This window comes from Rhipicephalus microplus, chromosome X (genome assembly GCF_043290135.1).
Source record: "Rhipicephalus microplus isolate Deutch F79 chromosome X, USDA_Rmic, whole genome shotgun sequence".
Lineage (NCBI taxonomy): Eukaryota > Metazoa > Arthropoda > Arachnida > Ixodida > Ixodidae > Rhipicephalus > Rhipicephalus microplus.
Window position 1 is genome coordinate 181,863,047 of NC_134710.1, and position 1,137,662 is coordinate 183,000,708.

A 1,137,662-nucleotide genomic window follows, 5' to 3' on the forward strand; every position below is an offset into this window, starting at 1 on the left:
TAAAGAGCATTGACACCATGTTCCAAAAAGTGAAATAGAGGCTACTAGACCTATGAGTCGGCTCACTCGGACTCACTCACGCTCAGACCGAGCTGTGAGTCTGAGCCGGAGATAGTCGGGGCGAGTAATATTTTGGTGAGTTTGTGTGTCCGGTAAAGTGGTGAGTTTGTGTGTCCGGTAAAGTGGTGAGTTTGTTTTGGTAATGTGTTGGTGAGTTCGAATGAGAGTGTGAATCTGAGTGAGTCCAAAGCGCAAAATATATTTTATGAGTGAGTATGCGTGAGCTTCACATGTTTTGCCGACGTATGGGAGAAAACATCTTCTGTTCGAGAAAGTTGAATTGGCGCAGTAGCAACTTAGTACATAACTTCTTCCAGGCGTAGGCGATTGACCCATAAGGTGGCATCTTTTTTCTTATATTAACTGTCTTTCGGTTTCACCGGTCAGACTATCACGGGGTACTTAGCCGGTCGGATCAGATTTTCAGTGGTCGTCTTTAGTAGGTAAGTAGCATATGGCATGACACACATCGTTAAATGGGTCGGTACGAAGTATTAACAGGTTAGTGCTCGCAAAAAATGCATTGCCTAGCTGTTTTTAATGTGACACGTGTGGATCTAAGTACATAACTTACATTAGGTAGGGATCTTCCAGACGCCAATAACATTGTTACTACACGCTTTCCTAAATCTTCACGGCTGTTTTTAGGCATCTCATTTTTCCTAATATATCTACAGCTTGAAGTTCCCTTTATGCTTCAATTTTTCCACTCTTGTCCGAAGCTCACAAATTTCTGAATGTTTGCTTGGTATTTCAGCAAATGTGTACACGAGCAACAAGAATAGCGGCGCACGTTTCAAACACACTAGACTTAATACTAACAAACAGTTCGAATATAATTTCACCCATAACGTACCTTCCAGGCCTTAGCGACATTGTTATTTAATATTTTGACATTATATTAGCCCCTCTTAGAACAAACAAAAAGAGTAAGTAATGCGTTACTACAACACCGGTAACTGTAGTGATGAACAGTGAATTTACTAACTTCACTGATTTTTCTCTTGTTGGTTTCGACGATCGGAGTGTCGAAAGAAACTGGAACACGGTTTCAGATTATATTACGCAGCTTACTGACCAACATTCCACAGCGTATCGTAACCAGTAGCTCAAGTGCTCCCTGATACGCCAGTCATATAACACGTTTTATCAAACCGAAAACAGCCTTTCTTTCGTGCTGCAAAGCTTTCGCCTACTAGTGATCACTGGGATTTTTACGCAACAGCATCTGCGTTGCACATCCAAGCCCTTCGAAATGCAAAAAATAACATTTTCATTCACATGTACTGCTCTTTATGTTGCACACTAACGTTAAAATGTTCTGGCGAACTATTAATTCCTCCACCAATGACGTTATACTGGTCACCGACTTGTCTGGTAACCCCATTTCATCGGATCTTTGTGCCACAGTTTTTAACTGTACATTTGCTGAGAACTTTTCAGCCATCTTTGTTGTTCATACGTCGAAACCAGCCAGCCATTTTTTCGAAGCCACGCCACCTATACTACTCAGTCTATTCTGTCTTCTTAAGCTCATTGATGAACTTGGCCTTCATTCAGCACTCGGATGTGACAATATTTGTGCGAAACTTTTGACAAAGGCTTCTGAATATGCTGAGTTAATCCTGTGTAAACTATTTCAGCGATCACTTGACTATTCCGTTAGTCCAAAAGTGTGGGAAATTGGGAAGGTTATTGAAATTCACAATGAAGGCAGCAAAACAACTCCTCTTAACCACCCCAGTTCTTGATCCAGCACATGTTGTAAAACGTTGGAGCATAATACATTCAATAACCTTGTCAGCTTCCTTGAATCAACCTCTTTCTCTCTTCAGCACAACATAGTTTTAGAAAACATTATTCATGTGAAACTCAGCTGATATTCTTTACGCGTGCTCTACATTAAGCTCTAGACCAATCATCAATAACAGATTGCATATTTTTATACTTTTGTAAAAAATTTGACAAGGTATATCATCAAGTATTGTTTCTTAAATTAAACACTCTTAATATTAAAAATGATTTATTGAAATGAATTGAGTGTTTTCTACTAAACCACTCACAATTTCTTTCCTTCAATGGCTGCAACTCTGCATTTACAGACGTTTATTCAGGCTTTACTCAAGGCTGAGTCCTTGGGCCTTTATTAGTTTTGATCAAGAATAATGAACTACCTTCCACTGCAAACTAACATTCTTCTATTCGCAGGCAACTGTTTCATTTTTAGAGAGATAAAGAATGATAATTAGGTCATCTTCATGGACATTTCTATTGTGCTCCTCATTCCATGAAACTCCTGCTATATAAAACACCAATCTGACTGAAACTGGAGCCTGCTATTTCGGTCGGAGATCCTACCCAAGCTAACTTAGTTTCTGCTCTAGAAATGGTTCAGAACTACTCCACACGTTTAAATCACTCCACTTACGGTCGCACGGACAGTATAACATCAATCAAGTTAAACCTTTACTCCCCGCCGGTATCGTCGCTTAGAAATGTGTCGCGCATTGCCATGTTTCACAAAACGTATCATCAAGCTGCACTACTCAATCGCCTCATTCCGTTGCCATGTTTTGTATCCCATCGCACAGACCGTCATCGTAAGGCCGGATTTGCTTGATGTATAACTGCGCACTGTTATCGTTAATTTCTACCATGAACATCTCGGGATTAGTATTAAATATTGTGTGAACAACAAAGAGCGCCACTATCATCGTTAGGATTACAGCAGTGTTAGGAATAAAGAAGAGAGGGATGATTGGGCTTCGCTATGGGCACGGCGGCTCGTTCTTTCCTCAAAATTTTGATTTCTGCCCGTCCTCTTTGTCCCGTACACAATTTCCAACAATTAGAATGGCCTTCCCGCGAATCTTACGAACATTATTCATGATGAACAGTTCCGTCATTCCATATGGAACGTTGTATACTCAGGGTTTTTCAAAACTCACTGTACGTTCACAATGGGCTCTAGTGTTTCATATCAGGTATGTTTTAGCATGTTTTTGTGGTTTTGTTCTATTTTGTTCCTTCTTTCTTCTTTTTGTCAAAGTTTTGTTACAACTCCCCCTCTTTAACTCCTCTGGCTCTGAGGTACACAATAAAATGAAAAAAAATGAAATGAAATGAAACTTCGTCAAGACACAAACAACTGACCCATGAAGTCAATATTTTCTTCTTCTGATAATGGTCTTTCGCCTACGCCGGCAAGACCAGCGTGAGGTGCTATGTCAATAGGATTAGATTTTCAGTCAACCTATAAGGAAGGTGAGGCGTGCACATTGTGATGTACATACATAGCTAAAGCGTCGGTACGACATGTCACAGGTTTCGCAACGCACGCCCCAAGAACTGCGTTGCCTATCCTTGCTGACAGCGCGTGCCTGAGCCTGCAGTGCGTGATTATATCCAACCCATGTAACTCGCTCCACATCAGCTTACACGGTGTTATCACGCGAAAATTGTTATGCCACCGTCAACAACGCACCCCCAAGGAAGCGCCATATTTGTAAACAAAAAAGTCACTGCTTTGCCGCAAAGGCGAAGCAATGAACGCTATAATAACCAATCGGAAAGTCACACGCAGAATGGCTAACAGATCGAAACGTTCCCCGCGTTTCTCGCGCACAAATGAAGCACAAAACTCACTCTGAGGTACAGATAAACACGAGTAAGCGTGTCAGTTGTTACTTCGCCGTGTCTGAAAAGCACACTCTTTTCAAAAACGTAGACTTCGCAGCAATTGCAGTGACCTTTGTGCACCAGGTAATTAAAACAGAATCGTTCCGGGTAAAGGCCGAACTCTAGCCAAGACGTACGATCCTCCCTACCACGAGATAAGGGCACGCGAGTGAGCATCGACCAACTGCTCTTTGTGGGGCAAAGTGCGCGTTGGAGATGAGAGCGCGGCCGCCACGTCGTGACGATATTGCCATGCGCACTCATTGCGCCATCTTGATGGTAATGCTTAAAGCATAATAGCCCTCTTCCCCACAAGATATGCGCCTGCAGCGGTAAGTGGTGGTAGATACAGAAAGCTTAATTGTCCTTGGAACGAGAAGGGACGTGCTCCTCAGTGGTTAATGCCTCGCACTCATAATTCAGAGGACCCATTTTCAATCCTGCACGCTAGTCTTTTTCTGGATTTTGTTCTTTCTTGCATTTTCATATGTGTAGATACGCATACATATACGGTGATTGACGGTGACGCCCACGCCAGCGGCAAAATCCAGCCGAGAGTGTCCATATATTTGCTATCACAATAAAACATTGCCGTCCATGAGGTACAGTGGTTACGGTGCTCGGCTTCTTAACCAATAGTGCGTTGGATTATGGCCGCGGTGGTCGCATATCGATGAAGGCTGTACTCTGGGCACTTGCAACTACGGCGAAGTTTGATAATGGACCACAGCTTGTCAGAATTTGTGGAGCCTTCCACTACAGCACAACTCGCAATCATATCGTGGGTTTGGCTCAAGAAACTGCATGCATTATCAGCCCTACTATTAAACAAGAACAAGCAAAAACAGAGCGGTCAATGCTCATGTCCGTTGGACTGAAACAAGCAGACAAATGGACATGTAATATTTATGTTCTGCCAACTTCAACACATTGCACTTCTGTTCATTACTTTACCTTTCTTGATTTTATGGAACGTGTATAAGCATCTGAAGCTGAATAAAGTACATACCGGCTTCATCGCACGTATTGCCATTAGCATTGACACTAATTTTTGCAACGCAAGTGCCATGGAACGAGTGTATGAGATGCCTTCGCGTCACGAACCATCTTTAGTGGGCGTTACGGCGCGGCAGTGATGGATGTATCCAATACTTTTGCTTTTTGGAGATGTAGGCAGACAGCTGTCACTATGTTTTCGGAAAAAAAATAATCACTATGGGTTTGCGGTACTGCCGAGATTAAGTCGTTTCCATATTGTTTGCTACGGAGATAGTTATACACAAAAGGGAAATGCTCGTATTATAATTTTCAGGTTTGTAACATGGTGCTACAAAGAAGTGCATGGGAACTTCCTATTCGAAAGTGAAGCCCACATTAGGAATTGCTATGGGAAATAGAAGCTACATTTTGGAGATATCTGTTCAAATTTTCTGAAGATTTGTGTGAAAAGGAGTGGAGGACACATTGTTACTTTAATGAAAGCTTCATGTCAAATAGGTAACCTTACACGTCTATAAATTTTTCGTACACGTTATGGGGATGCTGACACCCTTTGTAAAGTTGTTTGCGCCGCGTGGCGCATGTGTCTCGCGCTGAAGCCGTTTTTCAGCGTCACAACTACTTAGCGTTATGCGGCGTTGTGTTCGCGAGCGTTGATCACCACTATCATCATCATGGTTAAATGGATGGTTGGATATGGCTGTACCCTATAGATCGGGTGGTAGCTAGCGCCACCAAGCCGTAATAATTAATGAGCCAAAAACTGGATTTATTTTTTCCCTTAAGTAAAGAGGTTGAGGGTTCGTACTTTGCAGTGAAGGGTTTAATTTTCACTCGTCCCTGGACTTTAGCCACCAATCAGATAACCTCCTTCTAGTTAATTCTACCCGCTTAAAGCCTATTTTGCCCTGACTGTCCCCAAACCCCAGTGCTTTCAAAAACTCTGCGCCTTCATTCTGAACTATAGGATGAAGCTCTTTACAGAACATTATCAAGTGTTCTGCAGTTTCTTCTTCCTCTCGACACGCACGGCATACCGTGTCTAACCCTTCGTATTTGACCCAATATGTCTTGGTTCGCAATACTCCCGTCCTGGCCTCAAACAGTAGAGAACTACCCCGAGTATTATCATAGATCCTTTCCTTGCAATTTTCTGCTTAAAAGTTTGATAGATCTCTAGTGCGGACTTCTTAATCATGCCAATTCTCCACATATCGGTCTCAGCTTCCTTCACCTTCTTCTTAACCGATAATTCTTTTTGGTTTGGCCCCTGCTGTTTTCCAATTATTTACAAGTCAATTTTCAGGTTCGCTTCCGCCATTTTGTATCGACATTCTTCATGTAGAAGTAGCTGAATAGCTTCCTAGCCAAATCAGTAGCACTGGCGGTGACTCCTGGTGGAAAGTTTTGGTGGCGGCACCAGAGAGTTGAGTGACGTTCTTTGGCTGGTGGCGTTCGGCGCGAATGGTTGTCTCTCGCAATGGGACCACAGTGCACTGCAGCCCTACCGCGGTGGTCTCGTGGATAAGGTACACGGCTGCAGACCCGTAGGTCGTGAGATCGAACCGGAGCTGCGGCGGCTGCGTTTCTGATGGAGGTGGAAATCTTGTAGACCCGTGTGCTCAGATTTGTGTGCATGTTAAAGAACCCAAGGTGGTCAAAATTTCCAGAGTCCTCCACTATGGCGTCTCATAAATGTACGGTGGTTTTAGGACGTTAAACCCCAAATATCATTAAACTCAACCAATGCACGGCACCGCGTGCTCTCGCCGGTCTTGGGGGCCTTTGTGCTGAGTCAGGCGTTATCGGCACCTCCTTATTTGTCATATTGTTTAGTGTTGTGTAATACTGTGTAAAGTTGCTTAGCGTGTGGGTCACAATTGCTGTTATAATAATTCGGCTTACGATATCGTCATTCTAAAAGTAGGTAAATAAATGTGTGTTGTTTGACTCGTTCCGACCACGTCTGCTGTGTCTCTTCACTCCAAGAGCTTGGTCCCCTGCACCTTGAGATCCAATACTGGCTAACCAACTCCAAGAGCCCAAAGGGGCTCCAAGAGCCCAAAGTTAGTTAGCCAGTGTGGGATCTCTTCCCTGGCTCAAACTTTTGTTTGAGCATAGGAAGAGTAGGCCTCGGGTGCCTAGAAGAACCTCCATTGCTAGTGTCGGCAGTGTGCTCTGTTGAAAGTGAGGAGACCGGTTTTTGTAACGTGTTTGAACTTGACGTTGATTATTTTTTTCTGCTAGCAAGTGTTTTTTTTTTCGTTGTTGTGGTCGGTTTTAAAGAACGTTGTTCAACTGGGATGAGAGTCATGTGGTCTGCATCCGGGGGTAAGGAAAGCTTAGAGCACGTCGATTGTAGGCCAGGCCCGAAGCGAGTGGGTACGGTAGCCCCGTAGGTAGTTTGATTTTCTGTAAATAGCTTCTATCATTTTCGGGTTCAGGGAGCCGAGAGTTGTTACTGTCTTGTCTTCCGGCTTCACGCCACGGCGTCGCGACATCACCAGGGATGGTGGGCGCAGGTTGCTCGGTAAGCTGTTGTGGGCGGCGAGCAAATTGGGCCAACTTACAGAGTGGACGTATTCTTGCGGCTGCCTCTTCTGCATCTAGGCTCGTAGCTAGGCTCAGTGCTGGGATTTTAGCTGGGCGTCTCGGCTGCCGCTGATGTATTTGCTAGCAAGGCCAGGAGCCCGAAGCTCCCTTCCCGTTTGGCCTACTGCATTGTTCTTTCTAGAGTATTGAATGTACGCAGCGGGAGTAATGTTCTCTGCAGCTGGCTGTCTTGTGGACATAGTCTTCGCCGTTGGCCAGGAATGTGGTCGTGAGGTCGGGAGATGGCCATGCTGGGACCTGCGCAACTGCCAGCAGTCTAGCGCCCTCGTGAATGCTGGTCGCAACTGGAAGAGTGTCGGAGCGAGTGACGGTTCATCAGGCCGACGGCAACGTTGCTGTTGCGGGACCGGTACTGAGGTGAAGTCATCGAGTCGGACAGCGCAGCAGTGTCGACCGGCGGCGGTGTCATGGTGCAAGGACATTATGTAGGGACATTAGTTGTAATTTTCTGTTACAGCTTGTGTAGCTTATTTTTTTCTTGTTTTTCTTTTCGGAATATGGTATGAAATAAGGTTGGGGAGATGGGAGAGGGGGGTTCCTGACTGCCACTGTAAAGTTGTTTGCGCCACGTGGCGAACATGTCTCGCACAGAAGCCGTATTTCGAGGACACAACTATTGAGCTGTATGTGGCGTTGTGTTCGCGAGCGTTGATCACCACTATAACCATCATGGTAAGATCAGTAGCGCCGGCAGTGACCTCTGGCGGCAAGCCTTGGTAGCCACACGAGAGTTGAGCGAGGCTCTTTGATGGTGGCGTTTGGCGCGAACGGTTGTCTCTCGCAGTGGAACCCCCGTGCACAGCAGCCCGATGCTAGATCTTAGCATATGGGTAACTGGCCGTTGCACGTATCGGTGTCACTTCTCGGTGCTGCGTGAGCGGTCAGCGTTGTTACGCCCGAGAGTCCAGACCGAACGTCATTGCCTCTGCAGAGGCAATCTGTGTCAAGGCCAGTGAGCGAGCCTGTCTGACGTCATCATCTCAACGACGTCATCTAACCCGATGGCACCGGTTTGTCTTACGCAACGCAAGACGAGCTCCCTCAACCCACGGGCCCGACAGCAGCCCGATAATGCAATCGGCGCCATCCAGTCTGGCGAGTCTTACGCAATGCGTGGCAACATCACTCGTTCATGGGTGCAACCCAGCGGCGGTACCTGACTGCAGGATTCTGATGTCACGGCCAGCGGCGGTTTTCATTGGACGTTGCTGACGTAAGGATCACCCGGGCCTGTGAAAAAAAGCCAAGCGGTGCTTAGCCAAGCAGCCGACGTATGCGTCAGAGAGAAAACAGTGTTAGAGTGTCCAAAGACACCTCGGCTCTTCGAGTTCCTAAGCTGTCGGCCCCAGTGCCGAATATGTAGCGCCTCTATTTCTATGCTGTACATAAACCTTGCGTTCACTCACAATCGTCCTGTCCGCTCATCTATCAGCTCACCGCGGGCCGTCTTCTGGGGTGAGCCAGGTGTTAGTGACCCCACGTTACTTGTCAAGTTGAGCGTTGTGTAATAGTGTGTAAGGTTGTTTAGCGTTTGGATTACAATTGATGTTACAATAATACGGTTGACGATATCATCTTTCTAAAGATAGTTAAGTAAATGTGTGTTGTTTTGTTTGTTGCGACCACGTCGACTGTGTCAGTTCACTCCAAGAGTATCGTGCTCTCCACCTCGAGATCTTACAACATCTACACAACTACCCTACTTTTGCCATGAACAGGAGGTCCTGATAGAATCTTCGACTTTCGGACATCCTTATGGATACTAACACATGTAATATTATTGTAATGACATCAATAGAAAAATTCCGAAATTTCTGAAACAATTGTCCTTTTTAGTCGTGGGCCACACGTGTTACTTCATTCCCTTAACATAAGGGATAATACCAGAGTGCGTTTCCAATCTCAACTATGGTTGCATAAGAACGCTGAGGCCAATGCACTAAACACGACCTTTAAGGGTCTCTATTGACTGGCCGCCTTCATCCCGTGAAATACAACATAGTATGTTGTTTTTAGACTTGCTGATTCTATTTTAGCCATCTCTTGACCAGCTTGACATGCGTGACAAACGCCAGGTGCTGGTAACGTTGTGTATTGAGTCTAGTTCAATTTTTATGATTCTGACATACGTATTCTATTTGATCCTTGCTGCTTCAGTGAACTTTACGGTGTTATATTGCTACAGTATAAGGAAGTTCAAAGCTTATTCGGTTGCCAGTTTCAGCGAGAACAGAAGTGAATGCTCAGTTGATTAATTACGAGTGGTCGTAGTGAGCTATGGTTGCTTGAACTCAGTATTTGAAGCCATATAAGAATGCACTATGAGCACATGTTAAAGGGGCACTGGCACAAAATTTCGCGGCCTAGATATCCTGTGCGGTCTATTTCCTGGAACATTCCTATATCATCTGCAAAATATCGTTCCCGAATATAGTTTGGAAGGTATTTTAAATTAATCTTCTAGTTCGCGTGAGCCCTCGACTCCAACGTGCCATTGACACCCTCGAAGGGGAACTTTTGGGGGCGCCCTACTTCCTTCTCATCCCCATGGAGCTGTAAAAAAAGCATGTTATGGTTACGTCATAGGTGGCCATTTTTTTTGCCGCGTTTGTTTCCGCAGTCCCTATATTTCGGTGGCTGGTTGGGAAAACATGGCCATATCACACGCTTAGAAAGTTGTTTTTGGAGACATTGTCATCCCGTTTTCTATTCGAACTTCATTCTTCATGTGGTCTGTGCGAAAGTGTGTCACAGCTCTATGTGCACCCATGATTAAGCGCTGAACACGCTACGGTGTTGTAGAGAGGAAGAAGATTATGTGCCGCAGTGGCTCACGCCTTTAGCGAGAGGAGCCAAACGCGAGAGTTTGCCCCGAGTGCTGTGATTCCTGGGTCTGTTGCTGCCGCCCGCTTTCCGCATCAATAGACCGGCTGTGCAAGTACTACTTGCGCCAATAAACCCCGTTGCAGTGTGATTATTGCACCCAACTTTCGGAGCTTTCTGAAACCGAAACTAAAACTGATAGATAATGAGGGGCATGTGACTAATTATCAATCACATGCTGCCGCAAACGATTTGTTGTGTAATGGCTAACATGCCCCTAAGGAACACATAGCAGCAGAAAAATGCGAAGCCAAATTGTTTGTGTCAGTACTCATTTACTATACTGATTCACATTTGCGTTACAACGTTAAGACTATTCATTTGTTGTTTTATGGAGAGGTACAGTGAACCATAAAAGAATGGCTTGCTTCTCAACGCATTCTTGCAGCCTATTTTCAAAGAATACGACTTTCACAAGATTCAATATTTTCAATCCCATAAACAAATCCTGCATCCTGCCTCTAGCAGCTTGCTCAAACGGTTCTGTCCTTGCTGCCCTTGTGTGAAACTTCAGTAGCAACTCCGTAAAACAATATATATATATATATATATATATATATATATATATATATATATATATATATATATATATATATATATATATATATATATATATATGTGTTGTTATTGCATATATGATTTGGGTATGAGCCTCTGGGTAGCGGTTAATAGAATAGAGAAGAGGACATTGGGCTAGCGAGGTAGGCCTCCGGTGCACGACACCTTGAAGTCTAACGACGATACGCCACAACGCAGTAAACACAATTTTTCTAAATGTAACAGAGTGGTGGAGGTGCTGGGTACAGCTCGTCGACGAACCACGGAGCCACAGCTGTTGAAAATTCGCTGGAGCCGTCGTCTTGCCGGTCTGCCATCGACAACAACCGTCATGGCCGAGAGCGAAGGTCACGGCTTCTCAATCACGCAAAGGTAAGAGCCGGCTACGCCTCAGTATCAATATATGGAACCCCATCCGTTCGCAGGAAGAGCAAGAGAAGATGTGGATACGTGGCTGACACATTACAAAACGGTGAGTCGGTACAACTGCTGGGATCCCACCGACCAACTGAGAAATGTCGCGCTATTTCTCACGGAAACCACCCTGATTTGGCACGAAAACCACGAAGATTCCTTAACAAAGTGGGATTGTTTCGCTGAAAAACTCAAGAAATCTTTCGCTGACTCTCATTCGGAAAAGAAAAGCGCGGAATGCACGTTGACTCAAAGAGCTCAGACTCCTGGAGAAGTGTGTACAACCTACATAGAGGAGGTTCTGATGCACTGCACGATCTTAGACCTGTATAATTCTGAAGAGTACATGGTCTGACACCTTCTGAAGGGTATAGCAGAGGACGTCTACAATTTTTATTAGACCAGGAAGACCTCACTTCCGTCTACGCCAACCAACGTCACTGCCGTACTTTCGAGAAGCTGAAGACACGTCGTATTGCCCTGAAATTTGATAGGCTTGCAAATGCAACAAAGGTCGCCAGCGTCGACGTGAGTCCACCTGATGACCTTGCCACTACTATTAGGGCAATAGTGCGCGAAGAGCTACAGCGACAAGACATACTGACCGACGACACCATCCATCATCCGCCTACCTGTTCATCCTACTATCCAGCGCCCTTCGCTCCTCTGCCACCATCGGCATGTGTGACGAACGTTAGCGAAGCTGGAACTTCCTGGCCACGCCAAGACTCATTCGCGCCTGACCAGCGGTATGACTGACACCTTCGTCCCGGCCCCGCTCCACAGAGGCGGGCAGTTCCAGTTCAGCAAGCTGCTCCATTTGGTTCGGGTAGGTGACCTTACAAAACTGAGCACCCTCGGCAGTGGTTCGGTGAGTGACCCCTACCCGTCTGCTACAAATGTGGCGTACCGGTAGACTTGAAGGTGTTGTGCACCGGAGGCCTATATAGCTAGCCGAACGTCCTCTTCTCTTATCTGCCTGTTCTCTGCTACCCAGAGGCTCATACCCAAATCACATATGCAGTAACGTTTCCCTTGCGCAAACGAAGCCCACAGGTCGAGTTAAAGAGTCTCACTGGGAATTTAGCGCTCAAAACGTGCTATATGCACAAGCTCAGTCTTTGCACACCATCGGCCATATGAATGAAGACGTGCTATGCGGTAAGTGAAATTAATTATACGGTTTAGAACAACATAAGGTGCCACATAGTGCGCCAGAATTTCTTCACACAATCAACGTTTCCTATTTGACACCCACAGCAACACGAGGTCTCCGCGATTATACATCACGTATCGACGTCGGCGGTCAAAACGTGCCTTCGAGCGATCTTGCGAAGCGACGGTGCGCAGGTAAACAAGACGTCGGGCTTCTTCTGCATGGCAGACGATCTCGGATATACCAGAATTATGGTGGTCCAAAACGGGAAGACGGTCTCCAGGGTATGACGAGGCGGCCGAACGTACAGAAGAAAGAACGGACTGTAGCTGGTAGTTTTATGCTGTGCGGTGTTAAATTCGTAAGTGATGAAAGGTTGCACGTCGTCCCAGTTCTTGTGATCTGCTGCGACATACATAGACAGCATGTTCGTGAGAGTCCTGTTAGTTCACTTCATCAGGCCGTCTGTTTGGGAATGATATGGCGTAGAGTGCCGAAAACTTGAAGCGCATAGACGAAGCATCTCTTTTACCACGTCGGCAGAGAATTGTCGCCCACGATCACTGAAAACGATTTTAGGAGATCCATGTCGAACCATAAAACGCAGCATGAATAAACATACGTCAGCTTCAGTTGCCGATGCTATAGCAGCTGTCTCGCAGTACCGTGTTAAGTGATCGGTACATACTACTATCCACCGATTGCCATTAGAAGACTTCGGAAGGGGCCAATCCTTAGGTCAATCCCAACTTACTCGAATGGAGCTCTGATGGTGGAATAGATCTGGTCGCCCTGGAGGAGCACTGGTAAGGCGCTTGCAGCGTTGGCACTCGTTGCAACTAAGGACGTACTGTTCCGTCGTCTGGCGCATTTACGGCCAGCAAAATCTTTATTGAAGCCGGCACAGAGTTTTCGCTGTACCTAGATGGCCGGACGTTGGGTCATCAAGAATAGCCTGCAATACGGACATGCGAAGACTCTTCGGAACAACGAGCTCATATCGTAAGCCGGTCGTAGCATAGTTCTTTTTGTACACAATCCCGTCGCACATGCAGAAGCGAGTCGCCGATGATCTTGACTCGGTAGGAAAGAGCTCCTGTATGATGCGGTCCCTTTGCTGCTAAATTCGAATTGATATATTTATATGTGGGGTTTAAGTTCCCAAAATCACCATATGATTATAAGAGACGCCCTAGTGGAGGGCTCTGAAAATTTCGACCACCTGGGGTTCTTTAACGTGCATGAAATCTGAGCACATGGGCCTAAAACATTTCCGCCTCCATCGGAAATGCAGCCACTGCAGCCCGGGATTTGATCCCGTGACCAGCAGCTCAGCAGCCGAGTACCTTAGGCACTAGACCACCGCGGCGAGGCTGCTCAGTCTTAAAGGCATTGGTATCAGAAAATTACAGGTCCAATGGTGCGATGTAGGTGTCGTGTTTGCCCGCGTCACAATCCGTCGATGAAAGCTGTAGTCGCAAAAGACAATCTGCATCATCGTGACGACGACCACTTTTATAGGAAACCGTAAAGCCGTATTTCTGCAGACGGAGTGCCCAACGTGCTAATCGACCAGATGCGTCACGCAGATTGAGCAACCAGTAGGGCGAATCATGATCTGCCACGATGTTAAAGGGGTGTCCATACAGGTAGGACCAGAAGCGCTGCATTGCGAAGACTACTGCGAAGCATTCTTGCTCTTTGACGGTGTAGTTACGCTCGTACTTGCTTAGCGAGCGACCTGCATGCGCAAGTATATGTTCTTTGGTATCCAAGCGTTGAACCAACACGGCGCTTACACCGAAACCGCTAGCGTCTGTGTGAAACTCTGTGGGAGCAAGAGTATAGAACTGTCAAAGAATCTGATGGGATGTCAAAAGGAACTTCAACTCAGAAATAGCTGACGCACGTTCCGGAGTCCAGTCAAATGGCACGCTTTTCTAAAGCAGGCACGTGAGTGGGTGCGCGATATTGGCAAATCCAGGAATGAATCGACGGAAGTATGAGCAGAGGCCCAAAAAGCCGCGTAGTTCCTTCGCTGAGTGAGGTTGCTTGATTGCCTCTACTGCAGCCGTCTTCGCGAGATCTGGCCGTATGCCTTCTTTGTTCACCAAGCGTTCCAGGACGAGTGTTTGGCACTCTTAGAAACGACATTTCTTTGAGTTGAGCACCAAGCGTGCTTTCCTTACGCACTTCAGCATGAGGTCTAGGCGTGTGTGTTACTCAGAGAAAGTGCACCTAAAAATCCCAACATCGTCTAGATAACGCATGCATGCTTCCCACTTCAAACCACACAGAATGTTGTCTATGAAGCGCTCAAGGCTAAGGCCATATTACCAGGTACTGCAACTACCGGCAGCCGCCGAGGTACGAGCGATCACCGAGATCCCACCTGTCTGGCTTTGCCAAGTTTGCCAAGCACCAACGTTCCCTGGAAGCGCATCTCCTGAGATACCAAGGCGGTTGCGAAACCGTTCTGCAGCCTCTCACCGCAGTCTGACAACCCTACTAGCTTCTCGCTCCAATCGGTCGCCGTGTCCTAGGCGCTGCTACCTTCGCCACCTCCAAGAAACTAGTCGGCGCGACAGTTCTAGGTGAGGTCACTGGACAGTCTTCAATATCCTCAGAAATGCCTCCTTTAATTTACGTGTTTAGAAACGAAGTTCATGTGCTAATCGACGGTGCCTCAACAATGGCCTTAGTGGAAAGAGATGCAACCATATCAGGGATGAGTCTAGCATTCAAATTTCTTCTTGAACGAAAGGTTATGTTTCGTTGGGACCATGCTGATACGTTTCGTTGAGTGAGCGGGGATGTTTTACAACCTGTTGGTATCTGCACTGTGACTGTTACTTTGGCGGGCCAGAATTTTATTTCTGATTTTGCTGTTCTTTTTCATTCAACGCATGATGTAATTCTAGGACTCAATTTCCTGAGTCTTTGTGGTGCCATTGTCGATTGCCGCAGAGAAGAGATTACACTTGATTCAAATGTTCCAGTAGCGTTTAAATAAGGCTGCTCTGTATGGAAAGCAACCTTTTGCGTGCCCATGGACAAAACTGTACCACCCTTGTCTACAAAGTGTGTTTCTATCGTCAGTTCCCCTGCAACGGAGATGACATTTGATGCCGCCGTAGTGCCTATTCAACTCAGCTGCATAAAGAAAAGTGTTTTTATACCCTAATAACGTTGTCGGTTGTGCAAGGGATACTGGCTTGTGGAAGATCAACGACTCCAATGAACCTTCGGTACTGCCAGATGGTCTTTAACTTGCTAAGATCCGTCCCGTCAACATCAAGTGTTCCCCGCTATCCAGAGGCTCATACCTAAATCACATATGCAGTAACAATATATAGGACGTAGGAAGGCAGCTGTGACTGATGGTAGAGGCTGATGAAGAAGTAGTCACAATAGAATAAACATGGTGTATGAGCCAGGCCACGTCTCCCACACCTAGCGTCACGCGAGTCGACAGGATAAAAACCTGGCCGCCGCTCATCAGCCTGATACATTTCATGAAACTACCGGCAATACACCTCAACTAAATATCGACCACCGAAGAGGTGATTTCAGGCACATGCAGTTACCGGCATCATGACAGAACCATCGACTGACCTTCCTATTTCCAAGTACACCGGAGCAGCGGATGATGAACCTGTACAGAAATGGTTCAATCTGTTCGAGCTCCACGCTCCCGCTACTTCGTGGCCGGAACGGGAGATGGTTACAAACTTCAGTGACTACGGGACTAGTGGGGCATTCAAATGTTACCTTACCCATATCTTCGAGAACGACAAATCATGGCAAAAGATCAAAGAAGAGATTATCGCCCGTTTTAACGACTATGACAAGGACTTCCTTATTACCAATCATCTGGAGACAATGCCACTCAGCCGCCGCATTTCCCGCTCTTTACTTAAGAGACATAGCTTCCCATCAGGTTTCTCGTCTGCACGAAAGTCGGCCTTTTCAAAATTGTCGCTCCAACATGTGACACGATACATCGCTCCCTCTAGTGCTGCTCTGCATGCTTCGTCTCGCAAACATGGTGACCCACCTGGTTTTCTATCACGGAGCACTTCAAAGGCTCCTAACGGTCGCTATTCGTGTCATAAGGACGCCTTGTTCACAGTAGACCAGCTGACGCACGGGAAAATACCAAAGAACGTCATGACGACTCGAAAGTTAAAATCAGTCTTCACGCATTGGAGCAGCTTACTCCCCATCTCGCACACTTGATCCACCTCCTGGTTTAACATTACTTTGCTTTTTCGTCGCTCACACGCCCACTACGATTGGGATAGAGCTGCGGAACTCCGAAGATACTCTGCCAAGCCTAGGGCCTACCGTCCATATTCATACATCAAAACAGCTGATCTACAAAGTTGCAGATACAGAGGAACAATCGCAAGCAAAATCTGACCAAATGAAGCCTTTGTCGGTGCCGCCGTCGAGTTCGCCGCCACCTGAAAGTCCAACCAACACAGAAGGCTTAGAAGGATAAACTCTCAAGGACCACCCTGTGCCAGAGGCATTCACTTAGAAAAGCGTTGCAAGAGCCTACAAAGAGCTTCCTGTCATTTCTACTGCACCACAGATTTGCCCAAATTTTCAGTTCAAACCTGGGGATGTCACGTTACCTGTGGTACCCTCATGCAGTGCTCACCAATTCAAGACTCGAACTGATTCAGAAGTACATCATACATTAAACCTCATACGCAGTTGTCTTTCAGAAGCGTCCGTAATGAACAATGCCACTGAAGCTTCTGGAGAGCATGCTAGCAATGATGGCACACCACCAAGTATGCTCGGTTAGCAATGCACCAGCTCACAATGCACCAGCTGTCTAGAGGACACGTCAACAGGCGAAAAAAATGAATGCCCAATTCTGGAAGTGGCTCCACTAGACCCATCTTCTGAGCAGCATCAGCAAAGCAAGCAAAGCCAAGTCCACAAACACATGCAACCACGAGAGAGACTGCAACAAAGGCATCGACGAACGCGAAATTCAACGAAAGCGCTTTCACCATTCGAAGAACATCGAAAAATAAGATCTCAAAATCAAAGACTATTTCAAAACGTCAAACACTTTCGCACAAACAAAAGTCGCCAGAGACGCTCCCTGCACCTGCTATTACACCGACTACAACACCACAGAAAACGCCGAAAAAGACGCGGAAGCACAGCTTGCAAACCACAAGCACTCAGGCACTGTCACAGTCTGTCGAGAAGCACGCTAGCAAGAAGCATAAGGATTGGGCTATTCACGGCAAAAAATACAAACCTGACGACATCCAAGGTGCCAATGCGACAAGGCGTTCCAACCTTGCTCAGCCCGAACAAGAGTTCTAGCAGTATTGCCAGTATCCACGTGTTGCCTGCTCTGTCCGGAAAGCAACAGTCAGCCTCGTCCACCAGAGTTGTCATAGAATTCACCGGACTTGCTCTATCGGTCTTGAAGATTTAGTCATACTGTGCAACTTCGCCAGGACGTGAAACTGGGAATTAGGGCATTATTTTGTTTATTCGCTTCTTCATTTTGTTGTAGTTTGTAACCAGTGCCATCTTTTGGGGGGAGGTGGAATCCTGTGACGTAGGAACGCAGCAGTGACTGATGGTAGAGGCTGATGAAGAAGTAGTGACAATAGAATAAACATGGTGTATGAGCCAGGCCACGTCTCCCACAACTAGCGTCACATACATACACACACAATATATATATATATATATATATATATATATATATATATATATATATATATATATATATATATATTGTTATCACAGTTGTAATTCAGGTATGTGCACCTGTGTAGCGGGGAACATGGTGGTAGCAGAAGAAGAGGACGTCCGGTCGGTGGCAAGAGCTCGCTGCTGCGCGTTCACTGCGGTATACCGTCGAGTCGACCGTTACGTCTGCTTCGAATAAACCCCTCGTAGACGTAACAGAGTGGTGGAGGTGCGGGGTACGACACGTCAACGTACCACAGAGCCACAGCTGTTCTGAGTTCGCCGGAGCCGTCGTATTGCCGGTCTGCCGCCGACAACAGTCGTCAGGGCCCAGAGCGAAGGTCAGGAATCAACCGCCTCCACTTCGCGCCAATCTACACTGGCAACACCTAGGCATCACTACATGGAACCCCGCCCCTTCGCGGGAATGGCAGGAGAAGATGTGGACGCGTGGCTAACGCACTACAAAAGAATGAGCCGGTACAACCACTGGAACTCTATCGATCAGCTGAAAAACGTCGCGCTGTTTCCCACGGACACTGCCCTGATGTGGTATGAAAACCACGAAGAGTCCTTGACAACATGGGCTGTTTTTGCTCAAGAACTCAAGAAGTGTTTTGGTGACTCCGACTCAAAAAAGAAAAGTACGGAGCGGACTCTTGCTGGAAGAGCCCAGACTCCTGGAGAAACCTGCACTGCTTATTTAGAGGACGTTCTTAAGCTTTGCAAGATTATAAACCCGCAGATGTCTGAAGAAGAAAGGGTCGGACACCCATTGAAAGGCATAGCGGAAGACGTTTACAATTTTCTGATAGGCAGGGATGACCTCACCTCTGCCTCCGACGTCCAACATCACTGCCGCACGTTTGAAAAATTTAACACTCGTCGCATCGCCCTGAAATTCGGTAGGCTGGCAAATGTGACAACGGTTGCCAGCGTCGACGTGGGCCCGCCCACCGACCTTGCCGCTACTATTCGGGCAATTGTGCGTGAAGAGCTGCAGCGACAAGGTAGTAGGGTTGACGAAACCATTCCTGATCCATCTACCACCCTACTACACAGCGGCATCATCAGCTCCTTTGTCCCAATCGGTATGTGTGGCAGACGTCAGCGAAAATGGAAATCCGCGACCACGTCGTGACTCATTTGCGGCCGACCAGCGATATGGCCAACGCCTTCGGCACGGCCCCGCCACACAGAGGTGGGCTGCCCCCGCTCAGCAAGCTCGTCACCGACCCTTCACAGCTGAGCGGTCTCAGCATTGGTTCGGCGAGCGTCCTCTACCAGTCTGCTACAACTGTGGCTTCGAAGGACATATTGCCAGGTATTGCAACTACCGGCAGCCGCCAAGATACGACCGATCACCGAGATTTAACCGTTCTGGCGTTACCCGAGCACCGACATTCCCGGGAAGCGCGTCTTACGAGATCCCAGGACCGCTATGAAACCAATCTCCGGCCTCTGACCGCAGTGTGACACCACCACCTGCCCCTCGCGCCAACCGATCACCGTCTCCTCGGCGCCGCCACGCCTCGCCTCCTACGGAAAACTAGCCGGCGCGGCCGTTGGAGGTGAGGTCGCCGCACAGTCTTTGATTTCAACAGATATACCTCCGTTAGCTTCCATGCTTAGAAATAAGGTTTGAGTGCTTATCGATGGTGTACCAACGATGGCGTTGGTGGACACAGGTGCAACCGTGTCAGTGATGAGTTTAGTTTTCACCCGCCTTCTTGGACGAAAGGTTATGTCTCGTTATGACCGTCCTGATACGTTTTGTGGAGTGAGCGGAGAGGTGTTACAACCTGTTGGTGTCTGCACTGTGACTGTTAGTTTGGCGTGCCAGAACTTTGTCGCAGAGTTTGCTGTTCTCCCTCATACTACGCATGACGTCATTCTGGAACTCGATTTCTTGAAGCTATGTGGTGCTACTGTTGATTGCTGCACAGGACAAATTGCAGTAGATTCTGATATCCCAGTTTCGTTTATGGAAAACTCGCCCTCTCAAGAAAGTGCTCTTTGCGTGTCTGTGGACACAACTGTGCCGCCGTTGTCTGCAAAATGTGTCCCTGTTGTCTGTTCCCCTGCAAGCGAGAAAACATTTGACGCAACTGTGAAGCCCGTGCATCTCAGTTGCATAAAGAAGACAGTTTTAATACCCTACTGTACACTATCGGTTGCGCAAGGGCATACTAGTTTATGGGTGATTAACTGTCTAATGAACCTACAGTGCTGCCGAAGGGTCTGAAACTTGCAGAGATTCGTGAACACCAAGTATTCTCGCTTGCCATCCTCGCAGAAAGCAATGATTCCCCGGATAAGACTCGTTGCGATAATCTGCACGCCAGGGACACCACCATTATGGCTATGATTGATAAGTCACTCAGCACCAACGAACGTAAAGAACTGGCGAGTATTCTGCGCAAAAATGCCGGTATTTTTGATTTCGCTCAGCATGATTCACTGTCATTCCCTGCTTCTCGTATAGAGCACCGAATCGACACGACATCTCACAGACCTCTCCGACAGAAACCATATCGTGTATCGCCTTCGGAACGCGCAGTGATCAATGAACAGGTTTGCGAGATGCTCAAGCAAAATGTAATTCAAGAATCATGCAGTCCGTGGGCCGCTCCAGTAATTCTAGTGAAGAAGAAGGATGGGACATGGCGATTTTGTGTTGACTACCGCCGTCTCAACGCCATCACTAAAAAAGACGTATACCCACTCCCGCGGATTGATGATGCTATCGACTGTCTATCATCGGCCTCTTATTTTTCGTATGTGGATCTGAGGTCAGGCTACTGGCAGATTCTAATGCACGAGGAAGACAAGGAAAAAACGGCATTTGTTACAACAGATGGACTATTTGAATTCAATATGATGCCGTTCGGACTCTGCAACGCGCCCGCAACCTTTGAGCGATTTATGGACAACATTCTGCGTGGATTGAAGGGGAAGTATGTATGTGTTACTTGGACGACGTTGTAATTTTTGGGCGCACCTTTTGTGAGCACAACACACGCCTTGGCCTCGTACTGGACTGCCTAAGCAAAGCATGCTTGGTGCTCAACTCAAAGAAATGTCATTTTGGAGAGCTCCAAACACTCGTCCTTGGACATTTAGTAAACAAAGAAAGCATACAACCGGATCCCGCCAAGACGGCAGCAGTGGAGGCATTTAAGCAGCCAAACTCGGTGAAAGAACTGCGCAGCTTTTTGGGGCTTTGTTCATACTTTCGCTGATTCATTCCTGGCTTTGCCAATATCGCATACCCGCTCACGTGTCTGCTTCAGAAAGGTGCGCAGTTTGACTGAACCCCGGAATGCGAGTCTGCTTTTTCGGAGTTGAAGTTTCTTTGGACGTCCCATCCGATTCTTCGGCGCCAGCGGTATTGGTGTAGGTGCTGTCCTGGTTCAACGCTTGGATAATTAATAAAACGTCGTAGCGTATGCATGTCGCTCGCTCAGCAAGTCCGAGCGTAACTACACTGTCACAGAGCAAGAATGCCTTGCAGTAGTCTTCGCAGTGCAGCTCTTCCGGTCCTACTTGTACGGACGCCCTTTTCGGTCGTGACAGACCATCATTCTCTCTGCTGGTTGGTCAATCTGCGTGACCCATCTGGTCGGCTGGCGCGCTGGGCACTTCGTCTACAAGAATATGACTTCACGGTTTCCTATAAAAGCGGCCGACGTCACGCTGACGCAGATTGTCTTTCGCGACTACCGCTTCCAACGATGCAATGTGACGCGGACACCTTCGATACCTACATTGCATCACTCGACCAACCATTTCCCAATAACAAGACCTTTAAAGACGAGCAACAAAGGGACAGCACCATACAACAGCTTCTTGCTACCAAACCAAAATCTTCGCCTACGCGCTTCTCCATCCGAGACGGGCTAGTTTACAAAAAGAACTACACCAACACCGGCTCACGATATCTTCTGGTGGTTCCGAAAAGTCTTCGCGTTTATGTCTTGCAGACTATGCATGATGACCCAACATCCGGTCATCTAGGCACAGCAAAAACTCTTTGCCGTCTTCAACAAAGATTCTACTGGCCCAAAATGCGCCAGACGACGGAACAATACGTGTCTAGCTGTAACGAGTGTCAACGTCATAAGGGCCCAACAAGTGCTCCTTTAGGGATATTACATCCGGTGCCGCCCTGTAGAACTCCATTTGAGCAAGTCGGGATTGACCTCCTTGGACCCTTTCCCCGGTCTTCTGATGGAAATCGCTGGATGGTCGTTTGCACCGACCATTTAACACGGTACTGCGAGACAGCTGCCATACCATCGGCAACTGCAGCCGATGTGTCTTCCTTCATGCTAAGTTTTGTAATTCTTCGACATGGACCTCCCAAAATTGTAATCAGCGACCGTGGCCGACAATTCACAGCAGACGTGATGGAAGAGATGCTTCGTGTCTGTGCTTCAAGGTTTCGGCACTCTACGCCATACCATCCACAAACGAACGGTCTAACTGAACGAACGAACAGAACTCTCTCGAACATGCTGTCTATGTAGGTTGCATCCGATCACAAGCACTGGGACAGTCTTCTACCCTTTATCACATATGCCTTCAACACCGCTCAGCATGAAACTACCGGCTACAGTCCTTTCTTTCTTCTATATGCTCGACCACCTCCTCATACCCTGAGTACCATCTTCCCGTGTTTGGACCACCATGATCCTTGCATATCCGAGATCATCTGTCGGGTAGAAGAAGCTAGACGCCTTGCTTATTTGCGCACTCTTGCTTGGCAAGACCGCTCGAAGGCACATTTTGACTGCCGACGCCGACACGTGACGTACAATCACGGCGACCTAGTGTTGCTGTGGGCACCAACTAAAAAACGCGGTTTGAGCGAGAAACTGCTAGCGCACTATGCGGGACCTTATCTTGCTGTAGACCGTATCAGTGATTTAGTTTACCGCATAGCGCGTCTCCATTCAAACGGCCGACGGTCTGCAAAAACTGAACTGGTCTATGTTGCACGTTTGAAGCGTTTTATTCCTCGAGAGACTGTTTGACTTGCCCAGTGGGCTTCGTCTGCGCGGAGGGAAATGTTACCACATGTGTAATTTAGGTATGTGCACCTGTGTAGCGGGGAACATGGTGGTAGCCGAAGAAGAGGACCTTCGGTTGGTGGCAAGAGCTCGCTGCTGCGCGTTCACTGCGGTATACCGTCGAGTCGACCGTCACGTCTGCTTCGAATAAACGTTTCGTAGACGTAACAATATATATATATATATATATATATATATATATATATATATATATAGAGTCACACGCGAAAAGAGGTACTTCGGGCAAGAAATACCACGTAGTCACAGAAATTCAGGTCAGTGACACGACAGAATAAAAAAAAAAACTGAGCGAGAAAGCGCGCTGTCCCGAACGACTTTTTTTTCTGTATGCGGGCTTGTGCTTGCAGCGGTTCATGGCCAGGTGGCATGATTTCCCCACTGAAAAACAAAAGCATCGCCCCGATGCTCGCGCAAAAGGTAGTGCATAAGCGGTAATGCGTAAGCGCGCAAATGGTAGTGCACGAGCACATTGTGGGCACATTGAAGAAGAAAAAAACAACAACAAAGTAATATGGCTGCAGCATGGTCGCACTGACGCGTAAAGTATGGCATGAGCCGTACAACGCGAACAATCTCTAGGTAGTGCTTTCGATGCTAGGGCGACATTATTCTGGCAGGGACAGCCTTAGAGTTCCTGTCACCCACGTGAAACACCACTTTTTAGGGTCCAAAATAGCCACTCAGGAGCTTTTCAGGTATTCCCTGGAGACAACCACGAGTACATACCTAAACCAGATCTCCTGGGTGGTATTCGACATGTCGATGGCGAAGATTGTGGCTGCGTGCTTCTGCAGTTTCTTATTGCGTGATGTGCAGGCGTGCCATCTGTCGAGCTTCTCCGGCATACTGAGTAAGCTGCTCAGCATCAGGTGTGAGCGAATCATCGTAATCGTGTGGCAACATAGCGCCTAGCATGGTCTTGGCCTCACGTCTCTATACAAGACAGAATGGTGGTAATCTAGTCGTTTCTTGGATGACAAAGTTGTATGCGAATGTTATATATAGTAGGACCTGATCCCACGTGTTGGCTTGACGTCTACATACATGGATAACATATCAGCAATGGTCTGGTTCAGTCCCTCCGTCAAGTTGTTAGTATGCGGGTGATACGCCGTCGTCTTGCGATCACTTGTGAAGCTTAGTTTAAACACATAGTCAAAGAGATGAGCCGTGAAAGCTGTTCTTTGATCAGTGATCGTGATAGACGGGGCGCCATGGCGAAGAATGATCTGGTCGACGAAAAATTAGGCAGCAAAGGAAGCTGTAGCTCGTTTAAGGGCTCTCGTCTTGGCGTATCTTGTTAGATGATCTGTCGCTATGACTATTGCCTTGTTACTGGCAGATGACAGAGGAAAAGGCCCCGGTAAATCGATTTCTAATTGAGTAAACGGTGCCTTGGTTGTGTGATTGGTTGCAGCTGGCCAGCGGGCTTCAGGATCGGAAACTTGTGGCGTTGACATTCACGACAGCTTTTCCCTTATTGCTTGACGTGTGTACGAAGTTTAGGCCAGTAGTACGCCTCTATATCTTTGGTGAGAGTTTGTGAAGAACCTACATGACCGGATAAGAGCTCATCATGCCAGGTAAGAAGAATGTCGTCTCGCACGTCAGAAGAGACCACTAGCAGGAAGGCTTGCCTATTGCCGTTTGAGTTTGTTTTGTACAAGGCACCATTTCGTTGGCAGAAGAAAAATTGCGAGAAAGGTGTTGAAATATGGGTGCGTTGTGTCGTTCTAGATTGTCAATGAATGCGCAATCTCGACGCTATTGTGTTGTGTGATCAAGTAAGTTACAGTGAGGGCTCCAAGGAAGCTGGTGTCATCATCATTGTCGAGATTGTAAACATCAGTAGGTGCACGGGACAATGAGTCAGCATCTTCGTGCTTGCGGCCTGATTTACAGACAATTGTGAGGTCAAGTTCTTGCAAACGAAAACTCCATCGTGCCAGACGCCCATACAGGTATCGCCTATTGGCTAACCAGCACAATGAATGATCATCGGTCACTACTTTGAAGTTACGAGCGTAAACGTAAGAGACAGTGAGGTAAGATCTGAATTTTAGGTGGCGCGCCCTACTGTAAGTAGAGGTAAGATCTGAATTTTAGGTGGCGCGCCCTACTGCGAGGTACTCCTCTGAGGTGGAATAGTTCATCTTGGCAGGAGACAATGTACAGCTGTCGTAAGCTGTTACTCACCCGGAACCTTCTTGATGTTCGGGACAAGCACGGCACCGAGGCCTACAGTGCTCGTGTCAGTATAAACTTCGGTGGCAGAATCCTCATCAAAGTGAGCAAGAACTGGTGGTGCCTGCATACGCTCGCGTAGATCAATAAAAGCCGTGCTCGGTTGTTCAATCGAGATGAATGGTACGTCGTCATAGAAGAGACGAATCAGAGCTCAGGCAATTCTAGAAAAATTGGCGATGAAGCGACGATATCAGGTGCGAAGGCCGAGGAAGCGAAGTACTGCTTTCTTGTCATGGCAAACTGGAAAGGAGGCTACGGCAATTGTCTTGTCGGGGTTAGGTCGAACAACGTCTGTGCTCACAACATGGCCCACTTGTTTAGTTTATTATAGCCGAGGTGGCACATTTCAGGCATCATCGTGAGGTTCGTAGAGCGGGGCGCTTCTAGAACAGCCTGCAGACGCTTCAATCGTTCCTCGAAGGTGACCTAAAACATGACGGCATCAGAGATAAACTGGGTAAGTGTTCCACTTTAGATTGAAAAGAACAGTGTCCATCATTGTTTGAAATGTTGCTGGTTTGAAACACAGGCAGTAGGGGAGCACCTTGAATTCATATAGACCATTCGGTGTAAAAATGCACTTTTTTCTCAGTCCCTTTCATTAAGCTGAATGTGGCATATCCGCTTTTCAAGTGTATGAATGAAAAATACCTTGGCCACCGTAGTCCACCTAGTAAATCATCGATGCGTACCAGAAGATACACGTCTTTTCACGCCATTCAGCACTCTGTAATCAACGCAGAAACGCAAATTGCCATTCTTTTTCTTTACAAGATTGATTTCCGATGAGCAGTGACTATAATGGACGGCTGTATAACATCATCTTCGAGCATTTCTTCAACTTGAGCATTGATAGCGTCAAAGTCTTTGGCCAAATCTCAGTAAGGTCGTTGCTTTGTGGATGAGGCAGTGGTGTGTTTAATATTCCGGTGTTTTGTAAGGGGAGTTTGACGCACCTTCGAGGAAGAAGCGAAGCACTCTCGAAATTTAAGCAACGGGTTCTGTAGCGCTGTGTGTTCTTGCTCCGTGAGGCTCGAATTGATGCCCACCTTTGGAAAGGCCTTAGAAGGGCCTGTCCACGTCTTTTGTAGCACGCTGTTTATTGATGTAGTGGCGGAACATTCAGCAACGTCTTCGATGGTGTAGGCGAAAGCGAAAGCGGTGCGACGAGAATGGTGCCGCTTCTCATTGCTAAAAATTTTCAAAAGCAGCGTGGCACGTCTGTCGTTGCAGGCAACGAAGACACCTATGCTGAACAAAAAGGCGAAGTTGCCTGCGGCGACTTCCTCACCGTCACATAGCACGTCACACCCCGCTTCAACTAGGACGCTTGAACGCGGCGACAACGTAGTGATGTCGAGCGAAACGCGAAAGGTTGTGCGGTTGTTATCAGGTTTTTCTGCTGTTCTGTCTATCGAGAACGTCACGGTGCGCCCTCGGAGGTCAATTATAGCACTGTATTCACGTAAAAAAGTCGCTGCCTAGGATGAAGCCTTGGGAGCATTCGGGAAGTATAAGGCAGCTGCAGAGAAGCTTTCGTCCTCGAATGCCAGCTCTAGTCGTGCACATAACAAGAGGGGTGACGACGTGCCCGCCCGCTGTACAAATATGTGTTCCACACCTCGGCGTAGCAACTTTCTCCGGATGCGTCGCCAGTTCTCTGCTCATGATGGCTTCTGTGTTTAAAAAAGCACTAGCATCGTGGCGGCCGCAGATGTCCAGGGAATGTCGGCTTTTTAATTCGGGAGCGGTTGTCATTGAAACACTGCTGGTGTGTATGTAGTCGCGTCAATGGGGCTTTTGCTTGCGTCGTTTATCAGCAGCCTCGCCCCCGAAGGTCGCTGTTGTTAGTTTTCCTGCCTAGGGCTGAGTGACCGCGCTAGCGTTGCTTCAGGGTAGTTCAGGACACTTGAAGGAGACCTTGAAGATGCTGATCGTGACTGTCGCCGCCGAGGCAGTGGCATGCACTGCTGAGACAGGTATTAATTGATCGCTCTTGGTGTTTCGCCAAATCTTAATCTTGGTGGGTTGACGGCAAACCCTGAAGTACGAGATTGTGCTAATAGAAGTCGCGGCATCCATGTGCGGCTTCGCCACAGTGGTCGCCTGTCTGGTGTGTGCCATACGTCCGATTTCCTCGGGAGCCACTGCCGATTATCGAAATGATGAATTGGTTAAACTGATGGAAGTGCATCGTGGGGCGCATGGTAGGCGAAGTGGTGTGGAGGAGCGTAGCAGCTCACAGCTTCGGCATATAGTGCACGCCGGGGCTCCATCGGTACAAGCAGGGAAGCATCGCTGGAAAGCGGGATATGTAAAGCCTGTTTTACTTCGCTCCTGATGAGGCTGGAGATAAACATTGCATAAGGTGGAGGCGGGCAGTAAATCATTTGCCGCACGTCGCATACCACTGATCTGATGAGGTCGCAGAGAGCTTTGAGACTGACGTTACTCCCCGCAACTGCAATCTCACCCACCGGCAAAGCAGCATTCACATGGCGATTGTACACAGCCGATCGCTGCTGCAGCATGTTTTCCATGGTCGTGGTTTTAGTTGAAAACTCCACCGCAGTCTTCGAGGGGCTTCGCACGGACCTAGTGAATAGCTGCTCCTTAAGTCTTCCCATTAGGTGCCGCATTAGGTTCACTCGTTCACGGCGATCACGGTAGGCGTAACTTGCCAGCAGCTGACGACAGAAAACCGTCTACGACGAAAAAGGTTCGCGGTTCTCGTACAAAGTACGAGCGCCATCCTCAAGGCTGAAATATACATTTCACAGCTTGTGGGCGTTGATATACTTGTTGAAAGCAGCAACGCGTTCAAAGTGTGCCAAGCAGTTCACGACATCCTCTAAAATGAAACCACGGAACACCCTCGGCACTTCTGCCTTCTGCGGCGTGTAATTAGTCGTCAGAGTTTTTTCTGTGCCGCTCTGGGGTGGCGCAGTTGATGTCAACTCCCGGGGAGCAATCCTCGAATTTTTCGGCTGGCCAAGTGGTCAGGTGTAGTGACAGCAGATACAGAAGCCGTTTGGAGCATTGGCTGGGAATACCCAGCAACTCCACCAGTTGTCACGCGCAAAACAGAGAGGCGGTGGTCGAGGAATACCATGTAGTCACAGAGACGCAAGTCATGACGCGACACATCCAAAAAGTCGCAGCTTTACCGCAAAAGCGAAGCAATGAACGCGATAGCAACAAGTTCAGAGGTCGCGCGCACAATGGAAAGCGGATCGAAACGTGCTCCATTTTTCTCGCGAACAAATTACGCACGAAACGTACTCATAGGTACGAATGCATGCGGATAAGCATCACATTTTTCTTACTGCACTGAGTCTGATAAGCGCGCGATTTTCGCGAGTGGAGACTGCAATGAGCGCAGTGACCTTTGTGTACCCGGTAACTACAGCAGAATTGTTCAACGTAAAACCCGTGCCCCGCCACGGTGGTCTTGTGGCTAAGGTAGTCGGTTGCTGACCCGCAGGTCGCGGGATCAAATCCCGGCTGTGGCGGCTGCATTTCCGATGGGGGTGGAAGTATTGTAGGCCCGTGTACTTAGATTTGGGTGCACGTTAATGAACCCCAGGTGGTCGAAATTTCCGGAGCCCTCCACTACGGCGTCTCTCAGAATGATATGGTAGTTTTGGGACGTTAAACCCCACAAATCAATCAATCAACGTAAAACCTGAGGCCAGCTAAAGCGTACCATTCTCTCCTCCTCGCCACCGCGAGATAAGAGCACGCGAGCGAGCGTCGCTCCCCTTCTCAACGCCAGGCAAAGTACGCGTAGCAGATTAGAGCAGGTGCCGCCGCGCGATGTGGTGACGTGCGCTCATCGAGCCATCTTACTGGTAATGCCGAAAACACACCATCGGTAAGTGGAAGATATAACTAGCTTGCCGTTTGTTCGATAAAGAATATTCTCCGGGGTGGCTCAGTGACTAGCGCCTCACTTTCACGACGCAGAGGTTCCATGCTCGATTCCGCGCCGAAGTGGTTTTTTGTGTTTTTTTCTTTCTTGCGTTTTCATATATATAGATTCGTATAAATATACGGTGCATGACATTGCCATCGACGTCGACGCTGAAGCCGGCGGCAAAATCCAGTCGAGAGTGTCCGTATATTTGCTATCGCAATAAAATACTAAGCGAGAGAGCGCGCTGCACCAAACGACTTCGTCTGTTTCTCCTGAATGTGGACTCATGCTCACCGCAGATCATGGCCACCTGGCTATGCACTTTTCATTGATTTTTCGCATTGTGTACCGCCGTTCAGATAACCTACACAAATCTTCCACCTTAAAGAATAATCTTGAGATTCAGCACTGGTGCGACAACTCCATTGTTGTTTCACAATATTAACGAAACATCCGGTTTATGTTTCCAAAGTTATACAAATATCGCATTGCACATGACTAATATACTCCCTTTCTGCTGCCGTGTAATATCTGCCAAAAAGCTGAGTTAACTAGGTAAATATACTTTGATGAATCATATTCGCAGCGAGTGATAGGTACTACAAATTCTTCATAGCATGTGCTAGGTCCAGTGTGGAATCTATTATCCAAAAAAATACTAAATACGTTACTAGCTCCTCAAACAAAACAGTAACGCTTTCCCGCCCTACGTCACCTACAAAAAAGATAACACTATACCCTTACCAAAAAGTAACAGACGTTACATCTTCCGTTAATACACAATCATGAACTTTGTGTTTGTAACAGGAACTCACAAAAAATTATTCCTATCTCAAATTCATGTTTCACGCAAAACTTCTAAATCAAACATGAATTGTCATCATTATGCTCAAATAATGAGTATTCTTCGTTGGAACCTAGGGAATGTTAGAGTGGCTTAAAGCTGCCTGTTACTTGTGATGGCGTATGACTGTCACACATGATGAAGCCACTTTTTTCAGTGCGATATCACATACAATATTAGGTTCAATAATCCATGCTAGCCGCAAAGATATCATCACTGAACTCTCCAGAAATTTTCAGCAATCGTCTTTTTCTGAGTCTGAACAGCCCCTATAGGGATCAAAATCGCAGCTGGTGGTCTCTGAAATTGCCCGCCATGCTCCATTAGGCAATTGGGGATGCGTGCCTTGGCACTTTGGGGGGGGGGGATTCACACTTCGTGACACCAAATGTACCTTGGTCCACTCTTGTAGCTTCGTTTGGCACCCAATATGACACGTGCCTCATCGATGTCGGCGTGCATGCGCGGAAGACCTACAGAGAAAACGGCTATTCTCAGACACCCTGAAAAAGGGCTGTATAACTTAGTCCCGGAAAAGAAATGTTTGTACATGAACATATTTCGTTCAATTCAGCCTGGATAATTACCGCGGAAATTTGGGGGCGTTTATATGAACGTGTCGAATAACAGCCTCGCTGGCGCAGGAGTTCAAAATGTAAAAACGTTACTGGCAATGCAGGAAGAAAGAAGTAAAACTTTTTTAAATATGAACTTGATAGGTCTGTACCGACTATTTTGTATAAAGTATAATAGTTTAATAAACACGTATATATATATATATATATATAAATATTCCGAAATATTGGCATATCCCACGTACAGTGAGAATCAATGATGTGCGAAGCACGAATGAGGAAGGCTGACATGTCACCTTAAAATCAGCACAAAATTACAGGGTGGACGTAAATGATGCCGTACAAGATTTCCATGTCATGATTATGTTTGAACGCGTCATTTACCTTTGTCGTCTATTAACTGTTACATGATACCACATTTGGTATATGTGGAGCCAGCTAAACGGCCGCGAGCGGGCTATGAGCGTAGCAAGTAGTCATGTTTCACATGACACATATGTCATGACTATCATATTTGGACGTGTAATTTACCTTTACCGTATATTCACTTCAAGTATTGCCAAATTTCGTATATGTTCAGCTGGTGAAACGGCTGCGAGCACGCTAAAAGCATAGTATCTAGTCATGTTTTACATCACCAGCATATTATGATTATCATATTTGCACGTGTCATTTACCTTTGTGGACCATTTACGTCACGTCATACCAAATTTGGTGTACGTGAAAATAGTGAACGACCATGACCACGCTACGAGTGTAGCATGTAGTTATGTTTTAGATGACACGCATATCATGATTATCACGTTTGGACGTGCCTTTCACATCAAATGATTCAAGATTTGGTATAGGTGGAACTAGCGAAACGGCCGCGAGTGCACTATAGGCTGTGGAAATCGAGGCTAAGCCGCCGCCTTTGCGCGGGCTTCGCTACATATTGTTACGTGATTTCATCTGACTGAAAGAGGGCATAGTGGGGCATACCCAAGTAAGGTGCCTCAGACTGAGAGTAAACAAGTGGACGTTGTCAGTGAGCTGCGTTGTGGCTAGGAACCGACAACTGTTATTTTCCACGTAACATTTTGGTGGAAGTGCTGGGTGCTCTTCTGACAACGGAGCTACGCAGCGGACGCCTCCTTAAGTCTGCTACCATGGCTCCGGGTGAGGATACGGCTTCGCCACCTACCTCAGCAACGACAGCAACCCGGTACGTCGCCCTAACGCAACCCCGTGATCCCGGTACCTTTACTGGAGAGGACAACGTGAATGTGGACAAGTGGCTTAGCATGTACGAGCGCATCAGCAAGCAATATGGCTGGGACCCAACCGTTATGCTTGCGAATGTCATTTTCTATCTTGACAAGACCCCTCGCACCTTGTTTGAGACCCACGAGCACGAAATCACAAGCTGGGAAATGTTTAAACAACAGCTCCGCGACCTTTTTGGCAACCCGTTTGGTCAACAACTTGATGCCCGAAAGCAATTGGCTGTCCGTACACAGACGTCCACTGAGCCCTACTTGACTTATATTCAAGACGTCTTAGCGTTGTGTCAAAGGGCCGATCCCAACATGACTGAGGCCGACAAGATTTCGCACGTGTGAAAAGGAATCGCCGACGAAGCGTTCAGCCTGCCTGTATTCACCAACGTAACGACCATGGACGCCGTGATCAAAGAGTGCCGCCGTCTCGAGCAGGCGAAGAGTCGACGCATTTTGCAGCAGTTTCAGCGCCTACCCAACACCGCGGCAACGTCGTCTTGCGAAGCCACTCCTTGTCATCCGTCTACAACCGAAGACGTGACGCGCATCGTCCGACGTGAACTCGAAGCCGCTTACCCGGCTGCCAACAAACTGCCGACTTTGCCCGACGCCTCAACGCCAGCTGTCGCCTTGATCCAGGCTGTTGTCCGCCAGGAATTCGCTAACCTTGGTATCCTGTCTACTGCATTCACACTGGATAATACTGGTCCCTCAATAGCTTCTGTGGACATGAGACGTCGCCGTCCATACTCTATTCGAACCAGGAACCCGTTTGAATGGCGAACAGCTGACGATAAGCCAATCTGCTTCCGCTGTGGTCGCGCAGGACACATCGCTCGTTACTGCCGCAGTCAATGGCCATCTATGTCTTCTGGCTCGTACCCCGCTTACAGTAACTCATTCCGTCCACCAAACCACCGTTATCCGACCCGCACTCAGTCTACAGCATTTACTGCCCCTGAGGACTACGGCCACCCTGCCCCGTCGTCGCCACCGCCTCAAAGCCGCCCTTCTCGTTCAAACACGCGTCGCCGCTCTCCCTCGCCATCGTTCAACCGCCGCGCGTCCCCGGAAAACTAGGCTGCGCAGCTTCTGGAGGTGAAGCTGCCCTGTCGACCTTACCTAAAAATCCTCTGTTGCCCTTACGTTTGAACCGGAACACCCTAGAAGTATATGTTGATGGTACACCTGTTGAAGCTTTGATAGATACGGGCGCTCACGTCTGTATTATGAGTTCGCGTTTTCGTCGTCGCATGAAGAAGGTCCTCACGCCCCCCTTGACCAGTGTCGTCAAAGTTGCAGGTGGTGCAAAAGTCCCTGTCGTCGGTATGTGCACAGCTCAACTTACCGTAGCCGGTCATCAAGTGGTCGTCCTTTTTACCGTGCTTGAAACATGTCCCCACGACCTCATACTAGGCCTCGATTTTCTTGCCGCCAATTCTGCTCTGATTGATTGCTCCGCTGGAGTGCTCCGCTTTGAACTGCCACAAATCAGTGCCGCCCCGTACCAACCTACATGCCGATTACAATGCAGCGATTTTGTTCGCCTGCCCTCGAAAACTGTGACGTACGTCGATTTTCTGTGCTCATCAGCTGTGCCCGACGGTGACTATTACGCTACGCCTCTCACCGACGTACTCCTTGCGCACAATGTTGCAGTGCCCTATGCGGTGCTCAGCATCACGGATAACAAAACTTGTCTACCTCTTGTCAATTTCGGCTACATGAATCATGTGCTTCCACAAGGCATTTCTGTGGCCCACCTGTGTCCATTGCTCGATTCACAAATTGAAGTGCTTGCCTTAGACACACTTGCTTCACCGCAGCGCACATCACTCGCAACACATTCGGGCAGCCGTCAAATTGTAGACATGATCGCCACTGATCTTCCGCCTCCACAAGTTGAAGCCCTACAACATCTTCTCGAGGCCTACCAGGATATTTTCGATTTTGGTGAACGACCTCTTGGGCAGACGTCCTTTGTCCAGCATCGCATACACACAGGTGATGCCAACCCTGTTCACCGCCGTCCCTACAGAGTGTCTGGTTTTGAGCGGAGCATAATTCAGAAGGAGGTGAACAAGATGCTAGCGAAGGACATTATTGAACCATCCTCCAGTCCCTGGGCACCCCCGGTGGTTTTAGTTAAAAAGAAGGACGGATCGTGGCGATTTTGTGTGGACTATCGCCACCTTAACAACATCACCAAGAAAGACGCATACCCACTGCCCCGCATTGATGACGCCCTTGATTGCCTCCATGGTACCACCTACTTTTCTTCCATCGATCTTCGTTCTGGTTATTGGCAGATTGCCGTGGACCCCATGGACCGAGAGAAGACGGCTTTTGTAACACCCGATGGCCTCTACCAATTCAAAGTCATGCCTTTCGGCTTATGTAATGCCCCCGCCACCTTTGAACGAATGATGGACTCCCTGCTCCATGGATTCAAGTGGTCTACGTGTCTTTGTTATCTGGATGACGTGATTGTGTTTGCTCCCATTTTTGAAGCGCACCTTGAGAGACTGTCAAAAATTCTTGATGTATTCCGTCTCGCCAGCCTTCAGCTGAATTCATCTAAGTGCCGGTTTGGTCGCCGTCGCATTACAATACTTGGACATATTGTTCACGCTTACGGTGTACAGACTGACCCAGAAAAAGTTCGAGCTGTGAAGGACTTTCCTGTGCCGAAAACCGCCAAAGATGTCCGCAGCTTTGTGGGGCTCTGCTCCTATTTTCGGCGTTCATCAAGAACTTCGCGGAAATCGCTCGGCCCCTAACAGATTTACTCAAACCGGATGAGACGTTTACCTGGGGTCCCCCGCAAGCAGCAGCATTTTCCGACCTGACCACTTGGCTCACTTCTTCTCCTGTGCTGGCTCACTTCGACCCTACGGCACCGACGGAGGTGCGCACCGATGCCAGCGGTTACGGAATAGGCGCTGTGTTGGCTCAGCGACAACGTGGGCAGCATCGCGTGATAGCTTATGCGAGCAGGCTGCTGTCCACCTCGGAGCGTAATTATTCCATCACAGAGCGCGAATGCCTAGCGCTGGTGTGGGCAGTCGCGAAATTTCGCCCTTACTTATACGGCCGACCATTTATAGTTCTTATGGCTCGCCTCCCTCAAAGATCCCACAGGTCGTCTCGCCCGCTGGGCACTCCGCCTCCAGGAGTATTCTTACACCGTAGTGTACAAATCAGGAAAACTGCACAAAGATGTGGATTGTCTGTCACGCTACCCTGTGGCCGACTGCGATCCTACGAGCACTGATTCTGTGGGCTGCGTCCTTTCCATCTCCCAGCTGCTTCATCTCGGGGATGAGCAGCGTCGCGATCCGGATATCAGCCGCCTAATACAACAGCTCGAATCTTCACCGCAAGACACTTCCGTTCGCATGTTTACCTTAAAGGACCACACCTTATATCGGCGTAATTTATCACCCCATCGTCACGACCTACTTCTGGTCATACCAAAGCACCTGCGTTCTACAGTCCTACGCGAGCTCCATGACGCGCCAACCGCGGGTCACCTTGGTGTCTCTCGCACATATGACCGTGTGCGCCGCCGCTTCTACTGGCCTGGCCTTTCACGTTCTGTATGTCGCTATGTCAACGCTTGTGAAATTTGCCAGCGTCGCAAAATGCCGTCGAGACTACCTTCCGGATATCTTCAGCCCATCGACATCCCATCAGAGCCATTCTTCCGTGTTGGTTTAGACCTTCTCGGTCCCTTCCCCACATCCGCCTCCGGAAACAAGTGGGTCGCGGTGGCTACGGATTACGCGACCCGTTATGCAGCTACGCGAGCCATGCCAACAAGCTGCGCTACAGACGTCGCTGATTTTCTACTACGCGATCTCATTTTAGTGTATGGAGCCCCTCGTCAACTGCTGACAGACCGAGGCCGTACGTTCCTTTCGAAAGTGGTTGACGATATCCTGCGTTCCTGCTCTACCCAACATAAGCTCACGACATCGTACCACCCCCAGACAAACGGGCTTACAGAACGTTTAAACCGCACCTTGACAGACATGCTATCGAAATACGTCTCGGCCGACCATCGTGACTGGGACCTTGCACTACCCTACGTGACGTTCGCATACAATTCCTCCCGGCATGACACTGCCGGGTAATCGCCATTTTACCTTCTGTTTGGACGCGAACCAACATTGCCGTTGGATACCTTCCTGCCAGCCGCTGCGCAGTATACTTCTGAATATGCACGCGACGCTATTACCCGAGCTGACCATGCTCGTAAGCTTGCCCGCAGCAGATTAATGGCGTCCCAAGACTCGCAGAAGCATCGTTACGACGAGCGGCATCGCGACGAACACTTTCCAAAAGGCTCCCTCGTTCTTCTTTGGTCCCCTACGCGACATGCAGGCCTGTCAGAAAAACTTCTCTCTCGTTTCACGGGCCCATACCGCGTGCTTAGACGAGTGACTGACACTACATATGAAATTGTCCCTCATAATCCATCAACCTCTTCCGCTCTGCTGTCAAGGGACATCGTCCACGTATCAAGGCTCAAGCGTTACCACACTGCTCCTGCTGTGGCCCCGTAAACTCGCCGGGTCGGCACTTTTGCCGCCGGGGGTCGTGTTACGTGATTTCGTCTGACTGAAAGAGGGCATAGTGGGGCATACCCAAGTAAGGTGCCTCAGACTGAGAGTAAAGAAGTGGACGTTGTCAGTGAGCTGCGTTGTGGCTGCGGACCGACAACTGTTATTTTCCACGTAACAATATTCCTGTCGTTCTCATGTCCCCACATGACTTTCCCCTCCTCCGTGGTCTGCCGTGATGGGGAGCGGGGAGTGACGATTAATTCCTCTCACTCGGTTGCTGATGCCGACTGTGGCGCCGTCGTGGTGTCTCTCGGGACGTTTCGCGTGAGCGAGCGTCGGGAGCGAGTCAGATCTCTCCAAGACAGCTGAGGGTGAGCACGCATTTCTTTTCCGTCCTTCAACTCCTACTGTATGGGGCTCGTGGGACTTCGCCAACAGTGCCCGCGGTGAACGCTCACCTTTTGTTGCGCCTTTGCGAACTCTACGACGAAGAGTGGTGCGGTGTCCTTGTGCGTCGCCAGACAACGCCGACCCGTATCTCTCCGAAGCCAACGTGAGCACATCTTTTTTCCCTTGCTCGAGCAACCGGGCCCTTGGTCCCGGTGTTACTGTGAATCTCTTCTGCCCACGGAGACATGCTCGAGGCACCCCTGTGTTGTACTTCTCGCCCGTGGTGTGGCTAAGCACATTTGCTTTCCCGCCGAGCCTTTTGCAATGGGCTCTGTACTGCGTTTTGGGGTTGCCGCAGAGAATAAAGTGTTGCGACCTTGAGCAGTACCGTGTTCTCGCCACGGCGATAGTTAACGCGTACCCTGCGGTTCGTGAAGACCGGACCCACGCTAGTGGTCGTAATCCTTCAAGATATGTGTACATTACAGTGCGTAGCAAGTAGTCATGTTTTACGTGGCATGCGCGCCAAGATTATGACCTTTGGGCATGTCACTTGCATTCGTCGTCTATTGACGTCACGAAATAGCAATATTGGTATATGTGAAGCTGGCAAACAGCTGCGAGCGCATCATGAGCGTGGTACGTCGTCATGTTCTTTAAGACACGCGTGTCATGATGTCATGTTTGCACCAGTCATACATCTTAATCATCTGTTCAGCTAACGTGACACCAAAATTGGTTTATGTCAAGCTAGCGAAACGACCGCGAGTACACAATGAGCGTAGCATGTAGTCTTGTTTTCCCTGACATGCATGTCATAATTATCATGTTTGGACGTGTCATTTATTTTCATCTATTCACGTCCTGTAATACCAAAATTAATACATATTAAGCTAGCGAAACGGCAGCAAGCGCATCATGAGTGTGGCATGCAGTCATGTTCCTGCGTGACACGCATCTCGTGATTATTATGTTTGCAACAAGCACATACCTTCGCCATCCATTCACGTCCCGTAATAAAATCTGGTACATGTGAAACTAGCGAAACAGCCACCAGCGCATCAAGAGCAAGGCATATAGTCATGTTGTTACATGACACGCATATCTGGATTTTGATGTTTCTACGAGTCATTTGCCTTCGCCGTCCGTTCGCGTCACGTAATACCAAATTTGGTAAATGTGAAGTTAGCGAAACAGAACATAGTATGTAGTCATGTTACATGACAGGTATGTCATGATTTTCGTGTTAGACTATCGCTTGTGTTCGCCATGCAGTCATGTCACACATTATCAGTTCTGCAACATGTGCCGTGAACGAAACCACCACAAGAGCAGAAAGACCATGAAACGAAAATCATGACTTTCATGACATAGGTGTTATAATTTTTTGTGTTATGACTAGTCCATTTTGCTCATATTACAGTCATGTTATGTCATACCAATTTAATTATCGATACCATTATCGGGAAGCCAGAAGAGCTAAAAGTCGTAGGTGGATAGATAGATAGATAGATAGATAAATGATTAGATAGATACGTTCAAAAACACTGCTGTTTGATAAAAAATGCTTCGCATTGAAAAAAGTAGTTTTCCTCGCTCTACAACTTCAAACAATGTTTTTTTTCACTCTTCATTGTGAACATATTGCAAAAACAATATGTTTTCTTTGTAACGGTGATATTTGTAAGTTACATCATTTTGAACTACCGAGAACGACTGGTGATAAGCTTAATCCCTCCGTATTGAAAATAAGTTAGTTTATTTTTGGGGGGTACTGGGTGCTATATGCATAAAAGATGGAATACTCAATGAAATCTTGAATATCATTTTTCGGATTGGTGTCAATCTCGTGGTATTACCTGTTTGCGAAAGTGGCGTAGCCAGGGGGTGGCACATCGGCCCCATGTCCCCTCCCCCCTTTAAAATATTTTGTCGCCTTGGCATACTTGTCTGCGAGCCCCCCTCTCCCCTTTTCAGCTCAAAAAAATAAGAGCCCCGCCCTCCCGCCCCCCCTAGAAAAAACTGCCTAAGGCTCTGCTTTGTGAAAATCCCGATTAGGAGACTAACCTTGGTTAAGTCTTCCGTGTAGCTGCCTGTAACTGCTGCTAGCCGTAGTGTCACCTGACATCTGTATTCATGGGCTTTAGTTGAAACTTGGGGTGGCGAGAAACCAATTGAGCCAACCTAGGTAGCGAGAAGAAAGAGCTTTTTTCTTTCCTTCATAAAAAACTTTGACGTCTTGTGTCTGCCTTCCATTTTATTCCTGCCATGGGGTCACGCCTACTGTGCAGAATTCCATTTAGGCAGTCTCTAACGGTAGTACAAATGTAGACCAGTCTTCTGAATTGGCCAGGATTCCAGAAAAAGCCGCTTATAAATTGGGCTTTAAGTTTATGATGCCGAACTTGGCCAATTTGACGCGGTGATTGTTCACCACACTGTACTCAGCGACCGTATTCCATTGTCGCTCGAACTTGCAGACGCCGGTTTTATGCGTTCGCAGGCTCTTAAAGGAGTTGTTTGCTTTCCCCACGTACGAAGCGTGACAATAAGCACCTGATAGGAATTAAACCAGTCCATGCGCTTTCTCTTCGGGCAGCCTGTGTTTTGGCCGTGGAAAAGTGCATGGGCCAGCAATCCACCTGCTACAATCCCATTCCATGAAAAGAGTGTTCCTACAGTTTGCCATGGCAGGTTCCGCAGCTTCCTTCCAGCTTTGTGTGAGGATGACCCAAAACCCCCCAAAATGAAGTTGGGGCGTTACAAAAATTTTTATTCGCAATATGTAGAAAAAAACACAGTATATTCACGGAGTGATTGATGACGAGTGGGGCAGAGCGTCTGTACGTCCATCCCTGTTTCTCTTCGTCCATGCATCCGTGCTTCCTTCCGTCCATCCATGCGTCCTTTCGTGCCGTTCGTTTGTCCGTCCGTCCATCCGTGCGCGCGTCTGGCCGTCTGTCTGTCCATCTCTCTGTGCACCTGTTTGTCTGTGCGCCCGTCTGTACGTGCACCTGTTTGTCTGTGCGCCCGTCTGTACGTCCACCTATACGTCCGTCTGTGCGTCTGTTCGTACGTGTGTATGGCCGTCTATCCGTCCGTGCGTGCATGGGTCTGTCCTTTCATCCATCTGTCCATGTGTCCGTCCGTCCGTGCGTGCGTCGATGCATTCGATCGCGTTCGTTCGAAAATGCAGGCGCGTGCACGTAACACCGACGACACGCTAACCAAGGAAGCCGAGCGCAAGCGCCTTAAACGTGCCCGCTGCTCTGCTTCGTCGGTGACCCACAAATGATTCGTCACGTATGGCGACTATCCAGGAGACTGAGGGAGGCACTCCTTTCTTGCGCACCCACACCCAACCAGTGCAGCAGCCAACCGCTGAGTAGCGGTACAGCGCCATATAGAATATTCTCACTCAGCTGCAGTTTGAATGTACTTCTATGAGAGAGCACCATTTAATGCTCGAGAGATACTGCCTTCCTCTTTTTCTCGTCTCTTTTTTTTCTCGGTTACGCCATGAGAAGGACAAGGTCAGACTAAGATGAGCTTAACTCCTGAAAAAATTTTCGCCCTCGCTGTTTTGTCGAAACCTGAAGGCAGACAGCTGTCCGACGCTCCGACAAAAGAATTCATCGGGGTGAGCTCTGGGTAAATAGCCCGTACGAGATGAAAAAGTAACGAATAACGTAACACCACATGCTAGCGAAAAATTATTACCTAAGTACGTTACCTCTTACATTTCTAAAATATTAACAATTACATGACTAAGTTACTGGAAAAACTGACGCGTTACCGGTAACGGCGTTACTTGTAAATCGTTATCGCCAAAATGGGCTAGGTAATATTTTTTCCCCAACTTATCTTTGTAAGTATATCATTTAGTTATGGTTTTTACGTAGATGAACTACAATAGGTTAATGAGCCATGGCGTATTGGTGGGCTGCGAGAGTGACGTACAACGCATATTTTTGACCTGAGAGTGTGAGAGCAAAAGAAAAGTTAAGAAAAGACAGGAAGTTTAACCAGAAGAAAGCTCTACAAACACAGGTTTCTGCCCCACTGAAATTCGATCACTCTTCAGGGTCTCTCGTCTATTCAATCTTGGAATTTTATAAACTGCTTGAGCTATCTAGAGTACACACGCTAATACATAGTCCTATGCTAATGAAGCTATAACCCAACCAATATCATAAAGTGTATTCATAATAATATTACAATATATTACATTACTGACATAACTATAGCAACTTATGCACTAATTGTAAGAAAGAAAAAAATTACTTAGAGAAACGTAAGCACCGGGAGTTTGGTGGGAAAGATGGTTACAGAGCCAACAAAAGCAAAAAATACACAAAAAACAAAGCTTGGAAAGGTTTATTGGATTAAATGTCTTTGAGTAACTTGAGCTATATGAGAGACACCGTAGTGGAGGGCTATAGACGATTTTAACCTCCCGGGGTTTTCGAACACGCACTGACACCACACGGTACACGAGCCGTGAAAATTTCCTCGGCGGCTGCTATTGAATCCGCATCTTTTGGGTAAGCAGCCCAGCACTGAATCCCCTAAGCAACCTCAGCAGTAAAGCAAGGGATTCTAAACATGGAGATTGTAACTGGCGTATGGGTGGAAAAAATGAAAGCGCCGTAAAGACTGGCATATTAATGACAAGCAATGACAAATTCCAACTAAATTACAGCTGTAACTTGGTAAAAAAATAATTAAAAGCCATCCGCTGCAGCATCCCTCTCAATGTGATGTGAAGTTCAGCCCCAGATTGAGCATGAAGTCACAGACATTTCAAATCTGCCTAATTTAAATACCATTATTCAGAATACCTGCGAGAATTTTCTTTTCATGTACAGTACAGAATATTTCAACAATGTTTCCGTGAGTTTCACATTCATAAGTATACTCACTGACAAGTTTTACCCGATATCGAGAATATGCGTTAAGAAGATTCCGCTTCCATCAGGCCTGGTCATTTTACGCTTTTATATATAACTTCTCGTCTGTGCTAGTGAGTAGCAACAAATTACTAAATATGTTAAATAAGTAAGATACCAAAGTATTACATGCACTGATATATATAGCGTATACATATGAGTGTCATTAGTGTCCGTACGCTTTTCAACTACGCTTCTTATACGGGATACGAAGCGTGTAATTTTCGTATAGTCTCGTCCATAAGAGAATTCTTTAATTTCTTTTTATCTTCTGTTGTGATTTTTTTTCGATTCTCAGCAGAAAACTACGTAATATAAACGTGAGAAGACTATAAAAAAGTGATTTCCTGAGGAAGCACTAAAGATCACCAGCAGCATCGGAGTTCAAGAAGGAACAGAAAATACTATTGTGGCGAAATATAAGGGAGGCAACACTTCATTTAGCGGAACGAGAACAGATAATACTTACGTCTTTTTAGTCACCACGACTAATTTATTTGTACAGTATATGTACAGAAATCTCGTAGAAAGAGAAACGAGAAGAAAATAGAAACATACCGAGAACCACGAGGATAGTCAAAAGGGTTTTCTCTGAACCCCACACGTGCAAACATTCTGAATAACCGAGGTAGTTATACTGCCCCTGGGTTGAGTGTTGGTACCTGCGGCTTTCAGTGTTTCTTCTCAGGGTGGTCTTGTAGGTCGTAAATGCGACAACGTTGACGATGCTATCCACTCTTCCCGTATGGCCTACCATCTGGACCACTCTTTGTCGCCTTTGAATAGAGGGCCACTGCTGTTGCAAGCCGAATATGCCCCCTCCCCTTCTTCCTGCTTTTCGATGCGGGTCCTCCAATTAACGCTCCTCCAGGCACCAGTTGCTCGCCAATATGCAACAGGTCCAACAGACACGCCTATTGAACAACAGACATGGGAGCAGTGTTGGTTGGAAATACAACTAGCGAAAATCATTAGGAAAGCCATCTTAACTATTTGCTGTCTTCGCCTGTGGAGGTCTATTTGCCCCGCCGCGGTGGTCTAGTGGCTAAGGTACTCGGCTGCTGACCTGCAAGTCGCGGGTTTGAATCCCGGCTGTGGCGGCGGCTGCATTTTTGATGGAGGCGGAAATGTTGTAGGCCCGTTTGCTCAGATTCGGGTGCACGTTAAAGAACCCCAGGTGGTCGAAATCATATGGTGGTTTTGAGATGTTAAACCCCACATATCAATTAATCAATCAATCAATCAATCAATCGCCTGCCAATTATACCCTGCCGATGAAAGGTCACTAAGTTTTGGCAGTTGTGAATTTAGAGCGAGTATCTCAATGACATTTTATTTTAACAGTGGCACAACTAATAACGCTCTTTGTAACCACTTCCATTTAGAGGACACCTTTATACAGCAAATCCTACTTGAGTTTCCTTGCTCTAATGATAAGAGAAGGTCTCTCTGAATAGTTGCTGCTCCTTGGTTCCTTGTTCTAGGTTGTCTTGACCACGTAGGAGCATCATTAAAGACCATTGAGAAATGACCTATAAATTACTGCAGCTGAATGTGATCGGGGCATTGTCGGAATTTTTGAACTCAACAGATTGCACAGCCGGCTCTAAACCAATGGTGACAATGCATAACGCACAATACTGTGACGTTAGGTTAGGTTAATTTGGTTTTTATGGCACAAAAGCAGCTAAGGGTATGCTGCGCCAGACACAAGACTTTCAAGAATGGACACTGGAAAGATGAGATTTGAAAGCTTGTTTAACAGATTACATTCTTTCAGAAAGTTTAGCAAGTCAGGCAGAGGTACTAGAGGGTCATCTCCTAGGAACAAAGCAGGGTGTAAAGGTACGTGTTGTTTGTATAGCTTCCTGAAATGTTTTTGTCTCTGTGTTTCAATGTCAGGACATGTGATTAGGATGTGAATAAGTGTTAACGCTTCTTGGCATTTTTCACGCGTTGGTTGTTCTTCCTTTGCGAGTAAGAAGTTGTGTGTCAAGTGTGTGTGTCCAATGCGAAGTCGGCATAATACAACTTCAACAAACCGTTGCTGGTGACGGCAGGTCTTCCATTCCCCGAGTGTGGGTTTCACCAGGTGGAGCTTATTGTTCGTGTAGGTGCTGGATCAGTTCGGGCCATCACGGTAAATGGACGTGTTTTTCGAGCGCTCCGGATTGACTGCGCAGATAAGTGTTTTTGCATGTTTTAAACTTGTATTTATACTTATAAGGCAGCGGTTGAAACCTTCGTAGCACTTACTTTATGGTATGGCTTTTTCGGGGGCCAGTCACCAGGTATTTATTAGTTAGTGCGGGTGTGTGTGTTTGAATTTTTTGTTGTTTTTTTTCTTTTGCCACCCCGTGGGGGAGGTGCGCGTACATTGAACACGCAAATTTTTGTAGTAGAGCTTAGACTTTCTTTTTTTGTAATGCAGGGCTCGAGTTTAGTAATTATCAAGTGAGAGACAATTGGTGTCAGAAAGACATGGTTAAAAAGACTGTAGAGTGTTCAGGATGTGGAGTGGGTTTGAAAGTGGACCCAAGCGTAGAAGCAGATGGAGAAGAGGCTGACGCGAAGTGTAGGCAATGTGAGGTCGAGCAAAAATGGAGAAAATGATGGTTGCCCAGAGTGAACTGCTGATGAGAATCGCCGAGCTCGAGACTGCATTGGCGACAGAGCAAGAGAAAATGAGGGCAATGGGAGAAAGACTGAAGTCCGCCGAGGAAGCACTAGTGAAGCTGAACAAAGAAGCGACCTACGGAGAGAACAGTAGAGAACCGGCAACCAGAACGATGGAGAAAGAAGAGCAAGCAAGTTTGGAAAAAACAAGTTTAGCCGGTTCAATTGTCGCAAGGCCCAGCTTCAGCGAGGTAGTGGTGGGGCTGGGAGGGGACAAAGCAGCCGGCGTCACAGGTGCAAGTAGCCCCCAGGTGCAAGACGTTTCAGCTGAAAAGTCACAGCATGTGATAATTGCAGGGGACTCGAATTCAAATCGATGCATAGAAGCCATCAAAGAGAGGGTAAGAGGTGACAAGAGGGTTGCAGTAGGGGCGTTCCCAGGACGCTAGCTTGAAGCATTTATGATGCAAGCAAGCGCAAAACTAAAAACTTTAGCTAATTTAGCTGATAGACGAAACCTCGTGATAATTTCAGGCGGTTTAAACGATGTCTTAAATGAAGATACACCAGGACTAGCAACCACACTGGCGAAAGGCGTCGATGACATGCGCGCCACTTCTTCTAAGGTACAGGTAGTTATATGCACGATACCGGAGGCACCGGTGAGTGATAGCAACCTGCAAAAAGCGGTTGTCAACGCAAACCAAGAGATATGGTGGATGAGTTCAGAAAAAGGCTTTGAGGTGGTGAAAATAAACAGAGAGGTGCATAGGTGGGGTGGATTTCAATGAGACAGAATTCACTTCGATGGGCGGCTAGGTCATAAGGTGGGTTGGCGACTTGCAGGACGCGCAGTAGCTTTTTTGGGGGGCACGCGAGCCCTTCGGGGTGCAGGATAGCTAGTAACAAGGAAAACAACCAGGGAGATTCTTCGACAGGCGGTATGGACAGATACAATTCCAAAGTGACACCAATATCTAAGATAGGTAGGGTACGGGGCATAAATAGACGTAGCCACGAGCGCCGAGCCAATTCAGACATAGGGTATACTAACATGCAGGGTGGTAGGAACAGGCTGATGTGGGAAGAGATAGAAGAACAGCTAAGGGAAGAGAGGCCGATGGTATACGGTTTTGTAGAAACACATCTCAGGGACATGGAACAACCTCCGAACAATCCGGACAGCGCGTGGGAATATTGTAAAAAAACAGAAGGCAGCAGAAAGGGGGCTGGTATTGGGGCATTCATTCATAAAAGTACAGACTGGCAAAGGGTCGAGCAGGAGTGCAAGGAACATTTATGGCTAAAAGGGAAAGTGGCAGGTGAAATGACACTCCTTGGTTTTGTGTACTTGTGGACGGGAGCAAAGGCCAGAGAGGAGAACCAGGCAATGGTAGAGTGTATATCAAAGGGCATTCAGGGGTTACGAAGAGAGTGCGAGATAATTATAATAGGAAACATGAATGCGCACATAGAAGATATAGATGAGTATACCGACCCGACAAGCAAAATGATCATGGATATGTGTGAAAGGCTTGATTTGGTCATTTGCAACAGTACCGAGAAGTGTGAAGGGCGCCTAAGATGGGAGGTAGGAAGGCTGTAGTCGACGATAGATTATGCACTGATGTCCCATAGGATGTATGATAAGCTCAGGGGAATGCACATAGATGAAGGTGGCTCCAGAAGTCTGGGTAGTGATCACAAACGTATCAAGCTAAGTTTTGGAAGAACAGTGAAAGTGGGAAGGAGACAAGATGAGCAACTACAGGAAAATTTTTATCCAGAAAGGCAAGTTCAAATAGCCACTAAACAAATTGAGAAAGTAATCACGGAGGATAATAAGACAGTGTGGACATACGCGAATCTAATTAGACTCCTTGAGCTAGAGCTTGCTAAGACGCGTGACAAGTCCCCCTGGAAAAGAAGACACAAACCCAAAAGTTGGTGGGATGAGGAAGTTAAGAGAGCCATAGCAAAACGTAAGGAAACCTCTAGGGAACACAGACATGCTAAGCAGCGGGGTGAACCGACAGATGATGTTGAAAGAAAATGGGAAACCTTTCTAAGCTGTAGAAAGGATGCATCCCTTCTGATCAATGAAAAGATTACAAGAAAGGGAGCTCAGTGGCTGGCAGAAGTACATAAAAAACATAGAAAGGCAGCTTCGAAATTTTGGAACCATCTGAACTCCCTAAGAAATGAGACGAGCCTTGATCAGAGTTTTATAACTACAGCCCAAGGTGCTAGGCTAGAAGGGGACGAAGCTATTGAATATATAAGAACAAGGGTCACAAAAAAATTTCAACAAAGAAGTGCTTTATGCACCACAATACACAAGGACGAGTCAAGTGGTGCAATGGCTGCATTTTCACAACGAGAGAGGGAAAGGGCTGAGAAAAGGGTCCCTAGTAGTACATCAACAGGCACAGATGGCATTCCAATTATGCTGATAAAGACATTAGGTCCGAAGTCTAAGCAGGCTTTGAGAGAGGCAGTGAGCAAAATAATAATCGATGGTGAAGTTCCCGATGGATGGAAACTTAGCGGGATGAGGATGATCTATAAAGGAAAGGGGGACAAAGCTGACATAAACAACTACCGTCCTATAATAGTGACATCAGTGGTCTACAGCCTGGCGATGCAGATTATAAAGGAAAGACTGCAGGCATAGATAGAGGATGAGGGGGTGCTGGGGGAACTGCAGAATGGGTTTCGGAAACACGGGAGGTTTATTTATTTATTTATTAGAATACCCTCAGGGCCCGTAGGGCATTACAGAGGGGGTGGGTACAACATATATAACACACAAGAAAAAAAGACAAAATAAAGAAACAAGTATCCGATGCGCAAATCAGGAAGGCAACAGAAGTCAACTAAAAATGTATAAGAATTCAAGCACATACAAGACAAAGATAGATAATGGAAACTGCGTATAGTTACAAGCATTGCTGAGAAATTGCAGTCTTGAATAACAAAGGGTCTGTTATTGATACAACGGAAGAGGGAAGGTGGTTCCAGTCGGCGGCTGTTTTCGGTAAGAAGGCTGCTGAAAAGAATTTGGTTGTAAGACAATCTGTTCTCACTGACGCAGTGCATCTAAATAGCAGAAAAGGAACACAGGCCCCTGTGGCTATCATTTTTGGATTTCAAGGGAGCGTACGATAGCGTGGTTCAAGAGGAATTGTGGGGAATACTGGACACACTAGGCGTGGAACATGTTGTCTCTAATCTTTTAAAGGGTATCTATAAAGATAACAAGGTAGTTATAAAGTGGGAAAACAGGTATTCAAGCCTGCAGAGGTAAAACGGGGGCTTAGGCAGGGGTGTCCCCTGTCACCCTTATTATTCATGATGTACCTACAAGGATTAGAGGCCAAATTAGAGGGAAGTGAACTTGGCTTCAACCTCTCTTTAGTCAAACAACAAAACTTATTGATCAGGCACTACCAGCATTAATGTACGCAGATGATATAGTGCGAATGGCCAACAACAAGGAAGACTTTCAGAGATTGATCGACATCTGCGGTAATGAGGGAGATAGGTTAGATTCTAGATTCAGTAAGGAATAATCAGCAGTCATGATTTTCAATGACAACGAAGGTAGTGAGCTTAGAATACAGGATGTCACGCTAGAAATAACAGATAAATACAAATATCTGGGCGTATGGATAAGCAGTGGGGCCGAGTACCTAAGGGAACACAAAATATACGTTTCGACTAAAGGTAACAGGAATGCAGCAGTAATGAAGAACAGGGCACTGTGGAATTACAATAGGTATGATGTTGTGAGAGGAAAATGAAAAGGGGTCGTGATTCCTGGTCTGACGTTCGGCAATGCGGTCTTGTGCATGAGATCAGAAGTTCAAGCAAGATTAGAATTTAAGCAACGTGGAATAGGTAGGCTTGTCTTAGGAGCTCACGGGAATACACCAAATCAGGGAGTACAAGGTGATATGGGATGGACATCATTTGAGGGCAGGGAAGCTAGCAGCAAGATAAAATTTGAGAAGCGATTGAGAAGAATGAGGGAGGAGCGTTGGGCTAGGAAGGTTTTCAGCTACTTGTACATGAAGAATGTCGATAAAAAAGGGAGGAAGCGAACCACGAAATTGACTGGTTAATACTGAGAAAACAGCAGGTGGCCAAACCAAAAAGAACTATTGGTTAAGAAGAAAGTGAAGGAAATGGAGACTGACATGTGAAGAATGGGCATGATTAAGAAGTCCGCACTAGAGATCTATCAAACTTTTAAGCAGGAAATTGTAAGGAAAGGATCTATGATAATACTCAGGGTAGTTCTCTACTGTTTGAGGCCAGGACGGGAGTACTGTGAACCAAGTCATATCGGGCCAAATACGAAGGGGTAGACATAGTATGCAGTACGTGTGGAGAGGAAGAAGAAACTGCCGAACACTTGATAATGTTCTGTAAAGGGCTTCACCCTATAGTTCAGGATGATGGCGCAGAGTTTTTCAAAGCACTGGGGTTTAGGGACCGGGAGGGCAAAATAGACTTTAAGCGCGTAGACTTAACTAGAAGGAGGTTATCTGATTGGTGGCTAAAGTCAAGGCACGAGTGAAAATTAAACTCTTCACTGCAAAGTACGAATCCTCAAACTCACTTTTTAAAGAAAAAATTATAGTTTTCGGTTCATTAAGTATTACGGCTTGGTGGCGCTTGCCACCACTCGATCTAAAGGGTACAGCCATATCCATCCATTCATCAATCCATCCGGTGTCCCATTGCTTTTGCTATTTTGGTAGAACAACCAGGCGAATTGTTCTCTGGATATCTTTAAGGAGAATTTTCACTTTAGTTACTGTTTTATGGGCTGCCTGGGAAGCATACTTATCTGCTTTTTCGTTTCCGGGTATCCCAGCATGACTTGGGACCCAGCAGAACCTGATGGAGGCTGCCTGGCTGTTTTAAGTATACCATGTTTAAAATGTCGCCCACTATTGGCTCACATTTGGTGCTTTTAGTGTGCTTAGTCGGTGTATATGATTACTTTCTTGTATTTTTCACGATGATTTTTTGAACTGCTTCACTCAAGGCATAACTTTCAGCTGAAAAAATGGAAAAACTACGAGGTACTTTCACAGAAATTGCGCTTTTCGTCATCACAATCGCAGTACCCACGTGGTTTTCCGTTTTTGGTTTTCCGTTTTCGTAATTCCTATATTCGTGCTGAAGTGTATAAAATTCTTGGATTACGTGTGCTGGTGGGGTGCTTTTTTTGTTAAAACGGCTTAGTGAAAATTCACATAGCTGCGACAGGTCGAACCATGGTGGCAGTCTTGATGGTTTAATAGCGACATCTAGTGATTCATCAGGGATGGTATAAAAGCGGCAGTATTCCTCGAAACGTAAGACAAGTGGTTTGATTAGGTTCGGTTTGTTGAGGTAGTGTGAGCGTGAGTCACATTTTGCGGCAATTTCGTAGCAGATGTGTTCAGGGGACGATCTTATTCTTAAAAGATATAACAAGCTTAGTAATGCTCTTCATTCACATAGAGGGGGCTCATTGCATTCTACGTATAGACTTTGCACAAGTGATGTTCTGTAAGCACCACTGGACAGACGGAGACCGAGGTTGTGTATATAGGGTCAAGACGGCGGATGTATGAGTTTCGCACCGAGTCATAGACTACGCATGCGTAGTCTAAAATGCTGCGTACAAGAGATCGGTAAATACGTATAAGGCAGAGTCGATCGGAACCCCAGTGCTTATGGGAGAGTACTTTGAGCACGTTGAGTGCTCTGTTTGCCTTAGTTTTCAGTTTGTTTTTGTTTGGTAAAAAGTTTGGTTTTCGGTCGAATGTGATTCCTAGAAATTTGTGTTCTTTTTTATCAGCATGTTGATGTTGTATAGTTTCAGCGCGGGTTCAGGGAACAATCCTCGTTTTTTGCGTAGAGAGAACAGCCGTGGTTTTTTGGGCTGAAAAGCGGAAACCATTTTGGTCGGCCCATTTCATAAGCCGATTTATTGTAACTTGGAGTTGTCTTTCGCAGGATGATAGGCTGGAGGCTCGGCATGCAATTTGGAGATCGTCAACATAGATGGAGTGCATGACTGTACGGAGCATAGCCCTGTTGATGGAGTTCATTTTCACTATAAACAGGGTTGTGCTCAAAACGCAGCCCTATGGTACAACATTTTCTCGGACAAATATTCGTGATAGTACCGTACCCAAACGTACTTTAAAAGTTCTATTCCATAAGAAATTGTGTAAGCAGTTCTGCATTCTTCCGCGAATCCCAAAGTTAGCGAGATCTTTGAGAATTCCGTATCTCCAAGTTGTGTCATAAGCTTTCTCTAAGTCAAAGAAGACCAAGGGACAGAAATGTTTGTGTTGAAATGCTTGTCGTATTTCTTGTTCCAGCCTAACAATGTGATCAGTTGTGGAACAGCCCTTTTTGTATCCCCACTGGTGTGCGTCTATTAGGTGCTCCGATTTCAGAGTGAAGGTAAGTCTAATATTTATGATGCTTTCGTATGTTTTTGCAAGGCAACTTGTTAACGCAATGGACCTGTAGCTACTTAGGGTTGTTGGGGGTTTACCAGGTTTTAGGAATGGTATATCTATGGCTTTTTTCCAATCTTCAGGCATTATGCCAGAGTACCATATTTTGTGAAAGAATTGGAGAAGTGCCTTCGTGGATGCTTGGGATAGGTGTGCCAACATTGCTTAGTGTATCTGGTCAGACCCTGTTGTCATTTTTTTTACCGGCAGAAAGTACCCTGAATAGTTGGTGCAGCGTAAGCGGACTGTTATAACTTTCATTTGAGGTACTGGTAGTAGGCAATCTTTGTCTTTCTGCATTTTCTTTATATTTCAATAATGTATTGGTGTAATTTGCTGAGCATGATACCTTATAAAAGTGTTCTCCTAATAGGTTGGTCTGGTCTTCTAGTGTTGATCGTGTGTCAGGACTTGTAAGCAGTGGTATTGTGTGGTAGGAGTACTCTCCCGTGAACTTCCTCACCTGGTCCCAGATTTGTTTAGATGTGACTGAACTGTTAATTGATAATATGTATTTTTGCCAAGAATTCTTTCCTGTCTGTCTTCGAATAAATCGGGCTCTAGCTTTTGCCTGTTTGAAGTTGATGAGGTTGGTGTAGGTGGCGTATTTTCGTAGAATTCCCCAGGCGTTATTCTGTTATTTTTTGGCATCAGTACACTCGTTTGTCCACCAAGGGTTAAGTTTCTTGCGTACGATGCCGGATGATTGCGGTATTGCCTTTTTTGCTGCTAAGATTAAAACTTTGACGAACTCTTCGTTTAGTTCCTCAACAGAAAGCTCCGATGAGAAAACTTGATCGAGCTTAGCGTTTTCTGTGAAAACTGGCCAGTTCGCGAGCTGCAGTTTCCACCGGCGTGGCCTGCTTGTTAAAGTTGGGTCGGATGGTAGAAGTTTTGTGATGTCGGGTTGATGATCACTACCATAAGACGTGTTGACGACGTTCCATTTAAAATCGTTAAAAATACACGGTGAACACATGGCAATTTCTAAGCAACTAAAAGTGCGTGAGGTTGGTGAAAAGTAGGCAAAAGCCCCGGAATAAAGAAGGCAGACGTCATTTGATGAAATGAAATATTCCACGGCTTGCCCTCTTGCATCAGTTTTGTCGCTACCCCAAAGGGTTGAATGAGCATTGAAATCCCCAACTCTGTTCCTCTAGATTTTCTAGGTTTTTGGTCGTGAAAAGGGTGTGAGGTGGGATATACAGTGAGCAGATGGTGATGGTTTTGTATGATTGGATGGTGATGGCTACAGCCTCGAAAGATGTGTTTATTTGGACATATCGCGTAGGAGTGCTGCTCTGCACGACTACGGCTACTCCTCCTGAAAGACTGTTGCAATGTTCGTGGTCCCTTCGGGCAACATTGAAGCCTTTTAGGAAATGGCCGCGTTTTGCACCAAGATTTGTCTCTTGGAGGCAAAAGGCTACTGGTGAGAATTTGCTAATGATGTCCTTTATGTCACTTAAGTTATGAATTTAGCCTCTACAGTTCCAATGTACGATAAAAGCCATGGCGGAATAAAGTTAAGTAAATATACTTCTGGGGATTGATCGGTATGAGTAAAAGATGATAGGTGACAATACTAAGAAATGGAAATAGAGAGAAATATATGATAACCATTACGGTTATCGCTTACTTATTGTGGTTACTGGGACTTTGTCCTTGTCCTGTTTGGTACGCTCGAGAGAGCGCTTGTCCTTCGGTGTCGATGACACCGGAGTTCTGTGGTCGATCTCCATTGCCTCGTCTGAGGCACTGACAGATCGAGAGTGAGGCGCTGAGAAACAGATCTCAGGCCTTGGCACTCTATTGAGTTTAGGGCCCAGGGAGACCGGAGTCTACGGGCACTTTGATGTGCATAGAGAAGCTGGCGCTGCTTCTTTTAAGGGGGCGGTTTGAGTCACCACAGGACCACTGAGTGTGGTAGCGGTCGACTCCTGAGGCCTTTGTGACGCTGCCTCCAACTGCGTCACATCGGCGTAACTTCTGTGGAAAAGGTGTGATAGCCGTTTTCGCGCTCCGCTGAATGATATTTTTTTTTTGACGGTCAGAGCGATCACTTCTTTTTCTTTTTTCTAACATGGGCGTGACCGGGAATACGCTGGGTGTTCCCCGTCACAGTTAGCACAGTGGGGTGAGGATGAGCAGTTTTCTGATTTGTGGTCGTTTGCGCTGCATTTTGCGCATGTTTCTTTGCCACTGCATAAGTGCGAGGCGTGTCCGAATCTTTGGCAATTAAAACAGCGTCTGGGGTTGGGGATGTAGGGTTTGACGTTTATTTTTATGTACCCAGCCTTAAGAGAGGTGGGCATTTCACATGTTCCAAAGGTTAGTATTACGTGTTTGGTGGGCACTTCCTGATTATTGCGACGGATTACTATTCTTTGGACTTTTATGACATTTTGGTCTTGGAATCTTTCGAGGAGCTCTTTGTCACTAAGGGCTAAGAAGTCTTCCTCAGAGATTACTCCCCTGCTTGTGTTTAGAGAGCGATGGACCGAAACGGTGACAGTTGTTTCTCCAATGCTGGTTAGTTGGGATAGCATAGGCACTTGGTCTTTTTTGGTTAGCTCCAAAAGGAGGTCACCGCTTGACATTTTGGATGCTTTGTATGTGGGTACTATTTTTTCTTTTAGGCACTTGGCCACCGAAATTGGGGATAGTTTTCTTAGAGGTGTGCTGTCACTGTGGATAATGTGGTACTTCGCGAAAGTAACTTTAGTTTCTGTCGAGAAGTGATAACTTGCTTCGGTGCGGCCTCTGTTACGAGACCGATCAAGGTCGGCAGATGCTTGTGAAGCCATAGAAGTATGATTGTGTTCGGTAACAGCGGCGACCACCCACCACGGAGCCCAAGAAGGGGACATGGTTGGACTTGTTGAACAAGTCCTCCCGACGCCAGCCGTACGCTGTCACTATAACCCAACGTAATTATCCGAGGTGGGATACCTACAAAAGGTTAACCCTTGCCGCCATGAATATCGGAAGTCAACAGAAGTGAGGAGAGGACAGGAAAGAAAAGTGTGACAAAAAGACGAAGATGTGGGAGGAGAGAGACAGGAAAAGGCGACGGCCGATTTCCCCTGGGTGGGTCAGCCCAGGGGTGCCGTCTACGTGAAGCCGGGGCCAAAGGGGTGTGTTGCCTCTGCCGGAGGGGGGGGGGGGGGCTTAAAAGTCCAATCACCCAGCGTCGGCTAAACCCCCCGGATCCCCTTTTCCCCGGACACGGCAAAGCCACGCACGGCTAGGCGTGGGAGGGAGTCGAAACTCCCCCGTAAGCTCGGGTTCGTGGTGTCACTACACACCAAACGCCCACTTGCGCAGGCGCCCCTGCGGGGAATACTGTGACGTGTCGAGCGTGTCTGCTTCCTTCCTCTCTTTTTCTCTCGTTCTCAGACCACTGAGATTAACCCCCTTCCCCCCAGTGTAGCGTAGTATACCGGTAATTCTGAACTAGTTAACCTCTAAGCTTTTACCTCTCTCTTAGAGAACTAAGCTTGAGAACTTTGGCGCATAAACAGCCTTGGTAAAGTTGTGACATAAATAAATAAATATATATATATATATATATATATATATATATATATATATATATGTATATTCAAAGCAGTGTAGTACACGTACCAGTACCAGAGAGCAACACTTTTGTGCCCAATGTTTTTAGCCGCGGCATGGGCAAACGTTAGGCATCAAAGTATTGCTCTCTCCTACAAGTACCCGCTTGTTTGCTTGTTTTACAGGCACTATAGTTTTTCTTCGGATACTTGAACGCAGAAATGTTGATCTGTCTGTGTTTTTGCTTGTGCCTCTGTCACACATTTCAGCCACCCTGCCATAGTTTAGGCATCGGCTGAACGCCCAGCCTTATTGAACTGGTGGCTGCATTCACACTTCTGAACATTCTCGATCAAAACGCATATACGCGTTTCTTAAACGCAACTTCTATACGTAAGTATGAGGTCGTGTGTTCCTTACGCCATTTAGATACGTAATTCTAAAGACCATGTGCATATAAGGGCTCATTCTAGTTTGTTACACACAATAATAATAGGATCTGACAGACAATCATGCTAAATAAAGGGCAGGGGACGTTACTAGAAGTGTTTGAAATGTAAATGTCAAGGAAAATAGACGAAAAAGTAGTTTGCCAGAGGCAGGAAACGAACCTGCGACCTTCAAATAACGCGTCCGATGCTCTACTAACTGAGCTACTACTGTGGCTATCCCGCCGTACACTTTATAGGGTATATATGTACATCAAACGAGGGAGCGTCTGTCAGCGCCACCAGGGGTCATGGCGGTAATGTGAAACACCCTTCATCTACCTGATTGGCTTCACGTAGCACGTGAAGCTATTGCAAGCTGGCAGTTGACCAATAATTCCTCGTAAACTACCTGAAGCCACCAAGTCTGCTACAATGAGACCCTCGCTCTGTATGAAGGAAATGAGTGTATACATATAAGGGTCAGCATCCTGCTTGCAATAAGTTCACGTGGTGAACGTGAACTACATGTATGCGTGTGTGCGTGCGTGTGTGCGTGCGTGTGTGTGTGTGTGTGCGTGTTCGTAAGTGCGCGCCTTTTGTGTCCTTGTTGAGCGCTATACGCCTAAGAATGCAAGAATAAGGTGTGTTCCCTACTTCTTACAGTGGACTAATTCATTCTTTACTATATAAATTCTCTTAAACCGTTGATAGAGAGACTTTAAAAGATGTTGAAAGCAAACCAATGAAATAAGAAGTGCCATGAAATCCAAATTTTCACGGCAGCTGGTGGAAATGGGGAAACGCATACTGTAACGGGGGAAAGATACAATGAAAAAAAGAACCAGTTTCTGATTAACGTTAATGCTTCACATACGAAAGGCTTTTGCGAAGCACTCAGCGATTGTGAACAAGGCTCCCTAAAGGGAACCTTAGCGTCACTAATCTTTTTTTTTTTGCTTTTTAGTCGGGGTGTCATTCCGTGTGTACATTATATGAATTCACCTTGTACAATGCATATTTTCTGGTGGTCTTGTTGACGTTATCAAGATCAGTGACACATATGACTCACACACGTGAGACGCACAGTATCACACATAACAGAAGTGGTCTACTGTGTAGGGTGTTTTTTTGTGGTTTAGGGTGAAACAAATGGAAGAGTGAAGCGAATACGTTGTAAGTCGAAGTTATAGCGACCTCAAAGCCGAGAACATTGAAAACTATAAAAGCAATTCAGCAGGATGTGCAGCCTGGCGGAAACGATTCAATTTCTAACTGCACTAAAAAATGGAGAAAGCGACCGCCTTCGAGGAACCTTGACTTCTGTCCAGTAGATTTTGGGACGAGTGTGGAAGTGAATCAATACAAATGCCACCAACAGGCCTGTCTCTCGCAGCCATATTTTATACCCTGCATCTCTTCGCACATAAAAAAAAACAGGAAAGGTCGGGATGCTACACGAATCCATCTATACATATTTTGGTGGCTTTTATTTCTTTCTGCTTATCTAGGCTTTTTTGAAAAAAGCCCCACCATGCCTTAAAAGGAAACCTCAATATGTCAAGAACTGTCGACCCAGTTTTGAAGTTATTTGTGATAGACATTTGGTTTGAGCCTCCTCATGCGAGATTTGGAGAACGGCTACGATAGAAGGTCATAATTATTTTTTTACTGCCTGAGAACAAATCGACCGTAAATTTCTTTTTAGCGTGACATGCTGAGCAATATTCATGGGGAATAATTGGGCATGTATATCTGCGATGTAGGCACAAAGAGAACGATATATTAACTGGTCGCCAATCATTTGTGAGTCACATAGATTGTGTATTAGCACAAATAACAAAATTCTATGCGAACATTATCTATTATGAAATGCTTATAAAATCATTGTACATTACACTTAACGTGTACGTCGTTCACAAATGCTTAATACTCCTAGGAAGATATGACATGCTTGTGCTTTGAGACGCCTAATTTACTCGTCAATGCTTGTTAACATAAAATTCCATCGGTGAGAAAATATATGCGGTCTAAGGGTGCTCAACGAGTAACGAAGGGCTTCTTTACTTGCAGTGTTGCCAGTTGTAAATTGAAAAAAAAGTTTGCGGCCGTAAGCTTAATATCAATGCACACACTCAAAAAATAATTACTAGAATAGGAGATCTCGTGCATAAAACTTACGTTGAGAAAATTTTACGTATATTACTTAGAGCACCTCAGTGACAGACAGAACTGAATTCGAAGATTGCTAAAATCGCGGTCTGTTTCAATCGCCCGTAAATTTAGTAAGGTACACTTCGGTACCGTTGACTGCAATGAGTACGCTGGGTAGTGATGATGAGTGAAAAATAGTTTGGTGGGGTAGTGTTGATGAAAACTAGAAAGTTGAAATTGTCACATTGCATGGTGTTTTCTTGGTAAAAAATGCATTCATCTGCCGTTTAATTAAAAATAATTTAGTAAAGTTGTGGATTTGGACGGTATACCAGCTAGGAGAAATTAGTCATGTACAATGGTACCTACAAATCATTTCCGGGCCATTTCGTAAAAAGGTTCGCTTGGAAGCCTTTCCATCACTAACCCGTTTACTGCTGACGCTTATCGACTTGACACTATTGAAAAAACATCCACCATAGGAATGGTGGATTCTACCATCCACCATTTTGGTGGATTATAGGGTTGGAAATGTTGATGGCACATGGTGTATGGTGACACATGGCGGATGATGGAGTGCCCGCAAATCCGGAGCACGAAACAGCGCCAGAACGAACGTGACGAGCTGCTGCTAAAAAATAACAAGAATAATTTCATAAAAAACATTGAAGAAAACACCCATAAAAAACAAAAAAACAACATGGCTACGAGGGCTTGAACGTGAAGCTATTGGATTTCCAAGCAAATACGCAAACCACTGCGCCGCACCAACTTGTGGGAATTATGTTGGCAAATGACCAGTAAACTTACGAACGGATCGTTCAACTTCAGTTTTCTTTGGTGCTCACTTCAGATAGACGGAATATGCTCCTGATACAAAAACTGGCACATTTATTAAACGCAAACAACTACTGCCTAGAATGATTTCCACTGCGATAATGGCAACTGCGCTATGTTTTTTCTTAGAATTCACAACCGCAAGAAAAACATACCCTAGTGGACTGAGGAGCAGGGAAAGTTTACCAGTGCGTACTGCCAAGTTTATTATCCGTTTTTCGCTTGTACTAAAGGACGACATTTGCTCAGGCTTTATGACGCATCTAGGCTCATTTCATAGAAATGCCCACACAAGTGATTGAGTAATGCGATGTGCTTCGCGCCACGTACAGTGCAGTCCTGCCAGCGCACTGCTGTAGCTCAATCGTTAGCAACAACTACATAACGGCTTGGTCAAAACAAATTCAATGCGCAGGAAACAATACGTTATCATATTACTTAAGTAACCATATGAATGGACAACTCTGTGTTCTCGAATAAAAGCCAGAGAAGTGCCGGCGAGTGAGACCAGCGGCTGTTGGTGACCGGAGGCGTAAGTTTGCAGGAAGTGCTAGCACCACGTCGCATCGATGTTTGTCGCTTCTTGCGCCGACACTGTACACTATAAAAATATTTCATTTAACTTAACTGATGACATGGATGTGCTGCATTGTGGTTCTTACTCGTAGAAGTCATGTATTCTGAAACACAGAAGCACCGATAATACTTCTACATGTTCGGTTGGAAGGCCCTTGATGGAAATCATGGTGGTAGAACAGAAGCGTGAAAGTCAAACTCGCTGGGATTCGTTCCAACATATTAGGAAGGTAGAAGTTTATGCATTTCAGATTGATGATTGATTGATATGTGGGGTTTAACGTCCCAAAACCACTATATGATTATGAAAGACGCCGTAGTGGAGGGCTCCGGAAATTTAGACCACCTGGGGTTCTTTAACGTGCACCCAAATCTGAGCACACGGGCCTACAACATTTCCGCCTCCATCGGAAATGCAGCCGCCGCAGCCGGGATGCGAACCCGCGCCCTGCGGGTCAGCAGCCGAATACCTTAGCCACTAGACCACAGCGGCGGGGCATGCATTTCAGCATTGCACGCCCTTTGTTAACTTAAAAGTATGGCTCACGTAATTGGGTCTGCAAGGATTGCGGGAGTGTCGTTTCAAGCGTGGTGACATTAAGTGATCGCTGTGTTCTGCTCTAACATTGAAAGGGGAAATTGCGAACTGGAGCTCATTTATTTTCGACAACTGCACAGCGATGTAACACGTTTACGGACGAAGTTCACAGTGACACATCTAGTCTTGTTAACATCACAACAAAGCACCACATTGCGCTTGTCGAACTGATGTATACGTGCATGAAATGTGAACATTCACGACCACATTCTACGCTCCCCAAATATTGAAGTGTTGTTGATACCACAGAGGAAAAAACGTGCTAAAAAGCGTAATAAGCAGCGTTGGTTTCTTTCGACAGTAAACATATTTATTTCGGCATTCCAGAGTGAAACGCTACAAAGAAATAAGTGATTTAACGTACTGTCATCTCATTTTTCATCATGCCACCATCATCTACCAAGCTTCCATCATGCCACTGTCATCCAGCTTGTTAACCAAGCCATCCACCAAACACGTTTTGAATCGTCACAATCAGCCGACATTTTCCGCCGTCACCACCACTTGCTCGTCACCACCAACACCGCCTGCCACCACTTTTTCCACTCTCACCGTCATCGGCCATTATGACCATTACAGTTTCCACCATATCCACTATCATTTCCACCATATCCAATATTATTTCCACCATATCTACCAACGATACCAGCATCCACCAACCCAGGATTTTCGTTAGACAATAGAAAGAAAAATTGCATGTTCTGGAGACCTGCGATGCCAACGTGTCATTTCTGCAGTTTTATTTTTATATATACCAGTTTGCACCCATAGAAAAAGGAAGACGAGATGAAAGACATAAAATATAGATTCAGCGCCAGGGTCTGCAGTGGGCAAAAAGGGCACATTCTTTAAGCCTCCACTCGTCGTTTGGCATGAAGCCCGGCGTTACGTACTTGCAGTTTACACTGGCATTTCGCAAGGCATCTTGGTGGTTGTGCATATATATGAAAGTCGTTTATTCAGATAACGTGATGCAGTCACCAATATATCAACAACTAAGATCACGAAACATGTCGCAATTCACCAAACAGAGCTAATTTTAACGCCTCATAAGGTTGGCACACACGCCAAAAACATCTAATACGCCCGTTACACTGGTACTCACAAATTTCGTTTAACTTCTTTACGTCAACACAAATTGGTTCATATCTCGCGGTCTCACCATGGAAGGTAAACAGAGTGTTTCTCAAAGAAGTTCGGCGATCGGCGGAACGGGGTAAATCTAATCCCCAGTATAAATGACAGTTACGGAACGAAAACTGCAAACACTAAACAGTCAATGCAATTCTGAATTAATTCATAATAAAAGGTACTTGATTGCATAATGCAGTTATAAACGTTCGTTTAGTGAAAAAAAAAAAACGCGTATAAGACCATGCATGTATACTCTCTGCACCATGTCTCACGAATATCTGTAGAGCCGTCTTTTCGTCTTCGACTCCGTGAATGACGTGTTCGGCGGAAGGGTCTAGACAAATCATTCCCGAGTCATTTAGTAAAGAGGGGGCTTTGTACGCTTTCCGCCACCCCCACATTTAACTGTTACATTTGTTGTCGATATAACAGGATGGAATAACTTGGTTTAGTGACTTTCGATGCCTGTGCATCTACGTTAGAGCATCTGGTTTCTGTTCTTCTTGTGGTGCTCTTCATTCTGCTCTAGCATTACCAAAACTCATAGCAATGAGATATGCGGGCTCTTCCGTCTTTGTCGACCACGCAGTCGTGTCAACAACAAGCGAACTGTTGTGGGGCCCATTCACATTAAGGGCTTCATGAAATAAACTGACGAGACCGGTGCTCATCCGGTAAAGGAAAGGAAAACGTGAGCTATGGGTACTGGCACAAGTTCAAAAAAAAAAAACACTTGGCAGATCCCACGTACAGTGGGAATCGATTATATGCGAAGCATGAATGTGAAATATTGATATGTAACTTTAAAATCAGCACAACATTACGAGGTGGAGGTAAATGACGCCGTACATGACTTTCGTGTTATGATTAACATGTTTGAATGTGTCGTTTACCTTTGCCATCTATTCACGCCGCGTAATACCCAATTTAGTATATGTGGAGCTAGCGTGGAATGTTTTCATGTTCTTACATGACACGCGTGTCGGGATTATCATGTTTGCACCAGTCATATATTTTGTAATCTATTGACATGATGTAAAACCGAATTCGGTATATGCGGAGCTAGCGAAACGCCCGCGAGATCATCATGAAGAGCCCAATATACTCCGATGTAGCGGTGACGTGCGCGCACGCTAGGCAAAGCGACGCTACGTCAGCAAAACGCGAGCACTCTATAGTCTTACGCCAGGCGCGACATGCATTCGTCGGTGCGGCCCGACGGCAACCGGTGCGAAATACGGTGCGAAATACGACATGCTGCATTTGGCGCCGATGCGTTACCCAAACAACACTGTGTCTCCCTTTTTTCGTGACGGAGGAACGCCAGACGTGCTGAAACGCGCATGCACCAAAGCAACGCAGCGTGGCGCGCCCCAGCGAGTAAATGGCAGGACCGGCGCCTGGCATGGCAACGCTGGCATGACGCGACGAAATGAACGCCGGCGAGCAGGCGCACTGCATCACGTCGAAATGTATTGGCGCCTTGACTGTGGCATGCAGTCATAGTCTCGCATGACACGATTCTCGTGATTATCATGTTTGTACCAGTCACATACCTTCGTCATTCATTGGCATCACGCAACACTAAATTTGGCATATGTGAGCTAGTGAAACGGCCGCGAGCGCATCATGAATGTGGCATGTACACTTGTTGTTCATGACGCGCATGTCATAATTATTATGTTTGGATGTGTCATTTACCTATGCCGTCTGTTCGCGTCACGTAATGCCGAGTTTAGTACATGTGAAGCTAGCGAAACGGCCGTGAGCGCTTCATGAGCGTAACAAGTAGTCATGTTGTTACATGACACGCATGTCATGATTATCATGTTTGCACCAGTATCATACCGCTGTCATCCATTCACGTACTGTAATACCAAATTTGGTATATGTGACGCTAGTGAATCGGCGGCGAGCGCATCATGAGCGTGGCATGCAGTCATGTTAGATGGCACGCATGTCATGATTTTTATGTTAGGGTCTGTCGCTTGTGTTCGCCATGCAATCATGTCATACCATACCAGTTTTGCAATGTGTAATGTTAACAAATCCACCGCAAGAACTTCAGGACTATGACACAAAAATCATAATATTCATGATATACACGTCATAATTTTTATGTTGTGACTAGTCAAATATGTTCTTCATACAGTCATGTTATGCCGTACCAATTAAGTTTGGTATGGATACCATTATCGAAATGGCCAGGAGAGCTAAATGTTGTAGGCGGCTAGATAGATAGATAGCTAGATAGATAGATAGATAAATAGATAGATAGATAGATAGATAGATAGATAGATAGATAGATAGATAGATAGATAGATAGATAGATAGATAGATAGATAGATACGCTCAAAGTCGCTGAAGTTAAAAGAAATCGATAGCCACACGTAGTGTGACAATCAGCGCAGGGGAAAGAAATGCCCGCCAAGAAATTGTACAGCGTGGCCAGCATTCTTGTGAACATTACCGCCAACCTACCAACACGTACACGTTTCCGTGATAGAAACCAATAATTTTTGTTGATTTCGATTTAAATACATTATTTTTGTTATTATAAATTGTATTGAGAATGCTTTCAGCCTGATTACATGCGAATACTTCCGTGAAGACGTAGGCGCAGCAGCTCTTTATGGACCTGTTCCGACTTTTATTGAAAGCCCTTAAAATTTATGTGTCGCATGGCTACAGCTCTATCTCCGTCTAACTCTTCAATGGATATTCGCGTTAACAGAGGCAAACGAAGCTTGATGGTTGCCATGTGAAAGAGCTATGGACATCTATATTTTTCACGAGCGTTGGAACACCGCAGCGGATTTTCTTTCGTTATTATGGGATGTGTTGTTTTATGGTGCAAGTGTCATTTGATAGCGAAAGGGCGCCAGTTGATGGGAGGAAAGATGTGAACAAAGATTAAGTCAGGTGGCTACATAAGGGCCAAAAATTTCCCGCGTTAAGGGGGGTAAAAAAAGAAGTACTAAAATGATGACTGTGATGTGAAATATGTGTAGCCATAGAGTGAGAGTGAATGAAGAAATGTCATAATAATAAATCCATGGTAGAGTTATAGCCACCGAAGCAGTGACCTCTCTTCAAAGATCGTGTTACGGAGCGCCTAGGTATATGACGTGAAAAGTACACACGTCTGTTAAAAATAACAGCAATGATCTGTGTGTGAAAAATGGTTCCCTATATCGCTGAATATTGGTGGTTTAAAAGATGTCTGAATGGAAAGTGTTGTCTTCTCAGCATGTCTAATTCGTTACCCTCGAATAAAATGTAAAGCATGGTCCGTTCCTGTCCACATCTGTCACACAAAAGAGAATAGGCACCAGACAACAGGTATGAATTTGTATTGTGCGTGTGTCCTGTCCTTAGTTTTCTAACTTCTGTGCGATGACAGTTGATACTGGGGGCGACAGACTAAGTTGTCGCTCTATAATGTCCTGTTTATTTTGTGTCTGCTTATTCTATATGCTGTGCCTATGAGCCATGAGCTTTCGTTTAAAGAAATGTTTCAAGTCGAGTGCCGGCAGACCTATGGATCTATTAGCAGTTGCTTCGTAGACGGATGCAGCTAGCTGGTCCACCAAAATGTTTCGTAGCAATCACGGTGCTCTGGCCCCCAGCATGCAACATATTTTCGGAGTGTGTAGACCATGCATAGAAATATGTGCAGCGACACAATGACAGGTTTTTTTTTCTCTTTTGAGAGTTTTACGGCTTTCACCACGCGCAGGGAATCAGTGTATAATACTGCACTTTCTAAATTTTAGCTGTTTTTTTAATGCGTCCGATGACCACAAGTTGAAATGTAATGAAATGAAATAAAAAAAAGGTTCAGCGCAAGCTTCTACTGTGAGAATGCTGGTGTTTGGATGCAGAACACCGGCATCTGAAAAGGCATTAGTATCGAATTCTGGGCATAAATTTATAGTTTGCTGCACTTCTAGGATGTTTGTGTAAATATGTGCGGCAGGTGTGTGCTTGGTATTTTCTACAACATATATATCAGAGACTTTTATCTGCGACTGCCAAGGCTGAACATGTGCAGCGGGAGCAGCCAGATGGTGTTCAAGAAGTGGCCGTTCATTTCTTTGGCTAGGCACCTCCTCACGCGAAGTTCGTAGGGCTGTCTCATGACGGGGAGGTTGTCAAACAGGACAGATCTGGAAAAATTATTGATAGTTAAGTGTACGGAGCCCTCATTGTTTGCGTTCGCCTTGAGCATATATGCGAAAGATTGGTAGGATCACTGGAGATGCAGCGACCATTCGTTCGAGACAACATACAAGCTTTCTACGGGGCTAGCGCGAGAAGGACCTTTACAAAAACGAATGTTTAGTGGTAGACAGGGTGAAATATTTTATTGCGATAGCAATTATATATACATTCTTCGCTGGATTTTGCCGCCGGCGTGGCGTCGACGTCGGCATCGCTGTTATATACTCACCATATATGCATACGTATCTATATATATGTAAACGCAAGAAAGAATAATAATCGAGAAACAGACTCTGGAGTCCGGAATCACGCGTGTACCTCTGAATCATGAATTCGAGGCGTTAAGCACAGACCTATCGTGTTTTCAGCATAACCAGCATAATGGCGCAATTAGCACGCGTCACCACATCATTACGACGTGACATGTGCTCTCAACTCCCACGCGTGCATTGCCCCGCAGACAGGAGAGGGTGGACGCCCACTCGCGACACGCCCTTATCTGGTGTACGTCCAGATAAGGGCGTGTCCTGGCTGGTGTTGGACTTTCACGGGAACAATTCTGTTGTGGTAACCTGGCGCACAAAGGACTCTGTAATCGTTGCACAGTCTCCCTTTGCGAAAAGGGTGTGCTTTTCAGACCAAGCGAAGTAACAACCGAGACGCTTACTCACATTCGTATCTACCTGTGAATAAGTTTCGTGCTTCGTTTGCGCGTGGGAAACGTGGGGCTTGTTTCGATCTGCTTGCCATTCTGCGCGTGACATTCCAATTTGTTGCTATGGCATTCATTGTTTCGTGTTTGTGACAAACGTGTGACTTTTTTTAAGGTGGTCCCCATAATCCAAACATGTCCGTATGAGGTTCTTATACCGATTGATCCGACACTTATCGTCACGTCCCTAAATATTACGTAATAAAATTGTAGTATTTGCATGGTTCATAGGCACTAGTATTTTAAAGACTTTTTTTTGTGGTGTAAAGGCTTGTTTGGTGTCCAAAATTCGCCCTAAAAATTTAGACTCAGTGTTTAGTGATAGACGTTGACCATGCATTTCGATGTCACGTTCGGTATGAATGCCTCTTTTTATAAAGAATTATATTCATGCGTGTTTGTGCACTCAACCAAAACCCGTTTTCGTCTGCCCAATTAGAAATCCCGTTCAAACCCGGCTGAACCTGCACCTCACAAATTGCCTAGTTACAGGACTTAAAGCCAACCTGTATATCATTCACATGGGTGCAGTAAAGCACATTGCACTGGATGGTCAGGTATAGTAAACTGATTTTCGTAACGAAAAAAGCACAAATCACTACACCACCCAGCAGCACCCCTGTCTGCTGGACAAACAATCTGGACAACACAGCGCCAAGTCAAACGCGGAATACCCAATTGGACAAGTAACTTTGAATTGTGGTCAGCATTTTACCCTGTATACCTAAATTTGAGAAACCTCGCAGTATGCCAAAGCGCCGTATGATGTCATATGCGTTCTGCATATTGTGGAACACCGAGAAGAATTGTTTGGGGATGAAAGCGTCACGAGTCTGATCCTCGATACGCACCAGGTGGTCAATGGTGGATCCAAATTCTTGAAAACCGCACTGATACGGCTCAAGTAGACTGTTTCTTTTAAGAAAGTGTATAAGTCGGCCATTAATCATTTTTTCGAGAAGTTTAGATAGCCAGATTGTCATTGTGATGTACCTGTGACTAGTAAAGAGGAACAAATTATTGCCCTGTTTAAAAACAGGAAGGACAATAGCCTCATTCTAAAGGGAATTCGGGATGTTGCCTAGTTTCGGTGGTTCGAGTTTTGAGAGGTAGGTATTTCAACCTTTCGTAAACTCCATGATGAGATCCAGGGGCAGAATTACTGCAGCAGTTTAGAGATGCCTGTAGCTCAGCTAAGAAGAAAGGTAGGTTGTGCGCCTCGTATTTTGTACAATTCGTATCTAGTTTCTGTTTATCTACTCTCGTTTCGTACCGTTAAAACTCTTGAGAATAGTGCGACGAGCTAGACACTTGCTCAAAGTGTCTGTGTGCCTAGGTAGTTCACCTGGTCTTCTAAGCTGCCGCCTTGTGTATTCACTAGAGGGAGCGAATATGCTTGTTTTCCTTCCACAATTCTTATCCTGTTTCAGAGTTCACCTTCTTGTGCATATGAAGTAGTGCCCGAAAAAAATTATGTCAACTTCCTTTGCCACCTGTAGGTGGGTTCTCCTGCCTTTGGACTTCATGTTCTTAAAATTCAGAAGATTCGCGGACGTCGATAAGTGTCGAAGCAACTTCTATGCTTTGTTTCGTTTTTTCGCGGATTATGGCACTCATTATTCCGCTATGGGCACATCGTTTTCCTGACAGTCCTTTTGATTTTTCAAATACATTTGGTTGCAGCATCAACTAAAAGAGCTGTAAAGTAGCCCACAGCACTCTATACTTTAAACGTCTCCTTGTCAGTCCAAGTTAGGAGACGAACTTTGTGAATTCGTTCCCAATTAGCTTTTTGGGAGAGACATTTGGGAACCTATGGAGGGCATTCATTTGTTACTGGTGTGCTCATAACTATAATGAAATAGACATTTCCGTATTGATAAATACTTTCCGTTTGAGTAGAGGAAAAAGCAATGAAGATGTAATGCGAAGGCCTATGGATGAGCTGTTGCCATTTTTCAATTCTAGAGACATGCTCCAGAAGAGAAAAAGGAATATTATGATTAGATGACCTTGCACATCGCAGCGAGAGTCAGCCCAAAAACTTCTATGTGCGTTGAAGTCTCCAAGGAAAAGATACAGTTTTTTAAGTTCATCAATTAGTAACTGCGGTTCCTGTCTAGTCAGTTGATGGTGTGCAGGTATCTATACGCAGTACATTGTGACCAGTTCGTTGAAATAACATCCGTCGGCTATTGCATCAACAGATGTTTGAAGCTCTAGATATTTGCAGGCATTTTCTTGATTAGCTATAATGGCAATACTACCGTGGGGCGCTACAGCATCATCCCGGTCTCTTCGAAAAATAACACAATGACATAGAAAGTTAGTGTGTTTTGGTTTCAGGCGTATTTCTTATTCACACAGCACCTTTATTTATTGTTTGTGTAAAAGTTCTTGGGCATCGTCAAACATTTTGAGGAGTCCTCTGACGTTGCACTGAAGTATTTGTCTCCATCTTGATATAGTTTGATGCATTGTGTACAAAAAGTGTTGCCTTAGGTAATGCGGAGTTTTTCTATTCTGGCGCGTTCCAAAGATATGTGCCTATCCTTCAGCATCTGAGGGAACCGCAGGAAAATGATCGGTATTCCTCACCTCTTCTGTGGTGGCGGATGGTACCTGCTGGGCAGGCAGCTTAAAAGTAGCTTCGGACCTAACTGGGCTTGCAGTGGCTCGGGATACGGCAGTCTCGGAAGTCTGCTGGTCCTCTTCGGGGGAGGAGCAGTACTGGCTGCTCCAGCCTGGAATATTGCTGACGCGACCATGGTCACACTCCGCGTGAATCTTACGGGTTCCAAAGGAAAAAACAACGTGGCATGGCACCCTGGCAGGTGACGTTGGTGAACGGAAAATCGTTTATGTGCTTCTTGGAATGACAGGTTAAATTTCATCTGCAGGTCAATTATTTGCTTCTCTTTTTTTTTCACGTGGGACATGATCGTGAATTGGTGGGTGGTCTCCTTCCGAGTTGGTATAATAGATTGCTGACGTGCAAGTGTCGGACGTGTGTTCAATGAATGCACATTTTGCGCAAGTAGCTCACCTTCTGCGTTTCTACTATCCATGCCTGAAGCGCTGCCACTTGAAACATCGACATGGATTACGAATGTATGGTCTCACACGAAGCTTACAAATAGCCAGTCTTGATTCAATCTGGTTTGTTCGCTGGTTTTCAAAGTATTTATTTATTTATTATGTGTTTTGTACTGATCTGTTTTTCGTCGCAACCAATTATTATTCGTTGGACTTCTAGTCCTGCCAGGTTTCCAGCAGTTCATTACAGAAAGTTCAATGAAGAAGATCATTCGGAAGTAATGCCGCGGACCGCTTTGATAGACCCGTGTGGGCCTACTCAAACAGCAGTGTCCCGAAACGCTACAAATTTAGAAAGCTTCTTGTACAGAGTTTTGTCACGAACCGGAACCTATTGCTTCTGGGAGAGTTTCCGACACGAGAAAAGAGGGAAATTACTCGGACTGTCTTGCTGTCAATCTGGCTGTAGATAACGCGGTATTTGAGCAGGTCAGCTTTGGTATGTTTAGCGTAAATGTGTCATTTGTGTGCCAACTTTGGAGGGAATCATCAGGAAGAAGGGTAAAAAAAATTGCCTTGCGGAGAGTATAAAGTTCGGCGGTGAGGTTGGCCACCCACTACCGACCCCAACAAGAGCCCGCTACAAGGTTGAATAGCTAGTGCTTGGAGGCGCCAGCCATGCATCGCTGCTATAACCTCTTATAATTATCTAAGTTTGGATAGTTACGCCCGATTAACCCTCACCACCGGGAATAAGGGAAGAGAAGAGAGGAAATGACAGGACAAATAAATTGGGAGAGATATAGGCAGAGGTGACTGCCGATTTTCCTTGGATCGGTCAGCTCAAGGGTGTCGTCTATGTGGCAGGGAAGCCAGGGCCAAACAGATGAAGCCAGGCCAAAGGGGCCAATAACCCGGCATTGCCTCAACGACCAGAATCCCCTTTTGCCAGCCACGGCAATGCCATGGATGCCCCTTTTTTTTGGGATTCGTTGTGTCGCCACACACCAAACGACTGCTAACGCAGACGCCTTTGCGGATATTCTCTCTCCTTGACGCATGCATTACGATTGTGCATAAACTTGCTCACGCATGCTAACACGTCATTGAGGCCGAGTATTTTAGAGATTACTAAAGAATCCAACGACCACAACTTTCCACTGAGTATTGTGTTTCCCTTTTATTTAGTTTTTAGCAGCAGGCGAGCTGCGTAAAGAGCGGAAAATTGCTACTACGATCATACCTTATTCGAATACCGGCACACGCACTGGTGTCACCAGTTGAGTTATTTCACTAGCGTGCCTATACTACAAATTACTTTAACAGGCTGCTCCTCATTTCTAAAATTATCACTTGAGTTCAATATCATTTTTTTTATGTAACCAGCATGTTTTCAGGATGTGGTGTGCAAATCACACAATTTCTCTACATACCCTTATTTTAACGTGGATGCTGACGATGAAACACGCTTCTTGACTTCTTTAAAACGTGTGATAGTGTACCTCATGGCGCTCAAATTCTAAGTTAAGTGCCCTTTGCTTACTTCGCTAAAAAGCATCTTAATTAACTATGCAAGTTTGTGTGCGTCCACGATTTTCAGTACAAATTCTTCTTTCACCTTTGTGAAGTCATGTGCGGTGTCCCCCAAGGTGGTGTTCTCGGTGAAACTTTTTTTCAACGTATTAGTAACTCACTGAAAATATTCATAAGATAATTCTCTGACAGCTACATTACCTATCGAGTCATTGACTGCTGTAATACCCATTCTACTGTCAAAAATAATTTTGACCTAACCTCTACATGCTTCAGAACTTGGTAGATGTATCTTAAGATGTCTTGAATACCTCAAAATAGAAGTTAATCTCTAGCAGTCCCAAGCGCGCTAACTAATTGTTTCACTATAGTTTAATATTAAAACGGTAATTTGTAAAGCTTCACATTACAAGCACTTGGCATCAACCTTAAATGATATCTTTTCTGAAACCACCTCGGTAGTACAATGGTTACAGTGCTGAGCTACTGATCCGAAGGTCGCATGTTCCATTCCGGCCACAGTGGTGACATTTTTGATTGAGGCGGGATCGCTTGCTGTTCTTGCGCTCAGATTTGGGTACACAATATAAAAAACCAGGTGTGTGAAATTTCCGGAACCCTCTAGTATGGCGTCTTTCATAACCACATCATTATTTTCATATGCAAATCTCTCCTATTTACAATATAATTATTCAGTTTTCTTGGTTAGGCATGTATAAGCTATTTCTTGTAAAATTTAAGGCTCTCTCCATTACCGGCCTAAAACGCCTTCTGATACAAGTAAATGAGCAGATTTATTATGATCGCCCACCACTACAGTTCACTCCATTGATATGGTCAAAGTATCAATATTACATTATCCGCATGTTGGAAACTGTTTAGCTAGGAGAAGTTAGATTTGCCTTCCATAACCGCGTTTTCATGTTCTGAATAATAAGAAATTTTATTTTATTCATTAGAATTCGCAGCATAATCCGTCTTCTACATCGGTTACGCAACTACTTGATAGGTAACTATAGTTGCGCACATAGCTACCTACCAAGAATGAGCCAACTTGCCCAGCAGCATGTTTCACATAACTACGTATCTACTAAACGAGAGTTTCAGTTTGGCGTTTTTATGCTCCGTTCAGCAGCAAAGAGGAGCTGGAACGTGAGTGCGCCCTCCGCTGTAAGCGGGTTAGCGGAGCGAGGATCGCGTTTCGTTTACGGGATATAGGCGTAGCGTGGAGCATCGCTGCAGTTTTCGCAAGCAGAGGGAGACGCAGCGCGCGTTTTCTCGTGCTCTGGACTACAACCTCGCTGACTATTGTGTGGCTATCTTAAATCGACGCTTCATTTTATGAAATAGACTGGCATTGCAATGTGAGAGCAAATATGAAAAATTCATGAACAAATGAGGTATGCATACTTGTTTTACTTTGTAAAACTGGTCAGTAATTTTACAAGGCTGAACTTGGCCAGAGGGCGCTGCAACTGTGAATGTTCTAAAGTTCTTAAAAAAAAACTAATGTAGCGCAAACCACACCCCTTCGCCTCTACCTCGTCTCCCAACAACGACAGCTGCGCCTAAAGATTGTCCACCAGGAAACGATGAATGCGAAAGCACGTGAGCTCACTGGATGTGTGAAACACTTGGGCAGCTCGGGAACTGCTGCACCGTGTGTTCATAGAGTGGCTGTGCTTCCGGTATGCTGAAAGGGTGCGCCGGTGGCGTCTGTTCGTCGAGCGCGCGCTCGCGATAGTGGACAAAGCATGTGGCGTTTGCGATACGTTCACAAATGCAAGTATGTCATGCTGCAGATTGTTCGCACCGCAGAGTTTACAGGGACAGCAGTGGCGCTGCCATCGAAGCGTCACCGCTGAGCACGTCTGCACGCAAACGGTGGGCTGTCGCGTTGAGTATTGCGTGCTTGCAGTGATGTTTTTTTACCACAGCATGTCACTTACTTATATAAACATCGCATTGTTGTATTTATTGTTACTTTTGATATTTTTCATTCTCCCTCTTTTAGTGAATCGCTTGAAGCGCAGTGCTCAAAAGGAGTTTTAACGGAAAGATGAGCACACGCCCATCTTAGCGACCAGGAACCATACAGCCCCTCAACTAGCGTCGTTTACTATCTGCTATGCACGTGAGGGGAGAGAAGCCTGCACATTGACACGAATGATGCTACTTGAATTTTTTAAGACTTTAGAATGTTCCACTCTGGAAGGTAAAACGCTAATTAAAGCGGAAATAATGTTCCCCGCTCTGCTGCATCTTAGCGGGCCCACTCAGAACAGAGCGGCTCTTAAGAACGCCAAACAACATTCTCTAATAAGTGTCACCGTTTGCAGATTCACGCTCGTGTGCGCACGCTAGGATGCATTCATAAGTCGTATAGTCGAAAGCATGAACGCTCAAACGCTGGCATTTGACTTATCATACTGCCTCGAGCTATTGCATATATACTAAAACCTTCTTTCTGACCACATTGCACTCGAAGTGTCTAACAGTCAACTATTTCATGGTAACCTGAATACGTTCCTCGATAACACTGTGTATAATGATGTTCAATGGCACTGACTATAAAATTGGTTTTAGTCCATGCTTTCTCTTTCTCTTACCTACCTCCCTCATCGCCCTTCAATGGGTCCGTAAGATATTGTGAGCAAATTTCTTCTTTCCCAGCTCAAACACAAACACCCACGCGCGTGCACAGACACACCTACAAAAATGCTGTATCTTTCCTTTTCTCAAAAGTGAACTTATGTCGCTTAACAATAAAAAGAACAAACCCCGTAACATAAACTGAATAAATAGTAATAATAATAATAATAATAATAATAATAATAATAATAATAATAATAATAATAATAATAATAATAATAATAATAATAATAATAATAATAATAATAATAATAATAATAATAATAATAATAATAATAATATTATTATTATTATCTTCAGTTTTCAAAGCCAAAAGCACAATATAAAATCAATCTTGTATGCTTGCTACATCTGCAAGTGTAGAAAACAATTGAATGTATATATGCATATCATCCATTCCAAGAACAAGGTCTTGCCATTATGGAATTTGTGTGCCAAGAACATAAGACGAACGACTAAGGTGTTTGGGGTTCATGCAAGGAGCGACAGGGACCTTGACGTGAAACATACAATGATAAAAGAATATTCGTAGCTCTAAATGACCTAACGTCGCGGAAGCTGACTAAATTGTAGACCTGGTCCAGGTGGCACCAGTGCGCTCTACCTCTGCTTCATCCCTATGCCCCTATACTCCAGCTAGCACTACCACTGGCCGACTCCTTCACCTGCACAACCAATCGCCATCCTGCTGTATTCCTTCTACACCATTGGATCAGCTTTATCCCCGTTGTTCTCTCACACACTTAGCTTTGCCAAAGCTCTTCTCGTCAGGCTTCACTTTCAAGGCTGAGCTAAAAAGTGTCCACGATGGATATTCAAGATTTTACCTTGACATTCAGCAGCTCTATTGTTAACAATCCTTCATTCTATGAGTGCGGAAGCAGCTGTGAGCGAGAAAAAAAAAAAAAGTGCACTCAGCCGACACTTCCTCTTGGCTTTACTCTGTAGAGAAACAAGAGGTCTCCATAAAAGTGGGCGCGCGCGCACTGCTTATTAGCGTAAAGCTAGGCGTAATTTTTATGGTGTCGTCTGTGGCTAATGATGAGGAGGCGATTGACGTGACGTGCAGGAACAGAATATACGCCTAGCGTTCTTAAGTGCACGCCACAGTGCAAGTGCCACAGCGGAGAAAGCACATGTCGCTACTCGTGCTTCTGCACATGCCCGGCCACAATGTTGGAGGCAAGTGTATTTCGACATGTGGAATGAAAAGCCGAACAATGCTGGGTTCGGTGATCGGAAGACTTAAATACAAGCACCCCACGAAAAGCGGTAAAAAGTGAGACGCTCAAGAAGACCACAATATTGCCAGATATAAATACTGTACACTGCACAATGCGGCTCATATTAAATTACAGGAGTATATTACGTGCTGAACTATTGTATGTATAAAAACAGATGTTTTGCGTAATGCGCGGGATTTCTGATTCGCGAGAGCATGTTGCTGAAAGGCCGTGAAAACAAATTTCTAAACATACCAGGATAACGAGATGTGTCCGCGCAAAACAGAGAGAGAGAAAGACCTGTGGTACGAGAAACAAATAATGTGAGGCAGACTGTACACTGTTGATATACATGACGCTACGGAGGCAGGGAAGACTATATGAACAAGTATGGAGCTTCACATGTGTGGCTTCCTGCATCACTGATGCACGTAACTATTTTTCACTTATGCTGTTTTCGTGAGAACGACACTAGGCATACGAATATTTACCTTCTTCTAAGCACCCTCTGATCGCCTGTGGAGCGAATAAAAGAGTGGCTGAACTCAAGCAAGAATAATGCCCTGAATGAATGGTGCATGCCACAAGGCCACCATGCCATAGGTAACGTCTGTTAACGTCTTCACCCGTGACTCGGATGACCTAAGAGATAACAGAAAGGAACAACCACGCAAAAAAAAACAGCCACAGATATATATAATTTGAAAGCGGCCACCCGGTCTGAGAACAATATATGAGAAGACCAAAGCACTAAACGAATGACCATGGCAAGCTTCCGAGGAGTCAGCGCACCAAGCAAAAAGAGGCCCCAAGGATTTGCTGAAAGGAGCCCAGGAGCGATGTAGGAAGTATGAAAAAGACGCAAGAATAGGAATTTCCTGAATCAACGAAGGCCAGAATACCCTAATACATGGCGTTGAAAACTAGCAGGCGTTGAAAAACTTGTTCTTTGTTCCATAAAAAAAGATAATCAAGAAAGACTATTTTCATTTGTTCACTCAAGAACTACAATTTGAATATTCTACTTATGGTATAATAATGAGATGCGTCTCAAGAAAGTGCGAATATAAATGAGTTTCGCAGAATTCTTGCCTCAGACTTCATCCGCAGGCTTGCCATTGCTATCGTCGCACTTCAAAAAGGGTGGTTGCACTGAATAAGTAGAAACCTAAGAGCATGCACATCCGCTGTAATCTATTCATTCCCACCACCAAGTTTTTTTTTTTGCGTGATATACTACGTGAAAGTGTTTTTTCAAGGAAGGAAAACAAGAGAGGAAAGGCGGGGATGTTGACGAGCTTGGCCTAACTGGTGTGCCACCCTGCAAAGGTAGAATAAATTGGAGGGGGGGGGGGACGGTTAAAAGAAGAATAAAGAGAGACAGAATGATAGGGGAGCACACAAGCCCACACTTAACGGCACAGAGCAGAGCAGCAGACTGGTGCGGCATACGGCATCATTAGGAGTTCACAGGCAGTTGTTCAAGTATTTCCTCCTTCGAAATTTTTGCAATGCCTTGGTGTCTCGAATTCTCGAGGCCTTTTCAGAATCACAACATATAATAGTTTCTAGCGTTATCTCAGAGAGCGAGATTTTCAAACAACAAATGGGGCAAAGCTATATAGGACGAAAAACGCGTCGACTTTTTTGTGCTTCACAAATGAGTGACTGGAGCTCCTCCTCGCCTAAGGCATTAATGGCGATGATGAAAAGGTTAGAGCTATAGTTTGCTCAATAGCCATTAAACTTAGCGATAGATTCATTAAGACAGAAGGTAACAATAATGTGTTAAACATTGTTTATTTGGTACGACATGGGTGTTTTTTAATGGTTTTTTTCTTGAAATGTAATTAAAAGGAAACTAGACATACAATGTGTTCTGTTAGCATAAGTATCTTTTTGAAGAGCTTGCATTTCTTTGTGTTTTGTAGGCACAAGCCACCAGTTTTTTTTTGTACCATATTTTATTTTAAAGAGACAGAATGGAAACAAAAAAGCTGAGTTTGTTGAACAACATGGTTGTACCAAGAAAAGCTCAATTTTATACATGTTCACTGTATGCGTGTTTTTTGACAATCATAATTCTCCAGCGCAGCATGGCATTTAAAAAGAAAAGGCATGCTTAGTGTCAGCTAGCTCTTTTGGCGTTTTTTCACCCCTCACAATTTGATCATTTTGAACGTTCTTATTTGTTTGAAGGATGAAAAGCCCGCTTGAACGATTAATCTCGAGTATGACATCCATTTGAATAGCGCTTCCTGAAATGAAATTGGGAAAGATTTTTTTAGTCTGATAGGCAAACGCAAGAGATGGTTTTTTCGTTATTTACTTATACCTAATATGAAAGTAGCACTTAGATGACTAATTGCCGTAGTGCCACTGCACTCTCCTACACGTACCACCGGGTATAAATATTCAGAGCAGCTCCCGTTAGTGCATTTTAGCTGGTTCTTCTGTTCTAAGCGTTTCTTATAGTTGATTAGGCGTATTCGCGTTTGTACGGCGCAATGAATAACCCTCTCGTTCATTGAATTATAGGCGAGGCTTTGTTGGCATGCCTTTCGATGTTCTTGCGTGCTCAGCGTTGAGTGATCATAAATTGCCAAAAACGCTTGGAGAGCTAGACAGCAGAGCTTCTGTGCACTAATGCCAAAGTGGTACAGCAGGTAGATCACCAGATGCGCTATCCGAAGTTGTAGGTCCGGCCCCTGCCTGTGGCAAACTAATTTTATCCACTTTAATTCATTTCCATTTATGTCACAACTACTGCACCACAGTTAAAACACAACCGTAATGTTCTTTATAACATCTTTATCTTCCCCCTCTGTCGGTTGGTCTTCTTGCATTGTTCCTAACCAACGAAACGATAGCTCAATTAATACCCCCTTGTTTTGTTCAAGGTAATGAATAACGACTATTAATGGCGAGAAAAAGGTTGACGTTGTTTATTTCAGGTGGAAGTTATTCACGAGACACTATGAGAAGGTTTCACTGAAGTCTATGGTGCTCGAGATGTGTCCGAGGTCGCCACGAAGCGTTAAGCGCTTGCAATGTACCTTTTTTAAACTAGGTCCGAAGCGTTCTGTCTTTCAGCGTTCATCAGAGCGAAAAAAAGAAACATGTTTTACGTCCGTTTCGATTTCTCTCATAACACATTCAGCTAGCCGCAACTATTTGTATTTCTGGAACTTATCGATGAGTCTGTTACATTCCTCCAGCCAGAGTTGTATTTACTACTCCCAAAGCATGCGAAGTAAGATATTGCAGTATTAACACTGTACCCATCATTACTTTAGCAGCTACCCACGTTTTCAGGTTTACTTTAGCGCTCAGACTCTACTCGGCTCGACCCGCAGTAACGACGTGACAGCCATTTGGCAGAGGCCAATAACTTCAAGAAGCAGAAGCGTGAACCTCGTGAGTAGACATAACGCGCAGGAATAGGGCGTACTATACCATTCAAAATCCACAAAACTTTCCCATCACGGACTTTTAGGGGGGAAAGTATTGGAATTGCTACAGACAGGAAGAGTATAGGTGATGATAAAACACTTAGGAGGAAAGTAATGATGAGGACTAACAGACAGCATAACCAAGGGAAGTATAAGGAATGTTATTAGAGCTAAATGTAATGTCGACGTGAACGAAGAATAGTGGCGCGAGCTTATAACATTCCTTGGTATTATTGTCTGTAAGTTCTCATTAGGATTGTGTCTAACCTAAAACAAGCCATTAAAATTTCCACTTCTGCCCTTCATTCATGGAGAGGGTCATTCATGTAGCGATGGTAGACTTGTTGCCTCAACGTAAACTGCAAAAAAATTGCACGTATTTACGGACAGAAAAGTGGACATAGTGTCCAGGAAATAAACACACTCCACCCCTTCGCAAACATCAAAGATAGAGCACACGTTTAAGAATCACAGACTTCAGTACTTCGCGAATATGATGAATAGAGCACACGTTTACCAATGATGTTTTCCTGAATAGTGCAAAAAACAAGTGTCTCTTCCGTCAACAAAAAATTAGGCGAAAGTAATCATTTGCAATACGGATGACCTCCAGAAATTTATACTAATATGGCCGTCGTATATCATCATTGCATCCATCACCGTGACGTGTTCTAAACCGCTTTTATTCTACGAAATTGTATTTGTTCCCAAATTGCGGTTTATGCGGGCATCGCGGAAAAAGGAACCATTCGACCACGGCGGGCGCACTGCCATCGCCACTCATCCGTCGGCAGTCACTACTCTAGTCACTAGCCCGACTACCTTCCTCAAAGGCCAGGACGCACACACGGAACAGCACCCGGCTGGCGCTGCTTGTTAATCTGGTCTGCATCTTAGAACTCAATAAATCTAAAACAGAATGTGAATATTTCCCGCAAGCTAGAAACCACGACTCGTAAAACACGTTCTAAAAAATAACTAAGTGCTTCGTCTCCCACGGGGGTACATTGGTTACGATGGTCGGCAGCTGACCCGAAGGCCACGTGTTCGATGCCGGCCGTGGTAGTCGCGTTGTGATGGACGGGTAGTGGTAGAGGCGCATGTACTGTGCAATGTCAGTGCACTATAAAGATGACACATGGTAAATATTTCCGGGCCCCTCTACCACGGCGTCCTTCATATTGATATCGTAATTCCGAGACGTAAAACCTCAGAAATTATTTTTAAAAATCTGTTATTTTCTGCAATTTGTTTAGTACAAAATTTTCTGTGTAGAACAATTGTAGAATTTTTATCACATGAAGAATATGATTCATATTGGGGATTTTTATAGAGATATAACATTTATTGAAATATAATAGTTCGTATTAGCTGATTATCAGAGTTTTCTTTTTGTAGGCAAAGAGTAATTCGATATGCGTACAGCGCAAAATAATTTTTATAGCTGGTGAAAAAGTTTGAAAGTTGTGGGTTTTTGTACATGTTCGGTTGTAAATTTAACATTGAGCTAGTCCTAGTAACAAACTATGGTAAAAAACACATTAAGTATTAACCTTCATTGGTTACTGTCAGAGAAAGTCTTAAAATCGCTTTTTTGGTTGAGAGATAAAAACTTTTTTGGTGTGGTTGCTGGACCCTGTGCTTGCCCGTGTTTGTCTTGAAGCAATGCATCCTAGTGGTGAGTACTAGCTGCACAGGCATGAGGAACATTTAGACAACATATCAATTTCGTCCATGCTTACTTTATTAGTTTGCTATCTAGTACTAGCCTGCATGAGTAAACGGGAGATCCAAACCGTACTGGGGTGCATTTATCCACATGCAGTTATCTTCTGACAGTTCGAATAGTGTGCATATGCAACATTGGTAAGTGAAACCGATGCATGCAAGAGCTTATTACCTGTGCGATAAGATCCGGAAGTGGCAAGAACACCATAGTTAAAAAAAAGGATCTATTGAAATCGGAAAAAATGATAAGATTTTTCATGAACCAATATAGCTGTATTAAAGCGAGAATGCCTGCTAATAAAGTGAATATGCGGTGCTACCTGCCGTTGAGTATTTGCAGCAAAGTTTAGACGCACGGATGAAAAACAAAGGAATACAAAGGATGCTGCAAACTACTGGCGTTTAATAAAGCCTCTGCAGATTAAATGGCTGGTTTTATCTCCAGTTAAAGGCTTCTGGTCGAAAATCAGAAAAGTAAAAAAAAACATTTATATTATAGTGGGGCACTTATCATGACGTTGGTTGATTATTTTAAGGTGACGCTTCATTATAAAGTTGTGTTGTTTCTCTTCAGTTCTGTTTCAAGTTTGCAGGGTGAACGCTACCTAATATCTTTGATGTCACTTCCACCTTAAAAGAAACAGTGTTGATACCTTATGTTGTTAACGAAATGGAATCAATTCATTTTTTCACTTGGAAACAGAGTTGATACCTTATTATTGTGACTGAAATAAAATCAATTATTTTTTTCTCAATTAGGAAACAAACCTTACAATTTACTTCAGCAGAAGCTTTTACATTCACAAAAGGTATAACTTTTTTGCACGCTCTCAAGTCTAAGTGTTTTGGTCATTACTAGCCTATAAATAGTAAAATGGTTTACATGATCGGTTGCAATAGTGCCAACTTTTGTATACTAAATGGCAAAGCTCTTATCCTTTACATAGAGAAATGAAATAATACAGGGCAAGTAATTTGCTTAGGTGATTAGTGTCAAGATGTTTTCGAAGCCCATATACACTTACTTTTATATTTTGTTGCATATATTTCATTTTATACACTCGTTATAAATATACTGTTTTTATGAGTTCTGTCAGTGTTATATCCGAGGTATAATTAATATTCACAGTGCAGCAGAGGGCACAAAAATAACTTTAAAAAGTGTGGTTTTAAACGTTCTCATGAACTAAATCCAAATACTGTTCAGTGAATCTCATAAATTGTAGAGATCAATTTTATGTGAAAGATTCACTGGCAAGCTGTTTTGGCTGCATTTTTTTACTCGTTGAGTGAATTGTTACTAAGTTTATATATATTTTTGTGTAAACTTAGGAGCTGTCAGAAAATCAAGTGCTTACCAGATATGTCAATCGCACTGATGCCTCAGGAGTAGCTTATGGTACAATATTATGCCGGCACTCACATCTGTGCTTTTAAGAGCACAGACTTCAGGTTTATCAAAAACAGGTGCATGCCACAGTGCCATGATGCGCATATCAAAATTTTTGTCAGGTAAAAGAGCGCTTCATTGTAGCTTGTTAAGTCATATATTAGTACATATTTATTGTTTATTATATTGTTTTAAACAAGGATAGGCAACATTGGAAACACTGTCGACATTGCATAAATACGATACCTGATTAGTCTTTTCTGGAGTATTTACAACCACTAGTGTGGCTATGTACACCACCTGGAATTCCAAGGTACAAATGCAGCCGCAACTGATATTTACTGTATCTTTTGATTGAAATTTCTCACTCGTTGTGAAGCTGCTATTATTGGCAACATATGCACTGTTGTACTGTCTCCTAATGCTTACTCAGAGATCTCCAAAGTGCATTCTTGCTGTTCCTGAGTTCAGTCATATGTGGGTCATACCCACATCCCACAGACAGTAGTGTGCAGGTATGCACACACATTACTGATGAAAAAGGTTTGACATCATGTTAGACAAGTATGTCACACTATTCATGTCATGGGGCCATGACACATCAGCTAAAAAGTCACACTCACCAATTATTCTCTTCCAGGTGCTGCTTCTATGATTCTTAAGCCAGCTGTCACCTCTCATACCAGCACCACTGTGACTGTCAATGCCACAAGCACTTTGATCACCTGATGTTGCAGGAATTTGTGTCACCGCATCACACAGTTTTTCTCCCATGTCAACGTCGGACTCGCTTGCCAACAACGTTTTGAGTATCATATGCGGCGTGTGTCAGATTATTCATTGGCATGTTATCACTCATTGTTTTCCCTCGAATCCTAATGGAGTGCAGGCTAAGAAGTAAAGGTTTTAGAGTCTTCTTTGATAATTCTTGCTCTCAAGAACAAAGCACATTTTAAGAAATAAATCTGGTGGTTATACGTTCAATGGTTTTTAAAAATAATTTCTTTGCGTACTATCTATCTATCTATCTATCTATCTATCTATCTATCTATCTATCTATCTATCTGTCTGTCCGTCCGTCCATCTGTCCATCCGTTCATCCGTCCGTCCATCCGTTCATCCGTTCGTCCATCCGTTCATCCGTCCGTCTGTCTGTCGGTCCGCCATTCTGTCCGTCTGTCTGTCTGTCGGTTCGTCTGCCTGTCCGTCCATCTGTCCGTCCGTCTGTCTGCCTGTCCGTCCATCTGTCCGTCCGTCTGTCTGTCGGTTCGTCTGCCTGTCCGTCCATCTGTCCGTCCGTCAGTCTGTCGGTTCGTCTGCCTGACCGTCTATCTGTCCGTCCGTCTGTCCGTCCGTCTGTCCGCCATTCCGTCCATCTGTCCGTCCGTCTGTCTGCCTCTCCGCCCATCTGTCCGTCCGTCTGTTCGCCATTCCGTCCGTCTATCTGTCCGTCCGTCTGTCTGTCGGTTCGTCTGCCTGTCCGTCTGTCTGTCGGTTCGTCTGCCTGTTCGTCTGTCTGTCGGTTCGTCTGTCTATCGGTTCGTCCGTCCGTCTGTCTATCGGTTCGTCCGTCCGTCTGTCTGTCGGTTTGTCCGTTCGTCTGTCTGTCGGTTCGTCCGTCCGTCCGTCCGTCCACCCGTCCGTCTATCTATCTATCTATCTATCTATCTATCTATCTATCTATCTATCTATCTATCTATCTATCTATCTATCTATCTATCTATCTGTCTATCTATCTATCTATCTATCTATCTATCTATCTATCTATCTATTCATCTATCTATCTATTGAATCACCTAGGTCTGGGTGCTATCACGATCACCCCCTTAACTTAGGGTCTTCGAAATACTTTGCAAGAAGAGCCAAATGTTCGTGAAACGCCAATGCTGGTTCCAGTGTTGACTATCCAATTTTTGTATATAAATAGTGCCACTTCATAATGTTTCACCTAATAAAAGATTACAACCGAGTCACCTTGCATAGCATTGATTCCCAAGTTACGTGGGATCTGCGTCTTTTTTATTGCTGGCAGTAGCGGATGGCAAAATGTATGCCACGAAATGATTTTCATTTGGTATCGCAAAGCGACAGTACTGTGAAAGCAATCGAGTAGTTCCTATACAATAAAGCATTATGTAGAAAACACTCCGAAAATGCAGAAATATAGTAGTTGGCCTCGCGCGGCTCGGCCTCCTGCAGGCTTCGCAGCGCTTGCGGAGCGCAAGGATAAGACGCAAATGCACCCACTCGCACAGCAGCGCACCATGCGGGCGCTGCCGGCAGTCATCAGCTGTGGGGCCATCTCCTAGCCCGCGCTCAGCACACTAGTCTGTATATTTTTAGAGACTGTACTTCTACTGTGACCGATTCATGACCGCCTAGTTAATCGATGACTCAGCAGAAGGCGCTAGTGGGAGTGGCAGACAGGCAGACAGACGGATTCACGGTTACCGACAGAACCCTCTGAAGCTTCGCTCCACACATCATTATTCACTTCGTAAATATGCTGTGATTTTCTTTGTTCTGAATGTGCATACCTACACGCACGCCTACAAACACACAAGAACGTACATAAAGTATGACCGAAGTCGCCTTCCCCTCACACACCACCCGCCGCAAAAAATATATTTTTGCTACACTACTGGTCTCCACACTCTAGCGACTTTCATTGTAGTGTGCCTCTGATAACAATGAAATGAGAATGATAGCCCCATTCCAATTGCAATTTCTCCACATTAAGATTGCTGTGTGTACTTCAGGTCTGTGGAAGTCTGTTGAAGAGTGCCCTTGGGAGTGCTTCATGCCACTTGAGTTAAGTAGGGTAAAGCTGGCGGAGATCATCATCATCATCATCATCATCATCAGCCTGACTACGTCCACTGCAGGACAAAGACCTCTCCATGTTCCACCAGTTAACCCGGTCCTGTGCTTGCTGCTGCCAATTTATACCCGCAAACTTCTTAATCTCATCTGCCCACCTAACCTTCTGTCTCCCCCTAACCCGCTTGCCTTCTCTGGGAATCCAGTTAGTTACCCTTAACGACCAGCGGTTATCCTGTCTACGTGCTACATGCCCGGCCCATGTCCATTTCTTCTTCTTGATTTCAGCTATGATATCCTTAACCCCCGTTTGTCCCCTAATCCACTCTGCTTTCTTCTTGTCTTTTAAGGTTACACCTACCATTTTTCTTTCTATTGCTCGCTGCGTCGTCCTCAATTTAAGCTGAACCCTCTTTGTAAGTCTCCAGGTTTCTCCTCCGTAGCTAAGTACTGGCAAGATACAGCTGTTATATACCTTCCTCTTGAGGGATATAGGCAATCTACCTGTTGAGAGTACTTGCCAAATGTGCTCCACCCCATTCTTATTCTTCTAGTTACTTCACTCTCGTGGTTCGGCTCCGCGGTTATTACCTGCCCTAAGTATACAGTCTTTTACAACTTGAAGTGCACTAGTACCTATCTCGAAGCGCTGCTCTTTTCCGAGGTTGTTGTACATTACTTTAGTTTTCTGCAGATTCATTTTAAGACCCACCTCTCTGCTCTCCTTGTCTAACTCCGTAATCATGAGTTGCAATTCTTCCCCTGAGTTACTCAGCAATGCAATATCATCGGCGGAGATACATTATTTAAAAAAATACTTCTCGAGTTTAAAAACAATATCCTTTAGTAACTTTACCTACATAGAGCTTCAAAATGAAATGTGCATATTTTTTGTGCATAGCTTTTCCCAAAAAGTGAAATTCACAATTTATTGGAGACTATCTGCAGATGTTCATTGTGCGAATTATGTTTAATTTGTAGCAGGTCAAAAAGGTCACAAGCGCATATTTCATTTACGTTCTTGAAATTCGCCATGTTACCAGAAAAAAATTCAAGCCTGGCAAGTATATTCAATATTGCTCGTGGGAAAAACTCTCGAAGAATTGATATACATAAGTAAGTCAATATTTTTAGTTAGATTACTTCATTACCTTGCTGGAAACGCCATTTATTGAGTGCATTCCAAAACGACTTTTCAAAAAGTTGTTGCTTGACGACTTTTAGCTCAGTCGGCGCCATACTACAGACTCTCATAACTAGGGAGCAAAACTTCGAGAAACGTGAAAATTTTTTCCACCATCTTCGTGATGGCCAAAAAAAAAACAATGGGTGATTTCACGTGGCATATCCCTAATTGTTGTATTGTTTAATACATTGAATCACTATTTTGCAACTTTTTCTCAACTTATATTGTTAGCCAATATTTTAGTGTGTTTATGAAGTTGTTTGTGCTTTGAGCCATTTCATTCTGTATAATATGGATTATTATTTATGTGTGATCATTTATTTTTGTGTTGCAAGCCAGTGCCTCCAAGAAGGGCTATTAGGAGTCTTGAAATGAATAAATTAATTGTGCTCGCACTGTTTTTGCTCTGAACTCGCCTGGTGCAGTTGTGCAGACAAAATGTTTTTCCTCTTTTTCAGAAAAGAAATCTGGGCAATACTGTTACAATAGAAAAACAACATACGTGCTTCAGGTATCTGGAAGTTTTAATATTCATTCTTTGTAAATTAAATTCAAGATACAAACCTATCAAAATAAGATACATTTTTCACTATTTTCGTTCACACAATACGTAGCATGTCTGTGCTGTATTTCGTTTTACGATCATAAGAAAATAAAATTCGATTTCAGTGAATAGGAAACTTGTCCTCGTTGGTTTTTAAACATTTGAATTCACTTCATAAATTTTTAGCATGTGCAGGTGCAGTCAAAAGTTCCCAGGTAATGCTGCCACAGGATTAGTTGGAATAGCGGCCTAGGAAATTTTGAATGACCTTGTACTTGCAGAAGAAAGATCTGATTACCTATGCTTCATGTTGTGTCTACTAGAAACACGTCTGTTATTTACAGACATGTATCAATAGTATTGAGAATAATGTGTGAGAAATGGCTCTACGGAGCAGGTGTTGTTCCGTAGCAGCCATTACTTTATTTCTTCACTGCGGAGGTCACCGTGAAAGTTGAACGGGCTTTACGTTCTATGTATTCTATGTGATCTCTCGTGTACCATTTTCTTTTTACGGAAGTGTTAGGCAGCATGTTACCTACGCCTTTTTACTTATTCAAGGGAAAATATTTTTCGCAGTGTAGTGTGCTTGGCATTATCGGTTAGCAGGCAGCTCATATTATCACGTGCTACGTGATGCCAACAGGCATAAAAAGTGTTCTACACTCACCGTCATGGCTACTGGCGGCGATGAATTATGCTGCCATGTTTAAACGCGCATATAGACCCCATGAAGTGGACGGGGCACAGTAGCTCAGGTGGCTAACCATCGGACGCGTTCTTCGTAGATCGCAAGTTATTTTCCTCCTTACGTCTACTAATATTTTCGTCCAGTTTTTTTTGTTCCCATTGACTACTAATTCCTTATATATCCCCTACCCTTCCGTTCCCTCTTATAACTTCCCCTACACTTTCATTGGTAATATTTTCTGCTATTTCCCATTGCTTTGTGTCTAACCAAGAAACACGAGCACTTAGAATTGCCACTTCTTTCCTACATAGAAAGAAAGGCTATCCAAAGCATTCCATCTCTTTCTCAGGCCGATGTGATCAGTGAAAACGAGTTCAAAATCCTTTACGTAAACGTAAACTTTACGTAAACGAGCAATCATATTGTGGTTCTCGAAAGTTAAACCGCACATATAAATCAATCAATCAGTATATATTCGTTACGCACCTTTCGATAGCATAGAACTTATGTAACCTCCATGATTTGTGCGCCAGAACAAACGTGCGACAACTGAGCACACGCACGAGCATGCTGTGAAGATCTGTGTGATCATATCACGATGAAGCCGTGGGATTTTACAGTCATAGAAGAGACAAGTGCTGCAAGACAGGCCGGACATGCTGCCAATGCCCTCCTCTGCGCAGAGAGCTCTAGCGCTGCTATCATGGCCGCAATGAAGAGAGCAATAAATGTGCGTTGACTAGGTCCCTCTCTGTGAGTGTTCAACGGCAGAATGATGTGCGGGCTCCCTTTATTTCGTCCTACTATAGGACATTCACCTCAGCCTTCACATCATCGTAACAAAAAACAGCACTAGAAGACATGGACGGAAGGAACACAAACGTGAGCGCTGAGTCACAACTATCTTTTATTTGCCGCAGTGGATGACAATAACGAACTGATCAGCAATCTCGTGCACTTGTCGTTCACTTCTAATATTCGCCTACTCATCTAGCTACACAAATCTAGAGACTGCTTCATTTTTCTCGGTTTAGAGCTAGTGACGTCACGCGTATAGGCATCAGCCTCCCTGTTTTTTTTCCAAGAATGCATGTAGCCTCGATATTTATTCAACTTATCTCGACTAATAAGCAGCTAAGCACTTTCACGCCTTCAAAGCGTGAAACGCATCCGCGATCTCGGCAATCCAATAAGTGACCGGAAACAGCTGTGTTAACGTTACTTAGAAGTGCTGCTTGTGTGTGCCCCTTCCGTCCTTGTCCTCTTGCGTTGTTTTTACAACGAAATCTGTATATGGCTTGGATAGCCGGGGAGGCCGAGTGCCGGCAGGAACTGTGTACCGATGATCCGGCAGCTTTCCAAGCCGCGTCATATTACGAACGGCAATGCAAGCGCTGCTGGCGGACGAATCGTGGCAACCACGCAATGACTTAACTCGCGATGTCTAACCTGGAGGAGCTCCCACTCTCGGCGGGAGTTCCTCCAGCGGCACTTCGGCTTCAGCTGCGACGTTTGTGACCGCCTGTGGTTTGAAAACCACTATTGTGATTGAAACATTGCGAAACGCACTTAAAAGCTCATTACACTACTCCATGACCGTGATCATGTGAGACACAATGCACGGCATGAGAAATAAACGCTGTGGTAAATCGAAGACAAATGTGTGTGAACCCTCATTATAAAAGCGCGAACATGAAACCAATACTTGCGAAAGACTTCAGTGCAGCGTCAGGTTGAGCCTACTGCTTAACACCGGGGCCGCTTATTTCAGCTTTCGCTGGTTAACCATTTGTACGGAGCACTTGGGCGCTGATTTTGTTCGTTGCAATGCCACCAAGCAACGAACTACACGGGAACAGTCACTCAGGCGGAGCTATTGCGGCATATATCTGTCAGGCTAACCCCACCTCTTGCAACATAATCATCACCACCACGACCCCACTAGCAACATTACTAATCATTAGCAATGAACGGGTACAGAAATAGACTAGTTCCAGTGATTCTAAGGCAGCACTGAAGTTCCTGCTCTCACCTTCACGCCACGGCTCGTGTGAACATCTGGTGTTCGAAATGGCTGAATAGACCCAACACTTAACCAAGAAAGGCCATGAACTAGCCTTGGAATGGCTTACAAGTCATTGTGAGATTATGGGCAACAAGCGTACCGATCAAACTGCCCATACTGACAACAATTGAATGTTAATTGGTTTGTCCAGAATTGGCACTGCATGTAAGCTGCGCATGCTTGCTCGCCAACGCAACACGTTGAAGTGAAACGAGCCACACTTCAAGCACGCACTACTATATAACCTAGACCAGACTCTCAGTTGTCCAATTCCTCTATTACTTCGCCGAAGTGGCACTGCAAAGATATGGTTGGATGTCGCATTTACCTTTGCTTACGAGTTCCGCATAGGAATAAACAAGACCCCAGGCTGTGACCACTGTGGCAGTGACGAAACCATTGAGCATATTCTGTGCGAATGAACCCAACAGTGCTGGCAGAGAGAGTCGCTTCGCTATGCACTTGATTACATGGACAACCAGACTCTTTCGGAAGAAATAATCCTGCGTTACAGACAGGACTTACCTTTACCTAAGAACGCTGCGCAGGTGCTACTGTGCTTTCTGCGTTCAACCAGCCTCCCCAAACGACTCTGATTGGAAGGCCGTGCATGTGGGAACCTTTTTTTTTCTATTTTATCTCTCCCTGTCTCTATGCTCATTTCAATCTCTCTTTCCCCGCCCCTATGAAGGGTACCAAACCATTTCTTCCACCAGGTTAACCTTCCTGCCCTTTCCTTTTTATCTATTTCTCTCTCTCTCTCTCTCTCTCTTTATAGCCCAGCATTCATTTATTTCTGGGGTTTAACGTCCCAATACCACCATTTGATTATGAGAGACGCCGTAGTGGAGGGCTCCGGAAATTTTGACCATCTGGGGTTCTTTAACGTGCACTCAAATCTGAGTACACGGGCCTACAACATTTCCGCCTCCATCGGAAATGCTGTCGCCACCACCGGGATTTGATCCCGAGACCTGCGGGTCAGCAGCCGAGTACCTTAGCCACAAGACCATTGTGGCGGCGCCTCTATAGCCCATCAACAAGCCTCTTCATACCACACACCTTTATTCCTTTCGAAGCGTGCACAGATAGAATGGAAAATACAGAAGCCGCAACCTCAATATGCTGCCTAATCTAGGATCTGCTGAATTTTTTCACGAGCCTCACCGTTCGTCTCGAGTGAGTGGTGAACGCTCATTCGGGATTGGCACCACTATATCCTGCGAACCTGATTATCATTTTTTCAGTCGTCACTCTCTGAGAACACCTTCTTTAGGCTAACCACAATGAATATGTAAACCGTAATGCTCTAAAAATTGGTTATTTGCCCTGCACCATACCTAAAACTTCTGGATGTATTATGATTTTATAGAAAACGCTAATTCGCCCTGTTTTTGAATATGCAACCACACTCTGGTACGTTACGAGAAGCTGAAACAAGCTAAATTATTGTATCAACATGATACAGTTAGGTAGCTCAATAGCAACGTAAAAGAGTAATTGAGCCAGAAATAATGTATTTCTGACTGATATTCATGCTCGTTTGTAAATATGCTTTACATACACCATGCTTTAAAGACAGTGCTGTACGTGCTTGCGACCATGCCCGGTGGATGAGGCTATATGCTCGTTGAATTACACGCTTCACAATCACAGCAGCCGCTGTGTCGACCACTTCTTCTTTGTGCTCCATTTATTTTTTTCCTAGTAAAACTCGGACATGAGGTATAGTGCAACATAACGGCTCTAGATGATAATGATAATTTAAAATATAAGAGAATATTTTTGAATGATTCACAGCAATTTTTGAATGATTTATTTTTCTCTGGATTTACTTCCCAGAAAGCCTGTGTTGGTGTACAGCTCGCCACTTTTCAAGCTGCTGAATCGTGGTGCTGCCTTGCATTTTGTGCAGATTCTATTTGCACCCACATTCTATTTGCATCAGGGGCAAATAGAGGAGTTTTCCTAGTGTTTTCGAATTATTTTCACCCCACCATTTTTCTTTGAATAACACCTTGATACGTAATAAAAGTGGGTAAGTTCCGTTTCTTTTAGCACTTATAAAACATCTCGGCTGCCGGCAAAGAATGCACTCTGTAAGAAATATCAGCATAATCAGCGTGTCGCAGAGTGACACAAGTAGTGCAGCATTTGGAAGAAACACAACACTACACAACACAAGAACGCCCAACACACACACATACACAGATAAAACATTCAGTGATAATCACATGCTTTCACGGCATAAGCACGTATAGAGATGGTAATAAAATAAAATAGGTCATAATAAAAAAGCACAAAAACAATCGACTCAAGCAAATAATAAAAATGAAGTAGAGAAATAAAGGCTGAAGAAATACGATTGATAAGCGCCATGTTTCGAGAATTGCAGAAAAGTTAATTAAACAAATCAAGAAAAATCCATGGCTTCACATTCGCTAAGGTATTATATAAGGCGTAATCGCTCATTGGGTACCTTTAAAGAGAAAACACTACATGAAGGGAAATTTCAGGTTGTGCTAGATTGAAATATTGGGTTCTCGTATTAAAAAATCACCGTTATTAGCGAGAATGGAACATTTATAAATGACGAAGAACGTGACGCTTATGCAGGCTACAATGTTGAAATATATAACGAAGGCTTTGATACCCAGTGTCACGGCAGCACTTACGCTATACTTTTGCTGTGCTGAAGTTTCTAAATAGTACTATGGAGAGCTAAGCCCAAGTTAGTTGGTTTACTCACATACTGAAACTGGCAAGTGTACGAAAACAGAGATGAAGAGTGCTGTGTGTGTCGTATTTATTGTCCCCACCATTTTAGATGGTGGCGTTGAATCACGGTGTTTCTTCGAAGCAAAATGACAGCTGTTTGCCGGTGCTCACGACATATTGATTGGTGATAAGAATTCAGTATTATGGGCTCTTCAACGTTTGCTCAATTTGCCACGGCTTGGTCACGCAGTCGCATCATAGATGGCACGCCAACTTGGATGGGTGGTGCATTTCAGTGCAAGAGGCAAGCTAAATGCACTCATTCAGCAGATAGAGCTAGACGGCGGTGTGCCAAAGCTCCCGCAAAGGCAAAGTTCATGGCTGAAACGCCGGACGAAAGCGAGACCAGATTATGCGTTTTAGAGAATTCAGTGTTGCCACCATCACTAAAGACCTTATGGTCAATAAATTCTACTCATACACTTCAAGAAACACAGAGGCACACCATCACGTTCTCAAAGACGCCTAACTTTATTGAAACACTGTACGCGCCGTATTTGAAAGATGAAGCCAAAGACACTTTTAGCTCGTGAGGTTTAAAGCATTACACTTCTGCCGGTTTTATTGAGATAACAGTTATATGAAAACTCGACTGATTTTTGCCGTCGCTCTCATGTCCCAGATATTTCTATATAATTATACATGTAAAAAGGCATAAAAAAAACATCAGTAGATTTGAAGCAGTGACTCTATGTGCAATTGACCCCAGGAGCAGAGCAGCACATGCGATGGTTATGAATCTTAATAGAAGTTGAATGATTGAGTAGCTTCAAATGTATATTATATATAATGAAACGCACATTACAATAAATACGAAATCGCTGCTAAGTCGTAAGTACACAAGTAATGAAGAAGAACTAATGGCATGCATTGTGTAAAAAGTACAAAAGACAAGGCACCGGAAAAGAATGAGCAGAATTTTCGCATAAGGCTGCGCTGAAGAATAAATAACAGTCGAACTTGCACGAAAACAAAGAAGAAAAACAAGCAAGAAAGGGAGAGATATGTACCAGGTTAGACATAAAAAATTATGGACGTGATCTTCACTATAGTCAAGAACACGACTGATTGACAAAATGTATTTTGCAAGTCAAATAAATTTGCGAGCAAGTTTAACTTCAATTGGAATTGTGTTCAAGATTTTAGCACCAGTGAACTGAAATAACCGTTCACCATATACATTTCTACTATTAGGAAGGTTAAAGTTGCCATTGCCGGCATGCCTACTTGTGTTACGGGTAGGCGCAGAAAACGTACTCACATGTAGTGTAAAGTAGGTATTGATGATTGAATTTGACAATACTGTGGTTTTATTATTTCCCGACGTGAAAGGCAGTATCCGAGTAGATGAAAACAGGGCCGAGCTTGCGGTAGAAGAAGGCGTAATGATTTGTCGGGCGCGTTTTTGTAACCGTACGATTGACGTTTGATGTACGTTGGATAAGTAAAGCCTCATATCTCGCTACAATAACTTCTTTGAGAGTGAAATATAGAGAAGTATAACGATTGAAGCACGTTATATGGAAAGTAACATCTGGCTCTAATGAGCGGGAAGCATGCGATAGCGAGCTTTTTGGATATGTAATTACCCTCATCCTTCCAATTCATGTTTTTGTCTATTTGAACCCCCCGGTATTTAAACTCCTGATGTAGAAGATAGAAAAATAAAGAACACGTGGCCTACTAGGCGTCAGACGCCACTGCGTGGCAGGAGACGCCGACGGGTTATTCCTCGGGCTCCGGTTTAAAAGAATGAAATGGGAAGAGTAAAAGAAATTGATGAGAATGGCTTCTAGGTGTTGAACGCAATATACAGCGATATCCAGTTCTTAGTGCGTACTTCAAACACTTAAGCTAGAGTATGAAATGTTTGCGAACTGGCTATGCCCCCATTACCTGGCTCTATGGTAATATGTGCATTAACGTTCGTCCTTTGTAGTGGGTGATCTGCTTTAAACCATGAAGTCATTAGGACAACCATAGAGTTTTCTATATATACTCTAGAAGAAAGTCTGGCGCTAGTGCCTATGGGAGCTGCAACGTATGACGCTTCGGTAAACATGGGAATGATGGGTAGTACATGAATTTGTGCAATCTTCGTACTTCTGGTTCCGCGTGTGTTCGTGTGGCTGCCAGGTGTTCTGTCACGAAACAAATATCAGCTAATGTTCAGCGGTTGTGACCTCAATCCTTTAGAACAACCATTTCAGATCGGGTAACAAGGTTCAAAAGGGCTCGTCTTTCCTTCTAACCAAAACCAAAACACACAATAAACGAAGCTTGTAGTCCGATTCACCGCCCGCAAGTACCCACAGTAGGCAAATCTATGTACTACCCATCATTCGATCAATGATCGCAGCAGCAGAGTCCGCTACAGTTAGTTTTAGAAAACTCCATGATGATAACCACACGTTAGGACACCCGATGGAACTGTATGCTTGTACTATGCATTATACTGCAATATTTCTTGTGGTATTGTGAAGCATGTATACAGGACGCGTTTTAATCTCATATATCTATGTGATTCGTAGCTTGATCTGATTGATTGATTTGTGGTGTTTAACGTCCCAAAACCACTATTTGATTATGAGAGACGCCGTAGTGGAGGGCTCCGGAAATTTCGACCACCTGGTGTTCTTTAACGTGCACCGAAATCTGAGTACATGGGTCTACAACATTTCCGCCTCCATCGGAAATGCAGCCGCCACAGCCAGGATTTGATCCCGCGACCTGCGGGTCAGCAGCCGAGTACCTTAGCTACTAGACCACCGTGGCGGGGCTTCGTAGCTTGATCTCTGTATTGATGTGACGGCTGTGGTGGGTATATCTTCACCTAGGTTTTATTATCACGATCTTTCGCCATTCTCTCTTACTTAACATAATTACGTCACTGTCATGACTTCATTACTTCTATGTTTTAGATGCGAAGCAGCGCTTTGACTAGCCTGTGTAACGTTGTCCCCCCGTCCACACCACTCCCCTCACCGCAGGTGTTGGAGCGGTGCCAAGTAGCTCACGCCATCCTAGCAGTGCGCGGTGACGTCTCTTTCCCCACCTGCCACGCGCTCGCCACGTGTCAGCTCTCACTTGCTTCACCCTCCCCACCGCTCGCAATGCTCGAGCCCACTCCTCATGTGGGCATCACTTCACCTGCACCACCTATCTCCATCTGTCGGCGAGAAGAAGCCGTGCGCGCCCCTCGAGAATCTCGTGGCTCCGACTATGTGGACAGCGCACCGCTGCTTGCCGCGCGATCACGCCAACGGACGAGACGTCGTTGCGGTATGCTTCCAGCTATACTCTTCGCGTACCTTTCCCGGCTCTCGCTGGCGTTATGAAGGTTAGCGAAGCCGATTGCTTTCGTGAATGGCGACGTTAACACTGACGAGGTGCGAGGCGGGGAAGCAGAACGCAATCGTCAGCAGTGCAAGACCAGCAACTGTCACAAAACGAGCGCTCAAAAAGGGCGCGCCGAAAAATTCTCGCGACAAAACGCCGGAAGGATGCCTCGAGGTCAACGATAAAAAAAGAAAACAAGCATCCAAAGACTCCCCGGGCGCGCGTCCCTCTCCCCTCGGAAGCGTGGGTTCGCCGACGAACCTCCTCTCATCGGCGCCCGAGCAAGCCCTGGAACGTTCTAGATGGAAAGGGGCGTAGTGATGCAGGGTTGCGTCATCCGTCGCGGACGGCCCTCCTACCGTCTCGCCCTTTCCCCAGCCTTCGCTGCGTATCGCGCCGACGAAATGATGAGAACTTTCTGGAATCTCGCGCGGAAGGTATTTAATCGAGCAGCAGAGATGGGAGATCAGGAGAAGAAGGAAGTTAGCGCCAGAGTGCGTAGGGTGTTCCGCCGTGTAGTCGGCGAAGGTTTTGTCCTTAGTGACAAAGCAGGAGAAGAAAGTATGCGCCAGAGTGCGTAGGGTGCTCCGCCTTGTGGGCGTAGCCTTTTGTCTTCCGTGACAAAGGAGGAGAAGAAGAGGATTTCCACCTGAGGGGTGAAGACTCGAGCTACAGGCAAGAGTGTGTGTCTACCGCTATCGAGTGAAGACGCGTGGCAACAGCTGCGTGTGTGAAGCCGACGTGTTTCCGGCGAAGAAGTTTGGAGCTTGGAGAGCGGCCAATTGAAGACGCGAGGTTTCCTGGAAGAGAAACTTCGGGGGCAGCGGAACGACGACAACACTGGACTTTGAGTGATTCTCGGAAGAGTATCATTCAGACTTTTGTTCCAAGAACTTTGGACTGAATAAGTTTTCTAACTCTTTAGTCTTTAAGTGTCTTGGTTGTTCAATGCATGCGACTGCATTGTAGTGCGTATTGTTGCCTGTGTCCGTTGTTTCGAGTGTGGCTGATTGTACTCTGTAGTACATTGTTTGATTGATGTCATATTGTGTTCAACTATTGTCGAGTGTGCATACTTGTGTACCGTTTTAATCTGTCATAACTGAGAATATAATTTTGTTTTGTTTATCAACTCTCGGCTCTGACTTGTTCTTTGAACCACAGCTGGCGTCCGCTGGCGCGCCAAATAGGACCACTTCTAAATTGTCCACGCTTTCGTGGTGCGGTTCGGGGGGCCGATACTTCGGCCCTTGGAATTAGCCCGGCGATCGCCTTCTTAATTAACGGGACCTGTAACAGCAACACAAACGAGATACGAGTCAAGAACATCGATGACGTTCAAGAATACAGACGGCGCGCGGGTACCACCGACGATACGCGAGCCAAGGAAGCCCAGTGGAAACATCTTCAACGCGTCCGACCTACCGTGTCTTTACGTTTCAAACAATTCCTCGAGTAGCTGCTACACCCAGTTTCGCTTCATATCGTTCTTCCAGCACCCGCGTCAACGCCTCTTTAAACCAGGTCAACGCCGTGTGCACCTCTGCTGCCTCGCATCTCATCAGGGTTTCCTTTGGGAAGATGGATCATAGTTTATTTCCCCGCGTTAACGTGAAGAATTTTAAGGCCCCCACAGCATCGTGCCATATCGTTTTTAATATCTCTTGCCTCCTATAATAGCGCTCTTTGTCCATAAATTGGCCCTTGTGCAATAATGCGCCTCACATGAATCATTATACAAGAGGCGTCTGTTTACAAACCACGAAAGTCATTTTCCCTGAATTTCCTAGCAGAGAAAGTTATCAGAGGCGAAGCTCCTTAGGGTTGAACAATGTCCCCTGTCCGTCTGCGTGACACGTTTGGCAGATACCCGCTCTAGAGTGATATGTGCCCCAGGCGATGTGAGATGCGAAATGGCGGTACTTGGAGTGTTCACTAGATGGACGCACAGATGGACGCACGGACAGATGCCCAGGCAGACTAGCAGATGAATAGACAGATGGACGCACACGCGGACAGACGTGCGGACGTACGCAAGGATGGACGAACAGATGGACGCACGGACGGAGCATGGACGGACGCACAGATGGTCGCGCGGACGAACGGAAGCAAGAACGAACGGACGAAGAAGATGAAGGCCACTTCACCCCACTCATCATCATTCACTCTGTGAATATGCTGTGATTTTTTTTCACTGTATTCATAAGCAAACACCTGGTTGTGTGGTAGAACACTCGTTCGCCACACCAAACGTCCCGAGTTCAATCCTTATGGTCCAAAAATATTTTATTCATTCTGTTCGCACTTTTCTCAATTTTTTGGTAATGCACAAGATGATCTTTTGCTCACAACCAATGACACTGACGCCAATGCCCGAATTTCTGCAAAACGAGTTGTTTAACCTTATTCTGTTAAACTCAAACATCGTTGGCTTCTGAATCGTGATCATTTTCAGCGTGTTCCCCCCAAAATACAAACACATATCAGTTATGATAGTGGTTATTTCACACTTGTCCAGTGTACCTATTCGTTTTCTACCGCCCTTCTTTGTGCTGTAGCGTAGTGCTGAAAATATCTAGCTTCTTGTCGTTCTTCATGTGATATTGTGATTTTTCGCTATCACATTGATTGTTTCGCCCTAGTGGTGAAAGTGTGACTATCTTTGCTAAACTTACTGATAGAATAAATTGCAAGACTGCATGTCTTAGAGACTGGCATTGCACATTGATTCTGTCTTGATCTTTTTGCTTGAAATAGACTTTAAAACTGCGAAAAGGCAAATATTAGTGTCTTTTGAACAATATTTCACTGCCTGAAATCGCACAGTACGCATGCGCTGTCTAGTGATAAATAAATACGTCGTCCGTGTCTTTGATTGCGTGGTCCTTCATTTCCTGTCAATTCTTGCCACTTGCTAGTTGCCGGTCGGCGCACAAGGAGCTTGATTGCGTCCAAGTATGAATCATCATGACTCTCCACTTTACTTCAGCCGAATTTGATCTGCATAGTCGAGGGCAAATCCTTGCAGTTAACTACGCTTTTAGTGCTCGAGACCCTGCTTATTGATTGAGACCAGCATGCAAAGATTTGACGTGCCTCTTCATGCCTAGCGCGGCTTACGTCTGTGAACCTGTTCGAGTGGAAGAAAACGCTGGCCTTTATTAGGGAGGCTGCCCCGGAGAGAAATGATTAGCCTTCTGCGGGTACCAGCACCACTCGGAAGTGAAGGCGGCATCATATTTAACGTTATCCGAGGTCAGAGAATAAATTATTGGTTAGGCTGTACTTTCCGAAGGCAAAAATTGGCAGATCCTACGTACAGTATAAATGTATCATCTGCAAAGCACGACTCAGGAACGTTGTTGTCACTTTAAATTCAGAAGTGTAAATATATAATTTGCGAAGCACGAATGAGGAACGTCAATATGTCACTTTAAATTCAGCACGACGTTACAAGGCGGATATAAATTATGCCGTACAATAACTTCCATCTAATGATTATCATGTTTCGGCCCGACATTCATGTTCGTCGTCCACACGTCACGTGATACACAATTTGGTATATGTGAAGCTAGCGAAACGGGCGTGAGCACGCTAAGAGCGTAGCATGTTGCTATGTTTTGTACGTGACAACGTGTCATGTATGTGTTTGGGCGTGTCATTTACCTTCGTCGTCTATTCACGTCACGTGATACGAAATTTGGTATATGTGAAGCTAGCGAAATGGCCACGAGCGCTAAAAGAGCGTCGCATGTTGTCATGTTCTTACGTGACACGCATGTCAAAATTACCATGCTTACACATGTCATTTACCTTCGTCGTCCATTCATGTCACGTAATACCAAATGTGGTATATCTGAAGCTAGCTAGCGAGACGGCCAAGAGTGCACAAGGAGCGTGCTATAATGTCATGTCTTACGTGACACGCATGTAGTAGTTACCATGCTTGGACGTGTCATTTACCTTCGCCGCCCATTCGCACCACGCAACACAAAGTGTCGTATATGGTAAGCTAGCGAAACAGCCGCTAGCGGACCATGAGTGTAGCGTGTAGTCGAGTTTTACATAACACGATTGTCATAATTATCATGTTTTGACGTGTCATTTACCTTCGTCGTCCGTTCGTGTCCTGCAGTACTAAATTCGGTATATGTGAAGCTAGCGAAACGACTGCGAGCACACCATGAGAGAGCATAGCGTGGAGTGATCACCTAATGACATGCATGTCAACATTTCCATGAAAGGCTCGGTCACTTATGTTCGCTATGTAGTCAGTTTATACCACACCAGTTTTGCCATATGCCACGCAAACGAAACCACCGAAAGAGCCGCAAGACCATAAAATGTAACTCATAATATTCATGACATACATATCATAATTTTTATGTTATGGCTATTCGCTTATGCTCGTCATACACTCATGTTATATCATATCAATTTTGGTATAGATACCGCTTTAGAAACGTCCAGTAGAGCTAAAAATTGTAGGCGGATAGATAGATAGATAGATAGATAGATAGATAGATAGATAGATAGATAGATAGATAGATAGATAGATAGATAGATAGATAGATAGATAGATAGATAGATAGATAGATAGATAGATAGATCTATACGCTCAAAGTAACCGAAGTGCTTCGAGGCGCTTTGCCTTTAAGTCTTTGGCCATGAAGGAAGGACGATGAAAGAAAGACGTTAACACTAAAACAATACCTAGGGTCGTTTGTATTCTCTTCTGAACGCGCCTCTCACTCGTTAGTTTGTGACCTGTTCATTATTTTTCAAGCAAGAAGTAATAGCAGTAGTGTGCATATAACTAAATGATATCTCTATCAACGCATATGTGGTTTGGCGTACAATGCTAATGGGTGAAAACATTTCGTTTTGGTGAGTCCAGTAACTACACCACGCGTAAACTTTCGAAGCACACAAGAAAAAATAATCGAATCGAAGAAGACAATAAACGCACATGCTCTCCTTTTCTTCAACTCAAACAAAACGGCTTCGGATCGCGAGTAGTTTCGCAATCTGAAAAAAAAAAAACTTATCTGTTCACTGGTCCTTTCTTCGCCAATACAGGCAATAATTTTCTTTTACCACCTGTATCGGTTTCCTCTACTTCACCATTCAACGTTTTCTTTCGTCACATCATTCATCTTTTATTGGTGCCTTGTCCTGTCCTGCGCTTACATAGCACACCAAGAAAAACACGTCTTTTCCTTATTCTGTGGTTTCGTTTTTTTTCGCACTCTTATACTATGAACAATATCTATTGTGTGTTTCCTGCATCCTCATGGGTACAGAAAAAGACCAGTTCTCTAAAATTATCCTACACACGGACGCATGTAAGCACACATGATCCCAATATATGTAATTACCGCTTGACAATGTACATGAAGTAATATACATCCAGAAGAGAAGGAAATTTATAAAGCGTATGTACAGTACGAAAGTGCAAAAATTTTATAAATGTGGCTCTTCGTTACAGGCCCTTTTGTTCATATGTACAGTCTACTTAAGCCGTGGTTGCAAAGTACTTCTGCCGAAGCCCGAAAGGTCAAGGGTACTTCATCAAGATAAGAAAAATAGTTTATTGTTTGTGGTTGGGCAATTCATCTCTACGGACACTGTTTCATTTATGCGCTGACGAAAATTGGCTGGTCAAGGAAAATAGCACCTAACATAGTCACAAAGGTCACCTTACTTAATATGTGATCTCTTTCGCTGCCGTAGCGGTTGTTTATTTGTCACGCCAATTAATTAATAAGTGACTTGAGACCAGACTGTAGTCACTTTTTATGAAAATAAACTGCCGTTAATCTGAGCTGCGAACATACGTTTATGTTTTGCAAGTCAATTCAAACTACTCATGGGCGCAAGACGTTTTGTTAACGTGGTTAGCTATTTGATTATTTTGCTTCATACTTTATTTCGGGAAAATAATCCCGTTCATTATGTTTGGATATGACAACAATGTCATGATCTTCAACGTTAGTTGTCTCGTGAGTCCACGAGAGAAATTCGTTTCGCATGATACCGCTTATACACAACGGCATGCCACTGATTCGTCGTTTGTGCTGAAAAAAAAATCCCCGCCATATCTAAAAAATGAATGATGCTCGAGGAGCTTACTCGGAGACGATTGGGTAACGCACGGATTCTCCGTACGCATCTCTTACTTTTATATATACATTTCACGGTTTTCATGACAGTACGCCCGCTTCGCTAGGCCGCAACTTCGAGTTCACTTGATGGCGAGCTCTTTTGGCGTCCCGGGCTCTCACTTGAAAGTCTTGGCGGCAAGCCTGAGGTGATGCTGCATTGCGAGCCCACCACGCTGCTGCCTTGGCTTCTTGGTTGTTCATGCTGCGGAGCGGTAATGAAGAGTGTTCACTGAGTGAGCTCCCAGCGAAGAGGAAAGAAGGGCGCCAAACTAGAGTGCTGTATACTGGCACTGCCCTACTGTGATCGTTTATCCAACTAGAGCACGCAGCGCGGAATGTGTGAGGTGTGCGTTGGCATAAGCGGCAATCCACGTGCGTGACTCACCGGAGAGAGCACAGCGGTGCCTCTAGCGGGAGTTATGAGAACTAATGTATAGCCGATAACGAGCAAAGCGAGAGTGTAAGAAGCTTGACGAAGAAGCTTCTAAAAATGACATTTTGACAAATTGTATTGAATAAATACTACCGAAAAGTCGGTACACGCCACTCTCTAGACGTGGGATTCGTGTCCAATTGCGTTCCATGCGGCCATTGTTTTGAAATATCTCCTCAATGCCAGCTAGGCTGTATTTTGATGCAAATGCCTTGGATATATATCACTAAATGAAGATATAAAGGCATCACTATGGAAACAGACTTGTAGTGAGCCTTTCATAGCGATTATAAATATCAAGAAAATAACAATACAGCTTCTAGTCACACTTAAGCGTGGTTCTGGTCATAATGTTAAACTAAAATGTCACATTTGAACGTGCTTTGACAACGTCTAATTACAAAACACGTTGTAGAGGAATACTCATATTAATTTGGCCCAGCTGGCGTCCTTTATATCTCACCAACATAAATAGTTGAGCCCTTAGCAGAAGACAGCAGCTGTGGTCAGGACAGTGTGAGTGACAGAACATGTGAGCAGGGTTTTGTATCAAATTCACTTCCTACATTCTTGCTTGCTAGAATAATTGTGGTCTACAGAGTGCCGCGTAAAGAAACCATTTCTGTATGATTCATACATTTCTGTATGATTAATAATATAGTAAGCTTAGGCTCACTCATCCGAAGTTTACAAAACAACGCAAAATGGTTATATATAAAGAAGATTTACACCAGAAGCTATAGTCGTTTAAGACCATGCACCGGCAGCTTTTCTCCTTGCACAAAATTTAGGCTTGCTATAATGCAAAAAGAGTTTCGTTAAAACCTTGCCAAAGAAAGCAACATAAGCGGTTGACTGCACGGATATAACAACTTATTTGCTGTTATCTCACAATAAGAACAAATCATGAATGATTTCTCCCCTCGGCGCATGCATCGTCCAGCACAAACAAGAAATTTGCAATAACGGTTGGCGTGGAGACCACTTTATCACCCGTAATTGCAACCTAAACTGTCTACCATTAATATAATCCTCCGACCAACAAGACCATGACGCCCACAATTCATGGAGCATTCAATAAAATTATTTCTGGACCCACAGTTCATTCAGACTTTAGAGGTTGATAACTACAAACACATAAAGTTGAAAAAGAAGATCAGCCACATGGTGTCATAAACTGAGAGAAATTAAATATATGCCTAATAAAAAAGTGACACTTTTGCAGAAAAGGCGAAGCAATGAACGCAATAGCAACAAATTGGAAGGTCACACGCAGAATGGAAAGAAGATCAAAATGTGCCCCACGTTTCTCACGCACAAAGGAAGCACAAAACGTACTTACAGGTACAGGTTAACACGAATAAGTGTCTCAGTTGTTACTTTGCTGTGTCTGAAAAGCAAGCCCTTTTCGCAAAAAGAGGCTGTGTAACGATTGCAGTGACATTTGTACGCCGGTAACTACAACATTTACGTTCCGAAAAAACTCAAAGGCTAGCCAAGACGTACGATTCTCCCCACTGCAACATTAGGGTGCACGATAGAGCGTACACCCCCTTACTCGCTACGTGGGTCAAAGTACGCGTGAGATATGAGAGCCGCCGCACGCTCACTGCGCCATCTTGCTGATAATGCTGAAAACGCAACAGTTCCCCCGCATGATGCCCGCCAACAGCGGTAAGTGGTAGATATGAGTAGCTTGCCGTTTGAACGTTGAAGGAGGTATTTCTCGGTGGCTCGGTGGTTAACGCCTCGCATTCACGACGCGGAGGTCCCACGCGCTATTCCACGCGTTATTCCGCGCGTCGGAGTCTTTTTTCTGGGATTTGTTTTCTTTCTTGCGTTTTCATATATATATACTTATGTATACATATACGGTGCATGACGCCAACGCCTGCGGTGAACTCCAGCCGAGAGTGCTCATATAATTGCTATCACAATAAAATATTGCTCAATGTAGCAACTCATGTGCATAAGTAACGTCGTGACACACAACATTGTAAACAGTTTTACTGTCCCTTCACATTACAAGCAAAGTGACCCACTTTTCCGGTCTTTGTTATGAGACAGTCAAAGTTATTGGTTTATTTTTACCCATTAAGGCTTGATACCACTTCAATGTAGTGAAGTTTAGTTCACGCTTGTATACTTACGACCATATCGCTAGCTTTGCTTTAGAATGCCGTTTAGGTAAAGGTTAACAGTCATTTTAGGGCAAGAGGAACTGTAAGTGGATGCCACAAAAAGACGCGTACTTACCCTATTTCTGGAAAGCTTCAAGCTGCTCATGGCTTTACTGAACGAGAAAGCCACTGATGCCCAGCCTGCAAATACAAAAACAAGCGAGATTTTTTAATAATAAGCAAATATAACGCCACTCTCGTTTTAGGACCCTCTGAAAAGGCCCAAACGGGAAGAGGCGTGAACTTCGCCTTCATGAGTAAACGGCAATAGTGTGATAGAGTAACGTTCTTATCGCCTACTAAATCGGAAGCTTATCTTCGCTGCTCAATGAATACCTCCCTCATGCAGCAACGGAAGGAATGTTTGCTGGTGATCCTTTCTTTTTAGCCAGTTTTACATGCAGAAATTGGCGGTTGAAAGCGAATATATATTCTAAAATTGTGAGCATAAAATTGCGGAGTGCCCGCTGCACTATGTCTTCTGTTCGCAGATTAGCGATGTGCTCTTTACGCGCGTGAAAGACAGCACACGTAGCTGAATTTATATAGGTATAGCGCACTCCGACTTGGACACAAAAAGAGATAGAGACACACACACAAACAGCGCTAACTTGCAACTGGTTGCAAGTTAGCGCTGTGTGTGTGTGTGTGTATGTGTGTGTGTGTGTGTGTGTGTGTGCGTGCGTGTGTGTGTGTGTGTCTCCTTTTGTGTCCTTGTCGTGGTGCGCCATACCCATATGAATGATGAACCCTAACCAACTAGCCCGGCATTACGCCTTAGCATAGCTCCACATTTTTTTATTTTGTTTCAAATAATGAATAATTTTGCCAGCACGCTTTTTCCTGGGAGGGCTTTTGAAAGAACTACTCATTGAGAAATTTACGTATATTGTGATTCGGTAAGACTCTACAACACTCCTTCAATGAAGCACTCTGATTCTACAATTCTCTATCGCGACGTTATAATGGTTCAAGACACTCCTCGCACCGCAAGACATTCCCAAATGTATTTTTTCGAAGCAGTTCTATGCACAGAAATAGCTCAGTTATGAACAGTTGCTTGCGACACAAAAGTTTTGGGTTCGATCCCCACTCGAAGCAAAAATTTCCATTATTTATACATTTGTATATATTTCAAATCTTCTCTTTGGGGAAAAGTTGATTATGGGCTCACAGCCAATGACACCGACACCTGGAATTTCTGCGGAACGAGCTCTTAACACGTTCCTGTAAAACACCATTACGGCAGAAATTATGACCCATTCTCTACATGGACCCTGTATTATATATATATATATATATATATATATATATATATATATATATATATATATATATATATATATATATAAATATATATATATATATATATATATGGTTACGTAAGGTAAGATACCTTAAGGGGGGTTTTAATGGGCACTGAGTCCGCGATCACAATCGAAGCAACGTCGTCCGTCTTCCTTCTCTACCCGCGCTTCCCTTGTTACTCCTAGTGGTGACAATTCGTATCATTTCGCCTATCTCAGACGAAGCCCTGTGGGTGAGTCATTCTTGTATCCTTCGTGTAAATGGCTTCAGGCGGGCAACATGCGTCACCTCTGTCTTCCATGAACGTCGGTCACTAGTGGTGACACGTGCAATTTCATAGTTGACCTCACTGAGACGATGGAGTATCTATCACGATCGGACTGGCGTAGTGTGTCAGTACCTTTTGGCTCAAGCCACGTTGGAGTATTGGGGTCCACATCCACACTAGATCACCGGGGGCATAAGTTACATGCCAGTGTTGACTGTTGTAGCGAGTTTTGAAGGACTCTTGCGCTGCGTGTGTTCGCAAGCAGGCAAGCCGACGTGTCTCTTCCACACGACACAAAGTTGACGCAATTGTTAAATTGTCATGGAAGACAAAAGGAAAGATAGTGTGCAGCGTATGTCGAGGTGAGCGAGCGTAGAGCAAGTAGAAAGGGCTGTAGCCTGTCGTTTAGTGTTTCGCCATGCTGAAGGCGTACGTGTCGAATGGTAATGCTTCATCCCAGTATTTGTGGTTGGAGCCGACGTATATTGACAACATGTTGGTGATTGGTCGGTTTCTGCGCTCGTTCAGGCCATTAGTTTGTGCATGACACGCAGTCGAGTGTCGGAATGTGGAGGCACACAAACGAAGTAATGATTCCACAATATCAGCGATAAATTGTCGTCCACAGTCACTTATTATCACGCGAGGTGGGCCGTGTCGGAGGATGACTGAATGCAACAGGAACTCCGAAACCTGGAGTGCCGTGGTGGGGGATAAGGCAGCCGTCTCGCAGTACCGCATCAGGAAATCGGCGCATACAAGTTTCCACCGATTACCTTTTGAGGAGCGTGCAAATGGCCCCCTCAGATCAATGCCGACCTTTTCAAAAAGGGAACGAGTAGGCTTTACGGGTTGCAGGCGACCGACTAGACCTGAGGTGGGCCGCTTGTGGGTCAGACACTGCGTACAGCTGGCCACGTAGTTTTGAATTGTCTTGCTCATTTTCGGCCAATAGAACCGCTCTTTCGTTCAACTAAGTGTTCGTGCGGTTTCTAGATGACCAGAGGTGCGGTCATCATGCGTGAGACGCAGAACAGACGTTTGGTGAGACGCAGGAACAACCAGCAGAAAGCGGGCGCCCGTCGTGGACAAGTTTCTCTGATGAAAAAGACCATTTCGGACGCAGAATTGGCCTCCGCTTATTGACTTTCTTGCTCCAGTGAAGAGAGCTTTCAAGCTTAGGTCATTACGCTGCTCAGCGATGAAAGACAGGGCATCGGGAAAGCCAGACGACAAAGAAGCGATAAGGCGGTCAAAGTGATGGGCTTCACAATCTGTCGTCGGTAGCGGCATCCTGCAGAGGCAATCCACATCAGCGTGTAGACGGCCAGTTTTGTATGAAATTATGAAGACATATTCTTGCAACCGAATGGCCCATCGTGCGAGGCTGCCAGATGGGTCACGAAGGTTCACCAGCCAACACAGGGAATGGTGATCTGTGACGATAGTGAACGGGCGACCATAGATGTACAAGCGAAACCATTGCACGGCATAGGCTATCGCTAGGCATTCCTGTTCGGTCACTGTGTAGTTGCGTTCAGGCTTATTTAAAGAACGACTTGCGTACGCCACGACGTGTTCCTTCTTACCAGAACGCTGAACGAGAACGGCACCGATAACGATGCCACTTGCGCCTCTATGAATTTCCGTGGGCGAAGAAGGATTGAAGTGCCGAAGGATTGGCTACGAAGTTAACAAACACTTCAGCTGGTGAAAAGCGGCATCGCACTCGGAGGTCCGCTGAAACGGGGTGTTCTTGCGTAGAAGGCTTGTCAGGGGGTGAACGACATCCGTAAACTTTGGTACGAACCGCCATAAATACTAGCAGATCCCGATGAAGCTACACAATGGTTACACAGATTTAGGACGCTCGAACAATCCAACGGCTGCTGTATTTTGTGGGTCAGGTCTAATGTCATCTTTGTTGACGAGATGTCCCAACGTCAATATCTGTCGCTCGCCAAAGTGGCACTTTTTTTAATTCAATACAAGGCCAGCTTTTTCAATGCAGTTGAGCACGAGTTCTAGGCGAGTGTTGTGTTCCTCAAACGTACGTCCAAAAATTACGACCTCATCAAAGTAACACAGGCATATATGCCATTTTAAACCACGCATTATAGAGTCCGAAAATCTTTTGAATGTCACAGGATCATTACATAATCCGAATGGCATAACGTTAAACTCGTAAAGCCCATCGGTTGTAACGAATGCCGTCTTTTATTTGTCAGCTGCGTGCATCAGAATTTGCCAGTAACCTGACCTCAGGTAAACAGATGAAAAGTAGGACGCCAAATGCAGGCAGTCTAGAGCGCCATCGAAGCGCGGCAGTGGATAGACGTGTTTCTTGGTAACAGAATTCAGTCGGCGGTAGTCAACGCAAAATCTCCACGTACCATCCTTCTTTCTCACTAAAATGACGGGAACAGTCCACGGACTTGCCGATTACAGTATTATTCTCTTTTCCACCATTTCTTGGACTTGCTCGTCGATGATCTTGCGCTCTGATGGTGCCACTCGGTAAGGTTTCTGCCTTATGAGATGCGCCGACTCGGTGTGAATCTGATGATGTATCCGGCACGCTGAAATTAGGGGCCTTTGGCTGTTTTTAGAAAAATCGAGTGCATAGATAGAACGTCGAGCAGTGGATGACGTTCGCTTTGGTCAAGTGACTTGCTGACAATTTGTAGCAATTGGGCATCCTCTGAACCTTGTGAGCCTAGATGTTCATTTTGGCTTGTAGCATCAACAAGCGCAACCAGCATCGTAGATGATTCGGGTCTAAATACTGCAAGTTTCATGCCGCCTGGCAAAACTGCAGGCTCCGTGGAACTGTTCATTGTCCACACACCTGCCCGTCCATCAACGACTGACACTATACATTGAGGAATGAGGATGTTCTTTTTCAGGCATGCCAAGGGAATCGGTTTGGGCGTGGCGTCAAACGTGCTACAGTTGTTACTGGAACATGTCACGGGAACACACACAGCAGAAAATGCAGAAACAACTGTGTCTACGGAGACGAAAAATATGCATTCATCTGGACAGAAATTTTCCAAGAGCGCCTTTGGGAAAGTACTTGTATGGAAAGGTGCCCACTTCTGCAGTCTACAATTGCCCCACACTCACACAATAAGTCGATAGCCAAGATAACGTCATGTGTAGGGCGCGGAATAACCGCACTAGTTTCCCGGCGATGGTGTCCGTGAGTTTTGCCGTGGCGACGGCGATCGTTGAGCACGTGGAGCTGGTGGTGGCGTCAAACTTTGATCAGCGGCCAGCGAGGGGTAGCGTGACCCGGTAAATGCGCGTGGTTTTCGTGACGTGGAGAGCAGATGGTTGAAAGGTTGGTGAGACATGTACCGAAACTGTCGCTGATATGAGCGGTGATCACACAAAAAATGGCAGCATATCCACGGAGTGAATGATGGAGAGTAGGGCAAAGCATTCGTCCGTCCATGCATCTGTCTGTGTGACCGTCCATGCGTCTGTTCGTGCGCCCGTCCCAGCGTTCGTTCATGCATCCGACCCTGCATCCGTTCATGCGTCCATCCATGCATCTGTCTGTGTGTCCGTTCGTCCATCTATTCAACACTCCAAGTCCCACCATCTCGCATTTTTTTATCATATATTCCCCATATAGAAGCCCCGCCATTCAGTGGACATTCCAAGGACTAAACGAGAGGCGGCACACGCACACTTTCTTACGGCTTGCGCTTCGGGTCTACTTCCCACCTTCAACCACCTTGAGTTCGTGGTATATACTAGTTCACTGTATTCATGGCACTGTAGCCCAATGCTCGCTAAACCTTTCTAAAACCAAGGAGGTTACGTCCAGCGAGTATAACGTAGCAATCTTTTCCTGTCAGATAGTGCTCAATGTACATGCCAGTGGCTGCTAATGTGAAACGAGAGACAGGAGGATTCAGCTTTTAATTTCTTACGGCTTGCGCTTCGTATCTGCTTCCCCCCTTTAACCACCTCAAATTCATTCATGGTATATACTAGTTCATTGTATTCATGGCCCTGCGGCTCAACGCTCGCTAAACCTTTCTAAAACTGAGGAGGTTACACCCAGAGAGTATAATGTAGCAACTCTTTCTTGTCCGATAGTGCTCAATGTACATGCCAATGGCTGCTAATGAGGATCGCAGCGTGCGCGTTGACTAAAAGCCGAATGCTCCTGTCTCTCATTCCCCATTAGCAGCCATTGGCATGTATATTGAGCACTATTTTTATTGTTAAACAACGCACACAAGAAATCTCTCACCAGCACCACCTTGGAGGTCAAATGTTATACCTATTTCGGGTATGTGCCACTGGTGGTTACGTACTATGAGGGACGCCCAAGCCACGCCATATGGAGCTTCGCCCCTAAAACGTGCGATGTGACCCGGGACGCCACAGTTGTAGCACACCGGAATTGGTCGAGGGGCACGTAGCCGCTCTGAGTGACGACTCCTCTCAGAAGGCATGGGATAGTGTTGCCGCCCTTCAGGGGCACCGTAGGTTGGCGATGTTAGGTAAACAGGCGGGCGAAAACTTCGTTTGTAGTTTGGAGGTGGTTGACGTTGGAATCCAGTCTGCCATGTGCTTGATATTCATAAGCGTCTGCTGCGTTGATTGATGGTTGCCATGGTGGAAGAGAAACAGGAGTTCGCACACGTTCTGGTTCGCTTGCGTACGCATCCTGAAAATCACTGGGGTGATGACAGGTCTGCCGACATCAAAGCAGCTCTTCTCTGAAAATCTGCCGTATGGCCAAAGCAAGGTCGTTAGGCAGCATTGTTTCAGCACTAGCCACAGTGGGGACCGTGGACAGGCGACCGAATTTCGGAGATCTTCGTCGCACGTTGAGGACTTCAAAGGTACGACAGTGCTTCATCACTTCGGAAACAGAGTTCAAGCAGTCTTTCCCAGTTAAGAAAATGTACACGTTTTCGTCTATACCATTGAGAACATGTCCAACCTTGTCTTCTTCAGACATCCTTGCATTCACGATCTTGCACAGCTTCACGGTTTCTTCGATGTACGTCGTACACGTTTCTCCTGGAAGCTGTCCTCTCTGAAACAATGTCTGCTACACGCGCTTCTTCTTTGCGTCAGAATTACTGAAGCGCTTCTGCACTTCAACAAAACGTTCCCAAGTCGTAAACATGCCCTCGTGGTTCTCGTAACGCATGAGGGCGGTGTCAGTTAACGAGAATACAACATGATTGAGCGGTTCGTTCGAGTCCCAGCCATTGCTTCTGCTCACCCGCTTATGGTTCTTGAGCCACACGTCGACGTCTTCTCCTGAGGTCTCGCCGAAGTTTGGTGCATTCTGTAGTACGCCACAGAACCCATCGGAGTTGGCTTCTAAGTGTTCGATGGCTGCTCTTGGGCCATTACCATCGGTGAAGGTGGGAGTCCGGCGAGGCGGCGGCTGCGCCGAAGTCCTGGTAGTGAAGCTCCCGTCTTTGGGTTCGTCCTACCCAGCACCTCCACCAAATCGTTACGTAAGGTAAGATAACTTAAGGAGGGGGTTCGATGGGCACCGAGTCCTGTTGTGACTGGCGGCGGAGCTGACGAGGGAGCGGCGTTCTTTGGATCCTCAAACAAGTAGCTGACAGGCCGGCTGCCTACGACCGCCAGACATTGTCCCTCCTAGCCGGAGGGTGAGACGTTGTGTCTTCACGACGCGACGCTGTAAGCCATTCGAGAAAGGACAACAACTACAGCATCTTCTTTTGAAGAGACCGTGGCGGCCGCCGCAAATCGCGCCGATAATTAGGCGAGCAGTTCGGTGGACCCTTTGAATATGCTGTCATGAGCTTGGGACCCCTCGATCAGCGGCACACACACGACGAGGAAGAGCCCCGGTGGCGCCAACATGGGCTGCAGAATCACGCCTCAATATTGGACGTTCACGTGAGCCGTGCATGTTCTTCACCTTCGCTGGCTTTGTGATCAGTGATTGGACAGTAACCTCTGCACGTGTTCCCTAATCTAGGGATCTGGGGAGCAAATACCTTTTATAATGAGCCATCCGGCACATTCGAAGGATCGCCATGAAGAGGAACGCCAGATTCAAAAGCTCACCATGTAAGAAAGAGCTCGTCATGTACGAGCGCTCACCTTGTATATAATGTAAATAAACCCTCTTCAAGTCTCTTTTCCTCCTGCCTAGACAACTTCATCCCGCACCTGCGGTGCCTGCAAACCCCGGTCGCTACAGAACAGTTCGCGATTACAGTCGAAGCAATGTCGTCTTCCTTCTCTACCCGTGCTTCCCTTGTTTTTTCTGGTAGTGACACTTCGTATCATATATATGTATATATATATATATATATATATATATATATATATATATATATATTTATAAATATATATATATATATATATATATATATATATATATATATATATATATATATATATATATATATATATATATATAATTACTTTCTGTATCACCGAATAAAAGTACTAACTATGGCGCAATGAAATAGCACACTTCGAATTCTTGAGCACACGTGTTTACACCAGCGACCAAGGATTTCTTCCAGCTGTTCACTGGTAGCGAATGAGCTTCGCTGAGCTGGGAAGCACTGCTCAGCTCCGCGATTTGCCGCAGGAATGTGCGTCTCGCGCCCACACTACGCGTGTCCCAGATCGTTGGTGGCACTCCCTTTTCTCTTGCACGTCTTTCGCTTTTACTCACAGCAATGTCGCTTTTCGGCGAGGCCATCGTGACAGCTGTTGTGAACGACAATCACAAAATATGTCCCCCGTGGCAGTGGACTCAAGGTGGCAGAGATAAACAACGGTGCTTGAGTGCCCCCTAATGGTGCCATTAAGCAAGCTAACGCCAAAAGGCTTTTGCACTTGGCGAAGGCATCCGCGCTGGTTACAGATGATGGCTTCGCCTGGGAACACTACCGATGGACGCGGGGAGAGAAAGTGGTGACCTTTCCGATCGCTGCTGTCATGATTATTATTATTATTATAATTATTATTATTATTAATAATATTATTATTACTTTATATCATTATTATTTCTCTGGACTGAAATTTCTGGTAAACTTCATTGACACAAAACATTGAGCGGTGGGCGATTGCATCTTCGCAAATTCTGTGTTACGCAAAATTTTTGCGAGTACTCAGCCCCATATCACACCTCCGCCCACCTCCACTCTAAATAATAAGGATTCAGTTGATTCCGGCCTATTCATTTTGGCTTGTTTGATGATACCACTAAAGGATAGAGAGAAATGAGCTGCATACAAATAGCAACTACAGTTCAAACATTACTATACACTTTTGTTTCCAATATAATGAAGTCAAAAACAAATTCATACGAGCGATAAACTGCCAATTGAACAAAGTAATTGCAAAATTGATTTATTTAGAATATACGGAGTGTATGTACAAGCAAAATATGTTCTGAAAGGGATGCATATTTCAGGTGACATATGTAACGATGACTTTCGGATCAAAAACCCCATTAAATTATGATCTAGATAAAAAAGTAACAGAGACTCCAACAACATAAAGAAAATGTTATGGTTAGAGCTGGTGAAACAAGCGAAACGCCGTTATGAGCCTATACCGAGATGCTGGCGCGTAAAAATGCCACCAAAGAGAATCACATGTACCGGGTGGGCATTGAAGGGCCCCAGCGTTCCCTGATAAGGGAGCCGCCTACTGTATTTGGACCAATTTAACGCTCGCATCTACTCAGCAAGTTACAATATACTCAAACGCCTCGCCCGAAATAAAAACAAAAAGCTCGAAGCAACGAAACAGCGATCAGAGTAAGGTAACATTGGGAAGCAATAAGCCTTTTGCAGCTGCCACACGATGAATTTTCGTGCACGCACTAAACTGATATAGTGTTCCAGTCTGTTTGTAGCAGTCCCGTAGGTTCCGCTGACCATGCGCTGCTGGATATAATTAAAGAAAAAGTTGAATTTTATTGTCCCGAAATGTCCGGCAATGACTGCCGCACAACTTCTCCTAATGCAGGCGACAGCAGATGACTCCTTCACTGCACCAACAAAATATGCCGGGCGTGCCCAGTGTTGCGCAAACACCAAGCATTACAACTGCCCCTACTGCCCGAGAAATTCTAGAATTACTGTTTTTTGAGCACTGCAGGAGACTCCCATAAATAGAGGAAACTTTTATTTAGTAATTTTTCGAACTCAATACATTTCGCGTTATCCAAGCGAGCCCTAAAGACCTTCAGGCCAAGATAAATTACTACCTATGGCAGTTTACTGCTGAAGATGATCAATTTATGTCCACCCAGGTTGACGCAAGAACGTTGAACCCGATAAGCTTGGTTGACTTTCACAAGTTCCACAACTCGCTGATCGGCAAATAAAAAATAAGTGTAGGGGTCAGAGCTAGTGACTGCTCCAGCGTTCAGGTTATTAAACATTGCAGCACCACGCACCTAAAACCTTGCCTATTTAAATTATTTAAAATTAAACATTTTTGAAGTCAACGCATAGCCCCTTAAGCATGGAAAGTTTAGACTTGAATTACGCAAATGGTTGCTTTTATGTACACTTTGTTTTTACTATCCAGATTTTTTTTTCGTTCTTTTTTTACTTAGAATGAACTCCCTAGCCCTTTTTTAAACTAGTTCCAATTTTATCTTTTGCAGGGCTAGTAGCTAATGCAACGAGTAATATATATTATAAGCGGATTACTACTGAAGGGAAATGAAATAATTAGTGCTATGAATAATGCTATGCATCCGTTTTGACGCAGCAGACACTTAGAGGTAGCTATAAAGCTGGTTGCCTGCTAAAGCTTGTTAGAGAAAATAAACAAAAATGCTTAGCCAGAGGCCCTGGTTACCCAGCAACCCTGAAACATGCCACACCGGGGTCACTGGGCTAATTGACCCCGGCAAGTCACTGGGCTAATCATGACGGGTAATCAAGGTCATTCTCGATTATTGGTTATATTTGTCAAGAAATCTTAATTGTTGGTCTCTGCCACCCATGTGTTGATTTACTCATTTTTAGTGGGCCAGTGGCGATTAGTGGGACTTGCCCAATTTCTGTTGCACATATGTGCTATTTTTGGCGTATAGAAATAACCGGCGAATTTAGGTTTCTCCAAGACAGAGACAGAGAGAGAGAGAGAGAGAGAGAGCTTTTTATTTAAAGGGAGAGAATTTAGCCGTCGTGTGTGTGTCGCTGAGTTGCTACTCTGCGTGGGGAAGGGGATGGGGGACCTAAAGGCAAGAAAAGAGAGAGAAAATTATGAAAAATGAAATGGAAATAAAAAAGCAAATATACAGACATTTTTCTGTCTCTTGGACGGAGACGTGTGCTAGCAGCATGACTTCAGTTTTCAAGGTACCTCTACAGTTTGTCTAGCTGACCGATGTTGTCTAAAAACGCGAATAAAAGTTTCATCGCTTGCCTCTGTTGCGTAAAGCAGGGGAAAGGGCCCAGGACACTATCAACTGATAAAGTTATTTGGGTTAACAGATGCATGTAGTGTTCATAGAGCACACGCTCGTCGGCATATACGCTTGGCACATAAACAAGATATGTATTACACTTTCTATGGAGCCACAGTTGTTGCAGTATGGACTGTCTACTTGACCAAAGCGATACCGTAAATTGTTTTCATAAGCACTGTCCAGCCGGAGACGGTGGTAGAGAGTTTCCAGGTGTCGAGGGATTCGGGATGGGAGTCTAGTCGTTGGATGTAGGTCGATAGAGTGAAGGAAAGCATAATGATGTGCCGGGAGGTTTCATATAGCCTCTTCTTTTCTTCGGAAGCAAGCGCTTTAGCCAGCTGGAAAGCATCTGATTTAGTGAAATAGGTTGGCCTGTAGTTTTGCTTTTGAAGTCATTTGTGGGCCGCTTCATCTGAATTTTCATTAGCCAGTATACCGCAATGAGCCGGTGTTCATTTAAATGTGATAGTGTGAACCACAATATTAGCCAAGTGCTGTAAGTATGCTATATCCAACAAAATCGGGTGATAATTTGTTTTTTTAAGCGGCTGAGTAGTATTTGTAGTGCTCCCTTGGAGTCGGTAAAGATCAACCATCGGTTCGGTGTTTGACGCAGTATGTAGAGGACTGCTTCTTTAAATCCATGAAGTTCTGCTGTCGTTGATGATGTCCCACGTTGTAGCCGATAAGACTGACTTTGTCCGGTAGAGAGAACATAAAGGCCATATGACGAAATCTCCTGAGTAGTTGAGGCGTCAGTATAAATATGAGAATGCTGAGTGTAATGCTGGGCTAAGTAGAAGAAAGTAGTCTGCAGCAGTGCGGTCTGTGCAATACGTCTTTTTGCTTCATTGATTCCTGGGACACACTGTTTATTATCAAGAGGTGAAAGCATCCATGGAGGAAATCTTGGAGGCATCAACTTCTTCGGCTGTCTAATAGCAGTAAGTTTCTGCATTTGCACAGCTTGGCCGAATGCCAAATTGCTGTGGGTCAGTTGTATGTGGTACAGAAAATGCTCATTCTCATGTATGACATGGCGGAAATGAGTGCAGATGACATCTAGTGAAAGACATCCTGCTTCCGCTACAATTCCTGAGCCTGATGTGCTCTTGGGAAGGCCTAGACAGATTTGTAGGCAATTTTTTCGTGCGACTTTTAAAGTTCTCTTGTTTGTTGGTGATAATCGGTGAAGCACCAGTAAACAATAACGCAAGCTTCCTTCGATATACGCTTTCTCAAGCAGGACAATTGATCGGCACTTGCATCCCAATCGTGTTCCCGCCATGAATTTGAAGAGTTATGATGCTGCAACTATTCTCGCTTGAAATTTCTTCACCTGAAGAGACCAGGAAAGACTTCTGTCAATGACTATTCCAAGAAAACGCTGAGAACGTACATAGGTCAGTGGCCGGCCGCCGAGGAGGGGTGGATACTTGGTCATTTTCTTTCTCGTGAATGCGATGGCTGTGCTCTTTTCTGGAGAAAAGTGCATACCCCAGGGAGCCAAATACGTGGAGAGGTTCTGTACAGCTTTCTGAAGGCGTTGTTTGGTAAAAAAACGCGAACTTGAAGCACTCCAGATAGAGATATAGTCGGTGTAAATTGTGATGTGCAATCCTCGCGGCAATATCCTTCTTATATTGACACGTGTCTACATGTGGACAAAAACGATGATGGGGGGATTTAGAGGACACCAGGTAGTGGGCCTCTGGCTTGACGCAAGAACGAGGAGGAAGATCTTGCGGCTCAGCTGTTGAGAACACGCTGCTTTCGCTGCCTCAAGGCGTACTTGTACTTTGTTCGCGTTGTACTGCGACACTGGTGGAGGTGCTGGGTATCGATCCCCGTACCTCTCGCTACTATATGTATCAGGGTGATGTTGAAAAGGAGTGGACTGAGCACAGCGCCCTAGGGTACGCCGTTTTTTACTGCGTAGAACTGCGTTGGACCGTTCGGAGTGCACATCTATTTCTTCCGTTCTTTTAAATAGATCACAATCCATTTATTTACACAGTCTTTCAAGGCCAAGACTGACCTTGGCTGCAAGATTGGCATGGTGAAAGACGGAGTCAAAAGCTGCTTGGATGTCGAGAAAGATAGCTATAAGAAGGCGTCCAGCAAAGAGGTCCTCTTCAAGTGAAGAGACGAGGGTGATGACATTATCGATAGTTGATTTGCCTTGACGGAATCCGTTCATTTTTTGAGAAAATTTGTCGTGGCTTTCTAAAAACCAAGTCATTCGTTTATGAACCTTCTGCTCCATAAGCTTGCCAACGCAACTCAGCAGCGCATCGGGTAGGAAAGAGGCCTAGCTTGTTAGCTGCTTTGAAGGTTTCAAAATAGGCACTATTTTAGCGAGTTTTCTATTCTGCGGGAACCTCGCCAGACAGCCATGAAGAATTATAATATTTTAGGAGTCGTAGGCGGGAGGTGTGGGGTAAATTTGCGATGGCTTCATAGCTTATTTCGTCGTGACCGGGTGATGTGTGCCTGTTTGATTCGCTGATTTCGGTGTTCAGTTCTCCCATTGTGAATGGCGAGTACAATGCTGGCACTGTCTCTCGTGGGAAGGCGGACTTGTTTCTTGCGGAAGAGCTTCAGGGTATTGAAGTTGATTATAACAGTGAGCAGTAACTTTCTGACAGCTCTTTGAGGGATTTCCGTTCGTGAAGGGAAAGTGCGGTAAAAGGGTAAAGCTGTTGGAGCGGCGTTCGCATACCTCTAAAGACCCGCCATATTTTGGCTACCGGTTGATGAACATCCAGTGTGGAGCACAATTCGCGCCATTTTCGTCAGCTATGTTTATTCAGGTAACGCCGGATATCACGTTGTGTCTGTCGGCTGGCTCGAAGGTCTTCAAGACACTTTGTGCGCAATACTTTCCTTTCAGCACGCCTGCGAATAGCATGCAGTTTTTCAAACTCCATTGTTTTACGGAAATTTGTCATTCTTAGCTGAAAGACGTGTGCTTGCTTTTAGGCAATAAGACACCATAGTGTAATTCTTCGTTCTTGGTGGCAGCAGTAATTTCTTTGCTAGCGGCGTATTTGAATGCATTCCAATCTGTTGATATTGTAATTAATTTCTTCGATGAGATCTTCGCACCAACTGCTGATATAATGATTTGGTAGTGATCACTCCCCCATGCTTCCAAGTCGGTGCACCAGTGAAAGTTACGGGCAACTGAGCTTGTTGCGAAGGTGACGTCGATGCTTCTGGTAGTCGAAAAGCCTCGTAAATATGTGATACTGCCGTCATTCAGAGGTTCAATGGAATGTTTTGAGAGTAGTTCTGCGAGCTTGACTCCTCGCGCACAAGTGTGTGAGCTGCCCCAAATTTCATTTTGGGCATTGAAGTCTCCACAAATGATGTGTGGAGAAGGTGTTCTTGAAATCAAATATTCAAGTCTTGAAGCATCGAAAGGCTTGCCTGGTTCCAGGTATACTCCAATGAGTGTGTATTCTTGTTCACCAAGACATGCACAGTTTCACTGTGATGAGCCTTTCACCCATGTTCCGTGAAAAATAACTGGACACTCACTACATTGTTTGTAATGAACCAAGGCCATGTTCATTTTAATGATTGGGAAAACGTCCCATTCAAGAGCAACATAAAGCTTCTACGGAAAATTTCTTCTCCTGTTTTCATAAACTAAAGTGAAACATAGCAGGTGTGATTCACGAGCTTTGTCAGGGTGTGGCCTTCAGGAAACGTTATGCACATGTTGGATCCAGCGATACTTGTCCATATGGTGATCACTGTCAAGGGCCTGAAATTATTCAACAAATATTTTGTAACTGTCAGAGAACGAACACGCAAAATAAACTGTTTCTTTTTCATGCGAATGAGTCAATCGTAAAAAATAAACGATAAAGTTGTATTAGGCCATTGACCTGACGTTAACAATGCAACTGTGACCGTAGGAGCTGCCGTAGCCCTCCTGAAAGCCTCTAACTCGATGCATGGCTTTGGCATCGCGCCAACTTGATGTGATTATACAATGAAGTTGAAAAATTTTGAGGCCCGTGCGCCCAGATTTAGGTGCAGGTTAAAGAACCCCAGGTGGTCTAAATTTTTGGAGCCCTTCACTATTGCTTCTCTCATAATCATATGGTGGTTTTTGGACGTCAAACCCCAAAAATAGTAATAAGAGATATATACTAAGCTACACTCTAAAAGATACCACTCCTAATATCACGCTAAGCAGTATATTTAGGCGTAATGCGCATGCAAATGAGTCCTGGATGATGCTTCAAGCACAAAGTGATCAAAGGAAGCGTGCAGTTCTTTCAGGTCACCGTGAGGGCAAGTCTGCGTGCCATGGTTCTGTCATGTGCAAGCGCGAGTAAGCCATGCACGCGTGTGCAGCGGATATAACACGCTTACAATTCGATGGTGAGCAAGCGTAAACATTTGCCATCATCACAAGTCCTTATAGGGGAGCCGTGATATGCGGCATCGTCTACTCGAAGAGCAAGCATGCGCATACGCCTTCTCCCCGCACCCCAGGAGAGCAATACGAAAGTTCTTCGCCGAAGGCTGTCGAGGATTCTGCGTTTGAAAGGCTGCTCTTAGCCATATTTGTGACAGATTCAGCAGAGGGTTGTGGTGATGTTTGATCACTGCAGCGCAAAGATTTTAGCAGTGGTCACTTGTACAGACACTCTTTGCGTTCAGCGCGAGTGGTGCAAGTACACCAATTGTGATTGTGTTGCGTTATGTGAGAAAATTCACGCTCTAGCTTAAGAGAAACATATCTAAGCGGATTCTGCATATACTGAGACAATTGAAATGCCGTTCATGGAAGATCGGAGAATAAGTAAGAATGTTTGTCATGTTTCGCTCATACTCTATGGCAGCATATAACATTGATTTGCAACAGCTCCATGATTGATTGTTACATGTAGGACGTGGAAGGTGCCCTAGCGACGCATTTTGTTTACAGGACGGTGATAGCTTGCTGTCGAAGCAATAGCACACTCTATCTCTCTCTCTTATATTTTCACCGTCATGTTTTCCTAACCAGCTTTAAGGCTGGACCACTGAATTTTTCAGAGGTGCTGTCTTTCAACGTGTGTCTCATTTCTTTTTTTTTCTGACAGTGATGCGTTCCATACTAGTCACTTGCATCCTTTCTTATACTTATCTGCGCTCAATGAAATATTTTTACATGCACACTCAAGGCCCCTAATAGAACCTTGAATAATCGGCGAGGAACAGAAGGCTTCTTCTTAGCGGCCGTGAGCCCGAAAGAATTGATACGAGTAAAGTAAATAGCCATCAGCGACAGAAAGAAAATTAGGAAGTTGGTTCACTGCATTGCGCTCTTAAATTGACCCTTTACTTCAACTTAAAGTTCCTCAGAAACATAAAAATATCTCAAATTTTAATTGCGTAACTTGAGTTCTTGCCCATTGTTTAGGTGCATCACATTTTGTGGGAGTGTATATTATATGAATAAAAGAAACAAAAAATGGATCGTGAGTATTCTGTTGCTTTAATCTGTGTGTTACCTAAAATAAAAAGCCAGATAAATATAATTTTATTATGTATTTTTGTCAACAACAGCGTACACTGAATGCTTCACAGGAAAAATACTGTTCTATCATTCTATATGTTGTACTCATGGTTCGCAAAGTTCGAGCACCCACTGCGGAAAAGCGTGTTTGATTATCATTTTTTCATTTGTGCAAATAAATGTAAAGATGGTTGTTCACAAACTATATTGTTTTGTATTCTTGGAATGCACCAGGGCGTACCAAAACCGTTTGTAATAGAACTGTTTTAGTGTCAATCGCGGGAGTGTCTTGCGTAATCTTTGTTCAGAACGTTCAGCAACTGATTTGCCTGCTTTTAAGTCGCAGAAGAAAGAACAGCATTGCGAGAGAAGCTTGCTTCGGGGAAGTGACATAAGCAGACAGTAATTAGTTGTGACTGTTATGTGCGCCCAAGGAGAGAGTCGGGAGAAAGCGGGGCTTACCCTCGTTTCATGTCTTTCCTCCTGTGGCGTACATGCTCGGCGCCGTCTTTAGGCGAGCATACTGGTCCCGCTATAATAAGTGTAGGAAATGCGTCCCGTATGTCACGCCTGCTACGCGTGTAGAGGGGCCGCTGATCACTTCTAGTCGGCGTGATCGGTAAGCGTGAAGAAAACTCATGCGTACTTTAAGAGTGTAAAAATTAAACAGAAAACACACGCTTAGGTGAGAATGGTATTTTTAGAGTGTACCTCCCCCCTGATTTACCACCGCCATTTATTTTTTTCTTCCTTTTTCCCCATTCATGGTTTATTGTAGCAAGCCAGAGCATACTATCCCTTAGGGCGACCTCTCAGCCTTGATATAAATAAATCTGCCTCTCTCTCTGCTCTTTTGTATCTTTTTTTTCTCTGTTCAGTGACTTGCCGGCTATGCCGGCGTGTTCAGGCTATGGGGAGAGTTTTCTCAAATAGTTGCAGTGCACTATTTACCAACAATAAAGCGTTCAACGCACCGAACAAAAATTAGAATGAAAAAAAAAACGGGCTTTTATTCCCCCTGAATTCCATACAAAGCTTGACTCTACTACCGATACCTCAAAAAGTTGCGCCTCTTTCGTGTAACGTATGTGTTTGGGTTCCATTACAAAGACAAACAATCTCAAACTCATTGCGACAAATGTGCAATCTACCGCTTTCTACGCAGGTGTGACTCGTACACCCTCGCAGCCACTCGACGGGTCACAAGGCCGTCAAAGCACTTCTGTGCTTATAGAGGGCGGCTGGCGTGTGGAAAAGTATTTGAGTGGGGCCGTCGGCATGCATGTTTTTGATAATTGAGCATGAGGTTTTTTTTTTGCTTTCTGTTAGGATTTCCTGTTTCCTTGTATAACATAGGATAGCCAACAAACCGCTTTTCTAACTGACTCCACTTTCTTTTTCTACTCTCTTCTACACCTGTATTCTCTACCAATAAAGGAGATATAGATGACCTGTTCTTCGTGACATATAACTTTCTTGCTTTAGTCTTCATGTATTTTTATAACAGGCTCACGAATACATCATCAAAATCGTCTACGGCTAGAAACCGGGATCTCATGGCATCCGCTTGGAAAAACCCCGTACCATCCCCCTTCCCACAAAAGGAAACATCTCTCTCTCTAACAAGTGAGAGTGAAGCAACCTAACAACAAAAAGTGAACGCACATTACCATTTGTGTCAGAACAATTAGCGACAGGCAGTAGCAAGATCAAAGGCACAGACCACTATGGCATCGAACCACATCACACGATATACATGGCCTCGAAAGTCATGCTCTCAACCGTTATGTATAAATTTGACACTGAGAAAGCGGCATTCAGGAATTATTGACGGCGTGTCATAGACACAACAAAGCCATACTCACTTGCGTGACAAATTAAAAGATACGAGAGAAAAATTTCAAACACAACAAATTGTGTATTTCTCTTTACTTGCGTGGACATTACATGGTAATAGGATTGTTACATGAAATGAGTCCAAGTGAATAGAGACTAAGTAGTAACTTGGAAGTGAAAGGTACCAACAACCATATTAGCTTCCCTGTTACATTACGCTGAAAAGAGTGGAATGGCCAATAAACGTTTTAAGTGTGTTGTGGTGTGTACTGATTGGTACTAATACCACTAGGTCGTGTGTGTGCGCATTAAGTCGTGAAACAATGCCAAGTGGAGGAGATGACTGGAAGAAATACTGAATTTTGTGTGCATAACACGTGGTACTAATACCCCGCAAGCCCTTCATTAAGGTATCCATTGAGCGATAAAGGACACTTTACAGAGTATTTAAATGCAATTCATATCATGCAGGACTAGACATCAACTACACAATTTTGCACAAATAATTTAAAGGTTTAGGGAAATGATGCACTATTTTACTGGAAGATTTTACTGATGCGCATTAGCCATACAGGGAAGATAGATAGTTAAAAAATTTTTCTGTTGCTTCTATGCATGTTAGGGCTGAAGTTTTCCATAGTCTCATTGGAAGGGCAGGTGACCTTTAATGAAACCACGGCGCGAGCATGAAACAGTACAAAAGAAAATGGCTAATCACTCCATCATATAGGAATTAGTATGACAGGTAAGTGAAACATTTGTTCACATGAGTAGATGGTTGTTCATTGTGCACTAGTATATGAGATCTATAACGACCTCAGTTAGTGTATGGCAGCTACAGCACCACTTGATGTGGACCCACCTACGTTGTGTCTCCATCCCGATCCCTAGCACTCACGGCCATATTATAATCTTTGCGTTAGTTGAAACTACATATGGTGAATCTCGTTCAACGTTTGCCCCAACAAACACATAATAAATACTGGTACTTGGTATGCACTCTTTCAAAGAGTTGTGAAAGGCGAGGAGAAACACAACGCGCGTTGTGTGTTTCCTCTAGACCAGCTGGGGTTTCTTACAAGGTGAGCGCAAAATGCTGTACATTAGCAAGGCGAGCGTCCAAGGGCTTAATTTTAATAGGATGGATGTTATAAGCGGTGCTTTAAGGTTCTCAATTTAGAGAAGCTGGAATTAAAGTGCCTGCACGCGGTAGGTCAAAATGCTCAGGGAATTCTTTCGGAAACGTGCCCAATGAGACGGTAGTAGCAACGGCGTGTTGCCTGAGCTAATCAAGAAAGCTATATGGGCAACTCCTGTCTTCAGTTTCCAGACGATGACAACACGCTGTCAAAAATAGTCCTTCCAATGAGAAGAAATGCGTGTTTCTGTGGCCGCTTTTGGGGCGGTGTAGTGAGGTACACCATTCAACCCTCATTGTGCACCGAGAGGTCGCGGGTTCTATTCAAAGCAAAGAAACAATTTTTGTGTGTTCTCATTACGTATATCTGGTGACCTGACAAAAATACGGCATGAAATTCTTGGTGCATCCCGGCATAGAACACCTTCGTGTTAAAATTATCATGTGATCTCTGAAGGGTCACCGGAGGTCCGACATGCGCGTTCATTTGGTCTTTGCGGCGATCATATGAATAACGAAAACTAATCAATATAGCTCTGACGCGGAAAATTGAATCCATTCATTGAAGACGCCAAATCAGGCCGTATATAGCGTTTGATTGTGTTTCAATAATTGAAAGAGAGAGCGCGTACACACACACACAACCATATATATATATAGACCAAAGACCAAATGAACGTTGCAATAATTAAAAGAGAGAGCACGTGCACACACACACAACCATATATATATATATATATATATGTAAGGCAAAGAAGTGTATACCTAAGGGCTCGTTTTTCCGTGATTTTACACAATAATAATGAGATTTAACAGACAATAATGCCAAGGAATGTGTAGGGGATGTTATTAAAACCAATGTAAAGTAAATAAGAAGAAAGAAAAGTGGGTGAAAAAATAAGGCAGAACCGTTCCTGCCCACGGCAAGTTATCTTCTCACCTACGTTTCTCTCTTGATATTTACATTATAATTTGGTCTAATAACTTTCCCTATACTTTCCTTGGCATCAATGTCTGTTAGATCTTATTATTATTGGGTCAAACCACGGAAAAACGAGCCCTTAAGTATACAGTTCTTTTCCTTGTATATATATATATATTGTAATTATGAATGTAGTGGGTCATGCAAATCTCGGCAAACACATTGTCAGTGCTAAGCACAAGACGCTCGGCCCGGACTGTCGCTGATTTCGCTAGCTCGGCCTACGCTCCTACCTGCTCTCGAATAACAGTTTTGACTGTCTCAGTTCTTTATTATAATTGGTGAAGGTGCGGGGTCTCTTTGCAATCCTGGAGTTGCGAAGCCGGACTCTACCTGCTGTGATGACCACTGCATCTGCCACAAGCCCTCCTCCTATGGCCTCCCAGGCCATCATGTGCTCCGGCGCGGTCCGTCAGCGGGATCCTCCCCTATTCAGCGGCACTGACGATCACGACGTCAACGACTGGCTGGCTACTTACGAACTCGTGAGTGTCTTGAACAAATGGGACGAAGCCACAAGACTGGCCACTGTCGGCATTTACCTCAGTGGCATTGCCCACTTATGACTTCAGAACCATGAGACCGACGTTCCCACCTGGACAGCATTCAAGGCAAAGTTCAGCGAAGTCTTCGGTCGTCCTTCTGTTCGCAAACTTCGTGTGGAGCAGCGCCTTCAGTCGAGATCTCAACTGCCTGGTGAGAACTTTAGCAGTTACATAGAAGACGTCATTGACTTGTGCAAACGCGTCTATGTGGACATGACAGAGGTGAACCGCGTCAAGCATACTTTTAAGGGTATTGACGAGGACGACTTCCAGATGCTCATTTCAAAAAGCTCTGCTACTGTCGCCCAAGTTACCGAGCTCTGCCAAAGCTATGATTAGCTCCGCCGGCAACGTCTCGTCACCCGCCGTGCTGTCTCACATCAGGAATCGATGTCCGGCTTAACTCCCTCGCAAAACCACGTCCTCCTTTCGCAGATGAAAGATTTTGTGCGCGAAGAAGTTGCCCGCCAACTCTCGCTCATCTCTGGCCTACCGGAGCGCAGTGCGCCGCTTAGCCCTATTCTACGGACTATTATACGAGATCGGGTGTCTGAGGTCCTTCCTCCGCAGCTGGTGCCACCAGTCAATGCACCATTGACGTACGCCGAAGCAGCAGCACGACCACGACCACAGACGTTGTAAGCGCCACCTCCACTGCCTGCTCCTGTTTATGCCGCCCAGCCACCAGGACCTCCAGGTCGCCGAGTCCCTAATCCATGGTGCATTGCCGACAACCGACCAATCTGCTTTTCGTGTGGTCTACCTGGGCACGTCACACGTCTGTGCCGCCACCGCCCACTCCACTCACGTGAAAACCCACGTCCATATTAGAACGATTACACGTACACTCAATAAACTCCAGACCCTGAACTGTACGCTTCTCGACCAAGCCACCGACCAGCTCCTGATCGCCGATCTCCTTCTCCACGTCGACGCTCGCCCTTCCCGATGCACCGACGCCCCCCTACAATCGACGCGGGAAACTAAATGACGCAGTTCCCGAGGCAAGAACTGCGTCCTCGTCGCAAAGCACAAGCCCTCTTCATTCGCCGCCGAATGTAATTAATGCCGTTCTTGAAGGTGTACCCGTACTTGCCCTTATTGATACTGGTGCCGCAATTTCTGTCATCGCCGAAAAAGTTTACCGTTCAATTCGAAAAGCGACAATGCCTTACTTGAGTTCATGTCTTCATACTGCCACTGCACAGCCTGGGCAGCCTGTGGCCGCGTGTTCTGCCAGACTTGTAATTCAAAGAGTGCTCTACACAGTGCAGTTTGTAGTACTCCCACACATGATGCCATGTTCTCATGACATAATTTTAGGTTGGGATTTTCTCTCCCATCACCAAGCCGTCATTGATTGCACCCATGCCGAAGTCGCCTTTTGTCCTCTTGGTGATGCGCTACCAGTGCACGATCGCCCTTCCTACGCGAAGTTGGTCATTAGTAACGACACCCAGATCCCTCCACGCGCTACTCTCTTCGCACCTGTGTCGTGTTCCACCGTCGTCGACGCTACTGCATTCTTCACGCCTTCCGCTGCTTTCGTTCATCGCCACTTATCCCCGCTCCCAACCGCTCTCCTTACTCTTCAAAGTGGTGCAACCAACATGCCGGTGGAGAATCTGTTCCCATTCACGATTACGCTGCTTCGAGGCGAATGTATCGGTTCGATAGAATCATTCGAAACCATCGCTACACTTGACGTTCCTGATGAATCATCGGAAGTCAGCGAACTCTCCTGTAGTTCCGTGAATGACCCCTCCACTACCGACATTTTCAACCGTGTCGTCGACGAAGGCCTCAACCCGCAACAGAGGTGTGAGCTTTTCAGCCTCCTTGACAAGTTTCGGCCATCTTCTGACAGTCCCAGCGCTACTTTAGGTCGAACATCTACCGTATGCCACCAGATCGACACAGGTAATCACCCACCACTACGGCAGCGACCATACCGTGTTTCGCCGACTGAACGCCATGTCATCGATGAACAAGTAGGTGACATGCTAAAGCGAGGCGTCGTTCAACTATCAAACAGTCCTTGAGCGTCGCCGGTTGTTTTAGTTAAAAAGAAGGATGGCAAGATACGCTTTTACGTAGATTATCGTCGCCTAAACAAAATAACACGAAAGGATGTTTATCCTTTGCCTCAAATCGATGACGCGCTTGACTCTACAAGGCGCAGAGTTCTTTTCCTCCCTCGATCTACGCTGTGGGTACTGGCATGTGCCCATAAATCCGGATAATAGGCCAAAAACTGCCTTTGTAACACCAGACGGCTTATGCAAATTTAACGTGATGCCATTCGGCCTATGCAATGCGCCGGCAACATTTGAGCGCATGATGGACACTATCCTACGAGGCCTCAAATGGAACACGTGTTTGTGCTACTTAGACGATGTAGTGGTATTCTCGCCCGACTTTCCCACGCACCTTCGTCGCTTGGAACAGGTTCTACGCTGCCTCTCTGCAGCAGGCCTCCAACTCAACTTGAAGAAGTGTCACTTTGGAGCACGCAAGCTGACCATTCTCGGACACGTCGTGTCGAAGGATGGCGTTCTTCCTGACCCCGCTAAGCTACGTGCTGTTCGCGAGTTCCCGAGGCCCGCGTCTCTCAAGCAGCTGCGTAGTTTCATTGGGCTTCGCTCGTACTTCCACCGCTTTGTCCGGGATTTCGCCTCGATCATGGCGCCTCTGACAGACCTACTTCAGGGAGACCGCAATCTATCTGCGTGGTCTCCAGCCTGTGACAGTGCCTTTGTGAAGCTCCATGAACTGCTTACAACACAACCCATACTGCGTCATTTCGATTCAAGTGCTCCCACAGAAATCCACACAGATGCTAGTGGTGTCGGTCTTGGCGCTGTACTCTCCCAACGAAAGCCGGGTTACCAAGAATATGTTGTTGCGTACGCGAGCCGCACTCTTAAAAGAACAGAAGCAAATTATTCGGTAACTGAGAAAGAATGCCTAGCGATTATCTGGGTCATTACAAAATTTCGGCCTTATCTGTACGGCCACCCTTTCGACGTTGTTACCGACCACCACGCGCTCTGCTGGTTATCCTCCCTCAAAGATCCCTCAGGACGCTTGGCTCGATGGGCTTTACGGCTCCAAGATTACCACAACCGTGTCATTTATCGCTCAGGCCAGAAGCACGCCGCTGCTGACGCTCTTTCGCGTTCGCCTGTTTCTACTGATATTGCGAGTGTCTCTATCCAAGACAACTTCCTTCCACTATCAGGACCCATCCACATGGCTGCGGAGCAGCGCAAAGATTCGTGGATTGCGTCTCTGATGGATTATCTATCTGGAACACTCGCCCACACGCCATCTCGAGCGCTACACCGACAAGCCTCTCACTTCGCCATTCATGATGGAATACTTTATCGCCACAACTACCACCCTGACGGTCGCGAATGGCTACTCGTCATACCCAGGCATCTCCGTGCCAGCATATGTGCTGCTTTCCATGCTGATCCGCAGTGTGCACACGCGGCCGGAGACGCTCGTCCCGAACTATCGCTGATTTCGCTAGCTAGGCCTACGCTCATACATGGTCTCGAATAACAGTTTTGACTGTCTCAGTTCTTTTTTATAATATATGTATATGTATATATATATAAATATATAAATATATATATATATATATATATATATATTTATTTATTGATTTATTTATATTCAATATAAATGATATTTATTGAGCGGAAAGGTTGTTGCTAGCTAGTAAGGCGATGCACCAGCCCCAGTTCACGAGCTCGAGCTTCTGCTGCACACTCAATTCTGCTGCCTCTGCGCCGGAGTACTTCCTCTTCTTTACAATGGCCTCGCGGAAAAAAGGAGCCATCCTGTTGACTTAGTTCTGTGGAGGCGGCGTAGAACCATGGTCCTGCTTGAGTCTATGGACGTGTACAACCTCGCAGTTGCGACGTCGCAAGTCTGACGGTGGCGTAAGAGGCTCAATGAGGTAATTTACTGCAGAAGTCTGTTCGAGAATACGATATGGCCCATCATACTTTCCCAGGAGTTTGGAAGAGAGCCCAGGTGTGCGATGCGGCACTGACAACCACACAAAGACACTAGGAAGAAAAACGGGAGTTGAGGTCTGAGCATCATAAATTGCTTTTTGACGGTTTTGGTCTTCTGAGGTAATGCGACGAGCTAACTGGCGAAATTCTTCTGCGTGTCTGGCGGCGTCCAAGATCGGCAGGCACTCGGACGCGTCCGGTCGATAGGGCAGAAGGTGTCAATGGTGTAGGAGGGGTGACGGCCATAGAGAAGGTAAAAAGGGGAGGAACCAGCTGTTGCTTGCGTTGCCGTATTATAGGCATATTTAATGAATGGGACACCTAAGTCCCATTTAGAGTGATCAGGCGTCACGTAAGTAGAGAGCATATCATCAAGAGTACGACTAAAGCTCTCGATAGCCCCATTGGTTTGAGGGTGGTACGCGGTACATGTGCGAAGTACAATGGCACACTCAGAGAGCAATTGTTCAATGACCTCAGACAAAAAGGCGCGGCCACTGAGGAGTTCTTGAGGGCCTCCATGAAGCAGCACAAAACGACGCAGTAGGAAAGTGGCAACCTCCTGTGCTGTAGCTGTTTCAAGAGCAGCGGTCTCGGCATAGCACGTCAGGTGGTGGATGGCAACTATTATCCACCTGTTGCCAGTCGGGGTCAATGGAAGGGGCCCATAAAGATCTATTCCGACCAGTTCGAAGGGTCGGGAAGGGCGTGGTAAAGGCTGCAGTTCACCGGCGGAGACGTGCGGTGGAGATTTTCGGCGCTGACATTCAGCACAAGAGCGCAGTTGCGGACGAAGGTATACATACTGCGCCAGTAGTAACGATGTGGAAGCCTTTCGTATGTCTTCAAGTCTCCTGCGTGGCCACATTATGGGTCAGCGTGCAAAGAGGAACAGATCTGCGACCTCAGGGTTTGTGGTACGACGAGCAGCCACTTGCGTCCTTCTGGTGCGTAGTTGCGTCAATAGAGAAGCGTGTCACGTATCGAGAAGTGTGGAACTTGGCGCCGGAGCATTCGTGTCGTTGGGAGTTCAGAAGTGTCGGAGAGATGATTGAGAAAAGACGCAGTCCAAGAGTCATTGCGTTGTTCAATAGCAATGGTGTCAAAGTCAAGAGATGACAATGTGGGATTGTAAGTGGAGTCATCTGTGGCATTCTGAGAAAGGGAGACCGGGAATGGGAGTCCGCGTCAGCATGCTTCTTTCCTGACTGATAAACCATGCGTATGTCCTAATCTTAGATTTTCAACGCCCAGCGAGCGAGGCGGCCAGATGTGTCTTTTAACGTCGAAAGCCAGCACAGCACATGGTGGTCGGTCACGACGTCAAAACAACGGCCTTATTGATATGGGCGTAACTTTCCAAGGGCCCACACGATGGCCAAACACTCCTTTTCAGTGACGCTGTAGTTGCTCTCTGCCTTGGTGATTGTGCGACTAGCGTATGCCAGGACGTATTCCTTATGCTCCGGTTCACGCTGTGCGAGCACAGCACTCAGGCCTACAGCACTGGCGTCGGTGTGGATTTCAGTTCGAGCTTCAGGATCGAAATGGCGTAGAATCGGTGGTGTCGTGAGAAGCCGTCGCAGGCCTCGTACCACAATGAGAGGTCTTTACAGTTGCCGAGGAGTTGCGTGAGAGGTGGTATAATAGACGCAAAGTTTCGGACGAATCGCCAGCAATAGGAACACAAGCCAATAAAACTCCGAATTGTTTTGATGGTGGTAGGTTTAGGAAACTCCGTAACACAGCGCGATTTCTCAAGATCCGGGAAGATGGTTTCCTTGAAAACAACGTGGCCCAAAATGTACAATTGATGCATGGCAAATCGACATTTTTTATGGTTTAATTGCAAACAGGCGTTGGTCAAGCAAGCAAGGACGTGCTGAAGGCAACCTAAGTGTGTGTCGAAGTTAGGGTTAAAGACCACGATACCATCGAGGTAACACAAGCAGATCTTCCATTTTAGTCCACGAGGGAACCAAATTGCGCGTTGGAGTCAACCGAGAAGAAAGGCCCACGGCGGTTTTTATCGGTGATATGCGTCCGGCGGCGGCAATATCTTGCGACGTGTCTGGGGTATCGACATACGTAAGATATCGGGCGATTGTCGAGGGGGTGCCACGGGTTCGCGGTGTTAGTGCTGGTCCAGTGGACTGGAGGTGGAGGATTGCTCACGCGAGGCTGGAACGGAGGTGCAGGCACCTTGTGAGTTGGTATGGCTGCAGCCACAGCGTAGGTGAGAGGAGCAGCCACAATATTAAGCTCGCGGGTAGCTGGTAGGGCTTCGGCGACCTCTCCTTGAAAGAAACCATGGAGAGACGACCGTAAAGTTGTGATAGGTTCTGGTGTGAAGGGTATGACGGAAAGCTGTCATGCGACTTTTTCGCGGACTAATGTTTTATTTCGGCTATTAGCGGCACTTGGTAATGACCATTGGTTACACTAGACAGTGATGCCAAATCGTGCGCTGGAGGACGTCTTGTCAGAGCTCGCTGCTTCCGCAATTCATTGTAAATTTGGCACAAGCTAATTACGTCGTTAACCGCGGTCGGGCTTTTTGCCAAGAGCATTTCAAAAGCGTCGTCGTCAATCCCTTTAAGGATGTGCTTACATTTTTCAGCATCCGTCATTGTGGCGTTTACGCGTCTGCACAAATCTACGACGTCTTCTATGTAACTAGTGAAGATTTCACCCGTTTATTGAGCGCGTATGCGTAAATGCTGCTCGGCACGAAGTTTTCGGACGGCAGGTCGATCAAAGACTGCTGCAATCGACGTTTTCAATTGCGGCCACGTTCGGACGTCTGCTTCGTGGTTTCTAAGCCATAGGCTGGCTGCACCCACGAGGTAGAACGACACGCGTGTCAACTTGTCCGCGTTAGTCCATATGTTCGAAGCGCTCACCCGTTCGAAAGCCGAGAGCCAATTTTCAACGTCGTCGTCATCTGTTCCACTGAAGATTGGAGGCTCCCACTGATGAACACTGCCTGGACAGGTGGCTGGAGGAGATGCAAGAGTCTGCTGACCGGCGTCCGACATAGCAGAAGGTAGCCGTTGTGAACGCAGTTCTAGGATGATAGCGGGAAGGTATAGGGAACGGTACCCAGCACGGCTCCACCAAATATAGAGATTTATTGAGCGGAAAGGTTGTTGCTGGTAAGGCGATGCACCAGCCGCAGTTCACGAGCTCAAGCCTCTGCTGCATACTCGATGCTGCTGCCTCTGCGCCGGAGTACTTCCTCTTTACTCTATATGTAATGTGTGTGTGTGTGTGTGTGAGTGAGTGTGTGTGTGTGTGTGTTTACCCGAAGAAAATTGAACCACTCACGCCAATCCCTATAGTAACGTCTGGGGGTTTTTTTCATGGATCAAACACAATCGAACAAGCAGGATTTTATTACGTCTCTTAATACGTTGAAGGTTCGTTATTTAGTGCCACTTGTTCGATTACTAATGATTGTTTATCGGTGGTACCTTTGACGTAATCGAAATCATTTTGCGAAATTTCTATTGTAGCGCACGTGTTATTGTGCATTTATTTCAATTTCTCTGTAATAGGGCACAGCATTTGATAATATTGCTGTTTCAGACGTTGTAATACGTAAAGCTTTCACTGTGACATATACCGTTATTTGGCTGTAGTGTCCCTTTAGGAAAGAGCGAGGGGAGCCTATAGTCTTAAACCTTACAGAATAAAACAACTTGGTCAGAGCAAAGGGATCACAAAAAAAAAAAGAAAAAGCTGAAGATTAACTTTTTCGTCGAAAAATCTTTACTACGACATTTCACTTCAGAGTTGTTGCAAATCTGCACTTCAAGAGTGTATGGGGTAGCACGAACCTTTTGGTGAGTCGATGAATAAAAAACGGTGCCTGGTGGCTCCTCTTATGTGAATTCGACAGTGCTCCACAGATTCCATGTGCCTGAATAGCTGCAGCATTTTTCGCTATAGAGCCAAAGTGATCTCATAATGAGCGCAACGAACAAAGTGGCAGGCTTTACAGCAGTACGTGAAAGAGGATGAAATTACCTTCAGTGCGGAAAACTTTCTAAGTCACATGTGCAATTGAAGGTGCCCTCTAAGAAGACATGCTCCACAACTGTATCGTATTGATTTGTGGGGTTTTAACGTCCCAAAACCACCATATGATCATGAGAGACGCCGTATAGTGGATGGTTCTGGAAATTTCGACCACCTGGAGTTCTTTAACGTGCACCCAAATTTGAGTACACGGGCCTACAACATTTCGCTCTGAAAAACGGAGGAAGTGTCAAAGCAGTGAAGAGGAAACTTGGGATAGGCAAAAATCGGATGTATGCACTAAGGGACAAAGAAGGCAAAATAACTACCAATATGGATAGGATAGTTAAAATGGCGGAGGCGTTTTACAGAGATCTGTACCGTAGCCGAGACAACCACGACCTTAATACTATAAGAACTAGCAGTAACCCAGATGACAACCCACCAGTAATGATAAAAGAAGTCAGAAAAGCTTTGGAGAGCATGAAAAGAGGCAAAGCTGCTGGTGAGAATCAGGTAACATCAGATCTGCTGAAAGATGGAGGACAGATTGTGTTAGAAAAACTAGCCACTCTGTTTACGAAGTGTCTCCTGACGGGAAGAGCAACCGAGTCTTGGAAGAACGCTAACATCATCTTAATACATAAGAAAGGAGATGACAAGGACTTGAAGAATTACAGGCCGATTAGCTTGCTCTCTGTAGTATACAAGCTATTTACAAAGGTAATTGCTAACAGAGTAAAGAAAACATTAGAATTCAATCAACCAAAGGAACAAGCAGGATTTCGAACAGGCTACTCAACAATCGACCACATTCATACTATCAATCAGGTAATAGAGAAATGCTCAGAGTATAACCAACCACTATACATAGCCTTCATAGATTACGAGAAGGCGTTTGATTCAGTAGAAATATCAGCCGTCATGCTGACACTGCGGAATCAGGGCATCGATAAAGCATATATAAACATCCTGGAAGAAATCTACAAGGGATCAACTGCTACCATGGTGCTTCATAAAGAAAGCAACAGAATACCAATCAAGAAGGGTGTAAGGCAGGGGGACACAATCTCCCCAATGCTATTTACCGCGTGCTTACAGGAGGTTTTCAGAAGCCTAGAATGGGAACAGTTAGGGATAAGAGTTAATGGAGAGTACCTTAGTAACCTGCGCTTCGCCGATGACATTGCATTGCTGAGTAACTCAGGGGACGAATTGCAACTCATGATTACGGAGTTAGACAAGGAGAGCAGAAAGGTAGGTCTTAAAATGAATCTGCAGAAAACGAAAGTAATGTACAACAACCTCGGAAAAGAGCAGCGCTTCGAGATAGGTAATAGTGCACTTCAAGTTGTAAAAGACTATGTCTACTTAGGGCAGGTAACAACTGCGGAGCCGAACCACGAGATTGAAATGACTAGAAGAACAAGAATGGGGTGGAGCACATTCGGCAAGCACACTCAAATAATGACAGGTAGATTGCCCCTATCCCTCAAAAGGAAGGTATATAACAGCTGTATCTTGCCGGTACTTAGCTACGGAGCAGAAACCTGGAGACTTACAAAGAAGTTTCACCTTAAATTGAGGACGACGCAGCGAGCAATGGAAAGAAAAATGGTAGGTGTAACCCTAGGAGACAAGAAGAGAGCAGAGTGGATTAGGGAACAAACGGGGGTTAAGGATATCATAGCTGAAATCAAGAAGAAGAAATGGACATGGGCCGGGCATGTAGCGCGTAGACAGGATCACCACTGGTCAGTAAGGATAACTGACTGGATTCCCAGAGAAGGCGAGCGGGTTAGGGGGAGACAGAAGGTTAGGTGGGCAGATGAGATTAAGAAGTTTGCGGGTATAAATTGGCAGCAGCAGGCACAGGACCGGGTTAACTGGCGGAACATGGGAGAGGCCTTTGTCCTGCAGTGGACGTAGTCAGGCTGATGATGATGTTGATTAAGATTACAAGAATCGCGAACATTTTCAAACACTTATTTCTGTGACATATTGTTTTTTTCAAAATATTTCATATCAGGAATAATAAATGTGGTGCGTAGTCGAACCTGTAACATTTTATATGTAAAATTATCATGTGATCATAGTTTCTTTCTTGACTGAGCTAGTGTAGCAACACCAGTGCATTTGCTAACATCACAGGTAATCCAAAAGCAAGGGCTGCGAGTAATTCTGGTTATAACTGTCTGTGTGACAGGCACATTACTCACTGCCACACATACTGACTGTTTTTCCTCAGAAGTTACTCTTTCGCTGACAATGCGAGTTCAGTGCTGTTTCTTTTTTTTGTTTTTTTACTATACGGATAAACTCTTGTTTAAAAGTGGCCCTGCCCAAGCTTCAAATATTATTGTTTCACCGGCGATACGATCGGCTTTTCCGCTGTCTGCCGGCCACTGGCATCACGGGCCTTTTCTTTTGCTCTTGCGCCTTTCACCGGAAGCGTAGATTGCTCCGTCACGTCTTGCCAACTTTCTTACACTTGTCAAGAGGCGTCGGCTTCCAGTGAGGACCTCTGTCAACATCTCTTCAAAAACAGATAAGGAATGAAATAGAAGCACTGATCACAAACACAAACACACACACACACACACACGCACGCGCGCCTGCGCACACACACACACGCAAGCGCACGCGCCTAAATATCGCAAGGCTAAACAGCGAAGATTGTGGGTAACTAATTGACTTATAAGTGGAGTTTGACGTCCCAAAACCATTATATGATTATGAGAGACACCGTAGTGGAGGGCTCCGGAAGTTTTGACCACCTAGGGTTCTTTAAGTGCGCCCAAATCTGAGCACACGGGCCTACAACATTTCCGCCTCCATCGGAAATGCAGCCGCCGCAGCCGGGATTCGATCCCGCATCCTTCGGGTCAGCAGCCGAGTACCTTAGCCACTAGAACACCGCGGCGGGGCGTTTGTGGGTACTTATATGTTACTCTAGCTGAGCTAAGATTTTTTGCTTCACCTCTCTCTTCTGGCCTTCTTGCTATACTCTACTATGCGTGAACATGCGTGCCCTCTGCATTTTCCATGTTTTTCATGTCTCGTTCTTTCAATCTATTTCTGTGTCTCTTTCTTTTCCTTTCTTTCTTTTTTCTCACAGAGAACCAATTATTCCTTCATTCTTTTCCTCCTCACCTAATCACTTCACTTTCCCAAACGCTTGCTATACAGTACTACGCTAGACTATGCTATGCTTTGCTAGCTTGTCTGGATAGCCTAATGGTTACGACATTCGCTATCAGTTCATGGGTACGCAGGTACGAATCTCGCCTCGCTGAGGAATGTTTCTGCCTTACAATTTTTTTCTCTCTCTATCTGCACTATCTAGCTTTTTGAACTCATTTTCTTGCCCTGCAGGGCTAATGTATCCGGGCCACAACACACGAATGCGCCTACCTGTCCTGGGAGCAAAGAAAAGTAGGAAAGCATCTGCCCGTTCATGATGACAATTTTCCATCTATGATTTACGGCAAACATACCACACAACAGCTCTGCTTTGCAAAAACGGCCCCTTTTTTAGAAAGTATAGGTGTTTTAGAAGATTGCATGAAGTTAAGGAACTTTTTCGCTGAGAGTTCCTTAATCATGCAGCTGGAGAAAAAAAAGTAGCTGATCCCTCTCTTCAGAATCGGTATAGTATGAAAATGTAACCCGTCTTCACAGATATAGTTGAGCGTTTGTTGTGCAATGTTTGGTCATATGGGTGAAGGAACAAACGTCAAAGGAACAAGTTTCAATGCAACGAGAAGAATGGCGAGCAGCTCGAAGCTTGCAGCGCGCTCCTGAAGCAGTGAGCACGCGTGAAATGAGCACTCAAATGCTGAGCGTGGAGAAACAGTAACGGCTCCACACATAAAGCACGCTGCTCAAAGATAAAGAAAGACGCATGAAACGAGCGCAGAAGCATATACCAGAAGTAGCGTGAACAACTGCCACAAATCATACGCCTTCGTGTGAGCAGTGCGCCCTTTTCGTAAAGGCAGCCGTGGCAGCGAGCGAATAGGTCTTCGCGCTCTTTTCAACCACTGTACTTTCAAAGCAAATTTGCAGCGGAAAAAAAATTGGCAGATCCCACATACCATGAGAATCGATGATATGCGAAGCACGAATGAGAAAGGTTGATATACGTCATTTTAAAATCTGCACAACGTTACGACACAGACGTAAATTATGCCGTACGTGACTTTCATGTCATGATTATTTTGTATGTACGTGTCATTTATCTTCGTCGTCTATTCACGTCTCGTAATACAAAATTTGATATTTCCTGAGCTAGCGAAACGGCCGTGAGCGCGCAATGGACGTAGCATGTAGTCATGTCGTACATAACATGCATATCATGATTATCATGATTGGACGTGTAATTTACCTTCGTAGTCTATTCAAGTCACGTGATACCAAATTTGGTAAATATTGAGCTAGCGAAACGATTGCGAGCACGCCATGAGCGTGGCGTGTAGTCATACCTTATATGACACGCAGATCATGATTATAATGTTTGGAAGAGCCATTTACCTTCGTCGTCCGTTCGCTTCACGCAATACCTAATTTGATGTATATAAAGCTGGCGAAATGACCGCGAGAGCACCATGAGCGTGCGTGGCGGGGAGTCATGACTTACCTGACATGCATGTCAAGATTTCGCTATTAGGGTCTGTCACTCATGTTCACCATGTAGTCATGTTTATACCACACCAGTTTTGCCATATGCCATGTGAACAAGACCATCGAAAGAGCCCAAAACCATGAAATGTCAATCATAATATTCATGACATACACATCATGAGTTTTATGTTAGAACTATTCACTTATGCTCGTTATACACTCATGGTATGTCACATATATTTTGGCGTAGATACTGTTATCAGAGCCAAAAGTCGTAGGTTATTAGATAGATAGATAGATAGATAGCTAGATAGATAGATAGATAGATAGATAGATAGATAGATAGATAGATAGATAGATAGATAGATAGATAGATAGATAGATAGATAGATAGATAGATAGATAGATGCGCTCCAAGTCGTCGAAGTTTGCCAAGAAATGCTTCGCATTCAATAAGTGATACGAAACGCCGGTATCCCGAGCTAAGAGCGTGCCCGAGTGCGCGACGAAGCCTGAGAACATCTATAGGAACCTAATGCACAGGTTTGCGGAGTGGCGACAACATCACGCTTGGCTCTGGCAACATAATTTAGGGAATTGGAGGATAGGCACGGAGGGCGCAAGCACGGAGGGTGCACCCTAAGAGGGCGTGGGCAATTTATTGTGTTTCGCCGCAGCGGGAGCGCATGCGACACGTTGTGCAGTCGGACGCTTGCTGCGCGAAGTTGCCTTTTGGCAATGGAAGAAGCGACCCGCGGAAGCGTTGGCGAGGCCCGAAGTATGGATGTGTCGTGGTCTGCCACAACAACGCCGACAACACGAAGGGACGCTCTCTACGTATAAAGCTGTATCGGTAACCGACCACTGAGATAGAGCAAGCATTACATAGTAGTCGGAAAGAAAGAGACGAGAATTTCAATTTCACTCGCCGTGGTTAAAGCTCAGCTTGCTGCCTCGCGGTTACTTCAGTGTGTCATGCTCCCGCAGCACAGAGGACATGATTATGAAGTGTCTCGGGCATTTTATTGCAATGAACGTGTAAGTATAGTTATAATTTATTTTTAAGCATGCCTCAAACGTGTGGACATGACAGTGCGCGGCTGCTACTGCTATATGCCGCATCAAACATGTCACATTAATAAACGGTAATGCAGTATATTGATAGAGTAGCGGCTGCTTGTCGACAGATCGAGACTTACCTCGAGCACACGTCATACATGGTTTGTTCATGTTCTTACAAAAATGTCTAGTAACATTGAGTAGACCACCTAGTATCTATCTAGTAACACTGGTAACCGTCTGTGAACATTTGCGCTCTAGTAACAATAGTTGATAGACCGTCCAAAGACCTCCTTCTTACTATTTTCTTAAGACCATATTATGTAGACCATCTAAATGCCTCCTTCTTACTACTTTATAAAAGCCATATATGTTGACCGTCTAAAGGCCTCCTCCTAACAACTCGATAAAGACTATAATATTTAGGCCGTCTAAAGGAGTCCTCCTTACTATTTTATGAAGAGTGTACTATGTAGACTAACTATAGGCCTGCTTCTTACTGGCGTGTAAAGACTTTTGTATATACATGCCCTGAGGCCTAATCTGAAAGTAGGTTTTTAAATTTACTTTGAAAATATTATTAAGGTTTGACTGAATATAAATTATAGAATATTTCTCCTACTTCTCCGGCTCCAAATCAAGCATGGCATGTTATTTACAAGCACGCGCCCACATATCGAAGCTAAACATTCAATATATACGTGAAAGTATATAATTAATAACAATATAAGTGCGCGCGCTACATAGTGCTAATGCCCTATACGTAGGAGTCGGGAAGCCGATGGCGTGCCATTCGTTCACTTGATAAACAGTGCTCACTAGCCCTATGATCAAAAGCTAGTGCTCACTAAAGCGCAATCGTTTTTTCTGTCCAAAATGGTGTCAATCGAAAAATAATTAACTCGCTCGATGGTTACTTTGTTGATCATAGGCAAAACAGTTCAAAAGAGTAGAAATTGAATTGCATCGACTTACTAAAACCCTCATGGCGCAAACTCACGATGCTTCGCTTTAGTATGCCTTTGTTTTTTCATTGGCTGCAATCAGTTCACACACGCACAAAAAAAAAAACTCAGCAGATCACCCGTACACTCTCAGTCAGGTGCCGGATAACGAATGGCATATAGGTGGCGCGCTCCTACATACTGACTAAAATCCTGTCCATGGGGAGCCCCGCAAAAATAAAAAATACTCCTGACAGCCGCGTTGCGTAGAAGCAAGGCATACAGCCGGTAAGAGCAGGAGAAAGAAGTAAACAAGAAAAAAAGGGGGAGCACCGCTGCCTCTGCCGCGCCAGCCTGGCGCCAGAAGGCGGCATCAGCTTACGCAAAACCGTTCAGTCACAAGGGCGAACACGGAAAAAAAATTGGCCCCGTATCTGCATGTTAATCTGCAAATGCCGTCTAAAGACGATAGCCTTGCGTGTGAAGAGAGTGAACAATTCATTTGATGTTGTGCGCAAGAAAATTCGTGAATGGTATTCAGGAGGCGCTGCGATAGAGTGCCTCGAGCTTGCAGCGGAGGCGAACGAGAGCATCAAGTCACGTAATTCGTGAGACATGAGCGCCATCTGGCAGTTTTCTTGGAAAACGAAGCACGAGGCCCTGATACGGGTGTGCGCGCCCTTCTCAGAGGTGGTAAGGTGTAGAACGCAAGGCGACGGGTAGGGGCCACCACCATCTCGTCTTAGCAAAGCGTTGGAAACACTCGCCTTTCCGTGCAAGCATTGCATGGTCAGCGCAGCGTGATAAGCGTTATGGTCCTCAAAATCACTTTTGTATGCCTTTTCTAGTAAAAGATGCACGTGTAGAATATATACGTGTTGTTATGGTGCCCCAGACATGTGCAATAATTGTATGTAATTGACATTTGCACAAGTAAGAACGCTCAATCTTGAGCAAAATTGGTGGGCGCTGCGGATGGGTTCACCCGTTTCATGTACCCGGTGCCGTTAAGAGTGGACAGACAGACAGACAGACAGACAGACAGACCTAAATTTTTGCGTCGAAGGTCCCCAAGAAAGACTATGGTCTTTAAGAGAGAAACACCCCTTCCTTCCCTCCCCCTTCCAGCCACCACCGCGCCAGCTGGGGGCCCGGCGCCGGAATCACGTTCACTACACTGCATGTAGTGGCATTTGTGCGTCGCCGTTTTGTCCCGCTGTCTTGTGATGGTCGTTTTTCTACAAAATGGTCGGGGAACGAGACATTTCCCAGTACCATACAGCACACTTTATTCACGATATCATACATCTCTCTGCATTTGGGCAAACACTGGCATGTGCGGTCCCATTGCTACTCTTTTGATTTCAATAAAAGAGTACAAACAAATTTCACTTTATCAGTTGTCGAGGTGTGACATTGTGTCATGAACACAATAAAAGAATTCTAGTGCATGCGTGACAGCTTACTGAAACACTGGCCCATGTATGTTGATGCTCTTGTTCTACGAAACAAGTTGAACTGATGATTTTAAGGAAACATGGCATAAAAGAAACAAACGGAAGGCAGCGAGACAAAAAAAGATCAAAATTCAAAATGTTTGATTAGTGGTTGCGTAATTTGATGAAGAACATCAAGTACAGATATCAGAAGTCGGGTTCAGAAGTCAGCAGGAGAGCGTATGTGAATGAAATTTGCTCACTCTTTTGAATCGAAAGCACAGTTCTAATATTCCAGCATGGATTTGTAACAGTGAACCACGACCAAGACAACCAGTGTACTGCTGTGGAGATAATGTACCAGTAATAAAAATCCCCTTTTTTAAAGAGCACCTGCATTTATTAACAATAAAGGTTTTGAGGTTCATTCTACACCATTTCTTGACCCCAACGGCACGCGGACGTTCGCGAAAGCGATGTGAAGAAGCAATATTTATTTGGAGGAAGACCAACCTGTCCGTCGCTAATTTGTGTACGTCCTACTTGACCTTGGCATGCGTTTCGGCATTCACTTGAACAGCGGTGTGATGCTGAATAAAGGTAAGAATAGCCACTTCCCATAAGTGGGATCCATTAAAGGCTGAAAATAAGTAAAACCAATGTATATAGCAAAATAAAGCGGATAAATTCTAATTGCAGAAAGAAGTAATCGTCGAAATGTTAAAAGGCGCTGCTTCCCCAGCGTGCAGCTCTAGGCAGTTCGCGCGTACGAAGTGCAAATGTTAGAGGAGGCACGCTAAAATACCCACACAACGTTTACGTGCGAAAGCGCATTGTGTTCAAACAGCTGAGGTTAGGCTGCTGTCACTGACACGCGTGTAACTCCCGGCACAAATCAGCCAAATTTCTCACAGCACACGCAAGTGCGAGAAACATACGCAGGTTTCGAAAGCCGAACACAGCCTCGTCCGCGAATTTCGGTGAGCGTAACACCCGTGGTTCTCGGGAAAGCACTAAAACGATGCATAAACACACGTTATTCGTTCTTGTGGAACAGTGCACCACAAACTGAAGTGGGAGCCGAAAGCTCTCACAATAGTTGTCACGAGTTCATAAAGCCCCTACAAACTATTCGCTGATCAAATGCATGCACATGGCACAAACACAGTTCAAGGTTACGCTGACGGTTTGCAAAAAGCCACTTAGTAGACATATACCTCCACAGAATGACTCGCCTTGAGTGGTCAAATAGTTAAGACGTATGCTTCATGTGCAAGCGGTGCCGAGTTCGATTCCAGGGCTGTGTGTGCTTTGAATGTTAAACTCGCAGATGGAGGTGATTGTGATACTGATGGTTTTCTAATTAACTGTATGCATATTATTCACCGCATTATCGGCTAGAAATGGCTCCCAAAAGCGTAAATATAAGTAATTTTTTCTTACACCTAATCAGGGCTGGGTCACTTACAGAAATGTCGCGCCTAACCACAGGCCATATCTTGCCAGGAAAAATTTGACGAAAAATCGCGGCTAAATTGAAGGCCACTTTAAATTGGGCTGGTTACTCTGGGACATGGTTATGGAGCTGCGTAAAAGCGGTGATGATTTGACTTGATTTCCTACCTGCAGGCGTGTAGTCTAGCCGAGATTTGACTAGAGTGTAGCTGGGAAATCTACGTTATGCTGAGGAAAAGTGAACGCGTAATTTTTTTTTTCATTCTGTGGCAGGTTGCCAAGTAACGTTATATATATGTATAACTGTTGTACGCACAGATATATGTTGAACAGCCACACATGCTTTAAATAACCAGTCGTTTAGACTTGCACAACGATGCCAACAGCAACAGCAATATTAGCAACGCGAGATGCGGTAAGCTGATGTTTATGCTCACGAAGATGGTGGCCCTCGAGCCACCTACATAAATTCCGCGGATGCCATTTAGGTACAACTGACGTTAACCCTACGAGACAGCTGTATTGCAGGAGTACATATGTATTGTTCATGAAATTGGATAGCCCCAGCATTCCAACCCCAATCGAAGTGTTTCCAACGTTACACCTGATAAAGGTTTTTTTTAAGCACTGCCAAGACGTGGCGTAACCACGTTGTAGATTGCTTGAGTTCCACGCACAATGCTTGGGTTCGATTTCTGTGGGGACACTGATATTCATCGGGCACGCTGTCGATGCCAGATTTTCTTCCCACTCTCACATTTATTCACCTTTACTGTGTTGTCACCATTCCTGGGTACATATAAACTGTCAACCACGTAGGGCGGTTGTGTGCCCCTGTTTGGCGGAAAGTGTTTGACGACGTATGCGACGGGATTGGGACATTGTTCATGTAACGACCAGCGCGTCATATTAGCCAAAACATCTTGCCTTTTCATACTGTAGCGTACTCGCCCCACGGAGGCGCGAAAAGAAGGCACGTACACTCCATGAAGTTTGGGACAAGACTAGTTTATTTCCCCCCCCCCAAAAAAAACAGGCTTTGAAAGCGACAACCAAAAGGGGCGTGGCTGCGTTATCTTCCGCGGCTCTCCGGAGATAAAGTGAGGCATGTTGGCCGCGCCTGCGCCGTGTGCCTCGGCATACGAATCGGTATGCGCGCACAAATAAAATTATCGCGATCACCGGCGTCATCGCCCGCTACAAGAGGTCCCTCCCTAGACCGCGGAGCCTGGGGAAAAAAACGATCAAATGTGCGAGTTAGTTCATGAGCTGAGCCCGTTTCACGCGATTGATAGAAACGACGTCCTCTCTGTCGCGAACACGAATGGTCACAGTTTTGTGCGATCGCGAAAGCACACGGAAGGGCCCATCGTACGCCGGAGTCAACGCCGCTTTCACTGTGTCACGTCGCACTAACACATGGGTTGCCTCATTCATGTCTGGGAAAGAAAACAATCTTTGGTTGCGGCTGACGCGTGGCGCGCTGGGTTGCAGGTGCTCCAACCAGGAATGTTCTGAAGGCGTCGGCGTAGCGCTTCCATATGTTCTGAAGGCGTCGGCGTAGCGCTTGGTTTCTCACCGAAGAATTCTCCCAGTAGTCGGATTGTAGAGCCGTACAGCATTTATGCTGCACAGAATCCGAGGTCTTCTTTTATCGCCGTACGCAGGCCCAGAAGAACGAGAGGGAGCTTCGCCACCCAGTGCTCTCTATCCAATTTGTCCGTTAAAGATGCCTTCAGTTGACGGTGTAGCCGCTCCACCATCCCATTGCTCGCTGGATGGTAAGCCGTGGTGTACTGGAGCCGTGTTTCCAGAAGCCTTGCCAGCGCAGAGAATAGGTTGCTCGGGAATTGTCGTCTACGATCGGTCGTTATGCGCAGTGGGCAGCCATAGCGTGAAACCCATGTGGCCACAAACGCCTGAACGACGGTTCCGGCTGCGATGTCAAGAATCGGCGTCGCCTCGGGCCACCGTGAGTAGCGGTCTACACAAGTGAGCAGGTATCTGTAACCCTGGGAAGGAAGAAGAGGTCCAACCAAGTCCAAGTGCACGTGGTCGAAATGACACTCTGGCGGCCGCAATGCTTGGAGTGCTGTGCGCGTGTGACGAGCCACCTTGACCGCTTGACATGTTCGGCACGTCTTCGCCCAGAGTCTAACGTCGGCGTTAATTCCGGGCCACAGAAAGCGGTCAGTGACGAGCCTCTGCGTCGCGCGGATTCCTGGGTGGCTGAGGTCGTGAAGGCTGTCAAACACTGCACGCCGAAATTTGACGGGGACGAAGGGTCTTGGAGATTTCTGCGATGTGTTGCATGTGACCAGAGTCGTTGTGTATGGTAGCGGGATCTCTTGGAGCACCAGTGACAGTGGATTCTGCCTCATCTAGGTCAGCTCTGGATCTTCCCGCTGGGCAGCGGCTAATGTCTCAAAGTCGACAGACGCTGAAACGGTGTCGATACGGGAGAGTGCGTCGGCTGCTTGGTTTTCGCTCCCCGCTATGTGGCGGATGTCCGTGGAAAATTCGGAAATGAAAGAAAGTTAGCGCAGTTTTCTTTCCGAATATGAGGAACTGTTGTTTTTGAACGCATACGTCAGCGGCTTGTGGTCCGTTAAAATGTCGAAAATGCGGCCTTCTAGGAAGAAACGGAAATGCTTTACGGAGAAATAAATGGCCAGCATCTCTCTTCCAAAGGTGCTGTAGCGCACTTCCGCCTGTTTCAGACGTTTAGAAAAGAAACCTATCAGTTTCCAGTCCTTGCCGTCGTATTGTTGCAACACTGCTCCCACTGCCGTCGTTGAAGCGTCAACCATGAGCAGCGTTGGCGCGTCGGAAAGCGGGTGATTCAGAAGTGTTGCGGAGGCAAGCTGAGTTTTCGCGTCCTGAAAGGCTTTTTCGTGCTCCGCTGACCAGTGAAACTTGGGCATTTTTTTTGCCGTCCCGGCGCAGCAAGTCAGTTAGCGGCTGTAGAATGTGTGCACAGGATGATGAAGCGCCTATGAAAGTTGATTAGCCCAAGAAACTCGCGACACTTAGGGAAAGAGGTAGGCGTGGGAAATTCCCTGACTGCTTGCACCCGTGATTCGAGTGGCAAGATGCTTTGTGGGCTGACTCGATGACCTAGGAAATCTAGTGCTTCAACACCAAAGATGCACTTTTGGGGCTTCAAAACCAGACCGTGCTCGTAAAGACGCTTGAAGAGGAGGCACAGGTGATTTTCATACTCGTCCGGCGTTCTGTTGGCGACCAAAATGTCGTCTAAGTAGACAAAAACAAAGAGCAGTCCACGCTGAAAAGTTTGTGCCGCGTTCTTCAGTCCGTACGGCATACGAACAAATTCAAAGAGGCCGAAAGGCGTTGTCAAGACCGTCTTTGGGATGTCTCTTGGTTCTACTGAAATCTGGTGATAAGCAGCCATCAGATCCAGCTTAGAGAAGATGGTCGTTCCCGCGAGGCAAGCGCTGAAGTCATGGATGTGGGGGAGAGGATATTGGTCTGCCGTTGTCACAGTATTGAGTGCCCGATAATCACCACAAGGCCGCCAGTCACCAGACTTGTTTTGGCACCATGTGCAGCGCGGAAGACCAGTTGCTGGAAGAAGGTCGAATAATGCCGAGTTGGAACATGTGGTCGAACTCACGGCGGGCGACCTCATGTCTGTCCAGCGAGTCTCCTAGGTCTAGCGGTGACGGGCGGTCCGGTGGTGAGGATGTGATGCGTCACCTTGTGTTTGATTGGCAGTTCGGTGTTCCCAGGTCTGGTGATTTTCAGGGAATTCAGCCAGAATCTTTTGAAAGTTTGACTCTGGGTTGAAAGTGCAAATGCCGCGTGAGGACAGGTCAGACTTCAGTCCGATAACAGCGAGCGAAGTGACGTTATCCTTGAGACGACGATCGCGAACGCTGACGACAAGATTGAAGTGGCTCAGAAAGTCCGCTCCCAGGATGGCAATTCTGACGTCGGCCACAACGAAGAGCCATCAATATGTACGCCTGAGTGCGATGTTTATCGTCCTTGACTGGACTTCATATGCTGCAATAGCAGTATTACTGACTGCAATTAGGCTCGAAATGGACTTGCTGCCCCGGCGATGTTGAGCTGCTGCTGGTAGGATAGATAGCTCCGCTCCGGTATCGACAAAGAGGCGTGTGCCGGTAATGCGGTCGACAACGAAGAAGAGGCGGCTTGAACGATGGCGCGTGTCGCTTTCCTCCGTTAGCGTCTGGCCGGTGCATTTCCCGTCCACGAGCATGGATGGGTGCAGCGAGTGGCTTGCTCTCTAAAACAACGGTGGTACAAGCAGATGTTTCGCTCTGCCTCGCTTGAGTGTCCGCAGTGCTGCGGGCTTCGAGCACGGGACGGCGAACGATGCCGTGCAGGCCGGTGTTTTGTTGGACAGGGCGAGGTTTTTAACTGCTGCAGCCAGTCGCTCAACTCTGTCCTCTAAGCGACCTAACCGGTCTGCATGTTCGGGCCTTCCCGTTGCAGCAATTGAGATTTTTGGTGGCTCAGTGCAGTCGGTGATGCGGTCGACGAGTTGAGCCAGACGCTCGAGAGTCACGTCATCCAAGCCAGCGAGTATCATCCGTGTTGACTGTGGCAGTCTCTGCAAAAACAACTCGCGAAGCAATGGATGCTGACACTCCTCTGACGCTTGTTGGCCCAGCAGCTGACGCATTCGGTGGAGTAGTTGTGAGGGACGCTGGTCACCGAGCTCTTCATGAGACAGGAGTTGTTGCAGCCGGCTCTGTTCGGACACCTCAAAACGTTTCAGGACGGTGCTTTATAGTTCGTCGTAGGGCTGCTCCGATGGAGTGGAGGCGAGCACATCGTCTACGGCGTCAGCGATGTCAGGTGGCAGTGCTGAAACAACGTGCAGGTATTTCGACTGCTGCGATGTGATGCGTCGAAGCTCGAAGCGGGCCTCGATTTCACTAAACCACACCCTGGGGTTTTTGGGCCGGAAATGAGGAAAATTTAACTCCGAAGCGTTAGTAGTGGGTGAGCTTAAAGTGCCTTCCTCGCCTGATATGGCTGCTTTTTTTCCAAACGTCCGGGTCACCCTTTTGTAGCGTACTCGCCCCACGGAGGCGTGAAAAGAAGGCACGTACACTTCTTGAAGTTTGGGACAAGACTAGTTTATTTCCCAACAAAAACAGGCTTCGAAAGCGACAACCAAAAGGGGCATGGCTGCGTATCTTCCGTGGCCCTCCGGAGATAATGTGAGGCATGTTGGCCGCGTCTGCGCCGTGCGCGTCGGCATACGAATGGGTATGCGCACACAAATAAAATTATCGCGATCACCGGCGTCATCGCCCGCTACAATACCAATGTTGATTCACCCCATGTTAAGGATGTGATCACGAGAGCACACAGACTTAGTCGGTTAAATAGATAGATAGATACGCAGATAGACGTTAGAAGTGCCTGCAGTATACAAAACATTGCATTTTATTTATTATGTCCAGGAGTGGTCTCAGCGAATATTGTCATACGCTTTTGGCGTAAGAGATTGTCTGGACACGCACTCTGGTAGCCATAAGCAGAATCCGACATATTTAAAGCACTACGTATCATACATCCTTTGAGCCACCAAGTATATGATGCGTGTGCTCATAAACTACACAGGCCAGTAATGTGTAATATGCGTATTAGCTAAAATGATGTTAATTGAGGTCGTTCCAGAGCACAAAAACGTGGTCCCAACATGTGTCCGTGCCACTTTGCTTAGCACCTTGAACATGGGGGCTTTTTTGTTCATTATGTCCATGTTATTTTGTTCTTTTTTTCCTCTTTTCTTTCGCTCTCTCTCTCTTTTTTGAACGAGATGCTATGGTGAGGCGCTCATAAAGCACCTGGAATGACTTTCTGCCGAGCGGCCCTGCTGTGGGTATACACGGGCCCCATTGTCCCGAAATTGACCTGACAGGATGTTCTCAGCCCTATCTCCACCAGCAAGAATGCCGGGTCTAACAACCTGCTCTTACCTGCCCGTGTCAGTGGTGTCAGCCAAGAAGCAAACATTTTTCCTCCTTCAAGAATCACTGACTCATTTTTCCCTTTTCGCCAAGACGTCGGGCAGGTGTCGAAGTTGCCCATTTCCTGATTTCTCGAGTTCTTTTGGAAACATTCATTTACGTTTGTGGACTTAATAGTTTGATCGCGATACTACGTAATCGTAGACTTGTCAAACCGATTTCATCAAGTGTGGTGAAGTAAAGCGCTACGGAAGTTTTCTTGTGTGAGCCCAAAGTGGTTGTGCACTCCCTGCGACCTGGGTCGCTGTTGTTGCGGCAAGGGCTAGTCTGACCATTTCCCTTGCAGTTATGAGTAGCCGCAAGATGAAGTACAACTACCAAGGAAATAGAGAGTTATAGTATACCAGGCTTACCGGGTGTATCGTGATAGCGGAATCGAAGTGCGCATGTGCATATACATACGTTACCTGTACCGCTTACCGTACGCGCAGTGTTTTTCAGATTTAAGGTTAATGTGCTATAGCGCACGTTTACGTAGTGTACGTAAACATGGCGGCGCTCTCGGACGCTCGCTTCGAAGTGATTTGGCGTAGGTGTTGAAAGATTCACCTTGTTCGCAGCAAACGACTGTTCAAAGTGGCTTCGCTTGCCTTCAGTTAGCTTCGATTATCGAGTATTATGGATAAGTTTGCGCAGTTTTTGAGATAGCTTCGCATTTCGAACGCGCCTAGGCCTAACTACAAGATCGATGTAAACAAATCGTCAACGTAGATGTTTTCGCGTTTGGTGCATGGTTCATATTTATTAACTTTTATTATCACTAAAATAAACTTCTAACAATGCTTCGCCCGGTGGCATAGGCAAACATTCTCGTTTTCTTCTCATTTTCACTGTTTATTTTATTACCCATTTAATAGGTGGCGCCACCATCCCAGCTGGGGCAGGTAAACCACGTAAACGCTAGTCCGCTAAACTATAAGACGCTTCCCACAACGAACGTGTGCCGCATGGTAACGCCATTCGCTTAACCCACGCTATCACGCTAACACTAAACTATAACTGTCTAATGCTCCCGGCAAGAACGCCCCGCCGCGGTGGTCTAGTGGCTAAGATACTCGGCTTCTGACCCGCAGGTCGCGGGTTCGATTCCCGGCTGCGGCGGCTGCATTTCCGATGGAGGCGGAAATGTTGTAGGCCCGTGTGCTCAGATTTGGGCGCACGTTGAAGAACCCCAGGTGGTCAAAATTTCCGGAGCCCTCCACTACGGCGTCTCTCATAATCATAAAGTGGTTATGGGACGTTAAACCCCACAAATCAATCAATCCATCCCGGCAAGAACACCTACATGTGACAAGAGACGGCCACTTTTTTCATCACCACAATGAGCAACCAGCAGCCCCGTGCTTCGAAGTAGACACGCCAGTCGCACGCTGCAGATAAGACCAGGTGTTGACTGCTCTTACGTCTCGCAGAACTTTTTACCTCATCCAATATTTTACCAACATTAATTATTCATCACCCTGTCTCGTTTATTCTGCTAATATAATGTGTTTATGTGTTTATTCGTTCTCATATCTTCATTTCATGTTTTTTTGCGTGTTCAGTAGGAAAATTGCGTGACTAATAATGGACATGAATATTTTTCAAGCACCTAGTGTCGAGCATTTTGAATAAGAAGATCTTTAGTGCAACCTTCCGTTCATGCTTTCTCTGCTAACGCATTTTACAGACTGCGTTGGATTCTACTAGAGACTCGTTCACACTTATACACATACGCAGTTTGCCGAAAGGCATGAGTTGGTAGGCAGTGTTCATAACCGTCGTGGGGATTTCGTGTTTGCGAAGCTTGACTGTTGATGGGAAAGACGAGAGTGCATCTTTGGACGCAGTGGTCGCATTTCTGTGGAGAAGAAATGCTAGAGTCACGCAAGTCGGATGACGTTATACAGAGCCCACCACACGGCGTCCTGAATTGCTGTGCGAGCTTTACTCGTTTTGTTGGATTCGTTTTTTGCAAGTGCTTATCTAGCTCAGAGATCTCTTTCAAGCCGCACAGCAGGTGGTACAATGTGACGTTACTAAAACGCACCGCGCGCTCTCTGCACGAGCCCATTAGCGGTCAGCAGCTCATTGGCGGGAAGAGAAAATACGTGGTATATACCCAATTTCTACTTTTGTACCAGAGATGGTGCTGCCTATCCAGAGTTGCACAGCCATATCCATCCATCCATCGCAGTGACACCATGCGTTAGCTTTGGCTCTTCATACGGACTTCGGCCACGTCAAGTTGAGGCGCACACGCATTGCAACGCGTGTGGTGGCGCAGGGCTTGGACCTTAAGAGCACACGCACGCCCAACGCGCGAACATGGCGCCATCTAGGAAGTAATGACGAAAACGCGGTGAAGTTGCTGAGCTCTGAGGACCACCAGCGGTACATGTTGCATTTAAATATCTTGCCGTTAGCAAGCAAGAAATTGTGCGCGTTGTGGTTTAGTGGCTCACGTCGCGCCCTACAGAGTGAGAGGTCGCTGTTTGGAAGCTGTTAGGATTGCCGCAGAAGCCAAGCGGAAGGGATGTTCGCGGTTCTGCAAACAAGTTGCCGTAACCACGCGGGCCTGCTGACAGGTGCCCAAATATGAGTATTGTCTTCGCAACCGGCAAGCGAGGCGTATGCCACCGCAACGCTGCAAACCAGACGACCGAAATCGTTCCAGTCGTGACTGCCTCCTCGAAGAAATGGTGGACACCGCAAAATGAGCGTAGGAACCGTGGTTCCTTTGATGTTCTTAGTAGCATGAGCGTGAAATCTAGCAGCCATCGGAGCTCTCACCCCAAGGGAGAGACAACTTAGCGCCGGAGGGGAAGAGTTGGGGCCACGTTCCTGTCAAAACTGTTTACCAGGGCGAGTGTGAGTGGTACCGTCGAAAGTAATGTGTGTGTGGTGGTTGGGCAGAGAAGTTAAAGCCGTTCCCCCATCTAAGGTTGAGGGAGAAAACTACTCTTGAGTACGAGCTGCACTGGGCTCCTGCAAGAGCCCTCGACGAGATCGTCACAATGTAGGATGACATCTTCGTCTAGATGTTAGTCGTGTGGCGAAATATGCTGGCTTGTAAATAATGTAAAATAAACATCTGTGAAGTTATCCTCATTAGCCTCTCCATGCTCGGCGTCTTTCTCCCGAGTAATCGGTGTCGGTTACGGCCAAGTTGCAACACTTCAACAACAACGCATAGCAGTGATGAGATCCTGTCATAAACCCAGGCTTCAACAGCTGCTAGCAGTGGTGGGATCCTGCATCTAACCACCAACTTCAACAACTAGATGGCAGCGGTAGCATGCTGCTGACAATTGGGACCAAACAACTGGCGGTCAGCAGATGGATTTGATCTGGTGACATAGAACTACAATTGTGGGTGAGCGTTTTGGTATTGCATTGAGATTTGCCAGGCTTTTGAAATTCTGGCTTAATAATTTGAACTTCTTGGAACCGAGAAATCTTTCAGTGCAGAGTTCACTTTTTGAGCATTATTGAGAGGGCAAAGCCAGTGCTTAAATCATAAGCCCAGTGAAGTTGCAGCACGCAGAATTGTTTCGGTTGTGTGAGGAGTTGAAACTTGAAGTAGATGAAGCGATGAAAAAGTGTGAGCTATTGAAAGAAATAGACAAAATTGGTAGCAGTGCGGAAAGCATCCAAATCGTTTGGGAACTCGTTCATAAAACTCTGAAGGAGGAGGAAAAGAAGGAACTGTTTGGGAAAATAAAGAGAATATATAAACCAAGAGATTAGAGCTCGAATTTCCGCAACTGGGCTTAGCAGTTCAAGGAGGAGTAAATAGCACTCATGATGAGCTGACATACGCGTAGAATCTTCTCTTGAAACAAATGATTAACCGGTCGCGAGCTGAGAGAATTTGTTAAAGAAAGATGCATGTCTCTATAAGCGGTTAATGTAGACCACGTACAGAATGAGGACATCGCTGGTCTAGAGCGAGATACATTTCAGAAGAGTGTTCCTTGCTTGGAAGAGGCTTCTTTCAGCAGCTCGCAAAGGGTTAATGTGGAGCCCGAAATATTCATTGTGCCTGAGCACTCAAATGATTCTCGAAAAGTGAAGAGAAAGGGCAAGGTTGACCTTGAGCATAACAAGAATGTGACGCTTCATATTTTGAGTTGTACAGTCGAGGAGCACCCAATTTTAGAGGACACTAGTCATAATGCATATAAAGCGGTCTGAGAATACAAAGAAACGGATAGAGTTGAGAACGGACTAGTGCTGGCTAGGGGTTCACGTGGTTCGGAGAGACGTTTGCAATTGAACAGAAATTCACAAAGGAGCGAACAAAAGAAAAACCCAATCTCGGCAAGTTTGCAAATTGCAACCAAGGAAGTAGAGGCTAGACGTAACGTCACTGTGCACGGAGAGTTCAGAGAAAAGCCCCGAGAGGTATCCTTGGGGAGGTGAGGCCGTTTTCAGCCGTCATAAAAAGATCAGAAGCGAGGCGGAGGTGCCTCAAAAATTGAGTGGCTCTTTATCTCCTACACTCACGAATGGGAGGGCCTCTAAGCCTGATAAGTACCTGTGAATCAATATATCCGAAGTTACAATTGCTAAACTTGCAGCTGAAGAACGGTGGCAGAAACCCCAGAAAAAGGAAGAGTATGATGCAGTCCGCGCAGCAGAGACTTGCAAAAAATTTATCTTCGCAGCCAATAAGACCAAACAATAAGACAGCTGCAGCGTGTAGCTCGAGAGAACGACAATTGACGCGTATGATCAGGTGCAAGGTGCTGTGTCGAGAAAGATTCATCTTGACAACTAAAAGCCTCAGCACAGGGGTGTGGCGTGCATGCAAGTAAACAAAAAGGGGTAAGACTAGTTGTTGCCCCCCCCCCCCCCCCCATCCATGCCTGGCTTTCTTTTCGTGGAACAGAGGGAATGCGGCCTAACCCCAGGAGAAAGCATGGCAACAAAGAGGGAGCAAAGTTTAGCCTCTTCTGTAGCTGCAAGCGAACTCGAATGTCGCCTGGAGCAAGACCCCGTCGGGTGCAATTCAAAAGAATTCGCAAGAAGTGAGGCAGGGTGCAACAGGTTGCTTAGCACGCGTGTGTAAAGAAACCTCGGTATGGGTAGTTTGAGCTCGACTTCAGGAACTATGTCATTCAAGAGGCCGAGCAAGGCTTTCGGAAAAGAAACCGTATGTCACTGAAGTATGACACGAGCATTGTAGTCGCGCTGATCATTAGTATTACTTTGATAGCGCGAACCTTGTGAACTTTTTGGTAGTTTAATTATTCATCAAACGATTATTTCAATCGGATTGCATTGTCACTGGCGTAGCGATGCGACGTGATAAATGATTATTTATTTATTTATTTTTGTTACCATCAATGAACAAAGGATTACAGAGGGGAGCGGGTTTCAACATGAAAAATACAAAACAGCAAAACAAAACGTGCTATATATGAACAAGAATAATGCAAAATAACATCACTATTCAGTGAAACGAAACAAAAGTGATACGTGAAAAAAAGAAATAAGGGAATCACAAAAATTTAGTGAATGTGGTGAAGTTATACAATACTAGCAAAAAGTGTAACAATATAAGAAGTGACACAAATAAAGAAATCAAGAACCTACTGCAAAACGGCGGCATCTTGACACGTGTAGGCAGAAAGTCGTGGGGAGGAGAAATAGATAGGAGGACTAGGGAGAACTATCGGGAAGTAGGTGAGCTGATCAAGAATGACGAAAAAGGGAGTGATCAGAGCTGGGAACGATGTCACCAGGCCGATGATTCAAATCGTTTGATGTGACCGGTATGAAGGAGCAAAAAAATGTGTTTGTGTAGCAGAAAGTACCTTTAACCTTATGTTTGTGGTCAATGCGAAAGGAATGATATGTGGGAGGCATAATGAGCTCGCTACGCCGTACTGGATCATGGCACGTCTTATTTAAAAGGCGAAGGTGGAAGTACTTCCGATTGATATGTGGAGTTTACCGTCCCTAAACCACCATATGATTATGAGAGACGCCGTAGTGGAGGGCCCCAAAACTTTCGACCACCTGGGGTTCTTTACCGTGCATCTAAATCTGAGCACAAGGGCTACAACATCCGATTCCAGTTTTGCAATACGTCATGTGAACGAAACCACCGCAAGAGCATGCAGCGAGATTATGAAATGTAAACTACGACAATATTTACATACATGTCACGATCTTAGGGTTATGACTAGTCACTTATGCTAATCATAATGCCATGCTATGTCATTCGAATTTTCGTATCGATACCATCATTGACACGGCCAGATGAGCGAAAATTTCTAGGTGGCCAGATAGATAGATAGATAGATAGATAGATAGATAGATAGATAGATAGATAGACAGATAGATAGATAGATAGATAGATAGATAGATAGATAGATAGATAGATAGATAGATAGATAGATAGATAGATAGATAGATAGAAAGATACCTATTGAAAAACGTCCATCACAGGAATGGTGCATTCCACCATCCACCCTTTTGGTGGATTATGGTGCTGTAAATATTGGTGGCACATGGTGTATGGTGGCACATGCTGGATGATGGAGTGCGGCAATGCTGGAGTGCGAAACGGCGTCAGAACGAACGTGACAAGCTGCCCCTAAAAATAAGAATAATAATTGTATAGAAAGCAATGCAGAAAGCACCCGTAAAGAAAAAACGGGACTACGATGGTTTGAACGTGCAACCATCGGATATCCAACTGCACACACTAACCGCTGCACCATGCCGACTTGTGGGAGTTTTGTTTTCAAATAGCCAATAAACGTACAAACGGACCGTTCAACTTGAGTTCGGTTTGTTGCCTACTTCAATTAGACGAACCCTACGCCTGCTACTAAAATCGGGATGTTTAATAAACACAGTGTACTGCTGTCTAGAAGGATTTCCATGGCGATAATTGCCACAGCGCTATGTTTTCCTCACAATTCACAACCACAAGAAAAAAAGTAAAGTGAACTGAGGAGCAGGGACAGTTCGTTAATTGGCGGTTACTGTGAAGTTTATTATCGGTTTCTCGCTCGTATTTAAGAACAACATCTGCTCAGGCTTTATGACACCTCTAGGCTCATTTGATAGATACGCCCACACAAGTGATTGAGTAATGCGATGTTTTTCGCGCAACGTAACAGCGCAGTCGTGCCAGCGCACTGCTGTAGCTCTGTCTTTAGCAACAACTACATGACGGCTTGGCCGAAACGAATGCAGTGCGCACGAAACTTTATGCTACCATATTGGTCAATTAAGCATACGAATGGACAAGTTTGTGTTCTCGCATAAATGCCAAAGAAGTGCCGGCAAGCGCCTGTCGGTGACGGGAGGCATCAGTTTGCAGGAAGTGCTAGCACCACGTCGTATGGATGTTTGTCGCTTTTTGCGCGGGCACTGTAGACTATGAAAATGCTTTATTTAGCCTAAATAATGCTGCGGCTGTGCTGTATTATGGTTCTTACTCGTATAAACCATGTATTCTGATATATAGGAGCACCGATAACACTTGTACGGGCTTGGTGGATTGGCCTTTGGTGGAAATTATGGTGGTAGAACAGAATCGTCAAGTCAAAGCCTCAGGGACTCGTCTCGACGTATTTAGAATGCAGAAGTTATTGAATTTCAGCGTCGCACGCACTTTGTTAACTTAAAGGTGCGGCTCAAGTAATTGGATCCGCAAGAATTATCAGTTTTGTTTCTAGCATGGCAGCATCAAGTGACCGCTGTATTCTGGTCTACTTTTGAAAGGTGTCATCGCGAATTGGAGCTCATTTATTTCTCGACAACTGCGCGGCGATGTAACACTTTTACTGACGACGTTCACAGCGACACCTCTAGTCTTCTAAACATCACAACAAAGCACGACATCACGCATGTCAAACTGATGTATACGTGCATGAAGTCTGAACATTCACAACTAAATGCTACGTTCCACAAAAATGGAAGCGTTGTTGACATTACAGGAAAAAAACTTGCTAAAAAGCGTAATGAGTGGGGGTGGTTTCTTTCTACCTAAAAATATTTTGGGAAGGGATCCCATATTGAAACGTGACGAATAATTAAGTGATTTCACGTACTGCCATCTGCTTTTTCATCATGTCAGCATTATCCACCAAGCTTCAATCATGCCACCGTCACCCAGCTTGTTAACGAAGCCATCCACCAAACACTTTTCGAATCGCCACCATCAGCCGGCATTTTATAATGTTGCTACCATTGGCTCGCTACCACTACAAATATCTGCCACCATTTTTCCACTCTCGCTGTCATCATTCAGCATTTTCCGCTGCCAACACTATTGGCTCGCCACCACCGTCTGCCACCATTTTTTCCATTCTCTCCGTCATCAGCCATTATAACCACTACAGTTTCCACCATATCCACTATCATTTCCGCTATATCCAGTTTTATTTCTACTATATCAACCAACGATACCAGCCTCCACCAACCCAGGATTTTCGATAGGGATAGACACGTGCAAAGTCGCCGAAGTTCTTTAAGCAATGCGTCGCATTTGAAAATTCACAGCTTTGCCACAAAGGCGAAGTATTGAGCGCAATAGCAACAAACTGGAAGGTTACGCGAATAATTGCAAGCAGATGGCACGCACAAACGACGCACGAAACGTACTCACAGGTACATATGAACGCGAACAAGTATCTCAGTAGTTTTCACTTCGTTGTGTCTGAAAAGCGCTCCCTTTTTCCAACTGAGACTGTGAAACGAGTTCAGTGACCTTCGTGCGCTGGACAGCTACAACAGAATCATTCCAGTCAGAGCCCAAGGCGTACGATCCTCCTCATCGTGAGATGAGGGTGGGCGCATGAGCATCCACCCTTCTTCTCGCAAGCAAAGTACGCGGGGAAGAGAGCGCGCGCCGCCGCGTTATGACAATCTGGCGGCACACGCTCGTTGCGTCATCTCACTGGCAGAGCCGAAAACACGACAGTTTCCCCGAGATGGTACCGGCAGTGGTAAGAGGTAAATATAGATAGCGTGCCGTTGGAACTTTGAAGGAGGTGCTCCTTCTCGGCTCAGTGATAAACGCCTCACGCTCACATTCCGGAGAGCAACCTTTTGATTCCGCGCACAATGATCCTTTCTTCTTGCGACAGCAATTATATGGACTCTCTTGGCTCAATTCAGGCGCCTGTGTCGGCGTCACCACCTCTCACAGTATATGTACACGTTTCTCATATATATATATATATATATATATATATATATATGAAAATGATAGAGAGCAAAATAATCCAGAAAAATACCCCGGAGCGAGGAATTGCAGTTGGGACCGATGAAACGTGAATGCGATGCGTTAACCACTAAGCCACGGAGGCGCATGTCCTTCAACGTTCAAACGGCAAGTTATTTACATCTACCTTTTACCGCTGGTGACAGGCATCTCCGGGGCTATTATCGTGTTTTCAGCATTACAAGCAAGATGGCTCAATGAGCGCGCGTCAACACATCATCACGACGCGGCTGCGGGCACTCTTATCTCTGACGCGTACTTTGCCCCGCGGAAAGGAGCGGGTGGTCGCTCACTCGCGTGCCCTTATCTCGCGGTGTGGAGAATTGTACGTCTTGTCTCACCTTGAGTTTTCATCGGAACCTTTCTGTTGTAGTTACCGGGCGCACAAAGGTCGCTGAAATCGTTGCAGTCTCCGTTTTCGAAGAGAGCGTCCGTTTCAGACACAGCGAAGTGACAACTAAGACGCTTATTCGCGTTCATCTCTTGCTTTGAGTGCGTTTCGTCCGTCAGTTTTTTTTTTTTTTGTGAGAAACGCGGGCCACGTTTCAATCTGCTTGCCATTCTGCGCTTGACCTTCCAAGTAGTTGCTATCACGTTCATTTGTTCTGCCTTCGCCGCTATGTTATGACTATTTTTTGAATTATTTTTCTTTCTTGCGTTTTCATATAAATAGATACACATACATATACGACGGATGACGTCGATGCTAAAATCCAACCGAGATTGTCCATATAACTGCTATCGCTACAAAAAATAATGAACCATCTTCTCGAAGAGAACCTTGATGGAATGCGCCGCAGCAGTGGTGCGCATGACGTTGACAAGGTTGAAACGGGCGTCAATGCGTGTGCTGGAAGAACGGTTTGAAGCGTAACTCGGTTTAGTGCTTACCCGACCGAAACTTTATTTAAAACGCAAAGACACGGAAGGCGGGTTGGGTTTCATTAGGGTTTATTGTAGAATGACTGTTCGCTCAGTGTGCGCTCGAACGTTGCGAGCGGTGGACAGGGTGAAGAGAGAGAGATGCTTACGTCGCACTCACGTCAGGCGTGTAGCGTGCACTTTTCGCTGTGCTCTCTTGACGGTGCTCGCAAGGGACCCTCTCCTTACTCCGCTTCGCTTTTTTTTTCTCTTTCAGGGATCAGTCGCACCAACGTCTTCGGAGACGTCAGCATACGCCTGGCGGGATCGCGTGAGCGCACTTGGGCTGGCTTGCACTCGCTCCATTCGCATTTATTTCGTGGAGGTGAACGATGGTCAACAATAAAGTCATAGCGGACTGTGCGCATCCACACAGCCCATAGAGTGACCCAAAGGGTCCTCAAGTTTTACCAAAGCTGCACATTCTACAAAGACTTGGCATCATATGAAGTTAACAGAGCTATTTTCAGTACGTTTCTTAAGCACTGTTAACAACGCCTACAATTTTAAAACAAAAAATAAAAAAATGTTTTTGAACAATGCGCTTCATCATACCTAATGTAAACGATTGTGAGTTTATATCATCAACAAAGAAAGAAACTGATAAAAAACAAAACTTGTAACTTTCACTTCTGCATGCAGTAGCGTATCTATGTTTACTTCTTAGTGTTTGGGCTCCAATTACATATTGTTTATATTTGGCGGCCATTGTGAAGAATTATTTTTATCTTTACGTATTATTAAATCAGTTTCGATGGCATTCGCGTTACCCCGTGTGAATGAATTATCAGTCACCAGTACCAGCCTTCTAGCTCGAGTTGCCTTCTCTGAAGTTAACAAACAAAAAAAATGTCTCATTAGCGAATTTTGAGTGCCCACCATTTTAATCATGTCACAAAACGTGAACAGCATCTCTCGCGAGCGTTTTGTCATACTGCACTGCTGTCTTTAAGCCACTTGCCTTTGGTAATTTCTCGGGAACAGCACCAGTATGCGATGATCAACACCAGTAACAGTTACGCGTAAGGGGGGAAGAGACAGAGAACAAAATATAAATACAAAGAAAGGCGGTTTTTATTTCACTTACGCGCGAAAAGACGGCGGCGACATTGGACTGTCGGCAGGGCATGTAGGAGGCGTGCTACCCCAATCAATATTTATCAGCCACTATTTCCCCAGGAAGCAGGGGGTTTGGCCGCCCTCACTGGGGAGCCTGGAGAACAAGCCAAAGTGAACGCTGTTGCAGGAAATTGGTGTGTGTGTGTGGCGGGCGTCTCCACGGCCAAGTCGCGCGCGTTGAATCGCGCCGCAGCAGAAACTCATCCCAAGTCTCGCGAACCCAACTTGAGAAATGGCGGCTCAAGCCGAAAGAAGCGAGAACGCAAAGAAATCGGCTGCTCCGCTCGTCGGCATTGGGTGGAGGAGAAGGAGAATGCGCGAATCTGGCATGGAAACGACGAGGGAGGGCAAGGCGAAGACGTTCGTGGTGCAAGGACACGTGTCGCAATATAGCCTGGCTAGTGCAGCCTGCAGCCTCTGCTGAGGAGCTGGGAAACGCGGGCTTTATATCCTCCCCCCCCCCCCCCCCCGCGGACGAAGGGAAGAGCAAGTACTTTCGCTGCGACCGGGAGCACGGTGACCGGCCATCCTTAATAGCTCACTGGCGTTCTCTTCTCGTTCGGCTGCCTCTTGCACGCATCAAGACAGGGCTCCGAACACGTCCAGCAAATTTACGTCTATTATGAAGGAAGCCCGGAAAAACAATTAGGTGAGACATTTTGAAAAAAAAACACACTTGATAGAGACCATCACGGGGGAAGAAAATGTGCAGAAAAATTGCTAAAACAACTTGGTCATGAAATGCTACTGGGTTGTTTGTCGCTATCCTATTCTCAAATAGTCTGCGCAGTTTCACTACCATTACAAAGGCAGTATGGCGCACGTACAGTGGCTCGGGGATCATTCATCATAACGTGGAAACAGCTCTTCCAACTTTGCAAATGTATAGAACCGGAATCCAGGCCCAACCCATTTACCAGCGAGCGAACGGCCATGCAATCAGCTGCGGTGATTTCGGAGCGTAGCACCAAGCTTAAATTGATTTCGTGAATTCATACCTACCTGAAGGCTTGAGAGACGTGAAGCAAGGGCCCGCATTTGTGAAGCAAGATGCCTGCATAAAAAAAAAGAGTAGTTCACCCAGACACAAAGGAGAAGCCTCCTCCCCCCTCCAGAGTGACAAAGAGAAAAAGAGCCATGCAAAGCAAGATAGGATAACTGGCACACATTTTACGACCTCGAAATGAACAAAAACCACGAGCGAATACCAGCCTTTGAGCATCTGCTTCACATAACCGCATCATATTGCACAGACACACTATATATATATATATATATATATATATATATATATATATATATATATATATATATATAGGAATATATATATAAATATCTCTATATATATATATATATATATATATGATGTGAAGTTGGCGTTGATGTGATAAAGTTCTGTGAAGCAACAACACATGCGCAGGTATATTCAATTTGGAACGTCCAATACTGCCGATAATCACCTTATTGCATACGATTTCACTAGAGAAAAAATAAAAACAAAAACAGTGTCAACGTGTGCATCCAGTAACACAAGAATATATGAAGCAATATGACATGTCCGCCAGGCCCACGTCAAATTTTTGACCAAATTTCTGTTTTACTGAAGGAATATCTGTTGAGAGCAATATTATGTAACCGCGATGCAGCAATATTCATGTAGCCTAGGCAAGCCGGTAGCAACTCCAGGGTCACCAAAGCCAAGCGTTCAAACTCTAACCTCTATCAGCCAGAAGCGTTCCAGTAAATCCTGCTCTTCGTAAACGTTCAGCCCTGATTTCACATCGATGTTCTTCCCGCTGCGACCTAGATAAAGAAACATGAGCACTGTGCAAAAGCTATAGGCAGTGAAGCTGTTGCTAAGCGCCCTCTGTCTCCATGCTTGGGAGGGTGCGCTTTTCTGTAAAAAACAATTGCCACATTCCCGTCTGGAAAGTGCTAATTTAACGATGTAAAATAAAGATGATAAGAAGTCGAGTGAAATAAAAAAATTGGTAGACTTTACGTACAGTGGAAATCGATGATATGCGAAGCAGGATTAAGGAATCTTGATTTGTCACTTTAAAATCGGCACAACCTTACGATGCGGACGTAAACTATTTCGTACATAATTTTCAAGGCAAGACTGTCATGTTTGAACGTGTCATTTACCTTTGTCGTTTTTTCACGTCACGTGATACTAAATTTCGTAGAAAGTAAACACTCGACAGAAGTCTGTCTGGTTGGGTATTAAACTGGGAGATGATTTAGATGCCGCCAACCAAAAGTTTTGAAGAAAACCGACGTTTCAAAACCGACTTGGTTCCTTCCTCAAGGGTCACTGCGGAGGATACGTAGCAGCGTCGTCTTCTAAGCACTCCCGGGTGGCTAATGACCCCCCTCTCTCTCTCGTTTTGCTGTGGAGCGCAGTCCATGTGAATACACTGGGGGAAGGGTTCCGAGAGAGCGGTTGATATTATGGGCTGTCCTCTGTATGTGCCTTGACTCGAGTAACAACCTTCTCATCCAGTTCGGTTCGCTTTCAAGGATGGCCGTCGCCTCAAAATTTATTTTGTGATCCAACGTCTCAGCATGATCGGCGACGGCGCTGCGCTCTTTGTAGAACTTCCGCACGAAGAGTGCAGTGCAGTCGCCGAACATGCTGAGACGTTGGATCACAAAATAAATTTCGAGGCGACGGCCATCCTTGAAAGCGAGCCGAACTGGAGGAGAAGGTTGTTACTCGAGTCGCGGCACATACAGAGGACAGTCCATAATATCAACCGCTCTCTCGGAACCCTTCCCCCAGTGTATTCACACGAACTGTGCTCCCGCCACCCCGCGAGTGCTTAGAAGACGACGCTGCTACGTAGCCTTCGCAGTCACCCTTGAGGAAGAAACCAAGTCGGTTCCAAAACGTCTGGTTTCTTCAAAACTTTTGGTTGGCGTCTAAATAATCTCCCAAATTTGGTAGATGTGGAGTAAGCCGAACAGCCGTGAGCGTGTTATGAGCGTAGCATTTAGCCATGTTTTACAGGGCATGCATGCTATGATTGTTATGTTTGGACGTGTTACTTACCTTTATCGATTATTCAAGACACGTGATACCAAATTCGGTATATGTTGAGCTAGTGAAACGACCGCGAGCACGCTATGAGCGAGCATGTAGTCATAATTTACATGCCACGCATATCACGATTTTCATGTTTGGACGTGCCATTTAACTTCACCGGCTACTCACGTCACGTGATACAAAGTTTGGTACATGTGAAGCTAGCGAAACGGCCGCGAGCGAATCATGAGCGTTGCATGTAGTGATGTTTTTACATGACACGCATACCATGATTACCATGTTTGGAGGTGTCATTTACTTTCTTCATTCGTACGCATCACGTAATACCAAATTTGGTAAATGTGAAGCTATAGCGAAACGACCTCGAGCGCATCATCAGCGTGGCTTGCAGTCATGTATGACACGCATCTTATTATTGTCACGTTTGCACCAGTCACAAACCCGCTTCATCAATTGACGTCACCAATTGACGTCACGTAACAGGAAGTTCAATATATGTGAAGCTACCGAAATGGCTGTGAGCACAAAATGAGCGTAGCATATAGTCATGTTGTTACATGACACGCATCTCATAATATCATGTTTGCACTCTTCACGTACCTTCGTGATCAATTGACGTAATGTAATACCAAATTTGGTATATCTGAAGCTCGCGAAAGAACCGAGAGTGCTTCATGAGTGTAGAATGTAGTGATGACTTCTACATTAGGGTCTGTCACGTGTGTTCATCATGTAGTGATGTCATACCATACCAGTTTTGCAACATGTCATGTGAACGAAACCACCGCAAGAGCAGCAATATTGATTGATATGTGAGGTTTAACGTCCCAAAACCACCATGTGATTATGAGAGACGCCAGAGTGGAGGGCTCCGGAAATTTCGACCACCTGGGATTGTTTAACGTGCACCCAAATCTGAGCACACGGGCCCACAGCATTTCCGCCTCCATCGGAAATGCAGCCGCCGCCGCCGGTATTCGATCACGCGACCTGTGGGTCAGCAGCCGAGTGCCTTAGCCACTAGACTAATGCGGCGGAGTGGCAGCAATACCATGAAATGTAAAATATGACATTCATGGCATACATATCATGAATTTTGTGTTATGAATAGTAACTTATGCTCGACATACAGTCACGTTATGCCATACCAATTTTAGTATCGATACCATTATCGAAGCGGCCAGGAAAGGTAATTTTTTTTGGGCGGCAAGATTAGATAGATAGATAGATAGATAGATAGTTAGATAGATAGATAGATAGATAGATAGATAGATAGATAGATAGATAGATAGATAGATAGATAGATAGATAGATAGATAGATAGATAGATAGATAGATAGATTAAAAGTCACCGAAGTTCACCAAGAAATGCTTCACTTAAAAAATGAAGCCCTAAAATTATGAAGATATGCTTCTTCCAATGAAACTATTTCACAATTGATCTTCAAATAGGTGTTGAAATTCACGTAAATGACTACAGATATATACATGTATATATATATACAGAGGAATGTTAACCGGAAAGTTGTACCTGGTATGCTACCCTGCACGGCTAAAGAGAGAGGAAAAAATACGAAAAGATCACACACAAACACACACACACACAGACAGAGAGAGAGAGAGAGAAAACGTTCCATTTAGAGTCATTCTGATAGGCCAGTAGATCACAGAAACTCTAACAGTGCTAACAAGGTATTATTCTTCGATGTTAGGTCTAGACGATGGCGTAATCGTCATCCTTCTTATAAAAGATGGTCGTCTAACTTGTTCAACGCCTGTCAAAGCGATTGTTTCTGTTTATTATATTGCGGACAGTCAGACAGACCATGTTGAATTGGTTCTTCGTCCAAGCAGTATTCACCAGTAGTGGTGTAAGCACTCCCTATATGTAACGCATAAGTATACCCCAGTCATAATCTGTCCATAACGGGAGTTACGCCCAGCCATAAACTTCACAGAACGACAGCGTCACGTTGTCGAAGTCTTGATGAAATTCTAAGGCCTAACGTGGGATTGAATGAGTGTAGTTGTGCATGCATAAAGTGTGGCTCATTCAAATTTGATGTGGTGGATTAGCGAGCGTGTATACGTAGCCTCCGAGCAGCTCTGTCCTCGAAATACGTATTGGCAGGTCGCGGGGTCTGCATGGGCTTAACTGGCAGCTTGATTGTTGCGTTCGTTGCCTATGATGTCACGGGGTCTAGGTAGCGATGAAAATGTAATGTGACGTCATTTATAGGTGTGATGATAAAACATCTCTGAAGTCTGAAATACCTAGTGTACGTGTATACCGCGCCATAAAGTCGACAATGTACATTGCCGTCTTAGAGTCGCCGAAAATCGTCCATTGTTTTCTCATTTAGTCATAATTGAAAAACAGCATGGCGGGAAGCGTTGCCAGCTCTACTGCCATCGAAGTTGTTAGGTAAGCTGTTCTGAACTTGATATTCCTAGTGATCGTTTGAACCATCATCGCGGATCTTGAGCTGCTCAGTTGGATAGAGTAATTTGTGTAGTTGTGAGTAGATTTTTGATACATCTCGTATAACAAAAACAAAGCGAGCTTTTTAAGAGCAAGTGCAGACAGATCTCGTTTTTTGTGGACTCTTTGTATTGTCTGGTTAATGATCAGCTGTTTGAGGCAGAATGGAGGATCGGAAGTCCTTGTTAAATTAAGACTTGAAGCCAGGTGGTAGGCGTTCGCCATATGGTGTTACTGTTCGGCAAAATGAGGTGCGTGGTCGGTCTGTGGCTGGAGAGGCTACAGGTAGTGGTGCTGGGTCTGGGCAATATGCCTCATGTGCGTCTTCAGCGCTTGAACTTTTATGCGAGTTTTTACGAGGTGGTCCTTAGCGATGACTACAGTCATCACTGTTGATGCACTCTGAGGTAGGCTTAAAAACCCCGATGGTCTGGGCTTGAACACTTCGTTGCAAACGTCGGCTTGTCTTGTTTACGCTTGTTAATATAGGCAAACTGTAGCGAAGAAAACAAAAATAAATTACCTTGTAGTGCTGTAACTTGGCGCTGGGAGGCGGCATTTCATACGTATTTACAGCTAAAAACTGGAACAGGGGACAAATGCCTACAACTGCTTTTTCAGGTACAAGACATAATTATTTCATGAGTTGTCTCTGTCCATTATAACGCCCCAAACTTTGAGTGATCTACCATGCCGTGAACATTGCCTATTGATTTATACACTGCAGTTTGTCATGGGTTTGCGCGTAAATGCCAGAAGAGCACACTTCCCGGTAGACATTTACAGACTTTGATCACGCAGGTACACCGTGGTTTGAGTGGCAGCTTTCTGGATTCTCGCTCGCAACCGCAAGCGTTACTTCACATGCCGAGACGCAGATATCAGTTACCAATGTTGACAGGTGAGTGCTTAGCAGCTGTGCATATATAAAGTGACCATATTTCACAGACCCGAAAACGGGAGAGGGGGAAGGAGTAGGTATGACGAAGAGGAGGTTTGCGAAATGATGGCAGGAAGCACATGCCATAAAGCTCAAACAGTAAATTCCGCTTTTAAAAAGAACCTGCAACACTTCTCGAAGTAATTATTGAACAGTATCGATAGATAAATTTTTTGCCTCATAGACCGACCACCGCGACTATTTTTAAAGTCAGTCAAGAGTGGAAGTAGAGAGATTTGTCGCGTGATGTAATTGCTTTCTCTCTTCTCTAGTCCCACTGAGTGCATTGGAATATAAGCAGGGAGGAAGGGCTTGGGGGAGAGAAAATATGCCACGTGCTCTTGATGCCCTCGAAGAATTTTGTTTACTTTGACCGCTCAGCTTACTTCCAATGCGATCGCGAACGTGCGCGCGTGGTGGTTATTCACGGCGGCCCCGGTGATTGTGTGGCCCACTATGCTCAAATCAGCCAATGACCCTGAATTTGGGTACTTGGTGTGGTCCTTTGGGTATACTGCATCGTTCGTTGAAGGGAATATGATCTTTAGCTGAATTTGTGAATACTTTGTAAATTCTAGGCCACGTGCTACGTGGACTGGAAGCCCTGGAGCACCTCGTGCTTCCTTGCCCGGCTGGTGACGCGAACAGACAAGTGATGCTCGCAGCGAACGGAGCTCTCTGTCTGCCTCGGACAACAACTGAACACCTCTTGTTGCCGAACAGGTGCCACGTGCATATAAAACGTACTCTTTCAGCGATGCTGGACTGTGTTGACAAAAGCGCACTGCGTGAGCGAATTTGAAGAATTCACGTCGCGTGATTTGGTAGCTGATCTGTACGTTCCCCCATCCCCCTTCTTTTTTTGGTCTCTTCTTTCGCTCTCTCTTTCCCTTTCGTCTCTGCACTCTAGTCTATTACCCCCCCCCCCCCCCATCGTCCCATCTCCTTCCCCTGTGAACAACTGCTAAGGTGTCGCTCTTTATGCAGACAGTTGCGGGGTTCAGTTTTGTTTTCCTTTCCAATCCTAAATGCACTCCCCCCTCCCTGAAAAAATGCTTGGCTCGCGTGTTCTGAAGAGCCCTGGTTGAAATAAATACAATAATTGAACGTAAGCGAAAATACACCTATATTTAAATTAAGTTGAGGTACGTAGCTTTGGTATACTTTGTGTAGTTTATCGTTAAAGCCGAGAAAAAAACAGCAGAGCAGGTAAGCGTGGCACCCTACCTCTTCGTTTTTATTGATTTACTGGGCTTCAGTTTTTTTTCTAGGAAAACCAACTGTGTATCCCTTCTTTATATTTACCAGGCAACAATATATAACATTTTGCAAGATATTTGAACGATCGACTGACCATGCCTTATTCGACCTAACGTGGAATCTCCCTACACAGACGCATAGATTATAAGGATGTGCTTTATTCTAAACAAATTAGAACCACGTAGACGAAGTCATCTCGCCAGCTGTGATGTGTAGAGATGAGAGAGATGTATTGGAGATGACGTAGGCCTATGTAGAGATGACTAAGACTCAAGTGTTATATGTCACAGTCACATAATTTACGGAAGAATTAACAGCAACGATAAAAATTATAATTGTTTAGTGAAGACCTTAGAGGCCTCGTCAAACTCAAAAAATGGCCTGCGTAGTCAACCTCCTGTGGTTTTGTCAAAAACATCATTGATGGAAAAACCAAATCACGTGATAAAATCAGCGTATGGCATCATCATGACATCACATGTCACCAAAAATTTCGTCTTCAACAAAGGACATCGTCACTCGGTCAATAGTGTACCGATCAAGCATAATGCTTTAGGAGGGGCAAAAGGAAGGATCGATACATCGACTAAGAAGAAACCGAACATGCATTTCTCTTTTGAATTGTCCCAGGGGAATGCCTTAGCGGCCCAATGAGTTTTAATTGATTCCATTGCTGCGTGATGTTAGAAGGGGCAACATCAAAAAGCGGCGTTCCGCTTTACTATATCCCTTCTCGCTCTGCAAATGTAAAATAAAAATAAAAACATGGCCGGTAGTGACTACAGAGCGAATCGCAGAATTTTATGTTGCGCCAAATCCAATAATAAGTTTATGGTGTGCATGCAAGACACAAATGACACTAATACACTAAGAATTACATACTCCAATAACATCTACTGAGAATATAAGTTTACCATGCAATTTCTATTCACAGGAGGGAAACACAAGGACATTGTGTTTATTTAGAAGTTCTGCGAGGTCAGAGCATCCGTGACTATTGCTTCAAGCAAGAAAGAGTTGGAGGGTGAAAAAGGCAATATATGAGGAAGATAATGCCACAAGCGACTAGTATGTTGGACGTGTGGTAAGTGATAACTCCGTGAGGGCCATATTTAGTCCTTGTGTAGCTTCTAGTATGGTTTAGAGCAACGCGGACTGGGTGATTCACAGCGGTGAACATAGATGATTAGTGTACATGCGGTTTTATTTTGATGTCATGAGGTTTTCATTAGCCTCTGAATACATAGTCTAATGATATTGACAATTTTTAATCAGTTTTAGGTGTTCAGTTGTATGCGCGTTCGTCCGCAAATGAGCAATAATAAGAAAAGCTAAATGGGTAGTCAACTGTTCTGAATATGTATGCCATAATTAAAAAAATGACTTGGCTACTTTGCGTGATGTTTTAAACGTTGGTACTGTGACAGATTGTCTTGAATTGGTACAGACTGTGTTGGAAAAACTAACCGCCCTGTTTACGAAGTGTCTCTTGATAGGGAGGGTACCTGAATCTTGGAAGCACACTAACATCGTCTTAATACATAAGAAAAGAGATGACAAGGGCTTGAAGAATTACAAGCAGATCAGCCTGCTCTCCGTCGTATACAAGGTAATTGCTGACAGAATTAAGGCAACTTTAGAATTCAATCAAACGAAGGAACAAACAACAGGACTTCGAACACGCTACTTAAGAATCGACCACATTCATACCATCAATCAGGAAGTAGATAAATGCTCAGAATACGGCCAACCTCTATACATAGCTTTCATTGATTACAAGAAGGCATTTGATTCAGTAGAAGTATCAGGAGTCATTCAGACGATGCGTATTCAGGGTGTCGACAAGCATATATGAACATCCTGTAAGAAATCTACAGAGGATCAACTGCCACCATAGTGCTCCATAAAGAAAGGGACAGAATACCAACCAAGAAGTGCGTAAGACAAGAGGATACAATCTCCCCAATGCTATTTATCGCGTGCTTACAAGAGGTTTCCAGGAGCGCAGAATTGAAAGAGTTATGGAGTTAATGGAGTAACCTAGTAACCTGCGCTGCACTGATGACATTGCATTGCTTAGTAACTCAGGGGACAAATTGCAACTCATGATTACTGAATTAGACAAGGAGAGTAGCAAGGTAGAGCTTAAAATAATCTGCAGAAATTGAAACTAATGTATAACAACCTCGGAAGATAACTGCGCTCCGACATAGGCAATAGTGCACTGGAAGTTGTAAAAGACTACGTCAACTTAGGACAGGTGATAACCGCGCAGCCGAACCTCCAGATAAGGTAACTAGAAAAATAAGAATGGGGTGGAGCACAATCGGCGAGCACTCTCAAAGCATGACTGGTTCATTTCCACTATCCCTCAAGAGGAATGTATGTAACAGCTGCATATTGCCGGTACTTGCCTACGGAGCAGAAACCTGAAGGCCTACATTCAAGGTTCAGCCTAAATATAGGGCGACGCAGCGAATGATGGAAAGAAGTATGGTAGGTTTAGCCTAAAGAGACAAAAAGAGAGTATATTGGATCACAGAACAAACCAGGGTTGATGATATCAAAGTTGTAATGGACATGGGCCGAGCAGGTAGCATGCAAGCAGGTTAACCGCTGGTGATTAAAATTAACTGACCGGATTCCCAGAGAAGACAAGTGAATTAGGTGGAGACAGAAAGTTATGTGGGCAGATGAGATTAGGAAGTTTGCGGGTATAAAGTGGCAGCAGCAAGCACAGGACCGAGTTGACTGGAGGGTCATGAGAGAGGCATTGTCCTGCAGTGAACGAAGTCAGCTTCATGATAATGATCTTGATGGAAATAACTGTGTCATTGCTACTATATTGGTCTTTGGCATATGTCTTTCAGAAGTCAGCTGCCTAATACGCAAGAATCGATATCTTTCCAAGGCAGTCTATCATTTATTGAGGTCCAAGCTTTAGATGTCTCGTCAAATGCAAAACGTTACCTGCGTCTCGCGTTTGTGGCGTCGGCGCCAACACCAGTGGTGCAAAAGTTTCTCCCTGATGAGGCCACCATTTTCCACGCTGTGTTGGTGCTAGAATAAGAAAGCGAAGGAGTTGGTGGCTGCTGCGGCCGTGTAAACAGTCGCGCGCTTTGAGTTTCTGTTCGTCGTTTTCTATTGCGACATTATTAGGTAATGATGGCGCCGCAGGTCCCATCAGTTTGTGATGTTATATTATGACTTAATCGCAGGACATCGACACTTGATCAAAGATGACCACGGAGGCAGTGCGAAACGACGTGGAGTGCCGAGAGATTAAGTAAGTGGCGGGCCAATATCAGTATACATCGACAGGGAAGAAAAGAAAATAGCGTTCATCTTTAAGTTAATTAAGGTGCAACACTGTTTAAGTATGGTTAGTAAAATTACTGCCCTAAGAACAGGAGAGCCAAAATTTATAGCGCCCCGCGAAACTGGAAAACACAATAAATTGTTGAAGTCGGGTATAAATTGTTGCTTCTTTTCTAGACAAACGATGCCACAAACGCAAATGACTTTATCATAAACCAAAAGTTCTCAGCCATTAGCTGATTTGAGCGTTGTACGCTGCATAGTCACGTTAGCCACCACTGAGTGCCAGTACGGGTACGTGCTGAACGAACTTTGCCTATTGATCCCACAGAAAGCAAACCACAAAATAATTGATGCTGTAAACAAGTTCTTGTAACAATGCTGGTTCTTGATGGATTCTAAAAAAATCTTGACATGTGTTATTCGTTGGGCAATGTGTTCTTTTGATGAAGCCATTAGATGATTACATGGAAAAGTTTGGCAGGGCTTCTGAAGTTTTGTGGGAGCCTGCATACTGAAACTTCCATTCACGTGCTGCACGACAATACATTTTGAAATGCACAGTTTTCAATGCGTTCTACAGTGTTCAGTTCTGCGCACTGTGTACTGCACAACGATGACTGTAATTTGTTTTTCAGGCAAACGGGAAATTTTTAACGGCACCACAATAAGTGCAGTGTGCATGAATAAAAAAAAACAAAAAAGGCGGATATCACTGCTCACTGCACTGTCTGAAATAGGCAAACTTTTGCCGTTTATGCAAGTGCTAATAGTCACGACTAAGTGTACCTGTTAAAATCTATGTGAAAATAAGCACCGTGGATGCTGTGAGAAAACGCTGTAAAAATAAATATTATATGTAAAGCTGTCCTGATTAAAGATAGTGTGGAATATATGTAACTGTTTCCACATATGCACTGTTCGATTGAATATGGTAAACTTTACTGCCGCACATTATGTTTATACAACGCCCGAACAAACAAACGACATCCGGCCAAATTATATAAACATTTCATGTATATCTACACGCCGAGACGTCAAAGAGGGAGTGCTACAAATGCATATACATGAAAAGCAATCGTTGTAGTGAAAAATACAACCCCAAATCATTCATGCACCTATGACCTAATTGAAATTGAAGTTAGCGCGCGTTGATGCATATGCTGCACCTCTTTATGCATTTCACAGGTGTCTAAAAGAGCTTGTTTGAGTGGGAATGAAGGTAAAAAAGACAGATGGCGCGATTGTGGCTTAATGACAACAGCATTGGGTTTACGTTTTGTGAGACCGACATAGATTTCTGCCATCAAGCACTTGACTCTTTCACTTCGTCTGAACTATTGAGAAGCCGTGGAGGCAAAAGGGCGGGAAGTTCGCAAACAACGCCTCGATCGTTTTACAGACACCGTTTGCCGTTTCTGATCGCAAAAATTTCAAAACACTTGCATACAGAGAGATTTCAGTAATTTCTGGGTAGAAAATGAGAAACTATATTGATGTTGGATTGGACAAGTCGATGAGTTCCGGTTCATGCTACAACCAGACGTCTTCAATGCTTCAACTACTTGACTTGCTCACTGAGAAAAAAGTATCTGTGGGTGTTCACAGGTGCAAAATACACCACTACATCACGCGGAGAAGCATAACAGCGGCTTTGTTTCGATGATACCAGGCCATGTACGTGTGCTGGTGACATCGCAACTGTAAACAGTAGTTAGTTTCTGCGGACATACTTGTCAAAAGGACAATATGATTATGACGTGTCTGAAAAAGAGGACTTCTATTCGCCTTTGAGCACCTGAGGTTCATTAACCTACGCATACCAATAAAAAAGTATAAAGAAATATTGCCCCCATACCTGCATGTGCTTTTTTGTCTATACTTTAACTGATGCGTATGGCATCGACTAAGATGCCCATCGGCCAAGTTATCCAGTGGGGTCCTTCAGAGAAGATAGCCAACACAGCTCGTGATGATCTCTGATGACACGGAAAGGGCGGCCATACAAGTAGGAACGGAATTTCGAAACCGCCCAGACAAGGGTGAGACACTTCCGTTCTATTGTAGAATAATTGCATTCAGAGTTTGAAAGCAGACAGCAGACGGCTTGCATATACGATTACACGGTCGTTGCCCCGCTGTATTCTCTCCAAAACTGCACCGATTCGGTGACCACTCGTGTCTGTTCGCATTCTGTAGGAGCATCGGGGTCGAAATGTGCAAGAATAGGAGGTGTCATTAGAGTGGTGATTAGCTGATAGAAGGCGTCAGCTTGAAGAGGGCCCCAACAAAATGGGACGTTTCGTTTGAGAAGGTCGATGAGTGGCCGTGTTAGTGCCGCGGTTTTTCATGAACCGACGAAAGTAGGAGCAGAGGCCCACGAAACTGTGAACGTCATGGACAGAGCGTGGAACTGGGAAGTTTGTTACAGCGCGTACTTTTGCCGGGTCTGGTCGTACGCCGGCTGCGTCAACAAGGTGACCCTACACGGTAATTTGACGAAGACCAAAGCGGCACTTGGAGGAATTGAGCTGCAGGCCAGCCCGTCGAATTATGGATAGAATGGTCGAAAGGCGTTCAAGGTGGGTTGCGAAGGTAGGTGAGAAAATGATCACTTTATCTAGGTAACACAAACATGTCGACCATTTAAATCCTTCTGTAGCGTGTCCATGATTTTCTCGAAGGTCGCTAGAGCGTTGCAAACACCGAAGGGCATGACCCTAAATTAGTAAAGACCGTCAGGGGTAGCGAAGGCGGTCTTTTCTCGGTCCATGTCATCTGCAGAAGTTTGCCAGTAGCCAGATCGGAGGTCGAGAAATGAATAGAAGGTGGTGCCATTGGAGTCAATCGAGGGCATCGTCAATGAGTGGTAGAGGGTACACATCTTTTTTGGTAATTTTGTTGAGGTGCCGATAATTAACATAGAAACACCATGAGCCGCCTTTCTTTTTTACTAATACCACGGGAGATCCCCAAGGGCTCGATGATGGTTCGATTATGTTTTTCGTAAGCATTTTGACCACTTCTTTTTGAATCACTTTTTGCTCGGACGTTGACACGCGGTAAGGCCTACGGTGAATGGGCGCAGAGTCACCAGTGTTGATTCAGTGAGTGACAATTTTAGTCTGGCGTCGTAATGTTTTGCAAGCGGTGGCGTAGAGAAGCGCGAAGAATAGACAGGTGCGCATCTGCGTCAATGAGGGTGGTCACAGGAACATCGTCGAGTTGTACTTCAAGCATATGTGGTGCGTGGGAAGCATAAGTAGAGGATTTTCGGCCGTAATTGGTATTGCAGCTTCACCTCTATAGGCTGCAATATCTAGTTTTCCTGCTGCGATCGTCCAGGGAAGCTCGGCGAGGAACAGCGCCGAGGCGGCGGAGGGCGGGATTGGCGACGTAGCGGTGACGGGGAGCGGGATTTTTTTATTAATTTTGTGGAGTTTAACGTCCCAAAACCACTATTTGATTATTAGAGGCGCCGTAGTGGAGGGCTCTGGAAATTTTGACCACCTGGGGTTCTTTAACGTGCACCCAAATCCGAGTACACGGGCCTACAACATTTCCACCTCCATCGGAAATGCAGCTGCCACAGCCGGGATTTGATCCCGCGACCAGCGGGCCAGCATACGGGGAGCGGGAGCTGCGGCGACCGGGCAAAGGGGCGTCAATCGAAGGCTCGTAGGATGTCGAGGAATAGAAATTGAAGGGTGCGGAAACCGAACGTCTAGGTGTCGTCGGGTACACGTGCGCAGAGGTAGAGAAAGTCTGACGTGGTTGGTTTGACCAACGGTGGCGGCAATAGCGAGAAACGTGCCCACGCAGGTGGCAGGAAAAAACAAATAGGTCGGTCGTCGGGTGTTCGCCATTCCGAAGGGTTACGGAAAGACATTGTTGGAGGTAAACGGCGAGCTTGTCCTGGGGAGTGAAACGGGACTTCAGGGCGAGTCAAAGAACATGCTGACGGAAGGCCGAGGTTCACAAACTCCTGCCTCACCACAGCTTGATTAACGCCACTGACGACATTTGTTGGTCAGAGCGAGCGTTGCGAAAACGGGTGGCTGAAGAGGAGCCGGACAGGCGGCTTCGATTTCCCGACTAACAATGCCCGTGACGTTGTCATACGTGGGGGACTGGCGGGCGGCTTCACACGGCGATGTTGCGTCCGTATTGGGCAGCCGCGTGCATCGCTGAGTAATACGGTGGCTCTTGGCTTCTTCAAACCACCGGCACTCTTTATTGATAGCGTCGATGGTGGGAACTTTGTTATATACTAGAAGATTAAAGGCGTGTGTGCTATGCCTTTCAGCTCATGGGCAACTTTCTCAGACTCACTCATGTGCTCATCAATCTGGCGGCATAGCACAATGAAGTCGTGAATGTACGCGACGTACGACGCGCACAAGCCGCCAGTTGATTCCGCGCTGCAATCTGCCGCCCTACGGTGTCATTAAAAAGGTCGCGGATCTTCTCTAAAAGAGTTTCAGCTCGTAATCACTGCTTCGTGCGTCTCGTACCACACCCACGGTGGGCCATCGAGGTAAAAAATCACATTTTCAAGCATAAGAGTCGCGTCCCAGTTATAGCTTGTGCCGACCCGTCCGTACCGGTTGATTCATTTGTCGACGTCAACGCCATCCTGACTAGAATATACACCGGGATCACTAGCAGGAGGTATAATGACGTACGTAGAAGTCACGGAAGGGACATGTGGGGAAGACGATGGCTGTTCAACCTGCGACATGGTTGGATCTATGACATAGTTGGACCTTGCGGAGACAGGGAAGTACCGAGCACATCCACCACAAAGATGTTACGTAAAAATGACATGAGGCGTGTCTATTTAGAATCTGTATTGAAACTGATGCATATAGCATCGAGTAAGATGGAGGACAGCACGCACAACCCACAGACCACTTCCTCGTTGTCCTTCTGACCACTGATATGTCAGCTACGTATCAATATATATATATATATATATATATATATATATATATATATATATATATATATATATGTGTGTGTGTGTGTGTGTGTGTGTGTGTGTGAGTGCATTTACTGTGTACATATACAAGATAAATTTCCCAAAACAAGATGCACCACTGCCTGCCTACACTTTTGACGCCTTATATTAGAAGTACGCTCATAATACAACAGGTCATAAATTTGCTGGCCTGCAATGGTGTTACAGCAATGGAAGTTTTGTAAGCAGGCCAATTTAAGCTGTCAATACAAAAGAAGATTTACTTACAATGAATTTACGCAGCTTAACAGTTGGGCTATATGAACAATTTTCATTGTTTTTTTTGTTTGTTCTTTTTAGTATGTTCAAAATGTAATGAGCCTTCAATAAACAATAATTATTATCTTCCGCAGAACTGTCGTGCTAAAATTGAGACGTCACCGAAATAAATTTTGTGACAACGTTACCTATACTCGGGTTTCTCGTGATACAATCAAGTGCATGTAGGCTCATAAGAGGAACACTGTGCTCTTGATATCGCAGAGACTGCTGACAAAACAAGCGTATGATTTAATTTTGGTTTGGATACTTCACCTTCCTTCGCCAGTAGCCACTTTTAATGTAACGCAGCTCAAAGTGCTGCTTAAGTGAGAAGCTAGGCGGATCTGCGCAAATTCTGATTGACATTTCTTTTTTTGGGTGGTTGACAGGCTCTTAAAACAGTAAATGTACCGACAAATATTCGGCGTGTCTATATATTCACTCGTGCACCATGGCGCACCACAGATGCGTCTACTGATAAAGTCTCAGAAACGCGTTAAATGCGCTAAAAACGGGCCATTACATAATTTTGCAGGCTACGGCGCGCACGCTCCCAATGCAGACGCTCCTGAGTTCTTCAGTACCATGGGACAACAGCGCCGCTGCTACTGTCACCCGCCGGAGAGTCAGCCGAGATGCGGCGCGGCTGCCTCATTCATTCCACTGTCCCTTATTAGTACACTGTACTAGCGGCAAGCCTGCCGTAACGGCGCTGTGCCCTAGACCGGCAGCCGGTGCCGCCCGCACGAGAGCTGTTCGAATAGGTGACCAGTAAATGAGCGAGGGATTGTGGGATGCACTGACTGCTACCGGCTTCCGGTTCGAGAAGAGTAGACGACGGTGAACTACTTCGCCGCAAGCCTCAGATTATTCGGAATTCGTGCGCGCGGTGGCCAGTTTATCTTCGTCCTGATAAAGTATGGTAGGTTGTTGAGCCGTTGCCTGCTCCAACTCGAGCGTGAAAGGCAAACGCTTGAATGGATAGCTACGAAACAAAGAAAGAAAAATGAGGTGGGCGCGGCTGTGAAGAGAGCCACGGCGGCAGGTAGCCTTTAAGTATACACGGAACCATGCAGAGTGTGCGAAAAAAATTTAATCACAGATACATGTGTATTTAACACTAAAAAAGCTTACGTATGCATTTTCTGTGAATGTTATATTGAGAAATAAATTGTCGCGCAGACGCGCCTAACAAAGATATTATGGGAACGCGCGGTGAAATCTACCTGCCATATGAGATGGGCGCCGGCCATTGCCCTCATATATATGACAAACAAGACAAAAGCTCATTCAAGAGTAAGTTTACACGAAGTGTTGAACCAGTGCATTTGCGTCTATCTAGGTCAAACTGCACGCCAGGACGGGAATCAAAGGAAGAAATGCGTTGAACTTGCGCAGGGTTTAGATTATTCGGCGCCACCTATGTCTGACTGTATTGCTTATGTGCCGCCATGCCGCGCAGCCTAATCAAGATCAGCGTTTATATAAGCATCTGGCTTTGAATAAGAAATACATCTTATAGCGCACAGAAGGCGAGAAAAAAGATATCTCAATTCGCCCAATAAGTGCTGCGCTTCATGTCGATCGACGGACAATGTCGGCCAAAGCAACGATCCCGAAAGGAACTTTTAGCACACTGCTACAGTCATCCCCATCCTCTAAGATTTTTAAAACAATGATTTTTTATCTGCAGTAACGTATCATACAATGAAAACAGTTTTTTGTATCGACTGATCTGCCAGCCAAACTGACAGATCCCTGAGCAGCATAAATACATCGTAGATCATTTTAGTGCGATAAAAAAGTTTCCTTACTATTCATGGTTTTCATAGCTTGTCATTGTCACAATCACGGTTAGCAAAAACTAAAAAAGAACTTCTAATGCACTGACATCACACGGAGAGGTGTTTTTTTTAAAACACCTCTCCGGAGCGGTACAAAAATTTTGTACCGGAGCGGTACAAAAATTTGTGCGTGCTGACGCTAACCAGCGTGGTGCGCCGAACCGTAAACCGTCGTATCGCAAAGTTACCTGCGATTGCCCATATTACCGGTCACCTATTGCACGGCAAGCTGCTCCGACAAACATGGCTGCCCTTCTGAATGCAGTGGTTGACCGCCTCGAATCTATGGAGCTGCCACCGTGCGCTCTGTAGCTCGTAAGCTCCGAACTGATGCTTTCATTTGCTTTAGACTCATGTTCTTTACCTTCAACAACACAGTACTCGAATGGATTCGGCGCCATTTTTGAGAAACATACTTAAATGATTGATGATCTAGGCCTAAACAAGCCTTCCATAATTTCAGAGGGTATACAATACAGGTTTGTTTGTTGTTGCTAACGCTGGATAGCTGGCGCCAGTTGTCTAAACGCCTGCTTTGGGGACGTCATTTTGTTTTGCTGTGCGCTTTTTAAATACCGGACAGGCGAAAATGCTCTATTAAATGTTGGATTGTAGTCTGGGAACAACACGTAAGACATATCGAGAAAAGTGCGGAGCAAGAAGCAAGCAGCGCGAAATGTCCCACGTTAGACGCAGACAATGCGGAGAGGCATAACCAGACGACGCGGCTCCGCCATGTGGCTCCTCTATCGCCGATTGGTTAAACCACTCTTGGGCAAACGGCACAAAAATGGGTCTCGTACCCATCTTTTGAACGGCGAAGAACGCCTGACGTACGCGAAGCATACAGCCGCGCATGACTGCCTGAGAACGTCAAACGTCAAACGGCGAGGCATGCGTGCCGCTAGCGGGAACCGGCCCTAACAAAGGACAGGACCAGCAGCAAAGTTCATTTCGGCAGGAGCGCAGTACCGTTAAATTTAGCATGTTAATTGCAGACGGCTGCCGAAATGTCGCTGAATGGGTTTTACAGAGTCAGCGGCTCCATAAAAGTTTTTCGAGGACAGAGGAGTCACGGGGTCAGTGATATACAAGCCGTAACTAGATTAAAAAAGAGCAAGTACTGCGGTGTCCTTTCAGAGAGAGAGAGAGAGATAAAGATGCAAGGAAAGGCAGGGAGGTTAACCAGACGCACATCCGGTTTGCTACCCTGCACTGGGGAAGGGATAAAGGGGAGAGAAGAGGTTGCGGAAAGATGAGAAGGTACACACAATCACGAGCACACTCGAGGAGCACGCACAGTCTACAGGCGGTCGCTCAGGTTTGTTGACTTAAGGTAAAGTAGCAGTGCTTTAGTTGCTTTCTGCGCAACTGAGGCAGATGCCCAAGGTCCTAGTATCTTCTGCACACAAATTGGTCCGGGGTCAAATCGATTCAAAACCATCCGGAGCTGGCATCGCTGTGTGTCGTAGCAAGCGCAGCTGCACAGGACGTGTTCGATGGTCTCTTCAGCTCCGCTGTAGTCGCATGTAGGAGTGTCTGCCATACCAATGCGAAGGTAGTACACCTTTGTAAATGCAACACCCAACCAAAGGCGGCATAACAGTGTCGCATCGGAGCGGGAAAGTTGTGATGGTAGCTTTAGCTTGAGCGAAGGATCCAGTTCATAAAATTGACACCTTTCGAAGGGGGTAGACGACCAGAACGTGCGTGTGAGACCTCGAGCCAGCAGGTAAAGTTGTCTTGCAGCATCATTCCTTGATAGAGGAATCGGGACTACACGGTTTCTTCATGGGCTGAGCGGGCTGCATCATCGGCTAATTGATTTCCGGTAATACCGATATGTCCAGGCAGCCATTGATATATATTATCATGCCCTCGTGCTAGAGCTTCATGATGGCAATGTCTTATTTCTTGTACCAGGTGGTCATGACTCCTCCTACGCATGACAGACTGCAAACTCTGAAGCGCTGCCTTCGAATCACAGAATATGACCCATTTCCCTGGATGTTCTTTAACGAGATATTGTAAAGCAGCCCTTATAGCAGCAAGCTCTGATGCCATAGATGTAGTCATATGCGACAACTCAAACTTGATTGTCATTTCTGCAGCCGGAATTACAGTGGCACCTGATGAGCTGCTGGATGAGACGGACCCATCAGTGTATATCTGCGTTCGATCTAAGTACAACTCATGTAATAATAGCAGTGTTGCTTGCTTCAATGCTACTCTGGAGTGACTGCTTTTCTTTTTGATTCCCGGAATTTCTAGACGTACTTGTGGCTGGTCGAGGCACCACAAAGGACATGCCGTTCTCGCAGCTGGCGTATATCCTGATGGAATGCTGTTTAGGTGCTTGGCTATGACGTCTGAAAACGTAGCACGTGGTCTTCCGGAAGGGAAAAGGGCCAAGTGGTGGTCGGGGACACGGCTAGCATGTCGAATGTGCGCTCTGAGGCAATCCACAACTATATATGTCCTGACCGGATGGTCTTTGGCAAGCATGATTGTGGCATAAGTAGAAGCGCATCGGGGCAGTCCTAGGCAGATACGCAGTGCCTGACCCTGCAAACTCTCCAATGAATGAGTATTCGATTTGCAAGTGTTAGTCAGTACCGGCAAGCTGTAGCGTAATAGACCCAAAAATAGGGCCCTGTACAGCTTTAGCATAGATGCCACAGAAGTTCCCCATGCTTTACCGCACAAGAAGTTCATGATATGCACAATAGATAGCAGTCTCTTCTTCAAGTACGCACAATGTGGGCTCCACGAAAGACTTCTGTCGATTATTATGTCCAGGAAACGATGCGTCCGTGCATATTTGACACTCTGCCCATTGAAGTAAACAGGGTATGGCGTCATTGGTTTGCGTGTAAACGCCATCAACGCGCACTTCACAGTTGATATATTTAGGCCTTGTTTCTGAAGGTAGGCTGTTGTGAGGGTTGCTGCCCGCTGTATTCGTGCACGCACCTGAGGGCGAGTAACTGCAGCCCTCCAGAGGCAAATATCATCGGCGTATATGGATAGGCACACCGACTTTGGCAGAACCTTCACCAGACTAATGAGGGCCACATTGAACAATGTGGGGCTTAAAACACCTCCCTGAGGTACTCCGCAGTAGGTGTAATGTTGGGCAGTTGTACCCTCATATGTTTGTACAAAGAAACCCCTGCCAGTTATATAATCTTTTATCCATTGAAACATTCGTCCACCAATGCCCATTGCTGCGAGAGAAGTGAGGATGGCATCATGAGCTACATTATCATATGCACCCTTCACGTCAAAAAAGAGTGCCACTGATATGCGCTTGCGACTTTTTTCTTGTTGAACAAATGTCGATAAGTCAAGGACACAGTCAATGGAGGAGCGGCCCTGACGAAAGCCTGCCATGCAAGAAGGGTATTTGGTGTATCGTTCCAAGTACCGCTCGAGACGAAATAGAACCATTCTTTCCATCACTTTTCCGAGGCAGCTTGCGAGGGCAATAGGGCGGTACGCTGTCAAGTCCAATGGTGATTTTCCCGATTTCAAAAGTGGTATTAATCGACTCATTTTCCATTCTCGGGGAACACTGCCGCTGAGCCAGGAGTTTTTGAAGCATGTTAAAAGTTCTTTTCTGGCTTTTTGCCCAAGGTGTCCCAACGCACTATAAGTAATACCATCAGGACCTGGCGATGACATGCGCTTAGAAGCGACTAACGCACCTTCCAGTTCTTCCATGGTGAACGGAATGTCCATTTCTGGTAATCGCGTCTCAGGAACGATCACGGCGTCGATGCTCTCGTTCATAATATTTTCGGCAACTCTCGTGCAAAAATCTTCAGCCACCTCGAGTTCTGTTTTTCCATGATGGAGTGCCAAAGCTTTAAAAAGGTGCCGTTGTTGGGGAGAGGAGTGAAGACCACGAACTGTTCTCCAGATATATGACAGCGGTTTATGAGGGTCTAGAGATTCGCAGAATGCTTTCCAGCGTTCGCTCTTCAGTTTGTAAATGCGTCATTGAATCTTTTTGTGGAACCACCTTGCTTCCCTCGGATCGTAAATTGATCTTGTGCGTCTGTATCGTCGTTCAGCGCGCCTTCGTATAGCTCGTAATTTTTCCAGTTCGATTTCAAACTGTGTTATTTTAGACGAAAATGGTAATTTACATTTAGACGCTTGCATAGCTTCCGCTATGGTATTTTCCAGGCTGCAGGCGAGGCCTTCTTGGCAAGCGTTCTCAACACGCGATGCAAACGTCGACCAGTCAGTGCCAATTGCAACACCGGAAGAGAAATTTTTTATGATATCATCGATCGTCACGTAGGTGGGTATGTGATCACTCCCATGAGTCTCAATATCGCAAAACCACTTAACTTTGTGAGAGAAGCACCATGACACCAATGTCAGGTCAAGGCAACTGCCATACGTGAGACCCCGCAGATATGTGGGGGTACCATCGTTCATGATGGAAAGGTCGTAATCGGAAGCGAATGTAACAATGTTCCGGCCCCTGACATTCATCTTAGTGCTCCCCCAAAGCATGTGATGGGCGTTGAAGTCACCGGTGATGATCTAAGGCCCATCGGTTCTCATTGGGATGTCTTTTAATGTGTGGCAGTCAAATCGCGATGACGGAGATATATATCCACCAATAAGCGTGAACGAAACTGCATTCTTCTTCACACGAAGACACACGTACTGATTGTCGTCATTTGAACTTATTGGGTGCGAAAGATAAGTCAAGTCTGTGCGAATGTAAACAAATACTTTGCTTTGTTCTTCGGAAGCGGCTGAACAAAAAGCTTCATAACCGGACAATCTATAAGGCATTGATACGTTTGGTTCACATATGACAAGTATAGGGAATTGATTGGCCCGAACAAATTGGCGAAAGTGAGAGATACGGGACTTCATGCCTCTGGCATTCCACTGAAAAATCGACGCACTTTTAACTTCAGTGCGGAAGATGAGAATTTTTTGAGCCATTGTGCTTATATGAAGTTAGCAAGAACTGGATTCAGTGCATCCAGTATTTGCAGTGCACTCTTAGCAGACGGAGATTGTATGCTGCTCAGTAGCGTGCGAATCGTGGCAATAATGATTGCACGATTGCAGCCACTTGCCTGTCTTGGTTGGAAAGATCTCGAACCGGGACGATTGCAGTCACTTGCCTGTCTTGGTTGGAAAGATCTCGAACCGGGAGCGCGGACTGGCCGTCATGAAGCTCCTTCGGTTCCCTTGATGCTGCTTCCCTTTGAAGTGCAGGCCACTCTGTCACAGTTAGGGTATGCTGACTGGCTTTGTCCTTTACACCATTTCCCAAGGCATGTGGTCTGGGAGGCAAAGAAGGTGGTACTGATGAGGGATCACGCAAACGTGTCGAGGAGGTAGCGGGCGTCCTCGCAGACCGACGTCGACGTGAACGACGCCTTCTGACTTTAGCTGCGGCTTCTCGATGAGATGAGTGATCGCGCCCCATCTCCTTCAAGATGGCAATTTCCTTCTGAATCCGCGGGCAGTCCTTCGATGTGGCTTCATGGGATCCATTGCAATTAGAGCATTTCTTGACAGTTGCGACGCACTTATCCGCTTCATGGTGCTCGGCGCAGCGGTGGCATACCACCGAATTCTCGCAGACGCTGCTCACATGTCCATGTTTCATGCATTTACGGCACTGGAGAGGCTTTGGAATGAAAGGCCGCACAGCATGTCTGAAGTACCCCACCTTCACATGAGAGGGGAGTGATGTGCTCTTAAACGCAATCTTCCCACAGCGAGACTTGCCTAGCCGGGTGACATCAAGAATTGGAGTATCAGTTGTTGGCTTGACAAGAAGTTGTAAGTCCTTATAGGAAATAGCGACATCAATGTCGTAGATCACGCCGGTTACTACATCACATCCCAAGGGAACATGAGAGCGCACCTGGCTGCCGTCCAAGTCAATTACACTGCGCAGAACGCCCGACGCACTTGCGTGCAAAACGTCCACAGCCAGTATATTCTTTCTGGCGTTCACTCTTATGTCCGTGATCTCATTTGACACGAGCGTTTCCAGAGACCTCGACACAGACTGTCTGTTAAGGCGTTTCATGCTGACGGTAGGAAGTGCAGGCAGAAACAGGATGGTATAAGTGTTCGATTTTGGCGCTTCACTTACAGTTTGAATAGTTGAGGATGAGGATGTCCTCATGTTCCTTCTCTTCGCCTTGCGGCTCAGCACAGGTTGGAAACCATCATCTGAGAAGTCCTCACTGCTGAGATAGTAAGCATGAGTATCTTCACTGTCGCTGTCGCTCGCTTGTCCCATCCGCTTCTTGGAGGTGGCCGCCGCTGACGCCACTGGTGCCGGCAGGCGCCCGGGGTGGTCTAGATCCATTCCCTCCAAGGGAGCAGCGAAAACTGATCAAATGACTTAAATTACAACTGAAATACGCCGGAGTTAGCAGAAGTAGCTCCTATTCAAAACACACTTCTTCCTTTCAGAGGGAATATAAGAAACCAACTGGGTTCAGCGGGTCAGCTACTTGTGTCGACAGCTGTGCCGTTGATTGATTGATTTATGTGTGGGGTTTAATGTCCGAAAACCGCCATATGATTATGAGAGACGCTGTAGTGGAGGGCTCCGGAAATTAAGACCACCTGGGGTTGTTTAACGTGCACCCAAATCTGAGCAGTCGGGCCTACAACATTTCCGCCTCCATCAGTAATGCAGCCGCCGCAGCCGGGATTCGATCCCGCGACCTGCTGCTCAGCAGCCGAGTACCTTAGCCCCTAGACCACCGCGGCGGGGCACAGGTGTGCCGTTGCTGTTGGATACCGTCACAGGCCTGACCACGCGTACGTGTTGCAGTGTATTCGCGTACGTCGCGTAGGGGGAAAGGAGTGATTCTTTAGGGAAAAAAGACGGAAAGGTAAGGAAATAAGGTTTATAATGCACGATAACTGTCTCTTATGTGAGCGCACCTCAACCCTCAACCGATAAACTCACGGAGGAACGAGGAACGAAGAGGTAGTTAGAGTGAGAAAAAGAAAGTAAGTTGAAAAAGGGGGTGGGAGGGGTGAAAACAAGAAGGAGAAGGAGAAGCAACTAGCGCGATGGGAGGAGGACACGCGTCACCATGGCGAGCGGCTTTTAAAAGTCGCTCGGTCAGGTTGGTGTCTTCAAGAATGTACAGTAAGACCGCAAGGGCAGAGTGGCGATGGTCCTCACAGCCGGTGGGGTGTAGGAGGTCTGGCAGAGTCGCACATGGCCGTCCGGCGAGGCGGTATTTCTTCACGAGCGCTTGCGTGCTTCACTAAGAGCAGGACGCTCACACAAGAGGTGGGACAGTGTTTCCACCACGCTGCAGTCAGCGCAGTTCGGAGTGCTTGCGCGGCGCAGACGATGCCTCGTTCCGCTCGCCACACGGAGCTGGTCCTCAGGGCCAGAAGAAGGTCTCGCTCGCGGCGGGTGAAACCAGTCGCGGTCATGGGAGGAGGGAGGCGTCCGGTGGCACCCGAGCATTAGGATGCTCACGTGTTAGCTCTCGGCGAATGTTGTTGCGTTTCGAGTCGGAAGAGCTTGCGTAGTCGGTTAGTAGGGCCTCGGCGGAGTGTGCTCGTTTGGCAAGTTCGTCTGCAGCCTCACTCCCCGCGAGGCCAGGTGTGACGGGAGCCACTGAAGCACAAGATCAGAGCTGCGCTTTTGAATGGCCAGTATAGGCTGCGTGCAGTGCGCTGAGCCAGAAGCGGGCTACGTTCCTCCCGCGCGAGCTGACTCAGGGAAGGTATTGAGTCGCAGAATGTTGCCGCGCTCTTGATGACTGGCGACTCGCGTAGGAGGTCGGCAGCCAACAAAGACCCGAATAGCTCAGCTGTGGTTGAGGGTGCACAATACCGCAAGCGGCACTGTCGCTCCGTGCCAAGCTGAGGGGTTATGCAGGCAGCCGCAGCAGAGCCATCCCGCAGGACGCACCCATCAGTGAACCCATCAGTGAATTCATCAGTGAACACGTGCGCCTTTTCGGCCAGGTCCCCGTATGTTCGCGCCGCAACCTCCTACATCATGGCACTGAGCGGGGTGTGGCACTTTGATCGGACTCCTGGCAAGTGCAGGTTCACTCGAAGGGGCGATCGCTGGTGAATGGGGCGGCCAGCGCGAAGGGTGCGCAGAATTGTCGGCCACAATGCCGTCGTAGACGTCCAGGAGTTGGCCGACACGGGAACAGGAATTTCCCACAGCTCGTAACCGCACGAGCTAGGGGACAGCATCGGGTGCCCGGTGCAGACGCTCCAAGTGGCACAGTGCACGAAGCCGTGAGCGACGCAGGCCACGCGCGAGCTTCCTCGATTGTTTTGACCACACGAAAACTACGAAGCATTCCGTGACACATGCGGATGGCGGGACGGTGGTCTTGGTCTATGAGTCGCCACGGTGCTGCTTGGAGTTTTCAGATCGGCAGTGCGTAGTGCATGGTAGATAGAGCCATCGCCTCGTATATAGTGCAGGCGAAGGCAGCTGGGAAGCCATTGCCACGGGCGAGTAGACAGCGCACAGCCGATTCCACGTGATGCATTGTCTGGCATACAGGCCGCACCGCAGGAAACCATTGGAGGCGATTGTCTATCGTGAAGCCGAGGTAGCGGACGTATCTGCGCCAAACTATCGGCGTATCATCTAGCTGAAAGTAAGGGAGAGATCATCAGGCCTCAGCATGATGGTGAACGACACGGTCTATGGTTTTCGGCGCCGAGATCATGAGGTTGATGCTTCTAACGAAGGTGGCCACACACTGGAGGGCCTGCTGCATACAAGCGCGCACCGAAGAGCGCTTAAGAGTTGGCCCACGCTTATAAAGACCGACGTCTTGTGCGTACATATCCAAGCACACAGGGAACACAGCCGTTTGTGGAAGGCACTTGGTGAGCGGCGCGAGTGCCAAACGAAACAAAAACGAGCTGAGGAAGCTGCCCTGTTGGACGCCGTAGCTGATGGACCACGGCACATTTGTCGCCCCGCCCACGCGCACAGTAAACGTCCGGCTGGTGAGGAACGCCTGATCGTGGTTCAAGAGTTTGCCCTCGGCACCGAGCGCGCACACAGCAATGATGATGGACGCGTAGGGGGAGCGAGTCAAACGCCGACTATATGTCAAGGAGGAGTAGAATGGCCATTTCTTCATTGTGTAGAGATTTCTCGAGGGTGCTCACGATCGCGGTGATGCAGTCACTTGTCTCGTGCCGAGGCCGATATCCACACTGTTTTGATGGGAATGCATTTCTGCACTGCATGGTACACTGCAGTCGATAAAGGGCCATCTCTTTCATTGTTTTGCCCGCCACTGAGGTAAGGGAGATGGGTCTAAACGACTTGACCGAGTGCGGTGGTTCGCCTTGCTTGAGGATAGGTATGACAGTAGTGGAGTGCCACTGATTCGGGAGGACAGCACTGGAGAAAACACTGTTGAATGCATCCAGCAACAAAGGGTACAGGGAAGCGACCAGGTTTCTGAGCATTTCTGAGCATTTGATGTGTGACTCTGTCCGGACCAGGGGCGCTGTGCTCGCGCCTTTTGAGGAGAGCTCGTTCCAATTTAGTGTAAGAGGAATCTTCCTCGCAGAGAGAGCGAATATCAGCTGACGTTGCGGGTTCTACGGGAGGAAGGGTGAACGCGTCAGTTACCGTGACACTGGTGACACTCCCTGTACCTCAAGAAGGGGGTGCAAATGAAGACACAAGCGGTTCAGCAAGCTCACTCTCAGCGATGCCCTGCGCAATGGCCATTGCGATAAATGGGTAACGTGACACTTTCGGGTTAATCATCATGCGCATGATATGCCATCCGCGGCGACGGCAGTGTGGGTCCCTCAAAGAGGAACATACACCCGTCCAGCTTCGGTCGCGTAGATGCTGTGCGTGACGCCGGCACACGCCGTCCAATCGGTTGTACTCTGTACATGCACCGTCAACATAGGAGCGCAGTGCCCGACTCTGTGTGCGCTGTCCACTGCGCGGAGGTTGAGCAGCTTGATGTCAGAGAAGGGCGTGCCGGCAGGAACAACCCAGCGCGTTGTCGCACGCTCAGCACAGTGCGCGATGCACAAAGGAAATCTTCACTGTTTTGTACACTCGCGCGTAGGTCGCGGAAAAGTGGCGACCGCACAACTCTGTATTCGCGAACGACACCATGGCTGGGGTGACATGAAATGAGTGCGATCGGGTAGTAATCAGAACCAGTGGTGTCAGCATGGCGCTTCCACTCATAAGAGCAGCGTTCTCCCACCAGCGCCGGGTCGATCGCAATCGAGGCCGCGCTGCGGTGGATGAAGAGAGGTTCACCAGAGTTCAGGACCAAAAGACCCACTGGGCTGATCGCGTCACAAAGGTCCCGACCATGTTCATTTGTGGTATGGCACCACAAACTGACGGCATGCGCGTTGAAGTCTCCGCGCAGTATACGTGTTCACGCGCGATCGTGGCGGCAAGACGTGGCACAAATGCGAAGCTGGCCGTGATAACAGGACGAAATAAACACAGGTGACGTAAGTGTCTACACCATCGATACGCATAGTGGCAGCGATACTCTCAGTTGTTGCCCTATAGAATTGTTCAGTAGAGACTATAGCGCATGAGGGAGCGTGGCACGTATTTATAATCAGGCGCGTATCTTCCCAGGCCTGTGGATGGCGTCACAGCACGGCTCACTGCTGCTCTCAGCGAGCGCACACTGAGTGGGACTGCTATACCCGATGTAGCTGGGCATTGAAACATCCTCTGTACGAGCGCACGTCTTCTGCAAGGCAAGGACGTCGTACTCGCGCAGGGGAAAAATCGCCGCGTGCTCTGCTTGACGGCGACGCTGTGAGCGGTAGTTCCACTGCAGTATGCATGCGCTTCGCTTACGTTTCTCACTCGTCATCACTCGTAAGTGCCGCGTGGCTGGCCAACGCTGTAGCACAGAGCAGGCGAACGGGACAGCCGGAGGGCAGGAAGTTCATAGCGGATTTTAGTGCCACAACGAAGATGGAGTTGATGGAGTCATTCTTGTCGCTGGTGGAAGAGTCAGGAACCATAGGGACGCTGAATGGAGACTGTGTGCGTGTAGACGACGATCCGCCGGAGGCTGCTGCTTAGGAGAGACCTTCCCGAAGAGTACACGACTCGGGCTGTGAGTGCGAGTTTGAGCCTTTGCCTCGCGCAAGGGCGAGCGCCTCGCGTCGCAATATCGGCAGAGCCGACTCAGTGCGTACCTCAAGAAGACGCCGCAATCGGGAGCAGCGTGGTTTAGTGACTGGATGGGGGCCACCGCAGTAAAAAAAACATTTGGACCTTTCGGGTGAGCACTCGGCGGGGAGCTGGGGATCACCACAACGTACACAGCGAGGTTCCACCACGCTGTGTACGTAAGTGCATGTGACGTCAGTGTGGCCGTATCGGTCGCAGCGGACACATTAGGTTGGACATGGGCGTTGGGCGCGAACACGACGGCGTTGTCTGAAAAGCTCGACATCTAATGGTGCTTTTTTGCTATCGAACCGTGCATTTATGTCCGGACCCGCTCAGGAACACTCGAAGCTGGCTCACAGCACGCAATGTAGTTTCGAATTCCCTGTTCATTGAGAGCGCCACCAACATTATAGATGACCTCACTACAGTTATTGTGTGAAGCTTGCACGGCCCTCACCGTAACACCGCAAATGTCAGTGATGACCAGGAGGGAGTTGAAATGGGCTCTGGTAGGGACATCCACAGCAGCAACATTCCCTAGAAGGTTCCCTCTGACCCGTTTTATGCCCTCAAGTGGTGCCAGTAAGGCAGAGATTGCCTCTTGGGAGGCAGGCCCGCAAGTAGATTTTCTGCCCACAGGTAGAGGACTGTGTCGTATTGAGGCACTGAGTTTCCTCGTGCAAGCTGGGACTCAACATTCCTTGGTAGGCTCGGCGCCGCAGCCTCTCCCTACGCAGAGGGAGGGTGTTCCCTGCCTTTGCGTATTGAGAGGGTGCGCCGTTTCGTGAAGCCGCTTTCCCACTCCCTTCATAAAGGTACAGAGCGCGGCGCCGAGTATACAGGCCACGTGCTGACGTGCTGCAAACGTACGTGTTGTCACGCCTTTAGTGGTCAGCAAATTCAGAAGTAGGTGGCACGGGGAACGTGATCGCGTTGAGCGTATTTGTATTTACCAGTTCAGAGTGTTTTTTTTGACACCTAACAGCAAAAGTGAGGCCCTTGCTGCATTGTACAATGTGTCTGCTTTAGACATTACATTCATTTTTAAACGATCAATGACATCGCCTTGTTTGCAAAGGCGTCGGTTCTCACCTTCTTCTATTTAAAGTAAAACATGGTAGATGGAAGAAATGATCACATGCTACATTCCTGTCTTCCAAACTTGTTCGATACACTGTGAATTGGCGCTCTCTGCGACACTATCAATCTGGAAGTAAATACGTGAAGCAAATAATAATGAGCTGCTTATGCCACCAAGACGTAAATGAAATATCTAAGAAACACACATTTTACACAGATACAAGTACATACGTTGATTAATTGTGTGTTACTCTTTACGTTCTCAGGCCTGTTCAACAAAGCGCTCAAGCTCTGCTTTGCTGAGAGTGATCACAACGCTTGAGAATGACGAAAACCTTACAGCCTAAGAGAAATACTTCCGGGAATACGCTGAAAGAAGAAAGTGGTACCAAAGACGCCTGCTCATCAACCATCACTCAGCAGTGACAAATACTAATATTTCTCCCTCAGGGCTAGAACTGCAAAGACGGCTTCAAAGTTTTCCCATGCGTTGCGTGATGGCGGTGACGTCTGGAAGTTAAAGTGGCACTGTTCCCTTTTTTATAGAAGAGTACTTTCTTCTTACAGCCGGTTCATCAACAAACAAAATGAACCAGCATAAAAATTAAAAGTGTACCAGTGAACTTTGGCCGCCACCTTCCCAAGAGACCAGTCTACTTTGTCGCTCGCTCAACTCCTGAGTAAAAAAGAAAGAAGCAGAAAGTTTTGCGCAGCGTGCTGATTCGAAGGCTGCGTAGAGTACGTGGGCGTTTGTCTGTTTTTCTTTCTCCGTCCAAATGCGCGCTTAAATCATTCCTTGGCTCTGTTCGCTTCAACAGCTGCGTAGCAGGACCTGTTGTTTCCAACGCTAATTGTGCGAGACAAGGCGGAAGTTTATTTACTCAACACTCGTTGGAGGAAAGCCCCACACACGTCCCTTGGGAGACATTCTCGAGGCCACACGAGGGGCCCGACGAGTGTGCTTGGGATGTAGGGCGCGGCACTAAGAAACACTGCCCTATCGGCCAACTTTCTTCGGTATTATGCAAACGAGCTAAAGTAGTTGGTGTTCGGGGAAAACGAAATTGGTGTTTGTTTAGTTTGCTTGTCTTTCCATAGGGTAAGTGCATAGAGAGCCATTGTTTTCTTGGGATAGAGAGGTTGGAAGAAAAGGTGGGATGGGGGGGGAGACACGTAGAGGGACACTGAGTTCCCAGTTGCACACACCGAAAATACAGTGTTAATGCAAACTTGCTGGATGTCACTTCTCGTCATATGTTGAATATGACAAAAGGCATCCAAATCTGAGCTTGAATTCCCGAGGTTTAAGCTCTTGAAGTTCCTTAATTGTTTGTCATAGACTGTTAACATAATCACCTCATTCACCACGACGATTAGGATCAAGATTTTTTGAAGTGAGTCCGATAGGGAAAAAAAACATTGTAAGGTAAACCACACGCATAAAGTGGTCGTGAAACGAAAATGAAACTTCCTGGTTGCAATTTTCTCTGATTTAATAAGGATTGAAGATACCCATTCCGAAATATTTCGGCACAATGTCCCTTCTGTAATTATTTGACGCCCGTTTGAAATCGCAGCTTTTTGGGGACCGCTAGTGCCTAATCGGGACCGTCGGTCGCTATAAGCACTAAAGTGTGACGTCAGTGATACGTCATCTTAAGAAAAGTGAAAAACAGAGCGATAGCTTTTCATCGCTCTAAAGTAATTCAATTATAGGTTAATAAAAAACAAAAAAACAGCCCAGTTGTTATTGCGCTCTGAGTTCTAAGCTGTACAATAACAGTGAGTGTCCTGCTCGGTTCTGCTTTCTACTACATCCGGGCTGTCACGTTTGTATCCATGCCTTCTCTTCGGTTGCCTTTGCTCGGTTACGTTGGTTAGCTCGGTCGGTGCCGTCAGTGCAGCATCCCAGTTTTTTTTTTTACTGGCTACACCAACTTGTGTTTTACTGTGTGTTCTCGCTGGCTTAGTCCTCGCTATGCCGACCGTGTGCATCGTCAGACAGTGCCGCACAACTTATGGAAGTGCAAACAACGTTCGCTTTCATAAGCTGCCCAGCGAGCCTCAGTGCAGAGCAGCGTGGATTCGAGCTATCAGCCGCGATGACCCTGCTGGTCTGGGCTCAGAGTGTGGGTTCGTGTGTTCCGACCACTTTCTGCCGCAAGACTACGAAACCAACCTCAATGTCCTTCCAAGTCTCGGTTTTGACGCAAAAAACGCTCGCCTCAAACGTGACGCCGTTCCGACGCAGGACCTCCTGCTCGACGCACCCCCGAAAAAGCTGAGATGTGAGGTAAGCCTGCAGCACAAATAGGCGTGCGCAAGGGTGGAGGGGGGTAGAAGCCAGCCACATACGTAACAATATAGGGAGAGGGAAGTGAGAGGGGGCGCAAGATCAGCCGCATACAATGACATGATAGGAAGAGGAGCAGGCGCACGACGAATTATCGCCCCCCCCCCCCTCTCTCTAAAAGGGAACCCTGCGTGCGTTGCTCAGGCGTGCTTCGCGAAGAATGGTGCTTTGAACCCGCGCACCGTGCTCGGCGACCTGCGCTGTAAAAGCAGAGCGAAGGTGGCAGCCCTTCCTATTGATTTGTTTATAAGACTTCAAAATGCGCAGCGTATAATCGACCACTCTCCGTCATGAAGGGAAGGCTTCATAACCCACCCCACACCCTATGTTCATGGGACGTTCTAAAATATCACGCGTGAGCAGCATAATTTATGAAAACATCTTTATTAGATAGCAATTACTGATAACTCGTACTTGAAGGTGCAATGTCAAAAGGCACGGATTACGTAAGATAAAGTTGCTAAGAGCGTATACGTCGCTGTCAGAAGCGTAAATTTTATGCCAATGTATTCAAGAGTCAATGCAGATAGATTCACTAAGACTCGGGTGAAGCCGTAAGACTGAGTGTGAGTATAAGTAAGTCTGGTTCCGGAAATTTTAGGTGGCTCCGAGTCCGAGTGAGCTCTTGGAGCAAAATATATAGTTGATTAATCGTAGTAAGCGCCAACATTTTCGCCGACCTCTTTTGGTGTATGAGACAAGAAATGCAAGGACGCGTGCCATGCTAGCTAGTTCAAAAGTTGGCGTAAACGAAGAAAAAGCGCTGAATGAGAAAACTGTTATTATCTAAAAGCCCTTTGTCCTTTAGTTGGTACAGGGCACGGCCTGTGAAGTGATGACCGCCTATGTGCAGTTTACAATAAAACGCTGGACGTGCAAAACTACCTGTGCTTAAACCAGCATTCTTGTTATTTTAAACCATAAATTACAATGTCTTATTGACCAGAGTCCTAGTTTCTGGGTATTTTGTCACGTCATTATGAATAACACAGAACCTTTGTCTACAAAAACACAAGATGTCGACCTGAACTGCTTCGCGAAGAATGGTGCTTTGAACCCGCGCACCGTGCTCGGCGACCTGCGCTGTAAAAGCAGAGCGAAGGTGGCAGCCCTTCCTATTGATTTGTTTATAAGACTTCAAAATGCGCAGCGTATAATCGACCACTCTCCGTCATGAAGGGAAGGCTTCATAACCCACCCCACACCCTATGTTCATGGGACGTTCTAAAATATCACGCGTGAGCAGCATAATTTATGAAAACATCTTTATTAGATAGCAATTACTGATAACTCGTACTTGAAGGTGCAATGTCAAAAGGCACGGATTACGTAAGATAAAGTTGCTAAGAGCGTATACGTCGCTGTCAGAAGCGTAAATTTTATGCCAATGTATTCAAGAGTCAATGCAGATAGATTCACTAAGACTCGGGTGAAGCCGTAAGACTGAGTGTGAGTATAAGTAAGTCTGGTTCCGGAAATTTTAGGTGGCTCCGAGTCCGAGTGAGCTCTTGGAGCAAAATATATAGTTGATTAATCGTAGTAAGCGCCAACATTTTCGCCGACCTCTTTTGGTGTATGAGACAAGAAATGCAAGGACGCGTGCCATGCTAGCTAGTTCAAAAGTTGGCGTAAACGAAGAAAAAGCGCTGAATGAGAAAACTGTTATTATCTAAAAGCCCTTTGTCCTTTAGTTGGTACAGGGCACGGCCTGTGAAGTGATGACCGCCTATGTGCAGTTTACAATAAAACGCTGGACGTGCAAAACTACCTGTGCTTAAACCAGCATTCTTGTTATTTTAAACCATAAATTACAATGTCTTATTGACCAGAGTCCTAGTTTCTGGGTATTTTGTCACGTCATTATGAATAACACAGAACCTTTGTCTACAGAAACACAAGATGTCGACCTGAACTGATTATACTAGAAACATGATCTCATTTGTTTGTTTGATTGTTTCCCTAGCTAAATGAAACTTACCCACTTTGAGGGATTGGCCAGGAATGCAACGTTGAGACGGTTAAATGTTATTTTAGGTAATTTATGAAATTCAAAATAAAAATAAACAAATACTTGACAATATTACGTAAAATATTCAATTTATTTACAAGTAATACGCTTTTTAGATTGTATTCTAAACCACCGTATTAACCTGATCGAAACAATTTCGGAAATTTAGATATTAACGTAATGAAATGACGAATAATTTTAAATGTCAGAAACAAATGGTACGCGTTGAGTACTTTTAATGAAATTACACACGGCATCAAAGGCATCCTTGTGGAAATATCCCAAGCTTGAGGCACTGAAGATTAAAACATGTTCCTCCGATAAGGTAAAGCCTAATTTTGCAAAAGGAGTAATTAGAAGTCGAGTTTCCGCTACGAGAGTATCTTGAAAATGACAAGAAGTCATGTGCGATATTTTCCAGTTCACGCAGATATGGCAGAAGGGTGATATTGCCAGAACAGCCCTGTACCAGTAAAAGTTTAATGAAGGGACACGACATCAAAATCTGGTGATCATCACTTCTGATTGTGGAGAATGGCTCCACTGCGATTTCCGTGGATATTTTAGGTATATATATTCCGTGCACGTGGTTATTGCTTCCATCCTGTCTGTGTGGATAGCTGATCTTGTAAACCTGATTGCAGGGAAGTATTCTACCACCGGGAGAACCTGAACTCTATTGGGAAATTTAGCGATGAGCGGGCTTAGGAGTCGGCCATTTCATTTAATGTTAACACACAGTGACCTGGGACCCCTACTAATTTCAGCTACTTCATCTGAGATGGGACTAAAGATCGTAACGTCGTGGTGGCACAAAAGGTATGAGAAGTTGATAGAGCTGTGCATGCCGAGAGCGAATCAGTAAATATTACTCCCCTGTTCTCATTCATCGGAAGATTTTGCAGTCCCATGGTGACTGCCATGAGCTCCGCTTCAAAAACGGGCGTAAAAAGTGGGTAGCCTGACGACAAATGACCGGCCAAGTGATTAGGAGACTATTCCTGCGCCTGCCCTTTCCTATTTGACGGAAGCATCTGTAGCTATTATGTTACGTGTCCCTATTGGAAAAATTGCCATGGTGGATACTGGAAAACATGGTGGGCGTAGTGGAAATAATAGTGGGCATGGTGGAAATAATAGTGGGCATGGTGGAAATTATGATGGCTATGGTGGGACGTAGTGGAAAATATGGTGGTTATGCCGGGACATACTGGGTGGTATGGTGTACAGATGATGGGTAAAGTGGAAATGATGGTGGAAAGCAGAGGCTAGATAGTGGGCAATAATGGGACACTCTGCCCACCATTGCGATAATGCTGGGAAGCCCTAAGCATATGGTGGGTGGTGCTTATTATGGTGGGCTACATGGTGTACCAAGCTGAGAAACTCTTCCCACCATTGCGATAATGCTGGGAAGCACTAAGCAGATGATGGGTGCTGCTTGTTATGGTGGGCCACATGGTGTACCAAGCTGAGAAGCTCTGCCCACCATCGCGATAATGCTGGGAAGCAGTAAGCAGATGATGGGTAGGCTTATAATGGCGGGCAAATTATATAGTGTACCAAGCTGGGATATGTACACTACATGTTCTACCATCATGATTTCCACCAAAGGTTAGGCCTACTGACCGAGCCCGTACAATTGTGTTATCCGTGCTTCCGGGTTTCAGAATACACAATTACGACGATTAAGTATGACAATACAGCGCAGCCATATGGCATCAATTAACCTAAATGAAGCATTTTTCATTGTGTATGCTGTTCGCTCAAGAAGCAACAAACATCGATGCGACGCGATTAAAGCACTCCCAGAAACGTAATTTAGTGTCTTCTCACCGACAGCCGCCGGTCGCAATCGCCGGCACTTCTCTAGCTTTTGTACGAGAACTCAGACGTGGCAATTCGTGTGCTTGGTGAACCATTATGATAGCGTAATGTTTCCGGTACACTGCATTCGTTTTGGCCAAGCCGTTATGTAGTTGTTGCTTTAGCGAAAGAGCAACAGCATTGCGCTGGCGCGACCGCCCTCTACTTTGCGCGAAAAGCATCCCAATACTCACTCAAATAAATTAGGCGGGCGTATCTATGAAATGAGCCTAGAAGCGTCATAAAGCGTGAGCAGATGTCGCCCTTAAGAACGAGCGCGAAACGGATATTAAACTTGGCAGACCCCGCCGGTAAACTGTTGCTGCTCCCCAGTCCACTTGGTTTTTTTTTCCTTTAAGTTGTGAATTGTAAAAAAAATAGCACTAGTGCCAATAACATAGTGGCAATCGTTACAGGGTGCAGTTGCTTGTGTTTAATAAATGTGCAATTTTTAGTAGCAGGTGTAGATCTTGTCTATGTTGTGTACAGGACAAACATAACTTAAGTTGAACCTTAAGTTTGTGCACCAACTAAGTATTTAACACGCAACCACCGTCATGTTGGTGTGGCGCAGTGGTTAGCGTCTTCGAGTGGGCATCCGCAGGTTGCACGTTCGATCCTCCGTGGCGCCTTGTTTTTTTTTTTTTTTTTACGGGACGGGTGTTTTTTTATACCGTTTTTATAGAATTCTTTTTTATTTTTTGTGGCAGCTCGTCACGTTATTCTGACGTCATTTTGCGCTCAAGTGTTGCCGGCACTGCAGCACCCACCATACCCACCATGCGCCATGGTGGGTGTTTCCCACCATTCACCCACTACATTAATCCACTATAATGGTGGGTGGTGGTTTCCACCATGCCCACCATTCGTTTTTTTCCGATAGGGGTGTGTGTATGATTTTATAGTCTTCTTCACTTCCTTGTCTTCTCTTCTGTTTCACAGTGGCACATACACGAAATGGCATAGCACAATCTATATACATGCCTTGGCATAACCCCCTTCTAAGAAAAGAAAAACAACACCGTCTTGATAGTCAATGTTCATTAAAACAAAACCCAATCGCACGTGCACAAACGCACGTGATGCGGCATTGTGAAGTTCGAAAAATCATCCAAGTGGACTGTACGAAACTCTAGAAGGCCAATGCTTTGGTACATAAACTCGCGAGACGTGGCATGGTTCACCACAATACAGGATTCTCGTGCTTAAAGTGATATGTTCGTATGGTTCAATAATGAGGTGGGCCTGAGTAGAATAGGGTTGTCTGCTGGATAGACAGAAGGGACGGATAGCCGAGCGCTGGTGCCGGAGTACGTAACGCTTCCCTGTACGTGAAAAGAGGGGCCTCTGCTGGGGGCACAGCCCCAAAGGTTTAGACTAGGTGACAGACCTCTTCACGCACGACATCCGACCGAGCAGCGGCAGATGGCTGAGGAGACACTACGCAAAGTTTCTGCACCTCTTTGCGTGCGATACTGCGTGTGAACTCCACATTTTTCCTTATGTTCAGGATATCAGGTTTTGTTAGGGTTAGGGACGATGGCCCTAACAAAATAACGCTTGGGCGCTCATACCGTGAATATCCTTGCTTTAGCACTCGTCGCGGCCTCTTAGAGGAATTCCGCAACGGCGCTTTGAGGGTCGCGCACGAGACCGGCGAACAGCTGCTCTTTTACGGCCGGCATCAGTAGGTGCACCGTCTACTCTTGTGCCCTGCCACAGGGGTGTAGTGGCTAAGGTACTCGGCTGTTGACCTGCATGTCACGGGATCGAATACCGGGGTCGGCGACTGGATTTTCTAGGGAGGCGAAAATGCTCTAGGCTCGTGAGATCAGTTTAGCGCGCATGTTACAAAACCCCAGGTGGTCGAAATTTCCGGAGCGCTCCATTACGGCGTCTCTCATAATCATATGGTGGTTTTGGGACGTTAAACCACACATATCACTTGTCTGCTATTTTGTCAAGATGGGTCAGCATGTCGGAACAGTCGCTACATGTCCTTAACAAACATGGCAACGCTCTCGTTTGGCCTCTGATTCCGACAATCGAGTCGACGTTTTCTTTGCTCCTCTCGGTCAGTACATCGGAAGGTATTGAGCAGCTGGGTGCAGAAGTCTGGCCACGTTGCCATGGTAGTTTCATGGTTTTCAAAAAGGTACTTGCCTAGTGCTCAAGGTACAAGTGGACATACCAAAACTTTCAGTGTTCATCCCATTCGTCGATACTGTCGCAATGGTTGTAGTGGTCTAGCCAGTTGTCGACGTCTTCGTAAATATTGCTATGAAACGACATCGGAATGCGCGGGACGTTGGAAAACCATGGGGGTGGCACAGTCGGCGTCTTTTTGTTCTGTGTTCCCGCACTTGCCATACTTATATCAAGTTGGGGAAGAGGGTTGAATTCAGCTGGTAGCATAGCGGCCGCCGGGTATACGTCGTAAGTTGATTGGTTCTTTCAAGGCTTTAATATTGCCGAAATATTTTTTGCTGGCTGCAGTGCTTACATCAATCAGTGTCAAGTACCTGTAACAGAAAATTGCACGTTACTATGAATAACACAAAACATCTCGGTAAAAAAAAAAAACAACGTGCTAACGACAAGGAAGAAACAGAAGAAGCTGAACAGAGTGCTCACACACAACTGATCTTTATTTTGGAATGTGAACACATTTCTAAATATGCGGTGATGATGGTAAAGGCATAACTGCATATATTGGTAGCCAAGTGTGTTTTGCCTGTCATTATATAAATTTGTCGAAATTACAAAATAAAAATCAGTAGTTGTAAGTTAGCACTCTGATTGATTTGTGGGGTTTAACGTCCCAAAACCACCATTTGATTATGAGAGACGCCGTAGTGGAGGGCTCCGGAAATTTTGACCACCTGGGGTTCTTTAACGTGCACCCAAATCTGAGTACACGGGCCTACAACATTTCCGCCTCCATCGGAAATGCAGCCGCCGCAGCCGGGAATCGAACCCGCGACCTGCGGGTCAGCAGCCGAGTACCTTAGCCACTAGACCACCGCGGCGGGGCTAAGTTAGCACTCTGTCTGGTTTCTTCTGTTTCTGCCGTATAATTTTCACGCTGTTATTTTAGTATGTATGTGAACCTATTCACCCAACCCTTGACTTGAACAGAATCTATGTCTATGGGAACACTGGACGTCGAGACACACCAATCATTAGTTCTTGTTCTTGCTCATGTATTAGCTGTGGCGCACACCCACTGCGAGATGTTGGCCAAGAATTGAGTGGTTTTCTATATATTATTAGTGTAGAGAGGAAGAAGAATATGTGCCGCAGTGGGTCACGCCTTTAGCAGGAAGAGCCAAGCGCGAGCGTTTGCCTCGATTGCTGTGATTCCTAAGTCCGTTGCTGCCGCCCGCATTCCGCATTAATAGACCTACTGTGCAAGTGCTACTTGTGCCAATAAATCCCGTTTCAGAGTGGTGGAGGTGCTGGGTACTTCAACCTGGAACTCCGCAACAGGAAACTACCTGCCATCCCAGAAATGGCTGAAGAAACCACCCAGCAAGGTACGACCCAGCCTCCGATGGTCATCGTGCCCACTTCGCTACGCGTGCGCGATCCACCTTTTTTCGACGGTACCGATGAGCAAGAAGTAGAAGATTGGCTGTCGACATTTGAAAAGGTAGGCACAAGCAACAAGTGGGACGACCCTTCGAAGCTTCAATATGTACCCTTTTACCTGAAAGGGGTGGCGAGTCTCTGGTTTAACAACCAGCACTCGGAATTCGCCACTTGGGGTACCTTTAGGCTACGCATTACCGATGTGTTCGGTCGCCCCGAGGCACGCAAGATCCGTGCCGAACAGCACCTACGGGGACGCGCACAGCTTCAGGGGGAAGGCTTCACAAGCTACATCGAGGATGTGCTCGACTTGTGCAAGCGCCTTGACCCTTCAATGATCGAGGCAGACAAGATCAAACACATCTTGAAGGGGATAGACGACGACGCCTTCCAGATGCTGCTGGCCAAGGGCCCCCGTACCGTGTCTGAACTCGCCACTCTTTGCCAGAGCTTCGAGGAATTGCGCAAGCAAGGGGTCATGACACGGCGGCCAGCGACTACCGACGAAACTCTCGCGGCATTGACCCTAGGTGGAGACAACAACACAATCATGTCGGAAATCAAACGATATGTGCGCGAGGAGGTGGCCCGACAACTTTCGTGTCTGTCGTATCAACCAGCAACGGAACCCTCTTCTGAGCGTCTCGCGCCCGCCATCAGACAGGTAATACAGGCGCAGGTCTCTGAGGCACTGCTGCCCGTCTCTCAGACAACACCTTTCACCGCGCCATTGAATTACGCTGCTGTTGCTGCTACTCCACCACGACCTCCACTTCGGCCGACTCCCCAGCCTCTACGAGTACGAACGACGCCAGTTCTAGCAACACAACAGCGCTATCACGGAAATCCTTGGCGCACAGTTGACAATCGTCCAATCTGTTATGCATGCGGATATCCAGGTCACGTGGCGCGCTTCTGTCGCCAGCGCTTCGCAACGGGCCCGGCTGCAGCTCCGAGGTACTCTGACGACTCTTTCCAGGCCCCGTACAACGCGCAACGAGAAATGCCCCGTCAATACGACCGACAATCAGTGCAACGCGACCCGTCCCCATCCGAAATAGACCACCACCCTGCTGCCGACTACCGACCATTCGGTCCCCGTCGCTCATCTTCACCACGCCGCTACCGTTCTCCGTCCCCGCTGCGTCGCCGCCCGAACCCCGCAGAGACGGAAAACTGACTGCCGCAGCTTCGAAGGCACGAGCTGCGAAATTGTCGCATTGTAGAAGTCCTCGCCCGTCCCCCACAAACGTTCTGGAACTGTTTGTTGAAGGTCTACGAACTCTTGCGCTTGTTGACACGGGTGCCGCCGTATCTGTGATGAGTCAAAAACTCTGCCGTTCGATACGAAAAGTAACGACGCCGCCTTCCGACGTATTGCTGAATACCGCGAGCTCGCAACCTATTCAACCAGTCGGAGCATGTACAGCGAGAGTAATCATTCAGGACGTCCTGTACCACATCGAGTTTCTCGTGTTGACCACTTGTGCCCACGACGTGATACTAGAATGGGATTTTTTGTCACGGCACCACGCCGTAATTGACTGCGCTTGCGCGCAGATAGAATTATCTGTGTTTTCAGATGCGGCATCTACCGACAATGAGCGCACTAACCTGGGCAAGCTTCTTGTTGCTTCCGACGTTGATGTTCCTCCTCTTAGTGCCATCGTTGTCCCCGTCAATCGCACTGAATTGTCCGGATCTACCGTTGTGTTCTCCCCATCTGACGTTTTCAGTCGCTGCTATGGTACGTCTCTGCCATACGCCATTCTGCCACCTCATCAAGATACTTCCGGAATTGTCGTTTGCAATCCTAGCTCATGCCCTCTCACCTTAAGAGCTCACGAAACACTGGGCTATGTTCATCCTGTTGATGACAACGTTATTGTGCCTATTGAGTCCCACGACCCTGGCCAGCAACTTCAACTGAACGCCGTTACTCCTCTTTTTACGCGGGATGACTACTCCTCGGATATCTTCAATCGTTCCATCGACAGCAAGCTTCCTTCGGATCAACGGGACCAGCTAATAGCCCTTCTGCATGAATTCCGAGATTCAGTTGACCTTCCTCAAAAGGCACTGAGTCAAACTAACACCGTCGCTCACACAATCTACACCGGAACGCACCCTCCTTTGCGGCAACGCCCCTACCGCGTATCGCCCAAGGAACGAAGTGTAATTGCAGAGCAGGTGGATGATATGCTTCAGCGCGGTGTCATCAAACCATCTTCTAGCCCTTGGTCTTCACCTGTTGCGCTAGTGAAGAAAAAAGACGGTTCGATTAGATTTTGTGTCGACTACCGCCGACTGAACAAAATTACACGGAAAGATGTATACCCTCTTCCCCGCATCGACGACGCTATCGATTGCCTACAAGATGCCGAATTCTTTTCTTCGCTGGACTTACGTTCAGGTTACTGGCAGGTTCCGATGGCAGAGTGTGACCGTCCCAAAACAGCGTTCGTTACGCCGGATGGCCTATACGAATTCATGGTTATGCCGTTCGGTCTGTGCAATGCACCTGCAACGTTTGAGCGAATGATGGACAGCATTTTACGCGGCCTTAAATGGCAGATATGCTTATGTTACCTCGATGATGTTATTGTATTTTCTCCTGATTTCCCTACCCATGTCGACCGTCTGGGCACCATTCTTCAGTGTCTTACCAAGGCAAACCTCCAACTTAACCTAAAGAAGTGCCGCTTTAGGGCTCGCCAACTTACTATACTTGGTCACGTTGTGTCAAAGGATAGAATTTGCCCCGACCCAGACAAACTTCGAGCCGTAGCCGACTTTCCGAAGCCGACTTCACTCAAAGAACTTAGGAGCTTCGTCGGCTTGTGCTCGTATTTTTGTCGTTTCGTCCACAACTTTGCAACAATAATAGCCCCACTTACACAACTACTGAACGGTCCAGCTAATCTTTCTAACTGGACCCCGGCATGCGACGAAGCTTTCCTTACACTGCGCCGCCTACTTACGTCCCCACCAATTCTACGCCATTATGACCCAAGTGCCCCCACTGAAGTACACACAGATGCCAGTGGCGTTGGTCTGGGAGCGGTACTCGCGCAACAAAAGCCCGGTATTCCAGAGTACGTCATCGCATACGCAAGCCGCGCACTCACAAAAGCGGAGATGAACTACTCCGTAACTGAAAAAGAATGCCTCGTAATCGTTTGGGCGTTGAGCAAGTTTCGTCCTTACTTGTACGGACAGAGTTTCGACGTTGTGACCGATCACCACGCACTTTGTTGGTTGGCGTCGCTAAAAGATCCTTCAGGTCGCCTTGGACGTTGGGCTCTTCGCCTACAAGAATTCGACATTCGTGTCGTCTACCGCTCAGGACGAAAACAATCTGATGCGGATGCCCTCTTACGATCACCAGTGAGATCCACCACAGACCTGCATTCAGACACCAACATCTCCATCGCTCCCATTTCCGTCACAAGCATGTCGTCTGAACAGCGAAAAGACCCATGGATAACATCTCTCCTTAACATTCTTTCCGACTCTTCAACGTCTGCATACCCACGTGCTCTTCGCCGCCAAGCCACACAATTCGCGATACGGGACGCGCAACTATACCGCAGAAACTACCACGCGGATGGTCGTAAATGGCTCTTGGTTATACCACACCACATGCGATCTGATGTCTGTGCGTATTTCCATGCCGACCCACAACATGCTCACGCTGGTGCGTTAAAAACATATCAGTGGATTTGCCAGCGTTACTACGGGCGTGGTATGTACAATTTTGTACGAAAATACATTCTGTCTTGTTCATTATGCCAACGACGAAAGACAGCTGCCCATTCACCGGGATTATTACAGCCTTTACCGTGTCCGGCGCGCCCTTTCGACCACATTGGTATCGATCTATATGGTCCCCTTCCTTACACTGCCACTGGAAATTGATGGATCATTGTCGCCGTCGACCATCTGACGAGGTATGCTGAAACAGCTCCACTACCTACGGCAGGTGCACGTGACGTAGCCAATTTCGTTTTGCGACGCTTCGTACTGCGTCACGGGGCACCACGTGAACTACTAAGTGATCGAGGGCGTGTCTTTTTATCCGAAGTTGTACAACAACTCCTTCAGGCATGCCGCACGGTGCACCGCACCTCTACAGCCCACCACCCGCAGACCAACGGTCTAACTGAGCGCTTCAACCGAACGCTAGGAGACATGCTCGCCATGTATGTCAATTCCGACCAATCAAACTGGGATGTCATTCTCTCATTTGTGACCTATGCGTACAACACCACGACGCAGTCAACCACAGGCTTCTCGCCTTTCTTTCTTCTATATGGGCGTGAGCCATGCTCCACCCTTGACACCATTTTGCCGTATCTTCCCGACGTCTCAGAGTTCAGCCCTCTTTCTGAAATTTTGCACCACGCTGAAGAGTGTCGTCATTTGGCCCGATAGTTCACCTCGGACAAGCAAGCATTCGAAAAAGACCGCCACGACCGTGACCAGCAAGTCGAGACTTTTGCCGTGGACTCGCTTGTCTGGCTCCGACTGCCCTTCCACTCCCCAGGTCTGTCGGCTAAGTTTGCCCCCAAGTTTCACGGTCCTTATCGCGTCGTCGAACGTCGATTTCCTGTCACATACGTGATCGAGCCGATCACGCCAACTACAGACAGGCGATGCCTTGGTCGTGAGACTGTCCACGTGAGTCGTCTCAAGCCATATCACGACCCACTCCTAATCTCGTCACCTTGACTTGCCAGAATGGCTCGTCTTCATCGCCGGGGTATTGTAGAGAGGAAGAAGAATATGTGCCGCAGTGGGTCACGCCTTTAGCAGGAAGAGCCAAGCGCGAGCGTTTACCCCGATTGTTGTGATTCCTGAGTCCATTGCTGCCGCCCGCTTTCCGCATCAATAGACCTACTGTGCAAGTGATACTTGTGCCAATAAACCCCGTTTCATTAGGAAGTTTTTGAATAAGGGAAGTTTTAATGTAAAAAGAATACAGATTATATATCAAGTTATGGTGCTTGATATAATGTATTTATCCATATAAAAACAGGAAAGTGTGAGTGTAAGGGCTTGTGTTTTGTGAAACACAATCCAAATGAGAACAAGCTATATTGTCTGCATTATTGTCATTATGGTCAGCTATACTGTCTGTTAGCTGTCATTAACGTATATAAAAAGAAAGTTCAGTCTTTCTTTTTCATGTAATAGAAGATAATATAAAACAATACCCTCGTTTTTATACTTACATAATGTTGCAGATATATTAGGACAATTATTCTAGTTTGTTAGTCAACCATTTGATTTTAATATTAGATTCTTTGATAGTCATGCACACCTTCACATTGCAGAACCCCTAAATAGAGGCTCCAAAAGACAAAAAGACCGGCACAAATAAATCTATTCTAATGGCCGGCAGGTGAGGGGGGAATAAACAACAAGAAGGAAGGCAGGGAGGTCAACCAGGCACATGCCCGGTTTGCTACCCTACGCTGGGGGAATGAGAAGGGGGCATAAAGATGAGAGAGAGAGGAAAGAGAAGAGAAACAGAGAGAGAGAGAGAAAAAAAAAGCAGGATTGTCAGTCAATCGGCTGGCGCGTATGCAGCGGTGGCACTAAACAAAAGTTAAAGGTGGTCACATAGGCCTGTAGTCCTCAAAAAGCACAAGACAGCTTTGACTGCTTTTTGAGCCGACGAAAGGCGATGACCGTGTTTCAGTAGCATCTGCATAGAGAGTGGCTGATCGTCCAATTGTCGCACTGCGTCCGAAAGCTTCTGTCTTTCAGAGGCAAATTGAGGGCAATGGCATATCAGATGGTCGATGTCTTCTTTGGTGCAGCAGACGTCGCATTCCGCATTGTCGGTCAATCCGATGAGGGTTCTATATGCTTTTGTGAAGGCAACCCCCAACCAAAGGCGACAAAGAAGTGAAGCTTCACGTGAGAGTAGCTGTCATGTTCCTAATATGCTGGGCCAGAGGCAACCATGTGCATAATTTTTTGAAGAATGAATCAAATTTATTTGGACATTACACATACCGCCACTGAACACATGAATTACCTCACTCATTCAGTCTCCACAATAGAACTCTTCGTGCAGACATTTCCTGAACGGTTTCGGACCAACCAGTACGAACCAAAATCTTTTTGTGCAAAGTAGTTTTAACATATATTTACTTGTTCAACAAGACTGCCACAAATTCGTCATTTATACGGGAATGCTAAAACGTACCGAGCAATCTGATGAGAATATCGAGTGTTGGGTCTACACCTTTTCACTTCAATCAATCAGCAGTTCCCAAGACATAGATGCCTTTAGAATTCCAGACGTGCACGCTACAACAGCCCAGTTGCTGGTCGAGTGACGCGCCAACCCTAGCCCACAGGTGTGGAGGCTTGTTGGGTTTTGAGAATGTATTTTACGTAGTCACATAGGTGCATGCGCAAGATAAAGCATTGCATTGCCAGCGACTGCTACAGTCAAGTGCTTTCCTTAGCTGCTATCAGCGCAGTTGTGCACGCAGTCAGACAGTCTCGGGAGCATATGCGAGCATTCAGATTAGCTGCTAGGGCTGCCATATACGCACTTTATTTTCAACTTACACAGTTGGTTTACCATGAGAGTTATAAAACTGTCACTGGTGATTTCCATGCCATTGTCAATTCTTCTTGTTTTGTTGCACGTTGGCTTAATATGAAATCTGCACCAATGAGAGCTGGGCATAGTAGCGGAAAGCACATGCAGTAGGTGTTGAGCTATAATTGGTCGAACAGCTTTTTAGTGCCTCTTGGTCATCATTTAACATAAGATATATAATCTTCGGTGTACTGCTTTCAAAGGAATGAAAGCAATAAAAGTTGCAACTCAGAGAAATAAAAGTTGAAACTTTAATGAATTAAAATTGAATTTCAGCCTCCTTCACGCGCACACCAATACATAACAATACATTTGTCGATTGTATTTATAACCACAGTATACGAGCGCCACTACCCTCACATGCTGGTTGCGTTGTCCCCCAAGGCGTCATATGATCAACATGTTTATTATTTTTTTTTCGGTACAGTCATCTTTTTGGAGGTCCGTATGAATGAAATAGGAACAACTATTTTGTCCAAGTGACGGTTCTCTGCCCCCTGAAATTGAGCATTTCGTTAAAAAAGTCACAACTGCAATTTTACCTACCTTTAAAAGCTTCATTTTTTCGCACGTAATAAATAAATCTTATGTTTCACTCTCTTTTTTCTAGTGTTCGACTTGGGAAGCCACATTTTATTGAGTATTGGTGTTCGACGATTTCTCATCGCTGCAAGTCTATATCTTCCTTTTTATATTTACTCTCTCATTCTCTATCTCTTCCTTACTCTTCTGTCTCCCGTACTTCTTCCCCAGTGCAGGGTAGCTAAGTAGATATTTGTTTCCCGGATAACCTCCCCGCCTTTTCACACCACATATATCTCTCTCCCTACACTCCTGTAGTAAATAACCCCAAATGATGAGTATTTAATGTAGTGCATATTATAAAATAAAAAAATCATGCATGTGTACTTTCAATTCTGCTTCTATCTATCACAAAATACATTAGGGTCTTATATCACCACATAACTGAGTTTTGGACACTTTCAAGGTTCCCGCAAAAACTTTCCGTTTATTGATAAATGAACAAAAAGAACCTCATTGATAGGAATTGCTAGATTCATGGCTAAATCAGCCAATGATAAATTGTAAACAGATTAGAAATGTTCATTGGTCATTCATATCATAAAACGTCGCTCCACCAATAAAGAAGAGATTTACGACACAATTTCCTCACCCTGCTGAAAGGTCGTTGAATGTCTAAACATACTGCAGCGATTTTCACTCAATGGCTCTGAGTATGAAAGGGAGTATTCAATATACACTTCTCACGCGTGAAATATTCTACGCGCATTGTGAAGCCATAGCACTGCTGCGTGTGCCATTCTATTGCGTACGCTATTATGTTGCCCACTTCGGAGACGCATTTCGAGCTATTGAGGGAAAACGAGCTGTCGTTCCGAGCGACCACTCTCGTGCGACGGCGACTGTGGCGGCGCAACTGCAGGCATCCATTAGTGGGGGTCTTCGCTGTGTTCACTTCAGTCGAGATGGCGCCGCTCTTGCCGAAAAACACCCGACGATAAAGCAACGAAGGACAAAGCGTTCTCCGCGTGGCCCTGTTTCTTTCTTCTTCCCGGGCCTCACCCAACGACTGGCGACATAGACTAGAGCTCCTATAGCATAGATGGAATGTGGTAATGGTGGCGCCGACTCGAAACGGGGTAATCTCCTCTTCGGATGTCAGGTTTTCGAGTTTATCTCTTCAATGTCCATCACACTGTAGCGAATTGAGCTGAGCGCATCCACTGCCACAGGCTGCATAGGCTTGTTGTGCACGCGGATATACATGTGCTTTTCTGGGCAATAGAAAAGACGAGCATGAAGGCTTGACGAAGTCAGGTGCAATAATGTGCGCTCCCCATTCCGCTTCCTCTCTCTTTGTCTCTCAAACAAGCGCATGTGCATATGGGCGCATGTGTGTGCATGCGTGTGCGGGTGTGTGTCTCGCACATGAGCTCACGACCACACACGTGACCAAATTGGGCACATTTTCGAAAGCACAGCGTACAAATAAAAAAATAGGTCCTACGAGTGAAGAAAATGCTGCTCTAAAGAATGGATTGATTGATTTGTGGGGTTTAACGTCCCCAAACCACCATATGATTATGAGGGATGCCGTAGTGGAGGGCTCCGGAAACTTCGACCACCTGGGGTTCGTTAACGTGCACCCAAATCTGAGCACACGGCCCTACGACATTTCCGCCTCCATCGGAAATGCAGCCGCCGCAGCCGGGATTTGAACCCGCGACCTGCGGGTCAGCACCCGAGTACCTTAGCCACTAGACCACCGCGGCGGGGCTCTAAAAAATGGAACCCATTTCTTTACGCGCGAACATTGCGCGAGGTATGGAAATCTAGTGTTTTGAAACTTATACGCCATTTCCCATAATACAAGTTATACAAAGTCCGTGTTCCTGAAGCGGATGCTATGGCACGGTACGAATATTTTTATTTAAAGCACCCTGAGAAGCAATACTACTTAGGACTGCACCGCGGGGCGCTCCCACGTGGAGACATTTGGACTTGTCCTAACCACCACATCGCCAGCTTTCTGGTCAGTGCAAAGTTGATGTTCATACATTCCGAGCTTTTTAGGGCCGAGCTCCACTTTTCTTCGGCGAGGCCTTTCTCCCCTCAGATGGTACTCATTTTTTAAAAGGCACACAATGAATTGGTAAGCATTTTATAATAGTTTGCAATGCATAATGTCTTGAAAGGTATAGCTATTAGACAGTATTAAAATGTCGAAGCGAGAGTAAAATAGACTATTATGATGAGAGACGCTGAATGAGCCGGTTGCTATTACAGGCACGAAAGAGTAGTACATAAAATTGAGAAAAATTCTCTTAGTAAACTTGAACTCAGATAACTTTGATAATTGCTTAAGTGACATAAATATTGGTAGAATTCGTGGTATACACCTATCTAACTTTTCGAAATTATAGAGAGATAGAAAGAATCTCTGCTCTGGTACAGGCTAAGGGAGATGCTGTGCTTGTATGATCTCTGGCTACCACAATATGAGGTAGGATCATACACATGTGCAGTACTCGACACTTCTAGTGAAAATTGGCGAGGACCAAAAAGCTCAGTATCACCACTACTACAATGTGCATCTAAAGGTGGAATACACCCCCCCCCTTCTTTGTAGAATGTTGTCTTTGTTGTTCTCGCTGATGTTTTACTAATGACAGCCTGCAAATCGTTGTATGAAGATGATATGCAGTTCGCTTGCAGTAAATAGTCTAACTCAGGTGCGCACAGTCATGGACAAAATATACGCTAAGACATCGTGACATAGAATGGCTTTCACAAGTGACAGCTCGAGAGCACTATCTCGAACCGCTAAGCATGCGGCTGCCAAAAGAGGTCTTAAGGGAAACGTGCAAGCCCAAATATTTCTCAAAATATACATGTTGGTGAAAAGAACAATTAAAATTAATGCGTTTTGGTTGAATCTATAGTTCGTAATTCCAATAGCCATGACTGCGCTTGTCCCTTCTGGGCAAGAAACTTGAGGTCAGCCAAACATGAAGCACAAGGCTTGAATTGACGTTTGAGTATAAATGCAACCAATGCGCACAAGTGTGCATTGGTTGGATTTATGCCTAAACGAAGGGCACAATTTTAACTCTACGACGTGTGTTTAAAAAGTAAACAGGCTAAGTTTGCCCTTACCAAAGTTCTTACCTCTTTCGAACAGAAATACTATACTCTTCACAATTGTTTCCTTTGGGCACCTATACACCAGCGGAGTCTTTGTTTCCACTCTTGGTAGCAGTGCTGAAAGTCCTCAGCTACTATGGCTGTTGACTGGTTGGTCACAGTGTTTTGAATGTTTTCCGGAGTTCCAAATGAGTTTCTTTAGGACATGTTTTATATTCCGGAAAAGAGGAAAGTCACAAAGACTGACATAGGTGGAATAGGGGTTTGAGGAACTATATATAGTAGTGAGTTTTGAGGTCAAAGCTTCACTCGTGAAAGAGGTCGTGAAATAAAGGGCATTGGCATGACGAAATATCCACTGATCTGTAATGTCTGGTCCCACACGAACTACTGTTTACCATGATGAATTCATCTGTCGAAATTTGATATATGAAAAAAGTGTTTCTATTTAACTCTTCGGACATTACTCTGATTGTTAAACGATGGTCTGATCTCAGAAGAGCCCACCCTCACGCGTTGAACGTTTTCATCAATTTCTGAAGTTGCTGATTTACGTGAGGAAGGATCTTTTTCAACCTTTTAGCGTTCTTCAAAAAAAACAAAATGTGCCAGCAAAAAACTTGTGTTCTTGTTGAAAGCTTTTTCCCTACGTTTATTTTCTTTTTGCAGAAGTCTCACTCGAGGATTCCCCAAATGTAACACAAACTTTAGTGCTTATCGCTGCTATAACTTATGATGCTCCACTTCTGTACCACACTACAACAAAAATTCACTAATGTTGCTGTCAATATTGTTGTGTTAGCTGTATAGGGTTGTAACTCGTACAGAGGAAGTGGAAAGAGTAAAAAAAATGGTCTAGCACAAGCCGTGAGAACAACATTGTCATTCTAATTACTTTTCTGACAAACCTTTTACATCCAAGGACAGACCAACCTTTGTTATATTAGTTAACAGAAGACTTTCGTGGAATAACTATCGAACTTATCTGACAGAGGAATGATACCAAGTGCATGCTTTTCTACTTCACAAATATTAATATTATTTTTGGCTCAGTGGGGATATGCCCCAAAAGAGTTCCCAAAAAGCTCAATAAAGGCCGCTCTTCTAGTTTCTGCTGTCATGTGGGGCGCATTGAGCGTAGGTCTGGCTATTTTCGCTACAGATGAAAGTAAGGTGGGTATGCCATAAAAGATTGTTATCAAACAAAACTTCTAGATAATGAATAAAGCAATGAAGAAATCAAAATTTATTAACCCCTTTTAAATGAAACATTCAATGGCAATACACTTTCATTTGCGATGCTTCTAAATATCAAAGGTGAATTTTATGTTGATTGCTTTTTATTTAGCATTAGTATTTTTGTTTCCTGACAGATTATTTTCTGCTCTACTGTCTGCGTCACACTGCTTACTTTATAAATGTTGACAGTTATCAATTTTAGCGTATTTTTGTCATGAAAATACGCTGAAATAAATTCTGTAAATAAGCTGAAAAGTGACACTAAGCTGGTGACTTAAACTTTTACTTTATGTTAGTTTTGACAAGTAGTCTCAGTAGTTCATAAAATAAATCATGACAAACTTGTGCACTGCTTTTTACAAAGTTTATCGATTAAGTCATGTAACTGTGTTAGTCAGGGAGCTCTTATTGTTTCAATAAAGGTGTCAAATGCAGGCTTGAGGTAAGGTTTGGTTTCAAAGGCTTTTGAGGCATGGAAGTAAGAGAAAAAAAAGGGACCCTGTACCGGATCTAAGACCCCCTATTTCTTCAATTATGGCTGTCGATGCCTCGTCAACGCTTCCAGAAGTGGTTAGTACTTCATACGATATGCTATCATCCATAGTGACATGTGTTCTTGTTTTTAAGAAGAAATCAAAACTGAATTATTACCGAAAACTCGAGATAATAGACTGATCTAAGAAATAGCAAAGATGACAAAGCCGAAATATTATGAAGCTTCTGTGCATTGTAAAATTGAGAATGGAGCTTAATACCGTCTAATAAGAAAGGTGGAAGGGTAAAAAGAAAAAGGATGACCGTCGTTTTTCTTTCTTTCTACGCAAAATACCTTTCTTTTTAGTTTCACTAAATGTTTGTGTCTGTTTGTAAGTGTTTTCATTTAGCCGTATAGCGCATTTTAATGTAAAAATAAATAACAGATTTTCAATTACCATTTTGAGCACCAAATCAGTAATTAGAGAGGAGGGCAGTAATATCAGAGCTATTGAACATCCACTTCAAGCAGATCAAATACAAAAATCAGCCTAGGTTATATCGCGTTGGAAATCAGGAGCGTGAACAATACGTTTGTATACATAGGCCCTTAACGTCTTCGACACGATTGTCGAAGCCTTCAATCAGAGATACAGCGTCTTCCCAATGGCAGCGTGCAATGGAACAATGCTTCCCAAACCACCGTTACCCCCCCCCCCCCCCCAGTGCTCTCAGGGACTCTCGCACTTTCTATATTGCTAGAGAATGTGTAGTATTACGACCGGAGGTATTGGTACCTGACCTGTACTACGGATGTAGAATTACTATACTGCCAAATCTTCAGGAGAATGCCACAAAAGGCAATAGAAACATATGTTCATCATGAAACAAGCGCTAAAATATACACACACTTAGAGAGGACACAGACGAAGGCTTACTAGCATTTGAATATTTTATTTCAAAGCGAATACTAATATATGCATAAGACGCATTGACGTTGTTTCGAACCAACATTTTTGTACGTCATTTGTACATTTTGTACGTCATTTCAAAATAAGCGCTTGTCTGTGTGTTCTCTGAGTGTGTGTATTTCTAGCACTTGTTTCATCATGAGTTTATACCAACACGCCCAAATGGTGGTGATACTAAATAGAAATACACGCCTTCTAAGAAAACGTGCAATTCGCTAAAAAAATCCTTGTATTCTTTATCGTATTTTAAGCTAAGGCCCGACTAAACAGTGCGTTGCTGAATGAGAAAGATGCTTTGAGCTGCTTGAAGTATTAGACATGCACAAATTAGTAAACAATTTTGTTGCCAGCTTGAGACTGATAGTTCAGTTTTTTGAGGGAGGGGGTGTTTGGACATTCATTTAAACACAGTAGCCATGGGAGAGGCCAAGCAGGGTACCAAAATATTCTTTTTTCCGTTCAGGTATAAACTTTTAACAGACACGTAGATTTAGGTATATGCTATGTGGTGACAACGTAATGCTATATAAAAATCAATCACCACATTAATTCTCCTCAATATACTAGTATTGTTACAGCCACTGAACCAACGTTCTGTACCAGTTTGGAACTTTGCCAGGAGTTTTGAGTCTATGCGCAAAAATAAGCCCACAAGCGCAAGCCCTAGAGCTTCGCAGAGAAGAGAATGCGTTGGTAGCACTGCTTTAGTTGGTTCTTGAATGAAAAATTGCTGTTTAAAACTCATCACTTACCGCATCGGGAATTATAGACATCTATATGATCAATAGGAGGAGAACCAAAGAAAGCAAAGTACTGAGTTGCAGTGCTTGTACAAGAACAACACCCTAGTTTAGTAGACACCGCCGCCTTCTGCGTGTAGACAGAAAGAGAAAATTGCTACAAAAAAAGAAAAACAAAGGACGAGCCAAAAACGACAACATGCATGCGCTTCGTTTCGACCACCGTACAGGTGATTAGCTGGAGCGTGCGTTTGCTTGCTGCTTGACTGATGGGCTGATAGCGGGAATTCTACTGATGCTGATGATTATCTTTGTAGTACCGACTCAATACGTATATGAAATATGAATTGCCGAAGTACTTTGACTCCACGCATAAAATCTCTCCTTTCAAAATAATACCTCACCTGATAATTTGAAAAGAAGAAGAAAGAGCGAGCGTGTGCACATTTTACTAAATATACGGATTCCCAACATGCGGCTTATAGACAATCCAGGTATATCGAAGACGAAACGCCAAAATCAAGTGACACTACTTCTCTAATTATAAAGTAATTATGGCAACCTCGCGCTGGTGGCGCCAAGTCTGCATAAAAAGTTGAGCAGGACGTCCTTCCTTTATCTTTTTTTCTTTCTACTTCACTTTCTTGTATCGCTTATCTGCATCTGTCTCTTTGTTTTTCTTCTTTTTATCACACTACGATATTTCTTTCTTGCTTTTTTCTGTATATTCGTCTGTTTACTTTCTCTCGCTCTTCCTCAATTCACCACTTTCTATTATTTGATGCCTCTTCTTCCCTCGTTCTTTGTTTCCATCACTTCTTCTCTCCAGGGTTTTAATCTTCTTATAGTTTCCTGTCTTTATTCTTTTTATTTCCGTTTACTTCTTCTTCATGTTTTGATGATTTGATATGGGGAGTTTAATGTCCCGAAACTACCGCATGATTATGAAAGACGCCTGAGTGGAGGGCTCCAGAAATTTCGTCCACCTGAAGTTCTTTAACGTGCACTCCAATTAAAGCGCACGGGCCTATAGCATTTTCGTCTCCATCAGAAATGCAGCCGCCACAGCCGGGATTCGATGGCATGACCTGCGAGTAAGCAGCCAAGTACCTTAGCCACTAGACGACCGTGGTGGGGTCTTCCTCATCATGTCTATCGCTTTGTAATTCCTTTATTTTCCATCTCTTTCTTTCCTTTTCTTTTTCACGTGTTCTATTTAGTTTGACACTCACACCTGCTGTACACAGTAGTGGGGCTTGTCAGACTTTTATGGTGCATACCCACCAACATGGAAACTTCTGTTTTATAAAAAAACGGAAGTTACCGATAGCTCCAAGAGCTTCATTGTTATGAAAACGAAGGGAGCACGTGCAGGCTCATAAATGACATACGACAAGTTACCGACAGCCTAAACATATTCGCTGTTAAAACAAACACAAGATTTCGGAGTGGCAAAAAAAACGACCCATAAGCACGAACACCATCATGCGGCCATTTTAGGGCGCGTGAACTGGGGGTGAGGAACCAGTTCACACGATTGAGGAGTTCATAACGTCAGGCTGTATAAAAGTTATGGTACTATAGAAAAAAACTATGGTAAAAAACTCGTTTTAATGCAAGAAAATCCAGCATGTGACACTTGACTTATCGGCCTGATTACCCTTTGTTCGGTGCAAGAGAAAATATAGTGCCAAAGATCTAGAAAAAACTAAACTATCAACAGGTTTATTGCATGCCACATGGAAGTTTTTCTTGTTATGTAGCTTTATGTAAAAAAAGTCACAGCTTTCCCACAAATACGAAGTAAATAATGAATGCAATAGCAACAATTTCAAAGGTCACACGAAAAATGGAAAGCAGATCGAAACGTGCCCCGCGTTTCTCGCGCACAAATCACGCATGAAACGTACTCACAGGTACAGATGCACACGAATAAACCCATAGTTTGTTACTTCGCTGAGTCTGAAAAGCGCGCGCTTCTCGCGAACGGAGACTGCAATGATTGCAGTGACCTTTGTGCGCCCGGTAACTAGAGCAGAATCGTTTCACGTAAAGCCCGAGGCCACCCAAGGCATACGAACAGCGAAGCTCCTTAACAAATCGTTCCTCGTGAGTCGGCATCAGAAAATTTTCGTACTTATAAAAGGTATGTGCCGCAGGAATGGGGTCAATCCCACTACTCAACTCAAGCCCACTACAAATAACGGAGGCAATAGATAACCTAACAAATGGCTGTGATGCGAAGATGGCGAGCCGAAGACCCCGAGTACGCACTGCGAGAGCATACTAGGGAACGGGAAAGGCAAGGGCGGCTGCGAGATGACCCAGAAGCGATAAAAGACCTAGATGCGCCGACGACGACAAGCCGGCAAATATTTGTATGACAGGTGCGAATGCTTAGTTTTAGCATTACTTTCCCTCACTAAAGTTTGGATAACTGTGTCGTATCTGGGACTGTTTGTAGTCTAACTCCAACCTCACTGCGCTGAGAGCCAACGTACAAATAACTTATCACCCAGCAAAAACCTGGGGGAACCCGGAAGCAACCAGATTAGTCTTCAGAATCGCCAAGTTTCGTTTTTTCAAGCCGGGCGCGGCTGAGAACAACCTTCTCCAATTTTTAAGTTTCTGATAACGCTGTAGGCCAACATAAACTGTTGCATGAACTTCCAGCAGGCGATTTAATTTTTTACGCACAAACGTTATACGACTGTCACCACTTTAGGTAGATAAATAATGACTACGTATTTAACGTGGTTAAGTGAAGTATGCAAAGCATAATTCTATCGTCTTCCTTAAATTGATGTGGTCTTTACTTTGTAATGAGTAATTTGAAATTTTATATAATTGATGCAATAATCAACAAGCCTTCATACTTTGTTCCTGAATGGTTGATGAAAAACTCATGAAAGGGGGAGCATCGGTGCTACTGGGAAGCACCCTAATTATTCTTCTGCTCACTATTAGTTCTTCAACAGAAAAGTGTTCTAAGGTGAACCAATATAACAATAAAAAACTGAAACTGGTAATTATCTTAAATAACGTTATTAATCTCACACTACCTGCTATACATTACTATAAAAATACCTTTTACAAAAATCAGTGAAGCGTTGTCTAGCATATGTTCAAAGAAAGCCGGTTGTTGTTTTCATCACTGAATTTCCTGGGGTCCTGCGTCTAAATGTCAAAACACTACCCAGTATTGAACACACCTAATCGCGACGTATTTCAAGTTGAGAGAACTACGGATGCAAGCATTGGCAATAACGTTTGGGTCCACCAGCTACATACACTCTCTAAGTCTTATACTTGTGCAACAATCGTTATTGGAAAACAAACCAGTTTTTTTTAGCAATTACTTGGATGCAAAACATCACAAGGAAAAAAAACCTAATATGCGCGTATACGCAGCAGCACATTTTGTACGCTTCTAAATGACTGTCGCTTTTCTTCAGAGCTACGCCTCTCTTAATCTGTTGCCGCTGGGCATTTTTTTCTCTCCCCCAGCAGAAACATGGCAGTGATTATTGAAGCTTTTGTTTTTCCGCAAAGTTCATACATAAAAAACTCTGCAAGAGGACAAATAAAGAGGGGTTTGGTCGGGTGTATCCGAACACTTACGGAAGACTCTGTTGCCAGGCGATGGCAATTAGCAAGCAGTGCTTTGTCAAGCGCGTCAAAAACAATTACACGCGCCATAGTGTTTTAACAGATACCCGACAGCAATTAGGGAGTCGAGGAACCAAAAGGAGACAAGCACTACAAAAAAAGTGAAAGGAGAAAGAAAATGTTGCAGAACAACAAGCGACCCAGCGAAAGAACGATGCTCTATTTCGGCAGTGCGCCGCGTTGACAGGCGGGCTGTGGCGGCAGCGGGTCCGTCCGCGGGGCACGCGCGCGACAATCGAGGCGAGGGTGGCCGCCAGGGAACGTCAAAGCGCGACCGGTGTCAAGTGCGCCGTTCTCCAACAATGGAGAATATTTATACAGGACCTGTGGCAGCTGATATCAGAGCGGAAACAGAATTGAAAATTCGCGTTGAGAAGGATCAGTTTCGTGAGCTTGGCGATTCGTGGCGCCTCATAAACTTACATTGCTTTCTTTGAGTAATCAAACAACCCGAAGAAGCACAAGTAAGTTTCTCGCACCAGGAAAAAATTTTGAAATCAAGTAAAAAATGAAAAGCATAAATTAAGTCATTGTGCATACTGTCGCGAGAGGAAACGATACGCAGGAACTCGAAGTGGAGGACTGTTTACTCAGCCACAGCTGCCATTCACTTCTTCGCTCTCGTCTTCTGCCACCAACACAGCGTGGCATTACCCTCTCCCAAAAAAGAAGAAGAAGCATCGCATGAATACCACGGCTCCAAAAAACAATGAAAGGTAGTCAAAAATGTCTGTGTCCTCTGAAAAGAAAAGGACGAGATGAAAAATAAAGAAGCAAGAAAGCAATGCACAATTGTCTTGAAGGCTATTGCCACATCACAAAATTCTTGACTTGCAGTCAACGCGAATAGTACGGCTTCATCCTGGATACGGGAACCACATCCGAGGAGCGTGGTCTGCGAGAACGGTGTGACGTGTCTGCTGGGACAACTTCGTAGTTCACTTCGCCGAGGCGATGAAGAACTCGGTAGGGTCCGAAGTACCGACATAACAATTTTTCTGAGCGTCCCCGTTGACGTATAGGAGTGCAAATCCAGACTAGGTCACCGGGTTCGTATATTACTGCTCTGTGGTGGGTGTTGTATCGGCGAGCATTTTGATTTTGCCGCAATAAAAAGCGAAAGCGCGCCAGCTGCCGGGCGTCTTCGGCACGCTGAAAAAATACATCTGCGTCCTTGGTAATCGTGTCCGGCAGAGTTGGTTGCAGCATGGTGTCAAGCATTGTGGTGACGTCGCGGCCGTAAACCAGACGAAAAGGAGCAAAGCCGGCGGTTTCCTGCAAAGCCGTATTGTAGGCAAATGTTATATACGGGAGGATTTGATCCCAATTCTTCTGATCCTTGGCGACATACATCGAAGGCATATTTGCAATCGTTTTGTCAAGGCGTTCGGTTAACCCGTCAGTCTGCGGGTGGCACGCAGTTGCTGTTCAGTGCGTCGTGCCGCTCAGCAACAGGATCTGTCGGAGCAACTGTGTCGTAAAAGCAGTACCACGATCTGTGATGACGACAGTGCACCGTGGCGGAGAACTATGTTCTTGATGAAAAAGTCAGCCACCTCGGAAGCAGTTGCTCGCTGGGCGGCTTGTGTTTCGCAGTATCTGGTCAAGTAGTCGGTGGCAACCACAATCCAGTGGTTACCAGCCGTAGACTTCGGAAATGGGCCGAGTAAATCCATCCCGACCTTTTCAAAAGGTGCGTGAGGGGGTCGCAAAGGCTGAAGCAGACCGGCTGGTTTTGTCATTGGAGTTTTGCGGCGCTGACAGGCTGTGCATGTCTTAACGTACTGCCGGACGGTTTTCGTAAGTTTCCGCCAGTAGTATTTGTCTTTGATCCGCGCTAAAGTACGCGCGAAGCCAAGATGCCCTGACGATGGCTCGTCGTGACAAGCACGCAAAATATCATCGCGGAGAGCAGCAGGAATGACGAGGACGAAAACAGTTTTCGTTTAATGAAAGTTGCGCTTGTAGAGAATGCCTTGGCGTAGACAGAAAGATGACAAATCACGCACGAACTGACGTGGGGGTTGTGGGCGACGTCCATCAAGGTATTCGATCAGTGGTTGTATTTCTAAGTCTTCGCCTCGCTGCTCAGCCACGTTTAATGATGCGAGAATAGCAAGGCAGCTGAAGTCTTCATCATTGTCTTCTTCAGTGACCTCGACGGGTGCACGGCAAAGACAGTCAGCGTCGGTGTATTTCTGACCAGACTTGTAAGCCATCGTTATGTCGAATTCTTGTAACCGAAGGCTCCATCTTGCGAGACGGCCCGAAGGATCTTTCAGATTCGCTAGCCAGCAGAGAGAGTGGTGGTCACTGACGATTTGGAAGGGGCGTCCGTACAAGTAGGGCCTGAATTTAGTTATGGCCGATAAAACCACCAGACATTCATTTTCAGTCGTCGAGTAGTTCTTCTCCGCAGATGACAACGTGCGGCTAGCGTAGGCGATGACGCGTTCCACGCCATCTTTATATTGCACGAGAATAGCGCCGAGGCCAAGGTCGCTTGCGTCAGTGCGGACTTCTGTGTCTGCTTCGGTGTCGAAGTGACCTAGGATCAGTGGCGTTTGTAGGCGTTGTTGAAGATCGCGGAAAGCGCCAGATTGTTTGGGGCCCCAGACGAAGGCGACGTCATCCTTGATGAGTTGTTGTAGAGGGTCGGCGATTTTCGAAAAGTTCGGCACGAAGCGGTGGTAAAAAGCACAAAGTCCCAGAAAGCGGCGTACATCATGCTTTGTTTTCGGTATCGGTAACAAAGCAACTGCCGTAGCCTTGTCAGGATCGGGGCGAACACCACTGCTGCTGACAATGTGGCCAAGGAATTTCAGTTCCTCATATCCAAAATAACACTTTTCCGGTTTCAGAGAGAGACCAGCAGTGCGAATAGCCAGAAGAACTGCCTCAAGCCGCTCAATGTGCTGTTCAAAAGTCGTAGAAAAAACGACTACGTCGTCTAAATACACTGAACAAGAGTACCACTTCAAGCCACATAAAACTGTGTTCATCATTCTTCGGAACGTGGCTGGAGCGGAGCACAGGCCAAAAGGGAGAACTTTAAATGCATAGAGACCGTCTGGTGTAACAAACGCTGTTTTTTCTCGGTCCCGTTCATCTACTTCAATCTGCCAATATCCGCTACGGAGATCCACGGAAGAGAAGTAACGGGCGTGTCGCAGGCGATCCAAGGAGTCATCGATACGAGGAAGAGGATATACGTCTTTTTTCGTTATCTTGTTCAGTTTGCGGTAGTCGACGCAGAATCGTAATCAACTATTTTTCTTTTTAACCAGAACAACTGGTGACGCCCAAGGACTATTGGATGGTTGAATTACGTCGTCGTCGAGCATTTGTTTCACTTGATGACGGATAGCATCTTGCTCCTTCTGCGACACGCGGTAAGCATGTTGGCGCACGGGTTGCACGTTGGACTCAGTGATAATTCTGTGCTTCATTAGAGAAGTCTGCCGGACTTTCGAAGTAGTGGCAAAACAGTCACTAAAGGATGAGAGGAGACGGAGGAGCCTTGCCTTCTTAGGTTCTTCCAACTGGCGATTGATGTTGAGGCGACTAGTCACGTCAGTATCGCAGCTGTTCTCAGTCGAGATCGTCGTAATCAAAGGGAAGGCGTCCAAATCATCTAATGCCTCCAAGTAACCTATGGTTGTGCGTTTCGCAAATGCCTGTGTTCGCCACCGAAGTTCGTAACTAAAACCGTAGTCTGGCCATTTCGCAGTTGAACGAGACTTCGAGCAATGGCCACTTTCCGATCAAACAATAACGTCAGGTTACTTTCGGCGATGCCCGTAATTGACTGCTCCCGTGCACACTCAACAAGCACGAAGATACTACTGCGAGGTGGCAACGTGGCGCAATCATCGACTACGCGTAAAGCCACGCCACGATGTTCGTTCTCGATGTCGGAATCTGGAGAAACACAGTTAGCAAAACTGACGAACAAATCACGCAGATTGATTATCGCTCCATACTCTTCCAGAAAATCCCAAGTAATCCCAAGTAATCCGCAATTTCTTGTAGGCGCTCACCATAGCGTGGACAACGCGCATCTGGGTGAAATCCGCGTAGGCCTATTCGTCGGTAGTAACAGTCGCGGTACATGTGTCCAACCTCGCCACAATGGTAGCACAAGGGACAATTGTCGGGTGCACGCCAGACGGTGGACTTTCGCGGGCCAGGACAAAAATCTGCCTGAGAAGGCAGGCGATGGGCTGGACTTGGAAAGCGTCTGGGGGTCCTAGTAGGTTGATGAGCAAAATGTGCCGTCGACGGCGTAGAGGCGCGTAGGGCATCCGCGTAGGAAAGCGCGGGAGGTTCGACTTGCGATAGTGGTGAGGAGTGAACGAACAGCCTGGTTTCGTTACGAACCACGTCCGTAAGAGCAGCGCTACTGGGAGGGGGCGCTGCATGAAATATCCGAAGTTCTTCGCGTACAACTTGCCGTATGAGTTCTGTGAGGACCTCCCTGTTATCACCTCCTGGTACGAGCGAGCACGCAGCGGACATGGCCGCCTGACGCTCATACTGCGACACCCGCTGCCGAAGCATGCGCTCCATAATTGTGGCCTCACGTATGAACTCGGACACAGTCGTAGGAGGGTTGCGCACAAGGCCCGCGAAAAGTTGCTCCTTCACGCCTCACATTAGCAGGCGCACTTTCTTTCCTTCTGGCATGTGGGGGTGAGCCCGTCGAAACAATCGCGTCATTTTTTTGACAAACATGGCGACGCTCTCATTCGGCATTTGAAATCGCGAAGAAAGTGCCTGCTCCGCTCTTTCTTTCCGTTCGGCGTTACTGAACGCCTCGCGAAGCTGCCGATGGAATTCCTGCCAACTTGTGAATAAAGTTTCGTGGTTCTCATACTACACTCTTGCCGCGTCCAAGAGTGAGATATACACGTTCTTCAACTTACGGCGATTGTCTCAGTCATTGATGGCAGCGACCCGGTCTAAATGGTCAAGCCAGTCTTCGACATCCTCACTGGCATCACCATGAAATGGATTGGGTGTGCGAGGCATGTTGATGACACAGGGTACGCTAGCGAGTGGGTCATGCTCGGTTTGGGTTGCGGATGTGGCAAACATTGTCCTCGCGGAACTTGCCAAGGGGCCGTACTGTGGTGGTAGTCTTTGAAGGCGGCGGCTGCTTCGATAGATGTCGGCAGACCCTGGTGCACTGGCGGTGGTTGCTTCTGGTTCAGGACCAGCAGGCATAAGACGTTGCAGTAGAGTACCCAGCAACGTCCACCAGTCTGTCGCGAGAGGAAACGATAGGCAGGAACTCGAAGTGGAAGACTGTTTACTCAGCCACGCTGTGTTGGTGGCAATATTGTTCTGCAGCAATAAGAACAAACCAACTTACGCAATTTTTTATGAGAAAGATTGTGGAACTCGATGGTTGTCATGATGAGGTATCAGTTGTTGGTAACAATAATGTTTGTGGCGCTTGAAGGTTGTCATACTTATGTACTCATTAATGATGCATTTGAAGCAGCACCAGCTCCGCCACTGAACACTGCAGTTTAGGTTTGTGTATATTTGCGGCACGTGATTCTGTACTTTCATATTCACCTGGTATCGTGGCCGGCTGCGTTAGTGTTTATTAATATACGTATATATTTCATTCTACCTCTCATTGCTTTGCGCCCTAGTTCACTCTCCTAGTTGGGTTGCTTTTTTTTTGTGAGAATTGTAAAATAAAACATTTTTTCGCCCTCCTATAGAAAACTTATGACGCTTCGAGTTATATACAGTTTTCTCAACAATTTTTTCTAACTTGTGAAATATATATAAAATGCGCTGACTCATTTTCCAAAAAAGTTAATGTTGTGATCCTGCTCTAGACAGACTTATTATCATGCAGAAAATAAACTCAGCTAAAAAAAAGGCGAAGCAAGCACGATGTCGCGCAAGGCTTCAGACAGCTAAATTTTATATTATGCTGAAGCCTAATCTGGTTGGTTCTTCGTTGTTGTTAGGCTTCAAATAGGTGAGGCTGGGTTGCTGTTAGTTTGCATACAACTTATTGCCAGGCTCTAGATGGGGGACGCTAGGTTGCTTCTAGGTTGCATCTATACGTTGTTTCTAGGATTCAGCTACGTGAGATACGTGTCGATGAGTTGCTTTTAGATTGATTCTCTCCACAGAGAAGTTAAAGTTAAACAGCAGTTCATCATAGACACGACACTGATGTCGAAACTCCTGAGCCAGAAGCTAGCGCTGAAACCGAGCGTTCGCACCTCTCATAGATTTACGGGTGTGTCTTCGTTGGCGTACACGGCCTCCATCGCTTCGGGTTGTTCTCGCAGCCGTCGCTGCAACTTTCCAATTTCCTAGCATTTTACGTAGTCGGGGTCTTCGGCTCACCGCCGGGACTTCGCAGTCTTTTTTTGGGCAGACTGTTGCTTACATCATTTTTAGTGAACCAGTTGTGATCTGTGGGATTTCACCAATATCTGCGGCACACGCTCTTTTATATAAATCACAGTTTTTCCAGTCATACGTTTCACGTGGAGATTTATCAGCTTGACTGTAAACAAATAAAGAGTAGGAGCTATTTAAAAAGCACCTGGATGATTCCCAAAGAACACTGTCATCGATGAGGTGTTCGAGAGTCGTTGTGCATGGTCGTTCGCTATGCACGAAGCGAATCCTACAACACAAAGGCCTGAATTGATTTAAAGTGTATAACTGTGAACCGCCATTGTGCCCGACTATTTACGTAAGCTACACAAAATAAGTGGCATAAAATTAAAAAAAACGTTCAGAAACCATCACGTAGCTCAGTGTTTGAAGCATGCACAACTGAAAGCGGCTGTTCCAGCGAACACGTCCAACTCAAAATGTTCATTAGACCTCAGTGGTGGGTGGTTCAATCAATGCATCCATTAACCTAATACTTTGTATTGCTTTATGTGAAAACATGGCAGGCAATACAGATAATGCCCCCCCCCCCAAAAAAATGAGCTGGAATCAATAAATCCGCTCCGTGTTAATATTAAGTGTAGCAAGTTTTTGATTGCTTGAAGTCTCCGACTGAGCACACAATGAACATTTCTGTCGAAATCAACAACCAATGCTGGGATACAATTGCTTGCTGAAACCCGACCGATGACGAAATACGCATACATTTGAGGGAAGCCACGAACGCAGAGTGACTGCCTCCACTCAGCCTTGAGTAATGGGGCACGCCTGATCACAACGCTACTAGCCGCTATTCACGCTAATTCCCGAGACCGAAGTATTCGTGGGGCATTTGTTGAGCAAAGAAGCAAAAACATAAGCTTAGCACACTGCGGTACTTCGGGGGCGTAGGGGGGAGTTTCCACTTAGCAAATAGAGTGCACACTCAAAGAGACCATATGAGCGATCTGACTTAATCCGGATTACTGGAACCGCTCTGTTTCCCCTCGAATCACGCGGTCTCTAAAGCGAGTTGCATCAGAAAAAGTTTGCGGCTCCTCTCTTGTTCCGTATATTTTCAGTAGTGAAGTCTGTGAGAGGCTTTGAAAAGTCTCTGACGAAAGAGCTAGTGAACCGGTCAACCCTGATGTTATCCAAAAGCAGGACGTAAATTATTTAGCCACGAGGCATGAAAAACTTACATGTGTATATTCGGCAGACTTTTATTGCAATTACGATTCAGTAGAACGTATTCTGCAGACTTTTCAGCGACCACAGAAAATAAATGAAGTTAGGTGCTCTACTCGGGCGAATGTATAGAAGATAGTGAGTGCTCCTTTCGCAGATGATATAAAAACAACAAATCTCGCTTTGGCTTTTTGGGTATACAAAAGTATATGCTACTTAAAAGCTTGACAAGACTGATATTACAGATTGCAGTGAAAGTTTACAAGCGACTGAATGTTGGCTAAAGCAAAATTAGAACCATGCTATTTGGATGGTCATGCCACTTGTATGGCCATTTCTATTTTTATTTATTTATTTTTATATGTATTTGATACCCCAAGCTTGTTTTTCAAGGCATGGGCAGGAGTGGATCATGCAAAAGAAATCGGTAGACAATCTGTGAAAACAATTTTAGACAAGTATGTCAAAGAAATTGTAGTGTTGTTGAACAATTCTTGCAACATGGGGAACGCTGCGAACAGTTCAGTCCAATAAAACTCACCGGGAGGCTGCAGGTGACAATATTGGCAAAAAATTCAGATCACTAACGGAATAATTCACAATTAAAAAAGAACAACAAAGACTAGAAAACAAAATGACAAGAAGAAGATTTGCTCACTGGTCGGCTCAGTAGTGACGCATGAGTAGCAATTGATACCATTGATAGTTCGCTGAATACCAATCTATCAATGACAAAAATGAGCTATTGATAATGTCGACAATAGTAGGTTTGATGGTACTACCGGCAGTACATTATCAATGACGAGAACACACTTCATCATAACGTTGCTCCTCAAACTGTGTGAAGCAGCAGGAGCTGGCTGAAGAGACAAAACATTCGCTTTCTTGCACTCCTTCACGAAAATTCGTGGCTTACACCTGACAAACACGTTGAAAATATTCAGGTCTACAGAAAGCGATATTGTTACGTTTGATGGTAGTGGGTGGCTTCAGGTTTATGATAAATTGTGTGATTTTAAAGTAAGGTCATCAAGAACTTATTTTGTTAATGGCATGAAGTAAGGGTGTACTTTATAGTATGATTTTATTGATGGACATATTCCTACCTTTTGACTTCTGAAACATTTCTTATTAGGCTGAAAATTACTCATAAGTAAGTAAACAGAATATTGTTGACAGTAGGATATCTGAAAAACTTTCGATGATATCACCAGCCAACACAGCACTCTAGAGAGTGATGTCGGTCATATTACTACCAAAGGTACTATGATTGCACTATCGATGATACTCTAGACATTTTCATATTATTATATTATCGAAGATTTTTTTACGCTTTGTATACTTAAAAAAACTATTGACGCTAATAATAGTTGATTTTTTTCAGTTTTGTATCACTACTGCTCAGGTAAAGAAAAGGAGGGCGTCCTTATAATATTTTTTTAAATATCACACGCTATCTCGAAAGCGTCAGATGGTATAAGAAACACCTCAAGTCTTAGGTTGGCGAAAGCATGCACGAACGATGAAATAGGGGGGCTACGGAGAACATTTTCAAGCACGGCGTTCTATTTATGGCCAGAGCGGGGGAAAAAAGTTTTTAGTTGGTTCAGCAGAAGTATGTGATTTACTTGAAAAAAAAAAAGCAAATGAACGCACTGGGTGCCGGCTAAATGATTTAGTATATATACATAGTGAAACTAATCGTCATAGCAGTTTAGGCATAACAACAACAACAACAACAACAACAACAACAACAACATAATAATAATAATAATAATAATAATAATAATAATAATAACGACGAGGACACGAACACATACTCTCAGATGCTATAGGGCATGCCCCAAATGATTGAAGTGTCTTATGCGAAGGGTTCCTTTTTTGTAGTGATGTTTTCGTAATGGGGTACTCAGGAAGTCTGTGTGCAGATGCGTATAAGTTTGTGCGCGTATTTGCGCATGTATTTCTTCGAGTGCGCGAGATGTTCTCAAAGTTTTTTTTATTGCTGACAGTGCAACACGATGCTCAAAAAGGCAAGTGTTTTCAACGCTTTGCTAAGACGACACGGTGGTAGCACCTGAGCGTCGCTTTGCGTTCTAGACCTTATCACCTCCAAGACAGGCGCGCATTTTTCTCCGTGGGCGCGTACGCCTTCCTCCGTTTTCTCCCCGCCGCGGTGGTCTAGTGGCTAAGGTACTGAGCTGGTGACCTGCAGGTCGCGGGATCGAATCCTGGCTTCGGCGGCTGCATTTCAGATGGAGGCGAAATTGTTGTAGGTCCGTGTGCTCCGATTTGGGTGCATGTTAAAAAAACCCAAGTGATCAAAATTTCTGGAGTCCTCCGCTACAGCGTCTCTCATAATCATATGGTGGTTTTGGGACATTGAACCCCCGATATCAATCATTCCTTCGTTTTCGAAGATAACTGCTAGATAGCGCTCGTTTCTAACGTGCCTCGATGCGCTCGTTCACCTTCGCTGCACGGATCGAGACTCTCTAACTTAGTGCTTCCAGAATACAGTTTACCAATTTTCTCGCACAGAACATCTAATAACTACTTTGTTCACTCACTCCACATGTAAGACTATCGTCTTTCGATGACGTTTGCAGTGAAAGAAGCAGATAGAGGGCCAATTCTTTTCTATTTGACTATCAAGGGGCAGTGTGCTAAAGTACGCCACGTGGACAATAATCAATAACTTGAAGGTTTTTCTAATTCTATGAGCATCCGCCATCTAACATGCTTCAACTTTTTTTTACTTTCTCTGCCATCTTTTTTTACCATCTCTCTTCACTCTCACTTTCCTTTGAATGTCCAATACACCGCAAGTGTTTTGCTTGAGGTGTCCTCAATTGAGAGACAGTTATCGGCACTCGACAACCTATCTTCATAGCTTTCAGTAATCCGCCAGAACAATACAGTGATTATGGGGCTCTATAGACTAGTGACCCACTGGCTGTGGGCCTGAATCGCGACCGTGGTGGCTTCATATACCATGAAAGCAATAATGCTTGCGACTCATTACTTATATTTAGGTGTACGTCAAACAACCCCAGGTAGCTGAAATTTCTACAGTTCTCCACAACGGGTTTTCTTATAATCATATCGACAGTCATATCGTACTTCTGGGACGTTGAACCTCGGCTATAAGGTAATAGCTTTCCTTATTCCCTTTACAGATTACTAACGGCTACTTCACCACCCTACCGCTGCCCTCGTCAGTGCTGAAATGGTTTTACTGGCGCCACGGAGTGTGAGGACAAGAAGCAACCGTCGTGGTACATTGGGTACGTGGCAGAGGACTTCGTGTGACGAAGCTTGGTTGATCATACATGTTCACCGAGGGGAATAACTGTTCCCATCATCTCTTAAAATCGAGACTGTTCTCGGAAAAAGGCTTCCCGTTCGTTGACGTAGGGCTGGTCAAGAGGTCTTGCAACGTGGCTAGTGTTGGACTCGGCAAGAGAGGAAGGGCTGTGCCGAGCTAATGCTTCCTAGATAATTTCAGGCTTGCTCACTGTTCCTGCCGCGGGCTCTGAAGTCCCTTCGTTTTGACCAACGAGTTTCACTGCACAGGCGTGCCTACACTTGCTCACGCTGCTCGACAGAAATGAATTTCAAAGCCTGAAGAACGCTTACGTGGCGTGCTGGTGTGCTTGATGGCGACTGGAGAAGACCATGTTTTTCTGTGTCGGTGTACCCCTGCGTGAATATGTGATGTGCAATGTGCACTGAATATTCGCATAGTGTACGGCTGCATATCTTCTTGCGGGGCGATTCTGCGTGTCACATTGTCGCGGCAGTTACGACAAGGAACCGAAGTTGAGAGTGGTATCGTTTGCTAAGGACGACTGAAGAACCAAATTGGAGCGTGTCCTTCAACAATATGACGGCGACATACGTTTGTTTGTGACTTGCAGGTACGTGCCGAGTCAAGATATCCCGATCAAAGAACCTTGCAAGAAAGCAGGGGCTTTCATGAGGGCTACACGGCTTATTCTAGACGCAGTACGAAGCAACTTTTCTCAATATCTTAAATTATAAGAGCGACTCTGCATCAGGTGAGAGAGGGGCAAGAAAAAAAAAGGAAACACCTTTAATTGTGATTGTTCCAAGACGTTTTTGTGAAACGAAAGATTTTGACGTTTCATCACCCTAACATTGTGGTGAATAACATTATTGTGGCAGAAGTGAACAGTCTTCTCAATAACTATGTTCCTAGAAAGAGAGATATTCTAAAGAGTACAATAGGGCTAACTGTTGAGCAAAGAAAACTTCAGAAACTTAGGAAATGAGTAGGAATAGTTTCCGCGCATTTTCTAGACATTGCGTGTGTGTGTGCGTGCATGCACGTGTGTATGTGTGTGTGTGTGTGTGTATGTAAGTATAAAAAACAAAAAAATGAATCAAATTTGCTTCATTCAATTTTTCACTTTGTTGGTCCATAAAATTCTGCTCTCATAAGTCGATCACATGTTTGATAGCACACAATTGTTTTTGACGTCTGCATGAAATATTATTTGACTATCAGATAAATTGCCAAAAAATTTAGAGTCTAATATATTATTTAAAACAGTACTTATCCAGACGCAAAAGGCCGAATAAAGCTGTTAAGTATGCGAAAACTTCCCGCGAACGCTTTCTTTTAAAAGAAGACTGTGGTGGCAGTGGATTCACAGCATCCAGTACGCGCGCTCGCCATAGGTCGAAACGAATTATACCACAGCTGCAATGAGCAGGCCTGAAAATATTTTTCTAGGTGGTACAGCTGGCAAACAAACAGGGAGAATGTCGAGGCTCGTTATACAGGGTGAACAAGTGAGAGGCGCTCCAATATGGGTGAGCCTGACGAAGGGGTGCATCAGATTTGCTGTTGCAACAGTGTTCATGAACTAGAGCTGACCGCACTTCTTCTTTTTCTGAATCGTGTGGTAGCTTTGTTTTCTATTCTTGAGGCTTGACAAGAAAGGGTTGACAATTCACGCGATGGGCCCATTGATGGACGCGTATATTTGGTCTACTTGTATAATGTATTCGCAATTTTACATCGGAGGCACTGAACTATTTTGCCCTTAATTCAGACATCGCTCCAGAGCTTCTCATTTAGTCCGAGTTTTCAATCTAAGGTAATTAAGTTGCGTATCGGTGTTGCGTAGTAAATAATGATGTAGTGAAAAAATTCGGCGACCCTTAATCCTTACCTTTAAAACTTGAACGCGATAGTGATATTCTGTCTATAAAGCGTATTTCACTCACTAAGTGCATACTTTTCTATTGTATGATGTTCCTCGAGGAGTGTAAATTGTGGAATAATACGTGATCGATAAGGTGTAGAGTAGCTCGTGTCAGAGAAGCTTTCGCATAGCCCGGTAGTCTGTGTAACGGGAAGCACGCTTTAAACCACGAGCAATTAAGCACGCAAATATTTTTGAACTTGCTAGGCACCCACTACATTGTCTCAAGGAAATACGCGCAGAAACGTATTTGCCTTAAGTAATGGGTGACTGGTTTTAAACTACGTAGTCGGTTTGGTAATCACATAATCTCAGAAAATTTTGATTACTAACTTTATTTTCATCATTTTCGATTTTTCAGTCATGCTCAAGATGATGATTTTTCGCTCACAACCAACGACGTCAACACTAACGCCGACGCCGGAATTTCAGCACAACGAGCTCTTTAACTTTATCGCGTTATTGACATAATAGTAAAGGCTCATTCACGCCTTCATATAGCACCAATCTCGTGGCCAGTTAGTGTAAGATTGGCTAGCCAAAAATATTTTAAAAAGGCCACTTTCGTTCGGTTGCTCGCTACTTTATTTTGCAGTCACGCAACTGTGCGGTCGGAAGCTTCCGAACCAATTAGATGCGCAGTAAGACGAATTCTGCTTATTGAGGGGCTATGGGGGTGCCACCGCAGAGGTGAAGCTGGAGTTGCAAAGGGTATTATCAGTCACACTAGCCAATAGAACATCCGTCGTCTTCACTAGCTTCTTTGTCCAATTGTTATTGGTCGTATGACTATAGTTCCCGCGTTGTCTACGCATCATCTTTACTATTGTTGTGGAATCATCTACTGAGATTGAATCAATCTACTTTTATGGCTAACATACGTAAAGTTGCCCATTTGAACATAACAAGGACGCTAAAGGGCGCTCATTTATTATTTTAAAGGGGCTGTTGTGGAACGCTACCAACACGCCAGTAAATAAACAATGCGACAACTCTGTAGGCAAAGCAAGCGTCAATCAAAACGGCTAACTTGAATTATAACAACGAATACCCTAGCATCTATGTAGTGTGACTAATTTCCCCCTTTACGTCTTGCAGTCGGAGCCGTAAATTTGGACCGAAATGATCGATCTCGTTTTGTCGGTGCTATGTGTGCTGTTGTGCTGTGCATTATCAGGGATACAAGAGCTAACTGCTACATTATTTCGTGGTATATGCTATGTATGAGCAAAGTACATATCAATCGGATATAGATGCAATGTATGCCATAACGAGCGAAGCTATAGCTCTCCACCCTAGCTAGCATGAGAGGAATTATTGTGCTTCAGAAAAAGAAGGCATTTATGAAAAGCAGGCAGGTTAATCGTGTGGAACTTTGGTTTCCTAGTCTACAGTGGAACAAGCAATAAGTTGTTTTAATTTGCTGCGCACCCTCGCATCCATGCCATTCATGTAAAAATATTCATTATCGCGTGGAAGACTGTGTCGCACATGGAAGGTAAACAGCGTCTCGTGGTTAGTGACAGAGGAGAATGGCGCTATTTGCGTAGTGAGTGCTACTGACGCTTTCGATGATAACGAATTGAAAGGCACCGAAAATGTAAAAGCTGGCGAGAGAATAGTTATTCCGAAAAGCCAGAACTCACGTAGAGTATTGAAAAGCAGTGTCTGAAAGAAGGACTGTCGTTCTGCAGAAGTAGTCCAGTAGAAATAGCGGCTCTATTAAAAACTTATTATGCTTACTATGATGTTAATATTTGGCTTCTGCACACTCAAATAAAGCGCAAAATAGTTATGCCATTTCGCCTACTTTCTGTTCTCCTCTGGTAGGACGCGCTTGCTTCTGGCGCAAGTTTTATGAACGTGACATCTACTTATTGACTTACACCTGTACAGTCAAGAAATGTGATTGAACTGCTTGGCGAAAGCTATGGGTTGTTAATCAAGTTATAAAAGCGTAAAACAGTGCGAAATTTCGACAAGACACAAACTTATGAAGGCACGACAACAGAGATGACTTACAACTGTTTTTATTTTTGACATGTAGGCGCATGCATACCTGGACCATCAAGAAATAGGAAGAAATAATAGGAAGCAGCAGGGTATCCGATGCATGTGTTAGTGTCTGTAGCGGAATCTGTTCTAAGAAAGGTAAAAGGAGGAATTACCGAAAGGAAATGGAACCAGACAGAACAGAAAAAAAAACAATTGCAATGCGTTACATACACCGTTAAGCACACAACTTAAAAAAAGATGGGAAAACATGCCAATGTAAGAGTCGTAATTTCTACGCCTAAAAAATTACCCCCAATGTGTTCCAAAGTAAATAAAACAGGAAGACAGCCACACACTTAACGAAAATAATCTCAAATAACCTCAAAACCGGTGTAAACCACTTGTCCCCTAGCGAACTAGCGTTTATGGGTTTTTTACGACCTACCAGTCGAAGTAAAAATTCACTCTCGTGCTGAGTTTTTCAATGTAGGAAGGCTAGTAATTATTTACCCCACTGATGTTTTGAGTGAATATAGAGAGAGTAAACTTTTACTGCCTTCACAAGGTTTTTGAGGTGACTTCTGGGAGTTACTTCAGGTGGTAAAAAAAATTAAAGTTGACGGGTGCGTTCGCCTCAAAAAGCCGACAAATTTATTAATTATCAAATGACGGCAGAATTGATGGCACTTAGATTACCATACAGACAAACACACACTTACAACAAATGCAGAATAAAACCGCACTTCAACAGACTGCACGCGTTACTCTAATGTACTTCGACAATTCGGTATATATAGGCATGCCTTTTTGACCTGCAGTGTAGTGCTGGTAGGAGAGCTGTTTTTTGCATCGATTAACCATAACGGTTAAACGTGCAAGCATAAGCTTCAGGTGGGCTGCAGGTCGCTAGGTGTCACACCAACCTTTTATCATAAACCCACTCGATCTCACCTTTTTGAATATCTAATAATTAGCTCGCGCACAGGCCTGTTAGCCCCACCCATGTTAATACTGCTGATGCAGAAGTCCATAAAATATACCTATGTACACACAGACCACGACAGCTCAATGGTTTTCATTAGGCGGCAGTGCACAACCTAGTAGCAGCACGTATTCATGACAACGAGCGTAGAAGAGCGGTGCACGCCTGTATACACGCTTCTTACCGACGGCGTACTAGACCTTTTCGAGGAGCACGGCTATGCGATGAACGACAGCTGGCAACCACAGAATACACCACCTAAGCGAATTTCATCGCCATTTTGGGCTGCACAATTCGGGCTGCACTTTACTCCAGCAGACATCGTCTTCTGTGAAACAAAATATATGCGATGGTTATTTTACCTGCCCCGGCAACGCCCTCATACGGGCGGGCTTCGTGTCGACGACGTAGTAAAGCCTTTCGCTTATCGCTTCTGCAACTGGTCGGTCTTCAGGAAGCCACCACGGACGATGCCACCAGCTTGATTTTGTTACCACTGGCCGCTCTTCGCGAATCAGCCCGAAAGCGAGGCATCCACGACGTACAGGTTTGGAGGCTCGTGCTCGAAAGTGCACGGTCGCTCGATGATGTATAAGAAACACGTGAGATTCATCATCTCAACCAGACACACATATCCCGCGCTTCTTTTAACGTTTGTCTCCAGGGCCGCCGCACAGCAAAAGTTAACGATTTGCGAAAATATGCAGAACAACTTTCCAGCAGTTTTTTTTTTTCTTAGAGTGCCCCCATCCCTTTTTTTTTTGTTTACAGAATGTTTTCCTCGCTCGTTGTGTTCAAGCTGCTCCCAGTTCCGGTGAAAGTGCGTTGACTCTAGGTCAGTCAGGAGGCGCAACAATGCCGTAATAAAACATCTGTGGTCCTCGCGTACATTCACGATTCAGTGAGAGCGTCAGTAAGGGGGTTTTGGGCCAAAAGCTTCCGAAGCAGCTGCACCTTGCAGTCACGTGGTGATAAACTCTGAAACGCAGGTTAAAAATCACGTGATAGAAAACTCCCCACGAGGTAAAACGGGATTTTGACATCTCTTTACTATATACCTCAGAGCTCGTGGTAAAAATATGTCATGTAGCACCTTTCACTCCAACACGAGGTAATAATTTTATACACGAGAAAGTTTTCAGAGGTCATAAGCCGTGATAACACCAACCTCTTATAGTTTTTGCTTACAGTGCACAATCGCGTCCCATAAAGCTTGTAAATCAATTTGTGAACTGTAATAAAAGTGTCAAGTACTCAATATTGTTGTCCTAAGGAAGAACATATATTGGGAAAAAACAGGAAGATGCCTTAATAAGCAACTAAGAGCATCAATGCAATGTAAATAGAGCTATCAGTTGCCATCTAGGCCTCCAATAAAAGGGTTGTGAATACAGGCCAATCTATGGCGAAACAACAATAATAGTAAGAAACAAAGATAATAAGATGAGAAATATTTGAACTGGCACAAATAAAAAGTATCAAGACTAACTGTGCAAGCACCTAATCTATAACTCTTTCCCAAAATGAATTTTATTTTTTTGAACCATAGGTGATATCCACAGCCCGTGTTTGTGGCGCCCGCTGGTGCCACATATTGACAGGAGATAGGGCCGTCATATGACGTCATGTTTTATTTCTAAAAACGGTAGTTTTTCTTGGGGACCTTCGACGCTAAAATTTTGACCTATTTGTCTGTCTGTACGTCTGTGCATTTGTCTGTTTGTCCGCCGTAAAGAAACCCCAAACGGCTAAGCCAACACGCAGCGCCCACCAATTTTTCTCGAGTTTCAGCGTTCATACTTGTGCGATTGTCAATTAAATAATTAGCCCCGTATCTGCTTGTTTCACTGCAAATGTCGTCAAAAGACGATAGTCTTGCGATGTTCTGCGTGAGAAAATCGGTGAAATATGTTTTGGAAGCGCTGCGTTAGAGATTCTCAATCTGTGTAGCGAAGGTGAACGAGCGCATCGAGGCACGTTAGAGACGAGCGCCATCTGGCAGTTATATTCGAAAACGAAGGACGGCGTGCGTGCCCACGAAGAAAGATGTGTGCCTGTCTCGGAGGCGATAAGGTGTAGAACGCAAAGTGACAAGTAGGTGCCACCCCTGTGTTGTCTTAGCAAGGCGTTGAAAACGGTTGCCTTTTTTAGCATCACGTTGCACTGTCAGCTCAGCGTGATAAACGGTATGGTCACTCTCTCCACACGCAAGACTATCGTTTTACGACGACATTTGCAGTGAAACATGCAAATACGGGGCCAATTTTTTTTTACTCGTGTATATGTGCCCACATGTAAAAAAATAAAGTCAGTTGTAACTCAGCGCTGTTGTCCTGCCTTCTTCTATCTGTGCCTAGTCTGAACTTTGGGCTATTTTCTCTCTTATAAGCATGCACCAAGTTGCCTGAGCCGAAACTATAGCAAAGTTAATGAAGTACCATGTAGAGCGTTATATACAGAGTGTCCACCTATTTTTAGCCAGAGTTTTAAAGTAGGCCAACCCACGCAAATACAACGCGACCAAATGCATGTTGCTGACCGTTGTCTGGAGTGAATCCGGCTATTTTTTGTGTTCTGATCAATTATTTATTTATACCCTTTTAACTAACTAACGTCTTAAGGAACGCAGGTGGCTCAAAAACTTCAACAAGAAAATTGTAGAGCAGTTTGCAAAACGTCTGATTAGGCAGTTTGGAACTTTATATCTGTAATAATTGATGTTTTTCTGCTACTGCAAATGCCCGCGAAATGCAAAAAAAAATACCAAGTGATAAATCCACTTGTATGCCTGTGCGTGCCTCAATTCTGATGCTCTTTAACGTCCCGCGTACGAACAATACGCTTACTTCGCACGAATTTATGAATGTAGTACGCAGTGGCAGCGGTTATTGCTTTTGTGGCCTATAGCGAAACGTGCTCATCGTAAAGCCACCGGCATCGTAGTGGCCCTGTTGAGACAGTACAATCGGGCAAATGCCATGATCGTCCGTACGCAGAACGTTCGAGAGCAATAGAATCGTCATACGCACTGGCGCGCGGATGGGCTTGTCACGTGGTATTTGTTTAATTTGGTGGGCATTTGCAGTTACTAAGTAAACAATAAAAATTAACAGGTGAAAAGCCAGACACCGTCTCGATGGATGCTTTTCGAAAGAATGAACAACTTTCATAATTGGAGTGTCCGGCCCATTTCGTTGCTTAAAAAGTTAGGTAATAAAAGTCACCTATTTAGGCAATTATTCAAAGACGAAGAATTGGCTGACTAATTCCACATGACATTAGGCAACATGCATACATATCATCGCGCCGTCATCGCGAGCGTCGGCATATATTCAAACTCTGGTTAAAGGTAGCTGGGGGCACTCTGTATATGGTGTCTGGCTATTGAACGCGACCACAGTTCACTGGGGAGGAGAAGTGCACTACTGGGGAGGAGAAGAACCTACTCGGCCTGCACGCAAAACGCGTTCTGTGCAAACGCCCGCGTGTGCCTCAAGTCGCATCTTAAATTTCAAGAATTTCTTATTGAACTTCGGTGACTTCGAGCGTATCTGTTTATCTATCTAGCCGCTTACGTTTGGATGCTCTCGTGGTCATCTCCTTAACTTGGCTTGAACCAAAATTAGCATGAGAGGGTAAGATGGTTTGAATAATATGACGCGCTGGTCATGAATAATGTCACAGTTTCGTCACGAACGTCGTCAAACACTTTCCGCCAGACAGTGGCACATTTCCACGGGCGGGTACGTGCCGCTGGTATGTGCCACAGATGTTGATACCTAGTATCTACCTAGGAACGATGAGAACACACATGAGCAATTTCAACGCGTGAGAGTAGCAATACCTGACATCGGTAGCGCCGACCCAAGGAAGGCATAGAATAAATGTCAAAATTAAGAAAAAACTTACATAGGCAGTGTTGACCCCCGGACGAGTGCTGATAACAAATTTCAGGGTCTCAGCAGGAATGGAACCCAAGTAGTCTGCGTGACTGTCAAACATTCTCTACCACACAGCTACGCCAGGTCCGGGAACTACTTTTCAAATAGAAGCTAATCTTCGTGAAACGTCAGTAGAGGTTGCAGTGCTGCCTACTCAATTCTATAAGAAACATTACATGAGTACTACTTTGCTACAGCCATCACATCGGCTCAACGTCAATGGTAGTTAGGTGCCATGCAGTGAAGTTGATTTATGTAGCAGTGTCCAAGGCCAGCATCTTCGCGAGCGTCAGCGCTTCATATCGGCTTCTGATGTTGCTAATACGCATGTTCCAGTTGGCATAGTTGCGCAAGTGCGCAAAAAATGGCTCTATAATCATCTCCAACCCTTCAACATATGTCTGTGCGTGCAATATTTGTACATATTGTGAGCATTATTCATACGCGTCAACTTATATGTACATACTCATCATCATGTCTGACCTGTGTTGTGGGGGAGAGGCTCGGCAAGTAAAAGAGGTGTCTTGCAGCCAAAACGTTGCTTTACAAGTGGTGGAGAGTGCTTTACGACCCACTTTTCCTCTCCCTGCAGCGCTTTTTCGTAATCTTCAACTACAAACCATCCCTGGAGCTCCGGTCGGGTCGCCGTCTGCGCAGTCAGCCTACGGCCATGTCGCAAGACGAGCACAACAACACGGCTCCATCCACCCCGCCTGCACCCCTGGGCATGCCTTCTTGGACTGTCACCGCCCCTCAAAAAGATCCCCCGATGTTTTCCGGCCTTCGCAGTGAAGACGTTGAAGACTGGTTGGATGAGTACGACCGTGTGAGAGCGCTTAACTATTGGCATGATTCTGTGAAGCTATCCCGTGTACCTTTCTACCTGACAGGTGTCGCTAAGACATGGTTTCTCAACCATCAGCTGCATTTCCCAGACTGGCCTACCTTTGAGCAGCAGCTTCGTCAGATATTTGCCAACCCTTCTGTACGTGCAGACATCGCCAAACGGAAGCTTGCTGAACGTGTCCAGCACTCCTGCGAGTCCTATACATCGTACATTGAAGATGTTCTCGCCCTATGCCGCCGCGTTGACAGCTCGATGGCGGAGCATGACCGCGTTTGCCCTGTGCTCAAGGGCATCGGCGCCGTCGCATTTAACGCTCTGGCGGCAAGGAACCCGACCATGAACGCCGATATCATCAGTACGTGTCAGCGACTCGATGACCTTCAACTTATACGTTTGCAACCTGAAACAGCAGATATCAGGCCAACGCATGACGGTGAGCTCCGTGCGTTGATACGGTCTGTGATCCGCGAGGAGCTGCAACTCCAAGCCACCTCGTCATCTTATGAGCTCTGCATGACGCCTTCTACAGGCAGCCTCCGGAACATTGTGAGGGAGGAACTAGCGTCCATGACGTATGAGCAAGTCCCGAGCTCGCATACCACTCCAAAGCCGACGTACGCTCAGGTGGTTGCAGCGTCACCTCCTCAGCAATCACCGCAATATGGGTCAACTATGCAGCCTTCTTTGAATGTGCTTGCCCAAAGAGCAACGCTTCCTTCGTTTCAAGCCTGGCGTCCATCTCGACCTATTTGCTCTTATTGCGGAATACGCGGCCACATCTCACGGTTCTGTCGTCGACGTTAACAAGGCGAAAGGCGGGGCTATGGTGACTACGAGAGGGATGAGATTGCCCCCTCTCCACAACATCGTCACCCATACCAACTTTACCAACGCCACTCACCCTCTCCGCAGCACTTCAATGCAGCCAGTACCTTCCACTCCTCGCGCCGTCGCTCCCCGTCACCTACGCACCGTTCCTCGTCACCACTTCGTCCGGCTACCACGGCGCCTGATCATCGCCCGGAAAACTAAACAGTGTAGCTTCAGGAGGGAAAGCTGCATTTGGCGGACTGCATCGAACTCCTCCGGAACGCCCCTCAAATGTACTTTCACTGTGTGTTGAGGGTATATGGACTGAAGCCTTGGTGGACACAGGTGCATCACTCTCAGTTATTAGTGTGGACTTGTGTTCCCGTTTGCGCAAAGTGAAGACACCGTATGATGGCCCTCCCCTTCGCAGTGCTAATGCGGTTTTTGTTCAGCCTTCTGGTGTTTGCACGGTACGAGTTTTTACTGAGGGCATCCTTCACCTTATACAGTTCCTTGTTCTGTCATCGTGTACCAAGGCGCTCATTTTAGGATGGGACTTTCTCTCCTCAGCTTCAGCCGTGATATCTTGCCGTCAGATGGTCATTCACATGTCAGATACTGCGCTTTCGTCTGATAACTATGCCCATAGCCAGCGTTTCGTCACCGCTGATGACTGTTTTATTCCTCCAGGTAATGAGCATATTCTGACCCTGACATCAGATAGGATCGATACTGGTGATGTGTTCCTAGCACCGTGTGGACGTTACATCTCTGGTGGACTTACCATCGCTCCTAGTCCGGTGCGCTTTCGTGATGGCTGAGCATTAGTTACGGCAGTTAACCCCACTTCATTGCCTGTTGCACTGCCCAATGGCATCAGTGTGGTTTGCTTCACAGATACCGAACCACTTTCTCTGGTGCCCTTCACGGAGACTCGCCATCTTTCTCTACGAGAACTGTTGACCAGGCTACAACGGCTGCTTTAAAAGCCACAATAAATCCCGATCTCACGTCAGCGCAAAAGCAAGAACTTTTGGGTGTGCTTCAAAACACAGCGCTTCATTTGATGTATATTCCAAGCTTCTGGGTCGCACTTCTGTCGCCATGCATCGAATTGAAACTGAAGGCAATACAATCGTACGCCGCCGCCCATATCGAGTGTCGTCCGCAGAGCGGAAAATCATCGAGGACAACGTTGCTGATATGCTCAAACGAGATGTTATCCGGCCTTCGTCCAGCTCGTGGCCATCACCTGTGGTGCTAGTCCGAAAGAAGGATGGTTCGGTGCGATTCTGCGTCGATTGTCGAGCACTTAATAAGATCGCGTGCAAAGACGTTTACCCGATGCCACGAGTCGACGACGCACTTGACTCTCTGTAAGACGCTGAATTTTTCTCCAGCCTCGATTTATGGTCTGGTTATTGACAAATACCTATGCACGAAGCGGACAAAGAAAAAACTCCCTTTGCAACACTAGACGGGCTGTACCAATTCAACGTCATGCCATTCGGTTTATGTAACGCTCCTGCCACGTTTAAACGCATGATGGACACAGTTTTACGCGGCCTAAAATGGAAAACATGTCTCTGTTATCTAGATGACATCGTCATTTTCTCCTCTTCTTTTCGTCAGCATCTTGATCGTTTGGACGAAGTTTTGACGTGTATTTCCAGTGCTGGACTTCAGCTAAACACAAAAAATGCCATTTCGCCAACAAGAACGTGAAGGTGTTGGGCCACCTTGTCAGCAAAGATGGCACTCGTCCGGATCCAGGCAAGCTTGCTGCCGTGATACGCTTCCCTCGGCCAGAAATTCAGAAACACCTACGAAGTTTCCTGTGCCTGGCATCCTACTTCCACCGCTTCATTAGTCATTTTGCTGCCATCGCGTCGCCACTGCACAAGCTGCTGACATTCGGATCAACTTTCGCTTGGAACGACGACTGCGAGCGTGCCTTTCAAGCCCTCAAGAATGCTTTAACGTCTGACCCTGTTCTGTGCCATTTTGACAAGAACGCACTTACATGTCTGCACACCGACGCGAGCGGCCATGGCATTGGTGCAGTTCTTCTACAGCGGGATGCCACTTCACGGGAAAGAGTTATAGCGTATGCTAGTTGTGCTCTTACGGCTGCTGAACAGAACTACTCCATAACTGAGCAGGGGTGCCTCGCTGTCGTTTGGGCCATACTAAAATTTCGACCGTATCTTTACGGACGCCACTTCACAGTGATTAGAGACCACCACGCCTTGTGCTGGCTATCGACACTGAGAAACTTGTCTGGTCGCCTCGGTCGTTGGGTGCTCCGCCTGCGAGAGTACGATTTTGACGTCAACTGGCAAAAGACACCAAGATGCAGATGCTCTCTCTCGCTGCCCCCTTCCTTTGTCATCATCAAGTACGTCAGCTGATTGCTCGTCTTGTGGGCAAGGCACTGCGTCACCTCTCACATTATCACACCTTGCGGTTATCAAAACGCCGGCTTCAAATCGCTACACCGAGTTCGCCACACGCCAGCGTGATGATTAATATTGCAATCGCATTATCGAACGCCTAAATGGCATATCACCTACTCCTAATGCTAGATTTCGCCGACAACTACGGCAATTTAAGCTCGATAACAATGTGCTCCATCGTTACGTTTACGCTACTGATGGACACCGCTGGGTTCCAGTACTTCCGCGTTTTCTACGTCATCAAGTCCTCGAAGCCTTTCACGACGACCCATGTGCAGGCCATTTGGCATTTCACAAAACACAAAGCCGCATCAGAAACCGTTCATTCTGGCCGGGAATCTCTACCTTTGTGGCCAAGTACGTTGCATCTTGCCATCTGTGTCAACGGCGGAAGCGACCAACTTCGTCTCCTGCTGGCCTTCAGCAACCTATCTCGTGTCCCGAGACTCCTTTTGACATCGTTGGCATAGACCTACTCGGACCTCTCCCCATCACGCCAGCAGGTAATCGTTGGATTGTGACTGCTGTCGACCACCTGACAAGGTACGCAGAGACTGCTGCACTACTCACAAGTTCTGCTTCAGACGTCGCAAACTTCTTTCTCAACGCCAATATATGGCGTCACGGTGCACCTCGCGTTCTCCTGAGTGATCGCGGCAAGACGTTCCTGTCCACCATAATCGAAACCCTTCTCACAACCTGTGGTACAGTACATAAAACGACGTCAGCCTACCACCCCCAAACTAATGGGCTGACAAAGAGATTTCATCGGACACTAAAAGACATGCTGTCGATGTACATCGCACCAAACCACGACAACTGGGATACCATTTTGCATTTTGTGACATTTGCCCATAACAGCGCTGTTCAAAGAACTACTGGCTACTCACCTTTCCACCTCGTGTACGGCCGTTCCCCGACATTCACCATCGACGTCTCTTTCCTAAATGTGCCAACCGATGCCTCGGCAACTGTATCAGAGCAGTTCATCATAAGGCTCGAAGAATGTCGGCAACGGGCTCGCCTTAATACAGAAGCCAATCAGCAAGACCGCAAGCAACGCTACGACAGTTCTCCTAGTTCTCATCGCGACTTCTCCTTCAGTCCGGGGGATGAAGGGTTGCTTTGGACGCCCATTCGTATTCCAGTATTGCGTGACAAGTTTCAGTCGCGCTTCATTGGGTCCTATACAATCAATGAACAAACGTCCCCAGTGAACTATCGTGTCACTCCCACCGACCTTTCTTTGGATCGTCGCTGTCGTGGTTCGGAGATTGTCCACGTATCACGTCTGAAGCCATTCGTTCGACGTTCCGTTTCCGTCTAAGAGACGGGGGGGAACTAAGTGTGAGCATTATTCATATGCGTCATCTTACCATATGTACATACTCATCATCCTCAGTCTGACCTGTGTTGTGGAGGAGAGGTTCGGCAAGTAAAAGAGGTGTCTTGCAGCCAAAACGTTGTTTTACAATATAATTAGCGTCATTTCATGACGTGTCACTCAATAAAAAACACGGTTACCTTCACTCGGCATGCTTCGCATAATGTCGATTCCCATGTACGTGGGATCTGCCAAATTTTTTCATCTTTCGTTGCTGGCGTACCATAGCCTCGTTCGCAGACCAAGTGCCGTGTTCGTTGTTCTGAAAATATATGATTTATATGCCGTAATTATTTTGTTTTTTGAAAGTATAAAAAGAGTTTTTACTTCTTTTAGCATTCACTCGTATGGCCTAGCCACGAATATGTGAATATAGCACGCTACTTGTCGCCTCAACCGAGAAAAAAACGAACGGCCTTTGTCTTCACGTCGCATGACATGGCGACACTTTCCATAACAAATATAGCCAATGTGCGTCACCCCAGTCCGATACCAAGCTAGCTTGTCTCGTGAAATAAAATTATAAGAGCTTTGATTGCGGCATTGCCGATTGCGCAACGATATCGGTGCATTCCACAAAACCAGAGTAGCGCCCCGCCGCGGTGGTCTAGTGGCTAAGGTACTCGGCTGCTGACCCGCAGGTCGCAGGTTCGAATCCCGGCTGCGGCGGCTGCATTTCCGAAGGAGGCGGGAAAGTTGTAGGCCCGTGTGCTTTGATTTGGGTGCACTGTAAAGAACCTTAGGTGGTCGAAATTTCCGGAGCCCTTCACTATGGCGCCTCTCATAATCATAAGGTGGGTTTGGGACGTTAAACCCCACATATCAATTAAAATCAGAGTAGCCGACGAAAAAGACACGCTCAAATTATGTGGAGAGCCCATTTAATATACGGAATCGTTCTCATTGATTGCACTCTCGAATATGCACATGTCTTTGTTGAAAGGCTTAAAATGTGCTTCTAGCAGTAGTTGACAAAGCGTACAGTTCCGAAATGAGTCATGTTTTGTAAATCAGCGGCGCCAAACCGGTGGCCCGAGAAGATTAAGAAGCAGCATGGAATGAAGTTAGCGGCTTTCTTTTTTTTCTCGTCGCGCCTTTAGCGAAATCACTGAGCCTCCTTAAGCATGGCCCGAGCGTAGGAGCCGGAAGCAACGTGACCCGTCTGCGAGAAGCGAGCGAGCTTGTTCCTGTGTACGTGGAATAAGGGCCCGGAGCACCAAGTTCATTTCCGGTGTCGGAGTGGCATCTCGAGCTGAGGCATTCATACTAGCCCGTTGATTTGCCGAGTTTCTTATGAGCACCATCTCAAGAGCCTGACATAAGAAGTGATTCCTCTCATTACAGCAGTTCGTGTTTACTACGACGCTAGTTGCCGATTCATAATATTGTTTCTGCTAAGTAAATTTTACGCGAGGTATTTCCCAACATTGTTTTGAAAGACGTGTATATTTTGTTTTGATATGTTTGATTATGTTATGTTAAAGCATAACAAAAGCATCTCACCGTTTCAGATATATATGCCTACTTGAGAATCTTGTAAATATAACAAGACATGAACATCAAAGTACTTTTCTTTTCGGTCCCTTTTCCGACCGTACGAACTCATTTTTACCAAAATAAACTCTAAATAACCAGTAGCAGAGCATTCATACTTCTTCTGACATCATTTACTTGCTGAACAGAGTACATTGGCTATACAAAACTACCCTAGTTCCATAAATGACGTTGATGAGTTGTATATGCTTCCTTCTATGGGCAGGTATGCTGTCAACAGGCCAGAGTAGAGCAAAATAGACACTTGGTAAAACACGTTAAGCTTGCCACTATTTCTTTCTTAATTGCACAAACGTCTAATGGGCCTAGTAATTCTATTGTATACCTGACATTTCTCTGGGTGTGCAACGCGCTACGCACAGAAGCTACAAATAAATGGACATTGCGAAGGAAAAATGTGGACTGAGTGCACATGAGTCATGGTGACTGTACTATAGAGCTTTCTACGACTGCGCTACATAAACTAAGGTTGTCAAGGTTTCCGATAGGATCACTGCACGAGCTGCAACGAACGAGTCTAAAAAGCCCGAGTGGAGTATGACAGGGTGCCTCTACGTCTGCCTCATTTGCAAGAACTGAATTGAGTCTAAATATCATGGGCAGAAATATGTCTAGATGAATCTCGATATTATGAAGTCCAAACTGTCACTCACCAAGCTTTAAGAAAGTGTTGATGTTTTGAAATCTATTTAGTCCGTTATTCAGGGCGCTGACTGAAGCACATGAAACAAATTGTGCCGCTTTGGTTACTCTTGTTTCGTTACAACTTTGTACACTGCACCACATTGTGACGGGCACAGGCGTAAACAACGGATAAGTCACCAATGAGTGGTAAATGTCGCCTGCAATGCTGCAAATATACGATGAATGAAAGAGAAACCTTTTTATCTGGTTGCTCTTGGGGCCGATGGGTAGATTGTCTCTGTATGGAATAGGAGTGTAGACCCCAAAAAAGGTTTGTGCAATGTACACTGGCTGGTATTTTTATCTAATACCTGTATGCATACGTTACACTGGTATAACGAAAATGTTTAGCCTTTCGTCGTGTCGTAAGACCAAAATATATATGATATGGAGCGTGTTGCGTTAATATCCTTCCAGAGTGAAATAAATAACCTGGTTAGTGCAGTTGAGATGGGCAAATAGGCGTCCACAGCCGTTTTGTATAGGGTCCAAACGTATTTATCCGTGTATTTCCCAAATACTATCGGCCTGTCGGATAAAGACTGCACCACCACCTTTTGGACATGCGTCATTTGTGCTACAACGATAGGTATCCCTTTTTTATGCTATGTTCACTGCCCAGGCCAAATGATTTTTCTACGCTGCTTCAGCAAAGTACAAATGGGCATCATCGTTTTTACGGAGAATGTGTGACGTTGACATAAGCAAGTAAGATTCTATAACACTTGGTCCCAAAATTCTACGTAGTATCAAAGTCTAATTATCGCTAACACCAGCCGGCACATACATGAAGGTTGACCATTGGCCCCATAAATTAAAGCAGAATGGCATTAGAAGTCTGTCATGATTTCACATGGTTGCCATCACCGTCTTGGCACTGTCATAATAGACACGCTAGATTTGCACACGCACAAACAGCTTCTCAAAAAAGAAAGTTTTTCGACGTCCTATACGTTTTGTGTAAGGCTGTAAACTGCAGTAATGACAGATAACTGAAAAATGCGTCAATTATAATGAAGTTGCGCCAACTAGACGCATGAAATAAGTGGTATAGCGTGGTGAGGTGGGTTTGTTAGTGCATGATTCCGAGAAACTGCCACGCCGCAAAAGAACAGACAGATGGAAGCGCTCGTCCTTGTCAGCGTTCACAGTTGCATTTTTTTTTCGATTCCGTCGGCGCTGAATGGAATTTTCGTTTGTGGTAATTGCGTTTAGCAGAAGTGGTATATTAGAAAGGAAACAAAATAGAGAAAAATTAACGGTTCTTGAACAAAAGAATATGTGTTTTACTGAGCATTTCTTATAGAAAAACGTTTCTTTTTCGCGCATCCGTACCGCTTCTAAATAACAACCACGTGGGTGAGGTTTTTCACTGCTTAGACATTGTCGAAGAATGTTGCTTTCGATTGTTAAAAAGCACAAGGTCAGTTGGCGATGCGCATCCCTCATGAAGTTAGTTCTACGTACCATTGCAAGAATTTAAATTCAACGTTTAACTACTTGTGCAAGAAGGATAGTTAAAAATAAATCAGCCACACCTGAAACGGCGCTAACTCATTGTGACACCCATTCACCGTAAAATTTTAAAACGGGACAGGCATGGCGAAAGGTTGAGCCGCGTTTTTACTACTACATTGTATACGGCAGCGGCAGATGATGCAACAAAAAGAGGACTATTCACTTCATTTTTTCTCATTATATGTCTATCACACGAATATTTAGTACACCAGAGACAAAACTTTTTCAATAAGCATCGCTATTTGGCTGCTATTGAGCAAAAATAGTGTGATAAGCAAAGTAAGAATAAAGCACCAACATGTTGCGAACAGCGTGAAAGCAGCTTTTGAGCTGCTCCAATAGGCAACGCTGGGGAAAAATGGTATTCGGCATCGCGCTTCTAATAACCATTGGGTCTTTTATTTTCGTTTTTTGTGTACGTGACTGCGCAAAAAAAAAATACTCTTCCCATTGGAGGAACCTTGTAAACAGAGTGGCTAGCTTTTCAAACGCAATCAGTCCTGCATCTTTCAGCAGATCTGATGTTAGCTGGTCCTCACCAGCAGCTTTGCCTCTTTGCATGCCCTCCAAGGCTTTTCTGACTTCTTTTACTATTACTGGTGGGGTGCCATTAGGTTAACTGCTAGTTCTCATAATAAGGTCACGGTTCTTCCGGCTAATTCCTCCGCTATTTTAACTATCCTGTCCATATTGGCACTTATTTTGTCTTCCTTGTCTCTTAGTGCATACATTTGATTTTTGCCTATCTCAAGTTTCCTCTTCACTGCTCTGACGCTACCTCCGTTCTTCAGAGCGTGTTCAAGTATCTTCATGTTATACCTTCTTACATCGAATACCTTATGCTGATTATTCTACTTCTAAAGCTCAACCAATTCTATGTTGTTTGTTGTACTTGAAGATTTCGTGCTTCGAGGCTTCCTAATGAGATTATTCGCTTCCTGGGACAGCTTGCCAGTGTCCTGTCTAACTACCGTATCTCTAACTTTCACTGTACATTCCGTGATGATACTCGTCAGATTATTATTAATTGCGTCACCACTAAGGCTGGTTTTCTCGATAAGAACCGAGTACCTCTTTTGAAGTGAAACGTCGAATTCATGTTTTTTCACTCTTTGTACTAGCTCATTATTTGGCTTCTTACGTATCAGTTTCTGTCGTTCCTTCTTCAAGTTTAGGCGGATTCGAGACCGTACTATTCTGTGGTCACTGCATCATACCTAGCCAAGCACTTCGACAACCTGCACGATTGCTGGGTGTGCACAAAGTATAATGTCCATTTTGTTCTTACTTTTGCCTTTAAGGCTCCTCCTTGCTTTCGCCGCTAGGGCTCCTTCATTAGGGCTCCTCTCACTTAAGGTTCTCTCGTTTTCGATAGAAGTTATTTCAGCTCCGCAAATTGTTGCGTTCTGCGAGTTCTACTGATAGCTCCCCTCTGGAATATCTAGTACCGATGCCGGAATCTCCTACTGCCTGGTCTCCAGCCTGCTTCTTTCCTATCTTGGCATTGAAGTCTTCCATCAGTAAGTAAAGTGTGTTTTAATCTTACACAATGCCGATTACACGTCTTCATAGAAGCTTTCAACTGACGTGTCATCGTGGCTGGATGTAGGAGCGTAAGCCTGTACCATCTCCACCTTGTATCTCTTATTTATATATATACCAAAAAGCACTTTAGAACCTTGCGCTGACGTGCTATGCAGTGAAAGTGAGACAAAGGCAGGCTTTTTACTACCTTGCGGTTGTTTATACAAACAAATCTTCGTTTTTACAATAAAAACTACTTTCTGAAAAATTTCTGCATGTCTTGCTAACGAACCATACTATTCAACAATGTATGATCCTTGATATTACTTGGACTACTGCAATGCGACAATTAAGCGGCTTTATTAGTGAAAATGCCACTTACCGCCACATTCTCAAAATATCCTGGCAACGTTCGTCCTTTGTTCACTCACAATATTTTATTTATTGATTATTTGAACCCATAAAAACATGTAAATATATAACTAACGATAAAATTATGCGGTTTTTATAAAAACGCAACATGAAGAATATTGCAATTAATTACGAAGGCGAAAAGAAAGCAAGATAAAAATAAAATGAGTAAGGAATCATAATCACGAATAACTAACGCCTTGAAATTACGGAAAAATTATTTTGTAGAATTGGCCAGGCTAGTGATATTGTGATAATTAGTCTGCTTCAAAAAGTATATGTTGGTATTCCTGGATATAAAGAAGCCGATCACCTCGCCTCAAGTTAAGCCCACAACGAGAGTTACTGCCAACATATTTCATGCGTTTTGACAACACTCGTCTGCTCATCTACCGCAATCTTCTAAAGCAACACCTTGACCAGTGTGTTGGAAGTGGATTGTTCTATCGTATTCATGGTCGTCGATTGCCTTTTTGTGACAAAGCCCAAATGTATCGACTAGGAGTTGGTTCTGTATTAGTGCGCCAACGATTTCATCGTTAAAGATGTACGAACAGTCCATTGTGTAACTTAAGTTCATCGTGTGGCTCCTGTGAGGCACTAGGAGACATAATTTTAGTGTATTATACAGTCACTGCGCCGTGAGCACTACTCACAAAAATATATGGACTTATTGAACTTATGGCCACAACCCTTGACGATTGCCAGTGTCCGAGAAGATCTGCTACTGAGCGTGACCAGGCATATGTATAGTCCCTAGATATTTTCCTGTTCTTTCTAAGTACCAAAAACCAGTGAAGTGTTATTGACAAATCTTATTGGCTCACGCTCGCTTTCGGCAGCCATAGTATTTCTAACGCTTTGCCAGCACCTGGTCAAACGAGTACCGCACTTACTAAAGACGAGCACTAACTGGAATAGAAAGGCGCGTCACATCCGCTGAAAAATGCCCGGCTAACTACATAGACATGCGTAGTTTAGTAAATATTCCAAGTTAGGAAGAAAATGGCAGCAGACACCGCCTGCATGCGAGAGAGAGCTGAAAGAACAGGCTGTTGCCGGTATTTTGGTAAAGAGAAAAAAATCTAGGGGCTTTAGGCGTATCAACCCAACCTAATTTTAGTAAGTGAAACCGATATAGCCTAGCGTTTATGGACATATTTGCAACTAAAAATTTATGTTTGTTCATTCTTTATGGTTGTGCCCCTATAGGTGGCAGTTGTCAGCCTCTTCCCTCCCTATTTTCTTTGTGCTTTGTGTGTGTATAGGCCAAGTAAATAGCAAGTAATTTTATTATTAATAATAAGAAGAATGCTATTATTATTATTATTATTATTATTATTATTATTATTATTATTATTATTATTATTATTATTATTATTATTATTATTATTATTATTATTATTATGAAATTATTCACGGGGATGCGCAAAGTTTTATGCGTGCTATAGGCAAGATAAATTTTTTTTGCGAAATAGAACACCTCTATAACTATTTCTCTGAATTAAATATATAGCTGAACGGTATTTTCAGCATGATTGGAGAGAGTTCAAAATTAACTGGGCAAACTACAAAGACCGGAAGATATATATATATATATATATATATCTCACGGCTGCTCACGGCTGGTTATTTTTTCATCCACTTTTCTTTCTTCTTATTTACATTCCATTGGTTCTAATAACTTCCCTGTACATTCCTTGCCATTACTGTCTGTTAGGTCTCATTAATATTGTGCTAAAACAAGGAAAAACGAGCCCTCAGGTATACACTTTCTTCCCTTATATATATATATATATATATATATATATATATATATATATATATATATATATATATATATTGTGAGCGCGACAAGCGAATGACTCTTCATCTTCTTTAGATATCATCATCACCTGTACATCTTCATCATCTGTAAATATCATCACCAGTGTGATTTAGCTTGAGCCTGGCTGAATAAATAGGTGCCACAACTTGATAGACGATACCGCTGCCCGGCAATGTATACAAAACATAACTCGTGCGATGTACTATCACAAGAGAAGTACGGGGATGAAAGTGAGATCGCACAAACTCTAATACTTGTTCATTTGCACTGTCAAAAAGTTACTACAGCGTTTCAGCAACGCTGGGAAACCATTGCATTTTACATGATGACTTATGCGGCGCTGTCCGAAGAGATCTTTGATGATAAGAGCCAAGTTCCCGAAAGCGAAAATTAGGTTGTCTCTGTCTTAGAGTGGCTGAAAAAAAACACCCGTATTTGAATTCCACCAACTCTATTGTACCGCCTTTTTTCTCTCGGCCTGACTCACAGTTTTCTATACACTGGAGAAGCAGTGAACGCGTTCGCTTGGCTTATGGAACAGGAAAATAAAAGACGGAAAAATAAGAAACAATATTTCATGGCTAATGTGGGGGAGGAATGGGGTCCACATAAAAAAAAATTCGGCAGATCCCACCTACCTGGGAATTGACGTTATGCGAAGCATGCGGAGAGAAGGTGACCGTGTTGCAATCTGTTTATTGAGCGACACGCAATGAAATGACGCTAAATATATGTAGAGATGTTGCATGCACATAATATTGTTGCGCATGCCTGGGAAGAAAACGAAGAAGGGTGAACAGGCTGGCTGCCCAAAGCTGGAGGAAGAGAGAAAACGATGACACTGGGATCATCAACCTGTTGGCCTCTCCGGCGCTTCTCTTCGCGACCAAAATAAACGGCCCCCTTCAGCTGTATACGTCCTGGTCCTCCTTGTGCGTAATAGATTGGTGGAGGTGCTGGGTAAGACAAATCCAACGACGGGAGCTTCACTTCCAGGACTTCGCCGCAGGCGCCGCCTTGCCGGAGTCCCGCCTGCGCCGGTCGTAATGGCCCAAGATCAGTCATCTAACGCTTCAAGGCCAACCACAGTGGGTTCCGTGCCCTACTACCGAGCCCCACCAACCTTCGGTGGAAAATCGGGAGAAGATGTCGACGCGTGGCTCATCCAGTACAAGCGAGTCAGCAAGTCCAACGGCTTGGATGCCGCCGCTCAGCTCAGTAATGTGGTCTTCTGCCTTACGGATACTGCGCTCGTGTGGTACGACAACCACGAGGACACACTGACGACGTGGGACGTTTTTGTTGTGGAGATGAAAGCGTGTTTCGGCGACTCGAGCATCAAAAGGAAGCCGGCTGAGCAGACATTGTCTCAACGCGCGCAGCTTCCAGGTGAGACATGTACCACGTATATAGAGGATGTGCTGAAGCTCTGCAAGGTGGTCAATGATCAGATGTCAGAAGAAGACAAAGTAGGGCGTTTGCTGAAAGGCATAGCCGAAGATGTCTATAATTTTCTCATCGGAAAAGAGCACCTGACCTCGGTGACCGACGTGATTCGGCATTGCCGAACTTTCGAGCAGCTGAAGATGCGCAGGATTGCTCCAAAGCTCGGCCGGCTCACAAATGTTACAACGGTTGCCAGCATCGACACGAGCTCCTGCCCAGACCTGTCCTCGACGATTCGACAGATCGTTCGCGAAGAACTTTTTCGCTATAGAGAACAGACACACTCAGCAGTTGATCACCATTTTATAAACGACGAACATACGGTATATGTGCCACGTGAGGCTGTGCCTTCGCCGCCGCCTTCTACGACCCCTTGAAAATCGATGGTCAGTGCAGCAGCTGTTGAGTACAGCGCACCCCCACAACCAAGGAGAGCACCACGCTTGCCAGCTCCTCGCCATGAACGGTGCCCTCAGCGTCCGCCTTCTTCGCGACGCCCGGTCTATCCTTATGATATACGGAACGAACCAAACCACTACGCCAGGGAAGACGATGTTCGATTCATTGATGAACAGAGTTTCGACCTCTCATGGCTTGCTACTCCTGTGGTGTTTCAGGACATATTTCGCGATTTTGCAACCGTCAACGTGTAACCTCACGGTATGGCCACCCAACACACTTTGCACGGCCTTCCGAGCGACTTCGCGACGACCCACGAGCAACAAACTATGGCCCACCAAAACACTCCACACGATCGTCTGATCGACCGCACGACGACCCTAGGGCAACACACCTGCTGCCTCGCAAAGACTACTGAACACGCAGCTTCCGAAACCACTACCCTACATCTGACAGGAGCTTGACGCCTCCACCGCCTCGTGTTCCCCGTTCTACTTCACCACGGTGTCGCAACACGTCTCCTTTGCCACAGGAAAACTAGCAAGCGTGGCCGATGGAGGTGAGGTCACCGGAGACGTGCTAATATCAGAAATACCTTCTGTGTTGATGCTCAAGAACAAAGCACGTGTTTTGTTGACGATGTGCCTGTGATGGCTTTGGTGGATACGGGGGCAACCATTTAAGTCATGAGTGCGTGTTTTAAAGATACCTTGGGGCGGAAGGTTTTAGTTAAGTGGAATCAAGCTTCGAAGTTTTGCGGAGTAAGTGGTGAGGCACTGCGTTCCGTTGGTGTGTGTCAAGCTGACGTGTTTCTCGGAGGCCGCGTTATTCTAACGGAGTTCGTGATTATTCCGCAGGCGACACATGATGTTATTTTGGGTATGAACTTTTTGAAGGAAGTCTAGTGCGACTGTCGACTGCCGCACAGGGATAATAGCCTTGAGTGATCACGTTCCGCCAGCACTCTTGGAAAACCCTGTGGATGGTGAGACGGCATTTTGTGTCTGTGGCGACACTATCATACCACCGTTATCAACCGTTCGTGTACCTGTTGGTTGCAGCGACAGCTATTCCGCCCACTTTGATGCCAACGGAGAACCAGTGTACACCAACTGCATGAAAAAGAATGTGTTTATCCCACATTGTGTGGTGTCGATCAGACGTGGACGCGGTGGTTTATAGACTGTCAATTGCTCCACAGAACCCGTGATGTTACCAGATGGTCTAAAGTTAGCCGTCGTCAGTGGACAACACGAGGCCTTGCTGGTGACCGAGCTTAGAGATGCGCCGGAAGAGCATCGTAGTCACAGTTTTGAAACGGCTCTTCTGTCAATGGTGAATAAGTCGCTGAGCACAAGTGAACGCCGAACATTGGTCAATGTACCTTCGAAGCACGTCTCTGCATTCGACTTTGCGCAGAAAGACAAAGCGCCCTTAATCCCTACTTCTTGGACATGCCACACTATCAACACGGGTTTGGCCAATCCGATTAGACAAAAGCCATACCGTGGTTCGCCATCCGAGCGGTGGATTAGTAATGAGCAGCTGAACGAAATGATTGAAAACGGAATCATTCAAGAGTCGGCAAGTCCATGGGCAGCTCCATAATTCTCGTTAAAAAGAAAGACGGATCCTGAAGATTTTGCGTCGATTATCGCCGATCGAGTGCTGTAACAAGAAAAGACGTGTACCCACTTCCACGTATTGATGATGCCATAAACTGTCCGCATTTGGCCTCTTACTTTTCCTCTGTAGACTTAAGATCGGGCTACTGGCAAATTCCCATGCATCCTGAAGATAAAGAAAAGACAGCCTTTGTAACCACTGGAGGCCTTTTTGAATTCAACGTGATGCCATTTGGACTGTGGAATGCGCCGGCGACGTTCGAGGAATTTGTGGACACTGTTTTTCGTGGCTTGAAGTGGAGCATTTGCATGTGCTATCTCGACGACGTCGTCATCTTTGGCCGCACCTTCAGTGAACACAATTCACGTCTGGATACTGTACTGACTTGCATAAGAAACGCTGGCCTTGTTCTTAACTCAAATAAATGCCACTTCAGAGACCAACAAATCCTTGTTCTTGGACACCTAGTCGATCAGGAGGGTATCCGTCCAGATCCCCAGATAGCATCCGTTAAGGCGGTCAGTGCGCCACGCTCTGTTAAGGAGCTCCGCAGTTTTTTGGGGCTTTGTTCCTATTTTCGCCGCTTTATACCTAAATTTGCCAATGTCGCGTATCCGCTGACATGTTTGCTACGGAAGAATACTCCCTTCGAGTGGACTCTGGAGTGCGACTCCTCTTTTCGTCAACTGGAGTTCCTCCTGACGTCGCGGCCTGTTCTTCAACACTTCAACCCCTCAGCTCCAACCGAACTGCACACGGATGCCAGCGGCATAGGAATTGGTGCCTTCCTAGTCCAACGTTATGGTAACTGCGAGCACGTGACTGCATACGAAAGTCGCTCCGTGAGTAGGCCCGAGCAGAATTACACTGTTACAGAACAAGAATGCCTCGCGGTAGTATTTGCGATTCAGCGGTTTCGGTCTTACCTATATGAACGCTCTTTTACAGTCGTCACCGACCACCACTCATTGTGTTGGCTCTTCAACCTTCGAGACCCTTGCGGCCGTCTAGCGCGCTGGGCACTTCGGCTCTAAGAGTATAACTTCATAGTCTCGTACAAAAGTGGTCGACCACACGCCGAAGCAGATTGCCTTTCGCGCATGACACTGAGCACTACAGAGTGTGACGCCGACGACCTTGACCACCTCGTAGCTTCTGTGTCACCAAAGTTTCCCGACCTCAGTACTTTCAAAGATGAACAGCGAAAGGACACCTGGCTATCATCGCTCTGCACGCTCCTATGGCATGTCATTTCTGTGTACGCAAAGGACTCCTGTATAAGAACTTTTCCAGCACTGGCGCACGTTTCCTCCTGGTAGTGCCAGAAAGCCTTCGGACAGCGATTTTAGGTGCTATGCATGACGATTCTACGCCCGGACATTTAGGTTCTGCGCGGACGCTTTACCGTGCTAAGGAACGCTTTTATTGGCCGGGAATGCGACAGTCAGTCGATGCGTATGTGGCCAGCTGCACGCAGTGTCAACGACACAAACGCCCATATACTGCTCCGGCTGGTCTTCTACAGCCCTTGCCACCTCCAAGCACACCTTTTCAACAGGTGGGCATTGACCTCGTGGGCCCTTTTCCAAAGTCGGCTAATGGCAATCGCATGATAATTGTATGTGTCGATTACCTCACGCGCTACTGCGACACGGCGCCCATACCAACCGCAACTGCCAGCGACGTCTCTGTGTTCCTGCTGCAGCACGTTATCCTCCGACATGGACCACCTCACGTGATCATCAGTGATCGTGGGCGAAAATTTACGGCAGATATAGTAGAAGAGCTGCTTCGATTGAGTGAGTCCCGCCTTCGTCACTCGTCGCCATACCATCCGCAAACAAATGGGCTCATGGAGCGTACCAACAGAAGAATTGTAAACATGCTCGCTAAGTATGTGGCATCCAACCACAAGAACTAGGATGACGTGCTACCATTTATAACGTACGCGTTCAACACCGCTAAGCACGAGACAACAGGCTATAGCCCCTTTTTCTCGATGTACGCACGACCGCCACGGCACACACTTGACACAGTTTTGCCATTCTCGGTGCACGAGAACCTCTCAGTCACCGAAATCCTCTGCCTTGCAGAAGAGGCGCGTCTATTGCTCGTCCACGCACTTTGGCATCACAGGAAAAACTGAAGGCACGCTATGACGTCCGCCACCAGCCTGTAACTTACCATCCAGGCGACTTAATGTGGCTGTGGACTCCGGTACGAAGACGCGGGTTATGCCAAAAGTTCTTGGCCACATATGACGGACCGTTCGTTGTTCTCGACAAAATCACGGAAGTCACATACACAATAGCTCGCCTCACGAGAAGTGGTAGAAGAGCCACTAAGGCCGAAGCAGTTCATGTCACTCGACTGAAGTTGTACACACCAAGGTGAATCGATTACCTTGCCTGGTGGGCTTTGTCTGCGAGGGAGGATTGTTTCGCATGCCTGGGAAGAAAACGAAGAAGGGTGAACAGGCTGGCTGCCCGAAGCTGGAGGAAGAAAGCAGACGACGACACTGGGATCATCAGCCTGTTGGCCACTCCGGCGCTTCTCTTCGTGACCAAAATAAACGACCCCCTTCAGCCGTATACGTCCAGCTCCTCCTTGTGCGTAACAATATGTTTAAAAGTTGCTGGTGTTTATGTAACCAGTCGTTTGCACTTACGCAACTACACCAACTGGAACATGCGCATTAGCAATACCGGAAGCTGATATGAAGCGCTCATGATCGCGAGTATGGTGGCTCTTGGCACTGCTACATAAATCAACTTCAACGCAAGGCACATAATCAGAATTGGCATTAATCCCACTTGGCGGCTGTATCAATGGAGTGCATATGTAATATTTATAAAATTGGATAGGCAGCACAGCAACCTCTATCGACGTTTCACGAATATTACCGTCAACTTGACACGCAGTCCCGAGACATGTCGTAGCTTTGTGGTAACATGTTCAACTGCCACGCAGAATGCTTGGGTTCGATTCCAGCGGAGACCCTGACATTTTTTATTTGCATTCGTCGGGTCGACACTACCGGTGTCGCGTATCTCTTAACGGCCAGGCGTTAAAATTGTCTATGTGTGTATTAGAAAGAGTCACAAACAGGTATTTGGGCTTCGCATACAAACCGACACACAACTTATGGCGCTAGGCCTTCATAACACTTTCAGTGAGATTGTTGAGGTCCAGAAGCTAGCCCAGATTGCTCGACTCTCCTCGGCTGAGGCAGGACGTGAACTCCTGGTGTATCTTAAAATAAGGTCTTCTCCAATCATCAACCAAAGAGAGTGCACGCTGTCGTCAGAGCTTCGCGAACGCCTCATCGTTTCCCCGCTCCCACGAAACATCCCCCCGCAATACAACCCCGGCCGACGAAATGCTAGCAGCCACCCTCTTCAAAACGACTGCAGCAATGCCCGACTCAGTAGCTTTCGTGGACGCCGCTCAATACGTTAATTTCAAGCACTTCGTAGCAGCCGTTATGTCGCTACAAGGTGAACACCTCACTTCTCTAACACTCCCCAACCCGGATTCAGACCACGCGCTACAGGTAGCTATAGCATTAGCTTTGGCGACCATGAATCGCTCAGCAGTCTACACAGACTCCAAAGCCGCAGCTAAGGCATTTCGTGCCGGCTCGATTTGTAAAGAGGCAGCCCGCGTGCTCTCACGTGAAACGTGGGCTAATACTAAACACTTGATATGGTTCTCTGGCCACCTGAGCCAAGATGCTCACCCCCTCATCCCTAACGCCAACGAGCTAGCTCACTCCCAGGCGAGAGACCTTACTCGCCACGCCAGGAGAGAGGGCGACCCAAGGCCCGAAAGCAAGCCATGGCAGTGGGCCCCGCTCCTAACGACAACAAATTTTGTCAGCACTACCGCCTTGAGCAGATAAAGTTTCCTCTACTTCATCCTCATCTAACGAGACTGCAAACTCTCACTTTACGTCTGTTACAAACAGGTGCTTACCCTTCACCTATCTCTTATTCACATTTTATTAGTGAAATAAAGCCGGGCTGCCTTCGATGTGGGCTCCCAAGATGCAATTTGCAACATATGCTGTGGCAATGACCATGCTGCGCGCGGCTGCAGGGTCTTAAGCCACGGAGGAACAGTGGACCGCTCTTCTCACAAGTCCGAAAGAGGAAGATCAACTTCGTGCTGTCCGAGAGCCCACGACTTGGCCGTCGAGTTACACCTCCCGGTCCTGTCGTGGACGCGGCCGAGCCTCCTTAGGAAGACTTGTCTTCTCAGAACAAAATAAAGTTCACTTCAGTCAGCCAGTTGTGTGTTTTATCGTCGTTCCTGGGTAGATACTAAGTGTCAATCACCTGCGGCACATACCCGCATACCAGCGGCTCGTACATGACCATGAGCATGTGCCACTGTCTGGCAGGAAGTGTTTGACGACGTACGCAACGGGATTGTGGCATTATTAATGTCTTCACCAGCGCGTCATATTCGTCAAATCGTGTTACCCTCCCGTGCTAATTTTGGTTCCCGCCATGTTAAGGGGGTGACCCCGAGAACACCAAAACGTGAGCGGCTAGATAGATAGATAGATAGATAGATAGATAGATAGATAGATAGATAGATAGATAGATAGATAGATAGATAGATAGATAGATAGATAGATAGATAGATAGATAGATACGCTCAAAGTCCCGTAGCTCGCCAAGAAATGCTTCGCATTTAAAATCGCCTGGTCTCGGTACATTTCGCGCCTCTGTGAGCTATGCAAGGCTCATGGCACTGATTGATATGTGGTGTTTAACGTCCCGAAACCACCATATGATTATAAGAGACGCCGTAGTGGAGGGCTCCGGAAATTTCGACCACCTGGGGTTCTTTAACGTGCACCAAAATGTGAGCACACGGCTCTACAACTTTTCCGTCTCCATCGAAAATGCAGCCGCCACAGCCGGGATTTGCCTGATGGCACTACGATGGAACAATAATCCATGGCTAATGTGGGGAGCGAGGGCGTCCACAACCTGGTCTCGGTACATTTCGCGCCTCCGCGAGCTGTGCATGCGTCATGGCACTACGATCACTAATGGAAGCGTTTTAGATTTCTACGTCAATGGCTTACACTTCGAACAAGCAGCAGGCAAATTATGCGCCTATTATTCTTAGTTGACGGAGTAGCAAACTTAACATTGGTGCTTTTATTTTAGGTTAGCAGCACCCGTTGTAGAGATTCTTAGAACGAAGACAAGCGAAACTTTTTGCATCATTACAACCCACCACCTAAATTCTAACACTTTTGGTTACCCTTCGGTACTATGTAGAGGTTTGGAATCGTTTTGCCGGCTATTTAAAAAAAAGAGAACCTCGTACTATTAATGGATCCATACGCTTGACTTGCCACAATCGCTTCAAATGTACTAGTTACATAGTTTTATTACCGCAGGGGTGCAACCACTGCAACGATTGCACGAATTTGATACAATTCTCTAATTTTGTGCCGAGTGGTGCCAAAAATATGCAATTAGCTGAGGATGCGCCACGCTGCGACAAAGTTGCCGACCAGAGTGAACATTTATTCGAATGTGCTAACTTCAACGAGAAATGAAGGCTACGTTGCCCACCCACAGTTCACGTCATCAATCAATCGAAGCAGATTGTAACCTTAAATCATGACGTAGGATATGTTCCCATTATGTTAGAGCACTCGCGAGACGCGATAGACTTGGTTAAGTAACAAATCCGTGCACCCATCTGTCCGCTAGTATGAGCACTAATATGATCACCGACATCTGAAAAAGTTACTTTGAATCACTTGACACAGGTATGACAATTCTGCGGACCTAAAACAACAAAAAAAGCAAAAAAAAACTGTATGAGTCTTTTTTGGCACCCTTGCACTTCAATTTCATGAATCCCGTGAATTTTAAGCTTTCTGGCTTGGCAGATCTACAACTGAATTTACAGATTCTGTTAAAGAAATAGGACAGAGGCTGCAAATTCTAATGTGGACGTTATTATTGGTTGCTCAGTGGGGAGGCTTGATATACTACTTCTATTGAAACAGCAGTGCTGATGTTTACTTTCCACTATATAGGTAATGTTGAATGGTTTGTATACATACAATTTTTATTGTGATATGAATTACATGGACAGTCTCGGCAGTTTTTTTTTTTGTCGTCGACGCCGTCGACGCCACCGCCATCACCATCATTCACGTATATGTATACGTATGTATATACAGGGTGTCCCAGCTATCTTTAGCCAGAGTTTAGAAATGCGCCGACACACGCAATCATGGCGCGACCAAACACACGTTGCTGACCGTTGCCTGGAGTGTTAGTCATCCAATTTTCATGTGTTCTAAAATATTGTTTATATAGATCTGTGTAATTGTCAACTTTTTGATATAACCAAATTATATTAAGAATTTCAATAAGAATAATGTAGATTGGGTGGAAAAACGTCCAATCAGGCAGTTTCGTACGTTATGACAATTAGTAATGTTTTTCTGCTAACTACAAAATCCCGCCCCGCCGCGGTGGTCTAGTGGCTAAGGTACTCGGCTGCTGACCCGCAGGTCGCGGGTTCAAATCCCGGCTGCGGCGGCTGCATTTCCGATGGAGGCGGAAATGTCGAGGCCCGTGTGCTCAGATTTGGGTGCACGTTAAAGAACCCCAGGTGGTCAAAATTTCCGGAGCCCTCCACTACGGCGTCTCTCATAATCATATGGTGGTTTTGGGACGTAAAACCCCACAAATCAATCAACTACAAAATCCCGAGAAAAAAGAAAGAATACCAGGTGACAAATTCGCCCACGCGCCAGTGTGCAAAATGATTCTAGTGCTCCCCAACGTTGTTAGTACGAACGACTACAGCATTTGCCCGATTCTGTTACCTCGACAGGGTCACAACGACGGTGGTGACTGTGCGATGAACACGTTTTGCTATCGGCCGCAAAAGCGATAACCACTCTGACTGCTTATCACTGTCATGAACCGTTGCGAGGCAAGCGTATCGTCTGCACATGGAACGTCAGGGAGCCCCAGAATCACGGTGCACGTCGGCGTGCCAGTGATTTTGTCCCGTGGTATTTTTCGTATTTAGCGGGCATTCTTAGTTAGCTAAAAACGCTAATAATGTAACAAATAGAAAGTTTATAATGGTTTAATCAGACTTCTTGCAAACCAAACTTTCTCATTCAAATTTTTATCCATCTTTGTGTCTTCAAAATTTAGTTAATTACACAAATCTAACTAAAAAAATTTTTTAGAACACAAAAATTAGTCTAACTCCAGGGAACGGGCAGCAACATGCATTTGGTCGCGTCATGATTGCGTGTGTCGGCATAATTTTAAACTCTGGCTAAAGAAAGCTAGGGCACCCTGTATATGCGGGGAAGAATGCGCTAGCCTCCTCTTTCTGCGTGCCCCTCCGCGGTGGTCTAGTGGCTAATGTACTCAGCTGCTGACCCGTAATCAAATCCCGGTTGCGGCGGCTGCATTTCTGGTGCTTGCGGAAATGCTGTAGGCTCGCGTGCTCAGATTTGGTTGCACGTAAAAAACCCCAGGTGGTCGAAATTTCCGGAGTCCTTCACTACGGCGTCTCTGACAACTGTATGGTGGTTTTGGCACGTTAGACCCTATATGTCATCATCCTCTTTCTGCGTAGCGAAATCGCCTTTCCGGCTGTGGTTGTCTGCACGCACGCTTATTTTATGAGAGAACAAGGGTTGGGGCGCTATTGGTTGTTGCACTATTGCGGGAACTACCAGCGCGTGCCTTCTGCCCACACAGCAGGCGGAAGCATCTACGGGCTGCGCTCTGAACATGAAAAAATTGGTGCCAAAAGTGTACTTTGAGCGGCCGTGTTCTCTTACAACAGCGTTTTGTAGAGTTACATGAGATCGGAACTGAAAGAGCTGACTGCCAGCCTCACTTCGTATAGTATTGCAATTTGTCGCTATCACATTTATTTTTTGACCTTTTGGTGAAACATATTTTGTGCTATCTTCTCTGCCACAATAGTGAACTGCACTTCACAACATGAGCGCGAGTATACATAGCCACCGAGAAAGCCTCTTGAGACACAGCTAGGTATGTAGCTGCTACGTACGTTTTGATTGATTGATATGGGAGGTTTAACGTCCCAAACCATCATATTATTATGAGAGACGCCGTAGCGGAAGGCACCGAAAATTTTGACCACCTGGGGTTCTTTAACATGCACCTAATTATGAGCACATGGGCCTGCAACTTTACCGCCTCCATCGGAAATGCAGTCGCTGCAGCCGGGATTCGATACTGCGACTTGCGCGTCAGCAGCCGAGTACTTTAACCACTAGACCACCGTGGTGAGGCGTTTAGGTTTTGTCGGTTCTGTACTGTTTGTCATAAGTTATTCACGTTGATCTGTACCTGTGATTAGGTTTCGTGCGTCATTTTTGTGCGTGAAAAACGCGGGGCACGTTTTTATCTGCTTGCCATTGTTCGCGTGACCTTTCAATTTGTTGCTATCACGTTCATAGCTTCGCCTTTGCGGAAAGCTGTTACTTTTCCTATATGTAAACCAAATTTTTTATACCGCTCTAAATTTGGTATTTCGTGATGATAAATGGATGTTTTTCTCCTTAACATGCTCTCAATATGCACTTTAGTGCTCTGACAGTGAGATTTTACCGTTCCAAAATTGGTCTAAACTTTATTTCACCTGCTGCACCCCTCTCAGTGCTTTGATGATATTATTAGCATAAGTGGCAAATCTACTCTTCCTAACGATTAGACTTAAGCAGACGTTGGGTATGGTATCCATGAAGTACTTCCGAAAAAACGGCCTCTATCTTTTATTTTCACTCTTAATGGCAGAAGCGGCAAGTCTACTCTGTCTAATAATTAGACCTAAGTAGATGTTGGATATGGTATCCATGAACTACTTCCGGAAGGGGGCCTATATATACCATTTCTTTTCACTCTTATTGGCATAAGCAGCAAGTCAATTCTTCCTAACAATTAGACTTAAGCAGATGTTGGGAGTGGTATCTTTAAACTACTTCCGGAAGGAAGGGCCTTTACTATATATACCGCCAGATATTGGATTTCATTGCAGTGTGGCACAACCAAGGAATAAGAAACTGAACTTCCTTTAGCTTAACTGCCTCTTTAACATCGATTAAGTCTGTTTGCATTTTGTGTGGAGAGACAAGAGGCTACCGCAATAGGGGCGAAGCTCCTTTGGGCCCAGGCTTGGCGGCTGCGCAAAACCGAAACCAAAACTGACCACCTGCACACTGAAAAACGAAAACACCCATGTAAGAAACAGACTATGTGTACATCAGTCAAGTATATGAGAGCACAATATATAATCACCTGCACCATTCGCCTGTCCATCAGTCCGTGCATCTGTCCGTTCATGCATCTGTCCATCCATCTGTGAGTCCGTCCACCTATCTTTCCATCTATCTGTCCATCCATCCGTGCGTGTGTGCTTCCGTCCATCTCTCCGTCCATTCATATGTCTGTCCTTGATACTCGGCGGTGACTTCAACGTAGACATGACCAACGTTAGAACCTGTAACTTTACATACTCCTCGCAATTTACTTTAAGGAGATGCGTGGATATTTTGTAGAAATTGCTATAAAAAGAAAGTTAACTATTTAACTATCTCTGACATGTTAAAACGGTAACATTGAAAGCTCTGAAGTGGTTTATACTGCAACAAAGATGCGTGAGCGTACGGGGTGCGGAAGAAGAAGAGTAGTGGAGCGGGCGCTTGGAGTGCGTGGTTGGGTGAACCGGACTAGGCCTGTCTCAGAAGTACGCTTCTCTTTCCCAACGCCATTTCACCTCGTCTGTAAATAAACACAATCAGTCGTAATAGTTTGGTGGAAGGTGCCCAGCACATCTATTTAGACGACCTAGCTCTACCAATTTTGCGACGAAGACGCTTGGCAGTCTTGCCACCACATCTACCAAACATAGAGGATGCAGGAGCAGGCCATAACAACCTCGCCGCTAATGAGCAACACGCTCATCCGCCAGGACAAGCTGACTGTGGTACGCCGGAACGCCAACCAAGGACCTTTTGGCGGCAGCTGGATGACGATGTTGAGGATTGGCTCAAGTGCTACCAAAGAGTGAGTCGCAGCAATCACTGAAGCACTGCTAAGCAGCTCGAGAACGTGGTGTTTTTTCTCGTTGGCACAGCGTCTTTTTGGATCGACAACCACCAGTGTGCATTGAACACATGGGAAATTTTGTGGACGAGCTGAAGAGGTGTTTTGGTGACTCGACTGCTAAGGTCAAGCAGGTGGAGCAAACTCTTTGACGCAGAGCTCAGTTACCTGGCGAAACATGCACCACCTACATCGAGGCCATCTTGAAGCTTCGCGGAATCGTGAGTACGACCATGTCTGACGGAGATAAGGTAGGTCATTTTTTTAAGAGAATCGCGGAAGACATGTACAATTTTTTCATTACTAAGGAAAATATACACACACCTTCCGACCCAAGGATACGCTGCCGCGCGTTTGAAGCGCTAAAAAAGAGGAGAAGCCTTCCGAAACTTCGACGTCCTGACAATGTGCTCATGATTGAAAGTGTCTACCTACCATTGTAGGACAAAATCTCTTCGATTATACGACGAGTGGTTAAGGAAAAACTTGCTTAACTGCGAGCTGTGGACATCGGCGGTGTCTGCCATCAGTGTGCATTCAACCAATGGCCCTATGAATTACCGATACTTCGAATGCGTCAGAGCTACTTTGATCCTTGCGCGATTTTCACCCATAGGTTCGAATGAAGGAGTGAACAGCCTCTCGAAAACCAGGAAAGCATGAGAGCTGCATCAGGGCGATTTACTTCTCAGCCGCCATCTCCCGGCTTTTATCAACCAATGAGGTCTACCTCGCTGGATACGAATAGACGCAACACCCGTACTTGCTACAACTGCAGGCTACCTGGACACATCGCTAAGTACTGCTTCAGTGAGCAGCAGCGAGCTCCACGATTCAACATGTACACGCCCTATGTGCCTGCTGGCGAGTCTCGACCATTTCAGAGCTCTTTCCGATGGCATTACGCAGAACGTGCTGACTCGCCTTGCTCCGACCGCAGCGTTACCCCACCACCCACACGCCAACAGCAATGTCCGTCCCCGCGTCGCCGTTCGGGGACGCCACTACCACTGAGAAACTAACTGGTGCGACTGATGGGTGCGAGGCCACAAAATAATCTTCTGCAAGACCCCTTGTGTTGTTATGGCTGAGAACAAAGTGAGTGTTTTTGTACAATGTGAGTAACCTGGCAGTAGTTCATACCGGTGTTGCAGTTTCCATATTGAGCATGTCTTTTACAAATCGTCATGGGACGAAATAATGATTGCTTGGAATCGGAGTGCTAAGTTCCGCGGCGTAGGGGGAGCAACGTTGAGCCCGGTTGGTGTTTGTTCTGTTTTACTTTCTGTAGGAAATCAAACGTTTGGAGCTAACTAATGGTACTTTCACGTTCGACCAATGACGTAATTCTAGATAAAAATTTTTTGCGTGAATGTGGTGTCAGTTTAGACTGTGGTAGTGGTAGGATTATTTTTCGTACCGTGTTGTCCTTTCCATTGACGGAAGATACCGCTGATGACAGCTCGGACGTGTTTTTGTGTCTCACGACGTCTGCTTGGTCCCACATACCGCAATATTTGTTCGCGTAAACTCTTCACTTTTTTGTGCGGGTTCTTACTACGGTTTAGCCGAGCCATACTCCAGTAATGATTGATATGTGGGGTTTAACGTCCCAAAACCACCATATGATTATGAGAGACGCCGTAGTGGAGGGCTCCGGAAATTTCGACCACCTGGGGTTCTTTAACGTGCACCCAAATCTGAGCACACGGGCCTACAACATTTCCGCCTCCATCGGAAATGCAGCCGCCGCAGCCGGGATTCGAACCCGCGACCTGCGGGTCAGTAGCCGAGTACCTTAGCCACTAGACCACCGCGGCGGGGCGCCATACTCCAGTAATGCAATTAAAGTGGCCCTCCGACACTTCTGAAGCACCTATTTTTTGTATGTGTTTTGCATAGACCGATGATCGGGTATAATTTTAGCATAGGTCCAAGCACCAATATCAAATCATTTATTATTTTAATCGTCCAAAAGTCACATTTTTGCTGCCGACCGCGTCGATGCACAGTGGCGCTCGCTAGAACTACGCGGTTGGAAATGACGACGGTGAGCGCAGCCTATCACAGGACGCGTGAAGCCCCGCTCCGAAGCAAAAGGGCCGGCTCAAGTTCTGACAAGTGGGGGAGGCTCATTTCTACCAGCCTCACCCAGCTGTTCAACCGCGTAAACAAAACGGCGTGGTCAGGCACCACGTTGCTTGTTGCTATAGTAACAGCGTCATAAACACATTTGAGTGAACAGGCAATTGACAATGGTGTACGAGCTTCCTTTACGTAAGAACTTTCAGCCCATTTTTATGGGGGCCCCCTGCAACGTCACAGAAGATAGCGACATGTGGTGATGTCACCTCGTGAAGTTCGAGTTGAGGGTAGGCATTTTGTTCTTGTATTTTAAATTTTTTAAATAGAACGTCTTCGTACTGCATGCCGCTATCACTGCCGTTCTTGCTGCACTAATTTGTCCGTGCTTTAGTCGATGCAGTCCACGAGTAAAAAGTGGGGGGTTGAAAAGTGTTAGAGGGCCCCTTTAGGAAATATGTTATCGTGCCTTGTTGCGTCGTGCTCGCCATTGATGGTTCTACCGATTTGTGGACAGTGAACGTTTCCGCGTTGCCCATATGTGTACCAGCAGCACTTGAATTGGCAAGCTTTCAAAAGCAAAGTACTCTTACCATAAGGTCACTTGAACTCTCGGTCGCCATAAAGAAACCCCACGCCAATTCGTACCTTGACTATTCTGCCAGCATTGACCGTATGATCAACAAGTCGCTTCCTTCAACTGAACGGTCTCTGCTGCAGGAGGTGCTCGCAGGCTTCGCCTCATTCTTTGACTTTGCCCAAGGCGAGACGTCCACCATTACGTCACCGGCTTTACGTACGCAACGCCGCATCTATACAGGCCAAGCACGACCAATACGCCATAAGCCCTACCGTGTATCGCCTTCCGAAAGGAAAGTCATCGCTGAGCTAGGTGAAGACATGCTTAAGAAGGGCGTCATACAGAAGCGTGTAGTCCGTGGTCAGCTCCTGTCATTCCAGTCAGAAAGAAGGATAATTCATGGAGATTCTGCATAGACTATGGTCGCCTAAATGCCATCACAAAAAATACGTCTACCGTTTGCCACGTATAGAAGTTGCCATGGACTGCCTGCATTCTGCCTTCTATTTTCCTACTGTTCACTTGCGTTCTGGGTATTGGCGAATTCCTATGCATCCCTCAGATGAAGAGAAAACGGCCTTCGTAACACCAGAGAGTCTTTTTTAGTTTAACGTTATGCCCTTTGGTTTGTGCAGTGCTCCAGCGACATTCGACAGATTTATGAACACAGTAATCCATGGACTAAAATGAGAAACTTGGACGTGCTATATAGTTGACGTGATTATCTATGGAAAGACTTTTCAAGAGTTAAACCATCACTTGTCACTTGTGTTTGAATGCTTACGCGAAGCTGGCATCGTTATAAACTTAAAGAAGTGCCATTTTGGAGAACGTCAAGCTCTTGTGTTAAGCTTTCTCGTAGATAAATTTTGCCTACGAGCAGACCCACAGAACAACACAGTGGTTCGAAACTTTGAGCAACCACGAACAGTGAAGAACCTGCGAAGTTTTCTGGATCTGTGCTCATATTTCCGCGAATTTATTAAAAACTTCGCACAACTTGCCTCCCCACACGGTAATTGTCGGATGATAAATGTGAGGCTGCATTTCAACAGCTGAAGTTTTTATTCACTGCGGGGCCCACCCCAAAAAATTTTGATCCTGACGCTTTGTCTGAACTTTATACTGACGCTAGTGGGCTAGTAGTGGTACTGTGCTGGTCCAACTCTACAACAGTCTTCAGCACGTCGTAGCATATGCCAGTCGGACACTGACTAGAGCAGAGAAGAACTACACTGTCACCGAGCTCAAGTGCTTAGCAGTCGTCTTCGCCATTCAGAAGTTCCTACCATATCTACATGGCCATGAGTTCACAATAGTGACCGATCATCACTCACTATGGTGGCTTGTGGGACTTCGCAACCCGTCTGGCCGGCTCGCTCGTTGGGCCTCTTAAGAGTACAGCTTATTTGTGACCTATAAGAGCGAACGATGTCACACTGATGGCGACTGCTTACCCCGCCTTCCTTCAGTACATATCAATGCTGACGATGGTGACATTGATGACAATTTAGTTTCTGTCTCGTCCGACTTCCCAGATACCAGCAGCTTCAAATGAGAGCAACAACGCGACCCTACTCTGAAAACCTTGCTCGGAGCTGCACATAACTCCGCCGACAAGCACTTTACAATTTCAATTGGCTTGTTTTATAGAAGAGAAGCTATTTAGCCGACGGCCTCCCGTTGCTTCTAGTGGTGCCGGAAAGTCTGCGCCAGGTCGTCCTTCGTTCTATGCACGATGACATAACATCCGGTCATCTCGGCTTCACATGTACGCTACATCGACTACGTGAGAAGTTCCACTGGCTGAAAATGTGGAAGACCACAAAACAGTACGTCGCCAGCAGCGCTATATGTCAGTGCCACAAGAAATACACCACTGCTCCAGCAGGTTATTTGCAGCCTATCTCACCACCGACATCCCCTTTTGAAAAAGTCGGCATCGATTTGCTCGGACCCCTTCCTAAGAACTCATCCATCCACTGGTATGTTATAGTGTGCGTGAATTATTTGACTCGTCATCCGGAAGCGGATGCACTGACATCGGCCACAGCAGCCAGCCACTGTCTCCTTTTTTTCTGTTGCAACGGATCATACTGCGTCACGGTGCTCCACGAGTTGTAATCTGTGACCACAGACAGCGATTTATCACCGATGTGGTTGAAAAAATTTTGTTCCCCTGTGGCTACTCTTGTCACCACTCTACCCCTTACCATCCGCAAACTAATGTTCTCACTGAGAGAACGAATCGAACTGTTACGAATATGCTATCAATATACGTTGATGCCGACCAGAGGAACTGGGACGCCGTCTTACCGTTTGTTACTTACGCATATAACACCGCCAAGCATGAAGTTACTACACATTCGCCCTTCATTTTGCTTTACGCAAAAAACCCATAGAGCTGTCTGGACACTCTCTTACCTTTCACGCATGTGGAAAATCTGTCCATCGCTCAGACGTTGTGTCGTGCTGAAGAAGAATGTCAACTAGAGCTCCTTCAAACATTGTCTTCTCAAGAACACAGCAAGAGTCCCTACGATCCAAAGCATACCCCCGTAGAGTTTTCTCCTGGGGACTACGTTTGACTGTAGACTCCTGTTCATAGAAAAAGAGTGTACCGGAAGTTTCTAGCAAACTATTCTGGCCCATCCGTGATAGACACTCGTATCAGTGACGTGAATTACGTTGTAGCACGAGTCACAGCCAATTACTGGCATTCACGCGTTACGCAGATTCTTCACGTACATCGCTTCCAACAGTACCATCATAGGCATATTTAACTCAATCGGCGAGCTTCGTGTGCCGCCGGGGGAAATGCAACGAAGATGCGCAAGCATCCAGGGCGCGAAAGAAAAGTAGTGGAGCCGGCGCTTGGGCTGTGTGGTTGGGTGAACCGGACTAGGTCTATCTCAGAAGGACGCTGCTCTTTCCAAACGCCACTTCACCTCATCTGTAAATAAACATAATCACTCGTAACAATATTATAAAAAACTCCATGTATACAACTTAGCGTCAGAGTGAAAAACCTTTTTTATACACAAATCTGCGAGCGACCTATTTTCGATGATGTATTAGTTTTATTGAATTCAAACGCAAACATCACCGGTGAGTAACACCAGACTTGTAACAACTTTTTCCATCATGTTTTATTCCCCTTCCTCTTGCCCCAAAACAAGGTAGCCAACCGACCCCAAAAGAAGTTAACTCCCCCGCTCTTTCTTCCTAATGATGTACTTAATATTGGTCATCATCATCATCACCAAGAGCCTGACTGTTTCCACTGCAGGACAAAGGCCTCTCCCATGTACTACCAGTTAACTTGGTCCTGTGCTTTCTGCTGCCAATTTATACCCGCAAAATTCTTAATCTCATCTTCCCACCTAACCTTCTGTCTCCCCCTAACCCGTTTGCTTCTCTGGGAATCCAGTTAGTTACCCTCATTGACCAGCGGTTATCCTGTCTACGCGCTACAAGGCCGGTCCATGTCCATTTCCACTTTCTGATTTCAACTAAGATATCCTTAACCCCCGTTTGTTCTCTAATCCACTCTGCTCTCTTCTTGTCTCTTAAGGTTACACCTACCATTTTTCTTTCCATTGCTCATTGCGTCATCCTCAATTTAAGTTGAACCCTCTTTGTAAGCCTCCCGGTTTCTGATCCGTAGCTAAGTACACGCAAGATACAGCTGTTATATGCCTTCCTCTCGAGGGATAGTGGCAATCTACCTGTCATAACTTGAGAGTGGTTGCGAAATGTGCCCCACCCCATTCTTATTCTAGTTACTTCAATCTCAAAGTTCGGCTCCGCGATTATTAGCTGCCCTAAGTATACATGGTGTTTTACAACTTGAAGTGGACTATTATTTATCTCTAAGCGCTGCTCTCTTCCGAGGTTATTGTACATTAGTTTCGTTAGTGCAGAAGCTATTTTTGGTCCAGAAGCTGATAAACTCATGCCACTTGTTGGAAATTGTGCACTGTAGTGTCTGTGTAGGAAACCTTAAATGTTTTGTGTTTTTACATGCACTAAAGTAACTGATTGTAGGCTCTTTAAGGAGTCGCCACTCCCTTATTAAAGAGTCTTAGAATACCGGGCTTCCCGGGATACCAGGCGTACCATGATACCGGGATGGTAGTGAGCATGTGCAGATACGTACATTGTTCGTATCGCTTTCCATGCGCGCAATTTTTCAGATTTAACGTTATCGTGTTAGTGTAGGTTTACGTAGTGTCCGTAAAACGTAGCGGTGCTCTCAAACGTTCGCTTCGAAGTGATTCCAGCGTAGTTGTTGAAGTGTCACTTCGTTCGTCGCAAATGACTGTTGAAAATGGCTTAGCTTGCCTTCAGTTAGCTTCGACGACCGAGTAACATGAATAAGTTGGCGTAGTTTTTGATATAGCTTCCCATTTCGAACCTGTTGAGGCCTAACTACAAGATTCATGTAAACAAATTGGCAACATAAATGTTTTCGCGCTTGATGCGTCGTTTATGTTCATTTACTTTTTGCTATCACTAAAAAACGTGTAACAATGTTTCGCGCAGTGACACAGAACGACATTCTCGTTGTCTTTTCTTTTTTACTGTTCTTACTTTTCAACCCTCTGATAGGTGGCGCCACCATCCCAACTGGGGGCACATATACCACATAAGTACTTTTCCGCTAAACTATAAGACGCTGTTTGCCACGAACATTTGCTGCTTGATATACCTTTACCTCTGATATTACGCTAATGGTAAACTGTAACTGTCTAATATATATCGTACGTTTCTCAGGAATTAAAGATGAGGTGAGACAACAACTAATAACAATATAGAGAGCTATGCATTGTCGTATTTTGGTTTTGGAATCAGACCACTTGTTCATGTGTACTAAAGATTACAAAAGAGGCTCCTTGACCTGTCGTATAACATCTGTTTACCGGTTCCTTTTGCTACTTCAACGTTATATACACTAAAAAGTTACAGTAGACTATAACCCATGGTCTAAATAGTAGCGCTATTAACGGCGGCTGCACCGTAGACCTAGAGCTTATTTAAGCCTCCGGTTACAGCGTCGCGACATTGAAGTGATATAGTAAGTATACAACGAACAATGTAATGACAAAAGTACGCCTACTACGAGAAATGGCACTGAATACACCAGTTGAGTGATGAAAGGATGTGGCGATAACGCATTTTATTTTGAAGATGGGCAATGCGCGGCGCACGTAGCGATAGGTGGCTTCCTCAGTGTTGCTGCCCACATTATACCGGGATAACGAACTATACATTTATTTCAGTCTGACATAGCTGCTGAGACGCTGTAGTGCTCACGAAAATAAGCACTTTGTTTCTTTTCATTTTAAGAGTGAGGCCTTGTAGTACTCATACGATGACGTAGTTACGCATAGCAGCCAGCTGCTCTACATACCAACTAAGACCGTCAGCTAAGATAAGACCGTCATCGCAGTGGCAGGTTATGGTTAGGCGCAGGCTCGGAACTGTGTTGTTCTGATGTGGTTAGCGTACACTGTAAACAAAAATATATCCAGCTTGGACGAATCGGGAATGATGCGCCCTTTTTGCTCCGGTGACCTCACTGAAACCGGATTATACCAGAGCGAATAAATTCGTTTTCCAAACTTCTCCTTTGGTGAACGCCGGACGACAGAAACTGGAGGAAACCGGGGCCAATTCCTTGATTATGCTCCCGTGGTTCCTCCGGAAATGCTCCCGCGCGTCGCTTTTGCCTCGGTGAATGCTCCCCGATTGCTCCGGGTCATCGCTCACTGGCATTCATTGGCTGTTCGAGGAGTGACGTAGGCAGACCCGCCACCGGAAGGCCGTTTCCCACAAACCAACATGGCGCAGACCAAGCCGGTGCAGTGAGAATTTGGCGAAGCGTTCGGCCGCATTGAAGAAAGAAAAATTGTTCTGAGCACCTTCTGGATATCACAAGCGACAAACGGTCACGAAGGCTATCAACGTCAGAAGGGAGTTGTGCGAATGCTAATCGTGTGATAGTTCCTGGCAGCCGTGATGGTTCCTGGCAGCGAACGACACATTGTGATCTCGCGAGTCTTGAGGAACCCGGCATTTGCAGATGCGGCAAAAAAATGGTGAGTGAGCTCTCCTTGAGTTGCCTTTATTATTCTTATCAGGTAGTGCTAAAATTGAATAATGTTGGGTTGATAAAACAAACATGTGATCAAAATTTGGCTTATTTCACAAGATGTCAGTGAAAAATCAGCAGAATTGCAATAATGCGTTGTTTGGACTACGTGCTTTTTTTGCTTTAACCTAATTTCGGTAAAGCAAAAGGGAGAGTTAAGCGAGTTGTTACTGATTCATTATGACGTAAATGTAGCGCAAAAAAAGTGAACCCCACTAGCGCTTGTGGTTGTTCACTTTCTTGTAGTCGTCCTTTTTCGCGCAGCACTAACGTGATAATAACTTCGGTGAATTGAATGAAGTCACTGTAATATTTGGAGCGCTGAATACATATGCAACAACAGAAAATAGATTATTAGGTTGATTCTATCAAACGTTAATAATTGTTATACGTAAACCTAACTGGTTGAAATATATTTTTGGTTTTGTTTGTAGATGTAAACGGTAACATTTGTCCGCTTTCCATATCAATAAACGCCAAGTCGAGGTCCACCACTGCGTAGAACTTATTTTGATAGAATATGTAAGCTGAACTAACGAAACAATAATAGCTAAAATCAGTGTAAATTCTTTTTAAATGTAGTGAATGGAGGTAGGGCAAGGTAAATGGTACAGACTTTTAGAACTCATGCGCGCACTCATACTTGTGAAAAAGTTATTTTGGTTAGATAAATAGTATCTGAGATTTTAGTTTACAAGTTGCAACGAGCAAGGTTGCGTAAAAACACAGGTTATTATTCCAGAAACGTTAGTCGCAACAAGCTGGTACAGGCAGGAACCCGGCAAGCACGAGCCACACACGGACGTCAACGTCTTCTTTCACGCTGGCACAGAGCTGGCACCACTATGCTTCGGTACAACTACTTCCCGCGCAGAAAGGAGCCAACCTGGCGACCTAGGGAAAGGACACGACAAGGGGGTCATAGCACGGTTTGAGGCGTGATACGTGTACTGTTTCACGCCCACGGCAGCGTTGGTCCGAGGGTGGATCAATGGGCTCAACTTCATAGTTGACAGGAGATGTTTGCCGCACCACACGGTAGGGGCCATGGTATTTCGACGAAAGCTTCGGGGAAAGACCGGGAGGGGTAGACGAGACCCAGAGCCAAACCAGCATTCCTGGGTTATAGTGTACAGTAGACGCAGAGGAATCGTGGTCAGTTTTCTGGCGCCATTGGTCTTGTGCGGTAAATGAGCGAGCGAGTTGACGACACTCTTCGGCATAAGCAGCTGCTTCGGAAACAGGCGTCGCTTCGGAAACATCAGGCCTGTAAGGGAGAATGGTGTCCATGGAGCATGATGGCTCACGTCCGTACAGAAGGAAGAAAGGAGAAAAGCCAGTGGTTGTTTGTGGCGCAGAGTTGTACGCGTACGTGACAAAAGAGAGCACTTGGTCCCAATTAGTGTGGTCGTCAGAGGCGTACATGGCAAGCATATCTCCAAGGGTACGGTTAAAGCGTTCTGTCATGCCATTGGTTTGGGGATGGTATGCCGAGGATTTCCTATGGACAGTGCGAGATGCCTTGAGTAGCTCGTCGACGGCGTTCGAGAGAAACACGCGTCCACGGTCACTGAGTAATTCACGAGGTGCACCGTGTCGCAAAATGAGATGGTGAAGAAGAAAGGACGCAACGTCTTTCGCAGTGGCAGCAGGCAGCGCAGATGTTTCAGCGTAGCGTGTTAAATGATCCACGGCGACGATAATCCACCGGTTGCCTCGAAGAGAGTTGGGTAGAGGACCATAAATATCTATTCCGACGCGGTTGAATGGTCTCGCTGGGCAGGTTAAGGGTTGCAAAGGGCCAGCAGTGCTGTGAGAAGGCGTCTTGCGTCGTTGACACGTGGTGCATGACCGAACGTACTGGCGAACGTGCCGATACATGCCGCGCCAGTATTATCTTAGACGAAGGCGAGAGTAAGTCTTAAATACTCCGGCGTGGCCACACTGGGGGTCATCGTGAAAGGCAGCGCAGATGTCCGAACGCAAATGACGAGGGATGACAAGGAGCCACCTACGGCCATTCGTCACGTAATTGCGGCGATACAACAAGCCTTCACGGACAGCAAAGTGTCTTGCTTGACGAGAGAGGGAGCGTGAAGTCGTTTCTGACGAATTGTGAGAGAGGACGTCGAGCAAAGAATTGATCCAGGGATCCTTGCGCTGTTCGGATGGCATGTCAGTGATGCTCAACGATGACGAATCGCAAATGGCAGTTGATGAGCAGGCAAGGTCAGGAGGCAGTGGAGAACGGGATAGTGCATCGGCGTCTGAATGTCTGCGTCCTGAGCGATAAACAATACGGATATCGTATTCCTGAAGGCGTAAAGCCCAACGAGCAAGGCGGCCAGTAGGATCTTTCATGGACGCTAACCAGCATAAGGCATGGTGATCTGTGACAACATCAAACTGGCATCCATAAAGGTAGGTGCGAAATTTTCCTATAGCCCAAATGATAGCCAAGCACTCCTTTGCCGTGACGGAATAGTTGGACTCTGCCTTCGTTAGTGTACGGCTGGCATAGGCGACAACGTACTCGTCGCAGCCATCCTTGCGTTGAGCGAGAATGGCACCGAGGCCGACACCGCTTGCATCCGTGTGAATTTCAGTGGGTGCATTGGGATCGAAGTGGCGGAGAACTGGCGGAGAGATGAGTAGCCGGCGAAGCGCCGTGAATGCCTCATCGCAGTGGAAATTCCAGCCTGAGAGGTCCGCGCTACGGGAGAGAAGCTGAGTCAGAGGGGCAATTATAGAGGCAAAGTTGCGAATGAAACGCCGAAAATAGGAACACAAGTCTATGAAACTACGAAGCTCCTTTAGGGTAGTAGGCTTGGGGTACTCGGCAACGGCACGCAGTTTGGCAGGATCTGGCGATATTCCTTCTTTTGAAACGACGTGGCCGAGAATTGTGAGTTTGCGGGCGCCAAAACGACATTTCTTGAAGTTAAGTTGCAACCCGGCTGCCGTAAGGCACTGGAGAACTTGTTCCAGACGGGAAAGATGAGTTTCGAAATTCGCCGAGAATACAACTATGTCGTCTAAATAGCAAAGACAGATGTGCCATTTAAGTACCCTGAGGACACTGTCCATCATTCTTTCAAAAGTCGCAGGCGCATTGCAAAGACCGAAGGGCATTACATTAAATTCATATAAGCCGTCAGGGGTCACAAACGCCGTTTTTGGACGGTCTGGTTCAGCCATTGGTACTTGCCAATATCCAGAGCGCAGATCCAGTGAAGAGAAAAACCCCGCACCTTGAAGGCAATCCAAGGCGTCATCAATGCGTGGCAGGGGATAAACATCCTTGCGTGTGATGTTGTTTAGTCGACGATAATCCACGCAAAACCTCATGGGGCCATTCTTTTTTCGCACGAGGAACATTGGTGAAGCCCAAGGACTGTGTGAGTGCCGAATAACACCACGTTGCAGCATCTCGTCGACGTGTTGAGTGATGACGTCACGCTCGGCCTGCGAGACGCGGTAGGGGCGCTGACGAAGTGGAGTATGATGACCGGTGTCGATATGGTGAGCGACAAATGACGTGCGTCCCAAGGGAGGTTGTCCGTGGTCGAAGGAGGCGCGGAAACGGTCAAGTAGTTGAATGAGCTGATTGCGCTGGTCTTGCGTAAGGCCGGTGTCTACGCTGCGCAACAGAACGTCTTCGTCAGGTAGTGAGGGCGCGGTGCCAGCTGTGACAGCATCCACGGACATCGGTGTCGTATCAGAACGGGCATCGAAAGGAAAGATGTCACCATAAGTGTCAAGACTCCCAATGCATTCGCCATGCAATAAGGTAGCGGGACAAGGGAACGGATTGCACACGTACACGGCACTGGAGCCATCGGCAAGTGTTATGACGGTAAACGGGACGACAAGGTTCCGGCGACGAGCGCAGTCTTGTGACGGCATAAATAGGGCAGTTCAATCGGAAACGGAGTTGCACAAAAGAGATACCGCGGTGACCGAAAAAGCAGAAATGACGACGTCAGCGGCGACGATCACATTTTTGGGTGAGCGAGGGAGATCTATGAATGTCGTGCTGAATGGAAACAAAACGAGTTGAGCACGAGCCCAGTCGACAACCGCATGATTAGCGGAAAGAAAGTTCCATCCCAGGATGATTTCATGAGACGCATGCGGAAGGACGACAAATTCAACTATGTAAAGCACTCCTTGAATCACAACACGAGCAGTGCATGTGGCAGAAAGTTGGACGTGTTGCGAACTCGCCGTGCGTAAAGAAATTTCAACCAGTGGAGTCGTCACTTTGTTCAGTTTGCGGCATAACACTTCACTGATTATACAAATAGCGGCACCTGTGTCGACAAGAGCAGTTGTGGCGGAACCGTCCACAAACACGGCAATCTCGTTAGGGGGCGATAGATGAGGCCTTGGAAATTTCGTCGGTGGCGCAGCTCTTGCCTCAGGAACTGCGACTGTTAGTTTTCCTCCTGGGCGTGGTTGGAACGGCGAAGCATGGGGGAAGGAGACCGAAGACGGGGTGAAGGAGATCGACGTCGGCTTAAGTCTGGTCGACGTGAGCGGGGGTCATGTGAATCAGGTGTCACATGCGATTCTGATGGCCAAGGTATGTTGCCGGAACGCTGCACATCATTAAAATAGAATCCACGGCGACGACAGTAGCGCGCGACATGTCCTGAAATACCACAGTTGTAGCAGACGGGCCGGTTATCCGGAGTACGCCAAGAGTTTACAGGTGCTCGAAGTGGGGGAATGGACCGATTTGCCGGATAAACTGAAACTGGTGACCTGTAGTAGTTGGTGGCTGGACTGTATGAAGGGAGCGGCGGTTGGGCAGGAGGTCGGCGAACGGCTTCTGCATAAGTCAGTGGTGCAGCCACTGATATTGGGGATGTGGGCGAAGGGAGAGCCTCGGCAACTTGCGTCTGAATAGCACGGCGGAGTGAGTGGTCCAGTGTTGTGGGGTCTCGTTGATGGTGGCGACAAGAGAGAGCTGTCGAGCAACTTCCTCCCGGATGTACTGTTGAATTTGAGGCATTAACACGCTGTAGTCGGAGCCACTGCTTTTGCACTCCAAGGCCGAAATATCAGCTGTCTGCGTATTAGCGCGACGTGTAGAAACTTGTTGCTTGCGCAGCTGATCGAAACTTTGACATAACTGAATCACGGCCGTGACGGTCTGTGGGTCTTTGGCAACAAGCATATGAAAAGCGTCGTCATCAATGCCTTTCATTATGTTCTTTATTCTGTCAGCCTCCGTCATCCTGGCATCAACTCGCCTACAGAGGCTCATCACATCCTCAATGTAGCTCGTGAAGCTCTCACCATTTCGCTGAAATCGTCCCCGCAGTCCCAGTTCAGCGCGAAGCTTACGCATGGCTGGACGACCGAAAAACGAGGTGACGGCCTCTTTGAAAACCGACCAGGTGGGGATGTCGGCTTGGTGGTTGGTGAACCATAGGTTGGCCAAATCCGTCAAGTAGAATATGACGTGAATCAGCTTCGCAGGGTCATCCCACTTGTTAATCGCGCTGGCATGCTCGTACTCTGCCAGCCAGTCCTCGACATCTTCATCTTAAGTGCCGTTGTATACTGGTGGGTCACGCAGACGAAGTACACTAGAACACATGACAGGTGGCAGCGTGGAAGAACCTTGCGGGGGATCGACGCGCTCGGTCATCGCGGACTGAGATGGTAGCTTACGGCTGCGGAGCTCCAGGACGTTACCCAGCACCTCCACCAAATGCAACGAGCAAGGTTGCGTAAAAACACAGGTTATTATTCCAGAAACGTTAGCCGCAACAAGCTGGTACAGGCAGGAACCCGGCAAGCACGAGCCACACACGGACGTCAACGTCTTCTTTCACGCTGGCACAGAGCTGGCGCCACTATGCTTCGGTACAAAGTATACAAGGCTCTTCTCGGGACGTGGTGCTTTCAGGAAAAGAAAGAAAGGGGTGAAACAAACTGACAATGCCAGAGACGAGGAATGCAAAAAGATAAAAAAAGGAGGAGGGGTTCCTTGGCAGAACGAGTTGGGCAGCGTTCGACGTTTCTGTGAAAGGGGGAGAGGTTGTGAAGTTAACTCTTATAACAACCCGGCTACACATTCTAAGATGGAGGGGACATTGTAGTGAAGATAGAGAGAAATGAGAGGGCACACTTTCAAAAATCAAGCCCCATGTTGTGTGTTGGTGATGGGAGTGATTGCTATCTTTGTTGCTGCAACTTTTTCTCTTTTCAGTCATGCTGCAGTGGCTATGGCTGAAGTTTTTTGTTTTGTTAGGAGGACGGGAGTGCGAACAGTGCTGAGACGTAGTTTTCACCTGGGAAGTGCAAAGACACTTGCTTGTGAACAGAAGAAGGAAAAGAAAATTTTTTCAAGCCTGGGGCGCTCGTCGTGACGCTTGCATGTGCAATTACCTTCTGTTGCCACAAACGTGTGCACGGACCTTTCAGTTCAGTAAACTGGTCGGCCTTCCCTTATTTCTGTGAAAATGCAGTTGGCTTTGGTGGCGTAATGTGAGTGCCTTTTATTGCTCATTTGTTTTGTTACGTTGTAGTGAACTTTTCCTTATTTCATGCTTGAAGCTGTTCGTCTTAAAAAAATACATGCTCATACAATAAGTACTCTGAAAAATGTTCACAAAGACAAGTATCAAAGCAGAGCGGGCAGTGCAAATAAAAAAATCAAACAATGCCAACTTATCTCGAAAATATTTTACAAAGAAGACGAAGAAAGGCGCTTTTCCTAAAGACAGGCTGCAATCATGCAAACATTAAGGGCCCACTTTGCTAGAAGTAGGACGATGAGCACGCACTAAAATGCGACTGTAATACTTAAATACCTATTTGATAAAATTAGGAAATTATCGGGAGGGGCATTGCTGATGCCGTGTACAAGAGTACTGAAACAAGAATATATTAGTCCAAAATTGCTTTTGAATGTTTCAGCGAAGGTAGACCTATCGATTTAGAAATATATAGAAAACTTTGGCCAGTTTTGAACTGATGTGACCGAGGAGTGGGCTACAGGCAGTCACCCAGGCGCCATGCAAGGAGGAACTCTTGCGGAAATTCTTGCTCACATAAAGGACAGACGATTTATTTACATATTTACAGAGCGTGACAAACTAGGCGAGTAGACGCACATTTACATGGCATGACAGGCCCAAGCGAAGGCCAGAGTGAGAGCACTGAGCGAACAAGCGACGCACTTTTTATACCCTCGTCCGTGCACGCGCTTCTTGTCCGACGCCGACTGCGCGTCTCAGCAACGCTGATGCGCGGTCGATGTGGCGCACACGGACGCCTCTCTCGTTGCTGCAGGACGCAGACCGCGTTAGCAGAGCTCCCCAATGACGGTCTTTTCCAGCGCTATGTCCTTGCTCTGCCAGTCTTAACAGCTCGTCCGCCACCCGAAGAGGTCACACAAGGGCAGCAGTACCACTGCTCCTTAATGTGGTCCTTGTAAGTGGTCCGTTGCGACTGTCCGCACGCATCACAACGGTTTTTGACCCCAACACACAGCCATACACCGCACAGCAGGTCACACAACAAGCGCACTTTAGCGTCGCCACAATCCACAGTACACCAATGCCAGCTTGGTACCAGCAGGGCACTCCACAGCTGCCAAGACCCGGTCACCCTGCTTCATTGCCCTGGTAAAAGGTGAAACGCATCACTGAAAAGTGAGCAGTTCACAGAAGCGAGTTCCAGACCACCTTGCCATGCTTTTGGACCGGAAGGCATTGCCCAATTTCTCTTCTACCTGGTGGAAAGAGACGCACTCTACCAGTACTAACACTGAGATCACTCAGCTTCCCTATATCTGCCAGGTGTCAACATTCTTCAAGGCTTCTTCCTTAATTTTTGCACAACGGAAACCCTACACTGTGGTGGTGACCAGTTAAATAACCTGACGCTCAAGCGATCACACCAAGCGACGGAATTCTTTCCCGTACTGAACGGACCCTAGACAATATGCCCCTTTTAAGCGCGTTCTTTTAGCCTCATGTCTTGAAATCCACGCGAAAACACAAGGAAGCTTGATTGAAACTTGATTCACGAAGCAGAAGCTTGGCGATCCAAACTGAAGCACTTCCCTCTGGTCGCATGCAGATGAGAGCGTCCGAAGGACCCTGGCCTGCACGCACACACTTTCAATTGGCTCAAAATCTAACAAACTAATGACCTTCGAGAAAGTGCGTGCTGCAACCTGAGACACCAACGAAAATGAATCGGTATCGACGCCAGTTTTATAACCAGCCATTTGCAGTCCGTTATTCTCCATGTCACATTCTCCTGCTTTATTATTGCTGTTCCCGCAAATATGGCCTCTACATTTTCGCCATCCTCCCCATTCATATCACAATATACAGGCGACAGCAACTTTGACTCAATACTTTCTGCTTTAACAATGTATGCTACCAAGATGACAGTTACTGTTTGGCTATCCAGCCCATCCACGTCAATATCTGTTGACATTAGCACCTCCGGCTCTATGCTTTCTGGCTTCACGAGTGCGTCTGCACATTCTTCTTGCTCAGTCAAAGATATTGCATCTATTCCAAGCCGAGAAACGCCTTCCTTTACGACCGAGTCATTTTGAGAATCTCTCATGCTTGGGATACTTGTCATCTCCGACTGGCAACAGACGCCGCACTCACCAGCTAGCTCAGCCGCGCCTTCCAAGTTTATCGTGCCTGATCTCTCTTGAATCTTTTCTTTTACTGTGGCCTGACCACCAGCACGTTTCACCAGGAAGCTGAGAAGCTCAAGCCTCAAATGTTCCCTTTCCCTTTCATAAGCCGCAGCTTCTTTCTGCCTGGTGGTCGCTCTCTCAAGCGCAAGATGCTCTAGTTCTTCGGCTTCCTTACGCCTGGCTGGCACGCCCTCCCAACCATCACAAAGCTTCTCTTCATCGACTCCGAAATCCTCAATTGCCTGTATTAAATGCAGCTTCCTGCGTATCCTCGCCACGTCAATACCTAGCTCTTCACACAAAAGCACATAATCCGTTTTTTCACTTATTGAACTCCATGGTCACCCAGTGAATACTTCCGCTGCTGAACCTGCTGTGCAGGTACTTCAATAAACACTGTCTTCACAAAGCAGCAACCAATATACCCCTTTAGAAAAACATCACCATCTAACCAAAACACCTAGTAGAATCTCTATGGAAAGTGAGCACTCACCAGCATCGGTACCTGGAAAGAACACAACCGGATCTCACTGCTTCCAACCAGTATGTGACCGCGCAGTCGGGCCCAGGCAATCACCCAGGCGCCGGGTAAGGAGGAACTCTTTCGAGGCTTCTTTCTCAAACAGAGGACAGATGATTTGTCTACATATATACAAAGCTTGACAAACTATGTGAGCAGGCGCGCCTTTACATGGCATGACATGCCCAAGCGAAGGCAAGAGAGAGAGCACTGAGCAAACAAGCGGCACGCTTTTTATACCCTCATCCGTGCACGCACTTCTTGTCCGACGCAGACTGCGCGTCTCAGCGACGCTGATGCGCGTTCGATGTGGCACACACAGATGCCTCTCACGTTGCTGCAGGACGCGGATTGCGTTAGCAGGGCTCCCCAATGACTCTCTCTAGCAGGGCTATGTCCTTGCTCTGCCAGCCATAACATAACTTTGTTCGCGTTAGGGAGGCGTGTTTTTATCATGTTGCAGCTGTCTCACCCCGGACTACATCAGATGTGCTTCTTGTTATTGAACGCTCATCCTGTCTTTGTGTGTGTTTTTGTGGGTGTGCGTGCATGTGTGATCAGTTTTATAAGTTGCTTCTTCTCATAGACTCACAGACTGTATAGTGTCCGTGACTTGAGTGCTCTCAGTTTCCGTGCCTTTTGCATGATTTGCAGTTGTGATGTATAATTATTTTTTTGCTAAAGTTTGCAGGAAGCAATCAGCTCAACCCTTGTGTCATCAAATACTATGATGGATGGTCTTTCGGAGATAGTGACAGTTCTACTTGGTGGCCGCGCTTTCTTTGTTTGTCGTGCACCGTTTTGCAGCATTCTGGGGTTCATTTTGAAGAGCTGCACTTCAAAACTTGAGTGCTGTTTATTTGTTTTTATCTGTCTTATTTTGTTTTGTTTTTGGTGGCTTTTTGCACAATTGTTAATTCTTGTCTCATTTTCCTAAATGATTGGTAATTTTTCAGCATTGGCAGTTTATTTTGAATATATGAAAGAATAAGAACTCAAGTGTTTATTTGAATTTCATCTGCTAGAGCTCTGTCGAAAAGAATACACAGTGCCTCTGCAGTGCTTGCATGGGAATAGAAACTTCCTCCATGTAAACAATGCGTGAAACGATCAGTATACAATAAATAAACAGCGAGGCAAACACTTTAAAAAAGTACTGGTTCACCTTACTGAAATTCTGTCTGGACGAAGTAAGTACATTCATAAAATACTCCGGAGTTACCACACAAGCACTCCAAATAGCCGGAGTGAAAAACCAGCAAAAACGCTCTGGAGGTGCCACGTAATCAGTCCGGCCAGTCAGAGAAAAATGCCAGTAAAAATTACTCCGGTGGCGCCACGCAATTGCTCTGGTCGGCCGAGGTGAAATATCTTTTAAAAGTTTTCCGGATGCACCACGTAATTCCTACGGCGAGCCGGAGCAAAAGTTTTGCTCCAGATGTCCGGAGCGAAAATTGCTCCGAATAGGGGGGACGCTAGAGGACAAGTGTTTTACTATGACCTCAGAGTAATTTTTTACAGTGTATAGACAAAAAAGAAATGTGCATGCTAGTGCTAACACCCTTCTAATGTCACCTACATTTTTTGTGGCACATGATCAATACGGGAAATGTCCACAAACACCAAAAATAAAAAAAATTGTGGAGCTCTAATAGAGAGCATGTCAGTGCTGCCAGTGGAATATCTTGCTTGATTACCGTTACTTTCACCGTCGTGAAGATAATCAATCAAGCTACCATTTTTTATATAATAATAACCACATAAGAACACTCTTAGATATCACATACACTTTAATAAATGAAAACCCATAACATATATGTTACACAATCTCAATTTTACCGTTACTTTCCCATACTCACTTGGAAAATATAGCCTGCAGAGTCATTTTAATAACTTTATTGAAACAGTGACCTTGGAGAGGAGAGAACTTTCAATGTTTGGCATAACCTTCGAAGAGGTTCCCATAAAATGCTTCAAATTAGAAGCGCACTTCTACGGTTTTTACTTACACAGCATACAAGTAGTCGCAGAGATAGCGGAACCGTTAGTTTACTTTACCCAGCACGTGGTAGCCAGCCGCTCTGAGGATTGGCTAACCTTTTTGTCCATCCATATTTTTCTTCCTGCTCCAACCTCACAGCGCCAGTTGTGCTTTGCTGAGTATTAAAAATACCTTGTTTTTAAAATCCTGTGAATCTTTTGAAAACAGAGCCAACAACGAATGCTATGTTTGTTCACGAAAGCGAACGAATAGTTGCAGATATTCAGGAGAGCAGAATAAGTAATTAAATCTCATTAAAACGAAACTAGCACTATAAAAGTGGTGTACTATTTCAAATGTGGGGGCCAATCCGCTTACCCTAATGTGAGCTGAGGTTACCATTAGAAGCCGCGTTACGCAATTATTAGATCAAAAGCAGTTGTAATTGACCCTTTCACATTGTGGCTTTTAAAGACAGATAAACGTCGTCCTTCTATCGTTTAAATTTATACCAATGAGTTCGAATAAAACAATCATCACTAATCCTAATCAAGCGTCATTTCTTCAATTATATTCTTCTTGCATTCAGTTTTTGCTACGTATACTAGCTCTCTGATATAGTCCAGGCATAGTTAAGGTATACACCTAGTTTAGTGTCATACATAAACCATAAACTTAGAAGCATGAATTAAACAAAACTATTCGTACTTTGAAGCTCACCTACGATCTTGGGAACTAAATCATGCAGCGCTGCCAGGAGAAAGCTAGAAAATAGATATATGACGTCTTAAATTGGCAAAAGAGCACATTTAGTTTGCTGCGCTATTTGCCCCGTCTCTATCATTACCAAGTTTTTGTTCATTTATTGTTTTTATGAGGTTCTCAGTTTACCCTAAAGTACAGTTTCGAGAAAAGCCGTAGTCAGTTTTCTTGGTTTTGTTCTTAATGCCTGTACTTCCATGAGACAATCTTTTCCGTGACATAAATGTATTCTTGTAGCTATATGTATTGCTACAACTCTATTTCTCTTGTATTTTGTGGCTATACACATTGTTTCCCCTTTTTAGTGTTTCGACTTGTTATTCCTTTATAGTTGTAATCGTTTTGTACTGAAGTTTGAAGCTGAAAAGGCGGTATTGTAACCTTTGTCTGACAGTGTATTTACTTTGTGTTTCTATTATCTAAAGTACCATATGGCACAGAGCATGTGCAGTGTTCCTTCAATTTCTCTTATTTTTCCACAAAGTGTCAATACTGCTTATAAATTCGTTTCTAGGCTGTGAACGAGTGAATAGTTTAAAAATTTCTTTGCGCAAAAATTTTTCACAGGTTAACAGAATAATAATAAGCCTTGATTGTATTCAAATCGGATATCGAGAATCCTACAAAAATGCTAAAGAAGAGTAATGTGGAACCATCAGTTTCATGGGATAGAATAAAACGCCACTTGCAACAAAGTGAGATCGAAGTAATCATGCTCCAAGATTAATATACTGTGAAACCGCAACAACATTATTCGCTAAGTTAGCACAGCGCCACTGTACATATTCGTTTCTGAATCATGGTGACTGATGCACGGCCACTGAGAAATACATCCGTTCCCCGCGGCAGAGATTTGTCGCACTACGCCCTACTTCTAAAATACATAGAGACGCATAGTGACATGCATGTAGGAGTCACGAGTCATGAGGCTCCTGGGGAATTTTTTCATTTTTTCTCTCAAAATGCACGCGTCTTAAGGCATTCTCTGAAAAATTACTTTACGGGTGATGACAGCTGCCAACTCGAGGAATCTTGACATTTCTTTTCCACTCAAAGATACATTATTGTGCATTTCTGCGGGGATGTGAGATGCGTGCCTTTAAATCAAGCTTCACTTAATGGGGCCCGACAGGTGTAGCGAAGCTGACTGACTCCCTTGTTTTTTTCCAAATAGGATTGCCAAGAAAGCCCGGTAGGAAATGGCAAAGCAGTGGTTCGATTCTTTTGCGATTTGACTGGTCACGCATGCATTCAAATATTCCCATTTCACCAGCTTCGGCAAAATTCAGAGAACGTGCGACGCTGAGTGGGAGTTCCAAAGTGCTGTAGAGATTTCTCTTCAAGAAAGTACGGAAGGGGGGGGGGGACTCCTTGAAAGCTTCTGTTACAGAGAATGAAAAAATAAGGAATACAAAAAGAACACGAAATGCACTAGAGAAATAGGCATTGACATAAAACGAAAAAAGTCAAGAGAGCGCATGAACTTTTTGGGAAAAGGTGGTCTACCTTTGGGACTCTTTAGGCACGTATATGCAGTGGTGGGGGGGGGCTCTGCCTTATGCTGCAAGCGCCTCATTTTCACACTTTCTTCCTATTCAAAGTTCGCAAGCTGCGGGGTTGGTTGAAAAGTAACCAGTAGAAAAGAGTGGTATACATACAGCATAGAAATAATGTTTCGGTTGCACCAACCGCTATCTGTTTTTATGAACATCCAGAAAAAAGACGGCAGCCGTCAGGCGTGAAATGTGCTGTAACAAGAACGGATAAAGGCTAGGGACCTGAAACTTCAAACTCTACAAAGTCTAAGTCCTCTTTTCTTCTATTCCCGTTCTTTCCTGAATATTTGTGGCGGTGCACCAAAAACGGAAGGTAAGAGAATAGCCGACAGACCATGAATTTAATATACGTTTGGCAAGGACTGCATTCTTCAAAGCATGTCTCCAGTAATCCTTCGTTTCTTGAGATTGGTTGCGCACTCGGTGCAGTTTCTTCCTTCTTGACAAAGGAACCTTCGTCGTGTGTGTGATCATCCAAAAAAATAATGGTGGTGGCTCAAGCAGGCAACGCTATCAAAAAACGAACCGCACCGCGTTTTGCCAGAGGGCATTCCATTCGAGAATAGCCATAATAATTGATCATGAAAGCTGCAAAGGCGCCGTGGCCTGTAGGAGGAGTGATACGTATGTGTTTATGGTGCAGCGTGGAGTCGGGCATCAGATAGGTGGCAATTCACTTTTGCCTTCACTAGCTGAGCTTCGCTGGTATAGTGACAGGGCTGTACAAGTAAGAGAAACTCTTGGGGTGAGGCACTGGCCCAAAGGAGTTTTGTGGTTCTTCAAAAGTTTAAATGTTGCTGCTGCTGATAAGATAGACAGCACCGAAGACGGGCAACTTTTTGTGGAAGGGAAAACTTTTGATGCATTCTGCATTTTTTCCCCTAATAGCCTAGAGCTATACCTGATACTTCAAAGCCTGATCTCAGAAATAATTACTATCAAGCAACAAACAGCGGGCATACATGCATAAGCGAAAATAGTTTTATCAACGGAATATATATTGACGGGCGGCCTCTCGGGGACACTGTGTGTATTGTACATACTAAAAGAATTAGCGCAGCTTGCACTCAGTTGCGCAACGCAGGGTCACAGCAGTGCTGATGGGTACTTAGCTGGCCCTACTAAGATATCTAAAAAAACATTGGCTTTTACATATACAATTTTCTCTTGCCCCCTCCTTGATACACTATGCTAAAGGCTACTACACAATACTAAACAAGGCTACGCCTTCTGCCCTTTTCCGAGTTTCTGTCTCTTTGATTCTCTTTCTTTTCTTCTATACTTCTATTTCTTTGCGTGTCTTTCTCTCAGCCCCTCTTTGTACTCATTCTCTCGCCTTAAACCTTTTTACCTCTCTGCGCCTTTTGCTTCTTTCTACCCCTTCTTTCTTCTTTTCTTTTTTTATTTGTTACTCTGAAGTCGTTCTCCCACCTATCATTTACTTTCTTCGTTTTTTATCTGCTTCTTCATCTCTTGCCACAAACGTGCACTCAAGAAAGCACGTGGCTCCAAATCCGGGCGATGGCGACGATACCAGGCGCCAGATTGTCGCCCCTGAAGTCAGCGTTAAAGAAGAAAACAAGCATCAAACCTCGGGAGCACTGCTTCTTCCCCTCAAACGCGTCGCTACGCTGACTAACCACCTCGCACCAATCGCCGAGTGAACCCCAGAGGCTTCGAGAAGAAAAGCGTGAGTCACTCATTGGTCACGTCACGTGTCGCGGACTGTTCTCGAAAAGGCTCGCCCTTTCCCCAGCCTTGGCTATGCAGCGCACTGGTGAAACGACTAGAGACGTCAAGAACACAGGTAGAAACGTAATTAAGTGAGCAGCGGTTGGTGGTGATCAGGAAATGGAGAAAGGTTTGCACCAGCGTGCGTAGAGCAGGAGATGAGAGTTCTTCCACAGTCGGGCGAAGGCTTATGTCTTCAGTACAAAGCAGATCAGATGAAGGATGTTTTCCACCTGCGGGTGAAAGCTTGTGCTACAAGCAGGAGAAAGGTATGTGGTTACCACCAGTGGGCGAAGACACGTTTGTGCAGCTGCAGTGCGTGAGAGGCGGACGTGTTATCAGCGAAAACGTTTGGTGATTATAGGGCGAACATTTGACGACGCGAAGTTTCCTGGAAGAGAAATTTTGGGGGCAGCAGAACTACAGCAGCACTGGACTGTGAGTGAGTGGTTCCTGGAAGAAAATCATTCAAACTTTGTTTCACGAACTTTAGAATGAATAGATTGGACGAACTTTTTTCGCCTTCAAGTGTCGTGGTCAGTGCATGAAATTGCATTGTAGCACGTGTTGTTTGTACTTGTTGTTTTGAGTATATCTTGTTGGGTTGTGTAGCCCGTTGTTTGAGTGGAGACGTATTGTATTGGATTATTGCCGAGTGTGCACATTTGTGTGTGGTTAGATCTGCCATATTTTAGAATGTATTTTTGTTTGTTATGAACTCTCGGCTCTTCCTCGTTCTTTTCACCACAGCCGGCGTTGGCTGGAGCGCCAAATACCACCAAATATAAATTGGCTATGCTTTCGTGGTGAAGTTCGGGGGACTGATAGCTTGCCCCTTGGAATTAGCTCCGCCATTGTTCCCCTAATTATTAGAATCAGTGATATCTCTCTGTCTCTTTATTTCTTTCTCTCTGTATGTTCCCTCCCTGTCGGCAGTTCTTTCTCTCGGTCCTCAGTTCCCTCCTCCTCACACTCACATTTCGCCTGCATATTGATATTTCTCTTTTCCACCTCTACACTTTATACTATACTATTATATACCAGGTTATGCTAAGGTGGGCTAGCGTGTTGGGATAACCGAGTATTTACGAATAACACATGCGTTCGGATCGTTGTACACCCGTTCGAATTTTGTAAAGAAGTTTTTTTCACTAAGCATAACTGTTCTTTTTTTCTTTTCATTCTTTCCTTATCTTTCTTTCTGTCTCCGTAGCCGTGCACTTGCAAGAAAATAATGAATTCTACGTCACACATATCATTGCATGTGTTCTGGGAGCGAAGCAGAGTCAAGCACAATAAAGGAAGCATGCCGGTTCATGATGATGATAATTTCCTTCCCGCAGCAATGCTGCAGCATAATAGCTCTAGCGTAATTTTGGATAAGTGTTGAGTCGTGCATTAGGCTGATCGCATACTTGGATCACGCAAGCTTGTCTTGAATAGTATTGACACCCCAGTTCTCTTTAGAAAAGCAAGAAAAACAGCGCAATGAATAAATCAATTGAATGCATCCCGGAATATTGTGAACTTGATGTATTCTGCAAAAAGTTGCGGGAGTAGATTTATGCGACAATAACTTCGAAGATCATTACTTGAAAACGTGCTGCAGGGCCCCAATAAGTCTCGATTTTTGAAAAGTTACATTAAAAATTTTGAGGAAGTGCTCTAGAAGCTCCGAAGACAGCTAGCCTAATTTTTTCTGCTCCCTCGAGAAACCGCTAATTGTCGGACATATTCAGCCAAGTCACTACAGCCTAGAAATTTTTCGCTTACTTAGTATGTTTATGTACTTAGAAATCAGCAAACCACGTGAAATGTTTCTTATAGAAAAACAGACTGTTGTTAGGTGACTTGGTAATACATGACAAAAAAAAAGAGCTCGAAATTCGCCTGTTCAAGCTGCCTAATGTGCAAGAGGCTGGCCATAATCTTCAATTTGAGGTTCTCATTGAGGGTGCTATCCAATTTTATGTTTTGTTATTTTTGATGGTAGTTCCCAATCCTGCTGACTCTATATAATAAGATTAGTGCAGCCATTTTTCTTAATTGCGCTATGATTTACTGAAAGATAGTGAAAAATCACGTTGATGTGTGTGACCTCCATGTTAAACTATACATGCCGGGCGTATTGAAAGAGATACTAGTAAGAGGTGGACTGGTTCCGGGAGGCGGCTACCCTGATATACTCATTGGGCATGCCTTAGTGAAAGTGTTCTTGGAACTTGATACTCGGGCTGAAAGTCCTGGCTTGCGATGAAAAAGTTCTTCAAAAGTAGCATTGCGTTTCACAGCACACGCTACGTTTTGTGATCAGCGCAGCGAGAGGAGAAAAGATGCGCAAAAACGTAAAGAGCAGTGGAAGGGGCGAAATAAAGATTGAGTTAGACCACCGCGTCCGCATTGCATGGTTTGTCCTGGGTGAATGTGGTGGGCGGCAGTGAAGTCGACGCTCCTTTTTTTACTTGATTCTGCTCTCGAGGCCAATTTTGAAAACTTTTTAGTTGTAGTAATTTAATCGCTTCATCGTAAAACTGTCACTCATAAGGCTTTTCATGACAACACGTCATGCGACTTCAAACACGAATATTTGCACAGCACCGCTTTCTCGCTTTCTCACTATTGTAGGCATGACATAGCATTAGCGTGCGAACTATGGCGCCGAAATAGTGAAACAATGTACCCTTAATCATGAAAGAACTATATAAATGTAGACCATAAACACCTTCTCCTCTTACAAAAAAATCATACTATTTTATCGTAAGCAATTATCAGAACATTTCGTGTAATATCGAACTTATTTTGCGAGCATGTGACTGCCATATTCGTTGGCATGACATGCCACAGATATAGCATAGGTGTAAAAAACAGCTCGCTTCTTCATCACACGATGAAGAAGTAGGTCCTAGTTAAATCTTTAGTCATAACGCTCAAATGGAGCGTTCATTAACAAGTGACTGCACAGAGGTGAGAAATCCGTGCTTAAGAACGAAATGGACATAGCACCTTCTCAAAGAGGCATTACTGCAGTCGACATATATACTCTTTTCTGTAGCATGCGTAGCCTTACTTCTTGATATACTTTAGATAATTGTTCGTATATCAAGATGGTCGAACAAACGGGCAAACAAAGAAGTCGTGTATTGAAGTAGCAGCTAGGGCAATCTCTAAGTTTTCTAAAGGTTTTTCAGTGCGTAGAAAAAAGGATTCAAGCACTACGTGCCTCCGAACTCGTATAAACACACCTAAAGTACCACTTGAAATCCTTATACGTCACTAAAGTAAACTCTACGGAGGCTACCATGGTTGTAGAAATGAAGCATGGGGAAAAATATGTTTGAACTGCCACTTCTGTCCTTCTACTTTTGCCTAGTCAAGCAGCTTTCAGTCGTCGGCAGCTGCGAGACGTTGACGCGAGGCGCCGGGCCTCTTTTCCTGAAAAGGGCACGTGCGGGTTGGAGCAATGAAAGAACCCGGCCAGCATAGAGCAGCTAATCCCCAAGCACCGGAATCGGCTCCGGTGCCTCCTTGGCAGTAGCCGAGAGCAGCGAAGCGAGGCCTGTTTCTTCGGATGCCAGAGACACACCAAGACGGCGAATCGCGGCGATCGACCGTGATTGACGTTCGGAACTTCCTGGGACACACGAGAAGAAAACAAAGGAAGCATGGTTAAGAGCGGGCATTGCAAAGAGGTCTCGACTTAGCTGGCTTCATTACAACATCCGTCTACAGGGAAAGACATCGACACGATAATGATTTCTGCGCGTTGGATGACTGGTCTGTTGTTCTCGGTGTTGCTAGTTGGCTGTTTCTCTTTTTTCCTGCAACGCGGCTGCCCACGCACCCAGGAACAGAGAAAAATAAAAAAATTAGAAAGAGTGAACCAGAATGGATGTCTTGGCGCAAATAGAGAAACGGCCTTCTCTGATTACGCACTGTTTGGTGCCCTTCCCGGTAGTTCCATGCAAGCCCGTGAGAGAGAACGCATTGCTGTCATGTATCACTACGCCATACGAGGCACACGCGTGGAGGCGTGTCGGGGTATTGAGATATTGACGTGTCTGGGTCGGCAGAAGTATAGAATTGCGTGCGAACTTGCTTTTACTCTACGGTGCGTCGCATACAACAGTATCTGGAGTGCCTGGCGGGTAAGAGGTCTCAGAATTTACCCGTCGTGAAAGCACCGGAGTGGTCTGAATATCTAGCAAAGAACAATCTTGAAGTCAGTATAAAAGTGCGGGTTGTGAAAGGAACCCTTTGTCTGTTTTGTTTGGAATTGAATTCATTTCAATCCTATGTACTACCTCCGAGGTGAAATGTCACTCTGCGCTGCTCCATTCTCGCCGACCAACTCTGCGCAGTCTAGCAATTCCATGAAGTGGTAGAAAAACCTCTGTGTTTTACATGTGAGACCTGAGCCAGGGCCATCGATCTGTCGTACGATTATTAACGTTTTTCATCCATCCATGCGTCAATCCATAGCAAAAGCCTAGTGTGGATTGAAAACAATTTTTCTTTAGTCTTTTGGAGGTTTCCAGGCTAGTTTACCATGAGTTGATGAAAGAAGTGTCGAGTTCTATCATGTTTATTCAAAATAATAGGTAACATGGCCTAATGGTAATATAATTATTTAATTTAAAAACCCCGGTTGGACATCTAATTAGCACCGGCGCCTTGAATTTCTGCCACGGGACAGCCAGGCTGCTCCAGTTAAGTTTTGAAAAGTACAGTTGCTTAAGGTTGGTTCACACCAAGGACTAGCAGTGATGGCGCAACCATTTGTCAGTTTGCGACAGTCGCAGCATCTGATGTTCACACCAGAGGCTGCATAAAGCAACCAGTCATCGCAAACCCGGGGAGTCACGTCCTGATCTCGTTATCAGCGAAAACTTTAGAGACAAGCGGCGATCAGATGATCGCCACCAGCCCAGTTAGCATTGTCGGCTGAGCCCGCTGCATTCATTGTTTTCGATAGCCGTTTTCGCGCAACGTTATCCGGAAGCGTCATATACTTCAATTCAAGTGAACAAGACGAGAGTTTCATGGTGCTGACACGACCGCTAGATAAAAAAGAAGAGGCGGCCTATCTATTGCTATTCACTCACTAACTCGAGCCTAGTTCACCTCTACAACGCGCTCCGGCACCAAAGCTCCTCCCCGGAAAAGCACGCATTAACACGGAAGCACCCATTCACACACATTCACACGGAAGACGGTGACTCTGCTCAGGCTGTAAACAACGCGTTTTCTAGTTGCACAACACAGGTTCCATACTGAAATTGTTAGAAGTACATTTTGCACCACATAGGTGAGCAGTTTGTGTTAGTAGTGCTAGTCTCTCGTAGAGTGGGCCTAAATACTCTCTATGAATGCTTCCCGTATAACTCACCTGAAGTGTCACTGATCCCGTTAATGGGGAGGCAATCGCCGAGCAAATTACGAGGGCTGACGTATCGGTCCACTGAAACGCACCATTAAAGAGCGCAGAATATAAATATAGGTCCTTTTCGTGCGTCAGCAACGCCGGCTGTTGTCCAAAGACCGAGCTAAAGCGAAGAGTTTACTACACAAAATAAATAATCTCAGTTAAGGCAGTACAAGCATCAGATAATCTAGCACACTTGGTGGGTATCAATTACAAGTCACAAAATCACTAACAGGGTATTTAAAATAACGGGGACAAAGTTACAACGCTACGAATGCAATCTCACGCATTATAATTTGTACAAAAACACTTGAAGGCCTCGTTTACTCACCACACGTGTGTAGTCCAAAGTTCTTCGAGCGTTTCTCGAATATTTTCCCCCAGGAAACTTGAAACGCACTCCAGCGCCAAACATCGTCCTGGTGATACTCTTCGAAAGAGTGCACTTAAGGCATGATCACTCGATTCTTCGAAGACTGATTGACCTCACAACACGACCCACTAGATTCGTCCAAACATCACAACTTCTTGCGAGTTCACTAGCCGTCCTACCATCCGCCACCTATTGTTTGGAGAGGCCGCCAGCGGGCACCAAGCAGTGCATTCTAGAGTGTGCATTCTAAAGCTCTAGTGAGCATTTAGTGTGCTAGAATTTTTTAAAGGATATCTATAAAGGTAACAAGGCAGTTATAAAGTGGGAAAAACAGTTATCCTAGCCTACAGAAGTAAAACCGGGGCTTAGGCAGGGGTGTCTTCTGTAACCCTTGTTATTCACGAAGTACCTACAAGGATTACAGGCCAAATTAGAGGGAAGTGGACTGGGCTTCAACCTCTCTTTCGTCAAACAAGGAAAACTCATTGAATAGGCACCACCAGCATTGATGTATGCAGATGATATAGTGCTAATGGTCGAAAACAAGAAAGATTTGCAAAGATTGACGGACATCTGCGGTAATGAGGAAGATAGGTTGGATTTTAGATTCAGAAAGAAAAAATCAGCAGTCATGATTTTCAATGACAACAAAGGTAGTGAGCTTAGAATACAGGAGGTCACGCTAGAGATAACAGATAAATACAAATATCTGGGCGTAGGGATAAGCAATGAGACCAAGTACCTGAGGGAACACGAAATATACGTGACGACTAAAGGTAACAGGAATGCAGCGGTGAAGAAATACAGGGCACTGTGGAAATACAATACGTATGAGGTTGTGAGAGAAATATTGAAAGGGGTCATGATTCCTGGTCTGACGTTCGGCAATGTGGTCTTGTGCATGACATCAGAAGATCAAGCAAGATTAGAAATTAAGCAACGTGGAACAGGTAGGCTTGCCTTAGGAGCTCACGGGAATACACCAAATCAGGGAGTACAAGGAGATATGGGATGGACATCATTTGAGGGCAGGGAAGGTAGCAGCAAGAGAAAATTTGAGAAGTGATTGAGAGAAATGGGGGAGGAGCGTTGGGCTACTAAGGTATTCAGATACTTGTTCGTGAAGAATGTCGATACAAAGCGGAGGAAGCGAACCAGAAAATTGACTGGTAAATGCTTAGAAAACAGCCGGGGGTCAAACCAAAAAGAATTATCGGTTAAGAAGAAGGTGAAGAAAGCTGAGACCAATATGTAGAGAATCGGCATGATTAAGAAGTTTGCACTAGAGATCTATCGAACTTTTAAGCAGAAATCGCCAAGGAAAGGATCTATGCTAATACTCGGGGTAGTTCTCTACTGTTTGAGACCAGGACGGGAGTGATGCAAACCAAGATATATCGGGCCACATACGAAGGGGTAGACACGGTATGCAGTGCGTGTAGAGAGGAAGATGAAAATGCCAAACACTTTATAATGTTCTGTAAAGGGCTTCACCCTATAGTTCAGGATGATGGCGAAGAGGTTTTCAAAGCACTGAGGTTTAGGGACAGGAAGGGCAAAATAGAATTTACGCGGGTAGAATTAACTAGAAGGAGGTTATCTGATTGGTGCTAAAGTCAAGGCACAAGTGAAAATTAAACTCTTCACTGCAAAATACGAGTCCTCAACCTCACTATTTAAAGAAAAAAATAAGTCTAGTTTTTGATTCACTAAGTATTACGGCTTGGTGACGTTAGCCACCACCCGATCTGAAAGGTGCATCCATATCAATCCATCCATCCATCCATCCATAGATTAACATCACGCTGCGTATTTTAGCGTGATTACATGTGAAATCTTGTCCCAAATTACCAAAACGTGACATCATTTGATTTGTGAAGACAAGCCGAATCCGGGCATACCACCCACTCAGATCTGGAACGTCTCAATCACGAGCAGCGTATGTCAATTGGTCGGGCTACGTGGTGCACTCGCTAGGCCAAACGGGACCTACAGTGTTGTGAAGTGGACGCGCTTCAGAGAACTGTATGCTACAGTGACAGTCTCTGCAGACTTCTTTACCGCGCTGGCTGAGTGCCATCCATCCATCCATAGATCAACATCGCGCTGCGTATTTTAGCGTGATTACATGTGAAATCTTGTCCCAGATTACCAAAACGTGACACCATTTGATTTGTGAAGACAAGCCGAATCCGGGCATACCACCCACTCAGATCTGGAACGTCTCAATCACGAGCAGCGTACGTCAATAGGTCGGGCTACGTGGTGCACTCGCTAGGCCAAACGGGACCTACAGTGTTGTGAAGTGGACGCGCTTCAAAGAACTGTATGCTACAGTGACAGTCTCTGCAGACTTCTTTACCGCGCTGGCTGAGTGCCACGACGCAGCTACCAACCTCTGCACCGTGTCTGCGGGCACCCCCGCACCAGACCTCCTCAACCTTCGTGCCGTGCGTCGCAGGGCGCAGATTGTGGCGGTGCGCTCGCACAAGGCGGAACATTGGCGTGCCTATAACTGTATTGACGCGGTGTGACGCATCGAAACCAGAGCTGGGGGAGCCTCTGCACGTCAATAGATGACCGTCAGAACTATGCCCAAGACTGGCGCATCTTCGCGGCCGTTTTTTCGCACTAGAGAGCCTCACTCTCCGGTTCTCTGTGTTGCTGCTGCAATGAAGATCACTACGCAGGTGTTTACTGAGCTGCTTCCAGACAAGTTTGCCCCTCCTGCTTGCCCACAGCTACCATAGAGACTACGACCTGCGCCTGCACTCAACAGGCCTGAGCTGTTCGCTCCCGAGTGGTACTTCCCCACCGAGGGTATTCTGCAGGAGATCCGCGCATTATGTCCATAGAAGTGTACTCTCCGTGAACTGACCACAGTGCTCAACAACTGCATGAAGCGGTCTGCCCCGGGAGTGGACGGCTTCACCTACCAGGTGCTGCGCAATATTTACCCCTCCATGTGGCCCCGGTTACTGGAGGCCTACAATGAAGTGTGGCGCACAAGTAATGTGCCTCCCGGCTGAAGAGAGGCGCTCGTGGTGCCCATTCTGAAGCCACGTAAGCTGGCCACGGAGCTTTAATCCTACAGGCTAATATCACTTACCTCGGCTGCAGGAAAAGTCATGGAAGCCATGTCATTGTTACGCCTTCGCTGGATTGCCACCGCAATCAACGCATTCCCTCCCGAACAGAGCGGATTTTTCCCAAGGCGGTGTATGTTCAACTCACTGGCGCACGTGATCGCCACCCTCGAGGAAGCCAGCCAAGTACCGGTTCAATCACGACATCCTTGTGTTGCTCGACATGAGAAGTGCGTTTGACTGTTTGCCTCACGCATCAATTTTGGACGCACTTCGTGACCTCGGTGTGTGAAGGTAGATGTTTGACTACCTGTACAGTTTCTTGGGCGACCGCACTCTTCGCGTTCGTGTTGGCTTCAAAATAAGCGCTCCCAATTCTGTCACCGTGGGCGTACCCCAGGGCAGCATATTGAGCCCTTTTCTGTTCAATCTGGCTCTTGCCAAGCTGCCCGAGCTGTGGTGATTTACGCCAATGACATTGCGCTGTTCGCCTGCTGTCCTGGTCGCCCCCGGGCAGCCCTTCTCGAGTCCCTCCCGGTGGCTATCGACGCGGTTGACTCATTACTGAACGGGATTGGACTGGCGCTCACTGCCTCCAAGATGGAGGCACTGCTCGTCCACCCGCAAACGTCGACACGCCGCTCCACGCCTCGACTCTCATTCCAGAGCCTCCCTATCGAGTGTAGTACGAAGTTGCGCTACTTGGGGGTGACCATACGCCATCGGCTCAGCTGGTGACCGGCCGTAAACGACCTGCGGAGGAGCAACTGCAAGGTACTCGGCACCACACGCAGTCTCCTCGCGCTAGGTCACGGCTGCACTCTTGTCCTTGCCCTGCGAGTCTACAACGCCGTCGCATCAGCACGCATGATCTACACGGCAGCAGTGGCTTCCCCACACCTCCCAGGTGGGCCTGACGCTCACCGAAGCGGCGGAAACTCCCGTCCCCCTGCAGGTGACCCAGCGGCCACTAAATCATGTACTGCGGCCTAAAAGCACAAAGCAGCGGTAGCTCCTTGTGAACAAGCTATACGCTCTACCTCACTCATCCATGGGGCAGTGAGTGAGTGAGCTCTTGGCGGTTGTGCCTGACATACAGTACCCCAGCTGGCCGGCTATTCCACCCGGCAATCCCACCCTACCGCAACATCTCCCTGGTGATCACAAAGACCATTGGCGGCATAAAAGCGAAGGCACGCACCCCGCTGGCAGCGATGCAGCAGGAGTCCTTCGCACTCGTTGACGAACAGCTGAACGGCAGGCTGCGTGTTTTCGTCGACGGGTCAGTGCTTCACAACGGCTCCGCGACCGGCGCCTGTGTTGTGCCACCAGTCAGCGCAGTTATCAAGTGCCCCCTCCTTTCCCTCGCCTCCTCCACTGTGGCGGAACTCCCCGCTATGAATTTGGCAGCCGATTTCCTCAGTGAGCAGGCACCCATGAGCGCTACAGCCTTCATCAGTGACTCCCGGGCAGGCTTGGCCGCGATCTCGCGCGAGAAAGATGGCAGCCTCCTTGCGAAGAGAGTTGCCCGGAAGCTACACGCCGTGTAGCAAACGGGCTGTGACCTTTCGCTGCACTGGGTACCGTCACACATCAAAATACCCGGCAACGAAGTGGGCCATTGTGCCGCAAGGGACGCGCATGACCGCGACACCGTCGTCACCAACTTTGTGTGCTCTGCGGATGCCGGCCGTCTCTTCGCCGCCCGCTACCTGCGCGAGCATCAAACCGACCATCGCGTAGAAGCTGGAAAGCCACCGCGGCGGCTTCCTATCAAAGGATTACCAAGACGAGTCCGCGGTTTCCTTCTCTGTCTCCGTACAGAAGACAACTACACCGCCGAGCAAAAACATCGACACTCCAGGCGTGGCAGTCCATACTGCATGAACTGCGCTGACCTGGAGTCTCTGGACCACATTTTGCTTCATTGCCCGTCTGATGACGCGAGCAGACAGGTGATGCTCGCAACGTTCGCACCTCTTGGCCTGCCTCGGACAACAACTGAGCACCTATTGTTCCCGAACAGTGGTCGCGCGCATATAAAACGTGCCCTTTCAGCGCTGCTCGACTTTGTTTACGGAAGCGGACTGCGTGAGCGAATTTAGAAAATTCACGCCCCATGATTTTAGTAGGTAATCTGTGCATCCCCTCTTCCTTCGCGGTCTCTTCACTCGCTCTCTCCTTCCCTTTTCCTTTCTTCGCTCAAGTGTATTACCCCCCCCCCCCCATTCACCTTCCCCTGTGAACCACTGCTGAGGTGTCGCAGTTAGCTGCAGAGAGTTGCGCGGTTCACTTTTCTTTTCGAATTCTAAGAACCAGTCCCCCCTCCCCTCAGGGGTTTCAGCATCCACTGCGTCGGCGGCGTGGGGTCCGCCTCAGAGCTTGGCTAACCATGGCTTCAGAAACAACTGGAGTTTTCGCAAGCACCGAGACACATTTAATGTGTCTCGGTGCTTGCGAAAACACATGTGTAAATGTGTCTCGTGCTTTCGCAAGCACGAGACACATTTACACATTTAACTAGTTTTAGGTAATTATTTTTAAAGTGACGTCCCTTCTGTGCGGCGCAGGAGACGCTGCCGAAAAAGAATCGCCGCACGTTACTACAAGGAATGGCGCGAGTGGTTCAAAAATTCAATTTTCGCATTGTTACACGGGACATGTGGAACCATCTAGTGGGGTGCAGATGAAACGAAAACGTCTGCAGTCTCAAAGCCAATGACAGGAAATTTATCAATTGATGTTCTTACTGCTGCGGCTCGCTCTGCTTTCAGTCTGCTACTACAAGCGCAGTAAAGCCGGGCAACGTTGAGCATGGCAACAGTGACGTGAGACAGTCCGATCGGTTCTATTGAGGCGGGTAATTTGAAGTGCGCTTACCCAATGCGGAGCACTAAAACGTGATTTTACTTCAAGATACGCCCTTCCTTGGTACATAAGTAACACCAAGAGGTTTGTAGACCACCATTTCAACAATCAACGTCACCTTAATACTTGAATTTAGTGTTCCATTAACACTACGCCAACGGAAACGAAAGCGCGGCAACGTCGAAACAAGAGCGTCGAAACGAAAGTGCGGCAACGTGCCGGCCAAACACTATGTGGAAACAAACACAGAAAAGAAAAAAAAGAAACCATGGAAACTTCCCCTCTGCCAAAGGATAATTTCAAGATTGTTGTACGACCACATCCAAGCTTATAGATACGTAACATCATCACATCAGCAATGACAACAGCCAATAATGAATCCTGCAACCATCAATTTTCTGGAGAACAATTTCTCCTGCTAAAGAATCCAGCCTCAAACACTGCCATCTTCCCTGCTCCGCACCGCTCAGTAGCCTTGGAAGCATAAGGAGTTCGTCTCCTGACCATTTATCGCACCACCCACGCCGTCAAAGCATATGCCACAACCGGAAAAGCCGCCCTGAGAGGAGTGCTGCCCACCACACCGCACCCCGCCTGGGCAAAGACCCTGCTTGGCACCACGTGGATTCGCACGCAAGGAGTCAAGCTCCTGCAGACCAGCATGAATGGAGATACTCAAAGTGCCGCCCCCGCATTAGGTAGTTCCATAATATCGAAAACCGTATACTGGTACGAAGGTGAACTCTTGTGCCACCCCTTTCGGGCTACCAAGCAATTATGAAAAATCCGCCGTGACAAGGGGTAAAGCGCGGCCGTTTGCCCTAATCCTGTGTGACAAATTTGCAAAGTGTGTGGCGTCGAGAACCCAAACGAGTGCCCCCTTGTGAATCAAACTGTGCCTCGAGCGGGGGGACTCATCTAACCAGGGCAAGAGCTGCACTAAGGACCTAAAGCAGCCACGACAACCCAGACTATCGCGGACCTCGATCTCACAGGCCATCCGGCTGTTTAGATGGTTTTCCTTCAAAGGTGAGGAAAATAAATACAGGGCAGGTCAGAGCACGAGAAGCGAGAGTGTAAGCACGAATAAATCCCGTTTCAAATTAGCGCACTGCGATATTACCACCAATTTCTCAAGCAGCCATAAACGAGACGCCCAATCCCAGACCCCAGCGAGGAAACCACCTGCGCAAAGGCCCAAAACCAGAAAGCTAAGACCAAAGACTAACTTCCAGGACACTCAAGTACAGGTAAGACGGAAGGGGGTGCGTCTTCCACAGCTAAACTCGTCACGCACAGTAAGGCACACCAGTGAGCCATCTCAAAGGCCTGAAAATTCAAGCTTAGATAGTACAACGCAAGCAAAGAAACACACAAGCAGCAGGTAGGTCGGCTCATGGCTCAGTTAAAAACTAAGAAACCTAAAACACTCACTCCGTTCCCGTAACAGCTACCATAACCACCACAACTTGCGGCACCGCCCACGCAATCAGTGTCTCTGCGTCCACAACCACAAATACAAGTTGCCCCACAAGAAACGACAGCGCAAGGAACACTAATGCATGCCGAACACATTTTTGCGTCGCAGCGAAGAAATATTCAAGAATAATTTTAACAAATGCACAAACAGCTACAAATGAAATGCAGCATTGTTTGCGGAATTGCAGGATCTCAAACGATACGTGGGTGATTCAATTCAGAAGTCCCAAGAACCGTGAAAACGACGACACAACCTCACTTTGAAAAATATAAGTGCAGAGATCGCTCTGAACAAGGACACCGACGATGCAGCAGCCTAAGAAACTCCTCATCATTGCTAACACAGCCAGATAACATGAGAATATTGCCCTACTGCAGTAGAACTGCACATGACAACACAAGAAACTCGTCACACTAACACAAACAACAAGATGGCGCTAGTCTCTACCCCAATAGGCGACTTCATCTGCTTGTAAAAGGTGAGAAAGCAACCGAGGTCAATTAAGGGTTACCGCCTATACACGGACCCAGACAACCCAATGATGGCCACTCTAGCTCGGAAAGACCTTGCCATAACGAGTGCCACGGCACCGGGAATACTAATTAACCACCACATTTTAAGAACTTGGTTGCTGAAGAAGGGGCGATCTAAGTGCCTCTTGGTTAATGTGTACGGCTTATCCAGAGACCAAAAAACTGATTTTTCATCATTTTTTTTCTATGTAACAACTATACTGGTGCGAAAAGACAAACTAATTCTCCTGGGTAATTGCAATAATTGACATTCACAGTGGGAATATAAAAGAGACACAGGAACGGGAAGCTATCTGGGACGCTAGGTAGTGACCATTATTCTAATAATGTAACCTGGCATACGGCCAAAGTATGTCACTTCCAGGAGATGGCCAATTTCACTGACTGGCAAAAGTACAGAGAAAAAATAAGGGACAGCATGTTCGACACCAGCATCGGCAGGAGAATGGTTTTTTAAAAACACAAACACCAACACTACGAAAGAGTACCACACCACAACAGGAACTGCGGTGGTAGAAAACTTTCCATCACATCTTTGCGAGGCCGCAGAAGTCTAACAAAGCGTTGCTTGCGACAAAAACACAACCGTTAACTACGTCACCTGATTGCCCAATTGGCATGAGAAGCAAACGCCTATGCCAGACAGCTACATAACAACAATGGGTAAACTTGTGCGACTACCTACGAATCACCCTAAGCGTAAAAAAGACCTGGGCTATTCGTCGTTGCATGCTAGACTGCTACAGCACGCGCACGGAAACAAATGACGCTATGAGGAAACTCATCAGAGTTTTTTTTGGCACCTACGTATTCCTAGGTGCCAAAGATGAACCTATCCAACTGCTTGAGAATGCCTACAATCAAGAAGCACAGACACTCTAACCGTGCCCCAGAGACTATCACGGCCAAGAAAACGAAATTCTCGATGGCCCCATCATTTTTGCAGAAATCCAGGCCACTACTCAGACATTTAATGGGGTACTGACACAAAAACTTTGGCCTCACGTTTTTATGCTGCAATGCGTTGCTGGGGACCTGTTAGTATGGCACGACATATCGTTTGCTGCAGCACGCGACAGAAAATTAATTACACGCCCCTCATTATTAGTCGCCCAGGTTTGGTCGTAAAGAGCGGGGCTCCGCAGAGCCTCGTGGAGCTTCGACGAAAGGGTCATGGCGTTGGTGTGTCTGGAGTGTGCCGGGCACTCCCACAGCATGTGTGGAAGCGTAGCCGGGTGAGTGCCGCAGCACCGGCAGTGGCAGGTTGTGTACACGTCCGGGAATATGAGGTCGAAGCGGGCAGGTGATAGATACGTGTTTGTTTGAAGTAGACGCAATGTGGTAGCCTGTGCCCAGTTAAGCTTGGGGTGAGGTGGGAGAAAGGCTCGGCGTCCGAGGTAAAATTTCTTAACGAGATCTTTGTAGGTAGTCAGGTTGTCCCTGGTGTCCAGCACACCCGTAAGGCGGCGTCGAAGCAAGCACTTGACGTCACCTCAAGGGAGGCTTAGGCCCACCCACGTAAACCTACTGGTTTCTTATATGAAAGTTTATTCCTACTCCTCCTCTCCTCATTATTAGTTTCAGTTTTGGTTTGAGAGAGTACCAAAAACTGGGTGCAACTGTCACCACCTAGCGTGTACAGCTCTTGATGACGTCAGCACACAGAACTGTGACGCACTTCCGTAAGGTCCACATCAAGAATTACTTTCGAATACAAAACGGGACTGGAATGTCGCCAAAGACAAAACTTTCTGAGCATGCGCCATGGCCATGCACTTGCAACCAGCCGCCGAGAAATATGGACTTCGTGAACTAACCCAACAAAAGAAAATGCTGGCTATGACGTCATCATAACTTGTTTTGTTGACCGTAGCGTGGAGACGTGAAGGAAGTAGGGGATCACCTCGGGATCACCTCCAAGGGTGTCTATTGCGCTATGGAGTCGGCCGCTCACGCAAACTTCAAAATTATTTCAAAATACCTTCCAAGCTATATTCGCTGTTGATATCTTACAGATGACATACGAATGTTCACGAGAATTGACCCCGCAGGCTATCTAGGCCCCGAAATTTTGTGTCAGTACCCCTTTAAGAAAAACGCAGCACGAGGCCCGTTCAGATTATCTACGCAATGCTGAGAAACATGAGTTATGCTACCATCCGTTAACAGATTTATTTAATGACACGGTATGGAATCCCAATGGTCGACTACCCTTGGAATGGAAATCCGCGAACCTATTTCTAAAACCAAATTCGACTAAACCACATTAACTGCGCCAGCTAAATAGCCTATGTCAGTCGCGTCATGCCTGGGCAAACATTTCAATGCGACAAATTTCTCAGCGAACTTTGGCGAGATTCACCGTTTCCGTATCTATCTATCTATCTATCTATCTATCTATCTATCTATCTATCTATCTATCTATCTATCTATCTATCTATCTATCTATCTATCTATTTGTCTGTCTGTCTGTCTGTCTGTCTGTCTGTCTGTCTGTCTGACTATTTGTCGGTCTGTCTGTCTGTCTGTCTACAAGTTTTAGCTCTCCTGGACGTTTGCATAATAGAATCTTTGCCAAAAGTGGTATGGCATAACATGACTGTATGAAGAGCATAAATGGCAAGTCATAACACAAAAATCATGAGAGGTATATCATGAATGTCAAGATTTACATATCATGATCTGCGTGTAAGTCAACGATGTCATGGTTTACATGTCATGGGCTTGCGGCTCCTGTGGTGGTTTCGTTCGCATGACATATAGCAAAACTAATACGGTATGACATGACTGCATGGTGAACGTGAGTAACAGGTCCTCACGCGGAAATCATGAAAGGCGTGTCACCTAAGTACATGAGTTCTTGCCATGCTCATGATGCGCTCATGGTCGTTTCATTAGGTCCACATAAACCAAATTTGGTATTACGTGGCGTGAATATCAGTAGGGTTGAGAGCTGGGCTAGTTGGTGAGAAATCATTTAACCATATGGTGTAGTAGCGCAAACTCACGGGGACAAAAAGGACAAGAAAACACGACACTCGCTACACTCGCAACTAATTTTTATTTCAGAAGCAGCACTTCATATATAACCCAAAACCCTAGCGACACAGAAAAGAACTACGAACACTGAATCATCGCCAACAGAAGCTTTTGCGCAGACTCAAGCGATAGTACACGGCAGTTACGCTTAGACAGTTTAAGATGACATACTAAAACAGCCCTGGGTAACATCAAATAAAAAACCAAAAAATTTGCGGGAATTCACACGTGTTTGAAACAAAATTTTTGAAACAACAAAAAGGAGAGTATGACACATGCAAACACTGATCTCAATTAAGTCCTTCGAGGTAGCTGGCTTCTCGGTTACTTAACGAAACCGATGACTGACTAATGCATCCTTCTTTTCTTTTTTTAATGCTTCCCATAAGCCAAATTTGGTATGACGTGACGTGAATGGATGACGAGCAGAAATGCCAAGCGCAAACATAATAATGAAGGTATGGAATACATGTACGGCACAGTTTACGTCCGCTTCATAACATTGCGCGTCAGTGTTGGAATCGGCTTGACACGCTCACTCCTGTATGACCTACCGGGAAGAAGCACCCCTCAAGGATCGATACTATCACTGCTCCTTTTAAATGTTTGACTATGGAAACTGGCACTGCAACGGGAAAAATAACAAGATCTCGGTTGTGCCATATACGTGGGTGACATCACGCTATTGAACACTCGAGAATCGTATGGAGACCAACAAGGCAGCCTGAAAAGGACCATTGACACGGTCAAGGCCAACAGAAAAGAAGCAGGCATGAAATGCGTCCCTTCCAAGTAGGTCTACGTATGCATCAGGCTGAAGAGCACACAGGCGAATAGAGCACTGACAGTACAACTTTTTCTCCGTGGCGAATCCATCAATAGGACATCAATCATTTGGGTTCTTGGGATGTGCGTACAAGCGTCTGCATCGTGCTCTCTCAACTCAAGCGCACAGTACGCAGCATCACCACTCTCATCAACAGAATCGGGCGAGGGATAGAAGCAATGACGAAGGTGGCCACCTTCCAATTGATGCATGCCTTTGTCATTAGTTGCATAACTTACGCGCTGCCTTTTCAAGCACTTCACAGCACCGTGACCAACGAGGTGGACAAATTAATTGGAATCGCATGTAAGGTGGCGCTAGGCCTTCTGGAGAGCATGAATGCGCAACGCCTACTCGAGCTAAGAATGCACAACTCCTATGAAGAATTCGCTGCAGCCCCGCCCATCGCTCAGCGAGAGCGTCTTAACACGACGCTCCAGGAACGTTGTTTGTTGAGACACCGGCACTACTTCCTGGCGCTGCAGGCTGAACTGGTACATCACGCACTGCGAACACGGCTACATGTAGATCCCTTTTCATCGTAACACGCACCCTACATACCACCAAAGACGACGACGAGCAAGAGCAATCACTTCGCTTAGAAGACAGCACGACGCGGACACGTATTTCATAAATATAATTCAATACACGCACACGAAAACACATAGCCCTTTTTCCGCGGTGGTCGCGACAAATAGGGAATGCATGATCGTGGCTGCATCCTTACGCACCTCACCCATCGCAATGGCAGAAACCACGGCTATCGCTCTAGCCATACGAGTAACTGAAGCCAAGGAACAATCGGCATATATACTAACAGGCTCGCAGGACGCATGTCGCCTATACCTGCGGGAAGTTTCGCCGGCCAGCGTCACACGTGTGCTGGTACGGACCCTCGCACACGACCACGGAAACACCTGGTGCCCAGCACATGGCGGAATGGATGGCAATGAACGGGTGCACCGCCTGGCCCGAGACATGAGAGGCCGAGCCTCGAAGCACTCCACACCAAGGAACGCCTCACCCCCCCCCCCCCCAAATTTAGCACGCTGCGCGAAAATCTTGAATTTTGAAGGCATGGACGAAAAACCAAGGCTCCGCCACACCACAAGCTCAGTAGGGACGAGGCCAGGCGAGGGACTGGCGCCAAGTGCAGAACAACACATTCCATCACGTGTAAAGACTACACAAGACGTACCGTGACCGACACGAAAACAAATTGCCTTGGTTTTAAGACACTTCAGCACACCACATACACATACGAGAAGCGCTGAGCAGGCCCTGTCTCACCGCTAGTGAAACACTCACTCGTAAATTGGTCTTGGGAGGTGCAACTCTCCGACCTGGACTTGGGGAGCCAGCTGGTAACCCTCAACCTGGCCCGGCAAGCTGCAAAAACCAGTGAGGCTCTGTAATAGGGCTCCATTCATATGAATCTTTAACGTACGTGCACGTCAATAAAGTTGTTGTTGTTCTTCTTCTCATTTGGGTGCTTCCTGGTTTCGTCTTTTCGCGAACATTCAAACCGATTAGCCAGCGTGTAGCACGCACAACATTGACAGGTACGGGAAAGGTTTTCGTCTTGCGGTTCGTCCACGGAAACGAGTAGCCCAGACGTGTTTGGAACTCTCCAGATCTACGCGGGCGTTAGGCGATTGCGTGTGTAGAGACGCAGAGGCTGTGGCAGAGGACAAGGCACGCCCTGGGCGCCTTTTGATAGTTGTTTTCTTTTTTCACTTGCACACGCCCGTTGAGGGGGAACAGTGGGCGCGGTGGCTCGAAGCTGTCGTGTAGATGCAACTGCGCGGCCTGTTTTAACGCTCGTATGTGACAAAACGATGAGCTCAATAGAGGTGGCTGGCCACGCAAGCCACCTGCTTCCCAACCAGCACTCACACGATGAGGAGTGTTTTCGAGAGTAAGTTTCTGGTTGTTTTGTGCGCCTGTAATATAGCGGACAATTAGTTTCTCTTTTATGTGTTTAGCTTCATGCGAATACCACCACTAACGTTCGACAATTTGCTCACGCTGCTGAACCCTGCTATCTCCAAGCCGAGTACTTTATGGTGGCCATGGCGACACAGATGAACACATTTGTTTGCAAGGGAATCTAGTGGGCCAACGCAATGAAAAAAAAAAACACCAGTGAGCCCGAACGTAAGTAAATGCTATAGTCTCTTCTGGTCTTCGCTGATTGGTTCCAGCAGTTTATCGACTGGAGTCGCAACTTTGAAAAATTGGTCAGGAAGTGGCTAGCCGAAGCAGCCGCTTTGTAACCGATACGATCAATTGTAACCAGTTGCAAGGCGACTAGTTTGGTCGCGCGACCGGTGGTAGTCGCCGGAGTGAACCAGTCCTTCCTTTTGTCAGATACGAAGGTAGAAAGCGAAGTCTCATTCACTTAAAAATGCGGCAGGTAACACTATTCCTTGAAGTGACAAAGACAATTCCATTTATAGGCAGTTGCCTGTAACAGCAGATATTTCGCAAAATTAAGGTGAAACGGGAGTAAATAGATTTCTACCACTACCATATACCATCAGCAGGCGAGAGTTCCTGTCATCAGAGACACTCCCTTTGCTATAGGCCTAAGTCCCTGGCGTTGTCCTATGTATGCCAGAGTCAAGGCAGCGCCGCACATTAGCGTCGCAATCCGCGCCTCCTATTTCACTTCCCGTTCTTTTTTAACTAACGGCAGATTTATAGCACCAAGATTGCGCAATCTGTGTTTGACTATATTAGTTAGACTCCTATTCACTCATCTTCATTGTTACTATAACCATTCTCTGGATTCACATTTGTACTCACGTACACTCACACGTATAACAAAGCAGGACAATTCATACATGATTTCAATATATATTGTTCGGAGGTGTAAATTAGTTAGGAAGGTACCTTGAACCCCCCTCCTTCTGTCAACTTTCTCTTCCTAGGAAGTTCTTGATAAATATACATTGTAAACCCTTTCGAAAAATGTCCTTGCCAGTTTGCAACCACTCCTAACTCGTTTTTGAAGCTACGATATCGAAAGGAGCCAGAAACAGAGCCAATAATGTGAGATTGGTGTTAAAAGCAGTGACACTTTGGTCGAAAGTGCTGATTGTAGACTAAGCGGCTACATGTGTCGACTCACTCGAACTCACTTGGACTCAGATCAAGCCGTGAGTTTTGAGTGCGAGTGAGTTCGAGTGAGGTATGTTTTGGTAATTTCCGAGTTCATGAAGTCCGATGGTAGAAAATATATGTGAGTGTGAGCCCGAATGAATCCGCCTTCGGAAAAGTTTGATGAGTCTGAGTCCGAGTGAGCCGAAAGTGCGAAATATATTGCATGTGTGAGTGCGAGTGAGCTCCACAATTTTTGGTGACCTATAAGCTGGAGTCACAGGCTATGGTAAGTGATGTTGAAAGCAGTAAGCGCTGCGTAGGGTGTTTGTACATATTGTCACGTTACAACGTAACTGTAACCTGTAAATATTAGCACTGAAGGACGTGAAACTGATTTGAATAACGGCAATACGACTTTATTGTTTTTCTCTGCACACGCATCTTCATCCTCTTCTGAGCAGCGGCACCTACAAGCCTGCCAGCATCTATTGAAATAATACTTGCAGAACTTGTACTAGTGGCATTACTCTCTTTCCCAAAAAGCATCGTCCCGATGTCACAAGATAATTGCCAGATGAAAAAAAAAGACATACGATAAGCAGTACACAAGGGGGTGTTCACAATCACTGTAAGTCTACTCAAGGAAGTTTGACGAATAGTCAGCGTTGGTGAAACGGTTTCATCCTGTAAACATTAACGACGTGTGGCTGTTGTGAACGGCGGGATTTACGAGCCATGTCCTCGTCAAAGACCTCACCATTTATTTCGCTGAGACGGCGGAGAACTCTACAGGGAACAAAATAGCGGAGTAACAACTTTTCCGACCGGCCCCGTAGTCGAATGGGAGTCCACAACCATACTCGTTATCCGGGTTGGTAAGAGACTTCGTGACAACGAGCGTTGTACCGCAGCGAGTCGATGCAGTGTTGCTTGTGGATTCGTTCGACTGCAAGCTTACGAGCTGTGTCTGCCAGTCTGATGAATTCGTTCGTCTTGACACTAATCTGGCGTCTGTCTGGCAGAAGCATAGCATCCAGCATTGTAGTGACCTCCCTGCCGTGAAGCAACCGGAATGGTGTGAATTCAGTTGTTTCTTGCACAGCGGTGTTGTAAGCGAAAATGACGTATGGGAGGATGTCATCCCAGTTTTTGTCGTCTTGGTCAACGTACATGGATAGAATGTCGGCGATCGTCTTCTTTAGTCGCTCTGTAAGGCCGTCTCTTTGTAGGTGGTATGCAGTAGTTTTTCGATGTACTGTGCCGCTAAGCTGCATGACGTCTTGTATCATCAGGGCGGTAAAAGCTGTGCCACGATCAGTTATGACAACTGCTGGTGCTCCATGTCGGAGCATGATGTTCTTCATAAAAAAGTGGGCGCTCTCAATGGCGGTGCCACGTTGTAATGCCTTCTTTTCGCAGTAGTGCGTCATGTAATCAGTAGCGACTACAATCCAGCGGTTGCCATCACGAGACTTGGATAAAGGTCCGAGTAGATCCATGCTAATTTGTTGGAACGGTTGTGTCGGAGGAGTGACGGGCTTCAAAAAGCCGGCAGGGTGCTGATGTGGTGCTTTACGGCGCTGGCACTCGTGACACGTCTTCACGTAATACTTCACGTCTCGATTGAGATTAGGCCAGTAATAGTGTTGGCAAATCCGGGCCAAGGTACGTGTGAATCCTAAGTGGCCTGAGAAAGGCTCATCGTTACAGGCGGACAAGACATCGGCTCGTAACGCTGGCGGGACGAGGAGCAGGTACTCAGTCGCGTAAAAGTTGAAGTTACTTTTATAGAGGATATTTCTGCGAACGCAGAACGATGATGGCGAGCAGGCGAATGCTGGTGGTGAATGCGGCGTACGGCCTTCGAGATATTCGATGAATTTTCGAAGCTGTGAATCATTCTTCTGCTGTTCAGCCAAGTCGAATACACTAACGGCGCAGAGAAAACGGCAGTCGAGATCGTAATCACCTGACGCTGTCTTAAGGGGAGCTCGGGAAAGGCAGTCTGCGTCAATATGCTTCCGGCCTGACTTGTACACGACTGTCAAATTGAACTCCTGAAGGCGTAAGCTCCTCCTGGCCAGACGTCCGGAAAGGTCTTTAAGGTTCGCCAACCAGCAGAGCGCATGATGATCGGTAACAACTTTGAACGGGGGACCATACAGGTACGGTGTCAATTTAGCTATTGCCCAGACAACAGCTAGGCACTCCTTTTCAGTGGTTGTGTAATTCGCTTCCGCAGATGATAAAATCCGGCTTGCATAAGCAATAGGGGGTTTGACGCCGCCTTGCCACTGGACGAGGACTGCACCAAGGCCGATGTTACTGGCGTCTGTGTAGTTCAGTGTCGGCATATTCGTCATAGTGTCCGAGTAAGGGCTCAGACTGGAGACGCTGCTGGAGCTCGGAGAAAGCGCGTGTTTGCTCAGGGCCCCACACGAAAAGAACATCTTCTTTTGTCAGACGAGTGAGGGGTTTGGCAATGTTTGCGAAATTTTGCACAAAGCGTCTGTAGTATGCGCAGAGGCCTAAAAATCGACGCACATCACGTGTGTTGGCAGGTGGTGGAAAATCTGCTACAGCCAATGTTTTGTCTGGGTCTGGCCGAATACCATAAGGGCTAAAAAGGTGGCCGAAGAACTTTAATTCGTTGTAACCAAAATGACATTTCTCTGGTTTCAGTGATAGGCCTGCCGTGCGAATTGCAGCAAACACAGATCTAAGTCGCTGCAAGTGCTGCTCAAACGTTTGGGAGAAGACAACGACGTCGTCTAATTAAACAAGGCATGCTTCCCACTTGAGACCGGAGAGCACTGTATCCATCATCCTCTGGAATGTCGCAGGGGCAGAACACAGACCGAAAGGCAGCACCTTGAATTCGTACAGACAATCAGGCGTTATGAATGCTGTTTTCTCTCGGTCGCGTTCATCAACTTCAATCTGCCAGTAGCCACTGCGTAAATCCATAGAGGAGAAGTATCGGGCGCGTCGGAGGCGGTCTAGTGAGTCGTCGATGCGCGGAAGCGGATAAACGTCTTTCTTTGTGACTTTGTTGAGTTTGCGGTAATCGACGCAAAATCGGAGAGTGCCGTCCTTCTTTTTTACTAGTGCAACGGGGGACGACCCTGGACTGTTCGAGGGTTGGATTACGCCATCTTCAATCATCTGCCTCACTTGAGAACGTATTGCCTCTTGTTCTTTTTGTGATACTCGGTAGGCGTCCTGGCGTATGGGTCGCTCCGCATGGTCAGTGACATTGCGGTGCTTTACGGTTGGCGTTTGTTTTATCTTAGATGTAGACGCGAAACAGTCGCTAAACAAGCGGAGGATACTGCGGATTTGCTCATTCTGCGCACGCGACAGCTTCGGATTGACATCGACTGTATCGGCTACCGCGTTGTCACTTTCAACGGCTGCAGAAATCGGGGCTATCGTCGTACACGCTTCATCGTCAATGGCTTCGCAATCAGCGATAGTTGTTCGCTTGGCCAAATGTTGGTATGCTCCACTAAAATTGGTGACCAACAACTCAGTCGTCCCAAGTATATATTGAATTATGCCGCGGGCAACGCAGATTTGCTGAGACAAGAGCATCGAAATGTTGGCTTCAGCGATACCACTACCGTCATGGTCTATGTCACCCTGTACAGTAACGAACATAGTGGTGCGTGGCGGAAGTGTGACGGTGTCGTCGAAAATGCGAAGCGCAGTTTTCTGCGGATTGGTATCTCTAGGCTTCGGGCCATAGTCGTCAGCAAACGTTACGAGGCAGTCTCGAAGATTTATAACAGCGCCGTGCTCGCGAAGGAAATCCATGCCAAGAATAAATTTCCGGGAGCATTCGGGAAGCACAACCAAAGAACCAACGAACGTCGACTCACAGATTTGAAGCCTTGCAGTGCATCTCCCGATTGGTGTCAAGAGATGACCACTTGCTGTCCGAAGGTTTGGTCCATGCCTCAAGAAGTCGTGACTTTCCTGAGTTCAGCCACAAGTTCAGCGCTGATAACTGAGTAGTCAGCGCCGGTGTCGACCAGAGCAGTCACTGGATGGTTGTCGACAAGGACGCCAATGTCAGCAGAAACGGCTTCGTCCGCGATGTGAGGTGGCGGCTGAAAGGAATCGTCGAAGGTCGGCGGATGGGTGAGAGGGGGCCGTTTTGACGATCGCTTAACAGCGGTCCCACCCTCGGAGGCCGCTGATTCTAGTTTCCCCAACGTGGACTTGGGCACTTAGCGGATCGTCCCGCAACGTCATCGGCGAAAGTAGAGTATTGATTAGCGGATGTAGAGCATCGAGGAGACGGAGAGCGTGATTGGCGTCGCCGAAGATTCGGAGACGGTAGACTTGCTAAGTATTCTGCGATGGCGCGGGCTTGTTCCCCGTCCCTGGACCGCCGAGCGTCTGGCCGAAATCCAGGTAGGCCCTTCTGTCTGTACGAGCACTCCCGGTACAAGTGACCTGGTTCACCACAGTGGTAGCATAGTGGCCGATTGTCGGAAGCTCGCCACACGCTAGATTTCCGCAAATTAGGTCGCGGATTCTCATAGTGTGGCGGGCCCAAGAAGTACTGCGGCATCAGCAGGCAAGTCGGTCGTTGGTTTTCATAGTGTGGCCGGCCCGAAAAGTGCTGCGGCGTCTGCAGGCTAGTCGGTCGGGGGAAATAGCTTGCTGCCGGTGCAGGAGTGCGTACAGCTTCCGCGTACGTTAGCAGAGGAGCTTCGGTTGGAGGTGGCACTAATGGTCGTACCAGCTGCCGCACCTCTTCACGGACGACGTCTGTCAGAGCAGCCACTTGAAGCTGTGAAGGCACTGCGTGAAGTTTTTGCAGCTCGTCACGTACAATGCTATGGTCTAGCTCAGCAAGGTCTCTCACGCTCGTGACATCGGGTGTTACCAAGGGTGCTGACAGACATGCAAGGTTGTCGGAGCGCTCAAACTGCGAAAACTGCTGTCTTCGCATTCGTTTCATTGTCGTCGCTTCACGAAGGAATTCTGCCACGGTAGCAGGTGGGTTTCGTACAAGTCCTGCAAACAGCTGCTCCTTGACACCCCGCATCAGAATGCGTACCTTTTTGTCTTCCGTCATTGCAGAATCCGCTCGACGGAACAGACGAGACATCTCCTCAACGAAGATGGCCAAGCTTTTATTGGGTCTTTGATTGCGATATATGAGGAGACGTTCAGCATGTTCTTTCCGGTCGGCGCTAGCGTACGCATTCCGCAGCTGAGTGCAAAACACCGGCCAGGTTGTCTGGGCGGCCTCGTGGTTTTCGAACCAAATACGTGCCCAATCCTCTAGGAAGAAATAGACATACCGCAGTTTCCGGTGCTCGTCCCACTCGTTGGCGACGGCGACTTGATCGTATTGGTCCAGCCAGTCTTCAACGTCTTCATAGGGCTCCCTATCGAAGGGCTTTGGCGTTCGAGAGGCTGGTAGCCATGCAGCTGGCGGAGTCGCGGTTTGTTCAGTCTGGCTTGCAGTTGTCGCATATGCCATGGTTCTGGAGCGTTCCGGAAGAGGGCCGAATTGGGGTGGTAGGCCTAGTTGCCACCGACTGCGTCCAAGGTTGGCTGTTTCTACCAAGGCGTCGACGTTGGGGCCGAGATCTTCCTCGTGGTAACTGTGCATAGGCTATTACCCAGCGCCTCCGTCAGTTGTCACGTTACAACGTAATTGTAACCTGTAGATAATGGCACACAAGGACGTCAAACAGATTCGAACAACGGCAATACGACTTTATCGTTTTTCTTTGCACGCGCATCTTCGTCCTCTTCTGAACAGCGGCACATACAAGCCTGCGAGCATCTATGGAAATAATACTTTCAGAACTTGCACTAGTGGCAATATGGCCGCAACTTTCACTTAAAGTGTATCCTCCTCGAGTGAAAAAATGCTTGGTATGTCATTAAAAATCTCTGTGGTAGCGCCATGCAGTCATTTTATACTTGCCACACATGGTATCTGCAATGTGATCTGCCCGATGTACTTGTTCCTTTTCAATGTCAACTTGGGTAGAGGTATATTTTATATTGACGTCGTAGATACAGTGGTCTCACGTAACTCCTATTTTCTCGACGTAGCTGCATGCACACGACGCGTGCTTCCATCGACGAGTGCTTTATTTTCAGATTTGACGGTTGCACCACACCTCTATATGTTTTCCTTAATATTTGTGTAGACAATCTCAGCCATACTAAACTGTCTCGGAAAAGGCTATTTTACTCCGCTTCTCCTAACTATTCATTGGCAAAGAATGCGTTTTCCCACAATCGTATAATTAGAGTCTCTTACGAGGGAGGCGACACGCAGAATAGAACGAAGGTCGTGCTATACTCATGCATTACATAGAAAAAAAATAAATCAGCAGTTGTTGATGCGCAACCTCCCGTATTCACAAGGAGTCTTTCGCTGTTTTAGTTGTGTAATATTTTATCAGGATAGACATATCTAAAAAGGCATATCTATCTTCCACTTCTTTGGGTGCGTCGAAGGAACCTGGCTAGGCATAAAAAAATAGCAGTTGATATTCAATTGTTCGGAAGAACCATTTGAAAGGAAGAAAAAATCATGGAGTAATGATTCATAGAAGTGTATTGTATACGCGCCTACTCAACGTGCACTGATAGCTATTATTAATTTTTATCGAGAGTGTGTTGATTTCCTAAGTATACAGGTAATGTCGAATTTACTTTGAGTATACCTCATGTCGTGGTTCTTGACTATAATGCAATGTGCTGTTAATAGTGTATAACAGCTTGTCGGAGCTAACACGAGAAAGATCCAGCCCTGACAGCGTTCAGTTTTCGAACTGATTTTTTTATTATCGCGCTGCACCCGCCGCGCGCCCAATGCCAAGTTCTTCTTCCCTGACAAGCGCCGCATTCTGAGGCGCTACAGGGCTTCCCCCCCGTAGAGCGAAAGCCGTAGGAGTCACCAGAGGAGTCATCCAGTGGACATGCTTGGATGTGGGCATCCATACTGAAGATCGAAACCCCGCGGCCACAAGAGCGGCGATATACGCAGGTTTCAGTCGATAAGCAGCCACGACGTCTTCACGGCCATTGATGTTCAGCGTGAACGTCTTAGGTGTACGATGGAGTACGCGGAATGGGCCATTATAGGCTGGTGTGAGTGGTGGCCATATTTGGTCACGCCGAACGAAGACGGAACTGTAGTCATGCAGATCCTGGCTGAAGAAGACAGACTGGGGGTGTCGGTCGGCAGGAATCACCGGAGCAAGGTCCCAAAACGTGGTGCGCAGCTCTCGAATGTACGTGGAGGCATCGTGAGTGCAAGGTGGGGATGCTGGCTCGAAGATTATGGAAGACACAGGAAAATGCCATAGACTAGTTCAGCTGATGAGCAGCCGAAATCCACTTTCAATGCTGATCAGATGCCCCGAAGTACGAAGGGGAGGTGGTCGAGCCAAAGGTCCCTTGGCTGGTGAGCAGTGAGGGCCGCTTTCAGTTGTCGATGAAGCCGTTTGACCATGTCATTGGCGGAAGGATGGTAGGCAGTTGTGTGAATGTGTCGAATGCCCAGGATATTGGCAAGTGCGGTGAAAAGGGCCGACTGAAATTGACGACCGCGATCAGTGGTGACGACAGAAGGGCATCCAAAGCGCGACACGCATTCGTTTGTGAAAGCCTTGGCAACTGTTGGTGCTGTAATGTCGGAAATTGGAAACTCTTCCGGCCACCTGGTGAAGCAATCCACACATGTCAGCAGGTAACAGGCTCCTTGCGATGACGGAAGAGGGACGACGATGTCGAGATGGACGTGGGAAAACCTTGCGTCTGGAGGCCGAAAGAGGGATGTTGCCGTGACTGTGTGACGGTGAACTTTAACCTGCTGGCACTCAAAGCAGGTTCGCGCCCAGTGTCGGACATCAGCATTCATGCTTGGCCAAAGGAAACGAGATGTGACTAGCTTCTGGGTCACACCAATAGCAGGATGGCTCATGTTGTGCAATTGATCGAAAATTGCACGACGAAAAGCTGAAGGCACGAAGTGCCGAGAAACACCAGTAGACATTTCGCACGTCATTATTGAGATAGAATATGGAAGCGGGCACTCAGTGAACGATAGAGACGGGGATGAAGAACGAAAATGATGCAGCTCAGGATCGTTGCTCTGGGCAGCTGCTAGCTGTTCCATGTCTAGTGGTGGCTGGGTCGACAAGGCATTGATGCGTGACAGTGCATCAGCAGCAGCATTTTTCTGCCCTTGTACGTGTCTGAGATCCACAGTGGACTCGGAAATAAAGCATAGTTGACGGACCTCCCGTGCAGTATAATTGCTGTAATTGCGATAGAAGGCAAACGTCAGGGGCTTGTGGTCTGTAGCGACGTAAAAGTCCCGACTCTCCAATAAATGACGAAAATGTTTGATGGCGAGGTATACCACGAAAAGTTCTCGGGCAAATTCACTGTATTTTGCTTCCGGTGGCTTCAGATTTTGCGAGGAAAACCAAGAGGCTGCCAACCGGATACTTGCTGCTCGAGTACGGCTAGGTGCTGCTCGAGAACGGATACGTGCTGCTCGAGAACTCTATTTTAGCGACGCAGAAGAGGCCCTTATTAGTATAATTACGAGGCCGTAATCATCCATGTGGTGGAACAGGGTGCGCAGGTGGGCGCAGGTGGGCTCAGCTAATCCCCAGATGGTCTTCAGTCACCAGGATCATTCTTTGGCACCATGTGGAGTGGCGATGCCCAGTTGCCGGAGGAAGGCCACACAATGCCGAGTTCAAGCATGTGTTCAAATTCACGGCAGATAATGGCGAGCCGTTCTCCAGATAGTCGACGGGGTCGTGTTAAAACGAGACGTCCAGTGGTAACAATGTGTGTTGAGTGATAAAATGCTTCACCGGTGACTCTCTGGTGTGCGGCTTCGTGATGCTGGGAAAGTCGGCGAGTATTTTTGCATACGGCGAAGCAAGTGTGAGAGCTCGCAGTCCCGTTGGCGATGAAGTACAGAGTACACCGTTGATGGAGAGGTGGTTGTTGAAATCAATGAGGCGATGAGCATGCATGTCCCCAGCAAGGTTGAAAAAACTGAGGAAGTCAGCTCCAAGAACAGCTTGCGAGACGTCAGCGAGGATGAGAACCCAGCGAAACGTACGACATAGTTCAAGGTCAAATGTAATAGAACGTTGGCCGTATGTGCGATCGGTGGAATTTTGAATCGCTTGGAGTGGGCAGGTCTATTTGTTGCGATGCGCAGGTACAAAGTCCTCAAGGCACCTGACAAGGGCGTCCAAATGGTTCTCGATGCTCGCGAGTGCCGGGTCTGCAGCGGTGGCCGGTGCCGGTGTGGTAACGGCGTTGAGGCTATATGCCCGCAAGTAGTCCGTCACTCGGTCAGCCTTTTGAGCGTTGTGTGTCTACTGGGACGTCTCCTGCAGCTACGAGGACCAGGACCATGCTCTGCGGTAAGCGCTTGAGGAACAACTCACTTAACAGCTTCACCTCTTGGGGGGCGGAGGGGTCCCAATGAGCTGACGCATGCGTCGCAGGAGCTGTGTTGGGCGACCGTCACTGAGCTCTGTAGCCATGATGGAGTCTGCTACAGGAGTCTGTTCTGTTCGGACTCAGGCTTGCGGGAAATGATAACTGCCTTTAACGTGTCGTAGGATGGCTTGGCTGCGGCGACGCTAAAATATCAGCTAAGTCTTCGGCTACGTCCGGAGGTAAGCAGGACACCAGATGTCAGTACCTGGTCTGTTGGCTGGTAATTTGCCGTAGACGGAAGTGCGCTTCGACTTGCAGAAACCATGTGCTGGGGATGTTGGGCCAAAACGGTGGCAGGTTGACATGTTGAATCACAGTGACTGCAGCACCGCTAGGTCTGGCGTCTTCTTGGGTGTCAGGACCAGTAGGATTGGTGGCAGAGCCGACGGGATCCAAGCTGGATGATCGGGGCTGGTGTTCTTTATCGGGTCACCATTAACTGTTGGAGCTAACACTAGAAAGATCCAGCCCTGACAGCATTCAGTTTTCGAACTGAGTTTTTATTATCGCGCTGCACCCGCGTCGGGCCCAATGCCAACTTCTTCTTCCTTGACGAGCGCCGCATTCTGAGGAGCTACAAGCTTTATTTATGTCAAAATTTCTATAGTTGTATTGTGCGTTGAATCTGCTGCTGCTTTCTGGAGTGTAGCCTCTTTAATGGTACTGTAGTGCGTGATAAAGTCACATATTTTAAACGTTGCTCAGCTTCATATGTAGCTTCGTGGTGTTCTTGCATTGCAGTCCGTCAGAACTGTATGTAAGACTGGTGGCAAAAGTCTTGCTTAGTTAAAGTGTCACAACATAAAACGTTTGCAACTGAGTCTGAAGAAGGAAAGCGACACCACGTCAAAGTTTAGCTGCTTACACGGTGCACCAACAGAGAGAAGCTAAGCAGAGAAGCCCGAAACATGAGGAAGATGCACGTACTCCAGAGTTTTTTAACAACGTACATTCACACAGAATTAGGATGTCTGTTTTTTAGAACATTTTGATGCCAAATGAGTAAGTACGAGGGAGCGCTCAAAATATTTCTTGATCGAACGTAAACAGTAAAAGTAGTCTACCATGTGTTCGTTCAAGAATTTACAGGTTTTTGAATACTTGTACAATGTACCTATGAAACTTGATTTGTAGACATTTCATTCATGCATCTGACAAGACAACCAAACCAATGTGTGGCCCAAGATCACAGCACGTTAAAAATGAAGGTAATTTCAGCAATATGATCCTTGCCTTCACTACTTAAATGCCAGTCGCACTAGTGCTGCGGCTCTCCTCAGATTGGTTGCGCAGGAACATGTGAATTTTGTGTACTATTATACCATGCGTTTGTGCGACATCACTGTCCTTTTAACTGAATACAGACCTTCGTGGAGTAGACACACGACAATAAGTTTATTAGTAAGACAAACTACCACCAACGCCGAAAACCTACTTTGTCGATATAGAACAAAAGTGTTTCTCAGAAAAATACTTGCCTCTTGAAACATTTCTAGAAGTTACAGGTGTTGGTACATGGTAAATTTTGGTGTCTTCTGGAAATCAGCAGAGTAATATATGTCTTAGCATGTTATGTTTTCTACATTTCATGTTTTATGACCATGTAATTACGCTTTTCTTAGTTCTTCGTGTATTCACGAGTTTTTAAATTGAACTATCAGCTTCTTTATTCTTATACACGCGGCTTTTTATGTGTTTATCCATTCTGTATTCATGCATGGACAAAACTTTGTCTTTAAACTTAGATGGATCATACACTCAACTGATCAAAACATTGATTGAGTGATCGATGGATGAGTGTTTTAAATGGAGGATGTTATGCATTTGAACAAAATGTATAGTTGTCCTTCTGAGGATTGTTTTTTCCCTTGTCAATGAACAAAAAAAGTACGAACCATTTCTCCTAACGGAACCCTGATTGGATGCGAAGCAGCAACGGTGATAACTGCGTTGACCCGGGTGAAACGGGCGTCGAAGCGGGGGCTGGAAGAACGGTTTAAAGCGAAACTTGTTGTAACGAACGGGAGTATACGTTTGTTTGAAGCGCAAAGACACAGGAGGAGGGATGCATTGAAGACGCTTGCGCTTGGATTTCTCGGCTCACGTCTCGTCAGCGTTATGCGCGCACCGTCTCTATTCTCCAACGCCATCGGCATTATTAACTCGCATCTCATCGGTGTCGTTGATCTTCCAGTTCCGTCGCTTGCGTTCGGCTTCTCTGGCTGGCTCCTCATTGGTGTTCGAGGAGCGACGTCGCCATTTGTGAACCCGATCGGCTTCGCTAACTCTCGACGCCGGCAGCGTCCTGCCCGTCGGCGTGATCGCGCGGCAAGCAGTGGCGCGCTGTCAACATTGCCGGCGGCGACGGTCCACGGCTGGCCTAGACGATAGCGCGCACCAGTATGTATGTCAGTGACTTTTAAAAGAGGGAAAAGAAGATAAAAGTGAGCCCCGTAACTGTCTGCATCATAGTGCGACGCCTTAACAACGGCTCACGGGGGATGGAGTTAAGGAGGCAATAAAAGGGATAGGGACGAATAAAAGAGGTAGGGATAGAGATAGGAGCACGGACAGAGATACCCACATAGAGAAATGAGGAGAAGATTGGTAAGATGGCCACGGTCGCAGGAGTCCGAGGACGGGGGCACCACTCAGCGAGAGCTTCACGGCATCAGGAGATGGCGTAGGGCGAGCCAGTTGGCTAGAGCTGCGTTGTCGTAGGGGATGCGTATTCGGAATTGCTTGCCCCGCATTACACGAAAGAGTGAGAAGAAAGAGTGCGAGGAGGACGCCAGCGCCAGCGTCAGGATTGCTCGCGCGCTATTGGTTCCTGTCTGTGGGGGACGTGCACGCCTTTAGGTGACGTGCTGGTGACGTACGCACGCACCCGCGATGGAATGTGCGGAGTTTTTCCGGCTGTTCCACCGTATGGAAGCACCCACAACCAGCCGCCACACTCTTTCCCTACCTTTACCGTCTGCCTTTCTGCATAAGAGCTGAGCCGAACCGTGCTATCCGCAAGAGTTGTAGAAGAGTGACTTTTTTGTACTGTTTTATTCTATCAACCACTATACATGATACGCACCACTGCTAGCATGGTCAACGCTCATATGCGAATTAAAGCTCGAAATTACTATCTAACGTTCAATCACATGCATCACACCATCACCATGCTATCGTCATCTTATCGAAATTCCCTCGCTCGCGCCCTCGCCTCACGGTAGTGATCCATCCAAGACACCGAAGAGGCGAGGGTACTTCGGCAGGATGGAACAGCCGTAAACACTTCTCTGCGTTTCCGTGACTCCGCGACGACGTGCGTGTGTCTTCGGGAGATTGGCGACTGAGTGAAAATTCGCCGCATGTCTTTGCTTCAAATGACCACGAAGCGGGCAATCTCTCCGAGGCTTCCGCGGTATCTGAATAGGCAGCTCGAGCACCCAACTGAAGTCTTTTCTTCGCTACCTCATTGTGTAACCCAGACCCCGTCCCTCGTTACCACGGATTATGGCGGGGGCTGTGCCGCTTAGCCAGAGAGGGTGTATGGCAGAGCGGGGAGCATGGCTGAAAATGAGGCGCAGGTGTGCATTTTAGCCGGTCTCGCTGCGTCACCAGCGCGCGCGTCACAAGCACGTCACCTCCGGAGGCAAACCAATAGCGCGCGAGCAATCGTGGGGCTGGCACTGGCGTCCTCCTCACACTCTTTCTTTTCCCTCTTTCGTGCGATGCGGGGCTAGCAATTCCAAATACGAGTCGGGGATCGCGGGGGCACAACCGGTCGGCACGAAATCTAGTGAGGTAGTCTAGCGCCGTCTTCTCGCCGACACATGGAGAGATGTGACGTAGGTGAGGATATGATGGTGACGTGAGGAGTGGGCTTGATTGCTGCGATTGGTGGAGAAGGTGAAGCGAGTGAGATGACACATGGCGAGCAGTGACAGGCTAGGGAAACAGTGATGTCACGCGCGCAAATCGCGAGTGAAGGCATGGCGTACTTGTCACCGCACTGATGCGAAGATACAGCGCTACACAGGCTAGAGAAAGAGCTGCTTCGCATCTAAGAGCTAAACTTCAATAGTGACGATAGTTATAGCGCGAGATTAAAACGACAACACGGAGACAAGAAGAACACGTGTCCTTCGTGTCCTTCTTATCTCTGGGTCGTCGTTTTATTCTCGCGCTATAACTATCCTTCTTGTCTCTGTGTCGTCGTTTTATTCTCGCGCTATAATTATCGCCATGCCATACCAACTAGCCCAAGCTGCCACACTTCAATGGTGAATTTCGAGCGTAGTCTTCTGAAGCAGCAGTCCGATGATCTATTCTTCTGAGTAAATGTGTAAAGCCGCAGCCTTCAAAGAAACGAATTCGTTAATTCTGGAGTTACTTGAGCTAAGTCCACTTCTTGGGATAAGATACACTGTACTACGCAGGATCCACATTAGTTATATGCAGTTGAGGTGATTTAACGGGCACCAAATGCGTGGTAATCTGACTTCACGTTTTGCCCTCACCTAAATGTGGTGGCCACGGCTCCGAAGAAAACACACAACTCTGTCGCAATAAGAGCACGCCACAGGGTAGTTCGGTTTATATTTAGACCCATTGGAGTCATGATTCTTGCAGTAGGAGAAACTTTTTAGAAATATAAAAGAACACTTTACAATTTAAAATGAGTAACATATGACGTTATATATTATTACTATTCTCAGCCCTGTATTATTTTTTTATAGTTTGGGAAGAATTCCGGATGAGTTATCACAAGCAGCCAAAGACACCTAACCTCTAGTTGACATGATCTACAAAGAAAATCACACATATGGCAAAAACGTGTAGTTCGCTGCACACCCGCTATATTAACGACCTTCCTTCATGTACATGCGAACTATATCTAATATTCTTAAATGCTTCTTTTTTGTTTTTTGGTGTTCGACATTCTGAAACAACGCTATAATTATGAAGCAGCACGTGGGGGAGGGATCCATTACTTTTGACTATCGGTTGTTTAGCGTGCACTGATATTGCACGGTGAACGAACCACGACCATTTCTACTCCATCGTAGTGTGAGAGCCGTGGCTGGCCTCGAGCTCGTGTCTTTTGAGTGAACAGCCGAGCACCGTAATTTCTTGCCGTCAATGTTCATTATCGGGTATTCTCCACCCGATAACTTGGCCGGCATTGTTCTAGAGGGTGTGATGTTTATTAGTATCGCGGTCATGGCGTTCTTTGCTAACTAGACCCTACACGCTGCGACGTTTTCAACATGTATTTAAATTTAAAAATATCCCGACATTACCCAAATGTTTATCGTAGCTTGTTATTTCATTAAGTTACAATGTCATCAAACATTCGGTCATTACGGCTTGCTGCTTCTGTGTTTAGGTGTGCATGTCCGAGGCCCAAAATGCAGTCTTACACCAGTGTGCTCAAAATCACTGCTTAGCTGCAGTACCGTCAAAGGTGCGGCATGGAAGCGCAGTTTGCTACGGGAGCAGATGCTTTATAATGAAGATGAAATGTCAGGCACATAAGGGCCAAGATTAAGAAAGGGTTAGTACTTATGTTCACGCTAACTTTGCCTAAGTGCACGCGAATGACTTGGAGCTTACCGCTGTTTTCATTTATGCGGGTTGCGGGTCATATTGCTCAAAGCTTGAGGAAAGAGTCTTGAATGCTCTGTGGAGGTCACTTTTAATAGCACTCACCCTTTTTTGAAAAGCCTTCTCACTGCGAAGCAAGAAGATTTTTCCCTTCACCTTTCACCTGACTCCTAGGTCAGGCGTTTTTAATGAGTGTGTCGTTAGAGGAATTTGTTAGCGTGTTTAGGAGTTTTATATTTAAGCTGAGCTAGACTGGTGGTGGGAGAAGGAATTCACTCCCCCTCTTTGTCTCTTTCCCTGTATATGAATTCCCCACCACTCCGGCATGTTCATTTCATACTGGGGAAGGGGTGAGGAACCTCTTTATTATTCGCATATTGCAAAAAAATTATCGATGTTGAACACAATGTTTGGTGTCACCGCCAATTCCAAGAAATACCCATTTATAGACCACAAACAGGGAAATTTATGAACATGAGTGGAATACACATCGTATGAACATCCCGCTGTGTGGGATAATTCCATATTTTATTTTTCGGTTTATAGAAGATGCATGCTACAGTTTCACGCTTGAAAAAGCTTGCTAAGTGACAAGAATCAGGCGCACTAAAGAAGAAAACAGACTACAGGACATTTTCCCTGCCGTCACAGGCTTCAAGGGCAGAGGTAAAGATCACTGGGTGGCGAAAGTACTATTCGAAGCGCTAACACCTCATGTCACGCAATATATTGAGAGGACAGCTTGAAGCACCCCAGTTCATTCTCAAAACACCTTCAAATTCGCAAATGGATATGCGTCACGACATTCAGCTATGGCTTTGTAAAAAAGAAACAACCTTGTGCGGGAGCGCACAACCTTTAGACGGCCACCTATTGCGGGAAATCGAACCGAGGCCTTCTTTTCTGTACAGGCACTTACACCTTTTTCTGCGTGGCAAAATTAAACAGATGAGCTCGTATTTCGCAAATTATTTTTAGCTATGAATTTTAGCTCAACCTGCATCGCCACCATATGTCACGTACGGTGACGGCAGTTCTGTTGTCATGATGACACTAACAACCTCGTAAGAAGAATCTCTTGATTTTATAATGAACGATCACGTACTCGCCAAACTTTCAATGTTATATGGTGTTTTGTGCCGAATAAAAGAACACTGTGTGAACAAATAGGCTGGGGCGGCAGCAAACAACGTACTCGAAGTCTGCGAGAGAAAGAATGTTCGTTGTTATCGAGCGCGCTCAATTTAAAAGCTGCATGAAACTGTCAGGATACGTCCGATAAAGTAGCTAGTACCACATATATAAAGAAATACCTCGAAACCATTTTCGAGTGGCTGATATCATTTTTTGGTAAATTAATTCACGTCTCGTGTCTCGAACAAATATGATGAGGCTGCGTTCCGGTGGTTATGAGTGTGCACAAAACACACACTAAAAACATCGCGGCAGTATTACGCTTGTGACCTTTAACAATAATATGTACGTAAAGAGTAAAGTTTAGCATGAAGATTCAAATCAATGTGTCCGAGAAAACTCAGAGACCAACTTATCAATACCACACAAACAAAAAAATACCGTCTCTATAGCAACTCTGTGAAAATAAAGAGCATTTATTTAAATAAATGTATATAAACATGAGGCTTGAAGCAATGGTTGTACCCTTGGCAAACTTTATCCAGCCAGCGATATTAACACTACCTTCGCATTCAGAATACTAATTAACCATCCCATATAAACTCCTTTTCGTCAAAATTCCTCAGTCATTTGTTAGGAGCCATTACCATCGCTGAATAAGGTCATTCTAAACCCGCCGCGGTGATCTGGTGGTCAAGGTATTCGGCTGCCTACCCGCAGGTCGCGGGATCGAATTCCGGCTGTGGCGACTGCATTTTCGATGGAGGCGAAAGTGCTCTAGGCCTGTGCACTCAGATTTTGGTGCACGTTAAAGAACGCCAGTTGGTCGAAACTTTAGGAGTCCTTTACTACGGCGTCTCTCATAAACGTATGGTGGTTTTGGAACGTTAAACCCAGATATCAATCAATAAGGTATTGCTATCTAAAAATTGAAAACTACAAAAACTGTGCCAAAAAAAAGCAAGAGCACAGAAGGCACATGCACAAGCACAAACTACCAACTGAAAGTTTATTGAAGGAAACACAAATATAATTAGCAAAAAAGTGATGTAAAAGATTAGAGGTTGGCAGTTAGAAAATCTATTTCTAGAGGTTGCAATGTGACCGAAGGCCTTGCGCCACACGCGTCACCATACATGTGGATATAAAAACCTCAGCAACTTCTCTCCATGTCCTATCTCTGTGCCGGGACAACATCTTTGTTTTGCGAAGGGTGACACTTGCAATCTCTGCAATGTAAGCACAGCTTCCACGAAGGATGAGCCTTCAGCGATGCCCAGTGATCCATTATCAGCTTTGTGCAAGTCGTGCCCGTATGTCGGAGGCTTTTGATGGCCAGCTCTAAACGCTTACGTTATCAAACTTTCCAGAAGAAAAGCCGGGTCTTCTAAGTGAAAAAATATGAAGAAACTCAAACAGGGTGGCAGTGACACGGTGTGCATGGATAAGGGCTTTCTATTCACGTGCATTTCATATATTTATGCCTTATCCCACCGTATGTAAACGGTGGAAAACAGATTTGGTGTCAACGTGTTTTTTTTTTTCCATTCAGGGATAGGTTCGGCTAAGTCTGCGCAGAGATATATAGGAAAATTGAAGGCAAACAAAAACAATTGGCCGACCCCACGTGCAATAGAAATCAATGATATGCGAAGCACTCATGAGGAAGGTTGATATGTCACAGTAAATTGAGCACGACGTTACGAGGCGGACGTTAATTATTCTGTAATTAATTTCCATATTGTGATTATTTTGTTTAGACACATCAATTACCTTTGTCGTCTATTCACGTCACATGATACCAAATTTGACATATGTTAAGGTAGCGGAACGGCCGCGAGCACATCTTGAGTGTGGTATGTTGTCATGTTCTGACATGACACGTTTGCCATGATTATCATGTTTCAACCAGTCATCATCGTCATCCATTGATGTCATGTAACACTAAATTTCGTATATGTTAAGCTAGCGAAACAACTGCGACCGCACTATGAGCGTAGCATGTAGTCTTGTTTTATATGACACGCAGGTCGTGATTTTCACGATAGGGTATGTCGCTTATGTTCGCCATGCAGTCATGTCATACCATACCAGTTTCCCACTTTGTTATGTGAACGAAATCACCGCTACAGCAGCAAGACCATGAAATAAAAATCATAACATTCATGACACACGTCATGATTTTCGTGATATGACTAGTTACTTATACTCGTCATACTGTCATGTTATTCAATACCGATTTTGGTATGGATATCATTATTGAAACGGCCAGGAGAGCTAAAAGGTATAGATAGATAGATAGATAGATAGATAGATAGATAGATAGATAGATAGATAGATAGATAGATAGATAGATAGATAGATAGATAGATAGATAGATACGCTCAAAGTCGCAAAAATTTGCTAAGAAATGCTTTGCCTTTAAGAAGTGGAGTGAATGTGAGGTTTATTACCGGGAAACGTTAGTCGAATGCGAAAAGGGTGCGGTGTACCTCATTCTCTTGTGATGTGGTCAGTGCTATATTGGACAAACCGGGAGGTGTTTGACTAACCAACTAATAAATCAGAGGGCATCGCTGAAAGCGCACCCTTCGTCGAATCTGTCCCTACATTCCAGAGTTGCATGTGTCACCCATTTACTTCGCGAAACAAAGGTGTTGTCTCAGCACCAAGATGGGACAGCGAAAGAAGTTTCTGAGGCATTTTAAATGCGAAGCATTTTTGGTAAACTTTTGTGAGTTTCACAATATGCATTCATATGTCTATTTATATATCTAGCCGCCTAAGACATTTAGCTCTCCTAGCCGTTTGGATAATCGGATCTATACCAAAATTAGTATGGCAGAACGTGACTGTATGAGGAGCATAATTTACTAGTCATAACACAAAAATCTTGACATGTATACGTGATCAACGCCATGATTTCTATACCATTGTCTTGCTGCTCCTCCAGTGGTTTTGTTTACATGATATATCGCAAAAGTGGTATGGTATGACATGACTGCATGGTGAACATATGTGACAGGCCCTGACCTGGAAATCATCACATACCTGTCTTGTAAGAACAAAACTACATGCCACGCTCATGATGCGCTTGCAGCACTTTAGCTAGCTTCACATATACCTAATTTCGTATCGCGTAATTTGTATACATGGATGACGAAAGTATATTACTGGTGCAAATATGAAATCACAACATGAGTGTCATGTAGCAACACGACTACATGCCACGCTCATGATGTGCTCGTAGCCGTTTCACTAGCTTCACATATACCAAATTTGGTATTACGTGACGTGAATGGACACGAAGGTATATGACGAGTGTAAACATGTTAATTATGACAAACGTGTCAGGTGACCACATGACTACATGCCACGTTCACGATGCACTCACTGACGTTTCACAGGCTTCACATATAGCAAATTTGATATTACTTGACGTGAATGGATGACAAAGGTGTATGACTGGTGCGAACATGATTATCCTGACGTGCGTGTCATGTAAGAACATGACTACATGCCACGCTTACAATGCACTCACGGTTCTTTCGCAAGCTTCACACATACCCATTTGGAATTATGTGATGTGAATGGATAATGATTGTATATGACTGGCGCAAACATGATAATCATGACATGCGTGTTATTTAGGAACATGACTACAAGCCACGCTCATGATGCTCTCGTGACCGTTTCACCTGCTACACTTATACGAAACTTGGTATTGATGAGGAAGACGTGTATTGATGAGGAAGGTGTACGACTGGTGCAAACATGATAATAGTGACATGCGTGTCATGTAAGAACATCACTACATGCTACGCCTATAGCTGACTCGCGGCCCTTTCGCTAGCTTCACATATATCAAATTTGGTATTACGTGACGTGAATAAACGACGGGCACAATTGCCAGGCCTAAACATGATAATCATAACATTGAAGTCTCGTACGGCAAAAAAATTGTAACGTTGTGCTTACTTTAATATGACACTTCAACCTTCATCATTCGTGCTTCGAATATCATAGATTCCCAAGGTACGTGAGATCTATGATTTTTTATAACCACCAATATTGTGACAAATGTCTGCAGTCACAATGCAACAACTTGAGATAGTTGTCCAACTGCCAACCACTAATGTTTTATGTAATTTTTTGCTATTCATACTTGTGTTTCCTTCAATAACTTTCAGATGCTAGTCTGTCTTTGTGTGTGCACCTTTTCTGCTTCTTCTCGTTTTTCTCACAGTTTTTGTAGTTGTTTATTACCATCTCGCCCAGTGTTTTGTCGTCTTATGGAAACCGAAGTTTGCTGAGATATTCAGCGCTAATCCTACCTCTGAATTATTCCTATTCCAATAGCTTCGATATGTTTGTAAGCATGCAGCCAATAGCACTGTACGCACGCTGCCTAACTACTTTCGACAGTGTTTCGATTTTTGCAAGCGTCCTTGGCTATATTTGGTGAAGTACGTATATAGACTCCCTGCCCTATTCCACGTCTCAATTACCTTTTGACTGCTGCTACCTCAAGAGAACGAAACGTGATCTCATAAGCCTTATAAAACCTTTAAAATATTCATCTTGGTTGATGACGAAGAATTAGAAACACCGGGCAGCACCTCTTGTGTGTTTCTTGTAACTAGTCAACGTCTCACGGGCGCTACATTGACCGAGGGGAACGCGTACCAGCTCGTTCTAGCTTCTAATCTCATAAAACAAGAGTTGGTCACTCAACAGTGTCTAGCTTAATACAACCGAATATTGTACTGACGTGAACAAAAATTTCCCCTTTAAAGCCTACCAACAGGGGCGTAGCCAGGAGGTAGCACTCCAAGACGTGCCCCCCCCCTCCCCCCCAAAAAAATTTTTTTTCGCCATGACATACAAAGAGCGAAATTGCCCAATTAATGAAGTACCCCTCCCAAAATCAAAGTGGTTCTCACCCCTCCACCCAAAAAAATTCTGGCTACGCGCCTGGCTACCATCTCCGCCCTCTAATTTGCCCTTGATTCTTGAATGCTTTCATAGTAGAATAGAACCTAAGTCGAATTCACTCGAATAGTTAAAACATTGAGCCAGTGCGTAGTAACAAGCCTTTGTTGAACTGTAACCTTGATTTTTTTCCAAGTGCACTATTTCATTTTATCCGGCAACATTTTACTAAGTATGTCTCATTGATAGTTGCACAGTAGCTGGGAACTGTCCAATTCAGTGTTGAAGTCGTCTGGCTACTTTTATGCATGCCAGCGAAAGCTGCAGTGGCAGTATAAAGAACTGCAACTCCGTGTTACTTATTCCGTTTTTGCTCCCATTGGCACTCCCTGATTGGTCGTACAGCCAGTCAGTCAAGTGACGAGCCGAAAACCCCAATTGTGGGGACGTCAAAATTCCATGAGCGCGATCATTATGCAACAATAAAACTCTCTGACTGGTCGTTTAACCTGTCAATTAAGTGACGATTGGAAAGCACAAATCACGCTGACGCCAAAATCACAAGTATGCGATTCCTTTAGAAAAATAAACGGAGTCGGTTCCGCGCTATGGCGGAACAGCCAGCGAGTGGGCCCATCGCAAAAGGTATATGAAAAATGGCGGTGCTGGCTGAGCCACCGACCTTCGCTGTTACGTTTTGCTACATGAGCGTGGCCTACAACAAGCGCCAGAAGGATGTCGAGGTCGCGTTTGGCATGTCCCACGAACAGTTTGGGCGTCCCTTTCGCCTGAGTAAAGCAACGGTGTTGTGATCACACGACGAAGTCGCCGATAGACTCGCGGGCTGCGCTCTCGGCGGCGCGGCACAGGTGTGCGCCCCGCGTTTCTTTGCCACCGGATCCTTCCAGTCGTCGGTGAAAGAGAAGGAGACCGTCGTGGTGATGCAGCCCGCGGGCAGCATCTGCGTGCGATGTGTAGCTCGAGCGATCGTCAAATCGAGAGATCGTCAAAATTAATCGGGTTGGGCAAACTCAACTGTCTGGTCGGCTCCATAAATCAAGGTATAGGTAATATATAAGTGAATATTTTCTTGCTGTTTTTTTCCTCACTCTCTCAATTTTTTATATTACCGTCTTCCTTCTACATCTTTGTTTTTTGTTTTTTGTAAGAAATAGGTTATTGTCAATATGATACTTTATGTTTTCTTGGCCAATCCCCTAGAGTGATATGCGCCATGAATTCTGGGCTACAAACAAACAATCAAATATAGAAATGAGCGATGTGCACATATATATTGGAGTATATGACTAAATAGACAAACTATCAGCACCTCATATTTCCTTCAAAATGAGTCAACCTAGAAAGGTTGAAGTAATTTGAACCAAATTTTCTTGCCATGTCAAGTAACAAAAAAGCTCTGTGTCAATACATTTATTGACATAGAGCTGGTCTGGCGATAGCTCCCTTGGGCCCATTCTGCCATGAGATAGAAACTATTGAACGTTATTTTGTACAGGGTTGCCACTGATGTTTGAGAGAAATTCGCCAAACAATGAGCAAAGTGTCATCAAAAGTCGCCATTTTTCTTCAAATTTCACCAAAAATGTCGCCACTCTTCAATTATCTGGTTTGCTATAATTATGCATAGCCCTGTTGAGTACGGCACCACCCATAAAATCTCATTCATATTGACGGTTTTTTTTTCAATCTCATACACACGACCCGACACAGGCTTAGCCTGAATTGTTTTACGGGGGGGGGGAGGGGAGGGGTCACACTGACTTGACATGGAGGGGTGCACGGACGTCAGCTTTCTTCTGGGACACGACCATCGGTGGTATTTCAAAAAAGATTGTGTACTTGTATATGAATGTCAAGAGACCCTCCCCCTCGCTTGCGTATGCTAGTGAACGGAGTATTGTAAGGTAAAGTAATCGCAGTGAAATGCAGTAATTGACAGGTACAGTGGCTGTTTGAAGCAATGGCCTCTCGTTGCACCATTGAATGTACTAGTCTTCGAAAAGGCACCACTGCGACAGCCTGCCCGTTTGGAGGAGACATCATTAATTATTAATCTTTGTTAAGCGTAGATGGCGTAGTCCATGTCGAGACGAAGTGAGTTCTACAAGTCAAGGGCGGCTCGAGTTAACATGAAATAAAATGATACTTATATGCTGCATGTTTTCGTACAATAGTTTCGTACAATTTATTGTAAAATTTTGTAAACCCACCCCTTATGTAATGCCCCTTTTTGGGGCCTTTAAGGAATAAAGAATCAATGAATCAATAAATTGATAATTCTCATTATAGATTCATATTTGGTTTCGCTTACTTTGCTGAGTGAATTTCTTGCGGTAGATGATTGCGACTGCACGACTTACGGGAGTGATTTTTATGTTAAGCTGTATATGCCAAGCAGCGCTGACACAGCGATAGCGAAGTTCGGTAAATGAGCCGAATATTCTTTCACGCGTGCGTGCGTTCGTACGTGTGCAGAATGCACGAACGCACGCACGCACTTCAGAATATTCAGCTCATCCACCTAACTTCGCTTGTATACGAGTGTACAGTATAGTGATACATATCTTTACTATGCCTAATGGCTAAAGGCACACCGATGTGTTGTCTAGTGACGGAGGTGCGACGCAGGTAAGCGAACAGACCAATGACAACCTCATAAAGGCCTACTAACTTCCTCATTATTAACTTAAGCTGATAAATAACGGCGGTGATCATAAACCTAAAGCAGCCTAATGAGAACTGTAATGTGAGCAGCTGTACTGAGCACAAGTTTTATTGCTCAGCAGTGTGGCAAACAGTACAAAAATCAGAAACATAAAACTGAATATATATATATATATATATATATATATATATATATATATATATATATATATATATATATATATATATATATATAAATATATATATGAGATATAACAGACAGTAATGCCAAGGAATGTACAGGGGAAGTTATTAGAACCAATGGAATCTAAATAAGAAGAAAGAAGAAATAAAAGTGGATGAAAAAATTACCAGCTGTGAGCAGGTAAGAGCATCGAACGCGTTATTCGAAGGTCGTAGGTTCGTTTCCTGCTCACAGCTAGTAATTTTTTCATCCACTTTTATTTCTTCTTTCTTCTTATTTACATTCCATTGGTTCTAATAACTTCCCCTGTACATTCCTTGGCATTACTGTCTGTTATATCTCATTAATATTGTGTTAAAACACAGAAATACGAGCCCTTAGGTATACACTTCTCTCCCTTATTTTATATATATATATATATATATATATATATATATATATATATATATATATATATATATATATATATATATATATATATATATATATATATATATATATATATATATATATATATATATATATATATATATATATATATATATTTATATATATATATATATATATATATATATATATGTATATATTAATTTGTCCATTTACATTGACTTAACTAGAAGGGCACATGGAGCGATTTCTGCAACCAGCAACATAACACATGACAAGAAATGCACAAAATGAAGAAACATGGGTGGAAATGCCGTCATTTGCAGCGATATCTTCAAGGGAAAGAGGTCTGACGTCTCCATATCCCCTGATAACTGTACCTGGTTGCCCACCGAGAGATCAGAGTATCTATGATGAAAATCAGTTTTTTTCTGTTTAACTCCTTTTGTACTTGTGCTGATAACTACAATTCTTCAGCGATTGACTCGCCTTTCATTGCTTCTAGAAAATTATTCACGTATAAAGCAGCGGTGTTGTGGTATGTCACACTCGGTGTGGCTCCTGCAATTTTCGAGCGCGTTCTTCCAACTTGTGAGTGGAAAGAGGACTGAGGCACCAAAATTTTTGTGAGCCTCCTTGCCTGAATTTTCTTTTCCAAAAAGCACACATGACTTGCAGGGAGCTCTGTCCTGGTATTTGGAATACACCAGCCAGGAAAACATTTCTTGCCAGTGAGGTTAAAACTTCACTTTGCACTTCATAACTCCGGAAAAGCTGCAGTTTCCTTAGCGTCATTAGCAAATGTCGTCCAGTCTCGTTGTCCTGATACTCCTGGCGTCTTGGTCCGTTAACCACGTAAACACCAATGTCGTTGTCTGAAATCGCGTTTTCCGTGCATGCATCACGCTTCAATAAGTTTTCAAGAGTCCTTTCAGCACAGAGTCGCATTTAGACAGTGCAGAAATACCGCTGCAAACCGTTTTTTTTTTTTTTTGGCTGCAGTAGCTTTTTCGCCAGTTGTCGAGGGTGCACTGGGAGCAGCGTAGCGTTTTAAGAAATAATCATCAAGCGTTACTTTTGACGTTTCGACGTTGCCATCGGGTCTCGTAGAAGGGCGCTGATTGACACAGAATACAGACTACCGAGCAATACGTGCAGGCAGCGTATTTTAAGGGGCTTATTTCACATGGGTAGGAAGCAACGCGCTCATCAAAGTTCGGACAGTGACACTGAGTGCGAGAAACAAGAATTTTAGTTACGCTACTTGTCGGCTGGTAAAGTCCGCCTTAAGCACTGGAGCTCGTTTCTCCCCTAGCGGAAGGATTCGTGGGTATACATTTCCTGCGGTTCCCTCAAGCGCCGGTAAGATCGCGCCAAGGAGAACATACTGAAGCTTCTGGAGCGGCGGTCCTGCATACCCGCCCAAGTAATGAAGTGAAGCCGCAGCGGCAATATTGCTCAGGGCAGAATGAGGCGGTGATTCGGCAATTGTCTTGTACCACTGTTCTGCTATGCGCACTGGCGGCCATACGTTCCGCGGTTACAATGGGAGGTTGGAGTGACATTATTATTGTCACGATGCGGCAATATGGATGTGTTTCATTTTTCCTTTAGAACTTGCCCTTTCAACATCAAAACATACCGCGAAACAAAAAAGGTGCAGTGTGATATCAGTTCGCAGTATGTTCAGAGATGCCTCACTCGCCTCACTGAAAAACTACAACGTAAGGAAATGCAGTGAAACTAAATTTAAGCACATCATAGATTTCTGTCTATGCCCAAGTCAACATATCTGATAACATTATTGCTCATAAGTCGGATATATTTTTAATAGAGATGTCGGAAGCTATTATGACAGTAATCAGTGGTTCGTCTCTTACTTGCGCTGCGTTCCTGATAAACCCAAATGATTCAGAGGTGAAGCCAGGAACACCATTCACCGCCTTTACTGTTCACGAAAAGTCAGTTGGTTTAGTTGAATTTTGCTGAACTTCGCTCGCACGCAATCATAGGCGCTTGGTGAATAATACTACAGCATCGGTGGAATTGTTTTTATTTGTGGTGAACATTTGTCCGTTGGTTCATGAACTCGTTTGAGAAGCTCCTGGATCCCTAGAGGATATGCTGCTGGGAAAATATCCAATCCTTTCTCCGATAGAATGTCCTGCTACATACGCTTGTCAACCAAGTCTTGAGAAGAATCAATGCAGTTTGAAGGTCGATTGATTGATATGTGGGATTTAACGTCCCAAAACCACATATGATTATGAGAGATGCCGTAGTGGAGGGCTCCGTAAATTTAGTCCACCTCGGATATTTTAGCGTGCTTAAAAATCTGAGCACACATGCTTACAAGAATTGTGCCTCCATCGGAAGTGCAGCCGCCCCAGCCGGGATTCGATCCCATGACCTGCGGGTCGGCATCCGAGTACCTTAGCCACTAGACCACTGCGGTGGGGCTGCAGTTCGAAGGTCTCCATTTCTCCAATCGTTCTGCTGCAATGTCATAACCCTGTTTTTCAGCTGATGCACTTGATTCACCAATCCATGCGCTTTCTGCATGTTCTTTTCATTCATGGAAGAAATTTGCAGGAGCACAGTAAGTTTGAGAAGAGGGGGGGGGCGAAGGCTTTTCTCAATATTTTGAAAGAGATCGCTTTGTTTTTACGTAAAGAGAGACATATCGTAACATCTAAAAATGTTTAACATTTGTAGCTCAGTACACATAGAAATATAAAAAAATGGAAATCCCAGAAATTCAGAGTGGGCGCTAAATTTATTATTTCCGAGACATGAAGCACTCACTTAAGTGAAGTGTACTCTCTGGCTTATGTATGGACGCTAAACACGCAACGAGTAGACGCTTTCACTGTTAAAAAACACAGCCCTTGATGACATCTAGTTTTGTACATAGGTGTGTCTTAATAGCTTCGGTAGGTAAGATGAGCTTCAGAAAATATCCCGCTGATTTTGTGCACTTATTTGTGCATAATATATATATAATATGAAGAAAGGCAGGGGAGGGCTAACTGGAAACCAGAAAGAAAGTTCATTGTTGGCTACCTTGCACTAACGAACGGGAAAATGGGACACTGAAAAGTAAGAAAAGTGAAATGAGTGAAAAGGGAGAGTGGGAGAAAGCGAAAACACACACAGATTAGAATGTCAAAATCGTTCGATGAGGCGCGTCAATCGCAGAAAATTCTAGAGGGCCTTCGTGGCTTTTCAGCGTGAAGCTGAATCTTTCCGGCATTCCAAAACTAATTCATCAGAAAGCGGCTGGTCGTCGAGGCATGCAAACACTGCTGACAGGGACTGTCGCTGACTGTTGTACCCGAAGGTACTTACACAAATTAGGTTCGATGGTTTCGTCCGTGCTGCCATGGTTACACGAAGCACTGTCTGCCCATCCAATGCGGAAGCAAAGGCGTTCGTGTAAGACACCCCAAGCCACATGCGGCAGAGAGCGATTGTCTCAGATCTGGATAAACCAGTTGGAACGATAAGTCGTACGTATGGATCTAGGTGGTGAAGACAGGTGTTGAGAAATCCGAGCGTGTTCCATGGAGACCTGGTGACATCAAGCACGAGCGTATTAATCCTTGCTGCTGTGTCGCTTTTTCACCGTGTAATAAGATTCATCATGCGGGTTTCGTGAGCGTTTTTGCTGTAACGTCAGCATGCTCGTTATCGATGATTCCGCAGTGACCTGGTAACCATTGAAAAGTTACATCACGTCCTTTCTGTAGTACTTGTTTCTACAGTTCCCATGTTTTCAGTAGCAATTGCTCATGAGGTCCATGACGTAGCGTAGTTCAAATACAATACGAAACTGGTTTCAAATTGCACATATATGCTGATCAAGTACCCACCATCATCTCAAGAAGTGATGACAATCGTCTTCCACAGCGGGCTTGTTGTCTTTCGTGCGTAGAACGTGCGAAGGTTCAATATAAATTTTGTCTCTGGCTTGAGTATATCTTAGCACACGTACGGAGAGTCACTGTGTAATACGCTTGAAAGTGGCTTATCAGACCTTGAAACTGTGTCTGGCTTTTACTATTAAAACGTAATCTGCCTTGTAAAAATTACTGCAGTGATCGGCTTGGGCGAGATATGTTTCAGCGGGAACAACTATAAGAAGCGCAGCAGCATTATTGCCGTAACCAAGCAAACTTAAAAGACTTACGGCAGATTCCTGCCCGAAATTTTACAAAGTTGCACATTGATTGATATGTGAGGTTTAACGTCCCAAAACCACTATATGATTAAGAGAGACGCCATAGTGGAGGGCTTCGGAAATTTAGACCACCTAGGGTTCTTTAACGTGCACCCAAATCTGAGCACACGGGCCTACAACATTTTCGCCTCCATCGGAAATACAAAGTGGCACAGCCTTCACAAAAAACATGACACGTTTTTTTTTTCTTCGTATGCACATAATACTCACCGTAAAAGCGCCAAGGAATGATATTGTGATAGTAGCACAGCTTAGTTTCCAAATCAGGTCCGCTCAAAGCGAAAAAAAAAAACGTGGGTAAGTGATGGGGATGGGGGCATTAGACGAAAAATTTTGAGGAGGGCGTACCCTCCTCCTGGCTACGCCACTGTCACATGCTGCACCATGGAAGCCCTGAGGAAAGGAAGTTTGAGCTGGTTTTGTAGCCAAATGGCTCGTTAGCCAGACGTGAAGGAGAGACGTCCGTTCTTTGCCAATTCTAGAGGCTAATGGACCCGACCATGTGCGCGTGCCCTAATTTACCCTCTCCTTTCTCTTTTTCGATAAAGTGCGGCACGCTCCAAGTCACTCCATTATGAATCACACATGTCAAAGTTGAAAGTTCCGTGATAGAAAGATGGCCTGGCATTGATAGGTGGGCGGCTCACTGGCATGATTTCCTCTGGCCAACTGCAAGGTGTTGGTGTTGACAAACCTTGCGTTGTGATACATGGGCTTTCGAGAGCCCCAAGGCAGAGGCATGGTGTTGTAGCTAGTTGTCTCGATCCGTCAGTAAAAAATGGGACGGGACGAAGCGCTTGAGCACGTCGGCATCGCTTTTGCGACATCTTCGTGGTGTAATGCCTAGCTGAGCTGCGGTAGCAGGACAATTTATACGGTTTGCCGGTGATTCGAATGTTGAGCCAGGCTTAGAAGCCTCATGAGATTTTTCCAGCCGAACCATATATGTGTCCTCTCCGCCGGATGGCGTATCGCCTAAAAATCACTGCCATCCTCTGAGACTACCATCAAAAGTCGGTATCTGTAGCTTCAGTAGTTTCACTGAACGCTGACGGTGCTGTTTCACCTGGCCTGCTGCGTTAGCGTAGTTGAGAGATCTCAGGTAGCTGGGCCCGGGCTAAGTTGCTTGAGCCTGCGTTCCGGCCGTCCTTTCATGCTTTTGAACCAAAACTTCGCTCGTGATACAGCGTAAAGAATCTTTTTTATGTACTCATCTGCTATTTACATTTCGTGGTCCAGGTTTTCTTCATCCGTTGCCGCCAGACTGACGTCGTCTAGCTTCGATAGTACAGCCTCCTTGTTCTTGATGTAATCTATGTGGCTCTTAATCTGAAAGGCGTCAGGATCTGGTTGCTGCAGCAGGTCTATTAGAAGTGCCAGGTCTCGGGTGACACCACATCTGATTAAGTCACGCTTCTTCCGAAGGTAGTCAGAGTTCGCCATGGCCGTGAGGTGAAAAGAAGTCTCTCGATGGGCAGTCGTGGGTTTTGTGGCACCAACAATTGTAGCAAAATGACTTGTTGCCCAGGCGTGAAGAAGAGACGCCTGTTTATTGCCAAATCCAGAGGCGAACTGCCTCGACCACGTGCCCATGCCCCGATTTCCCCTAGGCTTCCTCTTCTTCAATAAAGTGTGGCACGCTCCAAGTTGCTTCATTAATAATTTGCAACAGGTTTCATTTTTAGACAGGATGAAGCAGTCGCTACAGCGAAAAGAGATGGCATGCGTAGCCTTCCAGCAGATTTATACAATTGCAATTCAGTGAAGTAGTGTGCCTTGTAATCGAACAACTTAAATACAAAACAACAGAAATTAATTGAAAAGTTCTGCATACCCGTCGCAATGCGCGCCCCACGCTTTCTCTGGGGTGATGCTTACGCTTTACATTTGCCTCACTGCTGTCTCTAAAGACTGCCTCAAAAAGCCTGACTTCTTCGTCCACCCGAAAGGAAGTATGTTAATAACAATTTTAAACTCTGCATACCAAATAAGGGGTACACCAGCAGGGAAGAGGTCCACAAGCTATTCCTGACAGTTGCAGCTGCTGTCAGAACATATGGCCTAGCCGTCACTTAGTCCCTTTAGAAGCTAAACCTTGAAGAAGGTCAAGTGCCTAAAACACTTAGTATAACACCAGCGTGCCGTGGCATGTGAAGCAGTCCACCAACATAAGATTTGCTAGGAGGTTGATGAAGGATGTACCAGTGCACCAGTACCTTCATGATCTACGTGAATTAGGAGACACACACAAAAAACAAAATAGACGTAATAAATTTCGCTAAATTGCACCTTCAATTGGGAAGAGTAAAGCCAGGAAAAATAGAAAAAAAGGTCGTCGCTATTTTGTTTCAAGACACAAAGTACAGAATGCACAGATCGGTCGATACCTGAGCCGAAAATCGCGGAGAATTCACCGTGTCATCATTCATAAGTTTTAGAACACAGCGGGCCATTAAAGTTCATCAATTTGGTGAAAAGTAGCCACCAGTAGCCACCCTGCTTATGTTGGAATTCTTCATCAGTTAGGAAAAAGAATTCTAGATATTCCGTTTCCAACGCTAGGTTTAAGTTTACATGCAAAAAAATGTTCTGAATTTTAATGCCTCTGTTTCGGGCCATTGAACCAGAAACGTATTTGATACAGCATGAAATTTTATTAAAAAAAAAACCAAACGTATTCCAACATATTGTGTGCTTCAACATATACTAGAAAAGTTTTAGTCATATATTTGTTAATGGGAATACTTGTAGGACATCCGTTAGATTTCTCTCGGGCGATGTAAACCAAACTGTCTGGACAGCTCAAAATTTTAGGCTTTCGATGTGCTATTAGCACTCATTTCCTGTTATTGGTTCATTTTTATTTCATAAGAATTGTTTTATCTATTTTTAAAGATAATTATTCATTCCTTCTTCTTTCTTTGTACATTTTAGTCAAAGGATGACAATCATTGTGTAGTTGTCACACATAAACTACAACAAGTTTTCTTGGCCAATCCCACAGAGTGGGTATGCACCAGAGCTGACAGGCCACAAACAACCAAAACACACACGCAAACAAAGAAGGGTCTGACCGAGGTTATTCGGCCCAATTTTTTTAAAGATTATTTAATAGGGGCACTAGTGGTGCCAAGCCTGACCCCAGGCATCTAGGAAACAGTGCTTTCGCTTCACTAACGTCGTCGAAATACTGTGTTACAATGAAGCTCGGTTGTGGTGGTTCTTCAAATTCTTTTTCTGTCGCTTAATGCCCACTAGAAGCAATTTTTCTGTAAGTTGTCTTCATGCTACACACTACAGCATGCTACAAAGTATGCTTTACAAGAGACAACTAAGCAATTGAAATCATTTTTGAAAGAGAGTTTAACAAGTTTTTTGTGATTCACGCAACTAAACCTTCACCCGTGATAGGCTGTTTGTTAGGGCGTCTGTTCTTTTTACCATTTTAGTCGGTAGGGGGCGAGAAATGTGATTTTACCACTTTTTGTGGCTCATACTCGTTTAGGATGGTGCGTGTCAACGATATGACACTAACAAGCCGAGATACTATGGTGCTTCGTCCCTAAGGGCAGAAGGTGGGAAGATTAACCAAAAAAAATGTTCTGTTTCAGTACCTCACTTGACGAATTTGGTAAGGGAATTGCAGAGATAGAGAAAAAGAGTGAGGAGAGAAGACGGAAAAGACGAAATTCTATACAGCGTTCGGGACTGCACCAGAAGTCACAGGCGCTTTCAAAAGACTGTCATCCTCATAAACCACAAGAGTAGATTGACTGCTTGTGGGGTGACGAGAGATGAGACATCGTGCTAGATTCATTCACAAAAAATGGTTGCTAATTCAGTTGTCACCGTGTGTTAAAAAGTATTGTCTTTCTAGGCAAGTCGACCACAGAGACAGAGCAAGTAATCGATGTTTTCTTCAAGGCACTGTCAGTCATTTCAATTAGCTTCGGATATGACTTCGTGAAGGCAACTCCCAACCAAAGCCGATAGAGAAGCGAATCTTTACGTTGACGAATGAAGCATCGAAGTCATATATGCAGTGAAGGGTTCAAATTATGCATTTATGTTTGCCTCATGTTTGTCGCGTCCCACTCCTTCATTGTGAGACTGCGGGCCAGTAATCTAAATCTGCCTTGCAGCGTCTGTTATTTTAAGCAGAATTTAAAGCATCTGCGCGTATTTATGTGATGTGCGAGTAGAGTTATCTGCGGAATCACTGTCCTTGATACCCTAATGACCAAGAAACCACTAAAGGTTCACAAAGTTGCCTTTTTGTTTTACGTGGTAAGAATATTTGATTGTTTAGTAAGTCGACCGTTCGTGACCTGCGCTAGTTACAACTAACTGCAGCCACTATAACCCTGGTCTTGGCGTGGAAAACAGGAGTCATCTACATGGTCTTTCAAAACCGATGAAATAGAGTACACTGAGCAACGCAGCGGGAGCTGCCACCATACACTTCATCACTTGTCTTGTCTTAATACTCCTCGTGATAGTATAACTACAGCGTCAGCAGAACTTCACGGCGTTGTCAAGAAATCACTATAGATGTGCTCGTGGTTACTGTAGTTTTCGTACTGTAGAAGTGAGCGCGATTGTTTTAGCGCATGTGCTGTTGAACTGACTTCCTCCGCCTTCCTGGAATTGTTAGGTGAACTCGTGGACGGCTGAAACACCACAGAGAAAACGTAAAACATAAGCTTTGCTAGACGTGTCTGCCGAGAAGTGAATATTGAATAATATGTGCAGACAGTTGCACTGAATTTCATGGAGAGAGCTTCAGTCGTGATGCCTTCTATGTGGTGGAAAGGTATACTGGCACAGTGCCTGAGGTACGTACGCACTGTCTCGACAATATAGTGCGTCGTGATTGAGTAACCTTAAGCGATAGCACTGGTTTCGGCCGTTGACTCGCCACAGGGTAAGCAAAAGTACATATATATGAACTTCGGCTTGAATTCTCTGAATCTAGCGCAGGTAAGTCTTGTCGGTGTTGGATATTGGAGCTAAACTGTACCGCAGGGATCCACTAAAGAACATCTTAGTTACAGCGTAGAGGGTATGATCAAGGGATATACTTTCCCTGCGACAGCTCGTGATGGTTGTAAGATAAGGCAAAATGTTATTCATTCCTACGTGGCATGTTTTAGAACGTGGCAAGTACCACGTGCAAGTTATATTGTTGGTTATTTTTTTATGGTTACGAGTACATTTATTTATAGAAATAAAAATAAATCTAGGATTAGTTGCCATTTCCGGGCTGTAGCTACCCTTCTCCCCAACAATAAAGTAAAAAAGTATGATAGAAATAAAAAGTAGAATGACCCTAATGGAAGACTTAGAAGAAATATGAGAGTGACACTCGCGTTGCTGGCGTTGGTAAACTGTGAGACATCTTCTTTTTTCTTTCCAGCAGATGAAGCAACCGTTGCCGTACGGTCAAGGAAGCATTGCAAGCCTTCTTGACCTCACGGGCTTTGTTTGCATTCCTTCCAGGATCGGCAAACCTTTGGCCGGGCGTCGATTTTGTGTGATGACGTCATCACGTGAAGACATGGCGGCATCATACTGACGTCATAAATTCTCAAATTCTGTGCAATCTTGAGTATGTCACATCATGGCGCCATCTTCCCATAATATCTTCTCTAATTTTACCATGGCACACCCAGCAAAGCAACTGGTGACGTAAGCAGGCACGATGGCTACATGGTGGAGGGAAGGAGGTAAGGCGAGGTACGTGAACCAGGCGTGCGCGGCAGCAGTTGCAGCCCACGAATCTCCTGACCTTTAATGTACGTGAGATGGACTTTGAGTACTGCGGCGTACAGCTGGAGTAACGAGATCGTATGGGGTGGCGTTAGTGCTGACCCTCCGCGCTTAAGCCTTGGATAACCGTCAAAACACCTGAAGAACCCTATGGAACTTCAGCCTCCCCAGCTAACCGATGTTAGCGCCCTTTTATTAACTATGCAAAGCGTGCTGTGTACTTTGCTTCTGCTGCTGCAGTCAAACTGGACTTGCGCTATTTCTTTATTTTGCCCTGTCATCACATCAACTTGGGCAGGGGTGAACTGCAGGCAAGAAATTTGGTTGCGAAAGGGCCAAGGCAGTAAAGCATGAACGGAAGGGGAACAAAATTTTCGTTAATGCTACGATTTGAAAGAACGTATTTACCATATTTTTTATGTAGGATTGAGTGCTAGAAACGTAGCCTCAGGGTTTAAGAAATATATACTAGTGATCTATACTACTGAAATATATACTACTGATGATACTGATCGATCAGCAAATTGTAACCTTGACAGGGATTGTTAATTAGGGACATTTTATTCCGCAATTAAGTTGTAGAATGAAGTGGCCATATGAAGTCTCAAGCGAATAAAATGATTGAGACCAGTCTCAACTTTGTAGCCTACGGAAAAAAAGTGTTAATAACCGCAATGAGTGAGCAAACAACGCCAAAACGATTCAGCAAGGTCACTAACTTTTAATTCCTTTTGAAGGCGCGGATCACATGCAGCCCATGAACTGTGCGTTTAAGAACCCTGGCTCAGGTTCGTTTGGTGACAATAATTTATCGCTCACGGGTGGTGCTACATATGTTTTAAATAATAGTGAAAACGACGCGATCTTAAAATATAAATTCATACTTGCCAAATGACTTAATCAATTTTCAAATCTGCCGCAGCATGCCGCAGTGCCATTTCTCCTTTCCCTATGTAGTTGGCCACCTGTGAGCGCACTGTGGTGACGTCGCGAATTTCATGTGTTGGCTGTAGCTGCTCCTAAAATGTGGTGCCTCAGCCCACTGTCTTTCATTGAGACATGTTCTTTCAACTCCATTCTATACTCACTTCATGCTCAGTCCATGTGATATCACGTACTTCTTTGCACTCATTCTTCTCGCATGCCAGTTGATGAACGACCGACTTCTGCTGATTTGTTTTTGACATAATTGGTGCAAAACTCTGAATTTATAAGCCAGCTAGTGAGTTTTCACTCAGACTATAATTACAATGCTTCGATAAGCGAGTACAACGAATGTTCACTTTTTGGTGTTCTGCGATTTGCCAGTGATCCTAAACTAACTTCGCATATGTTTTTCTCATTACTGGCTGGTCGGGAGCTTTGGTCGATAAGAAGAAATCACAGTTTTGCCACAAAGACAAAGCTATGAATGCGATAGCAACAAATTGGAAGGTCACGTGTAAAACGGCCAGCATACCTAAACGTTCCCCGTATTTCTGACGCACAAATGACGCACGCAACGACTCTCAGGGACAGATGAACGCGAATAAGCGTCTCAGTTGTTACTTCGCTGTGTCTGAAAAGCGCGCTCTTTTAGCAAACAGAGACTGGGCAACGATTGCAGTGACCATTGTGCGCCCCGTAACTACAACAGAATCGTTACGGTGAAAGCCAAAAGCCAGCCAAGACATACGATTTTCCCCATCGCGGGATAAGGGCGCGTGAGTGAGCGTCGACTCCCTGCTCTCTACGGGGCAAAGTGCGCGTGGGAGATGAGAGCGTGTTCTACCATGTCGTGACGATGTCCGTACGCGCGCTCATTGCCCCATCTTGCTGGTGATGCTGAAAACACAATAGACCCCCCCCCCCACCCAAAGATGCCGGTCACTCGTAGTAAGTGGTAGATGTAAATAGCTTCGTGTTTAAACGCTGAAGGACGTGTTCCCTGGTGGCTCAGTGGTTAACACCTCGCCCTCACGATGCAGAGGTTACAAGTTCAATTCAGCGCACTGAAGTCTTTTTTGATCTGTGAATGAGGCAGATGTGTGCATGTTGAAAAGGCATCTGTCTGTGCTACTTTCAACAACGTACTAATTGCATGCTCATTTTTTAAGCTGATATAGAAAGCACGCCACGCGAAATAATAAAAAACACGTGACTCCGCTCCCACCCACAAAAGAAAGCAGCGCCCTCAAACCAGCTCACTTTATGGTGGCCAGCAATAATGAAAGAAATGTAGGTAGAAAAAGTCGGGTCACGTTATCGGTCAGTTTCACTCTGAAGAAACGAACCGCTGTGACATTAGACAGTCTGACTATATTCAGGACAACGTTCCAGACATATTATCAATGAAAACAGTTAGGCGTGAGATATGGAAATGATAGTCATGCTCAATCAATCGAGAGAAATGCGTGAAAGATTACGGCCCATATTTTTCGCGCGTGACCGGTACCTTTGCAATGTGCGGAACGCTGTCTCTGGCAATAGAAAAGAGGTAAAGCGGTTGCTTGCAGACAGAATAATGTTGTAGAGTAAGCTCTGCAACATTATATACCTAGATGTCACTATAGCTTTCAATCAATCTTCTCTTTACCGACTAAAAATACATGCAGAATTTTCCGTTGTGTCTAGAAATAATTTACGCGATCCATATTTGCCTTGGTAAAAATGGTCGTGGGTTTTAGATTTTTTTAGGAAACAAAGGTATTGTACAGCACATGTTATGCAGCCTATGTATGAGAAAACAAAGTGAGTTTCTGATTTATTTTTACACTAACTCTTGTATTCATCTCCTTCGAGCAAGTTAGGCAGCCTCAACCTGCGCAACAAAGTGTACCACTTCGAACATCGACTCGTGTAGCGTGTGGAAATTTTTTGAACTGATGTAGCGACCCAAAAAATAGAAAAGTAACAGAGAAAGGAAAATCTGGATGCAGCGCAGGCAAAAATTCAGTGACACGCAACATTCAAACGTGTTCACATATAGATGTGGTTCTCGTCCACCTTTTTATACAGCTTGACATTCAACTTCCATTTCATCACCATAGCTTCTGAGTTTCCGAGCCTGCCCTACTCACGTGTATATCCGTTTTAGCCGATTCTTCAAAGAGGTGGGTACACTCCTTCTACCATGCATGAATGGAAGATCGATAACCAACCACTCTGGCCAATGACAATCTATTGGACAGCACCGGAGAGTCACGGTTACTGTGGTTTTTTTTACCACAATCTCTTTTCCGTGTTTATTATGGTACACAACGGAAGCAAACTGTACACAAGACAATAGACAAAGAAACAAAAAAATTGTGTTTGCTTAATCGAATCGGTTTGAATGACTGTTGCTGTGCTTGAAATATTTAATATGTTCACCTTGGCAGCCAGTGTAAGTGAACGGTGCTCTTGAGTTTTCGACAGCCGCTGACGCGAAGCACAGGACGCGAAAACTACCTATTGTGTATGCCCTGTAGCGACTCTCTTACAAAACATATCAGAACTGCCGCACGATTTATGTTCGCTTTCTTGGCCGTTCAGCGTCATCGTTTTCTGTGTCTGAAGGAACAATCTACTTTTCTAGGTAGTACTATGGCATACATATTGGTGGTTTTGATTTATCTTTCAAGCGAAGTTACATACGTTACGCGCACACACGCACGCAAACACACACACACACACGCATACCTTCAACTCACTCATTCACACACTTTCTGTTTAAGCGAAGGTTAACACCATGGCTGTGAGCAGCCAGCATGAGTTTCATGTTCCATTCGTTCAGCATTTCTCTTTAAGTGGATTTCGTTTATCCGGCATACTGCACTTCACGAAGCGCCATCTTATACGGAACTGTGGCAACCTTCCAAATGTCCAGTTTTGTTCTCAATGCTGGCTGCAAGTTTTGTCGCCGGTAGTATACACGCTTGGGGGGATTCTATTTTCTTCTTGAAGTGCCTGAGCATTTCGACGTTCTTCGGAATAATTCACGCCTCTACTGATTGAAGTGCATTGTGCAAGCACTCAAACGTTTCGCCACCAAAATAGTTTTTTCATCATACACATTTTTGTTCCTCACATGTTCTTTACACTTGTCTTTGTTCCCGCGCCCGTTAAATTCTGTGTTGAAATGGAAAGACTGCAGGATACACTTTAGAAGCTTGGACGGAATAAGCAGTGGGTTCTTTCTCTCGTCTATTGTTTCTCACTTTCACCCTACAACACGCTCATGTTCGAGCGTGCTTTTTCTGAGTTCTTCATGTATAAGTTTACTTTCTTCGAGCCGAGCACATTTCCATTTCTTTCTTTTTGCAATACGAGTAGAGAGTGATCAGTAGAACTTGTGGTGTATTCTTTCAAAATTCCGTGAAGATGATTTTATGATCTATCTTTCCTGTTCAAGAACTCGCATTGTTTAGAGAAAAGTTTTTCTAATGGTAAGGGTTAAAGTCTGCAAAAGATTTCTTATGATAAACAAAGGTACTCAATCAGTAAGTAATAACGATAGGAAGTCAGAGAGAAACTGAAAGGAATGGCGCATTTACCTTCCGAGGTTCCGATTGCTTATTTATTTCCGTTCAAGGATCTAAAAAGTCGAGAGCAACAGTGATCACAACCTTTCGCAACAAAAAGAATACGGGATAAAATTATTTTTCTGTAACAGCACTACTGTTTGTGTGGCTACTGAGTACCAATGGTGGCCCTCCTTAACATCTCCATTACATTCTTGTGTGCCTTAAGCTTCATATAACACTCATATGACGTGCGTATAGTAATGGCATATGGGGCAAATTATAGCCCAAATCTATGAACTGAACAGTTGTATTAGCTAAACAAGTTTCATTCAGCAACGCCACAGCACATGAGCCAATCTGTAAACTAATAATATTTCTTGTGGCAGTTACAGTGAAGACATGGGGCATTTAAGAAGTGATTTCAAGGAATACGGCTAGTGCGAAAAGAAAGTTACGCATATTACAGTTGATGCTTAGTAACATTCCACTTATTTTGGGGGCCGAGAGGACAAATTGATGCGTCACTATATTTATTCACAAATTTCGCAAACTCAGTAGTTTCCCTTGTTAACAATACACAGCCGTTTATTTCAGATGTGTAAAACTGTAATACAGATCGAATTTGATTGGCTTTCACGGTCAAGGGCACAAAGGCTGACACGCTCTTTTGGAGACGCCGTGAGCTTCTCATCGCTAGCTGATATAGGCTGTGACATAGATTCACTAGCCAGGTTTTTTATGGTGATAGCAAGTATATGAACACTCTCGGCTGGATTTTGCCGCCGGCGTCGGCGTAGACATCGCCGTTATTCACAGTATATGTATACGTATCTATAAATATGATAAAGCAAGAAGTAAAAATAATGCAGAAGAAGACTCCGGTGTGCGTGATCGAACGTCCGACCTCTGAACTTCAAGTCGAGGCATTAGCCACTGAGCAACGAAGGAGCACCTCCTTCAACGTTTTAATGGCAAGCTATTTATAATTACCACTTACTGCTGGTTATGGGCATCTCGGGGGGAACTATCGTGTTTTCAGCATTACTAGTGAAATAGCACAATGAGCGCGTGTCGCTAGTTCGTCACGACGCAGCGGCGTGCAATCTCGAATTCCACACGTACTTAACCCCGCGGAGAAGGGTGCTCACATGTGCGCTCGCTTATGTCGCGGTGGGGACAATCCATCGCGTGGGGCTTTCACCGGAACGATTCTGTTGTAGTTACCAGACGCACAAGGGTCACTTCAATTGTCGCACAGTCTCTGTTTGCGAAAAACATGGACCTTTCAGGCAGCGAATTAACAGATGAGACGCTTCTTCAAGTTCATGTGTACCTCTGAGACGTTTCATGCGTCATTTTTGCGTGAGAAACGCGGTGAACTTTTCGATTTGCTTGCCATTCTTCACGTGATCTTCCAATTTGTTGCCATCACGTTCATTGCATCGCCATTGCGGCGAAGCTGTGACTTTTTTAATGAGATTGCAGGTAAAGGTCATCGAGACAAGTTGCCACAGAGTTCACTTCAATCTTAATGATGCATCAGTGATATGATTTAAAACTGTGCTACTGACACAGGACAAAGTGAGAAGGAACACGGCTATATATGTCCCTTCCTGCTTTGCCCTGCGTCGGCAGCACTGTTTTTTAGGCCAAACGAAAAAACTGTCAACTCACGCAATCTGAAGCCAGTTATCTTGAAAGGTAACAAGTTCCACCTAAGATCAAAGGCTAACGACGTTGCTTCACGCAAATACGTAGATCACTATCTGTAGGACCGCGGTAATTAAGATGTGGTTGCGCGGAAGTTTTTTGGTTTACTTTCATTTATGTTCGGCCGTAAGCTTCGGGAGGCATGCCAGCGTTCGCTGCATATACTCCTGCGCGCAGCTTTGCTCTGATGGCGCTCAGCCTAAGTGTGTCCATCCGGATTAGCCCTGGCCGCAAAAACACTGCCGTGTACTCGCCTGAGGTTACGAAGCGTTGCGAGTTGCTACTAACTCAGGAAAAGGAAACCAACCCCCCTCCCTCCATGGGCAACAAAAGGGGGCGGATTTGGAAACGTCATTGTGACGGCTCCCTAATTGCCTCACTGCACTGGCCGCTGGCGCATAAATGGGCCTCTCTCGAGACCCAGCGCGGCGCGGTGACTCCTCGCATCGGTTTAGCTGCTGCCCAGCCGCATGCAGTCCGCGCGCCTACAAGGCGCCGCCGTGTCTGGCGAAGTGCGTGACGAAACCGCGAGGATTGCCATGAACCTTTCACCCTGGTCCGGTGGGGCCACTCGTGCAAGCGGGTTGACCTACGACACGTGTGATTGGCGCCTTTGATGCGTATTGTCGCATTGGCATGTCTTCAACTGCTTCCACGTTCATCCTTGAAAATGAGCTCGTAAGTATAGAACCCCGTACGGTAAGCAAGCGGTTCCTCTTACAGCGCACAGGGGACAGGCGGATTATTGCCCAGTCGACAAGACGTTGACGTGTTTCCAGGAAAGCCATTCTTTCTTCCCGCAAACCCCGGTATGTGTAACTCTAAGACAAGATAATTGGGCGCCGCTGTGCTGACTCTTGCCTGTAGGGATTTTCTAGTTTTCTTTTATTTATATCTTGATTGTTCTGATCTTTGAGGAGAGGGCATGAGCCCGCACGTGCATGAGGGTAGCGTACTCATGTCGGGGTTTTGATTAACCAAGTGTACTTTCGTATCAGCGGACACACAGACGGCGATTCACCGAGGGTTGTCTAAGGGCGGAACACCGAGAGAATAAGAAGAGGCCCCATAGTTCTTCCAGTCCTTTTGAACGACGCCTACGGTTTTAGGCACCATCGGCTCTGCCGAATTCCGTATGGTCGCCCTACAGAAAACAGTTCATTTCCAAAGTGTTCATTTTTTTGTAACTTTGATGTCTGTACATATGTAACTTCTGTACAGTGTGTAAACATAAGTTTTCTCAGCCTACAAAAACTTCTCGAGCGTTTCTGCTTCATTTTCGAGCAACCAGCAAATCAATCGCCGTTATTTGGATAGCGGCAGTACGTTTTTTTCCCACTTTGCTATATCACGTCGGGTGGTGTGTCTCGTTCGCCGAGTGGTGAGAGTTGGCTTCTACAACATCGGAAGAAACCGGAATTTCACTTTCTCTCTCCCACGTACCTAATTCAAGGAATGAAATTTTACAACGTACAGAATTATATTCGATATTTGTGATACCAATTTCTCTTTGTTTCTCTGTTGCAAAGCTGCTCAGATATCACCGTACAATCGTCACCGGGAGATAAACTACTCTTCCTTACCATAGATAAAAAACGTAGGACATTAAAAAAAAATTTGGTTCCCCGCCATCGAGTGACAAGTTTTACGGATGCCAACTTTTGCAAACGAGGTTGTTATTATCATAAATTGGAATGCTCACTAAGAAATGTTTATTTGAAAAATAGGCTTCTAATAAAATTATTTTAGCTCATTGTTCAGAATATTGTGGTTTATCGTCATCATGTATACCCAGTACCAGGCTTTGTCGTACAGGGGGGAGGGGAGTGCCTAAATTTAACCGCGGATGGAAGCTGCGTTGGCCAGAACTACCGTAGTATACGCAATTTTCTCGCTAGGGAAGCATCCAGGAAAACCTTTCAATTTCACGGCATCCGGTGGGCACTCTTATGAAGCTTTTCTCTTGGTGTTTTGAATTTTGCTCACGAAATGCTTTTTACAAGCTCAGTGTTATTTGCATTAGCAGCTTGAGATGAACCATGTGTAGACGTAAATTTTTGTTTCGGGGTGATAAAAATGGTAGTGTGACTAGTCATCAGTAATAAACTTGGGGTGAAACATTGGGCCACTTCGGAACTATCATTTCAAAGGGCGGCCAGTTTTTCACTCGACCGTATCTTTGCTTGTTCGTCCAAAAAAGAGGCGATAGTTTCTCAACCATGCTTATCAACCCCAACTATTGTGCGCAAGTTTACTGAACCGCACTTCAAGCTTTACCACAGATTATTTACAACTCTTCACTGGTTCATCTTTGGTCTTGGAGAAAAAATGCACATTTTTTTTTACATTTTCGTTTGCTCGTGAAATCGATGAACGTCCATAATAAAGTTTGGCATCTGTAGACATTTCCCCCTTTTTGAAAAGCGAAAATCACTGATAGACTTTAGTTGTTCACGTCGCAACATCCTTGAAACAGTGTTTCATATCACAATAGTTTCTGAGCAATTTCGCCAGAGGACGAAACAAAATTTCACACCCGCTCGCTATTCACTTCACTTGGTCATCACGAAAAAAAAACGCCGAGAGTTAGAAAGGTGTATTTGAGTTCTTTTTGAAAGTATTATTTGATTCTAATGTAAATAAAAAAGTTAGGGGACCCTAAAGCTTCGGCTTTAGGAGTTGAACGTGATAGTGACATCCTGTTCTTAGTGCGTATTACAGTCGCGTAGTGCAAGAAACCTTTTAAAATTTGCTATGCAACCCCTATCTGGTTAAGAGAATAGGGGCCGTAGCATGTGGGCCTTTTCTTGTGGGGTACCGACTTTCGACCACGGAGCCGTTATGGTAATCACATACTCTGACACCCATTTGCAATGAATGCTTGTACAACGCATTATTGCTGCAACAGTCCATGTTGCGTTGGGAAGCATATATACAGGACGGGTGTGTGTGAAGCATGAAAGTTACTTTCACTGCATTTCCAAGCTCAGGAAGTTCTTTTCACCGTTTTCATATGCAGTGGTGTGGCCACGTGGTAGAATATGCGCTTGCCACGCAAATGAACCAGATTCATATCCCTCTCGGACCCAAACAACCCTGGTTCGGTCCACACTCTTCTGCGGAATTTTGTTTGCATCGTTCTCGATTTTTCGTCACGTATAGAATGATGTTCTTTCCCTCACAACCAATGAAACCGATGTCCACACTAACGCCGACATATACGCGGACACCAACGCCGACACCAACGCCGACACCAGAATTTTTGCGAAATGAACGCGTGATCTACTTCGTACATATACGGGATGGCCAGTGAATGGTTTTGCAGTGCGAGCAGTTAATTTTTAGGGGCGAAGCTCCTTTTAGTCCGACCTTGTCCTGCGTACGGCCTAACCGAGAGAAGAAAAGACGAGAAAAAAGAAAGGCAGTATCTCACGAACAGTATGATAGATGGCGCAAGCTGTCCCACAAAAGTACATAAAAACTGCCGTTGAGCGAGGATATTCTAGATGGATTTGAACCGCTATTTTCCAATTGACTGCTGCGCGGGTTTCGCTGGGTGCGCGAGGAAGGAGTGCCTCTTTCAGTCTCCTGGATCGCCACCGTACCTGGCGGATCTTTGGTGGGGGCGCAGTGCACAGTGGGTGTGTGGAAGGCACCGTCGACGCCTTGTCCACGTCCTCGTGCGACTAAGAAATGCTCCGCATTCAAAATGCTGGCCCTAATCAATAAACCTTTGATATTTTTGCACTCATGCCAATACACTCCATGTAGTGCCCCAGGACTTCAAATTTCATGAGCTCGGTGGTATCAGTTACCAGCACGTCGGAATGTCACCACGTTTACTCAAGAAACTGCCAGCTTGGATGACATTCCGTGGCCACGCTTACCAAAAGACCGAGTGTTTATTCACCTTCTTTAAACGCCATTTAAACAAAGGGGAAGATGCCTCACGGCAGCTGAATGTACTCTTGAGCCTGCACGACACACTCAATGCAGAATATACGAAGTGAAATTTACACAATACGCAATATACTACGCTAGAAGTTCACGAAAGTTATTTGTAGTATTTACATTACTATTGCGGATCACTGCTACTAATTGCACAGAAAAGGCTTGTCAAGTATGCTGTTCAGAAAACGACGGGATTCTTCATGATATCTGCAAGACAGATGCTTCAAGGCAGCAATGCTTTGTAGCAGATTAGAATGCAAAAAATGTAAAAATAATTTCTTAGATCTAACAGTTAATTCAATTTGTTTTTCACCAACGATAGGCAAGGCTATTGGACAGGATCAGCCTTAATTAGGCCTTACAAAGAAGGCTAATTGTAATAACTGACAAAACAGCATGCAATGTGTTATTGCGAATAAAACAGATATCGACCTATTTGTACGACGTGGCTCCTATTTTAATTGCCGAAGTCGGTCACTCTCGAACGCACGGCATTTACCATGCTTCTTTTGAGCCCCGCCGCGGTGGTCTAGTGTATGAGGTACTCGGCTGCTCACCCGCAGGTAGCGGAATCGAATCCCGGCTGCGACGGCTGCATTTCCGATGAAGGCGGAGATGTTGTAGGCCCATGTGCTCAGATTTGGGTGCACGTTAAAGAACCCCGGGTGCTCAAAACTTCCGGAGCCCTCCACTACGACGTCTCTCATAATCATATGGTGGTTTTGGGACGTTAAACCCCCCATACCAAATCTTGCTTATTTTGAGCAAAGGATCACTGGGTGCCAACATTACCTCCTCTACGCTTCTTAATATATGCGTGGCCCTTCAAAAATGCAGTGCGACGACTTGCTAAGTTTGAAAACCGGTCATGTTTGTAAAGCATAACTGTTGATCGTATTGCGGAGCCACTCGACGGGACACAAGAAACACGCACAAACAAAGCACCCACGTCAGCGTGCGTCAGCATTTTCCACCGCGTGCAACAGTCGAGAAAGAAAGCATTTCTCTCTCTGCTGAAAGAGATCATCGCAAACCGACCGTAGGGGCTCGTAAAGCTGCGTCCCTGTTATTCATGGGCCCACAAAGCGTGAAGGTAATTTCTCGCTTCTCGGGCGCGACTGGCCTGTACGAGAGTTCTTAATTGCGTATCGTCGTCCTCGCTCAAGCACGCATTCACCGCCCATTATAGTAATGATTTTCCTATTTGTAGGCACATGTTTTAATTTAAAAATATGGAGATACCTAACGAAACATTTTTCTTCCTGCTCAAATTCCACTCTTCTTCACTTCCATCCTCCTCCTCCTACGAGGTAACGTTGGCCTACTTCAGGAATTGAGTTTGTTAAAGCGAGGAGCATTGTAGTGACGTCCAGACACATCCTTGGGTAGCATCGGCCTCTTTCGTTTAACGCTTCTTGATTGCCACTGTTTTTATTACAGTAGGAACAGGTGATGGTTTGCTATCTCACCCCAACAAAAGACTAGTATAGGTGATATTTCTATATTGGAAGTTTTCCTAACTGAATACTTTCAGGGTGACGCTGCAGGTTGATGAAATAAAGTGATCCGTAAGCTCAATTTCGACACCATGTGGTGTACTTCATAATCACTATCTTGGCAATTCATACCACCGGCTATTATACAATTTAATAAATAATTCTAGCTTCCTGGAGTTCTTTGGCATTGTGTAGAAGCTACAAGGCTCAGTTTCGAACACCTTTTTTATGCCTTTCTTCTTTATCTTGGACCATTCATATCCTCCATCTTATAATATTAGTAATGGCTAGTAATGTAGCGCTGTCTTGAAGTCAAATTCAAGCCAAACCTATTTGATTTTAAACTTTGTTTCCCAGCCTTTCATCTTGCCATTTAAAATGATTTTCAACGGATACTCAGAGGTCCAAACACCACACGAGCAAATCAGTATTAGCCGAAGTAAACTGCTGCAAGCGCAAGTGCATTGCATAGGTGTAAAAATCGAAACTTGTCACTTCTCATTGCAGAGCTGTTACGGGGAAAGATTCCCAGCGTTAACTTTGGGAGCCTATTTGTTGCCGCATGTCAGAAAGCAAAGAGTTTTACAAGTCAATTTAGTGAATTTATGAAAACAGCAAACTGAAGTCGTAAAAGAAGACCTAATGAATTGCGCTATGCGTGGTATATGTGGAAGTCTATGCAGTGAAATGTGTAGTGATTGCATGCGTCAGACACGGCCAATAAAAATGCCACCAAAATTACAACGAGTATGATGTTTTGGCAAGGTCACTTTTTGAGAGCTATAAAGTGGCATTCATCGCTCGGTTTTTTGCAAAAATTTTATTGAGCGAATGCGTGTTTATTTTTTTTAGTTCAGAATTTCCTTCGTCGTTTCCTCGAATGAGCAAAAGCGTTGCTGAACGCCCTTTTGGGTCTATGGAGGGTCTGCTAAAAATTCTTGGAACATGGTCACTTTTAAATGCTCGAGCACAAATAATTCACGGGCCGCTCACTATGTCCCCGTGTTGTTTGAAAACACAAATAAAATGAAAATAAATAAAACGTGGTAATGAAAAGGCACTTCGTCGTAATGAATTTGAAATGATCTTTTTTACGACCAAAAAACTAAGCACCACTCTTTTGTCCCCATAAAAAAAGAAGAGCAAATAAAAATAGCTGGTTGGTGAACAGCGCCTTTCTACCACGATGTAAGGTCGTGGGCGCTTGAACAGATACGCTTTCTCTTGCAAACAGACATGAGGTCGTGACTGCCGCTCGTTGCGCAAAGTTTGCGGAAATATTGCGGGTGATCGTGGCTTGAAATTCAAACCACAATTTTATCTTTTTTTTTTCTGATGACCACTTCGGTTTTCCTCGTATTCTCTGGACAAAATATTCTCTGTGTTTGCACGATGTGCTAGCCATACCACTTTTTTTCCCTCAACATACCAAAAGAAGGATAAACAGTAGTAGTAGATAAACAACTAGCTGAGGCCGTGACTGGTATAATAAGAGATTGGTGTCGGGTAGTTTGGCTGCGCACCCAAAAACCAACGTTCATAGACGTGGACGAAATAAAAGAAATGGTTTGAAGTCAGTGGTTGGCCCAGAAGAATTATTATTCTCCGACCACTTTGTGATAAGAACATGAGAGAAATGCGCCCGCGGCTGCTGAAGATCTTAAAAGCGGTGGCTTACAATAAGTCAGGTTTCTTTGAATGACGCGAAGCAGGAGCTTCGTCTCGGGCTGAGCCTATGGGTGGTTTAACCGGCGTGTCAAAGATTATTGAATAAAAATAACTCTATTTTTCGTATTTTTGACTGTTGCGAAGGACCCTAAAATCAATCAAATAACTGTATGAGTGGCATCTAATGCAATGGAGGTCCTTCTAAGAGACGGAAGTATGATAAAACGGTACAGCTTGTGGACATGGCTGAGCAGCGTAGCGGAAAAGGTTGGGTGGGGTGTTCAAGACCGGCTTTATTACGTCGGTGCCGTAAAACGTTTATGAACTAGATTACACATTTGTGAGCTTATTCAAGCGCCTATTAGGACTTTCATTAATCTCAAACCAAAGTGTGAGGAAAGGCAAAAAAATGCACACATTTTTCAAAAAATAAACAGATAGTCGCTTTTGCATGCATCCTATGCTTCTTTGAAACTTGCCATTTGAGCAACTTCCGTCTTGGAGCCGCGACATGCAACGTCTTTTTCGGCTTGACGCATTCACCTGGCATTTCTTGCACGATATTGAGGTTGAGCAGCACGCGTGTTTTCGATTGAGGTAGCGCAAAACCACTCTAGGACGCGAGAAGGCACGTAAGGACACCACATAGCGGTAATAGGAACAACATCACAGTGCACATATGGACACCACACGACAGCTTTTTAACGCGACAGCTTTAAAGGGCTATTTTCGTGAAAAACTGCAGCATCGGTGTCATTAGTTGTGAGTGAAGAATAATCTTGTCTGTGACCAAAAATAGGAGGAAATTCAATTACAAATTAGACAGTTTTGTTCGAGCGAGATGGAACCCAGGCCACCCTCGTGGCAAGCAGCTGTTCTTAATTCAAACAAGCAGGCTAATTAACGCACTTAAGTAGACTCCTTGCACTATATGATTTTTGACAGCTGAATTAACTCCACGCTTCTGTCGTGGAAGAAGCGTGTAATTAAGTCAAATGTAAGACGTGGGAATTGCGCAATGAGCGGGTGTTTCAAGGGTGCAAACGTTAGAAAGTGATCTGACATACTTAGTCATCATTAGCTGCAAAAGCATCAACAAAGTAGGCAGCTGCGTAGAAACAAACGTTGCTTTACGGACGCGTGGTCAGCCCTCACCGTTTAGAAAATGCAAGTATTATGGCGTAGTGGGAACCTAACTATACTTGCAGTATTCATTTCAGACTAAATTGAAACGACCAACGTTCCGTGCACAGTTATATGCTTTCTTTCGACTCAGTTCTAACGTGCACCAAGAACCGAATTCAACTATAGCAAATGAGAAGGGTACGCGCATGAGGCCCTATCACTTCATCGCGCCATATACCCTTGAAATGGACGCTCAAGCGTCTTCAAAGTTCTTGGTATTCAGTGAAACCATATCAGATATAACGAGCATGGAATTATCTGGTGTCCCGAGATCTTCGATGTCCAGTGGAAAACGGTTTGTCTTTGAAATAGGGCTAGAATTTACTCGTAAGGCTACTGGTTTTGCGACACCATCTTTCCTCGTATTCTATGGCCAAACTCTTACGAGTGTTCTCACGATGTTTCGCGGCCCATCAGTTGAGTAATGGGGTATGTACAATTTCTATGGCACATGTAGCAGTTTTTGCTCATGGACAACTTGTGCTGTTTTTGTGGAGTAGTGGTGGGTAGCGAGACTTGCATAATTTCTGTGGCACGTGCCTGCGTTAGGGACAACCCCGCTTATGGGCATCCGCTTGGTTATATAGAGTTTCGCTTTAAAATAATGGTTTCATTATGTAAATTTATATAAGGACCCCTTTTGGTGAAGTGACTCAATGCAACAATGACGACAGCCAAATAAAGCCGGATGCACGCCACCACGCACCTTCGAGTGGACGCTTTTGGCCACCAACAGCGTCCTGCACGTGGCCACGTAGCATGAGAAAAAGAACAGGGTACATCGACCGTCAAGGCGCAGCTAGAATCTGTAAAGATTAAGATCAAAGATTGGTTGGCCGAGTCGGACAAGAACGTTTGTGAGCCAAATATGTGTCCGAGCTATACCTATAGTCGAGCCTAGATGCCTCAATTAGGTCAGGTCTTCATCTCCTGAGGCCCAGCGACCACAGCCTCTACTCACCGAACGAGTCTGCAAGCGAAACAGCACCGACCGCGTCGTCGAGCCCTGATAGGTGTGTGCTCGAGGTGGGCAGAAGAGGTAACAATGTGACCCAGCATGACTTGTCCAGTCATTGTTTAAACAGCAGCAGGCTGTGACCACGCATGTCTATGAGAAAATAATATCGGCCAAAGGTTGATCATGTTGAATTCCAAGAACTGTTTGTTTCAACTCTTTATCGCAGAAAGCAACGCCCAAAAAGCAGGCGCTGGCTTCTTGATGGATGGTTAGCACTCGTGATAGGAGAATATTGCAATTTTGTAGGGTCATTAAATTACTTATAGAGTCTAGGTGCAAGGCTTTTCACAAAAAACATGTCTGAGAAATATTGAGAACCGGTGTTTTGTGTAACGATTCCATGAGCAATATCACCAAGCTTTATGGCTGTCTCTTTCACATTGCTTTATGACTGTCGCTTTCTGATACGCAACATGAAGCTCCGAAGGGCCAGACCAACGCGTTCAGAATTCATGTGCTGTCGTAGAAGCGATCAAGAGCACAGTGTAATAAAACAAGTAAAACCACTCGCAATGCAAGTTATTGAGCAGTTACACAATAATAAACGTATTATCACCAAGCTAGATCACCTGAAGGTCAAGGCAACACTTTCCCTAAAACAGTGAAACCAGACCACTTGTTCAAAAGGGCGATAATGTGAATGTTTTTGAAGATTGTTTGAAGTGTGAACAGAAAGTGTTAGGAATTTACTTTTTATGCAGAATACCTACAGATTGGGCAACTCCGAGTAGGATATTGTCTGAGTACTCGTACATCGATATAGCCATTTTTTATTATTTTACAATGTTTGAATGAAAGCCAGCGGAACATGGCGGAAAAATATAAAAAATAAAAGTTGGTTTTACGTTTGTTGGCGGCTGTTTTCTTTCACACGTTCATAACAGCCTTGAAGCAACGCGAATCCTTGGGTTTCCACCGTTGGCCCATGACTGACATGAAGTGGTCCTTCCGCGCGCTCACCCAAGCGCTCTGACGACACCCGACAGACACGTTTCATCACTGCATGCAAGCAGCGCTCCCGGGGAGCCAAGGGCGAGGAACGACCACACCATGCCTTCTAGGTTAATAGCAGCTCAGTTTTCGTAAACGAAGAGAATACATTAGTATTGCGCGCACGCTGCACCGCGCTTTGTGAGTGCCGTGGGGGCAAACTCGGAGCAGCCTGAGTAAATATTAATACTTCTGGTGTCATGGCTCGTCCGGGCTGATCTCGCCGCCGCACTAGCTCGATACAGCGACTTCTTTTCTGGTGCTACTGGCAGCCCTTCTCTCTCTTTCCTAACTGCGCCAAAGTTGTTGACAAGGTAACCCCCCGCGGCGGCAGAGAAGAATTAGTGCGCGAAGAGTTTTGTTCTACCACCTCTATTTTATGTTGTTGTCGGTGTACATAGTCTGCTCTAATATAATCAAGATGTATTCACCGGAAGGCTTTCGAGCAATGTTGACTAAAAAAAAAAGCACACAAACGTACAAATTTGCCCACGATTCCTGTTACAGCCCACGCATCTTGGCTATACATCAGCTGTACTGAACTTTTATCGCCTTGGCAAACTCGGCCGATGCAGCCGCCTCAATTTCTATCGTCGAAGCGCCCCCTTATTTTATAAAGGCAAAAACAGTGGCGCCACGGAAGCTCGGCACGCAGTGGCGTTTTGTCCTCAGTGTCCTGCTGGTATGGCAGCTGAGAGTACCACAAGAGGGCGCTCACTGTGAAGGTCACGGGTAATAAAGCTTCCCAAAGTCATCTTCTCCACTTTCTTTGTCGAGGGTTTAGAAATTGCGAGAATAATGGTGGTATGCTTGCGGCATCTCGTACGCTGAGCAGCGTGTTATTTCTCCGTTGCTTGGCTTTTTTTTTCTTGTCCCTCCAGGGCGCCCTCGTAGATGCTCTCGTTTCCGCCTTATCCTCGAGACAGTGATGGAAGTACTTCGGTCGAGCGGAAAGGAATAAAAAGAGGGTACAAGTTGGAGGAACGCTGCTAAGAAAACAGTGCCGAGTTGATCTTAGGTTCACAGCTCAGAATTTCAGCGACGTTTTGAAAGTGCGTTTATGAAAATGTTAACTATTGATTTTCTTGTTTGCTTCATTACAACCAATTGTTTCATTGACAACGCTCCGTTTTCTGTCCTCGTAGTATAATACGTAGCACTAAAGCCAACTTGTAAACCACCTATGATGTTTAGAGAAAATGACGGAGGCTCTTGGAAATTATTTTGCTTGGATGCCCCTATAGAAGACATCACAGCGAATGGACCCGAAATATGTATATAGCAATTTGTCGTTCTTAGACGTCCTTTCTAAATAACGAACACTTAGCGATAAAAGCATGTAGCAGTTTTTTATATCGCCACTGAATATTACGATAAATAAATGTATGAAACCTGTACTAAAACCACGCTATGCTATGCGTGTCGGGTCAATACCAATACGAAAGTCATATCTTAGTTAACATTGGCCACCTCATTGCGTATACCAGGTTTTTAAAAAAAATGTGCCTAACAATCTGTAAATTAGAAAAAAGGTGTTCTTTCCTCATTGCTTTTTCAAATGTATTCTTTTGTAGCGGCAGGCTTCTTAAGAAGAGAAAAGACGTTTGCTTCAGTAATTAAAGAAGGTAACTTAAAAACTTTTTATTTAGAGTACTTAAGTCGCTTTGGGGGAATTGAAGTTCATGTGGAGAATTCATTGCAGCTTTGAGATTTTGAAAAATGGGCCTGTAGTATATATTGTGGCGTAATGAGATTCAATCAAAATCAACGATAAACTGAAACACCAATGAGTGCAACAAGCAGACGACCCCAATGACGCTACCTGCCAAACAACCGTTACAGACATGAAGTTTTTCTATGTTCGATAACGTATGTGTGCCATGCATGATATAATTGCAAGTGCACTCACACAGCGGAGTCTGTTGATGGTTGATATTATGAGGCTCACTCAGTTTGAACGTCTCCGAAGAATAAGGCTATTATGTGCTTCTGCATTTTCGTTTTGGTTTCAATGCTGAGTTAGGCTGGATCTCATTACTTAGCAGTATTCCTATAGCGGCCGCTTTTGGAAAATCTCAAAGCTGCATTGGGTTGTTCGCATGAGAAACTTCAATGCTCCCATTTTACCTAACCACTAAACTCCTCTAATTAAAACGTTTTTATTTACCTTTCATAATTAGCGTACCAAATGATGTCTTTTGCCATCCTAAGATGTTTGCGACTACAGAAGAAGTAATTGCGAAGGCTTCGAACAAATACTTCGTTTCTCTAAATTTTGTATATTTTGGACACATTTAAAGAACCCCGTGGAGTGGAAAGGAATGCTAACTATGCGGTTGGTTAATAAAGTAATCCTACCCTTAGCCTAAAAACATTTACATTTTTTTCCTTTGCTGTTGTGCATTGCTTATGCTTTGTAACTGATGCCACTATCGTAGTGGCGCTAATGGTAGGCACGAAATAGGCGTCTTTGTCTAACAGGAAAGACCTACCTTGGAGGTGGTCAACGGCTCAAGCTTTTGATGGAGGCCTGCGTAAAAGCGCCAGGGAATAAATACCGGGCAAAGTGCATGGTGGCTTATCGTAGTTACGAAAAAAAAAATCGTAAAACTCAACTCCTGTTTCTGGAAATCGAACTTGTTTCAGTGCGTTAACAAGATGCGGGTAGACATGTGATCACTACGACACTTCCCAAGTTTCGTTTTATACTGATTGTCAATAAACTGCGAATTATATCAGAAGAAATATTGCAAAATATCTAAAGGCTTAGCCATGATACATAAATATGTCCTATTGGAATGTGTGGTTCATCAAGGACCACAATATTCAAGGCCGTGGTTCATCAAGGACCACAGTATTCAAGGCCGTGGTTCCTAAAGAGCTACTCAATTATTAGGCGCATAAGCTAAAGAATGATCAACTATATATCCTGGAAAGGCAAACCTGCTAATATTCTACCTCTAAGCTACCTTTAACGGTGCCTAAATTTGAGCTCTGTAATAGCATAACGAAAGAAGCGTATCTTTTTATAATACGTAGCATTTCTTAGCAAACTTCAGCGACTTTGAGCGTATCCATCTATCTATATATTCATCTATTTAATTGATTACGTGTAGAAGCACTCATGGTCACCCCCTTAACTTGATGTGAAACGAAATGAGCTTGTGTGGGTAAGATGGTTTGACAAATATGACGCGCTGGTCAAGACATGAATCATGTACCAATCCTGTCACGTACGTTGTCAAACACTTCCCCCCAGATAGTGGCATATACCCACGGGCGGGTATGTGCCGCTGGTATACGGGTATGTGCCACGGTTGATTTACACCTAATATCTACCCAAGAGCAACGAGAACACATGAGCAATTATAACGCGTGAGCGTTAAGAAATACCCGGCATCGGTATCGTCTACCTGACGAAAGCAATAATAAGTGTCATGGTCCCAGCTGGATTTAAACCCAAGCATTCGGCGTGGTAATAAAGCATTTTACCGCGGAGCTACACCAGGTACCATATCTACTTTCCAAATAGCCGCTAACCTTCGTGAAACGTCAGTAGTGGTCCCTATAAAAAAAGAGCGTTTTCAGTATCCCCCAGTGCGTTTCAGTGCGCTGGGTGACACTGGAAACTCTGTACAGTGCGTCCCAGTGTACTGCAGTGTGCTGCGAGGCACTGGGACACAGTGTACAGCACGGCCAGCTTCGCCCAGTGCGCTGAAATGCACTGGGCCACGCTGTACAGCGTAGCTCAGTGTCTTAAAACGCGGTGGGAGACACTGGTCACGCTGCACAGTCACTACTGCACATCACGCTGTACAGCGTAGCTCAGTGTCTTAAAACGCGGTGGGAGATACTGGTCACGCTGCACAGTCTCTACTGCACATTGATAACGTTAGCGGCACTTTGGAAGAAACTAGGTGCCATTAGCGCACTTTCTGTGAGACTTTATATTGAATCGCGAGATGTCGAGCGTAAAATTTAACAAAAATGATGGTTCTCTAATCTATGTGCTACACATCTATATCTTTGTTTTAGTTAGACAATGGATGCGAGTACGCCTAAGCATTCATATGTCGAGCGCGTGGGTCAGGAGCACCGCAAGGAATTTTCTGGGGGGACCAACGACAATTGTGTTCCTGCAGGAGGGCATGTAGGGAGGTACACAACTGATGCGTCGTGTTTTAACTATGCTTGCTCTTGGGGAGAGGGGCAAAGAGTGGGCATGCCAGAATTTTGGAAAAAAAAGGCTCCAGACTTTTCATAAAAGCCCCCCCCCCCCCTGGCGCGGGTACGCTTTCCTCTAAGTTTGACAGAATGTATTTCATAAACGACATCGATAGAACTGATAATTGGAAACACAGTATGACAGTAGTATCAGCCTGATAATCAAGACCAACCTACTCTAGCAGTAAGTCGTTGCGGCTAATACCCTGGGAAGCCACGCGTCCCCGGCAGCAGTTATCCGCTTCAATGCCCACTCTCGTTTTTAGCTTCTCATTTCTGTAGTCGAAAGTGAAAATATGACAACTCATGAGTCAGTTTTGATCTAAACTACACTTTAACCATTATTAGACTTTCTCTAATTGAATATCTACGATCTTCACAGCAACCTTGGCACAAGAAGTACGGCCCTAAGCCTAATGGTCGTTTCTGTTAAAGTGAAGTGCTGCGATTGTCGTACGCGTAACGTAAACGAGGAGGACAGAAAATACTTCCAAACTATCGAAGGACAAAATCTACAGTGTTCAGTGAGCAGTATAGATGAACGCTGTTTTCTACATAGGTATTACTAGACGCATAGCATGCACTACGATTGCCGTGACACATCTGCAGCTATGCTAACAAGCATTGCGGCAAAACGTGCCAGATGAATGTGATCCCCGGCAACTCGCAAAAACTAAGCTAACAATCACATGTTTAGCGCGAGCACGAAGATATGAAGCACTGAGTAGGTAAACGACAAAATTAAAGTATTGTATACGTCCATTTCATTTAAGATGAAGAACAATACAGTCATTAGCGTCTTTCAGGTGTGGAGTGGCAGCGTGTGTGGCAGCGTGTGTGGAGCGTGTGTGGAGTAGGCAGCGTGTCAAGCTCAGAAAGCGTGATGTGTTAGGTAGTAGGTTCGACTCCTCTCACTCACTATCTTTCATTGTTTTCTTTTTTTTCTTTTTTCACTGCGAGCGTGTTTCAGCCCTGATTACGATGTGCGCATGAATAAGATTTTTAGAAACAATTTAAAAGCCAGAATTCGGCCGAAATTGGGTGTCCCAGTATGCAGCGCAAGCGTGCCTCGTGCAGCGTGGCACTGTCCAAGTGTTAGTGCCACACTGGTTCAGTAATCAGGTATGGCACTGGGCCAGTGCCACTGATTTTTGTGATAAGGATTGCAGTGTTGCCTACACAATTTTATAAACATTAAATACGTACTCCTTTTATACAGCCGTCACGTCGGGTTAACGTCAATTGTAGTTAGTTGCCATGCACTGAAGTTGATTTAGCAGTGTCCAGGGTCTGCATCCTCGTGAGCATCAGCGCTTCATATCAGATTGTGATGTTTCTGATACGCATGTTTCAATTAGCTTCGTTGTTCAAGTGCAAACAACTGGTTATTTAAACATCTGCAACTCTTCAACATATATCTGTCCGAGCAACGTTTGTACATGCATTTTGGTGTCATATCATGATGTGTCGCTCAATAAAAATTGCAACACGTTTTTTAGGGGCGAAGCTCCTTAGGGCGTGGGCTGTGCGTCCCCTGTAGCCTGTATGTAGCTACCTCTAGTTTAGTTCTTGCAGTGTTCACTAGATGGCGGTACCGTCCCCTGTATGTAGCCACCTCTAGTTTAGTTCTTGCAGTGTTCACTAAATGGCGGTACCGTCTCCTGTATGTAGCCACCTCTCGTTTAGTTCTTGTAGTGTTTACTAGATGGTGGTACTTGTAGCTGATGATGAAAAGATGCAAGATGTTATAAACTAGAAAGCGGTACTTGTAGTTGATGAAAGACGCGAGATCTTATAAAATAGGAATGATGTCACATATGGCGCGTGTCATTGGTTGAAGGCAATCGTTCGATTTAGTGCGGCGACGTACGCTAGGGGGAGCGTTGTAATAAAATCCGTTCGCTGTTGGCGCGCGCTCGGAGTCGCCGGATGGATAAGGCTGCACAGCGGAGAGAGCGCAAGGCGGCAGCAGCGCGCGCTCGCAGACAGAATCCCGATGTGCGAGCGCGCGAGGCAAGGGACATCGCAAGCCATCCATCGTCTAAGAACAAATAAAAGTTGATTTGTGTATATACACACACAGCGTTTCTCACGTCTTTACATGATGATCGACTGGGCGAATTACACGGAAGATTCACAGTTTACCGATGAATCCCTCCGGAGCTTCGCCCATTCATCATCATTCACCCCATGAATATGCCGTAATTTTTTTGTTTGAAAGGAGTCAAGTTATGCCGAAGTCTAAAACAAGGTCACAGTATATATGTATATATATATATATATATATATATATATTTATATATATATATATATATATATATATATATATATATATATATATATATATATATATATATATATATATATATATATATATATATATATGTAAAGAAAAGAAGTGTATACCTAAGGGCTCGTTTTTTCGTGTTTTAACATAATACTAATGAGACCGAACAGACAGTAATGCCAAGGAATGTACAGGGGAAGTTACTAGAACCAATGGAATGTAAATAAGAAAGAAAAGTGGATGCAAAAAAATAACCAGTCGTGAGCAGGAATCGAACCTACGACTTTCGAATAACGCGTTCGATGCTCTAACCACTGAGCTACCACAGTTTTTTTCATTACTGGTTTCGCAAAAGGTACGCACATCAATATAAATCACTGTAAACAGTAACATACAAACAGAAGCAATGAGAAAACAGCCGCGGAACTATTAGTGATTACAGTGCTAAAATTCCTTCAGGTTCACCAGAATTTCGACCCTGGAGAGCCATTCCGGAACAAAATCTTGTTGTTTGAGTATATCAATGTACTGAGCAATGCTTTCGCGGAACAGCATACGGGCCGGACGCCTGTCAGGGTCACAGTAGTAAGCGGCCATTCTTTCCCGCCATAGACAATGGAGGCCAAGCAGCATTATAAGATCAAAAGGCAGTCCCTCCTCTTTTTCTGCTGTTAAAAACCTGATACCCAGTGAATGTAAGGGGAGTTCCTTTTTTAGAGTTCTCTGTAAAACATACCAGAAGTATATCCCTTCCTAACAATGCAGAAAAACGTGATCTATTGTCTCCGGCTTTCGGCAGATCAAACAGGTCCAACCCCATGGCATATAAACTCCTCGACCTTCTAAAAAAGTCTTGAGCGGTAGTGTTCCGGAGTGTAATTTAAAGAAAAAGCTTTTTGCACTAGGCTGAATTTGCATTTTCTTAACACGTTTAAGAACATCATTGCCTTCTCCCCCACTATTAATTAACCTATACATAGGAACTGGAAAAATCATGTCGCATATGTCTTTATGTAATTTCTTTCGCCAGACCGAAGAAAGGTATTCATTGGAAAACCGAACTGACAAGAACCGGACACTGTCTGCAACTTACTTAAAGAAACCTCGCGTAGCTCCCGGCATGATTGCGGTGCTAACCACAAAGTTAGGCAGAACACGACAAAGGCGCAACTGGCATACTGTTCTTAAGAAGGGGTGTTGAACATCTCGAAATAAAATAAAACGATTAACTAGTTGTCGCACGAACAGATGCGACAGGCTGAGTCCCCCCTGTTTTACTCTTCGGAACAGATTTGTCCTACTACATTTTTCCCAAGTAGACCCCAATATAAACACAGCAAATATCCTATGCAGTTTTTGCACATGCACCGTGAGCAACACAAAACCTGCATCACATAGCATAATTTGCTCATTAAAAATATGTTGCATACAGTGGCTCTGGCAAACATTGAGAGACAGTTGCCATTCCACTGCGCTGTCCTTTCGCGCGTTTTTTTTTTATTTGTTCAGTCAGTAATCATTGGTGTCTTTGTAGTGCTGGAAAGGCACGCCTAGATATTTTACTGGAGTATTAAACCAGTGAACGTTAGCATAGGAATCTTAAGTTGATGTCCAGTCTCTGTGCCACAACTGCAGACACTTCCCCCAATTAACCCGAATTCCTGGAATTTCTCCAAAATTTTTAACAACGGCAACTGTCTCTTGTACACTCTCTTTGGTGGTGCAACACACTGCTACATCATCAGCGTATGCCAGAACATTTACCTCGGCGTCAAGCAGTCTGAAACCACGGATGGTCTCGTTTTCTATTATGGCCAACATAAGCTCTCTATGTACAATGCAAACAAGAGTGGACTTGCCGGACATCCCTGGCGTACAGAACGTTCCAGCCTAATGAGAGACCCCGGGATCTTGTTAATAATTAGTCGTGTAGTAGAGTTATTATACGCCAAAACTATGCCCTCTGTAATCACTGATCCGACATTGACATTTTCAAGTATGGAGAATAACACATCTTGCGGAACGCAGTCAAAAGCCTTTTCTAAATCAAGCTGGAGGATCGCAACATGAGAATTAAAAGCATCGCAACTCTCAAGGACACATCGCATTGTGTGTGTGTTCATCAATATTGAGCGCCTCTTGATACCACACGTTTGGTGCTCCCCAACTATTCCAGTGATTACGGACTGCAATCAACCTCCCAATTTGAAAGAAATTCATGTAGCACGAGGCAAAATAACCGGACACAGGAAAGAACAGACTGAGAAGACAGTCTTTCCTGTGTCCGTTATTTCGCCTCGCGCTACATAAATTTCTTTCAAATGTTTCACCAACAAGCCCACATCGCCACTCTTGTCTACCTGCCAATACTTTCATGAGTATATTGTAGTCAGTGTTGGTTAGCGAAATGGGCCTATATGAAGAAACTAGTTTTATTTTGCTTTGTCATCTGTCTTAAGTATTAGAATAGTGTGCGTCTCGGCAAATGAAGGTGGTAACGCTTTGATTGCGTAGGCTTCCTTGAACACAGCTTGTAACACTGGTGAAACTTCTGTTTTAAAAGCTTTATACCACATCGCACCGAGACCGTCAGGCCCCGGCGACTTCCCAGCGGCGAGACTATCTATTGCATATTCAATTTCAGAAACGGTTATAGGCCTCTCTAACGCTTCTTTCGTTTCGAGGGATAATTGCGGCATGCGGCTCAAGAAAGTGTCCTTGAACTTCGTAACATCTACTGATGCGGCTGCGAAGAGACCCTTTTTTTACCGAAAGAAAGCTTCAGTGATAGTGCTGTTAGTATTTAGCAGAATTCCATTTTCCTCTATTTCGTCGATGTGATTACGACGCGCTCGTGATTTCTCGATTCCAAGTGCGCGCTTCGTAGGAGTCTCCCCCATAGCCCACGCCTCTGCTCTCGCTCGAATAAGGGCGCCTCTGTAGCGTTCCTGCTCTACTAGCTCAATTTGTCGTTTCGCCGTTCGAATATCTTCTTTATATGCAACGGGCTCCTTGCTTTCTAATGCTATCAACTTCTTAAGCGTTGTTCTGAGTTCATTTTCTTTCATTCCTTTTTGATATTTTAAAGTACTAGATCTCGATATGGCTTTCATTTTAACGCTTTGCTTCAAAAGCTTCCATTCCTCGCCAACATTACAGGCTCCGATCACTCTGAGCTACCACAGCGGCCTTCCCTCCACCCACTTTTTTGGGTTTATATGTGAATTTAGAAGTAGAAGTGACAGTCAGTGCCATCTATAAGCCAAGCGACCAGTGTGAAAACAGTCTTTTATGCGCATGTTTTGCGTCACGTAGCACGTGAACTTATTATGAGCGGGCAGCTGATTAATAGTCCCTCGTATACAACCTAATGACACCAAGTCTGCCAGTACGAGACCCTCGTTTCATGAAATAAGGGAAAGAAGTGTATACCTAAGGGCTCGTTTTTCCGTGTTTTAACACAATATTAATGAGATCAAACAGACCGTAATGCCAAGGAATGTACAGGGGAAGTTATTAGAAATAATAGAATGTAAATAAAAAGAAAGAAAAGTAGATGAAAAAATAACCAGCCTTGAGCAGGAATCGAACCTACGACCTTCGAATAACGCGTTCGACACTCTAACCACACAGCTACCACAGCGGCCTTCCCTCCATCCACTTTATTTGGGGTATATATATATATATATATATATATATATATATATATATATATATATATATATATATATATATATATATATATATATATATATATATATATATATATATATATATATATAAAGTTCAGTGGGTGTGGCACGTATAAGATACACGTACGAGAAAGCAAGCAGTTCCTTTATCGATGTACGCTTCGGCCATGAACCAATAAAGGAACGTTATATATTATCATTATCAACAGCCTGTCAACGTCCACAGCAGTTCCAAGGCCTCTCCCATGTTCCACCAGTCAACTCGGTCCTGTGCATGCTGCTTCCATTTTATACCAACAAACTTCTTCATCTAGTCTGCCCACCCAACTTTCTGTCTCCTCCTAAGCCGCTTGCCTTCTCTGGGAATCCAGATAGTTAACCTTGATGACCAGCAGTTATCCTGTCTACGCGCTACATGCCCGCACTATGTCCATTTCTTTTTCTTGATTTCAACTATGACATTCTTAACCTCAGTTTGTTTCATGATCCACTTTGCTCTTTTCTTGTTTCTCAAGGTTACACCTACCATTTTTCTTTACCTTGCTCGCTGCATCATCCTCAATTTAGGCTGAACCATTTTTGTACGTCTCCAGGTCTGTGCTCCGTAGCTAAGTACCGGCAACATGCAGCTGGTATATACCTTCCTCTTGGGGGACAGTGGCAATCTACCAGTGATGACTTGACAATGCCTGCCAAATGTGCTCCCTCTAGTTCTTAATTTTCCAGTTTCTTCAATCTAGTGGTTCGGCTCCAAGGTTATTACCTGTCTTAAGTAGATGTAGTCTTTTACAATTTGAAGTGCACTATTAGCTATCTCGAAGCGTTGCTCTTTATCGAGGTTGTTGTACATTACTTTTGTTTTCTGCAGATTAATTTTTGACCTACATTTTTGCTCTCCTTGTCTAACTCCTTAATCATGAGTTGCAATTCGTTCCCTGAATTACTCAGCAATGCAATGTCATCGGCAAAGCGCAGATTATCAAGTTACTCTCCATTAACTCTTATTCTCAACTCGTTCAATTCTAGGCCTCTGAGAACTTCCTGTAAGCACGCAGTAAATAGCATTGGCGAGATTGTATCCTCTTGCCTTACACCTTTCTTGATTGGTATTCCGTTGCTTTATTTATGAAGCACTATAGTAGCAGTTGATCCCCTGTAGATTTCTTCCAGGATGTTTAAATATGCTTCGTCGATGCCCTGCTTTCTCGGTGTCTGCATGACTGCTGATATTTCTATTGAATAAAACCCCTTCTCATAATGTATAAAGGCTATGTATAGTGGTTGGCTGTGTTCTAAGCATTTCGCTATTACCTAATTAAATTTACGCATGTGGTCGATTGCTGAGTAGCCGGTTCGAAATCCTGCTTGTTCCTTTGGTTTATTTATTTATAATGCCTCAATTCTGTTACCAATCACCTTTGTAAATAGCTTGTATACGATGGAGAGCAAGCTGATTGGACTGTAATTCCTGAAGTCCTTGTCATCTCATTTGTTATGTATTAGGATGATGATAGCATTTTTTCAAGATTGTGGAGCTCTTCACGTCTGAATGTATCTCGTAAACATGGTGGATAGTTTTTTCTAGCCCAATATGTCCTCCATCTTTCAGCATATCTGATGTTACCTGATCCTCACTAGCAGCATTGCCTCTTTGCATGATCTCCAAGGTTTTTCTGACTATTTTTATCATTACTGGTGGGGTGCCGTCTGGGTTACTGCTAGGTCTTACAGTAAGGTCGTGCTTGTCTGGGCTACTCTACAGATCTCTGTAAAACACCTCCACTGCTTCAACAATGTTATCCATATTGTTAGTTATTTTGCCTTCTTTGTCCCTTAGTGCATACTTCTGATTTTGGCTATCCCTAGTTTCCTCTTCACTCCTTTGACGCTTCCTCCGTTCGTCAGAGCGTGTTCGATACTCTCCATGTTATACCTTCCTACATCAGATATCTTACGCTTATTAATCAAGTTCGATTACCTAGTATGCCAGTATGTGCCACAGGTGATTGACACATAGTATCTACCCTAGAACGACAAGAACAGACATGGGCAATATTAACGCGCGAGAGTTAAGAAACACCCGATGTCGGAAGCTTCATATATATTTATATATATATATATATATATATATATATATATATATATATATATATATATATATATTGTCACGGGCTAAGTAGATGCCTGAGGAGGACGACGACGAAGTGCTGAACGTTACCGTGGTCGGACTGCAGCAGCGTTGTACGCTTTAGCTCGCCAGTATAATCGCCAGTACGCATTTGCTCACCAGTGTATACTTTATTCCCCGTAACATCATTGGTGGAAGGTGCGGGGTACCACTCACTATACAGCCCAACGAGCTGGATCTTCGCAGCGGACGGCGCATTGCAGCTACCACGATGAATGACCAGGCTACTCAATGTCAACAAGATCCGTCAGCCCCGCAGCCGATCGTTGTGGTGCAACCTCATGACCCAGGCCCATTCAACGGCACAAGTGGCATAGACGTCGATGACTGGCTGGTTCTATATGAGTGCGTCAGCAGCAGCAACCATTGAGATCCGACGCTTATGTTGGCGAACATCATCTTCTAATTGCATGGCACGGCGAAACTCTGGTACGAGGCACATCAAGAAGAGTTGACTAGCTGGGACGTCTGTAAGCAGAAATTGCGCTATCTATTTGGGAGACCCATCGGACGTCAAGTGGCCGCAAAGAAAGAGCTTGCGACTCGTGCACAGACATCCACAGAGCCATACACCGCGTACATCCAGGACGTGTTGGCTTTGTGCCGCAAGGTCGACAAGGACATGCTCGACGAGGACAAAGTTGGACACATCCTGAAAGGAATTGCCGATGACGCCTTCAATTTTCTCCTGTGCAGGGACTGCTCGACAGTGGAGTCGGTCATCGAAGCATGTCGTCGCTTCGAACAGGCAAAAAGTAGGCGCATAGTTCACCGATTTGATCGCCTTCGCAACACGGCGGCTACGTCTTCTTGCGAAGATTTGCCCACACTACATCAACCACCAGCGCCAGAAAACGTCACCAGAATAGTCCGTCGGGAACTCGAGGCTATGGCTCCCGCTATGTCTAGCGTCAGCGCGCCAGGACACAACCTCGATGCTGTTTCAATGATACAGACCGTGGTTCGCCAAGAGATCGCGAATATGGGCATTTCGCCACCTCATCAAAACGCCCCTGCTACTTCCAGCTCGGTTCCAGTCGTTGCGGCTACCACTCCGAACCGCACGTTCGCGCTACGACGAAACCCAGCTGAATGGCGCACTTATGATGATCGGCCCATATGTTTCACGTGCCGTCGGATAGGACACATAACTCGCCATTGCCGCAGCTGTTGGATCTCATCACCTCGACCGAGCTTCTATGATTGGCGGCCTCGCTCTAACGTGCACCTTATGCCCCGTCCTACTGTGCTGAGACAGGTGCAGAGCATAATCCAGAACGTCGGACCAGCTGCTCGCCATCGCCCGTGCGTCGTCAGTCCCGCTCGCCCCAACCCCGCCGTTCTCGATCTCCCTATGACCGTCGCTCGGAAAACTAGCCGGTGCAGCCCCCGGAGGTGACGCTGCATACACGACTCGGACTACAAATTCTCTGATTACTCCCGACCAGCGGTGCAACCTGCTTACAATTTTGGTTGATGGTTTACCTGTAACTGCTCCTATTGATACCGGTGCACAAATATCTGTGATGAGCTCAGACCTCCGCCGCCGCCTCCAAAAAGTTCTGACGCCTGCGATTGCACCTACCGTTCGTACAGCGGATGGGAGTACTCCTGCAGTGCTTGGAATGTGCACTGCTGAATTAACGATTTCTGAGCATCAAACTTCAGTTCTGTTCGCTGTACTGGAAAATTGCCCTTATGACCTCATCTTTGGACTCGACTTTCTGATTTCACACGCTGCGCTCATTGACTGTTCCAAAGGTCTTCTTCGGCTCGAACTACCATCCTTCTCAGAGACCGTCTCTACCAGCCCACCTCGTCTACACTCTGTCGATTTCCTCAGACTTCCGCCGCAAGCCGCAGTCCAAGTCAAACTCTCGCCATATCCTCCAGTACCCGATGGTGATTATGTTGCTGCCCCAATTTCCGACGTGGCCATGACACGCAATGTTGCACTCCCCAACACAGCGGTTACCATTAAGGACAACCGAACCTAATTTCCCGTCCTCAACTTCGGCTTCTCAGCGCAAGTTATTCCTCGAGGCATGTCACTTGCGCATCTGAGACCACTGGTCGACCACACAGTTTTCGCCCTAACCATCGATTCGCCACCCGATTTTTCATCAATGTCGCTCTCGTCACGTTCCTGTTCCGACCTTTTCAAGCCAATGCTATCTGACAAGCTCACCTCTGAACAAGTCTCTGCTTTCTGCCGTGTGCTTGCTTCTTATCAGGACATCTATGACTTCGGCGACCGTAATTTGGGCCAGACATCCATGGTAACCCATCGCATCGGCACCGGTGGCGCTCGACCCATTCGCTGACGACCCTACCGTGTGTCAGCCCCGGAGCGTCCTATTATACAACGAGAAGTCGATAAAATGCTTGATAAGGGCATAATCGAACCCTCATCTGGTCCCTGGTCCTTACCCGTTGTACTTGTTAAAAAGAAGGACAATAGCTGGAGATTCTGTGTTGATTACCGCCATCTCAACCACATTACCAAGAAAGATGTCTATCCCCTACCGCGCATAGATGATGCACTCGATTGCTTGCACGATGCCAAATATTTCTCTTCAATAGACCTTTGCTCAGGCTACTGGCAGATCACTGTGGACGACAAAGACAGAGAGAAGACGCCCTTCGTGACTCCTGATGGACTTTATCATTTCAAGATGATGCCTTTTGGATTATGCAATGCCCCTGCGACTTTTCAGCACATGATGGACTCTCTCCTTCGAGGCATGAAGTGGACCATCTGCCTCTGCTATCTTGACGACGTTATTCTTTTTTCGGCTACTTTCGACTACCATCTTACCCATCTGTTCATAGTGCTTGATGTTTTCCGACGTGCCAGCTTGCAACTTAACTCGTCCAAATGTCGCTCTGGGCAACGCCAAATCTGCGTACTCGTCCGTCTTGTTGGCGCTGCGCGCGTTCAACCAGACCCTGCGAAAGTCCGAGCAGTTCGCGACTTCCCCACACCCCGCTCAGCCAAGGACGTCCGAAGTTTTCTGGGACTGTGCTCCTATTTCCGTCGTTTTGTCGAGAAGTTTTCTGAAGTAGCCCGTCCTCTAACCTGCCTCCTCAAAACGGATGTCGCATTCACCTGGGGCCAACAGCAAGCAAACGCCTTCTCGACGCTCGGTGACATTCTCACCAATCCACCAGTCCTAGCACACTTCGACCCATCTGCCGCCACGGAGCTTCGTACTGACGCCAGTGGCCACGGCATAGGCGCAGTACTGGCGCAGCAGCAACAAGGCATGCACCGCGTCGTCACGTATGCAAGCCGACTGTTGTCGCGCTCGGAACAAAATTATTCCATCACAGAACGCGAGTGCTTAGCTCTCGTCAGGGCCATTGCGAAATTCCGACCGTACCTGTATGGCCGACCATTCTCAGTTATTGCGGACCACCATGCGCTTTGCTGGCTCTCCTCACTCAAGGACCCTACGGGAAGCTTTGGTCGCTGGGCGTTGCGCTTACAAGAGTACACTTTTTCCGTATCCTATAAATCCCGACAACTTCACAAGGATGCCGACGGCTTGTCCCGTTACCCAGTCGATCCCCCTGACACGAGGGAAGTTGAACAAGAGGCCCTCATTCTTTCAATTACCGATTTCACCGACATAGCTGCTGAGCAACGCCGCGACCCCTCTTTGCGTGCTATTATCAATGGTCTGCACTCTCCCCACCCTGACCACCTATTACAACTGTTCGTTCTTCACAACGACATCTTGCACCGCTACAACGCCCACCCTGATGGTGCTGAGTTTTTACTCGTTGTTCCTGTGCATCTTCGATCAGATGTTTTTGCCCAGCTGCATGATGCCCCCTCCGCTGGACACCTAGGGGTGTCACGCACATATGACCGCATTTGCCGCCGATTCTTTTGGCCTGGCCTCTACCATTCTGTACGACAGTACGTTGCGGCATGTGACCTCTGCCAGCGCCACAAGACACCTGCTCTGAGACCTGCTGGTACCCTCCAGCCCATTGAAGTACAAGATGAGCCATTTTTCCGAGTCTGTCTCAATCTTCTAGGACCTTTTCCCGTGTCGGCCACCAGTAATAAGTGGATTGCTATTGCTACCGACTACGCAACGCGGTATGCCGTTACACGCCCCATCCCCAAGAGCTGCGCTAATGATGTGGCCAATTTCCGTCTTCATGACATCATTCTGCGTCATGGTGCTCCTCGTCAGTTGATCACCGACCGCGGCAGCTGTTTTCTATCTAAAGTAGTCGACGAGCTCCTGCGATCCTGCTCTAACCACCACAAGTTCACTACATCGTACCATCCGCAAACCAACAGCCTCACGGAACGCCTCAACCATACCCTGACGAATATGTTAGCGATGTACGTCTCCAAGGATCACAAAGATTGGGACATCCACTTACCTTTCGTCACCTTCCCATATAACAGTTCACGTCATGATACAGCTGGATTTTCACCTTTTTATCTACTGTTTGGTTATGACCCGCCTTTGCCCATGGACACCATGCTCCAATCTGACGCCCCCTCATCAACTGCTTATGCTCGTGATGCCCTGGCCCGAGCTGACATCGCCCGCCAAGTCACCCAAGATCGTTTATGTGCCTCGCAGCTTAACCAAAAGAGTGCTTACGATCGCCGGCACCGCGACGTACAGTACTCTCCGGGGTCACTAGTATTGCTGTGGTTACCATCACGTCGTGTTGGTCTCTGCGAAAAACTGATGTCCCGTTACGTTGGCCCCTACCGCGTCATACGCAAGGTCACCAGCGTGACCTATGAGATAGCTCCACTCCATACCACGTCAGTACCAGCTTCAGTCCCGACCGAAATAGTGCACGTCTCACGGCTTAAACCATACTACTCACGCCTCGAGAATTGATCGCAACGGGACGGTGCTTCTGCCGCCGGCGGGCAATGTCAGGGGCTAAGTAGATGCCTGAGGATGAAGACGACGAAGTGCTGTACGTGACCCTGCTCGGACTGCAGCAGCGTTGTACGCTTTAGCTCGCCAGTATATTCGCCGGTACGCATTTTCTCACCAGTGTATACTTTATTCCCCGCAACATCATATATATATATATATATATATATATATATATATATAAATATATATATATATATATATATATATATATATATATATATATATATATATATATATATATATATATATATATATATATATATATAGGGGAAACAAGTGTATGCTTAAGGGCTGGTTTTTTGTGTTTTACACAATAATAATGAGATCTGAGAGACAATGATGTCAAGGAAGGTATAGGGAATGTTATTAGGCCAATTGTAATGTAAACGACAAGAAATAAAAGTGGTGAAAAGATAGCTTGCCCCGGGCAGGATCTGAACCTGCGACCTTCGAATAACGCGTTCGATGCTCTACCACTGAGCTACCACGACAGCTATCCTCCCAGCCACTTTATTGGGTATATATGCCAATTTAAACGTGGGAGTGTCAGTCAGCGCCACCAGTAGTCATGGCGGCGAGTGTGACACACTCTGTATGAGCCTGTTTGGCGTCACGAGGCACGCGAACTTATTCCTAACTGGCAGCTGACCAATAGTCCCCCGCATGCAACCTAAAGCCACCAAGTCTGCCAGTACAATACCCTCGTTAATGAGTAAGGGAAACAAGTGTATACTTAAGGGCTCGTTTTTCGTGTTTTACATAATATTACTGAGATCTAACAGACAATAATGCTAAGGAAGGTTTAGGGGAAGTTATTAGGTCAATTGTAATGTAAATGAGAAGAAAGAAAAGTGGGGAAAAGGTAGCTTGCCGTGGGCAGGATCCGAACCTGCGACCTTCGAATAATGCGTTCGATGCTCTACCACTGAGCTACCCCGACAGCCATCCCCCCAGCCACTTTATTGGGTATCTATGTCAATTTAAACGTGAGAGTGTCAGTCAGCGCCACTAGTAGCCATGGCAGCGAGTGTGGTACACTCTCTATGAGCCTGTTTGGCGTCACGTAGCACGTGCACTTATTACTAACTGACAGCTGACCAATAGTTCCCCGTATACAACCTAAAGGCACCAAGTCTGCCAGTACGAGACCCTCGGTAATGAATTAACGTTACAATTTACATTTCAATTGGCCTAATAACAATAACTTCCCCTATACCTTCCTTGGCATTATTGTCTGTTAGATCACACACACACACACACACACACACACACACACACACACACACACACACACACACACACACACATATATATATATATATATATATATATATATATATATATATATATATATATATATATATATATATATATATATATATATATATATATAGATATATATATATATTCTACTTTTTCCTTCACATTTACTTTACAATTCGGCCAACACACTTCCGCTATACTTTCCTTGGTATTATTGTCTGTTAGATCTCATTTATATTGCTTCAAAACGTGTAAAAACGAGCCGAGATATATAGACTTATTTACATTATTCATTTACGAGGGTCTCATGCTGGCAGACGTGGTGCCATTATGTTGTATACGAGGGACTATTGGTCAGCTGCCAGTGTTGAATAAGTTCACGGGCTACGTGACGACAAACAGGCTCATAAACAGTGTGCCACACTCGCCCTCATGGCTACTGTTGGCGCTGACGGACAATCCCACGGTCAAATTCATATATATTATACCCAACAAAGTGGCTGGGGGATAGCCGCCTTAGTAGCTCAGTGGAAGAGCATCGAACGCGTTATTCCAAGGTCGCAGGTTTGGTTCCTGCTCACGGAGAAATATCTTTTCACCCACTTTTCTTTCTTCTTATTTACATTACATTTCAGTCTAACTTCCCCTATATATTCCTTGACTTTATTGTCTGTTAAATCTCAATAATATTGCGTCAAAACACACAAAACCAGCCCTTAAGTAAAATACGAGAAGACGTGTACATGTTTGAGATCTAATAAAACAGTTTCGCTTTAGATACCTCAGTTTGGATTCCCGGATACCTGCTTTGCTATAGCTAAGTTTGCAAAGTTTGCTAAATTTATTCGTATGCAGTATTATTAGTCTGGAGGTTGTTCGGTTCGAACTCCGCTACTTTTTTTTTTGAAGCAGCACTTGACGGTGCGTGTTTCTGAATTCTCTTTTAGCTATCAATTTTTTCAGTATATGCTGCTTCGCATGTGTTCACACTTTTTTTACAAGTATATCGGTGTGCTTTTAAAACTTTTACCTATAGCCTAATATAATTTTATAACAAACATTCTTCTTTAAAGTACTAAAAACACAAATAAACTGCTGTAATGGACAAGCTTGGGAGCATGAACTAAAAATAACAACAGATGACTGCGTATTTGTCAATGCGTTGTTAAACCTGCAAATGTCAACGACGTTAGCACGTTTTAAAGAGAAATATTTTAGGGAAGAAGCAAGTATGATAATGAGCTTGAGCTAACGGAATCATAACATATAAATAAAGAAAAGAACAAGTTGTGTCAGTGATACAGCTGTTGCAATGTATGTATTTAAAAATAGCTTTTTTGATCACTGGATAATCTAGGTTGTGATGAGGCTGTGCTTGTATGCGTTCTATTTGTTTCTTGCTAACGCCCCCATTAATTTATTTGACAGTGCCACTCATCCTGTAGTCATGTACCTCTCGTTGTTTGTGTGTTTCAATTCTTGGCAAGATGGCGTATAAGTCTTGAATACAATACGCGATAACTCAGCATACAGGGAGAACAGAGAAGTACATTCTGTGTTTTATAGTAGAGATAAGTGCTGGATGTAGCACTTGCCATTAACTTGTTGCAAATGAGTAAAGGCTCAGGGGCCGATGATCACCAGCTTGCACAGTGCTGCTCGCATGCTACCTACCATGTCTTGCTATACGCGAGTGCCGGTGCCCTAATAAGTAGAGCTTTAGGCTGCTGCCTTGGAGATGTATGTTCAGAAGCCATCATTGCATGAATAGCTACTTCAGCCAGGCTTCCCATAGTTCCTCTCCCGAAATATGGTGATGAGCGCTGCTTGGTTGGTTGGCACTTGAGCTGGCCCTTAGGCTGATACGCAATAAATAATTTCGGCTTACGATTATTACGGGGGAGAAAAAAAATTTTCGGCAGTATAAGTGACTGCAAGAAAGCAATATATATATATATATATATATATATATATATGTATATATCCAGCTGTGTTGGCTCTTTAAACAACATAATTCTTAAAAGACCGAACAAGCCATTGAGATAATTCGTTTCTCTAAACGTATCTATTATTTTGACGTATTTGACGAACCACATTCCCGAAAATTCGGAAATCGAGAGACCACTCTGTGGATTCCTCATGGCATGCATACATCTCTTGAGTGGTTTGTTTGGATTTCTGCGTAGCTTTGGGAGAATGGATTTCATGAACGAAAGCACTTTATGAGAATAAATTTGTGAGGTTTAAGGTGCATTGCCAATGCCTAACAAAAAGGGGGCAGACAGAGACAAAGAGAGAGAGAGAGAGAGAGAGAGAGAATGAGAGAGAGGCACTTCATGCGGCCAATTAATACGAAAAGTCGACTTGGCTTACCTGCTACTCATCGTTGCAGAAGAGGTATTCGTTAGGAAAGAAAAAGAGAACGTGTGAACTAGGAGAATGTACACGGTAGAGAATTCGGCGGAATTTCACATGAATGGTCAAAGCTTTTTATTCACACCACTGTCATGCAAAAATTGGATGAAAGACTCGAAAGAAACTCTGATAGGTTAGCTTCAACCTTCAAATTGACGAGCCGTTATGCTTTTCAGATAAAGGCTTTTTGTAGAAATCTGACATTACCTGCGTTTTTTTACGTTTTCTAAAAAATAGATGCGTCGTCAAATTACACCACGTATATGTTTTCATGTATGCAACTGACCTACAATTGACAATTTAAAGCTAAATAATCTGCATTAAAGTAACAAACCAACTTGCTGTGCAAAACAAACAAAATGAGGCTAAGGATGTTTTTATACACCACCTTCCCCCCCACAGACACAAAAGTGAAATTTTTCATCATTTTGTTATGTAACTCAAAAAGTGAAGTTATCGAAATTTTGAATCTTTAGGTGTGTATTTTTCTCAAAACATGGCATGGTATGAGAACGTGGAATATATTATCAATGAACTATCTCGGACAACGGGCGCCATAACGCCAGTTGTACATATACGCGCAAGGAATACATAGCAATGGTTGCGTGTATACGCACAACCACTTATACTACTTTGCTGTTTCTGTTAACTTGCTAGCATATAATTCGTTATTTCTGTTTTAATTATTTATTTCTTTCTTCTATGATTCACAATGACAACTCTAAACATAAGGAAACTGACTGTCTTGCAAACAAAAACTTTGCGTGTAGCCTGTGAGGTATCTTATCACTGCCAAAGGAAAATATTAAAAAGCACCCTATCATTCAGGTTGTGTTAGTTCATGATTACAAACTAAGTCATTTTCGTAAGTTCGATTTATTTAAAAATAACGATTATATTGTGGGAATATAGGCAGGCTAGAAAAAAATTTTCTGCTTGTTATGTACGTTAACCTGAAGTGTGGTACATATCAAAATGTAGAACAAATTACGGGAATCAAATGTTAAAACTTCGACTGCTTATATTTCTAAATTGCATAAGTAGGAAACATAACAATTACATAACTAGTATATTGCCAAAACAACTACAAATAAGGTTTGTAACAATATGTCATGTGACGACACCTTTTTTCTATGCCTGCATAGTAATATTTCTGTGTTTTAACTCATTATAGAACCAGCGACGGGCGGTATGCCGCGATGGCATGCTTCCCGCTTGTGTGCACGTACCTCTCCCGGCTGTTGCTGACGTTGCGAGAGTCAGCAAAGCATATCGCGTTTGCGAATGGCGACGTCAACACCGACGAGGTGTGAGCTAGGGAAGCCGAACGCAAGCGTCGGCAGTGAACGACCAGCGTCACCGACGAGGTGTGAGTCAAGAACACTGATCGCGTAGTAGCATCTTCAACACGTCCCGCCTCCCATGTCTTTGCGTTTCAACCAAGTGTTTACTAGAGTAAACACCACACCAATTTCACTTCAAACCGTTCTTCCAGCACCCGCGTTGACGCCTGTTTCAATGGGGTCAACGGTGTGCGCATTGCTGCTGCTTCGCATCCCATCAGGATTCCCTTCGGGGAGATTGTCCGCAGTTTTATAGCGAACCTTATGTTATACCTTGAGCATGAAGCCCTAAAGCATACATTTCAAAATAGAAAAAAATTTATTTTAGGAGCATTTAGGAGATATATGGTATTCTAGTCTTCTTTCTTTTGTTGCATTGGGTGAATCAGACGCTACAGCACTCCGCGTATACTCTACGCAGAGAGGTTGGGTGTTCGTGCCCTTGAAACTTTTTTACTTTCAATCTTGAGCAGTGCTACCTCCGCTAAGAGCGGATTTAAAGTGAAAAGCTTAGATGTCTCATCAAACGTAAAATTTCACCAATGCAGTCTTGGTTCAGTGGAGTTTCAAATCTGCTGGTGTCAGTAGTGAGTGACGCGAAAAAAACTTCAAAAGAGACATCACCATAAGGCGTCACACATCGTCAAAGTCTGACGTCATGACGTCACTTGCATCGTGATATGTTGATGCCATTGCATCGCATCATAGCTTGATCAAAGGTACTTCGATCATGGAGGCAATGCAAAACCGCGTTACGTGCAGAAATCTTTCAAAGTGTTTGATTGATTGATTGATTGATTGATCGATTGATATGTAGAGTTTAACGTTCCAAAACTACTATTTGATTATAAAGGACGCCGTAATTGAGCGCTCCGGAAATTTTGACCTCCTGTGCTTCTTAACCTTGCACCCAAATCTGAGCCCACAGGCCTACAGCATACTCGCCTCCATCGAAAATTCAGCTGCCACAGCCGAGATTCGATGCCCCAGCCTGCCAAGCAACAGCCGAGTACCTTAGCCACTACACCATCGTGGCGATGCCTTTCGAAGGGTCACGGGGCAGCTTCAGTACATTGCACCCACCATGGTGGTCTAGTGGTTGTGGTGCTATAGTGTTGACCCATACGTCGCCGGATTGGATGCCGTCCACAGCGGCCGCATTTTCGATGTATGCGAACAGCTTGAGGCGCGTGTACATAGATTTACGTTCACGTTAAAGAACCACAGGTGGCCCAAGTTTTCGTAGTTCTCCTCTACGCAAAAGGAGTTGTTGCTGGGGTGGTTGGTGTTGGATCACGATCCCCCGCTACGGCGTCTCCCATAGAGATTTCTTGGTTTTCGATATGGAACCTAAAATTAATATTAAATATAATATATCAGCTGAGAGAAAAAAATGTGTCAGCTTCACTGAAGTAGTGCCATGCCTGAAGCAGCCTTGTTTGGTTCTTTTCTGTTTTTGACTCATTTTTTTCTCCCTTGTTTTTTGTTTTTCCTGTGTTCTTTCTTCTCGCTGGATTCCTCTAGATATTTTTATACGGGGTTTGTGTTCTCGTGTCTCCATGGCTATAGCAGTATTGGCCGCTCTTAATATCAGCATCAAAACACTCGAAGATTGAAAAGAAGAAGACTTCTCTTTGGCACAAGCACATGCTCATTATGTTGCAGGTGGTAGGTAGTTTTGCCTGCGTTACGTCAAGCGACGATTACTGTATCTGATCCCAGCATACGACATCACACAACAGCCTGGCCCCTAAGGTGTTCCGCACTGAGAAGAAGATGGCTTTCCACTTTGCGTCATTTTAATCGGGTGCATAAGGGACACTGAGTTTGAATAAAGACTGTCTCGGGGCTGTGTAACCTACGACCCCTCAGCGACTTAAGTGCGGTTGCCATCGTTAAGATCCAGTAAGCATCAAATTTGGTAATAAGATTGCTCACTTTTTTATAGCTTCTTTTCTTTCTTTCTTTTATCTTTTTTTCTCTTTTCTCTTTTAGGTGTGGAGCCCCACACGTTCTCGAGTTGTTGGCCTCTCCTGTCACGGTAGCCCATCACGGTGTCTCCTGTCGTCATCCGTCACAGTAAAGTGGCAAACAAGACGGTGCGTTCGCTCAGGAAAAGATGTTTCTGTGATGAACGCTGCCTGCGCTCGGCACAAGATGCTGTGTGCTCTTGACTGCTACTGATGTGTCCTTATGAGAAACACCGGCGCTTTGTACATCTGCAGGTGTCACGTTACTAGAGCCGTTGTGTGTACACTGCCCAACTAAGGTGCCATACAAAGTAAAACTTGTTGTTGGGCTAGTTGGTGCATGTTACAAGAATTATAGATGACGCAAACTACCAAGAAAGAATAAGCTAAAACAAAGAACGTCATTACTTTCGCTAATTCTTATCCGGTGGTTGGCGCTGTTTATTTTATTGCAGCATGCAAAGTGTCGACAAAAACGAGAGGGGAGAGGGATGACATGGTGCATCAGCTCCTTTGTAAAGCCAATAAACCTTTTTTTTCATTTTGTCTCTTTTATTTATTTTTTTTCCGGGAAATTCACCTAGTCTTTAAAGTTCATGCCATATTCTGTACTATAAAGCCAAACGAAAAACACCGGGGCCATTTCCCCTCCAATAATAAAGTGTTATGATAGTTTTAATATCCCTTTTATTATTGGTTTTGCCAGGCATTGAACCCCCGCAAGCCTCCTTTTGAGATCTGAAGAACGATGCGTGGTTGGCACTGCTATCCTGAACAGCGCTTTCTCTTGAAGGCGCTGGCACTCTGCCAAAACGAAAAGCCATTCAAGTTGGTGAGAACTTTAGCACGAGCATCACTGATCAAGTGGTTCGTCCAGATCCTGTTGCTGGAAGTGCCATCTTCTGTTTGCGTGATAGCCGAACGGACCTTCTTTTTACGATGAAGGAACTTGAGGCAGCACTTGCTTCATGTAGGCATTCTTCAGCTCCGGGACCAGATTGCATATCGTGCCGATCCTTGTGCACTCTTGGCGAGGCCACGCGGGGAAAACTACTGCGGCTCTACAACAACTCGTGGCAAGAAGGCAACATTCCAGATGAATGGAAGACGAGCCAATCGGTACCACTCCGGAAGCAAGGCAAGTCCATTTGAACTTGCCTCGTACCACCCTATTGCATTGGCCTGCTGCGTAGAGAAGATAATGGAACGAAAGGTCTATGGCTGCCTGCAATGGTATCTCGAACACTGAAATATTTATCCGAACTCCATGGCTGGTTTCCGACGTGACTGTTATTGGATAGACAATGCTCTTGATCTCGTTATGCAGGTTCAGCAGCAGAGATCATGTAAGCGACTATTGGCAGCATTGTTTTTGGATGTGAAAAGCGCTTATGCTAATGTTCTACACGTAGTTATTTTTAACGCACTTGAGGTGGTTCTTCTTTGTGGTCAAGTTTTTATTAGCTGGTAGCTACCTCGCTGCAAGGTAATTTTTTGAGTCGACCGACAATGGCTCCACCACCTATACCTCCCGAGGCATTCCTCAAGGCGAAGCACTAACCCTCGTATTCACAAACGCTACTCGACTTGACTTTCATCCTTCACTTGACAGAGTTGAGCACTGCGCCACTGCTCGGCTGAGAATGATGCCGTGCTACTCAAAGATCGCAGCAGATTATCGCTGATATGCAGTGATTTGCCGTGCCTACAGATAGCGCTCCCATCGGCTTTCTCAAGTGAATGTCAAGCGTTGAGTGAAAGAACGTTCTAGGATACCGGGGTTAGACCCCTACTATTTATTCTCGCCCTCATACAGCCTGTCGAATAGTAGTCAATTACGATCAAGATATCCATATACCCAGACGACATATGTGTCGGGACCTCGGCTGTTACACGACCTCAAATACGCGCGAGACTTTAAACAGCTGTTAGCTTGACAGCTTACTTCCATAGCAAATTAGGCCTCAAAAAACCCCAAGAAAACGTGCACTGATGGCATTTATGCGCAAACCAGTGGCACCGCACGTCGTTTCTATTGATGGGCAGACGATTTCTAATAGAAGTATTTCGGTATAATTACAGAAAGAAACCTCAATTGAAGCACACACGTTAACTACTTGAAGAAGTGCCTGCAGGCCACCGGCCAGCAGTTCAAGTTTCTGGGAAGAAAAAACTAGGGCATGTCAGTAGATGCAATGTGAGAATTGTAAGCACTCTTTCTCGGGTTTCCGAGATATAGTCTGCCTGTACTAACCAAAACCTGCACGACAAATCGTTGCGTTCAACAGGCTACACAAGCTCAGGCCTTGAAAGTTATAAGTCTTCCCGAATGTGGTACAACAGAGGCAGCTCTTGCCATCGCTAAGGACCATACGATACACACACACCTTGTGTTGTAAGCCTTGAGAGCTTACATAAGGCATTTTGCTCGAGTTACTAAGCACCACCTGGCAACACTGCCCTCAGAAACATCTCAAGCGTCATGCTGCGCAACAATCTCGAGTAATTCCGCCTATTTACGGCCAGGCTTCAGCCCCACAGCTAAACGATTGGTTCCACCTTTGTGCTTAATTCGTCCTGTAGTGTACCATTATATACCAGAAATCAATAAAAAACTCGAGTTATTATCGCCTGTCTTGAAACAGTTATCTAAGAATATACTGCACTAACAGTTCATCGACCACGTACATATTCATGCTTACGGCTCGTTAACCATCCGAAGTTCGCCTGGGGCGGTGTTTGTGCCAGCGAAATGTGGAACTGCCAGTTTTAAGGCCGACCCTAACAACGTCAACGGCTGCGGAACTCACAGCCCTTCGCGCTGCACTTTGTGTTCTGAATCGCGAATAACGTCAATGATGGTCAGCTTTTAGTGACCAAAGCAGCCTCATGATCTCTCTTGTCAGCCCTGTGGCGTAGGCCATATGAACAACTGGTATTTAATATAAGACAACTCATCCATATGTTTTGAGAAGGGGCGCCAAGTGACACTTCAATGGTTGCCAAGTGACTGTGGCGTGATTGGCAACGAACATGCCGTTAATACTGCCCGGTTAGCTTTACAAGACGACAAGGTAGAGGCTATACCTCTTTCAAGGTATGATGCTGCGGCCATGGTTCGAAAAATCACAAAGGATATTTGGAACTCAACACTGACTATATCAAAAAGCTAAAACTATTGGCAACACCACCTAAATGGGCACTCTGCTATGCCGCGTATGGCTGAGAGTGGCTTTCATGAAGTCATATTCGTTTCTAATAGGGACGGGTGACAATGCTTTTTGCGACGTCTGCGGCACCAAGGAGACTGTGCAGCATATCTTCTGCCACTTCCCTGACTACGCTGTGCGGAGACTATTCCTGTCATGCGCTCTTTCACGTCTTCACGAAAAAACTATGACACTAATGATCATTCTCCAATGCTGTTCTGAAAAGTCATGAAGGATTCAAGCAACGAAGGCATTGCTAAATTTTTTAAGGAGAACAGATTTACACTAGTGGCTGTAAACTATTATTGATGCCGTACACCCCACAAAATTGCCGCTCGGCGCGGTGACGCTATGTGTGTGCATGTGCGCTTCTTCTCTCTTTTTTTACTCTTCTTTCAATCTCACCCATTCTTCCCCCTGCCAGTGCAGGGGAGCATACCGGTTATGCTAAACTAGTTAACATCCCTCGCTTTCCTTTCTTTCGTTTTCCTTACATTCTTTCTTCGTTCAAATATCACCTATCACTCAGTGTTCCTGTCAGAAGATCATCTATCTGAGAGAATAATGAACGCATGAACACCGGGAGCTTGTTTTCAAATTGTGGGTAGGCTACAACCTTCTGCAACGCTCAAGTTCTTTACCATGAAAAATGTAGCGGTGCGTTGGGCGCACATGATGACAGTGTCGTCAACTACGGAAAGATACGAAAAAACATTGCCGTTTATATCAATTATGTCAATATCTTTAAACAAAGCCCACATCATTTATCTCTATTTCTTCGGCCCTGTAAAAGCTTATCTTCTCAGCGCACTTAGCCAACAATACCACGTTGAATGCTCCGGCTAGATACGAAAAGGAGCGTCCTGACCACATGTAATAGCATAATTACTGCCGATATGTCAACAAAATAAGAAAGTCGTGCACGCTGTGTTGATTCACTGTGATAGTGGCAAAGGGGAAAATACGTAGTCCAACGCAGCAGCCGGCTACGTGGAGCATAACTAATTACACTGCCGGCTTGCATAATTAAAACGGCAAGGTTTGAGCCAAAGGCCCTCCCTTTTTCCCTCTTCTCTTTCCAACAGTGACACAAAACATCACCGCCGACCGGACTGAATATTTCATCACAAGAAGTTGCCCTACTGAACTCGATTTAAAAAATCTGATTGAATCTGTGTGACACTGCGGCCTTAATCCCGAATTCTCCGGGTAGATGGGATGAAAAGTGCGAGGAAAGAAAAATGAAAAATGCGTGTACAGATCATAGAACATCGGAGTTTTTTTTTTTACTCTCCTGGCCCAAGCGCATCCTTTCCGGATAGATAATGCATTTAGGTTGACGGTTTTAACTCAAGTGCGCAGTGAAATGTTGTAGCCTCATGGCACTTGACCCCGTGTCTCGATGGTAGGGCTGATATTTTCTCGTCTAAAATCTAGGAAGCATAGCCTTGCACGCAGGACACGAATTATTGTTTTTGTCTCTAACAAATTACATACAAGCTGCATTTTAAGTTCCAGAAATAAGATTCTCTTTCACAAAATTTATGCGTGGCACAAAAAGAGGCTGGTGACCACAATGTTCTTGACAACTCTTCCTAAATAGTTTAAGGGGTTTTGAAGTTTAATATGCAAACTTCCATATTCTCGTGGTAATTAGATCATCAAATTTTTCTTTTGTATTCAGAGAATTCGCCTTGGTCTAGTGGCTAAGGCACCCGGCTGCTGACCCGTGGGTCGCGGAGTCGAATCCCGGCCGTGGTGACCACATTCTCGATAGAAGCGAAAGCGATTTGCTTTGATTGAGGTGTACGTTAAAAAGCCCGAGGTTGTAGAACTTTATGAAGCATTTCACTATGGAGTCTCTCACAACCATAAGGTGGTTTTGGCACTTAAAACCTTCACAGTTATTGTTAATATATGGTGTATTCAAAGAATTTGAAAATGTTAGTTCATGACTTTTGTCTCGTTAAATGAAAAAGCATTGATTCATTTGGCCTTGTCCCTTTCCCACTCTACAAAATTCATAATCAGCTTTGCGCACACTTCCTTCTTCAAGAGGAGTTCGGCTATACATGAAAGGCACGAAAACAAAACGTCTGCCCATGATGTACAGGATTCCTGCTTAAATAGCAGAAAAAAACGAATCCTCGAAGAAACAACTGCTAGCAATGAGTAGGCAGTGTAAACGATAAGGAGAGGACCAGAGGATTTAAACGTATGTTAGGGGAGACTGAATTTCATATTTTTTTATATTTAGCGCTACCTTCCCTTTCACAAACACTCACGCAAACACTCCCACATTCATCCTAGTAAGACACACGACACTCAGCACTCAGTGTGAGTGGTTGCGAGAGTGAATGTTGCGCTAAATATGACAAATACCAACTAGCCCAACAACAAGTTTTATTGAATTTCATCATTACGCACAATCCCACACATATGAGAAAGTGGAAGCTTAGGAATAAGAAAGGCAGCGATCACAAAGAAGGTGGAAAAGCATCAGTAGAATTACAGGTAGATTACGTTCTTTTAAAAAATTCTTACACTATAAGGCGATCGGGCCTGTAGCCCACAATGAAGGCTATCACAATCTACACCCTTTTTGACCCATCTTTTGTTCCTAAAAGTTGTTCTTGTGCTTTTGTTACCCTATGATGCGATGGATTATGCTGTCAATATTTCATAATGGCTTGCTCTGATAACATCCTTAGACAAAAAGGGGTTAGCACAATTGCAAGTGAACTTTTCTTCGCACTGTGCTGTGAGTGTGCCACAGAACATAGTGAAAAGTGATGACACAGTCATGGAGAAGTCTCTCATTACTCGACAAGTCATGCATGAAACGATGCCTCAACAACTAACCCGAAGCTTTAGCAAATCACCGGACGATTCACTAAAGAGACTATATAGACTCAACTCACAATGTACAATGGTCCCACACCGGTAGAGTTCAGTTGCAAGGCATGTAGACTCAAAAAAAAGCTAAAGAATATCTTATGTCGTTTATTTTCATGACTTGAAATTAAATAAGAGTTGTTAGAATTTTGCGTGCCAAGCGTCAGGTACAAATTTAGGCACACTGTAAAAGGTACTCGAGATATGCATTTCGGCCCCATGGAAATACGGTCAGCCTAGCTATTGAATAAAACATACGCCCTCGAGCTCAGCAGAGTGCACCGTACGTGCTAAGCTACCATGACTAGTGTGAGAATACATAAAAACCAGAAGCATAAAAAAATATATCACCAGAATTTGCCGCATGAGATATGCAGTGAGTTGAAGAATATGTCAATGTCTGGACGATGTCACTTTATGAATGCAGACATACAGGTGACATTGTTTCATCTAGCTTCTGTGAGTTTTGATGAATGCTCTGCGTTACCTCTCCATTGTTTGTCGTGCATGCATAAATACCCCCCCCCCAAACAAAGTTCGCATAGAATACAGGGGCAGTAAGAATGAGACCTTTTTAAAAAAATAAAATAAAAAAGCGAGTTATTCGAGCAGCATAATCATAGAAATGTTTAGTTCGTAATGTTTAGAATAAACCGGCACTCAGATCTATGACGGATGCCTAACTACCCGTTCATAAACGTTGCCTCTATGACACAGGTCTTGGAAATTCAGAGCAGCAGATTTGAGGGGCCATGCCTAGGTGATATCCAGAACCATACCTGGTTAAAGTTCACCCTAATCTATATATATATATATATATATATATATATATATATATATATATATATATATATATATATATATATATATATATATATATATATATATTATGTCAATTGTAATGTAAATGAGAAGAAAGAAAAGTGGGTGAAAAGATAACTTGTCATGGGCAGGATCCGAAGCTGCGACCTTCGAATAACGCGTTCGATGCTCTACCACTGAGCTACCACGACAGCCATCCCCCCAGCCCCTTTATTGGGTATCTATGTCAATTTTAAACGTGGGAGTGTCAGTCAGCGCCACTAGTAGCCATGGCGGCGAGTGTGGCACCCACTTTATGAGCCTGTTTGGCGTCACGTAGCACGTGAACTTGTTACTTACTGGCAGCTGACCAATAGTCCCCCGTATACAACCTAAAGACACCAAGTCTGCCAGTACGAGACCCTCGTTAATGAATAAGGGAAACAAGTGTATACTTAAGGGCTCGTTTTTCGTGTTTTACACAATATTAATGAGATCTAACAGACACTAATGCCAAGGAAGGTATAGGGGAAGTTATTAGGCCGATTGTAATGTAAATGAGAAGAAATAAAAGTGGGTGGAAAGATAACTTGCCGTGGACAGGATCCAAACCTGCGACCTTCGAATAACGTGTTCGATGCTCTACCACTGAGCTACTACGATAGCCATCCCCCCAGCCACTTTATTGGGTATCTATGTGAATTTTAAACGTGGGAGTGTCAGTCAGGGCCACTAGTAGCCATGTCGGCGAGTGTGGCATATATATATATATATATATATATATATATATATATATATATATATATATATATATATATATATATATATATATATATATATATATATATATATATATATATATTTATATAATGTTACGAGTAACTTATTTATTAATTTATATACGATGGACCATGCTTGGCGAACAAGATAGCGACAGTACATCAACAACCAGCAACTGACGTCGTCTTTCTCTTTCATGCAGCAAGGTTGTGCCGGCTGTTGTGTATCATAACCCCCCGGCGGTAAAAGCACCATCTCGGTGCTTGAGCTACTCGGATGTGGTAGAAGGAGGGTAATAAGGCTTGAGTCGAGCGAGCTATGGGCACGATGTCGCTCGAAGCTGACGATGTTGACGTTGGATCGGCTCGAACGATCTAGTATGTAACGTCAGTAACCTGGCGAATGACGCGGTATGGTCCAGTGTAGCGTGACAGCAGTTTTTTCAGAAAGACCTACACGCTGAGTGGGGGACCTCAGAAGGACAAGGGAACCCGGTGAAAAGTGCACGTTTCGATGATGAGAATCGTAGAGCTGTCTTTGGTGCTCCTGTGAGGCCTTCAGATCGCTGCGGGCGAGTTGCTGTGCGTGGTCAGCTCGCGTGATGGCTTCGCCGGCATACTCAGTGACCGAGGGCAGCAAGGTGTTTGTCAAATGGTAGGTCGGGTTTTCGGCCGTATAGAAGATAGAATGGCAAATAGCCGGCCATGTCGTGACGTGTCCAGTTATATGGGAACGTTACAAATGGCAAATGAACATACCAGTCCTGGTGGTTGGCGTATTTAGAAAGCATGTCGGTTATGGTGCGGTTGAGGCACTCCGTAAGACCATTCGTTTGCGGATGGTACAAAGTGGCAAACTTGTGCTTGGCAGAGCAAGAGCGCAGAATTTCATCGACGACAGCTGATAGGAATGTCCAGCTGCGGTCAGTGAGAAGTTGGCGTAGAGCTCCATGTACTAAAATAATATCATATACCAGAAAGTCCGCCACATCGGTTGCGCCACTCGTCGGAAGTGCTCGTGTGATAGCGTACCGTGTCGCATAGTCAGTGGCGACAGCAATCCATTTGTTGCCTGAGCTGGAGATCGGGAATTGGCCAAGCGGGCCGAGGCCAACTCGAAAAAAATATTCAGTGGGAATGTCGATTGGCTGAAGGAATCCAGCTGGTAGGGAGGATGGCTTTTTGCGACACTGGCAGGGCACACAAGCAGCGACGTAGCGTCGAACAAAACGGGCAAAACCAGGCCAAAAGAAACGACGAGGTACACGCTCATATGTGCGAGAGACGCCCAAGTGGCCCACCAAATGAGCGTCATGAATTTGGTTGAAGACAGTCACACGAATATTTGCTGGTATGACGGGGAGTAAGTCATGACCGTATAGATCGAGGTTACGGCGATACAGGATCTCGTCTTTGAGGAGGAACATTTGTAGAGATGCGTCGCGAAGCATTGACTCAAGCTTGTCAATGATTGTTCGCGGGGAAGCATCCCGGCGGTGTTCGTGGCCAAGGTTGAGTAGCTGCGTCAAAGACAGAAGGTTTGGAAAGATACGGGCAGCTTCTTCCACGGAATAGCGTGATAAACAATCCGCATCTTGGTGCAACCGCCCTGTTTTGTACGTTACGGTGAACGTGTATTCTCGTAGACGTAGGGACCTACGAGCGAGGCATTCTGTGGGGTCCTTCAGTGAGGCCAGTCAGAAGAGCGCGCGGTGATCGGTGGCTACTCGGAATGGACGCCCGTATAAGTATGGGTGAAACTTGGCGACTACCCACACAAGAGCGCGACACTCACGCTCCGTGAATGAATAGTTGCGCTCGGGGGTAGATAGCGGTCAGCTTGTATATGCTATAACACCGTCATATCCGCATTGGTGTTGCAATAGCATTGCTCCTATGCCGTGCCCACTAGCGTCAGTGCGAACCTCGGTTGGAGCTGATGGATCGAAATGAGCTAAAATTAGTGGTGTCGTAAGGAAGGTCGTGAGCTGGGAAAAAGATGAGGCTTGATCAGTGCCCTAGAAAAACGGGGCGTCCTTCTTCAGGAGGTTTGTGAGTGGGCGTGCAATGATCGCGAATTCCTTAACAAAGCGTCGAAAATAGGAGCACAAGCCCTCAAAACTGCGAACGTGCTTTGTTGACTTCGGAACAGGAAAGTCCGTGACGGCGCTAATTTTCTCGGGTTCCGTACGGACTCCTCCGGTATCGACGAGGTGACCAAGTACGGTTATTTGACGACAAGCAAAGTGGCATTTCGAAGAGTTCAATTGAAGTCCGGCTCGAAGAAAAACTTCAAGAATCACCGATAAACTATCGATATGGGAGGCGAATGTGGGCAAGAAAACGATAACGTCGTCTGAATAACATAAGCAGGTTGACAATTTACACCCTAGGAGCAATGAATCCATTATTCTTTCGAATGTGGCCGGCGCATTATAGAGACCGAAGGTCATAACTTTGAAGCGATAAAAACCGTCAGGAGTGACGAATGCAGTCTTCTCACGGTCTATGTCATCTTTAGCGATCGGCCAATAGCCAGGTGGAAGGTCGATAGTAGAAAAATACGTAGCACTGTAAAGGCAGTTTACGGTGTCGATTCTAGGCAACGGGTAAAGATCTTTCTTCGTAATTTTGTTGAGATCCCGATAATTTACACAAAAACGCCATTTTCCATCCTTATTTCTGACCAGGACAACAGGAGAAGCCCCGGGGCTACACGAGGGCTTGATTATGTCTTTTGCAAGCATATTTTCGACTTCCTGTTGTATAACTGTACGCTCGGACGCGGAAACACGGTATGGTCGTCAGTGAATGGGACTCGCGTCAAATGTATTGATGCAATGAGTAACAACACTCGTTTGGCTTAAAGTCGTGGTGGCGAAGTGGAAAATGTCACTATAGGACTCCAGGACGTGACGGAGGGCTTCCGCTTGATCAAGAGCGAGGTTTGATGGTACCATGTGTTCGACGTCGACGCCCGATGAACATGATAGAGTTGGGTCATGGTCTGAGGTGCAGCAATCATCCACTTTGAAGGAATCAACCGTATGGTGTTGTAGGGCAGTAATTTTGGCCAGGGAGATACCTTGGTGAATAATTTGGGCAGTGAGGGCAAAATTTACTATAGGAAGGCATGTGCGGTTTTCAACAATTGTCAAAATGGTGTGCGGAATAGCGACACCATGCGTAAGCATCACGACATGAATTAGTGCAATCATGTAATCGTCGTCAGGTACATATGGCGTAGAGGATAGGTCAATGTGTGTAACACAGTTGGGTGGAAGGCGTACGAAATCAATGCAGCAAAGACGGCTTCGGGGTGGGTTGGTCAGATCGAAAAATAGAGGCATCTCAAGGTCGAGACAGCCGGCTGAACAGCCTACAAGGGCAGAGTGAGAGGTTAGAAAGTCCAAACCTAGAATTAGATTATGAGGGCAATTTTCTATAACGGTGTAAAGAACAGCAGTGCTTCTATCGGCAATAGTGACACGGACAGAGAACAAGCCAATAATGGTGGCAGTTCCCCCGTTGGCGACTCGAACGGGTAGGTTCAAGGCGGGTGTGATAACTTTCTTTAAACGGCGAGGAGGAGTAGCACTCAATATGGACCCATGCGCGCTGGTATCGATCAACGCGCGCACAGGTACATTGTCTAAAGTAACGTTCAACATATTCCGGGTGGTCGGTAATGTTACACGAGGATTTCTTGCAGAGGTCGTTGTCAATGCAGCTCCACCTCCAGAAGCTGCACTGCCTAGTTTTCCGGTAAGGGGCACTACGAATAGGGCGAGAGGTAGGATGGCGTTGTGAGGATGAACGAGATTGACGGCGAGCAGGGAATGGTGAGCGGGCGTAGCGAGGTCTCGTCAGAGGTGTGGCAGAATCAGAGGATGAGGTCGGCATAAGGGAATCAAAATCAAATGCTGAGGATGATTGGTGGACAGAAGTGACCTGGGTAGGAGGCCGATAGTGTGCCGGCGGAGCCCAGTGATTGCGGGAGTGGCAAGCAATATGACTGACGCTTCGGCATTTGAAGCATATAGGCTTGTCGTCCAGTGTACGCCATTCGGACAAAGTGCACTGTCGAGAGTAGCTGGATTCAAAGTGAGGAGCGGAGGGATGACGATAAAAAGGCTCGGGAGAGTAGACTGGTTGAACGGGGTGTAGGCTGACGTTCGATAATTGTTACGAACGACGGCTTGTATCAGTGACATCGTGGTCGGTGAAGAAGCAGGAGTTGGGAATGGAGTGACTACTGGTTGAGCTGCCTCGACTTCGCGACGAATGATACGGTTGAGGTTGTCACATCAGGGAACTTGGCGGACGGCGTCGTCACAAGAGGAAGTAGCAGCTGTGTTCGGCAGGCGCGTGATGCCATGGGTGACGCGGCGGGCTTTAGCTTGTTCTAGATGGCGGCATTCTCTCGAAATCGTGCAGATGCTCGTGACATTATTAAATACCAGCAGGTTGAAGGCATCGTCAGCAACCCCTTTGAGGACGTGATTAACTTTATCGTCTTCCGACTTGCGCTGGTCGACCTTGTTACAAAGCGCCAAGACGGCAAGAATGTATGAGACTTACGATTCAGAAGACGTCTGGGCGCGAGTGGCGAGAGTCTTCTTGGCAGTGAGCTGATGACCAGATGAATCGCCGAAAAGATCACGGATCTTCGTTTTGAAGAGATCCCAGCTTGTGATTTCGACTTCATTGGTTTTGAACCATATCCGCGGTGTGTCGTCGAGGTAGAACACAACTTTGGCGAGCATGAGCTTGCAATCCCAGCGGTGGGTAGCACTGACCCGCTCGTACTGGTGCAGCCAGGAGTCAACGTCGATGGTACCTAAGCGAAGAAAGTGCCAGGATCCCGCAGGGGTGGCAAGATGACGTAGGTTGTCGACTCGGCTTGAGAGGCTGGTGGTGATGAGGCACTGGCAGTTGAAGTAGCTGAAGGGCCCGGTGTTGCGACCGCTGCACGTCTCCACTGAGGTGCGGGAGTCGTCCACCTTCACCAATAATGTTACGGGTAACCTATTTAATAAATTATATACGATGAACCATGCTCGGCGAACAAGATGGCGATAGTTTATCAACAACCAGCAACCAACGTCGTCTTTTTTTTCATGCAGCAAGGCTGTGGGGGCTGTTTATATATATATATATATATATATATATATATATATATATATATATATATATATATATATATATATATATATATATATATATTGCAAGGGAGTTTAGTACCGGTACGGACACAAATGCTCGAGCAGTCCAGCTTCTACAGCTCGTGCACACGCTTGTGATTCGCAAACATAGATGGTCCCACTACTCATTGCCTTGCGAATTCCCCACTACAATACCCCGGCGACGAAGACGAGCCATCCTGGTGACTCAAGGTGACGAGAGAACAGGAGGGTCGTAGCAGGGCTTTAGGGGACTGACGTGAACCATCTCACGACCAAGGCGGCGCTTGTCCGTGGACGGCTTGAGCGGTTCAATCACATAGGTGACAGAAGAAGGGTGCTGTATGACGCGGTAAGGGCCAGTAAACTACGGTGCAAACTTGGGAGTCAGTCCAGGAGAGTGAAAAGGCAGTCGGAGCCACACGAGAAAACAGACGGGGAAAGTGTCCTGAACAAGATTACGGTCGTTGTGATCTTTTTGGAGGGCTTGATTATCGGCTGTTAAAGACCATGCAAGCTGACGACACTCTTCAGCATGTTCGGCCATTTCAAAAACTGGGCTGAACTCAGAGGCATCAGGATAGTATGGCTGAATTTTCTCGTGTGTGCTGCATGGGTCACAACCATATAAAAGAAAAAAATAAAGGAAAGCCTGTTGTTGATTGCATCGCCGTATTGTAGGCACACGTCACGAAAGAAAGAACAACGTCCTAATTGGAGTGGTCGGAATTAATATACATAGCAAGCATGTCTACCAGGGTTCTATTGAAGCGTTCCGTTTGGCCGTTCATCTGACGGTGGTAGGCTGTTGATGTGCTATGTACCATACTGCATGAATGTAGGAGCTGCTGCCGAACTTCGGACAAAAATACGCGACCTCTGTCACTCAGGAGCTCTCTTGGTGCACCATGATGAAGAACAAACCAATGCGACATAGTTGCAACGTCATAAGCACCAGCCAAAGGTAGCGCTGTCATTTTAGCGTACGTTGTCAGATGATCGGCAGCCCCAATCACCCATCGATTACCACCAACAGAGCACGGTAGGGGGCCGTATAGGTGAATCCCAACACGGTCAAATGGGCGTGCAGGACATGGTAAAGGCCGCAGTTGACCGGGTGAATGAGGAAATGTCCTGCACTGCTGACAGAAGGAACATGAGCGAATTTGTTTGCGTACAAACGTATACATACCCTGCCTGTAGTAACGTAGGCGGATCCACTCATACGTCTTCAGCGCACCGGCGTGTGCGTGTTGCGGTTCAGTAGTAAAATATTCGCAGATATCAGACCACTAATGGCTGGGTATGACTAGCAGCCATTTACGACCCGCCACTTGATAGTTGCGACGGTATAACAGGCCATCCCGCATAACGAAATGCGTTGCTTGGTGACAAAGAGCACGCGGGTAACCGGAAGGTGATGCGTCCGAAAGCAAATTAAAGAGCGAGACAATCCAAGGGTCCTACCGTTGTTCTGATGGTATGTTTCGGACGCTGTTGGCAGAAAGGGGAAGGTCAAGGGCTGATATTTCCGTATCATCAGATTTCACGGGTGATCGTGAAAGCGCATCTGCGTCGGAGTGATTTCGTCCCGATCGGTAGACGACGCGTATATCGAATTCCTGGAGGCGTAGTGCCCAACATCCGAGGCGACCAGAAGGATCTTTCAGTGAAGCCAACCAACAGGATGGTCAGTTACCACATCAAAAGTTTGACCGTACAAATAGGGGCGAAACTTGTTTAACGCCCACACAATCGCGAGGCACTCTTCTTCCGTAACAGAATAGTTGGCTTCTGCCTTAGTTAGGGCGCGGCGGTCAAAGGCGACCACAAATTCCATAAAACCTGGTTTGCCTTGCGTGAATACTGCGCCAAGGCCGACGCCACTTGCATCCGTGTGTACTTCGGTTGGTGCAGTAGGGTCATAACGGCACAGTACGGGTGGTGAGGTAAGGAGTTGGCACAGTGTTGCGAAGGATTCGTCCCAGGCTGCTGTCAAATCCGAACGATCTCCAGTGTCAGCAAGGAGTTTGGTGAGTGGAGCGATGATGGAAGCAAAGTTCCGGACAAACCAACGAAAATAGGACCACAGGCCCACAAAGCTCCACAGTTTTTTAACTGTAGTCGGCTTAGAAATTTCAGCAACAGCGTGAAGCTTGTCAGGGTTGGGAAGGATGCCGGCTTTCGAGACGACAAGACCAAGTATGGTGAGTTGTTTAGCCCCGTTGTGACATTTCTTCAGGTTAAAATGATGCCTGGCGTTTGTAAGGCACTGTAGAATTTTGCGCAGACGAAAGAGATGCTAAGTGAAATCGGGTGAAAAGACCACGACGTCATCAAGATAGCACAAGCATATGTTCTATTTGAAACCGCGTAAAATGCAGTCAATCATTGGCTCGAATGTGGCAGGCGCATTTAAAAGTTCAAATGGCATTACGGTAAATTCATAGAGGCCATTCGATGTGACAAAAGTCGTTTTTGGACGATCAGACTCAGCCATTAGGACCTGCCAATAACCTGAGCGAAGGTCAAGCGTGGAAAAGAACTCTGCGCCTTGGAGACAATCGAGAGCGTCGTCTATGCGGGGAAGAGGGTAAACATCTTTCCTCGCATTGTTGTTTAGGCGCCTGTAGTCTACGCAGAATCGGATCGAACCAACCTTTTTTTTTACGAGTACAACTGGGGAAGACCAAGGACTACAAGAAGGCTTGATGACTCCACGCTGTAGCATGTCATCTACTTGTTCTGCAATTACTCGATGCCCGCCGGGGACCCACGATAGGGGCACTGGCGCAAAATAGTACTCTTCCCTGTGTCAATTGTGTGCACAACGGTGTTCGTTCTTCCTAGCACCGCTTGGGGAAAGTCAAACGAACGCCTGCTGGTGGAGAGACAAACATAGGTAATGGCAACGCCTCGGAGACCTGCTCCTGAATAGCCTGTCTGATTGTCTGCGTTAGGCGGTTTGTTGGTGCTTTGGTGGTCGGCAGATTCGAGAGACACGAAAGCTGTCGTGCGACCTCTCCGCGTACATATTCTTTTATCTTCTCCAGCAGGGTGCTGTTACCACCGACGGCCAGGGCTGTGAGAGAGACGTCCGCTGTCGTCGACCTCCAAACTGATGCACGTTGTTTGTGAATCTCTTCCAAGCTCTGGCACAAGGTCACAAGTTTGGATACGGTACTTGGGCCCTTTGCCAGCAACATTTGAAAGGCATCATCGTCTATGCCTTTCAAGGTATGCCTGATCGTGTCATGTTCGGTCATCTCAGGGTTAGAGCGCTGCCACAAATCGATATCTTCAATATAGCTAGTGAAGTTTCTGCCCTGCCTTTGTGCACGTCCGCGTAGGCGCTGTTCAGCACGCAGCTTGCGCACTGCGGGGCGATCGAACACAGCTACAAGGGTGGTCTAGAAATCGGCCCAATGGTAAATTCAGTACGGTGGTTTGGGAACCACAGGCTGGCGACGTGTTTGAGATAAAATGGAACATTCTCCAATTTTGAGAGTCGTCCAACTTCTTGGCGGTGCTCACCTTTTCAAACAGCTGCAACCAGTCTTCCACATCTTGGTCCTCGGTGCCGCTGAAGAAGGGGGGATCCCGTTGGCGCAGGGTGGTAGGCACAATGACCAGTTGAGTTTGGGCCATGCTTTGCTGGGTGGTGCCTTGCTCGGTCGTCTTATCAGGCATTGCTGATGCAGTGGGAAGCTTACAGCTTCGAAGTTCCAGGTTTGCGCACCTAGCACCTCCACCACTTTTCAAGGGAGTTTAATAGCGAGGCCAGGTAGTAGGCAGACAACCGGTACGAACACAAATGCTCTAGCAGTCCAGCTTCTATAGCTCGTGCACACGCTCGTGCTTTGCGCTCAGAGATGGTACCAGTAATCATTGCCTTGCGAATTCCCCACTATATATATATATATATATATATATATATATATATATATATATATATATATATATATATATATATATATACATATATATATATATATATATATATATATATATATAATCTGGCCTCTTACTATACTATCATAACTTTTGGGGCTTTAGGTCAACGAACGACGATATGTTTATGAGGGACGCCTTAGCGAAGGGCACCGCCCGAAGCGTGACAATTTGTTGTTCTTTGAAGAGATTGACCATTGATCAGAACGCGGAAGTATTTCCTAGTAGAAACAAACAGAGCCTGAATTAAAATAACAGATTCAAGCATCATTTTGGAGCTGCAGGCACAGGGTTGTATTCTTAAAACTCAAGCAAAATTAACAAAAGACTGGTATGTCACACAGCTTATTGGAGATCTTTGAACCTGGTTTATCAAGTTGTTCACTTCGCTGTAATAAGTATGATACTTATGTGCGTACCATAACCACAGTGCTACAAATTTTAGTCTATAATATTATGAATGCCCGCTCCATTTGTACTGCTTACCAAATCTGGTTGCGCACTGAGACATCTTAAGCCACGGCACATGCACAAAAAAAAATTCGGCAGATCCCCCGTACCTAGGAATCCACGTTATGCGAAGCATGCGGAAGAAAGGTGACCGTGTTGCAATTTTTTTATTGAGCGACACGTCACCAAATGACGCTAAATTAATGTACAATTTTCGCACAGAGACATAAGTTGAGGAGTTGCAAAATTTTATAAAACCAGTTTTTTACACTTGCGCAACAATGCCATCTAAAACATGCGTATTAGCAACACCAGAAGCTCATATAAAGCGCAGATTCCCGTGAAGATGCTTTCCCTGGACACTGCTACATAAATCGATTTCAGCGCATGGCAACTGACCACATCTGACGTTAACCCGATGTGACGGCTGTATCAAAATATTAGATATGTAATATTTATAAAATTGGGTAGGCAGGAATTCAGCCACTCTAAATGTTTCACGAAGATTAGCGTCTATTTGAAAAGTAGATCCGAGACCTGGCGCAGCTCTGTGGTAAAATGCTTCATTGGCACCCAGAATGCTTGGGTTCGATTCCAGCTGGGACTTGTCGGGTCGATGCTACTGATGTCGGGTATTTTTCAACACTCGCGCGTTAAAATTGCCCATGTGTGTTCTCGTCATTTCTGAGCAGATACCAAGTGTAAATCACTTGTGGTACATACCCGCATACCAGCGGCACATACCCGCCCATGGGTATGTGCCACTGGCTGGTGGGAAGTGTTTGACGACGTACGCAACAGGAGTGCGACATTATTCATGTCTTGACCAGCGCATCGTATTCGTCAAACCATCTTACCCTCTCATGCTAATTTTGGTTCACGCCAAGTAAATGGGGTGACCACGAGAGCACCCAAACGTAAGCGGCTAGAGAGATGGATATATAGAGACGCTCAATGTCACTGAAGTTCGCTAAGAAATGCTTCGCATTTAATAACCTTTTCGCACAAATACGAACCAATCTCACACTCACCTCATATTGTTTATGAACTGCATTGTCATCGCAGATAACAGAAAAATTATGTTAAAGTTTTACGCTGCTTTTCTCGTTACCATTCCTAGATTAGGCATTCAGACAGGTAAGTTTTCTGTTGCGCTGAAGCAAACTGCTATAGTAAAAACAATTTGTCGGTCCCTTTATTGTGCACCTATAGATCTAAGTATATGGACCTCTAGCATCTGATCTCAATCGAAGTGCGGAAAATGCGGCTAGAATTCAATCCAATGACCTCTGGCAAGAACTTTTCTCATAGACAATAAACAGACGCAACTTTGAAGATGCGAGCAACTCGCAACTAACTTGTTCGCTCCGTTTGAAATGAAAAATGTCGTGCGTGTTCGTCGGAGCACCTCTGTGTAAATAACTGCACGCATGATACACCACGAAGATTTAATGAGTGGCAACTGCTCGGAGTATGCTTGCTGTGCAATCCTTCAAGGAATATATAAGGAGTTTGATTCATTAGACTAACCATGACCAACTCTGAATATACACCACCTCTAAAGAAATCAACTACTATGGCCTCATAAACCTGGTAGCGAAGATGGTGATAGCTGCGCCGAACTTTTCTTGTAGGAAGCCAAAAATCGGTGAAGAAGAAAAAAAAAGGAAAGGAAAGAGTAAAGTTTTGTGCCACCTAACGGGCGCTCTTCTTCCGGTACGCGCAGAATCCACGCAGGACACTGTTGACGACTTGAACGAAAGTTGTGAGGAAGCATCAGACTACCAGGCAATCTGTGAGTTCTCTTTTTGACCACGTTGTTCGCATTGTTTGTCACTGACCCACACACGCATATCAATGGCGTCCAGCGCCGTGTCGTGGCCTAACACGCGTCTTTTTATGACGGTCCACGTTCGGCAACTGCTGGTTCTGAAGTCTGCGGGGTGCATCCCACTGCAAAGGCTGGAACGTGCTTTGCCTGATTTCCCAAGCGTACCCATTTGCAGGGAGCTGGTGGTGGAATAGGAGCTTGGACGAGACGTTGCCATGGAGACGTGTCCGTATCGGCAGCTGCCCATCCACCTTCCCGATATCGCTTCCTATCCGCGTGCACATTGTTACTCACCCTTTCGCCTCTACAGGATGGCCCGAAATCTCCGCTCTGTGTAGTGTTTCAGCATCTACGTGGGCAGAAAGCTCTCTTTTTTTCTTCACCTCACGGCGACGCACGTATCGATATTGCTTGGACAATGGTGGCGAAAGAGGCTGCAAAACTAATACACAGGTGCTAGAAGGAAAACGTTTGATTCACAAATCAAAACACGGTGCAATCACTATAGCATCAAGTGCCTGTGTGCGCACATACGTTGCGAACTAGACAATATTTCTGTAAGAAACTTTTACGCCACTGTGTCCCAGTTATAGGTTGTTAGTGCTTATGTGCACCCATGTATGAATCGTTAGCACAGTGAAAAATTGCATGTGCAGAGCAACATAGGAAGCCTGGTATATATGTTGTCATCGTACGCTGTCGTAGCTTGGCGTAACGCTGGCAAAACAGCATAGCACTCCATTCAGCACACTAGCGCTAAAGAGTAGTATTCTTCTTCTTGTTCTTTGACGCCTTGATGATGATATTTGACGGAAGAAAAATCCGCTATAGCATAGTCATTAAGGAGAAAGAAAGAGAACCAAGTAGAAACACAAAAGACGGTCCAGCTCCACGTGTCCTTCAGTCTTGGCACCGCTTATTCCCACGCAAACCAAGATTATTCTCATGTTGAATGAACAATGTGTGAAGTCATTTACGTATTACTTATTACTCTGACAGGTGGCAATGAAGCGTGCGTTTGTCTGCTTGAGAGAGAGAGAGATAGAGATAGAGTGAAATCACAGAGACTAGACAGATTTAAGACATGAATAAATGTAACTAATGGTGTAAAGAGATGCCCGGACACTGCACGATAGTGTCAAAAGTTGTGAAGAAGCGACACTGACGAATAAGTAAACAAAAATCACTTAGCGCAAGAATAAAAAACGCAGCACGCAATAAACACTTTACAAGGAACACAGTGTCGTTCCTCGCGCGTCTTTCTTGTGTGCCGAGGTTTTTTTTTTTTTTTGCGCCAAGTAAGTCTCGTTATTATGCGCCGACAAGGCCCCGAAAAAGTCCCTTTTAAGTATAAATAAACCCCAGTAACGAGTCACTCACTGCTCACTACTGGTGTGAATAAGTTCGGTGACTATGGTAAATCACAGCAAGAATAACTAATACAACCACGCCTGACCGGAAAACGACACCAACAACTTAAATACCATGAAAATCCAAAATCTAAATGCGAGCCGACAGATGGAAACACGCAGTGGGCGAAGATAGGTTCTCGTATCGAAACGTCGGTCAGCCTGTCTGAGGCACTTCCACTGTTAACCCTAACTATCTGAATTAAATACCATGAGAACGTTGAACAAAAACGTCAACAAGAATATTATTTCTTTATTCATACATATCCCCGCTTTGCCAGAGGCGTTACAGCAGGGGGGTTACAAAGTTGAAAAAAATACATCTTCATTAACACTGCACACTTGCTTAGATGTCAAACAATTCCATTCGTTAATAGTTTTAACAAAAAACGAGTTTGAATACAGGTTCGTCCTGGCCCGGCACGGCTTTATTTTGTGTATGTGGTCTGTACGTTGAGATATGTAATCTGGTCTTTTTAAGTAAGTGTCGCTGTCTAGTCCCGTTTTTTTATGAAATATCTGGTATAAAAGCTTCAAACGCAATTTTTTGCGACGGGACGACAGTAACTCCCAGTTTAACTCCTTTTTCATTTCGGTACAACTCTGCTTTTGTCCGTACCGACCCAAAACAAACCTGGCTGCTCTGTTTTGTATTTTTTCTAATTTATAGAAAATATTTATATGCTTATAAAGCATATCAATATTTTCTTCACGCTGCAATTGAAAATTGACAGATCCCACGTACTGCGGCAACCAATGATACGCGAACCACGAAGGAGGAAGCTTGATATGTCACTTTAAAATGAGCACAACGTTACGAGGTGGACGTAAATTATGCCGGACATGACTTACATGCAAGGCTGAGAACACGCTATGAGCGTAGCATGTAATCATGATTCACATGACACGCGCATCAAGATTATCATGTTTGAACATGTCCTTACCTTCGTCTTCCATTCACATCACCTGATACCCAAATCCATATACGTGGAGCTAGCGAAACAGCCACGAGCACGCTATGAGCGTAGCATGTAATCATGTTTCACATTACATGCATATAGAGATTATTATATTTGGACATGTCATTTACCTTTGTCGTCCTTTCACGTCAAGTAATACAAAATTTCCTATATGTGGAGCAGCGAAACGGCCACGAGCACGCTATGAGCGTAGCATGTGATCATGTTTCACATGACACGCATATAAAGATTATAATGTTTGCATGTGTCATTTACTTTTGTCGTCCATTCACGTCACGTAATACCAAATTTCGTATATGTGGAGCTGGCGATAAGGCCGCAAGCACGCTATGAGCGTAGCATGTAATCATGTTTCACATGACACGCATATAGAGATTATGACGTTCAGCTGTGACATATACCTTTGTCGTCCATTCACGTCACGTAATACCAAATTTCGCATATGTGGAGCTAGCGATACGGCCGCGAGCACGCTATGAGCGTAGCATGTAATCATGTTTCACATGACACGCATATAGAGATTATGATGTTTAGACGTGACATATACCTTCGTCGTCCATTCACGTCACGTAATACCCAATTTCGTATATGTGGAGCTAGCGAAACGGCCACGAGCCCGCTATGAGTGTAGCAGGTAGTCATGTTTTACATGACACGCATATCAGAATTATCATGTTTGAATGTGTCATTTGCCTTCGTCGTCTATTCACATCCACTCACCCCAAATTTGTTATATGTGAAGCTAGTGAAACGGCTGCGAGCGTATCATGAGCATGGCATGTAGTCATGTTACATGACACGCATTTCATGATTACATTGCACCCATCATGTACCTTCGTCATTCATACCGTCCCGTAATACCGAATTTTGTATATGTGAAGCTATTGAAATGACCGCGAGTGAACCAAGAGCGTGGCGTGTCGTCATGACTAGTCATAACATAAAGTTTATGACATGCATATGATGATTTCTGCGCTAGGGTCTGTGACTTATGTTCCCCATGTAGTCATGTCATACAGTACTAGTTTTGCTATATGTCATGTGAACGAAAGCAACGAAAGAGCAACAAGACCATGAAATGTAAATCATGACATTCATAGCATACATGTCATGATTTTATGACTGTTTGTGATTTATAATTTTATGATGTTATGACTACACAATTATGTTCGTCGTACAGTCATGTTATGCCATACCAAGTTTGGTGTCGACATCAGTATTCAGACGGGTGGGAGAGCTGAAAGTCGTAGGCGGTTATATATATATATATTTATATATATTTATATATATATATATATATATATATATATGAGATATAACAGACAGTAATGCCAAGGAATGTACAGGGGAAGTTATTAACATTAATGGAATGTAAATAAGAAGAAAGAAAAGTGGATGAAAAAATTACCAACTGTACATCCACTTTTCTTTCTTCTTATTTACATTCCATTAATGTTAATAACTTCCCCTGTACATTCCTTGGCATTACTGTCTGTTATATCTCATTATTATTGTGTTAAAACACGGAAAAACGAGCCCTTAGGTATACACTTCTTTCCCTTATATATATATATATATATATTATATATATATATATATTTATATATATATATACATATACATATATATATATATATATATATATATATATATATATATATATATATATATATATATATATATATATTTATATATATATACGTTCAAAGTCTATGCAGTTCTCCAAAAAATGCTTCGCATTTAACATACAGGATTTTCTCCACCGTTTACCACCTTTTGTGAGACCACCGTTTTGATAAACGAGCAAAATCGTCTTATTGTCCCGGTGACGCATTGTTCAAATATCATTAAATATAAATAAATAATGCTTTTTCCTACTGAGTATAGATAAATATCGAAAGGTGTAAGACATGATCCGTCAGTATAACGGCACAGTGGAGTGCCTGCCCGGCCCTTCATTTTTCTTTTAACGTAGTCGTAGCTTTCCTATTGACCTGCTGTCATTGTCGATTCTAGTGTTTTCATACCACCTACGTGCAGTCATCAAGTCATTCTTGGTGATGGCATCTCTCCTGTCAGCGTTTTTGGTACGCGCGTTGTCGATCCTTCTTACTTCTTGTTCTTTATCAGCCTTGTCGTCAGAGAACCGTTGCTGAATGGTTGACCCTCACCATCGTTCTAGGATGTCCTTTCCCACAACTATCCGCCTCATGTTGAGAAAAGTCCTACTTAACACTCCGTATGCAAGCTCAATATTTATCTATGTTTTCTCAAAATTTCTACAGAAACTTCAAGGTAAAATATGCACAATATACGAAAAACTTAAGTATTCCGCAAGAAATTTTGAAGTTAGTGAAGTGGCATATGGAATGGTAGGTAGTTACCGGGTCAGCTTAGTCACTCTTGCTTTACTTGATTCATAATGCACATTGATTTATGAAAGTTGGTTGATTATTCTTCATTGGCACTTGCTTAACTTTATCAACTCCTAAATAATGTTGACGTGATTTTATTTACTCTTGATTTTGTCATGTGCACACTGATTCTCAATTAGGCCATTTGTTTCATGCATACATCTATTAGGTCACCTAATTCGATCTTGATTCAGACCAAAGTAGATTGATTCATTCTTGATTCATTCACTTGTACATTCATTCACTTTAGCGACACTTGAAATGAACGTGACTATGTGTTCCTTATTATTTCATATTACATCTGTCTTGAAAGTCACGAGACTTTTGGAGCCATTCGTGTGCCCGCCGACTCCGGGATTTTAAGTGATTAGGCACATAAGGATTTTTCCTGACAGATACTTGCAAGGCAATAGCAGCGCCTGCAATCGGCAGTAGTAGTCCTGGCTAAAGAGGGCAATCGCAGCCATTCCTGAAGAGCGGGGCGCAATTTAGTGGGGGTGATACGCCCAACCCGGTTACTGGAAGGACGGACTTCGAGTAAAGCTTGAAGGGATGGCTGTCACCAGGACACGAAGGGGCAATCATACAGCGTGAACACGAACTCTTCTTGACTGACCTTTATTCACACTGTATCTTAAAAAAAGTAGGTATGCTTAATATTGTTCACTAGAGATATTTTTTGACTGCTGTAGAGAATGTGGATTTGCTTGGCTGAGTACAAAGTCACTGGCGGGATTTGCGTCACGGTTGCAAGTATTTATTCCTAATGCATTACACCGAGCGTTTATTGAATGCTGCGAAATAACCGATCGACTTTCTCTGACTGACTTCAGCTAACACAACGCTGATCTTGGTGGTCAAGTAAACATCTTGTGTGTAGCAAAAACCCTGCGCAGCTCTTCGGCTTTCGCACTGGTTATCACGCGTGTAGAACGAGTCAGTCACGCAGGATGAAAAAAATAGCACGCATGCACGAACATGCACACATCAAAGAGATAACACGCACGCGGGCGGACGCTTGGCCAGTATTGTTTCTGCCCTCTTTAGAGCTCTCCCGGTGACTATGCAAAATAAAGCTATACGATTATTCGGTTGGCTTCTCCGTGTTTGTTATCGCTTTGCCGTGACCCTGTTCGTGCTGCCTTTCAATCCATCCGCCATGCATCATTGGTGCATTCGACATGCTTGAGAACAACTGCAACGTGGCGCGCTGCACAGGATTATGCGCTACAGCTGAGATGCTTGCTTTCCAATGAAGCTATCTTGATTGGGGAGCTGGCTTATAGGTTTTAACGTCCTAAAATGGCTCATGATATGAGAGACGTCATAGCATTCGCATAATTTCGACCACCTCTTTAACGCGCACTGACATCGAACTGTTCACGGACCCCTAAGATTCCGCCTCCATCGAAATACAAGCACCACGGCTGACATCAAACTCACGTCGGTGCCTGACAGAAGTGTGCGTACTAGGCCTGCTATTTTCCCTAATTTTAATCGCATTACTCAGTGCCCTTTCTTAACTTTTTTTTCCTCCATGCTGGAAACGGAATTGTCCCGCACATGCTTAGCGGGGCAAAATTTCAAGTCTACTGGCAACAACGATAGTAATGGGTGTGACAAGAAAAGGCAAAAATGTCAGGCAATGATGAAACGCTTCCACGTGAAATAACCAGCGACCTCGAAAAAGCATCAGGTTTCCACATAAGAAACGGCTGTTAGCCCACAAGCCCACAAGTCAGATCTTGTCGCAGCATTGTTTATCGGAAAATGGTGAATACAAGTACGCATCGGAGCAACGCAGCCTCGAGGACCTCATTTCTGTACACTTGCCGGGGCCAGATTTTTATGCTCACAAAATGTAAAAAAAAAGTACGTCATGTCTTTTCGTTGGCTTCATTCGCGTAGAATTTTCCGGTACTGTGCTTTCAAAAATAAATTGCTGCATAATTGGTAGAACACACTCTATATGCGTGGCAGCTAATTAAATAACCTGTTCTGCTACTCTTTTTGTGCATTTGTTCTGATAACTTGACCAGCTCTGTAAAATATCACTCTTCTGAACGAGCTCTTTCTTGTCAAGTGAGCATTATAGAAATGAGTCTTTTCAGGAATCAACTTAGCAGTGTAGTCTTCCGTTTGACATAATCTGAATCGTCACGCACACAGCAAAAACAACTGTTGCATATTTTATTTTTGCGTTTTTACATATACTGCAGGCTCACGGACAGAAGCAGGGTATTCAATAAAAATATCGAAAATGCACTGCATAGTGGTAGGTTAGGCAAAACGCAAAATACATAGCTGATAAGTCAGAAAGCTTACTCAATCTGGGTGTGTGGCGTATGTTCCATTCTGTTAGCTCTCGCCTTGGCTTGGACCGTCATGTAATGTTTAGTTACTAGTGATAACAGGTACTCGTCGAATTTAATAGCAAGCTCGCTATTCCGCACCAAACATAAGAATCGGATCGACTGGGAAGTTCAGTGGATGTGGAGAAAGTGACTCGATTGCGTTACCTCTCATTTGTAAGGAGGAGCAATCTTGGCAGCAATATTTCCTTAACTATAATAACAGCTCTTTTGGGTAGATATTCAATCTCATTATTGCTTGATGGGATTTCTTAAACCTAAGGAAAGTTATCAGTAGGTGTCGAGTCAGTAGCTGCAGAGTGTGATAGAAAATTTGAATTATGTGCGTTCCATAGAGCCCGGGCACCATGTTCCAATGAGAGGTTTCACTGAAATTTGACATTAGCAATTTCCGAAAATGGCCTTCACCAGAACTGTGATAAACACTTCTCAGTAACTGTTTGATTGTCTTTCTGCGAGCGTGAAAACTTAGTTGCTTAGATTTATTGCATTTTGTCAATAACGGGGTGAAATTCAAAGCTCTCCTACGTGCCCTATGCAAGAGTTAATCGAAATATATACAAGACGCAACGCCTTGGCGATGCCACACGCAGCGTTTCTGTGAAGGGTTGGCTGACTTTTCTAAGGAATAGCTAGAAGCGAGGCACGCAATATATAGTGTGCGTGCAAAGCAAACAGTCGCTGCAACATTGAGTGTGGCGTTGTAAGTTTTGGAGGCCATGGGCATCCACTAGTACTATTTTGCTTCATGGTGCTCGTAAACCCAAGTCATAGGAGAGGGCCCCTGGGCTGAACTTTTCCCGAAAATGTAAATGCTGTAGGATATGAATATTTTTAAAGGTAGAACTGCATAGATTTAGAGGCATAGCTTGCTGGTCTTGGATATCTTTTTGCGCGTAATGACTAAGCGTGTTGCGCAGTTGCAGAAATTACACTCGTCCCGCATATTTCTGGAAGTACCTAAAGTAACAGAATTTGGGCAATAAAAAATCAGGATTGCTGGCATGTAAGCATAAATTTAAGTGATTTCGTTCACAACAATTTCTTTAGAGATGACCAAGTGCTCACAGTCCATTCTTTTCATAGCAGCGAGAAATTATTCTTAGGCATTCAGAAAAGCCGTTTGTTGGATGCACCCTTTCTTGTGTTGAGTACAGAGCACCTTCTATGTGCAGTGCAAACCTCTCACAATTGTGTTACTTTCTTCAAAGTGCAGTAATAGCTGGTTCAAAATAACAGTGTAATAATGACATGGTGATCACAATGGCTTGCTTGTGCACCTAGGCTTTACGTGGATTCAATGCTATTATCACTTTTTTTGACATTCGCCACAGCCCCGTGTCACAAGAGGACTTATTAGTCGCACTCAGTAAACCATATGCAATAGAATAGGAGGACAGCCGGTTGCCATCTCTCATGATTTTTAACGGTGTGCTTATTCCTCATTGTGCACTGAGAGATGAAGTTGGTGCTACAGCCCACTGCATCTGTTCCTGTCAATGCTCTTGCTGTGCATGGGATAGTAGTAGATAGTATGAAGAAAAAAGAGTTTCCCCACAGATGCCGTGAAGAGATCGTTTCTGGAAGGAGTGCGGTATTTGCAAAGAAATGGCTGCTATTTTTTTTTACGTTTTCGGTGAGCACATATTTAAGCGATGCATGGCAAGACATACACGACGCAAAGAGTCGCTCAGCTGGAGGGATAGCCGGCCAGGTCCGCCAAGATAATCTCACCTGTAGCAATGTCATCACTACGGCGACGTAAAATTAGAAAATAAATCAGTATTGTAATGCCACTTCTGAGGCCTCCGGCCGGTAATATTGTTAAAAAACACACAAAAAGTCACACAATGACGCACAACGTCCCACACAAGAGAAGAAAAAATGGTAGAGAATGAATGATATGGAAGTTGACAAGTCCAGGACTACTGATCGGCTACCCTACATGTGGGAACGGCATGAGAGAGATTGAAAGAGGCAGAAAAAACAAAGAAAGGAGAAAGAAAGATAGCACGTTACACAGCACACATACAAAGTGCACAACGGTGGGATAGGTGTGACGTAGAAAAGATGTGGGGTTTACTTAACACCCTGCCACCTGCCCCCCTCCTCTCCCTCTCTTACCCTGGGTGCACGCCTAAGTGCAAATTCATGTCTAAAATGTTGCTTCACACACAGTTCACTTTCTTAAAGGGAAGCCTAAGCACTTTGAAAAAATAACTTAGCAGCGTGTAAGGACAGTTTGATCCCTGCTAATGTCGAAAACCAATGTGAGAGCTCTCAAACCTGAACGCCAATCGCACTTTTTGATGAAAAAATAGTGGCTGTGGCCACCGGGCTTCTTGAGACGCCAAGCTAACACGTTGACATCATTCTCGGTATGCTGCGTATTGTGCAACAGTAGCACTGCTGAAGTTAGTTCCGGCAATGGCACGTCATAGGTTAGTGATCGAGGTGGTGGTTAAAGATAAGAAAGAACACTTGCTCCGGGCCAGCGGAAACGAAGATAACGTATGTTTCGACGCCCACACTTTCAGCGCGCTCAAGGGGGCGGAGCAAGACAAGCTTTTATTTCACCTGTTCTGAAGCTCCTGCTTACAGCCGCGAAAACAACTATGACATCGTGAACAATAATATGGGTCCTTTCTAAACACGAAGTTTGATTTGATTGTAAAATCCCTTCAGTTTCTCTTCAAAGCAAATCAACCGTATTCGCTATTGTAAATTTCCAATAAACTGCTCCGAATCATGTACAGCCGGCCAAAACTTTAGCGATCAAGCGCAGCAGCCACTCTTAAAAGCAAAGCATTTCTCTGCGAACTTCGGCAACCTCGATCATACTAATCAATCAATCTTTCAATCTATCAGTCATCCATCCGTCTATCATCCATCTATCTATCATTCATCATCCATCCATCATTCATCATCCATCCATCATTCATCTATCTATCTATCTATCTATCTATCTATCTATCTATCTATCTATCTATCTATCTATCTATCTATCTATCTATCTATCTATCTATCTATCTATCTATCTATCTATCTATCTATCTATCTATCTATCTAACTAGCCGACTACAACTTTTTGCTCTCCTGGCTATTTCGATAATGGTATCGATACAAAATTGGGTATGGAATAACATGACGCAATAATGAGCACAAGTGACTAGTCATAACATGAAAATCAAGACATGTATATCAGGAATGTCATGATTTACATTTCATGGTCTTACTGCTCTTGCGGTTGGTTTGTTCACAAGACATACTGCAAAACTGGTATGGTGTGACGTGATTGCATGGTGAACTCAAGTGACTATTGTAACGTAGAAATCATTACATGCATGTTATTTAGGTCATTAGTACACGCCACACTCGCAGTCGTTTCACTAGATTCTTACATACCAAAGTTGGTATTACGAGACGTGAATGAAGAACGAAAGCATATGACTTGTGCAAACATAATGATCATGAGATACGTGTCATGTGGGAACATGACTATGTCACGCTCATGATGCGCTCGTGGCTGCTTTGCTAGCTTCACGTATACTAAATCTGGTATTACGTGACGTGAACGGACGACGAAGGTAAATAACACGTCCAAATATGATAATGACATGAGTGTCCTGTAAAACATGACTACATGCTGTGCTCATAATGCGCTCGCAGCCTTTTGGTTAGCTCCACATATGCCAAATTTGATATCACGTGTTGTGAATAGACGACGAATATGAATGCAACGTCCTAACGTGGTAATCATGATATGCTTATAATGTAAAACATGACTACATGCTGCGGTTATAGCGTGCTTGCGGCCGTTTCGCTGGCTCCACATATACAAAATTTGGTATTACGTGGCGTGAATGGACTGTGCGGGTAAACCGTGCGTGTAAAAGAGATAATCAATACATGCGTGCCATGTAAAACATGGCTACATGCTACGCTCCTAGCGTGCTCGCAGCTGCTTAGCTAGCTCCACATATAGCGAAATTGGTATCACGTGACGACAATAGACGACAAACGTAAATGACACGTCCAAACATGATAATCATGACAAAAATTATGCGCGGCATAATTTACGTCCGCCCCGTACGTTGCGCTGATTTTAAAGTGACATATCAACCATCCTCATTCGTGCTTCGCAAATCTTTGATTCCCACTGTACGTAGAATCAACCAATTTTCTTTTGTATGTCAGTATGAGATGATGAAACAAAGTTGCGAATAATTGTTTTTTGCGTGTTTGTTTCGTGGCCATACACATGTCCGCAGCATTTTTGAAGCTTAGTTTAGTTATATAGAAAAGATTCATAGAAGTAACTGCCACTCGCGCACGATAGTTAAACATTTAGCCGACTGTACTCTCCCAGTCTGAGGAAGCGTCTTACCTGTGAAGCGCTATACTTTCGCCATTATTAAACAGTTGTACAAACAAAAAGATTACAAAAAAGCCGCCTGCACCTTCCCACGAGATGAACTCGCACAAATGCGTCGCAGAGTGGTGGAGGTATCACGTCAATGTTTTGTAATTGGATGTAGTTATGTTGTCTTTATTATTTTTATTTATTTATTGAAGGAGAAGACTTGCCTTGAACAAATGATGGGACGCTGATGTTGGGTTGTGCTCCACTGCTGGTTGAAGGTGCTGTTGCTTCCATCGCATCTACTCAGTCAAGCAAAGTGTCAAGTCAAGCGAGAGCCTAGTAAAGACGCCATTGACTGAATTCCGAACGCGTGTTCCAGTGCCTATATACATATACGTGGTGGCCAGTGAACGGCTGTTGAGCGCAAGCAGTCGGTTGTTTTTTGCTTTTGTTTTTTCGCTAGCAGACGTTGGCTGCACTGGTCTTGCGAGGCAATGAAGGGGGATGGGGCAACAGGCAGCACGAGACGCGAGACGCGAGCATGCGCAGTGGTGGTGAGGAGGGCGTCGCCGACGCCAGATCCGCGACATGGTGCGACTAAGGCATGCTCCACATTTTAAATGCTAACATGACAATATACTTGAGGAAGACAGTATGTACGGCAAGTTGGTCTACTATCGCTTGTACTCGTCTGTCGCATTTTCTTCTTGTATGCAGTTCTGGCACATAAGCTTAGTTGACGTGATAGTATGGCGTTAGTGACCTTAGCATAATGATTCATTTTATTTGATTCGAAGTTTTCTTATCCTAGAGCATCCATATTTACGCCGTCTTGATATAACAAAAACACAAAGCAGCATAATATAATAAGAATAGAAATGTTTTATTATCCTAGCCCAATGTAGAACTTCCGCAGAGTTATGAAAGAGGGTAAAGATGCAAAATCTTAGGCATAGACGTTGGCAGCCATGCAAGAGACTCATTGCCAACTGAATCCATTTGTCGAGCGACAAAGCCAGCAGCATTGGGTTTCGAGACATACATAATTCGATCAATAGCAAAAAATAGGGTTGGCGTTCTATGATCCTCGATTCGCTACGCTGTTCTATTGAGGACAGAAGGCATCCTCAAGCACAATCCGATAGTCATCTGTTTCATATGCTCATTTGGGACTTAATGCCACGTTGCGCCGCTTTAGCTTTCATCTGAGCAGTCTGCCCGCAAGTAACGATCAGGGGAACAATGCATAGCCTGTACATAAAAAAATGCTTACATTGCGAATCTGACTTGATGGAATAAATGTTTTCAAAAAGTCATTTCTTTATAGTGTCTTGAGATGAATGCAATCATCTACCCGTGATAGCTTTCTGTGCGACATACGAAAGCGTGCATTGGGGCGGCGTATGCGTATCTCTCTCACTATCCTCTCCCTCGCTAGGCTATATTCTTCTCGCTTTTTTTTTTCTACAGCATGATTTACGATGGTAGGGTGACTGCCCGCGTATAGACGACACTTGTCTGCCTACTGTAAGGACCACTATTTTTAAAGCAGTCGTTATGCTATTCACCCTCGTAAAAGAGATTTCTGGCTGCAGTAAAGAAAGTTCATAGCTTCGCAGCAATGGCACGCGTTAGTTGTTAGCCTTTATTACTACCAATGCGTTCATCCATTGACAGTCAATAGATTTATTATTCAATCTTCACAGCCTTCAGCTCCTGTTTTGACTTCCACAGCAATTGGCTTCTTTTTAGTCCTTGACAACACGCGCAGCGTTGGAGCGATAAGTCACCTCACAGTTTTTACTGATCTTTTATCCATAGTTCTCACTATTCGTTTTATTCAAGCTCTTCAAGTGAAACTTTCGATGTCGTAATATACTTTCGCGAGAGATATAAAACTTTCATTATCGAAAAAAAAGACACTTTTTAGGGCTCGTTCAAAGTGAATGTCTTAAGAGATTTCGGCAAAATCTCTGTTCTGTCACTTCTGTCAATGGTCACTTGCTGGTTTATCATAAAGATGGCCATAGAGCACTACTGGTAAATCTGCGCACGCACACACACACACACGCACACAGACCTACGCGCACAAGCACACACACAGTGCTACATTAGTATTCCTCTCTTCTCCCCATTAGAAGGGAAAGAAAAGAAAAGGGGGGTTTCATCTAACGAAGTCATCAACAACTTCAGACTCCCACGAAACCCTTATCATCAATAGTCCTTACGTTAGAAGCAACTTGAGATTGAAAAAAGAAACCTGCCTTCATATTAATGTCAGCCAGCTGTTACATCACTCAAAATGGAGACCGCCTTGTAGAGGATATCTGCTACTCCACCCATAATATGTCAAGTCGAAAGCCTTGGATGCCGCATCATTTACGAAAATTGACTGGCATCCACCGTCGCCAGCTTCAACACGAGTGATACGAAAATATATCATGTGATGAATCCACTATACAGACTCCATAGTGGCATCGCATATCACAAAAAATGTGTGATATGATTGTGTCGTCACCTTTACGTCACACTGATGTCACCTCCCGTAATATGAAGATGTCGCACTTTGGTCAACGTTGAGTCGATTGCAGAGGCAGCGGAAGACCACGTAAGGTGCAGAAAGGTTTCGAAGGGGAACGAGGCAGTTTTATTAAAATACACCAACTGAGAAAAAAAAGAAGATGGCTGCCGCCTTCCAATCATCTTAGGTGAGCGCAAGCGGCACGAATGTGGGCTGCAAAGATACGGACTTATAAAGAAGGGCTTTTCATATGGCGAGTAATTAAGTTTTGTTATTTTTCAGTAACTTGAACACATGTCCATTGTAATTGCCTTGATAATAATATTTTAAATACAACTAATTCTCTTAATATAACTATAAATGTTATGTCCATATTATTATTATTATTATTATTATTATTATTATTATTGTTATTATGAAATAACATAAATATAATTACCACTGCAGCGGAAAACAGATGTTGCGTAATGATGCTTGAGCGAATAAGGAAATATGCGTACGCCACAATCAGCGTTTAGAAAAATCGAATGGCTGGTGCACCAAGCCTTCGACAAACCAAATGGACAATTTTTCTCTTATATTGCAATCAAGTTCTTGTTTATGAATTCGTAGGGCGATGTTCACGGTTTCTTTTTTTAAGTGGCCACATTACCGTGTTGCGCCTTTATACCGCGTTAGCTGTTCACCTGTCTGCTCTATTCCCAATAAGTGTCTAGTGGACTCGCGTCAATTTTTCCACAGGTGAAACATATGCTTTGCTCAGACCACCTCGCTTTGGAGCCCGGCATTTAGACACCTATATATAGAATCCGGGCAAAAATGACGTCACCCGTTTCTGTCGCAAAACGGAAGGTATTTCGGGAGAGTGTGCCCTCCTAGCACGCTGAAATAGGAGGAATGACGTTGTATTGACGACCTGGACGAAGTGCGCTAGGTTGTTCACCTGTCTTTTCGTAATGATGTAGCTGTGTGCTCTGTTCCAAGATGCATGATCTCGTGAAGACTGCTCTAATGTTATTGTAAATGCGTAACTCATTTAGTCTTTGACTGAGACAGGGTCATCACGATTACATCGTCCCCCCAACATGCATGGCACAAACTATGGCGTGGGTCGTTGTAGCATTCGTGTAACACTCCCTTAATGCAGTGTAGCTACGAGTTTGAAAGCCGCACCAAATGCACAGGCTAAGCAACCTTCTCTGTACCAGCTGAGGCAAAGCTTTCGGTTTCGAAACCCTACGGCGTCCTGAAATCGCTTTGAGGGATGCTCTCATGAGGTTCGCTGTAGAGCTTCGGAAATTTTGAGCATCTCGTGTTCTTTACCGAGCGCTGGCATCACACATCCCATGGTAAAAAATAGCTAAACCTTGCCAGTACTTTACATACGAAGACACTGTAACTTGATGTTATCCTTCAGCGTTTCTTTTTTTATGAAAACTTTATTATGCGGTACATCAAGGTTGAAGTGACGTAATTAGATTACGAAAAAAAAAACGCCGGAAAATGCACGTGATTAGACGGCAAAAAAAATCGTCAACGGGTGTCGATTTCCCGACCTCTCAGTTCGTGACAAAAGATGCCGGGCATGCTATTCATGGTGCCATGGTTACACAATATGGTGACTCTACGTACGCACCTTTAATGTGTCACACTTTTCGCTCATAGTGCTCTTGGTCTACGGATTGGTGTTTCTCTCTAGGTACCGTAAAATTAAGTAATGCATCATTACCGCTACCTCCGCGATTATCTCCTGCAACGTCTCGTTGCTACGCTCCCATCCCACTCGACCCTTCCAAATAGAAGTGCAAATTTTTCAGCGCAAGCATAGAGCGATTTGGAGATGTCAGCCCACCTGTCGGCCTCCCTCATAGCATTCATCCAAATTTCATACTAAAAATATCTTTGCGAAGACCGCCTGCTTCGCCCCGAGAAATATCGTGGCTGGGCTACAGGGGAGACTCGACGCGGGTCGTGTTTCTCTTCCAGCCGTGGTATTCAATAACTGTTAAAAAATTATGACACCACGTTTTCGCTCATAACTGACGTCATGTAAGTATTGTGTAGGTGTTTATGAATAAGCTGAAAAATTTTCAGCACATGCAATCAAGACGGTGTGAGAGACGGACAACACCGGCATACTCGCAACCCGTAACAGAACAAGCCATTTATTTGGCCGCCGTCTATATTCCAGCCATAGATATTGTTTTGTGGTTGTGGAGCATGCAATGGAGCTGTTAGAGATTTTTTTGTTAAAAGTCCAGCATTCAACACGGAATGGTTTGCAGCGGCTGAAAGTTTGGTAGAAGACGACGGCTCCGCTCAATTACGCACATGATGACATTTATGACCATGGCAAAATGACGATCACTAGCGTTGGGCTGGCTTTATAGTCGCTGACATCTAGGGCTAATTTTGCAATGAAATATTTCTTTACAGACCATTTCTTCACACATGTACCGGCACAGTGTACCCTCTATTGCATAGTTCCTTGCAAACCGCAATTTGGTGGCATACTGCGTCATGATTCCTTTACACTTTGCAGTATGGCGACCATAGCTCGATTTCTGCATCCAGTCAGCGGTGATATTTTGGCTGTACACCACTTTCCCTGTTTACACGCCCACCACTAACTACTACCGCTACCATAAGGTTTTAAATAAGCCTTGATTAGGCACAATAGTCGTCAGGATGTAGATGTGCAACGAAGCTCAGGTGTGGGTGCACCGATGGTAAACGGTGCTTACAGCTGCCACACACGAACAGCCATTGTACAAGCTCTCTTATAGTAATGTGCAGTAAACATTCAAGCACTTTAGTGAAGACAGATTTTACATTTGGGTGATACTGATTTTTATACCAAAGGCATCATGAAAATTTTAAAGGATTGTTTTCTTTGTTAGGCGCAATATTAATGAGAACTAACTGACAAGACTACCAAGGAATGTGCAATAGATGTCATTAGTAGTAAATGTAATGTAAATCTGAAGAAAGAAAACTGGACTAAAGGTTAATTTGCCATGGGCAGGGACTAAGCCTGTGACCTTCGAAAGTCGCAGGTTCGGTCTCTGCCATGGCAAGTTACTTTTTCGTGCACTCGTCTTTCTTCAGATTTACTTTACATTTACTACTAATAGCGTACCCTATACTCTCCTTGGTAGTGTTGTCTGTTTATTTTCATCAATTAAGGAATCAAGCATGTGTTTAACATTGTGTTTTTCCAATCACGGTATGTCTTAAATACGCAGTGCAGTGAAATACGTAGAAGTCCGAGGCAGTGTGTATATCAGTTTTTCAAGCAGTTCGGCTGAAAAGACAGTTTTAAAGACAGTTAGTTTAAAAAAGAAACATAATTCATAGCCATTACAAAAACAAAAACGAAAGCAAAAAAAAAGCACCACGGCTAGACCACCACAGCTAGTTGCTAAGGTCTAGTTGCTAAGTTGCTTAGCAACTAGACCACCACGGCTTTTGAATTGAGTAACCAAGCGCGAGTGGTTGCCTGTCTTTTGAAAAAGAGAACAAACCCTGGCACTCAATACGTCCCTTCGTTTCCCACCCAAATATGTGCAGAAATTCATTAGACTATACCCCTTTTGGTTTTCCACCCATATGGGTGCAGAAATTCATCAGACCAAACCTAAACTCAACGAACTTGCCCATGACCTTGCACGAGATCTCACGCACCGCGGCGGCATGGAGGCTTTATGGGGACAGGATGAAGTTCAGCTTAACGATCCGCTCCTTACTTTTAGCGAAATTACATTTTACTATCAGCTTAGTAGAAGGACACCTATCCAATTTCTCCCCCGAAGTTCGATAGGTCTTAGTTTGCCACACTTGGAATGCTCCAGAGGGCTCATTCCCCTGGATGAGATTGCTCAGTCATATCTAAACAGAGATTGCCTCAAGTTGCCCGGACTGCAAAGAAAATTTCAGTTTCTTAGCGATTTGGCAATGCCCCGCATTACCTAATGGTACTCTATCTAGTCAAGCCGACTGGGAAGAGGTCCTCTAAAGCTCATCGCTCCATACGCAACCTCCGGCAATCCAGAGGGCCGAAGAAAGGATGGAACATCACGGTGTCCCAGCCCTGACTTGGACACAGCCAGCGGATTCCGCTGGTTTCCGATAATGGTTCACGAAAAAGCTCCTCAGGATCTAATGAAGTTCTCTGTCTGTCTGTCTGTCTGTCTGTCTGTCTGTCTGTCTGTCTGTCTGTCTGTCTGTCTGTCTGTCTGTCTGTCTGTCTGTCTGTCTGTCTGTCTGTCTGTCACAAGTCACGCGCAGTTTTCTGCGGGTGTGCGATAGAGGTGGAACCCCACGCAAGAGCTCCGAACACCAGAGTGCCCATGGGTGCTGCTTCCAGGAAGCGTTACAGCTTTGAGAGCGGCTTTGACAGCAATTGCACCATATACTACTACATCAGCAGAGAAGAATTGGGTGACGACACTTTCTAGCTCGCGAGGAACCACATGAAAAGAGATGATTTTTGGGCACGTCACCAAATTTTAGTGAGGCCATCATGAGATCTTCGCGGAATACCGAGGTATTAACCGTATTATTCATGCCACTTCTCGCCAGTGACGACATGAGGCTCCTGAACCGGCAAGCCGTGTCTGTACAGCTAGAGGCACTATGGCCGAACGAAGTAAAGGAAGTTAGAGTGAATAGCCACAAGAACATTCTAGCATGTGACTGCGTATACAGACACGTTGCGCGAAGTTGCGGAACTTAATGGGATCGGAGTCCGCTCTCATATACCGTTGGGCAAAGAAGTGAGCACTGGGTTATTTATGATGTTGACGAATCTATTACTAACACGCACCTACCAGTCCTGGTCGAGCCGGCTTCAGAAGATACCATTATTACAAGTATATGTCCTATCGAAACATCATGATGCGTAAAAATTATATTAAAAGGTGGATATCGTGCCCCACTTTTGACGTGTAGTTTCCGCCTTTTGTACTGGAACCACTTTATTTCTAAAAGTGCATGTAATATAGTCATGTATGTGGTGTGTGCATGAACTCTACCGTTTCTTCCCAATGCACTGGGCATCACAACTTGAACACGTACCAGGCCACAATACTGAAAATGCTAAAACTGTCATGGGCCACATGATGTCTCGTCGAAACAATGTCCTGCTATTCTATGAGAGTTAACAATAATAATGAAAAGGGCTGGAGACGACATCGTATGCCGAGAAGCAGCGTAATCTATTAGGCGACGACGGTCCTGTCGCCGGCACTTCACCAAAGCCTAGAATATCACGTTGCCTCGCGAATCACGCCTAAAACCACCTCCACCTTTTTCACTGGAGCCAAGTGCTGTCTGTTCTAAGAACAAAGACGCCTCTACCAACAGCGGAGCTGACACTTTGTTCCTACTACCAAGTCTGACTGCAGCCGTGTCTATGGACAGTGGCACCTCTACCAGCAATAAAGTTTGCGCTTGGCCCAAACTTCCAAAGCTACATGGGCCTGATTAGTGGAATCAGACTTCGACAGTCGGGGACACTCCACCGGTACCTCATAGCATGACGGACGAAGGCGGGCAAGTGATCGGCATGGTCAGCACCCTGAGCAAGACGCAGAGGCCGATAGCTTGAAGTGTGTTGCAACTGCTTGACACCATACCATCACTCCAGTTCTCCCAAGCCTTCAAAAGTCTGCTGCTTGAGAATGCAAGTGGCACCACTTTGACTTTACTATCGAGAAGGTTTTGGGTGCATGGAACCGCGCATACATGTCGCTTAATGCAATGAGTGCACTGCTTTGACTAAGCTACTGGCGTGACTCACTGTCTGTGACATTAAACAAAGAACTGCAGTTACGTCGACGTCAGCAATCACTTTTCTCTCCTTCCATCTGTATAACTTTTACTCCCTATACCCCCTTCTCCAGTGCAAGATAGACTGCCGGGCTCAGTCATGAATAACCTCCCTGCCTTTCTTTCATCCTTATTTTCTCTCTTTATCTCTGAAGTCTTCTTCATATTAATTCGAAAATTGCCTGCTTTGTCATGTTGCGCTTTTAAAAAAATTATACAGCGCACATCATTCAGGTACATTGCGCGCTCCGAGTTACCACTTTTTTGCAAAATAATCCACTTGATTTACGCATTTTTCATACGTGTTTTCATGGTGTCACTTCAGAGTGTCGCACTCATGAGTACGTGCGAGGGCTTTTAGTTCGATTCGTGGGCTGTATAACATTACTTTCCTTGGATGATTACGCACTACAATATAAAATGTGTTTTCGCCGTTTAACGGCGCCATAAGGTTGTTTCTAACGTGTAGGAGAGAATGCCAGATAGCCCGTCAGCGGCTACCCTGAAAGTGGTGGTAGTGACGACGGAAACCTGCGAAATAACGCCAAAAGTGTACCGCGAAGCGGGGAACGCATGTGCAGTCCTCCACAGAAAACTAGGCCAAACTCTATGAACAGAAAACTGCTAAGGATTACAAGAAACAATAAATACAGGTTCATGGTGGAGAAAGAGGGGTTGGAGGATGTATAGTTCTGTGCGTTTTATTAGTCGTCTACCTCGACGTATACGTTTGCGCCAACAAATATCAAAATATTACGTGCCCACTAAATGCTTTTAGGGTTGAACCAGTTTTGTATGTAGACCGTAGAAGGAAAGCTTATAAAAATTCGTTTGAAGTATTTTTAAAATATTCTTCATTAAACTAAATACCAGCCCACGAGTGAAAAAATGACAAAGATCTAATAATAGAGCTAGGCATTTAATAAATTAGCTTACATTACAATATTTATTCACATGATGCGTTCACACTTATTCACATGATATAGCACACAACGTGTGCACGATTATTGGCACTGGTCTTCCGTCGGTGTTTTCCTATGTGATACTTAGAGGTAATATCATGAATATAACTCAATATACGATCACCATCTTCACTGCATTGGCATGTGTGTTCATGATATATAGTTGCAAAGATGAATGTATGTTTCTTGGCTGCGGTTGTCTATCGCGAACTCTAGCTCTCTCGCCGGACCCACTAACACTACTCATGTACTAATAACGAGTCCAACATTTGTGTTTGTTTGTCCAAGTTTTCAACCGGACCATATAATCACGAGATTAGTATGCACATATCGGTCAAGTACTAACGGGAGAGCTTACTTAGCTAAAAGAAATTCAGCGAAGATTAAGGATGGGCAGATGTTATTACGGTAGACTTACTCAACTTATGACGCGTAATTTATGATTGTCACTGAAGCAGAAATTCTACAATCATTGTATTTTACCCCCATAACACATAAAACAGAATTTATAATAAAAGTGGATGCCGCAAATTTCGGTTGACCTCCCTGCTTGTCTCTCGTTTTATTTTTTTCTCTCTTTCAACAATAAAAAGTAAACTAGAAAAAAAAGGACCACACGGTGTGTGAGGGAGTGAAAATTCGCGGCGTAGCTCTAGGTGGTATTAACACTGCCGGGTGGTTCACATACAGCCGATGTTCTAGCAGATACTAAGTGGACGAATAATGGATGGGCGCAGGTCACGTCATGAGGGCAGATAACCAGTGGTCAAATAAAACGTTAAAATAACTACCAGAAAAGAGAAACCTTGGCTGAGGCTAGGTGGAGCCAAGCTTATAAGAAGCTTACAGGCATACTGAATAAGTCCACACAGTTGAGGGTGGCTTGGAAATCATTGGTGCAGGTATGGGTCCTGCAGCGGACATTAGAGATGTTAATGATGACAGTTACGAAGACGATGATGATATGCATGACACTGATTATATGCTTCATTTCAGCATCACTTGTATTGCTGCAATGCATAAGACAAAAAAGTTACACTTCGGATACTCAACGTATGAATTTTCTGTTTCATATGCATAATAAATGTACGCTGCATATGACGAAACTAAACGCAGTTGCTTGCTATTTTGAGAACTTCAAGGGTTCAATTATAACATTTAAATGAGTCCCTTTGCTTTGCCTACATTCCAACGTGCCTGCGAGACTTACAGAGGTCTTTATATTTGTGTTCACCCAAAAGTGTTGACAGATGCGTTATATTGTATTTTAAGGTACTTGCTGTACCTTTTATCAAAACAAATAAAGATAAATGACTAGATTTTGGTGCGTATATTGTTCAAAATTACTTATGTTCATAATATGTGGTGTATCTTCTCTATATCGTTCTTTATCAAGCATTTTTAGCTGCCCATCCTAAATTTGGGGAGAAGTGGTTGCTCGATAAGCCAACTCTATCAATCCCAGAATACCATAGCCAAAAATAGATTGATACTAAACGCAGCGTAATTCGTATGCGGGTCGATCCAGGATAACATGTGATCAAAAGTGCTTACGTTTGTTGATATTGATGTCGGAGAACGCTTCCTGAGAGAAGCACGGAATAAAAACAATCATCGCTGCTGCCACTAAATCACGCAAGGCTTGGTCGCAGTAGAGTTGGTGGGTTGCTAGCTGACCTCCACTTAAGGCTCTCACATTGTTACGAGGTTATTCAAATGAATAAAATATGCTCTCGTATGGGTTCGTGACTAAAACAAGCCATAGACGAGGCTGTTCGCAGATAAACACACATAGCTAAATATATTTATAACAAAGAGTAACACAGATACAACAAATAAGCACTCGATACGCCTAGCCAAAGTGAGACGAACCAGTCGTGGCATGTTATCGACATTGGAAAACGCGAGGGCTCAACAAGAGTGCAGGCCCAGCTCGAGGATCCTAAACAAAATGGCGAAAACGTGCGATGCGTAAACAAAAGTGTCACCGGTCATGAGGAATGGCATGGTCTTAGATGGGAGATACGCTTTTTTGCGTCGGAGGGAGATGAAGTGGTGGGAACGCTGAAGCGTCGGTGAAGTTGCAAGTGGACGCGCCCAGTGAGAGCGGGTCAACGGCCGAATGCCCTTTCGGCGTTCGCCAGCGGAAGACTGTGATCAGCACAGGAGACGTCGGTCTTGCCTGGCCAATACCAAGCGTCAAAAATTAAGGGTCCGGCAAACACCAGATGCTTGAAGAAAGTCGGGTACCAGCTCAGGTGGGAGCGCGAAGCGGCTTTTGCACTGGTAATACACCGGCCACCACTTCCGCCCCCTAGACACATTTTTGACTCCCCCACATTTCGGTCATCTCCTTTGTTCGGCCGTTCAGCAACCGTGCTTCTGGTTTCGGAATCTTTGTCGGCTGTGCGTGTCTCAGTTGGTCACGTGCAATTATTCCATTTCTTATTTTTCGGCAATTATCACCAATAGAGCTCACATCCGCCGTTCTTGCCACCATCCTATTTTTTTCCCAATATTTGCCTGCATCACATTCACACACTTTTCCTAACGTGCACTTCACTTATAACATAAGCCTTTTTGGAAAAGATTTCTTGTTCAAAAAAAAACTGCAGATTCCGCTTTTACACACATCCAATACACTTCACTACAGTGCTTTAATGAAAAATCAATGCCCTTTAAAAGCTCACATAAAAGAAAATGACTTAGTGCCGCACACATATTTCAAGCATCATTCCAAAACCCATTATTACGTCACACTGCAGAAAACATTCTTATTCAGATTTCACATATTTACACTAAATGAAACTTCCTTGTTCGTGGTCACATAGCAGCCAGTTAAAATACCCACATAGCAGCCAGTTATTAACTTACCTTCTCAAGTAATGGCATTGGAGACAAGCCTCACTGTCCCAGTAACCTGACTAGAAAAAAATTCGCGTCCTTGGAAAGACTGTTGACAAGACGCTCTTTTGCGAGTAAACGTAAAAAGAATCGTACGCTCATCAGAGTCACTAGCCTTAGAATAGGAAGGAGTGGACCCTACCCCAACACATTACATTCGAGTGCGCTGACACAAGAGCGTCTGATTAACCGCGACCTGCAAGCGAATGCCTTGCCTCGGCCCATAAGCTTTCGATAACGCTGAAACTTCAATAGAATGGGCTTTTGAACCCCAAGACGCCGCAAAGCCTAGAACGTCTTCCTCGCTTCTTCGACGACATTGGACTGGTGAAACGTTATTCACTTTGGTTTGTCTTTTTACCAGTTTCCCATGCTGTTTGTTAACAACACAGCCGACTCCTGCATTTAAGTAATCTCACCTGCCGACATCACCGTATGATGCTGACAAAGCTATCGACTGTGTTTATTTCCAGTCTCATAGAGTACTCGTGCTTTCTTTTTTCTATTTTGCCATACAGATTGCATATGCACCCATCTAGAATATTAACCTTGCTCTATTTGATGGACAATTTTCTACTTGGCTCTGGAACTTGTCTACATGGCTTGTGCTACAACTGGCTCAGTCGCAACCGACTTGGAGTCCTCTGTAAGGCTGTGTCCTATTACGAGGCCGAATGTTTTTACTGTCATTGCTATGTTTGAGGACTCGGTCTCTCTGCTAGAGATCGGCCCAGAGTCTTCAAAAGCACACTCAATGTGGCTGTCTATTGCTCTTACATTGGAGCGCTCTCGTAGCACGTGCTCCTCTAAATTAAGTTCTGTCTCCTTCCTCCTCAATTCTTTTTCAAGCTTCACCGACTCTTCGCATTCTTTTTTTTCTTAAGCTTTTTCTTGGCGAATTCATTCGTCGCGTTCCTCGCACCTTACCCTCGTTTCTTCACCTTCTAACCCTATAAACCTATCCAACTCTTCCAAATATGCCAACTCAGCTTGTCTATATGTAGCTTAATCACACTATGGTGTCACAAATGGTCTCTTACTGTCATAGCGGACGCCAATCGTCCCCCTGCTATTCGACTGAATGCGCTCTTGTGTAGGTTCGTGGAAAAAAAAATCAAAGAGCGTTTGTTGACACACACACGCACACACATCACACCAAACATATTTACAAGATTGATACATTCGATGAAACAAACAGACGGTCGACATGCACAACCTAAGCTACAGAAAACAAAACAACTCGTAGCGGGGTAGATGCACGATAGTTAAGTGTCACCATTGCTGACGAAAAGCATGGTCTCCATTGGCAAAGAACACGCGCAAGCGTGGGAGGCAGAATAAGCAGTGGTGACGTTCACCGTTAGAAGTAGAAGCAGATGGATGCGCCCGGTGAGTCGGGGTCAATGGCTTGACGCCTTTTTGGCGTTGGGCAGCTGAAAACTGTGTTGGATAGAGCAGGCATCTGTCTTGTCTGCTGAGCTTGCAGCTGTTGTTTCACGGGTACTCGAGTGACCACCGTTACCGTGCCCTGGACACCTTCACTAAGCCACGTTGCGGCCACGTCTACGTGCCATGCCCTTCTGGAACCACGCCTTTGGCTTCGGCCTTCCCGTGGATGTTGCTCATTTGCTGAACGGAGTCCCCATTTTTGATAGCGAAATTAAAAAGCCGCGGTAGTCTAGTTGCTAAGCAACTTAGCAACTAGACCTTAGCAACTAGACCTTAGCAACTAGACCTTAGCAACTAGCCGTGGTGGTCTAGTTGCTAAGGTACTCGGCTGCTGACCCACAGGTCGCGGGATTTATTCCCGGCAGCGGCGGCTGCATTTTCTGTGAAGGTGAAAATGCTGTAGTCCCGTGTGCTCAGACTTGTGTGCACGTTAAAGAACCCCCAGTGGTCTAAATTTCTGCGAGTCCTCCACTACGGCGTCTCTTACAATCTTATGCCAGTTTTAGGACGTTAACTCCCCTCCACATCAATCAATCAAATCAATCACTTTTTGACACATTTTGTGCCACTGCTCCCTATTAAACACATTTTGTTAAGTTTGAATGTACTTTATAGAGTAGGATTGTAGTTTTATTCCATCTTGACCACTTCACTATAATACAGAAGTTTACAAAAATGCTTGGTTAAGGTGTTCTGATGTGTTCTATCATCACTCTTTATAACAACTCTTTGTCAAGCTTTGGGGCGGTACGACCGCCATCTTCTACAACACCCTATTGTGGCGTGACTGTATTGTGATTATCCTAACGCGCTTGATATTTATTTGACTTCTTTTCAAAGTAGAAGTTGTGTGCACTCTAAGGCAAAAAAACCTGAAAACGGAGTAAAGGAGCCCAATAGGCGCGCGCGATGAACGCATAGACTGTTGAGGAGCAACCACTGAGGGAAGTGTGCCGCGCGAAACCACTTAGTCTCCAAACACGCTCCAAAGGGATAAACCGCCCAGGGATTGCAGGCAGCACAAAAAGCGTTGCCAGGTGACCTACCCTCCTTTTCCTCAAAACACATGTCCTTCTCCTCCTCTGCTGCTTCATTCTTTCCCCGTATTTTAACGGTGACTGTTCGCGTTGCGTTGCGCTTGGAGTGCTCGACCATGGCCGCCTGTATTTGACAATCTAATTACGACGTGGTGCTTATGTGTACACTTGGATGAGTGTGGGCTCCTGCTTTTGAGTTTACCTGCACCCATGAAGTCTGGAGCAAGCCTCGACACATCACCACGCTGCGCTGTATATCTCTGGCTTGAAGATAGTCACGACCAACACACGACAGCAACAGTTAAGAAGGCCATAATGGAAGCCAAGAAGACAACCGGCCTATCGGATATATAGTTCAGTCTGACTCGGCGCAGAAAGCAGCGCTGGATTATAAGGCAAGTAGGTTATCATTATTTATTCTACTCTACTTGTCGCGCGTGCGATACGGATCACGATTGCCGGCAACGGCCTCGGTCATGTTGTATATTGCACGCACGAAATGCATCGCGAAGGTCAGCTTCAGCGTCTGCAGTTCGCCTGTGCTTTGCGACCACCTGGAAATTGGCCGCTATTGCCGTCGGCCTCCCGTACGCCCGCTCATTGAATGCTCGCCTGTCTTTGCCGCCGCGATGAGCTCCGGGCTGACGATATTGGGCTGAGACCTCCTCGCTGTGTTGGGAGTCATCGAGAACACATTGCGGGTTCTCGTAAAGAGCTTGATTGTAGTATGTCGCGCGCTGTAAGTGCACCGGAACGGGCTATCGGGGCTTTCGCATGCGTCGGAACTCACTGAAAATTGGTAGCCATTACAATTGGCTTCCCCGTGAGTCGGTCGCAAGCAGCTCGGCGAAATCCGCTGGCCATGGCGGCGGACTCGCGTTTGCGCGCTGCACTTGCTCGAGTTTGTGAAAAAGGGCCGGATTACCGTCAATTTCTTCAGCACTAGCTCCAAACTGGCTCGGCGCTGTTCGTAGCGGCGGCCAAGCGTACGTTCGCTCTCCTGTTCGAAGTTCACTGGCGGAACACACTCCGCGTGCAGCGCCATTAGCGGTCTCGCGTTCGCTTGCTCGAACTAAGCGACGTCGCTCGCTTAGGCCACGTTCACGCTGAGCATTCCGGCCACCGAAAATGCTCCGAATCCGGTTCAGCTGCGGTGAGATCCGCCGAAGGGCTCTCTCCGCGCCGGTCGCTCTCAGACCAATTTTTTGCGGCGTCTGCGGCCAAACCGGTCACCGCGGGCCAATGGGAGCGCTAGTCAAGAAATTTCGAAAAATGGCGGCCAAGCCCTACACACTTATTATGTCGCAGTGCACGTAACTGAGTGTTGTAACCAACGGGAGTTTAACCTACTCTGTGCCTACTACGCATCTCTATTTCGTGGAAGAGGTGACCGAGCTTGCTGTTGGCATGCCCAAGCTTGTTGCGCTCTTGCAGAGCAAAACGAACTCACCAATGCCACTGGCGTCGGTGGTTTTTTCTGCTCTTCGTGCATTACAAAACATCCACATGGCAGCAAAGTAAGCAGTACTGTCTCTTGCTTTCTGCGTACGAGAATCATCGAAGGCTAGACCACTAAATAGCCTAGCGGCATTTGAGAACCATGACAACAACCGAGTGACAGCACATCCATGCCACGTTCGCCCCGTGGTAGATGGCTTATTCGGCGGCGCGAGGCGCGTCCAGTGCGAACGACGCTGCGTTTCGGAGGCAGAAGAATTTCGGACGCTGTAGAAAGCGGATGCTTCAGCTTGAACAAGGCGTTAGGACTCACCAACTTGTTAGCGGCATGGTGGTGCGCGGAGTTGTGGCTGCGGCCGCCGCTCCTAAGTTGTTGCACTACGGGGATCGAAATGAGTCTTTGACGATGTGTGACATCACGGTGAAATTATTTGCATGTCATATCTCACGTATGTTTTCATTTCACCTTGCACGTATTTCTAATATGCATTTGTATTCATTATCTGTCACGTGTGACTCACAATTTTACATACTTATTGTGCAGCCGTGGGCACACACCGTGCTGAAGACTGTGTGTGCTGGCGTCTGCGAAACCTGTCATCAATCTCTTTCGTCAGAGCAGCTTCAGAAGGATTGTGCGAGATGTGAAGGTAAAGCTGTTTATGTGTCATATTTTAACGCTTGTTTTTATATTAACGTGCACGCACTTGTCATATGCGTTCACTTAATCTGCTGTCACGTGTGTCTAACTATTTTTACTATGTTATTGTACTTCCAGCCGTGGGAACAAAACAGACACAAGGCTGCTTGCGCTGGCGTCTGCAATGCCTGTCACCGATCGCTTCCATCGGAGGAGCTCCCCAAGGAGTGAACAAGATTTGACGTGACTGGACTTGTACACTTAACCATGAATTCACCTAAAAGAATGGAGAAACTTCATGTATATGTAGAAAAATAAAAGATTTCGATGTATCACTTTTGTCGTTCGTTGTTGCCGTGACTGCGAAGGCAGTTACACATAGGTGGCTAACTACTTTTTCGCGTGTTCTCTTCTGCGCAAATTGCTGCTCACTGCGCAGAAAAACAGGCAAAAAACTATTAGGCCTGGTGTAAAGTAAACAAAAACAATGTTTGAACTGTGGACAAAAAGTTCATCCGATTGGAGTATTTGAGTGGGTCAACCGTTCGTCCGGCAAGGTGCAACTGTGAGGACTAACGGTTGCCCGGTAAGGTGTAAATGTGGGTATTAACAGTTACTTTATAAGGTGCAAATGTTAGTCTTTTGAGGTGAATTGTGGGACTGAAGGTTACACACTAAGGTGTAAATGTGAGGACTAAATGTTAGTCCCTTGAGCTCATCTGTGGGAACTAACTGTTAGACCCGGTGCCGTTAGTCCTCAAATGGATTAATGGTTGTGACAGCCCCATTAGTCCCCAAAAGGACGAACCACACACCCCTTTAACACCTTTTTGCCTTAGAGTGTGTGGTGGAATTCATCCAATTTTCACGACACAGAAGCGTTTATGGTGATGATAGTTTTATTTATTATGCCACAAACGTTTCTGTGGCACACACTCCGATTTATTGGGATTGCTGTTGCCTTCATTTTTAGGGGACCCATGACAATTAGCGGGATACCTATTTATGATCTGCGCGTATCCGTTTATGATGCACACAAGCGGTACCACAGATCTCAGACATAAAAGGTTAGACAAAACACAGCTTCGCTTTTAATATATTACGAAATAGCATACAACCTTACGCAGAGGTTAGCTTCACGGCTGGCTTCTTATATATTTTATGTCAGACTTACCGATCTTCTTCGTATGCGGAATTATAATGTGTCCAGCCCGAAAAATCGGAATATTAGTGTCGTCACCCGATTCTTCACTGCTGACATAGTATTGTATGGTGCAATCACTTTCTAAGCCACTCTCAAACCTGTAGCGCTTCCCGGAAGCAGCAACCGTGGGCACTCTGTGTTCGGTGGGCTTGCGTGGGGCTCCACCTCCATCGCACCCTAGCAGAAAACCTTATTCGTCATACAAGGCAAATTTTTCTGGTCATAGATTGTGTGAGCTTACTGATATGTCATTGCTGAGAACTAGCATACAAGAAAATCAAGAAAATCTTAATAGAGGCAATTTGATTTGTAAGAATTTTGAGGTAAATGTGAAGAAAGTGAACAAAAATAAGCTGTATTGCGTACATTGTGATCATGCCGTGCTTTCAGGCGTAAAACCCCAACAAATATTTTATTTATTCAAAGAAAAAGAAAGTCTACTGCCTAGTCGACGAAGGTAGCCTATTGGTTTCTTCAGTAAATGAGAAAGATTCATGTGGTTGATAAGAATCTAGGAAAAAAAAATAAAGACATCTTGTTCAGTTTTCAAGCTGCATTTATTTTTTTTTCTTTTAGACCCAGTCTTCTTTTTATGCAGACAAGCTCCTACTTTTGAGTGTGAGAAAGAAGGGAATAAGAAAAAAAGGCGAGTCCGCCCTTGCGCGTCAGCCTGAAGGAATGACTCGACGTAAGTTTTGCAGTGGTGAGACAAGTAAGCCTTTTTCATGTGCAATGTACTGTGGCATGCGAAGACTGTGGGCCGATTAAGTTGTGGTTAAAATCAGGCTAGAACAGTCGGTATACAACCATTCTTGCGACTGTCCCCACCAGACTTCGTTTTCTTCAGCCAACGCAAAAAAATGTAAGCGAAGGAGTAGCCAGCGTGGTTGCGTTAAGTGTTCTACCACGGTGTCCGTGTGCCCTTCGCGGAACGTGAGCAAACAGCCCACAAGAAATACGACCATCACAAGCTCGAGATGGTAGGAAGCAACCAATTGAGACGCAGGGAACCAAAGTGTGGGAGAGTCAAGACAAACAAGAGGCTAAAAGACAAAATATGATATACGTGAGGCAAGAGACAAAAGATTGATGCTTGGAGGGCGGTCCGGTTTCATACAACTATATATACAGATATATATACTTGTCGTCATGGTAACCGTGCGTTCGGTATTCCCTGCTTGTGGCGGGAGGGGTGCTCACTGCCGTATATCCAGTATTGTCAGTTTCAGAATTACAAATTGTGCTTTAGCGGGTCGGTGCTTGGCCAGTGAGGCTGAAGACGACAATTCTGTGTCCCTGACAGCGGGAGAGACAAACCGCGAAATAGGACGGAGCTGGCAGCACAGCCGCGGTTGGTTGTACCACACTGTATAGTAATAAAGAAGTAACCAGTTTTGTTTAGGAGCTGTCATGCTACGCTTGTGGTGCGGGAGTTCAAGCACGTTCAGTAATTTATTTGCGCTTTTGACAAATAAATAGAGGTTTAATGAATTTTAAGTACTTGAAAACTTGAAACAATGGGTCAATTAATGGTATTAGTGTTACCCTCTCGATATTAAATGAGCACTCACCTGCTCAACTCCCTTTACTCGTGATCAAAAGACTGCGAATGAGCGCTCATGCTGCATTGTGAAGTCATATTTCAACCACATGCGCGACACATCTGTACTGATAATTTCTGGCAATGGATGCAGGCTAATAAGACGTGAATACCCACAAATCCCTAATAACTGGAAAGCACGAAGTCTTTAAATTATGCGTTTGTCCCGCAAAGGTTCCAGCGCTTACTGCTGCAATTATTCAAACAGTTTACTGATCTTCGAAAATACGGAACCTGTTAAGAATCACACGTCTATTACTCCAAATGAGGTCCGGCCAGTGAAAACCACGCCTATAGATATGTTATTTAAGCCCAAGAGTTTGGATATCAGGCAAACTGGAATTGAGAAAGTCCTGCCAGGTGGACTACGATATTTCCGAACACCACATTGTTTCTTCGTAGTCATTTCACAAGAAAATATTGACTCGGAAAAGTTCTCAAATAAAAGTTGTGTAGTTGAGCATGCATGTTGTACCAAAAGAAATACTTCCCACAAGGCTTACGTCCATCTTTCTGATAAACAGTGCTGGGCGAAAAGATATCTGCATTAGGTAGACAGTCATCTAGATATGTATTCACAATACTGTTGGCCATACGGTCGTTACAGATTCGTATGTTAGGCAACACACACACACACAAAAATGGGAGTGACAACAAAAAGTAAGTACATCAATGGAATATAAAACATGTAAATACATGTACGCTCAAAATCCAAACAATCGTTATAAAAACGGGAAGAGAGTTTTACAAAGTTAAGTCAGTTCTTCAGCCCAAATAAACAACAGATACGCACTTGAACAGTAATATATTCAATGATTTCTGTAAGTTGTGCTACGTGACAAAAAAAAGCAAGTATAAGCATTCACAATCAGCTTTGTAAAGTCGCTAATACGCCATTTACGAAGGTTTCTGCTGAGATTCACTGTACTACTGATGATGGTAAGGCGTTCCAGTCTTTCGGGAAATCAAGGAGTTTGCATATGCGTCGATATGCAGTTGTGGCACAATGAACATGACGTCATGCTTTTGCCTTAGAGTTTGCTTTAGATGAGGCATTAGGTACGGTGAAATGTCAATGTTAGGTTGGGGTTGGGAAAGTAAAAACAGAAACTTAAATTTATTATAGGCACTGCTATGATAACAGTGGTAGCCTAAGTAGTCTCAGCATCGTTGCTACTGAGTCAGCCGCTGCATATTTAGAGAAAATAAACCGTGCAGCCCTTATTAGTGCCATTTTAAGTTCATTTATGAGACGAATTTGAAGCGGATACCATATAACCATATAACGCTTGCATATTCCAGCGTTGACCTAACCGTTACTTTAGAAACGTGGTTAGCTTGATAGATTGGAGTGCAAGCTGCAACTTTCTGCGCAGGAATAAAAGTTCTCTTTGCTAGTGAAATTAGTAATATGAGGGTTCAGCTTAGGTTTCATGTGATAGTTACTCTTAAAAATTTTGAGCATATAAACTTCAGTAAACATTTAGGCGATCACAAAGTATTTATGGTCCTGTTCGCTTTTTACTTTGTTCGATACCCTGGAGATAACTGTCTTTTGCTCGTTTATTTTCATTTTCCACTTTTCGCCCCTCCACGGTGGTCTAGTGGCTAAGGTACTCGGCTGCTGACCCGCAGGTCGCGGGATCAAATCCCGGCTGTGGCGGCTGCATTTCCGATGGAGGCGGAAATGTTGTAGGCCCGTGTACTCAGATTTGTGTGCACGTTAAAAAACCCCAGGTGGTCGAAATTTCCGGAGCCCTCCACTACGGTGTCTCTCATAATCATATGGTAGTTTTGGAAGGTTAAACCCTACAAATCAATCAACTTGCCACTTTTCACACCAGGCTTCAATCGCAGCCAAAACATCGCTCAGTAATCGTTCATTCCTCATGTCACTAATCTCACAGTATATCAAACAGTTATCTGTGTGCAACCGTAGAGTTACATTTTGCTGATACCAGAATAAAACAGCACCTAAAACAGACCCCTCTGGCACGTCAGAGCTAGCTGATAAGGTGTTCCATTTTATGCCACTTACTTCCACGTATTGCGTTCTACCGGACAGATATGCTTGGATCAACTCTATCAAGTTGTGACTGATTCCCATATATATTATTATGCCTAACTACAGAGAGTGAATGAATCTGTCAAAGGCTTTGGAAAAACCTGAACAAAGCGTGTAAATGAACTGGAAATAGGAGTTAAAGCACAACTAAATCACGACAGGGTCAGTCACAAGCACATCATTTGTGACTATGCTGTATGATTCCCTATCACAGCCCTACAAATAGCGCCAGAATATTTCAGGGGATGACTTCATGCAGTTTGCGAGAATTTCTGTGCAATAATTATTTTTCGCTTCCCTGAGCGTGATGTGCAGTAGCACGGACATCACTGACAGTTTGCGTTTGTCCTTTTTTTTGTTTCTTTCGCGACTGATCCTACGCTTAAGCTGTATGATATCGCAGGTAATCCAGTGGTTTTGTTTGGTCATCATTTCTCTGCAGCAGATATACAGCTCTTAGTACAACGAAAGATGATTCCTTTAAATTCAATCCACATCGCCTGGACGTCCGTGTCAGTGCTGAAGTTATCCAAGGAATATTAAAAATAATCACTTATGCTAGTGACATCTGCTTTCAAGAAATTATGAACATAGAAAATATGTTCTTTTAGCTTATATGCACGGCTTCACGTTTTATTTGAACAATTACTAGCTGGTGCTCTGATATTCTCTTGTCAACTGGGATTTCATATTTGCCAAACACCCATCCAAAAATATAGAATGAATTTTGCTGAGCCTGCTGTACGTGTGCACTCATGAACTATTTGCGTCAAGTCATGAGTAAAAGCCATATCATTGTTAACCTACAGCAAAAGAATCTTGGTGAATATCTGGGAAGTTGAAATTTCCCGATTGAATATTATGGCCATGTCACAATTTATGTTCATCTAAATAAATCTCGATACCTTGTATATACGAAACTGACTTGTTAGACGCTCTATAAATGGCACCGAGAAGAACAAAAGCATTACTAAACTTGAGGCTGCACCACACAATCGCGATTTTGAACTCCTTGGAAACGAATGCATTCAACATAAGCCTTAACAACCAAGGCAACGTCACCTCCTCGAGATGCATGATATTTTCGCAATATCTTGTAACGAGGTGGTACTAACTCACTGTCTCAAATATTTGAACTGAGCCACATCTCAGTAACTGTGACAATGTGTGGCTCATAATTGCCTACGATATACTGCAGGTCGCCAATTTCATCTACCAGGCTTCTAGCATTCGACTTTACGAAACGGAAGCTGTATTTTTTTCTCAAGAGCACACCTTCATTCGTTGGATCTCTGCGCAAATGGATTTGGGTTACGTTTAACCTTGACTCAGCGGTTTTTTGTGGGGGTCCCAATACAAAGCTTCATTATTTATGCTTATTTTCTCCTAATCAACACGTGCACGCCATCCCTCCTCCCTTTCCTTTTCAGTAGAGTCCCAAAACAGCTTGCGTTAGCCAAGTTATCCCAGACTGAAATGCCAGTTCCTTTCAGATTCTTGCGACTTTTGTATACCTGCGCTTTTTATCTGTAATCACAGGAACTTATAAGAGCAGGACGAGGTCCCACGGTCTGCTTTTTTTTGGTTCTGTATAAGCGCTCGACAGTGTTTAGTGTGGCATGCAGCTTTTTTTTTCGTTATATTGTTTAGCATTTTACTGCGCAGGTCTTGTGGTGTTTCATTCGGTTCCTCTGGTATGCCAAATACCATCAAGTTGTTCATTCAATTGCTACCTTCGAGGCTGATTAGTCCTCCGTTTTGTCTTTGAACAGTTGCGTCCAGTTCTCGTACTTATTTTGTCAGCTGTAAGACAGCTTTTTCATTCTCTTTGATGGTTTGTACGATGTCTTAGACCTGTTTAAGACCTGTACATAGCCCTTGCAGTTGGCTTTCAATGATTTTTGGCACTCACATGATTCCTCACGAACAGCTTATGTGGCTTGTGCACTGGGTTCTGGTTTTTGTTCCACATTCACAGAGAGCAAAAGACACGCACGTGCAAACAAAGGATACAACATCCCTGGAAAACGCAGCACTACAATGAAGCGGTTGTCACTCTTAAGACCGTGGAATGAGCAATAACTAACCTGTTAAAGGAACAGAAGTCCATTTTCAGTTGACATGCGTTCCAGCGCGCCGCCTTGCCCAGTGAAAAATGCATTCAAGGGATCCGGCTTTATACATCTAAACGACAGCCACGTGATCCACCCGGGGCGTCCCATTTCCTGCAGCTAGGCAGTGCCGCTACCAATCTATTTGAAGTCAGCAGCGTCAGCAGGAAGAACGGGACGTGTGGACGGTGCCTCGGCATGAAATATTGTGCTTATCAGCAGCACCTGTTTAGGGACTGTCGATTCTTAGTTAAGAGGGCTTCCAGCGTGCCGCCTTCCAGTGGAAGATGCATCCAAAAGATGTGGTTTTACACCTCGAGGTGACGGTCCGGGGATCCATGAGTAACATCCCAGTTCCTGTAGCTCGTAAGCGCCACCGCCGGTCAATTCAAAGCCAGCAGCATCAGCAGGAAAAACAACGGGACATGTATGATTCCATATATACAGGATGTGTAGGTTAAAGTAGCCAATAGTTAAGGACGTGAAACTACCAACTTTTTTTACAAGCTGTAGCAGTTAACAAGAAGATATATATATATATGTGGGGTATTAGGGCTGCGAAAAAACACCTGAATTATATTGGAGGGGGGGGGGGGGGGGTTCTGCACAACACAGGCAAACAAAGGAGAATGGAGGGGCACGCCAAGTGCTGTCGTGTCCACTTCTTGTGTTTCGTTCCTCAATTTCACGTGACCTGCACTTCACCCATGCTAAAAACATTACGATTCATTCAAGTTGCTACATTGTATGGAGGGAAGAGGATAACCACATTCAAATTGATGTTATTTGTATCCGCACAGCTGTTAATGCGTGCGAAGTGAGACTCGTATCAGGATGTCGCCATACCAAAATTGGTAACCAATTTACCATACCAGTTTTTCAGAAAAGAGTGCGCATGGTTTCATTATTGCCATTCATATTTATGATTGAAGCCTATACGTAACGTTCATGCGCATTGTTCCTCCAAAGGAAGGAATATTAGGTGCGAAGCATTTCTTAGCGAAGTTAAGCCACTTTGAGCGTATCTATCTATCTATCTATCTATCTATCTATCTATCTATCTATCTATCTATCTATCTATCTATCTATCTATCTATCTATCTATCTATCTATCTATCTATCTATCTATCTTTCTATCTATCTATCTATCTATCTATCTATCTATCTATCTATCTGTCTTTCTTTCTTTCTTTCTTTCTTTCTTTCTTTCTATCTATCTTTCTGTCTTTCTGTCTATCTTTCTTTCTGTTATTCTGTCTGTCTGTCTGTCTTTGTGTGTTTCTGTCTTTCTGTCTATCTTTCTTTCTGTCTTTCTGTCTGTCTGCCTGTCTGTCTGTCTGTCTGTCTGTCTGTCTGTCTGTCTGTCTGTCTGTCTGTCTGTCTGTCTGTCTGTCTGTCTACTACTAGCTTTCCTGGCCGTTTAAATTACGGTATCAATACCAAAAGTGGTTTGGAATAACATGATAGTATGATGAGCATAGGTGCCTCGTAGTTACATAAAAATCATGAAATGCTTGTCATGAATGAAATGCTTTACATTTCATGGTCTTGCTGCTCTTGCGGTCGTTTCGTTCACTTGACATATTGAAAAAATTTTATGGTATGACATGACTGCATGAGGAACATAAGTCACAGATTCTAGCGCGGAAATCATCATATGCATGTCATCAATTTTATGTTATGACTAGTCATAACTACACGCCACGTTCTTAGTGTGCTCACGGTCATTTCGCTAGCTTCACATATACCAAATTTGCTGTGACGGGACCTGAATGAATGACGAAGGTACATGGCTGGTGCAGACATGATAATCATGAGGTGCCTGTAATGTAATAACGTCAATCTATACCACGCTCATGATACACTCGCGGCCGTTTCTCTAGCTTCACAAATACCGAATTTAGTACAAGGCGATGTGAGTAGACGGCGAAAGTAAACGACACGTTCAAACATGATAAACATGATATGCGCGTCATGTAAAACATGACTATTTGCAACAATCATAGCATGCTCGTGGTCGTTTCGCTAGCTCCACATATACGAAATTTCGTATTACGGGACATGAATGGATGACAAAGGTAAATGGCACGTCCAAACATGATAATCTATATATACGTCTCATGTGAAACATGATTACATGCTACGCTCATAGCGTGTTCGCAGCCATTTTGCTATCTCCACATATACCAAATTTGTTATTACGTGACGTGAATGGACGACGAAGGTTAATGACACGTAAAAACATGATAATCATGATATTCGTATTATATAAAATATGACAACATGCTTCACTCGTAGCGTGCTGGCGGCCATTTCGCTAGCTCTTTGTATACCAAATTTGGTATCACGTGACGCAAATAGATGATGGAGGTAAATGACACGTCCAAATATAAGAATTGCCCCGCCGCGGTGGTCTAGTGGCTAAGGTACTCGGCTGCTGACCCGCAGGGCGCGGGTTCTAATCCCGGCTGCGGCGGCTACATTTCCGATGGAGGCGGAAATGTTGTAGGCCCGTGTATACAGATTTGGGTGCACGTTAAAGAACCCCAGGTGGTCTAAATTTCCGGAGCCCTCCACTACGGCGTCTCTCATAATCATATAGTGGTTTTGGGACGTTAAACCCCACATATCAATCAATCAAATATAAGAATCACGACATAGAAGTTATACACGGCATAATTTACGTCCACCTCGTAACGTTGTGCTCATTTTGAAGTGACATATCGACCGTCCTCATTTGTCCTTCCCATATCATCCATTCTCACTGGGTCTGTGTTTTGGCAATTTGTTTATTGAATTTTGACATTCTTATTCTACATTCATACTGATAGTGAAAATTTCTCCTTTTAGCACAGTGAAAATAAACGCTCAAGTGTTCCTAAACAGCAACTCCCCAGAAAACGAACTACTTGCTCGTAGAAATTATTGGTGTAGCACGGAACTTGCAGAGCTCCTGGGCATCGTAATAGTAAGAGGAACCGAACAGACTGGAAAGTTGTGCCCAAAAATGAGGCAGTGCGTGTGCAAACACGTTGCAGAGCTTGATAAGGCTGGTTGCTAACATAATTCAGTTTCACAGTGAGGGCGGATATTTCAAGTGGGCTTCTTTACATTCAGGAGCACAGAACGCAAACAAATGCGCCAGCAAACTTATTCGAGATCACGGCATCATAAGTGCTGTCAACACGTGGCTGTTTTGATTCGCAGCTACAAAAACGAAAGCCCACAAAAAACAAACAAGTGTCCCTTCTGATGCTATTCATTTGCCTCGCCGCGGTGGTCTAGTGGCTAAGGTACTCGGCTGCTGACCCGCAGGTCGCGGGCTCGAATCCAGGCTGCGGCGGCTGCATTTCCGATGGAGGTGGAAATGTTGTAGGCCCGTGTGCTCAGATTCGGGCGCACGTTAAAGAACCCCAGGTGGTCAAAATTTCCGGAGCCCTCCACTATGGCGTCTCTCATAATCATATGGTGGTTTATGGACGTTAAACCGCACATATCAATCAATGATGCTATTCATTTTTGCAGCGATAGGCAAATATAGTTGATAACTGCTTGATCACGCTCACGCAAGTTAGCCGCCAGTAAACGACAGGATAATTTCGCGCTTTCAGCTAATAGGGATCACGCAACACAGCTTCAATGGCGTGGATACGTTTCTGAGCAAACATGCGGCGCACGATCATGTCCAACACCTCGTTGCTATCTGAATTACGTGGTTGGTAAGATCATGCCGCGTTTTTTTTCAATGGTATATTTGCTATAAGTCGCCTACGTGGTGGTTTTACCGTGTAATCAGTCACATGTAGAGAAGAAGAAAGTTAGAGGACGCTTGAGCTTCGCCTTTAAAAGTAAAGCACGATATCGATGTCGGGACCCACACGTCATCTTCAATTGTGCCGCGAGAAAAAGAATGCTTGGGTACGTAACCATGGCCACTTCAAAATATCTTGGGATGTATACTGGATGCATGTGGAGTACTCACCGATGTACAGTATTGACGGTCGCGAAGCTTCGGGCGAAAAGTTGTTCAGAACCTTATATTGCCACGGACATTAACACGCAGAGTTTTGTATGCTACGATTGTAGTTGCTTATATTATTTATAAACACTGGTAATCTCATGCGAGATCAAGGCAGAAAAAAGAGGGCTACAGCAAGAAGAAGAAAATGAAATCAATTATACAGTAGTTAACAAAGTAGCAAAAAATAGAACTTAAATAGCAATACACAAAAAGAGCAACAGATTACAGTGCGTTGTGCAATAATGCCCAATAAATACACAACTGCGAAAAATAGGTTAAATACGGTGCGACTAGGTGTAGAGAAAACAAACACTAACAGCGAGAAACAAAGTTTTCATCAAGGAGCAGCAATCGCCCTGTTTACAACTGACATATATTTCCACAACGATATATTGTAAGTGCAATGGGGAAGAAATTTTCGACATCATTTAATTTTTTTTACAGAAAACTTTTTTCTTAGAGCCCTCTTAGAGAGGCGCACACCGTCACTATTCAATGCAGCCACAGATGCCAAACAACAAAATTTGCTAGCGGGCCTTTCCATTCATCGCAAAATCCTTGCGATGAATGGAAAGGCACCATCGTATAGTTTGTCAGCGACGACACACTCCCTCACATGTTTTGGTGTGCTTAATTTGCATGCTTGCTTTGATTTATTGTGACGAAATTTCCATTTTTCTGCGTGCCGAGTTAGCAGGTGTGTTTTCTCATTGGTTTTGGGTGCATGTCAAAGAACCCCAGGTGGTCGAAATTTCCAGAGCCCTCCACTACGGCGTCTCTCATAATCATATAGTGGTTTTGGGACGTTAAACCCCACATATCAATCAATGTTTTCTCTTTAGTGAAGGTATCGAGTAGAGTGTCCAATGGGGCTCTGCTAACATTTAACGACGAGTGTTTGCCTTGGTACCCTAGCAAATGATGTACTGTGCAAGTTTAAGTTTACATTAGCAACTTCATACCTCTTTCAAATCCCGGCTGCGGCGGCTGCATTTCCGATGGAGGCGGAAATGTTGTAGGCCCGTGTACTCAGATTTGGGTGCACGTTAAAGAACCCCAGGTGGTCGAAATTTCCGGAGCCCTCCACTACGGCGTCTCTCATAATCATATGGTGGTTTTGGGACGTTAAACCCCACAAATCTATCTAACTTCATACCTCTGGTGACCCATGCCTTCGAGATAAGCAACTGGGGAGACGACTCAGAGCACTGCGTTCACTATACATTTATGAATCAGTATTCCTGCGGCTAAGTTCCTTTCGTGAACATGCAGTGCCTACAACTCTTTATCGGTGAGTAGATCGCTGTTATCTATCGCGCTACGATTCACAGGCCCGTATGCGTTTCACGCAATAAAACAGTGCAAATAGTGTCTACGCACATTATACTTATTACCACATTTGGTGCTCATTGTGTGCAGTTTAGTAAAATTACGTTATTGTGACAATTTTATGAAACAAAAAATCTCATAATTTGGGCGCTAGTAGGCGTCATTTTTTTCTTGTTAGAACTGAAGCGCACTAGCATAGTGCACATTAAGACAACCTTTTTACATTCAAAGCAAGTAAGCAATGCTACAAATATAAGAGGTACGCTGCTGCTTGTTTAAATCAGCTAGAAAAAATACTATGAACGACGAATCAATTTCAAGAATAAGTTTCACAGTAAAACCAAGGCAAATTAAATGGTAGTATACATAAAACACCAATTTCTCAACCACTCTCTCGAGCGCAGTCGTCACACCTGGAGACTTGGCTCAGTCAGAGGATTCAGCAAAGAGCGGCCTACGAAAACTATTTTGAAAAAAAAAAAAAACTAGCGCTTATGCCAACCAATTGACGTCCCTTGTTTGCCGAACATTTCATCACACCTGCTTTAATTTCTGTTCCACTGGAAGTCTTACGTACTCACACAGGTGGCGCTAAGTCAAATGAGCAGCTGATGAGCCGCCATTTTCTGAACATATCGGCTTCTATGGAAGCTACCAGTTACATTTACCTTGATATGACATTCGCGTTCTTCCCGCTTCCATCATCCCCGTCTCAAGCGCTCACGCTGAATAGGGTCGTAAGCAGCTGCCAATGTGGCGTTAACGAATGCATGTAAGGTGAAATTTTTTAGCTGAATTTTCTGTCATTTCGACAGCATGCGTGCCAGAGCACATACTGTTGCGCGTCCACTGCTCGCGCTAGACCGGCAAGCTATTGCGGTCGGCGTACTAAAGCATGCAAGCCGTATACAGCTCCACTCCGGCAGTGTGGGGAACAACGCGTCGGCTTGTATGCGACAAGAATAAGCACTTCTGCTGCGTAGATGCTCTTACTCTCACTCTATACCATAATGCACCAGATTGGTTCCACTAGCGACGTTACATGTATACCGGTGGCTACACACTCAGAGTGTCCTATTAATGCGATAGCGTTAAAGAGCTCGTTTCGCAGAATTTCAGGAGTCGGCGTCCTTGGTTGCGAGTAAAAAATCATCTTACGCGTGACCGAAAAATTGAGAACGGTGCAAATAAAATAAAAGTGGTAAAAAAGCTGCAGAATAGTAAGGACCAAACCAGAGTTTTTTGGGTCTGAGAGGGCATTGTACCCGGGTCGTTTGCGTGACAAGCGGATGTTCTACCCCACGGCCACGCCTCTGCTTCTGTGAACAGTTGAAAGAACCTCCTCTGCTTAGAAATGCAGTGAAAGTAGCTTTCAGTCTTCACAAACACACACGTTCTGTACACATTCTTCACAATGCAACATGAAATGTTGCAGTAATATCGCGTGCTACAAGCGTCCTTTGTCAACGGGCGTCAGAATGTGTGATTATCATCTTGGCTCCGTGGTTGAAAGCCGGTACCCCACTATCCATAAGTACTAGACAGTTGCCAAGTGCCCACTACAGCGTAGTCTTCCATCCGCAAATCGACGATGTACAGTCGCAATATTTTTTAAGGGTGAGCACGAAAGCGCGTGGCTTTGGGAGCTCCCAGCGGTGTTAAGCGGCGGCAGCGAAGAGCATCGCTCATGCGCCATACGGCCTGGCTGCGAGAATTCTGCCATCGTGCGCATTGCGTGAGGCGATTTAGCACGTGTCGTCTGCTGTGTGCTCATGCCACTACGGCAGCTGTGTGCGTCAAATTGGCAACAATGTATAACTTTCAACTAATTTCCAACCGATTTACAAATCAACTTGATAAATGTTATGTTTCACTGGCGTTTTCTGTATCATCATTGACCTGTAACTGGTCACTTTCTCCGACGCTAGTTCTGTGTTCCAGTTCGACCTGCTGGTGGTGCACACTGTGAAAGTTATTGATGAGCACGTAGAAAATCACCGAATTGTGGTGCTCTTCTGGAAAGCATGAATATTTATGAAAATGTGGGGAATGTACATGAAATCACCTATGGCGTGACACTCTGTTTATGCGGTGACTGCATGTGGACAAACACAAGGTTTGCCATGAATGGTACAATTTTTGGGCCCGTTGTAACTTTGTGCTAGCGCAGTAGTCGTCACTACCTTCCAGATAGGCAGCAGTGCTTTTGTTTTTCAAAAATGGACAATACAAGTTACTCGTGTAACATTGAGTGAAACTATTCCAGATTACTGATACAGCTTCACTAAACGTATCATTCTTTCGTGAATCATCTACCAAGTAACAGTTTTGGTGTTTGCGCATCTTTGCCTGTTCATTGTACTACTTCAAGAACGCAGAAAAAAGACAAAAAAAACTAAAAATCAAGCAACATGGCAGGCATAAGAGCTAAGTAAAGCTTGGGAGAGTTGGTTCACATACATATTAAAAACCCAGCGCAAAAAAAAACTAAAGAAAAGAAAGGAGGAGACAGGACAAATCATAAATTGAGCTACATACAATGCGCGCAAGATGTAGTGTATTCGATCCCGCTGACCTATGGAAAAATATACGTGGGCCAAACAGGAAGGTACGTAAACACAAGGTTGAAGGAGCACGAGTATAACGTGAAGAACACTGTTAGCGAGCACCTTGGCATCCATTGCAGCGATGGTGGCTGCAACACCACAGTTTCGCGACACTAAGGTCCTTGGCAGGCACAAAGAAAGGAAGACTAGTGAAATAATGGAAGCGGCTGAAATTGCACGCCTTGAAGATCAATGCGTTAGTAGCCCTCTTTAAAAAAGAGATTGATTTCTTATCTTTGAGATGAACACGTGCGGGGCGACACAGATTGTCAACAAGTTGAAGGTGACGTTCGTGCGACATTTGTGATATTGTGGTAGACACGTGTTATTTGCCTGCGATGATGTATACGTGTTCGCATTTCTAAATAAAGATGAGTTGTAGGTCAGCACTCTGTCTTATCTCATCGCTTCTTTCCTGCCGTTTTTTCGCTGGGTTTTTAATATTTAATCGGCATAAGCGACAAGCCGTCTGAACTGAAAGCACCCAAAATATTGTTTTGATCCTAATACGATCAACCGCGAGGTCGAAAATCAGCTTTAGCAGACGACACACGAGGGCAGCGATGACGTATTGCGCGTGAATGAAAGATACTATCCTCGCACATGCGAGCAGATACTCTGGCGTGTCGTATAACCGCGCTAGTAGTACACCGAAAGCCACGTGCTCCAGTGTTCACTCTTCAAAAGGTTGCGACTGTACCCACGCGTTCACAAGATGCCACGTGCACCTGCCCGCTTTGTAATTAATGGTTAGCTGTAAACCACCCACTTGTTGCACAATTTACAACATAAGACATCTGGAATTATCCTGCGATTCTATCACGTAATTTTGCGGCCGTCAAGGAGACCCCTCTCACTTCATAATACTTCTACAGCCACTTTTTATGTTGCAGTTTTCAGCACTGGTGTAGTAGCTTTGAGGTAAAACACCTACTTGCTGCACTAAAAGCCTGGGCTGTCCAGATTATAACTAAAAACAACAATTTAATATTTATTTATTTATTTATTTATTTACATATATGGCTAATTTACACTTACGCACAACCAAATTTTCGTTCACAGACAACGAAACCTTCACCAGGATTTCTGCGAAACGAGCCAATAAAGTTATCAGTCAAAATGTGTCAACATTACGGTAGTGAAAGGCATGACCTTGCTGCAGCTCGTTATTTCAAAGAATTCACTGAAAAATTGGGGCGACAAAAAAAATAAATCTACTCACTGAGAAGTGGTGGCATTGCAGAACACCAGCACGAAGATCGCTTCCTATCAACCAGCCAAGGTGGTCTAACGGTAATGCGCTGGGCGCAAAGGCCGCAGTAGTCGCATTTGAATGGCGGTTGCATTTGAGTATATATATATATATATATATATATATATATATATATATATATATATATATATATATATATATATATATATATATGCAGGCATGGTGGTTGAGTGGCCATAGCGTTGCATATAGTTCAGTATATCCTCCGTGAGCGGTCACAACAACGTGGTTTATTTCGACGTTTCGGCCTAAGTCTGGCCTTCATCAGGATTAAAGATACAGAACTGTATCTTTAATCCTGATGAAGGCCAGTTCTTGTGAGTCCCCTCAAAATAGTCATTCAAGTCACAAAAGTCACAAAATGTTCTTGTGAGTCCCCTCAAAATAGTCATTCAAGTCATATCGCTTCCCTATTGCGGTACATCGCTCACGTATGATTCCTATCTTTTTCTCGTGCCATATAGGCTGCTACCGTCCCTTCAGCATAATTTTAAGGTGATTGTCTTCAATGTCTTATGCTCACATTAGTCCATCTCTCCGTGCATGCCGAGTAATGACACGGACCCAGAATTGTGTCACTGCTTTCATTTCGGGAACTTGACCGTCATGATGAATTTCTTCCGGTATCTTGACATTGCTGCTCAGCCAAACATAATATTATCAACAGTACCGACGAACCATCAATTAATAATATGCGTGGTGCTTATATTAGCCAAGAAACAGTTCATGCGGTTTGAGCATTTCCTAGGCAAAAGTCAGGTGTGCCCGCAAGTGATTCAACGGCAAGCGGTTCAGAGAAGCGCCCCGAGAATGTAGATTCCCCCGATAACAAGCGCTACACACACACACACACACACACACACACACACACACACACACACACACACACACACACACACACACACACACACACACACACACACAAACAAACACACACACACACACACACAAACACACACACACACACACACACACACATACACACACACACACATGGCATAGTCAGTTGATGGCCCGCAGGTTTTCGCCAAACATCCTTAAGAATTCATAGCGTCCTGCCATTTTTTAAAAAGCCTACGTCATTTAGGTATATAGTTTGAACATAGAGAACAAATATGATATTCTTCTTCCAATTCATTTAGGTTTCACCGAGAACAATTAGGTAACTTTAAAAAGAGCGACCATGAACATTATTTAGTGGCGTAAATTTATTCAAAGCGCTACATTGTTTTTAAGTTAAGACTCTGTTGAATCACTTGGTGTCGGTAAGATACCTATTCACTGTTTTAATATCACCATCGGAGTATAGAAAGCTTATCACTTTGAAGCAATATTCCTTCTGATGCAGAATTTTTAACCAAGAACTAATGGAAAAGCTTCAATTCTTGGTTTAATATCTTTCACCAGGTGGAATTTTACCTTCAACCGTATGCATTGTTCAAGAACAATTCGTACAAATTCGAATTGTACCTTTCTGCTGCAGTTTAGTGGGTTTGTTGTTGTTGTTTTTTTTTCAAAAAATGTTTATGCACTCTGAACGGTCATAAGGTACATCTGGTGCACCTAAAGGGAAACAAAAGTGTGAGCCTCCAACAGAATCTACCCCTCAAAATTCAATAACCAAGTCTGCAAATAAATATAGGGCTGCTAGAGAGCCTCGGTAGGTACCGGTATTGCGAAAACTTGCAAGCCATTTTCGCTTCTAGACTATCCTCATCAGTTCTGAGCTATCAGCGCAGCCACGCTGCTAAAATTCTGCCACAGGCGCAGCATGATCCTGCGCAACGCTCATCCAGCACCTCTACGACCAATGGACAGAGTGGAGCACGCGCAATAGCAAAGTTTTGGGCATTTCGCTGGCAGCTCTCCATGGGCGTGTAAATCGGGAGGCGGCTGGCACCAGGCATGTTTATCTCGGGCACGATGCAAGCGCGGCTCAGGCACGGACACCGCGTGCGACCGTTTATGGGATGCCGATGCGGCTCATTAGGCACGCAGGAGGGTGCGGTCATTAAGTCTGGATGAAGTGCAGCGCATGCGTGGTCCCGGCAAGTATTACCTCGAAGCACGCGCCAGCACGCGCTTCTCGACTCGCTACAGCCTTTTCCTCCCCTGCTTCCCCGCGCTGCCCTGCGCTCATTGCTGCCCACGCTGTCTGACCCTTCAGAAATGTCCTGTTGTTATCTAAGCCTTGGGGGCAGGGACAAAACAAACATGAACAATTGTTTCCGGCATGCAGCTTCCCTTTGTTTCGCAATGATCCCCAGTGTGCTCAGCAACAGACATTGGCAACGACAATATATAAATAAGAGAGAGTAAAAATATACATGTCGCATACCGTAATTCATGCGCCCGCACCACTGCTCCGCTGATAAATTCGACGCTATATTGCAGGTGTCCATCGACATAAACTACCTTACGGACACGCTGGGATTCTTGAGCTAGGTGACAAATGACTTTTGTAAATAGTTTGCCGAGTTCCACACCGTCTTTATGCGTACCAGCTTTTCGTCTGCTGCTGACGTGCACCAAATATTTAGAGGGGCACTAATCTTTAGCCGCTAATTTGTGGCCTACGTCTTTTGGCTTCGGGCAAATCAACGTTGAAAAAATTTATGGAAAAACATTCGTACAAAGTTAGTAGAGAGCAAGTTATCTGAAACAGTAATATTTAAGAAAAAGAAATATGCTGCTATACTTGGCAGCGTGTGCATTACAATTGTATGGCATTGAAAGGCATTTTGGAGTGTCGAGAAAATAAGTGTGCCACACATTTTATTTATTCAGTTGCGCATCGATTTTACCTGTGCTAGTATTATATAAGCACATGATCCAAATGTAAAGACATAGTTATTAGTTGAAGAATAAAATTGTTTGCCAGCCCTATAAAAGCAAGATTCATTCCAAAGGCTCTGAAATCAGAGGGTTGTCATTCAGGTAAGAAAAAAAGGCTATTTTCACGTTGTTACTTTATGCAATAACAATATTTTAGTAAGATTACTGCAGAAGAATAACTGATCTCTGAAGCGTGTTATATCATTAGGTGGCCTGTATATTCTACAGCTTTTGGAACACTTGCTCAAAAGTCTTGTCATACAAGCAAGGAATGCTGAGAGGAGGCAGTTGGAATGCTAGGTCATAAATTTACGGCAAAAGCAGCCACAAAACTTTACAGAAAAGTAATTACAAAGCGACATATATACATTTTGCCCTGAATAAAGTGATGAGCACTGTTACTTTTTTAGGGTCCGACGAGAAGGCATTCATTGTTGCAACAGTTTATTAATACGTTGAAGCAAGGTTATATGACGTGATCGGCCAGTCTTTTAGATGAAAACTTCTTCGGGAACCGGAGTACCTTCCTTATATGTAGAGATAACTTTGATATAAGAAGAATATATGCGAGAAGAGGGAGGTTAAAAACACAACATGAACATCAGGGTTTGTCTTGAACTCTTCGACCCTATAATAGACAGTTACGTAGGCGTTTGCATTTAAATTTACAAGAAGACAAGCAGTCACCATGGTTTTGGTGGATGTTGATTATGGTACCATATACAGGTACAGTTCCAAATAGCGTGGCTGGTGATTGTATAATCAAAATAAACTATTTTGTGATTGATCGAATATCCTTTGATGCCCAGCGAGTTTATGTAGGCAAAGAGTTTATTTTGATGAAGTTGTAGAGATGGTGGTGGCGGGGAAAGAAAACTAAGCGAATATATTCACTCCGTGCGTGAGTTAGTGCATGAACGTATGTACTGCTTGTGGGTATAAATACGTGACCACTTTGTATCAAAAGGTCATGAACAGTGACTGCAGTTGTGAGCGAAGTGCTCAGGTAAAGTAGTATTTATCTCTCTACTCTCAGATTGCCATAATTGCCTCTGTAGCATGCAATATTAATGACATTTTGCAGGAAAGAAGTAGCAGTCTAACCACATTGAAGCAGTCATTCAAAACGAAAGTATCGTCGAATGAGAGAAAGAGTCTCCTATGTGCTCATGTGGAATCTTTTTTTTTTCTGAACGCTAGCTTTCAGTTTTCTACAGCAAAATGCCAACAATGTAGAACGCGTAAAAACTATAAGATGATAACTGTTTGGGATATTTATATGGGTAATGTTGCAGTTGTAGTTGTTATGGTGGGTTTCCGTATGGTTTGCGTCGACGCACTTCAAGGAGCTTCTCAGTGAACTCATCAAAATGCGTTGATGTTTCAAGTAAATTTCTTTATTATCATCTGAGGAAGAGGGTGTAAAAAATGATGTACAACGTAAACTTGATGGCAGATAAGCCTATTACATTTGCAGTTGGTATCATTATATCTACTAAATAAACTACTAAATTGGCATCTTTTCAACAAACAAGATGCGTGTTTCACAGAGAGCGAAAACATGGCAAGCCACATTCAATTTCCTGGAATTGAGTTACGTCTTTAAAACTCGATATTAGCCCTCCACAAAAACAGTTAAGAGAAACTTGAAGTGGTTTGTTCAAGCTTTTCTGAAGCGTGAATATTACGTCACCGTCTAGAGCACCCATTTGCCCGTAATGTTCCTTTCATTCTTTACGATTTTTCGCTAACAAGGCCTATTTTCGAATAGGGAAACAGCCCGGTAACAACGAAGACAAAGCAGATGGTAAATTTACCATGATGTTGAATTCACATGGATGTCCAGAAATTTCTTTGTCTGAATTCAGTCAGACAGTACTATGCCTACCAAAAACCACTTCAGGGCCAGATGTAATTACGAATTCAATGTTAAATGGCTTACATCAGGAATCACCTAATATTATTCTGAAACTTGGGAATTATTTGTTAAAGAACGCATAGGTACAACCAAAACAAAACCCTAATTGTTAAATATAAATTATAGAAAAAGATTCAAATTGAGCATGCATGCTGGATAAAACAAGGCCAATCGCATTGGCATAAAATTTAGTCAAATTGGTAGAGAGAAACACCAATATACGAAATAATCAATTTATTGTATTGAAAACTGAAGAAACGGCCACTTAATGCTTCACTGTAGAAATGGTACACGACATACCCATTCATAAAGAATAGAACAAATTACGCTGCAATGAAAGAGTACTCAGCAACCAAATTTCTCGCAATGAAAATGACCACTGAAAGAACTGAAATCTGCTGAATAATGATGTCGGCATGAGAAAAAAAGTTGTGTTAAGTGAAAATATATTCATTATCAACATTCTGTATACATCACTAGATGATATCAGCGAAGATTTTAGCAGTTATTTTTCTACGTACTTAAAACCAACGGAAACACAATTTGATGCATCGTACATACCTCGTTCTGATGCTTCATTCTTTCTTTATCCTACGGCTGAAATTGACGTAGCTTCTGTTTTTTTTTAGCATTGTACAACACCACCTTTGGTATCGATAACATATCAGCCTGCTCGGCCAAACTTGTTAAAGAAAGTATTTCACCAGTGCTAGCACATATAATAAATATCATATTTACAACTGGCGTCCTTCCCATTAGGATAAAAATTTCTAAATTTAATTTAATGCACAACTGAAAGGAAAAAGACAGGGTAAAAAATTAAAGACCAATCTGAGTACTTCCAGCTTTAGTCCATGAAAAATTAATTTACATTCAAATGAAGATTTACTTAGAAAAATGTAAAATTCTTCCACCTCACCAGTTTGCTTTCAGAAGGAACTGCTCCACGACAACAGCCATTTACACGCTTGTTGACAGTATTAGAAGAGCGATAGATTCCGGTTTATTGGTAGCAGAAACTTTTATTGACTTTACGAAGGCGTTTAACTCCTTAAATCTAAACATTGTAGTTAAGAAGATGAGTGCTACAATAGGATGCAGAGGGTACATGTCAAGCCGAGAAGAAGATGACGTCCGGTTGTCTCAGCGCTTAGGCTGAACCCGCCATAACCACACCAGTACACAAGCTCTGGACTAAGACTGAGAATGCCATACGACTAGTACGTAGAGTAGCCAACAGGCACCATGGCCTCAAAGAAGACAACCTGCTGCGTCTCGTACACGCGTTTGTTTTGTGCCATTTTACCTATGTTGCCGCTATACACAAATGGCTACGTGCTGAGCGCGATCAACTCAATGCACTTATTCGCAAGGTGGTCAAACGAGCCCTTGGCCTCACTATCACCACTCAAATGTACAAACTCCTCGAGCTTGGCGTACAAAACACGCTATAAGAGATCGCCGAAGCTCAGGAACGCGTGCAATTGACCCGACTCACCACCACCAAGGCGGGCCGCCATATTCTGCGCGAGCTCGGCTTCTTCTCCTCGAGGGCCAGGGACCCCTCAGAGTTGACTCTTAATTCCCTGTGAAATCCGCGACCTTATCACGATCGCTTCCATTCCACAAAATGTACACCCCGAATACAACAGAAGCAGGCGCCTTGCGCGGGCTACCGCCATTCTCAAGCGCATAGACATGGAAGCGGACAACGTCTCGTTCGTGGACGCCGCTGCCTATCGCAACAACCGAGCCTTCGCCGCGGTCGCGGTATCATCCGCGCAGCAGACTCTTAACTCTGCCACAATCCTCACCCGAAACCCCGAAGTAGCGGAGCAAGTAGCTATAGCTATAGCTATACTCGACAGCAAACGGGAATTCATCTACAGCGACTCCAGGCCGGCCATCAAAACCTTCGAACGCGGAGTCATCTCCGACAAGGTGTTACGTATCCTGCGCAAAGCGGACCCAAGTGCCCTGAAGCACCATACTGTCATCTGGTTCCTCGCCCATCTCGGCCATGTGCCGGGTGCCCTATCCAACCCCAAAGAGATCGCCCATGATTTTGCGCGCGCACTTACCGACCGCACTGCCACAGGGCAACCCCATCTTGCTGGGTTAGATACCGATTGGGATGCACCAATTACGTACAATGAAATTACAAAGCACTTTTACCTGGAACGCCGCATTTTTCCACCCCCACATCCGAAACTTAACCGACCACAGGCATTAACCCTACGCCAATTACAGACACAGACGTACCCAAACCTTGCCACGGTTCACGTTTATTATCCCGATGCATATCCCAGCGACACATGCCCATCATGTGGATACTCAGCGACACTCGCACACATGCTCTGGGAGTGTAGAACAACTCCTCCCGACTCTACCTCAAGCAAGTGGGAGAAGTCCCTCAGGAGCTCACTTCTCGCCGACCAGCAATGGGCCGTCCAGCAGGCCCACGAAGCGGCCACCAGGTACTCCCTGTCGGTCCCCACATGGGAGACGCCCGCTACGCGCTAAGCGCGTCCTGCACGACTGAAATAAAGTTTTTTCATTCCATTCCATTCCACACCATTTATCAATACTGCTAGCTGTTCCATAAACACGTACTGCGTCTAAACACGTGGTTTTATTGTCCTTAAAACTAAACTTGATCGATAAGGCAATAATGAAACGCCTATATCACTCATCAGCTGCTACATAAAATACAGAACCCAAGTTCATATGAAAACGTCACATTTGTCTGATAAATTAGTTCTTATTTAGGTGCCGCTGGGCTCCATACTGGGACCACTACTTTTCCTCTTATTTGTAAAGGATATGCCCTGACAACTAGATAATGCTACTGCGCTGCTAATTTCTGAAAGGAACGAAACTTTGTCAATTACCACAGTTAATGCTGAAATTTATATTCTTTTCATCTTCACTGCTGGCGCACAACAAATATGGTCACACTTAATCACATGGCAAAATTAGCGCACATTATCATAATCTACAGCAACTGTTTAATACAGCATGTCACTTACACTAACCACCCGAGAATGTACAATATTTCTCACATAAAATTTTATTTACATGCTCTCAACCTTCGAAGCCTAACACGGATTGCATGTTTTTTTTGTAAATGTCGACATTTTTTTCAAGTTAAATACTACGTAATCAATATTATGCATTCATTCATTCACACATAACTTGTTGCATTGATATATAGTGTGTTACGTACAAATCTCCTGTTATATTCGTTATAATTACCCAAAAAAGAGCTCCACGCATAATGATACATAATACAAATGTAAAAGAGAACTACTTGTGTTTAAGAATTTCAATATATTAGGTGTACACAATCTGGTTACTTATAATAATGAACCTTTAATAAACAGAATATTTTATGGCAGTCTGAACTTACTGACGGTGTCCCTTCGTACGTCATCTCAAGCTACCGAGTGCTTTTCACGCACCCGACTTTACTACCAAAAGTAAATACTAATTATGTTCGTCAAACATTTGAATCAAGAGGAACTAATATTTGGAATAGCCTTACTACTAATCTAAAAGCGCCCCGTCACTTCGCTCTTTTTTACAATTGAAAAATTGGATCCGTAGTAATTCGTTCAACTATTCAGATTTGCAGTTTGGAATTTCACATGTATTCAAATTCGCACTTATACGTGTCACATATTAACACCTTTTCGTACTCGTTACATCAAATTACCACGTCATTTACGCTTTGATGGCCTAGTAACGATGGTCATTTGCTGTAGAACTATTATGTGTTACTTCATTTTTTGCGTTTTTGATATTAATTACTATTTATTGCCTTGACAAAGACAATTGTATATTAGCGTTTTTTCATGTTATATTACCGTTAGGCACCCTGTAGCAAATTTCCTGGTTCCCTAAAAATGTAAAAGCATGTACCAAAGAACAGACCAAGTTAACGTGAAACTTCACACTTCAAATTGACGAGAGGTAAATTCTAAGCCACTGCCAAATGGAGGTAAGGGCTGGTTGTTCAATCTGCAATGTCCATGTTGATTTATAAAGTCATATTCAACTAGCTCAGCTGCATAACAAATATGGAGCTTTAGTTATTTTAGGGATTGCTAAAGCCTATGATACCATGGAGCACAGTATTTTGATAGATCGACTAGAATACCTTGATTTTCCATCATACTTAGTAGCATGGATTCACATTTTTTTGCGCACAGAAAATTTTAATGTTTTAAAGATGGCTTTTCAGTCTACTAATGCACAAATGAGAGGCCAAGTGCTTTTGCCAGTGCTATTTTCATGTACTAATGAGCACCATTTCACGTCACGAGGATGTAAGATCTTGTTTATGCAGATAATATCGCGTTTTTTGCAAAGACAAATGATATCCAGAACTTATAATAACGGCTACAGACTTAAGTTATAACCTTAGATAGCTGGCTTGATGACAATTTCTTTTTACTTTAGCCGAGTGAATGTGCCCATTTTGTTTTCCCGCTGCAATACCCCGTCCACATCTCCCTGTCTTACCATCATAAGGATATATCACAGGTGCAGTCTGTTAGATACCTTGCAGTAATTTTTCAGTTATCTTTTCACTGGTGACATCACATCGAACATATCGCCGGAAAAGATGCGTAGGCCATTTGCATGCTACATAGGCTAAGCGATTATTGCATAGGTATGAGAACAGACACACTAATGATGATATTTCACGTGTACGTTTGTCCTATTTTTGAATTGTTCTGTATTTTTCTCTGGCGTTCCAGCTTACAAATTACGGCCTATAGTTCTTTTGGAAAGAGAAGCTTTACGCTTATGTCTTGGCCTGCCTAAAACAATTGCTAACAATATGTTGTACCTCGAATCAAGGGTCAATTCTCTTTCCTGCAGAGTTCACTCTTTGACTGTTCAGACATTTTTTAAGAATGTATAAGTCACCATTACGACAATCAAAAACAGTCTTTATTTCCATCCCTTAGTCATTTTTTTGTTCTAGATGGCCGCGATTTTACACCCCACAATTTATACTTGTAAAAAAATTTACTGGAGCCTCTCTACGTAGTATGTGCGGTATCATCCCGACTCATGATAAGTCGTATCTTTTGAAAAGTGAATTTCAAGATAATTTTTCTAATAGCGCCAAATTACTTACCCATTTTATTTTATATGGTTTATTACAAGATCTTTCGCGCAGTATTACATGTTGTTATTCGTTCAGACGTATCACAATGCGACTAAAAGTCGGGTATTGGTGTATTTAGCCAGAATTTAAATTGCCCGATCACATACGCAATTTTTTGGCTGAATTTCTGGCCGTATATAGCGCTCGCCCTACGCAAGTTGAATACCTGTTATAATAACAGATTCTCTGTCTTTCCGCGCGCCGATTTCTGTTAGTGCTCAGTCCCATGTAATAAAGACATTCCGTGAATTAAGTACCTGCGCCTTTTAGCAAAGTCAGATTGGTTTGGGTGCTGTTACGTTTGGCCTGGCAGTTCATCTCAGCAGGCGCAATTGTGCGTAAGTCGGTCTACTAGAAGGCTATCTTCCCAATATCGGCTCCCGGACGGAAGCGAAAAGCATGACGCTGTCCTGCAGGTGGGCCTGGCAGTTTGCTGTGGTCGGGTAACGAGTAACTCGACGGAACCATCGCAAACAACCATTTTGCTGAATGGGTTCGAACAGCGTGAGACAGTGCCACTGGGGCAGTTCCCGTGGAGCCAACCTCTCGACTCGGCTACTGTCGCCTACGCGAGGTCATCGCAAAGCTCCAACAGTTTGGAAGCGTGTGACGGCATCGAAGTGGCCGTCCTCAGGAATCGAGCGTTTGGAATATGTTCAAGAGAGTTCTGGAAGCCTGTAGCTGAAAGCAGCCATGGACCGCTGCTGACGTTCTTGTCAGCGGCCATCTCCCCGGAGAAGCTCAACTTTCCCTCTCCACCGGACTGAACCTTTTCGCCCTGCGTTGCCTTCAAGGCGTGGGTCGGGTGCGTTATTGTGTGGTGTGCTCGATAACTATCGGACATTCTCACCCATGTTCTTCTTCTCACGAGTGGCCATATTTCAGCCCCCTTTCTGGTGTGTGGACCACTGGGACTTCACGTCACCCGATTCGTGGCAACAGTGGTCACCGCCTTCTTCGCACTGACGTGTACGGGAACCAACGGGCTATAAAAGTCGAAGTAATTTTGTAAATACTCAATGAATCTGAGATGAATCTGTACAGTTCCATATTTCCATCATGTAACTAAACGTTCGTTCTATCTCCAAGAACGTGTCTTCTGACTGGCTAGGATGTGCTTTGCGGACGACGGTGGGGAGCCAGCTACCCTAAAAAACCCGCCGTACCTGCTATCGACCTCTTACCCTTTACAGTGCCTGGAAATAAAGCGTTCTTGCTCCATGAAATGGTCCATTCTTTAGCCAAATCGTGAATAAGTGTACCAGTTTTATAGTACTTTCCATCATCCCCTCATATGATTGCTGCTCGATGTCACAGGCGTGCGATCATGGAAGTTTTTTTTTGGAGACACAACACTGATAGACTCCAACGAATATCGGCATTTATTATAACTGTTGCGGAGAGCCTTTTGACAAACGCGTAAACTAGAAGTAGCTGTCACGGGGCTTTGCTGCCGAGTTCGGAATCTAAATTTTTACAAACACAGGCATGCCCAGGCACCTTCACCAGTGTGCGCATTCTCTGGTGAACTGGAAACAATAAATCAGTTTTTAACTTTCATTTACTACAGTACGAAAAACCCCTTTGAAAATACCTTTACGTTGTATTAGAATGTATTTATCTGTGCCTGTCATTTTGTATTCAGGAGCCTTTATTTCTGGGTTCTCCAATGTGAAGGTATGCGTGGGTATCAGGGACTAAATAAATACAACTATTCGGTTTAATAACTAATCAGTATTATTATCGTAATATGTCTACAAAATTATAAACCATCAAAAATAAGAGTATTGCTTTAGAAGCACTTTGGTTTGGGCTAGTTGGTTCATAGTGCTCACATAGAAAGGACAGCGCAAAACTCCGGAAAAAAAAGGACAGTAGAGACAGAGCGCTGACTAACAACTCAAATTTTATTGCCATTACCTTTGCATATTTATGTGCCTAAAATGTGATTGAGAGCAGGTTTAGAAGCAAGAAAAGAAGGCTGGTTTTGACCAGCGATAAAAACTGCAAACAATAAAATCTTCAAAGAAACTCGCGCAAGCGTGACGCGGGAAATGCATCAGGTCATGAAAAGCAATCGACAAGGAAAATCAAAGAAAGCCTCTAAGATAACTAATTTCAGCGTCAGACAAGGATACGGAAGGCCTGCTTACGCACTTGTCACCTGCTTCATGAATGAAGAAAGAAAGCCTCAACAATCTCACGCTCTATCATATCCCTCCCCATTTTAAAAAACCGAGTACTACAAAAGTCAGGAGAGCAGTCACAACGCCTGCATTGATCAACCAGAAAACCACTGGTCGTATTGCGTATATTATAGTCATGCTCTATCGCCCTTTCATTGAAACACCTGCCAGTGTGACCAATCTACTCAAGTTGACAACTTAAAAGAAACCTATAAACTGCATTGGAAATACAATCTGTGAACCTGTTCCTGTGTTTTATTGTGCACCCAGGGCATTTTCCTCTGCAGGCCATGCCACATAACCTCGAGAGTTTGTAGGGCGCGGACAGTACAACTTGCACGTCATGCTTCGATGCAATTCTCTTCAAATTATGCGAGAATTCGTGAACATAAGGGATAACTTGCACATGCTTCTTCTTTGTTCTACCATCTTTTCGTTATGTTTGATCGCATTTCATGTTCCGTTGCAGGGTCTCACACACCGCAGAAATTAATTCAGGAGGGTAACCCGCTTCAATCTGGTAACCTGTGCATTAAAGCTAGATTAAATTGCATGTACACATGACTTATTCAGGGCTGAATGCTGACAGTTCACTGCAATGCTTCGCTTAACAAGCTTCGAATGGGCGCTGTCATGACGTAACAAGAGTTTCTTGGATCTAGGATTATACTTCCAACAGATGTGGTTATCGCCAAAAAGCAAACCAATGTCAAGAAACTGCAACGCTCGCTTATAAGGCTTTTCATGCGTAAATTTCAGGCCTTGACTTTCACTCTGAAACACATGCAAAACGTCATGGATGACTATGTCAATGTCATCAACATCATTCAAAATTACTAGAAATTCATCCACATACCTAAAGATCTTGACAACCTATAGTACTCGCAACTTATCCTGAATGCGACAATCAACGACGACAAGAAAAGATCACACAACACAGGAGCCACAGCAGAACCAATGAATATGCCCTTTCTTTGAACATAAGAGTCTAACAAAGTCATCAGCAGAAACACCTGCTTCACCTCAGAACTGAAGTTCACCATATTCCTGAACCCTATCTCGAAAAGCCTGCAGCAGTCCTTCATGTGGCACAGAATAATAAAGTTCTTCAATGTCGACCGAAAAACCGTTAAAGGAGCCAGATGTCAAACCTTGTAGGTGCAGCATGAAGTCCTCAGACTTGCGGATGACAAAGGAATCATCCTTCACTAAAACTTGAAGGTGCCTTTGTAAGTAACGGCTTACGTGGCGTTGCCAGGTAGCATCTTCAAAAACAATGGCACGAAACGCAACATCGCGTTTGTGACTTTCCATGGTAAAAAAGACTTCAAAGAAGCCTTTTTTTTCTTTCTTTGTCCTTGCCTTGAGGTTCTGTAGGTTCAATTCCTCTAGCAGTTGAAGTGCACGCCGTTTCTGTTTTGAAGCATCAAAGGGTACGTCCTTGAAGTTCTTTACCATTGCAAATTGTGACTTTTCTCAAAACAGTGTTCGGTAGGACAGCGAAGCTTCCTTCCTTGTTTGTTTCCAGTAATGTTAACTGCAGTTCCTTCAGCGTCCTTGAAATCTTCTTTAGGGGCTGATTCATCGAACGATGGGAAGGTGTGCACCGTGTCAAGCACTCAACCCATTCGGAAATAACTCGATCTTTCTCATTTTCACCGCAACAAACAGCCACTTGACGGACCAGGGAGAGGAGGCCCTAGGGTTTAAGACAGGGCTCATAACTGAATTTTGGTCCTTTCTCCAGAACATGCTTGACGTCATCAGGAACAACGGCGTTGCCAAACACAAACACGTTGCCTTGCTTAACACAAGAAAGAGGCCTTGCACCCAGAAGTGAGGTTCACGAGAGCACTACGCCACAAGAACTCAGCAGACACAGCCGCTTGTTTCTTGAGAGCATACAGGCAACGCGATATCTTGAAAGGCTCAGCACCAGTCATCACGAGAACATGCAACCAGTCCTGAAACATCCTCACCTGACGCCAATATTCTGATTTCAGAATCTTGCAAAGACGTTTGCAGTGGCCCCATGAAGGTTGGACAACACCGAAAAGTCATTTCACTTCTTGAAGAGAATTGCATCGAAGCATAACGTGCAAGTTGTACGGTCCGCGCCCTACAAACCCTCGAGGTTATGTGGCATGGCCTACAGAGGAAAACGCCCTGGTTGCACAACGAAACACAGGAACAGGTTCATAGATTATATTTTCAATGTAGTTTATAGGTTTCTTTTAAGTTGTGGACTGAGTACATTGGTCAAACTGGCAGGTGTTTTAATGAAAGGGCGAAGGAGCGTGACTATAATGTACGCAATACGACCAGTGGTTTTCTGGATGACCATTGCAGGCGTTGTGGCTTCTCTCCTGACTTTCATAGTACTCGTTTTTTTTTAATGGGGAGAGATAAGATAGAGCGTGGAATTGTTGAGGCTTTCAACATTCATGAAGCAGGTGACAAGTGCGTGAGCAGGCCTTCCATATCCTTGTCTGACGCTGAAATTAGTTATCTTAGAGGCTTTCTTTGATTTACCGTGTCATTTGCCTTTCAAGACGTGATGCATTTCACTCATCATGCTTGCGCGAGTTCCTTTGAAGATTTTATCGTTTGCAGTTTTTATCGCTGGTCAAAACCAGCCTTCTTTTTTTGCTTCTAAACCTCCTCTCAATCACATTTGAGGCACATATATATGCACAGGTGATGGCAATAAAACTTCAGTTGCTGGTCAGCGCTCTGTCTCTACTGTCCTTCTTTTTCTCCCGAGTTTTTGCGCTGCCCTTTCTACGTGAGCACTATTGCTTTATTACAATATCTCTTAATTAAAATAAAAGGCTTTTTTTGTTTCTTTGTAGATATATACATTAGATCAAGCAACATATTTCCTAGATAATCTATAATATTTTTATGAGAAAACCTACATTATTGTAATTTTTTTACTATTTCATACGACCATTCAATGATTCGCCAATCGCCACACAGCAGATATGTGCCACAGGTAATAGGTGAACAAGAACAAGAACACGCCAGGCTGAGCGCTGATTGGTTTATTGTTTCACTTTTTCGTCTTTGTTTTTACCGCACTAATTCAATGTGTTCAACCGGCTAGCCAACAAGTTCGCCACTATTTCGAAGTATGCTATTTCGCTGAGCGCTGATTCATACTTATTTGCACTCTTCTTTTTATCTGCGGTAATGGACATGAGACTCTTGCAAGTATTTTTAACTATAAGTAAAATCACCTTGTTCATTGAAAGTTCTAGAAAAAAGCGAAACCATCGCAGGCGTCACGTTTCCAATATTTAAAACAATATTATGCATAATCTTTTCCCTAGAAAAAGTATTTCAGTAAAATGCTCTTAGTAAAAAGACTTCATAGGTAAAACTATGCGTAGTGCAATTTATGAAACGACAATTGTAAGGATCTAGCGAGTTCGTTGAGGCAATTACCAATATATTTTACTGTGTGCCGAGTTCACACTGGGTGAAGATACTGGGTCAGGTAACTTTTAGAGGTCATTTCCTTATCGAGGACAAAGGACAGTTAATTAAAAAAATCAGCACCGCACTTTTCACCAGGAACCCAATTAAGGGTCGCAAAGGGTGATAGGAACCAAAAGAAGCCTTCAGTGTGAAGAGGGACAATATGCTTTTTTTTTTGTCGAGCACTTGCTAAGTTCGCGACGAGGGGAACGCACATTGTTTGACTGGAAGTCTTTGGCTCTTTATTATTGCGTTCCTTGTTTAAACCAAGCACGTCAAAGTAAGGAAAGTGAGAACAAAAAGGAGCCCGTACACGTGACAGTGAAACACGTGAACTTGCGATAAGGGCACCTCGAAAAACAGATCAGTATACCATTTCGAAATCGGGTGTGTATATTCTCAGATCAGAGAGATTGTCACATATTTTCATTACTTCGTGCTGACTCCATGAAGAGCACACAAAAACATACCTCTGTGGTGAGTGTAAATAATACCGTTTTTGTAGAGCTATGAAAACGCGTTCCACACTGTGCGATCCTCCATGAGCATCTCAATCTAACGACCGCATTATTCAACTTTCCAACAGCACGTGATCGTCTGCTGTCGTTCGCGTGAGAACAATATATGGGATGCTACGCTTTTCCGTGGACTACCGAAGGTAAACAGCGCCACCAAAGAAGACGTCTACCCATTTCCACGCATCGACGACTCGTTAGATCGAACACTACACGGTAGTATTTTTCATCCTTAGATTTTAAAAAGTGTATATTGGCAGATTGATGTAGATGAGAAACACCAAGAAAAAATAGCCTTTGTGACCTCTGACAGCATTTACGAGTATTAATTTCTTCCTTTTGGTTTGTATTCAGACCCGGTAACTGTTAAGCGAATGATGGACACTGTACTCCCTTCATGGGTTGATGTGGGAGACTTGTCTCGTTTACCTGGAAGATGTCATCGTCTTTTTTTTCATATTTTTGAGCAACATCTACACTACCTGTGTAGTGTGCTTGAAACTATTCGATCGACGGATTTCTTATTAAAACCAGAAAAGTGTCACTTTGGTTACGAACAGCTGAAAATTCTCGGCCAAGTTGTGAGCTCGGGAGGGAGCAGTCTCGATCCTGACAAGCTTGCCGCTGTAACCGCATTTTACAGTTCCTACTAATAAGAAGGCTATCCATTGCTTCCTGGACTTGTGCGCCTATATATTATCGACAGTTTATTTAGGGCTTCTCGACATCGGAGAACCATTCGCTCGGCTTTTAGGAGACGACATGCCATTTTCTTCGGCTAGTGAGCAGCAGGCTGTTTTTGCCGAACTCCTATACAGTGCATGGTCAGCCCCCGTTCTTGCCCATTTTAACGATGATTCTGACACGGAGCTGCATACTGACGCCAGTAACATTGGCCACAGTGCAGTACTCGTCCAGCATAAAGACGAAATGAAAACAAATGTAATAGCCTGTGACAGCCCTTCACTGTACCGTTCCGAGGAGAATTACTTTACCACCGAGAAAGGGTGTCTTGCTGTCGCATGGGTGATCACGAAATTTTATCTTTACCCCCATGGTCGTCCATTCAAAGTGGTGACAGACTATTATACCCTCTGTTGGTTGGCGAACATATGCGATCCCTCCGGGTGACTTGCCTGGTGGAGGTTGCACCAACAGTACTTCGATGTCTACAAATCTGGCCGAAAGCACGAAGACGCCGACACATTGTCACGTGTGCCCATTCATCCCTTGTGTCAGGAAGCAGAAGAGGACGATGGTTTTCTAGGCGCCCTTAGCTCATCAAACTTGAGAAGGCAGCAGTGAGACGACGACGAGATTTGTCCGGTCATCAATTATTTAAATGGTCATACCAGAGTTATACCACGCCATCTATCCCGTGTGTTGACTTCCTTCTGCCTTTAGGACGATGTCCTGTATAAGAAAATCAGACGTTCTTCGAGCCACGCCTACCTTCTCGTAGTTCCGAAATATATGCGGAACGAGGTCCTTTTCTTTTCGCGTGTCGTAAAGAGCCCACATCTAGGCTACCTAGGCTTCTCTCGAACACTCGCAAGAAGAGGTGAGGCATACCATTAGCCCAGGCTTTCAAAAAGCGTCAAGGAATACGTCAATTGTAGTAGGGGATGCCAGTGCCGGAAGATACCGTCCAGTGAACCCGAAGGGCTTCTCCTACTAATTGACCCACCTCGCATACCATTTGAGTAAGATGGCATTCCTATTTTCGGCCCTTTTCCTCTGCCAACCAACGGCAACAAATGGGTAGTTGTCGCAAAATACCATATGACACGCTACACTGAGACGCAGCCAATGCCATGAGCCACAGCTTCCGAAGTTATGCCGTTCTTCATGTTTCACATCTGGCGTCTCTACGGCCACGAAGTTCACTTAATTTTAGATGGTATGCTTCCCTGTGAAGACGCTGATCAGCTAACTGACGCTGATGAATTTACAAAGCAGGCCGAGAAAGCTCCCCAGTTCGGGTGGCTGCACATCGGTTGCAATAGCAGGCAGATGCACAGTACTACAAAACTCACCACAGAGACATGTCCTAATGTCCAGGAGACTAAGTTTGCGTCTGGATCCCCGTTTGTCATCGCGGCCTCTCTTAGAACTGCCTTGTCGGTACTTCGGTCCCTATAAAGTGCTACGGCACACGAGTGACGTTACCTACAAAGTGGTAACGTCAGTTGACAACCCAAAGGTCACTTCACTTGCTGTAACTACCGCATTTCCGTACGTTGAGGTTATTGATTTGTTTATATAACATTTATTGCTTCATTCTTGTGGCAAAGCTGTGACATTAGTACATTTAAAATGCAAGTTTTTATGTTAACACACATTTTCAGGCTTTATAACACCAGGTATGTAGCTCATTGGTTTACTGTTTGTGTCGTAAACTCGATCCTCTCATGAATTGTGTGGCCGGTGCTTAATTGTCCGTTTTGTTTGCGCCTTATTCGTGGACTTAGAGTAAGAGTTACCCTCAGTCCGACACCCTTCTTTGATGTAGATGGGAACTTTCCCTGTCGACAACTTTGTCTCACCGCATCAGTCATTATTATCATCACTACTAAATATAACCAACGCCTTCATGACCACATCAACGCGTTCATTATTATATCATCATTATTTAACGCACTAACCTTCATGTTCAACCCTTAATCTTCACCATCAACATCCACGTTCAAAGTTCTTTTGGTTGCTCACAGCTGTACTTCAGCTTTCTTTATCATGTTCGTTTCGTCATACTTTGCTATACAACAGATAATGTATTGGGCAGAGCCACAGGGCAAATAAACATATATTACTGCTATTCAGTGTTCTATCAGCATCTTACAAAAACTCAACTGAACTTAAGCGACCCCTCAACTTACAGAACATGGATCGTTAATTGTGCACGCAAACTTATACAAAATCAAGATAAACGATTCCTTTTCCTGAATTGGGACAACAATTTAAAAACGCTTGAGAACTTAGATTTGATTTATATGATTGATATTTGGGGTTTAACGTCCCAAAACCACCATATGATTATGAGAGACGCCGTAGTGGAGGGCTCCAGAACTTTTGACCACCTGGGGTTCGTAAACGTGCACTCAAATCTGAGCACACGGGCCTACAACACTTCCGCCTCCATCAGAAATGCAGCTGCTGCCGCCGGGATTCAAACCCGCGACCTGGGGGTCAGTAGCCAAGTACCTTAGCCACTAGACCACCGGGGCGGGGCTTAAGGACTTAGAGGGAACTTGTAAAAAGGCAGGCATGCACACCACTCTACGGGCGATTAGATATGAACGCCATTGTCCTGTGCTGACGAACTGCTGTTCAATCACAGAAGTAGACAAAGCGATGTTTTTGTTTTATTCCGATAGCAATTACATGGACAGTCTTGGGTGGTTTTCGCCGTCACCACCATCGCCGCCACCTTTCACGTATATCTATCTATCTATCTATCTATCTATCTATCTATCTATCTATCTATATATATATATATATATATATATATATATATATATATATATATATATATATATATATATATATATATATATAGGAAAGGATGCGCTACTCTCCTTATTCTGCGGAGCGAACATCGCCTTTCTGGCCGGGTACGTCTGCGCTATCTTGCCAGCGAACAAGGGGTGGAGGGGGGGGCACTTATGGTTGAGCACCCTATCATGGCAACGATCAGCACGCGCCTTGTGCCCCCACAGCAGGTGGGAACTTCTACGGGCTGTGCTCACAACACGAAAAAACAGTGCCTAGAGTGAACGTGTTCTCTTGCACCAGCGTTTTGTAGAGTCACGTGAGATCACATCTAAAGTAGTTGACTGCCAGCCTCATTTTGTATATCAACAAGGTCACTACACACGATCCTTGCCCCGCCACGGTGGTCTAGTGGCTAAGGTACTCGGCTGCTGACACGCAGGTCGCGGGATCAAATCCCGACTGTGGCGGCGGCATTTCCGATGGAGGCGAAAATGTGGTAGGCCCGTGTACTCAGATTTGGGTGCACGTTAAAGAACCCCAGGTGGTCAAAATTTCCGGAGCCCTCCACTACGGCGTCTCTCATAATCAAATAGTGGTTTTTGGACGTTAAACCCCACAAAGCAATTACACATGAACCCTGTTGTGGTCATCTACTGTGGCCGCACCGCAGGAAACTTGGTTACATAACAAGCACATGTTTACTAGAAATTCATATGCTATAAATTGATGTAGCAATATAAACATGTACATTTTTAATATACTATACAACGTCATGATCGTCCTGTTTTTACACTGCATTTACTCACTCACATTTGTTTACACATATTTAAAATATGTTTTACGTTTTCCAGTATTTTCTGGGCTTTCAATTTGTTCGTTATGTATACAAAATGTATGTCCACACTGCTTTGTCTGCGGACACCCAGGCACTTTTAAACTGCATTTTTTGCCACTTTTCACCTGGGGTGACTCTTTTTGTGATCGGCCTCCCTGGCTTGGCGACGCTTGGACGCATGAGGCATTGCGGCTGTGCCTACCCTGATTTCTTCCAGGTCAGCGTTACCAGAGATGCGCCAAGCGCAGCGACAACACGAAAGTCGTTCTTCAAGTTCACCAGGCCTGTCGGTGACATCATAAAGCCCTTTAAACACGCATGACCAACCAAAGAATTAGAAAGAGCTGTTGGTCGTCGAGGCAGTTTGCTTTGTCGTCAACGTGCCCCGGGCAATGAGCCAAGCGTCTAAGAAGCATCTGTGGGTGCATTTTTCACGTTCTTCGTCGTGCTTTAATGCTGCTGTTTCCACAAAACATGGTCTGCCCGGCATCGCATACTCATCACTGCAACGGACTAAAGAGTTTATTTCCACGTAGGACTCAAGGTCTTCGTGCTGTGCTGTGTTGTGCGCGGTGTGCAGTGTTTTCTCCCTCGCCATGAGACGAACTGGACGTGCTTCTTCCCTCTTTCCTGGGTCGGGAAGAAGGTGGTGTTTCACCTTCCCTTTTGGGGGTGAAGGTGATGATTGCAGTTTGAATTGAACTATCCTAGCCTACACTGTTTTTCCCTCCAGGGAATCCTGGTAAGATCAGGACATAAAACACGAGAGCTGAGCCAGTTCGACAAGCTCCTAGAAGTTCTCATAAAGCTTTTATCGAGAGCCTCCATGATGGGACCACCTTCATGTACCACGCTATACCTTTAAATTATACAAATAAAAGTAACTGTTAACAGCTTCAGGCTCCTCTTCTAGACATCTCCCCGAAGTTCTCGCTGGCTTCGGTCCTATGGGCAAATCTCCGACTACACCCACCCCAAAAAACTGTTGGAAGTAAAGTTTCTTGAGTTTTGAAATGATATCACTTGTAAAAATGCTAGCCTTGCTTCGTGAAATATTCAAATATGTTGCTGTCACATTCATTGCTTCCTCTTTTGGCGAAACTGTGACTTTTTTATGAAGTGCTGAAGTTAGGGCACCATTTAAAATCAATTTTTAAGGCAGTGCGTTGGCTAGCTTCACTCCACTGCACTGATATATGTTGTCCATGTACATGTGAACGCTGAAATAGAAACTGTTAACTCCCCACCATTCTTCATTTTAGATAATCGCTTACAAATTCGTGACTACATCTTAGCTTTCGCCAACTGACCTGCGCGCCGTGAAGCACCAGATACAAGTTCACCTTCGACGGGAAACATATTGTAATAATACGGTGCTTGCAAAGACGTTCATGTAGAGTTCTCAGATTCTCGCTGTACTTCCGTGCACAAGTTCGAAAAAGTAAAAAGTTGTGATGGAAGATTTTCGTTACGTATACCGCAATGTGGTACATCATATTGAAAAGACACCAATGCATCGTTTGGTGGTTTATCAAGAGAAGACGACGATCCACAACTGACTATGTGGATAGAAGCTGAAAGAACTTACGCTCGACAGTGTGTGCAAACAACTTCCCTCGCTACGATTTCTTTCTCAATTCTGAGTGTAGGTTGTGCCTGCGCTATTTTTGAGATAGCGCGGGTTTCTGAAAAAGCGGAGAAGAAATGTGCCAGCCACTGTTCACCACACAAAACCCTCACTGAGTTGCGTGCATTGATGGGCCGAGAATAGGTACGTGCGCACTATCTTAACAACGATCAGTAGAGAGCTCACAATTTTGAATGTACCATGTTTAGGTTGAAGTGATTGTCAGCACGAAGCTCGCTATGCTCGCTGCAGCAGCCGTTTTTCCTTACGGCAGAGTTTTGTTACACCAGGTCGGATGTTATAGAAGAGTTAGCTGCTAGCCTCACATGCTTCGTATATCATTCCTAGTTATCGCTATCATTTATTTATAGCTTGTTTCATGCAGGTAAACTGACTTCATTTCTGAGATCCTTCTGAGATCGCTTTCTGAGATCCCGACATGTCCTTTTATTGGCGTGCTATCCGTGGCAGGAGTGATGTGCTCGAAATCTTGCTGGACCCAAGAATAAAAAAATTGGGTTAGCAATCTGATGTAAACTCACGAAACTGGCTAGACATTTACACGTGCAGAGTAGTCATTTCTGCTGTTACGTAACTGAAATGCCTTATCAAGAGCCGCAGCAGCAGCGCCAGTAGCTAATCGTATAGCCTCCGCTAGACAGATGCCTCTTCCAATAATTTCCAGCACCCTGTCCTGCACGAGGTATTTTTTCTATCTCTTGGTAGTTCTTGACGTCCACTCCGACGTTTTTCTTTCTTTCCTTGTGACATATTCTGCCTAGGTCAAATTTCTTTCCTCTCTTAATACCCACTAGCCTACTGGCTACTCATGATTGTTTCGGTCTCTTCTATTTCGGGATTTTGTCTGCTAGAGTCACAAATAAAACTTATCTTTTAATCACACGGTATTCGGTCGACAACTTTCTCTCAGGGTTCTTTATTTTGGTCAGCTTTCAACCCCATTGTTAGCATTGAAAAAAATTTGAGTGATTACAAGACAACCCTTATAGGGACAGTGGTGAGTAAGATACAGATAAAAGCCCCGGCACAATGGTTTAGTGGCTAAGGTACTCGGCTGCTGACCCGCAGGTCATGAGTTCGAATCCCGGCTGCGGCGGCTGCATTTCCGATGAAGGCGGAAATGTTGTACGCCCATGTGCTCAGATTGGGTGCACGTTAAAGAACCCCTGGTGGTCAAAATTTCCGGAGCTCTCCACTACGGCGTCTCTCATAATCATATGGTGGTTTTGGGAATTTAAACTTCACATAACAATCAAGATACAGATTGAAAAAAGGGGGCCCCTAAGCTTCATTTTCACAAGTTGAAAGTGATTGCGGAATCCCGCCCCTAGTGCGCCCTTCAACAGCTAACTGCATACTTACTATAATGTTTTGTTACACGCACAACACCCCCCCCCCCCCACACACACACACACAAATGACGTGCGTGCACGTGCGACGTATCTATAAAAATGCAGTCTTTGCAGAATGGCCCCTTCCCTCTGCTAGAACGGCACTCTGCTGTAGTCGAGACACATTTTTCACAAGGCCTCACAGATGGCACACACACACACACACACACACACACATACACACACACACAAACACGCGCACGCGAATTGTACATACAGGTTTTTTATCTAAAGTGAGAGTCGCAAGGCCTCCAAGATACTCGCCGCGCGCTCGCCATCTCGGGGGACATAAAGAGTCTCACCATGCATCACAGATGTCAGCACATTATCAAGCGTTTGCTCTTTTCTTGATCAACGCCTCTGCGTGGCCGGGCTAGACTGCACCAGCGCGCGCTTTCTTTTTTACGGCCTTCTCTCCCGTCGCGAATACAACTGGAGAGTTTCTGAGTATGTTTCGCCACCCGTCCGTGGTAAGGGCGAAGCGACCTTGACCTTGGATCTTCTGCGCCTCGCACATGGCACGAGGGAGTTTCTCGAGGTGAAACCATGGAATGGGGGTTCTCGACAAAGAGGGGGACGGGGATTAATAAATAAAATAGGGATAGAGGGAAGATCCTCTACTTAACAAAAAAAGTAATCTCACCAGACGGCTTGCCACTTAATAGGTATATAAGTGCTCGTCGATAACACAAGCGGAAACTCAGACATGCACCAACTCACGCAACAGCGAGTTCTGCTAATATGATCCTTCTTATCAGGTAGATGTCGTTTACATAAGAAGGCACCCCTGTTAATATTTAGCCTAAATATACATACGCCCCTACTTATTCAAGGATCCCCTTGCCTCTCGCGAACTCTTGTGCTATTGCCAGAACACCTAAAATTATCTTTTTTATCTGCCTTTATTTGCAACTTTACTGTGAAGCTTTCTCGGTTGTCGTCTACAACCATTATACCGTAATTCATCACCGTCATTTTTCTAAAGTATGATGTCGTCTGCAAACCCTAAATTCATAAGATATTATCCGATAATCCTTATTTATGTTTCTTCTTCTAGTGCGTTAAATATATTTATAATATTGCCGTGAATAACAATTTAGTTTTTCTATTTCGTAGACGAACCCTTTTCGCTATAAATATTTTCTGACTTTTTGAAACCAGGAGCATAGTAGCTGCGGAATATATGTATTGGCTGTTATATTCACACATTTTTCAATTACTGCTTGTCGACGCACTTTTACAGAACGACCGGTATCTCTACCGAGTCGAATGATTTTACAATACATAAATAACTTAAAGGTTTTCAGATTCAGCAGATGTTTAAATTTTTCTATTAATTACATGAAAATGATGCTTGGTTGAGTACCTTTTAGAGAAAGCAGCCCTCTGTAGGTTGATTGAGGTAAATTTGGCTCTTACGCTATTATGAATGATCTTCGTAATTATTTTGTACAATCCCGAATGAAGGTTCGTCGATTTGTAGATTTTCAGTGTATTTCATGTGTCAATTTCTGTCTATTAGCAAAATGGTGGCACATTTTCCCAGCTTGCTCGTGTACTTGAAGTATTAAGCCAACATACATAGAGTTGTGAAAACTTGCTAAATACAAACTCTGATTCATCTTTGGTTAAATCGGTTGTAACGATATCTTCTCCAGCCGCTCTTCCACGCAACATGCCACGTAAGGCCTTTCTATGACCTTACGTGGCATGTTGCGTGGAAGAGTGGACATTACGAATATGGACATTACGATGAAATGAGATGCGTGTATCTTTTAGACGTTAAAAATTCATGTGTTACTAGTCTTCTCAACCATGACAGCTTTCTAAATTATATTTTGTCTCATTAGATGGCTACTTTTATTTTTATTAGGGTGTTAGAGGTTTGACAGACCATGCTTCATTCTTGTTTGGTGATTTGCTTCTAATTGCAAGTGCTACTTCAGAAATTGTTTTAGTTAAGCTTTCGTTAATATTGCCTTCTTAATTTTTGTTGACATTTAATTATTGTAAACTCCAACAAGTTTTTAACAGTTTTAAAGACAAAAGCGGGATATGGTAGCGTCTCTTCTCGAACGGTAACGAGATCTGCTTACGATGCGCAAATGTTGAAAGCACACTGAACTGAGCGAGCCGTTTGCTACAGAGTTTACTTCAGCATATTCGTAATTAATTTTTAAATAAACAGCACCGCACAAAGGTGTACATAGGAGAAATAAACAATAGTGTGCGCATGCACAGCAAGTGCAAGCGTAATCGCCTGTGCGAGGTAACTTCCTTTTCCACATGGTTATCAGCTTTTTTCACTCTTTTTTTACGAGCGCCTTTCAGAGATAATTGATTGGCGGTGCATATAGCACGCATGCTCATACTCTACCTTTTCTTCGATGGGCTCCGCTGTACGGTGCTGTTTACTTAACCATTAACTACTGATATGCTGAAGTAAACAGTGTAGCAGATAGCGCTTGCAGTTCGGTGTATTTTTTGTGTTTGCGCATCGTCAGAAGTACTAGTTACATTTCGATAATGTTAGATACTACCATATCGCTGTCCTAGCACTCACGCGATACTGTTCGAAATTGCAAAAGCGTCGTTATTTTCAAGTGAAATTCTTAATTTCTTCTCCTGTTCATCTTGCACTACATCTATAATCACCTATTTTTAGGGCTCAATTTTTTGTACTCATTTTCTATTGGGGCAATGTTGTCTTTGCTTTAAATAACTCAGTCACTACTTTTCATTTTGCTTGCAACTTTTATATCCTGCAAATTTTTGGGACTCTCCGCCTTATGATATTGATTTAGATCTTTGTTTGCCCGTAAGGACATTTTAATATCCACTATTTATTTATATGATACTTAGACATGTACATTTTGCGTAGTCAATTTTATCTGGCTAATTATACGAACATGTCTCCTCCGTAATTCCTAAAGTTGATGCTAAAGTTACTGTTTATTTCTGTCACTTTCTGTTTCCTTCCTACATTCATGCTGACATTGTCAATATAATAATAATGGTAGAAAATGTAATGTAAGTTTAATGTAAAACTTTCAGTAGTGTAATAATGTTAACTCTTCAGTGTTATTTGAAATCGGGTCATCGGCAGCAAGCCTCTTTTCATCTTCGACGAGACTCCGCGATTCTTGATTGATATGTGGGGTTTAACGTCCCAAAACCACTATATGATTATGAGAGACGCCGTAGTGGAGGGCTCCGGAAATTTAGACCACCTGGGGTTCTTTAACGTGCACCCAAATCTGAGCACACGGGCCTACAACATTTCCGCCTCCATCGACTCCGCGATTCTCTGCCACAATTTTGAAGCTTCAGCACTGAATCAATTTGTCACTGTCGCCTTAAACGTCGTTGCCACTTTTCTTTCTCTGAAAAGTGCTGCAGCACAAGCAGCTCATTTTGGAGTAGCGAATCGCATTTGATCATCGTATAGGTTTGGCAAGGTCTTTCACACAGTAGGTTTAGTGCAGAGTGATAAAAAAAAACAAGGGGCTGAAATTTTAAAAAACCCTGATGCTACATATATTCCTAAGATGCCAGTCCAAAGTGGCATTAACCAAAGATGACCAACCACTGGTAAGTACACTTACAGATTTTAAGTTTTTTTTTTCAATATTTTCTTTTCACGAAAACCACACTTTCATTTCTTTTTCATATTGTTCAGTTGGATTAGTACTATAGGTAATAAATAACTCAACGGCCATTCCCCATAAAGCATAGTGTTGGCGGCATTCTGAGTTTATTTCTACCATGTCTGCGATAGATGTTATTGCAACCATAAGTAAAGTATAATGGTAACTAATAACAGTTTTGATTCCGTATAAATTATGAAATCAAGTAATATAATGACCAATGACCTTACCATCTGCCTGCAAGTCTGCATTGCATTCCCAAAAAGGTCGTTTTACTCTGGATGGGCCCGCTGCTTGAGCATGAAGACAGTAAGCGCTCAGAACTCCGCACATATCAATCAATGGCACAATCTTCAAGACGTAGCTCTCGAAAGACCGTGGCGAGACTACACCAAGAGCAGACGTGGCTAGCCTGATAGCATCCTTATTGTCTCATTTCTTTTTTGAGGATGCTGCAGCTAACGCCACAGAAATGTGCTCTATTGGCAGTAACTGTACCACGATATATAACGTGTATCCTCAGGATCTTCGCGGAAAAGATTAATTTAGCATATATGTTATGATTTTCTCTCAAAAAAAAGAACAAGAAAAATATCGGCTACTCTAAAAGTTATGCGGCACATGGAAAGGCCTAAAATGACAGCTTACGTCATAGAAGCTTCTATTTCCTGCAACTTGCATACCTTTCAACTGCTGGGATAGTTAATATCGTGGAAGACTCTCGTGTACGTGCATTGCACACAATACATGCAATGCACGATTGCGCGGAGTCCATCGTGGTGTAGTAGTGGTGTTCGACGGCTAACCCGAAGGTCGCGGCTTCGGTCCCTAGCCACGGCGGTCTCCTTTGATGAAGTTCAAATGCTACAGGCCAGTGCGCTGCGCAATGTCAGTGCAGCCTAAAGAGCACCAGACAGTCAAAATTTCTTGATCCCTACATTACAGCGTCTCTCAAAATTATATATCCTGGTGCTGAAATGTAGAACTCCAGATAATACTTCACTAGTGCGCAAATAATTAATTGTGCAATAGAATTGTTTCCGGCATCACACAGATGTATTACATATTTTCCAAACAGGGCAGCAGGAATATCCGTTGCTGATGTACGACGAAAGTGGAAAAATATAGGCTGGCTAAAATTTATTCATTCAATTCCTCCATCTTTTGCTTAAATAAAAGAGTTCGGTACAACTGAACCAATGGCTTCGGCCGAATTCAAACGTTTAGACTGCGTATGGATACGTGATTTAGCTCAGATTTGAAATTGCATGTATAAAGTAAGCCGAAAACCAATTACAAAGAAAACAACGCAAGTTTGGCAGTTAGGTGAACTTAGGATGAAGAATATTACGGTGATATCAGTAGTAAAGAAGATACACGGAGATGTATTAGGGCAATTCAGTGTGTGCTGAGGTGAGGAAGATGGACTTGAGGACGCTAGAAATGGTGTGTTTAGATGAGGATATCTCCTGCCAGAAGGAAGGCGGTCGACACAATACCGAGTCAGCTACGTTTTTTTAAACGCTTCGTTCTGCGAAGCGTCCTGCATCTGTTCAGGCAGAAATCATGAATATTTCTTGTAACTTCATGTTTTAGTTGCTATGTTTCTCAATTGTCGCTCCAGAGCATAATTTTTGCCATGCTAAGGATTTTAAGCAAACACCCGAATCAAAGCAAAACTTTTTTCACGCAGGCAAACAAAGAGGTGACTGTCCTTTGTTTCCCCTCATTACTGCAAGTCTGCAGCCAAAAAAGGGCAAGGCCTGGAGCAGTGAGTTCAGTTCTCGTGGTTACGCGGCGGCTCTCATACGACTACGCGTCCACAAAATGCAGCTGTTCGGTTCTACTCGACAGACCCCAGCGTTTGTGAGGCCGGTAGATTACCCATCACCGTACAACATAGGTCTCTACGGCTAGATTTATACCAAAAGATAGAGCAGCTGGCCAGTTGAGTGAAACGAATGAAATGCAAAACAAAAAGAAATACATGGTAAAACCCAAATAGGATGGAAAAGAAGGAGGCACGATAGTTGCTGCGCAAGACTGCCGGCAATGCATTGTGACTTTGGTTTGCATCCTCCGTTCCTCTTCCGTCGCCTATGAAGCATCTCTCCCATACTAGACGAACAGGAATGGTGTAAGAACGTTCTGTGTGCGCACTTTAGAAGAATACAAGGGCTTAGCGCTGACAGCGTGCATGGGTATACGCAACCAGCATCAAACGATCTCGGCGCAGAGGGAATCCGAGTTGGCAGAACAAGAAAGAGGCGTGCACTTGCTGCGCATGGCGTACCCGATTGCAGATATCGAAAGCGGTGTTTACTTGGGAAAATACTTGGCTCGCAGAAACGCTATTCCCGATTTCAGCTCCCTTTTAATCTGCTTTTATGGATATATATGTATGCTTTAGCATACGGCATTATCATACTGCTCCACAGGTCTCACGCCGAGAGCATTCAGTCCTACAATGAACGACACGCATCACCGCACAGCGCAGACGACGGACGTACTCGTCTTCACGACTATACGTTTCTCATCTGCGTACGTGGAACCACAGGTTACGCTTGACGCACCTTTGTTTTGAACCATTGACGCGTGAGTGGTCCAAACAATGAGAATAAAAAAAATCTTCGGGTGTAACTTTGGGGTGGACATTTCAATACTATTTTTATTGTATGCGTTGCATTCATGACGTTTACAAAAACTGATGAGATTAATGTCTCCTAGAAAAACATACGTACGATTGCTCAACCTGTCAACAACTCTACACGTGTAGAAGAATTTGCGGCGGTACAAGAACTGCAGCATATACCACTATATGCCTGATTATATGAGACAACCCTACCTGATTACACTACCTGATTCAAATGCATAACAAGCACCTCCCTTGTTTTTCTTTCTTTCTTTAGGCGAAGCTTGTATTACTTCACAAGTATCGGTGGCGTTGTAGGTTTCACCCCACACAAAAAAGTAAAGATAGAAGAGTGACGCCCACTAACGTAGAGAAACGTGGCCACCGAATTTTGCCGTTTCAATTGATAACTATTGATATGTAGGATTTAGAGTCCCAAAACCACCATAAGATTACGAGAGATGCCGCAGTTGAGAGCTGCGGAAATTTCGACCACCTGGGGTTTTAACGTGCACCCGAATTTAAGCACACGGGCCTACAGCATTTTAGCCTTCATTGAAAATGCAGCCGCCGCCTGCCGGGATTCGATCCCGCCACCTGCGAATCAGCAGCCGACTACCTTAGCTGCATGACCACCGCGGCGGGGCGATTTCGCCGCTTTAAGGTGTTAGCATTGCTAAATATTTCGCACACATGCCGCATCTGCGCACGTACGCATCCAACCACTTTACTTTCACACTTAAGGCGTCTTAATGGGGCTTATATCAATATCGCCAACGCTTCAAGTATAGCGCCTGATACGTATGTTGTGAGATGTGCCAAGAATATGTGTTTAAAACGCAATTTTTATTTACACATATTAAACTCGAAAACAAATTTATTGCCAGCAAACAAGGACGTGGAAAAAAGGGCACCAAAATACACATCGTGATGTGTCCCTGCTACATCTTTATGGGCTGGCACTGAAAATGTTTTATAGTTTCATTTACCAGCACGCCCAAGAATGTCAATGGAGACATATATGCATCTCAATTTCTTATGGAAATAATATCAGTCTCTTCGAGCAATTCATCGCAATGACTATATATACGTCAGCTGCCAACGGAAACTTTCGAATATTTTGAATATTCGAAAAGAAAAGCCACTTATATTAGTTTTTTCTTGAATAATCTCTAGGGAAAATCAGTCCATGCTGAAAGCACACTTTGATATTGGCTGTTTATAACTTGCTTTACAACGATGGACTGATATTGTATAGTTAATACAACAAATTGACTTCCAAATATATTAATAGTGCTATACGTATATAAGAACAAAGATAGGTAAATGACACCTTATGCAGCCCTTATTTTGGTATGCATTGGCGAATAACGAGGTGTCTTCCTGAGAAATTCGAGAAGTAAGCCCCACCTAAACTTACCCAGAGTGCCTCCATTTTTCCTGTTCAAGCTTGCGCACATGGATGCTCTCAGAAACGCAAAAAAGTGATGAAAAACTAAACGGATAAAATAAATGAGATTGAATAATTTTGTGTAACGTTTGTTTATGTGAAAGAACAAAGTACCAGTATCACAAAATTTTCGGCACACAAAATAACCGTTACGCGAAGCAGCGTCCATTCGGTATTTTTTTTTTTGGTAATGTACGCATAGTTGCAGTATGTCAATTTATTATAAAGGACCTGCCATGACACGTGTTGTGGAAAAAGAAAATGAATGAAAAAAAAGAAGCCATCGCAACTCTTTCGGGGGATGTAACTCTAGTACGCCAAGTACGCGCTCCTTCGGTGCGCAAGGGGCGTCAAACGATCGCGCACGCCACAAGTTTTAGGAGCGCGATGGAAGCTGACAGCCCGTGGGCGGCGCGTTGCAGAGATGGCGCCACCTCTCCGCTCTACCGTTGGCATAGCAACAGGCCGCGACGCTCTCTGGCGGCCTTGGAGGGGAAAGGGCCCGGATCCTCCCCAACGGCTGCGCTCATTCAGCCCCGGAGCGTTGGACGCAGCGGTGGAACTTCGAAGTTAGCAGCGAACTTCTTTTTCAAGTTCCCGAGCGCTATGCCGGCCGGCAACCACTGATTTTACGAGACAGCCACCACATCGTGACCTGCGACATGTCACATTTGAGTATAATCGGCCCGCATTTTGAATTACTGCCGATGAATTAAACTTTCACAGAATTCAAGGGACAAAAAGTTTTGCGACGAAACTTTTTTGTCGCCAGGAGAGGTGTGGAAGCATGGCCTCTCTTGTGGCACTCATTGTGCCAGCTATTCTGATGCCAGCGCTGGTAACCACCGAACTGTCGACGAATGCTCCGTTATGGGACGGCGGCTGGAACAACACCACGACGGCCGTGGCCCCACCGCCGGAGCCCAACCGGACGTACCAAGACCCGACCTACTACTCGGTTAACTATCGCATCATCGGCACCATCTTCCAAGGCATCATATTTGCCGTGGGTGTCTTGGGCAACATCATGGTGGTCATTGTTGTGATGCGCACGCGGAGCATGCACACGCCCACGAACTGCTATTTGGTCAGCCTGTCCGTAGCCGACTTCATGGTCCTGGTCGCATCAGTACCGAACGAGATCATCTCCTACTATGTACTCGGCGATGAGTGGATCTGGGGCCGCGCCGGGTGCGCGCTCTTCATCTTTCTTCAGTACCTGGGCATCAATGCATCTTCGCTGTCTATTACGGCTTTCACCGTGGAACGCTACATTGCGATCTGCCTGCCCATGAAGGCACAAACCATGTGCACGGTCAAGCGTGCCAAAAAGATAATACTGGGCGTGTGGCTGTTTGCTTGCTCCTATTGCTCCCCTTGGCTTGCACTGACCACAACCACGGCCGTCTACTACAAAGGTCACGACAACATAGAGACTTGCACGTTTGCGCTGTCCAGACACCACTACCGCAGTTACTTCTTTGCCGACATCATACTGTTCTACGTCGTGCCACTGCTTCTCTCGTGTGTCCTCTACGGACTCATGGCCCGCGTCCTTTTCCAGTCAAACTTCAACTCCAAGGCAAACGGCTCGACAGACTCGAAGAAGAGCTCTGCCAACAGTAGCTCTAGGGTCCAGGTGAGAGGCATCTGTCAATTTTTTTTTGCTGTATAGTTTTTTCTACCGTTTCGTACAGTAGATAGTGGTGCTAGAATCGGAAGTTTAGTGATATTTTTCGCAAGTGTCTAGAAGCGGCCTACAGAATGAAGACTAATAAGTGAATCAGTCAAGAATGCTAACTCGCGAAATGATGTGTACTACATAATTTTGAAAGTGGTGGACCAAGTATAGATTTTCTTTTTCAGGTAGCACAGTCCACATGCCATCTCACCTTCTTTTTCTTACAGAAGTAGAATGCAATGCAAAGCAAATATACGCTTTTCTAAAAATACTGATAGGATTAATATTACAGCGGGAAGTGCTTCGGCATATCATGTAGTGCCGACCGCAGCGGACTCAAACTATCAACACAAATGTCGCGTGTAATTGTTAGAACTTCGGTGTGTTGTTGACTCCCCAGATGTTTGTAGTCTTGCGCAAATGAACAAGATATTTTTGTACTTACCAGCAAGAGAGATTTATGCTACTCGCACAAGAAAAGTCATACTAGCTGCGGAAAAAAGCTTTTCCACTTTAAAACCGTAAAAGTAAATATAAATCCAAAAGCCCACCTTTTACAAAAAAAAATTCATAGCGTTCTTTATATAACTACAGCGTAAAAATGTTACTGCTAATTTAAGTAACATGTACTGTTTGGCGAAGATTTTTAAGTGGACAATACTCGCCCCCCTTGGTGAAGCCAAAGACGACATGGCGACAATGTCGGCATCTGGTTTTTGGTTTGACAATAAGCGTTGCGAAACGTTGGAAAGTGCTCAGAAACGACACGTGCATTGGTTGCAAAAATGGTGACACTTTTTAGAAAAGCAATACTGCATGAATGTGGGAACGTATACTCCGTATTTTACAACGTTCAATTTTTTTCGGTCTGATAGCGTATGCTCAAGACACACGGCATTATGCTTACAGAAACCTAAATGCGTCTACGCATAGGGTCAAGTACTTTCTACGGAGTTTTTAAAAAAACTAATAACAAGGCGGTGCACTTGTCCCATTATAGGTTCAATAAATTGGTCAGTACTTTTTCCATAGTTTCGTCAATAGCCTGACGTTAGTTATGTTTTTAACAGCTTCGTAATGGGTCGACCAGACTGCCGATCACAAAAGCAGAGGAATGGTGTAAGTTTGTACTTTAAAAAAGTTCAATGCGCCCTCGTACATGTAATGTTTTTTTTTTTAGTGTATTTCATTTAGGCACCTGATTGTATGCTCTGAGTGGTTCTTTCGGGTACTTGGGTCCCGTCAGGCAGAGGACATCTGCCTTTTGCCCTTGTATCCGAGTCATACATTTGTCTGGAATAAAGAGCTGAAACAATAAAGAGCTGAAAAGCTGAGAAGATTCAGAGTTGTCACTGCGATTTGAATCTTCTGGCAAAAAATTTTTTTAATCCGAACCACGCATATTTATTATATTCATAATAAATTACCAGTGTACACTTACCGAAGCAACGACTGATGATCACAAATACAAAAACGTTCACCAGAAAAAAAAAACTGTCCATTCTTTCTCAAGTTTGAATGAATGCGGGGAGGAGCATTGAAGAAACTTCACTCTTTGCACAATTAGGCTACGGAAATGTCGCTTAACATGAACTAAAAGGAGAGATGCAATCATGCGTGCTGTCCTGCTTTTTTTTTGAGGGGACGAAAAGATCAAGATTAAGTGGAATCAATTCATGGTACTGCTGCACGAAAACCTCGAAAGAGTTGAAGCGATTCTTCGCATAAACCGATCAACACGTTCAGAAACACGTACTACAACGCTCATACAACCGCGAAATCTAAATCTTTAAAGAAATAGTTTCCTTTTGTGTCTTGATTCATTTTGTCACCAAAGGCTTAACGACAGTATCTTTAGGTGCATTACAATCTTCTTTGAGAAGGACGGAGCGAAAAAACTGGGTGCGAACAAACGCCAGAGGCCATGGAGCTTTGCACTTTTCTTGCTCAAAACGCGAACAAAGTGAAATACGTGGGCTTCTGAAATTCAAAGATTATTTTGGTCTGTATAACTCACAAAAAAGAAAGCTCATTATGTCGTTCATGACGCCGAATAACTATCTGCTTTAGCACAACCCGTGTGATAGTTACAATATGCAGGCATGCATTCTGCGATCAAGGACCCCCTCCTCTTCTGCAACAACCAACATGCCTCCCCAAGGAAAAAAAAAAGACAAACGAGTTAAGCCAAAGAAGCATTGACGAGGGGAAGAGAGGAATGAAATGCTGCTAATTCAGTGACTCTATGGAACCTAACCAATAGGATGCTGTGTTTACATTCAATGCTATCTATAACATAGGAATATCATTTTTTTGAAGACTTGACTGTCAACAGAAACAAATGGCGGCCAACCGGTTGAACTCTCCAAGAACTATCTCTGTCATTAATCGCGCTGAAGATGACGCTACCACGAGCTGTGCTCCTTAAACAAAAGATTGTCATCTCGTGTACCTTGCCTGCTGTTAGCGCAATGACTGCAAACTGCACTATTGCGGACACCAAAGAAATGCCTACACGAGGTTTTCACAAAGTACGCCATTCCTTGTGACAACTTTTCTTTTAGTTGCACACACGCGATTGATGTTGCATTTATATTTCCGCTATTGTAAGTACATTGTACTGAGAGTTGTAATTACACTTTTGCATCAATAGTGTCTACGAGCAGCTCTAGGCAGCAATTTTATTGACATCTCCGGAGACTCGATGGTTATGGTGCTCGGTTGATGACCTGAAAGACACCTCTTCAATGTCAGCGCAGTGGTCACATGTTCATAGATGGGATATACGAGGGTCCCGTGTACTGTGCAACATCAGTGCTCGTTAACGTAACCGAAAAGATTGAAAATTTTAAGAGCCTTTCACAATTGCGTCTCGTAGGCACCTTGGCACGTTAAACACCTTAAATCAATGATCTCATGTACATTTTTTTGCCAGAGCATACGATATAGCTAAGAACAAATCTGAGTATTTTCTGTAGACAACGCTTGCCAAGTCGCATATATGTGAGAGTTAAGTTCAATAAACTTCACAACATTCACAAAAAAATATAGAAACACTATCGAATCCCTTTACACTCTTTCAAAATCTCTAAGGTATGCTGACTAAAATACTTCCTTCTACGATGTGAAGGGGATGGTTCAGATATAATGAGATTAATAACTTTTCCATCAACGCTAGAAATGACTGCGGGTAAAAGTTGGCTGAGCCACAAGCACACTGACCGTTATGCGCAGTGACCTCTACGATGAAGACAATGGTACCACATATAGTAAGAAATATAATAATGTACGGGCTTTTACGTCCCCAAACTAATTAATGATTATGAGACACCGTAGTGAAGGGCTCTGGAAATTCCAACCATTTGGTGCTCTTCAACGCGCACTGACATTCCACAGCACACGGGCCTTTAGCATTTCGCATCTATTAGAATGTGACCGCCACGACCGGGATCGAACTCACGACTTCTGGGGTGAGCTGCAGCCCAGCACCCTGGCTGCTGATCTACCGAGGCGGGCGTATATTTAGATATATAACAAATCACGTAGCAAGCCTACTATTCAGAATAGAAACATTTCAAAATTGGGTAATGGATTTTGAATGTCACGAAAAAAAATAAATAAAAAGCAAGTTAATAAGTTTATTTACAATGTTAACATATATTGATGAAACAATTGTTACAGTGCTCCCACTGAATTTATTTGCAAAAAATTCAGACTAAATAATTATTTTATTTATGTGAATGATGAATTCCAATAAAGAATTCACAGCATGATCACTTTCCAAAGGTGTGTGTAACGGGTGACATATCAATGCGTCTATTTATCTTGATTGCATACCTCATAGAAAAACTTGAAATTTTCGTTTACATCTCTCTTGAATACAAGACTTTACTTATAATTACAGATCTTGAATACGTGTATTATATATCCTTCTAAACATAAATCTGAAGAGCGGGAACTGATTGGTTCAATAAAATGTGCCTCAATAGGCGCATTGATATATATTCTTTCAATATTTGTGATGTCTTCGTAGTCCGTACTAATGTACAATGAGATACCAAAGAAAAAAAAGGACTGTTGTGCAATGCCTTGTTTTATTTTAAACTTCAAACCTGGAGCGTACCAAGTATGCGTTTTTTTGCTCAGAATAGGTGGATAGCAAAACGGCACGTCGTCTGCTATAGGTACTTCCAGTTCGAGGCCTATCCCTTCTCTGCTTCAAGGTGCCTGCTGCACTGTGTAATCGGTGTGGAAACGCGTACAATTCAGTGACGCTTTTGCTGCCGCTTGTCGAATGATTGTGTTTTTCAATTCTTTTTTTGTGTGAATGCATTGCTGTTATTTTGCGCATTTCACGCGAAATACGTGGACATGGGCAAAAACGAGCAACGTTGAGAGATGGGTTTCGAGCACAGCGTGCGGTTATGCTTTGAAACACGCAGTGGTATTTTGCAGGTTCACCTGAATTTAGTATTTTCGAGCGCATACACTAACTGAGGCCACTTCAAAATTACTCACACATATGTAGGCATGTCGTCATATGTCAATATACCCACAATCTCTACATATGTACGCGTACTTTGCGCGATCAAGTATGCCGATATGGTGTATTTCTATTGTATATTCTGCGTCGCTAGCTGTTAAATTTATTGATACAGGTGAGTGTGTAAAAAGCCCACAGAACAATACCACTCAAATAATGGTATCATGCTACGTAAAACGTTCGAAGTCGCTTTTGAAGCAACGAGTAGCATGCTGTGGCGTCTCTGTTATGCCAGACTTGCAAGCGTGTAGTGCTGATAAATCATGTTATATTACAACTCACATATCCTTAAAAGCTATCTTGTACAACTGTACGCTGAGTGCGGATAATTTTGCGTGCATTGCAAAACATTTAGTGTGTGAGGGACGACACTTTAAAGATATATTTAGAGGCGTAAAAAAGCCAGAGACCTTTGAGCATGTTTCATAATTAGCGTTCGAAACAAATTGCGAGGCCATTCGATATTTCAAGACCGTAATTGTATCTTTGCTACAAAAAAGTAAACAAATTATTTTACGGGTACGTGCGCAACATGAAAACAAGTGAACGGATATTTCGTGATCTCACGATGTGCAGAAAATCTTTGTATGTGACAAATCATGTGCGATATAACCTTCGCTGTAAAACAAGCATGTGTACGCAGGTTCAAGCAACTTCAATGAAAAAATGACCGCTCGCGCGATTATAACTATTTTGTAGTGATTGTATTTGTTATTCAATCATACTACATAGCGCTCCAATGTATTACGCAGCAATTTGCAAAAAAAAAAAAGGGCACCACGAGTGCAAGGTGGAGGACTCGCCTCGAACCGGAAGTCAGCGCAGACGGGTGCCGTAGCTCACAATTCATTGCGTGAGCCACGATTTTGCCATCCACCGATTCTCACCATATACAAAGGCAATCACGTGAGAAATTTTTGTCCAGCTCCAATCCCACACACTTTTTAAACTCCAGAGCAGCGATTTCTTACTTGAATTCATTTCTTATCGTTTTAAGGCCCTTTCACGGATAAGCAAAATGAGTGCTGTTTCCAAGTCCTGAGAACAGTGAGTTTCACGCTGCTAGAAAGTTCTGGCTCTGGGTGCCGAAGTGACGCACATTCTCTCGTATAACAACATATGCGGCGTCCTCTTTAATTCGCTGGCCCGTGTTTGTTGGTGGCGCAGCGACCGACGTGACTTCTCGGAGCAATGGCGGAAACTATAGCAGTGCGCAGAACGGTCGAAGGCGATGAAAATTTGCAACCCACGCACGCTCGACCATCCGTGGTGTCGAGCGGATGAAGCAGTTAGACCGGAGGCATAACACGTCGCACGCGCTCCTCACAAAACGCGGAGACGAAATAAAGTCCGTAATAATGTTTCCCGGCCCTACTTGGCGCGCACTCTCGGGTCTAGTTGGGCACCATACAGACCATTTCTTTTGTGGCACGCTTGTATAAGTCATGGCAGCGGGGCACGCTACAGCAATCATATAGGCTGGCATAGGCTACACGAACGGTTCTCGCGGGCATCCCGACATCACAGGCATCACAGTTACTCGCTTTTTTTATGCTCGTGAGGAAAAAAGAAAATTATTTTGGAGTCAAGATGCTACAAGAGAAGATTGATCAGAAAAAAAGTGCTTCGCTTAGGCCTCAAACTGCACCCTCTTGACGTATTGGGCTTGTAAAAATTAACTCTACCTCGGAATACTAGGCACATGCTTGATCTGTGGTGACGTAGGAGTATTTACAAATATAGTCTTACGTATTACATTTACACACAATAATTGAAAGCTACCATGTGAGAAAGTGTTCTGAGAATTAAGGCCACATAATCATTCGCTTTTCACATAACTTCTCACATGTCTGCTCACAATCAGCGAGTTGCTGATAAACCACTCACCATTGTAAGGTCTATGGCGTTGTGTTTACCGAATGAATAATAAGGTTATAATAATAATCATCGGCACAGTGCACCACGTTCGTTTTGAACGTCTATTTTCTCCGCCTCAATGTCCACCATTTACTCAGCTGTTTCACACACAGGCAGTCGGGCACTACGCACTTTTATACGATGATGACTGTATACAGACCTTGTACTTAAGGGCCCTGTGGGCCTTTCACTTAATCTCGACGTAAATTTTAGCCAAGGCGATTTTTTGTTTTGGTTGTCTTTTTAATTTACTCTGAAGCCTAAGCCGTCACTACCATTTGACCTTACTATACGGTGTGGCAGCTCCAATGGCAAGACGACGTAGCTCTCACCGATCACGGTTCTCGTTTGCTCTGCTTTAATCGGATATGTCAGAAGAAGATTACTCCTGAAACTCGCGAGATAATATATTACCATTTATTTTACATATACCATTTAGCGTATATATTTCCCTGTTGCATGGTTCAAATGTGGGAATATATAAAGCCAGATATATATTTGATATGAATAAATGATATAGCCAATTTTAGTGCTAGCTTCCGCACACGCCGTCAATTTATGGCAAAATGTCCCGACCTTGCTAGAATTGTAGTTGCCCTCTGGGAATCATGGGAGAACGGGGATAGCGTAAATTTCGATTAGTGTTACCACTGCCAAATTTAGAATGAAACACCAAGCAAAAAGAGTAGCAGACAAATTGGACGTTATTTTTTATTTATTTGATCTTGCCTCCAGAAACGTATGTCATAAAAAACCAGCAGCTAACCAGCCCAGCTAAATACATTGGCTGAATGTGTGTAAACTTCACCTTGGGCTTTTGAAACCGCTGTGATAGCTTACTACTCAATACTTTCACCGTCAATCAGTATTGTGCTAATTATTTGGCTCGCTGAAACACCCTGCCCAGTAATAAATATCTTCCAGAAGATAACGTTCGGAGATCCATGCTGTGAACACGCGTATAGCAGAGTTTTCTGGACAGCACATTCAAAAGTAATTGTCAATAATGTTATTCGTATGAAAAACGAAATATATCTCTCAGGTATTCTCTTTAATATATAGCAAAAAAAATAAGAATGCAAGCTGAGATTTGCTCACGAAATAAAATTTTTTTGTGAAAGCGTGAATATTAAGGTATATGTGACAGTTAGTATTTTAACGCGGCATAAGAAGATGGTATTGTAACGAATAAAGTAAAAAAACTCAATTTTCTTGGAAGGAAAGCTCGTGAAAGTAGCACGCAGTGCAATTCAGCAACGAATAAAAGAAATTCGGGCGGGCTTTTTAGGTAAATATAACTAATCTCATAAACATCTGATGCACACCTCGCGAGATCTTCCCAGCGACTTAGAAGTGTGCTATATATACGATCGCTACAGAGCACTGCAGTGAACCAGGTAAGAAACTCGGACAGTAAAGGTGCCCAGCCAAAATACTTTATGCAGAAGTGCAATACGTTTACCATTCTGCACTTCAGTGATGTTTTTGTAGAGCTCCTTGTGAAGCGGGAGGGGGGGGGGAGGCAACATGGCGGCAGTGTCTGATCAGTGGGGTCTCATTTTGAAGTCTTGTTGTGGCTTCAGTAAAATTTTCGTACCTCATTTGCAGCTTTCAGAAGTACGAAGCTTTCAGAATAATCTTGTAAAGATAATAAGCGCACTCTTCAATATTGGTAATATGTGTAAACACCACTAGCCATCCTTGCCTATTTCGCTCGTCATCTTTGTTGCACCCTTATGGAACCATAGACCTTGACGCATGTGAGGTGGCTCTTACCCTCGGGCGCGAAAGCATAAGAACTGCGATCAAGACGGTTCCAGAATATTTTCTCCGCTTCTGAGTTCATATTCAAGTTTGATACCAGTAAACGTCAGAATATTAGGAAGAAATATACAAAACGCAAGGAGGCTTGCGAGTTTTCAGAACGACTGCAGCGCCAATAATAACGGTAATGTGGTACTGGCGAACCGAGGCCAGGGGGGGGGGGGTTCAATTTATGACATTTCTTTTAGTTTTGCTTGTGCAAAGCTACACGCACACATACAAGCGGAACGCACAAACATATACAAGGTATACAGGTGACCACACCCCTGATTCGCGGGCTCCGTGCTTGGAAGAGGACGTTTCTGCTTGGCTGCTCCGCTACGTTATGCATTCCGAAATAATCAATGTCTTTATCGCGTGAGACATTCTTCCTATTTGTTACATTCACTATTATTAGAGACGGGAGTTTAGGCAAATGCCTATTTTTTTTCTTTGCGTTCCTATCACGTCGTTTGATATAGAAACGTGAACAAGATGTTAAAAAGTATTTACAACGGTTTCAGAGAGATGGAGATGCAAAGAAAGGCAGAGAGGTAGAACAGGCACACATTGGGTTGGCTACCTTGCACAGGAGAAGGGATAAAAGGGGCGCAAAGAGGGGTGCAAGAAGAAAAGAGTATATAAATATATGGTCATGAGCACACTTGGGGTGCACATCCAGTCGACCAGTGGTCACTCAGTTTTTTTTTAATTTTCAGCATATATTTTATTGTGTCTATTAATATCTATTTTTGGCATTTATGCCTAAACGTCTATAATAGCTTTTAAATGGTTGGTTGAAAATCCGTGCCTCGGTGTAGGCTATGTGCTCTGTAATTGTGCTTTCGAGAACAACTTCAGACAGTTATTCATGCTACCGGGTAGCATTGATGGTTCGGAACTCCATGGGGCTCAACCAAGTATTTTAGTTCAACCAACATCCGGAAAACAATCACTCTCAGCAGTGAAATTGGGCGCACCGGCCACAATACCCCGCCGCACTGACGTTGGGAGAGTGGTTAGCAAATGCAAAACCGCTTCGAGCAGCCAGGTGAAAGGAGACAGGTGGCGAAAAGAAACAAAAATGCGATGAGCACGGTGCTTTTGTATTGCTTGTAACTTATTCATTAAGGTGTTCACTGACAGGGAAGAACTTGGTTACATGGTTACTTAGCAAGCGCATGTTTACTACGATTCTATCGCTCGTAATATAATTCCAAAATGTTGCTATTGCATTCATTGTTTGGTCTTTTTGAAGAAACTGTGACTTTTTGTGTTCTCTAACAATAATAAGGTATTTATTTCCTTAATTTTTCAGTATTTTTCTTGTACTTTTATTTCTCTATCGCTTTTCTTCGCTCTATCTTTCGTTCTCTCGCTCTCTTTTTCCCCTGCTTGTTTTCGTTTGACCAGCCTCCTTTACACAGTGGCGCATACCACTTCAGCAGTTTCCCGGTGAGACCACACAAACTATATCACTGAGCTACAACAGCATCACTCTTGAAAGAACATTTGAACCAGTATGTTTAACTGTTGGTGCCTTTGCGTCATCATAAGCGATAACATTTGTTCGCTTTTCTGTCGTAGGTATACATTTCACGCATGTCTTTGTTATGAAATTATTTGCATTCATGTAAATATTTATTGTGCTTTCATCAACGACGTCAGAGGCCTAAAGTGTCTTATGCTTGCCTACTTATGGCGCATAAAACGTGGTTTCTTAATTGCTAAATTCGACCTATAGTTGTCACTCACCGCAAACAATTAACCAGTGTTATCCGTAACCTCGGAGCACTGCTGACAGGAACGAATCGAAGATCTTGGAAAGTGAGGTGAATGCAGTGCAATCTCTACATTTTGCCCTCCAAGAAAGCAGCGCTAGCAATAAAGTGTGTTTTGGGAAAAGAGAGAGAACATCTTTTTCTATAACCAAGTGTATATGATGTGTCGCTACAGTTCGCTCTGCAGCGCGACATACAGGCACTTGCTTCTCTCCGTGCTTGTTTGTTTAGGATAATGCGAGCTCTTTATCACTTGACTCTATTTATTAGTGTTAACATTATTATTTGTAAGGAAACTAACCGTAATCTTATTTTACTATTTTTACAAGTTTTTAAAACAGGCGTGCTTATCGTTAAGGTATAAACAGATGAACTGTTGCGGGGCAATGGCGAGTTTGAGAACTACGAAATAAAACCTCGTGTTTCACCGTTATAGACGCCTGCCATTTTATAAAAATGGCAGGCGTGTATACACCAATTCAGAAAACACTAATTCAGAACATGGGTCGCGTTTGACGCACGCACATTGTCGACAACGAAACACTATTACAATCTCAAAGCTCTGCGTTCCCAATTCCAAAACTCTTCTTATGCTTACTGCTCTCGGCCTGGCACAGAAAATCTCCAATCGCCTCTTGACTGCCTTCGGAAAAACCTAAAATTTGGTGAGTTAGTGAGAATTTCGTGAGTTAGTGAGTTAGTGAGTAGGTGAGAATTTGGTGATATTGCTAAGTACCAGAGGAATCGAAATGAAGAGGACGAAGAGAAGGACTACGAAGAAGATAGACTGGCGCGGGCTGTTCAGTATCAGTGGCGCTGCTCGTTTGAATGATTGTAAATATATCAGTATACCTATTCGTTTGAGCCTGTATCTTTTCGGTAACAAATGTGGTGGAGATGCTCGCGTAAACGGCTGCCTTAATTTCGCGCTTTCACATGTCGCTCTACGCGTGAATATGGTTTAGCTGGTCATTTCTAATGACACAATAACTGCGAGTGAAACGACATTGGCGTCTAACAACTTCAAGTAACAGTCCAGATTTCTGTATGCTCTCTATGTAGACACTTAGCTTTACTTCAGCTTTCCTGTATTGTCCCATAGGGGTCATGTATACGAACATAGCCAGCTTATAGACAAGAGAGCCACGAAAGGACTCTCCAAAGAGGTTTCATTTCCACTTTAAGAGTAAAGTTTTTTACACCGTGGGTCCTTCCATCCTCTGTACTCCGTTTTAGTGGCCACCTCTTACTTATCACTATGTTCACTATACCGCGCTGCGCTGCGGCAGTACGTGATTACCAGATGGCGTGGAGGCGTGCGTTGCGTGTGGTTTAGTTTGATATGAGTTTGATAGGATGGCGGACAGACAGACAGACAGACAGACAGACAGACAGACAGACAGACAGACAGACAGGCAGGCAGGCAGGCAGACCGACAGACGGACGGACGGACGGACGGACGGACGGACGGACGGACGGACGGACGGACGGCTGAGCTGACAGCCCGCGAAGCTTCGCCTCACTCATCACATTCACGTCGTGTTTTTTTCACGTCCCATATGCATTGTTATTGAACACGAAAGTGTTTTACGCCTGGATCCACCAATGCTTCCGTGATGTATTTCCGTCAGAGAACTGTCGCCCAAAAAATACGCACAATAATAAGAAGAAAAAAATAAAGGTACTATCATTATTATACTTACGCAAGGGCTACCGTGTAATATATGTGTCATATATTGAGATCTACGGTGGGCCTTTCAGAGCACGTAGTGAACCAGCGTCGTATTAGCTATAAACTAAATATTGTTTTCGCGATCTGAAAGGTACCCTAACATCCTCTCGCCAAATGCCGTCGTCATGTTCACGTTCGACTCTTCGCACTATGTCAGGGCTAGTTGGACCTCTTCAATCAATAGGAGCAGAACCAATGAACTCTGGGTGCGCGACAACACATGCCGGGCATGCTATCCACTTCCTGTGCCACGGGGACATATTTTGCCCGCTTTACAAGCACGCCTTTTATATCTCCCACTCTCTTATCCCAGCGTTCTGGGTAAAGTGCTGTAAAGAATGAGAATCATGGCATCCGCAAGTACTTCTTTTAATGCATCGTTACTATGCGTCCTTCCTATTAGGTGCGTTTTCAATAGCAGAAGTGCAATTTTGTAAACGTATTAAGAGACCCCCAGGTAGTGGGTGATCTTATCCCAAGTGTTGGCGTCCCTCATAACGTCCTCCGACCGAACATAGGTCGGCGACGCCTGGCTGTAACTTCGCAATCTCCATTTACGCTCATCCTGCGAAAAAAAGTGGGGCCTTTTCGACGCGCGTTGCCTTTTCTTGTAGTTGGACGGTGAGCGTGCAGCGAGTAAGTGACGTTAGCTTAAGTACGGTGTCCCGTTAGTCACGCTTTTCTGGCTGTCACATTCCTTTCTCTGGTTCCGCTCTCACCGTCGACTACTGCAGCTACACGCACATATGACCTCAATGGTCTGTTTATTCATTAATGATGGACATCAGCCATCGGGATGAAGATGTATGACTAAACGAGTACAAAGATGCACCCACGTTAATCGGGGCTACCGATGTAAAACACCAGTAGAAATTGCGCAAGCTCTCTTGTGTCAATGTTCAGTAAACATTAAACTATACTTCTCTAAGAACACGTTTTACTTTCCTCTATTAGCGATCCTATATTATGAAGGGATCAATTATGTTTTTCGAGCAGGTCAGACCCCGCTGCCGAGGTCAGAAGACCTCCTCCTTCCGCAGAGTGTCCGTCTTTTTTTTATACAGTAAATTCATATAACTTTTGCCGTGATTGAATTTCGTAGTAAGTGCACATCAGTACCCATACTAAATAAAGAATAAAAGGTAGCATATCCGTGGTCAAACTCATGAAATGAATGGCATAAAATTCAGGTTTAATATTTTTAATGATTAGCTTCATTCAAGAGCCCAACGTTTCATACTTTCTTTCTGCGTAATTATTTTACTGCTTGACTTCGCAAACTTGGGGCTTTTATGAGTCTTGTGTATATCGAAACATTACATTTTTTTAAAATACAGAATAAAAGGCACAGCTTTCCCCACTTTCCAGAGCTGTGCAGCGACTGGCTGCGTATTGTGCAAGTATTACCTATAGCATCACCGCTGGGTTCGCGATATGCTGTGTAGGAGCGCCGTGAGTGCGCGTATGGCGTAGTTACTTAAAAAAAAAAGACACTAAAGTGAAGGGGAGCTGTTGAAGCGGTGGTGTAGAAATTGTGTGCAGTGCTAATTTAAGGCCTAGTCATTGATTGTTTCGAAATAAATTGAAATGCCGGTGGATTCCATATATTTAGCGCAATTCAAGCCACCCACCTGTATAAGCCAGCCTTGTGGCGTATACCGTTCGCCATACCCACGCGTTACTGACCGCGTTGCGGTGCAAATGCTTGAGGCCCGTGCTTAGATTTGGTGCACCTTAAAGAAGCCCACGTGGTCAAAATTTTCAGCGCCCTCAACTACAGCGTCTCTCATAACCATATGGTGGTTTTGGTACGTTAAAGCTCATCAATTATTATTATTATGAGAATAAATTAGGGTACCGTAGGTTTTCTCGTCAAATTTCCTGGTGGATCGAGGTTGCTTTTATTTGTGCACGAACAACGTGACGGGGTTGAAGGGTAGAGACACCTTCGAAATGTCGGTAAGAGTACCAGTTTCCCACTACAGTAGTACGTTTGGTCAGGTAGCAGCTCACCCATGTCGGTATTGCAGGTTTATAACTTCGATAAGACACCAACTAGCCTTGACAAAGTGCGAAGAGTCGAACGCGAACATGGCGACGACATTTGGCGTGAGGACAATAGGGCGCCTCTCAAATAGCGAAAACAACTTAGAGCTTATAGCTAATATGACGCTGGTTCAACTATGTGCTCTGGAAGGCCGACCGTAGATGGCAATATATGCCACATATATTACATGGTGGTTCTTGCGTAAGTATAATTATAATTTTTCTAAGTGTAGCAACAAGCTGTTTTGCAATCGTTTTCAGTTCGCGACATCAAGCAGTACTCATTGTGACTGTTTTCATCATGTAGATTAACAACTTCAGCATGAAAAAGAGCCTATCAGCAGGATGAATAAAATTCTTTCAAAATTCATCACTAGCTTGTTACGGCGAGTGCCGGCCTGACGTAACAGTGGTATTGACTGCAGTCAATATCGCATATAAAATTCAATGATGAACATATGAAACTACGTTCAACTACTGTGATTAAAAAGCAAGCAAACGGGTATACCATAAATTGTCATGAACTACAACCTTCTATTAGAACCAACTGCCCTTACACCTAATTGAAAAGTTAACAAGATCCATACTAGCAGTTGTGTTGTTGGTACACCAGGCGACCACCACTTGCTTTTTCCATCTCCGTCGCCACCTATGGTGTATAGCAGCACACCGTCATTCATGCTTAGCCAAGGGAGCACGCAAGCACCGGGGAGTTGCTCCTTCGAACAAAAATCGGAACAGCCGTCAGAGGTCAACAACCAGCTTTTCCTAAGGGGCAAACAACGCTTTCGACTTCGCCGATGTAAAGGGGAGGAAAGAGAAAGAATCGGAGCGCGTCGGCTAATGACGCGAACGTGTCAAAACGCCTGGCCCAGTCACCCTTCTGTGCCACCGCTGTGAAGTACACTGCAGATTCTGCTCAACCAGCGGCGCCAAAAGCCAGCGGGCTGATATTACGCAGTGTGCTTCCCTGGCCACAAAACGGGAGTACGCCTTGAAACCAGCTGCTAAGCTGCCTTTCTCGTCCCTCTGTGTGCTTTCCTGCTGAAATTCGTCAACAATAATGTAGTCAGTATACAGAATATGTTTTTTTCTCATTTCTACTGTCTTAAGGCACATCACAGTTCTTTCGCAGAATATAGATTAGTAGGGGCTAGTTGAAAGCCTCACGTGGATCACTGTAGCCTCCACATATCAAGTTACTGACAGGGGTCTCTAATTTAACTTCATAAAAACTTTAATGAATAAATTGTTTATTATTAATTTAATAAAAGTATTAGGTTCATAAGTATGCAAGTAAATTTGTTTTTGTGATTGTAATTGAATATCATCTCTTTTCATGGTTTTCTCCTATACAAACTTGCGTAACCCTGACTTTTTCTCCAGTGGTGAATGCCACCATGCCTCAGCTAAGTTTTCCCCGTGTCACAAGACAGATGACGTGCTTCTGGTTAGTTCATATGTGCACGCAACCAATGTTAAATGATTTCACTCAAACCGAAGCTTTTTTTTTTCACTATTACATTAATTGCATCTATCTCGCATATTTACTCAGAATCTCAGACGCGACCAACGCTGGAGAAACGAGCTTATTGATTACTATCACGTTAATAAGTAGGCCAATACCTCAGAACACAAGTTAGTTTTCACTCAAAACAAAACATTGCCCTTCCTCCGCCCATCCCCTTTCCACCCTTAAATGTCCAGTTTGTATCTATTGTGCTGAATTACTGCAAAAACACTTACGTCACCATTTTTCATATCGTAGTTCGTGAGACAGGGAGGGAAGTAACCTATTTGGAAAGAACACGCTTGTTCCAGCGGACGCCGATACGCACTAATATGTCAAGAAATGAAGCACCTGAAGTTCTTGCCACCTCACTCAAGAGGGATATCGTTGAGGAAGTATGCTGTGTAACGAATCTACGAAGCCCGACTGTTTCTTTGAGCCACCGAGAACAAGAGAAGCAACGTGTTACCAAGAAATCGTGGATCTGCGGCAATCTCTAACCGCGCTTTTACCAGCAGTGAAAAGTACATTTTGACCACCTTAAGCATCACTCCGATACGTTAATACAGCCTTTAGCCTCCAATACCACACACTGTGCTGTTCATTCCAGTCATGGCTGTGCTAGATTGAAACATTGTAGTTTTAGTTTCAATGAAACATTTTGCTTTTGAATTATACGAGCAACTATATGAGCACGTAGGTATAACCCAGTAAATTAGTAGTATTCACGCCTAAATCATTTCTTGTCTTTAACAATCACTGCTTTCGAGCACCTATAAGGCAAATTTCAACTATAACAAGAACAACAAGGCCTTTATGCATAAAAAGTATTTTACACGGGGCTCATGCATGGAAGACACAATGGGATCCTAGAATTTTAAGGTTTTCTAGGAGCAAAGTATCTGGGAGCATGTATATTGAACGGCACTTGTTGCCCAAAATGACGCTGATTTCCTCATTACTGTCTGAAAGTGTGCATATATATAGCCCCAACTAATTTACGCGGCTACTAGCTTCGAGAGGTGTGTTCGGAAGGAATGAACCTTCATTTCATGATGGCGAAGCTGTTAGAATGCTGTTGGAGCAAAAAAAAAAAAAAAACTCAATGTGTAAGATGGCCACGCCCTAAATGTCTTAAAATTCACATATACCTTGTTGAGAAACAATTTTTGTCATTGGTCTGTCACCTTCGCTAATAACTTTTGCATTGTTGTGATTGCCTGAAATTTTTTTATTGAGCAATCTTTCGTAAGCACGTCCTAAGTATTGAAACACAGTTTGCCTGTCTTGCATTCACTGTTTCTCAATATACACCGTCAATTGGCACGCATAAAACAAGTAGTTGCCAGTAAAATTTGAAAGTCGATAAGAAATTAGGCTCTTCTTTATTACAGTATAGACACTCAGAAGAAAATTAATGGTCGCTATGCAATGGTTATCTCGCACTAATAAGCATTGACGCTTTAAGGAACAAAAATCACAGGAAGGCCTGCATGCTGGAATTTTAACCGGTAACTAACAATAACAAAAAACTTTCGAATGACAATGCGTATGTGTAATAGGCTATTATTGACACCTTCAAAGCTTTGGCTTCAGTTTTCATGTAAAAAATAAATAAGAATACTAAGAACTACTATAGTAAAAAAATTCATGTTGCGTTGCTAGTGTTTTTGCCGGTGGCTGACAGATCTCTAATAACAGACCTAAAACGAATAAAGAATTGAAGTGTGCTGAAAGTTAAGAGGCGAAAAAATCACAGCAGGCGAAAAAATCACAGCATATCCACGGAATGAAGTGGGACGAAGCGTCTGTCAATTCGTTCATGCTTCCGTCCCCGCTTCAGTCCATCCTTACGTGCGCCCGTTTGTGTGTCCGTTCAAGCGTCTGTCTGTCTGTCTGTCTGTCTGTCTGTCTGTCTGTCTGTCTGTCTGTCTGTCTGTCTGTCTGTCTGTCTGTCTGTCTGTCTGTCTGTCTGTCTGTCTGCCCGTCCATCTAGTGAACATTTCAAGTAACGCCATCTCGCTTGTATTTATCATATATTTACGATACACAAGTACCGCCATCTAGTGGACAATCGAAGAAATACACTGGAGTATGTACCACATTTCAGCTCTCAGCGCTTTGTTTACACCAAGAGCGTGATAACGACGTCGTGTAGGTTTTTGGAAACATATGGACATGCGGATATGTGCCCGACGGTGGGTATGTGCCACTCGCATGCGGGTACATGCCACAGGTTAAGCACTACGACAACGGGGGACACACAAGCCACGTTATAAGGAGCTTCGCCCATAAAAAGTGTTCCGCACTCACCGTCATGGTTACTAACAGCGCTGAAAAACACTCCCACGTTTGATTGCACATATATACCCCAAGAAGTGGGCGCAGGGATAACCACCACTGTAGCTCTGCTGGTAGAGCATCGGATGTTTATTCGCAGGTCCCAGATCCGGTCCAGACCAGCGGACAGTTTTCTTTTCGTCCTCTTTTTTCCCTTCAAATTTGCTTTACAATTACTACTAATAACTTCCTTTGTACTTACCTTGTTATCATTGCTCGTTAGTTTTCAATAATATTGTGTTTTTCTAAGAAAAAGAAGTCCTTAATATCCATTTGTTCCCTTTTTAGGTGATGAAATAAAGAAATCGCATCTATACACCTGACGATATCCTGGGTTCTCAGGTTTTTTTTTCAATAATGAAAGAACAATTTTTGAATTTATTTGAAATATATTTTGACGTCAAACAACTTACAGGAGCAGGAGCAGAGACTAAAGACTATACAGCCTGACAACGGGCCTCTGCTCCTAAATACACTTTGGCATGCAGGCCACTGAGCATCCTCATATCTAACAAATATTTTGGATATAATATTGCACAAAAATGCAACAAACACTAATAAAGTCTAAGAAGAGAAATTCAACACAAAGGTACATTTCAACAGGACTTCATTGTTACACAAAGTGAAAATACAACATCTGATCCTCGTAGCATATCGAAAAATTACGAACGAGATATTACATATCAAACAAACTTTAGGTAGCGCACTCAATATCATGACGCATTAGGATGGTTATATAATGGTGTTAGAAGGTATGGAATTGTAATCTACACGACCTTGAAGACGAGTTAGCATTGTCGGTATCTGGTATTGAACGTGTTGTTTCCCATAATTTCTTATAAGTGCTGGTAGTTTACACTGTTGCTGACACATATGGTAATTAGTACTTCCAGGTGTGTTCTGAAGACTTTGGGGCTCATTGTGCTTAACCCATTGCAAAAGTCTGAAGTGTGACAGTTATGTTACCTATAGCATTCCATATTTCTGAAAGAGTGGTTTAGTTTTGAAGTCTTCGATAATGCCATGGTATTGCCCAAATGCTCGTAAGACTTTTTTCTGGAGAGAGAGAGAAGTAAACGTTTATTTTCAAAATAGTTCCCCGAGCAATGCCCGGTGTCACCCTGAGGTGGGAGAGCTTCTTAGTCCAGGAACTTACTGGCTTCTACTGCCCTCTTGGCCCTGTCGACGAGTTGATGTTGGTCTTCCAGGTCCTCGAAGGCGAACTTCGCCTCCCACGTTTCGGTTAGGTCTAGTAATTTTTTATAATTTGTCTGTGTGGTAGTTGCCCATTCTACGCTCTAATATGTTTTTTAGGATAGAAAAGTGCACAATACAATTCTACATGTAAATGTTCTGGCGAAACTGCGCTGAGCTTGAATAAACATTGCTTGAGGATCTATTCATTGGACACTTCCTCAATGCATGACCTTGAGTCATTTGTTAGGGAGCTGAAACGCACAGAAAATTTCAGCATCCCGACATAATTAACACGATTATCCCCTCCTTTTTTCACGTCTGACTTTGAAAGCAGAAATATGCATGCACATGAAATGATGCCAAAAAACATTTCTTCATAGTTGCGAGTAGCGAAGCTTTAAGCATCGTGCCCTAGTGTCTGACGACTTATTAAATGCGAAGCATTTCTCAGCGAACTTCAGTGACATTGAGCATATCTATCTATCTATCTATCTATCTATCTATCTATCTATCTATCTATCTATCTATCTATCTATCTATCTATCTATCTATCTATCTATCTATCTATCTATCTATCTATCTATCTATCTATCTATCTATCTATCTATCTATCTATCTATCTATCTATCTATCTACAACTTTTATCTCTCCATGCCGTTTCGATAATGGTATCGATACCAAGGTTCGTATGATATATACCATGACTGCATTACGAGCATAAGTTACTAATTATAACATGAAAATCTTGACATGTACGTCATGAATGTCATGACTTAAATTTCATGGTCTTACTGCTCTTGCTATGGTTTCGTTTACATGACATATTGCAAAGCTAGTACTGTAGGACATGACTGAATGGCGAACATAAGTTACAGACCCTAACGTGCAAGTTATGACAATGACATGCATGTCATGTAAGTCACGAATAGACGCACGCTCATGGTGCGCTCATGGTCGTTTCACTAGCTTCATATATATCAAATTTGGTGTTGCGTGACGTGAATGGATGATAAAGGTATATGACTGGGGCAAGCATGATAATGATGGCATGCGTGTCACGTAAGAACATGATACATGCCACGCTCATGATATGCTCGCGGCCGTTTTGCTAGCTTCGCATATACTAAATTTGGTATTACGTGACGTGAACGATCAACAAAGGTTAAATTAAATCTCGCGACCTGCTGGTCAGCAGCCGGGTACCTTAGCCACAAGACCACTGCTGCGGTGCTGGTCGACGAGGGTAAATGACACGTCGAAACATCATAATCATGACATGCATGTCATGTAAAACATGACTACACGCTCATAGCACAGTTATGGCCGTTTCACTAGCTGCACATATGCCAAATTTGGTATTACGTGACGTGAATGGAAGACGAAGGTCCGAACATGATAATCATGATATGCGTGTCATGTAAAACATGGCTACTTGCTATGCTCATAACGTGGTCGTGGCCGTTCGACCAGCTCCACATATACGAAATTTGGTATCACGTGACGTGCACAGACGACGGAAGTAAATGACATGTCCCAACATGACTCATACCATTATCGTGGCATTTTCCTATCTTCACATGAACCAATTTTGCTACCAAGTGACGTGAATTGACGACGAAAGATAACGACACGTCCAAACATGATAATCATGACGTGGAAGTCATGTATGGCATAATTAACGTCCGTCTCGTATTGTTGCGCTAATTTTAAGGTGACATACCAACCTTCCTTATTTGTTTTTTGCATAAATCGATTCCCACTGTACGTGGGATCTGTCACTTTTTTCCTTATTTACGTGCGACGTCAGTGTGACGGAGACGGAAGAAGCTTCCCAGTATCGCCCCGTTCAAGGACGCACGAAATTCTTCATTCTCAGAAGTCCAGCTCGAGAAACCCGTCCGCATCATCGTTCCCTGTTTACTTTGCATGAGCGGCACCGTCGCAGTGCACGCGCAATATCTCCTCGTGCCACACGACGTACGTGCTTTTGTCATTGTGTGTTCAGCGTGGAAAATTGCTTTGCAGAGCTCCTTCAGAACTGTGCATTTTTCTCACTCCTTTCTGTTTTGTCTTCTTGTCGAGCAACATCCAGCAGTAATGGCCTTTCAGTGGAAGCTGCCAAGTTTTCTTTGGAGTCCGCATGCCATGCATTCACGCACAACGGGGCTGCTTGTGGCACATGTGCTGCAGTGCCCGCAGTAATTGTTTCATGGTATCCTCTATGGCGGCTAAAACTCCGAGCCGATGCTTGGACGTTCCCTTGGGCGGGCTAGCTACTAGGGAGGCGTCCGTCGCAGAAGAAGAAAGAGCTTTAGGGCGGAAAAATGAATCTGTCTCAATATCTGCACTTTCGAGTCCAATAGAGGGAAACGCGGCATGTAGAAAAGCAGCTGCCCGGGGTATGCCCGCGTCTGCTGGCTCTTTTCTAATGCATTGCTCCAACTCACGGACATCAGTAAATATAGCAGCCTGGCAGCTTTGTGAAATATAACTTATCTGACTGCATATCTGTTAAAAAAAAAGAGGACAAAAGGAATATACAGGCATTGCGAGTGAAAGGCCAGACAGAAATACGCACGCTATGTTATGGCATGACAAGGAAAGAAGCCGCTTGTTTCTCTGATTCTCCATCTGTTTTCCATATCGCTTATAGTTTTGAGAAAAAGCCCGACAAAGAAGTAAAGGTACAATTGTTTGGTACTCCAGAAAGTAATGTCTCCGTGTGAGGCATTTTGAAAACATATATTGAATACGATAAATCAGTGATGTGAACACAACTCAAGGATGCATAACTGTACTAACCAAAATCCTCCTCTAGAATTCCAGATGGACGTTAATGTATTGCTTAAGGGGTGAATGGCACAAAAAGTAGCTAAAAATAAAATAAATGGTAGCTGGATGGTTGTTTTAAAAATGACACAATTTTTGGGAAACCTTGGTGTCTTTAACTGCTTGCCGATATTTCCCCCAGACAATAAGGTGCACGTAGTTATACGTGAACTTTACAGGGCGAGGCATCTGATACTACTAGATTGTCTCATACTTCGTACGACGCACAGCGCGATGATAATAATAATAATAATAATAATAATAATAATAATAATAATAATAATAATAATAATAATAATAATAATAATAATAATAATAATAATAATAACAATAACCTTCTTTTATGTATCTTTTTTGTGAATATGTAATTTATTATTTTAGACACGGCTCATGTAAGAACCTATAAAATCTTTCCGAAAACAATGATCAAAAATATTTTCCTAGAAAGAGATTCAACAACGCTGATGTTCGGCGCCAGAGCAGCTCCACGACCAATATTAGCGCACCGGCGCACGTGCCAGACTAGCTGCTTCAGAAAATAGAAAAAAAAAGGATATAACTCGGTCTGTGGTTATTGCTCTGCTTCCACATAATGATCGTATGTACGCGTTTTAAAAAGTTGTCAAGTTAATCCTCTTGATGGGCAGATAACCGCGTTTTAACGATGATCTCATGGCAAATTATGTGCAACCCCTGTGCATTGAGAAGTAGAAACAAGAGGGAAATATATCCTTGAATTGGAATCACGCCTTTCTGAATTTGGCCTCATTTTTTAACCGCGATCAACCAAGGCAGCGACGAGAACGTCTTCTCGCTCCCAGCCTTGTATTCCACTTCCATATGCGGTTCAATTCTGGCGAAAAGGCGACCGAAAATTTTGCTTCAAGCTTAATACCGTTTGAAGAAACCGTGCTGTAGAAATAGTTTCCTAGTGCAGTATTGCGTAAGATGACGAAAATATTATTCTGAGTATTAGGAGGTTGTTGTTCTTATTTTTGGTTTTATTCAGATAAGTATAGATACACAAAGCATCGTACATACAAGTTGAAGTACGTAGAAGTGCGTCGTATTCATATATTGCAAAACACAGCGCCACTTGGCACAAGCGTCCAGTTCCATGCCGTGTTATGGGTGCAATACCACGCTGGATGGTGGGACACCAGAGTGGCTCATGTTACTAGTAGGCGCTGGATGCACAGCGTGAAACGGCTTTACAGGGTTAAAATGGTAGTGCGTATTCGCCATAAACAAATATATCAGTAAAACATTTTATAAAATGCATTGACGCACTGAAAAAAATAGAAAAAACGTCTGCCTGGAGAATTCGAACCTACCACCTGATTCCGAACCGAGTACTTTACCCACTACACCATGCCAGATTGTTTCTAGTTGCTAGTAAAATGACCATTCATTCAATAAACACCCCGTTCGGCTTCATGTTTACAAGTCGCACAGTCAACATAGACGCGATATTTCTTTTCAAATAACAGTTGCGTCTTTATTCGACACTAACGAACGGCTGCTGGACACCGAATGGCATGCGCATACATGCAAGAGCAGAAAGTTTTTTGAAGAATTCACATCTTAACACCGAAAAATATCAAATGGACTGTAGTAGTAGCCACAGATTGCTGCCTGTTACTGCCGATGTTTTAATTGATAGTTGTTTATTGCTTTTGCTATACTGGTCAACATGTAAAGAGGTTTTATGACGACTTCTCTGATGGATATGTGCGTACACAATTGAATATTGGGTAGTGTTCTCGCGCAAGCGACATTATGGCAAAATGCAGCATGCGTGGAAGTGTACAGATTGTCAGTTATATCAATACATACAACTAGAAAACCGCCCCATAAAATAGTAATGCAATCTGCTGAAAAGGTATGCCAGTGTGTTAGTTCACTAAGGCGTACCAAATTACGGAATGAACACTGCGTGTTCTTACATGCGAGTCAGAAAAGTACCAACTACTGTGCCCGCCAGCTTTCGGTGACAGTCTTCGTTGCTGAAAGCACGACGCATCGATCATCGTTGCTTCTTGTGCAGGCACCATACACGAAGAAAAATGGTCGATTTAGGTTGACAGAGATTTGAACTATACGTTACAGTCGTTCTTGCACGTTAGAATTGTGTGTACTCAAAGCAAGCAGTGCCGCTAACATGTACACCAATACGGCCGGCACAATAGGCATAATGCTCGCTGACGGGCACTGGAAAAGACCGCTCTCAAAGCAGATGAGTTGTGATGCTCAAATTTTCTGCATTTGAGCTTCAGAATATGTCTAAGTGTTACCTGAAGTACGTAGGAGAACATGCTATATAACCTTCTGCCGTGGCGATATAAAATGGCAGCAGTTTTAGTCCCCTCCGCTGGAAAAGCTTGTGAAGCATCGAGATAGCTCATTTACGTCTCGTTAACTTTGCCGCGTAAAACATTTGCTATTCGTGTTAGGAATGGTGACTAGCTCCTGGATTAAAAAAACTGCAAGGCGGAATCGTTACAAGAATACATCACCGACGCAAAATTAGTATATGCAATACGCGCGGAACATGCAAAAAACTTGCAATAATTGCTGGAACGCACGTACACCACATGAAATAACATCATCATTGTCACTGGGTGAATGATAGAAAAGAAGTGTGTCAGTATGCAAAATTTTAAGCGCTGGCTTCTTTATGTTAATAACGCCTTTTTTTCCTCATTTCAAAAGAAAACAGTATGAATTACAGTAATTTCGCATATCACAGATCATGATCATGATCTGTTGTGCGAAATTGTCAGGCATGCTCGGGATCTGTCGGAGTAGCATCTATCCGTAACGTTAAATCAAGCGTTTTATATTCAACAACACCGAAACATACCGTGCCACACGTTGTATAAAAGTGCACGCGGCGCTGGTAGACGCAGTGCGCGCTGCAGTATACACCTGCGCCCTCCAGCGAAAATTCCAGCACTTCCAGCGCTTCCCAGTGTGCACCAGCGTCACACCAGTCAGGCCAGCACCCCTACCAGTGAGAACCAGCTATTTATCAGTGCGCACAGCGAAGTGGCAGTAAATACCAGCTTGTATCAATGTTTCCAGTGTGTACCAGTGCCGCAAAACGAACTGGCGTCATGCTGGACAGCTGTTTTTTGCACTAAAGATCGCCAGGTTTGCCGCATGCAATTCATGTTTTGGGCAATATCTTTCTTGTTCGTTTTTTTATTTTTTAGTTGACCAGCCGGTAGTAGTGGGGTTAGTCGGAATTACTGCGGTATATCCGTTTTTGCGTGCGGATAATAGACGGAAATGCGCTAGCCATGTAGAGCTTCAACTTAAAAGGAAGAAGGCGCATTGAGAACTATACACCAAGAGAGGCTCAACGCTTGCGTACTGTTTAGGAGGGAGGAAATATTAAGAAACACTAAGCAGAAGACAGACAGATAATAAGCTTGATTTGTATATTGAGGATCGACTCCGAAAACCAACTTAAAGGGGAAGAGAAGAAAAAAATAAGCACTCTAATTTATGCACCTTGCTAAGCAGTGAAAGCAATGAATGCAAAAAACACCAACATCACCACTTTTCCAACAGTTTAAAAAGGTAGAAGTATGACTTTTCTTTGCCATAACCAGTGTATTCAATTCAATATCAACTCACTCATAGGCAGCGTTGCACTCAGTCCCAACTTGATAGCGAAGTAAGTATAAAAATATTTATTGAGGTTCATGGTCCCAATACCACCATATGATTATGAGAGACGCCGTAGGGCGGCTTAAAAATTATAATCACCTGGAGTTCTTTTACCTTTCCCTAAATCTGGGTAGACGGACTTCGAGATTTTTAGCCTCCACCTAAAACGGATGACCAGTTAAGTGAATGCTATGTGTATGTCATCGAGCGCGTCCCGACAAACAAGGTCATGCCCGGACATAATGCGTATATAGCTACCAAGCTAAATCACTGCTCGTGAATGTAGAAGAAAACTTGCTGGGTATCTCATTCTAAGCTTCAATCAAACAGAAACCCAGCTCACGCAATAAAATAGACAACATAATTTCACTTGTACCAAGACTTATCATATAAATTTCAACACCGTCCTTTTGCGCAACTGTCACATTATGATGAGAATTCCTCACGATTATAGACCCACCACATCATTCGGCCACCACGTTTCTCTTGTGGTTGAGTTTTGTTTCGTCATGTGGCACTCCCAGTGGCTTCTTAGTTAATCTTGTCACACGTTGCGATGGGAAAAGAAGTGGCATTGTTAAAGGCAGGGATAGGATATATACGCCTGGTGATGACCTAACCAAAGGCAATCATGGGTAGGTAAACATGGGTAAGCAATAATCTACTTGAGATAGTAGAAAAAATATTAAGCTTAATAAGTCACACTCTGCGATAACGATATAGCTGGTTGTCTATTACTATGACAGAATGGGTGGCAAGGAAGAGACACACAGTCAATCATTGCATAGAAATAGGCGACGTGATGAAGCAAAGTTTGCTGCCACAAATTAGAAGCAGCTCACGCACAACGAATGTGATTGTGAGAGGCCTTAGTCTTACAGTGGGCATAGATAAGCTGATTGTCACCCATGTGCATGTTTTTTTCTGGGTTCTTATTTGGTTCTTAACTTAACCTAAGTTTTATTAGGCCATGCGTAATTTTTCTATTTTGCAATTAATGTTACGACTGCCTTTGGAAAGGAAGAAGTTCATGACGTCTTTAGCAGAACAGCACACCCAAGGAGGCACCAAGAGAAATTCAGTGCTGGTGGCCAAGCAGGCTGTCACTCAACGCAGGCCTCGATGTACAGTAGCACAAGACCTGTCACGCACTTGCGCAACAGCTATGACTTTTCTATCTTTTTTTAGACCTATTAGCTTCATCTTTACGCATCACGAAGTAAAAGTTAGCCGAGTCTCCCCAGGCTATCAGTCGGGATAATTGTATATGTGTGTTTGTGTGAAAAAAAAAATAAAACACTTCACTTGCAGAAAAAACGTTCGTAGAAAATAAAGCACAATAAGATCTAAGCCACCGAAACAGTGCCTGTCCGACTCGTGATTACCAAGGAAGAGCGCGCGTGCTGTGCAATCAAAGCTTATAAGACAGCACAACCAAACTTTCTCGGCCAATGCGCTGTCTCTTATAGGTCACGCGTTGAGCCCATGCTTCCAGAATAAAACTGGGGAAAAAAAGCGAAGGAAGTGCCTTCGCGGATAATTCGTTTGCCAAGGCCGGCTTCGTGACGTAATGCTCTCTCAGAGATTATTTCTGCCTGTACTACTCTCCTTCTTCCTATTTTCATTTTGTGCAGGGTATCGCAAACGCCACCGGCGTCTGGCTAATCTCCTTGCTTTTCCATCCTTCTCTTCCTATAAAAAGCTTACTGAGTCAAGATGAAGGAGAGTCTGAGTAACGAGATCACATAGGTGTGCGCCGGCACTTGCACAATCTGCGCGACAAAATAAATGTTAATCGAAGCGGCCTATTTATTACCACGCCTAAATTTATACTGGTGATGCCATTGTGACCGGAATGCTTGAAGACGACAGGGCAACAAGGGTCACAGCTCGTTTATCACCGCTTCCATGTTATTGCAGTGCCTTTGGTTCACAGCTTATATATAAGACAGAGGATTTGTGTGACACTGGCAGGGAAAGGAGAGGGGGAGAAGGAGCTGCATCGTTTCGTCTAGGGCAACGGTAGAGGCTGCGTGCACCCGGTGGTATTTGGTGGCTCCACGCTTTTGTTCTTTTCTCCTCAACGTGATGCACTCATAAAACGTGCCTACAATATATGTCATCTTGAACGAATTATTATGGGAATGATCCCACAACTGATGTATATTTACATAAATCCACATTGCTATACTATCAATGCGAAAACATTAACAGCCCCCTTGAGGTGAAAACACAGTTAATGCAAGATGCCCTTGCTTTGTCTATAAAGTCTAAAGCGATGGTGTTTTACCAGGGGGAGACAACGGCCAAGAGGGAACCAAGAAATAGATAGATAGATAGATAGATAGATAGATAGATAGATAGATAGATAGATAGATAGATAGATAGATAGATAGATAGATAGATAGATAGATAGATAGGCTCAAAGTAGCCGAAGTTCGCTAAGAAATGCTTCGCTTTAATACTAAAACGGTAATGAAAGTACGTAGATCACTTAGCCCCAATTTAGATCTATCTATCTATCTATCTATCTATCTATCTATCTATCTATCTATCTATCTATCTATCTATCTATCTATCTTATCACCTACGGCTTTTCATTCTTTCGGCCATTTAAATAATGGTATCGATACTAAACTTGGTATGGCATAACATGACCGCACGACGAGCCTATTGGAGTAGTCTCAACATGAAAATTATGTGATGAATATCATGATTTGCATTTTACAGCCTTGTTACTCTTGTGGTGCTTTTCTGCACATGACATATTGCAAAACTGGCATGGTCTGACGTGTCTGCATGGAGCACAAGAGTGACAGACCCTAACGTGGAAAATATGACATGCATGCTAGGTAAGTCATGACTACACGCCACGTTTATGAAGCGCTCGCGGCCATTTCGCTGGCTTTCCATATAGCGACGTCCATACGTGACATCAATGAAGGACGAACGTATATGACTGGTGCAAACTTAATAATCATAACATGCGTGTTGCCCCGCCGCGGTGGTCTTTTGGCTAAGGTACTCGGTTGCTGACCCGCAGGTCGCGGGATCAAATCCCGGCTGCGGCGGCTGCATTTCCAATGGAGGCGGAAATGTTGTAGGCCCATGTGCTCAGATTTGGGTGCACGTTAAAGAACCCCAAGTGGTCGAAATTTCCGGAGCCCTACACTACGGTGTCTCTCATAATAATAGGGTAGTTTTTGGACGTTAAACCCCCCCCACCAAAAAAAAAATCAATCATAACATGCGTGTCGTGTAAAATTTTACTGCATGCTACGCTCATGATGCGCTCACAGGCGTTTTGCTAGCTTTACATATACCAAGTTTGGTATTGCGTGACCTGAATGAACGACAAAGGTAAATTACACGTCCATACATGATAATAATGGTATGTGTGTCATATAAAACATGACTATACGCGTTACTCTCATAGCGCACTCGCTTGCCGTTTCGCTAGCTCCCAATATACCAAATTCGGTGTCACGTGACGTGAATAGACGACGAAGGTAAATGACATTTTCAAACATGATAATCATGACATGCGTGCCATCTCATTACATGACAACATACCATGCTCATGACGCACTCGCGGCCGTATCGCTAACTTCACATATACAAAATTTGCTACCACGTGACGTGAATAGACGGAGAAGGTAAATGACACGTGCAAATATGTTAATCTTTATATGCGTGTCATTTAAAACGTTACTACATGCTACGCTCATAGCACGTTCACGATTGTTTTGCTAGCTCAAATATACCAAATTTAGTATTCTATGACATGAATAGACGAAAAAGGTAAATGACACGTCCAAACTGGATAATAATGACATGTGTGTCATAAATGACTATATGCTTTGCTCATGGCGTGCTCGCGGCTGTTTCGCTAGCTCCACTTATGCTAAATTTGGTGTCACGTGACGTGAATAGACGACAAAGATAAATGACACAAACACAATAATCATGAAGCGGAAGTCATGTACGGCATAATTTACGTCCGCCTCGTAACGTTGTACTGATTTTAAATTGACCTATAAACCTTCCTCATTCGTGCTTTGCATTATCGATTCCCACTGTACGTGGAATCTGCCAATTTTATAGCTCTTCTGGCCGTTTGGAAAATGGGATCTATACCAAAATTGGTATGATATAACATGGCTGTATGACGAGCATAAATTACCAGTTATAACTTGAAAATCAAGGCATGTTTGTCATGAATGCCATAGTTTAGATTTCACGCTCTTGCTGCTCTTGTGATGGTTTCGTTCGCATGACATACTGCAAAACTGGTAATGTAGGACATGACTGCGAGGCGAACATAAGTGACAGACCGTGAAAATCTTGACATGTGTCTTGCAAGTCATGACTACAGACCACGCTCATGTTGCGCTCGTGGTCGTTTCGCTGGCTTCACATATACCAAATTTGGTATTACGAGACGCGAAAGATTCACGAAGGTTTATGAGTTTATCAAAAGTGATAATCACGTGATGCGTGTCACGTAAGAACATAACTACATGCCACACTCATGATGCACTTGCGGTAGTTTCACTAGCCGCACATATACTAAACTTGGTAATATGTGATATATTCAGGGAATCCAGGTTTGCGCTGCCCCAGGATAGCGACGAGGCCTACAGTGGAGTCCGTGGGCACTTCAGTTAGAGCCGTAGAGTCGTAGTGAAGTAGTACGGAAGGAGACGTCAACAAATCGCGGAGCGTCGAGAACGAGCCACCGCAATCGGATGTCCACGAAATCAAAGGCCCATTACTTCGAAGAAGCTTCGTCCGCGTTGATATGATTGAGGCAATGTTTCGTATGAACTGTGAAAAGTTAGTGCACAGGCAAACAAAACTACACAGTTTGACAGACGCAGGGTTGGAAAATTCAGCCACAGTCTAAAGCTTCGCCGGATCGGAAAGACATCCGTCTTTGGACACAACGTAACCTAGGATTCTGAGCTGCCGTGCAGCAGATCGCCCCTTCTTCAGATTTAGTTGGATGCCGGTGTTGGTCACACGTGTGAAAACTTCTTCTAGGCTTTGTAAGTGCGTGGAGAAATCCAAAGCGAAAACAACGATGTCGTCCAAGTAACACAGGCACCTGTGCCATATCAAGTTGCCAAGAATGGTGTCCACCAAGCGCTCAAAGGTAGCGGGCACATTACCCCGACCAAACGGCATGACGGTAAACTCGGATGATCGGCCGGGTGTGACAAAGAATGTCTTCGGTCGAGTGTTGGCAGCATTGTGTACTTGCCAGTACCCCGAGTGAAAATTGAGAGATGAAAAAAAAATGGCAGCTTCGTGGAGGTTGTTAATCACGTCATCTATGCGTGGCAGTAGATAAACATCCTTACGAGTGATTCTGTTCAGTCGTCGGTAGTTCACACAGAACCACACAGAACCATCTTTTTTGACAACTAGAAGAACCGGAGACGCCCGTGGGCTGGCTGACAACCGAGTTACGTCGCGTCGGAGCATAATGTCAATTCGCTCATTGATTACCTAACGTTTGGCAGGTGACACGCGATATAGACGTTGCCGTAATGGTGGCTGGACGCCAGTCTCGATGCGTTGTGTAAAAGTGGACATGCGACCGTGAGAAAATTATCCGACATCAAAAGAAAAACAAACTTTGTGCAACGCGCTCAGAATCTCGGAATGCTGTACCGACGTAAAGTTGCCCACAATGGAGGAACCAAATACATCAGCAGATGACGGAGCAGACGTGGAAACAGTACTAATGGTACAGGAACTGGGACAGTGCGAGGCATCGGGTACGTTGAAGACTTGTGTGTCGTTGAGGGGTTCCACTCTGCCAAGCCATTTCCCTCGAACCAAGTAAACAATGTGCGGGAATAGGTTGATAGCAAAGCGCTGTTGCCCTGAGTGATTTGTATTGTCGCTAAAGGTTCCAGAAACACTTTTGTATTGCAACCACGGTCAGATGGCGAAAAGAGTACGGTTATGTAGGGGAGACTGGCGCAACGAAATGGCACAACCATTGACGAGCTTAGAGGCATTGTCGTTTCATATTTGGCAAGGATCTTGCCCACTGCAGAGCGACTGACTCCTGGCGTCAAATTCGAGAATGACGAGATTTCAATTTTTGTGCGTCTCGATAAATGACGTTGTCGTGGCGAGAAAAGAAATTCCATCACGGGATGACGTTGTGAGAGCATGCAGTAATGATGATGAACTTGACGACATACAGAAAGTCCTGAATGACGACGCGAGCAGTGCGCACTGCTGCAGGTAGAAGACTCGGCAATCTAACGGCACACTGGGACATCCCAGAAAGGGAAGTAATCAGTTGTCAGAGTAAGCGACAAAGGTTTGCGTTCATAATGAATATGGCATCACCAGTGTCAATATGGGCAGATGCGTGAACACCAACCTCAAATACATAAGTGATATTTGACGGATTTTTTGAGGGCTTTCCAGCTCATTAGCGTCGCAAACCTTGCCTTGTGATCTGCGCCGACTATTTTTTTCTGTCCTTGAGCGGCCGAGCTTGGCCGCATGGGTGATTGGGATCAACGTTGTGAAGACGGGGACCTACGAGGAGATGGCGCTTGGAGGAACGTCGGTGACATAGACGACTGTTAGTCGGCAAAAGGATGGTTCAGCTGGCCAGCAAGAGATGACGGGACAGGAGGTGGCTGCACGAGGTTGTATTAACGCGCCACCTGACCAGCGTAACCACATGCAAAGCAGATGGGCCGGTTGTCGTATGTGCGCCATTGGCTCGCCGGAGTAGGTCCCACCCATTTCGCAAGACCCGATGGACGGAACGGCGGCTGGAATGATAATGGTGGGCCTAGGTACGACGTCAGCATACACAGCCGGCAAACCCACTTCTATCGATAGAGGTTGAGAGGCGGCTTCGGCGTAACTGAGAAGGGTGGCTGCCAGAAGTGCTTGTAGCGGCCTGGTGACGACTAGAGCGTAACTCCGTGGCGCAGGAGCTGGAGGTTGTTGATATGCAGGCATCAACCTTTGCAATTTCTTGCTGAATCGCTCGACGAGGGGGAGAATGAAGGGGGGTCGCGGATTGTTCGACGGCCGGCGGGAGAAAAAAGACCAGGAGAAAGAACTGACATGCTATTTGCTCACGTACGAAGACCACGAGTTCAGCCAGCAACAGTACCTTGCCAGAGCTGGCCACCAAGCTAGCAAGCTCGCCTCTCGTGAAGGAGAGCAACGGGTCATTGAACATTTCAGGCAGAACTGCTCGTAGCTCTGGCACAGCGTTATGATCTCAGCCACTGTGTCAGGGTTTTTGGAGAGTAGCATGGTGAAGGCATCGCCGTCAATACCCTTCGTGACGTGCGGGACCTTGTGGGACTTGGACACGGTGCTGTTGGCTTTATTACAAAAGTTGGGCACATCTTCGATTAAGTGTTGATTGTTGTGAAGGACTCATCAGCCTGCTGAGCACGTTCGCGTAAGCGCTGTTCGGGTTTCAGCTTACGGATGGCAGGGAAGTCAAAAACGTTGATGATGGTGGTCTTGAAGTCGAACCAAGTATCAAAATCAGACGCGTGGTTGTTGTTTCACAAACTCGCTACTCCCGGAAGGTGTAATACAAAGTTGGGCAACTTGCCATCATCATCCCATTTGTCGGATACGCTTACACGCTCGTGCACTGTGAGCCAGTCCTACACTTCAGTGCCGCCGGCGCCAGTGAAGATGGGTGAATCACGGTTGCGTGGGACACCTGGACACGTGGGCGGCATGGTGGAAGACGTTTGCTGCGAAGCGTCTTGGGGCATCATAGTTGACAGGGTATGAGATCGAGTTCTGGGGGCCTCAAATAAGAGTACAGCACTCTTCAACAATTTGTTAAAGTATTTATGAGCCTGGACTTAGCGAGAAGGCATAATGGCGGCATTCACAGCCAGACACGGACTCCTAGAGCAAGCGCCGTCCTTTTCGGAGAGGAAGCACTGGAAGGCGCTCGAGAGTGCAACCCGTTTGCAAGTCGAAAGGCTTCGCTACACCTTTGTTTAATTATAAAGGCTTTCACTTTTGCTGTTACAGCGCTCTCTCTCTTTCTCTCACAAAAAAAAGCTGCTTAGCTTCAATAATATAAGACCGATAACTAATTCAACAACTAATTTATTCTTAACGTCTTTCTATAGAGCTTGTATACGTTGATTCATTACGTCTCTATTACTAAGTATGCTAAAACTAACACGAGCTCCAGAATAGATATTGTAATTTTGTTCCTATCTTTTTCTCGTGGCTGCTCTTTCCTCTCTCTTTCATTTTTACACTTCCCTTTCCCATTTCTCCTTTGCCAGGTAGGCAACAAAGCATGGGCTTAGTTAACTTCCCTGCCTTAACTTGTTGTTTTTTCTTCTTATTTTTGCCAACTCTTGAATAACAGAAAACTAATTGATGGCACAGACTCAATACAATGCTTTCTTTTCCCGTTCATGAGAAGAAAAACTGGGAATTCATCAACGTATATTTTTTAGCAATATACATCGAAAGTACAGGAAGTGAAGTTTTCAACTGATTGCCCTTTCACACAGCTGCCACTATTTCATCACTGTTTCTTCGTTTAAGAGACAGTCTCAACAGTTCTGGCTGTGTTTTTTTTTACCTTTTCCCGATGAAAAATTACAATTCCCTCCTTTCTTTCATGACCAGAGAGAATAGAAGTTGGTTCGCTTTCCAGATGTGGAGCGCTCTTTCACGAGGCAGCATAAGCAGCCGCGCACCACCACTGTTGCACTGAGTACAGTGATATTTCTCGCCCGCTAACAGAAATTTTCCGTGCCAGTGATCGGGCAAAGCGAGGCTTCAGTTAGCGGTCGGTTCTTTCTCTCTATTCTACATTTCCTATAAAACCGAGCGCAAAACACAATCACGAAGAAACGGAATTGATAGCTCCCTACAATCTTCCGCGAGATGTATCCCCGACATTTATCTCAAATCCTAAGTATACAAGCAAAAAGCTATTCCGAGAACTGAGGGAGGGCGCAGAAAAAATGAGGGGAGGCGCCGTCCCGTCGGAGGCCCATCCAGCGAGGCGGCGGCAGCTGCGACGCCCGTAAATGCGCTCGCGGGGGGCGGACGCAGCCAAACTCGTTGCCGAAAGCGCTCCTAAACATCTCCCACACGTTGTTCGTTTCTGTTTTGCGCTCATATATACTTCGGCAACCGTTCCACACTCGTAAACACGGGGTATGGATTAAAGTGTGTATACATTCACAACTATCGCTATCCGGGTGAGCACGTTGCGATCCGCGGATGGGGTGCATGATGCTCAACTGCTCGGGCGGCCGTTCCATTGGATGTCGTCGCATTGTGCCCGGGCTGCATTGCAAGCTTTTGACTCATACTCCGTATTTCTTTTTCGTTTTCGCTCTTTATCTACCCTTGACGAAGCAACATTTTTGTTCGCACATTTTCTATTTCATATGCTTCACATTAGAAGGCATCTTTTTCTGGAATTCATCGTTTTCTGTAGACGTAGTAATTGCTCAATTTAGCTGGCATTACAAAGTTTGCAAACGTGTTTATGAAGCGCTGTACTTGTGAAATAGTTAACGCGAGTAGCTATACGGACTTAGTTGCCCGCCTCAGTGGATTCGATTTCTCTCAACGTATGAATGTTGTTGAACCTGATGGTTTTCTGTTTGAAGAGTTTATTCCTTGTGGACTGGTAGAAAGCGTATACAATTTGAAAACTGGAATGACTAGAACACAGACGCAACTATTTCTTCGGTGACGGGGCAAATTCAAGAGCGATTTGCAAAGCTGCGCGCGAACCAACAAACATGAAGCAGTTTTACAACGCCCTTTACAGGTGAAATACGGTGGCACGAAGCCGCCATCTTGCATTATTCATATTCAGTTGTCGAGACGAACGGTGACAAGCGGTGAAAACTACTGACAAAGCCTGGCGTCACACTAAATCTCTTTTATATAAAATGCCTTAACTTCACCAATAATTTCAAACGTATGCGATGTATAGTGCCAGCTATGCCTCCGTATAATCTTTAGTTCTTTTAAACACACTTAGCAAGGTTACTGCACTATAAAAGCTGACGTGCATACATAAGTAGGTAGAGACGTCAACGCGCCCGCGTGCGCAGAGCGTTTCACGTGATAGAGAAACACGAACGTGAACTCAGAAGTCAGTAACTTCTGAGCAGTAAATACATCACGGCAACAAGAGCGTCATATCCAGGAACATCCTCCTCACATAGTGATCGCCTTCATCGCGGTACTGACAGTGCCACAATTTATTTTCATTTACTGCCCCCTTTGTTGTGTACATATATCTTGTGGTAGTCATCTAACAACGCCCTTTGCAACGCTTTTTCGGGCGTTTTACAAGCTGTCCGCGAGGATAACGAGCGCTTGTCAAATCAGGCTCCACGCGCGTATTATCGGTTAACAAACGAGCGTACTTCCCGAAATGCGCCGCCGAAGTGGCGCCACTTGCCAGTCTGTCAAATTCTGCCCTTTATTAGAGAACGTGAGACGCCGACAAAATAAAAGGATGGAGGAGATTTCATGATGTCTCGCTGAAAACTAACCATTAGCTCGATTTCTGAGCTTCCCTTTTATCTCGACACGAAGGACTTACCACAGCACAGCATAAATTATAAATAGCCGCGACTGCACTTCGAATCGACGAACCCGTACTACCTCTTCGTTTTCTTTATCTTGTATCAGGCGTACCAGCCCACCGATGGCTGTAGCAACTAGGCCGCCATTACCACTCTGAAAAAATGAGCTTTATTTTCTATATAAGGGAGATGCTGTCATCTACGTGCATAAAAAGTACTGCGGAGTAGAGTGGCAAAGTGCGAGGAGGCACTTTTTCTCCGCAATTTTTTCCTAAATTCTCACTTTCAAGAAGACACCAAACAAGAACTCATTCGGGAAAATGTTTCGACACTGGTGAGTAGCAAGGATGACCGGCGTGTGGTATGGTCTTGTCTGCTATAATATGCTTAACGGGTTCTCGAGCCGAATCACGCATGACTGCTCACAATCTAGTGTAATTTCTGCAGAGATTACAATTTTTTTATTACGACAGCTTTCTTGTTCGTAAGCTGCTCCTGTTGCAACTAGGCGATTAAAACTAGTCTCTTTGTTCTTTACTTTGCGAATAGGCAACGCAGTCATTGCAATTTATGGCACTGCAGGAGCTTCTTGCTCCATAAGCATAATCTTATCTGCCAAGTTAGAAGCTCTCAGCAAATAATGGAGCACTCTAAAGCAGCAAGCAACGCACCCAGCAGAAGCATCCTCTGGCAATGGTGTTGTACTCCTTAGCTCTCAAAGACCCTCTGACCAATGTTCAAGCCGCTCATGAGAACAAAAGAAAATCATAAAGGATATTTTATATGGAAGAAAAGAACGTTAAGATTACTGTTAACATAGGGCATAGAAAAAAAATGAAGGGCAAGTTTTATAGAGAAGTACTCAAAAGCCCCGGCCGGAAAATTCGCCAGTGCTCTGTCTCGGCAAACGGGAAACGGGGACCATGCCATCTGTCTAGACACATTATACCGACACTCCCTTTTCAGCGCCGTGAACTGGCAGAGGGGTAACAGTGAGCCTGGTCAAAAACCTGTAGCAACAAGAGGCAGCGAAAAATTCTTCCAGTGCTGCAAACGAGCTGTTCATCATCAATCCGGCGGGCAGCACAGCTTGCACCATGTTGAAAATGCTTGCGCTCAGCCGTTGTTAAAACATTTCTTTCCTCTTTCTGCACTTTGCAAGCACTATGTTAAAAATACATTTTTTTGTTCTTGCTCTTCGTAGCAGGTAAGAATGGGTTTCAGTTTTCATAACAAAAAGAAGCAACACACCAGCAAGATCTTCAATGTAAGAACAAAGTGCAAGAATAATGGGCGGAAGTCTGCAACTGCTAACACATGTGCAATGTTCAAATGCGTCTGGCCAGTTAGCTCTCAACTTGCAGAAAAATCTGACGCCTATTTTGCGAAACACTGACTTCACATTAGATGTCGTTTGTCATTGCCATTTACCACCCCCTCCTGTAAGCAGCTTTATTGTAAAATGTATTTCTCGAAATGGGTCTTGGAGCAGACATTGGCGTTTGTGAGCGAGTTTCTTCGTAAAGACAGGGAATGTTCATAGATATACATACCTAGAGAGTGAGCACCCCCACGCGCAAACAAAACATACTCAATGTCTAATACTGTATGTGTGTAAACGAGAAAAGGCTACACTGTGCATCATTACCTAGTTAAAATATTTAGGCTGTCGTTCATAGTTAGTATCGATATTCTTACAATGTTAAAGACGGCACAAAGCAATGGTGAGGTTGCTAAGCCGGTCTTTTGAAGCACAAAGTATCTACGCCGTTCTAAAACGAAAAGGGAGGCGGCTAAGTCCAGAACTCTCAACGGCGATGGCTCGGTTCACAAAGCACTTGACCTATATCAACTAATGTAACTAAAAAGGCTGAACTAAATACCTCCGTCTAGAGGCGAGCAGCTCCGTATTTTCAGACTGGTTTCTAGTTTCACGCGCTCTTCACGCATACCTGTATATATTTCACTCGTATCAGGCCCCGCCAGGGTGGTCTAGTGGCTAAGGTACTCGGCTGCTGACCCGCAGGTCGCGGGATCAAATCTCGGCTGTGGCGGCTGCATTTCCGATGGAGGCGGAAATGTTGTAGGCCCGTGTACTCCGATTTGGGTGCACGTTAAAGAACCCCGGGTGGTCAAAATTTCCGGAGTCCTCCACTACGGCGTCTCTCATAATCATATGGTGGTTTTGGGACGTTAAACCCCACAAATCAATCAATCAATTCACTCATATCAGATCCACTGGTTCAATGGTCATTGCCGTCATCATCATTAAACAAACGCGAGATTCCGCACTGCGCTACATAACACAATATCGACGGCTTCAGAGCTCGCTGCCCTCAGGTGCTCATCATTACGTTTGGTAACGATTATCGGACCATGCGACTAAGACAACTCTACAATGGCTTTCATCAGCATTTGCTCTCTGGTTTCCCTACATCTCTGTCCACCTTTACTTCTTCTTCAGTGCCGGGGAGCAAACTGTACAATTCCTATCTGGTTAGCTTTCTACTAATCAGTCAACGTTTTTGTCTGAATGGTCTTTAGAAGCATAGTGAATTGAAAATTACGAGTGTCGTTAAGAGGACTCGACGTCGAAAGCCTCAGGTGAGCTACTTTCAACACTGCAACATCCCGTGAGAGTATCACCAGCTGTTTGGCTTGTCATTGCTCATTTTTCTGCCTGTAAAGCCTCTCAGACACTACATACTTCAGCCTACCAAACAATGTGCTAGGCCCTGACTCTGTCGTTTATAGCTTTCCTTTTCGCATCACTACATTTCCGTCGTTACACCGGGTCAAGCGGAAGTTGATTTTTCACCATTTTGCTTCCTTGAAAAAACGAATAAAGTTGTTCGAAACGGCCGAAAATATTTTGTGATGAACTTGTGGAGCTGTTTTTAGAACTAAATGTTACCATTTTGTTAATTGAACAGGGTTGCTTTAAATAACTAATTGGGTAGAAAAATAAATTGAAGGTGGTTTCACCGCATTTCAATGCAATGAAAGATGCGATGAAACAAAATCCGAGACTAAAAGTTTACAACATGGACTTCTGCGAAAGCTTAATGCCAAAAAACACAACTATGACAAATATAGTGGTGCTTGGCTCCATGTAGAACTAACTTTTTTTTCATGATGAGGATAGTCGCCATCGGACATATTGCTACAAAATATTATGATGACAAAAGTGGCCTCAAGATTGTACAGAGTGCGCACTTAGAGATGAGAGGACAAAACCTTAAAGTATAGATGTCGGTGGCCAACCATCGCTCCAGCATCAGTGTGTGTTGTGTTTGTTGTTGGAGAATTCAAGATGGCAAAGCAAAGTCGTTCGTGTTTTTTTATAAGTAGTCTTGCGAAAACCATTTCTTTAATACGACCATACGCTTAAAGAAAAAAAAGAGTACATGAGACTTATTTTGGAGAGTTTGACTTGCCACGTGTATGACTCTCTTCAAAGAGGCATGATAACTCTTGATACGTCAGAGTCGGCGGACTCGGCGCACTCTGGGAGATAATCCCGAATCGCTTAGGAAGAGTGAAATGACTCGTATCCGAAGGACGACATTACCATTCCTGAGTAATCCACTAGACTCTTGCGGGTAAAAATGCTGCGTGGGTCAAATGACACACAACGAAGCATCAAGCGACTCTACAACTACGTAATTTACGTTATTCATTTGAGCCATGTTCCACTCGCACACCACTACTCTTGGCAATAGTGAAGCATTCATTTTGAGCAAGTCCAATATTACTTGCCATTGGGCCCAACGATGAGAAAAACAATAGTTCAATGAGCATTATTTCAATAAAAATGTCAGAAGAAGGCCTTTTTTAGAAGAGTCCCTTACAAATATGGGTTTGACCGTTTTACCACCAACGAGTCACCCATCAATAAACCCAGTCACCTCGCTATCGACTCGACCTTTTTGTAGATCTGATCTGCATATTTGCTGCGCACACCGAGAAAACAGCAAGCAGAATTTTCTGATAATCTGCGTCCAGAAGTTGGCGTAGATGTATACCTTATATATATATATATATATATATATATATATATATATATATATATATATATATATATATATATATATATATATATATATATATATATATATATATATATATATATATATATGCAACCTTATTTGAAGGTCGAAGGTTCGGTTCACCCACCAGTCACCCCCGCCACAGACGTTGTCTGCAGATTTTCTGCAGACACCGATCAGGCAGCAAGCAGACTTGTCTGTTAAGGTGAACCCTGTGTGTGTGTTGATGTATATATTATGTTCATATATCTTCATTCTGAGCCGTGACGCTGAATTCTGGGCCATAGCGATTCCAAATGGGCTTCGCCTTTCAGCGACCAATCAGAGACCTAACGGTCACCCTAATCTGCAGATTGTCAGCAGCTTCTTGTGCGGCCCCATGCAACAGCCTATCAGCTGGTAATTAAATGTTCATAATTAAAAGAGCGTTGTACATTTGGGAGTTAAAATGCACATTTGGCACAAAAAATGTCTGTTTATTTTATGGCCATCTCACTACACCCATATTTTTACATGTATTGTGTGTAGGTGTAAATGTAAAATTTTGAACCATAAGAATTTTTTTACCCCCACATGATGGCTTGTGGAGGATAACATGGCTATATATACCGGGTTGCTGGTGTTAGCTTGTGAAGTGCGAGTGGCCAATGTGTTTGGTATTTACTAAGCTGTTGTTGCGTGTATATGCGAGTCTATGGGCGGGATTATGCCTTTGATGCTGCATGTTGCTTGAATGTTTGTGCTAACCTAAATGGTAGCTATTACTGTTTGTTCATCCGTGAGAAAACGCTGTAGATATTCTGCAGAAATGCTGCAGAATTTCTGTAGTTTTTCTGCAGGTGTTCCGCAGGTATTCTGGAGGCGTGATGCGTTCTGCGTGGCTACAAATGCTCTGCAGATTTTCTGCTGGACGGGTGTTCCAATTTCCTACTCCATGGTTACAGGGGGTGACAGAAAGGTTGTCACTTGTCTTCATACATCGCGCCTCCCGGGTGACCAATGGTCTGTAGAATTTCTGCAAATAGGCTGCAAACTGTTTGCGATGGGTAACAGAAAGCGCCAAAAGATGGTCCGAGATTTCCAATGAAGCAGTCTAGGTTTTCCTCATTTACATGCTTATATACATACAGCCATTTTAATGTGATTGTGATTAATATAGCGTCACATTGTTCAATATAAATTGCAGAATTTAGCATGACGATTCCATAATTGTTCTCTATGAATAATAATAAATCAAAAGAGGTAATGGCTAGAGGCGTCATACTTGTGACGCGTTGCGTTGTCGCGTCCTGTCATCTTAAGCAGTCATGAAAATGATACCTCAAAAGCAGAACAAGATATCATAAGAAAACAAAATTGCAGAAAGAACCTACAAAATCTACACATTAGGTTATTTACTCAGACATAATAAAGGCTCACAAAAAAAAACTAATGCAAACAGGTATGACATTAGCATTACAGAATATTGGCAAAAACATAAGCATATCGTAGCTTGTGTAACATTTACTTTGCGGCCAACTTTCCACTTGTGATGTGAGCCTCTTTTATACAACAAACAAAAATTGGTGTAGGCTCATTTGCATGGGTTCGACTCCCCTCTTTACCTACGCCATCTTGTACAACCAAAGGAAAAGTAGAAAAAAGTGTAAAGTGCGCTCACTTTACTTTGTTGAACAAAGTAATAATGTGTCTAAGAATAATGCTCCTTCTGGCAAAATAAAAGTAGGATCGAACGCCTCATTGGCAGGGTGAACGGCACTTGATTTTTCTGTCATCCGTGGTGAGGCACCCCACTATAAAGTAACACGTACGGTTCAACGAGTCTGGCTGTCAGCTGTGGTGAAGAGGCGAGAGAAGTGATCTGATATTCTGGTAAAAAGAAACGCAAACAAATTCATTATTTGAAATTAAAACCACAATTACATCAGCCAACTGTAACTTTACACATATATATGTATCTATTGTTTCGTTTGAAATAATTTCGCATTGAGAAACATTTACGCGTTAAAAAAGCAGAAACCTCGTTTCGCAGGCACTAGTTATGCAAAAAGCAAAGCCCCTTTTTAGTACAAATCGCTTCAGAATTTGCTTCAACAATAAGCTTAGCCTCACGCTGGCATATTCTGGCAGTCAGAGGCGCACCGTGAGCGGTTATACTTACGGCGCGTTTTGAGAACATAACGAATCTTCAAATGCTGAGATAAACACATGAGAATACAAGTGCCCGAATACGCAGTGTGCCCGGATGCCGTCTATTTTAATCTCGGATATTTCATTTGCTAGAATTACCCCACATAGCCCTTACAGTCATAAACACTCACTAGATTCTGTTATAATACCAACCGTCATTGCAGTTGTAGACAAATAATACGAAACAGAAGCTATAGGGTGAAGAATACGCCGTGGTGGCCACAACAATGCGTTCCGTCGAAAGTCTAGAGTTTTTCACCTTGTCACTCAGTCGCTTCCAGTTTAAATGGCTATCGCATATGAACTGGTGGCATTTTATCTGCATCAAACTACCATCTTGCCCCACCGTGGTCTAGTGGCTAAAGTACTCGACTGCTGACCCGCAGATCGTGGGATGGAATCCCGGCTGCGGCGGCTGCATTTTCGATGTAGGCTAAAATGATGTAGGCCCGTGAAAATATAAAAACAAATGAAAATATGAAAATATCTATGGTTGATCTCCATATATAGGAATAGGTGTAACACGAAATTGAAACATGCCTTTGCAGACGTAGTTGAGCGTTTATTATGCATTGTTTCAGCAATAACAATAAATGGCAAGGTCTCGTTAAGAACAGCAAGCAGCTCCAAAGTTGCAGCGCACACCTCAAGCAGAAAGCACACAAAATCAGCATACACAAGGCGAGCGTGGAGTAACAACTATCGCAGCTCGACACCTAAAGCGCTCTATTCAAACAGGAAGAAAGACGGACGAAACGAGCGCACAAGTGTATACAGGACATGCTGCGGTTGTCTAGTGGCTAAGGTACTTGGCTGCTGACCCGCAGGGGGTGGGATCAAATCGCGGTGGCGCCGGCTGCATTTTCGACGGAGAAAAAATGCTGTGGGCCCGTGTGCTCAGATTTGGGTGCCCGTTAAAAAACCCCAGCAGGTGTTCAAAATTTCTGAAGCCCTCCACTATGGTGTCTCTCATATTCAAAATGGCGGTTTTGGGACGTTAAACACCACATATCAATCCTATCAAGTGTAACAGGACACGCGCGAACAACTGTCACAATTGGTTTCTGCGTTGTGAGTCAGCGATGCGTTCTTTTCACAAACTCGGCCGCATGAGCTTCTGAAGTGATCTTCTCCCTCTCCAGAATTACTAGACTGATAAGCGCACACGCTTGAGAGACCTCACTCAGTGGAAAGGGCGCTTCGAGGAGGCTACGACCTTTTATCGTGCCCAACACGAGGTGATCGCGCCATCTCGCCAGTGATAGCAAAAAGTCACAGCTTTCCCGCAAAAGTGAAGCAATGCACGCAAGAGCAACAAACTGAAAAGTCACGCGCCAAATGGTAAGCAGATCGTAATGTGCCCCGTGTTTCTCGCACACAAACGACGCACAAAACGTACTCACAGGTACAAATGAACGCGAATAAGCGTCTCAGTTGTTACTTCGCTGTGTCTGAAAAGCGCGCTCTTTTCGCAAACGTATACTGTACCACAATCGCAGTGACCTTTGTGCGCCTGGTAACTGAAACAGAATCGTTTTGGTAAAAGCCGAACGCCAGCCAAGACGTACAATTATACCCACCACGAGATAAAGGCGTGAGAGCGAGTGTCCACCTTCTCCACTCTGGGGGGCAAAGTACGCGTGGGAGATGAGAACGTGCGCCGCCGTGCGCTCATTGGGCCATCTTGCTGGTAATGCTGAAAACACCATAGTTCCCCTTCAAGAAGCCCATCACCAGCAGTAAGTGGTAGATATAAATAGCTTGTTTGAATGCAGTAGGACATGCTGCTCAGTGGCTAACGCATCGCATTCATGACTCAGAGGTTCAACGTGCGATTTCGCGCGCCGGAGTCAATTTGGAGATTTTAGTTCTTTCTTTTTTACTTTTTCATATTTAGAGATAAGTATACATATACGGTTAGGTATGGTGACGCCGACGCTGATGGCATAGTCCAGCGGAGAGTGTCGATATAATTGCTATCCCTATAAAACGGGCTAAAGTTTCGAAGTTCGGAGGACTGCCAAATAGAGTAGGATGCATATAAATGGCTTGCCGTTAGCATTCCAGACAATGTACCTGTTGTGGCGTTGTGGTTAGCACCACGCGATGAGAATCGAGAAGTTGCTGCTTCAATTCCGCGCCGAGATTGCCTTTTTTCTGGTTATTTGTTTGCAATCTCTTGGTATAAAATATTCAACGTCACTTCCGTGATGGAAGTACGTCATATCATCCGTGGTGGACCTCGGCATAAAACAATTTTGTGCTTAAAGAGCAGCCACGTACAGTTCCACACACTAGACGAGCGATTTGTGAGCACTAACTCAGCAATGTTGTCGCAGCCTATAGGTAGATTTTGTGGCCAACGCTTGTCAACGGGAGCGTACAGTTTATTGGTCTCCAAGTGGCTGGCGCCACTCCGCCGAAGCTGTACTTAATCTATACAGCGCCGGGAGAGCGTTTTCTTTATCGTCTCGGTTTCACAGCTTCGCTAATAAAGTGAGCGCGCAACTAACCCGCTTACTTCCTGTTTTGTTTTTGTACGATTTCTAGTAGAAGCCAGAATTTTACTCTTGGCCAGCTTAGCATGAGACACACTAAGTTTTCGCCTTAGTACGAAAAGATACAGTTGCCGCTTCACAAAACTGACAGGATATTGCGTTTCGCTAGTTATTTGGTCCGTTCATTATACACCCAACAACAACGTACCTCATCAATGACTCGTGAACAAAATTTCATAGAAACAAATTTTGGCCATACACCTTTAATACTTTCACCGAGGATAAGAATCCAAGCAAGCTAGCACGGGATGAGAAGGGGCATAAACCCGACCTCTTCTATACAATAAACTGAGTACGCTATACTATTTATGCAATTGCCACTATACCAGCATGCCTTCGCTTATGTTAGGAGGTATAACTAGGTCACTTAAGGAATACTGTTGCTCTCACTTATAACGCTAACTCTCGATTTCAATGTTTTATAAGGCCTAATGAAGAGACCAAAATATCAAAAAGATATATATACACCATTTTCTGTTCTGCAGCCTATCCTTGGCAAACAGACATCACCCCTGCACAAATAAACAATAAACTTAATCACAAGACTGTCTTCATAGGACGCGATGCTCAGGCCATGTATATATAGTTTCGCATAGTACAGCTTGACGCAAAAATAAACTGCTGCCGCTATTTCTGAAAGTTATGAAACTGATCAATCGGCACTGATGCAAAACAGAGGACTAAGTCTCGTACGTTATTAATATCAACGATGAACTTTTGCACCTCTCATTTTCCTATCCTTTTCGCTTCCCCAGTTAAGCGTAAGACAACTGGCTCAGTCTTGATTATTCTCGCTGTTCTTGCTTGTTCACTATTTAAAGAATGATGTGGACTGAGACCAGTATTGTTTCATCAGTGAAATGGCAAGAAAAACGACATGTTATAAAAAGTCGTCTTAACAGCACCAACGTCACTGTAAGATACGCATTTATCGGCTAACAAAGCGGAGCAACAGTGACGCGGGCGGATAGAAAAATCGAAAGCGGACGCACGAAAAAGAAGTTAGAGCGATGCAATGAAACCTCCGCCACTGCGGTGAGGACTGCTAAAAAGGTTTTTTTTTTGTTTCTCGCTCTTGCACAAAACACTGTTTTTTGAAGCGAGGAGACGCACAAAAAATAGAGAGAAACAAAAAACTCCCAATGGTTATATGACCACCCAATATTACAGCGCTGCTGCAAAGACGCCACAACATTCATCTTGCGCAAACCGGCCTTTCATCGTTTCGCCCCCTACGACAATGAGGCGCAGCAAGTGCTTGTTTCCTTCCCGTTTATGAGCCTTGCGCACGCTCCCATTTGGCTCCAGCAGCTAGCACGCATTCTTTTCGGTGATGTGAAAAGCAAATGGCAGGACTGCGATGTAAATCAAGTCAGCCAGAGAACCGACTCATTCGAAGAAGACGGAAATGAAGGCACCGCCCGACTCCCACGCGTGGGCAGTGGTGCTGTGCGTGCCCCTTTACACTGAGCGCCTTCGACTTGAAAGCCCACAGTCAACCGATAAGGGAACGGCTTGGCTCCTTACGTACCATGCGCCACGTGAGTTGCTTCATTTTCTGACGCAGTAGAATATGGGCCTTCGTTCCCATTTTTGATTACGTATAGCTGAAGTGTCACATTGTAAGTACCCCAACACTGCATCGTGCCCATGGCACATCGAGCAAGTACTGGCGCTGATTTCATAATTCTAGTTGCTACGACAGCGTATCATGAATGAATAGGGATCACGTGCACATAAGTAGAAGCGAGAAACTTCATTAGAACGCCCATGATCACGTCCTAATTAGGAAGGTTACCCAACCGAGACTGAAAAGCGGTGCCCCCGTCAGCATACACCATCACCTGCATCTAAAAGCACACCTAAATGAGCTGGATGAACGCACTTAAAAGGACAGATCGGGGAGCTTTGTTCGAGAGTTTGCTTCAGCTACTAAGTTTCGCCACTCCTCAAGTACGCTATCAAGGTGGCCGTCAACACCATTCGCATCTGTACCCACGGCTCCCAATCCCCTCGTAAATCCGTTGAGTTTGGTGCGCTGTCACTATCACTAGCATATATATATATATATATATATATATATATATATATAATAAGAAAGCAAGTGTATGCTTAAGGGCTCGTTTTTCGGTGTTTCACACCGTATTATGAGATCTAACAGACACTAATGCCAAGGAAAGTATAGGGGAAGATATTAGACCGAATTGTAATGTAAATATGAAGAAATAAAAGTGGGTGAAAAGAAAACTTGCCATGGGCAGGAACCAAACCTGCGACCTTTGATATATATATATATATATATATATATATATATATATATATATATATATATATATATATATATATATATATATATATATATATATATATATATATATATATATATATATATATATATATATTCTTCTCTGATGTTGATGTGCCCGCCTACCGGAAAGATTGTATGTTTGTCTCAGCGACTTATAACGAAATAACACATTGCCATATTGAACGCACACACACGAACATGAAAGCAATGTGGTCATATAGATAAGGCAGAGCGAAAAGCAAATGTGTATGAACAGAAGCTAGTGCCCAAGCACATGCCTTAAGACCGTTCTTATTGCGTCCTAGCTTGCAAGATGATTTTCACGATTGATGTATGGTTACATGTAAAAGCTTGAATATGGGTTTCTAGCAAAGACAATAAATTTGTGAAAGCACCTAAGGAAGAGATGGATACTGTTTATCAGAAAAACATATTTTTTTTCTGGTGCCTCTATATTGCTGTACAGGAATGGGGATGGACTAAAATATTTCAGAAGAGAGGGAAGAAAAGAATGATGAAAAGAAAACACCGAAGGAAGGCTTTTTTCTGCTTGAAGATATACACAAACGCCCGCACAAATTATTTCTTGGTCGATTGTCTTCATATTCCCGTTGCTTGTTCGTTCGACTTTTTTTTGTATACGCACGTTGCTCATTGGAAGTCGCGACGTTCGCAGCCATACCATAACTGCTGGTCCGATCACATGCCACTTCACAAGCGGCAAAGTTTGATTTGTGTGGAATCACTACTGATACTAATCGTTTGCAAAGCAAGCAATTCAAAGCTGTCATAAGCGTTGTGAACAGTTTTGACAACGCTCTCAGTGACGTGGCCTACATAATAATAAATGGTCTTCGCCTCAATGAGTCAGTGTCTGGTCTCACCTGTCTTATCCATATACAAGTTAACTAAGCTCGGGTGCAATCAAATGCAAGGAATATTAATTTACGAGTAGGCTATCCCAGTCGGTGCTGGTGAGTATAACATCTTCGTTCCTATGATGCTGCATATAGTTTCAGCAATTAACCTCATCTTGTTTACGATGAGATGAAGCCCCGAAATGGCTGCGAAAAAGCGTGAAACTATATGACGAGTGGTAGAGTACATAATAAAAACAAATACAACAGCTGTGGCGGTATTATCGTCCAAGTGATTTTAAAGTACTTTGCGAGTCTCGATACTGCATAAGTTTTTGCAAGTGTGCGGAGAACTGCACATGGGCAAAAAAAATAAAAATCTGCGACCAGATAGGCACATTTTTCCAGTACAAATAAAACGTTCGAAAGTGCAAACCATTGTCATCGTGAAAATAACCGCTAGGAAAGAAACCAACCCAATAACGGAAATATGCCGTCTTACGTGTAAAAACCAAGACTTGAATATGAGAGGCGCTTTAGAATGATTTGATTGATATGTGGGATTTAACGTCCCAAAACTACCATATGATTATGAGAGACGTCGTAGTGGAGGGCTCCGGAAATTTCGACACCTGGGGTTCTTTAACGTGCTCCCAAATCTGAGTGCACGGGCCTACAACATTTCCGCCTCCATCGGAAATGCAGCCGCCGCAGCCGGGATGCGATCCCATGACCTGCGGGTCAGCAGCCGATTACTTTAGCCACTAGACCACCGCAGCGAGGCGCGCTTTAGAATGAATTTGTATCCAAGCACAAACACGTTATTTCTCTTCACTCATGTCGGAATGCGACTGCCATGGCCGAGAATCGAGCCCATTCTCGAGATTAGCAGCGCGACAACACACACCTTATCAAAATGTGTATGGTGGTGCACGGTAGCCTTTGGTGATTTTAGGGAACAAAAGTTTATCGTCGTTTTATAGGAGCACTATCTATGGTTGTTTTGACACTCATCTCAAGCTTGAGTCAAGTGAAATGTGATCGCAAACAGCCAAAGCTAGTACGATGCGAGTGCATGTTATGTATAGACGCACCGTGGTAGGCATCGAAGCATTCTTGCCGTGACGTCATCCAGGCGTATCACCAGGTGGCGTCACCTCAACTTCTCGGGGCTAATAGCACCGTTTTAAGTTGACGCACCTACGTTGATGCCTGGTGGCACATCTCCATCGCGTCGACTACGCCCATGATCATGATTTAACTGTTATGGTAGCTGGAGTTCTCAGCATACAGCTGGGCGCAGCATGTCAAGAATACCACACAAAGATGTCATTAGCAAGCAGATTAAAACATTGGTACTCGAAAAGCGCTTCTTCAATAGTGTCGTCAATTGAGGCGAGAAACGACATGGTGAGCGCTCATGAATGATATAGTCAGCTACGCCTGTGAATATGCATGCGCTGCCACACTAGGTTTTAGTAACACGGGAGGCAGAGCTTTCTAGTTGGAGCCGCAAAGGTTCATAGGCGTCCCACTTTTCGCTGACTTCTGTCCTACTCTACGATGACATGACATTCACCCGTCGGCACCGTTGCCTTGCTGCGGTGCTTCTGGCAGCAGTTTTTTTAGGCGGTGGCATTGCACTCGAAGCAGTCGGCGGCGGAGAAACACCGTTGGTGGAGGAGGAAGCTCCACTATTTTGGCAACGAGCTATCAAACGCTAACACGAAGCGACATACAAGAACCGTGACGGCTTGCAAGGGCGACCTTTCGATCCGGTGTCTTTCGAGCCGGTGTTCCTCGGTGGTATCGGAAAACTTTAGGAGTGGTCTTCAAGATTACCAATCTTGGAGGCCGTGCTTTCATTGCCTCGTCACCGAATCGTTTCTCATCAGTGCTACTAAGGGCCATGAGGCACTATTTTTATCTACCACATGCAGACGGCGGCAACGCTCCGCTCCTCTAAGCCCGGCCAACAGAGAGTACTGTGCGAGAAAACGTGTAATGCGAGATTTAAGACATTTTAGGAAAGTGTCCTGCATTTGGCCCGGCAGTTCAGTCGATAGCGCACCGGGTTCTTATCGTTGTGACCGAGAAGTCGTAGGTTCAATTTCCGACAGCACGATTTTTCTTGTTGTTTCTTTCTCATCCGTAGGCGTTCGATTTAGCCATTTTATATTCGTCGCATTATTACGTTAGGGAAGTCTTGGTGGACCCGGGCATAGAACACTTTAGTGAGGAGAAACGCTATACAAATGTCATGTAGCGCAAGCAGTCTCCTTAATGCATACGAGATTGCGTGGCAGAAGCATGGAATCGCGCGAGGTGTCAAAACACGGGAATTGCAGGGAAAAAAATGTGTTACTCGTTACAAAGCTCTCAGATACCTCTATTCATCAATTGCGAGGACATCAATAAAGTGTAAAACAGCATAGGTTCGCGCGCTGCAATATGGACGCGTAGTGGTTCCTTCACTGATTTTCAAAACTAAACATTATTGCGTAATCGGCACTTGGCACTTGGTATTTGAGGTAGCCACTTTAATATCGCCTGCATTAGTCAATCTTACTCACATAGTCATTTTTTTGCTTACGATACAGTTGAGGCATGCAATGAGAACCGAAGCGAGAGAACGAAGCTATAGGCGTATAGGCATTGCGCATGGGCCCAATTATGCGCTACCGCACTCTACACTTGAGCGTGAAGCTCAAGCGTCCTTCACACTGTTATATTGTCCTACTTTCATTGTAGTGGCCCTCTACACTGCTCAGGAAGGTTCCTTCCCCCCTAAAGTTTTTCGAAAAGTGGCCTTCCTTTTTACTTCCGGCAGGTCAAACTTCAACTCTCCACAATTATATTAGGTGCTGGGGCTTTACCCTCAAAAACAAACGTATGATTGTCAGGCACGTAATATGGGGGGATCGCGGTATAATTTCCACCACCTGTGGTTTTAAGCGGAGCCTGAATTCAAGTACACAGGCGCTTTTTGTGTTTCGGTCTCTTTAAATTGATGCCATTATGGCTGAGAGTACAATCCCATCATTGACCTTAGCGTGATTGACTTCGACTCCATACAAACATCCCGAATCTGAATCATCAGTTTTGGAAACTTGCCTTGTTCTGTTTTCAGCAGATGATTGCTTGACTAATTCTTTGTATTTCAGATATCTGTGAATCTCCATTCAGGTCTTATATCTGTTATATAAGCTGTTATATCTCTAAATGTGGTTAATAAGAAATGGATGAAACCAATAACACATGGTTTGCCATCATTTGGTGCTCGTTAGGGTAATCTTATAGACTGCCATTAGTTTTTAACTACATAAGTATAATTATTTGATATTTTACGTTACCTTTCAAGACAAGCGCGTTTTGTTATGTTAAATAGAGCTAGGGACATTAGAAATTAATGGTGCAATTTTCTGTGGCAACTTACATGCGGAATGAGTAATCCTTTCAGCTATAAAGAAAGAAAGCGCACAAAAATACAATAAAACTACATGACTACGCTCTCGCTATGTCGTATTGCAGCGCTCTCAACAGTGCTTTGAGCTCAAGAATCCTGGGTGCGCACCGTGAATTTATCGCTTGTCAGAGATGACTAAAAATATTCCGACGCCCTGAGAAGGTGATATGCGGTTGCTCATTTTGACATGGTCCGCATGCGTGGTTCTTTCTTTCGAAGCATGATTGAGAGCGCTGAAACATGGCTGCGCATAAGCGCAGTCAATGGGTTGTAATTTTATATATTGTGGTCTTCCTTAAACGGCGAACAAAATCACCACGCTGGAAATAGTACGTTACCACAAAAATATTAGATCGAGAAATTACAATGTCTTTTACAACGCAAAAAATGCACTAGTCCTTAAAGTGAATAAAAAATGGAAAAATTATCTTTGTTCTTCAACCAATTCAGGAAAGTGTAAAATCATTAAACCATCTCCCGCTAAAAGGACTCATGCATAAATGTGAAGAAACAGGTGCTAACGCTTACACTGGTGGCGTCGTTGACACTGGCGCTTATTACGGCGTTGCGCAGAAGAAAAACCTGGCTTGGCGCTATGCAAGTAGGAATTGAGCGTTGCTTCTTACTGGAACAAGCCAATCAATGCTAATAGACAATGAGACATAGTAGTCTCATAGTGGACACAGAAACCCGCAGTCCGCATTTGGTTAACGAGCATGCTGCGAATTTTTATTCCACCAGCACTACTTTGGAGGTCGAGATCCAGTGCGTATACATACGGGGTGGCCAGTGAATAATTCTGTAGCGCGAGCAGTTGCTTTTTTCAATGAGGAAGCTCGCTAGTAGACGCTGCCTGCGTCGGCATCGTGAGGCGAGTGAGGGGAAGCAGAGGGGAGCAGCGGAGGGGGCGCGCATGCGCAGTGTGCGTGTATATGTCGCTAGGAGCAGAGTAATTCAATGCTTTCCACGGTATTAAATGATTCTGCTAGGAGCAAGGCCTAGAAGAGGAAGAGAGAAGGGGAGTGCGAGCTTAGACCAGCAGACGCTGCATGCGTCGGCTTTGCGAGCCAAGAGAAGGGGGAAGGATGCGCGCATGTGCAATTGGGGTGTGAATGCCGTAGGAAGGGCTGCCGAGAAAAGAGTGAGGGGATAGCGTGAAATAAGAGCGCGGGGGACGGAGCACGCATGCGCGCAAAGGATTGTGACGCCGCACACCGAATTGAGCTTGATGTTAAGATACTTCACATATACAAGTGAGCAGAGTTACTTACCATAACCATCAACAGATGACGGCGCATCCTAAGTCACCGTTTTCATTTAGTTTCATTAAAGTATTAATTTCACAAACAGCCCGATTCACATAAAACAACCACCAAATAGTAGTATTCACTGGGATATTATTCACTCTGTTCTGGCAAATACTCTGAACACTTTCGTCCGCTATCTTTCATTTGAACTATGAGCTGATGTACATATACATATACACATAAAAGAGCCTTTAAATATAATATTGATAAGCACGAGCACAACATGCATCTGTCTAGACTATGTGGCTTCTCTTTGGAGTCGTTCACCACTACAGCTTTGCTTTCGCCAACGTTGATTGAGCGGTGACGTTTGTCTACCACGTCGTTCTTTCACTCGCCGTCATGATAAACCACAAAGGCCCTTTCTTTCCCCCTAAACTAGAGCACCGTGGTCAGCTGTGCACTGTTTATTTTCTGAAGCTGCTGCCTCTCTGAAGTCGTTGCGAGCCGGGCGCTGTTGTCTTCTGAAGACATGAGGCTCAAACGCTGTGCGGGCCGCAATCAGTGAATACTGCGTTGAAGTCTTTGCCGAAAATTAGATTACGCCCGGAGGGTTCTGGTAACTTATGGGAGCCGCTCGTGTTTTGTCCGTCTCGGTGCCGGCGCGCACAGATGCGATTTGCGGAAAAAATTGTTCGTCTCACGTCCACAGTTGAGAAGAAACATACGCGCCGCCAAACGAAGAAGCGCTGTCATCAAAGTAGCGGCACATGGGCATCCTGGAAAGCAGAACTGCGTGCCTGCCGCAGCAGAAAAGCGTTATAATCATCGGCGAAGGCGGCGGCGAATGACAAGTAGAGCGCGCTTTGGGCGTTGCCACCCATGCTCACTGGATTCCTCTTTCGACGGATGAGCCAGGATTGCGCCGCAGGCGCCTTCCGACTACGCCGGTTTCGCGACGATGAAGGATCGAGAAAAAGAGAAACGAAATGCGGGAATGATTGGTGGTCCTTCGAAACACTCTCATCTTTGACCACCTAGATCGAAGCAAGAACACCAGTGGCGCAAAAGAGAAACGCCGTGAAACTCCCGTAAAGAAATAACAGGTTGCGACATGCCGCTCAGCAGTCCGCTATTACTGAACTGAGCTTGATGAAGAGTGCTTCGCGTGGTTTCGTCGAGCCGCCGTAGCTTCGCTGTTTTATACTTATTCGGCCATACAAGCTTCGAAATACACTCTCACTTTTCGTATACTTTCACCAAGCGGTAGTCTTTCCTCGGTGCAAATTATCTCTGCGTACTCGTTTGGAACAATGGGCCCAATGACGGCACTGAGCTATTGCGATAGTTGCGTCTTTTGTACGTTTGTTTTTGCCATATATACGTAGAGCGCTGCTCCTATTTTTGCAATAATGTGGATCCGGCACAGATTCTCAGAGATCCTTCGGTTTACACAACAAATAGGTCAACAAAAAAAAAGAAGTAATGGGTGTGGTAGTCAGTAGCTCTTTCGTGAGAATTACCAAGAAATAAAAAATAGCAACGACTTTGCTCGGCTGTGCCAGGATATACGTAGAGTGAGCTACAGTCGGATGCAGACACGGAAGGACAGGTGAACGAATGAACACACGGATGGACTGACACATAGACAGATCGACGGAAGGACGGACAGACGGACCAGCGAGCGAGCGAGCTCATGCGAGTCAAGCGCGAGCCCACTAGTCTCACATCCCTCAAGGAGCTTCCAGGCATTCTCCGCCACGCCAGCTCTGAGCCGTGAGACGTCACTGCTATTCGGGCATGTTCAGCGTGGCTCTCGGGAAGGCACACCAGACTGCTCAATCTCGGCGAGTATAGCTTACGATACAAAAAAGCGTAATTAGACAAATGGCCGTGGTAATTTCGCAAGTAGCATCGCGCTGCTAAGCTCGAGAGCACTGGTACGATGCCCGGCTTAACACCAATGTAATTGCATATATCTGCAAATAAAGAACACCAGATGGTTAAAATAAATTCAGATTACCCCTTCGGCACGCCTCAGAGACATATCATGGCTTTCGCACTTAGAACCCCATTGGTTATTTCCTATATCTACGATAATTCATGATCATCATAATCATCCTGACTACGCCTCCTGCAAAGCAAAAGCCTCTCCCATGACCCTCCAATGAAACCGCTCTTGTGATTTCAGCCACCACGTTATACCATCAAACTTTTAAATCTACCCACCTAACTTTCTGTCTTCCCTTCGTGCGTTTGCCTTCTCTATAAAAATCCAGTCAGTTACCCTTAACGACCAGTGGTTATCCTGCCTGCGTGCTACATGCTCGACCTATGTCCATTTCTTTTTCTTGATTTCAACTATGATATCCTTAACACCGGTGCTGCCCCACTTTGCGCTCGTCTTGTCTCTGAAAGGGGCTCTGCAACACTTTTTGAGCATGGTCAGAAAACACTGTCGATTGGAAGTAGAGGCTTCCGAGAATACGCAAGTCAAATGTTATAGGGCAGAACGTGGCCTGGAATTCGCAATAAATTCTTAAAGTCAGCTGAAAATCGCTTTCTCTTCCCTCAACAAATCACGAAATATGCCCGAAAATCAAACGTAGATGACCCATCTATCAGCCATCGACTGTTTTGAACATGACGCGCTAGGTTTTCATAGAAATCACTGTGAGATGCCATCACTTGTTCACGCGTGCGCGTGATATCGCACTGAGAAAGCCGCGTATTAGATGAAAAAAAGTGTACAAGGTCATGAGGCGAGCTTGGCACTTCTGTTAGCCCCTCCTATCTCTCCCTGTTTAGCTTCCAGCGCTTTCGTCGGGACGAGGGAAGAGAGAATGCGATTGCAGCGTGTGACAAATCTTTGTAACTCTGCTCGTACTGAACGGATTCTTAAAATTTTCGCTGCGTTGACTTTGTGAGGCTATTCGCTTTTTCAGTGAATTAATTCCATGGATACTCAAAAAATCTTTCAGGGCCCCTTCAAGGTTACACCTATAATTGTTTTCTTTCCATGGATCGCTGCACCGTCCTCAACTCAAGCTGCACCCTTTTTGTAAGCCTCCAGGTTTCGGCTTCATAGGTATGTACCGACAAGATGCAGCTGTTATATACCTTACTCCTGAGGGTTAGTGGCTGAGGCAGATTACCATTCCTGATTTAAGAATGCTTGCCGAATGTGATCGACTCCATCATTAGTCTTTTGGTCATTTAACTCTCATGGTTCGGCTCCATGGTTAACACCAATCCTAAGTAGACATATTTCTTTACAAACTCCATCGTCCTTCCACCTATAGCAAAGTGCTGTTTCCTGCTGAGACTGTTGCACATTACTTTAGTTTGGTGCACATTCATTTTCAGACCAACGTTTCTGCCTTCCGTGTCCAGTTCAGTAATCATGAGCTGTAATTCGTCACCTGAGTTATTTATCAAGACAATGTCATCAACGAATCACAAGTTACTAAGATGCTCTTCTTTACCTTTTATTCCTAGCCGTTCCTAATGTAGGGTTCTGAAAACCTCTTTTAAACACGCGGTGAATAGCATTGCAAAGATCGTGTCTCTCTGCCTTACACCCTTCTTTATTTGGATTCCGTCGTTTTATTTATGGAGAAGTATGGTGGCTGTGGATCCACTGTAGATTTCTTCCAGTATGTACATGTAAGGTTTGTAGGTGTTTTGATTTCGCAGTGCTTGCATTACTGCTGATGTCTCGACTGAGTCATACGTGTATTTGTAATTCATGAAAGCATCTATAGGGGTTGGTTGTATTCCGTGCATCTCTCTGTTACCCGATGGATAGTATGAGTATGGTCTATAGTAGAGTAGGCTGTACGAAATCCCACATGGTCTTTTTTTATTGAACTCTAATGTTGCCTTGATTCTATTACCTACTATTTTTCTAAATAGTTTTATAGAACGGATAGTAAGCTGATCGGGCTGTAACTTTTCAAAAAGTTTGACGTCTTCTTAATTATGAACTAAAATGATTTTGGCGTTTTTTTAAGATTTTGGTACCATTCCCGTCAACAGACACTTCGTATAAAATGTGGCCAATTTTTCTAACCCAACTTCTCCGCCATCTTTCAGGAGTTCTGCTGTTACCTTATCCTCAACAGTTACCCTGTCTCTTTGCATTTCTTCTAGGGCTTTCATTATTTTCTCTATTGTTACTGGTAGGATCTCCAGTTTCTCTGGGCTAATATTACTTCTTATAGTATCATCCTGGTTGTTCTTAAGAGACTTAAGTGACTGAAGCGCCCATCTTAACTGTTTGAAGTCCATGTTTCCACTAAAAACAAAGCCCTGGATGATCTTGAGTGACCCTCATTCGCACCCGTTTATTCTCTCTTTACTTCTTCTTGTTTCATTCAATTTTGACATTGTCGGCTTCGAATTGTCCACAACGCTGGAGTTTTGCCGATTTAGAGTGGTCGCACTCCTACTTTGACATTTCTTCTCAACTGACGAGTTGTGCGCTCTAGTTTTGCGAGCTAATAGGCTACTTCTACCTGATTGTTACATTGAGGGTATACGTCGCGGGTGGTTTGAGTGCACGAAAAGTTAACGCGAAAAGTTACCAACTGCTAAAGATTAGACTGGTGCTGCCTTTGAGGCTGTATCCTATTTCGTTGGCATCTTGAGTTGGTAATTGAAACTCTGGTAAATAGATATATTGGTGGTTCTTAGTCGAGAGTCTTGTATGCATACTAGTTATTACACTTACGGCTAGCCTAATTACGTAGAATAGTGGATATGACAAAGTAAGGAGCGAATATTTCTAATTCTAGTGAGCTGCGAAAGGCAAGAAACTTAGCAACAAAAGAAAGGTCGCGTTTGCGTCCCTCACTGGAAAGTGTCTGCTTGAATTAATTGAGACCGATGACTCTTTACATCACACACGTACACAACGATAAGTTCACGCGACAGGTTCAGCCTGTGACTTATGAAAAAAAAGTTACCAAAGGAGTTACGTTTTGCGCACAAGAACACACAAAAACAGAAAACGCAAAAGGGAAGCAAATTACTCGTTATAAGCAGGAATAATTGAATATGTGTTAAATGCTATTTATGAGCGATAGGAGGGGAATTTTTTTTTGAGGGGCTTGTTTCTTTGCTATAGACAGAGCCAAAATATTGAACAAGCAGTCAGACCAATTGAGGAACGCATTTAGGTCATTAGTGTTATCTTCTAATTGTAGTGCAGAAATAATGATGTAAATCAAAATTTATTAACCTTGATAAAAAATCATCTTTTCTGTTGATGGAATCGAACCCACTGATAACGAAATGCGCGTCTGATGATCTATTGGCCGAGCTACGACTTGAGGTCCTTCCCCTTGCACACTCTTGCGTATTTCTGTATGTGCCATTTTTGGGAATGTTAGCAAAGACCACTCATAGCCAATGTGGTGAGTTTGAAATGCCCTTTCTGCCAGCAAGAGTGGGGTAAACTTTTCATGGTCTAACTTCCCGTTCGAACACATTGGCTAAATGTTATCCGAGAACAAGAGCAACTTGACCGAGCTAGCGACTAATGACGTGCAATTCATTCTGCCCTAAACCAGGTGAATGCACCATTCAAGCTAAAACTACTGAGCGTGGAGGAACTGAACTTGTCCAAGCACCTTACTCTTGAATGCTCATTACTCACGCGATAACGAAACGTCCCTGGTGGTGCATTTATACTATATTACTTATAATCCATACGTTTTTAGTGAAATATTTGGCAGTTGCAAAAAATAGTGCCCCATGTTACCAAGAGGTTGAGCTTGCACACACGACAATAATTCGCCAACTCTGGAGTTGGCGCTAATTCTCAGCGAGTGAGATAACGAAGAGGAACTTCAATTCTATGAATGAAGCCTCTCAATCACAAAGTTGGTACAGCCAAAACATAAGCGAAGGGATTTGATTGATTGATTTGTGGGGTTTAACGTCCCAAAACCACCATATGATTATGAAAGATGCCGTAGTGGAGGACTCCGGAAATTTTGACCACCTGGGGTTCTTTAACGTGCACCCAAATCTGAGCACACGGGCCTTCGACATTTCCGCCTCCATCGGAAATGCAGCCGCCGCAGCCGGGATTTGAACCCGCGACCTGCGGGTCAGCAGCCGAGTACCTTAGCCACTAGACCACCGCGGCGGGGCTAAGCGAAAGGAAGTCACTTAAGATGGGCGCTTCATGACTCCGTTTGTGTTCCAGATGACCATCTTCTCTGACCTGAGCTCTACAATGTTTCGGTCAAGAACACAGCGTTCCTTATCCATGAAGTTCCAGTCTCGTTATTCGCCGCCAAAGAAATGACAAATACCGTCGTCGTTGGCGTTTCACGCTAGACGCTATCACACTAAAGGTTACCGCTTACTGAGAAAGCAGAATGAAAGCCTGGGCTTGTATTTAAAATGCTGAGTAAATTTCAGGTAACCGCAATCTTGAACATGTGAATATTGGTGCAGCGGGAGGCTAATCACAAACAAAACAACTCAGGCCCACATTTACCAAAAGTACTGCTACTTATCTATGTAAGCGCAATTACACAAGAACTACTAGTTCAAGAAAACTTCAGCCAAAATCAGTGCGAATATGACCGCTTTTCGGCACTGGGCGCTTATAAATGAAAAGCTCTGTGAATGCGACCCCTTGCGTTCGCACTGACTTTTCAACGTCGTCGATCACGTATTCGAATAGCACGCATAGAGTCGCTGTTAAACAAAAATAAAATGGTAGGGCCACTGAAAAGAACTGCATCAGTATTCTCTTTACCAGTGGCTACTTGCTTATACCCTTTATGGGATGGGATCACACCACAGAATGTCACCTAAGTTGTGCTTGACTATATATATATATATATATATATATATATATATATATATATATATATATATATACACATATATAAACGTGAATCTTTCTTCACGTACGTGAAGAATGATTCCAACACCACTGAGGGCATGCACAAGTGTCTGTCATTCACGTTCAATACGATTATCCACCGCGAAATAAGAAACCACCCTGGCCACCTATGAACCATTAAATATGAGACGGTCGTAGCACTGCTTCGGTGTGAACACGCGGACAATTTCCTGGCCACAAAGTCGACGGTCCGAAGACGGTTCCAGGGCCTGGATGAGGTGTTTAACCGGCGGAGTGGTTAACCCTGGAACTTGGGGACCAACTTGGTGGAAAGACGAGGTGTAGCGAAAGGGGCACGCAGCTACGCTAAGAAACCTGGATTGTAAGAAGCAGTATTAGTGGATGAGTCGTGATGGTGCTTTTTGCGCCCTTGGTCCTGTGTTGTAAAGGACCACGCAAGTTCACGGTATTCTTCAGCGTGAGTAGCGGCTTGAGGTAGAGTCATAGATTCTGGGGCTTCAGATCAGTACATCAGGATGGTGTTCATAGTGCTAGAAGGTTCGCGCCCGTAGAGGAGAAAAAAAAGAGGAGAACCCAGTATTGCTCTAAATGTCAGTGTTATTGGTGAACGTGACAAACGGTAGTACTCGCTCCTAGTTGAAGTGGTCTGACGAGATGTACGTAGACAGCATGTCACCGAGGGTATGGTTGATGCACTCGGTCATTTAATTGATTGGGGGATGAGAAGCGCTTGTGGTCTCGCAAACGATGCGGCACTCATGCAGAAATCTGTGGTCACACCTGAGAGGAATGCGCGACCACGATCACTTATAGCAGCAACTATTGAGGTACTCCATGACGTAGGACGAGATTATGCAGGATGAAAATGGCAACATTTTGGCTGCAGATGAAGGAAGGAATGAAGTTTCAGCGTACTGTGTGGGATGGCCAACAGGAAGTTTTGATCCAACGGTTACCGTTTGCAGTGCTCGGAAGGGGATCGTAGATGTCGGTTGATGCCGACGCAGTCGAACGGTCAAGAGGGACATGGCAAAGGTAATAAGTTTCTGCCGTCGTGAAGCATGCGAGTATTTCGTCTCTGGCATGTGGAGCATGCCCGAACGTACTGTCGAATAAAACGGTACATATCACGCCAGTAATGCCGGAGGTGGATGCGAGAGTAGGTATTTAGAAAAACCTGTGTGTCCGAATTTGGGGTCGGTATGAAACGTTCAACAAATTTTGAATCGCAGGTGACGTGGAATGACGAGTAACCACTGACGTCCACCGGGTGTGTAGTTCCGTCGGTACAGCCCGTCGTCGCGAGTGGTGAAGTGCTCGACTTGCCGACGAAACGTACGAGTAGAAGTTGAAGTGCTGCTACCAGCCGGGATGCCCAGAATGGAAGCAAGCCACGTGTCTTTGCGCTGCTCGGTTGGCATGTCGGCGATGGTGATGGCAGTGGTGTCACAGAAAAGGCTTGTGCCGCAGGCAGGGTCCGCGGACTAACGTGAATGGAAGAGGGCGTCTGCCCAGCGACACACCACGTGGATATCGTACTCTTGTAAGCGTAACTGCCATCGGGTAACGCCACCATTTAAAGCATTTAGTGACCATAACCAGCAAAGGTCATGGGCGAAATATTGGGTCTTTGAAAATACAATTTAAGGTCCCGAGGTTCCCCAGACGCTTGGTGCGTAGCAGTATATACGGACAAGCAGAGACGTTGTGCGCGTAAATTGCCGCAGAACCATTGAAAAAGCTGATGACGGCAAATGGGATAAGAACGGTTTGGTGAGGTTCACTAGCTATAGATGGTTGAAGCAGTACCGTCGAGTCAGTGGCAGCAAGGGAAAACAAGAGCACAACGACGGCAGACACTGGCGCGATACGGACGTTCGCTGCGGTAAACACTTTAGTGGGGCTATGGTGGTCGAGATCAGTGCACGGAGTCGTCAATGTGAGTTCAGCACGAGGACAGTTGACGAGGGCCTGATGGGTAGAATAGAGATTAAACCCTAGTATGACGTCGTAAGAAGAGCAAAGAAGAACGACACATTTGATGGTGTACGAGACATCTTGAATAACAACACGTGCTTTGAACTGAGCCATCAGTGCAATGGAATGTGAGGTCGCTGTATGCAGAGCGAAATCGGTAAGAAGCGTTGTGATTTTCTCAAAGTATGGCACAGGTTTTCACTACATACAGAAACGACGGAGCCTCTGTCGAGAAGTGCACGTACGGCGACTCCTTCTATTAAGACATCAATTTTGTTGGGCGGATGAAGAGGAGGTCTTGGAAAGTTTGACGCCAATGCAGTTCTTGCTTTCAGAACGGCGGCTGTCAGTTTTTCTCGCGTGTGGGGCTGGGTGCCGAAACATCGGGGAGACGGACCGGTGACGGGGTGGTGATGAGCGGCGGAAGTTGAAAGGGCATTCTAGGGAAAACAAGTCAGTGGTAGAAGGGGGTCGTTGGGAATGCTGGGCAGCTTGATGATTGGTGGAATCGCCACAGTCCTGAGGCTGGAGTTGCGACGGCGGTAGTAGGGTCCTGTATGTCTCACCAAACTTCACGCAAAACAGATTGGCCGATTGTCAAATGTACGCCATGGGCTAACGACAGAAGGTCCGGCAGGCGAAGTAGGATGGGGTACCATGCATGGGAGCGGTGTCGTAGAGTAGTAGGATGCGGTGTTCTGGTACACGCCAGAAAAAGATGGGGCCGGTGGTCCAGCAATAACGCCAGCGTATGTCAGTGGTGTAGTGACAGGCGGTGATGGCGGCAGTGCCTGCGTGACTTGAGACTCAATGATGTGGCGTAGACACGGGTCTATTGAGGTCACAATAGTCACGTAGACACGGGTCTATTGAGGTCATTGTTTGCGCCACAAGGAAAAATCGTCTTCCGTAAAACTGGGGTGTCCGTAATTCACATTTATTACAATATATATCGCCTCCTAACATATAAAAGAACACCTAGCAAGGCTGGAGCCAGGAGTTGGTAAAGAAGATACACTCAGACTGTTGGCTCAATGGGGGCCTTATTGAGTCTCCGTCAGCTCACGAATTGGTTGGTCGACATGCGGCTGGAACTGTTCGGAAGAAGGATGCGGCTGCTGGTGAGAAAGTCAGGCCAGGGCGCCAGATTCACGTATGTTGTAGGAATAACAGCCTTATCGTCCCAGGGTGCCAACTCTCGCATGGCATGCGCACACTCTCAAACAAAGAGGACGCAAATTTGCAGCCCACTAACTCCAAATTAGTCTTCATTCACCGACACCTATGTTTCTTTATTAAACACTTCCTTCCCGGTGTCGTTTCCACAAAGACGCGTCACAATAAGCTGAAGTCTCCTTGTGCTTAGTGGCTGGTTGCACCATTCCTCCAGGTGACATAAACGTTATTCTGTACTTGGGTGCGAGAGGCGTTACACATTTTGCGGGCGCCGAAGCCAGTTGTTCCGGAGCCGTCGTGTACACTATAGGCGCAACATTTCTTTATGCGACGGTAGCACTACCCAGTTATTGCCTTTGAAGCATGCTTTGCCCATGATTGAGATGGATCAGAGCAGGAGAGAGGTGGGGAAGTGCACTGCCCGGAGTGTTTATCATCGCTGGTCGGTCCCGTCAACCGCTGTGGACCCTTCACTGTGGCTACTGACCGAACACATCGCGAAGCGGTGCTGACTTAAGGCTCACCATGAACGAGAGGGAGACTACACGCATTCGTGCAGAGTGGTGCAGTTTACCTAAAGGGGATATGTAAACATCGATTCCGGCTGTAGAGGCTGGCTGGCTGGACAACTGATGGCTATTTCTCTTGTTATTTTCGGAATATTCCCTTACCATCTATTTTTTGTTTTTTCTATCTTGCTTGCAAGCTTTTTCTATCTTATCTGTGTCTTTCTCAGCAATCTATTCCAGGCGACCTCTCTGCCATTTTCATGGGCAAAGAAAACATTTTTTAGCTATGGCACGACGGATTTTCTACTTCCTCAATATCGCACTTGAGAAACAAACACAGAAAGTGGAACCACAAAGAATTCCACAGGTTTCAGAGCCGAAGTCCATTATCGCTCGAAATTAATATGTCGTAATCATGTTTCCATTGATATCTTGCATCTTTAAGAAAACACTGAGCATTTTATTTGTGCTCGCATGCCTGTCGCAACAATGTTGATATTGTGCATCAGGTTCACATGTATCTCGCAATGACAGGTGCCTCGGCCGCGGCTCCTAATTAGCTCTGAGCTTTCGAAGGTACTCTAAAACATCTATTGGGACGTATACCCTGTGGTCAGGAATCAATCTAGTGGCCTTGTGCTTAGTTTGAGAATGTCATGTGGCCTGAGTACTCACAGAGGTTGAAATAATAAATGACTGTTTTCCATTATGCGCTAGAGAGTAGCAGAGAGTAACGATGTGAAACACAACAGTCACACGGACAATCAGAGCATTTCTTTTGAAGAACTGCTTCTGTAGAACATAAAAAGCACATTATGTTACTTCAAAAGTGCGACGCAGCAGAAGTCAAAACTGGAATCATATTATGCGCCGTAACTATCATCATGTCTCTTCTGGTATCGGTTACCATAGGTGTACTATATATGTATACGCACACCGCTGCACGAATGGTAGTTTTCAGCACATGATTCACTTTGTGTGTATTGCCAACTGGCCATGAACTGCGGCGAGCACGAGCCCACATCTAGCAAAAACAAACCAGGAAGTCGTTTCTCGGAAAGCTGAACAACGTGACTAAGAAAGACGTGTATCCTCTGCCTCGCATCGATTATTCACTAGATAGACTACAGTGGGCAAGGTACTTTTATCTATCGGCTTGAAAAGCAGATTTTGGCAGATTAAGGTTGATGACACAGAGAAAAAAATGCTTTTGTTACACCCGATGGCCTGTATGAATTCAAGATGCTCCCCTTCGGCCTGTGTTCTGCACCAGCGACGTTCAAAAGAATGATGAACACTGTTCTTACCAGTCTGAAGTGGAACACCTGCCTAGTTTATCTCGATGATGTTGTCGTGTTTTCGGTCATCTTCGAGGAACACGTGAAGCGTCTGCAGGCTGTTCTGAAGGTGCTCCGCTCTGCGAACCTCACGCTGAAGCTAGAAAAATGTGACTTCAGATATAAAGAACCTAAATTTCTGGGCCATGTTGAGAGCGCAGACAGTGTTCGAACTGACACCCACAAGACAACCGCCGTAGCCTCTTTTCATGCTCCCCGTGACAAGAAAGCAGTACGTCGCTTCCTCGGCATGTGTGCGTACTATCGTCGCTTAATCGCCATTTTTTATAGAATTGCCGAACCTCTGACTTGTCTCACATGTGACGACGTATACTATTCGTTTGGAATGAAGAACAGAATGTGGCTTTTATCGATTTACGTGAGCGTATGCAGGCACCACCAGTTCTTGCTTACTTCGACGAGGATGCTACCACTGAAGTACATACCGACGCGAGCAATGTAGGTATCGGCGCCATGCCTGTTCAACATCAAGAAGGTACCCAGCGCGTGATAGTTTACGCCACCCGTAACCTGTCTCGTGTCGAGATAAACTATTGCACCTCGGAAAAGAAGTGCCTAGCAGTAGTGCGGGCTACCATAAAATTCAGGTCTTACCTCTACGGTCGTCACTTCTAAGTAGCGACTGATCACCACTCATTGTGCTGGTTAGCCAATTCACGAGACCCGTCTGGGCGTCTTGCACGATAGAGTCTTCGTTTGCAATATTTTGACCTTACCATTGTTTAAAAATCAGGCCCCAAGCATGAAGATGCTAATTCCCTGTCCCGTGCACCTACTGGAGTTTGTGATCCGGACAATGACGATGACAGCAGCTTCCTTGGAGTCCTCGCTGCAACAGACTTGATCGCACGACAACACAATGACGTCGAGATTCGCACAGTCGTTCACCAACTAGAAGGAGGCAACACACCCGTACCTCTACACCTTTCTCGCGATCTCTCTTTGCTCTGCCTACGGAACGATATCTTCTATAAAACAAACTCGAACGGCAATGGCAAAGCCTACCTGCTTGTGGTCACTTGTTACGTGCGAGATGACATTCTTCTGGCCTGCCACGACGAGCCCACATCCGGTCGTCTAGATCCTTCAAGAACTCTCGCCAGAGTTCAACAGGCGTACTACTGGCCGAAACTTGCTACGTACGTCAAGCAATATGTGAAAAACTGCCGTGAATATCAATGCTGCAAATCGCCACCATTGAAGCATGCAGGCCTGCTGACACCAATCACATCACTAAAGGCACCGTTCTATCAAATATGAATGGACTTACTGCGGTCATTTCCTCTGTCATCAGCCGGTAACCAGTGGATAGTTGTAGCAACAGAATATCTAACAAGATACGCCGAGGCAAGAGCCCTGCTATGAGCTACAGCTTCCGATGTTGCCCAGTTTTTCGACGACCAGACCGTTCTTCTCCATGGCGCCCCGTCTTGCGTGATCACTGATCGCGGAACAGCTTTCACGGCTCAGCTCATTCACGATGAATTGAAACTGAGCTTCACGAGCCATCGCAAGACGACGGCGTATCATTCGCAGACTAACGGCCTAAGGAGGCGACTTAGCAAGACCATCGCCAATATGTTATCCATGTACGTGGACGTTCAGCACAAGACGTGGGTTTAGGTCTCTCCATACAATTAATTCGCGTACAATAGTGCCATCCAAAAATGACACGATTCACACCTCTCCGTTTCCTCTACGGGCGTGAGGTCCAGACCATGCGAGATGCTATGTTGCCACACGATTACGACGGGTCGCTCACACCTGACGCTGGGCAGCTTGCTCAGTATGCCGAAGAAGCTCGACAGTTGGCATGCCTGCATATCACACAACAAGAAACTGCGTATGCGCGCCGCTACAATCTTCGCCAGCGACAGGTAAAATACCACCTAGGAGATCTAGTTTGGGTATAGACTTCGGTTCCCCACCAAGGGTTCTCCGAAAACCTCCTAAGTCGCTACTTTAGACCCTACAAAGTAGTACGTCGCGTGAGTAACGTGAACTATGAGGTGGTTCCAGGCGGAACCATGTGGCCCCAACGTCGAAAGTACTACTCAGATATCGTTCACGTTGTATGGCTCGAGCCGTGCTTCATGCATTAGTGCGACCGTGCCTCGGCCTTGTTCTTTTGTTGTTTATTCTTCTGTGTGCCCACAGTATGCAAATTTGGTTTACTTCCGCTTATGCACTACTATTTACGCAAGCATTGAGGACATGTTTTTTTAGTGAGAAAATAATGACACCTGGTCATGAATCGCGGTGCGCACGAGCCCACATCCAGCAAAAACAAACGGGGAAGTCGTTTTGGGTACAGCGCGTGCTCTCGCCGAGACTTTTTTGTTGTGTTGCGTCACTGACCTGCATCTCTGCGAATTACCCGAAGTCCCTCTTTTTTACACGCGACAATATGTACAAAAGTCACTTTCGCAAATTTTTGCGACTTCTGTATTTCCAAATAACACGGGTCTTTCAAGGCTTCTTTAAACTTTTTTTTGCCATGCTGCACCAAAAAGACATGCATTCTGCAATGGCAAGTGTAAAACAGGATAAAGTCGAATGTAGGCCGCATCCCGTCATTAGCTTATGCTCCACTTTGTCTAACAAAGCTGAATTGAAGAGCTGTGAAAATACGTCACCAGTGCAGTGGAACTTGAATCAGCAGTTTCGAGAACCGTTGATAAGCGCTCGTTTGCATGCATACAAAGTGGCAGCTGCACGCAAAAAAATGAACATTCAAATTGATCACTCTCCCTATTGATCGTATGTTTGACCTTAATTAAACTTGCCATAGCAACCATGTATTGGTAATAGTAGAGCAAAAATTAAATAGTGAGGAAATTCTACCATATACAAGCAAATTAAAGTACCGATAAAAACTAGAAACGGTGTAAAACGCGACAGCGCGAAAATCAAATCAAAGTAGTGACAGAAAATCACAAACGAAACCAAGTCATGATCAAAGAGAAGGTTAAATGACTGTATTTATTGCTTACAGGCAGCTTCTACTTGGGCCAAATATGAAAAGAACGTTGAATAATTAATAATGCAAAAACTAGTTGGTGGCAGGTGTGGATACCATTAAAAATAAAATGTCATTGTTCCCTAGCGCGATAAGGCACTAGAATAGGTTGTTTGTGAAGTTGGAAAAATGACTTCACATGAAGTATTTTTAAGTTCACTGCTGTGTCTGCAGCAGTACACTCGCACGGTTGTGTAAGGACAAGCTGTACTATAAACCTTGTTCATCTTGTGTGTATCTTAAGTATTACTTCGAAAGTTGAAAGTTAATTGCGTTTATTTAGAGTTGATGTGTTGGAATCTGTATTTATCTCTTGTAATAGTGTATTGCTCCCCACCACTGTAATTCCATCAGGTCCTGTGGGCCCTATGATAAATAAATAAATAAATAAATAAGTAAATAAATAAATGAAAAAATAAATAAATAGTACTGGAGATATAAATTTGAATCAGCAGGTATGCCCGATTGCTTTAAGTATAGGGTGATGTAAGTGACAATAAAAAAAAGCTCGTACGAATCTTAGTGTCAAGGAACGCTGAGCATGTGTGCGCTACAAAAATAGAATATGTGCAGAACATATCCGGCGCATTCAGCATGGTATGGCCGATGGCTGCAGAACATATACTCATTCTTTTGATTTTCTGTCCAGCAAACTTCCGCAGCCAGTGACGTTTTTCTACCCGCTAAGCAGCCGTACCACTATCGTCTTGTACAGCCGTAAGCACATTTGACACTAACACTTCGATGCATGGCGAGGGCTAGTTTGATTGATGCTAGCCGCGAAGTGCTGGTCGCTTTTGCTGAGGTAATACCTCGGTAGGCTTGAATAGTGTGTCGGCATGTATTGTTTGCATATTCGCAACAGAACCCAAACGTACTTGATGTGATCGTTAATCAAACTGCTGCAGGACACGCCGCGGAGCGTTCGTGTTAAAGGTGCCGACGGCTGTACATCATGCTATAACACAGTTACCACAATATGAAGTCCTTCAGTAAGCCAGAATCTGCACTAACCAGCAAGATGTCTGCAAAATGTAACTAAATCGGTGAGCGTCTCCCACCGGTCAGTGTGATATTTTCGTTGCCTGCACACCGAAATCCACTTGTGAACTGAAACCGTCAGGACAGACCATGTCTGAGCAGAGGCGAGCAGTACACAGGTGTGCCTTACGGTTACGCAGGGTGGCCACACGAAGATAAAGAATCCAGCTGGGACCATTATTGTCGGGACGCGCAATGAAATGAACACGCGTTAGACCGCTGGGAAGGTGTCCGTTGGCATTCAACATTGTGAACAACAATTTTTTAGGGCGAAGTGGTATAATCTGTCATTTATTGCAACATGAAGTGTAAATTGCTACGTACATCCACCATTGCCATTCGTTTTAGTTGTTAAGTCTTCGTCAATTAAGATAATTTAGAGAAAGAACATGAACTTCGGAAAATATTTCAAGGTCTATCAGCCCATGTAAAATGATATCTACTTTAACGAGCCAATACATACTTTTACATCGTAGTGAATGAGACTCGGAGACGGCACCCGTTCAATTGGGGTGGCTGTTATTTATCTGCACTTCTTTGTCTACCTGGTCCACCTATAGCATACGCGTCTGTGCCAGAGTACCAGTGTTGGTCTTCGTCATCACACTCGGCCATGAATGCAAGCATTCTAGATGGGCCACATGACAATGCTCTGGTGGTTGGGGCTAGCTGCAGCAGTTGACAATGTTTCTGATGGGCGACGCTGGCTGCATTGCAGTAGCCGGATCAGCCACGTTGCGACCCTGCCTGGGTATCTGACTGTGTATTGTCTGGTCGCCGGAATTGGCTCTATCACCGGGGTCGGTTTACTCCATGTGGAAACTTGTGAGGAATTGCTAACGATGTCTCCGGTGGACGGTTTCGGCTGCACCGGGGTAGTCTGTGACACCAGTTGTCTTGAATATTTAACTGAGGCTTTGTCAATGCAGACGTTGATGAGCGGTCTCGGTAATACTGCGGCAACGCATGGGAAACTTGCTGCCTAGTCTCTGGAGGACGATATTGACTGCCCCTGTATGGTCGCATGACTGACAGGTGTTGGTCCACTGGTGATGCTGCGAGCAGTGGTGCATGTTTTTGTAGAGCGGTTGCTGCTACTGAAGGCCTGCGACAGTAGCGAGATGGTCTGACGGGCAGTCGAATGCATCTCTGATCGCCTCGACCAATGATAGGCATTAGCTTCATCTTCGAAGTGCAGACGGCACGGAAGACGGAACAAACAACCCTGGTCGCACTAGTGAACCATGACGACGGGGTGAGCCACAGCTTTCGTTTGCGACATTCACAGTGTGTAGATTTTCTCGTAGGCACACATGTAGGGCCTGAACATGTGGATGTTGACAGATGGTTATGCATCAATTAGCGGGCCTGCTCAGCGACCTTAGCTTGAGAGGTAGGCTTGGGCCATATGGGCGAGTCTTCCATGCGAGGGGCAGTGTTCCGCTGTAGGTCTCGGGCTCCGAGTTCATCTGGTGACTGGTCCGATAGCCGAAGAAGTTGCTCCGACGTATGAGGATAGATCTCGTTTTTTATTTCCGGAGGCAGGTCGTATTCCTGGTATGGTGGTGTGTCAAGTACTGGCGGCGTAAGGATTTGTGCTTGTCCAATCGATGCTGAACCTGATTGACGGGGCTGTAATGCAGCTTACGGCTGTGTTGAATTTACATCGAATCCCATCTCAGTGTTCGAAGCCTGAACAGAAGAACTGCAGTGCATAGCTGCCGCCTCAAAAGCGAACCCCTTCTGCGCTCCATCTTCGGTGAAGGCTGCATTGCACTCGCTAGTGTCATAAGAAACCCGAGCGAAGGAAGCAAGAGCTTGCAGATCCAGTCTTTCCAGCACTGCTGCCACATGCCTTCGCACCAATGCCATGCCACGGCACCATTTTGAAGGTGGTCTACAGTGACAGACCATTTCTGAGAATCCGTTCAGGCCTCGCGCAATGCTATAGCGTTGACGGTCGCCACCCAGTCGTCAGCGTCGTTATCGAAACCGTTGAATTTCGGTGTTTTGCAGGTGGCTTGCGATCATAAGGCAGTAGGCGAAAGTGCAGAGAGTGCCAGCGCGAAGCCGCCCAGCTGGTCCTCGATCTGCATGAGGAAACCACGGAGCTCTCTGTGTTGCTCGGGTGTGCTCGCCTCGAGGTCGCGTGAGGCCGCTACGTCCAGCATAGGGTCGGTGGCGCTCCATGCCGAAAGAATGTCGGAGAAGACGGTGGTGCTCGTCGCTTTCACAGCGTTGACCACGACATCGAGTCATGTGATCGTACGCCACAAAATCGTGGCGCTATCCTGTAATTAGCACGCGGAGCTCGTGGTGACGGCTGAAGAGTACGAGGTGGTCACTATGTTCAATATGGCAGGATTCTAAGATAAAGCATGAAAAGCACTCCCCCGCAGTTCCGGTGCCAATGAAGTCCTGGTTCATATGGCATCACCATGCGAAAATTGAACGCCGTTCCCGAGCAGCAGGATGCATTGCGCTGACATGGCGGCGCCGTGATGTACCTGCCCGTGAGGCCCCGAGGAGGCCTGTACGCCGTCCACGGAGGGTGCTTGAAACACCGAGAGGTGAACAGGTGACAAGGAGGCATGCACGTCATCTCTAGGCAAGATCAGCTCGTTGTAATTGTTGGCGCGAAGTAATGCGTTGCCGGACAAGTTCGACAAAACCATAGTAGAGGCATGGACGCCATCCGCTGCTGGTGGAATTGATACTTGCAGCGACGGTCGCCTGGTGGGCACTGCGTTCCTCAGGAAGTAGTGTCAGAGCAGGGGACGCGTGGACGGCGTCTCTTTTTGTTAACGGGTAGGGTAACAGTGGTGCGGAACCACCGAGGAGGCCTGACATCGTCCTCAAGCTCAGCTTACCGCGGCTGCAAGCTAGCGCGTGCTATGGATGAAGAATCGAAGACGTAGTACTTCCTTTTCGTCATGCCGCAGAGTTGGTCTAGTGGCTAAAGCACTCGGCTGCTGACCCGGAGATCACGGGATCGAATCCCGGCTGCGGCGGCATGATTTCCGATGGAGGCAGAAATGTTGTAGGCCCGTGTGCTCTGATTTGGGCGCACGTTAAAGAACCCTAGGTAGTCCAAGTTTCCGGAGCCCTTCACTACGGCGTCTCTCATAATCATTTAGGGGTTTTGGGACGTTAATAGTCACATATCAATCAATAAATTATTCATTTTCGTCCATTGCGCTATTGTAGTGAACGAGACACGGAGACAGCACCCGTTTTGTAGGCCGGCTGTTCTTAATCTGCGCTTATTCTTTCTTTACCTCACTCACCTATAGCTTGCGCGTCTGTGCCACAGTGCCAGTGTCGGTCTTCGTCATCGCAAATTTTGCGTTTAATGCCGCGGGCGCCTCGTGTGCCGCTGACGACGTGAACAACGATATGCATTGGTGGATGGTTCAAGAACGCATGACAAGACGCCACACCGGCCATGGTGGTCTGGTTATGGTGCTCGACTGCTGACCCGCTGATCGTGGTTGTAAGCACACATGATGGCACATGCTGGACCCATCTCGTCGACTGGGGCACCGTTATCTCGACTCGAGACAATGGTGCTTTGTCGACTGTGACATGGTGTCGATTTCTTCAAATAGTTCGCCTTCCAATTCGGTATGGAAGACAGTGCTGGTGGCGACTCCCTAGGCAGCGATGAAACGATACAGCACGTTCTTAATGTCTGCCCACGCGACTTCGCGTACAGACTGCTAGCTGCTGTGTTCGCAAGCTTTGATGACAGAGCCTTGTTAGATTAGCCAGTGCTGAAATGCCTTCGTGAACTGTCTTCGCAGCAAAAATTAATCAAGACCTTATTGAACTTGTTGCGTCGCAGTTGACTGTTTAATACACAATATGGTGATCCCGCTATACACTATCCTAACGTTCTTTCCTTTTCATGCCACTACACTTCTTCTTATCTTTGTTTCCCTTTCCCCCTCCTCTCAGTGCACGTTACCGAACCTAATGCTACAAATTGCGTCCCTGTCATTCTCTGATTTTATTATTGACTTGAATGTTTTCGACAATGCTGCTGCGTAACAAAAGCTTTAAATTAAGGCATACTATCGAACACTACAGTTACATCACAACAGACGCTCAGGAGGAGTGATTGCAAGCACCAGGTTAAAATTACTCATTGCCTGAATCTGTTATTCCATAAAGTCCTTGTATTTGTGGAACGGTTGATTTCTTTCAAATACGGAAGACCATCAAGAGTGAATTGATGAACAGGAAAGCCAATATTTGGTCAACGGAGGCTCGATCACACTAGTTTATTACGTTACTTAAAATGATAAATGAGCATTTGTTATTTTGCACGTGATCTCGTCTGATCACAGTGCGTAGTGATCGAAATCCGCTTTCATCAAATATTTGGGTGCTCACCCTCCACTTCGTACTTTGCTACCTCCTCCATACGCAGCATTTATGTCAAACAGAAGACCACAGCTTCTTTTTCGTGTAACTTTCCGGCCGTTTCTTCAGTCTTTCATATGTATTTGAAAATGTTATAATAATAATAATAATAATAATAATAATAATAATAATAATAATAATAATAATAATAATAATAATAATAATAATAATAATAATAATAATAATAATAATAATAATAATAATAATAATAATAATAATATTATTATTATTATTATTATAATTATTATTATTATTCGTATTATTACAGCAGTAGTTGTAGAATAGCAGTAATCGTTATCAGGCTTGCATAATTGCTACGAATCGTTGTAGTACTCCAATTTATCCTCCCCAGGATGAGCGAACACACAAAAAGTGCGAATCGTGAAGCCCCGTGGCCGTACAGGACAACAGACCTACATATGAGAGCGACACTGATTTGGTTGACGACAAAGCATATTATATATGGAGTGCGAGCGGGTGACACCGACCCAGCGCTGGTATATAGCAAACTGTCGCAGCTGTGGCTGTCAGCTGCACGCCACGGCTCTTTGCCCTTAACGACATCTGTGCGGCCTTGGCTAGGGCCTGTCTGCTGCTCTCGTAGACACGCTTCTCTCGCGCCTTTTGCATGTCGAGTTACGGCGGTATTGAACGATCGCCGAAGAGCCTTGCGTGCCCACGTGATTGCAGCACGGCCGAACCAATTCCGGCCATCCTCAGACATCACGCCCACTTATTCGCGGCGAGGGTATTGTTATTGTTCCCAAGATTTTAACGTTACGTATTTATTCGCCATCCGCCATCTCTTCCATATGCAGGAACAGGAATGTGAGAAAAAAGTGTGCGCGGGACAATGGGCCATAAGAAGGACACATATAGAGTTAGGAACAATGAGCATTTTCTTCCTCGTTTTTCCACCATGAGCTCTGCAGTGTAACCGCATCCGCCTTTTCCCTCTCCCCTTCACCCGAAGCGCGGAGAGCAGTCCTCACCCTTACCGCAACTTCCAAAAACAACTCCACAACAGCACCAGAGGTTTTATAAAAAGGAAAATGAAATGCTATATAATTTATGGGGTATCACCTGCAAAGCCACAATATCATTATGAGGCTGGAGGGCTTCAGAAATTTAGAACACCAAAAAACAAAACGTTACGAAAGTTCACCGCTTCACTTGTGCGCGGGTGAGTGGTGACGTAAGCTTTCTCTTACACAAGTGCACTCTGCGCTGGCATTATGGGTTCGTCAAAATTAAAGGGGGTGGAATATTGACCGAAAGGGCTACGCAAACGCTCTTTGCAGGGTTGATCATCAAGCACTAGCGCAAACAAAATTTTTCAAGCGAGTACAGCATAGAAATGAAATACCAAGTTAGCGGGATTCAAGGAAGTGTGAACAATTTTGACAGAGCACATCGAGCAGCTGTGGACAAGCACTCACTCTTTGTGCCTTGTCCAATGTCTTTGAAGTAATTTTCTCACAGTCAACGTGTAAGACCAATCGGCACAACATGTATCTTTATTTGAAAGAAATGCACTTCAAGTTAGGCCGAACACGTAAATATGTCGACAATTTCTGAGCACACTAAAAACACAAAAAAGGAAAAAAATGTTTATAACGAGAGAAGCTTGATCTAGTTGGTGATGGTTCGTGACAATATAAGAAAGGGGTGCAAAACATCAACTCAAAAGCTGGTGTTGTTTTGATCTCTTGTCTTCCGCTAGTGTTCACACGCCTACCTTCTTTTATCAAGAATAAAAAAAGAACAATTCGATTGCAAGTCGTCCTGTACATTTTAGAACAACTAAGGTAAATGCTTCAACATCGCAACACTTTCGTCTATACACGTATACAAGATGGTAAGATCTAATATGTCACGGCGACAAGCATTGATTGATTGATATGATGGGTTTGACGTCCTATAACCACTATATGATTATGAGAGACGCCGTAGTGGAGGGCTCCGGAAATTTTGACCACCTGGGGTTCTTTAACGTGCGCCCAAATCTGAGCACACGGGCCTACAACATTTCCGCCTCCATCGGAAATGCAGCCGCCGCAGCCGGGAATCGAACCCGCGACCTGCGGGTCAGCAGCCGAGTACCTTAGCCACTAGACCACCGCGGCGGGGCAACAGCCGAGTACGTTAGCCACTAGACCACCATGGTGGGGCCTTATTAGAAATTGCTAGCAGCTTGGAATAACAACGTATAGGCAACAGAACCTAAAGTTGCAGAGCAACAAAAAAGTTAATAAATGTGTTTACTCACTGCTGCTTTCTGCTAAGCTTATTTATGCTCAAGCATATAGCTTAGTTGTCCGAGCTTCATTCGCGCACATGCATGGTCATTTTATATATAAAATAAAATACATGTATAGGGGAATGCATATGGGACGCTGTGGGTGTTGGATTTTGACTGGGTTCAAGATATTCTGATCGGCGTCAACTGCTTGCACACATACAAAACCTGCAAAAATGCGAAACCATTTTTTTCTTTCTTTACGGGTTCACCAGGCATCAGTTCTCGAGTAGCCTTTGGTAGTGTCCTAGTTTGTGGGCAAATCATGAAGCAAATTCTAACAAAATCTAGTCTTTCCGTGTACGTTCCGTTGGGGCGTTTGGGGGGCGGGGGGTAGTGGAAGCATTTTAGGCTCACGCTCTGCTGAGGCGGCCGTTTTAAACGGCTTAGACGCTGCTTCCCGTTGTTGTCTCACAATGAAAGCTTGCTTGGTTCAATGTTCAGCATTGCGGCGACGAGGGACATGGATTTAGACGGCATGAGCGCTAGCCAAATTCTTCGACCCCATTGTGCCTTGCGTTGCACTTTAACTACATATGCTAACGTACCAATTTGCCAAACTTGCCCCATTAATCGACTCGAAGCTCTCAGTCATCTATTTTAACTCTAAGATATTCAAAAAAGGATGACCCGTTATTTGTAAACGCGTTAGTTTCTGATAGCTGAGCGGATACCGACTAATAAGTTATAAAACCTAGCAGTACTCTCTACGATATTGTTCGCATCGTATTAAAAGGCCGACCAATGGGGAGTGTAAGGGTTCTTGGTTGGTTACATGAATGAAACTGTCAGCACTTGCGGTTTGCTAGACAGCTGCTCTGGGATGTCATTCTGCAGCACGTGCGTCCACGTGTTGGGAAATACCGCACTGAAGTTATATACAGTGATGTCGGAAGGTCACTTTTGCCCACTAAGTTTTCAAAAGCGACTTATGTGCCGATATGAGTACAAGATTGCCTTGTCTTCTCTTATGACCTGCTATGAATGCGCTTCGAACCACCAACTAAAATGCTTCCATTGGCTGGACTTGGAGCAGTACTACCTGTGACAGTGCATCAGAACCCCCAGTGCAGTGCCCTCTCTCTTGCTGGCGTCCCTCGCAAGGGCACTATGTGCGTCCGTCAGAGGCACTGGGTGCGTCCCACATACATACTTGACGCGTCTCAAATGCGCAGGTGCACCCTCTTCCTCCTAGGGACTATAAAAGGTCATCGCAGCAAGCGTCAAAGGTGCTTCCTCATCCATGTTTTGTAAATACATTGCATATATAAGCATCTGTTACTTTCTCCCTGCCTTTCACCTTGCATTCACCTGGATGCTCCTTGCCCAGTCCGTCGACCTCAAGTCACGCTACCCAAGAGTCCACTGGGGCCTCTCGTAAAAGCCCTTGGTTTCTGAAATAAGGTGCTTTTTGGCATATCCGCTATTCGCGAATGAATATACTAAAGATATGAAAAGAGCAAGAAAAACAAACAAACAAATAAGGCAGGCAGCCTATAAAAGACTCAATGTAAACAGACGTAGGATTTACACCCAAGTTATTCCGATTCCCTTCTTCAAAGAAAAATTGCTGGATTCTCATATATGACAAAGTTGTTTTGACAGCCCAGTAGGAGACACTTTATTTGTTTGTTTTATAACATCCTCACAACTGGCATATAAACAGTGGCAAATCCGTCAACGCTACGGTAGTCCCGGAAGACGCCCAGCGCTGCCTCTTTGGGGTGCCGATGATGAATGTGCCTGAGAGGTTAGCCTGTCGCCTATAGATTCTGCGCTTTAATACGTGTCACCACGACTGACTACGACGACTTCTGAGGCGAATGACATGTGGGGGCCTAAAGTATGCACGCGCGTATAAGAAAGCACCACTGCGTAATGCATACGCTTTCCCTACATCATCGTTTGTTCACGAGCGATACATGCAGCCTCCAGACGTGACTGGATTGCGGAATGATTCCCTGAGTATCCGACCTATTGCCCGGCCCCGGGAACACTTTTGCTAGCGCATGCAGTGATCTAGAATTTATACACAAAGACAGCGCTTTATAGAAGCATGGAACAGGGACGCGAGAGAGTCCTCCGCTGCCCTCGGCTCCGCTCATAGCTTCACTGTCGCGCTTGTTTGGCATTTGAAATGAGCTGAAAGAATGCTGCCAAGCCAAGTGGCGCTGAAAAAGGAACCGCGGATTCCACATGAAGCCGCCGCACGCTATGCCAATGCACGAGCAAAAGTAATCATAAGAAAGGGTGAGGAACTCTTACGTTCTACCCCGGAAAAATACCGTGCGCTGCTATTGAACACAAGAAGGAAATTTGAAAACACCGGTCAACCGGCGGCGCATTCTGCGATGCTAACGCATTCGTAAACGTGTCGCGGTTGGTCGGTGTCATCGAAATCTGGCAGCTTGAAAGCAGGCTCCTCATTCTCAAATGGGTGTCACGCCCAACGGCTTTAGTAAAAATTCGTTAGGGGACCTTCCCGCGCATATAAATTGTCGTTGAGCGCAATTTTCGACATCTCGTTTGCAGCGCCATTGAAACTGAGAATCGTGCGCAAATAGCCATGAAATGGGCGTCGCGAGAACCATGGCACCATTTGATTCGTCGCTATCACCTTGTTTCATCTTTGGAGTGCTAGATCCTACAACTTAGTGGGCCTTCAGCAGATGTATGGACCTACACTTATAATGCCTTCCTTATCCCAAACTCGGTCCAGTTGCGGGTTCTATACTGCTGTGGAAAAGTTGAGGTTCATAGTATCTTGTCTACTTTCTATTCATAAGTTGCAGCTTCAGTGGAAATGCAATATAAACTATGGCCTGGCACATACGCAAGAAGTAGTCAAGTGCGTTACAGAAATTGAGTGTAGCAGCACGCAAAATAATAAATAAAAATGAGACCTGAAAATAAAAAAATTCTAGAAAAATGTTTATTACAAGTCGCAATAACGTTCTGCGCTTGCCACCACAAAATCTCTTTTCACTAAGCGATAGGCAGTAGAGACAGGTAGTTCACAGTGATAAAGGAACGTCATATTGCGAAAAATGTCCAAATTATCTCGAAAGATCGAGCCGATCCCACAACCCCTGATAAGCGAATAAATTACATAAAAGTGCACGATATTTTCTTAAAGTAATACAGAAAACCCTTTTACACTCTAATATATCCTTATTGAATCGAAAGTAGCAGTACTGCTATAACAAGAAAATCCTTTACAGACTTCCCAGAAAGGAAGCTTACAACTTGAAAACAGAAAACATGTTGTTACCGCGGCCGATGAAGAGAGCTTTATGCTTCTGCAAGGTTTCTTTGCTATTTTCGCTAACCATAAAACAGGTTATACGATGGCGTCGAGGGAGTGAATTATTTTAGGTGGCCTTTCACTCGTTATTATTTTTGCCGCCACTCTAATCCAAACCACTGAAATAAACTCGAATGTTCACTGAAATTCATTTAGTGACTTGCAGCAATGTTAGTAAGAAAGTGCAACCGAGAATATTATCCTCCAGAATGGCGAAGGGGACCCCACACGCTATCGAATCTCTTGCAACATTTTTTCTTTCGTTGCTAACGGCGTGCGAATAAATGCCTCAAATATGCACAATAGTGCTTTCGGATTCCGCCGATGTCCTACTGAAGCCGACAATGAGCAGCTAGAAACGTAATAGCTGAATATATATCATGCAACGTTTTCGCAAAGCGTGCATACCGATAACATGTAGCGTTCTAACTGCTGGCGCCCCAGTAATGGAAAGTAGAAAGGAACAGACGTACCGAAATTTTCTTGCGAAAGAGCCAAAATGAAATGATCGGTATCTCTGAAGATACATGAAGCAGAGAACATTTATGTGGAAGAAAGAGAGATTGGTGACTGCTGCGAAAATCTTAGAACACCGGTGCAGCGCGAGGCATGTGCGCTCAAGCAAATCGCTTCAAAATTTTTTGCGCATATTATGCTTACCATGAGGGAGCCTATCACCTTCATTGTGGTTATAAGTTGCGCAAGGCGCTCTTTGCAGTCGATGCATTTTTAAAGCTGTTTCAGACGACAACCTTCGTAGCGCGATTGCGAAGTCATTCACCAAGGTTCACAGGTCACGTTTTAATGAATGCTCATCACAAACTTCTTGAAACAAGTTTTAATTGTGTAAAAGAGACTTTATTGTCTTAGTAATATTCTTAGTGTTGTTTTTCTGAGAGAGAAAATAGTCAAAGTAAAGTGCCATTGTCGACGGGAAAAATGAAAGAGAACATAATTGTGGCATTTTTTACCTATAAGAACCAATTTTGTCTATACCTGGGATTTCACAGTACTGCCAATAAGAAAGGGCTTGCTCCAACAATCTTTTAGATGCGGAGCATCTTATACTCGCGCCTTGTAGTGCGCCGTCCGCGCCGTCCGCACCGCTTCTCGAACAATCGACAGCTGACGCGCGCGCATGCGCCGTCGCGCCGTCGCCCACTCTTCCACCATCTGTGCATCCCTTCCTCCTCTACACACCGCGCGCGCTTCACTCCTCCACCATCTGTGCACCCTTCCTCCTCTACACACCGCGTTCGACATCTACAATTCTCCTGATTCTCCAGTGGACGCGCATGTGGCGTCGCGCTTCGAGAACATTCAACAGCTGACAGTGCATGCGCCGTCGTGCTGTATATATACTCAAGGTCGGCGCTCGCTCGCTCAGTTGCCGCTCGTCGGTTGGTTTGTACGGCGCGTCGACGTCCAAGGTCGCGGTGAAATGAATTCCAACGAATCCACAAACACAATGATCGACGTCCCTTCGACCAGCGCCGCCCTTTCGCATACGTGTGTACGTGTTCACTCATTTAACACCCCCTCCTACAACCACGTTAACCAATTTAGCCATCGACCCAAGTAAGTCGCAATTTAACACCCCATTTCACAACCACGTTAACCAATTTAGCCATCGACCCAAGTAAGTCGCACTTTAACACACCGTTAACCAATTATATGGTCCGCATCCTCCTCAGTGTTCCCCCGAGGGAAGCTGTGGGCAATTTTTCGTGAGTGTTCGCATGTCTCCAAAATACTTAACGCTTATATTTAGGGCTCCGTGTATTACGATAAATCCCCCCGAACAGTTATACGCACTCCACGGTAAAATTTAAAACCATTCGGATTTATCCGATAAATTTTGATTTTAATACAGCATTTTCTACGCTCAAGAAGAATTATCAAACCTGAGATTATTCAATCAAACGGAGCGATTATCCAAAAGCGGGAGCAACCTCTTCTAGTATGCTTGGGTTTACTACATGCTGTAAATTTGTAACACCAACATACCAAGGTGCTTTGTAGTCAAGTTAAGCTTGTGGAATTATGCGTTTGGTAGCTCAAATATTCCAGATATTTCAAATATATTTAGTGTGTTTGCATGTTTTTATGTGCCGATATGATTTCACATAAAATTTCAGTATTGAGAACAACAATTATAATTGGTAATTTATTTCTCATAGAGAAGATGAGAAACTGGAAGTAGCTGGCCAAGCTTCAGCTCTTTAAAAGTACACTTTGGCGAGTTTACAAGAGCACACATGAACAGCCTTACTAACAGCAAATAAAAAAAACGGAAAGGATAAAGTAGCTGGAATATGGTCAACAAAGTGACGGAACTTCATTGGAAATAAAATAGGAACATATTGGACACCTAATTATTATACACCAAATTTCCGAGGATAAAGAATCGTCAAAAGTATCTTTTGATAAACGTTTAATTTCCAAATAAACAAACAAAAAGCTTCAAAAAACAGTCCCTGATTTTCAAAAAAAAAATAAACTTCAAAAACGCAAAGCCGTATACTTCGAAACTAAAATTCATATAGCTCACTGTCCTCAATATTGAAGAGTAAAATTTAGATCTAGCTCTTATAGATTTAACATTTCATTTTGTTTTAAACAAAATGGTAAAAGAAGTGTAAATCACAGCGAATAAATGACATAGCGGTATATTCGACAATTATGACAACTGCATCCGCCTGTGCCGCCCTCAGATGAGTGTAGTGGCGATGAGTAGACTTGCAGGGCGAGGGGTCTTTCGAGGCAAATAGGGCACTATTCTGGACTGCCAGCAGGGTTTTTTGATCTGATTATATATTGAAGGTATAAAAAAACTCAACTATCGTTACTTCTAGTTCGTTTCATGCTGCGAAGTTTCCGATCACTTCGTCTTAGTAATGAGATATATCGCTGCCCAATATCGTTTTTTCACTTGTCTTCTGCTTGAAATATACCATCTTTCAGCAAAAGAAGGGCACCATATTGAAGCAGCGCTAAACTCGAAGAGAAACACTAAGAGACAGAAAGAATTAAGAAAGTCGGCCTCTTACTCCTTCTAATTCAGTTTTGCCTACAGCTCCATGTCCTTCTTTGAGCACATATTTAAAATACATCTTGCGGCACTTAATTTGTGTACCAGCTGGCCAAACAAAAATCAAGTGTGGAGCGAAAGCATGATAGTAAAGCAACTGAGACACAAGTGAAACATTGAATGCACCCATGCCGTTGGTGCTGGTCATGAATGTTGACGCAGCACTGTTTCAGTAGATTTGGCTCAGGTGGATTTAAGCAGGTTAAGCGTTTGCTGACATTTTTTATTATAAACGGCATTTTAGTGCATGATGCAATAAGAAATCGCCCCATTTTGATTGCAACTGTTTCAGAAAATAAAGACACCTAGGAGTGCTGTACGCTCCCGTGGAATCTATCCCGGATTTGATCTATGCATTTGGCACTTAAAAACATAGCGCCACAAATATACTTCAAACTGTTTAAAGCGCCACCAGAATAGCAGTCTTCATCTCAACAAACCGTTTCTATTTCCTTGCCCGAAGAAAGAGATTAGCACGTTAGAAGGCTTTGTACGCCTCCAAAATCTTCGCCCTTAGGGAAATAGGAGCAACAGGAACCCAGCGCTGTCCTTCAGGGTAAAAGACAAAGCGGTAAAGGATTGAGCTTTCAGTCTTGAAGTTCCGCAGCTGTCGATAGGCTGGAGCGTTGGGAGGACGAGAGGAGCCTTGAAGGCGCTGCATTATAGAGCGACAGTAAGTGTCACTGCGTTGGTGGGATGCAAACGTGTTGTTGTTGAAGGTAAAAAGAAAATCGACAGCGGCGAGTGAATGAACTGATGGGTTCACTCACAGTTGGCGACAGGCCAGGAGTGCCTGATGAAGATTGTAAAGAACAGCGGCTAAGGGCACCGGTATCATTGTGTTTCTTGCCGGATTTGTAGATAACGTCAAACTCGTATTCTTGGAGACGAAGTATCCAGTGACGAAGACGTCCAGACAAATTCTTCAACGTCGACAGCCAGCACAAAGCGTGGTGGTCAGTGACGACGGTAAAGTGGTGGCCGTGAAGATATGGTCGAAACTTCTGGATGGCCCAGACAACGGCGAGACACTCCTGCTCGGTGATAGTGTAGTTTTTCTCTGCTTCTGTAAGGGTGCGACTTGCGTATGCGATCACACGTTCGTCATAACGCTCTGTTCGTTGCAGAAGTACAGCGCCGAGTCCGTGTCCGCTGGCATCAGTATGGAGGAGAGCGGGTGCGGCGTTATCGAAATGACAAAGCACTGGCTCAGACGTGAGGGCACGTTTTAAGGTGTCAAAATCCATTTGGCATTCGTCCGACCATACGTATGACGCTCCCGAAGAAAGGAGTTCGTTAAGTGGCGCAGCAATGGTGGCGAAGTCTCGTATAAAGCGCCAGAAGTACGACGCAAAGCCAAGAAAGCTTCGCAGCTCTTTGACGCGTTGAGGCACCGGGAAGTGAAGAACGGCAGTAATCTTGTTGGGATCAGGCCGGATTGCATCTATGCTGACGAGATTTCCGAGTACTTTATTACTTTTGCTAGCAAAGTGGCACTTCTTGGTGTTGAGCTGAAGGCCAGCAGCTGCGAGACACGTCAGAACTTCATCCAGGTGCTGCAAGTGCTGTTCAAATGAAGAAAATATGAAGATGTCGTCAAGGTAACATAAGCATGTTTTCCACTTAAGGCCCCGCAATACAGTGTCTATCAGTCGTTCAAACGTTGCTGGCACATTGCAGAGGCCGAAAGGCATGACGTTAAATTCGTAAAGCCCATCGGGTGTGGCAAAGGCAGTTTTTTCCTTGTCATCCTCGTGCATTGGAATTCGCCAATAACCGGAGCGCAGGTCAAGGCTCGAAAAATATTTCACTCCTCGTAAGGAATATAAGGCATCATCAATGCGAGGCAAGAGATATACGTCTTTTTTATTACTTTGTTTAATGCGTGGTAGTCAATGCAGAATTGCACCGAACCGTCTTTTTTTCTTACGAGAACGACAGGTGACGACCAAGGGCTTGAGGAGGGGTGGATGATGGTTTGCTTGAGCATATCAGCAACGTGCTTGTCGATGATCTCGCGTTCGCTGGAAGAAACACGGTATGGTCGACGACGGACAATAGAAGCTCCGTCGGTGTGTATGCGATGAGCCACCGCAGAAATCTGGGTTAGAGCAGTGGAATGTACGTCGAAAGAAAATTTATGCTTAGACAACAACGCCAGTAGTTCATATGCTTGCGGGGGAGTGAGATCCGTGCTGATGGTATTGACGAGAGCCGTAGTGGGTGGAGCATCTGTTGGTATTGAACGTATTTCAACAAACTGGCATCCGAAGCCACTACAGAGATAGGCTGTGTGTCCACGCTGGAAACTACGACAATGCCCTTGGTCAGCAGAATCGGCTCACAGGTGATTTTCAGTACTGCGAGAAATGTGGTGCCGTTGGAGAAGCAGACAAGACCCGATGAAAGTGCAATCCCTCTGGATAGACAACGGGCTGATGGACTGACTAGAATGTCACCGTGGTCAATGGAGTCAAACATAACCGTGATAACGTGCTTGTGATTAGGTGGCACAAGGAAGTCATTGGCTGTTCGTAGCCGGGCACGTGATAATTTCGGGGAAATATCATCCGTCTCTCGCATATGTATGAGTAGTTGTCGACAAGAAATGGAAACAGCAGCATCAGAAAGAAAGTCCTATCCTAAAATAAGCATAAAAGCACAAGAATCCAGCACGGCAAACGGAATATGATGCCGGATCCCATCAATGAAAGCTCTAACGGTGCACTGTGCTGATGGCTGTATCTGCGAGTCATTTGCGCTACGTAAGAGATTGCCAGTATAAGGTGTGGTAACCTTACGTAGACGAGTACACAAATCCGCATGAATAACACAAATAGCAGCCCCCGTGTCCACCAATGCCTGAACTGGTGCCCCTTCCGCATACACTAATAACAAGTTGGCCGAGCCCTCTGGAGGTCTTGGTGTTTGTTCGAGCGATGCAGCTTTCCCTCCAAAAACTGCACCAGCTAGTTTTCTGAGTGGTAGTCAGAAGTAGGTACAGCCGGTCTCAGAGGAGATGTTGAGCGTCGTAGAGGTTAAGGGAACCGGCGGCGTCCGGGATAGCAAGGGCGAGGTGCAGCGAATGGAGAAGTCGGAGAGAAGGAACGTGTCGTAGGGCGTCGCTGGTACTGGTTCGGCGATGGCTCCGAATCCCTTTCGTAAACATCGTAGCCATCGCGTTCGTCCTGCTGGCGCTTGCGGCAAAACCGTGAAATATGGCCCCGAATGCCACAATAGTAACATATTGGGCGAGGCGAGCGCCAGGGGGCGTAGTGTGCTGCAGCTGTCACAGGCGCTGGTACTGGCGCTGGGACAGGCGACTGTGGTGCAACTGCTGCTACGTTGGACTGCGCAGGAACAGGGTGCACGTGCTGAACCAAGGCAGGTGGCATGGCAGCGACTTGCGCATACGTCATGGGTGGTGTTGGTGGCGCCATAGTGTTCGATGGGAGAGCGCCAGCCATGGATGAGAGCTCCTCTTTGAGGATGTCGCGCAGACCAGCAGGTTGAGAGTGAGGCCGAGGGGCGGGTGCACATGACAACCCTTGCGCTTGAAGTTCCTCGCGATTCAGAGTGCGAATCAGCGCGCGCAAATCCGCATTCAAGGAAGGCCGGCTGTCACTGGCGTCTGGGTAGTCTTGGTGCAATCGAATGGCTTGGATTTCATCAAGATGCTGACATGTCGTGATGACGTCGTCAACAGCGGTGGAGTTTTTAACAGCCAGAGCGTTAAACGCGACATGACCTATCCCTTTGATGATGTGGTGAACACCATCAGCTTCTGTCATCGCCGAGTTCACGCGGTAGCAAAGGGCAAGGACGTCTTCAATGTACAAAGTGTACGTCTCCCCGGGAAGTTGTGCACGCCCATCGAGCTTTCGTTTCGACACTTCGGAATGGATGTTCGATTTTCCAAAAATCCTACGAACTTGTTGAGCAAACGTAGGCCAATCCGGGAAGCTGCTCTCGTGGTTAAAAAACCACGTTTTCGCGACATCGGACGGATAGAAGGCGACGTGACGAAGTTTTTGAGGCTCATCCCATTGGTTATAAACACTGGTCATGTCGTATTCTTTTAGCCATACCTCGACGTCATCGTGTGGAAGACCACAGAAAATGGGTGGGTCGCGCTGCCGGGCGTTGACGATCCACGCAGGAATGGTTTGTTGGACAGGGATGCTGGATGTTCCGGGTAGCGGTTCTGGAGCCATGACAGCGGACGGGGGAAGCAAGCGGTGACCCGAACGAAGCTCCAGGGGAACGTGACGTCGGAGAGGACTTGGGGATCAAAGCACTTCCACCGCTCTGTAAAACAGTAGCAGCGTTGGAGTCTTGACGGCGTTTATTAGGCCGAATGGCCTGATCAACCTTTTGAACGAAGGCGACGTTTCTCGTGATGATGATTATATACAGATGAAGAAGATGAAGGCCAAACGTTGTCAATATTGTGCTTACAATATGATTAGAGAGATGCCCTAGTGGAGGGCTCCTGAAAATTCGACTACCTGGGGTTCTTTAACGTGCAGGCAAACTTGAGCACACAGTCCTACCGCATTTTCACCTCCATCAAAAATGCAGCCGCTGCAGCCGCAATTCGATCCCACAATTTACAGGTCAGCAGCCGACTACCTTAGCCACTAGACCACCCCGGCGGTGCGTGCCATGATATTTTGTCGTAAGTTAGGGTGAGTTAAAGTGGATGAAAACTCTCATGTTTTGTTGGTGCGGTTCCATTGATTTTTCTTACTGTTTAGTTCCCTTCTACTTTCGACGAAATCTTCAGTTCAAAACACAAGGAATGTTCTCTATACTTTTTTGAACGAAACGCATGTGGGTTTCATATACATGTACAAGTACTTCTCGCCCAGCACGAGTAATTACAAAAAATATCATAACACTACATCTAGACTTAGCCAAGATTGATAGTTAAGGAGCAAACTTTTGAGAAAAAATGCTAGAATAGCTCCTCGTAGCTAAATAAAAAATTTTAGTAGCTGGCAGACTCCAAAAATAGCTAGATTTAGCTACAAAATAGCTAAAGTAGCAACACTCGTGGTGAGCGCCGGGCGAATGATATGATAGTACTCTTGGTCGATCAAAAACCCGCCACAACGATGCCACCTTAGTGAGTGGGCGTGAGAGCCCATGGTAGCTCTGACCTACTGGACTTGCCCTACGCCATCTCCTGACGCCGACAAAAGCTCTCGCAAATGGTGCCCGTCCTCGAACTCCTATGAACGTGTTTTCATCTTTCTTATTTCTCCTATTCCCTTGATATGACCTGGCTCGCTGTCTTAGCGCATCTTTCTCTCTATATATCCATTTATTCTTATTCTTTTAATTCCTCCTCACCCCCATCCGTTGTGAGCTACTGTTGAGGTGTGGCACCGTGATGCAGACAGTTACGGGGCTCACTTTTCTCTGCCTTTCTCTCTTAGAACCACTTTGTGAGAGCCCACCTCTTTCTCCGAATAGCACAACAACCAAAATGTAAATAAAACAAAGCTAGAAAACGTCATAGAGACCTGGGCAAGCCCAGCGGTGCACAATTATCCATACCTAAAGCTTCACGTACTGGGCTTTTCGGCCATAGTACTGCTTCTTAGTAACACGTCAAATTCTTGGCGACGGGGCAATAATCCACCTGTTCCCTGTGCCCTGTAAGAGGAACTACTCCTGACGACACGTGGTTTTACTTACGAGCTCATTTGCAAGGATTAACGCGGAAGCAGTCGAAGAAATGTCAATGCGACAACGCGCACCAAAGGCGCCGATTGCAAGCGTCGCGAACCCGCCCGCTTCTGAGAGCTACCAGAAGCAAGGTTGACGGTTACAAAACGTTGCTGATGATTCCACGGTTTCGGAACGCACGCGGCCAGACACGGCGGTGCCCTTTAAGCCCGCGAACAGCGAGCGCCTGGGCCGAATTCGAACCTTTGCGAGGGCGCACGGAAGCACCCCATTTATGTGCAGGCAAAAAGTGCCAGGAGGCAGACGGGAGGGGGGGGGGGAGAATCGTCACAACGACGTTTCCAACCCTACCCCTTCATCACCCACGTGGGGGTCGGTTTTTTCTGCCCTGAGTTAACAAGAAACCATGACCTTTCAGTAATTGAGTGCCATCAAAGCAATGCTGCGAGCCGGAGCAAATGAAGTGCAATGGTTGCCATGCCTCCACAAGCTTATCCACAAAGTAAACAAAAGTAAACCACAAACTGCCACACAACCACTTTTTACGGTGATGCTGTGGTCCTACAGCCTGGTGGCGAATCCACGGTGACCATGTTCCCAAAGCTCGAGCAGCACGGGGCCAGCGCTCACGCTAGCACGGAAGCAAGGCGCCAAATGGGGATGACGTGCTCGATTCCCACACGGTAAGCAAAGTTAGACTTTGCATATTCTCTAGGTAAACGCCAAGTTATTCTATCGCTGAAGAAGTTCTACTGTTTGAGTGCTGGTAGCGGACAGAACGGCTTTACGAAGTTTTATAATTCTTATAACACATGTATTTGTGCCAAAGACGTATTCGACTCACATTTCATTTGGCGTGCCTTCAGTGATGCAAAAAAAAAAAAACGTTCGCAGCATTACTGACGAGAAGATGCGCTCTTTTGAGTTAAGCGAAACTGCGCTTTGTCGGGAGAACCTTACTGGTTATTGTGTGTAGGAGATTGTGAGAGAGCCACTGCACGTAAGAACAGAAGTTCGTTTGCTTCCCTTGCAGTTTCTTGAGAAGGTGGTTCATTTTTCTCCCTCTAGGAGGCTGCAAATGTCCCAAAAAGCTGCTGAGCAGTGAAAACACTAATAGTTTTGCCAGACAGTATAGTATTGACTGATATAAACAGTGGTTTCATCAATAAATAAATACAGTAACCTGCCCCACCATGGTGGTCTAGTAGCTAAGGTACTCGGCTGCTGACCCGCAGGTCGCGGGTTCGAATCCCGGCTGTGGCGGCTGCATTTCCGATGGAGGCGGAAATGTTGTAGGCCCGTGTACTCAGATTTGGGTGCACGTTAAAGAACCCCAGGTGGTCAAAATCTCCGGAGCCCTCCACTACGGCGTCTCTCATAATCATATGGTGGTTTTGGGACGTTAAACCTCACAAATCAATCAATCAATCAAATACAGTAACCATTAAACAAAATTATTAGTAATAACACACAATACAGAAGAAAGAAGCTACTAATTAGATTTTGGATGCTTATTTCGACACAAAAAGTTTATAATGATAGAAGATAAAACTGTGTTGTTTGTGATAGGGATGTGAAAATAATATAAATCTGATATTTGCAATATTATCGTATTCTTGGTCGTTATATCAATCTGAATCTATTATTTATCGCCACTTTGCAAAAAAAATTTTCTGATGCAACACTGAAAGTTTACGATACATATCGAGTTTTTAATGTGGCACTTGGCCCACTGCTACATTTTTTCTAAAGGCTTATCTTTTTAAAACAATAAATGCCTAATATTTTTTGAAAAAAAAAATCGCCAATATCATGTTAATGCTTGTGCATGTGTTTATAGTAGTTCGCTTATTGAGACGTGGAATTGAAAGCGCGCCGTTTGGATGCTTTACTGAAGCAAGTTAAGCTTGCCAATGTAAATACACAATACATTTCAAGAACGTGTGAATTATGTATATTTCACAATAACCTTTCTTATTTGCAAATATATGACAAATAATATTGTCACAATTACAATGTGCCTAAATCCATCAATATAAATGCACAACCATCTGTGGAAGTAAGAACTTCTAGATATTAGGGTTGTTCTTTATAAGGAAACGCTGCATGTGTTTTTGGACTACCGTTATGCATGGTGACAACGTTAAAGGGGCCGTGAAACGCTCGCTCTAAAGCGACAATGCAAAGCCACTGGTGTCCACATGCACTAACTAGGTGACGTCATCATAAGTAATGCTTTGCCTATCGAGGAACGCGGAACTCTTCGGTACTTGCGAGTGCGTGCAAGTGGGACACTGATCCGCGTCTTTGTCACACGCAATCAGCGCTAACTTGAACTCTGACGTCATGTTAAGCAGCGTCTTTCTATCAGGTATGGCAGACGCTGATGAGCGCCGCTTGCGTGTGCGCGATACGCCATAGAGTTCCGCTTTCCTCGGTAGGCAAAGCGTCTATGCAGGTCCAGTTGGGCTGATGATACAGTTAGCTTATGTGGCTGCCGATGATGCCACATTTTCGTTGTAAAGCGACCGTTTCACGACCCCTTTAACTTTCTACTTACAGGCACTAAATGTTGAAATTTTCTCATGAGGATGACGCATGCATTAACGTGTCAAACGGGTGTTGTCAAAAAGCAGCACTTGACACAACTCTTGTGACACATACCAACAACACAGGCGACATATTTAGATCATTTGAGCATAAGCCTTGTATAAAGTATATTTATCGTATAGTGCTTATCAGTTCCTTTTTCGAAGTCAAAGTAGGTAGGAGGAACTCTTCCGTTTGTCTCTGACAGGAAGCGCCACAGTTACCGCCCCCGACTTTTACGCTTTTCAGTGGAAGAAGATGGTGGTAACTCAGGTTTTCATAAGTATACAGCGCGAAAGAAACCAAAAATAAACAAACAATATAGGCGCAGAATAGGTGGTTGGCGTCTGTACTTCGGCAAACTCATTGTTTTTTCTGACCGAGTTATGCTGCAATAAGCCTTTCTTTGACGTTCGTATTGACGCAAGTTCTGCTCTAACCTAACAGAGCAGCCCCATTTCCGGTGTGTCAAGCGCACTGTTTCCATATCGCCAGGATTGTGGCCTTGAGACTTGATTAACAATATCTGCAATGACATGTGTGATATAGAATTTCTGAAACAAATTGTATACAAAAATATCATCGACCCACAAATTTTTCATATAAACCGTAACCATGGAGTTACTGTTTATGTCAAGTTAATGTTACTGAGCGAATTTTCGTAAACTAACTATTTCTATTTTTGATACCCAGGGAGGTATCGGTGGCGTCACGCAATGAATAACAGTGAGCCCACTGCTGTTCATCTAGTTTAGTGTACCACGGCACAACCACAAGAAATTTAAGCAGACAAACAAGGACAGTCGCACAAGTAGGAGAAGCGCACGCATGGAGGTGCTTTCCACGGCTACTTTGCATAAGAGCAGGGGTATAAATGGACTCTCCGAGCAACAGGAGAAACTGGGGAGGTGAAGGCGCTTAGAGTGCTGCGCAGCACGCGTTAAAACGGTAGAAATAAAGTAGTGTGTGTGACCACCGTTTGCGCACCCAAGGAGACATCGGTGGCGTCATGCGCTGGACTGCAGTGGGCTTACTATACCCCTTTTCCATGTCACGCTGAAACTGCTACGGCAGACACAAAAGAGTAACTAGTGACGTATGCTGGCGAGCACTCAAGTGCGCGGACTGTAACGGTGAGGCACGCGACACTTATTGAGCGCGGGAGCAAGTATACCTTACACAAGCGCTGTTCCTCTACGTAAGGCGAATGCTGTGTTCTCCGGCGCGCAGCTGGTGCAACGGGACAGATGACGTCGCGGGAGTGATGATGTGATGGCAGCGTGCCAGATGTGCGCGGTCCTTTAACATTTTTTCACGTTATTACTTGTCGTAATGTCTACTGTAATGCATACAACCTTTAGCTTAAGGCCCTTCATACCTTTTATATATGTTTTTGGCATTCGTGTGCCTTGATGTATTTCTTAGGTGAGTTTTGTTTTTCACACACTGCCGGGCACACGTTTAAGGAAGCACGTGGATGTGATTCGATCTGTAAGATACCAGATCAAATCTCAACCACGTTCTTCCTTCCCAAGATACCCGGGTCCCCTGAGTGCCTGCTCAGTATTCTACCACTGAGCCCCGCCGGCGCTTGACACTCCGTCGTAAACTGAGGCAGTCTTCATTTCAGGAACAAAATGTCGTTATTGTTAGTAATAAAACGCTTTAGAAAGGCAGAAGAACAGCCAGGCGGCACACAGTGTGAACTGCGCAAGGACTGGGTCACCGAAAGTTCCAACCTATTACAAAAGCTTCAGGCATAATTGTCTATCGTCGTCAGCCCCAGCATAAAAATAACTGCAAAATTTTTTTTTTGCAAGTGTGTAGCAGGTACCCCACTTCTGCAAAAAATTACGAAGGATGTCAAAGTGAATGTTTCCCTACCACGCCAATATATGATGATTTATGGCGTAGTGGGCACCCTGCAGATGTGCTTAGCAGTTACCCAAACAGTGTTTAAAAGGCTCTAGAAAGGCTGCCCTTCTATCTTTCGCTGGGATTGTGGTGCACGTTCCGTGAAAGCCTGGTAGTTTTTATCAGGGTTTCTGTAAAATGTGCCCCGTAAACAAAATACTAATAATAGTAATATTATAAAATAATGATACCTGATTATGAATAAAATACCACTTTTTACTTAGCTACTTGGTAATATTATCCTTGAATGTCTCCTAATAAAAATATATATTAGAGACTTGTTACTTGCGACCCATTCTAGGATGACACGACGTGATTTGGTAGAGCAATGCCAAGTTTCTTGCATCAATTTTTTTGTCCTTTGGTGACATTTCTCAGCATGACCAGTTGCAGGTTATACAATCTGAACATGACACACGTGAAGCCTCGACTTGAGCAAACGTAATGCTTCAGGGAACTTGGTGCCTCGATTTGTCTTCGTATTACATCATTTGCCAGGGCATTGACCGAGACATCATTTTGCATCTGACGCAGGCTTGGAGTCAGCATTGTCATATTCTGCTTCATCGCACAAGCGAGTACCTAGGGAAGGAGTGGACGAAATCATGCGCAGCAGGGCATTGTTCGAGCTATCCCAACCTTATCCTCTTCAAACGAACGTTGCATAAAGAGGCAGTTTTCTTTCGTACACATTACCATCGGCGCATGTTTTGGCGGGCTTCGGTTCGCTTTTCGGCGTCCTCTCCAACGCAGATGACGAGCCCAAAAATGTGTCAACTTGATGTGCTCTCGAACGTTGCGAGTAGTGGAGAGCATAGAGTTTCCCAATATACACTACAGGGAACTCTGGCGCTAGTGTCTATGGGAGCTGCAACGCACGGCGCTTCAGCGAGCATGGGAATGATGGGCAGCACGCACATTTGTCTAAACTTCGTACTTCTGGCCTGCTTTTGGCTCCGTGTGTCTTCGTGTGGCTTGAAGCTGTTTTCTCACGAAACAAAAATCGGCGAATGTTCAGCAATTGCGCTTCACCACCCTATCTTTTTAATTACCTTTCCAAATTGGGTCACGAAGTTCAAAAGGGTGAAATCTTTCTTTCAAAACAAACCGAAACGCAGCAATAAACGAAGCCGCAAGTACGATTCGCCGCCCGCAAGTACGAAGACTAGGCAAATGTGTGTACTACCCATAATTCCCATCGTCACTGAACGATTGCAGCGCCAGAGTGCCCTCTAGTTAATTTTGAGAAACTCTATGGTGAAGAGGATGAAGCGAGAGAGACGTGACACGCGGTGAGTGCGCGGCAGGTGAGGGAAAGAGTGACGCGACCACGCACTGCGAGGGAAGGCGTGCCCTACTTGCCACCGGCCCAAAACCTGCGGGAAGCAGAGCATGGTGCAGCATGTTGGGACAGAGTCATAAACGCACATCGTTACACAGGCTGATGAAAGAGCTGCTTCGCATCTGAAAAAAAAAACGCAGCTGAGACATAGCGAGTGCTCCCTTCATTGAGGCAGTTTCTGTATGTCTTATTCAAATAAATTGTAGCAAGCGTGCTTTTGTTTAACAACTAGGATAGAACGTAAATCTTGGTATAGCCTGCTGTTTGCTACGGCACCACTTTTGAAAATTTCTACCCAAATTAGAGGCTCAGTAGAATTGCAAAGACAATGAGGTTCTTCTACCTGCATTGTGCACTTTTTGGTCATCTAAACTATGAAATATATACCGATTCCATGTCCGGGTTCAGGCGAGGCCGCTCATCAATCGACAATGTAGTTCACAAGCAGACATATGTATTACATCTGAATGCCTGCGAACGATTATCTGCTGCTCTGTTTCTTGACTCTCAAGGGGCTTGCGACAATGTCACCCACGAAGCCATCGTCAGCGCTTTAGAAGCCGTAGGACTCGGTGGCAATATCTATATGTGGGCTCCCAGCTACTTACAGAATAGATCATATTATGATCTATTCATGGCCCGACACCCGAGTATTCGGGTAGACAGGGAGTCCTACAAGGCGCTGTGTTACGCCCGACTGTCGTTTTCTAGCACACGAAAAACATTTACCAGGTGAAAGTTTCTTGTGTGCTACAAAACTACAGTATGACGCTCGTCATAGCATGGCCGATAGTTCTACAGTATGACCGATGGTTCAACCACAGCGTCTAGTTCTGGCAGTGTGGTGGTGATACGAGCTCGAGGAGTAAGCCTGTGAATCAAGCTGTCACACGTCGCTAAATCTACGGAGGTAGAACTCGCGGCTCTGCGCGTAACCCTTGAGTACATCGCATATTCAAGAGACCAAGCGAATAGTCTGTGTTTCCGACTTGAAACCGGCTTTATAGTGCATGCAGTCAGTTCTACGACGAGCTTGCTACAAACAGCTCACGTGCGAGGTTGTCAAGCTTCATCACTACATCACAGAAACAGGCTACGAGGTCAATATTCCGTGGCTGCCTGATCATTGGAGGATCAGTGGCAATGATTCCGCAAACAACGCTGCTCGCACATCCCACCAAGAGCACACCTTTCTGATTTCTCTGTGAAGGACAGACGCTGCAAGGGAACTTTGTCACCTGGGACGTAGTCTGTGTCTGCTGGAGTGAAACAGCGTAAGCACAACACATACATGACTGCACCACATGAACGCTCAACTGGAACTTCGACCTCCATCCGAACTTCGTCGACGTGAAGCTTGGCATTTTTGTAGGATTTGTTGGGGGGTTGTCTTTACAAAAGCATATAAAAGCCTCATTGAAGTTACCGACAGTTCGGAATGCGAGGTCATCGAAAGAGACATAGACCCCCTGCTATACCGTTGCCCTCGATTTGCTTCTGAGAGACAAAACTTTTTGACACCTTGTGACATCTGGACGATCGGCCAACTCCCTGTGCAGATGCTGCCGGAGCACCGTCCTCGTCTTTCGTCGGCTCACAAGGCAACCGAAACCCTCTTGCGCTTTCTTAGGAGTACGGGCCTAGCTGAACGTCTTTGATTTTTGCATAGTACCACAACTGCATACGCGTCAGCCAGTTCTTCTCTTTCCTCTGTCTTTTTATCTTTATACTTCTTTCATAATCCCTGCATAGGGTATCAAAGCGTGCATGTGTCAGGTTAACCTCCCTGCCTTGTATCTTGTTGTTCTCCACCTCCTTCTCGTTCTCATTTATTTGATCCCAGTCATAAAATTTGTCGAATAATTTGTAATTTTTTGCTGATAATAGTTGATAGCGATGTACTTTGACAAATACCTAAAAAAGCATAAATTTGAAGTTTTCGCTGAAATAGAAAGCAAAACTTTTGTAGAATATTTACTCTGAAGTTTTATAATACACTAGTGGAACTCGTTGTTGGTCTGGCTGGTGCATGTCCGAATTCAATAGCCAATTTCGCACCAAAATCACGACCACACAAACGAAAAAAAATGCTTTGTATGACTCGCTGCCGTGCTAGTTGGTGCACGTGGGAATTCAATAGTCAATCACGCGCCAAAATCATGGTCACTCAAACTAAGAAAACACATAGGCAAGACAAGCGCCTTCCTTTCTATGCGTTTTCGTTGTTTGTGTTGTTGCAATATTTGCGCGAGATTGGCTATTGAATCCTAAGATACAAGCTTAAGCAACCTGTACAAATATACTTTCAAAATTTCAAAGGTATATAACAGTGGCGTTATACTGAGAGCATATTTCGTTACTCACACAGTCCACACTTTCCCATTCAGAAATAATACAAAGTCAGGTATTTTTCATGTAGGTGGCCCCCATCGAACTTTTTTCGACTGAATACCTGCGGGTTCCGTGGCAGTTAGGTTAGCGATCCCCACTGTAGTGATGATTTATTCAGTAGAGACCACAAGGAAGATGAACAAGATGAATTTGTTGCATTGTTATAGGGAAAAAATGGTAATAGAAATACTCACATCAATCAGCATTTAGTGCAGCTCTCTGTCTGTCGCCTTTGCTTCACTCTGCCATTGCACAGTCTGTTCTACTTCACTATGCAGCCGCGATCTCTCCCAGTTCAGTGCTTTTCTTCAGCCTAACTTAAATGACTTTTCTTTATAGCACATGACAAATAAGAAAAGAATGCAGAGTAAAAGAGACACAGAGGACCATTTTCATGCACAATTACTTGCAAAAAGACCTTATACATTATTCCAGACATGGGGGCACAGGACGACACATTTTTGTTTTACTGACTTCAAAACGATTACGCCTTTTTTTTGCAGAATATTGTTTTGAAAGAACAGTTTTCATGAACGTTAACTAGATACCCATAAATACTCCTAAAGTTGGATTAGTGTTAACAATAAATTAAACAAGCTTTCTCATATGAGTTAAAATTAAAATAAAATAAAACTACGAATCATTCGCTGAATGAACAAAAATTTGCACAACGTAGGTGATCAACGTATTTGACGCTCTGATTAGCTGGCTTCATTCTTAATATCCTCAATATCTGCATTAGTTATATGTCTGCCTGATTACTAGTTCGAGTAGAAAAAAAATCTCTATATTCAGGACGCAGGATTGTGCAAGATATTCCAAAGTATCGCGCACCAAAGGGCCAGTTGGTGTACCTTGCTCAAGTTCAGAACTTGAAACTGGACGAGTGCTGAAATTGGCAACCGAGGCGAGTGCCGTAATCTTAAAGAGTTTGAAGCGTAACTCAGCGCTACTGGGTGCACCTCAATAAATGCGTACGAATGTTACGCAACTTTGCTCGAAACACTCCATGAATTATTCGTGGTTGCGACGGTTACTTTCTTTCTTCACACGAATCACAGGACACAAAACTTTGGCGTGGGGCTTAAAAACACGTGAGAAGAATTAAGGTAGAAACACTTGTGTATAGAAAAAAAAACGTTCATAAAAACGACACGCCCAGGGAGAAGTGAACAGAAACTTCTTGTTTCAATTACTCTGAAGGGCTGGCATAGACAGTGTCCAAAAAAGAACAATAAAACACTTTACCGATAAATTGGACATGGCACTTGGCTCGTGTACTGGAATGGCACAGTTGCCTCATGGGAAAGAAACAATTCAACGGGAAATGCAGCAAAGCTAAGCCAAAGGCATGCTTTATAGATGTGTGTTAAGAAAACAGTGGTGCCTCAAATCATGAAGCCAGGTGTAAAAAACTGAAGGAGAACGACTAAGTTGGTTAGGGCAAACATGAATTGCGCTTCAAGCATGGTAGTAGCCCTCGTCGGACTATCGGCGTGAATATTCTCGCTTGTTTCCCATCTTTTTTTTTTTCGTTTTTACCTTGATGTGATGAAATAGCTCTGGTGGGTTATTGTTGCCGGACGCGACTAGAAACGAGACTGCAGTGAAATTCATGACCCATGGTTTTAAAAAATGTGCACTCCTTCTTGATGGCTTCGTTTCAGCTTGAGGCGACATATTGATTAAACTGTTCCCAGAAAGTCCGGAACAGCTTTTTTTCTCGCCTTTTTCAGTCTTTTGAACTTGCAATGAATATTCACACACCTTAGCACGTTTATATTCGATTGATTTGTTCCATACGGTCACGTTGAATATAAACACTGAATTTATCAATAAAAGTTGCGAATTCTCACTTTTGACAGAAGCACACTAACTAGGCCATGTACGAAATTTCTTGCTCAGTAATCACAGCATAAAATAGATGTCTGATACGGTGGCGCGTAATTATATAGAGATATGTTTATGAGCGGACGATTCAAGTGCACTGTGCCTTGTTTTATTTTTAGTAAATTATGCACGCTTTTTCCTTAATTATTCTTCACATAAGCGTCAGCTTTCACCGAAAAATAAAATGGTACAATATAGTTTTTAGCTAGTCTGTTTTGCTACGGAAGACTACAACTAATATTTATTCTCATGCAGTCTTGCTTCAACAAAAAGAGAACGAAACATGCTAACTATACTGGTAGTTCCTCCTGACTTTACCAGATTACAAGTCGCAAAGCGAGAGTATCTGTAAACCCACTGAGCAACAATTAGCTAGAATAAGCTTAAGCCAACCTTCACAAATAGCAAATCTGTAATCCGAGCAGCACAAACAAAATCTAGGGAAAGTCCAAATGTAGCGACGCGTGCCGAAAGAGCTCGGTACGGGCTGAGGTAAAAAGATCATGAAGCAGAAGATGTAAGCGAGAGGCATTACAGGGATCAGTTGCACATCCGCCAGGAGAGGAAATGACGGCTACTTTCCGGTGTACTTCGGTAGCCATCGTGCATCCTGGCTTCCTGCAGTGATCGTGCTGCATCACACAGCGCTAATCTGCTAGCTGCGTATAAAGAAAAGGACACTAGCGAACATGGCGCACACTTCCCATGTAATGTGCACATGAATGGGCACAATATGTGAAATTGGACACGCGGTGTTAATCGCAGTATCAGGGCGCTATGCGTGATCTCGAAAGCACTGGGAAAGCCAGGACAAATGGAAGATGGCTTGCGTACTTATGCGCAGAGCCAGCTGAAGAACTCGAAACTCAGTAACATGGACATGAAATTACTGGAGTATATATGTTGCAGCAACGTGGTCCCATTATGTTTGAACAACAACAACCACAACAACTACAAAAACGAAGTCGATGACGGTGAGAAAAAATAAGCAAACGCCATCTATCCGAGATCTGAATTCAGATCACTTTAAATGCGATAATATTCGATGGCTCTTGCCTTATATGATTTGTCCACAGTGATAGCCACGGCTAGGTCTGACCGCATTTCCGACAGAACTACGTTTATGTGTGTGTGGATCGGTATATAAGAACGGAATGATGGAAAGCAACATTACCCCAAATTAAAGCACGTTTAGTATGCTATTCTGTTTTATACCGCAGCTTTTATAGCCGAGTTAAACACGCGTGCAGCGATGTCATTCGCCGCATAGCGAAGTCAGTGGGAGCCAAGTGGGTGAGTAGGAGGGGAGACAATGGGCAGCCTTGCCGAGAGCACTTAGTATATTAGTATAACGTTCGCTGTTACGTAAACAGCCCTCAGTATAAGGCACGCTTTACCGGCTGTAAGCCTCTTTCTCGCTCTGCACGTTCCAAAAGAGTAGAAGGTCAATGTCGCCCCTGCTGATGAGGTTGCCGTACTGATGTGACAACTACCAAAAACACGAAAAAACACCGATATCATGCTCTGGTTTGCTCTTAATCTCCTCTTTGATTCAAGACCCCTATTTTAATGAAGCTATTCTAATGCAATGCGTTTTTTTTTTCGGCTTTAGATGCTTGCATTAAGATAGCGTGAAAAGAATACAAGGAAAGAGTAGCTTCTGAAGCGTATAATTTTATTGAAGTTAATGAAACGACATTCGCTGAATCCTGCACCAGAATTGCATTTCTGGTACTTAAACACCAATTATCGAAGGCATGAGCTACAAAGAACGAACAAATTATTCTGCTATGCACAAAAAATACTTGATTACGTAGAGAGAAAGGGAGAATAAGCATCGTCATTCATATATTCGCTGAGATGGAATAATACCAACATTTACTTCGTTGCTGTGAGTCAGGTGGAAAGAGCAGCTAGAAGAGCTAAGCTATCGGAGATGTCCCTTTCACCGGACCCACAGTGTCCGGTGAAAGGTGGTGGCCTTTCACGAGTGACTTATGTTCTGCTCCATACGTGCCTACTGGTATATTTTAGGGGCTATAACGAGGTGTTGATAATACGTTGTGCTGCAATGTTGCTGCAGTCACTATGACAGGAGCTGTATAAAATGTTTGTGTTATTTTTACGTGCGGACATTTGTGTTCAGATACAATTTTCATACAGCGCAGGCTCCTCAGCAGCCAGCGTTAAACTATAGTTCGTAAACAGACAGCACTTCATGCGAACTTTTTCATTCTGCATTGGTAAAAAAGTTTCACAATCTGTTACAGTCACCTCAATGAGACTAGTTGGGAAGAGATGAATTGCGCTTAACACCACTCAAATCTTTTCCTGACAGCCTTCTCAATTTCATGCAGAACACGGAAATTTTCAAATTCCCATATTATTCAAGCAAAGGTATGACCAAATAAGCACTCATTTAATTAAAAAAAAGCGAGGGACTGGTGACTGTAAGGTAGAGAATCAAGATGTGATACTTAAAACCCTAGGGAACAAAGAACAAATACATGCGCTTATCGACTTACTCCCCGTGTAATTTGCGCTTTGGTTCATTCGCTGCAAGAATTAGCACCGAAGAAGCACTGCGCATTCTTCACGAACGAGTGCGTTATCGTTTCCGTAGCGCACACGGAGGGTTACTGAAAGCGCGAGAAGATTGAAGTCAAGTTCGATTTTACATAACGAAGCATAAATCACAACCAGAAGGGTGCCAAATCATTCAAAGCCACCGGACGTTACAGTTCGTTATCTGACGCTTCTCAAGCTTTAGTGCCTCTTTCTCTTTCAACCCGCATCAAAGTAAAGTTGTTTTTTGTTCCAATTACTGTGAAGAAAATTGGCGCTAAAATTTGTCGCCAATTACTTCTCGTCAGGTTTTAAGACTGAATGCAGTGAGAGGGTGTGGTTGAAAGTAAGATCAATCCCACGTGTGTTTTGTGGTTTGCAACCAAAGGCAAGTAGAAAATGGGTAGTTAAGGCAAAAAAGAAAAAAAAAATTAATAAGAGAGAGAGAGAGAAAGAGAGAGAGAGAGAGAGAGAAAGAAAGGCATGTGAAATGAACATATGCGTGACTATTCATCACCACCATCGGCTACCTATCTGTAGACACTGAAGCCAGTTGATTCCATAAATATTACCAATGTACTCGTCCCTTCCAAACCTCCAACACGTTGGTTATAACACAAAGATATATGTTTAAAAAAATGGTATCACCAACTGACAGTTTAGCACACCCAGAAGAACGTCGCAAATGACGTCACAACAAATAAAAACTTGGGACATGTTCGGTCTCCTGCTCAGATTTGCTAGAGAAACAGTTGCGTGTGTGTGACGCTTACGAGGCCTTCCCAGAAGCCCAGCGCCACTGAAGGCGGTGCAGTGAACTTGCATTACGGCGGGAGAAAGACAAAGGGGTTAACAGGGAATGCTTTCAGTGGAACAGAGGGTGGAGAATGGTTGCTAAAAATAAAAGCCCATAGAGTGCAGTATTGCTTGAGCTGCGTAAATGTAGCATTTTACGCGAAGTACCCTTTGAAACGTTGGACTAGAAAGTTTTTCTACTACAGAATGGTGGCCCAGCGCCGTAGACTAAAACTCGCTAGGATAGTACAGACAGACACGAAAATTATGTGCTTATAGCAGTGCTAGCACCTCGGTGATGCGTTGCACGTAGTGTAATTCATGAAAGATCCTAAATACCACCCATGAAACGCGAATAACGCCACTAGATAAAAATGTAGTATATATGCTAACAGGATGTATAAGAGCCCACGTGTGCTGCGATTGTCAAACAAATGACTTGCGCACACTTCAATATAAAGTAGCAAGAAAGCAAGAAATGGTGGAGTTTTTTGTGGGGTAGTGCGCTCGTGTGGAAATGCCATTTTGTTGCAAAGTGGACTGCGAAAGTGCCAGTCCGCAAGAAAGAATCTCTTAAGCCTTCCGCATAGTCAGCTGCCTTTCATAACTTGAACAAGAAAAAAAAGTAGGGTTTGGTGACGATTGAATCCACCACAATAGTCTGTGGACACACGGATATACAAAATGTTCTTTTGATTTAAGCATTTATATTGGTTAAAAAAGTCGTTTTAGGTAAACGTGGCGCCTTTGGTTCTTTCGAGTATATTCTTTTGCCTCAGGTGTGTAGTGTGCGGAGCAAAAAATAAGCATGACCACAAAGTATATCTTCTTCCCGAGTGATTTAATGCTTGTTTCAGTAACATTTGCTGGGCGCTGGGTAATCTGCGCTGTATAAGAAAAATGAAATACATGAATTGAAAGTCCATGTTCAATCGCAGGTCATTTTCTATTGAGAAGCAATCTAAAATATAATACTATTCAATTATGTTTGAGTGTAAAGAATTTGAACTTGAACTCAATAAATAAATCAGCCTAGAAAACTACTGCTGTAAACATGAACCCGAATAATTAACACAAGAAGAACACTGGCGCAGGTATGTTCATCCTGCTATACGTCCATCGTACGCATTTTGAGCCTTGTTGAAGTTATAATTAAGAGTCTTTAGATACCTACTTCGAACGTAACCGTACATGACAAGATTAGGAGCAGCCAATTGCATCTAAGCTCTGCATGTTCTTCTCACAATTAGCGGACTTGAAAAAGGGTTGGTATTTGCAGGAGCAGAAATACGGGCTATAGTTATAAATATTCCAAGTACGTTACTGCGCGGTTACCAAAGACTTACATTGTCGGTATATCAGATGCTGTTGAAACGAGCCGCTGTGAAGTTCCTTCAAGATTTTGGCACCGGCTGTAGGCCTAACTTTAAATAACGTATCATTCTGTGTACTTGTTCAAGTGAAAACTTTTTGCCACATGACCTCCGTCCCCACCATTGAACTCTGCAGAGGTCGCTACGTCGAGGTTGCCACTAGGCGCCATCGTTAGACCAAAGGCGTGGTCAAGTCTGTGCAATGGTCATGCTGTCTCAGTGTCGCTATCATGTGTGCATCAATGTGGTCGTGGACTTATAGACAAATATATATGCGTCACACGTAACTTGAGATAGCAGACAAGTAGCAGAAGCGGGAAACTCACTCCACATCACAGGCAACGAATTCGAAAGGTCGTGGGCAGTACAACTCACCTAGCAGTACCAAGGGAGCCCGCAGGCAACATTGGGCCAGGCCAAGCGAGTGGCTTGAGCCATTGAGGCCTTCTAATAAGGGCTGTACTCACAAAAACCTCACTTTTCTGTCTGAATAAAATCTTAATTCCTTCAACTCCTCCTCGAAATTAGTAACTAGGAGGGCTCGTTAACAACGCTCGACGACGTCCGTTTTGCGAGAGTGCAACTCACTCGCTTGTTTTCGAATTTATAAAAATCACCCAAATTTTTTCATTAGACAAAGACGAGTTGTCCAGCTGAAAAATTCCCATGAAAAGCTATGCATCCAGTTCGGGTAAGAGCAAACGTTCAAAAATTTGGCCCTTTGGAACGACTTCGCAGTCATTGCACACTCGACCCTGACAGATGTCTAGCGTTCATATATACCTTACAAGGTTTCACTAGTGAGAACAGAACACTACAAGAACCGTATTCAAAACTATCTTCTAAAAGACGATAGTATTTCTTGGGATACTTCAACGCCGAAATTTTGGTCTGTGTCTGTATGTCTCTTGGTACAAATGTCCCACGATTCAGCCATCTGGCGAAAACTTAAGCCCTTGCTCAACGCCCACCCATCTTGATCTGGTAGCTTCATTCATACTGGTGAACATTCTCAATCAAAACGCAAATAATACGCATGTTTGATGCGCTACATCATTACGTAATAGAATCAAAACTTGGGCCATTTGGTTGCGCATTGTATCACTATAGTTTTAGCGCATGAAGAAACACCTGTGTTCTTTGTTTCTTGGAGCTTCTTCATGCCCTAATACCATAGTTATACCATCAGTATTAGGTTTCGATAGTGTCTTTGTTAATTTAGAAAGTGTAAAGATACATAATAAGCTGTGCTGAAAATGCGACGCTATGAACGAAAAAACGGGTGTTTCCTACGTTTTGCTAAAACGACATAGTTCTGCCACCTACCAGTACTTACCAGTAGCTCTATGTTCTAAACAAACTTTTGTTCCTTTACATTACTGCCAGATATTGCCATATATGATGCACTACTCACCAATCTTCTCGCGCAGAACGCCAAATTAACGTTTTATTCCCTCTCTCCAGGAAAAAGACTATCGATTGATTGATTGATTGATTGATTGATTGATTGATATGTGGGGTTTAACGTCCCAAAACCACTCTATGATTATGAGAGACGCCGTAGTGGAGGGCTCCGGAAATTTAGACCACCTGGGGTTCTTTAACGTGCACCCAAATCTGAGTACACGGGCCTACAACATTTCCGCCTCCATCGGAAATGCAGCCGCCGCAGCCGGGATTTGAACCCGCGACCTGCGGGTCCGCAGCCGAGTACCTTAGCCACTAGACCACCGCGGCGGGGCGGAAAAAGACTATCGTTTCTAGACGTGCTTTGCTGGGAAACACGCCGGTACATGCCCGATTTTTTCTTAAAGGGCCCCGAAACACTTTTTTTCAAGTAGCCATAGAATGAATTCACTGGAAGAGCTTATTGCTTCCCCAATTTAACACCACAAACATTTTAAGAATCCAAGCGAGCACACGCTGCAATTGCATTCTCTCTTCTCTCGTCTCGACGAAAGCGCTGAAATCTAAACAAGGAGGGATGGCAGGGGCTACAAAAAATACGTCAGGCGTGCCTCATGACCTTAAGCACTGTTTTCTTTTTTTTTCTTCGAAATGCGCGGCTTTTTGAGTGTGATCACGTGCGCACGCGTGGAAAATTTGCGGCATTCCGCGGCGATCTCCGTAACGTCTGAGCGCGCCATGTTCAAATGAGCGAATGATTGATAGAGGGTCTGTCTAAACGTTTTTGAGCGTTTTTGGTCATTTTTAAGGAGAAGAAAAAAAAATTAGATGAATTTTATAATTTATTGGGAATCCTAGGCCGTGTGCTGCGCTTGAATTGAGGCGTGTGTGGTCGAGAACCTTTACTACCGATCGGCAGCATTTTCTGACCATGCTCAATAAATGTTGCAGGGCCCCTTTAGGTAATCTCTCTATGTACAGCTTTAGCATTATGGAAATTAACTCTTATGAACTTCTGCACTGCATTTTATTTTTAATCACAATCCCGAGGCCTGGGTTTAAAAAGGTGCTCTTTCCGAAGTGTGGCCTTCAGGTCTAAAGTTAGATGGACTATGTGGTATATTTACATGTTTATTTCAGAAAAAAAGAGGCAGGCAAAGGAGCACTATGATATATGAACAAACTGGTCAGTTCTTTTTATGTGGCATTTCGCTCCTGTCTCTTCGTCTTTCGTATTGCACTAAACATTTAAACGTATTGTTCCTAAGAGCCATTGCGAGACACTCATAAATGTTGGCGGTAAACTTGAAGAAGGGGGGGCTCACCAGTTACAAATATTGCTAGCGAAGAAAAAATTTTGCGCGTATGGCTCAATACTCGCAGCTCTCATTAGGCTACCAGAAAACAACCAACAAGTTTCGAGTAGTTCCGATCGCCCGAACTTATATATTTAGGACACGTCATGCAATAGAAGGAATGCATGCCCTTACCTCTGTGGCTGCTCCTTCTTGCTGCTTCTGCCATCGCCGCCGCCACATCATTCCCAAATCAGCTCCACCAGAACCAGCAATAATAAGAAACCGTCTCATAGCAACCTTTAGCTGAGCTTGTTTACGGGTCGCTGCACTAAGTGGAGACACCAGTACGCATGCGCAGGACACTGAGGTGATGAGCGTGTTTACGGAAGGGAACTCATGCGTACTCGGTGCACCGAGGTGAAAACTCCGATCGGGTGGGAAGGGGTGGAAGGTGGGCATTTTCGTGAAATCAACATGGCAGCTCAGCAGCTATGGGCCTGGACGCTGACACGCGAACGACGCTGCCTTGAGTTTGACTCCAGAACTGCTATTATAATAAATAATAAACTCTGAACATAAAATACACCTTTAATAATTAGTCCTATTATTGTGAGTGAAGGGCACGCTTGTTTTATAATAACTTAATCATTCTACTCCAATTGTTTGAGTGGGCGCAGCTTCGCATTGGCCTAGAGCTCTTGCGCGACGCTTCGCTGTAAACTTCGAGCTAAGCAAAACGCAAGCCCGCTTGAGCTAAAGGTCAGTGTCTAACACATTTGCATAATATTTTTACCGATGTGCTAGTGGTTGGTTCTGGCACCATTGCCTATATACGTTCGAACGCAGCGACAAAACCAACGTTCTTGCAGTTTACCTCAGCACAAAACATTTACGCCTTACATAATACAAAATAATGCAACTTTTTCTAATTGAAACTGTGTCTACCTGCTTTCTGTTTATTTGGCGCACATGCCCAGTCAGCTTTTTTACAAGTGTGCCAGTTTTAAAGATAGGGTGAAACTAATTTGTCTGTGTGTGCAGATGGCGTTATGAGCGGTCCATTGATCTCTGAGACAGGTTAATTTACTCTGTCGCATGTATCACTCTTGCAGGAAGTGGTGGAAGCTCTCAGTTTTTATTACTTTGCTGTGAACTCACATAATCGCTGTGCTGTAACGCACGTTAGCGAAAACGAGAACTTGCATAGATGGGGCCACCATGGCGCAGTGGTCGCGGTGCAAATACAAAGAAAAAAGAACGGAGGTTTCATTCCGCTCGCGGCTGCCTCAATGCGATGGAGGAGGAATGCTAGAGGTCCATGTACTGTACAATGTCAGTGCTATCACTTTCCCCAAGCAGTGGAAAATATGCGAGTGTTTCCACAACAATATAGCTCATAATTATGCCATGACTGTGGATCACGAAATCCCAAGAATTAATATTAATACTAAGAAGCTGCATAGGATTCAATTGTGAGGTGGCATTAAACAGCGCTAAAATACATAGAAAATAAGCTACAGTAGGTATGACAGGCATCACTTTAAACCACTATTTAAGACTGAATAAGCCAATTGATGTTTAAATCTAAACAATTGCGATAAACCTACATTTAAGGTACATATGCAGGGGTTTAAATATTCGACAATGCAAACATATTAGCTCGTTAAAGGGGCTTCTTTCACCAATTTTGTACCGAACTGCTAACAATGCTGTTCCAAACAATAATTGGATGGTACAATCGTTCTTCTGCGTCCTAAAGATCAACTAAGCAGGATGTTTGCGGAATTTTTTTTTCATATCAGGAATCATGGCGCCGTATTAGCGAGGCAACCTTCGGTGCACCTCTTTGAGAAAGAAATGTCAATGCTTAACACCTGGTGAGAATATGATGCAACGGTTTTGGTAGATTTCATAGATATCGTTCTGTTCTTTTCTAATTGTTACCTTCGTTTTATTTATCGGTATAACACTTTCAGAGTGCGCGTTCATGTTTTGTTTTCTTTTTCTTGGTGTCTTGGATGTGTATTACAGGAAACTGGGTATAGAGCAGTATATGAAGCTGGTTTGAAGTCAATGCCACTCGGAACTAGTTTTTTTCTTTTTACCACAGAGATGTCATGGTCAAAGTATGCCAAGTGTCGTAGATGAAAAATTGTTCTCATTAGGAACCGGCATTCTTGATGACCACCTAAGCATTTCGAACAAAGGTTCAACAAGAGAGGGAGTAACGTAATCAAATTTGCCCAAGATTTGGGGCACATACGAGTTTTGAATTTTTCTAAAGCAAAGCTCCATGGGTCCAGGTAAAACGTGTGTCATAGATTAAAAAGTTGTCATATATATGACCAGTTTTTATTTATTTAGGCCTGGTATAGGTGTTACTATTGCAAAGCGATACTAAAGCGAATCCGATCAATTCCTAGCTAATACTCGTGCTTAGCAATGTGATCATTCCAACACTTGCTGCACCGGTGTGCGGTGCTCGTGTGCCTACTCAGCCCAGGCGAGAGCCGAATAACTCTGCTCCGACCCTACAAAACGTGACTCAGTGCAAGCAGGGCTGACCCCGGTATTCACAAACGCTCCTCGACTCGACTTTCACCCTTCACTTGACAGAGTTGAGCACTGCGCCGCTGCTCGGCTGAAAATGACGCTGCCCTACTCAATAATGCCAGCAGATTATCGCTGATATGTTGTGGCTTGCCGTGCTCATAGACGGCGCTTTTATCGCCTTTCTCAAGTGAAGGTGATTGATTGATTGATTGATTGATTGATCGATTTGTGGGGTGTAACGTCCCAAAACCACCATATGATTATGAGAGACGCCGTAGTGGAGGGCTCCGGAAATTTCAACCTCCTGGGGTTCTTGAACGTGCACCCAAATCTGAGTACACGGGCCTACAACATTTCCGCCTCCATCGGAAATGCAGCCGCCACAGCCGGGATTTGATCCCACGACCTGCGGGTCAGCAGCCGAGTACCTTAGCCACTAGACCACCGTGGTGGGGCAGTGAAGTTGAATCATTTAGTGAAGGGATGTTCTAGAATACGGGGCTGAGTCTCCAAGCCTATCTACACTTTTTTTGTTAGGTTAGCTTAGTCAAAATCATTTAGATTTACACTTCGTAGATGCGGACTCGGAAAGCATTTGACTGATGTTTGAGTGATTGACAAGAGCGGTACCAGTGCGCGAATGAAACCACGCAGCGTCGAGAACTCATCAGGTATAGGCAGATAAAGCACACTTTATCTGCGTATACCTTGCGTCACGACAGGATGAAATTCGGGGCAATGACGTTAAGCTCGCTAAACGGCAAATCGCCAAGCACAGCAGGTGAGCAGCAGCAGCCGGTTATCATGTTTCACAAACCATGATCTAAGTGCGAGACGTTTTCATGCGCCGAAATGCAAGCTTGGTACAGAAAAAAGACAAGAAAGAATGCATGAACGATGCAAGCTTTACCAATCACACACATACTATAGAATAAATACATGAAGCGCCCTTTTTGAGAGCGTGCCAAAAAAGCTCTGCCCCATCTTTTTTTTTTTCGTTTTGTGTGCAAGAGGCTTTTTAACTCCCGAAATTCGATTTAGAGAGCTCTAACAAGTTGCGACTGGCACAGCCCTTATCGTAACAGAGCTACCTGTTTTCTCAAGCGAAAAGGAGAGCGTTCATATGGGCTCTTCGTATTGCCCTTAAAGTCTTTTTTGCTATATCCTCGGGCATCCCATTTATTCTTCCTTTTGCACTTGACGCCATAAGAGTATGAATGCAAACCCGCTAGTTTACGTGTGACTGCCACTCGGAAATATTATCAGCGTCCCGGAGTTCCTTACCACATCTCCTTTTTTGTATTTTGTCAAGCATTGGCACGTACCATTGTGGATTGCACACGACGCTCTCCTATACGTCACCTTGTTGCGTTTGCAGCATTTATCTGGGTTCCTACGACAATGAGACCCTTCGCTGCTGTCATACAAGAATGAAACGTTTGGTTTAGGCCAGAGCTGGGATTTTCAAAGGGGTTCGGAATTTAACGTACATAGTTAACGTTCGTTGCCATACGGCAAGTGTCGGCAGATAAACGACGCTGTTGCTGCCACAGCCTGAGGTTCAAGATATTACCTGCAATCGTTGATAGAAGCACAATTCTTTTCTTGAGAGGGTGGGGTTGCAGTTTACCATTGCGGTAATATAGCATACCTGCAAGTTTTATACAGTGCGGAGCAGTATGTCCGATAACAATGTTGAATCTTGTTATTACAAAAGGTTGTTTTCTTGCCATGAATGCAATAAAGTGAGAACACTGTGGGTTTATGGTAAACGCCCAGCATGTAGTGCTTTCCCAATGATTGTAAGCCTTTTTGTGCAAGATGAAAGTTCTCATTTCTGGGTGCATGTTTTATTGTTTTTGTGCTATTTTCTTTGAATATAGCAGAAGGAGCTGAGTGTTTAAGAGCTAGTTACCTAACTAGTGAGGTAAACCTTCACCTTCTGCACTTATTTGGACGTGGGGAGGGTTTCGTGGTGATTTTTAACGCTTTATACTGCCTTTGAGCATCTGTTTGATTACATATTGATGCTATTTCCGTCTCTGTGTTGTAAAACTTCTAGAGTATTCTGTTTTTAAAAAAAATTATACAGCAGCCAAATAAAAAATAAAAATGAAGCAGTCCGAAGCCCCCAGCGTGTCTCGCAGAAACACTAACGCTAACGATGATCTTTGACACAGTAGAGGCTCTCCCTATATTTTTTATTAAAATATTAGGTTGTAAATTTATTGACATCTATCTGGTGTACTAGAAACAGCAGGAGAGTCAAAATTTAAAGCCTTCAGATGCTCTCACATATCTTCGCTTTTGACAGTTTGGAATATAATAATTGTATGTTATTGTTGACCTTCTTTCCTCTACTAAAAATCTAGTAAACTCACGAGCATGTGTTGTTATAACGGTTGGCACATGCGTTCCTAAATTTACAACTTGGCCGCACACGAGAACTTACGCGTTCAGCGAACATAGAGAAAGAACATGTATTTACAAAAACGTGTGTATCCTTATGATGAAAAATGCTGTTTCCGTTTTGTATAGATCAGCTTCTCGGCTGTGCAAATGACCAAGAATCTCCCCTGGCTCCACAGCTTGTTTCAATCCTGCGTTGACGTGCCCGGTATCGTTTCAAGCTTCTTTATGTGCTTGTCTTTTCTTTTTTAGCAGGGGCACCGAGTGCAACGCGTACGAAACCTGTAAGCAATGCTGGTATTTGTAATAATATTCCTGCGCTTAGTCAGCCTTTCTGCTTTTCTTTTGCCTTACCTCTATCGCTCTCCGTGTTCGATAGTAGAAGCCACCTTTAAAAAAAGGTACATGTTTAACCCCTATTTAAGGTCTACCTACGACACCCCGGTGCGTACTGGTACACTCTATTTTATATTTTGAACATGCCTGCCTCGTATATAACGCATTGCGGTGTCATTTCTGTCATGTCCTTGTGTGCTGGCACTAAATATATTTTTGAACGGATTTTACCAACGCACCCAAATAATGACAATGCTAAAGTATACACGTATATCCATTCAGTTTTTCTTTCCTTTTTTGTTTGCTTATAATAAAATAGCGTAGGCGACAGTGTTGCGCCTATACTTGTAGGGATTTTTGACCGTCGTTGTGAACTCCTTTCAAAGGAACTAAGTAGGTCAGCTCAATGCGACCGTATATTATTTTCATCTTTGCGAAAGCGAAATATACGTTCTGCCATGAAGTACAGTTGGCTTTTTTCGTCTGTTTCATAACAACTGTCTCTTTGTTCTACGTTTTGTGATGAGTCTTGAGAATCATTTAACAGCACTCCTAAGTTTCACATTGAACCTTTATTTTATTACAACAAGTGTCTGCTGACTATACTAGAAGTAGGTGGCAATAGCTAGTTTTTTTTATGACAGGTGTTGAGTGGGTGACGTTGGACGGCGAAGTAGGGGTAAGCAAGACGTTGGGTGATGGGAGAGCGGGGAACGGGAATGGTGAGCATGCGGAGTTGGTGAACTACGATGATACGGCATGGGTGTGGTTGTGCCAATAAGATGCCTGATGCCAATACCACCGGGTGTTACAATGGCGGGCCACCTGTCCGATACGGCAGCAATTGAAGCAAATCGGATAATCGTAAGCAATCCTCCACTCAGCTGGACTGCGAGGGCGCACAAGAAGGTTTTGACTTAGCGCATACAAAAAAGAGGGACGATGATGGTCGATCTGTTTAGAGGGAGTTGTGGTGCACTCGGAGGCTAGTCGAGAATTGGAAAGCTCTTGTCGCACAGCGTCATGTACCAGTAGCACCATTTGGGGGCTAGAGTCACGAGCATGGGAGCACGTAGACGCAGGAGAAAGAGCTTCAAGCACTGTCTGATGATCTTGATCTTGGTCAGCGGTGCCTGTAGCGCAGATCCGTCTTCGCGCCACCATGTTGCTGCTGTGTTGGGAATTCGAGCGAAACGGTGGGCTATTTTGCAGCTTCAAAACGCTGGCCCTCCTTGATGACGGCATCCATCATGTCACAGTCCTTGCATATCAGAAGGTTGAACGCATCATCTTATAGGCCTTTTATATGTGTGCCACTTTCTCAGTTTCTTCCATGGCATTGTCTGCTTTTCGGCAGAGGGCTAGCACGTACTCTATGTTAATCAGGGAGAATTCTTTTGACGTTTGTGCACGAGATGCCAACTCTTTCTTAGCCACTGCCTTTCTACGCACAGACTAGCCAAAAAGGGCACACATGTTTTACTTGCACACATCCCAGCTTCCAATTTCTTTTTCGTGGTTCTGGAACTACACTTTTGCAGTTTCTTTATAGTAAAACAAGATGTTAGCCAACATAAGAGTTTCATCCCAGTGGTGATTCTCACTCGTACGTTCGCACAACGGTGACCCTTCTTAAATGTCCACATTATCAGTTCCGTAGAACGTGCCAGGATCTTTTACCTGAGGGAAGACAGCAGTTGTTGTCGTAACCTCAGTGGAAGCGGGTCCTTGGTTTGTCATGGTGGAAAAAAAACCAAACGTCCGCCACTGCGGAGCTCCGTTATATCTTGTTGTACCCGGCACTACCACGGTGAGATATTGTGCTGTACTCGGCGCCACCCTGTGGGTGAGATTGTGAATGTAAGATGTATATTTACAAAATATACAGAGAGAATCAGAGGGAGGCAGCTGCAGCCAAGATGGTTGAACAACACGAGCGCGATCGCATTCTTCGTCTTATGCCCCTGGTACACGGCCACCACCGAATCCTGCTAAACTCCGTCAACGTAAATCTCCTCTGGGGAGTTCCATGAAGATAGAGTGGTTGTGGTGTCACACGGCAATGACAAGGTTGTAATAGTTGCCGTTTGGGGGCGCAGCCAGCGCTGTTTGATTTTTGCAGAAGTACCCTGATTTCATCTCCAGCAGCTTTTTTTGTGTATCTTCCTTATGCGGTTGTTACAAAAACACGATATTAAGTACGGCTGAAGCGAACAAAGCATTAAAATAATTAAAAATGAAAACACATTCGCTAACTTTAGCGATGCTGGCAGTGACGCTGCCCACCTTGTGCCTGACTCTATGTTTGTTTACAGTTGCGTCGTGCGCAACGACTAGTTCTTTTGGAAGCCCGTAAGTTACACTTCAATTAGGGCGGGTCCCATTACCCATTCCTACAGCCGTCGAAGCAGGCGACGATCATGCCGTGCTGCCAGTCATTCCTCACACGGGCAAACGCAAACACGTCCACGACAACAACCGCACGCAGGGAAGAAATATTTTTAAATGTCGGCGCCAAACCTTACTCGCGAAGCATGGTTACAGTGTACTAGAAGGGGGCAGTAAAATGAACGCGGCGGCCGCGCCGCGTTTCGGCTGATTCTCCGACGGGTGACAGTAGCTGCGGCAGTGTAGTCTCATGATACTGAAGATCTCAGGAGCCTCGGCATTGAGAGCGCGGGCGCTGTAGCCTGCGAAAGCGTTTAATTGCTCGTTTTTAGCGCGTTTATTGCGTTTCTGAGCCTTTATCAGTGTATGCACACCTGCTAAGCGCCACGGTACACGAGTGAATATGTAGGCACGCCAAAACTGTGTCGAGACATTTACTGTTTCAAGAGCCTGCCACCCCCCCCCCCCCAAAAAAAAAAGTCAATCGGACTTTGCAGGGATCTGCCTAGCTTCTCACTCAAGCAGCACTTTGAGCTGTGCTACATCATAAGTGGCTACTGGCGAACTACAAAGAGAGCAGAAGTATCAAAACCATGAATAAATTATACGCTCATTTTGATGGCTGTCTCCACGATATGCACAGCACAGTGTTCCTCATATGAGTCTACATGCGCTCGATTGTTTCACGAGAAAATCGAGTATAAGTAATGTTGTCACAACATTTATATCGGTGACGACTCAACTTTATCATGGCAGTTTTGCGGAAGATAATAATGACTGCTTTCTGAAAGGCTTATTACATATTAAACATATTAAGATCAAAACGAAAACATTTTGAAAAGTGCAAATGGTATACAAAGCCCGTCTGTTAATCTGCGTAAAATATTTGTAACCATTTCTCGTTTTGTATCGACAGCTTAAATTGTGCTGATTTCAAAATATTCTATTGACACAACGCCATTTCAAGCCAGCATATTTGACGATGTTTCGTATTATAAGCCTAGTTCTATTAATAAATGTTAAAAGTGTAGTTAGACAGCGGTGCATCTTGTTTTCAAAAATTTAACTTGTATTTGTACACAGTAAACAAACACACACACACACACACACACACACACACACACATATATATATATATATATATATATATATATATATATATATATATATATATATATATATATATATGAGACGTATGAGGTGTTGGTTTTTAGAAGCAGAGAAGAAAGAAGTGAGAATGGAATAAACATGGCGTATGAGCCAGGCCACGTCACCCGTTCATCATAGCGTCACACGAGTCGACAGGATGAAGACCTGCCAGCCCCTTCATCAGTCGCTCATCATCTACGCAGTCCTCCACATGACACCCTGAGCATACATGGTCTACCGTACAAGAGCCTAGCAATACGCATAGACCAGCGTCATGTCAGAAGCATCTACTGACCTTCCCATCCCCAAGTACACCGGAGCAGCGGATGATGGACCCGTACAAGACTGGTTCGACCTGTTCGAGTTTCACGCTACCGCTGCATCCCTGTCGGAACGGGAGATGATCATCAACTTCACTGACTACATCTCCGGTGAGGCATTTAAGTTTTACCTCACCCACGTCTTTGAAAATGACGAGTCATGGCAAAAGATCAAAGAAGAGATGTTCACTCGTTTTAACGACTATGAACAAGACCTACTTATTGCCGACCATCTGGAGAAAACCGCACACTATCGTCAATTCTCTAAGCAGTCCTCAAGCATTCGAAAGCCCAACGCCAGTCGACAACTGCCTCAAGACGAAGTGGCACATGAGTTTACTTACAGAAGGCCATGCGTATATTGGGAAAAACCTAACCGTCAAGCGCGAAAGTCAGCATTTTCGAAGTCATCGCTTCAACATACGACACGAGACGTCGCTCACCCTACTGATGCCTTTCATGCGTCGTCTCACATGCATGGTCCACCACCTGGTTTTCTACGACGCAGCTCTTCAAAGGCTCCTAATGGTCACTATTCGTGTCATAAGGACGCCTTGTTCATGGTAGACCAGCTGACACATGAGTAAAATGCCGAACAACGCCATGACGACTCAAAGAGTGAAAATTAGTCTTCACACATTGGATCAGCTTATTTTCCATCTAGCACAACTGGGCTACCTCCTGGTTTTCCGCCACTTGGCTCTTTCGTCGCTCACAACGCCCACCTCACATCTAGCACGCTCACAATGGTCGGGATAGAGCTGCGGAGCTCGGAGAATACTCAGCCAAGCCCTGAGCCTACCATCCAGATTCAGGAGCAAGAACCACTCGCAGCGAACAGCGAAGAAGCCCCTGATGATGTATCTGTCAACTCTGAAGCATTACCTTCATTACCCGAAATGCAGCACAACAGCCTAGAGACTACTACCTGCCCACTCGACACCACATTCAATTGCCCAGAAAGTCAGTGTCATGGTGAAAAAGGGCTGCCATCTCAGGTCTTTTCGCAGCAACATCATCAATGCCAGCAAGTCGAAGAACAACAGAGATTACAAGGGCTATACGAACAAGGAAGACGACGAATGGAATCATCTTCGGAAGAACACACGCGGTTTATGGAAAGCCGTTTACAAATGTGTCAACCAAACCGACGACATATTCAAGATTTCTCGCTCGAAACAAAGAAAGCATCGAATCCAGGATATTTTCCCAAGAGACGTCGAGTAAGCTTTCTCCAGTCCAGGGGCCGAATTCACAAAGCTTTCTCTTTGGCTACGCATTTTCTTAGCCGAAAATTCTCTTATCTGGAGGGATTACTATAGCGCGGGTATGAATTTACCTTATTCGGCACTTAAGAGGGCAAGGAGGACACACGATAGCCGATGAAACGACAAGGAAAGAAAGAAGTGTCTGCCGATAATATCAAGGTTGCACGCAAAGCGTCTAGCATCGAGAGTATACGATGATAGCCAATGATTTGCTGCATCTAAGTTTCAGTTCCGCGAGCGTCTGCTACAGCGCTTACGGGATGCCGCGTACGTTGTAATAGGCGTTTTGGCGGGCTGTTCAAAGCCAAGCACTCGCCTTTCATCAACGACTGTAGCTAAAAACGAAATTGCTCGATGGCCTTAAGTCATCGAGCAATCCATGCACTATCTCACCAAGTACAAGTAAACAACACTCCAGGTGCACCACATAATTAAAACCACACATAAATCGATGCATGCAATGTTTGGAAATGTGCCTCGAATGTCTTCCCCTATTTAACGCGACCAGTTACCTTACATTTCATTGCAGCTGCGCTGCTACTTAACTAATTCGGTGCAATCTAGCATGGTATAGTGGTGACCGTAAGGGTGTTTTGTACCTATAGTCAAAGGTAGCCTTTGTTACAATATTCTTATTACAAGACACATGAGCGACTTTAGTGCCTGCAGACTAATTGTGCGGAAATAGTTAACAGCAGTAATCAAATGAAATTGTGAGCGCAATTTCGCTGGTTTCATGCACCGCAGCATTTTTATAAAACCGGAATGGGAGAACGTGCATACGCTTACGCTTAGGTATATGTCTACGTAAAATGAGGGAGACTCGTCGGCAGGTGTCTCAGTGCTAATGCTTTTCACAAAACACGGTGCAAATATTTCGTCCAGCGTTGTTTGAGTGCGCAAACAAAGCAAGGGACGTGTATACGAGTCTTGAGGTCGAGAGACATTATCACACGTGCGAAAAGGATGAATAGAGAGAGAGAGAGAGACTCTCGTTTCGGCTTCGCGAAAGCTTGAAATTGATGGTTAATAAAGACAATTTTCTGGCCCAGCAGACGTCAGGGAAAGTCTCCGTAAAGCAGCGTCAGATGCTCAGAGAGCATAAAAAAGTGGAGTACGCGTTATATGGGAGTGACAGCCACTTAGAAAGCGAGATGAAGTGTGACGGTCCTTAGATGTGAGAATCAATGCTAATTAGGATAGTTGAGTTAATGAGCCAAAACTTTCCTATATAACGATAATTGAAGCAAACTGAGCATTCATCCAGTGAAAGTGACACTTGTGAACGTGAACTCATAATAGTTGATTAGCGTTGTCACAGGCTGATATATATTTTTATTTTCTTATTTATATTTGGCAAACTATGAGAACGTAGCCTACGTTAGAGCCGGCTATCCCAACGTCATGACAGTAATGTACAAGAATAAATAGCGCACGGTTATGCAGTCACGCGTGGCGGTTTCTATCTTCTAGTAACCTTGGGCAAACGCATTCTAACTATTTTTTCTATTTTTGACAAAGTTTCACCGGACGTTTTTGCATTTGGCTTGATTCAAAGGAATGACAATATATCAGCAATAGGGCGAATGCAATTACTGCTGCAGTGGACGAGCAGTTACAGCGCTCAACTACAATCTAGGAGGTACTTGGCTCGATTCGCAGAATCACTGAGCACTTTTTTTTTTCAAGAGGTTGCCTGGCCTGACAATATGCGTGGTGGCGGGTACTAATTTTTTGAGGAGTAGGCCTTCGCACTTGCTTCTTTCACTCTCCTTTTGACCCAAAAGCGCTGTACTGTGCTTCTTCAAAAATTAAACAATTCAGGGTTCATAATTTTCTCCTCCATCCCCTCTTATCGCAAAAGTGTCCAGTGCTGAAATATCAATATCATACCTGGTATATTACTTTTCACGTGTTTGGATATTCGACCAGCAATCAGTCTTCACGGTGTTTGGAAGAAAATCTACACATGCAGTGAGCTAACTGCTTGCAGCCAAGTTGACTGCCTTTGTAGAACACGCTTTCGTGCTAATTTGGTGGGCATCATCACATGCAGCAAGACCAAAGAGCACGGACAGTTAGAGCTGACGCAAACAGAGTGATTAAATTGTGTCTTTTCTCCCGCTATTTGTCATGCTGCACGCTTCAGTGTAAAGTTGCTGTCAATGGTTAAAATGAACTATAGCAGTTAATCGAGTTCTGCTGAGAAGGTCCCCTATTGTCCAGAATGGAACAGAACAATGGCAATTTGATTTGTGTGATAAAGAGATACCCTGCTTTTGGTTACTATAATAAATTTGTAAACTGAAGTTTATTTTTTATTAACAACAGTTCCAGTGCAGATGAAAGGTGCATGGACAAAATTCGTGTATTCAGCTGGACTAGGTTTGTGACCTTAATTGTAATTGCGAACCGGTATCACAGTATGTATAAATATCACACACATATACAACCACGGGTGATAGCTTGCTTATTCTGATTAAAATTGAAAGGTTGAAATCGACATATTCAACCAACGCAAAATGTACGAGATATGGCATGTAGAGTAGCTATGCTCTAAACTAATCTTCGCAGGTTCGTTCTATTTTACCCAATTTCTCGCTCATGACTGTAGGATGATAAATGAAACAACTTCTTCGAACACACATATTCTGTGTAAGGTTACATTTATTTTTATGCAGTACAAAACAAATTGAAATTATAATGGCTCAAAAGAGAAATAACTAGAAACAAATTCAGCCAAAGCATTACCAAACTTACTCACCAATGATAAACGAATTCTCATTTAAAAAATACATACATACATACATACATACATCATCATCATCAGCCTGACTACGTCCACTGCAGGACAAAGGCCTCTCCCATGTTCCGCCAGTTAACCCGGTCCTGTGCTTGCTGCTGCCAATTTATACCCGCAAACTTCTTAATCTCGTCTGCCCACCTAACCTTCTGTCTCCCCCTAGCCCGCTTCCCTTCTCTGGGAATCCAGTTAGTTACCCTTAATGACCAGCGGTTATCCTGTCTACGCGCTACATGCCCGGCCCATGTTCATTTCTTCTTCTCTATTTCAACTATGATATCCTTAACCCCCGTTTGTCCCCTAATCCACTCTGCTCTCTTCTTGTCTCTTAAGGTTACACCTACCATTTTTCTTTCCATTGCTCGCTGCGTCGTCCTCAATTTAAGTTGAACCCTCTTTGTAAGTCTCCAGGTTTCTGCTCCGTAGCTAAGTACCGGCAAGATACAGCTGTTATATACCTTCCTTTTGAGGGATAGTGGCAATCTACCTGTCATAATTTGAGAGTGCTTGCCGAATGTGCTCCAACCCATTCCTATTCTTCTAGTTACTTCAATCTCGTGGTTAGGCTCTGCGGTTATTACCTGCGGTTAGGCTCTGCGGTTATGACATTGCATTGCTGAGTAAGACAGGGGACGAATTGCAACTCATGATTATGGAGTTAGACAAGGAGAGCAGAAAGTTGGGTCTTAAAATTAATCTGCAGAAAACGAAAGTAATGTACAACAACCTCGGAAAGGAGCAGCGTTTCGAGATAGGTAATAGTGCACTTGAAGTTGTAAAAGACATACATACATACATACATACATACATACATATACGCACACACATATACATATGTACACTCATACATACATACATACATACATACATACATACATACATACATACATACATACATACATACATACATACATACATACATACATACATACATACATACATACATACATACATACATACATACATACATACATACATACATGCATACATACATACATACATACATACATACAAACATACATACATACATACATACATACATACACCCAGGTGTAAATATTAAAATGAATGGCTATAAAACAACAATTCTAATACACTCATTTTGAATATATTACAGAAAGTAACTTACGAGAGAAATCCACCGGCACTGTTATGTCTGAACACGGTGTTTCTCGAACCATCTCGCAAAAGCTTGATGCATAGTTTTCCGCTGCTGCCCAGTGACAAGCAGTTTTTATAAAAAACACAAGAATAAAGCCCTGGACAATGTCATGCTAAAGAAAAGGGCTGTGCATCAATATTTTGTACATGTCTGCAACATCACTCTGTTTACTTACATAGCTTGGCTCATTCACAACCCACTAACAAAGCATGTTAGGACACTTGGGCTGAAAGTTGGCACAGCGCGAGTAAATGCTAGACAATACATGAATAATACAATTATAAGCTACTAAGCTCCTTGGTGCAAACAGTGTTTATATTGACAGCTGTAGGTGCCATTTCGTTTCCCCAAAACACTTCTCAAAAGTAGAATCGACTATATTTAGCTAAAAGTTTCTATTCTGGAGCGTCGTGATGGCTCAACGGTGGAAGTGACTCCTTCGGCCAAGAAAACAGAGACCAACTATTTTTGCAGTTCGTGAATTCACCCCATGCTAACATTGAGGCAGCTGGTAGGAGTGCTTTTGGAGAGAGGAAACCACCACATTCCCACCAGTTGTGGCTTTGGGTAGCTACTTCACTTGGACAAAAATGATGAAGAACACTCCTCAAGAAGACTTCAAAGTTTGCACATCAACACAGTTCCCATATAGCTGTCTATTAGTCTGCTTGAAAAATATTCAGTTCACTGGTGGGCAAAGACTGTACACTATGTGAGGTGATGTTCCAGTGCACTGCATGTATGTCTTGCTGCTGGCCTCAACTGCGATGTTGCTCAGCACATATGTGTAAAACAACAACTAATACTATGCCACTGCAAAGTAATTATGTGTCATTTGCATAAAACAGGGACCACAATAAAAGAACATAAGAACATTTGCCTTCACAAAGTTCAAAAAATGTTAATAAATTTCCACAGAGTTTTCACAGTTCATCTGAGGATAGTATTATTGGTTGTAAAAAACATTCCTACGTCCACTAACAAACTATTTTAAGATGCCAGATTCAATATTAGAGTATACCAGCACTTTTTTAGGGCTAAACAATTGTACAGGCACCTAGAAAAACACAAGTGAATGCATGTTATAGCTACATATAAAAATAAATACTTTTATTTCTAGTCTGAGTAGAGCTGCATAGATGATAAGTCACTTGCCTTACATTATGAACAAACCTATCCGAGCAAAGTATACAATTAAAAAGTTACACTTACACAGTAGATAACTAGACTGTTGAAGGACGTACAGGCAGTGGGATAATACCCAAGCACTAAAATCTACTGTTAAGATATACTAGGAGTAGTGATGATCCTCTTCCTTCCAAATAAAATAATCCACATAGATTCACTTCACAGAGCTTATACACTCATGGCATTATTGGTGCTATACAAATGAGTGTACACTAAAGGATTACATCGACTAAGTACATGATTACTGCATCCATGGCTTTACTTCTTGTACTACAAAGAATGCAAACACAGTTATCCTTGGCGACCATGGATGCTGTGAATTCTGGCATGTAAATGTAGAGGCACGCGGGCACTTAACACACATGTTAAAAACTTCAGCTCAAAAATATTTGCCCACTAACACTACAGCAGCCTTTAAATTAGTGTCATAGTTTGGTATCTTCCATGCAAAATTTAAATAATTTCGAATGCAAGCAAATGAACTGCTGAATAATGCACTGCTAAGAAGTTAAGCAGCAGCTGCTCCTGACATCACAATGTGCTCTTTCTGCTGTTGTAAACTTTCAGCAGGAGAACAGTCACTGGCAGTCCCTTTATACTTGTTGGTCTTCTGTGCTCTGTTCTTGATACACTGTACATGACCGTGGAGCACCGAACCCCTTGTCACTGCTGGAAGTTAGAAAAATACAGATCATTGTTACAACCGTGCTACATGCAAGAGTGTATAGTTGTCAATTATGTGCTCATATTTACAGATATTGTATTTTCAGAAGCCAATGACAAGCCTCAACACGCACACACACACACAAACAGTGAAGACTGAAAATATATTTATTATGATACAAGAGCAAAACTACAATGTTATAGATGAAGGCATGAAACTTCTGACAGGCATAAAAAGCCAATAGAGTTTCTTCTATTTCGACTTTACACTAGGTGCGAGAAGTAGACCACAAATAATTTCACTAAGAAACACAAGTTAAACTGCATTACAACACAACAGCCAATGTTCATAACTTTATGGCTGTCTAACATAGCCAGCTCACTATACCGCATATAGGAGCGAATGGGCAGTCTAGAAGACACAAAGAACTTGTGGATTATGAGTGTGCTTGTTGCTGACATCAATTATTTTAAATGAAGAAAACCTTTCAAAAATGCACTTCATCAGGGGAAATAATCATACGCAACAAACACAACGGGCTTCTACAGATGGCGCCAACACTCACCATTATTGTTGATACCAGTGTCTTGCCGGATGTATATGCTGCGTCATGCACAGAACACCAAAGGAGCGCTCCATGGCTTTGATTGCATGTGTGCTAGCTACATCGCTCTGCTGCTGAAATAGGCTAGCCACAGAAAAAGAAATGAGAAGCCATGGCTTTGAAACACACTGAACGTCACCTTTACAGATCAACAATGCATACTTAGGTCAGGTACAATTTGTAGAAAAATATATATCACTATGCAATCGTGGTGAACATGTTCGGCTGAAACACAAGCAACAGCACTGAGAGAGAAAAAGCTACATTAGGTAAAAGATGCAGTTACTGGCATTATGTCATCTGAGGCTTCTTCAATAGGTGTTTCTCCTTGCAAGTTGTGAACAGCCAGGCAATTTTCACCCACTTGCTATTTCCTTCCAGAGCACATAATCCACAAAGGGAGTCACAAGCTCGAGAGCTCAATAAGGAATCAAAGAATTTGTGTTCGTTTCAAAGCACAAGCTTTTGAGTCTCAGGTTATTGGAGTTTCATTCATAAGCTGCAGGCTTTCAGCTTTCAACATTCTCAATTTTCTTGCAATTTAGTTCTATAAATGTTGAATAGGAATTATGTGTAAGAATATTACAGGTATCCACTGAAAACAACCATGCTCGGGTTTTCAATTTGTGCACAGTAAGTGGTGTTCACGTAATCGTATGCATTAAAGAAAAACTAACCTTGCAGCCAGCCGTTAGGCAGTTTTGTGCCCTCGAAGCTCCCAAGAAGATCGCAGTGTTTCCATATGAGGCTGCCATGCATGCTTCCACGCCACATCCGCTGAATGATAACAGTCCCAGCAGTGACATAGGCTTGCACAGTTAGGGAGAACGTGTCCTTTCTATTTTTTGTACAGGTGCTCCAAGTAATGCTGAGGATTGATGTGCCATAATGTGCAACCGATGCATCACAGGACCTTAACAAACCAATCTCTGCTATCTGTGAAGAGCCAAAAACGAGATATCATTAAAATCACTCACTTCTAATACTTATTTGAGGAAGCTATCACTTCGTTAAAGTGACCTAAATCTGCTATAATCACATTGAAATAAACTGAAGCCTCATGTAAAATTTACGTACTGCAATATATATGTCCTACTGAAGTATAGTACTACCACAGTGGTAATCGTCTACAGAACTAATTTTTCAAAATAACATAATTTTTTTAAGTGCAACCTGGCTCCTGAAAAATAAATTCACATTAACTTTCCAACTATCAAACATGGTCAATCGACAAGCCTTACCTCATAATCAAACAAGAGCTCACTTGTATCAAATCACAAAAACTTTTTATGTATTTGCTTCATAATATATGTATGTATATAACGGTAGTAGTAAATTTTTCATGCTTCAACTTACCATAGGGAAACATTACATCTGATGGGCTTAAAAACTTGCACACGTTATAGAACTGCGTGAATTATAGTACCGGTGAAATTTAGTTCTGCAAGGTGAACTCACCGATGGCAGCATTTAGTAGCCGTCGGTGTCATGAGGAACCAATTACGGCCAGCAGGCAAAGGGCATCTGCAGACTGGAAGCTGCCAATGACAGCAATGAAGGGCTGGCCAGGCGTGCACGTCCATTGATAAAGTGTAAGAACTGGCCGTGACCGGCTGTTGTCAAGGCTCTAGTGCCGTGCAAAACGATGGCCAGACGAGCTCAGAAACCTGTAGTTAGGTGATATTGGCCTACAACTTCATCCAAAGCAAGGCACCGGTGAAATCTTTGCTTTTTCTGGGGGCCTTAGGAAAGCTTGACGTTTACGGGCTCTCGCTGCCACATAGAACTCTCAAGTTTTTACCGAAGAACAGTCTAGGCGCTTCCAAAGTAACACGATTCACAACAGAATGTAGCATCTCGCAGCTTTGGTTGATCACATCACAGTTCTAGGTCTGGGGACCGGAGGGAAGCTTGACGTTCACGGGCTCTCGCTGCCACATAGAACTCTCAAGTTGTTACCGATGAACAGTCTAGGCGCGCTTCCAAAGTAACACGATCCACAACAGAATGTAGCATCTCGCAGTTTAGGTTGATAACATCACAGCGCTTGGACTATAGTTATCACAAAAAGGAGAAGTGACGACTTAACAAACAAAAGCGCCAAGCTGCCCCAAGACAACTTCGAAGGGAAAAACAGTTATCAACGCTGTCTTTCAATTTTCGGTCACACGAGCACACCTTGTTCACAAGTCTTCGAACGTCAACACAGCACCACTGTTCACAACGAACATCGTTTCACTCCCGAACAGTACATTGCTCTCAAGTAAATAGAAGCGTACGGGCTAACTAGTGGCGAAGCAAGAACCGAGCACGTAGTTCATTCGTTTCCGTACGTACTTGGGGTCACTCAAGTAACGTGTCAAAACGCTGTCAATCCGAAATGTCGCACAGCACCCAACTGAGAGACTGGAAAGTCAAGTGAAAGAACTATTACCAGCACACAAACACACATTGCAGGCTTTTCGAGTGCTAGTTGCCGTCGATACATCGACGCCGATCCCCGCTTGATAACCACACCGGCGCACAGGCTTCGCTGCGCTTCACCGTACACCATTGCACTGCCACAGCTTTCCGCACTGCTTACACGCACCGAAAGAGCTGCTGTAATCACAACACATACGGTCAAACGCTGAAGTAACTTGTGCGAGAAGCGTTTGCTGAAAGTCGCACCGACCGATATGCTGTTTACGACGCCATGTTGTTTTTGACAACTGCGCAGCACATAAGAGAGCTCTTAGAAAGTACTTGAACTATTTTCATGGCGTGAAAAAATTTTCTCTTATGTGCGAGGGGGGTGATATGACGAACAGGACAGGCGTGCTAGATTAAAGAAGTGTTTTGGCAACGTCACGGAGTGAGCTGATGTAGAGGGTATTGCGTCACAACCAATCACAAGCTGTGCCTGTCGGCCAAGCCGTCGGCTGCTCGCGTTTGTCGTCTGCTTCGATCAGAGCATGCGACAGGGGATTCGCCTTCGCAACGCTATTATTCTCAGGTCAAGTGGTCGCTGCGTCGCACAAAATACATGTCAGTGGCTCGCTCTACCTTTGAATGATGTTCGTGCGCCAAGGTAAATGCTGGTAATTGATGTAGGGATAAATTCAGCCAAGGTTTGATCCAGAATCATGAGGGTATGCATATTTTCGGTGTCATACAAAGTTACTAGGGTCATTTCATTCCGATTGCTTGCCATATTATCACCGTTCATATCGGTGTCTGAACAGTGAAGGTGAATGTGCATGATTTGTTTGTAGTTCCATGCGTAATCACGCGCACCCCTAATACGCTTTGGTTTACAAAGTACGCTTTGTTTCAGATCGTCCCAAAGTGTATCGACAGCTGTATTTCAGAGATCGCAACCATTGGACAGTTAGAGCCATTGAAAGTACACTAGAGCACAAACTTTATGAACCACTCATTGAAAACTTCCTCTCATTTTTATTTCCAATAGCGTGCACAGAATGTGCTCCCATTAACCTCTTTGGTGGTAATTTCCACCAATGAGGCAAGGATCTCGAGTCGCACTTTTAATTGGATGAGATGGGGTGCAACACAACAACATAACAAATAAGGTTGATCCTATGCCATGCCGCGTTCGAATGCACCGACCACTAACGTATCACATTGGTTTTCATCCAGCCTCAAATCTTTACATGCGTAGTTTTATCCATTGACGCCCAATAGAATTCTTCAATTACTGCGACTTCGAACTTATTGGACGACGGTGGTTGTCAACACCATCCACTGCGTACAAGGGAAACAACACGCGAAGCTCAAAGCGCCGAAAGAAATAAAAACGCACCAGCAGTCATCAGGCAGCCCTTAATGGGCGTGAATTAACTCAAAACCAGCCAGGGCACCAAAGTATACCGCCGCGGCAGCAGGTTCTAAGTAGCTACAATGTTCCTACGAGTGGTCCGGACCACTCTTAGGATTTTCTCTCAGCCATGCTGTTTTTACGCACAATTTCGCTTCGTGAATCCACTTACGAGCACTTTTCGGTGACGTTAGCAAATATAGCAACTGCATCACCATCGCTGACATGTTCCCGGGCAGTCACAGCGCACTTTATTTGCATCGGCCGATGTGACAACTATGGCCTCTTACGACGTTTTTTCGTTTCGTGAATCGACTTACGCAACAAAATTTTTCTTGCGCAAAAATGTTTTTGTAAGTGAGTTTTGTGAATCCGGCCCCAGATCAAGACTAAGGCAACACGACATACAACGTCGAGAAAGGCGCCAAACCATACCCTCTATTCCGCAAGGACGCAGAAATCACCGCACCAGCCTCGGTCAACAAGCACGCGAACGGGTGGCGACGCATGGGTTCCAATCTAGACAAATAGCACGACACCTGCGCAAATCATCCAGCCAATGCTTCAAAGCCATCACACCACGTTCATTCATCGCAAGAATACCGGCAGTGTTTCCATCTGATTTCGCGCTCAAAGCATGCTTATGCTATCCTGGGCGCAACACCCAGCCTCGTCCACCAGAGCTACCCTAGATTTGACCGGACAGCTGCCCTCTGCTGTGAAGCTTTTGTGCGAGATAAGAAACTCCCTTATGAAATCGAACTACCGTGCATTTTGACATTCTTCACTTGATGCTTTTTGTTGTTTTGTTGATTGTAACGTGCTCATTCTTTCGGGAGGAGGGGGAATCGTGTGACGTGTGAAGTGATGGTTTGTAGAAGCAGAGAAGGAAGAAGTGAGAATGGAATAAACATGGCGTATGAGCCAGGCCACGTCACCCGTTCATCATAGCGTCACATATATATATATATATATATATATATATATATATATATATATATATATATATATATATATATATATATATATATATATATATATATATATATATATATATATATATATATATATATATATATTTATATATATATACATCAAAAAGTTTTTCTAATGGGCCAATTGTACTTGAGAACAGAAGAGACAAAACTTAGCAGTAGTCTTAGTTTTATTTCCAACGGTTTCAGCCGGTGGACAAGTCACCAGTCTTCGTCAGGTTTGTGAATAAGTATAAGAATAAGGCACTTATTAAAACCCAATATATATATATATATATATATATATGTATATATATAAAGAAACGCGTTATGTATCCTAAGTACTACAATAAAGGAAGGTTTAATATTGCCAAATTGTTTTATAGTTCTCACTGTGGCAATTTAGTGCCCGAAATTTGTTTTCTGACCAGTAGATACTGGGGACGAGAGTACCTCGTCCCGCTGCAAAGGGACATTGTCAACCTTCCTTAGAAAATGCTCTGTTAACCTTTGTTTGCGTAAGGGTGGCCTTGTGAATTGAACCGCATCTCTCTTGTCGTAAGGACAAGGGAGTTAAACAGTGTAAGCGGGGGCCCGTGTGACAGGGGTATTAATCGTCTGTCTGATGCAAGGTTTCTTGTTCTCGATGTCGTGTAACAATGCAATATGAAAGTTGCAGCAATGTATGTGCTCCTGCTTGTCCCCATTTTGACGATAGACCCCTGAAAGTGTTTGTGTGACCTGTACTCGGTGTCTTGCATGAAAACTCAGCACCTAAACAACATAAAAAGATTTTGTTTTCTACCACTTTACGTACGCTGGTGGTTTGATGAAGTTCTCGACGACAACAAGCCCATCAAACTTAATCTTATACCTATTAAGTGAATGAGAGTGTGGGCGTCAACTTATGATTTGGAAATTGATACGAGTGGCACGTACTTCAGCAGGGGATGACTCGATTATGTGTGTAATGTAGGTCATGGGTGTAAAGTGTGCAACTGGAAGCTGAGTGATGAAAATCCTCGGAACACTGGGTGTCGCTGAAGTCATAGCATATACGGGGCAAGATACGCTCTCGTGTGATTGACTCTGAGCTGTCGCAACATTTTGAGGATAAATAATTGCCAGCATTCTGAGCGCTGTAGGCAGGCGCCACCACTATGTCAAACAAAACTACATGCTCTTATGTGTAAAAAAAGGATGCTTGATTTTCGTTGATACTCCGTCAAGGTTCTGAAAGAGCTAAGTTTCCCTGGATAGCATGAGGTGAATCATCGGGGATCCAAAACAACAGCGCACGAGAACTGGTTCTTACAAGTTATAAGTGGATACTTGTGGCCTCGTGTAGAGTCACGTGCTGAGGCGCTGAGACGTTCCCCAAATATACAGCATCTGCGAGAAGACACAGCACGTGACGCGTCTTTTCGCGCTTCTTCACCCGCTTTTGCAGCTGTGGCGTAAGTATCGCGGAAAAAGTTCCGAGTGTTCCCCGCTGATGGCGCACGCCACAAAACAAACTGTGGTTTGAGGCAAGATAGAAATGTCAATAGGTCTCCGATAGAGGTTATTCTTTTTTTCGAGTGACAACGAGCATTCCGCTAACGCAAAATCTCTCCCTGATCTCGGCTGAATATAGGTCGGGGCCTACAGAGGCTTCCCAGATGCCGTTTTTTTTTCACCCAGGGTAACGGTCGTTTTCTATAGGATAAATTTCGAAAACGTCAAAGGTTGCCTTACCAAAAACTGGTACTGGGCTGCCACTTAGATAAATACTGCACCATGGCACTGTGTTTTATTGCTTTTATGCACCAACGAAATTGAAGCTACACTTCAGTATGATTGCGCAAGTGGGGAGCTTGCTACGGGGCAGCGCAGAACGCGATAGGGCGGCATTCCTGCTGCTGTAGCGGAACAGATATCTATGGCTGAAATTTCAACACGTGCTTCGTCAGAACCATGTCAAGATTGCGCAACAGAGAACACCATACAATAATCTAATACTAACATTCTCATCAGTTCTTATAAACCCCAAGAGTGAGTCGCACATCCGCGCATTAGCTAGCGCTCAATACAGTTTGTCGCCCACGATGACGGCATGCATATTCCCTTAGGTCCTGCATTCCCCTCTCTTTTGAGAATTGGCTAACCTAATATGTCGCAAAGAATGCACACCTAGACATGCCGACAAGCATAAACAGCCTAGAACACATCATTCACCATTTTTCTTTTCTTTGCCTTCTACCGTTATATATACATATAAATATTATACCCTCGCTCTGGTCATGGTTAACCTTTCAGAATTTTCTTTTTTCTCACTTCAGCCCCGTTCAACTTTCAATAATGCAGGCTCCAGCCTTTGCTTCTAGCTATCGAACTATCTAGCTTCAAAGAAAGTGTATTTGAAATATTTGACCAAACCCAGGGAGAAATCTTTAGAAAAAGAACTATCCAGAATCCTACTAGTAGATTTTTTTTACTCCTTGGTTTGTATGCTACAGCAGGTTTTCGTTGCCAAGTTTCCAGCATGAACACCCAAGCGATAACAGAAAAGCAGAGCACATTTTTTTATTCATAGGAATTGCCTTTAAGCATTTACATTCTTGCGGAGATCCTGTCTTGTAAACAACAAAATCTTTGAACCCCCTTAATTCTCAAACCCCTAGCTTATGGTGATGGTAAACATTACCTGATTGCTAATCCGATGATGATATCCTTGGAAGAAAATGTCGACATGGAGAGAAGCTTTGAAGTAAAAGTACAAAACACGCAACTATTTTGCCGCAGTTCTGGTAAAGAAGATTGAGTGAATCTAGGTCAAAAGCTATCAGATATATGTATTACATAGAGTAACTGGTGTTCAGTCTTGTGCACATAACCATCTTGTCGTCGACAAGGCATGCCAATAATCATCGGAGGCACAATGCAATTATGGCATCCTTTAGCCGCGAAATATCACAAACACCGAGTAAACAAAAAACAAAACGACAAGTACAAGCAGCACTTTCAACTAAAGTAGACCGAGTGCAAACCAAGATTCAATATGCAACATACATACACGCGCTGTCTTTACATAGCATTACGCTATCCAGCTAACGAACAATCTCCTTTCCGGTGCGTACAACGTCAACGACTTGTCACTGATACACCGTTCTCATTTCCTTTCAATGTAATAGGCTTTCATTACCTCACGTGCACTTTAATACCTACTTCTACCAAGAATCTTGATCTCTTTAAAACGCGGTTCACCTTTGCAGGCTTTGCACTGCAATTCAAATGCACCAAGCCATTTTTCGCAAGATTTAATTCCTGCTCACTAACTCGTTCATTGAAACATCGCCCATTCTTGTGAATGCACGAGTTGCCACAAGAAAGGGGAATTTCATAAACCACGCTTTTGGTACATTTCCGTACGTGGTGCCATGTTTTTTTTACCGCATCCCTGATGGCTCGCCTCTTCCCGAGCAGTTATCGGGCACATCTTAGCCAGTATTACGGGCGCGGGAAATGCAATGGGTACCTTATACCATTAATTAAATCTTATAAAGGATGACTTGGCGCATTCGCCTATGCATTGCAAATCGTGCAAGTGTTAACCACATTTTAAAGCGATCAATATTCTAGGAATAAGAAGGTATAAAACTGTGCTTAAGTTGGTGGAAGCTTACAACATTAAAAAGAAAGAAGAACGGTGCATCAGCGACACGTCGGTGACGTTGTACTTATGCGAAAAGAGATTGTCCGATAGCTGGATAGTGTCAGGCTGTGTGAAGACAGCGCATGTCTGCGTGTTGTAATTTTATACTAGGTTTGAGCTCAGTCTACTTTAGTTAGAAGTGCCGCCTGTCCTTGTCGTGTGTTTCTTTACTGTGTGTTTCCAATATTTCGCGGCTAAAGAGTGTCATTAAGCAAGTACCAACAAGATCAACAACCAGTCTTGATAAAGAGTGCAATTGTTGCCACAGACAGACGGTACGCAAAAAATGCAGTTGTCGCGGAAGCGACGTCGAGATGGGTGATATAATACCAAGCATCGTTGGACATAGTGTCTCACGCGGGCTGCAACAGGATGTTGACCTACATGCTTGAGCAAAAATGGTCGACCAGTAAAACTGTGGTGGCTATTCGTGCCAGGGTGGCTGGCATATCACCCCGCAGCCTTCATGATGAGTACTAGTGGAGACGCTGACACATAGAGCCACTTCACGCATAGTGGCTCATTGATTGATATGTGGGGTTTAACGTCCGAAAACCACCATGTGATTATGAAAGCCACCGCAGTGGAGGGCTCCGAAAATTTCGACCACCTGGAGTTCTTTAACCTGCACCTAAATCTGAGCACAAGGGCCTCCAACATTTCCGCCTCCATCGGAAATGCAGCCGCCGCAAGCATAGTGGCTCATTGTAGAAAGCAACACGGGGAGAATGGCTACGTTATAGCCGGCTATCCCAACTACGTGATAGTCATATTGCAGAAAAACACAAAAGCAAGATTAACTGCAGCGGATACAAGAATAATGCAATATGAAAATACATCAGAAGCACTAAATTTAAACACGCTATGTAGCGTATAAAGAGTGAGAAGAGGTTACATGCAGGGTGGTAACACTGTGCATAACGTATGTACAGATCATCTATACAGTTACTTTTACCGTGACTTATGGTCAGGGAGTCACTTCTCGATTCATACAGTACGGTCTTAATCTGAGCAGTAATTAATGCAAGCTAAACTCAAGTGCCTTCTCTGGAACGTCAGCATAAGGCACCGCAGCGAGAGTCGATATGTTAGGGTGGCGATGGTGCCACCAGCGATGCCTGCTGCCATTGGAGATTTGGACACCTCACGGAGGGAGCACAGTAATTTAAGCGCATACAAATTTCCATCAGGAGGTCATATTCCTCCCGATGGACATTTCTCCTATTCGTGACATATGTAGCCAAATCATTTGTTGCAAGGAGCACCGGTAAAAATAGTTCGCTCGATTTATGTGAATTGTACACCAGTACTTCCCCGGGTGTCATGACAAAAAAAAACGTTTTGGACCCAAGTGATGAGTGACAATGTCTGCTATTGTGTTCGTTTTGTGCGCGCGTGTGAGTGTGTGCACGCGCACACACACGCGAGTGTGTGTGTTCCTCGGTGGCTGACCCGCAGGTGGCGGGATCGAATCCCGTCTGCAGCGGCTGCATTTCCGATGGAGGCGGAAATGTTGTAGGCCCGTGTGCTCAGATTTGGGTGCACGTTAATGAACCCCAGGTGGTAAAAACTTCCGGAGTCCTCCACTACGGCGTCTCTCTTAATCATATGGTGGTTTTGGGATGTTCAACCCCACATATCAATCAATCAACCAATCAATCAACGCGACTGTGTGTGTTTGTGTGCCTATGCGTGCGTGTTTGCGTGTGCTCAGTGCTGCTACATATGCCCTTTTGCTACCAATGAAAATGCTGCTGTTGCCCCGCCGCGGTGGTCTAGTGGCTAAGGTACTCGGCTGCTGAAAACTGCTGAAAACTAGTTCGTTGAGTGAAAAACATTCAACGAACTAAACCAGTGATTCCTAGCTTTGTGCATGCGCTATATACACGAGAGAAAAAATCATTCACCTCGACGCGCTCGCAAAATTTTAGAGAAGTCAAATAAAATTCTGAGGTAATACGTGCGAATAGCGACACATTTGACGCCCTCAAGCCTAACTAGACCGTCTTAGGTTATGTAACGGGCACCTGAGTGTAAAAAAAATAGGTGTTTTTTTTTTCATTTACACGTGGCCGCGGTGACCCGGAATCGAAAAAAGCATCCTTGAGCTAAGCAGCACGGTGTCTTACTGGTGAGCTATAATACGGATGCTCATTCAAAATCTACAGAAGAAAACTTCACAGAAAAAAATATATGCCTCAATATTCAGATATATTCATTTCGGAAACCATTGTACTATTGTGAATCTGCGGCATTCACAAGGTGTTTTTTCATAGTGTTGTTTCCCACTGTGCTCCTCGTTTCATCAATGACCGGAATACATTCTTATTTTGTCGGGTAGTTCTGCTATGAATAATTTTACATCAAGATCATTTGGTGAATGCGGGTGCGAAACATCTTTTTCAAGGGACCCATAAGTTTCCTACGTCATGTTTTACATTCATGGCATTTTCATATGGGTCAGAATTTATGGACTGCTAGAAAACTACGACTAGCCTTTCAATTCCTAGGTGCAGTTTCTATGCATACTAATTACGAGTACGCAGCCTATTTGCCATTTCACTTTGTCGCTGTCCAAGAGTCGAATATACGCTGCACGCAGGTCCTAATAAGTCGCAGATAAGAAACTTGTTCTCAGCTGTCTTTTATGCCGTCAACCAGGACAGTCTATGTAGCGTATAATCGCGTACAGCGTTACAAGATTGAATGACTTAACGGAATGCGTACGTGCTCTTGGAATCTCAACGCTATCATAACTAAAAACAGACAAGACTGGAAATTGTCGTATGCACAGCTCAAAACTCCAATTCTACCAAGGTGCCATCCGGATACTTGAGCCTTTTCTCTTTTTCTTTGGGTTCTATTATAACATCCGTATTAAGGAGGCTTCCATTGTTTCACCGCCTACTACTGTTTGGAGCCAAATGTTCGCAAACAAACGCAAGCTGCCATTCTTGGAGGCATCAATGCACAATAGTCTAGGAGGCAGAATGTAGGTGCTTGAGTTGCGTGTATTTACTACTCAAAAAAATTTCAGAAGTGCTCTTGAAGGCGGGTCCTGTACTGTCAAGAGTTGGCGTGCAAAGTGATTGTCAAGAGAATATGTGTTCAAGTATGGCGCACACGTTTTCCAATAGCTGCCTACAGTATATAAGTGCCAATTTCACTCTGCTTCTCACGGGTTTGAATAATTATGAAGATGCCAACGTGACAGACGACCTTTTGAGAAACACTATAACAGCCACGCATGTGAAAGCGTGGCAGCAGCTTTCTTTTATGTATTCTCCAAGACTGCTCGTATATAGATTGAAGCCTTTAGAAGAGCAAGGCTGGTTACTGTGTCGCAGTGAAGCGTGTTCTTTCTCCGCGGAAGCGAGAGGAGCGAATAGATCGCTTTGTTAGCGTGGAGGAAAATCCGTTGCTCACCACGCGGTACCAGCGAGATAAACGACTTAGCTTAGTGTACACGCCTGGTTGTAATCCCAAAGAAGAAAGACCGATCATCATACAATTTACGCAATAAACACATGATGTGAGCTGCGCCGTTGTACTAGTTCCATCTTACAGTAACTGTTCAGTGATATATTAAATTATATAGCACGTATGGTATTAGCGTGTACAGACAAACATGAAAGAACCTCGCTCACTGATGGAGGACACACATTGTCACGCTGCTGGCATGGCTAGCAGCGTATGTAGAACTGAGTGAATGTTTCGTTACGCATCTCGCTTCAGCAGATTATGAAAGCTTGCAGGATAACGTGATATTTAAACTTATGCGCGCGGAAAGACAATGCAGGTGAAGCCCCAGTCTTTTGCGCTTAAACAGTGTCTTTGCATTCACCGCTGATTGCTTCAGATATATCCACTTCGGTGGCGTGTGGGCTCAGCCGTGCGATCTAGAGGAGAGATGCGCGCTCGAGTGTTTGCCACAACACCACCCCCCATCCTGCTTTTACTGAGTGCACAGCAGGACGGCATGCATAAATACCACCGTTATCGAGGGAATTGTGTAGGCTATAGTATATGTGTGCCCTCGTATCTACAGTGTACCACGCATTGGGGTGATAGTATATTTCCACACTGGATAATTTATATAGAACATCACTGCGATGGTCCCCGTTCACCCAGTGTTCCTATTCTTGGAACAAAAATAAAAAAAAATGACAGAAGCTGCTAAACGTGCACTCTCCTCCTTCCCTGATTTTCATTTCACTTTATGAAAGTAGATACATAATACAAGAAGCAAAGAAGTTCAATAGAAAATACGATTGGCAACGCATAATTCGTGAGGTATAAGCATATGCTTCACACCTTTGTAATCACTAATGCTCCCTAAATAATTCTATATGAAAAAAAAACCTGTGGTTACACAAAATACTTGTAGCATAATCATTTTTCGATGTGACATTCACCCAATGACATATCGAAAAGAGGCTCTTAAATAAGGCATGGAATGCTAATAATGCGTAAATTTGGAATTTGGGACGTCACGCCGACGCGCGGCTAGTGCTCTGCCACTTGAAATTTAAGATTAGGCATCAAATTATATTATATAAGGTTGACTTTATTTGAATATGCCGGTGTAGCATAGTTGCGAGCGTGGTGGAGCTCTGTTTCACAACGTGAGGAGTAAAAAAAGATTAATAAACGACCTTAAGCTCCCGCAGGTAGCTGCTGCAGTCGAATCATTTCAATATTCGATTTAACACTAAAGCAAATGTAGTGCAAAAGTAGCGCTATGAGATAAATGCCAAAAATGAAGTGAGGGAACCAACAATTTCATTTCTCTGTACTTTTTTCACTCGTCTACTTAGAAATTAGTTTCTGTCCAATACTCTCTTGCACATTGGCCAAAACTGCCGACATACTAAATAGGATACACTATATGCAACTTAAAAAAGTTTTTGAAGGGTAATTTTGTCACAAGAGCTGTTGAATTAGCGCATAAAATTTACGTTGGTAGAGCAATTATACAGCAAACAATTAAATACTCAGACGTCATACGGCATAAGGTATTCCTTATTTAGTTAAACTTCACTATTTTTAGGGCGGACAACCCGTATGATGTCACATGCCTAGTTGCATGTGCCTGGTGGCCCGAAGTTGTGTACAGGGCATGCATGCAGCTCTTGCGAAGTGTTTAAAAGCAGCCCAGAAAACTTGGCCTGAAGAATCGCGATTTAGTAATAACAATATAATAATAAAAAGTATTATGTGGGGTTTTACGTGCCAAAACCACCATATGATTATAAGACGCCGTAGTGAGAAATCCGGAAATTTTGATCATCTGCTGTTTTTCAATGTGCACTGACATCGCAAAATACGCGGACCACTATCCATTTCGCCTCCATCGAAACGCGACGGCTGTGACCGCGATTAAACCCACAGTTTTCAGGTGAGCAGCTGAGAGCCCTAACCAGTGATCTGCCAAGCTGGACAAAACCGCAGTTGAACTGACAATATAGCTTCTGTTGTTCGTACCTCACCTTTGACAGATTGAAGCTATAATGATATGTGGTGTTTAACGTCCCAAAACTACCATATACCCAAAATGTCTATGCCGATCTGGTAGAATAGAGCTATTGGAACATACACGGGTTAGAGGAGGCCAGCTGGTTTAGTCGGTGGTGACTTGCGTCGCTGGTAGTCGAGACCGGTACAAACGTGGTGCTTCACGGCTGTGGTTAGTCTCAGCCAGTAATACCTTTGCTGTACTTTGGCCAACGTTCTAGTTTAACCCAAATGGATAGAGGTCACCTCGTTGTGGCATGATTTGAGTACTTCGCTAAGAAGGGCTGCTGGGATGACGAGCAGATAGGTGGATCCTGTCGACGAAAAGTTTCTTTTGTAGAGTACTCCGCCCCGTAAACAAAACGATGACAACACTCTTGCAAAAACTATTGGCGCCTTCTGAGATCTGCCATCCAAGTAGTTAATTAAGCCAAGCAACTGAGTTTCGTCATGTTGTTGCTGCGCAATGGCGGTCGTGTCGAGGACACCGAGAAATGTCGTTTCCTCCTCCTCAGGTAGGTTTGCCGACTCAATCGGTGAACGCGACAGATGGTCAGCGTCCATATGTCGCTTGCCTGACTTGTGTACGACTGTCATGTCAAACTCTTGCAGTCTTAGGCTGCAACGCGCTAATCGGCTGGTGGGATCTTTTAGATTAGTTAACCAGCAAAAGGAGTGATGGTCACTAATAACTTTGAAGTGCCGGCCATACAAGTAAGAGCGAAATTTCATCACTGCCCATACTACGGCGAGGCATTCTTTCTCTGTTGTTGAATAGTTGGCCTGTGCGCGTGTTAGCATTCGGCTCGCATAGGCGATAACTCTTTCTGTCTCTTCTATCCGTTTTACAAGCACAGCCCCAAGACCTACATTGCTAGCGTCTGTGTGAAGCATCGTCGGGGCTTCTTTGTCGAAGTGGGCAAGCATCGGGGGCGTTTTAACACGTTGGCGTGGGTCATTAAAGGCAGCTTCCTGTTCTTCTTTCCACTCAAAGACAACGCCGTCTCTTGTGAGACGAGTTAGTGGCGATGCAATGTTGGCGAAGTATGCGATAAACCGGCGATAATAGACACAAAGGCCCAGGAAGCGTCTGACAGCCCTCTTATTGGAGGGTACTGGGAACTGTGCGATGGCGGCAATTTTTTCAGGATCGGGCCGGACGCCTGCGTTGCTCACGACGTGACCGAGAAACTGAAGTTCACGAAAACAAAAATGACACTTTTATGGTTTCAATGTTAGGCCTGCAGACCGTATGGCACGTAAAACAACTTCCAGCCTTTTGAGATGCTCGTCAAAAGTAGTCAAAAACACTATAACGTCATCCAGATAGACAGGGCACGTCTTCCACTTCAATCCTGAAAGTACCGTGTTTATAAGCCTTTGAAAAGTCGCGGGCATGGATCACAAACCGAAAGGCAAGACTTTAAATTAGTATAAAACATCTGGCGTCACAAAAGCAGTTTTCTCTCGGTCCTTGGGTCTACCTCTATCTGCCAGTATCCACTCATCAAGTCCATGGAAGAAAAGTAGCGAGCGTGCCGAAGTCTGTCAAGGGAGTCATCAACACGTGGGAGCGGGTACACATCTTTTTTGGTCACCTGATTCAGCTTCCTGTAGTCCATGCAAAAACGCAGCATGCCGCCCTTCTTCTTTACTAGCACTATAGGCGATGCTCAGGGGCTCTGTGATGGTTGAAGGACGTCATTTTAAAGCATTTTCGTGACTTGTTGTTATATGGCATCACGTTCCTTTGAAGCTACACAATAAGTGTTCTGGTAGATAGGTCTCACCTTGCCCTCGGTGATTATTCAATGCTTTCTCAAAGGTGTTCGACCAACTCGTGATGTCGATGAAAAGCAGTCGCGGAATTCGGCTAGCAGCTGAAGAAGTCTCTGTCGCTCGTCCATTGACAAAGTGGTGCCAACGTCGAGAACGGGTTCTGGTTCTCGATTAGGCGCTTCGTCCAATACCGACAAACATAAACTGCCTCGCATTTCTACGATATTGTCGTACGAAGCGAAAGCTGTGCCCTTCAGAAGGTGCTGGCGCTCAGTACTAAAGTTGGTCAGAAGTAAATTTGTGCGTCCACCAGTGAGACGGACGATACCTCGTGCGACCGAAATGCCATGGCTAAATATCAGCGAGCGAATTTGGTAGGCAATGCCTTCGCCACCAAACGCTTCGTGCCCTTCCACTGAAACAAGACTGCATGACCGTGGCGGGACGACGACATCATCATCAATTATACGTAAAGTGTTACGTATTGTGTCTGAACCCTCAACTAAACCAGGGCTGTTGCGGAACGTAATTGAATGGTCCGGGATGTTCATGACGGCACCATATTCTCTTAAGAAGTCCATCCCTATGATCAAGTCCTTGCAACAAGAGGTGAGGATGACGAACGTCGCCACGAAAGAAGAGCCACCGATGTCCAGTCTTGCTGTACACCTTCCGACTGGCATGAACAGCTGGACGCCTGCTGTCCTCAGGTGAGGTCCCGTCCACGTAGGCTTCCTTTTTTTTAAGCGTACGGCAAGGTTTTCATTTATGATAGAAAAGTCGTCACCGGTGTCAACTAAGGCTGTTACTTGCTGTCCGTCTACAGAAACAAGATCTGTGGTCAGAGTTTCGTCGGTGTTACAACTACTCGGCTTTACGGCGTCCTGTGGTAAGAGTAACGGGGGCTTTTTTTACTTTTTTTTAGTTGTCTTGACGGCCTGCAACCTCACGCCCGAAGGTCGCCGCCTTCAGTTTCCCTGGCGTGGACTTGGTGACCTCCTTGGTGGGACTTGGTGACGTCGGCTGCAGTGCGATGGCGCGACGAAGGCGAATATGCCGGAGACGGAGAGCGTGGTCGACGTCCCAAGCCTGGCTGGTAATCCGGCACACTGTCGTCATTGTTGGCATGGCAGTTGTCAAAATGGGACTGAGACAAGGGGGGTCCTTGAGAATGAGCATCCCGGCAAGGTGCGTTGTCGTCGTTGGCGTGTCGATCGTCAGACCACTGCCGAAGAGGTCGAAACGTATCGACGCAGTGCCAGCAATGACGGGAAATGTGGCCCACACCTTCGCAGGTAAAACAAAGCGGACGCCTATCTACAGTGCACCAGGCGTCTGTTTTACGATTTGATTATGAGAGATGCCGTAGTGGAGGGGCTCCTGAAATTTATACTATCTTGATTTGATTAACGTGCACCCAAATCTGAGCACACGGGCCTACATTGTTTTCGCCTCCATCGAAAATGCAGTCACCGAAGCCGGGATTTGATCACGCAACGTGCGGGTCAACAGCCGAGTACCTTAGCCACTAGACCACCGCGGCGGGGTGGAGTGAAGCTATGAACAATGCAACAAATTATAGAAGTTTAACCCCGTTCGGACGCTACACAGTTGTCTGCTTTATAATGTGTGTTGGTCTTCTAGGTTTACTTGTTGCAAGAATAGTCCTTCATGCAAGATATCGGATAGGAGACGGGGAAAGTTAGCATGAATTGAACAATGAAAGCCGCAAAGTCTTCCTAACCGAAGATAGATTGAGAGAGCAAAATCGAACTTGATAACGCCTAAGACAAATGGTCATTTTTTCTCATTCACGTTTTTAGTAATGGGGTTAGAGAACAGGTATGAGGATACATAATGTCATTTTCCTAACCAGTATCATTTGTGCCTTACTCAACACCGTAAGGGGATAAACATAGTCACTCAAAAGAGGAAAAAAACGTCACAATCTTATATATAATTAGACGCATATTAATGAACTTACTATCATGATGAAAGCTCTGTTTCATTATTACCCAATGAAATGAATTCAAAAACGAACAAAAAAGAGATCTCAAAGGTGCCTATAAATGCAACAACTAACAAATTGTGTTCTTAAATCTGGAATAGCCATGACACGAACGAATATCTTTTGGGCTGGCGGATAACACGCGAAGCATGGGTAGTGACTTCTTGATTGTACGTAATGGGGTGAAATAAAAGCCTACTCCGACGAAAGATGCCGAAACGAAGGACGGCTGAACATTATTATTACGGTGCAATCTTCAGAATGACGCAAATAAATGCCCCGAAGATCATAGAGAAACAGCCTTTGTTTCCAAGCTTTTGTCCTCGGTCGCTATCATTCGTGCGCTCTCTCTCCGCTATGTTGCATATATATGAATTGTGCGAAAGAGGTTTTGAATTCCTTGAGTTATCTCGGCCATAAAAGTTTAATTGTAAGTAGACCATTTGTCCCGAATATCAAGCGTCCAAACGCCTAGATGGTGTGCGTCTCCTGTAAACGAAAGGAATATGGGGAGGCTCGAGCGTGAACTTGATTTTCCTTAGCATTAAAAAAAGAAGAAGTAGGGTAAAAGTACAGTTGGCTAAGTTTTTCTTGTTCCACTTATTTCTTTGTCTGGCTTCGTGAGTGTTGTGAGAAATAAAAAAAAGAGTGATTAATAAGTGTTAAACGAAGGGCTACTGCAGCATTACCTGCTAAGCACCCTAGCTGTTATTCGGTCATGGTGGTGCAAGTAGTCATCGATATAAAATCCGCTATCCTTGATTACACCGTAAAATTAAGTATCATGCCTTTATGTATGAGCGACCCTTCCACGCCTCTCAGCTTCTTTCACAGTGACACTAAGTAGTGTTCAAAATCTAGCTTACGACTTTTGTAAAAGCCGAGCGAGGAGCAGTGGCTTGATATGGACTACAAGATACACTACAAATGCGTGAGGGCTAGGACTCAAGAAGGTAAATGCAGATAGCATAAATGTTGATGGAACACGAGAAGAGGCAAAGAGGGAGGCTAGTTTTGTCTTTCACCAAATGAATGACAATCTAGTTCACCTCGATTTTCGCAATGGTTGTGAAACAGCCAAGCAGGACATTTGAAACGACGAGCCGCTGCAATTAGTGGTGCACGCTCTTACAAGCACGCCGTTCCACCTCTTCAACGCTCATCGATGGTATTCTGTGGCGTAAAACACTAAAACACACTCACAAAATAGATGACGTAGACAAGGCATCTCTCGCGTGTGGAGGGCTTCATCACACATAAATAATGGCATCTGTAATTAACGAGAATCAATACAGCTAAGAAGAGCATAAGCTTGCACTGTACACTTAGAGTTATTAACCTCAAAGTGTTCCTTTTTATAGTGAATGTGTTCACAGGACGCCGTGTCGTAGAAAAATGAGGGGGTGTAATTTACAGAATGCCCCCACCCCTCCCTGCCCACGCGCTTCTAGGGTAGGGTAGTACATAGCTCTATATACAGCGAGAATTGCATCTGCAAATTACTGCACGGCATCGGCATTGTGTCTGAAAATGTGCGTATTTTCTGCGCATGCGTAGTGAACGTGGCAAGACTGCCTTGGAAAACTCGTTAACGTTTGCTCTGTTTTAATGGGCGGCGGAAGGAACTGATCCGCGAGGGCCCGCTGAAAGTCGAGCTTGCCTGAAACGCGGGGTGGCCGTTTGGGAGGTACGCATGCGCAACACCAGTCACCCGTCCGCGCGACGGAGTGGACATAATAGGCAGCCTTTAATTAGACAGCCAGCGGTTCACGCCCACGGGAGCCTCGCCGACCCCACCGGGCGCAGCGGGGCTGGCAGCAGTGCGCAGGAAGACCGGGCAGCTAGATGCGGCCATGCACGTGGCGACCCTCCTCAGCTTGTTCGCGTTGGTGGCTTCTGTTACACGGTCATAGGATGAGACTGCTTGCGCAACCATCGACTTCGGTGATCTTGTGGTCCTCGTGACAGAAAACCACGCCACCGCTTAGTGTCGAGCACATTCCACGGGTGATGCGAACAAGTGGAGCTGTCCCGGGGACATGGTCCTAGAGCGAATGTAGCAGTACCACTTTCACCTCATTTCCTCCTCCTCGTTCCTTACAATCAACTCTCCCATCTTTCGACACAGTTCACTGAGCAGCCCCCTTCAACAACGTTTTCTCTTTTTCGAGACAAGTCAGCACAGTGATATGTTCTTTGATTCTCCTACTCGGACGCAATCGATAAAACGTGTCCGAGGTCACAAAACAAACAGTGCCGACACTTCTTCACTTCTTTCATTCTTTATTCGGGAGACAGTGTGAAAATGAAGAATTGGATCGGACTGAGAGGCCATAAAGAACGGCTCCCGAAGGGCCAGTTCAGATGGCCAACTGTGCGCGCGGTGACCCTCTCTGTGCGCGTGTGTGCCTGGAATTGTGTGGGCACACTGGCATCATTACGTGCTAGCATCTGTGCGTGTTTTTTTGTAATTTATCAATTCAGAGATTCAATGAGGCGAAATTAAACAGACGATAAGAAATGAAATTGCATAAAGGTTTGAATTATTCAGTACTGTTTACCCCAGCGTTCTTCGTAATGCGAGTGTGAATGCTTCGGCTGAGAATGGAATAATTATAGAAACACAATGTTCAGTACACGGACAAACATACTTGAGTATAATTCAAAACAGACCGACACAGACTATATTGCATATAACTTGAAAAAATGTATTTATCGTGAAATATTTGAATAAACGCGAGTCGTGATTACCATCTACATTAATCGAAAACAAATGGGTTGGAATCATACACCTGCTGCCTAGCATGCGCGTTTGTCGCGATACCACAAAGTCAGGCAAGCATGCAGCATATGGTAATAAAAATACAATTTTGTACGAATAATTCATGTAAAGCAAGATTACCCTTTGAACATCCGTGCAGAATGAACGCCGCACCTAATTGACAGTTGGTCTGCGTGAACAGACACGCACTGAAGCTTTATATGTTTTGCCCCGCCGCGGTGGTCTAGTGGCTAAGGTACTCGGCTGCTGACCCGCAGGTCGCGGGTTCGATTCCCGGCTGCGGCGGCTGCATTTCCGATGGAGGCGGAAACGTTGTAGGCCCGTGTGCTCAGATTTGGGCGCACGTTAAAGAACCCCAGGTGGTCAAAATTTCCGGAGCCCTCCACTACGGCGTCTCTCATAATCATATAGTGGTTTTGGGACGTTAAACCCCACAAATCAATCAAGCTTTATATGTTTTTCAAACTCTAAATATTGATTGATTGATATGTGGGGTTTAATGTCCCAAAACCATCATATGATTATGAGAGACGCCGTAGTGGAGGGCTCCGGAAATTTCGACCACCTGGGGTTCTTCAACGTGCATCCAAATCTGAGCACACGGGCCTGCAACATTTCCGCCTCCTTCGAAAATGCAACCGCCACAGCCGGTATTCGACCCCGCGACCTGTAGGTCAGCAGCCGAGTACCTTAGCCACTAGAACACCGTGGCAGGGCTAAACTCTAAAAAAATGGCAGCATATCCACGGGGTGAATGATGGAGAGTGGGGCGAAGCATTCGTCCGTTCATTCGTTCTTGCTTTCGTCCGTCCATGTGTCCGTCTGTGTGACCGTCCATGCGTCCATCCGCCCGTCCGTGCGTTCGTCTGTTTGTGCGTCCGCCCCTGCGTTCGTCCATGCATCCGCCCTTGCGTCCGTTCATGCGTCCATCCATGCATCACTCTGTGTGTGCGTTCGTCCATCTATTCAACAGTTCAAGTACCACCATCTCGCACTTTTTCATCATATATGCCCCATATAGAAGCACCACCGTCCAGCGGACATTCTGAGGACTAAACGAGAAGTGGCGCATGCACACTTTTTTGCGGCTTGCGCTTCGGGTCTACTTCCCACCTTTAACCACCTCGAGTTCATGGTATATACTAGTTCACTGTATTCATGGCACTGCGGCCCAACGCTCGCTAAACCTTCCTAAAACCAAGGAGGTTACGCCCAGCGAGTATAACGTAGCAACCTTTTCCTGTCAGATAGTGCTCAATGTACATGCCAATGGCTGCTAACTGGTAATGAGAGACAGTAGAATTCGTCTTTTACATTCTTACGGCTTGCGCTTCGTGTCTGCTTCCCACCTTTAAGCACCTCGAGTTCATGGTATATACTAGTTCATTGTATTCATGGCACTGCGGCTCAGCGCTCGCTAAACCTTTCCAAAACAAAGGATGTTACACCCAGCGAGTTTAACGTAGCAACCCTTTCTTGTCAGATAGTGCTCAATGTACATGCCAATGGCTGCTAATGGGGATCGCAGCGTGCGCGTTAACTAAAAGCCGAATGCTCCTGCCTCCGATTCCCCCTGAGCAGCCATTGGAATGTACATTCAGCACTATCTGTTATTGTTGAACAACGCACAGAAGAAATCTCTCACTGGCACCACATTGGAAGTCAAAATGTTATACTTGTTACACGCAACAACGGGTACGAGGGACGAACTGGTGCCGCTATAAGGAGCTTCGCCCCTAAAATGGGTATTTCGACCCTCACATACGATCCTTGTTCGAACTGAATTGAAATGAAGGGTGAATCAGGAAGAGAACGGGGCTATAAGCTGTTCAGAGTAAGACGTGTCCAGAGGTCAGATTAACATTTCAATCATTGCTCTTCAAAGACAGTGGCATTGTCCAGGTATGAAGTGATTCAAACCTATTTCTTTTCTATCGATGCAGACAATAGTACAGCCTATCTGGCGACGTGTGCTGCCAGTATGCTCGTCAAGGGCACCGATGGCCACGTGGTACTTGCTTACGTCGTATGAGCACTCCTTGGGTCTTCCGAAATTCCCGCTTTTACATATATCTACTTGTACACACACGGCGCGCGGGACAGAGTAAGAATAACACCAGGAAACTTCTCCAATAGCAAGTGGTCTGTTTCTCAGGGACACAAAATTTCACTTTACTCGGCATCTGTTATTGTTTTCGTCTATTGTTCATTCCTATGGGCTAATGTTTCCCCATACTACCAAATTCGACAATTTTTCGGCCCATACAGCCTGCAGATTAAAACAATGGAGTGAAGCATTCACCAGGCTAAATAAAGTTCGGTTTGTGCTAATAACGCGCTCTTGGGTTCTATTCATGTCACGGAGGACACATTAACACGCTCTTGAAGTGTAGAAACGCTCGAGTATTCTAATTTAAGCATAAAGTATACACAGTAAAAAAAGATGCTTATAACAAATGTTTATTTCTCTGCTTTTCCGCGTTTCAGAATAGCCAGATCATAACTTGTCAAAGCTTAGGATGAATTTTTAATTCAAAATTTAGGCAATTATTTATTGACTCTGGTTCCATTTGCTGCGATCGAAGTAATTGTTGTAATACCACGCATGACTTTTTCAGGAACAATTACACTACAAGGCGCACACTACCCCTATAGCCTGATGCAGCTTTGCTTGTTGTTGACTTGGACAACGCCTATTTTCTTTCGATCAATGTCAATTCAACACGCACTCATCAACGGGAGCCGTCGGTTCACCGTAGTTCAGGAAGTGGTCGTGATGTGACGCTACATGATGGGTGGGGCTGCTTGCGTAACACGTGCATACAAGTGTTTTCTCACGGTGGTGTGATAGACACGTTTCCCTTTGAAAATCATGCATCTTTTATATTTCTTCCTTCTTGTTCTTTCTCTGTGGCTCACAGCGCTTGTGATGCAGCAGCGTCAATGTAACGCCTCCCCGTTAGCTGTCCGCATAGTACCACGAACGGAGACGCGCTTGTCTCAAAACACCGCGTCTCTTTGCAAAACATCTTTGGCGCAAACTTTTAAGTTTGCGCCAACGATGTTTTGCACAGTTACACACCAACTAGCCCGACAGCATACGTTACTGACCGCGTCTCTTACAGAGCCAGCACGACTACTAACATTGTGAACCCGAGGAATTCAAGACGCCACCCTACGAATCTGTATACAACTGAATAAAAATTACCTAATATGATTTCCGTCGTGAGGCGCTACATGATGGATTCCCTCCCCTATCCCCCCAAAGCACACACGAAGGCTAGGCGATGGGCGAGAGCATGAAAGGGCTCCAGAAGAGGAGGGTGGTGAACGGCTATATTCGACCCATTTGGCTGGCAATGATAAAGTAGAGAAATACATGCATAAATACCACGACACGTGGAGCCTATGTTTGACGCACAAAAACTACAATACGCAAAAGCTGAGCGACTGTGAAACATAGCTGTATATAGCGACACTAGAAGAAAGGGAACGAGAATGAATCCCAACGATGCAGGGCCGGTGGTAAACAAAGTTGTATGCTTGTATTCTACTAGATGCAAGGGCGCCTAACGGATACGGCAGTGGCATAAGACAATAACAGTTAGACAAATTCAGCTAACAACGTTTGATATCCAAGGCTAAACTGTATCGCGCTGATATCTAACAGATACTTCTGTGTTTCTGTATTGTGATACATTTAAAAAATGCATTTGTATATCAGTAGTAAAATACTTTTGCGATGTATTGGTTGTATCACGACACTTTGCAGTACACAGGTATTTTGGTACACTTGTCCAGATTACGAAAAAATGACGCTTCATAGGTTTTGACAAGGCAACTCATTGAGAAAGAAAACACTTAAACAGCTATCCAGGAGAGAGTAAGTAAATATATGCTTGGTTATTTTCTTTATATTCTATAGCAGCAATTCAGAATTACTGAAGAGTGTCAGGTGTGTGATATCATTAGGTGAATCACCAGAAGACTTGCAGTAAAAAAGACCACTACACATTTAGACGTAATACGATGATAAGCTGTTGCTGTGACTCTAGATAAAGACGTTATGTTGCTTCAGTGAACAAAAAACTGTTTGAAGCAGGCATAGCTCCGTTCATGCAGCACCTTATCCCCATATATGGTATCAGTGACACCCGAGCCGCACACGTCGGGGAAGACGTCATCGGCGACTGCACGACGGCGGGCACAACTGCGGCGTTGGGGTGGCCACTTTGCGACCTGTCGTCTCGTCACTGTCACTTACTTTTCCTCGCACTCTCGTCGCTATCGCCGTCATTCGCCCTCTACTGCACTCCACGTTCGCTCCATTTCGTCGCCGTTTGCGTTGCCAAATACAACGATGCCGACTCCACGCTCAGCGCTGGAATTGGCTCCTAAAAGCTGTACGCTAACAAAAAAAAAATCACAGCATATCTACGGAGTGCATGATGAGGAGTGGGGCGAAGCGTCCATCAGTCCGTCCAACCGTGCGTCCATCCGTGCGTCCGTCCGTCCGTCCATGTGTCCATCCGTGCATCCGTTCATCCGTCTGTGTATCGTCCGTCCGTCCGTGCGTCTGTCCGTGCGTCCGGTTGTACATCAGTCCATTCATCCGCGCGTCCAATCATCTTTCCGCCTGCTGGTCTGTCTGTCCATCCGTTCATTCGTCCGTCCGTCCATCTAATGAACACTACAAGCACCGCCATCTCGCATTTTTTCATCGCCATTGTACTCGCGCGATCGTCTCTCATCTTCCCCTGTGGCACCTACCCGCTCTCTCGGGTATCTGCCACTGGCGGTTACGCACAACGACAATGGGGGACACACAAGCCATTTCATAAGGAGCTTCGCCCCCCCCCCCCCAAAAAAAAAACTTTCTCGCACACATGTGCTCTGTTTAGGCCGCCTGATGCTATTTTGAGCTAGAGGCGTAGCTAAGCGGGAAGCCGCCCCATCACCTGTCCTTGTTTGGGCAATTTTATCTCAGAACAACCTTAACAGCACTTTCGCAATTCAATGACTTCGTGTATTAAACCAGTACGCTAACTGAGTAACAGATACATACTTCTAAACACAATCACTATATACAGCATAATATACAAAAATAACGTCATTATACTGGGCAGGACAAACCATATTCAACAAAACTCGCAAAATTACTCAAATTTTTTGTGCTATAGTTCATATACATTGCCAGAAAGCACTATATCGGACAATAACTTAACGAGATGATGTGGTTACAAAGATTCTTGTCGTAGATGCGAAAATAAAGCGTACTCTGAAATGTATTGTAAAAGTTTATATATAGAAAGTCTGTATTGGCATTAGCGAATCAGTTGTCTTATAACTTCATCAACATAAAGTAGATAATATGCAAAGTCACCTACGTTAGCACGATGCTTGCAGACTGTTTATGTAAAGTCCATCAACGACTGCGATTCCCTCTCACAATGTGAAGGTCTAGACTTTTGAAAATGACAAAAAAACGCAACGGAAACCACAATGTGCGACATGCTGGAAGGAGGAAGATTTGTGAAAATTGACCACTCGTTGAGGCCACAGAACCAAAAAACACGAGAATCATTCAATTTTGTTAGTTTTGTTGTCGTTCAAGTGGAATTTCCAGTTTTTCTTTTTCTCGTCAAGGCAAGTACCTCGGAAAAAGGTCGTTTCCAGAAAGTGTCACTCTATCATTGGCATACATCGATTAGGCATACTCTCCGATAATAATAAAGCTTTTTCATCTGACGTAAAAAATACGCCTTCTTTGACCGGGAGTAAGAGCACAGAATTACGTTTGGTTCGTGTTTATAAAAAACTCTGTGCACTGTATTAGTGGTGCTGATGAAGCAGGCAATCTGGTCACAGATAGGCTGGCCAAAAGATTTTTATCCATCACAGGGAAGTACACCCTTTATTTATATGTTATTCTAGCGTGAATGTTTCTCAGGGATGACAGGCACTCATAAGGAATATATTTTATTTTCTAAAGCGATGTTTTCAACTCATCTTTTCTTTTTAGGTCTTGATAAACTAACTCTGCTCGCTATAATCGTTCAGACTCCCGCACGCTTTCGACTTTATTGCAATGTTATTCGACCATTTGTGCAAATGTGCATCGCTCTATAGGCACCTTAAGATCACATAGCGTTCCAAACGCCGCTGTAGGTGGGGTAAAATATTTTGAAACTTAGAGTGGTCAGCCTGCCCTTTTAATAATACAGATACAGGTAAGCTATCGGAGTATGAACTACGTCAACCGCTGCTGCCAAATAAATGATCATCATCATCATCATCATCATCATCATCATTATCAGCCTAAGTCCACTGCAGGACAAAGGCCTCTTCCATGTTTCGCCAGTTAACCCAGTCCTGTGCTTGCTGCTGTCAATTTATACCCGCGAACTTCTTAATCTCATCTGTCCACCTAACATTCTCTCTCCCCCTAAACCACTTGCCTTCTCTGGGAATCCAGTTAGTTACCCTTAATGACAAGCGGTTATCCTGTCTACGCGCTACATGCCGAACCCATGTCTGTTTGCTCTTCTTGATTTCAGCTATGACATGCTTAACCCCCTTCTGTTCCCTAATCCACTCTGCTCTCTTCTTGTCTCTTAAGGTTACACCTACCATTTTTCTTTCCATCGCTCGCTGCGTCGTCCTCAATTGAAGCTGAACCCTCTTTGTAAGTCTCCAGGTTTCTGCTCTGTAGCTAAGTACCGGCAAGATACAGTTGTTATATACCTTCCTCTTGAGGCCGAACGACGTATTATGGAAGCCAAGCTCTGTCAGCTGGATTCACGGCCACTTACAGAAAAGAAGATCCTGGGACCTTGGCCGACGGCTTCCCATACGCGCAAAGCCACGAAAGCCCTCTTGTACTTCTTAAGGACCACCAGACTTCACGACCGCTTGTGAAAGAACTGTGCGAGACCGTGCTGTGTAGTCTCGAGCTGACTATTCATGCTTCTCTTTCTTACTCTTCCTCTTTTTTATCTCTTTCCGTTCTATTATTCTCCTTTTCCCCCACCCCAAGTGTAGGGTAGCCAACCGAGCCAAGCTTGGTTAACCTCCCTGCCTTTCCTCTCTATTAATCTCTCTCTCTCTCTCTTTCCTCTTGAGGGATAGTGGTGATCTACCTGTCATAATTAGAGAGTTCTTGCCAAATGTGATCCACACCGTTTATATTCTTCTAGTTACTTCAATCTCATAGTTCGGCTCCGCGGTTATTACCTGTCCTAAGTAGACATAGTCTTTTACAACTTGAAGTGCACTATTACCTATCTCGAAGCGCTGCTCTTTTCCGAGGTTGTTGTACATTACTTTCGTTTTCTGCAGATTAATTTTAAGACCGACCTTTCTGCTCTCCTTGTCTAAACTCGTAATCATGAGTTGCAATTCATCCCCTGAGTTACTCAGCAATGCGATGTCATCGGCGAAGCGCAGGTTACAAAGGTACTTTCTATTAACTCTTATCCCTAACTTTTCCCATTCTAGGCTTCTGAAAACCTCCTGTAAGCACGCGGTAAATAGCATTGGGGAGATTGTGCCCCTTGCCTTACACCTTTCTTCATTGGTATTCTGTTGCTTTCTTTATGAAGCACTATGGTAGCAGTTGGTCCCCTGTAGATTTCTTCCAGAATGTTTATATATACTTCATCGACGCCCTGATTCCGTATTGTCTGCATGACGGCTGATATTTCTACTAAATCAAACGCCTTCTCGTAATCTATGAAGGCGATGTATAGTGGTTGGTTATAATCTGACCATTTCTCTATTACCTGATTGATAGTATGAATGTGGTCGATTGTTGAGTAGCCTGTTCGAAATCCTGCTAGTTCCTTTGGTTGATTGAATTCTAATGTTTTTTTTACGTTGTTAGCATTAACCTTGGAAATAGCTTGTATACTACAGAGAGCAAACTTATCGGCCTGTAATTCTTCAAGCCCTTGTCATCTCTTTCTCATGTATTAAGAATGATGCAGTGTGGTAAATGATTAATAAAAGATGTAGTGTGGTAAAGCACCCTCAGGCAGGATGCCCTACTGGTAGAAGCGGCTTCGTACAATTTGGAAATACATTACTACAAACATGCGCACCTTTTCAGCGGGATAATGATGGCCATATGTCTCGACAGTACCAAATTAGGCAGCTATATTGAAATATTCTGTATATTCTTGTGTGAGGTTCACTTGGTTGCAGCAATGTCAAACCCCACCCACAGCCGAGACGAGAAAAGGGAAATATGCTGCCGATCATGCGTACACTTTTACGATTGTGGCAAAACTTCCCTGACTGCATTGATGCCCACGCGATAAGTGCGCACCCTTTAAGACATCTGCTCTTTCTCACGCCTTTAAGAGTGTCAATTTTCTAGAAAGCCTTCTGAAGAGTGCTTTCCTGGTGTATTTTGCCCAGCCGAGAAGTATTCACAAACATCGCGGCGTTTGGGAAAAAAACTTTAGTGAGCTAACGACAGTGTGATCCCCATACTATGTTCGCATTTGTTGGAGCGCAAATACTTTTGGCAACATTGCTGGGGGCACGTCGAGGGAGGGGAAAATAAATAAAGTAGCGAGACAAGCGAGTGCCACTGTGCGTGCAAGCAGACCTTCGATGATAAGGAACAGGACCGGCGGCGGTAGTCGACTATCCTCTACTTGCCAGCCGGACATTTCCTGTGGAAACAAGCCCTTTTGTATGCATTCATGCTGGAGAGCTCGCTTTTAGAACAAGGACAGAGACTTTGCGAGCTTAGATTCTGTTTCGTTTCCCCAAGAACCCAAGGGCAACGAAGCGCGTCCAAGATGTTTGCCGGCCACGAGATACTTGAAGCAAATTGGTGCATTCAATCGCCCTCTAACGCACATAATATTGAAAGCACGTTTGCCTGCACGTTTGCTTGCGATTCTCATTTGATAATAGCGTGTGTATGTTCATAGCCGTATATAGGTTGTTTTTTAGAAGAAGAGATAATAGACATGTCCATATAAAACAAAGCTACAAGAATGTTGTAACAAATTGTATTGTTTTTCCTTGTTTATCTCATGCAACTGGCGCCATTCAGTTGTGTTTTCTTAGTTGTTCCACAATCGCTTGAAATGCCCTGCAGGTTAGCAAACAGTCAATTTTCGCGCTGTTGACCCAGACCCCATAAAAATATTCGGTTCCCCCCGACCTTCATCCACTTCTTTGGTGCCTCATAAAAATGAAATGGAAGCGCAATTCTTTTGAAGCGACCACAATACATGTTTCATATAAAAGGGGAAAAGACCTCTGGTTCACGCGGTACTTTGGTGCTTATCGCCAAGCACATCTACGAAGTATGGGGCGCATGCGATGCAGCAAGCAAACAAGCAAACTCATAGACTTTTCGGTGTATGAGTATATATATATATATATATATATATATATATATATATATATATATATATATATATATATATATATATATATATATATATATATATATATATATATATATATATATATATATATATATATATATATATATATATATATAGACATTGAGTATGTGCACCTGCATGTAGCGGGTCTCGTGTTAAGAGAGGGAGAGGTTTAGTGGAAGAGGATGTGCCTTGTGATCACGACAGGCTTGGTTAGGACTCAAGGCCGCTGAAGCTACCACTGCGTCGCGTCTCAATGAAGTCCGTTCGTGGACGTGACAGTGTTGTGGAAGTGCTAGCTACACAACGTCAACGTACCACGGAGCTACAATCGTTAGAACTTTGCTGGAGCCGTCGTCTTGCCGGTCTCTCACTCATGATTTTCACTATGCTTCATAACGAGGAACAAGACACAGGTGCACATACTCAAACTGCAATTGTAACAATTATAATATATTGTCAATGGGCACAGATGAGCGATTTCAATTACTTTCTCAATAGCATATGTAAAATCGCTTTCGAAGAAATGTCAGAGCGTAAATTACTTAATTTTATTTACTATAGTGCAAGAATACGGATGCAAAGGGTAACAAAGTAAAAGACACATAGTGTGAGCTCCGCCATCAGAATGGAAACTGACAATCTATAATGTGATTTATAATTATGTAGTTTTGTTGTTGATGGAGGCCGGCACATGGCACCTGCATTATGACTACGGCGATGCGTAACCCTTTACAAACATAGCAATATGTAATTTTGGCACTAATTACCACGCCAAAAATGACTGAGATTTGTCGCACTAAGACTACTCCTGGCATATATAGGACGAGCAAATGTAAATTAGCGCTGATGCTGACAAAAAAGCTTGCCGGGCAGGAAAAATGCCCCACCAAGCCCAAAGGATATGAACTTTTACTAAGGCATAGCGTTATTTTAAAACATGCGCCATTTTAGGACTTACCGCTCGCATGATCATTTGACTAATTCAGGAGGAACATATAGCCTCCTCTTTTGCGGGGCTCACAACACGCATCCCTCAGCACGTGTCGTGTACGCTAGATCAGTGCAACTGGTGGCTATGTTCTTAGGTAGAACCTTCAACAGTTCACCGCCCAAATATTCGGGAGGTTGGCTTTCATGGCGTTCAGCCGCCACTGCATGTGTTGTGCAAAAAATGATGATTCAAAGAAAGTACTATTTATTTAAGACGGGACGGCTCTCCGGAATGAAAAGAATCTGAGTTCAGGGAAGTGAGCCTTATCTGACTGTAGTTTCCCATCATCACTGTATGGAGTTATCCAATCTTCGAAGATGGTCCTGTATGGTCTACAGTATCTGCACCAAAGATATTTGTAATCGAAACAGTCGAACATTTTGTGCGAAGTAATTAAACGAGGGTTATTGTGCAGCTGAGGTGGATAGAAGCTCCGATTGGCCAGAATAACAAGCTTTGTTCATTAACTCAAGCCAACAAAATGTCGTTTCAACATGGGCGCCAATATAGCAGTAAAATGGATGGTTTTTGTGGTAGTTCTTTTAAGTTTCCTCTGATTCTAAACTTCATTAGCGACTTATGTGAGTTAGAGCAACTTTTGTCATGCTGAATGGGAAGTTGGTTAATAAAAAAGAACCAAAATCTTAAGACCTAGATGCCGACATGACTGTTGGCACATTCACCCTCCGCAAGCGCAGCAATGAAAATTAACGGCATACATGTAGAGCGCGAAAGTTATTTGCGGAGTTCCTGCGCCAAGGCGAAGACATTTCAGGCTGCCTGTTTAGGTCATTGCCAGCCCTCCGATAATTGTGATTTTGATGAAAACCTCAAAACACTCTGAGAAGAAAAAAATATGGGGCAGCTATGCACTGTAGAGTGCAAAGACTGAGGAAGTAGCAGAGCTGGTGGCATTACACTTCCCTTTCCCGCCTCCTCACCCTCAGTTCCCTTTCCCAATCATTGTTGTATTATATACTAAACTACACACTGAGATATGTTATAATATAGAATATTATACAATACATGGCTATGCTTGCACCTTTTTTTTCTCTGTTTGTGCCTGCTCTTTCCGCTGTCTTTTTTCTACTGTTTCATCTGTATTTTTTTGTATCTCTTTCATTTTCTATCTACTTTTCTCTGCACCGCTTCCCTCACCAATAAGGGTTGTTGCACGCCACGCCGGACAAATCGGCTCACGTTGTCTGGTGACGAAGCTGAAAATGAAGAGGAGGATAAAGAAAGAGTGGTGACGCGTGGTGTCACAAAAGCCTACGAGCTTCACACCAAAATGGGATTGGAAACAATATGTGCATAAACAATGAGTCCGGAGTAGATCACGTGCTACTTCTTGGTTTTCTGTTAATATAGACTGGTGTAGCAAAATCCTGTTTCCGTCCAGCTAAATATGCCCTTATGCTAGATATGGATATATTTTCAGTATTTGTCAATGCAACACGTGTGAATATCCAGCCTTTTATTTTCGAAACATAAGACACTGATAACGTCAAACATTCATATTTTTATTGGGTAGCCTTGTTTGATACGTTTTGTTGTGTTTTCGCGTAGCTCTGAGACAAATTGGATGTTTGATGGTAAGGTGCCTAACACAATTAATCGGTCAGCGTATACATCCTTGTCGCTCGGCCCTCCCCACAGCTAATGCTTGCATCGAATTCGAATCACCACGTTCAGCAATAGCGAACGCTTGCCTTACTTTCTAAGATGCTCAATTGGTGATAAAATCGAAGTATTTAAAGATATCCAGCAAATGCACCAAATACAAGAAAAAAGCGCAGACTCAAACACTAGACTCAGGAAGACACCGCTGGAACTAACAAGTGTGCTTTTGTTGAAGAGAAGCATTCATTCAAAAAACCTTCCAACGCGTGTGTAGCACAACAGTATTGCCTACCACGTACCCCGGTGAATGATAGAGCACGTAATCCTCTTATTTTCCTTCATCGCAACATTTTGAATTCTCTGTCAAGTAAGCGAATAGATGGTGCGCTTTTACATTTATCTCCGTTTTTTCGTAATGTAGTATGTCTCTACTATTTTACATTCTTTTGTGCCATTTCCCCTCCCCAGATAAGTCACATTACTGAAAAGTGGGTGGTAACCCTATTCACGACAATTACGCCCAAAGTTTGCGTCATCATTCAAATTCAAAAAGCGTGATGCTCACGCAGCCTATAGAATATTAATACATGAGCTGGTTTGGTCGACATATACTTTATCGCAGATCAGCAGAATGCTGTACCTAGGTCAAAGGCTGCATGAGCATTAGGCTTCTCTGAATTCGAATGATGGCGGTTATCTCGCACGTCACTGTCATGAATGGGGCTGCCACCCACTTTTCAGTAATGTCACTTATCTGGTGTGAATGAACGGCAAAGTAGAACGTGAAATTGTGGATGCATACTACATTAAAGAAATGAAGACGAATGTGCCAGCACGATTTTAATTGCCTCCTTGTCAGGCAAATAAAGTTTTTTGACAACGGAAATAAAGATGACTGCGTACTCTATCGTTCACCGGGGTACGGGGTAGGCGATACAGGTGTGCTACACACGCGTTGGAAGGTTTCTTGAATGAATACTTCTCTTCAGTAAAGTCACAATTGATTCATTGATATGTGGAGTTTAACGTCCCAAATCCACCATATAATTATGACAGACGCCGTAGTGGAGGGCTCCGGAAATTTCGACCACTAGGGGTTTTTTAACGTGCACCCAAATCAGATCACACAGGCCTCCAACATTTCCGCTTCCATCGGAAATGTAGCCACCAAAGCTGGGACTTGATCCCGCGACATGCGGGTCAGCAGTCGAGTACCTTAGCCATAGACCACTGCGGCGGGGTAGAAAGTCACAATTGTTAGTTCCAGTGGTGTTCGCACCTGCCTCTTTGTCCTGTCCCGTGCTTTTGCTGGCTTTTTTCAAGTATCATGAACCCACGGGGACAGATTTCCACTCTTCTGCAATTTGAAGTAGCGCTCAATAAAATGTTTTTGAATGATATTTCTGCAACAATGCCTGTCCGCTACATTAATGTAAATTCCACGACTCTACCAATCTTACCTAGAGTCGCCGTGCTACCTACCAACCATCTCATGGTGATGTTTCTTGAAGGAACACCTGTATGGTGCACAAGTGCAATTATCTGTCATATACGTGCGAAATTTACATAAACATTTGTTACAAAATTTTACTTTGCACACTGACCACTACGACGGATAAGATATCACTTTTTAAATACTGGTGTTTGCGTAATAATATCTACAAAAGACACTCCAGATGTTCGTTGATAATGCATAAAACTGTCTTTCGGTTGAAAAAAAATGCACCAGCAGTGGTGGAAACGTACCACATTTACATAGAAACCACAAATCATGAATTGCGAATATTGGATTGCTTTGCATGAGAAGAAATACGGCATCGGCATCTTCAAATACTTAATTCCTATGCCTCATGCGTATTCGTTCTTGTTTATATATAAATAAATGCGTACAAAAAATTTCAAACACCTGTCTAGAACTGGCGGTGCTTATTTGTGTATATGTCTCGTGTTTTTTTTAGTTTAGTATTTTGGAATGCGTAATCTTTGTAAAAAATAAAATAAATCGAATAGAAATCGTTGTAGGTTTTTATCATTCTATTTAAAGCAGCTGCGGAGAAAACTGAAATATCCCTTTGAACATCTCAGGCGAACGCAGCGTTTGCATGCTTATGAGTGAAGCTGTTCTTCGTAATCAGAAAAAAAACATGGTCCCACATGCACCGCGTTCATGTAAAACAGTGATTTTCTTCTTGAAAAATGCTCGTTTTTTAAGGAGTGTTCCGAATGATGCTATTCAAAAAAAAACAAGGACACACAATTTGTTTCGTTATTGTTATGTGAACGATCTTTTTTCTTTTTTTTGTGGCTTCTCGAGCTCTTTCTTCTTTTGCAAGCAATTTGAGGAGTGGTGAGGGGTGGGCCCAAGCTGTCCTCGCGAGTTTTTATTTTTGTCAATAACTAAATAAATCAAATAATATATTTGGTTTCATCAACTGTTTAATGAGATGTCCCCCACTTTTGTTGCGTACTTGAATACACCGAGCACGAGCTAAGATTTCCCAGAGTCATGCATTTGCGTCGAGGCGGCGGAGGGAGCTCCAAGTATGAGACGTCTATCGGTGAAATCGCGGGAGCACGGAATAATTCGACTCCATAATTAGGCTTTATGAAGAGTAACTCAGGGGACGAATTACAACTCATGATTATGGAGTTAGACAAGAAGAGCAGAAAGGTGGGTCTTAAAATTAATCTGCAGAAAACGACAGTAATGTACAACAACCTCGGAAAGGAGCAGCCCTTCGAGATAGGTAATAGTGCACTTGAAGTTGTAAAAGACTATGTCTACTTAGGGCAGGTAATAACCGCAGAGCCTAACCACGAGATTGAAGTAACTAGACGAATAAGAATTGGGTGGAGCACAATGGGCAAGCGCTCTCAAATTATGACAGATAGATTGCCACTATCCCTCAAGAGGAAGGTATATAACAGCTGTATATTGCCGGTACTTAGCTACGGAGCAGAAACCTGGAGACTTACAAAGAGGGTTCAGCTTAAATTGAGGATGACGGAGCGAGCAATGGAAACAAAAATGGTAGGTGTATCCTTAAGAGACAAGAAGAGAGCAGAGTGGATTAGGGGACGAACGGGGGTTAAGGATATCATAGTTGAAATAAGAAGAGGAAATGGACTTGGGCCGGGCATGTAGCGCATAGACAGGATAACCGCTGGTCATTAAGGGTAACTAACTGGATTCCCAGAGAAGGGAGGCGGGTTAGGGGGAGACAGAAGGTTAGGTGGGCAGATGAGATTAAGAAGTTTGCGGGTATAAATTGGCAGCAGCAAGCACAGGACCGCGTTAACTGGCGGAACATGGGAGAGGCCTTTGTCCTGCAGTGAACGTAGTCAGGCTGATGATGATGATGATGATGATGATGATGAGCTGTTGAGGTCATGGTGTACTTAAGAGGTATGACTGCCTATTTACATTATCATTGTACAGCTATCTTTATCTGGGGAGATCTAGACGAACAACCAATTATGAACAATAATTGTAACATGCCTCAGCTTTGTAACAAGCTGTAGTCGTTTTTTGTGTATATAGCTAACCATAAAATAGAGAGAAGCATAAAAGAGAATACGTGTCTAGGAAATCTGATCGTGGGTTATACAGAGATCGGATTCCCCTTTTCCGACAGAAAGACTGACTTCTTGCCCACATTTTTTCAATATAATACAAGTCTTGATTACTACACCTCAGTTGAAGGCAAGAATTAGGGTCCCAAACGTTTTCTTTTGCCAAATCGTCTGTTAGATTAATTTGGTTGCATTTAACAAAGAAAGAAACTTCTCAAAAATTTTTTTCCATTCTTTCATACAATCACACCATACGTTGAGATCCTTCTGCATTTATATTGTTCGCGTAGATGCTAAGCAATGTCATTTCCATTCATAAGTTCTAAGCGAAGATTCAGTACAATATATGGCTAACATAGTTGTTCTTTGAAGCGACAGCAGAGCATATGCACGTCGCTCTCTTGATATAACCAGTTGGGCATCAATCTATGTACTCAGGAAGGAAAGAGATAGTACGTTGGAAGAAAGGGGGTTTACCAGAAAGAAGTCCACTAAGCTACCTTACGCTGGAGATCGGTAATGGGGAATAGGCAAATTAGATACAGAGGCAAAGAGGGGAGAAAGAAGTTAATGGTGGGGAGTTCGCTGACACGTATATAACTACATAGTTCTTTAGATGAGTTCGCACAAACGTGCCGCCCTGATGAAGCCCACAAGTGCATTGACACTCTTGTGGGCAGGCGAGCGACGGGCACATTGGTAAAACAGTACCTTGACGGAAAACGGGCGATAGTTCATTCGTCACAGAGCGTTGAAATGTTCTTTGGCTGTCCATCACAAATCAAGTGGATAGACTCAGTAAGTGCTCTTCTTTCTTCGATGCCGCAGACATCGCATTTCGCACTGTCTGTCGGTATAATGTTGCGGATACTTTAGTAAAGACAACACCCAAAGCCGGTAGGGAAAGAAAGCTTCACATCAAAAAAGCTCTGATGGAAGTAGATAGTTTCAGAGATGCGCTCACTTGAAGCAGACTGATATGTCTTGTATCGGGGGGTCCCACTCAGTCAGTGAGAGAAGTGAACGCAGAAATGTGAGGCACTGCGTTCTCCAGCAGCAAGTGGCTAGAAAGCTACACAGTATTCATGGTTGATGCAATATAAACGCTCTGGCTTACACTCCGAAGTAGGCTCCATGGGAGCAGACCGACTATCCCTAGTTTTCTTGTCCGATGCTCGGTACACTCGGCTAGAGCACCCTTAAGAGATGAGATGACGGTTTATCATTCTTTCTTTGCGCTATTAGGCTGAGAGCATACTTGTATTTTAGACAGGTAAACATAACCGCTATTCGAGCACAACGGACATCACAGAATCACTTTGGGAGTTTCGTGCAGCTTTTACTGTTCAAGACTATATCTTTATCTGCCTCAAGTAAAGGGCTACGCACTGCGGGTGCATTCAGACAACATTCGCATCGACATTATGATAGCGAAGTCGCCTGTAGAAACCTAGCAGCGATTACGCTTCTTAATTTCGCCCGCACGTGTCATTGCAAACTTATCACCTCCTTCACTCAATTCACTACAATATTTTCTTCCCCTGTGCATGGCATATAGATGGGCTTAACCTAGTTTAAATCTCGTCCATTTGCCTATATATCCATAAGGAGAACTTTCTATTGATTTTGTCGGGGCGAAGCACCTTAGGGGATCGGTGTGTCGGTGTGCATAGCCTGCTGTTGTGACCGTCGGCGTGCATTGAATTTCTGCGATGAACGCTGAGCTAACAGCTAGCAAGAACGAGAACGTGCCCTCACTAGCTAAAGATAACGCCGACCCAGGCAGCGTCTGCTAGTGAGTTAAAAAAGAGAGGCTGCTTGCGCCGCACTTCCGTTTACCGGCCACCACGTATTTATATGTGGGAGATTTCTATTGTGTGCCGTTGAAGATATAAAGAGTTGCAGCATGCGCATTGACTAAAAGTGGACTTCATTCTTCGCTCCTGCTCCAGTTTCAAGTTAGTAGAGATGAAATGAACTTCCATACATGCTTCGCCACTTTTTCTTTGCACATCGCGAGTGAATACAAAAAGAGGCCTCTTTTTTTTTCGAAATTATCGCGATATGAAATTTAGTGTCCCTTGTAGGTTACATATTACGTTTATGTAAGGTAATTTGCATGATGCCTTCTGCCCACGGCACGCTGTTTATGAAAGCAAAGGATAGCACTCTCTAGTACGACTCGAGAAGGATGCTGTTTTAATGGCACTCGATCTTACCGCATGCACAGCAAAATGAGGGGGTAGAGCAGACCTTGCGGAGTAGCACTAGAAGTTTGGAGGGTAAAATATTTGCTCTAGAGTACATCTCTATAGCTGCAACGTCCATAGCTTCGCCTGCTGGAGAGGCCCACGCACGGGTGGTCTGCGTAAAATGAAAAGACTGGACGAGCCCAGAATAATGCGGTATCCATGTGCATTGTATCGCAACTCGTCCAACTTGGGAAGTAGTTTTATTTCAATGTTGCGTTGACAGAAAAAGCGACGCCAAGTGCTCTCTCACTTGTGCTTTACACTACCTCTGTTATAGGAAGCGATTGCGGTCACCGATTACATTTGTTGTTGCTTGATTGGGTGTGTTTAATACCATCTTCTTAGTTTATTGACTAAGTTAATGTTAATCTAGTTACCAAGCAAATTCGTTGACCAAGTGCAGTGTTATTGAGCGACACTGCGAGAATATTGGTCACGTGTAAAAAGTCCTTTTAACAGCCGATCTGTTTATTCACCACGTTGGTTGCATTGAACCGGCTCACGCTATGTTTGTCTTCTTTTTCCTCGTCCTCCTCTTAATCTTCTACTTCGCTCCCAGAACACGTCTGCCGAATTTCTCGGCATTAGGTAGTGTAGGAACAACCCCTTAGGGTGACACCATGGGCTGCTAACACGTAGGTACAGTTATACCTTGCCTAACCACCACATCGCAAGCTCTCTAGCCAGCTCAAGGTTGATGCCGATAATCCGAGCTATTGAGGGTTAAGCTCCATTTCTGTTCTGTGAGGCAAAAGAGAGCAGAAATCGCCACGCAACAAGGGGCACCGCAAAAGCATGTGCTCTACATCACATGTTCTGCAACAGCGAGGGCACTGATAGTGGAAGTTACTTAATATTTAACAGCACACGAAAGCGAGTTTTCCATAAGAATTCATTTGTAGCATCCTAAGGGTCATCGCATGTAGTCCTGTGAGCTTTTTGTGTGGTGGAGGCAATACTTTTTTTTCCAGATAGAAGTGCACATAATTTGTGAATTACTGCATTCTTAATAAATTGTCTTGGAACTCTTGAATTGTGAACTGTGACAAGGCTTATCCTTCCATACAGAGAATTAGTATGCGCGCTTTGAAGTGGGCGATGTCGTTCAAGTTGGTGAGTAAGTCTAAATTTTGACCTAGGTCGCAGGAAACCATTGCGTGCACAGTTATGGTCGAGTTCTTACGAACGTCATGCACCTCTTGCACTATTGACCCGGCCCGAGATAAAATCATGCTGATAGGTCAGAGAACAAGTACACACAGAGAGAGAAACAGAAAGGGAGTTATAGAAAAAACACAAAATCTTTGTGAAAAGGTAAGTAATTCACAAGGCGGGGTTGAAACTAAGGCACCCATGATCTGAATGCGAGCATCGTAACTACTCTGCTAGGCAGGCATGCTACAAAATAATAACATAGGTTTGTTTACTATAATATAGCAAGAGAGAAAGAAAGAATGGTCAGAGTGAGGAAGATAGAAAACCGGAGGTGAGTGAGTTTAGCATATAGCATAGAACGCAAAAGCGTAATAGAAAGGAAGAAACTGAAAGAGAAAGACTGAAAAAAGGAAGAATGAAGGCAAAGGAGAGAAGGGGTGAAAGAGGAAAAAAGGAAGACAGAAGTCAAGCAACAAAGAAATAGTAAGAAATAAACAGAGAAAGAAGACAGAAAAATAGAGTAAAGAAAGAAAAAATAAATAAATAAATACACACGGTAGCCCAGCTCTTGACTTCTTTGAGACTTGACGCCACTAGTGCAAAGCCGACATTATAATTTTTAAATCTTTTATATCAATGTAGCTGCAAGCCTTGCACTCGCCATTTCGTTTCTGGTGCTTTAGGCTGTGCAAAAAAATGGAGCGAGAATAAAGATAATGAAAGTTAATGGTGGAGGGTAGGGGGGAGAGAATAGCCATGCGATGAGTAACCACCTTCGTAAACAGGTAACGTTATGCCACTGAAAAGAAGAAAATACTAGCGAATCAATGCCCCAGGCGTGCCTTTTGTGATGCACATCCTTTTCCCAATTATTCTCTATGCTCTTTTTTAACAAAATAGAGCACCGACTTGACATGCGCCTTGTTAAAGGCTTTTCAAACTAGGTTCAACTGGCTTTGAGCAGGCTTTTAGATTTCGTCTATAATTTCGTCTCTTTTGGACAATTTTGGACTAGATTTCGTCTCTTTTGGACAATTTCGAATCTTGACCCGGCTTTTGCGACATGAAAGTGGCATGCACAACCGAAAGGATGTAAGTCGTGTAAAAAGGCTGTGCAAGAGTGGCTGCGTTTCACGTAATCCACGCCATTTGTGAAAAATTTTTGGTGTATCCCAATTGCTTTATGTATTGTTTTTTTGCTACTCTTTTACATCTCCTCATTCGTCCTCTTTTCCAACCTTATTTTCTCGTCAAAATGTCGTGTAGCAAACCGCCTACTCAAGCCTGGTTATACTTTTTGCATTTCCTCTTGATTCTTTTAATCTCTCGTGTCTTGGTTTCAACTTCTATTATTATTGTATTGAAACTGAAAGCTGAAAAGCTGGTTTCATTAGCACAATGGAAGTCACCTGACGGGCTTCTGGCTCATGCAAAGTTTACTACGCTTACTTGTAGCCAGGACGACTACATCTTGATTCAGAACTCCGACTCAGTGCCAGCGAGCAAAAAAAAAAGCATCTGTTCAGAATAAGTAACTAACTAATGAGACAAAATCTTTTCGCTCATTCTTACATGCCAAAAAACAATCTATTTATGAGGCATGAAGGAAATCGTTATTATTTCGATCACCTCTTTCATTTTGGTGCCTCAGTCCTTATAAAAGCAATAATAATAATAATAATAATAATAATAATAATAATAATAATAATAATAATAATAATAATAATAATAATAATAATAATAATAATAATAATGGGGGTTTTACGTTTAAAAACAACGGTATCATTATGAGAGACACTGTAGCTGAGAGCTCCAGAACATCCAACCATTTGGGGTTCTTTCATTGGCACTGACTTCACACAGACAGACCTCTGTCCGTTTCAACTCCATCGAAATCCGACTGGCCACGGCCGGGATCAATCCCGTGACCTTCTTGTCAGCAGCCAAGCACCTTAACCACTGCTTCACCAAGGCAGACGTCCTTACAAAATGGCGCCCAATGCACACAAGATGGAACCCAGGTCCTCAAAATCAGCAACAAAACGCCCTCTCCCCCAATCTACCTCCAGGGTAGCTTGCTGTCTGCGTAAACGTTCAGCTGCCACATGATGCGCTGTTGCCTCCGCGGCAGCAGCTTGTCGGCGCTGCCGATTTGCCACACCTTCGCGAGCTCTTATGTCCGGGGTAGGTTGTTGTCTGGGATAGCGTTGCCAGTCGCACACGAGAGTGTGTTCACATTGATTTTCATTCATGGCAGAAAGAGAATGTGCGGTATGGAACGAGCTTATTATTCATTGTCATCAGCGTCATCATCATTGTCACCGTGAGCATGGACAACGCACGGCAACGAAAAAACCTATAGACCCTAAAGTGCTGTGTCCAGAAAAAAAAATCATTCACAATTGAGGCTTTCACTTTGTTGAGGCTTTCATTGGCTTAGTTAGGCATTAGCTTTGTAATACGGATGTCACATTGTACGTAATCTGGTGCTCCCAGCTTTGTTCATCCACGCACTGTTCAAATATGAAATCATAATATTGTATTTGTATGGTCCTATACGAGTTTGAATATTATTATATATAATGCATGTTCCGACACCTTGTGTTGAGTTCGAGTGAAATCAGTGAGTGCACTACAGCCTAGATCGGGTCTTTGAGTTTAATATTAAGCCAACTATCATTACTGTCCCTGTCACAACCATAACAGTGGCGTTAGTCCAGCATATCGTAATTTCGTTGGCGTGCAGTTCACCACAGAACAAATTTTACGCATTTTATTGCATTCTTTTAGTGATAATCACACAACTGTTTTGTAGAGTACCCCGATTCCTCTGTGCTGTATATGGTGCATATTGTACGCAGAAAATATTACACGTTTTGTCTTAAATAATGCCAGTAAAAAGGGTTTATTTCCCGTAGTTTAAACCCTGCTACCCTTTTCACAGAATTCATCCATATGAGAAAGTATCCCTGACGCAAGCCTCTTTCAGCTTTATCGATTATATTGCACTAAAACACAATTCAAGCTTATCTATTTACATCATACAAAAAAGTATACACTAAGTGCTTGAAGTACTTACTTGGGACAGGATATCGCAATCACGTTAACTCCTAAAGGTGAAGCTTAATGATCCCCCAATTTCTGGTCCACTTCCTTTTCTGAAGTGTTAATGGGCATGAGTAAAACACAATTACACTTTCTCTTGTACTGTCCGGTTGTGTGCTGTATAGATTTACAGTAGTGTTCTGTAACAGGAATGAGGTTCCTGGTATTCGTGATGGTTTTCGGGAAGCTAAAGTAAACAATCTCACAAGCCTGCAAAACAGTGCGGCACAATTGATTAAAAAAAAATGAAACACACCTGTAAAATTTTGGAAGATTCTATGTATTTAAAAATTGACGTTATGCCAAGCTTCCGGAAGTAAATGTGACCATGCCGTATTTTTTTTATTGAGCGACACATCATGAAGTGATGCTAAATATATGTACAAACGTTGCACGCATAGACATATGTTGAACAGTTGCATATTGTTACATAAACAGTCGTTTGCACTTGAGCAACAATGCCAACAGGAACATGAGCATTAGCAACACCAGAAGCGATAAGCTCACATGAAGTGCGGGTGCTCGCGAAGATGGCAGCCCTGGGCACTGCTAAAAATCAACTTCAGCAAATGTCACCTAACGACAATTTACCTTAATCCGGCTTGACAACTGTGTGATAGGAGTACACATGTAATTTTTCTAAAGTTAGATAGCCTCACTCTCACAGCACTGCAACCAACTTGACGTTTCACAAACATTACGGTCTATTTGAAAAGTAGTATGTGACCTGGCGTGGCTCTGTGGTAGAACACTTGATTGCCACGCAGAATTCTGACGTTTGATTACTGCTGAGACTATCAATGCGTTCATTGTTTCAACGCTGCCGATGTCAGCTTTTCTTTGACGCTAACACATTGAAGTTACCCATGTGCGTTCTCGCCGTTCCTGGGTAGATACTAAGCTTCAATCACCTGTGGCAAATAGCCGTATACCAGTGCCACATACCTGCCCGCGGGTATGTGCCACTGTTTAGTGGCAAGTGTTTGACGACGTACACGACAGGACTGTGACATTATTAAAGTGTTGACTAGCACATCTTATTCGTCAAGCCATCCGATGGCCTCCCATGCTCTCCCATACCCTACCTTCCCTTCCGATACTAATTTTGGCAGACGCCAGGTTTTGGGAGTCGTAAACAGCTAGATAGATAGATAGATAGATAGATAGATAGATAGATAGATAGATAGATAGATAGATAGATAGATAGATAGATAGATAGATAGATAGATAGATAGATAGATAGATAGATAGATAGATTTACGTCAGAAGTGCTTGCAGTACGGAAAGAAATGCTCCGCGTTGAAAAAATATTTGAAGCAAGATCAAGCTAAGACAATACTTTTGTGTGTTTCCTTTTGCTTAAAAGTACATGTTAGCGAAATCGAGAATAAGAAAATTATGCTACTAGAAAACAGATGCTAATGGAAGAGAGTTTCCGCAAGCTCTATTCCCCACATTTTGGGAGCATCACTATTCTTTCTTTATCGCTGGGATTTAAGCCAAAAAGACAAGGCAAGTAAAAAAAACAGTAATCGGTGATAACACAGGTCTGCTTTTTGCCACAGTATGGGCTTTCTAACATTACCCGTTTTCTTATCGCCTTGTTGGTAAAGCGACGGAAAGATATCTTCGCTCTTTTTTTCGCTTCCGCAGAACAGTGCCGGCGGCTTTTGGTGCTGATGCGTTTGTAAGTAGATGGCTTCCCCAGTTGGTTCACGCAGTGAGCGAGCACGGTGACACACGGCGGTGTCTTGCGAGAGCGCCAACCATTTCCAGAAAACACGTCTTCTTTTCACTTCTCTTCGTCATTACAGTTTGTTCCACTTGTGAGAGGTGAACGGCGTTACAATGCTGGCGGCTTCAGACTGCCCCACCCGTAAATTGCTGTCGCAGAGAAAATACAGCAGAACACCACCACTCGATGAAAGAACTAAAACTATGAATGGCGATGATGGTAGCATCAAGTTTTTTTTAACCACTTCTGCTATTTCGTGTATTCCAAGCACAAGGAGCAAGCAGCAGAGCAAGTCGTTCCATAAGGGAAGCACCGTGAGGAATAAAAGCAAAGAGAAAAACGATGTCTGTGCCATCGCAGCAACCAGTGTAGTAGTGCGATCTACGATTTGTTGGTGTAATAGCAAATGCGCCTATACTGAAAGAAATGTGCGTCCGCTTTTACGACAAAAGTATCGTAGTCCGGAGCAGCAAAGTAATGGGTGTGCTACTCAGCCACTCGTGCCACGCGTGGCCTTTTTCATGGCCCTATGCAAAATTTTTCTGACATTCTTGGCAAACATCCAGGACCTCGTTCTTTGAACTCCTCGCAGTGCAGCTTGAATGAAATTGGCGCAAAGTTAGCAGCAAAGGACATAAAATTGTTATCCTGGAACTATTTGCAATCTAGATTCTCATCCCCTCTTTAGCTTTCCGGAGAGGCTCCAATATTGCGTTTACTTGTCAATTGGTATATTGTATTGTGGTTTGACAAATTGTATTTCTATCTGCCAAACTTACCGAACTGACAATGCACCGAGAGGACAAGACGAAATGATGTATATTTAATTGCTATGATCCCAATTTCGAAGTTAAGTAAAAGTATGTGTGAAACACTGTACATTTATTCAAGAAAATACAGCCGCTAAAGTATATGCCCCGGAAAAAGTCCAAGCCCCCCACCCCTTGCTTTCAATCTCTGTCTCCGGTACACCAACTAAAACGCAATGCACATAATATGTGAACTTTTATGGGCCGAAATTACCTTATGAATATGGGGCACGTTACTGTGGAGGGCTCCGGAATAGTCGACCAGCTGGGATCAAGAAACGAGCCCTTATATCAAAGCTCACGAGATGGACTATAGCATTTTGCCTTCATCAAACAGTCGAGCTTAAACATAGGAAGAATTAAGTACTTTCTTCGTGTACATTCTCTCTTTCAAAGTTTTAAAATGAATTTAATCTCAAATCACTTATGTTGATAGATAGATAAATAGATAGATAGATAGATCCATAACAAGAAACAGTGATACCAAGTTTTGTTGTGCGACTTGTGCCAGAACAGTAAGATTTATATTCTGTTTTGCGGATTTTGCATTAATTAGTTAAATATTCTGAAAAGTCTGACCATGGCTTTATTTCGGTCACAAAAGTTGGCGTTAACCAAGAATCTTAAAAAACAGCAGCTTTTATGTTTGTATTCTCATATGGAGATACAACGAGAAATGTTCACTCAGTGTACACGAAAATTTAAAAAAAATAAATGAATGATTAAAAATTTCGATAGAATTGTTCATCGAGAGGTGCGTAAGGGAAGATAACAGATTCCAGGTCTTTTCGAACGTTATTTCGTGTAGAAACTTCCGAAGTGCTGCCAAGCTTCAAAAGCAACGAGTGCAGCGTGCGTCCGGTATTGGGACTCAACGATCAACTGTGCGCTTCAGGCTCTATGCATCTAACTGAACAAAATGAAAGGTTGCGTGCTTGGAAGGGGGCCGGTATCCTTCTCAGAATACACCCTCTTGCATGCTGGTCCTGCAATCAGCACGGCGTCCGTGATTCTCGTAAACAGCTCCAAGAAAAGAAGAGCAGCGTTGGGGAAAAAAGAAAAAGAAAAGCGAACGATCGGCGAGTGTCAAGGTGGCTCGAAGCCGAGTGGCAGCCGCAGCGTGCGGAGTGCAGTGGATGAGAACGGGCAGCCGTGCAGAAGAGAGAAAGTGGATGATTGACTCAAACGTGATTCGCGAACGTCAAGCAGTGATTGTAAACTGGTTTTGGATTCCGGTATGAGACGTGAGGGCAACGGCAAACACGCAAACACGTGTCGGAGTATAGGAACAGTGCTTCATCAACGAAAGTTTGGCCAAGTAAACTGTAGATGCACTCATCCAGCAGAGAAAGATATCGCGGATCTTTGTGGCGAAAAAAAACATGCAATCTAGTTACGCCTGCTCCCATTTTCGTTGAATGAATACTGCGCCATAGACACGTGCATTTGGGGTAGCTATGAAATGGGCCACCAGAAGCGACAAAAAGGTATTGGAGATGGTGCACTATCTTCCTTTTTTTTCTGTCGATTGTTTCGTTTTGTGTAACTGAGATCAAAATCAGTCACAGCAATGCGACAGCATCTTGCGGATTTAGATAACTCTTATTTCGTGATCGAAATTTTTAGATCTTATAGTCAACATACTTCTGAGAAACCCTGCTGTGGGAAACGTCCGTATAACGTGGGCTGAAGAAAGCGGGAATATCTAATTGGGTGTATGCTGTTTTTGTGTATGGTATTTAACAGAACAAAAAGTAGGAAAAAAAATGATGCGCGGATGGTAGACGGCCGCTTGACGCTTCATTCAGTTCAGTCGTAGCTGCCTCAATCGCCACCCACCTTTTTTTTCTGGTATACATATATACTTTTATTTCTGACGGATCAACGATGCAGTTTACAACTAGCTCTGCCAAGTATTGTTTTTGTGTCAATTTCAAAAAGGCACCAATGCTCAATTGGGCACAATTTTTTTTCTATCGTGGCTCCATGACGAAAGTTGAATTACACAGCGCGTGAAAAGGATCCCGATGTGATGAACGTCAAAAGCAAAATAGCAACCGCGCTAGGCGACAAAATGGTGAAAAGGAGGGGAAGGTGCACCCGAGTTGCATCTACGCGCTAACGTTTCGTGGTGGCATAGAGTCTACACTAAGCAGAGGCGTGTGGAGTGTAAGTAGCTAAACGCATAAAAAACCACGTAACGATTGGAAATAAGTTGGGGCGTGCTTTGTGAAAACATCTGATTGAAGGAGGCCACGACAAAAGCAGTCGTCTCTTTGCTTGCCGGTATTCTTCGGGCCAGTATCCAATTCTAAAGCAAGGATGAAAAGGGGCGAAGAAAAGTGAAAGGTGCCGGCTGGATTGTTAGAATTCTAACGGCTCTCAGCGAGACATCCTTTCAGAAGCGCAAGTGCGTTGCTCGCTGTTTCACTTCATTTCGTGAGCTCTTTTTTTCGGCCGTCTCGAATGATTCGCCCTTTTATTTCAATTGGTCGTCGGGCTTGGACCACGCTCACATTTCACGCCTGCGTATGCGCTGAACTTCGACGCCTGAACGTAAACCACATTTTGGTTGCTTTGTTAGTGCTTCGCTATCAGTATATATATATATATATATATATATATATATATATATATATATATATATATATATATATATATATATATATATATATATATATATATATATATATATATATATATATATATATATATTTATTTATATATATATATATATATATATAGCTTGACGTTTGCAGCGTACGCGGACGTGGTGTATAAGAGTTGAAGTTCCATGCCAGTTTTTCACTCATATTTATCTCTCTTGTTCAACTCTTTTTCTTTCTTCTCTTAATCAATTTCGTCTGCAGTGGCGGAAAAGTATTTGTTGCACTTTTATCATTGTAATTTTTTTCAGCGCACAATTAACTTCACACAGTTCAATGTAATTTTCTTTTTCTTGTAAAAGGCTTAGTTTTCTGAGTTGCGAAATCGACATGTTTTTGTCTTGACACTGCCTAGAGTCGAATAAATACGTGGACACAACCATCACTATTCTCAAACGCTACCGAAATCGGAGCGACTTCATCCTTTGTTCTTCTTCGAAATACCTTTTGAGAGGAGCACAGTTGCGCAACCCCTTACACTCGTCGAAATAATTGAGCAAGAGCTTGGAGTACGGGGAGCAGTGAGGCAGGTTAGCAGCATCTGCAAAATCAAACTTCAACAGAAGTCAAGTAGAGATCTCATGAGTGATCATATATGAAGGTTTCTTCACTTCGGCTTTCAACGTCCATTGAGGTGGGTGACTGGCGGGTATGCGTTTGTGTGCTGTCACTACTTTTTTGCTCTTCACCAAGTGGCAATCGCGTGACTAGAAAGCTTTCTTTTTTTGAATGCAGAAGGAAGGCGGTGCAACTCAGAATGAAAAAAAAACTTTCTGCCAGTGCACCATGACAAAGAAAAAATACAAAGAGATGAGAACCCAGTGACACAAAAGAGCAAGATAACTTCGGCGTAACTTTGACAGCGATTGAGCAGATAACTATCTGCTCATTAAAACATTATAAAAAAAGCAAGCAGAATCTTCCAGCCAATAGACATCCGAAAGTGTAATGAAAAGGCTGCATCATACGCACATACATACGGCCTAAACCAGAAGCAGTATTGCTTGCCATATAAATATTAATGTGTATAAAAGGCAGAATTTCTTTGGTTGTTGTCTATAAGTGACGCCAAGGATGCGGCTTTACCGTGGGAGACTGTAGTTGTGGCCTTTCCTGAAACGTCGTTTTCGAGCAGTATCATCGGCATGAAGTCTTCCTATTTTTCTCTAAAGGTCATCAGCGTCTGAAATCTCCCAAGAAACGGTGCTTCCCGTGATCACTAAAACGCATCTTCGGCAATAAAATTTTGCGAACTTAGAACTTTCCTAATGTGGGTAACCCTACATATTACCTTTACGACTTGTTCAAGAGGGTTTTTCCATACCTTGATGAAAAAATATTTGAAGAAAACTTTTTCAGAAATAATTGTTCTTCTATTAAATTTATTTTGTGCAGGCATTACGTCATATTCGTATTTTTTAGTGTAGTGACATTGCCGAAATGTGCGTATAGTAAAGGAGTACCACAGACAAAAAGGAAAGCGGAAAAACTAGACGAAGCCGAAGAAAAATATTATGCAAAATCTAGCATCTAGGACTGATAGAATAATAAAATCCGCTCACAAAGTAGGGGCAATCGTAGTCTTAACTACAGCCGAATACTTACAGGAAGCATACCGTCTAGTAAATTACTCAAAATTTCACGAACGCCTGCCAGGGGATCCGACAGACGAATACGCTCATATTTTATGAACAGAACTGAAGCAGCTGTTGGACGAAAAAAGAATAACACGCAGTCAGCACCAGTACACCCTCGTCCAGGTCGCTTCTACATACTCCAAAAATCATAAACCCGGTATCCCAGGCCGACCAATTATGTCAGGTATAGACAGGGTAACCAAGCCCATATCGAGGTACGTAGACAAATTAATATGTCACATCCTTAGCACTCTCACGTCGTATGTAAGGGACACCCTATATTTTCTTTCAGATATTGGAGACCTGCGCGTTTCGAAACTTTCGTACTTAGTTATTCTTGATGTCTCCTCACTGTATACAGATATTCACCACGATGATGACATAGTGGCGTTAAGGAAACAAAAAAAAAAAACATACATACACCATAGACAACCTAGCCCGCCGCGGTGTTCTTGTGGTTAAGGTACTCGGCCGTGGACACGCAGGTCGCGGGATCGAATTTCGGCTGCGGTGGCTGCATTTTCGATGGAGGCCAATATGCTGTAGGCCCGTGTGCTCGGATTTGGGTGCACGTTAAAAAACCCCAGGTGGCCAAAATTTTCGGAGCCCTCCAGTACGGCGTCTCTCATAATCATATGATGGTTTTGGGACGTTAAACTCTATGCATCAAACAATGAAGCAAATCCATAGACAACCTGACACCCAATATTTCTGTGGCATCGCAAGCCACACAAAGCAAGCCACACAAGCCACAGAAATCCGCGGAACCGCCATGGTTACCAACCTCGCATCAAGCTGTGCTAATATTTTATGGGAAAACTAGAAACCAAATTTATGTTTTAAACTCCCTTGAAACCCTATACGGGAGGTATATTGACGACATTTTTTTTTTTGCTATTTGGACTCACAGCGAGGATGAACTGCTAAGCCTCGTCGATACTTAGAACGCTGTGCATTTAAATATGCACTTCACACACACACACCTACTCACAAGTAACGGTAACTTTTCTTGACGTTACCATACCATTAGAATATGATAAACTTTCCGTAACCCTCTCCTTCAAACCAACTAATCGACAACAGCAGCTCCATTACCCAAATTGATCACCCACATCACTGTAAAACAAGATTCCATAAGGACAGGCCCACTGTTTTAAAGGAATTCGCTCAAAAAAAGCTGATTTCCACACGAGCTCACAAAGGATAAAACTTGTTAAACAGAAATCTCCTCCTCACGTAATTGATGACGGTATTCGAAAAGCTAAGAAACTGAAACGTAATGACCTCGTTATAAAGCGGCCACCACAACACAACCTGCAACAGACACATCTTTGTTTAACTTATAGCTCGAACTTCACTAACGTTGATGATTTATTGATTGATCTGTGTAGTTTAAAGTTGCAAAACTACCATAAGATTATGAGAGACGCCGTAGTGGAGGCCTCCGCAAATTGCGACCACCTGTGGTTCATTAACGTGCACCAAAATCTGAGCACATGGGCCTACAACATTTTCGCCTCCATCGGAAATTCAGCCGCCGCAGCCGGGATTCGATCCCACGACCTGCGGGTCAGCAGCCGAGTACCTTAGCCACTGGAGCACCGTGGCGGGGCGAACTTCACTAACCTTAACAGAGTCCTTATATGACATTCAACATACTGGAACAAAGTGAACGTCTGAGACGCGCATTCTAATCAGCTCCTGGCGACGTTTACTGACGAATGCGCAAGACACATTTGTAAACTCCCAAATCAATGCTTCAACTTCCAACAGTTCATGCTGACCTTGTCTAAAGCCTCGATGTCTTGTATTCAAAGCGATGCGAGAGACAAGCATGGCACCAGCAAAAATTCTAAGTTTTCAATTACGCCCCGCCGTGGTGAGCTAGTGGCTAAGCTACTTGGCTGCTGACCCGCAGGTCGCAGGATCGAATCCTGAGTGCGGCGGCTGCGTTTCTGATAGAGGCGAAAATGCTGTAGCCCCATGTGCTCAGATTTGGGTGCGCGTTAAAGAACCCCAGGTGGTTGAATTTTACTTAGCCATCCACTGCGGCATCTCTCATATGCATATGGTGGTTTCGGGACGTTAAACCCTACATATGATCCCCAAAAAGTTTTTGATTAGCATGCGAGGGAATCTAACATGCCATTTTTATAATGTGGTATATCTCCTTGTATGCAACGTGTGCGGTACGCAATACATAAGACATTTAGGATTCCTCTGAAAAGTCACAGAGACCACGCAAAATCAACCCCAAATCTACCTCTATCTACCCCAAAACACCTTAACCTTCCCGGTCATACATTCAACAACTTGTCAGTCGCGCTTTTAGAAACAGGATTTAAATCAAACCGCGAACGTGAACAACGTGAGTCATACCTCATTCACCGATGTAACATCCTCGAAAGAGACATCAGCGATATTAATTGTAATCATGACATTTCATGATTTCATGGCACTGTAACTATGACGAGGACTGGACAGCTGGAACTATTATCTTTCCTTGTTTCACTGTAACTACCGCTTCCGCAGTCCTACTTCGTCCACGTCTATCTCTCTTAGTAACCGATCAATAGTTGTAAGCGCGACATGTCGAACAGCCAGCACATACAAAACTGAAAGCACCCGAATGCGGATTCGTAGAACAAAATTGCACTCATTTTAAACGTCAATTTGCTTCTTTTCGCGACACTGCCTGGTACCACTTCAAAGTGAGACAGCTCCTTAGGAACCATACTTTCCCGCGCCGCATCACTGGAGCCTCGGGACGCCATCACACGCGGTAGAAGGAAGACAACAACCAACATTCCCATCACAGCCCAAGCCATCGCTCCCTGATTAGTGACGGTCAGTCAAAAAAGAAAGGGCTTCTGTGGCACGCTAGCTCTTACTTTAGCTGGCCATGGTCTACACTAAAGGGACAGACACCCAACTACACTGAGTGTACTGATTGAAAAAAAAAACACGCACTCACGACGCAACTCGCATAGCACAGTAAAATCAGATTTTTTTGTTTTTTTCTCTTTTCTGTCAGTTTTCTTTTTTTCTGTCTTCGTCGTTCTTTCCTTCTCATTTTTTGCTCAAAATAATATAAACGCGAGCGCTAACAGAATGTACCCTCATTCCTGACGAAGGCCAGACTCTCGCCGAAACTGTCGAAATAAACGCTTCCGTTGCTACTCTTCTCACGGAAGATCACCTTGAATGTTTGCAACGCTATATACGGTCACTTTCGCCATCATGCCTGCTTTTCTCTCTCTCTCTCTCTCTCTCTCTCTATATATATATATATATATATATATATATATATATATATATATATATATATATATATATATATATATATATATATATATATATATATATATATATATATATATATATACTCATTGCTTACACTGTGCATGCGCTATCCTGCTTGCGCTACTGCCGCTATACAATAGGCTCCATGACCACGTTTTCTTTGTGAACAAATGAGCGATGCAACTCGTGTAATTGCTCCGTCTGCCTATGCGCTCAAGTATTGTACTATTGAGTATCGCAATATTGGGAAATACATTGTCATTTTTCTTTGTTTATGGTTATCACTGTACCCGCGTGTGCAAAGCTGTGCTATGTTAGCAGACATAGCTACTGCTGGCAGATAAGCTGGCTTGCGCAGAGCCAAGGGCCTAGTGCAGCAATAACGCTTTGTAACTTGAGAAATTGGGCAATATTGTTATACTCTGCAATGGTTGGCGCAGGCCAAGGCATGATTTCTTCGATTTCTTCCTCAGGTCAATGACATATATACAAGGAACGTCGTATTGAGAGCGGAGCTGCACTCGCTCTTCAGTCTTAAGTTTTGTTCAATCCTAAATATGTCGTGGCAAGTGTTCGCAATATTTACTTAAATGCGATATAAACATGCAAGGTATTCTGTCTAGACCATGTGGCATAAAAAACTCGTGAAGACTTTGGATCCTGATTTTGCTACCGCTCTCGAGCTCGCCGAGTTGCTTGAGAGTGGGAAGATTCGGCTTAAATTGCATACACCTCATTGTAAACTGTTTTACTCAGTAACAATTCAAGCTATGGCCTTCCTTTCCCACGCTGAAGTGTTCGCCGACTCATGATGATACGGGGCGCGAAAAAACGACACACAACAGAGAAGAAGTACACAGACGACGCGCGTCGTCTGTGTACTTCTTCTCTGTTGTGTGTCGTTTTTTCGCGCCCCGTATCATCATGAACCAGCACCAACTCGCCCAACTTTTCACTTTACTGAGTTCGCCGACTGTTTCAATGTTCATACTACGTGCACTGGTACAATCAGCGTCAGGCACGCAATAGAGTGCAGAACAAGACACCACAGCCAGCACTTCCCCTCAATAATAATGACACTGTAATATAAAACGTCATATTTTTGCGTAACGTGGCATTCAACACCCGTGGCACCACCGGTCCACGCAGCGAAAAATTACTTGTGACTGCCCCGCGGCGAAAATTTCACGATGCTGTGGACCATGGGCAGTCTTCCTACGCATGAAGACGGCACCTGAGGTTTCTTATATAGTGGACTCAGCGGGGGAGTTCTACTTCCGGGGACGATGGTTATGATAGCGGTGGTGATGAAGGGCATGCCTTTCATTACGCGGTGACAACTAATAAGCCCCAGCCTTTTTTTAATCAAGGTTTGTTAGATATACTGTGATCTGGCACCTTCGGCCACCTTTTTCAGCGTTAGTCTAACCTTCAATTTTGGTGTTGTACCCCACCCTAACTTTATAACGACTTCTCTTTGAGCAGTCTTGCCACTGATTTCCGACGTTTAGATCTTGCGTCGCCTGCTGATCAATTACACTTCATTCCGCTTTGAAACGGAGATCACCTAAAAAAAACTGGACGCTTTCTTCTTCTCTCGCTTTGTGAATATGGCGGAATCACATCATAATGTTTTAAGGAGTTTCTGTATGCGTTTTTGCAGCAGGAACATGTGTAATTTCCTTGCAAATATATATTGAAATATTTTCTGTCACAACCCCGCAGGGGCGTCTGTGAGAGCCGGCATTTAGTAAGTAGCGTTACCACGAACCCGAGCTAACCAGGGGGTGTCGACTCCCTCCAACGCCTAGCCATGCGTGGTTGAGCCGTGTCCGGGGAAAAGGGGATCCTTGTTGTTGAGCCAATGCTGGGTGAATAAACCGTTAAGCCCCCCCCCCCCCCCCCACTGAAGTAACACACCCCTTTGGCTTAGGCTTCACTTAGATGGCACCCCCGCGCTAGCCCACCCAGGAGAAATGTATCGGCAGTTGCCTTTTCGTATCTCTCTCTTTCCCTACATTTCTGTCTCTCTCACGTTTTATATTCTCTGTATATTTCTACCTTCTGCTCACTTCCAATTTCTGCAGCGGCAAGGGTTAACCCTGTGCAAATAGCGCGTACGCACCGAAGACAATCACTTTTTCAAGCGGCCAAGCAAATCTTCTCTCACTTCCACATACACAGAAAAGTTACAAGCAAGCCAGAACTGTATCCCCTTCATAGTAGCTAGGTGCTTTACTGAAACTCTCGGTGCCGGGTACAAGGCTACCAAAATGGCCAGCGGAGATCTACTACTCGAGATATTAAAGAGATAATGCGAAAAGCTGATTTCTCTCACAACTTTTGGCGACGCAATAATCAGTATTACACCGCACAGGTCTATGAACCCTTGTCTATGAACTGGTATGAACTGGTATCGAATGAAGATTTGCTTGACCACACCGAAGCTGAACTTCTGGAAGGATGGAAGAGCCATAACGTGACCAACCTACAACATATTAGGATAAGAAGAGAGAAAAAAGGAAACACTAACTAAACGCTTAATACTAACTTTTGCTTCGAGCGATCTGTCGGACACCATTCAAACCCGGTATACAAGAACTTCCATGAGGCCATATATTCCTAACCCCCGCCGTTGCTTTCAATGGCAGAGATATGGCCATGGCTCACAAAGCTGTCGTGGCCGGCAAACTTGTGCTCTGTGTGGAGTCTTGGGCCACGCATCCGACAACTGCGAAGAACCAACAAACTCTGTGAAATGTGGCGGGAATCATGCTGCATACTAACGGTCCTGTTCATTTGGAAAAAAAGACAAAGATTTCATCACATTAAGGAAAGAAAATAGAGGGAAAAGAAAGGCAGGGAGGTTAACCAGCCTATAGGCAGCCGGTTTGCTACCTTGCGCGTGGGAGAGGGATGGGGGAGATGAAAGATAGAGAGCAGAGAGGGAAGAGAGAAACAGCACATTCGGCAGCACACGCGTGCACACTCATAGTCCAGTCTTGTCTTTCGTGGTATGTGACATTGCTGTTACAGTCACTTGTTCAAGTCTGGGTCGCGTAGGAATTTCAACAGAGCTTTCGTCGCCTTCTGTTGCAATGTCTTCTCTCGGGCACTTGACAGAATAGTGTCCACAGACATTTGGCTGTTGTTGTAGCGCGCAAAAGCGGACGCCAGTGACTGTCTCTGGATTTCATACAACGGACAGTCACACTGGATGTAGTGTAGCGTCTCTTCGCAATGACAGGCATCGCAGAGAGCGTTGTCGGCCATTCCTATGACAAAGGAATAAGATTTTGTAAATGCTACTCCTAGCCATAAGCGATGAAGACGGGTGGCTTCTCTCCGGTCGAGTCCAGTGGGCATGCGGACAGCCATCAAAGAGGTCAGGTGGTGTTGACGATTCGTATCGATGCTTGGTGGGCACCATAGTGAAAACGTGATTTCACGCGCAAGTCGTCGAAGATTACTGGCAGCATTGGTCCGTGAAAGTGGTATGGCGTTTTCTCGTGTTCCTTCAAGGGCTGCCCGCGCGGCAGTATCGGCATGTTCGTTCCCTATGATGCCGCCCTGACTTGGCAGCCATTGAAGCATCACATGATGCCCTCTCTCGTGTGAAGTGTGGAAAAGGCATCGAATTTCGAAAACAAGCTGTTCGAATGGCCCGCGGCGCAGTGCTGAGAGCACGGATTGTAGGGCAGCCCTTGAGTCGCTGAAAATCGACCATTGTTGCGGTGGTTCCCGATTGACCACACAAAGTGCAGCGCGCAAAGCAGCTAGTTCCACTGCTGTAGATGCCATGGAGTGGTCAGTCCTAAAGCTGATGGTGACACCTCTTGTTGGGATAACTACTGCCCCTTACGAACACTGGCGGTTCGTCGAACCATCGGTGTATACATGTATGCTGTCTGAATATTTCTCGTGTAAAAGAAAAAGAGACAGTTGTTTCAGCACGGGCGTCGAAAGCTCAGATTTCCTCCGGATCCCTGGTACACTAAGATGCACTGTGGGTCGAATAAGACACCAAGGCGGTATGGATGGTTTAGATGCAGGAGTGAAGCCCGAGGGAAGTTTATCGTTGTATTTCACAATCATTTTGGCGAACGATGCTTGGCGCCTCTCTGAAGGCAACAGTGCGAGGTGATGGCAGGGAGCACGTGCAAAGTGTCTGATGTGCGTTCTGAGGACTTCTAAAACAATGTGAGTTTGTATCGGATAGTCACCAGCAATTGCGATTGTTGCTTCCGTTGACGTACATCTGGGCAGGCTGAGGCACACTCTCAGCGCTTGGGCTTGTACTGCCTGTAGATTACGAACATTGGTCTTGGAGGTATTGCTAAGCACGGGCAAGCTATAACTAAGGAAACCGAGAAACAGGGCCCTGTAAGCTCCATCATTGCGTCTACAGACATCCCCCACATCTTTCCTGCCAGGAACTTGAACAGTTGGGAAATAGCGGTCAGGCGCTTCTTCATATAGGTCACATGCGGACCACAACAGAGGTCCCTATCAATAATGATGCCCAGAAACCGGTGGATTTTGGCGTAAGAAATTGGTCGCCCGCAGATTGAGATGACATAAGGGGTCATTTCTTTGCGAGTGAAGGCCACCAGCGTGCATTTTTCTGGTGATATGCTTAGACCTTGTTTGAACAAGTAGTTGGCAGTCATAGTTGCTGCTTTTTGGAGCCGGGAACGTATCTGAGAACGTGTGACTTCCGATGTCCAGACACAGATGTCGTCTGCGTATATTGAGATTTTAATGGTGCTTGGCAAGTATTCAGCAAGGCCAATTAGTGAAAGATTGAATAGCGTCGAATTAAGAACTCCGCCTTGAGGAACACCCCTGGAAGTATAGCGTCGCGTAGTTGGGCCATTTTCTGTTGACACAAAGAATGATCTTGCAGCCAGGTAACTAGAAATCCACCGAAATACTCGACCACCAAGGCCAACCACCGCAAGAGCACCCAAAATGGCTTTATGTATTACATTATCATGAGCGCCTTTCACATCTAGAAACAAAGCTGCAGATAGTTGCTTACGGGATCTTTCGTGTTGAACGTACGAAAGTAGATCAACGACATTGTCAATAGAAGAGCGGTCGCGTCGGAAACCAGCCATTGAATTCGGATAAATCTTGTAGTATTCAAGATACCACTCCAGGCGGCCTAGTATCATCCGTTCCATTATCTTCCCTACGCAGCTGGCCAGTGCTATTAGGCGGTATGAAATAAGTTCGAGTGGGGGTTTGGCCTGCTTCAAGATGGGTAACAAGCGGCTTACTTTCCAGTCATCAGGAACATTGCCATCCTGCCACAAGATGTTGTAGAGGCTCAACAGTTTTCTCCTTGCACCCTCCCCAAGGTTGCACAAGGCTCGGTACGGAATACCATCTGGGCCCGGAGAAGTTGAACGCCTGCAGAGAGCTAGTGCCGCCTCGAGCTCCTCCATTGTAAAAAGGAGGTCCATGTGGTAGTCACGGGAACGGGGGACGTCACCTCTCACTGGATAATCTGGACGAGTGGCTTGGTTGGCGATCTGCGCACAGAAATCTTCTGCGAAATCGATGTCTTGCCTCCTTTGAAATAGCGCGAGCGCTTTGAATGGAAAGCGCTGTTCCGTAGGGGGACGCAGACCTTGCACTTACTTCGAAATGTGTGAGAGTGGCTTGCGAAGGTATAGTGACTGGCAAAACGTTGTCCATCGTTCCGACGCTAATCTATCCATGCGACGCCGAATATTCTTTTGCATCCTCCTGGCTGCCTTAAGATCGTGAATTGATTTTGTGCGCCAATACCGACGCTCCGCCCGGCGTCGCAGTGCTCGGAGTCGCTCCGACTCTAAATCAAAGTCGTTTCGTGTGGAAGATATCGTCACCGTACGAGTGGCGTTTTGTATTGTGCTCTTAATTGTTTCCTCGAACCCAGATCGTAGGCCATAGCTGCAAGCATCTTCCATGTCAGATTTGAAGTTGGTCCATTGGACTGCTCGAATGCTCGTCCATGGACCATAACTAGACAAGCCTTTGATGTTAAGGTAGATTGGAATGTGATCACTTTCTCGTGTCTCAACATCTGGAAACCACTTGCGGTATCTCGCGAGGGAGTTGGAGACAAAGGCAAGGTCGAGACAGCTGCCGTATGTCACCCCTGGAAGAAAAGTGGGGCTGCTGTCGTTCAGGAGAGTAAGGCCATTGTTATAGGCGATGTTTGCTAACCTGCGTCCTCTTGCATTTGTCCGCGTACTTGCCCATGCGTGATTGTGCGCATTTAGATCACCTATAAGGAATCACGGTGCAGGACACACTCTCAAAATATCCGCTTATCTCCTGGAATCGAGATTATTCGACGGTGATATATAAACGCCTATGAGAGTAAACATGAGTTTGTTCTTTTTCACAGTGATGCAGACATACTGATTGTCATCGTGAGGTACAATTGGTTGCACAACATACGCCAGTTTACTACGAACAAAGACGATGATTTTGCTGCACGCACCGTTCGTTAAAGACATGACAGCTTCGTACCCCGACAGTCTTATTGGTTTCGACAAATATGGTTCACAAATGACGATGATTGGAAACACGTTTGTAAACACAAACTGACAAAAATCTGGAAAGCGTGATTTTAGTCCTCTGGCGTTCCATTGGATGACGGATGCAGCCTTGACTTCTTTAGGAAATGTTGAGGGGTGAGTAGCCATCTTCTTAGTTGAGTGATTCAAGCACTGGGCTTAGGGCGTCCAATAGTCCAAGTGCGCTTCGAGCAGATGGTGTCTTCATGTCGACTAATATCGCTCGAATGGCTTCTATGAGAGAACGCAGCACCGAGATCACTTGACGATCAGTTTTAGGCAAATCTTCCATAGCTGGAGACGGCTCTGGTGTGGCCACAACCTGGAGAGGATCCTTGGCAGAAGAGCGCGTCAGGAGTATGGGCCATTCCTCCAGAGAAGGAGGCTTCTCTGTTTCTTTCGTAGAAGTGGTGGGCCCTTTCGCGGCGCTACTGAATGGAACCGCTAAAGAGTGGGAAGCAGCGTCTCGGGAATTTGCCTTCTTTAAAGACTTCCGATGATGCCGACGTCGACGCCGACGCCGGACTACTTCGGCTGCCTCCCGGTGTGTCGAGTTGTCTAGGGCCATTTGTCTGAGAACCGCGCGCTCCTTTTGGATTCGAGGAAAGTCTTTCGACGAGGCAGCATGAGGACCGCTGCAGTTGGCGCACTTCAGAGTAGTCGCCCGACAGGCGTCTTCAGTATGAGGTTCAGTGCAGCGGGGGCACAGTCGTATGTTGGAGCATACGCCCTTGACGTGTTCTAGCCTGAAGCACTGATGACATTGAAGTGGCTTTTGGATGAATGGTCGACCCGGATGTCGAAAATGTCCAACTTTAACGTGGGACGGTATGATATCTCCATTGAAAAACACTTTTACGCAGCGCGTATTTCCAAGGTGCCGCACTTGCGTAATGACAGTTCCCTAGTTTGCAGGCTTTATGAGGGTAGACAAGTCAGCATTAGGAAGGGCAATGTCGATGTCATAAATTACACCGGCAATTGACTTATCATCCATCGGGATAAAGGGGCGCATTTTATGCCACCTAGCTCAGTCATTTGCTGCAGCTGTCCTAGCGCACTCACATCGTGCACGTCTATGGCGAGAATGTTCTTCCTTGGGTTTACTCGTACGTCCTTAATTTGATGTGGCACCGCACATTCGAGAGCAACGGAAAGGGCTTGCCTGCTCAGAAGCCGTAGGTTGCTTGATGGATCTTCGGGCATTAAAATAATGACGTGCGGCCAGCGCGCAGGCCTTGACTGCGCAGTCACTGTGCTAGCAGGAGCTGATGCTGCTGTATTCGCCGTCATTCTCTTCGCCCTCTTACCCCGGACAGGTATAAAGCTGCCATCGGATGTGTCGTCTTCCGACATAGAATAGAGATTGGTGTCCTCAGTGTCACTGGGAGAGCCAGCTCGCTTCCTTGTGGTGAACGGGTGTGAGGACCTGTGACCAGGCGGGCCTCTGGCATGCTCCACGGCCATCGCCGCAAGACGGGGAGGCGAGGCACATCAAAAGACCGATGATTTCACTAAAAAAAACAGAGCACAGAAACAAGCGTTCTTCTAAAGAGACACTTCGTCTTCTTCAGCAACCGCAATCTATTAAATCATTAAACCTTAAATCATTTATTTAAACCATTAAATCAATAAATTATTAAATTTATATAATTAAATCTATTAAACCGCAGTCACATTAAAAGTAAAAGAAAACATCCCATGTACAGAAGCAAGAAGAGAGTCTCGCGATTTTATGGCCCTTCATATGCTGATGCGGGTCGTCAGGGGGCAGCGTCGCACCAAACCTCGCCACTCCTTCGGCCTGCGCAGAGCGAGCCATCGGCTGTGGCACCTGCTCCCCAGGCGGTAGTAGTTGAATATACTCCGCCTACTATTGAACAGACACCAGAGACTTCGGGGTCCTCAGGTCTCAAGGCCGCACCTTACCAGGCGTGGCCCAAACTTCGAACAACCAGCTCGCGTGTGTGGGCATCCGGTGCCTCCGAGAAGGCAATTGATACGGCGACACCCCTGGTGCCGAAAGAGTGGCGCGACTCTCTGGAGCGCGCCAAGAAAACTAAAAAGCTGATAACAAGGCCTGATGACAGCCCTGTTACTTAAGCTCAAACTTTCAGCTTAAACAAGTCACTCCCTTAACGTACGCACAGCACTATTTTAGTTCTAATACGGAGACACTAATTATACACTAGAACGTCAAAGAACGGCCTGAAAACCTCTACGATGTCCAAGAGCTCTTACATAAACACTCACCAACAGTGCTGTGTGTATAGGAAACACATCAAAAATACTCCAATACAAATTTTCTAAGTGCTTACGTCATATTTCGAAAGGACCGAGATGATGCTGTTGCGTCATCTTGTGGCGTGGCCACTATGGTTAATTGAGGAGAAGCGTGTTCACATTTACCACCTCAGATATCCCTTGAGGTGGTGGCTGTTCGTGCACTTCTAAGCTATCTCGTCACTGTCTGCTTTGTGTACATACCTCGACACCACCGTCTTGAAATACGTGAATTCCAGTCTTTATTAGACGAACCACCTGAGCATTATATGCTACTTGGGGACCTGAAGCCACATAGCGGTCTGGGGGGCCATTCTCGATGTGATGCACGAGGTTCTCTCATTGAAGAGTTTCTCTTCTCTCCCGGTGCCAGTCTGTTGAGTGGGAAAGAGCCAACGTACTATAACGTCGCCAACAAACTTACTCGTCTGTAGACCTCAGGATCATATATCTCCTTCACTTCTACCTCTACTGAAATGGAAAATTATGAATAATTCATATGGAAGTGACTATTTTCTGGCAGTGTTGAGTGAAACATATCATATGAATGTCTTCCACATGTTCCCAAATGGCTGATAAACAAAGCGGACTGAAAACAACTTCACAACACTACTCGTTTAAGTTGGACTGACATATGTAGGTTAAGCCTAGATGAAGTTGTGCAGTACTTCACAGCTTTTCTTACTGATACAGCACCCAGTGCATACCGCAAACATTTAGGATGCCAGGCAAGCGACGTCTCCCTTGGTGGAATACTGAGTGTCGGAATACGCGAAAGCAGCATAACAGGGCAAGGAGGTTGCTTCGGAACTCACCGACAGCTGACAATCTTGACAGTTTTAAGAAAATTAAGTCTCAAAGCAGGAGAACGCATCGACAGGCAAGAAGGGTGGGCTCGGTGACTGCACCACAATGCAGCCATCTAATCCACTTACCTTTGCAATGCAGACGACCATACTTGTGTTTGCCAGCCTGCAGCTGTCGAACATGATAGGCCTATCCTCGGGGGCGTCATCTATGTTGGTGCTGCCGGGCTCCGAAAGCGAGCCAGGCTCCTGCCGCCTACTACGCACCAACTGCTCGTCCCCACCGGATATTACGTCGGAGGAACTACTATCACCGGAAATCACCGTGCTATGGAAGGCCGCATCGTCATCAACCACAGCATCATCAAGTATAAAGGAACATCACCCGCTGACGCCACTTCGTGGGCTCGGTGACTGCACCACAATGCAGCCATCTAATCCACTTACCTTTGCAATGCAGACGACCATACTTGTGTTTGCCAGCCTGCAGCTGTCGGACATGATAGGCCTATCCTCGGGGGCGTCATCTATGTTGGTGCTGCCGGGCTCCGAAAGCGAGCCAGGCTCCTGCCGCCTACTACGCACCAACTGCTCGTCCCCACCGGATATTACGTCGGAGGAACTACTATCACCGGAAATCACCGTGCTATGGAAGGCCGCATCGTCATCAACCACAGCATCATCAAGTATAAAGGAACATCACCCGCTGACGCCACTTCGTGGGCTCGGTGACTGCACCACAATGCAGCCATCTAATCCACTTACCTTTGCAATGCAGGTTAGTAAATCGTATGTCCTCTTCGCTAAAAAGTCGAGTAATTACTTCCTGGTGCAGTTCCCGAGCCCCCACTGCTGTATTGCTATTGCTGTTGAGTGTGCTCATATGATTCACTCGTTGCTGATCTTATCGGGTGACGTCGAAACTAATCCTGGCCCTAACGGAAACGCTGCTATTCTTGCTGAGCTACAAAAGCTAAGTGCCGGCCAGGCCCAGCTGATTGCCGAAGTTCAGAGTTTGAAATCTCAACTAAGCACAACGGATAAAAGAATAACAGACTTAAACAAACGAATGGGCGATCTCGAAACACATTACCAAACTCTTCTTCCCCTCAGAAATGATATCGAAAAAACACAGGCTAACGTAATCAACATGACTAAAAAAATTCAAGAGCTAGAAACTTCCCTGGATGACGCTGAAAACAGGTCGCGCCGGAATAACCTTCTATTCTACGGCATCCCTGACCCTACTAGGAATGAAACGTGGGCTGAATCTGAAAAAATGATAATCGATATCTGCAACAATAACCTTGGACTAACAGTGCAGCCTAACGACATAGAACGCACACATCGTCTCGGTATTCATTCACTAAACCGAAATCGTCCCATAATTGTGAAATTTTTATCATACAAAACCAGAGATGCACTTTTATCAAACGGCAGGAAACTGAAGAACACTAACTACAGCATCGGGGAGGACTTTTCCCGCCCCGTTCAATATGCGCGCAAGCAATTACTTGCATTTGCAAAAGCACGTTCGGACAAGTTCTCCTTGCGGTTCAAAACACTGCACGTCGGGTCGAAGCGCTATATATTTGACGCATCATCACACATGGTTAAGGAAATTGCATAGCGGTTACCCCGCCAACAAAGAGCAATAAAACGCCAAACGGCTTCCCCATGTCATGTTCTCTCGTTTTCCGTAATATTCACTAACATACGTAGCCTTCTTCCAAAACGTGAACTCATATCCAACATTATCTCGTCATCAAAAAGCAACATACTCGTATTAACAGAAACGTGGCTTACCAGCGATATAACGGATGCGGAAATATTAACTGACTTACAGGACTTCCACGTGTACCGAAATGACCGAAATGGCTCACGGGGGGGCGGAGTACTTATCGCAGTTCATCGGGGCATATCTTGCTCCGTTGTTAACGTCGATTCCGATACCGAATCCCTGTGGCTAATTTGTCGTACTAACACCGTAACTGTCCTACTTGGCGTCTGCTACAGGCCCCCGCAAACGGATCCAAATTTTCCATGTCATCTGAACAATTCCATTCAAAAACTTACTTCCGCTTACCCAAAGGCTCGCATTCTTCTGTTCGGTGATTTTAACTACCCTAATATTGACTGGCAAAACATAGTTACTTCTACATTATCATGTCATGCAGAGGCGAAAAACTTCCTCGATGTATGTCTCAACTTTAACCTTACACAATTAGTCGCCCAACCAACCCGTGTCACACGAGGATCAGCAAATATTCTCGACCTGATATTAACCAATAGCCCCGAGAACCTATTATCTATTACTTACCTTCCTGAGATCAGCGACCACAAGGTCATACATGCTTTATTTTCATTTACCTCGACCAAAAAACAGACGACTAATAAAACAATTGTTCTTTATGATAAGGGTAACTATAGTGCAATATCTGAAGATCTCAGTAACTCTTTTAATCAGTATGAATCTACATTTCACACGCGCTCAGTTCATGACAACTGGTTGATCTTTAAGGACAAAGTAAATCACCTCTCTGATATGTTTATCCCGAAGATTACTTTTCAAACTAACCGCAATAAACCATGGTTTTCTCGGCATTTAAAAAAACTTGAAAACAAAAAGAAACGACTTTTTCGTACCGCCAAACGCAACGGCAAGCCTACTGCATGGCAAAAATACATCGAAGCTGAAAAATCATATTTGCTATCTGTTCGTAAAGCTAAATACTCGTTTTACCATATAGACTTACCTAATCTCTTAATCAGGAACCCCAAGCAATTCTGGCAAGTTCTAAACCCCACACATCCTTCCGATATTAAACTAACGAATGATTCACACGAGACAGTGACTGACCATGATTGCGCAGAAATATTCAACGAAGCATTTGCATCTGTCTTCACTACTGAACTTGACATGCCCTCACAGTCGCCATCATTTAGCGTAGAAACTTTCATGCCTGCTGTCACCTTCTTCGAAGAAGGCATTTCATCTATAATCCACAAATTAAAACTTTCTTCATCAGCTGGTATGGATTCCATCAACTCGAAACTCCTCAAGAATGTGAAATCGACTTGCGCAGCATACTTATGTCTTATCTTCTCACAGTCACTCACCTCAGGAATCATGCCGGATGATTGGAAAACGGGCAAGGTCGTTCCAGTCTACAAATCAGGTAACAGAAACTCACCCTTGAACTACCGCCCCATTTCATTAACCAGCGTGCCTTGTAAGATCATGGAACACGTCATCTACTCACAAATCTTCAATTTTTTGGACTCCAACGAATTTTTTCATCCTTCACAGCACGGATTTCGAAAGGGCCTTTCTTGCGAAACCCAATTAGCACAATTCGTTCATGACCTACAGACTAATCTCGACTGTAATATCCAAACCGACTCAATATTCCTTGATTTTGCAAAAGCTTTCGACAAGGTTCCTCACCAGCGTCTGTTACTGAAACTTTCAAAACTAAACTTGCATCCTAACATCTTCAGGTGGCTTGAGGAGTTTCTAACTAACCGCTAGCAATCTGTCTATCTTAACGGCCACCTGTCTAAACCACTCCCAGTCACCTCAGGCGTCCCACAAGGGTCTGTTCTCGGTCCTCTCCTATTCCTAATATATATTAATGACTTACCATTGCATGTTTCCTGTAACATTCGCATGTTCGCTGACGATTGCGTAATCTATCATACTATTACTAATTGTCATGACCATCACATCCTTCAGAGCAACCTTAACAATATAATAAACTGGTGTAATATTTGGCTAATGACTCTCAACCCCACTAAATGCAAACTCTTGTCCTTCTCTCGTCGTCACAATCCCTCTCGCTTTCAGTATTCTATTTCTAAATCATGTATCGAATTAGTAGAATCGTATAAATATCTAGGAGTCACCATTTGTTCTAATTTATCATGGCGCGCCCATATTACAAACATCATTTCAGCATCGAACAAAACACTGGGTTTTCTTAAACGCCACCTTCGCCTTTCCCCACCACATGTTAGATTACTCGCGTATAAATCGCTTATAAGACCAAAATTAGAATACGCATCTGCCATCTGGAGCCCCCATCAAGCATACCTAATCACTGCCTTGGAAGGTGTTCAAAATCGGGCCACCCGTTTCATCCATTCCTCATATTCATATGACATCAGCATTTCACCATTGAAACATGAATCTGGCCTATCACTCCTTTCTTATCGTCGCCGCATTGCTAGCCTAACTCTTTATCATAAGTTTTTTTATTCTTCACTCAATCAAGCTCCTTATATAACAGCCGCCTCACGCATTTCCCACCGCACCAGTCATTCACTTCAAGTTGCCCGCCCGCCATCACGCACCACTACGTTTGCTGCATCGTTTTTCCTCAGAGCAGCTTCAGACTGGAATGGCCTGCCCTACGACATTGTCACAATTGCCTCATCATCTACCTTCCTGGAACGCCTCACCGATCATCTGCCATGTTAATTCAATTTTTTGTTTGCAATGTTAATTGAATCTCCGCTGTTTTGAATTGTAATCCCACCCCTTATGTAACACCCCCTGAATGGGGGCCTTTAAGGAAATAAAACTGAACTGAAAACTGAACTGAAGAAGAGAAAGCTGGCAGAAGTACTTATTAGGAATCGATTCATATACAGAGAAGGTTAAAGTCTGGAACATGGTTGGTAGAATAGCAGGAAGACAAGTACACTCACTCCCACTCGTAAACACACAGGGTGACGGCTTGCAAGTTCAGGCGAACTACCTGGGCGCACCCTTCAAACAGGTGTCCAGCTCGTCACACTATACTGTCGCTTTCCAAAAGTACAAAACAAGAATAGAAAAGCAGGAACTAGAACACGGTTGTTCTAGAACCAAGTTTTCAGCTTAGCTGAGCTCCAAACATCACTTAACTCCTCCAGTAATTCCGCCCCAGGTTCTGACCATGTGGTGTACGAAATGCTGGAAAAACTTCCCAATCAAAACGCAAAAGAACTTTGCTTGGCTTGTGCAGTGCTATCTGGTCTTCTGGCACTATATCTACTTCCTGGAAAGAGGCTATCATTAATCCCATTTTGAAACAGGGCAAAGACTTTTTTTTCAGTTTCGAGTTATAGGCCTATTGCACTTACAAGCTGCCTGTGCAATCGCTTCGAAAAAATGATAAACTGCAGATTTGTACATTTTTCTGAAACAAACAATTTGCTCGAACCATTCCAGTGTGAATTTCGAAAAGGTAGATCCACCACCGACCACCTTGTTCGTATCGAGGCACAAATCGGAGGCGCTTTCGTCCAAAAACAATATTTTTTGTGTTCTTCGATAGTGAAAAAGAGGCTAATGATAACACCTGGTGCTTTGGAAAATTAGGAGACCTGTGCCCCCTTGGCGTGCGTGGCAAAATGTTTATCATAATCGAAAGTTACTTGTCAAACCGGATATTCCGTGTCCGAGTGGGCAGCGGTTTTTCCAAAACATTTGTTCAAAAAAAGTACAGGTGTGCAGCAAGGTGGTGTATTTAGTTGCACGTTTTTTATTATGAAAATAAATTATTTGCGCCTGTCCATCTTTCGAAATATGTTTTATTGCACATATGTCAACGACGTCCACCTTGGTTTCATGTGTGAGTGGCAAGTTCAGCTTGTTTTGAACAAAGTCTCCAATTGGGCAGAAGAAAAGGGGTTCCAAATGAATGCACAGAAAAACAAGTGTGTTTTGTTCTCCAGGAAGAGAGGCATTCATTCCGAACCCGATATGCAACTGCATGGGCAACCTCATTCTGTTAATATTGAACACAAATTTTTAGGCCTAATCTTGAACGCCAAGCTAACCTTCATACCACACATCAAGTATCTAAAAAAACAAGTGGATAAAAGCCATCAATGTTCTAAAAGTGTTGTCACGCACTTACTGGGGAAGCGATATGAAGTGTCTGATCAATTGATTGATGTGTGGGGCTTAACGTCCCAAAACCACCATATGATTATGAAAGACGCCGTAGTAGAGGGCTCCGGAAATTTCGACCATCTGGAGTTCTTTAACGTGCACCTAAATCTGAGCACACGGGCCTAAAACAATTCCGCCTTCATCAGAAATGCAGCTGCCGTAGCCGGTGCTTGATCCTGCGACCTGCGGGTCAGCAGCCGAGTACCTTAGCCACTAGACTACTGCGGCAGGGCTGTCTGATCAATTTGTATACAAGCCTCATACGTACTCGTCTAGACTATGGCGCAATAGCATATCAGTCTGCGACACCTACTGCCCGTGAAATGCCTGACCTTGTTCATCATCTAGGCATCCGCTTTTACAGGTGCTTTTTGTACTCGCCCTGTGGAAAGCCTGTACGCGGAATCGAACAAATGATCGCTCCACTTACAGAGATGCTACACGTATTTTAAATATTATCTTAAACTACACGCACACAAGAAACATTCTTCATATTCCACAATTACTTACATATTAAGCCTTGCTGTATGCCCGCAGTATGCCTGCCACCATGGCAGTGACAGGTGATAGATTGTGGCGTGTCCTTCTTGGAGGTTACAAAGCACGCACGAATTGCACGTATTTAGGCATACTTCCTAGATCTACAACAGAAATACACATATCCTGAGTTCTTTACGGATGCCTCGAAGTTCAACACCTCTGTCTCGTACGCAGCCGTCGGTCCATTCTTTTTAGAAGCCGGCATTCAGCACTCTAATACAAGCATTTTCACCAGCGAAGTTTATGCGATACTTGCGGCTGTTAAACACATTAAACAAATAAAATTACAGAAGGCAATAGTATGCACAGATTCCCTAAGTGTAGTAAAAGCTCTGAAAACTCTTAAAAACACAAAAAACCTGTCCTTGTCTCGCTTTATTCGCTCTTATGCACAGACTACTCATTTAAGCACCATCATGCTGGTTGTGGTCTGCTGGTTGCCAGAACACCGCGGCATACAAGGCAACGTTCTGGTGGACCAGCTAGCTGTATCCGCCAATAAAACCGCTACCAATATAACGATACCAATTCCTGCAATCCACTTAAAAGCTTTTCTAAAACGAAAGCTCAGGGGTTACTGGCAGAGCACATGGGGCACACACACAGGCAATAAATTGCATGTCGTCCAGCCGCAACTTGGTCATTGGCTGCCAGCATCAAAATCACAGAAGTAATACTTACAAAGTTAAGAACAGGACATACATACACTACAGATTCATGTCTTTTTAACTGGTGGCGATCCACCTTTGTGTGATAGATGTGGAGAAGCACTAGTCGTACTTCACATTTTAGTCCAGGGTAAAAAAATAGACACGCTGAGAAGACAACACTTTCCATTACCCTATGTTCGTCGATAGGGAACCACTTTTCATACATAAATCGTTGTTGGCTGTTTTGAGAGAACTCCATATCTTTCATGTGATATACCCGGGCATTCCGTAGCACGACCTTTTCAGGGAGGTCTCCGCTGCCGTGGCTACTTGAACAAAACACCTGCCGTATGGCCCTTGGACGCAAGGGTGTGAGCGATCGAAGCACTTGTGCTAATGCTATACATGTCCACCATGGTTTTTATAATCACAAACTATCGTCATTTATTAAAGCCACACACGTTTCATGGCATGGTCATGATTTTATTACTTCTTTGTTTTTACCCACCTGCCCGAGGAATTTCAAGGCCCTTATACAGCCACTATTCACAATCAATATCCACATCTCTTGTCCCATGAACTAATGCTCTTCAGCCATCAAATGGCCCTTGCGCCACAAAGCACCAAACATCATCATCATCAACATCATCATCAACATCGTCATCATAATCATCATTTTGGGTCACAAGAAGTTCATTTCAAAGCTCAAACAACAATTCAGTACCCTTTATGCTATTATGCAGGTTTTTGTTTTGATTTTTGAAAACTCGTAAATATTTATGTTGGCCCTCATGTTCACCCTTTGCGTCAAACTTATCATCTCTGTTTTTCGGAATTTGCTTTTGTTGAAGTCTCGTTTTTTAACTTCTTTTAATTACACCTATGTTGCATTTCTTCTATTTACAACATTGCTGGCCTAGTATAACAAGTGCTACGTCTTGTTCAGTCTTTATTTGTTTCGTGCTTCCGTGCTTCTTAATTAATCTTCAACCAAGAAACTATCTAGTACTTCATAATTTTTCCTGACTTGTTCTTTATTCCACTTTCTCTCTACTGAAGTACAGAAGCCTTTACGTACGCACAGGCCACTTTTTTTCATCACTGTCCCCTAATACACCTGCAAAATGACGCTGTGCTGCGCTTCTGTCTCTTCATAAGGACGAGAGCCCATATCACTCTTCACTGCTTCATTTTTCGAGGGTCTCTCGTGCCGATTCATTGCGTTATTTACTGTAGTAGCTTCTAATGGTGGCAATACCTTTCAAGTACAATATTTTATTACCGAATATTGTCCCTTTATTGATGCAGATTGTTGTCATTTTTAGCGATTTTTTGCATTCCCCGCCAGGGAACATCAGCATCTTGTGCAGCACGTTTTGCTCTATTACGGATGCAGTATATAGAATTTAGATCCTATTACTTTCCTATACGATTCCTTCCTATGCCCTTCACATAAAGCATGAAGAGCTGACACGGATCTCCCTTTAGCTTAAGTTTCTGGGCAATACTTACCAATTTTTTGCCTATACCGCTTTCCAGTACGATTTGTACTCGTTTTCCTACAGATATCTGCGGCAGCAGCTCAATGAAACCACCGTCTGTGGGTGTACATGTTAAACGCTACTACGTTCTCGTAATACAGTTCTGTGGTGAATTATTGAAAACATTCTACCCAGAGTCAGTGTGCACGGTGGTACCTTGTAAACGGTAGTTTAAACTGAAGTAATCTGTGGTTCTCTTCATAGTTCACGCTTTGCCACACAATTGCTAAAATATAATTCTAAGGCTTGCATTGCTGTTCCGTATGTCACCGATTTCGCCTTCACTGATCTACCGTTTTTCTTTTTTTTTGTTCTATGTACTCTGTCATTACAAATAAAGTTTAGTGTGCTTTTTCCACTCAAACACCCCCCTCCTTTCCCTCTCAAAGTTCGCTGTGTTGCCTTATACTAACCGGGGCAGCAACGTCATATGGTGACGTTCGATAGAAATAAATTTCGTTTGACAGAATCTAAGTCTTTTTTCTCACATTGTGAAAGCTCCAGTGTCAACGTATGAGCTTTGACGTGTCCAGGTAGCGTGGGCGTTGCACAATGCATTCTTCTAAGTTCTATATATGCTCAATATTAGCCTGTACATGAATGAGAGGAAGAACGTTCTAATCGCAGAGATATCAAAACTATCTTGGCACGGTGCTAAACTTTTCGTTACTAAGTGTGGGCAAGGAGAATGAGTAATGCTTTGAAAACAGAAATTCGCGACGACAACGCATGATCTTTTATTCTCCGAAGAACTGATGTGCCCGCCAGCGAAAGAAGACATCAATGGTATTATTCTGTATTTTTCTGGCCTCTGGCGCACTAACTGCAGGCAGTAAAGTGAATTCACCAAGATTAAAGGAACAAAGAACGTATAATAGAACCTCCGGTAATGCACGGGAGGCTTGTTGGGGAGAGAAAAATGAAACAAGCCAGAGTCACGGCAAGGGCATCGTACAAAGGTCAGGTGCACTATTGACTTTCTCTTTATTCTCCCATTGACACTACCATCTCTACCCCCCCCCCTCCCTCCTTGTTTTTTTTTTTGGCCAACCCGTCAGAGAAGTGATCTGCCTTTGACTTTCAAACAAGCATCAATCATTTTTTTTTGCTTTTATACTGAGGTGCTGGCGGGTGTCACTAAGTAAATGAAAAGAAACTAACGGGAAGACGATACTTTACGTAGGTCATAAACATGATAGTCGCACAGCAATGGTGCTTCTTGACAAGTTAAGATGTGAGCAAACTGTCGTAACGGCTCGTAAGCATCTACTCTTTAGCTAAGAGCACAAACAATGCTTGCACTACTAAGACAGATCAAGTTGGTCATTAACTACGTAGTATCCGATTTATTGCACTCAAGAACAAAGCCTGCTTCATATTTTACCGAAAACCATGGAATTGGGAAAGAAATTAACCTACGTAAGACACGCTGTTGCATAATGCAATACACTTGTGATAGCATTCCGAATTCAGGTACACAAAAGTATACACGCTAGCGGTATTCTTGAACGTTTTTTCAATGGTCCGATCAAGTACTCTCTTTGTGTATAGGAAGTCCATTTTGTTCGGTGCCACAGGATTCCTTGCTCTAATAGATTTCTCTCCATATTTATCCAATTGACAAGATGAGAGGAGAGCACTGAAGCGCAGATGATTTCAAGAGATTGTTCATTTTGCGTGGCGAAAAAGATTCAACGAGAGAGGAAGAGTTTTCTAGCACCTCCGATTAATCTGCTTCCTTGTGCATAGCTCGCGGTTTCTCGAGCCCATCGGCGTGCAACGGAGTGTCTCTTACGCCGTAAATATTCGGGCAGAAATTGCAAAAACTATTACGCTTGAACTCTTTGTAGAGTAATGTTTCTGACAACCCTGATGCTGGATATATAGCTACAGCTTCGACCTGATAGTATTGTTTTGTTACTGAAGGCAACTATACCCCATGACAGAACCCACTTACATGGAAGTTGCTGATTTGCCTCGTGGATTGTTGGCAAAGAACAGTTGGCAGTGTGATATCATGTATGTTCCGAGAATTTAGACAATGCAGAAGATTCACGAAAAAATCATATATTTGAAGGCAATTAGACTTCGTAGGCTATGCCGAGCATTCATGCAGCGCTATAGTGCTATCATCGGGAAACCATCTTGTGATGTATTCACGACGACGCAAATATCTGTGTAATAATAAATTCAATTGAGTTCGGGACAGCAACGCATAATTCATGCCATCACGTCAGTTTCAGGTTGAGAATTTTTTCTCCTTCTGCAATACTACTCGTTTATCTTGCCATCGTATGTTACCGACTGGACAAGTAAACGCAGCGCAACAACGTTTGACCAATAATCAGTAACTTTTGAAAACCAATCCGTGAAAACTGGACATTCTTTCTTGTATTTATCGGGCCCAATTACACAATATATATTTCCTTTGAAATGCGCAGATTGTTTGTTTCCTTTTTTTACAATATATTGCAGACAAGTGAAGTGCGTACATACCAGCCGTCAGAGCAACCATGCAGCGTCAAAGGCCAAAATAGAGTCTGAATAGCTCAAAAATAAGATTGGCGGGATTTCGACCCAGAATAGCTTGCAACATGAGCTCATTTTTAATGATGGTGAAATGCTTCGATGAAAGAAACATAAACTTACGCAAAGTTCACACACTGTTGCAATCGGGTTCAGAGCCGTTTCTACTTCGTAGCCATTGCCGACCAAGCGTGGATTCATTAACCGGCACGCTCTTCAGAAGTTCTCAACAAGCGCAATCTCTCCTCCAACACCTCCATCAGATATTCTCTGGTGCGTGGACAGTTTTCACCACCTCTCTATGCTCTGATGACGTATAGTCACTTATGCTAGACAATCAATCCCGAACCCCCTCAGCATATTACCCTTTCGCAACGCCAGCTTCATCACCTACAGCAGCATCGAAACCCAACAGACTCTTTAGAAAAAAATCGCTTTAAAAATTTCAAACTGTATGAGACGTCATTCGAAGTCTTTAAAGGGGGCTTGCAGGAGATGTAGTGAGATTTTAGGATGCTCATTAATATTGCACCAAACTTCGGGGAAGCAGTTTGGTGAACTGCGGATCCAAAACCATAGGACGCCCCAACAGAAGCCTTTTAATAAAAGCTCCCACCATGGCATACACATATTTACAATGTCACATCAGATACATTATTTATTACGTGACATACATGAATGTGATCATAGAATGAATATTTAAGTGAAGCGCCAATGGAAGGCATATTCCGAAATGCGTCACTGTCGATCGAAGTTGGCAAATTTAATCAGGTTAAGTGCTTCCCACGTCATGTCATAAACAAGTTCCGAACACACTGCTATTTGTGCCTCGGCGGTGCATATAGAAAAAGAACTACATTAAAAGAGGCAATACTATGTAACTTTAAGAAAGCCTTTCAAACAGTGCGGAGTTTATATTGAGGCAGTCATCACTACTTACCGCATTGATCTTTATAACAACTACTAAATTAGCAGCGATCAGTGTTGCTCCGAATTATGTTCAAGATGAACTAGAACAAGTGAATCTATTCATATTTACCAACTGAACAATAACAATAAACAGCTCCGTGAGGGCTTGAAAGCAGTCTGGTGTACAATAAACTGATGTTTTCCTGTGAACAACAAACACAATTAAGGAGGTTTCGCACTAGTCGTGCTAAGCCTGGAGGAAGAGCAGAGCTGGGCGGCGTAACTTGCTTTGCTTTTTTATTTTCTTTGTCTTTCTCTGTGTTTCGCCAACCTTTTTTATCCTAGTTTACTTCAGTTTATTTCTGTGTGGCTCTTTCTATGTTTATATGTAAATTTTTCTTGCTCACCGTTTCTATTTTTCTTTTATCTAATTTTTTCTGTCTCTTCATTTATCGCATCGTATACCTCTTTCTATCTTCCGTGTGCATTTTAACTCTTTCTTTCTTTTTTTATTCTCTTGCTTTCTTTCTCTTTTTACATACAGTGTTTCTCTCTGTTTCTCTGCCTGTTGTAGTTGTCTTCTTACAGTTCTCTGTCTTTCTCCACTTTGTTTCTCTATATTGTCGTGTTCCTCTTCCTTTTTATTCCCCTCTCTCTTACTCCGCTTCTTATTCTCTCTTCCTTTACCCACTCTATCACCCAACAAAGTTATCGTATCCCACGCTGAGCAAATTGTAGCGCGTGTTCTGCGAGCGAAGCAGCAGATTGAATGATCGCAATCGATCGCCGCAGCCTATAAAAATGATTCACTCATACTGCGTAACAAGGAATAGGCTTACCAACACAATTTCATTGTCTGCTATTAAGTGGTACGATGAGGTCTTCACAAATATTTAGAAGCAGTGGACATAGAAATTCACTAAAAATTTCGATAATGAGAGTACCGCCAAAAAGGCTTCACAATTTTCGCATTTTAATTTACAAATTGGTTATATATCAACAGTCACATTGAACGTTTACAGTCAGCCTAGCCTAAACTTTGGGAAAATTGAATAATTCATAGCATTGTTAAGAGACATTAGCCCTTATCCTTGATACTTATGAAGATAGCAACAATTGCCAAAGCAGAATCTTGCCTTTTTCACCTATCGACCAATCAACTATGAATTGGAGACGTTATATTATACCTTAGATAACGCTCGTAAAGCCGCTTTCTTTACAACAGATAGCAACTAAGCCATCACCGCATTTGTAACTGTAGAAAGTCACAGCCTCGTGTAATCGCAACATAATTATCACTGTCTTTCGCTAACGTGCGTAGTATTTTGCCTTAACGTGACGCTATATCACCTCATCTTTAGAGGGCTGCAATTAAGACATTTTCGTTTTTATGAATTTGAAATAAATGATAATGAAGTAGTTACATTGCTTAGCCTGTTTAAACTTGTTCAGGTGTGGCCACACTGGAAAGCCCCCTCCCCCCCCCCCCCCACGGTGGTCTAGTGGCTAAGGTACTAGGCTGCTCACCCGCAGGTCACGGGTTCAAATCCCGGCTGTGGCTGCTACATTTTCGATGGAGCCGAGAATGCTGTAGGCCCATGTGCTCAGATTTGGGGGCAGGTTAAAGAATCCCAGATGGTCAAAATTTCCGGAGCCTTCCACAACGGCGTCTTTGATAATCATAGGGTGGTTTTGGGACGTTAAATCCCACATATCAATCAACCACACTGGAAAAAATGGTGCTAGCATACTCTTGAGATCACCAGAAAAATGATGTCACGCACTGCTAACTTAAATTCTAGTATTCAGATAGCGTGGGCGCAGTGTCAAATCTACAGCAACTTTTTGTAGGAGGTTGCTATCTTCATTCCCATACAAAGAAATCATTTCGTGTCGAAATCCACAGTAGTAATGCTGAAGTTTTTGAGCCATAACCTGCGGATATTTATCCCGTCAGTGATTCTCGATGACGGAAATATCCTATCATCCGCTTGTCATACCTTAATAAGGTTTACTTCATGGACGTCACAGGTCATTTTCTTCCAAATTAATTGGAACTCAAGGCACTAATGTTTTAGATTTAGTTTTCACTAACACCGCTAGAACGTTTGAACGCAATTACTAGAATGGTTGTTGGAATGGTCTGCTTAGATGACTTCAGCAATCACAAGCTAGTGCAACTTACCCCGCCGTGGTAGTCTAGTGGCTAAGGCACTCGGCTGCTGACCCGGAGGTCGTGGGATCGAATGCCGGCTGCAACAGCTGCATTTTCGATGCAGGCGGAAATGGTGTATGCCCGTGTGCTCAGATATGGGCGCACGTTAAAGAACCCCAGGTGGTCAAAATCTCCAGAGCCCTTCACTACGGCGTCTCTCATAATCATATGGTGGTTTTAGGAGGTTAAACCCCACATATCAATCGTCAATCAATCAGTCAGCTACTACAACTTAGTCTTAAAGTATCCTTACAGCTTACTGTTGTCTCAAGCAAAACTACTCATGACATTGACAGACGAGGCTACAACAAAATTAGGAAAGAGCTTGAGACCTTTCTTACTGGCACCCCTTACCTATGTTTCAACTCGGTCAGTCCACAAGAACTAACTTTTCTCGAAAAAGAAGAACTGTGTGCATAAGTGTAAAAGTATAAGCTGCTTATCAAGATATCGGCTGATATGCGAAACTCCTGGTTCACTAAATGCCGTCGAAGGTTCATAAATAAAAAGAAAGACGATATGCAAACGCAAAATACTTATAAAGTCAGTAGATACATCTTTACGGTTCTTTAAATACATAAATAAATAAATAGTACATATGTAAATAAATCAACTAAACGAACACACAAACGCTAACTTTTAACAACCTTGCTGAAAGTCAGAGGTCGTCTGCACTAAGCACCTCAGTAACCATTCTATTCGTTTCTGTTCGGGTGAACCCAATGAGTTTATTAGATATCCTCATCGGGGATTAATTACGACTGCGTTGATGACCCAGATGTATAACTTTTACTTTTAGGGAGAAAGGTAGGTTAACTACAGGAAGTCTTTGGTTTGCTACCGTGTACTAGAAAAAAAGAAAAAGGAATGTAAAAGAATAAAAGAAGAGTTTTTAGCAGCACACGACTAAACAAACAAAAATGAAGTCAGAACTGCGACACCTTCAAAGTATTATCCGCAAATACAGTTTTTCATTAAGGTCCAGTTGCTTGAAAAAACCTAAGAGGTGTCTCCAGAGCGGGTCGCCTTGAATAGAGGGTAGACTACCTTTACATAACTTCATTAGTATCAATGTGGAACCCCTGACCAACTTGAGGTGCCTGTTTTCTCTTACGTTCCCTTTTCTCCTTCCTTGTTCTTATCTTGAAAAAAGGGTGGCAAATCGCATACTGTGATGTCATTATACTATGCATCATTTTCTTATTGTTCTTCGATTCTTCCTGACGTCACCTCCATTAGTAGTACTGCGACGCTGTTTGAGTATAGCTTGGCATAATATAGCATGCCGGAGTTTAGCATGAAATTTGAAGGTCTTTGCATGTGATCGGCTCTCAATGAGTGCCCATACTAATAAAAGCACTTCGAACGTTGTGGTGTTTTCGTGTTCAGCCCACATTATTAGCTTCGTTACGGCGCTTCGTACTTCAACACACTTGTCCTGAGTGAAAACAAAAACAAAACTGACACTGCTCTCAGTCGAAACACGAGGGCGCCAAGGGAAACCACTCCGGTAAATGAGGTTGCGTCAACGAAGACACCTACAAAAGAACTTTTCTGCACGGGCACGTTATCTGTGGTCGCATTCACGCCGCATTTGTTTTACGCTGCGGTAACGCCTACAACACTTGTAGCGTGCCGAATGGCACCGCTCATTTTACGCGCAATTCAGGGTGACTGCCACCTCACTTGTAGCACGTCGTTTGCCGTGTTTGTTCAACTTTTCTTTCGCTTAATCATGACACAGTACTCCCTTGACTGGTTGTTCAACCACGTCCCCGTTTCTATTTCTTTTTGTTCGTTGTTGGCTTGGTATTGGTTTGATGCGTTACTGGTACTGCGATTATGCAGCTATTTGCATGTTCGATAACATAATGTATGTCCTTTGTTTATATACTTTTTCCGCAAAGTATAACCTCCCTGCCTTTCCTTGCATCTTTATCTCTCTCTCTCCGCAAAGGTGGACTGCCTAACAGCTTCACGAGTAGACAAAAATATGGTATATATATATGTATACAACTAATATACAAAGCTGGTGTGAATACATAATTCACGTAACTTATCAAGCAATACACTCAGCTGATTAATTCATACTGGTAGGCTATCTGCCTACCTTCCTGCCCATTTACTGTCTTGGCTCACAAAATTTGGTAATAATTAACGTAAAATCAGCTAATAACACGAATTTAGGAAATTGCTTCATCACTTCGTGGCGCGAGACATTATAGTGACAGAAAAAAAGTATTTTTAGAAATAATAAATGATGATTTGTGGTCGGCAACTAGGCAGCTCTGCGTCTCTCGCATGCCTGAGTGGTAAGAAATTTTTTTATAAACCCCAAGTGGTTGAAATTACCGGAGCCCTCCAATAAGGCGTCTCTCATATTCATACAGACACAGCCCCAAGAGAGTGCTCGTAACTATCTCTGCGGGAGTAGAGGCATGTCCCATATTTCACTTTTTTTTAGGACTACCGGCAACTCTCTCAGACAAAGAGTATATAGCACACTCTCTCGACTGAGTGCCGGTACTCTGGCTGAATGAGAGTGCACAAGCTCCGTCGCCAGAGTAGAGTCACGCTGCTGAAATAGAAATCATGCACTCTCTTCGGGAGTTGCACTGCACTCTCACAGAGTTTGATAGTCTGGGGCCGAATTCCCAAAGCTTTCTCTTGGCTACGCATTTTCTTAGCCAAGAAGTTTCTTTTCTGGAGGGATTACTATAGCGCGGGTATGAATTTAACTTATCCGGCACTTAAGAGGGCGAGGCGGACACAAGATAGCCGATGAAACGACAAGGAAAGAAAGAAGTGTGTGCCGATAATATCAAGGTAGCACTCAAAGCGTCTAGCATTGAGAATATACGATGATAGCCAATGATTTGCTGCATGTAAGTTTCACTTCCACGAGCGTCTGCTACAGTGCTTAAGGGATGCCGCGTACGTTGTAACAGACGTTTTGGTGGGCTGTGCAAAGCCAAGCACTCGCCTTTCATCAACGACTGTAGCCAAAAAAGAAATTGCTCGATGGCCTTAAGCCACCGAGCAATCCATGCACTATCTCGCCAAGTACAAGTAAACAACACTCCAGGTGCACCACATAAATGAAACCACACATAAATGGATGCATGCAATGTTTGAAAATGTGCCTCAAATGTCTTTCCCTATTTAACGCGACCAGTTACCTTACATTTCAATGAAGCTGCGCTGCAACCTAACTAATTCGGTGCAATCTAGCATGGTATAGTGGTGAACGTAAGGGTGTTTTGTACCTATAGGAAAAGTTAGCCTTTGTTACAATATTCTTATTACAAGACACATGAACGACTTTGGTGCCTGCAGACAAGTTGTGCGGAAATAGATAACAGCAGTAATCAAATGAAATTGTGAGCGGAATTTCACTGGTTCCATGCACCGCAGCATTTTTAAAAAGCCGGAATGCGAGAACGTGCATACGCTTACGCTTAGGTGTTTGTCAACGTAACATGAGGGAGACTTCTCGGGAGGTGTCTCAGTGCTAATGCTTTTCACAAAACACGGTGCAAATATTTCGTCCAGCGTTGTTTGAGTGAGCAAACAAAGCAAGGGACGTGTATACGAGTCTTGAGGTCGATAGACGTTATCACACGTGCGAAAAGGACGAAACGAGAGAGAGAGAGACTCTCGTTTCGGCTTCGCGAAAGCTTGAAATTGATAGATAATAAAGACAATTTTGTGGCCCAGCAGACGTCAGGGAAAGTTTCCGCAAAGCACCATCAGATGCTCGGAGAGCATAAAAAAGTGGAGTACGCGTTATATGAGAGTGACAGCCTCTCAGAAAGCGAGATGAAGTGTGACTGTCCTTAGATGTGAGAATCAATGCTAATTAGGAGAGTTGAGTTAAAGAGCCAAAACGTTTTTAAATAACAATAATGGAAACAAACTGAGTATTCATCTAGTGAAAGTGACACTAGTGACAGTGAACTCATAATAGTTGATTAGCGTTGTCACAGGCCCATATATATTTTTATTTTCTTATTTATATTTGGCAAACTATGTGAAGGTAGCCTACGTTAGAGCCGGCTATCCTAACGTCATGACAGTAATGTGCAATAATAAATAGCGCACGGTTATACAGTCACACGTGGTGGTTTCTATCTTCTAGTAACCTTGGGCAAACGCATTCTATTTTTTCTATTTTTGACAAAGTTTCACCGGACTTTTGTGCATTTGGCGTCATTCGAAGGAATGTCGATATATCAGCAATAGGGCGACTACAAGCACTGCTGCAGTGGACGAGCGGTTACAGCGCTCCACTACAATCTAGGAGGTACTTGGTTCGATTCGCAGAGTCACCGAACACTTTTTTTTTTCAAGAGGTTGCCCGGCCTGACATGCGCGGTGACGGGTACTAATTTTTTGAGAAGCTGGCTTTCGCACTTGCTTCTTTCACTCCCCTTTTGACCCAAAAGCGCTGTACTGTGCTCCTTCATAAATTACACAATTTAGGGTTCTTAATTTTTTCCTCCATCCTCTCTTATCGCAGAAGTGTCCAGTGCTGAAATACCAATATCATACCTGGTATATTACTTTTCGCGTGTTTGGATATTCGACCAGCGATCAGTCGTCACGGTGTTTTGAAGAAAATCCACACATGCAGCGGGCTAACTGCTTGCAGCCAAGTTGACTGCCTTTGTAGGGACACGCTTTCGTGCTAATTTGGTGGGCATCATCACATGCAGCAAGACCAAAGAGCAAGGACAGTTAAAGATGACACATACAAAGTGATTAGTTTGTGTCTTCTTTCCCGCTATCTGTCATGCTGCGCGCTTCAGTGTAATGTCGCTGTCAATGGTTAAAATGAACTATAGCAGCTAATCTAGTTCTGCTGAGAGGGTCCCCTATTGTCCAAAATGGAACAGAACAATGGCAATTTAATTTGTGTGATAAAGAGATACTCTGCTGTTGGTTACTAGAATAAATTTTTATTTTTTATTAACAACAGTTTTTTATTAACAACAATTTTTATTTTTTATTAACAAAGTTTATTTTTTATTAACAACAGTTCCAGTGCAGATGAAAGGTGCATGGACAAAATCCGTGTATTCAGCTGAGGAGGTTTGTGACCTTAATTGTAATTGCGAACCGGTATTACAGTATGCATAAATATCACACATATACAACCACGGGTGATAGCTTGCTTATTCTGATTAAAATTGATATGTTGAAATGGACATATTCGACCAACGCAATGTGTACAAAATATGCCATGTAGAGTAGCTATGCTCTAAACTAATCTTCACAGGTTGGTTTCATTTTACCCAATTTCTTGCCCATGACTGTAGGTTGGTAAATGAAACTTCTTCGAACACACATATTCTGTGTAAAGTTACATTTATTTTTATGCAGTACAAAACAAATTGAAATGTATAATAGCTCAGAAGAGAAATAACAAGAAACAAATTCAGCCAAATCATTACCAAACTTACTCACCAATAATAAACGGATTCTCATTTAAAATATACATACATACATATATGCACACACACACATACATATGTACACACGCACATACATACATACACTCAGGTGTAAATATAAAAATTAATGGCTATAAAACAACAATTCTAATACACTCATTTTGAATATACAGAAAGTAACTTACGAGAGAAATCCACCGGCACTGTTATGTCTGAACACGGTGTTTCTCGAACCATCTCGCAAAAGCTTGATGCATAGTTTCCGCTGCTGCCCAGACACAAGCAGTTTTTATAAAAAACACAAGAATAAAGCCCTTGACAATGTCATGCTAAAGAAAAGGGCTGTACATCAATATTTTGTGCATGTCTGCAATATCACTTTGTTTATTTACATAGCATTGCTCATTCACAACCCACTAACAAAGCATGTTAGGACACTTGGGCTGAAAGTTGGCACAGCGCAAAGAAATTCAAGACAATACATGAATAATACAATTATAGGCTACTAAGCTTCTTGGTGCTGACAGTGTTTATATTGACAGCTATAGGCGCAATTTCGTTTCCCAAAAATACTTCTCAAAAGTAGAATCAACTTTATTTAGCTAAAAGTTTCTATTCTGGCGCGTCGTGGTGGCTCAACGAGGGAAGTGACTTTTTCGGCCAAGAAAACAAAGGCCAATTATTTTTCCAGTTCGTGAATTTACCCCTTGACAACATTGAGGCAGCTGGTAGGAGTAGTTTTGGAGGAAGGAAACCACCACATTCCCACCAGTTGTGGCCTTGGGTAGCTACTTCACTTGGACTGAAACGATAAAAAACACTCCTCAAGAAGACTTCAAAGTTTGCACATCAACACAGTTCCCACACAGCTGTCTATTAGTCTGCTTGAAAAATATTCAGTTTACTGGTGGGCAAACACTGTACACTATGTGAGGTGATGCTCCAGTGCACTACATGTATGTCTTGCTGCTGGCCTCAACTGCGATGTTGCTCAGCACATATGTGTAAAATAACAACTAATACTATGCCACTGCAAAGTAATTATGTGTCATTTGCATGAAACAGGGACCACAATAAAAGAACATAACAACATTTGCCTTCACGCAGTTAAAAAAATGTAAAGAAATTTCCACAGAGTTTTCACAGTTCATCTGAGGATAGTAATAATGGTTGTAAACGCATTGTTACTTCCACTAACAAACTATTTTAAGGTGCCAGATTCAATATTAGAGTATACCAGTACCTTTGTAGGGCTAAACACTTGTACAGGCACCTAGAAAAACATAAGTAAATGCATGCTATAGCTACATATAAATAAAAAACAAATACTTTTTTTCTGGTCTGAGAAGAGCTGCATAGATGATAAGTCACCTGCATTAAATTATGAACAAACCTATCCGAGCAAAGTATACATTTAAAAAGTTGCACTTATACAGTAGATGAGTAGACTGTTGAAAGACGGACAGGCAGTGGGATAATACACAAGCACTAAAATCTACTGTTAAGATATACTAGGAGTAGTGATGATCCTCTTCCTTCCAAATAAAATAATCCACATAGATTCACTTCCCAGAGCTTATACACTCAATGCATCATTGGTGCTATACAAATGAGTGTACACTGAAGGATTACATCGACTAAGTACAAGATAACTGCATCCATGGCTTTACTTCTTGTACTGCAAAAAATACAAACACAGTTACCATTGATTACCATGGATGCTGTGATTTCTGACAGGTATATGCAGAGGAACGCAGGCACTTAACACACATGTTAAAAACTTCAGCTCAAGAATATTTGCCCACTAACACTACAGCAGCCTTTAAATTATTGTCATAGTTTGGTATTTTCCATGCATAATTTAAATAATTTCGAATGCAAGCAAAGGAACTGGTGAATAATGCACTGCTAAGAGGTTAAGCAGCAGCTGCTCCTGACATCACAATGTGCTCTTTCTGCTGTTGTAAACTTTGAGCAGGAGAACAGTCACTGGCAGTCCCTTTAAACTTGTTGGTCTTCTGTGCTCTGTTCTTGATACACTGTACATGACCGTGGAGTACCGAACACCTTGTTACTGCTGGAACTTAGAAAAATGCAGATCATTGTTGCAACCATGCTACATGCAAGAGTGTAGAGTTGTTAAATATGTGCTCATATCAACAGATATTGTATTTTCAGAAGCCAATGACAAGCCTCAACACACACACAAACAGTGAAGACTGAAAATATAATTTATTATGATACAAGAGCAAAACTATAATGTTATAGATGAAGGCATGAAACTTCTGATAGGCATAAAAGGCCAATAAAGTTTCTTCTATTTCGACTTTACACTAGGCGCGAGAAGCAGATTACAAATAAGTTCACTAAGTAACACAAGTTAGACTGCATTACGACACAACAGCCAATGTTCATAACTATAAGGCTGTCTTACATAGCCAGCTCACCATACCACATATAGGAGCAAATGGGCAGTCTAGAAGACACAAATAACTTGTGGATTCTGAGTGTGCTTGTTGCTAACATCTACTATTCTAAATGAAGAAAACCTTTCAAAAATACACTTCATCAGGGGAAGTAATCATACGCAACAAACACCACGGGCTCCTACAGGTGCCACCAAAACTCACTATTATTGTTGATACCAGTGTCTTGTCGGATGGATATGCTGCGTCCTGCACAGAACACCAAAGGAGCGCTTCATGACTTGGCTTGCATGTGTGCTAGCTGCATCGCTCTGCTGCTGAAGTAGGCTAGCCACAGACAGAGAAATGAGAAGCCATGGCTTTGAAACACACTGAACGTCACCTTCAGAGATCAACAATGCATACTTAGGTCAATTACAATTTGTAGAAAAATATATATCACTACGCAATTGTGGTGAACATGTTCGGCTGAAACACAGGCCACAGCACTGAGAGAGAAAAAGCTACATTAGGTAAAAGATGCAGTTACTGGCCCTATGCCGTCTGAGACTTGTTCAATAGGTCTTTCTCCTTGCAAGTTGTGAACAGCCAGGCAATTTTTACCCACTTGCTATTTCCTTCCACAGCACTTGATCAACAGAGGGAGTCACAAGCTCGAGAGCTCAATAAGGAATCAAAGGATTTGTGCTCGTTTAAAAGCACAAGCTTTTGAGTCTCAGATGATTGGAGTTTCATTCATAAGCTGCAGGCTTTCAGCTTTCAACATTCTCATTTATCTTGCAATTTAGTTCTATAAATTTTGAATAAGAATTATGTGTAAGGATATTACAGGTATCCACTGTAAGCAAGCATGCTTGGATTTTTAATTTGTGCACAGTAAGTGGTGTTCACGTTATCGTATGCATTAACGAAAAACTAACCTTGCAGCCAGCTGTTAGGCAGTTTTGTGCCCTCGAAGCTCCCAAGCAGATCGCAGTCCTTCCAGATGAGGCTGCCATGCATGCTTCCAGGCCACATCCGCTGAATGATAACAGTCCCAGCAGTGACAGGCTTGCACAGTTAGGGAGCACGTGTCCTTCCTATTTTTGTACAGGTGCTCCAAGTCGTGATGAGGACAAAAATATGATGAGGATTGATGTGCCAGTGTGTGCAACCGATGCATCACAGGACCTTAACAAGTCGATCACTGTGATCTGTGAAGAGCCAAAAACGAGATATTTAAAAGCAATCATTAAAAGCACTCACTTTTAATACTTCTTTGACGACGCTATAACTTCGTTAAAGTGACCAAAATCTGCTATAATAACTTTGAAATAAACTGAAGCCTCATGTAAAATTTACGTACTGCAATATAAATGTCCTACTGAAGTATAGTACTACCACAGTGGTAATCGTCTATAGAACTATTTCTCCAAAATAACATAAATTTCTTAAGTGCAACCTGGCTCCTGAAAAATAAATTCACATTAACTTTCCGACAATCAAACTTGGTATATCGACAGGCCCAACCTCATAATCAAACAAGAGCTCACTTGTATCAAATCACAAAAAACTTCTGATGTATTTGCTCCATAACATATGTATGTATATAACAGTAGTAGTAAATTTTTCATGCTTCAATTTACCATAGCGAAACAATACATCTGATGGGCTTAAAAACTTGCACACGTTATAGAACTGCGTGAAATATAGTACCGGTAAAATTTAGTTCTGCAAGGTGAACTCACCGATGGCAGCAATTAGTAGCCGTTGGTGTCATGAAGAACCAGGTGTGCTCTACGGCTAACAGGCAAAGGGCATCTGCAGACTGGAAACTGCCAATGACAGCAATGAAGGGCTGGCCAGGCGTGCACGTCCATTGATAAAGTGTAAGAACTGGCCATGACCGGCTATTGTCAAGGCTCTAGTGCCGTGCAAAACGATGGCCAGACGAACTCGGAAACCTGTAGTTAGGCAATATTCGCCTACAACTTCATCCAAAGCAAGGCATCGGTGAAATCTTTGCTTTTTCTGGGGACCGGAGGGAAGCTTGACGTTCACGGGCTCTCGCTGCCACATAGAACTCTCAAGTTGTTACCGAAGAACAGTCTAGGCGCGCTTCCAAAGTAACACGATCCACAACAGAATGTAGCATTTCGCAGCTTTGGTTGATCACATCACAGCGCTAGGACTATGGCTATCACAAAAAGGAGAAGTGACGAGTTAACAAACAAAAGCGCCATGCTCCACCACCACGACTTCGCAGGGCAAAACAGTTATCAACGCTGTCTTTCAATTTTCGGTCACACGAGCACAGCTTGTTCACAAGTCTTGGAACTTCAACATAGCACCACTGTTCACAACGAACATCGTTTCACTCCCGAACACTAGATTGCTCTCACGTAAATAGAAGCGTACGGGCTAACCAGTGGCGAAGCAAGAACCGAAGACAGCGCGTAGTTCATACGTTTCCGTACGTACTTGGAGTCACTCAAGTAATGTGCCGAAACGCTGTCAATTTAAATGTCGCACAGCACCCAACAGAGAGACTGGAAAGTCAAGCAAACCAACTGTTACCGGCACACAAACACACATTGCAGGATTCTCGAGTGCTAGTTGCCGTCGATACATCGACGCCGATCCCCGCTTGATAACCACACCGACGCACAGGCTTCGCTGCGCTTCACCGTACACCATTGCACTGCCGCAGCTTTCCGTACTGCTTACACGCACCGAAAGAGCTTCCGTAATCACAACGCATCCGGACGAACGCTGAAGTAACTCGTGCGAGAAGCGTTTGCTGAAAGTCGCACGGACCGATATGCTGTTTACGACGCCATGTTGTTTTCGACAACTGCGCCGCACGTAAGAAAGTTCTTAGAAAGTACTTGCACTGTTTTCACGGCGTGACAAAATTTTCTCTTATGTGCGAGGAAGGTGATATGACGAATAGGACAGGCATGTCAGATGAAAGAAGTGTTTTGGAAACGTCACGGAGTGAGCTGATTTAGAGGGTATTGCTTCACAACCAATCACAAGCTTTGCCTGTCGGCCAAGCAGTCGTCTGCTCGCGTTTGTCGTCTGCTTCGATCAGAGCATGCGACAGGGGATTCGCCTTCGCAACGCTATTATTCTCAGGTCAAGTGGTCGCTGCGTCGCACAAAATACATGTCAGTGGCTTGCTCTACCTTTGAATGATGTTCGTGCGTCAAGTTAAATGGCTGGTAATTATCGCAGGGATGAATTCAGCCAAGGTTTCCTCCAGAATCGTGAGGGTTTGCATATTTCCGGTGTCGTACAAAGTTACTTAGGGTCAGTTTATTCCGACTGCTTGCCATATTATCACGGTCCATGTCAGTGTCTGAAGTGTGAAGGTGAGAATGAGTGATTTGTTTGTAGTTCCATGCGTAATCACGCACACCCCTAATACGCTTCGGTTTACAAAGTTCCAGATCGTCCCAAAGTGTATCGACAACTGTATTTCAGAGATCCCACCCATTGGACAGTTAGAGCCAATGGAAGTACACTAGAGCACAAGCTTTATGAACCACTCACTAAAAAGTTCCTCTCAATTTTATTTCCAATAGCGTGCAAGGAATGTGCTCCCATTAACCTCTTTTTGGTGGTAATTTCCACCAATGAGGCATGGATTTCAGGTCGCACTTTTAATTGGATGAGATGGGGCGCAACACAACAACATAACAAATAAGGTTGATGCTATGCCATGCCGCGTTCGAATGCGCCGACCATTCACGACCATTCATCCAACCACAAATCTTTACATGAATAATTTTACGCCATTGACGCCCAATAGCATTCTTCAATCACTGCGACTTCGAACTTATTGGATGACGGTGGTTGTCAACACCATCCACTGCGTACGAGGGAAACAACACACGAAACTCAAAGCACCGAAAATTTGGGTGCACGTTAAAGAACCCCAGGTGTTCTAAATTTCCGGAGCCCTTCACTACGGCGTCTCTCATAATCATATAGTGGTTTTGGGACGTTAAACCCCACATATCAATCAAAGCATCGAAAGAAATAAAAACGCACCAGCAGTCATCAGGCAGCCCTTCATGGGCGTGAATCAACTCAAAACCAGCCAGGGCACCAAAGTATACCACCGCGGTGTGATGTTCTAAATAGCCACATTGATCCTAAGAGTGGCCCGGACCACTCTTAGAATTTTCTCTCAGCCACGCTGTTTTTACGCACAATTTTGCTTCGTGAATCCACTCACGAGCACTTTTCGGTGACGTAAGCAACTATAGCAACTGCATCACCATCGCTGACATGTTCCCGAGCAGTCACAGCGCACTTTATTGCAGCGGCCGATGTGACAACAATGGCCTCTTACGACGTTTTTTTGTTTCGTGAATCGACTTACGCAACAAAATTTCTCTTGCGCGAAAATGTTTTCGTAAGTGAGTTTTGTGAATCCGGCCCCTGGTCAGGCTAGACTGCATTACAGTAACCGGCATTGGTACTCATGGTGTCTAGCCCCCTTCCAGTGCAGGTGGCGCAACATCTCTACTATGTGTTTTGAAGAGCAAATATACATCTAGCATGTGTAATTATCTGGTGATCGTTAGGTGTTCTGTAGGCAGGTTGACCTTTTATTATAAAACTACATGACATTCAACGCCGTTTTCATTCTAAATTCCAATTATCAGCTAGCATTTTGTAATATCGGCTCAATGCAGTGAAGCCACTTGCCCACCGTGGTGGTCTTGTGGCTAAGGCACTCGACTGCTGACCCCCAGATTGCGAGATCGAATCCCAGTTGCGGCGGCTGCATTTTCGATGGAGGCGAAAATGCTCTAGGCCCGTGCGCTCAGCTTTCGGTGAACGGAAAGAACCCCAGGTGGATGAAATTTCTTTAGCCCTCCAATACGGCGTCTCTCATAATCGTATGGTGGTTTTGGGACGTTAAACCCCACATATCAATCAATCAAATCCGTGAAGCCACTTATGCCCAAGCCTGGGAGTTGTAGCTAGGCACTTACTAACACAGTCAGAACAATCTTTCTGGAGTGATGGCCAAGAAAAAAAAAACTACGAATGTAGCCATCTGGCGTCCTATCCGACTTGCGATGCCGCGGTGTGTACTGTACGACAGAAAAACAACGCTGGTCGGCAAAACCACAACTCAAACGCATCTCAGACAATCCTTATAGTCTTGCTTACCTCGTCTACACTTTAATGCAACAATGAAATGTTTGAAGAATGCTCAAGCTTCAACCGTAGCAAGTCATATGCGCCGAAAGTGGTCCAACTAAATGATACCTGTACAACTAACCGCGAATGTAGGTCTTGCTTACCGGCTGAGTTCGGTATACATGTCCTCGGCGCCTATTGGTTTAATAGTATACTATGCCGAGCAGTAACAATGACTGTAAAATACAGCATCGGTTAACTTGAATGTATGTACCATTGTTTCTTGCGTACGACGTCCGCACAAGGAGCGATGAGCATTGATGTGACGCACTTTCAGTCTGTGAAACTGCGCACATGGGCTGCCTCCAAATACCACCGGTGCACTCTTTGGCACTTCACTGACTCATACGTGGAAACACGAGCTTGTCGTTCGATGCGCGTTCATAAAGAAACTCGATGAGACACCTTTGTGCACATGCAAGTTGGTTTGTAGCAATCGGCTATGTAGTTTCAGCTATCGGTTCACACATGCAAATATGTACACGGATGCGGCCGCTGCACAATATAGTATATCGTCACTTGCACAAGAAAATTCACCTTATTGAATCATCCATGCGCGCACTTATCGAACATAACGAGCAAAGTATTGCGCACGTCAACCAGCAAAAAAGTGCGAAATGACTATTGCATTGGGCAGTAAAAGATCATAATCTGCCGCAGGTTATCGGTAAGTCTTGTATATTTTCTTTTCTATGTTGTAAATTCTGAAAGAAACTTGGCGTCTTGGTATTAGCGGCATGTGATGCGTGGACGCCAATGTAATCCATACTATGAAGACAGAAGGCATAGTCAGAAACAAAAATTGCTTTTCTGATCAAACTGCGACTCTGAAGTGGAATGGCGTGTTTTCTTTTTATCAGCGTTTTTACCACACCACGCGTAAGGCGCGACGTGGCGTAGTGGTAGAGTACCCGCCTAGTCACACGTAGGTGGCGAGTTCGCACCGTGCTGTCACCGAGTTTTTTTTTCGTAGCTTCATTCTGTTTCACTACACGTGTCGAGCCTCTACCTTACCCTAGTAGCGATTTTTTCTGCCGTAAACTAACTGTTGACGACGCGGTAGAGGCCGCTGTTTCTTGCTTCGAAGGTGTTGCTGTTGGCACTTCGGGAACGAAAAGTTCATGAATTCACAACCACGCCTTTGTTATCACTGAGAGTTATTCTATTAAGTTGGTCCATTAAACTTACATCTGAGGTGTATACGCTCAGAGGCGTATGGTTACGAGACAGTTGTATTGCTTTGCGGTATCAGATCATTCAAGCGCCAGACTGTACTCTTTCAGTAAGGATGGAGTTCCATACCCTATTCACGCCTCATCGGCACAAGAGTTGTATAGATTTGGAACTCCACCTGAGTAGTAGAGCATTCGCATTCTCTTTTACTCTGCCTTCAAGGAAAGAATAAGTTCCGCGGCCAATTCTTACCTGCTCCCCCACGGAGTTGCAGAACATTAAGGAGAGTAGCACAGTTCTCCTCTCAGAGTACTCGCTCAAATTTTGTGAGTGTATGGTGGTTTTGGAACGTTAAACCCCACATATCAATTAAGCTATCGCAACGGGTAGTTTGACATCCAATAGACAAAATACTGAATTTTATTACCTTTTCTGATATGACATCTGCTGCAGGTCACCTCACCATCTGCAGGTGGGTACAAAAGAAATATATCCTGTACACATTTCGGTTAAGCACACAAGCTGGATACACCTTCTATGTCTCACAGTCACACAACAGCCATGCTGGGCAAAGTCGCTGAGCTTTGATGTGAATTTACGTTCACTACAGCGAAAACAGAGTAGACTACGGGACGGGTGAAATAAACAAGTGAATGTTCTGTCTTCTCTGCCTTGTTCTTCCCATCATGCGAATGCTTGTGGTGGTAAGGTCTCAGTAAACTTGTTCTGAAAACGTTAGCGACGCATGGAGATGCAGATGCTGTTTTAGCTTCATGTACTCTGCTGTGATTGTTTTTTATTGCGCTGAATTTCGAACCACCATCTCTATTTTTCTTAATACCGACTATATTTGCAATCTCATTACACACATGATCCCTCCGAATTGCTGCATTTTAACGCAATATTCTGGTAAAGAGAGGTCCATCACTTGGTCCCAAAGATGTATGAAGCCAGAAGGACGATGCTCCAGTAAATCCGTTACATTAAGCTATATTCACATGCTACCTCAATCGCAACTATTGCATTTGTATTTTCGTGCTTGCATACGTGAATCCATTTTGATTTTCGCATTTATTATTTAAAGAACTATTCCTGGGATACTTAAAAAGCATAGCCTATGGGGAAAAGAGTAGCATGGTAGGAGTGCAGGTCAGAAACGTATTTTCTATGCTCACACATGCATATTTCCAGTAAAAGCTGTTGCACACACAATTAGCGACGACAAAGGGTGTACTATTGTACTACAAATATGCCGCTATATTGACACAGACATGAAGGGCAATAGAAAATACTAGTGCTAACAAAGGTACCGTCTCTGCAGCTTAAACCAGTTTTGCGCATACAGGTAGTCCAACCAGTCATCTTCCAACAATGTGGGCCCAAATAGCGGCTCTGGGAGAGCATCCTGCCCCAGCCACTGGATGCTTTAAGCGTAAACAAGTGAGCGATTATCGAAAAGGACGTGCTAAATTGCGAGGCCTGTCATCTAATTATATTTGGCGGCAGCCATGAAATAGCAGACATAGTATGAAAGCCCAAATAGCAACCCGAAGCACCTATAGTGCTCGTGGCATTCATGACACCCTAGAAAAATCTATTGAAATTACTCTTCATTTTATGTGGCGTCGTGGCGTTAGCCGAGTGCGTATGGCGTGGAGTTCACCAGCAAAAGGTTGATGGTTCGAATTACAAAAGCGGCGAGTGCCGCAACGCCAGGATGTCATCCAGACACATTAGTGACGAACCTGAAATGCACGTAATGACACATACTACAAATGTAATAGGAATTTCCACATTGCAAGTGGGTTTACAAGCCTGAAAAAAAAACGACCGTCAAAAAAAAAATAGACTTTGCCCCGCCGCGGTGGTCTAGTGACTAAGGTACTCGGCTGCTGACCCGCAGGTCGCGGGTTTGAATCCCGCCTGCGGCGGCTGCATTTCTGATGGAGGCGGAAATGTTGTAGGCCCGTGTGCCCAGATTTGGGTGCACGTTAAGGAACCCCAGGTGGTCGAAATTTCCGAAGCCCTCCACTACGGCGTCTCTCATAATCATATGGTGGTTTTGGGACATTAAACCCCACATATCAATCAATCAATCAATCATTCAATCAATCAATCAATCAATTTTATGTGCAGAGAAAGATAGAGATGTAATGTGACAAGGCAAGGATGTTCACTAGAAAAGAAATATCCAGTTTGCCACCCTGAAATGCAGAAAGGGTAAAGGCAGACAAGAAGCAAGAATTAGAGAGAGGTGTAAGGCATCCAATCTTCTTCTTTTTTCTCTTCTCCACTAGCTTTGAATGAAAATATCGCTACCATTATAATTTTGGTTCTCACGCTACAAAGGCACACAACTAAAAGAGGTCTCCAAACAAAGAGGTACAAAACAATGTAACAATGTAATCGTTATCATAAATGTCCATGTACTATGACAGGACATAGCGGGACATCTTAAGGGGAACCCTTAGTGTGGTTGCCATGTATCTCAGCATGTGGGAAGCACCCACTTGCGCAAGATGAGCAAGAGCTCTCATAAGAGAGGGTAGTCCAATCGACGCAGCAGAGCATGTTAGGTAAGGAATGAGTTCGCATTCCAATAGTACGATTGTGAAAAAACGAGGAGTTATCCGACTTCTGGCATGGGGTGGTGTTAAAGTTACCGTGAATCATCGCCTGCAACCTGAAAGTGAGGCGCTTCTGTTCCAACAATGAGTGTAATGGTGCTGTGAAGAACTGTGTCTCGCCACAGCCAGAGGAGTTCCGTGAACGAGGAAGCCTTCGGCTCATTTATAAATGAGATCGTTGTGATCAGGCACATAGTACATGTATATTCTGAACAAAAGCCTTGATTAATAACCCCTGTTTTGTTTCATATATACATTTTCATTTGAACTTAATGTATGTGCATACTAACGTACAATACGTACAATAACGATAGTAAATATGGCCAGGCAGTCAAACTTTGACTATTCACAGCTCGACTGCCTGGCTGTATTCACTTTCGTTATTAGCACAGTTTCGGTTATTTTTGCAGTAAGACGAAGGCTTAATTTAAAGATTGTTTTCTTAGCAGTCTCTCTGCTTTAGTGTTTTGTACAAGAATGCTAGCGCTATATTTATAAAACACTCCAACATCTCGTTTTAGGGCATTTAGCCACCAGGAGCTGCGGCCAGTGTAGCGCAAGCCATGTCGACTAAGAACTACAGCGAAAGAAGAAAGACGAAGTGATTAACTAGACGCAAGTTTCAGATTCTCCGCCAGGCACCCGAGTCGCGTAAATGAGTATTAGATTGAAGAGAGAAGGAGATGAAGAGTGATCTATACAACGGTGGGCGATAGTTGAGTGCGTTGAACGGCAAAAAAACGCAAAAATGAGTCAGCGAACTTCCGTTAGTATATTCACACATGTCCCGCTCGTAAGTTTAGGTTTTCAGAATCAGCTCGGGCTGTTGAGCTTGGGGAGTGAACCGATGATTGAACGACTGTTTCCATAATACTGCATCTATTGGCGCTGACTGCACCTCATAATTTTATCGTCAGCACAGTTGTCACGAGCTGCGGTGTTGACCCTTCTTATATCCAGCAGGCACATCATGTGTGAACGATACGCTCAACTTTATCGTCTTCATAAAACATTGTATTTTATGGCTGTCCTAAAGGAAGTCGTATTAGGGGCCTACCGAATGCATATTGTGATATCTTTGATTGCATTTTGAGTATTTTAGCAACAGCCAGCCTTGAGCAAGTTGGTTCATACCAGATACTTCTTCAAAAGCAGCGAGAATAGCATCCCATGGTGGGCGTTCCCTCTGGACGACCCGATTAATTTGCCATGCTTCGATGTATAGTAAGTAATGTGCAATTTTGTCAGGTATATGTTGCAAGTTTTGTTTTTTCTAGTGTGTGTGAGTCCTTGCTACCAATGCAGAGAAGTCGCGATTGAAGAGCGTGAAATGGTAGCCAACATATACGAGATGCATTTTTCATGTTAACCTTTCCGAGACAACGAAGCATGATAGATTCACCGGTCACTTACGCTTCACACTGTGACCTGCATTCTAACAAAAACTCACTTGGTACTTCTGTTGAGAAACAGAATGAGTACATTTCCATGCTTTTACAGAGAAATTCAGAAGCGTAGGAGAAAGCACCTGCATTTGATCAAGTTAAATCAAGCCATTCGCTCTTGGAGTCTGTTGCCTGCTTCACGTTATCAGGCGCGCACGCACACGCACACACACACACACACACACACACACACACAGACACGCACACACACACACACATCTTTGCTAGCCTACTTGCCTGCACGCTGCAAACTTCAAACCACAAACAGCCCTTCATAAAAATAACCAAAATCAAAGCAAGGACAAGACTGAAGTCACAAGTATGCCACAAAAGGAAAGACTGAACAAGCGATAGTATTGAATTTTATGCCAGATACGATTTGGATGTGCTGTTATGCAGCATGTCGACGTTAAAAGACCACAAAAAGTCGAGCGTCATGAACAGCTGACCATTAGTGCCTTTGGTACACCAATCAAAAGTCGCATAAGAAATGGCTGAGTAATCTTTTCGAAGTGGGCCATGCCGAAATGCGTAATGATATTTGTTGCGCGAGGACATGGTCCTGTTTAGATTTTTGCTTTAGGAATTTTCTCTCTCTCTGTGCTCCACCCACCTCATTTCACTACACTATATATTGGTGCTCTCGTTTTAAAATATTTGCGGTGTGAAAAATGGCTTTTTCTCGGGCAATGAGAAATTACTGATGCGCTCCACCCACTATGCTTGCACTGTCCATTTGGCGAGCTTCAAATGACACATAGCAGCTGTTTTAAAGGCCTCGAAGCGAGAAAAGGACAAATTTATTCACAATAGTAGCTGGTCTTCCGAAACCGATACATGATTGTACGAAAATGTACGTGTAACGGCGTGCGCATTGGAATTTCAAATTAGGGAATCAGATTTCCCTCTGATTTTCACTTACAGAGGCCGTGGGTGACACCAGTGACGTCCAAACAATTTTAGTTTCCGGAATGCGACAAAGAAACGAGGACAAAATGTCCCCACAATGCTTGTGCGCATGGGTGAGCGCTTTTTTGCTTTTCGTTCTTTTACTCTTATTTTTTGTGGCTGTAGCCAGTGGGTGCAATTTACGCTCGTCTGTGTCCCGCATTGATGATGCAGTTAAGTATGCATTGAGCTCTGCTGGTTTTTGAAGTGCGCGGACACTTCACCCGAAAGCGGTACGGCAGACTTCAATTTCATCATTGGTTTTACATATGAGATGAAAGAAAATGAGAATGGCTCAGTCAGTTTTACTTTTTTTGTTGGCACTTCACAATTGACTCCGCTCGATACAAGTAGTGATACAAGATGACCGATACAAGTATAATTTGTTTTGCTTAACTCACTTTCCACTTTGCCGGGTAATTGTGTTACAAACTTAGCTCCAAGTATGGAAACTGCTATGATTGTCTTTGCTTGAATGGTTCATTATGATGTATGCATTTGACTTAAACACGCCTGTGTTTTCATGGTGTTCTCAATACGGCTGCTTTTGTTCATTGCAGCATTGTGTAGTGCTTCACGCTTTTTAACAGGCCTGCAAGCTGTGTGTTTTCATGGCGCGCCACTGAAAGAGTTTGAGTCGGTGCTGACGCAGCTATGGTCCTCGGTTGATGACCTAACAGTCACGGGTTCCTTACTAGCCGCCGCGGTCGCAGTTTGATGGACGCTAAACACTAGAGGACCGTGTGCTGTGCTATGTTACACGTTACACGTTAAAAGTGACCAGACGGTAGAAATTTCTGAACTCCTAACCCACAGCTTGCATAATCACATTGTGGTTTTGGCGCGTAAAACCACAAGAATTACTTCTATTATTATTAATACAGCTAGAAGCCCTGCACAACGCTGTGATGACGAACGTAGTCGTGCATAAACCAATGGACGCTAGAAATTGCTTGAGTAAAACACGTGTGAGCTCGCGTCTATTTTAAATTTGATGGGTTTGATGTGCTCTTGTTTCTTCTCGGTAAAAACAGCCAAGCAGACTTCAGCATAAAATAAAGGCTTGATTTTATATTTATTTGAGGCCACCTACAAGTTAACGTTAGTACTTAACCGATTCCGATTGATTGATATGTGGGGTTTAACGTCCCAAAACCACCATTTGATTATGAGAGACGCCGTAGTGGAGGGCTCCGAAATTTTTGACCACCTGGGGTTCTTTACGTGCACCCAAATCTGAGTACACGGGCCTACAACATTTCCGCCTCCATCGGAAATGCAGCCACCACAGCTGGGATTCGAACCCGCGACCTCCGGGTCAGCAGCCGAGTACCTTAGCCACTAGACCACCGTGGCGGGGCTTAACCGATTCCGGCATAAGTGAAAAAAAACACTGTCTAATTAAGTTTAAATATATTTACTGAGCAATGAAACCATAGAACTTGTATGGGCAGACCACTACGACCGATATAGAGGACGTAGAACTATCGTAGAACACGTATTTTTTTAATATGTTTGTCTGAAATACCAGGACACACCGTATAGGTACGAAACAAAAGCACCTCTTCTAAGAGTATGAATGGCGTTTGTCTGCAGCACTAAGCAGTATTACATTGAAGAAACAGGCAATTATGGATGAAAATGTCAGTCAGTTCAGTGGATGGACTCAAATTAAGAATGCCGTTTGGAATAGTTCTATACTTAATGAACAACCCATAGTAACCGTACATCGGAGGGTCCTGATTGCTTTGAATAACATTTATATCAAAGCGAATATACCCTCTCTGGAAGCAAGTTCGGTGTAGGTACAGCATTAGCTTTCTCTTGTTTCAATCACCGATTTTTTAACCTTGAAGTGCTATAAGGCATTCCTTTGGCACCTACTATATATGCTCACGCTGTGGACCTAATAATCTCTTCCTCTCATACTCCGAAACTGCGGCCCAGAGGTGTCCTTTTCTGTGAAACAAAGGTTCCATTCATCTCATTCCTCTCACGTTTAACAGTCAGGAGTGTAAATTACTAGCTTGTATACAAGTATTAACCGATGCGAAGCTAGCTAGCATCCTGATAATCAACAAAGTTCCAATAATGATCCCTTTCTTAATAACTATTTGTTTTAGAAGGCTAACATATATGAGCAGCTGGCATCCACTGCTATCATTGGTGTTATCTGTACAGTTAACACAAATTTTAGAATAAATTCATTCATACTAGAGCGCTGTGAATAATAATTCCTTCTCATTGGGTACAAGTGACTTGAATTCGAAAAAACATACCCGATAACGTGTTTCAGTGCCTTCAGCACTTTGACTCGCTGTCACTGGTGCCACAACAAGGACACCAACTGAATAGTTCTAACAGCAGAGCAAAGAGAGAGAAAGAATTGATTTATTGAAGAGCTGGAGATTTTTGTCTGGTTTTCCACCTGACATGCTATTCCAGGTACTGGGTCATTCACTGAGATATATACAGCGATAAACACCTAACACAAAACCACGTGCGTGAATTACACCATTTACAGTGCTTTGTTCAGGCTCGTAGCCCACAAGAATGTCAGCAGCACTTTTGTGGAGTGTAACGCACTGAAGCTGCTTTAACTTGCGCCTAGAATATGCTTCATTTTCTAAGTTTAAGCCCTGTTGTAGTTTAAGGTGGTCTTCAATGCCGTCTCTGTGATGCGTAGTAGATGCACTCACAGAGGACGTGACTAATGTTTTTTAGGACGTTACATCAGGCACACAATCACGGGTCTGACAGTCCAATTTCGCTCCTGAAGCAATTGTTATATGCGACGTTTCATTGGATGGGGTGTAAGCATGTTTCTTTTTGCCTGTTCGGGTCCAACGTCTCACCAAAGTGACACGTTCGAATCACTCTTGTACACAGGCTAATAGCGTCTCTCCAGAGGAATCACTGGAGACGTCAAACGTGTTCCTACACAAGTGTCGCAGCGTCTTGCCTCAAGAAAGGTGTCTCGTTGATTTCTGTCGAAGATGTCCACCTATGGCAGCGTCTTAAGCCAGAACATTGGCTTGTATTCCGCAGTGGACAGGTATCCACTTCAGAAAAATGCGGTGATGACGGTCACAGGCTTTGTTGCATAAGCGTTTGATATTCCCGACGAGTTGTTAGTACGTGCAGGGGACTTCAGCGACAATAGAGCTGCTCTTCATTCAGTAAATATGACCCAGAACTCAGCTGCGGGGTCCCCAATGTAGTTAAAAGCAGCCTGTAGGGCAGCCAGTTCAGTGGCTGTATATGAGGTGCAGTGACTGAGGGTGGCAGAGATGGTGACATTGAGAGATGGAATCCAGACACCAATGGCGGATGATGTAGACGCAACAGAGCCGTCAGTGTAAATATGACGGTGAGCTCTGTAGCTGTTTTCCTCGTGCTTTAGAGTGAATTACATAAGTTATAGTTTGGGTGTGCGCCTTTTGCATTTGAACATAGCCACGAAAGAGACTGGTCCACGAAGGAGTTTTCCACGATGGTTCCATATACATTGATGCGCTTTGATAGTGTAGTTGGAGCAAGCTCCACACCACAAAACCATTGTCTGAAGCAAGTGGATGATCCGGAACTCTGTTGGCATAACGCAAGTGGACTCGAAGAAACTCCTGCCATAGAAGAACGGCCACTGAGAGGCGTCTACTTTCGGCTAAGGTTCCTATGCTCGATGTATTCTTTTGTAGGCAAAGGCACTTCCTCAGATTACTCGCTTGAGCTCCAGTCTTGTATATATTAGATCGAAAAACGCCATGTAACACAAGAAGACTGTAACGTAGAAGACCTTCGCAGAGAGCCGCATGCATTCGCAACAGGGCATCAATGGAGCAGGCACCGGCATTGCTTGAGAACAAGCGCAAGGTGCTCGCGTGTGACGCCAATTTTTCCTTTAACATCTGAACGTGGGCAGTCCACGTCGTTGGCCGGTTGATTGTCTCTCCCACAAACCTAATACATGTGACGTGGGGGAGAATGCGCTCTTTTTAACGCGAAGCGTGGCAAATCATGCTTCGTAAAAGCAACGGCACTACACTTTTCTGGTGACATCGTTTGACCTCGTGCGAGTAAAAAGTTTTCGAATTAATTGAGTGCTTCCTGCAATCCTGCTCGAGTGCTTCCTGCAATCCTGCTCGTAGAACACGTCTGTTGAGACGACTGCTTCACATACAAATATCATCTGCGTATAGCGGGATTTCAACCGATGCAGGGATGCACATCTTTAGTCCAATGAGACAATTGTCCAATGAGCAGTGCTGTTTATAGTCGAGGTTAGTGAAAAAACTTCATGCAGCATCGGCAGTTTTAATAGACATGTGCCAAAGAACTTGGTCAAGCTTCACTATTTTACGCAGAATGGTGAGATCCCAATTTTGCCTAGAGCTCAGAAAGGAACGCCAGAAAATCGCACGCAAGAAGCCGATTAGCGAGCTAGTGCTGAGACGGAAATTACAGGAACAGGGAGTCTCAATTTTGAACACATACTCGGTTCTAACCAAGAAAACAAACTTTATCGTTCACGCAATGAATGCTTATCTGATGTGTATCATTATGGAGTGTGCACTGAAAGTCTGAGGCACAGTCATTATATAGGACATTAGCAAGCGCATGCAGGAGACGAAAGACCTTGCGAGCCAAAGGTTCAAAGCATCCAACATAACAGACGAATTAGCTGGCAGAGCTCTCGGACACAAGCAACAAGCTTAAGGTAGCCGATACAATAGGGAAAAAATTTAAAAGATATATTTGGAGACAGTTGAAGATGGAGATAATTGAAGATGCTCTGAAGAACAAATGAAGCCTCAAAGTGGTGAAGAGAAAACTGGGCACGAGGAAAAACCAGATGTTTCGACTGAGAGACAAGGAAAGCAAAGCTAATAACGGCATAAATATGATAGTTAAAGTAGCTGAAGAGTTTTACAGAGATGTGTCCAGCGATAATGACAACTGAGGTTTTACGTTCCAAAACTACGAAATGCTAATTTCATAATACACTCGACTGCAATTCTTTGCCGGGCTTCAACACAATGAACACTAAGTTTTAAAAAAGCACTCCTGTATATAGTTCTCTTAGACTAACACAACTTTTTCAACAATCACTCGACAAAGGCGCTTTAACTTATAAGTGGAAAGTTGGGAAGGTAGTTCCACTCCCTAAATCAGGTAACAAATCTTAGTAATCAACTATTATCTCATGCTCTTTCCAGCACGTGTTAAAAATACTAGAACACATCGTATTCGAAGGCGTTGTCGATTGTCTTGATGATAACACCTTTCTACTTTCACAAACTGGTTTTAGAAATCATACTCATGCGAGAGCCAACTTGTGAATTTCACTGGCTGTTTGCATCGAACTATTGATCGTTCATCATGCGCTGACAATATTTTCTTGGATTATTAAAAAAACATTCGATAAAGTGTGCCATAATCTTCTTATTCACCAATTATGAAACTGGAACATTGACATCAATCTAATAGTATGACTTTAATGTTTTCTTCAAAATCGCTCACAATGCGTTATCGCAAACGGCTATAATTTCTAGATGTCTTTTGCTACCTCAGGAGTACCACAAGGATTGGTTCTCGGTCTTTTGTTGTTTTTAATATATAATAATCATGGACCCTCCCAAGTATCTTCTAATATTAATTTTTTCGCTGGTGATTGCATTATACTCACAGAAATTACTTCAGACAGCAATTACAGTCATCTACAATTTGATTTATACACCAACTAACTGGTTCAGTATATGGCTCATGAAATTAAATACTAACAAGTGTAAACCGATGCATGAATCTAGGTCACCTAGCTCCTCACAAGTATACCACTTCTATAGGCTTCCCTTATAACAAGTAAACTCATACAAATACTGAGGATTTCGTATCCCATCTAACATTTCTTGAAAAACACACATCAACTACGCAATGAGCAATAAATACCGCATTCTTGGCTACCTCAGGCGAAACTTTTTGATGCTTCCGGCTCTTTAAAACTATTACTCCATAAAATCTTATTCCGCCCGAAATTACAATATGTTTAATCTGTTTGGGACTCTGATAACACTAATCTAATTAACGCCTTAGAACTAGTTCAGAAAAACGCGGCTGGTTTTATTTTTTCTACTTATAACAGAACAGCCAGCGGAAAAGCCGTGAAAACAAGCCTATCACTTTCATATCTTGCAGCCCGGCTTAAGGTTCCCCGTTCATCATTGTTTCATAAAATATTTTACCACCCAACATTGCGTGACATGCTTATTTCTAATTCATTGCATCGACAATTGTCATAACGTTCATGTTTTTTCTAGCCACACACATTTTTTTCAATCATTCATTCCTCGGACGTCACTAGAGTGGAACCACCTTCCCCAAAGCATTGTATCTATTAGTGACAACTCTTTCGTTCGTGTCGCCTTAAACAACATTGTTAACTAGAATGTCATTTATTCACTCGTATTTGCTGCATGTCTGGTTTAAAGCGTTTTTATGTTTGTTTTTATTGTATATCTCACCTTAACTTTATGCTTTGAAATGGTTTTACGTTCTCTTCTTGTTTGTGTTACCTCTTTATATATGCTGTACCTATAATCTACAAACTGCTCATTGTAAACCACTCTCCTTTTTAATGCCTTGTTTCACCCTGAGACGCTGTAGTGAATGGAAGGCTTCGGAAATAGTGATTATCGGGTTGAATGCAAACATTCAACAAAAGTCTGTCTGGTTTGGTATGAAACTGGGAGATGATTTAGACTCCAATCAAACGTTTTGAAGAAACCCGACGTTTCGAAACCCACTTGGTTCCATCGGGTGTTCTTTAATGTGCACTGACATCGCGGAGTACACAAGTCTCTACCAATTCACCGCCACATGTGACCGCCACAACGGGGATTGAACCCGTGGCATTCAGGTAAGCATTGAGCACCTTAGCCACTCATATAGTCTGGTAGACTATGTGCAGTAGCTGGGACCACAAATACGATAATTTAAGAAGAAATAGTAGCCAAAAGGACAAGGAAATCCCTCCAGTAACGACAGCGAAAGAAAGAAATTTTTAGGAGGGAATGCAGAGAGGCAAACCTGCCGGTGAGCATCAGGTAACATGAAATCTTTGAGAAGACGTTAGACAAATTGTGTTGGAGAAACTGGCCACCCTTTCTACGAAGTGTTTCGTGATAGGGAGGGTGCCAGAATCTTGGTATAATGCCAGTACCACCTCATTTTATAAGAAAGCGGATTCGAAAGACTCAACAAATTACAAGCTGATCAGCTTACTGGTGAGTGTCAGCAAGCCATTTACGAAGACCGTACCTAACAAAATTTAGACAACCATCTAATTCAACCAACGAAAGGACAAATCAAACCGCCACAGTGGTCTAGTGGCTGAGGTACTCGGCTGCTGACCCGCTAGCCACGGGAACGAATTCCGGCCTCTGTAGCCACATTTTCGATGGAGGCGAAAATGCTGGAGGCCCATCTGCTTTCCTTAAGTTTCAGTAATGTCGAAAGTTTGGCGAGTTGGTAATGGTTCATGACTACATATGAGGCAGCGCGTGACGACAGGCACAAAAGGAACAATAGGAACACAGCTGCTAGCGGTGTCTGTCGCGTTTCTTTTGCGCTTGTCGTCGTGTACTGCTTCATATGTAATCATTTTCTTTAGGTGCACGGTAAAGAACCCCAGGTGGTCGAAATTTCTGAAGTCCTTCACTACGGCGTCTCTCATAATGATATGGTGGTCTCGGAATCTTACACCCAGACAAGTATTATTAAAATAATAATAATATTATTATTACAACATTTACTACGACTGCTAGTGGTACTACCACTGCTTCTGCTACTACTACTAGTACTACTATTAAGGGACTAGGCAGGATTTCGCACAGGTCAATAGACAACAGACCGCCTTCTCACTATGATGTTGTAAGTTAGCGTAACTTAGGAACCTTTAGAAACACTCACGCATTCACACTCGATTCGGCTCAAGAACGACACAATACACAAAACGCTGAATCATATGACAGATCAATGAGCCAAATATAACCAACCCCTGTATATATGCTTCAAAAATTACGATAAGGCACTTGATTCAGTCGATATATTAAAAGACATGCAATCACTGCGAAATCAAGGCGTCGGTAAACCATATAAGAACATACTGGAATAAATCTGCAGCAGTCCCACAGCTATTATAGTACTCCTTGAAAAAACTGACGGAATCCTAATAAAACGTTTGTAATTCAGGCAGCCACGGTCTCCCCTATGCAATTTACTGCATGCTACAGGAGTTTTTTAGGGCCTTAGATAGGGAAAGTTGATTAAAATACTTGAAGATTGGGAAAGAGATACGAGTTATTTGATGATACTTAAGTAACCTGCAATTTGTTGATGATGATGAACGGATGAGTAACATTGAGGAAAAATAGTTAAGTCATGATTACTGGACTGCAGAAGGAAAGCAGAATGGTAGGCCTGATTAGTATGCACAAAACAAAAGTAAGGTGCAAGAGTAGAGCAGACAGCACTTTGCATAGGCGAGCGAGGCACTGGTAATTGTGAAGAAATTATTCTACTTAGTATCGGTCGTAACCTAGAAACCGAGTCATGATACTGAAGTACCTGGATGAGTAAGGATGGAATAAAGCACAGTCAACAAGCATTCTGAAAAAGTAAAGTTTAGTTTGCCGCAATCGCTCAACAGGATGATATATAACAGCTGAATCTCATCACTACCTACGGATCACAAACCTGGAGGTTTAAAAAGTGGGCTGAGCTTAAGAAAACAACAAAATTTGGAATAGAAAATGAAAAATGTAACCTTGAGCGCCAAGATGAGACCATCGTGGGTCAGGCAACCAAACGGCTGTGAAGGGCTACTTAGTCGAAATCAAGAAAACAAAAACGGTCATGGACAAGCCATGAAGCGCATAGGCAAGATAAGTATTGGTCATAAAGATTAAAAGAGCGAACTCCAAGAGAAGTCAAACGGATAATCAGGAGACAGAAATTTAGGGCAGAGAATATTAGAAAGTTTGTGGGCAGAGCGTAGCAGCAGAAAACACAGTACCTGGTTTGTTGATTCACAGAATATTGCAGAGGCATCTGCCGGGCAGTGGGCGTAGACAGACTGCCGATAATGATGACTACTTAACTTCGGTATACTGGAGATAGATAGATAGATAGATAAATAGATAGATAGATAGATAGATAGATAGATAGATAGATAGATAGATAGATAGATAGATAGATAGATAGATAGATAGATAGATAGATAGATAGATAGATAGATAGTGTTTGAATGTAAGGACAGGCACATGAAAAATGTGCATACACTCGGTGTTAATTCTTGATTCGGAAACTGTTTCCTGAGAAAAAGAGAGAGAGAGAATAAGGATGAAAGAAAGGCAGGGAGGTTGACCATGGCTGAGCCCGGTAGGCTATCTTGCACTGGGGAGAGGGTAAGGAAGATTCCACTTGCAAAATATGAGCTCACTGCGACACTGTCGGCGAAAGTTCATAGAGAAGCATTTTTGTTAATTGTGCATGCCTCAATTACAATATAGAGAAGCTGCACGTTACATGTTGCCAGAATGTTTATCTGACTTCGGATAGGAAGACCAGGCATTTCTGTCGGGGGATGATGCCAAAACTACCATGTATAGAGCAGATTCAAACAATAAATTAGCAGTATGGTTTCACCAGCTCAGACGTTTAATGCCCCTTCGCATTATTAAGCCAACAATGTTCATCTTGTTTTGTGTTTATTTTTTGTGAAAGCGAAAAGTATTTGCCAAAACTGTGTGAGAGAGGATAGGCGCTTGGCCGTTCTATTGGTCGTTGCCAAATAATCCTCTAACAAAAAGGAGAAAACAATGCAATGGACATCACATATGCTAAACACATCACACGCGCACACAGATGAACAGATGCACCAATTTGATTACACTGGGAAAGTATATGAACTTCAACCAGATAAACCTTGCGCTTTGAAATTGTAGGTTTCTCTTTGTGGTTGTGATCTTTTCGAGCAATCTTGGCAAAGAAGTTTTCAAAAATCCACCAAGCAGTTCATTTTATATGCGAAAATTTGGTACCTTCTAAGGGATGTTTTTATGATATATCGCCGCGTCTCTTGCGGGCTGAAAATGATGTGCTTAATAGATATCTGGAAGGCATCTGTGGTGGTAGTTTGATTTTTCGTTTGCCTTGGTTTGAGTGGGCTTGAGACGCACTATATAAAGAAATTTGTAGTCTCTGCTGGAGGGTGGCATGAAGCTGCGAGACCAGTGCCTGGACATGCTCACATAAAGCCATGGCTTTATCTAGGCTCAGATTTCTCACTCACATTTTCTGGAGTCTATTGCTTTAAAAAAATGCCAGGGCAGCGCGGAAGGCGCTGCACAATCACAGCGAAAGCTAGAAAGGCGGCCTTGCAGAGTCTTTTTTAAACACTCATTGGGTAACTGCTGCAAGCGCACTTGCTGCGTACTGACTATGGCATAATATTAATTATTTTTGGGTAGTGAACCAGCATTCGCTATGCTAATTTTCGTCATTAGTCTGCGAAGCGTTGTGTCCACTATACACTTTAAAAAAATTTTGTGCCAATTGTCCATGCAGTGACTGACGACAATTAGGAGTTATGCCTGAAGTGGGTTTGTGCCACAGTTATTAGATGATGAAAAACAAGCTTTTTATTGGGTTGGAGCATTGCACGGCCCTCTCGTTACCTTATTCGCATTGTGTGACGCCTGGTTGTTCTTTGGCGGTTTTAAAACACTTTATTACTCATATTAACGCGATTTCTTTCCCAGTATCAAGCCTGGTTAAAGCAAGTTTGCGAACAAGTCCAAAGCACCGGCGTGACTCAGTGATAGAGTACAGGGCTGACACATAGCGGATCCAGGTTCGTTCCCCGGTATGTCTTTGAGTCTAAGTGTTTTTTTTATTTTGCGGTAGTGGTTATGGACAACGGCGGCGGCGGACAACTACTGCACCACGCGTGACCCGAGTTGTGATCTCATAACAGCTTTCCCTGTAAATTATTCCACGTGCAATAGAAATCAATGATATGCGAAGCAAGAAGAAAGAGGGTTGATATGCCAATTTAAAATCAGCACAACGTTACGAGACGAATGTGAATTATCATCATGTTTGTCGTGTTTCAATGAGTCATGTAACTTCGTCATCTATTGACGTCACGTGGTACCATGTTTGGTATATGTGGAGATAATGAAACGGCCGCGAGCATGCCATGAGCGCAGCATGTAGTCATGTTTTACATGACATGCATATCGTGACACGCATTTCAAAAACTGACTACAGATCGCACTCGTTGTGTTATACTGCATCAAACATTTAAAGAACGTTACCTTGTAACATCCCAGCATCCACATGATTTCATCTGTATAAGAAATTTCTTCGTGATCATCTACAAAACCCATAACAGTTATATTTTAATTCATGAATATCATTCCAATTTCTCGCAATAATACATTTTTTTTATTTTATGTAACTATTGTATGTATTTATATATTTTATTGCACCTACATCTGCTCAATACTTTTGTTGTAGCTCAGCAAACTACTACTGTTATAAAACGGACCCCTGCAACTGCCCTTGAATGGGCTCTGGGATCCTACCTGTGCATTTATAACCAGCAATTCTATGTATTTTACACACAATAAACCAATCGTTTGACTGATTGATTGAACCATTGAATTATTGATGCACTCAAAGTCGCCGATGTTTTGCTAAAAAATGCTTCACAGGTAAAACTCTTCCATCTGGGGCTTGAGAATAGTATTCGATGCGTTGATATACCGTTTAGTGTTCACGTCTACACCACTATCGTCTACATCCTTCAGTTCACAGTCACGCGTTTTCATCATTTTGTGCTTCGGCGTATTCTTCGACTTCTTCCTGTCAGAAGTGTGTCTCAAGAATTTCTATAACCTATCTGGGGGAGGGGGGATTAGGACGGAACCTTCAAAATGTAGCGTGTTTTTACTTTTTGTTCAAGGTCTTTGTCCAGATCCGCAGTAATTTGTTAAAGAAGTACTCTCTGACTGCTGGCTCATTTTTATTTGTAGGATGATGCTGCAGAAAAAGTATTCTACTTTTTATTCTTGCTGCATATAACTGATTGATCAACGTGATAAGCTTACTGTTTTGTAGACCACATGTCATGTAATGTGCTTAGGTAAGACGTGATGCATTGTGGAAGCAAGTAGTGTGGTAAAACTCGCCGTCAATGCGCGCACTTTTTGCGTGTTGGACGTGGCACTTCCGACGTGAATTCGAGAAATGTAAGCGAGTGTTTTGAGCTATAGATTTTATGGGAGTTTGCGCACTTTCTCGCAATACCCCATGTGCCACTTGTCATTGGGCGATGAGGCGCGAAGATTCTGGGAGACTTGCACAACTCTCCCGCAATTTCAGCTACATGATTCCACAGCGAAAAATTGACGAAGTGACTGCGTTACGACTGCCTTGGGCACCATGGCGCTGCGCTGCTATGTAACACGCAGAACTCCGTTTCTTAAACTTTAGTAAAAAGTTAACGCCATCTCTATTTTGCGCTGTCGAAAGGGGCGATAGTAGCACAAATTGAAGGTTTTTGGGGCCTTGACATTAAGACGCAGTGGTCCTGCAATTGTTTCGTGTGAAAGGGGGCCTCTCTTCAAAGGTTTTTCGGTGCACCTAAAGAATTACGTTAACCAATCTATTTAAAACGACAATAGGAACTATTATCTTTTCATGGGGCATTCATTTGCTTTCATTGTTTTTGTATGTTTGTTATTTTACGGTATTGTTGGTATTGTTTCAAAAATGAGTATTTCGTATCTCCGCTCAGCTGACGCCCTTCGTCATTTGGTGCCTCGATAGTTATTAAAACATTTCTGTCGTGTACTACTTTTTCGCTTGTTGTGTATGTTTGGGATCGTGGCATATATTTCTAATATCATCTTACTTCACCACTAGCTCTTGCTGGAATTTTTTTGATGATATATAAAAGTCAGTAAAATAGAAGAAATCTAGAATAAGTGAATTCGCGATGTTGTAAAACAACAGCGTTTCGGAAGGCATCTATTTCTAGGCCCACGGGGTACGGTTGTTCTTTCGAAAATTACGAAAAATCAGCTCCGACAAGGAGATAACCAAGTCACGAAGCGCAGGCCGGTCAACTGGAACAGAACTTCCAGACAAATTTTCCGCCAAGCGGAGCGCGTTTTGTGTTCGTCGTTGCTCGGGGTCAGGCCACATATTGTCTTGGAGGTTGTTATAATCAGGTCACCTGTATACGGGAGACATCGTACTATTATAAAGGTAGCACGGCAGGAGAAGCTTTCATCTGTTTGATCAAATCGTTAAGCAGAGCGTAAGTGTAACTTTTGAATATGAATAAAACATGGGCCCTTTATAAAACAGCTTGCAATAGTAACGCCCTATTCAATATGGCTACAGGGACACCGCAAGCTGGGTGTAGCCCTGACACAGACAGCTGTCTTGCTCTCGGTGTGGGCGAGCAAGCACAATTTTTTGCACTGGACCGGTGTGTTCTTTTGCTTTTCACTTAAACTGAGCTTCAATATTGAGCCCAGATACACGGAAAAAAGAAAAAGAAAAAGTTACTGGAACGAAGCTTCATAGTTTGGCTCAGCTTTATAAACATGAGATATACAAACTATAGAACTACACTTCAATGACAGATTTCTGCCCAATTTGCTAACAAAACTATTGTTAATATGTTATCAAAGACGCCTGGCCGATGAACGAGGGCATCTACGAACAAAAAGCTTCGAGAACTTGGCACTGTGTTTTTTTAGTTGCCGGAAACATCGTGAGATTCTAGAGCTACAAAAATTATTAGAAGGAAACGAAGCTCAAATCCAACGAATAGGAAAACAGTCAAGCAATCGGAACAGTTTATTTACGAATATTGCCTGTGAGTGTGAAAAAAGGAAATCCTCTAGAAGAAGGATTTGCTGACAAATTTGAATGAGGAGGAACAGAAAATATCTGAAAAATATGCGCTTTGTAAATAAAAATAACGTTATTACATATCCAAGTACCGAAATAAAAATTTCTCAGGTGACGTCTCTACCAAACGACACATACCTACATAAATATTCTATGCAGCGTACCGAACACGCTGGCACACTTGCTCATAGAAGGCCTGTGCTGTGCAAACCACGACATGTAACCGCGGAGAAGGACCAAGCGCCAAGAATGAACGATAACCACCTAAACGAAACGTGGAAAGCAAAGCGCCTTCTCAAGCACCTGGAAAACCAGCGACAACTCAGCGCCTAGGCTGAGAGAACAGTCGAAGCCACAGGGTTCCTTGACCAAGGAACACTCCTACCTTATAGGGTGATACCGGGCATCGCTCGGAATACTGTTTCGAAATAAACTTTTATTTCTCTCCCTCTCAAATGACGTGTTGTTCATGTTAAACTTGAAATCAGCGTGCAAAAAACATAGATACTCATTATTATATTATAAATATTACATTTCATGGCTGTTAGCCGCTTAGGTATCTTTGAAAACTAGCAGCCGTTTTCCTTGCAGCAACTGATTAAGCTTCCCGCACGTCATGATTTCAAGTACTAAAAATGAATCTACCTTTACCTTGGTGGTTCATTGGTAGATAATCTTGGCATTGTTACGTCTTTTGTATTCTAGGAGACTCAGTGAGCAGTGGTGAAGTGAGTCACTTGAAAAAAAGGCATTGCTCTAGGACTCCTTGAACCTTTGAGAGTCAGTGAAGCTTTTGCAGCGCAAATTACTGGTAACTCGTACAACATCTATATACTTCGCCCTGCCGGTTCAAAATGAGACGTGCTTCTTCAGTGAATGCCTCAATATATCGACAAAAAAGAGACGTGTGAGTGGACCATATACAGTTTGTTTACATAAACGTGTCCAATAATCTTTAAAATTACGGAAAGGAGGTGTCGGCGCGCTGCTTGCGGCGTTGCCTTCCTGTGGCAGAAGGCATCTTCAGATGGGTAGAAACATTATATTACGATTGTGAATATCGACATCAACTGCTTTTTTCCAAAATTTCAATGTGGCCATGGACTATTCCTAGGAAGGGCTTGAATGCCCCCGTTTGACTCAACCGGCTATCACCACTGCTTAAAAAGTTAATTATGTTAATGTATATATATTCTGCATAATTAATCTTTGTACGCATCTGAAGATGCCTTCCGTCACAGGAAAGGCAACGCTACAAGTAGCACGCAGATACCTCTTTTCTGTGATTTTTAAACAATAATGGACACGTTTATGTAAACAAACTGTATATGGTCCACTCACACGTCTCTTTTTTGTCGATATATTGAGGCATTCACTGAAGAAGCACGTCTCATTTTGAACCGGCAGGGCGAAGTATATAGATGTTGTACGAGTTACCAGTAATTTGCGCTGCAAAAGCTTCACTGACTCTCACTGTACTATCTCTCACTGACTCTCACTGTACTTCACTGTACTATCTTTCACTGTCAGCGGACACTTTTTTTGTTGTTGAGAAGTTACCCAAGTCAAGACGTTTTGTTCATACGGGCCCATATTTGCAGAATGACGTAATTATGTGAAACATTTATAAAAAGTTATATTTAGCAAGACAAAAAAATGTACGGCTTATTGCTTCTCTCACTCAAAAGCACATAAAGAACAAAACCATTTTGCGCTTTAGGATGCAGGCCGCAAACTACAGATAGCTGTACATAACGAGTTTTCCACTTTAATTTTAGCATGCCATGAACGCATAAAAACGTTTTTACCTCATCTAAGTGACCTCAACACTGAAGCTGGCTTATTTACGTGAGCGGTCTTGGAGATAGTGCAGCATGAATTCGATATATCCGAGCTTACAATCAATTAGAAAATATCCTTCACATATAATGTCGGATGGCATTACGTGCCTGGACACTTGCTGCTGGGCAAAAACGACGCGAGAAGATGAGTCTCCCACTTTCTAAGCAGAAAGTGATGCGCAGAGCACGTCAGTGTGTTTACTCTTGCTCATTAGCATGGTCGCGTGCTGCACCTCAAGCCAACACCTCTTGATGGAAGGCGCCGGTAAAGTTCAGTTTACTCTTTGCTCTACAACGTACTGTTTGCAGATGCCAGTGCAAATATATCGCTCTCTGAAGTGCGCTTCTGCTTTATATGTTGGACTTTCTCAGTAGGATGGGAGAGGGGTACATAAAAGGCATTCATAAAATGTCTAGACAACATTGAAACAGAAAAAGTGCAGATCAACCTATATATTCCATAGGATCAATAAGGGAAGCACGTAAAACAAGACATGGTGCCACTGCTGATGAGCGTGTTGACAAAACCTCGAAAAGAGCAGCGAGCTTAGCAAGCGATGGCTAATATACGGTGAGGGAGAAACATTGCTTTGAGATACTGTTTTTTTTTATTTATTGTAAGTCTAACTTCGCACTTTTGTGTAACCAAGTAGCTTAGACTGAAGACTTATACTTCACTTACAGCAGCTCTGATATGAGCTCTACTGCGCAAGGCTCATGCATTGATAGTGTATCTTTTTTTCTAAAACATCAAGAGAAGCGGGGTCAAGCTTGTATAGGAAATGGGTTTATATGTGAAATAGAGAAGAACTCAGTGACTTCGGCTGGTGTTTATATCAGCAGCAATATTTAAAATACCTTGCGTTCTTTGGTACCGACTTATAAAAGCATCCTTCTGAGAATTCGAAACAACATAGCCTCCACCTCACGACCATTTTGTGCCCTTCTAATAACAAATCTAAGTGTGGTTACAGAGACAGCGAAGCTTTGTGGAGTATATTGTCATTTGCGAGAACATTTGCTACAGGAGCACTGGTTAATGCTAACAAGCAACATTTGGGGGCACGTCAAAAGGTGAATAGGATTCGGTAGAGTGGTGGAAATCATAATGAAGCATGAGGAAGTACTAATATGTGAGCTTTCATGTCCAATAGCTATCATATCGTTGTGAGAATCGCTGTAGTGGAAAACTCTGGAAACTTTCACCATCTGGTGCTCTTTAACGTGCACTTACAACGCACAGTACCCAGGCCTCTACTATTTCGCCTACGTTGAAATATGACCACCGCGACCGGGATCAAGCCCACGACCTTCAGTTAAGGAGCCGAACACCTCAGTCACTGATCCACCGAGGCTGACAAAGCGTGACACAATCATATATGGGTTGGCCAGTTTTTTTGTAAGATTTAACGTCTTAAAGCAGCTGACGCTATGAGATACGCGGTAATATAGGGTTACGGATACCTTAGACTACCTGGCGTAATTTATTGTGCACGGACATTGTACTGCACTGGGCATTCTAGCATTTCGTCTGTATCAAAATGCGACGGCTACATCTGAGATGGGGCCAGAGTTTTGGGATCAGCAGCCAAGCAACACTGAACCACAGTGGGTGCTCAACCGTTAGTGGTTAGAAGGCCCCAATGTTACACAATCACCTAAGTGAGTCTACAGGATGCTGTGACCATCACGAATTATTCTTTACAGCGAAATCTGTTTTGAGATCAAAACTCGGGTCAAGTGGGTTGTCCGCCGCCTCCACCGCTGGTGTCCGTTAACACATCGCACAAAATTAGAAAACAAATTTAATACCAATGACACAGTGAGGCTCGAACCCGGATCCGCTGGGTGCCAGCCCAGCATTCTACCACTGAGCCACGCCGGTGCTTGGGCCTTGTTGGCAAACTTGCCTTAGGCAGGCTTGATGCTGGAAAGAATCGCGTTATCACGACTTATAAAGTGTTTTCAAACAGCGACACAACAACCAGTCGTCGCATAATGCGAATAGCATAACGAGTGGGTTGCCCAATGCCCCAACTTATTACAAAATCTCGTTATTTAGCACCTTATAACTGTGGCGCATACCCACTTCAGGCGTAATTTCTCATCGTCGTGAGCCAATGCATGAACAATTGGCCCAAAATTCCTTGCAAGTATTTAGCGGATACCGCGCTTCTCAAAAGAATGACGGAAAATAGCATAGTGAATTCCGGCCTACCCAAAAATATTTATTTTAATGCCAGAGTGAGTGGAAGTGTGCTTGCAGCAGTTATTTGATGAGTGTTTAGAAAAAGGCTCCGAGAGGCCGGTCTTTTAGCGTTCGCTGTGACTTTGCTGCGCCTTGAAGTTGTTGTGGAGGGCTCTGGAAATTTCAACCAGCTGCGGTTCTTTGAAAATTAATACAGTCGAACATAGTCTCCGCAAAGTATGACGCACAGTGTGACATCACATGCACGATAAAGTGCAAACAGCGAGCAATACATGAGCACAAACTTTTGCACGTGAGTCTAGAAAAAAAAAGAAAAGATTAAGAAGTACACAGTACGTACGAAAGTATTTGAAATGCTTACCTATTCTGAAAGAAAAGAATACGGTCGTGTAAATGGGCAGTACATAAGCACATCATCCCATGATATTTAACGCGGCATGCCTTGGTAATAATAAACCAGTCTTATCTTACATAGTTCAATGAGATGGCAAAACATACAGAACTTTTATATCATGCTGAAATATTCTTATCTTCCACAAAATTTTTGAAGTAGCTAAGCGGGTTTTCTTGAAAAGGCGCAGTTTGCTATGGACAAAAATTTCTTTCAAGAACGAAAGGTGAATTCTTTATCTAAGTTGAAGCAATACATTTGCGTTCTATGTACTCGGTGAAAAGTCATATCTTGAAAGCTCGAAGATGCATAGTGCGCTTTTTCTCTGGAACACCATATTCAGGAAGTGAATCTGCGCTAAATTTTATTTGAACATGTTGTACACCTAGTGTCTTTCATAATTAAGTTTTTTGTAATAAATATAGGGTAAATCTCGATAGTAACGTAGTCTAAAAACAAAACAAAAAAGCTTTGAAAATAAGAGTGAGTGAGAATATTTACCTGTTTGAATCAATCTGATCCTGATTTAATGAACTAGCGCTACCTCAACAATAGTGACCAAACCCACAAACATGGTCGCGTCCAATCCATTTCATTTGGGACCTAGTTGATTAGTGAGATTGCTTTCGCTCCACAATTGCTTTTTCTGGTGCGAGTTGATACTACGGATGCACACAATTTTGCAGAGCAAAACATGCAGGTAACGATTCAGCGGCCTTTTTTTACTACATCTGCTTGTCTCTAAGAGCTTTTTTTTTAGTTTTGTGCAAGACTTTCATGCCCTTCGAACAATTTTATATAGCGGAGACTATGGTAGGTTATATATAGGTATCCATATGTTCCTATAAAAAGCGAACCTAAACGATGCAGGCTAGACCCAGCTAACAAGGTGCTGATAATCAGAATACCTGAAGCATTTTGGGGGGCCTTCAGTATAAAACTGCCAGGAACCATAAAATGCTGCTGGCTGTCAAGGACAATTCCCCTGTTAGAAGGAAAACCACTAACTTTTCAAGTCTAATAATTGCCTTTACACCCGTGCAAAAAGGACGCTGCCAACGAAAGCACAAGGTGGTGTTATTTTTGTCAGAAATGTTGCTACATTGTTCAACGGTGGCCACTTAGAGCTTACGTTTTTAAACTGACGCCCGAAGGACACGTTCGAATCTTTAGGTGCCAAATAGAAATTTAACTCCTCAATACTGGTGATAGCAGACTATAGATTTTACCCGCAATATACAACTAAAGTGTTTTGGTAACCAAATATAGAGGTAAAAAGATAATACAGGCCTAACAATGTGTAGTTATACAAAAAACAAACATAATACTGTGTTTTTCTGTTTTTCTGTCTAACTTATGGTGGATTTCCCTCTCTTAGAAAAAACTAAATGCCACATATCTGTTTCTCGGAAGCCACATGAATATTGCGAAAGAGGCAACTACTTTGCTATAAAGAAAGGCCCACGTAAAATCTGTGGCCTGCCTCTGGTGGTGAAGCTATCTCAAAATTTTCACTCTCGCAAAATTCATTAGGCTGGCATATTAAGCATTGCTGCTAATATTATTTATATATATATTATATTAACCATGTACGCATAGAACATATAAACAAAAAGAAGCAGGCGAGAATGCCTCCTAAAAAAACGCTACGCTTGACCGTTTGAAGAAAAAAAATTGGCCCTGTATGAGCATGTTAATCTGCAAATGTCGTCGAAAGACGATAGTCTTGCGTGTGGAGAGAGTGAACAAAACATTTATTTGGTGCTCTGCGCAAAAAAATTGATGTATGTTATTCTGGACGCGCTCCGTTAGAGTGCCTCAAGCATGCAGCGGAGGCGAACGAGCGCATCAAGTCACGTCACACGTGAGACATGAGCGCCATCTGGCAATTTTCTTGGAAAACGAAGCGCGCGCCTCTGAGACACGCGTGAGCGCCCGTCTCAAAGGTGATAAGGCGTACATCGCAATGCGACGGGTAGAAGCCACAACCGTCAAGTCTTAGCAAAGCGTTGGAAACACTCGCCTGTTCGTGCAAGCGTTGCATGGTCAGCGCAGCGTGATAAACGAAACAGTCCTTAAATTTACGTATTCATGCCTTTTTTAGTAAAAGACGCACATACAGAATATATACATGTCGTTATGGTGCGTCAGGTATGCGCAATATTTGCTTTTTAATTGACAATCGCACTAGTATGAACGCTCAATTTTGATCAACAATGGTGAGCGCTGCGGATGGGGTCGGCCGTTTGGGTATCGGCTGGTGCCGTTTGGAGTACCCGGTACCGTCTAGGGTGGACAAACAGACAATTGTACTTACAGACAGACCAAAATTTTCACACGGAAGGTCCCCAACAAAGACTGTCGCCTTTAAAAGTTAGTTTGATCGCAAGGGCGAGTAATGTATACGATAGTATTCAATTAGAATGTCACACACAGGACGGCCGGGAACAGACAACGCTCGTCCGCCGCGATGGAACAGTGAATATAATGCGGGAGTGCAGACCCGATGATTCGGGTCACGGTATTTCGATGGAGATGAGGTGTTAGGCAATGTGTGCAATGTCATTGCGCAATAAAGAGCGCCAGATGGTCAAAATTGTTTTATGGCCTTCACTAGGGCATCTCTCATTAACATGAATTGGTATCACGCGTAAAATTTTAGATATAATAACTAACAGTAGGACCACCTATTCAGCTGCAGCACTACTCTTGAACACAAGGATGGACTCTTGAAAAAAAAACACAAGTATACAGAAGATGAGCGCGAACTAGCAACTGTTACAGCTGCTAGTATGCTGTGCATTTGAGCAGCATGTTACCATTCACCGTTTTCAAATACAAAAACTGCAGCGCGTGGATTGACCCTTTCACTCCTCTTGCTTCGCGTTGGCGTTCGGCGCATTGTTTAACCAGAATTTTACATGGCGAGTGGAGAGATAAGTGGGCCATTTTTTAGCGTGTGCCTCATGAGCAGTTTTGCATTTGAAGCAAAATTAGCAGCTTTACTTTAAAGCAGATAAGGGTATGCCAATATAGGCTTGTTGATTCGTCATTAGCTGACTTGTAGCATAGCGCGCAAAAAAAGAAGAACTAGGAAGTCAAAAGATGAAGACAGACACTTGTGTTCATCCTGTCCTTCTTTGTCTTTGTTTCTCCTCTAATCTAAGAGCCCGGCTGCTTTGAAGAGAGCCTTTTTGGTAATCTTGAGAGCGATACAGCACATGCCGGCTTGATACCGACGGCATAGCGAGGCCTTCTTACCACTTAGATCTTACAGCCGGTGAAATACCGGTAACACTTCGAGAAGCCACTATCGGCGGAGACGGGGCGAGCGCGTCGCCGGCGCAACTCTCAGACTGGTTGCTGGCCAGCCTGCCGTAGACGAGCGAAGCCTACTTCAGACCACTTCGAAGTTTTTGACGGTGAAACTCCAGAAGCAGCCGCTGACGGTCGTAACAGCTTACTTTTGCTACCATTTATTTATTCTTCGAAGTTTTTTGTTACTCGGCCCTTTGAAGTGCGGCATTCACGGCGTTTCCTTGAGGAATCGGACTGATGTGCAGCGTGGTTTAACGGTGCGAAATATATTGAAATGTTCACAGCAAATACCAACCGGTCGTTGCTATTCTTCGCTGCACTTATAATTTCGTTGCCTGTTTGCAGATGTTCACACGGTTAGCCACAAAAAGCACATGTGTTTCACACCGACGTGCAAACACACACACACACACGCAGACACACACACACACACACACACACACGCACACACGCGCACACGCACAAACACACATACACACACACACACACACGTCACGCCCAAAGAGGGTTTTTGAAGCTCCTATAGGGAGTTTGTAACCACATGACCTGAAACTCCCTGGGGAGTTTAACAAGTTCATGTCATTCATAAACTCTGTGATTAAGCAGGGGGCGTTTTACGATGACATGTGGCGAGTTCACTCTCTACCAGGGAGTAAATGATTGGGGCAGGGGAGTTTTGTGGGCTCATGTGCTGGAGAAACTGCCATATCGGCTAACTTTTGCTTACAGTGCATAGTCTGGACATCACTTCAACAATATCATCACTTCAACGATACGGCCAGAGGACCACTTAAGAATTCTTGGAAAATAGAATTTTTTGTTTGCAAGCTCCTATAGGATCAGTGTCGACCGCCACACTATATAAGAAACAGCCACGGTGAAATAAAATGATTATCAGAAACGTCGTAGTGGAGGGCTCGAGAAAAGTTTGACCACCTGGGGTTTTTAGCGTGCACCTAATTTTAGGCACACGGGTCTCAACCATTTTGGCCTCCATCGAAAATGCGCCTGCAGCAGAGCCATGGTGAAAGGCAAAAACTAAGCACACAGGGGTGTTAATTGACTAGCTTCAAGTTAAAGAACAGTGACTGCTTCAAAATTGGTTACATTGCGCATTTCGCCCACGAAGTTAATCCACTACTTCAGAAATGATGACGCAAACAGCGAAGAGATCTTGCTGTTCGCTATGCAGTTAGCGGAAGGCTACTTGGACGTTCTAAAGTGAAAGTGCTGTCTTTATACTGTGAATGGGTTAATTCAAACGGCACATGCTTCTGTCTTATGCTGCAGTGTACCGTTGAACAATTCTAATAACTCACTTCAAATTTTTATTTCCTGTGTTGTCATTCCGGCCTCATGATAACATCGTCATCCTTAAGCGATTTCTCTTTCGTTCACAAAGAATGAAGTTTAACACTGTCGTAAACATAAAGTGAAATTACTTGCGCCTTTAGTGGGTTGCAGGTAATGTGCTCAAAAATATATGCGTAAAAGTTATGATACAGTAGCCGCATGATTTTCCTTCTCAATTATTTTCGGTAGTCGACGCTGATTACTGCCAGCTGAATGCTACGGCCACCATACCATCTAACATTGATTGTTTGACTTTTCCAACGGCGCAACTCGATGCGTATTTAATAAACAGGTGTTTCAGCATAACGTCCCCATGTAGCACACTTTGGTTCCTGCAGCATAAAAAAAAGTAAATGGAGATAGAAAGGAGCTGCATCACTAGCGAGAAGCCACCACAAAATAACCTAAATTTATGCATAGAAAAATCCACTTAGGTTATAGCAATGGGACAAACAATAAGCTACGTTAAATATTTAATCTGCGCAAGTGGAGGAGCGTCAATAATTAGAAGTTAAAGCTGAAAACCGGGTCATTGGCCTTAAAAGTGTGCTGTGGCACTTGTGCACCTTCTGCTACTGCAATATAGCTAATAACGAGCAACACTGTAAATATTCTGGCCACGCATAATTTTGGCCATATACTGGATAATATATGCAGGTAATCTAAACCAACAAAAGAGACGTCCCACTCAAGCTTCTAGACAGTCTTTTTGCATTGTCTGGTTCAGAAAGCATCTTTCAGTGATATTCAGTAGAAGTATTGTCGAAACAGCGTCGTCTGTACTTTTTTTGTTGTTTCGGTATTAGTTTTATTGTCGTGGTTATTGTGAAATGTCACCGCTCGCAATGTGCATGACTCCTATTACACCACTAATCTCAAGTATATTTGTTTCCTCCCTCTCTGACAATGCTGCACGGATAAGGTATGTACGGTGATATTCCGTTTTTGTTAACCTCTTACTATCTCTTCCCAAGTGAATGTTTCCTAAAAATAAACCTTAGTGTTTTCTTCTCAGCTTCCTGAAGGCTGTTTCAGTATAAGTGAGGAATTTTAGAAAAAAATCCAACTTTAACGCATAAAAAGGAGTAAATCAATGCTCATTATCATTAAAAAGATTTTTAATAGGTGACGTGAGAGGCTTCGGCCTCAGCAAGCCACTTGGGTTTCCACAAAGACAAAACTGACACTCGGTCATTTCGTATCGTAAAAGGCGCACCGAGTCAATCGGTCTTATGGTTTTCAGTATACGTTGCTCCAGCGACGGCACGCCATAAAACATGTCATAAACATGCCTTTTAGATATCGTCACTACTTACATGCTCTTTTCATCTGGCATAGGTTTCTGAAATCACTGGTAAACGTTAGTAATAAAGAAATCAAGTAAAAAAATTACATTTTAAAGAACTTATGCAAATTTCGTGTCAATATTTTTACGTTGAGGCAATGTTATTTATTGTAAAACGGCCGACCTAGCTTGATAAAAGGAGTCTTGAGGCATTTGTAGGCGCAATTGACTGATTTTTTTTCGCGGAAAGGGTCACAGGCAGTGAAGATTTTCCGTTCACGCAGAAATGAGAACAAACTTTTTTCACAACCTGACAGAAATGACACCAGATATTATGTCTGCTGCCAGAGGTGCTCAGCTCTGAATTATTTCGCAGCATTCATGCCGAGTTAGGCAGGCATCAATACCGCAACAGTGGCTATCGAAAATTATCATATGAAACTTATGTCTCGTATCCGATTATCTTGTATCAACATATACGAAACATATGTGTTTTCGTGTGATGATACAATATGATTGGATATGTATGATACGTGTCACATTAGCTTTTTTTTCTGCAGCAATCAGTGAGAAGTTTTGTGGGCAAAGAAGACCTATGCAACAGTGAATGCATATACGCGTGAACGAATTTGGAGTCCACAACCGAGAGCGTACAACAACAGACGACGATGAAGTTGGGCGCCCAGCGAAAACATTTCAAAAAGTGTAGAGCTATTGCGCATTGATCAACGATTAAAGCGCGTTGCCCGTGAAAGCTTGCAGCTGTAGCGGTAAAATGTGTTTCAGAGCTGCACAAATAGTTCAGAGTTCTACAAGCTCTTTAATGTCTTTAAATATTTTATAGCACTGTTATGGCTAAAGAAAAATTGAATTTAGAATACTTGCCCGGCTTCTCTTTTTGAACTTTTTGTAAACCACTACAGACACAAACTCTTTATCTGAAACTAAAAACCTCACAGCGGATAGTACCATACAGCTTGCCAGTTACCACTGTGAAACTTTATTTCGGGCGCTTACTAGTCTAGTGATTTATTTATCTATAGTGTAATTTCTTATCTGAAAAGTCATGCTCACTGCTTGCTGTCTCGTGCACCAACGAGCCACTTGCCTTTACACTGACAACTTTCGCACGCATAACAATTTTTAAATACATGGTCATGAAAGTGCTGTAAAAATATGCCTTTCTTATTTCCTTTCATGTAGTGCAAACAGTTCAATATATGAGGATGATGATGAGCTGTCATGAAAGTAGATTTGAAGCAGTAGATGCGCTGCGTTATGCATATGAAAAAAAGTGGGAAAGCTTGCAGTGAGTCTCGCAAGTCTTGAAACCGTGAAAGCGGATGATTTTGAAGGCTCTTATGGTTACTTATACTTTGTTTTTAGGAATTACCTGCGTGATGCATCTTGTTTCTAGGCTATTTCAAGGTCATTGCTAAGCTTTAGTTAGGTAATGCTAGGTTCTCTATACGTTTATTCTCAGCGCAGAGAGGTTCAAGTTAAAGCACAAACTGTCGCATACACGACTGTCTCTGTGTTGTCGTTGGTGGAGGCCTTCTATCACTTCGGGGTCTTCTCGCAACAATCGTTCTATTTCCCATTCGCTAGTGTTCTCTAGTTGTACCTATTCGTTGTCTTCGTCTCACCACCGCCACTTCACAGCCATTCGTTGGGCCGACTGTTGCCTTTTCATTGGTGGAAGTTGTGTTTAGTGGGATTTAACATGTATATCTAGCACAGACGTGTTCGGTATGATCATATTATAGGCCGCTCGAATTTCGGTGTCATGTGCTTGTTTCTTGGGTAACTGCCGACTGTTTCGTGTTTTTTCTGCGAGTGATGAGTAGTGAGATTGACTCGATTTCCATCGCTCATAACCGTTTGTGATGAATATAGTTCTTGGTACGAGGTGAATAAGGAACGAATTGTTAAACAGGTTTGCTGTTAAAATCATCAGATCTTTTACGAAAGTGAAAAGCGTATAAAAATTGGCACCGCTCGTAGGTGAGGGCGAGGAGGGGAGAGAAATTGCAAATGCTGCTGAGCGAAGCTCAGAGGCGGAATGAAGTACGAGGAATTGCACAACAGTTCATTGTCGCATTGATGTTTTGCAAAAAGACGGGAATATCAAGAATAGATGTTGTTCCTGCTCTTAAAAAGCAGCGACTTCCACATTTTCATACCACCTGCGAATAGCTCTTTTTTTCAAGTGTGCCCTTGGTAACGACAAACTAGCATGAGATGCCATATTTTGCGTTTACCTGCTGCGCCATTACCATTGCGATGTCTCATGCTTCACCGTAACTGTAAATAAACTTAAAGTTTCTGTCTTGCTAAGCCACATTGAGGTAAGCCCATCGCTGTAGGTCTCACAGCAATTGTAAATTTTTATATTGATTCTTTTAGACGTTTTGCATAAGGACGAACGACAAGCCATGTTTAGAAGAAAATACAATATTCACTTCGAAAGGCGCGTTTGTGCCGTTAAAAAATATAATGCACCATTTCCATTTTACTTTGAAGTTTGGTAGAGTAATCTAAGACAAATTATTTTGTGAGGCAATTTGAATACTGCCGCCTTATAGTTATGAAAAAACAACAGCATTAAAACGAACAAATGTGGGGCCAGCTGCACAACTATCTTTATCAGATCATTAGGAGTTGCTGAAGGTTTCTTTTTTTTAATCACTCACAGAAAAGATGCTATCAGCGATATCAGCTTGTATCCTCATACGTTTTGCATTCTAAACTTTCTACAGTAGCGACTTTTCATAATGTTTTTTCAAGATTGTCTCTATTTAGAACTCCTAAAGAATACTACGGAGCTTAGAACGAGCGTACCGACTGAACACAAAAATTTCGCAAGCCACCAATTTCATTCTTTTCTAATTTTTCTGAGATTAAAAAAGTATATTTATGAATATGTACATTTATTGTTTTTTATTTCTTCATAGGAGTCATTTTGTTTTTGTCATGGTTTGTTTTAAAAGGTGATTCTATCATTCTATGAACTGAACTGGTTCTTATACCTAACTTAAGTAAAACACTGTGGAGAAATTTTTAGTAGCCAATTTTTTGTATTTTTAGAAAATACAGAAATGATTGTGAAAGTACTGAGCACGTCCAATACATTTACCTAAAATAGTTTTTTATCACAAGTGGTCAATACCAATCTACTCCACTGTGGTCAAACGAACAACGCGTTCGATGCTCTAACCACTGAGCTACTACAGCGGCCTTCACTGTGGTCAAACGGGGTGGAAACGATGTTTACATGCGATCACACGCGGTCAAAACCGAACTACGCCATTTTTTTCATCGTACAATTTTCTGATATTGTAAGATAATTAGCACTACCTTGACTCCCGCAAACACTCACATAAACACTCGCTCATCCACCCGACTAACACACACGACACTCAGCGCACTGTGTGTTTCTCTGGTAGACGAGTAAGTGTTTGTGTGATGTTTGCAGGAGTCAAAGTTGCGCTAATTATCTTACAATATAACGAATGACAAACTAGCCCGACAAGCTCTACTGAAAAGTTTCCTTGTTGTGCGTGGAGAAAAAAAATTTGCAGCTCTCAAACTTCTACTTAGTGAACGTTTGTGTTATATGAACTTTTTTGTAGCACGAATGGCTATTTTGCTTGAACATTTTTAGGAAGGAAAGGTGGAGTTGACGAATCTGCACCCATCAGCTTTTTTTGAAGTGTGTGGGCTTGCTGAAAATGCTATCAGAAAACGCCAGGCCTGTGCGGAACGCTCAGCACAGTAAGAGCGAAAGCTAGAAGAGTGGATTTTCAGAGCCTTCCATAAACACTCATATGGTAAGTGCTCATGATGAAACAAGAGCTAAAAATACACACTCCCAACTGGTAGTCATCCTAAATGGTAACCGCTGCAAGAACACTTGTTGGGTACCCACTACGGCATTAATAATAATAATGTCTGGGTAGTATGTTGACATTCGCTATGCTATCCTTCGTCATTATTCTGAAAAGTGTGGTATCCACAGAGTACTTGCAAGAAATTTTGTGCCAAGTGTTTACGCAGTGGCTGACGACAATGAAGAATCACGCCTGAGGTGGGTATGTGCCACTGTTATAAGGTGATTAAGAACAAGTTTTTGTAATGGGTTTGAGCGTTGTACAATCCACTCGTCACGCTATTCGCATTGTGAGACGCCTCGTTGTTCTTTTATAGTTCTAAAACGCTTCATTAATCCAATTAACGCGATTCCTTTACCGAAATCGAGACTGCCTCAGGCAAGTTTGCGAAAAAGCTCCAGCAATGACGTGGCTTAGTCGTAGAATACTAGGCTGGCATGCAGAGGACCCGGGTTCGAGCCCCACTGTGTCCTTTGAACAAATTCTCTTTTCGTGCGAAGTGGTTACGGACACATGCGGCGGCGGCGGTGGACAACTGAGGTGCCGCACGTGACCCGTGTTGTGATTTTACAACAGTTTTCTCTGTAAATATACCATGCAAGTTATGATGGTCGAATCATACAAGGGCACCACCCTAGACATAAACCCATATAGATTTCTAAAAACGCGATAAATAAATCTGTTTTTACTGCTGACATACGTCATCGTTCTTGTAATGTAACCTCATGTGCATCTTTCAAGCCATGAACTGTTTTGTTAATTTTCTTTTGCTTTTCTCAATTTATGCAGTACTTGATAAATATTTATGCGTTCTTAAATGGATGTTTGAACACAGATCGCCATGGGACATGTGCAATTAACATGCCACAAAGCCCTAAGGTGCTGTGTGAAATGGGCAAATCACAAAGAGAGGAAGGTTTCAAAAAGTAAAAAAAGAAAATGTTCACGAGAAAGTAAAACTCTGCACGAACAACACGCACGGTTATGACGAGTGCAGTGCTCATACCTATAGTGTTGGCACAATGCCGCACTCAATTTTTGTCGTAGTGCTCCACGGAAACACCATAATGAAGGCGTAAGTGCGGTAAGCACGCTACATGATGAGCATTCGCACACCATCCACCCATCGAAATAATGTTTCGTTTGTTCTGGCGTGCGAATAGCAGCACTTTATGTTTACAATGCTGCAGGCAAAGTTAATAAAAGGTCACCGCTTTGTGTAAACAACTGCTACAGAAGTTCCTTTTCATTCTCACCGCAGCCCTACGATGAAGACAACCGGAGCTCTTCGTATCATGCCCCTCCTGCCTCGACGGGGCGCTTCCTTAATACTACTGCTGATGACATATCCATGCCTCGCTATCAACTATAGACTCTCCTTTCGTTGAAACGCAGAGCATATAAATTTTTAGAAAACAGCCTACACCCTGTTGTAGCGCACTTTCATTTATTTCTAGGTTTCTTCCTTGAAAACATCACACTTGAGTAAAAAAAGAGAAGAATAAGGAAGGGAGAGAAATACAGGCAAGTGGGGGAGGAAATCTAGAGCACGTGTCGCAAGAATTAGAATCGATTGTCGCTCTTCCTTCCGTGGCGGATTCTCTCACCAGCTACTCGCTGGTGGCGAACCGAACCGAGACATTCCCAGATCCATCAGGCTCTCGCTCTCGACCACTCTTTCTTCCCACGCCTTTCCTCAGATCGTCGCGCCATCCAGAGCGTTCCCAAACGCGTGGAAACAATTGCACGTTCCACGTCCGCCGGCCGCTCTGTGCCGCCCTATATACGTGCCGGCTTCTTCATGCCACGGCTAAGGGTGTGAAAGGCACCACGCGCTGAAGGGTGGGGACCATTGATTTTGTAATTAACGTCTCCGTCATTACCGTCTGACGGCTTGGCCAGCCAGCCATCCACTCGGAATCACTTCTAACCTCTCTATCGTTCCGCGAAATCACTCACTTCATCCGACCAGTGCGTCGGCTCCACCTGGGATGTAAGGGATTTGTTCCATCCAAGACAGATGGCCTTTCGTGCAACGCGTATAGCGTGCGGAAGCGTGCTTTATGACGCCTGGGCGGGCCATGAAGCATAGTTTTCAGGAACTTGTTTGAGGAACATTTTCCTTTTCCGGGAGTGTGCACGCGCTATGAGAAAGCAGGATGTAGAAGTTTGGTCTGAACTTCCAGTACGTTTGCGCCAAGTTAGTTCTTGGTCAGAAGAGGCAAAGTTATTTCAGAAAAATTTCGGGCTTTTAAACCCTGCTCTAAACAGGCGAAAATATTTATTTATTCACTTCCATTTTTAAGCGTGTACTTCATCACTGCCACTCTCGAGTATACGGGCTCTGTTATTCCATATGCCGGAGAAGTGGCCGCTCATACTCGCGTGATGGAAAGGAAGAGCTGAAAGACTGTGAGTAGCTAAATATACCAAATGTAGAGGAAGTCATGCACTGAGGCTCACCTAATTCAGCGGAGTGAACCTGGTGTCTTTTTTGAATGATTTTTCAAGTGTTTTATTTTTAGTGGGCTCTAGTTTAAAAAGTAGAGTGCAACTATAAAAAATGCTTAGGAAAACACTCAAAGAAAATGTTACATTCATATTGCGCTAAGCTACGGGATAATGAACAGCGTTTGTGAGCGCCTGCCTAGCTTCTACATGAGCTGTTTCTTTTGTTTTTTTTTCCTTTTCATTTATTCTGTGTTTTTTTCGTTTACTTGACAGTATTTCACAAGCAACAAAGTTTATATGTCAAGTAAAGGCTTTTTATATGTGGAGCAGGAATTGCGCAGAAATCGGCCTAATTTTGAAACTTTTGAAATTATGCAATTTAAAGAACATTCGAAGTAGGCGAATATGATAGTTTAGATGAGGTCCTATATTAGTCTAAAATGCTCAAAATTGTGAAGTGAGCTTACGCTCAAATATTCCTGCAATTTATAAAAATACGAGCTAATAATAAATTCTAAAACAACTTCCTTGCGTGGAATACACAAGAGGCCAGAGTAACTAAGCCACAGCAGTGTATAAAGCATAAAAGGCATTACTAATCAAGCTACAAAGCACGACCGCATCTGTATGGTATATTCAAGCTTTCCTTGACGTACGTAGATCACGCCTCCGCTTTCTATAGTTCCCGATAAGTAAATACCAAATTATTCAAAAAATGACCAATCACAAGAATAGCTCTATGTATGCTGCAAGTAGAGTATATATTAGCATAGAGACTTCAGGTTTTTTTTTCTACAGTATGAGAATATTTGAAGAGTCAGTCAACAGGCTCATACTTTGTTTTTACACTCTCCAAACAAGCTCAGTATTTGGCAGAGTAGAGCGCAGCGATTACGTTTTCGGAATATTACACAGCTGCATGATGCACAGAGCCTTCATTTCGAAAAACAATCCCCGCGCTCCTTTCCTATGGCCGACCAATGCTCCTTCCACGCGCAGTGAGGACAACTAGGCGATCAGAGACGTGACGCAGCACGCAGCTCATCGATTGTCACCGCACCACAAACACGCCAAGACTTCCTACCTTTTGACGTGTTTCGCTTCCACTTCCAGTATGTGCTGCAGCCTCAGCAAAGCTAAAGTTAGTTACTTTAATCAAAGGCTCTGAACTTCGATGATTATCTATGTTGGCTTGAGGTGAGACTATGATTGAACTTTTGAAGAAGTGTATTTTAATGTTAAGCAGAATAATTCTTACAGCCCTAAACGGGGCCATAGAAACCTTCACTAATCTATACTGGCTTCCTACAGGAATGAAAGACCCTTAATTCGGTGTATGCTCGTTGAGTGAGTGCCTATGAGGGCTGTTCTATAAAGCAGCCTTCCGCCACCACGTTGTTTAAAGAACCAAATCATATGGCATATTTTTTGCCGAAGAAATATTTAATTTCTTAAGAACACGGGACTTTTTTCGCCTCGTGAACCCAAAAAACTTCACGAGCGATAAGTAGAGTGTAAAGGCTAACCACGCTACTATTTGTCGATTTCGCGTAATGATCTTAAAATGTTACCTAATGTGCCTTGGAAGTATTTGCACTAATTAACATAACATAGCGCACTTCGGAAACATGTTGGTGCCACCCGCACCGCGGAGCAGAGGGTGCCACTGCCTCGCTAAGCGCGTTATTGCTCCTCCAATTCGGCGCTTCTCTGACGTCTGTCTTCATCGCTACATCTAAAGAAGAAAACGACCTGCCGAAACTTGCTCCAGAAGACACGAATTTGAACTGCCACAACAAACAGCAACTCGATGCCGCACGTTAAAAAGTAAAAAGTTTGTACTCCTGCAGGGTAAACCCTACATCAACACCTTAAGCATTGACGTCATCGACGTTTTGGTGAATAGAGCAGTGGGAACTCTTAATGGGACTTGCTGGGTGCCTATACTACACACTTTCTCAGGTTTCAAAGAACTGGAGCTACGTTTAGCGCAGAATTTAGAACTATACCAATTGCTACACATCTTTTAATATTACTTCACCTTCACCTCCATGCTTAGAAGGATTGCCTGTTGGACTAAGTCACGTTATATTTGATTCAAGTATTCACTAATTATTTATATGTTATGCTACGTGTATTTCTTTTCTTTCGGGTAGTAAGAGCGAATATGTTGTTTACATTGTCATACTAAGTAGTTTTGATTCTATTTTCATCATCAATCGCCAAGTCCTGGCTTGCAAAGAGACACTGTATTAGTTCCCGCGGACAATACGCAGTGAAACAACGCCAAAAAATGAAGAACTAAACTGAGCGGCAAACCATCCTAATAATATACTGTGCTTTATGAGTAAATTAGTGATGTGCTCTGCGAAGCTTATTCAGCCGTTCCTTGTGACCATGAAGAGTGGAATGCCGTTTGCTTCTCTGCGGGCTAATTTCTCATTCACCTCGTTTTCATAGCTAGTGTTAATACAGTTAGTTTGCTTGGAGTGGTGTACAGTTCACTGATGCGTATTTTATTCTACCATTTCGAGGACCTTTCGCGATGCTCAATGGCAGCTGCAACAGCCTAATGTTTCGGTGCACCCGGATCACTTCTGTGTTTTAAAGACAGCAGCATTATTAGCCACATGTTCTTTTATCTATACCTTTGCCAGCGTCTCGTAAACGAAATCAGCCATGGTGAACTTTGTCGACGATACAGTGACCGGAGGACTCCGAAAAGGCCGATATATACATTCAGCACGGTTTATACATAATAAGAACATTCAAGCGCTGGGATAGCAAGCTGCTATCAATGAATTGAGAGTAAACATACTTTACTCGTTTCTAACTTTTGTTTAAAACATGTTTTTCTAACATCAAATGGCCACCTTACGTGCTATTTGTAAGAGATCTGCTGCTACCTTTAGCATTGTTCTGCCTGTGCTGCTGCGGCGCTATAGGACCATATCAGTAAACTTTTTTTTTACCCTGTGTGCGAGAAAGACAAAAGATGGTACGCAATAAGAATACCTTCAAAGAAAAGGAACGAACACAGCTCTTTGAAGACTAGTGATATTTCGACCTACCTTGGAATTGAGCTCTGCAGATCTGAAACACAATAGGTTTCTTCGAGCAATACTACAGTTGGCGGAACAACTTGGTGTGAGCGAGTGTCTTGTATAGAGAGGATATTTTTGGTGTTATTGGTTCCTGCCATGATATGTTCTTTCCCTAGAGCACTATTTACATTATTAGTAGAATACGTTTCAGCACAATAAACATCGTTAAGAAAGCAAGCATGCAATTACCATGCTGTTTTTCAGCCTTCATTACTTGGAAATGTGTGGCAATATCAGCAGTATTAGGGCGACTACCCTTATGCATTTTTATAAGCAGAGATATCTCGCTAGAAAAAAAACATGTGCTTCGTCATGGAAGGGCCATTATCAGAAGCTCCTATCTATATCCTTTTGTTAACTACGTGGGCTTCATCACGAAACCACGGTGGGTTAGCTAGAGTTCATCTCGTATTTATAGAAACTCGTTTCTTACATCACTCTCTACTCAATGTTTTTCTGGTCTTTAGTCAGAGTACGCGGCTGCGTATCCGAATAAAATTATTGAGCCGCTTTATGTTACGCATGTACAAATATCACAATATTACTGAAAATGATCATCACGTCCAAGTTTATTATACACTGCAAAAAAGATCGAGTAAAAAGGGTGGGCGCCTTTTAGGGTGAAGCTCCTCTTTGTCTAACATTGTCATAAGTCACGCGTAACCAAGAGCAATGGAGACCAGAAAGAAACGAAGGCAGTATCTGCCGCACAATATAATAGACAGCGCTGTATCATAGAAGTACATATAAGCTGCAGTTGAGTGAGAATATCCTAGACGGAGCTATATCGCTACTCCCCGATTGGCTGCTGCGCGGGCTGTGCCTGGGTACGCGGAGAACGAATGACTGTCTTAATCTCCTGGATTGTCACCGTTCGCGGCGGATCTTTCGTGGGGCATAGACGAAGCAGAGCGGCGGGTGCGTTGAAGACGCTTGCGCTTGGCTTTTTTTGGCTCACGTCTCGTCGGTGTTACACACGCGACTGCATTCTCGCACGCGATCAGACGCATAAACGCATGCACGGAAGGACAGACACATGAATTATTGGATGGACGGACACTTCGCCCCACTCATCATCATTCACTCCACGGATATGCTGCGTTTTTTTTTTTCAAACGATAATTACCATCCGGCTTGCTTGAGCTTTCTTGAAAACTCGGCGCGGGCCACTTCCTTATCAGAAAAATCCTCTGCTTATAGCGCGCATGCCGTGCTTGACGTGAAAGAGCCGGACGCGTCGTGATACTGCAAGGAAAGGAACGCAAGATACATGACAATGATTGTTGTGGGAAACAAATATGCCCTGTTCTTTCAATTTCTCTTGAAATGTACAACAAAAAAGTTTGTGTGAACAATCAACTGAGTAATTAGCCATTTTGACAGGAGTACGAGTCAGTTGAGAGATTTATATTTCTACTGTTAAGAGCTAACCATGGTATCAATCCAGTTACGGATTTCCGAGGCTCATACCTTGTAAGTTTCTCGAATCATTGTAATCTCAATAATGAAAACCTCTCGCGTTACAACTGCTCTTTTGGGATGTTAAACCCCACATATACATCAATATTAGCGCTCTTCTTGTACTGCTCATTGAGGACCTGAAAAAGTAAGGTACATCCGGTATACGATGCCACAATTGCCAGTGGCATTGTGAAAGAAGTTTATTTTTGTCATTCATTCTGCGTTTTTTGTAATGTATACACACCCATGTCCACCTGCACGGGTGTTCTTCATTACAAAATGTCACACACAGAAGAGAGAAACGTAAGCCAGTAAACTATTGGTCGATCCGTGAGGTTTAACGCCCAAAAACCACCATATTTTATGAAAGACGCTGTAGTGGAGGGCTCCGGAAATTTCGGCCACCTATAGTTTATTGCCATGCACCTAAATCTGAGCGTGTGGGCCTACAGCATTTTCGCATCTATTGAAAAAAGCATGTAAGCAAAAGAAAAAGCAGCGCAAATAGAGGCATCAATAAGAAATTGCAAGGATAATTTTTAAGGCCATCGTTAACCTTCCGCAGTCATGAACAAAATTGGAATGACTAGGTTGTTTTAGGAAGCCAAAACGACACTCCTGGGCCAGCCTGGTTTTCGAAGATAACTAGTCGCCTTTCCTGCGGGCTCATTCCAAAGGGCTGTGCTCCGGTCCTGTCTGCATATGCGGCGGGTTTACCTTGTCTGCTGTTTTTCCACCACGTCTATTGTGTGAGTGTACCACATGACATGAAATGGAGAGAGACAGCGGATGCACTTTGCCAAATCTGTGCGAAACATATGTGTTTCGGAAGAGTCGCCGGCAGCAGGTTGACTGACCCCTCGTCAATGCGAGTTGGTGGTGGTAGTGGTTAGAAGAGGAAGAAAGGCACCTAATTTCTGCAGCCTGGTCGAGAGCATGGCGAAATGCCTGAGGAAAGGGGGAATTCGATACAAGTGGATACAAGAGCAAAAGGTTTGGTAAGCAGTGGCACAGACGTCTTCAGCACAAAAAGCAGTCCAGCAGCAAGGATAGGGGTGATGGGGGTCCCGTTCGCAGCGGTAGGCCGCGATTTCCGTTCCTTCCAGGAACTCCACCACACTCCGGAGTGCTGGTAGATGGGGACTAGATGTAAAATCAGGGGCTCCAGGGTGGTGGCAGGAAGGCCATATCTCCGGTAGGCTGTGGTGACTCTCGAGCATTCCTGTGCCAAAGCAGGGCGGGCACAGCAAAAGCGCTCATGAAAAACGAAGAAGGGTACCCGGACCCGATCGTCTGGCTACATCTAAGGTGCACGGAACAACTGAGCGAGCCAGCACCCGCGGTTGGGGCTCGTGCCCACTGCCCCTCCATCCTCCCTTATTTGCTGTACACTCCCGCGGCCGCGAAACTCGCGGCAATGTTGTGGTGCACATCGGCAGAAGTTCAGACGGACTGTTGCGAACAAGATGCGAACTAGCTGAGGGGGGAGGTGTTACATAGTGATAATGAATTGATTCGCCACTGACGAAATGTGGGGAGGTGGTGGCATGACTTGTGGAGGAGGTCGTTCATGCTCGCTGTAGTGTCCAGATGAATTCGGGGTGAAGTTGTTTGCCATCTGCAGGTCATACTGAGGACATTGACACTTCTTGCGTCGCTTGAAGTAAGAAGAGTTGATTTTCGGCCTGCTTTCATAGACTCGTGAGGCTTCTTGATAATTCGCATACTTATTCAGACTCATGTTCCCCAGCCATTGACGTGTCTGCAGTAGCTGCGCGATCATGCGCTGCTTGACAACTGTAGATGTCAGGTAGTCCTTGGCGTGTGCCTGGCTCGCAAGTGCTTTTGAGCTGCATGAAGTCTCCAAAATCGACGACAATTTTTTCCTCGCTTGAACACGATGACGATAATGCTGAAGCGTTTTGGTTTTGTCGGGCAGTGAGATCGCCAAGAGCGGGAATGCCGAGGCAGTGAAGATTTGTCCATGTGCTCCGTGGCCGGTAGCAGAATATCGGCGCCCGTCCCGGCGTCGCGAACGATGGCACACATGAAGCTGGCGTTTTCGGGTGCATAAGTTTGACTAATACCAGCATGTTGGGAGACGTCGCTGCGGGAGTCTCCCGACGGCTTGATGATTACTGTGTGTCCCACTTCATGAGGCTGTTCGTTTGTGCCGGATCACTGCATGATGCGCATGGCGATGTGCTGCAGCTGTGTGATGCGGCGCTTGTACATCCAGTGCAGGTTTCTGGCGTCAGGCGACAACTCATGATGTGCAGTGGCGTCTTAGACGGCCATGGGATGCACGTACTCGGATGAGCGCGGCTCGTAGCAGCACTGCTACTCGCACTCCCGATCCTTGGCTTGCTTGGACATTACAGGAGGCGAAATGGAGACCCTACCGCTAGGATCGAGCTTGAGGAGCGTGTAGGGAAAGTAGGAAGACTCCACATACTGTTGCTTCTGGGGCAAGTCCTGTAGGCACACAGTGCCGCGTGACGGATTGTACAAGGGTTCGTCACGTGGGTCAAGACAGTAAGACGGACTTTCCAAGCAGCGGCTCAGGTTGTGGGAAGCCGATTCTTTGGAGTTGATGCGCATGGTGCACCCGGGGTTTTTCTTAGCCATCGAACTTTCCATGGCGCACATTTTCAGCGAGTCCTTGCACCCAAGCACCGTGGATCACGTGGACAGTGACAGTTCTTCCAGTGTGTACCCGAAACTTTTCAACTGGTGGGGATGGGTTCGAGTTAAGTTGTCTGTAGGCTTGTGTGCGACGAACTGCGTAACCTGAGTTAGTTCGAAGCGACATACTGGCGTTGAAGTTGGGAAGCCTTGAGAAGGTGATGTCGTGGTCCGTTAGGACGACAGTACGAGAGGAGTCGTGAGGCTGGTTGAGGGCGAAGTCGCAGCCTGCTGCGACGTCGAAGCGAGAGTAGTCGACAGACCGCATGAAGAAGAAGTAGCTGCCTGCTTCGATGTCGAGGTGAGAGGGGTCGAAAGGCTGATCGAAGACGACGGCGCGGTGGGCTGCGATGTGAATGCGAGAGGCTTAAGGAGTGCAGTGGTAGTGACAGCAGCCAGTCCTGGTGGGATTGGCGGCCAGGACTAAGTTGCGTGCTGAGCTCTCCCTTGAGCGCAAACGACTTTGTTTTCAAAGTAGCTGGCTGTGATCAGATTAACTTCCAAGTCCTCGTAGTGAGGGTAACCCTAGATGTATCTGTCGAGGTTCATTAGGTGGGCGTGTTTCGCGATGATAATTGCGAGAAGCTTCTGGAGCCTGAATGCGGAGGTCATTGAGTCGGCCGGTTCTCGATACCGAGGGCCAGACGACCGCGGGGGTTTCAGCACCAGAACGAAGCGTGAAAAACAAAGAAGGGGACCCGGACCAGATCATCTGGTTACATCAAAGGTGCATGGAACAACTGAGTGAGCCAGCACCCAGGGCTCGTGCTCATGCCCGCCACCCCTTCTTCCTCCTTTATTTGCAACTGCGCTCTTGGGTCTCAGGGTCACGGCAGCGGCTCCAGGCTAGGGAGGCGCAGTATCTCTTGAGGTAGCGGCGAGCCACCATCCACAGGCATCCGGTCCGCAGTCGCAGGAGGTAAGCTCATTTGCTCCTTTGAAGCCATGCCTCTGGAAGACACTTGAGTGCCCGCCTGCCGCCTGTGAGCCACCCTCTGGTCCGATTGGACCAAGGCGAGGAGCTACTTGATGCGAGCCTGCGAGAAGTCTCTGGAATGCACTGCCTGGATGTTGGGGGTGCCCGGCTTGTGTGCTGCCTCAGTCAGGGTGTCCACCTCCTTGTTGCCAGCAAGGTCCATATGAGAGGGCAGGCAGTGAAAGGAGATGGACGTCCCAGTCACTACAAGGCCCCGGAACTTAGATGCCAGGAGCCTCTTGAGTTCACCGGTCCACTTTCTGCCAGGCTACGAGATGCATCAACCTCTCATCCGGCAAAACGAGTCGCTCATGAAAAGATAGGGGTGACGAGGACGCCACCTTGTACTCTGTAACCCGGGCGTGGCAAGTCTTCCGCTTGAGATGAATCCTCTTAGTGTGATTGGGCTGTTGTATTTCAAAGGCGTTCCCACTATAGTGAACGAGGGTTATTAAAGACGATAGTCTTTCTTGAAGACCTTCGTCGCAAAAACGTTCGTCTGTCTGTCTGTACCTTTGTCTGTTTGTCCACTGTTACCGCGAACTGGGTACTCTAAACAGCACCAGCCGATACCCCGAACGGCCGACCCCATCGGCAGCGACCACCAATGTTGTTCGAGAATGAGCGTTCATACGTGTGTGATCGTCAAATAAAAGCAATTATTGCGCATATCTGGGGCACCATAACAACACGTATATATTCTGCATGTTCGTCTTTTACTAGAAAAGGCATACATAAGTAATATTAATGACCGTAGCGCTTATCACGCTGCGCTGACCATCCAACGCTTGCACAGAAAGGCGAGTGTTTCCAACGCTTTGCTAGAACGAGATGGAGGTGGCACCTACCCGTAACCTTGCGTTCTACACCTTATCACCTTTGAGGCGGGCGCGCACACCCGTCTCCGATCCACGCGCTTTGTTTTTGAAAAAAAACTGCCAGATGGCGCTCAAGTCTCACGTGTGACGTGACTTGATGCGCTCGTTCGCCTCCGCTGCGCACTCGAGGCACTCTAGCGCAGCGCCTCTAGTATACCATTCACCAATTTTCTTGAGCAGAACATGAAATAAATGTTTTGTTCACTCTCTCCACACGCAAGACTATCGTCTTTCGACGACATTTGCAGATTAAATGCGAATACGGGGCCAGTTTTTTTAACGAGCAACCCAGTGGTTCCTCGTCGGCAATCGTTTGGAAGAAAGCTGCCCCGCCGCGGTGGTCTAGTGGCTAAGGTACTCGGCTGCTGACCCGCAGGGCGCGGGTTCGAATCCCGGCTGCGGCGGCTGCATTTCCGATGGAGGCGGAAATGTTGTAGGCCCGTGTGCTCAGATTTGGGTGCACGTTAAAGAACCCCAGGTGGTCTAAATTTCCGGAGCCCTCCACTACGGCGTCTCTCATAATCATATAGTGGTTTTGGGACGTTAAACCCCACATATCAATCAAATCAATCGTTTGGAAGAATCCGTTTGTATTTTCTATGATGATAATAAATGTGTGTTCAGGTTTTCTCACGCCAGTATCTGCCTCGGCTTTCTGATCATGAGATCCCTGAGCCTGCGGTAGACGACTCCCCCGCACAGCACCACGCAACGCTACCTGCGCATCGGCTGCGGCATCCGGCCCAGCCGTGACAACTTGATGATAGCGGTGGGATCCTGCTTACTCCGAGTCGAAACAATGGTGCCAGGATCGAGGTGCTTGACTTTTCTTCACTGAGATTTTACTAGGTTTTTTTTTAGTTTTAATGCAAAAGTGAGTAATTTTTGGCAACTACTATACGTTCACCTGTGTATGGTAACGTAGCGCTTTAGTAGTTGCGAAGTATTAGCAGCACTTGCAGTAACCATGCATCTGAAGGCACTGAAAATAAACACTTCTGATAGAATTACCAAAAGTTTGTGTTTCGATGTTCGAGAACAAACGAGAAAGCCAGACATTATCGAGGCTATTCAGAACCTTGAGGCAGATGACAGTGAGCTCTCAGAGTTTCTAGAGCTGATAGAAAATAAAAAAGTTAGAGGCGCAAGACCGAATAATAAAAGCTAAGGCGCGAGGAGGTAGAAAAGGGAAAAATGACAGGCGCAAGGCTGAAGAAAGACATAAGAGTTGCATGGTTGAAGAGAATAGCCATTTTGAATATAAGGTTGAGTGAAAGCGCCTTGAACTCGAGCTGCTCAAGGCTGAAAGTAGTAGTCGAGATAGCGAAGCGTCTAGCGGAGTATAACAGAAGTCATTCAGTGTAAACAATCTTACGTAACCCTGCAGCTCTGGAGAGGACATAGGTCTGTTTTGGTAAACTTCGAGCGCACCTGCGAGAAGGCGGGTGTTAACATAACGACGTGGATGCAATGTTTGTTTACCTTACTACCGTGAGAGGCTACCGATGTAATTGCCCGCTTGACAAAGGAGGAAGCAGAAGATTACGACCAGGTTAAGTCGAGCCTGCTAAGAGGTATAAGTTGTCGGCGGAGGCATATAGGCAACAGTTCTGGAAGGAAGTAAAGAAGAGAGCCGAGTCGTATGTTGACTTCGCTTACGAGCTAATGCCTCACATGAGGAAGTCTAAGACTTTCAAGGATAAAGAGACATTGATGGAGTGCTTCGTACTCGAGAAGTTTTAACGTTGTATACTGCAATATTTTAGGCTCTGGGTGCAGAACAGGGAGGACGCAACTAATGTCTCGAAGGCTGCGCTGCTCACGGAAGATTTCATCTCGCGTCGTGTGCTTGATAGAAGGAAGATTCCTCAGCGGGAAGGCCATATGATAAAGCCATCTGGGTGGAAGGGACAATTCGTTCATGAGAATCGAGAGCGCAACGCTGAACCCGCTGGGAGACGGGGTGTAAAGAAAGAAGCCAACCAGGCGGAAGAAAAGCAGCAAAACAGTGCTTTTAAGAAGAGGCGACCACCTGTGTGCTATAAATGCGAAAAGTCATAGCACACAGCAATGCACTGCAAAAGTCCGAAAGTTCTTTGCCTGTCAGTGAACAGCAAGGATGAAAACATTCAACTAATGAAGCCGTACACCAGACAGTTGAGAGTGAATTAGAAGGAGTGCCACATGTTGCGACATTGTGCAGCAACAATGAACGTGGTCTATCCTTCGTATGTTGAAATTGTACAATTTACAGGAGAATGCGCTGGGATTAAACGAGCAGCTGAAGCACAAAGCGTATGCGTTCCGATTGCCAAGGTATGTATCGAGGGCCCTTTTAGCGCATTGCATACAGAGGCTGCTGTATCTGCCTATTTACCGATGCAGTATGCGTGCCTGTTTTCAAATAGATCCGATTCGTTGCTACGGCAGAATAACCTCGTATATGGGGAGAAGGTTGTATGCGCGCTCACTCGCTCGAAAGCGAGAAAAATCGCAGCTAAGGCCACCTCGCTTAACCATGCATCGTATATTACAGAGACAGCCGGGGAAGAGGAGCTCGCGGGTATGGTAGACGCAAATTCCCCGCAAAGTGCTGACCAGATGAGTGATGCAGGCGTGGCTGAGAATCGGGAAGATCCTCATGAATCGGGAAGTGTCTGTGAAAAACAGATTACCCTTGCATCAAGCAGCCTTCAGACATTGCTAGGAGTGGATTGGTCGTCCCTGATAGAAAAGCAAAGAGCAGACCCGACAGTACAAAATCGTGAGGTGTCAGAAAGCAGAGAGTTTGAAGAAAAATAGATTGTTTTAGAACTCGTCCATGATATTTATCTGAAAGTATCTAGATCGCAGAGGGGGGCAGTTATTGGAACTGGAACGTTACAGCCGTGACCTTTTGCACTTGGATCCCGGTAGCTTATGGTTGGATCATTTGGGGATCAGGAAAACGAAGGGCTGTTTGCTGCAAGAAAAGTTGACAGACCCCAGGTACAGTGGGAATCGATAATATGCGAAGCGCGAATGAGGAAGGTTGATATATCACTTTAAAACCAGCACAACCTTACAATTCACATGAATAGTAGTACGAAGTTAACACAACTAGAATTGTTATGCACACTCAAGTGTCTAGACAAGATGAAATTATAATCTTTATAGTTTGTAGCGATGGTACCACTAACATTTGCAATGCAAGCCCCAGCAGTGGTAGGCATGTATATTATGCCGTACATGACTCTCATGTAACGATGTAACGACTATCATGTTTGCACATAGAATTTGGGTTCCACTCAGGTCATTACCGTCACGTAATAACAAATTTGGTATATGTGAAGCTAGCGAAATGGCCCTGAGTACGCTCTGAGCATTGCATGTGGTCATGTTTGACATGACACGTATATTATTATTACTAATATTATTATTATTATGTTTGGACGTGTCACTTACCTTCGTTGTCCATGCGCGTCATGTAATACCAAATCGGTATGCGGGAAGCTAGTGAAACGGCCACCAGCGCATTATGAGCGTGGTATGTAGTCACGTTTTTACATGCCACGCATTTCATAAATATCAAGTTTTCACTAGTAATATAACCTTCGTCATCTATTGATCTCACGTAACTTCCAATATACAATATATCAAGCTAGCGAAACGGCCGGGAGTACAGCATGAGCGTAGCATGTAATCATGTTTTATATGATAAGCATGTCATAATTACATTATTTGACGTGTCACTTCCATCATCGTTCGTTTTCGTCACGTAATACCAAATTTGGTATAGGTGTAGCTAGCGCAACGACCGCGAGTGCATCCTGAGGATGGCATGTGGTCATGTTCCTTACTTACACGCATGTCATGATTATCATGTTATCACCAGTCATATGTTTTCGTCGTCCATTCAGGTCACAGAATGCCAGATTTGGTATATGTGTAGATAGCGAAACAGTGGTGACCACACCATAAGCGTAGCATGTAGTCACGTTCTTACTTGGTACCCATATTATGATTAACGTGTTTGCACCAGTCATGTACCTTTGTGATCGATTCACGTCACGTAAGACCAAACTTGGTATATCTGACGTTAGGGAAACGACCGCGAGCGCACCATGAGCATATGGCGTGTAGTCATGACACACATGACATGCATGTCATGATTTCGACGTTAGGGCCTGCCCCTTATGTTCGCCATGTAGTCGTGTCATACCATACCATTTTTGCAGTAAGTCATATGTGAACGAATACACCGCAAGCGCAGCATGATCATCACATGTAAATCATGACATTCATGACATACCGTGTTTTGATGTTACGAAGAGTAACTTATGCTCGTCATACAGCCATGTTATGACATACCAAACTTGGTACAGATCCCATCATTGAAACGGCCAGGAGAGCTAAATATGCCAGGCAGCTAGATAGATAGATAGATAGATAGATAGATAGATAGATAGATAGATAGATAGATAGATAGATAGATAGATAGATACGCTCAAAGTTTTGAAAGCTCTTTAAAAAATGTTACGGATTTATTACTGGTGGCCGCATAAGCGTAGCAGCCGTAGAGTCAGGGGGGCGCGAGCCCCCCTACTGATTAAAGTTGGGCGGGGTGAGCCTCCCCACTTTTGACAGTGGTCACTATCAGCCAACAACTAAGGCAAAATTAGGAAACCAAGAACTAAGGCAAAATTTTCCTTCACCACAGTAATCGCTCAATTATATTGTTACGAAGAATTGAAAACGTTACCAGAAAATGATTTATTGAAGTAAAATGTTTGCAAAATTTCTGCTGTGACAATTGTCTTTTATTGTTACTTGCGTTGCGGGCCGCCTATGCGACTCTTTCGCTCCTTGTACTGTATCATTGCAAAGATGGCTACAGTACAAGGTGTGAAAGCGTCTTATACCTGCTGTGTTATGAATGGGAACGAGTAATCATTTTATGAACGAGTCAGAGCATTTGCTGCTTCAGAAAAAATGTTTTGTTTCATGAAAAATGAATTGCCTTATCGCTGTTTTATCGAAGCTGCTGTAAGCCGATGATTGTGACAGATATTTTTTAATGTTTTAGTACTGCCGTACTAGAAGCGCCACAAAGAGGTTTGCGCTTCAGTGTCTGATAAATCTGATCAGCCTTGCATACAGTAACTTGAGGCAATGACAGCAGTTCGCAAAATAGCGAATATTAAAGCAGTGCACTCAAGTACTGTCAGAAGCTCCGCTTCTATGCTTACCCCGCAGTTTGGCCCACCGCACCAGACAAAGGGTTAAAGACCGTGGTTTTTTGCATGACGAAGTCCTAATTAGGAGCCAGGCTTGTTAGTCTTTATTCAACATGAATTGTCTTTTACGGCTTGAAATACTACTCTGACAGAAAAGAAGCACTTATGCACAGCGCTGCTTAGTTCTCTCTCTCTCAGGAAGAATGAGCTCACAGAGATGTACACGTGCCCATACAATTTAAGAAAGTTTTGCAGAGTAACTGCACAGTTACCACGAAAAGGGCTCTTTGCTCCTTCAAAAAAAAAACGAAATGTGCAGAAAAGATTGGACATGGCACCGCAAGGAGGGGCATTTTCCTCTTTGTGGAGTAAAGCACCTGTTCTTTGGGGTAACTCCAGGAATGTTCATGCCCGTGCTTACACAAACCTGTTTCATTTCAGATGATGATAATTGAGGTAGGTTGTCTGTACCCCCTACTAGCGAAAGAGTTGGTACACCACTGGTTGGTCGGGTTTTTTTGCCGAGAAATAGAGAACGTTTTGAGAACCTGTGACACCTGCCAGCCCATATGCAAGCCCGGGTATAGGGCGAGGGCCACAATGAAATCCGTCGTGAGGCGTTTGCGCGCGCTTTCATTTTTGACGCTTACTTTGCCCCATGGAGAGGGAAACAGGGTGGACGCTCACGCGTGCACTTATCTCGCGGTGGCAACAATTGTACGTCTTGGCTGGCATTTGTCTTTCACCGAAACGGTTTTGTTGTCGTTACCGGGCGCACAAAGGTCACTGCAATCGTTGCACAGCTTCTGTTTGCGAAAAAGACGTGCTTTTCAGACACAGTGAAGTAACAACTCAGACGCCGATTTATGTTCATATGTGCCTGTGAGTACGTTTCTTGCGTAATTTGTGCGTGAGAAACGTGGGGCACATTTCTATCTGCTTGCCATCTTGAGTGTGACCTACTAATTTGTTGCTATCGCGTTCATTGCTTCGCCTTTGTGGCAAATCTGCGACTTTTTTTACAGAAGTGTGGAATCTGATTAATCAACCGTTCGATGTATCATCCACAATCAAATCTGGTAGAAATGTTGCACTCTGTATCGAAGAGCGTCTTGCGAGCCCTATGTTTTGTACGCAAAGTCGACTGGGGCGTATGCTTGGCAGCAACCATGTTAGCGCTCAGGAGGGCACCTCATAAAGCCACTGCTTATACCCCTGCGGAGTTGGTCCACGTTGATTCTTGCAATTCCCACTTTGTATTCTTTGTGAGTCGTGGGAGGGTCTGCCAGAGGATGCTACGGTAGTTGAGTATGTGCTAACTCTACTCGAGAGGTTTAATAGAGCCCAAGGGCTAGCGAAGAACGAAATGAACAAGGCGCCGGTTCGGGCAAAGTGCTACTCTGACAGGTCGGCAAAACCACGCCACTTTCTGACCAGAGATCAAGTGATGCTGCTGAAAGCTTCACAAAAAATAAAGTAGAGATTCAGTGGGAAGATCTTGCGGAAGTCATCAGAAGGCTGTCGGGCACCAACTATCCAATAAGAACACCGGATATACGGAAGGTACAGTGGATATATCATAGCAACCTGCTGAAACTATGCCGAGAGAGAAAAAGATTGTTAACATGACATTAAACGTGCCTGAAGAGCCGCTTTTGAATTTTCCCCACTCGGCAGCGGAAAAAAAAGCAGGATAACACTGTTCAAACGCTGAGGGCCATGATTAGGATGGCTGAGCTCACAGATCACGAGAAAAAAAGTCACTCTTAGCGTTGAGGAAGGCGCTCACCAGCTAACCTGTGCTACAGGCACCCGACTATTCACGGCCATTTGTGGTACTCTGCGACGCAAGTGACCGTTGCATGGGCGTAGTGCTGTGTTAGAGAAGCGCCCTAGTTGAGGATGTGCTTTACGTTAGCCGTCAGCTAACTTTAAAGAAGGCAGTGTATAGCACTTCACAGAAAGAATGCACCTGTCTGGTATTGGCCGTACAGAAGCTTGCATGTTACCTAGCGGTTTCGGAGTTGGTCATTAAAACGAATCTTTTTTTGTGCCCTCATGTGGTTGCAAACCATGTCTCCTAAGAACAGCCGGCAATTTCGCAGGAGCTTGCTACTGTAGCGTTATTTCTTCAAAATTCATTACAGAAGAGGCAAATTAATTGAGAATGCTGACGGCGTAAGTCGCTCTTTCTAGGAAGCTTGATGCCGTCGCAGCTGTGGTTTGTGTTGAGGTCGATTTTCTGTAAATTATATTTATTTTGTCTTTTTTGTTATAGTTCTGCTTTGGCACAACTTTTTTTGTATTTGAGCAGCCTCTTTCAGGTTGTTGGAATTGCTGCTTTGGGGTAGGTGAGAAGCAGGTAATTTTGTCAGGACTGAAATAAAGTTTTTTTTCATTCTATTTCATTCCATTGAAGCCTGATGGGTTTCAGGAAAGAGTATAGGCGCTTGTCGGCTTGGTTGACACAGGTGCTGTCTTGCAAGAATGAAGGGAGGTCTGCAGACTAAGGATCTTTTATCAAATTTGGGATAACCCTACCAGCAGTACCAGATCACCAGAGGTGCCCGAGCAACGCAGCAGAGGAGTTTTGTGGTGTTCACGGCGTCGGCTCACGAGCTTCATCGACCTCTTTCCACAAAGGTGTATGACCTTTGTACGTCGAGGTCTCAGCCAGCCGCCGGGGAAGCTGTTACGAAGCAAGAACCACATTCCTGGGCTGGCCTATATTTTAGGGAAAACTAGTCGCCCCACGGGCTAATTTCGAAGGGGTATGCTGCTGTCCAGTCTGCATGTGCAGCGGGTTGACTTTGTCTGCTTTACTTTCAGCACGTCTGTTGTGTGAGTATGCCCCGAGGTGTCAAGTGGTGACGAGCAGCGGATAGATTGTGCCAAGTCTCTGCGAGATAACACGTGTTTCAGAGGAATCACGTGCAGTGGGGTGACCAACAGTTTGTCAATGTGAGTTGACATGTCCGGTTCCTGCCAGGCTAAGAGGTGCATCACCCTCTTATACGGCAAAGTGGGTCGCTCAAGAAGAGAGGGGAGTGCCAACTTGGACTTACTGACCTGGGCGAGGAAGTCGTCCCATTGAGATCGACACTCGGGGTGTGATTGGGTTGTTGTATTTTAAGGTCATTTCCACTGTGGGGAACGAGGGTTAATAAATGAGCGACCAAGCAGTTGCTTGTCGGGAATCATTCGGAGGAGTTAATTTCTGTTTTTCATAATGATAATAAATGTCTGTTAAGTTTTTTTCACGTTGGGATCTGCCTCTGTTTTCTGATCATTACGTCCCTGGGCCTGCGGTAGACAACTGCCTCACTCAGCACTACGCCACGCTATACGCGGATTCGCTCCGGTATCCAGCCCAGCCGTAACAGCTGGCAAGAATCCTAAATTAGTCATGACATGTGAATTTTTTATTACAAGGGGACGTTTTGTATTATATCATACGCTTAGTACTAATTTACATGCATGTTGAACGCTAAGTTAAGCTACTTGAGCTCCCTAAGCATACCTCCCTCCTATACGAGATTAACACCCACTTTGCTGCGACAGCCACATCAGTGTTTTACTCGTACTTTGTGTTTGGGGGTGAAAGACCTTAAAGTCTTGACTTGTCCGTGTGTAATTGGTCGTCAAGGTCCACCATAAACGGGTATGCGTCATAAAACTTTGGTAAATTCGAACTACTCACCAGCGCTTTATACTATGCATTATACCAGTTGAAGTTTCATGGTTATTGTCTGAAAAAATTCGTTTGTCTTAACAGCGCTGTCATTATCCCCAACGAAATTCACTGAGGTGCTCAAGTTTTATCCCATCCAAAAACAGACGCACAAGTGCGCATCTCTACAGAAAAGTCATCTATTTAAAACACCTCTTCCTGATACATATCTGCAAAGTGATGGTACGTTTGTGAACCAGTGACGAGCAAAGTAGAAAGGAGCAAAGTTTTTGTTGAGGGAAACACCCGTGCCACTAGCATGCTTCACTCCTCCGCAGATGTTACGTCAGTGAAGCGGAAACACCCTTCTCTACATGCCCTTTCGACACGAGTTTTTAATGAGTGTCAGGAAGAATGAGATGAAAAAAAATCAATAAAGTGAGGTGAAACGATTGTACGTAGTTGCTGCGAGAGGTAAATTGTGCCTGTTCAAGCACTAGTAAGTATGCCAGTGCCACCAGATGCACGTATTCTCACACTACAGATGCAGGCATGTGTAAAGTGCGTTGGCTTCTTTTTTGCGTAAATAGTCTGGTCATAACGTTATTTCGCGCAAGTTTGAAAGAAGCATTTCGAAAGTCGGAAGGCTTTGCAACGAGTATACTATTCACTCCTGTTAGTAGCTCATTTTATTCCTTCTTTGTTTAACATACACTAGAAGCATACTCAACTTTAGAAATCTTAAAGATACGCTCAGCGTATGCCCTAAAGGGCCAGTAAACAACCCCAAGATTCAAAAATTGTTGTATACAGAAATATGCGCACTTTTACTTCGTGAACATCCTGCTGCAAGAATTTTGTAAATACATGCTATATTAAGGAATTTACAGGTGCTAAAACATCGCGTTCAGCTGGTTTCGAATTTTTGCGTGGCCTCGCCACACTTCTTCTTCAGAGGGAGGGGAAGGCGTGGCCCATCGTCGTGACTCCACCCACTTCGGCAATGTGACAAGACGTCAGCGAGTGACGTCATCGGTGAACTCAATCAGTCGCCACGCACTTCCGCTTGCTGCGATGCCTGGCTGTTTACTGTTTACCCGGTGCTGATGCTTCTCCGCAGCCCAGTCGCCCAGTTTTCAGCCGACAACGATTTGCAGCAAAACTGCGTTCCAAAACCCGGACATGAAGAGCGCCCGATTTTTCTAGAGTTCGATTTTTTGGGAGCAGACAATCGCGTCATAAGGGAGCAGCAACGCAAAAACAAAAATGATGACTTATAGTGAGTGTACTTTTCAACAGGTGGTGCGGCAATCTGCGCAATCCCAAAAATTTGCGTCAATGAAGCGTTCCGATATCGATGCATGGAGCCTATGGGGAGTTTCAACACTCGTATGGTTGAATAGCTCTGTCGTAGCTGTGGGGGGGAACAGGAACTGTCGTCAACTTCACTGCTGTTTCTTGAAGCCTCGTTTAGACCAATCGACATAAGCGTATCAGCCACGGGGGCAAGGGTAGTGCTAACCCCCCTCCCCAAGAAGAAGTAGAGAGGCTGAGCCCCCCCCACTTTCGAAAGTGGTCAATTTTGGCTGCACGTTGGGGAAACCAACAACTAAAGCGAATTTTTTTTACCTTAGTAATCACTCAGTTTTAATGTCACGAGGGAATGAAAAGATTTCTGGAAAAAGTTAAATAAAAAGAAATATCTTCAACGATTCTGCTTTGAATATTTCTCTGGCAGGCTCTATGCAGTGCGGACCACTGTACGACGTTTTGACGCCTTGTGCTAGCATTGTAAAGCAGGCTAGCCCTAAACAGGGCCCTATGATAATACATCACTGGCTCATGCTTTTATTCTGCTGTGGCTTGCCGATGCAGCTACAGATGGGAATGAGCAAATTGTTATCGACCAGTGAAAGCACTTGCTGCTTCACGACATAACTTTCTTCCTTCGAAAAGAAATGGCATCACCGCTGCTCTGTCGAAGCTGCTGTGAGCCGATGAGTGTGATGAATTCTTTTCAATGTTTGGTTTTGCCGTACTGAAATAGCAAAAAAAAAAGGGTTTGCGCTTCAGTCTTCGATCAACCCAATCAGTGATGAGCCTTTCTTATGGTACCTTGTAACGGTGGCAGCAGCTTGCTAAGTGGCGACAAATAAAGCAGTGAATTCGAGCAATGGGAAGCTCAGCTTTTATTCTTTCTCTGAAACTTGTTCCCACAAACAAGGGGAATAGTAAAAATTTGTGGTTTTTTGCACTAAGAAGACCTAATTAAAAACAGGGCTAGGAAGATTCAATTCAACTTGAATTAAGTTTTACAGCTCCGCATACAATTCTCACACAAAAGAAACACACACATTCAGCGCTGCCTATTGCTCCCTCTCTCTCAGCAAGAATGAGCTAGTTGTATTTATGGAAATAGTTGTGAGATGATGCATGAAATACCACCACCATAACCACAAAGGTGAGGTGAGACGCATTTACTGATGTGAGAGGCGCTTGCTCACCGATGATTGCGCAACCCGCGAATCCTCCGTACAAATCTCCCGCCAACATAAATAGACGTGACACGGCCTCTGGATGGAAAGGTGCTTTCATCCAGCGACCATTGGCATGAAAACGTACGTATATATGCCAGCGCTATACATTTGCATATTACTGTGCATACGCCATAGTTTGTAGTAGAAAACTATGTCTTACTCGCAACTTTTTCATGAAGTCATAACCATATCGCACAAATTCCTATGTTCATTGATAGTGACACGATTTATGCCATATATACTACGATAATAGTTAGGCACGTGTTGGGGGCCTCCACCACGCTCACCTATTTAAAAAGTGTGCTTTTGCGTGTACCCTCTATTTCCTGACGAAGGCAGACTCTCCTGCCGAATCATTGGAAGAACCATTTTGGCACGTTCGTCCGGCGTCGTTTTTCAACCCATCTCTATAACTATCTCTCTATCTATCTATCTATCTATCTATCTATATATATATATATATATATATATATATATATATATATATATATTGCCGCAATCACTTTCATCCTTATCGCTTTGTGACGCACGTGGCTAGTGTGTATCTGCACTTAATCATGAAGGCGTGATCCGTGAACTTATCTTCGTGCCGCGTTTGATCGGAAAACGCCCCTCGCCAATAAGCGGATGGCAGCCGTGGGCACCGGTGTAGGAGTTCGCCATCTGTACGGCGGTTCACTTGTTTCTTTCGGGCGCAGGTCAGCCCAGTGAAATAAAATTATGTTGCGGCTTGCTCCTGATCCTGTCGCGCACGTTCCTTCATCGTCGCGGCTGCGTGACAACTGGTGGAGGTGCGGGGTACGCACCAGGTCCCTGAGCCGACAGCTGCACGGAAGGACGAGGCCCCCAAAAGCAGCGACGCGACTCGCAGTAGCCACCGCCTGAAAGGGTTGCCACCAGAACTCGGAATACTACCGGAGTGCACTCGACAAAAAAAAGAAGACTCGACGTCAGCCATGAGCCTACCAGCTGCGCCCACCCCTGTCATCTTGCAACAGCCTCGAGTGCCTCCAACCTTCTACGGCTCGCCTGCAGAAGATGCAGAAGATTGGCTTGTTTAATTCACTCGGGTGGCTTCACTAAACAAATGGGATGACGAGATGAAGGTGAGTCACGTTTTCTTTGCACTCGACGGCCCCGCTAAAACGTGGTTTAAAAACCACGAGGCCTCTTTGACTACGTGGGAGGTGTTCAAGACTGATTTCTTGAGGACGTTTACCAACATGCTGCGCAAAGAAAGGGCTGAAATTCTGCTACAATCGAGGATCGAAAAGCCTAACGAAACTGTGCCTATATACGTAGAAGAAATGAAGCTCCTCATCCGCCGTGTGGATCCGAACATGGCAGAGGAAAAGCAGGTTGGGCTTCTAATGCGAGGAGTAAAAGAGTCCCTTTTCGCTGGCCTAGTTCGCAACCCACCGAAAACCGTTGCCGAGTTCACGCAAGAGGCATCCTCCATTGAGAAGACCTTAGATTTCCGAAACCGCCAGTACAACCGTACAGCGCACGTAGCTTCTATGGACACTCAAGCAACGTTTGCAAGTACCAGCAACTTGCGTGAAATAATACGCGAAGTCGTCCACGAGGAGCTGCGGCTACTTATACCATCATCCTCGCAGCCACCTCCACAAGCGTCACTCACGGATGTCATTTGCGACGAAGTTCGCATTGCTTTGGGTGTTTCTCGGACGGCAACTCCATGTCAAGAATACCAGGGAATAAGTTACGCTGCCGCAGTACGCAGCCCAAGGGGTACCGCCAACATGAACCGTGAGCATTGCGAACCACCCCAGCAATCGCCGTCACCCGTCCACTCACCTGCTTTTTTGGAAGCGCCACGAAAAGCAGACCTCTGGAGAACCCCCGACCAACAACGCCCACTATGCCTTCACTGCGGTGAACCAGGCCACATCCTCAGATACTGCCCTTACAAACGCACGGGACTTCGTGGTTTTGCCCTCAACGCACCACGACTGCGACCCGGACAGCGACCACGTGAAGTTGAAGACTACTTGCGCCGTACCGAGTATCTGCCCACCCGTCCATCACGATCACCATCACCGCCATACAGCCGCTACACATCGCCAGGCCGTGGCAACGCGGCGGCAGTGCGAGGAAGGTCCCCGAGCCCTCGTAGGGAAACTGAGTAAAGCAGCCTTTGGAGGCGAGGTTGCTTGCCGGCGAATGGACGAAGAACCTCCACTGATCATACCGCACGACGACGGCGCCCTGACGGAGACACCACGGCTGCTACGACGACACTTCACACTAAGCTCGATGCCACGCCCCAACCGCACTTGCAGCACTCGCAGAAGCCGTGATTCGACACCAAGACTGACGTCCAACTCGAGATCTAGAGTCTCTGACCTAGACGTACTTACAGACAGCCGTAGTGTAACAGCATTTATCGACACAGGAGCCGACTTTTCTGTAATAAGCGGAGCTTTCGCAGAGCAACTAAAGAAAGTAATGACTAGATGGGATGGTCCCGTGATCCGCACAGCCGGAGGCCATCTCGTGTTGCCAACGGGACGATGCACAGCACGAGTGACTGTCAGTGGACGTACTTACCCAGCGTGCTTCATAGTCCTTCAGCAGTGCTCCCGCGATGTCATCTTGGGCATGGATTTTCTGACCGAACATCGAGCAATCATCGACCTTCAATCAAGACAGATCACACTGTCCACGGGCCAAACCATTCAGTCGAAGACCACCCTAGGGCACCACGCCATCCTGCGTGTTCTAGATGAAGAAGTAAGCATCCTATCAAGGTCAAGCGTCATAATACCAGTGGTTACAGGCAACACCGAGGATGTTGAAGGCGTGATCGAGGGCAACAGGCAGTTCCTCTTAGACCGACAGCTTGGCTTCGCCAGAGGCATCGCTTACTTCAAGAATGGACAAGCTGACGTGCTCGTAACCAACTTCGGCAGGAACACCGACACCTCAACAAAGGCAGCACGATTGGCTTCTTAGATGAAGTAGGGGACATTCCAGGCACGTTCGCCATCTCCCACCGATCCCACCAAGACTCGTCAATGCAAAACCAGCCGCCTGCGTTCGACATCAACCCTGAGCTTCCCAGCGACAGGCAAAATCAGATCCACGTTCTCCTAGAAAGATCCGGTCACTGTTTCGCAACCTCGTCCAAGGTGCCGAAAACAGAAATTGTCAAGCATGGGATCATAACCAGTGAGCACGCCCGATCTCTCCGCCAAAGCCCGTACCGTGTGTCGCCACGAGAGCGTGAAGCAATTCGGAAACAAGTGGACAAAATGCTTCGCGATGACGTCATTCAACCTTCGAAAAGCCCTAGGGCGGCACCAGTCGTTCTCGTAAAGAAAAAAGACGGAAGCCTCCGGTTCTGCATCGACTATTGCAGGCTAAACAACATAACGAAGAAAGATGTGTACCCGCTCCCAAGGATAGACGACACCCTAGACCGACTGTCATGCCAAGTACGTCTCGTCCATGGACTTCAAAAGCGGATATTGGCAGATTGAAATCGACGAAAAGGACAGAGAAAAGACGGCTTTCATCACTCCGGTTGGGTTATTCGAGTTTACGGTCATGCCATTTGGGCTTTGTTCCGCACCGGCAACGTTTCAACGAATAATGGACACGGTGTTGGCAGGCCTGAAATGGCAAACTTGCTTCGTGTATCTCGACGACGTCGTAGTCTTTGCGGCAACCTTTGACGAACACATGCGAAGACTGAGGGCCGTACTCAATGCAATCAAGTCTTCAGGGCTTACCCTAAAGCCTGAGAAGTGCCGCTTTGCATATCATGAGCTGTTATTTCTTGGCCATATCATCAGCCCGGACGCTCTACGACCCGACCCCCAGAAGACGTCTGCTATTGAGCATTTTTCGTGGCCGACAGACAAGAAAGCCGTACGAAGGTTCCTTGGCTTGTGTGCTTACTACAGAAGGTTTGTGAGAAATTTTTCATGCATAGCTGAACCTTTGACGAAGCTAAGAAAGGCTGATGTACCATTTCAATGGGAAGTGCCGCAAGAAAAAGCCTTTAAGGACCTCCAGCGTCGTTTACAGTCCCCTCCCATCCTTTCACACTTTGACGAAGATGCCCAAACTGAAATTCATACCGACGCAAGCAGCGTGGGCATAGGCGCGGTCCTTGTCCAGAAAAGCAACGGGTTCGAGAAACTGATCGCATACGCTAGCAGTTCGCTGTCGAAGGTGGAGAGTAACTATTCCACTACTGAGAAGGAGTGTCTCGCAATCATTTGGGCGACATCGAAATTCCATCCTTACATTTAATGGACGACCATTGAAGGTTGTGAGTGACCATCACGCACTCTGCTGACTTGCAAAATTGAAAGATCCCTCCGGTCGCCTCGCTCGATGGAGTCTTCCTCTCCAGAAATTTGATGTCACCGTAACATACAAGTCTGGGAGGAAGCATTCAGACACAGACTGCTTGTCGAGGGCCCCTGTCGATGAACCCCCAAAGAACGACGACGACGATGACAGCTTCCTTGGATCTATCAGTAGCAGCACTTTTGCGCAACAGCAACGCGCGGACCCTGACCTCAAGCGTCTCCATGAATACCTGGAAGGCAAAACTTCATCACCCCCTGCATCATTTAAGTGGGCACTCCAATCTTTCTGCTTTCAAAACGGCATCATCTTAAAGAAGAACTTTGTGCCCAATAAGACTACGTATCTTATTGTGGTTCTCAGCAACCTTCGAGAAGAAATTCTACAGGCTCCCCACGACGAACCGACTGCTGGACACCTTGGATATGCGCACACTGTTCGCCGAATGCAAGAGAAATTCTACTGGCCACGACTGGCCACCGATGTCGCGCGGTACGTAAAGACTTGCCGTGAATGCCAACAAAAAAAAGAGGCCACCGACCAGGCCAGTAGGGCTGCTGAACCTCATACCACCACCAGCGAAGCCTTTCCAACAGATTGGAATGGACCTTCTCGGTCCCTTTCCGACATCAACTTCTGGCAATAGAATGATAATCGTAGCAAGTGACTACCTCACCCGTTATGCCGAAGCAAAAGCCTTGCCGAACGGAACAGCAGAGGAGGTCGCAAAGCTTTTTGTCAACTGCATCCTGTTGCGACACAGTGCCCCCGAGGTACTCATCACGGACAGGGGAACAGCGTTCACGGCAGAGCTAATGCAAGCTATCCTGCACCACAGTCAAACCAGCCACCAGAAGACTACTGCGTATCATCCGCAGACAAACGGCCTCGTGGAACGGCTGAACAAAACTATCGCTGACATGCTTGCCATGTATGTCGATGCAGAACACAAAACCTGGGACAGCATCCTTCCATTCGTCGTATTTGCCTCTAACACTGCAAGACAAGAGACCACACGCATGACGCCTTTTAGCCTCGTCTACGGCAGAGAGGCAGCTACAACGTTGGACGCCATGCTCCCAGATGTCACAGAAGAGAACCACAACGTCGCCACCTACCTTCAACGTGCAGAACAAGCCCGACAACTTGCACGCCTGCGGATTAAAGAACAGCAGTACATCGACGCTCGACGCTACAACTTACGCCGCCGCCATACGGAATACAAACTCGGTGACCGTGTGTGAATTTGGACCCCCATTCGCCGCCGAAGACTCAGCGAAAAGTTGTTGTGCCGTTATTTTGGACCTTACAAGGTCATACGTCGTGTTAGTGAACTGGACTACTAGGTTGTCCCCGATGGCACGACGACACCGCAACGGCGCCGCGCTAACCCAGAACTTGTGCATGTCGTGCGCCTTAAACCTTATTACACGCGGTACTAGACCTTACAGTTTGCAATGTCAACTGCGAATTTTGATCTTCCTTTTTGTTCTCGTGTGTTCTTAGGACACTGTTCTCGGTTTTCAATGTTTGCTCTTCGAAGCATCGGGCCGATGCTTATTTAAAAGGGGAGTAATGCCGCAATCACTTGCCATCTTTATCGCTTTGTGACGCACGTGGCTAGTGTGTATCTGCGCTCCATCATGAAGGCGTGATCCGTGAACTTATCTTCGTGCCGAGTTTTATCGGAAAACGCCCCTCGCCAATAGGCGGAGGGCAGCCGTGGACACCGGTGTAGGAGTTCGCCGTCTGTACGGCGGTTCACTTGTTTCTTTCGGGCACCCGTCAGCCCAGTGAAATAAAAGTTTGTTGCGGCTTGCTCCTGATCCTGTCGTGCACGTTCCTTCATCGTCGCGGCTGCGTGACAATATATATATATATATATATATATATATATATATATATATATATATATATATATATATATATATATATATACAAGGGAACGTATCTTTGCATATATTTACGACGATTACGCGCGACGACAATGCCTGGCACACTGGCGGGCTGGGACCAGTCTCTATCCACTTTGTAGTTTTTTCTTTCAGGCAGGAACCCTCTACCGCTTTATGCCCCAATCCCACTACTGCTTTGTGGCACTACCCCGCGGCGTTAGAGCGCCGACCCGGCGCTTGTCACGAAAGCGGAGTGTTTGGTGACACATAAGGCTTCAGTCTTACGACGTGCACAACAGTGGATGGTGGTGGCATTGAGTGCGCTTCGTCGACAACTCGCTGTATCTCGTAGGTGAGGTTGGTGATCTTGCGCAGGACTTTGTATGGTCCGTCATAGTGAAATAAAAGTTTTTCTGAGAGACCGATGTGACGACATGGGGTCCACAAGAGTACGAGAGAACCTGGTGCATACGAAACTTCGCGGTGGTGACGATCGTATCGATCTTTCTGAGAGGCTTGAGAAAATGAGTCGTTCTCGGGCAATCTGTCGTGCTGCGTCGGCTCGCTCTATGGTGTCGCGGACGTATGTGACAGGGGAGCTTGAACCAGCGGGAAGGAGTGTATCAAGAGGCAGAGAGGGTCCCCGTCCATAAAGAAGGTAGAACGGGAAATAGCCTGCGGTGTCATGTCTGGAGGAGTTGTAAGCGAAGGTGACGTAGGGTAACGTTGCGTCCCAGTCACGGTGGTCTGGAGAAACATACATTGACAACATGTCCGTGATAGTGCGATTCAGGCGCTCTGTAAGTCAATTAGTTTGTGAATGGTATGCCGTTGTGAACTTGTGGTTCGTGGAACAGGAACGTACGATATCCTGGACGACGCGAGATAAAAAGTATCGGCCTTGGTCAGTAACGAGCTGTCAAGGAGCGCCGTGATGCACTATGATGTCATGCAGTAGAAAGTCGGCGACATCGGTAGCGCAGCTGGTTGGAAGAGCGCGGGTGATCGCGTAACGTGTCGCGTAGTCGGTCGCTACGGCAACCCATTTGTTCCCGGATGCAGAAGTGGGAAATGTGCCGAGAAGGTCGAGGCCTACGCGGTATAATGGTTCAGCAGGGATCTCAATAGGGTTAAGAAGGCCAGCTGGAAGCAATGTTGGTTGTTTTCGCGTTGACAAAGGTCGCAGCTGGCGACATACTTTTGCAATGAGCGATATAGGAAGGCATGACGAGAAGGTGGTCAGGACCATTAGGGCGCATGTTGTGGCGGTAGAGAACACCTTCATGAAGGAAATACAAGTTCAGAGAAGTGGGTGGAGTAGCGGAACTCAGGCTTTCTATGATGGGAAGTAAATCCGGGTCGCGGCGTTGCTCAGAAGCCATATTAAGAAAGTCTGATATTGATAAGACGCAAGCCTCCGTAGCTCTTTCTGTGGCGTCTGGTGGATCCACTGGATACCGTGACAGGCAGTCGGCGTCTTGATGGAGGTGACCAGATTTATACACCACCGAGAAGGTGTATTCTTGGAGGCGGAGAGACCAACGACCGAGACGTACCCTGGGATCCTTGAGCGAGGAAAGCCAGCAGAGTGCATGATGATCAGTTACAACAGTAAAACTGCGGCCGAAGAGGTATGGGCGAAATTTAGCGACAGCCCAAACAAGAGCAAGACACTCTCTTTCAGTGATGGAATAGTTCCTCTCGGCAGGGGATAAAAGGCGGCTGGCGTAGGCGATGACACAGTCACGTCCATGCTGACGCTGAGCTAAAACAGCACCAATTCCGTGGCCACTCGCGTCCGTACGAACTTCTGTCGGGGCAGTCTGATCGAAGTGGGCTAATATTGATGTAGTCGTGAGGGCTGCAATGAGCGCCGAAAATGCAGCACTTTGAAGCGAATTCCGAGTGAATGGGACGTCTTTTTTAGAAGCTCGGTGAGAGGCCGTGCAATATTGGCGAAATTCCGGATGAAGCGGCGAAAATAGGAGCACAAACCAAGGAAGCTCCGGACATCCTTAGGAGAAGACGGCATGGGAAATTGAGTCACTGCGCGAATTTTGTTCGGATCAGGCTGTACCCCAGATGCGTTAACGAGGTGACCAAATACAGTTATTTCGCGACGGCCGAAACGGCGTTTGGAGGAGTTCAGCTGAAGACCAGCGTTGCGGAATACTTGGAGAATACTGGACAGTCACTCGAGATGGCTTACGAACATCGGTGAAAAAACAATTATATCATCTAAGTAGCATAAGCAAGGGGACCATTTGAAGCCGCACAGAAGAGAATCCATCATGCGCTCAAAGGTGGCCGGCGCAATACGAAGCCCAAACGGAATTACTTTAAATTGGTATAACCCATTGGGGGTTACAAATGCTGTTTTGTCTCGGTCCCGTGGGTCAATAGCGATTTGCCAATAACCAGATCGAAGGTCAATAGACGAAAAAAACTTTGCGCCATGAAGGCAGTTAAGGGCGTCATCTATTCTTGGTAAGGGGTAAACGTCCTTCTTAGTGACCTTGTTGAGATGTCTATAGTCGACGCAAAACCGCCATGTGTTGTCCTTCTTGACAAGCACGACCGGGGATGCCCACAGACTAGATGAGTGTTCGACGATGCCTTTGGCGAGCATTTTCTCGACCTCTTTCTGGATGACAGAGCGTTCGGCAGCGGAGACGCGATAAGGGCGGCGATGCATTGGGTTGGCATCGCCGGTGTTGATGTGATGGGTCACAACTGATGTCTGGCCTAAAGTGCGGTTGTCAAGATCGAAAATGCCCGCATAGGATGTCAACAGACGGTGGAGGTCTTGTGCTTCGGAGGGCGAAAGATCTGGCGCTATCATTTTGGCACTGTCAATGCTTGACAGGTTGGGCGCAGTGAGCAAGTTGACGTGTGGAGTAGGTTGCTGAGCAGAGAGTTCAGAAATATCACACTCTTGCAACGACGACATGACGCCTAGTTTAATACCAGCAGGCAGCACGTGCGTGGAGAAACCAAAGTTCAAAAGAGACAGATGGGTCTGGTGTTGGCGTACTCTCACCACGGTGTGCGGGACAGCAATGGAGTGCTTTAGCACAACGTCGGTAATAGGTGAAACGACATATTCACCATTGCGCACAGGCGGATCACACACGAGCTGCACGTAAGTCGTGGCTTGCGGCGGAAGATGCAGGAACTCGGTGAAACAAAGGCGACTTTGAGCATCACGGGCCACAGCGGCGTCAAAAGGCAGTTCCAACTGAAGAAGACCCGTCGAGCAGTCGATAAGGGCGGAATGCGCATAGAGAAAGTCGAGACCAAGAATCACGTCATGTGGGCACTGCTCAAGCACGGTGAACAATACGACGGTCTGGCGCCCAGCAATACACACGCGAGAGGTGCACATGCCGAGAACGGTAGATGTGCTCCCATCAGCAAGCATTACTGCACACTTAATAGGAGGCGTGATCACTTTTCGCAGTTTAATACAGAGAGCAGCGCTCATGACTGAAATTTGTGCGCCAGTGTATATGAGGGCTGTAACTGTAACGTCATCCACCAAAAGGTCCAAATTATTGCGGCGTGTAGGAATCGTCAACAGAGGATTTGCAGAATGGGTTGTTAATGCAGCGTCACCTCCGGGAGCTGCATGGTCTAGTTTCCTGAGGTTGAGGGCCCAGGTCGTGCAGGGGACCTGGATCGAGAAATCATCGGCGAGAGAGATCGGCGGCCTTGGGGTAATGGTGACCGGCTGAACCTTCGGCCCTGAACGTTAGTAGGAGCAGGCTGTGGATCGTACGGAGTAGAAAAGCGGCGAGAATTGCCTTGAAAGCGACGCCATGTCCCAGTGTTCCAAGATGAATTGGATGTCCGACGATTGTGACATAGCGTGCAATGTGGCCGGCGCGAGAGCAGTAAAAGCAGATCTGTATATCATCCGACGTTCTCCATTCAGCAGGGTTCCGGTAGCGGGAAGGGTAGCGTGAAGGGTACACCGGAATCTGGTTAACAGAAGCCGAGCTCTCGGTGGTGCGAACAGCGCAAACAGGTGCGATGCCGAGATTTGCTATTTCTTGGCGAACGACGGCTTGGATGCAGGGAGACTGTGGATGCGTTGTGTTGAGCACCGTCGGAGGCGATGGCTGCAGGAGCCATTGCTTCGAGTTCGCGGCGAACGATTCGGGTGACATTTTCGGACGAGGTAGCTTGCGTGAACTTGGGGCTGTCTTCGCAGGTCGAAGTGGCTGCAGTAGTAGGCAGTCGCACAAACTGGCGGGTTATGCGACGGTTCTTGGCGTGCTCGAAGCGCTGACATTCCTTCACAACCGCATCGACGGTGGCGCAGTCTTTAACGATCAACAGATTGAAGGCGTCATCGGCAATTCCCTTTAATATGTGAGCGATTTTGTCAGTTTCGCTCATGTTCTCATTACCTTTCGACAGAGGCCCAATACGTCCTGTATGTAAGATACATATGATTCTGTCGATGTCTGCACGTGACATTCCAGGTCTTTCCTCGCGGCCTGCTGTCGCCCAAATGGCCTGCTGAATAACTCGACAAGCTTCAGTTTGCAAACGTCCCAGCTGGTCAACTCCGACTCGTGCGTCTCATACCAGGTGAGCGCTGTATCCCGCAAGTAAAATACAACGTTGGCCAGCATCAACGTAGGGTCCCACCTATAGTATTCGCTCACGCGCTCGTACAATGCGACCCAATATTCAACATTCACCTTGTCCTTGCCTGTGCACGAGAAGGTTCCGGAATCTGGTGGAGGCAGGAGAATCAGAGGAGGCAGCTGCTGCTGCTGCGGCTGCTGCTGTTGCGGCTGCTGTTGCTCTTGTCGGGGGGCCTGTTGAGCCATTGCAGAAAAATGAAGGGGGCGACCACTCCGAAGTTCCGTGTTGGTTTGCCAGGAAAGCCAGGTAGGCGTACCCAGAACCTCCACCAATAATCTTACAAGGAAACGTATATTTACATATATTTACGACGATTACACGCGACGACAATGCCTGGCACACTGGCGGGCTGGGACCAGTCTCTATCCACTTCGTAGTCTTTTCTTTCACGCAGGGACCTCTACCGCTTTATGCCCCAATCCCTCTACTGCCTTGTGGCAATATATATATATATATATATATATATTCCAGGGACAAATTACGTTAGCTTGCCTCCCCCTCCCCCCATTCGTGAAAGAGTTGGTACGCCACTGGCGGTGAGAGTGTCATATGAGCGTGGTGAAAGTGTCAGTAAGCAAACAAAATACTTACTCAAAAAAGAGCACTGCGACACATATGGACATTAGGAACCGAAGATTGGGTGGTAACTCTTTTAGATGCGAAACTTCTCAGGATAGCGCTTGATCCGGTGTGCGGCATGACTACTCCTACCGTCAAGGAGCGTCACCTCACCCTTTCTTCTTTCCCAAGTTCCCCGCTATCTGGCTTTGCAATACCGACGCAGGCAGTGTCTGCTAGTCTACGCTTGCTCGCCCTATCTCCTCCAGGCAGCCCTCCCGGCGGCGTTTATACCCCCTTGCGTCGGCACGCCTTCTCTCCCTCTTCTCCTGAGCCTCCCTCTCTCACCTCACGAAACTGAAGCACGCTGCGTCTCCTATTCTACGCTCACTCACTTCTCTCTCTCCTCCAAGCATCCCTACCCATGGCGTTTACATCCCTAGTGCGTATGCGCATCCCCTCTATTTCCTCTCCTACGCTCCTCCCCCCCCCCCCCCCCCATTTTGCACGTTGCGACGCCAGGAGCATCGGCTAGTAGTGTCTTCATGAAAAAAAAAACGACAGCTCGCGCTGCAGAAATGTTCACTGACTCTGCAGGTATCTTGACCTCCATGTTAGTGTCAGTGGGAGGTTTCTCCTGTGCGTTGTGATGAACAGTACAAATTTGCAGTGTGCGCGTTAACTGAAATGGGATGGCGGGTCTCTGTCTAATCTGTTTCTTATAGCCCATGAGCAGTGATTGGCAACTTTCAGAAGCAAACATTTTGTTTCAGAAGGAAACAAATTTGTGCGCGAGAAACGCCGGACACGTTTTGATCTGCTTGCTGTGTGTGATCTTCCAGTTTGTCGCTAATGCGTTCATTGTCTCGCCTATACCGCAAATCTGTGACTTTTTTTCTGAAACCCAATATATCCTAGGTCTCCTTGTTTTGGGCTGTCAATTAACGCTTTCTAGCTACATGCCTTGCGTCAGGATTGAGTATAAATATGCTGCGGTATACCAAAGATTTTTGTGAGCCTTTTATTAATAAATGTTTATTTTCCCTCTCTTTTCTTGTGAGCCTTTTGTGAACACGAGGCCCGAAAAATTTTTCTGACAGAATGTAATGAATCGCCATCAACGATGCATGCTTCTGAAATGCCGAATTGTGTAATCACTTTGCAAATCATTTGTGCACGCGCATTTTCAGAGGAAATGTCGAAAGGTTATTTCATTTTTTCTGTAAAGGCAAAAGTTTGTTACTGATTTATGTGTATTATCACCATTACTATCGTCATCATTATCAATAGGTTTATATGTAGCGGCACTAATAGTGCCAGTGGTAGACGGGTAGTAGTAGGAGTGAGATTAGTAGCAAAGTTTGGAAGCGTGATGCGACTGCCTTAATAATGGCATATAAAATACGTTTTTGCCGGTCTTTTCTAAACGCTCATATTTGCGCCCCTTATTATAACATGCGCATATATTAGTCCATTTCAGGTTTCGTTAATCCTGATTTTCCAAGCTCAAAACAACCATCCCCATAATAGTACGAATATTTTAAATGCGAAGTTTCTCTTAGTGAACTTCCACGACATTGATCTCATCCATCCATCCATTCATCAATCCATCCATCCATCCATTCATCCATCCATCCATCCATCCATCCATCCATCCATCCATCCATCCATCCATCCATCCATCCATCCATCCGTCCATTCTTTCGTCCATCCATCTGTCCGTCCATCCGTCCATCCATCCATTCATCTATCTATCTGTCCGCCTAAGGAATTTAGCATTCCTGGCTGTTTCAATAATGGAATATTTACCGAATTCGGTATTACATAACATGATTGTAGGGTGAGCAAAGGTGACTTGTCATAACATGAAAATATTGACACGAATGTCAAGAATGTCCCGAGTTTCACATCATAGTCTTGTCGCTCTCGCGGTGCTTTGGTTCACATGATATATTACAAAACTAGTATGATATGACATGGCTCCATGGCGAACATAAGTGGCAGGTCCTAACGTGAAAACCATGACATGCATGTCATGTAAGTCATGACTACACTCATGGTGCGCTCATGGTCGTTTCACTAGCTTCTTTGTATATTAACATTGTTATCGCATTACATAAATGGACGACGAAGGTAAATGAGACGTCAAAACATGAAAATCATGATATGCGCGTCATGTAAACAAGACTACGTGCTACGCTCATTGTGCGCTCGCGGCCGTTTCGCTAGCTTCACCTATACCAAATTTGGTGTTAAGTGGCGTGAATGGAACGTGAAGGTATATGACTGGTGAAAACATGATAATCATGATATGTGTTTCATCTATGAACATGACTACAGGCCGCGCTCATGATGCACTCGCGGCCGTTTCGCCAGCTTCACATATACTAAATTTGGTAGTACGAGACATTAATAAAGGATGAAGGTATATTACACGTCCGAAAATGATAAATATGACATGCGTGTCATGTAAAACACGACTACATGCTACGCTCACAGCGCGGCCGTTTGGCTAGCTTCAGATATACCTACTTTGGTATTACACGACGTGCATGAATGACGAACACTAATGCCAGGCGCAAAAATGACACTCATGAAATGGAAGGTATGTACGGCATACATTACGTCCACCTGGTAGTGTTTTGCTGATTTTAAAGTGTCATATCAACTTTCCTCATTCGTGCTTCCCATGTCATCGATTTCCACTGTACTTGGGATCTTCCAATTTTTTATTGAACGCTTTCACTTAGAGTAAATTTTGAATCAGAATAATGCTCCTCTGAACACGCGGCTGATTGGGTTCAGCACGTGACGCCCTACACCTTTTCCTGCGTGTACATTATCCAGTAATGATAAATATTTTACCAAGTTCCAACATGCCATAATTTTATAATATTTTAAACGCTTCGTTATTGGACATTTGCTCTATACCTGTTCAATTTATAAGCCTCAATAAGCTAAGGTTCCGTCGCTGTCCATATACAGAGCTGTGATAGAGACAGAGAGGTTCAATAGATGGGCCTATGAATCTTTTCTCTTTTTTTACGTTTGTCAAAACCTTCTCCCTTCTTTAATTTCACAGCAATGCTGCACACTTATAATTGTCAAAATTTTCATAATTTGTAGAACTTCCTTGCTTTAATTCTTCGAAACAATAAGTACGGCAATGCTATATGCTTTAGAACAACTAAATTAGCTTTCCTTGTTTTTTCTTGTATTTTATTAAGGCAGGGACTGGCGAAGCAGTAAAATAAATCTTGTGGATTTTGCAAGCTAAATACAGAGGCGCAAAAACCACACATCAATTGGCAGCAAATCAAAATAAGCTGCTGTATACACTTGATGCTACGGACCTGGCGCTTCTATTTTTTTCCCTCTCTCACTTTATACCACACACACGCACGCAACATGAAGAGCGTAATATTTGCTACATGCCTTTGTCCATCGAATAGCGGGTCACTTATCGCCGTACGACGGCAAGCGTGAGTCCTAGCTCATTAAGTACAAAAATGGCAAACATCAAGAATAACAAGGTAGATAATTTCGATTATGTGGTGATTACTAAACAGCAACCATGTGATTGCTTTCTCGTTTTGTGTCATTTAGAAATGGTCACATTAGCGTTTAACAGCTAACTTAGGAATCTGACAAAGGATATATAATTTAGGTGCATACAACTTCACTGATATTGTTCTTCAAGTTTAAATTTTACTGTAAATCAAATGCTCAGTATTTCTAATGCTAAGGTAAGTGTTCTAAGCTCGATTTGCGCAACCAGTTGGAGATTGTGCAGCGCAGGTCTGATGACGCAGTAGCACCTAAGTACAATTATTCACCAGACAAATACTCGAACTACCCATGACAATAAAAACATTTCATTGTCATACATGACGGAACAGCACGCCATTTGTGTATACAGGAGTGATTCACGAGAAAAAAAAGAACAATTCTAGCTATATCATTGAGAATGACAAAAGTTTTGTTTTTACCGGGCTACGACTCTCTACACAAGGCACTTGCTATAGTTGTTACATAGTACCGGCAGTCAGCCAATCAAGGAAAGAAAAGCATGACGAAGTCTACGTCAGAAGGCCGCATTCGTAAGCAAGCGGTTTGAACTGCACTAAAGTAACTCGTACCAGTAAAGTTTGATTTTTCCTATTCAGTAATATCCATTCTGCGAAAGAGGCACTACGAGGTTTTCGGAACAGTATTTCAATAACAGACGCCAACAAACATGACGTGTATTGTTGGAAAAGTGAATGCAGACAGCTCACAACATATTGTCAACATGATAAGCTCCAAGCAATTTGGGACTAAGATCTCTTATTGTAAATATTACGTAATATTTACCATTAGCGCAGTTCAGACTACCTGCATACGAATGAGGCCTTCTGACTTCACGTTCGTCATACGCTCCGTTTACTCCGTGTCCGAGAGCCTGTGCTGTGGCGCCCCAGAGCAAGCGCCCGGCCAAAGCAAAGCTAACGTCAGCCTTAAATGTGAAGCCAATATACTAATATCTAAGTAATACGTCCTAAAACGTCAAAATGAATATGATGGACGCAGCAGTAGAGGGCTGCAGAAATTCCGATTACCTGGTGTAGTTCAACATTCACTAACATCGCAAATACAGGGGCCTCTAACCTGCTATGGTGGTCTAGTGGTTATCGTATGAGACTGCTGATTCGAAGGTCATGGGGTTGAATCCCGGCGATGGTGATCACAATTTACTTTAAAGTGGAAAGGCCCGAGATTCGGTACTCCTTGCTTGCGAAAACCATGCCGTAAAAAAACGAGTTACTGTGTGCACCAGATTTGCTCTTACAAACTATATAAAGATTCTAACAGTAAGTGCAGTTCCTAAGTGCCCATTATTCTATATTTTTTGCTTTCTGAAAAGACGAAGGGTCCACAACACATCCGTAAAGCAAACGCCGAAAGTATACGCAGCTGCTTCCTGTGTTGATTCTTTTGATGCTGATGATTCTTTTGATGCTGATGAACATGTCTGAGTTCTTTGCAAATGGTGGGCCTTTAAAATACCCACTAGTTGCGAAAACCACATGCTTCAACTTCAGGCGCAATGCCAGCCTCCTTCTCACTATACAGATAGCCTTAGTTTGATTCTCACTTTGACCAGGAGATTTTTATTTTATTTTTAATTTTTATCTTTCTCTATTTGCAGGTCACAAAGAGATGGCGATTTTCGTTCACAAACATCGACACCAACACCAATTTCAAAATCGAAATTTCTGCGAAATTAGCTCTATAGAATGCTACAGCGCATATATGCCTTCAAACCACCACCCTTCACCTCTAATCATCTAGCGGGAGCGCTAAGGCAGCCCTATATCTTTAACCGGTTAGAGCTGTACTGTCCTTGTTTAATGGGCAGAGTTGTGACATTTTAGGTCATGACAATAAAGGTTACCATAGACCTCTCAAGTTGTACTCTAAGAATGGCTTGCTTCAGATTTTTACCAACTCGTATTTGACGAAAAAAAAAAAACTGAAGGCAGCATCACATTAGTGGTTCCCAACCTGCAGGGTTGCCCTTTTTTTTTCCGTACATTTATTGCTTTCTTCCTTTCTCTCTGTTTTTTCTATCGATTTTTATGCGTTTTTTTAAAAGATTTCTTTCAATTTTTTTTATTTCTCTCGCTTTTTGTTGTAATGTATCTTACTTTTCTTTCTCGTCCTCTCTCGTTTCTTTTTTACCTCTTTTTTGCTCTTTGTTTTTTCTATCTCTTGTTCTTGTGCGCTTTTTTTCTATATATTTTTCGCTTCCTATGACTTACTCTGTCTTCTCATATTTCTTTGTGGCTCTTTCACAATGCTTTCTTTCGTTGTCCCCCCATTTTTTTTTTTTGGGGGGGGGGGGTATCTTTGAAATATTTTTCTTCTTATTTCACTGCTTTTTATTCATTTTTATTCTATATATTCCTATTTTTATTTCTTCGTATCGCTTCCTTTCTCTCTCTCTCTCTCTTTCTCTTTCCTGCACTAGTGGTGCCAAGGCCGAAGGAAGAATTTAGCTGGGCGTGCCTGTCTTCTCATCAATTTTCTCTTTCCTCCTCCATATTTTTATTTGTATCTCTGTTCTTTGAACCTTTTTGTGCATCAGTTTATAATTATATTTCTTCCTCGTTCTTTCATCATTTTTCTTTCTCTCTCTATCTCTCTCAGCTTGTTTCTGTTTTCTTTTTTTCCCTTGTTTTCACGTGCTTGTTTTCGTTTAACACTCGCATCCTCTTTACACGCTAATAGGGCTTGCCGAGTTTTCATGGCGCATATTCATCTGAGCAGACTTCCATGACAAAGCACAACTTACCAAGCTTCGGTGTAAAGAGAGTGAAGAGGTCAAGTTCCGAGTTATGAAGATAGCGCGCTAGTTGATGATGATGGTAGTTTATTCACAGCGGAGCACAAGTTACCGACACCTTAAACAGCGTCAATATTAAAAGGGCTGGTCGCTAGGAGCCAGGAGTCAGTGCTTTATTTTCATTTTTGCACACACTGCACAGTTGCCAGATGTCACCGCGCACACAAGCGAAAGCTCATTGCAAAAAAAAAAACCCCAAAAAATTGGGGGACTTCAAATTTAGGAGTTGTACGCAATAGCGACATCCTGTCTTTACTGCGTCCTTCAACCAGTTGGCGCAAACTTTTTGTTCTGGGGTGCTAATTAAAAAGTTTGAATGGTGGAATACGACCATGAAGTCAATAAACGTGGAAGCGACTTGTGTCAGTCAAGTATTCGCATATGGCTGCATTCAGTGTAATTGGTAGCATCCTTGAAACCACGAGCAGTTATGCGGGTGAAATTTCTTCGAACGTGATGTGCACCCAATTCGAGGTTTTTATTGAATAGGCGCAGTAACGTGTGTGCCTTTTTGTAATAGGTGGCTGGCTCTAAACAACGAAGTCGTTGTGATAAATTACATGTTCTGACGCCCAATGGCAATGTGGCTTGGACCATGAGATATGCGATATTGCATATTGTATTGTGAAGCCTGTATACAGGATGCACCTGTTAACACTATAGCATTAAAGAGATTGTTTTGCAAAAATAGCCGCATCGGTGTCAGCGTTGTTGGTTGTGAGCGAAAAATTATCATTTCGTCCCTGACCGAAAAATCGAGAAACTTGCAATAAAATAAAAAAAAATTTTGGGTGAGAGGAAGAAATAATTCCAGGCCATTTGCGGGACAAAAAAGCGTGCTACCAAAGAGCCAAGCGTCTGCTTTGAAACACAAAGAAAATGACATAGTTCGCTTGTTATTTCTATTAGAATATGTATATATTTAACGTTGTGAAACCACTATATAATTATGAGAGACGCCGTAGTGGTTGGCTCCGGAAATTTTGACCCCTTGGGGTTCTTGACAGTGCCTCTATATTTAGGCACACAAGCCTCAAGCATTTTCGCCTCCATCGAAAATGCAGCCGCCGCAGCCGGCATCCGATCCCGCGACCCTCGGGTTAGCAGTCGAGCGCCATAAGGACGATACCACCACGTCGGTGCTTCGTCTGCTTAGAAATGCAGAGAAAATAACTTTCGTGCTCTAGGAACACACACGTTTTGTATACAGTCTTAACAATACAACATGTATTATCGCAGTAATATTGCGTGGTACGAGAGTACGTTGCCATCGGGCGTCAGAAACAAGCCCGTAGGGAGGAATTTTTTTTCGGAAGGGGGGGGGGGGAAGGGAATTTCTTGGAAGTTTGAAATATGCTCGTTTCATTATTTGTTCTCTGTACAACAGCCCCTCCATTCAAAACTTAGGGGGGGGGGGGGGCGGCTGACTACGGGTGAGGTCGGAACATGTGACTACCATAACGCCTTCGTGGTTTGAAGCCGATGACCCGTTAGAAGAAGCACACACGTTGCACCGTGCATTTCATTACCACTACGTAGTGGTTGCTTAGCAAGTTAGAAAACATTTTCCACTGCTCGTGGTTTATAGCATGCCACCCATTACACAGAATGCAGCCAAACGTGAAAAGTTCACGATACAGTCACTTTCAATATTATTGATTATATTGTGGTAATCCACGATTTAAACTTATCGAGAAACATAGTACAATAAAAAGTATGCACAGTGTGTTTGAAGTACATACTAGGGACAGCATATCAGTATAGCGTTCAACTCTTAAAGGGGAAGCCTTAGGGCCCCAGATCTTTGCAAAGGATGAAACTTATTTTCACTGCAAGTTATTTTAATTGTATTTCAAAGCAGATGCTCTGTGGTGTGGTACAATACCTGTTTACCACGCAAACGATCTAGGTTCACTCCTTACGTGGACACAAAATTTTGATTATTTGTTTTATTTACATCTTTCTCCAATTTTTCTCCACACGCACAATATAATTTTTTGCTCCCAAACAGCGACGACAAAACCTGAATTACAGCGAAACGAGCTCCTTGACCCTGTCGCGTTGAAACAACGGCAAACGCCAGTTTTTCCATTGATGATATTTTCAAATATAATAAAAATGTCACGCAAATATGACAGGGAGTCCAAAAATCACCACAGTGTGTGTACCGTGAAAATATGCGCAACGTTGAATGAAGCCACTTTGATTGCGGTAGCACTTATATGAACAGTATCGGCTGGTTGTTGCTGCCGCCACCGCCACTGCCGTCATTCACTTATATGTATATGTATATATATATGAGGCGTTTCCTTTTCTATAAGAGCCAAATGCACTTTAAATGAAGCTGAGAAAAATGAATTTTTTCTACTGGCAATCTGGTTGGGCCTGCTCAAACAACTTTTTGCCATTATGTTCCTCTTCATTAAATACCACAAATGTATGATGTTGCTAAAATCTACATATCGAAATATCTACACTATTGTGAAGTGAATTGTGTCTTTGGCTCATGTAGATTGAAACATTTCATTTGGACATGAATTAGCTAGTGAAACAAGTGTAAAACGGTTCAAGAGTAGGGTATAGCAATATTTCTCAATAGAAATGACATCATACTTCTGCTTCCGTCGCTATCGTGCTTTGACGGTTGGGTGTAATGGCAATTACTATACCCTTGAAGAGCGAGTTGTTATATCTGAGACAAATCGCACTATTCTGGACTGTCATCAGTCTTTTCTTGTTCCCGGAATTTATTGAAAGCCTTCAAAAAGGTTCCAATTAGTTTTATGTCACGACTTTTCTGACCACTTCTTGTTTACGGAAAACCTAGATGCCCAATATTTTTATTTAATACCTCTTTTATTTCAAATATACAGTGTTGCAGTAAAGAGAGAACAAGATACTGTTTCGCTAAAGTCGAGAACAATCACTAACATGCAAAAAGAAGTGGGCAAGTCATTCTCTTACTCTTTGCAATCGAGTTTTGTCAGCTAACATCATGTCCTTCAGTAACTACCAACTCTCGTGCTAGACTTCAGAGCTGCGTCAGATCCCGCCGCCCTCGACGACCCCTCAAACTAGTGATGCGATGAATGAAGATCAAGTGATAAGCTTGCTGCGATCACTGATGAGTACCATGCGTGTCCTACTGAGTAATATGAAGACTTCGGCTGCGCAGACTGCACTGCATGTGCTGGACACCCTGAGTGCGGTGCTTGCAGCTCTTAGGTAAAACCATGACCAGCGAGACACCGTCGTTTTGAGCGGAAGTGAAGAATGCATCTGTCTTTCAGTGGAACGCTAGAGGACTGAAGTCGCGCATGTCTGACTTTATACAGTTTGTATTTGTGAACCGCTTCCCCATTATCGTGATTTGTGAACCCAACCTGTCTGCTTCAATCAAGCTGTCAGGATATGAGTGCTTTATGTCCTCCACTCGCAGAGGCTGCAGCGAAGTTATTGTATTCATGCGCCATGACCTCACTTACGTTCACCACAGTCTCGCTTGATGAAGGGAATCAATATGTGTGCCTTACAGTAAAGAAGGATAAGGTTGCTTTCACGATTATTTGAGCTTACTTATCTCCATCAAACGACCTTGACTGCGAGCGCTTACGCGGTATTCTGACATTGACTCCAAGGTCATGGGTGATCACTGGCGACTTCAATGTCCACCATTTTCTATGGGGAAGCTCCAGGGTCAACTCTAGAGGAAGAAAATTGGTGTCCTTGGTTTCGGAGTACGAACTCTGCGCTTGTAACAATGAAAGCCCTACATATTTACGCGGATCAGCCTATAGCAGCTACCTGGACCTTACGTTCGATTTTCGCTCACTTACCAGAAAAGTGCACTAGTTTTCGGATCTGGAAACACGGGGCAGCGACCATATACCAACTTACCTGTGTATAGAAGGTTTCACCAGCTCCAAGTCTTCAAGAGGCCTCAAATACACCGATTGGCCGAAATTCAAAATGTAAATGGAAGACTGCTGTACCGACGGCTCATCATATAACCTAGAGGACTCGATAAAGGATGTCCTGTAGAATACCACGCATTCACTGTTGACTAGGCACAAGCGCACCGGTTTTGACATCGAGCTTGAGAAACTTCGCGCAATACGCCGTCGTGCAGAACGAAGGTACCGACGGAAAAAGTGCATGGATAATTTGAGACTGGCTAGCTGCATTCAAAAGAAAATGCAGTGGCAGAAGGATAAACTGGCTAGGCGACGTTGGACATCCTTTTGCGAGTCGTTGGATCCACGAAAGTCCTTATCACTGATAAGGCGAACTGTCCGGGTTCTTAGCACAACCTTGGGTCAGCGACACCCATTTACATCTCTGGCACTTCCCCTTCGATGCAGAGAAATTGACGTCGCAGAATTTTTCTGTAGAAGAATTTCCGATGATTCCAATTTCACAATATCAAGAATGGGAACATTTGACAACCCACCGCCCTCACGGGATCCCCGCATTGAATGCCAGTTTTCTACTGATGAGCTAGAGGCAGCACTGGCACTGTGCAGACGTTCCTCAGCACCCGGACCTGACGGCATTACCTATCGTGCCCTCTGTAATCTTGAAGACGAAGCTCAGAAGGCACTCTTACGCCTATCCAACGACTCCTGGTACACTGGTATGGTTCCCCAGGCATGGAAGTCAAGTCGCCTCATTCCACTTCTAAAGGCTGGTAAATCTCCTTTGGATATTGTCTCATACCATCCTATCGCACTTGCCAGTTGTGTGGGAAAAACGATGATGGAACGAATGATTCTAACATGAATGGAGTGGTATTTAGAGCACTACGAAATCTATCCAGTATCCATGACCGAATTCAGGCGCGGCCACTTGTCAATCGACAACGTTGTTGATCTGGTGACATATGTTCAACAACAGAAAGCCTGTATGAGACAGTGCGCCACCCTGTTTCTAGACGTTAAGGGGGCTTACGACAATGTCACCCATGAAGCCATCCTCAGTGCTTTGGAAACAGTAGGTCTTGATGGCAAGATATATATGTGGGTGTACAGCTACTTACAGCTGAGATCATTTTACGCGATGACACCAAATGACCCAACACCTGATTATTACAGCAGCCGAGGAGCTCCTCAGGGAGGAGTGCTAAGCCCCACACTTTTCAACCTAACTCTCATTGGTCAAGTCGAGCAGCTACCTAGCACTGTAGAAATTTCTGTCTACGCTGATGACATCTGCATTTGGACATCAGGTGTGACAAGGCCTCAGCTTCGCGCCCGCCTTCAGAAGGCTTCTACAACGACGTCATGTTACCTTCGTAAACAAGGCCTCGAGGTGTCCTGCGGAAAATATGCTGTGGTAGCGTTCACGCGGAAACCAATGTCTGCTTATAGCATATCGATTAATGAAGAATACATATCGTTCAGCAGAAGCCACAGGTTCTTGGGAGTCATAATAGACAGAAACCTGTCGTGGACTCCAAACGTGAACTATGTGAAGAAGCGGCTGATCGCAACATGCCACATGTTCAAATTCGTTGCAGGAAAGAATTGGGGAGTGCCCATACCATCCATGTACAGAGTGATGTTTATCGGATTGTTACGGTACAGCTTACCTGCAATATCTAACACCGGCAAGACCAACCTGCGCGCGATTCAGAGCATTCAAGCCCAAGCACTTAATGTATGCCTTGGATTACCCCGCAGTGCTTCAACGGCTGAAACCATTGCCATCGCTCAAGATCACTCGATAAAGACGCATATCCTTCCGAGCTAATCACGCGACCAAGAAATAGAAGCTCTCGAAATTCGAAATGACATTGCTGTAGTTTTATCGTAAAATCTGCTCAATTTATGGCAGTGAGCACAGCCCGCAGTCGTTGAACATGTTGCTCAAAGATATTCGAAGAAACCACAACGTCATCAAAATAAACAAGACGAGATTGCCATTTCAGACTGGAGAGCATTGTGTCCATCATCCGTTAGAAGGTGGCAGGTGCTGAACAAAAGCCAAATGGGAGCACTTGGAAATCGTATAAACCGTCTGGTGTCATGAATGCAGTCTTCTCTCGATTCTTTTCATCGACTTCTATTTGCCAATATCCACTTTTAAGATCAAGCGACGAAAAGTACTTCGCATATTGTGGTCTATCCAGAGTGTCGTCAAATCTTGTAACCGGTTAAACATCGCGTTTAGTAACGGTGTTCAGTTTTCGGCAGTCTATGCAGAAACTTAACGTCTGATATTTCTTCTTCACAAGGACCATACGCGACGCCCATGGGCTTGATGATGGTTAATTTACGTCATCCCGAATCATTTCTTCGACTTGACTTCTGATAGCCTCTCTCTCTTTTGGTGACACTCGGTAGGAATGCTGATTTAGAGTGCTCACCAATTCGTCCTAAATAATAAGATATTTGGCGATAGGTGTACGTGGAACTTGGGATGATACTAGAAAGCATGCGGCAAATTTTCTTACGAGGCTTTCAATTTATTCCTTTTGGTCGGGTAGTAATCATGGTTCGATGTCGATGGATGTGAGGACAAAATTCATATCTGTTACACCAGATGTCCAGTGGTCAGAAAGAGTCACCTGCATGGCCTGGACGAAGTAATTGAAAGGGGCGATGACAATTCCCTACACAATGTGCTGCCCGTCATTTCCAAAGTTGGTGAGCAAGACGTCGGTGCATCCTCCGTGTAGCTAAACGAGGCCTCGTGCCATGCAGATTCCTTTTTTAAGTACCAGGCTTAATTTGCTATCAGCGACTCCTTCGAAGTCACTGAACGCTCTGCTTGTTACCGTAACTGATACGTATGATCTCGGCGGTACCACAATGTTGTCGTCCGAAATACAGAGGTCATGAACGTTTTCGTTAGTGTCGAAGGTTGCGATACCATGCCTCATTGAAAATGAGAACCAGAATTCTCGCAGGTTGATCACAGCACCATTAGTCTGCAATAAGTCGATTCCAATGATCAATCCTCTTGAGCACTCGGGCAGCACTACCAAACTTGCCACGTACGTGAAACCCTGCGCTCCAATTCTTGCAGTGCATATTCCAGTTGGGTCCATGAGGTGCCCTCCATCTGCCCGAGCTTGTGGCCTATTCCATAGCGTTCCCACTCTTCGCAGCGTTTTTGAAAGTTTATGCCTCATAACTGAATAATCTGTGCCTGTGTAAACCAGCGCAATCACTTCGTAGCCATCAACAAGCACGCGCAAATAAGAAGTGACGTCGTCGTTACAACACCGGTTGTCCAGTCGGCCGTCATCGGTTGCAGTGAGCGATGGATTTTTTTTGCTTCAGCGTCGACAGCGGCCTTGCCTTCCCAGGTCGCTGACTTTAGTTTTCTTGGCGTGGGTTCGGTGAGCGGCGTCTTGGAGAGCTTGATGAAAGACGCGGACTGGGCGCCCGATACATTGACAACGTTGTTAATCGAGGTTGATGTTGAATGTCACGTGAGCCTTGACAGCTGAGAGGTATTCTTCAAATTCAAATGGGCGCTCACCATTTCATGGTCGAGGTGCCTTCACATGGTAGCCACGAAGTCCCGCGTGGCGATATTGACACGTTCGGTAAAGATGGCCGCCCTCTCCACAGAAGAATTTTATCGAGAGTGCGCTAAATACGACTCTATCTGAGTCTCCTCTCGGGTGGTGGCTGCATAGTGCTTGGAGACATCGGGTGCTGCACAAGGTCCGTAGCTGCGACGTCCACATGTCCGGGAGTTCCTCTGAGTAGGACATCGGCGTAGGACAAACTTCGCTGACCTGGTAGTGGCGCTTCTGTATAGGCAGTTAGATAGGATGCATTCTGTGGGTGCGTTTTCTGTATTGCCTGTCGAACTTACTCGCGAATCACACCCGCTAACAATGAAATTACTGGAGCATCCTGTCCAAGACTCTGTTGTTTCTGTAGTCCTTCTCGTACTACAGACGATATCAGCTCCCGCAACATCTCCATGCTGTTTTCAAAGGCCGGCAGTGTGTCCAAACAGGTCGCGTTCACCTCTCTGCTGTACATCCTTGCTCACTATTGCAGCGTTCTTTCTATCGCAGCTGCCTCGAAAGAAATCTCAGCGACGATGCGTGGCGGGCTGCGAACCAGGCCAGCAAACAGCTCTTGTTTTACCTCTCGCATTAGGTGACGCAGTTTTTTTTTTGTCCTCGCTAATGTTGGAATCCGCTCAGCGCAATAGGCGAGACATTATTCCTACGTACATAGCCACGCTTTTGTTGTTGTGCTGGCTTCTCACTTGGAGGGCAGCTTCGGCTCTCTCACTGCGATCTGTACTCGAATAGGTTGCGAGCAGCTCCCGCCGGAAGTCGTCCCATGACCGTGTGGAAGATTCGTGGTTTTCGAACCACGTTCGAACGCTATCCTCCAATGCGAAGTAAACGCGTCCAGGTCTGTGACCGGCTTTCCATCCGTTGGCCTTCGTAACGCGCTCGAATCATTTTAGCCACTACTCTGCGTCTTCGTAGGCCTCTTCGTGAAAAGGTTCCAGCGGCAGTGGGGGATTCACAACGATGCCCGCTGGTGCAAGAAGATTTGTCACGTCGCCGGAGTTCTCGTTCACAGCCGTTGAGACTCTGATAGACTTCGACAAAGGTGAAAATTCGGGGGCCTCACCGCGCAAACGTCGGCTGCGGCGCTGGTGAACTGGGGTGAGCTCATTGTATTCAAGTCGCTATTGCTCTTGGCTGCGTTCCGGGACTTGACAAAGGCTTGGAATCATACCTAGCACCTTCACCAGTTTGTAGAGCACAATTAACAAGCACATTTTAAATAAACGAAGTGGTTGGGGGAACTTGTACCCAAGAAACAGACGACTCAAGGCCATGTTGTCCACTCCAGCCAACAGTCCTTTCAAAAGCAACCGCTTCGTCTTTCTCTTTCTCTAGAGTTTCTCGTGAAGCTGCTGTTGTATGGCTTGGGCAAACACGTGCTAATTGCTCAATAGGCAGTCTGTCCACTATCTGGAGAATAAGAAAGCGCACGTAGTTTGAATGTTGCTTGTGGCACAATATATATATATATATATATATATATATATATATATATATATATATATATATATATATATATATGACTCTGTGCTGCGTTCTCAGTGACGCTGATGTGACATCATAAACACTGGCAGTATATAGACAAGTACAAAAAGAAAACGTAATTAAACTTCGAAGAATAATGAAAATTTACAGTGGTTTAGTACAATTCCTAAATAGGTTGTAAGCGACTTTTTTATGAGAGGTGTTCAAGGTTGAGTATGATACGGAGACAGCGCTGGATTCGGTGGTATTTATGAAACCTGATAACCATAATGCTTGGGAAACATGATAGAAAACATAGGAGCCATCAAAATATGCCTAGGATTCATCGCTGCGTGCTGCCGAGTGTTCCTTAACGTTCTGCCGTACTTTATTTTTGTGATACTGAGAACACCCGACCCAGTACGCTCAACGCAACCAGCGTATACGTGGACACATGAATGCACGTTCCACTTGATACATTTGATTGATTGATATGTGGGGTTTAACATCCCAAAACCACCATATGATTATGTGAGACGCCGTAGTGGAGGATTCCCAAAATTTCGACCACCTGGGGTTCTTTAACGTGCCCACAAGTCAGACAACACGGGCCTACAGCCTTTTTGGCTCCATCGAATGTGCAGCCACCGCAGCCGGGATTCGATCCCACGACGTGCGGGTCAGTAGCTGATTACCACGGTCTCTAGACTACCGCGGCGGGGCTGCCCGCTCGACTTGTTGCGCGCTGTTTACATTAACCAATTAGGGTGCTTGGTGCGGCGCGTTTTTTCATGCAGCAGAACCGGGAGGCTTTGGATGTTCAGCTGTGGTAATTGAGGAACCATCGAAGAATGTATCTGTCTTCTGCCGTTGGGTGAATGCACCTGCGTGCCGCAAAGCCTGCAATGCTTTCGGGGCTTTTTGCCCATGTGTCTCTTACGTTCATGACATGGTGCCTAATAAATCAGGCACAAGCCCATTTTCGCCATTTGTGCCCTCTCTCAATGGAAGACTTAGAGACGATATCAACAGATGTGAAATTATATCTACCCAGAAAGAATTCCGCAGATCCCAGGCACTGTGGAAATCGGTTTCACGTGAAGCAGTAAGCGAGTGGCCATTTATGCTGCATATTGGTGGCTTTTAGAGGAGCATTAAGACGTGGATAGATAGATGTGTTTTTGTGTATAGGGCGGCTGTGCGCACTTACCAGGCACATTGACTACCAGGATGTTTAAAGGTTAACTAATTGTCTGACGCAACATCGGCAGTTTTGTTAGAAAAAATACTTTAATTTTGTTGACAGGAAGTGCACGCCATTATGCGATTCACATTTCTCGTTGCTCAACCCCTTAGCAAGAAACACTTATGAAAGCTGCGTATGACCCCACCGCGGTGGCCTAGTGGCTAAGGTACTTGGCTGCTGACCCGCAAGTCGCGGTATCGAATTCCGGCTGCGGCAGCTCCATTTTCAATGACGGCGAAAATGCTGTAGGCCCGTCTGTTCAAAATTTGGTGCACGTTAAAGAACCCCCAGGTGGTCGAAATTTCCGGAGCCCTGCACTACGGCCTCTCTCATAATTATATGGTGGTTTTGGAACGTTAAACCCACATATCAATCAATGCTACGTATGATATTCACAACTTAACAAGCTATGGTTCGATGTAGTGAATGTTATTAGTAGCATTCGTTATATATCGATACTGTATCACTTCGGGGTCGAGCACAGCTTGACTATAGCTTGCAGAGTAGTAGAAGCACCCATCTAATGCTTATTTTACTGGTATAAAGGCGGAGTCAACACTAGCCTTAGAATTGAAGTTAAGGTGCATGACAACTGAATCTTATGAGTACATAAGTAACGTTTATTACCTTGTTTTCATATCAAATGACCAGCCGTGAAACCCCATTTGACGTTGTACCGACATGGCTTTGGCAGAGGGTTCTTTTTTTTTTTTTTGAAGCAGTTGCAAGATCTGGCGTGACCATGCAGTAGAATATTTTATTGCAACGCAGAATGCCTGGGTTTAATGCCTGCCAATAGCTTCATTTTTATTCTTTGGATTTGGTCGGGTCAACGCAGCTAATGCCACAATTTCTTCACAATTTCCTGTTCAAAGTAACAATGCCTGTCGTCGATGTTCCTAGGTAAACATCAACTGTGAGTTGCATGTGGCGCATGCCAGCCTACTTAGTCCCGTAGTGTACGGCTATATGCCACCCGTGGCCGATGCAAATGGTTTTTAACGTACACAACATATCTTTCGCGTTATTCATGTGCTTACTATACAGTCACGTTCATCAAACTATCATACCATCCCGTCCAACTTTGGTTATTACCAAGGTAAGGAGGCGACTACGAGAGCACCCATACATAGGAGGCTTGATAAAAAAATACATTAATAGGAACGGTCAATGTGCCTTTGGTGTTTAAAGAAAGGTCACATTTTAATAAAGCAATATTTTTGCTTTTTAACATTGTGCAAACGAACCATTTCAAAACGATTGGAGAAAGTTAAATGGAAAACACCCTAAGTTATGATGTGAATCACATATACATAATTAAAAAGCAGAATTTATTTTTATTTAAATAGCTCAAGGTAGACAGCAGGTCCCTATAAAAGCCGTCTTTTACAGAGGGAATTTTTAATAGGGAAAAATATTATGCTTACAGTCACCGACGCTTGTAGGTCACATCGATACCAACTTCATGCCCCAAGTCTGCCAATGAAGCCCCCTAATTGAGTTATTCGCCAACCGAGACGGCTTTCAAAACAATTGACTGCGGCCAATCAAAGCAAGAAAAACTCGACAGTACGTCGAACCTTCTGTAAGCGCTGGCAAGCGGAAGCCTGTGGCATGTTCGGTAATGCATCATACAGTCGGGGAACAGAGTTGAGAGAACTTTATTTGCAAAATTCGCTATTCCTAGTTTTTTTTTATAAACATTATTGTCAACTTACATTTTACATTTTTTACATTTTATTGAGGTTGTTATGACCACATTTCAAGAAATGCCCAACACTGATTAGACCCATAGCCATAGGCTAGTAAGGGGTCTAATGGCAAAAAGTATACAAGCAGAATACAATTTGTATATAAGAAAAAAATCAAAACATCAAAAAACGTTGATTTTTCAACAAACGAACCAAAATACAAGAAGATACACATTGTTGCAATTTGTTCATAAATAATGAAATAATCAAGTATAGACAAAACATAAAACTATGTGTAAGGCTTAGTACATGGTCATTACTATTGATCTACATGTAGCAAATAGTTTTTGAGTGCGCTCGAGAAAACCCTAGAATCTTTAATCTGAAGTGGTATGTTATTGCACACTTTAGCTCCTACGAGTTCTTGCAATACATAACGAACCAAAGGGTGGAACACACGCATGACGTAATTATAGTTTTTCCCTCGTCCTCTCACCGTGCACGTTTTTTTACCTGCCTAGAGATGTATAACTATAGAATTGGAAATCACGATTGCGACACCTGATAAATCATAATTGATTGATTTGTGGGGTTTAACGTCCCAACGTTTGATTGAGCTTGATTGTGTGCTGATATCAATACTCCTTTTGTTATCTTATGCCTCTGTCTATTAAAAAAAAAAAAAAATATAGCACAGTAACTATGTGGACGTACGAATGCGAAAGACTTTGTATTCCTAACGCATTGTATATCAAATGTGTAACGATTTTTTTATATTTTTGTTTACTGCCAATGAACTACTATTATGCCATGTAATATGATGTTGTAACATGTTACGGGTACCGGGGCCCCTGTCAGGCGTTGTTCGCCTTTAGCTCCTGTACCTTTCTTGAAGTTGTCAAGATCAAATAAATCTTATTCTTATTCTTTCTATTCTTATTCTTAAAACCACCATATGATTATGAGAGACGCCGTAGTGGAGGGCTCCGGAAATTTCGACTACCTGGGGTTCTTTAACGTGCGCCCAAATCTGAGCACACGGGCCTACAACATTTCCGCCTCCATCGGAAATGCAGCCGCCGCAGCCGGGAATCGAACCCGCGACCTGCGGGTCAGCAGCCGAGTACCCTGATAAATCATAACGGAGCCACGGACACATAAAGGTAATATTGCAGTGACGTACACGTTGTACTTGGGACAGAAAAAGGGTATGGGGCAGAAAAAGGGCACTTAAAAGTGATTATATCAGAAATTTTATTATTTTTGCCGCATAGGATATTGCTGCGACTGAAAAAACTCAAATGCATTGTAGTTCCACAAGATCCCATAAACGTACCTTAATGTTCTCAGCCGATTGCATCGCTCCTCCTCTGTGACCTTAAGCTATCTGCCCGTTAAGTGTCATAGCCTTAACTGTAGAATCCACTCACTTACGACCAAGCGATGATCTAGGACGCCATGATGATGTCGCTATAGGAAAGTGCTGGACGGGATTTAAGAATTCAACCTATATAAATATATAGTTTTTATAACGTGTTTGTATTTCGATGACACCTTAGGTACCAGATATATTAACAGGTAGCTATATAAGCAAGTGCACGGATTATATTTTTACACTGCGATAGTATATTAAAAGAAAATTCATGCTTGAAAATAGCGTAATTGAAGCCTATCGGGACCATAAGCCTATCGGGACCATTTTCATAAAATTGTTCGCAAGGCACTGACTATGTTGACGGGGCTGTCAACGCAGTACTATCATTAGAGTAAAGGGGCCCGTCCGCGTTGTGAAATCGTAAGACTAACGGGGCCCGTCATAATAGTGATGCACTTATAGCGACGGGCCCCATCACCGTGAAGCAATGACTACAATGAACGGACCCGTCAACGTAGTTTAAAAATGAGGGTGCCTGTTGCCGTAAACTTGTAGTCGTTTTACCACCATCGTCTAGCTGGTCCGGTGGCGTAGTGGCTTGAGGCGCTGTTGGGGTAGGGAAGCGGTCGTGTCGTGACGCCAGGTCGTCATTTAGAATCGCGGTTTTAGAATGTACTACTTGTTTATTTCTGAAGGTAATGCTGCAAGAAAATCATTCATCGGGGATATTACTATCAACTTTCTTTTACGTCCAACGAGGATTGAAGACCTTTCCCGGTGAATGCCTATTGATACTGCGCTGGGCGAGAAGGTTTTGTTGTATGCGTGCGAATTAACTTTATTATCACATGTAACAACCACCCTCAACGGCGTTTCCGTTTCTGTGCATTGATAACGTAGCTCCAACTAATAATTTGCTACACATAAGGTGATGTTCCTAAATCAATTCGTTCCACGCTTTTTTCGTGTCGCTGTATAAAGGTGACATAGGCGCTGATGCCAAACGTCGCGCAGGTCAACATAGAATGTGTTCCGACCCTTAGGCCTGTGTAGTCGGATTGTATGTTTCAGTGAGTATCGAAACCACAGTACATATATGACATACATATAGCTCTGACTTCGGGCCTACTTCACCAGAAATCACCCACAAAGACTTATTCATGAGATAAAATTGGCTCTTGCAAACAAACATATTTCCCGTCGCTTTCGTTCCATGAATGTGTGCTATTGCTATGGAAGGCATAGATTGGCATACGAGCTCTGTATAGTGCAGTAGATACTCGCACGGTGGTGTGTTCTCTGTAGTTGTCTTCCCATCCTGAGAAGACGCTTGTCCTGCGGGAGCGAGACGGGTTCCGTATTATTCTTGGCGATTAAAATACGAGCGCACAAAAATCATGGACGTGACTGGTCGTCTAGATGCTTTATTTGCAAGTTCTGGCTGGTGCAGCTGCGAGCTTTGGTGAACCACAAGGTGTCACCGAGTTGATGAAACGAATACACAAGAATGAGCGTGCATCTAGCGCAGCGTCGAAGTATTTACGATGAGGGAAGGTGTAGCCGTCGGGAGCTTGAACACCGTCACCTCAAGCATCACTAAATAGAAAAAGAAAACAAATAAAAAATCTCCAATAGCTTCAGTAAGAAAACAAACAGCCGCACTATGTCGCGGTCCGTCATTATATAGTAGCGTTCGTAAAAGGGGCCACCTCATAATTACATCGTTACGGCGCTGCATTAATTGGCTTGATGCGGTAGTGTCTGTGCACGTGCTTTTAATGGTGGGGGTGAAAACAGGCTACACTTGAGTACTGCAGTAGATTTCACGGTGGGGGGGGGGGGGTGACGATGAGGAACTCGGACCGTGGCTCTGCGGCAGCTGCCACTTAGCGAGCCAATTTCGTCAGCAAAGTTCTCGCTCGCCAGTGGCTTCTTTCATCCCTCCACTGTTGTACGTTGCCCGTAATATAGGCAACGTTACTCGAAACAATATCGAAAGCAGAAAAGAAAGAGAAAAGTTCCATTGGTCAGCGCGACAAGAACTGAAGTCGCACACCAACAACGCATCATGTTGCACACCAACAACGTGTAACCAATGCGCCTCGAAGAATCAACGTGGTAAGGCTAACAACCGGAACACACAGCGACGTGACTTTCTTGCAAAACACAAACTCACGACTCCTTGAAAGCACTAACGTCAAACGCATTGCTACAAAGAAATAAAAAGTAACAAAGCGGGATTCCAAATGTCGACCAGCGGCACGACCGCATTCCCACATTGCCACCAGAACAGCCAGGTGATGGTTCCAAATCGACAACAAATTTACAGCAACGGTAGAATGTTAGGGGCCACTTCCCTTTTACCATTACACTACGGTGACGGGTGTACTCACTGTAGTCATTGCTTTACAGTGACGGGGCCCGTCGTTATATCTGCATCGCTATTATGACGGGACCCGTCACTGTTACGATTTCACTACGGTGACGGGCCCACTCATTCTAACGATAGTACTGCGTTGACGGGCCACTTCAACATAGTCACTGCCTATTCGTAAATAGACACAAGGAATATGTGAGAGAATAGAAGCGATTATGCATGGTACAGTAAAAGATAATAATGCGTCTCTGGTTAACAGTGAGCCGAATGCAATACTCTAAACCTGCATTTGTTTTCTCATAAATTCGTTTCAAAAACTTTTGTTAGTACACAGATATCACGCCGCCTACTGGTTCTGTTATTCATAGCTGTGAGCTGATAACAACAGTTTTGTGAACTTGTCTGCATAGTTCTTCCAGAAGAACATGTAGAATAAAGAAGGCACAGACAGCTGCTCTAAACCCAAAACAAAACTAAATGCATTCTAGGTATTTTTATAAGCGATCGCTTTGGGGAGGAAAAGATATGAGGAAACGTGAGCAACAATGGTGCCTCCCATTTCAAAAAGAAAAAAAAAACAATTTACACCGTTTCCTCTTAACGAATCATCAAGACTACTTTGAGAATAATCAGAAATTTAATTTGCCTCATGATATCATTGCTGGTACAAGTTCAAATGTGTAAAAAAAGAGAGGGTGGAATTCAGAATTGAAGGGAAATTCAACCTCAAGCTTGGCTGATCAGTTCACGACTCGCTTTTATGTTGTTATTAGACAGCGGTTCCTATCGTTACGAGTTGTGCGATAAGGGTATTCGGAACCGGATGAAGTAAACAAGAGGTATTGTGCAAACTCTCTGTGGGCACTTTTGGGAAAGTAAGAAAGCAAATCCCAATTTTACCAGATTCGAAAATGAATGCGGCTTGGAGAAATTTTGAGGAGAAATTTTGCAGAAGTCGCGAAAGCACACTGTTCGACTTCTGCAGAAAGGCAAATTTTGTGCGGGCTCCTTCTGTCAATGAATATACGGGTAAATTGACTACCAAAAGTGTCATTTAGAGTACAGCCACAATCTTGACGCTCTCAAAGCACATGCGATGAAGCGCTAATTAGTAACGTTCATCAAGTCGTGGCCGTTGATTACACCATGTGCATAATCGGGGCCACATTGAAGCGCATTCAGCTTTCATGCCTTTCATAAAGGCGGGGCCGAGTTTGTACAGCAAGACACGCTCGCTACGGCACATATATCGTGCCTACCGGAGCGTTAATGGACGATGCATTAACTAAAGCGTGATGGTTCAGCAAGCAACGCATGGCACGACAAAGTGTCATTGTTTTGAAGCATCCTGCGAGCCTTGAACCAAGATATTGTCATTGCTAAAATATAAAGCTACACGGTAGTGACTCTAAATAAGATAGCACTCATGATTAATTGTTTATATTTTTTTCTGGGAAAGCCAGCTTAGCTCGGCGCCTTTGATTCTGCTAATTTGCTCATTTCATGCGAAAATTATGAAATGATGGTCTGGCAAAATATAAAATCATCGACTGCGGCCCTCCACAGCTAAAAGAACTTTTTACAACAGAGCAGTTACACTTTTCATCGTGCTGTTATGCGTTCGCATTAACTATCGTCATCACGACTGGACAACACAATAGTTCAGCAGGCGGCCGCTCTAGTCGTCCTCCTGTTCATCTCCTTTGGTCCTCTAAAATTTGCGCCTAACTTGCACTTTTTGACTGGACCGACTTCGCCTACGTAGAATGCAATAACTCGAATTGGCGAGAAAATGGGTACTCAGAGAGCGAGAGAAAAAAATAGACAAATATAGAATATTTCTGGTAAGAACAATTAGGAAACACTAAAGCTTCGCATTTAGTAGCTGGACGTGATAGCGATGTCTTGTTCTTAGTGGGTACTTGAAACACGTAGTGCATGGAACCTTTTCGAACTTAAAAAGTACCCACTACGTGAACTTAAGGGAACAGGTGCTGTACTGTTTGCGCCTTTTGTAGTTCGTGACCGGCTCTAAACCACTAAATCATTATCATAAATTATGTGTTCATGTTACACACCCACTCAATGGCCTTAAAATAATGGGCGCAGTAGTGTGCGTGCTTTTTGTAGGATGATTGATTGATATGTAGGGTTTAACGTCCCAAAAATACCATATAATTATGAGAGACGCCGAAGGGGAGGACTCCCAAAATTTCGACCAGCTTGGATTCTTTAACGTGCACCCAAATCTGAGCACACGGGCCTACGACATTTCCGCCTCCATCGGAAATGCAGCCGCTGCAGCCGAGATTTGAACCCGCGACCTGCGGTTCAGCTGCCGAGTACCTTAGCCACTAGACCACCGCGGCGGGGCGCCTTTATAGGGGGTGGCCAGCTTTAAACCACGTAGCCATAATTATAATCACATGTTCTGACACCCGCTGGCAATGGGCGATCGTATACCACGTATCACTACAGAAATATTCATGTTGCATTACGAAGCATATATACAGGACGCTTGTGTTTGTAAAACATGAAATTTACTGTCACTGCATTTCCAAACAAAGGAAGTTTTTTTCACAGTACTAGCAAGCGGACATGTGGCCGTGTGGTAGGTTGGCGTGCAAACAGCCCGGATTCAATCCCCACTCGAATCCAGACAACCCTGGTCTGAGGCCCCGCCGCGGTGGTCTAGTGGCTAAGGTACTCGGCTGCTGACCCGCAGGTCGCGGGTTCGATTCCCGGCTGCGGCGGCTGCATTTCCGATGGAGGCGGAAATGTTGTAGGCCTGTGTACTCAGATTTGGGTGCACGTTAAAGAACCCCAGGTGGTCAAAATTTCCGGAGCCCTCCACTACGGCGTCTCTCATAATGAAATGGTGGTTTTTGGACGTTAAACCCCACAAATCAATCAACCCTGGTCTGAGTGCAGACTGAACGATGCTGCCAACCTGGTGCTGTGCGCACTCAGACCAACGATTTTCTTCATTTATTTTATTTACGTCGTTCTCAATTTTCGGTCTCACATAAGATAATTTTTCGCTCACAACCAGTGACGCCGATGCCAGAATTTCTGCGAAACGAGCTCTTTAACGAACGCTGTCGCGTTGAAATTATTACCAAGCTGTCATTCGTACCAAGTACCCACGATGCGAAGGCACGAATCATAACCACTCGGCTATACAGGTTCACTATCTGAGCAAAAGAATGTCATGCCTAGCGTAATATGGTATATAATACTGTAGAATAGTTTAGCGTAGCAGAGAGTGGGAAAGGAAAGTGAATGTGTGGAGGAGAGAATGGATAAGAGGAGAGATTAAAGTGCAGCATATAGATAGAAAAAGAAGTATATAACGAGAGAAAGAGATAAAAAGAGACAAAGATAAAAGGATAGGAACGCATACAAAAAATAAATAAAAGATATGAAGAGCAAAACAAAAAAAAGAAAAGAAGTAAAGAAGGCCACTCAGTTCGGCACTTTTTCCAGGCGTAGCCCCACTAAAGGAAAGCTGCTTTAATTTTTATTTTAAGAGGCCTTGTTGACGGTGCCTTACGAAGTGCCAGTTTGACGCCGTGCCACTGTACGAATAAGGCACCACCACTTGTTTTAATAATTTTCTTGCCATCTTTTTTGAATGCTTCATTAGTTGAACTATTGAAATCATGTTCTTGCTTCACCGCATTCATTATAAAAAAAATTATAGGTAGACGATCTTCAACAAGATTATTGATTATAGTGCAGTTTGGGGCGAAGTTTCGCTTCTGCAAAAATGAGTGGCAATCTATTTTTGGGCAAGGCTTTTTCGATGGTTGGAAAGCCTGAGGACATTCCCGTGGGTGAAAAAGGCGCTGCCATAGGCGGAGAAAACCCTCATCGGTACCGTCATGTTTTGGTAATAACTCTTCATATATAGCACGCACTATGTGTAGGCCCGACACACACGCATACAGCTTTTGTTTTGTTATTCAAATCTCTATATATAATCTACATAGGTGCGAAATCACCGCTATTTATGAAACACATTGCCGGCAACGCACGTTGTAATGGCATCGGAGAGCATTATATTTTATATGAGGCCCAGAAAAGATATTTTCTGCTGAACATTTGGCTCTCAAAACGATGGAATAAATCACGGGTTAATCCGCAGAAACGGCCGAGCCTCTACAAAATACATTTTCAATGCGATTGTTGTAAACACAATGTTTGTATTCTTATGCAGCCTGTGTGATGTACACATACGGTAAAGTTCCAGTGATCCACTATTTAAACCGATGATGGATGAGACGCGTTCTATTCAAAGAATTCTGTAGGACTTTAGTTGTGTGATATTCTGGCCCTGACTGGGCAACCAAAAGCACACTAATAAACAGAATGTTTCAACAGGTGACTCTGGTATCCCGACAATAACAGAATACGACAAGACTGTGATCCCGCTGCCGCTGTGCTGTATACGACCTGCCGTGGTAGCATAGCAGTTTATAGCTCCAGAGTGCGGGTTCGATTCCTTTCCAAGCCACCCGTATTTCGATGGAGGCGATATACAAACTGTATACTTAGATTCAATCGCACGTTAAGGTACACCAGGTTGTCGCAATCAATACGGAGTCCCCACTGCAATGTGCGCCTCGAAATCATATTGTGGATTTGGAGTCAAATGAAACGAATCTTTATTTCAGACATATATATATATATATATATATATATATATATATATATATATATATATATATGAACAACGCTGCAGAAAAAAAACTTGGTGTGAAAAACTCTGGAAATCATTATATCTCTATGGTATGTCCCACTTTGACCTGCGGTCATCTGTGCACGTAGGATATTATTGAGTGTGCATGTGCATTTTTTCACGAACTCTCCGTGAAGCTTACAAACCATAATTGTTCACATGCTGTTTTAGAGAAATGGACCAGAAGCGCACATAACGTAAACTGTCGCAGATGTAAATGATTGACGAGAACTGGGAAAAATACGATAAAGTGCTTCTTTAGTTAGTTTACGTTGTTATTGCATTCTCCTATTCACTGAATATATAGGAAACCAATTGGTGAAGGTATGATATAACCATAGGTATGACATAGGTATGCCAGAACCAGCTGTTCATTATTTTTGTGCGAAAACCTAAACATTAACTCAGGTTCAACAGTACATACGCAGCTATGCAATAGAGTTAAAACAATGTGTCGCAGAGAGGTTGAATAAAACACGTGAGACAGGTAAGTTAAGAAAAAGGGTACCTGAGTTATACTAGTGTTCCTTTAATATATATTGAAGTGGCGTTTGATGACACCCTTCCTAGAATAAAAATTTGTGAAAACAGTGCTAGTCGTCATTTTAGGAGGAAAGTTATTAGAACTTGAGAAAAGACATCCGTCTAATCGCAAGAAAGCCTCTGTGCCGTGGCCAGAAGCAGTCAATTTGCAGCTGCGCACCACCTTGGTTTAACATCGCCTGTCCAACCACGTGCTAAGAACAGCCACCACCAGGCCACGCGTGTTTCTTATGCCTATGCCTAAGAGTATGGCCTATGCACAGGGGTATCTCTGCCATCGTAGCCATTTGATAGTCGTGACGTAGCTAGCATCGCCGCGTCACAGCAGGTTTGGCGTAAGCACTGTCGCTTAGCAACGGTGTTTACGTCATAGCTATTATAAGTGTAAGTGCACTCCCCTGTATTTATTCAGTCTGTAGCTGTGGCTGGACCGAATAAGGTACGAAGAGCAGTAGAAGAACCCACTTAACGCGAGTCTAGGTGTGCTGCGGATCGACGGTGTGACCGTCCCCGGTGATTGAATTCCACCTGCGAGACCCACAAAACAGCTACGAAGTGGCAATGATGAGTGAACCCGGACTAGGCTCGGCGGGAGTGAGGGTGGCGAAAAAGTGGAGTGTGAGAAGTTTTCCTGGCCCATATAAAGTCAACCAGATTCTCTGTTTCTTAAGCTTTACATGAACAGTGTAACATTGAATGTTTAAGCGACCTTAAATATATGCACAGCATTCGTTTGAAAAATTAAAAATAGAGGGGATGGAGGGGCTGCCACTGGCATGTGTAAGGCGTTGTTTACATCTCGGTATTGCTGGGTTACGCTTGAAACATTTCATGCATGTACTTAAGCTATAGGTGCTCCGCCATCTAGATAAAAGTTATAAGGATTCTTCGCAGCTCGCATACGTAACTTCAATTGGGTACACTATTTCATTCGTTAAATATGTCTTGTTTCCAAAGAAGACACACATATTTAGAGTGGCAACAGTATATACTCTGTATTTATTTTCTGCCATCTGACATGTACACTTGTGTTCGTTGTGGTAGCTCCTGCAATATTACAAAAAAAAACAAAAAAGGAGGTGACCGTAATCCTTGGACTGAGGTGTCCCGTAGTGTCACTCGCACCTCTGCGCCCGTTCACCCTGAGACATTACTTCCCTTAACATTCATCGAACTCCCGAACAGACCTCGGAGACCACATAAGAGGAGGGGCGTAGTTGAGATCTGATCTTCCAGGTGCTGTAACAATTCCAGGTAGTTCTTTGAAAGTACTCATTCAATTAAACTTCATTCGTTATTCGGATGGTTGGTCAATTGGACAATATCTAATAAGCTTATGCGCTGTTTGTCTGTATTCAATATAATTGTTATTTTGAACAAAAATCACTTATTTCGTACAAGTTTTTTTTATTGAGAAGGCTTTTCTAAATACTTGAAAAACATAAAGTAGGTACGAGACCAGAAGTGTTAGGAAAAGAAAGAAGAGTGCCACTCGTTGGCCGTGCAAAAAAAAGGCATTGCACTCCTTCGTTCTGAAGTGTTATCAGCAGTGAACTGTAAAGTTCGATGTCAGCCGCACTGTGGCACATATTCGACAATCTCAGGCACGCGTCGCGCCATTGCCTCACATTTAAATATGACTTAGTAAATCTGCATCCAGTGATATTGATCTTGCTTTTGTTGATTTCAAAAGTTAAAAAGCATTTGTAGCAAATAAAACCCAGAGTTAGAGCCGGTCGATGTGCAGTCGAGAGAATCGATCTCCGGAAAAGAAGCTCTCGCTGAATGCTGCCTCAATATTTTTTATCGACTTTGCCATCGACACTGGGAAGTACTCTGCAGCTATACGTCTTTTTGTTGAGTTTGTGAACGTTGAAGAATGGAATCTACATTGCCTTCTCGACATCTGTACCTCTCATTTACTATTGTTTGTGAATCCTCGCCCTGCAAACTTTCCTTTGATAACGTACTCAATCTTAGCTGGTCTTTGCGACTTACTTCGCAAGCTTTCATTTTCCGCGTTGCCCATCAAACTTCCTCGGAAGGCTTCGAAGAATATCTCACGCTATTGCTTTTAGCAAAGTGATTTCAATCGTAAAGGTTCTCAATTTACGGGACAGCCATGATGCCTTTACTGACGACCCGCAGTGTTAACGAAGGGACGAGCCTCGTCGGTGTGCCCATCGCACAAGTGATTAGGCTTCCTTTTATTTTGCTGGAACTACAAAAACTGTGCAAAAATAGACAAGAAGACAGAAGGCACATGGTCAACCCCATCCGCAGCACCCACCAATACTGCTCTAGTTTCAGCGTTCGTACTTGTGCGATTGTCAATTAAAGAAAAATCAATGCGCATATCTGAGGCACCATATAACAACAGGTCAATATTTTGTATGGGTGTCTTTAAACTGGAAAAGGCCTACATAAGTATTTCTAAGGACCGTAGCGTTTATCACGCGGCGCTGACAATGCAACGCTTGCACAAAAAGGCAAGTGTTTCCAACGCTTCGCTCAGACGAAACGGTGGTGGCACCTACCATCGCCTTGCATTCTACACCTTATCGCCTCCGAGACGAGCGCGCACGCAGTGCTCATGTCTCACGCGTGACATGCCTCGATGCACTCGTTCACCTCCACTGCACGCATCGAGGCATACTAACGCAGTGCCTTCAGAATACCATTCACCAAATTTCTTGCGCAGAACATCAAATAAACGTTTTGTTCACTCACTCCAGATGCAAGACTAAAGTCTTTCGATGACATTTGCAGTGTAACATGCAGATAGGGGCCTTTCTTTTTTCTTAGGCACTGCGCCGTGTCGCCTTATGACTGACAGAAATTAGGTGCCCTTTTTCTTCTTCAAGACTCACTCCCACCACCGTTTTTCGCCGTAGGCTACAAAGCAACGTCAGCCACACGTTACATCATGGCTGCGCCGCTGAGGAGAAGACCATGGCGCCTCGGTGTGGTGGCACCACCTAGTTTCGTAGAGACAAAGTAAATGGGAAAAACTGTCTATAACAAGGCTCAGCAACTTCTCTCACTCTCCATTTTTTGTTCCGTGAAAACTATGTTACGTAAAGTAAAGAGTGCCACATGCCATCTCTGCGATGTACGCACAGATTAGACAAATGGTGGGCCTTCAGTGATGCATTGCGATCCATTAGGCGGTTGTTTAAACACCTGCCGGTTCGCGCAAAATAGTACTTATCACATACAAGGGAATGAGATATACCGCACCCTTTTCACATTCATTGAACGTATCCCAGTGATTAACGTGACATTCACTTAACTTTCTTTCTTCCCGTTCAATTTTTCTATCCATCGCTGCGCAGACTCGGCTCAACTTATTTCTGGAGGAAAAAATTACCTTATCACCTAATTTGTTTCTCAGCTTTTTCATAAGGTAGGAGAAAGCATAAAAATATGGAACGCACATGATGGGAACACCCTTATTGATGCCCACCTTGTAACTATCACCATTTCCTTCTTGTTTGAGTTGACCGAATAATCTTTTACTTAGAAGAGCCACCTTTTTTTTCTGGAAAGTTTAATAACCTAAATCCAGTGAGCTGGCCATCAAAAGCATCCGACATTTGACACGAGCTAGACTTGCTGAAAGCAGATTGTAGACACGAAGTGGCGACAACATCCTCCTAACTTTGAGTGACAAGACTGAAAAACAAAAATAAGCTTAATTGACCCAGGCGAATGCCACCAGCACGTGTGCTTCCGCCAAATTCTTATTTTCAAATACGCAAATGCATGCAGTAATCTTTAGGGACCTCGAATTAAATTTCAAACCCAGTCATTTCGCTTTAAATTATTTCACCACATTGACTCTTACACTTACGTAATTGTTCATTTCGACAAACACCGGATAAAATTTAACGTATCTCATTATCTTAAGTGCTAAACTTTGCAAGCCCTCTTCGAGTTCTCGATTAATCCTACATAACTATACCCCATTCAGTATACACGAAACACGGGAACAATTACACCACCCCGATTTCTGTCCATGCACACCACCTTTCCATTCTACCAAAGTCGAGCATAAATACATCAATAATTGTTCCAGGAAAGCCGCTGCAGTGGCACGATACTCATGTTGGAAATTTAGTTTGTCGTTATCTTCCAGTATGCAGTCTCTCACACTTTTCATCAAGGTGTCATGCTCCAACGAGTAGAAAAGGTCCGCTACAGCTGTGCTAAACACTGACATAGATCGGGGGGGGGGGGGGGGGTACCACACTCAGGAACTGAACGACTTTTTTTGAATTATTCACATGAAAGGGAACGCCGTAGTGGAGGGCTCCGCAACTTTTGACCACCTACCTTCTTTCGCGTACACTAGCATCGAGCATTCTCGCCTCCACAAGAAGGTGGGCGCTGCGGCCAGGATTCGAAGCCGCAACCTGTGGGTCAGCAGCCGAGTACCTTAGCTACTAGAGCACCACGGGGCGTAACCCCGATGCATAATTCTTTCGTACTTTCATGAACTCCTCCTGCATGCCAAAAGCTTTTGACTAACGATCATTGTGGAGCCAACCTGGACAAAGCGCTCAGTGCAACATGTAACGCTTCTGAAACGATTCCTTACAGTAAAACAGATCACTGGCTTTATAACGAACGTCAAGAGCCATTCAGTGTATGGATGGCCACGCGAAGGCGGTAAGTCAAAAGTAGGCAATAAAGCATGAAACTAAAGTCTCGTGCGCATCAACCGGGAAAGAAAGTGATTGTAAAAATTTATCTAAAAATGGTACTTTGGAAAAGAAGTTTGCAGAAAGCACGGCTTGAGGAAGAGAAAAACTAGGAGGGAGAAGACAGTGAATGTTTGCGCCCCCGTTTTCCGAGGGCCAGCTGTCAAAGCTGTCGCCTGAGACACGGCCGACAGGAGCCCAATCCGGCTAACTTTTTTTGCTCGAACTAGCACCGGCACTTTCATCTCTTTTGCTTTCATTTTTTCACAAATTCACCCTATTATTTAAGTTTCAGCTTAGAAAAGAACAGCCAGGCGTTCGCACCATGCCAGAAATCAATTTTTTCGCGACTTTGCTGCCGCAGTATGTTGGTCAAGCTTGAGCAGCTTGCTCGTACCACTCGCGAATGACCTGACTGAACTAAATAAAAGTTGCACATTGGCCAACGTTTCATACGAAAATGTTGCGTGTTAAAAATGACGGTGATTGCGCAACTGCGAATAAAAAGTGTTCTAGAAGTTTTTTGAACAAAGAGAAAGTAATAAGAAGCACTTAAAAAGCAAAAATTGGGAAGATATTCTTCTATTTTTTTCATTGCGTGCGCCGATAGCGATCGTCCCTAGTAGAGCAACTCCCTCAACAAATATGTCTTTCGTATTTATAAATGACTTCTCAGCGTTACAGTGACGCCTTAGATCTGTCACTTACCGATGCATAGATGTTCCACAAGGATCTGCTATGTTATTTGAAACAAATTTGCAAATAAAGCAGTAAAATATTATTATAATATTATTATAATATTAATATCTTAAGCCCCCAAACCACAATATGTCGATGAGGAATGCCATGGTGGAGACTCCAGAAATTTAAACAACCTCGGATTCTTTTAACGATTAGCCAAATCTAAGCACATTAGCTTCTAGCACTTTACTTCCCTTAAAATGCGGCCGCCGCCGGAGTTTTATCCCGCGATGTTCGGTTCAGCAGTCGAGCAATGGTTCTGTCCCCTTCTTTTTTGTGTTGCTTTTCCCAAGCGTAGTTTGATGTTCTTAGCGAGTTTGAAGAATAACCGTTGTTTCCAAGCTTTTTTCTGATGTTGGCCAATGCTTGTGCAAGTTCCTATCTACATTATCCTCCTTCAGCGAGCTGGGAAGCTTCGGGAGACTTGACTCGTGGCAGGAAGGCACAGACAGACGAAGGATGTTGCCAGCATGTAGGCGAACGCGTGGCTAGTGCACTGCTGACGCTGCCCGCAGTACATGCAGATGCTGGGCCCCAGTTTTTAAGGCACAGCGCGTTATCTCATGTGAAGTTGACAGAAGGATATATTTACATACGCTAAAAATCAAGCTGATCTGCTTTCGTGAACAACATTTAGGTATACTTGAAGCTGGAATAGATAATTCAATTATAATCGGTCTACGACTTCACGAACAATCGGCGTGCACGTTCACTATTTCGACCGAGTTGCTGGCCCTAAATTGCTGTGGCAAAGTACAAGTTTTTTAGAGAAACTGCATGCAGGCGCTCTGTATCTGTATTTATTTATTTGAAATTTCACTTGGCTTGAAAACCAAGCAAGAGGGGAAAAATTGTTATCTGTACTCTACTTTCTCACTCATTATAATTCGGTGAAGTTGACTATTCAATAACAAATAATATATATATATATATATATATATATATATATATATATATATATATATATTCGTAGTATCGTTTCTGCTGTATTTGGATAGAAATATGGTGCTAAAATTAGAAAAGATGGCTTATTAGGCTCCATTTAGGTTTTGTTTTGACTACCTCACGTCTACCCCTGTGATATTCGAGCTTGTTACCCGACACGAGGGTCTTAGGGTTATGGTGCCTGAGTGCTGATCTGAAGATCACGACATTGAATCGTGGCTGTGGACACGCCATTTTGATGAAGGCAAAAATACTCGAGGCCCGTGTACTTAAATTTATGCGCTCGTTAGAAAACTCCTCGGGATCAAAATTTCCGGGGCCTTCACCACGGCATCTTTCACATACATATCAGGGTTTTGGGACAAAAAAACCCAAGGATCATCATCCTGTTACTATTGCTCCGGCTTTTCAGATCCGCTGAAACCAACGCAACCAGCAATGAGTTTGCCGTCGTATAGTAAATAATGCATAGAGCACCTGCCTGAGAATGTGCATGAGCCCAAGGGAAGCGTTAGTGCCTCCACAGAAGCGTCCTTCAAAATAACAGCAAACGATAAAGTACACTCATATAGGTGTCTCCCAACACGTGCGGAAGTGTCACGCACATGAGGATTGAATAATACCGTGAGTTAGTGACACTGACGCAGACGTCATTCAAACTGAATACGTGGTCAGCAAACACTTAAAAGGCTCTCAGAAGACATCATATACTGAGCTCCTTATTCCAAGTAGCATTCACTTTTCGTTCACGCATTGAGTAGACGAGCACGCACGAAAAAGGAAGGCCAGTGAGAAGCAGATCATCGCAGTTTTAGCTGACATGAATGGAACAGAAAGATTGCTCACAGAAGAGGTGTAGCTGCGCTTCTAATATTTGTTTTAATAGAAATGTAATGTCCCCAATGACCGTAATAAAATTATAATCTCCAATTATGAGTAACAGGAGTAACAAAAATTCAAGTTTTTGTAACACTGCACCACTCACTAATTTTTTTACAGCTCCCCACACCTTGTTCCCCTCCTTTTGGTTAAAATAATGGCCCCAACTCTTCAAAGATTTTTTGCCAAAACATTTTGAAAGGCGTTTTATTAGAAACTAGCATAAAATGATCCGAAAGGCAATGAAATGTAGTTTTCACTAATTAGTAAGGCGTTCAATTGTCCTCATTGTCATGACCAGTACTTATTTTCTGTCGTAATGCTCTTCTCGCTAAGAAGCAGTCGGTAGTTGTTTTGTACTGGCTTGAGGCGATACTTGTTATGTCCCTTCATTTCGAACGGTAGAAAACTCATGATTTGGTATTCCCCTCCTTTCTTTTGCATACTTATTATATGATAAAACAGACATGACATGACGTACAGTGGGAAAATACCGCTGGCTGGGCCAACAGAATCCGCTTCGAATATTCAGCATGGCTCGGGTCGTTAGTCGTCACCGTCTGGGTGATAGATTGCTTAGGTCGCTTATCGGTATAAAGAAATAAGGCGAGCTGTTGTGGCGTGCAGTGCTGCGCTAGGAGAATGGTTGACAGAATGTGGCGGTCGCCAACATAATCGATGCCTCGCTATATTAATGGGACCACAGGGCAAGACAGAATATCATGGAGGCGTAGAAACAGATGCCGACAGCCATTGTGATTCATCACTTCCACCGTGTCCTTTATTAAGCACGTAAGAAGAAGAAAAAATACGTGAAAGGGGCTCATCTGTGCAAAATTGGATTGCTTGTTACGAATTAAAAAAAAAATTTGGCATGAGCGAAATATGGAAGTCAAGTTTCGGGGAGGTTAATACTATTTTTTGCAAGGACCACCCAAAACTCTAACTAAACGAACAATTTTCGGACTTTCAGCGTCAGTGTCAAGGCCAAGGACAACGCAGCGAAAAGAACAACGCGATGTGGGGAAATAAGCTCGCTCGATGCCAAAGCCTGCGCAGGCTAGACCATTTCGCTGACACCAGCTGACACATAGAACAACACAGAAAGTGCCGAATACAATATTCACTTGCTAATTCGCCATAAAATTGTTCTCTTGATTGAGCTATTATTCACGTAGTGCAAGCGCAGAAAACCCTGTAAATTTAACTACTATGTTGCTTTTCTCAGGTGCCACATGAAAATCGACTGGTTTCGTAGTCTAAACGCAGCACTGAAGTTTTACGTGAAAACAATAGGCAGAGGAAATGCATCGATGAAAAGGTGCGATTATTAGCAATGATGGAGGAAAAGGGATTCGCAAGGAATGCATACTAAAGAAGAGCTCCTACATGACGTCATAATAGCATCGAAATACAGAGAAGTTATCGGTGCAACGTGGAGAAACGGGAAAGGTAAATTATTACAATTATAGTGAGCTTGGTAAGTTTAGAGCATCGGTTAGCGTTATTCTTTGATTGGCGTATTGTCCACAGTTCAAGAAAATTTTTTTTTAATGCGAAACATTTTATGGCAAACTTCAGCGACTTTGAGCGTATCTATCTATCTATCTATCTATCTATCTATCTATCTATCTATCTATCTATCTATCTATCTATCTATCTATCTATCTATCTATCTATCTATCTATCTATCTATCTATCTATCTATCTATCTATCTACAACTTCTAGCTCTCCTGGCCATCTCGAAAATCGTATCAATACCTAAATCGATACGAATAACATGACAGTATGACGAGCACAATTCACTAGTCATAACAAGAAAATTATGACACGTAAGTCATAAATGTCTAGATTTACATTTAATGGTCTTGCTGCTCTTGTGGTGGTTTCCTTTCTATGACATATTGCAAAACTGATATGACATGATTGCAGTGCGCACATAAATGACAGACCCTAACGTTGAAATTATGACGCTCATGTCTTGCAAGTTGTGACTACACGCCACACTCATGTTGCACTCATGGTCTTTTCACTACCTTCCTATATACCAAATTTAGTATTACGAGACGTTAATGAACGAAGAAGGTATATCACTGGTGCAAACATGATAATCATGAGATGCGTGTCATGTAGGAATAAGACTACATGCTACGCTCATAGTGCGCTCGCGGTCGTTTCACCATCTTCACAAATCCCAAATTCAGTACCACGGGACAAGAATAGAGGACGATGGAAAATGACACGTCAAACATGATAATCAAGACAAAGAAGTCATATACGACATAATTTAAATTCGCCTCGTAAAGTTGTGTTAATTTTTCAGTGCTATATCAACCTTTCTGATTTGTTATTCGCATATCATTGATTTCCACTGAACGTGGGATCTCCCATTTTGGGGGGGTTATAGGTGGCTTAGGCTACAAGGCTGAATAGCGCCTACTACCGCAGACCATATGGTTCAGGTTTTCAGACTGATATGAACTGCCACTGAAATCCACTATCCTAGCCCGGCCGCGGTGGTCAAGTGGCTAAGGTACTCGGCTGCTGACCCGCAGGTAGCGGGTTCAAATCCCGGCTGCAGCGGCTGCATTTCTGATGGAGGCGGAAATGTTGCAGGCCCGTGTGCTCAGAATTGGGTGCACGTTAAAGAAACCCAGGTGGTCGAAATTTCCGGAGCCCTCCACTACGGCGTCTCTCATAATCAGATGGTGGTGTTGGGACGTTAAACCCCACATATAAATCAATCCACTACCCTATACTTGAATATGTCAGCCTTTGGCTGTTCTTTAGCATGGATGGCAATGAAAACATTGTGATTCTGCTAAATGCTGAATTTTTATGGCAACAGTAATGCATCAACTAACTCAGATAGACTACTCTTCACGTAGTCTAACTGAAGAGGGTAAGGAACGGGCAACGTATGAGAAGCAGAAAAAAAGCGGCCACATGTGGTAATAATCCAAACAATTTTCAACAAGGCGTATGTAGCAAGTAGACTGACTTTAAACAAAAGTAAAATTCTAGAGCGATGAAATAATTTTGGAACGCGTGGTGTCACTATAGAGTCTACGTTTCTGAAAGCGGTCTTGTTTTTTTTTTTTCAACACTGCAACAGAGCCCTATGAACTATTAGGAAAAACATGCTATACAAACTAATATTGTAACCGCGAGTATTTCACGTACGAAAACCTTCAAATGATTATGAGGAACGCTGTAAGGGAAAACGTTACTAGAATAAACTCACTTTGAAAGCTCCGCCGAAGAGGCGGGCTGGGGGCGGTCACGAGAACTAGTGGCGCTGCTTTTCGACGTTGCTTCCACCGCAAGGAGCGCGCGTGTTGCGATCGGTGGCGGCGATGGCAAGTAGTTGCAGTGTTGTTCCGTACTACGCCGAAAAATTCCCATTTCAAGACATCAAAATACCGTATTTTGGGCATTTTTCTCCGCATACGCTGAAATTTCCCTGCCTCTTAGTTCTAATATGCCCATATATAACATACGCACATATATAAATGCACAGGTGTCACGTGTTTGTAACTATCAAAATTGATACTAGTGCCTGTGATCCGGCATAACAAAGCACGATGTCTTAAATTCATGAGCTGTATACACTGCAAATACTAGGCTTGGAGTACACACCAGTAGGGAAGTAGCAGACGACTCACATAAATATCAAGATAATCTGAAGGGCTATGCCTGCATGTTTCGTATGACAACAGATTGCAGGAGCCGAACGCACACTCTGACTGCAATAAATCAGCTGTCATTTGAGAATTTAGCCATATCTGAAATTTTTTGTAATATTGCTACTATTCACTTTTTCCCGTTCATCCAAAATAAAGGCTGAACAGTCCCCGAAAAAGAAAAAAATTATTTGCACGAAACATTAATGAGTGGTTATCGCGAATGGTGTGCTGTATTCCCACTTCACTTCTTGGGCTGTTCTTGACACGGCGTAGTTTCTTGTATGAAAATGCATTTGTCATGTATGACGCTTAACGATGAGGAGCAAATTTATCTACAGTGAGGTACGCCGACTTGACTTGCGTAGGGCTTCAACGGCGACGACCGCCATGGCGGCTCTGCTTCACTCAAATTGTTTGTTTATTCATTTAGGTTTTTCTTTGTAAACATGGTTACACAGTGGCAGGGGCCAAAATCAACACTTCTATAAACAGCTTGAGAAGCTTATATATGCAGCCCCCAGATCATATTTGTAGTCCCTGGTGACGCCATTGAGTATTATGTATATAGTGCGCAAAACAATTGCACAACAGGTAAAAACAATTCAATTCCAAAACTTGGACGACGCTTGAGCTTCACCTGCTATAGGCCGCGATAGGGTAACCAGACTCTGTGCGAATCACATTCCTAATTACTAGTCTGTCTTCGGTCTCGGTGTATGCCCCAACCATGCCGTGAGGGAACTAAGTGTGCGTGCAACACCGGGCTTTTTAAATTATCGTAAAAGGTCTATTGAAAGTGCACGTGTTAAGAGCCAACTACGCCAATACGCGAAGGGCTTTCTACGCGTGCGTAAGGCAACATGCGAATATATGTTTGAGCGCTCTGTAATGGGTTGGCGTTTGAAACGCCTACTCGTTGAACATTTCACATGTTTTGACGCCTGGCGCAATTCTACGCTTCTACGACCTAATATTGCGTCTGTTAAATAGATTTTTTCCACTACATGAATAAAAGAAGTGTGAACCCAAGGCCTCGTTTTTTTTTTTTTTGGTCAGACACAATATCAATGAGGACCTATACTGCATCACATTCATATTGTGTTGTTTCTTTTTTTGTTCAAATCAGCTTCGACTATTGGCGTGCATTTGTGGTAGAACACCTAATTGCCACGCAGAGAGCCTCGGTTCGATTCGTACTCGTCCTCGTACTGAAGTTCTACATTTATTTATTCGATTGTCAGGTTTCTTCACTTTTTTGGGGTGAAGTTCCGAAAGCTATGGGTCTGTCCCTAGTGTCTCGTTCTGGTACATGACAACCTAGTTCTATGGTTCACTCAAAAGGTGCGGACGGGCGGACGGAGGAACAGACAGACAGACAGACAGACAGACAGACAGACAGACAGACAGACAGACAGACAGACAGACAGACAGACAGACAGACAGACAGACAGACAGACAGACAGACAAACAGAAAGAAAGAAAGAAAAAAAAGAAAAAAAAGAAAGACGATTCACGGATTACCGATAAATCCCTCCGAAGCCTCGCCCCAGTCATCATCATTCACTCCGTGGATGAGCAGCGATTTTTCGTCATGGACAAGATGAGGTTTTCTCGCTCACAACTGGAGACGCTTACATCGGAATTTCTGCGAAACGAGCTCTTTAACGCTATCGCGTTCAAACATTATACAGTGCATAAACATTATAAGTATAGGGGAAGAGACAAGAGACAGTTGTTTTTCCGACAACGTAACTTGAGGGCATCATCAAGGCACACTGAAAGGTAGGTGCAACCTCCAACAATAATGCCACAGGAAAGTGAGCGGACGAGCGAAACAAGTTTTTATCATCTTACTATAGCCAGGTTTTTATATCCGACATGGTGAAATAAATCATTTGCATACCATAATTTGTTCTTGACCACCAAATAATGTTTACCATGACCAACCTGCATAGAAATTTGACGAAATTCATAAGGAGGGAGCAAGCTTTTCGTCGCGAAGGTTTTTATATCCGACATGGTGAAATAAATCATTTGCATACCATAATTTGTTCTTGACCACCAAATAATGTTTACCATGACCAACCTGCATAGAAATTTGACGAAATTCATAAGGAGGGAGCAAGCTTTTCGTCGCGAAGATAGAAAGCTCACTGCTGAATAATACAAGGTCTATGACGTTCGATATGAGAATCATGACATGATAATGCACTACCATCGTCTTTTTATTGACAAGAAGTTTTCATCTCAGGCGGAGGAGCTTGCACCCGGTACCCTTCCGCGCTTGTTCCCAGCAATCCCAATCCATATATCGAAGCTAACATGTTCGTAACGAAGGCGCCAATCCCCCCGCCCCCCAAAACAGCGTGACACCCCTTGAATGCACAGTTCTCAGCTTGCAGGAGCCGAAGTTGCCAGAAATACAACAGCAAGATGAAAGGCCTGCGACGAACAACGCTCTCAATACTTAAAGAGCTCCATCACAGTACATTCGATCAATTGTAAATGTCAAGCTGCCTTTACGGCAGTAGATATTTTTCTTTATTATATATTTATCTTATGAACCAACAAAATCGTATATACGTGGTCATCTTTTACTAGTGAGCATGTTTTGTTACATTTGTTTCATATTACAGCAATAGATAATTTACACAATCGCAGCAAAAAATAAACTCCATTTTGCAGGCATTGAAAATACAAACAATTCACTAGCACAGCTACATTATTTTTTTATTATTCTAACTGTTAAAGCACATCATTAGCTTTTACCCCCTTATGCGTATAATGCAATGTGTTGTCATGTTCTATGCGTCTTTTCTATCCCGCTCTCATTGTTTTCTTTTGCCATATTTGCACAAAGCTTTTTCAACCATGCTCATTCATGCTTTTTTTAAACTCAACTGTACACAACCTGTATTGCTTTGATTTGAAATGCCTCTATTACATGTGCGTTACTATAATTTTTCAACAAAAGTGACTTACTGTATCCATTCCATGTACTTTGTCGCCACTGCTCTCTCTGTCTGATGTAATTGGGGGGGGGGGGACTTAGTCAAGCAGCCTGTCGCTTTTTTTCGCACTCCCTTCATCAACACTGCATTGGTGGAAATAAATTATTATTATTATTATTATTATTATTATTATTTTCATCCTAACAGCAGGTAACAAGGTGTGGCACATTTCAGTGTCACTTCTTTCTGGTGCAGCGTAGTTCACAAGTAACACAGTGTGAGTGTGCTACATCTGTTGGTATGTTCGCAGAAAAAAAATTGAATCCGTGACAACGTGCAAAGAGCAGCTGACATCTCTCACAAGTACCCCTGGGGCAACCGCGCCCAAACCACGCGAAAGTGCACAGATTCAGAAGAAGTGTTTTCAAGAAGTCTGCTTACGTCATCCTTTACGGGGCCTTCTTTCTACATTAAAAACAATCAAATAAACTGTTTGAAGGCATTTCACGAAAACCATTTGGTGACCTCTTTTGGATTGTGCTTGAAACGTTGGAGAGGTTGCATCTGCATTTTTTTCTTGTACCGCTCACGATGAGAACGTGATAGCTAGAGTAGTAATGTTTCATGTTGTGGTGAGAATATGGTTTTTTTGTTTGCAAAAAAATCTGGAGCTTTTTGAAAAGGTGGAAAATGCGAGAAAGAAGGTGAAGTTGCTGTAACAATTTGTACTCTGCTCTCGATTGATAGCCGTCGCGAAAACTTGTCTGGTGAATGGTGTAAAGCATGAATAGTGTTTTTTATAACGTCTTTTTTGTAACTAGTAGAAAACTTGAAAATACTGTTTTTTTGAGTATTTTTGTGTACCGGTAAGTCAACTTGTTTGAGGCATTTACAGAGGTTTTGGGCCCTTTTTTGTCTAGGAAGGCTATGGTTAAACTGGTAGCGGTCATCAGAAAAACTACGATGAAAATGGTCATTCGCGTAGAACCTCCCGTACTTTGAGGGTAAACACAATGCAGAGTGCTCAAATATAGAGAGGACATCGATTTTCAGCCTACTGGCAATGAGCAACACATCCAGGCGAAAATATGCAGGGCACCTTGTGCGTATTGAAACTCGCAGACCACAAATGCGACGAGATAATGTCGACTGGAAGCATATCGTATGTAAAGGTTTATAATATTACAACAAGAAAGCCGTCGTATGCTGCCGTGATTGATTTGATTGATTGATATGTGGGGTTTAACGTCCCAAAACCACTATATGATTATGAGAGACGCCGTAGTGGAGGGCTCCGGAAATTTAGACCACCTGGGGTTCTTTAACGTGCACCCAAATCTGAGCACACGGGCCTACAACATTTCCGCCTCCATCGGAAATGCAGCCGCCGCAGCCGGGATTCGAACCCGCGCCCTGCGGGTCAGCAGCCGAGTACCTTAGCCACTAGACCACCGCGGCGGGGCTCGTATGCTGCCGTAGCAAACGATTCCCCAAGATTAACGCAAAATCTGAATGCACCGCCATTAGTTCTTGTGACCGCCGTTTGGCGCACCCTCCTCTGCTGTCGAATATACGGAGCTTCGAAACTGAATTTATTCCTTTAACGTTAATAGGGAGGGACTCCGTATAATTTTGGTTACCTGGGGTCATTTTACTTGCACCTAAATGTCAGCAAGCACACACGCGCTCTTTGCATTTTGTTCCCACCGAAATGCGCCTGCCATGATGCTTCACAATACATCGACCATGGTATCTACCTTATTTTATTGATTTACACGTCCCTCAACATGCTTAACCTTTGAAACTGACAGTCTGAGGATGCAGACCTTAGTTCAGTTGAAATTGTACGTGTGCATTTATTGCGTGTATGAACGGGCAATTTGAGGCAATTGAAACGTTATTCAGACTTCAAGTTTTCCCCCACACGGTATTTCATTCACGAGCTCCTACACTCTACGAAAAAAGTATGTGAGATTATTTTCAGGTATTGTCATGGTTTTCATCTAAATGACTTTCTTCAAAGAGGCATGGTGGCTCTTTTGGGTCACACGACTCTAAGAAGAGAATGCAATGACACCGGAAAGATTTTACGTGCCCCTTTGAATAGAGTGGTCACACGTAGAAAGCCAGAACTCAGAAAAACAGTCAAAGGATTTCCCCCTTATAACATATTTCACGAACACTTCTGTTCACTTCGACTGGTTCATTACCAAACTCATGCTTGATCCAGTTTCCTGAACTTCTCTACAGTATCTCGTTTACTCAATCTGGTTTGTATCTCCATACCCTATAGTTTATATTCGATTATAGCTGCGCGAAAGAAGAAACATCTAACGCTTAATCCTTTGAGTGCATTCAGTGAACCAGTAGTCAATCCCTGCACACTTGAAGTGGACACATTCGGACTCCCTCAAAATTTGCAATTCTTCAGAATTTGACTGACTCAACCCATACCAATGCTTGAAGTCAAAAGGTCTCGAGAGTTTTTAGAGTATCCACCACTATTCACAAAAAAAGTCACAGATCTCCCACCCCGTGGTAAAATATATGCACTTGTGTATTGAAAAATTATAAATTTATTTTATTGTACATGTAGCTGTGTGTGCTGTGGACCAAAATACCAAATGCCTATTCACGGTAAATCAACGTCACGTTTTCATTTTTTTTCTGTAAAACGTAACTTATGCACAAATTTTGCAAAAACTTTATTTACAGCTGCAATGCTTCAGAAAGTCTCCATTGCGCAAGAACGCCGACACTCTTCAGATATACTACCTTTGTCCTTGATGTCACTATTACTAAAAAAAGTACCTTGGGGAATAATATTAGGTACGTTACAATGGTGCCGATGCTTCATTTCACTGTGAGCTGTTCTGCACCAAACTCCATAGATCAGACTTGCTCAGGACTGGAACCGCATGTTTCAGGCCCCAGTCATGAGTTGCGCAAAAAATGAATAAAATCCTTTCTTCCTCCTGTGGCTTGGCCTTCCCGTCTGGACGTAGAGTGGAGTGGCCTGCAGTTTTCACTCAATAAAAACTGAGGGACGACTTCTTCTCAATAAATTCGACCACCTACATACCTACTAGTTCTACAAAACATTGTCCTATATCTTTATCTATCTCTCTCTTTCTTTCTCTCTCTCTCTCTCTAAATATATATATATATATATATATATATATATATATATATATATATATATATATATATATATATATATTGCCACAATCCTTCCCTAATTTTTGATATCGCCCTGTTACACTGTTTACATTTTATATTTATCAGCGCAATCCACGCCTGTAGTGTCCGATTGATTGTTTGATATGTGGTATTTAACGTCCCAAAACTAATGAAAGACGCAATAGTGGAGGGCTCCGTAAATTTAGACCACCTGGGGTTCTTTAACGTGCACCCAAATCGGTAGTGTTCGAGAAGCTGCAGGACTGTACTAGGTTGTTTTTGTTAAAATAAGCCAGCTTAGCAAACATTGCAGATTACGACCGCTAGTGATAGCACTGGAATATTTGATGGCACGAGTATAAATGCCGACGTGTTTCACCACTTGTCAGTTGATCGACGGCTGACGCTCCGTTCGCCGCTATCAGTGTTGTGTGTATCGCTGTATCCTGACTTTTTGTTGACCAGCCGCATCTTCGGCCGAATAAACAGCTTTTTCTTCGGCCGACAGTCTGCTCCCTTTGCTGACGTCACGACCCCGTGAAATCTTGTGGAGGTGCTTCCCGGCCCATGAACTGGACTCTCCTCTCCAGCCGTGAGCCAAGCACACACCTTCAAGGGGATATTGACGCCAACACTGAGCAGCGAGCCAGCCGCCAGCAGCAAAGGCTCCCGCCAGAGTTCGGGCCTCTACCTTACCGGACCTAGAAGACTATAATCCTGACCTCGACCACTATGAAAATGACAGCACATGTGCTACCTGCACCCATCCTGCTCAAGCTGCCGAAGGAGCCTTCTACTTTCCGGGTATTATCGTTTGACGACCCACAAAGCTGGCTGGAGTCGTACGACCGAGTCACCGCCTTGAACAAGTAGGGCCACGACTAAAAACTGCGCCGAGTTCACTTTTACGTAAAAGACACCGTGAAGATGTGGTTTTAGAACCGGAAACGCAAGCTACGCACCTGACAACTTTTTTAGCCGAAGTTCCTGAGCACTTTCACGAGCATCATCCGCATGTAACGCAACGCTACAGTCTTGGAGTCACGTGTGAAACCTCCCAACGAATACGTGCGATGACATGGCTGTTTCGTCACGACAACCCCAGCATGAACGAGTAAAAGAAAGTGAGTGTCCTTACGAGGGGTGTGAAGGAAGAATTCTTCAGCGGATTCATCAGAAACCCGTCGAAGATGGTAGCTGAATTTGCTTCCGAAGCATCAACAATGGAGGAGACGCTCGAGATGCAGACACGGCAATACAACCGCTGCTTCTGGGCTACAGGCTACGCCGACATTCAAGCGCTTGGAACCGCCGACCTGCGTGAGACGATTTCAGTGATCGTGCAAGGAGAGCTACAGGAATTGCTATCGTCAGCACAGCCTCAAGTGAACTCCATCGTGGACGTCGTACGCCAGGAGATCAAGCAATTGCTCGACATTCATCAGCTTCCACTGCCACAGGTGCAAACAATGAGCTATGCTGCAGCAGCAACTCGCTGTCAGGCGCCTCCTCCACGCCCATGCCAAGACGCCGCATCGCCGCAGCTTTGCCACCAGAAAACACTGTCGTCCTATCACCCGCCCGCCGGCCAGCCGAAGAAGACCGTCTTTTGGCGCGTTCCCGACTTCCGCCCACCACTGCAGGGAAATCGCCCACACCTGCCACCGCTACCAGTATGACAAGGGGGGCTACGAGATTTCGACGTGAACACATCGGGTCCACAGCAGGGTGAACGACCTCAAAATATTGCGACTACTCGCAGGAACGCTGGGGACACCCCAAATACCTTGCCGTTCACCGTCGCCAGGCAGTTACATGTAACCGCAATGCCACCAGTACACTGGCTCTACTTAGGCTGGATCCCCGAAACAATACTCGAAAATATAAGGGCAGCAACCGATGGAGGTGCAGTTGTTCTATGACGAAATGTAAAAAATATTCCTATAGGCGATGAACTAGTGGCATCGACATTATTATCGATGAACACAACGTCACCGCTCTCATCGACATTGGCGCCGACTGTCCCATCATCAGTGGGCCATTCGTCGCCAAGCTGAATAAAGTAAGAAATGCTTGGAATGGGCCGGAAATCTGGATTGCCGGAGGCTACCTGAACACGCTGGTACGTGATTGCACAACCAGTCACAATCAACAACCGGACTTATCCTGCGAGCTTCGTTATGCTACAGCAGTGCGTCAGGAACGTGATACTTGGGATAGACTTTCTAAGTCACCATGGCGGCGTCATCGACTTGAGGGTCGAATCAATAACGCTAACCTCAGAAAAAGAGCTGCCACCTTGTTGGACACCGAACAATTGCGCATTGAAAGTAATGGAAAAGCAGATCACCATGCCGCTTTTCTCCAGAGTAATCATTTTTACCAGCACCGAAAAAGTTGAAACCTTGAAGGCGTCATCAATGGCGATCAGCACTTGCTCTTAAATTGCCAGATTGTCGTCGTAAGATGCGTAGCCAAGTTGCGCAACGACACAAAAAATGTATACTGCTGAGAAACTTAAGTTACGAATATAGGCACCTCAACGTTGGTATGATAGTCGCCTACTTCGACGAATTCGTGGACGCCAGCGATGCTGTCGTTCTCTTCGATGCTGCCGAAGCTACTTCTACGATTCTAGTCCCCAACCAGTATTCGACGTCAATTTGAGTCTTCCGAAGCGCGAGCAAGACTTGCTCAAGACCCTGCTCCTGCAATTCAAGCACTGCCTGTCGTCATCATTAAGAATTTGACAAACCCGAGTTGCGAAACATCGCATCATAACAGCAGAAAGTGCCCGACCACTTCAACAGAGCGCATACGGAGTTTTGACACGCGAACGCGAGGCTGTCAAAAAACAAGTCGATGAAATGCTACACAACGGCATCATTTAGCCGTCAAAAAGTCCGTGGGTGTCACTAGGGGTAGTAGTGAAGAAGGACGGAACTCCACGTTTTTGCCTAGATTGTCACCACCTGAACAATATCACTAACAAGATTCTGTAGCGTCTCCCACGTATAGGCGAAGCTGTGGGTCGACTCCAAAACGCGAAGTACTTGTCATCGATGAACCTTAAGACCGGCTATGGCAAATCGAGAAATCTCGATCAAGAGATGACTGCCTTTTCACACCAGACAGCCTCTTCAAGTTTGAGGTCAAGCCATTTGGTTTTTGCTCGGCGTGTGCTACGTTTCAGCGTGTTAGGGACACCGCGTGCTGGCTAGATTAAAATTGCTGACTTGCCTCGTCTACTTTGACGACGTCGTCATGTCTTCTACGAGCTTAAACGAAAGCGTCTGGAACATTTAAGCAGTACTTCAAGAAATCAAGGCCTCCGGACTCACCCTGAAGCAAGAAAAGTGATACTTCATGAACGAAGAGTTCTTCTTTTTGGGGCACGTTATTATTCAATCAATCGTAGATGAGTTACGAAGTACGTACTGAACAGTTAGGGACACAGTAAGCAAGAAGGAAAATAACACCTGGCCTGACAAGCTACCATCACCCGTCTCAATCTGTAGCAAGGCGTACAAGGAGCAGTAATGTACTGCGTACGTTAAACACTATTAAACAAACAAATTGCAACAGTTTCTCACTTTTCGTAACAGTTCATAAAACTTGTTAGAAAAACACTAATGTGTCGATGTCTGTCTGTTAGATTTAATTACACTTATGGTGTAGTGTATTATGTTTAGCCACAAAAATAATGTGTAGAAACCAAGACTATTTAAATAACAACCATGCAATTACAGCTCACTTAATTAAAATGTGACAGATATTTATACACGCCAATTTTCATCAACAAACGTGCGTGATTTCACAAGGAGAAAATGTTTTTTTTCAAGCAATCCTAGATATGTGTGTATTTTCTTGTTTTCTCTAAGGCAATTACTGAGCAGCTCTCTTCCACTATATGGTGGTAATTTCGGGACGTGCATTCAACAGTTCAGGGATCATATGCTGTAACCATTGTGTATTGTAGTTTGTACGTATTCTTTTGCTGCAGTGTTTTTAACGTCTAAAGCTGTGTGTATTTTGTATTTGAGACTACGCATTGTGAAAGGCGACCGCGTTAGGTTTCATTTTATTATATAGGATCATGAATATTTTTTCTTCAGGACTTTCTAGAACGTTAATATATGGTGTTTGTGAAAAAGTGGAGTAGAATGCGTTCTACAATGAACCGCTTTGATTATTCGTACTATATTGAAATTATTGTGCAAGCACACAGGGACACAAAAGAGAAGACAAACGGACGCCCGTTTGTCTTCCTTTCTGTTTCCCTATGTGTTTGTGCGAAAATTCTAAGATGGATATGTTCCAACAAGGCCGAAGCGCAGTTTTGCTTTTTTATTCGTACTAATATTTTCTCTAGTTTATGAATGCGTTCTTTGTTTGTCTTAGTAGTCTTACTCCATATAGATAATCAATATTGTTACGCAAATGTACGAAAGAATGATACCTTTGCTTCGTTGCTGAAATAGGTAAAAACATCTGATTTTCCAATTACCCCACTTGAGCGTGAAAGAATAGTGTGAACTTTGTTTACGTGATATTTCCAGTCGAGTGGTTTATGAAAAATATTGCCAAGAAACTTTTGGTATGCTACCCGTTCAATTAAACTCTCTCGAAATTTTACCTATATTGCATGAGGTATAGATTTACTGTTTCGTTGAAAAACAACATATTTTGTTTTTGGGGGTATTAAGTTCAAGCCTATTTGCTATTAACCATCCTGATAGTTGATTGAGCCTGCCGTTTGCTTGTTCTTTTAAGCCATCAATACTTTTGCCAGAGAAAAAAAACACTTGTGTCGTTGGCGTACAAATTCATGTCTGGAAGTTTCAGTGTGTAAACAATATCATTTACATATAAAAAGAACAGGAGTATAAAAGGAACAGGAGCCTAATAGATAGCTAATAATACCTTAGCGCGTAAAAAATGAGGCACAAGACCATGGAAGGGGCAAAAGGGGAGCGCTAACTCCCAACAAAGTTTTATTTCGTAAAACGTACATATATATACTAACCAAATGCGAAAAAAAAGAGACAAAGCAGCTTAGAATCTCACATATGCCATGCGCGAATATTTACAATCTTACGAAGGAAAATTCTATTCGCACATGGCATTTGGGAGTTTCAAAGCTGTTTCGTCTGTTTTTTCGCATTTCGTAAGTATGTACGAAATAAAGGTTTGTTGGAAGTTAGTGCTTCCTTTTGCCTCTCCGCGGTGGTCTAGTGGCTAAGGTACTCGGCTGCTGAACCGCAAGTCGCGGGTTCAAATCCCGGCTGCGGCGGCTGCATTTCCGATGGAGGCGGAAATGTCGAGGCCCGTGTGCTCAGATTTGGGTGCACGTTAAAGAATCCCAGGTGGTCAAAATTTCCGGAGCCCTCCACTACGGCGTCTCTCATAATCATATGGTGGTTTTGGGATGTTAAACCCCACAAATCAATCAATCCTTTTGCCTCTTGAATTTTCCTGTGTCTGAGGTTTTACGCACTACCATATTATTAGTTATGAATTACCAACACGCCCAACTACATACTCTTGTCAACTAATAGATAGCTTTGAGAGACGTCACACTCAAATTTATCTATTTTTGGTACTGCATACTGCGTGTCACAATACTGAAATTGACTTCTTATATAGATAGCTACCTAATAATTCAAGGAAAATACTTCTTATGCCGTACTGACTATGTTGAATAATTATATAATTAATTGAATCGTAAGCATTCTTAAAATGCAGGAATAATCCAAGTATGTAAGGTTTTTTTTTCAAAATGAATAGTTTTGTCCTTGACAGACTATTTAGATGTCTACTTAGAGCAGGTAATAACCGCGGAGCAGAACCACGAGATTGATGTAACTAGAAGAATAAGAATAGGGTTGGGCACATTTGGCAAGCACTCTCAAGTTATGACAGGTAGATTGGCACTATCCCTCAAGAGGAAAGTATATAACAGCTGTATCTTGCCGGTACATAGATAGGGAGCAGAAACCTGAAGACTTACAAAGAGGGTTCAGCTTAAATTGAGGACGACGCAGCGAGCAATGGAAAGAAAAATGGTAGGTGTAACCTTAAGAGACAAGAATAGAGCAGAGTGGATTAGGGAACATACGGGGGTTAAGGATATCATAGCTGAAATGAAGAAGAAGAAATGGACATGGGCCGAGCATGTAGCGCGTAGACAGGATTACCGCTGGTCGTTGAGGGTAACTAAATGGATTCCCAGAGAAGGAAAGCGGGTTAGGGGGAGACAGAAGGTTAGGTGGGCAGATGAGATTAAGAAGTTTACGGGTATAAATTGGCAGCAGCAAGCACAGGACTGGGTTAACTGGCGGAACATCAGAGAGGCCTTTGTCCTGCAGTGGACGTAGTCAAGCTGATGATGATGATGAAGCAAAACACGTTCGCTTTCAGCGTCATCTGTTGCCAGCCAGGATAACGATTCATGGCTCGTTTACAAGCGCAACTTTATTACACTTTTTTACGCTCATGCAGCTTGCGCCGTGCAGTTTGCGGTGATGCATGCAGCTTGCACCATGCTCGCGCACCACGTTCGAATTGTTAGCAGCAGACGACGCATTGCAGGGCGAGATATATGAAGAGTGGTAGCGAAGGCTCCATCAAAGCCCATACGTTCAGAAAATGGCGGCTGATCAGCTACTCATGGGGCTTAGCGCCATGACTGTGAGGAGGGAAAACTTCCGGCGAAATAAAAAATAAAGCGAACGTGACGCAATTGCTGGTAAACAAGTGACGTCATTTGGTGTGGAATAGCGCGAAATTTGATCTCAAGTCACTTTTCATGGGCTCCTGATCGCTAAGAGCTCGCGCTAAGGCAATCACTGGCAAGTCATCCACGAGTATACTTCAAGTCAACGCGAGTTAATCTAATACGGACTCGTGTCTGAATAGGGATGTTTAAAGGTACTGATGTTCACTTTGCCTCGGTTTTGCAAGGAAATCTATTCTTTGAACTTTTAATTTCCTATCGTGGCATCTTTCGCCAATTAATTAAGGCAACCAACAGCGTAGCAGCGTATGCACATGATATCTTCAGCGTTGCTTATTTGTTTCACTCATACTCAGGTTCTTTGGCATTTACAATGCTTGTGATTATCTGTTTTAACAGGGAGAAATTGCGCTTATTCACGCCAAATTGATGACATTTTAGTGTTATTCAGTGATCACAATAACTAAAATGTAATAATTTGGACGCAAGTTAAAGAACCCTAGGCGGTCGAAATGTCCGGAGCCCTCCACTACGGTGTCTTTCATAACCATATGGTGGCCCCGCCGCGGTGGTCTAGTGGCTAAGGTACTCGGCTGCTGACCCGCAGGTCGCGGGTTCGATTCCCGGCTGCGGCGGCTGCATTTCCGATGGAGCGGAAATGTTGTAGGCCCGTGTGCTCAGATTTGGGCGCACGTTAAAGAACCCCAGGTGGTCGAAATTTCCGGAGCCCTCCACTACGGCGTCTCTCATAATCAAATAGTGGTTTTGGGACGTTAAACCCGACAAATCAATCATAACCATATGGTGGTTTCGGGACGTTAAACTCCACATATCAAACTAAAATTTATTGATGATATGGCGGATTTAACGTCCCAAAACCATCATATGATTATGAGAGACGCCGCTAAAATTTATTACACTGCACAAAACTGTAATAATAGTAGAAATATCTGCGCACACTCCCTGCGTTATGATTTTCTTTTTTTGTAATATGCTTCAGTAAATCACCCCTACGTATGCCAATGAAGACATGCGAATTTTACCAGGATAGGTATCTTGGCAATTTGCTCACCGATATCGCGACTAGTAGGCACTGCATGCTCAATAGAAACCGGTATGTAGGAATACTCATGGATGAAAGTACAGCTATCAGTTCATTCCAAACCATCGTCCTCGTTTCTTATCTAAAAGCATGGGTCACCAGGCATACGTTTGTTGCTACTGCATCGTTGCACAGCACATCGTTTTACGCAGGCACCGACCAAAGCAGTCGGCGTTAAATGTAATTCGCCTCGTTCTGCTGCCCGTTGGACACTGCACTAAGGACGTTCCCCAAAGATAAAGCGCACCTAAGAATTTCGCACACAACAGAGAACACAAGCAAGCGCAGAACACTAAAATACGTGAGGGGGTGTGTCTTCGCAGACGAATTTTACGAGCTGGCCTTGCCATGTACATTCATGTAGTGCAAGTGCTGCACTGAGTAATAATAGCGTGGACAAAGGGCGCTAAAAAAGATTTTTTTGTAATAATAAAAACTGTCATATATTTTTTGTTCAGTACACCTATTTATTATTGTTTGGAAAAAAATTTTATTTGTATATTTTAATAATTGTTTCGAATTTTATTGAAACTTGGGTTTCTACTCCATTAGTGTTTGTTACCTCCAAACAACGTCGCGCTTCAATCGCAGCTCCCGTAACTCCTCATGCTGATGTCGCTGGCAATAGCTCTGAATCACTTTTAGCGTGAGCCTTCGCGTCCTGCTTGAATAGACCTTGCTGCAGGCATCGCTCTTTGGCCGAGCGGAGAAAGAGCATAATCTAGCAGCGCTTGCCTACTGGCCATGACTCGTTATTGTGTTTGGCAATAGAGGACGCCAAAAGTGAACGTGTTTTCTTCAACTGTCAGTTGATGATGTTGTAAGCAGCCGCCGCAGAGTGCAGGCCACGCGCTCGCGTGTTCCCTCAAACAGTGGACTGACCTGTATGTTTTTATAAGCTACTACGATGCCTTGTTGGCGTCTCTACTGCTGCCGAGTGCGCAAATGCCTGCTGTGCATGCCAACGCGCGAAAAACAGCCATCGCCGATTTCCCTCCGCCCACCAACAAGAAGGCAATACACCATATCCTCGGACTGTGCACCTATTAGAGGCGTTTTGTCAAAGGATTCACGCGCATCACCTAGCCGCAAAATCGCGTCACGAATACCGACAACAAACTCTTGTGGAAAACGGCACAAGAGGATGTGCTTTTGGAACTTATATACGGCGCCTGCAAACACCGCCAATACAAGCTCATTTTGACGAATACGCCGGAACAGAAGTACACACACACGCAAGGAACGTACGACTTGGCACCGTTTTTGTGCAAAGGACCGATGGCCTGGAAAGGGTAATCAGTTACGCTATTCCATAGCTGTCCAAGGCCAAAGCCTATTATTCCACAACAGAAAAGAAGTACTTTACCATCATCTGGGCCACACCCAAGTTTCGCCCTTATTTCTATGGTAGGCCCTTCAAAGTTGTGAGCGACCATCACGCCTTGTGTTGGCTAGCCAACCTAAAGAACCCTACAGGTCGTCTCGCGTGGTGGAGCCTATACCCAGTATTCTAGAACGTCCCTTCACTCAACGTTTCACCTTCATTTGAGAAAGTCGATGGGAGCGCCATCACTAAGCACCGAAAGTCACTGCGTATCAGCGATAATCTGCTGCGATTCTCGATGAACGCAGCGTAATTTTCAGACGAACAGTAGTGCAGTGCTGAACTCTGTCAAGTGAACGGTGAAAGTCGAGTCGAGGAGCGTCGGTGAATACGGGAGTAAGGCTTTAGGAATTCGACATTACCATCTTGTACAAGTCTGGAAGGAAACACTGCGACGCCGACTGCCTGTCTCGCGCCTCCGTTGATCCACCACCGCAAGACAACCAGGATGACGAGTGCTTTTTAGGAACGATAAGTGCCGACGACTTCGCTGAGTGACAGCGAGCCGACTCAGAACTGAGGGGCCTAATGAAATAACTTGAAGGCCGGACCACAATATTCCCACAAGTTTTGAGGCGATAACCAACGCCATTTTTCTTGAAGGACAACGTCCTCGTAAAGAAGAACTTCTCTGCCGCCCGAGCTAGCTATCTCATCATTGTACCTTCAGCAATGTGACCAGAAATTGTTACGCTTTACATGACGACGCGTAAGCTGGACACCTCGGACTTTCATGCATGCTCGCAAAAGTACAAGGAAGGTACTACTAGCCACGCCTTGCCACGTCTCGCTACGTAAAGATGTCCCGAGACTGTCAGTGACGAAAGACACCACCCACAAGACCAGCAGGCTTCCTCCAGCCAATCAACACTTCCCGGCGACCGTTTCAACAGATCGGAATTGACCTCCTGGGGCCGTTCCCAACGTCGACTTGTGGAAATAAATGGATCGTCCTATAGATACTGAATACCTCACCCCCTACGCCAATTGATTTATATGTGGGGCTTAACGTCCCAAAACCACAATTTGATTATGAGAGACGCCGTAGCAGAGGGCTCTGAAAATTTCGACCACCTGGGGTTCTTTACGTGCACTCAAATCTGAGCACACAGGCCTACAGCATTTTCGCCTTTATCGATATTGCAAGCACCGCAGCCGGAAATCCATCCCGCAACCTCCGGGTCAGCAGCCGAGTACCTTCGCAACTAGACCACCGTGGCGGGGTTGCTAGGCAAAACAAGAGACTTGTTCAAAGACAGTACCATTTAGATAGCCAAGTTCTTCATTAGGAACATCGTTCTTCGACATGGCACCCCAGAGGTTCTCATCACCGACAGAGGTACGGCATTTACTGCTGACTTGACCTTGACAATCTTAGGACACAGCCAGACAAGCCACCACCAGACAACCGCGTGCCACCCAAAACAATGACCTGACCGAGCGTCTGAATAAGATCATCGGTGACACGCTGGCCATGTGTAGGTTGACGTCGAAGACAAAACATGGGAGCAATGCTTTCGTATGTGACCTTCGCATACAACATGACCATGCACGAGACAATGCGGATGACGCTATTCAAGCTCATCTACCAAAGAAACCCGTCAACGATGCTCGACGCCATGCTACCCAACGTTGCTGACGAAGGAAACTTCGACATCATCGTCTACCTGCAGCGCAGCGAAGAAGCCCAACAACTCGCCCGCAACCACATCAAGCGCCCCACCGCGGTGATCTAGTGGCTAAGGTACTCGGCCGCTGACCCGCAAGCCGCGGGTTCAAATCCCGGCTGTGGTGGCTGCATTTACGATGGAGGCGGAAATGCTGTAGGTTCGTGTGCTCAGATTTGGGTGCACGTTAAACCCCAGGTGGTCGAAATATCCGGAGCCCTCTCCTACGGCGTCTCTCATAATCATATGGTGGTTTTGGGACGTTAAACCCCACATATCAATCAATCCACATCAAGAACCAACAGACGACCGACATCCCCCATTACAATCTCCTGCGAAGCCTCATGGAATACCAGCCCGGTGACCGTGTTTCGATGCGGACGCCGATACGCCAACGTGGACTCAACGAAAAACGTCTGCGACAATACTTCGGGCCGTAAAGGTTTCTTCGACATCTCAGACCATTTACCTATGAGGTTGTCCCCGAAGGCATTACGAACTCTCAACAGTGTGGTGCCTGACCTGAAGTCATCCACCGAAAGCCATTGCATGATTGTCAATGAATGTGATGATTGTATTTTTGTTGTTGCGGCTGTGCTTTATTGCTTGTACTTATAGTTTATTTTCTTGCTTTATTATTGTGCTTTTATCGTTTGTTAAAGCATCGAGACAATGCCTTTTTCAGAGGGGGGCAATGCCACATTCCTTCCTAAAGTTTTTTTATCGCCCCGTTACACTTTTATTATTTCTCAGCACAAATCACGCCTACAGTGTTGGAGGAGCTTCAGGACTGTAGTAGATCGTTTTCTAAAAAAATACACCCACTTTCCAAACATTACAGATTATTCTGGAACCTATGCGGCTGCTACCAATAACGCTAGAGTATTCGATGACACGTGTACAAATGCCAACGCACTTCACCACTTGTCAGTTGATCGATGGCCGACGCTCGGTTCACCGCTATCAGGGCTCTGTGTATCGCTGTATCCCGGCTTTTTGTTGACCGGCCGCAGCTTCGGCTGAATAAACAGTTTCATCTTCTACATATAGCGTGCTCCCTTTGTCGACGTCACGACACGTATACAGAAATTGGCTGGATTATTTATTGATCTTTCCAGGTTGAATTTCAGAACACCAACATCAAAGCAGCAAGCGTGTTAATTGAGTGAACAATCAAGTGCGTCTATCTTTAGAGTGCTCGGAGTACAATACCTCCTTAGCCGTTCTGACGTCAGAACGACTGCTCGTCAAAACACTTGCACTTTAGTTTTTGAAAAACAAGGCCAATGTTTCTTACTCACATGCAGTGGCAGAGTCGTCCACAGCATCACATAGCCGTCGGCTGACTAAAGTGGTGATCATCCGAACGTGTCTTCTTTCATGCGACCTTGATATTAACAGCGTCAAAAACTAAGCAGCTCACAAAAACCAGACTTGCGAAAGCAGTTTAGAGGGCTGAAAAACATCATAAGTGAACAAATACATGTATCCTAACTTTGTTATTAGCCACAATTCTCAAACAGACTTAAAAACTTTATATTTAAATCTAATTATTGATCAATAAAAGAAAATAAAGATCATCGTTTTCTTGTTATGACAAATTTATATTGTAATTTTTTACCAGAAAGCCATATTTAATAGGACTAAGCGTAAATAGGATGGCGGTCTTCCTAGCGAAAGAAGTTTCTTGGGAGAAGTTTCTACGCAGCAAATAGGTTCACGATAATAAAGTTGAGTAGTAAGCCCTCTTTCGTGTTTATAGTGGTTCCTTTTCTTCAACTTTTTTGTTTAAATGGAATCCACAATGTGTACTTGAGAGAGAAAGAGAGAGAGAGAGATAAATAAGGGAAAGAAAAATTATTTACAGGGACAGAAACTTCTGTATCGGCACCCGAGATTTCTTATATATATATATATATATATATATATATATATATATATATATATCACGTTTTGGGTAAAGCTGCAGCGAATGTTGTTGTCCTATAACTTGATTTCGTTAACCAAAGAAAACTTCAACGTCATGCATTGAACACGCAACAAACCTGTATGCATGGCATATTACTTTCACTGGCTAGTGTTTCTTGTGAGACTTGGAGTCCTATGGTACTTTCACACAGAAGCATAGGCATATGCGAAGCTCGCGTCAAAAGTTCACGTTCTGCGGATGCCAAGAAAAACTGAAGATTTCAGCCCTCAACGCATAAAGTTTTATGATCGTAACATTCTTCGGCTGTGTGGGTTTACTTGGTGAGGGTTTACGTCTCATGCAGTGCAGTATAAATGGTTGATTTGATTGATATATAGGATTCAACGTCCTAAAATCATCATATTAATATTAGATACGCCGTAGTGAAGGGCTCCGAATACTTCGACCACCTAGAGTTCTTTAACGCCCTCCCGAATTCGAGCACACGGGTCTACAGCAGTTGCGCCTCCATCAAAAATGCAGCCGCAGCAGCCTGTATTCGATCCCGTAACCTGCGGGTTTGCAGAAAAGTACTTTAGCCACTAGACCGCCACGGCAGGGCCTCCTGCAGCATATGTGTTCAATAAATAATCAAGGTGTTTCTCTGTCTTTATTATTTTACTTAGGCGCAAAAAAAGGGGGATGTCACATTGCCATGGCGAAAATTTTGCTCAGAAGTTAGCTTTCTTTTTAGAGAAATTTCTCATGTGTGGTACCAGAACTAATGATATCAGTCTTGAAGCAGCTGAAAAATTGGACTCACCTTCGAACGTGAGGAAAACACCGCAAAATATTGGCATCAAAAAGAAGACAAGACCACAGATGAACGACATAACACAAGTGTTCTCCTTTAAACAATAGCCCACTTTTTCAAATTAACGTTTTGTTTCGTACATTAAAGCGTGTAATTCGAAGTGTAATAAACATTGATAAGGTTCAACATTCCAATACTACGATTTGTTTATGAGAGCAGCCGTAGTGGAGGGCTCCGAAAATTTTGACCACCTGAGATTCTTCAGCATTCGCCTAAACCTAAATACACGAGCCTCCAGCATTGCCACCTCCGTCTAAAAGACAACCGCCGCGGGCGGGTCGATCCCGGTACCATCGGGTAAACCCGTCGTGTACCTTCATCACTATACCACCGTGGCGTGTGGATGATGTGCTTATGAAGCGAACGTAGAAACAAAAATGGTTCTAAAAGGTAAAGAGAGAAAGAAACGGAAAACGTAATAACAGTGATACTCAATCAAAGTATCATAATAAGAGGACGACCTAGTATACGTACAAGTACATCATTGAACATTCAAGTGCTAACTGAGAAAACCATTATTGTAATAGTATGTGGGGCTTTACGTAGCAAAACTAGCATGTGAATATGATATATTCCGTAGTGGAGGGCTCCGGGAATATCCACCATCTGGTGGTCTGTAACGTGCACTCACGTCACGCAATACATGGGCCCCTACCATTTTACCTCCATCAAAAATGCGACTGCCGTGGCCGTAATCAAACCCCTGACCTTCTGATCAGCAGCCGTGCACGCTAGCCACTGATCGACAGAGGTGGAACTGGAACAAGGAAATGTCAGGTAATGACACCAGTGCTTTCTTGGAACACGGATGTCCTTCCTTCACTTCTTCTCCTATAGTCTGTGCATCAATATTTAACGAAGGTTCAGTTGTTGCGGAAGTTGTGGTAGTCTGTATAGCGAAAGAACTGCCGCTTCAACAATGTGTATGTGGAGAGTATTCTGCGACAAGAACAGTTACTCTGGTACCGTTTGAAAATCAACTGATTTTTCTGTTGCTACTCTAAAAGGTTGTTGTTAGAACTATTTTGCAATATCACTTTGAATTGGGCAAGTTGGCATTTCCCTCTATTTTGTTCATGGCACTGGGGTTCCACTTTCATTGTCATTTATTTTGCTCCTCTGTATCTTGGTTAATACAGGCAAGTTTTGGCGCAAAAAGATGCTTGTTGAAGTGCAAATAAACTTAGTTGAAAGTCAGCGCTTGCTTGTGTTCTTTGTGTCTCCTTATGTTTACCTAAATCATGATAAAAACTATTCGACGTTGTTAAAAAATACCTTAATATGAACCCGCCGCAGCTACCTGGATTCCAAATCGTCACATTGGTGGCTTGAGGGCAACCAATCACAGCGACAGAACAAAACCTTCTTCTGCCTCACTGCCTCACGTTTGAAAGGACTATTCTCAGTGGTGACGCCACAGCCTGGAACAATTAGGTAGTATTTTTTCGTGCACAGGAACAACGCTTCCTCCTCATGGGCACGGACAATCTAACGACGAGCTGTTTTGGCGTCGTGTTCAAAGTGGTTCCACTAAAGCAAGAAAAGGAGAGAGTTAGGCCATCTATCACGGAACCTAGTTACGCATGAAAGTAGTGTCAAGTAATCAATGCTAGCCTCCTTAATACGATGTTTTTCACGCACAACTGGAGCCGCACAAAAGATTGCGTTCGAACTATCTTGAAATACTTCAAAGATATCGTTGCGTTAACAGCTCGTCGATACTGAATGACGTCAATGGCGCAAGAAAAGTGGGTAATGTGAAATGACCAGCCGTCTGAGAGGAGTTGACAAAGAAGGATTAAGGCGAACATGGGTGTGCATAAAGTATCATTGGAGACCTTTTTGCTCCTTCGTAGCCAGACGTTTTGAAAATATCAAATTCATGGCTATATATGTCGTAGCTATATATACGCACATAAAATCCGTGCGTGGGACGATACGGTCAGCTACGCGTGACACTGTGGCTCTCAAAGAGCTTGAGTTAACTTACCCTAGGAGCCTCGATGGAATATCGAAAGAGCTGGAGATAATAAGTGAGCTCAGGCTATAGAGCAAGATGGTGGCGTCTTATCTGCGAAAGCCCTGCAATGAAAGTGGGGAAAACATGAGCAGCGCTTAAGAGCCCAATTACCTTGAACGGCATGGCTGAGCTTCAAGGAGGCTTCTCATAACGTCATACACAGCATTTCCTTCCTCTCTCTAGATCATCCACAGTTGGAAGAGCGCGAAAGCGGTAATATTATGGCGTACACAGGCACAGTGAGTGGGTGTGTGGGGCCCCACGTTCCTCCTTATACGATTGTCGAACTAGACCTTACAAGTAATTGGACAAATTAATTTTATATTTCAGTTCACATTTTTGTGTATTTTACACTTACATGTTTATTGGCAGAATTGTTTTTCATTATGTATTACTCTACTTTCCCTTCCTATAATTTTTATCACAAAGTGAACCTGGCCGGAGCTTCAAAAAAGTTATTTATATCCATGGAGAAAGTCAAGACCCTCTGCACATGCACCATTCAACTCTAAAAAAAGTGGTTATTGAGCATTGGGCATTGCTCAATTAGGTCGGAATAAAAAAGTAAACCCTTTCAAAGCACTTTAACGTTTTTTTCTACTACCCTAGTTGATGTCGAATTCGTTGTCTTTTCTATCGGTACACAAGGCAGACAAGTGGGGTGTTCTATTTAATGTTCACCAAGCTCTGTAAGTTTATCTACTAGCAACGTAATATCAACATTTTTTTTTGCAAATAACACGCTCGAGACTCAATAGAAATGCATTGCACACGCAAATGCATCGCATGTGTCGTGCGTTTAACTGATATACTTGGACTCGTTTACTCCACTGCATAAGATATCATAATTTTCTTGCATTTCAGTGTTTGACCACAAAAGCACATATTATCGAGATTACCTGCAAGTAAACATGGGTGGGTCATGATACGTGGGGTTTAACGTCCCAAAACCACGATATTATTATCAGAGACGCCGTAGTTGAAGGCTCCGGAAATTTCGACCACCTGGGGTTCTTTAACGTGCACCAAAATCTGAGTTTACGGGCATACAGCATTTTTGTTTTCATCGGAAATGCAGCCCCCACAGCCGGAATTCAATCCCACGTCTTGCGGATCAGCAGCCGAGACTTGGGTGGGTCAGACAGCGTTATTGAGGATGCCTGCGCAGAACAGCCCGGTTCCCTTCATTGCGGTCGCATGGTAGGCTGATTAAACAGCCTGGTTTCATTGGCAAATATGGAGAGTACTGCTACTGTTGGCGGCTGAGCTATACGCAGGTTCGAGCGACCCCACACCAAACACTGTCGTGGTAAAGAAAAGAAACACTATTTTGTTGCGAACCTCTAAAATTTTATTGAAAATCACTGTTTGTTCAAGAAGCAGATGTAACGTTGCGTTTCAGTTTATGTCCTTCCCTTACTCGTCCGTATGACATTGAAACAGTTAACGCTATATTTCAAAGCAAACATCCTAGAACATCCAACCGCTGCTTGTTTTTAAGTACCCACTTCGCTAAAATTTTCGGTCGCTTTGAATAGCGCAACATGACCCATTTGAGGTGAAGAGGCGTTACCGATTGGAAACCGTGCTATGTTTAGTATAAGAGCGCAATAAGTACGTATCCTCCAGTTTTATCATATAAAGGCGGTGCAAGATACATTCATTGTGCACACAGTGTGGCGAAAAAAAAACTAAGATGTGAGACCATTCATCTGCACTTGCCACTGCTTCATTGTCAAGCACATTGCTGCACCGTACACTGCCTGGCTAATCTCATTCATAGTAAACATCTCACTTACCGACTGCAGTGAAGCAAGCCGATCAATTCCTATCGCAAAAGCCAGTGACACTGGCCCAGCACCATACCTGATTACTGGACCAGTGTGGCGCTGCGCTGACATTGCGAACTGTCACGCTGCACGAGGCACGCTGGCGCTGCACACTGGGACATCCATTATCAGCGGAAATCTGGCTTTTAAATTGTTTTTGAAAATTTTAGTCACGTGCACATTGTAATCGAGGCTGAAACACGCGCGCAGCAAAAAAAGAAAAAGAGAAAAAAAGGTGAGCCAGAGTCAAACTTACCACCTCAACACGTCACACTTACTAAGCCTAACACGCTACCCATTACACTCCACCTGAAAGACGGAAATGAATGTATTTTTTTATCTTAAAATCAATGCAAGTATCAAATATATTGATTTTGTCGCTTACATACGCAGTGTTTCGTCTCTTCACGCTCACACCAAACTAACAGGTCATTGCTAGCTTACTTTTTGCGGGTTGCCTTGGATCACAGCTATCTGGCATGTTTTGACGCAAAGCTTGTTAGCGTAGCTGCCGATGTGTTACGGCAATCATAGTGACTCGCTCTACGGTTAGTCATACCTTTGTAGAAAACAGCGTCTATCTGAGCTGCTCACTGAACACTGTATATTTCGTCCCTCGATAGTTTGGAAGTATTTTCTGTCCTCTTCGTTTACGTTCCACGTACGACAGCCAGAGCAATTTACTATAGCCGAAACGACTATTAGGCTTAGGGCTGTACTTCGTGTGCAACGTTGTCTGAAGAACGTAGATATTCAGTTAGAAAGAGTTTAATAACCGTTAAAATGTAGTTTCGATTATAACTAACTCATGAGTGGTCATATTTTCACCTTCGACTACACAAATAAGAAGCTAAAACACCGAGATTGGGCATTGCGGCGGATAACTGCTGCCGGGGACGTGTGGCTTTCTGCGGTACGAGCCGGAACGGCACACTGCTAGAGTAGGTTGGTCTTTATTATCAGACTGATACTACTGTAGTGCTGTGTTGCGAGTTATCTGTTCTACCGATGCGGTATCTGAAATACATTGACGAAGCTCGATCAAACTTCAAGGAAAGCGCACCCGTGCCAAGGGGGAGGGACATCCGTAGGTGGACTGGAGCCTTTTTCTTAAATGTCTCACATCACCACCCCTCCCCCTTCGCGCCCCAAAAGCAAGCATAGTCAAAACACGAAAAACACGACGCATGAGTTCTGTGCCACCCTGCAGGTACACAATTGTCGTTGGTGCCCCCTCCCCAGCAAAACCCGGGCGACGCTCCTGACGCGCACGTTCGACATATAATTGCTTCAGCGTACTCGCACACACATGAATTGCATTACTAAAACTAAAGCTATGTATGCGTACCACATAGATGAGAATACCATCATATTCGGTAAATTTTACAGCTGACATCTCGCGATTAAATATGAAGTCTTACAGAAACTGCGCCGATCGCACCTAGTTTCTTTCAATGTGCCACTCATGTCTTCCGTGAGCGCGCTGGATGACACTGGAAACGCTTTACAGCGTGACCAGTGCCTCCAAGCACGTTTCAAGACACTGGGATACTCTGTTCAGTGTAGCCCAGTGCGTTTCAAAGCACTGAGCGACACTGACCACGCAGTACAGTGCGTTCCTTTGCCTCCCAGCGCGCTGTAGTACACTGGGACACACTGCACACCGTTTCCAGTGTCTTTCGGTGCGCTCAAACGCACTGGGAGTCACTGGAAACGCTGTTTTTATAGGGTTGTCTGATAAAAATCGATTAAAAATTTGATACAACACCTATGTACCTATCTTAGGTAAAATGAGACGAGACGTGACTATTTGCGACTGTATTTACACTGATCAAGACGGAAAACAGCATGCACAACGGGAAGCCAGTCATCTTTGTCTACTGCATGCAGAATGTTTCAACTTAGATGTAATTCCGGCGCCCACAAATATGGCGTCTCTCATAATCATATAGTGGTTTAGGACGTTAAACTCCACATATAAATCACATCAATCACTTTTATTGTGCTAGCTGCGTAGACAATATGAACGTAATAAACGATCCTGAACTCTCATCTGATGTTTGGCTGTTCATGCTGTACTTTCACAGCGTATGTTCCACAGTGCTGTATTTTGCAAAGTGAGAAGGTGTAGCTCGTGCCACCATATTAGCATCTAATCTCTATGATCAGCTGAATAAAAAAGCATTAAATAATGTTCTAAATTCATCAAGGCAAAATATTGGGTAATTTAGAGCTAATATGAGTCTCAGCGGCCTAGTTTTAAATTATGGTCTGCTTCAGCAACACAGTTTCTCAAGCACTACGACCACCACTAATGAATAGTACTGTCCTACCAGCATGCACGACTTGCGTCTCAACTTCTTGTGTCCCACAAGGACGTTACCAATACTAGATATTCTTGCTACTTGTTCAGTTTGACAGCAGTGTAAAGAGAAAAGGGGAACTTCTTAATTGCAAGTGTATATATACACGCACAGTACCAACACACGCAGGCATGCATAAGAAAAAAAAATCCGCCACTCCCATCTCCCCCCCCCCAAAAAAAAACATATAATATGTAACCAGGACTACCTCAAGGACGCTCACGTAACAATGAGAACAACAAAAAAATAGAGAAAGGGTGTTCCTTCATAGTTTTAAAGTATAGCATAAGCGACTGATCTACGACTTTTTAGCCTACCCTACTAGCCGTGTAATGTAAAAACACAACTACAATTAGGCTGCTACCAATTCTCTTCATTGAAAAGAAAAGTGTGAACAGATAACCGACGCGAAACCTCATTATGGAACCCGCTTTATTTTTTTCTCTAAATAGAGAGGCTTATCGCACCCAGTTAAGGTGAAGCGAACGTGTATATTCGCCGTTGACACGTTGAATAATTGTTTTATACAAGAAGACATGAATACTGCTTTATACAAGAAGACATGAATCACAAATTAGAGAACAAAAGACACGAGGTGAGTGGAGTGGCGCAACAATCGATGAAAGCGTAACAAGGTTTCTTTTTCGATTTCACGGGTGAAAAAAAAAACTCGCGCAGAAGTGTTTCATTGAAAAAGAAACAATTTGTTTCGGAAGTAAGAAAGCTAAGAATGGTGCATAATGCCTTCACATTCCTATTGTGATGTACCCCTCGCTTTGGTTCAAGCAAAGTGATTGTGGTGGTACTTTCATTACCATGAACCCCCCAAGGTCAACAACGCTAGCTCATCGAGGCCGAATAAATTGTGTTTAAAAACTGCGACATTTTTTTAAGGAAATGCAATACCAAAAGAAAGCAAGTCAGCCAGTATTCAGCTTTCTTTCTTCTGCGCCTGCATGTTTAGAGCGTGCTCCGACCGAGGAAGATGCCAAAGAACGGCTGATTGCGTCGCACCACCTAACCGGATTCTTCGAAGCTGCTGTTTATTGCGAACTGCGAACCAATCTCAGTTGGTCGACAGTACGGGTACAATAAGTAGAGCTTTAGTTGCTCGAGTGCCCGAAAACTGAAGATAAAATCCAAGTTTACGAGTACGTGTGCGAATTGCAGATGTTCTACCTATTTTTCCTGCGTCACATGCTCCTTCAGGTAACATTTTTTGCATACGCGTTTTTAGAGTTGATCTTATTCGGAGGTTGTAGATGTGACTCCGGTAATTCCGTTCACATTTTGATCTAGGCGAAATGCTAGGCGCCCGTGTGCTTTGTGGTGTCAATGTACGTTACGGAAGAAGAGACGATTGCATTTACTGGAGCACCTAAAGCTGAATTGCCTCACAATCACACCATGGCTTGACACGTAAAACCACACATAGAATTTTATTCAGATCACTTCAATGGCGACTGTCTTGTCACTATGTGGCTGCGTCTGTTCGCTTGGTATGCGATGTGAAATCACAAGAAACAAAAATTAAATATAAATTTAATGCTGCAATTTAAAATTCCTCAGTGGGAACAGCACAGCTATGACTCGATGACTATGTGTGAATGTCGGTAAAAATGCGCCAATCAACTTAATTGCTAGAACATTGAGCATTCTTAAAAGTGTTCTGCAAAACAGGGAGGGGTGCGTACATAGAATAGAGGGGCGGGCATCAGCAACATATAGGCCAAGAGAGCGAATTCAGCCGCCGTAACGATTTTAAATGGGAAACATTTCTCAGTGAACCAAACGCACTTTGAGCGTTTCCATCTATCTATCTATCTAGTTGCCTAAGTCTTGGTACTCTCACGATTTTCAAGGCAGGCGGAAGTGCTTTAGGCCTACAGCATTTTCGCCTCCTTCGGAACTGCAGCCGCCGCAACCAAGATTCGATCCCGCGTCCTGCGGTTCAGCAGCCGAGTTCTTTAGCCATGAGACTACCGCGGCGGGGCTCTCTAGCAAACACAAAACTTGTATTTCTACAATTCAGCAAGCTATATTTAATTTTTTCCCGACGCCATTGGAATACGCTAAAGAAAGCTATGTATAATCTTCACATCATCCCACTATAAAGCGCACTTTGTTTCGATAATATTTATGTCATCGCTCTATTGTGCACGCTGAGGTTACGTCATACCATAAGCTGTCCTTCAGACACTAGTATAGTCGACGTTTCTGGTGAGCCCACGATGTGCTCTACGCTTACAAAAGACATGTCCATCCACTTCGTTGCGCTTGGCTCAAAGCCGAAAAATGCAGCATAAACGATGACTCGATGAGTTCTTCGTATGAAACAGATTCCCACAACGCGTGGCGTCGGCCAATTTTTTTGTTATTTGAAAAAAAAATGGCGAAAATTCAAACAACATGAAAGGGAGGAAACAAGACGAGAGCCTGAATTTAGGCGTTCTCTTTGCAGATACTTCACCCACCAGACCCTCCGCAAGTACTTTGAAGTTTTTTACACACTAATTTCTTTATTTGCACTAATCCAAGGACTGCACAATCGTATCACACGCGCGCACGCGTACGCGATGACGTTCGAGCAAATGACGTCACCTGCTTCGGTTGATCGTACACCTGACCCGAATCCGTCATGGTGGCCAAAGAACTGTTTTTCGCAATTAAAACATTTAACCGCAAAAATTTCAGCGTTGAACCCGCCTCAACTACAATCAAAATATCAGTCAAACCATAGTTATGAACTTTAGATGAATTTTGACCTATATGGTTCTGTAAAGTTCGCGGAGATCCAAGTGCAAGGGAGATATGAAAAGTGCAAGCTGAACCTCATAGACGCAACTCCGTAGCTTGTACGGTACCGTGGTGGATAAATCACATCAAATACAGTAAACAAAATCAATCTAACATGCAAATTTCAGCAAGCTATGCTTAATGAAAATGCACAATAAATTGCTAGAACATGCTGAAACTTCTACAAGAATGTAATAAGACGCTTATTCTGTCTTGAAATATTTCGTAACCGAGCGCAGCATGGAAGTGAAGTATCCGATAGGTGGATGGGGGAACGACCACAGCTGTAGCTCAGTGTGTAAGAGCTTCGGGTGCGTAATTTGATAAGACAGATCCCATAGCTCAAGCGGAAAGACACTTTCCGCTTGGGCTATTTGGTGATTGGGCGCAGCGCCGCGGTGGTCTAGTGGCTAAGGTACTCGGCTGCTGACCCGCAGGTCGCGGGATCAAATCCCGGCTGTGGCAGCTGCATTTCTGATGGAGGCGGAAATGTTGTAGGCCCGTGTACTCAGATTTGGGTGCACGTTAAAGAACCCCAGGTAGTAGAAATTTCCGGAGCCCTCCACTACGGCGTTTCTCATAGTCATATGGTGGTTTTGGGGCATTAAACCCCACAAATCAATCAAATCATGGTGATTGGGAATCCACATATTTGCACAGCGCTATACCACGAGTAGTGACGACGTAACTACAGAAGAAGAGACAAGGACAAAAAGAACGTTTTTTCTGTCCTTGTGTCTTCTTCAGTAGTTACGTCATAACTATACTCGCAGTCTTGCGCTGTGCAAATTTGTTGGTAATCTAAAGGTCGCAGGCTCGGTCCTTGCCGGTGACAATATGTGCCTCGTCGGCTGTACTTCCTTAACATCTATATCATAAATACTACAATACACTTATTAAAGTACAAGCAACGCTCCTTATACACTCCTTGGCTTCATTAAAAGAGTACTGACACGAATTCGGAATATTTTCTGACTGCCACTCTATATAAACACACTGGTCCCAAATCCCCAAAGGAGTGTTACGGTGCCTGAGAACGTATCGAATATGTTTTTGACACCGCTACCTTAGAAAGACACTTTCCGTTCTGGTTTCCATAGGGTGGCTCCTTGGTGACGTGTGACAGCAGTGAGACGTCACGGGGAGACAGTAACTGTCATTTGCTCGTGGTTCACGTAAACAACGATGAGAAAATCATCATCCAATGGACCCGACAGTGCTTTCTGTGATTCAGCCTGCATGCGAGGCGTAGAATTTGGGAACTCAGTGGCACTGTGTTGACTCGCCAGAATGATGCCTATTGCGGTGGGGCTAGCTTGCTCATGCTCAGCGATCAAAAGCTTAAAATCAATAGAAAATATTGTATACATGCTGTCTGACTCCGGGGTGTAGGGAGCATTAACAGTGCAAACCGAGGCAACACAAAATGCCTATTTCACAATGGCTGAAAATTATAGTATTACTCTTTTGAGGTTGTGTAATACATTGGATTTAGACACTGCACGCATTCTTTACAGGCCTAACGAAAATATATTCGCACCTGTTTCCACTCACCGATCAAGTGGTATGCTCTAACTCCGCATATGTATGACATTTCTTTTCAGTTTCCTACAAAAAAGTGCATTACCCAATGATAGCCTTTTCAAAAAAAAAAAAAGCTAAACTTTATTTGCATCTGACTATCAGCATAATTGCTAAGGAAACGGCAAGTTTTATGCATAAGTAAAAGTATCAAGTTCGTCAGTGAACTTGTATTTCTGGATCATGAATATAGCGCAATTTCTTTGCGCAGAATGAACCCGTTACTTCTAACAATGCGAACGGAGTCACTATAGCTTGTTCTTTTCGGTGAATTTTTGAATAATTTTGGTGAATTTTCTTGTTGTCAAATTTAAGTTATATGCTCATAGCAATTTCAGTACATAGGACAATTTTTTCTTATTTGTGCGGGTGCCGAGCTGACTAGCATGGCCTTATCTATATTTCGATTAGTTTATCAGCCCTGAGAGAGGGAAAAACTTTTATTCGTGTAGGCTGAAAGGATCATCCTCCTTGTGTGAAGTCCTTAGCTCAGGGCCGCATTGGATTGTGTTTCGCCACGTGCTCGCTGGATCAGTCGACGCCGCTCCTGTGGCTCTGCGCTGGTCAGAGAAGGCTGCCAGGAAGAATGTGACGGTGAACGAATAGGGCGGCAGCCAGGTGGTTGTGGGCATTCCCAGGTGCATGATACACCTTGGTCTTTGCTCAATAATAGGAACCACAACACAAATCACTAAATTGCTCAAACTAAAAGATGCGGCTGCTTGGTGGCAGCTTCATAATAATTAATTTCACTGCCTTGACAACCTTCATGCTTTCTACGCCACAAAATATCCGCACTGAATTGACTTAGTTTGGAGCTTCAATAATACATGGTCACGTGACAGCCATTTCTGACCTGTCTTGCGTCATCTTACTCCAATATATTGTCGCGAGAGCAATGTTTCGCGGAAAACCTTGTTCTTTTACGGCTCACAAGCGGAGCAATCAAGGTCGCCCCCGTTCGGGATTAGAAGGGGAAAGCTTACTCGGGAAAGCGTCTAGCAAGAGGCAGGTCCGGCGCCACCGTCTGATTTTAAGCCATTGTTGGCAGGCACGCATGTCATTGAGAATGACATGGGGACACGACCACTTGGCTGACCGAGACATAGTGGCGGCAGGTAAACGACCATATTCTCCCCCGCTGTTGTTAGGATGTCTGGGCGCCTCGCTGTCGTATGTACACCTGGTAAGCGCACGGAGCCCAATGGTGTACCCATCGCTCTTAAGGACGCTTCTAGGAAGCAACAGTTAATGAAAGAACTGACGGGGCTCGAGCGTGAGAACGGCCGCCGACGGAAGTCGGCCGATGGAGGCAGCACGAAAAATGTTGGGCAGCACGGCCTGGCATGGGAGAGAGTGTCCCGTGCGGAGAACCTATCCCTTTGCGTGTTTCATTTGGTGACGAGGTTTTTACAAATGCAGTGCCTTTTATGAAAGTGTTTCTGTGATTGGTTGTGATGATGCGCGTCCCAACATGTGATTGGTTTTTGTGAAGACTCTTTGTTCGACCAAGGGTTGAAAAGAGGATGTTTGAATTTGAAAGGTGAGCGGAGTCGGGGTAAACAGCGGATCTCACCACGGGAGACCATGCCATGCAGGCCGAGGAGTATGCCACCATTTTCTATGTTTTGTCTTTGTGACCTAGTGCATTTTGTAAATTGAAGTTGTGTTAGCCAAATAAACCCCCAATGAGTGCTCCCCGAAATAATCGTGTTGACTTCTCATCGATTGCCTCCGCGGAGTTTCACCCACACTTATTCGTCTCCCTGGTCTTCCGATGCGCCTAACTTTGAACAACCCCGACGTTTCACTACAATATTGTACTGCATCTGCGATAACGCACTTAATTTCTGAGCTTGCTGGTGCAAAACAAAAAAAGAAAAAATCTGAGAATAAAAGATTGCTGGATGACAACAACATAATACACGAAGGTATTGTGTTCCGGATTGCGCAACGTGGCACCTATAGCCGCACGCGCATCGGCTTAGATGGCATTAGAGACGGCGTAAATGACAAGTATGCTCTTTGATTGATTTGTGGGGTTTAACGTCCCAAAACCACTATATGATTATGAGAGACGCCGTAGTGGAGGGCTCCGGAAATTTTGACCACCTGGGGTTCTTTAACGTGCACCCAAATCTGAGCACACGGGCCTCGACATTTCCGCCTCCATCGGAAATGCAGCCGCCGCAGCCGGGATTTGAACCCGCGACCTGCGGGTCAGCAGCCGAGTACCGTAGCCACTAGACCACCGCGTCGGTGCACAAGTATGCTCTTTAATGTGGACGAATGTCGAAGACATTTATTTAATATAGTACAGCCCTCTTTAGGCTAAAGAAAGACTGCCGTAATGCCGTGCCGTTTGGATATAAATGTGCCCGTTTAAGCATACTTTGGGCGGTAAATTGCGCTTCTTCGGGCGGTAAATATTGCATTTTAACCAGTAAAGAACGTAATTAAAAAAGTTATACTGCTAACATTTTGTGAGGTTTCACAAGTATGAACAATATTTATAGATATACGCATGCAGTACACCGAAAGTGTTGTTCTTAGTGATGCTCGTACATACCAGCAAAGACAGCTGTATGCAAACATAAATTGAAGAAAAGTTCATAAGTTCCAGAAAAGCAAGTAATTTTCTTACATTGACCCTCATCGGTTCAGCAGCATGTACGCAGAAACTCAAGTAAATAAATTATTAAATAAGTGAATATAAATAAATTGCTAAATCAACAAATTATTTAGAGCTTGCCTAATAGTTTTCTTGCATTCTGAAAGAAAACTAACTCCTCCAAGCTCCCCACCTTACGACCGTACCTGTACACAGAACATTTATCTAGCACAATAATTTCCGGCTACTTTCATGTGGCAGCTGGACAATGTTGAGCCTGACATGAACTTCAGTGTGGAAGCAATTTGTCCCTGCCCTAACAATTAGTACGCTGCGATGCCCTTTCTCACTTCCCTCGTATACATGAAACATTATCTGCTTTCTGGTGGAAACTCGCAGGGCAGTGCTATGTGGGTGCGTAATGGCGCTTCTTTCCTGACTCTGGTGGGCAGTACGTCCTTGCACGGCCACATCCAAGCGACGAGTCATGCTTGGGTGCGGGCATCGACATACTCGAGCAGTACGTCCGTTATCAGCTAGCATTTCTGACCATGGCTGAGGAACGCCCGTAGAGCGGTTCACCAAGCTTCGAACAACCACCAAGTGTCCAGCAGTGAATAAAATTGAGATGGACTCCGACAAACTCCGGCAGTAGGGTTATCTTTCCTCCGACAATAGCGTATAGGGCAATGAGGATAGGAACACCGGCTCATGCGGCGCCAAAAAAAAAAAAAGCGACTACACGCAGATAGTGGCCGTCAGCCCCCGAGTATATGGCCTCTAAACTTTCCTACAGTGGCAGTACACGTCGATCGGCAGCTGCTGATATGGGTGGTTTACGCCGCCTCAGCGGGTAACGCGTCGCAGATTCACCGCGAAACTGGCGTAGAGCAGCTTATCGTGTGCTTAATCCAATAAGCCGCGATACGAGCGGCCATCAAAAGAAGCGTGTCGCTGGCTGAGTGACCAAGCACGAACACAGTTCCTATGAGAAAGCAGCTTACTAGTGACAAAGAAAGCAAGCGCTGTTCTCTAGCAGCGGTCGTCGCCAAGGTTATGGAGAGAATAGCAACGCAAAAGACAGCAAACAATTGCTTATCGGTGTCACCATGTTAAAAGACGAATCAAGTCAGGAAGAGGCATTCAGTCTATATGCAGTGTATGCTGCCGTCAAAAAAAGAGCTGAAGGAGGCAAATAAGGGCAGATCAGAATATTACTTCTACTTCAAAAAGCCACGAAAACGTCAGATTTACCACATGCATTTCGCAACGTATCTTATTTGGCAGTACAAGATAGCAGCAAGTGAACATATTTATAGTCGTTTAAAGGGGCCCTAAAACACTTTTTCAAGTAACCACGGAATGAATTCACTGGAAAAGCTTATTGTCTCACGAATTCAACGCCGTAAAAATTTTAAGAATCCGTTCAGTGCGAGTGGCATTGCAAAGGTTTGTCGCATGCTGCAACTGCATTCTCTCTTCTCTCGTCCCGACGAAAGCGCTGGAAGGAAGCTAAGCAGGGATGGATGTCAGGGGCAAACAAAACACGTCATCCATGCCTCGTGACTTTGAGCATTTCGTCTTTTTTTTCTTCGAATTTGTGGCTTTTTCAGTGAGATCACGCGTTCATGCGTGACAAAGTTGCGGCCTCCCGCACCGATCTTTGTAACGAGCAAGCGCGCCATGTTCAAATCAGCCAATGGCTGATAGATGGGCTTACTACGTGTGATTTAGGCCATATTGCGTGATTTGTCAAGAGAACAGAACGCAATTTTTAGTTGACTTTGATAATATCTTATGAATTGCAGTCTGCGTGCTGTGCTATATTATTTGGCTCGCGTGTTCTCGGGAGCCTCTACTTCCGATTGGCACCGTTTTCTGACCAAGCTCAAAAAGTGTTGCAGGGCCTCTTAAAACACTGATAAAAACTTTCCTGCCGGTTCAAGAAACACTAATCGCACAACCTGCAATACCCCTACTTAGCCAAAGTAGAAGCTTGCCGGCCTCAATAACACCAGTGCTTAACGTTCTTTTTTTACTCCGCCTCTTACGTCCACCATCTGCATAATAATTCACCTGAAACCGCCAACGAGCAATATTCACAAAGGTTGCTCTCCTGAACCACACATTGCTTTCTTTTAAATAAAACATTTATCCACATGTTCTGTTGCCCCAAAATTACTTTACTGTCATGGAATTCACGACTATATGCATTCTGGCAGTAAGGCATAGGAATGCATATTTCACAGGAAACACAAGTAAAAAAAAACATTAGTAGTTCGGCCTACAAGACGAAGCTAAAACCCTGCGCGAGCACTCTGTGAGAAGGGGTAGGGTTCCGACCTGCACCACAAATGTAGCGCCAGGTTGCAGGTACACACTATAAGCCAGGAAGCAATGCTCACTGGGCTTTGAGCGTCAGTTTTATTGTGAAACTTGATAGATTCTCCCATACTGCTAAAGTCTGCCATTTCTAAACTCTGACTGGCCGAGAATTCCGCTATGGCCTCCTTGATTGAATCAAAGCGCCGCCGTTAAGAAATTCACAGTATGACAGAATTTGCTGGTGTCCAGAATGAAAACCCCGATAGCATTGCAGTGAAAATTAAATTGCTAGTTAAATGAGCATGCTGTCTCGTTATCATAGAGGTGCAACAACTGAGTAAATTACATGACCAGGAGCTCTATTAATAACGTTCTTGTTAGCATTATGAATAGCACAGCACGGGAAGCACACGTTGTTATTCCAAAAGTAATTGGTCTTTTCTACGTACCACTCTTTTTGTTATTTTAACTGTACCATGCCTCCAGAACCCGCTACTCCATAAATTATAATTTTTGTGAAGTAGGGAACCACTTACTGTGCCATTCTTCGACATTCTGTGGAAAAGCGAGGTACTGACTACACATCCGGATATGTTATGTGCATTTTCCCAACGATACATGCGGCTGATGAGAACAAATTTTGTGTAAGCCTTTTGTAGAGAGTGGTAAGCTTTAAACCACTCGTAATTATTCTTGTGTGGCCCCTGATTATTATTTTACTCATCTTTCAGTCTATATAACATGTGTCAACGCGATTCTTTTCTTGACATGAAGCCTGCAGTATTGGGTGTTTTACAAAAGATATTCAAGCCTTAGTGATCAGTGGTAGATTACTCGGCTGTCACACAAACAGTCCGCGTTTATGTCCTATCAAATCCTAAATATAAATCCCATCGGATGATAAATAGCTGCCCGAAACAATTACACACACCAGCGGTAGCAGCGGACATCTATAGAGTACTGTTGTTGTGACGCAATAACAGCTTTTAATGCTGCGTTCAGGATATATTTTGCCTGGTACCACTGTGTATATCCCAATAACACGAAGAATGGCAAACCCGAAGTTGTATACAAGTGTACATAAACGTATAAACACTCCAAAATACATGAAAAAGGATCAAACCTTTTTTCCAATAGTTAGCCTAGAAAAAATTATGCAATCTGTTTATAATATCTCACTCTCTTCCTACTTTGTAAAAAAGAAAAATGACTGACCAATAAAATGTAAGGACATCGTTATTGAAAGATTCTAGCAGGTTGGTTATTTTTTTGTATGTCAGTGTTTTTTATTTTTGTTCATTCACCTGGCCTAGCGACCTTTTAAATACTTTGAAAGGGCAACTCATCAATTATTCACCCGCGTCATCGCTTATATACAAGCCCGCGTCTTCTCCGCCCAAGCTTCTAGGCGCAGAGGCTTTTTCGTATTTAAAGCTCTTCGTAGTGACTGTTCACATAAAACTAAAAAGTGTGCGCGTGCACACACACACACACACAAACACACACACAAACACACACACACAGACATACACACACCAACACACACACACACACGCACACACACACACACACGCACACACACACACACACACACACACACACACACACACACACAAACTATATGACCTGCAGTTCACTGGGCCAAAAAAAGTGGGGGCACTAAACAAATAGATGAGCAACATACCCAAAGCACTCGCCAATTCTTTCTTAGCTATAATAACTACAACAACTTCAGACTCAAGAAATTACACTTTTTATAGGATTTAAATATGCCCTGTCGGTGTTTGTGAATATACGTCTAAGAGCGAAAACGATTCCCGGTACAAAAAAAGCGACCCTGTACATGTAGCGAATAGCTAACTTACTCGGATAAATGAAAAAGGGGTGTGCTGAAATTTCTTTTTTAATGTTTAATAGAGCTGGCAAATATGAAGCACATGTTCGATGTGCTTTAGCTTGCACCTAGAAAAAAAATTGCTTCTTAATTTTTTTTCAAAGCCACAGAGACAAGCTATGAGCAGCAAAGCCAAATCGTGTGTATGCAATAATGTATATTTCAAAAGTTTCTTGCTAAGACATTACTCATGCTGAGTCCCATAATACCCTTTCTACCAGCATTTTATTTCGATGCGAATAAAATGAACCTGCAAATAACTTTTCTATCAATTTTTTCAGGAATGCCACACTTTCACCGAAGTGTGAAAATGACACCACTGTTTTGTTTCTTCCTACACCACTGAAACCCTCCAGGTGAAAGTGATCACCATTTAAAGCCTAAAATGACAAGATCACAAAACAAATGACGTGGGCGTGGCAAGCCGGAGTGTTTTCTGTGCGCAGATTTCTCTTTTCTCTGGCAGTTTGTTTCGTGCTTCGCTGCCCCTAATAAGCATCTCGCGTTGAAGACGGCGTTGCCGGTCTGTGTAACGCGTGTCATTCGAAAAGAGTTTCTATCATTACGTTTGAAAATGCATTGCGTGCAAAAAGCAAAAAAAAAGTGCTAAAAGGCATGTGGACCCAAACCAACGTTTGTAAATATGATGTGAAGGGCTGTACAAAATCAGAAGCCCAAGAAGGTTTTTTGATCTATAATTGTTTGAGGAGAAAAATCGAGATGTCGAGTTTCTTTCTGGCATGAGCTCCAATACATTTCCACCTCGGCGTGCTGAACACGCGATCACAAGTGAGAATGTAGCGCCTGATGCTTCCCGGCTTCCTCAGCACCAGATGCACAAAAAGAGAATACTCAAACGCCTGCCGTAAAGACAATAATAAAGTCAGTAGTTGGACCAAATGAATGCAAAACATTTCAAAATAAGATAAACGATCGTTTGACATGCTTTTCTTTTCAATGAAGAGTATTGTTTTAATGACATACAAATGTCACAGATTCGTTCTTTCTTCCAGATATTTCTCCACTTTGATGTTCTGCTATAAGTTTTCTTTCTTTGTACATAGCGGCAGCATTTGCACCATATTATCTTTATACTATTCAGCAATCGGGAGGCTGGTCTATGTGGCTTTCCTAGTGAGTGGAAGGTATAGCCATGGTAACTCTCCCGTATTTGTGCCCTCTCGCTGAATTCTCTCTTAAGGCTGTTTAAGATGTCGTTTTATCCCCTAACACAATACAAGCGATGTGAAAAAAAACAATCACATGCGTTTTAAATATGTATCAGTCTATTTTTTGTCCCTTATTGCAGTGTTCAAACATTTGTTTATTTACGGCAGCAAATCGTGGCGCATGCGCTACTTTTCTTTCCCGGGGGTGGCAACGCATTCGCGGTCAATGTGCTTCATTTGTTATCACTTCAATAGGCCACACGTTAAGTCTTATGTTGAGGAAGTCCAGGTGCAGACTGATGGCTTCATTCGCACTGTTGTTTCTATACCGGCTGGGATATTTTTGTTTTTAGGTTTGCTAGACACTTGCATGTCAAGCTCCTTTTTTTCTGACAAGTAGGCTGGTAGCATGGCACGTTTGCTTGTGCAAAATGACCCGGGATTCTGAAGGCATCACAGCCGCCGGTGATCTTTGTCTAACCTACTTTGCGAGCGTAATAAAGCTCTAGAGTTCTGATTATGGGAGCCCGATAAAATGCTGGTTCCGTAATTATATGCGAATGTTTAACTCAATCTATATTGTCTTTAAATACAAGGGTCTTAATTACAGTAGAACAGTTTCCTATCGCTCTCAATACTTGGACTTCTATGCAACTTTGCAGTTCTTTTAGTCATTTTAGTCTCGCATGCCGCATTTTACCACAAATCAAGATTGTTCTACCCTGCAAGAACATGCTCATTTTTTGACACCGTACCTCTGCGGCGTGAGACAAGTCGTCACAATCACTAGCTTACTGTTTGCACACACTGCATACGAAGTACGAATGTTTCACCCGGTGATCGGCAAACAAACTTGTCCTGCGTCACCTGACTTTGTTATGAGTATGCAGGTTTTTTTATGACATCACATAAGTCTTTGCTGTTTTCGAGTCCATGTTTTTTTTTCCTTCCCATTCACTAAGCCCCACACTAACAAACCATTTCTTATTTGCCCCGTAAATGAAGTATATGACCTCCAAGATTGCCACTCTTATTGGTTTCAAATAAGGTATTAGCTACCATTGCTTGCTCTCAACAAAGCATGTTATTTTTAGGTGCAGTAATAGTTTACTAGTATTCAACGCTTTCAGCTATTCAATTCGAGGTAACTTGCTTGTCTTTCAGTAGTGACGAGAACACGTTATTGGAATTTGGGTGCAAAAAAGCTTTCATGTGGAGCTCATTCAATGCAAACAAAAATCGCCGCGTGTATTCAGTCAACTTGTAGATGACCACTATGGCGCCACTCACAGCATAGAGTTTCCCAAAATTAACCAGAGGGCACTCTGGCGCTGCGATCGTTCAGCGACCATGAACCCAGTCTTTGTACTTGCGGCGGTGAATCGTACTTGCGGCTTCGTTTATTGCTGTCTTTCAGTTTTGTTTTGAAAGAAAGAACGAACAATTTGAACTTAGTGACTTCATTCGAAATGGAAAGCCTAAAAAAATAAGGTTGTGAAGCGCAAGCGGTGAACATTTGCTAATTTATGTTTTCGTGAAAAAACAGATCCAAGCCACACGAACACACACGAAGCCAGAAGCAGGCCAGAAGTACAAAAATTAGACAAATGTGTGTACTACCCATCATTCCCATGCTCGCTGAAGCGCCGTGTGTTGCAGCTTCGATAGACACTAGCGCCAGAGTTCCTCTAGTGTATATTAAGAAATTCTATGACTCACAGTACCACTGTCAAGACTTTTCTAGCTTTCTTAAGTATTAACTGTGAAATTTCATGCATTTCGCGGTTTTGCCAAAAAATACCGTGAGATGCCCAGCTTCTTGACATTTGTCACACACACTGAAGTGTGGCAGCCTCAGCAGGGACGCGAACACGTGCTCTTGAAAGTTGCGACCTGTGCATCAAGCTAATGAAGTGTAATCATAAAATAAAGAAGATCAGAATATCATCTATATAGATTTATTAGGTATAGTAAAATTGTGATGAAGGCTTATTGACATTAGCTAATGGCGAGAAAAGCTCTATTATAAGCTAGCATCAACACAGAGGATACTCTGCTCTCTTCGTTCTAATAGCCTTTTTCTCATCAATGTAGTAAAGGAAGCCTCCTCGTTGGAAAGATGGAAAACAAGGCGACTTTATTGTTCAGAGCACCGCCGCATAAACCCGTTCATTGTCGGCCGTTCAAAATCAGTCAAGCCACGCACCGAATGCTCCGCGGCCTAGTTCCATCATCGTTTTTCTCTTTTTCTAATATTTAACATACTTCAAGGCCTGAGGTGGTGAGTTCTAAAAGTTACAGTTTTTACATGCCTGGGCTGATGAGAGCCATTGAAAATTCTTACTTTACATGAGCGAACTATGCTATCTCTAAAAAGGAACGCCTGACAATGAAGAAGTCTAATTCATCCATGTTCGAAGCACATGTTTGTTGCGGAGCTCTTGTACAAAGTTCATGTCAATCAGCGCGGGGCAGCCCTAGTTTGCTTCTGCGCCTGCTCTTTCCTCGCTACTTCCAACGCATGCGCCACGCTCGTGCTTCTGAACGCGTCGCCTTCGGTGAACTTGCGCTTTCGATCATAGGTTTTCGTTGCAACACACATACGTTATGGCAACTCTTCCACGATGTTCTCTTCCAGCTCATTCTGAGGAGTGTTCTCGAATTTCTCGTATTCACTTCGTTCACCCCATACGCACAAGTCTTCTCGCTCAGCTGTGGTCTGGGCTGTATCATGCGCGGCTGGGATGTTGTCTTAGCATTCTTCGCTGTCGTCTTAGAGTCGCTGTGCAATCCGGAAGTGATAGGCGTAGCACTAGATTTTCTGTCACGCCTACCGTCAGGTGTGTCACGAACAAAGAATTCATGTTTCGCGCTTTTCTCATGTGCTTCTACCTCCAGCCGCAGATGGTCCAACAGCTGCTGTAGCTCCGCCTCTAACGAATGAGTCTCGTATGGCCTTTCTGGTTAGCTTTGTCAATTGTAGTGTTTCACCACGACGCCATTGGGAATCACCTTGGTCAGAATCTCAAGAAGCATCGCAGCATCTGAAAGCCTGCGATCGCACAGGAGCCTTAAGACCTCTCACGTTTAGCATCAACATATCTAGGATATTTCTCACGGAGGTCACGTCAGTGAAACATCGTACAGGCATGAGCGTTACAATATTCTTCAAGTACTTTTGCTCGAAAATCTACCTGTTTCCGAAGCGATTGGTTAAGATTTTGATGGCATCTACGTATGAATAATCTGTCACTTGAATTCTCTCAATAGGTTTGGCCACTTGTACGACAAAAAGAAATTTCAGAAAGTGAAACTTTTCGACGTTCATCAGCCCGGTGTTTGTATAAACGACATGCTTGATCACGGCGAAGCTTAGCCTTGAAGCACCAGCTACCAGCCTTGAAGCCTCACCGATGGAAGGATAACCAGAAGCCATACCTGCGTTCGCACTGTAATTAGGTATCGGCAGGCCTTGCTTCAACGTCGTTTGATGCAGTTGCTCGATGTAATACGAGTGAAGAGACAGCGTCGCTGCTGCGTTGTCTTCATTCTCCAAGACCAATACGTCGTCCTCAGCTGTTTTCTCGTGCGTGAGGAGTCCTTCATGTTCGATGAGCACGGGTAGTTCATCGTTACAGTTCAGCAGAAATTGAAGCGCATGGGAGCCAAACTGGCTTGGTGCAATGAGTTGCCTTGCTTCGTTACGGAGATTCGTATGTAAGGCTCACCGTAATGCCATACCAACTAGCACAAGCTGCCACACCTCATTGGGAAGCTCGTTTGCTATTGATTCTATCCATATTCTTTCGCGTGGAAGTCCGCTTCCTTGCCGGGTCGCTTGGGTGAGAAATTCTCGGGTTTCTCGGCACCATAAAATCTAAAATAAAAGAAGCCTCCTCGTTGGACAGGCCGATTTGTTGCCCAGAACGCCATTGCATAAACGCGTTTTTGTTGGCTGTTCCAAATCAGTCGAGCCACGCACCATCCCCGATGCACGCTAGTCCTATTATTGTCCTTCTCTTCTTCTAATACTATTTTACAATCACCAACATTCATTGAATAAGTCTAGCATTAATAAAAATCATGAATGTGTGAAAATAACCACTTACGTCCTACGGAGAGTACCTCTACAACACGTAATGTTTTAAACTGTGGGAAACACTTAGCAAATTAGCATTTTAGGAATTGGAAAGACTGCATAACCTGATTCACTCAAATACAGATGTGGGCTGGAGTCACTCATATCTGCATGATTACAGTATGTTTCACAAACACGTGCAATGAAATCGGTGGTCGAAACTCTACTGCTCCAGCTTTTCTCGGGAGGGTAAGCCCAGTCATTGTTTATTCGCTGTAGCTCGCATCATACGCAATAATACAACCAGCGCGCCTGACATCGTTGCAGGAGCATGGTGTGAACCTTATATAAGCTCAATTTAATGAATACACGGGAGAAAGAACGCGCACGCGCGAAAGGTATTATTCACTGCCAGCGTGCAGTGTTGAGCTCTTACCACTGTGTGTGCTAAAGACGTGCTTTTGTTGTCTGTGGGTTCCAATTGAATGAAACGTGGCTCTAGTAATAAATATTTTCAAAAATTAAAATTTGCCGGCTCATTTAACTGCCAGGTATATCCGAGAACAGAGTGTGGCCTCAAAAATAACTGAGTTTTTTTTGAGCCTCCATAAAGAAAGCGAACCGAGCTTTAAAAGCATCCCGTGAAGCACACAATATTAAAAACATGTTCGTTTCCAAAGTTACTCATAGATTTATAAAAAAAGTACGACAGACATATGCAACCACAAATGACCAGCCATTCTGTGCACCAGGTGTGCCAATCAAGAGTATTTCATTTCTGTGGGATTCTTCTCAGTCTTTCATCGTTTGCCCGAGGATACACTTATATACCCCCGTCATTATAAGATAAAGTTAACGAGCATGTCATCCTCATATTTAATGTTATTTTCGATCATAAATACAGCGATATGACAAATATATTTGGCTTCTTCTGTATAAAATGTTTTCCCACTACAGTTCCTTCATGTAGTTTTCTGATTCGCGTGTCCATTCCTTCCATATAAAAATACTTCTTTATGTTTGACATTCTTATGGCGTAAATACACCCAATATTTGTAACAGCATAAAACAAACGATATATTGCAAAACAAATGTACACGCCTCAAAGTTTAACAGAACTTTTAAAATTGAAGTGATTTGAATACCACGGAATTGAAAAAAAGTTGTTCCACTTTTTACATCTACTCACAGAAGTTTATCATAGGTGACCCAACTTCGATGTCTGCATGTTTACTTCAGAAATACAAGATTTGATTTCTTGAAGTCACTTTCAAAGTACAGCCTATGTGCTATAACAAGAAATTTGGTTCACGCTGAGAAGCAAGAAGAATGCGCGTTGAGGGAGGCCATACCACAAAAATGAATAGATGAAAGAAGAACAGAAATCATGAAAAAAACGCGATCCATTCATCTTTGGATTTATGAGGGCATAAAAGCTGACACTGCTTCTCCAAAAAAGAAACCAAGGGAAAAAGTAGAGATGAAACGAGCAGTATCAAACGAGAAAAAAAAGTAAATAGAATGCTGCCGACGTAAAGAGTCCCACGCAATGAGGACGTGAACAGTGATGCATAAAAAAGCACGAAAGGGCGATAATAACAAGAACTGTAACGTGATGCATGCTAAGAAAGAAAATGGGCACTAGGGTGAGATGGCCGGGCTGTTTGGGTACGCATGGGTGAGCTTTGCTTTTCCCGTAAGGGCCAACCTTCGGCCTTGAAACTCCTTCCCCGCGCGAAATAGAAAGAAATAATAAAAAGAAGTACCAGGGGCTACTATCAGGAAATGCTCGTTCAGTGACGACGATGCTGTATCAGATTCTTTCGCGCTCCCCGATCCACTCGATGTCCACCTTGTGAATGGCTCGCCCTTCTGCCCCGGTGGCGCGTCTCAAAAGAGCACGTCAGTGCCACGAGAAGCTAAGCACAGCAACGCCGTTGTGGCACGAGAAAGAACAGAGAAAGGGAAGGCCACAGTGGTGGGCATGCTATAGCAGTCACGTCAGGCTGGCTGGTCGGCTCTATAGCGTATTGCGCGTAGCGAGAACACGGAATACTGCTCCGGGCGATAGCCAACCGAACCGGGGCCCATGGTTGGAGACTGTACGTGTCGGCGAGGGTGCGCTTCACTCTGCCAGGCATGCTGTGCATGCAGGACGCAGCCGCAAAGAAAACGCTATAGCTATGAAACGACAGACTGGCGTCACCAAAAAAATAAAGTAAGGCAAGACATAAAATAAAAATAACAGAGAGGAAGGAGGGGCAAGCGCAACGGCGTGCCAAAGGGGCCTGGGCGCAATGATAACGACCAGCGAAAATTGACGAGGCGTAAATTTTCGTCCCATGAAGAGGGTGCCTGCGTTTTATCGCCGCGAAAGGGGAGACTGCTGATAAGACAATGGTAGCCGAAAAAAAAATCACAAGCAGTGACGGCTTGGTCTTATTGGGTAATTTTTACTTCTCGCCCTATCTACGTTTCTATTTCTTTTCTTTGATTTGTAAACCAAGCGCTTCGTTTTACCATCGGCAAATTTGCATCGGAAGTCTCTCATGGTACCTTTGTCCGCGAACAAACAAGGAGTAAAATAATAAAGTAGCACATCCTGGCCCAGCCTTTCACGGCAAACAAATTTCGTTCTTTGACCTCCTCAGTTCTTGAGTATACTGTTCTTTGCCCTTAGAACAACGGCTATTGCGTCCATGGCTATTTCCGCGAGGGTCATTGTCACATGCTTCCTTCTCGTCTTGTCGCTGGTAGTTACGTAGTTGATCAAACAAAAGTACCTCTTCTTGTACATTTGATCTGCACATCCAAAATACTTCGTGTTGCGGTCTTTCAATGAGTGTATTGCTGCGTAACACAGCAAAATGCTCTAAACGCCCTAATATCTATTCTACAATGCGAAAGCATAATAAATCATGGACAAGATTGTATTGTGCAGGATGCATGAATCAAGAAAACTGACAATACTGGTGTACTACTACTACTACTACTAATAATAATAATAATAATAATAATAATAATAGTATATAGCAATCGGGATTTAGCGTCATACACAAACGATATGATTTAAGAGACGGCGTAGTGGAGTGCTCCACACATTTTCACCACCTGGGGTTATTTATCGTGCTCCTAAATCACAGTTCTCGGTTGTCTACCATTTTCGCCTCTATTAAAAATGCGGTGGGTCAGCAGCCCAGCCACTTAGACACTAAACCAACGTGGCGGCTGAATGCGGGTAAAAAGTAAAGCATCAAAGTATTGCGGTAGGCTACGCTTTTGTGCTGGTAATGAAAGTATTTACGCGGCGTTATTATTGGAAGACTCTTTCATGGCCGAGTGTGTAGACATAATAGAAGCTACATGTTTCAAACATTTTCTTTGATTCAGGTGCCCTTTGATTACGACTGCTGTTTTGAGAATGTGTGAAATTTCTTGCGGTAATTATTTTTCAAACCTGTGTTTGAATATGCGTGTAAATGAGAATTCTTGTCTTCTTGATTTCCTTCAGCAGGCGTGTGTGACCTTGTGCTTGAAATATTTTCGCACTGCTAGCAAAAGATTTACAAGCCTCTGCTGCACGAACTTCCAGCTTCAACCGAAAGAGGACTTTAATTGTTATTGACATAGAGCTTGAGAGTATATCTGTGGTTGCCACACATGGTATATTTGGTGTATGCAGAGGCTCGTCAACCACCTTTAGCAGAACTCTAAGCTTAAGAAACACCTAGCCATTTTCTTAGAATTCTCACGCAACATGAAAGACATCCTTTATTTGGTGAACTAACACAAAGGACGGAAACGCGACTTCAGGATAGTGTAACATCATTCCAAGCAGTAGTACCAAGATATAAACAATGAAAACCACCAAAGCCACCTTGGATGTCACCGGTTCTGAACGTTACCTGTGAAATAGATGGAATACGGAAGAAAGCAGACATGACACCTGTATTGGTGGCACAGACGGAGCTTCATCAGTTTCATAAAATGCACAATGAAAAGACGAAGATATATACAGAGGGGTCATGTACTGAAAAAGCGCAAGCCTGTGTGGTCTTTATACCCGAAATTCAAAAAAAAAAGAGATTGTCAAAATATCGCACAAATCTTCATCAACGACAGCAGAATTGGTGGCTATTTTTGAAGCAGTTCAGTTTATCTGCATAAGTTCTGGGAAACAAAAGTGCGTGGTACGCACGGATAGTAAACCCGCAGATCAGCTAACCAAACATGCAACATTACGTCACAAAAATGGCGAAATAGCACAATGTATTGCAGAAACTGTGGAATATGCATCAGCCTAGGGTGACAACATCGTATTACAATGAATACGTAGTCAAATTTGAATAAAGCGTAATAAAGAGGCAGACAGCCTTGCCAAGAAAGCATTGAACGAAGGGCAGAATTGCGCATTCCCTAAGTCTGGGGTGGATATTCGACATTTTATAACGTGAGAGCTAACCATTGTTCTATGGAGAAGTGATTTGATGGCCCTAAGTCAAAGGAATCAGCACTTTATGAAGTTGATCTGCACAGAACATTTTCAAAAGTGAGAAATTTCCCACGACACTTAGAGATATTAATCCACAGACTTCGACTCGAAGTAGCGTACACAAACAGCTTCCTGCACAAAATACATTGATTTAACTCTATGGAAAGCATATTGTGGCCATATAGAAAAAAAGTGTTTACCATGTTCTTTTCGAGGGCGTAAAGTACGCAAGGGCAAGAGAAAAATTAAGGAACAAACTAGCAAGTTTGGACAGATTGCCTCTCACTATAAAGAAATTAATCAGACCATGGCCTGAAATGCATCTTCAGAAGAAGGCGAACATATCCCGGACAAACATCTTAGTGGAGACCGGGCTGGGTAACCGCTTGTGATGTACAACCAGAGGTTGATAAAAATGAAATGATGTGCACATACTAAGAGTAGAAATGGAAAGATGTGTGTGCGTGAACAATTTATGCCAGTGTGAACTGCTGCAAGCAAACTGTACATTGGCATGTTACTCCAACTAGTTTCAGGGTGCTATTATGTGTGTTTCTTTTTCTTTTGCTGATTGTTCATTTTTGGGTACCATTCAGTATTATTCTTTTAATTTTTTTTCGCTGCAGAACATATTGATATGAAGGAGCTGAGAAAATATGGTCCTCAAGCTCTCCACAGCAAAACAGTTGAAACAGAAGAGAAAAAACAGATTTAAAAATTTGATCTGGTAAAAAAAAATGGCTACGACACGTATAATCAAATAATGAAACACGTCCAATATTTTGGTTTCATAAGGCCTACTGGCTAAGGCACTTGGCTACTGACCAGAAGGTCGCGGAATCTATTCACGTCTGCGGCGGCTGCATTTTTGATGGAGGCGAAAATGATGTAGGCCCGCGTGTTCAGATTTGGGTGCAAGTTAAAGAACCCCAGGTGGTCAAAATTTCCGGAGTCCTCCACTATGGCGTCTTTTATAGTCATATGGTGGTTTTGGGACGTTAATTGCCACATATTCATCAATGCATTTTATAAAGATGCTACGAACTATACGCAATGTCTCCAAAAAAGAAAATTTCATTTGGGTTTCAAGAAACCTAAACCAGGGGTCTTGTGATAATGCCAGAAAGAGAAAAATGGTAAGTATTTACTGACAAAAGCAACGTTAATTTTCTGCACGTCTTCCTTTTAAATGTGAAGTTCAATTTCGATTAAAGCGCACTACTCTCTGAGATATCTCTTCTAATTTTTTCATTACAATATTCGCGTCCTTTCTTGTTTGGCAAGCTTAAAGACTTCTATTAGGTTTTTATAAACTTTCAACCCCTAAAAGTTTAATAATAATAATAATAATAATAATAATAATAATAATAATAATAATAATAATAATAATAATAATAATAATAATAATATATTGGAAGCTGCGACAAGGTATTTAGTGCAGCAGGTACATTTTTTGACAAAAGTATTTCAGGTGACAGCCACCATTACATTATAAAATTGCAGCTGTAACTTGTAACATGATTCTCGGCCATGCGACTACTCATGGTTTCTGTTTCTCTTCATTTACGGCTCTCAATCATTGTCTCGAACAAATACACTTTAAATAACAATAAATTTTTCCTGAGTTTAGTAATAATTCTATGTATAACAAAAATATCGAGCTTGTTTGCATGGCAAAAATTTATAAAAATATACTTTTGGTTCACAATACTGAAGTCTTATTACCACTTCCATACCCTGCATTAAAATACTCAAACATTCCAAGTGCGCTATATTCCGGAATAGGTCGCAAGCAAGCAATATTCAGAAAATCGTTAAAGACCCTCCATAGTCATTCTAAGCTTGAAGAATAAGTATATTGCTGAACGTTTTCTCGTGTTACGTGATTTTATTTCCGTTCACAATGACTAAATATAATGAATAACTGTACAGGAAAGCAAGTTTTTTCACCTACTTGAATTATGTCATCCATACCTGTGGCTGGTGGTCAGAGAAGTATCATGAACTGCACGCGTCCACTATTTCTCAGATAGAATACCTTTATTAGCACGTGATAGGCGCTTTGGTTTATAGTCCTCTCTTTCATTATGTCAGAGTCCCTAACTTTTTGTACAAAGGTTTAACCCCGGAAAAGTACCTTTCTGACCGAGTTAGTACGATATCATCGTTAAAGGCGGCGTGCCTAACATGGACTCAGAAGAGGTGCTCTCATACACGACGCGTGCGTACACTCTTCTGTGTCCGTGTTGTTTCCGCTGTTTTAAAAATGGGCAACCTCTCTGTCTTTCGTTGGTTCTCTAATTGAACTCTAGAACGGGAAAGATAAGTATCAGAACATTAACCTCTATGCAATTGCAGTTCTTTCCCAAGAGAACAACATAACTTTACAGGTACATGTTGGGGTGATCGCTTGGGTAATCAAGAACTTAGACGCAATATTTTTCTTCGAAGCAATAGTCGTTTACCTGAGGCTATAAGCACTGGGCGAAATAAATGGCGTATACCACGCTGAAACCTCGTATTTTAATATCGTAGTGACGCCTTCGTACATCATGAAGCATGCTTTCTGAACTACCAAACCTGCTAGCACTTTCCGTTTTCATCATATCCAATTTCACTGTGAAAATATTGCGGTAGCCAGTATCTTATTTCCCCAGTTTTTAAATGCGAAATATTTTGCCAAACGGCTGGCGTTTTTAGTATCTATCTATCTATCTATCTATCTATCTATCTATCTATCTATCTATCTATCTATCTATCTATCTATCTATCTATCTATCTATCTATCTATCTATCTATCTATCTATCTATCTAGCCGCCTACAACTTTGAGCTCTCCTGGCCGTTTCGATGATGAGATCTAGGCCAAAATTGGTATGGCTTAACATTACTGTATGACGAGCCTAAGTGATTAGTCATAACATAAAAATCGTGACATGTATGAAATCTAATGACATACATGTCAAGATTACTGCTGTTTCGGTGGTTTCGTTCACGTGATATATTGCAAAGCTGGTATGGTAAGACATGAATGCATTGCGAACATAAGTGACAGGCCGTAACGTGGAAATCCCGATATGCATGTCATGTAAGTCATGACAACACACCACAATCTTAGTGTGCTCGTGGCTGTTATAAATCCACATATACCAAATTCGCTATTACAGAACGTGAATGGACGACGAATGTAAATGGCACGTCCCAACACGATAATCTTGGCATGCGTGTCATGTAAAACGTGACTACGTGCTGCGCTCATAATGTGGTCGCGGCCGTTTCATTTGCTCTGCAGATACCAAATTTGGTATTACGTGACGTGATTGGATCACGAAGGCAATAATGCTCACATAATAATCATGACATGCGTGTCATGTAAAACATGACTACATGCTACGCTCATAGTGCACTCGTGGCCATTTTGATACCTTCACATATACCAAACTTAGTGTTACTGGACGTTCATTTTGATTGATACGTGAGGTTTAACGCCCCAAAACCACGATATTGTGGCGATGCTGAGGCAGACAGGTTAAAAAACAAGCGTATTTATTAGGGCGAACTTGTGCCCACGATTCTAAAGACTATGGGCGTCAAGTCCGAGTAGCCGAGTGGCATAGATCCAACTATCTTCCTCTTCCTCGTTGCCGGAGCGCACGAACGCGTGGCGCATGCCAGCCGGGTCTTGCTTGTGCTCTTGCCACGATGATTGCGGCGGGCTACTTGAACGTGGCCCACCTGTCACGGCATCATCCCCCTCCTCAGACGCATCGTCCCGATGCTTAAGACAGCGATGCTTAAGACATGAGCACTCTCACTCGTTTTTCGACGATCTGTCATGATAGGGTTTCATGCGGACTACTTGTACCACTTCTGTGGGATTGCGGCGTCTTGAACTCACGTGCCCAGCGGTTCTGACTTCACAAGTGACGTTGCTGATACGGTTGATTACTTCATAAGGGCCGAAGTATAGGCAAAGAAGCTTTTCAGAGAGTCCGCGGCGGCGCACTGGTATTCATATCCACACTTTGTCCCCGGGATGATAAAGTGCGTCACTCCGTCGCTTGTTATACCGACTAGAATCGACGTGCTGTTGGTGGCGTATTCGGTATCTTGCCATTTGCCGTGCTTCTTCGGCTCTTTGCAAGAAGTCATCTAAGTCAGGTGGATAGCTGTTTTCGTCCTGTAGTGGTAACATGTCATCCAGCGGGGTGGTCACTCTTCGGCCGAATACTAGTTCGAACGGAGCAACATGGGTTGTTTCTTGAACGGCCGTATTATATGCGAATGTTACGTAGGGTAATATTTCATCCCACTGTTTATGTTCAACATCGACATACATTGATAGCATGTCGGTCAGAGTTAGGTTGAGGCGTTCGGTTAAGCCAGTTGACTGAGGGTGATGCGCCGTTGTTCTTCTGTGATCGGTATTTGTCATGCGCATCAGGCATTGCATTAGGTCTGCAGTAAATGCGGTGCCCCGATCTGTAATAACGACGATGGGCGCACCATGTCTGAGCACTATGTTGTTCACAAAGAACTTGGCGACTTTGGCAGCTGTCGCACTGTACAGAGAGTTAGTCTCAGCATAACGGGTCAGATAGTCCGTGGCTACGACTATCCATTTCTTGCCTGAAAAGGTCCTAGGAAGTCCATGCCGACTTGTTGGAATGGGGCATCTGGAGGGTCTATTGGCTGGAGAAGGCCGGCTGGTTTTACGGGTGGAGTTTTGCGCCGTTGACATTGACGACAAGTTTTCACGTAGCGCTGCACTGATGCGAGCAACTTAGGCCAATAGTATTTCAGGCCAATCCTAGCGAATGTTCGGCTCACACCCATGTGTCCAGATGTTGGCTCGTCGTGGCATGCGTGCAGAATTTTCTCTCGCATGGCTGTGGGCACGACTAGTAAAAACGTTTCACCATTACGTTCGAAGTTCCTCCTGTAAAGGACACTTCCTCGAAGGCAGAACGCGGAGAGCCCTCTGGAGAATATGCGAGGGACTTGAACGTCGAGACCCTGTAGGTGTTGTATAAGCGCCAGCAAATCCGGGTCATCTCGTTGTAGTTGAGCTATTTCGGATGCGTCGACAACGCCTAGAAACGGGAAATCTTCCTCTTCAGGTACACTTAGATCGACGGGAGAGCGTGACCGGCAGTCGGCATCACTGTATTTCCTTGCAGATTATTACACGACCGTAATGTCATACTCCTGCAGCCTGAGGCTCCATCTTGCTAGTCGACCTGACGGGTCCTTGAGATTTGCCAGCCAGCATAGAGCATGGTCGTCACTGACAGCTCTGAACGGTCTACCATAAAGGTAGGGTCGAAACTTGTTTATTGCCCAGATGACTGCGAGACACTCTTTTTCAGTTGCAGAGTAGTTAGCCTCAGCTTTTGATAGTTTGCGGCTGGCATAAGCTAACACTTTCTCTTGACCATTTTGCCACTGGACAAGGATGGTGCCGAGGCCGACATTGCTGGCATCGGTATGGACTTCAGTGTCGGCTGTCTCATCAAAATGGGCAAGTATTGGTGAACACTGTAGTCGTTTTCTTAATTCGTCGAAAGCTTTCTGTTGTTCGCTTTACCATGTAAAGGGCACGTCGTCTTTCGTCAGTTTTGTAAGAGGATCCGCAATATTTGAGAAATTTTCAACAAATCGCCTATAGTAGGCACATAAACCCAAAAATCGACTCACTGACTTTTTGTCTCTGGGTGTAGGGAACCTCTGAACAGCGGCTGTCTTTTCGGGATCAGGACGAACACCATCGGAACTAATGACATGTCCAAGGAATCGCTGCTCTTCGAAGCCGAAGTGGCATTTTCGGGTTTGATTGTCAATTTTGCTGACCGGATGGCTTACAATACTGTGCGTAGTCGCTCTAGATGTTTGTCAAACGTTGCAGAGAATACCACCACGTCTTCCAAATACACTAGGCATGACTGCCATTTCAATCCGGCAAGGACAGTGTCCATCATTGGCTGGAACGTTGCTGGTGCGGAACAGAGGCCGAATGGAAGCGCTTTAAATTCGTAGAGGCCATCTGGTGTTACGAATGCCGTTTTTTCGCGGTCCCGCTCGTCGACCTCTATATGCCAATATCCGCTTTTCAGATCTGAGGAGGAGAAAAACTTTGCGGATCGCAACCGATCTAGTGTATCGTTGATACGTGGCAAGGGGTAGACATCTCGTTTAGTTACACTGTTCAGTTTTCTGTAGTCGACACAGAATCTAAGTGCGTCGTCTTTCTTCTTAACGAGCACTACGGGGGACGCCCATGGACTATTCGAAGGCTGGATGACATCATCCGAAAGCATCTCTTCCACTTGTTTCTTGATAATTTCCCGTTCTTTCTGTGACACCTTTCTGTGACATATGGATGCTGGCATATAGGCCTCCTGTCATCTTGCGTTATAATTCTGTGTTGCGTGATTGACGTGCGCTGGACCTTCGAGGCACTTGAAAAGCAATCAGAGAATTCTTTTACCAAGGCGTAAATCTGTTTCTTTTGACTGTCCGGAAGGCTCTGATTGACGGTCACGGACGTGTCGATGTTGCTGGCCACTGGTTGAGTGGTTTATGTCGTTAAGCTGCATAGTTGAGTCGCCATACAGAAGTCGTGTAAATAGGCAATAGCCATGCCTTGAGCGATGTGTTGAATTTCATTGGAGAAATTTGTGAGTAGGACATCTGCACGGCCTTTCGTCAAGCGAACAAGACCCATAGCTACGCAGACACCTTTGTTCAAAAACAGCCCTACATTTGTATCCACTATGCCTTCGTGGTTGTACAATGCGTGATTTTCTAAGAGCACCATTAAACTGCAGCGTGGCGGCACAGTTACGTCATCATGAACAACGCATAGAGCAGTTAGGCGTCGTTCCTCAGATTCCTCCACAGGTATAGCTCGTTCAGTCGAAAAGGACACGCTGGATCTACGCAGGTTAATTACGGCGCCATTAGCTCGCAAAAAAACCATTCCTATAATGAGTTCCCTTGAACATTCCGGCAGCACAATGAAATCGGCCACGTAAATAAAGCCCCGTATTTCAAGTCTTGCAGTGCATCTGCCAAGGGGCGTAATAATGTGACCACCTGCCCTGCGTATCTGTGATCCACTCCACTGTGTCACAACTTTGTTTAGCTTTTTCACCATCTTGTAACTTATCACTGAATAATCAGCACCGGTGTCGACTAACGCTTTCAACTCCCATCCTTCCATTCTCAACCGCAAATCTGAAGTAACGTTTTCGTTGCTGCACCCATCTACCGGAAATACACCGTCATCACCCTCAAACCATATTGGAGGATCTTCGTAACTGACGTTATCAGCGGCCTCACCTCCACAGGTCGCTTGCTTCAGTTTTCCGGGAGTGGACTTGGAGAGCGATGACCAGGCTGCCTTGAAGGTCTACGTGGGCTGGAGGACCGGTAGCGCATAGGCGATGGTGACCGTGACCGGTGTTGGCGTATAGTTGGCGAGTTCTGGCGCGTGGACAAGTACTCCTTAATCTCCGCTAGTCGTTCGCCGTTTCGGGGGCACGGTGCATACGACGGGAAGCCTCTTAATCCAGCCTGTCGGTAAGGACAGAATCTGTACAGATGACCCACTTCCCCACAATGAAAACACAGAGGCCTGCGCTCGTGATCACGCCAGACGTCACTTTTCCTGGGCCTACGTTCCACATAGTGATGTGTGCTACGTGCTCCTGGTGGCAGATAGGTAGCTGTTGGTTCCCGTGGACGAGGTGCGCTGCGTGCCGCAGGTGGTAGAGGAGTCGTCGCCATTGCAACTGCTGCATTGCTGTGTACCGTGGGTTGTCTGACAACCTCAGAGTATGTTCGGATAGGTCGAACCGGCTGCAGCTCACGCTCTGGCTCTCGTATCACCTGCCTCAGTTCGTCACGAACAACGTCCGTAACGGATAGTGCAGTTGGAGCCTGGGGCATTTGCAGTCTGCTCAGTTCTTCTCTAATAACTGATCTAATGAGCTCTCGCCGGTCTTCAACGTCGTTTCGCACACCTCCGGAGAATACCTGTGCAGATGCGCAGTTAAGATTCCGGTTGTAATGCCGAGCCCGCTGTTCCAGTGTTTTTTCGATGGCTGTCGCTTCCGAGTAAAACTCAGCAACTGTGCTTGGAGGGTTGCGGACGAGAACGGCGAAAAGCTCTTGCTTCGCTCCACGCATTAGATGGCGCACCCTGTTATCCTCAGCCATGTTGCAATCCGCACGCTTGAACAGACGGACCATGTCCTCGATGTACATAGCAGCACTCTCGTTCGTGAGCTGGTTCCTCGATTGAAGAGCAGTTTCCGCCTTTTGTTTCCGGTCTATGTTCACGAACATAGCCACCGCTTGTCGACGAAATACCTCCCAGGTAGACAACGAGGTTTCATGATTCTCAAACCATGTCTTTGCGAAGTCTTCCAGGGCGAAGTATGCGCAACGGAGCTTCTCTCTTTCGTCCCATTCATTCAAGCTCGCCACTCTCTCGAACAGGTCCAACCAATCTTCAACATCCTCGTACGAGTCACCGTGGAATACTGGCGGCTGGTGCGTTTGGCTAATGAACACTTGTGCGGGTGTTACCTGGGTAGTCATAGTGGTGGCATCCACCGTTTGAATTCCCCTTGGTGTGAAGTGAAGAGGACCGAACTCAAGTGAGTCACCTCAAGACGGCGACTTGCCCTCTGGTGTACAGGAGTCACTTCCACGGGGTTGATACGCTGGTCGTCGGGGCTACGCTGTCTTGAGCTCGCGGGGCTTCGATTCATACCTAGCACCTCCACCAGAAATGTAGTGATGCTGAGGCATACAGGTTAAAAAACAAGCGTATTTATTAGGGCGAACTTGTGCCTACGATTCTAAAGACTGTGGTCGTCAAGTCCATGTAGCCGAGTGGCACAGATCCAACTATCTTCCTCTTCCTCGTTGCCGGAGCGCACGAACACGTGGCGCATGCCAGCCGGGTCTTGCTTGTGCTCTTGCCACGATGATTGCGGCGGGCTACTTGAACGTGGCCGACCTGTCGCGGCAATATGATTATGAGAGACGCCGTAGTGGATTGCTCCGGAAATTTCGACCACCTGGGGTTCTCTAACGTGCACCTAAATCTGAGCACACGGGCCTACAACATTTCCGCCTCCATTGGAAATGCAGCCGCCGCAGTCGGGAATTGAACCCGTGATCTGCGGGTCAGCAGCAGAGTATCTTATCCACTAGACCACCGTGGTGGGGCGGTGTTACGGGACGTGAAAGGATGACAATGTATATGACTGGTGCAAACATGATAATCATGAAATGCGTGTAATGTAAGAACAATACTACATAGCACGCTCATGATGCGCTCACGGCCGTTTCGCCAACTTCGCATATATTAAATGTGGTTTACGTGACGTGAATGGACAGCGAACACAAATGCCAGGGGCAAATATAATAATTACGAAATCGAAGTGATGTATGGCATAATTTACATGCCTACTACTGCTGTTTCTCGTATTGTAAACGTTGGTGGTGCCATCATTACGCCACTATGAACATCATACTTGCATCAAGCCCTGGAAACTCAGTGCTAGTTTCAGTTTCAAGAAACATGCACGCTCGTAGCGGTTGCCGGGCGTCCAAAGATCCGGGTGAACGGAGTGAGGTTGATGTGAATGCTGGTATTTATTGACTTTCACAAGTTTTGCAAATAAAAAGAATTCGAGACTTCTTTAAACATTTCTCTTTTTATATTTTTCTTCTTGTTCCTAATTTTGTGAATTCTAAATCAGGTGAAGCGCGGTAAGCGATTGACTTCCGTTCGGACCACTTGCCTCCACTCCTTCTCAACCCTCCGTCAGCAATATTAGAAGTTGGGTTGCGCTCAGCTATCTGGCTTGGTTGGCGTGTCAACTACGGAAAAGATAAAGATAGCAGGTTGTGGCGGGCAGAGAAGGGAAGCCGCATTGAGCTACGCCGGACAAGTCATCTTAAGCCATTTTCGAAGATGGCTTAATTGGGCAACACTGTTTTCCGTGGCTCTGTGGTTCGCCAAGTTTATGATTTCTAGTTCCACGAAGGCTTTTACCGTTTTGTAAAGACAACGGGTGAGCACAAAAATTTGGACCCATTATTTGAGCAGGTATTGATTTTGCATGATTACTTATGAGTAAACCCAGTTCTCTGCGAGTCTGAATAATGTCGGCGGACTAATTGGTGAAGACGGCAGCCCGGCTGATGTCGGGAAAATGTGTTTATTGAAAGGCTCGTGTGCGAGTTGGCTCGGCTACACAGATTTAGTTTTTTTATATTGCCGTCCCACGGTCACTTTTAATCGCGATCAGCCCTGACACGGATCGAGTTTTTTTATCCTGATTGACTTTTTTGCGCAAGAAGAAGAAGGTGCTGATCTCTTTTGAACAAACTTAATGATGATCAGCAGTGCACCGTGGAACAGTGGTGATGCTTTCAGCGTGTAGTTTAAATTATGTCAAGTAATTATTGGCTGCTTCCTGTTCGTGAAATTCTTGTAGCCGCCATTGGAAAATTTGCAAGTCTTTACTTCTAATAGTCCGTGTAACTCAAGTACATGTGCTGGTCTAAATGTTTTTTTTAAATATTACAGAGAATGTCGATGAAGCCAACGTTCTGACACAAGAACTTTTCTTCGTCAAGGCAACGCTGTTGCCCTGACGAAGACAGGTCAACCTTCAAAAACACTGTTTCCCGCGACGTTCTTTCCCGAAAAATTTCTCATCGCTGCAAGCCTTTTTTTGAACTTCAGTATCATTTGATTGGTACTTAGGATCTGTAAAAAAAAACTATACGCGCCATCATAACAAACATGATTGAGCCAAATACGGCGTGTCCCACTCGCGATTGTCGATATTTTTCGCATTGACTCAATATTTTGAGTTGTACGTTTGCTCACTATGTTCGTATGTCAATTATTAGCTGAAGCTGCTTTTATAGATTAACGATCTCACAGTACGTGTATGTCTGTTTTTTATACAAAATTTGCAATAAAGAGAACATTTACTTTGCTTATAGAGTTTCGTCCTACTGAGAACTCAGTCAGCTTAGCTTTCGCCTCTTCAGAAAACAGGAACAAATAAAAAAATATATAAAGAAAATTTTATGAATGTCTGCTTCCCCCAAGCGACCAGTGGAACTGAAAGACGGCATGAGCGCTATGTGCTTGTATGCGAAGTGGGAAAGGCGGGCTTCCGCGGCAACCCTCCTCGTCTCAATTTCGTCCTTTATCTCTATTTAGCGACATCACTCTATTTCATCAGGACATCACTCTATTTCGGGACATCATCAAGTCATGAAAGCAGTTTTTGTTCATGATTTTTTTCTAGTAGGAAGCGCGGCAACAGCCAGAGGTAAAAGCGGCGCTACCACTGCCGAGAGGGAATACATGGGAAGTATAGGGAGTTTCCGTCCCCTGCTGCTAGCACTGAATGGAGCATCAGCCATCGATCAACTGATCACCATTGGGATGTGCATTTTTCTATACATCACGCGTCCAACTTTCCAGCGTTACAAAAGGTTACAAATCCGGAACAAGCTTGAATGTTTGTGTCTCACGCACAATCTTAACAAAATCATCTACTACGATCGTTAAGCTTCTCAACCACTAAAGCGCAATCTACGCCTAGCATTGCTGAGAGACTTTGTGGGCGTAAACTAATTATGGCTAAACTGAAACAAACGTGCGTGGCAATATATACTACTACAATACCGTCGTCCCGTGGGTTAGCGTGAATTGTCGTTAGGCGCCATTCGTTGAAGCTAACATATGTATATGTGTCCAGAGCATATCAGCTTAGCACTTCTGGTGTTGCTACTATCCATGTTGGTTTGCCATCGTTACGCAACTTTAAACAAAAGCTTACATGAAACGTATGCAGCGGTTCATTGCATATTTGTTCATGCATTTGTACATATCTTTGGCACCACTTTGTAACGTATCGTTTAATGGCAAAAATAAAACACATTCACCTTTTAGCCGCATGCTTTGCATAACAACGATTCTCAAGGTACGCATAATCTGCCAAATGTTTCCACTCAGCCATTCCAATAGGAACTAATTATTTTGATGTTCTCATACTGAAGTGGCTGATAAGCTGCAAGAATTATGCATCCTATACTTTCAACTATTTCATCAATTCCGCCATGTTTGCATTTTTTAATCCAATAAAACATTTATTTATTGGAGCATCCGATTGGGTATCAAGCACATTGTCGAATGTTATCGAAACTTTGTTCGCTTAAATTGTATTTTTTAACCTTGTCATGGCTCCGTAAGCTTCTTTCTTACCACTAGCAGTTCTCCATTGTTAATTATTGTCGTCCTCTTTCCAACGTCACATCAGGGGTGCCTCAAGGTAGCGTCCTTGGTTCCATACTATCCTGTATTTACATCAATGACATGCCAAAAAACATATAATCTTGTAGAGGCATTTTTGCTGACGACTGCATTGTTTATCGTTCCATAAAGAGTATGATGATAACCAATTCCTTCAAACTGACCTGGATCGCATTAACAACTGGCGTAGAACACGGCAAATGACTCCTTAACATTTCCAAATGTAAAATCATCTCATTTACGTCCATAAACTTGTTCATGCGCTCTTTCCTTACAGGTTCAGTACAAACACAATAGCAAGAACCACATCACATAAGTATCTAGGCATTTTACCTCAGAGAAAATCTTTCTTCGATTCAATATATAACCACCATTCCGGCTAATCAGTCTCGATGGTTCGGGTATCCTTGTCGCAACGTAAGATCTACTACTTCTCAAATACGTAAGTAAGCCTACCAAACATTTCTCTTATTCCAGTTAAAGTACGCATCATTCATTCGGTCACCCCATCAAAAATATTTAATACAAAAGTTAGAAGCTATCCAGAACAGGGCGTGCTGTTTTATCACGCGAAATTATAACATCTTGTCTAGTGTAACGCAGCTAAAGCTCGAACTTTCATTCCGCCCATTAACAATACTTCGTGGCATTGCCAATTTGCTTGTCTTTCATGAATATACTAAAGTCACTCGATCACCGCTACCACATCTACAACGTCACTCTCACTTATCGCATAGACTACACAACGACTTCTGCTACCTGCGTCTACGACAACACTTATGTTTTTTACTAGTCATCCTTCCCGTGTGCCATATGACTGTGGAACAATCTTCCCCATAGCATCGTGCTTTCTTATAATCAAAACATGTTTCTCGAGCATCTCATCATCCATGTCTCTGATAAAATTTAGCTGCTCCATTTTCTGTCATGTTTTTTGCAACCCTAAATTTTTTCCAATTTTATTTAATCAGTAAATTGATACTGCTGTTTTTCGGTTTTGTTGTACTAGAAAGTATCTGACTACAAGAACAAATTACTTTACACAAATTAAATAGAACAGAAAATACAGCAGTTTTGTACTAGAAATTAATTGCAGTACTGGTCATTGTGTGTTTTTATGTTATTCTACGATGTTCCTACTTCTATAAACCATTTTTATGTGATTTTTAATTATTCTTACTTCATATTGCCTCTTAATCTTACTACGCAATGCCTCTGCGAGGCCTGTGAGGTATTTGCAAATAAATAAATCAATAAATGAACAAATACGGCACGACATGAAAAGACAATGCCCGTTAGTGTGTTGTCGTAGGAAGTAAAATGGAGTTGTTTGATAGGTGAAAATAGTGCTGGAATGTTTTGCTTCCTACTTTTATGCTTTAATTTATTGAGGTTAGTTTACTGGCATCGTGCTTAAAAGGCACGTACACTTACAATGACTGATGCGCAGACCGCTACAATGTTCGCGCAACACATCTGAAACGGAGAAAGAGTAGTTAGAAATAATTTAGCAGGCTGCAAATCAAAATCATGCCTTCGAAAGCGGTACCAAATTAGGCATCCGAGCTACCACGGTTGAGCAAGTTTAATGATTTTACCGATGATGCTTCAACGATTAACGTAGCATTAACGCATATATTTACTAGTACGCGCTAGGCTAATGCTAACGCGCCATCGCTCGCATGTTCGTGATTCGTAGATCTTCTGAAAAATTAAGTTTGCCAGAGCCTGTTGGGACACAAGGCATACGTACCTAAATTCATTGGAAATCTGGTACTTGTTTCACAATCATATTGTGTCAATCTTTTTGCCATTACATCATGACGATACAAGCGAGTAATCTGAATTTACTGGCTATTATTGTCATCGCTTTCACAGTGGTCATATGTTAAGACAGGCAGAATAGTGATAAATGCAATGATCAATCGCGTGAAAAAGTTACAGCTTTGCTGCAAAAGCGAAGCAAGGAACGCAATAGCAACAAATTGGAAGGTCACGTGCAAAATGGCAAGCAGATCGAAACGTGCCACGCGTTTCTTACGCACAAATGACGCACTAAACCTACTCACAGGGACAGATGAACGCGAATAATCTTGTCATTTGTTACTTCGCTGTGCCTGAAAAGCACGCCCTCTTCACAAACGGAGACTGTGCAACAATCGCAGTGAACTTGTGCGCCCGGTAACTACAAAAGAATCGTTCCAATGGAAGCCCAAGGCCAGCCAAGACGTACGATATTCCCCACCGTGAGATAAGGACACGCGAGTGAGCGTGCACCTTCCTTCCGTGGCGCAAAATACGCGTAGGAGATTAGAGCGCTCGTCGCCGCATCGCGACGATGTGGCGACGCGCGCTCATTGCACCATCTTGCTGGTAATGCTGAAAACATGATAGTTTTCCCCAAGATGCCCGTCAACAGTGGTAAATGGTAGATATAGATAGCTTGCCATTTGAACGTTGAAGGAGGTGCTCCTCCGTGACTCAATGGCTAACACTGCGCATAACTGATTCAGAGGTCCCTAGTTCGATCCCGCATGCCGGAGTCTTTTTCTGGATTATTTTTCTTTCTTGTGTTTACATATATATAAATACGCATACATATGCGGTGAATGACGTCGATGCCGACGACAAAATCTAGCCGAGAGTGTCTATATAAAGGCTATCACAATAAAACAGCTCGAAGGTAAACAGAAACATAGAAAAAGCAAGATATTATGCATGTATTTTGATCTCTAGGTTGGGGTAACAAATGTAAAGAAAGGTGGACAATTCGCGTTCATAACTTGCAAGTGATAATTACGACAACATACCCTGAATTATGTCACGCACAACTACATCCTACTACATGGTCTAGTTTTCAATATTGTAGGAGAATAGTTGGTCGGGTTTTACAAGTAAGAATTCAATATTGCGATCAAGCACACCATAGTATATAAGAGACTGCAGGTCAATTTCGTCCACTTAGAAATATTTAACGTCCACCTTTATCTAAGTACATAGGCATTCTTCAGTTTCACTACGAAAAAATGCGGCCACTATGGCTGGGAATCGAACCCGCGTCCTCAAACTCAGCAGAGAGACACTCAATTGATCTACCATGGTGAGCTTCAACATTGTGCTTATGGGTCGCTCGTTATTTCAATATTTCGTGAGAAAAATGCGCAGAGGTTATGAGAAAAAGTCACATTTTTGCCGCAAAGACGAATAAATGAACCCAATTGTGACAAATTGGAAGGTCACACAAAGAATTGCGAGCAGATCGAAACGTGCTCCGCGTTCTCACGCACAAATTACCCACGAAACGTAATCACAGGTACAAATAAACACGAATAACTTATGAGAAATGCCACAGAACCTATAAAACGTGTATTGCCGCTGCATACCTAGGTGTGCCTCAAAAAGCTTTCTAGGAGTCTATTTATACTAGTGCGCATGTTGTCAAGTGCAGTTCGCGACTGTGGCAAGGACGTATACCCAAAATTGCTTTCACAGAAAAGGTGAAGCAATGAATGTGATAGCGACAGATTACAATGTTATACGAAGTGAACCTGGTAGTCAACTCCTTCTGGACCGATCTCACGTATATCTACAAAACGCTTGTGTAAGAGAACATGTCCACTCCAGGTGCACTCTTCGCACCGTTTTATTGTGTTGAGAGCGCAGTCCGCAGAAGAGTGAGACAGGACAACGGTTCATCCCCTCTTCCCCCACTTTGCCTGAAGAAAACTGCTGGACTCTAAATAGAGTGTGTTCATTCATTCATCTCCTCGAAGTGAATTATAATGAGTGGGTGAAGCTCGCTCCTAAGGTCCATAATATCTATGTTGAAGTCAACGGCTAGTATGAATGGTTGGTACTCGTAGGTGTTTTATAGTGTGCTGTCACAAATATGATTTAGGCTAGTCTATTGTCAAACCTTTTTGGTGTCTGAGATATGTTTTGACTATAGCGTATGTTCCCCGAGTGCTACATTATATAATGCAAATTGTGAGACAAAATGATATAAGGTGACATAAAGAGTAGACGTCAAAGGTACGTCCTAAGATCCATAATGTCCACGTTACAGTCACTGACTAGAATAAAAGGCTTGTGCTTTGTAGGTTTTTCTTACTATTCCGTCACACATTTAATCAATATTAGAATATTGTAGAACGTTTCTTCTTTGTATTTGTGTGTGTCGCACATTTGTTTTGACTAGGTTACTCGAGCGTTGCTGCACATAATGTAGCCACGACAACCGACACCGCACAAGCCGTGCTCATATGGTGCTTCACTCCTAAAATCCACGGCCAGATTACTAATCCCACAAGATGGCAACAACATATCCTATTTGGAAAATTTTGGTCGTCAGCGTTCACGGGACTGCGGCCTTTTGCCTCATGAAAAAGAACGGGCACCAGCCTGCTTGCGGACGACATGCTCCAGGCTTCACGGATCGTCGAATTTTGGTGTTACGTGAAGGGCATGCGGCACGTGCATGCCATTATACTCTCAGCGTCAAAACGCTCTCCAAGCTTGCCGTTTTGTTTAATGACATAATAGTCGGAATCTTAAAACCAACACGCGTGACAGCGTTCAAGACTAGTTTTGAAGTAAATATGTGCTGCAAAATGCCAGGGTACTTTTGATTTAGGAAGAAAAATGTTCCCTATGTCCATTAATACAGACGTATACCATTGTTTAAACGAGCTGTCTTAAACCCTTATGACAGGAACTTTAAATATTAAACGTTATTTTTATCTTCGTATTCCTTATTTTCTTACAACGTGTATCAGAAATGTCTTTTAGGCAGTGTGAGCTCCAATTTGATGGCTATGCATGGCGTCTGACTATTCCTGAAAGCAGTTGCGGTGCCGCAGTGGAAGTGCCATATTCCACCCTGTATCTTGGTCTAATAAGGTAGGACGCCATGCCAGTGCACCATCCTATACTAAATTTGTCCAATAGAGTGCAGCAGCAAGTCATGCTCATTACCGAGCGTGTGACTGCACGAATGGATAGCCACTGCTATCACCATGCAAAATAACTCAATAGTGCATGTGAAATACGTCTCAAGTTTTATGATCAGCTTTTATTGTTCAGTTCATGCATTTACCTTGCTGCAGTGCCTAATAAGTTGTAAAACTGGCGACAAGTTGTTGTTGGCTTCTAAGCAGCTGTTACAGCAAAAATCTGTTTCGTGAAGGTGTCCACATATATAAGGGCCTTTATGCCATCTCAAAAAAAAAAAAGAATTACGCGGCTTGGTCCTAGAAAGTGTCGATGTGTTCTTCCACTTCTAAGAGTAGTGTAGTGAGGAGCCTGACAAACTCTTCAAGATGGTTTAAAACTAAGGCTATCAGAGGAAAACCATAAACGTTTTTCTGAATGAAACTGCGGTGAGTCATTTTTATTCTTTGTGGTTGCCGCTTCATATGACCTGTGTTACAAGAAGGTAGAGAATGTCAGAGGCCTCCCATATACATTGCCTCGCATGGTGAGAACGCGTAAACCAGCATGGCTACAAAAGGTCGGCGTTGTCGCAATAAAGTTTTGCAAGACTTGGATTCTTCAAGGTTATCTTGAACGTAATTATTTTTTGCATTATACTGAACTCGCTCACTCAGGGTTTTAGGCTCGCGACACGTCAATGCGAATTGACTGTTACTTTATCGTGGATACTGTGAATGTTCAAATGTAAGGTGTCTCTATTGCTCCGGAGAATCTCTGTGTAGTATTTTATTATTTTCCGCACATGCTCTATGTTTACTAGAAATTAACATTCTCATCTCAGGGGTTTGTGTCGGGGAGTTAGAAGTCCGGCGCATTGCCGCAGGGGGCTATGTTCACCCACCTGTTCAACCACCTGTGAACTGCACTGCCACACAACATGCGTTGCCTTATGCTGTATTTAAAACCTGTCCTAGTTTACCACCTCTCTTGGTAGAAAACACCCGGAAGGGGTGAATGCCGGCATACCTTGCAAGATCAGGTTAGCCTGCTGCGAGGAAGATACTTTGTCTTTTTTTGTGATTTGTACAGAAGGGAGAGAAAGGATAATCAGGAATGCAAATGTAGGTGCCTGACCCAGTATAAAGAATTTTGCTCGCTGAGAACACAGCTCATTCAGAAAAAAATCATGAACACATGGTGAACGTCTCAGTGTGAGAAATAAAATGCGTTCATGCAAAAGTTGCCTCGTTGGGGTCGTTACAGTCTTGTGCTCAGACACTAACCAGTATAAAATTTAAAGGCTGCATTTCGTAACGCTAAATCTTCTGCAACGATTACCACTGCTTTTAAGTCCAAGGAAGGTATACATAGTGAAGGGGTTCATGCGGCTGTCTGCAATCTTGACGAAGATAGCTGGGTCTGAGAACCCGCTATCACGAGCAAGAAGTATGGTGCAAATGAGCTGCTAACAACGCCGACATGACTGCATGCAGAGCTTGAGACACGAATATTGCGCAACCCTCGTGATTTGCAAAGACATCATTCCTAAAAAAAGACAACAAGAGGTATTAAACCATAGTTTTTCTACTCGCTTTCTTCCGCGGCGCATTTCACCAGCTCGCAATGCAATTTTATCTAGACGTTGTGCCCGTACCATTCGAGGTCTCGCAAGCTTGCTGACTTGCTTGTTAACGTCTCCCTATTTCACTGTTTCTTAGTATGTGGATTCTCGAAAGTCTGGAAAGGTCGATGGGTATAGGCCGAGTACTCTGAATTTTCTTTGTTTCAGCGTTTTTCTTTTAGCATAGCGACAGTGTGGTGTTTGCACGGAGGAGTAGATCCTTTACACACAAATGGAAGTAGCAGTGTGAATAGTGACATCAATTTTCGCGGCTAGCCTGGAAGCCTTAATTCACGCTTCCACTGGATATATATATAATACGAGTACACAGATACAGTACTGCATGTATACAAAATATGAATACTCGTCGACCTATAGCCTAGGTTGAGTTTTTTTTCTTTTGCATGCAGCTAAGACCAGGACGAGTGTAGCCTCGATATTGCGAAGCCTAAGCCGACTATGCAAAACTTTCAGTGCATACAAAGCAAATAAATATGTAATGATTGAATGCAAACTAGCTCTTTCGCTGTTGTGTAAGTGCTGAAAACTTTCCCAATTTATTTCCTACCTACTCACCCAGTTGTCGATCCTTTTACAGACCATAGCCAGTTCGATCGCCTGCTTAAAAAGGCTGATATTTACTGAGCGTAGCTCTGCCGCGGTGGTCTAGGGGCTAAGGTACTCAGCTGCTGCCCCGAAGGTCGCGGGGTTGAATCCCGGCTGCAGCAGCTGCATTTCCGATGGAGGCGGAACTATTTTAGGCCCGTGTGCTCAGATTTGTGTGCAGGTTAAAGAACCCCAGGTGGTCGAAATTTCCTGAGCCCTGCACTACGGTACCTCTCATACTCATATGGTGGTTTTAGAACGTTAAACCCCCCATAGCTGTGAATTACTGAGCGTAAGACAGCACTGAAAAAGGCACAGGCATCTTGTCTTCCACAGTTTTCTTTTTGAGTGCGAAAAACATACAAAAGAAGTGAACAACTTTATTAGAAGTTAAGACAACGTTACAGCTGTTCCGTTGCTGTGTTAACGCTAGTGCTCCATTGATCAATAAAATATTATATTTTTATTTCCTAATGAGGTCTCTGAAGATTTTATAACTTGATAAACGCTGTTCTAAGTGAACTTGAAGCAAATAGGCCTGGAGAAAGGTTTAACTAAAACCACAGGAAGCCTTCCCCAAGCTCGTGTGGGAGTACCATAATGTGCGTCTCATCAAGAGAAAGTTCATTATCATAAGGGGGCTCATGCTTGGAAATGTTGCCTGAAAAAAGAATAGGCAAGCAGTCACCTCGTTGCTTCATCACGTGGCATAAAACTCGAGAACACATCACAATGTCAAGTGAAAATGCCGGTGATGTAGAAAGATTTCTCTGACGCCTCCCTATCTAGTGCAGAAATGACTCCACGCAAGTCTGGCCAGAAATGAATTGGAGAAAAGCAACGCCTTCAAGGGGTCAAGTGGCATGTATGTACGTGTGTTTGCGCATGCTTTTGGCATCGACCGTATCGTTTTTTATGTTCTTCAGTAGTGGCACCTATCCGGTGTAGCCAATTACAGTCGGGTACGCAAGGCACCAATTTCTTCCTTCGATACTCACCTTGTATAGGCTGCCTAAATTAGATGGTAATTATTAGTGAATGAACCCATAGTAAAAGGCCACAACTTAAGATTCGGAAAAAAAGAACAGGACCACACTACTGCTTGCAGCAGCAGCAGCTAGGCTGGAAATGTTGAAGCTTAATATAATTTTTGTCTTAAATCAGAATTGATTTATTCGTCCTTGACGACCGCATTTTCAACATCCACAAAAAGTGAATCAACTTGTGGATACGCCAACACCAACGCTTGAACACCAACATCACATCTGCATGTAACGTGAAAGTGTTTATATCAGAAATTGAGATTTCGCACAATTGTTTGGCATATCAGGTGCCTAACTCACAAATTTTACAGAATAAAAACAGTTAGTAAATATTTTTTGTTGGTCCTGAAATGTAATCAGTGTATAATCCTTACTAGAATAACACTGTGCGTTAAAAGCAACACTTTAAAAGCAACACCGCAACACCTTTTGAACATTGTCAGAAAATTCTGCCGTTCGGCAGACGACGCTTATGAAATAGCGAAGCGAAGGAGTGCATTAAGTTACGGCACGCGTGAGACATGAGCGCTATGTGGCAGTTTTCTTGGAAAAAAAAGCGCGTGACTCTGAGACGAACTTGCGCGCCCGTCTCGGAAGTGATGAGGTGTAGAACGCATGTACGACGGGTAGGTGCCACTACCATGTCGTCATAAGAAAACATTGGAAATACTTGTCTTTTCGTGCAATCGTTGCAAGGTAAGTGCAGTGTGATGAACGCTGCGGTTCTTAGAATGACTTATGTATGCCTTTTCTAGTAAAAGACGCAGATAGAGAATATATACGTGTTGTTATGGGGCCTCGGATATGCGCAAAATCGCTTTTTAATTGACAATCGCACAAGTATGAACGCTGAATCATGAGCAACATTGATGGGTGCTGCGGACGGAGTCGGACGTGTAGGGTATCGCGTGGTGCTGTTTAGAGTACACCAATCTGGTAAGAATGGACAAACAGACAAATGTACAGACAGACCGACAGATAAACATTTTTGCGTCGGGGGTCCCCGAAAAAGACCATCGTCCTTAAAAACACGAGACTTAAGGCTCTGCAAGCAGTATAAAATTTGTAAATAAACTTCTCAACAAGTTATATAAAACGCTTGCCCTTCCTACAAATTGCAATGCCGTATGCACAAAATATCACGCGTCACTTACCGAAAAGGGCATGGACACAGCTAGAAGGGGTTTGAGCAGTGTGATTAGCATAGTTGGCGCTGTCGCCGTCGTGCTCTCGTCATGCCCGTGCCACGATCTACGAGAACTCTCGTGATCATGCATTAAAAAAAAACAAGAAGTTTCTCAACTACGAGACGAGCATTGACAAACAGACGTGTCCCTTATTATCAGCTCCCCCCGTTCCACCCACTGCGTAGATAGAATGAAACTTTAACTAATTGGTAGATATTTATCGTGGAAGGCCGTGAGGCATCAAACAGAAAAAAGAACGCGGTAAACCAACTTCTAGGTCACACTCTAAGAAAAAAGAACGTACACAAATTTGTCTGAACATGCTCAGAAATGACAGTGCCCCCGTCAATCTGACACGCACGTTAGCCACTACCCAAAATAACGGAGAAAAGTCTATTCTCTAGGTAGCACGAGCCGACGCCAATGATAACTGTAGAAGAACAAAAGTTTATCCTTTCTGCAGGACAACTGAATGGTGGCTGAGATGTGCTCATACGCTGGTAGTTATTTGTCAGAGTTCAACAATATAATTTGTGTTTTTTCGTTCCTATATAAAGCCGAGGCTGTAATATAAATCTAAAAATTCCGAAATACTGGGGGTGGTGTTGTCTTGTGTATTTTGTGAGGTCTGCCGTTGCTTGTAAAGCACCAAAATTGCATATGAAGTCCCCACTTATTAGGAAATAATGAGAGAAGCTTGATAGCTCTGCACTCTTTCAGTATGTTTCGACACTTTGTTCCTGTGTGCATTTGTAAATGTGAAAGCGTGACCACATTACGAAGCTTACAGAATTCAATAAAACGGGACTTTTAACCCCTTTTAAAAGCTGGTGGCATTGCTGTCAAACTTGTGTAGCTGTGAAACAAGAGACAGAGAGAGAAATGAACGAAACAGGTTACAGCAGAAATGCGCCGCTAGTGACTTCAGACATACGCCAGATAAAAAAAAACGCGAAGAGAACATCAACTTTCTTTGACAACCAAGTGAAATAAGCGGCCTTCTTTTCTAAGTCCTGGTAGCTTGCACTTGGCGGACGCTTTCCGGTCGGCAGGGCACGTGACGCATTGAGCCCATTTTCTCCTGGCTTTCTATCGGGACGTAACAAAGAGCGCCAGCTAGCTTCGGTTTCCAGTCTAACAAGCAGAGGTGATTAAGCTTGTCAAAAGACCGATGAGAGCATTGGCATACGTAGACGAGTTTGTATCCAGTTGCCTATTCGTGAAACTTCGGACGTCGCTCTTATTGCTGATTTGGTTTCAACTTGACACCGCAGAGGTGTGAACGGGCGAAATAGCGCTGAAAACGCAGAACAAGATTCGATATAAAAAATAAAGGAAAATGAAGAAGAATAGAAAATACATTACGCCTTGTTTGAAAGGAGAACGAGGGATAATGGGAGAACGTTTCCGCGGGTATCGCTGTTCTTTCTCAACTTTCGTTTCCAATTTTTTTACTCATTTTATTCTTCCAAAGAAACAAATCAATAGCAAACGACCGCCTGTGTCAATAGCTGGCGCCGGTTTTAAAAGCACTCTTTGGTTGATAACGGCTTTTTTAGGGGTGTGCAGGGAATACGAATGATATGAATACTATAAAGACCAGAACGAGCCATTCCTAGCAGAAGGTTCAATTTGGCGCAGAACACAACTGTTAGGCATGCAAAGCACGTTTTACAGAAGACACGTTTTCCTCGTTGTGCCGTAAGCAATTCCACCGACGAGATCGATAGGGCATCCTTTCTGACGTTCATGTGACCTGTTTAGTTTTTCTTTTCTCTGGTGACGCAATCTGTGGCAAGTTATAAGCGGATAATGTAATGTTCATAGCAAAGTTTTGGGGTTGATTTTGTATTACAACCCCTATTTATTTTATATTCAGCAAGAAAAGAAAAAAATAAACAAGTGCGAACACGCTAACCCTCTGAGGCCCACTGTATCATATCTGATACATTGCATGTGAGACCTCAATAGCGCTACTAAAAGCTACTATAGGTGTCACCATAAGCAACCATTGCAGATTGGACACGTTATGAAGAAGGTTCAGTGACTTACATAATATACGATAGTAATTAAATATTTGCAATTAGTACTAAATAATTTATGCCTCAAAATAAATCTAAATCACATTTTTCTAAAGTGAAGGGTGCAACAAGAGTAAAAAGTCAGCGTTTTCTCGCAATTTTTCTCAAGGCATAACTGTTCCCGGGTATTACATGTTTAAATAAGTCTACTTTATGTATTTCACGCATATTACGGCACATTGATGACCCTTTCGCAAAAACATTGGCTCGTCTTGTGCCTCATAGTAAATCATGCATCCCGCAATTGCCTTTGTGCTGGTATATTAGTAGTGAGAATAGCACTATAAAAATACCGATATATAGTGAATTCATTTAATGACACTTGACGAAACTGCTTTTCATTGTTATAAAAAATTTGGCTGGCGCAATGCGTAAACCCTTACTTAAAAGTGATTATTGTTATGGCTGTAGCAAGCGTGCACCTCTAAAATTAAGGCACGAATGCAGTAGAAAGTTCGTAATACGGTTAATTACTCTTTGAAAAATTCTTGGATACCTGCGGATGGGAAACTTGTCGAAATTATTCCGATACTTAAAAAACAGTGACTTGGGTTTACCCTTGACAATGTAAGGCCAGTTTCTACTACATCTAATTTGGTTAAACTAATAGAAAGAGTTTTGTATGCACGTATAATGAAATACATCGAGGAGAAGTCAATACTGAACCCTAGTCAAATTGGTTTTAGATCAGGATGTTCAATCTAGTGGGTACACGTGGATTTGGAGAGTCGTACACAGTTCACTCGGTGTAGAAGAGAGTATTGTGCATAAGTTACACTATAATTGGCCAAGGCGTACGAAAAAGTGGAGCATAAAATACTACTACAGCAGATAGAAATATATCGCTTACCAAACTACATGACAGCATGGGTAGCACAGTTTTTAAGGGAAGGATGTTTATTGCTTTCAAAGGGGTATTTTTTTCAACAGATATCAGCAGTACCGTGAGGTGCCACACGGAGCAGTGCTCATACTGGTTTTGTTTAACATCTGCCTCAGCTCAATTCAAACACATAGTGATATTCATTTATATGTGTATGCAGATGGCAATGCCTTCTTTGCACCAAATTGTGATCTGCAATTTGTTTATTAGACATTATATATCTACCTAAACATGATAGAGGAATGGCTTGAAAAAATTCAAATGCCTTTAAACGTTAACAAAAGCGCGCTTCTCGCGTTCTCGTTCAAGGGTCTTGTAAACATCTTCCTGATGCATGGCACAGAGTTGATTACCCACGCGGATTCACTCAAACACTTAGGCATCATATATACCAGCCCGTTAAATATGAGAATTCACATTGACTAAATTAGGTCAAAGGCAAGACGAGCCATGGGGTGGTTACGCAAGCTCAGCAATAAAAAAACGGGGTTGCGAAGAAATACTTTGGTAATAATCATTAAAATATAATTGCGGCCTATCATGGAATTCCACTGTGCGTTATTTCCTGGCAGTGTGACTTATATTGTCACACTGCTAATGCTGTTAGAATGGGAAGTTTTACGATTGTGCGTTAGACTGCCAAAGTTTGTTGCTTACAATGTGCTCTACATGAAAGCGCGACTTCTTTCATTGTTAAATATACTTAAAATACTTATAGACCAAACAATTTCAAAACTATACACTTTGCCACAGAGAGAATCGTTTTATGTTTTTATTAAAGAGGCAAGCTTATTTTTTGAAACTCAGACGTCGCCATTCCACTCCCCACAGATTATGTTTGTTCAAGCGCTGCTAGAATTACTGAACTTCGAAATCGAACATATTTCCTCAATAAGTAACTTTAATTTAGACCTTCAAATATTGTTTGAGAATATTTACCTCTCTAACGCGAAGCAAGTGCTGTTGCAATATTTAAATATTCGGCAACATGATAACTTGGCACACGAGAACATGAACCACATAAATGCGACTGATGCATCCATATCGAATGAAAAGGCTGGGTTAGGTATCTTCTCGCGTTTCCTTGACCAGTCCCTTTCGGTTAAGCTTCCAGATTACACTATAATATTCATAGCAGAATTATTCGCTATTGTAATGCCACTGCGGAAACTTTCTTCAGGCAAATCAGAAGCAGTCGTAATTACAGATTATTTTTCAGTATGTGCTGCACTGTCTTCGAGAGCCAACTAAACACTTATGCATGTTTCGACCACTCATACTGAAAAACATGCAAAAACTTCAGTTTTTATTGGTGCCAGGCCATCGCGGCATTTATCTCATTAGATGGTGGATGCACTAGGCACAGTATCATTTAGCGGTCCTCTTCTCCCGATATCGCCTGATACGGCTCACGCGACAGCACTAAGGTTTAGAAATCTTTCGTTGTATAATGAAATCAACTCTTTTTCATTAGATAAATTTCAAGGCTTGAAGATCTAGGATGCTGCAAGAATAGACAGTGGGGCAAAACATTGCAATTGGAAGATACTTATATAACATTGCGTTGTAGAATTCCACAACTAAATTATTATTTATATAAAGTTGGTCTAGAGGCGTTACCGTTATGTAAGGCTTGCGAAGAAATGGAAACAATACATCATTCACTTTTATTCTGTCACCGTTATTCTTATCAGCGGAAAAGATACCTCGTAGCTCAACTTCAAAAACCAGGATAAGAATTAAGTGTGGGAGTAATATCATCATTTAGCAGCTACTAATTGGGTTATAGCTACAGGGAAGTCTTCTCTGCGGTACTTGACTACATGATGAAATACAAAGCGATTGTCGTGTCAGTGCGCATTTATCTACATATATAATTTGTTTTGCACCCATCACTACCTATGTCTCAAATCACGTCTGATAGCCGGCATATTTGCTCAGATATACTCCTTTTTCGATTATTGGCTTTTTTCTTTCTCTCTCTCTCTCTCTCTCTCTCTCTCTCTCTCTATATATATATATATATATATATATATATATATATATATATATATATATATATATATATATATATATATATATATATATATATATATATATATACATATATAATGAATATACAGTCCAAACTTACGTTGTGTTTCTAAAGCCACAACCCTTTACCTTAAAGATCATGCCACCCGTGGTTCTTGGGCAATCCGCCTTTGTGGGTGTGCACCAGTATCACAGGGATCATCATCATCATTAAGTGACAGGCTTTGAAGGGTTTGATTGATTGATACCTGTGTTTTAACGTCTCAATACCAACATATGATTATGAAATACGCTGTAGTAGAGGGCTCCAAAAATTTCGACCAGCTGGGATTCTCTAACCTGCACCCAAATCAGAGCACATGAGCATACAGCATTTTCGGCTCCATCGAAAATGCAGCCGCCGCAGCCGGAATTCGATACCGTGACCTGCGCTTCAGCAGCCGAGTACTTTAGCCGCGAGACCGCCGCGGTGGGGCTGAAGAAAATAGACCTTGTACCAGTTATGTTTAGATCTGCAAAAAAGGCCGCCATTCAACAGACCTGACAATTATGGTCATACAAAAAGTACACACTATTTTTCATGAGGTGATGCTCCTCTCTAAATCATTTGTCTGTCGATTGCGATACTATTTACGGTGTGAAGTAAACATAGGTAAAGTACCTTCCTTAATAAACTTTGTAGCTGCAATGCCAAAAATAATCAGATTTTCTAGCCCAAAGGTTCTAGAGCTGCACTACACATCCAGTTGACGAAATTATTTATTAGGCCTTTTATACTAGTTTAAAAATGTTAAAAAGCCAAACACATACTTGTTTGTTTTGATCAAAAAACTGCATCCTGCTTATTGCCATGGGTGCACCTTAGCGGATGTGCAAATGATAATGGTTTGATCTGTACTATATTTGCAGCCCCAACTTTCAATAAGTAATTCTGACATGCGAATGAAGCAGCCAAGTTAATATACTGTGGGGTATGGCAGAAAACGGGGTAGTTGCTGAGGATTAACGGAAAATACGTATCGTGTGAACAAAGACTCAAGAGTGAGGTCAAGAAAACACCGAATTGTTATTCAGACTTCTCTCATGTGTTCGTGTTTGCACGCTTGCAATCTTTTACGATAAATTGTGGAGATCAAGCACACTTGTCCGAGAGTAATAAAAAGTGCATCTTCGGTGAAGGGGTTTCCGTAACGTTCACATCATAGGATTTCGCCGCATATTGATTACACACCTTCTAGGTAAATTTGCCAGACCAAGAGGTTCTTTATGGGACTCGCGACACGGCTGACTTCAATATCTTTCCAATCAGTGTAGCAGACATATACATCAACACTATATTCAGCAAACTGTGCAATCCTTGAAAGAGACCACTTGGATGGGCTGAACATAAGAAAATTGCATGAATAATCTTGTTTTAAAACAATTATGAGCCTAAGGCAATGCACTTGTTGCAGCCTATTCTCGAGTTGTTGTTGCAATGATTAGTTTCATAAGGAGTATATCCACTCACCATCAAATTTTGTAGGGGTAGTGAATATGGCCATTTATAAACTGATTTGGTGTGAGGGCGATTCTTCATGTACGGTATTCGGCAAGATAGCAAGCGAAGCAGAAGCCACAGTCAGTGAAATCTCGGAGAGATCGCGGAGAATTGCTGTGTTCAAAAACCACCAGGCCTGCGCAGAACGCGCATCTCAGTCAGAGCGAAATCTGGAAGAGCGGCCTTTCAGAGATTTTTTTTAAAACTTAGACTATCTCCATGAAAAAAACCCTAATAGAATGATATGCAGCAGTGTTGCGCAGGGGTGGCGTCACGGGTTGAACGGTGCTAACGCGGGTGCTGCGGTGAGCAATGAAAATTTGTTTGAAGTGATGGCTGGTGTAGGTCTTGTAGGTGACACGTACACCCATGTTTCACCGCGTACGTTAGGAACGTGTCAGGTTTATTGCGCGTGAACCGACTAGTCGGCGGCGTAGCGAGTGGTCGTTACGGCAGGTGCTGCAAGCAAACGAACTAGGCGGCCGCTGCGGGCGCCACGGCGAGCGCACGGCCGACGTGGGAGAGAGTGGCGTCCAGCGCACTGCGAGGGGAGCATGACGTTAACGCGTAGCAGTGGCGTGATCTACTAGGAACCGCAGCAACACCTACTGCACGTGGCGCGTTTGTTCGGAAGGACAGCGTTACACACTATAGTCAAGGCGCTGCTTCGCATCTCAATTGATATGTGGGGTTTAACATTCCAAAACTTTTGTATGAATATCAGAGACGCCGTAGTGAAGTGCTCCGGAAATTTGGACAACCTGGAGTTATTTAATGTTCATTGCAACTTGAGCACACAGTCTTACAGCATTTTCGCTTTCATCTAAAATGCAGCCGCTGCAGCCGGGATTCAATCCCGCAACCTTTGGGCCAACAGCCGAGTACCTTAGCCACTAGACCACAGCGGCGGAGTGTGCTTCGCATCTAAAAAACACTCCTTGGGTAATTGCTACATTCACATCTGCAGGGTACCCACTGCGCCATGAAGGATAACTTTTGTGTAGTCGACAGACATTCACTATGCCATCCTTCGGCACTCTTCGGAGGCGCGTGGTACCCGCTACACACTCGCCATGAGTGTTGTGCAATATTTGATGCTTTGGCAGACGACAATGAAGACTTATGCCCGAAGCTTTTGTAATAAGTTGAAGCATTAGACTACCCACGCGTTATGCAACTCGCATTGTGTGACACCTGGTTGTTCATTTGCTGTTCTAAAATGCCTTATTACTCATATTACCACGATTTATTTCTTGACATCAAACCTGCCTAAGACCAGCTTGTAAAGAAGTTTCAAGCACCGGCGTGTCTCTATGATAGAATACTGGGCTGGCAAGCAGGAGACCAGTGTTCCAATACCTTTGTGTCCTTGGTGCTTCTCAACTTCCTTCTTTTTTTTCATTTCAAGCGCTAGTGGTTACGCACACCGGTGGTGGCGGTGACAGCGGCGGACAACTACGGCGCACGTGACCCATGTGATCTCAGTACAGCTTTCGCTGTAAAAGGGTGTACCTCATTGTTGCGTCAAGACTATTATTGCAACTTCTGCTTCCCATCGTGTAAATGCTTTGAATAATCAAGGGGAAAAGTGTTTGGAATTAATAAACAGCAATTTTTCACTTGAACAAATATTCAATTCCTTGCAGAAAGCTAATTGGTATATTTAAAAATGATATGCTTCACCATTGAATATTTTTTGTCGAAGTATATTCATGCATCATTCTTTATCTTATTGGGTTCTTCCGTAGAGAACAGGGAAATATACCAGCAGGTTAGCAATATATGTGCACTGATTTGTCACACACAAACAGCCTCCGCAATGCTTATTGCAATACACCTGCAACTCCAATGGATGTCCTGTGAACTTTGGCAAAAACAAATACAGCTTGTACAAACTCATAATTTTAGAATTATGATCGCTGGTTGTGTTTGTTGAGTGAAAACCTAGGCAGCGTTAGAGAAGTCCTCCATTACGTAGGCCCCACCGTAGACAGGCATGTTAGCTTCGCATCTAGGATCCATCAAAAGCGTTGCTACGCATAGCTCTTCTTCACGCTGAACAATGCATGCGCATTCTGACAACAATGGAACATATATTTTCGTCATTGATTAATGCAGGCGGGCACATTTACACAAAAGAATCAAGAGACAGAAAGGGAGAAGGAAGAGACAAGCCAGACGGTGACTGGCCCCCTCCCGTGTTTTTGCACAGCTCAGGGTTCTCTTGCGCACAAAAGGGGTTTCTCAGCCGTGGAGGCACATCCCGTTTACAACCCTGTCGCTTCCTAAAACAAGATGCGATAAAAATGGTAAGCGTAAAAAAAGGCATGATTCGAGAGCTGCTGCGTGCTGGCCACCAGAGGTCGGTAACCCCGAACGACTGTAAACGCGACGCGGGGAACCCTTAATGGATGAGAGTGGCCTGTCGGCCCCGATCTCTTCAGTAAAAGTGGACGCACACACAAAAGAATCTATAAAGTCAGAAACAAGACAGAGACGTCTATAGGCCTCTGTTTTTTAGCTGTTCTCCAATAAGGGAACAGCGAAAACTAGGGGATTCCCGACACCAAGATCAGCAACTACTCATTATTCACAACCAATACGCGTGATTCCGCTAATGTGGCATAAAAAAGAAAAAAGACTATGAATGCGAGCAACGTTCAAAGTAGGTTTGATTACAGCTGAACAGCAGTCACCACACTCTTTGGATAAAAAGACGTAGCTAGGAAATCCTACACCATTGAGCGAAGCTGTCCGCAAGGCCGATGAGTTGGCAGAAGTTTAAAGACGTGTTTAACAACGTCGCTGCAAAGAACAGGGCCGATACACATTCTAGGTGTATGCGTAAACCTATTTGCCTACAGCGTACAAGTTGTATGTGTACGCACCAAGCATAGTCCTCACGGAACGGAGCATGTCAATTTAGGTCTAAGCACGTAATTTCTTTGCCACCGTCTTTATTATTCCGTGGGCACAATGGTGATTCGTGAAAAGACCTCAGAGCTAACAACTTTCAATTAAGATATCCTAAGCCACACGACGGAGTTATCTCGAGGACCTGCATATACCACGGGCACTGTGTGGGCTTATATATAGACCACCTTGTTACTCGGTGCCTTTGTTATCTTCTGTACGTAATGCACGCCGTACTATGAACAGATGTGCATCATACGCAAGGAGCCGCTTTGTGGCCCAATAGACAGAGAAAGCCGATTCAGAAGGAGTGTAAGTCTATGTTGGATTGTTGTTGATTCCCGTCACTTTCGTTATAAATGTGCTGAGAACATTAGCCTTCAATGCGAGTAATATCTACTGTCTTTTCAATATCATCCAAGTATGAATACTCCTCATGCATCACGACGCTCTGAAACTGCAAGATGAACGTCTCTTTTTGCTTTGCTTTTTTTTGCAAAAAGAACGAAATAGATGATTAGATTCTATGTACGCCAAGCCTACGTCAAGTTCAAGAAAAACTTGAATTCAAAAGAAGATTTGTTCAGGGAGTACAACATGGGCACGTTAGCATAACCAGTAAAAGTGCTACTATAATAAGTCAGGGAGTTAGAAGAAAATACTAAAGAAAAACTACGAAACGCGTTTCTAGACACAGATAAACAAACGTGTAGACTGACTTGAGCCAACGACCACCAGACCTAAAGACCCAGACTGGCCATCAGAAGAAAATAGAGTTGGAGAAGTAGGCGCACTGGTATTGGGACCACTAGTAGCTCGCGCGTGGCTTTTCGATCCGAAGCCATCAGCCATCGCGTCCGGCTGCACTCGTCCCAAAGCGGTCGGGGAAAAACTTCACAGCAAAACGCTCACATGCACAAAAGTACGCAGGCACAACAAACTGAACAAGAAACAGTTAGAGAGCGCTGCCCCACGAAGTAGGAAAAAGCCTCCATAACACAGACTACCAGAAGCATCCACTCCAATAAGAAAAGAGTGATCGAATGCGCACTTCACGTTATCTCCATTCTTTGAGCGCGTCGTCTTTCTGGGAAAGGGGGCCGGTTGCGAGAGAAATGGACAATGCAGAAACGAGAATAGTTATGATCAGAGCTCTTCTGATCACACTGCAGAGAACAACAGCTATAAATATTTCTTTTTCACTTCTTTTGCTGTATATATTCTTCGCGTATGCTCGCAACACTAGCTCCAAATATGGCGAAATAAATCAAGGATTTGTATTCACCAAAGTAGGCACTGAGACAAAATTGACATTAAATGTTATTATAAATAATTTTCTGCAGTGGCATCCAATCGCTACCATGTTTGATCACGTCACCATAAACTGGTCTTCTCTTAGCCAGTTGCCCAAGCAAACGCACAGGGCCAGCGAAGCGGTTGTGGTCCTTAGCGGCGGTAACTCGGTTTAGAAGCCAACATGGTATCACCCGTACAGACAGGATCGCCCGCTTCGTTACAAACTCACGCTTTGTACTCGCCCACTTTCGTAACACCAATAAATAGGTGGTGAAGTGAGCTACCGCTTCGTGTCACCTCATGCTGGAGACAAAACATCAGGTATTTACTGTCTTTATGTAGGAGATTGACTGTGTCAATTTAGGCATACTTGCTAAACCTTTTCTCCGAAAATTCGAGAATCAATCTAGAAAACACTGCCAAATACATACTGACGAATACTTTGCTCTCGAACCTTCAAGACGTAAATATAGAGCAAATAAAGAGAAAGAGAGAATAAAATGACGGAAACGCAGGGAGGTCAACCAGAAAATGGAGCATCCAGTTTGCTACCCTGCACTAGGGGAAGGGGGAATGGGGAAGATAGATGAGAAATAAAGCGAAGAGGGAAATAGACGCGCGCAAGAAAAAAAAGGGGGTGGGGGGAGGCTGGGGTGCTATAAACGCACTCATTGTGAGCCTTTGGGCCACATGGCACCGGATAACGACATGATAAGGTCGTGGTGGAAGAAAAGCGTGCTCATAGGTGCCGCCATGTTGACTTATGTTGACTTTTCCAATGGTGGTCATCTTTCTGCAGAGTAAAAGCGTATAGAGATGCCGAGCAAACGACGCGACGTGGATGTTCAGCCGTGCTGCAGAAGGCCACGGTAGAAAGACCGCCATGATTAAGAGACGTTCATCGTGTTGTTGCACCATCTAGATTTTAATGAACAAACCAGCGGCGGAAAATCATCTATAGAGTCACATTCAATTGCAATTTTACCATGAACTATGTGAGCTAACTTGTTTAATATCAAAACGATAACCATGCATATTTTTATTAGGAGATGCTGGAACTACGCACAGTGAAGGCACTTCCTGACAAGATTAAGAAAGTGTGGCACTACCTGCAGGGTGTAGTACAAGCGAATTCATGTAGTATGTAAGATAGATTCTCATCTTTCATCTTCCAGTAGACACAGCGAAACTATGTAGTATGTGAGAACGACAACTTTATTTTGCATCTTTCAGTAGGCACTGTCAAAGTGTGCGAATAAAAATAAAAGAAACATCTCGTAATATTTTGGTCTGGTGTAATGTAGATTTGGTTTACTCCTGTTTGACTGCACACATGACATCTGTATTACATTCGTGCTGCTCTATTGACATTCTATTTCGATGATTAGTGCATGCAAATATGAAATAATTGCGGTCATTGTCAAATATGACAGCACGTATTGTTACACCTTTTAAAATACGGTCTGTGTGCGTGCCCGCAACCATAAAAACCACATACAGGCGCACACAATCACACGCGCAAGCACGCACGTAAAGAATGGATGCCAGTTATTATTACTATCATTTAACTTGAGGGTATGTTCACATACAAATGTCAGTGCATGTTTACCAATTTCTTTAGTTTTGCTAAAAAAAATATCTCGTGGCCCGACATTGCAATACCATGCAACTAACTTTTGTGTTGCGTAGTTCAGCCGCTGTCAAAAAATTGGGAAGTCTATTCCATACCACAGCCCCTTTTGGCACTTTTTTGCGGGCCACGCGAAAATAGAATTTTCAAGATATGATAGAAGATTGTCTCCGGGTCTAAAACTCTGTCTTTACTTACTCTGTGAGTAGGCTATAACATGCGTTTATGAAATGCTTTCTTGAAGTTTTGTTGCAAGTACACTAGGAAAATACGTGCTCAGATCGCAGTGCACGGTAAAGAAACTCGATCGGTCGAAATTTCCGGAGCCCTCCACTACGGTGTTTCTTATAGTAATATGGTGGTTTCGGGACATTAAAACTTACATACAAAATCAATTATATTACGAGAAAATGGGCAGAAATGACACTTCAAATGTTTGTTTTTGTTTAGGCTGAGCATGTATATTTGTCGAAAGTTCACAAATTTCCCAAAATGTTGCCAAACATAATATTAGCAATCAATCCGAATACTATTGCCGAGCATGACGTCAAACAAAACACTAAAAGTCATAAGTGAAGGCACGATTCTAGCCATGGAATATTTTGAATTTTTATTGAAAAAAAATCCTAATTCGATTGTCTCTTCAAACTTCCCGAAATAAAGTCACTTGCCCACCCTTATATTCTCATCATGCAAGAAAACATAGTGATCGAACACATAACGCAATATTAGGACAGCTAAGTAATCGACACTTTTCCCGTCGCCGAGGAACGCTGGGTGACTGGGACCAAAAGAAATCGGAAGGGAGTGTCAAATGTTCTCGCTTTCATCGCACACAGCAATGCACCAATCAGCTCAGTGTCCCAAGCGCCCGCCGGTGGTGCAAAATTAGCTGACAGTCGCAAAGCCTTCGAGTGTCACATTTAAATCACTGCACACTCTATAAGTACGCCTCCGCAAACGCACTAACGTCGAAAATAAAGGTTTTCATGACCTAAAGTGCCTTCCTACTGAATCCCACGTTCCGGCATCTGGGCTCTGGCACCTGCTATCAATTGACACGTTTTCCAAATGCATGTCATCTTGGCGCTGCAGCCACGCCTGCAACGCGTAACATGGTCGTCGTGTGCTACGAGAGTAGGCTCTTATTTTAGCGGACTAGACATGTCTTGCTTGTATTTCTGAGGTTAAAGACACGTATATTGAGATGACTATGGGGCTCGTCGCAAAACAACTGTGTATTGTGATTCCTGGTATACTAAGCTGCCCATGCCAAGCGCCGGAGGGAAGAAAGGCAGCACAAGGTGCTTAGATTTCGTGGGTGAGCAATCCGATGCATTAATGCATTCGAATCAGCGTGAGAGAAAGACAGAAGAATCGAAGTAATTACTGCGAAGGTTTGAAGAAGCCGGCACGTGATGCCAGATTGATCGATTGATTGATATGTAGGATTTAACGTCCCAAAAGCACCATGTTATTATGAGAGACGCCGTAGTGGAGGGCTCCGAAAATTTTGACCACCTGGGATTCTTTAACGTGCGCCCAAATCTGAGCCCACGGGCCTACAACATTTCCGCCTCCATCGGAAATGCAGCCTCCGCAGCCTGGATTTTCTCCCGCGACCTGCGGGTCAGCAGCCGAGTACCTTAGCCACTAGACCACCATGGCGGGGCTGCCAGATGTTACAGATATCTATGAAGCATGGTGCGTGTTTTACATGTAACGCAAATGTTCCTTGCAAACGATAGATGGCCTTATTGGCAATTTTTTGGGAAAGCTTCCCATCCACTTCAGACCAATATGGGATTTACTACGCGCAGCACATAGTGCTATATATTTCTCAATAGTTCTGATATGGTGTCAGTTGCAAATCGTGTACTTATGTGCCCGCCTAGGTGGTGAACAAACTTGATCTCTCTGCTTTTAGCCAAGAAACATACTCTATTGGATCAAAGTGCTAGATACGCACCCAACAACCAGAGTGTGGACGTGAAGCTTCATCAAAAAATGGTATATTGGCGAAATATTTTATTCCTCTACGCAGTATCGATGTCGAAAAATGCGTATATTATGTTGCAAAAAAGACAAAATGACGGCGCCGTGTTTTTAGCCTTCTTCGTTTTCGCGCCACAAAGTAAACAGACATGATGGTTCGTAGAACTGTCTGCTTCAGGGAAAAATTAGACATAAAAAGCTGATTTATTTGTGGGGTTTAACGTCCCAAAACCACCATATGATTATGAGAGACGACTTCGTGGAGGGCTCCGGAAATTTTGACCACCTGGGGTTCTTTAACGTGCACCCGAATCGGAGCACACGGGCCTACAACATTTCCGCCTTTATCGGAAATGGAGCCGCCGCAGCCGGGATTTCATCCTGCGACCTGCGGGTCGGCCGCCGAGTACCTTAGCCAATAGACCACCGTGGTGGGCCACTAGACATAGAAAGCTTTGAATGAGTTTCGAATGTCATGGCCTCACTGTACTCAGATTGATTATGTCACAAATGCACACACACGCATAGCCTTTTGTCACGCTGTATCATACAAATCACATATGTATAGCAGTAAAAGGAACATAATACTTTAGTTCACATCCCACATTTTTTTTATAATTACCGTAAACACGTATTTCCAGTGCAATATGTGGTTCGGCAACAAAAGGCTGCCTTCAAGCATGAATTCCACTCGCTGCTCTTTTCATGCATGTAAAATTTCGCCAAAAAGACCAAACTGGCTCACAACTTTCCGCCTGAGAAGAGTAATAACAAAACGATGCTTTGCGAAATGTGTAATTCTTGGCATATATATATATATATATATATATATATATATATATATATATATATATATATATATATATATATGTGACGTATGAAGTGATGGTTGGTAGAAGTAGAGAAGGAAGAAGTGACAGTAGAATAAAGATGGCGTATGAGCCAGGCCACGTCTCCCATTCATCGTAGCGTCACACAAGTCGACAGGATGAAGACCTGGCAGCCTTTTCATCAGTCGCACATCATCGACAAGGTTCTCCGCAAGACACCCTGACCATAAGTGAACTACCAAACCAGCTTCTAGCAGTACACATCGACGAGCATCATGACGGAATCATCGACCAACCTTCCCATCCCCAAGTACACCGGAGCAGCGGACGATGGACCTGTACAGGACTGGTTCGACCTGTTCGAGCTCCACGCTACCGCTGCATCGTGGTCGGAACGGGAGATGGTCACCAACTTTACCGACTACGTCACTGGTGAGGCTTTTAAATTTTACCTCACCCACATATTCGACAACGACGAGTCTTGGCAAAAGATAAAAGAAGAAATGATCATCTGGTTTCAAGACTCTAATGAAGATTCGATTAGAACACACACTCGCAGTGCATTCGAACTCAGTCATCGCAGTCATAAGCAGCCTTCAAGCATTCGAGCATAGAGCATGAATTTACAATTCCCGTCAGGTGAAGTTAGCCACATGCTTATGGAAAGACCACGCGGTCGTTTTTCCAACCTTCCGCCTGTCTCCTCATCCGAGCAAATATCGCCAGTGCTCAACTCTCCGCTGCATAAAAGAATGCAATCCACTGTTGATGACCCAGATGAATTCAATACTTCGTGGCACATGCGTACTTTGAAAACTGACTTGGTATTCAGCTCAGCAGTTCCACAAAGACAGAAGCATTCACAATCAGCACCTTGTGAAGAAAAGTATTTTGTAGAAGCGTCTAGTGTTCATCAATCACAAGATCGACACGATGGCAATCCAGCATACAACCTCACCGCCAACACTGAAAACAAAAGCGCAGGTGCGACTTCTGATGACACAAGGACTATTCAGGCAACCACCAACAATGAGCGGTTTATAAATACAGAAGATTCAAGTGCACAAAACCTCTCACATTGTCTTGCGCCAGAGACAGCTGCATTGGTTGGCGTTGTAGAAGCCTGTGCAGGACTTGCTAAGAATGCTGGCACACCACGATCAATGTCACACCACACGCAAGTCGACAAAACCAAGAAACTACAACGTCAACGTGTACTTCAACATTGTCAGCGACGAAAGAAAACTCCATCGAAACCACTCTTAAGGCTCAAAGAACAATGCGAAAAGGCCCATCGTTGTGTATACATTCTCCACCAGAGATTGAAAATGCGCCTTCGATTAAAACATGTGCGACATCGCTATAGAAAAATCTCCAAAAGCCAGAAAAGCCACAAAAGCACCCTTTGTACCCGGCCGGAACACAGGCAGCAGCCCATCAACCTCGATCAACGCTCACGCAAGCTGCTTGCACGGCCTGTGTATCACCCACGACGAGGAATTCGATGCCTACAATATTGGAACTGTCGATTCTGCAAGATGTTCGAACCTCGTTCGTTCTTCACAAGAATGCCAGCTGTGATTACCCTTATCTCTACGTCGAAAGCATTTTTGTGTTATCCAGGACGCAACCACCAGCCTCGCCCACCAGAACTCCTGCGTTAACCGGACTGCTGCACTCTCCCCTGAAGTCTGAAAGTTTACGGAACTTCCCTCGAGCACAGAACCAAATGTGAACTTTGACATTTGTGACTTTTTAACCTCTCCTTGTTTACATTTTATTGTTCGTAATCCACGCTTTCTTTCGGGGGGAGGGGGAATCGTGTGACGTATGAAGTGATGGTTGGTAGAAGTAGAGAAAGAAGAAGTGACAGTAGAATAAAGATGGCGTATGAGCCAGGCCACGTCTCCCATTCATCGTAGCGTCATATATATATATATATATATATATATATATATATATATATATATATATATATATATATATATATATATATATATATATCAAAAACAAAAGTGATGCTGGGTCAAGAAAATATTATTCGTATAGGAAAGAAGACGCACGTACGAAGTGATTTTATCGACGTTTCGGCCGTGGGTCCGGCCTTCATCAGAATACAGCTTATGGCACGAGTGCTGTTTATATACATGTGCATATCAGTAAGATACAAATATGAAAACCGGCATGAAAGGCGATATATGGGCATATATATATATATATATATATATATATATATATATATATATATATATATATATATGCAAGTCACGCAGTATGAAGGCCACCTAATCTACGAGTAAAAATATATTGCTTCCATGCGCGAGCGCGTGGCGAGCACGTTGTTTACAAATAAAAGATAAAACATAAAACGCATAAAAGATAAGGAACATAACATGAAGAGTAGTCCGACCGGTAAAAGCAAGGAAAAAAAGAAAAAAACTATAAAGTACTAATAAAAATGACAAAGACGTTACAAAGCTGCTACGTAATCAACGGATACAGACAATGTAGTGCGACTTGCTGAGCAAGGTTGAAAAAAGATGTAGAGGGTGATACAGGTTACGCAGATAGGCAACTAAGTCTTCCTACGTTTTCATTCAGACCAGATGCGACGGCGTTGAACTTATAGATGAGGAATGATTCACGGGCTTCTCTATCACAATTTGTGCGGAAACCACATTCTAGTGATGTGACCTGTAGATTTTCAAAAAAGCGGCCAGGGAGGTGCACGTGTCTTGAAATGGGCGAGTGGGGCAAGGTGTTAGCATGAGATTTATGGTTGTTAAAACGCAGTCTAAGAGGCCCTTCTGTTTGACCAATGTACTGTATTTCACATAGCGCACATTCTATCATGTATATCACGCTCTTAGAATCGCAGTCAAAATTGCCTTTGATTTTTAGGGAAAAGTTGGAACCAGTACTGGTGACCTGTTGGCATGTGCGCACGTAAGGGCATACTTTGCATCGCGGTTTTTGGCAAGGATGGCACCCGATCGTGTCAGGACTGTCTGCTTTCGACGATGATGACGATGAGAGTATGTCTTGAATAGTTTTAGTTTTGCGATACACTGCTTTAGGTGGTTCGGTGAAAATGTTTCTTAAGCGCCCACTTTGCATTAGTATATTGTGGTGCTTTCTCGGCACATTCGAAACACGCGGAACTGACGCAGAATGGGTAAGGACTAAGTTCGTCTGCGGTGAGGGAGTCGAGTTTTTAGCAGCGCACACAGCGTTCTACGATTATGCATGTCGGCACGTTTTATTGCGTCATCAATTAATTGCGGCAGATATTTTTGTTTGACTAGAGCATCCTTTAGTGCTCTACAATTTTTTTCAAACTCTGATTGCTCTGAGCAGATTCTTTTAAAGCGTAAGGCCTGACTGTAAGGGATGCTAGTTTTGCAATGTTTCACGTGGCTACTGTCAAAGTGCAAATACTGTTGCCGGTCTGTAGGCTTCCTGTATAGAGCAGTAGATAGCTTATCATTTACAATCGAAATGCTTACATCAAGAAAACTAAGCGTTGATGTGGAATAGGTATGAGAAACTGATATTGATGGATGGGCATCATAAAAGTCAGATATGAAGGAAAGCAACTCCTGTTCGCCAAATAAGGAAAATGTCATCAATGTCACGTTTATAATAAAAAGTTTCAGCGCGCGGGTTTGCGAAAATTCACTTTCAAGCTGGCCCATGAATATATTGGCGTAGTTGGGTCCGATATGCGTACCCATTGACGTGCCGCTAACTTGTACATAGTGTTGCCCTTCAAATTGAAAGTTATTTAGCTGTAAAATGAGCCTGAGCAATACAGCTATTGTGTTGCTGTCCATAAATTTATCCGGTGATGCTGCTTCATAGGACCTGGCGACTGCCGCTATTCCGTCTACATGCGGAATGTTGGTGTATAAAGACGCTACGTCTAGCGTGACCAAAAAGGAACCTTGAGGAACAATCAGATCAATTATACCAGAAACAAAGTCGGTAGTGTCCCTTACGTAAGACGGAAGTGATGCTGGGATACTACTGATCAGAGAATCGACATAGCTGGACAATTTTTTTTTTGTGACAGTACCTATACCTAAAATTATGGGACGGCAGGGGTTGTTTATCTTGTGTTTTTTTAGGCAAAAGGTAAAAACGACCAGAAACAGAACTTAGGGGAATAAGAGAATGAATCGCATTGTCAGGCACCTTTTTATTTTCCAGAAGCTCTAGCAAAGTGCTCTGGGCAAGAGATTTAAATTGTTCAGTGGGGTCGTGATCCGGATGCTTGTAAAAACTCGTGTGCCCCGCCGCGGTGGTCTAGTGGCTAAGGTACTCGGCTGCTGACCCGCAGGTCGCGGGTTCGATTCCCGGCTGCGGCGGCTGCATTTCCGATGGAGGCGGAAATGTTGTAGGCCCGTGTACTCAGATTTGGGTGCACGTTAAAGAACCCCAGGTGGTCAAAATTTCCGGAGCCCTCTACTACGGCGTCTCTCATAATCAAATGGTGGTTTTGGGACGTTAAACCCCACAAATCATCATTAAAAACTCGTGTCTGCGAGCTGTCTTTGGGCCTCTGCTTCGTAATCAGGCTTGTTCATTACGACAACAGCCACACCTTTGTCCGCAGGCTTGATGACGATGTCATTGCGACAGGACAAGGCATTTAATGCTTTCATTTCACTGGTGGTTGGGTTACGGCGAAACGGCGTTTGCTTTCGATACGACTGTAGTACGTCTCGTTGTACAGCTTTGATATACATATCTAAGCATCTGTCTCGTTGTGGGGGAGGTACCCAACGTTTTCCAGAAGGTAATGCGCTCGTGGAACCATTTGTATTTTGCCGATCATAAAAAAACTCGCGCAAGCGTAAGTTGCGGGCGAAATTATTCAAGTCTTTCAGTAATTGAAATTCACTGTGTCCGCCTGTGATAGGACAGAAATTAAGACCGCGGCACAGAACACGGCGCTCCTCAGCAGTTAGTACAATGTCCGAAATATTTACTATATTGTTCTGCTCCTTGAAGATATGTTTGTCAATGGAAGATGACAAAGAAGTATCGGGGTAAGCTTGTGCCGGACTCGTTTGCAAAGGGACGTAATTGCATGCATTGTTCTGGCTAGGGCACCAAACACCGTCACGCGACAATTTCTTGACTTTCAATGCGTAAAGTTCACGATGCTTTTTATATGCGAATGCCTCTAGTGCGGCGGATTCAATAGACGATAGGCTTAAATTTGCTGACATTTGATTTTGTTGGTGCAAGATATTTTTACTTGAAGAACGATAATGATCAGGGGTAACTCGGGTGAGTTGTAGTGAAGCATTTCTTAATATGTCGTCCCACTTATCTATATTTTGCTGAGACATGTTAGATAGGGCTGGTTTCACAATGATACGTAGACCCTTAGACCCTTATTTGGACTCACAGCGAGGACGAACTTCTCCGCTTTATCGACACTTACAATGCTGTACATCCAAACATACACTTCACACACACATACTCGGAAGTAACCGTAAATTTTCTTGATGTTACTAAAAACGATATAAGAAGAGATGCTCTCCACAACCCTATATCGCAAACCAACGGATCGACAACAATACCTCCTTTACCAAAGCGATCACCCACGCCACTGTAAAAACAGCATTCCATACAGCCAGGCTCAACGGTTTAAGCGAATCTGCTCTAGAGACGCTGACTTTGACACGAGCTCACAGAGGCTAAAACTGATGCTCGAGAAACAAAAATACCCCCCACATATAAATAATGACGCTGTTGAAAAAGCGAGAAAACTAAAGCGTGAAGACTTACTTATGAAGCGACCACCGCAAGAAGACCCACAACGAACAAACCTCTGCTTGACTTACAGCACAAACTTCCCCAATGTAAACAAAGTCCTTAAACGACATTACAACATTTTGGAACAAAGTGAACGTCTGGAACGCGCATTTCTATCCACTCCAGGCGTCGTTTACCAATGACCACGTAAACCCAAAGACACCCTTGTCCACTCCCAAATTAACACATCGCCCCCCAATAATTCATGACGACCTTGTTTAAAGCCACGATGTCTTGTATGTAAGGTGATGCGAGAAACACACAAAGCAACCAGCACACAATCCAAGTTTTCGATTAACATACGAGGAAACCTAACATACGATTTTTGTAGTGTGGTATACCTACTCGAATGCAACGTGTGAGGTATGCAGTACATCGGACAAACAGAAACACCATTTAGGATTCGCTTCAATAATCACAGAGCCCATGCGAAATCAGCCTCAAGTCTACCTCTATCAAAACATCTCAATCTTCCCGACCATGCATTCGACAAACTATCAGTAACGCTCTTAGAGACGGAATTTAAATCAAATCGAGAACGTGAACAACGAGAGTCATACCTTATCCACCGATTTAACACCCTCGATAGAGGAATACATGAGAATCCTGGAACACTTGCAGCAATTAAAGCATTAGAAAACAATAACGGCAATAATAAAAATAGTAACTGAGTTCACGGCACTGCAGCTGTGAAGGGCACTGGACAACTCGAAACAATTCCAAGTGTAGCTACTCTTCCTTAAGTGCAGCTGTCGTCTGTTTTGTGTTTTATTTTACTAGCCAATCAATTGTGCCATGCAGGACATGCCCAACAGCAACCCTGTGAACAGCCGGGAGGCCCCCACTGCACGCGTAATCCAGAAGCGGGCAAGGAACTCGCATTGCGGCCGCTTACCAGCCTCTGCCGCAATACGTGGCACTCCTCTTTCTACGACGAAATGTTGACGGGACCCCGAGTAGTTAAAGGCTTAAAACTTCCTAAAATGCCCGCTTACCAGCCTCTGCCCCAATACGCGGTACCCCTCTTTCTACGACGAAATGTTGACGGGGCTCCGAGTAGTTAAAGGCTTAGAACTTCTTAAAAAAGCTCTTTTTTGCCCCACACAGAACCGCCAGTGCCAGGAGGCGCCATCTGGTCGAGAAGAGTGCGTTAGTGAAAGGAAGCATACACAGACCACTCACATCAGAAAGGTGAAGGGGAGAAAGGGGAGAGATATGAAGGGGGAAGTGGAAGGAAGAGTGGAAGGGGGTGCCCGAGGGGAGTCCGCCTTATAATTTTTTTCTCTTTTTTTTTACTTTTTGTTCTTTTTTCTTCTTTTTTTCTGTCTCTCTAGGCCGAAACGTCGAAATAAACGATTTATTTCGACGTATATATATATATATATATATATATATATATATATATATATATATATATATATATATATATATATATATATATATATATATATATATATATATATATATATATATATATATATATACATTGCCAAAATGCGGAAAAGAGCTTAAATTGAGGTCGACGCAGCCAATGGTGGAAAGGAAAATGATAGATGTAAAATTAAGAGACAATAAAAGAGCAGGGAGCCAACCGGGGTTAACGATATCGTAGTTAAAATCAAGAAGAAGAAATGAATTTTGGCTGGGCATGTGGCACGTAGGCAGGATAACCACTTACCATTAAGGGTTACTCACTGAATTCTCTGAGAAGGCAAGCGGGTTAGGAGGGACAAAATGTTAGGTGGGTATATGAGTCTAGAAAGATTGCAGGTATAAAGTGGCAGCACAAGCACAGGACCGAGTTGACTGTCGGATCATGGGAGAGGCCTTTGTCCCTCAGTGGACGTAGTCAGGCTTGTGGTGATGACGATATATAAATAATGTGCGTGTTTTTGCGCCCATGAAAAAATTGCTGGTGTCACAAAAGGGACATCGACAGAAAAACCATCTTTCATGGCAGACAAGTTCGGGCTCCTTGTTACAGATAAGCTCACATTATATCAGATATAGCGGGAATGCGATTTCTTTTCGTCCTTGTGCTGAAGACGCAAAAGCGCTAAGTCACATACTTTGTCACTGGCCAGTGAACTTCCAGCTGCTTGAACACGAGTTCCTGTCCAAAAAATAAGATTTCAGTTTTGTCCACGTACACTACGTAACACGCACACGACTCGGAACACTCCGTTATTTATTGTTATTCATTCTTCTTACGAAACAAGTGTCATGTCTATTGAGTTCTTGCGGTAACTTGCGTTTTGCCTCCCTGTCGAATACGGCCAAGCAAGGTACGACTATTATCATAGACACCGCACAAGTCTTAGTAACACAACCCCTGGCGAAAAAGCAAACCTATATCAAATACAATATCATATCAGCTATTGGTTTCCTTCTGTGTCTGTTCTTGAAAACAGCTTCACGAGTCTTCCAAGGGCCGAAGCATGTTTTGGCGATAAATTACCAGCCAAGGAAATGGATCACTGTGTCTACGCTGAAAAAACGTCATGCAACAATGCGAGAAACTATAACCAAACAGCAAATGAAGGACGTCTTTTTTTCATAAAATATTTTGTCAATATATATATATATATATATATATATATATATATATATATATATATATATCTTTGTATATATAAATATATATATCATTGAATATATATATATATATATATATATATATATATATACAATGAGCGTCAGAAAGTAAATATGCGCTAAACCGGTACCGCTCATATTGTCACCATTGCTAGGCATTGTAATAGATTGGAAACCCAATCCAAAACTTGGATTGGGTTTCCAAGCAATTACAATGCCAAAATCACAATGCAAAATCATATCAGGATTTGGGCACTGGAAACCCAATCCAAAACATGAATTGGGTTTCCAGTGCCAAAACCCTGATATGATTTTGAGGCGCGCTATTGTGGGGGGCTCCAGAATAATTTCACCCACTTGTGGTTTTTTCGCGCACCTGTCTTCTATGAGACTCGAACCTGCGCCCTCAAAGTTATAGCAACTATGAAAAGGATGGAGCGATTATTACCCCAGTGTGGCCAGCATTCAGCGCACTAAATCACAGCATTAAGAAGCTTGGTGAAGCACAGTCATGAGTTCCATTCTTTCGCTACCCGATGGCCCACTTTCTCGAACGACTGGCTCCCTGATCTTTCTCTGTTTCCTCTCGGTTAGCTGCGGTCACCAGACTCTTTCAGAACCATCACCACTACTGTGATCGCCCGCGCATTTGTGTGCGGCCCCGACGCTACCAGGAGGGAGTGGGGGGTAAAGGCTGACCTCCAGCGGCGCGTGTCTAGGTTAAAAGGCATCCGGAGAGGTCGTCCAGCCGCGAAGTTGCAAGCTGAGAAAGATGAATTATAGCTCGCAGCCCACGTAGAGTCCGAAGACGTCATGCCTGAGCCAGATAAAATACCGCATCGCTATTGGGTCGACGACGAGTTAGTTTTCGAGGATTGCCTCCGCGTTGTTTTACTCTATTTCAACAGTGTCTTCCCGTCTAACCTCGCGCATACAGCACCCATGGCAAGATAATTTGGCTGAGCGAAGGGGGAAGACACTATGCATGCCCGCTATGATGACAAGTGGATCGGCTATTGAAATAAAAGAAACAAAAGACTGCTGGACTGACCATCAGTCTTTGTTTTTGGCTGGAGAATACACCATTATGTTATATTACAGGGGAACCCACTGAATTATGATCACTGGCACTTATATCTCTAGTGAAGTTTCAGTGAACTGGGGCACGACGCGTAAAAAGGGGCAAGTGGTAACGGCATTTAGCATACTTGTTTTGCCGTAGTTATTCTATAGTTTAACAAAAATGTCACTAAAATTACCGGAACCTACAAAGCACTACCACCTTTTTCTCTGCATCTGCTGCACTACCGAAGGGTCAGTCGTCATCACGTGGTCACTTTCTCCCACAAATGGTGCACGCCGTGCATTTGCGGACATGCCAACAAGGACACACCGCGTGTGTGTGACGTTAATGAAGTCTGATTATGTTGCACTCGGCACCGGCATGCATGTCACGCACAAAAAAAGAAGTAAACACCTTGTTAGTGTTCATTCGTGTCGTTGCACCGATTAAAGCGTGAAAAAACTCAATAACAACGTACTGCCGGCTTGTGTTTTGTTTTATGAACATTTACCTCTCACATAACGTGTATATTGATGTTAAATGCTCGTGTCACCAGTTAATGCCGATAAATATGTCACAACTTTTGCTCGTGTGTTTCAAGACATATTGTACATAGTGGAGAACGATGGTAACGATTATGCAGCGACATGTGAAGTTTTGCACATAAAAACTATAACTGATGTGCAGATTACACGAGAACATTTATTGCATTTCAAAAAATGCATGTTCCCGATCTTTCCTTTAATTATTTGGCTGGTAATAAAGAAAAACAAGCCCTATGCCAGCTTCAACTTTCCACCAATATGTTCGCAGGAAAGCCCTGCCTTATTAGTACTCAACACTATTTTGTTCCAAAGGTCTTACATTTAAACTTTTGCAATACAGATACACGGACAAGGGTGCCGCATTTGGTTACTTCCTAGATGCACGTAGTTTGTGTCGTAGTTCACTAGGCTTTCTTATTTAGTTAGCAGCTGTGTAACTGAATATTCAGTAGAGTAATATGGTTATACCATTAAAAGTAAATAAATTAATTTTTTAGGCTTAACGTCCCAAAACCACCTTATAATTCTGAGAAACGCCGTAGTGGAGGGATCCGAAAATTTTGACCCCCCTGTGGTTCTTTAACGTGCGCCTAAATATAAGCACACAGGCCTCAAGCACTTTCGCCACCGCAGCCGTGATTTGAACCCGCCACCTACGGGTGAGCAGCAAAGTGCCTTAGCCACTAGACCACCGTGCCATGTTGTCCTGTTGAAAAGTTAAACTGCATTCTTGCTACGAGTGGTAGCTGGGTCAATCACTCACGCGTGCTTGAAAAGAAAGTGCCAAAGGCACGCTGAAGCGTCTGTGACTAATATTCTTGAGCGGGGAATGATTTCTCGTTTGCTTTCACGGGCAACTAGAAACAAAGTAACGGCGAAATTTTAGAAAAAAAAAAGAAAAAAGCATGCTTTCATCTTTTTTTGCGCGACTTCTGAATGAAAGCCTCGAAATGAGAGCACAAGGCTACACGACCGTCAGGGATCGAATTATGCAGCTCGAAGAACCACCGTCCTTGACATTAGCACGCGATTTGCTTCCTTCGCTTGTCTAGTGACGAAGATGTCAAGGCGTGCTATGCATACCCCACCCCCCAAGCCATTTGTCTTGTTCTGTCATTGTGTGGAACACAAAAGAAGGTGCTGCGCTCACAGGCGTTTATATATACTACTCCTCTCCCATCACTCACCTCTCCCTTCGAAAAGAAACAGAAAAAGCCAGCGGCAGGAAGCATACAATTGCTTCAATGCAGCTTTCACGCCAATAACCTCCGTTCTTTCAATTATTGTTTTCCTTGTGCTGAGTAGTTACAATTGTAGAAAGCCTGAATGCGACACGCTTCCATGATGGTTTTGAGGAGATGTAGACAGGCTACAATGTCTTTAGCTCAAGCTTACCGAACGAAATAAAGTGAGTTTTAAAAAGAAAGCTACCAAAGAAGGCAGCAATGATGCCCCATTTCACGGTCGAATCTCAAGATTTACGGCATGCAATGATGCCATTTGCATTTTTAGTGAAAAATGAAAAGAAATAGTTGTCTTCATTGCTTGGCGATGGCTGCTGCTTTAAATTTGCTTGTCATGGTATGAAAGATTGAAGAAACAATATATATATATATATATATATATATATATATATATATATATATATCTATATATATATATATATATATATATATATATATTCGTGCTCACGACTGGGTATTTTTTCACCAACATTTTCTTCTTATTTACATTACATTTGTTCTAATAACTTCCTCTTTATATATATATATATATATATATATATATATATATATATATATATATATATATATATATATATATATATAGTAAGATAGATAGATAGATAGATAGATAGATAGATAGATAGATAGATAGATAGATAGATATTGTCCACTCAATATTCATCAGAAATATTGGTGTCCTCAAAAAAAGTCCGCTTTTTTGTGTAAAACGAACATGGTTAGACTGTGTACTACAGTTTTTGCCGAAACGAAGAAAGGCTCACTGGGTTTTGCACTGCTGTGAATGACCAATACCTCTTTGTACGCATTCAGAAAATTTTTAAACTAATGGGTTGAAAACAAAATGAAAAGCTCCTAATTAAACAACTATGACGAATCAAAAAATAGCATTGCACATTTTAAAATAAACTGGAGACAATGTTGAAACTGGACATTAAAATATTATTTAGCAGGGAGGCCTTATATCTTATATTAGGACTCTTGGCGGGTATATTGAAGTAGTTTGTTTGAACTGTATTGATTGATTGATTCATTGATTGATTTGTGGTGTTTAACGTCCCAAAACCACTATTTGATTATGAGAGACGCCATAGTGAAGGGCTCCGGAAATTTTCACCACCTGGGGTTTTTAACGTCCACCCAAATTTGAGTACACGGGCCTACAACATTTCCGCCTCCATCGGAAATGCAGCCGCCACAGCCGGGATTTGATCCCGCGACTTGCGGGTCAGCAGCCGAGTACCTTAGCCACTAAACCACCGTGGCGGGGCGTTCGCACTCTATTTTATTATTGTTAGAGTTGGAATCAAAATTTGAATTTATGGAGTTGAATCAATCAATATTGCCTATACCGGAACTAATCGTGAGAGAGTGCGAGGACCGGTGAGTCTGAAAACTCTCAACGTTTGGTGAACAGTGTGAAGCTCTTAATGCAGGCTCATGAAATCTGGAGCAGGGAAGCCGCCCACATGACTGCATGACTGTGCCGTCAACCACTCATCGAATCAAGTTCAGCCCTGATTTTCCGCGTACCAAGAACACCACATGATTTTGTAGCTGGCTGTAGCCAGAATTTTCACGTTAAATTTGATCCCATGATGTCTTTAATATGTAATTAAATCTGGGTACATTGGTGTTCATGGCTGTGACCAATTTACGTATTTTGACTTGCTCTTCATTAGGGAAACAATGAAACTACTTTATTAAAGGAGTGCGAAGAAGAAACCCGAGGATGTACATTAGCTGATTTGGTCTGTTCAACTGGCAAGAGCACAATAAAACTAGCAGTGTGTCTTGCGAACGCGTCTAAAGAACGCCATTTTCTTTGTATACACAGTCAATGTACTGAATATGCCCTGTGACCCATCACAAGCATTCTCCACCTAACGTGGTTCTCACTGCCTCGAGGACTGTAGGCACTTCTCCTGGTTTCGAGATAAGCGGCACACTTTAGACCAAGCTGAGGTGTCATTTGGTGACGGCATCATGTCATGGTACGTTACTTTGCGTTACAGTGATGGTGTCATAATGATTTGCATAATGTACATACTTATTTTGACTATCTGCGATTTCTTGATGTCGGCCTTTGGTCACAATAACCCATGGTGGTCATTTTCTGTACTCCTCGTGATGACACCGACAAGAAACTCTGGTCAATCTTCGCTTTTGATAAAGCATCGAACACAAAAATTTGCAACCATGTATAGACGCGGTCTACGGGATTTGATTGTTGTGAGAACTCACGTGGTACATATTCACTAAGGTGCGTGCCGCTTGCACAGTGCTTTGTTTACTGGGTCACAGTTTTTGCCGATTGTTTATAGTACTCGTGTATCCATTGGTATTCTATTTGGACACGCTGGAAGTAGATTCGCGTGCACACCATTCAGGAAAGCTACCTTCATGAGTGCCACCTCAAAAAAAATGAAGAGTGAACTAAATGATGCTGACAGTAAGTCCACCGAACTGAATTTAGTGACCAGTGACGATTCCGACAATAACTTCACTCAAGTTTAGAGTCATAAGCTTAAACAAAGATCTTTTGGTGCTTCACTTTATTCAACCACATCTTCTGTGAAGCAGAAGGTGACTTCGACAAACTACAGCGTCGTACTTGTACCAGTCCAGCCAAAGAACAACCTGAGGCACCTGAATCTGCAAACCATCTCGAGATAACATGAATATTTGGCAACCAGAAGAAACAAACGATGCCAGAGTTGGACAGAGCAAGAATGTCTTCGCCATCGACGTAATAAAACAGCCATCTCTGCTCTCTCTGGTCATCAAAGACATCGATTGTATAAAGATAAAACCTCCTATTCCATTGTGGCATACTTTTATTCTTCTTATGGCACGACACACTTCGGATATGAAGGGTAGTGGGTAGTCTCCTGAGGTGAAGAAAGAGGTAGTGGAAACGATTTTTATTATAAATATTCAATAATAGGAAACTCAAGTACTTAATTCTTGGATGCTCCTTCTCAGTGGGTATGAGCCATATTTCAGGCATCATCATCGTCATCATGGCGGAGATGCATTAGGAAAGCGTGCTGTGTTTTCGGAAGGATGTTTCGGGGTGCTACATTTACGGGTGACCCGAACAACAAACGCGACCTCCCATGAAGCAGCAAGAGAATTCCGACGGCCTCAGCCCTGGTACCGCTGCCACTGCAAATGGCCATATACCCTCCACGGGTTTGCTTGGAGGTACTATTACCATAACGCTACCGTGGCTTGCCTATCTCACCTTAGGGTTCATTGAAGTCGAGAACAAGTTCCGTATTGATCGCATCTCATCAGAAGTTTGCAAGCATGAGCTACTTGCTAAGGCGTGGCTGCCACAGGCGATGGTCGAAATACGCAACATCCTCCTGGGCCCGCCTGGTGAAACTTCATATACGACATATAGTATGGCGGGGAATGAGCAAAAAATATAAAGGACCAGGCCCGTGCCAATAGATAAAACGGGCTTAATCATATACAACCGTCAAACGGGCTCTCCGTCACCAACTCATACAGTCTAAGCATTGGCGCATCCAGAAACTTCTTCGCAACGAAGAAGTCGGGGACCACCGTCCCACTTAGTTTCTACGTCACTTGCAACACCTGCTTGGAGACCGGCTAGACTGCTCGGAAACATTCATACTAAGTGAGTTGTTTCTACAGCGTCCTTCACGTACGCGAGTGGCTGTTGTCCCAGCTCTAGATAAGACCCTGTCGGACTTGGCAGAAATGGTCGATGACATGATAGACGTTGGTCCGGCAGTCAATCGCAACCCTCACCTCTCCGATACTCGAGGCAGATTCACTTCAAAAAATGGTAAAAGTTCTCGCAGCTGAAATCTCCAGCAATTGCTGACCATTCACGACTTAAATGACCGGCCTCGTACACAACGACTATCTCTCACGTCAGGTGCTTGGAAATGGCTCCTCCACCAGTTCGAGCCCCACTTTTATTCGCAGAACACATGGTACTATCACCGGCGTTTCAGTGCCGTGGCTCGCAGATGTGTGCCACCCTACTCATGGTGCATGGGAAACGCTCAGGCCAATCGTCAATGACAGCGGCTTGCGATCAAGGCCAATCATCAAACTGTCAATTGTCAACGGGGATCACCAGATCCCCGTTGAGCCTTCTGACATTCTAAAAACTGCAATGATTACCCCATTTAGGATTTATGGGTACTTTAGAGCGCCCTTCTGTTTGAGAAACGCAGCTCTGACAGTGGGAATATTATAGACAAAGTCACAAGAGGCTCGCCGTTTTGTTTCGCCTAGATAGATGATGTTCTCATTGGCAGCAAGGACGCTGAAACGCACAAGGTAAATATACGTGAGCTTTTAACTCGAATGCGTGATTATGAACTTGTCATCATTTTAGGAAAGTGAAACTTTGGAGTCTCGGAAAAAGCATTCATCGGACATCAGATAACTAAAAATTGCACCAGTTCTCTACTTGAAAAGGTTCAAGCTATCAGTGATTACCCGCTTCCCACGTCCATACGTATAATCTTTGACGTTTTCTTGAACTCGTCAATATTTATAGCCGCTCTTCCCTAAATGGTCTACATGGATGCAGCTGCTGGAAGCACTACTCTCGGCTTCGAAAGTCTATTCAATGGTACTTCCCTGGGAACGGTCGCGGATCAAGCTTTTGCCGTCCTTAAGAACAAACTCGCCCAGGTCACCGTCCTTTACCACCTTTCACCAACTTCTACCGCCATCCTTATGGTGGACTCTTCTTGACAAGCAGTTGGTGTCGCTCATAATAAATAAATCATTGGTGCATAGTTCCAATTTCTTTCTTTTGCCGCAAGTTACTCAATACTGAGTGCAGATACAGTAATTCCGGCGGGACCTACTTGTGGCCTACTTTACGGTGAAGCGTGTTAGGTACTTCCTTGCATGGCGACAAATTGCCAATCTGACCGACCAAAAGCCACTTGTTCCGGCTTTACGTTCCTACTGTGTCATGCATACTTTTAGAGAATTTCGACGCCTTGTTTTCATTGCCGATTTTACCACAGGCCCACGCTATGTAAAAGTGAGCTTTAACAGTGTAGCGGACGCTCTCAGTCATATTACCATCAATGACACGACAGGCACTACCAATTCTTCATTGTTTTTGCTCGCAGAAGCACATCAATTAGACGATAAGCTTTCCCGACTCCGATCCTCTACATCCCTCCAACTGCAACTAGTCAACTTTCCTGACGATGACGTTACTCTGTGGTGCAACGCTTGACACAGCTACACTTGTATCTATCTTTCTTCACATCTGCGTCGAGCTGTTTTCGACCGTCTTCACTGAATCTACCACCCAGGCGTAAAAGCTATGCAACAGCTGGTCACAGCACGTATATGTGAAAAACGTTCAAACATTCATGACTGGCTTCGCACTTGCAGAGCGTATCAGCGTATCAAGGTACAATGGCACACCAAGCATCTATGGGGAACTCTGCTCTCCCTGACGCACGTCTCAACACCATTATATTGGACATTGTCCAGCCTTTACCTACATACCAGGTATATGTGTGTTTGCCTGCGTGTATTGAGAGGCACACATGGTGGCCTGAAGTAGCTCCAATGTCTGACATCGCGGCATTAACCTTTGTTCGTACTTTTGTTACTACCAGGAATAGCCGTTTTGGTGGGTCATCAACGGCGACTACTGATCGAGGCAGACAGTTTGAGTCAGCGCTTTGCACCTCTTTAACATCTCTACTAGGTTGTGCGCGCATAATTGAGCATCAAAGGTCCGACTTGATGCTCAATTATGCATATAATTGAGCATCAAATGGCATTGTGCAGAGACTCTATCGTCATCTATAAACAGCCCTCGCCTAGCAGGCACATGCCGAAGTTTAGGTATCACACCTTCCCATTGTGCTTGCCGACCTTCGTTCAACACTTCGGCCAGAGCTTGGCTTCTCCGAAGCCGAGATGGAGGACGAACACGATGACGTTTGAACGCAGACGTGGTTTCTTTCACTTTGTTAGAAATTGCTCGACACCAACAAAAATCTCTACCGTATCTAGATAGGAAGCTTCTAGGAAGCGTATGAAAACCTGAGAACTTCAGTAAGGACATTTTTTAGCCCTGTCCTGCTGATTCTCCGCGACTAATCGACATTGAACCTGCAAGGCTATGAAGCGTGGAAACTTGGGCAAGTTGGTAGAACATGACTGAATGCAGGAACAGCGTAACCTAGAAGTATTTACTTCGTAACTACGGAAGCGAAAAAAAACAAGGACAGAAAAGAGCGCTGTAGTTTGGGCCTAGTGTGGCCAAGCGGCCATACTCGCCTGAAGAAGAAGACGTGCTGGAGGCAGATGTGAGTGTTTTATCTAAGCCATCTACTGGACTATCGCGCATGACCACTTCAGTACCAACTAAGCAGCAGCAACGTTCAGCTGACAGTTCGACGATTCAAGGCGCAATGACCAAAGACTTTCGTATGAGAGTATGAACCAACGAAAAGTCGTGCCGATAGACAGTCGTGACCCCATAGACCTGCGATCTTCCGGCGGTCCCGTGATTCCAGAAAAGCGAAGTCCTCCTGTCATTGTACATCAACAAGATGCCATCGCATCGAAGCACCCACCGAAAAAGGTAACGGCTACCCCTGATTATGCCTCCACGCTCTCCGCTTCTCAGTCTTACACAACGCTCACCCCTTCTCAATCTTATCGAGCTTACATACGCCCCCTATCATGCTACAACATAACTTCAGTGCCCACTAAACATATCCTAAGAGTCATTGACCATACCCTTGAAACAAAGGGTTCGCGGCATACAGATCGACCAACAAGATTACTGTGCACTTGGCATCTCCCAATGATGTGTAGAAACCATGATCTTTAATATCTCTACCACTGTCAGAAGATCGAGAGCTTCTCTTGCAGTGCTACTTTGCATCGGGCCCTAATATACAAAAGAGCGTCGTCAATGGTATTCACCCTAAAGACTCTCCTGAGCTAATATGTCACGAATTGTGCTTCTGGACACAAAGGTTCTTGCGGCCAGATGTATGGGCAAAAGTCGTACTTGCCTAGTAACGTTGCAGGGCCCACAGTGTATTTCGAACAAATTGTACTACTATGGGTATTTGTTGCGCCCCAAATCTTACCTTTCTCGGGCAAATTTTTGTTACCGTTGCTTTCAACGGGGACACATGCAGGCATTTTGCCCACAGCGTATTATTGACCCAGAGAGCTCACACCTGAGGGCCAGCCATGGTATGAATGTGGCCTATGTGAATGCGATGAGCACAGTATGACAAGCATAAACTGTCCGACTAAACAGAAGACCACAGTGAGACTACAAAAAAACTGTACCAAAAGCAATATAGTAAGATCTAACAATCGCTTCGAAGTTCTTACTGAAGAGCCGGAGGTAGTCACGGCAGAAGACACACAAGGCTCCAAGACACAACTGTACTTTTCCGTGATTAAGAAGGCAGACAGACCAAGACACTGAAATCAAAGTTAGCTCAACCACTGCTTGAATCGGATGATGGCCATGATGATAATGACGCTCGAATAGAAGCACTGGCCAAGGAATTTTAGAGGCTACGCAAACATATATAATTGGTCATTCTGAGACGCCAGAAAACAGGAACAACACGCAACGAATCACTGAGTGCGCATTCTCCGGTTACGCCTACGGCCCACATGACACAACGGGTCAACCAAGCTGTTTGGCCAGCAGTTTTTTGAGTTTTGATTTTCGTTTATTTACCACTTGCAGTTGTACAGTAAGTGGCTGGGACTCATCAGCTTGCTCAACTGACGTCACTCATACAGTATTTCTTGCATCATGACTGTCTATCTGAAGCTGCTGCCACGTGACGGAATTTTTTAATGGAATGTGTCGAGGCCTAAACGCCAAGTTACGAGAATTTGAAACCAAGCGTGAATACAACAAGGTATGCATCTATTGGGCACTGCTTATTCAAGAGCATATAAGCTTTAATTCCTGTTCAAGTTTAATGGCCATCACACCCCGTCCATTACAAATAGGCGTACTAAAACTCTGGGTTCAACTCCGGGAAAAGCCGCACAGTATGTGTCATCGGGTATTCCTCATACAATTACTACTATGATACCATGATGCAGTGGCAATCAAGAAGTTGTCACTGTCCTGACACACCTATTAAAGACTCGATCTGTCATACTAGGGTCTCTTTAGAAAGACCAAAGCCTACACGTATTACCTTGGGACGAATAGCACATCTGCGTTCTATGTACCCGGGGATTCCTGTCTTTGTAAAGGGAGATTTCAATGCTCCACATACAGGTTGGAGATACAAGCACAACTCTCAACTTCCAGTTCAGTTGTAAGTGAGCGTCTTTTCTGTCAAGTGCTTTTCTTTCTACCTTGTGTGCTCATATATTTCCACATTAAGTTTTACCAACTGGCTCAGCATACCACTTTATTCCAAACGAGGATGCCAGGTTAAAAACATCATTACTGATGCCATGTTTACCCTTTTTAACCATCACGCTGCGCATATCTGCTCTGTACGTACATCTGAAGCGCACGCTCCAGATATCACATGTTGGTTGGGTCCTGGGATGCCGTATTGGAGAGTGGAGCTGGATACCTGGGGTAGTGACCGTATGCCAATCATTATTAGTTTACAAAGACGATGCATAAGAAAAATTTGACGATGCGTAGCGATCACGCATTGGGATAAATTTTGGGAATCATTCATTGATGAAGTTCCCACATAGCCCACATAAATTCTTGCCGCTTTGCAAGAACTGCTCCGCAGTAACACAGTCGTGACTACCGTTGTCAAAGAACAACCTCAACCGGACCTTGCTCTTTTGAAACTGAGTGAAGTGACGTCTGGCGGAGCTGTATGCGTCGAGAAATCCAGGTGTACCAAGTATCCATGCACATGCCAACCGTATAGCAGCAAAGGCGCACCGTCACGAAAAGAAGCTTTCTCTACAGTAACGCATAAATGGTGTGAGAAACTTGGATCTGGCATCGGAAACAGAGCCCTTTGGCATACGTTGCGGTAGATGGAACGGGGTCACAAGCCAGCTGACCCTGCAGCTGGCGTTAGGTTATCGATGCAAAGTACGTCACAAGAATTTGCAGAGCAGGCTTCAAGAGAATTTTTTTGCCAAAATATGATAGCGCATATTCTATGACCTGCCCCGAAATTGACGAACTTGACTCAAGTGCCATATTCGTTATATCCAGTACTTTCGGCATGGCTGAACTAATAGCGGCAATTGAAACTTCTCCCTAAGGAACAACACCTGGTCCCGACGGTATTGCTTACGAAGTTTACAAGAACATGGAAGGTGAAGCTCTTGATGCACTTCTTCAGGCTAATAATAAAGTTAGGAAGACTGGGGATGTCCCATCTGATAGAAGACACTCAGTTGTCCTGATTCCGAAACCCGAAAAGTCTCCAAATGAGCTGCAATCCTTACGCCCAATTTCAATGACTGCTACTGCCTGCAAGCTTGCTGAAAAGGTGCTGGCCAAACGTGTTTTCTGGTGGCTTGAACGACACAATAAGTACCATCCGGCTAAAATCAGGTTCCGTTCTCATTTGGGGACTGAGGACGGTCTTTCCATCACGTCGGATAAATTTTTGAAGTTTCTTTACACAGCCACGCAGTGCGCACTGTAGTAGCAACGGACGTAACGAAAGCTTACGACAACGTAAATCATGACGTAATTTTATCTAACCTTATCGAGCTCAGATTTCCACTCTTCTTCACATCCACACATTTGTGATAAGAGTAGATGGAAAGCCTAAAAACTGCTTCATGTTCAACAGAGGTGTCCATCAAGAATCCGTTTTGGCTCCTCTCCTGTTCAACATTGCTCTAATACCTCTTGCATGGCAACTACACCGAAATCCAGACGTGAGGTTTCTGATATACGCTGATGATGTGACTTTATGGTGTGTGCATAAAGACGTCTCCAGACAAAAACACTAACATCAGAAAACTATTGATGTTCTTTAGAACTACACTTTGAACGCAGGGTTAGACATGCCCGCCCAGACATCAAGCAATGTTCAGGTTGCTAACAAGGCAGGACAGAAATATCATGCAATGCCCCTTTACATTTACACTATGTGCAGTAACCATTCCTGAGGTTTCGGAGGTCCGCAAACAACGTCTTGATATTCACCAGTCCGGCAGTGGAGTGCACTGGTTTCGCAAAGTCAGAGTTCCACAAAAACACTTCATCTGAATCGCCGCATTGCATCGAAAGCAGCTGGAGCTCCTACACATGTAGCTCGAGAGCTCGTCCGCACTGTTCTGCAGCGAATAATTCTATACCTCGCGCGATTTCAATGGTTAACTTTGGCACAGTTCGCATAGTTGGAGACTAATAATTGTGATGCTAAGCGCCCAATAACAGCGTTGCCTCGCATCACTCTCATACCAACTTCACAGGAGCACGCCCAGCTTAACACAATCGCTAAGTTGATTTTGCAAAGAGAAAAGAAAAAGCTCGTGAAAACAAAAGGCAACTTGTACCAGTTGTTGCTCCGTTGCATGCTCACTTTCAACGTGGCTCTCGCATTGACAACGAGCCCGAGTATACGCCTCTCTGGCAATTCACCACCATCACATCTAATAATACAACAAAGTTACGGTGATCCGATACATCATCTACACTTGACGAACACTCTATCATCGAGGCCCAATGCGCTTGCACCTGCACACTATATACAGATGCTGCTATCCTAAACGACGGCGGAAAGACATAATTCCTGAGTACTACGCATAATTTTGTCAGTGGCCACTAGCATTATCTATCTACGGAAGCCATTCCTCTTGTGATTTAACTTCAATCCATCCATGACACAGTCCAGGACGCCACATCTAAGCTGACTTCAACTAAGCAGATTGGCGTATACACTGATTCCTTAGGAGCTATTAAGGAGCTGAAGAAAGTACATAAGGTGATGAAGATCTGCGAGGCGATTCATAGGCTGAACCATGATACAGCTATTTGCGTAAAAGTACATTGGATTCAAGACCATGCATGCTGCGAAGCCACACTACATTGCTGCTGACCAGCAGGCGCACTGCCCTCCAGATATGAACCTTTCAGCCATCCCCCTTTTTCCTCAGTCACTTAACTTACTCCATATCCGTAAAAATGTTCTCCGGCTGAATACACGTGATCTCATTCCACCGTGTGTCTGCTCTTTCCCCCCTCACCTTACTAAGGCGGAGGAATTTGTGCTTAGGAGGCTTCGGGCAGGGGTGGCGCTTACACAGGCGGTTATAATATCATAGAACTAGTCATTTTAAGAGCTGGTGATACGTGTCCGTATTGTCCCACTCCAACGGTGCAAACAGATGCAACGGTGCAAACAGATGCACAACACCTTATATGAACACGTAAAGGGTTGCAGCAAGAACGCTCACGTCATCTCCTTCAATCCGGTCTTTGCTACAGCGACAGAGTCAGTTACAACTGATGGATACATGAGAATACATTCTACAAGACACTACTTCACTTCATACAAAAGCCCAGCCTAACGACACACATTTAACAAACATACTCGCAAAAATATTATGCCAAAGGCAAGTCTTTGTCAATAATAACAAAGAAGCCGAGATGGTTTATGGTTGCACACACTGTTTGCATGGTGGCCTCGTCAGCCCCGTTACTACGCAGTGTTTCGGATCGGTGTTCTGTCGTCCATCGTCTGCTCATCTTCATGCAAAACGTGTGCTCATCAACAATTTCAGCTCATACTAAGAACAATGTTTTTCTGCCGGCGAACCTACAGACATCTTCAGACGTTTTACTTTGTGTTGATGCGTCTCGCCGAGCTCTCTTAGCCTCGCTGGGACGGTCCCGTCCTAGTCATCAAGCATTCTGAACCTGATTTTGCAATCATGCGCAACTGGCATCAAGACACAGTCAGCTTTGAAAAAATCAAGATGGCCTCCACTCTGGCAAGCTCCGTCGGACCCTTTTTTCGCAAGTGCCCATGGCAAATGGGTGAGAGGGGTGGGGGGGGGCATCTGTGCCAAACTTTTTTTATTTAGACACGACACATTTGGGACATGAATTGATAGTGGTTAGTCTGCTGAGGAGAAAAAAAAGAGATTGTTTGAACGGTGAAACGGTGGCGAAGATGCAATAATAAACCACGCTGTGTTCTCAGAACCATGTTTCAAAGCGCTACTTCACTAAACAGAGACATGTTGGTGGGTGTAATATACGATGTTCACAGCACGATTCCTTCTGCCAACCATCCCATGCTGATCAAGGCAGCGAGTGACCACACCAATATTGTCCAAGTATCACACTTGGGTAAATCGCGTTACATGAAGAATACATTCAGAGGCTACACTTTGCCATCTCACGTTAAGGTACGACACTTTCGACTCGTGGTTCGTTTGTTTACATCAAAACGACTAAAGTGCCACAAGTTTTATAAAATTGGTGATGTAAGCAGACTTGACAGCAACGAGGCGGTTTGCCCCCGATGTTCCCAGCCCCACAATGAAGAACTCTACCGAGCAACTACTCTAAAAAGTCCCAATTGACACGAATCGCATGAAATTTCATCATTAGACTGTCCGTCAAATAAGAAAGAATGAAACGTATTAAAACAGATGGTAAGGCATGGCTCAACCCAGCAACTGCTGGTGTTTTCAAAAAGTGACGATGGCATTCTCGTCACGGAGGTAGGTCAAGGACTTCTGCTACCTAATCTGGACATTCATCACGACGCCATAATCCCATGGACCAACGGACTTCTATTTCCCGACAACTACCACCACTGCCTCCGCCACCGCCTACAGCAGCCAAAGCCTTGCATTTAAAGAACCAGAAGACGCAAATGGTATGGAGGTGGTGGTATATGTCGCGTGGCCGTCCTTACCACCACTGCGTGCTCAGAGAGATCACACAACATTCAACTTATGATCTCCGTGATTAAGACCTACGTGCCGTCGCTGTCTTAAAGACATTGATAATCACAGTGAGCACGCTCCTCATGGAATCTACACCGCCATCAGCTCGAAGCGCATCGCAAGCTCTGGATAGCTTGGTGCCAGTACTTGCCTGTTTTAAGATCATGGAATGCAATTTACTTCATTCAAAACAGTGACAGTCAACCCGTATTTTTTTTTACGGTTCGCAGTTTTATGACCTTCTGTGTGTGCGCCGTGGAGGCTGCTATGCGTGAAAGTGTATTAGTTCTCTTATTTCTTTATTCCTTCGTATATTTTTGCATTCTTTTTCCCGCTTCCCCTGTGAAGGGTAGCAAAGCGGGTGCAGCCCGGTTAACTTTCTTTCTTTTCTTTTGTTTTTCTTTTCCTCTCTTTGTCTACGTAGTAAACAAAGAAAACTTTGCCTAGGCTAATGGAAAACGTTTTTAGATTTCTAAACTTACACTGATAAAAGCCAAAGCAAAAATTAATGACACAGCATCTGACATCACTCCTAGCTGCACTTAGAAAATGGTTGTCATATTACGAAAAATTCTAGCACCATCGTCTAATGATAGCCATGAGGCCACCAAAGTTGTCCCATGTAGCGTGTAATGTCCTCGTTGTGTTCACAGAGAGTGCCTCGCATCAACGTATAACTCTGCTCAACTTTCACAAGTTTTTCTTACGTCATAGCTGGCCAGAAGGTCCTGCTAGCAATAACGTATTTTTTAAGCCGCTTGCTTCACTGCTTCCATCTGTATTAGGTTGCTCATAAAAGAAAGATTTACCTCAGTGCCTGACTATACTAAGCCAACCCTTCATCCACATGGTTCACTAAGAAAGGGTGAGCACAACTTTTTGTTATTTAATAGTTTTAAGGTTTCGTTCCATCACATTACCTAAGGTTACGAACATTACATAAAAGACACTGAAACAGGCACCAAAACGTCTACTAAATTAAATTCGAAATAGGAAAAACAAAAGATGAAACAGGAACGGAAACATCCAAACTGTTTTCACGCTACGCTCTGATCACGCAAACAAAAGAGAGGAGCCTTTTCAGATACAGTACTGGCATTGTCCGAGCCTATCACCAAAGCCATAAAGTGTACCAACTCTTTTAGAAACAAATAAATAAAGAAAAAAGGTCGCTGCCTCCCGCAGCCTCAATTCGAGGCACTGCGTTTAAGGCAAGTTTGTCGTACGGAGCACGTACTACGGCCACATTAAGGGCGGCCATCTTAGTGCTTCACCGAATCAAGACAGGCGTGATGAAAAAAAAAAAGACTAAGAACTCCAGAAATTCACCGCAAATACGCTCGGACGCTAGAATAAGTTGTAGTAGGTTCCGTTCTGTGAAGAGAGTAACGAAAGAACGAGCAGCAGCGTTTCTGCCAAAATCAACATATCAACAGAAAGCTGGCGGTCATGCTTGCGGAAAAGTGTCGAGCATGAGCAACCGGGAGGAAATAATACTTCCTCGTGAATGTCTCCCTTTACGCCACTAACGAGGGAAACGTGCAATTCCACTGAAAAGGCAAGCCTCACAAAAGCGCGTTCATTCCGAGGCAGGCAGCAACAATATAAAGCTTGAACTTTCGCTGTTGTCCGCGACATGCATAGCGTCATGAAAGGGCATTCGGAGAGAGAAAGGTCTTAGATAAGCACTTTTACTAACGAAAGACGGCTTCTGTTTGCCTACTCACAAGTGTCGTTTTGTCAAATGCAGCGATGGCTTGTGAGTTAAACAGATAACGAAAAAGAGATAAAACGTGAGAAAGGGTATATGACAATAAGAATCTTTGATCAGCTGTCTAGAACAGCGTGAGAGAGATTAGGCCGTTTAAAACTAGCTGTATATTGTTACTTCCTATATTTATAGCCAAGACGCCAATTCTAATTGTAGCTGTTGGAGCTGTTTTTTCTTTAGTGTTGTACTGACTAATAAAATGGCAGTATTTCATAAGCCGAAATCGCAAATATTTTGTTTGTAACCAGACACTGACCGGTAGTTCTTGCGAATGATATATCGAACGTTATGATTAACTGGCAGTAGACGTTGTAACCAGTCCAAGCATTAGATGTCTTTATAAATACGGTTTTAAGGGTTAGGGTTCACTTTACGGAATTTTTAGATTTCACAGCTTTTGTATATTTGGCCAGACGTATTAGTTTCAGGTGTTTTTTTAAGATCTATGCAGGGGTAAAAATTATTTACGCGAAACACGATGCGGGGCTTAAGATTGTCGAAGTTGCCCTGCTAGTGAAATCAGTTTAGACGAGTGAAAAGTTTTGTGAACAAGAACCCTGGTACTCGCTTCCCTCATTAGGAAGATTTTGCTTGAACGGCTAATGTTAAAATTATGAGACACGGAACACGACACTTTCAAAGCAGTGTATTGTTTCCCTAACTTTTTGGTTTCTTTAAGTTGCATGTGGTGTGTGATTTAGCACTGCACATTATTATATTTCACGCGGTTTATATAGACACCTTGAAATAAAAATGCATTTTGGTGCACTCATCTTCTTGTTACAAAAGAAAATTTTTAGTTAGGGACAATTTTCCTAATTTATATTTGTTGGTATGGCAGTGCATGTAGGCGATTTATGAAGTACAGATACAGTATACCACGTATCGACTTCTTAAAATCCAACATTAGCAACTACGATTATTTGATATATGAGTTGAAAATATGCATCAGACCATTCATGAGCTTAATTAGTGTGCGTGAAAGCAAGGGAAATGTGCGAGTGTAAAAGTTCACTGTTAGCGCTTCGGAAAAGCTATTTGGTGTCAATACAGTGGCGATTTGATCCTTAATATCATCATCAACCCGACTACGTCCACTGCAGGGCAAAGGCTTTTCCCTTTATCCGCCAATTGACCCGGTCTTGTGCTTTCTACTGCCATGTTATTGTATCTGCGAACTTCTTAAACCTATCGAACAACCTAACCCTCTGTCTCCCATTGGTGCGTTTATCTTCTCTGGCAATCCAGTCAGTTACCTTTAATGACCAGTGGTTATCCTGCCTACTTGCAACGTTTACGGTCCCTGTCCATTCCTTCTTGATTTCAAATATGATATCCTTAACCCTAGTTTCTTCCCTGACCCACTCTGCTCTCTTCTGGTCTCTTAAGGTTACACCTCTGATTTCCTTTCCATCGCTCGCTGCATCGTCCTCAGTTAAAGGTGAGCCCTCTTTGTAAGCCACCAAGTTTCTGCTTTGTAGGTGTGTACCGGCAAGATGCAGCTGATATATATATTTTTTCTTAAGGGTTAGTAGTGTATTACTATTCATGATTTGAAAATACTTTCCTAATGTGATCCACCCCATCCTTATTCTTCTAGTATTTTCACTCTCACGGTTCGACTCCACTGTTACTACCAGTACTTTGTATACATATTCCTTTACAACTTCCAGCGTCTCTCCACCAATCGCAAAGCGCTGTTTTCTGACGAGACTCTTGCTCATTACTTTAGCTTTGTGCATGTTAGTTTTCAAGCCTACTCTTCTGCTTTTTGTGTGCAGTTCAGAAATCATGAGCTGCAATTCATTCCCTGAGTTACACATCAAGGCAACGCTAACAGTGAATCACAGCTTACTAAGATACCCTCTATAACTGTTATCCCTAACACTTCCCAGTCGAGCGCCCTGAAAACCTCATGTAAACACGCGATGAATACTATTGGAGAGATCGTGTCTCCTTGCCTTACCCCTTTCTCTTTTGGGATTCTGTCGCTTTCTATTTGAAGAACAATGGTGGATATGGCTCGACTCTAGATTTCTTTCAGTATGTTTATGTAGGGTTCGTTAATGCCCTGATTTCGGAGGACCTGCATCACTGCTGCTGTCTCAACTGAGTCTAATACCGTCTGATTGATATTATCAATATGGTTTCTTGTGGAGTAGCCTGTAAGATAAGCCCGCTTGGTATTATGGTTCATTAATCTCTAATGTTGCCCTAATTGTATTGGCTAGTATCTTTGTAAATAGTTTGTATAGAACATACAGTAATCGGATCGGACTGTAGTTTATCAAATCTTTGACGTCTTCTTTCTCATGAATTAAGGTGATGTTGGCGTTTTTCCGAGATTCTGGCACCATTCTCCATAAGAGACACTTCATATATAAGCAAGATCTGGTGCAGTCCATAGAAAATCAAGAGTGCCTATTCTGCAATAATTGAAAAACCAAAGATGTAAGCTGATACGCAAGAAGACAAGTATTGAACTAACAAGGAGAGGAAAAGTGTGTATATTCAGAGTTTAGCTTTAGAATATAATTGCCGCTCTAAACTAGATAACCAACGTTACCGTCAACACAACGAGCGATAATCTTATTAGTATCATCAAAGAGTGTGCAATGGATGTCAAAAGTAAACTCACTAAACAGGACAATGGCAAACTATCTGAGGAGACAAAAAATCTCATTAAGAGGCGACAAACCGTCACAGCCTGAAATGAAACCAACAAAATAGAGCTAAAGAACCTTTCGAAGGTAATAAATAGGCGTAAGGTAGCCGTGTTCGAAAAATGGCGAGAATTGAGCAGGCTGTAAAAAGCGACAGCAGCCCAAAAGCTGGGATGGCAAACTTGTCTTTAGGCAAAAATCAGACATATGCATTAAGGGACAAGAAAGGCAGTGTCTTCATCATTATGAAAAGGTGATGAAGTTCTCCAGAGAGCTGTACGAAAGCCGAAACAACCAGAAATATATCAATAGAAGCAATAACAGCCCAGAAGAATTCAACTTCCTACTAGTAACGACAGAAGTAAGGAAAGCCCAGCAGGAATGCTAAGAGCGAAAACCGCTGGCGGGGATAACGTAACAATGAGCCTGCTAAAAGATGGTAGTAAAAATGTGTCAGAAAAACTGGTTAGCTAACAATAATAATGAGCACTTACAAGTCGCTCATTAGCTTAACCTCTTAATTATTTTATGGAATAAACAAGGTCACAGAATTTTGAAGAAACTGTGACATGCCAGCTCAACAGACAAGTTGGTGTGTACTGATGCTATTTATTCTACCATGCCGTTAAAGGAAGCCGAGTTCGAAAAAAAACACTGCTGTTGCGTATCCACGAGGACTCGTTTGCTCTCCATTACCTAACTGTCATCATCATTATCATCATCATCATCAGCCTAACTACGTCCACTGCAGGACAAAGGCCTCTCCCATGTTCCGCCAGTTAACCCGGTCCCGTGCTTGCTGCTGCCAATTTATACTCGCAAACTTCTTAATCTCATCTGCCCACCTAACCTTCTGTCTCCCCCTAACCCGCTTCCCTTCTCTGGGAATCCAGTTAGTTACCCTTAATGACCAGCGGTTATCCTGTCTACGCGCTACATGCCCGGCCCATGTCCATTTCCTCTTCTTTATTTCAACTATGATATCCTTAACCCCCGTTTGTCCCCTAATCCACTCTGCTCTCTTCTTGTCTCTTAAGGTTTCACCTACCATTTTTCTTTCCATTGCTCGCTGCGTCGTCCTCAATTTAAGCTGAACCCTCTTTGTAAGTCTCCAGGTTTCTGCTCCGTAGCTAAGTACCGGCAAGATACAGCTGTTATATACCTTCCTCTTGAGGGATAGTGGCAATCTACCTGTCATAATTTGAGAGTGCTTACCGAATGTGCTCCACCCCATTCTTATTCTTCTAGTTACTTTAATCTCGTGGTTAGGCTCTGCGGTTATTACCTGCCCTAAGTAGACATAGTCTTTTACAACTTCAAGTGCACTATTACATATCTCGAAGCGCTGTTTCTTTCCGAGGTTGTTGTACATTACTTTCGTTTTCTGCAGAATAATTTTAAGACCCACCTTTCTGCTCTCCTTGTCTAACTCCGTAATCATGAGTTTTAATTCGTCCCCTGAGTTACTCAGCAATGCAATGTCATCGGCGAAGCGCAAGTTACTAAGGTATTCTCCATTAACTCTTATCCCTAACTGTTCCCATTCTAGGCTTCTGAAAACCTCCTGTAAGCACGCGGTAAATAGCATTGGGGAGATTGTGTCCCCTTGCCTTACACCCTTCTTGATTGGTATTCTGTTGCTTTCTTTATGAAGCACTATGGTAGCAGTTGATCCCCTGTAGATTTCTTCCAGAATATTTATATATACTTCATCTACGCCCTGATTCCGCAGTGTCTGTATGACGGCTGATATTTCTACTGAATCAAACGCTTTCTCGTAATCTATGAAAGCTATGTATAGTGGTTGGTTATACTCTGATTGATAGTATGAATGTGGTCAATTGTTGAGTAGCCTGTTCTAAATCCTGCTTGTTCCTTTGGTTGATTGAATTCTAATGTTTTCTTTACTCTGTTAGCAATTACCTTTGTAAATAGCTTGTATACTACAGAGAGCAAGCTGATCGGCCTGTAATTCTTCAAGTCCTTGTCATCTCCTTTCTTATGTATTAAGATGTTGTTAGCGTTCTTCCAAGACTCTGGTACCCTTCCCGTCAGGAGACACCTCGTAAACAGGGTGGCTAGGTTTTCTAACACAATCTGTCCTCCATCTTTCAGCAGGTCTGATGTTACCTGATCCTCACCAGCAGCTTTGCCTCTTTGCATGCTCTCCAAAGCTTTTCTGACTTCTTCTATCATTACTGGTGGGGTGTCATCTGGGTTACTGCTAGTTCTTATAGTATTAAGGTCGTGGTTGTCTCGGCTACTGTACAGATCTCTGTAAAACTCCTCCGCTATTTTAACTATCCTATCCATATTGGTAGTTATTTTGCCTTCTTTGTCCTTTAGTGCATACATCCGACTTTTGCCTATTCCAAGTTTCCTCTTCACTGCTTTGACGCTTCCTCCGTTTTTCAGAGCATGTTCAATTCTCTCCATGTTATACCTTCTTACATCGCATACCTTACGCCTATTAATGAACTTCGAAAGCTCTGCCAGTTCTATTTTGTCTGTTGTACTTGAGACTTTCATGATTTGACGCTTCTTAATTAGGTTCTTCGTTTCCTGGAAAAGCTTGCCAGTGTCCTGGACCTAACTGTATCATTACGTAAAAGACGAAGAAAGAGAAAACAAATTGACACACTTCTGAGCACTAGCTTTCAACATTCTGTTGCCGAAAGATAATGCTGACTGGCCATAAAGACATAGCTAGTGCTCCGTGTGCCTCACTGGGATCATTATTTGGTTTCGTTTTACACGCAAGAATACATGTACGTAAGATGTAGACAGCACCTTCTGAAAGTGCATGCCCAACGTCGGAGCTGTTCAACGGTAAGCTGTTCAGTAACGCCGGAGTTCCATGTGACCATATGTTAGCGCTGACAACAAGGCGACTTCGCAATTGTTGAGTCTAAAGGTCACATAGGTAGGATGGACGGGGAAAAAGGAAGGAAATATTGCCGGTTCGCTACCCTACACTGGGGGAACGGAACAGAGAATTAGAAGGGGTTTCAATAAAACTCTCGGCAGATTTGGTGGAAACCACGGGCACTTACTCTCACACTTCAGTCCTCAAGATTTCACAGGTGCTCAAGATACTATAATACTCGCAACCAATTCTGCCGATGCGACGGACCACCCCCTCCCCCCAAAAAAAACTAACTTGATATCATTCGTAATAACATTTGTGAATGAAGACAACATAACAGAGAAAGAAACAAAGGAAGGTAAAAGAAAAAAAGCAGCAACGTTAAAGGGTCAACAAACAGCCCCGAGGTTTCAAGAACTGTAGTGAATTGAAATATACGCATTTTTTGTTATGTGAACACGCTGCCGTGAGAATTCGGTCAATATGGGCAATAATAGGGAACTTGAAGTGGTTAAAAGAACCATTTTAGCTCGTTTCCAATTCTCGCATGGCCTCGCCATCCTAGTCCGTCATAGGGTCATAGGGAAAAAATAAACGTAGCCCGCTGTCATGGCTTGCCCCAATTTGGCAACGTGACACGACGTCGCCAATTGACGTCATGGGTGAGCTCGATCAATCAAAATGCGCTTCAGCTTGCTGCGCCTGTCTCCGTCAGGATCCATATCCCTACGGTGGCACACCTTGCCGAGACGCAGCCCAGGGTGACGATGACCCGTCGCGCAGGAGCAGTGCGTGCAGGTGGTATGCTGTGCGAAAAATACACGCACAATTGCGTGGCCAGAACCACATCACCGCTGGGCTAAGGTGGGTTGCAAGGCGAAGAAGCAACGTGCAGTTTAGTAGCAGTGGGCTGGAACAGGACATGATGTCAACTTGACATCTCTTAAATGAAACCTGCCTCAGACCAATTGATGAGCACAGCGGTATGTAAAGTTGCCGCGGTATGTAAGTTGCAGCGGTTGTAAAGTATGTAAGTTGCGGTACGTAAAGTTGTTGATATTTCGTCTCTGCTCGTACGAGCTTAATCGGTAGGCGAAGAAAATAAGCTCGCGCATTGTTTTTCGAAATGTAGAGATTGCGTGGCGCACAGCGCTGCAATGTTTGAAATAATGTGATAGCCGCGGAATTCCTGCACGAATGTGTGGGCTTTTTTGAGGGGTATAAAAAAGTCGGTGCCTCTTTACTCACCTTTTACGAGAGTTAAGTATCCGGCTACCTACCCCGTACTTGCGGAAGGAGAAGTGTTTGTAAAGAAATTGAATACGAGTAGAGTTTCTGAGAACACTACAATGACTATAATGCACCAACATTTCCCAAAGTACCACTAGCCAACACTGACGCTGAAGAGCCACAACGTGTCATTAGGTCCCACTTCTACAAAAAATATAGTAACGCCAAAACTATCTGGAAAACATGGAGTGCTGTCTTATGGTTCACAAGCAAAACAACAGACATGTTAAAGGAGGAGCTTTCTTCCGCAATGTCATTTCCGTGAGCGTGAGTTTGTTTTCTATCAACTATCACCATTCTGCCTCCTAATGAAGGCACATAATTGTCCGCCTGATTGATTACGAATCTATTCGATTCATTATTCATTTTTTTATTATTCTTCAGCCCTGCTGAAGTTAGGTTATTGACCACCCCTGTAGCGATCGTACTGAATTTTAATATAGCTGAAGATGTTCGGAAAGGAGTTGCCCCAAGATTTGATAGGAAGTAGATATAGAAATACAACATTGGTATAGGTTACTAATTTTTATTAGACACTCGAAAATGCGTGCGGCGTTACAAAACAACCCTAAAAACAGTAGCTAAAGTAAAGCCATAAATACATATAGTAGCACTCTACTTTCCAAGCTTAGGCATCCTAAACACTGATGTGCAGGAAAAGAGCGGCTCCTGGGCTCGCACAGCCTTTAAGAAAACAATTCAGGGGAATACTTAGGGCTACTTGCAAGTTAGAAAGCTCCTTAGGACTAATACACCCCACCTGCCGCACATGCAGATTTATGCCATCATTACAGTTATGGTGCATGAGTAAAACTGAGGCTTTGACCTCAACTTTACGCGCTTTATCTCTCGTAAATATGTCATACCACAATAAAGGTTAAAAACTTCCCCACACGCACACTTATTGTGTATTGTGTATGTATTGTCAGAATGCTGAATTTTTGTTCACCTGCTGTAAGCAAACAGCAGCAGCTCTGGTTTCAATAATAATAGTTGTTAGCACGGGGACAGTAATTCTTAATTTTTTAATGTTGACTCATTGATATGTGGCGTCTAACATCCCAAAACCACCGTATGACTATGAGAGACGCCGTAGTGGAGGGCTCAGAAAATTTTGACCACCTGGTGTTCTTTAACATGCACCAAAATCTGAGCACAATGGCCTACAGCATTTCCGCCTCCATCAAAAATGCAGCCGCCGCAGCCGGGATTTGATCCCGCGACCTTATGGTCAGCAGCTGAGTGCCTTAGCCACTAGACCACCATGGCGAGGCATTCCTTATTGTTTCTTTTTTATTAAGGCATTGCTCTTTTCACAGTGATCAAAATGCAGGTTAGACAAAGGGGCTTAGCTTGGCATGTTAATTGTCCCGAAGGCAATGTCAGTGCACGTCTACCTACCATCGGTGCATGAAGAATAAAAGAGTTAATCCAAGCAGATACATAAAAAGCAAAATAACACACTATAAAAAGCATCTTGTTTGGTTTGTTGTATCAGAAAAAAAGCAAAGGTCCTTCTAAAGCATAGAATGTAAAACACCAAAAGAGAAAAAGACCAGCGTGGGTTTCGTTTTACAAATTTGTACTTAGGAAGGGTCGAGTGGCGAGGCTTACCACTACAAAGCTGAAACTATTGAATAATTTTAACCACAGCAAGGCTGCTTCGGCGTACCCTAAAGGCACCATGAAAATGAGAGCTTCTTTCAGCAGGGCGTATAATTGGAGCGATTGGGAAGGGCAAGAAGCTTAAGCCTCGTTGCGAAGGCCGCTTGTTGGATCTCGTCGATAAACGATTCTCTGCCACAGGCGCCGCCCAGTCGGGATAATTGTTTCCTCGTCTGAGTGCTGCTAACGAGCTGCGGCGACGATGCTTCGGAAAGTGGACCCACAGGAATTTCCACTTCTATACAGTACGAGCTAAGCACTGCCATCCTGACACCGTCTCTCCACTCTCTTTACTATCTGATCACATACTCTCAAGCTATTCATGCGGGCAAGTTTCAAAACATCATCGATTAATATACTCAAGATGTACCCATTCATTATGTTATCATGGGTGTGTTCTTTTCTTGCTTTGGAGAAAAAAAGTTTATGCCATGACCTGACGCGGAAGTTAAGTTAATGTCTCCCCGGTCATGCTTACGACACCACGTTTTTGCTTCGGTTATTAGTGGTGCTAAGTGGTCCTCAAAATGTGTTCACTTCTGTCCTAACCAAATGAAAATAGTATAATGTCTCACGGACGGTCACAGCACTTTTCTGAGAAGCCATTACGACAGATGTTTGTCTTGCACATGAACTTAGCACTTCAGAAAACGCAAACGAGGTTTCACTGGTTATACAGGCCCTGAAAACTGTCCTATAAGAACATACGATTGGACTTGTATCGGGCAACGGCGAAATCTCGCCAAGCATGGTGTGAATTTTTGTGTAGTTTGAGATTACGCCAATTAAAACAGATATCGTAATAATCCTCCTGCATGCTGGTGTAGTTGCCTACTCGTGGAAAAACTTTTGTATGAATGTCACTACAGCAAGTGTATTCATGTCTACCCCTCTGTCTGTCTTTCAGAAGAGAGATCTGTGACAGCTTTAATTTAAATCAAAATCAAAGTCTTTACTTGCTCGGCCTATGACATCAATATTGGGCATTCGATACTGTGCGACACTGAATTATTTTAACATATCAGACTTTTTTTCGTAGTACATGACCAATCTTAATTTGTTCACCTTCATCGAATTTGTTCACCTTCACCTTCATTTGTTCACCTTTTTGTTCGGGGCAGTCCAGGCAGCCGCTGGGTCGCGCAACAACTAATCGTCTCTTCTGTATCTGCAGCACAACGGTATCTACCGCTACTGGTTCAGCACATCGGAGTTGACCGCAATCTGGGCTTTTCAACGAGTGTGCTGCTTCGCGGACCGGTGGAATCTGCTGGTTCTGAAAACGGAGCAGCTAAAAGTATACGCCCTCGATGACCGAATCGACTGCGCCTGCGTCCCTTGCCGTGGTCGACGTCATGGATGGGCTATAAAGCCAGTCCATCGAAAGAAAGCCGGCATTTTGTTCGGAGCAGTCCAGGCAGCCGCTGGGTCGCGCAACAACTAATCGTCTCTTCTGTATCTGCAGCACAACGGTATCTACCGCTACTGGTTCAGCACATCGGAGTTGACCGCAATCTGGGCTTTTCAACGAGTGTGGTGCTTCGCGGACCGGTGGAATCTGCTGGTTCTGAAAACGGAGCAGCTAAAAGTATACGCCCTCGATGACCGAATCGACTGCGCCTGCGTCCCTCGCCGTGGTCGACGTCATGGATGGGCTATAAAGCCAGTCCATCGAAAGAAAGCCGGCATTTTGTTCGGAGCAGTCCAGGCAGCCACTGGGTCGCGCAACAACTAATCGTCTCTTCTGTATCTGCAGGTGCGTACAAGCTACGTTTGTTTCACGCCTAAAACCTAAGAATTAGTGTTGCCTGGACTGCTCCGCGTTTTTTTGCTGCCAGAGATATGAGTAACAAAACTCCCACAACCGTCAAGGAACTTAACGTAGCACTAGCGGACTTGAGTGCTCGACTTGATGCTAAAAATGACCAACTGAAGGAAGATTTAAAGGCAATAATTGAAGTAGAGATACAACCGATAAGACAGTCAATTGAGCATAAGCATGCTGCACTAAAGAAAGAGCTGCCTAAGCTAATTGAAAAAGAGCTCAAACCCCTCAAAGAAGCAACAAAATTCATTAATAAGCAATTTGAGGAATTTAAATCGGAAATCGGTGACTTGAAAAATGAAATTGCAATCGTCAGAACGGAAAACAGGGCAATCAAGAATGACTTCAGCAGGCTCACGACTGAGCTAAAGGAAACAAGAAAAGAGCTAACAGAGCTACAACAGTACAGCCGACGTAACAATGTGGAAATTAAAGGTGTCCCCGTGCAAGAAAAAGAGAACCTTGTAGCAGTGATCAAGAGCATATTAACCTATTTGAAAGTGGATATAAATGAATCTGATCTCGAGGTTGTACATCGTGTTCCAACCAGGGAAAAGTCACAATCGAACATCATTGCTAAGTTCATCTCCCGCATCCCCAGAGATAAGTTCATGAATGCCACGAAGAAGCAAAGATTGACCACTGCAATCATAGGCTTTGAAGGTTCCACCCCGCTCTATATTAATGACCACCTATGTTCAGCTAACAAGGTACTGCTGGGCAAGGCATTAAAGGCGAAGCGCGAAAATAACTGGAAATTCACTTGGGTATCCGGCGGAAAAATTCTCATGAGAAAGACAGAAAATTCGCGAGTATTGCACATAACATGCGCAGAAGATCTATCGCAAATTTCCTGAGCAATGATGTTTGATTTTTCAAGTATCGACCAAGCTTGGCATGAGTACGAAAACTTGTCTGTTGTTCATTGCAATATTCGAAGTGCGCGAAGAAACTTGGACCAATTCTGCGCTCATTTGTCGCGTCATTCATTTGTATACGACGTTATCGCTCTTACTGAAACCTGGTTGAAAGATGGAGAATCTGCGCATGTTCCAGGATACACATTATTATCGCTACCTAGGAAGAGCAGTTCGCAAGGTGGGGGCGTTGCTCTGTTCCTTAAAAAAAGCATCGATTACCAGTGCATGCCTAACCACTCTACTAGCCAACCTGAATGTGAAGCCTTGTTTGTGCATTTGAAATGTGGCGTTATACTCGGAGCTGTTTATCGTCCACCTAGCTCGTCTGTAGCAGCATTCATTTCTACTATGGAAACTGTCTTACATCCTTTGATAGCCTACAACCGCCCACTGGTTATATGTGGTGATTTTAACGTCGATCTACTAAAGATGAATACCCTGACTATGTATTGATGCTCCAGTCATATAATCTAATGAACGTTATTAATGCCCCTACACGAATAAGTGATAACTGTTCCTCACTTATTGATCATATTATTTGTGGAACTGATATGAGTGTTTTCGCCGGAGTGTATGACGTTACTATTGCTGATCACTGCCCCACTTTTCTGTTTGTGCCTAATGCTAATTTAGGACCTCCATGCCATAACTCAAAACGAGTTAAGCGGACAAACTACGCTGTAGTGCGCAAATTACTTGAGCGTACGGATTTTGAAGCCTTGTACCACAGTAATGTTCACACTGAATGGGAAAACTTTATTTGCCATATAATGGAGGCAATTAGCCAATCAACCCAAAAATACACAGGCCGAAGACACAAGGAAGCAATATGTCCTTGGGTGACGCGGGACATACTGAATGTTATAAAGAAAAAAGATACATACTTCACTAGATGGAAACAAAACAAAACAAATGAATACTATGAAAAGCAGTTTAAACACTTCAGAAACAAATCAGTCGGGATGTTAAGGAAAGCCAAGAAGCAGTATTACAGTGCTAAAATAGTCCAACAGAGCGGTGACATCAAGCAGGTAAGGAAGCTAGTGCGTGAAGTTACGGGAATAGGCGAAAAAAAGCGCATTGCTCCGGATAATCCTACAACAAATACTGCTGATAACTTCAATAATTTTTTTACCAATGTTGGTAACAACTTTCCTGCTCAATCTCAAGCAGATCCTCTACATTCTTGCCAAAACAAAATATTTGAGGAAGACTTTCAGCTTGTAAGCGTAACCACTGAGGAAATTAGGTCAGAAATCCTAAAACTCCCATGCAATAAAGCCGTTGGTCATGATGGGATTACTACAAAACTACTGAAGGTAAATGTAGACCTTCTTTCGGAGCCTCTTTCCCGCATCATGAATAACTGCCTGCAAAATGGAACTTACCCAAATATCCTAAAGATAGCGAGAGTCGTACCTATTTACAAATCCGGGGATCGAGAAAATCCGAGCAGTTACCGTCCCATCTCGGTGCTCAGCATTGTTAACACGCTTTTTGAAAAGGTAATTAGGTCCCGTCTTTGTCGATTTCTAAGCTCAAACGACATCATCTGCCCTGAACAACATGGTTTCATCACAAATAGGTCAACGAGCACAGCTGTTTTTACACTAGCACAGTTCGTCAACTCAGTACTTCATGATAACGAAATTGCCGTCAGCGTTTTCTTGGATATAAAAAAAAGCATTCGATACTGTTTCGCATTCCATTTTATTAAAGAAATTAGAATCTTATTATGGCTTCACCGAGAAGACACTTCGGTTATTTTCTAGTGATCTGGCAGATAGAAAACAATGCGTCGTGTTTGACCGTATATCTTCAGGATTTAGAAAAATAACATGTGGAATACCCCAGGGAACCGTGCTAGGTCCTATGTTGTTTTCACTATACATAAATGACCTACCATCTGCTCTTTCACGCAAAACCATAATGTACGCTGATGACACTGCATTGCTTTTTCGAGGTAACTCTCTGTGCACGCTAAAAGAAGAAATCACGGCAGAGTTGGCACAGATTTCCGCATGGTTCACCCGCAACAAGCTCGCATTATATGTAGCCAAAACTAAATATATCATATTTCATTCCAGAAGAAAAAACCTCGATTATAGTCAGCTGGACTTAGAAATTAACGACGCGCCCATCGAGCGCGTTTCCGCGTTTAAATACTTGGGGGTTCTAATAGATGAAAACCTGAATTGGAAAGATGAGGTTAATTACATATCCAAAAAGCTTGCTTTCGCATGCTTCACGCTCATTAAAGCCAAATGTTACTTTCCATATAACGTGCTACGATCATTATACTTCTCTATATTTCACTCTCAACTCAGTTATTGCAGCGAAATATGGGGCTTTACTTATCTAACGTATATAGCACCGGTCATACGATTGCAAAAACGCGCCTTAAGAATTATTACGGCATCGTCCTCTTGTTGCCCAAGCTCAGATTTGTTTTCATCTACTCAGATACTGCCTTTCACGTCTCAGCGAAATTATAAAACCACGGTGTTGATAAATTCTATCATTAACACCAATTTTCCTCTACCTGTGAGTGCGTTTTCTACACCGACCCGTAACACAAGGCATGCAGGCAACGGCAACTTCAACCTCCCTACTTGCAGGAATGTATATGGCGAACGGTTAATACAATTCACTGGTGCTAAAATCTAGAACACAATTCCACTTGAAATTAAACTTGCCCGAAACTTTAAATTCACTTGTAAAATGCATTTTGTAAGTTTTTCATGTTCTTAACCAAAGTTAAACTCACGTCCACACTTTTTTACGACTCATTTGGCATAGTTCTTTTTCTTTCCTTCTTTTTGTTTCTAGTTCTGAAGTGAGTTCGATTGTATTGATTTCTTCAACGCAGTTAATTTTGTGCACAAATTGTGCTAAATATTTTGTGGTATCACTATCTTCTGTATTGTTACAATGTATGCCTTTAGTTCTTTATCACTTGTGTACTAAAGTATTTGCAGCAATTTAGCATTTATTGTCATGTGTATTTATTTCGATAAAATATACCTTAAAAGCTACCCTGTCATTGAATTTGTGTATAGATTCATAATCATATTAACTGCACCTTTGCTCCTGACATGTAATAAAATAATCATGTAATAGATTGGACCACTGACTAGCCACACAGGCTAAAGGTCCAAATACTTTTGTAACCATGCTTTTGTATTACGCTGATTGAATAAACACTGAATGAATGAATGAATGAAGCAGAGCCGCTATGTTCCTCACGAAAACAACAACAAAAAAAGGTAACAAACTTCACACTCAGCAGTGCCACGCCATAGAAAGTGTGCTGCCCTGTTGCATTACTACGCAGCACTAAACTTTTAAATGAATGAATCGAAGCCACTTTGACCATATCTATCTATCTATCTATCTATCTATCTATCTATCTATCTATCTATCTATCTATCTATCTATCTATCTATCTATCTATCTATCTATCTATCTATCTATCTATCTATCTATCTATCTATCTATCTATCTATCTATCTATCTATCTATCTATCTATCTATCTATCTATCTATCTATCTATCTATCTATCTATCTATCTATCTATCTATCTATCTAGCTGCCTGGCATATTTAGCTCTCTGGCCGTTTCTAAGATATGATCGCTATTCAAAGTGGTATGGCAAAACATGACTGTATGACGAGCACAAGTGACTAGTCGTAGCATGAAAATCATGTCATGTATGCCATAAATGTCATGAAATATAGGTTATTGTCTTGCTGCTGTTATGTTTGTTTCGTTCTCAAGACATATTGCGAAAATTATATGGTATGGCATGACTGCATGACGAACATAGGTGCCAGGCCCTAACGTGAAAATTCTGACATGCATGTCATGTAAGTCATGACAACACACAACGCTCATGATGCTCTCGCGGCCGCTTCGCTACCGCCACCTATACCAAATTTGGTATTACGGGACATGAATAGAGGACGAAGGCAAATTACACGTCCAAACACGATAATCATGGCATGCGTGTCATGTAAAACATGACTACATGTGGCGCTGATAGTGCACTCACGGCCGGTTCACTAGCTGCACAGATACATAATTTTATATTGCGTGACATGAATGGATGATGAAGGTATATGACAGATGCCCACATAATCATGACATTCGTACGACAAATACGCGTATACCGCGGGCGTGTATGTGCCACAGGTATGCGGGCGTGTGCGAAGGCTGACTGACAGTGTTTTTACTCAGGAACTGTGAGAACAGACATGGGCAAATATAATGTGACGGCATTAAGAAAAAGCTAAAATCCGCAGCGTTGACCCGATGAATGCGAAGAATACACAAAAGGGCCCCAGAAGCAATTCAACTGAAACATTTTGCCAGGCAACCGAGTATTCTACCTCAGAGTCACGACCGGTCTCGAAAGTGCTTTGAAAAAAGAGCCTATGCAGGCGTAATACTTGGAAACGTGAATCGAGGTTACAGTCTGGCTCCCTAATCCTATGAACATTACATATATACGATGATGAAGGTGTCATACGGTTAACGTCAGTTGTAGTTATGCGTCATCTATAGAAATTGATATATGCAGCAGTGAGCAGGGCTTGCACCTTCACGAGCGCAAGCGCTACATATCAGCCTACCACCTCTGATGATGCTAACACTCATGTTGCTGTTGGCATCGTTACGTTAGAATAAATAGCTTGGTATATAAAACAAACAAGGCTGTTCCACGTACGTCTTTCCGTATAACACTTGTACATAGTTTTAGCATAATTTTGTATCGTTTTGCTAATTACAACGAAGTCACCTTCCCTCCTCATGCTTCGCCGACGTCGATTCCCAGGGTACATCGGATCTACTGAACTCTCTTTTTGTCCACCCTCGTCAGCAGAGTGTAGCTAGCTCATATAAATGCGCTGGCAAAATTATGTATTGCGTCGTCTAAACTTACTCTTACACATATTGGTATGCATGTTTCGAGCTACATTACCGTAATGATATATATATATATATATATATATATATATATATATATATATATATATATATATATATTTGATGGGGTGTATTGTTTTACCCTAGCCATGCATGAATAGATTATCTTGAAAGATTGCTACACATTTATCAAAAATGCCGAAAAGAGTGGCGTCAACGAACACCTTGCGAAACCGGCGTCATTGTCGTAGGCAAAGTTAGGCTAGAAGTTTTTACAAGCGACATTGAAGCATAAGCCCACCGCCATTTCACTAAGTGTATTTTAATAATAGCTTCGTGAGCGACAACGTGGCATATGCGTGAAAGGAACGCGATAAAGAGGTAATAGATGATATTAGGGCATAATTTTCTTGTCACGCACATGTTGGCTTGTTGATCACTATTGCCGGCCGCAGTAACATTTAACGAAGTGCGTTCTTTAGCTGGCAACGACCAAGCGCCTTTATAAGATTGTTGAGTGTTCTTCTTCCTATTCATGTTCCTCTTGTATTATTATTATTATTATTATTATTATTATTATTATTATTATTATTATTATTATTATTATTACTATTATTATTATTATGGCGAGGACGTGGATGCCTGGCTCACACACTACAAACGGGTGAGCAAATACTACCAGTGGGACGCGGCGTCCCAGCTGACCAATGTAGTATTTTTCTTAACGGACACAGCACTCGTGTGGTACGAGAACCACGAAGATGCCCTCACATCATGGGATCGCTTCGTTTCCGAAATAAGAGCGTGCTTCGGTGACTCCGTAGCTAAGAGAAAGCAGGCGGAACAAACGTTACTGCAGAGAGCTCAGATCTCAGGAGAGACGTGCACGACCTATGTCGAGGCAATCGTGAAGCTCTGCAAGATTGTCAACTCTTCTATGTCAGAGGAAGACAAAGTTGGCCACCTGCTGAAGGGCATTGTCGAGGACGTGTATCAGTTCCTCATCAGCAAAGACAGCCTTGCTACGGTAACCGACGTCATAAGCCACTGTCGCACATTCGAGACCCTGAAGATGCGACGTATCACCCCCAAGTTCGGTCGCCTACCGAATGTAACCACCGTGGCAAGTGTTGACAAATACACGCTGCTTGATCTCGCGTCGACAATACGCCAGATCGTTCGAGAAGAGCTTACACGAAACGGTCGCCCGACACCGTACGAACCTACCCTCGCACCGCCTCCCTCTCGCCCTTCCGTGACAATTGCCGCAGCAGGCAACGATGACTGCAACTACAGGCCACCCTCACCATCGAGGTCACAGCGCAATAACTACCCGCTGCCGAGGTACGAAGACCGCTTCAGTTACCCCCATCAGCCAGCCAACACCTATTACAACCCGAACGAAGTTGTACCCGTACCACCACCACGTCAGCGCAATGCCTTCCAGGAGTACAATGCATACCGCCAAGTCCCTGTGTGCTACAATTGCGGTATCGCCGGGCATATAGTTCGGTTCTGTCGTCGACAGAGAGAGCCAACATCTCGATATCGTTCCCCATCAGAGTTCCCGCCAGCGGGCACTGGTCACAACAATGGTCATTGGCCGCCTACTCAAGGAGTACCTCACGGCGGGGAAATCACCGTGGCAGTTCTCCCGCCTCTGACCGTAGTTTGACGCCTCCATCTGGCCGACTGCATCGTTCCCCTTTGCCGGGACGACGCCTGTCATCACCGCAGCCGCCGGGAAACTAGCCAGCGCGACCGATGGAGGTGAGGTCGTAAACAGGATTTGCCTCAGATGCCTCCGCCAGTTATAATGTCCAAGAACAAGATACGTGTGGAAATAGATAGATTTTATACAAGTGCTTTGCTGGACACTGGTGCTACGATATCAGTTATGAGTCTTTCTTTCAAAAGTCGCATCGGCCGCAAAGTTATGTTTTCTTGGGTCGAATCAAGAAGGTTTCGGGGTGTTGGTGGGGAAGTACTTCATCCTGTCGGAGTTTGTGCCGTCAATGTCTTATTGGCAGGAAAGGTGTTCCGAACAGAGTTTCTTGTGCTGCAACGTTGTACCCACGATGTGATTCTCGGTCTTGACTTTCTCCAAAGATGTGGCGCTTTCGTCGACTGTAGAAGCGGTGAACTTTTCGTCAGCGGTGACATTGTTCCTGCCCTCGTCGATGAGGCGCCGGAGGCCACGAAAGACGCTCTGATTGTTTCCGATGAGCTGACAGTGCCGCCATGGTCAATGAGGTCAGTTGTGGTGTTCGCCCCAGAATCTGCCACATCTATTGACGCCATCGTTGAACATGCCATCGTTCAATGTGCTAAGAAAGGCATACTTGTCCCTCGTTGTTTGGTATCTGTTGATGAAGGAGCAACCTTTCTGTGGGCACTGAACTGTTCGCCAATGCCGGTTGTGCTTCCTCGAAGAATGAAGCTTGGCGTCTTCGATGATTCAACTGAAGATTCTGTAGCGGTTGTTAACAACGATGAAAGCGAGAAAGGTACAGTCTCTGGCAAGCGCAGTTGTTTTTACGAGTCGCGGACCCTAAGCATGATTAGCGCCACTTTGCGGTCACACAAGCAGCAGATGTTACGCCATCTGGTGAGGCTGCATGCTTCTGTGTTTGACTTTTGCCAAGAAGAGAAGCCACTACGTTTATCATGTTCTCGCGCTCACCATAGGATTGACACCAGCACTGCCCGTCCAATCCGACAAAAGCCTTACCGTGTGTCGTCATCAGAACGAAAAATTATTGCCGACCAGGCTCAAGAAATGCTGAAGAAGGGTGTTATTGAAGATTCGTGTAGCCCGTGGGCAGCACCGGTCATCTTGGTTAAGAAAAAAGATGGTGCCTGGCGGTTCTGCGTTGATTACAGAAGACTCAACACCGTGACCAAAAAAGATGTATATCCGCTGCCTAGGATTGACGATGTTATGGACTGCTTACACTCGGCGTCGTACTTTTCTTCAATAGACCTACAATCAGGATATTGGCAAATACCTATGCACCCTTGAGACAAGGAGAATACCGCATTCGTGACGCCTGATGGACTGTACCAATTCAATGTAACGCCGTTTGGGCTTTGCAACGCCCCCGCCACTTTTGAAAGGTTTATGGACTCTGTCCCTCGTGGTCTTAAATGGGAGGTGTGCTTATGCTACCTGGATGACGTCGTCATTTTTGGGCGTACCTTCGAAGAGCACAACGTCCGTTTAAGCCTTGTTTTAGACTGTGTCGGAAAGGCTGCCTTGATTTTGAACTGTAAGAAGTGTCGGTTTAATGAACGACAAGCTTTAGCCCTCGGTCACCTTGTTGACAAAGATGGAGTCCTGAGGCCGCACCAGACAACGTCGTCTTCCTCTTCTACCTCCCCGGCACATACTACAGCCCGGCTCATACCGTAGCATTATTATTATTATTATTATTATTATTATTATTATTATTATTATTACAACTATTATCACTATATGTAAACAAGGACACAGGAGAACTAGGGAAAGAGCAGGTGGACAACAGACACCTGAGGGCGTGCTACATCTACTAATCTCTTTCGAAAGAAATGACGACAGGAAGAGATAAGGAGAGAAAAAAGATAGTCTCGGGCAAAAATTAAAAAAAAAGCACAGCAGGAAACGTGTATAAGCATTTGAGCAGCTTATATGAGAGTGTGCCGCATCAGTTACGCGGCAGGATTTGCCGATTAAGGAATCTAGAATTACTGGATGCAAGTGTGCGGCCCTTAACGACTACCTTTTCCGACAGGTTGTGCTTCTCGACATGGCCAGGCCTTTAAAGCTCCGCTGACCCTTGTGAAATAATTGAATCTGATGAACCAAAGAGATGTAATGTTCTGTATCTCTAAATAATGCAGCACTTGACACAATGCACCCTCAACAACTTCAGTGATGAGAGCACGTCGAACTTAACGCAGAAATATCCGTTGCTGGGCCCGTCGGTACATACTTCTTGAAAAAAGAAAAAAGTGTAAGCTGTATATTTTTCGTTTGTACAACGTGAAGTGAAGCTTCTTTTGCTCTCGTAAGGCTCAATAAGAGATATATATTATATATATATATATATATATATATATATATATATATATATATATATATATATATATATCTATATATATATATATATATATATATATATATATATATATATATATATATATATCTATATCTATATATATATATATATATATAGAGAGAGAGAAAGAGAGAGAGAGACAGGCTGACAGCGCTGCAGTAAGCGCTGAAAAATAGGAACTGCAAGGTGGTTAAAAAGATAACAGTTTTAGGCTTGCCACCCGGCGCTGGTATGAAGAAATGTGCGTTCAAAGGAAGATAAAGATAATTGGAATAAAAGAACACAAAGAGCGGGAACCAGGATGGCCATTGGTAGCTACTGTGGCCTAATTGGCTACTTTCTGCCTTGTCTGGTGACGAAAATTCTATGTTGATTCCATGTTGAATTCTATCGATGCTTTTTGCATATTTTGAAGTCAGGTTTTGAACATTTACTGGTCATTTTTTCTATTTCACAATGAAACAGAAAGCAAATCATAATACTAACCATTATTTGCAAGCTTTTCCGCCATGGTGCTCCGCTTCTGACCCGAAGGTCGCGGGGTCGATCTCGACCGCGGCGGTAACATCTCAGTGGAGGCGAAAGAGTAAGGATGCGTGTACTGTCCAATGTCAGTGCATGTTAAAAAACAGAGATGGTGAAAATTTCTACAGGCGTCCACTACGGCGTCTCTCATAATCATATCGTGGTTTTTTGGACATGAAACGCGACATACTTTTTTCTCCCTTGTTGGCCTACGCGGGCACGTGTCTTTGACCTGCCAGCAAACCGGTGCGCATCGAAGCCTCGAACGACCATCCCTCTGTCTGATAACAAGGAGGACGGCAACGCTGAGTGGCACTGTGACTCTGGACAGGCAGTGCCATCGGTGGCAGCAAATTGGCAACTGGAATATTAGGGTTTGTGTCTTTCTCTCTTTCTACTGCGCCACCGCTCGCTTCCATGCACGTGCATAAATATGGCATTGCATTTGCAGTGCCCCGCAATACACCCCTTGAAAAAGATGTCCCAGCTGGACAGACACTTGGAAAAGAGAACGTAATCAAAGGAAGAAAGTTCCTTTATCACGTTTACGATGTGAAGCAAATCATCAATGAGAACAACCCCGACCTAACGCGAAATATCTTTCTGAAGTTTGCCACGTTGCCTACGTGTACGACGGTATAGGTCAAGCTACGCTTCTTTTGCATGCGGTCAAAATATCTAATTGTATATATGCACTGCGATTTTGGGTATCAGCCAACAGGCACCGGAAGAACGTCTGGCTGACCATTTCCAACTATTCCTGTGGCTCCGCCAGATGCAGTCATCTACCCACGCCTGCTAGAATCACCGCCCGGACAACACCCTTCCCGGACAGACAGTTAGCTCAGTGTAAGGAGGAGCATGTACTCAGTGCGAGGAGCATATACTAACACTTGAGCTAACTGCTCTGGTGGCAAGGACCAAGCGGCACAAGTCTTCCGGCAGCGATGGCATTACTTCCCAGATGCTACGCAGCCTAGACAGGTCCGGACAAGAACGGCTGCTGGAGGCGTTCAATGAGGTGTGGAGAAGCGGGGCCCTGCCGGAGGCCAGGCTGAAAACTCGTAAACCAGGAGCGGTCATTACGTCTAGACCCGTCTTGCTCACCTCTGCCGCCTAGAAGCTCAAAGAGAGTGCTCGGACGCTCTCTGCATCACGCGCCACCTCAGAGCCTTCGTAAGCGCCTTCCTGTGTCAGCGTACCTTCCGAGTGCGTGTCGGACGAACGAGCCACGACCCCAGGTTAGTGACAGCGGGTGGGCCACAATGTTACGTTATGAGTCCCTTTTTAATCAACCTACTGATGGCGGCAATACCATCAACGCTACCGGTGGATAAGCACTTTCCTGCACAGTGCTCTATGCAGACGACGTGGCACTGTGGGTGAGGGGACCCAGACAGAAGTTCACCGCCATCAGGACGTTTATTTAACGCTCCCTGAACGTGATAACCTTCTTCTTCAAGACAATTGTGCTCGCCCTGTCACCAACAAAGACGGAGGCTCTGCTCGTACACCCAAGGACTGCAGCCAGGTAACGCGCCTAAAGGCTGGTGCTCGAGAGATGGTCGAGACCACAGAACAAGGAGGTGACATGACATTGATCACCGCCTCACATAGCTGCCGGCTACCAGAGCTGCTATCACCAAAACCGGGAGAATGCAGAAGCTTGTTGGAAAGCTGCTGTGCCATGACCGAGGCTACACAGCGCGACTGGCTCTGCCATTTTACCACGGAGCGACAACGATGGTGCAAACATATGCACTGCCTCTGGTTCATCTGGCACCACGTCGTAAAGAGCAGCTGGAGCTAGCACCGCCAGGCAATCTGGCACTTTCTTGGACCTTCTCGGACTGCGTCACCTGCTTAAGCTGGCACCTGGCGGCTGTCACTCACTATGCTGTGACAGGGTCTCAAGCGCGTAGACTATCTCCATCGAGCACCTGGGGGTTACGCCCTCCTATCTCCAGATTCGCGCCCTGCCTCATGCATGAGAAGGATCTGCGCACTCTACAAGTAGATGGTATCTCAGCCCTCCATCAGAGCACAGCCCCTTCCAACTCCCCAACAGACCCTTGAAGTGCACTTGGAGCTGGACAAGCTCAGAAAAAGGTGAACTCTGGAATTTAAACTCCAGCAGGCAGCCATGAAGAAAATTGAAGAGCGTCTGCTGGGCCATCTTCTGCTTTTGACGAATGGGTCAGTCAAGAACAACGCCCACTGGGCTGCAGCTACCTGCGTCATCCCAGCGGCAGGAATGAGAATCCGGTGTCGTCTGCCCTTTCACTCTAGCTTCACTGCTGCAGAACTGGCTGGTATTTATATGGTTGCCGACCACCTGACTGCTAACATGCCAGAGCTGTCCGTGGCGATCATCTCTGACTCCCGGCCTGCCCTACAAGCTCTGCTGCAGCCTGATTAAACCGGAGCCACCGTAGCTTTGCTGCACGGTCAACTCACTACCCTACGAGCCAGTGGCCTGCATCTCTCCCTCCATTGGTTTCCTTTCCACGTTGGGGTAGCTGGAAACTAGGAGGCAGATGCCGCCACTAGGGCAGCAGACCACGGCGACACCATGATAACCACAATAGTAGCGGCAGCAGGCTTCTCCCGACAGTGCCTGCAGCAGCTGCTTCTCACCATTTACCCGGACAATGGGGTGGACAGCGGCAAGTCACCACCACCTCTCCCGGAGTCTGGCCTGGAGAGGAACAAGCAGTTCTTCCTTCTACATCTGCGGACTGCTAGTGCCTGACCCACTGTACGAATTCATTCTATGGGACCCTGCTCATCAGCTGCGTGCAGCAGATGCGGTGAAAGCGAAACGCTCGAGCACATCATTTGCTTCTGCCCAGCGTTATCCACCGAACAACGCAGACAGGTGAGCCGCTACAAACATCTTGGGAAACCAGCGACATACGTGGAGGACATTCTCTTCCCTGTGCTGTCACCAGTGCCAGCCATGCGGGCTTTCCTGGAGTTTCTGGGACCCGCTAACCTCCGTCTTAATTACACGGGATGTGCTGGTCTTCTTCCCGTGCCAGGGTAGACGGCCTTCTTTCCTAGTACTCTATCTACTTGCCTTCTCACTATCTCTCTTTCTATCCCATTCAAACTCACTTCCCCTCCCCACAACGTGCTTAGCCGTGTCCCCGATACGGGAGACCAAAAGAAGCGTTTGCTCTTTCCCCTTTTCTTCATCTTCTAATAAATAACCACTTATATAAGCCCCACACTCGATCGGTGTTCCACGTTGCTGGCAGTGACAAACATACGGTTGTTTCATTTATGTGCGTGCTGGCAGTAGCAGACGTCTCCTGTTGTGAACGCCCTTTCGCGGCGTACCAAAAAAAAAGGAACAAAGATTACACGGCTCTCGCACTAAAAATCCTAATAAAGTTAGAGTGGTGTCCTCCGTATACTACTGGAGCATCATCATCCGCGAAGTCAAACTGCTCACCTCGTCTTTTATTTTGTTTTGTTTGCTTTTTGATGGATTGTTTTTGTTCTCGCGTCGGGCTTGCACTCTTATTTTATGAGAATGTCGACTGTACAGGGGTATAGAACGGATGCACAAACGTGGTTCAACGTGAGAGGTGCCGAATTTCAGGCACGTTGTGGTATCAGGCCTGCAACGAGCGCGAACATAACACACACACGAAGAACTGAACGGAGCGTAAGACGCACACACGCGGTGCGTGTGAGAGGAAACCGCAAGGTGGCAATTATAATTCTTGTATTAGGAGCCGGTTAGGTTCGGCGGCTTGAATAAATACCACCATAATGAGATGCTAAATATAGAACAAACGAGCAAGGCGGTGTCAATTTGCTGAAATTGCACAGACGTTAATTTCGGCGCGATGATGCAGCCTTTCCGATGCATGAATTGCAGGCGGCGAACCTTTGAAATGGTGCGGAGTTCAGTTCAAAGCAACTTATCATGCAACGTTAAGCACGGTACGACGTATGCGAGTAGAAACATTCAACTACATCCACGTCTCACAAGCACAAGAAATCAAAACACAATGCTGTTTCAACATACACCAGTAATGTGACTTTCACAATGCGAGCAGACAGTGCACAATATTCACTGCCGCTGTTGCATAGACACGCCGCGTTACGTGCTGAATAAGGTAGTAGCACGGATAATTAAGCTAGTTGGCATTGGTTCATCTTTTAACAGAGTAAGGGCACGCACACCGACATGAACACTAGAACAGGAATTTGCACAGACCAAGAGCGCCTACTCGCCACTAAAGTTTATTCAAAAGAAAGGTAGGTACATTTATGTCACTTCTGTCACATGACCTGAAAGGTGAAACTGCAGAAAACTTTAGTTGCGAGTAGGCGCTCTTGATCTGCACAATTTCCTGTTCTAGTGTATGTGTCTGTGTGCGTGCTGTCGTTAAATTAAAAGATAATTGAGGTATTCAACACAAACGATCTCAAGCGAAGTATTCAGACAATTCACACGGAAAGACAGACAGAGTTAGAACTTGCTTTATTCTTTCACTTGCGGTAATCAACGCTTGTGTTTTTTTCTCACTCGTAGGACTTATCCGAGATACTATATAATTTTACAAATAGAGCGCGTAGCTGTGTAATGTCTGCACTGTCGTGACATACAGCAATACTTTGAACCTCGTCTATATCATCGCGGAAATGCAGCTTCGCAGAGCAAACGTTTTAGTTGAGCGTGCCAAGCTCACGACACATCGCCGAAGTAATTCTCAACACCTACAGAAAAACGTTTGCGCACGCGTGTGACTGCTATCGGCTGTCGGTGAAACACATGGAGGAAAACAGGCGCATCGGCCGCGCCCTATGCCGCACATAATCCCAGATTCCCCAAAGATTGCCACCAGCACCACAGCGCGGCGTTGTCGTAACTCTGCAAACTTGAGCTTTAGGGCCCTATTGCTGCTTCCAAGTTCTAATTACGTTGAAATACAGTGTGTCAAAGAAAAAATATCCATAAGGAATTGAAGATAAACTCTTCTTCTATGCTGAGATATGGCTCATTGAAGCTGGATTGATATTGTTGTAGCTTTGCACCAATCACTCCCTACGGCTTGAAAAAAAAAAGCGTTTTGACGTTCGATAATAATAGACAGTTTTAGTTCAGCGCGCGCAGCACCTAAGGAATACAACGCGCGGCGCGTTGAGTACATAACGGCTGAGGCTGTGGCGCACAGCGTTAGTTTGCCGTTGTTGAAACTCCGGGTCCTGCAGGTCTCAGTTTGGTAGCGGGCCCCCGTCCTAGCACCCATCGTCGAACAAGTCAGATGAGACGCTCGTGAGAATGAAAACAATGTATTTACATGGTTAGTATCTCAGCATTTGGAAGGAGGTGATCAAGTGATCCCTAGAAGTCAAAAACTGTACAGGAGAACTGTTGAACTGTAAAACTTAAAATATACAAAAGTCTTCTGCTTATATAGTGCCGCGTTGCCAACCCTGGGCGCGTTGTCCGCGGCTCCAGCCAATACGGCGCTCGATGGTCTAGGTGCTCCACCCACGAAGGCGGGGAAAGACACCAAACAATGCACTTGGAGAAGGCACAGTCTACACGATGCCCAAATGTGGTCATAAACTCACTGCACCGACGTTTTGCACACGTCCTCAAGATTTCCCGCACGCCCGATGATCTTAGATGACCTTGGTTTCCAAAACTATTCTGGCAGTTGGGTGGGGTTCAAAAAACCGGCTCCCGGTACACCTGTCAAACTTGCCTGACTGCGTTCGAGTAGGACAATGCAGCTTCCGCCAGCTTATCGTCAAAACATGCCACTCCGTTAGCCGATCTTATGGAAAATGGGGGAAGGAGGAGTGGTCGACTAATCCTTCGTGGAGGCGGGCTCCCGCAAGGGCTGCAGCAGATAGTACCTTTTCCTTTCCTTCAACCCCACATTCCAGTCCTCGTTGTTTGCTTGAAGGTGCGGCTTAGCTGCGAATTTCCGGGATTCCGCTTCTCCTCGCAAGGTGCAGCCACAATTAACCAGTTTGGTTTTAGCTTTCAGCCCAAACTGCAAATACCACGCTGGTTCTGGTCTTTTCAGATCCTCGGTGACTTCAAAAATGGCCCCGCTGTTTCCTTGTTTGCCTCGAAAGCCTTGCATTGAGTCCAACTCACAATGGCCTTTCTTGGCTCGTGCGTTTTCTTTGCACGAACCAGTCCTTGACCCCTCGTTCAAGTTTTCCTGAAAGGAAATCGACCCGCTTTGACGGCACATACTTGCTCGGAATGCGGCTAAATATTTTCGTCCAGTTCACAAAGACCGAAAGACTTTCATAATTATGACGGTCATTACGCCGTACGCAACCAACGAAACACGGAGCACTTCGGTGTAAACAGCCTTGAACTGGAGTGCTGCTCTGCGCCACCTGTAGGCAAAGAAATGAAATGCAGTAGCTGGTGGACGCTGCCTTTTTTCGCAGCAACCGTGCCGTCCATGGTCACAGCCGCCAAGATCTCGCGAGACAACCACCGGCAAAATTAGCAACGGCAGTAGTGGGTGCAACGTAAGCGCCGAGATATAGCGCTCACATCTCTTGTGCGCTCAAACACTCATATCTTCCTTAGATGCAGCGCATGCGCAGTCTTGCTCTTTTTGACCCATTGCGTGCGTAAAGCATGCAGTTGCCAATAAAAATATTTTGATTTTAACATCTCAAAACCAAAATATCTTTATGAGAGACGCCGTAGGGAAGGGCTCTAAAAATTTCGACCTACCTGTCGTTCATTAAAACGCACCTAAATCTAAGTATATGCATGAGCATCAAGCTTCTGCAAAAACTGTCAATTGTAAACAAACTGTATGCGGGCGCACTGATGGTATCATAACTTTCTAATTTATTTGAATCTTTTTAGCAGCTGGGGACTTTGCAGAACGGAAAAATATTATGGTCATTTTACTTCTTTGCTGGCTTTTCAAATTCATATTATTTGTTGTTCACACTACTGAAAACTCTACACACATTATCCCCTACATTATTTTCTATTTGGAGACATGTTTGGGACAAAAGCTAAATAACGTGGCTATTTTCGCCACTTTCAGCTTGAGTTATGGCTGCATTTCAAGTATACCCAACAGCAACACATAAAGAAAAGACCTTTACAAAAGAGGCGTTCATGAAGGCCCGGTAGCGGTTGCATAGCCTTCGCAAGCAAAAACGAAAGTTCAACGAACGACTTCGATGTTTAGGCAGCCCGCGAACGTCCTTAGATATTTCATAAAACTTGCCAGCTTTCTTAAACAGTGGTTAAGATAATCTAAAGCTGGGTACTATAGGTGACGAAATCAGTCTGATAGCCAAAACTTGAAGAAAAAGGACAATGCTTGGAATATGTGCACTGGAAATCACAAAATTTAGAGACCGCCTAGGCAATTCGTAGAACGTTAGCGCCAACACACTCGCGGTCACCATGCTAGCACAAGGCAAGTTTAAAATGTTTCAATAGAAAGGCCGGGATAATAACTATATATATATAGTTGGTGGGGTTTAACACCACAAAAACACAAAATGATTACGATGAATGCCATTATAGCAGGAGCCCCGGAAATTTCAACTACCTGCAGGGGTACTTGAACGTGTACCGAAATCCAAGTATGCATAGGCCTCACGTATTCCAGCCTACATCAAAAATATTCACAAGTTCCGTAGACTGTCACGCCGCCCCGTGACCGCCAGCGTAATTTTTTCAAAGAGTATCAGAGTAATTGTTAGGCAGCGGCACTCATAGCATGTGCATTTAGTAAGTCTTGGCTGGCGTTGGTCCTCCACTAGAACGTTTCTGTTGTCTTTACCGGACCCGCAAATGTGACTGCAGTAGCTGCAAAACCTACGTTTGCGAAAAGGGTGCACTTTTCAGACTCAGCGGAGTAACAACTGAGACGCTTATTCGCATTCATCAGTACACCTATCAGTACCTGTGAGTACGTTTCGTGCGTCATTTGTGCGTGAAAAACTCGGGGCACGTTTATATATGCTTGCCATTTGGCGCGTCACCTTCCGATTTGTTGCTATCGCATTCATTGCTACGCCTTTGTGGCAAAGGTGTGACATTTTTCAAAAATGCGTCAAAAATATTGGCATAACGCTATCTTAGCGACATCCTACTTCGGTGAGTATCCGCTCAAAGCTGAGGACGTGAAAGGAAATACAGAAGACTATACTGTATTATAGAATACTATAATACAGAATACTAATTACAGAATACTATAACACTATTTGGGGTTTTGCATGACAACGACGTAATGATCGTGAAGCACGCGTTCAGTGGAGGGCAACGTGCGTGGGCATCGCACCGCACTCGGCCTACAGCATTCCATCTTCATGGCAAAGCAACCGCGGTGGCCAGGATTGAACAAGCAACGTTTGGGTCAGAGACGAACATCGTAACCACTACATTACCGCGGCACACACGTACAAAGAATTGAAGAACTGTAAGATTACTTTGTGTCGCCAAACGTCAGACCCCAAAAGAGACGTTTTGCGGACCGGCACGATTAGCAGGAAGACGAAAAGCAAGCTCACGTTCCTGGACAGAACCTTTCCAGTCACATATGAATTGCACTTCGTGTGGATTCGGGCGAACATGAGCCATCTGCAGACAGAGTCCTTCGACAACGACAGATGCGCTACAGGCCTTCACGCCACAACAAGTGATGTGTTTGGCATTCAGGACCTATTCGCCTTCAACGAGGCATTGTATCCGAGTTTCTGAAGCGTCGCTATGGCACATAATGTGCGACTGCAAAAACCGTAAACCATCGCGAAGCAAAAAGATAAAAAAACTGCAGTGCAGATCACATATGTGCTCAGCGACTCCGATACTCTCTGTGGGCACCATATTGAAGCACCTTGTGTGCCCCCTATAGGCGATAAACTTGCGAATAGCCGCCGTGCCCGACATGCGACCCCAGGACCTTCGCGGCAGTAGTCGAGAGAAAGGCTGGGTTGATACAGAGGCTTGAAGGCACATTCCTTGTAGTTTGTTGGGCTCGAAATGTGTCAGCAGCAGAATACCACTGAGTTTTATATCAGTGGGTAACGCTGATGCATGTTTCGAAAGACGTATTAAATCAAACTAATGTGAACTTTAGCGCATCAGGACTGCATTGCCGAGATCACCTACGTCAGCGAGGGAACACATTGTTTTTGATGGCCGTCGTATTATGACTTCACGGTTACATCTCTTTTTAAACATTCAGCCATGCAATTTCTGGTCACCATCACGAGAGGAGCCTTCTTCACCGCCTGCGCCATAGTTTACATTCCCGAAGGCCATGGAGATTCACAATGCCTTTTGTTTTGAAGGGTTCTTTGCTATTGGCCGACAGCCCACGATAATCATGTGCCAGTAATCAGGAATGTCTTTTATTTCCTCTTAGATGAGATTCTCAAGTAACATAAACAGTCAGTTTACACCCGCAGCTCTGCTCATGACCAACCAGTAATGCTACCACTCACTAGTTCGACTACAAGACTTAGCAGTGTTAAAAAAAAGCATGCTGACAGGTGCGTGTGAACGAAAACAAAATATTGGAAATGCTATTGCAACTTCCTATTTATGCACGTTGTCCTCGAGAATATTGTTATTTCGTTCTTCATAGGAGAGCTGTTAAATTATGTAGCGTTGTGGTTTACCACAGCTCACAAGTGGTGGAAAACAGCTGATTGTGACCAAGGCAACAGAACACGTCCTGCTAGCGGAGTTCTTTTCTGGTCAGTGAACGCAGGCGTAAGAGCATAGGGTAATATCGCTGGAAGCAGTAAATGAAACAAAAAAATAAAATCACAGGCGGATGGGAGGGAGGCACTGAAAGTTCGACGCGCTTCGGTGGTTTTAATCTCGTTTCAAGGCAGCCTCAGGGTGATGTGCGTATAAATAGAGTCAGATCAGCTTCTTTTTGTCCCTTTACATCGGTCTTTCACCACTAGTCTTCTTGTGATCAGCATAGGAGCTCTCGTTGGGCCACGCTTTCATTTCCTTTTTTTTTGTCTCCACTGCTTTCTCGTCATTTCTTCAGCTACGCCCTGCATTCAGCGGACGCAGATTAGTCACGCAGCATGCACCTACATTCCCCTTGATGCTCGTCATCTTCGCAGAGCAACGCCATCCGTTGACTGGTAGTAAGTGGGGCACGTGCGATAGAAGCTCGATCAAAATTCTGCATAATAAAAAAAGAACAAATATAAGAAAACACGGGTAAGGCACTGTAATGCGGCACTATTGGAACTTGCCACGGGTTTGTTTAGCTTCTCGTCGTTTCGTATTATTGCCACTCGTTCATAATTTTTAAAGTGCGAGTGTTATTCCTCCTTCGCTAAAGGTTTGGTTTGCCGGAAGGAAGTTACTGATTGGCACTTTGCCTGTAAAAATGAAGTTGGCGCCAAATGGCGTTACATTATAGAGAACGTCCTTACGTATGCACGCGCGTGCGTGCGTTTGTGCACGTGGGAGCGTGAAGACTTGTGTACATGCGCGGGAACTGTCGTAGGAGCATGCGTGTCAAGAGTGGCTATAGTTGATAGAGCAGAAATAGTTTAAACAACTAGCCAATAAGACGCTGTAGTAACCGACTAAGCGAAGAAAAAGAGACAGTGCTTTCGATTATTGTTAGCGAAACTAGTTCTTAAAACTGCAGACGGTATAAAGAAAAAGCGATTTCACCACGTATGAATACTAAAAGACTCCACTCGCACTTTTGTTCAATGGAGCCCTTTTGAACTGACTGCAGTTATCTTTTTTCATAACATGGGCAGTCTAATGTTTATAGCGAATATTTTGTCAAACAACGCAAGCGTATGACGACTTCATGGTTACAGTCTAAGCAGTGCTTCCTTTTTCCATTAGTTTATCGTTAGCAGCACTATTCTGTCTTGTAGTCGTTTCGCTAATCATTATTTATAACACCTTGAAAGGAACTAGTATACACGGAAAGCTGCATAATATAGGAACATTTCGCTTCAATACATAGCGGCATAACTCTATCATGTTCGCATCTCAGGGCCAACAAAGCTTTTGTTGAAGCAGCTTAGTAATGCAACGCGTGCAACTGAGACAAAACCCCTATCACGCCCCACTACTGCAATCAATTCACTTGCGCGAGGCATACGATAATGCAATTCCCACGTTATCAGAAGAAAGCCTTCATGCGACGCTGCTGACCGTTATCTGTTCAGGTTATAATTATTAGGGTGGCTTCCTAAATACAATAAACAAATAAGTCAGCGCATCAGAAGAGCCTGCAATTGAGATTCCATTAAATTGCAGACTCGTACTATACCCAGATGTGTTATGTGTACATATTAACCAGACCTTCTTGAGTCGCTGATTGCGCCGACGTTTTCTTTGCGTTCAATGTGTCCCTTTGCATTTGCCAGCCAGCGCTCTTAAGATTAGTTTGAGTCACACAGGGGAGTGCAAAGTTTGCAAGGCAAAATATCGCTGCGTGAGTACTACCCTCTCCCCTTTTTGAAGGATGCTCAATCCAAATGAAGTTTTGTGATGCAAAACGGACTGCTGGGCGCCTGTTTAACTGCTCTCGCTTTCTTTTGAAAGTCGAGGAGCGCAGCCTTAGAAACCAGTTAGAGCGCTTATATCCTTCAGGCTTCGGGTATGCGTTCAAGAGATCCGTTAACAAAAATGCAAATTGCTCTTCCATGGTGCCGAGTGATCGGCGCGAGGCAGATAGCGGCTTGGCGCGAACGCATTTGCATTCCTGCTGTGGGAAGGTGCCTCAGAGAGTAGCCGAGCACTCATGAGGCGGTAGCACCCAGCTGAGTGAAGGGAGCCGGCTCGTGAAGAAAGAAAAAAAACATAAATTGACGGAAAGTTAGGAATGCTGAGTGGTTGAAATTAAAGCAACGTCTAACGGCAAAAAAAAAAGACCATGATGTTAGCGAGCCATGAGTGCCCGCTCTATGAGTCGGCAGAGCGCCGCGGGCACACTACGGGTGCGCATTCAGACGTGATTCTGATGCGGTCAATACTTGGGTTTCTTTTGTGGTAAAGGTGATTTTTTATGTGGGAATCGCAGTATCTTACTTCATTTCATTTGATTCACGATTATCTCTTGAAGTTCTTATTTAAACAAGAGATCGTGGCAGAAATGCATTCATTATAGTTTTTAACAAGAAAGTGTTTAATGACGGGGTCTACCAAGGCTGCACTGACGTACTTTTTTGACGGATCTGACGTTTAAAATATATTTCAAGAGATTGCGAAGAAAAAAAACGATAAAGCAAGGAGCTGTCACATGGCATCGAACTTACAGCATGGTGCACGACTATGCCTTTGCAACGTGCTCAACAAGTCAGTAACTGAGCTTTGTCAGAGGAAGGAATTTTACACCATGCAGGATGCAACGTCGCAAAAGAATGCCTTGTAAGGGCAACGGTACTTTTTGCAATTCAGTGACGACAGTAGTCTTAACGCCTGTTCTCTGTGTGTGTGCTCTAATAATTCGTGTGTGTGCTTTTTTTCCTCTCTTTACACCCTCTTTCTTGTCTCTATTTCCCCCTAGTGCTGGATAGCGAACAGGATGCTAATATCTGAATAACCCCCTGACTTTCCTATTCATCTCTCTGCCTCTCTTTCATGGACTACCCCAAGAAAAGTTGACACATGAATATCTGGCAGAAAAAGCTCGCAAGAAGCCTTGGCACCGATTAACCTGATTGGTCAAAAATTGAATGTAAAAGTACATGGGATCTCATACCACGTTGCAACAGAAAGAATTGAAAAAGAAGATGTTCGTGCACAGTTGTCCCGAAACTTTTTCATCGACCTAAAGATATATCGAAACTACAAGGACGTCCTATGCGATACATTTAGAGCGATACACAAGGCTCCACGCTCAACCTGTGTGATCCATAGACTTACTCAAGACACGACGCTGCTTTACCAAATCGGGACCAACGCTGCTTATACCTCGGCCTACTCATTTGAGATAAGACGACACACTCCTCCACTCTGTGCCTTCTATGGCGACATCAATAACACAGACCCTTCCATTTCGCTATATGCCGGGAGTTTGATGGTGAAAAAGTACTAGTGGCCTACGGCATTCGAAGTCGTAGGACTGGTTTTAGAGACTGACCAACAGAGACTTTTGTTCCCCCGAAGGTCCTGCGGCAACCAAGATGAGTGCCAATATCAAGTTGTTTTCCATAGCTTGATGTCGGTAAACACATTAGCCCAGCCTGGCAGCTCTTACTGACTTACTCAGTCTTAAGGTAATAAAATTCTTTTGTTGTATAGTTACTACTAATAAAATATATATGTCCTCAAAGAACGATTATATGTATGCAGGTGGCCCTTCAGCAGTGTGATCTATTTTTTATAACGACTTGCCTTATATATGAGTGCCTAATTTTGAATTTAGTGCCACAGTATCTTAGCACACTTTCAACTGACAAAGCTGTGACACTCTACAGCTTGGTAATAATGTCGCATAATAGCATTTTATTAATATATACATCACATTTGATATAGCGCAGCTCTTAGCGCTCCCGTTTCTGCGCGAAGAGTTGGCGTCATCTGGAGAACAAGCACAGCGAAAGATGAGAGCGACTGCGAAGATGGCGAGAAGATCAATATGAATGCAGAGGGCCGCTGGAGACTACGATATTCTGCCATAATCTTTGCAATCTGCCCACCCAAAGTATAAGCTTGTTACCGATGGTGCCAAAGGACCCTCTAGTTTACGTGGCCGATAGATAGCAATGGCGCCTGTGCAACCTTGACGTAAACTTTGCATTCTAATCGTTGGTACTGTTTTATCGGGTTACACTGCAGGTGTTGTGGTGGTAGTCTAGTATGGCTTCAAAGCAGAAAACAATTGCTCAGTTTCAATGACTTAATGTCGTGATGGCTTATAACACAGCAATACATATATTTGGTCACAATGGTAATATCCACAAAACTTATCAAGAATTACAAAGCAATCCAAAGCCAGTATAATGGTTTGTACAAGCTAGTGGTTCAGCGGTTTCTTCATCAAGCCACACAAATATTTTTTACCGCTTTGGAAAGCATATCAGCCAGTAATACTTTTGTATTTGTTTCTACCATCAAGTAGTAATATCAAACACGAAGAACCATCACATTCTTTGCAAATATGTATTTCACGTTGCCAAAGCCCCCTTCATGTTCTTAACTTAGCCCAAACTTGTAAACTTTGCTGCTACACTATATTCTGTGCAACTGTCCGGGATATAACGTTCAGAGGGATGCGCCCCACTGTCCGTCTAGCGCACCTTGACAATAGACCAATGTCTGTTGAAAGCATTCTTAGAAGTCGTCCACGACACCGCAGCTGAAGGCGACGAAAGCCCTACTCACGTTTTTAAAAGAAACGGCATTGAACGATCGGCTATGGCAGTGACGAGAAAGTGATTGACTGGGACTGACAGTGTGCGCAATGGTGTGTCACTTTAGATGCATCTAACAGCGGAATTCATTCTGGTTAGCAGTGAGACCAACCTTAGGGAGCGTTCACACTGAGCATTCCGGCCACCGAAAGTGCACCGAATACGATTCGGTGGTGACGATATCCGCCGAAAGGGCCCTCTTTGACCCGATTGCTCTCGGACCAATTTTTGCGGCGTCTATCAACGGATTGGTCGCCGCAGACCAAAGGAGCGCTAGTCAACAAATTTCGAAAAATGGCTGCCAAGCCCTACTCACTTGTCACGTCATAGTGAACATAGCTGAATGTTGTAACCAACGAAAGTTTCAGCCACTCTGTGCCTGATTCACGTCCCTATATCGTGGATTAAGTGACCAAGCTTGTCGTTGGCGTGACCGAGGTCAGCTTATTGTGGCTTTGCAGAGCAGAACGAAGCCTTGAACGCCGCTGGTGTCGGTGTTCTTTTTTGGTGCTCTTTATGCATTACAAAACAGTGACTTGCCAGGCAACTAAACAGTACTGCTTCTTTTTGCTTCCTACGTGCGAGACTCATCGAAGTCTAGACCACCGGATAGCGTAGTGGCGTTTACGAGCCACGAAAACCGGGTAACAGCGCATTCATTCCGCGTTCGCTCTGTGGTCGATGGCATATTCAGCGGCGCGGGGCGCGTCCACGTTTCGGCAGCGGGAGAATTTCGCTCACTGAAGAAAGAGGATGCTTCAGCGTATAGTGAACTGAATATGATCTAGTGGCGCGACCGGCTGAGCTCCGGCGTCAGCTTTCACGCGGGTGCCGCTAGGTGGCACCACTGCTACTTTTCATGCCAGCTTTGGCTACGTTGTCGGGCCGTCGCGGACTCCTGCAGAGCTGCCAATGTGGTTACTTTCGACGCGTGTTTTCGTCCTGGTTCATTCAAACGTAAAATTATGAGGTCAGTTACTGTGTGGACAACATGGAAAAAGCATTGGTACGTCATGAGGAACTAGTGATGGTTCTCTCCAGGAAATGCGCACTTCACTGCCGTTTATCACGTGCACATATTCGCGCAGGATGTATCTTGGCTCGAAATGATGTTCGCACACTGCTGAAGTTTCGATTAGAGGCTTGTCAGCCCTCCGGAAGTTGCGCTCCCACTTTCTGCGGAGATCGTCATCCCCGGGAGCTGCAAACAACGACGCCTTATCACCCCTGTTACCGACTGGGCAACCCAGAGCAAAGCAATGAGAATCCGTTCACCGCTTCAGCAATTCGCGAAGTACATGTTTGTTGGTGTGGGATATCTCACAATGTACAGATATCTCACAACGTACAGCAGTATAGTAGCTTGTTAGAACTAGAAATGCAATAATCTGGCCTGCAAGAGATGCTCATCGGCTTCGCTCTCTTTCGGGGCCCGCGTCCCACAAGAGCGCGGTACGCGTACCGGAGAACACTTGTTTAGAAGCACGCACACGAACCAGAGGAATAGAAAACGCGTCTCGTGTGCAATAGAATTTCCTTCTGGCCATCGCTGGCCCTCCCGTCTATATCACTTGGGCTAAAGTTATTTCAAACATCTGCGAATGACAAGAAAATGAGAGCCTTATGCTTCCCCTTTATGATATTGGCCTTAACGCGTACATAAAAACACGCGCAGGGGATAAAATTGACACGGAATAACACGGTACTAGACCTAACACTATACACGAAATGAAATAAAATCAGAATATTTATTTTTTTATGTTTTCTTGGGCTTACGCTTACCTGAGGATAGCCCGTATTTATGCCTTCCGCGTGCCTTAGTAAATCAGAAATACGAATATACATACACTCGCGGCCCAGATTCATGGTTTCCACAGAAATGTGGACACAACACTTCCTTTGCATCCCAGCTGCTCGCAATCTAGTCACTCAATAACGAACACCAGCACAATCACAAGAAGCACACATCACAACTCCGAAGAACTCGACGACACGCAGAGAACGATGCAACATTCATTGTTTCTCGTCGAAGCGCAGTAATGCTACAGGAACTGCAACGCCGATGTGAACGCGCCGCTGAATGCCAGCGTCGATTGCGTTGTGTGCCACCACAGCACACAACGTAACCAGCGTCGTCAGCCCGTTGACATATGCGGTAGAGCTTCCAGGCTTTGACAAAGTTTCTTAAGGTGGTGGGGGCTCAACGCGCCAAGCTCAGACACATACTCACACACACGCACTGATTGACACCCACGCTTCTCGCGCTATCGACAGAAAACGCCAGCACGCGCTCACCTCGCTACCATGATATGAAAAGGCGCAGTGGCGCCGCGAGAATTCCTAGCGGCCGTCCGTGTCGTTTGTGACCACCCAGACAGAGGCCATGGCCTGCCGGTCGCGCCACTAGATCATAATATAGTTCAGTATACTTCAGTGTGAACTAGGGGTTACGGAAAATGCGCATCTCCAACCCCTCTTTTCTCTCACCTACGCTCACTCCCTCTCTCGCCCCCAGACATCCTTCAACGTGGCGTTTACACCCCGAATGCACGTGCGCATCCGCTTCCTCTCTCCGCTTCTACGTTCCGCCTCTCTCTCGCCTCGCGACAGTGACACAGGTAGCGTCTGCTAGCGAGTTTCTTTATTGAAAAACAGCCGTTTACTGGCCACCCCATATATATGGGCACTTGATCTTGACCTCCAAGATATACGAGTGCGAGATTTCTTCTGTGCGTGGTTGAACAATGAAAGTTCGCAGCGTGCGTGGTAACTAAAAGCGGGCTTCGGGTCTCTACAACCAATCGGAGTATTGTCTCTCATTGCCTATTAAGGTGCATCTAGACAATGAACTCTTTTGGCCCATGGCCTCACCATCACGTGACCCTCCACTTCCAGTTGGGGGAGCTCGTAGCTGGTCCGCGGGTCACGAGGGCCAACAATGCTTAAAACATTATCATGAACCGCCAGGCCCGGTCCTTGGCGGTGGGCTGCGCACTCGGACGGGCGGGATTGTCCAGAATAGTTTTTTTCTTCTTTTTTCATCAGTCTAAGAGCCGGTTCATAGAGGCAAGCATGCCTCACTGTTTGACGTTAGACGTTCTCAGGGAGCCATGCACGGCTGTTTGCTTCGCACACGTCGGCCGTTCTTCGTCATTCGAAAAATGGGTCCGAGACCCATTTTTTGTGTCGTTTGCCGGAGAGTGGTTTAGCCAATCAGTGACGGAGGAGCGAAATGGCTGAGCCGCGTCGTCTGCTTTCGCCGCTCCGCATTTTCTCCGTCTGCGGCAGGACTTTTCGAGCTGCTTGCTTCTTACTCTGTGGTTTACGCGATATATCGTATGAATTGCTCCCCGAATACGTTCAAGCAGCGAATGGAGCATTTTCGCCTGTCTGACATTTAAAAATGTGCACAGCAACTCAAAATGACGTCTCCAAAGGAGGCGTTTGGACAAGTGACTTCAGCTATACAGTGTTAGCAACAACAAACGTGTTGTGTATGCCCTCGGAAATTCGGAAAAGCTTGCTTAGGCTTAGAACATCAATTATTTGAAAATGGTTCTCAGAAACGGTACCAAATCAGTTCGAGTACTGTGTTGTCGAACCTAAAGTACACGTGTCTAAAGCAATTGGAAGCATCAGTTTGGAGCTTATGAGCTACAGAGCGCACGGCAGCCACTTGATAGATTTGAGGTGGTCGACCACTGCATCAGGAAGGGCAGTCATGTTTGTCAGAGGAGCTTGCCGTGCAATTCAAACAGTTCTCCTGCGGTCGGCGCCAGCCGCCGGTCTATGACACTGCGCCGTTACGGCAGGCTTACCGCTAGCGTGAACCAGCCTTTATAAAGTTGTCGAACGCTGCAATCACATTCTCTCTTCTCTCGTCCCCGACAAAAGCACTGGAAGCTGAGCAGGAAGGTATGGGAACGGCAAACAAAAAACGTCACTCGCGCGACGTGACCTTGAGAATTTTTTCTTTCTTTTTCTTCAAATACGTGGCTTTTTAAGTGCGATCGCACGCGCACGCATTGAAAAGTGACGGCCTCTTGCGGTGACCTCTATAACAACCGAGCACGCCATGTACAAATCAGCCAATGGCGGATAGATGGGCTTACTGGGCTCAATTCTTTGATTTGTCGAGAGAAGAAAAAGCTATTTTTGGCTGACTTTGATAATGTAATGTGAATTCCAGGCCGCGTGCTTCACCATATTATTTGGCCTGCGTGTTGTCGGGTGTCTGTACTACCGATCGCCAGTGCACGTTATGAACCCCAGGTAGTCGAAATTTTTGGAGCTCTCCACTACGGCATCTCTCATATACATATAGTGGTTTTGGGACTTTAAACCCCACATATCATTCAAAACTGACGGGCAGTGTTTTCTGATCATGCTCAAAAAGTGTTGCAGAGCCTTTTTAAGCAGTAGAAGGTTTAACTATTTTCTCCACCTTCCCTTTTTATCATTCAATCTCTCCTATTCTTCGCTGAGACTGCTCCTTGCGCAAATTGGTTCATGACTGAGACAGATTTACTAGTGCAAAAAAGACAACATTCAGAAAGGATACACACGCAACGCTGTGTTTGTGCTGCTTTCCTTAGTGTTCTGTCTTTTTTTGCGCTGGTAAATGTATCCCATATTCTTTTTCCATGTGTAAGGTAGCATACCAGTTGTTTTGAACCGGCTACCCTCCCTGTCTTTGTTTTTCTACATTTTCAGATGCGAGGTGTCTTAGGGTCGAGCTTAATAAGGGGGTGCAGCGAACCACCCTCACTGCGCATGCTGGCCCCCTCTCCTCTTCTCCTTTGCTCCCCCTCTCTCGCCTTACTATGCCCATCACGCACACAGCATTTGCTACTTCACGCTCTCTGCGTGTGCCCTCCCCCTCCTTTCATACGCTTCCTTTTTTCGCCTCGCAGCGCCGAGGCAGGCTGCGTCTGGTAGCGAGTTTATTGAAGGAAAAAAATTTTCCCCGTATCTGCATGTTAATCTGCAAATGTCGTCCAAAAACGAGTCTTGCGTGAGGAGATAGGGAACAAAACATTTATTGGATGTTCTGCTTGAGAAAATCTGTGAATGGTACTCTGGAGACGCTGCGTTAGAGTGCCTCGAGCGTGCAGCGAAGGCAAACAGCGCATAAAGTCACGTCACACGTGAGACATGAGCACCATCTGGCAGTTTTCTTGGAAAACGAAGCGCGTGTCTCTGAGACGGGTGTGCGTGCCCGTCTCAGAGGTGGTAAGCTGTAGATTGCAAGACGACGGGTAGGTGCCACCACTCTCGCCTTAGCAAAGCGTTAGAAACACTCGCCTTTTCGTGCAAGCATCGCATGGTCAGTGCAGCGTCATAAGCGCTACGGTCTTTAAAATTACTTATGCATGCCTTTTCCAGTAAAAGACGCACATGCAGAATGTATACGTGTTGTTATGGTGCCCCAAACATGCGCAATAATTAATTTTTAATCGACAATTGCACAAGTATGAATGCTGAATCTTGAGCAACATTGGTGGGTGCTGCAGATGGGGTCGGCCATTTCAAGCAACCGGTGCCGTTAGTAGTGAACAAACAGACAAATGTACAGACAGACAAACAGAGATATCAAACTTTTTGCGTCGAAGGTCCCAAGAAAGACTATCGTCTTTAAAAAAAACCACTGCTCACGCTGCAGAGCAGTTGACTGGTGACCCCGTGTACAATATAGGCACTGGATCTTAAACCACAAGGTACTGCCAGTGGGATATTTGACTTGTGCGTTGTTGAAGCATAAAAATTCGCAGTATGCACTTTAACTAAAAGCAGACTGTGAGTCTCTCTGTCTAATCAGAGTCGTCTGTCTCTCATTGCCTATTAGCAGTGATTGGCATGTTGCAGTAGCAAATACTCCTGCGCAACGCCGGGAAGAGTGCCAGAATTAGCACCGCCGCCACTGTAAGCGTTTGCACCAGCTGCTTTGGATCTACACATGGTTCTCTTCAGCGAGAGATGGTGTGTTTTTTTTTCTTCACAGACATCATCTTTCTCCCTTGTCAAAGTAGCACATTTCTAAATCTTCGTTATGCGCTGTTTAAACATGATCCTCCGTTTAGTATTCTATACACAGTGTACTCTCACTCTATTCCTCTTCACTTGCGCGTAGCCTCGGCATAACTTGCACAGGTTTCAGGACCAGAACGAGGCCATCGTTACCGTTCAAGTGCAAATTACCATTGACGTTTCCGACAGGCAGTTTCTTCCGGAGAGCACCAAACTTTGCCCATCGCCAAACGTTAGAGAAAGGACATCGAGCTAGTGCACCTCGATATTTTCTCCGCTCTTTGGAACAGCCTGCTGGGCGCGCGCACACTCACTTCGGCATTGCGAGCCTCACTGCGCTGATAGTTCCGAGAAAATAGACGAATATGACAGCTTCCCTGTGAAACATCTGGCCTCCAGCATCGCGAAAAAAATTGATACCAAAAATAACACGTTCAAAATTATGGTCATTTATTGATGTATTGTGATAACGTCGTAAAAACATTCTCGCATGAAATAGTCTCTTGGTTCGAGGTGTGCTTGTACCGGAGGCAGGGCAACAGCATGTGAGCATTAGAAAGCTTTGAAGACTCCACCCCTAACAAAATGCCGCTAAACTTTTGCTTCAATATCAGCTTGCCCTCTTTAGCTTTAGTTTGTAGGGGTTTCGAGGATGCGGCTAGCCAGAGAACACCTCAGGAGAGAAGCGGAGACCAACAGAAATTATGATTATTGATCGGAACCCGGGCGCAACTGCCCGCTTCCAGCGGCGGCCACGTGCCGCGATTGCACCCACGATCTTTCCTTGTATTCTTCTATCTACGGTCGGCGCGCTCGCAGCCGCCGCTCTCATACTGTTCCCTCCCCTTCAGCGAAAGCGGAGAGGGGAACCTGATGTGGTTGCAGCATGGCCCTGGCCACGACACACTGCACGTGGCGCACAAGCCCACATGTCGGCACAGTCAGTCGACAACTCCATGTGGAACCTCAGGAGCAGCCAGCCTCGTGCTGTCCTTTAGGTCCCTGCGCCTTTGCGGCTGGCCTGCTGCTTCGTGCGCTAGGTGGAAGGGCCAGACTGTACACACTTGCCATTGTCCTTGAAACTTTTGGCTCCAGCACCATCAATGCTTGGCTTTGGCTTTTCTTGCCTGACCAATTCTTCCACCTTGATTTGGTACTTCTTAACCTTGAAGTGCCTCTCGAGCTCCTCGTCGTGAGAGAGTGCTGAGGTTTAGCAGATGCCGTTTTCCGTGGCCGCCACGTTGCATTCGATATCGGTGCCTTCAGCGTGGTCGAAGTCTTCGGCGCTGTAGTCGAGCGTATCCGCGCTGTCTCGTCGTGCACTGTGGGGTTCTCCGTGACGTGATCTTCCCCTCTACATCATTGAGCTCACTCCTGGCATACGCCCTACCATTGTCCACGTCATGACGAAGCTGCAGCTTCAGCGTCTCTGCAGCTTCAGCGTCTAGGCATTTCATGTCTTCGGTGCACTGGGTGTGTTGTGGCGTGCTGCCGCCCTCCTTGTAATACTCAACTTCACCATCCGCAGCTGCTTCCCAGTTTTCAGCGGCCTCTCTAAGCGCCGTCTTCTTCTCCAGCGTCCGAATCATTGACCGCCTCCTCACGATCCCGAAACTCCATGGCCTCTTTCAGGTCCTGCAACTCCTCTAGAGCTCCATCTTTGTGCTCCCCAGCCTTCTCATCGCGATGCTGAGACTCTTCGGCATTTCCTTTGCCTTCTTGGTACTCTTCGGCCTCCTTCAACGATCTTCTCCTCCACCTCCGTGAACTCCTCAGCGTTCACGTTTTCCGCGGTTTGGTCGGCGCATTCTCCTTCGTCTTTTGGAGCTGCCTTATCGGCCACTTCCTTCGCGTCTGCAGCGCAGCCCAGGTTCTCATCAGCGCCTTTCTCGGTCTCGGCAGGCATTGAGTTTTCCTCCCCGTCAAGCCTGATGCGGTTCTCGTCTTTCGCCTCCACATCGATGCATGGCACGTAATGGTGACTTTTCCTTTATCTTTTATTGCTTGTCCTCTTGTTCTTAATGACACCATTAGCGCTATGGGAAGCTTCTCTGGCCGCCGCACAGGCTTGCTTTATGTTGTCTTTTGATGTGGCGTCCACAGCCACGCCTACCACGGCGACATTTCGCTTGCTGTTCTGACAGTCACCGGTCTCTTCATCACCTCCCTGAAACTTGCCTCACTCCTCTGCGACAATTCACATGGCCGGGGGCAATGGCTCAGTACTCAGGCACCCTCGCGTTTTGGCTGGAAAAGTTTAGCACGGTCAGCGGCGTCATAAAGGCTATATTCGCAGACTTCCTCGATGTTCATGATCTAGGGATGGGGTTCTTTTTGTTGGGTGCCAAATGTTGGAATTTTGAGGTTGCGGCTAGCCAGAGAACTCCTCAGGTGAAAGGCGGAGACTGACACAACACCAGTTCCACCGTACTCTCCATGTCTATCAGGGCACTACAGATCAACTTGCGCGAGAATTGTGTGAACGATACATATGCCATACAACTGACCCCATAGGCCCAGAATATACGTATTCCGGCACCCCTAACGCCAAGCTCAATTCGCCATACACGCTTTAAGATGTGCGGGCTGCACGAGCGAAATTGCAACGGGGCACAGCTCCTGGGCAGGATGGCACCACAGTGTTGCTTCTGGCTAATCTTCCCGACGAGGCCCACTGCTCACTACTCCACCTGATAAACTTGATATGGGATGGCTCCCCACTCACATCAGAATGGACGACATCACTCGTCACATTCATGCCCATATCGGGCAGTATGGTCAGCATCAAGGCACTGAGTCCAAACTCACTGACCTCCTGCGCCGGAAAGCTCGTAGAAACCATGGTCCGCGAAAGCCTTTCTGTCTACCTGTAGGCCAGGGGGATCTTTGCTGACACGATGTTTGGCTTTCGCGCACATCTGTCGGCGCAGGACATCCTGCTCCTGCTTCGACACATCAAAGAACCAACCACTATGCACTGTGACGGTAAAGCCGTGCTGGCACTTGATTTTAGAGGAGCGTTTCATAACGTCAAACACAGTAGTATTCTTTCTAGCCTCTCTACCATAAACTGTGGCCAGAAGACTTTCAAATACATTCAAGCCTTTCTATCTCATCGTACCGCTTTCACCCGCCTCCATTCTATAGAACATGACCCGTACCTCTTAGGCACACGGGGTACACCCCAAGGTGCTGTCCTGTCACCTCTACTCTTTAACCTGGCCATGAAGAAGCTCCCCTTCCTTGTGCGCGAGATCGAGGGAATCCACCACGCACTATATTCCGACTATAATACAATTCGGACCAACACCAGCTCCCGAGCACAAATCGAAGAGCGCCTACAAAAGGCTGCCCTTCTGGTGAACGCCTACGCTGCTTCGTGTGGCCTAAAGTGCTCTCCAGGTAAATCAGCTATTCTCTCGGTATCCGACATACCTCTACCCCAGGTTTTGCTTTCATCTGGTCCCGTTCCATCAGTCAAAAAACTTCGACTTCTTGGGCTCCACATCACGTCATCTTTGGATCCTAAGGACACAATAGCAAGCCTCCGACGCACCAGCGAACTGGTGAGGCGTATGATACGGTGAGTATCTACCAAGCGTGGCGGCTTCCGTGGTACCCAGTCCATGCGGTTGACCCATGCCTTTGTAACCAGTCATACTGTATGCCTCACCTCACCTTTGCTTGCATCATCGCCACGAGCACCAGCTAGATGTCCTCCTTCGTTCAGTATACAAACGTGCACTTGAACTTCCCATTGCCACCTCCAACAGCCGATTCACAGCACTGGGTGTACATAACTTCATTGCAGAGCTGCGGGAAGCTCATCGTGTTAGCCAAATTATTCATCTCTCGCAGAAGCCCTCAGGGCAACGTCTACTGCACAGGCTCGGCCTCAATGCGATCTCCGATCAAGACACTCCAACGCACATACCGAAACTTTGGCGGCAAAACCTATTGGTGGAACCACTACTCCACAAAATGAACCCCGAGCTACATCCCGGCCGCAGACTAGCACGTTTCACGCCACTTGAGGTGTGACACTTCGACCACCCTGGCATTTTCTACGTAGACGCCTCGGGCCCCTCCCCCTCAGGTCCCTTCACGGCCACCATGATCACAGAGGAAAAAACACGTTGATGGCCTCTCCTTTAGAGCCAACACTGTGGCGCAAGCTGAGGAGGTTGTCATTGCTTTGGCCGCCTCGCATTCTACCTCACACATCATCCTGACGGACTCGCGTTCAGCCTGTTCTCAATACCTCCAGGGTTCCAACACGCCGCTGGCAGCTCACCTACTTCAGGCAGCCTCTTGGCGCTTTAACCCTCACTCCATTCGTATAGTATGGACCTCAGGACACTCGGGCCTGCCTGGCAACGAGGCGGCGAACGGCGCTGCCCGCGCTTCTGTCATCCGGGCCGTTGCCCCTCCATGTCCTGAGTCGGAATCTAGGAATACAAATCTGACGCGCTTTCGCGAAATTCTTGCCTATTACTGGGCTTCGCGCCACCTGTACCTGGACACCACTAGTGGCCTGGAGAAAGCGGACGAGCGAATACTACGCCGCCTCTAGACGAACACCTATCTCAGTCCGGTGGTCGCCAGGCATTTTTTGCCGGAAAATAGTGGCACCTGCTCGACTTGCCAGGTCCTGGCCGACACCTAACACGTTGTCGCTTCGTGCCCTACTAACCCCCTTAATTTTTCGCCCCCTTACGCCATCCCAACTAGAGAGGCTTGGGAGGAGTACCCGCTCCGCTGCTCGACCTTGGATGCTCATCGCTCCTTAGTGAGGCGCGCTCGAGCAGCGGCCAACTCCGTTGGCATCCTGGAATTCGGTCTTGCCACTCAATTATGCAATATGCCGCCACTCTCCGGTACATTTTCTATAATAAAATGTTTCTACCACCACCACCACAGAAACCACGTTTACTGATCGGAACACGGGCCGCACCTGTCCGTTGCCAGCGGCGGCCGCGTGACACGAGCGCACGCGCCAGCCGAGAAACAAAATTTTTCTGTTTCTAGAGAATTAAGCAATCAGTTGTATACGGGATTGCTTCGTGCATTTAGTGACGCGAAATACAATTTAGATGCTTTCACAAAGCTGAAAACTTCGAACAATTGAGAAGTTCATTTGGCTCCTGTTGCAGAATCTAGTTTCTCACTTTACTTGAGGTCGCGGGCCCCGCCATGGTGGTGTAGTGCTTCAAGTACTCGGCTGCTGACGAACAGGTTGCGGGATCGATTTACAGCTGCAGTGGCTGCATTTTTGATAAAGGCGAAAATTATGTAGGCCCGTGTGCTCAGATTTCGGCGCACGTAATACACTCGAGGTGGGCGAAATTTCTGGAGTCCTCCACTATGGCGTCTCTCATGACAATACGGTAATTCGGGCACCTTACACCCCACATCTCAATAAAATATATTACTTGAGGTTGAGGATCGCGAACTCCGAGTCAACACCGGGCACTGTTAACGCAAACACAAAACTAACGGTTAGTGCTGTTTTGAGACTACATGACCAAGTCATTACAATGTCGTTTTCAAAAACCGATGACAGGAACAGATGAGTCCATAAACACGATCGCATTGAATCAGTCACAGGTACACAAACTGCCACTAAATTTTAGTCCTTAGATGCTTTCCAGAAATATGCGGCTCCACAAAGTCTGGAAGCGTGGTTTTTTAGCTTAGTAAGGCGTAGAAAAATGGGCCTTGGTCGATTTATTAGTGGTGTAACGTACCGGTATTTAGTAGGCATCATATAATAGAACGTGTGAAAGAGAAAAATAATTTAGATCAACCATGAAGACAACAAAAGTGACGAAAAATATTTTTCATCGGTAGGATACGCTCAAGCCTTTGAATTTGAAGTAATAAATATAACTGGTGACGAAAATATAGTCCTGTCTAGCCCTTTGAAGAGATCAGTTTGGTGGGGGTCTCAAATAGAAGACGTGTGTACTCGTATTTCGTTCATACGTATGATCAGGGGACAGTTAGTTATCATTTTCTCAAATTGAGGTTTTATTAACTTAAGTGGTTTGTTAGCTGATGCAGTGGCGTTAGCATTACGTGCGTAGCAAGTGTGACCGCAACAAATGAAGTCATGCACTTATAAGACTCTTATGTCAATGGTATACGATGATTCAAGGAGGTGATGCCAACAAGTAACACAAGTGGGTACATTTTTCAGGTTGTCAGGCAGAAAGGAGGTGATATCTGCACGTACGGCGACGCTGGTGCAGCACTAACAGATCATGAAAATTTTGTAGACTACACCAACAGTTCTTAGATTTATACTCCGTGTTTCTTGGGCCTATTTTTGAGTATGCTGTTTAGGTGATTCAACTAGCACGAAAAACTCTTATGCTGGGCCACTAGACTGGTACTGCATCGAGTGTTGCACAATGAAAGTCGAGTACATTTGCGAAAGCGTTTACTTTAGAGACTTTGTATGCTCAACCATTTTATTTTATTGTTCAGGGGTAAGACAGATGCGGAGAACTGTGCAAGCTTTTCTCTGACATTTTTATGTATTCGTAAGTAAATTCCTATTTGTGACTATGAGGGCAGCAACGCATCACACTGAAAATGCGGTTTCAAGAGGTCTCAATCTTATGAGATATGAAATTCGAGAATGTGTTAGCAAAAGCAGTTGAACTTACGATAACCTGTGTGAAGGCGACGCTTCACGATGGGCTGAGATGTCGCTAGTGTCTTATAGAGAATGCCACAATTTGTTAGCAATGGAGATAACCAATTATTTCGTGTTTTTTCGCCTCTCTATGCTGCAGGTCGTGAAAATGCTGTTCGTGGTGGTGGCGGTGTTTGCAACTCTGTGGCTGCCATACCGGGTGCTCTTGGTTTACAACTCGTTCGCTGAAAAGCGTTACATGGAGCTTTGGTACCTCATGTTCTGCAAGACCATGATATTCATAAACAGCGCCATCAACCCAATCCTGTACAACGCCATGTCCATCAAGTTTCGGCGTGCTTTCAAGCGTATGCTGAGCTGCGGCGCTGCCCGCGGCTCTCGAGACAGCCGTGGTGGCACTGAGCGCACCGTGGCCGGAACCTACTCGAGCGTCGTGGGAGGCGGCTCGGTGCGCCTCAACCGCAGCAATTTCGTCGCACCACCTGGCAAAGGCAGCACGAGCAAGAACACGCTGGTGGATACAACTCACCAGCTTGTATAAAAGGCGATGGCAGTAGCGATTGCATCAGCTTCTCAGACGCATATAACACCACCACTGGCCGGTAATTTCCTCAGAGGCCTGGCCCAACTATGTGAGCTGCAATTTTATTGCAGGCCTCATGAGTCCCACTTCAGCAAAAACTGTTGATTTGAGTCAGGACAGTGACGATATATTGATTGCCTGTCCAGGTATATCAAGAGAAAAATATCTAGTTGACACGGAAAATAAAAAAAAATCGCTCATAATTTCTGTTGCACGAGTGGCACGTGTGCTTGTGTGTGCGCGAACGTCTGGCTGCCATACCAGCACTATAACAAGATATTGTTTCAGCTTCAAAAAGTGCTTGACAATGGACCTAAAACTTCCATTTCAATGTGAAGGAAGAGGAAGCTTTCCTTTATTACTTTGCAGTGCGTTGTTTCTCGGAGACTAGGAAGAATAGTCACGTATCATGGGAAGTTATTTTGAGATAAACGTTGTGAAGCGCGCCCAAAGAACGGCGAATCACGTTTGCGATCTTTCAGCTATGTATTTTACAGCATTCATCACTTTTCTTTGCGCTACTAAACGCTTCCTGTACACAATAAGCATCTTCAGCTGCCAAGAATGGTGATGAAGCATTGTTTCAGGAAAATCACGTGTCTTGAAAAAACCAGGTGAAAAGAGAGACAGCCAGAAGGAGAAAATGCGAGGAAGGTAACATACTGTGACATGCTTGGCTGTAACTTAATCATGCGGTAGTATAGTGTAAAAAATTTTCATGTAGTTCTCATAACAATCACCAGATGACATCTCTGGCACAACCTCTTATACAGACTAGTGTTCGCTCTAGAAAATATCTGAACATTTCTCTGGAGAGGATAGCCGAAAGGCCCCGCTTGGTGTGCATGTGCTACTGCGTCTTTGAAATGCCCCTACCAAGTCACCCTTTCGAGTTGCAAATCGGCGGTGTAGACGCCACCAGTGGCTCAGGCTCTACAGGTGATGACATTGCTCAGACTTTTTCTGCAAAACCTGGTGTCGTGCCCAGAACTCTTTATTGGTTGTGTAGAATTGTGGCTGCGTTTATGTCGCTAGTAGCCACTTCTGCTCACGCATGTTTTGCTTTTTAATGTGCCGAGGGTATATAGTGCCGAATATTAATAACGTGGCTTTGCATGCAGTGCATGACAACTACTTGTGCGCGCACTGCTCTAGAGGCAGAAAGTTACTAACAGAACAGTTTGTTGTTCAGAATACGTCATCTGCTTCTCCGACGTACCGTGCACATGGTTGTCTATTTACTCTAAGCATTGTATGTCTCATCAACTATTTTGAAAACAGTTGTACAGCAGCGAGTTACGTTTATTGACTGAAAAGTTACTTACACTGACAGCCACAGAAGAAAAAGTTGCATTCAAGAACCAAAAAATAAAAAAACTCATCGATGGTGATACTTTAAGTCACATGTTGTTGTGCGGCTATTACCATTTTATTGAACCCTGTAGCTTTAATTGCACTGAATGATACTGCTTGAGGTGAAAAAATGTACTTATCTGGTAATAATCTCAGAAAAGGACGTATGTACTTTCTTATGTAGCTTGCTCCAATAGCACCAAACTAGAGTGTAATCTACATGAAGTTCTTCACCGTTATGAACGACAGGGTAAGCAAGAATCTCAAAACTTAACTTTGACTGTAGCGCTCTTGAATGTACTAACATATTTTCTTGCTATTTCAAGCTTTAGGTATTTCTGTATTTCCAGTTTATACAGGATGCTCGATGGAATGTATAAGTACACTGGATGTGTTGAAATGATGTTTACTATAAAGTATTGCGTGGACTTGTGAGCGGCGACGTGTTTTTCAATGTTAGTTCCGTGTGACAGACTTCCATACTATTGTTGAACACATCTGCCGACTCGTCATGTGCCCCTTGACATTGCGGCAAAACAGCGCAGGAGACGACTGGATCAAAAAACAAGGCACTGCACTAATTATCAACTGTGCTTTAACTTGCGGTCATAAATAAAAAGAGATGTGTGCAGTGGCACTCAACGTGAAAGCTGTATAGGAAGAGCGGAGCAGGGATTCGCCTTCCTCTCTGCGACGCATACGCTCACAAACAACAGTATTCTTGGCGTTCAAGACAGGAAAGAAGCCATCTGTGATGCAGTGACACTCTTCCCCATTTCCTTTTAGGCCTAACCCCCCCCCCCCTTCTCATTCTCACCCCGTGCTGTACTGTACTTCAGATGACTATGCATTAAATGGTAAGCTATAAGCTACCTTCTTCTTTTCCCTTCTCTTCCTCACTCTCACTTTCTTTCCCGCCCCCATGCTATACTACACATGGCTGGCTGGCAAGCTAGGAAATAAATATCTGATTTTCTATCCGGCACTGGCCAAGGCTCCTTACCTTTCTTTAATCCTTTTACATGGCTATGCTGTTTTATCTTTCACTGTCCTCTTCTTCCTGCTCCTTAATCTTACATCACTACTCACCCTCAGTTGCCTTTATCAATCCTTGCTACACCATACCATACCTGGCTATGCTCTTCGTGGTTTTCCCTGCGTGACGCCAAGCAACATCGTGAGATGACAGGAGGGAGCAGATGTCAGTAGATAACATAAGACGACAGCCCGGGCTGCTAAAGATGGCACGTAAAACGAATTTAGATTGGACGCATTGCCATGACTGTTTCACAACCCGTTGTCGGTGTTGTTTCGCCGCAATCAACGTAAATGAACTATCCCCGCTCGCAATCCTACGAATTCTTGATGTTGTCCCCACGAAGAGTTCATGTTGTAGGTGATGCTTTTACTGTTGCCATTACTGAAGGTGTTATAGATATGGGTAACAACAAATGAACAAAAGTGTTTTGAAGTGCTCACTAACAGTTTTTGCCATGTATTTACGTCCTTCATATAGGCGCTTAGTAATACCTTCCTGTCTAGAAGCGCACTATATAGACACACACACACACAACACACAGTACATATATATATATATATATATATATATATATATATATATATATATATACTATCGGGGCAATCAGCAAAATCTGATTTTAAGTAACATTCTGTTTCAAGGTGCACAGAGCCTAATCTCCTTGAAGCATTTTGTGAGCAAATATGCTTCTTCTTGGTGTGAAACATTCCCCGTGCATTTATCATGCGTATCCCATTTCGCAAATGGAAGGTCATACAAGACAGAAGTGATCTTCACTGACTGCCATTTTTTCTATTTTTTCTTAACATACGTGATCTATCATGCAGAATAAGAGGTCCCCCTAAAATTATTAAAAAGGCCAAGGTGCGATATGCCTCCATGAGTCGAGCTCGGAAAACAAAGGTATCTTCTTTTTTTTAAGCGTAGAATTCTCAAATGAAACTGCTCCGCACACATAGTGATTGATATTTTAGAGGTTCTGCATATTTATCGCCAATCAACTACGGTCATTCATAAACAAATAAATGGACCAACAAAGCTTGCAATGAAGCCTGATCAATCAATCCACCTACCATAAATGCGAACGGGGAAATGTTTTGTTCAGTGTTTCAGACCACCATGCTACATAACGCAAGTTATCCCTGCTTTTTTTTTCCTGCCATGTGTCGTGTTGTAGTGAATTGTGTTTCCCTGAATTAATGCGCCTGCTACATCTGCTCACTTTTTAAGCAAAATAGCTTTTTCTTAAAATATTTCACTTTGATTGGAATTCCAGGGAAAACTCCCGTACAATTGTGGCACCTCGGGCGAGCGCAAAAACTTTTTTCAGATTCACAAGAACCGGCTCATCGGTTAACCGCATAATATGCGCGTCGCAACGTAGATATTACGTCTCAATACTCGCGTGTGAGTTAGTAGAGCGTGGTTTTAAACCTACAATTCAACACTCCCGACGTAGCACTCATACAGGAAAATTTGAATACATGGAGTAATATAAATATATATATATATATATATAAATATATATATATATATATATATATATATATATATATATATATATATATATATATATATATATATATTCATGAAGAACTTTGTGCATTATGAAGTATATGAACTTACATTCATTCTCTCACAAGGCCAGTACATTCGTTAGTGTTTGTAAATTAAATTTACTTGCGAAGTTTTAGGGGACTAAAGACCCCCAAAATCGCAGCTGTTTTAGAATCAGTATAGATAAAACAGACCTCCAGTTGATTAGAAATTTATATTCCAGCTCTATAAACGCTAGAGATCATCAGAATTTACATCGACTGAAGGCACAAGAACACGAGACAACATTGTGCAGTCGTGTGTATATTTTTGGGCATTTGCTTTTGGCTGAAAGGAGATATCTAAGTTTGAGCATGTACTACAACCTTTATATTAGGAAGAGCTAGTATATTTCAGTAATTTTATTAAGGTGCTCGGATATTATAGCGCCAGTATTTATTGTTATATGTGCCTATATTTGTTCTATGTGAACTAAGGTGTTTTTGCAATGTTTTTCTGGATTCTGGCCAATACAGAGAGAAACGCTTACTTTGCAGCAATATGGTGACATGATGCGGGGAAGTGTGGATTCAAGAATGCGTGAAAGGTGTTCAACGTGCTAACACTACTCAGAAAAAAAATGGCCGGAAGAAAAAGGGGTGGGAGTCATTGTGAGTTGGCTGCAAAGAAAGGATAGGTATACTACCGATTTCTCAATGTAACTTTGGTCCACCTCGCATGCTCCCTTGTCATCTAACTGTTACCTCTTGCTGTTTGCTGTGTCATCTGCGCATGCTAAATGTCAATAAAAGGTGTTGTCTGCAACGTTTTCTGTGATAATTGGAAAGTCATTACAGTATCATAGTGTCTGACTAACACAGAACTGAAACAAACTCGTCACACAATCATACACCGAGTCGCAGTTGCGTGGCTTTCGAACAGTCAAATCTTGAGTGAGTTAAGGCCACGTGAGTCCACTGTCTGAATATAAATGGTACCGTATAAGAGCATAACAGCTTGTGAAAGAAGCTGACTTTTTGGGAAACTTTATTTTTGATGTTACAGCTTTATGCGTATTTAAATTATTCATTTATACTTCTTCGTAATATACTTTTTATAGCCAGCGTGCACGGCTAGAAAATACTATGAGGTAAAGAAAACAATCAGCGCTCTCAGCTCAGCGTTTCTGTTTCACAGCGGCGTCTCGGGCACACATTTCCGGGTGTTATTGAGAGGCGCCCAACCAGTGAATGGTCGATAGTGAGGCGCGAGTGAACAGGAAAGTGAAGCGCAGGGAAGATAGAGAGCAAAAGCTGCGAGAAGGAGTGGTGAAGCACTGCACCTACTCTCTCCAAGGTCTCTCGTACCACATTCTCTAGTTGTTAGGAGCGAGGATAAGCGCCCGCGCCCGCAGCTACTGCCATAGAAGAGGTAGTGAGAGCGGAGAGAGACCACCTGCCGGCACGCGGACACCACTGCAGATGCCGCGGACAACGCCTGATGCTTGACATAGCCTGAATAAGAAATGCATTAGCATTTAAAATTGTAATTACATTTCACTCAATAAATCCGGCTGACGGACACGCGGAGGCATAAGGTCGCGACTGCCAGAAGAGGTCAACAGAGCGGCTCGGCCTTCCCGTACCTTTACACGGAGCCCGTATGTACATTGCAGTATCACGTTACAGTGAAAGCGTCCGATTGCTCTGCTTGAAATTATTCGCAGAGTCTGCAAAACAATGTTTCAGTCAACGAGCCTTGGGTTCTCATGCTTTCCCAAGGGTGACATAAAACCTTTCAATGTGCGCAGCCTCTGCCGAAAATTCGCTTTGAAAAGGTCAGTTCTCATCTATCTCAATTTACGCATATTTGCCCATATACGTACACCCGGATACTATTTATGAAAATTCGGCAGCTATATAAGGGCGGCAAATACAGCATTAAGGGGCTCAACAGAATCAACAATGCCTAAGGGGATAGCACACATTCGCTTGCGCGTTACCTGTTATAATAGAGTGAAGCATCACTTATATTATAAAATAAATGCATACAAAGAGATGCTAAACAGTGTAGAGACACTTGATACTCCTTTGTTCAGCAAGCATTTTAAACAAAGACACGGTGGGAAGAACAAAGGATTAGAACACTCAAGAGTTCCTTCAAGCACGTTGTTGGTTTTGAAACAAGATATGTGCGTGGTACTGTGCTATTTTGTTTATAGTGAATGTTCTATTGTTGACTTATTTGTTCATAAAGACTATTTTCGTCACAAAATTAGCAACGTCTCTTTCCCCTCAACGGCTAGTTCCTCGAACAAAAACACTAATGGGTAAAAAGCTCAGGACCACTTGATGCACCCAAGGAATAGCGTTAAAATAGCTCACGCATTATAGAAAAAAAGGACGAGGCCCAGTATCGAACATAACCATACTTTGTACATATAACATGCACTCTTATTGAGTGCGATCACAGCAAAGCCCCCAGAAGCGAGGCAATACTACGAGTTTCTAGGGTTGATAATTTGCAGAGAACGGGTATCATTAGGAAAACTTTCAATAGTATGCGTGTTCAAAACAAATTCAATGCCAAGAAATATTACCAGGTGCAGTTCTACTTGCTAGTGATATGCCATTAGAAAATGCTTTTTTTCAGAGCCCTCATCCGTAAAACCTCCAAGAGAACATAGTTATTGACCAGCTTTTAGCCACTGCTCTTACACACAGTAGGCCCAAAACCAGTTAGAAAAATAATGGGTGCCACCTTGTGGTCAATTGTTACTCTACCCAATATGACGTCAGTTTCACGTCATATGGCTGCTGGTGCAGTTCTACCTAGCTGAGATTTGAAAAGAGGCTGTTTGTCAGAGCTGTCTTATTTCAAGGTCTAATCTGAACAGCAGGGACAACTGTGGCGGGACAGTAAGGCTTTGTACCTTCCGATTTAGCCGTTTCGTCTACCGAAGCATCACCAAGAATACCTATGTGGTTTGGCACCAAGGATATTGTGGCTTGCTGGTTGCACGTTTGATTGATTGATATGTGGGGTTTTACGTCCCAGAACCACCATATGATTATGAGAGACGCCGTAGTGGAGGGCTCCGGAAATTTCCACCAACTGGGGTTCTTTAACGTGCATCGAAATCTGAGCAAACGGGCCTACAACATTTCCGCCTCCATCGAAAATGCAGCCGCCGCAGCCGGGATTCGAACCCGCGACCTGCGGGTCAGCAGCCGAGTACCTCAGCCACTACACCACCGCGGCGGGGCTTGATGGTTGCACGTGTGCGATCTTCAAAATGAGTTAAATTTGTGTAATAGAGGGTTTCTGTGTTTGATCAATGACATTAACATTCTTACAATGTTTGAGGGTTTGTAAGCTTCCCCGCCTTCTAGAGCAGACTTTTCAAAACATTCTCTACAGCGGTAATTACTGAATAGGGTTTTTCCGTGAAAATACTTGCGTGTGGATGAAATACATGAGATCCTCAAAATGAAAGCTGCAAAGTTCACTAGCATGTGGCCCTGACTCATTCATGTAAGTTTTCGGGCAGAAGTGGTAAGCTTGATGTCTGCAGCATGGTTGGTGAATTCCGCATATGATCTGTCAGGTTCCAATAAGTATCTGCCACTGCCAAGATGGTGGTGGCGTTTTGAAAGCCACTAGCTGATAATAGAAAAGTGGTAGACCCATTTTCTGGCATGAGTTTCTTACACAAAATGAAATTTGTTGTTCTAATCGAGGTGAGTTTGAGCAAAGTAGCACTTGAGGTAACGTTAATGGTTGAGTAGCAAGGATGCGCGCAATTCAAATTTACTTTGGGAAAACATGAAGATGGCGTACGTCTGCAAGTGCTAAGACCAATTATAAATAGTAATCTTTTTACGGCACTTGCATTTCAGGTATTTAATGTGGGGAATTATTATCAGCTTCGAAGTTATATTTGCTGTTTACCGGCACAAGCTGCCTATATGATTCGATACCAATAACTGGGACAAGGTCCCTTCTTTCTGAGAGTAGGATGCAATTGCTTTTAAGCGTGTTGAGAATAAACCCATTTTCTGTAACCAATTTTGATGCAGTGTTCAGATGAATCTGTGCTTGTCTTTCTCGCGGAGTTGTACGATTTGTACCTACTTGAAGATCGTCAACATTTGCAGAAGAAAACATGGTATTTAAAATTGAAAGCGCAGCAAGATTATTTCAGCCACAAAAAAGTACAGCTAAGCGGGTACACCACATTGTGGCACCCCTATCTTTCACATTAAACTCACTCCCTATGAACTGCGTTGAAATAAAATTTTCTAATCCCCGTCATGAAACAATTTAATGATTACAAATAATGACAACATTAATACCCGACATTTTAAACGAATACCCAAGGGTAATACACCTACTGCAAAACATTATCTCCTAAACTCAATTCAAGAAGCAGGTAAATAATTCATTGTGTTCTTGGTTTTAAGGTGCAATGCTCAATTATGTTTCGAATTGTTGTCAAATGCTGTGATATATATGTCGTAGAATCTTTTTCAACAAATACTGTCGAAATTGTACTACTCTCTTGTTGTCTTTTGTCTTCCACTTGTGTTTTTCTCCCAAAGCTACAAGAGCGGATTTTTTATTTATTCTATTGTACCATACCAGTGCTGTTGCGGTTATGTTAAATTGTGAATGACATGACTCACTGTGGCAACTGCTGTCTCAGTGACGTAGCCTATTCAGGCACCTTTCAGGCCTGTTGCGGCGTCTTTCAAGACAATGGTGAATTGTTTTGAATAAAGTCTGGATGAAATAAGCCTGAATAAATAGTTAAATGGTTTGTATAGAACACTCCGAATACGCACGTGGAATATTCCTTCGTATGGGTAGGACTTCATGACCTTCAGCATGTTGCCTAGGATAATAATGTGAGACCGATCTCTAAAGATGCCCTAACAATATATACAGTCATATGCTTTTTTCCTTGTGCAGCGATATGGAAAGAGTATTGTTTGTAAATGGAAGCGTCACGGACGTATGCTTCAATGCGTACATGTTCAATAGTAGACCAACCCTCTGTGAAGTCGCACTAATAGGGGTCATTCATTTCCTACAAAATGCAGAAGCCTTCTGTCTATTATTTCCTCAAACACTTTACACAAGCAGCGTATAACTGGATGGTAGCTTGGAACTGAAGAGAAGTCCTTGCTTTCTTTTAGAATGGGGACAACAAAGCCTCTCTTCACGGGAACTGGAGGTATCCCGTGGCCGAAATATTGTTGTACAAAGCAAGTGAATTGATTTTTTGTGTCACCATGAAGGTGCTTGAAAATACCGTGCCTAACGTTGTCGGGTCTGGGTGCTGTGGCGTGGCGTGGCATGAACTCAAGGCTACCATAGGCTCAGCAATCTTAAAAGTAGACTTTAAAGTGTACATATTTGGCAGAAATGTGCCTGGGTAAAGTTAGAAGACTGAAGACACTCTCCAGCCAAGCATAGATTTTAGTTCCTAAATTTCAAAACTGGCCCTACTTTTTGAATACAGTTTGGTATCTTCTCAGAGGGTGATGGCCAGGGCGGCTTTGAAGCTTGCGGTATTTAGCAATTGTCTTTATCTTGTATAGTTCATTTGTGTTACAGTTAGGCTGAAGTGCCTTGCGTTTTACCAATTCGTAGCATTTCAAGAAATAATTATGCTGATAATATCTCCGGTTTTACGTTCCCAAACTACGATGTGATTATGAGACAAGCTGTAGAGAAAGGGTTTGAAAATTTTTAACGTCAGGTATTTTTTAACGAGCACTGACATCGCACAGTATACCGGCATCTACCATTTCGCCTTCATCAAAATATCGTTGGCGGAGCCGGGGTAGTACCGCGCATTGTACTGTGCAAAGTACATTTACATTTGTTTGCACCCCAGAGCAAAACTATGCACTCTAGACACACCTTGTGCTTTACCGGGTTATTTTATTTTTGCCGAAGTACCAGCTATTTGTTTTTTCAACACATGATTTGTGAAACTAAAGTTTGTATTGATTTGCAGCAACCCCTGGCCTCCGAAATTTCAATAGCCAAGATCAAAATATTCTCTTGGGTATTTTTTATTTCCGAAAATCTAAATTGTAAATTATGCTGGGCCTCAATGAATTAAGATGCGTTTTTGCACGTGCCCACAATTGCACATGCAAAGAAATAAACAAGAACAGACCACTTTGGCCAGGCAGACAGATCCAGAAGCTTGGTTGGAGAAGACGCGTTGGCTTGGTTGGACGTTAATGTTCCGGAAGCCAACATAGTCGGCGTTACCTCGTCAGCCATCAATGCCCGAAATTCTTCGCAGATGACACGTATGCTGCCCCGTTGCCCAGTAGACGCAGGACTTGTGACAACGCACCGAGCCCTCCTCGTCTACAACCAGCACTTCTGGTTCTACCTTTGAGTGCAGCCTCAAATGCGGGAGTGAGAGAGTTGTGTGAACTTTCGGAAGACGCTTTACGTGTTTTTGTGCTTGGTGTGCTTTTGTATTTGTATAGATTGTGCATTTTTGCTTGAATAAATGTTTGAGTGGCATGCTAGTTCCATTCTTTTGCTTACTGCCTGAACAGGAGTTGTTGACTCCATACGGTAAGCCTGCTCCCCGAATTTAACTTGTAGCAATGGCGTTCTTGATGGAGACTTTCTCACTTGTCTATTAAAATCAAAAGGTCGTATCAGTGCAGTCATAGAAAATAGCTGATGACTGTATGGAAGAATATTATTGTACAGCAAAGCATGCGAAAAGGTCCGTGAAAAACAAAGAATGTTTGTGGGACCACAGGACCAGCATTCCAGTTCGAATGCAAAGTATTTCTTGTACGACGCGACAAGCTGGAAGCACTTATTAGCCCCGAGAAGGTGGAGTGGTGCCACATGGTTGGAGGCCTCGGTGACGTCACGGCAAGGACTCTTCAACGCCCGCCGTTGCGCATCCACATGGCATGCGCTCAATTCTTACGCTGTATTATTGTTTCCAGTCGGTTTTTGCTTGTCTCAACCTACAGAGAAATGAAGATAATGGTTTCGATAGTGTTTTGGCATCGGCAGTGTAAAAAAAAAAGTTTGCGTCTGCTTCTTCTAACAGAGCCCACGCTGCGCGGTTACATAAAAACTTTAAGCAGGTTTTTGTCACGCTGCCCTGGCAGCCAATTGAGGTAGACAGAAGGAACATGTTCCTGCTTGGATACGTACAGTAAAATTATTGCCACAAAAACATATATTTTTCGACCTAGAAGACACCATAGCTGCATCTTTAAGGTATGTTGTTCACGGCTGATTTTGCATGGTTGCAGCACTACGTTATGTTGTTCACGGCAGATTTAGCATCTACGTGTCATTAGGTTGTGTTGCTTGTGTTGCTTACTAGGGTTATTTGTATAGGACGCATTAGCGTATCTATCGACAGCGTTTATGCCGGTATGCGAAGCACCACGCACACGTCCGTATCAATTCCCACAAAAAAATTTCAGGTGGGCTCAATCTGGAGTACCACCGCAGCTGTTGTGTTAGTGTTTCTTGCCTACCTGCTATATATCGTATACTCTTTTGTTTCATAGTTTTCTCGCAATAATTTTTGTGCATCGATTCGCCGACATTATTTAGGTTCTGTGTAGTTGAGGCTAAGTGCGGAAACTACTATTTTTGTCAGATTGTGTCGTAATGCAGCATCGTAGCTTTTGTACGCTCGTAAGTATGACTTGTTGTTGAACAACAACAAGTTTTCAAAAGTTTTCAAAAGTATTCAACAAAAGTTGAATACTTTTGAGCATCAACTTGAAGGTGCACTTCACGTGCGAGGCCAATGAATGAGGTGCAAAGTGTTTAAATATGGCGCGGACCACGTCACTAGCTGAGTGCGTCATCGAAAAATTTCATTGAGACCATGGAGTTTGTTTTGCAAACATGAACATCTGCAGTGCTCGCACCTGAAGTTAAAATTACCCTTCAAAACAGGGCATCATATCGAACCAGCATTTTATGCAAATTAGGATTTATGGCTGCATAATCTTTAGTGACTGTTGAGAGAAAGTAGGTGCATAAAATGCGACGTCTCAGCATTTTCGAAATGGTTTTGTAGACCGCCGTATTATTTTCTTTACTTTCCGAACATGTTAAGTGATCGTTAAGGACAAATTCAGAATACTTTCTAAGTATTCTACTTGAGAAAGTGCCATTTTGCCAAATCACGTAGATTTTTCGCAGAGGCAAACGTAATTTTCATGGAAGACGTATCTGCAAAGCAGTTGGTGAATTGAAAACGTCCGATTATAATTTAGGATACCTCAGCGCACATGTTTTATTCCCAGAGTTTGTGCCTAGTTAATTTGAAGTTGGAACCACTTAGCACACTTTCATAGCACCGATTTTTATAGCACCGAGTACGTAGTAAAAATAACAAACGTCTCCTGTTCGGAGCGGATTTGGCCAATTGGAAGTTACATCACCAAAACATGCTACAGCATAGGGACTTTCACTACTTGTGAAACCTTGAAAGCTTTACCCAGTGAAATTGATGAGTACCGCGTATCCCTGAAGAGCGGGTACACAAGGGACACATAAAGGGTGAAAGCGGTGGTGTGGCAGGTGAGTCCCTGCCATGCAGAGTGCCGCGACAGCAGAGATGCCCGTGTTCGTTCTAGGATATAGTACAGTGGCTTCAGCTAAAAATTAAACCTTCCGTTATCGAAATGCAGAAATCGGATGCAGAACTTCACACCTTTAATCCAGTATTTTGTGCAGAAGATATGCAGCAAGCAGCTTGATGTTCATCAGTAGCTCTAGAACTGGAATCCGATATGTAAGGCTATGGAATGCTCTGAACTGCGAACTCCAGAAACGTCACTTCCGAAACGGAAGTATTTCAGCGGAGCCGTGGTGGACCCCGGCATAAAACACTTTTGTAATAAAATACGCCACTAGGTTTTTTCTTTGTTCAGTACAATAGAATAAGCATCCTTATTTTATAACAATAATTAAGTTCACCGATAACAATATTTAAGTTCAACGAACTAATACTAAATTCAACCAATTTCCCACTTCAACAAGTTTTGAAAACCGACGCATCAAAGCAATGCTTATGAGGATTGCGCTCTTCTTGGAACATGACGTATTATTACATAGAGTAATACACTTCAGTCTAAAGCATGAATGCCTAGTCATAATAAGCGCAATAAAAAATTTCATATACTTTTCATGGCCATCATGTAATATCACAAACAGACCACTAGCCCTAAAATATATGAACTCAAACAAGGTTTTAAATGTGGGCTTTCTCTTGTGGAGCTTGCTTTTGATGGATAATGATTTTCGTCTGCTTTACATCACAGGACTAAGTAACGTGGGGCCAACTACGCGAGTTTCACTTTATGTAATCGGGCACGTGATCATACATAAATGCACATTGTTGCAACGCGAACTTCACACAAGAACAGATGAATTCGCTCTTGTAGCACGAAGGCCAATATCATACGTAAGTAATAAATGTTTGATCTTTTCTGCTGAACTATAGTTGTGGGCCACGTTCTTATATGCTAACTTTCCATAAACATGATGGGTGTTAATTTTTAAACAATGCATTTTGGCTTGTATTGGTTTGTATTGCCTGGATTGTATTGCCTGTGTTTGTATTGATGGCTTGTATTGCCTGGGTTGTATTGGCTTGTATTGACACTGGCTTGTATTGCCTGTCAATACAAGCCAGGCAATACTGGCTTGTATTGCCAGTGTTTCAGTGAAGCAATGCCATATATTTCGACTTCACAACGGAGCATTCCCCTTGAACCATTATCGAAAGGGGGGAAAATGTAGGCTTTTGCATTGATTCCAGAAAGACGAGGAAAAGGAAGTGGCCACAGAAGCGTTCAAGAAAGCGCCCAGCAGCAGGACTGGCCTCGCATGGTAGGGTTGCGCTGAAAGTTTTATGTACGCAGACAAAATAAAGGTCAAGAAAAAGAACAGGCCGCGTTGGCCAGACAGTAAAGACAAAAGTTAGGGTGCAGAAGGCATGTTGCCTTGATTGTACGTTGATGTTCTGATGGCGAATGTTGTGGGAGCTACCTCATCAGACGTCCGCGCTCAAAGGCCTTCGCGAACGACACATATGCTCCCACTGCTCCGAGCGGATGCAGAACTTGTGACAGCCCGCTCTTCTAAAGCAAGAGAACCAACACCGCTGCGGGTCCTTAGTCGATTCCCAGGCGCGTGATCGCGTCGTTTGCGTGAACTCTTTGAAGGCGGTTTCATTTTCTTGTGCTTTCTGTGCTTTTAAATTCGTAAAGCTTGTCCATTATAAATGCGAACCATTTTTTGGCGTACTTTAACTATCCATTTGTCCATCTATGTTTCGGTTCCCTCGTGATCACCCCCTTGACTTGGCATTAGGGGGTGATCACGTGGGCGATGATGTGTCACATATGACAGAGTTTATTGAAATGTACTAGCTGCCGTTCATAACAAGTTAGAATTAGTTAAATCTGCAGTAACTGATTGCCATCTTGAGAGTGTGAACAAACGGAAATCTGAGGTTGATCGCTTAAAAAAGCCATATATTTGATGAGCACTAAGTTTAAAGCAGCGAAATGAGAAAACAGCTGCCCTATATCTAACAGCAAGCACCAGAAAGAAAACAATCAAATGCTGCTGCAAAAGATTTGTCATTTGAAGCAATACTCCCGCCTCAACGATTTGGAAATAAGAGGTGTTCCAACAACGCATAGCGGAAGCTGCACAAATATTGCCTTCTCAGTGAAAAACTGGGTTGCTGTAATAAAGTTGAGGGAGTCGACATTGTTCACAGAGTACCAACGCGTGACACAATTAACAGAATTGCTATATCCCACATACAGGGGGATTCGGTAATGTGTGAAGCACGAATGAAGAAGGTTGAATTGGGACTTTATAGTAAGCACAACGGTACAAGGCCGCAATAAATTATGTTATGCATGACTTCCACGTCATTATTATCATATCTGCGCCTGGAGTTTGTGCTCAGTCGTCCACTAACGTCGTTTATTACCAAACTTGGTGTTTGTGAAGCTAGAAAAACAGCCACTAGTGCGCTATGAGCGAAGCTTGCAGTCATGTTTTGCGTGACACGCATGTCACGATAATCAAATTTGTGCGTGCCATTTATCTTCGTCGTCTATTTACGTCACGTAAGACAAAATTTTCTGTATGTGAAGCCAGCGAAGAGATCACGAGTTCATCATGAGCGTGTCATGGAGTCATGTTCTTACAAGACACGCATTTCATGGTTATCAAGTTTGCACCATCAAATACCTCACCACTCATTCACGTCACGTAATACCAACTTTGGTGTATATGAAGCTAGCTGAAAGACCGCGAGCGCATCATGAGCGTGGCATGCAGTCGTGTTCTTACTAGACACGCATGTCTTGATTATCATGTTTGCAAACGTCATTTAACTTCGTCGTCCGTTCGTGTCACGTAATACTGAATTTCGCATATGTGAAGCTAGTGAAATCAATGCGGGCTCATCATCAGCGTGGCATGCAGTCATGCTCTTACAAGACATGCCTTTCATGATTATCATGTAAGCACCAGTGCCATCCAATTGCGTCACGTATTACCGAATTTGGGGCATTTGAAGCTAGCGAAACGACCGCGAGTACATCATGAGTGCAGCAAGTAATCATGTTCTTACATGACACGCATGTCTTGATTTCCACTTGAGGGCCTGTCACACCCATGAAACATGGGCGCCCTAATGTCATTTAGACAAGGGGACATCTTCTGGAAAGGCGTTCGGGCGCAGATACACATGGCAAAGGAGTAACTCCATTCCGGAAAAGATTCTTTTCACTAAAGCAGATATTGCATCTACATTTCGGCCTGGAAAGGCGTACTCTCAAACGTTCACATGAAGTCACTATTACCGCGTTGGCAGCGGCAGTAGAGTCCGTAAGACCATAGCGGCATTTAGAGTGTCTGGTGCCTTGTGTCATCGACGCAAATCCTTTCTGTAAATTGTCCCTTTTGGCGGCAAACGGGGTTTACTTCAAAGTACTTTACTTTTTCCCGTGTGTCACGGGTGTCACTTATCTTCGCCAAGCAGTCAAGTCATAACATTTAAATTTTGCGATAAGTCATGTGAACAAAACCACCGCAGCAGCAGCAAGACCCTGAAATATAAATGATGACATCGATGACATACACGTTATGATTTTCATGTTATGACCGGTCACTTATGCTCATTGTGCAGTTATGTTATGGCATACCCAGTTTGGTATAGATCCTAATATCCAAACGGCCAGGAGAGCTAAAAGTCCGAGAGGGATAGATAGATAGATAGATAGATAGATAGATAGATAGATAGATAGATAGATAGATAGATAGATAGATAGATAGATAGATAGATAGATAGATAGATAGATAGATAGATAGATAGATAGATAGATAGATGCGGTCAAACTCGCCGAACTTCACTAACAAATGCTTCACACTTAAAGACATAACTGTGCGCTTCTGCTCGAGCGACAAGCGCACCGAGTTCCTGAAGAAGGCTCGCAAGTTGCGCCCAAAAAACAGGCTTTGGGTGCAATGAAGAATGGCCCGAGCTACTTGGGCTGACGAGTTTGCTCGGAGCTCGCTCTGCAAACTCGTCAATTGTTAAATATAAGGACAGGTGGTCGCCAGGGGCGTTCGCATCATGGCGGCAACGCGTATGAGATTGATTGATTGATTGATATGTGGGGTTTAACGTCCCAAAACCACCATATGAATATGAGAGACGCCGTAGTGGAGGGCTCCGGAAATTTCGACCACCTGGGGTTCTTTAACGTAACGCGTATGAGATTAGATACGTCATGAGCACGGTGAAATTCAATGCGAGACATCGTAGCCCCATGGTGATATCACTTTTACGTTTGCGTGCGTGTGTCAACAGTCTGCATGATAAAGCTGATAAATTAATTGTGCCGCTCGACGTGAGTACTGCTCCTCGGCAAAAGCAAATGTGACGGGCGTATCCGACCTTCACCGCGGGTGTCTGTGAATCAAACTAATTGACGTGTGAGCTCGCATACTAACTCAATGATTCTGAGAAGGCACGCGTTCAACTCGAGACTGTGATGGTGACGGTGTGACTGTCAAGCGTTTTATGTGGTAAACACTAAGCGACCACATCTTTGCATACAAAATAATTTGGTGAGCTTACACTTTTTGTGCAAAGCTGGAATCATGAAGGAGCTTCTGATAATCTAGCTTCTTGCAGCTTTTTACATTTGTTGTCTACTCATGTGCGTGGTCGGCTTCGAAGTAAAGACCGCATCAGCCCTGTCTTGTTTTATTATACCATTCGGCTGGCGCCTAACGATCATTACTTTGAGCTACCTTGTCTTCATTGATAAGGCTTCAATTAAAAGGCAATTACGTCGGGCGTATTTAGCAAGATAATATAAGTATGGAGCTAGTGAACGTACTCTTGATTAGCAGGTAACTAATTTGTATCTTGTTAGTAAGGGATGATGAACATGGTTTGACTTAGCGTTCTCATTATTATCGTCGCGTTAGCATATATTATGTAGCTCAATAACTGGCATGCTTTAGTTTGACCAGTTCCAGCTTTACATTACTTTATTAGCACGTTCTTAAGATGTGGCGTAATTACCTCAGGCTTACCATGACTTGGTTCAATTAGCTTGGTCGTAGCAGGTCCTGGCCTAACTATCCAAGTATACCGTCCTGTAGAAACAAAACCACAGCATAACCATGGAGTGAATGACGATGAGTGGGGCGAAGCTTCGGAGGCTTATATTGATCAACCATAAACCATTTGTCTGTCTGTCAATCCGTCTATTTGTCTGTCCGTCCGCACCTGCTGAGTGAGTCGTCGAACTAGGCCGTCATGTACCACGAGTTACGAGGAACATACCGACGTTTTTATGAGCTTTGCCCCTACTAGCTAATTAGCCAGCCGAGGGTGCGCGGGCGCTTGCAGGCGATGAAAGCAAAGACGACGTGCTCCGGCCGAGCAGCGCACAAAATGTACAAGCTGACCACGATGATTAACACGTGGCCTCGGGTTTAAATCTGGCCACGATGTTGTAAGACGCTCGGCCGGTACTGATCTCAGAGTCCACCATGCCGACTATTACAAAACAAAGTACAGGCATTAAAAGCTTCAAAACAAATTTAAACACCCCGTGCTTCTAAAAATACCATCACAAAAAGTTTCTGACACATTTATTGCATGGTGAATTTTTGCACTTAGGGGAACGACAAATAATTTGAAAAAAAAATATGTGCCTGGTTTGAAAACTACGCCCTACTTAGTCGGCCGTCCTTGACGCGATGACTGCTTCTATCGTAACCAATGAAACACAGCACGCTGAGGTGTGGATTTGACTTTTTTGCACTGTTGGCTCGCTCTTAAGGGGGTGTCACCAGAGCATGGCAAAATCCGTAATTTTGCGAAACTCGGCCGATTGTGCATATCACCCTTGTTCGGTTTTTCGAGAGCGCAAGAAAAGAGAATGTTTGTTAATGAGCACTTGACGTCTCATAATAACTGGTTGTTTTCTAAAGCATAAAACAAATGCTCTCATGAAACTAATGAAGTGGGCTTTTCTGTGGACTGACAATTGTGTAATTAGGCCAAGGCAAACTCTTGACAGTGTGGTGCACGGAGTGGTCTGTTGCATTGATCTGCAAGTGTTCAACACACAGGCACGAAATTACGCTAAGCTTGGAAAAATAACAAAATATCTTGTTTCCTTCGGGGTGACTTCAATAACGATTCTTCTCAAAACTGTGAATTTTCTTCAATTCTCTTCAAAGCTCGTAGGCTTCCTAAGAATCATGGCGGTATTACAGCTTTACTAGCTTGTTTTTATAATAAGTTCTTAGTTATCTGTTGCTCTGAAACTTGGATGTCACCTGGTCATGGTTACTTGTATGGGTTTTCTGGTTATATGAGCGAATATTTTCCCCGAAGTGATGATCAACATTGTAGGTCAGCGATTTCTGTGTCAAATAGTATTCTCTAAAAAAGGCGCTATAACTTAAATGCAAATGCAGCAAAAGTTGAATCTGTATGACTGCAAATTGACTTGCCGGTTCTTTGCCAGAATCAACGAAAAACTATTCTCGCTGCTACCTATCGATATTATTCCAGTGATCTCTCTAATTTTTGTAATGCTCTTCACCCCTTGCTTGATGAACTTACGGTCGTGTGGAAGAAGCATAATAATTAATGATGGTGTGAACCTCATTTCCTAGATTTCTCCAGCCATTCTACCCTCGGGTATATGACTCTTTTTATAACTTTGGAATTCAATCACCAGTACCTGTATGAACAAGCTGTTCTAAGGATGTCTCACAGTCATTCGAAAACATTCTCACGAACGTCGATGACGTCAGTCATGCTGATGTAATTGAGAGTGACATTACCGATCACTTTCCTGAATTCCTAGATGTCGAAATCGCCACCACTCATAGCAACGTAACACGTCAAAAGTATTTGTTTGATTTAGACAAGTACAGCAAGCTTAGTGGCGATGCAGCTTGCTCCAGTGTACTTGCAGCGAATGATTCTGAAGAGGACTTGACCAGATTCTATGACTGTTTATTCAGCAGTTGAGCGTTCAACTACATTGGTATCATCTAACAGACGCTACTTTGCCGCACGTTGCACTTGGTTATCTGATTCACTGATACAATCTCTTCGCAAGAAAGACAATTCAACGTAAGCCTTTTATTGTGCGCTTGAAAGTTTACTATAAAACTTGATATGTGGGGCTTAACGTCCCAAAACTACCATATGATCATAAGATGAGCCGTAATAGAGGGCTCTGAAAATTTCGAACTACTGGACTTTTTTCACGTACACCCAAATCTGAGCCCACAGGCATACATCATTTCCACCTCCACCGTAAATGCAGGCGAAGTGTTTGCAGCACTCACCGGAAAGCGTCAGCTTCAATTGCATGACACCGATGACTCTAGGCCCCCGACTCATACACAACAATAAGTCCCTGCGGCACGTTCATCACGTAAGTACTCCTAGATAGTGCCCTACGTTTGGGCATCGCAAATGGTGTTGGTGGGCGCCTGTGCTTTATGATAAATATTTTAAACTTGCCTGTTTGTTTAGATAGTGCACAATTCCTGATGTACCGTAGCGTAGGACTTTTAAGCAAGTGTTAATACAAAGAATATGTTATGTCTGCTTAGCGTAACACCACCTCGTTAAAAAGCTGCATGGCAAAAATTTAGGAACAGTGGGCAAAAAAAATGTTGCGAAAATCTTTGCGAAAAAATCGTTCCAAGTGTCTGCAAGCTTACTTAGTTAAAAAGGTCACAAAAGACGGTGAGTGCCCAAGAAAAATAGTAACAGCTCCTGTTACTAAATCTATGCTTATGGTTACATTTTTCCTATAGTATTTTTGCAGTGCATACTTGAAAGGTCCCAGCATCACTCTTTTAGCATGTTCAAAAACGCTGCCAATCGGTATGGAGGGTCCCGACAACATGCGAGCCAAATATTATAGCATGGCAAGTGACCTGCAATTCGCAATAAATTATACAAGTCAGCTAAAAATTGCTTTCTCCTCTTTCGACAAATGACAGAGGAAGCTCAAAAATAACCAATCGTTTTTCTTTCAATTGCTCACTGCGTCGTCCTCAATTTAAGCTGAACCCTCTTTGTAAGTCTCCAGGTTTCTGCTTCGTAGCCAAGTACCGGCAAGATACAGCTGTTATATACCTTGCTCTTGAGGCATAGTGGCAATCTACCTGTCGTAATTTGAGAGTGCTTGCCAAATGTGCTCCACCACATTCTTATTCTTCTAGTTACTTCAAACTCGTGGTTCGGCTCCGTGGTTAAAAAATGCCCTAAGTACCTATAGTCTTTTACAACTTGAAGTGTGATACTACCTATCTCGAAGCGCTACTCTCTTTCATAGATGTTGTACATTACTTTTGTTTTCTGCACAATATTTTAAGACCCACCTTTCTGCACTCCTTCTCGAACTCCGGACTCATGAGTTGCAATTCATCCCCTAAGTTACTCAGCAATGCAATGTTATCGGCGAAGCGCAGGTTACTAATGTACTCTCCATTAACTCTTATCCCAAACTGTTCCCATTCTAGGCCTCTGAAAACCTCCTGTAAGCACGCAGTAAATAGCATTGGGGAGATTGTATCCCCCTGCCATACGCCTTTCTTGGTTTTTATTCTGTTGCTTTCTATATGAAGCACTATGGTAGCAGTTTATCCCCTGTAGATTTCTTCCAGAATGTTTACATATGCTTCATTGACGCCCTGATTCCACAGTGTTTGCAAGAATGCTGATATTTCAACTGAATCAAACGCCTTCTCGCAATCAATGAAGGCTGTGTATAATGGTTGGCAGTATTCTGTGCATTTCTCTATTACCTGATTGATAGTCTGAATGTGTTCGATTGTTGAGTAGCCTGTTTGAAATCCTGCTTGTTCTTTTGGTTGACTGAATTCCGTTTTCTTAATTCTGTTAACAATTACCTTTGTAAATAGCTTGTATACTACGAAGAGCAAGCTGATCGGCCTGTAATTCTTCAAGTCCTAGTGATCTTCTTTCTTATGTATTAAGATGATGTTAGCATTCTTCCAAGACTCTGGTACTTTTCCCACCAGGAGGCACCTCGTAAACAGGGTGGATAGTTTTTCTAACACAATCTGTTCTCCATCTTTCAGCAGATCTGATGTTACTTGATCTTCACCAGCAGCTTTGCCTCTTTGCATGCTCTCCAAGGCTTTTCTGACATCTCCTATCATTACTGGTGGTGCGTCACCTAGGTTACTGCTAGTTCTTATAGTATTGAGGTCGTGGTTGTCCCAGCTACTGTACAGATCTCTCTAAAACTCCTTGGCTATTTTAACTATCCTATACACATTGATAGTTATTTTGCCTTCTTTGTACCTTAGTGCATACATCCAATTTTTGCCTGTCCCAAGTTTCCTCTTCACCACTTTGACGCTTCCTTCGCTTTTCAGAGCGTGTTCAATTCTCTCTATGTTATACCTTCCTATATCGGATACCTTACGCTTATTAATCAACTTCGAAAGCTCTACGAGTTATATTTTGTCTGTTGTACTTGAGTTTTTCATGCTTTGGCGCTTCTTATTGAGATTCTTCGTTTCCTGGGAAAGCTTGCCAGTGTCCTGCCTAAGTACCGTGCCTCCAACTTCCCCTACATACTCCGTAATGATAATCGTCAGATTATCATTCATAGTATCTACGCTAACGTTGGTTTCCTCAATAAGAGCCGAGTACCTGTTTTGAAGTGAGACTATAAATTCGTGCGTTACATCTCAGTGCTAGCTCAATGATTGGTTTCTTGCGTATCAGTTTCTGTCGTTTTTTCTGCAAGTCTAGGCGCATTCGAGACCGTACCATTCTATGGTCACTGCACTGTACCTTGACAACCAATTTCAGATCCTGCACGATGTCTGTGTGTGCATTCATTATAAAGTGTATTTCATTCTTATTTTCACCATTATGGCCCCTCCATGTCCACACACAGTTTCCTCGTTCTCGGTAGAAGGTATTCAAAATTCTACTAGTAGCTCTTCTCTAGCATATATATTACCAATGCCATAATATCCATCTGCCTGGTCTCCAGCCTGCTTCTTCCCTACTTTTGCATTGAAGTTTCTCATCAGTACAGTATACTGTGTTTTTACCTTACTCATTGCCGATTCCACGTCTTCATAGAAACTTTCAACTAAAGCGTCATCATGGCTGGATGTAAGCGCGTAACCCTGCACCACCTTCATCATGTATCTCTCATTGAGTTTATTTCGACACCTACCACCATTTCATTATTTCCATAGTATTCATATATGTTGCCAGCTATGTTTCTGTGAATTAGGAACCCCACTCCAAGTTCTCTTCTCTCAGTCAAGCCCCGATAGCAAAGTACGTGCCCATTCTGTAGCACTGTATAGGCTTCATCTTTCCTCCTAACCTCACTGAGCCCTATTACATCCCATTTAACACCCTCTAGCTCCTCGAACAGTACAGCTAGACTTGCCTCACTAGATAAGGTTCTAGCGTTAAACGTTGCCAAGTTCAGATTCAATTGGTGGCCTGTCCATATGCAGAGATTCTTAGCACCCTCTGCTGCGTTGCAGATCTGACCGCCGCCGTGGTCAGTTGCTTCGCAGCTGCTGGGGATGGAGGGCCGGGAGTTAGTTGACGCATGCATGTTGGAAGTAGTGGCAAGGTACTGCACCAGGGGGGCCAATCCCTCTCTTGTGGGGGAGTGCGTTACCGGCGGTGGTAACGGGTGTGGCCGCACAGCAGGCCTCTTAGTGCAGTTCCACCACCACGCTGATTTTTAAAATCTTTTATCTCGTTGAGAACTGCGTGGTACCGGGATTCACACCACAGACCTCTTGCATGCGAGGTGGATGGTCTAACCACTACGCCTCACCAATGTATCCTCACCAATAGGTACAGCCAAATATTGATGTATAAAAATGACAGGGGCTGTTCTAGACTAAAACCACCTTGTCTTGAACTATTTCTTGGCGCACAAGTTGACATGCACATATTGAAACCGAGGCAGGCAACGGTTAGTAGAGAATAAAAGCTCAGACACTTATTGACAAGCGGTAAGGACTAACTATGGCAGCTGAATAATAGAAACCTCCACAGTAGCTCACAAGAAATGGGGGTAAGGAGGGATTAAAAGAATAGGAATAAAAAAGATATATATATAGAGAGAGGAAGTAGCGAGCGACGCGCAAGGACAGTGAGCGACGGAAGTAAAGAGGAAATAGGAAAAATGGAAATGGTCGCAGGAGTCCGAGGACGGGGCACCACTCGACGAGAGCTCTTGTCGGCGTCAGGCGATAACGCAGGGCGAGTCCTGTCGGCCAGAGCTACGCTGTCGTCGGAGATCGCGAGGCACAACCGGTCGGCACGTAATTCAGGGAGCGAGTCCCGCGTGTTGAAATGTGTACACTCACATAGAAGGTGGGCGATGGTCTCTTCACAACAGCAGTAAGAACACGAACCATACACCTTTTTAACACCTTTTTGCGTTAGAGTGCACTTTATAAGTCGGAATGACGCAAAAGCTTTCCCAACATCAAGCCCGCCTAAGGCAAGTTTGCCAACGAGTCGCAAGCACTGGCGTAGCTCAGCGGTAGAATACTGGGCTGGCACCCAGTGGACCCGTGTTTGAGCCCCACTGTGTCATTGGTGCTAGGTTTCTTTATAGTTTCGCGTGATGTGGTTACGGACGCTGGCGGCGTTGTCGGACAACTGCGCGTGACCCGAGTTGTGACCTTATAACAGCTTTCGCTGTAAAAAGAAAGGAAGACAGACAGGTTAACCATATGCTAGAATTACGTCTTCTACTCTGCACTTGGGTTGGGGAATAGCGGTTAAATAAAGAGGGTTAAAAAGACACAGACGCTGACGCTTACACACAAAAGCGATCCCCTCAGTGTCGCTCAGACAGGCTAGTAGTGCGCAAAAAACCCAGTAGCACTTGCACGGCATTCTTCTGCGACGATGAGTGTGGACGATGGAGTAGCATACTTGCCTCTGTCACAGGGTGATCATCAAACTTGCTCAGAATATTTGAAAGATATTCCCCTCGTATGCTAAACTCAGGACAGTTGTATAAGGCGTTTTCAATCGTCTCTTCATCTTCGCAGTGTACACAGATGGTGGTGTCGGCCATCTCTATGCAGAACGTGCACGCACGGGTAAATGGGACGACCAACAATAGTCTGCACCGAGCAGTGGCATTACCTCGTCGGCATATTGTTGGAAGTCGTAAGCTTAATGTGGAATTGAGAGAGCGTAATATTGCAAGCGTAAAATGAAACTCAATTCAATGCGACATGGAGCATTGGCGAGCAAACATGCGAAGCTTTCTAAAAGCGTCGCTCTTCAAGAGAAGTCTTGACATGTCGTAGTTGTATGGGCTGAAGGGGCAGCTAGATTGGACCGTTCCTTTCTAATTATTCTGTAGCGAATGGGTAGCCGCTGAAATATAAAGTGAAGCCCTTTCTCTGTTATGTGGTGTAGCCATTCTGCCGTCTCAAAAAAGTCACATCTTTGCCGCAAAGGCGCAGCGTCGAACGCGAAATCAACAAATTGGAAAGTTATGCGAAGAATGGCACTCGATCAAAACTTGTCCTATGAGTGTCACGCACAAATTAAGCACGTAACATACTTACAGCTACAGATAAACGCGAATAAACGTTTCAGTTCTTACTTTGCTGTGTCTGAAAAGTGCGCCCCATTCGCAAGCAGAGACTGTGCAACAAGTTCCGCGACTTTTGTGCATGCGGCAACCAGAACATAATCGTCCCGCTGAAATGCCGAAGCGTACCATTGCCCCCACCACGAGATAAGTGAGCGCACACGTGAGCGTCCCCTCTCCGCGGGGAAAAATGTGTGTTGCAAATAAGAGCACGCGCCGAAGCGTCATGACGTTCAGGCAATGCGTGCTGATTGTGCCATTTTGCTGGTAATGATGAAAACAGGATAGTTCCCCCTGAGATGGCCATCGCCAGCGGTAAGTGGTAGATATAAATAGCTTCCTGTTTCAATGTTGAAGGAGATGCTCTTTCTGGGCTCAATAATTTACGCGTCGCACTCGCCATTCAGAGGTCATACGTTCAATTTCACACACCGGGCTCATTTCGCGAGTAATTTTTTTCTTGCCTTTTCATTTACTTAATACGCATACATATACGGTAAATGTTGGCAGGATTTACCCGAGAGGGTCCGTATCATTGCTATCGAACCAAATCAACTGTTCGTGTGGATCGTGACGCAGACTTGACCAAATTGGCAGCAGGGCTGCCTCACAATCGCAGAAGATCGTTCACCGTTGGATCCTTTGGTCATTTATTAAACGCAGTGCAGCACTGCCATCTCTGCTGCCGTTGATGTTGTTGCATGAATTGTCCTAAATTTTATGATTATGGCACGAGTTGGAAACATGACGGCCGCTGTTGAGCTGTTCGGCAGAATGAAGCCGTTGGTCTTGACCTGGTTACAGTCATGGTACTTCTCGTACAATAGAAAAAGGCGAACTGCTTAAGGGCTGGTGCCAGCAGATCTTGTTTTTTCTGAGTGTCTTGTATTTTCAGGTTGATGACTGGCTGTTTGAGGCACCACAAAGGACCCAAAGGTCTTGCCGAATGCATGAAGCCAGTTGGTAGAGAGTCGCCAGGTGCATTTATTGTGCGACAAAAGGAAGTATGAGCCCTCTCCTTTGGTAGAGATGCTAGGTGGTGGTGGGTATTGCGGGTAAAATGCCTCGTGTGTGATCTCAGAATTTCAATTTCAACATGAGCCTTCGTTAGGTTGTGTTTGGCAAAGCCTATAGACATCGTTATTTAGGCACTCGGAGGCAGGAAGCAGATTGGGAGCGGCTGTGCCTGATCGCTTTGTATCGTGCGTCGACTTGTTTTGCTCGCTTTAGATAACGCGTTCAAACTGTATAGTAGAAAGCCAAAAAAAAAAGTACCCTGTAAAATTGTAGTTTAGCACTAGGCTGCAACCCCAGGTCTTCCTAGCTAAAAGCTTGAAGAGGCATTTGCCCGTCAACCGGTTTTTTATGTAAGACATTTGAAGGTTCCATGATATGTCTCTTTACATTATAGGACACCCCCAAATTATAAATTGACTGTACGGTATAGTTTGACCATTGATTGACACACTGTGATTCGTCAAGGGTTTGCGCGTAAATGCCAGAAGCGCGCACTTTCCAGAAAAAATTTGCAGACTTCGATTGAGGAGGTATAAAGCAGTTGCTGTTGCAGATCTCTACATTCATACTCCTAACTGCAAGCGAGTTCCCGCAGATGTTCAGGTGCAGATGTCGTCTGGGTATCTTGATAGACAAATATTGTTTGGTAGGTGCGTATTCACAGCGATTAGCGATATGCACGGGACTCGGAACACCACCCTGACAAATTGAGGTGTTGTACTGAGTCCCGGTATCTAGCAAGTCTGATATGCGTCATTGGCATTGGACTTTAATATGACTCTGAAATTTCGTCATCTCCAATCTTTTAACCATGTCGCAAATTTTGGGAGGGGACAATTTTCTGACCTGAACGTACGTGGAAATATGCTCCTCCCGTGTGTTTCTATAGACTCTTTCAAGGTTTACAAACACAGCCTCTTGATGACTTCCGGTTTTGTCTACCGATGTGTTTTGTTAGCACGGCTAGATCACAAGAGGTTTAAAAAATAGCCCGCTGATTTTCTAAAGTTTCTTTCCCCTTTTTGGCAAAATATATTCAAATAATTGTTCTTTAGAGCTACATAAAATTATAAAATATTTCCTTGTACCTTACGCACGCTTCTTTTATGTGAAAAACGAAAGAGTGAGTCTCCTTACGCGTGAAAAGAAATTGAAAACGTGCTTTCAGTTCCGACATTAGGAGCTGGTAAATGAGGTGACCGGAAGTTTTTTGCATACAGCACTTGCGAACGTCTATATTTGTGAACCACTCAGCATTCTTCTCTACGCTTCACGAAACAAAAGGCAAGTCGCAACACCTTCTGTACGTGAAGCCAAGTAGAAAGGTAGGACTGCCATCGTCCAGTAATCAAAGTTCCTTGTAATTTCTGCACTTCGTGTTGGTCTTCAGGCTTCCCCACAAAGTATGATTAGCGTTAAAATTATCGATGATAGCGCACGGGTCAGGTGTTGAGCATATGATGTCTCGTAGTCTTTTATTAACGAACCGACTTGATGGCCATAGGTAGGCGCCAAACACAATGATGGCAAGCCTCCTTTTTCTCACTCTTAAGCATGCGTGCTGATTTTCATCATGGGGAAGTCGCGGGGAATGAATACCAAAACATTGCTACTTTCAGCAAAATTAGATGACATAATGGTTCATATTTAAAGTGTCTTATTGCACTCGATAAGTTCAGCTAACGTATGACTATTAGGGGAACATATTGACGCATACAAATCGACGAAAATCAGCAATGCGCGTTGTAAGTACTGTGGCGTTCTACTGGAGTATTGCTGCTTTTCGGACCTCTTCCCTGAAAGACGGTTGCACGTTAACCGTTGTCTATTCTGGGGCTGCCAGCACTTGACTCAGGAGGTGTAATACTTGAAGGGAACTTTTTGCTGACGGTGTAATGATGCTTGACAACACGCGAATGGAGCACAATAATGATCGCAGCATCACCATCACCTGATAATCTGTCTTCCCGGCTGTTAAAGCATGTTGTGGTTATTCTTAAGGCGGCTTCTGCTGAGGCTCAACATGTCGTGCAGGCTTAAGGGGTTGCCATTCATTTGATGAAAGAGATCTCCCATTTCCTTCTCTGTCGGCGCAGATGTTTGCAGTGTTGGAAGCTCCGCTTGACGATTTTACTTGAGATTGCGGCTTTCTCGTTGGAACTGGCATTGAGAACCATTGACTCGTGAGAACCATTGACAGTGATGGCGTATTCTACTCATTTTTTATACGGCTTCTCTGCAACTCGAATTGTCTCTCACCATCTGTTTGAGAATAAAAATGACGTCCTTAATCTGAGGCCAGTCCTTGGAGGAAGCACTATGAGCACCATGGCAGTTGGGGCACTTCAACGTTGTGGCACTACAGTTGCCTTATGAGTAGTGTTCGGCTCATCGGGGGCACACAGTGGAATTTCTGCGAACGCTCTTGACGTGGGCAATCTTCTGGCAGTTGAAGCACTGTATAAGCCTGGAAACAAATGGACGAACCCAGTGACAAAAATGACCGACCTTCACGTAAGACAGAAGACAGTCACCCTTGAATATTATTTGCACACAACGTGTGTTGCCTAGGTGACCTGCATGCACAATCACTTTATTTTCACTCACTGTTTTTATCAGTACTGAAATATCTTCATTGGCGATTTCAGTGCCAGTATCATAAATAACTCCTATTAGGTGGCACCCTTCGCTAGTATGTTGGACCGGACTTCGATGTTTTTCAGCTGCAATACATGCTGTAGCATGTTGAGCGCACTCAGAGTCACCACGTCGATTGCCAAAATATTTTTTTTAGTATTTACCCTGATATTCTACTCTCGTTCAGCACAGTTTTCGAAGATTCAAGAACAGTGCTTGCCTCTTGAGAACATGCGTATTGTCAGTAGTGCTCTGCGGCACAAACAGAATAGAGTGGTGCCATCACCGAGGCACAGTTCTCACAGCATCTGTACTTGGCGCTGACGATGCGTTGATACTTCATTTGGCCTTGCGCTAGATCATATGTTCAAGGCCATCTTCCAAGGACTCGTCGCCTGATGCGGGGTATGCCTCGGTGTCCTCGCTCTCATTAGATGCATTACCACGATTCCTCGAAGTAGTGCCCATAGATGAACTGATACCAGGCAGAATTTCCGGGCATTATACATCCATCACCGCGTTGTAGGGGGCGGCAGATGCCTGGTGAAGTGTTTCACTTGTGGGACGCATCTTGCCGTCTGTGTCGTTGTTTGTAGGAAACAATTTAAAGTCCAACTAAAAATCACCTGAAGATCCGTAGACCCGACGTTTTGGAACCGACTTGGTTATTTTCTCAGGAGGGACTGGAGCTACATTGCAGCGGCGTCGTCAAATCACTCGTGGGGCGGTCAAAGACCGGGCTCTCTCTCTCCCGTTTTGCTGTGGACCGCAGTTCAGGTGTATACACAGGGGGGATGGCTTCTGAGAGAAATGTTGATGTTCCGGGCCACGCTGCATATGTTTTGGGTTCGCTGCATATGCCACGAATAGAGTAGTAACCTTCTCCTCCAGTTGGTCTCGATTTCAAGCATCGTTGTTGCATCCAAATTTATCCGGTGATCAAAAGTCTAAGAATGCTTTGCAACTGTGCTGCGCTCTTTGTAGAGCTTCCGGACGTCGTTGGCGTGTTCTTTGAGTAATTTTACAGAAACAACAAGCCAATGACGTCCAGAAGCTCTACAAAGAGTGCAGCACTCAAACAACACGCCAACGACGTCTGAAAGCTATACAAACGGCCCAGCGCAGTCGCCGAGAATACTGAGCCGTCACGTGAGTTAACGTCAATAGGAATTAGGCACCATCCGTTGAAGTTAATCTACGGCGCCATGTCTAGGGCAACGGTCCTTTCGAGCGTCATGTCAGCTAATCACTTCTGGTGTTGCTAATATTCATGTTTTTCTTGACATTGTGACGCCAAGTGTAAACAACTGATTATATAAAAATATACGGCTGTTTAACGTATGTCTGTGCGTGCATTTCTATATATCTCTGGCGCGACTTCACTAAAATCCGCTCAATAAAAAATTACAACGCCATGAACCTTCATTCGCGTGCTTATAATTACATGAAATCTCAATATACAGGGCTATGTCTAATTTTTGTTTTGAGTCTATGTCTGTGTACCATGCCAGTTGCGTTTCCTTCTTTGCGGCCCGAACTGGCATCTTTGACACAACTCATCAAGCCTGATCTCGACCCTATACTTTTTCCAGCGTCATTCAAGATGTTGTTACGCATTTGGTATCAATGTGTGCTCCCGAAAATGTTGCTTAACCTTGAAACAGAGACACTCGCCCCACGGTGTCAGAGTTGACTGACTACGCCAGACGTTGTAAAAGAATACCATTTAAGCGCTTAAGTATACGTTCAATAGCTTCTCGTCGGGACACAGTGGGTATGGTATCCGCTCACACTCAAAGTGGTTCCGGTATCCGCCAGTCTTTTTCAACTTCATTTGCGTGACCATGAAAAGTCTCGGGACTACGAAACTTTGCCACTATTACCTGCGTTGCTTACAGATGTCTTTTCTTGAGCAGGGGTTGACTGAAGTGACCACTGTTCTGTGCCTAGACACAATTCTGTGCCTAGACCTTGCAGGTGATGGCTTCAGCGGTGTAGCGGGGCGTGTGTGCCTCGTGGGGCTCGCAGTAGCACTGCTCGTACGAGTGCGGGTCATGAGGAGATGGTACGCCGCACGTCCATGACACCACTCACAGCGTACAAAGAGCAGAGGGCAAGGCGAGAGAATCATGCCGTTCTCTCAGAGACACCAAAAGTGCACTCAATAAAAATTTTTTGCTGTTATTCATACGGCACCACTTGAGTTGATCGGTCGTCGTCTTTCGTTGCGCCAGCGCATAGCTGGGTACAAATAGCGATGCGGCAATACATTATATTCTTACTAATTTTATAGGGTCTCTGCATGCGAAAGCCTTTCAAGGAAGAGGTGGGTCAGACAGGTTAGACTGTGCAGCGTTATCGAGACACATAACAAAAAAAACTTCACCCAGACCAGCTTTCAAGTTGTCTACATATTGCGAATAAGCGCAGAGTTTTATTGTAGGAGGCACTGGTTGCAGTCTTTTTAGAAACGTTGTTACCGGGCAGCTTAGGCACGGCGTCTTCTTTCCAGCACTCGTCAATGTTTGAATCGGCCCAAAGAAAAGAGAATCCCGTGAACGCCGAAACTCGTTTTTGGCGATAAGTATTGGCAAAATCCTAATTATTTGTAATGCGCAAAATCATCTTTATTGGCTTTACATATTTCCCTAGGGTGCACTTTTCTTCCACCAACTGGAAATATTGCAAAGAAATCTCCCCATAAAGTTTTCTTGTTTTACACGAGTCTTGTACTTCCGGTAAAAGACCAATATAGTTCAAAATGTTCATATTCCGCAAACGTGGGTGCCTAGTGTACAGGGTAAAACAGACAACTTTTAAGCGAAGCGACGTAGTTTTGAAACCGAGCTACCTCAAGAAACATTATTAAAGCCTTAGCGTTGAAGAGCTCACAAGCGACTTTTTTTTATCACAAACATAAAAATGAAGGAATGCTTAGAAGAAGAAACACTGAAAAGAGACTGCTAAACGTGAATTCAATTTATTTCGGCAAATATCACAAAAAGTACACCCCTTAAGTGTAGGCGTGCGTCTCTGCATCGCTATAATCAAATATCAAATGAAAATACTTCTGTTCACCAACACACCCAGCAGGACGTTTTGTTGAAGATAGCTGCTTTTTTTTTTTTTGGTGTCGGCATCGTTGCTTGTCAGTGACATTTCAGCGTTGTTCATGAGCGAATTAAAAATCAAAACAAATGCAATCTAATTTTAATCACAGAATATTCCGCTCGAGTTTTAATCTAACCAAGGCCTTCTTCGTGGCAAGCAGGTGTTCTACCTCGCGGCCACGCCAATGCATGAAACTCTTTTGCGAAAAAACGTGTGTACGAATGTGATGGAGTGCGAGGAGTCTGAACGCATTTAATAATCTATCACAGAAGCTAAGAACATCTTCAGGCAGGAAAACACAATAATGACGAAGTGAGTGACAAAGAAAGGCAAAGGAAATGCAGAGAAGTTAACCAGGTTGCACGCGGACCAAGTGTAACCCAGTAGGTCATGCAACTCTACAATCGCTTTCGTTGAGAGTGTGGAGGCAGCGTAAAGGGAATTACTTCGCTTGCTGTGAGGCCCCTCCACAGTGGTCTAGTGGCTAAGGTATTCGGCTGCTGACCCGAGGTCGCGGGGTCGAATCCCAGCTGGGGGGGGGGGGCGGCATTTTCGATGGAGGCAAAATGCTGTAGGCCTGTGTGCTCACGTTTGGGTGCACGTTAAAGAGACCCAGGTGGTCAAATTTCCAGAGCCCTCCACTACGGCATCTCTGATAATCCTATGGTGGTTTTGGTGCGTTAAACGCCACACATTCTTCAATATCTTGCTGGGAGGTAACGCGCCAAAGGGCGAATACGACCTTAGCTTGCGTAAACCAGGCTGCAGGAATCTGTGGCCAAAACGACGGCAGGTTAATCAGCAGCCTGGTCATACCCTCTGTGCCGATCATAGGTATGTCGTTTGCAGTCTCGTCCATGACGAAGTGCTCGCCTAGCGAATAACGTGTGGCTCACCACATTGTAAGGTTCGAGGTTATGTCCTCAACAACCATACGTGTGGCGGCAATCGAAAAAAAAACAATGGTTCAAATGCGACGGATAAGCATGCTGAGACAAAATGAATCATTATCAGCTACAACAACATCATCAAAGTGGACAGATGCACGGGTACGCGTGTTGAACGTACGGGTAGTGAGTACTTTGACATTAGGTAAAGGAAATTATGGCGCAGTAGTGAAAATTGTAATTGCAATTGGTATTTTACGATAGTTTGAAAGAATCTATATATATTGCATGCACAATATTTCTACTAAGTTGCCCCGCGCACTGTGTTACTACGTACGAGCCATAGGTTACCCGTACCTTGAGGCTCGGCTGAGGTGACGACCAAGAAAAAACGCAGGGTAGTGACTGAGAAGGCGAAGCGAACGGGAACCGATTATACGCTATCGCGGTCTACTCTTGAAGGCAAACCTCAAGAGTACATGAAAGTTTCTAATATTTTATTTCTTCGTTGTGTCTCGTGTTACATGACAGGGCGTTGTTCGGACGTGTACACTGTTCTCGTCAGCACAGAAATGCTGACGCATTTAGAACTGTCTTTTGAAGTAGTTATTCGCGTGAGGCAAAAGTGCAGTTTTCTCATAGAGCAATGCACGACTACATCGAATATCTTGAATTCCGGACCTCGGAAAGTAAGAAGACTTAAGAAAATATTGCTGAGTTAACCTTATAAACGTTTTATTTGCGTTTCGTGAATCGCAATTGTCTGCTCACGAAATTAGGCCGGACCACTAGGAAGGAAAGAAGCTGTGATAGGTTTTCATAAAAGGGAAGAACGGTTTTTGTTCTAATTGTGTTCATGCATATTTCAAGCCAGACAAGAGTGAGCATTTTGTATTTCTAACTACACCTTACAAAGCCTACACGAACGAAGGAAGGAGAGATGAAAGAAGAAAAAGAACCATACTGCCGAGGAAGTAATTTGACTGCTTCATTGTGAAACTCAACACGCAATATATATATATATATATATATATATATATATATATATATATATATATAAGGAAAGAAGTGTATTCTTAAGGGTTCGTTTTAGCGTGTTTTTACACAACATAATGAGATCTAACAGACAATAATGCCAAGGAATGTATAGGGGAAGGTATCAGACCAAGTTGTAATGTAAATATGAAGAAAAGTGGGTAGAAAGATAACTTGCCGTGGGCAGGATTCGAACCTGCGACCTTCGAATGACGCGTTCGATGCTCTACTTTTGAGCTACCATGACAGCTATCCACCCAGCCACTTTATAGGGTGTATATGTGAATTAATCGTGGGAGTGTCAGTCAGCGCCACCAGTAGCCATGGCGGCGAGTGTGGCACACTCTTTTGAGCCTGTTTGGCGTCACATACCACGTGAACCTGTTACGAGTCGGCAGCTGACCGATAGTCCCTCGTATACATTCTAAAGGCACTAAGTCTGCCACCAGTAGGAAACCTTCGTTAATGAATAAAGAAAGAAGTGTATACCTAAGGGCTCGTTTTTCTGTTTTTTGCACAATATTAATGAGATCTAACATACAATAAGGCTAAGGAAAGTATAGGGGAAGATATCAGACCACCTTGTAATGTAAATATGAAGAAAAGTGAGTGGAAAGATAATTTGCCGTGGGCAGGATCCTCCGATATATATATATATATATATATATATATAAGGGAAAGAAGTGTATTACCTAAGGGCTCGTTTTTCCGTGTTTTAACAATATATTAATGAGATCTAACAGACAGTAAAGCCAAGGAATGTACAGGGGAAGTTATTAGAACCAATTGAATGTAAATAAGAAGAAAGAAAAGTGGATGAAAAAATAACCAGCCGTGAGCAGGAATCGAACCTACGACCTTCGAATAACGCGTTCGAGCGTCGAACGCGTTATTCGAAGGTCAAAGGTTCGATTCCTGCTCACGGCTGGTTATTTTTTCATTCCTTTTTATTTCTTCTTATTTACATTCAATAACTTCCCCTGTACATTCCTTGGCATTACTGTCTGTTAGATCTCATATATATATATATATATATATATATATATATATATATATATATATATATATATATATATATATATATATATATATATATGGTTGATACAGCACATTAAACATGAAAAAGGCATCTAAAGTTGATAATAGTTTTGGCGCGATTCGCTTTTTCCATGATTTGAGAATGCGCAAGTCGTCGATTTTCACTGTGCGTGGTGGGCTTCTTTAACATCACATGCGAGCACCGAAAGACGTCAAGCATTACTGGGAATGATGACTTCTCTTTTTTTTTCTTGTCCAAGAGGTCTGAACTTGCGGCATTTGTTCGGCGTTAAGAGAGAAAAAGTGATAAGAAGAAAGGCAGGGAGGTTAACCAGGGCTGAGCCCCGGTAGGCTATCCTGCACATGGGAAGGAGATACGGGGAAGGAAAGAATATAGGAGGAGAAAAAAAGTCAATGACTGGGTAGACGCGTAGCAGGTTCACATCACAAACGATGAAACAGGCTGGTGTCTTTGAGAAAACGCAACAGTGCTTTTGTTGCCTTTCGGAATCGGGATGGGCAGTGCGATGGTCCCGATACTTTCTCGACGGTGAATTCACTTCTGTCCAGTTGATTTAAAACGCGGCGCAGGTGGAGCTTTTCGTTTGTGTATGCCGGGCTGTAACATAACATATGATAAATAGTCTCATCGACGGTGCAGTCATTGCACTCCACGCTGTCGGCCATCGCAATCTTAAATGAGTAGGCATTGGTGAAGGCTACGCCCCGGCGCAGACGGCACAACACTGTACATTCCTTCCTTGAAAGAACAGAGGGTAGCCGCAGTCGTACAGTTGAGTCGAGAGAATATAGTCGAAGATGTGCGAACTGACATGACTGCCACTTCTGGAGTGTCATGTTCTGCGCCAGCTTACTTAGGTATCGCCGAGAAAATCCCAGAAAAAGGTACGGAAAGAAGATTTGTTTGTACGGCCCAATGGCTTTTTCTCAATGTGCTTTGCCTCGAATCTGCGCGACTTATTTCCAACTCCATGCAGGCGTACACCCGACACCGGAGTACGTTATAAAATTGCGGTGTTGATGTACTTTTCTCGAATAAAAACAGTCAAAATTCAAGAAAGTAAATGATACATATAGACTGTCTATTTGAGTTCACAATAATCTTGACGTGCCAAGAACGCACTAAATTATTAATTTTCTAACTTGCAGAAAAAACAAACGCCTAAAAACTGTTCACTTGCTTAATATTGTCACGGGGTGTGGACGTGGCTAAAGACAGGATACTTTGTGTTGGGATTGAACTGTTTATTTGGGCGAACCTGTGCCCGGTTAACAGAAAGTCTGATTACAGTAGCAGTCTTGCACAGATAGCGTTTAAGAGAATTTTATTTCCGGATATATCTTACACAGCTTATGTGCACAGATAAAAATGGACAATGGTGAGCAATGCGTATGTACAATGCAAGCTGTTATATACAGCGAAAAGAACTTATTGCATGTGCAGTGACGTACAATGCAAAAATTGTACAACAAAGACAGGACATTCATGACATCGAGATGATTAAACTTAAATAAACAGTAAGGCTATATGAACAAACAAGGTGAGGTCATTCACAGTGTAGCGTGATATTTTGCATTCACCTGTGAGGACAATTTGCTCTCGTGCTCAAAAACAATATTGCACAAAAATACATGTTTCTAAAGAAGAAAAGAAAAATACACACTGTAATGTCACAGTGGTACAAGCTCTAGCCCACCCACTCAATAAGGAAGGAAAGGCATGGACACACTGTTGTTTTTTTACAATAATAAATCGCGTAGACCACCGTCGGAGGAAAGCCTCCTCTCCCAGCATGACTAGTTCTGCGTTAAGATGCATAAGCATTATGTTTCTTAGCCGATGTAGTAGGGGAAACATGGCTCTCTGGGGGCGTCCCCTCAGGCAGGCCAGTCCCCTTCGTTTCCATAAGATGAAGGCTCCGATAGCCATTACGAGTACGAAAAAGTTATCCCTGTGGCTAGACTTCCAATGCATACTTGTTTGGAACATCCTGGTAACCATGCGCCAAAAGGTGCGCGCTACTATACATTCATGGAAGACATGGTTCAGTGTTTTGACGCAACCGCATTGCGGGCATGTGGCGGAGGGCGCCACGCCCCACGCCTCAAGGCGGTCGGCCGTTGGTAAAGCCTCCCATTCTCTAAGCCAGTTTAGGTCATGGACCTCGGAGGGAAGAGACGTGTATGTAAAAGTCCAACGTCTTTTCGCCCGGCATTTCCAGCGTTGTTCTTCAGATAGGCTTTTAAATGCTATTAATTCACTCATGTCGGTGGGGGACATTTCCATAAGTTCTTGAACTGGAAAATTGTTTCGCCATTGTTGCTAAGATTTTATAACATCTGTGAATTACACCGGTGGCTGTTCGGCAGCTGGTCCCGTGTCGTTTACTAAGCCGAAAAATTTTCTAGAGGTTCCTAGCAGATACACTAGGAGTTGCCTGCCTCGATACGATGAGTTCTCTAAGAGTGCCCAGGTGTTCTTGATAGCCAACATGCGGCGCATTACATCAATGTTGGGTACACTGAGCCCTCCCCATTTTGCTGGTAGGCGGACCAAGGCTCTGGCAACAGCTTCGGCATGGCCATCCCAAAAAAAAGGAGCCGCACGCAGTAGCCACTCCCAGCAAAACCCGTCGAGGTGGTCGTGCAATTCTGGCTACATAAAGCAGTGGCGCTGTTATGCTGGATTTAATTAGATAAGCTCTTTCAGTAAAAGGTAGTTGAAACGTTCTGGCGACTTCAATGCGTCTGTCCACTTTGTGTTGGATTTCTTTTCATGTGGTGCGGGCTACCTCGCCAGTCGAAAGGAAAGTTACACCTAAGACTTGAACGCCTTGGACGATTTGGACGCCATCAGGGAACTCTTCAATGTGCATTCCAAAGCACAATGCCTTGCTTTTTCCGGGATTAAGACGGGCTCCCGACGGTCTATACGTGTGGAATATTCGCAGAAAGGCTCTGTAGCAATCTATGGTTCGAATACACAACGAGATGTCATCGGCGTATGCCGCTACTTTCACTTCGCCCAAGCCTGGAAGAGGAAAACCACGTATCGAAATACATTTCTGGATTTGTTTCAATAATGGATCTATGCATAATACAAAGAGAATTGCGGAGAGGGGACAGCCTTGTCGAATGCCCCTACTTACTGCAATAGGTTCAGATGTATAGCCATTCACTAATAATGACGTTTCTAAGTCTGTGTAGAGTAAACGGAGGGTGTCGGTTAAATGTACTGGGAAGCCATAACACTCAAGCACAGCGAAGAGATAGTTCCATTCTACGCGATCAAAAGCTTTTTCCTGGTCCAAAGAAACAAAAACGCCAGATATTTGTGTTCTGGTAGCGTACGTTGATAAATCGCGAGTCAGCTCAAGCGAGGTAGAGATCGTACGACCTGGGACACAGCATGTTTGTATGTCACTTACTATTTCCGGTAGAATGATTGTTATGCGGTTTGCAAGGATGGCTGTCAGTATCTTATATACCGAGTTAAGTAGGGAAATGGGCCTCCACACCCTTGGGTCGGACGGCTCTTCCTCGCTTTTAAGCAAGAGTATAACTCTGCTCTCACGAAACGTATTCGGTCTGATTCCGTCAGCAAGAAGCCCATTTAGCATTGTCAAAAGGTGTTCTTGTATTGTTTCAAGGAAGGTTTTGTAGAAACTCAAAGGTATTCCGTCAGGGCCGGCGGCGGCAGTTGCGTTCATGTGCTGAAGCACAAAGCGTAATTCATCCAGCATCACTGGGCTGCACAGACCATCGCGGAGCTCCTCCGGTACGCGGGAAATTCCCGCGCAAAACTCGTTAACTATGGTGGTGTAGTTCACGTCGCTCGCGTTCTCCGCCCTGAAAAGATGCAAAAATGTGTTTCAAAGACCCTCATTATGTCTTCTGCTCGTGTAGACTGTTCGCCGTTCGGCAACTGAACGAAAGGAACATGCATGTGTTCACCCAAGGAGCCGTTGCGAACATTTTGAAGAACCGCTGGATCTGAAACCGGTCGTCCGTTGATAAAAGACTGCGCGGCCGTGCGCAAACTAAGACGTAGCAAAAGTTCGTACCGCGCCTTTAACTGATCGAGATAGTCGTGCATTGCGAACGTCAGCGTCTTGCCTCTGCGTACAATGCGCGCTTTTCGTAGCCCGTCGTTTATCTTTGTCGTCAGGCACGCTTTCCTTTCGCGTCCCGCTTTGATGTGCTCGGCGCGCCAACTGTGTTTCAATGCGTCCCAGCTGCGGTGTTCAGGCGGCCTATCGCACGCTTGCTCTAGTGCATTGCGTAGTAATGCTACGCTGTCCGGGTCGTGCACGAGTGTGGTGTCCGTTTTCAAATGGTTTCTAAATGTAGTGGATTGTTCAAAGAAAAGTTTTAAAGACACTGGAAAGTGGTCTGTAATGCATGGAACATCCGGTGGGAAATGTAGGACTTCGCAACTAAGGACATGAGTAGCTAGCACTTCTAGAAAATAGTAGCGGTCTAGCCAGGTCATGTTGGGACCCCGTTGCCAGGTTGCAACGAAGTCATTCCCGTGAGTGTCGACCCACGCATCCCCGAGCTCGAAATTGCGGATGAGTTGTCGCAATGCACTAACTCCGCTATATTGTCTGCTTTGTCTGCGTCCGCACGCATCTCTGTCAGTGTCCTCAACACAGTTGAAATCTCCAACTAAGAAAGTGGGGTAACTGTCAAACATAAATGAGTCGAGTGAATTGAAAAAGTCGGCCATGCCCCCACATTGAGCTGGGGCATATATTACGAGTGCCCTTACTCGTCTGCCTTGGAGGTCAAAGTCTACTGCTATTGTGCGACCGTCAAAACCATAAACACAGTGTGCTCCTCGACGTAACGCTGGTGTAAAAAAAAACAACTCCAACTCCGCACATGTTTGAATCGGTCAGCGAAAAAAAGGCTTCGACTCCGAAATGTGAACAAAAGGATTGCACATCAAAACGGGTTCTCAAATTACATTCCTGTAAGAAAAGGATATCGACATGACTTGACCTTGCAAAGTACATGACTTCTCTCTGCTTATCTCGGCGTCTGAAACCCCTGATGTTTAAGGAGAGAAAATGCACCGTAGCCATTTTGAAAATAGGTGGAGTGCGCGCAAACTTCAGAGAAACCCCTTGAAGGGGTGGGGCGAGCGTCCAACGAGTGAACAAAACTAAAGAGAAATGCTCTGACGTCGTCAGAGCATTAGCGAGTTTTTAGGGCTTACTACTGTCCGTAGAGCCCTCAGAGTCCGTGGTCGGTGGGTGGGCTCGTTTGGTGGCTGAACGGTCTATTTCCATGGCGCTGGCACCGACACTCGCACCGGCGGCTGCACCTGTAATCTGGTAAATGGGGTTTGACAGGCTCAGTTTGCGGGTCTGAGCCGAGTACTTGCTGGCGTGGGCGCTCGTCGTTGTCGGTGGCATAATCACTGTTGTGGTCTTGTCTGGGCCGATGATCGGAGCGTCTGCACGTCCCGTCGTTCGGGTCGCGCCCCATCGAAGCTCTCGGTGCCTCGGAGCTACTGGTGGTGCCAACTGTGTAAGAGCTGTAGCTCTCGTGGTCGCTGCTAAGTACCGGCACTGGGGCTTCGGCTTTGGATGAACTGTGTTCTTCATAGGCGTCCGGCGAAAAGTCGCTGGTCTCGGACGGGGCGTGAAGGGTTGACGAGGCTTTCTCAGACAGGGGAGGCAGGTCTTCTTCGTCTTGTGGTTCAGCATGAGCGTCAGTGTCACTTGTGTCAGTGTCGCTCGCAGGCTGGAGCACCGGATAATCATCTTGCAATGCGGGCGTGAGGTCGGCGCGCGCTTGTTCTTCGGCTGCCGTTGCTGCAGCTGCTGCGAAGGACTTCGGACGTACGCAGTCAGCTGTTGCATGGCTGCCCGAGCACTTGCGGCACGGTTCTGCGCATCCCTCTGTGGCATGTCCAAACACGTTGCAACGCGTGCAACGGGGCGTGGCACAATCTTTGGCGATGTGGCTAGCATTCCTGCACTTAGAGCACACTTTCTTGATACCCCGGTAGTCACACATGACATTGTAGCCTTGGACTGTCAGAAAGTTCGGTATTTGGCATTTCATTTCCACTCGCGCCACACGGACACCTGTGCCAACCCCAGGGCGGCCCTTGAACACTGGCTCGTGGATATATTGCACGTTGCGGTAGGCGGAGAGAGCAGTCGCTAGGGCTGCGTCGCTTACCCACAGCGGTACCCGGAAGACTGAGACGTGGACTATTTCAGGACCTACGCTGACTAGTGGAACTGATTCGCCGTTCAAGAGAACGGCGCCCCGGCTCTTCAGCTTGGTGGCTGCATGGACGTTTGCGGCTGCGGTGCCGAACTTTGCACCTCCCATGTGCTAGAGGGACTTGATACCGGCTGGGCCAGTTACTGCTTTGAGAGCATCTATGATGTCGTCGACGGTGCTCCCCTCTGGAGCGCTGAAGTTAAAGCAATGAGCTTTCAGCGGTGGCACTGCGAAAGTCATCACACTTTCGTCCTGGCCCTAGCTCCCACGGCTTGCTCTGTGGTTCCCGGGCGTTGGCTCACGATGAAGGCCTGGACAGAGCCGGAGAGTTGTCCAGGGGTTCGCTTGATGCTCGATAAGATGGGGTCGATGACTGGTAGCGTGCCTGGTCGCGGGAATCCCGGCGCCAGGTAAGTGGCGAACAGGGCGTCGGCCGTCAATCAACTACTGACAAGCGGCGAAGTGCGTCGGCATTTACGCTCTTGCCATCGAATGTTCTAGCGTTATCGCTGGTGGTGGCGTCAGTTCCAGAATAATCTGTAAAGTTCGCAGAGTGGGCGTGATCTTATCGAAATGATTTACTAAAGTCCGGAAGCTTTCGAAAGCTGCAGGCGCGGTTTGCGCTGAGAATTGAGTAGTGTTTTGGGCGATAACAAAACTTGAGAATATTAACTTGAGAATATTATAAACAAACACTCTAAAATATGCATAAAAACAGAACAATAGCAAAAAAACAAGGTTAAAGTGTCTCTTGCTTCTAGAGAGTTTGTTGAGAAAACGAAACTTGAACATGAAAATCTGTTCGTGTTTAGGAAAAAAAACCCACGCCTATGCGGAATGTTCAGCATATTCACAGCGAAAACTAGAAGAGCGATCTTTTAGAGCCTTTTCTAAATACTGTTTGGTTAACTGCGACAAGCACACTTGCTTGGTAGTCACTACACCATAAATCATAATTTTTGCGTACTAGGTCAGCCTTCACCATGATATCCTTCATCATGTTTTGGAGAAGCACGGTATCCGCTAAAAACTTGCTAAAATTTGGTGCAGTTTTTAATGCACTGGCTGACGACAATCAAGAATTATACCTGAGGTGGTTATGCGCCACAATTATTAGGTGATCAAAAAGTTTTCTCGTTACGCAGTTTGCATTGCGTGACGCCTGGTTGTCCTCTTGCTACTTCTAAAACGCTTTATTACTTATACTAACGCCATTCCTTTTCCAGCAACAAGCCTGCCTAAGGAAAATTTGCAAAGAAGTTTTAAGTTTCTATCTACGCTCTTCCATCCTCCGCTGTACCACTCATGAAAGTTGGGTATTCAAGGCTATGATGTGTTGAAACGGTTGTGCAAAATGTGTATCTCCCCTAATTCAAAAACATTCTTTTATAACTTTCATCCTGAAACACTACCCGTTAGAACTTAAACAAAGAAAGATTATCTAGGCTGTTAGTTGCCGTCCTTGTCATGTACCTGAAACAATAGAGCAATGCTTCGTGAACTGCAAAGACGCCATTTTATTTTGAGATGTCCTTCACGAAGTTTACAAAAATATTGTAATTTATCAGTACACTGTTCGTCATCTTATGCCAACATGCCTCGATGAAGTGCCGTATGATATGTTTTACTTAACGGTATGCACACTCGATGGAAGACGCGTATGCAGGACCACAATGCAGAGCTGGTCACCTCTTCAAGCACATTTTACCCGATTGGATGTTTATTTGAGGAATATTATGTAGAACTTGACTTTCGTACGAACTGTTACCTCATCTTTCTGAGGTGCTGAGCCTTGCCACTTTTGTTGTGCTGCACATGATGACAAACTCTCCCTATAGGCTATGGGACCTTAACTTTTGAAGTTCTTTCTTTACAGTGCTTCTACGCTCATCATCGCTATATGACTGCAATAGCGCAGCTGTGCGTGATATGGTATACTATTTTATTACACATTCTATTAAATACCATGCCGAAAAAAACACTGGCGTCAATCAGAGTTAGAATATTAGGCTGGCACCCAGTGGATCCGGGTTCGGATCCTATTGTATTCTTAGTGTTTTTTATTTACCAAACTTTTTTATTTCTTGTGATACTGGTTACGGATATTTTGGTAGTGCAGTGTACTTGATGTAAAGCCTGGCTGGTGGGCCCATGACTAGCCCGAGACCTTTAATGAACACGTCAACATATTCTGCCATTATGGCACCTACTCCTGCTGGTTTCTGTTGGCTTGGCACTTTCGGTGGCATAGGGACGTGCAGAACCGGTGTTCCTTCTGATGCAAGGTTCTGTAATACTTATTGTCAAACAGCCTGGGATTTTGATAAACTAACATGGTAAGGTTACAGTCGACCTTCGACAACATATCATGTGTCTTCATTGCAATCGTCCGTCACCCGGGCGGTTTTCTTAACTAACATGAAAGTTTTTTTTAAGTAGCATCTAAAGTTTTTTTAAGTAGTGTTCTGCAGCTGGGGCCCACGGCCTCAATGTGCCTCATAAGCTGCTTGAAAAAATAAGCAGACAGAAGAACTTGTGTCCACGTCCATATTTACGGTGACACCATTTTACACGATTACCTTCCTTACGGGCAGAACCAAAGGCTCAGCACCAGTAACAGGCCAGGTTCGCAATGTGCCAAAGTCAATGTTATCACTTTTTTTACGCGCGAATGAATTTATTAGTCGTGCTATGTCAGGCGTCCGTCGTTATCCGTCCACCAACTTCCCGTAGCAAAAGCTGCTGGCGCGCGCGTCTCGAGCAACCGGAGCTCACCATGTCGCGCTTCGGCGTCGGCAGCTGTCATTAACAGCTGCGGGCGCGCGCGCTAACCCTTGCCCCCATAGCAACAAGAGCCCGCACCACCTTGACTTCAACGTGACTTCCCACCACATCAATGCAGTGCGTTTGAAACGTTTTTGTAACGTTCGTGCTGCCAGCGTTTTTGTAGCGTTTGTGTTGATACGAAGCTGACATTGTGGCCTCCAGGTACAACGACCGGTGCAGTGTTCCGCCACTATTTCTCTCGCCGTTTGCTCTCTCTCATCCCTGCGCCCCACTTTCTTGTCCGCAGGCACTTCACTCTGGACCTTTCGCTGCCTGGGCGCCTCTCAGGAACATCCGCAAATGTGTGCTCAAGACGCCGCTGTAAAACGCCGATGCCGAGCCGAGAACGCTGTTTGTTTTGTTTACTTCCTAGTGTTTTTTAACCGTGCACACTAGCTACTAGAGCTGGAAACGCATAGCGCGTTCCTCAAGACAGAAAAACGCCACGTGCGGTGAACGGCGCTATTCGCTGCACACTATTAGCCCCGAGAACGGACACTGGCAGCGTGGTAGTCGCAGAGAAGTGACGTCACTGCAAGGACTCGTTTGCTCCACGGCGAGTATCGTCTTTTTCTGCACCCACCGCGCACCCGTTCTTACGCGATATGGTGGTGATAATTGCTCATTGCTGCGATGCAAGTCTACCAAGGTAGAAGGCAGCTGCTTACAATGCTAGTGAAAGTTATGTAGCTGCAGAACACTGCAATAATCTGATGACGAAACTTTCTTCCCAACGGAAGATTCACTGTGAAAATGGTGTTGCAATGAATGCAAGACAATCGTTGTTTTCATAGCTTACGCGGTAAAATCGGCCCTTAAATACCTTACGCTCAAGGTCCTAACTTTATTTACCACTTGGCGTGCATTCCGGAGTTGGAACATGTGTTCCGAATACTTACAAATAAAATTACGTTGTTTTCGATTCACTAAATACGCCCCTGTGTTTATGCAGATTATTCGGGTGATTTAACAAAATAGTGCTTTCTGCTAAAAGAGACGTTTGATGAATTTACGAAAAAATCTTTCAATATATTCAAAAAATTGAACAAAACAGTACGGTCCCATACAATATGCTCCGAAAATTCTGACATAGTATTTGTACCTGATTCAAGTAAATATTTCTTCTAAACAGCTAATCAGCTGCAATTACGTGGCCGCATAAGCCCATATTCAGGATCTGCTCATCTAATCAAACGCCGCGCCACAAGCCTTAATGTTCTATTCGCGTAGGAGCACTATTGATAGCTCTTGTTTGCAAATCGAATACCTGAAAGTCGCAATGACCGTTGTGAATGGTTTTGATGCAGCTCTCACTGACGTAGCCCGCGTGATAGTTGAACGCTATTCGCCACAATTAGTCAGTGTCTGATCTGTCACTTCATATCCACGTACAGGTCGATAAAACTTAGAGATAATAAACTGCAAAGAAAAATATTTCACGAGTGTGCTTTCAAACTAGTATATATAGTTACTTGTGTAACAGCTGCAGCGCCGTTGCTACGATGCTACATGATGTTGGCGCAATTTACCTCAACTAGTTTTAGTGAGATGAAGGCCCAGAAATACTTCTAGGAAAGTAGGAAATTAAAATATGCGAGGAGTGAAAGATTATATACACAAGAAAAAAAACGAATACAACAGCTGCGGTGGTGTTTTCGGCTAAGCACTTTGAAGATGCGTTGCGAGCCTCGATACAGCATAAGCTTTTGCAACTTCGCGTGGAGTTTGGTACACAACCAATAAAAAAAACTGCCCGTGGCCAGATATGCGCACGTACCCGGCACAAATCTTAGGGAATTGAGAAGGTATCTCTGAAAGAAACCACTCGTGAAAAATGAAGATGATATGGGGGGTTTAAGATCCCAAAACCACCATATGAATTTGAGGGACGCCGTAGTGGAGGGCTCCGGAAATTTTGACCACCTGGGGTTCTTTAACGTGCACCCGAATTTGAGCACACGGGCCTACAGCATTTCCACCTCCATCGAAAATGCAGCCGCCGCTGCCGGGATTCGATCCCGTGACCTGCGGGTCAGCAGCAGAGTACCTTAGCAACTAGACCACCACGGTGGGGCAGTGGTCGTGAAGAAAGCAACAATAAAATATTGTAAGTACGCTGCTCTTGCGTGTAAAAACCGAGACTTCAATACGGGACAAGCTGCAGTGTAATTTTGACCACCTGGCATGTTCTTTCTCTACACTTCCGTCAAAACGCGGATGCTGTGGCCGAGATTAGAACCGATCCCCCCGTTGCAGTGCGACATCAGCAAGCTTGATCAGAGTGAGTCCGATATAGCACTGTAACCGTTGGCGATTGTACTGAACAAAAGTTTTCTGTCGTTATTGATGCTGCTTTCGTCGTTCGTCTGAAACTTGAGTCAAGCAAAAAGTGATTGAAAACAGCGAAACATCGTACGATGCGAGCGCATGTTATATAGGCGCACAAGGATAAAAGTCCTTGCAGTGACGTCACTTAGGCCTCCCACCAGGTGTCGTCACTCCAACTTCTCTGGGCTAGTAGGAAAAAAAGAAGAAAGGTTCTTGTTCTAACGCTGTGTTCTAACGTGCGAAACACCGGTATGGACGCTACGCAATGGATTCACATTTCCTCACGATTTTCTTCGGGGAGGTGGGGGCATTTTTTTTTTACATTTCCTGTACTTAGTGCTAGCGTTTTCCACGTGCCACCTTTCTTTGTAGACATGCGAGCCAGGTGTTCTTGTGGACCACAACTGCAGCCTCGATGGCTCTCTTGAAAACATGCCGAAGTGTCATGACAGTACATGCCACAGCATTCGCATTGCTGCGGCTCGTTCTTTTGCTTTTGCCTAATGGTACCACATGCGCAGCGTTCACTAATGTTCGGAACCATATCAGTGTGTTCATATATCTGCTGCAAACCATCTCCTACGCTTACTGCTGCCAAATAAAAGATGACTTGTGCTTTTTTTTGCGAGTGAAGTCGGTTTTCGCCAGCAAGTGCTTTTGCGAACTTTTCGAGTGAATGCCACGTTCCACGAGTGATAGCGTCCTGTCTCTCAACATATTGTCAAACATACATGAAAAATTGTAGTTCTTGACAATCTTTCTAATATAAACAATAAAAGCTTTCACTGACTCCCTTACTCTTGCTTACGGTGGAAAAACTAAAAAAGTGTCTGAGATTTCGTTAGGCGTTGGGGCATAAAAGTCAATCAGCATTGCTACTACTTCAGTGTAGCTGAAAGCGTTCGGCTGACACGGCACCACTCTTCCGCTTAAGATTTCTATTGTATTTGACCCCAATTCAGCGATCAGCAATGCCATTTTCTTAGCTTTATTGGAACGTTATTGGCTTCAAAATACGATGAAAGTTTTAGAAGATAAGCGTTCCACTAATCTGTTTTTTAATTGAACTTTAAAAACATATGCGCCATAGCTGTCACTGTGTTCTACGCAGAGTTAGCGTTGCAGAGCTCCTGACGTATGGCAGCCGTTGAAAGGTCAACGACGCAGAGCCAGCGTCTGTATAAAGATTTTCGGTGGGTCGCGTCTACTCGTCGCCACTGTTACAGTGGCAGCAAGGTCTTTTTGCGAGCAAGTTTTAAGCACCAGCGTGTTTCGGTGGTGGAATACTGGGCTGCTATGAAGAGCCGAGGTTTAAATTTGGTTCAATTTGAGATACATTCAATGCGGAGTGTTTCAGTGGATCGGCTTGTCGTCTGCCCATCACATGTGGGGTTATCACGCTCACAGCAAAGCGCTCAATGCCTACCTTAACAATACAAGTAATGCTCAAACCACAGTTAAAATGTAACAACAAGGTCTCCAATAAATATAATTGACAGAAATAACCACTCAACGCGATGCGCAATACTCTGCGACGGATATCTTGTTTAAACACCACAATCGCACGACAAGAGATCTTGCTGAGGCTTTTGATATTAACACGAGAGCTTCTACGTGCGTTGAGACGCGGGCGCTTCGCGAAGTGATCGGACGCGACGCTCATCGGCTCCGTCGATTTTCGGCTGGAACCGTGCTCTTTTCAATGTGGCTGCTCTAAAACTTGTGTGACTGCATCTGCCAAGTCAGCAAGATTCTGGAGACACCGATCTTACCCAGGTACGCCCAATTTTCGGCCACTTCGAGCAACTTTGCATCACAACGTAGCGAACGAGCTAAGCCTCACGGCGGCGGCTCCGCCGCTGCTGGATGCGGAGACGCCGCTCGGTCAACTCCTCAACATGGCGCTGCCTGAACAACGTGGCTACGACCCTACGACTCTGTCGTGGTCGTATATCCCGACAAATCCGTCAGACGACGGCCCATCCATCATTTCGGTGGAGCAAGCTGACATTTTTCAACTCGTCGAGGGTCGGCGTCGCCGCCGAAGAAACGCGGAAGGAGCGTCTGCACTGAAAACTCCTCTCAACAGTTCAGCCACTGGAGACGCTCGCGCTCCATCTCCTAAAGCTCCACAAAAGACTTCACCAGTCTCCAAGTGGACGCCGAAACCAACGGTCAGGATGAATCCTGGCGACTACGTGATCGTGCTCAAGCCACGCATCACAGTAGCCCTCAAGGCAGCGTTTCAACAAGGTGAGCTCGGCGCTGCCATTTCCCAACTCATCGGAAGGCAGCACATGAATGACATCACCATTTCTCCTAATTGGGAGCAAAACATCATCATCTGTGGCACGCAGAATAACGAGGTGGTTCAGAAACTGCTGTCGGACTTTCAAATCAACACCAGCAAAGGACCGCTGCCGCTTCGCGGTCACCTCAAGCTCACCGGTGATGTGTGTCGCGGCGTGATTGCTGTGCACAACCTCGAAACCAGTGCGTCTCTGAAACATAGTGTGCAGTGGCGTGGCGGTGAACTAGTCTATGTACGCAAGCTGGGGAACTACAACGTAGCTGTGTTGACTTTCGCGGGAAGGAACGTTCCGCGTTTCGTCCACTATAACGCAGAACTGACTCCCGTCAAGGAGTACAAGAAGACAGTGCCAGCGTGCTACCGCTGTGGTGCACTGGGGCACCGGGCGGATATCTGTCCCAACCCGGTCACCGAAAGATGCAGCCTTTGTGGCCAAAACGTGGGCGCTGGTCCTGAGGGGATGGCCCCCCACGAATGCAACCCAATGTGCATAGTTTGCGGAGGTCCGCACCTCACCAGCTCCCGCGAATGCACTGAAAAATTCATCAGGCTTCAGCAACCAGGGTCCAGGACATCGGGGACCTCAACAAAACCAAAGCGCCGGTCAACTGGCAAAGCGCCAATTCCTGGCAAAGCAGCAACGGCAACACTGCCACCTGGCGCGGCGGAATCTCCAGCTTTCGGCGCTCCATCTGGCAACGCTGCACGCAACCAACCTAAGGTAGGCAGTTGGGTGGAGGTCGCCTCCTCTCCCTCCTCTCCGCCTTCTTCTGCCACAAGCACTACCGAAACACAAAAACTCAGGCATGAGCTCGCCCTTTTGCGATCTCAGAATGAAAAACTAGCCAGCGAACTTGACTCGCTCAGAAGCAATCTCACTACTAAGCCCTCGTTGAGCGACGAAGAGGAAAATATAACAGACAGGGAGATTCCTACTACTGTAGAGAGTCGCGTCGCGGCCCTGGAGACCCAGGTGAATGCAATAGAAACACAATTGGCCGACCTCCCCAAAATTATCCACGACACCATCGCGCGTCATATGGAGACTGTCATCGCACAGGTGACACAAACAGTAACTCACATTATCCAAAAGTGGATACAAGACAATCCACGCGTCCTCAAGCGCGTAAGGCCAATTAGGGACGTTAATCGCCCCTCAAAATTTAACAGAGTGACTCCAGATGAGTCGGACTTTTCTGAAGACTCCAGTACGTCAGCACAGGGTGCTAGTGAACTGAGTAATCTTAACAACACAACCCCACCCTCTATCTACGAACATGGCCTCCAACCCTAGGTCGCGAGCCAGAGCAACTCAGCCGTTGTTACTAACACAGTGGAACTGCAGAGGTCTCAAGAACCACAAGAAGCGGGCTCATTTCCGCCTCTATCTTGAGACCTTTGAGTTCCTCGTTGCCGTGGTTGCCCTTCAGGAACCCGGCACGGACGTCAAACTCACAAATTACACTACATTTCAACACAACCCGGAGACATGTATACTTGTTCACAAGCAATATACCGCCCAGGAAGTCACACTCCCCACAACACCGCCTTTCCCATACACAATGGTGTCGGTGCTGCCTATAAGGCGATCTGACCCACCTGTTCATATTTTAAACATTTACTGTCCCCCAAAGCTTAAGAACGTCACGTTCAGCGAAACTTTCACACAAGCTATGCAGGTGGCAGTACGAGACCCCCTCCTGATCGTCGGCGACTTCAATGCCCCAAGCAGGTTATGGGGTTACCCACGAGAGGACACGCGTGGAAGGAAGCTTGCGGAACTTCTTTCTACACTTGGACTCACCCTCCACACTGATCCCGCCAGCCCAACACGTGTAGGCAACTCTGTTCAACGAGATACTTGCCCGGACCTCACAATTACACGCAACATACGCCATTCCGACTGGCTGAACACACAGGACACTCTCGGTAGTGATCATTGTGTATTAAACACAACCGTGTACATGCGTCCCTTAAAACGCCCACTTACACAAGCTCGTATCCCAGACTGGACAACTTTCCGCACCACTCTACCTATTGTAGACCCTCTCCAGTCGGGATACGACACCTGGTCTAAATCACTGACGTCTACACTGAAACAACACGAACAGCTGATACAGCTCACGGAAACTCAAACGGACGTGGACAACCACCTCCTCCATCTTTGGCAGGCCCGCCGCAGCCTCACCAAACGATGGAAAAAAACAGAAACATAACAGACGCCTCAAGAAACGCAGAACTCACGGAGCAAGCTGCGGAATATGCTGCTCAGCTAGCCGACACTAACTGGGTGGACAGGTGCAACACGGCTGCACGCCAGATGTCTGGTCGCAACACGTGGCGCCTGTTTCGCGCTCTCATCGATCCAACACAAACACGCACGGAAACTCAACGTCACTTACATAAGGTCATGCACAACTTTACAGGAACGACAACACAGCTGGCAAACACGCTCAGGGACCGATACCTGTGCACCACCAAGGACCCCCGGACGGCCGCATACTCCTACGCAGGCAAAAAGAACACGAAGTTGGACACCCCGTTCCAGCTCCACGACCTCCAGGCGGCCTTACGCAAGATGAAGCGTGGCACTGCACCAGGCCGTGACCAGGTTACTATCAAACTGTTGGCCAATCTTCCCGACGCAGCCTACGCCACGCTCCTCAAATACATCAATAGCATTTGGGACGGAGAAACTCCTCTCCCTCTTGAATGGAAATCAGCTCTCGTGACCTTCATCCCGAAGGCAGGTAAACCTATTGACGTGGAGAACCTTCGCCCCATCTCCCTCACGTCTTGTGTTGGCAAGCTGATGGAAACGATGGTGCGCGACAGACTCTCCGAGTTTCTAGAAACACAGCACACTTTTGCGGACACCATGTTTGGATTCCGCCCTCAGAAGTCAGCCCAGGATATACTTCTACAGCTCCACCATGACATAGTAGATCCTGTTGAATGCCCACACAATGACAAGGTAGTCCTGGCCTTGGATCTTAAAGGGGCATTCGACAACGTGAAGCATGAGGTAATCCTGGATCACCTCAGTCAGACCAACTGTGGTTATAAAACATTCAAGTATGTTAGACAGTTTCTTACAGACCGTCAAGCCTACATACGCATACAAGATGAGGAACATGGGCCTTACGTCATCGGCTCGAGGGGAACTCCTCAAGGCGCGGTCTTCTCTCCCCTCCTATTTAATATAAGCCATGCTTCATCTTCCCCCCAAATTGGCTTCTTTACCAGGGATACATCACGCTCTTTACGCGGATGATATCACGATCTGGGCCACGCAAGGTAACCTGGGTCACATGGAGTCATGCCTGCAAGCAGCAGCGACTGTAGTCGACGAATACGCAACCTACTGCGGACTCCAGTGTGCCCCGGCTAAGTCAGAATTTGTGCACGTACGTCCCTCCCCTCAGGACACAACTCAGCTCCGTATCAGTCTTCCCTCGGGACCGATCCGTGAGGCCAAGGAGATCCGCGTCCTTGGCCTCTTCATACACCACCAACGCAAGGCCGACACCACAAGAGCCAAACTTCACACGGTGGGAGACCAGGTGGGCCGTATGGTCCGCCGGGTCTCCAACAAGCGGGGCGGATTACGAAGCAGGGATGCAATGCGGCTTGCCCATGCTTTCGTAACGAGTAGAATACTCTACTCGACTCCCTACTTGCACCTACGCAAACACGAGAATGATCAACTCGAGGTCATCCACCGTAAAGTTATCAAGCGGGCTCTCGACCTCCCTATCACCACGTCCAACCAGAGACTTCTGGCCCTAGGCGTGGTGAATACCTACCGGGAACTTCGAGAAGCCCACCTCGTTAACCAATACACGCGCCTTGCACAGACCCATTCCGGTCGCCGCCTCTTGGACCGAATACACATCAAACACGATTACTATATTGAGGAAAGGGTGAGAGTGCCAGAACCTTGGAGACGCGCCCTCCGGGTCCGACCCCTTCCACGCAACATGTCCAAAGAAAACCACAGTGTTCGCCGCCAGGCGCGCGCGGAAGCGTTGCAGCGACACTTTGGTCAAGAGGAACACGTGTGCTACGTGGACGTTGCCGGCCCGCACCATGGGGGGTGGTATACTGCCGCAGTCATACACAACGCAAACACCGTAAACGGGCTCACTTTCAAAGCCTACAGCGCAACACACGCGGAGGAGATTGCCATCGCTCTGGCTCTCACCTATCCCTCTTCTAAACATATCATCACCGACTCACGAGGGGCCTGTCGGGACTATCAGCTAGGGTGGGCTTCACCGCTTGCTCAGCGCATACTGGAACCTAGCTGCCGATACGTTAATCCAACTCCACGAAATCTGGTTTGGGCACCCGGTCACCAAGGACTCAGGGGTAACGAACCGGCCGATCAGGCCGCCCGCGCACTCTCTTCCCGGGCTATCTCCCTGTCTTTGGAAGCCTACTCGCAATCAGACAATTCGGCCCTTTCATTCAAAGATATTACTAATTACTACAAGGAGGAGCACCGGCGCTATCCAGACCCTTGTAAGGGACTGCATCGCGCTGACGAGCGCCTCCTTTTAAAACTGTTTACCAATACTGTACTGTGCCCGGCGGTGCTAAAACATTTCAATTCATCCTTTGATGGCACGTGCCAGTTCTGTGGTGAGGTGGCTGACACCTTTCACATCGTCTGGGCGTGCCAGTCTAATCCATCTATCCCCCCCAACCCCAATTCCACGAGAGAAGACTGGGAGGCGGCCCTGCTCGGCTGTCAAGACCTGAAGGCCCAAGAGGCTCTGGTTCAACGGGCGCGGGCGGCGTTGCTTGCCAATGGAGCCCCGGAATAGGGGTTCCACCTAGTGCTGTGAGGGTAGGAGGCCAATAAGGCCCCAACCCAATCACCTCTCTGTAACCATTTAATGGTTAATAAATGTTTTCACCACCACCACCACCTACGTGCGTTAGCAATCATACTTAGGCCTTATCGGAAAGGGAAGTGATACTATTCAAGGACAGGAAGCAGTTCGTTGGGGTTGAGACTGCAGGAGATATGTTCTTGTTTTGGTTTTGTGCCTTTTGCTTAGCTAATGATGAGCATGCGCGGGATTCAGTGGAGCGTCAAGTGTAGATGTTATATATTTCTGTTCGAGCAATAAAGCTTTCAGTTCTGAGTAAGCGCTTGTGGTGTTTTCTTTCTTGTTGTGTTTTGTGCGCTACTTTCGGTCCCTAACTAATGAGTACTAACTCGCTTACCTCGCTGTTTTGCTTGACTAAAAAATTGGATTAATTAAACTCAAAGTCGCAAAAGTTTCAGAAACGTGAGACTTACTCCAGCTTGGAACAAGAGAGGGCGCCACTATCTCGCCGAGAGAGTGGGTGCTCCGCCCCTGTGCTGGCACTGAGTCGCCACATCGTCACACCTGATCTTGAAAACAACCTAATGGAAATGTAAGACGACGTGTATCTAAACTGGTGTAAGAGGAAAGAACTCAATAAAGCACAGCAAAAAGCAGCAGATATGCCTTACTACCGATATCGTGACTCTTCATAACAACATTCTACTTATGCCGCCAAAAATCAACATGCTTATCTCAAACATTGTCGTCATCGGCTTTCGCCAAACGGCGAAGCGGGAACTCAACGAACGGGAATCGGTCGCTGGGCGCTACGCACTTTCTCACGTTTCATTGGTGGCGAGCTGCATAAGTTTTTCTTTTTATTTTATTTTATTTTTTATCTTGATTCACCTGATAGCTGTTTTAATGACACTGGCGGCACAGGGCACGCCACTTTTGTAACCTCTTACCAGCTGTTGTTGTAAAAAAATGCGCTAAACTAATTGTGACTGGGGTGTTAAATGAATTGTTAGACATTTGTGTGAATAACAATGTTCATGAATATTCTTATTGTGATTACGCCATTCTTTTGTGCCTGTTCTTATCTCTATAAAAGATGTTTTTGCGAGAAATGGGGTAACAATACCGAAATACCGGCTGCTGGTTGCTACTGGGTTCTGGTTTCCTTTTCGTGACTCATACGTATTGAAAATGCGAATACAGGAAAGATAGATGTTCAGGTGCTCTCAGAATTCTTTGGAACGCTGGACAGCCAGGCACTGGTTGGTGCAGCACGTTGATGGAAAAGTAGTGTCGCGGTCGGCGCATAGGTGGCATTTCTTATGAGCAAGCTTCGCAGCACAGTGCCTTTAGAATAACGCTATCTTGCGCCAAAAGGTGGCGTTATGTGCTTTTTGGTGCTAATACGGTGCTAATCACTGCTAGATACTGTGGTTTGCTGGTTATGGGGCTCGAACACTGAACCAAAGGTTGCGGGGTGGACACTTTGCTGCATCAGCGGCATTTCGATGGAAGCAATATAATCACAGTCGGAGTGTTTAGATGTAGTTGCAAGTCAAAGAGCACCAACTGGTCAAATTTTCAATAACTCTATACTATGGCATCCATCATTATGATGTCGTTTTTTATGGGAGCGTAAAGCCTCAGAAAGTATTATATTAAAGTTATTCACCATTACGCACTGTAAATAAACAATTCTGTCATCATAGGAATGTCACAACGATAGATGACGGCAGATTGAAGACAAGGAAAATGCTGATTAAGTGTCACAAATCAGCGCTCAACAAAGCCCACGCCTCCACATTCTAACCACTTTGTGAAATCAAGGCGCTGGCCAGATCTGAGAAAAGCCGGCGCAAAAAAGAAATAAAGATCAAAAGACGCCGCGCGCGTGCCCCACCTACCCCTCTAAAACACAGCCGCTACGCCAACCAACGTCCTTGCATCTATTACCGAGCAAACTCTAGAAACATCTCGAAGGAAAAGGGCGTGGTGATGCACAGTTCTGTCACGTCACGAGAGAGGTCCTGCCTTTTTACAAGCCTTGAATGTGTGGTGCGGCAACGAAACACTTAGAAATTTTGGGAATCCAGCTGCTAGTGCATATAAGCAAGCCGCCGAGGGAGTCGCATCAGCAGAGGCAAAGAAGTGCGCTTTTTACCTGCAGGTGAAGGCTTGTCTTACAAGCAGTAGAAGAGTGCGCGTCTACAACCAGGGGGCGAATACATATTCAGCTGTCGCAGCGCGTGAGTCGCCGATGTGTTACCGGCGAAAAAGTTTTGGCATTGAAGCGCGGACATTTGACAACGCGAGAGTTTGCTGGAAAAGAAACCTTGGATGAAGCGATAGGACAATCAGCAATGGATTTTGAATAAGCGTTTCCTTGAAAAGAAGCAATGAAACTTTCTTCCGAGAAATTGGAACTGAAAACTTTTGCGAAACATTTTAGTGTGGTGACCGAAGAGTGCCAAACCATGGCACGAGATGTGATCAGTGAAGATGTTAGATGGCTGTTTAAGTACCTAAAATTTGTCGCACCAAAGGTGCGCAAAACTTGTAATTGCTAAAATATGTAAGTGACGTGATCCGTCTACAATAAGGATGAAGAGTAGGGCTTGCCATACTACAGAAGAATGTGCAGGCAGCTCAAAAGCCTCACGGACGCCCTTGAGACCAAGGGTTGTGAGGTACGTGCTTCCTTTTAATAAAGCTACCACAGCTAGCATTGAGCTTTTTTGAGAGGCCGTTACGGATCGCCTGTGTACACCACGTGAAAATCTCAAAGTTATTTCAAATACCATAAAAGACACTTATACTAAAAAAAACGAATCCTTCCGTAGGAACATCCAAGGATGCAGGGGAACTTTTCGTAGCAATCTATCGAGCCGCCTAGATAACAATTTTGTTATGAAGCATGCCGCAGTGTAGGGCTCCTGACTTATCGAACTCCAGGGATTCTTTAACGAAAGTGCTTTTTTAATTTTCTTTATTACTTTTATTGGCAGATACTAAGTACAGTGCGAATGCATGGTATGCGAAGCATGAATGAGGAAGGTAGGACGATATGTCACTTTAAAATCAACACAATGTTATGAGGCAGACGCAAATTATGCCGCACATATCTTTCATATCATGATTATCTCGTTCGCGCCTGGCGTTTGTGTTCATCGTTCGTTAACATCGCGTATTATCTAAATTGGTATATGTGAAGCTACCAAGATGACTGCGTGAACGCTATAAGCGTAGCATGTAGTCATTTTTTACATGACATGCGTGTCATGATTATCAAGTTTGGATGTGTCATTTACCTTCATCGTCTAATGACGTCACGTGATACCAAACTTGGTATATGTGGAACTAGCAAAACGGCCACGAGCGCACTATGAGCGTAGAATAATGTCATGTTTTTATATGACACATATATCATGATTATTATGTTTGGGCCAGTCATTAAGCTTCTTCGTCCATTCGCGTCACACATTACCAAAGTTGGTATACGTGATGCCAGCCAAATGGCCACGAGCGTATCATGAGTGCGGCATGTAGTCATGTTTCCACATGACACGCATCTCATGGTTATCATGTTTTGACCAGCCATATACATTCCTCCTCCACTCATGTCCAGTAATACAAAATTTAGTATACGTGAAGCACGCGAAATGACCGCGAGCACATTATGAGCACGGCGTGTAGTCATGCCTTACACGACATGCATGTCAAGATTTCTATGTTAGGGTCTGTCCCTTATGTTCTCTATCCAGTCATGTTATGCCATACCAGTTTTTCAATATGCCCTGTGAACGAAGCCACCGCAAGGGCACCAAGACGTTGAAATGTAAATCATGACATTCATCACATACATATCATGATTATCATTTTATAACTAGTCAGTTATGCACGTCATGCGCCAATGTTATGGCATACCAATTTTTGTATAGATATCATTATCGAAACGGCCAGGAAAATTAAAATTTATAGATAGATAGATAGATAGATAGATAGATAGATAGATAGATAGATAGATAGATAGATAGATAGATAGATAGATAGATATGACCAAACTCGCCGAAATTTTCCAAGAAATTCTGCGCTTTTAAAAGGCCACTTCACGGAACTGTAGGCAACACCTTTTGTAATCATCGTTCGTTAAGATATGCTCCCTGTTGTGACTCGGGGTTCTGAGTCGTATCCCACCGCTGATCACCAGTTGTTGTGATCCCGGGGTGCTGTGGTAGCGTGGTGTAGCTTCGGATTGAGGAAACGAGCGCTTACAAGATGGGGATACGAAAAACAAACAAGGTTTATGGCACTATTTACAAATATTTACAGCATGAGGTTAAGAGTTCACAAACCACGAGCGTGGTGGTTAAACCTTTTCTTGGTTCAGAGCCTTCACAAACTACGAACGTGGTGGTTGAACCTTTAGTTGGTTCAGAGCGTTCACACACTACGAACGTGGTGGTTGAACCTTTAGTTGGTTCCAAGAAAACCTGGGTTCCAGGCGTGGGAACGCGGCCCGGCTACGCTTCTCAGCGACAGCATGGCGCCTACCGATGGCGGTCATAACAGCTTCCCCCTCGCCAGATGAGTCACGGAGGGCAGCGGTTAACACTGCTGCTCGCAGGGACGACGAAAGGGTCCGTAGTCGAATCCCAAGAACTGGCCTTCGCTTGTGGCATGGTCTGAAGAAATGCCGAATCTTCGACACCGTTTCTGAAACTGGACCACATGCACAAGCAAGCACTCGGCCCCCTTCGAACAAACCAAGCCAAAAGAGGGATGACAAACCAATTTTAATTACTAGCTTTAACAAAAGCTCACACTCAGAACTCTCAGGATTCACTTGTGCCGAGAAATCAAACGTGCTACCTTAAAAATTTACATTAGATGCACGAAAAAAACTAAAATATCAATTTTGATACCTCAAGAGCATACCTAGATAGATTAGAAAGAGCGACGGAGCACGCCAGCGTTTCCATTCAATTTGCCCTTTTCCTAATGCCAAAATGATATTTTCGAAGAATCAAGCTCCGCCTCACAAGGCGACTGTTCTTCGATGTCATGGTTTGCAGCCAAGGGGACAATGACCTGTATCTACTTTAAATTTAGCCCTCCCCTGAGATAACACTGCCACTGATGAATGCTCTACACAATGCAGGCGCACTCCTTTCCTGAAGCGCAGTACGTTATCTCACGAGAGCCCAAATTCTGGCGCAAGCAACGCGCAGCTTTGCTTGATACCATTGTCGTCCTGAATTAATACGGCTGTCTCCTTCTTTTCGTCGCTGACTGCTTTCATCGGTTCTGTCCCGCTGAGAGCACCGGTTCGGTTCCGGACTCAGCGAGCGCTGAGATTGTCCTAATGTCCGTTTTTGTTTACGTGTACCAATAATTGTCTACTACTGATACAGTAAGCTATCTAGCTTTCCTGAAAGCTTAACCTAAGCCTTGACCTAACGGGCTACCTCAATGATTAGGGAAAGCTTAAATGATCCGCTCATATGATCAATGATCAATTGTCTTCAAAGAAGACCAACAAAACAGAGACAAACACTTCTTTCTAGAATGTTCGCCCGGTTGAAGCAAACTGCCTTTGCTAAAGCCTCTGAGTAAATCTCACTGGGCTCTCCTGAGCCTTCAATTACTCTCATTTCTAAGCACTACAAAATACACGGCGCTATCAACCAAACGCTTATTCCTTCGCAGTTTGTCTAACGACTTATTCTTACGTTACGTTGTAACGCACAGTGAACAACACAAAAGTAATCCTAGGTGCGATACTCATCAAATGCACCTCACAATAATGCACAAGTTTTATGCTAAAATCGTGCCCCACTGACATTCAATTCTTAATGCGTGCAACGACAACTCCACTGTGTCGCGCCAAACTTAATCAACTTATGAAATCACTTGGTCCATGTTAACTTCTTCCTCGAATGCTCGTTCACGCCACATCCCAATGGCAGTGAAGGCATACAATATTACACTAAACCTTTTTTTTAAAAAAAACGAGAAAAATAACATAATTTCTCGGTTTTTACCTTATGGAAATTTTCGCACTTGTGATTAAACTGACTTCAATTTTCAGCCTTTAGTTCGGCGGTTTTCTTTTTGAAAAATTTACTCCGCATCAAACTTACCAAATTTAAAGTGGCTCAAATCTGCATCTTCAATGCAATATGAGTAGACACAATTAACACGCACGCACCAAAATTACTCAAACTGACCGCCCCCTTTTCTCAATTAGATTCGCTTGAATCGCACACGATGGGGTCGCGGTCCCGGCGGATTTCGAGCACACCGGAGGCTACAAAACGTGCAACCGCTAGGCTGTGTCCTGCTGTCACGCCTAATTTTCCACTTCGGCCTGTTCCCCTCAGGAATTTGAAAGAGACGCCAGAAACAGGGTTGAGGCAGGGGACATTGTCTCTTTGTGCTCGCCCCGACGCGGTTTTTAGCCACTCTGCGCTTTCGTCTTTGATCATTCGGGCAAGGCCGCTTTCCCGAAGTCGTCGAACTGAACCGCGACTTTCCTTGGGGTGACGCACCTTCTTTTCCCCCTCCAAATCTGGCTCGCCGCTTCGGTCTTCCTGAACGCCACCATTTACGATTCCTTAAACGGATTAGTGGCCTACCCTTTCTTTGTTGGGACGGAGTGGGGCCCGACCTAGGCTTGCGCAGTGACGAACGCCTCCGCTTCTTCCTTTTTCTGCGATGTTTGCAAACCAGCTCGGTATTATCGCTGCACTGCTGAAGCGTGGCGCTCTTGCTCTCATCAGCCACTGCGCTAACCATGCCTAAATTTGACAATGTCGAAAGGTCCCCCTGAGGCACGAAGAAGGTTTCCAGCCTCTTACTGGGCCCATCAGGGCTGCTGGCACCCTCCCCATCCACGCAAGGAGCGTCTTTCGACATCGTCCCTACCTCGAGACCGGCCAAGGCCTCGTTCTCTGCATGTTCTACATCGATGCATTCGAGAATACGCGGGCCTTTCTCTGGCGCGATCTCTGCTTCAAGCGCTTTATCAGGCGCCTCAACTTCCGGCGCTTTGCGACGCGCCTCGCTTTCAGACTCCGGTGCGAGTCTTTCTTTCTTTTTGCTAATAGAAGTTCCAAATCTTCTGATTAGCTCTGCTTTCACAACTTCGTAGTTGTTCGCGTGCTGCTCACTGAGTCGCGCAACAACATCCGCTGCCTCGCAGGGCAGAACCGTGCGTAGCTTCTGAGACCAGGTGTCTCGCTCACACTTAAGTTGCCTACACTTTCGTTCAAAGAGTCTGAGATACAGGCCCATATCCCATGATACCTCATATGGCTGCATGTACCTAGACATCTCGAACTCTGCCTCCTTTTCGAGAAGTACTCCTCGCTGGGGTCCCATTTTCATACGCAACTCATAGTCTTGTTCGAAAAACTTTCTCTTGAGGCCTTCTCTTTCGTGTTCACTCTTTCCTTCCATCTGAGCTGCTCTTAGTTTTCTTTCGATGATGAGGTCCCATTCTTCACTTAATTCCTCATCATCAGCCCCCAAATCATTAATCACTTGAATGATTATGGGTTTTCGTGCCAAACCCTTTGTATCGATCCCCAATTCCTCACACAACAGCAACAAGTCTGACTTCTGCAGCTCCCGTAAGTCCATGATCGTACTGAGTGCTCGCTACTTCCAAAAATAACTTCCCGAAACGGCGAAACTGAGTCTTTCGGCAAAGTTAACTACCAGTTCTAAAATTTAACCCTCTTTTAGAACCTGGTTCACTCAAAGGAAAAGCCAAGCACTCACCCATACGTGATCCATGTCTCGAGCCAGCTGCTTCTCCTGGGCCGACTGTTGTTGTCACTTGTAGCTTCGAATCCGACCGATGCCAACCAGTTGTTGTGACTCGGGGTTCTGAGTCGTATCCCACCGCTGATCACCAGTTGTTGTGATCCCGGGGTGCTGTGGTAGCGTGGTGTAGCTTCGGATTGAGGAAACGAGCGCTTACAAGATGGGGATACGAAAAACAAACAAGGTTTATGGCACTATTTACAAATATTTACAGCATGAGGTTAAGAGTTCACAAACCACGAGCGTGGTGGTTAAACCTTTTCTTGGTTCAGAGCCTTCACAAACTACGAACGTGGTGGTTGAACCTTTAGTTGGTTCAGAGCGTTCACACACTACGAACGTGGTGGTTGAACCTTTAGTTGGTTCCAAGAAAACCTGGGTTCCAGGCGTGGGAACGCGGCCCGGCTACGCTTCTCAGCGACAGCATGGCGCCTACCGATGGCGGTCATAACATCCCCAACAATCTCGCGTTGTGCTGCCGCCTTTTCTCCTCCACGTGCTTTGTGGGTTTGCACGGCGAGAATCTAACACCAACTAAACATGGTGTTGCGGTAGTTTCTGTTAAAGTGCGTGGACGTGTTAATACGAAATTGAGGCTATTAGGAGCACCACATAAGTGTCCGCTTCGCGGTTATTTTTGCCAACGCAGGCGCCAGTCATACTCCGAGTTTCCTTCGCGACGATGCGTCAGACCCTGGACAGAAAAAACTTTCCCAACCTGCGCATAACAATATTATTGTATCAATTAATAGTGATAATATTATTATATTTTTAGTTTCTCTTATGTCATGTATACCCTGTTCAAATGGTCTAAAGACTTATCTTCCAATTCTGTTACTAATAGAGTGTACTTAGAGCACTAGTAGGATTTTACTGTACTATTTTGTGTAAATGTGTGATTGAACTTTGCATGTGATTTTCTCTCCTTCCTTAATTTAACATGACAGGACTTCAGATATTGGTGTCATTTCTCGTTTCCGATGCGCCGGGACTAATTCTCCAAGGTGGTTGAAATTGTTGTGATCACTTGTACCCCTAACTACAAAGTGCATCTTTTAATTTCGGTTGCTTTACGTGCCACAACTGCGGTAATCTCTACTTTTATTGGACAGAACAATCAAGCCAACATTTTCTCAGCTGGCTGCCAATACGAAATTCAATAAACGCACGGAAGTATTCGTTAGAAAAGGGTTCACTACTGAACATTCTGCGAAAGTTATAAACATACTTTGATTACCATATGTTACTGTACCTGCTTTTGGCACTACTGGTAATTCTTGCTTTGTTGCCAAAGAATAATGCTCAATGGTTATCATAAAACTGTAAAATAAACATGAAAAAAATTGCGCAAAAGACGCTCAAACAAAAACTTCCTAGCAGTGAGGAGATATAAAATTTTTCATAGGTTTACTCTTTTCTTCACATCCTTGGGAGGCAGTCAAGTCGTGAAAAACGTGTGATGCCCACCCTATATTCTTTAAGCACACGAACGGCAAAGAACGTTTATTAATGAGTGAAGTCACACAAGTTTTAAATTGCGAAATTCGCACAGCGCAGCCGCAGATAGTACAGAGCGTCTGTCCTCTAGGCATACACGTATACGCATATAGCAATTGCCTTTAGCCAGCCGCTTGAACACTCCGAATGCAGCAGTGACGTCGTCATCGCGTTGGTGTTTCAAGGCTATATCGTCACCCTGTGCAATTCAAACAGAACGTGCCAGGCAAGCACTTAAAAGGAAAGATTGTCGAGGTTATTTCACGTGAAACTGAACTGGTGAATCTCGCTTTTGTCCTTGCTCAACAGCTTTTGTTCTTCTATTTCAAGACAAACGTGCGAGAGAACAGTCGCAGACAAGTTACTACCGTTTTACATCATCGCCTGCACTGCCCCTGGAGCAAACAAAATCTGAAGAAACATAATACTTCATACACAGGACTCACAAGTTTCGCCTTTAGCACCAGCCTGAATATTGTACCCTAGACGCGTTGGAAAAGCAGGCGGGCGCGTATCGGGGAAAAACACAGCAACAACGAGAAAGTGCGAGGGTGAGGCTCGAATACGAGAAAGCCATCAGCGCTAATGAGAAGGAGTCCATTTGCTCGCTTTGAATTTTTTAGTGGCACATGGCTGACTTACAGAAAAGCAGCTCCACTGTTTAGAATTGATCTATTTCTATTATGAGTGAACGTCGGGCCCTAAATGCAGCCGTTTTATGTAATGAAGCTTCCAAGGTCCGGTCTCCTCCAAATCAGCAACACATGAATGTGGCGCACTTTAACGTGCTCGCTATTGTTCACAAAGCTCAAGAGCTCTGGCAAGCGTGAGCGCTAAAGCAGCAGAAATGAAAGAAAATGGCGTCTGAATAAAGTGGGGGGAGGAAGAAACCTACTTTAAAATAAAATGTTTCAGCCACATAATAAGCAGCCACAAATCTGACATATTGAACATGCACGCTTTGTATCAGAAAAAATCGGGTGTTTACTACAAGCGAAAAACCTCTTTCACTAGCCTATCATGATCTAGCCTCTCACTTGCCTTTCACGAACGCACCGTGCGGCAGGTGTTTGCGTGGTTCCAAGGGCACGCCGCAGCTGCACGTTGACGTCCCACTCCTCTAAATGTGAGCTCTAACTCTCTCTCTCTCGCCTGCAGCGCGCTCACCGTGGCGCCCGCAGCTGCCGCATCGTCCGTTCGTCCGCAACACCTGACCGCCGCTCGCTTACCGCTGACTCGTCGGTTCACGAGCAATAAACCTGACGCGCGCCTAACGTACGCGTCGAAACATACACATACGGGTCACCTACAAGGCCTACACCAGCCATCGCTTCAAACAAATCTTCCAGCGCTCACCGCAGCACCCGCGTTACCACCGTTGAACCCGTGACGCCACCCGTGCGCAACGGTGTTGCTTCGCAACCCATCAGGGTTCGCTTTGGGGAGATGGTCCAAGTTTATATGTCTGCTCGAGTTATTTGCATGTGTTGAAGTAGTTATGCTTGTCAAACAAGGAATAATAGCAATGCTTGGTGGTATAGCTACATTAACTCTGGGACAGCTCTCTTCAATGGTACGATTGAACAGCTCGAAATTATATTTATCGTTATAATAAAGAGACGATAGTGTACACGACATCAGAACTTGACTCATACGATGCACTGCGAAACAAGTATGCTGTTATAGAGCTGCAATGGCACTTAGAAGTGTGGCAGCTTCGGATAGTTGGTATGACATGATTGTAGTTAGAGAGCAACAACAGAACGACGACCCAGAGACAAGGAGGACATGAAGCGCTCGTTTCCTTCATGTCCTTCTTGTCTCTGTGTCTTCATTCTGTTCTAGCGCTATAACTATTGTCATGCAATGTCACGTTCTGCATTGGCACCGATTACTTTTTAGGAGCGAAACTTCTTATGGTCTAGGGCAATCGTCCCTCCGCCGTAGACAGTAGCGTCTTCCTGATCATATTATAGATGGCGTGATGTTTCTATGTTCTTGGAAATAATATCTCCAGATGACAATAATAATTATCGTATATTTGACGCACGAACGCATGGATGGAGACAGATGTATGAACGGATGCACAGACCGACGCACGGAAGCATGAATGGACGGATGCTTTCCCCTCTCATCATCAATCACTCCATGGACATGTAGTGAATTTTTTTATATGAAGGGAATGTCATACTAATCCACATTATGCCTGACTGCAAAGTGAATCGTGAAAACGTTTCCCGGTCCATGTAGTTTCAGCCATCATATCGAAATGAGACTTTATTCAGCTCCCACAAACGCATGCTTACGATGGTCGAATAAACAACAAAAAGTTTTTGCAGATCCTAGATTCTGGGAATAAATTTTATATGAAGCAATCAGCGAAGAGCTGGCTTTGCAGGATAATAACACTTTTGTGACAACTAGACATTTGACCGTTTTTGGGTAGTCCAGAAAAAAATTACTTTTTATGACACCCAATGTATGACACCCAATATTTATGTTATGAAATTGTACTGCAAAGAGTTATCTTTAAAACAAAGTCAGTTTGAAACCACGACTTTATTATTGATAGAACGAAAATAATTATAAACAAAAAAAATTGTTATATGAACAAAAAAAGGGATAACGCAATCAACTCTGCCCTGAAGAGGGAGATCATAACAAAAATTGAGTTATAGATTTCAGCGAAACGAACACACACAATTATACTGTGAACAAAAAAGCTTTAAATTTGAACAGTTTTGTGTACATAAAGTAACAATACACATGGTGTCTTTTAAGCCACCTTGCGAAGCTGTTTTCCGATGCCGTAAAACACACGTTTGCTGCGCATGTTTCTGAAAAAAAAAAAACATTTGCATTCCGTTCATCTTTTTTTTTTCATAGCATATTCCTGTATTTTTCAATTTTTGTTTTGGCTGGTGCTGCTTCGCTGAAGAGCATTCCTTGTAGGAGCAACAGGACGGATTGCGGGACCTCCAAGAATCGTCTCTCTCGCTGTACGACGGCTTCTCAAAAATATGCATCCAAGCATATTTATTTGTGCTTCTGCATACCTGTCCAATAATTTGAGAGGTAAAAAACAAAAAAGTCAAAGATTTGCCACAAAGAGAAAGAAATGAATGTGATAGTACAAATTAGACGGCCACGAGAAAATGGCAAGCAGATTAAAACGTGCCCCACGTTTCTCACAAACAAATGACGCTCAAAACGTACTCACAGGTACAGATGAACGCAAATAAGTGTCTCAGTTGTTACTTCACTGTGTATGAAAAGCACGTCCTTTTGCAAACAGAGATAGTGCAACGACTGCAGTGACCTTCGTGCGCTCGGTAACTACAACAGAATCGTTCTGCTGAAAGCTCAAGACTTACAATTCTCCCCCCCCCCCCCCCCACGAAATAAGCGGACGCACGCGTGAGCGTCCATCCCCTTCGCCCTCTTTCTGCGGGGCTAACTACGCATGGGAGATGGGAGCACGCACCATCACGTCGTGACAGTCGGGCAATGAGCTCTCGATGCGCCATCTCACTGGTAATGCTGCAAACGCGCTAGTTCGTCGGAGATGCCCATCACCCGCTGTGTGTGGTAGATATAAATAGCATGCCATTTCAACGTTGAAGAAGGTACTTTTTCGTGGCTTAGGGGCTAATGCCTCGCACTCACAATCAAGAGGTGGGACCTTCATGTACGCGTGCCGGAGTCTTTTTTTGGATTATTTCTTTATCTTGCATTGTCGTAATGCTACAAATCACTGTCAGAGATGAAGAGGAAGAGAGCAAAGAGGAAGACAATGCTTGCTGATATCCGCGTAGACTTGGCTCTGCCATGCATGTCTGGCGTTACGTGTTTAGACACTTTGTAAATATACTCTACGACACCTTGTCTCCCCGTAACATTTTGGTGGAGGTGCTGGATCCTCCCTTTCACCATCACGACGATTCTTCGTAGCAGACGCTCCTTGCCGGCCTCTGCTATGTCTGCTCAGGAGGAATACGAGGATGCATCAGAAACGTCTCCAACCATGCCTTGGCCAGCCGGGCTTGCCCCACCGCATCAAACCACCACTAACCGCACCGTCGTCCGGACCCAAGCACGCGACCCGGGCCCCTTTTCTGGCACTGAAAACAAAGATGTCGAGAATGGGCTTCAGCTATACGAATGAGTGAGCACACTATACAGCTGAGACCGACACTCATGTTGGCCACTACTTTAAATTACCTTAAGGGCACGGCCTAGCAAAGTTTGGTTTTCTGACCACGAGGAAGAGATCACAAGTTGGAACAGATGCAAACTCAAACTCATCGACCTTTTCGGCAAGACCATTCGACGTCGTCTTTCGGCGTAGAAAGAACTCGCGTGCCAACTGCAGTCCTGCGCCGAGTCATACGTGACTTACATTCAAGATTTGCTCACCCTCTGCTGCATGGTTGACGAAAATATACCGGAAACCGAAAAGGTCGCGCACATCTTTAAAGGCCAACTCCGGCGATTTTTCAAGGTCAGTGGATCTCAATGAAATTCACTGGGTAAGTTCATTTGCAAGTTTATGGCATTCATGCCAAATTGCAGGCTTGAAAGTTTCGCAGATTCTTTTGAAATAAATTTTACAGCTTGCCTCGAAACGCTCATCTCGCTTGCCAGAAATAATGGAAACATTGTGTGTGTCACGTTGAGTTTTGTCTAGTGGAAGTTACGAACTGATGTGCCAAGGCATCGTCTGCTATGAATTGTGTGGGTTTCGCTGGTGCTTTCTTGGTTGAGCGTGCGATTTTCTTTGCCATGTTGGTGGGCGTGCGATAGGTGTTAGGTGGTGTTGCGTTGTGAGCCACACACGATTCGCCATATATTCACCATAACAGCGTAAGCGTTTTAGCCGATCACCGCAGACGGCGTGCACAGATAGTGCCTTCTGGTGGGCATTATGTGCAATCAGGCAGGTACCGGCAGCATCAGGCAAATCTTTACGTCACACGTATAGGCCCACTCGGTTGGGTTTTGGTATCAGTATTGCGGTTTTTCGGTAATTAAAAATATTTTCGAATTTTTTTAGCATTTAAATTATCCGACTCGTGAGAAGAGTGTGTAAGGAACATAAAAGCACCGTTATTTTGACATGGTCAAAACATCGCCGGAGTTGGATTTTAAGGGAATCGCGGATGATGCCTTCACTCTCCTCGTGTTCCGCAACTCGTCGACAGCCATTGACGTTAGTAGCGAGTGTCGGCGCTATGAGGAAGCAAAAAGACGTCGCATTGTTCCTAATTATTCACGCCTTCCATAGACAGCGGCGACGTCTATACATCCGCCACCTTTTCCTGCAGCAGAAGAGAACATTCTATGCCTCGTCCGCCGCGAAATCGAAGCTTCAGCTCCAGTCCCCATGCAAAGTCGTGGCCACGACGGTTCCCACGAGGGCTTGCAAGTATCCACAAAACCGGCTATCTAGTTAAACAGGAGAAAAGCGAATCCAGCCTTGAAAGCTGGTTATCCAGTTATCCGAATTTAAAGAAACGGGAATTATGCTTATCCTGTTTGAATAAACATACACTCGGTTATTCGAATATTTGGCAACAAGTATTTAGTCTAGCTAAGAGCTTATTCGAAATTTAGGCGCTATTGAATGCGCACTGACACAACATGCGCAGCTCGTTAATTCATGGCTGACGTAATCATTAACGGCCCATGCTGAAACTTCCCGTTTCTCAAATGTGCATGTACTTTCACACCTTGCGGATATTCATAACTAACGGAATGTTTTGAATGGGTAATCACTAGCTATCATTCAAGAGGCATTCTCAGCAGTGACTCAAGTAATGTCCCCAAATTAAGACAAATGAACAATGTGAGAGGGTCGATAAAAGCACATTTCGGACTTGTACAAATGGTTGCAATGTTTCCTACAAATATGAAAATCCCAGAAAAACTAATATTTATCCTAGCATTACAAAACTAAAATCTAGTTATTCTATCATTCTGATATTACGTTATTGTTAACTGAATAACGAACCGAATATTCGGTCTATCCGGTTGTCCGGGTTTCGAAATCGAATAACCAATGAATTGAATGACCGGATAACTGGTTTTGCCGCAAAGGCGGTTTCATGTTGATGCCCTAATTCCCACACAATTTATTTAATACAGACCGCCATATGCCATGAGCTCGCTAACTTTGGACTCCACACGCTCTGCCCCGTGAACAGACCAGACTACCGTCCACCCTGTCCTCCTGTTCTGCCCCAAAACTCGTACTCTCGTCCTCGGTACCGGAACCCCGCGGAATGGTGAACTCCTGACGAAAGGCTTATTCGCTTCTGTTTTGGACGCGTCGGCCATATTTCCTGCCACTATTGTAGTCCCTGGAAATCGCAAACCTCGCCAAACAATCGGCGTTTTCCTGTTAGTTCCCGACTGCCCACCCACCAAGACATCTGCTACACCATCGACGCCTCCCCGACTGCACCGCTCTCCTTCGCCGTCAAGTCGCCTGTCTCGCTCTCAGAGTCTTGTTGTGTTTCCCGCTGCACCTCCCACCACTCCTCGGAAAACTAACGGGCGCAGCTCTTAGAGGTGAGCCTGCCATGACGACTCGACCCGAGATTCTTCTGCTTACACGGCCTTGGCAAAACAACCTAATCAAAGTAGATGTCGACGGTGCACCTGTCACAGCACTAGTTGACACCGGCGCTAACGTGTGAGTTTTGAACTCGAACCTCCATGCGAGACTACAGAAGATTCTCACTCCAGCTCTGATCACTTTACTTCGCGTAGCCAATGGCACGACTCCAGTGGTCAGTGGGATGTGTTCTGCTCAGGTCACTGTTGCTGGACGCCATACCTCTGTTTTGTATTATGTATTGGAGTATTCCCCGCATGAACTTATCTTACAACTTGATTTTCTATCCTCCTAATCAGGTCTAATTGATCGTGCGACGGGTGTCCTCCGACTTACCCTATCATATGCCGTTGAGCCTAGTGATACTGATCCGAGTACACTACGTTTCGCCGATTGCGTTCGCGCCCCCTCTATATTCGTTTGCTATATTGCGGTCTCTCCTGATCCACACGTGCCTGATGGTGATTACGTCGTGTCACCCAACCTGCCATCATCTGCTCCCCAAAGTCACGTTCCCGCACATGGTCATCGGTGTAAAGGACAATGGCGCATGTCTCCCTCTCGTCAATTTTGGACTATGCTCACAAGTTTTGCCCCAGGGTATCTCCCTTGCATCCTTTGCTCCGGCCTGTGACTACCACATTTCCGCCTTAACAGCGGTAACCAATCACCCACGAGTCTTGATTTAGGTCAAACTGGTTTCGAAAGGATCAGAAAAATGATCGCATCAGACCTATCGGCTGAGCATGTGAATGCTCTTCGAGTTCTTCTCGCTTCATACCAAGACATATTTGACCTTAATGACCAACCACTTGGCCAGACAACTATTGTGAAGCGTCGAATCAACACCTGCGATGCCTACCCGATACACTGGTGACGTTATCGTGTTTCTTCAACTAATTAAGCGTCAAATCAAACAAAAAAGAAGTCAACAAAATGCTTGCCCGACACATCATAGAACCTTCTTCAAGCCCTTTTTACTTTTCTTTCTTCTTATTTACATTCCATTAATGTTAATAACTTCCCCTGTACATTCCTTGGCATTACTGTCTGTTATATCTCATTATTATTGTGTTAAAAACACGGAAAACGAGCCCTTAGGTTACACTTCTTTCCCTTATATATATATATATATATATATATATATATATATATATATATATATATATATATATATATATATAGTCTAGTAGATCCTCCGTGAGCGGTCACAACGTGGTTTATTTCGACGTTTCGGCCTAGAGTCTGGCCTTCATCAGGCCTTCCTGGCCTTCCTGTCTGGCCTTCCTGATGAAGGCCAGACTCTAGGCCGAAACGTCGAAATAAACCAGGTTGTGACCGCTCACGGAGGATCTACTAGACTATATGCAACGCTACGGCCACTCAACCACCATGCCTGCCTATATATATATATATATATATATATATATATATATATATATATATATATATATATATATATATATATATATATATATATATATATATATATATATATATATATATATACGGTAAATGACACGGGTGGCAAAATCCAGCCGAGAGTGTCGATATAATTGCCATCGCGGTAAAAGTCGATAGCTTTCGCGAAGCGTGGCGCGGCATGGAGCACAGTTCCGAGCTTCACTCTCGGCTGCCTCCGCGCACGGAACGGAACTCTCTAAGCTGCCGCCAGCAAGTGGTCCCGCTCGAAGAAAGTGGGCACCCTGCAGATAAAAACTTTAACCTTCCGAACACATCCGGTCAACTTACTGACGCCCGCCGGCAAAGACACGGCCCGAGCACAAAGCTAAACTCAGCGGCGGACGACCACCAATATTCTGACGCAGTTTGACGAACCCTCTTCGAGAGCACTGACGACCAAAGTGACTATGTTGTCTGAGGATACTGTGCTGATATCTTCATTTGAAGATTTTAGCCTATAAGTACGAGAATCTTCCGAAATTCGCCGTTTTATAGAAGTGTTCACACGCAACGTCGACGCCATCATTAAAACAACGCACGCCAATCCGCGCAGAGGAAAAGGCGCTTTAAAATCCCCATGCGGTGAAAAGAGAAACACGAAAGCAAGACTGCTAAAAGACTCCTCTTACATGTTAGATGGCGCAAGGTGTGCGAAAGCCCTCGGAATGTGGCAAATGTAGAAATTGCAACCATCGAAAACACACTATTGATGGGGATAGGGGCTGTCACGAAAGTGTAAATGGGTGGTGCCATAAAACTTTTGACTTGCATGTGCCCTGTTAGAAACGTTTCTGATTGCTCTGAGAAGGATTCTACATGTTCCAGGATTAACGTATTCTCGCCAAATTATTTGATGTCGCCTGATGTACACGCATAACTTTAAGTTCCGATTTCTCGGCACAGAGTTCGACAATGACGTCACCGTGTAGGGAGCTTGAACATTAGGGCCCACAAACCTGTGGCGCACGATGCATTGACGCAGCCGAGGGGTGTGAGGTTCGGTGTATAAATCATCGCTTACTTTTTTTTCGTTTTCGTTTGCGTACTTGAGCACACGCACACATATGAATGCACGCCCAAACATACCTAAATTATCGTTTACCCCTCCCTCCCTTGGAAAAAAATTTTCGCTACATCCCTGGCACGTAGTGCTCCTTTGTTTGCTCTCGCACATACATGGAAGAAACACCCGGATGCGTTCAAAATCTCGCTAAAGTTGTCCAAAAAAGAACATTAGCCTGTACAGAATTATGGTGTACATTGAGATCTTAGCTGAGTGTGGTTACCAGACAATGATATTGACAGCTTGTGGCGCTTTGTGCAACCGCAATTATAGGTGCGTTTTTTTTTGTTTTCGCTGAATGACCATGGCGAAAAACTATTTACACAGGCAATGAATTCGGAACTCCGTCACTACCGAGAATTAACACTAGCAGACAAGCAGACCACATTAGATTTCTGCAACAACAAATCTGTGCTTGTCTGGTTCATTTTAGGGTCTCAGGATTGCGGTTACGCTAACCCGGTGCAAAGGAGTCACGAGAGAACTAATATTGTTTAAAGTCACCTACGCAGTTTCGCGTGTTGATGTGAAGCTTTTTGAGGAATCGGAGCAAGTTTGAATGCTTCGGCAACGAACTAACAAAACAAAATTGCTGTAAGTTTGCAGCCGATGCTGTCTCGGCTTGGTGGGTGTGGCGGAGGGGTAATCATCGCTCACGTATGTCACCCTAATATAGTCTGACGTCACTGAAGAACAGAATAGAATATATTATATGTTTATTCCAGAAATACGGGTGTTCTAGCGGGTACCATTGGCTAAAATATGTTGTCAAACAGCTTGACTGGGCTGACTGTACATTACAAGGCACATGTGGCCATTGTATGAGAAGAAAAAAAATAGCAAGTATGGTAGAAACTAAAAAGTAAGCTAAATGTGCGCACAAGCGTACAAAAGAAGATATAAATAATATAGGAATAACTAAAACAAAATTTCATGCAGAAGAAGACAGGAAATCATACATAATCAGGTCTGACGAGTGAAATATTGAAGACAATATTTGCGGAAAGTAGGAATAACGTTAAATCACGACATGTGTTCAAAGTCTATCCGGAGTACCTTCGCGGAAAAGTACTTGACATCTCTATATTGATTTAAAATGTGTGACAAGTGCTGCAATGATTGTACACTATAATTATTACGAAATCTAGGAACACATGTCAGTATTTATGGTATTGGCAGAAGTGACTAAGCTTCAGTCATGCAGTAGATGACAGAACGTTTTCAAGGCTCTTCTAGAGAAATAAGATCAATGATGCAGGCGATAAGTATAAAAAATTCTATTTTATTTACTTAAAAATTGGGAAAACTGGTCATGTTATCTTTATAAAACCCATACAGTCAATGTGCCAAATAATCTTTTTTGGAGGAAAAATATTTTCATAACATTTGTTTTTCCAATACTCACCCAGACAAAGCTACAATAACTTAAATGGGAAGAAAATAAAGCATATAAAATGTTAAGTTTGGATTTTGGTGGAACAAGATGTCCACATGTAGACAAAACACCTCTGATAGCTGATAAGTTTTCGGATATATTTTCTACGTGTTTATCCCACGTAAGTTTCGAAGAAAAAACAATGCCTAGTACTTTTGTTCATCCACAATTTGCAATTCTTTACCAACAAACTATAACCTTTGTTTGCAAGTCAGATTTCTTTTTAGCACAATACAACCTAACTTTAGTTTTTCTGAGATTTATTTTAAGGCAGTAAGCAATCGACAATTCAGATGACCTAATCAATAGATTGTTGCATTGTCCTATTAATTTCTGCAAACTCGGACCAGAAATAAGAAGTGTAGTACCACCGGCGTATATGACAAGTTTACCAGAGGTATTATTATTAGTTGTGTCGTTACGTAGATGTAAAAAAAGTGCCGCCATATCCACGAAGTGAATGATGATGAGTGGGCGAAGCTCCGGAAGTAAGTCTGGTAAACTATGAATCCTCCGTACATTTTGCTCACTCTATTTTATTACAACGCTCCCGCTGGCGTACGTCGCCGCACTAAATCGAGCGATTGCCTTCCACAAGTGACGCGCGCCAAATGTGACATCATTCCCATTTTATGACATCTCGCATTTTCTTCATATACTTCCAGTACCGCTGTCTTGTTTACAACATCTTGCATATTTTCATCATCAGCTACAAGTACCGCCATCTAGTGAACACTGCAAGAACTAAACGAGAGGTGGCTACAGACAGGGGACGCACAGCCCATGCCTTAAGGAGGTTCGCTCCTAAAAGTAACGGACCTCACACGTTACCTTGTGGCACACCCTTTAGTATGGGAAGAAAGCATTATTGTTCATTTATGGAGACAGATTGTTTGCGATCACCTCTAGGTAAGACTCGAGTAATCTTATTAAAATACCCTTAAGTTCATGGGATTCTTTCCATAGTAGAGTTTTATGATTTGTGCAATCGAATGTTTTACTAAAGTCAATAAAAGCACCGAGGTAAAAAGATTTTTCTTGATATTTATAGTGCATGTTCTTTTAGCGTGAGCCAAGCGTTTTTCGTTGACTTGCCTTTACGAAAACCAAACTGCATCAGATAGAACACTGTGCCTGTCAGAAAAAGTTAAAACAAGAGGTAAAATATATCTTATACTTTTGAAAAAAGCTGATTTATTGAAAGTGCTCGATAATTTACCGTATCATTTCTTTCACCTCCTTTAAAAAGGTTACCCTACTAATTTAACTTTTTGTGAAAAAATCCCATGCTGTAACGTCAGATTAAAGATGTGTGTAGAATCTGGAGCGATGTTTTCTGAAAGATACTTTACAGGCTTTATCTGTATGTCATCGACATCGATAGCATTTATATGCTTAAGATTGATGCTAAATGTGCTAATTGTCCCACATTGATTAGTAGTATTCTAAAATCAACTGTTTAAAGTGGAAATAAACTATGATCTATCAGGTGGAGCTTACTGTGCCTATTTCATTGCGCTTATGCTTGCAAAGTACTCGTTGAAATGAATAAATTAGAAGCGCTAAACCAGTGAAGATTTTCGTACGCTTCCTGCAGTGACCTCGGTATCAGGCATGCTAGCGATGGGTCTTGGTGGCGAGAATGAGTATTTAGACAACCTTTGAAGGTGAACTACATTTTGTTCTGAACGTTTGCTACATCGGCAGCCACCTGGACAAATACTTTAAAACACTTGGGGAGCGACCACTACATCATCGAGGTACACGTTCAAGGTTGCCCACGTAAACACACAGGAAAACCGCTTAAATTGGCAGACCAGACCCAGTTCCCCAAATCACTTGCGAACCAGGTGCAACCCATCAGCGACATAGTGGACTGGATGCACACCCTTAAACAGGATATTAAAAAATCCACCCAAGTAGTACCTCCCGAGGCACATCTCGAAGAGATTCATAGGCGGCTCCACAACATGTGTGAGGCAAAGCAATCGCTCCAAAAGAAGTAGATGACACAGAAACACAACAGGAACCTCAGGAAATGCATAGCACTTCTCAACTCAGAGATAGAGATGTATGCAGCACAGCTAAGGCGACAACACTGGGACGAAGCCTGCGATGCGATGGACAGGCAGCTAAGTCTCAGTGGGTGTGGCGCACCAGACCTCGCGATGTCGCCTAATAAGTCTGTCATCTGCATTATGCAGGTTCTACTGGCACAGTTGGCCGCTTTTCAGCTGATCGGGAATCAGCTGGACAGGACTCAACTTGATGCAAGCGTGGATCCAACAGTACGCACTGCACCGCATCGTCAGTGCTTCTGGCTTGGCGTTATCAACCCGCCATACCACTTGACTTCATCAGGCATCATTATAAGGGCCATGCCATATTGCTTCAACTTCAGTGGGTGTGGCGAACCAGACCTAGCGATGTTGCCTAATAAATCGTTCGTCTGTGTTATGCAGATTAATGTTTAATATAGCTCAATCAAAAGTGACTACTTAGGCCTCCTGGTCCTGTCCTGTCCCCGTCATTGTCTTCGCATTTTATGCGATGTTTTTGTGCATGCAAACTTCTGTTGTGCGGGGATATTGAAGTGAACCCTGGGCCGTACACTAAAGCTTTATTGACCAAACTTCTAGGCGGCCAAAATAAGTTGGTCGCAGATATAGCCACGTTGAGGGATCAGCAGTCCAACATGAGAAAAATTATTTCAGACCTTAACAAGAGTTTTACCGAATTTGGAACACATGTAGCTCGAGCAGATGGCCTAGAACAGGTGGTCAAGTCGCTTCGAGCGAAGGTAGCTGACCTTGAAGGTAAGAGCAGGCGTTCACACCTGGTTTTGTTTGGCATTCAAGGGGGCAGCTCTGAAACTGAGACAACTATTCGCGCGGAGGTGAATGACAACCTCTTTCGGGATAAGCTAAACCTAATATGCAGTTCTGTTGCAAGAATACACTGCATTGGAAAATCGGGTAAAATGAGGCCTGTAACTGTATCCTTTCCAAACTACAATGAAAAGCAGAAAATTCTTTGAAATGCATGAAAGTGAAAGGGAACAAAAATTTCCATTTGTAATGACTATTCGGTGGATATTCTAAGGAAATGCAAGCTTTTATGGCAAAGTGCCAAACAGGAAAAACAACGGGACAAGCAAGTGATTCTTCTGCATGATAAACTACGATTAGATAACTAACTATACGTATGGGTTGATGCCAGGAGTTTCAGGGTAGAACTGGTTACCCGGTGAAAAGTTTCCTCCAAGGATTGACAGATACCTTCCCTCCTTGAGGAACTGCGCCTCTTGAATATCAATGTGCCCAGCATTGTGAACTAGAGTGATCATCTTGAAGCCGTAATCTTGTGATACAGTGCTCATGTAGTTGTAATCATGGAAACTTGGCTTCGAAGTGAAGTTCACAACAGCAGTATTTTTTCGCATTCGTACCATGTATTTCGTCGGGACAGAAACTCAAAAGTAGGTGGCGTTGCCGTTTTGGTTAAACAAAGCATTTCAGCAACACTTACAAAACAAATCGATAACCATGAAAGTATTACCTTCAAATTGTCATGCTGGGGCTTTTCTTTACTACTTGTAGGCATTTGTCACCATCCCGATGCTCCACCTGAGTTTTTGCATGATTTATGCGATCAAGTCTTGGGTTTTAGACAACAAAAATAATTATTGCTGGTGATTTTGACATTCCTGATGTTAACTGGGAGAACCCATTTACCTTTATTGAATCAAGTGCCCTTGTTCACGGTGTGATGGACTTATTCATGTGCAGAAATTTTGAACAGGTGTTTAGACAACCTACTCGTGTTCAGGGTAGTTCCTCTTCTATATTAGACCTTGTTTTTTGAGCCGATGCATGACCGACTTTTGTGTGACATTTGAACCTGGTCTTTCAGACCACTATACGGTGAAGTGCGTATCCCACTTCTTCACAAAGAAAAGTTCTGCCTCTAAAACCGTCACAGTTAAAGATTACCTTCATGCAGCGTATGAAAGAGTCTTAGGCTTACTTTACCTGAACTTAAGCAATTTTGGTGGGTCTGAAGTTTCTGAGCTATGGGAGACAATTAAAAGGTTATGTGTATACTGTATAGATCACTTTGTGCATATAGGAAGAAAAGGATCACGAAGAGAAATCCGTGGATTACCCGTGACATTTTTCATCAAAAAAGAAAACTAAAATGATTACGTCGTCTTCGTTCATCTTAGAAAACTATTCAAACAAACCAGACACTACTAAACCAGTCTGTCCGATGTGCTAAGCAATTATATTTTCACCATACTTTACCAGACTTTATACGAACTACTGCTGATAATTTCTCGTCGCATTTATCTCGCAAGAAAGACGGTACTCTTCAAATAATTCACAATGATACAATCGTTACAGATAAAACAAGCATAGCGACACATTTCAATGAGTGCTTTCAAAGCTCTTTTAAAAAAGATTGAGATATCACACGCACTTATGCTACCTCTTCTTATCCTGACATTGTGTCCCTAACTGGTGTTTTATCTATGCTTCTGAATTTGAAGACTAAAGCTTTGTCTGGTCCCGATAACATTCCCAATGCGTTTCTGCGTCGATACGCTGAGATGGTTGCTGAATTTCTTGTGATCATTTTCCTTGTCTCTCTATCTTCTTCTGTTCTGATAGATTGGAAAACTGCGAATCGTCCTAATATTGAAATCTGGAGATAAATTATTGGTTACAAATTATCGCCCCATGTCTATTACTTGTTCTTGTTGTCAGCTTCTCGAGCACGTCATAGCTAATTACATCACTAATTTTCTTAATGACAACAACATAATAACCCTCTTTCAACATGGGTTCAGAAAGGGTTTGTCTACTGTCACTCAGCTGGTCACAGTCATACATATTTTCACATCTATTTTTGATAATTCCGGGTATATTGAAGTTAAGTTCTTAAAATTTAGGAAGGCTTTTTATTTAGTTCCCAACAATAGATTGATTTTTGAACTTAAAAATATTGGCCTTCCAAAAATTATGGTAAATTGGGTCTCCGCATATTTGTCAAATTGTGGACAATATGTTCATATGAATGGTCACTGTTCATCCGAACTTAAGCTTACATCAGGTGTTCCCAGAGAAGTGTTTTGGTATCACTACTTTTTTCAATATATATGAATGATATTGTAGACGTTGTCCCTGAACATGTCGGAATAAGGCCATTCGCCGATGATTGTGCACTGTATAAGGAAATAGTTACCATAAATGATCAAGAGCTTTTAAATTCCTGCTTTGGTAACGTTTTCCAGTGGTGTAAACAGTGGATATGAAACTAAACTCAAACAGTGTACATGAACATCACGAGAAGGAAAAACTTTTCTTCTTTTCAATATGCGCTGCAAACTCACATGTCCAAAGATGTCAGTGAATATAAGTACCTTGGGGTAATAATAACCAAAAATCTAAGTTGGAATATGTATGTATCGAACGTTTGCGCATCCACCTTCCGTAAGGTATGCTTTCCCAAGTACAAACTTCGTCTCTCTCCACCATCTTTGAAGCTGTTACCTTATAATTACATCATTAGTCCTACCTTCAAATATGCGAGCGTTATTTGGGGCCCATGCACTAGAAAAAACTTTCATGCCATAGAAATGATTGAACGTGAATGCATTAGGTTTATATTTTTTAAGTACCGCATGAAAGACTCCCCTACAGCTATTATTAAAGAAAATAATATGCACGAACTCCAGCTTCGTCGCCAAATTCTGAGATAATCTTTTTATATTTAAAAAACAAACATTTGGTACTAGATGCTTATACGTTTATTCAACCACTGATGTCACGAGAAACTAGAAATCATAATGCTGCATCAATAACACCATTCCAGATGCGTACCAGCAAATTGAGGTTGTCTTTTTTTTTTGTCGTACCATTGCAGACTGGAACGCCCTGCAATTTGAGTCGCTACAACACATTGACTACTTCGACTTTCACACATCATAACCCTAAGCACTATTCTTTTTTTTTTTGTTCGTATGCACAATCCCAGCCATTTACATAAATGTGTTAACGTTATAATACTCCTTGCTGTGCCATGTGTTATATAGCGAGTATGTACTTATGTAAATAGTTTTTGTATACATAAACATATATCATGAATTGTTACTGATTTATATGGCGAAAATACTGTTGAGTATATATTGCTAAGTGTACTTTTTATATGAGAGTATTAATTTTGTGTGTACATTGCGCACGTTGACTCCTGATTGATTGTGTTTTTTTTTGTAACCGTGCTTGATCCCACTTATGCTTGGGCTCTGATTTGAGCCTGCAGTATTCTGTAAAGAAATTAAGAAATAAATAAACATGGCATTTTCTACGATTTCTGCTCCATCCAGAAGACAACAAACCCACCCACCGACAAACCATCAACAAACTAATCCATAAGTAAAGGAAACGGAGGAGGAGTTTCTTAGAGAGGTAGAGCTCAAGTACATCTCTCGGGATCCTCAGCAACATCCATATTATAGGGACCAGATCAATACCACTGTAGATGAAGAATTTACCAAAGCAGATATCCGAGCCGTCCAAAAAAATATTAACAAGAAATCTGCACCAGGTCCTGACACAATCACCAACAAGTTAATACGTAATTTGGACGATGAGTCAATCACGCATAACACAGATTACATTATTATCTTCTGGAAGACCAGAATTTTGCCTCCGCAGTCGAAAAAGCCACAGGTGATTATGATTCCGAAACCAGGCAAACGACTGAGTACTGACAATCTTAGGCCCATCTCTTTAACATGTTGCGTAGGCAAAATAATGGAACATGCTTTCTTGGCTAGACTAAAGACTTGAGGACAATGATTTTTTTCTCAAACACCAAGATTGGCTTCCACGGGCATATTTCACACGTAGCACCATTCTAAATCAGGTGAATAATCTAAACTTGGGGCTTCGCACGTACAACTATATTAGAGCATTTCTTACGGGAAGAATGGCCACAATCACTGTGGGAGCACTCAGATCATCCGAAATAACCATGGGAAGCGCGGGCACCCCACAGGGTTCTGTAATCTCTCCCTTGTTTTTTAAGCTCACTCTCATTGGCCTTCCGTCAAAACTACAAACCAGCCAAGGACTCTATCACACCATTAATGCCGAACACATCACCCTCTGGATGTGCGACGGCAGTGATGGTTCCATTGAACAAAGATTACAGGAGGGTATTGACCCAGTACAACAGTATTTACAAGAAACTGGGCTACCCTGTTCAGTGGAGAAGTCCGAGCAACTGCTATATCGCTCTACGCTCAGAGGTTGACCACCCAAACAACATGCCCAAGCGCAGACACACATCATTATAAAACTCACTACAAGCGACGGTCACGTCATACCAACCGTGGGTAAAATCCGAGTGCTAGGTCTCATCATAGAAAGTAACGGTACCAACGGAGAGAAAATTCGCAACATTAACGCCAGAGTGTCAAACACGATGCTCCTCATTCGGCGCATTACTAATAAAAACAAAGGTGTGAAATAAGCTAGCACCGACCATCTGATTCAATTATTGGTTATAAGTCATATCACCTATACGGCCACGTACCACCGATGGTTCACAGCAGAAAAGTCAAAACTCAACAGACTAATCAGGAGAATTTACAAACAAGCACTAAGTTTGTCTCATAACACCAGCACCGAACTCCTCCTTCAACTGGGTTTGCACAATACGCTTGAGGCGCTTATCGAGGCACAACAAATCTCCCAATTTGCGCGATTAGCCAAGACTAAGCCAGGCCACTAGATTCTACATAATCTCCAATTTTTTACCACATTTAAAACTGCGACAAACACTACATGCCACGCACTATTCGCCCGATTTTTTCGCCCCCTGTAGGGGGCGAAAAAATCAACCGCGGTGCGTTTCTACTTCAAACACCCAGAGTGCATCTACTAACCTCTCCCGCCACTCGCGCTATTGCACTTTCTTGTAGAGGTGCCTTCGTCGAGGCCAAGTTTTATTTTAAAATGATCAAACGCTACACGTTTGCGTACCGCTACACATAAAAAACATTTTGTTCTTCTAGCAAGTAGTTTTTCTTAAACATGTGCTGCGTCATCAACTTTTTCTAATAGTTTTTGCTCCTGCTGACTCAATGTCAGTAGCAGCCTATCGACATCATTATCCTCATTTCAAAGTTTGCGGCGGCCAACGGTTGCGGCGGCAGGTAACGGCTCGCGGTAGGTTCGGAGGTGTCTCGGACTGTTTCGTTTCGCTGTAAATATTTCGAGCCTCTGCCGACTGGCACATTCTTTCTCATTCTGTTTATTTGACTCGTTCAAATGCTTTCGCGAAGGGAATTCGAGTGACTTTCGGGGAACGATGCGACCGTTGAAGCTTTCATAGGATCAACACCCGTTGCAAGCCCGGGCCGGTGAGTAGAAACCACTTCAGTTTTTTAAGGATAGTTGCTTGCGGGGCTAGTTGGTTCATTTCAACATATGTAGTTTTTTTTTGCCAATGACTGCGTAGGCGTCACACGGTGGCAGCGCATTGAAGTATAAAATTTTAAACTTGTTGAAGTCTCAATATGTAACCGGAAAAACGTGCGTTACTTGCGGCGTGCATGGCTTCAAGTGGGAACGAGTCGCTAACTCAATTGTTAATTCTGAAATTCTATCACCAGGTAACACCAACGAGGCCGTTGCGATAAAAGAAGGCAAATAAATCACTGTCGTCTCGCATGTGTCTTCTTAGCTCGCCCATATATTAGTGCAAAAAACCTACTAGTTTAAGTTTACTGCAGTCGCGTTTGAAAAACATCACATAATTATGGGTCTGGTTTTGCTATAGTGTGACAAAGGAAGCGTCACATAAATGAGAAATACTTCTTTTTCTGCCACAGCCTCCTGGCCCACCTGACATGGAAGAAAATGTGTACAATGGGCAAGGAACCTGCTACGTGACATGCATGCCTTGTGAAGAAGCAGCCCTAAGTGATATATGTGTTATGAGGTACCACTACATATATGTATAAAATACTGCTGTTTACTAATTAACTGAGTTTATTCGCTTACTTTGGAAAATTTCATGCATTGATTATGCATTGATTTCATGCATTGATATCTGGTGATGTTACTTGTTTTTCCAGACTGCCATGCAAAGACAGGATGACTACCCCCGAATGTCCCCTCTGCAAGCACGTTGTCCACTGTCCACTGCAAAAGGTCACCTCTAACCTCACACATGTATTGCTGTATTTGTGAATGTTTTGCCGCGCATATCGTGGAAAGGTGCTTTAGATTGGCTACAAGCATTGCCTGCCTACCGTGGCATGGAATCTACACTTCAAAAATGTTGAAACTGTAACACTATTAGTTAGATTGTGTGGCGCTGCTGAGCTCAACAACACACTGTTTGATCCCAGCCACTGTAGCCATATTTCGATAAGGGTGAAACGCTAAGACGCTTGGGTGCTTAATGGTTTGTTCGATTCGCCTGCACCACATGATCCATTTTACAAAGTGCTGCACCTCGCCATTCGTTTCAGTGGCGCAGCAATGGCATCTTCTAAATCTTGCCATACATTTCAAAAAGCGCAGGAGAGGAACAGCACCAAAACTATTTCATGACTTTCCTGTACCTTCTGCTCTGACGGCGCTGGTTTGGTGCAGCCGCTCGCACAGCTTAACAAACAACATAGCATTAGACGTAGGTGCTGTACCCACCCCTATAAATGCGGCGTGTTTTGCCAAGATGTTTGCACCTCATTAAATTAAGCGAACAAAAATAAGGATTCCACCTTGTCGGCACCTTGTCATTCACTTGTGATGCCGCACCGCTGAACTCCTGCCGCACAAGTTCTGAACTTCTCATGCACAGCTGTGAACCAGCTGGGATTGGTGCAGGTGAACTAAACTGACCCTTAAAAGATGCAAGCTGGAAAATATGAAAAATATGTTAACATAAGGGGTCAAAGCAAATGTTTCGACAAGCAGTCTTGTCTCCTGTGAGCCTACAATGTCATTTGTTTGAACCCCTGGAAGCCAGAATCAACCTAATTTGCCCACTACTGTACGACTCACGATAACTTTATAGTTGGCATGTGAATCGTCGGAAATTATTAATTTCACTACATAATAAACACACCCACAGTGATGGGCATTAACAGGCTTTTCGACATTTAGTTTTGCCTTGTGACAGTTTACCAACAACACCCGGAACTGTTTTGTCTTAATTAACTGTGTTTAGCTCATACAAGTTTACAAAAAGATGCACAAAAGCTCATAAGACTGCACTCAATTGCTTTAGCTTTGCACATAAGTTCAATGGGCTCCTAAAATATTAAATCATAAAAGTGATGAGCAGTTGCAGCACAGCTTCCTCAAAGACGTGAATGCTGTCATGAGCAAGATTGTGGTGATTGCATGTGGTACTGTTTTTTTGGCAGAAAAACGTTCCAGAGTTTTTTGTGCACATCTGCTTCTGTCTAAATTAAGTTGTCATAACTATAGTGTCTACCACTACGAAGTGAAATTCTGTGCACTACGGTCATGAAAAAAAATCTAGGAAATCGCACAGGTAGTTGAAACATACATGATCTTCACTTATCTATAGCCACACTGCAAGATAGTACGTATTTCAAGTCCTAACCTCTAAAAGTAGCAGGGAGAAAATGACTTCAATTTCAACCACAAGTATACTGTAAAAGTAAACACAATAACAAGTTTGTAATAAATGTGACCTTTATTGATCCAGTATTGAGACACATTCACATCATGTACCACCAATTGATTTCAGGAGTGCTTGCTTGTAAGGGAGTACTGAAGTTTTATGGATATGTCTATGCAAAAAAAGAGATTGTGCTCAAGGCTGAGCAGATAGTGTGATGTAAAAGTACCAACAAAGATGTACAGATAACAAAATTGTACAATGCATACTTGAAGCTTATTTTCTTAGAATTGGGCCTTTTCGATCTGTAAGCACACACCTCATAAGTGTCCCTTTAGCATACATGTTCGCTGCATACTCAGAAGACTGGTCATTACCTGCGACGAGAAATTCTAGCTGTGGTAACTTTTTAACTTAACTCTAACAATAAATGTAGCAAGCCTGAAATATTTTTAGACCCATCCCCTAAATATATAATACGTATGATATGGGCTCACGGCTGAGTAATAAAACTAGTGCCTACGCTCTCGACATGACGCGACATTGCAGAATTGTGAAGTACTCAATGTAGCATTGCAGAGCGAGAAATATTCAGAAATGCACGCATCCGCAATTGCTTATTTAACAAATTTAGCAAAACTAAATTGCTCTAACTGCGCGAGCTATCTATCGGCAATGTACAAGTTTCCTTTCCGATTCCACATCATGCATCCACTTAAAGATCAACACTACGGGGCAAGCGCCGCATCTGACGGTAGAATCGGACCCTTGCCCTGAAGCCACGCTATTAAACTCGAGCGCCGCAACACAATGAAAGTGACGTTCATTCAGCGATTTCAATGTTCAGTTATATGCATATGCTTGTTAGCTTTAAGGAGTCTTTACACATGGGTTGAAAGCTTTCGATATGTATGAGTGACTTGTTTTGTTCGGACCCGACAGTATACATTGATTGTGCCGGCTTGGACACTCGCAATAAACGATGCAAAACTTACTTGATTGACGTTGTTTTTGCCAGTCGAGGCCAGCTAGGTCCCCTGGCGATAATTACAGACGCGAAACGCGATTGGGCAACGAAAAAAAAAACCAGAGGAAGCGAGCAATGCGAACCTGCTGTGAACCCCCCCACCTGCAGCAAAAAAAAAGTACGCGTCTGTTTATTGATGATGATAGTACTGCTAGCGCCATCTCGCCTCGCGGTATTGCAGTTCAGTACGCCGCCGCTACGTATTTGCATGTTATTTTGATATAACAGCCCAAAGGTACAGTTTCCGTTCTCTGAACTGGTAGGTGTTCTGTGGTTCAACCGTGAGGCCGCCTTTGTCGACACTTCACGCTACCAGAAACGTCACTGCTTCATGGCGGCTGTCATAGCCCAAACACAACAATGCAAAAGCAGCGTGTCAATCATCCAACGGAACGTAGAAAGGGCGAAGGAAGTGGCTATCTTTAAGGGCGAAGCTTCTTAGGGTGTGGGTCTGTCCATCTTTCGATGGTGTATGTGGCCACCGGTGGCACATACCCGAAAGAGTGGTCCTTAGAATGTCCGCTGTATGGAGGCTTTTGTATATGACGAATACATGAAGATGTGAGATGGCTGTTCTTGGAGTGTTCATTAGATAGACGGAAGGACTACGGACATACAGATAGATGGACGGACGGAATGATGGTCGCAGAGACAGACAGAGGGGCGGACGCACCGACAGATGGACGAACAGACAGCCAGACAGAGATACGGTCGCACTAAAAGACGCATGGACGAACGGATGGACAGACAGAAGAACGGACGTATGGATGGACGCATACAGAGACGCACGGAACGACGGATACACCGATGGTCGCACCGATGGTCACACCGATGGACGGACACATGGACGGACGCAAGCAAGAACGAATGGGCGGGCGAAAGCACGGACAAACTGACGAACGCTTCCCCACCAATCATGTTTCACTCCGAGGATATGCTGTGATTTTTAATGACGATAGACGTTCTTGGATGCCTTCGACACAAAATTTTGGTCTGTCTGTCTGCCTGTCTGTCTGTCTGTTTGTCTGTCTGTCTGTCTGTTTGTCTGTTTGTCCACTCTAAATGGTACCGGGCACTTTAAACGGAACCAGCGGATACCCCAAACGGCCAACCCCATCCGCAGCGCCCACCAATGTTGCTCAAGATCCAGCGCTCTTACTTGTGCGATTGTCAATTAAAAAGCAATTATCACGCATATCTGGGGCACCGTAACCACACGTATGTATTCTGTGTAGCTTCTTTTACTGGAAAAGGCATACATTAATTATTCTAAGGACCATAGCGTTTATCACGCCGCGCTGACCATGCAACGCTTGCACAAAAAGGGAAGTGTTTCCAACGCTTTGCTAAGACGACACGATGGTGGCACCTACCTGTCGCCTTGCGTTCTACACCTTTTCACCTCTGAGACGGGCGCCCACGCCCATCTCATAGCCGAGCGTTTCGTTTTCGAAGATTGATTGATTTGTGGGGTTTAACGTCCCAAAACCACCATTTGATTATGAGAGACGCCGTTTTCGAAGATAACTGCCAGATAACCCTCATGCTTCACGTGTGAGGTGACCTGGTGCGCTCGTTCGCCTCCTCTGCACGCTCGAGGCACTCTAACGCAGCGCCTCCAGAATGCCATTCAACGATTTTCTTTCGTAGAACATCAAGTAAACGTTTTGTTCAATCTCTCCAGACGCAAGGCAATCGTCTTCTACGTTTCCGGTATAACAAGGAGACACGGGGCCAACTTTTTCGACTGCATTTCTGCACTTTGTATGAATATATAGGTATTAAATACTTCACAAAAAGTATATTTCCAGGAAAAATATCTTGGACCTCTCAAACTGCTAAGCTTAACAACACATAATTATAAAATTTTGCAAAATGGTCATTTTTATTCATACTGATATGCACTATAATTGGATAAGTGTAACGTTAATGTGACCGCGGCACTGCATCAAAATAGGGATTACTGTTGGATTTCTCTTTACATTAGCATAATTTTCTACTCAAAGCGACATAATAAAGCTCTCCTACTTTTCCAGCTTGAAAACTGCCAATCTGGTCAAAGAATGCGCCGAACGCCATGTGCTGGTGGAAACGCGCCGGTGACGCTCCGGGAGCAGTTATTTGAAGAAACGATAAGAAAAAACAACGTAAGAGCGTGGATATATATACGTCATTGTGAACACAAAGATCAGTAAAGCTACAAAACTATATAGAAGCGTTCGCGAGCTGACTAGTTTCGCACGTGTCATTTCCTCTTCAACTACCACATTGTTTGTTACCATCGCAATGGCATCCCTATTATGCTGGACGTAACAGGTATTATGTCAGGCGTGCTTCCTCTAGGGTAGGGCATTCAGTTCATTTCATTGGGCAGCCTTCTGACGTCAGAGGGCGAGGGGAACACGGTAAGGTGAGGCCTAAAAATTGAGTTGAGGATAAGCATTCATTTCATTGCATTTTGATATCTCTACGCTGAAAAACTTTGCACTTCGTCGCTCTATCGCTGCCCTTTTTGCAGCACTTATCTCTTAATCTATCAGTGTACGCAACCAGCTAAAAATACATGTAGACCTACGAAGTCGTAAAAAGTGTTTCATGAACTTTTTGAACCTGCGGAAGGATGAGCCATTAAATGGAAAATGAAATATAATAATTAAACCTGTAAGGCTCAGACTTGTGAACTGAAAAAAGCAAGTTATCAAATCTAATCAAAAGATGAATTCTACAACTCTTACCGAACCTATTAAGCCCATACCCTTAATTATTTTGAAAGGCAAGTTGGAAAGACATATGAACAGCGAATATCAGATATGATGATGACGTTTCGTATTTTTTGGCGAAAAACCTATATGTTGGTGAAATAGCACCCAGTCATGCGACAAAAGATGTGAACAATGATTATGATAGGTGCATGTATAAGGGCCTGAAAACTCCTCGCCCCAACACGGGTAAAAACATAGAAGTAATGAAATCACGAGAGGGGTATGAAATGTTTGTAGTACAAATGGATGGCGAAAAGTTGTAATAAGAAAAGCATGGTGAAGCTATACACTGGAACAAAACTAGCTCAGTGCTTGCTGCCATATTGAAAAGCGCGTGGCACCGTCTGCTGCAAGCGCGGTGAAGCAACACTCTCAACTGCCAGGCGAACAGACGCTCTGCAAATCAAACGCAAAACTTCACAACTTGAGTCCAGCTGTAATCATGTTTCGCGCTGTTCCTGAGCTGGAATTTCATGATGACTTCGTGTGAAACGTCGAGGAGACTTTCTTCGACAGTCAGGAATGTCTGCAGCACGTGCATTGCAGACTACGGATGCAAATTCATCAGGTACGTACTATTGCCTTTGAAAAAAAAATCACTGCATTTCAAGCTGCTTGAAGATAATTATGGGGCGAAGCTTTCGGAGGTGATTATTGTGATTAAAGTTGAGATAGTACTGAGACGGATTGTGGTTGTGATACTTATATATTTTTTATTCAAAGAGATAGTGTTGAGACCTATTGTGATATAGCGGTGATTCTTCTTTATAGCTGATATGTGGTTCTGAGTTCCGGGTTATGTATTGACTTCATAATCACAGCTTCATTAGCTATCGTCTCAGGTGTAGAATTTTCTTGTCGGTATTGCTGCTTTGCATCCGCTTCAAGTTGTCTCAACTGCGCGTGAGCTTGGCGGTTTGCCCGCTTAGCCTTTGCTTCCTTAGCCCTAGTCTGTGGTGTACAACTTTGTTGTCGCCATCGCCGCTTTGCATCCGCTTCCTTCTCTTTTGTCTCCGCGGTAGCTTCCCGTCGATGGCGACGCTGATACTCAGCACGTCGCGCTTTCCTGCGTTCGTCTTCGTCCATATGAGAGAAGCAAATGTGTGGTATAGAACGTGGTTATATATATATAGCGTTGACAGCAGCGCCATCACATCTACAATTAACCAAAGCGCCCTCTGTTGCTTATAAGTTGAAGGTTACATGCAAAACGGTTACCACCAACGCCCTCTGTTGCTTATAAGTTGAAGATTACATGGTGTTACGGACAGACGGCAGACGGCGAACATCGTGAGGTCTTAAGGAGCTTCGCCCCTGAAAACGCGAACAGCGGAAAGCGTTGCTTTTGACTCGGTCAAACTGCGGCGGGCCTTGGCAGAATTTGTGCTGTGATCCGGCGTCAACGTAGCACTAGAATCTGGTTAAAACTTACGCTCATGCACCGCATGTGTATCAATTATCAGTCTTGCCAGGCTCTCGGAACACACACGTGCTGCAAAAGTGCCAGCGAGAACAAGATATTAAATCGCTAAGGTGACACCGGCCGAAAGCGCTTGTACATTCGCCTAGTGACAGCCAAGGCATGTCGCAGTTCGACCGAGTCGAAAGTCAAGCTTTCCGCGCCGTGCACGCATCACGATAGTAGTCCGTTGCAGTTGTACTAAACATGCGCAAGGCGTGCATCTACGCGTGAGTCGTAACACATATATCCTATTATCGACATGCGGCCTGCGAAAGAGTAGGGCAATAGTCTTGCGCCTCACACTACAGGCATACTGCACGCAAATCGCTGTTGTAAAGTGAAACAACTGAAGTCGTGCTTAAATAAACGCAATAAATATGCTTACTTGTACGCTACACTGGGGTCGTAGTTTTTCCTGCTGATTTCGATTATATCCTAAGGCGGCGGATCACGGCGTTTTTTGTTGTGGACGGAAATCTGTGCAATTGCAAAACACCGCACCAGCACAATTCCTGCGATGCGTTGTGAACTTCACAGGCAGTGCTCATCAATCTCTTCCTCTTGCGCTAGTTGTTGTGTATCAGATGACAGCGCAGTGGTAACCAGATATTTTGTGAGCGGGCGCAGTGTAAACAGGTGCTTTTTCGCATTTTAAACTCACAGAGCCACTGCATTCCATGCTAGCGAGGCGCGCCTTGGCAATTGCAAACAAATTACGGTGTCTCTGGGAGCGAGAGTATACCGCCGAAGGCACCTGGGTGTGAGATAGACGTTCTCTTCTCTATATGTCATCAGCAGATGTGCCTCGTCAACGCTCTTGCGTCCAAGGGCTACGAGGCAGGCGCTTTTTTCATTGTAACCACCACAGCAGCAACCTCTTTGGAGAGGTCGTGTTACGAAATGCCTGGATATATGCCATGAAACATATTCACGTCTCTTACAATGCCAAGAATGATTTATGAGTGAAAAGTGGTTTTCTACTGACTGACATTTCAGGGTGAAGTGGTATTTGTTGTCGGTAGTGTAATAGAAAATATTGTCTTCTTAAAGTGTCTAATTGATTGCACTGGATTAAAATGTGAAGCGTGGTCAGCGCTGCTCTGCACGCATCTGTCACACAAGGTGGATCGCCACCAGACGAAAGGTGAAAGCTCAATGGAAACATTTGACAAATGTCTGTCTAGTTGGGTATGTAAACTGGGAAACGATTTAACTCCAACCCAAAAAGAACCTGAGAGTGCGTGAACCCGACGTTTTGGAACCGAATGGTTTCCTACATCGTTGCGGAGTAGGGCTACGTTGCAGCGGAGTCTTCAAGTCACTCGCGGAGCTGTTAATGCTCCCCCCCCTCTCTCCCGTTTTTCCGCGGAGCGTAGTCCGATTGCATACACTGGGAGAAGGGTTCCGAGAGAACGGTTCATGTTTTGGGCCTATCGCTGTATATGCCATGACTCGAGTAGTAACCTTCGTCTCGCTTTCAAGTATGGTTGTTGCGTAGAAATTAATCCGGTGGTCAAACGTTTCAGAATGCTCGGCGACGGCACTGCGCTCTTTGTAGAGCTTCCGAACGTCGTTGGCGTGTTGTTTTGAGTTGTTCCTGTAGGTTTTTTGTCTCGCCGATATACAAATAAGGGTACTCAGCACACGGCATTTTGTAAACGACACCGGGTGTCCTGTTGATTGTTAGTCCGTCTTTCGGGCGAGATGATGGTGGTACAGCGTACATGAAGGCACGTGGGTGATGCCAACCCCTTCTTTTTTGAAGACCCGCGCCAACATCTTTCTGGTTTCTTGGGCTTATTGGACCGATATACGACTCGGAGGGCTCCCAATTAAGGCTAATTGAAGTTTCCGTACTTTCTGTTGCTCTGTGTGGCAGGTGACGGCTCGTATGAAGGTTTTTGAATATTTTTTTTTTGGGGGGGGGGGAGCGCAATAACGCGGGGCTCTGTTTTTTTCGCTCTCAGTCATTGGAAGATATGCTCTTGGCTCTCTGGAGTAACCTGGACACAGCGGAGGCTTTGTAGCGGGTGGGATGAGATGAATCATATTGAACGTAGCGGGTGGTGTGCGTTCGCTTCCTGTGAACGGAAAATTCTAAGCCGTTTCGTTTTCTTGCCACCTGGACGTCCAGAAAGGGCAGGCTGTGGTATCTTTAACACTCGGTCGTCAATTGCATGGCTGGGTGCACAGAAATTAGATACTTTCCAAGTTTCCCTATTTCAGACGTCTTCATGAGACAAAATCGATCGTTAATATAACGAAGAAAGCGTTTGGGTCGCCGCGAGAAGGAGCCTGGTTCTTTCTTTGCTATGTTCTCCATGGACATGTTTGCCATCGTCACGGAGATGGAAGCTACCATCGTGGTTCCACTATTCTGCCTGAAAATTGTTCTTTTGTGAAAATACGTGCTAGACAGGCAGAATTTGAGTAGACGCCAGAGCTCGTCAACAGCCAAAGCAGGTCTCATCTCGACTTCAATAGCACTTGCAAACAAAGGAAAGTCGTTCGCCAAAGCCTGTGCCTAAAACGACCTGTTTCGACCCCTGAAGGCTTGGAATTCGTCATCAGAGCCGAAAAATCAACGGCCGCCTTCATGAAATCAACGCCTCTCTATGGCAAAAAAAACGGCCTGTTCTTCTCCAAGCGTCAACTTCCACACCACCTCTCTGAACTTATGTCTCTGGTTAACTAGTTCGTGGACTCCATTGCGGTATTGACGGCGCAAGAGCACTACACCATGCAAGATAAAAAGCGTTCTTACTTGTTGAACCAGAGTTCCCCCAAAGCATCCAAAATACCATGTTTGTCACCAATCTTTCATCTAGTTCACTCGCTGATTGGGAAACTTATGTTCTGGCAAAGCGACTTGGCTATAACATATCAATGACATCCTATCTACCGAAACTTGCCGCGGTTGTAGATTAAGCCGTACAGAGCGTGATGCCGAGCACCGGAGAAGAAATTAGGCTGAAATCAGTTGGGAACCTTTCGAAACTACTGTTACAAAGGAAAAAGAACTTGACTGCAGAGGCGAACCCGGCACTTCAGGAACTTCGTCGGGATGAGAGCATGGTCATCTTGCCCACCGACAAGGGAAATTCAACGGTGGTGTTAGGCAGCCAAAACTACGATCGGAAAATTTCACAGGGGAAGCATACATGCAGCTAAGAAAGCATCCAATGAAGTAAACCCAGACTCAACTAAACAAGCTACTCGCGGAAATTTCCAAGCATTAACCAGATCGAAGAAAACTTTACCTGCGACTAATGTGCCGTAACCGATCCGCACCGGGTTTCTATAGACTACCGAAAATTCACAAGCCTGACATCCCGTAGACTTCACTTCCTCTTCATGCCGAGCCCTTTCGAATTTTCTACACCAAATCTTCGCCCCGCTAACCCAGGAGACCCCAACTTATGTCCGTGACTCCAGCCACTTTGTGCAGCTAAAGGCAGGAGTGAGCATCGCCGATGACGAGAGCTTGGTCTCGTTTGACATCGTTTCATTGTGAACCAATGTGCCAGTGTTCTTAGCTTTGTCCTCTGCTCGTGCTGTGCTTGAGGGTGACGCAAGCCTGAGTGAAAAAATACCTTTGGCTGTTGACGAGCTCTGCTGTTAACTCAAAATCTGAATGTCTAGTACGTACTTCTCCTGCAAAGGAACAATTTCCAGGCAGAATAGTGGAACCGTGATGGGAGCTTCCATAAACGTCATGATGGCAAACCTTACCATCAAGACATAAAAGAGAAATCACTCCTGTCCTTTTCACCGCGACCTAAGCTCTTTCTTTCGTACATGTGCGATTGATCCTGCATCATCAAACTGTCTGAGGTTTAAAGTTCAAATCTTCAGACATCATCTAAATCTCGTACACCCAGCCACAGAATTGACGGCCGAGTGTGAAAGCGACCACCGCCTGCCCTTTCTAGACGTCCAGGTGGCAAGAAAGCGCAACTGTTTGAAGTTCTTCGTTCGCAGGAAGCTATCGCACACCGGCCGTTACCTTCAATATGATTCATCCTATCCCGCCTGCCACAAGGCATTGGTTGTGACCACGTTACTCCAGAGAGCCAAGAACGTATGCTTTAATGACACGGAGCGAAAGAAAGAAGAGGCCAACGTAATTTCCGGACCTCAGAAAAAACAGATAACCAAAACGTTTCATGCGAGTAGCTACCCGCAAAGCATAGCAAGAGAAAATACGAAACTTTGACCAGCATTAATTGGAAGCCCACCAAAACGCGTATCGGTCCCATACGTCCTAGGAACCAGCGAAATGTTGGCATGGGTTTTCAAAAAAAAAGAGGTTCGCATCGCGCACATGCCTTCATGTACGCTGGGCTGCCACCTCCCCAGCCCGAAAGACCAGCCAACAATAGACAGGACCCTAGGTATTGTTTACAAATACTCGTGTGACGAGTGCCCTTCTTCGTATATCCCTGAGATAAAAAACCTACAGGAACGACTCAAACAACTCGCCAATGACGTCCGGAGCTCTAGAAAAAGCGCAGCGCCATGACTAACCGTTCTGAGACGTTTGACCACCCGATAAATTTCGACACAACTACCATCCTTGAAAGTGAGACTAACTGGAGGAGAAGGTTACTACTCGAGTTGTGGCATGTACAACGAACGGCCCAAAACATCAACCGAGCTCTCGGAATCCTTCCCCTGGTGTATGCACATGGACTACGCTCCGCAGCAAAACGAGAACGGGGATGCGGGGGTCATTGACCACCTTGCAAGTGCCTTGAAGACTCCGCTGCAACGTAGCCCCAGTCCCCACTAAGGAAGGAACCAAGTCCAATCCGGAACGTCGGGTTTACTTATATCATGTACCTTTCCGTTGCAGTGAAAATCGTTTCCCAAAAGGCGTGAATGTGTACTGTGTGTGTGCCCTGTACTTAGCCTTGTAAGTGTAACTTTTGTGTGACGATATTTAAATACTGGTGGTCAAAAAAAGCAGGTTGTGGCCTAATAATGCGCCGTTTATTATCTGTGTGCTTATCCCACGTGTTCTGCCAAGAAGCCTTGAGCTTTTGTTTTAGGGGTCAAAGCCTGGTGAAGCTATGAATCTGTTGGAAATGCTTGCGTTGGCCAACGTGGATACCTGCTCTGTGTGAGTGATTTTAAATGAAAAGAAGAGAAAAGGGAGCCCCGTAACAGTCTCTCAGGGGGAGGACACCTCAACAGTAGCTCATGAGGGGTAGAGGTAAAAGAGGGATTAAAAGGGCAGGGTTAAAAGATAAAGAGTTAGATAGAGAGAGGAAGGAGAGAGTGAGGTACAGGGACAACAAACGACAGAAAATGACCGAAGTAAAAAGGAGATAGGAAAGATGGACACGATCGCAGGAGCTCGAAGATGGGGCACCACTCGGCGAGAGTCTTGTGAGCGTCAGGAGATGGCGTTGGGTGAGCCCAGTCGACCAGAGCTGTGCTGTCGTCGGAGAACGTGGGGGCACAACTGATCGGCACGAAAACCAGAGAGTGAGTAACCAACACGTTTCCTTGTATCTCGCGGTGTTCTAGCACTCAGCACAACACGACATGCTGTTTGAGTGAGTAGGCTGTGCATAGGAGTGGGTAGAGAAATACAAGGAAAGGATTTAGGAATTTCGAAGGGCTTTAAGAAATTTTGCCATGTTTACGGAATCAGTACATATTACTGCACTTTGCAGTGTTATTGTTTAATGCGTCTGAAGAATGAAAATATCGCCTAAGCATCTGCTGGAACATACTTATGGTGGAGAGCACCAGAATCCGAAAAAGATGGGACGAATGCAGCGTCGGAGACAGAAGTGTTAGACTTGGAGGCAACGGTAAAAAATTCTGGGCATTTGTATTTGTTCAGGAGATCTAAAAAGTACGTGCAGCGTATGTAGCATAGGTGCACTTTCCTTCACTTCTGTTGAAGACACACCACAGTTTACAACCTGCCACTGCCACGGAAGAGGGCTTACAGACGAGGTACTAAACAGTGTGCAAAATCTGGCACACCCATTTCCTCAACGAGGCCCCTCACATTAAGTCAATAGGGTTGTCTCAGTGAAGGATGGTTCTCAAATAGTTCAGAAAAGAGCGGATTATTCATCATAGAGTGTAAGGTGTGTCTCTCGTGTGCATTGACGTTCCGATAGTACACAAAGGACATGTAACATCGCTTCAGATGGAGCTCGTTCGAGTCAACATAGAGGCTGTCAATGGGGCTGGTTCGAAAAGCACGTGTGGAAAGATGAATGCGCAAATAGTGTACATAATCAAGCATTCTCAAAGCTTTTCGTGCCGCATAGTGATAGACGATAGCCTCATAATCCAGGAGCGTTCGTATAAGGCTTTTACAAAGATTCATAGGACATTTTCTATCACTGCCCCATGATGTGCGCGACAAGACCTTTAGTATAATTATAGCTTTCCGGCATTTGCTTTTTATGTGGGGTACGAATGTCAATTTCATGTCTGAATTTATGTATAAACACTTGTGTACAGTTTTCAGAGCTAGCCACTGCCCATGTAGACCAATTTACCGATCTGAATGAATGCTTCTGTTTCTTCAAAATAAAACGCACGTGCTCTTTTGTGGATCAAGGCTAAACCCGTTGTCCGCTGCCCATTTGGTTACCTTATTCAAACCAAGTGCAACGTGCCACTCACAACTTTCGAGACTGCGTGATTTGAAACCTATCTGTACGTCGTCGACGCATGTTCAGTAAAACATTGCGTCTAATGTATTGTTGTAAGGAATTCATTTTTATAATAAAATGTGTGCAACTCAAGACACCACCTTCCGGCACTCCAGTCTCTTGTACAAATGTTCGAGAAGAGACAATTCCCAATCGCACGCGGAACGTTGGATTAGTAACTTTCAATTACGGCCAGATACGGCCAAAAGTTCGGAGCTCACCACTATAAGGCGTCACTTTCACATAATGTGGTTTAGGAGTGTAAAACAATAAATATTATTAGTTGACGCATGGACAGCATTTCTGCACCGTCCGAAAAAATGTCATGGTTCCTTTGCTGCCAACCCACTCTCGCAACATGATTCATTTAGCAATTGCACATTTGACCTACGTTACGCCAAGGTTACGATATGCCAGCGTAGTGTGAGGTATGTTTCCATCTGGATTAATCAATCACACTGAAAAAATACAGAGAAAAGACGCAAGACGAATCTTATCATGGTACTCACGACAAGACTGTTTCAACTGCTTCCATTGATTGAACGGCCGCTGGCCGACGCCAGGAACTTAGTGCACGTAAATTCTTTTTTTCTATAATGTTATCAAAAGAACACCTAAATATTGATTCTGAAACTAATGTTGGTAACAGACAAACGAGCAATTACTCATCAACGAAGCAGTTTTTGTCATCTGCCTCAAAGTGCTATGTTGAAGTGCATGGGTATTTTGTTTTCCCACACGATAAAAGAGTAACCGTTTGACAGTGTCTGTATCGAATTTCACGAACAATAGACACCTTGAATAGAGTGCTAAAGATCTTTTAACACGATAGAATTGAAGATCTTGTGTCGCGAAATTCCCGGCGTAGGTGTTGGCGAGGGCGTCATTGGTTGTGAGCGAAAAAATTAGAAATTTGCAAATAAAATAAGCAAGGAAAAAATTTCTGCTCCGAGCGAGGATCAAACCAAGGTAGTTTGCGTGGGAAGCAGATGTTCTACCACACAATCACGCGTCTGAGTGTAAATGCAGTGAAATTGACTTCTACTTCTTGCAAATTGAGTGAAAGTAGTGTCCATGCTTTACAAACACACACCTCCTGTATAGAGGCTTTACAATGCAACATGTAATATCGCTGTATGGTATGGTGTGGGACAAGGGTAAATTGCAACCAGGCTTCTGAACGTGTGATTATCATACCGACTTTGTGGTCTAAATGTGGCCACTTGTTACAAAAGCTACACACGTAACAGCTTGTTTGCCCATAAGACCACGTAGTAGGTGCACACCAAGTACAAAAAGATTTCACACGCATAACTGCTCATCGTTTAGAGCATGCAACCCATTAAACAATTGCTTCTATATGTGAATGTTTTACTGACCCAAGCCACTTTCACCTTTATCGATTACATTGTAGTAATGCAGAATTTCAACTTCTAGACTAACATCATACAATATAAACTATGCATTATGTGTTTGAAGCACGGACTAGGAACAACATATCGCTATTACATTCAGCTATTAAAACTAAGCTTAGGGGTCGCCCAATTTTCCTGAACTTCAGAATCGCTAATGCTAGAAGTATATTATCATGGTGTTCCGAACTGCATCTTAAATTTAATTATTTCGAATTACATACTGCGACACTGCCACAATCTCTTTATGTACGTTTTTTACAGCTTTGTTCTTTCTAGTGTGTACGGTATTGCTTTAATTGTAAAACGTTATACTGCTTCTAGTGATATATTTATATTAGCTGTACCCACCCTGTTACGGTCGTCAGAACCAATAGTATTTGCAAATTTACAAAAAAAGTCACATCTTTGCGGCAAAGGCGAAGCAATGAAGGCGATAGCGCAGATTGGAATGTCACGCAAATAATAGCAAGCAGATCGAAACGTGCTCCGCGTTCCTCACGCACAACGAAGAACTAAACGCACTCACAGGTACAGATGAACGCGAATAAGCATCTCAGTTGTTACTTCGCTGCATCTGAAAAAAGCACCCTTCTCGCAAACGGTGATTGAGCTACGAGTGCAGTGACTGTTGTGCGCCCGGTAAATACAACAGAATCATTCGGCTGAAAGACCAAGGCATACCATTGTCCTCATAGCGAGATAAGTTAGTGCATGCGAGACCATCTCTTCTGTGCGGGGAAAAGTATATGCTTCGGAGATGAGAGCGCGCGCCGCGGCGTTTTGACAAACTGGCGACGCGCGCTTCTTGCGACATTTCAGTGGTAATGCTGAAAGTACGATAGTAGTTTCTCCGAAATGTCCATCACTAGCGAGAAGTGGTAGATATAAATAGCTTCCCATTTTAACATTCAAAGAGGTACTCTTTCGTAGTTCAGTGGCTACCGCATCAAACTCGCAATTCATATGTCAGAGGTTCAACGCCGTGACCCGGAGTCTTTTTCTGACTTATTTTTACTGCGAGAGCAATTATATGAACACCGTCGGCTGGATTTCGCCACCGGCATCGGGATGGGCGCCGGGATCAATGTCATGCACCGTATATGTATACGTATCTATATATATGGGAAAGCAAGAAAGAAAAAATACAGAAAAAATACTCCGGCGAGCGGAATCGAAAGTGGGACCTCTGCCTCGTGAATGCGAGGCATGGACCACTGGCCATCAAGGTGTACCTCCATCAAAGTTAAAATGGCAAGCTATTTATACCTACCACTTACCGCTTTTGGTGGGCCTCGCTTGGGGGGGGGGGGCACTATCGTGTTTCTAGCATTATCAGCAAGATGACGCAATGAGCGTGCGGTACCTCTCATCTCTTACGCTCACTTTGACCCGTGGGGAGAAGGTGTGTGAATGGTTCCTCACACACCCTTAACTTTCGGTGGGGAGGATCATACGTTTTGGCTGTCGTTAGGCTTGGAACTATGGTGTTGTAGTGATGAAGCGCAGAAAGGTCACTGCAATCGTTGCACAGCTTTCGTTTGCGGAAAGGGTGCGCTTTTCAGACACAGCAAAGTAACAACTGTGACGCTTATTCGCGTTCATCTGTACCTGCGAGTACGTTTCGTTCGTTATTTGTGTGTGAGAAACGCGGGGAACGATACTTTTTGTTTGCTATTCTGCGTATAACCTTCCGATTTGTTGCTATCACGTTCAGTGCTTCGCCTTTGCGGCAAAGCTGTGACTTTTCTTTCTTGCATTTTCATATATATAGATACGTATACATGTAGGGTGAATGACGGTGACGTCGACGCCGGCGGCAAAATTTAGCCGAGAGTGCCCATATAATCGCTATCACAATAAAAACTTCGCCCAAGCACTCCGTACAGATGATTAACCAACGAAGCTGTAACGTGCAGCTACAGGTGGTTTCAGATGCCGAAGACAGACGGCGTCTGAAGACAAACGGAGTCTAAGCTGTTGGCGTGATCTGTCAATATAGACGCACCAGAAAAAAGCATTCTCTTGTGAAGAGATCAGCCGCTTCTGTTTTTTCACGGACTCTAGCGGCAGACTGCACATCACGTCATCTTTTACGTGGCCGAATTTGAAAAATGGTTTAAAAACCTCGCGAAGATACGTATATGGCTGCCCCAATCTCATATTGTGGAGCAAGCACGGCAGCTTAGTCTAGTTGAGAATGTGAGTGCCGACTTACCAGCAATGAAACTTTGGATCAAAATATAAACCTACTGGGATGCATCAAGGGCTAATCTCGTGCAAGACATTGCAGACGGGGCCATAAAACATTTTGTTTTCTCTAAATCTAACAAAGAAGCGGACTGAGTTTTATTCTGTGGTGGCTCTTGCAAAGAGCGACTTAACTAATCAAATATCTCATGAACGTTTCGCGAACATAAGGACAAATATTGTACTACTTGGTCCCAACCTCCCATGAATACAGCAATTAACCCTTCACCCACAACTCCCAGTGGCTGCGAAGTGACTGCCCAAGGAGGTGGTCAGATCAGCGACGCAGTAGATGGTGCTGAAAATCTCTGGGCCCAGACAGGCCACCATTGAAATTTGAACTTTGGCTACCTTAACGCTAGAACGCTATGCATCTAGACTAGTCTAGCTGTGCTATTTGAGGAGTTAGAGAGTGTTAAAAAGGGTATTTAAGACTCAGGGAAGTTAGGAGGACAAGTGAAGAGTGTAAAGTGCTGAAGAACGGACACGTCCTATGCAACCACGGATTAGTTGACAGAAGAGAACTAGGCATAACGTTTTTAATACACAAGAATATTGCTGACAACATAGAGGAATACTATAGCATTAGTGAGATGGTGGCAAGTATCATAATTGGGTTAACCAAAAGTACAAGATGAAAGTGGTACAGGCCTATGTGTCTACGTTGAGCCATAATGATGATTTGGTTGAATGTTTTTATGAAGGCGTGCAGTGAGCCAATAATAAAGGAAATACACAGCATTCTGTGTTGAGGGGCTACTTTATTGCGAAAGTAGGCTATAAACAAATTGGAGACCATGCAGTGGGGAAATATGGCACCGCTTTAGAAATACCAGAGGAGAGTTATAAGTGGAGTTTGCAGAACCTCATACCTTGCGGAGATTGAATACCTTCTTCAGAAAACGGGCTTACCTTAAATGAATGTAGCGAAGTCCTAATGGCGAAAGTAAATATAAAATTTTTTTTGAATAGTCTTCATTCTGTGCGCACACCCAGGCATTGTAGAGGATGTAAAATAAGTTGGCGAGATCTGACGCAGTGATCATAGAATGGTAAGGGCTCATATTCACCTTGACTAAAACTGATAATAATTCACCTTGATTAAAACTGATACGCAAAAACCTATATAATGAACTAGCCGTGACAGATAAAGTTGAGGAATGCAGAGTATCGCTTCAGAATAGATTCGAGGCACTAAACGAGGTTACCGACGTTTGCGTTGACACAATGAATGATAATCTTAGTAGTATCACCAAAGAGTGCGCAGTGGAAGGTGGAGGAACACACGCTAGACAGGACGCTGGGAAACTACATCAGGAGATGAAAAATCTTAATAATAGACGACAAATAATGAATGCTTTCATTGGAACTGACAAAATAGACCTAGTTAAGTTTTCGAAATTCATCAATAGGCCTAAGGCAGCTGCTATCAGAAGGTATACTATGAAGAGAATTGAGCTGGCTGTAAATATTGGCAGAAGCCTAAAAGCTTCGAAGGTGCACTTGTGCATAGGTAAAAATCTGACGCATGAATTAGGGACAAGAAAGGCAATGTCATAACCAATATCAATAGAATAGTCGAGGTGGTGTAGGTGCTCTACAGCTAGAGAACTGTATGGAAGCAAAAAAAAAACCTTGATGATATTGTAAGCAACAATGATAGTCCTGGGGAATTGGACATACTGCAAGTAACGACAGGGTAAGTAAGGAAAGCCCTAGAAGAATTGCAAAGAGGAAAAGCTGCTGGTGAGGGTAAGGGCACAACGGACCTCGTGAAATATGGGGGAGAAACTCTGCTATAAAAGCGGGCCATCTAATATACGAAGTGTCTTTTGACGGCAAGAGTACCAGAATATTGGAAGAACACCAACATCATCTGAATTTATAACAAAGAAAAGGTCAAGGACATGAAAAAATTACAGGTCGACCAGCTTACTGTGGTTCTCTAAAAACAATTTAAAGAGGTTATAGCAAGTAAAATAAGGTGACATTAGAGATCAGTCAACAAAACTGCTAAACAGAATTTCGGACAGGCTGCACCACAATAGACCATAATCATACTATAATTCAGTTAATAGAAAAATGCGCGGAATACAACCAACCCCATATATACATAGCCTTCATAAATTACAAGAAGGCGTTTGACTCAGTCGAGAGATGAGCAGTAATGCAGGCTCTATAAAACTAGGGCACCAAAGAAATTTACATAAACATACTGAAAAAAATCTACAGTGCATCCACACCCACCAAAGTTGTCCATAAAAAAAAACTCTCAGAATCCAAATAAAAAAGGATATGAAGCAGAGAGACACGATCTCTCCAATGCTATAGACCGCGTGATTACAGGATGTTTTCAGGACCCTACACTGGGAAGAATTAGGAATGAGAGTATCTTAACCTGCGATTTGCTGGTGACATTGCCTTCATGAGTAACTCTGGAGACAAACTACAGCTCATTATTACTGGACACGATAATCAGAAAAGTAGGTACAAAATTAATGTGCAGAAACCTAAAGCAATGTGCTACAGTCTCGGCAGAAAACAGCACTTTGCTATAGGTTAAAAGACGCTTGAAGTTGTGAAGGAATATGTCTACTTGAGACAGGTAGTAACCACGCAAACAAACCATGAGAGTGAAATAATTAGAAGAATAAGGGTGAAGTCGATGACATTTGGCAAGCACTCTCAAATCATGAACGGCAATCTGCCAATAACCATCAAGTGAAGGCTATGTGACAGCTGCATATTGTCAGTACTTAGCTAGTGAACATAAACCTGGAAGCTTATAAAGAGGGTCCAGTTATCACAGTTTACATCAAGAAGAATGAATGGACATTGGTCGGGCACAAGACCGCGTTGATTGGCGGAGCACGGGAGAGGCCTTCGCCCTGCATTGAGCGAAGGCAGTCTCATTATATATATATATAATGCTTAGTGCTAGAGCATCGAACGCGTCATTCGTAGGTCGCAGGTTCGGATACTGCTGCTGGCAAGTTATCCTTTTGTCCACTTTTTAGGGGCGAAGCTCCTTAGGGCGTGGGCTGTGCGTCCCCTGTAGCCTGTATGTAGCCACCTCTAGTTTAGTTCTTGCAGTGTTCACTAGATGGCGGTACCGTCCCCTGTATGTAGCCACCTCTAGTTTAGTTCTTGCAGTGTTCACTAGATGGCGGTACCGTCTCCTGTATGTAGCCACCTCTCGTTTAGTTCTTGTAGTGTTTACTAGATGGTGGTACTTGTAGCTCATGATGAAAAGATGCAAGATGTTATAAACTAGAAAGCGGTACTTGTAGTTGATGAAAGACGCGAGATCTTATAAAATAGGAATGATGTCACATATGGCGCGTGTCATTGGTTGAAGGCAATCGTTCGATTTAGTGCTGCGACGTACGCTAGGGGGAGCGATGTAATAAAATCGAGTGGGCAAAATGTACAGAGGATTCATGGTTTACCAGGTTTACCTCCGGAGCTTCGCCCACTCATCATCATTCACTTCGTGGATATGGCGGAATTTTTTTTCTTCGTATTTGAAATATAATTACTTTTTATAAGGTTCCCTATACATCCTAGGCATTGTTGTCTCTTCATTCTCAATAATACTGTGCCTGACCAAATATATATTCAGTGGGTCTGGTACGTATAAGATAAGAAGCTGGTACACGTACGAGAAAGCAAGCAGTTCCTTTATCGATTTACGTTTCGGCCGTGGCACAGTGTTCGTCAGAGAATCATGTGATGCTCCTCGTCATGACCTTTCCAGGACCCATAGTATTACGAAGGCCGTGCCACGGCTGAAACGTAAATTGATAAAAGAATTGCTCGCTTTCTCGTACGTGTACGAGCTTTATATATATATATATATTTGCACAGGCAAGATTTCACTATTTTGCCTTTAGTTCCTTAGTAGTTACAAGTCAGTACGCACAGTCGCACGGACGCCACTTCTTTATTGATTGCCTAGCGGCTGGCGCCGTTCGGCGGAAGCGTTTTGATTTGTGGTGTTTAACGTCCCAAAACCACCATATGATTATGAGAGACGCCGTAGTAGAGGGCTCCGGAAATTTCGACCACCTGGGGTTCTTTAACCTGCACCCAAATCTGAGCACACGGGCCTACAACATTTCCGCCTCCATCGGAAATGCAGCCGCCGCAGCCGGGATTCGATCCCGCGACCTGCGGGTCAGCAGCCGAGTACCTTAGCCACTAGACCACCGCGGTGGGGCAGCCGGAAGCGTTTATGACAGTTACTACGCCAATGAATTGCAGTTTTGCCTGATTTCCTCGGTCATCTCAGTACTTTAGTCCTTACTTGGCACTCAGATGCCGCACCGAATGCCGTTGGTTTGATCCAGGCCGCAGCAGTCACATTTCGATGGAGACTAAACACCAAATGCCTCCGTAGAGCGTAGAGTACGATGTTAGCATGTTAAGAAACACTAGATGGTCAAAATTCCGAAGCCATCAAATATGGTTCGCCTCATTATTATGACGTGGTTTTGGCACGTAAGACCCATCTTTTTTGTCGGTTTGATTTGACTCTTTTTTATTGAAAATGCAAGAGTCACGTGAGTACAGTTTTAATATGTGAGATGTGTTTTTTGTCAGGGTCCACGCAAGGTAACGTATTTCCGTCACGGATATGACATTGGAAGATATATACGGGCAGATTGCAGAAAAAAAAGGCAAGAAAACGTTCGGCCGTAGGGCATCGAGCCAGTGAAATCTCGTCCGGCAGCGCACTGCGCAAACCACCAAGCCACGGAGCGTATGTCGTTAAATTGGTTAACGGTGAGCTATTTGTATACACCATGTACCGTTGGCGATCCTCAGAGCTCACTCAGCACGTTCAGCGCCCTTACGTTATCAGCAGTGAGATTGCATGCGTTATGTGCGTGCGCTCCGAAGGTCGACGTCCTGCGTGTTGCCACCTGCGCACTCCTCCACATGGCGTGGTCATGCGTGGTTGCACGCGCGCTTAACTCGGGATTCACACGCTTTGTATCTCTTGTGATTCCACTGCAAGTTTGCTTAGAAGTTAAAATGGTTAAAGAGAGTACAGGGGTCCTTTCGCCTGCTGGTGCGGCCGTGTTTAAAAAAAGATTACGCTGCTGACACACGACGAATTAAGAATCGCGCTCATCCCGAGTATATTTGTGCTCTTGTTTCGTGCGTATTTCTACTTGTTTTGGCAGAGTGATTTAACTGCCATGCTGTGACAGTTGTTTTTCCCCGCTCGTCCCGTGTGTGCTCATTTCGTGCCTGTTTTCTGCTTGGCGCGTGCGCTGTAAGTTTTGCGGTGCTTGCCAATGTTCGCATGGCATATCCATTTCTGTCTGTAGCAATCATTCTTTAACCTTTTCGGCAAAACAATGGACAACAAACGCTCAACTAGTACGGTAAAGGCACGTACGTTTCAACTTTCGTGTTATACCGATTCCTAAAGAAGATTGATTGACTGATTTGTGGGGTTGAACGTCCCAAAACCACCATATGATTATGAGAGACGCCGTAGTGGAGGGCTCCGGAAATTTCGACCACCTGGGGTTTTTTAACGTGCACCCAAATCTGAGCACACGGGCCTACAACATTTCTGCCTCCGTCGGAAATGCAGCCGCCGCAGCCGGGATTTGAACACGCGACCTGCGGGTCAGCAGCCGAGTACCTTAGCCACTAGACCACCGCGGCGGGGCGATTCCTAAAAAAATTCCGCCATATCCACGAAGTGAATGATGATGAGTGGGCGAAGCTCCGAAGGTAAACCTGGTAAACCATGAATCCTCTGTACATTTTGCCCACTCGATTTTATTACATCGCTCCCCCTAGCGTACGTCGCCGCACTAAATCGAACGATTGCCTTCAACCAATGACACGCGCCATATGTGACATCATTCCTATTTTATAAGATCTCGCGTCTTTCATCAACTACAAGTACCGCTTTCTAGTTTATAACATCTTGCATCTTTTCATCATCAGCTACAAGTACCACCATCTAGTAAACACTACAAGAACTAAACGAGAGGTGGCTACATACAGGAGACGGTACCGCCATCTAGTGAACACTGCAAGAACTAAACTAGAGGTGGCTACATACAGGAGACGGTACCGCCATCTAGTGAACACTGCAAGAACTAAACTAGAGGTGGCTACATACAGGGGACGGTACCGCCATCTAGTGAACACTGCAAGAACTAAACTAGAGGTGGCTACATACAGGCTACAGGGGACGCACAGCCCACGCCCTAAGGAGCTTCGCCCCTAAAAAGAAATCAGTAACATTTTGTTAGTGTTTTTTGATTGTATGAATGCTAAAATTAGAAGTGAACGCTCACATTGCGTGCCTCTATATTCACGAGTTTTATTCAAGTGGACGTACGACATTAGGCAGGGTCATGCGAACGTGTCCTTTTAACGCGATAGTGTTGAAAAGCTCGTGTCGCAGAAAACCTGCCACCGGCGTCGGCCTTGTTGGTTGTGAGCAAAAAATTGTCTGTGCCTCTGTGACCGAAAAATCTGGTTACTGAGAAAGCCGCGCGAGGTCGCTTCTTGTCCACGCGTGGGCACGCGATCACACTGAAAAAAAGCCGCACATTCGAAAAAAAGTGCTAAAGGTCACGAAGCGTGGTAGTTTCTTTGCCCTGCCACCACTCCCTGCTCAGCTTCCAGCACTTTTGTCGGGACGAGAGAGAAGATAACGCAATCGCAGCCTGCGAGAAACCTTTGTCACTCCACTCCCACTGAACGGATTGTTAAAGTTTTTGCGGCGTTGAATTCGTGAGGCAATAAGCTCTTCTAGTGAATTCATTCCATGGTTACTTGAAAGAGTTTTTCAGGGCTCCTTTAACGCATTTTGTTCGGCAGATGTGACGACAAAAACGAGCTCAATCGACAATAATAACTAACGCTGGTCCAATCTACTGTGTGCGTGTTTGTGTGCGTGCGTGTGTATGTAACAAAACATGTGAATAAGTATGCACTAGCGGTTGAAGAGTGCGCTTGAGGCCAGATTTCTCTATAACGTTGAACTCTTAAAGGCGAAGCTTAAGGGTTCCCCAGCTTTTCATTTTCTTTCAGCAACAAGAACGCAGCAATATCAAAAAGACTGCCGAGCTCATGTGTTGTTTGCTGAAATGTTTTTTTTTCAAAAACACTTTCCTGTTCAATCGCTGAAACGCATCTTCAAAGACTGCAGTCAGCAGGTTATTGTATGTTTAACACTCTCATGTGTCAAATAAATCAGGAGAATATCCTCAATATTTTTGGTCTAAAATTGATCGTAGAGGCTACAAAGATAATGAAACAATTATTTGACTATAAGTAATAAAAGCTCTGTATCAAATTTCTGATGTGTCCTCCTATGGGGACAACATGCCATGAGCCGATATGAGTCCTTGGTACCAGTACACATCAAAGATATTTAGGACACTGAAAGAAACAAGTACGTTTCAAACTGAAATGCTGAGGATCATTCTTGCATATTTCATTGAGGTGCTGTGGAAGGACTGGCAGCACTCACGACAGTGAGACACGTCGTAGAGACCGCAGAGATACCTTCTGTTGCGGCGGCAGTCGATGATTCTACAGCGACAGACATACTTGTGCTTACTCCTCTATGGGAAATGGCACCCGCTGTCGAACCTCTTTTTGATTGATTGATTGATTGATTGATTGATATGTGGAGTTTAACGCCCCAAAATCACCATATGATTATGAGAGACGCCATAGTGGAAGGCTCCGCAAGTTTTGACCACCTGGGGTTCTTTATTGTGCACCCAAGTCTGAGCACACGGGCCTACAATTTTTCCGTCTTCATCGGAAATGCAGCCGCTACAGCCGGGATTCGAACCCGCAGTCTGCGAATCAGCAGCCGAGTACCTTAGCCACTTCACCACCACGGTGGGACGAACCTGTTATTTTAAGGGCACGTGTTGGAGAACTTTCTTTTTGCTGGGTGCTGACATTTTTGAATGGCCAGCCTCGTCACTTCGAGCTTTATACAGCTTCACTTGAATATGAGTGCGTTTGCAAGGCAACTTCGAGAATCTAGTGGGACCATATTGCCACATGCATCCATATTGATATTAGTGGGGTCAACGCGCGTGTGTGCCTGACTAGGAAGACGAAGGGTTGTCTCTGCTAAATCGCTGGTGAACCGGTCACACTATTACCGCTGTTTTCAACTACAACTAATTCACAGCCTCGTTGATACGGCGTCTCTTCTTTTTCGTAACATATTTGGGGGAGATGTTCCGCGTCCTCACCGGACGCGGAACACCTTCCACGTCCTCACCACGAAGCTTCGTTGTGGCCGCACCGTTCCATCTCCGGCCACGGCTACCAATGAGAATAACCAGTCAGCGTCTCCATCTGTAGCTCCAGCCACTACATACCTGACGATGCCCTACCATCGTGACCCCGATACATTCTCCGCACAACCTGGGCTTAACGTTGACTACTGGCTCCATATGTACGAGCGTGTTAGCCAGACACAACGATGGGACCCTACCATGATGCTCGCCAACGTAATATTTTACTAGGACTGCACTCCACGTGTTTGCTTCGACGCCCATGACACCGAGCTCACCAGCTGGGATATATTCAAGGAGCGACTACGCGGCATCTTTGGGGACCCGTCCAGTCGCCAAATGGAAGCGCGAAAAAAACTCACCACTCGTGTGAAGTCCTCAACTGAGTCGTCTGTCTCGTACATACAGGACGTGCTCGCGTTGCGCCGGACAGGGGACGAGCAAATGACAGAGAGTGACAAGGTGGGCCACATACTCAAGGCCATCGCGTACGACGTCTTCAACTTGCTCGTGTACCCTAACGCCACGACCGTGGATATATATTATTATGAAGGAATTCCCCGCTTCGAAATGACCAAAAGCCGCCGTGTTCTGCCTCAATTTACGCAGCTACCAAAAACGGCTGTTACATCAACCTGCACAAATGTCGGTGCCGCACCACCCATGCAGGACAGCGTGACACGTATAGTTCAACGGGAGCTTGAGGCGTCAAGTCCAACCCCATTTCCTCCACTTCCACTCAACCACGGCGCCACACAAACGCCTCCAGTGGTCTCTGTTGTTCAAGCCGTCTTGAGGAAGGAAATTGCAAAGCTCGGTTTTCCTGTGGCCTGCGCTGTCTTCCGACCCGCCTATAGAACAATGACAATAAATGCACCACGCCATAACTCACAATTTCTTCCGCAATCCCGCAATCTGACGGAATGGAGAACTGCAGACGACCAACCGATCTGCTACCGCTGCCACCGAGTTGGCCTTATCTCCCGGTACAGCCGCAGCACTTGGATGTCTTTAAACTGGAGCCCATTTCACTCTTCTCGGCCATACGAGGACTTTCGTCGGTATTGACCCAGTCGTGTGTACCCTTCTTCCGGCGTCCCTAACAGCCACTCCACCGCTCATCTACCGTAACCTCCACGCCGCCGTTCCCCATCGCCCCAACCACGCCGCTATCCATCCCCGATCAAATATGAATCCTATCGAACGGAAAACTATATCATGCACTGAGGGGAACGGTGCTGAAAACGGGACGGAGGAATATTGAAGACATGACACAAGCGCTGTTTCCCTAAGTATCATGTACCAACTAGCCCTTCAAGAAACTCGTCTGTAGATCATGCAGCTCCGGGAGGTAGTGCTGCATCAATTGCGACTGATCCAAATTCTCCGTTGGCGCTCCCCACTAATACGAACTTGATTGAGGTGTATGTGAACGGTATTTTTTTATGGCGTTAGTTGATACCGGAGCTCAAGAGTCCATAATGAGGGCTCATCTGTGTCGCCTGCTAAAAAAAGTCCTCACGCCTGCAGCGAATAAAGCTCTTCATGTCGCTGGTACTGGAAAATGTACCGTTAATATTATTATTGTCGGCCGCCATGTCCCCGTTTTTTTACGATGCTTGAAACTTGCGCTCATGACCTAATCTTCGGCATGGACTTCTTATCGACGCATTCTGCCCTGATCGACTGTGCCACTGGAACTTTATGCCTAGAAAATCTTCTTCGCCCGGATTCTCACCCTGAACTTCTGAACAGCCTGTGCACCACTGACGTCTTCCGAATACTACCTAAAGCTCTCACATTCGTTTAATTGGCAACACCCTCTCATGTGCTCGACGGTGATTATATCTTGACGCAGATTACTGATGTTCTCCTGGTGCGTGACATTACTGTCCTAAACTCCGTCGGAACTTTGGCCTCTAACAGAACATATTTACCTGTTATGAATTTCGGTTTCATAAAACAAGTGCTACCTCAAGGAATTTCGGTCACCACGCTAGGACCCTAATTGACGACTACGTCACCTGCTGTGCGGTAGACGTATGTCCCAATAATCCACGTCACTCGCAGGATGCCACGTGCCTCGATGCAACCGTACGCTCCATGATCGCCCCAGACCTCAAACCTGCGAATTCAGCCACGCTATGCCACCTTCTGGCTTCAAACCGCGACATATTCGACATTGACAGCCGTCCACTCGGCCAGATTTCAGTCGTCAAGCACCGCATCAACACAGGTGACTCTCATCCCATTCATCGGCGAGCATACCGGGTGTCTGCCACCGAGCGCAAATTAATTCAACAAAAAGTCACCAAGATGCTACCAAAAAGTCCCCAAAAAGTCACCAAAGAAATGATTGAACCCTCTTCGAGCCCTTGGTCGTCCCCCAATGTACTCGTTAAAAATAAAGATGGCACGTGGTGCTTCTGCTTCGATTACCGCCAATTGAATAAACTCACGGAAAGGACGTTTACCCTTTACCACGCATCGATGACACTCTCGATTGTCTTCACGGCGCCCAATAATTTTCTTCAATAGACCTACGTTCCGGCTACTGGCAGATGGCTGTCGACGAAAGAGACGAAGAGAAGACTGCGTTTGTAGCCGCCGTGATAGCTCAGTGGTTAGAGCATCGAACTCGTTTTTTTTTTTTTGAAGACTGCGGTTGGAACTCTACATGGTCTATATCAGGTCATCATTATGCCGTTTGTGCTATGCAACGCCCCAGCCACGTTCGAGTGCATGATGAACTCTCTGCCACAATGGTTCAAATGGTCAACATGTCTTTGTTATCTTGACGATGTCGTTGTATATTCCCCAACATTTGAAGTTTCAGCGTTTGTCAGCTATTCTCGAGATATTCCGCAATACAGGCCTTCAACTACACTCGTGGAAGTGCCACTTCGGATGCCGGCAAATTATAGTGTTGGGCCACCTTGTCTACGCCTCTGGTGTGCAGCCGGGCCCGGAGAAAATTTGTGCAGTCACCAGATTTCCTGTACCCAAGTACGTCAAAGACGTCCTTAAGTTTGTAGGAGTTTGTTGCTATTTCAGAAAGTTTGTGAAAGATTTCGTAACCATCACTCAACCCCTCACTAGGCTTCTGAAGAAAGACGTCATATTTACGTGGGGTACCAACCAACTGATTCTTTGTCTCACATAATCACACTACTGACGACTCCACCTATGTTGGCTCACTTTGACCCATCCGCTCAGACAGAAGTCTGAACTGATGATAGTGGTCACGAGTGGCCGTCCTAGCCCAACGCCAACGGGGACACGACCGAGTTGTCGCCTACACTAACCGCCTCCTCACAGCAGCTGAGCGCAACTATTTCATTTCAGAGTGTGAATGTTTTTCTCTTGTTTGGGCAGTCTCAAAGTTCCGCCCATATTTATATGGCACAAATTTTTCTGTAGTAACTGACCATCATGCGCTATGTTCGCTTACGTCACTAAAGGATCCTACAGGCTGGCCCGGGTGCTGGGCTGTGTGACTGCAAGAGTATATCTACACGGTGGCGTACAAGTCCAGACGCCTACATCGGAACGCAGACTGCCTCTCCCGCTACCCGGTCTGAGTCGAGCACTATGCCTGACACCGACACCGACCCTTGCGCCTTTCCCCTTTCGCAAATGACATGCATCGGTGATGAGCAGCGCCGTGATGCGTCCTTGTGTGCTATCATTGAGCGCCTCAAATCACCATCTTCCAATCAGTCCAATCGCTCATCCGTGCTCCACGATGGCGTATTATACTGACAAAGTTTTGAGCCGGATAGACCAGCCCTGCTGCTTGTCATTCCGAAACACTTTCGTTCGGATGTTCTACATGAACTTCATGACCTTCCGACTGCCGGTCATCTTGGTGTGTCACGCACTTACGACCGAATACGCCGACGCCTCTTTTGACCAGGGCTTGCACGCTCAGTCAGAAGATACGTTGCGGCTTGTGAAAAATCTCAGTGCCGCAAAACACCATTGACGTTCCCCGCCGGACGCCTTCAACCACTTGATATTCCGTCAGAACCGTTCTTCCGCATTGCCTTGAACCTACTTTGCCCTTTCCCCTTGTCTACCAAGTGGATAGCAGTAGCCACCCACTACGCAGGGCGTTATGCCTTCACATCAGTTCTTCCAACAAGCTGCGCCACAGATGTCGCCAACTTTCTCCTCAAGGACGTGATTTTGCAACACGGAGCCCCGCGGCAGCTGCTTACAGACCGTGGCCACACCTTTTTAATGAAGGTCATAGCCTACATCTTACAGTTCTGACAAATGAGACACAAGCTGGCTACGTCATACTATCCGCAGACCTGCAATAATACGGAAAGACGGGCTAGTTGGTACTGCTGCATAATTGAAGTTTTTGCGCACACACACAAGGACACAAGGCTGCGCTGGTCCTTGTGTTCCCTTCTTCTGTGTCCTTGTGTGTGTGCGCAAAAACTTCAATTATCCGCAGACCAATGAATGCATGGAGTGTCTAAATAGAACTCTTACAGAAATGCTCGCTAAGTATGTTTCTACCAACCACACCGACTGAAATCTTGCGTTGCCGCACGTCACGTTTTCCTATAATTTTTCGCGCCGTGACACTGCCAGTTAGTCTCCATTTTTTATGTTGCTTGGCCGAGAACAAACATTGCCTCTAGACACCGTCACAGCGTCCCATGCAGCACTTACCAAAGAATATGCCATGGACGCTATCACTCGGGCCGCTCACGCACGCGAAATCACCCGTTTTCGCCTTCTGACCCCTCAAGAAAAGCAACGGCGTTTGTATGATCAACGACACCGCGAAGTACACTTTCCGCCCAGTTTTTCGCTCCTGATCTGGTTTCCGACCCGTCAAGTTGGCTTGTCAGAAAAACTGCTTACTCGCTACACAGGTTCATATTGAGTCCTTCGTGTGGTTACTCCTGCCGCTTATGACATTGGTCCTGTCGCCACGTCGCCTTCATGTGCCCAACAGGCTACCGGTATTGTACATGTTGCGCGCTTGAATCCCTACCACTTCACTAGTGACGTTGACATTTAGATGCGCCGAGACCGTGCTTCTGCCGCCGGGGATTATGCTACATACATGCATATGGATATTCTAGGGGGCGACGCACGTGTGTGCCTGACGAGGAAGACAAAGGCTTGTCTCTGGTCGATCGCTGGTCAAACGGTCACGCCATTACCGCTGGTTTCAAATAAATCTAATCCACAGCCTCGTCAATACGGCGTCTCCTCTTTTCTGTAACAATATAATGATTTACACCTTTGTCCTACCGCCACAAAATCCAAGCATTCACAAATACTGCATTTAGTAGATGGAAGAGGATTCTCAAGTTGCCCCTTTTGTACGAGACGTCATTTTTTAAAAAAACGATAGTCTTTCTTGGGGACCTTCGACGCAAAAATTTTGGTCTGTCTGTCTGCCTGTACATTTTTCTGTTTGTCCACTCTTACCGGCATCGGGTACTTGAAACGGCCGACCCCATTCGCAGCGACCACCAATGTTGCTCAAAGTTGAGCATTCATGCTTGTGCAATTGTCAAATAAAAATCAATTATTGCGCATGTCTGGGGCACCATAACAACACGAATACATTCTGCATATGCATCTCTTACTAGAAAACGCATGCATTAGAATTTTAAGGACCGTAGTGCCTATCACGCTGCGCTTGCCATGCAACGCTTGCACTGAACGGGGAGTGTTTCCAACGCTTTGCTAAGAAGAGAAGGGGGTGGCACCTACCCATTGCCTCGCGTTCTACACCTTATCACTTCTGAGGCGGGCGCGCATGGCCACGCGCTTTCTTTCCCAAAGGAAACTGTGACGTGGCACTCATATCTCACATGTGATGTGACTTGATGCGCTCGTTTGCCTCCGCTGCACTCTCGAGGCACTCTAACGCAGCGCCTCTGGAATATCATTCACCAATTTTCTTGCGCAGAACATCAAATAAAGGTTTTGTTCACTCTCTCCACACGCAAGACTATCGTCTTTCGACGACATTTGTAGATTACATGCAGGTATGGGGCCAATTTTTTATACTTGCAATCAATAAATCCTTAAGGTCAACACCTCGCGGTTCTTTGTTATCACTTTTCTTCTGAACTGCTGAAGGTATAAAGTCGGTTAGTAGCTGTTCCCAACCACCCTCCTCAGAATCGTCATCAAAGTCGGATGAGCGGTACAAGAAAACATCGATCTCGTTCCGGAATAGTCCTGTCTTAGAAAATATCTTGGAAGAATATCGTCTTTCTCACGGTCTACGCAAGTGCGAGACTTACACCCATAAAAACACTCCCGCCAAAGCATACTCAACAGCGAACGCAAAGCTCGGTAAAATACGAGCGCTTTCAGCTCACGCCTGGCTTTCTGTGAGCGCGTTTTTATTCGGTGTTACTGCAGGTGAGTGGACACCTTTAATGCATAATGTTCCACTTGAAGACACTTGTTCTATATTCTTTTTATGGAACCCATAGCCGAGAGCAAAACGTAAACAAAAGGAGCTAGTAATATTCAAGAGGTGTTTTTTCGACGCATAATTTTTTTTATTTCAAAAGCACCATAGCCATTCAAGCAATTATTTGTTGTTTTACGAACATTCAGTGACTTAAAACAAGCCTATTCTACTTAAGATTACGGAACTTCAAGAAACATGGGCAGTGAGCGCCATATGTCAAGCCGGTTAGCAGCATTGGTGAGTTCTCAATTGAAGACACCGAGCCGGTAATGACTCGCTATAAGTAACTGAACATCTTTTGTAGTAGGATAAATATCTGTCCTCAGATGAGGCCCGTATGCATGAGAGGGTTAAACAAAAAAAGCATGCACGAAGTATGCGGACGTTTGGAGTTTATGTTCGCAAAGGCTGTCAAAGGTCGAAAGCAAGGAGGGTAGCTAGACATTTTATAATTTTCGTAAAGGCCATCCAGTTCACACACACGTGAATTCGCTTAGTCGATTTGGAAGGCGTATTTTTGGCTGCAACAGAAGCGGATACGAAATGCGCATCCTGTAAACTCGTCGTCCCCGGGAGTGCGAATATTACGCAGTTTGTAACCAAGATGTGTCAAACCGCTGGTTTTTTTCCGTCACAAAATATGTTAATATTCTGGGTACATCTCGTAAGTGTGCCAAGAGGGCATTTATTTCGGCGTATTTAAAAAGGGTTAGCTGACACGTGTTGGTGACAGTGTGTGGTGACGGTACGGCACGCGTCTTGCTATCTCACTGCGTCGTGATGTTAGTCCAACCTCGGAATAGAACTTCACGCTGTATAATTATTACAATTTTTAGTGAGCAAACCCCGCACGCAGATGTAACATAATCGAATCTAGTCCATATACAGCTCGTGTATATGAGCTTTGCTTAACTAGAGTGACAAACGAAGTTGTCAAGCAGTGTAGTCGTTGAAGAAGCTTGTTCAGCGTACTCAACTACAATGCTTCCGCGCCTTTTATTAGATAATGGTGGCCCTGGTCTCTCTAAATACTGCCTTATTACCGGCTAAGCGACGAACTATCAATAAAACAGTGCAAAAAAGTGTACAAAATAACGATGAGGCGGTTAGTATAACCAGTCTACTAAGAATGCCGAAATACAAAGTTTAATGAAGGTCCGTGGAGTCATTGATGCCAGTACATTATTTATCAGATCGGTTAAGCAGATCAATTTCGGATGCGCATTTACGAGAGATGGGACTCTGTAACATGTAGTACCGGCGTACTAACCAAGCATTCGGATGTTCGCAAAGCTTAACAACTGCCTGAATAATGGCTCTGGCCATTATTTTTAGAACCTCAAAATCACTCAAAACTTTCCAAACTCGTTAAATGCCATTGTGTGAATTTCTCGCAACCACATGCTCTTCAAAGATGATGCAAGCGACAGTTTGCGCACACTCTTTTACTGACTGGCAAGAAAAATATTAAAACAGTGGCTCAGAAAAAAATTCTTTGTTAATGCAAAAAGCTGTTCAAATAAACAAGAATCATCAGGGCATGTTACTCACTCTCGATTATATGGCTATATGTGAACAGTCTTCTGGTCCTCACTCCGTAATATGCCACCAGAAAGTGCAGTTTTTTCTTTAACTTTCTGCTCCATTTAGGTGTCGCCAGTATAGCGTGATATACTCCAGGAAATACGACCCTTCCTCCGCACATTCTAACCGAAGCACGACAGGAATTTCACCACTTTACCGCAGCCTTTCGTACGAAAAAGAGGGGTGAGAGATATACAATCACTACTGAGACGGGAAGCTGCACATACTCTGAATACTTCTGCGGTGTCATGCCGCAGCCTAATTGCAATGTCGGGTTTACTTCAGATCTCGGATGTTGTAGCGCTGCGGGAGTTGGGTATTGTGCAACTTTTTTACTCGCGGAACAAATTTATTGGTTGGAGATTTCTGCTTTCTTTGCCAGAAAGTCTCATGAACTTAAAAAACTTTCCTTATATGCAAGTACTCAACACTACCCGAAACGAGATTTCTAATAGGTATGTGCTTTGAAGAGCCCTTGTTTTAATTCAAACGTCGTGATTGTCCCTGTCAGAGGTGTTGAAATTTATGCAGCATGGTAAACGAGTACTGACACTGAGGCACAGCGAGCCTTAACTATCACTGAAGTTTTGTTAGACGAACTGGAATGCATGCAGGGAAAAGGGCTGCAAAGAACTAACACTGTTGCCAGAAAAAATAAGGCTTCGATTTTAGCAAGTATCAAAAAGAGAAACGGCTGCTTCCGGCTGCCAACGCAAACTGCAGTAGTTCTATCAGGTGTACACACTCGAAGCACTTTGTAACCAACCAGTAAATAAACAATAAAACTTCCATAGTGTCTCTTATGCATTCCCCACCTAAGACAATTTGAAGCGTCAGTCATTCTCTTTTTCTTCTCAATTGACGCATTGACCAACCCAATTTCTTTCCGAAAACTTCCTGCAGGAATGATGTTTAGGCAGCACAAGCTTTCTGCAAGTCGCCTAGTTTTGCGCTGTCTCCGGGATCATACCGCTTGAAAAAGCGATGATGTCAAGAGATCTCGCAATCATTTGACGTTATACTCACTTGTGGTTGATTTATATATGAAGTTTGGCATCCAAAAACCACCATCTGATAGTGAGAGATGTTGTAGTATAGGGCTCCAGAAATTTCGACCACCTAGGGTTTTTCAACGTGCACCAAAATCTGAGAACACGTGCCTGCAGCATTTTCGCCTCCATCAAAAATGCAGCAGGTGCATCGAGGATTCGATCACGTGACCCACGGGTCAGCAACCGAGTGCCTTAGCAACTAGACTATCCCCGCAAGGCGGCGGTTTTCTTGACGTTTCATAAGAAAAACAGCTCACAATTTCAGGAGAAGAGAGCGAAACATGACCATGGTAGCGTCTCAAATTTTGCTACTGCGTGGAGTAATGTCTTGTGGGAACATCATATCGTAATAAGGATTTCTCACATCACTCGAGCTGACGCCCACTTCACCAATTTTCATGTCTGACGAAGCATCTAAGGTTTTAAAAACATAAGACAACGTAAAGATAAGATCGTGCACATGCAAGCAAAAAAACCGCAAAGACAGCCACAAAAAACAAAACGATAAATGCTGATAATGGCGAAAAAGGCATAGTAGATGAAAAGTCACGCAAAACTATAAGTAAAACAGAGTAATTAGATGCTGCGAACAAATACAAAATTCTCAGTTTTCAACAGGAATAGTATGACAGCTAAGCTATTCTTAGAGCCATGAGTTATCCTGCTAATTTATGATTAGATGCACGCTAGCACAGTATTCACATTCCAAAAAATTATTCATTTGCTTAGATCGAGAAATCATCCTTTAAGCGTTTTTAAATTGTTTGATAAGTGAAGAAGTATGCAACTACTGTGCCCCCACGTGCACGCCGCAGAGTGTGGGACCATGGCGATTTCACTTTTATAGTTTAAATAATAGAGAATGCTTCGATGTGGGGTGGTTCCACATTTATATTTCTGAATATAATTGACCTGAATTTCATTTCGAAGTGTATCTATATTCTGTTTAATTTGAGCCACTTATGTCAAATTACCATGGTATGTTACACGACTGAGCAGAGCTTCCAAATGATGGAATTGTATTATCAAAGCTTTTCTTCGTTCGGGCAAACATTGTGTAGCACTTATTTTAAGGTGGACAGTGTTGCCCTTTTCAGCGTTTCGTGGCCATATTTTAGACTGCTAGTTTGGTAAATGGTCAGCCAATACTCGCACGTCAAGCGAAAGTGAGATTGACCGAGAACTTTGTGACCCTATCTTTCGCAGACTTAGAGAAAATGTTTGTCGGCACTTGAACCTACAACCCAAAAAAATCCAAACACAGTGAATCAAAAATATAACCATAGACCGCTACTCCTTTGCTGAGCGGCTTTCGGACTGTTGCGAGAAAACGACAGTTTTAGTCGAAAAATTTTATTTAGTGAACAGGCACTACTTTTGTAATAAGGGATATGTTGGTATTACATGCGCCGTAGCCATATATGGGGTGACGCAAACCCACTGGAGTTTCACCAAGTGGGGCTGAATCTACAAACAGTTCTGTTGAGCGTATTGTGTGCCGGCGGTGTCATTGATCCATAGTTTTTTTTAGAACAATATAGGTGAAGACATCACCGTCAATGACAAGCACTAAGAGCAGTGGGGACACTTCTTTTCATAGGAGGAAATGGTAAGGAGGGGGGGAAGAGGTTTTAGATGGACGGCTTAATGGGTGGCCAAGACCCCTCTGGCTTCGATTCGAGATATTTTTTAGTCTTTTTTTAGGTCTTTGCTCATTAACAACGAACGGACTGCTGGCCGTTTTTTGTGGCATTATGTTACAAGAGGCTGTTTTTGCGTGCTTAATTTTTTTCACAGTATAATGAAATTCCGGCCACAATCTAGTGAAAAATGCCCATAAAATGAATTTCAAGGCTCAGAATATGCTGTATTATTCAACAACTGAAGTTAACACTTGAAGATATACGACAAGTTAAGAAGTCCTCACCCTCCTAGCGACTGCTGTTCCAAACAAACAAATGGTACTGAGGATACAAAGGAATCAAAATACAGTTAGTCTGTGAATACTTTCGCACAGGCTTGCTCACCAATAAAAAAAGTGTAAATGCTTGATTGCCTACAACTGTAACTCTGTGTCATGCCTGCCTAAATAAGTACGGAGAAAAGATGGCGCACATTTTTATTGATCAGCAAGGGTTTTTTGATGGGCGAAGAGCATCTCAAGTATACTCGCCACGAAGACAACTTTTGACAGAAAAATTTATAACCCCAGCTTCACACAAGGTATTCTGGTTGTAATCGAGTTCGCTACTATTGACCTTGAAAAGAATTGACGGGAATTGAAGCTTCATGTGCCAGCATTACCCTACTCTCTGCTGTCTGCTGAACGTTTCAAAAAAAGTATATAATCGAAACATGTCAATGAAAAAAAAACGACATATTTCACGCAAGGCGCGAATCAATTTTGTATGACGCAGTCAGTGACTAGTAGCCTATTTGGCCTTGTTCATTTTGATGGAGGCGTTACGCGGCGGATCAATGTCTTTACGTAAATTAAAAAAAATAACCGGAGTATCCCACTACAGACTTTCATAGTGATATTGATCATGGTGTCGACATGTATAAGACAATAAGGTTGCACTTTACAGTTTAGCATCTATTTTGTTTGCAAGTCACACTGTCTCTCTGACACACACACACACACACACACACACACACATATATATATATATATATATATATATATATATATATTCAATGGGCCAGTTAGTCTTCGTGAAGGTATAGGATATGGCACAACGGGAGCGTTGTGAACAAGGATAAATATATTTATTTCCCAACAGTTTCGGGAGGGGTCCTCTCTTCATCAGGGGATGAGTTATACTAACATGAACTTCCAAACTTCGTTGCTGCCGCGTCCCTCTGGCCTTGAAAGATGTTTGCGAGAGTGAGAGGGAACTAAAAAAAGGAAAAAAACAAAAAAGAGGGGAGAAAAAAGACGAGAAAGAAAAAAAAGAAAAGAAAGTAAAAAAGAGGAAGAACCACTGTCAACACTGAGAACGAAACCAACTGTCCGTGTACGTCCACATACGGTTCTTATCACGTGCTGTTCAGATCTCGACGTGTGTCGGGCCACCCAAGATTGTCGCCGCGGTGCCGGGAGGGTCCGCGACGGCGTGCGTAAAGAAAGGGTTTCCCCGTAATGGGTCGGTCGGCGTGCGGCGTGCGTAAAGGAAGGGTTTCCCGTTAATAGGTCGGTCAGCTCTTTACCTTTAATCTTCGTCCAAAACTAGCATTAACATTTTGGACGTCACTGTCACGGTCGAAAATGACCACTTGTCAACAAACCTTTACAAAAAGCCTACAGACCGTCAAATGTACCTACATTTCAACAGCAGCCACCCAAAGCATTGCAAAACGGGTATTCCATATTCTCAGGCCTACCGGTACCGAAACATATGCACCGATATGCGGGAATTTGACAGACACGTGGAACACCTAAAGCATTCCTTATTGAAACAAAATTATCCGGAAGACATTATTGACGATGCCATACTACGTGCTCGCAACGTGAACAGGAATGATATAATTAAGGGACCAAACAGAGTATCTAAAACGACTTCTCAAACGAACCTTGTACTAACTTACTCCTCATCAGCGCCACGAATCAACAACATACTTTCCCGCCATTTCAACATAATCAGGCAAAGCAAACGACTAACTTCTATTTTCGCGAAGCCACCTCACGTGGTGTACCGCCGGGATAAAAATCTGAAGGACATTCTTGTCAGAGCAAAAACAAACACCCCCAAATTTCAATCAGGGTGCCATCCCGGCGGAAAAGCTCGATGCAAGGTATGCCCACAGATGGTCACAACACGTGAATCCAAAGCTAACTTCTCGGATTTCAAATTCTGCATAACTGAAAGCCTCAATTGTGACTCCAGTAACGTAATATACATGCTACATTGCAACATCTGCGGACAAGAATATATCGGCCAAACAGACACGCCATTTGGGCTGTGGTTCAATAATCACCGGTACCATGCCACTGCACTGCCGAAGCTACTTTTATCTAGACATCTGCGCCTGCCAAACCACAGTTTTGAAAATATCAGCGTAACTCTTTTGCAGTCCCGTTTCTCAAACAGACGCGAGCGCGAACAGCGTGAGGCATATTTTATTTTCAAATTTCGAACATTAGTAGCCGGCATCAACAAGGACCCCGGAAAACTCAACTGCCTCCGAGAAGTAAGCCATGAGGAAATTGGTAACAAAGATTGATAGCTGGAGACCATGCTTTTTTTCTGACTGAATCGTATGTGTACACTGTCCTTTCTTGTTTTTTGTTTTTCTTTTTTTCTTCCTTTTTTTCTTCCTTTTTTCTTCCTTTTTTTTCTTTTTTCCACATGCACATACAAAGTGTTTAGGTTCGCCTACCACTTGATGACCATTGAAGGGAAACGGACAAAGATTAAAGGTACAGAGCCGACCGACCCATTAACGGGAAACCCTTCCTTTACGCACGCCGCACGCCGACCGACCCATTACGGGGAAACCCTTTCTTTACGCACGCCGTCGCGGACCCTCCCGGCACCGCGGTGACAATCTTGGGTGGCCCGACACACGTCGAGAACTGAACAGCACGTGATAAGAACCGTATGTGGACGTACACGGACAGTTGGTTTCGTTCTCAGTGTTGACAGTGGTTCTTCCTCTTTTTTACTTTCGTTTCTTTCTTTTTCTTTTTCGTCTTTTTTCTCCCCCCTTTGTTTTTTTTCCTTTTTTTAGTTCCCTCTCACTCTCGCAAACATCTTTCAAGGCGAGAGGGACGCGGCAGCAACGAAGCTTGGAAGTTCATGTCACTATAACTCATCCCCTGATGAAGGGAGGACCCCTCCCGAAACTGTTTGGAAATAAATATATTTATCCTTGTTGACAACGCTCCCGTTGTGCCATATCCCATACCTATATATATATATATATATATATATATATATATGCCAGATTATTTGAACGTCATTCACGCTGGACCCGACGTATTGTATGCGAGAAAGACACGACGAAACCTTCGTGGAAGCGTCTTTACTAAACGTTTTCAGCTGGTGTACCAGCCTTCGTCAGAGTAATGTGACAAGCGTTGTTCATACATGGCTTTAAAAGCTCCTTTCAATAACAGGTCAGCGCCATCTGCTCTGGTTAGCATTACAATGCGTATCATAAAATGTCAACTGCTTCAGAAAAAAAACAGAAAAAAAGACAAAAAATACCAAAACCAGAAGGGTACATACATACTAAAGACATGGTTAAAGATTCCCTTACATGTACTGTGACGTGATACCATGCTTATACGTAGTTAAGAGATGTAGAAGTGCAGTGCGTAATTACATTGCAAGCAACGTCACAAGCGCGAGCGACACAAGCGCGGACGCCTTCCTTCGTTTTCGAAGATAACTGCCAGACAGCGCTCGTGTCTGACGTGCCTCGATGCGCTCGTTCGTCCTCGCTGCACGGAGCTAGACTTTCTAACGCAGCGCCTCCAGAATGCAATTCACCAATTTTCTCGCGCAGAACATCAAATAACCGTTTTGTTCGCCCTCTCTAAACGCAAGACTTCGACGACATTTGCAGTGAAACATGCAGATACGGGGCCAAATTTTTATTTGGGCATCTGAAACAGCCGCATTACAACCTACGAAAGCAGTGCACTCACTGTTGACAGGCGCACGTTATCCGTGGCCGAAGCTCCATGAATATTTTGTAATCCAAACGCCACTCTCGCACGTTATCCGGGTCCGCCACTCCAAGACTATTGCGTCACACGTTTTCCGTCTCCGCAGCTTCATTAATATTCGTTAATCTAAGGGCGGCTTAGAGCACTGAGCATGTGTTACCGCCACCGAAGATGCGCATGTTCGCCTGAAGTCAGAGCTACACCGCCATGCGACCCGCGCAGCCAACGCAACGAAAGACGGGGGAGACTGAGAGATGAAGGCGGAGGGAGCGTAAGCCCTTGCGGTGGCACCGCGCCTTCGCCCACGACACGCAACACTCCGAGGCAACCCTAGCCGGGGTGAGCGGGGAAACGGCCAAGAAGGCGCCGAACGATAAACGCGCGATACGTATGGCCTATACGGCGGTGCCTTCAACACGGAAGGTAATCCAAATATGCTTCGCGAGAGTGCCATGACATCCCTTATGAATGGTAACTCTCTTTCCGTGCATCTGCCTTCCAAAAAAGCTGTAGAGATTACCCAAAGGAAACTAGGGCGTTAGAATTCTCTTATGACTCTATTTATAAAGTGCAAGAACCAAGAAATAGCCGGTCGGCAACCTTTCGATGACGGGCAGAAGTGCGTTTGCGACGCGTTTTGCGAAAATGACACAAAGAAATGATAAGTGGGGTGTCCTACACGTACAAACAGTTTCTAAATGTGTCATACAAATACTATTGTCACACAGGTAAAAGTATCGCTCCTCTGAGCTAACTGTCAAAGTGGGCGCGTAGAAGTATTACTACTACATGTTAAAAAGTGGAGAGCAATGATACCATGGTCTCCATGGATCTCGTACTGTGGAAAACGTACAAAACTGTGGAAAACGTACTACCTGTATACGTATTGGGCCAGGTGTGCACGCCACTTCCCGCGAAAATGGGGTGAAACTAGATCATGAGCTTGATTCACTTATACAAATTTAGACCGCAGTGGACATCTAACTAGCTAAAATGGTAGGCTCAGAAAACTTCTACGTTGAATTATTTTTATAAAACTGAGGATAAAGCTGCACCTAGCTTTGTACCATAGTGAAAGGATGTTAGAAGTACACGATTCATATGGGCCCGTGCCCACGGGTCTGCGAAGACAAGCATACCGCAAAGGTGTGATGCCAGGTATAGCCTCATATGGGTGTTTTTGAGTGATCTAGAAATATAATAATTGCTATATTATAGAGAAGAATATAGCTTTGTATGAAGTCTAAAAAACAATCACCGAGAAAAGCACATTTGGGGTAAGACGTGTTGGTCGCTTTTTTTTAGTTTTCTTTCCCACTGAAATCATCATCTGCACTAATTCTACTTTAGAATAAGTGTACCGATACAGGAAGAGGTAAATAAAAAATCGAGATTGCTAAAATATACCATCCAAAGAAAGCGTTTATAATTTAGCTTCATCAATTCACATGAGAACTATCCACGTCGTTAATCTCAGTGAGTGCACCAGACACGTGTCTTACCCAAACTGTCGGCTGAAGTGTGCTCATCTGCAGCAAGCACCGGAAACATTACCTGCCGGCAAGGAACTGATCCGTGGACGCAAAATCTAGGAGAGCCAAATTATGCACATATGGAGCGCAGTTTCCAGTCATAAGGTTAGAGGAACAAAGGTGCCGTTTTATTGAGAGCGTGCTTTCGTGCAAGGTGATGAAAGACATCGAGTGTCATTATGCATGATACATTGGAGCCGGACTGCCTAGAAGTGGTGTTTCAGGAAGCGGAAATGTTCAAGAACTTTGTTGGCGGGCACAGAGTTATCAAGCATACTGACCAAGAATGCTCTCTTAGTGTTTATTCAATAGGAAGAAAAGTGAACAAGGACCAACCTAGCGCATCAGACAGGTTTCTCGGGTAAAATTCATCAGTGGGTTTACTTTTCAATGTTGTAACCATAGGAAGCGTACATCTAATAAGCCTTTGACGACTGTTACCCAGATAAAAAAGTTTGCTTAGATTTATAATTAACACTATATCATACAGCACAGCGCACGCAGTGCTATGCATGTCAGTAAGTCTGGAGGATAGTCAACAGATAGTGTGATGTAAATAGTGTGCTTACTGAGATGCTCATTTCAGAGCTGGAATGTTCAATGCCTTCTGAAAATGGCACCTGATTCCCTCCTAGTCAATAATTTTTCCAGACAGATCCAATAAGTAACATAGTTTAACTTAGAAGCAAAGAACGCATGGTGGCGCCACATCATTACGCAATAGAATGGTACCGGTCATTGAAATTGAATCAATTCTTCGTAAAAGAAAGCATCGATCACTTTGACCTAACAGAGTAGCCACCTTTTCTAAGAACCCTGTTGCGATATCGCCTGGATTTGATCTGATTGATCTGTGGCGTTTAGTGTCCCGAAATCATCATATGATTATTTGAGACACTGTAGTGGAGGGCTCCGGAAATTTCTACCACCTAGGGTTTTTCAACGTGCACTCAAAACTGAGCACATGGGCTTAAAGCAGTTTCGCCTCCATCGAAAATGCAGCCACCAATGCCGGGATCTCATCCCGCAACGTGCGAGTCAGTGACCGAGTACCTAAGCCACTAGATTACCATGGCGGGCCAATAAATCGCCTTCTTTTGGTCTTTGTATTTTGATTAATAATGTTGCAGGTTACGCGGGAATTCGTTTTTCTACAGAGTGGGTGGGTCATAAAATGTCACGTCCTACAACTTTCCTGTATCAGCAAGCACTCTGCGGTGTAATGAAAAGTTAATTGCAAAGTTTTTTCTCAATTAGTAATTTCAAAGCAAGTTTAGTAGCAGTAAAGTATTTCCGCCTGAACATAAATGGCTCTTGTGAAAAGAGGGCAGGTCCCTACCTCACATAGCATTCTCCCCTGAATCAACCTTATCAGAAAAAAAGAAACAAAATCACATGTAACACACTCTCTACATGCTTATATGCCGTTACGAAAGACGGCGATGAAAACACGGTCCCGAAGGCGCCACTGCTCCGATCTCAGCCGACACGGTCACCAGCTGTTCGGTAGCGTAGGGTTCTCAGCTCGCGACTGCTTCTGCGCAGAGCTGATAGAGGAGCAGACGAGACGACGGTGAGTTAAAGCAATGTTTATGCACAGCTAAGAAATAGAGGCGTTACAAATTTGGCACTGGGGCCGACAGCTTTGAGACTCGAAGAGCCGAGCTCTCTTCTCTTTGACACATGGTCTACATCCGGCGACGCGCCGCAGGGCTGTTTTTAAGGCAACAGGTGGATTCTTTGAGTAACCAAATGTCCAACCAGAAGCACCGCTGGCCATGAGGTCAGAATCCTCTAATGGGGCTCGCCGCTGGGCCGCGTCATTTTCATCAAATCCGGAGCCGCTGCGCGTGGTTGCAGCCAAGGATGAGTGACGTCTCCACGCATTGCGTAAGACTCGCCCGACTGGAAGGCGCCGATTGCTTCGACAGGCTCGTGAGCTGAGGGGGCTCGCTGTGCGTTGCGGGACAGACCGGCGCCGCCACTTGATGACGTCGTTGAGTTGATCGCGTCGGCGGGCTCGCGTGCTGGCCTTGACGCAGATTGCCTTTTTCAGAGGCATTAACGTTCGGTGTGGATTCGCAGGCATAACAATGCTAAGGTACCCGGGAAGGAAAACTGGGTCGGTTCTTTCTAACTTCTATAAAAATATCAATGTCTTCCGAAATGACTGTGGCTATCAGGGACTTTATTCTTCACTTTACCTGCTCGATTAGTTCGCCTCCTCGAATTTCAAAATATCATAGAGACTTTTCAGATAACGTCACCTTTCGGTCGTTCAACTCAGCGTTCCCAACAACGAATGCCAGGAATTGTTTGTGTAATATTTTCAGCCGCTACCACTTACAGAGGATAAAAAAGGTCCTCTATACTTTAGTCATAACAGAATATTTAACTAACTACAGGTACCACTAAAGATGATACTGTAGGCTAAAGGAACAAATTTGATGCATGTGATTCGGTTATTTATTTTTATTTATTTATTTACAGTATACTGCGGTCACAAAGGACCATGCAGGTGGGAAAATATACAGTTCAAAATTTACAAGCAAAAATGGAGCCACAGGGCACACAAGCTCACAGAACAGGAAGCAAAGCAATCTTACGGCATATCTAGAAGTATTACCAGCGCAGCCTGCCAGGATAAAAAAATAATACATTTCTAAGGAGAGTGACGCACACTATAAGAAGTGTAAAAGTAAACAAAAAAGAACTCTTTCCGGAATACGTCGTGTGCGCAAATGCAGTATTTGCAAAATATGAAGTAACACTGCATCAATAAAAGACGTAGTGAAAAAAAACGACGAAATGCAAAAGTGAAAGCGATGAATATTCACTGGTTTACTGCATTTCTAAATCAATAAGTAGCACACTTTCAAATGCACTTGCAGATTTTAAAGAAACAATATTTTTAGGCAGCGAATTCCAATCAGAAATGATTCGCAAAAAAAGAGTATTTAAAAAGATTAGTGCGCGTTTGATGAAGACGCAGATTATGTGCACGTTGATTTCTCGATGTACGTGAAAAATAGCTGAATAAATGCACGCGCATTCACATTAGGTCTGTCGTGATAAAGCATAAAAAAATTTGTGTCTTGATATTTTCCTGCGCTGCTCTGACGTTGGAATATTATTTGCCAGCATTAATGATGATGGTTAATCTGTTTTCTTATATTTGTTGAATATGAAGCATACTGCCCGCCTCTGTACCATCTTTTCTGTAGTGGGGATCCCAAATTACGCTAGCGTATTCAACTTTACGCAAAGTACAAGCTTTGTAGGCGAGAAGCTTTCCATAGGGGGCGCGCTTTTCAGTCTGTGCCTAAGTAGGCCACGTTTGCGAGTAGCTGCTGTACAGAGACGTTTTGAATATGGAAGGACCATGTCAGTTTGTTGGAGATCGTCAATCCCAAATATTTGTACTCAGTGGCTTCTGCGACGGTGTCAGCAATAATTTTATACGTGTATAAAAAAGGTTGTCTTTTATTGCTTGATAGCAGATCTTCTATTGCCATGAAAGACAGGAAACAAATTGTAAAAATAAAAAGTGGCTCGACAAGCCCCTTGAATTCCATGAAAAATTCCGTTTTATTGACGTGCTTTAAATATCTTCAAACGAACCAGTGATTCCGGCAGTGCAACAGAGAAGGATGAATGCGCTTGCATTCTTTTCACTAAACTATCAAAACTAGTTTTCCTTGTGCAGAAGTTGGCGATAAAAAAACAAAAAAAAATTAATTTTTTTTCAGTAATAATTCAGGCAGTCTATCCAAATTATACAATTACCTACTTCAGTTATCACGCAGGCAGGCAAACAATACCAACAAAACTAAAATATTTGTTCGCCCACCTGAATTCTATTGACCGTTTTCCCATGACTTGCGAGAATGTGAATGCGTGGCGCAGTTCTCTCCGGTTCGTCCCAATCACCGCGCTCCCTAGCTACATTGTACTAGGAGGAGCAGTGGAATCAACGATGCGGCCGCGACGCATCTCGGCTTTACATTTCACTTTTTTTTTACTTTTTCTTGTGACCAGCTGCTGCTCTTTACCATTATATACTGAGACAACTTAAACTATAGCAGTCTCTTCCATTATGGCTGCTCTCCCGCGGGTGGCAGTAGCGGCGGCGCTGTAGTCACAGCTTCTGCATTGGAAGCGTGCGCTCCGTAGCCTACGACTAAGGCTTAATCAGTGGACGCACATCGAGCTTCTCACTCAAGCAGCGCTTTGAGCTACGCTACATCATAAGTGGCTACTGGCGAACTACAAAGAGATGAGAAGTATCGAAACCGCGATTAAATCATACGCTCGTTTTGTCGGCAGTCTCTACGACTCCCACAGCACTCTTTCTCATATGAGTCCACATGTGCTCGATCGTTTCATGAGAAACCCAAGTATAAGTGATGATGTCACAACTCTAATATATATAAGTGATGACTCAGTTTTATCTTGCCGGTTTTGTGAAAAATAATTATTTTGGCTTTCTGAAAGGCTATTCTTGTTTCAACCGCGTAATTTTGCGCTTACTTTGCTCCTTTCTTGCAAGCTCCAAGAGCTTATAATACCAGGAGCCCGAGCCACGGAGCCCAGCTGAAGGAACGCGTGTACCTCCGAGTCATGAACTCTACGCGAAAGGAGTTAACTTAAACATAATAAAATAACCGGTTGTATACAGCCCGTATGTTATTCTGCGTAAATGCAATGAACCAATTCTCATTTTGTATCGACAGCTTAAATTGTACTGCTTTTCAAATATTCTATTGGCGTAACGTCATTGCAAGCCAGCAAATTTATGACGATGTTTTGTATTTTAAGTGTAGTTCTTTTATTGAAGGAATACTAAAGTCATATAACAATATACGTAAGAGTGAAAGCTCAATTTATGACACCTAAGAGTACAATATTGTTAATAAAAGCGTCCTACTGACCGAGAAATTGAGGTAAATGCACAAGAACACATGTGCTGATATAGGACATTCTAAAAATGATTTCGATGACAGCAGACGGACCACCTACAATTAATCACTAATAATCGACCTAGCTGCACTAAATAAAGAACTTTCTGTGCATCAAGAGACGCAATAAAATTCTGTTCGTTTCTGTTTGATTCATAAAAAAGGAACCGCCAGACGTTAGTATCGGAAATAGCGCGAATGGTTCAAAAATCAAATTTTCGCAAAGGTATACTGGTCACGTAGCGCAATCTAGCGAGGCGCAGTTGAATCAAAAAACGTCTGCAATCTTGAAGCCAATAATGCGAAATCGATCAATGACCGTTGTCGCTGCTTTGACTCCTGCTGCTTTTGGCAGCTGCTACTAGCGCAGTAAAGCAAGGCAACTTTGTGCGCGGCAACAGTGACGCGAGTCTGTCTGGTCAGTCCGCTTCTGGAGGCGGGTAATTTGAAGAGCGCTAACCCGAAGTGGACCACTAAAACGTGATTTTATTTCAAAGTAAGCCCTTTCTTGTCCCAAAAGTAACGATAGTTATAGCGCGAGAACAAAACGACGACACAGAGACAAGAAGAACACGAAGGAGGTGTCCTTCTTGTCTCTGTGTCGTCGTTTTGTTCTCGCGCTAGACTATCGTCATGCCATACCAACTAGCTCAAGCTGCCACACTTCTAAGTTACAAAAGTAACACTACTACGAGGTTTTTGGGCCGCTATTTCAACAATCAACGTCGACTTAATAGTTGCCTTTAGTCACCCTTTAGGTGCCAAAAGTGTAGGCAAACACTGGTGCATTTTGTCTTGAAAAATTTAACTTGAATATGTGCACAGTGAACACATGCGCACACACGTATAAATAAATATATATATATATATATATATATATATATATATATATATATATATATATATATATATATATATATATATATATATGAGATATATTGGTAATATTGTGTCAAAGCATGGAAAAACGAGCCCTAAGGTATACACTTCTTTCCCTTATATATATATATATATATATATATATTGTTACGGTTGAAATTGAGGATAGGTGGATTTATTTACAGGGTGAGGATGAAGTTCGGCAGTCGCGGTGAAGATTGAGTCTTCAGGCTGCACCAGACAACGTCGTCTTTCTCTTCTACCTACCCGGCACATACTACAGCCCGGCTCATACCGTAGCAATATATTGAATATGTATATATATATATATGTATATATATATATATATATATATATATATATATATATATAAGTACACGCATTTAGGCCTCACACGGCACCACCTCATTAACAATATCTATGCAATGCCCCATCGAACAGCCTCTCTTTATTTGCGGTGCATTTCTGGTTCGACTACGTTGAACTTTAACTGGTCTTGAGACCTTATACTGTCGAAAAGGTAAAACTAACCAGTGCGCACGCTCTATTTAGCTTCTCCAACTGTGAACTTTTGGCGCAGGGATACCCAGGATATTTCTTGACGGGGTGGGGTGTGCAGCAGATTGACTAACTTTGGCAATTGCTGGTCACTGTGAATGTGTGTGAATATTTTAGTATAATCTGAAAGGTTAAATTATGAAAAAAATTCTTGGTGTAGGGGGTTCAGATTTCCTTCCTTTTCCTCTGTATTTACGGCCTCCTGGTTCCGTGTGCGTTTGACACGGTATTTTTTTTCATCTCACAGCTTTCTGAGCACAGCTAACTTCCAATAAATGGGTTAAGTTATTCTGAAAATTGTTAGCGCCTAACCAACGAAGAAATATTTAAGACAGAAATATTGAGAATAAGACACGCCCCTTCTGAATAATTTTCGATCTATCACAAGGGCTTTTGCGCTGCATGAATTCAATAGATTGGCGTGCCATACTTCAAGCGTTATGGCATTATGTGTTAGACATGAACGATGGGCCCGTACGAAGAAATCTGCATCAAAAAAAAAGCGCTGGAGGAGCCGAAGCACATAGCAGTTAGAGCGTGCGGCGCCCGGCTCTTTCAGCACTAATCGACTGCAGCGCTTCCACTACGCGCAACGCAGAAAGGATCAGACGGAGAAGCATGGTCACTCCTCTCAACACTTCTATTACACTCTACCAAGCAAAACCAGCGACTATCAGCTCACGCGCCCGGCTACCGCGAGGGAGCGCATTAATGTGGGTTCCTCGAGCGGCGCACACCACTGCAGAAATCAGTGTGTGCGTGATTTCAAAGTGCGCATGTTTTTTTTTTTAGTATGTGAGCAAAAATCAGCGACAAATCTTTTGGCTGCAATGCAGGCAAGCATTTCTTTTTGTTATTGCTTTTGTTTTCGTCTGATTGGTGAAAAAAAGAAAGCCAACTGCTGAATTGTGCCTATATTGATCATTGCGAGGAGGTTTTACTTCGTCTGTGACAGAGGCATTCTAACATTTCCCTTTTCTGGAGGCGCGTTTTCGGGTGAAAACTGTGCTACTGTCGTTGAAATATATTGCTATCCTATCGTAAGAGATTGTTTTACTATTTTATTGCGTAGCGATATTTATCAGGTGGTCAACCAAATGGTACTTCTGCTCTAAAAAATTAAGACCACTGATCGTGCCACTTATTAATTTGATAAGTTTTTTTGTGGAATAATTGGAAAGGCTATAATTAGCCGACCTACATTTACTCCCTACGTCCTTCACAGTGAAAGTGCTTGAGCTATCATTGTCTCCCTTTTTCGTCATCTGTATTTTGGTTATGTTTTGGTAGCACAATGGCAATATCAGTATCGTGTCATTTACATTTACCTCTACTGCCACCAAATCAAAGGGTCGCACACGCAGCCGAAGAGCGTCTTTCAGAAAACCAAGTATTCGTCGAGGAAGACTACGTGAGAAAACGCGCAGTGTTTTATACCAGATACACAGAACTCTGAACGCTTGCGGCGTTCTTCTTCAACAGCAAAATGTCTCGATGTTCGTTCTTACAATCTCCAACATATCCACTGAACACCGTAAAACTCACAGTGTGAATGGGCGACCATAAGTGGCCAAAGCGCACCTGTATCCAGCCCGTGGTCATCGCAGAGCCGGTGACGTTCGCTCTAGACGTAGTCTAGACCTCCTCCTGATCTGCTGCTTCTGCGGCGCGACGGGAGCTTTAGTTGGAAAGAGAATCTGGGCAAGCCTCGCGGGCGAGTGCGAAGCGTTGTACGCTTTGAGAACGTGACTTTTGCGCCAGACTTGACGGCTTCGACACATTGCAAGGAGAGAGCAAGACAGTTGGTGATGCTGAGCGCCGACGTAGGTCAGCTAAGTAACCGTTTCTCTCCAGTGGGTGTTATTTCTCCATAACGCAGTCACGCTAGCGCGTTCGCGTGGTGACCTTGCGTGCATGCGTCGCTGGAATTTCGCAAAGAGGAGAGAACATTTTGGAGTGAAGTCAAAACGAATGCTTTATTCGGTTGTAGCAATATACTCATTAGGTGGCCGACTGGTTGCGGTTTATACAATTCATACTATGTCAATGCTGTAGTTTTTTTTCCCTTTTAGAGAAAGTGACACCAGGTCTTTTTTCTTCCACATGTAATATTGCGGCGTGCCCTTCTGCAGGTGAGACAGGAAAAAGACTTAGGCACGAGACACCAGCATGCGCAGTGTTGGTGTCAACGGCACCGCCGAAGCTGAATTCGCGAGTAGGTGCGACTGTCAAATGCTCCACATTTAATAAAAACTGACAGCCCCATCCACAAGCGAAATCAGAATGCCGCATTTTGCGCTCATGGGTTACACGCTAATAAATGTATTTCTTGTATCATTTTCTTGTATCTTTCGTTGAAATACCACGGATTTTAATTGTGACGCTGTTTAGGTAATTATTACAGGCGCACTGACGTAATCACAGCTGCGACGCGTAAGGCGACATGATGTTATTGCTTTTAGGGACGAAGCTCTTTATAGCATCACTTGGCTAGTCGTCTCTATATCACGCGTACGCAGAATATGCACGCAGTGAATGATACGATGAGTGGGGTGAAGTGTCCGTCTGTCTGATGCGTGCTGTAGAGGGATGCGTGTCGATTGACGCATGGGCGAACGAATGCACGGACGGACGGACGGATGGACGTTTCGCTTCACTAATCATTCACTCCGTGTATACGCCACGATTTTATTCATTTATCCCTCGCGCACCGAAGAGCGTCTTGTTCCTCGTTGGGAAGTTCCACTGAACGTGCCTCATCTATAGAGGAGACCAGTTGTGGCGAGCACGGCTTGACGGCCGGCGTGCCAGCCTAAGAAGCGAAGGGCACTTCTACGAAGCAATACAACCACATCGCGGCGCAGCTGTGATTACAATATAGGTTTTATGCAAGGATTCTCGAAACAGCGTTACAATGAAAAGCAGTGCTAGCTCAATAAGAGCAAGAATAATTCATTCAATCGAGTGTAAAAACTAATCCATACACGTAAAAAGCAACACTTTTCTTACCTCCCTTGTTAATGGGGCAGCCATTTTTCTTTCTTTCTCTCCAGTGCGTTCCCCCCCTCTTATATTATACAGCCCGCGAACTTAGAAGTATGCTTCTGGGTACACTGGTGTGCGCAAATACAGACGACTTACAAAAGAAGAGACAATGACAAGCGCTTGTCCCTGCCAATTCTTTTCCATATCGTTGAATGTATTTGCGCACACAAGTTTACCCAGAATTGTGAACCAACTCGTCCAGCTACAAGTTTTGCTTCGAAGTATAGTTTCGAGCACATGCAGATCTCTTGCAGGGGCATGGCAATTTTAACTGCTCTAGAATGGGCGGCGCCAATCTACAGGAAAATACAAACCGCATTTTAAAATAAAACGCCCCAGCGATTGCCTATTGTACTCCTTCATCCTACATTTTCAAACGAACACAAAGTTATAAAAAAGCGCAAAACCATGTTTTTCTAGACACATAGAAGCTTCGCTGACAGCACGGCAGCCTTTTCAACCAAAAGAAAGAGCGCCGCGGTGCGCAGAAAAGAGCGGGCCACGCCCACTGTTGGAAACACGCGCTCTCGATGCGATTGGGACAGCAGAAGAGAAAGCCGCCACGCGCCTGCAATTTCGGAGGCCACAATTTCCGCAGCTAGTTTGTCTTTGCGAACCTAGATGGCGCCAGAGTACCAAAGTGCCACGGCCTTCACAGCAGCGCGGCGGCGATCGTGTCATTCGGCGGACGTCGCCCTGTAGCCTACGGTGAGAAACGCTGGTAGTAGTGATTCTCGAAGAAGAAAAAGTACATCTAATTTCTGTGAGACATAAAGCGACACTGCCTAAGAGAGAGAGAAAAAAATTAAAAGAACCTGGCGGTGCGGACTATGCGCTGCGCCCGATTTGCTGTCCTTCAATCTGGGAACAACGGCCATCGGCGACGGTGAAGAAGTGGAAAAGAAAAGGGCATTACATAACTTGTTAAAATGTGGCAGCGCCTTTTCGTCGCTCCGAAAAATGCTTTAGAGAACCTCACTCTCACAAAGTACCTGAACCCAGGCACAGATATGCTTTTTAACCAAGCTACTAAGCCCCTAAACTCAATGGTAAAGATTTCGCTAGCATTATAATAGAGGTGTACGCGACAGAGTAATTGTAACCATTTACATTTTAAAGACGATAGTCTTTCTTGGGGACCTTCGTCGCAAAAATTTTGGTCTGTTTGTTCACCCTTAACGGTACCCTAAACGGCACCTAAGTGACGAAATGATACGCCAAACGGCCGACCCCATCCGCCGCGCGCACAAATATTGCTCAAGGTTCAGCGTTCATACTTGTGTGATTGTCAAATTAAAATCAAATATTCCACATATCTAAGGCTGTCACACGTCGCGTTAATTAGGGAGGCCATCGCCGGGCTAATTCCAAGGGCCGAAGTATTGGCCCCCCGAACCACACCATGAAAGCGTGGACAATTTAGAAGTGGTCCTTTTTGGCGCGCCAGCGGACGCCGGCTGTGGCCCAAAGAACAAGTCAGAGCCGAGAGTTGATAAACAAACAAAATATATTCTCAATATTAGCAGATCGAAAACAATACACAAGTATGCACACTCCACAATAGTTCAGTACAATATGTCACCAATCAAACAACGTACTACACAGTACAATCAGCCACACTCGAAACAACGGACACAGACAACAATACACACTACAATGCAGTCGCATGCATTGAACAACCAAGACACTTAAAGACTAAAGAGATAGAAAACCTATCCAGTCCGAAGTTCTTGGAACAAAAGTCTGGATGATACTCATCCGAGAATCACTCACTCAAAGTCCAGGGTTGTTGTTGTTCCACTGCCCCCGAAGTTTCTCTTCCAGGAAACCTCGCCGAAGTTTCTCTTCCAGGAAACCTCGCGTCTTCAATTGGCCTTCTCCAAGCTTCAAAATTCTTCGCCGGAAACACGTCGGCTTCACACACGCAGCTGTTGCCACGCGTCTTCGCTCGATAGCGGTAAACACACACTCTTGCCTGTAGCTCGAGTCGTCACCCCTCAGGTGGAAATCATCTTCTTCTCCTGCTTTGTCTCTACGAACAAAACCTTTGCCGACTACACGGCGGAAGCCCTACGCGCTCTGGCGCTAACTTCCGTCTTCTCCTGATCTCTCGTCTCGGCTGCTCGATTAAATACCTTCCGCGCGAGATTCCAGAAAGTTCTCATTATTTTGTCAGCGCGATGCGCAGCGAAGGCTGGGCGAAAGGTCGAGACAATGCGAGGGCCGTCCGCGACGGATGACTCAACCCGGCATCACCACGCCCATTTCCATCTAGAAATTTCGAGTGCTTGCTCGGCCGCCGATGTGAGTGAGGAGGTTCGCCAGCGAACCTACATTTCCGAGGGGAGAGGGAGCGTGCCCGGGGAGCTTGTTTTTTTTCTTTTTCTTTTGACCTCGCGGCGTCACTCCGGCGTTTCGTCGCGAAAATTTGGCGGCGCGCCCTTTTTGAGCGCTCGTTCTGTGACACTGCCCCCCACTTTAGGAATATTATCTCATAATATTCAAAACCACACAAACGAGCGCGAACAGTCCCCACACTCTCAAAGACTGTAACGTAGTCTGTCGCTCATGACACGTCACATTCACAATAGATCAGTCAATACAATTGTACATTGTAATTCAATCTCACAACACATGAAATATAACCACAGGTACATGAGTACAACACTCCATCACATATTCAAGACAATACAAATGTACAAAGTTCTGTCTTTACAACAATTGCACAATACATCACATCACATCACCGTAACAAACATTTTGACTCGCTCGACATACAGTTGTGACACAGGATAACACGAACATTAACACAACATATTGAGGCTCAACTCAGACAAACGCATTCCAATTTGACCTCAGCACCTATCCTCAGTGCTTCGAGCTGCGCTTGCGCCCTTTTTTGCGGTGCTCGCTCGACCTCTTCTTGTTTTTCCTCGTTCTTTTTCGGCAAGCCCTTTCCAACGACGGTATCTGAGGCGGCGTCTCAGCCATCGTTGTCACTTCCGACACTGCTAGCGGGTCATGACGCTCAACCGATCCAGTCCGGTTATTCACCCGCTTGTTCGTGTCCCGACATTTGGCCTGGCTGGCCGACTCCGTCATCTTTACATTGTCGGTCTGTTGAGGTCGAGCCGACGTAAGCCCAGCTGCCCAGCACGTGAACTCATTCAACACGATCATGTTCTCATTCACTGTCCCTTGCACCGCGGCTTCACCTTGGGCTCGAGTGCGATCCGTCACGGGATGCTCCTCCACTGTATCTCGCGGTCGCTGGGTTGGCGAGGGCTCTATCTTAGGGTCTTCTCCCAAACATTCTGGATCATTCGGCCCTCGCGCCCCGTCGATGTTTCCGATGACGAGGTCGTACAGGGGGGTCGTCATGCATAGAGCAGTAACCTTCCCGCTGAAGTACGGTGTTTCGACCTCAATCTGCTTCGGGAAGCATCCGAACCCTATTGTCAATTAGGCAAACTGGTTTCGTTTTGCCTGTTAACTCACTTCCCCGTACCAAATTTCTCCGCACGATAACAGTGGAGCTGCCGGTATCTCTTAACACCGTAGTCTTCTTGCCCGCCACTTTTCCAGGCCGCGTTGGCATTCCCTTCGTGACACCGGTTGGCTGTTTTGTCATTACAGCACCCACAATAGGAATTTTCTCCCCATTTTTCAACTCTACGAATCCATCGGTGACGGCATTATTATCGGATTTCGATGCCGCTTGCACACAGGATACCTGGTGAGTTTGACTCGCTCCGTTTCGACATGCGTCTGCTTTGTGCCCAGTCTGACCACATTTAAAACATTTTACAACCGTGGGGCTCGTGAAGTTAGTTCGGCAGTGGTTAGCACGGTGACCCACTCGGTTACACAGAAAACATCGCAGAATGCTCTCCGGTGCACGCTTCTTTTCTTCGGGAGCCGATTTCTTCGAATCTTCGGGACGATCCTTCTTGACCTTGGCCAAATTAGTGCCACCTTGCGCTTCCAAGAATTGATCAGCTAATTCAAGCATGTCCTCAAGTGACTTAGCTTTCCTCTCTTTCAAGTACAGCGACAGGCTTGGGTGGCAACTAGTAAAAAATTGTTCTCTAATTAGGAGCTCTCTAAGTTCATCGTACTCCTGCGCTGTCCCTGAAAGTTCAATCCATCTGTCGAAATAATGGCAAAGTCGGGTGGCATACTGCGTAGCCGTCTCCCCATCAGCTGGCTTTCCTGTCCGAAATTTGTCCCGGAATCCTTCCACAGTAAATCTAAATCGCTTCAGCAAAGCAGCTTTTACCTTTGCATAGTTGGCTGCATCAGTCGGCGTCAGCCTACAGTACACACTGAGCGCTTCACCACTCAAGCAAGTACTCAATGCAGTTGCCCATTGATGTTCCGGCCAATTCTGCCTCCTCGCAATTGTCTCAAATCTGTGAAGGTACGCGTCAGGGTCGTCCTTCCTTTCATCAAACGCTACGAGCAGCTTGCTTGGGTTCAAGCGGAAGCCGTGATCTTCCCGTTCGCTGCTTTCAACTCTAGCTTGGACGGGAGTTTCAGTTCACTGTTGCAAACGGAGCCGCTCGAGTTCCATCTCGTGCTGCTGCTGCCGTTCCCTTTCAGCCATCTCCGCTTCTCTTTCTTCTTTCAGCTGTCGCTCCTTTGCCTCCCTTTCTTCTCTCGCCCTTTCAGCTGCCAACTTTTCTCTCTCCAGCTCCAACTTCAAATGCTGCTCTCTTTCTTGTTTTGCTCTCTCAGCTGCCAACCTCTCTCTCTCCAACTCAGCTGCTTTTTCTTCCTTGGCTCTCTCTTTTTCTTCTTTTTCCTTCTGGCTGACCCACTTCCGTAGTTCGGCGCCAGAAAGACCCATCTTCTCACCAAGAGTGACTAACTTTTCGAGATCCATGTGTCTCGCAAATGAAACCTTGCCGCGTGCAAAAAATATCTGCCTAACTCAGTATATCGGAACACTCTCCTGCACTCGTTAGCGAGAACACTGAGCAACACACAAAATTGTTCCGATAGCACTATCAACAACTCGAGGCTCTTTCTCACTACTTTGGACACACTGTGCACCGAAAGGTCCTCGTCGCGGACACCAGATTAATTGTCACAGGTCGCGTTAATTAGGGAGGCGATCGCCGGGCTAATTACAAGGGCCGAGGTATCGGCCCCCCGAACCGCACCACGAGAGCGTGGACAATTTAGAAGTGGTCCTTTTTGGCGTGCCAGCGGACGCCGGCTGAGGCCCAAAGAACAAGTCAGAGCCGAGAGTTGATAAACAAATAAAATTATATTCTCAATACTAGCAGATCTAAAACAATACACAAGTATGCACACTCCACAATAGTTCAGTACAATATGTCACCAATCAAACAACGTACTACACAGTACAATCAGCCACACTGGAAACAACGGACACAGACAACAATACACAATACAATGCAGTCGCATGCATTGAACAACCAAGACACTTAAAGACTAAAGAGATAGAAAACCTATCCAGTCCAAAGTTCTTGGAACAAAAGTCTGGACGATACTCTTCCGAGAATCACTCACTCAAAGTCCAGCGTTGTTGTCGTTCCGCTGCCCCCGAAGTTTCTCTTCTAGGAAACCTCGCCGAAGTTTCTCTTCCAGGAAACCTCGCGTCTTCAATTGGCCTCTCTCCAAGCTTCAAAATTTTTCGCCGGAAACACGTCGGCTTTACACACGCAGCTGTTGCCACGCGTCTTCGCTCGATAGCGGTAAACACACACTCTTGCCTGTAGCTCGAGTCGTCACCCCTCAGGTGGAAATCATCTTCTTCTCCTGCTTTGTCTCTACGGACAAAACCTTCGCCGACTACACGGCGGAATCCCTACGCGCTCTGGCGCTAACTTCCATCTTCTCCTGATCTCTCGTCTCGGCTGCTCGATTAAATACCTTCCGCGCGAGATTCCAGAAAGTTCTCATCATTTCGTCGGCGCGATGCGCAGCGAAGGCTGGGGGAAAGGTCGAGACGATGGGAGGGCTGTCCACGACGGATGACTCAACCCGGCATCACAACGCCCATTTCCATCTAGAAATTTCGAGTGCTTGCTCGGCCGCCGATGTGGGGTGAGGAGGTTCGCCGGCGAACCTACACTTCCGAGGGGAGAGGGAGCGTGCCCGGGGAGCTTGTTTTTTTTCTTTTTCTTTTGACCTCGCGGCGTCACTCCGGCGTTTCGTCGCGAGAATTTGGCGGCGCGCCTTTTTTGAGCGCTCGTTCTGTGACAGAGGCACCATAACGACACGTCAATATTACGTATGAGTATTTTTTACTAGCAAAGGCATACATAAACAATTTTAGGGATCATAGCCTTTATAAAGCTGCGCAGGCCAACGCTTGCACGAAACGGCAAGGGTTTCCAACGCTTTGCTAAGACGATACGGAGGTGGCACCTACCCGTCGCCTTGCGTTCTACACCTTATCACCTCAGAGACAGGCGCGCACGGCGCGCGCCCCGTTTTCCAGGATAACTGCCATAGAGCACTCATGTCTCACGTGTGACGAGAGTTTACGCACTCGTTCGCCTCCGCTGCACACTCGAGACACTCTAACGCAGCGTCTCCAGAATACCATTCACCGATTTCTTGTGCTGAACATCAAATAAACGTTTTCTTCACTCTCTTCAGATGCAAGACTATCGTCTTTCGACGACATTTGCGTTGTAACATGCAGATACGGGGCCGAATTGTTTGTTGGGCTATAATTGGTCGACCACATGCTTTTCGGTTTTATGTTCTCTGTAGTTTAATTACTGATTTCAATTAACAAATACATCGAACTTTTTACTTAAATGAGACCAGCTCCAATGGGCAGCCGATCATTGGGCACTTGCTTAACACTGTAGAAGTGCAGTTCGTAACAACCGCGGTCGTGGCACACGGCTCTCTCGGAATGTAAATCTTGAGACAGGGAAATCCGATAACGGCAGACGAGCTGAACCATTGGTGATATGGCTCGATTGACTTTACCACATGGCAGTGTCACTTGCGTCATTTTATTTCGTTTTTTCAATGAACCTGCGGGAAGCGCGTTTATGAGTTTTATCAGCAATGAACCACCACGTTCCTTATCGGGCACAGAAGTGAGCGTTGATGCTGGAGCCTTCACAATAAAACATAAAAAACTGATAACCAGTAGTTTTCAAAAACAAATCACAGTGAAAAGATACAAGGTGTAGAGAACTCTAACTAAATCGGCGCTTTCTACCCAGAGTGCAGCTCTAATATTACTACCCCGCCGCGTTGATCTAGTGGCTAAGGTACTCGGCTGCTGACCCGCAGGTCGCGGGGTCGAATCCCGGCGGCGGCGGCTGTATTTCCGATGGAGGCAAAATGTTGTAGGCCCGTGTGGTCAGACTTGGATGCACGTTAAATAACCCCGCACTCTAAGTGAAAATTACCCGAAAAAGGAGTAACGGAGTTCAATAGGCGCGCACGATAAACGGATAGACCGTTGAGGAGCAACCACAGAAGGCAGCATGCCGCGAGAAACCACTTAGTCACGAAATACGCTCCAAAGGGATGAACCGCTCGGAATTGCAGGCAGCGCGAAAAGCGTTGTCAAGATGACGAGCCCTCCTTCTCCTCCTTTGCTGGCTCAGTCTTTCTCCGTATTTTGCCGGCAACGGTTCGCGTTGCGTCGCGCTAGGAGTGCTCGACCACGGCCGTCTGAATTCGACGATTTAAGAATTACGACGTGGTGCTTGGATGAGTGTGGGCTGCTGCTTTTGCGTTTCGCTGCACCCATGAAGTGTGGAGCAAGTCTCGACACGTTACCACGCCGCGCTGTACATCTCTTGCTTCAAGATAGTCACGAACACACACAACAGCAACAGTCGGGAAGGCCAATATGGCGGCTCAGAAGACAACACGCCTATCGGATATATACTTCAGTCCGACTCAGGGCAGAAAACAGCGCTGGATTCTAAGGCAAGTGGGTTATCATTCTTTATTCTACTCTACTTGTCGCGGGTGCGTTTCGGATCGCGCTTGCCGGCAACGGGCTCGGTCGTGTTGTATATCGCACGCACGAAATGCATCGCGAAGGTCAGCTTCCGCGTCTGCAAATCACCTGTGCTTTGCGACCACCTGGAAATTGGCTGCCATTGCCGTCGGCCTCTCGTACAGTCGCGCGTGATATGAAGGTTATCGCACAAGCGCGACCTGCCTAACATCCCAGGAGCCTAGCGGAATTTCTCGGAACTGTGAAAACTAAGATTGTGAATTCTTCTCTTCCTCGTTGGGTGTTTCATGCTACCACAATCAACCCTACAATAAACTCTACATTTCTATTTAGAGCCTTACATCTGTTGCGATCAAGTGTATTCTTCGTGGGCTTTTGTGTCCGCAGGTGAATACAAAATTGCTGGGAAAGATGTGTTAAAACGGCTGCTCTGCACCACTTCGTATATTCGGCTTCCTAAGAGGGGAGTGATCCTAACTTAAGGAACAGCAAAAAGAGTGAGTGAAGCTTGCGTGACACCACTCTCTCCTCGAAGGAGTATTCTGGGACGTGGCGCTGTCGACGCTCGCGCGATAACCTTCATATTGCGCGCGACTGTACGCTCGCTCATCGAGTGCTCGCTTGTCTTCGTCGCCATGATGAGCTCCAGGCTGACGATATTGGGCTGAGACCTCATCGCTGTGTTGGGGGTCATCGAAAACACGTTGCGGGTTCTCGTAAGGAGCTTGGCTGTAGTATGTAGCACGCTGTGAGTGCACCAGCACGGGCTGTCAGGGCTTTCGCTAGCGTCGGAACTCACTGAAAATTGGTCGCCATTACAGTTGGCTTTCCCGTCAGTCGGTCGCAAGCAGCTCGGCGCCGTCCGTTGGCCACGGCGGCGTACTCCCGTTTGCGCGCTGCACTCGCTCGTGTTTGTGGAAAAGGGCCACATTACTGTCGGTTTCTTCGGCGCTAGCTCCAACCCCGCTCGGAGCTGTTCGTGGCGGCGGCCAAGCGTGCGCTCGCTTTCCTGTTCGAATTTAGCTGGCGGCTGACACTCCGCGTGTAGCGCCGTGTTTGGTCTCGCGTTCACTTGCTCGAGCTGAACGACGTCGCTCGCTTAGGACTCGCCGACTTGTTAGCGGCACGGTTCTTTGCGGAGTTGTGGCTGCGGCCACCGCTCCTAAGCTGTTGTGCTATGGGGATCGAAATGAGTCTTTGACGATGTGTGAGATCGCGGTGAAATCATTAGCATGTCATATCTCACGTATGTTTTCATTTCGCCTTGCACGCATTTTTTATATGCATTTGTATTCACCCTGTGTCACGTGTGTCTCACTAGTTTACATACTTATTGTGCAGCCACAGGCATACACCGTGCTGAACACTGTGTGCGCTGACGACTGCGATGCCTGTCATCCATCTCTTTCGTCAGAGCAGCTTCAGAAGGACTATGCGTGATGTGAAGGTAAAGTTATTTGTGTGTCATATTTTAACGCTTGTTTTTATATTAACGTGCACGTACTTGCAGTACACGTGCATCTTCATATTCTGTCACGTGTGTCTAACTATTTTTACTATATTATTGTACGTGCAGCCGTGGGAACACAACAGGCAGAAGAAGGCTGCGTGCGCTGGCTTCTGCAATGCCTCTCATCTGTCGCTTCCGTCAGAGGAGCTCCCCAAGGAGTGAACAAGATTTGACAACGAGACTCGACTTGTACACTTCACCGTGAATTCACTAAAAAGACTGGAGAAACTTCATGTGTATGTAGAAAAATAAAAGATTTCGATGTCTCAGTTTTTACTTTTGTTGTTGCTGTGACTGCGAAAGCAGTTACACATACGTGGCTAACTACTTTTTCGCGTGTTCTTTTCTGCGCAATTCGCTGCTCACTGCGCCGAAAAGCCGGCGAAAAAGGTATTAGGCCTGGTGGAAAATGAACAAAAAACAATGTTTGAACTGGGGACAAAAAGTTCCTCCGATTGGAGTATTTGAGCGGATCAACCGTTTGTCCAGCAAGGTGCAACTGTGAGGACTAACGGTTGCCCGGTAACGTGTAAATGTGGGGGTTAACAGTTGCGCTATCACGTGCAAATGTGAGGACTAAATGTTAGTTCTTTGAGGTGAATTGTAACTCTAACGGTTACTCACTATGGCGTCAATGTCAGGACAAAATGTTAGCTTCTTGAGCTCGTCTGTTGGGACTAACTGTTAGGCCCAGTGCCCTTAGTCCTTAAAGGGGTTAGTGGTCGTGGCAGCCCCATTAGTCCAAAAAAGGACGAACCACACGTCCCTTTAGCACCTTTTTGCTTTAAAGTGCAGGTGGTCGAAATTTCCGGAGCCCTCTACTACGGCGTCTTCCATAAGCATATGGTGGTTTTTGGACGTTAAACCCCACATATCAATCAATCATCTAATATTATTATTGTTACGAGAAGGAGACCGGCTCGGAAGAGTAGACAAAGGTATATTTACAGCTGGTTAAGCGAGCAGCGCCAGCCGCACAGATTTGCTCGCGCTAGTCTGTCGCTGTCGCTCTCCTCTTCGTCATGTGGATCGCTATGCCACTCGTACGTAGCATGGCCCCCGGTTGCGGAAGCACGATCTCGGAGCCTTATTAGCTGTCCTCAGAAGCAGAGTTGTAGCTCTTGAGCCGTGACATGTTAGCAACATTACTCCACAGAAGCAATGACGACGGAGAGATGGAGCCAATATCATAAGTAACAGTTGTTACCTGCCGAAATACACGGTAAGGTCCCGTGTAACGATACAAAAGTTTTTCAGATAGGCCCACACTACAATGAGGATACCGGAGCAACACAAGGGTACCCGGAGCGAAATGCGCGTCGCGATTCGAAACATTGTAGCGATGTCGTTGCTTGCTCTGCGACGCCGTCAAACAAGCACGGTCGAGGTTACGGGCATGGTAGGCTGGTGCAGTAGCGTGCAGTATGAATATGAAAAATCGACTATGTCGTGTCGAGACGAATTGTACGCGAACGTCACGTAAGGTAGGGCAAGATCCCGGTCTTAACTGGTCCGGTGATACATACATTGCAAGGATATCTGTAAGAGTAATAATAAAGCGTTCCGTGAGCTCATTGGTTTGCGGGTGGTATGCTGTGGCCACGTTGTGCTGCGTGGAACAGTAATGCAGGATGTGGGGGGTGACTTGGGAGAGAAATGTGCGGCCACAGTCTTTAAGGAGCTGTTTTGGTGCACCGTGAATCAATATAACGTTACGTAATAAAAAGTCGGCAACATCGGTCGCACAACTCGCCGGTAGAGCTCGAGCAATAGCGTAGTTTGTAGCGTAATCACTAGCCCCGGCTATACACTTGTTCCCTACTGTTGATTCGGGAAAAGGACCAAACAGGTCTAACCTAACGCCGTAAAATGGTCGTGAGGTATGCCATTTGGTGGGAGATGGCCAGCGGGTAGCAACGATGATATTTTGCGACGTTCACATAGCTCACACGCCGTTACATATTGGCGTACTGAGGGAGGAAGCACTGGCCAGTGGAAATGGTGCCGTACGTGATCGTGCGTGCGAGATACCCCAAGGTGTCCTGCTGTGGGCGGATCATGAATTTGAGTGAGGACGCTGAGCCATAAATGTTTGGGAACGACAATAGGAAGGTCAGGCCTGTCAGGTCAGAAACTGCGATGGTATAGGACGCCCTTTTGAAAGGCTAAGTGAAGGATAGAGGTTTCTGTTGGGGAAGACTTCATGCGGCTGACAATGTCGAGCAGGAGTGGATCCTATCTCTCTTCTTCCACAATGTGAATAAAGTCGCACACTGAGAAAATGGAGCGCACCGTGTTCGTGTCGGGGCCAGCAGGACGACGGGGTATCGGGGAAGGCAATTAGCACCCTGTTGCAGTGGTCATGTTGAAAGCCGAGAGCGAGCGCCCGCTTCGGAGTTCCGTGGCGAGTACGGGGTCGCACAACTCCACCAAATATGTTACTAGAAGGAGACTGACTCGGAACAATAGACGCAGATATATTTACAGCCGGTTAAGCGAGAAGTGCCAGCCACACAGTTTGTTTGTGTGGCTGGCAAGCCAGATGGATTTGCTCACACCAGTCTGTCCGCTGGCGTCCTCTTCTTCATCGTGTGAATCACTATGCCACTCGTACATAACAATATTGGTAGGCAAGTAACCAAAATGCAACCTATTCAATATTTGTAAATAATAATATAACTTTCTGTTACAGTAACGTGTAAAGGAAATTTATCGCATCACCGAAAAAAAAGTGAATGCCCTTGTAGTCGTTTACCAGGACCTTGTTACTCCTTCGCACTTTTTCCTACCAGTACTTGCTTTCCATCTCTCCTCCATAGCTATCTAGTCGTCTTTTCCATTTATGGTCACAGCTTCTCGGTTAACAGCGTCCGCACACATCAAGGTTCCTACCTTTTCTCTTGTAGATCATTTACCTCATACTCATTGGAGTTGCCATTGCATTAACTTCCCTCCCGTAACTAATTTTGTGGGGGGTCGGTCGAATCGACCACTTTACCTTTCAAGCCCCAAGCAAATTTTCACTTGCAAACGAGTGTTTCCATTTCGATCAGGGTGCCCTCCAAATTCTTCAGACTGTCTGCTTGGGGGCATGGTTCTCGGCGGCTATTTTGCAATTCTACTAGAGACTCCAAGGTATAAATTGGGGTACAAGATACTTGTAGGCTATTTGCGGAGTGTGCAGTATAAAATCTCTTTAAGAAGGAATCGTCTGCATTATACGGTTGATATGAGAGCGTTACACATGCCTCTACTTCATCATTATAGTGACTGATTATCACAACGTAATCCGCTTGAAATACAGTTCTTCCAGATAAAAATTTGGCAAGACCCACCAAGATCTCATTCTATCGTGATATCAATTACCACCGCTTGCAAGTTAGTACTTATTCAATATTACTTTATTTACCTTAGTGCTATAGCATATGCCTTTGTACGTGATCGCCCCTAGTTTTCTCGCAGACCCCATTTCACTCTACCACGGCCACTACGCAGAGTTCTCGTAAACATTAGAACTGGGTAAGCATGTAAGCACCAACGAAAATGAAACACTGAAGTACAGATAAGACACAAGAATGGGCTCATAGAAAGAAACATAACAAATGACGACTGGGGACAGAAAGTTCACGAGGTGTTTAAAAATAATTAATCCCCAAAACGGATGCACACGTGCGCAAGAGGTGTACTCATTTGATAAGTAGCGCGTAGGCAGAATAACCACTGGTAAGTAAGGTTAACTGACTGGAATTCAAGGGAAAGTGAACGCGTGTATGCTGCTGGTGTATACGCTGCTGTCTGTGAACGCTAGTGCCCCTTACCGCAAGCTTGATTGGTATGTGGGGTTTAACGTCTCAAAACCAGCTTATCATTCTGAGAGACGCCGTAAAGGAGGGATCCGGAAATTTCCACCACTTGAGATTCTTTAACGTGCACCCAAATCTGCTCTTACCGAAAGCTTGTGGCAGAATTTGTTTCACTTGAGGCAAATACAGAGTGAAGCAGTTCCTACAAGATATGAATAGCATGCGTAGCTTTCCTTTAAATTAAAGAATTGCGTTGCAGTAGAATCACACGTCCAATAATTGAACAGCTTGATGGAAGAACAGTGGAAATAACTGCTTCGCCAGTATTACGTCTGTCGCATTGCCCACACCACGCTTTCTGTGCGATCCAACTTATGTTGCACTGCGCCCATCAATAGCGCGTACACGAATAGCTAAGCTAAATTACATTATTGAACCAACAAATCTTCACCAAACACACAAAAGCTGACTATAGTCAAGAAGTTAACGCAAACGAGTACTATGATTCAAGAACCTTCACAAAGCCAACTGGTGTGCTGTTTTTTTTTATTTCGAGAATTAGGCCCCGCACGATAATAACGTACAAAAATTAGTTTCTTGTTTAAATGCGAAAACTTTCTCAGGGAACTTCAGCGACTTTGGCCATATCTATCTATCTATCTATCTATCTATCTATCTATCTAGCTGCATACGACTTTTAGCTCGTCTGGCGATTTCGATAATAGTATCAATACCAACATTGGTATGGCATAACATGACTATATGATGAGCATAAGTTACTAGTTATAGCATGAGAATCATGATATTTATGTAATGACTGTCATGATTTATTTTTATTGTCTTGCTGCTCTTGCTGCCATTTCGATTACTTGACATATACCAAATACGGTATTACGTGACGTCAATGAACAACAAAGGTATATACCGCGTCCAAACATGATAATCATGATATGCGTGTTATGTACAACATGACTAAGTGCTAAGCTCATTGCAGGCTCGCGGCCCTTTTGCTAGATTGAGATATACCGAATTTGGTATTTCGGGACTTGAATGAATAATGAAGGTAAATGACACATCCAAACATAATAATCATGATATGCGTGTCATGTAAAATATTGTACACGCTACGCTCATGGTGCACTCACGGCTGTTTCGCTAGCTTCACATATACAAAATTGGGTGTTACGTAACGTCAAAATACGAGTTAAGTACATGATTGATGCAAACAGGGTAATCAAGAGATGCGTGTCATGTAAGAGCATGACTACATACCACGCTCATGACGTGCTTGCGGCCATTTCGCTGTCTTCGCATATACAAAATCTGGTACAACGTTACGTGAATGGATGACGAAGGCAAATGATACGTCGAAACATGATAATCACAACATGCGTGTCACATGACTACATGCTACGTTCATGGCGCACTCACGGTCAGATTGCTAGCTTCACATATACTAAATTTGGTATTATGTGACGTGAATAGATGATCAACGTAAATGACATGTCTAAACAAGATAATCATGACATGCGTGTTATGAAAACTTGACTTCCTTGCCACACTCATCATGCACTCGTGGCCGTTTCGCTAGCTTTATATATACTATTTTTGTATTACGCGACGTGAATGGATGACGAAGGTATATGGCTCGTACAAACACGATAATCATAACATGTGCGTCATGTAAGAGCATGACTGCATACCAGCCTCAATACGCGCTTACGGCCCTTTCGCTGTCTTCACATATACCAAATCTGGTATTACGTTACGTGAATGGATGACGAAGGTAAATGACACGGGAAAACATAATAATCATCAGATGTGTGTTATGCAAAACATGACTACATGCTATGCTCATAACGCATTCGCAGCGCATTCGCCAGCTTCACATATCACAAATTAGATATTAGGTGTCATGGAAGGACGATGAACAGAAATGAAAGGCACAAACTTGATAAAGAGGACATGAAATTCGTGTGCGGCGTAACCTACATGCCTACCACTGCTGGTGCTGGTATTGCTAACCTTATTGGTGTCGTCGTTAGGCGACTCTAAACGACCTACTTTCATCTTATCTAGGTACGTGGGTTCGCATAACATTTCCTAATGTGTTTTCTGTATACTACGGCCATCCACCTCGTAAAGATGCGCTAATTTTAAAGCGACATACCAATCTTTCTAATTAGTGCTTCACACATCATTGATTACAATGGTATGTGGGATCTCCGAATTTTTCATTTCACATTTTTGAATAATTGTTCCTCATAACGTTGCGTGTGGGCACTGAAACGTAATAGAAGCACTCTCAGAGGTGGCTTTTTCCTTTTGTCATTGTCCTATCTTGCACATAATTCCGGTCTTAAGAGGTAATGGGATTTATCAGCAATATTTTTCTTGGCAACGAAACCTCATCGTCTCCACGAAGTGGCGTGCATGATCAGTACGGAGTGTGTACGGAAGTGACAAACAACTATAGTATACTATTTGTAGTCTTACTACTTCGGCGATTGTTATTATACTAAGTTTACTATCACTATTACTGCTACTGATGTTTCATCACCAGTGGTGGCGGAGATGATGCTGTAAGCGGGAGGTCCCGAAAGTGTCAGAGCGTGACTATTTTAACGACTCGCCCCGCCGCGATGGTATAGTGGCTAAGGTACTTGGCTGCTGACCCGCTGGTCACGGGTTCGAATCCCGGCTGCAGCGGCTGCATTTTCGATGGAGGCGGAAATGTAAACCCATATGCTCAGATTTGTGTGCACGTTAAGGAACACCAGGTGGTCGGAATTTCCGGAGCCCTCCGCTACGGCGTCTCTCATAATCATATGGTGGTTTTGGGACGTTAAACCCCGCATATAAATATATATATATATATATATATATATATATATATATATTATTTTAACGACTTGTCATTAGAAATGGTGTGACCACTTCTACAATCTTCCGCTACACAGTAGTGTTGCACTGGACATAATTTGGTTAATTCAGAAGGGAAATTCGTCTTGTAGTTCGCTTTCTGGCAGACTCTGAAATACTCATTCAATGCTAGCAATGGTGTTTCTGAATGGTGTTCTGGTTCTGTTTGTGTGTGCGGTACTTGTCGTTGATAGCCATCCCTATGATTTCGTCAAATAACCTAATGCCGTATAATTTTCTATAATCAATTGATTAAATGGGAATTGCTTCCGCCTTTATAATGATACCGTCTACTCCGTCTCCCCAAAAAATACGTAGTAAAATATAGTAGGGCACAAAAATGGTCTTCAGTCAAACATAGCACATGCAGAAGCAGTACAATCGAACACACCCTGAAAGTTGACATAGGTGACGTAGTTCTAAAGTGAACAAGTAGTGGAGCATGTTTTCATGATGATCAAGTGAGACATGTAGGCACCCAAACTTAGTCTGTATGACTTAACAAACACCTTAGGCAAACACGTTCAAACTAATAAATAAATATAGCGCCACTCGTAGGATAAAAACAATAATTTTCTTTCTTTCAGTATGACTTGAAAAAAAAAACAGGGTCGTGTACGTTGTTTCCATAAATTATTAGTCTTCAAGGAACTTGTAGCACGTGACACGTGCTCTTTTCTGAATACTTGTGATTGGTCACAAATCTACTTTTTTTTTAACTGCGAAGAGTTTTCAGTATAAAAGCGGCAAATTTGCTCGTAATGAATTTTGTGGGAAAGGATCCTTGCCTTGTGCCGGGATATCTTCACATCACCTGGCTAGCTTCGCTGCTGAAAACCTCCGCATGACCGCTCATCGTGAGGCAGGTTTAAAAAAGCGTACCACAAGCTCTTGTGGTGCATTCGCTGCCGCTGCGCATGCGTCGTAACATGAGCCGCCTTTCGCTCTTGCGGTTCGCCCGTAGATAGTCCTAAATAGTGTGTGGCCGGCAAGGCCCGCAAAGCGCTGGGCTCGAGGCTACTGCTTCCATGCATTTGGGTTTGCAGGGGGGCTAAATTCTCTAGATTTTTCTCTTGGGGTGGCCAACGCATTTCTAAAACGCATACGATAACAACGCCCGCGCCACTTGCTAACGCTATTCTAAATCTCTATATTGAAAGTCTTGGCAAGTACCACTCATCACTTACTGCTGCCATTGCCTCCAAGGTGGCAGGCACGTGCCGTGTTGTGCTCCGGCCCTCTAAATCACCGCGTGCGCAAACAAAACCTGCCCCGCCGCGGTGGTCTAGTGGCTAAGATACTCGGCTGCTGACCCGCAGGTCGCGGGATCAAATCCCTGCTGCGCCGGCTGCATTTCCGATGGAAGCAGAAATGTTGTAGGCCCGTGTGCTCAGATTTGTTTGCGCGTAAAGAACCCCAGGTGGTCGAAATTTCCGGAGACCTCCAATACGGCGTCTCTCATAAACATATGGTGGTTTTGGGACGTCAAACCCCACAGATCAAACACATCATTCAATCAATCCGAAACAAAACCGAGTGTCATCTCGTGCGCCCGGCTACCGCGAGAGGGCCCTTTTATTGTGGATTCCGTGTTAAGTGCCTTCACGAAAGCACTTACCACGTTAATTGGAGGATTGATAGTGCGGCATGCGATGTTTGCGGCATTGACAAAAGCATCGTACACACATGTTCTGCCCCCTTTTATAGATCAGCCTTTGTGAAATCCGTACTTGCCAAAGCATTGCGGCAGCTGGATAATCGGCCACATCCTTTTGAGGTGCTATTACAGCACAATGCACATCTCTCAACAGCCTACAAAGCAATCTTCAATGGTTTTTTTGAGGACGATGAACTTGTGTGAAAGCCTCTGACTTGCAGTGGAGTTCTTCTCGTTGCCGTGAATTCACGGCTGCTCTCTCCACCTTCTTTTCGCTTCACTGCTCTCGTTACCTTCAATTCCTATTCCTTAACTCTTCAGTGTAGGGTAGCCAACCGGAAGTATTACTGGTTAACCTCGCTGCCTTCTCCGTTTTCATTTGCTTCCTTCCTTTGGTACTTTTTGTACTTCATGAGTAGGTGACCAGCATCTTCGTCAAGGTAGCCGCAAGAGCACTCAAGGCTATACGCAGGTTTTAATCTGTTTAGGAAGTGAAGCGAAAAGGCTGTACCAAGCCATAGGTGGTGAGGCTTCAAATTTCTTATGTTTGCTAATTCGATGAAATGAATGGATTCAAGCTTGTAAAAGCTATATGTCCGAATTTTTAGGTAGCTCATCGAAAAATTTGTCGTCGGTGAGATTATGGAATAGCTGTCCAAAGAAAAGACGTATTTATTAGCACGAAGAAGAAAGAATAGTTTCGACATTTTTGCTAGCCTGATTTACAGCTGCGCCGCTGTTGTATTGATAGAAAAACGTTTACTACTACAGAGCAAAAAATGAAAGTTAGAAACAGGAGGGTGGGACCCCTAGTCCATGGCTCGACTTGCCTCAGCAGCCCGCCGCGCCTGGTCCAGGAGCACCACTTGGGCTTCCTTTTCCTCACTGGCGAGCAAGGTCCCCACTGCTCCATCGTAAGTTTTTTTTTCGCCGAAATCTTAAGCGTATTAATTTTAGCTGGCCTTGACTTGAATTCTCATGTATTGTGAGCAAGTGTCAGCTGTCCTCCACACAACGGACAAAAACTCGCGTATGCAGTTGAGCGAATCGCATATTTCAAATACAGGCGCAGATATGTATTTGTCTGCAGGTGGCGCCACTCATGCGTTCTTTTTTACACTTAGCCGAAAAGGGGTGGTGAGGATCACCGTCGTTGTCGACGCTATGTTCTAAGATATCTCGAGTAGTGTGGGGAGCCTGGAGTAGCAAACGGGTATCTGGACGAGGGGCCGTTACTCGGTGAGTAATAGCTCGAGCGGGAGTGTCTGCGCTATCGTTACCCGCTTCCGCTATATGTCCAGAGCACCATATGATGCAGCGTTCCTGGTCTAATGTTGTACCTAAGTGGTGGGTGACGCACACAGGTACACAGCCGTTAGTGAAATATCGACAGGCTATTTGAGAGTCTGTGAGGATAAAAGATTGCTGATCCATAACGTCCTTGGTTTTGATCGCGAGTGCTACCGCGAGGGCTTCCGCCGTATCCGCTGAGTTCGTCTTAGGTTAAGCACAGGTGAACTAACCCATGCTGCGTACCAAATCAACAGCGGCCTATGGAAAGCGACGGATACCGCAGCCGGATGCGTCCATATTAGCCTGTCTTGGTCCTTTCCGAACTGTTTGGTGAGCTGCCGAGCTTTGGCGTTGCGACACGCTCGCTGGTACAACCGGTTCATGTTTTTTAATATAGGAGCGATATTGATTTGGGCACGGATACGAGCGGAAAGGGGCCCTTGTTCCTCGTCACTGTATTGGGGCCATGCAAGATATCCCAAGCCACGTAATATTTCCCTACACGTGTGTGATAGGCTGTCTTTCTCGCTGCGAGATGAGGACCGCGGCCTTGAGCTCCTCGAAGGTGTTGTAGACCGGCAAGACAAGAAGCTGATGTTTGAATGGTCCAATTGGTAGGCCGAGCACAGCTTTATAGACGGCACAAATGAAGGTATTCACTTGCTCTATTTCAGGCTCACTGAGCTGTTGGCAAGAGAGACCATACGTTATTGTGTTAAATACGAGGGCTTGGGTGATACCAAGCGTGTCCGCCTCTCCAAAGCCTTTACTGTGATACGTCACTCTGTGTACTATGCGCGCAATTTGTTTTACAGAAGTGCGAAGAGTTCTGAGGGTGTGGTCCACATGCCTATTTCCCAGTACCCAGAGACCAAGGATACGTGTACGCACTACCTCTCGTATGGAATGGTCACCTACTTTCAGTTCAAATGTGGTTTACTTCAGTAACCCTTACCATGCACCCGAACGAATTCTGATTTTTCCGGGGAGCAACTCAAACTACAGCTCTTCGCAAAGAGATGCACTGTCTGAGCCGCTTCTTGGAGAGTAGTTTTCTTGTGGTCGAGAAAGCCTCGGGTCACCCAAAGGGTGATATCATCGGCATACAGGGCGTATCCAAAGTCTGGTATAAGCTCGAGCTGTCGGACAAGGCGGTCTATGCCAATATTAAAGAGTAAAGATGATAATATGGCCCCTTGAAACGTTCCTGTATCGGGCATTTGAAAAGCCGATGATTTAATGTCTCCTAAGTCTATTTTTGCAGTCTGATCGGTAAGGATAGAATGGATATATCGGTATATTTTCCCCACAGTTGGAGGAGCTGAGCAAGATGAGGTTATGGTCCATGGTATCGAACGCACTTTTAGGTCAAGAGCAACGAAGATGTGTCCCATGTTCGAGGGAATACTTCACCCGAAGCTGGAGGAAAACGTCTTGTGTTGAGAGGCTGTGGCAGAAACCAAGTGGGTAGACAAAAACCACGTTCCTCGAGATAACTTGATAGGAACGTGTGAATGACTTTCTCGAAGAGCTTACCAAGGCAGGGTGTGAGAAAAATTGGACGGAGATTCCGTAAGGTGAGTGTTCTCTCCTGCTTAGTAATTAGTAAGACTGAGGCCTCTTTCTATTCTGGCGGCATAACCCTGGGCTCAAAAATGTGCTCATTAAAATAGCGGACTAGTTCGTCAGCGCAGTCATCACTAAGGTTTCGTAGCAAGGCGTTAGTAACTCAATCGGGTCCTGGTGTTGTGTGAGATTTAGCAGATTGTGCAACGGCAAAAAATTTCGCCCTTGTGATAAGTTCATCCAGTGCTGCATTTGGCGTACCCTCGAAGCCAAGCATGCATGGAAAGCTGCCAGCGTCACCCACGTGTGTAGAATGCAGAACTTTCAAGAGCTGTTGCTCTGTTCCTGCGAAAGCACCGAGCAAACTCTGAATTGTCCTGGACACCATAGATATAGTGCTACTAGGTTCGAGCAAACTTCGAAAAATCCCCCATGTTTTCGTCCTGCTTAAGGTATTTCTCAAAGAGTCACAGAACTGCACCCAGATTTCCGCTGCAAGCTTATGAGAATATTAGTTGGCGCACTCCGAAACGTCTGTGAGTTTGAGAAGCAGTTTACAATTGAGGCACTAGCGCTTCCATCGCTTGATTAGGCTGCGTCAATTTTCCCACATACGAAGGAGATGCAGGTCCACAACCAGGGTTCCGATGTAAGGCCCATAAATTTTGAAACAGAGCCATGCGCATCGCGCAAAAGCCTTGCCCATGTTTTGGCGTCCTCGAGGGTGTTCTGTAGTAGAGAAATGTATGTGTATTTAGACCATTTCAGTACTTTTCTATTTTTCTGTATTTCACGTGTCCGGTAGTACGACAAACTTTAAGAGACGCTATGGACACACTAATGATGTAGTGGTCGCTACCTGAGGTTTCCTCAAGGTTAGTTCAGGTGGCATCAAATGAGTTTAACGTGAATGTTGTCGAGAGAAGTGTGGGCACTTACGCTGTTTCCCAGCCGCGCAGGTACTGTGGGGAGTGTGATGAGATGGAGCCCGTGATTCTGTACAGCTTTTTCTTAAAATTCCTGTTTGGATAGTTCCTTCAATATCCCCAGCTGGTGCGAGGGGCGTTGAAGTCACCTAGGAAAACGACGCCGTCCTGCTTGCACAAAAGTAAGACTGCCGTAGCAACCAGTGCTTCAAAGTCGGCTCCCTTTTCTTTGGGTGGGCTACACAATTTTGCAATAAACGTGCTGGCCTTGAGTTGCTTACGTTTGTAAATATCTATAATTTGGTTAGAACTTGAACATCGTGTGATGCATTGTACATTCGATGAGATATCTTTAGCGTCCACTGTCACAATTTTTGAGAAATCTTTATTAGATAAGGTATAATAATTTCGTAGCGTGACTGGGTTGGCACTTGTTTCTTGCAGAAAATAATATTCGGCTTAACTGGTGTTGTTTGTATGAACTTGTCAAGAGCTGCCACGCGCTTATGAAAGGTGCGGCAGTTTCAATGCCACATCTCAACATGGCTTACTTGTGTTCATCTATTACGTGGCCAATTAGCCATGTTGGATAGCGGTGGTTTCCGCGATGTCTGCCTGTTTCAACCGCTGGCTTACCGGCGAACCTGGGCTAGCGTTCATGCGTTTCCTCATGTTGCTTTACACTTTAGTGACACATTCATCGAAATAAGCTTTAGAACTCTGAAATTCGGAATATATCTGCTGCCAGAAGGCTTGCCTGATTTCAATTCGCTGCATAATTTGTGGGAGGGCACATTCAGGTGACCCTGAGGACATTTCATTTTGGCCCAAAACATGGCCAGCCGCGTGATGAGAGTCCACGTAGGGGGTTCGTTTGTAGCGAGATTGGAGGGACACGAACTTTTTCTTAATTTTAGCCAGGCTTTCGTGAAGGAGTTTGTTCTCAGCTACAATTTACTTGTATTCTGTAATGTTAGTGATAGTAGCAGAGAGAGACTCGACGTTCCTATCACTTGCTTTTGTGTTTTTTTTCGTCTGGTATACTAACAAAGAGTTCAGTAATTGTTTTATATTCCTTTACAGCGGTGCAAAATTAGCCTAGCAATAAAAATAATAAAAAATAGTAGATTCCACATTAACCGAGAATCGATAAAATGTGAACCACCAATGAGAAAATTTGAATCGTCCCTTTAAAACCACCACAACGTTACGAATCGAACGTAAATTGTCCCATAGCTGACTTCCATGCCATTATTATCAAGTTCGCGCCTGGCATTTGTGCTCGTAGCCCATTCACGTCCCGTATTATCAAATTTGGTATCTGTGAAGCTAGCGAAATGGCCACGAGCACGCTATGAACGCAGCATGTAGTCCTGGTTTATGTGATACGCATGCCATGATTGTAAAGTTCGAAGGTGCCATTTCTCTTCGTCGTCTATTCATGTAACGTGATGCCAAATTTGGTATATTTGAAGCCTGAAAAAGGATCGCGAGCGCATTCTGAGCGTGGCAAGTTTTCATGATCTTACACAGCACGCATAATATGAATATCATGTTTGCGCTAGTCATATACTTTCAGCATCCGAACACGTCTTGTACCACCAAATTTTGTATATGTGAAGCTAGCCAAATGGCCATGAGCGCACCATGAGCATAGCATGTCATGTTCTACAGGACACGCATGCCATGATTATCATGTTTGGACATTTAATTTGCCTAGTCGTCCATTCGCGTGACGGAATACTAAATTCGGTGTATGTCAACCTAGCGAAACAGCCGCAAGCGCATCATGAACATGGCATGTAGTCCTGTTCTTACGTGGCACGCATGTAATATTATCATGTATGCACCAGTCACATACCTTCGTCATCTATTACGTCAGGTAATACCAAATTTGGTGTATGTAAAGCCAGTGAAACGACCACGAGCGCATCATGAGTGTGGCATGTAGCCAGATTCTTGTGTAACATGCATGTCATGATTATTATGTTTGCTAAAGTCATCTATCCTCAACACCCATTCACATCAGGTAATACCAAATTCGGTATATATGAAGCAAGCCAAACGACCGCGAGCCCGTTATGAGCGTGGCATTTAATCATGGTCATGCATGACACGTGTCCTGATTATCTTCTTTGCTGCATTTATATACCTTCATCTTCCATTCATGTTACGTATTACCAAATTTGGTGTATATGAAGCGAGCGAAACGACCACGAGCGCATCATGAGTGTGGCATGTAGCAAAGTTGTACATGACGCGCATGTCGTGATTGTGTTTGCACCAATTATACTGCTACGTAGCTGACGTATCAGCGGTGAAAAGACGACAACGAGGAAGTGGTCTGTCGGTTGCGCGTGCTGCTTCCATCTTAGTCGACGCCATACGCATCTTTTTGAATATAGATTTTAAATAGACACACGTCGTGTCATTTTTACGTAACATATTTGTGGTGGACGTGCTGGGTGCTTCCCCGTCTTCAACACGAAGCTCCGCAACGGCCGCATCATCATAGGTCCAACCATGTCACAGGTTGAACAACCATCGTCTTCGCCACCTGCCCCTACCGTGACTTCTACATACGTCGTTCTACCTCCTGCTCGGGATCCCGATGCCTTTTCCGGTCAAGATGGCGTTGACGTCGACAAATGGATAAACCGGTACGAACGAGTCAGCGCAAGCTATAGGTGGGACCGACTCTTATGCTTGCCAATGTGCTTTTTTACCTCGATGGCCCACCGCGCGTGTGGTTCGAGACGCACGAAGCGGAGATTACGAGCTGGGACTCCTTTAAAGAAAAGATCCGTGACCTTTTTGGCGACACCATTGGGCGGCAGATCGCAGCGCGGAATCAACTGCCGTCCCTTGCACAGACGTCAACGGAGTCGTACGTCGCGTACATTCACGACGTCATCACCCTATGCCGCCAGATTGACGAGCACATGAGTGAGTCGGAGAAAGTGGCCCATGTGCTGAAAGGCATAGCAGACGACGCATTTAATTTACTAGTTTACAACCACGTTGCCACCGTCGACGCCATCATTAAAGAGTGCCGGCGGTTCGAAGAAGCCAAGAGCCGCCGTATTACTCAGCGATTCACCCGGCTGCCCAACACGGCCGCGACCTCATCGTGTGAAGCCGTCCGCCAGTCCCCCACGTATGACAACGTCACACGTATTGTTCGTCGGGAAATCGAAGCCGCCTGTCCGGCTCCTCTTCAGCCACCCGTTTTCGCAACGCTCGCCTCTGACCAACAACAGCCGTCAGTGGCGTTAATACAAGCTGTGGTGAGGCAGGAGTTTGCGAACCTCGGACTTCCCTCAGCATGTCCCCTGACTCGCCGTGAAGTCCCGTCCTACTCCCGAGGACACGCTCGCCGTTCACCTCCAACAATGTCCTTCCGTAACCCTTCGGAATGGTGAACACCCGACGACCGACCTATTTGTCTTTCCTGCCACCAGCCTGGGCACGTTTCCCACTATTGCCGCCGCCGTTGGTCAAACCAACCACGTCAGACTTTCTCTACCTCGGCGCTCATGCATCCGACGAGCCCTCGACGTTCAGACGCCACACCCTTCAATTTCTATTCGTCGTCATCTTACGAGCCTTCCAGTGACGCCCCTTTGCCCGGTCGCCGCTACCCTGACGCCCCTTCGTCCGGTCGCCGCAACTCTCGCTCCCCGTCGCCGCTACGTCGCCAATCCCGCTCTCTGCCACCTCGGCGCTTTTCCTCGCCGAGCTTTTCTGGACGACCGCAGCAGGAAAACTAGATATTGCAGCTTATAGAGGTGAAGCTGCAATACCAATGACGACCGAAAATCCTCTACTGACGCTTCCCACGCACCATAGCCTGCTTGAAGTACAAGTCGACCATGTTCCTGTGACCGCCCTCATTGACACAGGTGCGCACCTGTCTATTATGAGCGCTTCTCTACGCTGCCGCTTACAAAAGGTTATGACGCCATCTACGACGCAGGCAATACGTGTTGCCGATGGCGGTACTGTACCAGCAATCGGAATGTGCACTGCTCGTGTCAGCATTGCCGGTCGTCACGCCGTGGTCCTTTTTGCCGTGCTAGCCTGCTGCCCTCATGACCTCATACTTGGCCTTGATTTCCTTTCGGCACACTCGGCCTTAATTGATTGTTCGTCTGGTACCCTCAGCCTTGATCTACCAATCTTTGCCGACTACTCTGCAAAGCCCACCAGCCGCTTGAGCCCATCCACTTTCGTTCGCCTGCCACCTCGAGCCGTCACGTACGTGTCTTTGTCATCAACCCCTCCCGTTCCTGACGGTGATTATATCGTTACGCCAATTACTGACGTTCGGCTGATGCGCAGTGTTACTGTGCCCTATACCATCGCGACCATAGCGGATAACTGTGTGTTACTTCCGCTCCTTAACTTTGGTTTCACCCCTCAAGTGTTGCCCTGCCAGATGTCTCTAGCCCAGCTAACTGCCATAACAGAGGACGATGTCAGTGTTGTCGCTGTATCTGCTCTTGATCGAAGCGCAGTCTCACGGTCACCCAGCTCAGACGATGGTATGTTTCGAAACATGATTGGATCGGAGCTGTCGCCTCACGAGGCCGACGCTCTCTGCCAAGTTTTGGCCTCATACAGTGACATTTTCGACACTGACGATCGTCCCTTGGGCCAGACTAAAATTGTCACTCACAGAATCAACACTGGTGACTCTGCACCCATTCACCGTCGGCCGTACCGCGTGTCAGCATCTGAGCGAGAAGTGATTCAGAAAGAAGTGGCCAAAATGCTTACGAAAAACGTAATCGAACCACCAACGAGCCCTTGGGCATCTCCCGTGGTATTAGTAAAAAAGAAAGACGGCTCATGGCGTTTCTGCGTTGATTATCGCCACCTCAACAAAATTACCAAAAAAGACGTGTACCCTCTACCACGCATTGACGATGCCCTTGATTGCCTCCATGGCGCCACCTTCTTTTCATCTCTCGACCTCCGATCTGGCTACTGGCAAATTGCTGTAGATGACATGGACCGAGAAAAGACCGCCTTCGTTACCCCTGACGGCCTTTGCCAATTCAAGGTCATGCCATTCGGGCTCTGCAACGCTCCAGCGACCTTCGAGAGAATGATGGACACGCTCCTACAAGGATATAAATGGTCGACATGTTTGTGTTACCTGGACGACGTGATCATTTTCTCACCTACCTTTGCAACCCACCTTGAACGCCTTTCGCCCATTCTATCTATATTTCGACGGGCCGGCCTGCAGCTCAATTCCTCCAAGTGCCACTTCGGTCTTCGTCAGATTACCGTATTGGGTCACCTTGTTGACGCTGCCGGCGTACGGCCAGACCCGGCGAAAGTACGCGCTGTAACAAACTTCCCAGTCCCACGCTCTGTCCATGATGTTCGCAGTTTTGTGGGCCACTGCTCCTACTTTCGCCGGTTCGTGAAAATCTTTGCGGCACTCGCACAGCCACTCACCGATTTTCTCAAACAAGACGTCCCATTTTCTTGGGGCCCTCCTCAAGCTGACGCCTTCTCTCAGCTAATCACCGCTCTAACGACACCTCCTATTCTTGCACATTTCGACCCCGATGCTCCCACAGAAGTGCGAACAGACGCGAGTGGTCATGGAATTGGTGCAGTTTTGGCGCAAATTCAGCGGGGCAACGACCGTGTAATCGCGTACGTGAGCCGTCTGCTTTCTAAGTCTGAACGCAATTATTCTATAACAGAACGGGAATGTCTCGCTCTTGTTTGGGCGGTTTCGAAATTCCGTCCTTACTTGTATGGCCGCCCTTTCCGTGTCATCACAGATCATCACGCGCTGTGTTGGCTTTCTTCTCTGAAGGACCCCACTGGACGACTTGGTCGTTGGGCATTACGCCTACAGGAGTATTCCTACTCGGTTGCTTATAAGTCTGGACATCTCCATCTGGACGCCGATTGCTTATCCCGCTACCCTGTTGATCAGCCCGACGAACCAGACATCGAGCCTAGCCTCAGCGTCATGTCAATGTCCCAGTTTCTTCAGATTGGTGATGAACAACGTCGTGATGCTTCTCTGCGACAACCTATTGACCGTCTCGAATCTGCTCCGAACGACACGTCACTTCGCATGTACGTCCTCCTGAATGGTATGCTGTACCGTCGTAGCCTCCAGCCAGATGGCCCTGAGCTCCTTCTTGTCGTGCCGAAAAATTTGCGTTCAACCGTGCTGCACGAGCTTCACGATGAACCAACTGCTGGCCATCTGGGTGTATCTCGGACGTACGACCGCGTGCGTCGCCGCTTCTTTTGGCGCGGTCTCGCCCGGTCCGTTCGCCGTTACGTGTCCTCCTGCGATAAATGCCAACGTAGGAAGCGACCTACTGCGCCCCCGGCTGGACTTCTTCAACCGATCTCCATCCCAACCGAACCTTTCTTCCGTGTTGGCATAGATCTTCTCGGTCCTTTTCCCGAGTCGAAATAGGGCAACAAGTGGGTCGCTGTTGCTATAGACTACACGACTAGGTATGCCATCACTCGATCGCTCCCCACCAGCACCGCTACTGACGTTGCGGACTTTTTACTCCACGACGTCATCCTACAGCATGGCGCTCCTCGCCAATTACTCACAGATTGTGGCCGCGCATTTTTGTCCCGTGTGATCGACGATCTTCTGCGCTCTTCCTCGACGCACCACAAGCTGACCACTTTCTACCATCCCCAAACAAATGGCCTTACCGAACGGCTAAATCGGACCCTAACGGACATGCTCGCGATGTATGTGTCCTCCGACCACCATGACTGGGACCTGGCGCTACCTCACGTTACCTTCGCGTACAATTCTTCACGCCACGACACCACTGGTTATTCACCCTTTTATTTGCTTTATGGCCGTGATCCGACGTTACCACTCGACACCTTACTTCCAACCACTAAAACGCCGTCAACCGAATATGCACGCGACGCTATTGCTCGTGCCGACCACGCACGTCAGATCGCCCGCTATAGACTTTCGGCTTCGCAAGCCACCCAGAAAGCCATCTACGACAGCCGGCATGCTGACTTTCACTTCTCACCCGGCTCTCTTGTTCTCCTGTGGTGCCCAGTTCGTTGAGTTGGCTTATCAGAGAAGTTATTGTCTCGCTACATGAGTCCTTACCGTATCATCCGCCAGGTAACCGACGTCACCTATGAGATCATTCCTGCACCACAAGCCTGCCTGCAACCACACCCAGTGATGTTGTGCACGTCAGCAGGCTAAAACCTTACCACCTGCCTTCTGAAGACCATAGTTAATGTGCACCGAGGCGGCGCTTTTACCGCCGCGGGGGTAATGCTACGTAGCTGACGTATCAGCGGTGAAAAGACGACAACGAGAAAGTGGTCTGTCGGTTGCGCGTGCTGCTTCCATCTTAGTCGACGCCATACGCATCTTTTTGAATATAGATTTTAAATAGACACACCTCGTGTCATTTTTACGGAACAATACATTCAGCTTTCATTGACGTCACGTAATACTATATTTGATGTATGTGAAGCTTCAAATGGCGCCATTTGAAGCCCTTTGTAGCCATTGCGAGCGAGGATAGGGGTAAGGAAGGAAACACAAAAGAAGCGTCCTTCTTCATTGCAACCTCACGCGGCTCTCGTTTTTGGTTGCTTCTGATGCGTGTCTGTTAAACACGGTGTTGTTTCCCTGCTCTAGTGGAACTCTTGTTGATTATGTGATCAGCTGTCGTGCACGCTGCATGCTACTGGGGTGTGTGCATTGGATCCAAAATATTTCTAAGATGGTAGAGACGAGAAATGTCTCAAGGTTTTGTATTTTTAAAATTCACTTGGTATAACAAATGTGCATGTTTGTGAACGAGATTTTTGATCGAAGTTAATGTGTAGAAAAAGTGCGTTATACTCCTGTCAATGGCCACCCCAACTCTTTCTTGTTGGTGAACTCCAACATGAAACTCCCCTTGAGAGTTCTACAGAGAGGGAGTTACGCCCCTGTCACACGGCGATTTTACAAGATTTGGATAGAAGCCGCCAGGGGCCCATAAGACGATACAGCACCTTCTCTGCATGCAATATTTCGTGTCTAATACTCCTGAAAACATTTTCAGCCTTACGTGGGATTATATAAAATATAATTATCTGCATAGAAACAAAAGGTGTTAGGCTTTAATCACAGACGCGTATACTTGTAACTAAGCTGTAAGTATTGTGCATCTTTTGTTTTTTCTATAAGCACTCATATGCAAGCATACTTCTGAGCAAAAATTTAGTGTGTTACTTTTTTGTGAATCATCGCTGTTTTCCTCCTTTTGTTCGCTTTTAATTTTTCTTACTATATATTTGGAATGATTACGGCTTATATGCCCTGTGCTTCTGATCTATGGGCATGCTATTTTGACCTACAACCTTTATTGTGCGTATAGCAACAATCATGTACTGCATTCGGTTATCTTTTCTGCCCGCCAGGCTCTGCCGCTCAAGCCTCCATTTGGCTTTCGCAGGCCTACCATCATTTACTGCTTTTTGAAGAAATAAAAGGTAGTAATATAATTTTTTTTTATTTAATTCAAAGCATTTCTTCGCGAACTTTGACGAGCTTAAATCTGTCTGTCTGTCTGTCTGTCTGTCTTTTTATCTATCTATCCATTCATCTATCTAGCCACCTATGACTTTTACCTCTCCTTGGGTCATTTGAATAAAGGGATCTTAACCAAGATGTGTATGGTATAACATGTCTGTATGACGAACATAACTGAGAAGTCATAAAATGAAAATCGTGATATCCATGTCACGAATGTCATGATTCACAGGTCACGGTCTTGCTGCTCCTGCTGTCGTTGCATTCACGTGACATAACGCAAAACTGGTATGGTTGGACATTATTGCACGGCAAACATAAGTGACAGGCCCTCACGTAAAAATTATGAGATGCTTATGAACAACAAGACTACATGCCACGCTCATGATGCACTCGCGGTCGTTTCGCTAGCTTCACATACATCAAATATAGTATTCCGTGACGTCAATGAAAGATGAATGTATATAATTGGTGCAAACCCAATCACAACATGCGTGTCATGTAAGAACATGGCTACATGCCACACTCATGATGCACTCATGGTCGTTTCGCTCGCTTCATATACACCGAATTCGGTATTACGTAACATGATTGGAAGATACAGGTGTATAAATGCAGCAAAGATGATAATCAGGACACGTGTCATACAAGACCATGATTAAATGCCAAGTTAAAAACGGGCTCGTGGTCGTTTCGCTAGCTTCATATATACCGAATTTGGTAGAACGTGATGTGAATGGGTGAGGAGGGTATATGACTTGAGTGAACATAATAATCATGACATGCATGTTACATAAGAACGTGGCTACATGCCACACTCAAGACGCACTCGCGGTCGTTTCACTGGCTTTACATACACCAAATTTGGTATTACGTGACGTAATGGATGACGAAGGTATGTGACTGGTGCATACATGATAATATTACATGCGTGCCACGTAAGAACAAGACTACATACCATGTTCATGATGCGCTTGCGGCTGTTTCGCTAGGTTGACATATACCGAATTTCGTATTACTTGACGTGAATGGATGACTAGGCAAATTGAACGTCCAAACATGATAATCATGGCATGCGTGTCCTGTAGAACATGACTATATGCTACGCTCATAGTGCGCTCATGGTCATTTGGCTAGCTTCACATATACAAAATATGGCGGTACAAGACGTGAGCGGATGGTGAAAGTATATGACTAGCGCAAACATGATATTCATATTATGCGTGCTGTGTAAGATTATGAAAACTTCCCACGCTCAATATGCGCTTGCGACCCTTTTTCAGGCTTCAAATATACCAAATTTGGCATCACGTTACATGAATATACGACGAAGATAAATGACACCTTCGAACTTTAGAATCAAGCCATGCGTGTCACATAGAACAGGACTATATGCTACGTTCATAGCGTGCTCCTGGCCATTTCGCTAGCTTCACAGATACCAAATTTGATAATACGGGACGTGAATGGACTACGAGCACAAATGCCAGGCGCGAACTTGGTAATAATGGCATGAAAGTCAGCTATGGGACAATTTACGTTCGCCTTGTAACGTTGTGGTGGTTTTAAAGGGACGATTCAAATTTTCTCATTGGTGGTTCACATTTTATCGATTCTCGGTGTAAGGAAAGGACTTAAAGACGCCGAGGAACGTCAAACCAGAACTGAAGAAGACGAACGGCAGGTGGCACGAAGGCGACAAAAAGAAATGAAGAAAAGAAGAAGGCACGTGTGATTACGAGGCAACTGTGCGCCAATCAGCTGATGACCAGTGGTGGCCCATAGAGGTGGCGTGCCACGATTGGGCCACGTGCGACCATTACGTGGCAGTAGGCTGTCTGGCTGGGGACGAGCCGGAGCAGCGGCAGACGGGAGACAGCGGGCCGAAGCGTCGGACGCAGGCGATCCAGGTTCCGGCCAGGGAACGCGGCCGTCCACGCTGCTGCCGTCCAACCACCAGCTGGGGCGGCATTGCCGGCACAAGTAATGCATCTCGGGGCGCGGCCTGGCCTGCTGTTCTCTTCCTTGCCGAGGGCATCGCGGATCTCGGCGAGGCGTCTCCACGGTCAGCCGTTCGGCACAGCGATGAACGTGGCCTGGCTAATGGTCACGGTTGCGCCGAGCATCGCGTCTCGACGCAAGCTGTTCGCTGGACGGGCTGGCCATGCCCCGCATGGAGCATCGCGTCTCCGATGCGGGTTGACTGCTCCGTGGCCGCACTCATGCCATCAAGCGCCGGTGTCACCAGAGCGTCGCACTTCGGCAAAGGACGAGCGAGACGTTCTGCCGCGCGAGACGCGGGAGTGCGCACAGAGGAGCACGGAGCCGGGCGAGGATTCAGGGTGGCCGAGAATTCAGATGCCAGGGGAGTTGCTGGCTGAATCTAGGATCGCCGAGCAGTGCCGAGCGACGCGCCAGACTCGGACGTGGGCCACGAGCTCATGAGCTGCAGGGTGCACCCGAGGGTACCTGGCGGTGCCCTGGCTAAGAAGAAGGAACGTGCGGAAAAGAGAGCTCGAGGGTTGAGGCCACGAAGGCAGAGGAAGCGGTGCGCCGCTCGAGAGGACGAGTTTCTGGCAGCGTTCCTGAGCCGGACGTGAGACCCATACGTGTCGGCCAGGTCGAGCTCCGGTGTGTCTGTTCAAGGTCCAAGGCCGAGACCTGCCGAACGGCTCCTGCCTAGGTGCAGTGGCCGGGAGCAGGTTCGTGGGCGAGGCCTACCGGGTGTGGTCCTCGTGAGCCGTGGCCTGATCCTGGACCTCGGGAGTTGCGACCCAGGCTGCTGGGTTGGTCGCGACGTCCGACTCAACGGCGCTGCACACGGTAGCGTATCCGTGCGCCGTAAGCCGTTCCACCCATGCCATGAAACAAAAAGTTCATGTTAATCCTTGCTCGTCCGCTATCAACAAACATAGTGACGAACGTCCTTTAACCATCACACTCGGTTTACTTGGAATCTACTAATTTTTTAATATTTTATTGCTGTGTTTTATGCCGTGTTTTGGGCCAAAATTAAATGACTTCAGGGTCACCTGAATGTGCCCTCCCACACAATATGCAGCGAATTGAAATCATGCAAGCTTTTTGGCAGCAGATATATTCCGAATTTCAGAATCCTAAAGCTTATTTCAATGAATGTGTCACAAAAGTGTAAAGCAACATGAGGAAACGCACGAACGCTAGCCCAGGTTCGCCGGTAAGCAGGCGGCTGAAACAGGCAGACGTCGCGGAAACCACCGCTATCTAACATGGCTAATTGGCCACGTAATAGATGAACACAAGTAAACCATTATGAGAAGTGGCATTGGAACAGCCGCTCCTTGCATAAGCGCGTGGCAGCTCTTCACCAGTTCATAAAAACAACACCAGTTAAGCCGAATATTATTTTTCTGCAAGAAACAAGTGCCAACCCAGTCACGCTACGAAATTATTATACCTTATCTAATAAAGATTTCTCAAAAATAGTGACAGTGGAGGCTAAAGATATCTCATCGAATGTACAATGCATCCCACGATGTTCAAGTTCTAACCAAATTATAGATATTTACAAACGTAAGCAACTCAAGGCCAGCACGTTTATTGCAAAATTGTGTAGCCCACCCGAAGACAAGGGAGCAGACTTTGAAGCACTGGTTGCTACGGCAGTCTTACTTTTGTACAAGCAGGACCGCGTCGTTTTCCTTGTTGACTTTAACGCCCCTCGCACGAGCTGGCGATATCGACGGGATAATCCAAACGGGAGTTTGTAAGAAAAAGCTGTAGGGAATCACGGGCTCCATCTTAACATACTCCCAACAGTACCTGCGTGGCTGGGAAACAGTGTAAATGTCCACACTTCTCTCGACAACATTCACGTTAAACTCATTTGATGCCACCTGAACTAACCTTGAGGAAACCTCAGGCAGCGACCACTACATCATTTGTGTGTCCATAGCCTCTCTGAAAGTTTGTCCTACTACCGGCCACGTGAAATACAGAAAAAAAGAAAAGTACTGAAACGGTTAAAATACGCATAAATCTCTCTACCACGGAACACCCTCGAGGATGCCAAAACATTGGCAAGTCTTTTGCGTGATGCGCACGGTTCTGTTTCGAAATACATAGGCCTTACATCGGAAGCCCTGGTTGTGGACCTCCACCTCCTTCGTATGCGGGAAAATTTACGCAGCCTAATCAAGTGATGAAAGCGCCAGTGCCTCAATCGTAAACTGCTTTTCAAACTCACAGACGTTTAGGAGCGCGCCAACGAATATGCTTGTAAACTTGCAGCGCAAAGCTGGGTGCAGTTCTGTGACTCCATGAGAACTACCTTAAGCAGGACGAAAACAAGGGGTATTTCGCGAAGTTTGCTCGACCCTAGTAGCACTAAATCTACGGTGTCCAGGACAATTCAGAGTTTGGTGTGTGCTTTCGCAGGAACAGAGCAACAGCTCTTGAAATTCCTGCATTCGACATACGTGAATGACGCTGGCAGCTATCCATCCATGCTTGGCTACGAGGGCACGCCAAATGCAGCACTGGATGAACTTATCACAAGGGCTGAACTTTTTGCGGTTGCACAATCTGCTAAATCTCACACAACACCAGGACTAGATTGAGTTACTAACGCCTTGCTACGACACCTTAGTGATGACTGTCCAGACGAAATAGTCCGCTATTTTAATGAGCACATTTGTGAGCCTGGGATTGTTCCGCCAGAACGGAAAGAGGCCTCAGTCTTACTAATTCGTAAGCAGGAGAAAACACCCACTTTAAACAATCTCCGTCCAATATCTCTCACACCCTGCCACAGTAAGCTCTTTGAGAAAGTCATTCAAACGTGCCTATCAAGTTGTCTCGAGGAACGTGGTTTTTCTCTACCCACTTGGCTTCTGCCACAGCCTCTCAACACAAGACGTTTTCCTCCAGCTTCGGGTGAAGTATTACGCGACATTCCCTCGAACTCGGAACACATCTTGGTTTCTCTTGACCTCAAAAGTGCGTTCGATACTACGAACCACAACCTCATCTTGCATAAGCTCAGCTCCTCCAACTGTGGGGAAAACTATACCGCTATATGCAGTCTATCCTCACCAATCGGACTGAAAAAATAGACTTAGGAGACATCATATCTTCTGCTTTTTAAATGCCCGATAGAGGAAAGTCTCGAGGGGCCATAATATTATCTTTACGCTTTTATATTAGCGTGGACCGCCTTCTCTGACAGCTTGAGCTTATAGCAGACTTGGGATACGCCCTGTATGCCGATGATATCACCCTTTGGGCGACCCGAGGCTCTCTCGGCAACAAGGAAACTACTCTCCAAGAAGCAGCTCAGACAGTGCATCTCTTTGCGAAAAGCTGTACTTTGAGTTGCTCCCCGCAAAAATCAAAATTCGTTCGGGTGCAAGGTAGGGGTTACTGAAGTAAACCACCGTTTGCACTGAAAGTTGGTGACCATTTCATACGAGAGGTAGCGCGTACACGTATCCTTGGTCTCTGGGTACTGGGAAATAGGCATGTGGACAACACCCTCAGAACTCTTCCCACTTCTGTAAAACAAATTGCGCGCATAGTACACAGAGTGACGTATACCGTAAAGGCTTTGGAGAGGCGGACACGCTTGGTATCACCCAAGCCCTCGTATTTAACACAATAACGTATGGTCTCCCTTGCCAACAGCTCAGTGAGCCTGAAATAGAGCAAGTGAATACCTTCATTCGTGCCGCCTATAAAGCTGTGCTCGGCCTACCAATTGAACCATTCAAACATCAGCTTCTTGTCTTGCGGACCTACAACGCCTTCGAGGAGCTCAGGGCCGCGGTCCTCATGTCGCAGCGAGAAAGACAGCCTATCACCCACGTGTAGGGAAATATTACGTGGCTTGTGATATCCTGCACGGCCCCATTACGTTGACGAGGAACAGGTGACCCTTTCTGCTCGTATTCGTGCCCAAATCAACATCGCTCCTATATTGAACACATGAACCGGTTGTACCAGCGAGCGTGTCGCAACGCCAGAGCTCGGCAGCTTACCAAACAGTTCAGAAAGGACCCAGACACGCTTATATGGACGCATCCCGCTGCGGTATCCGTGGAGTTTCGTTGGCCGCTGTTGATTTGGTACGCAGCACGGGTTCGTTCACCTGTGCTTAAGCTAATACGAACTGTGCGGACACGGCGAAAGCCCTCGCGGAAGCACTCGCGATCAAAACGAAGGACGTAATGGAACAGCAATCTTATATCCTCACAGGCTCTCAAATAGCTTGTCGATATTTCACTAACGGCCGTGTACCTGCGTTCGTCGCCCACCACTTAGGTACAACATTAGACCAGGAACACTGCATCATATGATTCTCTGGAGATATAGCGGAAACGGTTAACGATAAAGCAGACACTGCCGCACGAGCGATTACTCACCGAGTAACAGCCCCTCGTAAAGATACCCGTTTGCTACTCCAGGCTACCCACACTATCCGAGATATCTTAGAACATAGCGTCGACAACGACGGTGATCCTCACCACCCCTTTTCGGCTAAGTGTAAAAAAGAACGCATGAGTGGCGCCACCTGCAGACAAATACATATCTGCGCCTGTATTTGAAATATGCGATTCGCCCAACTGCATACGCGAGTTTTTGTCCGTTGCGTGGAGGACAGCCGACACTTGCTCACAATACATGAAAATTCAAGTCAAGGCCAGCTAAAATTAATACGCTTAAGATTTCGGCGAAACAAAACTTGCGATGGAGCAGTGGAGACCTTGCTCGCCAGCGAGGAAAAGGAAGCTCAAGTGGTGCTCCTGGACCAGGCGCGGCGGGCTACTGAGCAAAGTCGAGCCATGGACTAGGGTTCCCACCCTCCTGTTTCTAACTTCCATTTTTGGCTCTGTAATAAACGTTTTTCTATCAATATAACAGGGGAGGTAGCTGTAAATCCGGCTAGAAATAATTCCGAAACTAGACTTTCTTCTCTATGCTAATACCAGACTTTACGTCTTTTCTTTGGACCGCTATCCCGTAATCTCACTAACGACAAATTGTTGAATAAGACACCTAAAAGTTCGGACATAGAGCTCTTACAAGCTTGAATGCATTCATTTCATCGAATGAGCAAACATAAGAAATTTGAAGCATCACCACCTATGGCTTGGTACAGCCTTTACGCTACACTTCCTAAACAGAATAAAACGTGCGTCTAGCCTTGAGTGTTCTTGCAGCCACCTTGACGAAGATGCTCGTCACCTACTCATGAAGTTCTAAAAGTACCAAAGGAAGGAAGAAACCGAAAACGAACAAGGCAGCGAGGTTAACCAGTTATACTTCTGGTTGGCTACGCTACACTGAAGAGTTAAGAAAGAGGAATAGAAGGTAACGAGAGCAGTGAAGCGAGAAAAAAAGGTGGAGAGAGTGGCTGTGCATTCACGGAAACGAGGAAAACTTCACTGCAAGTCAGAGGCATTCAAACAGTGTCATCGTTCTCAAAAAACGCTTGAAGATTGCTTTGTGGGCTGTCGAGAGATGTGCATTGTGCTGTAATAGCACCTGGAAAGAAAGTGGCCGATTATCTAGCTGCCGCAGGGCGTTGGCAAGTACTTATTTCACTGAGGCTAATCTAGGAAAGGGGGCAGAACTTGTGTGTTTAATGTTTTTGTCAATGCCGCAAACATCGCATGCCGTACTGCCAATCCTCCAATTAACGTGGTAAGTGCTTTTGCGAAGGCACTTACCACGGATTCCACAATGAAAGGGCCCTCTCGTGGTAGCCGGGCGCACGAGATGACACTCGGTTTTGTTGGGTATTGATTGAATGATGTGATTGATCTGTGGGGTTTGACGTCCCAAAACCACCATATGTTCATGAGAGACGCCGTAGTGAATGGGTTCCGGAAACTTTGGCCACCTGGGGTTCTTTAACGTGCACACAAATCAGAGCTCACGGGCCTACATTATTTCCGCTTCTATGGGAAATGCAGCCGCCGCAGCCGGGATTCGATCCCGCGACCTGCGGGTCAGCAGCCGAGTATCTTAGCCACTAGACCACCGCGGCGGGGCAGGTTTTGTTGGCGCGCGCGGTGATTTAGAGGGCCGGAGCGCAACACGGCACGTGCCTGCCACCTTGGAGGCAATGGCAGCAGTAAATGATGAGTGGTACTTGCCGAGACTTTCGGATGGTGCGGCGTTGTTATCGCATGTATTTTAGAAATGCGTTGGCCACCACAAGAGAAAAATCTAGGAAATTTAGCCCCCCTGCAAACCCAAATTCAAAGAAGCTGTAGCCTCTAGACCAGCGCTTTGCGGGCCTTGCAGGCCACACACTATTTCCGACTTTCTGCGGGCGGACCGCAATAGTGAAAGGCGGCTCGCGTTGCGACAGATGCGCAGTGGCAGCGATAGCACCACAAGAGCTTGCGGTACGCTACTTTAAACCTGCCTCTCGATGAGCGGTCATGGGGAGGTTTTCAGCAGTGAAGCTAGTCAGGTGATGTGAAGATATCCCGGCACAAGGCAAGGATCCTTTCCGACAAAATTCATTACGAGCAAGTTTGCGGCTTTTATACTGAAAACCCTTCGCAGTAAAAACAATGTAGGTTCGTGACCAATCACAAGTATTCAGAAAAGAGCACGTGTCACGTGCAACAAGTTGCTTGAAGATTAATCATTTATGAAAACAACGTACACGACGCTGTTTATTTATTCACTTAGTGCTGAAAGCAAAAAAAAATTATTGTTTTTTATCCTACGCACGGCGCTATATTTAATTATTAGTTTGAACGTGTTTCCGTAAGGTGTGGGTCAAGCCATACAGACTAAGTTTGGGTGCTTACATGTCTCACTTGATCATCATGAAAACATGCTCCGCTACTTGTTCACTTTAGAACTACGTCACCTATTTCAACTTTCAGGGTGTGTTCGATTGTACTGCTTCTGCATGTGTTATGTTTGACAGAACACCATTTTTGTGCCCTACTATATTTTGCTACGTATTTTTTTTAGGGGAGACGGAGTAGACGGTATTATTATAAAGGCGGCAGCAATTCCCATTTAATCGATTGATTGGAGAAAAGTATACGGCATTAGGTTATTTGACAAAATCATAGGGATGGCTATCAACGACAAGTACCGCACACACAAACACAACCAGAACACCATTAGAAACACCATTGCAAGCATTGGATAAGTATTTCAGAGTCTGCGAGAAAGCGAACAAGACGAAGTTCTCTTCTGAATTAACCACATTATGTCCAGTGTAACACTACTGTGTAGCGGAAGATTGTAGAAGTGGTCACACCATTTCTAGTGACAAGTGGTTAAAATAATATATATATATATATATATATATATATATATATGGGGATAAACGTTCCAAAACCACCATATGATTATGAGAGACGCCGTAGTGGAGGGCTCCGGAAATTTTGACCACCTGGGGTTCTTTAACGTGCACACAAATCTGAGCACACAGGCCTACAACATTCGCACCTCCATCCTAAATGCAGCAGCCGCAGCCGGGATTCCAACCCGTGACCTGCGGGTTAGCAGCCGAGTACCTTAGCCACTAGACACCGCGGCGGGGCAAGACGTTAAAATAGTCACGCTATGATACTTTTGGGACCTCCCGTTAACAGCATCATCTCCACCACCACTAATATTATAATATCAGTAGTTGTTGTAGTAATAATAGTAGTAATAATAATAATGAAAATGGTATAATAACATTCGCCAAAGTAGTATGACTAGAAATAGTATATTATAGTTGTTTGTCACTTCCGTACACACTCCGTACTGATCATGCACGCCACTTCGTGGAGACGATGAGGTTTCGTTGCCAAGAAAAATATTGCTGATAAATCCCATTACCTCTTAAGACCGGAATTATGTGCAAGATAGGACAATGACAAAAGGAAAAAGCCACCTCTGAGAGTGCTTCTATTACGTTTCAGTGCCCACACGCAACGTTATGAGGAACAATAATTCAAAAATGTGAAATGAAAAGTTCGGAGATGCCACATACCGTTGTAATCAATGGTATGGGAAGCACTAATGCGAAAGATTGATATGTTGCTTTAAAATCAGCGCAACGTTACGAGGCGGACGGCCGTAGTATACAGTAAACACATTAAGAAATGTTATGCACACCCACTTATCTAGATAACATGAAAGTAGGTCGTTCATAATCACCTAACGACGACACCAATAATGTTAGCAATACCAGCACCAGCAGTGGTAGGCATGTAGGTTACGCCACACACGAATTTCATGTACTCTTTATCAAGTTTGTGCCTGGCATTTCTGTTCGTCGTCCTTTTTGACTACTCGTAATGCCAAATTTGGGATATGTGAAGCTGGCGAATCCGCTGCGAATGCGTTATGAGCGTAGTCATGTTTTGCATGACACACATCTTTCGATTATCAAGTTTTCACGTGTCATTTACCTTCGTCATCCATTCACGTAACGTAATACCAGATTTGATATACGTGAAGACAGCGAAATGGCCGAAAGCGCGTCATAAGCGTGGTATGCAGTCATGATCTTACATGACATGCATGTCATGATTATCGTGTTTGCACCGGTCATATACCTTCGTCATCCATTCACGTCACGTAATACCCCATTTGGTATATATCAAGCTAGCGAAACGGCCGCGAGTGCATCATGAGTGTGGCATGTAGTCAATTTTTCATGACACGCATGTCATGATTATCACGTTTAGACATATCATTTACGTTCATCATCTATTCACGTCACATAATACCAAATTTAGTATATGTGAAGCTAGCGATATGACCGTGAGTGCGCCATGAACGTAGCATGTAGTCATGTGACACGCATGTTTTGATTATCATGTTTCGACATATCATTTACCTTCGTCATCAATTCACGTAACGTTGTAGCAGATTTTGTATATTTGAAGACAGCGAAATGGCCACAAGCGCGTCATGAGCGTGGTATGTAGTCATGCTCTTACATGACACGCATCTCTTGATTACCCTGTTTGCATCAATCATGTACTTAACTCGTATTTTGACGTTACGTAACAACTGATTTTGTATATGTGAAGCTAGCGAAACAGCCGTGAGTGCACCATGAGCGTAGCGTGTACAATATTTTACATGACACGCATATCATGATTATTATGTTTGGATGTGTCATTTACCTTCATTATTCATTCAAGTCCCGAAATACCAAATTCGGTATATCTCAATCTAGCAAAAGGGCCGCGAGCCTGCAATGAGCTTAGCACTTAGTCATGTTGTACATAACACGCATATCATGATTATCATGTTTGGACGCGGTATATACCTTTGTTGTTCATTGACGTCACGTAATACCGTATTTGGTATATGTCAAGTAATCGAAACGGCCGCAAGAGCAGCAAGACAATCATGACAATCATTACATGCATATCATGATTCTCATGTTATCATCATCATTTATTTTACCCTTAAGGGCCTCTTTCGGGGCATTACATAAGGGGGGGGGGGAACAATCCAAGTACAAATTTCAATGAAAATGCAGTTCATGGTTACAGTTTTTGAATGACTAAAACATACAGGTAGCAACAAAAAACAAAAAGAAAACAGAGCATGTCAAACGAAATATTCAGCAGTCATTTCGCGGTCCAAAATATACAGGCGGCAGAGAACAAACAACAAAGAAAGACAAACAGCGATTAAGACTCAAGGGTCGCTAGTAATAAATCTCTAAATTTAAAAGCAACTTTTTCGCTGACAATAGCATCCGTCAAACCGTTCCACTCATCGATAGCCGTAGGAAGAAATGATTTATTAAAAGCGTTAGTAGAACCAAACAGACGTTGGATACTCAGGGAATTAAATAGGCGACGAGATGTTCGGACAGGCGGAAGTAAAATTGAGCCATGTAGGTGAGGAAAGCTGTAGTAAAGTTTGTGAAAGAGACAGAGACGTGAAATTTTGCGTCGAGCTGACAAAACAGGGAGACCGAGGGATGATTTGATTTGACTGATGCTTGCTCGTTTGTCGTAATTTGCGGAGATGAATCTGGCGGCACGATTTTGGACGGATTCAAGAATGTTAATTAGGTATATCTGATGAGGGCTCCAAATTGCAGATGCGTATTCCATTTTAGTACGAACAAAAGTTTCAAAGGCCAATTTGCGAAGGCTTGCAGGTGATAATGACAATGATCTCCTATGATAGCCAAGAGTTTTTGAGGCATCGGCAGCTAGTTTGGTAATATGCTCGGTCCAGGTTAGTCTGCTTGTATGTACAACGCCCAGGTATCGGTAAGAATCCACTTGGGATAACACTGTTGAGTTTAATGAATACGGATGGATGACGTTAGTGTGTTTTCGTGAGACAGACATGAACTTACATTTGGAAGTAATCGGCCTCATCATCCACTGGGCGCCCCAGTTATCAATGATGTGTAAATCTTGCTGTAGTATTAGCTGATCTTCGGGAGTTGATATACGACGGTAGATGACGCAATCGTCAGCAAAAAGCCGAACCGTTGATGAAATGCCGGAAGGAAGGTCATTTACGTAGATTAAAAAGAGGAGCGGGCCGAGAACCGACGAGCCCTGAGGGACGCCAGAGATTACTGGAGTAGTATCAGAATGGGCACCACCGATAACAGTGAATTGTGACCGGTGGGTTAGGAAGCACTTAATCCATGATAAGTCAGTTACGACTAGTCACTTATGCTCATCATCATGTTATGCCATACCAATGTTGGTATTGATACTATTATTGAAATGGCCAGACGAGCTAAAGGTCCTATGCAGATAGATAGATAGATAGGTAGATAGATAGATAGATAGATAGATAGATAGATAGATAGATAGATAGATAGATAGATAGATAGATAGATAGATAGATAGATAGATAGATAGATAGATACGGCCAAAGTCGCTGAAGTTCCCTGAGAAAGGTTTTGCATTTAAAAAGGAAACCAATTTTTTTTTGTACGTTCTTATCGTGCGGGGCTTGATTCTCGAAATAAAAAAAAGCACACCAGTTGGCTCTGTCAAGGTTCTTGACTCATCGTTCCCGTTTGCGTAAACTTCTTGCATATAGTCAGCTTTTGTGTGTTTTGTGAAGATTTGTTGCTTCAATAATGTAATTTGTCTGAGATATTCGTGTACGCGCTATTGTTGGGCGCAGTGTGGGAAGAGATTAATGAATGTTGCGAATACTCGATTCAAGGCCGATATATAGGAAATAAATTTTACCGCTTTTTAGAAACAGCTCTGTTGGCGCATCAAGCAGTAGCGGAAGTAGCAGTTTTTTCCCGGCGTCACCAGGTGTCACCACTCTACCGCGAAGATTGACTCGATACTACTAGTTTTCCCGAGAGGGAGCGCCCACGTATAGCTTTCCTACTTCAACAATCCCACCACCCATCAAACTGCATTTTTAAGGTCACGAAATGTAGCAGTATCTTTCTAATTATCGATAGATGAAAGAAAATCTTACTGCTACTCGTTAAAACAAATTTCAAAGCTAAGCTAGCTGAGTGGCGAACCGCGTATGAAACAAAGGAAAATATTTAGCGCATGTGAAAGCACGGCTTTCCGTTCTGTTGAAACCCATTTTATCTGCTATTATTATTTGCACCCCGAAGATTGAAAAAATGTGGATGTTTACCGCTAATACGCCTTGACTGGGTGGTAGCCACAATTTTTTTTTCAAGGTGGGGGGGGGCACATCCTTCATTTTGTGAAGGGCACCCCCTTAAAATGGTTATTTTTAGCTATCTGTGCCTTGACGTAAAAAAATCACAGCATATCCACAGATTGAATTACGATGTGTGGGGCGAAGCATTCATCTGTCCACCTGTCTGTCGGTCTTTGTGTCTGTCCGTCCATCTGTCTGCGCAATCATCAATACATCCGTCCATCCATCCGTCCGTCTGTTTTTTGTCGGCTTTTCAATCTGTCTTTTTGTCTGATACTGGTGGTTACGCCTCACACAGGACAAGGTTAAATGAATAGGAGTTTTGGCCCACAAGTTTCGGGGTAGTACGGCCCCGGTGTGCTATCCCCTGGCCACCCCCGTGTGCCTCGGCTGAACAGCGATTATGGTGTGGGGCTGCTGAGCCGAAGGTCACAGGTTCAATCCCAGCCACATAAGACGTATTTTGATGGAGGTGAAGTGGCAGTGTCTCGTGTATGCTGCGTCGAAGTATCTGGAGCTCTCTAGCACGGCACCTCTCATTATCATATTGCTATAAGGTGCCTCAGATGAACATGGTAAACAAGAACACGATGTTTAGTGCGAGCTTGTGCAGACTGGGCTCCGTATTGTATGCCTGCCTGTTTATCTGAAGTAAATATATTTTTAGACGCCTTTTCCCCGTAACGTTTTAGTGAAGGGTGAGGGTGTTCCCACAGTCAACATCCACGACGACTCTACGCAGCGGGCGTTCCAAGGCTACCTTTGCGATGCCTGATCAAGACGAGAACACCAGTTCTTCAGAGACTACCCCAACCATGCTTCGTCCAACTACGCAGACACCAAGAGCACTGCATCCAGCCGCTTCTATTCGCACCATCGTCCTGACCAAACCGCTTGACCCAGGCATCTTTTCAGGCAGTGACAGCACTGACGTGGAGGAATGGCTTCAGCTGTATGCACGGGTGAGCGCTCTGTACAACTGGGATCTGACGCTTATGTTGGCCAATATTATTTTTTTACCTTAATTGCACAACTAAAGTTTAATTTTTGAACCACAAGGACGAGATCACGAGCTGGGACATCTGCAAACAGAAACTCGTTGATCTCTTCAGCAAGCCTATTAGGCGGCGTCGTGCTGTTCAGAAAGAATTAGCGTGCCAATTCCAGTTCTCCACCGAATAATACGTGACATACATACAACAGGTGCTCACCCTCTGCCTGAAGGTTGACGACAAGATGCCAGAATCTGAAAAGGTCGCGAACATTCACAAAGGAATCTAGGATGACACATTCACTCTCCTCGTGTTTCGAAACTCGTCGACCATGGACGATGTTATTAACGAATGCCGACGCTTCGAAGAAGCGAAAAGTTGTCGTATCACTCCACACTTTTCACGTGTCCCCAACACGGCTGCACCATCTACCTCTAAGGATTCCCGTTGCCACCAGCCCATGCTGCTTCCGACAATATCGTGCGCATCGTGCGCCACGAAATCGAGACAGCATCTCCACTGTCTGACCAAGTCTGGGCCCCCGCCGATTCTCACGCCACGATTTCTTTATTCCAGAGTGTTGTGTGCTGGGAACTGGCCAACGTCGGACTTCAGACGCTATGCCCCGTTAACCAACCTGACTACCGACTGTTTAGTACACCTAATATGTCCCGCGGACCGAACAACCGCCCTCGTTACCTGAACTCAGCAGAATCGCGAATTTCTGATGACAGGCCAATCTGCTTTAACTGTGGACAAGTCGGCCATATTTAATGTCATTGCCACACTACCTGCAATCGGCCGCCATGGTCACATTATGCCAAAACCCCGCACCCATCTGCTGGTTCTCGGATACTGATCCACGTGGAACAAGACGATGCTTCACCATCCAGGACCGCCTAACTGAACCACTCCCCGTGGCCCTCCAGACGCATGTCCAGCTCAACTAACCGACGTCGTTTTCTCTCACCCTCCTACCACCAGTCCTCGGAAAATTGATGGGTGCAGCGTCTAGAAGTGAGCCTGCCTTGACGACCCGACCCAAAATTCCTCTATACACGACACGCGGACACAACAACTTGATTAAAGTAAATGTTGACGCTACTTCCATAGCAGCACTTATTGACACCGGTGCTCACATATCAGTCACGAACTACAGCTTTTGTGCTCGACTCAAGAAAGTTCTCACTCCTGCTCCAATCGCTGTATTACGAGTAGCCGATGGTGCAACACCAGCGGTCACGGGGATGTGTGCCACCCGCCTCACTGTTGCCGCACATCATACCACTGTTCTGTTTTACGTACTGGACCACTTCCCACATGACATCATTTTGTGACTCTATTTTTTGTCTGAGAATTCCACCCTAATTGACTGAGCTGCTGGTGTTGTTCAGCTCGTCCTACCACACGCCGTTGACCCTCCTGAATTTGCGCCGCCAAAGCTATGCTCCACTGACTTTGTGCGCCTATCTTCTCGAGCTGTGACCGATATCGACGTCTCTTTTGATACACCTGAGGCTGACGGCGATTATGTCATGCCAGCTAATGCTTCCGTCGTCTGTTCGTTCATTGTTGAGTTTCCCCGCACGATCATCACCATGAAGCACAACATGGTATGTCTCCCTATTGTGAACTTTGGACTTGGCTCTGAAGTGCTGCCACGACAGATATCCTTTGCAACCCTTGCCCCGGTTGGCGACTACCACATCTCCGCCTTAAAAGAGGATACACCATCATATGCAGCAGCCTTCAGTCGGGCAGAAGAGTGTCTAACTAAAATGATTGCCTTCGAGCTCCCGGCGGAGCATGTGTCTGAGCTTCGTGGGCTTCTTTTGTCGTATGAAGTCGTATTTGATCTCCATGACCAACCCCTAGGTCAAACGATTGTCGTAAATAATCGCGTCAACACGGGCGACGCAAATCCAGTACACCAGCGGCCCTGTCAGTTTCCTCCACTGAGCGCCCCGTGATTCAGCAAGAAGTCCACAAAATGCTTGCCCAAGACATCATTTAACCTTCTTCAAGTTTTTGGGCTTCGCCCATTGTGCTCGTCAGAAGGAAGGATAACTGATGGCGCTTCTGTGTCGACTACAGAAATCTTAACAAAGTCACAAACAAGACGTGCATTCTCTGCCACGGAGAGATGACGCTCTTGACCGCCTCAGTGGAACAAATTATTTCTCTTCCATAAACTTTCGTTCCGGGTACTGGCAGATATCAGTTGATGACCTGGACCGTCAAAAGACAGCATTTATAACTCCCGACCGGCTATATCAGTTCAAAGTAATGCCCTTCGTGTTATGCGATGCCCCGGCTACATTCGAACGAATTATGAACGCTCTCCTTCAAAGTTATCTGCTTATGCTACATTGATGACGTCATTGTTTTTTTGCCTAATTTAGGAACTCACTTCGAGCGTACCTCAACAATTCTTTCGATTTTCCGCAAAACAGGGCTCTAATTAAACTCGTTGAAATGCCGCTTCGGCCTCCGGCAGCTCACTGTCTTTGGACATCTTGCTAATTATTCTGGTGTTCGTCCCGATTGTGAGAAAGTGCACGCCGTCAAAGATTTTTCTGTGTGGACCTCTGGCAATGACGTTCGAAGCTCTGTGGGCCTTTGTTCTTAAGTTCGTAGATTTGTGTGAAATTTCACTGACGTCGCACGCCCGCTCACAAAACTACTAAAAAAGATATGTGACTTTTGCGTGGGGACCTCAACAAGCCAGAGCATTCGTTGAACTGACGACCAGACTTAATGATGCTACTGATTCTCGGCCGCTTTGATATATGCGCTCCAATTGATGTGCGTACCAACGCCAGCGGCCACGAAAACCGTGCCGTTTTGTCACAACGACAGCAAGGCTGTGAACGTGTCACTGC

The 1,137,662-nt window shown here is 44.7% G+C and overlaps 4 protein-coding genes across 4 annotated transcripts; 3 read left to right on the plus strand and 1 right to left on the minus strand.

The window, feature by feature from the left end:
• Positions 1-185,280: 185,280 nt before the first annotated feature.
• Positions 185,281-185,760, minus strand: LOC142775154 (uncharacterized). The gene has a single exon (XM_075876495.1). The coding sequence runs from the start codon at positions 185,758-185,760 to the stop codon at positions 185,281-185,283; it is 480 nt and encodes a 159-aa protein (XP_075732610.1).
• A 50,748-nt stretch (positions 185,761-236,508) lies between these two features.
• Positions 236,509-237,489, plus strand: LOC142775155 (uncharacterized). Its single transcript, XM_075876496.1, has 2 exons — positions 236,509-237,040; positions 237,392-237,489. The coding sequence occupies exons 1-2, from the start codon at positions 236,509-236,511 to the stop codon at positions 237,487-237,489; spliced, it is 630 nt and encodes a 209-aa protein (XP_075732611.1).
• Positions 237,490-477,911: 240,422 nt separating this feature from the next.
• LOC119176969 (thyrotropin-releasing hormone receptor) lies at positions 477,912-960,152 on the plus strand. The gene is made up of 2 exons (XM_075878327.1): positions 477,912-479,001; positions 955,834-960,152. The coding sequence occupies exons 1-2, from the start codon at positions 478,150-478,152 to the stop codon at positions 956,233-956,235; spliced, it is 1,254 nt and encodes a 417-aa protein (XP_075734442.1). The 5' UTR covers positions 477,912-478,149; the 3' UTR covers positions 956,236-960,152.
• On the plus strand, positions 663,448-665,526 carry LOC142775885 (uncharacterized). Its single transcript, XM_075878326.1, has one exon. The coding sequence runs from the start codon at positions 663,468-663,470 to the stop codon at positions 664,989-664,991; it is 1,524 nt and encodes a 507-aa protein (XP_075734441.1). The 5' UTR covers positions 663,448-663,467; the 3' UTR covers positions 664,992-665,526.
• Positions 960,153-1,137,662: the final 177,510 nt, after the last annotated feature.

Bases quoted from the DNA above. Each gene is read 5' to 3' on its own strand.
- LOC142775885 (XM_075878326.1), top strand. From the start codon at position 663,468: ATGCAGCCATCTAATCCACTTACCTTTGCAATGCAGACGACCATACTT.
- LOC119176969 (XM_075878327.1), top strand. From the start codon at position 478,150: ATGGCCTCTCTTGTGGCACTCATTGTGCCAGCTATTCTGATGCCAGCG. The intron at 479,002-955,833 runs GTGAGAGGCATC...TCTATGCTGCAG, and splicing joins ACAGTAGCTCTAGGGTCCAG to GTCGTGAAAATGCTGTTCGT.
- LOC142775154 (XM_075876495.1), bottom strand. From the start codon at position 185,760: ATGAAGAAATGGCCATTCTACTCCTCCTTGACATATAGTCGGCGTTTG.
- LOC142775155 (XM_075876496.1), top strand. From the start codon at position 236,509: ATGTCGCAAGACGAGCACAACAACACGGCTCCATCCACCCCGCCTGCA. The intron at 237,041-237,391 runs GTACGTGTCAGC...TTGCCCAAAGAG, and splicing joins CATGAACGCCGATATCATCA to CAACGCTTCCTTCGTTTCAA.